At 45.2% G+C, this 1,153,433-nt stretch overlaps 1 protein-coding gene across 4 annotated transcripts; it reads left to right on the top strand.

The window, feature by feature from the left end:
- The first annotated feature begins 276,756 nt into the window (after positions 1–276,756).
- CHD7 (chromodomain helicase DNA binding protein 7) lies at positions 276,757–1,048,246 on the top strand. 4 transcript variants are annotated; one of them, XM_078687262.1, is made up of 39 exons: positions 276,757–277,157; positions 385,934–387,728; positions 542,271–542,770; positions 718,772–718,907; positions 785,462–785,599; positions 792,570–792,635; positions 816,250–816,302; positions 817,738–817,852; positions 866,537–866,620; positions 905,702–905,839; positions 905,937–906,058; positions 906,335–906,578; positions 932,913–933,089; positions 934,278–934,421; positions 934,752–935,007; positions 948,792–949,002; positions 949,556–949,751; positions 961,404–961,571; positions 961,863–962,042; positions 962,701–962,811; positions 962,951–963,156; positions 964,362–964,561; positions 966,016–966,175; positions 969,628–969,717; positions 970,331–970,434; positions 972,502–972,631; positions 972,721–972,793; positions 973,382–973,439; positions 974,088–974,316; positions 974,451–974,659; positions 975,240–975,920; positions 983,364–983,521; positions 986,174–986,401; positions 996,281–996,724; positions 1,016,509–1,016,730; positions 1,016,939–1,017,082; positions 1,017,588–1,017,728; positions 1,041,460–1,041,564; positions 1,044,774–1,048,246. In XM_078687262.1, exons 2-39 carry the CDS (start codon positions 386,103–386,105, stop codon positions 1,045,668–1,045,670), a joined length of 9,144 nt encoding a protein of 3,047 aa, XP_078543388.1. In that variant the 5' UTR covers positions 276,757–277,157; positions 385,934–386,102; the 3' UTR covers positions 1,045,671–1,048,246. The 4 variants fall into 4 exon arrangements, with proteins under 4 accessions (XP_078543388.1, XP_078543387.1, XP_078543390.1 ...); XM_078687261.1 differs by having other exon boundaries at positions 276,758–277,157; positions 983,361–983,521; XM_078687264.1 differs by lacking the exon at positions 1,016,939–1,017,082 and having other exon boundaries at positions 276,763–277,157.
- Positions 1,048,247–1,153,433: the final 105,187 nt, after the last annotated feature.

Raw genomic sequence — 1,153,433 nt, 5'->3', positions numbered from 1 at the left:
TGGTGGAAATGCTGATTGAACATTCAACAGATCTTCAACAATACCATTCTCCTCTTTCTCTGGTCCCCCGGGAGCTGAAGGAACCATCAAAGAAGGGTATAATCCAGTCTCCTCCTCAACACTCTCACACTGACACTTTCCATTTCTGTACAGCTTCTTTTTATTCATACCAAACAACACGTAGCACACCTGTCCCTTTACCTTGCTCTCATTGGCTTTATCAGTCACTCATTGTTTTTATTCACTCTGTGCCTCAACCTCTGCTGGTCAAGGTGGCTTCTTCCGTTCATTCATAAATCTCTGCTAGTAATGCAAACAGTTCATTTCAAACGAATAATTCTCAGGAAATTGCAATTTCATGTCCTTAGTGATCTCATGACATTCTTTCAACCAAAAACAAGAATACATACCAACCTTTATCACCATTTCACATGCTGGTGTTCCCTGGAGGAGGGGTGCTGAGCCCCATCTAACCTGCCTTTACTGCTATATTTACTGATGACTTTGGGTGGGGATCCTCCTACTCATACACCTGGAGAATCACTCATTCTAAGACATTTTCACACACACTCGCAACCTCAAAGGGAGAAACTTGACACAGGTTGTTTATTTCCTTTGCCTGTGAGATTACCTGGGTACAGGTACGGTTCACAATCACACCTACTTAAAACCTCTAATAAACTTTCAAATACTAAGGGCCTTCCCTTTTGGTAGACTCACTCACACACCAGGAGGGTAACTGACACTCCTCTGAAGGAAAACACAATCTCCTTTTCTTCACCAGTCTGCCCTTTTTTCAGTCACTCGATGGTGCCGTTAACGGGAGAAAAATCTGGCATGCCTTTAGCTTTTCACAGACAACCTGACAGCAGCTTATCTATATCCTGGTTAGCTATTTACTCTCTGTGCCTCTACTCACTCTCAAAGAACTATTAGGGTTATGCGTGTGCCACTTATCAATGCAGCCAAGTCGGGCTCAGAATATTAGGGCACTACCCCTTAGTTTGGTGCGCCTTCTCTGTCTACTGGGATCTAAGTGACTTGACTACCACAGATCTCCAGAACTAACAATAAGTGCCAATGGCAAACCCAATTTCTCCACCAGAACTGTGAACATCAGAACCTTAAATAACATTTGTAAGAACGTTTGCTCTCTGGGAGTGAAGTTTTATTCAGCTGAATGACATGGGCGCTCTAGGAGCTCCAGGAAAATGTCTGACAGAAATCTCTAAGCATAGGTAGTTAGTTATATGGCAACTGGTGTTTACTGAACGATTCAGTTCTCAGGCATGGCAAACACATGTGCATTCATTACACATGGAAAAACGTCTTCCTCATACACTGATAACATTTTGTTAAAGAGTGGGCTCTTCCCACTGCAGCTGCAATTGAGAATCACTTGCAAATGCTAGAATTAGAACATCATATTTTACTCCCACGTCTTCTCATGCCATCCATCCAATTATTATTCATTGAAGCTTATTTGTGTATTAGTGCTGTGGCAATGTGCTCACATGACACAACCAAGATGGAATCTGTTTAGTTTTTGAATTTGCGTCTAGGTGCCCAATATACAATCAACTCTTACAATACTTTGTCAGGAATGAGAAACAACTCTGTCCACTCATGGTCTAATTTTTGACCCTCCTGTTGGGATTCTCACTGTAGTACTTACGGCTGTGTTGATATAGTGTGCAATATTCGTTCAACAGTGTCTAACTTGTACTCCGAAGGTTGGGAACTGGATTTGTCCGCCCTCACCGGGATGCTACAGACGGACAGGAGGGGTTTTAGCATTTTGGGGTCTATGTGACCTTAGATCAGCAGTGTTTGGAGTTGAATCTAAGGAGGGTGCTGAGGGATTTCCACATGGACGCTGACCTCTGGAGAGCGTTACCATTGATATTACTGGGCAGAGCAGCCATGTTCAAATGATTACCCTACCAAAATTCTTATATGTTCTGCAAAACACCTATTATAAGATCCCGAACAAGATTTTTGTTACGATTGGTGGTGAGGTTAGAAAACTATTGTGGAACAATAAACATCCCAGGGTGGAGCTGAGGATACTATAGCGCAATCAACAGAATGGTGGTATTGCCCTCTCGGATATTCATGCTTACTACTGAGCGCGCCACCTAATTGTCATCAACAATTGGGGGTATACACCTGATGATTATCCCACGTATGCAGTCTCTGACACAGCCCTATCTGCATTACTTCTAAAGGGGAAAAAGGAGCGTGACGTTTGCTGCCGGCAACTCAGGTGGTGATTGAGGCATGGATCAAGACTAATAGGTGTTTCAGGTTGGCGACTAGTCACCCAGGAAACCCTGTTATGGACGGGGCAAGGCTTAAGGAAATTGGGACGCTCAGGGGCTTTGGGGCTTGAGACCTCATTAGTATATCTAAGATTGGCAACCCCCTCAAGCATGGCGGCCTAATAGCCTTCCGCTCCTTTCAGCGAGACTATCAACTTCATAATACACAATATTTTCAATAAGCACAGCCCTGTCAAGCTTGGAGTGCAGAGGGTCTGGAGGTTCCTAACCTGCCTAAATATGCCCCCCTAGAGGGTAGGCTACTCATGGGGAAGATTGAGCAAAAGTGTGGTCTCCTTCACTTATAAAACAATCAATAACAACATGCCCAACACACTGAAGAAACTGAAGGAAAAGTGGGAGAATGGGGTGAGGGAACTAGACAATATGGACTCAGAGGCTGCCTTGATGTGATGAAGCAAAGCTTCGCATATTTTGCGGCTTGCCGAAATCAAGAACCTCGTTTATGTGTAATAAGGTAACAAAAATGTATGTTTTACTAACCTTTATTTTGTTTAGGCAAAGTTCCCGAAGCTTGCCTATGTGTATTTCTAATGAATTAATCCGTGTCCCTAAAAAAAATGGCCGCCGCTTGTATTTTAGTTACTGCGCATGCGTCAGCCACACTCACGTGTCCTGACGCGTCTGCAGAAGTGGAGGGAAAGTTATGCGCATGCGTAATTCATAGCTGTGCTTATCATGTGGTACTGCTCGTGCCACTGCTCTTGTGTCCGTGTCAATGTAGCTAACATTTAGATGCAATAAGTTTATTTCTTGATGATGAGTTAAAAGTACAAACCCTGTGATGTGTTTTCATAATGACATTATTATGTATTAATTTGTTTTCGCTTACTTTTCATGTACCGCGGGAAATGGGGGTCTGAGTGAGAGGAGAGCCATATTGGAGGTCCCTTCTGCGCCTGTGCGACATTCGGCAGCACGAGGGACCTTGACAGATGGAACACCGCCAGTTGGCAGTGATGGGCAAGATGCTCCTGAGAAAGTCACCTCTGCCCTGCGAGAACAGCGAATGTGGCTCCTTATATGATACATTGTAATGTTGCGCTACTGTTTGCCGTGTAACTTCTCATGGGAACCCCAAACCTGCTAGGCGGTACCCAAATATGTTAATGAAGGCTTCAATTCGTGTATTGTGATTGGTGTGTTACCCAAACCCTACCTTAGGACCAATCGAAATTGAGGGATTCTGACACTTTGCAACATTGGGGGGTGGTACACTGTCCCCAAACTGTATATCTACCCTGGGTTCACCTAGTGAACCGTCCGACTTGTCTGGTTTAGCTGACCTGTCACTGACCCAACGCACTCAATAGGTGACTGAAGATACAGAGCGCTGCGGAGCACTCTGTCCGAATTTGACCATAGACTGAGGTTCTACTGAACCTTAAAGTGCTGGCAAGGCACTTAGCTGGGAGTTCGCTGACTCAATCGGGGTCTTGATCGATAGCTGCAGAGCGGGTGGAGCGCAGGCGTTGCTTCCGAACTGTGGGTTCCGGTCCTGTCCTGAAGAGGGTCCTGTCCTGAAGAGGGTCCTGTCCTGAAGAGGGTCCTGTCCTGAGGGTTTGCTGTCCTGTCCTGAGGGTCCTGTCCTGATTCGTTTTCCGAGGGTATCCTGTCCTGTCCTGGGTGTCCATTCTGCACCTGCTGTCCTTTGAGGGGTATCCTTCCTTGAGGGTTTCCTGTCCTTAACTGACCCGTGGCCAGGGTTTGGTTTCCACACCTTTCTAGGTAAATATTGCTCTGAACCTCTTGAAATTCTTGCACCTTCTAAATTTCTAACTTTTGCTTTAATAAAGTTCAACATTGCATATGTGATATTTTCCATGCCTTTCTGCAACTATTGAAAGTCATTTATATTTTCCTTAAAGTTTATTCCTATGTCTTCTCACTTGTTAGAAATTATATTTTGCATAGCAGTGTGTCATTTCCTGATATGGTCTAGAACTTCATTGCCTAGATTGTTCAAAGGCCCATTCACCTTAAGTGAAGCGTGTTATTCATTATAAGCTCTCCTATAGTCACCCACACTTAGTCTATCCCTGTCTAGATAATACTGATTTGCATAGTATTTTCTCGCTACATTTTATTTAGTACCTTGATGATTACTCTGTCATTATTTCTTCATGCTTATGTGATTTACGTTATCTTGGTTATTGATTGCCTTGTTTTATTGTACCTCATGCAAGAAAATATTGAATTTAGATAAACATTTTAAAACTTCCAGTTGTCCGTGGTCATTTAAACAGTATTTGAATGTTATTGGTTGGGTTTGTATTTTGCTGCCTTTCCTTTACAGCTAGCTCCCTGATTCATTGTGGTCATTAGGCACCCGCATCGGTGGATGGTAAGTCGGGTGCACCGAAAATTGGTAGCAGGGAACACACACACACTCAACCTGGTAGAGCTCGTGAAGTCACCCGATCGATGTATATGGTGATTTGGAAAGTATATGGGCCCTGAAGCCGGAAAACGGCGAAAACTATTGGCCGGGTGGCCTCGCGCGCTCTATCAGTTTTCTGGTAGCTAGAGGATGGTTAGGGACTAGCTAAAGGTTAGGCAGGATTAGTTGGACTAGTTAAGTCGGAAGCTGCTATTATATTAATGCTGCTATAAGAGCGGCTGTTCTGAGGGAACTGATCACTCTCTTGTGAATACGCTGCTGAAATTCATGAATTGCTGTATTGTTATTATTCTTGTTTTTATATTGTTATATGTACTAATCCATGCGTTAGTAAACCGAATTGTTACGTGTTGTCCGAACTCCCCGGGGAATTGAAAGGGCAAGTGGTGAATAGAATCCATTGTCCTGAGGTCACAGGTTCGAGGAAAGTTAGGTGCAGGTTAGGATAACCGGGAAGCACTAACTAGGGTTTTCTGAATACATGTGTGAATAAATGACAGTAACGGGGTTCATTGGCAAAATTCCCATAGTGGCGTAACCTAGTAAGGGTCACATCGGAAAAGTAGCAGGTTCCTCGGAGCTAGCGTGAAAGCAGAGGGGTCCGCTGAGAAACCTTAAACTCGGAATATATCCCGGAAAGAAGTGGATGAGTTTAGGGGAATAACAGGTTCACCGATGCTAGAGTGAAGGGTAGGCGGAAGAGATCTGCCCGCAGCGAGTGAAAAGTAAATGGAAGTAGTTTACTTGCAGTAAAAGAATTCTTTCTCTGTCTAGACACTTGAGCACTGTGGCGAATGTGTATTTGTTGTAAAATAACCAAGCACTGAGCACTTTAAAAGAAAGAAAGTTTCCGTTACCTTGTGAAGGGAGGGAGTCAGTCGCGAAGCGCCTCTGACGTCACTCTGTGCCGCGCTGGGATTGGTAGAAGCAGCGGGCGGGTAGCGGAGCTGAAATTGTAAAGGAGGGGTGAGCGCCGGAGCGTGGGAACTGTCTCACGAAGGGGCCGCGCACCCATTGGCGGAGCTTATTTTGTGTCGCGCACCCATTGGTTGCACGAATTTTCTGAAGCGCGTTCTGATTGGAGGTAGTTTGTAAACAAAGTTAGCGCAGAAGTCGTATGTGGCACTCGCAGACTACAGAGACTCGACCTGATCCAAGGCATCTAGGGTTTGAAAGGGATCAGTGGAAGGCTAATAGATACGATATTATGTACGGAACCAAGAGAAAAATGTCCCTTGTAAGTAAGGTGAGAAATTATTTTAAAACGGACAAACCGATTAAATCTAGAGAAGGTGTTCTTGTCCCAGCACCCAATACTCCCGCCTCATTCATGATGTTTGACCGAGGGTACAATACCTGTGTGTGGTTGGAGAATTGGGTGAAGTACACAAAAGATGACGGAGTATTGGCTTTTCCGTTAGATGGTACTTTCAATGGTAGGATCTTATTTAATTTAAGAACCCGAATGAATGAACTGCATCCCAGACCAAGATTAACGCAGTATGAGGCATTAGAGGAATGGGAGATTGAGGCTTTTGAAAGAGAAAGACCCCGAATGGACAAGGGTTTGACCAAGTGGTACCCCAGGCAGAAACAGGAGTCCAGGGATAAAAGGATGAAACAGTGGAGACAGAGCATGATTGTTGAGGGTCTGTTTCCCATGATGCCGGCATGTCATAACGTTGGAGCGGGTGAGAAAAGTACTGAAAAATGTAAGCATTGGGGGGCCCTGGGGGATTCAGATGATGACCTAATAGATGACATCTGTACCAGAAGTCCGCCACCTTACAATGAGGGAACCCGACCTTCTAGTGTAGGAGATGTTCCCCGACGCCACTTCCTAAAAGAAGAAGACAGGTCCCTGGGACTGGGAGGGGGTGGTCAAGTATTGCCCTATCCTGAAAAACCCGAACCGACGGAAACAAGGGATATATATCCCAAAGTGCCCGCAAGCCAGGAAGAAAAATATTCACGTACGAAAACCTTTTTTCCCCGACCCTTGTATGAAAGCGAAGAGAAACCATCGAATTCAGGACTGCCTTTTGTTCAACCTCCATATGGGGAAGAGCGCAGGTCCTTTAATACTGGAACTTTATTCCCGAAACCAAATTATGGGGGAGGACCAAGTGAAACGCATCCTACTGCCCCGAGTTTTACTCCTCCATTGACTCCCCAGATATTACATGACACAACTTTAAGAAGGGTACTAGTGGAAAAGGAGCAAGAGGCTCTAGCTAGACAAAGAACAGAAATAATTCAGAAAATTTCTCAGTTAAATACCAGTCCTGAGGCATTGACTATTCCAGTAACTATTGGACCGGTGGTCCCGTTATACGGAAATGGTCAGGGAAATCCGATTACTCCAGTTATGACCCCAGTCGTGGCAACCCCGAGACAGGAACCGATCATCATAGATGATCAGTCCAGTGAGTGCGAGTCTGAAGTTGCGTTTTTGGAATTGCCAAACAAACAGACTGGAAAGGGAATACAGCAGAGGTATAACCCTTTTAATACAAAAGAAATTAAATTAGAGACAGCAACAGGTACTAGGAATGTCTCTCTGGTAACTCCGGATGAAATTGAGAGTTGGAGTCGTGAATTAGAGAAGCAGACTCCGCAAACAAAACCTTTAGACCTCTACAAGCTGAGGGTCGAAATAGAAGAATTAATGGCAGGAAATGTGGGGTTGGATCGATTGAATACCTACTCTGAGGAAGAATTGTCGTTCATATGTAAAAGCTTTACTAGGAACACCAGAGTGCTCCATGAAAAACTGACCGAAACAGCAGTTAGTATGGGGGTAGATATCTCAAAATCCAAGCCCTTACAGAAACCGTACAGAGCAGACTTCACAGACAAAGATATAGAACACCTGAATGTGGCAGGGAAGAAGTTGCAGATTAAAGAATTAATGGGGGTACTGCAGAAATGGGGAGATGTGGAAAGATGGAGAAGCAGGTGGGCGAAAAAGAGGGAAGAGGTTCGCTCCCGACAAGTGACTCCCGAGTTTGCTTTAAGAGAGGTAGAAAAACCTGAGCAGTTATGCCCCATGCGCGAAGTTCCAGGAGGTAAATATGTGCATGTCCCCTGGTCTAGGCAGGATATTGTGTCCTTCACGAACGATTTTCCAAAATTACGAGAGAAACCAGTTGACTGGTACAGGCAGGTGGAGAGGTTCGTGAAGGTACAGAAATGTCTGTGGAAAGACCTGGATGGGTTTTTCGACATTGTGGTTCCAGTAGATTTATGGACCCAGTGTAAAATAAACATAGACTGGCCGAGTGAGGAGTACCCCAGAAACAAGGAAACTGGAGAGCCATCAAAGGATGTCATGCGAAAATATGAGCAGGTAATTCAGCATTTGAAAGAAAAGGTGCCCGCAAAGGAAACTGATTGGACAAAAATAGATAGAACAACACAGGAAAGGGACGAGACAGTGCACTCCTTCTATGAGAGGTTATTGCAGGTATTTAAAACATACAGTGGTATTGACAACATCGACCTGAAAGATATGACGCACTTTATTTACAGGTTTGTAAATGGTTTAAGACCTGAAATTTGTCAGTGGATAAAAGACAATAAAATCTGTTGGCATACTAAGAAAATGGATGAGGTCCTGCGGTACGCTAAGTACTGCGAGGACGAGATGGCAGAAAAGAAAAAGGCCCTTAAGGAGAAGGTTATGTGGGCTCAGGTGAAGCTCGCAGAACAACAGGAAAAACAATTGAGTAACATGGTTAAAAATGCTGAGAACAAAGGTCCTGGGGGAGGGGGTGGAGGAAAGCCCCGGCCCAAATTTAGCAGGGAAGAGGCTATGAAAAAATTTCCCTGCCATCAGTGCGGCGAAATTGGACACTGGCGAAACGAGTGTCCCCAATTAGTCGATGTTAATGAGAAAACTCCTGATTTAACTCCACAGACGCAGAAAGAAAGACCAAGAAAGACTCAACCCCAGGTAAAAACAGTTCAGGTGCCTCGAGCACCCAAGCAGGTATACAGGGGAAGACAGGCAGAAAATGAAGAGATAGAGGTTTGGGAAAGCGGGGAGAACAGAAATACAGCAACTTCGCAGTATCTGCTAAATGATACCTTCCTTTGTAACGATCAGGACTGACGGGGCCTGAGAGGGGAGGACGAGGAGTGCGTACTTGGCGCTTCCTTGCCGGTAGACCAGTCTGGACCATATATTGAAGGAAAGGTTGACGGAAATGATGTCACCTTCCTGTTGGACACTGGCGCTACCCGTTCTACTGTAAGAACAGTGGACGTTCCAAACCTACGCCTCTCGGGAGAAAATATCCAAGTAGTAGGTGTATCTAATCAATTGATTAGTACTCCTGTTACCGAACCAATGGAGATTTCAATTGGAAATTTTAAACAGATGCATAGATTTGTCGTCTGTGACACCAGTCCAGTGAATCTACTGGGACGTGATTTGCTGTGCAAAATGAACTGTACCATCTTTTGCACACCAAAAGGTGTTGAAATACAGACCCCAGATGAAGACGGCATTTATAAATTATTGTTGCTTAGACCTGACTCAGAAATTAAAAGATTGACCCTGCAGGACTTGCCCCAAGAACTACAGGAAGCTGTAAAGCCAGAGGTGTGGGATTTCACTGGAAAGGATGTGGGGTTGATGAAAGATGTGGACCCCATACAAATAGCCATCAAGGACAATGCAGTATATCCTAACACTAGGCCCTACCGAATGAATGCTGAAGTGAAAGCAGGTGTCACTCTGGAAATACAAAAATTATTGGAAGGAAACATCATACAGGAAGTGATGAGCAGCCCATGCAACTCACCGATTATGGGCATCAAAAAGCCTAGTGGCAAGTATAGGGTAGTGCAGGACCTAAGAAAGGTTAACAAAATTGTGGTACCTTGCTGCCCTATTGTCCCAAACCCTGCAGTGATATTGTACCAGATTCCTTGGGATGCTGAATGGTTCACTGTGATTGATTTGTGTCATGCATTCTTTTCGATACCCCTGCACCCCAACAGCAAATTTCTTTTCTCATTTGCTTTCGAGGGTCACGTGTATTGTTGGAACAGGGTCCCTCAGGGGTATACAGAGAGCCCCTCTATCTTTAATCAGATCTTGAAGAAATGTCTAGAGACTTTGATCTTACCTGGGAACTCTGTGTTAGTGCAGTACATAGACGACCTTCTACTGGCGTCTAAAAGTCACCGGGACTGTGTAGTTGACACCATTGCCCTCCTAAATCATCTGTGTGAGAAAGGGCATAAAGTAGCCCCTGACAAACTACAGTTCTGTGCGAAATCTGTAAAATATCTGGGACACCAAATAGAAAAGGGTGTCAGAAAAGTCACATCAGAAAGAGTGAGAATAATTCAAAAAATGCAGTTGCCCCGTACTCAAAAAGATGTCAGAATGTTCCTGGGTGTATTAGGGTACTGCAGGCAGTGGATTCTGGGATTTGCAGCCTTAGCCAGGCCCTTGATAAAAATGACCACGAGAGGAATGCCAGATGTTGTACAGTGGGACGATGAAAGTCTAATGGCTTTCACAAGACTGAAAAACTGTCTGTGTACAGCCCCTGCGTTGGGAATGCCAGATTATTCCAAAGAGTTTGCCCTTTTCTGTGACACTCGCGATAATTGCGCATTGTCTGTCCTGACTCAAGAACATGGCACGACCAGAAGGCCTGTGGCTTATTTCTCTGCCACACTGGACCCAGTTGCTGCTGGGTTACCAGGCTGTCTGAAAGCAGTAGCTGCTACCTGTGCAAGTTTGGAACAGAGTGAGTCCATTGTCATGGGACATCCTGTGACCGTATATGTTTCACATGGAGTGGTAATTCTATTGACCAGAACTAAAACACAGTATCTCACCCCTAGTCGGCTGACTAAATACGAGAGGATTCTTGTGGGTGCAGCAAATGTAAGCATTGTTAGGTGCGGTATTCTGAACCCTGCCACCTTACTCCCCGACCCCTTGGAAATGGAAGGTGGGGATGATGATGAACATGATTGTATTGACCTGACAGAGTTCAGTACTAAGCCACGCCCAGACATAAAAGAAGTACCATTGCCTGAGCATGATAAAGAACTATTTGTGGATGGTTCCTGTCTAAGACATGAATTAGGAGGCTTGAGTGCTGCTTATGCAGTAGTGTCTTTCACAAAAATTGAACAAGCAGGTTACCTATATAACATCAAGTCTGCACAAGTAGCCGAATTGATAGCCATGATAAAGGCTTGCAAAATTGGGAAGGACTTACGCATAACAGTGTATACTGACAGTCAGTACTGTTATGGCGTTGTGCATGACTTTGGCCAATTATGGCTACAAAGGGAATTCATGACTTCCTCAGGTACTCCCATTCGGAATGCAAAAGTTGTTCATGACCTTTTAGAGGCCATCCAGTTGCCCAAAGAACTGGCAGTGGTAAAATGTACCGCTCATCAAAGGAGCATGGACAGAGTATCACTGGGAAACGATTATGCTGATCGAGTGGCTCAATGGTGTGCCAAAGATCGGTATATTGTAAATCCAAAACGAGGGGGGCCAGGAACCAGCTGCCAGCTTCAGGTGTTTGAGGAAGTGCCTACATGGGATGAGGTGAGAGAGTGGCAGGAGTCGGCTCCTTGGCAAGAAAGAGAAAAATGGAAGGAGGATGGATGTAGACCGAGACGTGTGGATGGTGTCATCTTGGGCCCAACTGGTATGCCTGTGTTACCCCGACACTTGCTTGGCACAATGGCTAGATTAATACATGAAGGATCACACATTGGTAGGGATGCCATGATTCTGGTATTTCAACAGACTTGGTACAGTAAAAAGTTCAGGAAGGTAGCAGAGTCCCTCTGCCAGAGGTGCCTGTCATGTCAACAGATGAACCCAGGCAAGAGGACAATGGTTGAACTGAGCAAGATTGGGAGATCAGGGGGTCCCTTTATAAGGATACAGGTTGATTTCATCACCATGCCCCGTTGTGAAGGGAAACGATATGTCCTTGTCATTGTTTGCGTATTTTCAAAATGGGTAGAAGCTTACCCTACTCCTCAAAGTGACGCACTGACAGTAGCGAAGTGTTTACTAAAAGAACTGATACCTAGGTTCGGAATACCATGCATTATTGAATCAGATAAGGGTGGACATTTCCAGAATGACATACTGGCTGAACTCTGTAAGGCCTTTGGAATAAGGCAGAAACTCCATTGTGCATACCACCCAGAGGCTTCTGGAATAGTGGAACAAGTAAATGGAACTATCAAAAACAGACTAGCAAAGCTGACAGATGCTACTGGCATGACCTGGGTGAAGGCCCTGCCCCTGGTCCTGATGGGACTGAGAAGTGTTCCAGACCGCAAGACAGGCCTAAGTCCCCATGAAATCATTATGGGAAGAGTGATGAGACAAGCATGGGTGCCAGGAAGCAAACTGTTGAGTATTACTGATGATTTGGTGCTTGAATACTGCAGAAGATTGGGTGACCAAGTGCGTTCTATCTCTCGCCAGATTGGAGACGACGGCATCCTCAATCCAACGACTCCTCTCCACAGCTTGGTTCCAGGAGATTGGGTCAAAATAAAGAAGCACACTCGATCAAGCTGTCTGGCACCAAGGTGGGGAAAGAAACGCCAAGTAATCCTGGTGACAACCACTGCAGTGAAGGTCGCAGGTGTTCCTCAGTGGATCCACGCTGGACACACCCAGAAGGTATTGCCAGACAAAGGATTTGAAGAAGAAGGGCAACCAGCAGAGGACCCTGAAGGAGCCAGACCAGAAGCAACTGACAACGAGCAGCCCAGCACCAGTCAGGTTGCAGGAACAGCAGACGTTGGCCCAGGAGTAGTTGACTACGAACTGCCAAGAATCCAGCCTGCTGAAGAGGTCCAGGAAACTGAGCCAGGCGTAGCTGAAGACGAGCTGCCAAGCATATGGCCAGAAGAATGGATACCGATGATTGATCTGACTGAAGATCCTATCAGAACAAGAGAACGACTTAGTGAAGGTAGAGAGTGGACTAGTCAGGAAAAGCAAGGCACAGGCGAAGAACCTCAGCCGCTTGAGATTCAAATCAAAACTGAGGAAGGAGAAGGTCAGACAGGGACAGAGCAGGTATTTGATACACCACCGCGCACACCTGATGCAGATAAGGGAGAGACTAGAAAAAGAGTGATAGTTCGAGCAGAAGAAAATCAAGAGATCGAAGTGCTTGAACAGGATCAGAGAGGGTTAGAAGAACGGGTTCAGGAAACAGAAACAGAAATAAAGACAATCGAAAGCCAAAAACAGAATATTCCTGAACAAGGCCAGATTAACAACCAGGCAGAAGAATTTGATGCTAGCCCTGGAACTAGCCAGATAAGGGAAGTAGGAGAAGAAAGTGGAGAAGAATTACCACAAGATAGAGAGAACAAAAAGATAAGAAAAGAAAGTGAAGTCCAAGTACCGACTAAGAGACTAAAGAAAAGAAACAACCTTGAGCCTAGGTTTGTAAAAAGATTGAGACTTAGGATAAAGACAGTGGAAGAAAAACGTGCAGAGGCAAGAAGAAGTGCTCGGATAGCAGAGCAAGAAGAAGACTCTTCCAAAAGAAGGAGTGAGCGAATAAAAAGACAAAACAAAAAGTACAAGTCTCCTGAATGGACACTGGTTTTGGAGGAACTTGAAGATCTTGATATAACTGACGTGAGCGACGGGGAACCTGTCCCAGAGTACTCAGCTGAAGAGGAAGACGAACCACCGTGAATTTGCACAAAGTAAGCTAGTTGTGTAAAAAGCCAAAAAGAGGGGTGAGAACACTCCTTCTGAGCCAAAATGTCTGATTCAACAGTGAATGGTAGACCTAGTTGCAGCCGTTTTAAGACGTGTTGCAAGGTGTGTATATGTAGTGTAGTAGTACTGATAGTTATCTGGATAGGATTAACAATTTTCATTCCCTTTGCTGTAAGTAAAGATACTAACATTGTCCCTGCTGAAACTGTAAATACTGACAGTGAGGAGTTGACAACACAGAGTGTAGAAAGACATGAAAGAGCTTTGAGACAAACCAAACAGAACTTAGAAGCATCAGATGAGGGAGGACTACATTATCATGGAGTTAAGAACAAGACACACTTAAATGTTTTCGCAAACTTGTTAATACACTATGTAGAGACTATGGAAATTGAAGATTGCTATGTCTGCATGAAGCTACCTACTTCTGTGGCTGAAGGCGTGACATACCATCATCTGCCATTGACATATGGAATCTCCTGTAGCATTTTAGCTAGTTTATTCTATAAAAGAGGACCGTTACAGTATTATTACTCTAACAATGACGTGATTTTTTCTGAACTCCCTATACGTGGGAACTTGAATCCTGTACATACCAAAACTGACACCATAAGATATATGGGAGACTACTTTCTGACTATAGGGAACATTGACATAGCAGACGCACACAGAGATAACTTGACTTGTTCTTTGCGTGAGCAGGAAAAGATGTTCCTGAACATGGCAGAGAAAAGGAGAATTAAAATTCAGAAGAAGGCTAATGACGAAAGTCAGAAAAAGCCAAAGTGGGCAGAAAACATGGAAGGCACCTCATCTGGTGGAGCGGGTCCTGCTCTGTTGCTGGATTTTGAAAAGAAAGGCAAGCTATGTCTTCACCGCGAGAAGACTAGCTATTATAATAATGTTTTCATTGGTTCCAGTGAATGCGAACATAATTACAAGGTAATTGGAGGTTGGGGTTTCAAAAATGGGTCAGAGCCTGTGTTTCCTGGAATTTATTACATTTGTGGGGACAAGGCTTATTTCAAATTGCCGGATCACTGGTATGGAAGCTGCTACTTTGGCATTGTTTTCCCGAAAATATACCATGTGAATGGAAAAGCTGGAAGCAATGAAGATACTAATGGCTTAGTGCGTAGTAAAAGAGAAAGTATAGGTGAAATTATGGGTAGTATTTTCAGTGCACTGATACCTGGAGTGGGAGTGGTTCTGAATACTCACAGAATTTGCAAATTGTCTACTATAGTAGATGTGCTGTCTACTGAAACAGCTCATGGATTTCTGCTGGTCAATACCGAAATGGTTGCCATCAGATCAATGGTTTTACAAAATCGACTTGCTCTTGACACCTTATTAGCGAAAGAGGGCGGAGTCTGCCGGATGTTGAAGGCGCAACATTGTTGCACTTATATTCCGGATAAAAGTGTGCAGATCAAAAGATATGTGAAAAACATTACTAATTTGGCAAAGGAACTCAAACCACTCGAGGTTGATAGTGCCTGGAAGAGACTGGTAGATGGTCTCTCAAATGTAGGTCATTGGCTTGCTAGCATAGGTAAAAGCTTATTATTCAAAATTCTGATGCCAATTGGTATTATAGGTCTTATTATACTTTCCATTTTCTTATGCTGTAAATACCGCAAGCGCACCAAAAAGCACGAGATAAATGCAAGAGGAGTAAAACGAAGTGTGGATGAGATTGAATTAGAGGAAGTGAATGATCAGATATACAAAAAGGTGAAGACTTCTCACCCTGCTAAAACTGAAAGAGAAAAGTTAGAACGGTTGCTGGAAGAAATAGAACTTTATAAAGTGTGAAAGAAAGTTGGCATCTGGTTCCATTATAATTTGTGATGATAGTAGATATCATCAAAGAGGGGATTGATGAAGCAAAGCTTCGCATATTTTGCGGCTTGCCGAAATCAAGAACCTCGTTTATGTGTAATAAGGTAACAAAAATGTATGTTTTACTAACCTTTATTTTGTTTAGGCAAAGTTCCCGAAGCTTGCCTATGTGTATTTCTAATGAATTAATCCGTGTCCCTAAAAAAAATGGCCGCCGCTTGTATTTTAGTTACTGCGCATGCGTCAGCCACACTCACGTGTCCTGACGCGTCTGCAGAAGTGGAGGGAAAGTTATGCGCATGCGTAATTCATAGCTGTGCTTATCATGTGGTACTGCTCGTGCCACTGCTCTTGTGTCCGTGTCAATGTAGCTAACATTTAGATGCAATAAGTTTATTTCTTGATGATGAGTTAAAAGTACAAACCCTGTGATGTGTTTTCATAATGACATTATTATGTATTAATTTGTTTTCGCTTACTTTTCATGTACCGCGGGAAATGGGGGTCTGAGTGAGAGGAGAGCCATATTGGAGGTCCCTTCTGCGCCTGTGCGACATTCGGCAGCACGAGGGACCTTGACAGATGGAACACCGCCAGTTGGCAGTGATGGGCAAGATGCTCCTGAGAAAGTCACCTCTGCCCTGCGAGAACAGCGAATGTGGCTCCTTATATGATACATTGTAATGTTGCGCTACTGTTTGCCGTGTAACTTCTCATGGGAACCCCAAACCTGCTAGGCGGTACCCAAATATGTTAATGAAGGCTTCAATTCGTGTATTGTGATTGGTGTGTTACCCAAACCCTACCTTAGGACCAATCGAAATTGAGGGATTCTGACACTTTGCAACATTGGGGGGTGGTACACTGTCCCCAAACTGTATATCTACCCTGGGTTCACCTAGTGAACCGTCCGACTTGTCTGGTTTAGCTGACCTGTCACTGACCCAACGCACTCAATAGGTGACTGAAGATACAGAGCGCTGCGGAGCACTCTGTCCGAATTTGACCATAGACTGAGGTTCTACTGAACCTTAAAGTGCTGGCAAGGCACTTAGCTGGGAGTTCGCTGACTCAATCGGGGTCTTGATCGATAGCTGCAGAGCGGGTGGAGCGCAGGCGTTGCTTCCGAACTGTGGGTTCCGGTCCTGTCCTGAAGAGGGTCCTGTCCTGAAGAGGGTCCTGTCCTGAAGAGGGTCCTGTCCTGAGGGTTTGCTGTCCTGTCCTGAGGGTCCTGTCCTGATTCGTTTTCCGAGGGTATCCTGTCCTGTCCTGGGTGTCCATTCTGCACCTGCTGTCCTTTGAGGGGTATCCTTCCTTGAGGGTTTCCTGTCCTTAACTGACCCGTGGCCAGGGTTTGGTTTCCACACCTTTCTAGGTAAATATTGCTCTGAACCTCTTGAAATTCTTGCACCTTCTAAATTTCTAACTTTTGCTTTAATAAAGTTCAACATTGCATATGTGATATTTTCCATGCCTTTCTGCAACTATTGAAAGTCATTTATATTTTCCTTAAAGTTTATTCCTATGTCTTCTCACTTGTTAGAAATTATATTTTGCATAGCAGTGTGTCATTTCCTGATATGGTCTAGAACTTCATTGCCTAGATTGTTCAAAGGCCCATTCACCTTAAGTGAAGCGTGTTATTCATTATAAGCTCTCCTATAGTCACCCACACTTAGTCTATCCCTGTCTAGATAATACTGATTTGCATAGTATTTTCTCGCTACATTTTATTTAGTACCTTGATGATTACTCTGTCATTATTTCTTCATGCTTATGTGATTTACGTTATCTTGGTTATTGATTGCCTTGTTTTATTGTACCTCATGCAAGAAAATATTGAATTTAGATAAACATTTTAAAACTTCCAGTTGTCCGTGGTCATTTAAACAGTATTTGAATGTTATTGGTTGGGTTTGTATTTTGCTGCCTTTCCTTTACAGCTAGCTCCCTGATTCATTGTGGTCATTAGGCACCCGCATCGGTGGATGGTAAGTCGGGTGCACCGAAAATTGGTAGCAGGGAACACACACACACTCAACCTGGTAGAGCTCGTGAAGTCACCCGATCGATGTATATGGTGATTTGGAAAGTATATGGGCCCTGAAGCCGGAAAACGGCGAAAACTATTGGCCGGGTGGCCTCGCGCGCTCTATCAGATGCACCCCAGGGAGTTGGCTCAAATCTAGATTAAGGCTTAGTCAGCTCAAAATTCTTCACTGGGTCTATTATGGTAGTGTCTGCGTGCACAAAATTGGGAGAACAGAGTCTCTGGATCGCCAGCAGTGTAGGGGAGACAGGGGGTCCTTCCTGCATATGCCCTGGGGTTGCCCTATCATACAACAGTATTAGTGGTAGATACTGAACATATTGGGCAAAGTTTTGAGGGAGACCTTCCCAGTTGAGCCCAATTATGTTCTACTTGGTATACCTACAGAAGTGGACATCTCAAGCACCAAACTCCTTTTCTGCTGCCTGGGCCTGGCGGTGGTGAAGAGGAATTTGGCCAAGCACTAGGATGACCCCGAGATACTGATCCTTCAGGCATGGAGGGTGGGGATGGATTTATATACGGCAGCAGAGAAGGTTACTTACAAAAGCAGAGGTTGTACACGTAACATCTATAAGATCTGGGGTTGCTGGATAAAATATGAAGCTGCCTGTGGGAAGTCTGTAGCATACTGAAATAAACCAACACAGATTACTACATGCAAACATACATACATACATGCTTGTACACATGTACATAAATATACATATAAATGCATACACTTTCTTGTGGAAGTCGTGGGGGGCAGGAAGTATGCAGGTGCTGGCCTGCGCTACAAGCGTGGCCTAGAAAGGGGGAGGGTCAGGCATGGTGTCAGAGGCTCGTTGTCTTTGTGCCATGCCCACAATCAGGAGCATACAAAATGGATCACACTTTCCTTTTGTAATTAATACTATTAGCGAAACTTTAAGATTGAAAATTCGAAACCATTCGCACCATCGTTTGTTGAATCTCCTTTTCGATGTTTTCATTATTTACTCTGTACACTCGCTAACTGTGAAATTGCTGCCTATCAATATTTCCCTATATATGGGTCCAGTCATTACTTTATGCTTGCGGCCCTTGATCTGATCAGCTGTTCTTGCTGAAGAAATGGTCTAGCGGCAGCCTTTCAAGGGTTCACTATTCACCTGATTCTAATGTTAGTTAAAAGTACCTAATATAGCCCTACCTCACATGCAAATAATGCCAATTTTTTCAAGTTTTGCATCCTCGGATTGCATGCCATCTCGAAAAGGACTCATTTGTATACCCATGAAAATTGACCTTGAATTAAAACTTCTAATTATTGCTTCTCCCTTTCTTTCAAATGACCCTCTACCTACTTTTCATTCTTGGTGTGCCTCCTCTCTCTGTATAGTCTTCTCTAATCATGTGCATGTTTACTTTAATCCCTATTATTGTATTTCTGCAAATTGCCCACAACTCATTTCAAAGAATACAATTTCTACTTTAAAAGGCTTACCCCTGCAACCTGACAATAACTAATCTCCTGCAGCTCATCTATTAGTACACCCAACCATTTGCATGAATTTACATACTTCCCTCTCATTAAGGATCACACCTAACTTATGTAAATTCAACCTACCACATAGAAATTTAAGTAGATGCTTAGAAGGCTTTCCTCAAAACCACAAGACTAATCCCAATAACCAACAAAAACAATGGAAAAAAATCACTAATCTTAGTTCTGGAGAAGCGTGCAGCCTGGAGTAAAACACCTCATCAAGGCTAGAAAGCACTATATAAATGCAACTACAAATAAACATATAACCCTACTAATCCACAATAATGCATTTGATACCATAGCAATCAGCTGCTGGGAAATCAATTGTAGTTAATACAGGCTGCACAATAATCCCCCTATACTGCTTGACATTTTCACTCACATAAGACATAACTGCTGTGGGTTTTGTCTGTCACTCAGTAGTGTACTGGTTCACATCAATAAAACACAGATTAAAAATGGAACAGGCATGCATAACTGAAGAATTCTGCCACGCACCACTAGCCAACATAGAACAATTTAGTCCAGTATTGCAGGCCCTAACAAGCTACATACTATGACCACTTCTTGACATCTGACATTGACAATCAAGGATAGTCCCATAATCGTCGCAAAACACAATAACTGCACTTTAGTGGTCATCACTCACAGCATAGTAACACCACTGGCATAGGATCAAAAAGACCATACACCCCACACAGTTTAGCATGCTACCTATGCAGGCAAGCACTTCAGCGCTTCACATAGGGGTAGTAAGCTCTATATATATGTTGTAATACAATACCACACTACAACCACATGCTCAGAGGATGCCCCCACCTCAGCAGGAGAGGAACGGATTGCTTCAAGTGTGTGCTGGGTGCCTCAACTAGCCATGGTAGAATGTCCACGCATGGCCCTACACCCTGCTCTGTGACCATGAGCTGCATAGAAGTCCCTGAGGAGATCCAGCTCTTTTTACAGTATCGGTACTCACAAACATTTTTCAGGGGCCTCAGAGGATGGTCTGTGAAATGACCAGACGACGCATCTATGCCAAAAGGATGAGGGTGGGAGGTGATGTAAGGTGGGACGAGGAGAAGGAAAGCATGTACATGGTGTGGACAGTGAGTGGTGGAGTTGTTGTTTTTTTGTGAAATCATTTCCTTCCTATGTCTTTGTCCCATTAATTGCCATTATGTGATAGAGGTTGGCGAGCCACTGACGGCTGAAGCACACTGTGTAAATAAATGCTTGCCCGTTTAATAGCTTCTTACCGTTAGTGCTTTCTCATGTAAACAGCAGCTTAGTACTACTGTTGTGTAGGTCAGGAGGGCCATAAGCAGTCCCAGGGCCGTACTTTAAGTACCCCTGGTTTAAACTGTGATAGAGAGGTGGATATGTATGAAAGAAGAGGTCCTGAACAACTCACCTTTAGTGATGCTAATGAAGAAGCATATAAACACCTGTAGTAAAACAGTGCTATGCCAACAGGGGACCAGCCCTCAACCCTCTACTACAGCCTGATGAATGGATATTAACTAGACCAGTGTTTCCCATACTGGTGTCCATGACACATTCCTAGAGGGTCCTCAGGCAGCAGTTTTAAAAGCACTGCAAAGTTCCTTGTAGAATTAGCAGCTTTCGAGCAACAATAAAAGTCTCAAGATAGCACCAGTGATTAATGTACCTGCTGGAGAAAGATGAGAGTTTTGTTGAGTGGCAGGTTTGACTTATCTAATGTAGCACAGAGCGTTAATATGCCTGCTGCAAAGAACGTGTACCATGCATTTTAACAAACAGTATTTTATGTGCATAGGTCAGTGGGTTACTGCTTTTATCACATATATTATTGTGTTACTCTGCAGCTCATAAGAGACAATCATAACATAGCACACTGGCCTATAAACTGTCATCAAAGAGCTGCTTACACACTGCATGGTACAAGTTAGTAACTTATGTTTTTCCTAGTATTTCATTATCCTGATGACGCTAAAGGGGTTTATTTGGGTGGAAATAGATATTTATTGTTAAAGTCAATGATAACCACTGTGTAATGTTCTGAATCCTGAGTTCGTGCTTTTCCAGACCAAGTACTCTTTAAAAATGCCTCCCAGTATGAATGACATGTGAATCCTACACCTTGTAGTCCCCTTTACCTTATGTAACATTTTCTGAACTCTGATTTACATGTGTGATTCATTGTCTCTATATGTGTGTGATGTAAAGTGCTCTGACATCCTACAATGGTATAAGAGATGCTATAAAACAGATGAAATACATGTGACAAATGTGCTATAGAGAAACGAGAGGCACTGTTGAAGGGTGATAATAAGGGACTCATTGAAGAACCCCAACAAAGATTGTTGTATCCTGGTGCATAGTAAGGTCATCGCTTACTATTCTTTATAAGCTAATACAATTTAATATATAATGATAAATGTGTTGTAGAATGCACCATTGTATCCTAAATTTTCTTGAGGGGAGAGCCTCCCAAAGCCCCCTTTGTAGTGGTCAGCCTCACTTACTGCACATGGTGTGCACTGTATGGGGACTGGTCCGAAAACATTTGCCAGGGCTGCTTTGGGTTCCACTCTGGCCTTGGCAGTAGCAGTAGCCTTGCACTGCGAATTAAAACTAACCGTTTAAAAGTTAATCACGGAAATGCAGCACCAACCTTCCCATTAAATGTTTCAGTTTTTTTGCAAACTCTTTCAATATAAAATTCTAAAATTCCTAGCAATTTGAATGTTTGTTTTGTGTGCACATGTGTGTTTAGTTTTTTTTAATTACTCTTTTAATGTTTGAAATTTAAATCATACAAACTGCTGGGGGTCCCCTACTTCCGGTTGTGAGTCAATGGGGGTCCTCAGGAGTCAAAAGTTTGGGAACCCCTGAACTAGACTGAATTGCTGGCCAGTCCTCTCATGGTCATCAGTATAGGATGTGTTATATTTCCCACAGGTTTGGTGCCAATATATTTTGGGGGGAGGTCATTCATGTTAAAAATCCTGTCTTGCACTTTGGATTTAAGTGCAAAGTTTGTTTTGAATTTCATAACATGTCATTATGTGGAATAAAAAGACAAACACTCTAAACATTGTAAAGGAACTGTACAAAATGCTAATGCAGGGATGTTTTACATAAAAACTGGCTTTTTGTCTGTAATTCTGCTAAATTATACAGCTCTGACATATAGGCAGGACAACTGAATTATGCGATTGCGTGGGCGCACTGTTTGTCGCATAATTAAGGATTTGCCACATAAACCATTGTCTGCGACATAATCTGGAGATTTTAACAAAAATATGTTTCCAGCTCAAATGGTTCAAAAGTTACTAAAAACGCAGCAGCATGCTGCTGCATAGTGGAAGCCCCTTTGCAAAGGTTGACAGGTCGCCTTTCTGTTGGTTGCTTATTTGTGTGTTAAACTGGTAAAAATGTGGGGAAAACTATACCAGAAAGTGGTAACAAGTGTTGGTATTTCATCGGTTTCGCCTATGTAAAGAATAAAGAGCTGTTTTCATCAATCATCGTCCGGGAGAAGGAAAGAGCTCCCTGATAGATAATGTGGGAGTGGAGAAGATGTGGTACAGGGGCCAGAGATGCTGCCTCAAGAGCTGGGGATCCTGGTTCCAGTCTCTGCGGTGCCTTACAACATCCTGTGAGTCTATGCAAATCACAATCTCTCCAGGTGATAAATTATATAATTATGCTGCAACAGTAAAAGGCAAAACTTTATGAAAATAAAATTCCACAAAAGCGGATATTAACAGTATTTCGGTGGTGGGAAATTGTTAAGAGGAACAGACGAGGAACAAGCATTGGTAAACGCAGGAAAATATGCTACTGCCAATAGAAATAGAGAAAAGGTATGTGGCACGCACAGGAACCAATGAGCAGCCAGGAAAGAGATGAGATGAGTTTATATTAAAAACAATAGATTTCGCAAGCACAGCACAAGCGCTGTGCAGGCGAAACCTAAAAATGAGAAAATAATAAATTAATACTGTCACAAAATGCACCTTATTGTGCTGTATTATTTTAATTTTCTTGCAGCATAATTGTGAACCACGTTCGAATCTAGGCGATGACTCAACATCCTGTGATTCTGGCTAAACACTTCAGGGCAGATTTACAAGCCCCTAGCGCCACTTTTGCGTCACTTTTCCCTTAAAAGTGACGCAAAAGTGGCGCAGGGGCTTGTAAATCTGCCCCTTAGGCCTTATTTACAAGCCCCTTGAGCGCCGGTACCTCACTTTTTCTCATATTAAAAATGAGGAACCGACGGCGCAATAGGCTTGTAAATAAGCCCCTTAGTGCGCGTCACCGTCCCCCCCCCCCCCCCGTCTAAAAAAACCATATAGGAAAAAATGTGTCCTTCTGTAACGTAACTGGTGCTCATCTAAAGAGTTCTAATACCTTCGGGTCGAGTTAGCGCTGGATTAAACCACAAAAAAAGTGTGGTTGGTAAAATGGAACGGGCGGGAATGGTTTATATAGTTCAGAGAAGTGTCTTGAGTTCCCTACGTCACTCCAATACTCTCCCCGGCATTTGCTTGACTACCTGAAGCCAGAGAGCCTCGGTAAGAATCTGACGCTGGCCAGCTCTGCTCTCCCTGTTAACGCAATGCCGGAGCGACTTTCCTGTCAGCATTTGTGGATCTGTTAATCTCCTTAGCCCTGCAGCCCGAGCCGATGTCTTTCTTCCCGGCACGCGGATCCTTCCTTCGACGAATCCATTCCCAGGGAACCCGGGCCAGCCCTAATGACCTCACCTGAAGCCAAATGAACTAATCTCAAGCTGCGGCTACACGCTAGCAAACGCCGAGGTCTGGCGGCAGGAGCATACTATTTCATTAAAGGGGCGCCTCCAAAGCGTTACATATTACGAATAAGAAGGGCAATTTATTATGGCGTAACAAATAACAACAAAGGAAAGAAATGTTTGTTTAGAAAAATATCACGGGAATGTTTACTAAAGAACGTGCGATTTAAACATTGTTTCTCTTAATGTGTCACCTTAAAGATGTCATAGTTTCACCCAACGTTTTTTGTTTATAATTGACAGGCCAGAAGCTTGCAAGTGCAGAGGCTGCATTAAAGGCAGTAATTATGAAATAAGCATCAACAGGAGGACGGGACACCGTGTGTCTGCCTGAATGAATGAACACTGCCAGCTCCCGTCTGTGAATGTACACGGCCTTCTCTGTAAAGCAGCATATTGACGTCAATATTCATATGTAAGCTTCTTTAGTATTATATGTATGTTCAGGAGACTTGCAGTAAAATGTATAGGGCGTGATTCACAATCTTCTTATTGTAGTAGTGCTTAATAAAGTAGTGCTACAAAGCAGTACTCTGGTTCTACAAAATGCTATTCACTAAGTTACTTGCTGAGACCTCTGCCACCCTGTTTCTGGGAAAGATCTCTGCACACCCAGGCATACTTTTTGTGTTAAATGTATTCCAGCTCAGCCCTACTGTAGGTCTAGTACCACACATGGTCTCTCGCAGGTACTGCAGCTCACTCCCATAGAGAATGGAAAATTTGCTAACATTCGTGCCAAGAATTTTCAATTCTATTAAGGACAGGAGGCGAGGATTATGATTTCTCAATTTCTTTACTGAAAATACAGCAGCCAATCAGAACGCAGTAAAGAAATAACCAACTACATTACCCACAAATCCAGGGTAACCATAGAGTATGTGAGTGTATAAATAGGGCCATAGAGGTGAACACTTCCTCTTTCTTTGTCCATAGTCAATTAGTAAAGGATCCAACGTAAAACCAAACAATCCATCAAAGGAGTCCCCCGGAGAGGTCATCATCCGGCTGAAGTGGAGAAGGAACCTCCCAGAGCCACAGGAACAGCAACATCCCAACCAGGAGAAGGAAGTCACGGCACACTTCATTTAAGGTCGGAGCCTGAGGAAAGAGACAGGAGCCGTAAAAATTGTTCCCCAAAAGAGGTGAACACAGTAATCAGGACAGGGAGGGAATATTTCAGAACAGTAAGCAAATGGTACAGCATAAATGCAGTAAGCATAATAGAAAACAATCATGAAATAAGGGTGGGATAATCCTCGCCTCCTGTCCTTAATAGAATTGAAAATTCTTGGCACGAATGTTAGCAAATTTTCCATTCTATGGCAGGACGGAGGCTCCGATTATGCTTGTTTAAAGCCCAGCCACCACAACAGATGCAACATCAACAATAGGTTTAAAATAAAAAGTCTTGAACACAGACTCAGAAGACCAATCAGCAGCCTTCATGATGTCCTGAAGGCTGGCACCCATGGAAAAAGCTTTAGAAGCCATGGCTCCTCTAGCAGAATGAGCACCAAATAGAGAAGTGTCAATGCCCGCTTCTTGCATGAGCCAACGTAACCAACGTGCCAATGTTGCCGGAGTCACCGGCATGAAAGGTTTCTGCAAAGCAATAAGCAATTGTCCCTGTAAATCATGCCTAAAAGGTGCAGTGCTTACCTCGTAATCTTTAATACATTGGACTACACACAATTGAGGGTTGTGGGGAAAAGAGGGGTAAGAGACGGAGGACGTATTACACTTAGTCCTTCTGGAAATGACAAAGGTAACACCTTCAGGGGAGAAAAGACGACCAGCGAGATCCAAAGCACGCACATCAGACACTCTTTTGCAAGAGACCAAACACAAAAGCATAGTTAGCTTGGCTGAAAGTTGTTTGCGTGTCAAAAGAGAATTAGAAGGCCAGGCCGACAGAAAACGCAAAACAACTGAGACATCTCAAAGGGCGACATATTTGAGACAAGGAGGTTTTACCATCCGGACGCCCCGTAACAATTTAGATATCAAGGGATGTTCTCCCGCTGGTTTACCATCAACAGGCGCATGGCCTGCAGAAATTGCAGAATGAAAGTTATTGACAGTTCTGTAAGCTAGCCCAGAGGATGCCAGCGAGGCCAGAAAATTAACGATTAAAGCGAGATCCACTGAAACGGGATCCACCGACCGCTGTGAGCACCAATCACACCAGCGCTTCCAACAGGATGCATAACGCTTGCGTGTGTTGGGTGCCCAAGCCTCATTGATAAAGCTGGTAGCGTCTCCCGATAAGCCTTGGATTTCCCAGCGTCCCCCGAAATTCTCCATGCTACCAGAAGGAGCTGGCCTGACAGCACCAGGGGGGAGGATCGCGAAGAGGATCCAACAGCAGGTTCCACATGTGAGGAAGGAGAAGCGGCGTCGAGCAGCTCATCTCCAGAAGAACTGGAAACCACGCTTGAGCCCTCCAAAGAGGGGTGATGAGAACAAGTTCCGATGAGAACAGACGTGCTCGGGCCAGAACCCGGGGAATCATGATGAACGGCGGAAAGGCATAGCACAGGTGATGAGGCCATATTTGGAGAAATGCGTCCGTGGCCAGGGCTTCCGGATCCGGACGCCAGCTGTAGAATAGGGGAACTTGGGTGTTGAGACGGGAGGCAAAGAGATCCAGATGACAAGTCCCCCAAAAACGGGACAGCTTGCGGAATACACGAGGATGGAGCCTCCAATCGCTGAAGTCTCTCAGGTGACGAGAGTTCCAATCCGCGATCAGATTGCGAGAACCCGGCAGGTATTCCGCAATAATCGTGATCTTGCGCTCCAGACAAAGGTGCCAGAAATCCTTTGCAATCTCCGAGAGAAGTCTGGACCTGGCACACCCCAGTTTGTTCACATAACGAACTGCTGAGACATTGTCCATTCGGAGAAGAATGCAACAATTCGTCGTCTGTGGGGTGAGACACCGAATCGCGAAGGAGCCCGCCAACAGCTCCAGGCAATTGATGTGCAGGGACAATTCCTCTGGAGACCAACGACCCCCCGTCGACACCGGACCGCAACGGGCTTCCCAGCCCCAAAGGCTGGCATCTGACTCTATCACAACGTCGGGAGTCCTCCCAAACAGAGCACGGCCGTTCCAGGATTCCATGTGGTCCAACCACCACATTATCTCCGTTCGGGCATCCTCCGAAAGGAGGACGTGATCGGAATACCGAAGACCCCTCTGCAAGTGACGTATTTTGAGGCGCTGAAGTGCCCGATAATGTAAAGGGCCCGGAAAGATCGCCTGGATGCAAGAAGATAAAAGACCCACAATCCTGGCTACTGACCGTAAAGAGACAGTCTGTTGGGCGAGAAACGACCTCAAGTCTCTCTTGATGGATCGTATTTTCTGACCTGGAAGAAGGAGTTGACAAGAGAGAGAGTCTATCCGAAACCCCAGGAAATCCATCGACTGAGATGGAGAAAAGTCGGACTTCAGGGGATTGATGAGAAAACCCAAAGATTGCAAAAGAGTTATGGACCATTGTAACTGAGATCGAAGAAGGACAGGGCATTGCGCCAAACGGAGAATGTCGTCTAGATAGACTATAAGACGCACTCCGCGGGACCTCAAAGACTCCATCACTGGACGAAGGAGCTTTGAGAAGCACCACGGAGCGGAGGACAGGCCGAAAGGAAGAACCTTGTACTCGTACCAACTGTCCATCCATTGGAATTGAAGGTACCGACGATGAGGAGCATAAATCAGGACCGACAGATAAGCATCTTTGAGGTCCAGCCGAACCATCCAATCGCCTTCCTGAAGAAGGTCTCGCAGAAGATGAATGCCCTCCATCTTGAAGTGGCGATAGACCACGCCGCCGTTGAAATCCTTCAAGTTGAGGACTAAACGAGACCCTCCCCCTTTTTTCTCCACGAGAAAAACATTGCTTACGAAACCCTGGGGATGAGGAGACGTGAGAACGATGGCTCCTTTGGTCAAAAGAGAAGAAATCTCCGCGGAGATGAACTCCTGGTCTTGTCGGGGAAAAAACAAGGGGGCGCGGCCGAAGAGACTGGTGAGGATGAGAGTAAAATTCTATTTTGTACGCTTGCACCGTCTCCAGTATCCAGGCATCGTTTGAGATCAAACGCCAATTGTGGAGAAAAAATTGAATCCTGCCCCCCAGAATTACAGTTGAAGCGAGAATCAAGCTCACCTGATGGGGAAGAATCCTGACGTCCTCCTTGACTTCCGGAGTATCCACCTTTGCCATACTGTCCCCTACCTCTCTTAGAGGGATAGAAAGATGACTTGTTGGAGGAGTATTGTTGTTGTCCTCCTCGTTGGGACTTGTTCCCTCGCTGGGGAGTATTGTCGGAACCACGGCCGGACGAACGTCCCCTTCGTCCGGCCCTGCCAAAAACCGGGCGGAAAGCCCGTCTCAAATTTGATTGGGCCTTATCAAGGCCACTGAAGGTGGAAACAAAATTTGTAAGCTCCTTCAGAAAAGGAGAGCCGAATAGCAAGCCCTGGGCCAAAGGGCCCGACTCTGAGGAGACCAAATCCGTAAGTCGTGGATCAAGCTTCATTAAGATGGAGCGACGGCGCTCAGTGGATAAGGCACAGTTGGCGTTTCCAAGCAAACAGACAGCCCGTTGAGACCAACCGACCAGCTCATCTGGGTCAATAAGGGTGCCAGACTCCTTGGCGTGATATCCCAAGTCCAGAATTTTAGTGAGTGGGCCCAAGAGATCCAAAAGTTTATCTTGGCACGTACGCCAAGACCTATCCAAACCCTTGGTGGGATCTTTGGAGTATTTTTTCATGTATGTGACCATAGTAGGGTCAACATCAGGGGTGGATGCCAGTTTGTTCGCCAGATCAGGACGTGGGCACTCGGAGCGCAGACGCGCTCTCACATCCTTGTCAAAAGGATGACGGATGTGGGATTCTATGTAGTGAGCCACTTCGGGGGAAGGCAACCATGAAGAAGATTGTGGGTGGATAATGTCAGAGGGGTTGAATGTTAACAATTGCGGAGAAGAAGGAGCATCGACATAATGTTCTTTCCGCGATTTCTTGGAAGGGGGAGGCTTAAGAGGCTCGGAGGAAGAAGAAGAGGAGGTTCCCTCATCCGTATCAGAAGGTGGATCTGAACGAGTGGACACCTTGCGCTTCTTAGCAGAAGGAGCAGAAAGGGTTTTTGCAAGTTTCGCAAAATGGGTGGTATGAGGAGTTTTTGGCGATTATTTGGAACGCCCAGAGGAAGGAGGCACCCATCCCTGCTGCGCAGCATAATGTGCAAGATGTTTTTTCAATGGCGCAATAGCTTGACAAAGCGCCTGACCCATAAAGTCATCGAATGAGGCAGAAGACTCCTCCTCCTCATAATACTCGTAACCTTCATCATCATAGTACTCTGCCATGGCGACAATGTCGTCCAATAAATGCCCAAGGAAGGTCAAAATAAATTTAACAGCAAAAATAGCCAAGTTTTGGGGGAGTGGTACCCCTAGTGCAAGTCTGTTAGCCACACAGGAAAACCCTGTGCAAATTAAATAACTAAATGATAAATGTGGAGGGAGCAGACCTGCACCATTAACAATAAGCAAGTAGGGGAGGAGCCAAGCTCGCGTCCGAGATGGCCGCGTTTTAGCTCGGCTCCGTTCGCTTTCCTGTCTGGAACGTCTATCCTGTGTTTTATCCTGCCCCGGGAAGTATTCTTTGATAGACTATGGAACTACGACATTTCACAGGCACTTACCGTTTGATCCGTTTGTTCCTGGGTGCCGCGGATCCTGGGCTGCACCCTTGTCTGCTTCGGGGCCTCCGGAGCGAGCGGGCCTGACACTCCTTGGCGGCGCCCGGGCGGGGCGGAGCGCTGTGGCCGGCCCTTGGTGGCGGTGTGGGTTCGGTCGGAGAGGCCGATGTGCAATTAGACCGATTACGGCTATCCGGGCCTGATCCGGCGGTCCTGCGGCCTGGTGTTGGGGCGCTGCCTTCCATGGACGGGGTTGACCGTGTATGTGGCCCGTCTCCCCTTTGTTCTCCGGTCCGGCCATTTTGAGTCCCTCCGCCCGGACTCGGAGAACGGAGCCGGTAGCGTGTGGGGAGCCGGCGACCCGCCTTCTTCTGGTGGCCCCCCTTCCTGCTCTGGTGGTGCCTCTGCTGGTGGTCGGCTGTATCCTGTTTGCCCCGCTGGTGTCCGGACGGGGGTCAGAGTTTGCCGCGGCCCCGCCGGGCTTCTAAGATGGCGGCCGACCCCATGTCTCTCGGACTGGCCGAGACTGGCGACGCTGATCTGCCGCATGGCACGTTTGCTGAATACCGTAAAGGTGAGCCTACACTTGGCGATATCCTCGCCGCCTTGCGCTCCTGGAGTGCTCCCATGACCGCGCCTATCATTGACCTGGAGGAGGATCATTTTGCCGGGCCTGCCGAGCCCCCCCCGGTGTGTGCGGCTTCATCTCTGTTGTGTGCTGCTGGAACTTTCCTGGAGGTCGTGGGCCCGGCGGCTCCCGTTGGTGTGGGTGTGCGGATGTCCGCTGCCCTCCTTCATCCTGTGCTCCCCCCTGTACAGGGGGTCCGCCGGCCGGGTCCCGTCCGGACCGGCCTTGTTGGATCTCCCTTTCCCTTTTTGCCTCGAATGGCCGAACGAAGATCCTGTCATTGCTCCGCCGGATCGGCTTCTCTCATATTGTCGTCGGAACTGTGCCTGCATTGCCTGAAGTGGTTGCCGTCCTTTCCGGTTCATCCGGGTCACAATCGATATGACTTGTGTGGATTGCCGATCGGACTCCCTGTTATTCACCTCCTGTTCCACATGATCTGGTTCCTTGTGCGTTGGACGACTACAGCTTGGGATAAACAAGGACAGGGTTGAGATGAACTTGCCTCGGTGGACTGTTATCTTGCGGTATGATCGGATGATCCGTTTGTAACTGTATGACTATGTTCGATTCTCCTTCGTGTTCCTGGAGCTTATCCTTGTGCTTATTATCTTCCCGTGGGTTCTGCGTATTTTCAGACGGGAGGGTGGGAGCTGATGGGGTTTTGATTATATGGCTCCTCTCCCGTTGCTACTTCCCTGTTTTCCCTTCTTTTTTTGTCTTTGTGGTTCTTGCTTACTTTTATCTCTTCTATATTTCGGGTTCTGATTAGGGCGACAGGCACGCTGCCGGGGGGTAGGCCATAGCCTTCTGCAGGGGTGCAGGGTGGGATGTCCGGGGTGGGGGGGGGTCTGTTGTATTGTGTTTTCCCCTCATTCCTTTTTTGGTTCTATGGCTCTTATGTATCCCCTTTTTTCGAGACGCGGTGTCGGCATGTGGCCCCCTGGGTGTTTTTGCTAGTATGGGCCTTCTGGTATTCCTGCCGTCACGGTTTACTACGCATTCATTCCTCCTGATGCCACTGGTTCCATGTGCTGATCTATTCTTGAGTGCTTCGTTAGCCGTGGGGCGCGTGCAGTGATGCTGCGTTCTTACTTCTCCCCCCTTTTTTTCCTATGTCTTTTCCCCCCCTTTTTTTCCCCTCTCCCCCTTTTTCTTTCCTCCCCTGGGTTGTTGTGGCAGAGGGCTCTTTGTTTTGCAAGCCTATTTTTAGTTCTGTGTATTATTGTGTGTTTTTGTAGTGGTGGGAGGGCGCTGGGCAGCGGTTGCAATTGCTTATTACTGTGGGACTCACGTTCTCACTTTGCCAAAATGTACCTGTTCTTTTTTAATTTTCCTGTGTTCGATATTGCTGCTTGTTCGCGGCCCACCACGGCCCTCTGGACTTTACGGATTGCCCTTATTCTGAGACACCCTTTCTTCTATTATAAAATCAACCTTCTCTCATCCTGTACGTGATGGTTGCTCGGTGGCTTCTTGCCTTTGCTTCTCATATGGATTGCTGTGATGTCCTGTGGGAGCTTCTGTATTGCCTGCTATGTTTCTTTTATTGTGGTGGCCGGCCCGATGGGTTGTAGGCCCGTATCTGTGAGCGCTTTCTGTACAATAAAGGTTTAAAAAAAAAACAAAAAAAACAATAAGCAAGTAATTAGAGTTTTCCCACTCTAGGCAAAGCCTATGCAAGAATTTATACAACCCCCCAACTCTGAACCTGTCAGAGGGCGTAAGGGAGCTCAAAGGGCAGCATAAACGGGCGCGCTGTAACCAGCAGTTCCTTCGTCGAAGCTGAAGCAAAGACGGCTTCTCAGCACACACGTCTGACAGGACGTGTAAACAAAACCTTCGCGCATGCGCGAACAGCCGCTGCCAAATAGGAAGGGCGCGAGACAAGCGCGTCCTCCCAGCTCCGCTCCCGCTCCACCAAAAGACCTGAAACAATTAATATTCAAGTCAGGAGGTGACGCACACGCTCCCCAACCACCGGCACAGAAGCCGGTCAACCAAGAAAACGCACAGCGAAGCGCCGTAATGGAATGCAGAAATGCGCACACAGCGTTAACACAGAATGCAGATAAGCCAAATACAGCAATTAGCAAGCAAACGAAGCGGAAAGCCAAATACGCTGCAATAAAGGTAAGAGTAATGCCAAAAAGCACTTAACTGGCTGCGAAGCAGCAAAGAAAGAGGAAGTGTTCACCTCTATGGCCCTATTTATACACTCACATACTCTATGGTTACCCTGGATTTGTGGGTAATGTAGTTGGTTATTTCTTTACTGCGTTCTGATTGGCTGCTGTATTTTCAGTAAAGAAATTGAGAAAGCATAATCGGAGCCTCCGTCCTGCCATAGAATATTGTAGCCAAGGACTCAATATAATAATACCCCATCAGCGGCAGTTAAACTGGTCCTGTCCAACTGGAAGGACACTGCTAGGACATCATACAAATGCTGGTTTAACTGGGTGACATATCTCAGAGGCGCCGATAGCACTGCCCTGCAAAACTCACCCTGGAGACCAGCTACTAGGGGGATGTGGAAGTCACTAGATATGTTCCTGGACTCCTACGAACCCCCGTGAGCCCACTTGGGACCCCCGGGGAGAACCGGATTTCACTCAGGGGTACAACCCCAGACTAGGCTCATAGCGATAGAACACTTCTTGTAACCTATCTCTACTGTTTCTCTCCTACCTTTTCTCTGTTTACTATCCTGTCTCTAATTTTCCAGCAAGTCAGCACAGAGGGGCTCAGCTGAACGTGTACATCACAGTACCTGTAATTAATGTAACACCAACTACGTTTATCTTGAACCCCATAACGAAAATGCAAATGTACTTGCTTTGTAAAAATTAATAAAATACTTTGAGAAAAAAGAAATAATATTGAATAAATCAAATTATGTTGCCGTTTAAATTACATTGTTAAAACAATTTTAATATTAGAGTTAAATCAAATGAAAAACGAAATGTTTTATAATCTTAAAAAATGAATAATTTACTTATTTGTTAAAAAAATTACTTCAATTACACTTTTAATAAAAATGTAAAAGTATTTGAATTTGATGCAACTATTAATTATATGTGCTAAATATTATTTAAATAATAAAATTTAGTGAGACTGAGTTTTTAAAAATGTTGATAAATAAATATGTAAGCATTAAATGAATATATTTTGAATATCTAGTAAACATATATTTTGATGAGTTAAGGTGCTGTAACATTTTTATTTTTTGTGTTCAAGTTTAATAATCATTTTAACTTAAATTACATTTGTATTTTACATTGACATATTTGTAATATTTTCTAAAGATTTTATAAACGTTAATATTTTTCCCTATACTTTTCCATAGGGTAAACTCGCCCAGTGGTGAAGATCTAGGTCTATGCGTGAAAAGTTTCTTGTAGTAACTTTACACTAGTATATTCTGTCTTAGATGTGTCCAAACCCTGAACTGAGTGGTTTGAGACATGTACGTGTGCACTTAGGCATACATCTAAACTCAGAAATTGTGAATACCGATAAAGTGTAGACATAACCCTTAACTGCAAGAGTAAATTGACATTTGAATAAGTCCACACATGTAAAATTTGTTTTGTGACTAGGGCCCATAGAAACTAACAAAGTGCATCAGCTTTATTTCAAACTTATTCACAATATCAGCAACATCAAAAGTCATATGCCTTTCACCAAATTCTCAATGATAAGTGAACATGTCATATTTCTACAGTGGGTTCAGATCACTCACAGTGCAGTTGGGAAAATAAAACTGAAGGTACTCAATATCTCAGAGAATTTGTTCTCTGCTGAAAAATGGTGATAGTCTCCCTCTAAGTTAAGTGCAATTACTCAGTACCTTAGAGCGTCTACCCACGTAACGCATCGGGAACAGGTAAATATTTTGGACATTTGGACCATAAGAATCTCTTGAGAGTTGATAGCAACCCTGAATAGTTCTTAAGTAGGATGACCACCTTACTCTATGTTGTCAGGATTCAGTGTTACCAGTCTGTTAATTTGACAACCTGATTCATCTTGGTACTGTAGTCTTGGTTTAGTTTAATTGAAAAGGTTGGATTAACACGTCTGACATAAATGATTTGCTGCTGAAAAGGGAAAACATTGTGCACTGACCACAGGGTCAACCTTTGGTTCAACATCGTACTGGGCCTACCAAAAATTGATACTCCCCCATATGAACCAAAGCCCTGCCCTCCCTAGCTCCACCACTCACAAGCCCTTTCTCCCAGTGGTGTGGACAATTTTCGGAGCAGGAGTGCTGCCATTACTGTTACATAACTGAAATCTTAAAGATTGTGAAAATCCAAGCGTCACACCAGAAACAAGTGTGGTAAATATGCAATGCCCATTCAGCAGGAGAGTGGTGCAGTTTGTAGTCAGTGGTGCATTTTGGATCACTGGTGAGGTGGTACCCTGTCACTTACAGACAGCACATTTTCTGTTGAAATCAATCAGTAGATTTGTAGAGCATTACCTGTCACCCATAAGGGTATCCAGGCACCGAAAAGGCCTCTAAATTTGCATAGACATGCAGTTTTACTGGTAAAACTATATAGCACACAAGCTATGGGTGGAAACCCGGTGTTAGCGAATATTTATCATTTGCACAAAGTAAAGTGCCTTAATTTGTTTGGATCCACTTAAAATCTTTTGTGTCCATCACACTTCCAAATTACAAAAAATATGCTTCATTTGTGCATTCCTAATTGCTGATATATTTTAAAATATGTGTGTAGGTTATTTGCAGGTATGTAAATGTTGTGGAGTATTAGAAAGAAACTGACATCCTTCAGCCCTTTCTTTCAGTTCCTGCAGCCCAGCAACATTGTCACAGAGGTCATTTTTACAAAACCTTATCACTTTGTAGTCAGAGAAATCAAAGTATACACCAGTTTCCGAATAAGCAAGGATTTGTCAGAAGATATAGCCTGACATTTGACCTTTGTCTGTGGACGCGCAGCAAATATAGTATGGCAAAAACAACATCTAAAGGCATCTTTATTGGTCCTTCACCTTCTGAATTTCAACACAGTTTATTTTGGAGGTGCTGCAGCACTCCCCACATCCATACTTCCAGTGGCTAGGCTTTCTCCTAGTGTTTGCAGATAACTACTTTTTAGGTCTCGCCTGACCCAGTGCATGCGCTAGCCTGGCGAGAAATTTAGTGAGGGCTCAAGAAATGCTACAATGGCCAGCCTGGCCAGCCTAGAGCTACAGTGCATGTTCACGGGCGCACGCTTAGGAGTTGAGGCGCCAAATGGCAAACCTCGTCATACTCATTAAGCACCCGAGATCACTTTCGCCCGTGATCACTGTAGCAGTGCCCCTTTGATGCTCGCCTGCGATCACTTTTGCGGCACCCCTTTGATGTTCTCGTTCAAAGAACATCAAACATCAAAGAACATGTTGTGTTAATGCTTTGCTGCTGCCCGTTTGACTTACAACGTGCTTTCTCGATGATTATGTTCCTTTATTTTGAGATGCTTTTAGTATTACTGTCAAAAAAACACACACAACCACAACCACACACACAAACACACACACAACCACAACCACTCACACAACCACAACCACATGTACAACCACACACACAACCACACACACAACCAAACACACACAACCACACACACAACCACAACCAAACACACAACCTCATATACAACTACACACATACAACCCCACACACACACAACAACACACACAACCACGCACACACAAAACCACACACACCATACCCAACCACACACAACCACACACACAACCACACATACACAACCACAGCCACACAAAACCACACACACAACCACACGCACAACCACACATACAACCACACACACAACCACACACACAAAACCACACACACACACAACCACACACACACAACCACACACACACCCACAACTACACACACACAACTACACACACAACCACAACCACACACATCTGCACGCACAACCACACAACCACACACACACAACTACACACACAACCACAACCACACACAACCACACGCACAACCACACAACCACACACACAACCACACACACACAACCACACACACAACCACACACACAACCACACGCACAACCACACAACCACATACACAACCACACACACACACAACCACAACCACACAACCACACACAACCAGGAAAGGCAGGCAAGCTCATTGACTGGGTTTAGGAAGAGCCTGAAAACCTGGCTCTTTCGAAGGAATGCCTATCAGTTCACACACAACAACCACACACACACAACAACCACACACACAACCACACACACACAACCACAACGACACACACAACCACACACACACCCACACACAACCAAAGACAACCACACACACAACCACACACAACCACACACACAACCACAACCACATACACACAACCACACCCACAACCAGACACAACCACACACAACCACACAACCACACACAACCACAGCCACACACACAACCATAACCACACCCACAACCACACACACAACCACACAGAAACAACCACACACACAACCACACACACACACATCCACACACACACACATCCACACACACACACAACCACACACACACCACACCCACAGCAACACACACACAACAACCACACAATCATACACACAACCACACACACAGCCAAACACACACCGCCACAACCACACACACAACCACACACACAACAACCGCACACACATCCACCCACACACACAACCACACACACAATCACACACACAACCACCCAACCACACACACAACCACACACACAACCACAACCACACACACACAACCACACACACACACAACCACAACCACACCTAACCACACACACCAAATCACAAGCACACACACACACAACCACACACACAACCACACACAACCACACACACACAACCACACAACCACAACACGCACAATGACAACCACACACAACCACACACACCCACACACAACCACAACACACACAACCACACACACAACCACACACACACAACCACACAACCACACACACACAACTACACACACAACCACACACACCAAATCACAAGCACACACACACACAACCACACACACAACCACACACAACCACACACACACAACCACACAATCACAACACACCCAACGACAACCACACACCCAACCACACACACACACAACCACACACACACACACACACAACCACAACACACACAACCACACACACAACCACACACACACACAAACACACACACAACCATGCAACCACATACAACCACACACACACAACTACACACACACCCACAACCACTCACACAACCACACACACAGAAACCACACACACAGACACACCAACCACACACACACAAACACACCCAACCACACACACACACAACTACACACACACACAACCACACACACAACCACACACAACCACACATACACACAACCACAACCATACCCAACCACACACACACACACACACAACCACACACACACAACCACACACAACCACAACCCCACACACAACCAAACACACACAGGCAACCACACCCAACCACACACACACAACCACAAGCACACACACAACCACACACACAACCACACCCACACACACAACCACACACACAACCACACACACAACCACACTGACAACCACACACACACACAACCACACACAACCGCACACAACCACACACACAACTACACACACAACCACACACACAACTACACACACAACCACACACACAATCACACACACCACCAGCCATCCGTGCAAAATTTCTACAGGCACACACACCACCAGCCATCATTGCACACATCAATTGTTAACGCATCCACAATTAACTATTGTAGCAATCGAAGTATGGAGTACTTTACTTTTAAACATATTCATCTTAAGCGCAGCATGCCACCATTGCTACAAAAATAAATATTTATTTGGCCTACAATTTATAGACTTTTGTTGCAGTTGGTGTTGCAATATTTAGCAATGCCAATAGCTCAAATTTAATTAATGCGAGACCTATTGCATTGCAAATGCTTGTTTTTAATGGGAGTATTACAACACTACTGAGCAAGGCTGTCATACTTTGCATGTAGCAAAGCAGTGATTTCTCAGCATTGCTGCTATACCTTTATTCGGAGAGCACCAACACTTTCTAACCAGGCTGCTGTTCCTATAATAGACCAGTATTCGCACTTCAAAGCAGGGCTGCCACTCCCTGAATCAGGCAGAACTTACATGAGGTTTATTTAGGCTCTACTTGCAAATATTAACAGGACTGTCATAATTTAAGCAGGACCAGGGCCTGTTATTAGCAACTTAAATGAGATGTTATGGACGTGTGTGTGTGTGTGTATGTGTATGGGGGTGTGTGTGTGTGTGTGTGTGTATATATATATATATATATATATATATATATATATATATATATATATATATATATATATATATATTACCTACTGGCGGTCGCCAGTAGGTATATATAGTTAGGATTTTTTCCCTATGGGATTTTTGAAAATTCTATGTCTAATAACTTTGGCGTTTGTGGACGGAATTGGCTGAAATTTTCAGGAAAATGGAACATTTTGTTTCTGAGCAGCCCCTGAAAATTCGGGGGGGGTTCGTCCAGGGGGGGCCGAGAAAAAAGGGGGGTCCCAAAACGTGTTTTTAACATTGAGTTTTCCATAGGGCGGTTAGCCTCACTTTTAGCCCGAACGGCTGAATGGATTTGCACGAAACTTGGCAAAATTGTAGGGACTGGTAGCCCGATGTGCCTTTTGTAGGTCTCAATATATGTGCTCCAGTGGATTTTGAGAAATTAACGTTTAAAAAAAGATATATATCTGTAAGCGCGGACCAGGCAGCGCCCCGGTTCGCGGACCTTAAGCGTATCGGAACTTCGCGTAGCGAAGCTGATTGGTTCTCCGGTGTCTGTCAACATTCTAAACAGTCCGGAGCGGCCGCCATCTTGTCTCTCGGTAGGATTGAGAGACAAGAGGAGGCCAAAACAAAGGGGGAAATAACCATAAGGGGGCATAGTAGATCCTCCCTGACCCCCTAGGTTTAATGTGGAGGCTTTAAAAGGCTGTTTTTTTTCGTGGGTAGCGCCTGGTCCGCGAACCGGGAAGCGTTCTGGGCAGCGTACTGCAATGAAAAATGAATGAGAGACTTTTCAAATGCAGTATGTTAATTGATTGTTGGTTTTGTTGATTATTTTTTTATTTTTTTTATTTTTTAAGCAATTATTTATTATTGTGATTGTGGTTGAAAATTTAATAACATTTCTAACATTTAACTAGTTTATTAATTACATATAAAAATGATTAAAGACTCAAACAATTTTTTAATATTACATACAATTTTATTTTTCGGATTGTTTTTCAAAATTTAATAGAACGTCTAGCATTTGACTGTCCGATATGTCCTCTTGTTGAGTGAACATAAGTTCCCACATTTGACCGTCATCATAATGAAGTAAATGATCCACAGATTCTACACATTGAACTAATTCATGGTCCCGTGATTCATCCATGAAATCTGAGTCATCATTGTCCTCAATATCTTTTTCTGTGTTGTTCTCCAGAACAATTTCAAAGGAAACATTCTGCTCACCTTCCATTTTCTTGCTGTAATTTGCATAAAAAATAAATATATCAGTAGAGATAGGGCACTGTTGGGTTTAAGTTCAGACAGGTACTTGTGAGTTTATAACAGAGAAGTAATCTATGGGCACTGTATGGTTTCAGGCGTGAAGTAGTACTATTAAAAAGTGCCTGTGAAGAAGCCTAAGTAAATTCATAATTATACCACAGAAACCTAAATCAATCCATAATTATAATAAAGAAGCCTTTCTCAATGTCTAACTCTTACAGAGGGATAGTATATAACTATCTGAAAATGTTTTCAAATTTATAAAATAATATCTCACCTTCTAAAATCAAGTTTAAGTTGTGAGTGAAAATGATCTTGCAATGTAGTTCAGGAAGTAGTAGTCAAAATGGCTGTGTTTCTCTCTCTTCCTTTATATATATTCAGGTACATAACCAATCAAATGTCAGGTAAAAAAAATAGAAAATGAAAGTAACATTTTCATTGGTTGTCAATTCCAACACTTAAGATGTGTTTTGTGAAGTAATTTACCTCAGGGTATTTAGAGAGGTCTACAGGCTAAATGGCTAAATGGAATTCCAATCAAATTTGTGAAAATGGTAGGGATTGGTATGTAGTATGAGCTAATCTATATTTGGTGAAATTGTCTCCAGTGGCTTTTCTGTGAACTACTTTCCCACCTTTTTTGATGGTGCGCTTCCCAGGGAGCGACCCGGTACGCGAACCGTTGAGCGCCTCGGTTCGCGGACCTTAAGCGTTCCAGGAGTCCACCATTTTGTGTTTCGGTCGAATTAAGATACAAGATGGAGGGCAAATAATGTTCAGAATGGGTAGAAGGGGGCACGGTAGAGTTATCTTGACCCCCTAGGTTTTCTGAGGGTGGCTGAGGAGGCTTATATGTGCGAAAAAAAAACCTTTTTTTAAAAAATTTCGCGAGGTTAGCTCCCGGTTCGCGTACCGGGTAGCGGCCCCGGTAGCGTACTTTGTTGAAAATTAGTGAAAAATGTTAGAGTTAAATAATAATTGTGAGTGATCAGATGTAGGGTAGCTCTGAGAAGAGCTTTTGGGTTTATGGTACATTTAGGTACTTATAAGTAGGTACCAATGCACATTCTTAAATTCAGAGTGAAAATTCTGTTGCCCTCATCTGAGAAGTGAACTCCATCTCCTCTGTAGATATCTTGCATGTAGTAACGCAAGTTATTGTTGTACAGGGAGCCCATTCCATGGTCTCTCATGTAAGCTGAAACAGATTTGTTTACATGCTTCCTCGACTTCTCAATTTGTGGACAAAATTGGTTTGACCACCTCCATTTCTGTCTTTGGCATATATTTGAATATACCAAGGCAGTCTGAGGAAAAAGTGCCATTAATTGCTCAAAGGTGTCCTTTAAAAGCATTTCCAGACCTACACCAGTCAAAGTGCCCAAGTCATTACCTCCACAGTGCACAATTAACAGGTCAGGTTTTGGCAAATGCATAAAGGTTTTCACCAATGGTATCAATTGGTGACATTTTAATCCTCTGTGGCCAAACCACTTAATTTCCACATCTTGTAAATTGAGGTAAGGTAAATTCCTGCTTTCAACGTACCTTTGAGCCCAGTGAATATAACTATGTCCAACAATCCAGACAGAAAACATGGTGAGAGAAGGTTCTCCTGCAGTCAGATGAAGTGTGGCAATGAAATGGCAGTTGAAAAAATGAGAGTGTAAAATGAAAAAAAAACTGTGGAGTTTCTGTGTTCATGAAGCAGTAACAGTGATTGGTGGATTTTGATTGATGAAAACAGAAAGTTAGGGTGCACGGATGTGTTCTTTGAAAGATGTATTTTGAATGGTCAATAAAAAATCATTAAATGAAAGAATGCACTGGATATGCAGGTGCACTGAGAGTTCAGAGTTCAATTGCAACAAAGTTGTGTGAACTTGCAAACACCAGAAGTCTTCCAAGAGGTGGTTGCTATGGAAAATAGGCAGAAAGGGCAGAGGGGGGAAGGGTTTTCATTTGAAAAAAAGTGAGGGAAGAGTTTTGATTGGGTGACATGAGAAATATGTGTGAAGAATTACAGCATTTCTGTGCTTTTGATAGCTGCAGACTCTGGAGTGCATACCTTTTGCTCTGCTGAAGACAAATTGGTGTGTTTCTGAGACTGTTTTCAAACTCAAAGTATTTGCTAAGGTGAGAAAATATTTCTTTAATTTAGATAGAGAATAGTGTGCTTTAAGGAGAAAATTATGAATTATGTGGCGCAAATTGCTTGTAAATATGCTCCCACATGTGCATGGAAAATTTTGATTTTGAATGTTTGTGTTACATAGCCATGTTAAAAGTGACCCAACCATGCTGGAAAGGCAATCAAAAAACGCTTTCATGTGTTTTAATGACATTTTAAGTCATTTTCCCATGTGCAGTGTTTTGAAATTATGATTTGAAAATCGTTTTTGGGGAAAAGGAATTGTTTTTAAATTCATGACAAGGACATAATGGTGTATGGTTCTTTATAAGGCAATTGACTGTCTCTGATGTTATTTTTCTCATTTTAGTGTAAGACCTTTCTCTGTGGCGCAAATTGCTTGTAAATATGCTCCCACATGTGCATGGAAAATTTAGATTTTGAATGTTTGTGTTACATAGCCATGTTAAAAGTGACCCTACCATGCAGGAAAGCCAATCAAAAAACGCTTTTATGTGTCTTAAGGACATTTTAAGTAATTTTCCCATGTGTAGTGTTTTGAAGTTATGATTTGAAAATCGTTTTTGAGGTAAAGGAATGTTGTTAAAATTTATGTGCGCCATATGCCCCCAAATTTCTTTTTTAGGGGTGCAGCAGGGTGTAATTGAGACACCCCTGCACCTTTGGAAAAAATTCCTAATTTGTGATGAGCAAATTGTTAATCGCAAATTGCACCTTCATTTATATGAGCCTCCTAGCCCATGGAAATGAATGGGTAATTTGCAATTAGCAATTTTCTCATCGCAAATTTGGAATGGTAAAGAATCGCTATTTATTCCTTAAAATTCGCTTTTTTGGAAATGCAAAATAGTTATATGATACATATGGCGGTTGATGTCTAACAAGATAAGAAGCTTATGGATTCATTTATGCTGACTGGCGCAATGAAGTAGACATCACTTACTTCATTGGTAGAGCTTTACATGTATTATCTCCTCTGTATTCTTCATCAAGCGTAACTTTAATCTGCAATCCTGAGTAGGCCTCACTTTAAACAAACCTCTGGATAGGCTACATCTTATTGTTATCCTGAATTAATCATTTAAAATGCTAGGGACAGATTTATGATAGGTGTATGCCTCTTTTGCGCCACTTAGAAAACATTGTCCATGGGGAAATGACTTAAAATGTCCTTAAGACACATGAATGTGTTTTTTTAAAACGTTTGCAATTTTTTTGGGTCACTTTTAACATGGCTATGTGACTCAAACAGTCAAAATCTAAATTCGCAATGCACAGGTGGGAGCATATTTACAAGGAATGTGCTCCATGGGGAAAGGTCTTATAATGTAATATGGGAAAAATGACATCAGAGACACTGAAATGCCTTATAGAGAAGCATACACCATTATGTCCTTGTCATAAATTTGCAAACCATTACTTTTCCCCAAAAACGATTTTCAAATCATAATTTGAAAACACTGCACATGTGGAAATGACTTAAAATGTCATTAATTCAAAATTTGCGATTCCTTAAATGCAATGTATCAAACAAAAAATATGTAAAAAATGATATTAAGGATTTGGAAACTACCACCAACTTCTAGTTTGTGGTAATTTGCGAATTCTTTTCAAAAAGCATTTTTTTCTAAAAAACAAAAGGTCCCATATGACGCCCATACATGCCCTTAGGGCATGTAGGTGTGCCATATGCCCCCAAATTTCTTTTTCAGGGGTGCAGCAGGGTGTTCTTGAGATACCCCTGCACGCTTGAAAAAAATCCTATTTTGTGATGAGCTAATTGCTAATCACAAATTGCAACCTTCATTCCTATGAGCCTCCTAGCACATGGAAATGAATGGGTAATTTGCAATTAGCAATTTGCTCATTGCAAATTAGGAATAGTAAAGAATTGCTATTTATTCCTAAAAAATTTGCTATTTAGGAAATGCAAAATAGTTTGATGGTACATATGGTGGTTCATCTGTAACAAGATAAGAAGCTTAGGGATACATTTATGATGACTGGCGCAATAAAGTGCACATTACTTACTTCATTGGTAGGCCTTTACTTTTTTTTTTTTTTTTTTTTTTTTTTTAAGACGTTTATTAGTGTTCAAAGGTACAGTACATATAGCAAAGCCTACAACCCTGCGGGCCGGTTGCAAATGAACGGTGAATCGTGAGGGTGTGGGTCATCATAAAAGAGCATGTCATTGCGTCCCTCGTGTCCCCGGTGTGCTAGGACATGGATAAGATAGTCACATTTTCGCAAGTCTAGAAAGGAAAAGTCCATAAATGACGCCTTGTTTTTCTTTTTTTTTCCTAGAACTTAGCCATGAAATCGGCAAACTAAACAAAACAGTTCGTATCGGTATGTCCCAATGTTCCTTTCGCGACTTCCCCACTCGAAGTCCGCCCCACCTGCACGGTGTTAGTAGGAACCACCTCTGATCGGTGTGTTGTTTGCCGATGCTGTTACAGTGCAACTGGAGGTCAGAGGTGTGTGTGCGCAAGTGTGCCTGAACTTAGAGTGGGACAGCCCCTGTGGGCCATGATGTGTCATCGGTCGCCGGCCTTGTTAGTGGAGCATGTTGCAATCAGGTGGAGGAGCCTCGCTGTCGGTGTGGCTATCGGCGTCTACGCCTGCAGTCGCCGTCTGTAGTGCTGCCAGTGGCTCCTACCCACTTCAACACGGGGGGTCAGGGAGGCCACCGTCTGTGAGCAGGGGTCCGATACTGTAAACATGTAAACATATATGTGAAAGTGGGTGGGGGGGGGGGGTGGAGTGTGCTTGCGGGGGCGATGTCAGCAACTCTGTGCTTGGGGCGCGCTGCTGGGCAATGGCTGCTGATGGGCGCCCGCATTGGCGTTGGGTCGTATCCGAGGTCTACGCGCTGGCTGATTCTTGTCTGTGTCAGGAGGGGGGGGGGGGCGTCGCTTGCGGTGGTTCCTGCGATACAGCATTAGCCTCTGTGACCCACCTCCGGTTTCACTTATTCTGCGTGAGCCCTCTGGCAGTGCCCTCCCCCTGCATGGTCCCCAGGATGCCGTCCCAGAGCTGTGCTATCGGGAACTGCCGCAGACCCGCTATTTCTTCCCGGTAGAGCGCCGTGCCTTCCGCCCTGGCCCAGTTTGTAAAGGATGCGAACCAGTGTTTTGGGGTAGGCGGTTCCCGCCGTTTCCAGTGTCGCGTAAGCAGCCGTTTGGCCGTGATGAGGCCCAAATCCCAGAATCGTGCCTGTGTTTTGTTCAGTTTGGTTCTGTTATAGAGTCCGAGAATGCACGCCTCCCACGTGCCTGGCAGGCCCGGGCCCGTGCTGTGATTCAGGAGTGAGGTCACCTCCCCCCAGTACGTGGTCAGGGTTGGGCAGTGCCAAAGCATGTGCAGGATATCTGCGCCCAACAGGTCGCATCTGGGACAAACGGCAGTGTCGATCGCGAAGTATCTGTTTATTCTATCTGGCGTTAGGTATGCCTGGTGCAATATGTACAGTTGGATGATGCGGAAGCGGGAGTTGCGGGGGATGTTTACGGGGCTAGCTAGTACCATGTCCCACTCCTTATCCGTCCAATCCCTCCCACGGTGCGCCGCCCACTTAGCCCTGATCTGCTGTGTGGGTGTTTGCGTGTGGATGAGAAGCGCCTGCGCTAACCAATGCGTGATGTGCGATCCTCTGCCCATTACATGTAGATATTGGACCAGGTGGTGCATCGGCGGCTCAACCTGGATGTCACCCCAGGAGTCAGTGTATGCCCGCAGTACCGACGCATGGAGTAGGAACTGCCCGGCCGGGAGTCCCGTGGTGTCAGATAACTCCGCGAATGAGAGCAGGGCCCCGTCAACATACAGGTCACCCATGGTCTCTACTCCAGCCGTGACCCAGTGTTCCAGATTGTGCGGCGTAACCATCCCGCTCCTCCTGGGGGTGCCCAGCAGGGGGAGGGCGGGAGCATATGGTCTGGTAGTGTGCGTCAGCTTCAGGCTGCGGAGAAAACATTTGCGGGCCACGGCCACATGCATGGGCAGGGGACGGGGTCCTTTGGTCAATGGGTGAAACAGTGCGCAGATCCGGGAATGCGTCCACTGGTAGTCCGCAGTGGCCGTATCGTCCAGATGTGCATCGTTGAGCCAGTATGTCACCCATTGGAGCTGTGCGGCCAGGTAATACAACTCCATGTTGGGGACAGCCATTCCTCCCTCCGCGGTCGGGGAGTACAGTTTAGCCAGCGCCACTCGAGGTCGCCCCGTGTTCCAGATCAAGCCACGAAGCATTGATTCCAGATCGCGGAATATCCGCGTGGGGACATACGTGGGGATATTCGCGAAGTGATATAGCAGCCTAGGGAGCGCTATCATTTTAGTAAGAGCTATGCGGCTGGGCACGTTCAGCGGAAGGGTTTTCCAAAAGGACATCTGGGCTCGCAGAGAGGAAATGGCGCGCACCAGGTTGCCCTCCAGTAAGTCCTGTGGGTCCCTATAGATGTGTAGCCCTAGGTATTTAAACGTGGTCGGGTACCAAGCGAGCCTGGCCCCTCCAAGATGCACATCGCATTCCTCCTGGTCACTGCTGAACGAGTATGCCCCGGACTTGTCCCAATTGACCCTGAGGCCCGAGACCTCTGCGAAGGTCTGGAAGACGTCCGATAGCTCGGCTGGCACCGCGGTGAGGTCCCGCACATAAAGCAGCAGGTCGTCTGCGTAGAGTGAGACTATGTGCGTTCCGTCAGCCAGTGGGATCCCCCATTCCGCTCCTCTGTCTCGTAGCAGAGCCGCTAGTGGTTCAATGGCTAAGGAGAAGAGGAGGGGCGACAGGGGGCAGCCTTGCCTGGTGCCTCTACGCACCCCGATCTTCTCCGACAGCAGCCCTCCCGTCCTCACTCGGACACTGGGTCTCTGGTAGAGCAGTCCGACCATGTCAGCAAATGCCTCACCCACCTCGAATCTGTCCAGCACGGCTCCCAGGTATGGCCATTCTACCGAGTCGAAGGCCTTCTCCAGGTCCAGGACCAGGCACCCCGCTCTAGGCCAATGCGTCAGAGCCGCTTCCTGAATCCGGAAGAGGCGGCGTAAATTACGAGACGTGCACCGCGCCGGCATGAAGCCGTTTTGATCTGCGTGCACCAGAGTTGGTGCCTCCAGGGCCAGGCGGCGGGCCAGGAGGGAGGTGAAAATTTTATAATCAGTATTTAGCATGGCCAACGGCCTATAGGACCCCATGAGTGCGCCATCTCTGCCTGGTTTCAGCAGCGAGACCAGGTTTGCCTCGTTAAGCGAGTCTGGGAGTGCTGATTCTTCCATTGCAGCATTGTACAATTTGAGCAACTCCGGAACCAGCGTGTCTGAACACGCCTTAAAAAATTCGGCAGGCAGTCCATCCGGGCCAGGTGATTTGCCGTTGGACAGTGCGAAAATGGCCTCGCGTATTTCTTCCGCGGAGAATGGCGCCCCCAGGGCGTCTTGCTGCGGGCCTATAAGGGAGGGCAGCGGGATGTCCGCCAGGTATTCTGCTATGTAGGCCGCAGTTACTCTCAGTTGCGATTTGTATAGGGCCCGATAGTGTCCCACAAACGCTTGGTGTATCCTGTTTTGGGTGTACACTAGTGCTCCCTCAGGCGTGCGGATGACGGAGACCGGCTCCGTGCGTTCCTCCTGCCTGACTAACCAGGCCAATAGCCTACCAGGCTTGTCACCGTGTTGGTGTACTCGCGCCGAATGGGCCGCAAAGTTGACATGCCGCAGCCGTTCCAGTAGCGTTTCGTGCTCCGCCCGGGCCGCCTGCAGCCGGTCACCTGCACCCTCCACCGCCTCCTGCTCCCCGCCGAGCAGGTCCGCCTCCACCTTGCGCAAGTCCTCCTCCAGCTTCCGCCGTATGCTCCCCTGAGTGCTCAAGCAATGTCCCCGTACCACCACCTTGAATGCATCCCACTCTACTCTCGGGGAGGATGCTGTATCTGAATTGTCCTCGAAGTATTGCGCTACGCTGGCCTGCAGGGAATCTCTAAAGGGGCCATCTAGCAGTAATGCAGGTTGCAATCGCCACGTGGGGATCGGTGGGTGCGGGCGTTCCCAGGCCATGTGCAGTGTATGGGGGTTGTGGTCTGAATGTGTCCTACCCAGGTATTGAGAGTCAGTGATATGGGGCAACATGTCCGCTGACACCATGTATCTGTCGAGGCGAACATGTAATGCATGTGCTCCCGAGAAGTATGAGTACACCCTAGTGTTCGGATTGTGCGCACGCCATGCATCTTTCAGACCCCACTGCGTCGCCCATTGTGTGAGTGTCCTCGTGGCCCCCTGGGATGTCGCCTCTGGCCTCGGCGGGACCGAACGGTCCAGCACTGGGTCTAGTACCGCGTTATAGTCGCCTCCCAGGATCCATGGGACGCCGTGCCAGGGCGCTAATTTCTCTGAGATACGCGCCAGGAAGGTGCCCTGATCCCTGTTTGGAGCGTAAATGGACGCCAGGACCACTGGTTGCCCGTCTATGCGACCCTTCACCAGGACATACCTCCCCTCCACATCTATGTGAACGTCTGACATCACAAAGGGGGTTCCCGGCTTTACCCACAGCAGTGCCCCGCGGGCGTACGAGGAGTATTCGGTGGCATACAGTTGTCCCCTCCATCTCCGCCTCAGCGCTGTCACCTCCGCCCCACTCAGGTGTGTTTCCTGCAATAGCGCGACCTGCACGCTCTGCCTCTTCAAGTAGGAGTAGATTTGGTACCTGCGCGCGGGTGTGTGCATACCTCTAATGTTCCATGTGCATATTTTTATGGCAGACATTGCAGCAATACACATTCCCCCCTGACCCTCCCAATAGTAGCGGCACCACCAAAGGCCCCAGCAGTGGCTCTCCCAGCTCTTCCGTTCCCACCCCCCACAGTACACTCAGCAAAGTTTGGAAAAACATAAGGACAGGGAAAAAAAACAGTAAAGAACAACAACCAACAGCGGGCTATCCCCGCTAAAATACCATAAGGACAGTGGCGGAACGGACCACCGTCCATACTCTCAGGAGAGAGGAACAGTCTTACTTTGTTTAAGGGGCAGTGTGTGCTAAGCACAAGTTCGGCAGGATGGATATATAGTCAGTTTAGGGGAAGCAGGCCGCTTCCCTGAGCCATTCAATACAGGACGTTAGTGGCCGCCCACTGCGGTCCGATGCTCCAAGTTGCCCATCCTGTGTGCGGCCAGGCGCAAATGCGTGCTAAAAGACCACCCCCTCAGTGCCTTCCCAGCTCACCACCAGTGCCATAAGGGCAGTACTCACAGTTCCAGGTGTCCACAGTCCGGTCAGCTGGCAGGGGGGGAGGGGGGGGGGATGGGAGGTGTCTCCAGCAGTGGCGGGCGTCAATTGCGCATCATCGTCCAGGCGACCACTGCCAACCCTTCCCTCGTCGCGGCAAGGCCAGTGCAGGCATCCCCCGTAGGGTCAGTGGATCAGGTCAGAGGTTTGCGGCGTGACGATGGGCAGTTCCACCGAGATCTGCGAGTTCGGGATCCCGTATATGCCCTCGTCGTCGTCGCTAGGTACCGGCTGTTGGCCGTCCTCCTGGGCCGTCTCATGGGAGGATGAGGTGCTGATTTGGGAGACCTTCTGCAGTGCATCGCGTTGTTCTCGGAGCATCTGGTCCAGCGTGGGGGAGTGTCCCGCCCCCTCCTCCGTGTGCTGAGACTGTTGGGTCCTGTGCCTGCGGCGTCGTCGTGGTCCTCGCGGCCTGGTCCTCGTCTCGCCCCCGCGAGAGTGTTTCGGTGCTGTGTCCGTGCCCCCGTCCAGCCACTCGTTGGCCTCCTCAGGCGTGCTGAAGAAGTAAGTGCTGTCACCCGCCACCACTCTCAGCTTGGCAGGGAATAGTAGGGAGTACTTGAGGCCCGCGGTGCGTAGTCTCCTCTTCACTTCCATGAAATCGTGCCTCTGGCGCTGATTGGTAGGCCTTTACATGTATTATCTCCTCTGTATTCTTCATCAAGCGTAACTTTAATCTGCAATCCTGAGTAGGCCTCACCTTAAACAAACCTCTGGATAGGACACACTTTATCGTCATCCTGGATTAATCATTTAAAAAGCTAGGGACAGATTTATGATAGGTGTATGCCTCTTTTGTGCCACTGTGCGTCACTTTTATGATGCAGCGGTGGTGCAAAAGATTTGCTATGAGGCGACAACATTACAAATTGATGCATTTAGGCAGATATGTCATGGTGTAAAAAAAACGTACCACATGAAACCGATGCAGCAGTGATGCAAAAGATGCACCATGTCGCAAGACAGGCCTCACTTGGGGCCATATGTATCAAGCTAATTAGCATTCGCAAAGATCAAAATTCTACGAATTTTGGCCTTTGCGAATGTTAATTAGACAAATGGTATGTATCAAACAAGTTTGATGCAAAATAAGGAGTAGCAAAATTTGCTATTCCTTATTTTGCAATTGCACTGAAGGATTTGCAAATTTTGTGACTACTTAAATGCAATGTATCAAACAAAAACTATGTAAAAAATGACATTAAGGATTTGGAAACTATTGTGGTAAATTGGTGGTAATTTGTGAATTCTTTTCAAAAAGCTTTTTTTCAAAAAAACAAAAGGTGCCATATGACGCCAACACATGCCCTTAGGGCATGTATGTGTGCCATATGCCCCCAAATTTCTTTTTCAGGGGTGCAGCAGGGTGTTCTTGAGACACCCCTGCACCCTTGGAAAAATTCCTAATTTGTGATGAGCAAATTGCTAATCGCAAATTAAACCTTCATTCCTATGAGCCTCCTAGCCCATGGAAATGAATGGGTAACTTGCAATTAGCAATTTGCTCATCGCAAATTAGGAATGGTAAAGAATCGCTATTTATTCCTTAAAATTCGCTATTTAGGAAATGCAAAATAGTTTGATGATACATATGGCAGTTCATCTCTAACAAGATAAGAAGCTTAGGGATAGATTTATGATGACTGGCGCATCACCAGGGATGTGCCAGTCATCCTGCGCCGCTGTTCCGCCACCCATGGTGTGCTGCATTTACAATGCGGCGCAGCATGGGGCAAAGACGGCACAGATGCGTGACGCATCTGTGCCGTAAAGGTGGCGCATTGCTGGAGTTGTATCACAAGTGCGATGCAGCTCCAGCAAGGCTCAGGGGTGCCCCATCTCCACAATGCTGCGTCAAGACCTATGCCAGCTTCAAGCAGGCGCAGGGTTTTGATGCAGCTTTCTCCTATCTGATTGTAAATGCGGCACACCATGGGTGGCAGAGCAGTGGTGCACGTTAACTGGTGCATGCCTGGGGATGTGCCATTTAACATAAATCTGCCCCTTTACATTTAAGTATGTGCAGGGGACACAGAGTCGGTGAGGCTTATCCAAGGTTAAGAAGAGATGAGTCCTGTTCAGTGAAAAATTAGACATAGGCTTCACCTGCTCAGCATCGCTGGACATGGCTAAATAATAGCTGCAAAATGTTAATCTTGTTAAACAATTTTACTATTATAATCTCTGAGATTTGTCTCTTACTCTGCAACATCTCATTGTTGTTATCTTTCTTTAAAGATAAAGACAACCTCAACATGAGCGACAATCTGCAATCAGTTGATTTTGACCTCATCATTGAACTTGTAATTGAAACATCAGTGGATGTTGATCCTTTGGATGATTTAAATCCTGAGGATGAAGAAGAGCGTGATGAGGATGCAGATTTGTCCGAATTATATGATATAGGATGGGAAGCTGACCTGCTTGAGCCTTTGGAAATATAAACATTTATTTTTAAAATTTATAATTAATAAAAAGTAAAAAGGTAAACCGTTTAATTTAAAAATAAAGACACCTTCAAAAACAGGTTATGTGTAGTGTCTTCAATAAAATATTAAAATATGCTCATAAAATTAGATCAGATTCACATATAAAATAGCATAGGTAACATAAATATAAATGTCATTTCTTTTCTGGTATTTCTGTATTGTAAATTTGCCAACGACTAAAAAATCTTCTAATTAAAATGTCAAGTAGTGTGTTAAGTTTTTGATCACTGTTACTGATTTACTGTTTGGTAATAATGGTTAATAACATTTTTTATTATATTTTTCCACAGATTCAACTGCAGATCATTTCAAGATTTCACCATGCCTACAATAGAAAGACAGATAAAGGCTGCAAAACGTCAAAGACAGCAGGTGAAAAAAAAAACGCAGCAGTCCTCTAACAAAAAGATTTCTCAAGCCACGAAGAAAGCACCGGGTAAGAGCTCTAAATATTTCATAAGAAATATTTGTAGTAAAAAAAATATTACTACAGAAAATGTTTCAGTCCATAAAACGAGAAGGAAATCAAATGGAAAGGAAAGGACAATGAAAAATGTTACTGCTAGAGCAAGAGATAAATCTGTGCATGATAGTAGAAGGAAACAACAGTTTAGGGAGATTCGTAAACGAATGTTCCGGAACAGGATAATTGGCAATTTGTTAAAAAATATTAAGAAAGGTCAACAGAAACTAGTTTTTTATAAGAGAAAAAAAAAAGTTGAGAAAGTTATTGATCAGGCATTTGAAATTAAACGTAAGTTATTTATTTTGATAATCAATAGAATTAGGAAGCTAAACAAGGCAATTTTTGATTTCAAAAGAAATAGTAGATGGAAGAGAATAGTTAATCGTAGTAATTTTTGTGAAGTTTTTTCTGGAGAATGGATGCATAGTTCAAGCTGTGAGGCATTTTTTAATGAGGAGAGTTATTTCCAGGATAATGATTTGGTGCATGCAGTTGACACCAGTGGTCGTGCTTATGAAGTGAAAGATGGTTGTCCAGTTGAAAAAGAAAAACTTGTGACAACAGAGGCAGAAGAGGTGTTAGGTAATGAGGTTTTAGGAAGACGTGGTAAGGGTCCTGTGTACACCTGGAAGTGTAGTAGTATTTGCAGTGTGCGACAGGATTCCATCAATTTGCTTTGTGATTTTGTACGGTCATTTAATAAAAAAAGTTTGAAGCAGAAAATGATGTTGTTGCAAGAATTAGATCCTTGCAGAGTAAGAGAAGTGACAGGTTTGCATGGTCATTCACTGGCTTGTCTTTCCAGGAGAGTATGCCAGAGTGTTTTTCATCATTTCAGGATGCTAGCAGTGCATCATAACAAAGTGAGGAAATTAGTTAGAATGTTGTATTATGCTAAGAGTCCAGCAATTATGCTGAAACAATTATGCGCTGCTCTTTTGCATGGTTCTGAAATAGATGTGAAGAATATATGTGAAGAAATTGAGTTTTGTTACTTTGGAAGTAAAGAGGAGAATGTTGAAATTGAGCAAGAAGAAGAGGGTCATGTGGAAGATAGTGTACAGGTTTCTAGTACAGATAATTTCCAGAGGGAAATTGCGACGTTTGAGGTGAAATCAAGTGAGAGGGCTAATTTCACTTGTGTGTGTTGTCGACGCACTTATTATAAGAATCAGACTAAGTTAGTGGATTTATATGCAAAAAGTGAAAGGGAAAATAATAGTGAATGGAAGGATTTTGCAACATACTTGATGGTAGAAAATTGTTTTGATTTGGGAATGGATCAACGTGTGTGTACTTATTGTTGTTGCAAATTAAATCAAAACCAGATGCCTGCTAGAGCAGTTCATAATAATCTGGAATTGGTTGAGATTCCTTCTGAATTGAAGGATTTAAATACTTATGAATCTATTTTGATTCAAAGTATCCATCCCTTTCAGGCTATTGTAAAAATGGAGCCAAAGACAGGGAAATTGCCTCCATCAGATTTACAGAGAGGATTAAAGGGAAGAGTTGTTTATTTGCCTCTAGATTTGAAGAAAAACATTAACACAATTGGAGTAGAAAAAGTGGAAGAGGAACCTCTGGTTATCTTAGTTAATGGGGTTCCGACAAAGAATAAGAAAATATGGCAAGATTTAGTAGATGTTAGGAAAGTCAAAAAGGCAACATTGTATTTGAATTTTTTTTTTAATACTATAAGAATGTATATGTTGCAGAAGAGGAAGTAAGTGAGGAAGAGGATAGCGATTTGTGTGCTGGTCAAATTGAGAAAGTAGAACCCTCTACTAGTGAAGAAATATATGAACATTATAGTGTTCATCCTTTGCATTCCAAGGAAGTCATGGGGAATGCTATTGAGTTGTTTCAAATGAAACAAGCCAAAGGGAGTCCCATTAGTGTTTGGGAGGAAAGTTTGGAAGCTCGGTGTTTCCCACAGCTTTTTCCAACAGGTCAGGGAGGAAGATATGATGAGCGACCTCATCAAATTCCTGCTTCTGAATACCGGACTTTGCGATTGTATGCAGGAGATGCTAGGTTTCGACAATGCATTCCTTATTTGTTTCATCTCCTGTTTGAAAGCGATCTGTCTGGACTGTCATATGCAGTGAACCACATCTTGAAAAGTGGTATACACATGCAAAACATTTCGGCAAGTGACTTTATGGATAAAGTCAATGTCCAAGATAGTATTTTGGATTCTCACCTGATTAATCTCATGGCGTGTCAGCGTGGTACTAATGAGTACTGGTACCGTCGTCATGGTGATTTAAAATGTATGCTGAGGAACTTAGGTACTCCCACATGGTTCCTCACTCTGAGCTGTGCCGAGTATGGCTGGGAAGACTTACTTGAATTTCTACGAGAGGCAAATGCTAACGTAGATAACATCGAATTCAAGACACCCGGAGAACTGTGCTCTTTGGATCCAGTCAATGTATGTAGGTACTTCAATCATAGATTTGAAGCTATGATGTCTTTCATCATGAATAAGAAGAATCCACCTCTTGGAGAGGTGTTGGATTTCTTCTGGAGAAAGGAGTACCAAGCAAGAGGTGCTCCTCATATACATATGTTGCTGTGGATCAAGGATGCACCTAAATTTGGAACGGATCCAGAAGACTCAGTGATGAGTTTCATCCAACAGTATTCTACGTGTGCTGTTCCAAACGCAAAGGAGAAGAAAAGCCTAAGAGAAAAAGTTCTGCGTTTCCAAAGCCATCGATGTGGAAAGTACTGCCGTCGTAAATTCCGAAACAAAGACAAGTTCTACACTAAATGTCGTTTCGGCTTTCCACGACCGGTGATTTCTAAAGGAAGAGTAAACAGTTTGATGTCTTCGCTGCGACACAATGTCATGAAGAAATCACCTAAAAACACTTACAATTTGAAGAGGAACGAAGAGTCCAAGTACATCAACGACTACAACTCGGTGATTTTGTCCATGTGGAATGCTAACATGGATATACAGTTTGTGGCTGATAACTGTATGGCTGTGGCTCGGTATGTGACGTCTTACATCACCAAAAAAGAGAAGACAGAATTGAAGGATATGTGGGAGGACATTTCCCATGAAAAGAGCCTCAGCAAGAAGTTGTACAGTTTCAGTCTGAAGATGTTGTCGCATCGAGAAATCGGAGCGTACGAATGTTCTGACCGGTTGTCTTCAGCAAGTCTCTATGCCAAGTCCAGGAGTATCGTTTGGGCGAGTCTTGGTCTTGCTGCAACGCGTAATCGAGTTCTCAAACCTGTGCGGGAAATTGAGTATTTGGCGGAAAAGGAGCCAAACAGTACCAACATTTTGAAGACAAACATGTTGGATACATATTATCCAAATCGAAGCAGTCACCTCGAGAATGTTTGTCTGTATGAGGTTCTGCAAAATTACATATTCAAGAGGAACATCAAAGAAGATACTGAGAAAGGAGTGTATGCTGTAATAGGAAGTGAGGGATGTCTGGTCAAGCAAAGAAAATGCCACTTGGTAAACCATCGAAAATTGAGTGGCGAATCTCCTGAAAAAAGGAGTTTTTCTATTTAGCACTTTTGCAACTTTTCAAGCCTTGGCGTGCAGAAGAGGAACTGCTTGGAGATTTCCTCTGTTACGAAGACTCTTTCAATGCCGCCAAGGAGACCATAGAATGTCCTGCTTTTCCCAAATATGTAGAAATGTTGAATGCGGAAATTGAGCAGGAAGCAACGATTGCAGCCGAGATTGCCAGAGACAGTTCTCAGGACAGTCAGAGTTCTGCTTCATTGAGTCAGGATCCACTAGGAGGACCTGTTATCGAAAATGAAGCTGCCACTGCTATGAATGAAGTGGAAAGAGCCATGGCACATGCTCAAGAGGATGCGGTTAACTTAGAAGAGTTGGAAAGACAACTCAACGTTGAGCAGAGGAAAATATATGACGAAGTTACCATGCAAATTGATCATGGATTAAGTCATGATAAGAAAGAGTGCTCATGTACGTCGTTGAAGCCTGTCCGACTGTACGTGAGTGGAGAAGCGGGAACTGGAAAAAGTTTCCTCATTAAAGCAATTTCATGCTATTTGCAGGAAAGGACAGAGTCATCGCTGTCTTGTGTTGTCACTGCTCCAACTGGACTGGCAGCACATAATATTAAAGGGATTACTTTACATCGTTTACTGATGCTGCCAGTGGAGCATGACAACAAATTACAATATCACAAGCTATCTGGAGATGCTTGTTTTGAAGTTTCAAGAATCTTGAGGAAAATGAAACTTCTTATCATTGACGAAGTAAGCATGGTTTCCAATGTCATGCTTGCCTTTGTGCATTTGAGGATGCAAGAAGTTCTCAAAACAGAGTATGATGTGTTATTTGGTGGCAAACACTTCATTGTTTGCAGGGAGATCTTCTGCAGCTGACACCAGTGAAAGGGCAACCTGTGTTCAAAATGCTCACGCATGAAGATACCAGGAAGTGCCTAGGCAGCATTGGCAACGTCAATATATGGTTAAACTTCAATTATGCTGAACTGCATGAAAATATGCGTCAGGCGAAGGATGAAGTTTACAAGACTATTCTACAAGATGTTAGAATTGGAAAAGTGACCGAGCATGGGAAAGAAGCTTTACATGCACGATTACTGTCAAATTTATATCCAGAACAAGATGTTGTGCCTGAGAATATTTTTCAGAAAATTACTGAGAAGAAATCTGGAATATGTTTGATGCCAACTCTTGCAGAATGTGCCAAATTTAACAACAAAATGTTGCATTTAGAAAAGCAAGAGATTGTGAAACTGGAAGCTATTGATAGAGTAGAGCATATGGGATCAACAATTATTTTGTCTGAGAATCTGAAAACAAAATTGGATTCATTAGAGAAGAGTATATCTAAAACTGCAGGTTTTGAAAAGACTCTGAATGTGTGCTTGAACTGCCGTATAATTTTAAGAAGGAATTTACATGTTGAAAGAGGTCTGGTAAATGGATCAATGGGTAATGTTGTTGATTTTGTAAAATACAGAAATAGAGATGGAATTGAATTTTTAAAAATTAAATTTGATGGCATTGAGGAAGTACAGCTAATTGCTCGTTGTTCTGCTAGATTTTTGCTTGTAAAAGACTTATATGTTCGCCGTAAGCAGTTTCCTGTTTGCTTGGCATATGCGGTGACAATCCATAAATCGCAAGGTTTAAGTGTAGACAGTGCATTGGTGAATATTGGCAGTTCTGTGTTCAAGGAGGGTATGGCATATGTGGCATTGTCACGAGTTAGAACTTTATCGGGATTGTACTTGATTGAGTGTGATGTCACAAACATTTGTGCGGATCTAGATTGTGTTAAGTAATACAATAGGTTAAGAAGAGAGTATGCGCCACATTTGCCTCAGTATCCTTTGTTTGAGAAACGTGTGGTAGGCCGGAAACGAAGAAATGAGAACAATACTGGGGAGGTTGTAGCAAAAAGACAAAAAGTCAATGAACCTAAAATTACAAGCAGAAACAAAAAGGATTCTGTTGAAGATGTTGTTGGTTTTCAGTTTGAAAACAGTTCTGGTGTCAACTGCTATGCTAATGTAGTGATTAATGTTTTGTTTTCTCTAAAAAATGTAAAAGAAGAGATTGTGGTCAATTCTGATCAAAGATTTTGCAGTTTGTTAAATTCTGTGTTAGAGAAATGTACCACTGATAGAAGAAACATAGAAAGTGTGTCTGAAATTCGAAATCTGTTAGACAGATGTTCAGGCCAAACACAATTCTCTCAAAATATTCAGCAAGATTGTCAGGAGTTTTTAATGTTTATGCTTGATGTATTACATGCTGAAGGTGTAGATGTAGATCAGCTGTTTGGGCTTTCTTATCAATGGCAGCATGACTGCGAGAACTGTATGGTATCAAGTACTACTAGTGTAGACTCAGAAAGATTTATATATTTAACTTTGCCAGACAGTAAATCAGTCTCCTTTAATAAGCTAGTAAAAGCAGCTGATCACAACATGGAGTGTAGCCAATGTAAATCTGAAATGATGTCCACATTATTTATACGAACATATGGCCAGTACGTCATTTTAATGTTCCAACGATGTAGGCCTGATGGAACAAAATTGACAACTTTAATAAAAAAATTTGTAGCTTCGCAGTTGTCAATATCAGGAAGGACTTTTGTAACTGCAGCAATTATATATCATGACGGCCCTTCAATAACATCAGGACATTACACAGCTTATTTAAAGTCTAGAAATGGCTGGTCATTCTGCAATGATTCTGTTTTAATTTTCAAAAAAAAATTGCCGTATGACCTTAAAAACTCTTACCTGGTGTTTTTAAAACCAAAATTTTAGGGAAATAATCTCGGGATGTGCTCTGTGGAATTTCAAGAAGTTCTAATGGCTCCTACACTATTTGGCCTTGAGGATAAGTGTAGTTCAGAGACATAACTTCTAACCATAAGACTGGACATTATGGAGAAATAAGTGCACTTTGAATGAGTTCAGAAAAACTGTTTCTTTTTATAAGCTAATTGAAGCAGCCAATCAAAACATGGAGTAGAGGGAATGTAAGTCTGCAATGCTGTCTACTGTTTTACATTGCTTTGTGATTAAAAGTGATGTAGAGAATTAAATAATTGTAGTAGTCATAGAGGTAGTGTAAGTCTGCTTCATAGTAAGCAGTATCAGTGTCATAGGAAATGTAGAACATGACTGAGCAAGAAGGGGAAGATATTACTATTCCAGGATTGTGAAAATGATCTTCAACATTTTAATTCTGAAAGTTGCGGAAATGCCAAATGACGGGATTGGCTTAGAAGAAATACAAGAGTTATAAATGGGTCTGACCAGATTTGGCCTTGAGGAAACTTGTGGTAGAGAGCAAGAAGTCATTTATTGCATGTAACGTGTTTTTAAAAACGATGGAGATTTTCTTTCAGAAAGTGGCGGGCTGAAAGTAATAACAGCACAAAAGAGTGTAAGCTGTTCATAGGACATCCTTGGACGTCATGGAAAGTAAGTTAACTTTAAGGAGTTCTGAATTTTGATTTCTGATGTTGTATGGGTTTTTTAAACACAATCATTTTGATTGTGTTTTTTTTTCCCCGCTGTTACATGATGAATACCTTCAAGTCACTGTTTTTAGTGAAATTTGATACATTCTGAGAACAGCAAAAATAAACCATTTAACATGTATAATTAATGTTCTACTTTTTGTACTTGTGATATACATTTAGAAATGTGAGGTAGATATGGAGAAACTGAGGCTTCTGTAAGTGTCAAAGTTAATGCTTACAGTGCTGCACTTCTGGGTACTGGTTTTTTTTTTGAAAACTGAATAGGCGTCACCTTAAAGAAACCTCTTGAAAGGACACATCTTATTTGTATCCTGAAAGAATAATTTAAAATGTTAGACACAATTTTATGATGGCTTTACATCTTTTTTGCGCTGCTATTGCATCACTATTGTGAGAGATCAGCAGTGCAAAAGATGCACCATGTTCCAAAATAGGCATCACTTCATCAGCATCAAGATACTGTTTGTTTAAAATATATATCTTTAGGATTGTGTAGGGGACGTATAGCAGCAGAGGCTTCTGTAAATCTCAAAGTTTTTGAAAAACTGTTTCTTCTTGAACCTTTTCCCTTGTCTTTTCAAATTTTTAAATACATGTTTTAATATTTTTGAAATGTTTCTTCTCTCTTTTACAGATTGAAAGTATGAAAAAATATTTGAAAAAGTTAACAAGAATTATAAGGTAAATGTTTTCTACTTTTTTTACTCCGCAATCCACTGCTGAAGATGTCACTGACTATGTCATGAATGATGTAATAAGTGGACATGACTTACTTCATTGATAGGCCTTCACATGTATTAATGCATACACTGCTGCACTTCTGTGTACTGTTTCATATGCTGAACTACATCTGCACTATGAGATACCTAAGCAAAGGCAACACAGGTGATGTGATTTTGAAATGAGCAAAAGAAACTCCATGTTTTTCAATTACATTACTTGTGTTTTCTAAGTTTACGGATGATATTGTGCAGATGAACTTTAGGTCTGTCTATGGACACAGAAGAGGTCTGGCCGTTATTCAAGAGTGAAGTGTACATGTTTTACTTGAATGGTAGGCCTTCACATGTATTATCTTCTATGTATTCTCAAACAAGCATAAGTTTGATATGCAACTCTAAGTAGGCCTCATCTTAAACAAAATTTTGGAGAGGACACACCTTATCGTCATACTGAATCAATCATTTAATCTATCACATTTAACATCTATTAGTTCTACTGCTTCATTTCTTTAATCCTTACTTTCATGCGTTTGCTACTTCTCTCATTCCTTTCTCTATTACTTAATTATTCTACTCCTTCCAGTATTTTTCTCAGTCCCTCTCTTCTCATACTTCTTCATTATTATTCACTCATTCTGTCTCTATTAATGTTACTGTTTCTGAATGATGTCAAAAATTTTTTTAAACAAGAACAGTAAGTATAAGGATAGGAAACAGACATTTATGTTACAAGAAAGACAGCTATAGGAAGTAAACAAAAGATACTGTTACTCGCAATCCACTGCTGATGATGTCGCTGACCATGTCAAGAATGATATAATATGTGATATGATCAGAAGTGGATTGTGGGTAACAGTATGTATTCTTTACTACCTGTAGCTGTCTTTCTTTTAACATAACTGTCTGTTTCCTTCCCTTATATTTACTGTTCTTTTTTAAAAAAATGTTTTTTGGTTCGCTCCTGGTTCGCGTACCGGAGTGCGAACTGAAAGCGAACTATAAGAAATAGAGATTGGCAGAGTTTCAAAAATTCTACCAATTTTTTTTATAATGGGGAGGTAGTTCTGAAAAGAACTTTTTTTTTGGTTTTTGTTGTTTTAAATTTTTTTTATTATTTTTCTGAACATTTTTTATATTTTTTTGTTTTTTCTGAACATTTTGTAATTTTTTTGTTTTTTTGGGGGGGAGGGGGGAAACAAAAATGATTCATTGAGAAGGGCTCAACAGGAGCAACGAAAAAAAGAAGAATTTATTTTTTGGGGCGTTTCGGGCAATCATGATTTCTGATAGCTCTCATTATAAGAATAATGCTTCTTTCTCCGTGGCAAAGTGTTTGGCTGCACCACACGCACACTTGCCTTACTTCCCCCATTTCTATTTGAATATTCGGGATCACCTCCCTCGCCTCTGGTCCCGATATTTCTTTCACAGCAGATGTTCTCACCATTGCCAGGGGATTTTCTTGTTCATCACGCAGCTGGGCAGCACTATAATTATTTGGGTGCCACCTACTCATATGCCTGTGCATAGTATAATTGCCGAAGCTGTACTTCTTGTCAGTGCCCCTTGACAGTCGATCTTTGCAAATACGGCAAAACACATATCTTGCGTTAACTTTTTTTTGCCCAGCTGGAAATGTAAAAAATTGCCAGATGTAATTTTCCTTTCTGTTGTACCTCCTGGGCTCCTCTGGCAAAAACTGAGGCTCTTCCTCCTCTTCCTCCTCTTCTTGATCTTCCTCAAACATTGGTTGAGCAGGTGGTCCTTTCTTCCCTTGAGGAGGTGGGGGTGGTGGTGGGGGAACACTACCTGAAGCAACAATGGAAGCCATTTCTCAATAAAGTAAAAGGGTCTTTCTCTCACCAAGATGAAAGTCAGAGTGAGGAAAGAAGGAGGGGTTTTCATCATTTGGGAAAAGCAAAAGTTCTCAACCAATGAAAAGTGTTATTTTTAGGTCACCTGACCTAGCCTTCCATTATTATGAAACCAAAAGTGAAATGAACCAATGAAAAGTTTTATTACCAAGTCACATGACCTCTCACGCTCATGTTACGCGCTGCGGAACGCTCCCCGGTTAGCTTCCGGTTCGCTGCGCTTCGCGCCTCGGTCCGCGCCCCGGGACACTTCCGGGTGCGCTAACGCGATACGTCACAAGACGCATTACGCGGCAACGCGATACGTCGCGCTTTCGCGACGCGCCGCGGATCGCTTCCGGGTCGCTGCGCTTCGCGCCTCGGTCCGCGCCCCGGGGCACTTCCGGGTGCGCTAACGCAGTACGTCATAAGACGCATTACGCGGCAACGCGATACCGTCACTATGTTGATTTCTTACCGGTTCGCGGACCGGGTCGCGGCATCTATTTGAGCTAACGGAAAGCTTCCCGGTTCGCGGACCGGGAGCGAAACAAAAAAAATATTTAAAAAAAATTATTAATAAACATATAAAATATATTTTTGTATTTAAAGAAGAATACATTTTACAGCTATAGATATTAGCTTTTAAAAAACCAATGAAATTCACTGAAAAAACCATAGGTTATAGACCATATATAGTTAGGAATTAGCATTTACAAAACCTTGAAAATTCACTGAAAAAACCATAGGTTATACACCATATATAGTTAGGAATTAGCATTTAAAAAACCTTATTTTACTCACACAAAACCATTGAAATTCCATATATAGTTAGTTGTACTAACTATATATCGCGCACCCGCAATCCACTGCTGATCATGTCACATATTACATCATTCATGACATGGTCAGTGATATCACTGATGACATCACTGATGACATCTCAAATGACATCACTGATGACATCACTGATGACATCTCAAATGACATCACTGATGACATCACTGATGACAACATCCAGTGACTGTATTTTTCTGTAAAGTTAAAATATGTCTTACATATTTAAGAATGAGTGGATGTATAAATGTCTGGATGAAGGATTTAGTAGGTGCATAACTGACTGTATAAGTGAGTGATTAAACGTGTCTCACTGAGTGCATGGGTTAGTGACTAAACTGTCTCAATTTGTGCATCATTATGTCTGTTGTTCTATAAAATGCTGCATGTGTTGATCATTAGCTATATGATTAACTATATGGGTTATTGATTGGTTGCCCAAGTATTTGTATGGGAGACTGAGAGTGTGTATGGGTGGCTGGGAGGTGTATGACTCTGTGCATAGATGTGCGAGCAGTTGATTCACTAGATGTATGGGTTCAAAAGTGCATGTGGAAACAGCTGTATGGGCGGTTGACTGTGTGCATGAGTGTATTGGTGAGTGAATGGATATCTCAGTGGTACATGTCAAAGTAAGTACATATGTAAAACACAGTACATGTGAGAGTTGACATATATAAATAACTGTGCAAAAGAGCCAGTGAATGTGTGAGTGGCTGTATGGATCATTGTGAACTTGTATCAGGGATTGTATAAGAGAGTAAATATGTGTTAGTATATGTTTGAATAAGTAAGGTGTGTATAACTGTATAGTTGAGGAAATGGAGGTGTGATTGATTCTTTGCATGACTGACTAGGTGTGTAAGTAACTCCATGGATGAGTGACAGTCTGTGAGTGTCTGTTTACACTGAGTGTATCTAAGGTTATATTAGAGTCTGAAGAGGTTCATCGTATTATCACATGAATGATGTCATCAGTGATGTGATCAGTAATGTCAAATGAGATGTCATCAGTGATGTCATCAGTGATGTCATTTGAGATGTCATCAGTGATGTCATCAGTGATGTCATTTGAGATGTCATCAGTGATGTCATCAGTGATGTCACTGACCATGTCATGAATGATGTAATATGTGACATGATCAGCAGTGGATTGCGGGTGCGCGATATATAGTTAGTACAACTAACTATATATGGAATTTCAATGGTTTTGTGTGAGTAAAATAAGGTTTTTTAAATGCTAATTCCTAACTATATATGGTGTATAACCTATGGTTTTTTCAGTGAATTTTCAAGGTTTTGTAAATGCTAATTCCTAACTATATATGGTCTATAACCTATGGTTTTTTCAGTGAATATATATATATATATATATATATATATATATATATATATATATATATATATATATATATATATATATATATGTATATGTGTATATATATATATATGTATATATGTATATGTGTATATATATGTATATGTGTATATATATATGTATATGTGTATATGTGTGTATATAAAAGTATATGTGTGTCTTTATATGTATGTGTATGCTACACAGCATCCATCCTCACCATGGTATTCAAGGGAATTGAGGGACCAAATGTTGGCCTGCAAACATCTAAAAAGAACCTGGCGGAAGGGTTACAAGGATAATGATAAAAAGGAATATAAAGCTGGTCTGGCATTTTATAAACAATAACTTGAAGATACAAAACAAGATTTTTTTAGCAATAAAATCAAATCAGCCAAAAATTCTCCTAAAGAGCTTTTAAAAATAGTAAACTCTCTAGCTCATCCCCGTACCCCTCCCATTTTAGCCAGTCAAGTGCTCTGTAACAATATCGCTCCATTTTTCTTTGACAAAGTTCACAGTATTTTCCAAACTTTCTCAGACTCCGCTTCTAACATGAAGCCCTTGATCCAACACAGTATGGGTTTAGAGAGGGCTATAGTACAGAAATGGCACTCCTAAAGTCCACAGAAAAAATTAGGACCATCTTGGATCAAGGGGGAAAGGCTGTACTGATCATGTTAGACATGTCGGCGTCTTTTGATACTGTCCATCACGCTTTGTTGATGGACCAACTGGACGAGTTAGGGATTAAAGACACTGCATGGAATCTTCTTAAATAATTTCTCACTGACAGAAGTCAAACAGTAACCCTGGATGAGTTCAAAGCCAAATCTTTCTCCTTGCCATGCGGGGTACCGCAGGGCTCTTTACTGAGCCCGGCACTGTTTAATGTCTTTGTTTCTTCACTGGCCCCCCTGATTCGGACATTTGGGTTTACCCTAACGTCGTACGCTGGTGATACCCAAATTGTGGTGACATTACTACCTGGAGACATACTTCATTCTGCCTCTAGGTTGCAGGAATGTATGAAAACTGTGGGAGTCTAGATGGCTCAAAATTGTTTGAAGCTGAACTCTGGTAAAATGGAGGTAGTGCTTTTTGGTAACACTCCTACATTCTGGACTCCTAGTTGTTGGCAGGAGGAGATGGGAACACTACCCACGCCAATCAAGAAGGTCAAAAATCTGGCTGTCTTGCTTGACGACAATCTGAGTCTCAGGGACCAGGTCAACAATGTTGCCTCTTCTACCTCATTCATTCTTAAATCCTGCAAAAAAATAATGCCCCTTTTGCCGAAAGATGCACAGCAAACAGTAGTTTCGTCCCTTATGATGTCTAGATTAGACCATGGTAATAGTCTATATCTCACGATCTATAAAGGATCGATGAACAAATTACAGATGCTGCAGAATGCAGCAGCCAGACTACTAATAGCCACACCAAAGTACAAGTCTATGTCTGATCAAATTAAACAACTTCATTGGCTTACTGTCAATAAACGTACTCAATTCAAATCTCTGTGTCTGGTTTTCAGAGTACTTCATGGAACCGAACCAGAGTTTTTACAAAAATGCTTTCACTGGTACCTCCCCAAGAGAGTACTGCGATCAGCTGACGCTAAACTTGTTAATGTCCCATGGATAAAAAAAGCCACATGGGGCGGTAGGAGCTTTACGGTCAATGCGGCTAAATTATGGAATGCTCTACCTCTTGCCCTTAGACACATACCTAACCTGCTGTCTTTTAGAAAGGCCTCAAAAACATGGCTTTTCACTAACTGATCAGGTATTTCGGGCTTCCATCTCTCCAGTCCATAGTAGGTTTTCCCATAGCGCCAGGAAACCTTCGGGTATCAGTTCGCGCTCTATAAGCATAACTAACATTAACATTAACATTATATATATATGTATGTGTATATTACCTAGTGGTGGTCGCCAGTAGGTACTTATAGTTAGGGCCTAGTTACCATAGGAAAATCGCAACATTCTATTCCCAATAACTTTGGCACCGATTGACGAATCTGAAATTTGAAATTTTGAAATTTTAAATTGAAATTGAAATTTTTGAAAATTGAAATTTGAAATTTAAACTTTATTGTTTAGTTAATTAAAAAACATAACAATTTACATGCACAGAACACAACCAATATTAAAATAAAGAGACGTTGTGGTGCTGTGGAAGCTGTCAGGGCTGGAGTAGCTGGAGGGCGTTGCCTCTTCGCTGTTACATCGCCCAGCTGATGGTCCTCGCCTCTCGCGTCCGATTGACGAATCTTCGCAAAATTCTCAAAACAAATTCGTTGTTGATATCAGCTCCTATGTTGAAAGTTTGGTTGTGATTCGTCAAGGGGGAGTGGCGAGAAAAAAGGGGAGTCCCAAAATGTGTTTTCTCAATGTTAATTACCATAGGAAACTTTAGACAAGGCTACAGGTCGAACGGGTGAACGGATTTTACCCCAAATTTGGCAGGGAGAAGGGTCTTAGTCTAGAGAGCACACTTTTGTTTATTTGGTGTGAATCCGTTCAGTAGTTTTTGAGAAATATCGAAATTTACAGATATTGATATTTGGAAATTCTGCCATCTGATTGGCTGAGGCTTTACGAGCACGAGCTTGCTGCTGATTGGGTGCGAGCGGTGTGCGCGGTGTGCGCAGTTGGCCACTATTTTGTGATTCCATTGAAGCGAGTAAGTGGAAAAAAGGGGGAAAGAGGAGGGTAGGAGCGCTGTGAGGTTTGTAGGGTGGTATGGGTGTGCTATAGAGGGAGTGTGAAGCAAAGTATTTACCCCAATTGGTGTGAAAGTGCTGTTTTGCCCACTGTGAGATGGTGCTGAGGTGAGGTGCCGGTACACTCGAGGATGAAACCGTGCGCCTAAACTGTGAGCTGAGTGCTGTAAACTGATGTGCTCTGGGCGCTGTAGCATACTGTCTGAAGCGAAGTATTTACCTCTACCGGTGTGAAAGTGCTGTTTTGCCCACTATGAGATGGTGCGGATGTGAGGGGCCTGTGAACTCTGTGATGAAAGCCTGTGCCTAAACTGTGAGCTGAGTGCTTTGTAGCATGCTGGCAGAAGAGAAGTATTTACCCTTAGTGGAGTGAAAGTGCTGTTTTGCCTAGAGTGAGATGGTGTTGAGGTGAGGTATCGGTAGAGTCGGGATGAAAGTGTGTGCCTAAAGTGTGAGCTGAGTGCTTTGTAGCATCCTGTCAGAAGCGAAGTATTTACCCTTACCGGTGTGAAAGTGCTGTTTTGTCTAGAGTGAGATGGTGTTGAGGTGAGGTATCGATAACGTTGGGGATGAAAGCGTTTGCTTAAACTGTGAGCTGAGTGCTGTAAACTGATGTGCTGTGGGCGCTGCAGCATACTGGCCGAAGCGAAGTATTTACTCCAACAGGTGTGAAAGTACTGTTTTGCCCACTGTGAGATGGTGGTGAGGTGAGGTGCTGGTACACCTGGGGATGAAAGTGTATGCCTAAACTGTGAGCTGAGTGGTCTGTAGCATAGTGGCCGAAGTAAAGTATTTACTCCTACCGGTGTGAAAGTGCTGTTTTGCCCACTGTGAGATGGTGGTGAGGTGAGGTGTCGGTATACTCGGGGATGAAAGCGTATGCCTAAACTGTGTGCTGAGTGGTTTGTAGCATACTGGCAGAACTGAGGTATTTACCCATACTGGTGTGAAAGTGCTGTTTTGTCTAGAGAGAGTTGGTGCAGAGGTGAGGTACCGCTGAACTCGGGGATGAAACCGTGCACCTAAACTGTGAGCTGAGTGCTGTAAACTGATGTGCTCTGGGCGGTGTAGTATAGTGGGTGTTGTAGCATATGTGTGCGGGTGGTGTTAGTTTGCGTTTAGAGTATAGCGGGAGTGGGAAGCAAACTACTTACTGGTACCGGTCTGAAGACTCTGGGATGAAACTGTGAAAGTAAGTCGTGAGTTTATTGCTGTGAAGTGATGTGCTGTGGGAGCTGTAAGATACCGGCCGCTGTAGTATACCTGTGTAAGTAGTATTAGTGTGTGTTTATTCTATACAGGGAGTAGGAAACTAACTACTCACCTCTACAGGTCTGAAGACTCGAATGAAGTGTTTTAGGAAGCAGGAATAAAGAAATAATTGTGAAGAATATAATGCAGAATGTTGCAATGCCAGAGAAGGAAAATGATAAAATGAGGTGTGTCTAAGAAAGCGGTTGTGTGTAATAAAGGAATGGAGTTTGAAAATTATATAGAAAGTGTCTTTATTTAAGTGCCATAATTGGACCCACTGGTGGAAGAGCTAGGGCATCCAGCTGATGCAAAGTTGAACCACTTCTGATGTATTCAAACGTAAGCTCCTGCATCGGTGAATTGCATATTACATGTTACAGTTGCATGTGAAATAAACAATAGCTATTACACTTGAATGACTCTACATTCTACAAGGAAAATTAAGGTAGGATACGATTAACACATGTATCCTTTAAGAAAAGAAAGAAAGAAAAAAGAAATTTCAAAATGTAATCATCAACCTTTTTAGTTACCTTGGCAATGCTTTTTTGTAACAGAAAATTATCAACAGTAGAATAGTTAGCAATCTGTTGCACAGTAGTTTCAATGTGGTGCGTGTCAGAATTGGTACTAGTTCTACCCACATCGGAACTTTGAGGATGAATACAAACATTGCGCTTCTGAGAAGCACATTCGGTACCTTTGTAGACAAACCTTACATTATTGCCTTCAGCTGTTTCAAAAAAACATTCTAGTGTAGAGAGCTAAGGCATCAAGCTGAGACAAACTCCAACCGCTTCTGCTGTAGTCAAATCGAAGCTCCTGCATCAGTGAATTGCACATTATATGTTACAGTTCTATGTGACCTACACAATAGTTATTAGACATGAATGAATAATTTGTATAATGAAAATAAAGGTAGTTTACAATTACCACACTGTGCCATCCAGTTCCTAAACATGGTCGTCTGTTTACATTTTTATTGTGAGGTTCTGAGCAGAGGCTGACGTTGAGTACATTTCTGTGAAAGGGCTTTGTGAATAACAGGCAGGCAGAGAGTCGTGTGCACAAAGAATAGACGTGGTTTCTAAATGAGTGTCGTGTTTAGGCTAATTTTGTAAATAGCGTATTTGCATAGGCCATACATCACCGATCCCTGGTTATAGTGGAGACGTAAAGGGCAATAATGAAGATAGAGTTCAAATGTTTGAGTATACTTAGAAAGTTATTATATCAAAGTAGTAGGATTGAAGTGTATTATAAAAAATGTAAAGGAAAAAGTCAAAAAAGATGGAAAAAAGGACATTCAAGAATAACGGGAGTTTCTTACAAGTCTTGGAGATTCCAGTCCAGAAGTTCTTCAGCGGCCTGAGATGCGTAATGTTCCAAGAGGCTATTGTTGCCATCGTCTGAGAAAAGTGAAGCGATTCAATTCATATCCTCGAAGGGTCAGTAATGTTCCTCGAATGTTGGAGCGGCAATTTGAATGGGCAGGCAATGTGAGATGTGAAAGGTCGCACGTTGCAGGAGATCTTTCGAAGCAGCGCAGAAATCCCATTCCGCTGCGATTCCTTTTTGCATTGCATTCGCCATTTCTCCACTGCCAGAACAATCACGTTCATGGTTTTCAAGATACTGCATTATCTGCTGGATATCGGGAATGATTGTTGGGATGTTGGCAAGGCATACATCCATTCGCCAGTCAAATGGGCAAGTTTTGCTATCAAACGATGGTTGTACGCATATTGCATAAGGGGGGATAAATGTTATGTTGTAGCTATCTCCGATAATAGATAGAGGCAGGTAGCCGAAAAGTTTTTTCATTTTTTTACAGTATTGATGTAGCTCGGCGTAGAGGCGTATTCTGTCAAACATAGTTGTTACCACAGAGAGCGTAGCCATTTCTAGAAGTAGAATTAGTAGTAGGATGGCCGCAAAGAGGGGGAGAATTATAGGCACTGTTCCTGTTATTGCAGAGATGATCGAATAAATGTCAGAATGTAGTCTGGTATTAAAAGAAGAACAGTTTGAAAGCGTGTTAGAAGGCTGTAGGAGACCGTGTTAAAAAAGTGTGCCAGACCTTGAGTGTGACGTGTTGAAAATTGTGTAACAATTCACAAAGTGTAATTGGCGGTTCGTATTTAAAAGGGAGTGTATTTCATTTGAAGGTCGTGGTATCTGCAGTCGATAAATTTCTTTTGCAGAAGTGAGGGAGACTTCTGTTCTGAACAAAGGCGCTTTTACTTTGGTTTGTTTCTTGAAATCTGTTTTCAAACTAGGAATTGAAGGCCAAGTTGAAGTTTGGGAGTTAGTTTGTGTGGGTGGGAATAGACATTGCCACAGGAAGTTACTGTGTTTGAAACAGTAAGGACATGCGGTATGCCAGCTCACATTCCGTAGGAGTGCATGTTATTGAGAAGCAGATAACTTGTTAGAAAGCTGTGTGAATGTTGGTGTGATTGTGGGAGTTGGGATCCTTTTAAGAAAGGATGCAAGATTAGCGCCGTGTAGTTGGACATTCTTGGATAGTATTAAATGACTGCAATTGTGGTCGCACTATTCACCTGTGAGAAAAACCTCTGTATGTTCTTTAAGACAGCGATGTGTAAGTGGGATAAACCTCTGCTCCTCAATAAACGTGCAACCTTATATAATCACATTCAACATGGCAAACAACATGTGCACGTAGCAGACACAACAACGCTACATACTGTGGGAACGTGGCTAGCCATGTACACAAAGTAAACATGGTATGGCACCTCTGCCTCACAATGCAGAATGCGGGGAGAGATGGGAGCACAGTATGTGCAAAGGTGGCAAGTAATTATCGATTATAAAAGTATATAATGCAAAGTCTTGAGGGGATGTGCCGGACAGAGTTGAGTATGCAGAGCACAGACATGTACATGTCAACATACACTGATGGTCTATTGAGTGAAGTGGACAGTGGATGCAACCATGATAGTACAATCAGTAGGGAAGATTACGGAATGGTAGCGCGAACATGCCTCCTCCCCCCTTAAATGTTTAGGGTAGTGGGCTGGTTCAGTGTACGCAATGCTAGCATAGGGATATGAAGAAGAGGCACGTTTCTCTGGGTGTGATTCTCTTCCGGATTGGCGAACGTGCCTGCCAGGTCTGCGCAGTTTACACCGTCACAAGGCTGATGCCGTGCGCGAAGGTGGCTGCGTGAATGCTGTCAGCGTGCTGGTATCTAGAAAGCGTCATGGCTGCTGCGACGCATAAATGCTCCACAGTTCACCTTTCAACACCGCCGTATGTGAAAGAGGTCCCACCACGTGCCGGCGGAAGCCGGCTGAAGTCTGCAAGCTCGGAAGGCTACTGAGATTAACTCTGTCTACCGCGACACAGGCACACACTGCCCAGCCTGAGACCGAGCACCGTGGAGTGCTCTGTTTACTATTAACACAGGAGTCCGACGGGTACCAACAGTGGAACAGTGTTTTTGATACCATAGTTGGCGATGATAGAACTGTATCTGAGAGTGGAGATGAAGGTACTGCCTTTGACCAGATGCAACCAACTTTACGTTCCAATAGTGGAACGGTGTATTGATCCCACAATGGATGATGTCCGATATTATCAGCTGCTTGCTTTTCTCAGAAGTTCGTGCGTTGAGGTGCATCACACTCTGTGCTTCCATAGCTAACTGCTGCACATAATTATTGGGCTTGGTTGACACTAGTCAGTGGAATATACTGTGGTACAGCAGGTGCGAACAGTGAAATGGGGTCTTGATTCTATGATTGAGGATGTCATAAGTTAAAGTCTGTGATGATTTCTGTGTACCCCCTCTGATCAGGTGCAACCAACTCCATGCTTTAGAATCTAACCGTATGTGGCTGTGAGGTGTTAATGACCACTGGATCTGGTCTAGACTGTGGTTCGTAGAGTTCACAATTTAGATTGAGTGGTGATTTCTTAATTAGAGAATCCAGTAGTTAAGTAATTAGAACATCTATTGAAACATACACGATATTGTTTTATTAGAACAGTGGAATGTTGGGAGGTCCATTGAAAACAATGGAGTAGCTCCAGGCTTATAATGGCTGGTATAAGGCTGGAGTTCCAACATTCCAATGTTTCTGTGTTCACTGCTGTGGCTGTGAACAAAGGCTTCAGGGAGCCTAAGGGGGATTCCAATCCCCTTGCGCTGCCTTACGGCTTTGTTTTATTTGTTAGAACATTCTAACCTCTAGTGGCAGAATGTTCTAAAAGCCTTATAGCCCTTCGTAGCTGGGCTATACTGGCTATTAAAGTCCCGGTCCCTTGTTAAAGGACCTCGCTTCGGCTTGGGCCTTTAATGCTGGAGAGGGCCTTTAATAGCCGGTATAGCCTGCTACGGCGGGGTATAAGGCTATAGTATACTTGCTTGAAGACGTTTTTTTAGATGAGTTATAGGTTTAGTAAAATGACCAAATTCATCTTGCAAGTCCAAAGGAACAGTGAATAGTGACTGTGGACAGATGAAATCCCAATTCGAATTGTTTTGATTTATTTATTTTAGAGTTCTCTGTAATTTATGTTGTTATATTTTGTAAAGAGGGAGTGAGAAAAGTATGGATGGTTGTGTGTGTGAGTACTGCCTTCAATTAACAATGCAGACAGTAGTGTTCACAATTCAGATTGAGTTGCTATTGTAGATGATGCAATCCTGTAAGAGGAGAGATTGCTGTAGTGCGCTCTGTCTGCAAAACTCATACGCATCATTGCAGGCTATGCACATGTTTTCTTTGCTTCACGTATTGCAAATTGTAGAGCTCAAGTCAATGCCACGTGAGTGTGGGCCCTTGCTGAACGCTCTCTCTGGCGTATACTGCAGACTTCAGTGTTCACATTTGACATTGAGTCGGTATTGTAGATGATGCAGTCCTGTAGGAAAAGACATTGCTCCAGTGTGCTCTGTCTGCACCACTCATACGCATCATTGCAGGCTCTGCACATGTTTTTTTTGCTTTGTGTATTGCAAACCGTACAGCTCAAGTCAATGCCACATGGCTATGGGCCCTTGCTGAACGCTCTCTCTGGCCTATACTGCAGACTTCAGTGTCCATATTTGACATTGAGTCGGTATTGTAGATGATGCAGTCCTGTAAGAAAAGACATTGCTCCAGTGCGCTCTGTCTGCACCACTCATTTGCATCATTGCAGGCTCTGCACACGTTTATTTTGCTTCGTGTATTGCAAACTGTAGAGCTCAAGTGAATGCCATGTGGCTGTGGGCTCTTGCTGACTGCTTTCTCTGGCCTACACTGCGGACAGCAGTGTTCACAATTGAGATCGAGTCACTATTGTAGATGAGGTAGTCCTGTAGGAAAAGACATTGCTCCACTGTGTACTGTCTGCACCACTCATACGTTTCATTGCAGGCTCTGCCTACTTTTTTTTGCTTTGCGTATTGCAAATTGTAGAGGTCAAGTCAATGCCACGTGAGTCTGGGCCCTTGCTGAACGCTCTCTCTGGCCTATACTGCAGACTTCAGTGTTCACATTTGACATTGAGTCGGTATTGTGGATGATGCAGTCCTCTAGGAAAAGACATTGCTCCAGTGCACTCTGTCTGCTCAATCAATCAATCAATCATACCATTTGTATAGCGCACTACTCACCCGGGAGGGTCTCAAGGCGCTTGGGGGAAGGGGTATGCTACTGCTCGAACAGCCAGGTCTTGAGTTGTTTCCTGAAGGCGAGATGGTCCTGGGTCAGCCGAAGGTGGATGGGGAGGGAGTTCCATGTCTTGGCAGCCAGGTAAGAGAAGGATCTTCCTCCGGCGGTGGCTCTTCGGATGCGTGGTACGGCTGCGAGGGCGAGGCTGGTGGACCGTAGCTGGCGGGTGGGCGTGTAGAAGGTCAGGCGGTCGTTGAGGTACTTGGGGCCCAGGTCGACGAGAGACTTGTGTGCGTGGGTGAGGAGCTGGAACGTGATCCTCTTGTCGACGGGGAGCCAGTGCAGGTTCCTCAGGTGGCTGGAGATGTGGCTGCGTCGGGGGACATCCAGGATGAGTCGGGCGGAGGCGTTCTGGATGCGCTGGAGTCTTTTCTGTAGCTTCGCTGTGGTTCCGGTGTAGAGGGCGTTTCCGTAGTCCAGTCGGCTGGTGACGAGTGCCTGGGTGACAGTCTTCCTGGTCTCGGTCGGGATCCAGCGGAAGATCTTGCGAAGCATACGCAGGGTGTTGAAGCACGTTGAGGAGACGGCGTTGACTTGTCTGGTCATTGAGAGGGAGGAGTCCAGGATGAAGCCCAGGTTGCGTGCGTGGTCGGTTGGCTTGGTTGCGGTGCCCAGGGCCGGGGGCCACCAGGAGTCGTCCCAGGCGGAGGGCGAAGATCCCAGGATGAGGACTTCCGTCTTGTCCGAGTTCAGTTTCAGGCGGCTGTCCTTCATCCACTCGGCGACGTCTTTCATCCCTTCGTGTAGGCAGGTTCTGGCGGTGTCGGGGTCTCTGGTGAGGGAGAGGATCAGCTGGGTGTCGTCGGCGTAAGAGATGATGTTGAGGTTGTGCTGGCGTGCGATGGCTGCAAGAGGTCTCGTGTAGACGTTGAAGAGGGTGGGGCTGAGTGAAGATCCTTGCGGGACGCCGCAGATGACTTCAGTGGCCTCGGAGCGAAACGGGGGAGGCGGACTCTTTGTGTTCTTCCGGCGAGGAACGAGATGATCCACTCCAGTGCCTTCTCTTGGATATCGATGTTGCAGAGGCGCTGGACTAGGGTGCGGTGGCAGACAGTGTCGAACGCAGCGGAGAGGTCCAGGAGGATGAGGGCCACTGTTTCCCCCTTGTCGAGCAGGGTCCGGATGTCGTCGGTGGCTGCGATGAGGGCGGTCTCGGTGCTGTGGTTGGCTCTGAAGCCGGACTGCGAGGGGTCGAGGGATCCGTTCGTCTCGAGGAAGGTGGTCAGCTGTCTGTTGACGATCTTCTCGATGACTTTAGCAGGAAAAGGGAGAAGCGTGCTTCCAGCTCTCCGGGAAGGTGGCGGTGTTGAAGGAGGTGTTGATGATATTCCGGAGTTGGGGTGCGATGGTGGAGTCGGCCTTGTTGAAGACGTGGTGTGGGCAGAGGTCGGTCGGTGATCCGGAGTGGATGGTGTTCATCGTGCGGGCTGTGTCTTCGGTGGTCACCGTGGTCCAGGTGCGAAGGGTGGTGGTGGGGGGCGTTGGCTCGACGGTTGGGTGCGTGGGTGGTGCGCCGAAGCTGTTGTGGATGTCGGCGATCTTGCGGTGGAAGAACGAGGCGAGGGAGTCGCAGAGGTCTTGTGACGGAGTGATGTCGTTGGTGCCCGTGCTGGGGTTGGAGAACTCCTTGACGATGCTAAAGAGTTGCTTGCTGTCGTGGGTATTGTTGTCCAGTCGTTCCTTCAGGGATTTCTTTTTGGTGGTGCGGATGAGCTGGTGGTGCTTGCGGGTAGCGTGTTTGAGGGCGGTCATGTTGTCGGTGGTCCGGTCGAGGAGCCAGGCTTTCTCGAGGGTACGGCAGGTCTTCTTGGAGTCCTTGAGTTCGTCGGTGAACCAGGATGCCTTCTTGCTTCTGGGTCTGCTGGGAGGGTTCTTCAGTGGAGCGAGGTCGTCAGCGCAGGCGGACAGCCACTGTGTGAAGTTGCGGGCAGCTTCGTTGGGGTCCGTTGTGTTGGCGGGTGGGTTCTGGCTGAGGGAGGTGGTGAGCTGGTCCGCGGTGATCTTGCTCCAATTCCTGTGAGGTACCTGTTGTGGGTGGTGGTGGGTCGTGGTTCTTTTGAAGCTGAAGTGGACGCAGCTGTGGTCGGTCCAGTGGAGTCCGGTGGCGTGGCTGAAGGTGATGTACTTGCTGGAAGAGAAGACAGGGTCAAGCGTGTGGCCGGCGTAGTGGGTGGGGGTGTTGACCAGTTGCTTGAGTCCGAGGTTGGCGACGGTGTTGCGGTCCTTGTTGTTCTCCAGGTGGAAGTTGAGGTCCCCTAGGAGGATGTAGTCAGCGGAGGGGAGGGCGTGTGGGCTAATGAAGTCTGTGATGTCTTCGCTGAATTGTGTGCGTGGTCCCGGGGATCTGTAGACGAGGGTGCCTCTGAGGGTCGTCTTAGGGTCGATGTGAATCTGGAAGTGGAGATATTCTGCTGCGGCGAAGGAGTCGTTGGCGTCGGTCGTGATGCGGATGGTGTTCTTGTGGACGATGGCGATGCCTTCTCCGGTCTGGTTGATGCGGTCCCTCCTGATGATCTTGTACCCGTCCGGGATGGCGATGGCGATGTTGGGTGCAGAGGAGGCGTTCATCCAGGTTTCCGTGAGGAAGGCGACGTCCGGGGATGTAGCGTCGAGGAAGTTCCAGAGTTCCACGGCGTGTCTGTGGACGGATCGGGTGTTGAGCAGGATGCACTTGAGGTGGTTGCTGCTGGTGCTTGTCTTGGCGGGTGCGGGGCAGGTTCGGAGGCAGGTGAACTTGCAGGTACAGCAGGTGAAGGGTCCGTGGGTGCGTCTCGGGGTGGCTCGGCAGCAGGCGTGGGTCCGGCCGGCATTGAGTGCGTTGAGAGTGGCGTCGTCGTAGGTCAGACGGGTCGGCTTGCATCGACGGAGGGGTCCAGGGGTCCTGGCACTGGGCGCAGTCCAGGCGCGAACGGGCACAGACGGGCTTGCCTTTGGCGCGCCTTCGGCGCACAATCGGCGCGCCCGCTGTGCGTCAACGCTGCGCGTGGGTGGGGGCGTCATAAGAAGGAATCCGGGTGGCGGGAGCGGCGAATGGGCTGTCGGGGGGCGGGGCCGCAGGGAGGCAGCGGCGGGAAAAGAACCAGGCAAGCGGGCGGCTCAGCGGCGGCTGGGTCGCTCGAGGTAGGCAGAGCAGGAGGCAGACAGCGGCAGCAGTGGTGACGCGTGGGGGGTGACCTCGCCTGGAGCAGGCTCCACTCATAAGCATCATTGCAGGCTCTGCACACGGTTTTTTTGCTTCGCGTTTTGCAAACTGTAGAGCTCAAGTCAATGCCATGTAGCTGTGGGCTTTTGCTGAACGCTCTCTCTGGCCTACACTGCAGACAGCAGTGTTCACAATTGAGATCGAGTCGCTATTGTAGATGAGGTAGTCCTGTAGGAAAAGATAATACTCCCATGCGTACTCTCTGCACCATACATATGTATCATTGCAGGCTCCGCACACTCTTTTTTGTTGCTTCGTCGATGACAAACTGGGTAGGTGAAGTCACCTTACGTATTTGTGAGTCCTTGCTGACTGCTCTCTGTGACCTACACTGCAGACAGCAGTGTTCACAATTCAGATTGAGTCGCTATTGCAGATGATGCATTGTTGATTGCAACAGATATTGCTCCTAGTATGGCCTGTCTACAGCACGCATTATCGCTGGCTGTGCACATGCTGAATGCTTTTGATGTGGCTGTGTGAGTGCACTAGAACTGATGGAGCGTTTATGATATAATCTTTTTGTGTATTATTTCAGATCTATTGATTGTGTGTCGGTATACCACAATTTTTGGTTCTTTTACGGTAGAATTATTTCTGTATTATTTCACATCTACTGTGCCTACCTTACTGCAGCATAAATTATAGATTCTTTTAATATTGAATCTCTGTGTGTGATCCAATGATTACTGTTGTAGTTGATGCTAGCAGCAACCATTCCCTAAATGCTGGTTTACACTCACCCCACACATATCCAGCACAGACGTCACTGAATATGGAGTCGAGATTACGTGCCTGTATCCACTTCCACTATCTATCTGTGTCCGTGTGTTCATTATCTATGCATGATACTGTTTCTAGGCCGTACTATATTATGTTTGCTGTGGACAGCGTCTTCAACCATGTTACCTGTGGTATTAGAGAACATTTCGGTAATGTAACTTTTAGGTGTATGGCTATCATAGGTGGAAGGCTACTTTACAGAGCATAAATATTGATGAAAATGATGTTTGCATGTTGTGTGCAGTGTAAGATATGTGTATATTGCAAAATTGTTTAGAACAAAGCTCTCGAAGCAGAAGAGGTGTGTCTCATGAAATGCATGAGTGATGTAATATGTGACATCATCAGCAGTGCATTGCAGGCGCGTGAGTTATATTTAGCTCAACTAACTATAACAGGCAAATTTCTCTGGTTTTATATGAGTCAAATGTTTAACTAACTATAACGTCCCTGAAACATATGTTTTTTGTGTGAATTTCTAAGGTTTTTTAAATGCTAATTCCTAACTATAACGTCTGTAAAACCTATGTTTTTTTCAGTGAATATATATATATATATTTTACCTACTGGCGGTCGCCAGTAGGTAGTTATAGTTAGGACCTAGCTACCATAGGAAATCCGCAACATTTTATTGGGAATAACTTTGGCGCCGGTGGAGGAATTTGCGTGTAATTTTCACAAATTTAGGCCAGCTCCGCTGCGCTCCTCCCCTGAAGGTTTCGGGGGGATTCGTGAAGATGGGGCTGAGAAAAAAGGGGGGTCCCAAAACGTGTTTTCCCCATGTTAATTTCATAGGACGAATTGACAAGGCTACAGCCCGAACCGCTGAACGGAATTTCACCAAACTTTGCAAAATTGTAGGGACTGGTACGCAGAAGTGCCTTTTCTATATTTGGTGAAAATTGCTCCAGGGGTTTTTACCAAAATTAACTTAAAAAAATATATATCTATATGCGCGCTTCCAGCGCTTACCGGTATGCGTACCGGGGAGCGCACCCAGCGCGCCACGGAAGTGCGCGAGCGGAAAGCTGATTGGCTCTCGTCTGTCAATATTCTAAACAGTCCGGAGAGTCCGCCATCTTGTGTCTCGGTAGAATCGAGACACAAGAGGTGAAAATAAAAAGGGGAAATGATTAAAAGGGGGCAGGGTAGACCCCCCTGACCCCCTAGGTTTTCTGAGGGGGGCCTAGAAGGACCCTGAAGGGCAAAAAAACGAGAGAAAAAAAAGTTGAAATTTTCGCAGGATAAGCACTGGGTGCGTTCCCATGTACGCTTCCCGGTACGCGTACCCTGAGCGCACCACGGGGAAAAACAGAGTAAAAAATTAGAGCAAAATAAGAATTTAGAGTGCTTAGAGGTAGGGTAGCTCTGAAAAGAGCTGTTGTGTTATGTGGGTGTTTTTTGTACCTACAAGTAGGTACCGATGCAGAGTCTCAAATTCAAGAGGAAGACTCTATTCCCCTCATCTGTAAAATGTACACCATCTCTCCTATAGATGCCTTGCATGTTACAACGCAAGTTGTTGTGGTATATGGAACCCACACCATAGTCTCCGAGGAAAGCAGAAACAGATTTATTCACATGTTTCCTTGCTTTCTCAATCTGTGGATTGGTTGGACCAGTTCCATTTTTGCCTTTGGCATATATTAGAAAATACCAAGGCAGTTTTTGGAAAAAGTGACATCAATTGTCCAAAGATGTCCTTTAAAAGCATTTCCAGACCTACCCCAGTCAAAGTGCCCAGGTCATTGCCACCACAGTGCACAATTATGAGGTCAGGGTGTGGTAGATGCATAAAGGATTTTACCAATGGTATCAATTGGTGACTTCTCAATCCTCTCTGTCCAATCCAAACAATGTCCACATTTGGTAAATCAAGGTTGGAAATGCCTATGTTACTTGCATATTTGTCACTCCAGTGAACAAAGCTATGACCCACAAACCAGACTTTTGGCATCTTGAAGGTAGATGTGCTTGTATTCAGATGAGTTGTGGAAATGAAATGGCAGTTTGAAAGTAGGATTTATGAAAAAAAGGGCTTGAGATGCAGTGCACTTGAAAAACAAGAAATGATTGGTGGTTTCTTAAAATTCACCACTGAAAATTAGGGTGCATGCTCTTGTTTTTTGAAAGAAGTAATTTTAATGGTTGAGAAAAAGTCATTGAAAGAAACATTGCACATGATTAGCTACTACATTGAGAGGTCAAACACCCTTGCTGGATTCTTTTGCAACATAGTATGATGAACTTTTCAACTGTGTGCTGGGTTAGTGTAACGACCTACTTCTCTGTATGTTTTGGTGCTTCTGTCAGTCACCAGGTCATTACTTACCACATCCTTTCTCAGGTTCCAAAAAGACACCAAATTTCACAATACTTACCCAAGAAAGGAATAAACACTGACAACATATAAGACCATTGCCGAGGAGCTTGCAAATAACAACAAGTCACAACACCTCCCAATCCAAGAGGGTACGCAGAAATTCACAACACCTCCTAATCTAAGAGGATACACAGCACATGCTCCTCCTAGCAATGTAATTTAGACATCCCTGATGGGAGCCGATTTCCCTCCCGTATCAACAATTACCCATTAGAGGGGAATCGCCCATCCCTCTGTAAGTACTTGGTAAAAAAAAGGGTCCCGACCTTCCCTCACAAGGAATGCAAACAAATGATATGCTCTAGGGTTTCTTTATTACATGATACTAGGATGTCAAAAGAAAGAAATAACTAAACATCACAGTACATATACATAGAGCCTGAAAATAAAAGCATAGTTAGATAAAGTTAGATATACATGGAACACCTCACCATAATCTTAGGCATCTTGACATCTGAAGAAGGGTCCGTCTCTCTTTCCCTCTCTCTGGTTGGTTCCGGACTCTCTGTTGCGCAAACACGTCTGCACGTCTGCACCGTGATGTATCATCAGACCGCCAAAACACCAGACCAGCATCTCAGCATCTCTCCAGCTCTCAGCATCTCAGAATCTCAGAATCTCTTCAGCATCTCTGCATCTCTCTGCCTCTCAGCATCTCACCCTCTCTCGGACCCCCTTTCTCTAATATAGAACTCTATCGAAGCTTCTGGAAGAACCCGCCTACCTTTCTCACAAAATTGCTGTACCTTTCCACACCAAGCACCCAACAGCAGCTGGCCAAGCGTTTTGTTATGGCGCCAATGCGAAGAAGGCACATTCCTCCTGATAAGAACTGGTCTGCTCTGGTTCACTGCCGGTGAACAACACATGTAATCTCAAATATCACCTCTCACCTACAGAGGCTCAGAAGGTGGCTGCAGTTTAGAATATGGAGTTGCTCAAGCATAGGCCTCTACTACTTGGAAAGCAGAATGCTATTATACCACGTCAAAGCCAATAGGCTAAAGTCAAAATTCACCTAACTCAAATAACACTATGCACTTAATCCCTCAGTGTCCACTATGGAGCACCTGTGTGCACCATCACCAACAACACTGCACCTTGACATCCCATACCTTATATTCTTTAGCAAGATTATTCTAATGCAAGACCATCCTACATTAAGGCTAAAGTAACATAGCACACTAAAGTCAGTTCACAATGGTGGTGATCGAGGGTCATCACAGATCATCAGACCAATAAAGTGGCTCATTCACTACAGTTAGATGGGAGTTACCATGCTAACAGGGTGAATGAGCACTGGGGGGATGGGTGAATATTATGCGAGTTTCAAAGTGTTGAAATGTACAACCAATTAAAATGTTAGTTTGGTTTTGAAATAGTGTGGGAAGAATTTTAATTGGTTAAGTTCAGGGATATGTCTGAAGAATTACAGGGAATCAGGGCCATTTGTGGTTTCAGTGTTTCAGGAGCATTTCAGAGATTCTGCTTAAGAAAATCTGGTGTGTGTGACTGACACTGTTCTAAATCTTCCAAAGCATTTTTAAAGGTGAGTAATGATTCTTTTAATAAAGATAGACTACTGTATGCACTATGGGGAAGATTAAGAAGCATATTGTGCTTCTTTAATCTTGCATTGTGTGTCATGTTTTTTTTGTATTACTGTTTAAAAATTGAATGGTGCATATTGGAAATGTATTTTGGAAATGAGTTAGGTTTCTGCCTTGTTTTGTTGTGGTCATTTAAATGGGCTGTGCTCTGTGTTAAAAACGATTTACTATGGAAAATGTTTTCTGGTAAAATGTCTAACTTTTAAATTTTGGTCAAGGATTACACTGGGTGTTTGTGTGAAATAAGGAACTATATTTTCACATTTTTCAATAATGTCACCTGTGTCTGCTGACAGTTTGCCTCTCTTAGCTTAAAGAGTACTCTGTGCCGGTGTCTCATGTCACTTTGCACGTCCATAATCTCTCTTTTTCTGTGTGTCATTTCTCTCTTTGTGTGTGTGTCATGACATGTGTCTCATGTGCCTAAGATCACACTGTGAGTCAAGCTTGATTTTAAATGGATCTGGGTGAATATTTTGGTTAGTTGATGTGTTTAAAAATATGGAAATACATGTATTTTTAAAGTCAGTTAGGCTTTAGCATATATACTAGTATGGAATCTTAGGCAGCATGTCTGTTAGGCCTCTTACTTCACAAATAGGCTCTAAGCTGTGCAATCAAGATCCAGGGTGTGCCGTTGAAATGAAAAAGGAATGTTATGTCTTGCTTATATATATGTGGTCTGTTTTTTGCCAGTAGACACAGTGAAATAGTATGAGCAGAGACACACATATTGCATGCAGAGACAGTCATGGTAGATTACATGTAACATCCTGGCCACTGTGAGTCAAGCTTGATTGTAAATGGATCTGGGTGAATAATTTGCTTAGTTGATGTGTTTAAAAATATGGAAATACATATATTTTTTAAGTCAGTTAGGCTTTAGCATATGTACTAGTAGGGAATCTTAGGCAGCATGTCTGTTAGGCTTCTTACTTCACAAATAGGCTCTAAGCTGTGCAATCAATATCCAGGGTGTGCATTTGAAATGAAAAAGGAATGTTATGTCTTGCTTATATATATGTGGTCTGTTTTTTGCCAGTAGAGCCAGTTAAATAGTATGAGCAGAGACACACATATTGCATGCAGAGACAGACATGGTAGATTACATGTAACATCCTGGTCATGTGCCTAAGATCACACTGTGAGTCAAGCTTTATTTTAAATGGATCTGGGTGAATAATTTGCTTAGTTGATGTGTTTAAAAATATGGAAATACATGTATTTTTAAAGTCAGTTAGGCTTTAGCATATGTACTAGTAGGGAATCTTAGGCAGCATGTCTGTTAGGCTTCTTACTTCACAAATAGGCTCTAAGCTGTGCAGTCAAGATCCAGGGTGTGCCTTTGAAATGAAAAAGGAATGTTATGTCTTGCTTATATATATATGTGGTCTGTTTTTTGCCAGTAGAGACAGTGAAATAGTATGAGCAGAGACACACATATTGCATGCAGAGACAGTCATGGTAGATTACATGTAACATCCTGGTCATGTGCCTAAGATAACACTGTGAGTCAAGCTTGATTTTAAATGAATCTTGGTGAATAATTTGCTTAGTTGTTGTGTTTAAAAATATGGAAATACATGTATTTTTAAAGTCAGTTAGGCTTTAGCATATGTACTAGTAGGGAATCTTAGGCAGCATGTCTGTTAGGCTTCTTACTTCACAAATAGGCTCTAAGCTGTGCAATCAAGATCCAGGGTGTGCCTTTGAAATGAAAAAGGAATGTTATGTCTTGCTTATATATATGTGGTCTGTTTTTTGCCAGTAGAGACAGTGAAATAGTATGAGCAGAGACACACATATTGCATGCAGAGACAGACATGGTAGATTACATGTAACATCCTGGTCATGTGCCTAAGATCACACTGTGAGTCAAGCTTGATTTTAAATGGGTCTGGGTGAATAATTTGCTTAGTTGATGCGTTTAAAAATATGGAAATACATGTATTTTTAAAGTCAGTTAGGCTTTAGCATATGTACTAGTAGGGAATCTTAGGCAGCATGTCTGTTAGGCCTCTTACTTCACAAATAGTCTCTAAGCTGTGCAATCAAGATCCAGGGTGTGCCGTTGAAATGAAAAAGGAATGTTATGTCTTGCTTATATATATGTGGTTTGTTTTTTGCCAGTAGAGACAGTGAAATAGTATGAGCAGAGACACACATATTGCATGCAGAGACAGACATGGTAGATTACGTGTAACATCCTGGTCATGTGCCTAAGATCACACTGTGAGTCAAGCTTGATTTTAAATGGATCTGGGTGAATAATTTGCTTAGTTGATGTGTTTAAAAATATGGAAATACATGTATTTTTAAAGTCAGTTAGGCTTTAGCATATGTACTAGTAGGGAATCTTAGGCAGCATGTCTGTTAGGCCTCTTACTTCACAAATAGGCTCTGAGCTGTGCAATCAAGATCCAGGGTGTGCCGTTGAAATGAAAAACGAATGTTATGTGTTGTTTATATATATGTGGTCTGTTTTTTGCCAGTAGACACAGTGAAATAGTATGAGCAGAGACACACATATTGCATGCAGAGACAGACATGGTAGATTACATGTAACATCCTGGTCATGTGCCTAAGATCACACTGTGAGTCAAGCTTGATTTTAAATGGATCTGGGTGAATAATTTGCTTAGTTGATGTGTTTAAAAATATGGAAATACATGTATTTTTAAAGTCAGTTATGCTTTAGCATATGTACTAGTAGGGAATCTTAGGCAGCATGTCTGTTAGGCCTCTTACTTCACAAATAGTCTCTAAGCTGTGCAATCAAGATCCAGGGTGTGCCGTTGAAATGAAAAAGGAATGTTATGTCTTGCTTATATATATGTGGTTTGTTTTTTGCCAGTAGAGACAGTGAAATAGTATGAGCAGAGACACACATATTGCATGCAGAGACAGACATGGTAGATTACGTGTAACATCCTGGTCATGTGCCTAAGATCACACTGTGAGTCAAGCTTGATTTTAAATGGATCTGGGTGAATAATTTGCTTAGTTGATGTGTTTAAAAATATGGAAATACATGTATTTTTAAAGTCAGTTAGGCTTTAGCATATGTACTAGTAGGGAATCTTAGGCAGCATGTCTGTTAGGCCTCTTACTTCACAAATAGGCTCTAAGCTGTGCAATCAAGATCCAGGGTGTGCCGTTGAAATAAAAAAGGAATGTTATATCTTGCTTATATATATGTGGTCTGTTTTTTGCCAGTAGAGACAGTGAAATAGTATGAGCAGAGACACACATATTGCATGCAGAGACAGACATGGTAGATTACATGTAACATCCTGGTCATGTGCCTAAGATCACACTGTGAGTCAAGCTTGATTTTAAATGGATCTGGGTGAATAATTTTATGAGAGTTAGAGAGATGGAAACTGTGAGTAGACACAGGTGACATTATTGAAAAATGTGAAAATATAATTCCTTATTTCATACAGACACTCAGTGTGATCCTTGTCAAAAATGTTAAAGCCATACTTTTTACCATGAAACATTTACCAGAGTGAGATGAGACACACACAAACAGACAAATGACACATAAAAAAGAGAGAGAGATGGGGCAGGCACAGAGTGAGATGACACACAGGAACAGAGTGAGGTGAGACACAGGCACAGAGTACCCTTTTAGCTTAGAGATGCAAACTGTGAGCAGACACTGGTGACATTATTGAAAAATTTGAAAATATAATTCCTTATTTCATACAGACACTCAGTGTGATCCGTGTCAAAAATGTTAAAGCCATGCTTTTTACCATGAAACATTTACCAGAGTGAGATGAGACACACAAACAGACAAATGACACACAGAAAGAGAGAGAGGTGGGGCAGGCACAGAGTGAGATGACACACAGGCACAGAGTGAGGTGAGACACAGGCACAGAGTAACCTTTAAGCTTAGAGATGCAAACTGTGAGCAGACACTGGTGACATTATTGAAAAATTTGAAAATATAATTCCTTATTTCATACAGACACTCAGTGTGATCCGTGTCAAAAATGTTAAAGCAATGCTTTTTACCATAAAACATTTACCAGAATGAGATGAGACAGACGCAAACAGACAAATGACACACACAAAGAGAGATAGATGGGGCGGGCACAGAGTGAGATGATACACAGGCAAAGAGTTAGGTGAGACACAGGCACAGAGTGAGATGAGGTACAGGCATAGAGTGAGATGAGACACGCAAAGAGAGAAATGACACACACAAAGAGAGAGATGGGGCAGGCACAGACTGAGATGAAACACATGCACAGAGTGAGATGAGACACAGTCACAGAGTGAGATGAGACACAGGCACACAGTGACATAAGACACAGGCACAGAGTGAGATGGTGCAGGCAGAGAGTAAGATTAATAATGAAACGGTACTGCACTGTTACTGTGACACAGTTGCTTTGGTATAAAGTAACTTATGTTGTAAACTAGTGTTTATATTGTTCACTTATTGTAATTGCTATGTAGTATGTTTGTAGTGGTCTATTTATTATTATTATTTTTTTTAAATAGACCTTTATTGTCCATCATACAGTATACACAGCATTTGAGCTTACAACCCAGCCGGGCCAGCTGCAATTAACGAACATTGTGATAGTTGGGATAAGTGAACACAGCTTCAAGGCCGACAACCCTGGGGTTCGGCAGCGTAGATCAGCACGTCACAGGACTCTGTAATCACACAATCATTCGGTGTTATGTAAGTGTGTGGTCTATGGATTTTCCTAATATGGTCAGTGGGGTTAGAGTAGCTATGTTAGGGCAACACTCATCAGCAGCATCAGCGTTGGTGGAACCCACCATATCTTTCGTGTGTCGTAGGGATGAGTATCAGTGTGGGTCAACACTCAGACGGATATGGTGTTATATGAACGAGCGATGAGGGTGCTCAGTATCTAAGCGTGCTTGGAGCGCGTAACCGCCTTGCTCGCCCACCCTGACGAAAATGACTTCTTTTTGTCTCAGCACTCAGGTGATGTGCCTAGGCCCTAGCTGTCACGCCCGAGGGCGCCATGTGTATGGAACGCAGAGTTGTATGCGTATGGGCATGGTCTATAAGGAGATGAAATCAGATTATCAATGAACTATAGAACAAGAACATGAGCCATGTAAAAGGCAGGTAGGGGTAAATATGGGTAGAGTTTGCCATATCATTGAGAGGGGGGGGGTCGGAGTCGCTGTGTCAGTCATGTCTCATGGGGTAAGCGGGCGGGAGATCGGGGGGGGGATGGGAGAAGCGCAGGCCGTTCGCATGGCAGAACCACCGGGGAGGTCCCCAATTGTTCGTTTGGTGTACCATTCCGGTGTGGCCCCACAGTGCCCGGGCCCCTGTTATAGCATCGCGTGTGGTAGCGCACGTCCGGGAGGGGGGGCAAGCAGTCGCCAATGTATAACAGTTAAGCACTTGTCAACTGGTGGGCAGAGTACAGTGGTCAGCTGGGTGGCGTATGGCGTACTGTGTGTGGTTCACAGGAACCGGTAACGGGGAGGGGGGGAGGCAGTGCACAGGTCCTTACGTAATCCCTTGTTCCTCACATTTCTGCAGAAAAGAATGTAGAATGTCCTCCCGGTGTTGTGCGATAGGGAATTTCCTGAGCCCAGCCGTCTCCTCCCGTTTCAGGACAGAGCTCTCAGCCCGTGCCCAATTTGTCAGCGACAGACACCAGTGTCTGAGGTGCGGGGGTGTGGCAGCTTTCCACCTTTTGGTAAGCAATCTTTTGGCTGTGATAAGTCCATGATCCCAGTACCTGGTCTGGACCTTGTTTAGTCGCGTACGTTTGTACAAACCTAATACGCAGGCCTCCCACGTGTGTGGCACCTGTTCCTTGGTGCAATGTCGGAGCATCATTGTTACCCCTTCCCAGTACTGTTGGAGGGCCGGACAGAGCCAAAGCATGTGGAGGAGATCCGCATCTAGAAGGGAGCAGCGGCCGCAGGCAGTGTCTGTGACTGAAAAATACTTATTTATTTTGTCCGGGGTGAGGTATGCGCGGTGCAATATGTAAAACTGTATGATTTTGAAGCGAGGGTTGCGGGGGATGTTCACTGGGCCAGCCAGGATCATAGCCCACTCCCTGTCCGTCCAGTCCCTTCCCCTGTCAGTCGCCCATTTTTCCCTCAGGCGTACAGTTGCTGGTTGCGTGTGTAGGAGGAGTGCTTGCGTTAACCAATGAATGATGTGAGTGTCGTTGCTCATGACATGAAGGTATTGTACGAAGTGATGTGTTGGCGGCTCATCAGACATGTCTCCCCAGGCGGCAGTCAACGCGTGAACGAGGGATGCGTGTGTTAGGAATTGCCCAGCTGGGAGGGACGCGTCTCTCACGAGGGCAGCGAAGGGCAGGAGGGCGCCGTCAGAGTATAGGTCGCCCAATGTTTCCACCTCCGCGGTGATCCAGCTATCCAACCTTACAGCGGTCAGGGTTCCCGCCGTTGTCGGGGTACCTAAGAGCGGCAATATCGGCGCATACGGTACCGTCGCTCGAGTCAGGCGCAAGCAGCGGAGGAAGCATCTGCGTGCCACTGCGAGTAGCAGTTGTGTCGGCCGAGGAGTCTGTGTCAGCGGATGAAACAGCACGTGGATCTGGAATAGGGACCAGACATGTTTGTAGTGGTCTATAATATGTTATTTTTTTCTTTACCACAGATTGTAATCATCTATAGAAAGATAAAAGAATATGCCGTCAAAGGAAAGACGTCAAAAGAAATATAAACAGGATTTAAGGTCCAAGAAAACAGAAATACAAGACTCATCCAAAACACAATCTTCAGTGGAAAAAAAATAATGCTCCTGGTAAGCAAACTAAGGACTTTTTAAGGAAGTTATTGAAATGTAAAAAGAAAGATGTTGTTTCAAAGAAGAATAACCCATCTCTAAATAGAAAGAAAAAATTGTGCCCCTCAAAAAATGTTAGACCTGTAGAAGGACATGATATTGTCTATAGCAATAGAAGGAGAAATCAATGTATTGAAATTCGTCGACAAATGTTTTATAACAGAATAGTTTAAAATGTATTAAAAAATGTAAAGATGTATCAAAAAAAGACTGCTTTTTACAAGAAAAAAAAAGCATAGTGAAGATTGTGGATGAAGCATTTAAAGTGAAAAATAAATTATATTGTTTAGTAATCAATAGAATTCGTACACTAGATAAGGTAATCAATGTGTTCAAATCAAAATGTAAGTTGAAAAGAGTAATTAATCGGACTAATTTTTGTGATGTTTTTTCTGGAGAATGGAAGCATAGTTCAAGTTGCGAGCCATTTTTTTTGTTGTAAAACCTTTATTTCTCGTTTTAGGAAAGGAAGACATAGTGAGAGAAAGAGGAAAAAAAAACAGTAAGCGACAATCCCGCACAACTCCCCACACAGGAGGCAATCATAGTGGCTTGGCATCAGGCCGTTAATAGCGATAAAGCTGACAGCTTGCAGATCAAAGGAGCAGAACAGGAGGTCTCTAGGCAGTTCCAGCAATGTCCGAAAAAGAGGTGTAAAGCAAAAAAACATAGCGGGGAGGAACGGTCAGTTAGGTAGGCTGTCAACATCAAAGATCGTCACCTGTTGCGTAAGACCTGAGCCGCTGCAGATGCTATGAAGTGTGTCGCATGATAACAAGGAATAAAGAACAAACCCCTCCCCCCCTCCCCCCAGTGGTGGTGACAGCAATCATACTAGCAGACATACCGAGAACAACACTCATACCTGAAATAGATGGAGGGCTCGAATCGTGGCCGGACAGACAGCGGACGTTAGCCCCCTGGAGAGGAAGCGCACCAAGGGTCCCCAGCGAAACATAAAGTTCTTGAAGTTGCCCAGAAAGATGTCCGCTACCCGTTCCATGCTCAGCAGTTTCCACAACCTCGCGTGCCACAAGGAGATCGCCGGGGCCTCTAATTTCTTCCAGGCTGCCGCCAAAGTAAGTTTAGCAGCTCCGATACACAACCATAGAATCTGTTTGTCCGCTCGGGTCTGGTGTTCGAGCGCCGGGTCTCGAAGACCGAGCAGGACATGAGCCATTGAGTCAGCAATTGGGTATCCTAGAATTTCCCTGATATGGGACAGAATCTCCTCCCAGTATGGGCGAATGATCGGGCAGTCCCACCAAATGTGGCGGAAATCCCCGAGTAGGCCGCAGCCCCTCCAGCACCTGTCAGAGGAGGATGGGAAGATACGATGTAAGCGGGCGGGGTGCAAATACCAATCCATGAGGGTCTTAAGGTGGGCCTCCCTGAGCTCCACCGAGTGATTATGCGCAGTGATGTCCCGCCACAGGTTCGACCACTCAACGTCTGAGATGTCCCTCCCAAGGAGGTCCTCCCAGGTACTCATGTAACGGGGGCGAGGCGCCACTGCGGAAGTAAGCAGAAGGTTGTAGAGGAAGGAGATGACACCTTTCATGGAGGAGGTGCGCAGGAGAGAGGCCTCAAAGGCGGAGGGGGGTCTCGTGGCCGCGGCGTTGACCGCAGGGGGCGTAGCCCAATGGATCATCTGGATGTGGCGGAAGCGCTCGGACCGCGGCACTCCGTAGTCCCACATACAATTGTCAAAGGTAAGGTAAGAGGAGCGTGGCCATGAAACAGATGTGTGAGAGCACGACATCCTCCCTCCCGCCAAACGTCAAAGGGCCCTTCATGTAGCGCCGGCGGGAAGGCCGGGGTAAAGTGTATGGGCGTAAAGGGAGAGGGGAACATAGTCCAGCGCTCATCACCAGTCACCGTGTCCCAGACCTTCAGAGTAGTGCAAGTGGGGGTGCTAATGTATGCATTCTTGGGCCTGTCGTGTTTGGGCTTCCACGCCAGGTCCCAAATCGATCGACCCGCTACACTTCTGTCCATGTGCAGCCAATGCTTCTCCGAGAGTTGTTGGGACCACTCCACCAATACCCTCAACTGCGCGGCTTTGTAGTATAAGTGCATATCAGGGAGGCCCACCCCTCCCTCCTTCCGCGGCCGGCGAAGAGTGGCAAAGGAGAAGCATGCCCGACTCCCCTGCCAGACAAACCGTAGCATCTGGGTCTTAAGACGACGGAAGAAGTCAGTCTCAAGTGGTATAGGGAGCGCCTGGAAAAGATATAAGAATTTGGGGAGAAGAACCATTTTAAGGGCGTGAATTCTACCCAGCCACAAGATGTACTTCGGTTTCCAGCGCTCCAGGTCCGCCCGAGTCTGTGCCAACAGCAGGGGGAAGTTCACGGCATACAGCTGCCCAAGCGAGAGAGTCAGCCGGACCCCTAGGTACAGGATGGAGCGGGAGGCCCACGATAAGGGCGTGATGGGCCGCAGTCGATCCACCTCTGCTGCGGAAAGCATGAGATTAAGTACAAAGGACTTATCCTAGTTGACTTTGAAGCCGGCCACCTCCTCGAAGCGCAGCAAAACTTGCTGGACGTGCGGGAGGGAACGAGCTGGGTCCTCAATAGAAAGGAGGACGTCATCCGCAAACAAGGTGATCTTATGTTGCTCACTGGAAAACGGAAGGCCCCGTATCCCCTCGTGCTCATGTATCGCAAGCGCCAGCGGCTCAATACTCAGGGCGAAAAGCAGAGGGGAGAGGGGATGGCCCTGCCTAGTGCCTCGCGAGTGCGAGAAAAAGGCAGAAAGGTGACCGTTTACTGCAACTCTCGAGCGGGGACTGCTGTAATTCGCTCTCACCATCGAGATGAATTTAGCTGAAAAGCCGAAGGCCGCCAAGGTGTGAAATAAAAAGCCCCAGTCCACCCGATCAAAGGCCTTTTCGGCATCAAGGCCTACAAGAATTGCCGGAATCCTGAACCTGCGGGCCTTCTCAATCAAATGGATGATTCTCCTTGTGTTATCATGGGTCTGGCGCCCCTTAATAAAGCCATATTGATCTGGGTGAATGAGCGCTGGCATCAGGTCCTGGAGCCTTCCTGCTATGATGGAGGAATACGGTTTGGCGTCGACATTGAGGAGGGATATCGGTCGGTAGGAGGAGCACTTGGATGGGTCCTTCCCCGATTTGGGAATAATGGAAATCACGGCCTCGACCATTGAGCCCGTCGTTTCCCCAGATTCCGCCATGGCATTAAAAAGAGAGACCAGAAAGTCGCTCACCTCAGACGCAAAGGTCTGATAGAAGAGAGCAATATAGCCATCCGGCCCAGGAGCCTTGTGGGGCTTCAAGTTGTTAATAGCAGCCAGGACTTCCTCTCTAGTGAATGGGGCCTCTAGCACTCCATTCCACTCATCGGAAACTCGGGGTAACGGAAGACCATCCAAGTAATCCCGCTGGTCCCCAGGATCAGAGGCCTCCCCTCTGTACAGTGCTGCGTAAAAACGTCCGAAGAGATCAGCCTTGGTCTCATCTCGATGGTGCAAGGTCCCCGCTGCATCTTGAATTCCTCCCACATACTCCCGCTCTCGCTTGTCTCGGAGCTGGCGAGCCAGATGTCTCCCCACCTTGTTCCCCTGGACATAGGAGAGGCACCGAAGTTTCAATAGTGTGAACTCCGCTCTGTTGTTGTAATGGGCTCTAAGCTTCCCCCTAATCACCGTCAATGGGCGAAGGGTCAGCCTAGAAGGGTTCAGTTTATGTTCCTGTTCAAGAAAGGCAAGTTCCCTCTCTATCTCCTCTCGTTCTTTACGTCGCAATTTGTTAAGTTGGGCCTTAAGGGCCAAGCAAGTGCCTCGCGTGGACGCCTTAAAGGCATCCCAAGTGGTAAACACCGATGTGTCAGATACGGGATTAAGATCGAAAAACTCTCTTATGGCCTTGCGCAATTCTTTACACGAGGTGTCATCCCGGACAAGTGAGGCCGGGAAATACCATTTGCGGAGGCCATCTCCCCTTGCTGACCAGCGTAGGCCGAGCACTAGCAAGCTATGGTCAGAGACCGAGAGCGGGAACATACGGGCATCGCGGACATCCCCTCTAAGGGACTGGCTTAAAAAGATGTGGTCCAGGCGGGAGTAGGTGTGGTGGACATGGGAGAAGAAGGTGTAATCTCGAGAGAGGGGATGGAAAGAGCGCCACCCATCTACCAGCCCCAGGTCACCCACCTGGCGTTGCGTTTCAGCGGAGAACACCCCAGTGTCCGATCGCTGACTGTGGGAGCTATCCACATCCTTGTTCCAAACTAGGGTAAAATCTCCCAACACAAACAGGACACCCTCCACAAAGTCATCCACCCTCCGCAGCAGGTCCTGTAGAAAGCTATTCTGGCCCACATTCGGAGCATACACAACCACAAAGGTGCACATTCTATCATACAACAACCCCTTGACCATCAGCCAACGTCCTTCCTTATCGCTGCGCACACCCAGGGGCTGAAAGTGAAGAGCTGACCGGAAGAGAAGGGCCACCCCCCTATGCTTCGTGATGGCCGATGATCTGTAAATAAGAGGAAAGTTTTTATGTTTGAGGCGCAGCTCGTCCTTGCGTGCCAGGTGAGTCTCCTGGAGGCCCACCACATCTAATTGATGGTCTTGCACATACTTCCAGATTTTCTGGCGTTTTTGCGGGGAGTTCAAACCTTTCATGTTCTACGTACCTATATTAAGTGGCATGGCACTGGAAGACCTCCCCTCTCGCTGTTCGTACACTGCCAGGAAGCCCCACCAACCCCCTCCCACTAGGCAGCCAAGAGCCGTGGCATGGTAGCGCTCCCCAAAGAGACACAGCAGTCCAACAACATGCATCCGTCCACATGCACACATCTAGGTCACCACCACCGTCCCCCCAATCCCCAATGTCCCCACCTCCCACAGGAACCCACCCACATACCATCCCCCCCCAGTCCCCGAAACCCCCTCATAGAACAACAGAACAGAGAGAAGCAGTGGGGAAGGTCAAAGGAAATTCTCCCCAAACAGTTCAAAGGAATCGACAGTTCCAAAACGTGGATATGTTTGGGCATCCAAAGGGAACAGGGGCCCGGGGAATAGTCAGTGATCCCCAAGTGGTCCGGACCGGGGTGTCTTCCCAAAAAGTACATAAGGACCCACGGTACCTGATCCGAAGGTGTCCCTCCGACACGAAGCAGTCAGCCGTCCAGAATTCAGGCCGCTCTGGAGCTGCCCTGCGATGAAGCCACTGTGACCGTGGTCACAGATGCGACCGCTGCCCCCCTTTCCTGTAGACTAGCCGTGGGATCCGGTCTCCTCAACGCGGTCGCTTTGCCCACTCGTTTCCAGGAGGGAGAGCGCCTTCTCCGCCTCGACGGGGAGCCCCCTCCTCTCGGGGAGAGGGCCGTGTCGTCCAAACCCAGGAGGTCTTTGGCAGCCTGCAGGGATCGAAGTTGAACCAACCTGTTTTGCCATCTGAAGATGAGGCGGAAGGGATGGCCCCAGGAATAGGCCACATTTTGATCGTGCAGAAAGGAGGTAACTGGCCGAAATTCGCGTCGTTTCTGAAGAGTCGAGGCCGCTAAGTCCTGAAAAAGCTGGGAGTGATGGTCCCAAAATTGCAACGCGGGAAGCCCCCTTGCTTTCCTAAGTATGCGCTCCTTCAGCTGGAAGTCGTGGACACAAACGAGGATGTCATGGGGGGGAGCTCCACCGCTTCTAGGGAGGCCCGCTCTATGGACTCTATCCATACGGATTTCGCGAAGATCTTCCTCTCCCAAGATCTGTAGAAAAAGGGCCTCCACATAGCCCCGCAGGTCTCCAGCCTCTCCATCCCAGGGCACCGCTCGACTGCGGATATTATTCCGGCGGGATCTATTTTCCAGGTCCTCCGCGTGGGCCTGGAGGTCTAAGTTCTGCTCCGTGAGACGGATCACGTCCTGCTGGAGCTGGTACACCTCGTCAGCCATCCCCAAATCATGGTCCTCCAGCGTGGCCACTCGCTCTCCAATGTCATCCACATCCCTCCTCATCTCGCAGAGGTCCGAGGTGAGCTGGGAGCGGAGCTCCGAAATGTCCTCTTTTATGGCGGAGAACAGTTCCAGCATGAAAGCTTTAGTGGCAGGTGCTTCATCGTCCCTCGATTTGGGCGAGGCGCTGGGACCGGGCGACACCGCCTGCTGAGAGCCTCTCGGCGGGGCATCTTTGCCCAGCTTCTCTTTACGCGGCCTGTTGGACATGGCCTCAGCTCGTCGGGGCCACCCCTCCAGAGGGGGCGTCAGGCAATGACCGCGTTGTCCAACGGACCTAGCTGAGGCCACTCCGAGACCTCGTTAGTTGCGCAGCCCCGGGCAAGCCCCAGACAAGGAGCGGGGCAGGAAACTCCAGGCGGTGAACCCTGTGCAAATCTTCAAGTCACGGGTCCGGAGGAGGCGGCCCCCCACTCAGCTCCGCCGCTCTACCCCCGCCGATGCCTCAGGGTCCCAACACCCCAGCCAGGCGTAGCGCCGTCAAGAGGAGTACTCGCAACAGAGATAGGTGGAGGTCGCCGGGTGTGGTGCTGCAGCAGGCCAAAGTACTGGTGCCTCGAAGACAATGCGCCAAGAGAGGGGAGAGAAGACCGTCCCCGGCGCCCACGTCAGTGTCAGGGGCCCCGGAATGGGAACATAAGACCCCACTCCTCACCTCTCCGGAGCTGGCGCCACACAGTGGAAGGGTTGGAAGGCCGGAGATCCCCAGGCTCCAGTGGTGTAACGAGCCGGACCGCAGGGCGCGGCGGCCGCGGGCAACCACCGCAGCCCCTCCGGCGCCCGGCGAGCCCGCACAGAGCCCCCGGAATAGCATTCAGGCTCCCCCAGGCAGGGAACATCTCCCAGCGGGTGGTCTCGCTGGGCCGTAGGCGGCCACGGCAGTCCGTAATCTGCGAGGGTGAGTGGCTCCCTCTCCGTGCTCCAGCTCCTCAGGGCCGCCCCGGACGGAGCGCGAACTCCGCTCCCATGTCCCGGGCCACCGAAGGTCCTCAGGAGGCGTCAGGGGGAGTCTCCAGCCTCGGCAGCAAAAACCCCCGATCGCCGTACAGCAGCCTCCGCGCCGCAGCACGGTCCAATCCGTAGGCCGCAAGGGCGGCGCGGGCCGCAAGGGTGTCGCGGGGCCGCAAGGGCGGCGCGGGGCCGCAAGGTCAGGCCCGGTCCGCTCGCAAATCCCCGGCCTCAAATGGAATCGGGCGCCGGCCGCCCGAGAACGCCGGAGCGGAGGCACACCCCGGGGGCCAGCAGCGGAGCCGTCCAGGCAGTGCAGGCAGCAGGGATGCTAGTCGCGGCTTCCGGACGGAGCCCCGGAGCCACAGGCAGCGGCCGCCGCCGCCACGGCAGTATGGGGCCCTCGCAGTTCCCACAGCTAGCTACGCAAGGCCCGGTCTCAGCGGTCCGACCACGCCGCAGGCCATGAAGCGTGCAGGGGCCGATCACCCCTCCGGCAAGGCTGTGAGGGTTCACAAGCAGCACAAGAGGAAGCTCCCAATGGGCCCCGGAGCCAACGCCACTGGACGGCTCTGTTTGGTAAGGCTCGGGAAGGTGCTGGTCAATGCTAAGGCAAATGCTGTGTCGGAGGGACGAGAAGTGCGTCCTACTCGTCCGCCATCTTGGACACGCCCCCCCGTGAGCCATTTTTTAATGAAGAAAGTTACTTTCAGGATAATGATTTGGTGCATGCAGTTGACACCAGTGGTCGAGCATATGAGGTAAAGGACAGTTGTCCGGTTGAAAAAGAAAAAATTGTGCCTAGAAATACAGAAGAGGTGTTAGCTGATGAAGTTTTAGGGAGATGTCCTAAGGCTCCAGTGTATACTTGGAATTGTAGTAGTATTTGTAGTGTGAGACAGGATTCAATTGATTTGTTTCTCAGTTTCTTACGGACATATACTAAGAAAAGTCTAAAACAATAAAGGAAAATGTTGCAAGAGTTAGACCCTTGTAGAGTGAGAGAAAAAACAGGTTTGCATGGGCATTCACTGGCTTGTCTTTCAAGAAAAGTATGTCAGAGTGTTTTTCACCATTTTAGGTTGTTAGCAGTGCATCATAATAAAGTGAGGAAATTAGTGAGAAGGTTGATTTATGCAAAAAGTCCAGCACTTAAGCTAAAACAGTTAACAGTGCTCTTTTGCATGGAACTGAATCAGATGTGAAGAACATTTGTGAAGAAATTGAGTTTTGTTACTTTAGTGAAAAAGAGGACAGTGCAGAAACTGATACAGTAATAGAAGGCAATGTGGAAGAGAATGTAGAGATTTCAAGTACAGAAAAATTTGACCATGAAATTACAAAGTTTAAGGTCAATTCAAGTGAAAGGACTAATTTTACTTGTGTGTGTTGTCGACGAACTCATTATAAGAATCAGACTAGATTAGTTGATTTATATGTAAAAAGTGAAATGGAAAATAATAATGAGTGGAAGGATTTTGCAACTTATTCATTGGTAGAAATTTTTTTGATTTGGGTTCTGATCAACGTATTTGTAAATATTGTTATAATAAATTAAATGAAAACAGAATGCCTGCAAAAGCTGTTCATAATAATCTGGAGTTGGTAGACATTCCTTCCGAATTGATGGATTTAAATACCTATGAGTCTATTCTGATTCAATGTGTGCATCCTTTTCAGGCTATTGTTCGCATGGAGCCTAAGACAGGGAAATTGCCTCCTTCAGATTTACAGAGAGGATTAAAGGGAAGAGTTGTTTATTTGCCTCTAGATTTCAAGAAAATATTGATACAATTGGTGTAGAAAAAGTAGAAGAGGAACCTCTGGTTATTCTAGTTAATGGTGTTCCGACAAAGAGTAAGAAAATCTGGCAAGAATTAGTGGATGTTAGGAAAGTCAAAAAGGCAACGTTGTCTTTGGTAAAAAATAATCACTACTACCAAAATGTATATGTAGGAGAAGAGGAAACAACTGTAGAAGAGGACAATGATTTCTCAGCTGGGCAAATTGAAAAAGTTGATGTCTCTAGAAGTGAAGAAATTTATGAACATTATAGTGTTCATCCATTGCATTCCAAAGAAGTAATGGGGAATCCTATTGACTTGTTTCAAATGAAAGAAGCAAAAGGAAGTCCCATTAGTGTATGGGAAGAAAGTTTGGAAGCTCGTTGTTTTCCACAGTTATTTCCAACAGGTCAAGGTGGACGATATGACGACCGACCTGTTCAAATTCCTGCATCTGAATACCGGACTTTAAGATTATATGCAGAAGATCCAAGGTTTCGTCAATGCATTCCATATTTGTTCCATCTACTGTTTGAGAGTGACTTGTATGGACTTTCTTATGCAGTGAACCATATACTGAAAAGTGGAGTACATCTACAAAATGTTTCGGCAAGGGACTTTATGGATAAAGTGAAACTGCAAGACAGTGTTTTGGAATCTCAGCTAGTTAATCTCATGGCATGTCAGCGTGGTACTAACGAGTATTGGTACCGTCGTATTGGGGAATTGAAATGTATGTTAAGAAACTTAGGAACTCCTACATGGTTCCTCACTCTTAGCTGTGCTGAGTATGCTTGGGAAGACTTACATGAATTTCTACGAGAGGCAAATAAAAACATTGAAAATATTGAATACAAGACACCTGGAGAACTGTGCTCTTTGGATCCAGTTAATGTATGCAGGTATTTCAATCATAGGTTTGAAGCTATGATGTCTTTTATTACAAACAAAAAAAATCCTCCGCTTGGAGAGGGTTTGGATTTCTTTTGGAGAAAGGAGTATCAAGCAAGAGGTGCTCCTTACATACATATGCTGATATGGATTAAAGATGCACCAAAATTTGGAACAGATTCAGATGAGAAAGTGATGAGTTTCATTGAGCAGTATTCTACATGTGCTGTTCCGAAAAGTACAGAAGAAAACAATTTAAGACATCAAGTTATACGCTTTCAAACCTATCGTTGTGGAAAATACTGTTGTCAAAAATACAAATCCAAGGACAAGTTCTACACAAAATGTCGTTTTGCATTTCCACATCCAGTAACATCGAAAGGAAGAGTGAACAATTGTATGTCTTCTCTGCGACATACTGTGACAAGAAAATCACCTAAAAATACATACAACCTAAGAAGAAATGAGTCCAAATACATAAATGACTACAACCCAGTCATTTTGTCCATGTGGAATGCTAACATGGATATTCAATATGTTGCTGACAACTCTATTGCTGTGGCTCGATATGTGACGTCTTACATCACAAAATCAGAAAAGACGGAACTGAAGGAAATGTGGGAGGAAATTTCACATGAAAAGAGTTTAAGCAAGAAATTATACAGTTACAGTCTGAAGATGTTGTCGCATCGAGAAATTGGAGCATATGAATGTTCTGATCGGTTATCATCAGCAAGTCTATATGCCAAATCTAGAACCATCATTTGGGTGAGTCTAGGGGCGTGGTTTGAGCGCTGACTGGGATGGCGGCGTGAGCCCGGAGCTCCGTCCTGGATCCCGTATTTATCCTGGCAAACCCTGCTACGGAGCCGACAAAACGTCCGGAGCTTTCGCCCTCCGCACCGGACTCGCGGGGGCGGGCGTTGTGGGACCGGCGAACGTCCCGCAGCGGTGTGGAGAGCCAGCGCGGAGCTCCTGTAGGATTGTGCCCCAGGACCTAAGATGGCCGCGGCAACGGCCCGGGCTGGAGAGACGGAGGTCGGAGGCGCTGCCCGGCAGCAGTGAGCTGGGCACGGCTGCCGCGTGTGCACGGCGGGACAGCGACCCGACAGCACAGAAGGGGCCGGCGATATCTGCGCTGAGGTGAGCGCTCGGCTGCTCGGCGGCTGGCGGGCTGGTGGCCCCTCCCCCACCGCTGCTCTTGGCGGATCCGAGAAGCGGGCTGCCCTGTGACGACGGGGCCATCACTGGAACACACTGTGGGGCGAAGGAGGCGGACACTCCTGAGGATACAGGGTGCCAACATTGTGCAGCGGGCCCCGGAGCTGAGGTGGATCGGCTGCTCGGTGGGGGGTCCCAAGACCCACCCTGACGTTAGAAGAGCCTGAAGGGACAGCGGAGGAGCAGGGTGCAGGCCATTGGAGTGCATAGAGTGGAGCGGCGCTGCCCAGGAATAACACCATCACCCGCGTTCGGGGTGCACTGCCCAGAGGGACGTCGGCGGCCATAGCGACGCGCGGCTGGAGGTCCCTGCGGGGCCTGAAGCGGGAGACTGAATTGGGGGACCCGCGGAGGAGGTGGAATTGCGGGCTCATTTTTTCCCCCTTTGGGCTTCCGGCGTCGGCCTACAACGGAGCACCGAGTGGCAGGGAGTCATCCACATGCACGAGGACATGATGGGGTCCGGGCCCGTGCTGGCGCGTGGCTGAGGCCTGCCGTCTACACAGAGATGATTTGATCCCGGGGAAGCACGTGGACTTTGCTCACTTTAATAACTAGTGTGCTCTCCCTCACGCCGGGCGACCCACAGTTAGGAGGGGAGCGCCCGTACCTGGCGAAAGAACAGTGTTGGCATAGAGGGATAGCCCTGCCCGGGGATTTGGGACTAAGGCTGGACAGTTCACCCCCGAGTGCTGTGGCGAACATTCGTGTGTTATTCCAGATGGCTGACGTAGGTGGCGACATGGAGGCGGGACAGATTCAGAGTTTGACGGCTGGGCCGGAAATGGTTAGCGCTCTCCAGGACTGCCCGGATGCATCAGCGCAGGAACGCAGACTGAATGCACGCCTTGATAATATATTGGAGGCGATTACAGCGACCAAAGAGTCATTGCACCAGGACATAGGGCAGGTGGCTACGGGGTTGGGCCTCCTGAGGGCGGACCACGCCAAACTCTCCGATAGGGTGAAAGACAACAAATTACTTCTCCAGGAGCTCAAACCTGCGGTGGTCACTGCGGAACATAAACTGTCCGATATCCTGACCCGACTGGCAACGCTGGAGAGACGAGCGGAGGATTCCGAAAGTCGCAACCGCCGGAACAACGTAAGGGTGGTGGGCCTGCCGGAAAAAATAGAAGGGGAAGATGCAGTGATGTATATGGAGAACTGGTTCCGATCCACCGTTGCTCCTGAAGGCTTATCTCTGTTCTTTTCAATAGAAAGGGCGCATAGGGTCCCGTCTCGACCGCCCATGCAGGGTCGTCCCCCTAGACCGATGGTGGCCAGGCTTCTGCATTTCAAGGACCGTGACTTGTTGATACAAAGGGCGAGATCGGCGGGACCCTTCCAGGTGGACAATAGCCAAGTCACGATCTTCCCGGACTACACCCAGGAAGTTCAGAGGAACAGAGCAACGTTCCTTGCGGTCAAGAAAGAGCTCAATGAGGTAATATGAATTTTTATGCTCAATTGTGTCCCCTACTATGTACCCCAACGGCTCCATGTATGTGCTTAAAGTGCATGTAAGTTCCCTCCATAACCCGCTATGAAGACGCAAATACATTTGCGTCCAACATTAACATGTCCTCTTTCTGATCCGCCATGAATGGATCAATAATTCAGTTCCTAAGTGTGCCGGGCCACCGTCTTTACATGGTACACATTCATGTTTTCATGGCTCTGGCGAAGGCCCTGATTTCTGCCATCGAGCCTTTTCCTGACTTCTGCCTCTAAAACTGCAGCGAGGACCTGCATCTGCATCCCTGAACTTTGACTTACTCCCTGCGCGGCAAGTGGTGCCCGGCTCTGTCTGACTGCCTGCCAAAACTGTATTCAGCCTTCAAGTTATCTGCTCCGCTCCTCGAAAATACATTCCTGTCTAGTAGTTTAGGTAAACATTCCCCCAGCTGCAGAGCAAAGGGCCCGGTTTTTCTGTCTCCATGTACGTAATTCATAGCTCCTGTTGCCATGGTAGGCCCATGGCCCTCGCATTACACGTAGACACACATACACGCATTAGCAGTCAGATTAAGAATAGCCTCTGCCCGAGAGACCTTTTCTTCTAGATAATACAGTTCTCCAAACACAAAATACCAGATATGATTTAGGAACAAGTTGATCTGACCCACCAGACTTCTGTCTCTAATCCTAGCGTTAAATGTCAAGTCCCCTTCACCCTCCAGTTCCACGTCAGTCACACGTCATGCTGCTGCGTGCGCATCTCTGCCATATATTTCTGCTGACACTGCAGGATTCCTCTAGGGATCCACCCACTTGCGTCACTTCTATGATTGGAATGCTGAAATATTTCTTCTTCTATGTGACGTTTCTGGCACCCACCTCCGTGTACACCCTTGTGCACGCCTTCTGATTACATATTGTTACGCACATGTTTCTTATCTTGTTTCTTTCAGCCGTTACGCCTTCTGAACCCATCACCACTGTAATGATATTATATATACTGCGTACTGTTAATAAATCATTGTACATGTCCATGATTCCCTTCCTGAACCCTCGTGGTGATGGATCATGCTACCTGGTTCGAACCAATTCCATTTTATGGAATAAAACCCCTTAAAACTCAGACGCCACGGACTCTGTGTCTCTTATTTTGATTGAGCTATTTTATTGAACTTTACCGCATAGAAATTAGATACCAGGTAATTTTATTTACCACAGTGAATGGCACCCCAGATGGGACCCTCCTTCACCTTACGCGCCGGCGGTGCGTTGCAGCCCTAGTCCCCTGCCACAGCCGGACGGACACTCATGCGCATCCACAGGATTTCCTGTATCTCCCTCAGGCCAACGGAGGTGACTGAGACTGCGATTTATACCCAGACGAGGCGGTGAGGAGTGCGGAGGATCCCGACCCGAGTCCAGCCGAGAGTGCAAGGTCCGAGGTGTCTTGAGGCCCACCAGTTCCGAAGTTCCGAAGTACCTACGTCACGAGTCGAGTCGAGTCCAGTGTCGAGTTTTCCGAGGCCTTCTGTTCCGTGCTTCCCGGTGAGTACCTTTGCTGGGGACGCATCTAGACGGGTGCATTGGTTTGCCCCAGTCGAGACGGGTTTGGGTACATAGACCCGGTCTGCACTGTTTAGCAGTGTATCTGTGCTGTTTAGCAGTACATCCAGTAAATGTTACTAGTTAATTTGTGGTTTTAATGTCGTGGTATGAGTGATTGTTTGATCTGCATTACTGTGTATATTGTATTTATGGTGTTCGAGTTCGAATAAGTATCAAGTATCAAGGTTCAAAAATGCCGCTGTTCAGTAAGTTACGACAGATAGGAACTAGAAAGGGGATTCTAGAAGAAGCAGTACCTGTTCCACCTAGGGACACTCCAGGGCACTTTATGTACCACAAGCATGGCTTAGATGCCATACTGTACTTAGACTTGTGGGTCGATTATACCAAACACTTAGAGGAGAAATATAAATGGCCTGTTTCAGGAACATGGGATGCCGAGTGCATCATGAGAGTAGAGGAAGCATTATTGAAAAAGAAAGCCCGACAGTCACAGAAAGACGCCATAGAATTATGGCGTAAAGAATCACATAGACGCACAGAAAAAGAATTCAGAAAAGCAGAGAAACATAGAGAAGATTCAGAGAAGACTCGAGAAAACGAATTAGTCAAGGAAGGTATACGAGTTCGAACAGAACAAGTAGACCGACAACTAAGTACGCTTAATAATGGCATGTATCCAGTTCGGGCCGAGGGCCTTCCCAAGGCGACCCCAGAAGTACCAAAGAATCTGCCCCTTCCATTGGTTCCGACTAAATTACGTCACAAGACCGCAGCAGAGATTTTTCTTTCTTCCTATTTGGATGATGCAGCTCCAGCTTATACTCATGCACCTGCCCATGTACCCGTCCCACATGTACCTGTACCCCATAATCAGCAGCCCCCGGGTCCGCAACAGCAGGTCCTCGCTGCAGCTTTGGTCCCGAATCTTGCACCCCCTATAAATACCCTTAATCCTTTTGGGATTGGCATAGTTCAGGTCCCAACGCAGCCAGGTTATGGTCAAGCCTCCGGCTCAGGAGGCGCATCCGGAGGTTTTCGAACCCCGCCGCAGTTACATCGAGTGACAATGAGAGATTTCGCAATGGCGCGGACACCTAAAGGTGCCGCAGCAGAACAGCTCAGACAACAGCTTACAGATTGTAGATACGACACTGTGCCTGGTACGTCAGGACCCATGTTGTTAGCGTCCTTACGCTTAAGACGAGTTACAGATTATCTGATAATGTTACCAGAAATGCCAGAACATCTAGACAAAATGTATCACTTTATTAGAACAGGAGAAGGACCCGAGAGTGTTGGTGACGCCATGTCACGTCAGAAAATTGAGAACAAAGGTTTAATTATGCGATTTTTGGTTAATTGTTTGATAAGAGAACAAGATCAGGCAGGATTTCCACAAAGTGAGATGGATAAATTGAACAGATGGAGTCAGAACATGGCTGAGGGTAAACATGATAGAGAGAAAAGTATACATGCTATGGTTAGAAAGGTCCGTAAAGAAATCATAGATATACATGCTCGTCGAGAAACTGAGGAGCCACTCGAATCAGACGATCTAGCCTCCTCCCAGGAGGAGGATGAATCAGAGAAAACAGTAGAAACATCGCAGCAAATAAGTCAAGACACGATAGCCTATGTAGGTAAGGGTAGATCCTTTGATAAAACGTTACGCCCAGAAAGCAAGCGACTTTTTCACTCTGCTATGTCAAATCCGAAAACGCCTGTACATCTATTTCAGGCTGCCGATAAAGTACTACAACATCGGATGGGGTACCTGTGGAAAAGTAAATTTTGCCATGTTCTGTGTCCCTACGTGTCATCCATCATATGTTATGTGTGCATGATTAAATATGCATATGCATTCCCTATGTTCGATTAATGACGCAATTACAGTTGTGTCCACCTCTAGTATGCCAGTTTCCAGTTCTCGTGAATACTACGAATATCAGGCCTATGCAAAGCTACGTTGCCACGTTTCTCAGTGTGCACGTTATTCTATTGAAAAGTCCCCGTTTCTAGGCCTCAAAAGGGCCTGGCCACAAGATTCAGCTCCTGTCTCCTGAAGCCTCGCTGAGGAGCGATACAGCCCCCACCTGTATCCTCGACCCTTCACTTACTTCCTGCCTTGCAGTGCCCGGCTCACCCTGGCTCTGCCTCTGAGTCTGCCAAGAATATGTTATGATTCCAGTTATCAGTTCAGTCCTCCTTCTCTGCATTCCTAAAGCTACTGAATCGCATCGATAGTTTCCGTCATTGTCTAGCCTTCACGTCTCCACGTTAGAGAAACACTGCATTTAATGGTCATTTAATATTCTTCATCACGCACTACATGTAGAATAATGCATGGTCCAGTCTTAGAATCAAGTTAGCCTTTCCCCTCCTGACTTCTAGTTTATATCAACATGTTCTCTAAACATCGGATACTAGATACTGTTTAGGTACATGTCGCCCTGACTCTCCAGACTTCAGTCTCTGCTCCTAGCACAGAGTTCATAGCCCCCAGCTTCTCTTAGTAACACGTCATTGCTAGTTTGCGCGCACCATCAGGTTAGAGGTCCCGGCTCCTCAGGTAGCCCCCTCCATGGTTTCCGCCCCATTCATGACATATTCTGTTACGTTTGCATCACATGTCTATGTATACGCCCTGTTACACCTCTTTTCACCCTTATCTTTCGCGACTGCTACGCGTCACGCCTTTTGCTCCACCCACTGCTACGCCTATTGCAATGTAATGCTATGTGTTTGCGTTATGTATATATGCTCATGCACTGTTATTAAAAAGGTTACCCTTTCCCTTGTCCCGATCCTGACACCAGCAGCGCTGCTGGGCCTTACCATCCTGTTCCTGTCCTTTATGCTGTATTAAACCTGCAAAAAACTCCTACTACCTCGAATCTTGACTCTTATTTATTTGAGCTATCTGTTATTCATTTATTCATTCAAAAATAGGGTATTATTTATTTATTTACCACATAATGGCGCCCGAATAGGGACTTGCCCTTTCCCCACGCGTCGGTGAAGCCACGCCGACCCCCTGACCCTCTGCAGTCGTGACGGAACTCTTCTGCGCACCGGCAGATATTTCTGCTTCAAGTATCCCTCAGGCCCACGGAGGAGACGGAGGAGGCGGTCCAGCATCCAGACGAGACGGTGGAGGAACGCGGCGAGTCCCGACCAGAGCCCAAGCCGAGAGTTCAAGGTCCGAGGTATCCGGAGGCCCACCCGTAACAGAAGTCCGAAGTTCGTCCGTCCGACGTCGAGGCAGTCCCGTCCAGTCTGAGGCCTTCCGTTCTTGCTGCCCGGTGAGTACCGTTACTGGGGTAGTATCTAGACAGGGTCAATTTAATTGACTCTGGTCCGTGGGTTGGTGGTACACAGACCCACAAACGAAGTGTCCACTTCGGTGGATGCGGGTCCTGACGTGTCTCTTTATGAGACCGGTAAGTTTCGTACTGTTTCAGCAGTGCACCTAGTTTCTGTTCCAGTCAGTTCTGTTCTCGAGGAAATTCTTGTATTCTGTGTTCCGTATTCCAGGTAGTATTCTGTTCGAACTGTTATTTTTAAATGTTCTTCATGTATTTTAATGTCGTGGTATGAATGGGGAATAAGTATCGTGTTCATTGTGTATTGTATTGTGTCTAGATTACAGTCCAGCTATGCCCTTGTTTTCTAAGTTACGTCAGTTAAAAACTAGAAAGGGTCTGCTGGAAGCAGCAGTTCCAGTTCCGCCTAGGGACAGTCCAGGTCATTTTATGTATCAGAAGCATGGCATAAGCGCCATTTTGTATCTAGATTTATGAGTAGAGTATACCAAACAGTTAGAAGAAAAGTATAGATGGCCCGTATCGGGTACATGGGATGCCGAGTGCATCATGCGAGTAGAAGAGGCATTATGGAAAAAGAAAGCCAGACAGTCACAGAAAGATGCCATCGAGTTATGGCGCAAAGAAGCTCATAAAAGAACTGAAAAAGAAATCAGAAAGTCAGAATTAAGTAGAGAATCCTTGGAACGAGCCCATGAAAAAGAACTAATCGAGATAGGTGAACAAGTCAAAGCCGAACAGTCAGACAGACAGAGGCATGCCCTTATTAGGGGTATGTATCCTCTCCTTGCCGAGGGCTTGCCAAAAGCGACCCCAGAGGCATCCAGTAATTTCCCGCCACCATTAGTTCCGACCAAGCTACGTCACAAACAGACCGCAGCTGATATTTTTATTTCGTCCTATTTGGACGACACAGTCCCAGAATATGCAAATCCTGTTCGCGCTCCGCCAGTCCCTGTAAATCAGGCACTTCCCGCTCCTCCAGACACCGGAGTACCTGTTACGGTACCCCCGGTCCAGCCCGCCATACAAGTCCAGCCTACATTTCCATTTCCCACTCTGCCAGGACGAAGAGCCTCAGTAGACGACTCTAGTTTAGGGGCCGCAGGGGGAGGTACTCCTCAAACCCCGCCGCCACACAAGCGTTTAACGACAGCCGAATTACATATACAAGCATCACAGCGTACGCCCAGACATCAGACTGTAGCAGAAATAAGAAAATCCCTTGCCGAATGCGGCTATGATCCAGTCCCAGGCGAGGATAATATGGTTTTATATTCATTCCGCGTAAGAAAGGTGGCCGAGTATCTAGTCACCTTACCAAATATGAAAGAAGATCTAGACAGAATATATCGTTTCATCCGTACAGGGGATGATCCAGAAAGCATTGGCGAGGCCATGTCTCAAAGGAAAGCTGAGACCCAGCTCATGATATTAAAGTTTCTGATCAATTGTCTAATAAGAGAACAAGATTACCCGTCTAAAGATCCGGCTGAAATGAAAACCCTGACAAGGTGGAGTGATAATATAGCCGAGGGTAAGCACAAGACCGTCGGTGCTATGGAGAGTATGTACAAGAAAATCCGTAAAGAAATAATAAAGTTACACGAACAGCGTAAAGCAGCACAAGTAAGCGAGAAAGAAAGTAACTCTGATCCTGAAGAGTTAGACGACGAGAATCCTGACAGAATAGCGTATGTAGGAAAATCTAGATTTCCAGATCGCCATTTACGCCTAGAATACAAGTCTATTTTCCATCATCCAACACCAGAACAAGGTTCTCTAGAACAAGTGTTTCAAGCTACCGATCACATTCTGAAATCACGAATCGGTTACAGTGAGTTAAGTACCATGCATGAACAAGAACTAGCCCGATCAGCAGTCCGATGGATTACTGATTCTACCACTTTTCCAGACGAAATAGTGGCACAAATGTTTCTGAAAATGCCCCCAGCCGAGCAACGACTGGCGGGTATGTATATGATTCAGCACCTCATTACATTGTATGAGGGTCAGCATTCTGATCCAGGCCCGTTACATGATATCCTGAACGAGTTACTCCAGTATAGATGGAAAGGTTTAGGTACCGATTTAATTAGTGTCATTCTAGAACAGCGTCACAAATATAGAACGTTTTTGAACCCGCATTTTGTTCATGTCTCACCCCCAGAAAGTAAACCATTTTACATGGAGAGACAGAATCCGTTACGAGAAGTCCACCCAGTTAGAGGAACGGGTGGCGAACTAGAACGAGTGTTTGTTTACACTCCGATTACAAAGATGGAACTCCTAGAGATGAAGAAATTAATTCCCTGTCATGATAAAGATCCAGCAGGGTTCCATAGAGAATTAAAAGACATGCTCCGTATGGGAGAATACACGTATCCAGATATAATTAAAATGTTAAAGGTTCTGCTGCCCGCAGGGGTGTATGAAAAGCTCAAGGAAAAAGAATGGGAGGTGGGAGAGAAAAAGATCGATTGGGCAGTTCTAGAAGCTGAAGATAAGGCACGAGTACCAGGTACCGGTCTTGGAGCGAAATGTAAAGAATTACCAGAATTATTAATACAAGTTTTACCTAGATTATTGACAACTAGAAAAGAAGACTGGGATGCAATCTCAGCCTGTAAACAGAAACAAGACGAAGATATTAGTGATTTTTATTCCAGATTTGAGAAATGTTTTAGCATCAACAGTGGCCTCAAGACAAGTAGTGAGTCATACCCTCACCTTTTTGTTACTAAATTAGTCGAGAATTCCAGCCCACAAATTAAAAATCGAGTTTTGAAAGTCGAAAGTACCTGGCAAGCTAATACCCCGTCCCAGATGTTGCAGATGCTCCAATACCACCAGAATAGAATCAGGGAAGAACAAGAACACGAGAGAAAACGTATGAAAGACACGAAAATGAAAGTACTAGTTGCACAATCTGTTCCTCAAGACAGTCAGAAGAGGGGTCCGAATCAAGCCAGTCATCCTGCAGCTCCCGTTAAAGGGAACTGCAATTATTGTAAACAGCCAGGTCATTTTATAAACGAGTGTGCAGTTCTGAAACACAACATAGCTACTGGTAAGACTAAAGAAAGACCACGTCCGCCTAGACAAGAACAAGTTTCACAGATTCCTCAGTCACAGAATGCACCACAGACAGTTACCGCACCGCAGCCTATCGCTGCAACACAGCACGTTACACAGCAGATGTACCAGTATGCACAGTCTGAGTATCCAGAGTACCAACAGTATTCATGAAACAGCCTAGAGAGGGAGGTAGGCTTGCCTCTCATCGAGATACCTGTAGATCAAGAAGGTCCCTATGTTCACAGTCAAGTATTAGGGAAAGACAGAAAGTTTTTGATTGATACAGGGGCAAGTAGGACCACAATTAGTCACGCCGAAGTTCCAGGGGCTCCGCTCTCAGGCTCAAGAAATGTTTCCCTTGGATTTTCAGGAAAACCCATTGTAAATGAAATATCAAAGCCAGTTACTCTAGAAGTAGGTCCATTGTCCCGCACTACTGATCTGTTACTTACTAAGTCATGTCCAGAAAACCTATTAGGCATTAAAACACTGAAAGAGTTAGGTGCAGTTATATGCTGTTCCCCAGAGGGAATACGATTGTTCCTACGTGACTTTAAGGGTCACTATGTATTACGAGATTTTGATCCCAGATTGTCTAATGTCCCGCAGCATCTATGGGCGCAAGGTCCAACTGATGTTGGTTATATGCAAATCACACCCTATCGTGTGACTCTCAAGCCAGGTGTAGTGTTACCACGAATCAGACAGTACAGATTGCCACCTGAGGCTGTAGCAGCCTTATCCAAAATTATTGACGAGCTCATGGCTCAGGGAGTGGTTGTAGAAACTGACTCCAACGTATGCAATTCTCCGATCATTCCAGTCATGAAACGTACTGATCCAAATGCACCCCCAGTATATCGATTAGTGATTGACCTACGAGAACTTAATAAATGTATTATTCCTCAGTACCCAGTCGTTCCAGATATCTCTTCCCTATTGACAGCCATTGATTCCGAAGCCACGTTCTTTACTGTAATCGACCTCAAGAACGCGTTTTTCAGTGTCCCTATTCATCCAGACAGCCAGTTCCTTTTCGGATTTTGTTTAAATGGAAGGAGCTATATGTTCACACGCGCTCCTCAAGGTTTCACAGAAAGCCCTAGCATTTACAGTCAAGCACTTAAGAGACAACTAGACAACATTCACATGCCAACTGACACTGCCCTGCTCCAGTATGTCGATGATCTCCTGATCACAGCCCGTTCTGAACGTGCTTGCGAGCGAGCATCCCTTACAGTCTTGTATTTCCTAGCCGAGATGGGGCACAAGGTGTCCCCTTCGAAGCTTCAATTCTGTGTCCAGCAAGTGGTCTACTTAGGACACTTACTGTCCAAGAGGGGTAGGCAGTTGACACCAGACCGTATCCAGTTAATAGCGAGTCTTCCTCAGCCCAAGACCCAGAAGGAGGTACGTGCTTTTATCGGCCTTACTTCTTACTGCAGACAATGGATTCCTCAGTATGCATTTCTAGCCAAGCCACTGATACAGTTAACGACACAGGAGGCAGCCGTATCGACTGTCCTCCCTTGGACATCTGAACATACACTTAGTTTCAATGAGTTAAAGAAAGCCCTATGCCAAGCTCCAGTTCTAGCGACACCGAACTACAGTAAGCCTTTTACACTTTTCGTCACTGAACGCGAAGGTACAGCATTATCTGTTCTCACACAAGATCAAGCAGGACAATACAAGCCCTGTGCTTATTTTTCGAGCACATTAGATCCTGTAGCCCAGGCTCTGCCTGCGTGCCTCAAGTCAGTTGCAGCCGCAGCCCTAGCTATCAGACAAAGTGATTCCATAGTCTTAGGACATACCTTGACAGTACAAGTTCCACATTTCGTGGAAGTTCTGTTAAACCGAACACAGACTCAGCACTTGACAATTGCACGTTTAACAGGTTATGAATTGACACTGTTCCAGCCACACATAGAAATCAGGCGCTGCAACATCCTGAACCCTGCTACACTATTACCATCAGTTACTCCGAATTCTGCCGCACATGACTGTGTGGAAGTAGTTAACATTATGACCAAGCCAAGACAAGATCTGACAGATATTCCGTTACCAGACCCCGACCTGACACTTTATGTGGATGGTTCATGTATGAGAACAAGTACAGGAGAACTAGTCGCCGCGTATGCAGTGACTACTGACACTGAAGTTATTGAAACACACCGTATCGACACCCTGTCCGCTCAAGCAGCAGAGCTAGTTGCTCTGGCACAAGCCTGCATACACGCCAAGAACTTGAAAGTTAATGTTTACACAGATTCACGCTACGCATTTGGAGTTGTACACGACTTCGGAGTGCTCTGGCAAGAGAGAGGTTTCATGACTTCTCATGGAACCAAGATTCAGCATGGTCTCCTTATTCAAGCTCTGTTAGATGCCATACTTTTACCGACATCTATCGCTATCATGAAGTGCAAAGCACATACGAAAGTTACTGACACCATTTCTCAAGGTAACGATCTAGCAGATCGCACAGCCAAGCTTACAGCACAGACTCTAGACATTCCAGTTAACATGACACACACTCCAGATCCGATTACATGTATGACAGTTAAAGACCCTACACAAGATGTCATAGACATACAGTTACATGCTACTCCCGAAGAAATCAAGAAATGGTCCGAACAAGGAGGGGCCCAGACAGATCAAGGATGGTTAACAAAGGGTAGAGCCACATGGTTTCTCCCCGACTCTATGGTTCAAGTCATTATTAATACCGCACATAGTCCAGCACATTTAGGAGAAAAAGCTATGTTAGACAGTATCCAGAACATTTGGTTCAACAAGCATTTACGAGCTGCAGCCAAGCAGAAAGTCCGTACCTGTATGATATGTTGTCAGTTTAATCCAGGTAAAAGTGTCCCGGTGGAACAAGGTGGATTCCAGCCTCCTGACCACCCTTTTGAAGTCCTCCAGATGGATTATATTCAGATGGAACGATGTCGAGGTTTCAAGTATGTCCTTGTAGTTGTATGCGCTTTGTCCAGATGGACAGAAGCATATCCAGTTCCAGATTACACCGCCGCGACCACTGCCAAGCAGTTGGTTCGTGAGTTCTTCCCCCGTTATGGACTCCCTAGAGTCGTATATTCTGACAACGGCCAGCCATTCTCATCTGAGTTGATGAAGCATGTTTCCCTTTTGTTAGGGTACCAGTGGAAGTTCCATTGTGTACGCCATCCTGAAGCAGCCGGTCTCGTAGAGAGACATAACCAGACCCTGAAAATCCGCATCGCTAAAGTATGTAAAGAGAAAGGTGTGGACTGGCTAGTAGCTCTGCCAGTCGCTTTATTTTATATGCGCATGGTCGCACATTCCAGATCAGGTCTGTCCCCGTATGAGGTCGTTTTCGGCCTCCCCCCTAACATGTGGGGTACTCCTAGACCCCGAAGTATTACCGATGTTTCAAGTAATATGCTGACAGATTACCTAGCTTCCTTGATGTCTGCCCTCAACTCTTGTCGTTCACAGGTTGCCGCCGCATTTCCAGACAATACCGAGGTGGCACCGCATGAAATCGTTCCAGGATCCATGGTTCTTGTCCGCAATTTTGACCGCTCAAGTCCGCTGGAGCCACGCTGGAAGGAGCCCCGACAGGTCCTCCTCGCCACCCGTACGGCCGTGAAGTTGGAGGGTCGCAAAGGCTGGGTGCACCTTTCACATATAAAAAAGTTTTATGGACTGAAACCCGTCTCAAAGAACATTTCCCAGGATTTGAAGGATTGCCAAAATATTGTTCTCAAGGACTGTCCCGCAAAAGACATTGCTACAAACCCTCCCCTGTTAGAGAAAACTCCGCAACAGGAGTATAAGTTGAAACTCCGGTCTAGTAAAATAAGTCAGCCAGTTTGATTGTCTAAGTCCTCCCCTAGGTGAAACGGTTAAACTGTTTCTGACATGTATAAAATAGACCCCCATAGTGAGAGAGTTAGTCAAAACTCAATTCGATGTATCGTTTTTCTATGTTTCATATTGTTTCTCAGCATTATGATTTCCTGCACCAGTTATGCATTTTTCTTGTATTTCCCAGTTTCTCATGTAAATAAGTCTGCTAATGCTACAGTAGAGCACACGTTTAGTGATCTGCCTCCTCATGAACTCTCTTACCGCCTCGCTATGAAAAATAATTCCTTCATCCGCATGTTACATTACTCACATCAGACCAGCAATGCCACTAATTGTTGGGTGTGTGGTCGACTCCCCCCTTTCCAGATACCGAAGGGAGTTCTGCCACTTTTTCCTTATCCTTTTTCACATAATGGTTCGTGTGGAGCATGGTCCACGTTAACGTCATCCTCAACAGATATGTCTTTTCTTAACAGTACATGTTTCCCAGACAAGCAAGGTCTCCCCCACAGAACCGGGTTAGATCTAGAAAATGAAGTGTATAATTTAGGTAACTATTCTTCGAATTTCATGGTCTTGAATGTTCAGTCTGATACTACTCCAGACTTACCTGCTATTTCAGTATTACCAGTTAAAGGCGAATTATGTGTCCGAAATAATGGTTCCGTACACGTAGGACATAGTGATTGTACTACTATTGTCAAGTATAGTGACAGTGGGAAATCCATTTTCAAAGCTTCACGTCATTCTTATTTTATTTGTGGTCAAACTGCATATGTTCGTCTGCCCCTCGATTGGGAGGGAACCTGTTACATTGCCTTCCTACTGCCACCAGTTTTCCTAGCCCCACCTGATTATCATAGAAACACACATCTAGTACACATTAGACATAGAAGGGAGTCCCCAATTGTCGATTATACTGAAACTGCTCTAGAACAGTATACAGATTTCAACAGAGGTTTCTTTTTCTTTATAGGACCTATCCAGAATAGTAAGCTAATCCGTAGGTTAACCAGAACCCTCGAAGCTGTAGTAAATGAGACTGCCTCTGCTCTAGGTAATTTAACTGAAGAGCAATCTGCTATGAGATTTGTCGTTTTACAGAATCGTCTCGTCCTTGACGTCATACTGGCCGATAGGGGCGGGGCCTGTAGAGTCATCGGATCTAGTTGCTGCATTTTCATTCCAAATAACGCGCCGTCTGTTTATTCAGCTATAACCAGACTCCATAAGATTGCCCATCTGTTACACCAAGATCCAGGCACCTGGACATGGTCCGGTTGGTTCTGGAATATAATTTCCGCCTGGGGATGGAAAGTCTTGTCCTTTCTAGGTATTGCAGTAGCGATCATATTCAGCTGCTGCCTCTGTATACAATGTGGCCCTGCGATTTGCGGCATTTGTGCTACCTCTTGTATTCCTAGTCCCAAGCCCCGTTCTAAATCCCGTTCCAGGATAATTCGAGACGAGCAAATGATACTGTATGAAATGATAGATGGTATCATGAATATTGATGTTTCCTGATGGAAACGTAGTGACAAGGAGGGAATGTGGAAAAGTAAATTTTGCCATGTTCTGTGTCCCTACGTGTCATCCATCATATGTTATGTGTGCATGATTAAATATGCATATGCATTCCCTATGTTCGATTAATGACGCAATTACAGTTGTGTCCACCTCTAGTATGCCAGTTTCCAGTTCTCGTGAATACTACGAATATCAGGCCTATGCAAAGCTACGTTGCCACGTTTCTCAGTGTGCACGTTATTCTATTGAAAAGTCCCCGTTTCTAGGCCTCAAAAGGGCCTGGCCACAAGATTCAGCTCCTGTCTCCTGAAGCCTCGCTGAGGAGCGATACAGCCCCCACCTGTATCCTCGACCCTTCACTTACTTCCTGCCTTGCAGTGCCCGGCTCACCCTGGCTCTGCCTCTGAGTCTGCCAAGAATATGTTATGATTCCAGTTATCAGTTCAGTCCTCCTTCTCTGCATTCCTAAAGCTACTGAATCGCATCGATAGTTTCCGTCATTGTCTAGCCTTCACGTCTCCACGTTAGAGAAACACTGCATTTAATGGTCATTTAATATTCTTCATCACGCACTACATGTAGAATAATGCATGGTCCAGTCTTAGAATCAAGTTAGCCTTTCCCCTCCTGACTTCTAGTTTATATCAACATGTTCTCTAAACATCGGATACTAGATACTGTTTAGGTACATGTCGCCCTGACTCTCCAGACTTCAGTCTCTGCTCCTAGCACAGAGTTCATAGCCCCCAGCTTCTCTTAGTAACACGTCATTGCTAGTTTGCGCGCACCATCAGGTTAGAGGTCCCGGCTCCTCAGGTAGCCCCCTCCATGGTTTCCGCCCCATTCATGACATATTCTGTTACGTTTGCATCACATGTCTATGTATACGCCCTGTTACACCTCTTTTCACCCTTATCTTTCGCGACTGCTACGCGTCACGCCTTTTGCTCCACCCACTGCTACGCCTATTGCAATGTAATGCTATGTGTTTGCGTTATGTATATATGCTCATGCACTGTTATTAAAAAGGTTACCCTTTCCCTTGTCCCGATCCTGACACCAGCAGCGCTGCTGGGCCTTACCATCCTGTTCCTGTCCTTTATGCTGTATTAAACCTGCAAAAAACTCCTACTACCTCGAATCTTGACTCTTATTTATTTGAGCTATCTGTTATTCATTTATTCATTCAAAAATAGGGTATTATTTATTTATTTACCACATACCACGTACTCAATTCTATGGATGAACAAGAATTAGCCAGGTCAGCAGTGCAATGGGCTGACAATTCTAGTATGTATAATGATGACACAGTAGCACATACCTTTTTGAATCTGTCCCCAGACGAACAGCGACTGGCTGGTATATACATGATACAACACCTTCTTTTATTGTATAAATGCCAACGTTCTGATCCAGGTCCCTTATCTGATGTACTAATAGAACTACTCATGAATAAATGGAGAGGTCTAGGTACCGATCTAATTAAAGTAATTCTAGAACAGCGACACAGATATAGTGCTTTCTTGAACCCACAGTTTGTTTCAGCCCCACCCCCAGAAAGGAAAATGTTTTACTTCGACCGACAGAATCCCTTACGAGAAGTACATCCAGTCCAGAATGCCGATGACACCCTTAGACGTGTTTTCGTGTACACACCGTTATCTAAAATGGAATTATTAGAAATGAAGAAAATAGTGCCTAGTCATGATAAAGATCCAACAGGTTTTCACCGTGAAATAAAAGACATGTTACTTATGGGAGACTATACCTATCCCGACATTATGAAAATATTGAAAGTATTACTGCCTGCCGGTATTTACGAGAAACTCAAAGAAAAAGACTGGGAGGTGGGAGAGCAAAAGATTGATTGGGCTGCATTAGAGAATGAAGAAACGGCTCGAACCCCAGGTCTAGGGCTTGGGGACAAAACTAAAGCATTACCAGGATTGTTAGTACAGGTTCTGCCAAGATTATTGTCAACTAAAAAGGAAGACTGGGGTGCAATCTCAGCCTGCAAACAGAAACCCGATGGAGACACTAGTGATTTTTATTCTAGGTTTGAGAAATGTTTTATTATTAATAGTGGCCTGAAACCGAGTAGCGAGTCATACCCACATCTTTTTGTAATGAAACTAGTTGAGAATTCCTTGCCTCAAGTTAAGAATCGTGTATTAAAAGTCGAGAGCACATGGCAAGCAAACACGCCTTCCCAGATGTTACAAATGTTACAGTACCATCAGAACAGAGTTAGGGAAGAACATGATCACGAACAAAGACGTATGAAAGACACGAAAATGAAAATGTTAGTTGCTCAGTCAGTTCCAGCTGACAGTCAGAAAAACGGCATGACACAGTCCAATAAGTCAGCAGTTCCCGTTAAAGGGACTTGCAACTACTGCAAACAGCCAGGCCATTATATAAATGAATGCACTGTTTTCAAATACAATATAGCAACAGGCAAAACTAAGGAGAGACCGCGTCCTCCTAGACAGGATCAGGTCCACCAACACGCACCCCAGAATGTACAGCCTATGCCTGCTCCACAACAGACAGTACAGACCGTAGCAGTACCCCAGCCACAGCCAATTGCCTCAACACAACATGCAACTCAGCAGATGTACCAGTATGCACAAACTGACTATCCCGAGTATCAGCGATACACATGAAACAGCCTAGAGAGGGAAGTTGGCTTGCCTCTCATTGAGATTCCTGTAGATCAAGAGGGTCCTTATGTACATAGCCAGGTATTAGGGAAAGATAGAAAGTTTTTGATTGATACAGGGGCAAGCAGAACAACGATAAGTCACGACGAGGTTCCAGGGGCACCCCTCTCAGGCTCACAGAATGTTTCCCTTGGTTTTTCAGGAAAACCTATTATTAATGAAGTATCAAAACCAGTTCCTCTAGCAGTTGGTCCGTTATCACAAACTACAGACTTATTACTTACGAAATCATGTCCAGAAAACTTGTTAGGTATCAAGACACTGAAGGCTCTAGGAGCAGTCATATGTTGTTCTCCGGAAGGAGTTAGATTATTTTTACATGACTTTAAAGGTCACTATGTGTTGAGAGATATTGATCCCAGGTTACAGAATGTTCCTGCACAGTTATGGGCACAAAGCCCAACTGATGTAGGTTGTATGCACATTACACCATATCGAGTTACACTCAAGCCAGGAGTTGTCTTACCCCGAATTCGACAATACAAGTTACCACCAGATGCTGTAGTGGCTTTACTGAAAATCATTGACGAGCTCATTGCCCAAGGAGTGGTTGTAGAGACCGACTCCAATATCTGTAATTCCCCTATCATTCCGATTCTTAAACGCACTGATCCAAGCGCACCACCAGTTTATCGATTAGTGATCGATTTGCGCGAATTGAATAAATGCATTGTGCCACACTATCCTGTGGTCCCAGACATATCGTCTTTATTGACTGCAATTGATTCTGAAGCCACGTTCTTTACTGTAATTGATCTGAAGAACGCCTTCTTTAGTGTCCCCATTGATCCGGATAGCCAATACCTTTTCGGATTCTGTTTAAATGGTCGAAGTTTTAAATTCGCACGCGCACCTCAAGGATTCACAGAAAGCCCCAGCATCTATAGCCAAGCATTGAAAAGACAGCTTGACAGTATCCACATGCCTGACAACACTACCCTACTCCAGTACGTCGATGATCTGTTGATCACCGCTCGAAGTGAACATGAATGTGAACATGCCTCATTGACAGTCTTACATTCTCTGGCTGACAAGGGACACAAGGTGTCCCCTTCGAAGTTGCAATTCTGTGTTCAGCAAGTGGTTTACCTTGGGCACTTGCTGTCCAAATGGGGGAGACAGCTAACACCCGACCGTATCCAGTTAATTGTAAATATGTCACAGCCCAGAACACAAAAGGAGGTGCGGGCCTTTATAGGCCTCACTTCTTATTGCAGACAATGGATCCCTCAGTATGCATTTCTAGCCAAGCCACTTATACAGTTGACAACACAGGAGGCAGCGTCATCGACTGTCCTCCCTTGGACTCAGGAACATACACAGGCTTTTGACGAATTAAAGAAAGCTTTATGTCAAGCACCAGTCTTAGCGACACCAAGTTACATCAAACCTTTTACACTTTTTGTCACAGAACGTGAAGGTACTGCATTATCAGTCCTCACTCAAGACCAAGCAGGGTCACACAAACCGTGTGCCTATTTCTCCAGCACATTAGATCCAGTAGCCCAGGCTTTGCCTGCGTGCCTGAAATCAGTAGCAGCAACAGCTCTAGCAATCAGACAAAGTGATTCTATAGTGTTAGGACACCAATTGACAGTACAAGTTCCACATTCCGTGGAAGTTCTTTTAAACCGTACACAAACTCAGCACTTGACTATAGCACGACTAACAGGTTATGAATTGACATTATTTCAGCCACACATAGAAATCAGACGCTGTAACACATTGAATCCAGCTACACTTTTGCCGTTAAATATGACAGACCCTTTGGCACATGACTGTGTCGAAGTCATTACCATCATGACGAAACCCAGACAAGACTTGACAGACACCGCATTACCAGATCCAGACCTGACACTTTATGTGGATGGTTCATGTATGAGAACAAGCACAGGAGAGTTAGTGGCTGCGTATGCAGTAACAACAGAAACTGATGTCATAGAAACACATCGTATTGACGCCCTGTCAGCCCAAGCGGCAGAGCTCATTGCTCTGACCCAAGCTTGTACTCTAACAAGAAAGTTAACATATACACAGATTCCCGTTATGCATTCGGAGTTGTACACGACTTCAGAGTCCTCTGGCAAGAACGAGGTTTTTTAACTTCACACGGTGCCAAGATCCAGCACGGTCCCCTCATTCAAGCTCTATTAGAAGCAATACATTTGCCTACAGCAATAGCCATCATGAAGTGTAAAGCACATATTAAAGTCACTGACAACATTTCCCAGGGCAACGACCTGGCAGACCGAACAGCCAAGCGCACAGCACAGACTCACACACCTGACTTGACAAAGACAATAGTCCCGACGCCAACTCATTGCATGACAGTTAGGGATCCCGCCCTAGATGTAATCGACATACAGACACATGCTACACCAGACGAAATCAGGAAATGGACTGAACTGGGAGGGATCCAGACAGAACAGGGATGGATGACGAAGGGAAAGGCCACATGGTTTCTCCCCGACTCTATGGTTCAGGTTATTATTACCACAGCACATAGTCCTGCACATTTAGGAGAGAAAGCCATGTTAGACAGTATTCAAAACCTTTGGTTCAATAAACATTTACGAGCAGCAGCAAAGCAGAAAGTGCGTACTTGCATGATCTGTTGTCAGTTCAACCCAGGTAAAGGCATTCCCGTAGAGCAAGGTGGATTTCATCCTCCCGATCACCCTTTTGAAGTCCTCCAGATGGATTATATCCAGATGGAACGTTGTCGAGGATTTAAATATGTCCTCGTAGTTGTCTGTGCACTTTCCCGTTGGACAGAAGCATATCCAGTCCCAGATTACACTGCTCCGACCACTGCCAAGCAGCTGGTACGTGAATTTTTCCCACGGTACGGTTTGCCCCGTGTCGTGTACTCAGATAACGGTCAGCCATTCTCGTCCGAGTTAATGAAACAGGTATCACTCCTGCTCGGCTATCAATGGAAGTTTCACTGTGTCCGACATCCCGAGGCAGCAGGTCTCGTGGAACGTCACAATCAGACTCTGAAAATTCGTCTCGCCAAGATTTGTAAAGAAAAGGGCGTAGATTGGATAGTTGCATTACCCGTTGCCCTCTTCTACATGAGGATGGTAGCGCACTCAAGAACAGGGCTATCCCCGTATGAGGTGGTCTTTGGCAGGCCACCGAATATGTGGGGGACTCCTCTGCCTAGAAAAATCACAGATGTTGACTGTAATATGCTGACAGATTACCTTGCCTCCTTGATGTCTGCACTACAATCATGTCGTTCACAGGTTGCTGCAGCCTTTCCCGACAACACCGATGTAAAGCCACATGGGATTATTCCGGGGAATCATGTCCTCGTCAGGAACTTTGATCGGAGGAGTCCGCTGGAGCCCCGTTGGCAGGAGCCGAAACTTGTCCTGCTAACCACGAGGACTGCAATCAAGGTCGAGGGCCGCAAAGGGTGGCTCCACTCCAGCCACGTCAAGATATTTCATGGACTGCTTCCAGTTACAGACTCTCAGCCCTCCCCCTCTAAGGACTGCCCAGATTTCAGTGACTCTAAACTTCCCCTGATAGAGAAAACTCCGTCCGAGGAGTATAAATCCAAACTGAGGTCTAGCAAGTCAGACAGTTTAATTGTTTAAGTCCTCCCCTAGGTGAATCGGTTAGACCTGATTCTGACATGTTCCCGCTAGACCCCGATAGAGAGAGAGATAGACAGAAACAGCTCAAGAAACGTGAATATTGTAAATCTCTCCGCAGTCACTGCATAGTGACATTATTGATTATGTTTTTTCTGAGTCTTATGATTATTGCTGCAAGTATACTGTTAAACTTGTACTACCCTATTTTCAAGCATACACATTCTTCTTCAAATGTTACTATCGAGCACACTTTCAGTGAATTACCCCCGCATGAATTGTCATACAGACTTGCGCTGCGCAACAATACATTAATTAGTATGTTACAACATTCCCATCAGACCAGCAATGCTACCAATTGTTGGATATGTGGCCGACTCCCCCCCTATCAGAAATACAAGGGAGTTCTGCCCCTCTTTCCGTACCCGTTCACACACAATGGTTCCTGTGGTGCATGGTTTAGTTTAATAAATTCCTTAGATTCTGATTCCGTAGTTTACCAAGGCAATTGGGTATGGGGAAATCTGAACACTGTTCTGCACAAAGTATGTTTCCCTGACAAGGAGGGTCTTCCCAAAAGGACAGGGACCGACCTAGAAAACGAAGTATATGGATTAGGTAATTTTACACTTAACCTCATGATTCTGAATGTCGAGTCCGAAACCAAGCCAGACTTACCCTCTATGTCAGTATTACCTGTTAAAGGTGAATTATGTGTCAGAAAGAATGGTTCAGTACACCTAGGTCATAGCGAATGTACCACTGTAGTCAAATTTAGTGATAAAGGCAAGTCTACATTCAAAGCTTCCCGTCATTCCTATTTTGTTTGTGGCCATACAGCATACATACGTTTACCCCTAGATTGGGATGGTACTTGTTACATTGCATTCCTTCTGCCACCTGTTTTTCTAGCCCCACCTGACTATCATAGGAACTCCCACCTAGTACATACTAGACACAAGAGAGAACTCCCGATTGTCGATTATACTGAAACTACATGGGAGCAATATACAGATTTCAATAAAGGTTTCTTTCCCTACTTAGGTACTGTCTCGAATAGTAAACTGATACGTAGATTGACCAGAACCCTTGAAGCAGTAGTGAATGAAACTACTTCCGCCCTAGGCAACTTAACAGAGGAACAGTCTGCTATGAGACTTGTTGTCCTTCAAAATCGTCTTGTTCTTGACGTCATCTTGGCCGATAGGGGCGGAGCTTGTAGAGTCATCGGATCGAGTTGCTGTATTTTCATTCCACAAAACGCACCTTCAGTATATAAAGCCATTACCCGTCTTCACAAAATTGTTAGTCAGATACACCAGAATCCAGGCACCTGGACTTGGTCCGGTTGGTTCTGGAGCGTGTTATCCACCTGGGGATGGAAAGTCCTATCCTTCCTAGGAATAGCCCTTCTCATAGTATTCAGTTGTTGCCTATGTCTACAATGTGGGCCGACGATATGCGGTTTGTGCGCCACATCATGTATTCCCCATTCAAGTTCAAGTTCAAATTCCCGTCAGAAAAAGGAAGAGCAAATGATGTTATATGAACACATAGATGGATTAATGAAGATTGATATATCATGAAGGGTCCGTAGGGGACAAGGAGGGAATGAGGTAATATGAATTTTTATGCTCAATTGTGTCCCCTACTATGTACCCCAACGGCTCCATGTATGTGCTTAAAGTGCATGTAAGTTCCCTCCATAACCCGCTATGAAGACGCAAATACATTTGCGTCCAACATTAACATGTCCTCTTTCTGATCCGCCATGAATGGATCAATAATTCAGTTCCTAAGTGTGCCGGGCCACCGTCTTTACATGGTACACATTCATGTTTTCATGGCTCTGGCGAAGGCCCTGATTTCTGCCATCGAGCCTTTTCCTGACTTCTGCCTCTAAAACTGCAGCGAGGACCTGCATCCGCATCCCTGAACTTTGACTTACTCCCTGCGCGGCAAGTGGTGCCCGGCTCTGTCTGACTGCCTGCCAAAACTGTATTCAGCCTTCAAGTTATCTGCTCCGCTCCTCGAAAATACATTCCTGTCTAGTAGTTTAGGTAAACATTCCCCCAGCTGCAGAGCAAAGGGCCCGGTTTTTCTGTCTCCATGTACGTAATTCATAGCTCCTGTTGCCATGGTAGGCCCATGGCCCTCGCATTACACGTAGACACACATACACGCATTAGCAGTCAGATTAAGAATAGCCTCTGCCCGAGAGACCTTTTCTTCTAGATAATACAGTTCTCCAAAAACAAAATACCAGATATGATTTAGGAACAAGTTGATCTGACCCACCAGACTTCTGTCTCTAATCCTAGCGTTAAATGTCAAGTCCCCTTCACCCTCCAGTTCCACGTCAGTCACACGTCATGCTGCTGCGTGCGCATCTCTGCCATATATTTCTGCTGACACTGCAGGATTCCTCTAGGGATCCACCCACTTGCGTCACTTCTATGATTGGAATGCTGAAATATTTCTTCTTCTATGTGACGTTTCTGGCACCCACCTCCGTGTACACCCTTGTGCACGCCTTCTGATTACATATTGTTACGCACATGTTTCTTATCTTGTTTCTTTCAGCCGTTACGCCTTCTGAACCCATCACCACTGTAATGATATTATATATACTGCGTACTGTTAATAAATCATTGTGCATGTCCATGATTCCCTTCCTGAACCCTCGTGGTGATGGATCATGCTACCTGGTTCGAACCAATTCCATTTTATGGAATAAAACCCCTTAAAACTCAGACGCCACGGACTCTGTGTCTCTTATTTTGATTGAGCTATTTTATTGAACTTTACCGCATAGAAATTAGATACCAGGTAATTTTATTTACCACACAGAGAGGAAGGTATTCAATACTCGCTACTCTTCCCGGCCCGGCTGAGAGTGATCTTGGACGGAACAACCCACTTTTTCCAAACCCCTGATGAGGCCTGGTCGTGGCTAGAATCGTACAGGGCGGGACCTGACCGACAGCACAAGGGTGGGAAGGAGAAGAAAAGACCGGTCCAGATCCGAAAATCTCAGCGGATCCGCAAACGCGACAGGCTCAAGCAGGCGATGAGAGAAGACCTATTGGCGGCAGAACGGAGGGGAGCGCTGGCTGCCACGGCGACTATCACGGGTTCGCAGCGAGGAGAGTTGGAGGAGGACTCGGAATCGGAAAGCGGAGGGCGCAAATCGGGTGGAGAACTGTCTGAAGCTGATAGCTCTGCAGGACCGACGGTCACGCCACAAACGGCAGATGGACTGTTTAATGAATAATATGGGGGTATGAGGATGGTTCTTCATTGGTGTACACTTATCCTGTTGGTCGGCGGTTAGCAGGTACTCTGTTGCAATTTTCACATGGGATCGTGGGCTTGGGGTGAGGGTTGACCCGCCGCGGGTTGGTATCAAGGTACCCCCCTATCGCCCTTAAGGCCCCCTGTGGTGACTGCCACAGGTTAGTAGAATGTGTGTGATGTTATGGGTTTGGATGGGGGCTAAAGCAGTGCTGTTAGGTCCTGTCCTGGGGAGTGGGGTTGGGGAAGTTTGTTGGGGTGTTTGGGGGGTGAGGGTATGGCTGCAACGATGTGGTGGGTTGGTTAAAACAGGTGGGGTGGAGGAGAGACGGCAGCGATGGGGTCATTACCTGATGTAAAGTGCCTCACATGGAATGTTCGGGGTCTCAGAACAATGTCAAAGAGGTACAAGGTGCATGCCTATCTGGGGAGAAGAGGGGTTCAAATTGCCATGTTGCAGGAAACTCACTTGACCAAACTAGAATGTGATGCATTGCAGAAAAGGTGGCGTGGCCAAGTGTTTGGAACCTCTTATTCGGCGTTTGCGAGGGGAGTGCTGATATGGGTCAGAGCGGGGGTCCCATTCCAGGTCACGGATCAGATGGTGGACCCTGGAGGTCGGTTTGTGGCGGTGGGGGGGAGGCTGCATGGTTCTGAGGTGGTCTTATGTAGTGTTTATGCCCCTAATGTTGATCAGGCCCGATATTTTGATGTTCTCTCGGGCTCCCTGGCCCACTTTCTGGCGGGCCCCATTATCCTAGGGGGGGACTTTAATTCAATCACGGATGTAGTGTGGGATAGGTCCCATCTGCCGTTGGCTGACTCCCCGGTACGTAAGCTGTCGGAACGCAGGAGGGACTGTCAGGAACGATGGGGTCTGCTGGATGTGTGGAGGACACAACATCCTACTGATAGGGATTACTCCTTCCACTCGACACTGCACGCTCTACATGTCAGAATAGATTCCATACTGTGTAGCGCCCCCATAGCAGCCGTGGTAACACACACTGAATACCTTGCTAGGACCATTTCAGACCATAATCCCTTGATGATGGCGGTCAGATGGCAGAGGGCGAGATCTGAGATCCCGACCTGGAGGCTGCGGCCGGACACTCTAGAGGACTTGGTGTTTGGGGACAGGGTTAGACAGGGTATTACGCTTTATTTCGATGAGAATGAGGGCTCGACCGCCACGAGATCGATGGAGTGGGACGCAATGAAGGTGGTGGTGCGAGGTGTGTGCATGGGTAGCTTCTCTTATGTACGGACGACCGTCCTGGCGGATTTGGAAAAAGCGGAATGTGTGCTGAGGGAGATTGAGCGGAGTAGGCCTGAACGTCCGGATTTGCAGGGACGACTGATGGAAGCGAAGGAAGTGGTGGCAAGGGAAACGGAGAGACTGGGATGTTATGATTATGAGCTATACCTCACAAAAGTCCATGCGGAGAGGGATAAGGTGGGCACTTTGCTGGCGAGGCTTGCTGACCCGACACCGAAGAGTGGCCCGATTATGTGCATCAGAACCGACACAGGGGAGGTGGTCCATTCTCAAACGGCCATCTTGAAGCGTTTTCAGTCATATTATACGGGCCTTTATGATACTCAGCTGGAGGCGGGTCCTTCGAACATAAGTGATTATTTACGCACGGTACAGCTCCCGGTACTGGACGAGGGGCCGGCAAAGGACTTGGGCAGCCCGATCTCTTTAATGGAGATCCGAGGGGCTATTAAGCAGATGGCCAGGAACAAGACGCCGGGGGTGGATGGCCTGCCAATTGAGTTTTATGCGAAGTACGTGGATGTACTGGCGCCCAGATTGCTGGCAGTGTACTCGGAGGCGATGACGATGGGGTGCCTTCCCGTTTCCATGAGAGAGGCGCTGGTGGTCCCGCTACTGAAACCGGGTAGGGATGCGCTGGAGGTGACGTCGTACAGACCCCTCTCTATGCTGACGGTGGACTACAAAATCGTGAGCCGCCTTTTGGCCACCCGACTGCTCCCTCATATGACCATGTTGGTACACGATGACCAAGCGGGGTTCATCCCTACTAGGAACACGGCCATTAACACACGCAGACTGATCCGTATACTGCAGGGTGCCTTGGGCTCGGACGGCACGTCGGCTGTTTTGTCGGTGGATATTGAGAAGGCTTTTGACAGCCTTGAGTGGTGTTACCTAGATGGGGTGTTGGAGAGGTTCGGACTCGGTGAGGGGTTTGCGCGCTGGATCAAAGTTCTGTATTCGTCGGCCACAGCTAGAGTGCGAGTGGGGTCACTCATATCATCCGCTTATCCGGTACGCAGAAGGACTAGGCAGGGTTGTTCGCTTTCTCCCCTTCTGTTCGCTCTCGCGATGGAACCGCTAGCGGCACAGGCCAGGGCGGGGGACTCCTTTATGGGAGTCCGCTGCAGCGAGAGTACTCATTACATTTCATTGTATGCCGACGACCTGTTGCTGTATTTGGAGGACACGGAGGTGGCTTTAAGTGGGGCCATAGGGCTGCTCTCCTCCTTCGGCGAATTGTCGGGACTTAAGGTGAACTGGGATAAGACCTGTGTTTTCCCGCTGTGAGCGGATGTTCAGCGCCCTCCTCTCTTGGGGGGGACGTGCTGTGGGCGGACAGGTGCTTTACGTACCTGGGAGTCTGGATCTACCATGATGCGGCGAGCCTACTGGAGGGAAATGTAGGGCGGTGTATCAGGGGATTACGTGGCTGCATGTCCTTCTGGGCATCTCTCCCTCTGTCGGTGCAGGGTCGAGTGGCATTGTTAAAAATGGTGGCACTCCCTCGACTGCTGTATTATTTCAGAACCCTGCCTATTTGGATCCCGCAGCGGATCTTTCAGGACTTGCGGTCGATGATTATAGAGTTCCTCTGGGGGCATGGCAGGCGCAGGGTGGCGTTGCACACCATGATTCGACCCAAACTTGAGGGGGGGATGGCAGTGCCGGATTTTGAACTATATTACCTGGCAGCCCAGCTCCAGATTCTGACACAGAATGTGGCCCGGGAGTTTAGAGGTCCTGATCGGTTCCGAGGGATGGGTATCCAGAGACACGTCCTCTCCTATATTGTTATGCAGCAGAGATTGGCATTGAGGGAGCTCACCTTAGAAGAAAAAACCCTCCGGCTATGCTGGAATAGGAGCCTGAGGCGGGCACGGGCAGTGCGAGCGTATGCCCCGGAGATCCCTCTAGGGATGCTGACGGCGCTGCCGCATGGGGGAGATTGGTCTCCGCTGGCGGAATGGGAAGAGTTGGGACTACATGTTGTGGGTGATCTGTTTGTGGAGGGAGTGATGGCCCCGTTTGCGGTGCTTCAGGAGCAATTTGGCATCCCGGATGGGGATTATCTCCTGCATGCGGCAATATCTGCTGCAATGCAGAAACACTGGAGGGTGGGACTGACGGAGCCGGATACGACCATGGCCTGTCAGTACGTGATGATGGCCGCGGGTACAATCAAGGCGGTGACTTGTCTCCAATCGCGGATGTTGAACGAAGGGCTGGAACCGCTCACGGCACTGAAAGCCAGATGGGAGGACAGTATAGGCAGGCCTATTCCTGATGCAGAGTGGGGCCACATTCTGACACGGACATGGAAGGGTAGCAGGAATGCTAGGTTCCAACAAATACATTTCTTCCTTTTGCACAGGGCATATCTGACCCCGGGGAAGTTACGCCGGCACTTTCAAGTGCAAGACGCGGCGTGCCCGAGGTGCTTGGCACTGGAGGTTGAATTGGACCACATGATGTGGGGTTGCCCGAAGCTGGGTACGTATTGGCCCGAGGTGGGCGCCCTTCTGAACGTGGTCACGGACAGGGAAGTGGAATTTGACATGGCGGCGTGCCTATTACTATGGTTTCCCCACACAGCGAAAACGAAAGTCACGAGCAAGTTCATTGATTTCGGGCTTATGTTGGCACAGAGGGAGATAACGTGGCGCTGGAAAACCAAGGAAGGCCCTGTGGTGGGGAGATGGACGAATGAGTTGTTGAAGTGGTCGAGATGCGAGAGTGTGCTGAGGATGCGGCAGGCCACCAAATTGGGGAATGAGAAGGGTATAGAGGCAGCTAGGGCTTGGGAGACGATTGTGCAGGCCTTGTGTGATTATTTGACGGACGATATAGAGGAGAGATTTTCGGAGACTGAGTTCCAGGAGACTAGAAGCACGAATAATTAATCATCATTGATGACGCGCCACTTTGTCCAACACACATCATCACCACCCACATCAGCAGCAGTTAGGGGGAGGGGGGGAATAGAGGAGTTCGTAGACTGCCCCGTTAGAGCTGGAACGCAGATGGCGAAGAGTAAGAACCGGGTGGGTCGTCACGCTGCTGTACAGGCGGGATCATGCTCTGTAGACCCAGTGAGCTCGAGTGTTGTTTGTATGGTAGGCACAACCCCTCCAGGGGGTAGCTAGGGGGGGGGGGAGTTGTTGTTGAGGGGACATAAAATGCGGAAACAGGATTATATTGTTGACCAGACATCCCTATGTAACATACTAAGAGACCTTGTTGGACATTGAACTTACGCCGCCCAGCCTCCGGGATGTGGGCTGATGGGCTGTGTACAACCCAGGAAACATGTGGTACCTTGTATGGGGACGGGGCTGCTGGTTGATTTTCCCGATGTTTTGTCCGTAATTCTGCAATAAAAATATAATTAAAAAAAAAAAAATCATTTGGGTGAGTCTAGGTCTTGCTGCAACACGAAACCGAGTTTTGAAATCTGTACAAGAAATAGAGTATTTGGCGGAGACAGTGCCGGACTGGCTACCGGGCGTTTTTTGATGGGATGGCAAGGTGGATTCTAGGTGCACAGCTGAGGGGCTGATTTTCTTGTCAAGTTAGCGCCTGACACTTCTAAATGAACAATGCAAAACAAATAGCTTTAAAGCATACTTTTTAAAACATTTGTTTTGCGTTGTTTATTAAGGAAAGCCCGGTAGCCAGTCCGGCCCTGGGCGGAGAAAGAACCAAACAGTACAGATATTTTGAAGACAAACATGTTGGATACATACTATCCAAATAGAAGTAGTCATCTTGAGAACGTTTGTCTCTATGAAGTTCTGCAAACCTATACTTTTAAGAGGAACATCACAGAAGATATCAATAAAGGTTTATTTGCTGTAATTGGATGTGAAGGCTGTCTGGTGAAACAAAGAAAAGGCCATTTGATTAATCATCGAAAATTGAGTTGTGAATCTTCAGACAAAAGGGAATTTTATTATTTAGCTCTTTTGCAACTCTTTAAGCCATGGCGTACAGAAGAGGAACTACTTGGAGATTTTCTCACTTATGAAGATTCGTTCAATGCAACCAAGGATACCATAGAATGTCATGTTTTTTCAAATTATCTGCAAATGTTGAATATGGAAATACAGCAAGAAGCTACAATTGCAGCAGAGATTGCTAGAGACAGTTCTCAAGACAGTCAGAGTTCTGCTTCATTGAGTTAGGATCCACTAGGAGGACCAATTATACAAAATGAAGCTGCCATTGCCATGAATGAAGTGGAAAGAGCCATGGAACAAGCTCAGGAGGATGTAGTTAACTTAGAAGATTTGGAAAAAGAACTAAACGTTGAGCAGAGACAAATATATGATGAAGTCACAGAACAGATTGAGCATGGTTTATGTCATGAGAAAAAAGAGTGCTCATGTACATCATTTATACCTGTCCGACTGTACGTGAGCAGGAACTGGAAAAAGTTTTCTGATTAAAGCAATTGCAACGTATCTGCAGAAAAGAACGGAGTCATCGCTGTCTTGTGTTGTTACCGCTCCAACTGGGTTGGCAGCACATAACATTAAAGGGATTACTTTACATCGCTTATTGATGCTGCCAGTAGAGCATGATAATAAATTACAATACCACAAGCTATCTGGAGAAGCTTGTTGTGAAGTTTCAAGAGTCCTAAATGATACGTCTTATCATTGATGAGGTAAGCATGGTATCAAATGTAATGCTTGCTTTTGTGCATTTAAGAATGCAAGAAATTCTTAAAACAGAGTATGATGTGTTATTTGGAGGCAAACACATCATTGTTTTTGGAGATCTACTGCAGCTAACTCCAGTGAAAGGACAACCAGTGTTTAAAATGCTTACACATGAAGATACCAGGAAGTGCCTAGGAAGCATTGGAAATGTTAACATATGGTTAAATTTCAAATATGCAGAACTGCTTCAAAATATGCGCCAGGCAAAGGATGAAGATTATAAAAATATTCTACAAGATGTAAGAATTGGAAAACTAACTGAGCATGGAAAGAAGCTTTACATGGACGATTAATTTCAAATTTGTTTCCAAATGAAAATATTCTCCCAGAGAATATTTTTAAGAAAATTCCTGAAAACAAATCTGTTATATGCTTGATGCCAACTCTGCAAGAATGTTCAATCTTCAACAACAAAATGTTACAGTTAGAAAATCAACAGATTGTGAAACTCAAAGGTATTGATAAAATAGAGCATGAAGGAGCAACTATTATTTTGTCAGAAAAGTTGAAATCAAAATTGGATTCTTTAGAGAAGACAATATCTAAAACTGCTGGTTTGGAAAAGACTCTGTATGTATCTTTAAATTGTCGTATAATTTTACGACGGAATTTACATGTGGAAAGAGGTTTAGTAAATGGAGCAATGGGTCTTGTTGTTGATTTTGTGAATTACCGAAATAGAGATGGAATTGAATTTTAAAAAATTAAATTTGATGGTATTGAAGAAGTACAACAAATCAGTTGTTGTTCTGCTCGATTTGTGCTTGTGAAAGATTTATATGTCCGCCGAAAACAGTTTTCTGTTTCTTTGGCATATGCAGTGACTATTCATAAATCTCAAGGTTTAAGTGTAGATAGTGCTTTGGTGAATATTGGAAGTTCTGTGTTCAAAGAGGGTATGGCATTTGTTGCTTTATCTCGAGTCAGAACTTTATCTGGATTGTACTTGATGGATTTTGATGAGACAAAGATTAGTGCTGATCTAAATTGTGTAAAAGAATATAATAGATTAAGAAGAGAGTATGCTCCAAATTTACCTCAATATCCTCTATTTGAAAAGCGTGTAGTAGGCCGAAAAAGAAGAAATGAGAAAAATTGTAGTGAAGTTGTAGCAAAAAGAAAAAACGTAGATGAACCAGTAATTGTAAGCAGAAAGGAAAAGGATTCAGTTAAAGATGTTGTTGGATTTCAGTTTGAAAACAGTTTTGGTGTCAACTGCTATGCTAATGTAGTGGTTAATGTTTTTTTTTCTCCAAACTGTACTAGAACAGATTGCTGAAAATCGGGATCAAAGATTTTGTTCTTTGTTGAATCTGTGTTTGAGAAATGTAGCAGTGATAGAACAAAAATACAAACTGTTTCTGAAATTCGAAATGTTTTAGACATATGCTCTGGTCTAAATCAATTTACACAGAATATTCAGCAAGATTGTCTAGAATTTCTAATGTATATGCTTGTTGTATTGCAAGATGAAGGTGTAGATGTAGAAAATCTTTTTGCCGTTTCTTATAAATGGTAGCATAACTGCGACAATTGCTCCTTTTCAAGTAGTACTACAATAGACACTGAAAGATTTATATATTTGACTTTACCAGACTACAAATCAGTGTCTTTTAATAATCTAGTTAGAGGAGCCAATCAAAACATGGTCTGTACTCAATGTAAATCTGCAATGCTATCAACATTATTTATACAAAGATATGGACAGTATGTAATTTTAATGTTCCAACGATGTAGATCTGATGGAACTAAATTGACAACTTTAATTAAAAATGTTGTGGCTTCTCAATTATCAGTTTCAGGAAGAACCTTTGCAACTGCAGCAATTATTTTCCATGATGGTCCTTCGACAACATCAGGACATTACACAGCTTATTTAAAATGACAAAAAGGCTCGACTAATTGTAATGATACTCAATTGGCTTTCACACAACGTTTGCCTTATCAGTTACCAAATTCTTACCTAGAATTCTTACAACCGAAATTTTAGGAAAGGTAATTGGCCTATGAAGATTGGAGCAGTTAATAAAACGTAGTCTGCTGTTCAAAATTACTTTGTGAGTGAGATTGATTAAGATATTAAAAAACTTGTAATTGTCAAAGAGGTAGTGTAAGTGTATCACGTAGTGTGTGATGTGAGTATTATAGGAAATATTAATCATAAGTAAGCCAGAGGTGGAAATATAACTATTTTTTCATAATGTAAAAGATGTTGGAGCTTTTCTTTCAGAAACTCGGGTAAATGGAAGAATAAGAATACTATTGAGTAATTTCAAAAGAAAAGGACTTTCCATATACTATTTGGCCTCGTGGAAAAGTATGTGGATCAAAAGTGAGTTAAGATATGTTTTTTTCTAAATTTTACATTATTTATTGAATCGTTGTATGGGTTTTTTTACACAATCATTTTGATTGTGGTTTTTTTTGCCCGCTGTCATATGATGAGTAGTATTGAAGTCACTGTTTTAAGTGAAATTCAATATATTCTGAGAACAGCAAAAATAAACCATATAACATGTTGTACAAGTTAAATTATATTTTGTATTATTAAATATATATTATTCTCCCCTTGTCTCATACTCACTCACCTTTTACCACCCTCTATCACTCCTCTTAAGTCACCCTCACTGCCCTTCTCTCACCCTCCCTCACCTCCCTTCCCTTATTCCATTTCCCTCACTTATCCTCATTCCCCATTCCTTTACTGCCCTTTCCCTCTCTCCCAACCACCACTTTCCAGCTGTCAGTCACTCTACTTCACTCCCCTTCCCCTTCTTTCCTTTCTTTGCTCCATCAATAATTCCCCTTCTCTCACTCACCTTACTCCACTTCACTCACTCCTTCTCTCACTCCCTCTGTCCCCTCACATCCTCACTCCCCTTCCCTCACTCCCTCTTTCTTAGCCTCACTCTCTCGGTCCTCTCACTCTCTCACTCCTCTTCCATCACGCTCACTCCCTGTAACTCACCCACACTCCCTCACTTACCTTTCTTTGCTCCCTTACTCAGTCCTTTTCTCTCACTCTTTCCTTTACTACCTCTATGTCCTCACTCCTTCAGTCCCCTTGTCTTACATTCACTCGCCTTTATCCACCCTCTATCACTCCTCTTTCCTCAACCTCACTGCCCTTCTCTCAGTCTACTTCACCCCCGTTCCCTTACTCCACTTGACTCAGTTATTTTCATTCCCCATGTTTACTGCCCTTTCCCTAACTCCCCTCCCACACTCAACTTCTTTCAGTCTCCCTTCTTCACTTCCCTTCCCCTCTCTTTCTTTCCTTTGCTCCCTCTCTCATTCTTCTTCCTTTACTCACCTTACTCAAATTCTCTCACTCCTTAAGTCACTCCCTCTGTCCTCTCACTTCCTCAGTCCCCTTCCCTCAGTCCCTCTCTCTTAGCCTTACTTTCTCCGTCCCTTCAGTCTCTCACTTCTCTTCTGTCTCGCTCACTCCCTATAACTCACCCTCACTTACCTTTCTTTGCTCTCTCACTCAGTCCCTTTCTTTCACTCTTTCCCTCACTACCTCTATTTCCTCACTCCTTCACTCCCCTTGTCTCATGCTCACTTGCCTTTATCCTCCCTCTATCTTCCCTCTTTCCTCAACCTCACTGCCCTTCACTCACCCTCCCTCACCCTTGTTCTCTTACTCCGGTTCCCTCAGTTATCCTCATTCATCATCCTTAACTCCCCTTCCTCTTTCTCTCCTCACACACTCACCTTTTCCCAGTCCCTTTGCTTCACTTCTCTTCCCCTTCTTTCCTTCCTTTGCTCCCTCAGTCATTCTCCTTTCCTCACTCACCTTACTCCCCTTTATTCACTCTTTCTCTCACTCCCTCTGTTCTCTCATATTCTCACTTGTCTTCCCTCACTCCCTCTCTGTTACCCTCACTCCCATTGTCCCCTCACTGTCTTACGTCCCTACATTCACCCTCACTCACCTTCCATCCCTCATTGTCATGAATCCACCGTCACTCACTCCTGCTTCCCTGTCACTCACTCCCCTTTCTTTACTCCCCTTTCTTCCTTTAGTTTTCCTAATGCACATTCCTTTAGTATCTTACTCACCTTCACTTCATTTCTCTCTCCTTCTCTTGTTCTCTGTCACTGAATGTATCCATCTCATTATCCTCTTAGTAATTTACTCTCCCTCTATTTCTTTTTCACTCTCTCTGACCTTCACCATTCCTTTGTTTTCCTTTCTGAGTCCTTCACTCCTACTTTATCTCTTACTACCCTTTTATGACTTTTAATATCCTGCTTTGTCTCTTGTATTGTGAAATATATATTATAAATATTCTAACTTACTTTTTTTTCTCTTTTACTGAAAATATGTAATTAAGTTTACATTACTTATAAGGTAAGTTTGACATACAAAATTAACTTTCTCAACACTCTTTTCCTTAACCTCACTACTCTTCTCTCACCCACCCACACCCCTGTTCCCTTACTGCGCTTCCCTCACTTATTCTCAATCCCCATGTTTACTCCCCTTTTCCTCACTCCCCTCCCACACTCACCTTCTTTCAGACCTTCTCCTTTACTTTCCTTCCTCTCTTCCCTTCCTTCGCTCCTTCACTCTTTTCCCTTCCCTTACTCTCCTTACTCCACTTCACTAACTCCTTCTCTTACTCCCTCTGTCCTCTTACTTCTATACTCCCCTTCCCTCATTCTCTCTCTGTTAGCCTCATTCTCTCCGTCCTCTTAGTCTCTCACTCCTCTTCTGTCACGCTCACTCCCTATTAATTAATTAATTGTGGGTTTCTAAAGCGCTAGAATCGACTCCCGAAGGAGTATCTCTGCGTTATAGACCGCTGGGGAACCCGTCCAGGCTTTCCCTGTGAGATGGTCCCTACTGGGTATCTCCAAGGTGAAACCAGGCATCCCCGGCGTATGTGGGGAGCCGTTGTGGAGATGAGGCAAGCTAATGCCCAGAGTTGCCGAGTGTGATCCCTAGTTAGAGTAGGCACCGAGGCGAGAATTATCGAGTCCGCTGACCCTGGTCCCAGACCCTGCCGCGTCGGGAATTGAACCCTGGTCCCGAGCCGTCCTCTGCTCCCGGGTCTGCCGTCTCTAACCAGTGAGCCACACCAATTCACAGTTCTATAGCTCAGCCACAATCCCACACTCACTTTCTTTCAGATCTCCTGTTTTACTTCCCTTCCTCTCTCTTCCCTTCCTTCGCTCCTTCACTCTTTTCCCTTCCGTTACTCTCCTTACTCCACTTCACTAACTCATTCTCTCACTCCCTCTGTCCTCTTACTTCCTCACTCCCCTTCCCTCACTCTCTCTCTCTTACCCCCATTCTCTCTGTCCTCTTAGTCTCTCACTCCTCTTCTGTCACGCTTACTCCCTATAACTCAGCCACACTCCCTCACTTATCTTTCTTTGCTCCCTCACTCAGTCCCTTTCTGTCACTCTTTCCTTCAGTACCTCTATCCCCTCACTTCCTCACTCCCTTTGTCTTACCCTCACTCACTTTTATCCACCCTCTTTCATCCCTCTTTACTCATGCTCTCTGCCGTTCTTTCACTCCCGTTCTCTTAGTCTGGTTCCCTCACTACCTCTCATTCCCTATCTTTCTCTCCCTTTCCCTTTACTTTCATCCCCCACTCACCTTCTCTCAGTACCTATGCTTCAGTCCTCTTCCCCTCTATTCCCTTCCTTCGTTCACTCACTCATTCCCCTTACCTCACTCACCTTACTCCACTTCACTCACTCTTTCTCTCACTACCTCTGTCCTGTCTCATCCTCATTCTCCTTCCCTCACTCCCTCTCTCTTAGCTTCACTACCTCCATCCGCTCACTCTCTCACTCCTCTTCCGTCACGCTTACTCCCTATACCTCACCTACACTCCCTTACTTATCTTTCTAAGCTCCCTCACTCAGTCCTCTTCTCTCACTCTTTCCTTCACTCCCTCTGTCTCCTCACTCCCTCACTCCCCTTGTCTCACACTCACTTGCCTTTATCCACCCTATATCACCACTCTTTCCTCAACCTCACTGCTCTTCTCATACCCTTCCTCACCCCCGTTCCCTTACTCCGCTTTCCTCACTTATCCTCATTCCCCATGTTCACTCCCCTTCCCCTCACTCACCTCCCACACTCACCTTCTTTCAGTCCCCCTACTTCACTTCCCTTCCCCTCTCGTCCCTTCCTTTGCTCCCTCACTCATTTTCCTTTCCTCGCTCACTCTACTCCACTTCACTCACTCCTTTAGCATATATAAAGAATATAGCTCTTTTTGGAGAATTGGAGGTAGTTCTAAAAAGAACTGGGTTTTTTCTTCTTTTTTCTTTTTTCTTTTTTTTTTACTTTTTCCGAACGTTTTTAATTTTTTTTTGTATTTTTTTCAGAATAAAAACAAAACTAGGGAATGCCAAACTGCTCAACAGGAGCAAAAAAAGGGGAAAAATTAGGGCTGAGGGGCGCAGCGGTGTTCTTCCCTTTTTCGAACAATTAATAGGATACTCTGCTCCCCATAACAAAGCAGTTCGTCACACTGCTTACACCTAATTGTAATGTCAGAAAAAACAGGCTGAATATTTGGTGTCAACTCGACTGATCTTCCTGTGACCGGTGATGTTGGTCCTCCGGTGGAAGTCGAGGCGCCATCTCTCGGTGCATTCCGTGGCAGGTCCCTGACACTCTCCCGGGCATAGTTCTGGGGGTGCCTTCTTTGCACGTATCTAATCATGGTGGAGTTCCCAAAACTGTATTTTTTCTGGGGTCACCACGTGAAAGAATTGTGTGGCATATCTTGCATTCCACCTTTGGATCATTTACTTTCTTCTCACCTTCTGGAATGCTGAAAAACTTCCAGATGAAGTGCTCCTTAATTTTTGGCTGAGGAGGGTCCTCATGGAGAAACTCATCAGAGTCACTGCTGCTTGGTGCTCTTGCAGCCATTCTTTCCAAAGAATTGAACAGGAGAAAAAGGGAACAGGTCTTGCTCTCTCCAAAGTGAAAGAGGTAGTGAAGGAAATGGGTGGGGTTTTCATTAGTTGTACAAAAAACTGTTAACAACCAATGAAAAGTGTTATTTTAAGGTCACATGACTTGACGCGCTTACGCTACGTGTTCCGGAGCGCTTCCGGGAGCGTTTACGCGGCACGTACGTAGGCGCTTCCGGGGGCGCTTACACAGCACGCCTGAATGACGTTTTGTTAGATTTTAGGAAATGCGTTTAAAGTTAAAATACGGTTATTTAAAATCAGAAATACTACTTTTATAAGTATGCCACTGAATGTCTTGCATTATTATTTACTTTAAATACATACTTATATATTTTTTCCGCACGCGGGAATAGCGCTCTCGCTACGTTTACGGGTGCGTTTACGGATGCTCGTACCCTGAGCGCTCCGAGGTAAAATGATTAAAAAAATAACACAGGAAAAATACATTGAAAAATTAGAAAAAAATAATAATAATAATTTTATAAAAAATATAATAATTAATAGTTATACAAAACAGCTATTAAAAAAACGTAATAATTCACTTTAAAAATCGTAGGTTACAAACTCGTTATAGTAAGGAATTAGCTTTTAAAAAACCTTTGAAATTCACTGAATAAACCATAGGTTTCACACTCGTTATAGTTAGGAATTAGCATTAAAAAAAACTTTGGAATTCACTGAAAAAACCATCAGTGATCTCATTTGAGATGTCATCAGTGATGTCATCAGTGATGTCATCAGTGATGTCATTTGAGATGTCATCAGTGATGTCATCAGTGATGTCACTGACCATGTCATGAATGATGTAATATGTGCCATCATCAGCAGTGGATTGCGGGCGCGCGAGTTATAGTGAGTCCAACTAACTATAACGTGGGAATTTCAACGGTTTTGTATGAGTAAAATGTACAGCTAACTATAACTGGTGTGAAACCTATGGTTTTTTCAGTGAATTTCAAAGGTTTTTTAAATGCTAATTCCTAACTATAACGAGTGTGAAACCTATGGTTTTTTCAGTGAATATATATATATATATATAAATATATATATATATATCCTGTACACCGTTTGTCTCCAAACTCGCGCGTTCGTGCAACACAGCAAGCAGACTCCGGACACGGACCTCGAGGTGTATAAAAAGGTTTTATTTAGCAGAAAGAGTCACCGACGTTTCGGCTCAGCGGAGCCTTGATCACATGACAGCGTTTACTTAGTTAGGTACACCTTTTAAAGTGAAAGCGAGTGGTTAACTGACATCACCTGTGCAAACTCCGTAATAAACATAGAAAACATACTTTGCATCGCATTCAACATTGTATTGCATTTATATGTTTCTTAATAAATGTAAAATACATTTATAACCATATCATATTTACAAGGTTAACAATAGATTAAGTAAATTGAATGACTAGAAAAAAAGGGGGGGTATTATTGTAAAATACACATATCAATTGATCAAACCCGTTTTAAAAGCCCTATTTACAAATAAATATATATATATTGAACCCCTAATCATTGTATATACATATTTGTAAACATAGTTTTCGATTTTGCCTCCTACTTCAGGAGCCTCGGTACAATAGTTCAATCCCTATAAAGTGCTACGTGCTTTCTTTTTAAAGTGCAAATAGTGCTTCAAAAAGTGCATCAATATGTGCAAAATTAGCATAGTGCAAATACGCATAATACAGAATACCAAGTTCCTGATCCAGTTCACTTATATACAGTATATGTTTACAAATAAAACAATTGCTCAAGAGGGGAGAAGTAATTACATTTTTTCTTACAATATTCCTTGCATACTGTCTCATTAGGGCTTCTAATACTTTGCGGGTAAGTTTTCATTTACAAAAGTCAAACAATTCCATGTTAAAAACTTCCTGTGTGAATGCAACTTGTTACTATGTTTTAAAAAATAATTTTCTTCAAGTGCTGGAACGAGTTAAAATAAATAAGTCAGGCCCACAAAGGGCCTGAAACCCAAAACCCAAACTAATCCAAAAGTACAAATAAACAAACAACCTAATGGAAGAGAACCTATACATTTCATTATAATTCAATGGTTCTTAACCTGGTTGCAAAAAACGTGCACAGTGAAAAATAATAATAAATGGACAAGCATTGTGTTCACATAGCAGCATTAATTCTTTCTGTGATGGTTCATAAGGACTGTGACTGCTCGCAGCCCCCACGGGATCCGTCCCGGCCATCTCCCAGCCGGGTGAGTGCCGTGGACATTATCCACGTGGGGGAGAGCACACAGTCCTAATATCTTGAGTCTACTAGAGCAAGCATGTGTGGAGATCCTCAGTCACATTCAACCCATGAGGCACCTTAGTATTAAGCAGGAGGATGTATTTTGTCTCAAGCTTTCTGAGCCTGGTCTCCCTGTCTCCGCCTCTTTTTATGTTGATGACAGAATCAATAACCCAGTATTTTAGACCACTGTTATTGCTTTGGTGGTGGTCCTTGAAATGGCGCGCAACAGGATACGTGCTGTCCATATTCGTAATCGCTCGCAAATGTTGCAAAATGCGTTTATGGACAGCATTCCTGGTGCTGCCCACATACTGCAGGCCACAAGGACAGCGCAAAATATATATAGCGTATTCTGTCTTGCATGTTAGTACTTGGGTTATTACATGTTCCTTCCCTGTGAATCCATCCCTATAGGTTTTGGTGTTTTCACCATGAGTACACGCTTTACAGATTTTACAGTTATAGAACCCCTTATTCCTTTGCCACCACTCGGTTCTTGTAAAGGGATCCGGGTTGGTTTGGACTATATGGTCCCTTAAAGAGGGGGCTTTGCTGTAGGTCAAAGAGATTGTCTTTGGTAGGCTCTCGCCTATAACATTATCCCTCAGCACAATGGGCCAATGTTTATTCACTATTTTCTTTATTTGCTGGTGTTGTCTAGTGAATCCTGTTATTAATCTGAAGCATTCAGGCTCAACTGTATCTGATTTGGTTTTGGCCTGACTGGACAGCTCTCTATCCGCTTTTCTGATTAGGAGCTCCTCTCTACTCATTGATAAGGATTTCTGCACAGCTCTGTCTATCACTTTTGCGGAGTATCCTCTTTCAAGGAATCTCTCCCTGCTTTCCTTTTGTGCCTGTTCTAGTTCCACGGGGTTGCTGCATATGCGTCTTAACCGCAGCATTTCCCCGTATGGGATACTGGAAATGAGGTGAACCGGGTGCGCGCTAGCAGCATGTAAAATGCTGTTGCCCGCTGTCTTCTTCCTATAAACCCTAGATTCCAAACGGCACCCATTGACGTAGAGCTCTGCATCTAAAAAAGTGATTGCTTCCTGACTGAGTGTTGCAGTGAATCTGAGGTTCAGGGGGTTATCATTGATATCCTCAATGAATTTGAGGGCCTCTTCCTGGCTCCCTCTCCAAATGACGAACAAGTCGTCAATGAAGCGGAACCATGCTACTAGGTTGTTCCTAATGATGTGTTGGAAACCAAGCCCCAGGACCAGTTCCTCCCAAGCCCCCAATGCTAATTCCTAACTATAACGAGTGTGAAACCTATGGTTTTTTCAGTGAATATATATATATATATATAAATATATATATATATATATATATATTCACTGAAAAAACCATAGGTTAGAGACCGTATATAGTTAGCTGGACATTTTATTGACATAACACCAATGAAATTCCATATATAGTTAGTTGCACTAACTATATATCGCGCACCCGCAATCCACTGCTGATGATGTCACATATTACATCATTCATGACATGGTCAGTGACATCACTGATGACATCACTGATGACATCTCAAATGACATCACTGATGACATCACTGATGACATCTCAAATGACATCACTGATGACATCATCTAGTGTCTGTGTGTTTTTGTAAAGTTTAAATATGTTTTACATATTGAAGAATGAGTGGATGTATGGAAGACTGAGTGTGTGTGTGGCTGGCTGGGAGGTGTGTGACTCTGTGCATATCAATGTGTACTTGTATCAGTGATTGTATAAGAGAGTAAGTATGTGTTAGTATATGTGTGAAAAGTATGGTGTTCTGTGTTTAACTGTATAGATGAGGAAATCGAAGTGTGATTGATTCTTCACAGGACTGACTAGGTGTATGAGTGCATATGATAGTGTTGTAATAATGAGTGACTGTATGTATGAGTGATTGTATGGGTGAATGAGTGAATGTGTGTGTAGACGTAGGAATCAGTGAGTGCGTATGTAGTAACTGGTATTGGTGTGTCATGATGTCATCAGTGATGTCATTTGAGATGTCATCAGTGATGTCATCAGTGATGTCATTTGAGATGTCATCAGTGATGTCATCAGTGATGTCACTGACCATGTCATGAATGATGTAATATGTGACATCATCAGCAGTGGATTGCGGGTGCGCGATATATAGTTAGTGCAACTAACTATATATGGAATTTCATTGGTTTTATGTCAATAAAATGTCCAGCTAACTATATATGGTCTCTAACCTATGGTTTTTTCAGTGAATTTTCAAGGTTTTGTAAATGCAAATTCCTAACTATATATGGTCTATAACCTATGGTTTTTTCAGTGAATTTCATTGGTTTTTTAAAAGCTAATATCTATAGCTGTAAAATATATTCTTTATTACGTGACGTATCACGTAGCCACGTGAGACGCCTCATGACGCGTCGCATAACCGTGACGTATCGGCTCTGCAGCGCAAACAAAACCCGTAACGTAAGCGTGCCGGAGCACGCTTACAGATATATATATTTTTTTTAACCTTAATTAGACAAAATCCACACGTGCACATATCTTGAGGCCTTGCAAAGGCACATCAAACAAACAGTCCCTACAATTTTGCCAAGTTTGCTGGAAATCTATTCCCTTAATTTTTTTTTTACTGTTTCTCTTGGTTTTCCCCTTGTTACGCTTACCAGGACGCTACCCGGTACGCGAACCGGACGCTCCAAAAACACAAGATGGCGGACTCCCGTTACGCTGCCGGTTAGCTGCCCGGTTCGCGTACCGGGAAGCGCCTCTACCGCGAAAAATCGCGGGGGACTTTAATATCCCCCTCATCAATCCTAGGGGGTCAGGAGGGGTTTACCTTGCCCCCTTTCCTTCATTTCCCCCTTCTTTTTTCACCACATCTTGTCTCTCGAACCTACCGAGAGACAAGATGGCGGCCGCTCCGGACTGTTTACAATGTTGACAGCTACGCTGCCGGTTAGCTGCCCGGTTAGCTGCCCGGTTAGCTGCCCGGTGAGCTGCCCGGTGAGCTGCCCGGTTTGTGTACCGGGATGCGCCTCTACGGCGTAAAATCGCAAAAAAAAAAAATTTATTTTTTGCCCCGCGGGGCACTTTAATATCCCCCTCATCAATCCTAGGGGGTCAGGAGTGGTTTACCTTGCCCCCTTTCCTTCATTTCCCCCTTTGTTTTTCACCACATCTTGTCTCTCGATCGTACTGAGAGACAAGATGGCGGCCGCTCCGGACTGTTTAGAATGTTGACAGACACCGGAGAGCCAATCAGCTTCGCTTCGCGAAGTTCCGTTACGCGTCAGGTACGCGAACCGGGGCGCTAACCGGAGCGCTGTCACAGATATATATATTTTTTTAAACGTTAATTTCTCAAAATCCGCTGGAGCACATATATTGAGACATAGCAAAGGCACGTCGGGCAAACCATATCTACAATTTTGCCAAGTTTCATGTAAATCTATTCAGCCGTTCGAGCTAAAAGTGAGTCCAACCGCCCCATGGAAAAATGAATGGGAAAAACGCATTTTGGGACCCCCCTTTTTTCTCGGCCCCCCCTTGACGAAACCCCCCCAAATTTTTAGGGGCTGCTCAGAAACAAAATGTGCCATTTTCCTGAAAATTTCAGCCAATTCCGTCCACAAACGCCAAAGTTATTAGACATAGAATTTTCAGAAATCCCATAGAGAAAAAATCCTAACTATATATACCCACTGGCTATCGCCAGTAGGTAATATACATATATAAACATATATAATCTGCATATCTATATAAATATAAATGCATGCATACATATACATATATGCATACATATGCATGTTATTTACATGAAAGTTTTAAAAACACTAATAAAAGCAAAGCTAAAAAGCCACCTCATTACAAACAGAATGGCTTTAACTTAAACGAGGGCGAGATCTATTGCATTTTCAATGCTTGTTTACTTTGGTTCTATCAAGAAGGCATTCAGATGTGTCACACATTTGCCATAAATTCTGAATGTTAGCACTCTAGTTGCTCATTAGATCACTGTAGTAAAGCTAGTGCTCACCAGGGAAGTCTGCTGCTAATCATGGTTTGCAGCCATTTTCCCGCATTTTTTATCCCGCAGACTTTCAGTCCGCATACCATTATCCCGCAAGGTCATTGACCTCGCATACCATTATCCCGCATTTTTTCAAAACGCATGTGCATTTATCGCGCATGCCTTTACAAAGAATTACGTTTTAAAGGCATGTATGGTAAATGCATTTGCGTTGTGAAAACCACGATGACGAGAGAGGTAAGTGGGTTTGTGTTAATTTTTTCATGGGTTAGTGATTGTGTAGTGTAGTGTAGTGTTGTGTAGTGTAGTGTTGTGTTAGTGTAGTGTAGAGTTGTGGTGGTTGTTTAGTGTAGGGTCATGCTGGGGTAGTGTTTTAGGGTTTAGGGTTGTGTTGTAGTGTTTGCGTAGTGTAGGGTCATGCTGGGGGTAGTGTTTTAGGGTTTAGGGTAGTGTTGTAGTGTTTGCGTAGTGTAGGGTCATGCTGGGGGTAGTGTTTTAGGGTTTAGGGTTGTGTTGTAGTGTTTGCGTAGTGTAGGGTCAAGCTGGGGCTAGTGTTTTAGGGTTTAGGGTAGTGTTGTAGTGTTTGCGTAGTGTAGGGTCATGCTGGGCGTAGTGTTTTAGGGTTTAGGATAGTGTTGTAGTGTTTGCGTAGTGTAGGGTCATGCTGGGGGTAGTGTTTTAGGGTTTTGGGTAGTGTTGTAGTGTTTGCGTAGTGTAGGGTCATGCTGGGGTGTAGTATTTTAGGGTTTAGGGTAGTGTTGTAGTGTTTGCGTAGTGTAGGGTCATGCTGGGGGTAGTGTTTTAGGGTTTTGGGTAGTGTTGTAGTGTTTGCGTAGTGTAGTGTCATGCTGGGGGTAGTGTTTTAGGGTTTTGGGTAGTGTTGTAGTGTTTGCGTAGTGTAGGGTCATGCTGGGGTGTAGTGTTTTAGGGTTTTGGGTAGTGTTGTAGTGTTTGCGTAGTGTAGGGTCATGCTGGGGTGTAGTGTTTTAGAGTTTTGGGTAGTGTTGTAGTGTTTGCGTAGTGTAGGGTCATGCTGGGGGTAGTGTTTTAGGGTTTTTGGTAGTGTTGTAGTGTTTGCGTAGTGTAGGGTCATGCTGGGGGTAGTGTTTTAGGGTTTTGGGTAGTGGTGTAGTGTTTGCGTAGTGTAGGGTCATGCTGGGGGGTAGTGTTTTAGGGTTTTGGGTAGTGTTGTAGTGTTTGCGTAGTGTAGGGTCATGCTGGGGGTAGTGTTTTAGGGTTTTGGGTAGTGTTGTAGTGTTTGCGTAGTGTAGGGTCATGCTGGGGGTAGTGTTTTAGGGTTTAGGGTAGTGTTGTAGTGTTTGCGTAGTGTAGGGTCATGCTGGGGGTAGTGTTTTAGGGTTTAGGGTAGTGTTGTAGTGTTTGCGTAGTGTAGGGTCATGCTGGGGGTAGTGTTTTAGGGTTTAGGGTAGTGTTGTAGTGTTTGCGTAGTGTAGGGTCATGCTGGGGGTAGTGTTTTAGGGGTTAGGGTAGTGTTGTAGTGTTTGCGTAGTGTAGGGTCATGCTGGGGGTAGTGTTTTAGGGTTTAGGGTAGTGTTGTAGTGTTTGCGTATTGTAGGGTCATGCTGGGGTGTAGTGTTTTAGGGTTTTGGGTAGTGTTGTAGTGTTTGCGTAGTGTAGGGTCATGCTGGGGGTAGTGTTTTAGGGTTTCGGGTAGTGTTGTAGTGTTTGCATAGTGTAGGGTCATGCTGGGGTGTAGTGTTTTAGGGTTTTGGGTAGTGTTGTAGTGTTTGCGTAGTGTAGGGTCATGCTGGGGGTAGTGTTTTAGGGTTTAGGGTAGTGTTGTAGTGTTTGCGTAGTGTAGGGTCATGCTGGGGGTAGTGTTTTAGGGTTTAGGGTTGTGTTGTAGTGTTTGCGTAGTGTAGGGTCATGCTGGGGGTAGTGTTTTAGGGTTTAGGGTTGTGTTGTAGTGTTTGTGTAGTGTAGGGTCATGCTGGGGGTAGTGTTTTAGGGTTTAGGGTAGTGTTGTAGTGTTTGCGTAGTGTAGGGTCATGCTGGGGTGTAGTGTTTTAGGGTTTTGGGTAGTGTTGTAGTGTTTGCGTAGTGTAGGGTCATGCTGGGGGTAGTGTTTTAGGGTTTAGGGTAGTGTTGTAGTGTTTGTGTAGTGTAGGGTCATGCTGGGGGTAGTGTTTTAGGGTTTAGGGTAGTGTTGTACTGTTTGTGTAGTGTAGGGTCATGCTGGGGGTAGTGTCTTAGGGTTTAGGGTAGTTTAGTTGTTTAGTGTATGCTAAAGGCATATTCGTTCTAAAAGTTTTCGTTATTTTAATTTGCGGCCTAATAGTACATGCGGGATTTTTTTTGCGGACTGATGGTATGCGGGATTTCGTCATATATTCGCTAATCATACTTTCTATGGCAAAATGAACCCCCTCATTTTGTTCCTTTTTAAATTAAATGTTTTAAGAGTTACCACTTTATTCCAATCAAGATGGCTTCAGGTGTGCCATACCTTTGTAATAAGTAGGACTGTTAGCACTCTAGTTGTTCTTTAGAACACTCTGGGACATTCTGTCATTGGGCTATAGTTGGGCTACATCTGGCTGATATTTGGGCTACATTTGGTTTTTTTTGTCTCTGGTGGCCATCTTTGGGCTACATTGGGCTACATTGGGCTACATTGGGCTACATTTGGGCTCCAACATATATATAGCCCAATGTAGCCCAATATATATTTTTCAAAGTTAATTTCCGTAAAAACCACTGGAGCCTATATCTTGAGACATAGCAAAGGCACATCGGGCTACCAGCCAACCGCCCTATGGAAAATTGCATGGGAAAAACACGTTTTGGGACCCCCCTTTTTTCTCGGCTCCCCCTTGACGAAACCCCCCCAAATTTTCAGGGGCTGCTCAGAAACAAAATGTTCCATTTTCCTGAAAATTTCAGCCAATTCTGTCCTCAAACGCCAAAGTTATTCGACATAGAATTTTCAAAAATCCCATAGGAAAAAAATCCTAACTATATATACCTACTGGCTATCGCCAGTAGGTAATATATATATATATATGTGTGTGTGTGTGTATATATATGTATATGTGTGTATTTACATGTATGTATATATGTATATGTGTGTGTATATATATGTGTATGTGTGTGTGTGTGTGTGTGTATATATATATATATGTATTTGTAGCTTGACTCTCCTCCCACAAAGACTTCCGTCAGGAAAGAAAGCACTCTTGGGGGTTAGATACTGTTAGTTTATTCGCAGTAAACTTGCACAAAAAACAGACGCGTTTCGGTAAAGACCTTTCTCTATACCGAAACGCGGTGCAAGTTTACTGCGAATAAACTAATAGTAACTAACCCCTGAGAGTGCTTTTTTTCCTGACGGAAGTTTTTGTGGGAGGAGAGTCGAGCTGCAATTGTTATGCGGGAGTACCCCGCATGAAGAAGCACCCACCTACGAGTGCGCCACGTTGGGGCAGTGGAGCAAAGCTATATATATATATATGTGTATGTGTATATATATATATATATATATATATGTATATGTATATTTGTATATTTATATGTATATATGTGTGTGTGTGTGTCCATAAATGTGTATGTCTGTGTACATATAAATGTATATGTGTATGTATATGTGTATATATATGTAAGAGCGCCACTACCTAGGAGTCTGTACGTTGCTCCATGGGCCCACCTCTTGGTACCTCTAATTCAGGATGCTATTACAGCACTGAAAGTTAGAGTGACCAAGTGGGTGGAAGGGTTTGAGGAAGGGAACAGCTGGGAGGGAGACCTGTAAAACAAACAGATAAACATACAAACAATAGCAATCAGTATAAATAATTCTCAGGTACCAGACTCTGCTACTCAGAATCTTATTGTTAATGAGTCTCTACTTTATCACGAGCCCGTGATACAAGTTATACAGACAATACACTTCCAAGGAATGTGTTACAATCACACCTTCCTAACAGTAAAGTTCAATACTGTACAGAGCATATATTCATAATTATGACACAGTACACAAATGAGCCCCTGTGCAAGCTTGTCCAAGCGCTTGAAAAATCAACATACCAAAAATACCAAAGGGCTAATCCGAAAGTTCCACATGCACTATGCCAAATGGACCCAGAGCACTAGTCCCTATGTTCACCAATTCAATATGCAAATATTAGCCAGAGCTCTAAATCATAATGCTGGCCTTAATGCTCGACACACAATGTTTTAATGAATTCCAAAACGTGCAATCAACAGTGTGAGTATAATCATACAATAATCAAAATAAACTCCAGAGTGCACTGTTGTATACTTGCCAAAATGTAGTTTGTAAAATGAACCCCCAAAGCGCACGATAGTGTGCTGCCAAAACACTGAATGCAGCAAATGAGCTCCAAAGCGCACCGAATCCCAACAAGGAAATTAAGTTACTCTGTTGCCTTCAAACAACTAAGGCTTACCTGCACGCTCAAAGTAAATTGGAATGAACTAACGAGTCAGCAGAAGAGAGAGGCAGGCTCAAAGTAAATTGGAATGAACTCACGAGTCAGCAGAACAGAGAGAGGCTGCTTCCACACAGGATCCAGAATAGTGAGTCACGCCCAAGGGTGTGGCTCCTTTTATAGTCAGACCGCACCCAAAGGCAACCACACCCAAACTAACTGCTATGTGGGGATTCTGGGATATGACCACACCCATAGGCAACCACACCCAAAGTGACTGCTGTGTGGGGATTCTGGGATATGTAGTCCTCTATAGTTACATCCAGCAGGTGAAAAAGAGAACATATAAAGGAAAATGAACAATGAAAGGAAAATACAAAGAAAAACGTTTTAGTATCTTCTGCTAAAAGTATTTCTTCTTCTCCCACATACACATTTTTATAGTACTCATTGTTTTTTATCAGATACAATGTTGCCTTTTACACTTTCCTAACATCCACTAATTCTGCCGGATTTTCTTACTCTTAATAGGAACGCCATTAACTAGAATAACTAGTGCTTCATTTTCTACATTCTCTACACCAATAGTTTCAATATTTTTCTTTAAATCTAGAGGTAAATATACAACTCGTCCTTTTAATCCTCGCTGTAAATCTGAAGGAGGCAATTTACCTGTTTTAGTCTCCATACGAACAATAGCCTGAAATGGGTGCACACATTGAATGAAAATAGACTCATAGGTATTTAAACCTATCAGTTCTGGAGGAATAGTTACCAACTCTAGATTATTATGCACAGCTCTAGCAGGCATTTTATTCTCATCTAATTTATTATAACAACATTTACAAATACGCTGATCAGAACCCAAATCAAAGCAATCCTCTACCAACAAATAAGTTGCAAATTCCTTCCACTTATCATTATTTTCTCTTTCACTTTTTAAATACAGATCAACAGTCCTAGTCTGATTTTTATAGTGAGTTTGCCAACAACAAATACAAGAATAATTTGGCCTTTCACCTGTAATCACCTTAAACTTTGTAATTTGTTCTTCAAAGTTTTTTGTAGTACTATGTTGCACATTCTCTTCAACATTTTCTTTTATTAATGTGTCAGTTTCTGCACTCTCTTGTTCAGGACCAAAGTAACAAAACTCAATTTCATCACAAACCTTCTTCACATCTGATACTGATCCACGCAAAAGAGCACTGTTCACCTCATTTAACATTAGTGTTGGACTTTTTGCATAATACAATCTTCTGACTAACTTCCGCATTTGAGAATGATGTACTGCTAACATCCTGAAATGGTGAAAAACACTTTGACATACTTTTCTAGAAAGACAAGCCAGAGAATGGCCTTGCAAACCAGTATTTTTCTCACTCTGCAAGGGTCTAGTCCTTGCAATGTCTTAATCTTTTGTTTAACACTTTTTTTTACTATATTCTCGTAAGAAATTGCGTAAAATATCAATAGATTCTTGTTGTACACTACAAATACTACTGCAATCCCAAGTGTACAATGGGGCTTTAGGATGTCTCCCTAGAACTTCATCAGCTAACACTTCTTCTGCATTTCTGGGAACCATCTTCTCTTTCTCAATTGGACAACCATTTCTAACTTCATAAGCTCGACCACTGGTATCAACTGCATGAAATAAATTATTAGTCTGAAATAACTCTCTTCATTAAAGAAAGGCTCTGAACTTGAACTGTGTTTCCATTCACCCCAAAAAAAATCACAAAAATTAGTTCTGTTAATTACTCTTTTCCTCTTACTTTTGGCCTTCATTAAATGGATTATTTTATCTAGCGATCGAATTTTGTTTAAAACTAAAATGAATAGTTTCCTTTTTACTTCAAAAACCTTTTGAACAATGGTTTCAATATGCTTCTTCTCTTTATAAAATAGTGCTCTTTTACTATATTTTTTCACATCTTTGAGCAAGATAAAAACCACTCTATTATAAAAAAAAATACGGATTTCTTTATGCTGATTTTGCCTTCTTTTACCATACATCAAATCTTTTGAATTTAAATTTTCTTTTTTTCCTTTCCTGTTATTCATATTCTTTTTTGTGCTCAAACCATTCTCAGTAGTGTGCACATTCTGCACACTGTGTCTAGGCTTTGAAAGTTTTTTAATGAATGCTCTTGTTATCTTACCGGAAGACTTTTTCTTTTTACCCACATGATGTTAGTCATCCAATACTTGTTGATTTTTCTTCAAATAATTGTCCTTTTGCTGTTCTTTTCTCTTTCTTGATTTTTCAGGCATGATAACTTTATTTTAATGATGATAAAGAATATCTGTAAAAAATACACATAAATAAATGTATTTTAATAAATGTATAAATTATACTTTTCTATTACCATACAAACACATTCTATACCAAAACCATTTAACCACTTTCTTTTGTCATCACTAATTGAAATTGTAATTCAAGGAGTATACATAACTGTATATGTGATTACAGGCATGCATGTGTAATGGACAAGGGTTTGTACCAGTATATGGGAGTTTGAAGCAGTCCATGTGCTAAGGCCAGGCTCGCTATATGAGTACTTGGATACTGACTCAATGATTAGAGTAGTATAAGGAGAGACACTGGGTGAATGTATAATTGGTTGTATTTTACTGCACTAAATGATTAGTACATGATGTTGAAATGGTCACTAAAGGAGTGCAAGAGGAGTAACAGGGTGTTTGCAAGAGTGTATGGATGCTGACTGGGGAATTGTAGGCCTGAAACACAAGTGTGTAGGTGGTTAGAGGACTACATGCATAGTGCATAGGAGTTTGTAGCAGTCCATGTGCTAAAGCCCTGGATCACTGCATGAGTACTTGGGTAGTGATTGAATGATTAGAGTACTACAAGGAGAGACACTGGGTGAATGTATCATTTGTTGTATTTTACTGCACTGAATGGATTAGTACATGATGCTAAAAGGGTCACTAAAGGAGTGCAAGAGGAGTAACAGGGTGTTTGCAGGAGTGTATGGATACTGACTGGGGAATTGTATGCCTGAAACACAAGTGTGTAGGAGGTTAGAGGACTACATGCATAGTTCATAGGAGTTTGAAGCACTCAATGTCCAAAGGCCTGGCTCGCTGCATGAGTACTTAGATGCTGACTGAATGATTAGAGTACTACAAGGAGATACCCTGGGTGAATTTATAATTGGTTGTATTTTACTGCAGTGAATGGATTAGTACATGGTGTTGAATGGGTCACTAAATCAGTGCAAGAGGAGAAACAGGGTGTTTTCAGGAGTGTATGGATACTGACTGGGGAATTGTAGGCCTGAAACACAAGAAGACTACATGCATAGTGCATAGGAGATTGTAGCAGTCCATGTGCTAAGGCCCTGGATCACTGCATGAGTAGTGTGTGGTGGAGTGGAGTGGTGTGGCTCACTGGTTAGAGGCGGCGGACCCAAAAGCAGAGAACGGCCTGGGACCAGGGTTCGATTCCCGACGCGGCAGGGTCTTGGACCAGGGTCAGCGGACTCGATAATTCTCACCTCGGTGCCTACTCTAACCAGGGATCACACTCTGCAACTCTGGGCATTAAGCTTGCCTCATCTCCACAACGGCCCCTCACAAACGGCGGGGATGCCTGGTTTCACCTTGGAGACTCCCAGGAGGGACTATCTCACAGGGAAAGCCAGGACGGGTTCCCCAGCGGTCGATAGCGCTACGAGGCCTGCGGTGCGGGTAGCAGTGCGCTTTACAAGACACACAATTTACAATTTTATTTAGTACTCAGTAAAACTGGTTTGTAAGTATCGTCCCAGGGAATACGATGTAAGTCACTTCATGGATAAAAAGAAAAGGAAAAACAGGTGGAAGGGGGAAATGATGTGTAGGCGCAGATCATGAAAGAAAGTATGAAGAAAAGAAAAAGATGGAAGAGATCATGTCATATCAACAACAATTCTAAATCAATGGAGTGGAAGGCTAAGCAGAGAGAGGTGAAATACCCTAAATACTGTTGGTTACTCTTTGAGATGTATGGACATTTCTTCTTCCTGGTTAAGTCCCCCTGGATTCTTTGTTTGAAAGTCTATGATGTATCTAGACTTTTTGTCGCAGTGTGAGGGCCCTATTGCCACCCCTAGGATGTTTGTCAATATGTTCAAGAATTAAAAAGCTCATCTCTTTGGTGTTGGAGGAATGTATGTCCCTAAAGTGTCTCTCGTCATAGGATTCTTGGGACAATACTTACACACCAGTTTTATTTTGGTTGGAATACTTTGTGTATAGATACTGGATCAGTGGATTCTGGTTTTAATTTTTTTTGCTTTTTCTTGTTTTCACAGGAGGAAAGGAAGGGGCCCATTTACCAGTATTCACCAGCTCGGGCCACCTACCCTTTTTTCTCCTTCAAGAGCACATCATCACATCACTCCATGTCTGTAACTTGTTTTGGGCAATCTGTCATGGTTTTGGGCATATGGACGTGTTGACTCAGTGAATCATTGTCAGGCACTTGCCTACGATGGAATTTCACACGTGGACTTTTACCTGTCTGTACATTGAGCATGGAGCTATACTTCACCATTATATATTGTGTGGTACAATGTACATGTTGCTTCTCATGGGGCTGTTTATGTTCAAGTGATCTAAGCTACAGGCACCTGTGGTTCGAGGGACGTACACACTGTCTAGGTAACACACATACCAGCCACCAGGGCGATGACAAGCAGCCACAGCCTTACTGAGTACCTGCACTTTCTGTAATTATAGATATGTGTTTACTCAGGGATTTCTTGTCAAGCAGCTGCCAACGATTGATTTTCATACGTGGACTTTTATTTGTGTAGACATTGTGTATAGAGCTATACTTCGCCATTACAGCTTCTGGGTTCAAATGTACCTACTGCTTCTCATGGGGCCGTTCCTGTTCATGTGGTCACCTTCACATGTGGTTCGAGGGACGTATACACACATACCAGCCTTGTCCACATAGCCACTAGGGCGATGACTATATATATTTATATAAAATATTTATATATAATTCTATGCTCAACATGTATATGGGTCATTGCATAGTTTTTAAATACGTTATATGATTAGATGCTTATGGGTCTCTGTTTTATTTATCTATCACAGTATGTAAATATTATCATAACTATTTTATCTGCAAGTGCTTAACTATTGAAATATTGAGGAAAATATAATTTTTTTTAATATAATCAAGTACAACAACACTTGAAAGTCTGAGTTTATAAAATACAACCTTAAATCTCAATATATTATCTTCCTTATAAATGTATACCCTTTCAATGTAGTTATGTATCTATATATGTATTACTTTACTCCTATTGTAGAAGAAAAAAATAACCTTTTACTCTCTCCAATGCACTCCTTTATGGGCCAGATGTACAACTGTTTTTTGCAGTTGCAAACGGGAAATTGTCTCATTTGCAACCACAAAGTAGGTCTGCCCTATTTAAAATCCCTATTTTGCGAGTTGGTATCCTATTACCGACACGCAAAATAGGGTTTGCGACTCACTATTTGGAAGGGCATGCCAAGGGCGTCCCTTCCAAATAGCAACTCGCACTTCAATGTAAGATTGTTTTGCGGCTGCAAGTTCAAATGGGTGGGTAGTCACTCACAAACGGGAAGGGATCCTGAGGAAACCCCTTTCCCATTGCGACTGGCTTTGAAAATATTTTTTAAGAACAGGCAGTGGTCCCACGGACCACTGCCTAAGCTTAAAAAATATAACAGCAATGTTTCATTCTTCTTTTTTAAATGCAGCCCCTTTTCCCTTAAAGGAAAGCGGACTGCATTTTTTAAAAACTGCTTTATTGTCACAGACATGGTGGTCTGCTGACCACAACAGGCCACCATTCCTGGGAATGCTAGCCATTCCCAATGGGGTCGCAAAATGCGCCTGCCTCATGAATATTAATGAGGCAGGCAATTTGTGACCTCATTAGGAATCGCAAACAGCGTCTGAGCCAACTACTGTACATTCCAATTTGTGAGTAGCAAATTGCGAGTCACAAAACGACACAATTTGCGACTCGCAAATTGGATGGGTCGTACATCTGGCCCTGTGTCTTACCCTATACCTCTCTCAACATATCCTCTACTTCCACTCTCTGACTCATCCCAATCCTCATTCTACTACTATGATCTACAAAAAATCCTTTCTAGACTCTTTACTCTACTGTCCCTCCTTGGCTCACCCCAAACTTCATTTTACTACTATGATCTCCCAAACAACCGTTTCTGAATTGTTCCCTCATGTATCCCTCCTTTGACTCGTCCCAAACCTCATTTTACTATTATGATCTCCCTAACCCTTTTCTAGAGAGTCTTCTCTCCTCCATCCTTCCTTTTACTCATCCCATGTCAGGTGCCCCACAAGACTTACTTCTGCTTGTGAAGCAATTCCGCAGAGACAACAAGAGCACCCACCCCTGTACCCACCTGACCCTTGTGGAATGTAGGACCCAGCAGGGATGAGATGGACGCAGGGAATGGAGCCAGGATGTAGAGGCTTAGTGTGGGTGTGGAGCTTGCGGGGTATCTCGGTGCCCACAGTGCTTCTGTAGACTACGGTACCCAGACATCATTGCAGCTCCAAAGAAGGACAACCAAGGTGAGGCGCTCCTGCGCAAGGTACCCAAGCAAAAACCAAAGGAAACCAAGCAAGCGCTCCTGCGCGGCGAGAACAAAAAACAAACAGCGCTCCAGCGCGGAGAGAACGGAAAACAAACAGCGCTCCAGCGCAGAGTGGGCCAGCTGGTTCCTGACGCGTCTCACCTCCGGGAATCGAATTCGCGTCTTAGGAGAATCCAGAAAGGATTCGAAGCACGGAGCCGGCGGGAAACGCGATGTTTAAGCGTTTCCCCCGGAAGTGCTTCTGTAAACCAAGGTCAGCTGCCAAGGACTAGACCGGGACTCAACTTCCGCCCGGAAGTGAGGATCCCGGCATCTCCGTGTGTGTTAGCGGGGATGGCGGGGAGCAGCAAGCACCGCGAACCATGCCATCCCAAACCTTATCTTACTACTATGTTCTCCCAAATACCATTTTCTAGACTCTTTTTTCTTTATCCCTCCATTATCTTATTCAATCAAACTAGCAAACTTGCATGGCCACCACTCAATTAACTCATATTTCCCTATACTACTCCACCACTAATCCTTTTTGGGTTCTGGCGTACTAAGCTCCATATAAATTCAATTACAATTACAATTCCCCACCAGAATATTGTGCTTGTATGTTGCCTGTAATTGGGAGGAGCTTTTGTGGATCACAGTGTTCTAGAGCATAAGTAATTTGCTCCCATTTTATTGCCAGTCCTTTAGCAAAATATAAAGTAAAATTTGTCTTATACTTGAATCATGAGTGGAAAGCATTTTAATGTCATGGAAAGTTGAATTATACATCTTATTTTGGAGGTAGCCTAAAGAATGGCCTTGTAACTTTGTAACATTTCTAATTGGGCAATTGTACATTTGTGGCAAAATCTTAATTTTGCCTTGCAGATTTGTTTTTTTTAAAATAGTGACAAACTGTTGTCGTTTTTTGATGGATTTATTCTAAATATTAAATATAGAAGTACAATTCCATTCGTAAACAGGATGTTTACTAGCTTTCTCCTCAAAATGCTGTTTTGATGGGTCCCATAAAAAAATTCTAAGTCTGCCACAGACCCATGCATCACTTCATACCAACGTCCTTCGTTACTGACAGATAGCACCCAATTAGTGTATGTATGATGTCTTTTTATGAAAGTATGGTTCTGTACTGGACATGTGTCTCCAGCCTCCAAATATGTTTCAAAAGTTTAAGACATTCCATTGTTTTTCCTAACTTCTATATTTTATATGTCACAATTAAACGTGTGTGGGTTTTCATGCGATTGATAGTAAAAAGAAATCATTTTCTTTTTACATTACAGCAAAACCTTTCACCACAATATATTGACCATATTGTTTATGTTTTAGTCTGGCAGTATTGTTTCTGGCAGTGGAATAATTTTGCAGCAAATTGGCAAGTACTCTATTTTTAAACTGTTTATTAATAAGATTTCTAATGCTTTCAAGAAGTTACAACTGAATACCAAGTATGTAAAAATGTTGTAATTATGATAATGCAGTGACATTTGAATTATTGGGTCCTGACGAAAGCCAGAGGAATACCCTCGTTCTATGGCTGGAACATGTTGACCACGTGGACAGTCAATAGGTCATAACTGTCCTTCACTTTGGTTTTTACTTCGGAAGATTCTATCAATCCAGTATTGTATAATAATGTAGGAGTCTATCTTTATTTATTCCCATTTCTCACTATTTCTTAACACATGCACTGCTTTCTCCAAGTTAGTACAAAATTCTTAAAAACATCTTTTTCCTATCTTGCTTCTTTCTTCTTGTAAACCACAAGAGGATACAACTATAGTCAGTGTCTTTCTCGAGAATTCCAGAGCGAGCACTGCTTGGTTGTTTTGGTAATACCCAGATGATGACACTGGGCACGCTTCTCTGTGCAATGATGGTATACCAAACTATCCTGGAGTGAGCATGATTCATCTTCTTTCTGTTTTCATGCCTTATCTTGAATCCTTATTTGATAGTAGCTGTTTTTCACTACAGTGCCTTTGTTTCTACGTTCTCATAACTGTCCAGAGGGACAGAGGGCGTATATAGCGGTATAAAGATTATACTGCATTTTTTTTTAAAAGACCACCACTTTTTATGAATATTTTGAAGGCATCCAGCTCAATGTACTTTTATATAAACATATGAAACCAAGAAACAGCATTATTAGTGATTGTTAAAGCATAAACCAGTGATTAGTTGTACACATAGAATGTTTGTGTGATATATTATCAGGATAATGTACGTGTATTTATCTTTAATAGTAGTAAATGCTTTGATTTTGTTTCTTAATAATATAAGATTTGTAAAGATGTAGCTGTATGTCTAAACTTCAGTTGTACCTCAGCAGTTAACCTACTCTCTGTGCTAATTAGATACATCTAGTAGGATTGGGCTAGGGTTGTAGCCTAATGAAAAATATAATCCAATAACAATCGTTGTTACTGGTCAATTATGGGCCAGATGTCCGACCCACCAGTTAGCGAGTCACAAATTGCATAGCATTTGCGATTCGCAATTTTCAACTCGCTAATTGGGATGCACAACAGTGTCTTAGACACTGTTTGAGCTTCCCAATGGGGTCGTAAATTGCATGTCTCATACATATTAATGAGGCTGTTGCAATTTGCAACCCCATTGTGAATGGCTGGCAATCCCAGGGATGGTGGTCTGCTAGGGTCAGCAGACCTCCATGATTGGGACTGCTTTTAAATAAAGATGTTTTTTTTTTTTTTTAATGCAGCCCGTTTTCCTTAATGGAAAACGGGATGCATTTAAAAAATAAAAATGAAACTTTTCAGTTTAATTTTTTAAGGGCAGGAAGTGGTCCCTGAGACCACTGCCTGCTCTTAAAAAATATTTGCGTATGCATTCGCAAATGGGAAGGGGTCCCTTGGGGAACCCTTCCCGTTTGCCTGTGTTTTACCACCCTTCTGAGAAGGGTGGTAAACTGCAGTGTTTTGCGACCGCAATTGCAGTCACAAAACATTCTTACATAGCTTAAGGACTCGCTATTAGGAAGGGACATCCTTGAAACGCCCCTTCCTAATAACGAGTCGCTAATTCTATTATGCGAGTCGCAAATTGATTTGAAACTAGCAAAATAGGATTAGTACATGGGCGACAGGTTTTTTGCGGGCGCAAACGGGTCTAAAACCCATTTGCGCCCGAAAAAACCTTTGTGCCTCTGGCCCTATCTTTCTTATGTAGCATTCTATTTGTGTTTGATTTCATGTGATTAAAGTTAGCCTCACTTTCACAAGTCTTTTTAGCAAATCACCAAATCAGTTACACCTAAATGCTGGCTTTTCCTTGCAATCTTATATTGTATTGGTTTAGATGGTCATGTGTATATTGTGAAGGTACCCAGTATAGCCTATTTTTTATTGAATGTGCATGTTTAGTGCTCTTTGGGCTATATTAGTAGGCCACTATTACATATAGCCAATTACATTCTGTGTTTGAAAATAAAGTATTATCTCTTAAATATCATGCAATTGGAAATGTTCTACCCTGTTACATACATACAGTACTTTTATTTATTTAGTCAGTGTTTCATCAACCTCTTTGGTAGTTTTCAAGCAATTTGGTTCATGTGTGGATAATTGGACACAGTTATATATTTTGGGCTAAGGAGTATGCCAGAAAGTGTGGTATTGACCATAATTTAGGTTTGGAAAATGTTGATATAACGTGGGTGTGTGAAAGAGGTTTTAGGTGGAATAACATCCTACCTCTCCTTTCATCTCTCACTGGTTGTGAGCATTCACTGTTTATTTTTATTCATTGTGGAGGGCATGATTATTGGTCTTCTCACTGTTGTTCGAATAGAGATGATAGTTGCTTTTCATTCTTTAATGGCTATATTTTCTCACACTCATTTTGTGTTTTCAAATAATTTACCAACGGATAAAATCCAAGTACTCATTTGCAAATGCTGGAAAGTTTGAGAAAGCCCGCGGACATATTAACAAAACTGTGTCTGTATTCCTAAAAGATCACTGAATGTCCTTCATCTATCACTTAAACATTGTTTTTCCAAACCTTATCTACATTGTGGACATGATGTATATTTCACCTTAGATAGCAATAATCTGTTCCTGACTAACATCAGACATGAACTGCAAAATCATATATCAATCCAATTTGAGCACTACAAATCAAAAGCTCTTTCAAGAGCCAACCTCACCCTCAAATTAGTTAATGTGAAAATATGTGCCTTTTTAAACCTCTGAATTTCTGTGTTTTTTTAGTTTAAAATGTTAATGTCACTGAGACATTCACCTAACTATAACGTCACTTTAACCTTTGTTTTTTCAGGTAATTTGTAAGGTTTTCTTTTTTTTTTTAAACATATATTTGTATTTCACCTTTCTCTAAAGGTACTTTAACATTTGCTTTTTTCAGAGAATTTCTAAGGTTTCTTTTAAGTGAATTAACTATTTTTATGTGTGTGTATGGTACAATTACTTTGTAATAAACGTGTTCAGACATTATTTTAGTAAAATAGTTTTTTTTTATTGTAACAAAACAGGATTTGGTTCACAGTTTGCAAAATCTTTGTAAAATGTGTGGGAGTATTAAACAGATAAATAATGAATTGTAATTGTTTATTTACTCAGTTATTGTAACTCTGATATCAAGAAATGTCTCCAGTAATCTTTTTTTGAGATGCCATTACTATCGTGAGAGGAACTTGAGATACTTGCAGGACACTTGTGTGATCAGAAAGTTCTAAATTTCATTGTCATCTTTTGTATAGAGTTCTTTAACATGTTTTCAATTATTATTTAATGCTAATCTATAATAGAATAGTCAGTCAAAACTGTATTTCAATTATAAAATCACAAAAGTTATTACATATTACAAGGAGGTGAGATTTAAAATATATATATATATATATATATATATATTGACTTTTCGCGATAAAGTTAAAAAACTAGAAAAATTAAAAAAAGGAGAGCAGGCAAAGTGGTGGGAACATCGATCCCTGTCACGGTACCTGGAAGTAGGAAGAGTGCCCCGTGGCTTGCGTATTATGTTGGTCCCCACATATGAGTCTCCCAATCCTGAGCTGTTAAATGAGTGGGCCCACTGTAACCTGCAGTCATCCATGAATCTCATGGCCTTACTTGTGAAATATGCCGAGATCGATCGAGTCAAATATGAAGAGCAGATTGCGGCACTCGAAATAGAATTAGGCAGCCATGAACCTGATCTGACCTGGTCAGACTTGGTCGCTTCCTCCTCCCGCCGCGTGGCCCGCCCCAAGTGTGCCCGGCCTCCTCCTGCTGCCTCGGAGCTCTGCCCCTGACTGTGGAACCTGCCCTCTGACCCTGCCCTCTGTTCCTGTACCGCCGCCCTTGTGTGCCTCGTACCGCCGTCCTTGTGATCCTGGTATTGTACCCCGCCGTCCCTGTGATTTGTGATACTGTTCTCTTGTGAATTTCCGCCGTCCTTGTGCTGTGTAATATTGTACCCTCTGTGAATTCCCCTTGGATTGTACTATTGTGTGTCGCTTTGTGCCCCGTGTCTCCGCCTGTACCCAGCTCCCCCGCGCCCCCACCCATGCTCCCTCCAGCAGCACCGCACCGCTGCCCCCCTCCCGCCACCCCGCTCCCGCCTCCTAGCTGCTCCTCCCTCGCCCCGCCCCGCGCCACTCTCCATTTAGGGCAGAGTGCACGCGTAAGTGCAGCGTCGACGCGCAGTGGGTGCCCCAATTGCACGCCGAAGGCTCGCCAAAGGCAAGCCCGTCTGCGCCCGTCCGCGCCTGGACCGCGCCCAGTGCCTGGACCCCTGGCCCCCACCGATGCAAGACGACCCGACAGACCTACGACGATGCTGCCCTCAACGCAGTCAATGCCGGCCGGAACCCCACCTGCTGCCGGGCCGCCCCGAAACACATTCACGAACCCTTCACCTGCAGAACCTGCAAGTTCACCTGCCTCCGAACCGGCACCATGCCCGCCAAGCCGAGCACCAGCAGCAACCTCAAGTGCATCCTGCTCAACACCCGCTCCGTCCACAGACACGCCGTGGAACTCTGGAACCTCCTCGACACAACATCACCAGACATCGCCTTCCTCACGGAAACCTGGATGAACGTCTCCTCAGCCCCCGACATCGCCATCGCCATCCCGGACGGGTACAAGATCATCAGGAGGGACCGCGTCAACCAGACCGGAGGAGGCATCGCCATCGTCCACAAGAACACCATCCGCATCACGACCAACTCCAACGACACCTTCGCCGCCGCCAAGCACCTCCACTTCCAGATTCACACCAACCCAAAGACGACCCTCAGAGGCACCCTCATCTACAGACCCACGGGACCACGCACACAATTCAGCGAAGACATCACGGACTTCATCAGCCCACACGCCCTCCTCTCCGCCGACTACATCCTCCTAGGGGACCTCAACTTCCACCTGGAGAACAACAAGGACCGCAACACCGCCGCCCTGCTTGACAACCTCGCCAACCTCGGACTCAAGCAACTGGTCAACACCCCTACCCACTACGCCGGCCACACGTTTGATCACGTCTTCTCATCCAGCAAGCACATCACCTTCAGCCACTCCACCGGACTCCACTGGACCGACCACAGCTGCGTCCACTTCAGCTTCAGAAAAACCACAACCCACCACCACCCGCAACAGGTTCCTCACAGGAGCTGGAGCAAATGACCGCCGACCAGCTCACCACCTCCCTCAGCCAGAACCCACCCACCAGCACAACGGACCCCAACGAAGCAGCCCGCAACTTCACGCAGTGGCTGACCGCCTGCGCCGACGACCTCGCACCACTGAAGAACCCTCCCAGCAGACCCAGAAGCAAGAAGGCCCCCTGGTTCACTGACGAACTCAAGGACTCCAAAAAGACCTGCCGCACCCTCGAGAAAGCCTGGCTCCTCGACCAGACCACCGACAACATGACCGCCCTCAAACACGCCACCCGCAAGCACCACCAGCTCATCAGCACCACCAAGAAGAAATCACTGAAGGAGCGACTGGACAACAACGCCCACGACAGCAAGGAACTCTTCAGCATCGTCAAGGAGTTCTCCAACCCCAGCACCGGCAACAACGACATCACTCCTTCGCAAGATATCTGCGACTCTCTCGCCTCGTTCTTCCACCGCAAGATTGCCGACATCCACAACAGTTTCGGCGCTCCATCCACACACCCAACCGTTGAACCTACGCACCCCACTGCCACCCTCCGCACCTGGACCACGGTGACCACCGAAGACACAGCCCACACAATGAACGCCATCCACTCCGGATCTCCAACCGACCCCTGCCCCCACCACGTCTTCAACAAGGCCGACTCCACCATCGCACCCCAACTCCGGGACGTCATCAACACCTCTTTCAACACCGCCACCTTCCCGGAGAGCTGGAAGCATGCCGAGCGCAGCGCCCTACTGAAGAAACCAACAGCGGACCCCCCCGACCTCAAAAACTTCCACCCCATCTCGCTCCTCCCTTTTCCTGCCAAAGTCATCGAGAAGATCGCCAACAGACAGCTTGCCGCCTTCCTCGAGACGAACGGATCCCTCGACCCCTCTCAGTCCGGTTTCAGAGCCAACCACAGCACCGAGACCGCCCTCATCGCAGCCACTGGCGACATCCGAGCCCTGCTCGACAACGGGGAAACAGCGGCACTCATCCTCCTGGACCTCTCTGCAGCGTTCGACACCGTCTGCCACCGCACCCTAGTCCAACGCCTCAGCAACATCGGCATCCAAGAGAAGGCACTGGAGTGGATCATCTCGTTCCTCGCCGGAAGAACACAGAGAGTCCGCCTCCCCCCGTTTCGATCCGAGGCCACCGAAGTCATCTGCGGCGTCCCGCAAGGATCATCACTCAGCCCCACCCTCTTCAACGTCTACATGAGACCTCTTGCTGCCATCGCACGCCAACACAACCTCAACATCATCTCCTACGCCGACGACACCCAGCTGATCCTCTCCCTCACCAGAGACCCCGACACCGCCAGAACCAGCCTACACGAAGGGATGAGAGACGTCGCCGAATGGATGAAGAACAGCCGCCTGAAACTGAACTCAGACAAGACGGAAGTCCTCATCCTGGGACCATCGCCCTCCGCCTGGGACGACTCCTGGTGGCCCCCAGCCCTGGGCACCGCCCCCAAGCCAACAGACCACGCACGCAACCTGGGCTTCATCCTGGACCCCTCCCTCTCGATGACCAGACAAGTCAACGCCGTCTCCTCATCATGCTTCCACACCCTTCGCATGCTTCGCAAGATCTTCCGATGGATCCCGACCGAAACCAGGAAGACGGTCACCCAGGCCCTCGTCACCAGCCGACTGGACTACGGAAACACCCTCTACGCCGGAACCACAGCCAAGCTACAGAATAGACTCCAACGCATCCAGAACGCCTCCGCCCGACTCATCCTGGACATCCCCCGACGCAGCCACATCTCCGGCCACCTGAAGGACCTGCACTGGCTCCCCGTCAACAAAAGGATCACGTTCAGGCTCCTCACCCACGCACACAAGTCTCTCCACGACCTGGGCCCCAAGTACCTCAACGACCGATTGACCTTCTACAAGCCCACCCGCCAGCTACGGTCTACTAGCCTCGCCCTCGCCGCCGTACCACGCATCCGAAGAGCCACCGCCAGAGGCAGATCCTTCTCCTACCTGCCGGCCAAGACATGGAACTCCCTCCCCATCCACCTTCGGCTGACCCAGGACCACCTCGACTTCAGGAGACAACTCAAGACCTGGCTGTTCGAGCAGTAGCGGACCCCTTCCACCAAGCGCCTTGAGACCCTTCCGGGTGAGTAGTGCGCTATACAAGTGTTATGATTGATTGATTGATTGATGAACAGAGTGCTGCTAATGTTCAAATAAGAGACGACATGCTGGCACGGATTAGTAAAGAGGAAGAGGCTATACGTAAAAGAAAAGCGTTCAAGTTTCGAAGGGATAAACAAGATTATGAGAGGGGACAATTGTTTACCTTTGCCAAGCGCCTTCAGACTATGAAAAAGAACATTCCTAAAAAGCCTCCGTTAGTTCCAGTACCTCCACAGCAACAGGGAATTCTAACCAGTAGGGCGGAATCGACAACATCACTCTCGGATTAGAGCTCTGTGGGAGAAAGCGGGTCTGAAAATGAACAAGCAGGCCCTAGTGGAGAGTTGGGGTTTCGTCGACTTACCTTGGCCCAAGAAATAGACTGTATGAGGCAGGATCGCCTCTATACTCTAAGGCCCAGGATATCAAAGCCCAAAAATTCCAAAACTTCAAACGCCACCAACGTAGGAAACTCAAATGCGGTGGTAAGAAACAAAAGAACCAACAACTATTGGAAGCGCAAGCAAACACCAACATAATGTCTGCAACCGATGCGATGTCTGTGGTTAATTTGTCTGACATTGAATTGAGCAAGGCGGAGACACAAATTTTAACTATAGGTCTGTCATACAGCCCTGCAAGTAACTTTAGGTACGCACAAACTAGGGTTGATGTGTTTCGGTTTGTGCGCAAAATGAAACTTAAGAAGTTCTTTGCATCAAAACCCACAAAGGTAAGAATACCGGGTGCAACTGCGGCTGCAGTTGTTAGCCCGGCGGCCTTAACAGCAGGGGATATGAGCCGCAGAATGGACCTGCTAAGTCTACAAGGTGAGAGTACTCAATTGTCAGCAAGTGATGTGAACCAGGCCTCAATGGGAGCCGGTTTCACGGATTTTAAAGCAAAATCCACTTTCTGTCCGGTAATGGTCAAGGATAATATTGACTATTATCATGACTTGGTTACTACAGACATTAAAAAGCTACAGCACACGGTGGCACGAAGCAAATTTAATCATTCTAAATGTGACCAACAATATCATGACCTTGTTAATAAATTACAAGCAAATAAATCTGTGATTATTCGCCAGGCGGATAAAGGCGGTAATGTGATCATCTGGCCGAGGGAAAAATACATGGAGGAAGCATGGCGACATCTCAATGACAAAGATTGCTACAAAGGGTGGATGTAGCCACCATTAAGGTATTTTGGAACGATTTTTATATGAAACTAGTGGCCTGGAAAGGTTTGGGATTGCTGAGCTCTGATGAGCTTAAATTTTTAAAGAACGATCACCCAATTATACCTTGCATTTATTTCATACCCAAAATACACAAACACCCATTGAACCCTCCGGGCAGGCCCATCATCTCAGCCTGTGGTAGCCTGCTAGAGAATACTTCCAAATATATTGACTTTTTCCTTCAGGAACACATGACCAGTTTACCCACTTTTATTCAAGACACTGGAGATTTCCTCAGGAAATTAAAAGACATTACATGGCAGGAGGACTACTTACTTATCACGTTAGATGTGACTTCGCTATATACTAGCATCAATCATGTTGACGGCCTCAAAGCTGTGAAACACTTTTTGGATAATCGGCCATTACATTGCCATGCCCACAACAATATGATTGTAAACATGATTGAAATGTGTCTGTATAACAATTTCTTTATGTTTCAGCAAATGTGCTTTCAGCAGACCAGAGGAGTGGCGATGGGTTCCTGCTTCTCCCCCAGTTATGCTTGTTTGCATATGGGACTGTGGGAGAGGCAGGTTCTCAGACTCCAGTTTGCCGAAATTATGCACAACAATGTTGTATGCATATACAGATACATAGATGATCTGTTTTTGATTTGGAGAGGGGAGGAGAGTTTGGATAATGTATTTATTGACAATCTGAATGTCAACTCTTTAAATCTTAAATTTACCTCCAATGTGAGTAAGTCCACAGTGAACTTTCTAGATGTTGAAGTTTTTATTGACCACCAAACAATACAAACTAGATTGCATCGTAAGGCCACGGCAGGTAATACACTACTGCATGCGACCAGCCACCATCATCGCCATTTGATCCACAGCATCCCCTACGGGGAGATGCTGTGTATCAAACGCATTTGCAGCCGAGTACAAGATATGGAGGAAGCACAATCGGCTTGCCGACTGCGCTTCCTAGCGAGGGGCTACAGTGATAAAACCATCATGGCAGCTATTAAGCGCACACGGGCCTTACCTAGAAATGAAGCTTTAATCACAAAGACCAAGAGACAAAGTAATCAGCCAGTGACTGAAGACAGCACTATTCGCCAAATAGTCACTTACAGTAAACAACACCAGGCAATTAGAAAAGTCATGGGTAAACACTGGGCACTAATTCAGAATGATCCAGTGCTAAAAATGGGGTCCTTAAAGTCACTGACCATCACTTATAGAAAGGCAGGATCAATGCAGAATAGCCTGGTTAGTAGCAGCCCGGAGGTCTTGGCTAAGACCGACTGGCTGAGTAGCCGTACAGGCTTCTATAAATGCATGACGAGCAAAGCCTGTAAACATGGGGTTAACAAAAAATCTTACACTTCCCCGTTTTCAGATAGACAGATTTCCATTTCAAAATATTTAACTTGTAAGACTGAATTTGCGATTTACGTCTTAGAGTGCCCATGTGGACTTAGGTACATAGGAAGCACTAAACTTCCTGTCCACAAGAGAGTACTACAGCACACGAGGGCCATCACGCACTGTGATGAAGCTTATCCTGTCGCAAGACATTTTAATGACTACCACAATAGAGACCTTCAACTACTACAATACTATGTGGTAGATGCAGTCATGCCCCTAAGAAGGGGTGACGACAGGGAAGGGATCCTCCGTAAATTAGAAACCCATTACATTCTCAACCTTGATAGTAAACATCCAAATGGGTTGAATGCATGGGAGGATCTATATACTTGTTTATAGATCATTGTCAAATCTGTCTTCCAGGCTTTTTTTTTTGTCTAAAATGAATTTCAAGTAACGTATTTGATATTTGTCTATTGTATTAGCAAATACGTAATGAATGTTCTGGTTTTTCAACTTTTTGATAAATTGATTTTATTGTTATAATCAATTGTACTCAACACTGAATTATTTTATATAAGCATTTTACTATTTATTGTTTTTTAAATAGTGGCTTGTATATTGTTAGCACATTTGCGGTTTGCACAGGTTTTTCTTGTATTATTGTTTTGCACAGCTTTGCACGTTGCCTTTGATATCATTTTTTAGTAATTAGCAGTGTCTTTGCTTCTGATTAAATTTACTGAGGAATATCTATCAAATTATTCATCTGTAGCAAATGTATTTTACAATTATTCCCAGCAACAACCACAGAAGGTATGTTATTTACACATGAGTTAGTGTCAAACACGGTTTTAAATTGCTATTTTAGCAGTAACTTTGATGACTCTTACCTTTATTAATTTTACCATTGATTTGTGTAAATAGGTTGTTGCACTTTTAAAAGCATTATTTATTGATGTTTTTAAGCAAATGACGAGCTGCTTGACATTATATTTTGTCTATGTCTATGATGACGTTGTCAATTGCAACTTGCACTGTCTCTTTAAATTCATGAACATCACTCCATAGCGTGTCATGTGATCAAGGGCCAAGGGGGCCCAAAACGCATCATGGCTAAGGTGCGGGGTTACTTGCACGAATAAAAAATTTGCACCTTCAAAATTTGGGTCCGCTGTCGTCCTTCCAATTCCTCAAGGTGTTGACTTTCCTGTTCATATATATATATATATATATATATATATATATATATATATATATATATATAAAAATAACCAAATTAAAAATACTGGTGTTTTTCAGAAATTTTAATAAATTAATTTTTTAAAAAGACTTGATATACAATAAATACCTAAAAACAACTAAAATATCATACCAGCTAAAAAGTTCACCACAAGAGGGCTGCTTCCTGTAATGACCCTAGTCCTTAATTCATGTGCAATCAAATTTAGTTCATTTTGACAACAGATTAAAAAATACATATACATGGGCAATCTTCCAGGGAAAAAAAAATTATAGTACCTAATATATTCACTAGCAGGTCTTCCCCTTTGAATGAATCACCCATGCCCAGCCCAGAAACTTAGCGACGGCAATCACAATATACTCTTCAGTGGACGTTTTTAAAATCCTGAATGCCTCGCTAATTGATCTGGTCCCCATATTCAGACATACCGGTTTCAAACATCTAAGCCTAGGTTTTCTATAGGCTGGACAGGCGAACAAAATATGTGCCAATGATTTGCTTGGATTCGGACAAAATGAACAATTGCCACTAATTGAGGTACACCAGTTGCTGGTAAATACATTAGTAGGGAGTGAACCCACCCTAAACTGGTGATACAGTTTCCTATCTTTAGGGGTAGTGATCAGATCCCAGTACCCTTCATATTTCACTTAATGTTTGAACTCAAGAAAGTCTCTGGTCAGAGAGGGGCACATTAATGCAGCAAATCGCCTCGTAACCAACATATTCCAATATGCTGCCTTAAATTAAGTTTTTGATGGAAATACATTATCAACTGGGGATGCCCATAAACGTGTTATCCCCATATCACAAAGAGTGGTCTTTACCCGTTTTAGCCACATGATTTTGCTCATACCATCAGCCTCCCTAACTTCCATTATGGCTTGGGCATAGTGCGAGAGCTCTGGTGTAACCCATAGCCTTCTCCAATAGGCCACAGGCCGAAAATGAGCCACATCCTCAATAGAGAAGCAGCCCAGATCTAAAAACGAGGGCAACAATGGGGTGGATTGCGGGAGGCCAATCAATGATCTAAGAAATTTATTTTGCACTATTACCAATAAATCTATATTGGCATAACCCCACAATTCAGCACCATACAATATTGAGACATTAATCTTTGAGGAATACATTTGTAATGCTGGAACAATAGGTTTGGTGTGTGATAATCGGTGTTCCTTTAGCAAGGCTCCTGATAGTTGGGCATGCTTGGCTATGAGCAAATCTATTTGAGGCTTCCAACTCAATTTATTACCAATGGTTAACCCTAAATAAGTAAAAACCTCTGTTTGTTCCAGGGTACCTTCCTTTATCATGACCCTACCCTTAATAGTCCTGGTTTTGTGTAGGACCATGTATTTTGTTTTATCTACATTAACTATGAGGTCATGGTCCTGACAGAACTCCTCGAATCTTGAGAGGGCACACTAAAGGCCCTTTTGAGTCTTTGAAATTATAAGGGTATCATCTGCAAATATGAGCAACGGGATCTTCATCCCGGCTAATGATGGAGCATCCGTGGGATCATTTTCAAAATATTGCACTACCCCGTTAATATATAATGAGAAGAGAGTTGGTGCTAAGACGCACCCTTGCCTGACGCCCTTCTCAACAGGGAACTTTTTAGTAGTACTTCTCTGCATATCCCATCTCACCTGCGCATAATTGGCATTATGTAACTTAATCAAGAATGCCAGAAGATCTTGTGGCATACCCAATGCCATAAAGATTCGCCACATCTTAATGCGGGGAACAAGATCAAAAGCTGACTTAAGGTTGACAAATGCTGCGTATATTGTACCTCCCCTAAGTTCTACAATATGCCAATATATCATAATAAACCTGTACACCTGGTTTATGGTGCTAGTACATGCACGAAAACCCACCTGGAGAGGAGACAAAATATTGCAATCCTCTATCCATGCCTAGGTTCTGTTCAGTACTAGCCTAGCCGCCACTTTTTGTATACAGTCTATAAGGCGTATATTTCATACGACATGATGTATCATACCATACTGCAGCCTTAGACCCTGAATCAATCATGTCTTTTTTTTGCTTTTGTAGTAAAAAAGCAGTTTAGCTTAGTAAATAATTCCTCGTGGACCTGCGTAGCTATGGTGTTAAGCTCTTCCTGAAAAACACATGACTGTAGAGTACCCAATGCATTGACCATCAAACCACTCATTTGCATCAAGTGCTCCTCTTTTTTAATCACATTTGCCCATCTAACTGTTCTCATATCATTTGTCATTAGGGCCTCCACATGATCTTTTCCTGGTTCCATGCCAATACCACCGAGAGAGCATGTGGGTTGAAGTGTGAGCACTAACGGATTATGGTCACTCTCTATGCGTTTGTAGATCACCATATCAGTTAAATTGGACCAAAATTCCTTATTGAACAGGAAGTAGTGGATGAGGCTACTACGCAGACCAGACCTAAAGGTTGCGAGCCCTGCTTATCTGAGGATGATCTTTCATTAATGGCACGAACTGTTCCAAACAGAGCACTTTCAGTTGTAAAACTGCTCTAGTCCATTTTTTGCTTGGGGAAGATCCAACAGAGGAATAGACCACTGGACATCCTCCTCTACACTAAGATCAACACCAAACAGGTCCAAGGGTTCAAATGTGCAGTTAAAATCCCCAGCTTATATCAAATTATTATCACCTCTATGTTCCGTTAAAAATCTATCCAAGATATCTATTATAGGAGAAGCTTTCCCACCCTGCAAACCCCTTGAATAGACATTAATAAGAAGAAGGTCTGGGACATTCGCCATATGTATCCTAATTATAAAGATATCACTGGAATTAATATAAACCTCCTCCACCTTATAGAGACTAGATTTTCTAAGCCAAATCGTGAGTCCCCCCTTGGTCTGCCACACTGCACACATTCTGCAACCGTGGCAACGTTTAAGTAGTCTTGTCGAATACATACTCCAGCGAACAGGTCTCTTGAAAAAACAATATATCATGGCCTTCAATAAAGGTGGACCACTCTGCTGAAACAGTTTTTTGCTGAAGACCCGCTACATTCCATGAAGCTAGAATGAGTCCTACACTATCACCTTGATTACAGTCATTACCCAGCGAATTGCTAGTATCACATGCTTTCATGAAACCAGTTGCCCTTACATTCAAAATGTTACCATCAGAGTTAGAGCTCCACTCCTCTGCCATGCCCACCATAAATACATCTTGTCTATTAACCCCATGTTCACCATGCCATATTAATGGAAAGGGATCTCCTACATTGTTAGATCCTAATGCCAAGTCTCCCTTACCAGGCTCAACCGTAAGGGGCACTGGCCTACTATTGCCTATACGTGAACCTAGTCAATCAACATCCTCGAGACTAGAGAAAATCTCAAATTTATTGTGGGTGGGAACCATATAATCGTAGAATCCTGGGGGTGGCACTGCATTCCTAGAGTTGTCTCTTCTATTTACATTAGATGGAACATTCCTATAGAAGAAACCTAGCGGCAGAATACTAATGTTGTCATTGCTTAGGTGTCCCGACCCAGCCCTATCTAAAATAGTTCTTACTAGGCGCTGGGACCCAAAGCTCAGAACCACACAGTCTCCTTTAAGGGTTTTTGGTGTTTTCCCTACCCAGGGAACTCTACGAATCATTTTAAATTCTTTAAATAAATGGTTACCCAGACCATTTCTGGCATTCAACAAATGGAGGGCCTTATTTTTGAGCGATGACCAATGTTCATCGCCGCTGGGGGGAAGTATAGGCACATTCGATAAAATAATGGTATAGGGTGTAGCTTCTGGTGGGAGATGGAGAGACGTATTACCACTCACTACACCACCTGATGACAGCCTTGGGTTTGGACACTCTACTTGTTCATTTCAAGGGGTAACTTGGTCTTTGGGTGCATGTATGCTCTGTGGATTTACCGAGGGAGCGTTTGCTCTGGTGAGGGCGGAGCGACCAGCCACATCAGTGGAGGTATTAACTTCTGACACACTATATTGACTTTAGCCAGCCTGTCTGTTAAACACACCCTCACTTTCCATAGGAGCTGAGTGAAGAAGGTGTTGCTCTATCTTAGCTAATCTTAAGTCTATGCTGGACAACTTTGTCAACAGCGGGTTTAGCATAGCCATAATTTTCTCTTCTAATTTGGCTTTAACATCTTCATGATACTAGTATCGTTCATTACCTGACTCTCAATAATCCCGCTTCTAACAGTGATAGACCCACCCTCACTTCCTAGGGCAGCTGCTTTTGTTTTAGCAATTTTGCATACCTGGTCAGTGGTTTTGGGCAGACCATGTGCCTTCCTTTTGTTGTTTCTTTCCTATCCACCAACATGTTGTAGTGACTTTTGGAGGCGAGTAAGTGTCTTTGCTGGGGTGTTGGTGTACGAGAGGGCATGCTAACTGCTTCAGGCAGCTCGTTGGATTGGAGGTCATGAAATGAAGGGTTCACCGTGGGAGTGCATTCAGTTGCAATGCCAGACTCCGGGATGAGTGGTGGAAGAGATAAAGGAACACCCAAGGAGGCTCTACGAGAATCTATTGAGAGTCTCATTTCTGTCAACTCTATTTCATGTATTATTACAGACTCAGCACATGTCAAAAAGGCATCCAATGTGCCCACCACCCCTGGCTCTTCCCCCCTCTTACGTTTACCCTTACTCATAGCACACATAGTAGGTACTCCAAGTCACTCAGCTAAAAACAACAAAAAAGCTAACAAGTAAGGCAAAGTTCGGTGAAAGGGGGGTGGCCCAGCCCAGTCTCCTCCTGGCTCTGATGGGCGCAGACCGGCCTGCCCTTGGCCCGGGCTTGCATGCGCGTCCCGTGCTACGGGAGCCCTGGCCCCCTTGTCAGCACCTCCTGGCGCTCGGCGATGCGGTGCACGGAGTGCGAACCGCACAGAACTCTGGGTATTGTAGTCCGTGCACTGTCAGCGGTAATGGCAGTCCCCAGGCGCCCGTGCCTCGCAGCAAACAGCAGTCAGCAGCAGCATCCCAAATCTGTGGTGGTGGCAGTGAGTCCAGGAATCCACTGCAGCAGCGCGCCAGCAGTGGCACACAACCGGTAAGTAAAACAAAAGCGGGCTCCCGCCCTGTGGGAGCCCTGGCCCCCTTTTGAGCGCCTCCTGGCACTCGGCGATGCGGTGCGCGGCGTGCGGGCCGCACATAATTCTGAGTATTGTTGTCCGTGCACTGTCAACGGTAATGGCGGTCCCAGGCGCCCGTTCCTCGCACCAAACAGCAGTCAGCAGCAGCGTCCCAAATCTGTGGTGGTGGCAGTGAGTACAGGAATCCCTTGCAGCAGCGGGCCAGCAGTGGCACACAACCGGTAAGTAAAACAAAAGCGGGCTCCCGCTGTACCACCATCATTTTTAATAATCTTTCGAAAGCTTTTATTTTAACTTAACTATTAACATTCACAAACAGCTTTATTTGTGTTGATTTATGGTTGTTTTAACCAGTTAATAGCACTTGTACTGTAGTAATACACACTATTTTCTCTCTCTGTACAATCAAGCTCTCAAGACTCTCTTGAGACTCTCGTGGGATCGTACTCATTCTGCTGAGCACTTGTGACGGTAATCTCCATACTGCACCATGGTATGCTTATTGGAGACACAACTTTATCCACAGAGCTAGAGAATATGCCATTAATTTTGGCATTGACAAGAATCCTGGATTTTCAAATGTGGACATAACTTGGATTTGACCATGATGATGAAAAATGTGTCATGAAGCATTAATGTTCAGACACATGACTTTTGCCTTACTCTTCACATGTTACTCTGCACACTGTGACCAATATACATTTTTGTGTTACTCCTCACATAGATACCCAGGGAGAGAAAGGAGATGCCACACTCCAGTATACCAACCATTTCCAGAACTACAGACCATGGAAGTGCAGCATGTCATCCAGAAGTTCCATTTGAAATGTCAAACAATACTGGATTGATGCCATCACTTGGAGCCCATCCACCTACCTCCCATCAATAATCCTACATCAATCCCACCACTTGTTAAGCTCCTGTCTGTTTTGCATGTTATGACCACAGGCTCATTTCAATTCATGGTTGCTATTTCAGGTGGAATGTCACAACCTGTGTTCTTCAGGTACTCACAGAGGTTCAAGCAACACTTTTGAGACGTGTAGCCAGGTACATCAAGTTCCCAAGATGTGAGAATTTAGCCACTGTGGAGGCAGATTTCTATGGATTTGGGCACATCCCACATGTGATTGGATCCATTGATGGCACACATATTGCCTTAGTACCACCACATATCAGAAAACAAGCGTACTGCAATAGGAAGCTCTATCATTCTAGCACTGTGCAAGTTGTCTGCTTGGCAGATTTGTACATCTCAAGCATCTGTGCCCAGGTCCACGGACCTGCCCATGATGTCTTCATACTGTGGTACAGCACCATACCCCAGCTGATGTCACTGCTACCCCTGTACAGGGCTGGCTTGTAGGTAAGTGTGATCTGTCCAAACTTTGTGGGTGATGCCAGGTTGTATGATCTGAAAATGTGTAACTCATTGTTGCACTTCTATCTATCTTCCATTTAGGAGACTCAGTGTATCCCAACGGGCCATGGTTGTTGGCACTGCTGAGGAATATTACTATGCCAGGGGAAGTCCGCTTCATTGAGGCCCATGGACGAACACATCGGCCAGTGGAGCGGGCTTTTGGGCTCCTGAAAGCCAGATTCGGATGTCTGGACAAGACTCAGTGAGCCCTCCTCTACTCACCCGGGGAAGGTGTGTAAGATCACTGTGGCCTGCTGCATACTCCACAACATTGCCCTACGATGGAACATCCCTAAAATCTCAGAGGATGAAGGCCATGATGAGCCACCGGGTGAGGGACCTGAAATGCGAAATGAAGATGATGATAGGGGTGAAGAGAAAGGAGCTGACTTGTGTCAAGATCTCATCCGAAACTACTTCTCCTGATAACTTTGACTTTTATTGCAACTCTTGTAATGATGTTCTGAGGAGGATGTTAATGCTATATAGTAGGAATATATAGGTCTGGAAATTTCTGTGGAAAGGTGTTTGTATTGTAAGTGTAGCTTTGTTCAGCTGTAACTGGTGTCTTGGAATGTGTTCTCTAGGAGTTCACAATGTGATGTGTGTCATATGTATGGTTTCTTAGCTAATCTCTCTGTGTTGAACTGTTTCAGGTACCTTCACCATTACATCTTCATTGGACACTTTAGAGTGGTGGAATTAACAGGTATGTGATGATGTTCAGGCGTATGAAGTGGACCTGAATTGGTCCTGGGAATGTCTGTCACAGAGTTTGGGTGTACAAGTACCAAGACAGCTTCGACAGCGATAGGATGGAGGGAACCTGGCTTCCATTGGAGTTGTTCCTTGTGGTGTATTGGTCCTAATTACAATATGTGTGCCTTCATGTGATCCAACACAATGTTGTGTTGGGCCCAATTCATGGTAGTCCCCCTTCACATTGGCTAATTCCTCATTGTTAATGAACTGTATATAGCTTTGATGTGTCTCCTCATTGTAGGCCAAAGTGCTTGTGGCACATCGCTGACATTTGTTTCTGACATTCCATCAGATGCAAGCAACACTGGATTGAAATGACCCTGTGGTTAGAAACTGGTGTAATGACATGTGTTTTTTGTTTGTTATTTGATGAAGGTATCTTTTTGTGAGGTAGGCAATATGGCGCCAGATGATGATGTAAATCTAGTTTATTGTTGCCTATTGTGTAAGATATTGTCAGATGTATCTCCTCCTTCCATGTTGAGAAAGTCTGCAACTGGTAGTGATCACTGACACAGAATATCTGAATCATATCTTATTTGCTATGTTTCTGACATCATGATATGATTTGGTCCATAGAATAAAGATGTTATCAAACCAGACACTTCTATGTATGTGTTGTGACATGGTACTGTTCCTGGGTTGGAGATAGTTTACATACAACATTTCCATGTTTCCAGACGTCCCATGTTTTGACATTGCAAAGTTCACATTGTGGTACATTCACATTGTTATATGTCAGAAATACAACAGGAGACAATGAATTAGTGACGTGTGTTGAAGTGAACAACAATGAGATCAAGAAATTAACTACAAATTACATAGTGCAAACAAAAAGTGAAGTCTTCAGTCATGGTGGATAAAACCATTGCAGTAGAGTTTAAAATGTCAGTAGTCCATAGTCCAACATACTCCTCCCATCAGTTATGGGAAAGTGGGTAGGAATAGTCCACAAAGTGAATGTGTAGCACAAGCTGGATGAAATTAGGGACAAGAATTCTTCTTGGCAATGTTGGGTGTCTTGCTATCCTATGCTCCTAGAACTGTGCATGGACGCTCCCTCTTTCTGACAGAGGGAGATCTGGAGCTGCTGAGACAGGGGCATGTGCAGGCGAATCATCCTCTGACAGGGCCTCCCTTCCTGCAGCAGATGTTGACAGTCTGGCGGTATGTGGACCACAGGAAGGGGTAGATGCAGGTGCAAAAGCCCTGCAGAGGGTGGTATTGATGTCCTGTAGCACCCCAAACAGGGAGACCATGTTGATGTTCTTGCCACACCTCAGTGCGGATGCCGGCCACCTCAGTGTATATACCGGCCACCTTCTGGCATGTGTTCCTCTGCAGCTTCTTGTTTTCCTGGATTCCAAGTCTTGTAGACTCCCAGGACTTAGGTGATGGCAGCCCGGGTGTCGGTCTCCCCAGTGGGCTCACTCTGCAGGCAGACAGTTACCCTTTGCACAGACTGCACCCTCCCACTGGGTCCTGATTCCTCCGTGGCTGGGGTGGTGATAGCCGGCTCAGAATCCAGGACTGGGGGCACATGTTGGGACTGACTGTGCTAGATGCACAGGTTGGGTGGTCAGTGGTTTGCATTTGTTGTTGCAGCTGTGATGGGAGGTGTTGTGATCACTGTGAGCCCCACTATTGGTGTCTGCCCAGGCTAACTAGATGGTCCAGGACCGTCTTCCTTGTCTATCTCTTCAGGAGCGTTGTCATCAACGATGGCTTCGTCCTGGGGTGGAGAGGAACGCTGTTCGATTTCCAACCTCTGTGTAGGTGCAGTGGTGGATCAACCTTTTGAGAAATAGAGAACATTGTTCATGGTGGAAGTGAGGTATCTACATCCACGTCGTTTGTGTCAAAGTAAATAGGGACTTAGAATGGAACAAAAAAGATAGAGATTAGTATTGTCATCTATTTGCGTGGAGTTGAAGTTGGAAGTTGATTAATATACATTTGTAGACATTTAATAGATGTAGTAGATTTCATCAGCTCATTAGATGTGCAGATATCTGGCATTTTGGCTTTAAGGATAGACATGACATCTCCAAACTCTGCTACAAACACAGTGTAGTCATAACATGTGCATTTGCCCATTCCAATGCACTGTTTTGTCTAATACAGGCAAACACCCAGCTTGGTTGCATATTTAGCATTGTTCATCATGTGAAAAGTGCAAGGTCAAGGGGTCACCTGCCACTGCTAATGAGCTGAGTTTCCTTCATGGCTCACATATATTAGGGGTACACAGTTGTTAGGGTGTCACTCATGCCATCAATAGTTTCTGTTGATGAGACCAGGACACCATCAAGCAAAATATTCTGACGTATATCCGAGTGGCGCAATGTCTGTACATTGCACAGTCCATGATGAGTGAAGATCAGTAGTAACACGGAAGACACAAGAGAAGGGGCAAAAGGAGTCTAGCGTTTTAGATAGTGTTGAAGTAAGAGGGCCTCGGGTCACTTCAATCTCACTTTACCATCACTTGAGAAATAGTAAGCTGCAGAATGAGTGAAGATCGGTAGTAACATGGCAGACACATGAGAAGGGGTTAAAGGAGTATAGCATCCTAGTTAGAGTTGGAGTAAGAGGGCCTCATGGTAATTGTAGTCACTTCAACATCGCTTTACCAACACTTGACAAATGGCAACCTGCATGATGAGTGAACACCTGTTGTAACATGGCAGACAAGTGAGAAGGGGCAAAAGGAGCCCAGCATATTGGTCAGAGTTGCAGTGACAGGGCCTCAGTGTAGTAATGGTAGCTTTTCTCTCTCAGCTTACCAACACTTGACAGGTGGTGACCTGCATGATGAGTGAACATCTGAAGTGAAATGGAAGACAAATGAGAAGGGGAAAAGGAGTCTAGCATCTTGGTTAGAGTTGCAGTGACAGGGCCTTGTGATAGTTGTATTCACTTCAATCTCACTTTACCAACACTTGACAAATGGCGACCTGCATGATGGGTGAACATCAGTTGTAACATGGCAAACATGTGAGAAGGGGCAAAATGAATCCAGCACCTTCGTTAGAGTTGGAGTGAGAGGACCTCATGGTAGTTATAGTCACTTCAATCTCACTTAACCAACACTTGACAAACGGTCAGTGAGCCATACCTGTTGGCAACATGCATTTGGGATTGTCCATTCCTTTGAATGTTCACACATATCATGGGTCTTGGATTGATATTTTGATGGTAATGCACTTGCAGACAGCATTGCAACATGTACCATGTCATGAACTTGAATACATGTGGGCTTATATGCAATAATACACTTTGACACAAACAAACCAACATCTCTGATACTTTGAGTGTTGCATGTTAGGAAAGTATATAGAGAACACAATAACAAAAGCAGAGTTGGGTTGAGCACAAACAGGACATTGTATTTTGGGACAGTTATTGATGTGCAACTTACCAGAGTCCACTCCCCCAGCTATTCCTGTCAAGCCCTCCGTTTGCGGGATGGCAAAACCTTCTCCTCTCAGGGACAGAATTGTAATGGTGCAATGGGAGGGCCTAAACAACGGGGTTAACCAGGCGCACTACTGTAGATGAGAATTAGTTCTTGTAAAGTTGTACGGTGCTCCGGGGTATCACTCTCTGACGTGGAGTGTGAATAACAATACTAAAAGGGCTGCACACCCACCAACGTGGGATATGTCCCCCAGGCTCCGTTAATTGTCCATCGACAAGGAAGGTTTCTTCAAAGTAATCAAAAATATAGAAACAAAGTCTCTATGATGAAAATCTTTGTTTTTAATTCATCTCGTTGTCATCATAAGGTTTGTGGTTTTATGTATGTCGGTTCATCCATACACAATTTTTAAACAATTTCAGATTCCCAATGCATTTCGGCAATGTGATTGCCTTCTTCCGGGGATAATTCTGCAACAAAGGAAATTACAATGCACTCAGCATAACAAACAATGTATAATCAGCTGAGTACGTTAAACTTAAAAAAACTTATAACAACGATATCATAAATTTATAATCGTCAAACAGTGCTGTTCGTGAGTCAATGTCATGTGTCTGCATGCGCTTGTAGGAGCCTGGTAAGTGAATTGTTAGGTGAATGATGGGGTTTCTAACGGCCGGAAATGTGCATTCATTAAAAACTCGTGCTCGTTACAAAAAACGAAATGTAAACAGCGAAGCCTGTATGGCTTGTGTGTAAAAGATAAGTGTCAAACATACAAAAGTGCTTCTAAATAGAATTTTTAGTGATAGCACATCGCCTACAAAAACCGCGTGCTCTTAGATTCAATTCACAAGTAATTGCGATGATATACTTAACGGGCTCTTTAAGTCCCGACCTCGATTTGTAAATGTTTGTTAATGTGTCATGCATTCTTTAAACAAAAAGGTGAAATGGCCGGAATCGGCAATATGTGGCGTGGGCTTACCGCGGTGATCTCTATTTCTCCACTCCGTCCATGAACCGGAAGTGGAGGGCGTGACCTAGGAAGTTGTTTTATCGTAGCGCGTTACTAAGCAACGTTGAAGTCTGTATCGAGGTGTGCTCGTAAAACGATGATTAAGTGCCGGTCCTATTCGAGGGCATATAAATGTGAGGGATATGTTACGTGTTGGCTGAAAGTGGATATACTAAAAGTGCCGGAGGTATGTGTGGTCACTCCTAACGGCTAATAAATTATAATGTGAAAAAAACTGAACAAATGTTCACAGACCTACTGAGGCTATGTTACGAAAATATTCAATAAAATACATAACTATAAACACCATGTAATGACTCACATAACAAAAAATTATGAGTATACATTAAAAATAGACTCATGCTGACCGCCACTACATGGACAAAGGATTAAATGGGTATTATAGATAGCAGCTGAATTCCATACGCTCATTGAGGCCGTATGGCTTCACACTAGCCAGAGTAGAATTCCAATAATTTTCTCTTTGTAAAAGAGTGTTGTGATTGTCTTTTCCTTCCACTTTTGCCACATTTTCCAGAATGCAAAAACGCATTTGGCTAATGTTATGTCCTGCTTCAATGAAATGTTGTGCTACAGTCGATTTTGTAGGGCCACCATCAGTCATCTGAGCCTCCAGGTGGTGGTTGTTGTACCAGGTACGCACTCTCAACCTGAGGTCATTCCACCTCTTCCTAATGTCAGCCTGTGTGCACAGGGTAGTACCTACAGCATTTACTCTGTTGACATATACTGTCCAGGAGGGCAGAGTGCTGTGGCTGAGGTCGGTGTTTCAGACAGCACATTTCGTAATACAGCAGGTGGTAGACCGCCGGCGCAACGGTGTTGTAGATGACACACCATTCGGGCGGTCAGACCGCCAAACTCATAAACCGGTCGTAAATGTAATAATATTTTAACTGTATTATTACCTCTTATATATAGATACATTTTTTCATATGAATGTAAACTTTAAAAAATTAAAATAATGTTAAATAAATATTTTTTTAATGATGTTACACGATCTGTACGTGTGTATATGTGTGTGTGTATATATATATAAATACACACACACATACACACACACAGAGACCTGCATGATGAGTGAACATTGTGTACATATATATATGTGATCAAGGCTCCCTTGAGAGCTGAAACGCATTATGCCGACTTGCACCAATAAAGGATAAAAAATTGCACAATACCATGGTCCGGACCCGTTTTGTTGAAGAATTTGTAGCTGTAAACGGTGACGAGTGGATATCCAGGTACACTCCTTCTCGTTTCGCTTTCTCCTCCATACGAAAGAAAGGATCACAGGAATTTGTTCCTTTGCTATTTTATTACTGCTCCCCATAGATCGCACAAGCCATGACGCGTTTCGTCTCTAACAGGGGACTTGATCACATGACGCGCATTTAGCTAGACCAGTTATTTAAATACCATTTTTCAAACTTTTTGCCGCGTGATTTACTTAAAGTGACAAGTGCATTATAACAACAGGGTTGGTTCATAGACATGAAAATAGTAACGCCTGAGTGGTATGGAATACATTTTGAGCAAATACAAGTTTGTAAAAGTTTCAATTGCGACATGTGCTTACATTTATAAATAAATAAATACATAAATAACTCTGTTTGTTAAATATATAAATATCAATAAATAAATCAATAATGAATTGCAGACATTCGCGTATTGCATTGCTTTTTGTAAAATTACGGTGCCAATAACTGAAATAGCCCTTAAAAAACATCTGTTTCTTTGCCATTAAAACCATATATCAAGGAAACTTTGCCATATACCATTTTTCATTAGGTTTGCCTAATATTCAAGTTTTTGAAACATTAGTATACAACTTGGAAAAGCTGATCGATATTCACAAGTTGGGAATTCTATTTATTATACTTGATCTAGGTACGAATACCTTTTATACTATTGTCAAACATTCTATAGAGTATAATAGAATATAATGGACCTCACTGTTTATAATAAAGTGCTCCTATGGGCAAATATGTGTAAAAATGTGTCTTGTGCTAATTAATAAAACCATATGTGCAAACTTATCAAGCTAAGTGTGTTAAAATAGGATGGGGTTGGCAGGTAAATAAAACTATAGATCTCCTTATAAGGGATATTTGTTCATGGAAGAAATTAGTCTCTGTTTTAACTAGTTCCCTCAAAGTACCCTGATTTATTCTTGTTTCTAACTGAGTAAGCTCACGTGTAACTCCTCTGTGGCATTCAGACCTTTTGGATGTTTGGTGCCGAGATTTAAAATATATAGCATTTCAAGTTTACGGAGTGCTTTTTCCTGATCACTACCCCTTTTGTTCAGTGGAATAGAATCTATGAGGAAGTATTTTAAATCTTTAGGGTTGCCCCCATGAGTTTCATTAAAATGGCAGGCCACTGGGTATGACTGATCGTTGTTTTGATAGCCCTTATGTGCTAGAGCACCCTTTTATGACCCTGCAGGATAGTGCTTCCTATATATTTTAGGTTGCAAGAGCACTCCAGCACATAGACTACATGATCTGTTTTTACAATTCAACGCTATGTCAATATTTGTCTCTTTCCCACCTGTAACTTGTTGTAACTCCATGCTGGCAGGCTTTACAGGTTTTGCACTTGTGGAACCCTAGTCTCTGACTAAGCCATGTACTTTTTGGTTGTGGGCCACTGGGTTCATTCTTAACTAGAACATCTTTCATTGATGTCCCCCTGCTATATGTTATAGCTGGTTTTTGGGTACTGAATTGCCAATTATAGGGTCTTTTCGAATGATATGCCAATTTCTTTTAATTATGTTTTTGACTGCTCCTTCATGTTGATTTTATTTTAAAATGAATCTGAACTGACCTGGATCATTTCCTATCTCTCCTCTTGCAGGTTTATGTTTGCTGAGGAGAGTCTCCCTAGATGTTAGATTGCTTTTTATGAGAGCAGTGTCCAAACATTTTTTCCTGTAGCCTCTCTCTTTAAATCTTGTTATACTGATTGTGCAATTTTAAGATCTTTTTCATTGCTGCAGATCCATTTTAAATGCAACAATTCGCCGTAGGGTATACTTTGGACCAAGTGCCCTGGGTGTGCACTGCTTGCATGCAATATAGCATCGCTAGTTGTCAGTTTTCTGTGGAGTTTAGTGTCAAGCTTATCCTTGTTTATATATACCTCAAAATCTTTAAAACATCACTGTGGTCTTACTGATGGTTGAGGTAAACTGTAAATAGAGTTGGTTCTTCTTAAGTTCATCGATAAATGTTTCAGCCTCTGTCTGAGTGCCTTGCCACACCAAAAATAGGTCAATGATGAACCTCCACCAAGCCTTTACATTCCTGTTCATGAATTAGGTATGTTTCTTCATGAGAGCCAGCTCCTCCCACCAGCCCATGTGTAGGCAAGCGTAACTGGGGGAGAAGCTTGCTCCCATGGCTACACCCCTCGATTGTTGGAAGAGTGAATTTTGAAACATAAAGATGTTGTTCTTTAAACAAAATTCTACCATTCTGATCAGCATGTTTGTGTGTTCAATATGCCTGATACCTATACGTGACAAATAAAATTGCAATGCCCTTAGGCCATCCTTATGTCAAATTGATGTATAAAGTGAGGCAACATCAAGTGTAATGAGAAAATAATCTTCTTGTCTTTCGAAGTTGATCATTTTGGCTAAAAAGTCCCCTGTGTCTTGTATGTAAGATGTCAGTTGTTGGACATATTCCTGTAAGAAGTCAATATAAATCGATGTTTTCTCCAGTAAACTGTTTCTGACTGAAATGATCGGCCTTGCTGGAGGTTTGCTTGCATCTTTGTGAATTTTGGGGATGAAATATAATATTGGTGTAACATGATTGTCACTTTTTCAAGGGGAACATCCTTTACGACGCGGATGTTATCCCGCAGTACCTTTACAACGCGTATTTTAGAACGCAAGTCGTAACTACGACTTGCGCTGGAGGGCGCTAAAGGACAAGGAATAGTAGATTTACTATTCCAACACCTTCCCTACTGTACGTAGGCTGATGTTGGAATAGTAAATTAAACTATTACTAAGTCCGCACCCCTACAGCGCAAGTCGTGGTAACGACTTGCGTTGTAAAATACGCGTTGTAACGGTACGCGTGGTAATACCACGCGTCGTAACATCGTACATCCCTTTTTCAATATTTATATTCATCCGTCGAAATTAAGGCAGCATTTTTACAGGCCACTAGTTTCGTCTTGTAGGTGCTATATACCATGTTCGATGCTTGTTTGATACTGCGGCAGAAGCAGGTATTGTCATTTAATTGGAGCACAGCCTCCTTGATGTAGTCTTCCTTTTTCCATAATACTACATTCCCACCTTTATCGGCATTTCTAATGACTATTTCACTATTGTTTTTAAGTTTAGTCATTAGTTGATGATATTGTAGTTCTCTTTTGGTATTTTTGTTCCTGCGAATCTTTGATTAACTGATCATCTGTTTCATCCATGTTCATTTCTGTTGCATCATCTTCAGATATTTGTATGTTTGCTCCATTTTGTTTCTTTTTTTCTTTGTTTTTGTCCGGGATGTTGAGTTTTGCAAGATTTAGTTGTGTAAAGTACTTTTTTAATTTTAACTTTCTCACACTTTTGTAGACATCAACACGGGTAGCTGCATAATTAAATGCACTTTTAGGGCAATATGATAGTCTTAAGGCTAGTAATTGTTCTTCAGCTTTGTTTAGAACTGTGACCGTTAAGTTTATTACTGTTCTTTTGTCCGCTGCCATTTGCTCATTTTGTGTAACTTCCTCCAGTATTTCCTCGAATGGCGTTTTTGCTGCCTTTAGTTTGTTTCTTCTTCTGCTTGCCCTCCATCTCTCCCTGCGTTTGTGGGTTCTGTTGTTGCTTGTTTGTTTGATTTTTTCCTCGGGCGTAGTGACTGGAGGCGCTCTAGGCATAAAAAATCCACTTCTTCTGTCAATGAGAAGTTTCTTAATGGTTGCTGTTTTGTTTTCCTGCGAGACTCAGTTTCCGACTCGCTCTCTATGGCTGTACTGGCCTCTGATGCTGAAGTTAATTCTGATGGCATATTGTCCCCTGTTCTTGCTTGTTTATTTGCCTGTGGAAGCCCGAATGTATTTGCTTTTAATGAGTCGAATTTTTTTGCGAAGGTGAACACACGTCCGCATTCATAATCGCATCGATCCCGATTAAATTTGTAGGCCTTTCGCTCTCTTACTACATCTTCTTCCTTTTTTAATCTTTTTTTCATTTCCAACCTAATTTTTTCTAGTTCTGCAGTGTGTTCCATTTCTTCCAATTCATTATTGATTTTTTCTATTTCTTCCGACAATCTGGCACAATCTTTTTCAGCGTATTTCACCAAAATGAATAACAATCTGCGTGATGAATCTAAATTTGTTTCCGTCCATTCTTTCATCATCTCTGTATCAGGCGTTTCATAGCTCGGGGCAAGTAGAATCCTGAGACCACGAGGTACTCTTCCAACTTCTATATAGCGTTGCAAGACTTAGCTTCCCACCATTTCTTTTGTTCAGCGCACCTCAGTTTTTCCAACTGTTTGGTTTTTCTTTTATACTGGGATTTCTTGAACTTATAGGTGCATTTTGGGAAATCAAGTCCATATTGGGTGCCGTTTTGTTGTTAAACATAGCTACTGCCGCCTCCTCCCTTTCTCTCGGTGCGTCGGTTGACATTTTCGACCTGGGAGCTCATTGATAATATGCAATTTATTAGAATAGGGATTTAAAGTCGAAAAGCTCATGCCCACTTTATCCGTGTTGTGAAACTTTACTCTGAACCCAGACAGAGTTTGATGACGAGGCTAAATTGTATTCAACCCACCACTGGTTCGGCGCTCTACGCGTCCTTCCACCTGCACTCACCTACCTGGACAGTGTCTGAAGTTGCAGGTTTCCGCTCTCGTGATTCAATTCTCCGCTGGAGGGCTGGTGTGCCGCTGATCCTTCCGGTTTTTTTCAAAGCTTGTCACCAAGCTCTGGCTCCTTTTTGGCAGGTAAGCCCAATTGTCAGAGGGGTCCGTGTTTAAAGCTGGAGGAGTCAGAACCAGCTTCTAATTATCCAGGTACACTCCTTCTCGTTTCGCTTTCTCCTCCACGTGAAAGAAAGAGCACGGACCACAGGAATTCCTTCCTTTGCTATTTTATTACTGCTCCCCACAGATCGTAGTAGCCATGCCGCGTTTCTTCCCTCACAGGGGACTTGATCACATGACGCGCATTTAGCTAGACCATTTATTTAAATACCATTTTTTCAAAACAAATTCCGCGCGATTTACTTAAAGTAACCAGTGCATTATAACAACAGGGTTGGTTCATAGACATGAAAATAGTAACGCATGAGTGGTTTCAAATTACATGGCATACATTTTGAGCAAATACAAGTTTCTAAAAGTTTCAATTGCGACGTGTGCTTAAATTTATAAATAAATAAATACATAAATAACTCTGTTTGTTAAATATATAAATATCAATAAATAATTAATTGCAGACATTTGCGTATTGAATTGCTTTTTGTAAAATTACGGTGCCAATACCTGAAATTGCCCTCAAAAACATCTGTTTTATTACCATATATCAAGAAAACTTTGCCATATACCATTTTTCATTAGGTTTGCCTGATATTCAAGTTTTGAAAACCTTAGTATACAACTTGGAGATACTAATATATATATCTATATATCTATAAATATCTATATATATCTATATATATATATATATTCACTGAAAAAACCATAGGTTATAGACCATATATAGTTAGGAATTAGCATTTAAAAAACCTTATTTTACTCACACAAAACCATTGAAATTCCATATATAGTTAGTTGCACTAACTATATATCGCGCACCCGCAATCCACTGCTGATGATGTCACATATTACATCATTCATGACATGGTCAGTGACATCACTGATGACATCACTGATGACATCTCAAATGACATCACTGATGACATCACTGATGACAACATCCAGTGACTGTATGTTTCTGTAAAGTTAAAATGTGTCTTACATATTGAAGAATGAGTGGAAGTATAAGTGTCTGGACAAAGGATTTAGTAGGTGCATGACTGAATGTATGAGTGAGTGATTAAATGTGTCTCACTGAGTGCATGGGTTAGTGACTAAAGTGTCTTAATTTGTGCATCATTATGTCTGTTGTTCTGTAAACTGCTGCATGTGTTGATCAGTAGCTATATGATTAACTATATGGGTTACTGATTGATTGTCCAAGTATTTGTATGGGAGACTGAGTGTGTGTGTGGCAGGCTGGGAGGTGTGTGACTCTGTGCAGATCAATGTGTACTTATATCAATGATTGCATAACAAGGTAAGTATGTGTTAGTATATGTTTGAAAATGTAAGGTGCTCTATGTTTAACTGTATAGACAAGAAAATGGAAGTGTGATTGATTCTTTACAGGACTGACTAGGTGTGTGAGTAACTCCATGGATGAGTGGCAGAGTGTGAGTGTCTGTATAGGTGTATGAGTGCATATGATAGTGTTGTAAAGATGAGTGATTGTATGTATGAATGATTGTATGGGTGAATGAGTGAATGTGTGTGTAGACGTAGGAATCAGTGAGTACATATGTAGTAACTAGTATTGGTGTGTCAATGGTTTCAAAAATTATACTCTGTATTTAACACTGGGTGAAACAGAGGTTATATTAAAATGTGAGGAGATGCATTGTATTGTCACATGAATGATATCATCAGTGATGTGGTCATTGATGTCAAATGAGATGTCATCAGTGATGTCATCAGTGATGTCATTTGAGATGTCATCAGTGATGTCATCAGTGATGTCACTGACCATGTCATGAATGATGTAATATGTGACATCATCAGCAGTGGATTGCGGGTGCGCGATATATAGTTAGTGCAACTAACTATATATGGAATTTCAATGGTTTTGTGTGAGTAAAATAAGGTTTTTTAAATGCTAATTCCTAACTATATATGGTCTATAACCTATGGTTTTTTCAGTGAATTTTCAAGGTTTTGTAAATGCTAATTCCTAACTATATATGGTCTATAACCTATGGTTTTTTCAGTGAATTTCAATGGTTTTTTAATAGCAAATATCATAAGCTGTCGAATGTCAAGTACGTGGTAAGTGAAAACATTTTCGTGTTTATGCACACTGATCTGCTTTGAATGGTGCCCCCCCCCTCATTTCTATTAGGAGTACTCTCTCTTTGCACATAGTGAAGGGTAGTTAACGCAGGCCTTTGCCCCCGTTGTAATACGTCGTGCCTGCTTCTCTCTCCATTTGATTGATTGTTATCCAAGTATTTACTGTTTTAGAATTGGTTCTCTTTGGTTCATTCTCTATTTACAAACAAACACAGAGTCGCAATACTCTGTTTAGTCTTTGCAGATAACGAAAAATCGTGTAAAAAAAAAAGAAAAGGAATCGAGCAAAATCAGTAGGCCACTAATGGGATCTCTTTTTGACCTCGCTAAAATAGAAACATTAGGAACAACCCCTCATGACAAATACAAAACTAGTGAAATGAACTGAACTCCACACAATGATGGCTGCAAAACAGCTCGGCTCCGCCACCCACCCCGCCCAAAATAACGATAAAGAGCGGCTGCCATGATTGGTTGCGGAATGGCCACGACGGAGCTACGAAATGGTGCTGCTCTCATGCTAACCCCAGCTTCAGTCTGAAACATCCAGAAACACTGTAGACTACCAATTCGATCAGTCCCGGTAGCGCCCCAATGTAACCCGGTAGAGAAGAACTAGCCCTCCCCTCTTTGACTAATGGTTCTTGTTGCCTGTCCCTTCTGTTGTCATTTAACAGAACTATTTAGCCTGCTGAAAGGGGTTGTGTTCCGACCGTTGGTTGGTGGAGACATTTTGACTATATTCTGGACCTGCGTTGTCGCGTAATGCGTCATATGACGCGCCGCGTTAGCGCATCCGGAAGTCATCCGGGGCGCGCAGCGCGTAACGTAAGCATAACAAGTCATGTGACTTGTTAATAAAACTTTTCATTGGTTCATTTTACTTTTCTTATTCTAATGATGAAAGGCTTGGTCATATGACCTAAAAATTACGCTTTTTATTACTTCCGAACATTATTTTTTCTTAAATATATGTTATAATGTTCCAGGCTAATGTACTTTCCCGGAAAATTTACAACTGTCCTGCAAGTAAAATATATTCTTTTTTCGAGAAAAAGAGCGTTTCTTCGTCCCATGACGGAGCCGTTGAGCAAAAGAGGGTCGACCTGCTGTCTTAGTCGCCGATACGCCTGAATATGAGATTCTTATCGATCACTTTATGTTGCAGGAATAGAAAACACAACAGCCCTTGACCATTTATCTTTACTGCGTTCCTTCGTATTATACCTTTTACCCTTCATGTAATTGGTCTGCTTTATTTCACTTGCCTTTTAATGATTCTAAAACAGTGACTATTATTTAAAACTTTACCAATGTATATACTACTACCATGTTTTCTTTTAAAAACCTTTATTGTGAAAATTTCATTATACAAATACGAGCCTATAACCACGTGGGCCGGCCACGGAGCAAACTGTAATCGTATATGATGAGTAGACATTTACACTGTAGAGGAACGTAACGGGCGGGCCATTAGGTTGCAAGAACTAAGGTGTCTAACAGTTACGGAATCGGTGGACGTACATTTTATAATTAAAATACGACAGGGCCAGTTACAATAAAATTATCTAGATATACATTTGCGGGCAAGTACCATGGGTGACGTTAATTCGAACTTTCAATAGTACAGTAATCAATAACACATCAGAACTTAATATCAATAGGGATGTCGAAATATTCAATCAATTCTCGTCCCCGCCCGCCATGTGCTTCAAAACTGCATACGTATCTCGTGATTTCAAGGTTCTGCAACCAGTACACAACAAGGAGTTACGAGTCCCATTTATTCCGGCGCCATTTTGGGCGAGGACGGGCAGGTCCAGGATATAGTCAAAATGTCTCTACCAACCATCGACTATGATGATGTTCATATGCTGTATTTATTAGTGTAACACTCATCTGTCCACATGAAATTAATTTGCCACAATCTAAACATGTCATTTTAATCTTTCCAAAGTTCTTCTAAATATTTGGGACCGTTTCCCTTGCCTCTGATGCTGTCAGTGCCACTTCTTTGATGAATGTACTAGCAGGTCAGGGGTTCTCCTCCAAATCTCTCTTTTATGCAGCACTATAATTAATTGGTGCCACCTCTCCATATGACGATGCATGGTATAGTTACCATAACTATATTTTTTTTCGGTTCCTCTGGAGAGTTCATCGTGGCAGATGAAGCGTGTAACGTACCGGGCATTTACCTTTTTTTGCATGTACAGGAAAGGAAAAAAAAATCGAGCGTCCGAGTTCTAAGGTGTCCCAGGGCCATTTTAGTGGACCAGGCCCAAATCCAAAGAACAGGCCGCCATTTTGAGAGTCCTGTTGCAGCCGCCTGTCGCTGTAGCATCAAGAGCAGCCGAAACTCAGCTGAATGGCAACTGAAACGGTAAAGGGGCGCCCCACTACAGCAGACGAGCCTCCACCTAGGAAGGCCCGTTCACGCCGCCCCCCCCCCCCTTCGGGCACCCCACGCCGTTATTCGGAGCAGTATTGTAGGATGGCCACACCAGTGCGGCAACTTGCTACACATCACCTCGGTGGTAACCGAATCTCAGCGCCTTGTGGTGTCTTCTATTCAGAAAACATTGTTGCGCTGCCTTTGGCCCCATTCGCACATCGGTCCGCTACTGACGCCATCTCACAGGCTAATGGGGCGCCCCACGCCGAGTTTCAGCATTGTAGGATGACCACACCAGTACAGCAACTTGCTAGACATCACCTCGGTGCCATCCGGATCTCGGCGCCCCACTGCAGATGAAGTGCCTCTCAACTATGAAACCACCACGGTGACATCCGGATCTTGGCGCGTTGTGCTGCCTTCGGCCTATTCGCACATCGGTCCGCTACTGACGCCATCTCACAGGCTAATGGGGCGCCCCACGCCGAGTTTCAGCATTGTAGGATGACCACACCAGTACAGCAACTTGCTAGACATCACCTCGGTGCCATCCGGATCTCGGCGCCCCACTGCAGATGAAGTGCCTCTCAACTATGAAACCACCACGGTGACATCCGGATCTTGGCGCGTTGTGCTGCCTTCGGCCTATTCGCACATCGGTCCGCTACTGACGCCATCTCACAGGCTAATGGGGCGCCCCACGCCGAGTTTCAGCATTGTAGGATGACCACACCAGTACAGCAACTTGCTAGACATCACCTCGGTGCCATCCGGATCTCGGCGCCCCACTGCAGATGAAGTGCCTCTCAACTATGAAACCACCACGGTGACATCCGGATCTTGGCGCCTTGTGCTGGTTCCGGCCTATTCACACATCGGTCCGCTACTGACGCCATCTCACAGGCTAATGGGGCGCCCCACGCCGAGTTTCAGCATTGTAGGATGACCACACCAGTACAGCAACTTGCTAGACATCACCTCGGTGCCATCCGGATCTTGGCATCTCAACGCCTAGTGGTATCTTCCATACAGAAAATATTGTTGCGCTGCCTTTGGCCCCATTCGCACATCGGTCCGCAACTGACACCATCTCACAGGCTAACAGGGCGCCCCACGCCGACTTTTACCATTGTAGGATGGCCACACCAGTACAGCAACTTCCTAGACATCACCTCGGTGCCATCCGGATCTTGGCGCCCCACTGCAGATGAAGTGCCTCTCAACTATGAAACCACCACGGTGACATCCGGATCTTGGCGCCTTGTGCTGGTTCCGGCCTATTCACACATCGGTCCGCTACTGACGCCATCTCACAGGCTAATGGGGCGCCCCACGCCGAGTTTCAGCATTGTAGGATGACCACACCAGTACAGCAACTTGCTAGACATCACCTCGGTGCCATCCGGATCTTGGCATCTCAACGCCTAGTGGTATCTTCCATACAGAAAATATTGTTGCGCTGCCTTTGGCCCCATTCGCACATCGGTCCGCAACTGACACCATCTCACAGGCTAACAGGGCGCCCCACGCCGACTTTTACCATTGTAGGATGGCCACACCAGTACAGCAACTTCCTAGACATCACCTCGGTGCCATCCGGATCTTGGCATCTCAGCGCCTTGTGGTGTCAGTCAGAAAATATTGTTGCGCTGCCTTTGGCCCCATTCGCACATCAGTCCGCTACTGACACCATCTCACAGGCCAACAGGGCGCCCCACGCCGACTTTTACCATTGTAGGATGGCCACACCAGTGCCACAACTTGCTAGACACCACCTCGGTGCCATCCGGATCTTGGCATCTCAGCGCCTTGTGGTGTCTTCTATTCCGAAAATATTGTTGCGCTGCCTTTGGCCCCATTCGCACATCGGTCCGCTACTGACGCCATCTCACAGGCCAACGGGGCGCCCCACGCCGACTTTCAACATTGTAGGATGGCCACACCAGTGCGGCAACTTACTAGACACCACCTCGGTGCCATCCGGATCTTGGCGCGTTGTGCTGCCTTCGGCCTATTCGCACATCGGTCCGCTACTGACGCAAACTCACAGGCCAACGGGGCGTCCCACGCCGACTTTCAGCATTGTAGGATGGCCACACCAGTGCTGCAACTTGCTGGACACCACCTCGGTGCCATCCGGATCTTGGCGCGTTGTGTTGCCTTCGGCCTATTCGCACATCGGTCCGCTACTGACGCCGCCTCACGTGCCAACGTATTTTCTCCGCATTTTATACCCTATGCCGCATAACAGGTCATGTGACTTGTTTATAAAACTTTTCATTGGTTCATTTTACTTTTGGTTTCCTAATGATGGAAGGCTTGATCATATGACCTAAAAACAACACTTTTCATTGGATGAAAACTTTTTTTTTTTCCCAAACGATGAAAGCCCCACCTTGTTTCTGGATGTTTCAGACTGAAGCTGGCGTCAGCATGAGAGCACCACCATCTCGTAGCTCCGTCGTGGTCATTCCGCGAGCAATCATGGCAGCCGCTCCCCACCAGAAGCCTACAGGAGTCGGGGGCCCCCAAAACTTTTGATGAATCCTCAAGGCGGAGGAGACGCTTTCGAGAATGGGGTCCAAGACCTAGCAGACAAGCGTCCGATTTCCAAGGTGTCCCAGGGCCATTTCAGTGGACCAGGCCCAAAAAGGAAACAGCCTGCCGCCATTTTGAGAGTCCTGTGACAGCCGCCTATCGCTGCACCGCAAGAGTGGGCGCAACTCAGCTGAATTGCGGCTTTTGACACAGTGGACCAAAAACGGACGGAATGGCAACTGAAACGGTAAAGGGGCGCCCCACTACAACAGATGAGACTCCACCTGGAGAGGCCCGTTCACGCCGCCTCCCCCGGGGCGCCCCACGCCGTTATTCGGAGCAGCATTGTAGGATACCAAAACCAGTGCGGCAACTTACTGGACATCACCTTGGTGCCATCGTTCTGCTGCCTTGGAACTATTCGCACAACAGTTTGCTACTGATGACCCACCCCCGCGACGCCCCACGCCAGAAATCTGGACGTTGTGCTGCGTTGGGACTATTCGCACAGCCGACCGCTACTTCGTTGTTTTTCCCTAAAAATGTTTATATGTTATTACTGTTTTTGTTTTCTTCTATATATTTATAAGTTATTAAAGTTTTATAATCTTACTACTTTGTCGGAGTGCTATATATTTTTAATGTGACACATAATTGTAAAATCTTTGATGTACAAAGAGTCATCCCTGGAATCTTCCGCTTCAGGCTCGGTCCCCTCCCCAATCACAATACAGGATGGTTTTCAGATAATAGGAACGCGTCTGCTGTGACGGATCTCATCGAGTGTGGGCCTTGATCTACTATAACTCCTTTGAAGAGGGGTGATTCTTTACAGCTGGGGCCATAAACTACATCTGCAGGGCTAGCTGATACCCTAGGACCGGCCTGGACAATCGGACACAGAGGAAAAGGAGTGTCAGAGGGTGCGGTAGTGAATAGGGCGAAAGGGAGGTGTCGGGCGGGCACAGGGTGTGATTCTCAGGGAAGAGCAGCGCAGATGGGGGGAGGTTTATTACCCATGCATAAGACAGAGAGCGGGGGTGACCACTGCCTGGGGGAGATGCTTGCGAGGGTGGGGAGCCATGCTAAGGATCGACAGCGTGCACAGAGTAGGTCTGGTCAAGGCATCTAAAATGACTGCCGTGCACGACAAAAGTGTAGCATTTGAAAAAAGACAAGATGGCGCAGACAATGTTTTTCAACACTTCCTGATTTCCTTCGAATCGAACGTTAACAGACGTTGGGGCATATTACCAAAGTTAAGCGATATTTATCCCTAACGATGCTTAGCAACGATTTTTTTACCGCTAAGCATCGTCAGAAATTATCGCAGATAAACCTTGCTATTATCAAGGTTTATCGCAAATACGATAAAAAACGACCGCAATGCATTAATATCGCTGAAAACTCAGCGATATTCATGCATTACCGAGCTAATGCTCTTAGCCATGTTATCCACCTCCCATTGGATAACATGGCTAAGAACTGCTCAGGGCAGGTGCTAGCTTTTGGAGATATTCGCGCTTATCGCGAATATTTCCAAAAGTTGATAATAGGAGATAGCGATGTTAGCGACTGTTTCCAGTCGCTAACATCTTGGCATGCCCACTTTGCATGTCATTAGTGATAAATATCACTCACATGCAAAGTGGGGCCCAAGATGGTCGCTATCTCCTACTAGCCGTCGCTAACTGGTGTTAGCAACAGCTAGGTAATACAGATATAATTTTATCTCCGCGAAGCGCAGCGCTGTTACAGATATATATCTTGTTTTTGAACGTTAATTTCTCAAAATCCACTGAAGCACATATATTGAGACCTAGCAAAGGCACATCGAGCTACCAGTCCCTACAATTTTGCCAAGTTTCGTGCAAATCCATTCAGCCGTTCGATTATTATTATTATTTTTTTTTTTGCCCCGCGGGGCCCTTTTAAAACCTCCACATCAAACCTAAGAGGTCAAGGAGGATCTACTATGCCCCCTTATGGTCATTTGCCCCTTCGCTTTGGCCTCCTCTTGTCTCTCGATCCTACCGAGAGACAAGATGGCGGCCGCTACGGACTGTTTGCAATGTTTACAGACGCCGGAGAACCAATCAGCTTCGCAAACCTCCGTTACGCGAAGCGGAGCGCTGTTACAGATATATATCTTTTTTTGAACGTTAATTTCTCAAAATCCACTGGAGCACATATATTGAGACCTAGCAAAGGCACATCGGGCTACCAGTCCCTAATATATTACCAAGTTTCGTGCAAATCCATTCAGCCGTTCGATTATTATTATTATTATTTTGTTTTGCCCTGCGGGACCCTTTTAAAACCTCCACATCAAACCTAGGGGGTCAGCGAGGATCTACTATGCCCCCTTATGGTCATTTGCCCCTTCGCTTTGGCCTCCTCTTGTCTCTCGATCCTACCGAGAGACAAGATGGCGGCCGCTACGGACTGTTTGGAATGTTCACAGACGCCGGAGAACCAATCAGCTTCGCTTCACAAAGCTCCGTACCGCGAAAAGTCCGCGAACCGGAGCGCTGCCCGGTCCGCTGTTACAGATATATATCTTTTTTTGAACGTTAATTTCTCAAAATCCACTGGAGCACATATATTGAGACCTAGCAAAGGCACATCGGGCTACCAGTCCCTACAATTTTGCCAAGTTTCGTGCAAATCCATTCAGCCGTTCGGGCTAAAAGTGAGGCCAACCGCCCTATGGAAAACTCAATGTTAAAAACACGTTTTGGGACCCCCCTTTTTTCTCGGCCCCCCCCTTGACGAACCCCCCCCAAATTTTCAAGGGCTGCTCAGAAACAAAATGTGCCATTTTCCTGAAAATTTCAGCCAATTCCGTCCACAAACCCCAAAGTTATTAGACATAGAATTTTCAAAAATCCCATAGAGAAAAAATCCTAACTATATATACCTACTGGCGACCGCCAGTAGGTAATATATATATATATATATATATATATATATATATATATATAGATATATATAGATATATATAGATATATAGATATTCACTGAAAAAACCATAGGTTATACACCATATATAGTTAGGAATTAGCATTTAAAAAACCTTATTTTACTCACACAAAACCATTGAAATTCCATATATAGTTAGTTGTACTAACTATATATCGCGCACCCGCAATCCACTGCTGATCATGTCACATATTACATCATTCATGACATGGTCAGTGACATCACTGATGACATCACTGATGACATCTCAAATGACATCACTGATGACATCACTGATGACATCTCAAATGACATCACTGATGACATCACTGATGACATCTCATTTGACATTACTGATCACATCACTGATGACATCATTCATGTGATAATACGATGAAGCTCTTCAGACTCTAATATAACCTTAGATACAGTAAGTGTAAACAGACACTCACAGACTGTCACTCATCCATAGAGTTACACACACACCTAGTCAGTCATGCAAAGAATCAATCACACCTCCATTTTCTCAACTATACAGTTATACACACCTTACTTATTCAAACATATACTAACACATATTTACTCTCTTATACAATCCCTGATACAAGTTCACAATGATCCATACAGCCACTCACACATTCACTGGCTCTTATGCACAGTTATTTATATATGTCAACTCTCACATGTACTGTGTTTTACATATGTACTTACTTTGACATGTAGCACTGAGATATCCATTCACTCAGCAATACACTCATGCACACAGTCAACCGCCCATACAGCTGTTTCCACATGCACTTTTGAACCCATACATCTAGTGAATCAACTGCTCACACATCTATGCACAGAGTCATACACCTCCCAGCCACCCACACACACACTCAGTCTCCCATACAAATACTTGGGCAACCAATCAATAACCCATATAGTTAATCATATAGCTACTGATTAACACATGCTGCAGTTTACAGAACAACAGACATAATGATGCACAAATTAAGACAGTTTAGTCACTAACCCATGCACTCAGTGAGACACATTTAATCACTCACTCATACAGTCAGTCATGCACCTACTAAATCCTTCATCCAGACATTTATACATCCACTCATTCTTAAATATGTAAGACATATTTTAACTTTACAGAAAAATACAGTCACTGGATGTTGTCATCAGTGATGGCATTTGAGATGTCATCAGTGATGTCATCAGTGATGTCATTTGAGATGTCATCAGTGATGTCATCAGTGATGTCACTGACCATGTCATGAATGATGTAATATGTGACATGATCAGCAGTGGATTGCGGGTGCGCGATATATAGTTAGTACAACTAACTATATATGGAATTTCAATGGTTTTGTGTGAGTAAAATAAGGTTTTTTAAATGCTAATTCCTAACTATATATGGTGTATAACCTATGGTTTTTTCAGTGAATTTTCAAGGTTTTGTAAATGCTAATTCCTAACTATATATGGTCTATAACCTATGGTTTTTTCAATGAATTTCATTGGTTTTTTAAAAGCTAATATCTATAGCTGTAAAATTTATTCTTCTTTAAATCCAAAAATATATTTTATATGTTTATTAATAATTTTTTTTAAATATTTTTTTTGTTTCGCTCCCGGTCCGCGAACCGGGAAGCTTCCCGTTAGCTCAATTTGATTCCGCGATCCGGTCCGCGAACCGGTAAGAAATCAACATAGTGACGGTATCGCGTTGCCGCGTAATGCGTCTTATGACGTACTGCGTTAGCGCACCCGGAAGTGCCCCGGGGCGCGGACCGAGGCGCGAAACGCAACTCCCCGGAAGCGATCCGCGGCGCGAAAGCGCGACGTATCGCGTTGCCGCGAAATGCGTCTTGTAACGTATCGCGTTAGCGCACCCGGAAGTGTCCCGGGGCGCGGACCGAGGCGCGAAGCGCAGCGAACCGGAAGCTAACCGGGGAGCGTTCCGCAGCGCGTAACATGAGCGTTAGAGGTCATGTGACTTGTTAATAAAACTTTTCATTGGTTCATTTCACTTTTAGTTTCATAATTATGGAAGGGTAGGTCAGGTGACCTAAAAATAACACTTTTCATTGGTTGAGAAGTATTGTTTTTTCCAAATGATGAAAACCACTCCTTCTTTCCTCACTCTGACTTTCATTATTGTGAGAGGAAGACCTATTTTGCTTCTTGGAAGACCTATTTTGCTTGTGTGAAAATGGCTTCATTGATTGCTGCAGCTGGTGCACCCCCACCACCACCTCCACCTCCTCATGGGAAGAGAGGACCACCTCCCCAGGTGGTTACCAACACTGAGGAGGAAGATGAAGAAATGGATGAGGAGGGAGAACAACCACAATTCCTGGAAGAGTTGCCCCGGGTTTCAAGAAAGAAAGCCAGTTTCATCTGGCAGTTTTTTTCCATCCCTCCTGGCCAAAAAAAGGTCAATGCCAGGTACGCAACATGCCTCATATGCAAGGAACAATTGTCCAGAGGGACGGACAAAAAATACAGTTATGGTAATCACACCATGCATAGGCACATGACGAGGAAACATCCCCTAAATTACAGCCGGGCGGAATTAAGGGATATGATGGACAATCCTAGACCAACTCCTGTGGCGAGACCAACAACATCGGTTTCTTTAACACCAGAGGAGGCACGGGAAACTGTGCCAAATATCCAACCAAATTTTGGGCATATGATACATTTATGTATGCGCTGTCGTGCATTATTAGCTTGTGGCAACATGAGCATCAATGCACTCAACCTTGCATATGAACACCATGATTGCCCTAACCGCCCCCAGTAATTTTTTTTTGGTCCTGTTGAGCCCTTTTCAACGCCTGTTTTTTGTTGTTTCCCCCCCCCAAAAAAACCAAAAAAAATATAAAATCGTTCAAAAAATACAAAAAAAACAAAAAATACAAAAAAAATATAAAACAAAAATATAAAAAAAAAAGTTATTTTCAGAACTACCTTCCCTTTCAAAAAAAATTGATACAATGTTTAGCACTCTGGCAAGCTCTATTTCTTTTGGTTCGCTCCCGGGTTAGCTTCCCGGTACGCGGACCGGGAGCTAACCCAAAAAAATAAAAAAAAAATAAAAAAGTGTAAGTATAAGGAAAGTAAACAGAGAGTGATGTTAAAAGAAAGACAGCTATAGGGAGTAAAGAAGAGATACTGTTTAATAGATCTATTTACCGAAGAAAAGACAGAAGAGGGTATAATTGTGAAAAACAAAATAGATAACGAAGTGAAAGAAAAACAAGCATTGGCATAGCCAATAGGTCTCGCCTTTGGGACCTTCTAAGTAGTTAGTTATGCAGCATAATATCCTTGGTGCAGCAACATCAACTGTTGCATGGCTAAACACGTATAAGGTCCCAAAGGCGAGACCTATTGTCTATGCCAATGCTTGTTTCTTAAGTAGAATTGCAATACGTCTGACTCTTCCATGTGAAAAGATCTTATCTTGTGCTCTAAAGATTGCTAAAGTCTCGACAGAGAACAGGCTAGGCTGTAAGTAGGGTAAATTGCGCTTGGTGATCTGTTTGAGGGAGCGTCTGCTTTGCCTGGTGTCTTTGGAGAGCAATTTTGATTGTTATACTGGACAATATAGCCCTAATGTAAATAACATAGGGGCATATTATCAACATAGGCAATAAAAGTTTTGCAGCTTTTATCGGCAGAAATGTGTCGCTAAAGCTGCTTTTGCGGCAGAAAACTGCCGCTAAAGCCGCTTTTGCACCAGTTTTCTGCCAATAAAAAGAGCAATAATTTTATTGGCTGTATTCATAATATGCCACTTAGTGTGCTTCAACTACACAGAGAAAGCATTATGAACAAATAGTGATACAGTGATCAGTCAAAGACACTAAGAGTAATAGAGACGGAGTGAGTGAACAAGAGTGAGGAACTATGAGAAGAGAGGGACTGAGAAAAAGAGTGGAAGGAGTTGAGTAAGTAGGTAATAGAGAAAGGAATGAGGGAAGTAGCAAAGGCAGGAAACTGAGGATTAAAGAAATGAAGCTGTGGAACTAATAGTAATTCAATGTGATAGAAATGTAACGAAAAGAGTACAAAATATTTACCTTATAATTGTCGTTAAATTACTCACTTTTTGTTTTTATACTTTCAATCTGTGAAAGAGAGAACAAACATTTGAAAAATATAAAAACATGTATTAAAAAATTACAAAAGACAAGGGCAAAGATTGAAGGACAAACAGTTTTTCAACAACTTTGACACTTACAGAAGCTACACAGTCCTAAAGATATACATTTTAAACTAACACTATCTTGATGCAGATGAAGTGAGGCCTATCTTAAAACATGGTGCATATTTTGCATTGCTGTTGTTTCAGAAAAGTGTTGCAAGACACTAACATTTTAAATAATTGCTTCAGGATGCCAATAAGATGTCTACTATCCAGAGTTTTGTTTCAGGTGAGGCCTACTCAGGGTTGCAGATGAAATTTCGAGTTGTTGAAGAGAATAGAGGACATAATACATGTGAAGGTCTACCAATGAAGTGAGTCATGTCCACTGCAATCTTCAACAAAGTCCAAACCTCCTATGTTTCCCTGGACAGACCTAAACTTAATCTGCACAATGTGATTCGTAATGATAGGAAACACAGGTGATGTAATTGAAATACATGCAATTTATTTTGCTCATTTCACAATCACATCACTTGTGTTTCCTTTGCTTAGGTATCTCATTGTGCAGATGTAGTCTAGCATATGAAAGAATACGCAGAAGTGCAGCACTGCATGCAACAACTTTGACACTTACAGAAGCCTCACCTTCTCCATGCCTCCTACACAGTTCTACATATACATCATAAATGCAAACAGTACAGAATTAATTATACATGTTAAATGGTTTATTTTTGCTGTTCTCAGAATGTATCAAAATTCACTAAAAACAGTGACTTGAAGGTATTCATCATGTAACAGCGGGGAAAAAAAAACACAATCAAAATGATTGTGTTTAAAAAACCCATACAACATCAGAAATCAAAATTCAGAACTCCTTAAAGTTAACTTACTTTCCATGACGTCCAAGGATGTCCTATGAACAGCTTACACTCTGTTGTGCTGTTATTACTTTCAGCCCGCCACTTTCTGAAAGAAAATCTCCATCGTTTTTAAAAACATGTTACATACAATAAATGACTTCTTGCTCTCTACCACAAGATTCCACAAGGCCAAATCTTGTCAGAGCCATGTATAACTCTTGGATTTCTTGTTAGCCAATCCCGTCTTTTCGCATTTCCGCAACTTTCAGAATTAAAATGTTGAAGATCATTTTCACAATCCTGGAATAGTAATATCTTCCCCTTCTTGCTCAGTCATGTTCTACATTTCCTATGACACTGATACTGCTTACTATGAAGCAGACTTACACTAACTCTATGACTACTACAATTATTTAATTCTCTACATCACTTTTAATCACAAAGCAATGTAAAACAGTAGACAGCATTGCAGACTTACATTCCCTCTACTCCATGTTTTGATTGGCTGCTTCAATTAGCTTATAAAAAGAAACAGTTTTTCTGAACTCATTCAAAGTGCACTTATTTCTCCATGATGTCCAGTCTTATGGTTAGAAGTTATGTCTCTGAACTACACTTATCCTCAAGGCCAAATTGTGTAGGAGCCATTAGAACTTCTTGAAATTCCACAGAGCACATCCCGAGATTATTTCCCTAAAATTTTGGTTTTAAAAACACCAGGTAAGAGTTTTTAAGGTCATACGGCAATTTTTTTTTGAAAATTAAAACAGAATCATTGCAGAATGACCAGCCATTTCTAGACTTTAAATAAGCTGTGTAATGTCCTGATGTTATTGAAGGGCCGTCATGATATATAATTGCTGCAGTTACAAAAGTCCTTCCTGATATTGACAACTGCGAAGCTACAAAATTTTTAATTAAAGTTGTCAATTTTGTTCCATCAGGCCTACATCGTTGGAACATTAAAATGACGTACTGGCCATATGTTCGTATAAATAATGTGGACGTCATTTCAGATTTACATTGGCTACACTCCATGTTGTGATCAGCTGCTTTTACTAGCTTATTAAAGGAGACTGATTTACTGTCTGGCAAAGTTAAATATATAAATCTTTCTGAGTCTACACTAGTAGTACTTGATACCATACAGTTCTCGCAGTCATGCTGCCATTGATAAGAAAGCCCAAACAGCTGATCTACATCTACACCTTCAGCATGTAATACATCAAGCATATACATTAAAAACTCCTGACAATCTTGCTGAATATTTTGAGAGAATTGTGTTTGGCCTGAACATCTGTCTAACAGATTTCGAATTTCAGACACACTTTCTATGTTTCTTCTATCAGTGGTTCATTTCTCTAACATAGAATTTAACAAACTGCAAAATCTTTGATCAGAATTGACCACAATCTCTTCTTTTACATTTTTTAGAGAAAACAAAACATTAATCACTACATTAGCATAGCAGTTGACACCAGAACTGTTTTCAAACTGAAAACCAACAACATCTTCAACAGAATCCTTTTTGTTTCTGCTTGTAATTTTAGGTTCATTGACTTTTTGTCTTTTTGCTACAACCTCCCCAGTATTGTTCTCATTTCTTCGTTTCCGGCCTACCACACGTTTCTCAAACAAAGGATACTGAGGCAAATGTGGCACATACTCTCTTCTTAACCTATTGTATTCCTTAACACAATCTAGATCCGCACAAATGTTTGTGACATCACACTCAATCAAGTACAATCCCGATAAAGTTCTAACTCGTGACAATGCCACATATGCCATACCCTCCTTGAACACAGAACTGCCAATATTCACCAATGCACTGTCTACACTTAAACCTTGCGATTTATGGATTGTCACTGCATATGCCAAGCAAACAGGAAACTGCTTACGGCGAACATATAAGTCTTTTACAAGCAAAAATCTAGCAGAACAACGAGCAATTAGCTGTACTTCCTCAATGCCATCAAATTTAATTTTTAAAAATTCAATTCCATCTCTATTTCTGTATTTTACAAAATCAACAACATTACCCATTGATCCATTTACCAGACCTCTTTCAACATGTAAATTCCTTCTTAAAATTATACGGCAGTTCAAGCACACATTCAGAGTCTTTTCAAAACCTGCAGTTTTAGATATACTCTTCTCTAATGAATCCAATTTTGTTTTCAGATTCTCAGACAAAATAATTGTTGATCCCATATGCTCTACTCTATCAATAGCTTCCAGTTTCACAATCTCTTGCTTTTCTAAATGCAACATTTTGTTGTTAAATTTGGCACATTCTGCAAGAGTTGGCATCAAACATATTCCAGATTTCTTCTCAGTAATTTTCTGAAAAATATTCTCAGGCACAACATCTTGTTCTGGATATAAATTTGACAGTAATCGTGCATGTAAAGCTTCTTTCCCATGCTCGGTCACTTTTCCAATTCTAACATCTTGTAGAATAGTCTTGTAAACTTCATCCTTCGCCTGACGCATATTTTCATGCAGTTCAGCATAATTGAAGTTTAACCATATATTGACGTTGCCAATGCTGCCTAGGCACTTCCTGGTATCTTCCTGCGTGAGCATTTTGAACACAGGTTGCCCTTTCACTGGTGTCAGCTGCAGAAGATCTCCGAAAACAATGATGTGTTTGCCACCAAATAACACATCATACTCTGTTTTGATAACTTCTTGCATTCTCAAATGCACAAAGGCAAGCATGACATTGGAAACCATGCTTACTTCGTCAATGATAAGAAGTTTCATTTTCCTCAAGATTCTTGAAACTTCAAAACAAGCATCTCCAGATAGCTTGTGATATTGTAATTTGTTGTCATGCTCCACTGGCAGCATCAGTAAACGATGTAAAGTAATCCCTTTAATATTATGTGCTGCCAGTCCAGTTGGAGCAGTGACAACACAAGACAGCGATGACTCTGTCCTTTCCTGCAAATAGCATGAAATTGCTTTAATGAGGAAACTTTTTCCAGTTCCCGCTTCTCCACTCACGTACAGTCGGACAGGCTTCAACGACGTACATGAGCACTCTTTCTTATCATGACTTAATCCATGATCAATTTGCATGGTAACTTCGTCATATATTTTCCTCTGCTCAACGTTGAGTTGTCTTTCCAACTCTTCTAAGTTAACCGCATCCTCTTGAGCATGTGCCATGGCTCTTTCCACTTCATTCATAGCAGTGGCAGCTTAATTTTCGATAACAGGTCCTCCTAGTGGATCCTGACTCAATGAAGCAGAACTCTGACTGTCCTGAGAACTGTCTCTGGCAATCTCGGCTGCAATCGTTGCTTCCTGCTCAATTTCCGCATTCAACATTTCTACGTATTTGGGAAAAGCAGGACATTCTATGGTCTCCTTGGCGGCATTGAAAGAGTCTTCGTAACAGAGGAAATCTCCAAGCAGTTCCTCTTCTGCACGCCAAGGCTTGAAAAGTTGCAAAAGTGCTAAATAGAAAAACTCCTTTTTTTCAGGAGATTCGCCACTCAATTTTCGATGGTTTACCAAGTGGCATTTTCTTTGCTTGACCAGACATCCCTCACTTCCTATTACAGCATACACTCCTTTCTCAGTATCTTCTTTGATGTTCCTCTTGAATATGTAATTTTGCAGAACCTCATACAGACAAACATTCTCGAGGTGACTGCTTCGATTTGGATAATATGTATCCAACATGTTTGTCTTCAAAATGTCGGTACTGTTTGGCTCCTTTTCCGCCAAATACTCAATTTCCCGCACAGGTTTGAGAACTCGATTACGCGTTGCAGCAAGACCAAGACTCGCCCAAACGATACTCCTGGACTTGGCATAGAGACTTGCTGAAGACAACCGGTCAGAACATTCGTACGCTCCGATTTCTCGATGCGACAACATCTTCAGACTGAAACTGTACAACTTCTTGCTGAGGCTCTTTTCATGGGAAATGTCCTCCCACATATCCTTCAATTCTGTCTTCTCTTTTTTGGTGATGTAAGACGTCACATACCGAGCCACAGCCATACAGTTATCAGCCACAAACTGTATATCCATGTTAGCATTCCACATGGACAAAATCACCGGGTTGTAGTCGTTGATGTACTTGGACTCTTCGTTCCTCTTCAAATTGTAAGTGTTTTTAGGTGATTTCTTCATGACATTGTGTCGCAGCGAAGACATCAAACTGTTTACTCTTCCTTTAGAAATCACCGGTCGTGGAAAGCCGAAACGACATTTAGTGTAGAACTTGTCTTTGTTTCGGAATTTACGACGGCAGTACTTTCCACATCGATGGCTTTGGAAACGCAGAACTTTTTCTCTTAGGCTTTTCTTCTCCTTTGCGTTTGGAACAGCACACGTAGAATACTGTTGGATGAAACTCATCACTGAGTCTTCTGGATCCGTTCCAAATTTAGGTGCATCCTTGATCCACAGCAACATATGTATATGAGGAGCACCTCTTGCTTGGTACTCCTTTCTCCAGAAGAAATCCAACACCTCTCCAAGAGGTGGATTCTTCTTATTCATGATGAAAGACATCATAGCTTCAAATCTATGATTGAAGTACCTACATACATTGACTGGATCCAAAGAGCACAGTTCTCCGGGTGTCTTGAATTCGATGTTATCTACGTTAGCATTTGCCTCTCGTAGAAATTCAAGTAAGTCTTCCCAGCCATACTCGGCACAGCTCAGAGTGAGGAACCATGTGGGAGGACCTAAGTTCCTCAGCATACATTTTAAATCACCATGACGACGGTACCAGTACTCATTAGTACCACGCTGACACGCCATGAGATTAATCAGGTGAGAATCCAAAATACTATCTTGGACATTGACTTTATCCATAAAGTCACTTGCCGAGATGTTTTGCATGTGTATACCACTTTTCAAGATGTGGTTCACTGCATATGACAGTCCAGACAGATCGCTTTCAAACAGGAGATGAAACAAATAAGGAATGCATTGTCGAAACCTAGCATCTCCTGCATACAATCGCAAAGTCCGGTATTCAGAAGCAGGAATTTGATGAGGTCGCTCATCATATCTTCCTCCCTGACCTGTTGGAAAAAGCTGTGGGAAACACCGAGCTTCCAAACTTTCCTCCCAAACACTAATGGGACTCCCTTTGGCTTGTTTCATTTGAAACAACTCAATAGCATTCCCCATGACTTCCTTGGAATGCAAAGGATGAACACTATAATGTTCATATATTTCTTCACTAGTAGAGGGTTCTACTTTCTCAATTTGACCAGCACACAAATCGCTATCCTCTTCCTCACTTACTTCCTCTTCTGCAACATATACATTCTTATAGTATTTATTATTTTTTTTCAAATACAATGTTGCCTTTTTGACTTTCCTAACATCTACTAAATCTTGCCATATTTTCTTATTCTTTGTCGGAACCCCATTAACTAAGATAACCAGAGGTTCCTCTTCCACTTTTTCTACTCCAATTGTGTTAATGTTTTTCTTCAAATCTAGAGGCAAATAAACAACTCTTCCCTTTAATCCTCTCTGTAAATCTGATGGAGGCAATTTCCCTGTCTTTGGCTCCATTCTTACAATAGCCTGAAAGGGATGGATACTTTGAATCAAAATAGATTCATAAGTATTTAAATCCTTCAATTCAGAAGGAATCTCAACCAATTCCAGATTATTATGAACTGCTCTAGCAGGCATCTGGTTTTGATTTAATTTGCAACAACAATAAGTACACACACGTTGATCCAATCCCAAATCAAAACAATTTTCTACCATCAAGTATGTTGCAAAATCCTTCCATTCACTATTATTTTCCCTTTCACTTTTTGCATATAAATCCACTAACTTAGTCTGATTCTTATAATAAGTGCGTCGACAACACACACAAGTGAAATTAGGCCTCTCACTTGATTTCACCTCAAACGTCGCAATTTCCCTCTGGAAATTATCTGTACTGGAAACCTGTACACTATCTTCCACATGACCCTCTTCTTCTTGCTCAATTTCAACATTCTCCTCTTTACTTCCAAAGTAACAAAACTCAATTTCTTCACATATATTCTTCACATCTATTTCAGAACCATGCAAAAGAGCAGCGCATAATTGTTTCAGCATAATTGCTGGACTCTTAGCATAATACAACATTCTAACTAATTTCCTCACTTTGTTATGATGCACTGCTAGCATCCTGAAATGATGAAAAACACTCTGGCATACTCTCCTGGAAAGACAAGCCAGTGAATGACCATGCAAACCTGTCACTTCTCTTACTCTGCAAGGATCTAATTCTTGCAACAACATCATTTTCTGCTTCAAACTTTTTTTATTAAATGACCGTACAAAATCACAAAGCAAATTGATCGAATCCTGTCGCACACTGCAAATACTACTACACTTCCAGGTGTACACAGGACCCTTACCACGTCTTCCTAAAACCTCATTACCTAACACCTCTTCTGCCTCTGTTGTCACAAGTTTTTCTTTTTCAACTGGACAACCATCTTTCACTTCATAAGCACGACCACTGGTGTCAACTGCATGCACCAAATCATTATCCTGGAAATAACTCTCCTCATTAAAAAATGCCTCACAGCTTGAACTATGCATCCATTCTCCAGAAAAAACTTCACAAAAATTACTACGATTAACTATTCTCTTCCATCTACTATTTCTTTTGAAATCAAAAATTGCCTTGTTTAGCTTCCTAATTCTATTGATTATCAAAATAAATAACTTACGTTTAATTTCAAATGCCTGATCAATAACTTTCTCAATTTTTTTTTTCTCTTATAAAAAACTAGTTTCTGTTGACCTTTCTTAATATTTTTTTTAACAAATTGCCAATTATCCTGTTCCGGAACATTCGTTTACGAATCTCCCTAAACTGTTGTTTCCTTCTACTATCATGCACAGATTTATCTCTTGCTCTAGCAGTAACATTTTTCATTGTCCTTTCCTTTCCATTTGATTTCCTTCTCGTTTTATGGACTGAAACATTTTCTGTAGTAATATTTTTTTTACTACAAATATTTCTTATGAAATATTAAGAGCTCTTACCCGGTGCTTTCTTCGTGGCTTGAGAAATCTTTTTGTTAGAGGACTGCTGCGTTTTTTTTTCACCTGCTGTCTTTGACGTTTTGCAGCCTTTATCTGTCTTTCTATTGTAGGCATGATGAAATCTTGAAATGATCTGCAGTTGAATCTGTGGAAAAATATAATAAAAAATGTTATTAACCATTATTACCAAACAGTAAATCAGTAACAGTGATCAAAAACTTAACACACTACTTGACATTTTAATTAGAAGATTTTTTAGTCGTTGGCAAAATTACAATACAGAAATACCAGAAAAGAAATGACATTTATATTTATGTTACCTATGCTATTTTATATGTGAATCTGATCTAATTTTATGAGCATATTTTAATATTTTATTGAAGACACTACACATAACCTGTTTTTGAAGGTGTCTTTATTTTTAAATTAAACAGTTTACCTTTTTACTTTTTATTAATTATAAATTTTAAAAATAAATGTTTATATTTCCAAAGGCTCAAGCAGGTCAGCTTCCCATCCTATATCATATAGTTCGGACAAATCTGCATCCTCATCACGCTCTTCTTCATCCTCAGGATTTAAATCATCCAAAGGATCAACATCCACTGATGTTTCAATTACAAGTTCAATGATGAGGTCAAAATCAACTGATTGCAGATTGTCGCTCATGTTGAGGTTGTCTTTATCTTTAAAGAAAGATAACAACAATGAGATGTTGCAAGGTAAGAGACAAATCTCAGAGATTATAATAGTAAAATTGTTTAACAAGAGTAACATTTTGCAGCTATTATTTAGCCATGTCCAGCGATGCTGAGCAGGTGAAGCCTATGTCTAATTTTTCACTGAACAGGACTCATCTCTTCTTAACCTTGGATAAGCCTCACCGACTCTGTGTCCCCTGCACATACTTAAATGTAAAGGGGCAGATTTATGTTAAATAGCACATCCCCAGGCATGCACCAGTTAACGTGCACCACTGCTCTGCCACCCATGGTGTGCCGCATTTACAATCAGATAGGAGAAAGCTGCGTCAAAACCCTGCGCCTGCTTGAAGCTGGCATAGGTCTTGACGCAGCATTGTGGAGATGGGGCACCCCTGAGCCTTGCTGGAGCTGCATCGCACTTGCGATACAACTCCAGCAATGCGCCACCTTTACGGCACAGATGCGTCACACATCTGTGCCGTTTTTGCCCCATGCTGCGCCGCATTGTAAATGCAGCACACCATGGGTGGCGGAACAGCGGCGCAGGATGACTGGCACATCCCTGGTGATGCGCCAGTCATCATAAATCTATCCCTAAGCTTCTTATCTTGTTAGAGATGAACTGCCATATGTATCATCAAACTATTTTGCATTTCCTAAATAGCGAATTTTAAGGAATAAATAGCGATTCTTTACCATTCCTAATTTGCGATGAGCAAATTGCTAATTGCAAGTTACCCATTCATTTCCATGGGCTAGGAGGCTCATAGGAATGAAGGTTTAATTTGCGATAAGCAATTTGCTCATCACAAATTAGGAATTTTTCCAAGGGTGCAGGGGTGTCTCAAGAACACCCTGCTGCACCCCTGAAAAAGAAATTTGGGGGCATATGGCACACATACATGCCCTAAGGGCATGTGTTGGCGTCATATGGCACCTTTTGTTTTTTTGAAAAAAAGCTTTTTGAAAAGAATTCACAAATTACCACCAATTTACCACAATAGTTTCCAAATCCTTAATGTCATTTTTTACATAGTTTTTGTTTGATACATTGCATTTAAGTAGTCACAAAATTTTCAAATCCTTCAGTGCAATTGCAATCGGTTTCATGTGGTACGTTTTTTTTACACCATGACATATCTGCCTAAATGCATCAATTTGTAATGTTGTCGCCTCATAGCAAATCTTTTTCACCGCCGCTGCATCAAAAAAGTGACGCACAGTGGCAGAAAAGAGGCATACACCTATCATAAATCTGTCCCTAGCATTTTAAATGATTAATCCAGGATGACAATAAGGTGTGGCCTATCCAAAGGTTTGTTTAAGGTGAGGCCTACTCAGGATTGCAGATTAAAGTTACGCTTGATGAAGAATACAGAGGAGATAATACATGTAAAGCTCTACCAATGAAGTAAGTGATGTCTACTTCATTGCGCCAGTCAGCATAAATGAATCCATAAGCTTCTTATCTTGTTAGACATCAACCGCCATATGTATCATATAACTATTTTGCATTTCCAAAAAAGCGAATTTTAAGGAATAAATAGCGATTCTTTACCATTCCAAATTTGCGATGAGAAAATTGCTAATTGCAAATTACCCATTCATTTCCATGGGCTAGGAGGCTCATATAAATGAAGGTGCAATTTGCGATTAACAATTTGCTCATCACAAATTAGGAATTTTTTCCAAAGGTGCAGGGGTGTCTCAAGAACACCCTGCTGCACCCCTAAAAAAGAAATTTGGGGGCATATGGCGCACATAATTTTTAACAACATTCCTTTACCTCAAAAACGATTTTCAAATCATAACTTCAAAACACTACACATGGGAAAATTACTTAAAATGTCCTTAAGACACATAAAAGCGTTTTTTGATTGGCTTTCCTGCATGGTAGGGTCACTTTTAACATGGCTATGTAACACAAACATTAAAAAACAAAATTTTCCATGCACATGTGGGAGCATATTTACAAGCAATTTGCGCCACAGAGAAAGGTCTTACACTAAAATGAGAAAAATAACATCAGGGACAGTCAATTGCCTTATAAAGAAGCATACACCATTATGTCCTTGTCATGAATTTAAAAACAATTCCTTTTCCCCAAAAACGATTTTCAAATCATAATTTCAAAACACTGCACATGGGAAAATGACTTAAAATGTCATTAAAACACATGAAAGCATTTTTTGATTGCCTTTCCAGCATGGTTGGGTCACTTTTAACATGGCTATGTAACACAAACATTCAAAATCTAAATTTTCCATGCACATGTGGGATCATATTTACAAGCAATTTGCGCCACATAATTCATAATTTTCTCCTTAAAGCACACTATTCTCTATCTAAATTAAAGAAATATTTTCTCACCTTAGCAAATACTTTGAGTTTGAAAACAGTCTCAGAAACACACCAATTTGTCTTCAGCAGAGCAAAAGGTATGCACTCCAGAGTCTGCAGCTATCAAAAGCACAGAAATGCTGTAATTCTTCACACATATTTCTCATGTCACCCAATCAAAACTCTTCCCTCACTTTTTTTCAAATGAAAACCCTTCCCCCCTCTGCCCTTTCTGCCTATTTTGCATAGCAACCACCTATTGGAAGACTTCTGGTGTTTGCAAGTTCACACAACTTTGTTGCAATTGAACTCTGAACTCTCAGTGCACCTGCATATCCAGTGCATTCTTTCATTTAATGATTTTTTATTGACCATTCAAAATACATCTTTCAAAGAACACATCCGTGCACCCTAACTTTCTGTTTTCATCAATCAAAATCCACCAATCACTGTTACTGCTTCATGAACACAGAAACTCCACAGTTTTTTTTTCATTTTACACTCTCATTTTTTCAACTGCCATTTCATTGCCACACTTCATCTGACTGCAGGAGAACCTTCTCTCACCATGTTTTCTGTCTGGATTGTTGGACATAGTTATATTCACTGGGCTCAAAGGTACGTTGAAAGCAGGAATTTACCTAACCTCAATTTACAAGATGTGGAAATTAAGTGGTTTGGCCACAGAGGATTAAAATGTCACCAATTGATACCATTGGTGAAAACCTTTATGCATTTGCCAAAACCTGACCTGTTAATTGTGCACTGTGGAGGTAATGACTTGGGCACTTTGACTGGTGTAGGTCTGGAAATGCTTTTAAAGGACACCTTTGAGCAATTAATGGCACTTTTTCCTCAGACTGCCTTGGTATATTCAAATATATGCCAAAGACAGAAATGGAGGTGGTCAAACCAATTTTGTCCACAAATTGAGAAGTCGAGGAAGCATGTAAACAAATCTGTTTCAGCTTACATGAGAGACCATGGAATGGGCTCCCTGTACAACAATAACTTGCGTTACTACATGCAAGATATCTACAGAGGAGATGGAGTTCACTTCTCAGATGAGGGCAACAGAATTTTCACTCTGAATTTAAGAATGTGCATTGGTACCTACTTATAAGTACCTAAATGTACCATAAACCCAAAAGCTCTTCTCAGAGCTACCCAACATCTGATCACTCACAATTATTATTTAACTCTAACATTTTTCACTAATTTTCAACAAAGTACGCTACCGGGGCCGCTACCCGGTACGCGAACCGGGAGCTAACCTCGCGAAATTTTTTTTAAAAATGTTTTTTTTTCGCACATATAAGCCTTCTCAGCCACCCTCAGAAAACCTAGGGGGTCAAGATAACTCTACCGTGCCCCCTTCTACCCATTCTGAACATTATTTGCCCTCCATCTTGTATCTTAATTCGACCGAAACACAAAATGGTGGACTCCCGGAACGCTTAAGGTTCGCGAACCGGGGCGCTCAACGGTTCGCGTACCGGGTCGCTCCCTGGGAAGCGCACCATCAAAAAAGGTGGGAAAGTAGTTCACAGAAAAGCCACTGGAGACAATTTCACCAAATATAGATTAGCTCATACTACATACCAATCCCTACCATTTTCACAAATTTGATTGGAATTCCATTTAGCCATTTAGCCTGTAGACCTCTCTAAATACCCTGAGGTAAATTACTTCACAAAACACATCTGAAGTGTTGGAATTGACAACCAATGAAAATGTTACTTTCATTTTCTACTTTTTTTACCTGACATTTGATTGGTTATGTACCTGAATATATATAAAGGAAGAGAGAGAAACACAGCCATTTTTGACTACTACTTCCTGAACTACATTGCAAGATCATTTTCACCCACAACTTAAACTTGATTTTAGAAGGTGAGATATTATTTTATAAATTTGAAAACATTTTCAGATAGTTATATACTATCCCTCTGTAAGAGTTAGACATTGAGAAAGGCTTCTTTATTATAATTATGGATTGATTTAGGTTTCTGTGGTATAATTATGAATTTACTTAGGCTTCTTCACAGGCACTTTTTAATAGTACTACTTCACGCCTGAAACCATACAGTGCCCATAGATTACTTCTCTGTTATAAACTCACAAGTACCTGTCTGAACTTAAACCCAACAGTGCCCTATCTCTACTGATATATTTATTTTTTATGCAAATTACAGCAAGAAAATGGAAGGTGAGCAGAATGTTTCCTTTGAAATTGTTCTGGAGAACAACACAGAAAAAGATATTGAGGACAATGATGACTCTGATTTCATGGATGAATCACGGGACCATGAATTAGTTCAATGTGTAGAATCTGTGGATCATTTACTTCATTATGATGACGGTCAAATGTGGGAACTTATGTTCACTCATCAAGAGGACATATCGGACAGTCAAATGCTAGACGTACTAATAAATTTTGAAAAACAATCCGAAAAATAAAATTGTATGTAATATTAAAAAATTGTTTGAGTCTTTAATCATTTTTATATGTAATTAATAAACTAGTTAAATGTTAGAAATGCTATTAAATTTTCAACCACAATCACAATAATAAATAATTGCTTAAAAAAGTTAAAAAAATAAAAAATAATCAACAAAACCAACAATCAATTAACATACTGCATTTGAAAAGTCTCTCATTCATTTTTCATTGCAGTACGCTGCCCAGAACGCTTCCCGGTTCGCGGACCGGGCGCTACCCACGAAAAAAAACAAAAAAAAAATTATTATTTTTTTGCCCCGCGGGGCCCTTTTAAAGCCTCCACATTAAACCTAGGGGGTCACGGAGGATCTACTATGCCCCCTTATGGTTATTTCCCCCTTTGTTTTGGCCTCCTCTTGTCTCTCAATCCTACCGAGAGACAAGATGGCGGCCGCTCCGGACTGTTTAGAATGTTGACAGACACCGGAAAGCCAATCAGCTTCGCTACGCGAAGTTCTGGTACGCTCCCCGGTCCGCGAACCGGGGAGCTGCCCGGTCCGCTGTTACAGATATATATCTTTTTTTAAACGGTAATTTCTCAAAATCCACTGGAGCACATATATTGAGACCTACAAAAGGCACATCGGGCTACCAGTCCCTACAATTTTGCCAAGTTTCGTGCAAATCCATTCAGCCGTTCGGGCTAAAAATGAGGCTAACCGCCCTATGGAAAAATCAATGTTAAAAACACGTTTTGGGACCCCCCTTTTTTCTCGGCCCCCCCTGGACGAACCCCCCCCCCAAATTTTCTGGGGCTGCTCAGAAACAAAATGTTCCATTTTCCAGAAAATTTCAGCCAATTCCGTCCACAAACGCCAAAGTTATTAGACATAGAATTTTCAAAAATCCCATAGGGAAAAAATCCTAACTATATATACCTACTGGCGACCGCCAGTAGGTAATATATATAGATATATATATATTCACTGAAAAAAACATAGGTTTCACACCAGTTATAGTTAGCTGGAAATTTTACTCGCATAAAACCATTGAAATTCCCACGTTATAGTTAGTTGGACTCACTATAACTTGCGCGTGCAATGCACTGCTGATGACGTCACATATTACATCACTCATGACATGGTCAGTGATATCACTCATGACATCACTGATGACACCATCCAGTGAATGTGTGTCTTTTTAAAAAATAAATATGTGTTATATATGTATATGTAAAAGTTGATGGAAGAATAAATGTTTAAATAAGTGTTTACATAGATGTTTTTTTTTTATTGATTGGTTAACTGGTTTATTAAGTGTATCTTAGTGAATACATATATTAGAGAGTAATGTTTAAATATTTAAATATATGTATTAGTGTTTCACTTTGTGTATAAGTGGCTGAATGGGTTGGTGAGTGGCTACATGTGTATGTATATGGGTTATTAGATGTTTTTCTTAGTATCAGTATGAGTGTTTGTATGGTTTGGTGGGGGTATTACTTAGCACATAGATGCATGAATGACTGACTCTCTCTTTGTATGTGTTTTGAAGACAGCATATGTGCAGGACTGTATGGATGGATGAGTGTGTATATGTGTGTGTTAGTGAGTGAGTGACTGTCTCACTGGTGTCTTTATCAGTAACTACATATGTTTTAATGTAGTATATGTGAATATTGATGTATATGAGTGAGTATATGTGAGAGTGAGGGATTGTAAGAGTTCCTGTTTAAATAAGTATGTGTTTCTATAAGTGATTGTTTAATAGAGTAAGTATGTGTAAGTTTCCTTAGAAGTAAGGTGGTAGTGTGTGTATAGCTGTATATGCAAATAAATGGATGTTCAATAGTTTATTTGCATGTGTGAGTATGTGTGAGAGTATCTTTTGGATGACTGTCGGTGTGTAACAGGATGTATAGGTGTATCACTACATATGATGAGTGAATATATGTATGAGTGACTATATACAACTGTTGGTGAATGAGTGGATGTGTATATAGATGGTGGAATTATTGAATTGGTTGTTGTAACTGGTATGGGTATCTCCATTTTTTTGAAAATGTTATTATCTATTATTGAATATGTGTTTCAAGGGTTACATTACAGTGAAAGGAGGTCTGTCACTCTGTCACAAGGATGGTGTCATCAGTGATGTCATGAGTGATGTCACTGACCATGTCATGAGTGATGTAATATGTGACGTTATCAGCAGTGCATTGCACGCGCAAGTTATAGTGAGTCCAACTAACTATAACGTGGGAATTTCAATGGTTTTATGCGAGTAAAATTTCCAGCTAACTATAACTGGTGTGAAACCTATGGTTTTTTCAGTGAATTTAATAGGTTTTTTAAATGCTAATTCCTAACTATAACTGGTGTGAAACCTATGGTTTTTTCAGTGAATTTCGTAGGTTTTTTAAATGCTAATTCCTAACTATAACTGGTGTGAAACCTATGGTTTTTTCAGTGAATTTCATAGGTTTTGTAAAAGCTAATTCCTAACTATATATAGGGCCTCAAACCTATGTTTTTTTCAGTGAATTTCATAGGTTGTTTAATAGCTAATTTCTATAGCTATGAAATATAATATTTTTTATAATAAATCCTATATTGTATATTTATGTAATACTATTTTTGTTATGTATATTTTTCCCTTTTTTTTTTTTGCCTTGGTGCGCTCCCGGTGCGCATACCGGTGAGCGTCCCGTTAGCGCTATTGCCGCGAACGAAAACATAATCGTGACGCATGGCGTAAGCGCCCGGGCGCATACGATCGCGCAACGTAAGCGTCGCTGGGCGCTCCCCGGGGCGCGTAGCGTAAGCGCGTTGGGTCATGTGACCTGAAAATACCTCTTTTCATTGGTTGCTAAAAGTTTTTTTTTAGAAGGAATGAAATCCCCACCCATTTCCTTCACTTCTTCTTTCACTTTTGTGACTGCACGACCTCTCTTTTAGCTGTCAGCTCTTTGCTGAACTAATATCTTGCATTACCATGGCTGCCAGAGCATCCAGCAGTGAAGATGAGTCAGAGGGATTTCTGGATGAAGAGGTTCCTCAGCCGAAAATAAAAGAACACTTCATATGGAAGTTTTTTTCCATTCCACCTGATCAGAAAAAAGTAAATGCTCCAAAGGTGGAGTGCAGGATTTGTAAAACTGTCCTGTCTCGGGGTGACCCCAGAAAGAAGTATTCATTTGGAAACTCGACGATGATTCGACATGTCGAGAGGAGGCACCCCCAGAACCTTGCCCGGGAGAGTGTCAGGGCTCTGGTACGAGAGGCTCCCAGTGATGGGGCCTCTACTTCAACCGGAGGACAAACTGCATCAGGGAGGGAGCAATCACAAGAACAGATTCCCAACATCCAGCCTGCTTTTAATAAAGGCGTTATTAAATGCAGATATTGCGATAAGTTACTTTGCTATGGGGAACAAAGTCTTCTGCTCATGGTTCGAGCATTGGATAACCATCGCTGCCGTTCCCAGCCCTAATTTTGTTTTGTTTTTTTGCTCCTGTTGAGCAGTTTCCCATTCACTGTTTTTGTTTTTGTTCTAAAAAAAGAAGAAAAAAAAGTTATTTTCAGAACTTCCTCCAATTCTCATCAAAGAGCTGTGTTCTTAAAAAAATGAAAAAGAGTAAGTGAAGTGGAGTGCATTGATAAACGAGAAGAAAATGAGTGAGAAAGCACAGAAAGGGACGAGAGGAGAACGGAAGTGAACTAGGGGGACTGAAAGAAGGTGAGTGTGGGGAAGGAGAGTGAGGAGAAGGAGAGTGAACATGGGGAATGTGGATATGCGAAGAAAATGTAGTAAAGGAACGGGGGTGTGGAAGGGTAAGAAAAGAGCAGTGGCTTAAATTATTATTTTACTGTTTCACCGGGTTTTCCCCATGGTACGCTCCCCGGTACGCGTACCGGGCGCTCCCCCCGCGAAAATCGAAAAAAAAGAAAACAATTTTTTGCCCCGCGGGGCCCTTTTATGGCCCCCACATCAAACCTAGGGGGTCAGGGGGGTCTACCCTGCCCCCTTTTGGTCATTTCCCCCTTTGTTTTTGCCACCTCTTGTGTCTCGATCCTACCGAGACACAAGATGGCGGCCGCTCCGGACTGTTTGGAATGTTGACAGACACCCGAGAGCCAATCAGCTTTCCGCTCACGAACTCGCGTAGCGCGCTGGTACGCGCCCCGGTGCGCACACCGGGGCGCGCATATAGATATATATATTTTTTTGAACCTCAATTACTCAAAATCCACTGGAGCACATATCTTGAGACTTAGCAAAGGCACATCGGGCTACCAGTCCCTACAATTTTGCCAAGTTTGGTGGGAATCCATTCAGCCGTTCGGGCTAAAAGTGAGTCCAACCGCCCTATGGAAATTAACAAGGGGAAAAAACGTTTTGGGACCCCCCAAATATCTCGGCCCCCGCTTGACGAATCCCCCCCAAAACTTTCAGGGAAGGCGCAGAGCGGAGCGGGCCATCTTCTTTGAGAAATTCACGAAGATTCGTCCACCGGCGCCAAAGTTATTCCCAATAGAATGTTGCGGATTTCCTATGGAAAACAATCCTACCTATAACTACCTACTATTTATATATATATATTTATATTTAATTTACATTATATTACAATTATCTAATAGAATATTTATCATTTACTATTTTAAACTATTTATATTTAAAAAATCAATATTTTGTCTATTTTTTGATGATATTAGTGTCAACGATATTTTTTCCTGATATATTTGTGCTTACCATTATGAGCATAGGATCACGATATTACGGTAAACTATATTTGTTTCCGATGTTTTTCACAATTATATTCCTTACGATATTGTGTCAGTGATCTGCATACTACTACACACAACTAGAGAAGCATTGATAGTGTCACTCCATAAGCCAGACCGATTAGTCATCTTATCACACATCTTTGTTTACTGTAGATTAAAAAATATTGAACAAAGTGCCAGCAGACCTCCTTCTCCTTGTGCTCCCAGCAACAGCCCACTCAAATGAAAAAGCATTTATACTGGAACAAAGCACTTGGCCGAATATATAGAGGTTGTTTCAGGTGCTGGAAGCAACTCCAGATATTGCCACCTTACCCATATGGTGGCCACAGACATGGAGAAGGCTTTGATGTGTTGGAGTAAAATTATTGTTCTGATTGATACTTCTTACTACAGATCATTAACTTTAAGAATATCCTCATGCCTTATTTGTAACCAAAAGCCTGGTATCCTGAAACAAGTATTTTCGCATCATTCTCTGTTTTGGGGCTTGTTGAAACCCTTCTTTTACATTAAACTTGGTCGGTGCTCCATTGATCTGTTAAGGCAATTCCTCCCAATTCCATAAGTCCACATTGCCAAGATAATAAGGATTAAAACTCCATTGCATCCTTTATCTATGCTGCAGGACAAGATAAGACATCAGCTTTCCCTTCAATTTTTACCTAGATGATAGATCTCATAGGGGGAACCTGGAGACAAAATGCAGCCATCTGGCTCACGTAGCAAAACTGTGCCTCTTGAATTTCACATGATCTGTTCAGACCATTACTTTATGCTCAGCCCCTTCCAGATCATGATGCCACTCAGGGGCGGCTGGTCACATTTGAAAGTGGTAAGGCGTAAACTGATTTGCATACAGCACATTAGCGAGAGCAGCGCGCGAGCCCGAACCCCATAAGGGGGGTTCGGGAGGATTCTCCCCCGAGAAAATTTTGAAGAAAAATCGTGCATTTTCAAGCAAATTTGAGAAAGCAGGAAGGTTAATAAATCAATTGTGAAAGTGCAGTTATTACATTAATAGATGCCATAACATAGGTAGCTGCTTATTCAGTATAACCACAGAGCTTCATACATTCCGTCCTATTACGCGGCTGAATTCAGACTATAAGACTTTCATGAAAATCTCAGCTCTAAGAGTAGAAGAAGTTGCACAGTAGTTGGGAAATAGCCTTCACAAAGCATTTGGAACCATGCATTACCTTTACCACGTTTCAATTAGAACGCATGTGACTTTTTAACGCATGTCTTTCCACACAGCTTATAGTGTTTAGGTGAAACAAAATGTACTTATTATGCCATTTGATCAGTACAATTTGTTTAGTCCCCAAATAGAACAAACACTAGAAAACTTTTAAAAACAGAGATAACAATGCATTTCAAAGTACCTCACTCAGTATTTTTTTTTATTTAACAAACAAGTAGCAGCATTCACTTTTTGTAAAGTAAATCAGCACATCTCTCTTTCAGTGTAGCGAACTTGTCAATAACTTTCATGTTGAAGTCCGGTATTTTTTGGACTAGCTTGCTCTCTACAGAGAGCATCACCAAAGCATTGAGTCTTTCCTCTAGCATGGTGTTCCTGAGGAATGTCTTAATGCGCTTTAAGGCTGAAAAACATCGTTCAGCTTCGGCTGTTGTCATTGGAGTGGTAATGACAATTTTTAGTAAAGTCACTGTCTCTGTAAGTGACTTTTCCATATTCAGTTTATGTGTTAAAGTCAGCAAAGTTAAGGCACTTGTGGCCTTTCGGTACACAGGCATTCCATACAGTACAGTCAACTCAGTTCTCAGCTGCTCTTTTTTGAGCATAGGATATGCTTCCACAGCCTCATTCAGAGCACGCTCCGGGAAGGATTCATCATATTTTGCAAACTCTTGACTTTGCAATAATGTGGCACTCACCAAATGTTTAGTGAATGAAAAGCGTTCTTGTGCCTGCACAATTACAATGTCACATATCTCCTTTGCAATTCGAACTAGAGAGGTGATGTTTTGCCTGCGGTTTGCAAAAGTAGAATGCTCCGGCCGTTTGCGCTCTAAATTGTCATCCCCATCTCTCACTTTCCTTATGCTTTGTACAAATGTAGTGGTAGAGTATTTCACAAAGACAGTATCTATGTCTTTTCCTTGTAACTGATTGTATAACACCTCGACAGCACGCATTATTTTATGAAATAAAAACAGTAAGAACTGAAACTCTCTGTCTTGTAGTGTTCTAATAAAGCCATGGGCTTCATTCTGACTTGTGTGATCAAACTCATCATTGGCCTCTATGGCGACAAAACATTTCTCAAGCCCTCTCTATTTTCAAAGATTAGGTTGACTGTACGAATGTTAAAGTTCCAACGAGTTGAGGATCCCATTAGAACGCTTTTGTCCACAATCTGATGAAGGGCTTCTGTTCTTTTGGGGGAACGTGAGAAGAATGCTGCTTTGCCTCCTATATCCTGAAAGAAAATTTGTGTCTCTCTGATCTTTGATACTGCCTGTTGCATAATAAGATTGAGTTGGTGGGCGTAACAGTGCACAAAATGAGCATTAGGGTACACATCTCGAATTCGTTTCTGTACTCCACTAAGGCTTCCACTCATTACGGACGCACCATCATAGCTTTGTGCGATAAGTTTTTGTTTTTGAGGCAGGTCCGGAAAAATTAAGTTCAGTTGACACAGTATAGCTGTGTGAAACCATAGAACCTCTCCACAACGTTTCTGTCACTGTCAAGGTACGAAACACTAACACGGACTGAGTTTTAGTGGCCACATCAGAGGCGGTGCGTCCATTGGGGGCGTTGGGGCAGCGCCCCACTAGCCATGGACGACCGCCACTGGTGCCTGCCAACACAAAGTAAAGACTTTGTCAAAAGAAATCCGAGCGCACTGACTTAGCGCTACAGGGCCGGGACGAACCCGACAGAATCGGGCATTGCCTATGGGAAGTGGGCGGGCAGGGCTGCGGCAGAGAGAGTGAGTCACTGTGAGTGACAGCGCACAGGCAGGCCAGAGAGCGTAAGCAGCTGCAGCGGGTCGGGGTGACTACGCATGCAACAGGCAGGAGTACTCATAATTGAGACTGGCCTGCGCATGCGTAGTACCCAGTAGACCTCGCCCCCCCCCCCCCTGTAGCACTTGGAGACAATGGCAGGGACCCGGGGCCCCGGTCTCAACCAGGGCAGATTTTCTCCTGCTCGTAGCCCAATCCTGGCGCTGCTTGGCGCAGTGGCGCTGTTAAGCCTGCGCCAGGATTGGCTAAGACAGCAGGATCATGGTGCCGCGCGTGGGTGTTTGCTGCTCTGTGTAGTTGGCCAATCACCTATGGCTATATCAAGCCATGTTGAGGTGATTGGCCATTGCAGACAGTGACGTGACTCACTTCGCGCAGAAGGTTCTAGAAGTGAACTGATTTCCTCATTTCCAGTCTTCCAGACCAGTCGATGAGCGTGTGACTGTCAGACTACTGACTCCCCCTAATGTGAGTAACGTTTTTATTTTATTACTGTCTGGCGGCTGGTGAAATTTGAAAGTGGTGCGGCCGCGTAAAGTGTTCTTGACTTGCAAGGAGCGTTGGGTTTTTACAGACCACGACAGTCGGCTTTGGGGATCCTGGAGGGAGGTGTCCCAAGATCACGCGCTTTTGTCAAGTTGTTCAGATTAATTTTACAGCGGAAGGGGGCAAACATATTACATACTTGATAGTCTTTAAACTATGGTGTGGTGCTTTTAGAGTTGTTTTTAAATTTCTGCAAAGTTTCACGGCCACCCACAGAGCGCTTTGAGTCACATAATCTCTATGTTATGAGACATAATTGGGCGAGGTAGGTTGTGCAAAGTTTGTGGAAACTGCGGGCCTATCTTAAATAAAGCCAGGAGGGAGGGTTCTGTGTAGACGCCTCTTTAAACATTGCGTCGGGGTCTGTTCAAGAAAACATGGGCCGGGTGTGACTATCCAGCCCGAATCTGTGTCATTCCACTTAATAGCTGTCGAAGGCTTGCACGGACACGGCGGATTTGGGGTGTTCCCCATGTGGGCGGCTGGTTACACTCAAAGAGGCCCTGAGTGCGTAGTGAAACTGTATGCTCTGCGATTCTGTAAATGCCATTCGTCGATGATCCGCTTATTCCAGTAAAAAAAATAAGTAAACCTGCTGACGGCTGTGGTGGTCGGATGTGAGACCAGATAATTTCAGTTTACTCCAGTGTTTTTACAAGGTGGATAAAGAATTTTGGAGATTGGTCTGGGCACCAGGGCATAGATCTACTAAGGGCTACACACTTATGCACTATGCCTCTGGGCTTTTATGACGGCAAGTGAATTCGTGCAATGATTTGCATCATTTGAGCATTCAAGAACAACCTTAATTATGCCCCAAATCTTGCCTGAGTGTGGAAAGGCTTGTTGGACGCCGGACACAGGGTTTTCAGGCACATGGACATTGGAATTATGCTGTTCAGAGGCCGTGGCGTTTTTCTCATAATTGAATATTTGTTGTATTTGCCACACAATCCATCCTCTGATCCATAATCTGCAGATTTCATTAAAAATAAGATTTGTTTCTTGCTCAAACGTCCAATAGTTACTAAAAACACATAAAGTGTGTCTGCACTGTGGAAGGCCCTCTGCAAACGTCGACTAGTCAGGGTTCTGTTGTTTGTTGCTATATTTGGGTGTTAAGCTAGTGTGAATGATGTGAAACCAATGCCCAGTGTTAACAAGTGTAAAAATGTCAAAATGATAAAGTAATACAGTACTATGACAAAATGTCTTCATTGAGCTGGATAATTTACCTTTTCTTGTCACATAATGTACTCACCCCTGCCCTGCTACATAATTTGGTCCCCCCAGCCGCATAATTCGAGTGGCTCTGCCTTTATTTCCAGTGTTATTTACTAATAACTGAAAGATTGAAGATTGGGACACTCCAGAAGAGTCACAGATGTCATTTCACCTTCAGGAACAGGTCATAGCATGCCAGAGCCCAGGGCCCATAACCTTCAGGGTCATCACTTTGCTTTGATGGTTTTCAGCTGCATGCCGGGAGATTTGGTGAAAATGTCTTAGTTGCCGGGACATAGCTGTGGCCATGGAGGTGGAGCATGTCAGAAGCCTTACTGACTCGGAAATGGCCCGACGGATGTGCTCGGTAAAAATCTTCCTTTTCACAACGCAGCCAAAAGCAAATGTACTGCACAATAGGTGTACTTATGCCATTGTGGATGGTGCCTGCTTGGTACTCCCTCTTTTATCAAAGCACAGCGCCTTGATGAAATGGCAGAGTACTTCTTGAAGCTCTAAAGGAAGTGTTCCTCTGAAATCCCATTACATGGCCTGCGTTAAAAAAAGAAGCATTGGCAAAGCCAATTTGTCTGCCTTGGCTCTCAGCATTTTAGTTTTTATTTGGGAGGGGGGGGGTAAAATCATATTGATGGGTAGCTGCTACTCCCTCGCCAATGTAAACAAAACCATTGTCTGCAAGCTAAAAACAATTGTAATATCAAAATGTACACATTGCCATAGTAGCTCCAGGCACTGAAGGAAGCTGCTTTGCCTGAGGATGACTCATTGGGAAAGGACTGAGGCTTAAATTCACTCTCAGTGAAGTTAGCCAGTGGTCGAAGCTGTCTGGTCAACTGCCCCGTGCTGCATGCTGCAGTGTATGGAAGAAAAGAGTGACTAACTCAACAACACACCAATGGATGAAGATGGTTGACTACAAGCCTCTATGAGTAAGTAATATACCTATATATACATTTAGAAAAATCAAAAGGACTTGTCCAACCCGAGCCCTAAAACAAGTATGTATCAAACAAGGTACAGACACACATACTTAAACATATGCAAGCACACAGACGCGTCCGTGCACACAAATACACAGGTTTATCATGCGCACAATTGAAGACACACGTACAGACTTTCACAGAAACACTGGCACATGTGCACATACCATGGATGTGGACTTGGATGCACAAATACATGCATGTACATGCCCAAACATGCAAGGAGGTGTTTGCATGGACATACACTCTTGCTCATTCTTGTACATGGGCTTAAACTCATGTGTACCTGCACGTGCATACTTACGTGAACCTTCATAAACACGTTATGTGTGCACGGACTATAAAACAAACATATACGTGTGCACACAGACAGGATCAGCAGTCTATTTACTCTCCTGGGCCCTACGCTCTCTCACTTTCTCTGTCCTACACACAGACAGTGACACCACAGTCAAGCATGGTTAGTTGTGTGTTTGGCTTTGTGTAGAGATTTCAATGGTGTCAGTAGAGTTAGTTTTAATCTGTATTGTGTTATATCGCCTCCCAGCGGGGATAGAAAGCTCTGAAGTGGAGGACCAATCTATTTAAAAGCAGCGCTTAATTTGAGCCCGTGGTTTCCGGTGCGCTGCACTTACTAATCAACAGCGGCGCTTGACAGTCTGCTAATTTAGAGATGACCTCAACAACAATTAATAAATAATTCAATCTATCAAAAATGACTATTACGTGCCGTCCAAGCCATTCTTATGGTTTGGGAGCCTGAAATAGTCCGAATTGTCACGTTTGTAGGAGTGCGCTGACTAGTAGTGGTATTGTTACTATCAGTGGCAGTGCTGGGCAAGGCACTGTGTGGTGAAAGCTGCAGTGTCCTCCTGAGGAGAGACCAGGCACTTTTTTTTTTTTTACAAATTAAGCACTGTCAAAAGTTCCTTACGATCTGCCATATCATTGGAGCGTCAAATCAACCAGGATGTGTATCCGCCAGGCCTTACTCCTGTTGTGTAAGCTGCAGACACTCCAAACCACCAAAGGGCGCTACGAGGCAATACAAATGACAAATGTGCGCTATCCCGCCGATGCTTCAAGGCATCACGCACATGCTGAATATTTAAAATGCACACGAACTTTGTAGGTCACATACTAAAGGGAAAGTTTACCACACGTCATGTGCTGCTCTCCTATATTTTAGCCACAAAGTAAAATGCTTTTTTTTTAAATACTGGTATACGATCCTGTAAAGAGGCTGTCCTGCTTTGCTTTAACAGTACAGAAGGCATGTTTAGCGAGGGGGAGCGCATGATCTGAAAGTCGTGTGGTCTGAAAATAGATTCCTGAGGCAGTCTTCGACCTATAATTGTATTTGAGGAGCGTACTCTAGCGCAAGGGGCGATATTCGTATGAAAGCACTTCCCGGGATAGTGTTCCCAAAAACTGCATACCAAGTTTACGACCTTCTTTGGAATGTCATAACTGGGGACCAGAGGGTCAAGTTTACATGGGATTAACGACTGGCTTGCCTGCCATGTGTTTATTATTGACTACTGTTTGATTGTTGTCCTACTCATCACTGTGGTAGAGCTGTCTACCACCTTATGCATCAAACAGAGTAATTTGTACAAAATAATTTTCTTACTCAGCTGCCAATGTAGCTTTGCCCCCATATGAGAGACATGGAAATAAGTTGTTATATTTTTATTTCCAGCACCTGGTAAAGCCTGACAACCTGAACCTTTACCCAACTTTTTGGGCAATTTTTGGAGAAGAAAGAAGAAGAGGCCCAACCTCCTTGCTGCTCTTTCATCAAGGTAAGGAAACTGATGATACTTTTTTGTAGCTTTGAGATAGGGCTATGTTTGTGGTCACTCACTCTACATGGTGGTTGGGGTGGGTGCACATTCTGAACATTTTACCCTGACTGGATGGAATTTAGTAATACTGAGCCTGCCCTTAGCCCTGTGCTTTGGGCAATAACGGTTGTTAAATGCACTATCTATCCTTGCCTTGTTAAAGGCCCTCAATTCAAACTGTGTCTGTTTCAGTGCCACTATGGCACACAGAGGAAGCAGGCAGTCAGGCTGTATTTTTTTCCCTATCCTGTTGTCCAAAGGGGAGCGTTATGTAGGAGAGTAGGGTCTGCTTTCCTATGGTTACCCCATTTCTTTGCTTTTTGCTTTTCTGGTTTATGACTTAGAAAGGCTGTGGGCCTGCTAATCAGACCCACAGCACAGCTGTTCTCTCTCTAAATTCACACAATGTACTTTAGGTGCATTTGCCAATTGGGTATTGGGTCACTCTTGTGAGTCCCTGTATAGTGTACCATAGGTACCTAGGGCATAGGTGCACCCAAGGCCTACCAGGGGCTGGAGCATGTATTATGCCACCCCTGGCTGGCCATTAACATGAGCTGTTGGAGCTATATCACTTGCTGTCATGCACAAGATATATGTATTTGTACTGACATTTGATATTATTGCACCAAATCTTATACGTTGTACTTTGACTATTGACAGGCTTCTTTCATATTGGTACGGACAGCATCAGCAAGATGAATACGGTACAAGAGTTAATTACACGGTCATTCCATGCACGCCCACTAGAAGATAAACTACAGATAAAGAGGTTAGGACCTCATCAGCCTGACCTTCAACTCCAACAAGTTACCAAGGACAGAGGAAAATGTTACAATCGTACATTCTCCAAAACCTGGTACACAAAAGCTGATTGGCTTACAGGGTGCCCTTCAAAAAACAGACTGTTCTGCTTCCCCTGCTTGCTGTTTAATGGTGACTTTACTTGGACAAAAGAAGCCGTGTTGGACTTGAAGCATCTGTCTGAAAAAATAAAGAAGCATGCACACTCAAAAAAGCATATGGAAAACGTGACGAGACTGGGAATGTTAGGAGACGCACCGATTGAGCAGCACATCAGCGATGCATATCGACAAACAATACAGAAACACAATCAAACAGTTGATAGAAATAGACACATACTATCGAAAATAATTGATTGCATTCGTTTCTGTGGTGCTTTCGAACTGGCATTGCGAGGCCATGATGAATCGGAAGGGTCCACAAATCCTGGAATATTCATGGGTCTTGTAGATTTAGTAGCAAGCATAGACAAGGAAATGGAATCACATTTAGCAAGTGCTACAGTCTTTAAGGGCACCTCTAAAACGATACAAAATGAACTACTGGAGTGTATGCTAGAAATTATGAGAAGCCATATTGTCCAAGAGTTGCAAAACACAGACTTTGTGGCTATTCAGGCTGATGACACCACTGATGTGGCCACACAAACGCAGTCCGTATTAGTCTTTCGGTACCTGGACAAAGGCTATAATGTTGTGGAGCGGTTCTATGGTTTCACTCATTTAAAAAACTCCACTGCAGAAACCATTACTGCTGCTCTACTGCATCAACTCAACTTTATTTTCCCAGAGGTACATCAAAGAAAAAAACTTATTGCACAAAGCTATGATGGTGCGTCCGTAATGAGTGGAAGCCATGGTGGCGTACAGAAAAGAATTAGAGATGTCTACCCGTATGCTCATTATGTGCACTGTCATGCCCACCAACTTAATCTTATCATGCAACAGGCAGTATCGAAGATCCGAGAGACACAAATTTTCTTTAAGGATATAGGAGGCATGGCAGCATTCTTCTCACGTTCCCCAAAAAGAATGGAAGCACTTCAGGAGATTGTGGACAAAAGGGTTCCGAGGGGAGCCTCAACTCGTTGGAACTATAACGTACGTACAGTCCAACTAATATTTCAATATAGGGAGGACCTTGTGAAATGTTTTCAAGCCATAGAAACCAATGAAACCTTTGATTACACAAGTCACAGTGAAGCCCGTGGCTTTGCTAGAACATTAAACGATAGAGAGTTTCAGTTCTTTCTATTTTTATTTGATAAGATAATGTTAAAAGTCGAGAGTTTATACAATCAGTTACAAGGACGAGATATAGATACTGTCTTTGTGAAAAGATGTACCACGGACTTTGTCGCAAGCATAAACAAAGTGAGAGATGAGGTTGACAATTTAGACAGCCAACTGCCAGCCGGGTCAATTTTTTCAAACCACAGGACAAACATCACCACTCTGGTACAAAGGGCAAAAGAGATATGTGACATTGTAATTGTACATGCACAAGACCGTTTTGCTTTCACAAAACATTTGGAGAGTGCCGCATTATTGGAAAGTACATACTTTGCCAAATATAATGAATCCTTCCCTGAGCATGCTCTGCATGCGGCTGTGGAGGCTTATCCGATGCTCAACCAAGAGGACCTGAAAAGTGAGTTGACAGTAATGTACTCAATGCCTGTGTACCAGAAGGCCACAAATGCCAGGTCTTTGCTGTCTTTAATTCATGAACTTCATATGGAAAAGACATTTACAGAGACAGTAGCTTTACTAAAAATAGTAATTACCACTCCTATGACCACCTCAGAGGCAGAACGATCTTTTTCCACCTTAAATAGGATTAAGACATTCCTGAGGAACACAATGCTTCAGGAAAGACTCAATGCATTAGCAATGCTCTCTATAGAGAGCGAGCTTGTTCAAAATATTGCTGACTTTAACATTCAAGTAATTGAAAAATTTGCTGCGCTTAAAGACAGACGTGCAGAATTTAGATACAAAAAGTAAATATGTTGAATGGTGATAGTTTGTGACTTGTTTAGTTGGTTCTTTTGTTTGCAGTTTAAATAAAAACAATCTGTGAGATTCTCAGCATTGTATCTTGAAGTCTGTTATAAAGCTCTGTGGTTATACTGAATAAGCAGCTACCTATGTTATATGACAGCTCTTTAATAATGTAATACCTGCACTTTCACAATTGCTTTATTAACCTTCCTGCTTCCTCAAATTTTCTTGAAAATGCACCATTTTTCCACTAATTTTTCAAAATTTTCTCGGGGGGAATTCCCCCCGAACCCTCCTTAGGGGGTTCGGGCTCGCTCGCTACGCTCCCTCGCTACGGTGCAGTATGCTGACGAGTTTCTGCCTCACCACTTTCAAATGTCACCAGCCGCCACTGGGCCACATCAGTGGTGTCATAGCCTCAATAGCCACAAAGTCTGTGTTTCGCAACTCTTGCACAATATGGCTTCTTATAATTTCGAGCATACACTCAAGGAGTTCATTTTGTATTGTTTTAGAGGTGCCCTTAAAGACTGTAGCACTTGCTAAATGTGTTTCCAAATCCTTGTCTATGCTTGCTATTAAATCCACTAGGCCTCGGAAGATCCTAGGTTTTGAGGAACTTTCTGATTCGTCATGGCCTCGCAATGCCAGTTCGAAAGCACCACAGAAACGAATGCAATCAATGATCTTGGATAGAATTTGTCTGTTCTTATCAACGGCTTCATTGTGTTTTGGTATGGTTTTGCGATATGCATCATTTATCTGCTGCTCAATTGGTGCGTCTTCCCCCAACATTCCCAGTCTTGTCAGGTTTTCCATATGATTTCTTGTGAATGCATGCTTCTTTATTTTTTCCGATAAATGCTTCAAGTCTGTGATTCCTTGACGTGTCCAAGACAAGTCACCACCAAACAGCAAGCAGGGGATGCAGAACAGAGAATTTCTTATAGGGCACCCTGTAAGCCAATCAGCTTTTGTGTACCAGCCATTTGAGAATGTACGTTTTGACATTTTTCCTCTGTCCTTGGAAGTTTGCTGTAGGTTTATTTCAGGCTGATGAGGTCCTAATTGCTTTAAATGTAGTTTTTGTTCAATTGGCCGTGCCTGGAAGGACCTTGCAATCAGCTCTTGTACTGTATTCATGATGGTGTTGCTGGCCTTACCAATATATATGTTAAAGAAACCTGTCAATAATCAAAGTACAACGTATAAGGTGCAGTGCAATAATATCAAATTTCAGTATAAATACATATATCTTGTGCAGTATCGTAATATATTCCCAACAGCTCCCCTTTCCACAAAATGACTGCTAAAAATACAGCCTTACTGCCTCCTGCCTCTCTGTGCCATAGTGGTTGCTTGAGGCACTGAAACAGACACTGCTTGAGGGCCTTGAGAGTGACCACATACATAGCCCTAACTCCCATGTAAAAAAAAATAGCATCAGTTTCCTTACCTTTAACACTGGTATTTTGCAGCCGGGGTGAAAGAGCAGCAAAGGAGGTTGGGGTCCTCTTGTTGTTTGCTGAAAAATTGCCCCAAAATGTGGTGATGTTTCAGGTTGTCAGGCTTTACCAGGTGCTGAAAATGAAAAGATAACAATTTATTTTTGAAACACTAGGGTAATCAAACAAAGACTGTGGGGAAAAAAACATAACGCTCCAATTTTTTCCTTGCAGTTTGCATGCAGCTCTTAGATGACAGTTATTAGCTCGCTGTTGTATGTTAGGATTTTAACTTACAAACTGCAAGTAACAAAAGGATCCCTCTGACAAAAGCAGTGACTCACTGACTGTAATGGCGTAGACCCGCCGTATACTCCTGTTCATGAACACGCACCATTGCAGGGGGTCTCACCACCTTCAAAACCCCTCTTCTACCCTTCACAGCCCATCGATACCAGACACAGCGCAAAGACGGATGAAACGATACACTGGCCCTTTAATTTTGAGACAGCGGAAGAATGGGCGGGTCTGTCCGATGAGGTGGAGACGTCTTATACGGAAGAACGCCAGAACCAGGTGTGCTTGTTCACCCGGAGTGAAGAGGAGTCAGCGAGGAAGAGTGTGGAGGTGCGGAGCGGAGTTGAAGAGGAGACGGAAATAGCGGAGGACATCGAGATCGGAGGAGTAACGGCGCCTGTGACGGAGGAGAATCCAGGAGGCCAACGTCCTCAGGAGTCGCCCTGCCACACACCCGGGGGAGGTGTGTGGCTAACTCAGGTACGCAATACCATCAAAGGCTGGGTGGGACGTAAGGGCGGTTCCACACTGTAAAATTGGTATCCCCCTGTCCCGGTTTACCCTTCCCTGAGCACAAACCCTCACAGTTAGTACCTTGTACAAAAGAGTGTTGCACGGGGTATTGCTTCCTCACACCTTTTTCCCATCACCTGTATATTTCTGAACACCACTCTCACGAGACGTTATCTTTGTCTGTTTGTCTCGAGAGTCAAGACGGACACGGAGGAAACAACACCCCGACAGAGTACGGAAGGCTATCGCCGACTCGACCCAACTAAGCCTCGCCATAGGAGGTCTAACAGAAGCCGATCTCCACGTTGATCTGTGTCCCTAAGGAAAACGTGTACTGATCATCTGTACGACATAATAAAACCCGTTATGACTAAGACCCGATTATTGCCCATTTCTCTCGACCCCATCACACTGACCTATTTACATCATATGCATTTTGTGATCTGCATCATGTGCCTGCTGCTATTTCACTACTCGGACCATAAACATAGGCTAGCTCTGGCAGACTTCCAACGCACCTCCATATATAGGCCAACAACTGATTTTTCTATTTTTTGTTTTATATAACGCAAACTCCAAAACTGCATTTGAAATTCATAATGCTACTCAAAATACATTAATACATAAGTTTTCTTGTCACACTATGCCCACTTAGGCAAAATACCAGGGCTGATTTGGTTTAGGATATTTGCCCTGTACAAGATCACATCTTTGTTTAGTAACGCGCTTAAAAATACATAAAAAAACTATTAGTATTTATTCTATTCACTGACATATTGAGCATTGTCATTAAGCCTCAGTCTCTTTATCATTCATGAGCAGTGTGTCAGTGTCACCCTGGTCGATGTCATATGACAAACCTCGTATAGTACCTGTGAAGGATGGGTATATGGAACCAAGTCAGAAAATCATCCACAAGGTGTCTGTGGGCCTCTGCTTTTTGTTTATGACTAATGCAATCATATACAAATACAGAGGTGGCCCATATCAGGGTGTTTTTCAAAAATGAAATGTATAGGCCTGAGAAAGGATAGAGAAGTGGTCAAGGTGAGAGACAAAAAAAACAGGACTGGAGGGGAACAAGATTAATGGAATGTTAACAATAGAAATGAAAATTCAAAGACAGCAGGGAAGAAGGGAGGCAGAGGAGCAAACCAAATACAGCGGGAGAGAGAAGGTAAGCAGATTAGATGTGATGGAGACAGAGCTGGGACTTTGTGTGAAGAGGAGAGAAAAAAACAGCTGATAAAGAAAAGTGTATAGGTAAAGTGGAGACAGAGCTGCACTGTACACCGTCACGCAGTGAGGCTGAAGCCTGTGTAGGTGGCAGGCCCGGGGGGGGGGGGGGGCGATTCTTGCTGGCAGCCAGTGGCACATGAACTGGAGTGGAGGCAGACCAGGCCAGGGGGCCGAATGAAGGGAAAGTGGGACTTGACGAAAATAAATCGGGTCTTATTATGGAGTGGAGGGGAGGAACCAGGGAACAGTAGGCCTACTCAAAATGTGGGAAACAACAAGTTGATTTACAGTACAGATATTGTCTTACTAAACGGAATGTACTGTATTTGATTTGATCATTGTAATAAGTCTTTTTTGCATGGAAAAAAAAGAAATTGTATAAATTAACTTGGGGTCTACTTTTGGCAATAGGCCTGAGTCCAGTTCTTCATGGTTCTACTTTAATCTGATGATCACATACCTGCTAATTTACAAATTAATGCCACCGTGTGTGGAGGACTGGTTTAGGACTTTGTATGAATGTTCACCACCTGTGAGCCAATCAGGTGCTCCACCGAAGGTGTGGCGCAGGGTCAGAGCTGCCGACTAGGGAGCTAGAGATTCGGGTTCAAATCTCGGCATCAGCGCAACATCCTGTGATTCTGGGCAAATCACAAAATTTCCCCGTACATATGGACAGCTTCCGGAAACCCTACGAGTGATAACCTGCTGCGCTATATAAATCTACACACGTTAACACCCACACCAAACTGTTAATGTGTGTAGTCAAGAAGACCTCCCCTCTAATAGTGTGTGATCCTTGACCCAGGTCCAGGAGCCAGGATCACATAAAGGCACTGGGCCTGGTTACAAAACATTTTTGCCTGACACTATTAGATTGCAAACACAACAGTGATGGACAGAATGTGGATCAATGTCACACATTCACCCCAGTCCAAAGATCTGGGCCCAAATCCATCGTTTTTCCACTCCACACCACCCTGGGTTAGACAATGGCGATATGCAAATCAGCGCTGACCCTGTGCCCCATGGGAACAGTCCAGTCCGAACTACAAAAGCCATGTCCTTCCCAGAACGGAAACAAGCATCCGAGGACCGGCCCGGTTTCGAGGTAACACCTCTCATCAGCCCGGCTAGCTTGATTCCAGTGGTGTGGAGTGCCTGGGACTCACGTCTGAGCATCCCCAGTACACTTAGAGCGGTAATTGCAAACACAACAGTGATGGACAGAATGTGGATCAATGTCACACATTCACCCCAGTCCAAAGATCTGGGCCCAAATCCATCGTTTTTCCACTCCACACCACCCTGGGTTAGACAATGGCGATATGCAAATCAGCGCTGACCCTGTGCCCCATGGGAACAGTCCAGTCTGAACTACAAAAGCCATGTCCTTCCCAGAACGGAAACAAGCATCCGAGGACCGGCCCGGTTTCGAGGTAACACCTCTCATCAGCCCGGCTAGCTTGATTCCAGTGGTGTGGAGTGCCTGGGACTCACGTCTGAGCATCCCCAGTACACTTAGAGCGGTAATTGCAAACACAACAGTGATGGACAGAATGTGGATCAATGTCACACATTCACCCCAGTCCAAAGATCTGGGCCCAAATCCATCGTTTTTCCACTCCACACCACCCTGGGTTAGACAATGGCGATATGCAAATCAGCGCTGACCCTGTGCCCCATGGTAACAGTCCAGTCCGAACTACAAAAGCCATGTCCTTCCCAGAACGGAAACAAGCATCCGAGGACCGGCCCGGTTTCGAGGTAACACCTCTCATCAGCCCGGCTAGCTTGATTCCAGTGGTGTGGAGTGCCTGGGACTCACGTCTGAGCATCCCCAGTACACTTAGAGCGGTAATTGCAAACACAACAGTGATGGACAGAATGTGGATCAATGTCACACATTCACCCCAGTCCAAAGATCTGGGCCCAAATCCATCGTTTTTCCACTCCACACCACCCTGGGTTAGACAATGGCGATATGCAAATCAGCGCTGACCCTGTGCCCCATGGGAACAGTCCAGTCCGAACTACAAAAGCCATGTCCTTCCCAGAACGGAAACAAGCATCCGAGGACCGGCCCGGTTTCGAGGAAACACCTCTCATCAGCCCGGCTAGCTTGATTCCAGTGGTGTGGAGTGCCTGGGACTCACGTCTGAGCATCCCCAGTACACTTAGAGCGGTAATTGCAAACACAACAGTGATGGACAGAATGTGGATCAATGTCACACATTCACCCCAGTCCAAAGATCTGGGCCCAAATCCATCGTTTTCCCACTCCACACCACCCTGGGTTAGACAATGGCGATATGCAAATCAGCGCTGACCCTGTGCCCCATGGGAACAGTCCAGTCCGAACTACAAAAGCCATGTCCTTCCCAGAACGGAAACAAGCATCCGAGGACCGGCCCGGTTTCGAGGTAACACCTCTCATCAGCCCGGCTAGCTTGATTCCAGTGGTGTGGAGTGCCTGGGACTCACGTCTGAGCATCCCCAGTACACTTAGAGCGGTAATTGCAAACACAACAGTGATGGACAGAATGTGCATCAATGTCACACATTCACCCCAGTCCAAAGATCTGGGCCCAAATCCATTGTTTTTCCACTCCACACCACCCTGGGTTAGACAATGGCGATATGCAAATCAGCGCTGACCCTGTGCCCCATGGGAACAGTCCAGTCCGAACTACAAAAGCCATGTCCTTCCCAGAACGGAAACAAGCATCCGAGGACCGGCCCGGTTTCGAGGTAACACCTCTCATCAGCCCGGCTAGCTTGATTCCAGTGGTGTGGAGTGCCTGGGACTCACGTCTGAGCATCCCCAGTACACTTAGAGCGGTAATTGCAAACACAACAGTGATGGACAGAATGTGGATCAATGTCACACATTCACCCCAGTCCAAAGATCTGGGCCCAAATCCATCGTTTTTCCACTCCACACCACCCTGGGTTAGACAATGGCGATATGCAAATCAGCGCTGACCCTGTGCCCCATGGGAACAGTCCAGTCCGAACTACAAAAGCCATGTCCTTCCCAGAACGGAAACAAGCATCCGAGGACCGGCCCGGTTTCGAGGTAACACCTCTCATCAGCCCGGCTAGCTTGATTCCAGTGGTGTGGAGTGCCTGGGACTCACGTCTGAGCATCCCCAGTACACTTAGAGCGGTAATTGCAAACACAACAGTGATGGACAGAATGTGGATCAATGTCACACATTCACCCCAGTCCAAAGATCTGGGCCCAAATCCATCGTTTTTCCACTCCACACCACCCTGGGTTAGACAATGGCGATATGCAAATCAGCGCTGACCCTGTGCCCCATGGGAACAGTCCAGTCCGAACTACAAAAGCCATGTCCTTCCCAGAACGGAAACAAGCATCCGAGGACTGGCCCGGTTTCGAGGTAACACCTCTCATCAGCCCGGCTAGCTTGATTCCAGTGGTGTGGAGTGCCTGGGACTCACGTCTGAGCATCCCCAGTACACTTAGAGCGGTAATTGCAAACACAACAGTGATGGACAGAATGTGGATCAATGTCACACATTCACCCCAGTCCAAAGATCTGGGCCCAAATCCATCGTTTTTCCACTCCACACCACCCTGGGTTAGACAATGGCGATATGCAAATCAGCGCTGACCCTGTGCCCCATGGGAACAGTCCAGTCCGAACTACAAAAGCCATGTCCTTCCCAGAACGGAAACAAGCATCCGAGGACCGGCCCGGTTTCGAGGAAACACCTCTCATCAGCCCGGCTAGCTTGATTCCAGTGGTGTGGAGTGCCTGGGACTCACGTCTGAGCATCCCCAGTACACTTAGAGCGGTAATTGCAAACACAACAGTGATGGACAGAATGTGGATCAATGTCACACATTCACCCCAGTCCAAAGATCTGGGCCCAAATCCATCGTTTTTCCACTCCACACCACCCTGGGTTAGACAATGGCGATATGCAAATCAGCGCTGACCCTGTGCCCCATGGGAACAGTCCAGTCCAAACTACAAAAGCCATGTCCTTCCCAGAACGGAAACAAGCATCCGAGGACAGGCCCGGTGTCTAACCCAGGGTGGTGTGGAGTGGAAAAACGATGGATTTGGGCCCAGATCTTTGGACTGGGGTGAATGTGTGACATTGATCCACATTCTGTCCATCATTGTTGTGTTTGCAGTTACCGCTCTAAGTGTACTGGGGATGCTCAGACGTGAGTCCCAGGCACTCCACACCACTGGAATCAAGCTAGCTGGGCTGATGAGAGGTGTTACCTCGAAACCGGGCCGGTCCTCGGATGCTTGTTTCCGTTCTGGGAAGGACATGGCTTTTGTAGTTCGGACTGGACTGTTCCCATGGGCCACAGGGTCAGCGCTGATTTGCATATCGCCATTGTCTAACCCAGGGTGGTGTGGAGTGGAAAAACAATGGATTTGGGCCCAGATCTTTGGACTGGGGTGAATGTGTGACATTGATCCACATTCTGTCCATCATTGTTGTGTTTGCAGTTACCGCTCTAAGTGTACTGGGGATGCTCAGACGTGAGTCCCAGGCACTCCACACCACTGGAATCAAGCTAGCCGGGCTGATGAGAGGTGTTACCTCGAAACCGGGCCGGTCCTCGGATGCTTGTTTCCGTTCTGGGAAGGACATGGCTTTTGTAGTTCGGACTGGACTGTTCCCAAGGGGCACAGAGTCAGCGCTGATTTGCATATCGCCATTGTCTAACCCAGGGTGGTGTGGAGTGGAAAAACGATGGATTTGGGCCCAGATCTTTGGACTGGGGTGAATGTGTGACATTGATCCACATTCTGTCCATCATTGTTGTGTTTGCAGTTACCGCTCTAAGTGTACTGGGGATGCTCAGACGTGAGTCCCAGGCACTCCACACCACTGGAATCAAGCTAGCCGGGCTGATGAAAGGTGTTACCTCAAAACCGGGCCGGTCCTCGGATGCTTGTTTCCGTTCTGGGAAGGACATGGCTTTTGTAGTTCGGACTGGACTGTTCCCATGGGGCACAGGGTTAGCGCTGATTTGCATATCGCCATTGTCTAACCCAGGGTGGTGTGGAGTGGAAAAACGATGGATTTGGGCCCAGATCTTTGGACTGGGGTGAATGTGTGACATTGATCCACATTCTGTCCATCATTGTTGTGTTTGCAGTTACCGCTCTAAGTGTACTGGGGATGCTCAGACGTGAGTCCCAGGCACTCCACACCACTGGAATCAAGCTAGCCGGGCTGATGAGAGGTGTTACCTCGAAACCGGGCCGGTCCTCGGATGCTTGTTTCCGTTCTGGGAAGGACATGGCTTTTGTAGTTCGGACTGGACTGTTCCCATGGGGCACAGGGTCAGCGCTGATTTGCATATCGCCATTGTCTAACCCAGGGTGGTGTGGAGTGGAAAAACGATGGATTTGGGCCCAGATCTTTGGACTGGGGTGAATGTGTGACATTGATCCACATTCTGTCCATCATTGTTGTGTTTGCAGTTACCGCTCTAAGTGTACTGGGGATGCTCAGACGTGAGTCCCAGGCACTCCACACCACTGGAATCAAGCTAGCCGGGCTGATGAGAGGTGTTACCTCGAAACCGGGCCGGTCCTCGGATGCTTGTTTCCGTTCTGGGAAGGACATGGCTTTTGTAGTTCGGACTGGACTGTTCCCATGGGGCACAGGGTCAGCGCTGATTTGCAGATCGCCATTGTCTAACCCAGGGTGGTGTGGAGTGGAAAAACGATGGATTTGGGCCCAGATCTTTGGACTGGGGTGAATGTGTGACATTGATCCACATTCTGTCCATCATTGTTGTGTTTGCAGTTACCGCTCTAAGTGTACTGGGGATGCTCAGACGTGAGTCCCAGGCACTCCACACCACTGGAATCAAGCTAGCCGGGCTGATGAGAGGTGTTACCTTGAAACCGGGCCGGTCCTCGGATGCTTGTTTCCGTTCTGGGAAGGACATGGCTTTTGTAGTTCGGACTGGACTGTTCCCATGGGGCACAGGATCAGCGCTGATTTGCATATCGCCATTGTCTAACCCAGGGTGGTGTGGAGTGGAAAAACGATGGATTTGGGCCCAGATCTTTGGACTGGGGTGAATGTGTGACATTGATCCACATTCTGTCCATCATTGTTGTGTTTGCAGTTACCGCTCTAAGTGTACTGGGAATGCTCAGACGTGAGTCCCAGGCACTCCACACCACTAGAATCAAGCTGGCCGGGCTGATGAGAGGTGTTACCTCGAAACCGGGCCGGTCCTCGGATGCTTGTTTCCGTTCTGGGAAGGACATGGCTTTTGTAGTTCGGACTGGACTGTTCCCATGGGGCACAGGTCAGCGCTGATTTGCATATCGCCATTGTCTAACCCAGGGTGGTGTGGAGTGGAAAAACGATGGATTTGGGCCCAGATCTTTGGACTGGGGTGAATGTGTGACATTGATCCACATTCTGTCCATCATTGTTGTGTTTGCAGTTACCGCTCTAAGTGTACTGGGGATGCTCAGACGTGAGTCCCAGGCACTCCACACCACTGGAATCAAGCTAGCCGGGCTGATGAGAGGTGTTACCTCGAAACCGGGCCGGTCCTCAGATGCTTCTTTCCGTTCTGGGAAGGACATGGCTTTTGTAGTTCGGACTGGACTGTTCCCATGGGGCACAGGGTCAGCGCTGATTTGCATATCGCCATTGTCTAACCCAGGGTGGTGTGGAGTGGAAAAACGATGGATTTGGGCCCAGATCTTTGGACTGGGGTGAATGTGTGACATTGATCCACATTCTGTCCATCATTGTTGTGTTTGCAGTTACCGCTCTAAGTGTACTGGGGATGCTCAGACGTGAGTCCCAGGCACTCCACACCACTGGAATCAAGCTAGCCGGGCTGATGAGAGGTGTTACCTCGAAACCGGGCCGGTCCTCGGATGCTTGTTTCCGTTCTGGGAAGGACATGGCTTTTGTAGTTCGGACTGGACTGTTCCCATGGGGCACAGGGTCAGCGCTGATTTGCATATCGCCATTGTCTAACCCAGGGTGGTGTGGAGTGGAAAAACGATGGATTTGGGCCCAGATCTTTGGACTGGGGTGAATGTGTGACATTGATCCACATTCTGTCCATCATTGTTGTGTTTGCAGTTACCGCTCTAAGTGTACTGGGGATGCTCAGACGTGAGTCCCAGGCACTCCACACCACTGGAATCAAGCTAGCCAGGCTGATGAGAGGTGTTACCTCGAAACCGGGCCGGTCCTCGGATGCTTGTTTCCGTTCTGGGAAGGACATGGCTTTTGTAGTTCGGACTGGACTGTTCCCATGGGGCACAGGGTCAGCGCTGATTTGCATATCGCCATTGTCTAACCCAGGGTGGTGTGGAGTGGAAAAACAATGGATTTGGGCCCAGATCTTTGGACTGGGGTGAATGTGTGACATTGATCCACATTCTGTCCATCATTGTTGTGTTTGCAGTTGACACTATTAGATGGCTTGTAATAAGTGAGTTTTTCCCAAAATATTGAACCTTGACGCACACATACTCTAAAGAGGGACAAGTTTCATGGGCTGGAGACTCATATTACATAAACAGGTATCAAGATGCACACTTCCTGCATCGTTACCGTGTGCACAAACAAGACGCTGAGTAATAAAACATCATCAATTAGATTTTTGGAATCCCGACACACACCTCCTGCATCGGAGGTTGTAGAACATATATGGCAGCCATTTTGTTATTGCTTGTGGAAGGGAAAGTGAGATTACACACTGTCAGTACATTGCCATGCTTTGCCCTGGACAGAGGCTAACACCATGGATTCAGAGCACCAGGGGAAGCATACCATATAAAAAAAGAACAATTGGTGTTGTATGAAGAGGTTATGAAAGAGGGGCCATGGGAAGCCTCATTGTCGAAATCCCAACAAAGGTCAAAACTAGACTGGGGAGGAAAGCCATTACAAATAGGGTAAATGAGGTCTCCACCCAGCTATGGACAGTTGAGGATTGCAAAGAGAGATTTTACATACAACATGTGACGCACATCATGGGCGGTCGGTGCAAGCTTCATCTCCTCATCATGATGTGACGTGTGTGTGATCTGTTTTAGATAGTGTGTTTGTGTTCGATGCCGATGACATGCACAGACAGCACTTGATGGGTTTGTTGTTTGTCTGATCATGTGAGGACCGACCGTGACATTCAGTCATTATTCACGAGTCACTCGCCGAGGATTTTTTTCCATTCACTCTCATCGGATCAGACTACAGGGAACAGTAGGCCTAATCCGGAAACAACAAGTTGATTTACACTTGCGCAGCTTCGAAGCACCGTAAATAAAAATAGCAGGTTTTACTATCGTTCAGTTAATTGAAGCACCTTCTATCGATATCCTAACAATTAGGAAAGCTGTGTCTGCCTCGCCCACAGCAATGTGCCCTGCCCTGACTTGTGATTCACACACAGGTCTTTGCAGCAAGTAAGTGCATTCAGAATCACACACCGAGTTTTCTTTGCTTTCCAGTAGTTACCTACATTTTTGAGCCCCCTCCCAAAAAATAAATCTTCATCTAGATAAATATTCGGAAGACGTCGTCAGGAAAATGTTGCAAGAAAAGCCAGTAAGACGGGGCCCTCGCGCATAATTGTTCATGTGTTTGCGGTCACTCGGCGGATTAGCAGCCTGAGCCTCTTCAGTACGTAGCGTTTGCTGATGGATTCATGTACCATCGACAAGGCCTACTGAGCCAGTACAGATGTATTGTCTTACTAAACGGTCCAGAATGTAGTGTATTCATCATCATATGATGCACTGTGGCCTTACCTGACAGACTGTGTGTACACGACCAGGACCGAGCACGGAGCACGACAACAACAACACAGGGCAGGCAGTGCCAGGCACAGAAAGTCATCGTGACGGTGAGGCGGGAGTCAAACGGTTTGCTACCTGCGCACGAGGGACGCCTAGGCTAGAGATTCAGAAGAACCGCCTGACAGCTGCACGCGTGGCCCGAAATGGCCAATCACTGCATGGCTTCACATGAAGTCACACAGTGATTGGCCATTATGCAGTGTGTGGCTGAGGCTGTGCCACCACCCACGCGGGGCATCCAATAATGGATTGCCTGCCCTTCTGCGGGGTGGACCAGCCAATCCTGGCGCTGCAGACTAGAGGGGCACACTAACTACTCGCCCTTTCGCACTTTGCAACCCCAGGGGCTACGGCCCGTCTAAAGCAGGACCCCCTGGTCCCTCTCTCTAAGCAGGTACAGTGAATGCGCATGCTCGGGCAGTTTCTGCCCAAAAATTCACTTGCGCAGTACTGCTGCAGCTGAGTGACTGTCACTCAAGCTGCAGCAGGCCCACCCCCCCCTGCGCACTCCGGATAAGTCGGGTGTGTCCCGGATTCCCGGGAGGTAGCGCTGCGACGCTGCAGCTAAGGTTGATGATCATTAATATATTTCAGTATGCTCTCAGCTCTTGACGACACGACGGTGGGTCCATATGGCTTAGTGGGGCTACGCCCCTATGCCCCAATGGACGCACCGCGGCTGATGTGTGATTATGTGGCACTGAGTGGTATTTGGAGTGTATGTTGCGTTGAGCGCAGTGTAATTATGTGGCGTGTAAATATGTGGCACTGAGTGGTATTTGGAGTATATGTTGCATTGAGTGCAGTGTAATTATGTGGTGTGTAATTATGTGACACTGAGTGGTATATGGAGTGTATGTTGCATTGAGTGCAGTGTAATTATGTGGCGTGTAATTAAGTGGCACTGAGTGGTATTTGTAGTGTATGTTGCGTTAAGCGCAGTGTAAATATGTAGCATACAGTTATGTGGCACTGAGTGGCATTTGGAGTGTATGTTCAATTGAAAGCAGTGTAATTAGGTGGCGTGTAATTATGTGGCACTCAGTGGTATTTGGAGTGTACGTTGCATTGAGTGCAGTGTAATTATTTGGCGTGTAATTATGTGGCAATGAGTGGTATTTGGAGTGTATGTTACATTGAGTGCAGTGTAATTATGACGCATGTAATTATGTGGCACTGAGTGGTATTGTGTGGAGTGTGTGTTACATTTCAGTAGAGTGTAATTATGTGGTGTGTAATTATGTGGCACTGAGTGGTAGTTGGAGTGTATGTTGCATTGAGTGCAGTGTAATTATGTGGCATGTAATTATGTGGCACTGACTGGTATTTGGAGTGTATGTTGCATTGAGTGCAGTGTAATTATGTGGCGTGTAGTTATGTGTCACTGAGTGGTATTTGGAGTGTATATTGCATTGAGAGCAGTTTAATTATGTGGTGTGTAATTATGTGGCACTGAGTGGTATTTGGAGTGTATGTTGCGTTGAGCGCAGTGTAATTATGTGGCGTGTAAATATGTGGCACTGAGAGGTATTTGGAGTATATGTTGCATTGAGTGCAGTGTAATTATGTGGTGTGTAATTATGTGGCACTGAGTGGTATTTGGAGTGTATGTTGCATTGAGTGCAGTGTAATTCTGTGGCGTATAATTAAGTGGCACTGAGTGGTATTTGGAGTGTATGTTGCGTTGAGCGCAGTGTAAATATGTAGCATATAGTTATGTGGCACTGAGTGGTATTTGGAGTGTATGTTCAATTGAAAGCAGTGTAATTAGGTGGCGTGTAATTATGTGGCACTGAGTGGTATTTGGAGTGTATGTTGCATTGAGTGCAGTGTAATTTTGTGGTGTGTAATTATGTGGCACTGAGTGGTATTTGGAGTGTATGTTGCATTGAGTGCAGTTTAATTATGTGGCGTGTAATTATATGGCACTGAGTGGTATTTAGAATGTATGTTGCATTGAGTGCAGTGTAATTATGTGGCGTCTAATTATGTGGCACTGAGTGTTATTTGGAGTGTATGTTGCGTTGAGCACAGTGTAAATATGTAGCATATAATTATGTAGCACTGAGTGGTACTTGGAGTGTATGTTGATTGAGTGCAGCGTAATTATGTGGCCTTTAATTATGTGGCACTGAGTAGTATTTGTAGTGTATGTTGCGCTGAGCGCAGTGTAATTATGTAGCATATAATTATGTGGCACTGAGTGGTATTATGAGGAGTGTATGTTGTATTCAGTGGAGTGTAATTGTGTGGCGTGTAATTATGTGGCACTGAGTGGTATTGTTTGGAGTGTATGTTGCATTGTAATTATGTAGCATATAATTATGTGGCACTGAGTGGTATTGTGTGGAGTGTGTGTTGCATTCAGTAGAGTGTAATTATGTGGTGTGTAATTATGTGGCACTGAGTGGTATTTGGAGTGTATGTTGTGTTGAGCGCAGTGTAATTGTATTCAGTAGAGTGTAATTGTGCGTGAGGGTGCAGAGTGTGTGAGGGTGCAGTGTTTGAGGGTGCAGAGTGTGTGAGGGTGGAGAGTGTGTGAGAGTGCAGAGTGAGTGAGGGTGCAGTGTGTGAGGGTGCAGTGTGTGTGAGGGTGCAGAGTGTGTGAGAGTGCAGAGTGTGTGAGGGTGCAGTGTGTGTGAGGGTGCAGAGTGTGTGAGGGTGCAGAGTGTGTGAGGGTGCAGTGTGTGATGGCTCAGTGTGTGAGGGTGCAGTGTGTGTGGCCTAAAGTAGTGTGAGGGCGCAGTGTGTGTGGCCTAAAGTAGGTTGAGGGCACAGTGTGTGTGGCCTAAAGTAGTGTGAGGGCGCAGTGTGTGTGTCCTAAAGTAGTGTGCGGGCGCAGTGTGTGTGGACTAAAGTAGTGTGAGGGCCCAGTGTGTGTGGCCTAAAGTAATATGTGGGCTCAGTGTGTCTGGCCTAAAGTAGTGTGAGTGCGCAGTGTGTGAGTGCACAGTGTGTGAGTGTGCAGTGTGCGGCCTAAAGTAGTGTGAGGGCACAGTGTGTGAGGGCTCAGTGTGTGTGGCCTAAAGTAGTTTGAGGGCGTAGTGTGTGTGGCCTAAAGTAGTGTGAGGGCGCAGTGTGTGTGGTGGTGCTGACGTGGTCTAAACATAGTGATATAATCCAAACACATATAAAGTTTTCTCTCAAATATATACAAACTCCAGCAGTACAAAATCAATATTGTAATCAAACATCCCATAGGTAGATGCGGCTGCTGACCAGTAATCCGGGTCACAACTAGAGAAAAGAGGGATTGTGACAAGCTGAGGATAAAACCTAATGAGAGACTTGGTGAAGGAACTGTCCAGCATGCGTATGTTGGTAGATATGAACATATGAAAATACCAGCCTCTCTAAAGGGAAAAGGAAATGTGAAAAACTGCATAAAAGTGGAGAAAATGGAGATGGCGGAACATTACCTGTATGGTAGTGTGGCAACACACTGTGTGGTTGAGGCCAAACACGGGTCAGAATTGGCCAACGTATCTAAATTGAAAAGATGGTGAAAGATGAAGCAAAGGCAATGTAGAGCCTCAGGTGAACTTAACCGGAGAACGAGTGGTCCCTGCGGAGGAGTGAAATGGGGGACACGATGGAGAAAACCTGTCATCCATGCAATCATGTTAAAAGGGGAGGGGAAAAAGAATGTTGGCACTGGCAGAGGCCTACCTTAATGATCGGGGTCGGAAGGGGGCGGAGAAGAGCCTGTGAGAACTCGCGGCAGAGATCAAAGGAAGGGTGGGAGGGATATTGGCGAGCGAGCATATGGGGGTGAGGGGGTGTGCAGCCTGGTGAGCTGAATGCATGTGGCAGCAGAGGAAGAGCGCGGCGCGCACGCACAAAGTGTCTGGTGGCAAATGGAAGCTGTGCACAATGCGCGTGGTTGTGCTCACATGCACTGTACCCGATCCGCACTTTGGGTGCACTTTTGAAAGCCCTTACTTTAATCTCGCCAAGGCATCCCTAACGGGATGGCTTCAGCGAGACCTAAAAATGCCTCAACAAGCCAGATCAAAAACAGATCAGGATTAAATGTCAATACCAGTTGGCGCCAAAGGTTGTCATCTCTTCTGGTGATATTGGAGACCGGCGCAAGCAAAGACACATTCTGTGTTTTTATTTTCTACAATGACAACGGACGTCACACATTAATGGGGGAATAAAACTGAAGCCACAGCGTCCACGTGCCTGCCATAGTAGTGCACACACACATCCGAAGTCCCAGCACAGTCTGCATATCGTAGACGGGTCTCACACTAGACTTGCTCCATAAGCATGGTGTCACAGTCGGTGAAGCGCCACATTACTTCAATGCATGCACCAGCACGCATAACATAGCCAGATTACGCTCTCCTGACGGCTTCCACTGGTAGCGTCTTTGCACACCACGAGCCTGGGAAGCAACCCAAAGGAGCCCTCACAGAATCTCCATGGATACGTGCCACATTCAAATGCCACAGCCACGGTAAGGCTACAGCACACGCGTCACTCATTAAACCATTGACGAGAAGGCCCCTCAGTGCGTGGTGAGTGTGGTCAGCTGCACTCGAGCCTTTCAACTGGCACACCAACTGCAACAGGACACAACTCCCAAAACAAACAAATATGCTGAAACTTCCCGAAACAAGATCCCTCAAAATCAAAGCAGTAAATCTATAGGTGCCATCCTGATTGATCACACAAACAGTCCACAGCACATGCTAGCACCTGCACATCCCAATAAATATAATGGGGTTCCCCTGTGTCCCTCAGAATCTGGGTGTGCAGTTATGAGCTACAAACAGGTCGGTCGGGTGAACCGAATCTCCTCAAGGGGAATTGTAAAATACTGTTTTTCATTAAATATTAAATACTAAAAGGGCCTATAAATGATGCCTCAAGCATGTGTGAAATTTGTCTTACTCAAAAAACACAAATCTTTAAAGAAAAATGATTCCCAAAAACCACTGACACCACACAACCATTAACTTATTTTAAATATAGTATTTTTCATATCTCAAAACATGTATATCTATCTCTTTTCATATTTCTCCTTTCAACAGCTGTCCAGAGAACATAAAGCAAAATACATCGCATTAACATACACATAGTGAAAATCACAAATCTCCTGGTGATCACATACACAAACATGAGACAAGACAGGAGCTGCTGCTGTAAATTTTAAATAAAGCCACGATTCAGCCAAGAGGACTACAATTGAAGGAGGGTAATAATAAACCCATACCCACATCGAGTGAAGCCCTGGGGTCTGGGATGTCATGTTACATAACTAATGGATACCACTTTGGACATTCTATATGTGTCTTTCTTTGAATACATTTAAGGCTGCCCTTTTGTCTGTTTAAGTGCTGAGGAAGACCGGCCATGATGACATGATAGTGAATAACACTTGATCACAGGGTCGAAACGTCAACGACATTACGTTAGGTCCTATGTCAGCTATCCTTGGAATATGTAAAGAAGAGATAAGGATACACTGAACAAAACATTTTTGGGACATTTTGATTATTTGTGGTTCCACTGTCTTATGTTTGTGTATCTGATCACTGCGAGATTCTTGATTTTCACTATGTAAATCTTAATGCGATTATTTGTTCTTTATACAAGAACCAGGCATCAAAGCATCCCATTGCATCACCATGCACTCCAACATTCCACACAGCACATTCATGTTGGCTGAACAGCAAGGACCAGAGAGAGCATCAGGGAACATGCAAAGTAAGCAAACACAAGGAGATGATGGACGGAGCGCTGAAACTTTTCATACACTCAAAATACTGATACTGCTTACTGGACATACTTCTTGCCATAAGGGGGCATCGAAGCATTATCGTTCTTTAGCTCACTTCGCCACCTCAGTTCAGACACAGGTATAAGCAAATCAGTCTTGACCCTGTGCCTCATGGGAACAGTCCAGCCCGAACTGCCAAGCCATGTCTTCCCTGGACCGGAAACAAGCACCCTGGGACTGGTATCAGGCTAACAGCCCTCATCAGTCAAGCTAGCTTGTATCCAGTGGCAAAGTGAGCCGGGGACCCATGTCTGGGCATACCCAGCCAACTTAGGGTGAACAAAGCAAACACAAAGAGATGATGGACGGAGCGCTGAAACTTTTCAGATACTCACCCCCAGTCACAGATCTGGGTTGAATCCATCATCATTCTTTAGCTCACTTCGCCCTCCCAGTGCAGACACAGCTATATGCAAATCAGTGTTGACCCTGTGCCTTATGGGAACAGTCCAGCCCGAACTGGCAAGCCATGTCTTCCCTGGACCGGAAACAAGCATCCTGGGACTGGTTTCGGGCTAGCAGCCCTCCTCAGCCAAGCAAGCTTGAATCCAGTGGCAAAGTGAGCAAGGGACCCACAGCTGGGCGATACCCTGCCAACTTAGGGCAAACAAAGCAAACCAAAGGAGATGATGGAGGGAGCGCTGAAACTTTTCAGATACTCACCCCCAGTCACAGATCTGGGTTGAATCCATTGTCATTTTTTAGCTCACTTCAACACCCCAGTTCAGACACAGCTATATGCAAATTAGTCTTGACCCTGTGCTTCATGGGAATAGTCCAGTTCAAACTGCCAAGCCATGTCTTCCCTGGACTGGAAACAAGCATCCTGGGACCAGTTTCAGGCTAACAGCCCTGATCAGCCAAGATAGCTTGAATACAGTGGCAAAGTGAGCAAGGGACCCATGTCTGGGTATACCCTGCCAACTTAGGGCGAACAAAGCAAACACAAGGAGATGATGGATGGAGCGCTGAAACTTTTCAGACATTCACCCCCAGTCACAGATCTAGGTTGAATGCATCATTGTTTATAAACAATGTAGTTTATTTTTCAAATACTATTCGCCCTGGAAATTCAGAACATATTAATATGGTCTTTTGCACTTGATACACCTTAAAAAAGAACACGGAGGACTAGTTTCCACATGGCTCCAAACTGGAAAAAATTCTCAGGCCATTTGGTGCTATGCAGAAGCCCAGTGAGATGATTTATGAGGCTATGGGAAAAACAACCTCTCTAGCAGAGGTGGAGTGCAGCATCCTGCACCGCCCCAGTATAATAAATGCAACTTGTTGAGAATATAGGGGATACACCTAAAACAGCTTCATAAAGATTTAAGTCAAACACTGGGAAGTAGCTGTTGCTATGCATTTACATAGCAAACGGGAAAGGAGAGGTGGGGTAACACGGAGAGCGTGGGTGGAAGAGATGTGTGGAGTAGAGCATGAACACACATGCGCTCCCATGGGGTGCTCTGAGGAAAAAAGTAGTTCCTCAATGTCAAGCTGTGGAAGGATACAAATCCTCTCAATAAAAATTAATGTAAAGAAGCAATGGTCCACGGGAGGGAGAATCACAAGAGGATGAAGGAAAACTATTTCATAAGAAGCAAATATATTAGATTGACAAGAAAGCTAAACTATGATCAGCAGTGGGCCTCCTGTAGGTTTTGGTATTCTCCCCAACAGATCTGTCGACGACAGTAGTCCCTACCTAAAAGTGTGACATGACTCTTTCATGAGAGGAGATTGCCATGTTTTCACAACTTGGCTACCTTTCTAAAATGTCTGCCTTACTTTTCAAAGTGCACCTAAACTGTTTTTATTATCTTTACCTTGAAGGTTGAACTAGTCTCTATAGTCTAGTGGGCCCGGAAGCACACCCTTTTAAAGAACTCAAAAGTAGCATTATTTGATGTGATGTACAGATAGAACCTAGTTTACACATATAGGACAGTAAGTGAGAGTGACTGAGAGTAAGAGTGAACGTGAGTGAGAAAGAGGGAATGGCAGTGCGAGAGAGAGTAAAGGAGTGGGAAAGAGTTTGATTGAGATTAAGGGTGACTGAGTGAATGTAAGTGAGCATAAGTAACAGTGTGTATCTGAGTATGCGACACATGAATCTAGAGGTACTTTTTGGCTTAAGAGACACCTATTCAAAATGCTGGTGGATTAGATGCAATTCTTGGTATATAGCACACCCATGGCAAAAACTAGAGATGGCAAACTGGGTGTAATTCTTGGAATAAGGGAAACCCATAGTAAAATGTTATTGCTGAAACATTGGAAATAATTCTAGGCATAGGGGACACCTGCAGCTAAAGGGTGCACTTGCACATGGGAGGTAATTTGTAGTATAATGGGTACCTGAGCCAAAATGTTGGCACTGGCACACTAGAGGTAATTCGTGGCATATGCAAAATGCTGATACTGCTTACTGGACATACTTCTTTTCATAAGGGGGCATCCAAGCATCATCGTTTTTCAGCTCACTTTGCCACCCCAGGTCAGACACAGCTATATGCAAATCAGTCTTGACCCTGTGCCTCATGGGAACAGTCCAGTCCGAATTGCCAAGCCATGTCTTCCCTGGACCGGAAAATAGCATCCTGGGACTGGTTTCGGGCTAACAGCCCTAATCAGCCAAGCTAACTTGAATCCAGTGGCAAAGTGACCAAGGGACCCACGTCTGGGCATGCAAAGTAAAACACAAGATATAACAATATGTCAGTGAACAGATGAGCTACACATTTATCCAGCGCTGCATTGGGGACATATAGGTTCACTAACAACAGCTGCCTACCCTTGATTTCCATATTTAATAGTAAGAATCTCCTTTCTGTATTCCACTTGATTCTTAGAATTGTGACTAGTATATTGTGTTTAATCATAATGACAACTTTGTTTTGTTTAACCAGACCTACTATGGGTAGGCTTCGTTTCGCATACAGAATTGTCTGCTCTAATCAAGCGTGTTTCTTAATTGAATGTCAGTTTACATTTAAAGTAATTCCAAGTATGCTGACATTTGTTTGGCGACTTAATGTCTGTCACATTTTATTGTACTAACTTGGAGCCAGTTAGGAAAACTGAATGGCACTTCTAAAAGTGCATCTAAAAAGATCATCATAAAACACGTCCAAAATTAGCCCAGATTGAAAATGTTCAGCTCCCCTCAACCCCACTCCTCAACCCACAGCAGAACAACTCCATGGTCAAAATGTCCAACCTCTTATTGAGTTTTGGGTCTTCTTGGGGCACCTATCAGTTAGGGATATAATACCTGACTCTCTCTTGATAGACAATGTTCCCATAGTTCCTACATACTCCATACGTACTCCTTCTTCCCCTAGAACCATTCAAATCTACATATTGTATTAAATGTGTTGACAGCACTCAGACGCGAACCAGGCCTCTTTGATATTGATTAGCGTCATGGCTCATGTTCCTTTGCACTGCTGTCATGTAAAATAGTGAATTGGTAACTGGATGTTACTATTATTCAAATTTCTGTTTAACTTGTATTGAATACAAGAAGTGCTTTGAATACAATTTTCTTGGTTGAAGAACAATGATATTATATGATTTGTTTTCATGTACATATAAGGAATAGTTTGATTAACATACCTGTTAAAGATAATGTGAAAAAATTGAAACCTTAGGGACTAGGCAGAGCGTCTCACAGACCTGGGTGATCCCAGGCCTTGACAGAGTGATTTATAGCATAGGGGTCCGGGCTGTACCTACCCCTCAGTGAGACAGCACGCCAACTTAGTAATATTGTTGCAAAAGTGTTTAAGAATCTGTAGTTTATTCATTGATCAATCGGGTGTGCGGGTCTACACACTCAAAGAGCAGTATTGTCAATCCTAACCATACTATAAGTACTAAAAATATGCTACATATACACATTCTACAGCATCACTTTATATAGTTTTGTTTTGGTTTCTCAGCAGCTCTATTATCAGCCATTTTTTGATCAATGAGATCTCTACCCGTGATGGAACAAGGTTTCATATGTACAGAAACTTGCTTGAACTCAATCCTCTCGAAATAACTTGTAACTAATTAATCAACATGTTGTGTTTTACTAAAATTACATTACACGCCATTTCTGGTAAGATGGGGAAGCTTGTCTATGTGCTTTTACTAACAGTAACCTGAGTGTCCTAAAATGACCGCCGAAAACGCAGGAAACTTTCTGCACTTGCGTCCGCCACAGCAACGTGGTGTGACGTCTTTCGCTTCTGGTGGGAATTCCTTGCTTCTGCGCACTAGTGCCAAGATGGCCGCTTCATGCTTTCACATACTAATTCACATGCTCTTGCTTGAATTAAAACTTGTGTGTTTAGCTTAACTACTAATGCTATAGTTAAAATAAAGTAATCGGGTTAGAGTAGAGATAAGTGGTATACAGTGCATTCATTTAGTTTTGTAGTCTAATGTGTCTCTCTTTGACTATATTAATAGCTCATATTTGGGCCTGACGGTGACATGAACAGCCATATTGAATCCGCTCGGCGCATGTGCTAAGAACTCTGAGAGACCTCGAGTAGTGACATTGAACTGCTGCCAGTGACTGTCTTTCCGGCAACGAGCCTGGCAACCACAACCCATAACCTAGGAAAGAAAGATAACTTGCAACTTTATTAAACTTTGTATATTAAAATGAAATAATATTGATGGGTGGAACCAAAACATGGGAAAATAAATTATGGGTGGGAACATTGATAAACTATATTGAATTGAAATGGTCTCATCTTAGTATGGGGTGATGACCTCTCCTCGTCTTGCTGACCAATCAAATGAAGGGAACACATGGTAAACTAAGGTAGCCTTAGATAGATGATTTGTCTGACTTGTCACAGAACTGTCACTGACCCAACGTATGCTGAAGGAGAATCGAGAGCAGAGGTGCTGGCGGAGCACTCTGTCAGAATAATCGAGGTGTGCTGAGGGAGAAGTAATGATTACCCAGTCAGGGTATGAAAATTGCTGTAGAGAGGGGTGTGACGCTGGCGTTGCACTAGTGGAGATTACCTGTCCTGATCTGCACCTGTCCTGTCCCATTGGCACCTGATTAGTTGGGAGCCTTTTTTTTGTCCCAGCCCATGGCCAGCATTGGCCCTCACACCATTCTAGGTAAATATAATCCTTGTGCTATTTCCCTTTCTCACCCTTCCCAGGTAACAATGTCTAAAGGTGTTACTATAATTTCTTGCAGATTCTATGTCTTATTAATTATATTCTTACTTGTAAAATTTCTGGTCACTCTGTTGTGGCCCCTGACTCATCAAAATTTTGCATAGATATAGTGCTTAAACTTCTCCCGAGTCGCGGGTAATTACAGGAAAGGTACATTTTTAAATTGCTACCTATTATGCTTACTCCCTTTTCGATCCCTAGGACTTATAGCATAGGTGACAAAGGTTTGGTAAGTCATGTTGTACAGGTATAATTCCTAAGAAAATAAAAATCCTGATAGGCAGTAAGTAGAAGCAGGATTACAGGTTCAACGGTGTGAATGTTTATGGGCCCAGGTGAGTATGATTAATTGAGCTGGTAATCCCGCACGCCATAAGTATTTATTCTGGTAGCAGAGCGACGGTTAGGGTTTAGTTAAAGATAGGTAGCTAGTTGCATATTGATTATTGATTTTTTTAATTGATTTTATGTATTAACCAAAACCCGTTTGTATTGTTATTCGTTTGTCTGGAGATCCCCGGGGATATTGAATAGCGGGTGGTAAATGGAAGCCACACTGCAGTGAGGTTACTTGCCTTGATGAAGTAAGTGCGGAAAAGTTAGGTAAAACTTGACACACTAGTTAGGGATTATTTTCTTGTATAAAAGTGAGAGTGATTGACAGTAAAGGAGTTCGCTGGTGAAACTTTCGTCTTATATCACCTAGAAAGGGTAAGTCTGAAGGAGTAAAAGGTTCTTTTTTGCTTGAGTGAAGAGTAAGCGGAAGGTTGTTTAACTCGTAATGCATGAAGAGTAGACGGAAAAAGTTTTACTTGTTGTGAAAGAAATTGTCTTTTCTTTAAATTTAGCGGTAATTGTATGTGGCAGGTCCTTACATTGAGGGAAAAGTGGAGGGCAATGATGGTACCTTTTTGTTGGACACTGGTGCTACCCGTTCCACTGTGAGAACAGCAGACATCCCAAACCTACCCCTCTCGGGAGAAGCGATCCAAGTAGTGGGCATTCCTAATAAACAAATTAGGACCCCTGTCACAGAACCAATGGAAGTGTGTATAGGTAATTTTAAAGAGATGCACAAATTTGTTGTGTGCGACTCTAGCCCTGTAAACTTGCTAGGAAGGGATCTACTACGCAAGATGAATTGCACAATCTTTTGCACACCATATGGTGTTGAAATTCAGACTCCAGATGAAAACGGAGTGTACAAAATTATGTTAGCTAAACAAGAAACAGAAGTTAAAAAGATGTCCCTAGGAGATTTACCAGAAGAGCTCCAGACCTATTTAAATCCTGGGGTGTGGGTTTTTCTAGAAAAGAAGTAGGTTTAATGGTAAATGTCGATCCCATAAAAGTGACAGTGAAAAAAGGTGCAGTTTGCCCAAATATTCAACAGTACAAAATGAGTCCAGAAATAAAAGCAGGTGTCGCAAAAGAAATAGACCGTTTGGTTGAACAAGGTATTTTAGAAAAAATAATGAGCAGTCCTTGTAGTTCACCTATAATTGCCATAAAGAAACCAAACAGTAAGTATAGGGTGGTCCAAGACCTTCGAAAAGTAAATAAAATTGTCGTCCCATGTTGCCCAGTAGTACCGAATCCAGCAGTGATTCTGTATTAAATACCATGGAGGGCAGGGTGGTTCGCTGTAATGGATTTATGTCATGCCTTCTTTTCCATTACATTGCATCCAGACAACATGTGATGGGGCAGGTCCCCTGATGGAGGAACAGTCACCGGAACTGGACTGGTGGTCCGCCACCCCACTTTTACCTGCTTCCATTCCCTCCCTACAGCAGCCTGAATCATACGCGCAGGAGGAGTGGACGGAAAGAGACCCCGATCACTGGTGGCTAAACGAGAAGGTGGAGGAACCTGGTCCCTTTAAGTGGGAGTACACAACGGACAAAACCCCGCCCCTACAGAGCGTCCCCGCGTCAAAAGGAGGCCGAAACCAAGATGCGACGGACGGCGTTTTCCCTGAGGAGAGAGGAGTATACCAAAGCGGAGAGCAGAGCGAGGAGGAGAAGTACAACTCGGACCAAACCCTGAAGATCGGAGCGGAGTCGGAGAAGCCAGGGGGCCACCGTTTCCACGTGTCGCCCCGCCACGCTCCCACGGGAGGAGCGTGGCTCCAACAGGTACGGGGCAGAGTGGCGGGTTGGGTGGGACGTCGGGTCCAACCTACGGAGTAGCCTGTATATTTGTATAGCCCCGTGTATAGTCCTCTGACCCTCTCCCCTTTTCCTCGCACGAGCACTCCTACACTTCGGCTGTATAAAGTCACCAGTTGCACTAGGTTACCCTCACTCCCGGCCCTTGCTTTACCCGAGTCCCAAACCCTCCACTAATCGGTCCCTCTCTCTCCTTTCCTTACGTCGGCGGCATCCGGAGACCGGAGGAAGAATGGAGACCTGGCCTAATTACAAGCTGGAGCCCTTAAGGAAGCCTGCCATCGACCCGGCCGCCTTTGCTAGAGAGAGAGAATCACCAGCCGAAGGAGAAAATCTTACATAAAAATAAAGCCTTCCCTTAAAACCTTCTTCAAGGTCTCGGACTCTATTTCTACTTCTCCTTCCCCTCTTGCCTCTCCGTCCCTCACCAACCCGGGACGCAACCATTTTTTATTTTCGTTCAAATTTGAGGAGCATGTTTATGTCTAGAATGATGTTCCACAAGGGGTACACAGAAAGCCAATCCATCTTTAATCAAATTTAAAAAAAATGTCTTAAATCATTGGTGCTAGCTGGACAGTCTGTTTTGGTGCAGTATATGGATGATCTACTGATAGCATTGAGAACCAGAAATGACTGCATGATTGATTCCATTGCATTATTGAACCATTTGGCAAAAGGTGGACATAAAGTGTCCCTTGAAAAATTGCAATATTGTACAACCTCAGTCAAATATTTGGGACACCAGATAGAAAGAGGGGTCAGAAAAGTAACTTCCGAAAGAATCAAAATAATTCAAAAAATGAAACTACCCCAAACTCAGAAAGAAATTAGAATGTTTCTCGGAGTTGTAGGTTACTGCATGCAGTGGATTGTGGGATTTGCAGTGCTAGCTAAACCTTTGATTCAGCTAACAAAGAAATGGGCAAAAGATCCAGTCGAATGGGATGATGAAAGCATGACTGCTTTCTTAAAATTACGGAACTGTCTGTGTGAAGCTCCAGCATTAGGGATGCCTGATTATTCAAAAGAGTTTGCACTATTTTGTGACACAAGAGACAATTGTGCTCTCTCAGTTCTAACCCAGACCCATGAGTTAATGCGACGTCCTGTGGCATATTTTTCTGCTACATTGCACCCAGTCTACTGCCAGGCTACCTAAAATCCGTAACTGCAACTTGTATGAGTCTCGAGCAAAGTGAGTCCATTGTCATGGGACACCCTGTAACAGTATATGTCCCTCATGCAGTCGTGATTCTGTTAACTCGAACACGTACTCAGTACTTAACTCCTAGTCGGATGACTAAATATGAAAGAGTTATTCTTGGTTCAGAGAAAGTGACAATAGTCAGGTGTACTGTTCTAAATCTGGCAACCCTGTTATCAAATTCACACTTTGAAGAAGTATGGGAGGAAGTCGAACATGATTGTGTCGACCTCACTGAATTTAGTTCTAAACCACGCCCAGACATACAAGAAAAACCTTTAAAAGATCCAGAACATGAGCTATTTGTAGATGGCTCGTGTATGCGCCATGAGGAAGGAGGATTGAGCGCTGCTTATGCTGTATGTACATTACCTGGTATAGTCGAAGCATCCTATTTACCAGGAGTCAAGTTTGCACAAGTAGCCAAATTGATTGCTTTAATAAAAGCATGCAAAATTGGGAAAATTTGGAGAGTAACCATTTACACTGATAGCCAGTATGGTTACGGGTTGTGCATGACTTTGGCCAACTATGGATGCAAAGGGAGTTCATGACTTCTTCAGTAACCCATATTAAAAATGGACAGTTTGTAAAAGAATTACTTGAAGCAATTCAATTGCCTAAAGAATTGGCCGTGGTCAAGTGTGCTGCTCACCAATCTGGAAATGACAAGGTGACAGCTGGTAATCATTATGATGACCAAGTAGCCCAACATTGTGCCAAATACAGAATGTCAGTAAACAAGAAAATCGATGCATGTGGAATCAGCTGCCAACTTATGCTGCTAAGAGGAGTAAATACATGGGAGGAAGTGAGAGATTTGCAAAACGAAGCACAACCCAAAGAAAAGGAAGAATGGGAGAAAATAGGGTGTCAGATAAGACCTGAAGATAGAGTGATAGTTTATCTAGATGGGAGACCAATACTACCTGATTGTATGCTTGCACCAATGGCCAGAATGTAGCACAGGGACTCACACATAGGCAGAGATGCAATGATAAGATTGTTCAGACAGAATTGGTTTAATGCAAGGTTCAGGAACGTAGCAGAGAGTCTTTGCCAGAGATGCCTAATTTGTCAGCGAATGAATCCTGGTAGGAAAACTGTGGTTTGTCTCGGGAAAATTGGAAAGGCGGAAGTCCCATTTATTAGACTACAACTTGATTTCATTCAGTTACCTGCTTGTCGAGGATTAAAATATGTTCTTGTCATCGTCTGCTTATTTTCCAAGTGGGTAGAAGCATATCAAACCAGGAGGAATGACAGCTTAACTGTAGCTAAACTGTTTTTAAGAGAGCTCATTCCTCGATTTGGTTTTCCATTAACGATTGAATCAGACCGAGGGTCTCATTTTAATAATGAAATAATTCGGTTGATTTGTGAAGCATTCAAAATTGAGCAAAAGCTGCTCTGTGCATATCGCCCAGAGGCTTCTGGAGTGGTAGAACAGCTGAATGGCACAATCAAAGCAAGATTGGGAAAGATGTGTGAATCTACCCAATTGGAATGGCCTGATGCTTTACCTCTTGGCCTGATGCTTTACCTCTTGTCCTGATGGGACTCAGAAGCATTCCAGACAAGAAAACAGGCTTGAGTCCACATGAAATACTCATGGGAAGGGCAATGAGGCAAGCATGTGTGCCAGGACACAAGCTGTTAACTATATCTGATGATTTAGTGTTGGAGTACTGCAAAGAGTTGGCAGACCAAGTGCGTTGTATCGCTCACCAGGTTGGGGAAGACGCTGTGGCCAGACAATCAACTCCAGCACATGACTTGAAGCCTGGAGATTGGGTAGTGATAAAAGATCACACCCGGGAATCTTGCCTAGCACCAAGGTGGGGAGAGCCACGCCAAGTTATATTGGTTACCACCACAGCTGTAAAGTGCAAGGGAATCCCAAACTGTGTCCATGTCAGCCATACCAAAAGAGTAACAGAACCTGACAAAGTAGAGGCTGAAGGTTGCGCAGCTGAAGTGTCTCAAGAAGTTGATCCTGAAGTAGTTGACGAAGAACAACCGAGCACCAGTCAGGATGAATTGATTCCAGTAGTCGACATACCTGAAATAAGAATAAGAACAAGAAGCCAAATGTATCTAGATAGACAGAGTGATAGTGAGGATGAGACAGGAATAGAAGAACACACTCATATTACAGAAATCAAAGCTAATAGTAATCCTGAGGAGGACTAGTTAAGGAGAGAGCAACATACTCAGACAGACGAAACACCCACCAGAACTCCTGTGTATGAGGAGGGACAGATAGGTACTAGAGAAAATGCACAGGCAGAAGACAATCAAGAAATGTCAAGACCTGAGCAGTACCAGACAGGTATAAAAGCAACGTGTTCAGGAAGAAGAAAAAACTCCAGGCCCAACAAAACAGAATCCTGAACAAGGTCAGATTAGTATAGAAGAACCCATCCAGGCAGAAACATCAACTGTAATAAGGCCTGGACAAGGTCAGATAGAGAGGATACCTGCAGACGACGAAAATCAAATTGTGCCACAACTCAAAGAAAACAAAAGAACATCTAAAGAATCTGAAAGCACAGTGCCAGCTAAAAGACTCAGAAAGGGTGATGCTTGGCCTGGTTTTGTTAAAAGACTCAAATATTGCCTAGTCACAAAAAATGAAGAACCTGAACAAGTGGATGAAGTAACAAGTCAAACTGAACCGTCGACAAGTAAACAAAGAAGAAGAAGTCCAAACTTGAAAAGACTGAACAATAAATTCAAGGGTCCTGAATGGACTTACGTAATTCTTGAAAAATTTGAGAATCTGGAAATCAGTGATGAAAGTGTGAATAATTGATTGCTGATCAGTTTTTCAAAGAAGTGAGACCAACTTGAGATAAATTCAGTTATATTCTGTGCAAAGTTTCCAAAGAGGGGCTAAGTCTCCTTATTCAAAATGGCTAATGCTAGAGTTACTGGAAACTCGAAAAGAAATTGTATAAAGACATGCTGTAAAATATGCATATGCAGTGTATTGATAGTGCTTATAGCATGGCTAGGACTGACAATAGCAATACCTTACTTGATGGCTGGTAATAAACAGAATGACACTAGTATACATGAAAAGGTAGCAAACCTTAAACAAGGCAGAGTAGATTAAGAACACCAGAAGAGATAGAATTACACCATAGTAGAAATAGAAATGAGACGGATCTGACTGTATTTGCTAATCTATTTGTGCACTATGTGGAGACAATACAAGTTAGGATTGCTATGTCAGTATGATATTACCGACATCCGTAGCAGAAGGAGTTACTTACCATCATTTACCACTGACATATGGTATTTCATGTAGTATTTTAACTAGTTTGTTTTTTAGAACTGGAAAGTTACAGTATTATTATTCTAATATAGATGTCATTTTTTCTGAAATTCCTATATACAGAAAATTGAATCCTGTCCTTAGCAGTAGAGATTCACAGTTTATGGGTGAATATTTTCCAACAATGAAAACAATAGATATAGCTGAAGCACACAAAGACAATTTAACTTGTAGATTACATTAAGAAGAGAAAATATTTTTGAATTTAGTAGAGAAAAGGAGACAGGATTTCCACAGAAAGGCCACTGAACCGAAACCTCAGATACCCAAATAGGCTGAAAGGGAAGAATTTATGGCAACTGGCAAGACACATGCTGCTATGTCTCTGGACTTTGAAAAGAAGGGGACAGTCTGTCTCCATAGGTTGAAGACTGAGTATAACAATGTATTCATCGGTTCCAGTGAATGTGAACACAATTTCCTGATAATTGGGGGTTGGGATTAAAAGGGGGAACTGATCCAGTATTTCCTGGAGTGTATTATATTTGTGGGAACAAAGCTTATTTTAAGCTGCCTGATCATTGGTATGGGAGTTGCTATTTCGGAATAGTATTCCCGAAAGTATACCACATAAAAAGAATCACTGGAAGCAATGAAAACGATAATGAACTAACACAACATAAAAGAGCTCGTTTTTCAGAAATTGTAGGTGATATATTTCGTGCATTGATACCTTCAGTGAGAGTAATTCTGAACACTCAAAGAATTTGTAAATTGTCTACAGTGGTGGATCGCTTATCGGCTGACACTGCTGGAAGATTCTTATTTATCAATACTGAATTAGTTGCAATAAGATCAATGCTTTTACAAAATTGACTTGTTCTTGATATGTTATTGGCAAAAGAGGGCGGAGTCTGTAAAATGCTGAAGGTGCAACATGTTGCACTTACATACCTGATAAAAGTGTTGAAATTGGAAAGTATGTCAGAAATATCACTCAGTTGGAAGAAGAACTGAAACCACTGGAGGTTGATAGTGCATGGGAGAGACTAACTGATGGTCTCTCCTCAGTAGGTAGTTGGCTTTCTAATGTAGGTAAAAGTATTGTAGGTAAAGTACTGATGCCAATAATGGGGATATCACTACCAATTTTGGTGATAATGATTTGGTGCAAATGCTGCAGAAACAGAAAATGGTATGCAGTAAATGAAAAAAGAAAGAAGCGAAAATTTGAGGAAATTCAAATGGAAGGGTGGAAGGGGGATATTTACAAAAGAATGAAAGGTTTCAAAATAAAAGAGATAAAAGAAATTCTAAGGAAATAGAGGAAATAGAATTAGGAGAATGCTAAAGTTGGCATCTGGTTCCGTAATTAGTGATGGTATAAAATACCATCAAAGAGGGGATTGATGGAGCAAGGTTTCATACGTACAGAAACTTGCTTGAATTCAGTCCTCTCGAAATAACATGTAACTAATTAATCAACATGTTTTGTTTTACTAAAATTACATTACACAACATTTCTAGTAAGATGGGGAAGCTTGTCTATGTGCTTTTACTAACAGTAACCCGAGTGTCCTAAATGGCCGCCGAAATCGCAGGAAACTTTCTGCTCATACGTCTGCCACATCTACGTGGTGTGACGTCTTTCGCTTCGGGTGGGAATTCCTTGCATCTGCGCACTAGTGCCAAGGTGGCCGCTTCATGCTTTCACATACTAATGCACATGCTCTTGCTTGTATTAAAACTTGTGTGTTTAGCTTATCTACTCATGCAATAGTTAAAATAAAGTAATGGGGTTAGAGTAGAGATAAGTGGTATATAGTGCATTCATTTATTTGTGTAGTCTAATGTTTCTCTCTTTGACTTTATTAATAGCTTGTATTTGGGCCTTAGAGTGACATGAACAGCCATATTGAATTCTGAGAGACCTCGAGAAGTGACATTGAACTGCTGCCAGTGACTGTCTTTCCAGCAACGCACCTGGGAACCACAACCCATAACCTGGGAAAGGAAGACAACTTGCAACTTTATTAAACTTTGAATATTAAAATGAAATAATATTGATGGGCGGAATAAAAACATGGGAAAATAAATTATGGGCGGGAACATTGATCAACTATATTGAATTGAAATGATCTCATCTTAGTATGGTGTGATGACCTCTCCTCGTCTTTCTGACCAATCAAATGATGGGAACACATAGAATTTGCAACATTTAGGGGTGGTACATTGCCCAAAAAATGGTATAACTAAGTTAGGCTTAGATAGATGATTTGTCTGACTTGTCACAGACCTGTCACTGACCCAACGTATGCTGAAGGAGAATCGAGGTGATACCAAAGGGGATGATGGATGGAGCGTTTGAGCAAATCAAACCCTCACCCCCAGTCAACTGATCTGGGTTTAATCCATCATCATTCTTTAGCTCACTCCACCACCCCAGTTCAGACATGGCCATATGCAAATCAGTCTGACCCTGTGCCTCATGGGAACAGTCCAGCCCGAACTGCCAAGCCATGTCTTCCCTGGACCGGAAACAATCATCCTGGGACCGGTTTCGGGTTCATAACCCTCATCAGCCAGGCTATCTTGGATCCAGTGGCAAAGTGAGCAAGGGACCCACGTCTGGGCATACCCTGCCAAATTAGGGCAACCAAAGCGATACCAAAGGGGATGATGGACTGAGCATTTGAGCAAATTAAACACTCACCCCAGTCAACTGATCTGGGTTTAATCCATCATTATTCTTTAGCTCACTCTACCCCCTAGTTCAGACATGGCCATATGCAAATCAGTCTGACCCTGTGCCTCATGGGAACAGTCCAGCCCAAACTGCCAAGCCATGTCTTCCCAGTACCGGAAACAAGCATCCTGGGACCGGTTTTGGGTTCATAACCCTCATCAGCCAAGCCCCTGACTCATCAACATTTTTGCATAGATAAAGTGTTTAAAACTTCTCCTGAGTCTGTGGTTATTACAGGAAAAGTACATTTTTAAATTGCTACCTATTATGCTAACTTACTTTTCGATCCCTAGGACTTACAGCATAGGTGACAAAGGTTTGGTAAGTCATGGTGTACAGGTATAAATCCTAAGAAAATAAAAATCCTGATAGGCAGTAAGTAGAAGCAGGATTACCGGTTAAAAGGTGTGAATTTGTATGGGCCCAGGTGAGTATGATTAATTGAGGTGGTAATCCCGCACGCCATCACCCTCATGCTATCTTTTATACAGAATACAACCTGGGGACTTTGTCTTTCTTCAAGTTGGTCTCACTGCTTCATCAATTCGATCAGCATTTAATTCTTCATCACTATCTCCACTCATTTCTAAATTCTCGTAATCTTCAAGAATTACATATGTCCATTCAGGACCTTTGAATTCATTATTCAGTATTTGTAATCTTGGACTTCTCCTTCTTGGCTTTTCAGTGGACCATCCAGATTGACTTGTTACTTCATTTACTTGATCAAGTTCTTCACTTATTTTCTTAAGGCGATATTTCAGTCTCTTAATAACACCAGGCCAAGTATCACCTTTCATAAGTCTCTTAGCTGGCACTGTGCTTTTAGCTCCTTCAAGTGCTCTTTTATTTTCATTAACTTGTGGCACAACTTGATTATTTCCATGTTCTGAATTCCTCTCTCTCTGACCTTGTCCAGGGCTTATTACCTTAGACATTTTTGCCTGGATGTATTCTTTTTTTTATCTGGCCCTGTTCAGGATCTGCTTTGATTTGGCTTTGTTCGTCTTCGTCTTGAACTTGTTTTTCTTTTCCTAACTGGTCCTGCTCAGGTCTTTTAATTTCTTGTTTTTCTTCTGCCTGGGCGTTTTTTCTAAAGCCTATGTATCCCTCTTCAGACTTGTGGATGTTGCTATTATTTTCTTTTGTCTTTCCCTATTTGGTCCTTCTCAGATTCAGCTTTATTTTCCTTAATCTGAGTATGTTCTTCTAATCCTGTTTCATCCTCTCTATCACTCTGTCTCTCTAATCGAGTTTGACTTCTTGTTCTCACAATAATTTCAGGTGTATCCACTATTGGGATCCAGTCATCCTGACTAGTGCTAGGTTGTTCTTGTTCAGCTACCTCAGGATCTGTTTCTCGTGATCCTTCAGCTGTACAACCGTCAGCCGCCTCAACTGTTTTAGTTTGTTGTGGATCTACTTCGTCAGGTTCTGGCACTCGTTTGGTATGGCTTGCATGAATCCAATTAGGCAAGCCTGCACATTTTACAGCTGTCGCTGTAACCAATATAACCTGATGTGGCTTTTCCCACTTTGGTGCTAGGCACGATTCTCGAGTGTGATTTTTCACTACTACCCAGTCACCGGGATTCAGATCATGCGCAGAGTTCAGCTGCCTGGTAACAGTGTCTTCTCCAACCTGGTGAGAGATAGAACGCACTTGGTCAGCCAACTCTTTGCAGTACTCCAAAACCAAATCATCAGATATATTCAACAGCTTGTGTCCTGATATACATGCCTGTCTCATTGCCCTTCCCATGAGTATTTCATGGGGACACAAGCCTGCATTTTTGTGTAGTATACTTCTGAGTCCCATCAAAACAAGAGGTAAAGCATCAGGCCACTCCAGTGGGTTGGATGCACACACTTTTCCCAGTCTTTAGTTTATTTTGCCATTCAATTGTTCTACCACTCCAGAAGCCTCTGGGCAGTCGAATTATTTCATTATTAAAATGAGACCCTCTATCTGATTCAATTGTTACTGGAAAACCAAATGAGGTATAAGTTCTCTCAACAAACGTTTGGCCACTGTTAAGCTGTCATTCCTTCTGGTAGGGTAGACTTCCACCCACTTTGAAAATAAACAAATTATGTCAAGTACATATTTTAGTCCTCGACAGACTGGTAACTGAATCAAATCTATTTGAAGTCTTATAAATGGACCTTCTGCTTTCTCAATTTTTCCTGTGCAAAAAAAAACAGTTTCCCTGCCTGGGTTCATTTGTTGACAAATTAAACATCTCTGGCAAAGACTCTCTGCGACATTCCTGAACCATGCATTGAACCAATCTTGTCTGAAAAGTCTAATCATAGCAGCTCTACCTATGTGAGTGTCTCCGTGGTACATTCTAGCCATGGGTGCAAGCATACAATCGGGCAACACTGGTCTTCCATCTAGGTAAATCCATACACCATCGTCAGCCCTTCTCTGACAACTTATTTTCTTCCATTCTTCTTTCTCTTTTTGGTCTGCTTCATTCTGTAAGTCTCTCACTTCTTTCTATGTCCCTACACCTTCAAGTGGCATAGGTTAGCAGCTGATTCTATATGCTTGAATTTTCTTATTTAATGCTATTTTGTATTTTGCACAATGTTGGGCAACTTGGTCAACATAACGATTACCAGCTGTCACCTTATCATTTCTAGACTGGTGAGCAGCACACTTGACCACAGCCACTTCTTTTGGCAATTGAATTGCTTCAATTAATTCGTTTATGACATTTTCATTTTTAATAGGGGTTCCTGAAGAAGTTAGGCAATCCCTCTGCATCCAGAGCTGGCCAAAGTCATGCACAACCCCTAACCATACTGGCTATCAGTGTAAATGGTTACTCTCCAATTTTTCCCAATTTTGCAAGCTTTAATTAAAGCTATCAATTCGGCTACTTGTGCTGACTTGACTCCTGGTAAATAGGATGCTTCGACTATTCCAGCCAATGTGCACACGGCATAAGCAACACTCAATCCTCCTTCCTCATGACGCATGCATGAGCCATCAACATAAAGTTCATGTTCTGCATTCTTTAAAGGTTCTTCCTGTATGTCTAGTCGAGGTTTTGTGCTCAGTTCAGTGACATCGACACATTCATGTTCGACTTCATCTTTTACCTCTTCACAATGTGGATCTGGCAACAAGGTTGCTGGGTTCAATACTGTACTCTATTTTTACATTCTCAGCCCCTAATATGATTTGCTCATATTTAGTCAATCGACTAGGCATAGGATACTGAGGGGCAGATTTACGAGCCCCATGCGCCACTTTTGTGTCACTTTTAACATAGGAAAAGTGACAGAAAAGGGGCGCAAAGAGCTTGTAAATCTGCCCCTGAGTTCGGGTTCTTGTCAGTAGAATTACAACTGAGTATGGAACATACACTTTTACAAGATGTCCCATTACAATGGATTCACTTTGTTTCAGACTCATACATGTTGCAGCTACAGCTTTTAAACACCCGGGCAGAGCAGATGCCACTGGGTCCAAAGTAGCAGAAAAGTAAGCCACAGGACGTTGCATTAATCGATGTCTCTGTGTCAGGACTGAAAGTGCACAGTTATCTCTCATGTCACAGAATAATGCAAACTCTTTCGAGTAATCTGGCAGACCAAGAGCAGGTGCTTCACATAGACAGTTTCGTAGTTTTATAAAAGCTGTCATGCTTTCGTCATCCCAATCTACTGGATCCTTTGCTTGTTTCTTGGTCATTTGTATCAATGGTTTAGCTAGTACTGCAAATCCCACAATCCATTGCTTGCAATAAACTACAACTCCAAGAAACATTCTTTTTTTCTTTTTGGGTCTGTGGTAGCTGCATATGTGGTATGACAATTTTGTTAATTTTTCTCAAATCTTGGACTACCCTATATTTCCCGTTAGGTTTCAATATACAAATTATGGGTTAATTACAAGGGCTACTCATTATTTCTTTTAGAATGCCTTGCTCAACCAATCGATCAATTTCAGCTGCAACTCCTGCTTTAATTTCTGGGCTCATTTTGTACTGTTGACTATTTGGATAAACTGCACCTTCCTTTACAGTTATCTTTATTGGATCTACATTTGCCATTAATCCTACTTCTTTCCTGGTAAAAACCCATACATCAGGATTTACCGTATCTTGCACCTCTTCAGGTAACTTATCTGGGGTCATCAGTGTAGGTTTGTCATTTACTTCTGTTCCCTGTTTTGCTAACATCATTTTATATACTCCATCTCCATCTGGAGTTTGAATTGCAACACCATCCGGTGTGTAGAATGTTGTGCAGTTAATTTTGCATAGTAGATCCCTTCCTAACAGATTTACAGGGCTTAAGTCGCACACCACAAACGTATGCATTTCTCTAAAGTTGCCAATACATACTTCCATTGGTTCGTTAATTGGTGTCCTAATTTGTTTATTAGAAACGCCTACTACTTGGATCAATTCTCCCGAGAGGGTAGGTTGGAGATGTCTGCTGTTCACACAGTAGAACGGGTAGCACCAGTGTAAAAAAAGAAGGTGATGTCATTTCCTTCAACTCTACCAGCTACGTAGGGACCTGACTGATCTACCGGCAAGGATGCACCAAGTACGCATTCCTCTTCCTCTCCTCTCAGGCACCGTCATTGTTCATAGTTTTCAAAGAATGTATCCTGTAAAAGAAACTGTGGAGATACTGTTTTTTTCTTACCATTTCCCTCCTTGAATTCGGTTTCCACACTGACTCACAAAATTGGGCATAGGGGCAGATGGTAATTGATTCTGTAGGTTTACAACCTGCTGTGGTTCACTCATTAACACCTCATTCTGTGGCTGTGGATTTAAATTTTGATTTTGGATATTATTATTCTGTTTAAGCTTACACTCGTTTTTCCAATGCCCCAGTTTTCCGCACCCGTTACAAGGAAAACGTTTTCTTTGCTTCTTCTCTGCTCATACGCCCTTTTGGTTTGCCCCCACTATTTTTACCCTTACCATGATTTTTCCCTTGATTTTCTGCCTGTTTACTTAACTGAAGCTCTTGCTGTTCTGCTAACTTAACTTGGGCCCACATTACTTTTTCTTCTAATTTGTTTTGTCTATTGTCAATCTGATCCCCACAGTAATTTGCATATTAAAGGATATCATCAATAGGCTTCGCTTGCCAGCATAACGTGCAGTTTAATCATTTGCAATATTTCCAACCTCAAGCCAGACACAAATGTATACACAAAATGAGTCATGTCTTTGTTTTCAATGTTTTGAAACCTGCTGTACTATTTGAACACCTGTAAGAGACGTTCATAATATGCATGTACTGATTCGTCCTAATTTTGGGTGGTTATTTCTATTTTCTTCCAATCAGTTTCCTTTGGGGGAATCTTCCCTTCAGGAAGGTGATTACCTGATGATATTTCTTCATTGTCTCTTCGAAGGGGCTCCTGTCTTTGCATCTCTTGGGTATTCATCAGTAGGCCAATCTACTGTAATTTTGCATTCTGCCCATCAATCAGTAGGAACGACAATGTCAAATAAACCATCAGGATTCTTCAACTAAACTTTTGAAACCTTCACAATCCTTTCAACGTGCCTGTATAAATTCTACTGGTTTTTCTCTCAGCTTATGAAAGTCATTTATCTATGACAAAATATCCTGTTGGCTCCATGGGACATGCACATACCCTACTCCTGGAACTTCTCTCATTGGGCACAAACTTTCAACCTTTTCTGTTTCTTTCATTAGATACTCAGATGTTGTTCGATTTGCCTGTGCTTCTTCCTTTTTCTTTGCCCATCTCGTTTTCCACCTATCTAAATCTCCCCATTTTTGCAATAATGTCAACAATTCTTTTATCTGTGATTTCCTTCCTGACACATTCATGTTTTCTAAATCTTTGTCTGAGAACTCTGCTCTATACGGTTTCTGTAATACTTTACATCTCCCTATATCAATGCCCATTTCTGAAGCCAAATTCATTAATTTTTCATGACATATTTTCATATTTCGAGTGATGCTTCTGCATATGAATAACAACTCTTCTTCACTGAAAGTATTTAATCTTTCTATTCCTACGTTTCCAGCAATCATTTTTCCTAATTATACTCTTAATGTAAATATATCCAATATCTTTGGCTTTGTTTTTGGCTTTTCTATTTCTTGTGTCCATCTTTCTATTTCTTCTGGGGTTACTACAGTGACACTTTTTGTTCCAGTGGGTGTTTCAATTTGTACTCCTTTTGAGCATCTAGGTGCGGCTTTTCTGAAGGAATCCCTTAATGGCTCTCTTAATGGCAAATCCATTAGAGAAATTATCGACTCCCACTCACTTGCCTGATTGTCAATTATTATTTTTTCCTTTCTAGGTTGTGTTATCGGTGTGGTCATAACAGGAGTTTTGGGGCAGTTTGGCTTATCCCATATAAGGGAACAACAGGACATATAGTCACTGGTATCGTTAGTGCTTCAGGATTTGTACTGAGTTATTTTCTGAATTAACTCACTTCTATTTTTATTTATTGCTTCTCTTTCCTTGTCTTGAAATACTCTTTCTAGTGTGGTCTCATGTACTATCTGTGGAACCAAAGTTTTTTTAGATATGGGGCACTAGGTGTAACTCTATAAAACTCTTCTTGATAAGGTGAATGAATGAATATAAAATTTATAGAGCGCTAACTTAGCCCAAGGGCGTCAAGGCGCTATCAGCAGAACAATATGGAAGCAGGAGAAGACGCACTCAGATAAACTTCTAAGGAAACAGGCAGGTCTTTAAAACCTTTTGAAAAAGAGAGTGTGATCGTTGCCCCGAAGTTTCCTCAGGGAGGGAATTCCACCGTTTGGCCGCGGCAATTGAGAAGGCTCTCCTGCCCCATCTCATCCTTTTAAACCTAGGAACAGTGAGGAGGTGTTTGCTTGCTGTCCTGAGTTTCCTAGTGGGAGCATAGTGTTGAAATAAAGCTTTAATGCCATCAGGACCCAGGCCGTAGTAAGCATTGTGAGTGAGGAAAAGGGTTTTGAACATAATTCTGCGGTCCATAGGGAGCCAATGCAAAGAAAGAAGATAAGCTGAGACTGAATTGTATTTAGGCAAGTCCATCATCAGCCTGGCAGCGGTGCTCTGCACCAGCTGCAGGCGCCGCAACAGTCCCTTGTTAATGCCCAAATAAATGGCATTACAATAGTTCAATCTAGACACTATAAGCGCAATGACAACTTGTTTGCGTGAGGCAAATGAAAGAAACTGCGAGATCTTCCTTATAAGCCTGATTAGTCCAAAACAGGTAGAGACCATCCTGCCAATCTGCAGATTCAAAGAAAGGGAATTGTCCACCAAAACTCCCACGTTTTTTCCATGGGAGCCGGGACTTGGGCAAGTGCCCAGAGAGTCAGGCCACCACTCCCCGGACCAAATGTCCAACTTGTCCCCAAAAATAAGAACCTCTGTCTTCTCGCCATTTCATTTCAGATTGTTTTGCCCCATCCATGAAGAAACTGCTTGCATGCAATTTTTTAAACTGCGGGTGGAGTCACTGATGTTATGAGTGATGGACACCATTATTTGCATGTCATCCGCATACGATAACACATCCAAACCAAAAGATTTTATCACCTTTGCCAGCGGGGCAACATACATTTTAAACAGCGTAGGGCTCAGGGAAGAGCATAATAGGGGAGTTGGATCCGAAAAGAAATGTCCCAATTTCACTGTTTGAGTCCGCTCACTAAGGAAAGAAGCGAGAAGCCCTAAAGCCGAGCCCCCGCTCCCTAGCTCCCTGAGACGCTCCACAAGTCTCAGCGGGGATAAGGTATCAAAAGCTGCGGTAAGATCAAGTAAAATTAGTAAGGTGGTATGACCTGCATCCACCTGTGTATGAATGTTGTCAAAAACCGCAGTGAGAGCAGTTTCTGTGCTATGACAGCTTCTGAACCTGTGTTGTGAACCATCAAGGATTTGATGGTCCCTCAAATAGAAACTCAGATGGGAATTCAAGTGAGAGTCTAAAATATTCGCTGGGACAGGCAAGAGGGAAATGGGACTATTCATTTTTCTGTTCCATCAGGTCCAATGAGGGCTTTTTTAGAAGTGGCCTAAATACTGCCGCCTTCCATACCAGGGGATATCGCTCCTCCGAGATGGCTAAATTTAGGATAGTAGTGAGATGCTGTATGATAGCATCTTTAGCACTTTTTAGGACCTTCAGGGGACAAGGATCCATGGGAGATACATACTTAGCTCCTTCTAATAAATGGCCTATAATCTCTGGTGACATACTCGGAAAAGCAAGTAACCTAAGGGTAACCTTCCTGCTGGAACTTTCCGTTGGATGAATTACAGGCTGGGCATCTAAGTCTTTATTTGAATTTAAAGCTTCCAACTGGGCATAGAAATCTGAGAACTTATTGCAAAAGAAAGCTGAAAGCCTGTCGCAAAGTTCCTGTGAAGACTCCACAGGGTCAATAACCGTGGGAGAGATAAGGGAGTTAACAATGTTAAAGAGCTCTTTGGAGGATTTAATCGACTCTGAGAGATTAACATAGTATCTTTCCTTTTCCTCCATGATAGCTGCTTTGTATGCTTTCAAGCATTGTTTATGCAGTTCTCTGCCTGCAGGTGCTAGGTCAATGCGCCAAAGTCTTTCCTGCTTCCTACACTCCTGTCTCAACTTACGCAGTCTATTGGAGAACCAAGGTGAGGAAGGCCTTTTTCTTGCTGAATAATGAAATTTTACCGGTGCTAAGGTGTCCTTAACTGCTAATCATTTTTTAGATAACTCGTCTGCAGTTAAATTAGCGCCTAAATGTCATGGAAGATGACAATTTGTGAAAAGATTAGCGAAAGTTTCATTACTAATCAGATTAAGATTCCGTTTGTCAGCCACTTTCCTATTTTCAGATCGAGTATTCCAAGATGCCGAGACCCTTAAATTAAAGGAAAAGGCAAAGTGGTCTGACCAGGCTAGGGGAAGGGGCTCTCCCACCCTAATATGATGATCATTAGAAAAGATCCCATCTAGGGTGTGGCCCGTCGCATGTTTGGGGGATGTAACCAGTTGTGAAAAGCCACAGCAATTCATACTTTCCAAGAGGGTTTGTGTGTGGTGGCTTAAGCTATTATCTAAATGAAAATTAAAATTGCCAAGAAGTGTAAAATTTGTTCTTTCTAGGTAGGGCTCCAAAAGATTGCAAAAATCCTGACTGAAGGATGTCCTAGGGCCAGGTTGTCAGTAACAGAGAACACCAGAAAAACTTTCTGTAGGATGCGTATTTATAGAGAAGTATAAAGCCTGGTCTTGGTCGAGAGATGAGGTGAGTGGTTCAGAGCGACAGATAAAAGTATCCCTGAACAAAATACCCAGTCCCCACCTCGTCGTCCTGCCCTGTCCAATCTGGTAAGGCAGAATCCAAAAGGGATAGCCTGTACCTACTCTACCTACCTAGCCTGAGTAATCATTAACCCACGTTTGAGTTACAAACATCTAGTCCGGTTTTCGTTGTAGAACAAAATCTTTAAAAGCCACTTTGTTTTTAATCAGGGATCTAGCATTAATGAGGAAGCCCTTTGCTGACTCTTCAGTAAAGGAGGGAGCACCTATAGCCTTAGTAATAACAGAGCTCTCCTCTCCTTATAAAACCAAAATCACAAAACATACAACAAGAAGGCCATTTCCTAGCCAGGGTTTCTGGGTTTAAAATATGTTTGCAATGGACCTTAACCTTGCACGGTTCCAAAGGTTCCTCTTTAGAATATCTAATCCCTACCTTTAAACCTGGCAGAGAAGAACCAGCATCCCTGGCAGAGCATTCTGTTTTTATAGGCTTTGCCCACTAGAGCGCTAACCCCCCGTCACCGGCCCCTCACCAGCCGGCAAAGGAGCAATGGAACCTCCTACAACCTCCACAACAAACGGTAGAGACTGCGGTGGTCCGGGGTGCAAGGCAGGACCAAAAAGCTACTAGAGAATGGGTAAGTGCAAAATTACAAGTCGTGATGTGCAAAGAAGCCAGATAAAACTATCAAAAAAATCCACACAGTATTTTAAAAAGTTAAAAGACAATATGCCCCGAAACAAAGCTATTCAGGATGGACTAAGCTGCCTGCACGCGTCTGCTGCACGGCGTGCAGGGCATGCTGTTTTTATACGCTTCGCGCACTAGAAGGATTTTTCATTAAAATCTCTTCAAAATAATCATCTTCTGAATCTCCACTACTAGTCATTAAATGCTTTGTTTTCTCTGTGCATTTACCAAGCAAATACTGATGCAGCGTAATCATTACCAGCTTGGTGTCGTGCCCAGGACAAGGGCACTAGGACCCTGGGACAGGACAGAGGTGAGGGGACACCGGACACCACATACGGTCAAGGGGTGGGGACAGGAGACACTCGGCTGCTGGACCTCGGGGCGAGAGGTCAGGGCAAGAGCACGCTGCACAAGGAAAATAAAGAAGCATCTAACCTACCCCATCGTGTCCTGTGTGGTTACTGGGATCGGGGACACGACAACTGGTGACGAAGGTGGGATGTTTCCATTGTGTATGGCCATCGACGATCGACGGCGAATATCGGCGATTTTATACCAGGAGCCCACCCTGGATCGCGTCCTGCCCACAAAGGACTACTGAAGAAATAAGTGCCAAAGAGAAGAATACAGCGATGTGGGAGTCCACCCCGATCGCTGCAAACGAAGTCCAAGAGTGTCGGTAAGACGCTGTGCAAAAGCGCGAAGTTTGAAGATTTGGCGCGAGCTCTCGCGAGAGTCTCGGCGCGAGAGAGGGCAAATAAAGAAAAAGCAATCAAAGAGAAAGGACACAAAGAAAGTAAAGAAAGCACAAACAAATGACAAAAGAAGGTGCATAAAGGAAAAGAGGACAAATAAAGAAGGACATGACAAAAGAAGTTGCATGTAGGAAAAGAGGACAAATAAAGAAGGACTAAAGGAAATTAAAGAAAAGATAAGGAGACACAAAGGACATAAAAGAACAGGAAAGGGATACTAAAGGATATTAAGAAGGACAAATAAGAGGAAAAGGGAACAAGCATGGATAACAAAGAGAAAATAAAGAGGCCAAAATAAACAGGAAGCAAAGAAAAGAAGACAAAAGAAAAAGATAATAGAAGAAATAACAAAAGAGGGTCGAGAAGAACGCAGGAAAGCAAAAAAAAAAAAAAAAAAATGACAGACCCTAAGCCAGAAAGACAAAGTGCACAATACAGAAGACCACTACCATTCAACTTGTCGGAGCCACAAGTAGGAATCATGTGGAAGAAGTGGATCAGACGTCTAGAGAGATACATGGAAGCGGCTGATGTGACAGAAGCAAAGAAATTGGGTTTATTGCTAAATTTCGCAGGCGATGACATTGAAGACCTTCTAGTGACGCTGCCGGCCCGAGGAAACAACCACCTATGAGAAACTAAAGAAATGCTTAACAACCAAATTTGACCCGCAAAGAAATGTTGATTTTGAACGATACACTTTCGCAATTGCATCTCAACAAATAGATGAAACGCTGGATGACTTTGCGACCAGACTGAGAAAACTTGTGACACATTGTGAATTTGACAAATTTGACAACGAACAAGCAATAAGGTTGCAGATCATCGAAGGCTGCCGTGACACAGGGTTCCGTGCAAGGATCCTAAAAGAGCCGACGTCACTAGAGAACATCCTGGCCCTAGCAAGAGCGGAGGCGAGAGCAACAGCACACGCAAAGGAAATGGAGCGAGGAAAAGACATCGGAGTGGAACAAGCACATCACATGACAAACAATTATCGCACAGGTGGTTGGAAAAAAGACAGGAATGAACAGACAGTGAGGAAACAGCTTGAAGGAACTTGCTACAGGTGTGGAATGGAATTCCCACATCGAGGCCCATGTCCAGCGTTTGGACAAACGTGCAGAAGATGCAATGGGAAGAATCACTAAGCCAGCGTATGTCAAGGAGTGCAATTCAGGAATGACAGGGGAAGAACAGGGAGACCACAAGTGTCGACAACCAGGCATGTCAGACATATCGAAACGGAAATGAGAAGCTCATCACTAGAATCAGGTGAGGAGGAAGAAGAAGAAAAGACGGAACGACTATATCACATGTCGGACGTCCACATAGAATTAACTGAAGACGTCCACACAGAATCAACTGAAGAAAATGAAAATGAAGAAAGAACATGCCTGGCAGACAGAAGCAAAATGAAGAAGACAGATTCTGTGACCATAGGAGTAGGATCACACAAAACAAAGTTCGTCCTGGACAGCGGCACAACACGCAACATTATGTGCAAATCGGAATACGGAAAGATGAAGACAAAGCCGGCACTGAGGCCGTCCCGATTAGAAGTTTTCACTTGGTGGTGAAAAAAACCAGTGATTAACATGGGAAAATTCACAGAAGAGATAGCATATAAGGACAAAAAGATCAAAGAGGACATACATGTGCTGCAGGGTGACATCCCAGCACCGTACCTGCTGAGCAACATCACAACGCAAATGATGGGTCTCATGGCCATGACATACAACATGTCAGAGGAAGGGAGCATATTGAAGACAGGTCACAACATAACTAAAAAACAAGCACCCCACTGAGGGAGTTAACAAACAAAGGTAAAAGTTTCACATGGACCGAAGAGCACCACAAAGCATCAAAAGAGATCAGACTTGCTATGACGGCAGAAGACGACCTAGTACATGCTGACCAGAGGCTGCACATGGAATTAAATTTAGATGGCAACAAAGTGGGATTGGAAGCAAATTTGGCACAACACCAACAAGGAAAAGATCACCGAAGACAGGTGGTGGCACAAGAAAGCGGAAGTGGAACGGTGATGAGGGAGTCAAGAAGAATGAGATTACCACACACAAGAAGGGTAGAAAGAGGGGAACAAGGAGACATTGCTGCAAGAGACCAAACAGCGAACGCAACAACAAAGGCCCATGAGAACCAAGGAAGACATGCGACAAACCGGAAAAGATATAAAAGAGGCACCGCGATGGTCAGAAAAGGACAAGTGAGGAAATATGGCAACGAGTTCCCCGGAGGCAAGTTGACGATGACAAAAGCAAAAGAACGGATGACAAAGGCGGCAGTTTGGCCAGTGTCACGTCACTGGGCACCTTTCGCATGTCAGAAAGGTAGAAGCAAGAGAAGCGGAGAGGCCAAAGCAAAAACCGTAGGAAGACACACAAAAGGAAGAAACACAAGCGGATATCAGAAAACAGCGTCCACGAAGGAAACACATGGGAACAAAGAGACTAAGTGAGGAGATGTAAAATGAAGGGGGCCTATGGGCCATCTTATATCATCAGCTCTCTCTCTCTCTCTCTCATCAAAAATTTAAAAAAAAATAAAAAATTTGTTTGCAACAAGGGGGGAGATGTCGTGCCCAGGACGAGGGCACTAGGACCCTGGGACAGGACAGAGGTGAGGGGACACCAGACACCAAATCCGGTCAAGGGGTAGGGAAAGGAGACACTCGGCTGCTGGACCTCGGGGCGAGAGGTCAGGGCAATAGCACGCTGCACAAGGAAAATAAAGAAGCATCTAACCTACCCCATCGTGTCCTGTGTGGTTACTGGGATCGGGGACACGACACTTGGGTACTCAAAAACTACCATACTCACCTGGGCCCTTAAACCCTTATACATAAACTGATAGTTACCACTGGCAATCAGGATTATTTTAACCTTATAATGTATTCACTTTATACCATAACTTACCAAACTTCATCCCCTAATTTCTAAACTTCCTCTGGTCCTTTGGATCAGGTTTTAGCAGAATAGGTAGAAATGACATTTACTTGTATTTAAATAATCACAGACTAGGGAGAGTTTTAAAACCTTTATCTATGCTTACATTTTGTGAGTCAAATACCAATACATGTCAAACACCAACTTCATGTAGAATAAGATCAAGTAAAATACATATATGGAAACTTAGTAAATCTAATACTGTTGGTACCTGGGAAGGGTAGAAAAGGAAAAACAGTACATGGACATAGCACACAGATTTATATTTCCATAGAATGGTATGAAGACCAACCCCTGGCCAAGGGCTGGAAAAAGGGACTCCCGAATAGTCAGGAGCCAACAGTTCAGGACAGGTTCAGGACAGGAGACCTCTTCTAAGTGCAACGCCAGTGTCGCACCCCTCTCTGGTACTATTCTCCACAATTATTCTCCCTTCCAGATGGATCGATTCTTCTCCTTCCACAATCTCTCCGACTCTCCCCCTCGATTCCTCTGTCAGAGTGCTCGAACAGCGTCTCTGACCTCTGTGGCTTCCGCTGTCTTCTGCTTCAATGATGGGTCGGTGACAGGTCAATGACAAGACTGACAAGTCGGGGACAATCTAACTGGCTAAGCCTACCTTAGTTATACTATTCTCACTGTATGTACCACCCCCAATGTTTCAATATTCGTGTATTCCTAACTCCTGATTGGACAATGGGATGGGGAAAGGTCATCACACCATACTAATGTAATGTCATTTTCTTAGGTTTTATTGATCTATGTTACCACCCCTTAATTTCAATTTTCCATGCTTTTATTCCACCCGTATTTCATATAATTTCATCTACATTGTATATAACATTTGTTTCATTCTCTTCTTCTTTTCGGGTCAAGAGGTGATGTTCCCAGGCGCGTCTTCTGCTTCATACTGTATTTGGCAAGCTTTCAATGTCATGGCTCGTAGACTGACATGATTCCATGTGCGTGGGCATCATTTCCAAGATGGAAATTTCAGACACCCTTCAGGCCCAAATACGAACTAATAATAAAGTCAAAGAAAAATACATTAGAATACGAAAATAAATCAATGCACTGTATACCACTTATTCCTACTCTATTCCCTTTATTATATTTTAACTATAGCATTGGCAGTTTAGTAGAATGAGCTAGATTTAATTTTAGCACAGCATGTGAGAGTCAAGCGGCCATCTTAAGTACTACTGCGCAGCTGCAAAGAATTCCCACCAAGCAAAGGACGTCATACTACGTAGATGCAGTAGATGCATGCGCAGAAAATTCCCGCATTTTCGCCAGCCATTTTCAGTCACTCGGGTTACTGATTAGTAAACCACATTTAAAAGCTTCCCCTTGTTGAAAAATATGTTGTGTAATGTATTTATTAGTATTCACAAAACATGTTGGTTACATTATTATATGTTATTCGAGAGTATTGAATCCGAGCAAGTTTCTTTACGTACGAAACCTTGCTCCATCAACCCCCTCTTTGATGGCATTCTATGCCATCACTAATAATCAAACCAGATGCCAATTTTAGCAAATTCCCATTTCTATTTCTTCTATCACTCGTGAATTTGCTTTTCCCTTTCTGCGGCCCTGCGTGGCATTATAAATCTCCTTAATCATATGCGTCGCTCTTGCACCAGGTAGCGTGGTGCAAGAATGACACAAAGGGGATCATAAATATGTCCCATGGTGCTTAGAAGGATGAAACCTCAGGCATTTTTATCATTAGGGTCAGGTTGTCTTTTAAACAAATGACAGTATCTGTGGGGAGTGCATACCACTGTTGGAGATCTTGTGCAACAGGGTCTTACTTTTCATTTGCTCTGTGTTTTGGGGACATTGTGCTCTCCTGGTTGGGGGGATAGAGAGATAGTCCGAGCCACAATGTGTACATCTCCACAGATATATTTGTAGGGTATGTAAAGGGTCTTGATTGAGTACAGTAGGCCAGTGAAGCACCTTCGTGTTAGGACTGGATGGGGCATCCATGGATGAAGTGTGTTGCCTAAGTATGACAGTATGACAGCTGAAGTCTAGGTTAGTACAATGGTAAAGGGTTCAACGCGTGCGTCATTCTACCGTTTATACATTTGAATACAACCTTTAAAAAACATAGAAAGGAGAATAGGGTGTGCAAAATGAATCTACTTCTATATAGTAAAGTCTCCTCTTCATATATTCGTAGTAAATATATGGAAGGTGACAGTAGAAAGGAGAGAACGATAGTTGACTGGAAAGGTTAATGCTCAAGTTTACCATATGACTGCCTCTCATCTTTATTGGTTCGTCGGAAAAGAAATGATCGAAGTAATGCGAGTAATTACAATTATAGGCAAATTGAGTTGGAAAATAGCTCTCCGCCTTAGAACCGTGCGAATTGGCGTTAGCTTTTTTTTTTTTACTATTATTTAAACTAAATATTCCGTTAAAAATGATTAGAACTCGGGCGCGATTTTAGAGGGTCACAGCCTGAAATCGTTATTCGATTTAAAAATTGGACGGAAAGTCTTGAAATATAAATTCGTTTAAGAGCTGTAAGAGATAGAAAGACAGACTGCATTAAGAATGGTTTTCTATGCATCAGTATAGTAACCGCCCTATATTTGGAGGGACTTTGTGAATAGTTTGGAGGGGGAAAGGCAGGCTCCTGAATAAGGCATGTGGATGCCCAGGTGCACAGAAGCCCCCCAGTATTTGGTGACGTCTGTCAAGGCATACAGCACCACAAAGGTGGCCAATAGCAATAACAAATATATGAGAGGTAAGCCATTTACGGTTAGAGCCGCAGCTCCTCCATCTCACGAAGCCCTAATGACACGCTCTGGGAGCACGCGCGGGGAGGGCTCTGACAACATGGAGAAGGTGCGCACAACTCAGAGGATGTGAAACGTGCGAGGACAAGACAGGCCGAGCTTGTTTTCTTTCCCCGGCTCCTTCTCCACAGCCCCATCGACCCCTGCACTGGCGGGGAGAGAGGAGGGAGGGAGAAACAGCCTTCTTGAGGGAGGAAAAAAACTTGTGCATGAATGAGTGTCCCCCTGCTCCCCTCCCCCAGCCGCCCGGATTCTTGCATAAATTATGCCAGTTGTCCGGGTGACGTCAGGGCGGAGGGAGGAAGGAGAGGCGGGTGGGGTGAGCAGAAGCCGGAGGGGTGAGACGCGCGGGCACGCGTGCCTGGCCTGGGTGTCCTCCGCAACGTGTACGCGCGCGGCCCCAGGGGGAGCCCAGGCGTGCGAGAACGCGCGCGCGCGGCCCCGAGCCAGAGCGCGAGAGAGCGGCGCGAGGGCTCTGCCTCTCTCTGGTGCCGGACGCGCTCGTGCTCGGGAACTATCGGATTAAACTTGGAGCGAGTGAGGTTACACAAAGGGGCCGGGCGGGCAGCAGGAACCGGCACCCGAGCGCGCACACCGGCACCGCAGCGCACAGAGGGGGGGAAAGCAGCCCGGGACACGAGGGGCCGGAGCCCCGCGGCGAACAGCAACATGGAGCGCCGCGGAGGCGGCACGGGAGCCGCGACAGCAGGAAGTGAGCGCTCGGGCAGGAGCCGTCGCACCGAGCCGCACACACACTGACCGGCGCCTGGTGAGTGCTGGGAGGCCCCACGAGGCACGGGAGACGGGTGGCAGGTGGGGGGATCCAACGAGGCCAGCTCGAGGGCGAGGGAGTTGTCAGGGGGCGCCGAGGCGCACCTCGGGGTCAAGGGGTGTCAGGGGCACGAGCGGCGACAGAGCAGGCACTTGGCGGGTGGCAGCACCTGGAGCTGCCATTGCTCTTCTCTGTGACCCACTTGAGCCCTCGTGAATAATCCATCGGCTGTGTCTGCTCTCGGGTTACCTCCTGGAGGGAGGCGGACCCGGGGTGCGGGCTGCCGGTGCACCTATACATCCGGTGTTCCGGGGCCCACGCGCTGCCCTTGTTGTTTTGTTAAATCAAGCAGTGGAAAGTTGTGCTTGAGGGCCGCGGACTGGGACGGGGGACCCCAAGAGCCTGACGGGGGCTCCCCACGCGGTCTCTGTTGTTGTGGAACAAGTTGAGCAAAGTGTGCCTCCTTGCGGTTGGAGGGTTGGGGGTGTTTCTGGAAGTTTAAAGGGACAGAGACGGGTGAACGAGGAACCCTGCTGAACATTGCTCGGTGTTGTTCTCGATGGGGGGGTTATTGTCGGGGACTATCTCTTCTCGCCATCCATACCTTGGCCGGGTGAATGACTGTTTCCCGATATCGTTTTTCCTAACGATTGGTGGCCCAGTCTTGAGGTGGTGGGGGGCCGTCATCCACAGTGGGAGGTCAGCGCACGTTCACCATTCAGGTGATTTGAGGCCATTAGTCACCCTTCCTGACTTTGAGTGGGGGATGGGGTTGCTATCATACGTGCGTTGATTGATCTGTCCTGTCCATCCGCAGCTCCTCCAGGGCAGGCACTAGTCGAGGGACAGAAGGAGCTACGGGCAGCAGCGATCATATGAGAGGGATACCACTTTGCCAAGGGGTTCCCAAATGCTAATCATCTCACGTGGGGTGCCCTGCTTCTTGAGCTGCTTCTCTAGACTCTCTCCCAAAGCAAGTATTTATAACCACGGACAAAGGCAGAAATAAGCAGCATTTGGCTTCTACCTTTTACCAGCCGGACTCTTCCAAAAATAAACTAACATATTTTCCTTAAGGGCTCATTCCTGTACGAGTTGATGGTCGTTATTTAAAGTGCCTGCCCAATACGAGCACTTCCAGATTAGAAATAGGGCGATTTATTTACTTTTCAGTTAGTGAAACCCGTAATGTGTGTTCGTAAAGCTGAATTGCCTGCCTGGCCGCAGTATGTGCCTCAAGACAAGGGGCTCCGGTCAGCACGTCCCCGTTCTCCCAGACCTGCTTCTCTCTCTGTTCATATGTGTGAAACGGAAGATAATCGCCACATGGAAAATACGCATTCCGGTTGTGTTGCTGTGTCTGAGCAGGGTATGTGTTTGTTTCCTTGCACACAGAAGCTCTCTAACCCGTAACCTAAAATGGCAGCTCTAATTTGACTGCGGCCCATTCATTGACGGTAATAACAGAGGGCCTGGGGCACGCTGCTCGGCTCCGCAGTGGAAAGAAACTTTCAGGCCGTCCGCTCTCTGTATGATTGACGGATTTTCGTGTGTTTTCATTGGTAACAGCCCCTCGTGCTCTGGTAACGTGGCAGTGGGAGCCACAGCCGTTCTGACATCTAAGCACGTTCAGGGATAGATCGGTGTTGACGTACCTTACTCAACTTGCGTTGCACATCCAGCTTCATGCCCCCCCCCCCACTGCATTTGTGCATGCGACTGGCGACACATTCAGCTTACTAGCCTTCCTTTTTAGTTGCAGTAAAACAATGCAGCGTCTCTATTTACTCGCGGCCATTTACATTGGTACTGGCCAATGAACCTTGTAAAACAAAAAATATAGTTTTGTGCCGTGATTGTGACATGACTCCTAAACTAGTGACGCACTAGATTAATGTAAACCAAAGGCTACATTGAATAGGAAAAATCATTTGATTTGTCATGATTTGACACCTACTTTACCTGTCCCTTTTATTATATTGATGTGTCAGTTGGATGTGCCTTTGATAACCGTTCTTGGCTGTTAAGGATGACTAATTTTAGCTATAGCCTAGTTTGAATGTGACCAATCAGACCTGAATTATGCTTTTGTGTCTTGGGTGAAGTATATTCATATCTGGGGAGCCCCGTTTGATCTAAGTACCCCGTTTCACCAAAAACTAGCAATTTTGCATCTATTTTCAGAAGGTTGTTGATTAAGAACACTGCCATATATTTTATGCTAAGTAATCTACTGCACAATAACTATTTAAATATCAGAAGTGTTTCACATCCATCCATGTGATATGCCTACAGTTTGAGCATCATTTTAGGGTTACTAGTTACAGGAAAATGTTCCTCTAAGCTGCTCATAGACACGTTCTGTCTTGTTTACAAAGGCAACAGGTTGCATAACAAAGGCTTTGTCGGTCGAAATAAACTAGTGTGGTCTTCTAGTGTGACTTGCCATCTGTTTCGCATGTTATCCCTTTAAGCAGGATATCAAGAGTGTATTGGGTTCTGTGCCTATTCCCAGTGGAATACGTTTGACAGCCCCGTCTCCATCTATCGGTAGGTAGATGACTCAGTGGTCTTTTGAATTGCACTTTATCTGAATTGGCATCCAGTTATTTTACTGGGCAATTGTGTTGTGAGGGTATCTCGAATGGAAGTACTCTTGAAAGCCTCGATGCGTGTTTATTTTCCTTTCACCTTGTTGGTGTTGTGTTCTTCAGTGGCCCCAAATCATCGGAGGAATATCCCGAATGATGGTAGAGCATCGGGCTGTTGTTGTCACAGAGGTTTGAAAAGTCTGTACTTTTGGTAGTTCACTGTATCAGTCAATGCCCTCCATGTTTATTAAGTTCAGAAGCGTTCTCCATAATGATGACGGTTAGCTGTAAGTCTTGTCCCTATAGCTGGGGTTTGATAGTAATAAACAAGGGCACGTTTACTGAAATGTGCATTAGTTAATTTTATTTTTTCCCAAGAGGAAAATATCCTGGTATAGTTGCCTATATTTCATGAAGTTTGGGTTTGTTCCCGCACCATTCTCTGTTGTAGATTTGAGCAGTCATAGAAGCAAAACCTTACTAAATACAATCAGATTTAGTTTTGAGTGTTATGTTCATGTCATGATAACCTGCCAGTAACGCTGGCAATTTTCCTTGGAGAAAAGTTCCCTCGGTGCACATATATGGTCTGTGGAGTTTGCATCTAGGTAATTATGTCCGCTGATACTTTTTCATGTGCATTGTACCTGGGCTGAGGTTGACAAAAATGACAATAACCCATGTAATTTACTTCTTAGAACTCTGGTGGTTGCAAAGGTGCACGAGTATTCTTGTATGCCTTTGGGTCTGTATGTTCTTCTGCTGTTTGAATTCATTGTGTTGAAGCTTTTCGCAGCCGCACTGTTAATTCGTTCATATTTCTTCTGAACGAGGATAAGCAGTGATCAGCAAAAGCTATGTTGGTCTTATTGAGAACTGTTTCCGTAGAGGTTATTTAAATAACAATGAAATGTAAGGTGAACTGAAGAGACAGGAACCGTAGGGTGGTGGTGGATTGGGAGAGTTTGCATCCTAGGGACTTGTCAGCAGGGGTGGGCTCCTAAAATAATTTTGGTCTGCTTCACCTCTTTCTTTTCCCCCTGCACGAAGCACTGCCCATACCATCAGCAGTCTACTGTTTTTATGGCATTAATATTGAGTGCTTCACCTGTTTTTGAATAGAAGGGGTGAGAGACAGATTTCATCTAAATGATGGTGGTGCATCGACCCCTCCCCCCCCCCACCCCCCCCCCCGGAAAAAATAGTTTAAATCAAAATAAAAAAGCAAAACGAATGGCGCAGATAAAGCAAGCAGCAAGGGGTTTCATACATATTTGTCTAAGAAAGCAGGCGTTCGATTTGCAGAAGTTTAGACTCCCCCCCCCCCCCCCCCCCTAAAAAGTTTGTGTGTGTGTGTATATATATGTGTGTGTATATATATATATACATATATATATTGCATTAATACACGGAATGGCGAAACTCCACCACCAAACACTGAACAGTAGTAACAAGTGATTAGAACTAGTGCAACCATAGATGCAGTTCTGTACGCAGCGTTGGCTTTTTAAGTCACTGGTAGCAGTTTAGAGATTCTGCCCTGAATTTTGTGACTCTGCGTTGTTATTTCACGATAACGAGTCCATCTCATTACGTTTTTTTTTATTATGAAACGAGTAGTACACTGTTAAGATGTTGGAACTTGGTAGATATTCTACAGCTACGGTTGTCCAAACTGTTAATTAATTGATGGTTTTTCTGGACCCTGATTTAATCGTCCTTGTTTACCTTCGTTGTCGGTCGTGTTTTCAATGCTCCCTTTTTTTGTTGTTTTGTTTAAACACGACCCCTTAACAAACATGCGAGGTTTGGAAGTTTTTAAGGTTTTTATTTTTGCCAATTGTGACAACATTTTGTGTTTGCACACTTTTGAGTAATTAATTGTTATAAGCGGACACCTGCAACACAGAAATACTTCCCTGTTCAGGCACCGATGATTTCACTAATTGGAAGTCTTGCTATGTACTTTTGTACTGTCCAAGATGTTTATCTTTCTTTTTTGTATTTTCACGCCGTTTCCCCAGATGTTGTTAATGTGTTCGAAGGAGCCATGTGTTTGTTTTAAAGGGGCATCCATAATAAACAGTTCCATGGGGCGATGACTCTGGAACATACGTTTGGCATCAATGTTATTGGGCAGCCAGCTATGCTAAAGATGACCTTTTGTGAAGACCTATCAGATCCATAATATATTATTAAACATTTGCGTGTGTCCATGCAGCAACTTTAACGTCAGGTGTCCTGCAACGATGGTCAATTTCCCATTTTTGTATCGGAAAGAATCTTTTTAAAAATCAAAAATATTACCTTTTCCAATTAAACCCAGTCATGGAACATGACTACTTGTTATTGGTGGGAAAAAAACGACCTGTGCAAAATGTTCTTCTTAAGGCTATATAATATAATTAATACTCTTGATCCTTTCGCGCCCCACAACCCATGTTTTTTTTTCAAAGTGCAATGGGTGAAACAAATGAGTGACAAATTAGGGTCACAATGTGTTGTTTGAGGGATGTGTTATGTTTTACTTTGTTGTGCATAATGTGTGTTTACCATGTTTTTAGAATTGTATTTCTTTAGTTTCAAATCTTTGGTGGCAGTTGACTGGAGGATCCTGAGCAGTTGGCAGTGCTGTTGCTGGCTGGTGTTTCAGTGTTGGAATAACACGGATTTATTTTACAATTTTGCCTTGGACTGCATGTTACAAGATTGGCGATTAGTTCCTGAGACACCTACAAAAACTTGCACGAAGGTTGAGCCGTTTTTTTGGGAGCTATGTAAGCATCTTTAATGAGTAAAAGACGTTTGTGTAACACAGCTTATGGGTATCAGCCTTTCATCAAGTCATCATGGTTTGTGCTTTGATCTTCAACTTTCTTATGGAATGAATCGATCACCGTTACCTGGATTATTCATCTCTGGGCACAAAATCAAGCTCTGCGTCCCAGCATATGAAGCTGTCAGCGTTCTGGATGGTTCTTGTCAGGAAGGGTTCCTTCACACGACATTGAGCTCCGCCTCCGCATGCAGCTCTATCTACGTCTGTTACGCCACTGTCTGAGCTGATTGTGTGACGTGTTTACCTGGCGTTGCTCACACTGGATTACTCTACGTACCACCATCTTTCATTGAGCATTATTTAAGAGGTGTGTGTGTTGTGCATTACAGTTAATGGGAGGATGCTTCAAATGGGCATATCATTTTTGGAAACTGGAGGTTCCTACATTTTTTTTCCCCAGGTTAAGGTACCAGTTACAGTAAGAATAAAATAATCTGACCGATTTACAAACTGTCGCCTTTTGAAGCTCAGTAATTGGTGAACACATTCCTGCCATTCTTCTGATCCTCTTACTGGTGTTGTCCTCTTTTGTGAAGTGTGGCACATGATACTAGTGTCACTCTTGATGCTCATGCCTGGAGGATATCTTATAGTTTTCAGTGATGAAGCATGAACACTGAATTTGTCCCTTGAGGGGAAATTGGGACACAACTAGACCACTGTTTCCTTTTTTTGGTTTCTGTCCTCACTTTCCAAATTACTACCTAAGATGCCAAATCTCTTCACATAGTTACTCACTTTCTCCGCCTTAACCATTTTGTCCTCCTGGTGGTGTGAACCAAGTACGTATGAAATGGGCAGAATGGAAGTCACACAGTCTTAATTATCTGGAGACAATTGATTAGCATGGTAAAATGTCAGCTAATCAAAAAGAAAAAAATATATTTTTGCATTCAGTAGGCCCTGAAGGGCCAAAAGTCTGGGAGCATATATCTAAAGATGTAAGATGGGGGATACTAATCAAAGAAAGCTATTAGTGATTTCAATAGTTACTTTTCGCCCAATGTGTGTATTAGTAGTATTAAGTATAATTTTGTTTTCAAAAGAAATGAGGAGAGCGAAACGATTGAGTATGTTGCTCCTCTTAAGAAACTATCTCCAGATTGTAAGTTTGGCAATTTACAATAATGTCATCAGAGATCAAGTTATCATGCTAAGAAATATTGTGGGTAAGCAGGGATTTGAAACTCAAAAATTCTTGCCATTGTGTGAGAGGCCAAATGATCTTCAGAAGTGCGAAATCGATTAAGAGTGAAGGAAAATTGTGATGACATTGTAGGGATAATCAAATGTAAGGCTAGTGAATATATAAAAGCGATTACATTCCAGAGTAGTATTTCTAAAAATAAAGTACAAAATAGAGAGAGAAGAAACCTCAAATGTTATTTTTGTGATAGCAAATCACATTTAGCATATACAGACATGTCCAGCTTTAAAACAACTGTTCTTTTTGTAGTTTAATCGTGCATTATTCTAAAGTATGTTGGAAGAAAATAAAACAAATTACATGCACTGAAGATGACAGTTATTATAAGGATGAGGAGAACAATTCGATAAGCAGTATTACTGATAGCAAAACGTCTTTTGGAATATATGTAAGTGGACAGGATACTAAAATAAATAACTCATTGTGTGCTGTGTATATAGGAGGAGTCAATGTTAGCCTGTATGCTAATTCTGAATCTCCATATACTGTTGTTAATGAAGAAGTTTGGCACAACTTGTTCAAAAACAAGTTGGATGACAGTCTAAACGAACCTGATATTATCCCTGAAAGTTTCAAGGAGGAGAGAATAGAGTTGCTGGGGTATAAGACATTGATTTTCAAATTCAAGAACCGTAGGCAAATTATACATCAATCACAAGGGCCCGTCAGTGCTCGCTTGGTTGCACCGACCAGGGAAACTTGCATATGGTGTTTCAACTTATGCACCAAAACACTGTTACTTTTATCCTCAATCAGTAGTACTGCAGAGACCACCACCAAATTTTGAAGTTCCGTTGGCAAATTTCCAATCAATAATCCACAGTGGTTGATGTATCAGGTCACTCTATTTTATTCCATTCATAGAAAAAAGACAGTATTTTTATGAATGGAATAAAATAGTGACCTGATGCATCAACCACTGTGGATTACTGATTGGAAATTTGCCAACGGAACTTCAAAATTTTGTGGTGGTCTCTGCAGTACTACTGCTTGAGGATAAAAGTAACAGTGTTTTGGTGTGCTTTGGTGTATATGTTGGACATTTTGTTCTAGACTGCTTTCTGCAGGTCTAGTGGGCTTAGAGGTGGGTGGGTATTTTAGCACCATGGGAGCACCCTTGGAAACTAATGAGTTTGAAAAAGATTGTTGAAACATGAATGATTGGTTTATAGATGTGCAGATCTGTCTGAACGTTTAGACTTGCATATGGTATTGAACCCAAATTATTCTGTTAAAATGTTGTTTATGGATAAGAGTGAATGTACAGGTAACATTATGGTTAAAAGTTATTCAGTGGTAAAGCTGGTAACTGAGTTGACCTTCAACACTATTGTTTACAAGGATGGAAAAATTCCAAGGACTTACAAAGTAAGGAATATTCCTATTCGTTTGAGGGAGGAAGCTGAGAAACAGCTGGAGAAATTGATTAATGCTGACATAAAAGAAATCTTAGTCTTCTGAGTGGATTTCTCCTGTGGTGGCAGCACAACATATTAATGGTAAGATAAGGCTGTGCATAGACATGCGCCATTTGAGTGACAACTTTGTGCTTGACAAATTTCCTCTTTCAAAAAGTTTCAGACATTTTAGCTTTTTTGATGGGTGCTAAATAGTTTTTGACATTTGAACTGTCAGTAGCGTACCACCACATTTCATGCTTAAAGGAAGCAAACAGTACACAGCTTTTATCACCCCTAGTGGAATGCTATCAGCATAAGAGGCTGTCGTTCGAATTGGCATCATCTGCTGCAGTTTTTCAAAGATTGATGTATCAATTGTTTGGTAAAATGGAAAATGACAATTTTTCAAGTTGACATCTTAATTGTTAGAAAGGGTAAGCAGGAACATGACATCTTGCAACAGGTATTGGACATTCTGGAGAACCAGGGGCTAAAAGTTGAACTTGCGTAGGAAGTGCTAAAACTATTTTATTAACATAGTGCTATAGCCAGGCCCTTTGGAATTATACAGTTGTGCGGCCACTTCGATTTCTGCATAATTATATATTTGCCGCGTAATCCATGATCGGCAGATTAAAAAAAAAGTTTTGTTTGTAGCTCAAACAGATCAAAGGGTACTAAAAATACAGCGACATGTTGCAGCGCAGTAGAAGGTCCTTTTTAAAGCTTGACTGGATTCTGTTGCTTATTTTGGGTATTAAACTGGTACAGACAGTGCTACCAAGTTTAAAATGATGAAATAATACTATTACAAAATGTGCCACATTATGCGCCATAATTTGCCTTATCTTGCCACACAATTTTTTCAACCCTGCTGCATAATTTGTCCCTCTCCTGCCGCATAATTGGAGTGATCCTGGCTATAGCTAATGCCCCAGCTTTTAATAGTTTTGATTCTGGGTTGTTGAACATTGTGACAACGGATGCCAGTAATAATGGCATTGGTAGTGTCCTAAAGCAGAAACGTATGGATGGGAAGGAAGTCACCATAGCATTTGCCTCACATGCCTTGACCATGGTTGAAGAGAAGTACTCTGTAATTGGAAAAGATACTTTAGCTTGTGTGTGGGCATTGGAACATTTCACATCATTCATTTGGGGTAAACAGTGTGCACTACATGCAGACCACAATCCTTTGGTGACATTGAGGGTAAGGATAAGGCTTTGACAAATATTGCTAGAATTTCCTTGAGGTCGCACGACTTCATCCATTGTGTAGAATAATCAATAACTAAACAGCGATGAGGGTAGTACTTGGTATGCACTGGTGAGATATTTCTATACTAGTCTAATGAAGTCCTTATTAGTTTGGGTGCTCTACTTCCTATGGCCCACCGTTAAGACCAATAACGTGCCAAAAATAGTGATGGAAGGAGCATCTAGTTCACACAAAATCACCAATCTTATATTGAAGTCCGTATCAGATTCTTTCTTTTCAAGTTCTTTATTCACCAAAATTATTTTCCACAGTTCGAAGCAAGATAATTTAAAAATCCAAATTCCAACAAGTGTTCATCAGTTCATGAATCTAATGCAATGATTATTTCATCCTGATCAATAGTTTAACACAAAAAGAACAGCCTTAGTTCAAGCACAGGCCTACGCGCTTCATCCTCCTTAGGACATCATCAGGGATCATTAATTTATACAGGTTATAAATGCTGGTTCTACATCCTACTTCTCTTTGCGCAATAATGTTTTCTTTACCCCAGTCTTATTCAACTGTCAACAGCAGATTTTATCAGGACCTGCTGTCGCTGCAACTTGAGAAGTGGAAATTTGGAGACTGCGACTTAACGTTGGAATAAGAGCTCAGGACTTTAATCACGGAGCCAGAAGTATGAACAATTACTATTCAAATGGCTCCATTTTGAATAAGACTGGGGTGAAGATCACATTATTGCGCAAAGAGAAGTAGGATGCAGTAGCAGCATTTATAAGCTGTACTAGCAGCCCGTCCCGACGTTGTCCGGGAGCAATCATGGCTCAGGGTCCCCGCCCGCCCTGACGTTGTGCAGTATTATGCCTCTATGTTTACTTTGTACGCTTTTGTAACCTGCCCACGTCACTGCCCACCTCACTTTTTCCTCCTGTAATGCCACGTTTGGTACCTTCTCCAGATTGTCATTTTACCTTTCAGCTGACCGCTCCACTTTGTACGCTTTTGTAACCTGCACACGTTTCTTTTTCCTCCTGTAATGCCCCGTTTGGTACCTGCCCACGTCACTGCTCACGTCACTTTTTCCTCCTGTAATTCCCCGTTTGCTACCTTCTCCCGATTGTTATTTTAGCTTTCAGCTGACCGCTCCACTTTGTACGCTTTTTTAACCTGCACACGTTTCTTTTTCCGTTTGGTACCTGTGGCTTGCTCACCGCTCCTCCCCGCCGCCGCTCCTCCCTCACGTTTGCTTTGCTCACTGCTTACTTGGCGCCCTACCTCATCCGCTGCTCACCGCTCCTCCCCGCCGCCGCTCCTCACTGCCTGCCCGCCGATCCTCACCGCCTGTCCCCCGCTCATGTCCGCTGCTCCTCCGCTCGTCACTGCTCCTCCCCGTGCTGATCTCCGTCGCTCCTCGTCACTGCTTCTCCCCGCGCTGATCTCCGCCGCTCCTCCCCGCGCTGATCTCCGCCGCTCCTCGCGCTCGTGTACGCCGCTCCTGATGTAAGCACGCACGTCGCGGTCGGCGCTACTTTGAAGGGACTACTTTTTTTAACTTCTATTTTTTAAATAACGTATTTATTTTTAATTTATATAGCCTATGTCCATCTGCACACCCTGAGGGTTACAACGATGTATCGGGTGTGTGGATTGGCGCTGTGGTTCCCGAGTTTACCCGCCTCAAAGCCTCAAAGTTCTTCCTTTATAATAGTAGTATAGATAAATTAATGATCCCGGATGATGTCCTAAGGAGGACGGAACGCATAGGCTGTTCTTGAACTAAGACTGTTCTTTTTGTGTTAAACTATTGATCTGGATGAAATAATCATTGCATTGGATTCATGAATTGATTAACATTAAAAAAAATATATTTTTATTAAATGCAAACAACAAATACACATAAGAAAAAACAGAAAACAAGGCAATATGGTACAAGTCATGTCGGTGCTGGGGGGGGGGGGGGATACATATTCAAATCAAATGCCAGAAGTAGGTGATGAGACTGGGGAAGGGGGAAGAATACAGGAACAAGCAAGGTAGCTAAATTCCCGTGGAGGAAACAGCAGGTTGGGGGGATGACAGGTCAGTGTCCATTCCCGAGGGGGGGGGGGGGGGGGAGTACAGATACCACCACGGTATTCGTTCCATTGATTCCAAATTTTCCCCCATTTGCGGGGCGTGCCACGGGAAACCTACACAGTCTTTTCCCTAAACATGCACCAGTCCATGTTCTGCTGCCACACCAGAGCTGTTGGAGGCCTCTGGGCACCCCACAACTGAGCAATGTCTCTCTTAGCAATCATATTACCCAAGGTCACCCCTCGAAGCTGCACCAGGCCATAATCATTCGGCTCCCAGACATTCAACAAACACCGCCTCGCCTCTGGCATTGATTGCACACCCGTGACCTCACTCATCACTTCATGCACACGAGTCCAATAGCTCATAACCGCAGGGCATTCCCAAATAATATGGAAACACGTACCCACCAGACCACAACCACGCCTGTACAGCCCATCCACAGAGAACCCCATTCGCACCAGACGAGGACCAGTCACGTAGACCCTATGAAGAATTTTGAGCTGGACAAACCGGAGGCGTGCCGGAATAGCCACCTCCTTCGGGGAGGAAATCGCCGCCTGCCAATCCTCATCGTCGAGTTCCAGACCGTCACTTGTCCACACCTCCCGAAGGTTACTCAATAAGTCGGATCTGGCATTGATCAACTTCTTGTATACGAGTGAGATCGTGCTGTCAGGGACATGCCTGTCGAGCACCCGATCTTCAAGTGGGGACGCCTCCGGAATATCCGAGCCCAGGGGAAACACAGACAAAACCGCGTGCCGGATTTGCACGTATCGAAAGGATTCTCTATCATTCAAGTCATACTCAACTTTCAGCTCCTCAAACGTCTTGACTCTACCCTTGATCCACACATCATCCACCCTGCTGATACCGATCACATCCCACTTATCGAAACCCTTCGACTTCCAGAGGGAGCCAAGTTTTTCCGATGCATAAAGCGGGGTAGCACGGGTCGGCCCGTGAGAGATCCGCCAACAGATTTCGCATACAGAACCCTGTTGTAGTTGCCACCAGGCAACAGCCATCTATCCATCTCAAATGCCGGGCTCAGTAAAGGACCGTAAGTGCAATGGTTGATGGCCCCCAGCTGGGAGGCCCAATAGTAGCGGCGGACGTTCGGGAGCGCGATACCCCCATCGTACCACGGGAGCGTCAGCTTCGCAAGAGCAATACGAGAACGGCCCCCCACACCAATTGCCTCTGTAGACTTTCAATCTCCCGGAAGTACCGGGCGGGCACTACATCAAGTGTATTCTGCAACGCATAACGGAACCGAGGGAGCGACATCATCTTAAATAACGCCGCCCGTCCCAAAGGGGAGAGAGGGAGCCTGCCCCACGCTGTCACATCGGCACGGAGGCGCTGGAGAGGGGGTAACAGATTGCGTTCATAACGGAGCACAGGGTCCAAGGTGATAAAAATCCCCAAGTACCTGAATCCCTCCCGCACCACCGAAATAGGACATCCCCGAGGCAGGAGGGGGGCCTCGCCGCATAAAACATAGATGCAAGACTTCGACCAGTTGATGACCAAACTAGAGTTTTTATGGAAAGAAGTTAAAACGTCAAAGAGGACGATCAACCATTTCTGAGGCGACGTAAGATATAGGAGTAGATCGTCTGCATATAAGGAGATTCGGTCCTCAAACTCCGGAGTCCATCTAATGCCCTTCAAGGACGGTTCCCATCTCAGCCATGCTGCCAACGGCTCCAAAGCAAGGGAAAACAAGAGAGGGGACAAAGGACAGCCCTGGCGCGTTCCCCTACCAAGAGCAAAGGAGGCCGAGACACGACCGTTGACCACCACCTGGGCTAAGGGGTGGGTGTAAAGCAGTTGCACCCAGGCAATAAAGGAGAGGCCGAAGCCAAATTTAGAGAGAACCGCCCATAAATAAGGCCATTCCAACGTATCGAACGCCATGGTGGCATCCAATGACGCCAAGATGGCAGAGTCGCTGCTCGCGTGAGGACTCCATGCAGGCGCCGAAGATTAAGTGCTGTGTTAAGATGGGGTATGAATCCGGACTGATCTGGATGAACCAGGTTGCCTATAACCGTGACCAAGCGAGTGGCAAGTACTTTGGCCAGAATCTTCGGTTCGGCATTAATCAATGATATGGGCCTAAAGGAGGCGCAGCGGTCACGCGGTTTGCCGTCCTTGTGGATCACCACTATGGAAGCCAGTCTTTGGTCGGGAGGGAGGGAGCCTGCCTCCAATGATTCCAAGAACATCGATCGCAAATATGGTGCTATCACATCCGGACGGAGCTTGTAGAGCTCCACCGGGAGCCCATTAGGACCCGAAGCCTTCCCCGAGCGAACCGAACGAATAGCCGTAGCAACCTCATCAACTGTAGGCGGAACCTCCAGGAGGTCCCTGTCAGGGTCAGACAAACGTGGCAGCGAAATATCCCGCAGGAGCAAGTGGGAGTCCTGTTCCGGCCTAAGAGAAACGGGGGAATACACTTCCCGAAAGTGGTCAGCGAAACATGCAACAATATCAGCAGGGTCGGTGATACTCACGTCATTCACATCAACAATCACAGGGGCAACCCGACTCGCACGTTCCCTCTTATCCAGCCAGGCAAGCAATTTCCCCGCCTTATCCCCCACATCATACAGTCGTCCCTGTTGCTCCCTGCTCATCTCCCTTGCAGCATCAGTCACCAGCGCTCTATACTCAAGTTGTTTCAGACCCAAAAGGTGCAGCCACTCCGGGGTGACCTCGGTTTCCAACTCCCCCTCAAGAACGGCGATGTCATTTTCAACACGAACAACCTCCTCCCGCCTACTTCTCTTGACATTGCCAATCATGGAGAGAGCCTGGCCCCGAATAACAGTTTTGTACGCTTCCCACAACGTGACAGAGGAGGACACAGAACCCACATTTTCGGCAAAGTAGTGGTCAATCGCTTTAATTAGTTCCGCCCGAACCTTGGGGTCTTGGAGATACCAGGAGAGGATCGGGGCCACCCTACCCTCCGACCCCAAATGAGCGTCCACGACCAACCACAGCGGGGAATGATCCGAGATACCCCTAGCAGGATGTTTCACCTCCCGTATGGAGGAGGCATGGGAGGAGGGCATAAGTACATAATCTAATCTCGAAAGACTGCCATGGGCACCAGAGTGAAAGGTATACTGCAAATGACCAGGATGAAGCAGGCGCCAGCAGTCGGTGAGCCCCAAAGCCTCCAGGAAATCCCCCAACCAGGAGTGTGACTTCGCAATGTCTTGGGGGGGGGGGGGAGATGGGGGGTAGCGATCACACATACCCGACACTACAGAGTTAAAATCCCCACCCACTACAAGCAGACCCTCAGGGAATCCGAAAATCACTCGTCCCAGATCAGCATAAGTGGCAGTCTGGAGACCCGGGGGCACATAGACAGAGAGCAAAGTGACAACCCGTCCCTCCCAGCGCCCCACAATGGCAGCGTAGCGTCCCCTGTCATCATGTATGACGTCATCAACAGCAAGAGGGAGGGAGTTCCGAACCAGCATGCCCACCCCCCTGGAGCCAGAAGTGAAACCCGAGTGCGCAACGAGACGATAGCCACGCCTACTTATTGCGTGGCACGTATTGCCAAGCAAATGCGTCTCCTGAAGCAGGACCATATCAGGGGTCAACCGTCTCACGAGCTGCAACACCACGCCCTGTTTAATCCTATCTCCCAACCCGTTCACGTTCCAACACAGTACCTCAAGTCCCCTAACCCTTATCCCAAAGGTCAACCCCGTCCCCACCCCACACCGTGTACGACACTATACGACAGGAGATCATCAACAATATGCCTTGAAGAAAGGAATGAAACAAAAACTGCAACCCCCAACCCCCCAATCAACCCCATACATCATACCCCCCACCCCGCACCCCTGCGTAAGACTCAAAAGCCACCCCAACTTGCAGTGTGCCTGTCCCCCTAACATACAACTAGTCTACAAAAAGAACCCCAGAGGAGGGAGACTCGCCCATCCCCCCCCCCCCGCCCACACCCCAAAAAGACAGAATGATAGCAAGCAATAGTGGCATAGCACCAAACCACAGCCAAAAGTCAAGACGATGGACCGGGAGCTGATTCAGCCCCTTATTCCTGCTCCACCGGGCCTCCCTCCGCACCACCGGAGTGTCCAGAGTGTTCAGAACGCCCTGGGCCAGGGGGCAATGAGTCCAGCCAGTCACTTGCCGCCCCTGGATGATCAAAGAAAAAAGTTCGCTCGTTGTACACCACACGTAACCGGGCTGGGAAAAGCATGGCATATTTCATGTCTCTAGTCCTCAGTCTCTTTTTCACCCCCCTGGAATCCTAGTCGCTGTTTCTGAACCTGCTGGGTAAAGTCCGGGTAGAAGCTGACTGCAGTGTTCTCATAAGCCGTAGGACCTGATAGGCGCGACGCTTGCAGGATCGCGTCCCTGTCCCGAAAATTAAAAATCCGAGCAATGATGGGTCGCGGAGCGGCGCCCAGCTGAGGCGGACCACCCGGGATCCTGTGGGCACGTTCAACAGCAAAAAACTTGGAGGCCCTTGGGTGCAAGATGATTCAGGACCAGATCCTCCACCAGCAGGTCCACCGAGGAAGCCTCCGAAGTTTCCGGGACACCAACCAGACGGACGTTGTTTCGTCGTGCACGGCCCTCAAAGTCGTCCAGGCGGCGAGTGAGATAGTCACGGGCGGCTCGCAAGTTACCGACCTCTGCCTGTAAATCGGACCTTCTCATTAGTTTTCGCAAGGTTGGCCCTGATCAAGGTAACATCGACCGCAACCGTATCCAACTTGTGGGCCAGGGCCTCATACTGTTAGCCCAGTGTGGCCTTCATCCCGGCAATGGCGCCCATGACGTCCCTCAACGACAGCTCTTCATCCAGCGGGGAGTCTTCCCCCACCGTGGCCGGGGATTTAGCTGGTCCACCCGGAGAGCCCTTGACGAGGGTGTATCTGTCCATGACATTCGATTGCACGGAGCCCCCTCTCATTGCCGGTCTGGACCTCGTAAAAATGACTAAAATCGATAGGCCCGCACCAATATAGAAATGAAGAAGCAAACCAGTTACCAAGTGATAAGGGACAGTGGGCCGAGGCACCAGGTCGGTGAACAGCGGCAAGGTGAAAAGCAGCAGGCCAGGGCGATGGTAACAAAGTCAAGTAGGACTAGGCGCCTGAAACGAAACTGAAAGGAGACAGCCGAGCAAAGGAGGCTCGCGTGATCCGTTGTTGTTCAATTACTGCCCGGCTGGCAGAGAGACAAGCCCGGGGGCAGCACCATGGAGCAGGCCGAGAAAGTTCAAAAGCCATATCTTCAGCTCCCGATGTCCAAATCAAAGTCCGAAAACGGATAAACGATCAGCAGGGCCGTGCCAGTAATAACCCGTTGTCCAAGTCAGGATAGAGTTCAGGATAGTCGGTGGAGGTGGCGAAGGTCCGGGAGCCCTAAGCTCACGCGACCATCTTGGGTGCGCGCTAAGCTCCTCCTCCCAATTGATAAACATTTTTGTTGGAATTTGGATTTTTAAATTCTCTTGCTTCGAAATGTGGAGAAATAATTTTGGCGAATAAAGAAATTGAAAAGAGAAAATCTGATACAAACTTCAATATTTGATTGGTGATTTTTTGCGAACTAGACGCTCCTTCCATGGCCATTTTTATCATTGTGTAGAATATGTTTCAGGAAGGAAGAATGTGACTGCAGACTTTATATCTAGAATGACCTTAGACATTTTAGAAACCGTTTTGAATGATTAGGAATGCTTTTATATTGCTTTTAAAACATGATCATGGTATGCATGCTATTAATGGAAAAAGAATGGGAAGCACAGTATGTGAAAGATTACATTTTGCATCAGGCTATCAACTATGTGTTATATGGTTGGCCGAATTAGTGTGCCCTGAGCCCCACCATGAAACACATGAAGCTAGAAATGTGTTGATAGTGAATGGGATTTGACTAAAAAGAGGGGATACAGTGGCACCCCCATTTACCTTAAAAATGAACAGTGTGTCCCATAAAGGACATTATGGTATTTTTAAGACTAAACAATATGTTAATAAATTGTATTGGTGGCCTGGAATGGATATGAGTTTAGAAAATTTAGTATGGAACTAAACAGTTTGTGCCAATGCTGATAAATCCTTGGCTGCCTTGAGATCAAATATGTGTGAACCATTCTCCTAAGAAACCATGGTATACTGTAGCAATTGACATTTTGGGTCCTGTAAGAGCTCCGTCCAAATATATCATTGCACTCAGAGTTGTTTCCTTTCTCCAAAATGGCCTGTTGGTAAAGTAGTTAATAACATTGATACAGATTATGTTTTAAACTTTATAGACCACGTTTGAAGATGAGGGGTTACCTGCATGTGTCATAAACGATAACTGGGTACACATACTTCTAGTGAAGTTAAGACTTATTTTTCCAGACTATCGATTGAACATCATACCACATCTCTCTATAATCTCAGTGGAAACGGCATGATTGAGAAATTTAATAGGGTGCTCAAGGGTGCCATTCAACTTGCTAATAGCAATAATGAGGATTGGTAATGACGAGTGCAAAAAATGGTGTGGACTTACAGGACTTTAGTCAATAGTGTGATATGAGTTACCTCTTGTGGAGCTATGTGTGGCTGGCGTACCAGAACTCCGAGTAATGCTGATGGTTGGTGAACTCAATGAGTAGGGTACGTGGTAAGAATAAGGTGTATTGATGCTCATGTCTATGTATTGTATTGTAATTATATAGCGCTTGGAACAATATGATGATTGGATAGGCTCTGCAACGGCGAATGTTTAAAATTAAAGAAACAGTGGAAAGTACATGTATGGGAAACCATATTCTGTACCTGTGAAGATTATGTACATTTTTTATTACGCTGTTCAGCTAAGTGATGAAAAGGTGTGGCATTTGAAAAGAATGGAAATCTTAAAAGGTGAAACTAATGTGCATAAGAGGGGAAGTACTAGGTGCAAGAATGTGAATTGGGATTAATCAGTTAATCAAAGGGATGAATTGAATAAGGAATGCATGGAGGATAGTGAAGGTCCTTCATGTGTGTTGTTCAACCTCTTCAATGTCTTGTTCATGAGATCCCTGTTTAGGGGACGATAAATGAGAACAGTAACAGTAAAAGACTGAGAGGTAAACCAAATTGGCTTACCGATTTATGTATGTGAAGATAGGAGGTGTGTTCTCTTGAATGTTGGTTTGGGACCGAACTTACATTTTTTTTGTATTGGGTCTATCCATGTCTGTCCATTGGTACTTGTATTCTTGCACCTTGTATGTTGTAATACTATTACATTGGGCATGTTATTGATGTGTGTTTGTATATGTGCGTGTGTATGTGTGTATATATATGTATATGTATATGTATATGTTTATGTTTCGTAGAGGAAGTAGATGGGCTATGTTTAAATGAGTATGCAGAATGTGTATTCAGTGTTTTTAGAATTGTATTTCTTTAATTTGGAATATTTGGCAGTTGACTGGGGGGGGGGGGTCCTGAGCAGTGCTGGTGCTGGCTGGTGTTACGGTGTTGGAATAATGTGGATTTATTTTACAGTTTTGCTTTGACCTTATGTTACAGGCTGGGGGGAATGGGACACTACTACTGGAACTTTAACATCACAGTTAGAACACTCATAGGTACTATGGGAGGTTGGAAAGGTGGGAACACAATGGAAGGGCTACTGACACCAAGTAGCCATATTGATGGAAGCAACAAATCTACAAAAGACACCACATCAGTTAAAATAATTTAGTTTTTTAAAATATGTTTGTTTAGACTGATGTCACTAGGCCTAAACAAAAATTGACCATTAAACTGCATCAGAATTCTAAGCCTATAATCACTTTCTTCAAATGTGTGTAAAATCTGATAACTTCCCAGCTTCTGCGGGTTAGTTTTGCTTTTGAAGACGTCCTGGAAAGGCCTGGTGGGTAAAGTGTGCAGACCCACTTCTGTTTCTATTGTTCGAGGTCCTGCTTGTTGCTGGAGCTGCTATTAGGAGAGGGGATCACTTGTTAGCAGGTTATGTGTTTGTTAGAGACGACTTCAGCTAGTATGTTGTATGTGTATTGATAGACTTTGCAATTGACAGACATGTAAGCGCCTTAGTCAGTGATTGTACTTTTAATAACCGAATGACCATGTTAATATTGTGAGAAGAAATGAAAGAAACATCATTTTTCTCAGCAGTGGGTAACATTACACTTCACACACAGTACTTTTTTTGACGAGGCAAACTAAATTGTAATTTCTGCATACTGTACCTTTATGAAATATTGTATATGAGATTTCTTGCTTTTCTAGCTCATGTCAGTAAACTTGGAGTGCCCAAGTCTTTACATACAAACATACAACTTAATTGTTCACATTAGGCTGCTGTGGATAACCCCCCCCCCCCCCCTTTCCAAAGCATAAACGTTTTCTTTTCTATAGCTTCCTTTGTGTACTGAGTGACGAGCAGGATATATTATTTCTTTGGCTATGTGTAGTATGTATGCAAGAGCTCAGCATATTTTTTTCACATTTTGAGTAATATTTTGTTTTCTTTTTTGACCACTTTATAATTTGAGTTACTGCTACAGTATATGCCATGTTAACTAAATGTTTTGCTTCTGTTAAACATGGGATTAATGGTCTAAGTAGATCAAAACATTGTACATATAGATATTGATTTGCTTGTATATAAACATAGTTTCTAGAGGGCTTATCTCTGCCTACTAGCCCTCTCACCCTTCAGGAACCCACCCACTGTAAGAGCTGCGTTAGGACAGGCTAGCTTGTTTCTCCTCCTTGGTATTAAGCTCTCCATTGGAAAAGAGGTCTCCAGGAAAGGCGGATTGTTTTTCTTCTACCCTCTAAATCTGAGGTAAGTAATTCTGTGAGAAATCAGGGTTATGTATTATTGGTGACACTGGTTAGTGAAGCATTGTAGAGCCTTATTTACATGTTTGTTAACAGTATTCTAGCAATATGAAAAATGCGGATGACGCGAGCCCATCCCTTGTTTCGCCCTTTGTGTTAACTATAATATGTAACTTGAAGAGGATAGTGGAGAGATGCTGCTAAAATTTGACCCATCCTATGCTTCCCAGGTTATGGTTTTAATGCAGGGCAAACATGCGCTGTATGGATGTAGGCCCTGATGCTGGGAAATCCCAGCCCATCTGCTGTGTGTGGCTTAGTGTGGACATTAAAACTTAGAGAAGGGAGGAGTCCTTCCATTCAAAGTCAATTAATTTCTTATGAATTTTATCTGTGGCTAGCTCAGGAAACCTATGTGGTAGAATTTATATAGCACAGAGGCCAGAAAACTCCTCTTTTATACATTTTATCCTGCTAAACCAGGATATGTCGAGTTTGCCCCAGTGGTAAACACCCTTATTTAAGACCTGCAACAGTAGAGGGATATTACGCCGGGTCTGGTGACTCAGTGGTTTCGACCTCATGGTCACAGGTTCAAATCCCGGTGGGTCCACTCAGCCTTTCATCCATTTGAGGTCGATAAAATGAGTACCATTGAGTTGGGTAACAATATACATCTGTTATTTCAGCGCCAAGATGCCCCGTTGCTGGGGTGAACGTGCTCGCTTTACAAATACGCCATGTTATGTTAGGTGTGCGCCATATTGTGTTGTAAATTAAAACCTAGGTATCTAATGGGTCCCTGTGTCAACGTGAAGCCATTGTTCCCTCAGGGCTTGCGGGCTACTTATCTGTTAACTGCAATCACCATTCTACATAATTTCATGTGATTGTTATTTAAGGACTATCAACTGGTTAGTTGTTTCTGCTACTTTCACAAGGGTAACCGCTGGTCTGTTATCTCTGGCATGACTATTCTGTACCCGTCTAGACTGTTGCTGGACACACTTTGTGCAAGCGTGTGACTTGTTATCGAAACTAATATTTTTACATCTGTATTTGAGGGTAATGAGACTGTATGAGGAGCAACATGAGGGGTCCTTCTCAGGTTTTACCAATAAAGTGAGTTGTGATTCCAACATTATGTCTGTGAAGCTTCTTCGTCCCTAATTTTCTAAATGTGGTTCCTGGTTCTTGTGTTTGAGCTTGTAGGCTAACTGCCTTTCCACTTCATCTCCCCTCTCATGATTGTTTTATGAATATGTTTCTTAGTGGCATCTTGTATCAAATGCTGTCCAAGCTCACTCCTTGTCATACTCTTCTCTCTATACATTCTTAGCGAGCTGTCTCTTTTATGTAAGGCCGCTTAACGTTTTAAATCTGTATCCGTTTGCTGCTGCCTAATTCGTTTGAATAGTTTTGTATTGGAGATTAACTCCTCTGTTACCAATGCCTTTCCTGTGTCCCAGGCAACCTTCCAACTCACTTCTCCATTCCCATATTTGTGAACACAGTGCTCTATTGCCTCCAGAATCGTTTCCCTCACCACTAGGTCAATTAAATCCAACTTGTTGACCAGCCATGGACTGTATGAGGGTGTCTGTGGTACAGCTGAGTCAATGGTCAGCCACACTGATGCATGGTCTGAGAATATTTTAGGCTTTATTTCTGTCAACAGGAATTGTGGCAGCAGATCTATTGAAGCTAGGAAGAAGTCAATGTGGGTGTATGATTTGTGTGCATTGGAATGAACTGTGTAGTCTTTATCTCCAAGATGGTGGTGCTGCCACCATGCATCTACCAGATCTAGATCTAATAATGCATTGCATTAAAGAAGCTGCCGGAGCTTTTGGCCATGTGGGTTTTATTGGGGATCTTCTGCTGGCTGGAGGACTGCCTTGAAATCCCCACCTATCACTAAACCACCTTTAGGTAAATGGGCTACTCTGAGTAGACAGGTCTCTTTAAAATTCTTTCTCCTCATTTGGTGCACATAAAGAAAGGAAAAAAAATGGCTTTTTTTGGGCACCCTAACGTTACATCTGCCCTCCTAAAATGTACGTTCCCAGTCCTATTCCGACGCCAGATCCGACATCCGCAGTAATGCCAACCTTTTTGTCTTAGTGTTATTTGTGACATGGAGCTGGGATAGGAACCAATAAGACCACAGGCATGACTCATCATAAATAAACAGATGGAATTTTTCTTACAAAATAGCTACATCCACTCATTTTAGTTTTAACCATTGTGAGATGGCTCTCTTAATCAGATCAGGGAGTTAAGGCGTGGTCATTCAGGGTGATAATTTATATTGAATTCATTCACCTATCTTTACCAACTTCTCAAGACAACTGAAGCAGGGAACATATCCCTAACTTTTGGCTTTCCGAAGCTACTGGTTCCATGCAGGTATACTTGATTGTCTGCAATCTCTATTGTAGCATATCTTTGCATGCGTCGAGAATAGGATAACTAAACATAAATGCGGCATAGCTGATCTTGGTATAAGAAACTCCTAACTGTCGGATACATAATACACTAATAACAAATAGCTGCCGTCAGGATCATGTAGTCCTGGATGGCCTGCAGTGTTTCAAGGGGCTGATTTTAGGTATAGGACACAGAGCCCCCGTTGGCTTCTTTGGAGCAAATACCGAATTTGCAACCACGATAGGTGAACAGGCGACCCCTCCAACATAAGAGCCATTGTTAAAATAAGCAAATGGGAAAGTGAAGTCACTGATGTGTGCTTTTGAGAACAAGTAAGTCGACCTGGAAGTAGCCTTGTTCATTGGTATAGATGCACCAGCGTAGATGGGCCACCGGCTTCAAACTTAAAGCCATTGTGAGCTTAATCCTATTCCGATATCTACAGTCTTAATTGCTCAGCTGTTGCAGTCACTTGCTGTCTTTATGGGCCTAGTCTGTTTTTGGTTAGACCCCAGTTTCCTCAGCATCCCTCCCCCCCCCCCTATTCCCCCCCCCCCCCTGGGGGCAAGTTCTTGTTGTGTGTGGCTTCGTTGCTGTCACAGAGGCCCAGGATAACTCTTACCACTTTCTATCCCAAATGCTTTCTGCCCTTGACCGTGAAGTATAAACAGAAAACGGAACCCTACCTCTGTTATGCCCCCTTGTCTCAGAAAGGTAGTACTATCTTTGAAATTCTTTCATTTTCCCAAAGTAAGTGAGGAGACGTCTTGAAACAATGTAAGTGTGGTAACTCTGAAGGCCATTGGATCTTTCTTGTGTGCAGCTGTTGGAATTGTTTCTTATTCCTTAAAGTCATGGACCTTAATTAACGCCTTCAATGCTAGATTTCTCTTTTGCGGGAACACTTAGTAGGATCTAGTCGTATGTCCTTTGAGCCTGCCTCTTAGAGCAAAGGTCTAAAGAAAGCCTGCACATAGTTTTCGAGATCCTTGTTGGCCACCTCACTAGGTATTTTTCTGATGTGAATATTGTTGCTCCTAAAGTGATTTTTGACATTCACTTTTGTTGATCAGGTCTTTTTTTGTCATTTCTCTAGGGTTTTCTATTTCTGTGCCAGTCCGTCTTGCTCATGTGGAGTTTGTTTCAATGTCCCTTTCCTCTTGATTGAGAATAGTTTCTACTCTTTGGATGGTGAGATCAAGTTCTGACATAGTCTTATTAATATGCTAACACCAGGATATTTCCTTACAGAATTCTGTTGAGTACCTAGATATCTCCGTAGTGGCTCACGGCTGAGGAGCAGTTTCAGATATATCCATGGGACAGCCCAGCCTCAATGAATAAGGGTCTTTTTTACTCTGGTTTATAAGATCTCTGGGGGTGCAACATATCCCATAATGAGGTCGGCTTAACTGTGTTGGTTGTCACCACGTGGAGTGCTCAGCAAGATAAGGCGCCTGAACTTCGTTTAGTGATATGTGGAAACTCTTTGGCCCGACTTTCACAAGAATGCCAGCAGACTGCACCGTCCTCCTAGTTCAGCAATCTCTCATGACTTTAATCTGTTAGTGATCACCGCTCCCTTTTCTCGGCCCGGCCCCCCCAGTGTGTCCTGAAGTGTTCACTTTATTCTTCTGAGTAGGTACTAGTTTCTGAGTGGCCGACTAAATTGAATGCTGGATAATTATACCAGTTCGGCACATCTAAACCCCACATCCATCCACCCAGCCATGAGACAGTCCGTGTTTCATCCTTTTTTGGAAGAAAGCGGCCTTCTAAATAGTAATGCTGGGCACCACCCACTCCATACTGCTTCTTTAGCCTGGCCAGCATTTGTTATGCTTATATTTGCAGATTTTGAGTTTGTGAGGGTATTCTTTAGAGCCCACCCGCGGGCCTCTTGCTGGGTCCTGTGTGAAAAGTTAAATATGTGCTTAGTTTATCAATCACATATTTAGAGAGCGTTGTCTAGGTAGTAAAACAGAAAATAGTTTAAAATAGATCAAGGTATGGTGGAAGATAAAGGAAATGTACTATTGCTCTCTGTCTTTATTGGGAACGTTGGTTTGCAATGATTTTAATATGTGTAACTGAGATTGCTGCAGCCAAATGCAGACCTAAAAAAGGGTGCTATGTAGTATATTTAGACAACTTTTCATGCTGTAACCATCAGCCAATCTAAGGCTGCACTTTCCACTGCAAACTCAAGGTATTGTGGTCCCATTTGGCCCATAATTTAGTTAGCTGGCATGAGTAACGTGTGTCAAGTTTGGGGGGGGGGGTCGGGTTTTTAGGCAAACAAGTCTTTTGTAATGGTGTCCATGCTGTATTCAGGATTTCGAAAGGGGCTCTTTCCACAGTTGTTCCTGACGAATAATTATCTGATGTAGTGTTTGACAATTGTGTGTTGTGGTAATTCTTGTGTACTCTTCAGTATGTGGCCTTTAAGTGCATTTCTCCTGATTGTCTTGCAAATGCAAGTCACATCATTCTGATTCACATAATGTATATGCAATTTTCATGTAGATGGTATGAGCTGAGTAGAATGTGTAAAATGATGCAATTGCATGGTTACCTTCTCTCTCACTTCTTCCCCTGCACCCCTTTTTAGACGTGTGACCTTTCCCATCATGGAAATGTACCTACTCTTGCTTTGTAAAGGAGTGAATTTGTATTCCCAGAGTGGGGCATGACCTCAGAGGTATATGAACACCTGCTTCTTTGGTTGTCATCCTACACTTTCAGGACCCCGGTTCTACAGTAATTGGGCTGATGTTTAAGATTACCTCACACCTGTAAAGTTTGGAACTCATAATTTTGCTTAGGCACACCTTAACACTTTGGTGTACAACATTGTTTTAATTGGGAACTTTATTCCCCCACCCCCTCAATATTCACTCTTCCCCTAGGTTACATAAGCGGCCATGGAAACGGGAAAAATGATCTTGTTTTGTCTTCCTACTAGATGTGCTAAACAGGAGGCAGGTTGAGAACTTCTCGTACCTTATCTGAGGACTTCGTTGCAACAGTAGAAGGTTCCTATAGGCAACATAATGAGCTAAAGGAAAGAATCATTGCAGGCAACTCTGCTGCTCTGTGGTGTACCTTAGTTTCGACAGGCGCTCCTCGGCTCCACTGCTTGTTCTTGCGCAGTCCGAGCTCTGCCACACAATATCATCTTGTTGAGGGATAGATTTGTAATCGATAACAGCGAATGATGGGAATCCAGTCAATTTGAAATGACTCTATATTTTAGGCAAGCTTGGTAAAAAAACAGAGGTGCATATTGGCACCTGATTACAAATGACCCGTTTGTGCATGACCCGTTTGTGCAGGCATCCGATTTGCAAGTGGATCGATGTTTATTGCACACGGTAATTACCAGGTGCAATAAATATCGCACCCTTCATTCAATTTTGGTCAGTAAAACTGGCTGAAATTTAACAAGTAGAAAAAGCCAGTATTTACTGGGATGTGTGGATTTTAGTGCCAGGGACACCAAAATCAGTATGCGATTCCCCAAATATCAGAATACGCAATTACAGAGTCGAATACATTCCGAACACCTTGGTGCACAATTTTTATTGGATGCAATAATTAGTGCATTCAACAGGGCAGGCACCTAATTGGGCCAAATGTTAGGGCTGGAAAACTTGGTCAACCTGACATTCTTTCCAACTTCCTTTATCTAGGCTGAATGGTGCACAGTGTTTATTTTGATTTGTATTTCATTTTGTTAGCATGGTCTGAAACGGGCATGTTAAAAAAATTAAATGTGAGTGAGCTGGCTCACCTCATAATTTCTTAAGTAGATATCCAGTTGTCATTTCATCTGAAAGTTTGGAGCAATCCACGTGCATGGTAACAATGTTCCACACACAATCATGTGTAGCCCTCATCGTTGCACTTTAAGTGGGCTGTTTATGAGAGCTGTTCACCTCAAATCGAGGGGCTCACTAATTCAAACATTTCCTGCCTCTTGGTTCAACGGTGTGTACGCTGCAACAAGTAAAGGATCTAAATAGAAAACAAGCATTTACAATGCAACGGTTTCGCCTTTGTAAAAGTTAGAGCTATTGGCATTGTAAATGACAATTTTTTTATTTGTGTTGGTTTTGAAAACAGATAAATAAATGACATTGCCATTTACAATGCCAATAGCTTAATCTCTCGCAAACAGTAAAAATGATTAATAATAACTAACCTCCTTCTTGTCAAAGGACCAAAAACCCTGCCTTAGGTTGCAGTCATTAAAGAGCTTGCTGACAATTAGGAGCTCCCTGAGTGATGGTGTGTGTTTTGTAGGTGTGTGTGTGTGTGTGCACATGTGTATTGCTGACATGCAATGCTCACATTCAATTAGAGCTCCCTGAGTGATGGTGTGTGTGTTTGTAGGTGTGTGTGCGCGGAGCGGCACAGCTGAGGCGATGACGCAAGCAGCACATCTGCTTGGGGGTGGACCCGCATCCACCCAGTACAGTAGTGTCGCGGCGGGACACGCCACTGAGCAGCACATCTGGGGCAGGCGGGACTTCACTCACAGGCATATGGGGAGCCCGCTAGTAATGCAGGCAGGAGGGCGTGAAGCAGACAGGGGTGTAAAGCACAGCTGTGGGAGCACTAGTAATGCGCACAGCGGGGCGTCCATCACTCTTGTGGGAATCACACAGAGGAGTGCACTAGTAATGTACCAGTGAGTGCTCTCTTGTGAGAAGCGCATCTCGGGAGGGGAAAGATCAAGAACGACAGCTGGGGTCGGGGTGGAGGGGCCGAAGCACAGCTGGGGATGGGTGGAGGTGCTCCTGCGGGAACACAGCTGGAAGGGGCGGTGCTGGTGATAGGCAAAGCTGGATATGGGTGGAGGTAACTCCGATGAGCAGTACATCAGAGGGTGGAGGAGGGCGAGAATCACGCTGGGGTTGATGGGGGCATAGCGGTTGAGAGGTGGTGATGCTGCAGCGAGGCGCTCACTACACAAATCACTTCATGTGCTGCGACGCCATAAATATGGTAGTAAGCGCTACAAGTGCCAATAACTAACTCTAGAAAGCAGAAAGGGGTGTGTGAGACAATGTGGTTGGGGCGGGTAGAGTAGAGAGGGCAGTGCACTGTTAGGGTGGGCGGGCTAGGAGCCAGGCCCACGATTGGACACAGCGGCAGAGCCCTGGGTGCGAGGGAAGGAAGAGGCTGGAACTAGAGTCGAGGGAGTAAGGGGTTCACACTATGGGCAGTAAGGTTTAGGACTGCAGAACGCAGAGTCGATTTATGCACAGTGGATAAGGGGGTTCAGGGCTACAGGCAGCAGAGCAGGGTGTGCACAGGCAGAGGAGAGGCCAAAGCTACAGAGTGCAGTGTCGAGTGTGCAAGGGCAGGAGAGGGGGGTCAAAGGCTACAGAGTGCAGAGCCGAGAATGCACAGACAGGAGAGGGGTCAAAGGCTATAGACTGTGGAGCCGGGAGTTCGCAGGCGGGAGGGGGGCAAGGGCTACAGGCTGCAGAGGAGTGCACCGGCAAGGGGGGGGGGGTCAAAGGCTACATACAGAGTGTGCAGCCAAGTGTCCACAGTCAGGGAAGGGGTGAAGGCTACAGAGTGCGGAGCCGGGTGAGGGGCAGGAGAGGGGTTAAAACTAGAGATTGCAGAGTCGGGTGTGCACAGGGCGGTAAATGTTAGGCGTTCACACGGAGGCAAGGGGACTGCAGGCAGCAGGGCCTAGTGTCCACTAGGAGTAGGGGGATTAGAGCTTCAGGCATCAGAGCGCAGGAACGATTTAGGGACATCTCAGCGACTGGCAGTGAACGAAGGGTGGCACAGCGGGCGCTAAGGGGCACAGCGGGCGCTAAGGGGCACAGCGGGCGCTAAAGGGCACAACTCAGGGGGCATAGTTGGGTGTGCCCAGGGTTGTAAGGGGGTACAACCAAAGGTGGCAGAGCCGAGGAGTGTGCGCAGGGCGGTAAAGAGGGCTCAACTAAACGTGGTAAAGCCGGGTGCCCGCAGGGCGGTCAGGGGGTCCTGGCAGTGCTTCGGGGGCGGTTAGGTATGCAATATATGAGGAGCCCGTACCTGTTTTCCGCAGCCCCTCCGGTCGGTCCCCGCCGGGCGGCCCGTCCAGCCCCACAGAAGCTCCCCGGCAGCTCTCTCGCATGCTTCCCGGGGCCGCGGCGGTGCCGTGCCTGCAGAGGTACCTCCCCCGGTCCTGCGGGCCTCGGAGCCTCTCCCTCGGTGCGACACTTGGCCTCTTTGTGCCGGAGGCTCCGTCGTCCCCCTCTCCTCGTGGTCACTGGTCGCTCCAGCCTCTTCCAGCACCGGCTCCGTCCTCGTTCCAGCGCTGCTTTCCAAGCAGACGGGCGGGCTCGCTCCCTCCCACACACCGCCCTCCCCTCCCGGCTCGGAATGCTCATGCAGGCCCCTCCTCCCAGGGAGCGTCTCCAAAGAGCCGCCTGCCTGCCTGCTCCGGGCGCCCTGCCTGCTGAGCCCGCGCACCGCCTGCCTCTCCTGGAAGAAACTCCACATCTGGCGCCTGCATCTGCACAGCTCGCCCGGACACTGCCCCAGCCTTCTCACACGCAGGCACCTGGGGCAAGCACATGGACTGACCCTCGGGGTCAAATAAAGGGGTGGAAGCAAAATCACCCATTACACTGTGAAGCACGATCTGTCTCTGGGGCGGGAGAGGACGCGGGAGGGGGCGGGAAGAGGACACGGACGGCGGGAGGGGGCGGGAGAGGACACGGACGGCGGGAGGGGGCGGGAGAGGACACGGACGGCGGGAAACGTGCCCAGGACAGCGAGGGGGGGGGGGCGGAAAGGCACACGGAGGGGGCGGGAATGGACAGACTTTCAGTGAAAGGGGAGGGAACGGGAAAAAACGTAACTCCGCCCTGGGAAAAAATCTCGGGAACGCCCCCGAATCTGGTCCGGCCTTGACGGACAGATCTCTGTTCCAATGGCTAGCCTCCATTTATGGAGCTAGCCAATGGGACAGGGGGGCGTATTCCAGAGTCCTTACTAATATCAAGAGATTTCTCTGGAGGCGGAGCTAAGAGCTCCGCCCTCCAGCGAAACCTAAAAAAGTACATATGCTAGTGTCTGGGGCCCAAATGGCATGTCTGCAGACCTTTACAAACACGACATTGAGTATTGGACCGCAAATTTTTACTGTTTATTTTCATATTGCGTAGCCTAAATACCTGGAGGCATAGTCCAATAAATACAATCTACTATTGTTTAATCAATCTGGTTTTCAATCCGCGGCGACCACCACAGATCTAGTGACTTTATCCATGCTGATTAAGAAATCCATAATGCACATCAATTTGATGACTTAAGCTCGTCATTTGACCATGTTAACTGTGGTATATAAATAAATAATACCGGATCTAGGTTTTACTGGACATAGCAATAACAGATAGCTCAATAAATAAGAGTCAAGATTCGAGGTAGTAGGAGTTTGCAGGTTTAATACAGCATAAAGGACAGGAACAGGACAACCTGCACGGGAACAGGATGGCAGCGCTGCCTGGGACAGGATCAAGGGAAAGGAATCGGCGTAAGGGAATGGGTAACATTTAATAACAGTGCACAAGCATATATACTAAAACAGTTGCATTACAATACATATGATAGGCGGAGCAGTGGGTGTGGTCAATAGCAGTCGCGAAAGATAAGGGTGAAAGTGGGTGTAACAAGAGGCGTGTACATAGACGTGATGTAAACGTAACAGAATATGTCATAAATGGGGCGGAAACATGGAGGGGGCTACCTGAGGAGCCGGGACCTCTAACCTAATGGTGCGCGCAAACTGACAATGACGTGTTACTAGGAGAAGCTGGGGGCGATGAACTCTGCGCTAGGAGCAGAGACTGAAGTCTGGAGAGTCAGGGCGACATGTACCTAAACCCTATCTAGTATCTAATGTTTAGAGGACATGTTGATATAAACTAAGAGGTATCGGGGTAAAGGCTAACAGACTCTAAGACTGGTGCATGCATTATTCTACATGTAGTGCGTGATGAAGAATATTAAATGACCATTAATACAGTATTTCTCCTACATGGAGACGTAAAGGCTAGACAATGACGGAAACTATTGATGCGATTCAGTAGCTTAGGAATGCAGAGAAGGAGGGCTGGACTGATAACTAGAATCATAACATATTCTTGGCAGACTCGTAGGCAGAGCCAGGCCGAGCCGGGCACTGTGAGGCAGGAAGTAAGTGAAGGGTCGAGGATACAGGTGGGGGCTGTATCGCTCCTCAGCGAGGGTTCAGGAGACAGGAGCTGAATCTGGTGTCCGGGCCCTTTTGAGGCCTAGAAACGGGGACTTTTCAATGAAATAACGTGCACACTGAGAAACGTGGCAACGTAGCTTTACATAGGCCTGATATTCGTAGCTTTCACGAGAACTGGAAACTGGCATATTAGGGATGGACACAACTGTAATTGCGTCTTTAATCGAACATGGGGAATACATATGCATATTAATCATGCACACATAACATAAGATGGGGGACACGTAGGGACACAGAACATGGCAAAATTTACTTTTCCACATAACAGAAATCACCTTTAGGGAAAAAGTGGATGGTTGGAACTTCGTCCACATTTACTTAGTGCCATTCAGCTGTTTTAGATACTGGATCAAGGTTGTTTATGACAAACCGGTCAGTTTCCGCCAATATTTATAAAGTAAAAAAGTAAAGTAAAGTCCACATTTGGAAAGCGCACAATCACCCGTAAGGGTCTCTAGGCGCTGGGGGCCGTCGGGAAGATTAAGCAAGCTATTGCCCAGAGTCACATGGTGCTGGGCTAACCTGCCGCCGGAGCCGGGGATCGAACCCTGATCCCCAGATTCCAGCGTCAGTCGCCCTGGCCGCGGCGCCACACCTCTTCCTCATACACCTAGAAAACTCAAACAAGAATGTGTGCTTGCCCGTTGCTCTTCAATCCTGTATATTTCAGATTTTAGTCGCCATCTCCAAGAGGCAGAGTCCTCCTACCCTCCAAAAATTGTGTACCAACATATCACTTTTATTCAATCTGCCGACAGCTTTGTGCTTCTAACCCCAGCGGTTATTAAACATGTTTGTCTCCTTTTGCTCTATATATTGTACGAATGTCCATCTCGATAAAACGAAAATGGTCTTTGGCAGAAAGATGCTTAAACCAGGTATGCTGCATCAAACAGTTGAAACGATTTTAAAATATAAATACTTGGGTGTTTTGGTTAGTTGAAAGAGGTGATCATCCAAAACATTTAAACTCTTTGAACCTAAAAACACTGTCACTATTTCGCCTTAAAACCCTTCTTGAGATCAACAAAAAATTCTACATTATCATCTAGACGTAAAGTTACAAAGTCTAAGCTAATTTCCACAGTAGCATATGGAGCGGAGACCTTTCATGCCAAACTTGGATCAATGTTTTTAATGCACATATATAGCTCCATATTCTTTCTCCCACATACTTAATCACAGTCATAGATCAGAATGGAGTTAGGCCTGGTAGAGCAGTATTTAGCTTTGAAATCGGCATTCTTCAAATTAGATCCTAAAATAAAGAAAAACCCCAAAATAGTCTTACATCTCATATTTGCTAACAAATGAATTGTCTTTTCTGAAAACTCCTGATCTTAACTAATTTTTCTTAAAATCTCCAAATACTCATGTGTTGTAGGAATCTGGAATCACTTTTTCTGCATTTATTCCAATAAATAAAATCGCAAAACAAATGTCACACTTGACTAGTAATCAACAGTTAAAAGTAACTCTATCCTCAAAAATACGATTTTGTTTCCAACGTTGTTCTTTCTCCCCAAATGGTTACAAGTAGTGAAGGACGCATGAGTGCAGACTATGCAAGTCTAAAGCGGAATAGTTAATGAACATCGAATGCACATGTTCAACCTTAATTACAGAACATTGGAAGTGTTTTTGTACTTCTTTCAACTAGTACAACATCAATAACTCCCACCATTCCATTATATTCACTTTGAAATGAGATCTGCAAATGCTGTTCAGATTTATAACATTTATGAACTGTGTTGATGCTTGGCTAACTAACTTGAACTGGCAGTAGCTGCTCTGCCCTATTGTAATTGTAATATCGACTCCAGTAAGTTGACACAAGGTCTCGGAGGGCTCGCTTTTTGCACAGTTACTTTTGAAGGAGAATACGTTGTCATAAAACCATCATTTTTAATAATGTATTTCATGGGTTTACGGGGACTATTTGCACTTTGCCACTTTACACTTTCACTTGTCTCAGAATGCTTACTTAAGCAAATGTGCACATTGTTTTGCACTTTTGATTCAACCTTTTAACTGACTTGAATAATATTACGGAGAGCTGCTATGATGACACCTTTTAAGGATCCATGGCACCGTTTAATACATTGCTCACTTTACTGTCCCACGTGATATTAGCAGTTAGCTTTCTGATCATCCCTCAGTAGAGAAAAATTACTGTAACAAACCATGATAAACGTAATGATGATATTAACTCCACGTGAGAAGTTGGATCAGGTTCTGTAACAATAACTCCTAGACTGTGCAATAGGGTCTTGGTTAGGTTTCCACTGTTTTTTATTGCATATCTGTGTAACCTGTTTTCCTATTAAAAATCGACATCTTGGCGTTATTGTTCATATGTTTGTCTCAACCAGTATAATGTGTTAGTTTTAAATGTACGTTGGACGTGTTGGGTTTCTTATGAATTCTTTTTAATGCACATTAGATATATTGTGTTTTTTATTAATTGCAAGTCAACCATGGTTTTTAGATGCGAGGTAAAATATGCACCTATTTTTTTTATATGATTAAAGCTTCTGACGCTACATTTTTGGGTCTTGTGGTATTTTAGTTAAGTGATTCTAGTGTATGTGCACTTCCCGCTTGCAGGGATTTATGAGCCCGAGTAAATTGTGTTTGTGTGAATCTGAGCTCTTTCTCCTTTCCAAGGGACATATCCTTTACTGTCAAGTAGTGCCATGGTCCCCTTGGTTGGCGGGGCCATCTCTCTTTTCTACTCACATATATAAACTAGAGTGGGAATAGTTGACCAGCCCACTAACGGCAACTGGATTGATACCCAGCAGCTGGAGAGGGTTGTTTAGAAACCCAGTCTTCAAGGGTGGAGACCGTTCAAACCCAGTCAATTACAGGTTTTTTGGGCTCATTGACTTGTAAGCCAAATACTTTGCTTCACTAGTCCTGGACGACATAGTCGAGTGGTCCAACAGCCTAATCCCATTCAATCAGTTAGGTGTTTTAGAAAGGCCATGGAACCATCATCAACACGCTAGCAGTAATGATAATTTCTGACAAATGTAAACGCTTAAAGAAAGAATTGCTTTTAAGTTTTATAGACTTGAACGTGGCCTTTGATCGAATTGAAATAGAGAAATTGGAAAACTTGGCTCAAGATGGAACAATAAGAAACCAAGAGATTAAAAGATAGAATAAGGAAAGCTTAAGTGAAATAAGCATTGGCATAGCCAATAGATTTCGCCTTTGGGACCTTAAGTGTTTAGTTATCCAGCACAATATCCTTGGTGGAACAACATCAAGTGTTGCATGGCTAAACACTTATAAGGTCCCAAAGGCGAGACCTATTGGCTATGCCAATGCTTGTTGTGAATGTTGCTGTTGAGCAAGCAAGTTCCTGTCCTCGTAGTGGACTACAGCACCCGTCCTGAGTTCAGAGCTTTTGGTGGGAGTGTGAAACAAAGATAACTCGTAAGCTCCTGAACCCTTGCTGAAGGACTCTCCAGTCGCCCATGGAGGATGCGAGTTGTACACATTTGTGGTGTTTTAGTTATTGAACTTACACCTGCTGGCACATCTTTTATAATCCAGCGGCTGTGGTGAGTGTGTCAGGTCCACAGAGAACTGGGGATCCCCCTATAGGGAAGAAGTGACAGCTCGAGTGAAAAGCTGCACTTAGAGGGACTGCTTTAACATCTGAAGGAGAACGGTACCGTGACCCCACGGTAATTCCCATCGGGGCAGGATTTTTAATATTCTTAACATGAGGGCCCAATATAAAATTGTTGGGGAAATTGCAGCACACGGCTGTCATTGAAGCAGTATGAACTCAAGATTCCGACATTTGCAGACCTCCCATTGGCTAGGAACACTCCAATGGCAGTGGTGATTACACAGTTTATAGCCAACCAGACTGTGGTTCATTAATAGCATTTCCAGCACTTGAGAAACCGATTACGCCGAAACGCGTCTTGGAGGATATAGCTGGTTATTTATAAAATCTTTTACAAGACCCCGTGAGTGCTCCAGTCTTTTTGTGAATGTTGCTGTTGAGCAAGCAAGTTCCTATCCTCTCAGTGAACTACAGCACCCTTTCCGAGTTTTGAGCTTTTGGTGGGAGTGTGAAATTAATATTTATATATATATATATATATATATATATATATATATATATATATATAAATTTTATTGGTGGCTGCTACTTTAAAGTTATTTTCAAATCCACATGTGGGGCCATGCCTGGGGAAACGAATACAAAAGGGGGTGGTGATGGACGGATCATCTGAACCAATCAAACACTCACACCCAGTCAAAAGATCTGGGTTTGATCCATCACCGTTCTTTAGCCCACTCTGCCACCCCAGTTCAGACATGGCCATATGCAAATCAGTCTGACCCTGTGCCTCATGGAAACCGTCCAGTCCGAACTGCCAAGCCATGCCTTCCCTGGACCGGAAACAAGCTTCCGAGGACCGGTTTCTGGCATTACAGCCGTCTTCAGCCCGGCTTGCTTGAATCCAGTGGCAAAGTGAGCAAGGGACTCACGTCTGAGCATACCCTGCCACACTTATGGCGGCCAAAGTGGTACAAAAGGAACTTGGCAAATATTGAAACAAGTAACGCCTGATCTGGAACATTATGAGCTGGTTACTTCTGTGGTCTCATTGAATGCCAATGATCCCCTTTTGGCTTTGACGGTGTTAATGATGAAAGTAAGTATAGGCTAACTCCTGAAGAGTGGTTTGGGGGTAGAAGCCTCGGAGTAAAATATCCCAGCAGTGTTAACATTTTATTAGCTGTTTAAGACATAACCCTTGAAGTATCCCTAACTCTAACCCTTATTTTATTATTAAGCCCATACCTGAACCTTAACTCACCCCATCTTTAATCAGAACTATTCACCATACCTTAGCGAAGACCCCTAACTAAGCATTAATCTAAATGCATCAAAAACTATCCATTGATGTTTGTGACTTATTTAAAATGTTCTTTTTTATGATTTTTGTCATGGGCTACACTGAGTGTTCTGGGGGTGAGTTTAATTTCCCATCATAACCCCTCAAATACTCTTTGTGGGGCATGTCCTGATAAGACATGTTGTGCTGTTAGACTTTGTTCACCTTTCCTCACCTAATATGTTGGTAAAGTTACAGAAAGGCTTGAACCATTCTCAAATGCAGTTGTAGATGCAAAATACATGGAATACTTTGATCCCTCCATTAGCACAACAAACTACAGGCCAATGCCACCCCTTGAGCCTAGGTGCCATATTGGCTCAACATGTACTTCGGGATCCAAACACAATGCTTATGCCTGTTGTAGTCCGACCAACATAGAAAATGTGTTCTCCCGGGTGAAGACAAAGAATTGTGGCTGTGTGGGGTAAAAAATGGTTGGGTGTATAAAAAATGGACTGTAGTCCTGGATCAAGTTTTGCCATACCTTGTTGCCTGCAGTTGAAAACGTCATAAGTAATTAAAAAAATAAACCATTGAAATTTTTTGGGGGGGTGTAACGATTTAAAAAACAAAACAATAAAATAACATTCAAGTGAGCCTTACCCGAAGTCTCCCTGCACAAATGGTACATCACTTGTGTGGGTAGGGTTATGACAGTCACGTGTTACACACTTTAACCATGCGTGTTTAAAAAGAGTTGTGTGGTTCCTTCCTCCTATAAATGACCTAAATATCCTGATGGTGTTCTTGTGCGTTTTATTTCTTCTTTTCCTTCACAGGGTACAGAGGACCCCCAGGGAGTGGAGAGTGACAAAGGTCACCCCACATTTGACTTCTTAAACCATAGTGTTGGTGAGAGTTGGGCCCTTTATAAATATAGAAGATAGGTCCTGATGAATGCCTTGTACCACTGTTGACACTAGGCAGAAACATGTAGGGGTTAATAACTTTCCCCATGTCGCCACTCACTTACTTTTAGGTACCATACAGGTACCCAATCCATTCAAATTAAGTGAGGCAACTGTAATGGTTTTTAATCTCACTCACTTACTTTGGGCCCCCACTTAGCTTAGAAGTGCATCCCTGCCGGTGTATGCCCGCCCTCTATCAAACCAGGTTTTTAGAGGGCGAGGACGGCCGATGATGAAGCATGATACCAGGTGGTGTGTGAGGCCAGTCCTAAACTTGTTGTGAGATGCCTACACTCGCATACACATAACACACTAGAGCACTATTTAGGTCATTTTATTAGGAGCAGCCCCACTTATGTAGAACTGGGTAGGGTTAGTGCTGCAACAGACAAGACCCATAAAAGCAACATGGACACATTACATTTTACCACTGAATACTGACCCTTTCTTTCTATGTGGCTCGCTTTAGGCCCTAGCTCAGCCAGCACCTGGGGGAAACCTAGCATAGCTACACATTTAAAAAAACATTTTTTTGAATATAATTTAAGGCTATACACCCGGGGGAATCCAGGGTGGGGTGACTTGCTTGACAGTTACCAGGTTTTCTTACCCAGAAGTCCTTGCAAACCTAAACTATGACCAGAAAACACATTTTCCTCACATTTCCGTGATGGGGAAGTTCTGAAATCTGCAGGAAGCCACAAGTTTCCTACTACCTACCATTCCCACAAGTCTACTGAAAAAAATGTTACCTCACTTATGTGGGTAGATCTAGTGCTCGAACCAAGAAATGCCCCAAAATACAATATGGAGACATACACATTACCTGTCCTGAATGTTCTGATGTGGCAATGAGGGTATCAATAGTATTATTTTGTTTTTTGGCTAGGGGTTGATGGCCATCCAGAGAAACCTACTAAACCCAGACGTTTCCGAAACCATAGCAATTAGCAGAATACCATGTTTATTGTGTATGATTTGAAGACTGAATTTCTAATGTCTTGTGTCGAAAGAGTTTGGCTTAATGTGTTTTTGGTTATGAGGGAGTATTTGTATTGAGATACACATGTAGCTATGCTTAGTTTGTACAAAAAATGAGGAACTACCAGTAAGCGGTTTTATAAATGAACATATGTTCAGAAATTGCGGATCTATTTTTGGTAGTAAAATTGAAGTTGGATTTATAAGAATATTGTCCCTGCACCGTTGATGTGCTGATGGAGCATGCAAAGAAGTCTGAATAAAATGCCTCATGTCAGAGGCAACCAGTGAAGAATTTGAGGGGTGGGGTGATGGGGTCATTGATGCAGTGTTACAAAAGTTGTCTGCCAGCTTCTTTCTGCGGCCAGTGGAATTTGTGTTGTAAGGCAACCTGTTTATATAGTTTAGTTACAACCGGACCAATAGGATGGTGGTTTGCACTTTTTGTGGAGAACATGTAGCACAGCATAACCTGGATAAGGGATTTGATCACCAGATTCAGTGGGTGAAGATGGTGCACATCTGATTCTGTGATCATATCTAGGTTACTAAAATAAACTAGATGTTTTTTCCTGGGATGTTAGGTCATTCCTAGATTTGACTGAGTTTTACTCAAAGTTTGTCCGCAATTTTTCGTGCAGGGTATTTAATATTAGACAGTTGTTAAAAAATAGGAACAAATTTGTGTGGGATTTGGAGTGTGAAAAAGAATTTAATGATGTAAAATCTGCCATTGGAAAAGCTGCTGCTCTCAATAGTTTTGATCCTAAGCTTTCTTGTGTAATTACTACGGATGCCAGTGCAAAAGGTTTAGGCGCTGTTTTGACCCAAAAATTTGGAAAGAACAATGAAGTAGTAGTTGCTTACGCATCAAGGGCTTTAACTCCTACTGAAATGAAATATTCTACCATAGAGAGGGAAACTCTAGCCGTTGTGTGGGCGTTAGAACACTTTAGAGTCTTCGTGTGGGGGAAGGAGTGTGAAATTAGATCTGACCACAAACCTTTAATACGCTTGCTCACTACTGATGGGATGATTAGAGCTTCAGCTAGAATTGCGCGTCTTTCCATGAGATTGCAGGATTTTGTTTACAAAATTGTATAAGTTCCTGGTCTTGATAATGTTACCGCTGATTTTTTGTCTAGGTTTCCTCTTCCCCTCAAGGAATGTGTTCAAGATTCATGGTGTGAATTCAATATTGCTCTTGTTCATGATGAGGGTTCTTTACCTATCAAGTTGGATGCATGGAAATTGGAATTTTGTAAAGACAAAATGTTACAAACTGTTAAGAAATTTACGGTTGAGGGTTGGCCCAGTGAAAAGAATCTTCTTCCTGATTTGAAAGGATTTTGGGAAGTAAGAAGTGAATTGTCTTTTTCGGGTGACATTGTTTGGAGAGGTTAGAAAGCTATTCCTCCCATAGGTATGAGGAATATTATTGTTGAGCATGGTCATGAGTCTCACAATGGTATTTATAGAACTAAGCAGTCAGTTAAGAGATTGTTCTGGTGGCCTGGTTTGGACATTTTTGTTGAACGAATTGTCAGGAATTGTGTTCAGTGTGCGAATTCTGACAAATCTATGAAAACTTTGAAACCTAATTTGAAAGGTCATGTCATTCCTGATGGTCCTTGGGAATCTATCGCGATGGACATTTTGGGTCCTATTGGTCCGATGAATAAGTATATTATTGCTGCCATTGATTTATTTTCTAAATGGCCTGTTATAAAAAAATTGTGAGGAAAATTGATACAGACACTGTACTTTAATTTCTTGATGAAATTTTTTGTGAAGAGGGCTTACCCATTCGTGTGATTACTGACAATGGTGTACAGTTCTTATCCAACAAGGCTAAAGATTATTTTATGAAAACTGGTGTTAAACATTGTACCACTTCTTTATACAATCCAAGTGGTAATGGTATAATAGAGTTTTGAAAGGAGCCATACAAATGTTTGGTGTTGATGATGAAAAGTGGGAAATTCAAGTGATGAAGAGTGTTTGGAAATATAGGATCACTCCTAATGACATGACTGATTGTGCTCCTTTCGAAATTATGAGGAGTAAGTTACCAAGGTCTAAGGTTAATCCATCTTGGTTAATTTCATCTTACAGATGTCAAGTGGATCTTGGTAGAGTTAAGAAGAGAATGGAGAAATCCCATTTGGTTAACAAACACAGTTTTGATTTAAGGAGTAATCCTAGGCCAGATCCTATTGTTCAAGTGGGTATGCTTGTGAAAGTGAAAAAACCATGGAGATTATCGAATGGTGAAAGTCAGTATATGGGACCTTTTGTGGTAAAGGAGGTATTGAAGAATGCAGTAAAGCTTACTAATGGAAAAGTTTGGAATTTAAGTAAGATTGCTATACTCAAAGGGAATAAGGATCTGTATAAAGATACTACTTTCAAGAAGAATAATTATTTTATGCAAGTTGTTCAGGAAAATTCTGTACTAGTTGATGATAATCTTAACAACAATTCTGATGTAGTTGACAACAATCTTGACATCAATGATATTAGTGTCAACGGTAAAGATGTAACTGTTGTGCCTTCTTGTAAGGACACTGTTCAAGAGAATGTATGTTCATCTGACACTAAACGTTTACGAAAGAAACCTATATGGTTATCAGATTTTATAACTTCTATTCGTGATAGGTTGTATTTCTCATTTATTTATTTATTTATTTTTCTCTTCATTTTAATCACATTTTTTATTTTTTATTTTTTTTAGATTAAAGGGGGAAGATGTGTTATGATTATTGTTGCTATGTTTATGTTCATTTGTCTTTAGGTACAAACCTAGCTGTGACTCTATTGATGATCTAGAGTCTTAGGTTCGTGCCCTGTAGTTAGAGCAGTTGATGACTGGACTTCGTAGTTACCGGATGTCCTTGGTGTTATTATTAATGATAATCAATCCTTATTTCTACTTTGGATTCCTGGCTTATTATCACAACAATTTCTTCAAAGAAAGAGAAACCTGAGGGTACGCTTATCTTTTGATGAGTTTAGCCTGGAAGGGTCAGTTGAAAATAGATCAGAAGCTGGAATGATCTTTTGGGTGAAGTCCTATTCTATTCTATTCTTTATTTGGTAAAGCGCAAAACAGCTGCCCCAGCAATGAGGCGTCCCGGCGCTAAAGAAGTCACAGCCCTAACCTAGAGGCGCAGAGGTGAGGGGAGTTAATGGGAGGGGAATAGGTAGGTTTTGATAGCTTTTCGGAAAACAGATAAGCTTTCTATAGAGCGAATGTTTAGTGGTAGATCGTTCCATAGCTTGGCTCCCAAAACCCTAAAGGAGCGGCCACCCATGCGGCAGAGTTTTGTGCGAGGAACGCATAAGAGATGTTGGTTGGTTGGTCCCAATTCCGTTGGGATTGGTTTGGTGAGTAAGCTCATGTGGCCATAGGGAAACTGCTGCGGCAAAGAGAATGAATGTTAAAGAAGACTCACGGGACATGAAAGGTCAAGTATCTGTTGGCAAACATGCAGTGCCATTTGCTTTTTTTTTTTTAGACTAGAAAATAGTCTTTCATCTCTACTGGATTTATGATAATGCTTGAATGCAGGCGGGTAGCAGGGATTAGGGTCTGAAATAGATGTACTATGTGGGAGATGGGTATTGAGGTAGTTTCTATCGCCAAAGCCATACATTTTAAAGTGAGTTGCCATTGGATCCTAGAAGTCTGGCAAGTAAATGATGACAATGGTTGTTTTATAGTAGATACCGGCATACAATTTAGCAACATAATTGTGCAGGTGTTTTGAGGATGTTCAGCTTTAGAAGATTGTGCCATGTAGAGAAGCCTGTTGACTAACTTGAACAGATGGTCCTATGTCACTAATGTCTGTTTACCAGTCATTAGAGGGAGCAGACAGACAGATGTAGAAATGGTGTGTTGTCTCCTTAGATTTGCTTGACATGAAATCAAGAAGCAGTGTTTGAAGATTGAGGTCAAGTTTTGTTTACGGTCTAATGAGGTGGTTGGTTTTGTAGATCAGCATGAATTGACGGTTGAGCTCGAAACTAATAGCATGTTGGTCGCCCCAAAATGCCCTGTTAGTAATTGCGTGCGTGCGTGCGTGTGTGTGTGCGCGCGCGCCCCTATTAGCTATGTCTAATTTTGTAGCAACTAGTAATTGAGCAGTGACTGACTTGAAGGATAGATTTAAAAGCGCAAATCTTGTTGGGAGTCTAATTCCCTAGAACAGTCTTGCCTTTCTATAATGTGGCAAAACATGTCCAAATAAATAACTGGACAACTCTTCCAGATGTAAAACATCGTTGTCTGGTTGCAATAGCCCCAATAGATGAGGGGTAGTCTCAGAACATGTATGCCAATATTCCTGGGCTTTGTAATATCATATTAACAGACCTTGTGTTTCCACTCTTGTTTATACTCCTTAGGATGACTTCACCACCCTGGTCCATATGTTCTTTCTACAAACCGCCTTGGTCTCCTTATTAAGTTTCTGCTTCCAAGGGTCTTCTAAAACATAGCTTTAAGGGACATTGTGTCTCACAAGAAATTATATAGGCAGAAAACCACAGTTCTAGTCACCTGTGCTAAACATTGATGCACTCATTTCAGTTGCTATGTATGCACTTCTGACGTTGAGTACGGACCTTGCAGTGTTCCTTTGGCAGATTTTTTTAAATGACATGTAATTGTTGATGTGTAGAGTTCTCCATTTTTACATATGATAGTCATTGTGCAGCCCTTGAGAAAAATTGGAATTCCAGAAGAATATGAAAGGAAGGGGGTCCACAAACGAGAAGACTACAGATACCCTCAATGCACTGTTGCAATATCTAGTAGAATCTTGATGGGTGGGAATTATCTAGACGTGTGTGACGTGTGTATTTCTAACTCCCAATTAGGTGCCACAACACCACATAAGATTAGAACTCAAGCTTAATAATATATACAGTTTCCATTTGCCATAACCCTACATTGTGACCCCACCAAGCACCCGTCAAGATGGCAAATTAACCTTATTGAACATTTCTATAAGAATTATAATTTTGTGACATTTGGCCAAAGCAGCCTTCTTGGAGTAGTTTAACTATAATGCAAACAAGTTTCATTAGATTTCAGAAAGTACTAGTGAATGAGAACTTCACAAGAATGTAGATGAAACGCACTAGGTAGTATTTACTACTAAAAGAAATAGATCTGTTTGGTGTCTGGTTGTTTAAATCATCCAAGGTCTTCTATGTCTCCTTTTGTGCTTTGAGGTTTTCTTTTACTTGAGTCCCTCTAAACATTAGATTGGTTTCTCAAAGCAATGTCTTTGCTACCAGTATGTTGGGACCACTTGAATCTGCAGGATGGCAAGTAAATATAATCCTCTTTGTTCAGGATCTTCAACGCCTCACTTCTTTGAGGCTACTCTTTCACCGTTGTTTGTGAATATCAACTTTGAAAGGAAGTTTCATCCAATAAAGTATCTTCTGTGAGTGTGTATATATCTTTTAGATTGCACTCTTTGTGGCAAGGCCTGTCAAGGAATTAGTGTGAATTCTCAGTCTTCAGGACTTTTAGTATAATGCATGCCATTAGTGCAAAGTAGCGCACCCTGCAAACATCTGGAGGCAACTTCTTTCTGTCCTGAAATGAGGCATAGCACTGATGCAGCACTGCATTCATTTCTGTATGATCCTGTGATGCAGCTTGAAGCAGATCTGTATCTACAATGATATCTCCTTTCGAGCACTGCTCTGGATTTGACCAATCCTAATGTTGCTCTGTGACATGTTTCACAGGCCTAATTGCACCACTGTGAGGTACTGATCATGGTGTCTTTATTCCGCTTGATCATTTGTGGGACTGGTACTAGAGCTAAAATATTTTTCGTTGTTCCGTGGAAAGTAAATGTTTTGTCAGGATCTCTGTCCAGCAAATTCCTCCTTTTTTGATTTTTTTTTTCCTGTCTAATCTAGAAACAATATATCCCTTTCTTTGTAGATTGACATATGCTTCCCTGGTGCCCCATTTTTTTTTTTTTTGCAGTTTTCCTTTTCACACAGCGGAACTCTGCAGTGTGTCTGGGTCATGATTTTAGGGATGTTCTTCCCACTAATTGAGATTATCAACCCCTTCGGTGCTCATTACGGAATGGTTCCTTCATGAGCACCAGTGGTCCTGTGCTTATGACTGAACCATTCAGTCATGCTCACCCAAACACAAATCCCTCTGCTGCAGACAGCAGAGGGATTTCCCTTTTTTTTTTCCTTTTTGCCTCGTGAGGTGGGGAAGAGGATCTCCCCTTTCCCGTGATACCCCTCCCTCCCGGATCCCTGCTTGGGTATAACCATAGGAGGGCGATCCCCAAGCAGAGATCGACCCACTAGACACCAGGGTGGAGGAGCGGCCCCTTGGGCAAGGGCCTTTGCTCTCCCCCATTCCAAATTGGTGCAATGAGTCCTTCCCCCGCCTCCCCTTAGGGGGCAGAAAGCACCCTAAATTCAAGGAATCTTTTCTTTTTTAATAGATATGGGGTGGAGACTGCACCGAATAGGCATGCTTATGCCCCCTCCCCCTAAAAATTGCCAGGGGGGGCAGAAAGCCCACTAAGCACCAGGGATTGGTTGTTTTTTTTGTGGTTTTTTTACACGTACGGTTGGAGGCACATGTCTGTGTGGGAAAGTTGTGGTATCATCAGGCTGACACGAATTACTGGAGGACACAGGTTGGGTTTTGTAGTTTGGATGGGAACTAGAGTTTTAGCGCCTGTTCGGGGGGGGGGGGGTTGGGGGGTTTCGGGTGGGGATGTCGGGGGATGTTTGGGAACTTGGGGCCACCGGTGTGTCCAGCGGGTGCAAGCAGCCATGTATGGGACCTCAAATGCAATATGGGGGCATTACCTAAAGTAAAATGCATGACATGGAATGTATGGGGGTTACTCACAATGCTGCGGCGCCACAGGTGCATGCTTATTTGGTGCTCAGGGGGGGGCCAAATTGTGTTCCTCCAGGAAACGCACATTAATCGCGCTGAAGGCCTGGCGTAGCAGCGGAGATGGAGAGGGCAACTCTTTTACACAACCTACTCCGCATTTGCCAGGGGGGTGTTGATATGGATAAGAGCGGAGTCCCCTTCCAGCCGACATGTCAATTGGTAGATTCAGAAGGGAGATTTGTGGTGGGGCGCCTTAATGAGAAAGATGTGATTTTATGTAGTGTATAGGCCTTTTCTACCCAGATGTCAGGGAGGTTGGCGTCATGTTTGACTGGCCTGGTAATCATGGGAGGCGATTTTAATTCTATAGCGAACATTGACATGGACAGGTCTCACCCCCATTGCCTGACGCGCCTATACATAGACTTTCCAAAATCAGATGTGACTGGCAGGACAGGTGGGGGCTCATTGACGCATTGCGTGCTCACCACCCGGAGAGCGAGATTATTCCTTTTCTGCGATGCACGAATTACATGTGCGGTTGGACGTGATATTGTGTTTCCTGGATATATATGCTATGGTGGGCCACAGTGAATATCTGGTGAGAACACTTTCGGATCATAACACGTTATTGTTAAGGGTACAATGGACCCAGGAGAGGCCTGCGATTTCGGCCTGGAGGTTGCGACCAGAGGGACTGGAAGACTCGGTCTTCTGCGACAAGGTCGGGACCGGAATCGCGCAATATTTTCTTGAAAATGAGGGCACGGCGTCGACGACTGCAATGGAATGGGACACTTTTAAAGTGGTGGTAAGGGGATTATGTATAACTAAAGTGGTGGGAGTGCGGAAGACACTACTACGGGATATAGATGTGGCAGCGCAACGCTTGCGGGCGCCTGAGAGGCCCCGCCCTGAGAACCCAGATGAACAGGAGAAAGTTTTGGGTGCTAGAAAGGCAATGACTGTACAAGTAGAGAAGTTGCGCTGTTTTGACCACAAGAAATATTTGGCGCACACACGGAACGAGACCATGCAAGCATACTGGTTGGCTAACCCGACCCCCAGAGGCACTCCCATACTAAACTTGACTTCTCCGATGGGGACCCTGGTGTATACCCAACAGGGGAATAATAGGCTGTTCTTAGACTATTTTATAATGAGTTGTACTTGGGAAAACTACGGGTTACTGGGGACATTGCGCTTCCACAACTAGAAAAGATGCAGGCGGACTTGCTTAGACAAGAGATTACGCATGGGGAAAATAGGAGCGCGGTTAAGCATATGGCACATAATAAAATGCCAGGTACGGACGGGCTCTCCATAGAGTTTTATTCTGCTTATATCGCTGTCTTGGCCCCTAAGTTGTTGGCGGTTTTTAGGGAGGCAAAGGAGATTGGAGTATTACAGACCTCCACCCGAGAGGCAGTCATTATTCCACTACTCAAGCCTGGGAAGGACTCTCTGATAAGACAGCTTATCGCCCCTTATCCATGCTTGCATCCGATTATAAAATTCTGAGTCGGATCCTTGCGACTCGGCTCCTTCTATATATGGTGCAATTGGTCCATCGAGATCAAGCGGGATTTATACCAACCCGGAATGCGGCCACCAATGTGCGACGGTTACTTCGCATATTAGGGGAGGTCCATTATGTGGCAACTTCTGCGGCCGTCCTCTCGGTGGATATTGAAAAGGATTTAGACAGCCTTGAATGGCCCTACTTGTTTAAAGTTATGTATCACATCTCATCCTGATAAAGCAATCATGCACTTATGTTGTAACATCTCACACCATTGTGTTTTATATATTCAAAATTGCTCGCTGAATGGGGGGAATGCTCGGTCGTGCTGACATTGAGAAAGGCGACCGTGCCAAGACGCATCTGTCCAGAGATAACTTTGTGGCAATAAAAATACTGTAAATTCAGCTCCCGTGAGTGCGCTTCAGACTTTTGCAACCAGGATCGGGTTGAATGTTGGACATACAGATATTTTTGTGTTGCTGTGTTTTTTCTGTGTGACCTTGTTTTCCTCAGGCAATACATGCCATGCAGCTGAGAGTTTGTGTTAAGTGAGTCAATACTTTCAAAAGCCCATACTTATGACCCAGTCTTTTGCTGGTGGAAAAAAGCCTTCTACCAAAACACCCCTGTGCCTGTTTGCATAAGGTGGCTGTGGTTCTGTTTAGCTCCCCTAAATTCGGGCTTCATTCAGCCACTACCTGATAGCCCACTTGTCCTTCATGAGTCCCATGAGAGCAATGTAGGCGGGGGACCACCCCGCACCGAACAGTGCACCTCAAAGCAGAATGATCCCAGCCACATCTGCAATGGTGGGAATGAGAGCAGCAGATCTTCTGACCTCAAACCATTCTGCTTGCATTCATGACCGAGCTGAGCTCTTCAAATCGCCAGCAAGAAAGTTCACATCCCCAATCCAGAAGCTTCCTGGAGGCAACCGAAATAACAAATGTAACACAAGCAAGTTTGTGGTGCCATCTTGAGTGAAGACTGGTCCATCAGATTAGACTGCTTTAATCCACCAGCTAACTCCTTGTTCACTGCTGTGCATTCCAATTCAGGGCTTCAATATGTGCACCTCTGACAGTGGTTTTTTAGGTCTCGCCTGTCGATGCGCATGCGCATCGAGCAAGCGAGACTATAGGGGCTCATCGACTCTTTATCTAACTTGCAAGGAATCGTGGCGATTCCTTGCAGTGCCCGTGACTTTTAAGCTCAATGCGCATGTGCATTGAGCTTAAAAGCGCGTGCACAGCCGCCCGCATTCCTCCGACACCTTTGAAGTGAAGCTTAGCTTCACTTCAAAGGCCCGGCTTCTTCACACCCACATGCCGCTCTGCCCCGCTCCGCCCCCTCCCCTGAGTCATCCTGCCTGCCCAGACTTCTCCTCCCCCCTACTTACATCCCGCTTTCACTTGTTTTTTTGTTCAGGTACGTCTAACATAAGCTCAGCTTCTACCGAAGCCTTTCGATCTCAGCTTATCACCGGCCTTAGTATTGCACGTTTGGCAGCTTTTTATTATTAGGTTTTTTTTTGCCTTATCGGCCCTCGTTTGTACGGAGTTTTGTGCCCCCCCCCACCCCCACACACACACATGCCATGTCTACCGTTGTCTAACTTGGACCGGTATTCTTTCTTAAAATACCTTGTACATCCGGTGTCTTGCTTATCATAGGAGGCCCCCCATGCACTGTCTTAAGACTTCCTCTTATCCCACAGGCCGGGAGGCTTACACCACTAGTAGGGCCCTCTTTCTTTGGCCCACCAGCGCGCTACAATATACCGCGCACACATCTAGTTTCCTTACAGCGCACGATCTGTGCCTCCTTATGCGCCCAGTTTTTGATAATCGCCATTGCACTACTGCGCGCCGCCTCCCCTGCGTATTATAGCTTACGAAGTTTACTCAAACCACAGGGCTTTGCCCTTCTATTATGTGCTTATTATGATCGGTTTGAACATACAGGGCTTTCTCTCACTGTATTTTTCATACGCAAAACTCTGCTTTCCTGAATGTGCGTAGTTATCGTTTTTCGTATCCCACTGTTTGTGTGCCACCCCGCCCCCCTTGTTTTCCTATTATGGCAGTTAAAATTAGTTTTAAATCACAGGGCGTTGCTCTTCTATTATATGCCGGTTTCTTTCGTTACAATTGATTTTACATACGGGGCTTTCACTCTTTGTGTAGTCCGGCACACCACTTTACCCTTCACTTTTTGCTCCCTCTCCCATATTCCTCTTGCTCCACGTGCTTTTTCGGCATCCAAACCTCACGCGCCCCACCCCCTCCCTTATCCCACTTCCTGCTTGTTTTAACAAGATGATAACTACAGCCTTTGGAAAGGGCTCCGAGCTATAATGCGACTCCGGCTTCAGATCAACGTGTTTCTCTCTGTCTCGTGAAGTGTGGAACCCTTGCACAGTGGCTCGTACTGACATGCATATTATAGCTATTGTTAACATGTGGTAATGAGGGTTTCAAGAGTGCTAAGAAGAGAGGTCACTGCACAGGGAATGACAGTGTGAAACACACGAGCATCCAGCCAAGCACATGATAATGGGGGGTACGTTTATTGTATCTTTTCTACTTTTTTTATGTTTCTCTCTCTTGGTATTTCACTCCCCTTTTGACTTCTTCACTCGAATTTCTCGATTTTATCTCATTGTCTTTCTTTCCTTTCCTCTGGCCCTCTTCTCTCTCCTTCTCTTTTTTCCAGAAAAACAAGCATTTGCAATGCAATAGGTCTCGCATTTGCGAGAGTATAACCTATTGGCATTGTAAATGACAATGCCTTTTATTTATGTTTTCAAAAGCAACACATAAATAAAAGGCATTGCCATTTACAATGCCAATAGCTCAAAGTCTAATAACTGCGAGACCTATTGCATTGCAAATGCTTGTTTTTTAATTTACTGCTGTGTTGACAGGTTGCAAATGATCTACAGAGCATCCCATTCGTTTTCGTCACCAAGTAACTGCCAAGTACCTGCCATTTTTATTCTAACCAAAAAGATTTTTTACTGGTAGAGACTACTAACCATAGATTCCTCATCTTGTGAATTTCACCCAGGAACCAGACTGGATCAGGAAACTTTGATAGCAGTTTCCCCATAAGTCGATAGGTGGTGCTGTGCGGCTCCACGTCCGATCAGTCTATCAGATGTGAAGTCAGAACTACTATAAGATTGCCACCTTTGCACGCTGATGTAGGTTTCTTTCTGCACCTTCCTGTGCAGAATTTTCTACCAGGTATGCTTGTGTTTTCCACTAAAAATGATATTCAGTGTGCAGTTACGAGCCCTAAAACTACCGGTTTCAACCCAGGTCATGATGGTGAACAGCAGATGTTGGTGACAGGCACACAAGTAGTGTACCCGTGCTGCCTCAGTTGCTTGCATGACAGCTACATTTGTTCTGTGTACAAATACACTGAAAGGCCTTTCGGGGCCATGCCACCAAACTCAGTTGCCGAGCTCCAAAACAAGTCACTGAAGTGGTCCTGGACGCAATCAAGGGCACAGTTGTACTCCCACATCTCGGACCGATCCAGAAACTGCTCCATGTGCTCCTGGAGTTCAGGTAAGCCAAAGAAATACAAAAAACATAAGTCGAAACAGGATTCTCTGTCATCCCACTGCTCCGAGTTGTGCGATACCCCAGGTACTTCCAGGTCTCAGATTAGCTCCTCTGAGCAAACTCCACAAGTGCTTCTGCATTACCCTGTTCCTCTTCAGGAGAGTGCACAGGAAATTAGATAAGTCTTTTAAAGGGGCCCTCAGCAAGCTTTTTATGTACTCCTGATCCCTATTGAGTGCCTTCGGGCCCCAACGATTCAAAGTGGCAGCCTGTCACAGGCTTGTCGGCATATCCTCCCCCAACACCGACTGCGCCACTCTACATCCATCGGAGATCAGTTCTGCCCTCCAGCACAGTGCAGCCATCTCCAGCCACGGCACAATGTCCAATGCCTTCCCTGGCATAGAGACCGATGCCATGAGCTACACCCTCGATGCAGGCATTGACTATGCCGGATCCAGAATTTATCATCCTACTGGATTTGGATGCTCAACCCCCACGATCCCCACCACACAATTTTATCTTCTCTGATGAGTATCAGTAGTTTTATGATCAGGATGCTGAATGGGAGACATTTTATAACTAAGGATATGTGTTTGAGGACCTACAAAATGACAGTGGATTAGATGCCTCCCCTGACATGGACTTAAACTTACCTCATGTTATGGCCACCTAAGAATCTGCCTCCTTTGCGGCAGTCCTTTGAAGGGCAGCCAGGTTCTCAACCGACAAATGCACTCTCAAGATGTCTTTAACGTAGCAGCTAACACTTACAAACCTTTGCTTCCTTTTAGTGAGTCCTTAAATGTACTGGTGGGCACCTAGGCAAAACCAGGATCTTGCCTAGCTGTCAGCATGACACGTGGTATGACTACACAGGCCTGTTCTTGGTGATCCAGACTTTCTCACCCAACCCCAGATAGTATGGTAGTTTAGTCTTCATCCAGATTCCACAATCCTCAACTGTTCCCCCTACAACTGCACCAGACAGAGAATCCAAACGCGTGGAGAATTTAGCAAAACACTTTTTTCCAGTGCCAGTTTTGTCCTGTGATCTGTCAACACATTCTGTCTTCTTTGGTGTATTCACATACCTTGTGGGACAGAGGGGCAGTTATTTTGCTGGCTGTCCCCTATGATGTCACACACCTTGCAAGGCCTGATCCTCGATAGGCAAAATGCTACAAAAGATATATACAAACCCTTCTGGCCAGGACACGACTCACTGCCCGAGTAGGGCAGTCAGCACCAGCGTGGTGTTTAAACGCTATGCTTGGAGTCACACCATGAGCTTCTCTTTGGTCGTCTAGCAGTCCCTAATGGACGTGCTGTTTGATTACTTGAAACTTTTTTGAGACGAATGCTGATTCCACCCTCAAGAAAATGTTTAGGAGGACTAAGTCTCAGCTCACCCTCGGTGCTTAGCTCAGCCAATAAGGCACTTTATCAGTAACTGCCCATCTCTCTCTTTGATTTCGTGACCGGGAGTCCGAACAGTCATGTTTATTGAAAACTGATCGCAATATTCATATCCTCGACATATTGGCACCTTGATACTTGGGAATGATTGTTGTTGAGCTTTTGTGCTCACATATTTGAGAACTGTTTATTCTTAAACTCCTTAAAAGTCCTAGGCAAACTTGCTGCCACAGGGCGAAACATGTGTTGGCAGTGTTGGTTATGTGTTCATAAAAATTGATCATACAAAAAAGTGCGCCTGCAGTAAATAGCTAAATCTTATACAGATTATTATCTTGAAGTTAATGTCAGAATTAGTCTGAAGTCGTTCTTTGGCAAATCTAAATCATGGAATCCATCTTGAAATTGGAGTGAATTATACTAGTTTTTAAATTGATGTATTTGCATATGATCTTGTGTATCTAAACCAATTGGTATTTTATGTTGTGGACTTTCCCTGAATGGATGCATGTATGACTAATAATCTATCTTGGTATTATTGGACAAGGGGTTCGAATAAACAGCCCATTTTCTTCCATGAGATCTATACAGAGACAGCAGCATTCAGCAGTGAGGAATTTAATAAAATATCTACTTGTTCATGGGGCAGGTTGATTCATAAATCTACTTCTCCTATAACAAAATCCACTTGTCCCTTTTGTGCCATGTAACGCGGCAACAAATTATGACCGCAATCTCAATATATAAGAGCTCTGAAATAGCCTCTCTCTGATTATGCCAGGGCTCCTTCCATAGTAGAGTTTGAACACTAGCAATTCCCTTATGTTGTAATGTTACCGCAGGTCTACATACTGGGGCTGAATCAGTAGTTCCAAGGTAGGAATGGTCTTTTGAGTCTCTGCAAACTTACCAACTTCCATGTTTTAAGAGATTCCACCACCTCTTCTCTAATCTGGTCCCATACTAAGAAAGGAAATTAACTCCGGACAATGGAAGTCATAAAACTTCTTCCAGGGTTGGGGAAAAAAAGTGGTTGGAGGGTAAAGTGAACTTGCAAACTCTCAAATATTTCTTCACCTACTTCTGTAAAGTTTTGTGAATTCACGAAAGCTGTATGCCTGCGCTTAGTGTAAAGGACATGGGTGCACTTTTGAGACTTTTAGTAATTGGGCCCATAATTATGTCTGGCGGTAGCCATGACATTTGTGTTTATTAAATCTCTCCTCCCTCTCACGCATGCGCCCTGTGTCACGGCAGAGCCTCCTACACGTGATGTTTGTTCTTGGTGTGTTGCTTTTGTGTGTTTGTGTGTCTGCCGCTCATGTGTGCTGTGTATGACTCCATGTTCCCGCTGCTCCCACACACGTGTCACGTTGGAGCCTCTTTCTTGTAGGTGATGTTTGTGCTTGGTTTGTTGCTCTGTGTGTGTATTTGTGTGCCTGCCGCTCATGTGTGCTGTGTACCACACTCCATATCCCCGCTTGTCCCACACAGGTGTCACGCCGGAGCCTCCTTTAAGTGTTCTGGTGATGGTCCCTGATTCACTGGCTCCTCACCAAGGGATGTAGGTGACGCGTTTTACAAAAGAAAAACAAAACAAACAAAAATGTAATTTACAATGTCAATAGCTCAAACTGTCATTGCGAGACCTATTGCATTGTAAATGCTTGTTTTCAGTGTTTTTGTAATAGTAGCTGTAGAGGTTTTTGTCTACTGTTCACCACTAGATGTTCTATAGGAAGGATGTTTATGCTGGTCCACGTATTTTTAAAGGTTGAAATTGAGAGGAAGAAAGCATAATGTTTTGACCTTCCAAAATGCATTCTGAATGTTATAGTGTATGGCGAAATGTAACTTGTCACTTGTTTTTTTTTCGGGTGAAGAAAGACTTCTAGTAAGGTAAGACATTTGTAACCTTTATATCCTTATACCTGATGAAACATTTTGTTTTCTCATCATATAGACCACTCTAAAATAGCACTGTCTCTTGCTCCCTTCGTAGTGATTAATTCATTGACTGATTGTTTCCTAGCCCGATAATAATCTTCACATATGTGTGTTCTTGGGAATCTCGTGCAGCAGGTGTCCTTTCTCTGCTAGAAGTAGATTTCCCCCCCAGGCTGTGTTGGGGCTGGCGGGGGTGTCTATCTTCTTGCTGTTGATTGAGGGGGATTGAAATGCACACACTTCCCAAACGTTTTTTTTTATCTCAAGAATGCTCCATGTGTAGCATGATCATTTTGTGCGCGCGTTATGGCCGCCACGCTGTTGTCTCAACAAAGTGCACGTTTAGAAAGAACAATACATCTCTCATCAAACTACTCTTTCGGCCACAAGACCACGCCTGCGCAGTGCATACTCCCAGATCAATGGTCATACTGGACAGGAGTCTGCCTGCTAAATTATATTCACTTCGCTGCAAATCACTAGTTGTACATCCATCAGCAAAGAGGAGCTCTTTTTTCCGAGGTGCCTTTTTGGGACGGTTACTAACCCAGCCCAATGTCATCGGTGTGTCACATAATCTATGCAGTCTGCAGAGGTTGCAAATAGTTGTTGTGACCAATCTTGTGCAACAAAACTCGAGCGTTTTCGTGCAGTTTTTGCTCTATACAATTTTACCGGCAGAGCGCCTCGTACGGTACCATCCACCACCATACCGTGGTGTGGAGGCTATTTCCTGCAATATAGCTTGTGTCCTTATGAACTGGCAATGTGACTGAAGCTGGAATATTTTAAAAGAAACGTAACAAAATTATCGTCAATTTGTTTACAGTTCCATGGATTTTAAACGATATTCCGCGCGAAAACGTATAATTAATCGTTCTGATCACATTGCACAGCCTGAATAACATTGAGACTAAGGGTAATAGCAAACAATTAAAGCCTGTGTATTTGTTCGTTACGAAGTGATTTTTCTAGTACGTATGACCAAGTACGCATTAAGACATTGCCGTAGGACATTTCATTTTATACAAATCTGTTCTTTTAATTGAAGCATACCTGAGAACCTTTGAGTCTGGGTACTGTATGTCTCCGGTCGAACTGACTAGATCATATGTGCTTGTTCTGCCCGCCTGCGGCACACATGTACTAAGGGTTCCAGCCGCTGAATGAGGCGGCCATGCATTAACAACTGCTGCTTCACCCACCCCCACCCGTGCTTACTGAGGCGACCTCTGGCCTTTGGTATCCTGTGACACTCTGCCTGTCTTTGTGCTGAGACTTATTCATGATGGATATGTTCTTTGGCTGGCCCCCATCCCCCACCACATATGCTGCTCTTGCAAAGAGCAGGGATAAATTATTTTCAGCTGCAGTCCTAGCCAAAGGGGATGGGGAGATGGTCGAATAGAATACTGGTAATGTACGAGAGGGGCGTGCTTTAACAGCCCCCAATAACCTGCTGAGGGCGGAGCGCCACCTTAAACTTATGCGTAGAATATGAAAGGACACTACTTTTCGCCGTTCAAATTTCTTTTAAATGCATAGCAATATAGGATAATTACCAGACCAGTTAGTTAATCAGTGGCAACTGCAGTGAGTTTCCAACAAGCGTGCCTTTAACGGGGGGGGGGGGGGGTTTATCCGTTGTGCCTGGTGCGTTTTCAGCATCACAATCCGTCGCAAATAAGCCCCACCTATTGAATCCTCTAGTGGTTTAGTATCCGTTTTGCAAGCTAGTGGAATTAATGGGCGATCACTTGAAGCTTGGACACGATATAATTCCCTCCCCTTCTGTCATTTCACTTCTAACATGGCTTTTCTAACTTAAGTATTTAAGTGATCTTAAACGTTTTTTATCACATTCTCTTAATTTGTAGTTTATCATTTTGATTACTTATAAATAGTGACATGTTTAGACGCAAGATGACGCACTTAAATGCTTGCCTCTGACATCTGCAGTAATCAGCAAACCACGCGTTCGGTTTCTACAGCGGACTTCATTCATTTTGAGGTCGGTAAATCAATTACCATTAAATTGGGTAATGGTGACATGTGAGCGTTGTTTGGAACCCAACAAATTAAGGTATGAAGTGCCTTTTAAAAGTTATTAGTTTTTGGCATAATTTGTCGTAAAACTAAAATCCTGTTTGAATTCACCAACATTTGCATGGCCTACTTCTACCATTTGTGTAGTGCCTAGTGCTTTCCAAGTCTAGCTGCCTTTATGATTCTGGGATTTCTAGTTGACTGGAGCCTTAATGGATTGGCCAGCAACATGATTTAGTGCAATGTTGTGTTCAGGGTGCTAGTTATCATATGGTGTGTCTAAAACGAGTCAGCTGTGCAACCAACTGTAAGGATTTCGTACCAAGTTTTTCATTAAATTATTGCATTTTTTTGTCTTTAGTGCACTATTGGAGTTCGAAAATGTGCGTATGTATTGATGTGTGCCAGTAGTACGTTTTCGTTATTACAGACATAGCCTCAAGGCCTCCCAGTTGTGGAACTCGCTCCCACTGGTACTTCGCAGCACTCCCAATTTGTTTCAATTTAGAAGGAACCTGAAAACTTGGCTTTTTAATCTTTCTGTCTAGGTGGATTTTCTTTTTCCTGCTTTTGGGAACTGTTCTTTATGTTATGTGTTACACTGTAGCTGTTGTGGAAAGCGCCGGGACACTCTTAGAGTAGCCGTGCGCTATATAAATGCATTTTAACATAACATAACATAACATACTGTTGTCTTATGGCTGTCTTTCCTTTGTGATAACATAATGACTATTTTTTTAGTACAGACATGGATAAAGTATAGCTAATAAACAGTATCCTGTTGGGGGGACATAAATGCAGTAAAGTACAGTGTTCAGTTTTCTTGAGATAGGTAATAAATCGCTGAGTATGGGCAGTCGGTTGGTGATGAGGCTACTATTATTTGTGTGGAAGGAGTAGACACCAGGAATAGTCATTTTCTGGTGGGACTCACCACAACTGATTTGTTGTGATTACAGAAAGGGAGAGCCAGTAAAGGACAGGCTAAAGAAAGAGGAGTAGAGTAAGGGGAGGGAGTGTCCTGGGGAGAGGGGTGTATGTGAGGGGAGAGGGTGGGGAGGGAATGGTAGTTTTGGCGATGAGGTAAGCATGAAGTTGTCTAGCTTAGAGTAGATATTATCTTTCCTCCCTGATGTAGTATTTAGATATGTGTTTAGGGAGTTATTTGCCCCTCTGGTGAAATGTACCCATTCCTACCAAGTGTGGGGAGAGAGTTTGGATAAGTCTTTACTTTCGGAGAGAAGGGTTTTTATGCTCGGTGAGACAAAGATGTCCCATAATAGGCAGTCTTCTTTGTTTAGCTTGAGGTACATATCGGAAGAGGGGCGGGGGAGGACAGGAGGGCGGAGGTTACCCAGTGTAGATTACAGTCCTTATCCATGGGATCTAGAGCAGTCCTTGTGATTAAATTCTGCTTTGATAATTTCGGAGCTTCTATTAACTGAATGTGTCTTACTGCCTAAGCAACGCAGGATAAAGGTTCAATTTAAAGTTTATGAACATATTTTGGCACATCATTGTTAAATAGTTCTCTTGGATTATCAAATAACTTTTAGGTAACACATTTGAAATATTGGTTACTTGTCATTTTAAGAGATGACAGGACGGATGAGCGGAGTTTCATTGACTTAAATTGTGTCTTCAGTATTGTAGATGTGAGCATGGAAAGTTTCTTCAGCATGGCTTTTCATTCTCGCCTCCTGGGGATTTTTTCTGTAAAGGGTCGAGGCGTCACTGGAACAATTTCATGTGGCCATCAGGATGGATTGGGTTTGTAAATGAAAAAACTTGAAGGTCCAGTTAGAGGTCACGCTGGAAATTATTAGAATTTTGAAGTGCAACTTGAGAAAATAGGTATTCTTCAGAATTTGAGGAAGTTGTGAACATTTTTATGCACATGTTTGGCCCTGTTCACTTCCAAGACGTTGTGTGCGAAAGGTTTGCTTAAAAATCAGCAATCCCGATCAATTGGGGTACTCGGGGGGGGGGGGGGGGAAAGCAACCCCAAATCTCAATTTTAAAAATTCAGCACTTTTAAAAAGATCATTTTTGTTGTTATTGTGGGAAACTGTGTTTTTACTTTGCTCAAAAGGGCTTTAATCATACCCGACATCACTTTCATTGCCCCGCAACGTGCACAACTCTCAGGTCCACCGCAATCGCGCTCGGCGATTGTTTGAGTGGGGAGAGTCTGTCATCTAGTCCTTCCATACACTGGGCGCCATTGCAGCGGTTGGCGCTCTAGTAGACAGCGCTCCTGGGGCATAAATTTGACCGCGTCAGCGCGAGGACAGTGGACGCGTGCCGTTGGCACTCCGAAGCCACGCCAAAGGCAAGCCTGTCTGCGCCCGTCGGCGCCGGGACGCTGTCAGCTGCCTGAGGATGCTGCCTGTTCTTCGACGGGTATCTCCAACCCGTAGGATAAGCTATCCACGAGCAGCACTACTGAGGTTCAGACTTCTGTTCCCATGCACTGGGTGCAACAATAAAATTCAAGCAGAGGATGTCAATCCGCTGGAGGGATACCAGGGCTGTGGGTCTTGTGGGTAGGCCCTGATCAAACAGCAGCAAGCTCCACTCAATTCACACCCTCCCCCCTGTAACTCGGAATGAGTTGGGAAACCGAATGAGACAACAGAGGAGCAGAGTAAGGAAGGACAGAGAGCATGCATGCGGGGTCTATAGCTCAATGCAAGATCCATCTCATAACATGTGGCTGAGACTTGGGACCTGCTGGATGTCATTAAACCAGACATATGTCTTTTCACGGAACCCTGGTTGAATAATGATTCCACGCCCGCTCTGGCAATGGCCTTCCCGGCAGGTTACTCGGTTACCCGGTTGGATAGACAAAGAAAACGGGGTGGCGGGCTAGCCATCTCCACGCGTCCTCCCTATCACATCAAGACTTTGGATTCGGTCTCCACCCCAAATTAGAGTTATTGATATTCAGAGTAGAGCGCAACCAAACCATCGAGTGGACGGGAGTGCTAGTATATCATCCACCCGGTGGCAGCAAGAAAGAATTATGTACAGCGCTACTTGATTGGCTCCGTTCATCCTAAACACGAACAAATTCCTATTAGTCGGGGATTTCAATCATCATCTAGAGATTCTCTCTAATGCAGATTCTGCCAGCCTAGTGGCAGCGATGAAGTCACTCAACCTATCGTCCAGAGTCGCCAGCTCCACGCATATTGCTGGCCACATGCTGGACACTATTTTCTCAAACATTCCAGAGCTAGGGGTCGTACCCCCGCAAACCTTAGGCTGTACAGACCACATGGCATTAAGCTTCTCTGTCATCTTCGAACCCAGCCACATGCGTGTCAGGCCGCAAAGACCTCCGCAGACCCTTGAAAAAGGTAACCTGTGCTGCCTTTAGCCAAGTATATAGCGCCCCCACGTTCAGCATGAGTAAAGACTGCGACTCAGCCTTGGGAAAGCTTGAGGGTTCAATCCTAGAAGCTCTGGATGTCATAGCTCCATTTAAAAGGGTAAAAATTCGGGATAGGGCAGCTCCTGCCCTTTGGTATTCGGACACCCTCAAGAGAGAAAAAGCTACATGCAGGGCCATTGAAAGGAAATGGAGGAAGTCCATGGCAGAGCTAGATGAACACCTCTACCGAAGGACACATAAAGCTTATCTCAACAGCTGCAACATAGCCAGAAGAGCACACCTGGGCTCTCGCATTATGGAGGCAAAGAACTCCTCTAAAGAGCTATTTAAGATCTTGAAGGAATTCACCAACCCGAAGGCCAACAATCCGTTGCCGCCCCCCACCCAGGAGCTTAGTGACGACCTAGCCATCCACTTCACTCACAAGATTGAGATCTCTTGCTCTTTTGACCTGGTGGAAGCAGACCTTCTTGTAGATCCTTCACAGGAAACACTAACTCCTTTTAGGTTAGAATATTTCCCTCATTTCACGAGTGAACAAGTGGGCTCCTTACTAAGCCGCGTGAAATCTGGTTCTCCGTTAGATCCTGCACCACCGACTGTCATGTCCGAACTCAGTCCGGTCTTACCTGACGCGCTTGCTGAGGTTTGTAACATCTCGCCAGACACTGCAACGTTCTTGAGGAAGTGGGAGAGTGCATGCATAAAGCCACTGCTCAAAAAGGCGCTAGCGGATCCGACTGATCTACAAAACTATAGGCCTATCTCTCTTCTCTCCTGTTGCTCGAAGGTAATGGAATCACTGGTCAACCAGCATCTGTACCATTATCTGTAACAAAACAACCTTCTGGACCCTTCCTAGTCCGGCTTCCGTGCCTCCCACAGCACGGAGGCCGCTCTGCTGGAGGTTACGGATACCATACGGCTGACATTGGACAGGGGGACTCCGGTTATCCTAGTCCTTCTTGATCTGGCGGCAGCCTTTGCCACCATCTCTTATAGGATCCTGCTTGACAGACAGCGAGGGATTGGTGTCAGATACATGGCCCTTAAATGGATACAAAGCTATCTATCAGAGCGTACCCGAAGCATCCAGCTAGATTCCCTTGTGTTACAGACGACAGTGGTGGACAAGGGAGTCCCTCAGAGATCGACCCCGAGTCACACCTTATTTAATGTGTATGTGGCCCCCCTGGCTGAAATCAGCAGAAGCTGTGGGTTTGAGACCATCTTTTATGCCGACAACACGCAGTTGATCGTCCTCCTTGAAGATGACATTGTATTAACTCAATCAAAATTTAAAAACTGCATGTCTAGCATTGCGATATGGATGAAGAACTTCCTACAGCTCAACTCTTCCAAAACCGAGATACTGCTGTTCGGGAAGGCCGAAGAAATCTGGTCCCCTGACTGGTGGCCTGTAGAGCTGGGAGAGGCCCCTCCCCGTAAAAACTGGGCGAAGAATCTGCATCAGGATTGATAATAACTTATCAATGGAGGACCAGGTTAAGACACTGTCTGGCACCTGCTTCGGAATCATGAGGATGCGTAGGAAGATCTTTTCCTGGATCCCACTCTCAGCAAGAAAAACTCTTACCCAGTCACTCTTGGTGAGTCGACTGGACTATGGCAACTCGCTGCTTGTTGGAATAAGGGAAGATCTACTATCCAAAGTACAGGTGGTGCAAAACACTGCAGCCCACCTTGCCCTTAACAAACCGGCACGCACTCCCTCCGCACCACTCCTGAGCCAACTTCATTGGCTCCCGGTTAAGAAACAAGCTATTTTAACAAGCATTGGCATAGCCAATAGGTCTCGCCTTTGGGACCTTATAAGTAAAAAGCGAGACCTATTGGCTATGCCAATGCTTGTTTGTTCCAGTGGTTACTGAAATGAGCCTGACGTTCTACTCGTCTGCAGTTTGCCCTGAGCTGGCGTGGGGAGAAGTCACGCCTGACCATGAAGCTTAATAAAGCCTTTTAATTACAAGCTTATTAGTCCCAGAGCTTCATATTACAACATCATTTTGGCGACGACTTGCAGGCTCATTGACAAAGTCGCAGCGTGAACTTCAAGATCCTGTGAAAGCAGTCAGGAAAACAAACCCATGAAGGAAGGTTGAGAGGAGCACTTGACACCCCCATGAGGATTGTAAAAGACAGTCTGTGGATTTGGTGTCAATGCGCAAGTGCAACAGAAAATGAATGTGGAGCGTCGCTGAAAGAAAGAGGAATTAGCGTGATATGCTGTAAAGTGAAAGACACCATATTTAAGTGTAGCAGGAGGATAGCGGAAAAAAGCAAACTTGTGAAAGCGATTAGTTGAGGCGAGCGCAAGACATCCCATCTCTAAAAGTACATTTTTGATATAAAGACCACTGTCACATTGACGCAGTTCGATATTGTGTGTTGCAGAGGAGGCACAGCGCAAGGTAATCAGATACAGTGGGGGAGAGATAAAACAAGAGCGTCCGGGAAACTGAAAGTACGGCCGGCCAGCCATGATTAATTAGGGGAGGAGAAGCCGCAGAGCGCACGCTGGGCGAAGCCCTTTGATGTGCTGTGAAAAAATGCAATTAGGAGGGAGGCTGATGCGCGTGCTTGTTTGGTCACGTGATTCACGTGAACTCAAAGAAAACCGCAGCAAAAAGCCCTTGGTTTGACGACCTTTTTGAGCACTTGAATTCTCGCTCCGCTCAATGCGCTTGCGCGCATTGATAGGTCGCGAGACCTAAAAATGCTATGTTTGGTCTTCAAGTCTCTACAGGGGAAAGGCCCTGCTTACCTCAAAAAGAAACTTACCCGTTACCAACCCGTACGACAGTTTAAGATCTAGCAACTGTAATCTCTTGCGTACTCCAAGAATAAACAAGGCGGAAACGGGCGGTCGAGCTTTCTCTTATCTGGCTCCCAGTCATTGGAACAACCTACCTGAGAAGATCCGGTCCTGTACCCAGTTATCTAGTTTTAAGAAACTGTTAAGGACTTGGCTGGTTTAAGAGGCCCTGCCCATGAGTACTCATTTCTCTAAGTGCCAAGAGATCCCCCTGGGGATGATTCGTTGCGCTCTACAAATGAGTAAAATACAATAAATAAATTGTGATTAGTGTGATGGGTGAGTCTTTAGGTTCAGAAGGATCCTGTTAAATGACATACGTAATTGAATTACATGCAAGGTAGACTGAACTAGTCCCTCACCCAAAGATTATATGGAAAATATTTTGAGGACATGGGCAAGTGTTGATATCTTCAGATAGAGAATTAATAGGTAGCTGTGGTAAAATATGGACGACACATTTGCTAATCTTAAACAGTAATAAGATTAGGAATAGTACAGTGAAGTTGGAGGTAAGGATTCATGGTGGTTCTTTGTTAGTCTTTCCTTATTTTTAGATTGAATGTTTTCTACAGTACTGAAAACTATGCAGTGGGTCCCATGCTCCATGTTTGGGATCAGTCATTGAGACAATAAGTGATTGTTCCAGGAAACCAGTCATTGGTTTGAGATCAATTGCTGGTGATTTCAGGCAGCCAGCAATCACAGATAATAGGTTGTTTAGATGGGGAAATGGGTATATTTATGTTGCATTGTATTTGCAGTTCAGTACTGATAAAGAATGCTAGTTGTTTGCTCGGTTAGGCTGATAAAACAGCAAATATTTGAATGTTTTGTGGGAACCCAAGAGAATTTCAATACATGGGATCTTTTGTATTTGTGTTTATTGGATGGAAACTAGAGCGTGGAAGGATGTTACAGTACCTGCCTTCTTGAAGTAGAGTTTTGTTTTTCGGAGTCCTGAGGATGCCATCATGTGACAATTAAGGTGGTGCCTGGTCATCTTTTTGTTTTCAAATCTGTTTGAGTGCCTGGTCATTTTTGACTATAGGAATTTTGGGTCACTTTTGTGACTGCCCTTTATTAATGACTTGAAGGGATTTCTGCAAGAGTCTAGACTTCATTGGTAGAACATTTGGGGAAGTGATGCGTTAATTGGATTATATGTTTAACACTGCTGGCAGAGGCATTTTGACTGGGTTTGGTTGTGCGAATAAGGTTGGTTAAGCTGTGTAAATTCTGTTTATTTTGTCTATTGAGAAGGGTACAATAGAGATGGTAGCATTTCTTTTTGAGAAAGCTCTCTGAATGTGCAGAGGAGATTTTTACTACTTTTTTTTTGTATAAAGAAGCGCTTGCAGTTAATTATAACTACCAGCTTCCGAATTAAGGTAGTGTGGGTGGGGCGATCACCTGGCATGGTGGCCCTTGAGAGATAGTGTTACAATGCTGAATTGTTCAATTTATTATCAATTTCAGATAACTGGCTGACATTCAACAATCCGATTTCCTTTCAAAGATGGGACAATCCGGTGCGCTTTTTGTTATGATTATGATCCGTGAAGAGTAGCACCTCTAAATGGTCCTAAAGGCTTTTGGAAGTGGGCTTAGTATACATTTGAAATATATTTAGGTTATCTTGAAAAGAGGGAGGCAATGTGGATTCTTTTATCACACCATAGGTGAGTAGCTGTGGTTTGGATCCAAACTCTTCCAAGGGGATTATTCAGGACCTCTTTCAGATCCGTTTTGAATCTTTTTTGTAATTTTTTTTTTTTTTTTTTGCAGTGAAGAATTTTAGCTATTTATTGCAGTATAAAATATTATTAATTCTGTGTCGAGCTGAAGAGACATACAAGAATGAGTAAAGATGTTACATTATGTTTTAAGGTGTTGGCCGATGAACATTAGAAGAGATTAATTGATGTGCATTTGAGCATCCTTTTTCTTACTAAATAGCAGAAAGAAATCACTTCCAATATGCCCATTGAGAAGAAAAATAACCAAAGGGAAAACAGTATGGAGTACCAATCAACAGTCTTTGAATCGTATAAATGCCTCTTCCTGCTAGGAATTTATGCAGATGACGATCCGATCATTCTGAATGTTCTTTCACTTCATCTGTACTATTGCTGTTGGTTCATGTATTGTAGTTTGCTGTAACCCTTGGTGTCTTGATAGTACGTGTGTAAAAGTTTTAATATCTGCTTTTTGGTGCTTCAGTGTAGCTTAATGAAGCAGTCCGCTGTTTTGGTATTGTTATAATATTTCCTTGGCTACAATGTTTAATAAAAGTAAAGCTTCTTGTATGGCTGCAGTTTCTACTCTATGCTGTCCTGCTCAGGCAAACGATCTAGGCGTGTGGATTGACATCAAGTTAACGTTATCTCATCAGACCAATGCTGCTGTCACTGCCTCCCATTTCACGATTAAAAAACGTAGGAAAATCATGCTTTATATCCCCACGGAGTCCGGAAAATTGATGGTTACCGCACTGGTCCAAACTAAATTGGACTACTGTAATAGTCTCTATTTGGGTATGCGCAAGCATCTTCTCAAAAAACTTAAATCTATCTAATATATGGCCGCTCGCTTGTTGAGCAATGTCCCCAAATATGATTCTATTACAAAGGAAATTCGCTAACTTCATTGTCTTCCAGAGGCCAAACGAGTTGAGTTTAAGGCCCTCTGACTAGAGTTCAAGGCTTTGAACAACACAGGACCTTGGTCACTCAAAGAGCTATTTGTTTGGTATCATCCAGCCAGACAGCTGCGGTCCACAGGGACCAAACTGATGAAGGTACCTAGAGTACATACTTCGGGCTGGGGTGGTCTGAGTCTTTCTTATGGTACCACAAAGCTGTGGAACACCCTCTCAGTCGAGTTGAGAGGAGCAATTTCTCTTACAATTTTAGGAGAAAGTTGAAAACCTGTCTTTTCCAGAACTAAGCAACTAGGAGGATTTACAGCAGTCAATAGTGCCAAGACACCCCCCTTCACCCGGGTATTAGTGCGCTCAACAAATTTCATTAATATTCATTAACATGTGTGATAGAGGAGCCCACCTTGGAACAACTGCATGCATACATTGAATTAAAATGGGCACACAAGTCGTTTTGCAAATGCAAACCAAACCATTATTACCTCAGTCTGCAAAGCATCAAAACAACTTGCTGTCTGCAGAGGTGGCCATTATTCGTTGTGACTATTGGTTTGTTTTGACGTTTTCACCTTTAATTATTGACCACAGGGTACAACAGAAAGCATCGTTTTTTGCTGATGTTTAATAAAGTAAGAAACACCTCTTTATTTTTTACTACTTTAAGAAATGCATAGGAAGTCCTCTTCAACCAAAGCTGCACAATTCTATTTTAATACATTATGGGTGTCGAACAAATACTTAATGTGAACCAAAATATGAACTATACGATCCAAGTAGGTCCTGCATTAAAGTCTTGCATTCAGTATCAAGGTGCACCACAGATGGCACTTGCATGACCTTTATCCTTGGCTCCCTCAGTAGCTGCCCGCATCTTACATAAGTTTGAAACAGAGTCCAAATATTTTTTTCCAACTTGCTCAGTTTATCATGGGCCAGTTGTGGCATTTACTTAGTATGTCTTTTCACTTTAGCTAAGTAGTCTATGATGTAATATAGCATTTCTTTTCCATCGTTGGTATATATGTTGCATTGTATAATGCTGTTCTAATATTGTTCAGCGTGAGGGCTGTTGAATAGGGCTGGGCATAGTTTCCGAAGAAGCGCTACGCAAAGCTATGCTTCACACGCTACGCGAAGCACTACGCGAACTGCGTAGTGCCCTGTTCGCACTGTGCAGTTTTCAATGATTGCAGTGCGGACAAGCATCCGGCACTGTTTCATTGAAAACAGCATCTTGCACAGTGCGAGCGGCAGCTTTCTCAACGCGGACTGATAGTTTCTTATCGCGGTCGCGAGCATATGCGACCACTCGCAATGAGAAACCTGACCTCCCCGCGTTGATTATCTTGCCGGGAGGTTTATTTTCCACGCTCGCGATCGGCAACTTGATGTTGCTGATCACGAACGAGGAAAAAGTCTTGCCAGGAGGTAATTTTGCTTGCTCGCGGTCGCCAACTTGACGTTGAGGACCGCGAGCAAGCAAAAAATTACCGCTATGCTACGCGTATTTGCACTGTGCTACGTGCAGTTCGTGTAGTTCGAAGTAGCGCAAACTTCACAAACAACGCGAACGTAGCGTAGTGCTTTGCCCAGGGTTACTGTTGAAGCAAATTTTTATGAGCAGTAGAAAGTGGTTTCTTTGTTAGATCCTTTTTGGATAGTCCAAACCTTGAACCAGAAGAGTAGCGTTTCTGTATCCAGCAGTGTTACCAAAAGAGCCAGTGTTGTTTATAGTAAAAACAAGCATTGAAAATGCATTAGGTCTTACCCTCGTTTAAGTTAAAGCAATTCTGTTTGTAATTAGGTTGATTTTTAGCTTTGCTTTTATTAGTGTTTTTCAAACTTTCATGTACATAACATACATTTGTATGCATATATGTATGCATGCATTTATATTGATATTTATATAGGTATGCAGGTGTAGGGGTGTGTGTGTATATGTGTATATGTGTATATGTATGTATGTGTGTGTGTGTGTATATATATATATATATATATATATATATATATATATATATATATAATCAACAAAGAGTTTTAGCCCTCGGTAGAAGAAGCCACAAGATTGGTAAAATTTGGATCCATTTCTTTTAGGAGCAGCTGCAACAACATTCACCATCGTGTTCAGCCAGACCGGTTTCGGGAGTCTATACCATCTTCAATGGCTTCTACTTGGCAATGACGATGTAGTATGCACTTGTAGTTACTGCACCATCATTGCCCAGCAGAAGCCATTGAAGAAGGGATTAACTCCCGAAACCGGTTTGGCTGAACACGAACAGATGGTGACTGTTTTCCCTGCGTCTCCTGTTTGCAGTTGCTCCTTAAAGAAATGGATCCAAATTTCACCATTCCTGTGGCATCTTCCACCGAGGGCTAAAACTCTATTTTGGTATTTTGGCGGCTGAAGCCCAGCCGTGGAAGAGAGCCTGCCGCTTGCTGCGGACCCGTGATTGCGCTCAATGGTGCGATTAGTGTACGGGGGATTGGTATCCAGGAGCAGCTGACCATTGTCAAGAGGACACCCAGAGCAGCATTCTCACCAGCCCACTTGGGTTTTTAATCATTCATTTAAGAACTGCCACAATGAGGAACTCAAACGAGGCAAAAGTGTATGTTTAAAGCGCATTCAATGTTTTGACGAGAACGGTTGTTAAAACGGGAGATCCCATGTAATACGATATAATGTCAGCCATAGAGAAGGGAGCGCGAAGAGGCAGCTTCAACTATCTTTAATGATGAGTGTACGTATGAAGCACAAGTGGGAGCAGTAGGGAAAAGTGGAGTCTAATGACTTGAAAATGCGCTTGAAGAGACTAGAGAAATTACAGCGCTTAGAACTCTCTAAATGGTGGGAGTTCAAATCCCTCCAAAGGTACCTAGAAGTACAGCGGGTACCTAGGGGATTACGGATAATGGTAACTCCGACATATGAAGAGCCCAATCCCGACATGTTAAGAGTGGGCTGCGAACAATAATGACGCCTCGCGTAGGATGCTGGCAATTCTAATAAAATATGCCGGTATTGATCGAAAAAAAATCTTGGCAGAAATAGAAGCGATATTGGAAGCCCTGGAAGAAGATCAAGATTATATAAAAGAAGCCAGGAATGCCATGAAAGAGAGACTAAAGAAATTGGAGTCCTCAATAAAAGAGAGAAAAGCCCAAAAATGTATTCGGGATAAACAAGACTATGATAAAGGCCAAATGTATACGTTTGCCAAGAAATTTGACGATATTAGACGAAATAAAATGCAAAAAGCATCTAAGCCAGCATCAGAGATACGTTCAGAGCAAAGTAGTATCCAAAGCTCAGATGTGGATACGGATCAAGATGAAGAACAGCAAGTGCATTGCCAAGAACCAACGGTTATAGAAGAATTAGATTTTTTACAGGAAGAACTCCCTCTACGCCGGAACCTCCGCCAAACTACAGAAGAGACTCCAGCGGATCCAGAACGCCTCAGCACGACTCATCCTGGACATCCCCCGTCGCAGCCACATCTCCGGACACCTGAGAGACCTGCACTGGCTCCCGGTCAACAAGAGAATCACCTTCCGTCTCTTCACCCACGCACACAAAGCCCTACACAACCAAGGTCCAGGGTACCTCAACAGTCGCCTCAACTTCTATGCTCCCAAACGCCAGCTCCGATCGACCAGCCACGCCCTCGCCGCCGTCCCCCGCATCCGAAGAGCCACCACAGGGGGACGGTCCTTCTCCTACCTCGCCGCCAAGACATGGAACTCCCTCCCGACCCACCTCCGCCTGACCCAGGACCACCTCGCCTTCAGGAAGCAACTCAAGACCTGGCTGTTCGAGCAGTAGCGGACCCCCCTCCCCTAGCGCCTTGAGACCCTCTGGGTGAGTAGTGCGCTATATAAATGCTTTGATTGATTGATTCAATCTGCGACCAAGGCCACCAGCACAATCTCAAAAACCAACAAGAGGCAGAGGTCAAAGAGGAGGAAGGTGGCAACTTGCAGGAGGAGGGCAACGAGCCGAAGAAGAACAACCAATGATTCCACTTAATAAGGCAACAATAATCAATTTGACTACTGTTAAATTGACCCAGCAAGAAGAAGATGTATTGAAACTGGGTCTAACTTTTTGCCCACAGTCTAATTTGGATTATGTACAAACCAGGATCGATTTATTCAAATTTATTCTGGTTTTGAAGTTGAAGAAACATTTTTGTCTAATTCAATACAAGGAAACAGTGCTGTTATGAATACACAACCTTCCGGAGAAGGGGGAATGCAAGTAATGTATTTTGATGTATTATTGGAATTGAGATACATGGATACTGACTGGCAGGTGAACCTAACCTGGAACGAGCAGAGGAAATTGCTCAAGAAGAAAATTTGTCAATCTCACAGGAAGCAGCTACGGGTTTCAGGCCAGCGTCACGTTTTATTCCATTGATGCCTAGAGATGGGATAGATGTGTTTTGTGACATTGTAACAAATGAATTGAAGAAACTTAGTATGCAACTTAAAGATATTAAATTTAATGATCGCAATTGCTCTGAATATCAAGCTCGGATTAAAAAATTGTCTGAAAATGAGAATGTTATTGTGCACAGCGCAGACAAAGGAGGTAACATAGTCCTTTGGGGAAAAAACAAATATCTGGCAGAAGCGTATAAACTAAATAATAGAAATTGCAATGCAAGAGTTGCAGAAAGAGTCCTGGTACAAAGTCATGACCATTACAATGCACAGTTAAAAGGTTGGTTAGATAAGGGTTTGCTAAAACATGATGAATATAAATATCTTTTAGTGAACCACCCAGTTACACCCGTGTTCTATTTGATCCCAAAAGTACACAAAAGCCTAATAGACCCCCCAGGACTTCCAATCATATCTGTTATTGGAAGTGCATTAGAAAAGACATCCAAGTGTGTTGATGCTTTTCTGAAACCATTAGCTCCGTCTCTACCCTCCTATACCAAAGATACCTGGGAATTAAAAAAAAAAACATTTGTCATGCCATGGGAAAAAGATTATCTACACGTAACGATTGATGTATCCACACGGTATACCAGTATTCACCATATGGATGATTTAAATGCGGCTAAGCACTTTTTAGGAACAAGACTGATCAGTTTATGGTCTCATACTCAAATGATTTTGAGCATGGTGGAAAAGTGCTTAACCAAAAACTACTGTTTATTCAATGGTGAATTATTTCATCGTGTGTGGCACAGCGATGGGCACCTGGTTCGCCCCCAGCGATTCTAATTTGCATATGGGCTTGTGGGAGGAGCAAGTGGTCCAGTCGCAGCATCAGGAGGAGTGGGATAACCATGTTATACACTGGAGTAGATATATAGATGATCTTTTCCTGGTTTGGAGGGGCACCTAAAAAGAAGTTCAGGCTTTTATTGATGTTTTACAAATCAACCAGTTGAATCTTAATTTTACCAGCAAGATAAGTAGGACTAGTGTCAATTTTCTTGATCTTACAGTCTATATTAAGAACGGTAAGATCCAGACTAAGTTATTTAGGAAGCCAACCTCCAGCAACACTCTATTGCATGCAAAAAGTTTTCACCCGGTAAATTTGAAACGCAGTATTCCGTATGGAGAATGTATGCGTACGAAGCGGAATTGCAGTAATGAGAAGGAAACCAAAAAAGAAATTAACATCTTAAAACAAAGATTTAAGTAGAGAGGTTATCCTGATGTTTGGGTGGATGATGCAATTCGCAGAGCTAATGTAAAGAAGCGAGAAGATATCTTGTTTAACCAGAAAGAAACATTCGAGAACAAGAAGGGTGTAGGAGATAAGATTGATTGATTGTAGATTTGTGACCACTTATAGTGCTCAACATGAAAAGTTGCGCAATATCTGTAACAAGCACTGATACTTGGTGAAAAATTATCCGATTCTAGGAATAAAAGTGTCAAAACGCCCACAGATCATGTTCAGAAGAACCAAATCTTTTATGAAGATGTTGGTTAGCAATGTTTTGAAAAAACCCTAGTTGAAAACTACCTGGCTTAACAAACGGAATGGGTTTTTTTAAGTGCACAAAGTGCAAGGTATGCCAACATGGGATTAACAAGGAACAATACCAACCAGGCTTACATAGAGGCATGAGGAAAATACGAGGAAAATATACCTGTAAAACAGATTTTGCTGTCTGTGCTTCAGTGCCCTTGTGGCCTGAGGTATGTAAGCAGCACAATCTTAGAGGTACATAAATGCATCCTCCAGCATCTGAGGGCCATAAAAAATGGTGACCGTGCCTACCCGGTGGCGAGGCACTTCGAGAGGTTTCAAGGAAAGGATGTAAAAGGATTAACGTATTATGTAATCAATGCTGTAGAGAAGAATGTGAGCGGTGGGAATCATGAGAGACAACTTAGAAAGTTGGAATCATGTTATATAGTTGAATGGAATTCAAAACAACCGGAAGGTTTGAATATGGAGGAAGATTTGTATACTCATTTGGGGTGATTAAATTCAGTTTGAAATGTGATTTAGAACAATTGATTTAGAACAACTGATCTTAACAGACTTGTTGAATAACTTGAGTGTTTTTAATGAAGGTCTTAATTTGACTGTTTGCTCACTTGGGCTGAATTGACGTGCGTGAATAATTATATGCCCACTGGGGCAAGATGGTATTTTGTGAAAGTAAAATTGCAATATTGTTAATTTTTTTAATATGACGGCGAAGGCTAATATGACATAGGTGGTGTACGCCCACTTGGGCAGTATCAGAAAATTCTTGAATCGTTTGTAAATTATCCATTTACAAGAGGCATTAGCAATATTTCCATAACATACCGTGTTGTTAGAACAGAAGTCCGAACTGTAGTATTGATTCATTGCTGTACAATACGGGTATGTGCTAACGCGCAAAACAAACAGTCATGGTGAAAGTCTAAGTAAAAACTAAAGGTCTGTTTTTGAATGCACTATGTTTGTAGTTCAATTGCATCACATGTGATAGGATTTTAAAAATGGCAGTGAGCCACCAAGCAAATTATCAGTGAACAAGAGTGCGCGAGCACTCGAAACGCGTATGAATTTGGATGGCTGAATAAAAGATTTGAAAGAACCGCACAAGGCTTCGTGCTTTAACGTTAATACTGTGAGAAGTGATGTAATGAAGCGGCTTTTGATTGGGAGGAGGTAGTTTTGCACGGAGGACTCTCTTGGTATATGTAATTGTGTGTATATGCATATATGTGTGTATGTATATATATGTGTGTGTGTATATATATATATCGTAAAAATGGTTAAAATTGCCCACTAGAGGGCTTCAATAATGATTGTGTTGAGAAAATGAAATCCCTTTATGGTTCAATTAGAATATAAATGCATGAGTTAAATGCTTACGGTACAAATAAGTTTGATTTGAAAAAATATGTATGCTTTTGAAAAAGACTAACAAATTTATGTTCTGCGCCACGCATGAATCAAATTAACAAACTACATGTCCCAGAATGCCTGTACAATCTACAGGAAGTGATGTAATTTGAAAGGGTCCCACCCCCCCTTTTTTTTTTTCTCTCCCTTTTTTTCTTTATTTAACAGTAAAATGGTGTCAAACACACTAACCTGTGAGCAAGGTCTCCGTAGAGACCGAAACGCGTTGGGTTTTGCTGGTTGCTGAAATAAAGAAATTATAATTGGATTTAAAACCCGGTGTGGTTTTTTGAAATTCTTCACACGGGAGTGCATGAGGAAAAAACTTCCCCACGGGAAAAGCGGAATTTATATATATATATATATATATATATATATATATATATATATATATATATATATATATATATATATATATATATTTTCTCTCCACCACCGCTGGTTAGGAGATAAGCTGGCGTGGGCGGTCCCGTTGCAGCCACCAGCTGGCTGTGTCAATTCACTCCACAAACCATCAAAGATTTTCGATGAAAAACGGGACACCCAGGGCTGCAGTGTACAAAAAGTTTATTCAGCAGATGAAGAAAGTACAGCGACGCCTTTCGCCATTACGGCTTGGTCACGCTCGTCATATGGCGTTCATCATCATTATTTAAACACCACCCTAGTGCACATAATAAACATTCTGTGAAATGGCGGCGGCCATTTTGTAACATGCACGAAACCATCATATAAGTATCGTTTTTAGAGTTTACACTTGTATTATGCTGTTTGGTTGTGTGCCTTGTTATTAAATAAGAATTAAATCATATAAAAACGTATATTCTGTTATTTGCAATGGGTAACCACAAAAACCAAAAGTGTGCGTATATTATATTGCAATGTACCATTTTGTACCCAATACTATTATACAATGTTGTGTTCATAAATACGCAAACCCTAGTCCTTGTGTTATAATACAATATCATGTATCAAATATCAAACAGGGGCTGTAACATGATTGGTCCGCCAATCCAGGCGTCATAGTATGTTTACAATGCATCACGATCATACGTCTCTTACTATATGTGTGAATGTTGCCAAAAACACTCACATTATCTCTATGCCGGTCTGCAACCATAATGCCCCAGTGGGCCCACAAATAAAGATGCTCTTTAATCGAACAATCCTAGTGGATATAAATTTCAAAATTAAATTAAAACAATTTCATACTCCTGTCATAGAGTGGTTGCATAGCATCTCAATCATATCTCTCCATGCTATTAATTGATATGTGGCCAGAAGAAAACATTCCAAATATGCCGGCCTGAATCATAAATCATCTCGCCCCAGTGGGCACAAAGTTAGAGAGACTCTGTGAACGTACAGTCCATGTCGTCAAGAATTCAAAAAATAAATTAAGAGTGATTTAAAGTCTCACAACCATAATCAGTATTCCATGTTCAGCTATGAATATGTTGTTCCTTAGGTTCAACAACGTGCAGTTCAATTGGATCAAAATCCATATAGTGCCGCCCCCACGTGAAGTATCAATTCCTGAAAATAAAATGAATTACATTAAAAACAAGGAAGCTGCGGATATCTGTCTGCAATTACTCATATAGGTGGATTGCCAATTCTCTGCTGAATTTGCAGGCCTTGCAACATCATGTGTGAGAGATTTCGTAGCAGAGGTTATAGTCCTAAAGTAATCAATGCCGCGAAAGATAGAGTAGCTCTGAAGAAGAGAGAAGAGTTACTAATCCCGCAGACCAATATAGAGCAAACGGGCAAAGTCAGATTCATCACTACATATTCAGAACAAGCTCACAGTGTACGTAAGACTCTCCAAAAACACTGGCATGTCCTACAAACGGATGTACATTTGAAAAAATATCTTTAAGACAATCCACAAATTACTTTTAGGAAAGGTAAATCACTAAGAGACGAACTCAGCCACAATTATGTGACTTTCAAAACCGATTCCAGAAAAAGTGATGTGGGTTTCAGGTGCTGCAGAAAATGCAAGGCCTGCAAATTCAGCAGAGATGTCCAAACATTATGTGTACCAAATAGCAAAAGGACGTTCACAATCCGTAAACATCTGACATGCAATACCACCTATAGCATATACATTTTGATCTGTCCATGCAACAAATGGTATGTGGGCAGTACCAAACATACGGCAAAGAAAAGGGTACTTGAACATCTCCGAGCCATTCACAATAACAACAAACTTTACCCTGTTGCTAGACATTTTTCGGAAATGCATATGCAAAACGAACAGTTGGTGCAATTGGTTGTTATAGACAGTGTGGAATTGGGACCAAGGGGTGGCAATCAAGAACTGTTCCTTAGAAAACTTGAGTCGAAATATATTGTGGATTTTGAATGTCTAATTCCGAAAGGATTGAATGTGACTGAAGAATTGGCAATCCACCTATATGAGTAATTGCAGACAGATATCCGCAGCTTCCTTGTTTTTAATGTAATTCATTTTATTTTCAGGAATTGATACTTAACGTGGGGGCGGCACTATATGGATTTTGATCCAATTGAACTGCACGTTGTTGAACCTAAGGAACAACATATTCATAGCTGAACATGGAATACTGATTTTGGTTGTGAGACTTTAAATCACTCTTAATTTATTTTTTGAATTCTTGACGACATGGACTGTACGTTCACAGAGTCTCTCTAACTTTGTGCCCACTGGGGCGAGATGATTTATGATTCAGGCCGGCATATTTGAAATGTTTTCTTCTGGCCACATATCAATTAATAGCGTGGAGAGATATGAATGAGATGCTATGCAACCACTCTATGACAGGAGTATGAAATTGTTTTAATTTAATTTTGAAATTTATATCCACTAGGATTGTTCGATTAAAGAGCATCTTTATTTGTGGGCCCACTGGGGCATTATGGTTGCAGACCGGCATAGAGATAATGTGAGTGTTTTTGGCAACATTCACACATATAGTAAGAGACGTATGATCGTGATGCATTGTAAACATACTATGACGCCTGGATTGGCGGACCAATCATGTTACAGCCCCTGTTTGATATTTGATACATGATATTGTATTATAACACAAGGACTAGGGTTTGCGTATTTATGAACACAACATTGTATAATAGTATTGGGTACAAAATGGTACATTGCAATATAATATACGCACACTTTTGGTTTTTGTGGTTACCCATTGCAAATAACAGAATATACGTTTTTATATGATTTTAATTCTTATTTAATAACAAGGCACACAACCAAACAGCATAATACAAGTGTAAACTCTAAAAACGATACTTATATGATGGTTTCGTGCATGTTACAAAATGGCCGCCGCCATTTCACAGAATGTTTATTATGTGCACTAGGGTGGTGTTTAAATAATGATGATGAACGCCATATGACGAGCGTGACCAAGCCGTAATGGCGAAACGCGTCGCTGTACTTTCTTCATCTGCTGAATAAACTTTTTGTACACTGCAGCCCTGGGTGTCCCGTTTTTCATCGAAAATCTTTGATGGTTTGTGGAGTAAATATATAATATATATATATATATATATATATATATATATATTCCAAAAAGTTCGAAAAACCCAGGCAAGCCAAGGAAAAACGAAAGTTGAATACAACAACTCCGTGCTGATCTTTCAGTGCCTTTATTCGTGCATAATCATAAGCCCACAAGTTGCCATGACGCGTTTCGCCTCAGCCGAGGCTTGATCACATCATATATATATATATATATATATATATATATCTGTGTGTATATATATATATCCCACCACTTCCGATCCCCACACGGCGGCGAGGAAGGAGGCACAGACCCCTCAGGACATCAGGCAAGATCTTAGCTGATTTAAAGCCCAACACAACGCATTTCGAGCTGCAAACCCTTGTTCACGTGTAGTCTGGAAATACGCCATCCTCATTTTTATTTCTGAAGTGAACACACCCCCTCGACCACCATCGCAGGTCACATGGCCATAGTTGGAGTAAACAGACTACTTTTTACACTGCATTGTAAATGTAAACAAAACCATAAGCATTCATTATTACACTATCTAACCGTCACATAAAAATCCGTGGACTCATTTAAGATAACAAAATAAATAACTGGATCAATCCACTGAATGCATAAAATGGAAGTCATATCAAAACAATGTATCATAGGATAAATCCCTTATGTGGCCATGTGTTAACCCCTTGGCTGCGGGGCACATTCCCCTGCTGTGCAGGGGGCAGGGGCGGGCATGCACAGCGCCCCGGTGCTCATGACGAGCTCAGCTCGTCATGAGCCACGGTTCTCGTGTGCTCATGACGAGCTGAGCTCGTCACGACCACGCCCGTTTAATGGAACGCTCAGCACAGCAGGGGAATTATCCCCGCGTGTGAACGTTCCAACGGTCATGACGAGCTGAGCTTGTCATGAGCATGGGAGGGGTTAAACTGTATATGTGCAAAATTATATATAAAAAAATCATGAATTTTTTTGCAAATTGGTGTCAGGTGTGCAAAAATTAAAAGTTAAAGTGCTTAGAAAAGGACATATAAATATATACAAATTTGATCCAATAAGGTATAATAGTAGTGCAAACCCCTAAAAGCTATTATATTGGGGAGCGCCCGAGCCAATCATAGCAAAATTCTTGAATTACTCCGACCGAGACGTTATCCTGAGGCAAGCGCGGCTCCAGGGAACACTCTCCTATGAGAATTCAACCATCCTTATCTTCCCGGACTACACAAAGATGGTGCAACAACAGAGGCAGTCGTTTCAGGCGGCCAAGGCCCGACTCTGGGGCCTCAAGCTCCAATATGCCCTGCTCTACCCGGCACGACTGCGAGTTGTCTTTCAGTCCCGCACCCTGTTCTTCGACACCCCTGAAGCAGTTTTCCAGTGGACAGACGAAACAGTGAAGATCCGCGTGAACACTGCAAGAGAAGGGGAATTGGACTCCTCCGCCGGTGGCGTTGCACGCGGAGGCCTCCGGAGCCGAGCCGCCGTCGCAGGGGGTCACGCTCTAATAGGGGCTCGCGTGCCAGCTCAGCTGCCCGACAAGAGGGCTCCACTCAAGAACAACATATGGATGCCCCTTGATGGAGCTGTGACACGGATCGTAACACCCTGCGGACATTTTATATAGATGCTCAGGTGCCCTGATATGCTGGGCTGGGACCGGCTAGATGGCGGTTCAGGATTCGGAATCTAGGATGCCTATGGCCTGCATGCGTGTGGTGAGTTGGAATGTACGTGGCGTGCTGGACAAAATCAAGAGAGGGGCGGTGCTGCGCTTAGGGAAACGGGAGGGAGCGGACGTTCTGTTGTTGCAAGAGACCCACCTGATGGGCACCAAAGTGCTTAGCTTGAGACGGTATGGGTATGACCAGGTCTTCCACGCTGGGTTTGTGCGAGGTTCCCAGGGGGTAGCCATCCTGGTGCATCGACGCCTGTCCTATGTTCATGAATCACAGTGGATTGATCTACAGGGCAGAAACGTATTCATCAAAGACACCATTGGCGCGGAGCATTGGGTGATTGGCAGTGTGTATGCCCCCCCCCCCCCCCCCCCTGCTGCAATGGGCCCTGATAGAGAAGCTCTATAAGGTATGGTCTGAAATCCCGGAGTGCCTGGCAGTGATAGGTGGCGATTGGAATGACGTTATGCAGAGCCAAATAGATAGATGTAGGCCTGGAGGAGGTCCCTTGGTGGACGCACCCACCAAATTGAGCGAAGTGACGCGAGGAATGGGTTGGGTGGACGCATGGTGCTACCTCCACACACATGGTCGAGAGTACAATTTTGTTTCCGCTGTGCATAAATACTTCTCTAGGCTGGACTATGTGTTTGTTCCGACAGCAGTGGTGGGGAGGGTTGCCTCCGCCTCCATCTTACCCCAGGGCCTCTCCGATCATTCGCCAGTGGCGGTGACCTTAACCTTGGGGCAGGAGAGACGGCCGTTTCGATGGCGTCTTTCTGCATGGTCCCTGCAGCAGGAGGAGTACCAGGAGCACATGGGGGTGGCCATAGCCCACTATTGGGATGAAAATTTGGACTCGGTAGCTGATACGCGAATAGCTTGGGAGCCCCTTAAGCCCACGCTGCGGGGAGTGGACATAGCCTGGTGCACGGCGGCCCGCAGGAAACTTAGGGAGGGGTTGGTGCGGGCAGCAGCGACGGTAGAGGAGCTAGAGTCTTGCAGCGGTGCGGCAAGTGATACCGGGGGAGTGCAACGGCTGCTGCTAGCACAACAGTCCTATGCTTCTTTATTGCTGGATGAGGTGCACCAGGTATGGTTGGCGACTAGGAGCAGGATCTATCAGTGGGGAGACAAATCTGGTACAATGCTGCACAGACTCTGCCAGCAAGCGTATCGTCCGCAGGTGCTGCCGGGCCTCGGGGACGACTCTGGGGAGCCGATTTCGGCCCCCAAATCTCTGGCTGTCAGCTTTGCCAGATACTACGCGACCCTATACGCCCCGAGGGAGCATCTTCCCCCTTCAGACATTGACAAATTCCTTGCAGATCTCCCACCACGGGCGCTGTCGCACGGTGCGAGGGACCAATTAGACTTGCCGCTATCAGCGGAGGAGCTGGGCACAGCCCTGGGAGACCTCAATACGGGGAAAGCCCCGGGACCGAATGGGTTCCCGAGCGAGTTCTTTAAGAAATTCCACCTTCAATTGGGACCACATTATAGGCGAGCCCTCGAAGCGGCGAGGGAGCAGGGGCTCCTGCCAGTAGATTTGAGACATGCCGAGATTGTGGTGTTCTGCAAGCCCGGCAGGCCACCGGACAGGCATGACTCTTACCGTCCGATCTCTTTATTGAACACCGAGGCCAAGATACCGGCCAAGGCCCTAGCGAACCGGCTCCTCCCATACATCACAGAGCTAGTGCACCCAGATCAGGCTGGGTTTATGCCCCATAGGGCAACACGCCACATTAGGCGGGCACATGTGGCAGTGGCGGCGGTCGGTGGCACCGGAGCCCAGGCTGCGCTGCTCTTGGCGGACGTGGATAGAGCTTTCGACTCCCTCAGCTGGACCTACCTGTTTCCCCAACTCTCGCGGCTCAACCTTGGACCGCGCTTCCTGTCGTATGTGAAGCTCCTGTACACGAACTTGACGGCCTCGGTCAGGGTAGCTGGTGCCGCGTCAGTGGCCTTCCCCATTGGGAGGGGCACTCGGCAGGGGTGCCCACTCTCGCCTTACCTCTTCGCGCTTGCTATGGAGCCGATGGCGGCGTGGGTCAGAATGGACGCTCAAATACGTGGCATAGAGTGGGAGGCGGGGCCGTCGGATAGAATCGCCCTCTATGCGGACGACTTCCTGTTCTTCCTCACAGATGTGAACAGGTCGGGGCCTGGAGTTCTAGAACTCATGAGAATCTTCGGGGAAGTATCAGGACTGTTTTTAAACCAGCGGAAATCCACTATCTGGACTCTGAGAGATCGACTACGATTGGGCCAATGGGCGTCGCCGCTGCAGATAGCTGTTGGAGGCCTCAAATATCTAGGGGTGTTTCTGACAGCCTCGCCCGCTGTTTCCTTAGAACGCAACATGGTGCCGTGTGGGACCGGGTACAGTCCGAAATGAAGTCTTGGGCCCGTATGCCCCTTAATCTGTACGGCAGGTCGGCGATCTTTAAAATGGTTGTCCTCCCGAGACTCCTATATCAGTTAGTCACCCATTCCCGATTTCGCCGCATTGGTTCCGGCAAGTGAACTTAGCTTTGGGCCAGTTCTTGTGGGCAGGGGGGGGCTGTTTGCGTGGCTCTTCGTACCGGCTTTTTGTCTACCTATTGTGGGGGATTGGCCACGTCGGATATTCTATCATATTATCAGGCGTCCCACCTCCTCGTCCTCAATGAATGGTGGTACAGGGACAGAGGCGACCCGGTCTACGCCCTGGAGCGTTATTTGATGGAGCCGCACACGATCCACACTCTACTGTACTCGGCGCGGCTGAAGAGAGGATTGCCCAATGCCACGCAAGTGGTCTTTAAGGTCTGGCGCCAGGCTCTCCGCAGAATAGGGTGGTGGGGCAAACTTACTGAGGAAACTCCGCTATGAGGAAATGGCCGTCTCCCAGCGTTGGCGTCCTTACAAGGTTTCAGGGGGTGGGATTCCATTGGAATCTCGAACCTGGGCCATGTTATGCGGGGCACATCTCTTAAATCGTTTCAGGACCTCAGTCGTGAATGACATGCCTGGGACACAGTTTTTCAGATATTTGCAGTTTCGCCATGCTATTATGCCCGCTTTGGAGGGCCTCGATTCTTTGCCTGAATTCAGCCCTATAGAAGCTAAAGTGTTCATGGGGGAACTGGAGGACAAGAAGATCTCCCGTATTTATCAGACCCTTGTGGTACACTGTTCATCGTCCCTACAACATCTGCGGGAGGTCTGGGCAGGGGACGTGGGTGATTTGGAGGAGGAGGATTGGAGGGAGGCGCTTGAGGCCCCTCAGGGGAGCGGCTATTGCTGTGCGCCTGCGCTTCATTCAATTTAAATATTTACACAGGGCCTATTACACCAGGGAACGACTGTGAAAAGCAGAATTGATTGCGTCCCCCGATTGTCTGAGGTGTGGATGGGCGGTTGGCTCGTTCTTACACACGGTGTGGAGTTCTGATGGGTTGGCGCAGTGGTGGAAGCAATGTATGGGACTGCCTGTCGGAGGTGCTGGGCTGGGAGCTCCTGCGCACCCCCAAACTAGGGCGCCTTCATGTCCTTGAGAGAGTGGGGGGTAATATCTACAAGAGACATTTGCTGTTGCTGGGCCTCACTCTTGCGAAACGGGACATAGCACAAGCCTGGAAAGACCCTCGAGCGCCTAGATTGACAGTATGGAAACAGGGCCTTGACTTTTGTATGGATTGGAACGCCCTGTCTGAGGCCAGAGGGTGCCCTAAGAAACATTGCAAAATTTGGAAAAAGTGGGCAGACTACCGGGGGATATGGCTGGAGCCGCCGCCACTGTCTAGAGATGATGAAGGGTCGGCGAGATGTGGCCAGGGGGGGGATATAGTAACCAATGCATTTGTTTTCTTTTCATTGCTGTTTTGCAAGGAGACATGGCAACACTGGGCAGGGCCGGGGGTTGGGGACGGGATGGGAGCTGTGTGGGGGGGGGGTTCTTGGGAGATGGGCTGTTACGGGTCAGGGCATATATCTATATAACTTACGGATCGTAATTGCTGTTGGAATGACCTGCTTGCAGTGCCTTCGGGGCTCGGAGGGCTGCGTTTATATTGTGATCTTTCAATAGAAAGAGTTTTGGAAAAAAAACAGCTATTATATTAAGAATAGTTAAATGTCCCCAACTGGACAGAGTACTATTAATAGACATATGAAAAGCATTAGTTTGCATTAAAAAAATATATTCTACTAAAATCAGATCATGAGGGAAAAAATGGATAGCAATTCATCATAATTTACAGGATGCATCACAATTCATAAATATACAGAAGATAACTATGCAATTAAAGAACCGACATCATGTTCATAAAGTTATGCATGTCTTCTGTATTATTTAAACCATTAGGCCATTTACTATCTAACTCAAGAATGATTTTTGTTTCTAATAAGTTGGCGTTCTCTATTGCCTCCTCTTCTAGATTTTGGGATGGCGTTGATGACGACATAAGAAAGACAATTTATATCATTTGCATGACCTCGCTTAAAATGTCGTGCCACAGAATATGCTGGATCACTGTGGAAAATGGCCCTTACATGCTGCAATATCCTGATGTGCACCTGTAGCTTCGTACTACCAATGTAGTTAAGGCCACAGGTGCACGTCAGGACATACACAGCATATTTGGTTTTACAATTGTAATTGCCTTGAATAGGAACCAGTGTTTCACCGAAAGGGGTTCAATAATGGGTCATGTTATGGCCAAACTTGCATGTTCTACAGGTTACACATTTTCTGAATCCCTTTGCAGGTTGTAACCAAGAAGCTGCTTTCCTAGTTTCTGGTGAAGCTTTATCTAAAATAGTACCCATATTACTCCCCCTTCTAAATGTAATTTCAGGGGCTTCTGACTGGTTTATTTCGAAGAAAATTGTCTGAGTACTATTGGCCAATGTTTATTAATGATGGATCTTATTTTGCGTTCCTCCCTATTGTACGTTGTAATCAGTCTGGCGTGTTCATATTTCTCAATGCCGTAGGAGATGCATTTTCTTCCTCATTGTTTTGGTTATCGAAGAGGCTTGTTCTAGATCGTGTATTAGCCTTCATTATAGCATCTCCAATCATTTTATCAGAGTACCCTCTGGCTTGCAATTTATTCACCAAATCAGACTGACATTTATTAAAATCCACCTCATTGCTGCATATACATTTTAATCTTAGAATCTCTCCATACGGTTTGCTAGCAATGAGGTGTTTAGGGTGTGAACTGGTTGCATGTAATGTAATATTACCAGAAGTTGGTTTTCTGTATAACGTACTTTCAATTTTTCCATCATTGACATAAAGCCTTACATCTAAAAAATCCATCTGACTTTTATGAATATGGGAAGTGAATTTAAGATTTAAAGAATTGTTATTAATATCTATAAAGCCATATGCTTCATTTTCACTTCCCTTCCATAATATGAAAACATCATCAATGTACCTTAAGTAGGTAATAACATGGGATTCAAAGAGCGCCCAATGCTTGGACTTGAGGACCTGCTCCTCCCACCAGCCAACATGCAAGCATGCATAGCTGGGGGAGAAGCAGGCCCCCATCACCACACCCCTCACCTGTTTGAAGATATCTTTATCAAACAGGAAAAAATTATTATTCAGGCACCAACTAATAAGCTCAAGAATCACCTTATTATGCTCATAGAATTCACTTGACCTGTTATCTAAAAATGCTTCACAGCTGTCATTCCTTGTGTGTGATCTATGCTTGTATATAGAGATTCTATATCGAGAGAATTTAGGTATAGATCATCTGTCCAGACTAAATTTTCAACTTTCTTGAGAAAATCTCCTGTGTCTTTTACATAGCTTGGCAAGTCCTTCACCAAGCTTCGTAAAAAGAAATATACATACCGGCCAACATTCTCTCCTAAGCTATTAATTGCCGAAATTATTGGCCTACCGGGGACTGGGAAAACATTTTGATGTAATATAGGGATTAGATATAGTACAGGTAATACCGGGAATTCGTTGTACATAAACTTATTTTCCTCATTAGAGATAAGGCCTTGTCTCTTCCATTGTGCCAAATGTTTCTGAAGTGTTATTGTAGCTTTGTCATACTCTCTAGTATTAGATTTTGTGTAGCAGCTTGCCTCATTGAGCTGCCTTTGTGTTTCCAAAACATAATCTTTTTTTGGCCACAATACCAGGTTGCCACCTTTGGCAGATTTTTTATCATCATGATTTTTGTCAAGTTTCTTTACCAACTCATTATATGCACGTTTCTTAAAAAATACATTTCTCTCTTTTCTATTATTGTGTGCAGTGTGATTCAATTTTTCCAATCATTAGTAATCATATCGTGAAATACATCAATAGCGTCTTTTGGCATGATCGGCACAAAACAGGATTTGGACTTGAAAGGACTGATCCGAGCTCCCTTTTGTAAATGATTTATTTTTCTTAATCTTTCCTGAGTTGCCATATCAATGTCCACTTGTGAAGTTGGTGAATCACTTTCATCATTGAGTTTGTGTAACATGAATATATATATATATATATATATATATATATATATATATATATATATATATAAATAAATATATATTCATCAGAAAACGTCTTGACAACAGTTATGACAATAGACGAGACGAACCCAATGCTGGTGCAATATCCTTTATTGTAGCCCAAACACCACACCGACCATAACGCGTTTCAGCCCACGAAGGGCCTTGATCACATGACAAGTGCTGAGCAGGTAAGGTGACCCTTTTAAAGTGATAGCGTGCTAGTAATTTTACATGGACATAGAGGATAGACTACATGTAGTTCCCTCCATATTATTGCACAAACCCCAACATATACATTGGATACAACATAGCATGCGAATGTAGGTACACAAAAATAACTGTAAAATACATTTAGTGTAAATTTACTACTCAGATGCATAACAGTTAAAAGGGCAGTTCAGTTGATGTTTGACTGTATCACGGTAGAATACGGAAATAACAGAATGTAAAAACAATTTCTGAATAAACAGGTAAAAACAGCTAAAACCATGTAAAAGATAGATTACATGCTTAAACTGTTTACAATCACTGTTAATAGTCCCACTGAACCCTTTGCCCATGTTGACCAAAACATTATTATCCCAAGGGGGTCATCGAAGCCCATCTAGGCTAACATCCTATGTGCAAAATAGCAAAACAAGTCAAAAAACATGCATACCATAAAACCCTTAGTCACGCTAGAAAAAAACCCAGTGTTAAAAAATACTTTAAAAAGTGTCACAGTTAATTACATTATAAACTAATTAGAAAAAATTGATAAAAGATCAATACATTGATCGGAAGAGTAGCAGCTTGACATGAATGCTGAAAATATACTTAGATACAGATAGCAGCAGCAGGAAAAATACTTATAGATAGGTGTACATATCTTCACTAGCATTCATGCCGTTAGGGATCTTACAATCGAACAGTAATATATGTCTAGTTTTTAGCTTGCGCAGAAGTGCCTCACGGTCACCCCCTCTCCTTAAAGGAGGAACTGTATCGATTACAAAATATTTGAACCCCTCTGGGTTTTTGTTATGAGCCTCCTCGAAATGTCTTGCTACAGGGTGCGCAGTGTCGCCGTTGTTAATGGCTCTAAGGTGCTGGAGTATCCTTTTGTGTACAGGCAGCTTTGTGCTACCTACATATCGGAGACCACAAGGACACTCCAGCACATACACTGCGTACTCTGTTTTGCAAGTTAACTTAGCTTGGATTTGCACTGGTTGATCATTGAATGGGATCAAGTATTCACTTCTGCTGATGCCATTCTTACAAGCCTTGCATGTAGCGCACTTAATGAAACCCTTGCTGCCAGCTCGCCAATCACCTGATGTTCTAATCTCAGGGCTGCTACAAACCAAACTGTCTTGCATGGATCTTGCCTTCCTGAATGTGATGTTAGGAGGGGTGCGTAGTTGTTCTCCTAAAATTTGATCACTTGCTATCGGCGACCAATTACTGCGCACTATTCTCCTAATAGCCTGATGTTGTCTGCTATAGGTCAGGATCAGCCTGGTTTCGTCCAGCAACAAGGGTGATGTGACTGCTGGAGGAGTTGTTGGAGACACAGCTCCCATAACGTTGGCTCGACACATGGCACTGTCTAAGACCTCCAACCGATAACCCCGCCTAAGAAATCTGGCTTTACAATCATTCTAGGCCAGTCTGCAATCCAAGTCTGAGCTACAGATTCTTCTAATGCGCAGCATCTCACCATACTGGATGCTGCGTATTAGAGGTGCCGGGTGATGACTGGACGCATGGAGCACAGCATTCCCCGCAGTTGGCTTTCTGAAAAGTCTGGTGCGCAATTCTAAGTTGTGAATGTAAATCTCAACATCCAAGAAACAAATGGAGGAACAGAACAACTCATGTGGCTAGTGAAGCCCAGATTGAGAGAATTATTATTGAGGTAATTAACAAATACTAAAGCCTCCTCCTCACTACCATTCCAGATTATAAGCAAGTCGTCAATATAGCGAAGCCACTTGACGACTTTGGTAGCCAGTATTTGTGAAAAGAGAGGTGGTAGGACCTGCCCCTCCCAGTAGCCCATATGGAGGCAGGCATAACTGGGAGAAAAGCAGGCCCCCATAGCCACCCCTCTCATTTGTTGTAAGACCTGCGTAGAAAACAAGAAAAGATTGTTGCTTAGACAAAGCTCAATCATTTCAAGTACTATAGTAGTATGGTCATTTAGACAAGATGGTCTATTGCCCCAAAAATGTGCTACTGCATTGAGTCCATCACTGTGGTGGATTGAAGTATACAGGGAGGAAACATCTAATGTGATCAACATATACCCTGGTTTCCAAACAACATCCCTCAATTTGTGCAAGAGATCACCAGTGTCCAATATGAAAGATGGCAGTTGTTTAACAAAGTCTTGGAGAAAGAAGTCCACATATCTACTCACGTTCTCCAGAATGCCATTGCGTGCCGATATAATGGGCCGCCCTGGTGGCTTGCTGCTGTGTACCTTGGGGATGAAGTATGCCACTGGCATGACAGGGTTCAACGTTCTAAGGAACTTGTATTCATCCATAGACAGGAGACCAAGGCTGCGCCATGACATTAATTTACCATAAATCACATTCCATGCCTGTTTTACTTCAACCATGTTGACTCTCTTATAGCAGTACCTATCTTGTAGTTGGCCCAAAGCTTCTTCCATGTAGAGTTTCCTGGGCCACAGCACCACGTTGCTGCCCTTATCCGATTGGCGGATGACGATGTTGGTATTACTCTGAAGTTTTTTAATCAGTTGGTAATATGCTGCGTCTCAATAGTGTTTATTGCTACCTTCTTTTATTTGTTTTGAAAAAAGTTTTTTCAGTTCCAAGGTGATTTTATCCTGGAATAGATCGATGTTGTCTTTGAACATGAGGGGGCAGAAAGTGGATTTTGGTTTAAAAGGTGTCGCAACCGTTACTCTGTTGATCCCAGTGTCCATGCAGATTGCCTGTACTGTTGACTCTGTCTCAATCTGGGCAACTAGTTGTGATAGATCAGAGCTTGTAGGTGGTGGAGGAGTGGGGGCCAGTGTCGGGTCAGAGGATGTCAATCGAATGTTTTTTGTCTGTTGTTTAGACGCATAGTGCTTGCGCAACTTTAATTTTCTGGCATATTTGTAAAAGTCTATTCGAGTGGTCGCATAGTCAAAATTATTGGGAGGGCTGTAAGACAGACCTAAAGCAAGGATGTCAAGTTCTTTCTTAGTAAGTTGGGTGTCTGTCAAGTTAATCACTGTTTTGGAATCTGAGTTCTCGCCAACTAACGGCGCTTCCAGTGTTTCTTTTTCTTCTGAACTTGATTGCTGCTGTTTTTGTTGCTGGCAGCAGCGGCGCTTTGCCCTGCGCTTACGGTTGTTGTTTTGTTTGCGCTGACATTTCGGACACCTGAAAGTAGGCTCTGCTTTCTGTCCTGCTGAACTGCATCCAATTCCTGGGCTAATGTAAATTTGCGAAACCCCAACCGGCTGGACTTTACTTGCTCATTGTCAGATTCGCTGCCAGCATTGGAACTCGCATCTGAGGATGGCCCAGGTTCTTTTGTGCTGTTACGGCTAACCACTGGCAGAGCCATTGCATTGTTACTTGTGACTTTGATCTTGTCGTACTTCCTGGCGAAGGTGAAGATCTGGCCATGTTGGTAATCTAACCTATCCCGCTGAAATTTGTAGGTTTTGCGTGTTTTTAATGATGGCCTCTTTACGTTGTAACCGAGACTCCATCTCATCTCTGTATTTTGTTAGCGGAGTACTTGGAGGGAGTTCGTCAATTTGCCCACTAATAATGTCTATTTCCCTTTGAAGTGCAATTCGATCACTCTGCACACTGCACTAGGATTTCAACCAAACGTCTAGAATGCTCCAGATTAGCTTGAGCCCAATCCGATAACATTTGTGGATCGGGGTTTTCATACGTGGGGGCCAACATGACCCCCACGTATATATTTTAGAGTGTGGGTACTTTCAAAGTCATCAAACCCCGGCAAGCTGCGTACTGAAATCAGCCATTTTAACAACAAAAATACAAACTCCGTGTAAGCTGCATTTTTAAGAAACGTGTCGGTTAAGAATAAATAAATCATTTTCGTTGCAGGAGCTGCGTACTTCACTCTTGAAACCCCGGCAAGCTGCATACTGAAAGCAGCCTTTTTAACAACAAAAACACACAAAATGCGTACCAAGTTACACGGCGCGCGTTTCAACAAAATAAATACAAACTCGGTGTAAGCGGCATTTTTAAGAAACATGCCAGTTAAGAATAAATAAATAACAAACATTTTCGTTGCTAGGACACCTTCCACGCCGTACAGGAAATAGCCTTTTCGTTGCTAGGACACCAAAATGCAAAATGGCGTCTGGCTATCCACAGTCACTACGGACACACGCATGCTGTTTGCTATCGACAAATGGCGAGAACAGCCATGTTTGTCCATGCAGACGCGTGCATGCAAGCCCTCGGCAGAATCGATTCCAAAAGGTAAGTCAGGACTAAAAGCTTACATGAAATGGGGATACTTTGCAGCTATGCAATCACAGTGCACTCATTAAAAATACATTAGCGTGCACGTCATAGGGCTTTAAGCCCAGCTTATATTTGTAATACAAATTTTCGGTCATATTTAGCCAATTTACCTAAGTAAGAACTTATGACTTTGCTACATCTTTATCTTTCCTTTGACCGATATTGTTTTAATTCAAAACACACACTTCAACAATGTTTTTTCAACCCAGTATTTAGCTATCACCAGCAACTGACATGGCTGAGGAACCAGTGGTCAATTCAAGCAATAATAATATATTTTTTCTATAGTGCTTTGTGAGCAACTTTTGTATGTAGGTTACTATCACCCAATCAAAAATGGGACTCTTCTTATCAATCTCAGAAAGACGGAAGACTGTATCAACTTTACAGTATGAGAACCTGCAATTCACTCAGTGTAGTTTTTCCTGTCATTACATCAAGATATATAGTACAAGTATCATACCTACAAGTCGGAACTATTGGCTTTGTCAATGGTTGTTAGTTGCATAAGATAAATATACATCAACTCTGGCTTGTATATAATATTTAAAAAGCTTACATTTGAAGCTCTGCAGACACCACCACAATATTGCTGCTCCTGAGTTTCAAAAAGAGAAGGGAAGTCCAGAGAAAATGACTCAAAAGGATTTACTGCAAACACAACAATGATGGACAGAATGTGGATCAATGTCACACATTCACCCCAGTCAAAAGATCTGGGCCCAAATCCATAGTTTTTCCACTCCACACCACCCTGGGTTAGACAATGGCGATATGCAAATCAGCGCTGACCCTGTGCCCCATGGGAACAGTCCAGTCCGAACTACAAAAGCCATGTCCTTCCCAGAACGGAAACAAGCATGCCCAGCGAAGGTACAAGGAGCGGTGACGCAACCTTCCTCCGCGCAGATGAAGCGCGCCCACGCCAAAACACTGTGACGGTGAATAGCGACCACGAAGAAGATAGCACAGCATGACGACTCAAGGTAAAGCCGACCACCCAGTCTGGTCGCCAAAGAAAAAAAAGAAGCAACTGAGAAGATGGCGACAACCGGTCCAGTCACTAGAAGAGAAGATCAGTGTCGGAGAGCCATGCCCAGACCAGAGAGAAACAGGTGGATTGCACGCTGCCTGGAGAAGACTGGTTGGGTAGACCAAGACAGTACAGTGGCCGGATCACGTCGCAAGAAGGAACAGGGGGAAGGGCGCGACGCCATAAAGAAAAGGAAGAAGGAACAGTAGAGCCAAAGGAACCCGACGAGACAGGAGAGTCATGATGGGAATGACCAAGGAAGGGTTTCCTGATTAAAGGCTATAGAAGTGATCAAGTAACAGGAAGATACGACGACGGGTCTAGTCACCAAGCCAAGTGAAGACAGTGTCCCACCGCATGGACAAGACCAAGGGGAAAACATGTAGAGGGCCCGCTACATGGAGAAACCTGGTTAGCATGAGTAAGCAAGAAAGAAGTCCGGACCGCGTCGAGGAAGAGAACGAAGAGGAAGAATGGAGTATCACAACATCACTCCACCGAGGAACAAAGAGACATCATTCAACACACAGGAACATCCATGATGTCAAAGGAGCATCGCACCATCTGTGTGGATCCCAGTAATCCCGACAACCTGCACCTGAGGAGACCAACCACCGAAGAGCCGTATGGGTGCCCCGTGAACCTGAAGCTTGCCGAAGCAGAGCATACCCGAGCACTAGACAATCCACCCTTGTGGACTACACAAGACTCGACTGTGCCCATGTCCGAAGTTCCGCAGCGACCCGCACAGCCCATGCGATCAGTGGCAGTCCAGGGGACAAGGACCTCAGCGGAATTCCTGTGACAGAGGAATCCGTATGGGAGAGGTGAAGCAGCGGCAGCTCCACGACAGGCTACAGGAAGCACAAAGGCCCCAAGTGAACACCTGGCACTGAGAAACGGTCTGAAGAAGGCACTAAACCCATGTCCTAATGGCAAGACCATCCTGGCGATGACATCAACCCCCCCAGGGGCAACATGAGTGACTTGGAAATGAGTCCGTTGGCAGTTCCTCAGCGACGCCTTTGCGTGGCTCATGCGAAGCCCCGCACGGTCCACCCGTTCCCATCGCGTCCAGCAAGTGGGTCCTCCCAGCGACTCTAGTGAGAGAAGAGTCCAAGCAGGAGAGGCCAATCTTCGAGGCACCAGTGAGAGAGGAGTCAGGCAAGAAAGGCAAGTCGGAATGCACTCGACCGGCAGGAGGTGTGGAAGCATCAAGATCAGCGAATCCAAGGAAAGACCTCTCGTGCCAAAGTCGTCTCCAGCAACCAACAAGCGTTGTCATCCACTGGACTAGGAATACCTCCGAGACCCCTCAAGGGTCACATCCATCCTGCTCCCGATGCTCCAAGTGAACACTGTAGATAAGCGTCAACGCAGCAAGACAAGAATGATCTGAAGTACACCGCTGAGGTGAAGCTCATCTGATTGACTTTGCAGTCCTGAACTTTTGACATCTCCCAGCCGACCGCTTGAAGAGAATCCGTTGGGGGCTGTAAATTTCTGTTGTTCTGTTTTCTTGCAGGTTGGACATTCGTTTTTCCTTTCCTTAAATTTTGGGAGGGATGTAGTGTCCTGCCAGCACACAGTCTAGTTGTTCTCCAGTGTAACCATACACTGTGCACCCACCCACCACAGACGTCACTGGGTGACGCTGCTAATAAAAGACCCCGAGCGCACGTGCTCGAGGCCAGAGTTACTATCCCCCAACTGGTGTCCTGTGTCATTCATTTCATCCACCATGTGGGCCTAGAGCCCCATCTTTACAATGCAGAGGCAAAATCCTAATGCACTACTTGTGTGTGGCGGACTAGCGCCCCGGGAAAAACCATCTGACAAAAGGTTAGGCAACATTGAACATACTACAAAAGGAAAGAATACAATGTAATGAGAAAATGGCAGTTTACAAGGCTTCCAGGAGCACTCAAGAGAGCAAGAAGGAGCTATAAGATAGGAGACGAGGCTTTATTGGCAAAGAAAAATGTTAACACAACTAATCATACTACCATTTTAATATTGAGGCTTTCTATTTAATTGGATTTGTAGAACGCATCCTCGTATGTCAATGCTTCAGCAAGTCAAATATTTATCAACTGTGGCAGCCGTATTTCACTTAATTCACTGGAGCACGCAAGGGTTTTACACATGCGTTTGCGGTCAAATTGAAAACCTAGCCAATTTATTAAAACAGGTTTATTTTGCATTACGAAAGCCCCTTCTAAGAGAAGGGCAGACATTCTGCGACATCAGATACTAAATTCAGTGAATATTGTTGGGGGGTGGGGGGGGGGTAGTTGGTGTCACAGTATCTTTAATTTTATCGTCGCCTTTAAAAATTAAGACTACCAGTGCCGGAGTGCAAGAAAGCAGGAAATCGGACTAGTCATATTTGTTTTCGGACACCGCCTGACTACTATTCCATTTTTACACAAACTCCTTGCTTATTACGCTACATCATAGGAGACACGTGCTGGTGTCATGTCCAAGCCAGAGTACTAAGACTAGCGAAAGCTGCACAACTTCAGCATTTCTTCCATCGGCGCATGCCTGGCTGTGCACGCCAAGGGCGCGCGCATGCTGCACGATAACTACAGGATCAAGTCCCGTCATTGGAGACGCAAATGACGGTCTTTTGGGTGCATTCTGGGATTCGTGGTCTTGCAGTTTACGATAGTGGATCAAATACGCGAAGCAGACTGGATGGGCTGCTCATACGAAATTCATACTCAAGACCCAAGGAAAAGAGAATTGCGCAGGTGCACTTGCTCCAACAGTGCCCTGGGCGGAAGTAAATGTGCCACCCTCGCCAGTGCTAGTAAATGAAGTGAGGCGGCAGCAGCAGCCCGTTTTCACAGGCCTGTCTCTGGCTGGCTATATCAAAGCAGCAGCAGGCCTCGAACACACATCGCCACGGTTAAAGGGAATGTGTTTGCAGTAAGTTTTTATCTCCCAGCTCACCCATGCCAAATACCGCCCGGCTGCCTCACACAGCCAATTAAACGGAGGACTTCTGCCTAAGCCAAATTATGTTTTTCGTTAAAAAAAAAAAACACACACATTTGACCTTTTCTAACGAATCGGGGGGACCGACTCATTACACCTATCAAGTGGTATTGCCAAAGTAGTCACCGTTACTAGTTCAGCTCAATGGGACCAACAGGATGAACATCTGATGCTGCAACTACGAGGTCCGGTTCTGCCAGCAGTTTCTCAATCTGTACTCTGTGAATGCTTATGTGCAAACATACAGAAGTGGATGCCTGCTTGTGCCCCGGGGGAACTTCAGGGTGCGCGCTGGTACAGAGCTATGCAAGTAATATTTATTGTGCAGTGAATTAAAACCTTTGCAAAAGTTAGTCGTCTCCTATAAACAGTAAAACATCAGTTTAAAAAGCTGATAGCCACTATTAAGAACACAAGTTAAAATTACAGAAGAGATCCACTCCGGCCTTGGTGATCCATAGTCCAGTTTCTACATTTTTGTTTTCGGAGTTTTAGCAGCAGTTCATGAGGTAGAATTACCCCCATGGTCAGAGTCTTGACTGCAGATTGAAGGTAGGCGACTAAGTGCAAGTTTGAAGTGCATAATGCAGCCTCCGCATTAATTGCTTAGTACAAAATATCCGATGTTGGCCTATTGATGCTTTTTCTTGGTTTGTGCAAAAATGCTTAGTGCTTGATGTGAGATAAGTTAACGCAAGTTTTACCAATGAGTTAACCGGCCAGCTCATCCCGGTTCCAGTGCAACTTCTCCGTTGGTCTGGCAGTGTCCGTTTCAGTCGGAGATCAGCAGCAGTTAAACATTTTACCAGGCGGCGGCTTAGTTGTATATCTTCACCAGAGAAGCTTGCAAGCACCTACCTCTTGTCTACATGACCGTATTTGTTTCTTGTTAAAGATAGGTCGAAGTAGTGACCGGCGCTTCTGCATCAGTTCCCGGCATATAGTTACAATGTGAACTATGTCCTCCTCTCCTTCCCCACAGAGTCGCAGATTGCTGGATTCGGAGGTCGTAACCATGGGGGGCAGATGGTATGCGGATGGCAATAAGTCCAACCGGTGTTTCAGAAACTTGCCTTTAGTTGTTTTGGAGAAGTTAGAAAGGAGGTATGCTTGAGTAGTCTCTTTACTGTAGGACTGTTCAGAGCTATGAGCTAAGCGGCATTTTAGTTGCTATAGCAAAATGGCGCGGGACTGTACACAGTCCTACGGACGGACACGCGCATGCTCTCTGCTATGGACAAATGGCAAGAGCAGCCATGTTTGTCCCTGCAGGCGCGTGCTCTGCAGAATCAATTCCAAAAGGTACCCGCAATAGCGAGAGAAGCGCACTCGCTGCTTTCGCTAGACGAGACCTAAAAAAGTGGTGAGACTCCTCCACAACAAATTAATGAACTAGTGCGTGAACATTCCAACCCATTAAGGACCTGCAGTACCACTGCGGAGGCGCTCTTGATTGAGTCAGTTATGTGATTAGACAACATTGTTTATCATAAAAGCTCTGTATACTTTCTGTTCTATTCTTTCATTATTTGTTACAACTTTGTTAAATGTACATTTTCTGTTTTTTTGTGTTATGCAAAGAAGCGAGATGGGTGGCATTTGCTTAGAATGTCTTTTTACTTGAACTGAGAAGTTTATGTTAGATTGGTTATGTGACTCGTAAAATAACTTTATATTATTGTTCAAATTGAATGCTGTTGGAACAGATTCCCTGTACCCTTTGTGGCTGCAACATGGTTATCTTCAGCTACAATAAATAAGCATATAATATTCAGTCAATAAAGCACAGCATCTTCACGACACCAGAGCAGTCAGTTTTTCTATGGGGTAAATTGACGTAAAAAGAAAAATGTTATGACCCCATAGGTTTGCCATAATGCATCCATAAATCTAAAAGTGTTCATTAGGTCTGGGTTTTTACATCACAGCTGTCAATCTTATTGCTACCTATATAGGTATCATGGGCTTCAGTTCGACTCAGTTCAGCCATTGGCTTGCGACTTTGTCAATCGCGACATAGCGCAGTCCTGTGGAGTATTCATCTCTCGCATAATGCTGTTTACATATATTCACCTGCCTCCACTCAAATGCTTACACTATACTGAATGACCAGCTACATTACATATAAAGCCCTCTCTGTCCACTTCTGCTGGTTTCTTCTATTTGCCTCGATCTAACGTGGGAACATTGCATGCGTTAACACCTTAAACCCAAACCTATTGGTTTTGCCATTGCTTTTTTTGGGGGGATGTCACTTTACTTGTCAAGTAATGCTTTAAAAGCAGAACGTGTATGTAGCATTCAATTGGCTCGTGGTTGCTTCATTCCTTCTCCTTAAATGTTGAGCTAGGTAACATTCTCTTTATATATTCCCATATTATTAGTACAGTGGCACCAGAGATCCACTCTGCACATTTCTGCTGTGCACTTTAGGCCTGTGTAGCCCACTCACTTGTATTGCTCGCCGTCCAATGGAGTGTTTTGTTGCTTTGCCCTAATAAAATTGGCACTTATGTTCTCATCAGCCTGTAATTATAGCCCAAGCTTACAATTTCCTGGCGCTTGAGATTCATTTGTTCCCTAATTTTTGGTGGTTTGTGTGTGCTTCATGGCGTTTAGTGCATGAGTTTATGCATCTGTTTCCTGTTGCTGGCCCGGCTACTTACAAGAATACTACAAATGAAGCTTTACTTTCTTTTTTTACACTTCTATTTCTCACCCATGTGTTAATGAGGCAGTTAGTGACTTAAACTACAGAGCTACTTATTTTGCTAGTACTTGTGAAAAATATGACCCGACGCTTCTGTGAAATAATTTCTCCAGTGAAGGGTAGCTCTGCTTCTTGCTAATCTTTTCATAGAAATACTATTCCTCTTTGGTTTGCAATTAGTAACCAAAATGCCAAATCAGTCACTTCCTTTCCATGGTGCTTGCCCTACAGTAGCAGTTTGATCTAACAATTGGTACCTAAATATGTGGAAATCTGTATGCCACAAGATTTTCCTTTACTTTTTCGGTCCGGTGTAAGCCAAGAACGTTTGGTTTTGATGAGATATATATATATAGTGACGAATAAATGATGCAAAAAAAGCAGAGAGCTCTGGGTAGTTCTCAAGTTTAGGTGGAAAGCAGCTCCTGTATAGAGCACGAGATAGAAAAGGACTAGCGGAGTGTTGTCCTTGCCGAGCTGTAAAATGACAAAAGCCATTTACCACTCCAGGCACAGTATTATAGCTTTGAATTCAACAGCTCGGCAAGGAGAGCACTGCGCTAGTCCTATGCTTAAAGACTGCTGTAGAAATGGCAAAAGACATTGTCCTTTTCTATTTCTGCCTGGATGGCACTGTGCTAATCCTATGCTTAAAGACTTTCATAGAAAAGCAGCCATTTGAGGTGAGCAGATCTAGAGTGTCGCTGGTGTTGAGAGTGCTCTCTATACAGGAGCTGCTTTCCACCTAAACTGGAGAACTACCCAGAGATCTATGTATATGTGTGTGTGTGTGTGTGTGTGTGTGTGTGTGTGTGTGTGTATATATCCTCACCTAATAATAAAAAACTGAGTGACTTACTCCTTGGAGTGCCGGCTGATTTCTGCTGAAGCGCGGCAACCATATTTTTGGATATATATATATATATATATATATATATATATATATATATATATATATATATATATATATTTTTTTTACAACAAAGAAATCACGCGGCACACTTCTTGGCAGTTTTCACGGTTTATTCACAGGTCCTCAGCAAAACTCCTACGCGTTTCGAACAAACGTTTTTGGTCACGGCAGTGTTCTACAATTAGTCCTTTTTTCGTTTCCACTTTTATAGTTTCACCCTTTAAATTCAATGGTGATGCATTCTGGGCTTTGTAGTTTTTATACAATTTTTACAACATATTTACATTTAGTTTGTCGTTTTGATTTGGCCAGAAATGTGGGGATAACATCTAATATCAGAGACCCAGCCGATATGTTGTTTGTCCTATAGTAGGAATTTGAAAACATATCTAAATTCATTCTATATGTATCAAACGGTCTACGCTTCGATTTTGTGGGAGTCTGGTTATTAGATATAAGCATTCCTAGGGCTGAGTGCCCTTTGCCCCACATTTGGGTCCTATTCAAAACTTGGTTCTGTCTCTTGATTTGTTGTACACGCCCTTTTGTAGTTATCAAGGTTCATTTGTGAACAACAGTGTTTCATATTGCAATCAAATCATACACTGAATGTTTTATCGAAAAGTTCTTTTTCCAATTACAAGTAATAATATATATATCCATCCAAGGTAGATCTTCAAAACACTCGGGCTTTATTTATGACAAGATTTCAGACATCAACGCGTTTCAGCAGTCTCATGCTGCCTTGTTCACGATGTGTGAATATATTATATTCTTTCCCTCTCCCGAAATGCGTCAGCCTTATTGTCATTGCAGATTCTAAATAAAACACATCTAATGGATTAAGGACATTTTCCTCTGAGTAAAAAATAAAATACATTTTTTTAAAAATGCTTTATTGAACAATTGCTCATCGTCCATTCTAGAACAGAGAGAACACAGGTGTCAAGAGAAATTAGTTCAGTATATTGAATCCAATACGCAATACGGGTAGTAGGCCATAAACTCAAAATCACTTAAGGCACCATTATCAGCTTAGACAACAGCCATAGTCTAATCCATCTCACAGTGTAGAAGTCATTCCATCACTCACCATATCAGGCTCCCCACACCATGTCCCACTTTCTAGGGCATTCCCTGCTTTTATAGATCACTTCTTCCACCCTCTGACACCAATCAAAATGTACCTTCTATTATAAAAATATTTGGGGGCAGACTCGCTCCCCACGTTCTTCTGATATTAAATTTTGCCACTCCTGCTGCCATCATCAGCCAAATTCCTGTATAGAGAGGTAAATTGTCTTTCCCCTGTATCGCCAGTAAAAGCCACTTGGCCACAAGAGGCACCTGTAGCACACTACCCTGGACATCACCCCCGTCACTACGCACCAGCAGTCTAGGATAACTGGGTATTCCCACTAGATATGAAAGAAGGTGCCTTTCTGGGCACAGCCCTGATGCACTGTAGTGTGTTGGCCATCCCAATCTTTTTTCTTTTTAATTTCTTTTTATTGAGCAAGCTCATAAGACAGTACGTTATGAAACGTATATGTATGTACACGGTTCAGTTGCTTGATAATGACATAGGTGGGGGATTGGGACAAACTATCTTATGCAAGAATAAGCATGGTGTTAAATTAGCTGTTCTATCTAGGACCAGAAGATATTTTTGCCACGCATACACGTCATACTTTACAGAATAAATGGGACAACGTCACAGGCTCTTGGCGCCTCTATGCATTTCTGTATCTGTTCCATGGAGACTATATTTTTTTCAATTTTTTCTTCAACCCCCCCCCCCCCCCCCACACTTTTGTAGACCACCTCTTCCGCTCGCTGACACCAATCTAAGTCATTCCATTCTGTTGCTGACGGTGGGGGGGAAGGGAGGGAAAGGGTGCTCCCCAGCACCTGGCGATGTTGCGTTTTGCGTCCCCCGCCGCCAATGCCAGCCAAAGTTTAGTATGCCACGGCCAGTCTTCCTCCCCCTGAATCATTCGAAGGAGCCACCTGGCATCCATTGGGACCTCTGTCCCAGTTACCCTTGACATTATTGTTGTAACTCTTTGCCTGAATGACCTGATCTTGGGGCATTCCTAAATGATATGAAAAAAGGAGCCTTCCTGCTGGCAGCCTCTGATAATGACCAATTAATTATACTATGGTCGAAACGCTGTCAATGCATATATGTGGCTCTAACTCTAGAGGGCGCATTTTTTGCTTTGTGTTGTTTTTGGTCTTGTTCTGAACTTTCTAATGTGTATAATTATTCCCTCAGCCACTTTGTGTTTACACTTTGCATTGTTTACTTTTTGTGTGTACTGTGTTGAGCGCCAATGTTTTTGTATGTCATCTAATTAGTGATTAACTAATACATTTTGTACGGCCAAAATTTAAAATTGGGCTTTTTGTAATTTTGCTTTTTTGAGAAAAAAAAATGTGCACTCTATATGTATACTTCCTCTGATTATTTCGTTTTGAATAGTACAAGTAAGTTTTTTCTCTTTTGATGTATGTTCTGTATATATATAAATGTTAGGCTTGAACCTCTGTTAGGATTCTACTAGCCTCTGACACAACGCTGTTTGCGCCCCTCGCAGTATGAACGAGTGTACGTGGGTAGTAGGAGGGGCGGAGTATCTTGAATTGTATCAGCCTAAATCGTGTGCGGAATCTGATTTCTCTGGGACCTCGGAGGGCCTCTGTCCAATTGTCATCCTCTGTTACCCAGGTCATCTACCCAGGCACTACGAAGGGGAACTAGGGGATCTGGAGCAGTGTTTAAGTTTTTGGTATATTGTTGACGTCCCTTTGTCAGGAATGGGGTCCACTAGTAGCCTTTCCTCTAAAGGGGAGTAATCTGGGATGGCCGAACCTCGTTGTGTGCATTGTTGCAGGGCATGTGTGATTCTCAGTTAGGGAAATCTCTCGGTCGGTGTTAGGCTATACTCCTGTTGTAGGTCATCGAAGGGGAGAGGTGCACCATTTCTCCACACATCTCCGATGTGCTCAATTCCTATCAAGCGCCAACCCCTAAATCCCATCAGTGTGGCCACCTCCTGCAACCGGTCTCCCAGCCACAAAGATGTCATACCAGTCAGCCTTCCCTTCCATCTCAGAAACCCGTTTGCCTCAAACCAACATTTCACCAAGGCTGTAGTAGATGCTGGCTATTCCGGTAGTGTCTTGCAGGCCTAGAGGAGTGGTTCATAGTTTCTGCCCGGCATTGCTTCTCGATCTACTCTGTAGGCCGGATCCTCCTTGTCTGCATATACCCATTCCTTTATAACTGAGTTGCGATGCCCAGTAATATAGCCTGATGTCTGGAATGGCTAGACCACCCTCGTACACCCCCTCTCTGCAGTTTGTGTGGAACTATCCAAGGCTTGCCATCCTGCCATAGCAATGTACGGAGCTCGTGTGTCACACGCTTGAAGAAAGTTGGTGGGATCGGATAAGGAGTGCTCTGCTGGACTTATAGGAGGCATGGTAGGGCCATCATCTTGTATAGGGCGACTTTGCCCATTAAGGACAGTGGCAAGGTGCGTCAGTGTGGGACCATCCCAATCTTGTGTAAAATAGTGCGTGAATAGTATGACCTATGAAGTATTTTAAGTTGTCTAGTCTGGACTGGGCTCTAATATCTTTTTCCCTGGAGAGCCTCAGCCCAGTCGTCATCAAGTTCGCCTAGGTCTTACTTGTAGGTATTTCGTAGGTCTTCAAGCGGGAGTTTTTTTTAAATCAATTTTGGAAAAATCGTGGTCTTCCAGGGGTTAGGCATCTGGAAGGTCTACACCCTCCCAAATATATATATATTTTTTAAATCTCTTTATTAGCATCAGATTGGTCCGTATAAGCATACAATCACATAGTAAACCGATTACAGAAAACTTGAGTAGTCATTATACAGAATAGGCATCTGGAGGACGTGACCAATAATATTACAAATGGTGCAACACATTCTAGAAGTCTTATTTTCCTTTTTCCAGTTCTACATGTGAATCGCACGTGTGGAAGGATAATGCAAAGAGATATATATGCTTTCAAACATAACGAAAATGAATATGCCATCGTGAGAGAGAGAGAGCGACAAGCAACACATCAATTATGATCAAGGCAGTAACCGCATTGGCATAGGCAGACGAGGATTGATGGAATGACATATGAAGAGACGTAAGTAGTGCAATATCTTCAATCGGGGCCAAGTAGACAAAGAAACAGAGAAGAAAACACCCCTTTCTCAAACATCATCAACAATTGGATCGGCAGTTCCCGTCTACCCCTTCCCAGTAGTATATTAATAACAAGACCTTCATAACGCAACAGGCAAAGCTCAACTGTCATGATATTGATACCTAACCCACCCCTTCCGGGACAATAGAACTGGCAGCTTGGGATTGTGTAGCCTGCGTCAATTTGCTAACGTACTGTCGGTATGGGCCCCAGATATCCACTGGGCGTGAAGCTGTTGGGACCTGCGTGGAATATTCCACACTATTGACATTACAGTGGGCAAGACTGCGTAACATGCCTTGGAGTTGGGGATTCGTCTGGACCCCCAGAGTATAGCAATTTCCCTTTTTGCGAGCAAGAAGCCTATGGCAGCAAGCTTCCGCGTGGCACGGGGGAACTCAACAACATAACCCAGCAGCGCAATCTCTGGTATGGGCTGCATCTCGCATTCTAAAATGTCGCCCAAGATGCGGTGCACTTGCAGCCAGTAGTCATGCAGTTTAGGACAAGTCCATGTAAGGTGTGCAAAATCGGCATGTGGGGCCTTGCATTTGGGGCAGCAATGAGGCCTGGTTGGGTCTATTTTGTGGGCCAGGGCCGGCGTGAAGTACAGCCGCCTCAAAAACTTGAAATGTATCAATTTGTGCCTACTATTAATGGAGACGTCTTTGGTAGCTTGGCAACAAGCAGCCCATTGGTCATCTGTGATAGAACCACCCAAATCAGTTTCCCATGCCGCACGGACCCTCGCGTCCGAAGCAGGAAGGGCCGCCACACAGAGTCTGTACAACTTAGAAACCATATGCGCGCCCGTTTGGGACTGAAGTAAGAAAGTTAGGGCAGCCATGTCATCTAGGGGTAGTGGGAACGAGGGGAACTGCGCTCTAAGCATGGATCGTACTCTGGTCAATACAAACGAATCCATAAACGTCCGGTCAGTGAATCGCTGATCCTCTGACACCGAAAAGACGTGTCCATCTGGGAACAGGTCCCCTATCGTGGTGATTTGATATTTGGACAGTGTGTTGCAAACCACTGTTTCAGCGGTGATAGGGAACCAGTGTGGGTTCGGTAGTGGAAGAGCTGGCGAATACAGCACGTCTATCTGGAGTAGTCTACGCAGTTGCATCCAAGCCCATGACGTAGTGGAAACAGTCTGTATGTCTTGTGGGTCTCGGGGTAAGCCTTTGGGTAGTACCGTTTTGAGGGCAAGCGGTAACACCAAGTCCGCCTCCGGCCTCAGATATGGAATCCGAGCGTCCGGGTGAAACCAGGGGTGTGCATAAGCGCATTGCGCGACTAGGTAGTAAAGATAAAAATCGGGCACCCCAAAGCCACCTCTTTCATAAGGCAGTGTCAGGATTCGCCAGGAAACTCGTGGGTTCTTGTCTCCCCACACCAACCGCAGCAGCAACGAGCGTAGTTGAGTGAAGAAGATTTTAGTGAGTGGGATCGGAATGTTGTTAAATAAATATAGAAAACGGGGGAGCACAATCATTTTAATTATGGCGATACGGCCAGCCATCGACGGAGGGAGGCGAAGCCAACGTGCGAGATTATCTTCCAGAAAGTCCAACGCCCGGCCATAGTTTAGACGAATCATAGATACCGTGTCTAGATGAATGTGGATACCCAGATATTTCACCGAGTCAGCATTCCACTCAAGCGGGAACGGGCAGTCCCAGCGTTCTGTGGAGCGGGTGAGTGGAAAGATGTCGGATTTGTGCCAGTTAATACGAAGGCCAGAGTATTCCCCAAAGCGGGTCACCTCCAAAAGCAGGGGTGCAAGATTGATCTCCGGAGACCGAACATATAAAATGGTATCGTCCGCGTAGAGGGAAATGAGAAGCGGACCCGGTCGAAACTGGAGCCCACGGTGCATGTGGTGTTCTTGAAAGTGCCGCACCAAAGGGTACACCCTCCCAAATATGGACTTGCAATGCATGACCCAGACATAAATAACAAAAAAGCTTGACGTCCACCAAATCCTACTCTGGCAAAGGACCTCCAATTGTATAAAGGGTCTATCTCGCCACACGTCAACCAGGTGTTCTATACCTATTGTTGCCCATTGGGAGAAACCTGTTACAGTGGCAACTCTATGGAGTAGGTCACTATGCCACTGCGGGGTCAATGCTGTCAGCCAGACTCTCCAACATCCACCTGCCTCTCTCCAGGTCTTAGTAACTAGTCCCATATGTGCTGGTAACTTCTTATCCAGTTTTCAGCAGTAGAGGACTGCTTCATGATCGCCGTTCCTCATCGCACCTCTATCAACCCGATAGGCCGGTTCCCCTCGGTCTGAGAAAGCCCATTCATTGACCACTAACAGTTGAGTCCCAGTTGTAATTCCTAAAATCTAGGATTGAAAGCCCTCTGTCATAGACCCCTCATTGGAGTTTACCGAGGGCAACATGTGGTGCTTTGCCATGCCAAAGGAGTAAGCGGGGTTCATGTTCTACCTTAGTAAAAAAAAACTCCATCAGAATGAGATAAGGTGTGTTCTGCAGCACAAACAGGAGTCGTGGAAGGGTCATCCATTTATAGAGCATAGCCCTGCCTATTAAGGACAATGGCTGGGTACGCCAATGTGCCACTTCAGTTTGTAGCCTCTCCAGTTGGGAATTAGGTTCCTCTGTACACAGTCATGGGTCGCATAGATGTTCCTCCCAACCTCCAGCTGCTCCAATTCCTCATATCAAAGGGTCTTGGTAAATCTAAGATGCCCAGGGTTCAAGTGCTAAGACAAAAATCAAGTGTGAGAGGGGGCATCCCTGACAAGTACCCTTCCTCAGTGCAAATATATGGGACATAACCACATTTACACGCACCCTGGTCATGGAGGCTTGGCATAACAGTCTTACTTACACAAAATGTTGGTCCAAAACCCATTCTAATTAAGATAGCAAATATATATGGCCATTCTATACTATCAAATGGCATTTTGGCATCCAAAGTCATAAACACTGACTGTTCGCACTAGGCAGGCCAATCAGGTGCAATATTCCATAAGGACATCTCAAGTTGAGGCGAGTACTCCTGTGAGGCATGAAGCTGGACTGATCCACGTGTATTACGGTAGTGAATAATTTAATAAGTCACGTTGCCAAGGCCTCTGTCCTACCTTTCGCTTTTACGTTTATTGGGGATATAGGCCTATGGGAGCTAGTCATCTTGAGGCTTACCTTGTTTATGTATCACCAATACATAAAACACAGACTGCTCTCCTTCTAAATCCCCAACGGCCAGCTACGCTACGCCGACCTCTCACTCGCCACCGTCCCGCGCATCCGAAGAACAACCACCGGTGGGAGATCCTTCTCCCACCTCGCCGCCAAGACATGGAACACCTTCCCACTGAGCCTACGACAGACCCAAGACCTGCTGACCTTCAGGAGAATACTCCAGACCTGGCTGTTCGATCAGTAGCGCCCCCACCTACACCCCCCAGCGCCTTGAGACCCTCGCGTGTGTGTAGTGCGCTTTACAAATGATTGATTGATGGTGGCTGTACTCTGGTCTTCGGGAAAGCAACCAGTAGCTTGCTCCACCTGAAACCTATCTAGCATAGGTTTGGCTATTGTGTAACTCATTCCCTTAAATAATTAAATGGACCGGCTGTTTGGTCTTGCGGCCTTACCAGATTGCAAGTCTCAGATGGCAGTGGTAAGTTTGTCCTCCGATAGGTCTGCCTCCAAAGCCTCTATTGCATCACCTGTGATCCTCTGCAGGGGAAGGTCCTGTAGAAGGTCCTCGCAGTTGGCACCAGTTTCGGCGTTCATGGTGGTGTATGGATCTTCATAATAAGATGCAAAGGTCTCCGCTATTGCAATCAATACTAGTGGTCTGAAGGACTCGCTCCCTGTTCAGAACAACCACCACCCAGGAACGAGCTCTAGCTCGCCTTTCGAGCCAGGCCAGGAGTTTGTTTGCCTAGTCTCCTCTTCGTCACATGCAATGCTATGTCACCAATCCATGGGTATGCGCTGCGTTGTCTGCCAAGGCCTGTAGGTCATGTTGACAGAGTAACCAGTGGCACAAATCTGCTCCGCCCTCTGCCACTGCTCTGGACTCTTAAGACAAGGATATCTTTCTCTATGACCTCACGTTCAACTCTAGCATCCTTCTTTCCTCCTATTAATTCTTGGGCTTGTCCCCGTATGACCGCCGTAAAATGCTTCCCTTCGAGGGTAGGCGGATGTTACGAACCCCTGGTTTTCCTGAAAATACAGTTCTGCTGCTGCATTCAATTTTCACTTAACCTCTTTGTCCTGCAAGAACCAAGGGTCGGCTCTGGGGATGTGGAGGTATACTATGTCAGCCCCCTAACAAAACCCCTACTGGGGAATGATCAGAAATCCCTTATGCATAATGTGTGATGTTCTAAAGAGCTCAACTTGATCATGGTGTGTGAAAATGTGGGTAGGATGGAGGATGAACCGTGAGCAGCTGAATAATGTGTATTGTTTTAGTTGAGGTTTATGGGTCCTCCATAGGTCTACCAAGCCCATCGCTAACACAAAGGTGGGCAGAACATCTTCATCTGACTGTGTGAGTAGAGTGCTCAATCTATCTATCCCAGGGCTCATAACAGCATTCATATCGCCTCAAAGCAAAAGGATGCCTGTACTCATTTGCAGGAGCAGGGCACACATTTTTTGAAGGATCGTGGTTCCTGTCTTTTAAAAAAAAAAAAAAAAAATTAAGTGCAGTTTACATTTCACTTGCAGATTTTGTTCTGCCGCACACGTGTCTGAGAGAGTACGGACGACCTGGGCTATATCTATCTATCTATATATATATCTATCTATATATATATATATATATATATATATCTATCTATCATATATATATATATATATATATATATATAATCAGTTTCCACTCCAGCTCTTCTCCCCCACAAGAGATTCCGTAAGCAGGCTGGAGCCAGTCAATATACTTATTTATTCAGCAGGTTTCTGCTTGTGGGAGAGAAGAGCAGGAGTGGAAACTGATTTGGAAGCTAGTATGCGTCTCAGACACACCCTTGTTATGGTGCACCATGCCTATTAGCAGCAAGATCGGAGTATAATAAATATATATATATATATTTTTTTGTATACACATTTTTTGCGCTGTGGCAGTCACGACTGTACAGTTATACATAAGTCAGAGTTTTCATAGGAAGAGCGATTTTTGGTTTTGCAAATAAGTTTGGCACTGTTGGACAAATTTGAACAAAACTGCCAAAAAAGTTCAGTCACCTCAGCTCCTATCTGAAAAGTTTTAGGGTGATCCGTCTAGCGGGGGCAGAGTAAAACACAATTTTTTTTCCCCATGCAATTTTCTTTAGGGTTTTGAACAGCAAAACTGCTTAAACAGCTGAACAGATTTCCCCCACATTTAGCAGAAAGCAAGCTCTTTTTCCAGAAAACTTGCTTTTTGTGATGTGGTTGCAATCCGTTCAGCCATTTTGATGAAACTAAGGATTATGAAGCATGGCACTATCTAGTGTGTAAGGGTAGTATTTAAGCATTAAGGAATTTCCCATTGTAGAATATTGAGCAGCTCCTTGTGAGACAATAGATCATTTTTAAATACCCCTTCCTTTCTTTTGGTGTGAATTAATGTTACAGTAGGGAGGACGAAGAGAAGGGCGGTACCTCTCTCCCCCCTGTGTTGTGGAAGTTTGTTGGTGCCATGGATGGTTGATACCAGGTCATTGGGCTTTGGGAAGGTTTTCATAGAGTAGATTGACTAAAAAAAATAAAAACATACTGTGGCTTTTATCTTGATCACTCAGACAGCCCAAGCCTCATTATAGTGCCATATAGCTGGAGCTTTATTGTGCTTATAGACAGTATCTAAACTTGAAAAGGATTGTGGGTATTCCCAAATAAATGTAACCATGTGTGCAGGTCCCTATTTCATTAACAGTACAATAACTAAAAAAGGTCTCCATAAAAGAGCTCCATGATTAAGGAGCCCATCTGTATTACCAGCAGTGGTGTTCAGATGAGGTGTAACCCAATGATGAAGCATGCCACCTATTTTGGTGAGTGAGAGTTTACATCTTTTTTAAGTAACCTACTCTGATCGGTATGAATGGTCTTTCCAAATGGAGGGAGTACCAGTACACAGAGCTTAGTTTTATGTCCAAAGTGCTCTTTAGTTATTTTGTAACCGTTACCTTTTAATCCTTATAAAAAAAACAGCAATAGATTTTTCAAGACTGTTCCAGTTGCTGACCCTTGATGTGAGTTGTTTGGTTGTTATGGTGCGTTATTCTTCAAGTGAATTTACCGTTTGTTTATTGCAGTGCTACCACCACTAATAGTCATTGTCTCTCAACCAATCAGTGATCTTATAAAGTGCGACTACTCACATGTGAGGGTCAAGGCATTGAGTGGGGAAGAGGCATTCAGGCGTGAGGGAGAGTTTGGGGGGGTAGTGGTGGATATGTGGGTCAGTTGAAGAGCTAGGCCTTGAGGTCTTTCCTGAATTGCGGCAGAGATGACTATTTCCTGAGGTGCAGAGGCAGGGAGTCCCAGGTCTTCGCAGCGAGGTAGAAAGATGTTCCTACAGCCGTGGTCTTGCGGATCTGTGCAATGGTGGCCAGGGCCAGTTGTGCGGAGCGTTGATGTCTGGTGGTAGTGTAGAAGGAGAGGTGGTGGTTGATGTATGAAGTTCTGGCATTGCGGAGGGTTTTGTTGATGTGGTTGAGAAGCTTGAAGGTGACTTTCAGTGTATTATGTTGCTTGGCAGGTGCCCCTAAGTTTGTAATGTCAGATATTGGTGAGTATTTCCTTTATGACAAAATAGTAATGTTTTTAGTATTTCATGGTGTCGAACTGCTCCATGTGGCATTTTTCAGCTTCTCTTCTGATTGTTTGTTGGGAATAGATATTGGATTCTTAAAGGGGAGTTGTGCAAATCATTCCAGCAGCCAGGTTAGGGTTTACAACTTATTTGCATGAAACATTATGGAGTTATTTTAATATACCACTTAGTACACTGGTGTTACCAAATTCTGTTTGATGGGGGAGAGATGCTCACACCAGTCTTGCTCCCACTTGGTTTGATGCAGTGCATCTCTGTAGGGCTTCACTGCATCAAACCAACTCGGAGCAAGTCTAATGTGAGCATCTGTCCCCTTAAACATAACCCACAAAATTAGAAAAAAATGACAACCGGCCACTTAAGTGACAGCTGTATGTTTGCAGTAAAGTTTAAATGTGAAAATAAATTTACCATAGTGTATAAATTAGTGGAACAGTGTGGATTCTTCCTAGCAGTCCGGTGTACTTAAAACAAATATAGAAGACCTTATTAGTTTTAATGTACATCAAAGGAAAAAGAGTCCTCTTGGCACAAAGAAAATGTAATGTAGGCTTTGAATTGGTGTAAGCTTAAGACGTGGCTAAAACTCAAAGAGAACACCGATATTGAATGGAAAGAATAATGTTCATTGGTAAAGGATTGGACCACCATCCCCGACAGTAATGTGAATTTCTTTAAAGGCAGGTATGCACACTTGATCAAGAAAAACAGTCACTTACAGTGCAAGAGAGCCGATAAGTGAAGGAACTGACCCATGCCTGTGTTGTGGTGTACAGTAGCAAAATGCGAATGATTAAAAAGAACCCTGGGCGCCGAGAGCCGGCGCAATGCTCCTTTCTGTATGTATATAAAGTTGTATTTTGTTTATTAAATTAAATAAAATCGGCAATACGGCTAACCTCTAGCTGGCCCGACCTAAAAGGATATTCGTTGCATTGGTGAAAAGAGTCAGTTTTGCTCATCTGCCACCGATGGTGTTTCCAATTACATGGAGTTGCCTAAGTGGGTATACGGGCGTGTTCGAATAGATAACTGTGAGGGTTGCGGACACCATTTTTGGCAGCGCATTGAGGCACATTTATAATTCCAAGGATTGTATTAGGGCCCCATGAAACTTTATATATTGATTGCATAATTTTAGCTTACTTTATAATAGATCAGAACCTGGAATCTATATAAGCACGCACTGGATTTCAGCTGGGGTTAAAAGGGGACTATTGCCGTTGTTTTTTCCCTTTTGTTGTATAAATTGCCATTTGTTCCTGCAACTTCATAAATGGAATGCCCCCTAGCGGCGCATGTTTGAGATTCGCGTTATATAGATGTGTCTGCAAATACTGCTCCTGTCCATAAATCTGCACGAAGTCCGTTTCTCCTTGTTTTTGTGTGCAGCGTAAGGTTTGAGAATTCTCTGCAGAGAGATCCATACGGAGCATCTTTAGAGCCTGCCGCAGCGATGATCCTCGGTGGGCAAGCACACATTGAGCCTTTACGTCACTGGTAACCACTGTGCCTGGAGAGGTCGGTGGGGGCGAGGGCGCGGAAGGATGAACGCGATGACTGAACTTCCTCCGTCAGCAACAAACAACATTCTGGCACGATCTCTTAGGCAGGCGGTCATATCGGAGCCTGTTGTAGCAGCTGCACGTCCTTGCACATGGTTTGAGCTTTTATTTTACATTTCCCCCTCCAGCTGGATCGTATCCAAACAAAATAGATCTCTGAAACAATAGGTTCATAATAAATGATATATCTTTGTGTGCACAATCTGTTTATTTTAACTCTTTAATGAAAAGTAATGCAGACGCATTATGCAGGCCATTATTTAACATACCGTGTAATAATCTTTGTTGACTTTTACAAACCCTCCTCTTCCTTATGTATCTTCAGTGCTGCATCACGATCTCTAGCTTTTTGTAGCGTGAATCTTTTTCCGGGTTTACATACTGTGAATTATTCCGCCATCTAGTGGTTGGATCCAGTCGATGGCGCTCCCTGATTATCCAATTATGCTGCTCAGGGGTATAAGGTTAGGGGCATGCTGTTGGTAACTAGAGCATTTTCGTGGCTTTAGTTCAACAGATGGGCTGCTTGACTATCTATATTCATACATCCGTTTGCTGTGGCAGCTGAAACTACTGCCGCATATTGTACTCTTTTGTTCTATTTCATCCGAGAATGGAATGCTAGGAGTGTAGTGAATAGAAGCAATTACAATGAAGATGTGTGTTTTCTTACATTTTAAGTAACCTATCATAATACAGCTTTGGAATGTGTACAAAGCACTCTTAGGAGTGTTTGGAGTAAACGGTTTATAGATTTGTTCAAAACAGGGTCTAGTAATAGTCTGAAATAACTAAATACGTTTTTTGTGTTTCTTTCGTAGGACTTGGAAGCCGCATTTCCCTGACCCACCGTGGCCCAAAGAATCGAAGTATGGAATGACATGAAGGAGATAATTTAAGGATTAAAGGCATTTAAGACAAACACCTTAGTGAGGTGTAGCACAGACTTGCTTGCTCTGGTTGTTGATTTTTGGAACCAAGTGGTAAAAGATGGCGGATCAAGGAATGTTGAGTTTGTTTGGCGAGGATGGCAATCTTTTCAGTGAAGGTTTGGAAGGGCTTGGAGAATGTGATTACTCTGAAAATGCAGTTAACCCTTTGGGGCAGCCGATTACAATGGATCAAGGGTTTGTTTCATTGCAGTCCCCTCTACATCATACTCCTCCACATCAAACTCAAACAAAGTTGTCTCACTTTGATCACTATAACCAATATGAGCAGCAAAAGATCCATCTTATGGATCAGCCCACCAGAATGATGAATAATGCTCCTGGTAACGGAATAGCATCTCCACATTCGCAGTACCACAATCCACCAGTCCCTCATGGTGGTGGTCAAATGGGAGGCTACCCGGCCATGCAAAATGAAAGGCATGCACAGCCATTTGTGGATAGTGGCTCCATGTGGGGACCGAGAGCTGTTCAGGTACCAGATCAGATCAGAGCTCCCTACCAACATCCACAACAGCAGCCTCCAGCACCTTCAGGGGCACCAGGCCCGGGCCATGGTCCGCACATTCAGCAGTTGGGAAATTTCATGACTCGCGATTTTTCAATGCAACAGCATGGTCCACCACAACAGCAGAGGATGAATCCGTTTCCACAGGGTCCTGATGGCATGAATCGGGGGAATCCTTTTCTTGGCTCTTCAGCATCAGGCCACTTGTCTCATGTACCCCATCAGAATCCCAACATGGGTCCATCTTTACGTCATTCAGTACAACAGTTTCATCATCACCCCCCTTCCCACCATACAGAGCCTGTTCATAGTCCTCGATTTTCCCCTAATCATCAGCAGGGTACTGTTAGGACACAAAATCTTAATTTTAATTCTCGAAGCCAGACAGTACCATCGCCTACTCTTAACTCAGGACAGTATTCGCGTTATCCTTATGGTAATTTAAATCAGGGATTGGTTAACAATACAGGGATGAATCCGAATTTAGGCCTTACAAATAACACTCCGATGAATCAATCTATTCCTAGATACCCAAATGCTGTCGGATTTTCATCCAGCAGTGGTCCAGGACTAATGCACCAGCAGCCCATTCACCCTAGTGGATCACTTAACCAAATGAGTACACAAACTATGCACCCATCGCAGCCTCAGGGAACCTACTCTTCTCCTCCTCCCATGTCACCCTTAAAAGCAATGAGTAATCCAACTGGAACCCCACCTCCACAAGTTCGGCCTGGTAGTGCTGGAATACCCATAGAAGTTGGAACTTTTCCAAATATTACCCATCCTCCACCACAGCACCAACCCCCAGGTGGAATGGGAATGGGACAGAGGAATATGGCTCCTAGAAACATGCAACAGAGTCAGCCTTTTGTGGGCATGTCCCCAACACAAAGGGAGATGGGTGGGCACATGAGACCAAATGGTTGTCCTGGTGTTAGCCAGGCAACTCCACAGGCAATACAAGAACGATTGATGGCTGGACAACATCCAAGTCAACCGCAGTCTTTTCAGCAGCAAATGACAAATTGTCCTTCAATGCAAGCCCATTCAGCAATGCATCACCAGTCTTCACCTCCTCCACATCCACATCATCAGTCATGGACACAGCTTCACTTGTCACCTCAGAACACGCCTCAAAAAGTGCCTGTCCATCAGGTAAGTCTAAGAAAATGTTTTTGTGTATCTATATATCTATCGTATGATCGTATGTGTATTTTTCTAGTCAAGTGGTACATTTCCCACCCACAATTTGTTAAAATGAGTTGTTCTTGCTGCAGCACTTCATAAAACATTGTGGAAAATTGTGACCATAGTTAATTGCATTTGGTTTCCTGCACCTTTCTCCTAATGGCCAATAATTCAGTTGAAAGGTTGAATGTCTACTTCACTGATACTATGGCATTATCTTGCATAGTCAATCCAACTAAACTCCTATAACTTGGTATGTTAAAATTACATGTTGCTCATTTGTAAACTGAACATCGTGGCATGTAGCAGAATGATGGGTTAAATCTGTGCAGGGATTAATTTGTGTAATGTACTGTCCCGACAGGTCCTAGTTTAAAGCCTGTAGGTTTTTCTCACTTTGTGTGATGACTCAACTGAACACATCGAGGACGCTTTTGCGCATTAATCAAAATTCAGCATTATTAATGAGGTGCAATACACTAATCTGTACTCGTTTACTTGTATAGGGATATAATGCTATTGCTTTTGAAATGATTTTGATATGACCTGTTAGAGTGCATGTTCCGTGGCTTATGCGTCAGTCATCTTGTTCAGTGGATGCCTCATCATGTTTGTGTTATATTATTATTTTTCCTGCACTCATCAGCAAATTATGTTTGTTTATTGTTGAATGACAATTCTTGAAGAAGACTCCAGCAGGAGCTCAGTATTGTATCTTTTTATCCCAAGTTTTTTACGCTTGTGCGCAGTGTTGCATTCATTCACAGAGGCTCACTGTTGTTCATGTAAAGAGTTTGTTCTGACACCTCCAGATGATGCTTGGTCAGGTGGGACTGAATCAATATTCATGTAGGTTGCTAGAGTTTAGAACGTAAGGCTGTAGGTTGATTCTAAAGTCTTTCTGATTTTTTTGAAAACTCATTTCTTTTGCTCACACCTTTGCACTTTGCTTTCTTGGGAGCAAATTTCCTATATAATCCCTCGAATTTGTGGGTGAGCCAGGTGATTTTGGGTGCTACTAGTGCTGCTGTCCGATTCCTCACTGATTTTGCTGCAGATTTAGAACTTTGCTTATTAATGATTTGACTTGCTGCACAAGCACTTTATTATATCTGTATTGTACTTACAAAATGTTTCTAATCCTCATAAATTTCTAATTCTGCCCTAGTACTCACTTATTGAGTCAGTCTTTTCTTATTTAACTGTATTCGTAATGTTCTGTTTTTGTACCTTGTTGTTGACACTGCCTCATGAAATTGATGTTCAACAACGTCCCTGATCCCCCCCCTCAACAGTGGGTGTGCCATTGAGTTGTAGGATTTTGGGGTTACTGCGCAGTCACAATATTCTTATATTAGAATGTTTCTGTCTGAGTTTAATGTGATTTATGCCGGATACATAGAACGGACTGATCACGCTGATATTTTTAAATTTAAAGTCAATGTGCAGGTTCAGTAACGTTTGCTCCTAAATAGTTCAATATATACTTTTCCAGTATTGGATCTTTCATAGATTCACATGCTTGAATCATTCCCAGTCATCAAAGTGGGAGTCCCACAGTACTACAATAAAGGAATGTGTATTTCTACAATAGATAGAATGGCTATTATAGGTTTTATTGGCTATTAACTATAGGTTTTATAGCCTATCTTTCCTTTTTAGGTCTCGGCCTGATGCATGCGCTGGTCTGGCCGAGACATTTAGTAGCTGCTTTGAAAAGTGCTACTTTCCCAGCGACCAGCTTACTATCACGCGCACAAGAGCGCGCGCATGTGCGTAATAGCAAGCTGGTGGCGTCAAGATATCACTTGTGGTGACGCGCGCGCACCACGCGCGCATTTTTTATGTTATTTCCCGGCCGCGCGGCTTTACTTTTACAGCAGCGCGTCCAATGCTTGTTTATTTTACCATCAATTATCCCCCTCCCATCACTTTTATCCCATGTTACACACGACCCCCTATCCGGCTTATGTTGCGACTTTTCACCTGACTTCCCATTTCTCTTTAACTATAGTTTGCAGTCCACTTGAATCCCTTTAGTTTGCCGTTTAAAACACCAGACACGACCACTTGCCTGACCCTAGCCACGGGGGATATTCTAAACAACCCTGGACGTGCTGAATGCATTTTTCAAGACGTCACACGCTGGCCTTGACACTCGCACCAATTACAGCCCCTCTCGGGTCTCCCTCGCATGGAGTGGTATGCTTCCAATCTGTTCACAAGGAATCCAAGAACCGGCTGGGTGACTTCCACCCACATCCGCCTGATGGGGCCTCGCAACAGCAACACTCTGGGAGGTCTGGGCTCGAGACCGCGTACAGGTCTGTGCATTCCTCCCACAGACCACTCTGGACTGTGCACCATTGACCCCAGGCTTCACGGAGTGCCTCGACGAATTCACTGCATTCCGAGGACTCATCGTTCCCCAGCAATGTCAGACAACAAGGTAAAATAGGCACCTCCTGGAGGTCCCTTCTTGTGGCCTCTCACTGTCATTTATGGGGTGACAGCAAAACACACAAGATGATGGACAGAATGTTGTACAATGGCAAAACATTCACCCTCCGTCACAGATCTGGGTTTAATCCATCGTTATTTTGCTCACCAAGCCACCCCTGTTCAGACATGACCATATACAAATCAGTCTTGACCCTGTTCCTCATGGGAACAGTCCGGCCCAAACTGCCAAGCCATGTCTTCTCTGGACTGGAATCAAGCATCTTAGGACTGGTTGCTGGCTATCGGCAGTCCTCAGCCAGGATAGCTTGACTCCAGTGGCTTAGTGAGCCCGGGACCTACGTCTGGGCATACCCTTCCCACAAAGGGTGAACAGCAAAACACACAAGATGGACGGAATGTTGCACAATGGCAAAACATTCACCCCCAGTCACAGATATGACCACTCACAGAATGATCCTTGATGCAAGATAGCACAAGCACTAGTTTGCGATAACGTTCCAATGGCAAAGTTCATTAAACATAATGCTAACATAAGAGGCGACAGTGGGCAGTGCAAGAGAGAATCTACCCTTTTAGGACACAGCAGTATGGCCACCGCACGGGACGGTCCTCCTACTCTGGGCTCGAGCTGGACAGGGGTTTTTTCTCAAAATATTGACATTTTGTATTACTGACGTACAATAATATTATGCAGGGCTTGAAATGGAAAAACATAAGTGCAGATACTTGTTTCTGAGAAGTGTTGGTACTCTCCACTTAAAAGTATCACATCTGCAAGAGAGGGAGATTATCTGCAAGTGCAGGTACTCTCCCTCTCAAAAATAACCAGCATTGGCATAGCCAATAGGTCTCGCCTTTGGGACCTGCTGCATAGCTAAATACTTATAAGGTCCCAAAGGCGAGACCTATTGGCTATGCCAATGCTTGTTTAAAAAGGACCAAACTACAAACTTTAGCCAATCAAGTGACTGCATCCTCTAGAATACTCTCAAGAGAGACTGAATCCCTCAGATTTTCTACCCACAGTGTGTGATGGGAGTGTAAGTGAGCTCTGCTCAATCTACTATTTTCTCTCAGCTCTTCAGAAGAATTTTTCTTTGAGACTATTACTAAATTCTACTACCTACATATTCTGACTGGACAGCATGTCCCAACTCACCTAAAAAAGGATTATTCAGATCCTGTGATACTTGTGGGAAGAAGACCTCATTCTGATGGCCCACATAAGGAATACATATATTGCCTCTGTTAGGAGCATACAGTGAGAGTCCACAAAATCTGTTGCACCTTTTCTCTGGGGATCTTAAAAAACTGTGTAGGTAGACTTTTACTGTAGGTAAAACACAAAGGAGTGCTCTTTATCGGAAGAGGATAGTGACCAGTCTTCACAGACTACAGCGTCCCTCAAGAGAGACAGATTTAAGCAAAAATGTCTCCTCAGAACCACCTTTAAAAACTATAGAAAGTCTAAACATACCACTTCTGGGCACGTTAAGGGGCATGGGAAGCGCCCTTCTTCCTGAAAAAAGGAAAAGATTGCCTCAGAAAAGGTTAATTCTGAACCTAGCACTCCTTACCTCGAAGCACATCCCAAACGACTTTTAACACAGCATCCTTTCCTCTTCACCATTGTCTTAGACAATCATAAAGGCGAGAATACTATAGCGACCGTCGATGAAGATTCCTCCTCCGATGCCCCTCCTCAAGACACTGTCGATGAGAAAGTTACCATAGATGGTCTCATCAACTATCATACTGTCAACGATGGGTTCGTCCATGATCGTCCACGATGGGTGCGACTGCTATGATAGTCGTCAAGTAAACCATCGACCATGGACCAGTCAACGACATAAAACTGGCATTTCCCCCCCATTGTCTTCAATCCCTAGGGGATAAATATTCTTCAGACACAATTCTTCCAGCCCACACCTCTCCAGGTATAGTGCTGCCCTACCCACCTGCACTCCATTTAGATGAGGATGATGACTCCGATGAGGAGTCCCTTTGTGTTGGCTCGTAGCTCATCCCAGCTGCATGTGAAATGCCAAGACTTCAAGAATGATGACAAGCAGCATCATGAGGAGCAATACAACTCTCCAGAAAACACAGAGAGCAATACCTAGATGAGTATTCAACGCACAACCAACAAGAGCCTTCCATTCAAATGCCTGTGTCTCCGGTGAGCAGTTTACAAGGTGTGCTGCAAGACTATTACCCCAGGTTCCACCATCAGCACCTGCGACTTCTATGTCGCAAACACTAAATACCGGTGTCGTTTTTCTAAACCCCTCCCACCACTCTCACAGCCTTCACGTTTGCTTGATGCATCAGTCGCTTTTACGTTGACGGATACCCTGGCTGACCCCTCCCCCTCCCCCCTCAGCTGACTATGTTCCTTCTACGGACGAAGACCGGGAAGAGGATAAAATAAGAGACGATGCCTCCATTCCAATTAAGTGGGATGACTATCTCATCCCAACTCCATCCCCACCAGCAGCTGCACCAGTAGAGACTTCACCAGAAGACCTTGTCAGTTTCCATAATTTAATGGAGAGGGCAGTCAAAAAGTTTGAACTTCCACTTCTCACGAAACAAGTGGATTGTTTCCTCTATGATTTGAAGGAGCCTACCAAAACATCTGTGAAGGCTATCCTTATTGTTGGTTTTTATTTGGCTAGAAGGTCTCAAAGCTATGAAAAACCCAGCTACAGTTTCAGCACTCATCCCGAGATTGGACAAAAAGTACAAAGAACCCGATGACTCCAACTTGTCTAATTAGGGAGCCAAAACCAGACGAAGTGGTAACCTGAGTGGCCCAACGTTGCTCTAAGAATCCATCCACCCCAATTTCCACTCCTCGAGACAGGATGGTCGTAGCCTCGACAATATCGGGAAGAGGTTCTTTTCCATGGCAGCCACGACAGGCCGCCAAACTTCCTTGGTATCTTAGACCTTTATGACCACCAAATGCGGTCGAATATTTCCACTTACATCGACTTGCTACCACTTGCTAGCCAAACTTGAAGTTTGTAAATTTCTGCAAGAGAGTGAAAGAAAATCAGAAGAAATAAACGCCTGTGCCATTGATGTCTCTTCTATTTGATTTAGGCAGCTTGTGGAAGCAGACAAGGATTTTTAAAAACCACTTCCTTTCACCCAAAGAGAGAAAAGTAGAATATTGGACATGCTCTTTGATGGAAAATTGCTGTTTGGCAAATGTGGATTATGCCAGGCAGTCCATCAAGGCTGACATGGATACGGCCACGTCCCTGGGGACTCTACAATTTCGGAAGCAGCCTTTTCAGGGAGTCTGAGGAGCTTACATCCTTGAGAGGCGGTTTCCAACCCTACAGGCTGCAAAATTAGCCCGTCCAGACACAGTACCTTCACCAGTATTCACAACAGCAACAATATAGACCACCACCAGGGGCTGCATTGAAACATTCAACCAGAGGAAAGTTATTTGCCAGCTGCAGGGATTCTAATAGATCACAATGACCACAACTTAGACCGACTAGTCCCCACTCATTACCACCCCGTATTGGATGTAGAGTTTCTGATCATCTTCATCAGTGGTCTAGGATTACATCCGACAAGTCAGTGCGCGTTGTGATTTCCTGAGGGCACACCCTCAAGTTCATCACCCAACAAAAAACACCATTAACGGGACCTCCACCCCCTCACTTAAAACAACTCCTGAGTCAGATATCCATCATGCAGAAGAAAGAGGTGATAGATGTGGTTCCAAAACTACAGAAAAGAATAGGCTTCTACTAGAGTTTCTTTCGTATCAGAAAAACCTCAGGAGATTGGCACCCTATCCTCAACTTTCAGAAGTTAAACACATTTCTAAAGAAATAATCTTTCTGAATGGTGATGCACCAGGATATACTACACCTTCCCGAAAAAGGAGATCATATGACCTCCCTGAATCTCCAAGACGCATACTTCCATATCCTGATCCACCCAAAACATCCCAAATTCCAACGCTTCAAGGTTGCCGGCACCCACTACCAATTCAAAGTCCTTCCATTCGGGCTAAAATCAGCACTGCATATTTTCATCAAGATGCTGGCCCCCCGCCCTCCCAAGATTGGCAAATAAAAATCAGAAAACTAGCACTCAGATTGTACACAAAGTCAGTTTCTCTCCGGATCTACAAATCGTTCCTTGGAATGATTCCTTTCTGTATCCCGAGTTACCGTATACAAATGCTTCCACTTCAAGAGGAATTAGATAAACAATGACTCCAGGCACAGGAGCCCTAAGATGCTTTTAGAATAACTCCAGTAGTGGGAACAGCCATGACTTAGTCGACATGAACATCAAACCTGTCCAAAGTAGGGGTGGGCGGAGCTCGTGGAGTTACTGAAAAATCTGTGGAATTTCGTGCGCAGGCGGAGTACTGGGCAACCCCTCATTATAAGGCCCTGTTTAGGCCCTGGTCAGCAAGCGTACACGTGGCACTGTACAATCTTGCACTGCACTCCATCCCACACTCGTACAGATGTACCCAGCTCTCTGCCTACCTACCTGTAGCCAGATGGTCACGGAATTTGACACTCGCCAGCCTCCCAAAGGTGTAGCACTACATCGGGTGTGTGGGGAGTGGCATAGCAGTCTAAAGCTCACTGGCTCCCGGTTGTTGAAGCTGCTGCCCCCTTCATTATCCAGGCCAGGATCAGGAAGCTGAAGCTGTACTCTGTCACCAGGCAGGAAGACAGGACAGTAGCATCCCGTGTAGCCTAGTATGCTGGTGACATGGGATCGGTGCACGCCGCCTCTGTGCGGGCTGATGACTGCCAGAGGAGCAGGCACGGAATGGTAACCCCGGATGGATGAGAGTAGAACCCCTATCAGCAGAGACAGGCAAGGTTACACCATGAGTGCACAGACAGGGGAACAGCAGTCAAGGGGACACACAGGAGGAATCACTGTGCACAGAGTCCCCAGAGCCCGGGGTGCAGGAGGCTGCCCTACACTCACTGCCAGCACCCCTCGCACATCATAGCGCCTATGTGAGAGGTAAAACACAAGGACCAATGGGAGGGAGGAGTCTACCGTGCATTACCGATCAAGGACATTTTTCAAGTCTTCTCTTCCAATAAAGTTGCTGTATATAGCGGCAACAAAGGCGTCCAGTCGTGTGCCAGCCTCCAGACTATGGAAACATCTCCCTGATAGGTAGATGCGCGGCAACCTTCTCCCTCCCATTAGCCCGTGAGTTTATACCGCTGAACCCCGTTTGACGTCCAGTTGCTGCGGTGCCTTGACGTGCGGAAACCTGTGACATCACTTCAGATTAGATCAGGGGTCTTCAAACTGTGGGGCGCGACCTCCAGGGGGGCCGGAGCGATGCAAAGGGGGTCGTGCCTTCACAGTGTCACTTCTGCCCTGGCCCAAGGGCTTCAGCCCCCCTCCTCCCACATCCTGTGTCTCAGCCCGGGCTGCTGCAGTGCAGCTCGCGCTCCTGGGGCCTCGGCTGGGCAGTGTCTGGAGTCTTATCTCCGGCCCAAGTTTTTCACTGGTCTTTAAAGACCATTAGCCTATTTACATGCCTTTGTTAACTGATTACCAAAGCCTACTTTTTTTATGGTTCCAGCACCCCCCAGGGCCCCCACTCTGCCTATTCCTTACATTTGTATTTTACACTTACTGCTTTAGTGTGAGAATGCATTTAATAAAAAGAAATATAAAGTTGGGTTCCCAAAAGAAACATGCCTGCTATGTGTTGTTTAAAGATCCTGCAGAGACCTGCTCTTGACACTAAATTGAGTTATAAATAAAAAAGTATGTATTAATTAGTTATGTGACTTTTCTGTCTTTAGTCTCTTTAATTATTAGTCATGGATCATTGAGGCATCCCTAGAACACAATTAAAAGTGCTTTCTATTTATATTTGCTGTTCTAAGTATTCACAGATAAGTGCAAAAAATACAGCTGTAGGTGACTGCTTATTTCTGGGCCATCAAAATAATGAGCTGGTAACCCTAATCATTAGACTGGAAGTTTGTTGCAGGATCAGCACATTGTTTATTTCCTCCACCCTCGAACCCTGATTAATGCCATTATAGCAATAGTTTAACTTATATCTGAAACCCTACGCTTCAAGTTTGTGGGAATGCACCCTGCTTTCAGACTACTCACTTCTCATTCTCGCCTTCACTTTCACGTTCACCCTACACTCCCAGCAATCACAATGCACTCACACTGATTACCATGCACTCATAGCGATCACCCTGCTCTCACAGTGATCACTCTGCACTAAAAATTTGCTTGCATTGTTCACTCTGTACCTCACCCTGCAGTCACACGAGCACACTTCTCACCCTGCACTCATGTGACACTCCACTCACCTGTCCCCCCCCCCCTTACTGCTCAATCTGTAGCTCGCTCAAACAAGGCCATCACTAACCATGCACTAATTCGTCCCACTCTGCACTTACAGCCGAACCCAAATTCATATGGTCACCTCACTCACCCTGCTGTCACTCCTTTTACCCTACTCTCACACTGTTGCATTGCTCACCATGCAGTCACATGGGCACTCTTGTCACCCACACAGTGCAGAAGGTTAAAGTGCCTGGTACAAAGAAGATGTACCATGCACATCACAGAACTGAGTGTGAGTAAACTATGAGTAGCGCTATAAAAAAATGAAATGGTTGTCAGACAGGTGCTATAGAGAGATGAGGTGTATTGTTGGTGAGTGGTAGTGAGGGAATTCATGGAGAAGGTGGAAAGACAGTTGCACCGTGTGCGACCAGTGCTTGGACAAGCCCTGGCTGGGAGTGTTAACCCCCCTCCCCCTCCCCCCCCCCCCCCCCCCGAAGTTTGGGTCTAGTGGATCCCCTGCTTCTGCCTATTATTTACATTTGTAGTGCGCTACTGTTACCAAAAGGTGTCCTGGGGCTAATAACCATCTGCCTGCAATGTGAGAGAGGGATCCGGGGTTGGGAGAGGAGAGACGAGAGGGATGGAAAGAAGGGGGTGAGAGGAAAGGGGCATGGGTAAACTGCTTAACTTTGCAAAGATCGCCACGGTTTGAATGCACCCTTGCTGCTCCCGGCCATGGCAAGGTGAGCTTCTAATGTGGCAGCGCGTATTCCTGCGGATTGGGAGGCCCTTCACAGAGGTTGACTAGACATCTTTCTGATGTTAATTGCTGTATTTTGGTTATAAACTGGTACTGATGGGGTGAAATATTTCCTCAGTATTACTGTGTTTAAAAAAATTCTAAATAATAAAGCAATGCTACCCTAAAATACGCAGCATCACAGAACATTATTTACATTTTCTACTGACACAATTTAGTCATGCCTGTAGCATAATTTAGTCCTCACCTTCCTCATAACCTAGAGATTTAGACATTTTTGTCAGGAGGGGGTCCTTACGTTTGAAAATGTTGACAAGGGGGTCTCGGCATCCAAAAGTTTGAAGACCTCTGGATTAGATGTTGCCTACAATAACCAGCTGTAGTTGCTGTTGGCACCCCCTCCCTTCCCCCCAATGACCGTGGGCTACAGGTACAGCGCTGATATTTCGCTATTGCAGCTGTTCTGTTTTAACCTTTTGTTTTTACATTGGTTTAATTTAAAACTAATTTACTTACCTTTTGTTCTTAAGTTCCTGGTCCACAGCGGCTGGTGCTGTTTGCGTGGAGGAAGTACATCTTCACTTTCTCTCTTCACTCACTGGCTGCCCAGCCTCCTCCCTCACGTCCCACACGGCTGGCTATATTTTGCCAATGCTGACGCACAGCAGCTGCGCCAAAGGTAAGACCATCTGCGCTCGTCTGCGCCAGGCTGTTGCCAGGAGCCAGAACACCTGCTCCTTTTATCATAGAGCACTCATTTCCATACTATCAGATATTCGTCTGAACAGCTAAAGGTTCTTGACCACTTGCAAGAGGTTAACTCCTCTACCTGTGATTCCACCCTTCCGCTCTTAACAGGCCCTGTAGCTTGTCTAAAATGTAGATTTCAAAGTCTGCCCTTTTCCAAAGGTATTTAATTCACAGATCCTAATCCCTGCATTGATTTTTGTTGCCAGCAGTCTCTTTGGGCCCTCCTAAGCCTCTACACCATGACGGTGTTACCCCTGGCAATAACTTAAACTGCTTTCTTATCAATATGAGAACCCTGCCGAAACATGCTGTGGGACTTTCTTTCCCTCTCCTCCTACTAGATAGGATTCGTCACTGAAACTTGGCTAGGTCCCACTTCTACCCCTTCTATTTCATTCACTCTTCTAGCCAATATTAAAATACTTAGACTAGACAGGGTTAGTAAGGCTGGTGGGAGTATCACTATTTTGTTTGATAAACCTGTTAAGGCAACAATATTTGACTCCATCTCAGAAGACTGGTTAGAGTCATGTGTCTTCAAATTTGACCTTTCTCTCAACCTCTCTGGGAAAGGAGCCCTTGTCTATTGCCCACCTGGCCCAAAAAAACATTTCCGCCATAGACTTTTAGAATTCATAGCCTCCCATGTTCTTTCTACCCAGCAGTTTCTTCTGTTGGGAGATTTTAACTTCCATGATGAAGACACTATGAACCCGGACACTAACCAACTACTTTCTCACTTGGAAACATTGGGGGTACACCAACAAGTTAAGGGACCAACTCATTCTGCAGGTCACACCTGTGACTTAATTTTCTCAATGACACATCTAGTTAACATTGACCCTCCTAAACCCGTACTTTGGTCTGATCATTCACTTATTTATTTTCATCTCCCCTCCCTCAAGATAAAAAGTCAAGTACCTACGTGCCATAACCAGCAATCTAGACCGTGGCAAAAAGTTAACCCGCTTTCATGCGTCAAAGAACAAGTGACCCCATTGTCCTCTGAAATCGCTGATTTTGACCTAGCGCTCCAACTTCAACATGAATTCGGTTTTTGACAAAATCGCCCCCCACAGCCTTGGCAAAAAATGCTCTCATAGACCTCATGCTCCTTGGTATATGCCTGATCTAAGGAACGAGAAAGCTTCCTGTAAAAGACTGGAAAGGAAATGCCGTTTTGACTAATCTCCCCGCTGCCAAAAATATCTATAAACTGGCCCTAACTGCATACCATCGCAACATCAAGTCAGTTCGCAAAACCCTTATTGCGACAAAAATTGATGAGGCTGGGAACTCCACTAAAACTTTTTTAAATTCTCAACTCCTTCATAAGTCCAGCGGCCTGCTCCTCAGAACCAATTCCGTAACAATCTTTACGACGCCCTGGCTGATCATTTTGATGGCAAAATTCAGGAGATTTACCTAAACTTCCCTATTGTCACTCCTGAGCCCCATGAGAGACTTGCAGTCCCTACTCTTCTCAGTGACTCTACCACCAGCTTAGGTAATTTCAAAGAAATCTCCCCAGAAATCCCCTTCAATCTTCTAAATTCAGTGAAATCCGGCTCTCCTTCAGATGTTTTTCCTCCCACAGTTCTGTCGAATCTTGCCTGTGAATTGGCTCTGCAAATCTGCTCCTTAATCAATTTACCAATAACGTTTGGAAAGTCCCCTCCGATTGGAAGGTGGCCTTGGTCAGGCCCCTTAAAGAAAATCCAAGTTAGCCTCCACTGATCTTGCTAGCTACAGTCCTATTTCACTCCTCCCGCTGTTGGCTAGGTTTCTGGTAAAATACATCAATCAGCAACTGCCAACTTACCTTGAGGTTAACAGGCTATTAGACAGCTCTCAGTCTGGCTTTAGAGCTCTTCACAGTACTGAGACGGCATTGCTTGCGGTCACTGACCATATCAAATGCTCTCTTGATGTCAATGTCCCTACAATGCTGGTTTTGCTAGACTTGTCAGATGCATTTTAGTTATGGTGTTTCATCCTAGACTGCGTGACCCACTCTGGGAGATAGGGATCCATGGAATGGCCCTCAAATGATTAGTGGACTTTCTGTCCCTGAGATCCCAAACGGTCATTCTTGGCCCCTACAAGTCTAGAGCCATGTTACTTGAATATGGAGTCCCCCAGGGCTCCTGTCTGAGCCCTAGGATTTTTAATATTTACATGGCTCCCCCCTTGCTAAGCTAGTCAGTTTTTGGGTTTGAGATCATCTCATACACTGACAGTACACAGCTGCTTTTCTCCTTTGGAAATAATCTATCCAAAGCTTCATTCTCTTCTGGGATGAAAGCCATAGCTACCTGGATGTTGGAAAACAGACTACAGCTCAACCCTTCAAAAACAGAAATCACGTTACTTGGACAAGCTCAACTTCTTCGGGCTCCTGACTGGTGGCCAGCTAAGCTGCGCCCTGGCCCTGTACCCAAACCGGTGGTAAAAAAAAACCTGGGAGTCCGCCTGAACCAATCCCTCTATGATAGAACACACCTCTGCCACCACTGGCTCTTGTTTTCAAATGCTACGTCTGTTAGAAAGAGTTTTCTTTCTTTTACCACTCTTCTCAATGAAACCCGTGTCCAAGTCCTGTTAATCAGTCGCCTTGATTATGGCAACTCACTCTTGGCCTCCATAAATGAGAATTCACTCTCTAAACTTCAAGTTGTCCAGAACACTGCTGCTCGTCTTGTATGCAAACTCTTCGCGAGCTTTGCCTCAGTCCCACTTCTTTCTCTACACTGGCTAATGGTGAGAAAGAGAATCATTTGCTGCCTAACCCACAGTGCTGTCCGTGGTCAAGGGCCCTTTTACCTACCCTCCAAGCTTCTGCTTCACACTCCTTTGAGACTTCTTAGATCATGCGATAAGGCCTTGCTCAAAGTCCATAGGTTTAAGAAGGCCAGAGCAGGCTGCAGATCTTTCTCTTTCCTTGGCCCTCATCTCTGGAATAATTTGCCTGCGCAATTACGCCTCTGTGAAAACAATTACCTTTTCAGTAAGGCTTTTAAGACCCACCTATTTTAGGGTGACTTTCAGAATGTCCATATTGCCCTGGTGCCGCGCTGAGATATTCTTCCGGGGTGATTCGAGCGCATAGTAAATTAAAATAACAGAACATAACTGTCCCTCCTGACATAGTGTTTGCGAGCGGCGATGGCAGTGCCGGGGTGTAAGTGTGTGGGCTCCTGCACCTGTCAAGAGTCGGAGAGAGGATCTCTGGGGCTGACGCAGAGAGCAATAGTGGGTTGTGAATAGGGGTGTGCAGTCAGTGGCGACAAACTCCGCTCCGCAGTGGCGGTCAGCTGAGTTTTTGCGGAGCGCGGAGTCAGCAAAACTCTGAAACCTCCACCAGCGAAGCAGTGTCCACCTCCCACCCCTATTCCAAAGGTCTATCGTAACTGGCACAAATTCCCAAGTATGTCATAATAAGGGATGCCTCCTTGGAAGGTTGGGGTGCTCACCTCTAAGACTTACAAATAAGAAGCAAATAGGGTCCAGATTAAACAGATGCACATCAATCTGCTGGAGCTCAAGGCTATCGGCTTAGCTTTAAAATCTTTTCTCCTCAAGATAGCAAAGTCATCTGTGATCATATGCACAGACAAAACCACCAGCATGTTTTATCTCAACAAGGGGGGGGGGGTGCACAGTGAGTTCTAGTTCACGTAGCTCCTGCTGGAGCAACCTCACAAAAGTTCAAACCGATACGAATGCTGCTGACCATGAACCGAGGCCAGGTCCGTCATCCCAACCCAGGATTGCTACTTTTATCGGTCTGGCTCCTGAGTTCAATGAGTTTGCCATGTTAGATATTCCTTCAGACTGCAGGGAAATCCTTGCCAAAGCATTGGCGTACACAACAAACAGAACTTATAGTGGAAACGCTTCGGCCTTTGGTGTGCTGAATCTAAAATATACTCTCTCCCATCACTGCTGGAGCAAAATTTCCCATATCTACTTCACCTGGCGAGATCCGGCTTGACTCATTCTTTCATCAATGTGCACATGTCAGAAATTTCCAGGTTTAGAGAATCTAGTAATGCACCTTCTTTGTGGTCTAGTTGAATCGTGAAACAGTTCCTCAAGGGCCTGTCAGGACATTTCCTCCAGTAAAGTGACCTCCGCCATCGTAGTACCTGAATGTGGTGTTGATCTAGCTCATGAAAACACCATTTGAACTCCTTCACAAAGCAGAATTGAAATACCTTACTTGGAAAACTGCACTTCTTGATACTCTCACATCTGCCAAAAGAATAAGTGACATTCAGGCATTTAGCATAAGGGACCTTTCCTTCAATTCAGGTCAGACAGTGTAATACTTGGGACAAACCCTACGTTTATCCCTGAGGTCCCTTCAAACTTCCACTTGAATGAGCCAGTGATTCTATGTACATTATTCCCATATTCTCAAACTGTTGCAGAAAAATCTCTACGTTCTCTAGATGCCAAACAATGTCTCAAATTTTATTTACACAGGAGCCATCAAATCCGCAAAGCAGATCAGTTATTTGTGGCACATGGTGGTCTCGGAAAAGGTCTCCCAGTCTCTATGCAGACAATTGCCTGATGGATTGTATCCATAATCCAATTTTGACATACAAGCAGGAAAGCCATTGCGAGACAAGGTCAAAACTCCCTCTACCAAAGCTGTCTCCACTGCTACATCTCTTTTTGCTGGTGTGCCCATCCAGCACATCTAGTGCGCAATAACATGGTCCAGCAGGCACACCTTCACGAAGCATTATTGCCTGGATGAGACTAATAGGACTGCTGCTGTGGGACAAGCAGTGTTGCCACATCGGTTTCAACAAGGTGAGCCTTTCATGTCTTTCTTTCCCACTGTTCGCTGTATGTGATATTATTGTTCTTGACTTGGTTTACTGCTTACTATTCGGATTCAAGCATGTGAATCTATGAACGATCCAATACTGGAGAAGAAAATGTGTTACCTGTTACTGTAATTCTCCATTATTTGTATCTTTCATAGATTCACACGTGACCCACCTTCCTCACCTTAGATGCTCCCTTTGTTATCTAAATATCACACTTGTGCTCGAAAATCTGAAGGATATAGCCTCTCTTGGGAGTATTCTAGGGGGTGCTGCCACCTGATTGGCTAGAGGTTGTAGTTGGCCCTTTTTTATTAAAAAGGACATAGATTGGCAATGAAACCTATGGTTCATTGCCATTTTATCTATTGTAGTAGTACTCATTGCTTTATTATAGTACTGTGGGACTCCAACTCTTACGGGAATGATTCAAGCATGTGAATCTATGAAAGGTACCAACACCGAAAATACAGTTCCCGATAAGGAACTAGTTTTCTTTAGTTGTTGGTTCAAGCAAGCATTGAAAATGTGTCCTTGATAATTAAGATTGCACAGCATTTACTCTGGCACTGTTGTGTCCTGCATTGTGCTCCCTTAATCAGGGTTTCTAGAGTGACATGATTGCTTGGAAGCTTCTAATTTTTCCTAGTCTATTCATTGGATGACTTTGAAGTAGGCTGGTTTGTTAGTTAACCGAGTTTAGGCAGGATGTTATACCAGAAGTGTTTCATAAATAGGAGGTTTCTGACCTGATGTATTGATGGCTTATCTAATTTCTTCAAGTGCTGGTCGTTACCACGTGGCTTCCAGCAGGTGCGGGGAGGTTATTTATATTGTCTTGCTCAGTACAGTGCAGTTTGCTTGGCTGCAATGACAACAAAACGGTCCTTTAAATTGGACCAAGCACTAAAATTTGAAAATTGTCTTTCCCAAGCCACTTGCCCATCCTGCTGCTTTTAAAGCAGAGAGAACAGATTTTAGCTGCGGCTTGCTTTTTTCAGCATTTCCCCCTTCCTTTAAATTATTAGCAACTGAAAGGCCACTCCTAATAGAAGAAATATAACTTTATTTGCCTCTCTACTAAGTTGACATACTTTTGTGTATTTCGACACCGTACGGACTAGTTGTTAAAAACAATTAAATTTGGTCCATTGATATGATCAGCGGCAGTTAGGTTTGAATGTCCATTGGAACCTTATTAGGGCTACACATTAACTTAAAATGTAGAATGCAATTCCTACGAATGGCACTGTAATAGTCAGCCCAGATTTTGGGCTCTTGGCACTGATGGAAATTGTTACCCCAAGATAAATCTGAAGAATGGCCAGTGTAATTGAGGGAAGCCTACTTGCCGCTTAACAGAACATTAGAATGAAGATGGATGGTGATAGTTAGGCCACCATATCAATTTAGAGTTAATTTATAAAGTCACTTATGCTGACTCCTTTTCAGGTCAACTAAAAGTTCAGACAAGTGATTAACATGAAACGTTTTTCCACTGTGCTTTTTGAGAAGTGTGGTAAATTGTCCCATTAGTATTGTCACCCTGTGAAATATATCTGGTCTAACATCTGCAACAATGCTTTTGGTTCCTGCAGAAAGAAAGGCAGTTGGCTAGCTGGAGTTACTGCAAGTCAAATTGAAATCCACCCCCTACCTCCGACATTATATTTAGAATGAGGGTGCTCAGTACAAAGTAAGTGGATGCTGGAACTACTTGTAATTTCTCCTCTTCCTCTGCAAACTACTATCAATCAAGTCTCCGCTCCCTCCTCCGTATGGCAATTCGAGAATTGCCTGCAGTGGGCGTTGTGGAATCAAAACCTTTTTATACCAGCTCACTAGCAATGTTTGCTTGAATTAACTCCATCCCCCCAAAAAAATAATTATTGAGGTTTTTGAATTTGCATCTGTATTATATTGGAGTTGGAAACCTTATCTTTTGAAAAACTTCATCTGTGCAGCTAGAGCATTTTAAATATATAAATGGTGCATGCTTGTACATTCCCAGGCGTGTACATTACTGGGAATTAGTGTGTTTTTTGGCAGAAGTTTTTTTGATACAAGTTCACTGTTATCGTGTCTGATAAAGTTAGATACAATGGTTTTTTTGATGTACCTAGATTTTAAGTACTAGACGTCGCCGAATCGTGCACCTGGATATTTTTTTTAGCAGCTTTACAAAACTACTAATGTACAGCAACAATTATTCACACCCGTAGGTTTTTCTTAAATGTACAGTGCAATGCAGAGCTCACTAATCCAAACACTTTAATTTTCGTGGTGGCAGCACTCAATGAATCCATTTAAATGTCACTAATGTTTTGTGCCATGTATCGAACAGTGGCGTTCATTTCCTTCGGTCTGTTTCTTATCGTCTTTCCTTGCCATGTGGCTTTGGAGGTTAAAATATCCAAGCACCTTTGAAAATGCTTTTTAAACTTCATAAAAGATACTTAAAATGATGGCAGCGATTATTTAAAAAGTATTTTTTAGTGGCATTTTGCATTTAAACATGTTGCTGTAGTATATTACAGAATAAGGAGGCAACACATACCCGCATCGATATAATCACTGTAGTTGAAGTGAGTCTGAGTGGTATAATCATTGTACATAAATATTGGTCATGCAAAAATAATCTCTTGCTTTTACGAAGGGGGGGACATGCGAACATCACAGCAGTACTACGGATCTTCATTTTGAGAAATTTAAGATGCCAAGTATGTAATAGGAAACCAGAAAAAATACAGTAATCAACACAAAAGAATACAAATAAACAGGGAGATTACACACACACACAAAAAATCAGTCAATCTCAAAACTCCAGTCGTCAAGATCAATGGGCAATGACCTTCAATTATCAGGTGTAGGTTTTCGGGCCAGGGACCCAGGGGACTCCCTCCTGGTGTCATTAAGGATATCCAGTGCTTCTGGGATGGCTCCCATTGTTTAGTGTCCATTGTAGGGGGATCTTGCCACTTCTCAGCTCTGTCTGGGCAGCACGAAAAGACCAGTGCTTTGTTAGCGTTCCTCGGATCATCCTCCGGTCCCGCCTTCTGTCTGGCCTCCAGGTGTTACAACGAGGTCGCCCTCTGGCTGATTGTCACCCTCCACAGACTCCTCCCCCTCAGCCAATCTCTGGGTGCTCCCAAGTCACTAGCCCTTCTGTCCATAGATCTGCAATAGGGCAAGCCTGTATCCCTCTAGCCTCTAATCTGGCCAACCCTCTCTCCTCAGCCCTTGCCCACTGGGTGACATCCTCCATCCAGGTTTGGACTCTAGGACCTCTAGATAATTTCCTTGGCTCTTTGTTTTTTAGCCAACACCAAAGCTAAATATTTAAACCTTGTGCAAACTTGTCGTGTGGTCAGTCTCGGGAACAGTCCCAGAAGACACGCCTTCAGAGTGCAGGAAGGGCCCCGCACAAGTGTTTTCACCAGGGCCATAAGTACTTCGTCCCAATAGGACTGCAGTTTAGGGCTGTGCCATACCATGTGTGCAAAATTTGCATCTAAATGACCTCATCTGGGACATGGGCGGGGCTCATCCCTATATACCACCTGAATTTTGTGCAGTGTCACATATGTCAAGTGTATTGTGGGAGGGCGGGTCCTATAAACAGGCGCGGAGGCTGGATTAGTGGTTTAAAAGGTGTTTTATTGAGAACAGATGCGGGTTTGAGTGGTTTAGTGGATTGTCCCTCGGTTGACTCCTCTTCTGACATCTCCGTCGATGATTTGGGTGACGATAGTGGGGTAGACTTCTCCGTATCCTCAGGTCCAAGGTGGGCTCCCCGGAGGCTCATAGGAGAATGGAGAGACAAAGGAGGGAACGGTGAGAATTGTGGTCACACTGGACACATGTTAAGGGTTTCCCGTCACCACACCTTAGGTGCCCAAAATCGTAGACTGACTGTGGGAAAAGGGGGTTGAAACACGGTATATATCGAAGGTTTAAAGCCAGGTTAAGAGGAAAAGGTGGGGGACGTCTTATGTGCCTAGGGAGGGATAATATTAAGGGTGCTCAAAGGTCAGGACACGGTTTCTAGTATCCAATTGGTTCAATTCAACATAGTCAAAATATCGGGCCCATGCACTTATTCAACAACGCTTAGCAATGCTAGACCCCTTCACTTTGTCAAGAATCCCACCCTGCACTCCCCCCGCTTCAGTTTCCCCGAGTCGATGTCAATCACTGACCCCACCGCAACTCTTCCAGAGTCGCGGCCGCTCTCCAGCCTCCTCCGGACACCACCAGTCTTCACACCAGCTGTCTTCGTCCTGGTCTGCTGGAATCCTCGCGTCCGAACTCTCGGGTCCCGCGTCTTCTTTCACGGGTCCCCCGTCTTCTATCCTCCTTTCCTCCTTCCGGCGTCCTTCATCTGCTTCTTCTTGTGCGCCACCGTTCTCTCTCCCCGCATCTTGTCTTAGGCGCTCTTTCATTGGGCCATCCCCATTGTTTCCAGGTTCCGGAAGCACCACTTCTGGGTTACTCCTGCCGTCCCTGCAGAGAAACAGCAGAGGAGTATGGTTGGGGTAGTCCAGTGTCAGGGCAGCGATACATGACCGGGTTTGGTAGCGTCCCTCCCGGCGTTCGTCTGGTAAGCCCATCGTCTACTCCTGGGTCCTTCTCACATCCCCTTTCCCTTGCTGTCCTTCTTCTAGGGTCTGGACCGTGGGGGATATCTGGACAGATAGTCTGCGTTCCCTTGTTCTTTCCCTTTTCTATGTTTAGTGTGGAACCTATAAGGCTGTAGGGATAGAAACCATCTTAACACCCTGTCGTTGTGACCCTTATTCCTGGCTAGCCACTCTAGGGGTGCATGGTCAGTAAAAAGGGTAAACTCTCTTCCTTCTAAATAATACAGCAAGGATTCGATGGCCCATTTGATGGCAAGGGCCTCTTTTTCAATGGTTGCATAGTTTCTTTCTCGGGGAAAGAGTTTGCGGCTAATGTAAAGGATTGGTTGTTCACCTTGTGGTGTTTCTTGGGACAACACGGCTCCAAGACCCTGATCTGAGGCGTCGGTTTGCAGTATGAAGGGCCGGGCATAATCCGGGCTGATTAGAACAGTATCAGACGTTAGAGAGTGTTTTAAGGCTTCGAAAGAGCGTAAGACCTCGGCAGGAGGGGATTGTAGGATCTCTTCAGTTCTGCTATTTTTTTGAAGGAGATCAGTTAAGGGGGCTGCCACTTGGGAAAACATAGGGATAAACCGTCTATAGTACCCTAACAACCCCAGAAAAGCCCTTAAATCTTTTTTTGTTCTGGGTATCTGTGAAATGGCTGTCACTTTGGACGACTGGGGCCGTATAACTCCTTCTCCTAATAGGTAACCCAAGTACCTAACTGTCTGAGCAGCCAGGTGACTTTTAGCTGGATTTATTCTCAACCCATATGACCCTAAAGTTTGAATGACTTTAAAGAGGTGTGACAGATTTTGGTCCCATGTAGCACTGTATATCACAATGTCATCGATATAAGCTCCGGCATAGCTGTCGTGAGCTCTCAGTATCGTGTTCATGGCTCTCTGAAATGTGGCCGGAGCCCCATGTAAGCCAAAAGGCATCACCTTAAAGTGGTATAATCCGTCAGGGGTTGAGAAAGCTGTTTTTTCTCGGTCTTCCTTCTTGAGGGGTATCTGCCAGTACCCCTTACATAAGTCTAGGGTGCTAATATACTTGGCTTTCCCTATTCTTTCCCCATTTCATCCACCCGTGGTAGGGGATAAATATCGAATTCAGAAATTTTGTTCACCTCGTGAAAATCTATACAAAATCTGACTGACCCGTCTGGCTTTGGCACAATGGGCGAATTCCATTCACTATGGGATGGTTCAATAATATCCATTTGCAACATCTTTTGTATCTCTTCTTTTATTGTCTGGCGACGAGATTTGGGGATACGGTATGGCCTCAACCTGACCCGTTTACCTGGTGGAGTTTTAATGGTATGCTCAATGAGTGACTCTCCCTGGGGAAGTAGAAAAAATATGAGTAAGAGGCTGTAATACTGTGATCAGTCCTTCTTTTTGTGAAAAGGGCAATTCCGAATCAATACACTGATGGAACAGAGGTATCTGAGACTCCACCATATGTACACTCGCAGGTAACGGCCCCTCCCATTTCTTTAACAAATTAACGTGGTACATCTGGGATATGTGTTTGGTGGAACCGGTTTCAATGCGATGAGTCACCTGGGCGATGACCTCATAGGGTCCCTGCCATTGTCCCAAAAGCTTGTGATCTGAGGAGGCCATCATAAGTAATACGTGGTCTCCCACTTGGAAAGATCTACTCTTAGCCCCTTTATCATATTGCCCCTTTTGGGCCACCTGTGCATGTTCCAGGTTAGTGCGAACAATCTCCCTGATTTGTCTTAAATGGGTCTTGAGATTTGAGACATATTCCGTGAGAGGTTTCGTGTTGTCTGGTTCTCTCTCCCATTGTTCCTGGGCCATATCAAGCAATGTACAGGGTTTGTGACCATACAACAACTCAAAAGGAGAGTACCCGGTACTTTTCTGTTCCTTACATCTAATGGCGAATAGGGCCAAAGGGAGGATATCTTCCCATTTTCGTGCTTCTAATGCCAATAGTTTTTTTAGGGTGGTTTTAATTGTGGCATTATATCTTTCAACCAACCCATCTGTTTGTGGGTGATATGCTGCTGTCTTAATTTGCTTCGCCCCCAACTGGTTACAAATGTCATCATTTTGGATACAAAAGGGGGGGGGGTCCCTTGATCGGTAAGTATTTCTTTTGGAAACCCCACCCTAGAGAAGAAACCGGTCAGAGCCTTGGCGATATTGGTAGTGTCTGGACGGCGAAGAGGTATCACCTCGGGGAACCGTGTAGCGTAATCTACAATAACAAGAACGTAACGACACCCACTACGGGATGGTAGTAAGGGTCCTATAATGTCCATACCGACCCTGCTGAAAGGTTCGTCAATGATAGGAAGGGGAAGCAATGGTACTCTTGGGGGTTGGTAACGGCTGTGTTTCTGACAAATCGGACACTCTCTACAGTATCGTTTAACCTGATGGTATATCCCTGGCCAATAAAATTTCTCTAAGATGGTTTTCTCTGTTTTCTCTGCCCCGAAATGCCCCCCCAGAAGATGGCTATGAGCTAAATACAACACCTTTTCTCGGAATGGCTCAGGGACTAGTAACTGTGCTTTCTGTGTAGGATTACCCTTCCTGTACAATAGACCATGTTTGGTAAAGAAATAAGGACCTACATGGTGTGGATCTTAATCTTCATGCGCCTTTTTCCATGCTTATTGAAGAAAAGGGTCCTCTCGTTGGGCAGCATGAAAATTCCTGTCTGTCTCCCAAGGGTTCTCTTCGGGTATAACTGGCAACACCATGGGTTCTCTCCCTTTCTCCGCCCTTCTTTGCTTTAGACTCTTTCGGGGTTTGGAAGTTGGTCACTCTTTTCCTGTATCTTGGGGAAAAAGGTGCGGTAGTTAACCAGTCATCTTCGGCTACTGGGGCGTCCTGTAATAACTGGGCTAGCTTGGGGTAGTCATTTCCAAGGATAACTTGTTCAGGTAATCGGGGTATGAGTCCCACAGTTAAGGGTGTTTCCGTGTCTCGGGGATGTTGAATTTGAACCTGAGCAGTGGGGTATGGTTTTGTGTCCCCATGTACACACTTAATGGCTACCACCCCCTCTATGGGTCCTAGATTATTACTGAGGTCTTGGGGTCTGACAACACTATGTAAACATCCAGTATCAGCTAGGGCGGTTAAGGGTTGGCCGTTTACGGAGACGGTGCACCTATATGGGGGTGGCCTCTTTTCTGTGGGTGAGCAATAATAATTGCGGGCCATCCCTATCTCCATGGGCTCCTCTTTTTGGTGACAGAACCTGGCTATGTGTCCCATTCCTCCACACTGGAAGCATTGCGGCCCTACAGAGGGTGGACGAATAAGTGGAACACTAGGTAGAGGTGCACTGGGTATGAAAGCAAGAGGTTCAGGCTTCTTAGCTAAGGGTGGACGAGGTGGTCGGTGAGTTGCGTGCCCCCCCCTCCCGCTTTCCCCGTAAACTCTTCCCTTCCTTTTTGGAAGTCCTGGGCTCTGTTGTACGCGCTGGCTATCTCTACAGCTGTTTCTAGGGTAAGGTTAGCTTGTTGTCGGACCCATCGTTGAATCGGAGGATGGAGGGATGTTAGATATTGTTCTAGATATATCTTGGCCATGATCCCATCCTTATCCGTGGTTGCAGGTTTAAGCCAACGATCTGCCATATCTTTCACTCTGAAGTATAAGACCCGAGGGGTTTCTTGGGGTCCTTCCTTCATTTGCCTTAACTTTACCCTATAAGTCTCATCATCTACTCCCAGCCGTTCTAGGATGCATTTTTTTATATCCGCATAGAGGACCACTCCTTGAAGGGTTGCCACCTGATAAGCTGCTTGTAAGTCACCGGATAACAGGGGACCCAGATATTGACCCCATTTTTCTGCAGGCCATGACGCAGCTGTTGCCATTCTCTCGAAGTTGGTAAAGAAAAAATCAGGGTCCTCTCCAACCACGTATCGTTGTAATACTACGGATGGCAAAGTGGTAGGACCTCTTTGTTGTCCTAGGGCTTCAGTGACTTTATCCATTGCAGCTCCGTGGGTTTGTCCTTACCCCGTTATAACTTTCTGGATTTTGTCACGATCTTCCTCTACAACATTCAGGAACCGTTCCATAATTTTTCCGAGGTGTTCCTGGTTCTCGGCCATGTTTGCTAATGCAGCCTCCATAGTGCCTTGGGATCCCACTTCTGACACCACCTGTGGGAGGGCGGGTAGTATAAACAGGCGCGGAGGCTTGATTAGTGGTTTAAAAGAAGGTGTTTTATTGAGAACAGATGCGGGTTTGAGTGGTTTAGTGGATTGTCCCTCGGTTGACTCCTCTTCTGACGTCTCCGTCGATGAACTGGGTGACGATAGTGGGGTAGACTTCTCCGTATCCTCAGGTCCAAGGTGGGCTCCCCGGAGGCTCATAGGAGAATGGAGAGACAAAGGAGGTAACGGTGAGAATTGTGGTCACACTGGACAGATGTTAAGGGTTTCCCGTCACCACACCTTAGGTGCTCAAAATCATAGACCGACTGTGGGAAAAAGGGGTTGAAACACGGTAGATATCGAAGGTTTAAAGCCAGGTTAAGGGGAAAAGGTGGGGGCAAGTCTTATGTGCCTAGGGAGGGATAATATTAAGGGTGCTCAAAGGTCAGGACACGGTTTCTAGTATCCGATTAGTTCAATTCAACATAGTCAGAATATCAGGCCCATGCACTTATTCAACAACGCTTAGCAGTACTAGACCCCTTCACTTTGTCAAGAATCCCACCCTGCACTCCCTCCCGCTTCCCCGCTTCACAGTTTCCCTGAGCCGATGTCACTCACCGACCCCGCCGCAACTCTTCCAGAGTCGCGGCCGCTCTCCAGCCTCCTCCGGACACCACCAGTCTTCACACCAGCTGTCTACGTCCTGGTCTGCTGGAATCCTCGCGTCCGAACTCTCGGGTCCCGCGTCTTCTTTATCGGATCCCGCGTCTTGTATACTCCTTTCCTCCTTCCAGGGCAGCGATACATGACCGGGTTTGGTAGCGTCCCTCCCGGTGTTCGTCCGGTAAGCCCATCGTCTACTCCTGGGTCCTTCTCACATGTATATAATTGAATTGGGTATATTTTAACCTCAAATTCCTGGAGAGCTTTCGTGGGGAGGTCACTCCGAGTCGGACAGTTCCCATTCTGGGATCTTTTCCCATCTGCCTCACAGCACCACCAAGGGACTGCATTCCATTGTCGCAGGGGATTGATAGAGCCAGGTCACTAAGTGTCTAGCTGATCCCATTCAGATCTGTAGTTGTAAAACCTTGTGTTACGGACTCCTCCCCTCCCCTCCCGCCCCCCCTCCCCCTCCCCCAATCACAGGTCTCTAAGCGTTTGTGTCAGTGCTTCTTATGTAAGGAATTGTCCTGGGGGCAAATCATAATGCTCCATCAATTCATCTAACGGCAGTAAGGTACCCTGGTTGTAGCAATTACCAACCATGACAAGCCCGGCAGCTGTCCAGGATGACATCTGCCCAGTGGTACAGTGAGAAATGGGCTCACTGTGAGGGCACCGCAGGTGCATACAACTCTGTCCCTGCCGTCTTCGAGAAGCATCTGCGCCAGCGTTTCAGTGCCACATAAGGTAGCACCTGTGGGCGTTGGGCAATCGTCAGCTGACAAAGCAGCCTAGCCAATCAGGTCTCCATGTGCGCCGAGGGCCCAATCACCCCCGGCCCACCCCGATCGGCTCGGTCAAGCCACTGTGCAATCCACTGAAGCTGGGAGGCCAGATAATATAGTTCAAAGTCTGGAACGCCCAAGCACCAGGGACTCCCTATGGCGACCACCGTCCCAGATCAAGTCACGCACCAGGGCATCAAAGTGCATAAACCATGTGAGCTGCACTCCCAACGGTTACGGCAGCGACTTTTTGCGTTTGGAAATGTTTGACTAGGGACCCCATTTAAGTTAGTATTTTAAAATGCTATTAATAATAATTGCATCACCCAGTCCTTCAAGGTATTTTGCAGTAGTTAGTCACTTTAGTTATTCTTTTCATTGCAGCATGATAACTAATGGCAGGGCTTCAGGTCCAGGTGCAAGGTGTTCCAGGGAAAGCTCTTTAAATGAACGGTTGAGGGTATGTTCGTGTATTTGCCTACCGCTGACTTTACTGCAACATGATTCAGCAAATCATCCGTTCAGCAGGAACATTATCATTCTTGCTCTGTCATCCCTGTGTTTTTAAACTATAAAAGCTTCTGGTTAATATTCCAGAAATTTCTGCTTTAAGATGAAGTTCGGGAGGTTCGATTTGGAACAAGCGTGCCAAGTTACTCTCCACACGGAGCTAACTTTATGTACAGTTTTGAATAAAGATTTTTATCGATTTCAAAAAAGCCACCAGCTCTGCTTAGGGTGACCAGTCGTCCCAGATGTGCTTGGGACAGTCATTGTTTCTCATTAGCTGTACCCCAAAATGTTATTAAAGTTGGGGCGTTTTCTAATTTTCAGAAGGTCAACTGAAAACAGGGAGGCAAGTGTTCATGTTACAACCCAAACGTAGTTAGCATCCCCTAGCACATGTTTTACTGTATGTAAATGTTTTATTTACTTCCCCTTAGTGCCCTTTGTTTGTGCTTTTTATGTTGATGTGCACTGTTGATTAAGTAATTCATTTTATGCCCCTTCTTGCAGAATTCTAGTCCTGTTTCTATATTTTTAGAAGTGGTCCTGGTTTTTCAAACTCTGATCACCGTATCTGTTAGCCATTATAATGGAAGCAATTTTCTGTGTGCAGCCAATCCAAAAGCATTTTACCACTTTGATTAGGTCGTAGTAGAACCTTACCTGCACTTACTTTTGTGGATTCATGTATTTTTTGCGATTTTCGCAGTATAATTTTTTTAAGAACTTCTAGAGAGGGGAGGCTGTGAGTTTGATAGGTTTTTCTTTGGAGCTCACCTGCATTAAAACCTCCTTTTAAAAGCATGCAGAAGTGACGGAGAATTTTCTATACGGGAAAACTCATTTTAACTATTAATTGTGTTAAAGCATTGGCTGTGTGCCATCACTTAAGGATCCTCTAGTTTATTTCACATAAATGCTTGTAATCGGCCATCACCCAAAATGTCAGTGTTTGTTATGCAGCAGTTGTTGTAATTGACAGTTTGCTTCTCGCTAGTATTCTTTTTGTTTTCATGCTCTAGATGATAAAAGGCTGTAGTCTATGTGAACACAGCGAGGGAAATGTTTTTAAATTTACTCATTTTCTTGTTCCTAAACCGTTTTGCAAGACCAAGATTATGTCAAAGTCGGATAGTTGTTTTGCTTTCAATGTATCCTTATAGGCAGTATTGAATGCCACATTGAACCAGTACAAATGCTGCTTTTGTGGAACTCTTGAGTGACCTTTAACTCCAAAAGCTTTTTAAAGCATATAGAAATGCATACTCCTCTTCAGACTCCTTGAGAGCCTTTAGATGAAGCATCTTTACCAACTCTACATTCTTTAACTACATATAATATGCAAGAGGACCAGGTGTTGCTATAAAAAAGTTTAATAACTTGGAATATTTGTTTTGTAGCATGGTGCGTCTTACTATAAAGGAAGGGAGAGTGTAAAATGAATTGTTCCAAAAAGTAGTCTGAGGATTGCCTTTACGGCAGACGCATCTGTTCTTGAGGGCAGTTTGCCATTTTTTAAACGAGTGGGCAAATATTTACATATCCAATTACAGGTAGCTTAAAATGCAACTATGTGAGTAGATGAAAGGTAGAAACCACAGACTTTTAAGAAGTAAGCAGTTCTTAAAGAATAGAACACTAAACAGTAGCAGTGAAAATCAGATTTATGGGGTGAGGAAGAGGCAGGGGGCGTAGCTAGAGCTTGTGGCTCCCGGGGCTATCCCTCAGATTGCCGCACCTTGGGGGGGGAGGGGGGGGGGGGGGGGGAGAGAGAGTGCTGGGGAAAAAGGCCGGTGAGCACTTGAAAGATGTCCGAGAGTACGTAGTATTGCTGCTAATAGTTACCTCGATCATGCAAGTTACATGCACATACATGAGGGATTTTAATTTTTGCCCCTGAGAAAGTGTGACTTTTAGACGTTGAAATGTCACTCATAATTACAATGAAATTCTGATAGTGCCACACATAGCAATCTGAAATCTTGGCAGCTATCATGGATGAGCCACAGACTCAGTCACCCACCCCTCTGAATCTGCTGAAACACAAAACACGCTCCCTTCTCAACTCAAGCAGTGATAAATCTGGAGTCTCCTTACTAAAAAACCTTGCACTGATGCAACTGTCCTTCAAAAGCAGGCGGTGTGCTTTTTTATAATGCCATACCAGATTTCTATTTTTTCGAGGTCAAACTCCTCATAGGAAAGATAGGCAAATATAAAATCTACTGCTCTATATTGCTCATTAGTAATTAGCACTCCAGACTCCTTCCCCACCTTACAAGAGGCTTGACAGGATAATCAAGATCCTCAAAGAGGAGGTATCGTGATGCTCTGATGGCCCAACAGAAACAACCGTCTTGACTGTTTGGTTTGATTTAGGTCAGATATCTACCATGCATTTATACGTAAAAAGCTCTGAAATATCAACGCAACTCCTCTTAAATGTATCTGAGATGCGGCAAATCCAACGGTGACTTAATATATATGACATGCCTACGCCGCGTACTACAGACATTTTTGCAAGGGGTTCTCATGGTCTCTGTCGGACGTGTTGGTATCGCCTGTGAACTCCATATCGGATTAGATTAGGACATAAACAGATACATATGGTTACCCGTCATGTCGGTCTCATTATCCTCAGGAAAGATACTTCAGGTAAATGGTGCAGACCTTCTAAACAGTGGGGCTCGTGGAATGGATCATTTCTTTCCAGCAAGCCAAGCAAGAGGCTGTCCACAATATCACAAAACATGGAGGGCTGAAATTCACATAAAGGGCTTGGACTGTAACCCCTGGGCATGAGGGAGCCAGCAGGGGGTCTCCCCGAGATGGTCTTGAGGAATTCTTGGATTAGAGACACCTTCTAACACATAGCACTGGCGGGCTGTGAATGAGAGATAATGTTGCACTGATGTGGTCATGTAAGCTCATGTTTTCTTGGAGTTATAGGTGCACCAGTTAGAACAGATTGAATTTGTAACCTTGTACCAGAAATGAACACGTGCTATTCAATACTGCTGAGTTTCATCTGTAAATGCAAAAAAAGTGTTCATAAAAAATATATATATAACACTTTGCCAGAAGGATCCTATGATTGCAATATCAGTAATATTATAAGGACCACCATCTGGAGTAGCTTGTGCCTCCGAGGTCTCTCTGTTGGGGTGCTGTTTTTACACTAAAGTCTGTACTGACACTCTCACATTCAGTATTAGGCGGCAGGGTTTCAGATTTGACAGCAACCTGGGTCTATGAAACTCCACAAGCATAAAATATGAAAATTCTCTGAGACGCAGCAGCAATGCAGCTGAAACTAGACCTGAGCATGAAAAGCTTAGCAACAACTACAGAGAACAAGCATTGGCAAAACCAACAGGCCTGGCCTTGGAAAGCTGATGCAAAGGTTTAATTTATACTTATTTGTTTTTGCACTCGCATCCCCCAAAAAATAAATTGAACAAGAGAAAAGGAAAACATGCCACTAACTAAATGTACTGGCCATATGATTGCAATAAAAATGTAATAGTAAAAAAAGACATCACATAGTTTTAATATAGTAGTATGGATGTTTCCTAGTTGTCAGGTGTATCTATAGGATTTTCTTTTTTTTTTTTTTTTTTAAATCTAATGCACGTAACATGAAAAAATGATGCTTATTGGTGCAAAGAAAATATAAGACTGGCCTTGAATCATTGTAACGAAAAGACCAAAATTAAACGGAAACAGATGAATGATAAAAAAAAGTAAACAAGGATAAAGAATAGAAAGAGGAACCCTAGGCAAAGTAATTTATTACCCCACTAACCCTGGTGCTGAAGTGCTCTTCTGTTTAGGTGATGTGCACGTAATCAGACGAAATGCCATTTATCTTCGGTAATTTGGGCCTGGGCTCCTGCTTCGGCGCCATTTATACTGCCCGCTCCTTCCCAGGCCCTCCGCTCCCGGCCCCGCAAATCTAATCACTGCGCGCCCGCCCCAGCTGCCGCCACCGCCACGACACGTCATGGCGATGCGACCACTGTGGAAAGCTGCGCACCCCCAAACAATGCAGGTCATAAGGAGTGCAGGCTGATCGCGGCTTTACACTTTTAAACTCTGCGGATGGTGGCTGCGGCACTGGAGGCCCGCGCGGCCGCCTTTATAATTTATTTGGGAAACAAACACACTTGTTTGTTCCCCAAATAAATTATAAAGGCGGCCGCGGCCGCAACGGGCTTCCAGTGCCGCAGCCGTGGCCGCCTCAAACACTGTGCCCCCCCCCCCCCCCCCCCCCCCCTCTCCTAGCTACGCGGGTGGGAAGAGGCACCTGAAGCATATCTATCAGTGCGGGCAAGAGGGCCGCCTCTTTCCCCTCCTATTTGAAGTGGACTTAGGGGCCCCAACACAGTTCCAGGTTAATGTGTGGTCAAGACGTCGGTCTCTCTCTCTCTCTCCCTCTCCCTCTCCCTCTAATTGCTCCTCAGGCATCAGTCCTAGGGGAGCCATCTTGTCTCTCCATTGGGGTCACAGTTACTGTCAGTTGATTAACAATCTCCTCTCACAGTTCCAGGTCCCGCTCTGCATTCTCATCCGTTCTGACCATGCATATTCTCTTTTCTTCTGCCTAGGCCTGTTCCTGCAAACCTCCCTGCCACCTGGCTATCAGTGATGGCGTAGGCTCCATCCAGTGAATCGCTATCCACTACTTAGCCAATAATAGCCGCCGAGATGCAAAGCTGTTACAGATGTTTGCACTGGCTGTAGGTCTGGGAGCAGATACAGTAGGCAACATCTAGGTGCGGCCTCCAGGGAAATGGCAGAAATACCATCATGGAGGTCTGCTGAGTACTGCAGGCAACCATACATGGGAGGGCCAGCCATTCCTAATGGGGTCGCAAATTGCGAGTGCCTCATTAATATGCATGAGTCATGCAATTCGCGACCCTATTAGGAATCGCTAACAGTGTCTCAGACAGTGTTGTACATGGCATTTAGTGATTCGCAAATTGCGAGTCTCAATTGAGTGCAATTTGAGAGTCGCTGAGTGACATGGTAGTACACCTGGCCCAAGGTTTTTACTAATGCTTCTAGAAACAGGACTGTGCTTAAAACTGCTCTGAGAATGCTGGGTAACTTGTACGATATTTAGTCTGTACCTGTGCCCGTTTGCACAGTTCACAATCTGCTTCGCTAGGGCCGATAGACATCGAATACCAGCTTGCCCAGCTGGAACATGTTACAAGGGGCATTATGGATAAGACTAAGCCTTGTAGCTTGGGACTGGGTAATGCTCAAGTGAACATTGTGTGTGATGGCTTTGTAACAGATAATTCTCTCCCTTGTGTGTTCCATCTATTCCAAATGCCACTAAACCCTCTATACTGCTTCCTGCCGATGCTCGGCCCTGACTTTCTGTTAATTCGAGCAGGATCGCTTCCATCATTGCAGCAAAATCAAAAGATAGTGGCCAGGCGTTAGGTGCAGCAGTAGCTCAGGGGGCTTCTACAATCGATCTACCCCCTGAAACCAGCCCCTATCTGGTAGTACTAACAGGAAGCAAGCCTGGCCAGGAATCTTTCGCGTCTTTAAAAAACAAAGTGACGCACTGGCTTAACAACAACAGACCACTACCCTCTTATATCACCAGGGAAATTTTAATGGTACGTAGGCTCTCCTGGGTGGGACGCAGCCCTAAAACTTACTGGTGACTGCGTCCTGGTAAACTTCAGGGATCCCCACACTGTGGAGCACATTTGTAACTGGAACTCCAACAGTACTGGAACAACTATCCAATCCCACCCCTTGTTATTTTTCTATCCTTTGACAGATTCTGCAGAGCGTGCAAGTGATTGGACCATAGTATCGCACCGAAGGAGGGAAAGGCCAGATAGGGGTAGGCAGGGGCAACCAATCGCCCAGAGCTATCCAATTATTCACAACAGGTTTAGCTGTCTGGAAATGGTGGACTGACTACAGAACAGCAAGCTGGATATTGCCCGCTACAGTCAACTAAGGTACCATACCGAATCTAGTAGAGTGGCGGAGCTGTATAGTGGCGGTCCACCTAGTCCATCCAGTAATACTCCGGATCCACATACCCACATCCATGGGCCTAACATGGATGTGGCTATTGATGGTTTGGTGAGTACAGCTCTTCCATGCATGGCTCTCCCTCCTCAAGCAGCCACTGGCGTTGAACTGCCATTGGCCAGTGTGGTCTTCCCAAACCCTCTGATAAAACTGAAGACGCTGAAACTTCTATCCTGGAATGTGGCGGGTCTTTCGCACAATGTAAACTGCGTAGAGTGGGGATCCTTGGTGGACCAATATGATGTTTGCCTTTTTCAAGAGACCTGGGCCAGGGATGAACACTCTAGAACGGGATTCGCCACATTCCATGTACCTGCTAGGTGGGGAGGGAAAGGTCGACCGTCAGGCGGCCTTGCTGCCTGGGTAGCTACTCAATTGGGCTGCAAGGCAGAGACTATGGCCACTCACTCTGAAGACATCCAGTGTATACTCCTGAAGTGGCCAAACTCTTTTAACCTAGCCATAGTGAATGTTTATTCACGCCCCGTAAGTCCGGCATCCGAATCGGTCACTATTGATATTGATAACCTATCCCTTTTTTTGAGCATACTGCTGAATGATTTTTTTCTTCTGGTAGCAGGAGATGTAAATTGTCATTTCGAGCCCTTATTAGGAACGAGTGAGGGTGCTCTTATGGGCGAGGATGACTATTGGGCCATTCCACCATGCCAATCCCCACGCCCAAAGTCCTGGTCCCCCCCTGGCGATTCAGATCATGGCCCTTATTTTAAATAATTCCTTGAGGGCCTGCAATGGGCGCACACCCTCTGACACTCCATCGATGTGCACCTATAACAAGAGGAGCCATGAATCTCGCCTTGACTACATCGTGGTGGAAACAAGGATGTGGTCTAAGGTTATTGATTTCAGAGTAATCCCCAGGGTCGATCGCGACCACAATGCCCTCTGCCGGGAGATGGTTTTCCCAGGATTGAAGGAAATTTCGACCTCAGGAATGGCTGACCCAGGCGAAGAGCTGATACTTTAAAATAACAGACGCAGGGTAAAGTGGGGTAAAATAGCAGATTCCCAAGATGAACTTGCTAAATTGTACAATTTGGTTCTCCCTCGACTCCTGCAAGTAGATAACTTAATTACCCAGCCAATATCCCCAGATTTTAATAAGGATCTGCGGCACGTCCACTTGGATTTAGTTTCCTGCCTACAAGAGGCAGGGGTCGACAAATCTAAAAAATCTTACTTGACCTGCAGGTCAAGTAAGTACACTTTTCTACTCGACCTAACCTCAATTGCACTCGAACCACAAATCGGCACCTGGCACTGAAGTGGCAGATATCACTCGCCAGGCCGGTCAAGTAGGCCTGAAAACTGTCTCGCCCTTGAAGAAATGCACTCGCATTTGCGAGTGGTCGAGTACATTTGTCGAGCCCTGAGAGGTCTAACCAGGAAAAAGAGAACACTAGTTTCATCCTGGTACAACCCAGCCTGCAGAAAGCTCAAGTCTGAGCTGATTGAGGCAGTCAAGTATGGAACAAATAAAACTAGAATTCGTGAACTCAGACTGCATTATAAAAAAGTAATGGCTCATGCAAGGAGCGAGTGGGATTTGGATAGGTTGTCTAACTTAACCACTGCTCTGGAAACTAGGGATGCCCGCAGATTCTGGTCACTAGTAAATATAGGCTCGAGGGCACCAAAATCAGCAATAGAGCCCAACATTGATGCCTCAGTGTGGGAATCTCATTTTAAAGCCTTATACTCAGTTGAACTTGCGGAGGATAATACAGCGGCATCTCTACTTTTAAATATTGAGCATGAGATTTTAGAGTTCACATTGGGGGAGGTGTCCCACGCAATAGGAAAACTTGCAGTGGGTAAGGCCCCGCGACTTGATAAACTCCCTGGGGACCTATTTAGGCACCAACCAGGGATCTGGGCCCCCTACCTCCTTATAGTTTTTAATGCAATCTTGAGGGGTATGGCGGTTCCTTCCACCCAGCCAACTACAGGCCTATTAGTCTTATCGACGTCCCACCAAAAATGTTTGCGCGGCTTGTCCTCGACCATCTTACTGGCATGGATGGAGAACCATGAAGTATTAAGTCCGCTTGAGGCAGAGTTCCGTAGGAACACATCCACTATGGACCAGATCTTTCGCCTGATTCTCCTGTATTGGAAAACGGCAAAGATTGAGGGTGGCAGCCGCTACATGGTGTTTGTGGACCTCCGGTCCGCTTTTCATTTAGTGCCACGGGGAAAATTGTGGGGGGTCCTCCAGGATCTGGGCGTTGTGCCCGGAATTCTGGATGTACTGATGAGATTGCATGAGGGTAACTTTTCCCAGGTTAGATGCGGGAGGAATGGGGCATTGTCATCAAGGTTTCCGGTCGACAGAGGGGTGAGGCAGGGTTGTGTTTTGGCCCGACTCTGTTTTGCCTCTATGTAAATGGTGTAATCTCCCATCTGGATAATGTCCCCAACAACGATGCACCAAGGTTGGCTGGCAGGAGGGTTCCGACGATTATGTTCACCGATGATACCCTCCTGCTTTCCAAATCCCCAATGGGGATTGAACGAATTTTGAATGGTTTTGGGGACTTCTGTCGAAGTATTGAGATAAATGCTGATAAAACAAAATTCATGATATTTAATCCTTCAGCATCTACACGTTCTAATCCGATTCTGGGCAGTGTGATGTTGGAAAGGGTCACTACATTTCAATATCTTGGGGTCACACTCCATGAAACTCTTTCCTGGGGACCTCAACAAGTAAAATCCCAACTTAAACTATCACAGTTGGTGGGTGGCATCTCCAAAATTTCAAACACATCAACTCCTAAGCCAGTGAGCCCTGCCCTAGAGATCTACAAGACCCAAGCAAGGGCTGCAGCTCTCTATGGCTGAGAGCTGTGGGGACACTCTCACGGGGCAGAGATTGCCAAGATTGAATCAAAATTTATTAGACGTTTGCTGACTCTCCCCCAAAGTACCCCGCTCCTTCCCCTTAGGCTAGAACTGGGACTGACTTCAATTGAAGACTAGTTGGCTCTGAAACCGCTAAGGTTTGGCGCCAGAGATGGGTAACAACAGATCTGCTCCATTACAGGCAAGAGCTGAAGCAGATCCTAACTCTCAATGGCACAGCCAAAATTCCCTGGTTGGCGTTTATAAAGCAGGAATTTTTAAGCTTAGGCCTGCCTGAAATGTGGCATAATCCGGAAAGGGGCTGTCTTGAGGTATCACGTAAATCCCTTGCCAGGATCTACAAGGAAAATAAATTTAACTTTTATCTCTGCACCCCTAATGCTGGCTCTCTGACCAATTCTTTTTTAGCTTTCAAAAATTCTTATTTGTTCGAGGATTTTATGGATGTCGTTTTCCCAATTTTAACGAGGAAACGTTTTATTCAATGGCGATATGGCACCTTACCAATCAAAGCTTTCACAAGCAAATGGTCCAACGCTACCAACAAGTCTTGTCCGGGTTGCAGTAGTGATGTAGAGGACGAACTCCATGTCCTCTTCTTCTGCCCCGCTTATACTAAGTATAGGAAGTATTGGCTTGTACCACTTTGCAGAAACTTAGGTGTTAGAATTTGTTCACATGCTTTTAGAATTCTAAAGACAGACACTTCAAGTCTTATCGTATTTGCACTTTCCAAGTATTTATTAGCCATGTGGACAAAGAGGCGTCAACTAGTAGATATTGAATGTTAAGCATAAAATATCTTGATCCTTTTTATACTGTAAATACGCTTTCTATGCATGTAATGAATTCTATGATATCTATGCAATGAATGTTATAATTATTTCCTCTGTATTATGTATTTATTACTGCTCTTTTATGGCCTCAAATGGCCGAAATAAAGAATTTTTGAATTGAATTGAAAAAAAGTTGCATCACTTAACTGACTATGTTCATGCCGAGTGCTACGACAACATAGGGTTGTGAAGGATATTCTCCACTGAGTTAAATTGCAGCCACACAGACTATCGTAATGTTAGGGCCCAGTATCAACATCTCAGAACAGGAAGCATAAGCATTATTAGCAATGTGACCAGTGCTATTTTACCTTACCCGGAGCCTGCACTGCCGGTTTCTTGTTTAGAGCGAAATAAGCACTGGTAATGGGTCTTTTGCAAACCTATGAAAAAACTGATAATAAAGGCAAATGGTCTGCACTGGCACTGAATGTAGCTATTTTACAAGTGGCTCTGCACATACGATCAGGTGAAATGTAGTCACAGTGCAATTCAGCTGATGGTTGTAGTGAGCTGACCCATTGTCCTATGCTCTTTGTTATAGAGGACGGAAGCGAAATGTGAGTGACACATGAACAGATCAGTGAGTGGATGAATCGGAACTTGCCAGAAAGCATCTGTTTTACCGATATGAATGGATTTTTATTATGAACGTTTGGGAAAATATGAGGCTAAAACAGCTGCAGGCAAGACTTAAGACGGAAAGATGTGGCAAAACTGCACTAGCCCTGCTTCACAGTTTGAAATGCTCAAGTGCAGCTCATAGGGTTAATGTGGCTGCTGATCACCGGACACCTGAAAGTCACGTGTTTAAATCTTGGTGGGTTTGATTTAGCCGTTTTGTCCTTCTGAGGTTGATAAATTAGTTCCTTTTAGTTGGGTATTAAATAGTAAGGACTTTTCAGCATCAGGGAACCCAGGAGAACTGCAACAAACACTGTATATAAACATTATCTTTCAACACTTATTAGTCATGCATCTACTTCAGTCGAACTCTATTACCTTATGGTCTACATACAAGCGCACTGTGCGTAATGTATACTTGGAATTTATGTATGAGGGCTGCTTCCTTCTGCAAGCTGATTAACGTTTGGCTATTATGAAACAATGTCGGCCTTGCCCATCAGTGCTGCTTTTTGCTGCAACAAACTTGCCCGGTTTGCCTTTTTAAAGTGTTACTTATGTGCTTCTGTGACACAGGGTAAACGTCCAGTTATTGTGCAAATTCTGGAATTGTGGTCATATACTTGCAGCGCGTGTATTGATCTCTGTCACAGAAGCTTTGGTTATTCAGTAAGAACGGCCAGGGCTGGAACTGGAAAAACGGATATTCGATGTCTTAAGGCCTCCACTTTAAATCTTTGTAATTGTTTTTAGACCCTTCAATACACGGGCTAATGCCAAGTAAAAATTCACGAAATGAGAGAATAAACTTCACCTGGATAATAGCACGAAAAAAAGAACAAAATAAAGACTGCGGCAAAGTAGGAAACAAAATTGAAAAAAGCAGCAATTAAAAATTGGAACGAGATGATCACAAAATGAAATTTCAACTCCTAACCGTATAATTTTAAGATTGATAAACTACTGTCTCGCAATAAGTATTGTAGTGAAAGAGAAAAGGCTGTTTTCCAAATTAAGGCCCTAGTGAATTTTACTATTAAAACAGTTATGTATTAGTGACACTCATCTTTGACCTGACTGGTGAACCAAGAATCATCTGGCTAAAGGGCATGTAACAAAGGCCATTAAACTGAACTTGCATTGAGTGTGAATCAAGTTATTTCTTCTTAAAGAAGGAAAGCTAATATGGATTTGAATCCCAGTTGAAATGGCAACAAAGAAACCATTCGAATCCAGTACTGATGTTGGCTTGGGATATTTTGATCCACAAATCCACTGAGATTCATGGGCTTTAACATTTTTGGGGTACTGTCTGCTCTCTTGCTCATGCCTCACCACCTCACTACCAACTAACATCTGTGTCGAGTGTGGTACTATCCACATTGTTGCCAATAAATCAGTCTACCTTTAGCTTTTTATACCAAAGTAATGGGTGTACAACTAAAAGTATTCCATGCTGAAGTATACGCGAATAGTTGCACAAGCTGATCTGGGGTTGAAAGGGTGAGTGTGTTAAGCTGAAAAGAGATTTTTGCATCACAGAATCTATTCTAGATTAATTTGCTGTGCATAATTCTGACTCCTAGTGGGTTGGCTCTAAGTGCTGAATTGAAGAAAAAAAAAATCTATATTCTTGTTGGGCGTCTGTCATAAGTTCACAATGCCTAATGTGACCACCATCTTAAGATTTTTATTTTTGTCATTTGGTTCGTAGGAGCTCTAAGCGAGTTCCTGAAGAAGCCGGGGACCTCGAAGGAACACCTAAGTGATTGTAAGACTATTAGAGATAAACAATCAATACTGGATTTTGGTTTACAGGGATATTCTCTGGTGTACCTTGATGTAGGCAGAAAATCAAAGTTGATGAATGCAGTAGTTCCCTGAAGTTCCTCAACGCCTTATTGCATTATGTGCATGACATACAGGTTCTGCCTAAACTGTCATCGACCATCCAGTAGGCATGTTCCGCCTTCTGAGGGACTACAAGTCCTCAAAGGTTATGCGTGTTTGCTGTTCAATCACAATATACAAGAACAATGTTTTACTTGCCCATTGGGCTGCTGCCACAATGACAGGTCTGTCAAAGCTAGAGAGGCAGAATATAAACTGTTGATGAAGGTTAAGGGTTTCTCTGAGGAGGGTGACTCCGTGGCCTAGAAAGCTTGGAACGGACACTAGATGGACTCAAGGAAGCTCTTTGGGAGGTTGAAGTTTACATAGTAGAGTAGACCCCAAATCCTTCAGTGCCCCAAATGCAAAAAGCTTTTGGAGCCGTTGAAAGGCAGAACATCCAGTCTGCTGATGAAACTACCAAAGTTTTTGAGTGAGAAAACTGCAAATGGGCAAACCTTTGACGCCGAAAAACATGCAGTTAAAATGCCATAAGACACGTCCATCCTGCCTAGTTTCTTAAAGGTGTCAGTTCTACTTAGTAGAACGCGGAAGCTTGACCGGTATGAAGAGCCAGAAACACACTCAAAGTAAAAGTCCAGCAGAGACCAAAATATCTCAGATGTCAATAGGAAGATGAGATCACTGGGTGTTGAAATAACAAACCTTCTATAAAAGAAAAGGGTTTTATTGGAAGTTATGATGCAATGCAAGTCTCCTAAGCCTTTGGGTGAGGGATGGGGGCTTCAAGAGACCAAGGCAGAAGTTAGAGGTGCCCAAAACAAAAAAAAAGCTTACAAGAGGCTCAACAAGACACCACTGTGACTCGCTTCTATGGACCTATTACACACACTGTGACGTGAGTGATGTGTAAGGCAGTGGGGATAGACAAATTCGATGTGCACAGTAACTAACAGGCAGACACTGTGATAGGACATCGATGCAGATTCAACCAAGGAGGAGGTGGATGTGTCTTCAATGCTGTCCCCTCCAAACGACATATCCATGTACCATGGGGTTGTCAAGAGGGCAAAATATGCTTTTAGGACCCAGATGGAAGTATAGATAGAGACTATTTACCTCTAAGGAACAGAGTCCTGCCTACAGAAAAACTGATCCCAACCAGTGCTATCCAGTATCCCTTCTACAGTGAAGACGTTTTTAGCCACCAATAAACCTCCAAAGCAATAATACCCAGGACATAGAAGAAATGCAAAACACCTGCTCAAAGACCCAAGTATAACCAGTCCCGTGGAGATTCATTGATACCCCTGTGGACTGTAGAGACTGTGACTCGCTTCTATGGACCGCACAACAGATAGCCAGCAAGAGACTGGACGGGTGGAGATAAAAATGGAGAGAGCATTGGGAAGATCTTAGAGGAACTTTTGTTACACCTACTTGAGGCAGACAAAAAAAAGAGCCAAAGCAGTGTTGGAGGCGGGGAAGAGCACTGCTAATTAAGTCACCAAATCGCCCAGATCGTGACAGATGGAGGTAGCAGACAACGTGCAACTGGGAAGACCGAGAGAGCTACGCATTTCTGGCTTCTAACCAGAGGTCCATGTTGATATTTTAGATATACCTCTCATGGTCACTGTGTTCTGTTCTAGAAATTTATTGGACACTAGGGTCTGTGGAGAAAGCCAGTGAAAAAGCTAAAGCAATGGAGGCTCCACACATTTTCTTTAAAATGTGTATCATTGCTGAGGGAAGAGGGCAAGGGAGAGAACTGTAGAGCACTCTCAAAGCCAGAGACCCATAAGGAGTCAGTTCACCCAAATTGTTCAGTGGCAAGAACCCCAACAGTAGGACATGTTGCCCCAGTATTGGAACTTTCATAGATTCCCATGCTTTGTATCATTCCCCGTGGTCAGCCTGGAAGCCTCGTTAAATATAAAATACCATAGCAGTATGTACAAAATAGAAAGAAAGGCCCAGGCCTCACCTCATTTTGTAGCATATCTACCTCTTTTTGTAAAAGAGACCAATATTTTGCAACAACCAATCAGATTAGCCTCACCCCATAGAACCCTCATGAGAGCCTCAAAGCCTCAGATTTTCTACCGCATGTTGTGCTAAGGGAGTCTCCATTGAGCTCTGCTCAGATTTCTCTTCAACGTTTGGATTTCAACTGTATTCTCTATAGGAAGCTGTGTCCACCTTTTTTTATTTCATCAGACAAGAAAAAAAAAAAAAGGAGGCGTTAGGTGAATAACCCTCATAAGATGGCAATTTTTGCCTGTATCTGGACCACAAGTTCTAGGTAAGATAAACATAAGGGTCTGCGAGGGCCGTCTTTTACCTGGTTCCAGAAGCTAAAATCTAGAACAGATCCAGTCTCTAGTATGATAGTGATGAGGCCTCGTCTGCTGTGTCTTCATGAAGATCTGAGAAGGAATATGATCTCACCCGGTTTCTGGTGAGCAGCACACTCGAAACTCCTTCAAAAGACCTCCCATGGGTCTGACGGGCGCAGTCCACCTGAATCTCCTCACTGAGGTGTAAAGGAGAGGAAGGGACTTATAACAGGAGAAACTGGTGTGAGGAAGTCTAGCTGAAACCTCTCTTCCTCAACATCGTCGACTACGATGGCACCGTCGACGATGGCAGTGTTGACGACGACCGCGTCGATGACAGCGTCGACGACGACTATGGCAGCGTCGACGACGACTATGGCAGCGTCGACGACGACTATGGCAGCGTCGACTACGACTATGGCAGCGTCGACGACTACTATGGCAGTGTCGACGACGCTGTCGTTGGCGGTCGTCGTAGACGATGTAGACATCGTCGTCGACACTGCCATCGTCGACGATGGCAGCGTCGACGATGGCAGTGTCGACGATGGCAGTGTCGACGACTATGTCTACATCGTCTACGACGACCGTCAACGACAGCGTCGGCGGATATATTATAAATAAATAAATAAATAAATAAATAACTTCTGTGGCATCAACATCTCAAAGGCAGCGAGAACAGCCTGTGACAGAAAGGCATGATGTAGTTACAGTGCCAGATGATGTTGATGATTCATCTGATGAGGACCAGAATGAGGGACATATTCAAAATCCTGACGCAGAATGGGACCATTGTTATCCCAGATCCGGCTTCACCATCCCCGGACCTTGTGCATTCGCCTCCAGCGGACATAGGAGGCTTCCATAATCTTATGGAAGGAGCATATAAAAGATTTGGCCTTTCTGTTCCTGTGGTACAATCAGACTGTTTCCTCTATGATTTCAAAGAACCTTTCAAGAAATCTATTAGTTCCATTCCCATAGTAGAGCATGTTTGGAATGAAGGCAAGAAGGTGATGCAGTCTCCAGCTACTGTAACTCTGGTTCTACCGCGTCTGGAAAAAAAAATATGTATATAAGGCACTGGAGGACAGTCTGGCCTGTCTTATTGGTCAACCTAGACCGGACTCGGTTATTTCTCAGACGACTTTAAGAAAATCAAGAAACCCGACGGCATCCCTGACTGCACCGCCAGACAGAGAGGGCAGGCACAGGGACAATTTAGGCAAGAGGTTTTCCTCTGTGTAGCCTCCTTGTTCGGGCCTCGAACGCACTAACAATTTTGCGACGATCTGATCGCCAAATGTGGTGCGATCTCTCTCCTTTCATTGATCTGCTTCCAGTGAGTGCCAAAGCGGAAGCGAGAAAGATCCTGGAAAGAGGTAAACGATCTTCATCTGAGATGATAGATTGTGCAATGGACATTGCTACAACGGCTTTTCGTGCCTTGGCAGGTTCAGCGGTCCTGAGGCATCAAGGTTGGCTGAGATGTACCTGGTTTTGCCCGGAGGTGCAGAATAAAATTCTGGATCTGCCCTTCGATGGAGATGTGCTGTTTGGCAAGCATATAGATGATGCTTTACAAGACATTAAAAAAGATACCGAGACGGCAAGATCTTTGGGCACACTTCAGTATCGAAAAGTACGTTTCCGGGGTGCAAGAGGAGAAGGTTTCTCTAAATATAGGGGAGGTTATCCACATCGCTACTCCTCCTATTCACAATCCTCTCAATCATTCAAGCCTCAGTACTCTCAAAGGGAAAATCAATCGGCGTCTTTCTCTTGCTATTATTCAAGAGGTAGACAAGGACGTCAAGGGAGAGATACTTCTATACGCCAACAGCGGCTTCCTGGCTCTGCCTACTGGTCCTTCACCCCATGTAACACCGATGGGGGGCAGGATTACACATTTTCTCGATTGCCGGAAGTTCATATCAGATCGGTGGGTCCTGAATATCGTTCAATTTGGCCATACACTAGAACTCCAAAACCTTTTACCTCCCGGAGCTCCTCGCGCCACAGAATCAAAACACCTGCTTCTTCTCCGTCTCGAAGTTTGTCAACTGCTCACCAAGGGAGCGATAGAACCAGTGCCTCTTTCTCAAAGAGGAAGAGGGTTCTATTCCAGGTTTTTGCCTCATCCACAAGACGGAAGAAAAGTGGCGCCCAATCTTTGATCTGAGGAAGCTCAACACCTATCTCATAAAACTCTCTTTTCAAATGGTTTTTCTTCAAGACGCCTTGCGTCTTATGTCATCTGAATCCAGGGGACTCTGGATCTCCAGGACACCTATTTCCACGTTCCAAAGCACCCAGCTCACAGAAAATATTTACTCTTCACAGTAGCCAAGAGCCACTTTCAGTTCAAAGTACTGCCGTTGGAGCTCAGATCCGCTCTGCGGATATTCACAAGGGTGTTGGCCTCGGTAACAGCATTCCTAAGGAAACAATCGGTCTGTCTTCTCAAACATCGACAAGGGCAGTTGAAAGTTACATCCAACTTTTCAATCACCTGGGTCTGCATCTTACCGAGGAAAAATCTGTCTTTATTCAATCCAGGAGGGTCAAGTTGCTGGGCTCCATTCTGGATACAAGAAGCTGCAAGGTTTTTCCTTCGGAAGAAAGACACAAAAAGCTAATCTTCTCTGCCAACCATTTACAAAAGAGACGATCCCTGTCAGTTCGTTTATACAAGTTTTTCCTAGGATCAATCTCATCTTGCATACCATTAGTTCCGCATTGCAGGCTGCGAATGCACCCCTTGCAAGAACAACTGAACAAGCGAGAGTGCCAAGTGGAAGGTTCTTTCGAGGACAAGATAAAGGTCACTCCTCTCATGAGAAAAGCAGCAGGCTGGTGGGCTATCAAGGAGAACATCTCGAGAGGTCTCTTTCAAAATGGCTCCATCCCCTCTGATTTTAACCACAGACGCCTCTATGGAAGGGAGGGGCGCTGTCTTACAGAACCTCCAAGTGAGCAGTCACTGGGACGCAGAAGAGCGTTTTCTTCATATCAATCTTTTAGATCTCCTAGCGATTCGACTAGCCTTGCAGGCTTTCAGGCCGAAAGTTCAAGACGCAACCGTGCTGGTCAGGACGGACAACACAACGGCCATGCATTACATAACCAAGCAGGGAGGTACGAGGTCTCATCTGCTCTCGAAAGAAGCCCAGGGAATATGGGAATGGGCAATTCTCCACAATGTCGTTCTTTCAGCGGGACATCTACCAGGCTCTCTCAACACAACAGCAGACACCTTGAGTTATCTGAAATCGGCCTGTCACGATTGGGAATTCGATCAAGACATTCTGGAGGAAGTGTTTCAACGCTGGGGCGCGCCAACAATAGACCTGTTACCAACTCCAGAAAACAGAAAATGCCGACTCTATGCAAGCAGGGATCACCATCGAGGCTTGCTGGGGAATGCTCTTTCGATGTCTTGGTTAGGCGCATTTGTTTACGCCTTTCCTCCAAATCCCCTAATCCCACAGCTTCTCAGGAAAATAAAGATGGAACCTTGCAGGATGATCTTAATAGCACCAGCGTGGCCTCGCCAATTCTGGTTCACGCAACTTCTCCTGCTTTCTCAGGTCCATCCATTTCACCTATGTCCCATTCCATCTCTATTAACAATGTCCCAGGGACAGGTGGTACATCTAGATCCTAGTTCTCTCCATTTGAAGGTCTGGCTCCTGAGCAGAGTTCCACAGCTTACATTAGGAATGTAGGGAGATATTAACTCAAGCTCGCGCACCAAGTACAAACTGAACCTATCGTGCTAAATGGAAGTGCTTCGGCCTGTGGTGTCATCGTGAACACATCCATCCATTCTCTTCAGCTCCTCATCAAATACTGCCTTGCATTCTATCGCTGGGTAAATCAGGCTTTTTCTCATTCTTCCATCAAAGTACATCTGGCAGCTATTTCAAGATTCAGAAGAACAGCTTCTGCTCCTTCTCTCTGGTCTGCTAGAATTATCAAACAGTTCCTGAAAGGTCTTTTCAGGGTTTTTTCCTCTAGTGCGTCCACCACCTCCGGCTTGGAATCTCAATCTGGTTCTGGCTCATCTCATGAGACCTTCGTTCGAGCCTATCCACAGGGTAGACTTAAAATTTTTGTCTTGGAAATTAGCTCTCTTTTTAGCCCTCACTTCAGCTAGGAGAGTTGCAAACTCTATCCATTTTAGAACCTTTTCTACAGTTGAAAAAGGGACAGGGTGTTTTTAAGGACCAATCCAAAATTTAGTCCAAAGTTCCCTTCGGATTTCCATTTGAACGAACCAGTGGTTCTAAAGTCATTCTTCCCTCGACCAACATCCCCTGCAGGAAGGTCTCTACATTCTTTAGATGTCCAGAGAAGTCTCAATTTATATATTGAACGCACAAAGGACTTGAAGAAATCATATCAACTTTTTGTGGCTCTTAGTGCACCTCAAAAAGGTCTTCCTCTTTCAAAACAAGGAATCACACGCTGGATTTCAAGTGCAATTCATTATTCCCACCAAGCGGCAGGAAAGTCGCTGGAGAGACATGTACGAGCTCACTCCACAAGATCAGTTTCATCTTCGACAGCTCTCTTCGCTGGAGTCCCTATAAAAGACATTTGCTGGGCGGCTACATGGAGCAGTGCCCATACATTCACAAGCATTACTGCCTGGACTCTTTCATAAGGAGCGAAGCGGCAGTAGGACAAGCAGTCCTGAGGAATCTTTTCCAATGAGAGGTGACCTTTCCCTTCTATCCCTCCTTCCTATGATTGCACATTTTGAATCACATAATGTTTCTGATGTATTGTCACAAGGTATATGATTGTCATATGATGACGGTTATGCAGAGATTGTAATACTCATGTAGCAAAATGTGCACTGGTGACTTACTGCTAGCTACTCTGATACAAAGCATGGGAATCTATTAAAGTTCCAATACTCGGGCAAGAAAACAAGTTACTTACCTGTAACTTTGGTTCCCCAGTATTGGTAACTTTCATAGATTCCCATGCGCCCACCCTCCTCCCCTGGGAAAGCTCAGCCTTCAGCAAAAGTGGTTACTGATACACAACGGCTGCGAAAATCTGAGGCTCACTCATGAGGGTTCTCTGGGGTGAGGCTAATCTGATTGGTTGTTGCAAATTTTTGGTCTCTTTTACAAAAAGAGGTAGATATGCTACAAAATGAGATGAGGCCTAGGCCTTTCTTTCTCTTTTGTACATACTGCTATGGTATTTTCTATTTACCGAGGCTCCCAGGCTGATGACGTGGAATGATACAAAGCATGGGAATCTATGAAAGTTACCAATACTGGGGAACCAAAGTTACAGGTAAGTAACTTGTTTTCTTTTTTCGAGACTGGGGCAAGTTTAGAGGTGGGCCCAGCACGTCAAACGGCGCCTACAAACAACAGGGTCAATTTTGCCCCTGAAAACAGATGGACCTGGGAGCCCTACTGAGGTCTTTTTTAGGCCAACCCCAGAGAGGGGCCCGGGGGGGAAGGGGCCAGCCACAGGGACGAGGCAGGGGGACACAACAAACATGGCAATCATTCTCACCCTGGATCACACGGAGCAGGGCCAACACATTCCGCAACTAAGGGAAATGAATCATTCACCCCCTCTGACTGCTAATGACATCGTAGTAAATCTATCCTCCTACGAATTAACACACACCGAAAAAAGTGTGCTTAACAAAGGACTTGGTTATGTTCCCACACCGAACCATGATCCTTTTCTATGTAGGACCGAGGGCTCAGAAATGATGCGCAAAATAAAACTTCATACATTTTTTGCGAGCAAAGACAGTACACCCCTCTCTCTCTTTGACACCAATCTTCATAGGCCTTCCAATTTCTGCCCCCCCCACATCACTTGTAGGACCTGAGGTGGCAGTATTTGAACAACGCGTCATCTGTGAAATAGAATCCCTGGAACAAACCACCGGACAAAATCTGGGTCATAATATGACGAAGGCAGAATGGCAGGCAGTTGGTACTCTACAAAGAAACTTGGCTATAACCATCAAGGCAGCTGACAAAGGCGGGGCGGTGGTAGTACTTAATACCATAGACTACGAGACTGAAATCCTTAAACTCTTGGGAGTGCGCACAAATTACCATCCACTCGTGCGGGACCCTACACCTGAACTTGCGAAAATCATCAAGCAGATGGTGGCAGAGGCAGTGACAAAAAAATGGATTACACCCAAAGAGGCGGACTTTATCATCTATAGTAATCCCAGGGTGCCGGCATTTTACATCTTGCCGAAGATCCCTAAGCCCCAACGTCCGCCCCCGGGACGCCTCATTGTCTCAGGGATTCAGTCCATCCTTGAACCCCTCTCCCAGTTCGCCGACTTCTTTCTGAGGGAGGCGGTGGTGACTCAAGAGTCATACGTACAAGACACGACGGATATCTTGAATATTCTGAAAGATATATCCTTTGACCCGGACAGCCAATTACTGGTTACAATTGACATTGAGTCATTGTATACCAGTATCCCCCAGGACGCCACGCTGGTGGCAGCAGCACGGGCCCTGGGGGATATGGAGTGGTTCTACGATACACCCCAAACGTTTGTCATGCAGTGCATTGAGGTAGCACTCACAAGAAACTTCTTTGAGTACCAGGGACAACTGTACCTGCAGACGTCTGGGACATCCATGGGGGCCACATTTGCTCCTAGCCTGGCCTGCATTTATGTGGGCCAGGTGGAGAAGAATGTGGTCCTCCATGAGTCGAATCCTTACAGAGAAAACATCGCTCTGTGGAGACGTTATATCGACGACGTCCTCTGTATCTGGACAGGTACAGAGGACCGGTTACAGACGTTCTTACAATGGTTGAATCAGGTGGACCCGAGTCTCCGGTTCACTTGGTCCATCAGTAACATCTCTGCAGTATATCTCGATGTAGACATCACTGCGACTGATTCCAAGTTGCTGACCAGTGTACATCACAAGGCCACAGATCGAAACTCCCTCCTCCACTACCATTCGTTCCATCCGAGGTCGTTACGCGACAACCTCCCGGTGGGACAGTTTCTGCGATACCGCCGGAACTGTTCCTCCACCGAAACCTTTCTAGAACAGTCCGCAGAATTGGTCACTAAATTGCAACAACGGGAGTACCCAGCCAAAGTTATTAGACACGCACGTAAGAGGGCCTTGAACACCCCAAGAGAAGCACTACTGGAGCGTAATAAGAAAGAAAAACAAGTGTGCTTACCAGTGGTAACTACCTTTGATCCCTTGTCTAGCAAAATCAGGCAGATCATAAAGAAAAACTGGTCTATTCTTGATACAGCGGAAAATAAGATGCCCATTCCGCGCTTCGCCTTCAAAAGAGCCCCTAATTTACGTGACAAATTGGTCCATACACGGAATCGGGGTCCAGCCAATACAAGCAACATACCCGCTGGGCACTATCCCTGTGGATGTTGTTCGGTCTGTGGGCTCACAGAAGCAACTAAGACTGTCAGTCTACGCGGTGGCAGAATCTGGTACCTTAACCGATTCAGCAACTGCAATACGACACATGTCATTTATAGATTGATGTGCAGTTGCGGTCTATATTATATTGGCCTTACAACCCGCAAGATAAAAATTTGTGTGCAGGAACATTTGAGTACCATCCGTGCTAAGAAATTGACTACACGACTGGTCCAACACTTCAATACATCAGGACATGACCCTAGGGAGCTGAAGTGGACTGTCCTGGAAAAAGTGGTGGGCGACTCACACAATCTGGAAAGTATCTTGGCAAAAAAGGAGGCAAAATGGATATATTTGGAGAGGGCAGACCGTGAGGGACTCAACGAAAATATTGAGTGGAACAAAATCAGTAGGCGTTGACAGGGCTCTGTCACTTGTCCCTGTCCGACACCCTCTCTTTCCATTTTTCCACTCCAGGCGATTGTACACGGGACATTCAGCACAGGACACACCCCTCCCGTTGCTCCCTTCCTCCGACCCCTACTGGTGTTTTCGACACCCACACCCAGTGACACATAGATGTTTCTATGGGCAGATCTCATACACCAGTTTATGTACATCACCTAACTAATGGGACGTGAGGTACATACACATACTTTGGTTTTAAGCAGCTCACTTATTTGCAGCGCAAGAGTAGCATTTTCAGTGTGGCGACTATCGATCCTTAGTATCCATAGCGGCTAATTACATATGGGCCCGTACCTGTGCTTACAGTTGGTTCCATTTAAAATGATAAAACTAGGCTGATGAAAACCTATGCCTTGTTATCAAGAAAAGCGGGCGCTGTAGCCAGAGGTCAGGTCGTGATCCCGATCTAAGATGGCCGCCACACGCAGCATGAGGGGCGGGGCTCCGCCCCCCGTGCTACTTCCGGCCCAGCACACAGCTTGTGTGTGTGGATCGTCGGAAGCGCCGGAGGGACGCGGCTGTGTTGAGTGAATGTATTCGGATGGAAACGCCAGAGTGTATTGTGGTAACGCCGCGCGTTTAGAAATTGGAGCGCAGTTGGGCTGATATTTACAGAACTTGAAACAATACGTGGAGTAAGGGTGTCTTCGCAAACGCTGGTTTGGAACGCTGGTTTGGTGTGTTGTTATGAGGAACGAACAATGGTGGGCACTATTGGCGCGCTATTGAGTTATTGGGGCCAAACATCACCGACACACCATCGAAAGTGGGGAGTGTTGTGCAGCGCCGTAGTAGACATCTCGGGCGTGCATAATGTATTGACTATACCCGTTATAATTGTGTTGTTCTGAAACTGCTATTTTATCTTGAAATAGGTGACTGTGATTGGTTCCGGTCACGGTTTCGGACACGTGAACAGTTGACACGGTGTCCTGAGGAGTGACGCTGGTATGTGCTGACGTAGCGCACTCCAGGTAAATCATTTTGCAACTGTGTGCGAATACACGCTGCGTGGGTAATGCCTCAGTACTGAGGTATCTGAATGACGCCTTGAGCGTCTTTGTTTTTATTTATCACACAGGTCCATTACAGGTTGAAAAGATTGAGAATAGCAAACCCCTCATATGCCCTAATGAAATCGCCACAGAAGGAGCGATGAAACATGTCGGCTTGAGGAAATGAACTTTTATGGTATATAAAGTAACCATTTTTAACTAGTAGTGCTTCGCTGCATCAGAATAAAACGGCATCAGCAAGCAAAGCACCACTACACAACTCATTTATTTTTTGTGGTGTGGTTTGTTTGGGGTTCTGTTGTGTGTACTTTGACACTTTCAACAGGTATCAGTGGTTTGATACGTTGGTCACTATTTGTGTTTTTCCTTCACTATTCTCACGTCCGCACTACTCTTCTGTTGAGTGCACGTTTGTCTTTTCACACTAGAGAGAGTTGCCAATGATGAGAAGTGGGTATACCGGGAATTATCAACCGGGAACCCCCTCGGGTTGTTCTACCGTGAGGTACTCTCACTATTCTTCACACTTTTCTAGGTGAATGTTCTGGTCCTGTGTGAGTGTATTTTTATTCAAGAACACATCCAGACCTTGGAATTTGTTATTTAACATATTTCTGGTAGTATTGAAATTTTGTATCTACCCGGTCTACGTTGTACATGGATGTGTATAGATGGGTGAGGCATTAATTGTTTGAATACTGTTTGAGTGGGGGGCTGCCTCGCCTATTCCCTCCCCCTGTACCCCTTCAGATTTTGCAAGTTTAGAGGCACCTCCTTCAAAGAAACATCCCCAGTCATCCAAGTGACACTTTGATAGCCCCCTTGCAAAGGGATGATTATGGACTTCCTAAGCACTTGGGAGTCTATAGAGGACAAGTGGGTGCCAAATCGAATAAGACACGAATATTGTGTCAGATGTCTCAAAATACTTCCTGTACTACTCTGCACTGAAGGGAAGGACTTCAAAAAAAGGGCCAAGAACTATTCCTGAAAGATTTAATAGAAATCGTACCCCTAGAGGAGGGAAACACAGCAGGGTACTCCATCTAATTTCTAGTCACAAAACAGGATTTTACTGTTCAGTGGTTTCGAAAGCAAGTTCATCAAAACTCGGAAGGTCCCAGGTGACAACCTCCAGAAAACTACTCCTTTAGTGGAGAAAGTGGACTACCTAGCAACTAGAGATTTAAAGGAAGCCTATTCCACCATCCCGATACACCCTTCGCCCAGGAGTATTCTCTGGCTTGTGTTGAAGTATGTACATCATGATTTCAAACTGTTACTTTCCAGCATAAAATCGTCAGAGTTTACCATAACACTGGCGGTGGTAAGAGTCCACCTCAGAAGAAAGGCTGTTTGTTGACCCATACTTGGGCTACTGCCTGGTAAAGGTGGGCACATTCGAGAAACACCCAACAAACATTTAGAAAGTAGTAAGACTACTACACCAGTTGGGATTTGCCGTGAATTGGAAAAAAGGATTCTGTGAGCAAATCTGGCCACTGTCAGTGCAATGACATATACTACCTTGAAGAAGGTGCAAACTTTGTAGAACAAGGCTCGTCTTTGCCAGATGTCCTGTGAGGACAATGATCAAACTATCTGGCATCTTGTAGTCATCTGATTCCAAACATGAGGTTACACAGGAGACCCATTCATGAGTAGTTTAGTTTTTTTTTTAATGTGTTTATTGGGTTTACAGCAATTAAATCAGTGCAACTCAACAATCCCCCCACCCCCTGGTCTGACAAGAATTACATTTACTGTACGAGCAGCAGCGCGACAATCCCCTTTCAAGTGAATACACAGCCATTTAGCCAACAACCCTTAGATGGGCAGGCGGAGATCATATCGCATCCGCAAGCATACACGCCAGTGATACACAACCCCTCTTCCCCAGGAGGGAGCCCCCCTCAGAGTATCGCAAACGCAGTCGCAGCCCTGTGCGCCAGTGCAGCAATCTCTTGCATACAGGTATGGTTTAGAGCCCCTGATCGTCCCCTGTAGTAGGAGTATCACTCCTGTTGGTGAGGTAAGCCTGGTAAAGCCTCCAGAAGTTTTTCGGTCGGGCAGTGGGCAGCAACAGCTCACTGTAATTCTCAGACTGCGTGCAGCAGTATAACACGTCCTATGCCCAGCGCTTGGGTGTGGGTGTCTGGCCTCTCATCCAGCAACTTGCCACCGCCCTCTTAGCCATGAGCAGTCCCATGTCCACTAATCTCCTTGCGGCTCTGGGGAGTTTCTTGGTGAATCCCAGTAGTGCCATCGCCGGGTCAGGCGTAAGTTCTGTTTCTACTATTCCACTTATGTCGTGAAAGACCTTGTCCCAGAATTCCCATATGTCCGGGCATTGCCATGCCAGGTGTAGGAAATCTGCGTCTGTAGCATGGCACCTCTCACAGTCCTCAGTGTCACGCAGGCCGTATCTGCGCAGTCGCGCCGGTGTGTGGTATACCCTGTTAAGGAACTTGAAGTGAACTAGTCTGTGCCTGCCGTTAAGGGATAACTTCCTCGTGTTAGTGCAGCAGTATCGCCACATCTCATAATCGATAACTATCTGTAGATCATTTTGCCACGCCAGGAGTGCCTTCGTGTATGTGTTTTCCCTGTGCGCCTGCGCAATCTTATATAGGTTAGACAGCAATTTCTGAGGTGTCTTAGCCTTGATGACATACTTGAGTTCCGGCACCTCAGGGGGCTCAGCCATGTCCTCACCCAACAAGTCTGTAAGGGCGCGGCGCACCCTGTGGAATTGGAAGTGGGTCAGCAGTGACGCGTCCGCTCCATTAGATGCCACTTGTTCCCAGGTTTTGGCTACCCCATCCTGAAACAGGTCTCCTGCCACTTTAATGTCAATCTTGTGTAATGCAAGGACAACTCCTTTTTCTTTGATGGGAGACAGTCACCGGGCCCAATCTATCGGCTTTATTGGGGTATATAGCAGGGCACCACCCAGTAGTTGTAGAAGGTTATGCCATGCATGATTAGTTGCGGCTATTGAGTCCAGTATGCAAGTTCTACTGTCAACCGGCCTAAAAATCGTGGACTGGAGCGAGAGAGGGCTAGCAAAGAGTGTTTCCATTCGGACGTGTGGAATACTGCCCTCGCCATGAAGCCAGGTATGTAGGTGCGCGGCCTGCGCCACTCTATAGTAAAGCTCTAAGTCCGGGGCACTAAGCCCCCCCCATGCTGTAGGGCAATGTGAGTAGGGTCCACTTGGCTCGGGGTTGCTTCCCTGCCCAAGCCAGCTTTATCACGAGTTGGGTAAGTTGCTTGAAAAAAGATTTGGGAAGTACTATCGGGAGGGTCATAAATAGGAACAGAAATCTGAGCAATACGACCATCTTCATTATGGATATTCGTCCTAGTAAGTAGAGTGGTAGCCTACACCAAGCTTCAACGTCGTCCTCTAGCCTGCTGAAGGCCGTGCCATAGTTTTCTCTAAATAATAACTCCGCATCAGTATGGAGTTGTATCCCTAAGTACCTGACTGTGTCGGTAGTCCAGTACAGTGGATATTCCATTTCGATGTTCTGCGTGATGGGGGATAAGGGGAACGCTAGCGATTTCGACCATTTTACCTTCAGGCCTGATAAGGCGCCATAGCGAACCACCTCTTTCAACACGGAAGTTAGATTGTTTTCAGGGTCTCGGACGTACAGCAAAGTGTCGTCGGCGTACATGGACACCACTATCTTGTATGTAGGGAAGCCTATGCCTTCATTGCCATGATACTCACGGAGTGCGCAGGCCAATGGTTCAGCGACCTGGGCATATAGCAGGGGCGAAACCGGGCACCCCGTCTGGTGCCTCTGCAGACGGGAAAGTCATCAGTCACCAAGTTGCCCAGTCGAAGCCTAGCCTGCGGTCTGTTATACAGTGCCCCTATCATCTGGAGGAATGGTAACCCCAGGCCCATCCGCTGCAACACTAGGCGCATAAAGGGCCATTCCACTGAGTCTAACGCCTTTTCCATATCTAGGAACACAGCTAGAGCCTTCCTATCTTGCCGTACATGGTGCATCGTGCCTAGGACTGTGCGGATGTTATAGATCAGGTTCCTGCTGGGGATGAAACCGGCCTGCTTAGGGGCGACCAGTCGAGGCGCCAGAAGCACCAAACGATTAGCAAGCACTTTAGCAAATAGTTTAGTGTCTACATTCAGTAGGGAAAGAGGCCTGTACGAGCTGCATTCGTCGCGTGGCTTGCCTGGCTTAGGTATCGCGACCAGTAGCGCCTCCCTCATAGATTGTGGCATGCTGCCCTCTACACAGATATTATCGAAGAGCGTAGAGAGGTGCGGGAGGAATTTGTCTTGAAAGGCCTTGTAGAACCCCACCGTGAGGCCATCAGTCCCCGGTGCACTACCAGATCGCATACCCGCCAGTGCTTCCGTGATTTCCTTCTCGATCGGGAGCATCAGGAATTCCCTGTGTTTGTTAGTCAACGATGGTATATTAATGTGGTCAAGGTAGTCAGTGATGTCTTCCTCAAGGTCTCCACTTTTGGACCTGTATAGTTCTGCCATTCGAGAGTAGTTATTGGTCACCAACACTGGGTAAAATAGGAGGATCTAGTGATTGTAATGGGCAAGGTTAGCAAAGAGATGAACTGGTGGAACAAAATGAATGTTGAAAAGCAGGCTGTTTGCTGCAGTTCTATTGCAGGCATCATATCAGACCCATTACATGTGGGTTGGGGCCACATATGGGACAGCTCAATGTAATCTGCTCATGAGGTGATCAAGCAGGTCAGTTACATAGAATTGAAAAAGATGTACCTGGCACACAGCAAAATCTAGTGCAAGAGTTGACATCTAGACACAGTCCATTCTCTTTGAACAAACAGTGTACAGAATAAAGTCTCTTGCCCACCCTTGAAGGTAGCATAGCACATCTGAAGGTGGACAATTGCAGGGGACATGCTTCTAGTGGCAAAGCATTGTCAGAGGGGCAGAAACATTTGTAAAGATGAGCTGTTGGAAATCGGTGTCTCTAGTTGGCAGTGGTTTGCACCCTGTCCAAGTATGGACCCTTTCTTCCAGTCAGGATAAGGGTGAGTTATACACTTAAAATAACCCCTGCTCACCCTTTTGGTAGCTTGGCACAAGCAGTCGGGCTTATCTCAGAGGCAATGTGTAAAGCATTTGCATCGAACACACAGTAACATGGTGACAACACTACAAATGGACACCACACCAGTTTAGAAAAATAAAGTGTCTTTATCTAAATAAAAAAAAGAACCAAATACACCATACAGATCTCAAAATATTATTATTTAAAAAGTAAAACCGGTCTCTCCATAGAACTATGGGTGCGTCCCTTTCTTTCCAAAGTACCTGGGATGTGTCAAAAGCGAAAGAAATCGGTGCAGGGAAGGTGATGTGCCTGTTCCTTACTGGCACCCAGCGGGGGTGAGGGGTCCGTTCCTTACTGGAGAGGCAGTGATGTATCTGTTTCTTATTGTGTGGGGAGATGATTCTCTGGTTTTGCAGCGTGAATCTTTCTGGATTCACTATGCTGTGCATTATTCTGCGGTCTAGTGGTTGGGTCTGGAATCGTAGTCTTTTCTCTTTTTCTTTTTTTTTTGTAGCCCAGGTGGGCGTCGATGTCTCACCTTTTGGTGTCCTTCCTGTGACGACGGCACACTTCCTGCGGAAGCTGCCACCTTTGGGCGCCATCTTCAGATTCTTTTTTCCGTTGGGTCTGGATCGTCACAGAGAAATTCCAGACGCCTTCTCTGTCTTCACCCCGAAGACCCTCCGGGTGAGGGAGAGACAGAGGAGAGCCAACTACAGCATGCAAGGCCAAGGTCAACCTCCGTGACTTCGAGACTTGGGCCTCACCAGTGAGGAAGAGGACAACATCGCCGAAGAAGCAGATGACTTCACGGTCGTAGAGACCGATAAGAAAACATCAAAAGAGGTAGGAGAGATGTTGACCCCTAAAGCCCCGACAGACTCTCGAAAGCCTGAGTCAGACTCTCGAAAAACAGTTGAAGTCCACGAAAGAAGCACTGACGCCGAAAATGTTGATGGCCGCAGCTGCATCCAAGGACAAACAGCCCAGCAGATCCTTCGAAAAGGACTCCCAGATGGCAAAATCCCAAGAAAAACCTAGGTCATCGAAGCATGTACCTAATAAGGTGCGCTCAACCCCGAAAGAAAAGGACCCGAAGAGATCGTCCGAAACACTCTACGCCGATCAGGCTGCCGAGATGGAAAGGAAAAAGAGAAGGCTCGAGGCCGAAATGGATAACATCCTGCAAAGGTAAAGAGAATTCGACGAGCGGATGAAGTTCACCATCCCGTCGAAGCCGACGACGACTATCGTTGAGGATGAAGAGGAGTTTGACGCTGAAAAGCAGCCAAAAACTCCAGAGCCCCAAGATCACCAAGAGGAAGAGGGCATATACTATGACGAGGAAGACCAGCACACAAGTTTGGGCTCGGCATCTTCGGTGGGGCAGGACCTCGACGCCGAAAGCCCGGAAGAGGCCGTGGAGACGTATCCTTCGAGGCCTTCGCCGCCAGATTACATGGGTATCTACAACATAGTCATCAGGAACGCTGCAACAGCTTGTGGAGTGAAACTGGAGGAAGAAAAACCAAAAGCCTGCTTCCTCTTAGAGACCCTGCTCCCAACTCAAACCAGGAATCAATTCCTCCCTATGCTATCAAGTGTCCTGGACCAGGGGAGGGAGGCATTCAAAGAACCAGCAAGCTGCAGGTCCGTCACATCTAGGACAGAGAAGAAATACAAACACTCCTCCAAGGATCCTCCCTATATACAGGGATCCGTCACAGTTGACTCCATCATTGCAGCAACAGCCAGAAAAAGGTCCAACGTCCCCACAAACTCAGGCCCACCACCAGACGAAGAGTAAGAGGATAGACCTCACTGGAAGAAAAATAGAGAGGAATGCAGCTGTACACTGGTGCATTGCCAACTCTAATGCCCTACTCAACAGACATACGTACCAGCATTGGGAAGAGGTCGGACAACTGCTCAAACACATCCCCTGAGCAATGCCAACAGAGGGCAACACACCTGGTGGAGGAAGGCAAGAATATAGCTAACTCATGCCTAAAATCAGCCCTGGATGTGGCAGACACGTCCAGCAGGCTCATGATGATCTGGGTCACAGAGAGTAGGCATGCCTGGCTGAGGATCTCAGGCTTCAAGCCGGAAGTACAGAATAACATTCTGAACACTCCCTTCAATGGACAAACCCTTTTCGGAGCACCAGTGGATGAATAACTCACCATTCTCAAAAAGGAAAATGAAACTGTAAGGTCCATGGGGGCCTTGCAATTCAGAGTAATGAGAAGAGGCACACCGACACGGAGGCCAAATCGAAGAGGGGGAAAGCAGCTGGGAACGTCACATCAGACATTCCAGCAGGGCTACCAAGGCGACAATCAAGCACAGCAGGGCCAGCAAAAACAAACCTGGCAATACCAGTCTCGGGGCCAGTCCTTTTGCGGGAGGTCGAATGGACGAGGGCAAACAAGAGGGGGCCAGCAACCCACCTCAAAGTGGCTCCGCACCACCAAATGTGCCCACCCACACGACACCTCTACGGGAGGGGCACAACAAAGTCCACAAAAAAGAGTTGCACGGACTAAAAATCAACGAACATGTAACACCAGTAGGAGGCAGACTAAAACACTTCTTCCAGGAATGGAAGAAAATAACAGAGAAATGGATACTGAACATCATAACAGTTTGGATACTGCATAGAACTGGGAAAGAAACCGCCATACAGGAAACCAAAAAGAAAAGCGTGCTCAGCAAAAGAACTAGGACTAAATACTCATAGAGGAAGCACAAGAACTCCTCCACAAAAAAGCCATAGAAACAGTACCATTCAAATAAAGAAACAATGGAGTGTACTCTACTTCCTCGTACCAAAGGTGGACGAAACGTTAAGAACGATCCGCGACCTACGGTTCCTAAACCATTACATATGAACACAAAAATTCACGATGACATCTCTACAAGAAGTCATTCTTCAGATAAGGGACGGAGACTTTATGTTCACCATAGACCTAAAAGACACCTACCTACACATTCCCTAGAACAGACAGCACAAACATCTACTGAGATTTTCCACCGACAAAGCACACTGCCAGTTCACCGCCCTGGCCTTCGGACTAAAATTCGCACCAAGGGTCTTCACCAAGTGCCTTGCAGCCGTGCAGCGCACCTAAGGAGGGAAGTGATCCATGTATAACCCTACCTCGATGACTGGCTAATAAAAGCAAGTTCCTACAAACAATGCAAAGAACATGCACAGCGGGTCACAAAGACACTAACAGAACTGGGTTTCCCAATACACTGTGGGAAATCCTCAATGGAACCAGAACAAGTGAAGATCTTCTTAGGCGCACAGAGCAACACCATACAGAGCAAAGTGTTCCCCAGCGACAAGAGAACTGCTGAAGGAGACACGTCCGTACCAGAAGGGGCGAGCTCTGACCGTGAGGACAGCGAGCAAATGGTCACAAGCTACAGGGAGTTGGGAAGATCTAGTGGTTGTAACATACGCAGTGCAGGAGGAGATAGCGTGATGGAACAAGGAGAACATAACGAAGGGGAAGCCTTTAACACCACGAAACCCAACAGTGACCATCACCACAGATGCATCCTAGAAGCGATGGGGAGCACACATGAACCAACTCAAGGTGCGGGCCTGTGGACTCCAACAGAAGTGATCAAGCACATCAACTACCTGGAACTAAAGACCGTGTTCCTCACCCTAAAAGCCTTCCAGAAACAACTGTAGGGGCAAAGAGTGTTGACACAGACCGACAACACCACAACGATGTTCTACATCAACAAACAGGGAGGAACACAATCAGTCGCACTATCCAACCTAGCGCAGGACATATGGAGATGGGCCATCCCACTCAATATAGACCTAGCTATACACCTACCAGGGAAGGACAACGTGGAGGCAGGCTGACACAGCAGACAGACATCAGCATCCCACGAGTGGGAGCTCAATGCACAAGAAACACAAAGGCTATTCAAGGAGTGGGGGACTCCAACAATAGGCCTATTTGCAACACACAAGAATGCAAAATGCCGATACTTTGCATCCAGGCAACCAGGGCAACAATCCCAGGGGAATGCCCTATGGATAAGCTGGCCGAAAACATTTGCCTACGCTTTTCCCCCGATACCATTGATACACAGGGTACTCAGCAACTGCAGAACCAGCAACATGACGCTGATTCTGGTGGCACCACAGTGGGCCAGGCAGTCATGGTTCTCACAAATAGTGGAGATGGCGCAGGGACCACCTCACAAATTCCGGAAAAGAAAGGACTTACACTCCATGCAAAACTGAGAGGTACTCCACCCAGAGCCAGAGAGCCTCTGCCTAGCGGCATGGTTCCTGAAGACATGGTTTGCACACCTGAAACTGCCGGAGAGCACACTGCGGGTGCTACGAGAGGCAAGGAGACCTACTACATGGAGGTGCTATGTGGCAAAATGGAAAAGATTCTCACAATGGTGTATCAAGAAAAAAACTACACAAGAAGATGACAAAGGAATCAACGGTGCTAAAATATTTAACACACCTGCTAAAATCAAACCTAAGTTACACCTCGCTGAGCGTACACCTAGCAGCGATAGTAGCCTGCACAAGAGGTGACAGGAAAGAGCTTCTTTACATCACAAGTAGTAAAAAAGGTTCCTGGAAGGGGCTAAAAGGATAGCACCACCCAAAAAGATGCCGCCACCGGCATGGAACCTTAATTTAGTCCTAACAGAGCTTATGAAGGCACCCTTCGAACCCATCCATAAGACCTCACTACAAATGCTCACAATGAAGACAGCCTTTCTAGTGGCAATCACCTCGCTACGCAGGGTAAGTGAACTGCAAGCACTAACACTACAAGAATTCTTACATCCAAATACACAATGACAGGGTGGTGATGAGAACGGGCCCACAATGTATGTCCAAGGTGGTGTCAAGGTTTCACATGAACCAGACAATACAAATACCAAGCTTCTTTCAGAAACCATCCACAAGCGCAGAGAGGGCACTGCACACTCTGGACGCTAGAAGGGCAGTAATGCATTACATGGAAAGAACTAAAGAGCCCAGGAAAATAAAGCAGTTCTTTGTGTCCTTCGCAAGCAGTATCCTGGGTAGACCAGTAACAAAGGGCCCCATCGCATGATGGATTGCACAAACAATACAATTCTGCCACAAGCAGGCAGGTCAAGAACTAACGGAGGGGGCACAAGCCCACTCTACCAGGAAAAAGGGAGCAACAATAGCCTTCCTGGCTAACACACCCATTCAAGACATATGCTTGGCGGCAACATGGGCTTCAGTGCACATGTTCACTAAGCACTACTGGGTGGATATACAAATGAACAAGGAAGCACAAGTAGGACAGAAAGTGCTTCAACATATATTCAACAACCAACGCTCATCTTCCACCCAGCCGCCACAAACATAACAAAACACTACAAAGTCTATGCACAGCATAGTGAATCCGGAAATATTCACGCTGCAAAACAAATAGTTTCTTACCTGTCGGTGTAGTTTTGCAGCTTGAAGATCTTTCTGGATTCACTAGCGAACCCACCCACCTCCGCCAGAAAGATGAGGCAAGAGAGGAAGGTGGAAATACAAGGACAATATACAAACAGACACCTTAAGTGGCAAGTGGAAATTCATTTACTTTCAAGGAAGAACTTGAAAACATCGCAAAAGGATTCACGAACACAACACAAAAACAAGAAAAAAAGATTCCGAAGATGGTGCACAAAGTTGAGAGCTTCCGCAGGAAGCGTGCTGACGTCACAGGAAGGACACCAAAAGGTGGGACGTCGACGCCCACCTGGGCTACCAAAAAAAAGAAGAGAAAAGACTTTTATTCCGGACCCAACCACTAGACCGCGGAATATTGCACAGCATAGTGAATCCAGAAAGATCTTCAAGCTGCAAAACTACACCGACAGGTAAAAATCTTTTACTTTCTTACTGCTGCTCCAGCGTTGATGTATATTTGGCACCCAGGTGCGATGTGTGGAAATCCGGACGCGCTGGAGGTCGATGCGGAGGCAGTCACACAGGCGCTATGTCTATTTCTTCAGCCGTGGTCCAACAATGTACCCGTTCTTTTAGCCGCACAGCAGGACCTGCGTCGGAGTGGGTGTGGTGATCTAGGAAATTAACAATTGACCAGTGGGCCGGAGCATAGCTTGGCCCAAGCCCCCCATAATGGTACCCGTCAACGCGTTGTTGAAAGAAAGAAGGTGCTCCAAAAAGGTCTGCCTGGTTGAAGGACCTCAGTTAAAATGTTAATCTTCACCTCCAAGGTGAGGGGCTGGAGGTCAAAAACGTTGACTGCTTGTGCATCACCATGGCGTAGGAAAAAAATTCCTCTGTCTTGTCCAAGGGGAGAAAAAAAGTCCTGTTACCAAGAAGGTATCAAGGCCACTAGCACTCATGTAAGTTCTTATAACAATTTTCATTCTGGTTGGGCTGAGTTCAGCTATTGCCCGGGTCATAGTCATTATCCGTATCAGTCCCAAAAAGGGAATGCGGAGACTGTTGCCAACCATGTGCTAATTCAAGTGGGGGAAACTATGCCTGTAGCAGATTCTAGATTAAAGTCGATCAAGGTTGGATCATCGTCGACTCTACGTTGGAGAGAACAATCTGGCAACCTCCTCAGGCAGGGAAGTGGACTTATCTCAGACCAGCATGAGTCGTGGCACCAGAAGTGGGGTCAGAACAGGAGCTGGAGGCGAGAACTGCTCTGAGGGTCCAGCTGGCGCCCCTGGAAAACCTGCATGCAGTATCCTGGTGGAAGGTCTCTCTACTCCTTGGTGCCTAAATGTGCGCCACAGGGCGTCTGGAGGGAACCTAAGAGCCAGAGCATTGCTGCGTGGAACTCTGATCTGATGCAGTGTGGCTGAAGAACCCCAGAAACTCTGGTTGGCTCAGAACCAGCTGGAGGATCGGCTCTGAAGACAGCCAACTTCAGGATTGAGACAGGTGGTGCCACTCCAGTGCTTGCTCAGGTGAATGCAGGTGGTTTGAGGGAGCGAAATCGAAATTCAATTTCTTGTGCTGCAATGCAGAGCGACCTCTGCAGCTCCATCGTCAGCGGGAATGGGAGAGAGATTGAACCTTGGACGTTCATCGTAACTTGGAATGTCCCAAACGAGAAGAAATCTTGCGCTTTGCGATGTAAAATGTTGCCTCGCGCTCATCAGCATGCATTTGCCACAGTCCTTGGAATGGTGGCTTTTACCCTGGGACCACAGGCACATCTGATGGGGATGTATCATAGACCTTTTTTTGCAACAGTACCTCCAGGGCTAAACCCTGTAATTTTAGGAGGTGACATCCCTTGCACACTGAAAACTTTTGTGGAAAATATCAAGTTGTGTCTCCGAGAGACGAGAAGGGATTTCTGGATCCGCGTCCATTGACGCGGAAAGAAAGGAACTGATGTCAGTACAGAGGAGTGAGTTCTATAAAGACATGATTTGCGTAACTAAGTTGGTGCAAAGCCGCATTGGGCCGTATTATGCTACACAGAGGTACTGCTGAAGTGTCCTATTCCAATCTAATGCCTGAGAAATATTCAAAAGGTGAGGACTATACAGCAAGATAGTCTCTACGAGAATGGTCTCTACCGCAGGTAAGTAACATGTTCTACTCTTCTTTGATAATGCTTACAGACCTACAAATGTTGATATACTAATGATGCACACACATGCAAACACACACACTGCACACTCCTGCACACACACACTGCACACACACTGCGCATGCACACACACACTGATCACACGTTTTATATATATATATATATGCAGGAGCAGCGAGAGGTGCCTGACACCTGTGAGGCAAAGGCGGGGCGAGTGGTCACAGGAAGTCGAGTGGCCACGGCTCTAAAAACAACGGAGCACTGCACCCCAGGTAACAAGGACACAATTTGAAACGGGCACTGAGGAAGGACTGAGGAAGGACAAACGAAGTCTGAAACACGTCTGCCTAACGTTTCAGGGACCCTTTTGCTTGCCAGCGCTTGTAACATCAATAAAAGCCACCTGTTTGTATCCCCCATAGTTGGTCACTCTCTTCTTTTTGCGGGGAAGAGACTGGAGGTGATGTATTGCCAGCAAGTAGGATATGCTGGCTGAGTGACCCACTCTCGTTCAGGAGCTACTCGTAAAATCCTACAACCCCTTTTGGAACCTGCATGCAACTGCATACGCGTCGCCCCCCCGGTGCAAGATTCCCACTTGGAGAAGATTGGCGCATGGGGAGAGAGGAGGCAGAACGGACCTGCCTTAGAAGGGGGACAAAAGCTGGCCTTTACCTGCTGCGTGACTGCTGCAACGGCGTGTAACACTGTCCAGTGGGACTGGAGAGCAGCACTTGCTGTCTTTGCTGTCTTTTCACTGTAGGAGCGCAATCGGTGTACTACATCGCCCAGCATGCTGTTGGGCTGCAGGAGCAGCGCGAGGTGCCTGACACCTGTGAGGCAAAGGCGGGGCGAGTGGTCACAGGAAGTCGAGTGGCCACGGCTCTAAAAACAACGGAGCACTGCACCCCAGGTAACAAGAAGGACACAATTTGAAACGGGCACTGAGGAAGGACAAACGAAGTCTGAAACGCGTCTGCCTAACGTTTCAGGGACCATTTTGCTTGCCAGCGCTTGTAACATCAATAAAAGCCACCTGTTTGTATCCCCCGTAGTTGGTCACGCTCTTCTTTTTGCGGGGAAGAGACTGGAGGTGATATATATATATATATATATATATATATATATATATATATATATATATATATATATATATATATATATATATATATATATATATATATATATATATATATTTCTCCAGTATTAGGGGTGTCTTTCATAGATTCACATGCTTGAATATTCCCCGTCGTCGAAGTGGGAGTCCCACGGTACATAAAGATAGCAATAATGCTAATATATATATCTATGTAATAACATAATAAAATAGAGATAATACACACTGAAAAAAAACCTCTACAATGGTTCCAACATAGGAATGCATTATAAAGAGAAACTCATTTGTAACATATCAGTGTCATTATGTTAGTCCAAACTGCAGCCAATCAGGCTCAAGCACCCTCTAGAACCTTCTCCTCAGAAGCTCCAGTCCTCAGATTTTCGTAGCACCAAAGTGAAGTAGAGTGCATGAGGAGAAGAGAGCCTCTGAGGGGAGGACGGGTGGGTCGCATGTGAATCTATGAAAGACACCAATACTGGAGAACCACCTGTTCACAGGTAAGCAACAATTGTTCTTCTCCAGTATTAGGGGTGTCTTTCATAGATTCACATGCTTGAATAGAATAGAAAGCAGTAATCTCCTTAGAACTGGGATTGCTAAACACATTCTCCAAACTTGAAGACAAAAACATACAGCTTAAAAGCATATAGCAATCACAGAAAGAAAAGGAGGAGGGAACAGAGGCTCACCTTATTTAAAAAGATGACTAAGCACTGCCTGCCCCACTGCGGTATCCGCTTAGTTGATGGCCTCCAAACAGTAATGTCTGGTAAAGATGTGCCTGCTGGACCATGTCGCTGCCCGGCAAATCTGGTGTAGAGGCACCCCAGCAAACAAAGCGGTGGATGACGCCATCGCTCTCGTCGAATGTGCCTTCACTGAACACTGTAAAGGCTTGCCAGCTTGCTGGTGACAAAATGATATGGCTGCTGAGAGCCATCTTGCAACTATTTGTTTTGTCACTGAGTGTCCCGTCCGCATCCGTCCATATGCTACAAACAGTTGATTGGATTTACGGAAAGGGGTAGTCCTTGATATGTAAAATTTTAGGCAACGTTTGATGTCTAAAGAATGTAATCGTTGTTCTGCCGGAGATCTTGGATCCGGGAAAAAAGTCTTTAAGAAGACAGGTTTGTTCAAATGGAAATCAGTAGGTACTTTCGGCAAAAAAGAAGGATTGGTACGAAGTGACACTCCATCGGGCTTAAATTGCAAATACGGAGGCTTGATCGTGAAAGCGTGAAGATCATTTACACGACGAGAAGATGTTAAGGCCAAAAGTAATGCAACCTTCCAGGTAAGAAACTTGATGTCTGCTCTGTGAATTGGCTCAAAAGGAGGCTTCATAAGCTGTGACAACACCACGTTGAGGTGCCATGCCGGAGGAGGGCGCCTAACAGGAGGAAACTTCCTGAAGAGACCTTTAAAGAACTGTCGGATTATTCTGGATGAACAGAGAGACGTTGAACCATCGTGTCGAAAGCGCGAAATAGCTGCTAGAAAAACTCTCAAGGTGGCATGAGAGAGACCAGCCTGAGCGAGGCTCAGAAAGAAAGGCAAAAGCTGCTCCGGAGTGGAATTGATTGGATGGATATCGGATGCAGCGCACCAATGACAAAAACGCTTCCATTTTAGCTTGTACGTTTTGATGGTTGATGGAGCTCTAGCAGACGCTAGAATGTCTCTGCATTCTTGGGGCATATCTAAATTTGCAAATTCGATGTATTCAGGTTCCATGCCCATAATTGAAGCGAGGATGGGTCTGGATGGCAGATTTGACCTTCGTCCATCGTCAGGAGGTCTGGACGTGGATGCAGATGAATGGGTGTGCATTGGGATAACAGAAGCAGTTCTGAGAACCATGCCTGTCTGGGCCAACGAGGGGCGATCAGTATTAAGCTGCAGGGTTGCCTGCGCATTTTCCACAACGTCCTCGGCACCAACGCGATCGGTGGAAATGCATAAGCAAACAGCCCGTTCCAATCCATGAGGAGGGCATTTCCGCTGGACTCTGGGTGGGGATGCCAGCTTGCGAAGGATCGGCACTTCCGATTTGCTGGGGTTGCAAAGAAGTTATCATGGGACGACCCCAACGGCGGAAAACCAGGTCTAGAGTCGGCTGATGTATTTCCCACTCGTGAGTGGATGACTTGGACCTGCTCAACGAATCCGCAAGGATGTTGGATACCCCCGGCAGATGGACCGCCGTCAAAGAAATTTGATGACGAAGAGCCCAGTCCCAAATCCTTTGAGCCAGTCGAGACAGTGGCCGAGATCTTGTGCCGCCCTGTTTGTTCATGTAGTGCATGCTGGTGGTGTTGTCTGTCTGAACCAGCACCGACTCCCCCTGCACCACGGGCAAGAATGATCTGAGCGCTAGGAAGATCGCCATCAACTCCAGCCGGTTGATATGCCAGGTTCGTTGTGTCGCCGTCCATTTGCCTTTGATGGAAAGGTCCTGGAGATGAGCGCCCCAACCCTCCATGGACGCATCTGTAGTCAACGTCAGATCCGGAGACTGGGCTAGAAACTAAGTTCCTTCGTCCAGATTGGATGCTTGTTCCCACCAAAGGGGAGATTGAGATTTTAGAAGACAATCGTCCAGATAAGGAAAGATCTGAACTCCCTGAAGACGCAAATGAGCCATGACCGGAGCCAAAACTTTCGTGAAGACACGAGGTGCTGATCGTAGGCCAAAAGGTACCACCTTGAACTGATAGTGTGTGTGACCCACCTTGAACCTCAAGAACTGGCGATGCCGATGGAGTATTGGCACATGAAAATAGGCGTCTTGCAGGTCTATTGTCAGAAAATCTCCACTGGAGAGAAGTCGCAAGACTTCCGATAGCGTCAGCATGCGGAAAGATTGTTGTTTTAGGAACAAATTGAGAGCTCTCCAATCCAGAATGGGCCGCCACTCTCCCGTCTTGAGAATGAGGAAAAACCGTGAGTAGAAACCTTTCCCTCGCTGAGATACAGGCATACAGGCACCACTTCGACTGCACCCTTTTCTACTAGAAGACGAACCTGATGTTGTAGTTCCTCGAGATGGGGAGGTGGCGGGTGGTGGAGAATTTGGAGGAATCTCTGTGAACTCCAAGGCATGACCCCTGTGTACAATGTCTAATACCCATTGGTCCGATGTTATCATGGACCACTGGGAATAAAACTGCGAGATTAGCCCTCCAACTCTCTGCGGAACTTGAAAGTCATTGACGTTTGTTGTTGGAGCCCCTATAGTTAGATTTTCCTCTATAGGGCCTTGACTGCTGCTGACTATTTGACTGCTGGTTGGAGTAACGCTGGTTTCCTTGATTGTACTGGCGGTACTGGGACTGCCCTCCTCGAAAGGTGCTGGAAGAAGTGCCTCGTCCACATGCGCCACGAAAAGGCTGCTTTTTGAATTGCAAGGATCCAAGCGACTTCGCCGTATCGGTATCTTTCTTCATCAATTCTAGTGCCTCATCGGTGTGAGAGCCGAAGAGAGGTGATGGAGCAGTGATGGATGGATGGCTGCTAGAGGTGCAGGATAATGAAACCAGCATTGCAAATGCAATAGGTCTCGCATTTGTTTGAGTTACTGGCATTATAAATGCCAATGTTTTTAACCTAGCCATGTTGCAGCGACCTCTTTTGGCCACATATTGTACTACACCCTGCAACATGGCTGGGTAAAAAACATAAGCATTTATAATGCCAATAACTCCAACTCCAACAAATGTGAGAGCTTTTGCATTTGCAATGCAATAGGTCTTGCTTTTGTTAAAGTTAGAGCTGTTGGCATTGAAAATGACAATGTTTTTGACTTTTGCTTTTTTATACCAATGGCAATAGCGCTATACAAATATAATTACTCCACTGCAAACAAAAAACAAAAGTAAAAAATGTAATTTTCAACGCCAACAGCTCCAATTTTAACAAATGCGAGCCTATTGCATTGCAAATACTTGTTTAATAATGTAGCCACTGACATAGGGAATTTAGTGGCAACAGTTTTAAATAGTTCCTTATCCTTACCTCGGGGGAATGGGGGGGGGCAGAGGGGGCTAACGGTTAACAAAACGTAAGCACATGGTGGTGCTGTATAATGTTTAAGAGTATGGTGAATTTGGTGCTGGTTCAGTTTCACAAGCTGAAGTGGACCAAAGGTCCCACATGTATGATTCTAATATGAAGTTTTTCAAGTGTCAAAATAAAACTGTTTGGGGGCATGAATGATTTATATTGTGGCAATGAATATTATGATGTTGGTGTAGCAAAAAAACTAAGCGTTGATAAGTCACAAATGGTAATTATGGACGGATCCGGATGCTTTAGCTGGTTAGACTGGGGAAAATTACTATGCTTTTCCACCCTTTGCCATAATCTCCAGGAGTCTAGAGAAGATACACAGACATTCAGCAAGGGTGTTGATGGTAACACCGCTGCGGAATCCTTCTGGACAAAATCACAGTCTTGTTATGCAAGGCAAGCTGTGTCTGCTGGCATGGAACCTTTCAGGGAATTCAGAGAAATGCCACGACTATCGGAGGCAGCTTCTGCATACATTAGGACCTCCTGGGCTTGTGGAACAGTCATGGCTTACAGTTCAGCCTGAGAAGTATGGAGTGTCTGGTGTATGGAGCGGGGTATTGATCCCATTTTATCATATGTCACAGAAGTGTTCCATTTCTAGGCATCCAAGCAGTGGGGTAGAAGTCTTACAGGACAATTAAGGATTGTCGCTCAGCAGCATCAGTAGGGCACCAGAAGGTTGACGAGGAACATCTGCTGGTGTGCAGATTATTCAAGGGAATACGGTACTTTAATCCGCCCAAGACTAGATGCTCCACTGTTTGGGATGTTCACCTAGTTTTACACTGAATTGAATCCTGGGATGACAATGATTATCCTAAGTCACTGTCCTCAAAGTCGGTTATGCTATTGTCTTGCGACACACTTTTATTTGTGCATCAAGAAAACAAGAAGTTACATAAGGCCTGCCCACATTCATACTAAAAGGTTGATTGTTTCCTGGCATTTCCCACCTGTGTGTGGGGGGTGGCAGGATTATGGGAAATATAACCACTGAGAAATAAGACTGCTTAATACTTGCATCCTGTCTTTAAACAAAATCAGGACACTCCATATCCACCTATCTAGGAGAATCTGCAATTTACAGTAATGCTTTTAAATGTATCACTCTAAACCTGCAGTGCAAAGCATATCAAACCAAATATTTCAAAAGGGGGGGGGGTGTGCGGAGTATGGGGCATCAAGGGACGGCCTGGCCGATAGGGCAATCGGGCAGTGCCACATGGGCTGGTCCTCTGACAAGTCAATATGTGGTCTCTCAATTTTGGGGTGTTTGTGGGCCTGTTTAAGGGTCTGGTGGGCCGGTTTTTACTTTTGGTTTCCCTGAAATTACCACAAACATTGCCTGCAGCAAGCACAAATGTAAGTAGCCTCCAATACCTTGTAAAACAGCTATACATCGTTTCAAGTTCAAAACAACCCCAATTTGCAAAACTGGGCCAATTTCTGAGCTTTCTGATTCGCTAATGGGAACCACTTTAGTTTTGACGGATGGGCCCATTTTCTGTTCCAGTCCAATTCTGTGGGCATATTAAAGGAATTAACCAACAGCAAAGAGGCAACCCACAGTTTGAAGTTTACTGGTATAGGGCAACATTAGCAAGGTACTATATCATGCAGGGTTTGACAGTACATTTGATTTTCATGCATTGCTTGTAAATTTCATAATACAATAATCTTCGGCATTTGTGAAGCGCGCAGCTATCCGTTCTGGGAAGGACATGGCTTTTGTAGTTTGGACTGGACTGTTCCCATGGGGCACAGGGTCAGTGCTGATTTGCATATTGCCATTGTCTAACCCAGGGTGGTGTGGAGTGGAAAAACGATGGATTTGGGCCCAGATCTTTTGACTGGGGTGAATGTGTGACATTGATCCACATTCTGTCCATCATTGTTGTTTTTGCAGTAACCGCTCTAAGTGTACTGGGGATGCTCAGACGTGAGTCCCAGGCACTCCACACCACTGGAGGCAAGCTAGCCGGGCTGATGAGAGGTGTTACCTCGAAACCCGGCCGGTCCTCGGATGCTTGTTTCCGTTCTGGGAAGGACATGGCTTTTGTAGTTCGGACTGGACTGTTCCCATGGGGCACAGGGTCAGTGCTGATTTGCATATTGCCATTGTCTAACCCAGGGTGGTGTGGAGTGGAAAAACGATGGATTTGGGCCCAGATCTTTTGACTGGGGTGAATGTGTGACATTGATCCACATTCTGTCCATCATTGTTGTTTTTGCAGTATCCGATCTATATAAAGCATCTAAATTTTGAGCTGACTTGCCCTGTTAAAGCTATGCATTGAATTAGCTTCCATGCAACCTTGCATTGTCAGTTCAAACACTCAAGTGCCTTGGCAGAAGTGCTAAGGCCTGGAAGGTGTTTTATGCTTGTAGTACTGTTTCCCCTCATCTTCTGCTTAGGGTACATCTGAAGAGGCCACAGCAACTCATGTTACTGGAGGACCAGCTACCTCAAACATTAGCCAAGGCCCAGGAAATACCCCTTTTTGTAACCAGTGCACTCTTACATCACCTGAGGGTATTTGTCCTCTGCTGGCTGCCTTAGCAGTCCCAAAACAGGCGTGCTGCCTGCGCTTGCCTGTTTTAGTCCTCACTGTATACCAATATGAACTCATCTTGGGGCATTCAGCCCTGCCACCCCATCCAGTCATAGGCGGTCAATTAACTATTTGCACACTACCAGGATTAGTGTGTCACAAGGTCGGAGCTTAAAAATTGTCATGAATTGGCTAGTATAATAACTATTACACAATGACTGGTTTACCTCATTTTTGGCATGAGAACCCACAATGTTTCTCAACTTTTACTCTGAAAACTTTTCTAGATTGTTAATATTTACAAAATCTCACTGATAAACATGATTGAGTCTTTGGCTGTAAATTTGACCTTGGTCAGCTTAGTCTGCTGTAGCTGTGTTTGGGTGAAGTGTCGCTCCAGTGTTTTATTTAGTAATTATTATTTTTGAATAATTATTCAATCCTATCATGGATCTTCGAGGAGTCATGTGCATAAATATGTGCACGTAAGGACTTTGGCATTTAAGTTTTTATCTGTGGTGCATAATTTTGCATTATTTGGTCCAAGGAATGCCATTTGCCATTATTAGCACTAAAACACATCTTCAAAGCAATCAAATTAGATGAAACAGACCTTGTTTTATAGAAACAGGTAGGTGGGGGGAGTGTGCGCGCTCTAAGTTGGAAACACAGATCATTGCACTGGAGCTTTATTTTGTGGGATTGCAAGTGATACACCTGAAGTGTTCTGTTGGGGCTCAACAAAGTTTAAACATAGCGTTATTTCCATACCTTTTAGTTTGATATTGGATGCAACTGTTTTGTGTCTATAATGTAGAACTGGGTGGTCTAATGTGCCTTTGAGATAGCAGAAATTAGACAACTTGATGTTTCTGGTGCCATGTTGTAGTTATGATTGTGACATGTACATGAGTATGTGGGGTGCGCAAGGATTTAGTTATGGGTAATGTGAGATGTGGTTGAAAATTGTGTGTGGTGTCTAGAAGCAAAGATAGTTCTGACCCAACTATAGAGTTCTTGTAACATGTTTGAGACTGCAGTCATGTATGTAGAGCTTGTCATGTTGAGGCTTATAGATCTGTCATTGATTTTACGAGCAAATACAGACTTTTAGGATTAATGACATCATTTTAAAAAGTTGCAGCCTTTGCTGTAAAAATCTTCTTACAAAGTCAGATCTTTGTTGCATTGAAAACTCAAACACTTTTAAACATGTAAAGACTTTCATGCTAGAATTTCATCCGATAAGTTATATGCATTCTATATATTCAGAGGTTTATAGAGTACTTAAACCGCAGTTTGTCTTTGAATTGTGGTATGTGTTGGGGGGAGGGGCTTGGAATAAAACACTGTGATAACATGCAGATGAAATGGGAAAAAAATATGCAAACATGAAGTCCTGCAATGGAAGAAGGAATATTACTGATAGTGGAAAATCCTTGTAAGTGGATGCTGGGCGATCAAAATGCAGTTCTAACAACCTGACTGGCTGCAGATTTGGTGGATTAAGCACAGGTTTAGCTGGCATTGGCAGAGGCTTGGACATGAAGAAGTGAGTCTTTCGGCTTCTCCTAAACTTTAGAAAATCTTTCTCCATGCTTGGTAGTTACTGAAACTGTAGCCTGTACTTGTAGAGATCTACCCAAGATCTTCTTAATTTATGAGAGGCGTCAGGTTGGGTCCGGAAGATTTTTCTTAGCAGTACCCCTGGGTGCCAGTAGGTGGCCTCAGTCGTCTCTGCGTGACGTCGTCGGTGTTGTGTTCGCCGTGACGTCCTCATCGTCAATATAACCGCCACACCGGTGCGCTACCGGTACTTTTCACAACTTTCCACTCCGGAAGCACAAAGCCATGAAGTGATTGACCGTGGTGTGTTAAAAAAATGAACAGCTAGGACCCTGAAGGGGAACATCCCTGACACTTACAACCAGTTCCGCAGTGCGGGGAGGATGGGTGGGTCGGTAAGGAATCTGCGGCTACTTCATGTCTCTACCAGATAAGGCTTTATCGAAGGTAAGTAACTTGTACACCTGATAGACCTTTAGCCACAGATGCCTTACCTTTGATCAGATACCCAAGCAATACCATCCCCTGAGGACGGACTGCGGAACGGCTTAAACCAGAAAATCCTGCCAAACAGAGCGACCAAACAGGCTTTCTCTGCGAACCTATTAATCCAGGCAGTAGTGTCAAGGCGAACGTGTACAGAGATGCCCATGTGGCAGCTTGGCAGATATTGGAAACTGGAAAACCACGCCTTTGCCGTGTTGGAATGGGCTCTAAGCTCTTCAGGGGGATCTTTCTTTGCTAAGGTGTAGCAGATTTTTATGTAGAGGATAACCCATCGGGATATAGTCCTCTTTAGGCCAGCATGGTCTTTCTTTACACCCGTGTATCCTATAAAGTGTTGGTCATCCACCCAGAACTCTCTGGTTCGATCGAGGTAGAACGATAATGCTCTATTTGGGTCCAGACAATGGAGACGATCCTCTTCCTTGGAAAGGTGCGGGGTGCATAGTAGGTGGGTAGAGTAACCCACTACCCCAATTGGAAGGGTGTTACCACCTTACGCAGAAAGGATGCCCTTGTCCGTAGCAACACTTTGTTCTGAAGACCGTAGGGTATGGAGGCTGTCAAGACAGTGCCTGCAGTTCACTCACTCTCCTGGTAGAGGTTATTGCCAACAAAAAAGCTGTCTTGATGGTGAGCAACCACAGAAGGCTGTTATGCAGCGGCTGAAACGTGCGCATGTTAGGAAGTAAAGTACCAAATTAAGGTCCCACTGTGGCATAATAAAAGGTGAAGGAGAAAACAAAGGTATGGAATCTGCAGGTAGATCATGTATAGGCTGTCCTGTTTTCAGTTTCTATTTTTGGTAAATTCTGGTGGTTTTTTTTCCGTGTTTTCAATATCTTAAAAAACAGTTGTTATCAGTGGTTACACATTTTCACGGCACTAAAAACAACAGAAAAAGTGTTTTTCCGGTGTTTATGGAACTTCATTGCTTGCTTTCTGCACTGAAAGAACATGGTATATAGACAGTGTACATATAGTGTATATGAGGTCCAAAGAGATTTTTGCAAAATAATCCGATTGTAGTACACCATACAAATAAAATACTTCTTCAGTGAGTCTTTGGCCATGTGCGCTTTCCTTCCCATGTAAACTTCTGTGAAAAAGCCCTCTCAGCATTCATAGCCCCTTGGGCTGAGAATCATCAGCTAAGGGACACAGTTGGGATGACTGTTTCTTTGATGCCACATAAAGCACGAAAGGATAAATATTTGCGTTTTAGTTCCTGGGCATAAGAAAACAGTGCACCAGAATGAACTAAAAAGTCAATAGCATCCCTCATTAACTCTGAAGATTGTAAAGATGCTTTCAGCATACCATTTAACAAGTGGCAAGGATCTCCTACTGGGAATCAGTTCAGCTCGGGTATCAATTTTGACAGGTCATCACACAAATGTTTTATATACGTAGCAGAATCACCACAAATACAAACAATATCACTCCAATCTTTGCTGAACTTGGAAAGAACCTTTTTTGCAGAGCAATAACAAGTGACGCTGCGTTCCATGTTTTCCAAAAGTCTGGTGTAACGTTTTCACCACTATCCCAGATGCTTGGTGATATATATACTTGTCACTATACCTTGCATTTAATGTTTAAAGCCTGAGGTGCTGGCAATTCACCTACTATCAATACTGACCCACTAGAAACTATGGTCGGATGTATTAATGGTTTTTACCCATTCTCTGTGGGTAAATGTGATGACACATATTAGGAAAGATTTTTATGAAACTAGCCATTTTACCTATCAGTGAAAGAATCAAATGCAGCCAAAATATTAAATGTGAGTTTGATATGTCCTGATTCTCTACAGTTTATAAAATAATTAAACTAAACCTAAAACGTGAAACTAAACCCGGCCTCTTTAGACCAAAGGCCATAAAACTGAAAAAAGTAAAAGGAAGAAGAAACAATATTTTAGTGGCATCCCTAAAGAACAAAACTCAAGCAGAATAATGTTAGCCAGTCTTTCTTACTGCTAGCTTGCATAACAAAGTTACATTTTATTGACCCCTTCAGTAAGAACAAAATGACTCTTTCACTTTCTTTTTCCTTTCTTTGAATGGCATTTAGTTTGTGGTTGTGCAGGTGTTTTTTCAGCGTTTATATGTTTTCACCGGTGAGGGCTATTTTTCTTTCAGTGGGGTTTTATCAGTTATTATAGATTTAAACCTAAAACCCCACAGCCTAATCATGTATCTACCAGATAAGGCATTACCGAAGGTAAGTAACTTGTCCAGGTTTGTAGAGCATTCTCTCAAATGCCTGGGCTGGCTGAAAGCTTAGACTGGTATCCAGATTTGTAATCAACAGATTTATGTATAATGCACAGTTTCTTATCCTTAGGTCTCATTTTAATAGGTATCCAGTGAAGTGATCTTTCTCTGATGCTTCATGCTTCTGATGCGTTTTGCTGCATGGTTTTGAATCCTTTGCAGTTTGTAAGTCAATGCTTTGTGGAGGCTAGTACAGATGTCTTCTGGATTGAGAGAGAGATTAATAGAGAGAGAGAGAGATTAATAGAGAGAGAGAGATTAATAGAGAGAGATTAATAGAGAGATTAATAGAGAGAGATTAATAGAGAGAGAGATTAATAGAGAGAGATTAATAGAGGGAGAGAGATTAATAGAGGGAGAGAGATTAATAGAGGGAGAGATTAATAGAGGGAGAGATTAATAGAGAGAGAGATTAATAGAGAGGGAGAGATTAATAGAGAGAGAGAGATTAATAGAGAGAGAGATTAATAGAGAGAGATTAATAGAGAGAGATTAATAGAGAGAGATTAATAGAGAGATTAATAGAGAGAGATTAATAGAGAGATTAATAGAGAGAGATTAATAGAGAGAGAGATTAATAGAGAGAGAGATTAATAGAGAGAGAGATTAATAGAGAGAGAGATTAATAGAGAGATTAATAGAGAGATTAATAGAGAGATTAATAGAGAGAGATTAATAGAGAGAGATTAATAGAGAGAGATTAATAGAGAGAGATTAATAGAGAGAGATTAATAGAGAGAGATTAATAGAGAGATTAATAGAGAGATTAATAGAGAGATTAATAGAGAGAGATTAATAGAGAGAGATTAATAGAGAGCGATTAATAGAGAGCGATGAATAGAGAGCGATGAATAGAGAGCGATGAATAGAGAGCGATGAATAGAGAGCGATGAATAGAGAGCGATGAATAGAGAGCGATGAATAGAGAGCGATGAATAGAGAGCGATGAATAGAGAGCGATGAATAGAGAGCGATGAATAGAGAGCGATGAATCGAGAGCGATGAATCGAGAGCGATGAATCGAGAGCGATGAATCGAGAGCGATGGAGAGATTGAGAGAGAAATTAAGAGAGATTAAGAGAGCGATTAAGAGAGAGATTAAGAGAGAGATTAAGAGAGAGATTAAGAGATTAAGAGAGAGATTAAGAGAGAGACTGATAGCTACATCCTACATGAACTTATAACGATCTACCTCATATATGTCTATGCATATATATTTGCCTATGATAGAAGTTTAGCTGCAACTGACTATTAACACTAACTGCACATGTGTTCTGAATATATATCATCTACCTCATATCTGTTGTTCGTATAACTGTTAATATATTTGTTTAATCCTTTACTTCTTCTATGTTAAGCGCTCTGATACCCACGGGTCTTGTTCGCGCTATACAAAACTTTATAATAAATAAATAAATAAATTAAGAGATAGAGAGAGATTAAGAGAGAGATTAAGAGAGAGATTAAGAGAGAGATTAAGAGAGAGATTAAGAGAGAGATTAAGAGAGATTAAGAGAGAGATTAAGAGAGAGATTAAGAGATAGATAGAGGAGAGGGGGCAATTGAGCATGTGTTTGCATGCTTTTGAATCCTTTGCAGTTTGTAAGTCAGTCCTTTGCGGAGGCTAGTACAGATTCCTTTTGCAATCAGAGATTGGCGTATGCGCCTGTTCGCTTTGCGCGCGTGTTCATACGTGTTTTCGTGTCTGTGCGTGTTTTTGCGTGCGTATTCATTCCACTGAGAAGTGGTGCGTTCCCCATGTAATCAAGACTACTGGGGCAGTCGAAACGTGTTATGAGAACTACGAAATAAAGAATTTTCACTGCAACCTTACCATTCGTGAGTGTTTTATTTTATTCACCGAAACAAAGTTTAAAGGGACCTTCTAGTTAGGTGAAAATATTCTAGTTTTGTTAGTACGGAGTCTGTGCCCCATTTGGCTAATATGGCTTGCTTAGCTGCACCAAGGGCAAGAGCGATAGTTCGACTTCTTGCCCAGCGCAAGGGGTATGTTAGTACATTTGGGAGACACAAGAGTATGTAGCCTGAGAATCGTGGATGGCCTGTCATATATCTGGTTGATATCTGTCAAGACCTCATCCCAAAAGTTTTGCAGTTTGGGGAAGTGCCAGAGGATGTGTGCTAATGTTTTTGTCCACAGTGTCGCCAACAGTCTCCTGTCCCTCGTGGCTTCACCTTAGGCAGTCTGACAGGCGTGTTGTGCTAATAGTGCACCACCTGTAATAATAGTTTTGTCCCCTTACCTCAAGAGAATGGATGGACATTCTACACTGGGCGTATGTCAGCCTGTAGTGCCAGTGACAGACACACCCAAGCTCCCATTGCTTCTTACATCGAGGAGACAGCCTTATGTAGTGGTCTGTTGAGGAATGTGTACATGTCGGATAGGATACTCCGATCCATATCCAGAGTGAGGAGCCACCTCGAAAGGTGTGAATGGCCGACTCTCATATGGCCGCACATGTTGATGCATAATCCAGTGTCATAGGGCAAGGTACTGTCACCAGGCACTCAAACGGAGGTAATAATGTAATTGGAGCTGAGGAAAATCCAGGATTCCATCCTGGTCAAAAAGATCCCCGATTCGTTTACAGTTGGTAATTTGCCATTGCAGGAACGATATTTATGCATGGCTGTAGGGAAGTCGGGGTTCACCAAGATTGGTGACTGTGGTGATATTCGTGTAGATAAGGAGTTTGTGATTTGCATCTTGTCTTATGTGCATACTATCGCCCAAGTACTGGGAAAATATAGACCCCCCACTAACCTGTGTGGTTTAGGGATCCAGGGTATCTTCAAAATGTGGATTTCAGCTAGTGCCTGATCGATAAAGTACCAGTGTTTCTCAGTCTTGGGCCATGACCACTCCGCAATTTAGCGACGTTTTGCAGCCTGGTAGTAATGTGTTAAGTGTGGAATCACAAAAAGTAACTGTGGGTCTAAATCAACTGCCTGTCAATCAACGTCTGAAATGAAACTTAATACTAATTGTGACTAAACAACGAAAGGAGTGGTTTGAGCATGACAAGATACTCCCAAGCTATGAAAGTACCCATCAGTTGTCGTCCGGTGCCGCCCTTATCATCTGTGCCTCCTCACACCAAGGAGAGAGTTCTCGCAGCCACTCGTGATCTCTAAAGTGGATGCCCCAGTGTGTGGAGGGTGTGTAAAAGGTGACCGTGTTGTGACAACTGAAAAGCAGTGCGTGACTAAAGTGAGTGAGTGTGTGAACAAAGTGAGACATATAAAATTGAAGAGCAGGGAGGAAAAGAAATGTATTAAGTACCTCTCCTGCTTCCAATAGTTGAAACCAGTGCGGGAATATAATAGGTTGAACAAATAGCTACTATATTAAGTTGTGTAGGTCAACATGTTTTTGCAGTCTTATGGACCCACCAAGGTATCAGCTTCTTTCATCAGGACCAAAACTCGCTACTGCTTAAAATCAGAATGAGTGAGAAATGATATGTAAAAGTTGTGACAATAAAAGAATTTTTCACCTGGACGTCCTAGGTTCATACAGATCCTCCTGTGAGGTAGGAGGAAGGTACTATGCCTCACCTGGCTGCGGCTCAGGTAGGTAGAGCACCGCTCTATCCGTCGGTACTCCGGGCGTCCCTCTGGGCCGTCTTGGGGAGGTGGCACCCTTCATTAAGCGATGCAACTCCATGTTGTTAAGCGGGGCTGGTTGGACGAAGGGGCGAGGGTTAATCCCCAGTCATGCTACAGTGTAATATGCCATGTGGACCCACTCTCCTTCCTGCAGTGATCACCAGCGCCGTCTCCCACGAAGTAGAGGTAAGTCTACAGTGTGTCCAGGAGGTGGCCTCCGCACCAGCTCAATACGCTTTGTCTCTAATGTACATGGCTAGGTAGTGGCTATGGCAGAGATTAAGGACAAAGGCGGCACAGGCGCTTCCTATTGTTGGGTACAAGTCTGTATCGTCGAATCTGAAACCAAAGATCATGGGCCGGGCATTAATGTAATGTCTCTTTAATAAGGGCAGTTCCCACAGTCTCTGTAGGCCTCCTGGGATCACATGAGCAAGCGAAAGAGCCAGGAATCATTATACTACAGCAAAACTGTGTGGGGTCTGCTCCCACCCAGGCCCCAGCATATGTCCTGCGCTGCCTTTCTCTTACTGTGAGTGGCAGCCACCGCTGCTTGGTTTGTGGATGTGAGGCAGCAGACTCATCGGTGTTCTCGTTCTTCAGATCAGGCCTCGGTATGCTGCAATCGGCCTGTGTATCTTGACAAACCTCATGTCATCACACTATTGCCTCAAGGGGCTAGGGAGTGCCCAGGGAGTGCCCTGGGTCTAAAGTGAAGTCCCAGCGGAATGTTGGATTTTGCCCAAGGCTGTGTGTGTGGCCCAGATTGTGCTGATATAAATAGGCTGCCATATTAGACCATCGGCAGCCTGCCCCACAGCTCGTCCGACTGCTGGACCCCTATCGTCTTCAGAGCCTAAGGTCTCGCAGGTCGTTTCACCAATGCCCCCAATTGCCTGTGGGATGCGTCTATGTAGTTGATGCCCTGGCAGCACCACCGATGCCTTAATTCGAAGAGCTGTGGCGGAGCTTAGTAAAGTTACTTCTATATGGGTGCCATCTTGGCCATGCCCCTGTGTACATACACTTTTGTGTATGTATGTAAAAAAGAGCTGGGAACCCTGAGTAGTTCCCAAGTTATAGTTGAAGAGCAGCTTCTCCAACACCACTGACATTCCAGATCTGCTTCTCAAATGTCTCTTTTTCTAGCAGAGTTTGTAAGCATAACAATAACACAGTTCCATCCATACCAAACTACAAAGTAACAAAGTGTTTGCCATTTTTACAGCAAGGTCCTGAAGCATAGGATTAGCAAATGCTATCCAAGCTAAGCTGAAAAATGATAAAAACCTTTTTCCATTCCAAGTACAGCATTGAATTGGCAAAATGCCATCCAAGCCAACTTGGGATGAATAAAAGCAACCCTGATACATGTGTTCCATTCTTATTGGAGCTCACCAGAGACCTGTAGCTTAGTCCAGGCACAAGGTAGCAACCAGTAGAAGTCAAAACAAGCCCTTTCAGGTTGTGTGTATATGTATGTAGATGTATATAATTGTGGGACATAATGTGTGGTATTTACTTACTGTTGTTGAGTGTGTGGTGGAGGCATAACTCTGAAACAAAGCCTGTAGTGATACTAATTGTTCTCTCTGTAATATGGCACACTATTGCAGGGTTCTTGTGCCATTGTAAACCACAATGCTGAAAGCCCAAAGATAGCTATTTTGGAGCATATTACATGTTAATCTTAGTGTATTTAAAAAAAATGTTTTTATGTTGAGCCTACTAGACCACGCATTGTCTGTCTGTTGCAAGATATATTGTGACTTACTAAGAACATAAAGGAGCTTAGAGCATGCCCATTGCTTGCCATTTGTTGGTGTTCCGGTAACTCATTTACTTCGTGGATGCGTCCAAGCTTGTTAATCGTGTGCATGTCCCTTCCATGGAGCATTGATTGCACCTTTGTCACCTAATTAGCACAATTTGCAGATTTTACAAAACAATGTTTCTTGTTTAAATGGATGAAACTACTGGCAGAAAATGTGCTGCATAATTGTGTTTTTGCTCTTAAGTTAGCCATTACCACATAACTCTTGTAGTCCTGACAATTTTAATGCTCTGCAGAGTGTTTTGAGGGTGGTCATGATGATTATCCATGTTTCACAGGGAATCATGTAAAATTTCAGTACATCGGTTCTCTGTGAAGTATGGGTTTTATGCCATTCATTATGTTAAATTAACTCTCCCGCATGCATTATGTATGGAATTAAATGGTAGGAAACCCATAATGGTTCCTTCACGTAGGGGAAAGGGCCTACAACGTTGCTAGTTGTTGGTGTTCAATCTAGAGTCAGTCTTGTGGATCGGATGAAGTAGCTTTTGGTCCGTGCACTGAGGTCTGCTCTAGAAAAAGGCGTTGAAGATATCATTGAATGAACTCGTGGTCAAGAAAAGGTGAATATTTGAACGTGGGTTTGTAGGGTTTCTTGAATTGGAAGAGGTCGGGAAGTGGGCGACTTTCTGTGAGTTCTTATCAAGAGTGTTTTTAGGATGAAACTGTCAGCAAGACAATAAGTGACGATTATGATTGGTAGGGGGATACTCAACCAAGAAACAGGAGGTGATACACAGAGATGGATAGAAGGAATTACGACACATACGCAGACACATACGCAGACATGGCGGTATAGTTAAAATTGTTGGGGGGGTGCGTTCAGGTTAAATAAAACAGGTTTTTGTAGTTTAAAAAGGCATTAGTCAAGTGAAAATGTAATGAAGGTTGAGGTGGCAGAGGGAGATAATAATACATGTAACACTGCTTTATGATGAATAGGACAGTGTATGTAAACATCTTATGTTTGTTTTGTCTCTTTCTCTTGGCTAATTGATTTCACTGGCAGCAAAGTGTGAGAAAATTTCTAAATTGTTGTACCCTCTATTCCTGTCTTATTTGCCAATTAAGATATTTAAAAAAGTGTTTTTAGGATGAGCTTGAAGTATGTGTGATATTTGTGATATAGCTCTGAAATGCGTGCCCCTTTCATGAACGTTCCCCTGAAGATGGAGTGTATAACATGTAATTTAGATTAAGTACATTTTCGATGGTCTTCTCAGAGATTATCCTATTTTAGGGTACAGTTTAAATTAGATTTAGTTGCTGAATGTTTTGTTAGTTTGATTATTATAATGGGTATGCTCAAGGCTAGTGTGAATCATGGTGCCATTAGTCTTCCATTTTCTTAATAGTTTGCTTTTCGGTCCACAATAATCTTCCCCTTTAGATGGGTATGGGTTATAGTTTGTGAAGCAATCAACTGTGCATCTTGGGTAGAAATATTGCTTAATTGAAAATTCTTAGGCAAGCCAAAATAAATAAACCATCTGTCAGTGGTTTAGGTTCATAGGAAATGTTCATATTGGAATTGTAGCTGAAGATGGGCATAGAGGAGGTGCAATGTCTGTATCTTGTAAAAAAAAAGTTCCCTTTCTTTATTTTCTTTTGCTTTATTATGTGTGTGTATCTTGACGTAGAAGTTTCTGATGTTGGATGTTACTTACCCTGATTCGTTTTACTCTTAGGGCCTGGTTGTTAGCTACTCTCAATCTGTTTATCCCTCTCACCTACTGACAGGCTTGGAAACTGCTTGTGTAGTTTTAAATACAGAGTTGCTATCTCATGCCCAAATGTAGCCCAAATGGGCACCTGTCCTATCGCTGCATATGTACTAGTCAATTCTGTGTTTTATACTTGTTGCTGTGGACCAGAACCTACTTCTTTAACAGCTGGTGAATTACTTACTGTTGGCATGCTTACTCCCTATTCCTTCCATCACAAAGGGTAGCTTATGCTGCTGAGCTTGGGCTTCGTCATGCATATAGTTTGCAGAAGGTGACCTGCTTAACCCAACCCCTGAGTATTGTGCTTGGGAAATAGTCGTCAAGTGCATCCGTGCAATCCGTGTGCTTCAATCAGTATTGGGTCGTGGTGAATCCATCCATGTTGGATGTAAAGTAAATGTGTATTGACTACGAAAAAGTGACTGGATTTAATTGCCATGAATAGTCATGATACACTGTATTAAGTCAGTGAGTGTGGTGCCGAACTCCCTTTTTGATCGTGAGGTAGCAAGGTACCCCCCTCTTCTCCATTTCGTCACCCTCTCCAGGCTTTCAAGGCCCCCACTCCTTTCTTGTGGCGATCACTTTCACTGACTTTACTCAAATAGTGCCATCGTCCTCGGTGAAAGACAAATTACTGTGTGTCCCCTTGGTACCTGATGACTACCACCAGACACTGTTCTTATAGTCGAAATGGAGGACATCAAGTTGCCAGGAGCGGAGAATACTTCTGTATCAAAATCCCCCTTGTCTGGAAGACTGCTTCTGTTGAATAGGTCTCCGCTCCTTGCTTGAGGCAGAAGGATTGAGGTATGTTCCAGAACGAGACTGAATGGGAAGGTTGACTACCCTTACCTCTGCCCAGGTCTTGATCCCAAGTCTCAATCTGTTAAGTTCTCTAGATTTTTATAGACCCCCATCATCAATGACTCCATCAGTCTGCCAGTCCATATCAGAAAACAGGTTGAACTGCAACCATACACATTTCACTGAGCAATGTTTGTTAACATGGATTTTAGGTAACATTCAGTCCCATGAGAAATTAAAGGGACAGTTAGTGGTCACCAAATCCTCTTTCTTAAATGAATGTCACACTTAAGGATCAATAGAAAATGGAATACACATTTAAAAATATTTATTTTAAACTAATAACCTAGTCCAGTGCACACAGTAGGAAGTTATCCTAATGAAGATAAACATTGATATCCAGAAAGTGAGTAATGTGAACAAAAAATACCCAAACATTAATGATCTATATTCTACAGCACATACATCCTCATATATATATATTTTTATTGAAAAGTTGCATGACAGACAAAACAGCCATTTTTACACAGAAAATTTGCAAGTTACATTTAGCACCGCACTTAGGACCAAGGCCGAAATAACACCCGTATTAAACATTTGTTTCCCCGTCTCTCTGTCTCCGTATTTCCAATTCCACTACAGGTGATACACGTATCTTCCCCCTTATAGGAATTCCACCGGTACCATTTCCTATCCCACTTCTTCGGGCACACCCTAGCTATAAACACTTCTTTCTCAGCTACCATACATCTGTCAAGCTCTTTCTGCCATACCGCCACTGCTGGCGGTGCCACTCCGCCCTATCCTCTCGCTATTTCCCTCTTAATTAGCGTGAAGCCCAGCGTTGCCAACTGCTGGTTCCGTCTCAGTAAGGTCTGTATCCTCCCATATATTAAGCAAGCCCAAGCGGGGCGTCAGGCTGAACGTCTTCCCCAGTGCAGATTGCACATGAGTTGTGGCCCTGTCCCATAATCTCTGCATTAACTGACAGTCCCACACCATATGATAAAAGGTAGCCGACTGTCGGCAACCCTTCAAACACAGGTCATCTCTTCGAGACCCAATTTTTGCTAGTGTTATCCCAGTCTGATAGGAGCGGTGTAGGATATGTAGCTGAATTAGTCAAAATCTGAGTTTGATAGCAGCCTCTCTAGGTGACATCAGCGCCTGTCTCCAATCCTCCTCATCAATCGGCCCAAGGTCCCCCTCACAGCACTCAAGCTTTCCAAAGGAATTAGGCATATTATTACTAAGTTTTCTATAAGTCAGGGAGATCGCCTTGGACTGCAATGGCCCATCTAGCAGGCGGTCTTCAAGGGGTGACGATTCCGTTATATACTCACAACTGGGGAAAGCCGCCTGTAAAGCATGTCTGATTTGTAGATACCTAAGGACCTCATCCGGGGCCCATTGGTAGGCCTTTTGTAACTCCTCAAATCTGACAATCTTTCCCTTTTTTACCAGGTCTTTGACTGTTGAGATACCGATTACTTCCCATCTTTCGAACCCCGGACAGAGCATGCCGAGTTTCTGCGAAGACCATAATGGTTTCGCCTTAGTTAGCACTCCTGCCCAGACGTGAATTAGCTAGCCGCCAGATCTGTACCGTATGTTGAGTGGGGCCGATATATCGCTGCTTTCTAGTGCGGGTCATCCAGCGGGGCGTATCGCCACTTATTTACAGCCACCAATTGCGAGGCCCAATAATACAACCGTACATCAGGCAGCGCGATGCCCCCATCATACCATCCTTTCATTAATTCCTGAAACGCAATCCTTGGGGCCTTTCCATCCCAGAGTAGTGTGCGCAGCTCCCCTGCCACTGCAACAAAGTATGTATCCGGAATTCTGTGCAGGCAGTTCTAGAGAATGTACAAAAATCGTGAGAGAGCCAGCATTTCAAAAAGAGCCGCACAGCCCACCAGCGATAGAGGCAGCGATCTCCAATGCTTAACATCAGCGCGCAGCCTGGCCAACGGGGGCGCCAAATAGCGGCTATAAAAGAGAGCCGGGTCTGGAGTGACGAAGACTCCCGAGTATTTCCTACTTCTAAACGTTATACTATTTCTTGCACATTAGTATATAAAAAGCCTATTCTAGTTTCAAAGATGATGCACACCCACATGCCTGATTCCAGAACAAGAAGTTCTATTTTCAACTCTGTGCAAGTGCAAAGCACAGCCAACTAGGAGACTGAGACAGCTAGTGAAGGCCGACTGACCCTAAGCTTTAGTTAAGGAGAGTGCAAAGGCGGTGTCTCTCCTTTGTTTGCCTCTTCAGAGGTTGTGCGCTGATGGTGGTAAGGCTTGACTTGTTCAGTCCTTGAGACTAGGAGTAACTGTAGGAGTTGCCACACCACTTCCATCCTCCAGTGGATCCTGCACTAGTAATTACCTCTGACCTCCTACAGGGTTTCCTCAGATACTTTCCAGGGTGTTCTGGGAAAAAAAGCCAAAAGCTAGAGAGACAAGTTGTGGGTCTCTGAAGAGTGCAGATCATAAGTTCACTGCACCAGCCTCCCCGACTCCTCCGCCACCATAGCCCTAGGACATCTACTTGCCCCAAGTTCAGCCCCTTTAAGGGAGGATTGTGACTGCTAGACTGTCTACAGGCATGAGGCCCAGTTGAACGCAAACCAGGTCACTGAACAGAAGGGCCAGTACTAGTGATCCAAGGTTTTAAATCAAATCAAATGCTGTCTTACAGTCCTTATCAAGACATTTGCGATGCTGTCTATTGGGACACCAGCAGACTCGCAGGAGAATAAAGGCACCTATATCTTGGTGTTTACAAAAGCTTCACAAGAGAAACCAGCCCTGACCAATCAACACCTCTCAAGTAAGCTCAATATATTTCGACAAAGCTAGTCTTAAACAGTTGATTGGAGGCAATTGCCAGGTCCCTAAGAACTGTGTAGTCTGTGTCCAGGAACAACTAGCTCATCTTTTAGTGGTGAGAATACCTTTCCAGAAGAGTGACCTTTATTTATTTCGTAAGTACTTGATCACTCCCAGGGTGACATGATATCTTCCAGTAGTACAGGATGGCCACATGCGATGTCAAATCATTGAGTACCGTCCAAGTGTTATTTGTCAAACCACCTGCTCCTTTTCCACATGGCAGTGGCCTTCCAGCTTTAAAAGCCTAGAGAGTCCTTTCGATCAAGCCCTCTTCTGTAGCTTCCTCTTTATATGGTAGCAGACTGGCAGAGGAGACGCTTCACGGGATAAGCAAGCTTGCTCCCCCAGGCTCAACTGAGGCAAGGAAGACCCATAGACTTCAACGTGAAAGAGCTACCCTCTTTACCACAGCCCCCAGTGAGCCTCTCCACTTAATTGGGTGCTGGGGGAGAGAATTTCCACTTAAATCTTAGTTCTGACCTTACTTCCATGTTCTCATGTGGCCTCAGCTGAGGACACTCCAACATGTGATGTTTAGTGCACACTGCACTTTTGCCTGCCATGAGCCAGCAACATGTGTTTTAGTAGCTTTACCTTTGAAGTAGGAGTAGTGGTTCTTGTTGGATAACATAATGTGTCACCCATTGCTGCTGAGTGGAGCTCAAACTCTCCACTGTCTGCACACTCCACCAGACCCAAGTGGTACGAGAATGTGCCTTTCAGCGATATATGCCCAGCAGCAGTGTGTGCTTCTTCACTTGCATTCTGCTGATGGTATGCTTTTATGCCTTCCTCTTAAAGCAATTCTAAATTTGGCCTACTCCTTGATGCTACCTCATTTTCACATTATCACATTATCAGTTACTATGGAACAAGTTGAGAATGAGAGTGAACCCGTATTTGTGAACAGGATAAAGGTACCTTCATGGTGTCCATGTTACTCTTATTCTCTAGGCTGTTTACCAATACCAGTTCTCACCAGCCAACCTCTTGGTGGCTATCGTTCAGAAGTCACACTGTGATTGACTCATATTTGGGTCTTATCTACCCGACTGTAATTGAAAGCCTTTTGTGGACTGTACCAAAAACATACAGTGGGTTTAGAGCCAGCCCATTGTTTTCTATTAGTTGACTTTATATTCACTCATTTGATTACTTCTGTTTGGTACATCGCCTTCGTCTTTTTTGTCTCAACCCTGGAGCAAACATAGCCTCTTTGCCATCCTTTTGGTTGGCTGACCTGCATCTTTCCTTTGCTCCCATTTTAGGAACTTATTTTTTCTTTATCCTTGCGCACTCCATGCGACAGCATGTGTTTTTTCCTCTGCTGTGCCACACCTCTTTCAAAGAGCCCCACATGCCTGTTCTTCCCCATCTCCCAACCCTCTATTGCTACCTCATACCTTTTTAATTAGATTTGTTTGTGATGGGCCTGGCAGCTACCTGTTGCTTCTCCCATCCACCTAACCTACCCCTCCATTGCTCACGTACCCTCCTGGTTCCTTCATTGTTTATTTACAACTTTTGTTTTTTGTTTTTGGAGATACCAGCAGCTGCCATATGCGGCTGGGCTGTTCTGCATTTCAAAAAACCCTTTCAGGCTAAACAACCTCAGGGTATACTCCATCTTCGATCAGTAAATAAAACAAAGAAAGGAATGGTTACATCACGCAGTGGGATGGTGCAGTTGTTAGCTGCGGTTACATAATCGTTCCCTCCCCACCCCCTATACTTGAAGACTAATGCTGGACATCCTCTACAAATTATTGGCAAAGTCAATAGTTCAACAAGACCGGACCCATTGGGTTTACTAATGCGTATTTCAAATTGAGAGTAACTGGCAAGTGCATACATTTATTCATGGGGCGGGGTGGGATGGGATTTTGTTTCTGTAGAGTACTGTGCATAAAGCATTAAATTTTAATTGGATATAGAATTGTTCTCAGTCCCAACACTTAATGCCTGAAATACACCACTGATTGAATATGGAAAAGACCATATAAACAAAGTAACAGTCACTGTAACACTACTAACGTTTGGGTGCTCATTGTCTTCATAAAATAATTGACCCTGTCCGGCTTTGTACTCTTACCTTTTCACTTCAACTCCCTTCTAAGATGGTGTGCGTGACGCCTCTGGCTAGCCTCCGTTCCCATTCTACCCTCCTTGCTCTCTCCGTCGATAATAGAATCTCTTTTGCCTGTTCTTATTTTCTCTACTCGATTTTTATTCCCCTTCACTGAAGTCTCACTTTAAAACTAATATTTCACTGTGTAAAAAGATTCGACTCTCCATTCACTAATGACCTTGTCAAGGAAAGGAGTCTTTTCTCAAATCTAAAGGTTCTATGTTTCCCCTACTGAATACTATTTCCTCCGATGCCCATATACCCGTTCCTCTCTCATACTGTCAGGAACTTTGAAGTGCACTGTGCGATGCAGCTTGAATTTTTCATCAAAGCGGCTACCACCCCTACTGCTAGGCTGTGGGTGCTAAATATTAGAATCCTTCCCCAGCACTACCATCTCAGCAGGTCAAGTCCCTATTCAGTATATTGATAGTAAGCAACCCAGGTTATTGCAACAACCTACTTGGTGTATTTTCTTCTAACACGATCATTGATTTTGCCCCGGTCTCTTTGTAACCTATCAGATGTGTTCCTACCTCTTGGCACAAACACTGAATAGGTTTCTAGTCTGCTAAAAACATGGCACTTGCTAAATGCTCACTTTTATTCAGTCGTTCTTGGCATTGCCCCGCTATTCCTTTATCATATTGTTACACGGTGCACCTTCTTGTGATCTGCATGCTTAACCAGCATTCAGTTTCTTACTATCCCCAGAAACCCCCTGTGCATACATTCCAGGTTCCTCTCTTGAGCACACTCCCCCACCAACTGAAAGATGCCCTTTTCTCGAGTTCAAATCTGGACTCCTATCCCAGCATCTTAAATGGGGGAAAATCATGTCCATGACCTTTCTCCATACACTACCGTATAAATTAAATCTTTATATATCTTGTAGTCTCTTCTTCTTCATCGAAATATTATCGAAGACCCAACACACCCTTCCGTTCCTTCCATTGCTTAAAGTGATGCCTAACCCTATAGGTGTGGCTGACGGCCAGTGGCTGACACTGGGGAGCCACCTAAAGGTATTACTGACAGTCAGCACCGGTGGAAGTCCTTTATTTCTTTTTTCATCAGGTTTATTTGGAAGAGCTTCCCGAGCAGCTTCATTGTAGTTTTTTTTTTTTTTTTTTTGCTACAATAGACACCGGGAACACTGATGTAATTTCAGTGAAAGTAAAATGAGCCGGTTTTAATTTCACTGACTACGTGATCGGGGCTATCTCAGTCCCCGAGCACTGATTCCAATGGGAGAGCTATTGTTCGAAAGGGGAGAATCTCCCCCTTTCCAATACTACCTCTGCCCAGTGTTCCCCTGCTTGGGGATCACTGCAGGAAAGTGATCCCCAAGTAGGGATCCACCCAGTTGACACCAGGAATAGGGGAGAGGCCGTTTGGGAAAGCGCGTGTGCTCCCCCTTTGCTAATTATTTTATTTGTCATGATACACTAGAGGTTGGATAAGGGTAATTACCCCCAAGCTGCACCCCCTCGGCCTCCCCCCACCCAGAGAGGAGGCAGAAAGCCCACCAGGCACCATGGTTATTTTATTAGAGAGAAAAAAAGGTGGGGGCTGCCCACCATGGGCATGGCCATGCCCTTACCCCCAACTAAATTGGGCATCAGCCTTTCACCCCATATGAATTTGTCTGTACTTGGATAGTTTCCCAAAGCAACCTAAAGTTGTGCAATATGCTGCCTCGCGTTACTTCACATCAAAGAGGTGTTCCATGGGTATTGCATTGGTCTTCCCATGCAACAATTCTTGGTTTTGGCGCAAGTGTGTTGACAAAGAATAGTGGGCGGGGATTTGTCTTAAAATCCTGAGCCTTATAGAGGTAGGCGTAAAGAGGAGAAATTCATTAATACCTCGTTTTCCCTCTTTGCATGTATGCTGCATTCTACAGCGTACTTACAAAGAGGGAAATGCCTTCAAAAAGAACTATGCTGGCCAGAATTCAGACACTGTTATACTATGGTGCAACAGTGTCTGCTTTGGCGCATGGAAAAAAAGAACTCAAGGGCCTGAAGGGAGAGAGCAGAAGAGTGACGTTGTTCTGCTCTATCCCGTTCATGCAATGCAGCACACCAGCTTTACTTGCTGCGTTGCTGGATTTCTTCGTAATTCTGGCCCTTAGTGTATTGGATAAAACAAGTCCTTTCAAACTATATTTTAGTAATACGTATAACACTGTATGCGTAATCTGACTGCACCCATTACCAACATTTTTATAAGTGTTCATTAAAAGGATGCGTTGAAGAACTCTGCTGATAACACTCTTGCATTACATCTCAGAAAGAATAAATCTTTATCACCATGAAGCTTCAAGACACTCATCCATTCAAGCAAATACTGGCTCCCAAGCACCTTTTTTACATTTGGCAATTGACCAATTGCACAGGTTTACAATTCTTTCAGGGAGCAGGCAAACTGGTGAGAAGGACCGTTTCTTCTTTAGCTTTTTCCCTCCCCAGGCCTCACTGGAGAACCACCAACCCTGCCCCTTTCTCTTTCAGTAAAAGGCACCTCAAGCCCCCATTAACTTTTCAGGGACATTAGGCTTATTTTCTAACAAAACTTAAGTGAACTGCTTTTATAAATTTAAAGACATGGACACAGGAGTCCCCATAGATCCTGCCTGCTTCAGTCACTGTTTACATGGAGATGTTTCTTGCTAGCAATAAGGCCCTTATCATTTTTTTCATTTTCAATCTTTATTTCGATCAATTGTAGATCATAAAAGATGCAAAAATATTCATTATAAAATCACAGTGATATCCAAGTAACATTAACAAAATGTCAATTACAGTTAGTGAAAACATTTCATTTATAGCAGGTCTTACTCATGGTTTTTTTGTAAAATAGTTGTGAATGTGCCACATCGCAGTCAAGAATTTTGCTACCCCAAATACAATAATAGGTGACAGGTCCGTTTTTAAAATCCTGTAGGCTGGAAGGTAGCGAGTGAAGCCCAATTTTTTAAGAAGGGGGACAAGCCAATATTTTCTGGGTCTTCGATAAGCCCTACAGAAGAATGTGATGTGAAGATAGTCTTCCAGATGATGTGAGCATGACGGGCAATGCTCACTTGATGAGGGCTGGTCCCAATGTTTAGTGAAAACCCTTATGGGGAGTGTCCCATATCGCCATTGCAAAAAGATTTTCCTTGTAAAAGCCGGGGAAATATCCTCTAGCACACGTTCAAATGAGTGCACTTCTTTGAACCTTAGAAACAATTCTGTAAGGGACCCCTCCCGTAGTTTCCCCACTGTGGCTGTGAGCTTCATCTCGCGAAAATCTCTCACTAAGAGTTTTCGTGGAATCCTGATACATGTATTAACTGGGTCTAGCCATAATTCTGGTCTACCTATTTCCTCACATGTTAGTTTAATGTAACTTAACCATGGAATTTGTCTTGACTTAGGTAGGGAAAGAATCTCTTGGAGCTCATCCCTGTAGCTCATGAGTTCTGGCGTACTCCAGATGCGGCGCCAAAAAGTAATTGGTCTTAATCCCAACTCCTCCTCAATGGGTCTTAAACCTAAGTCAAGTCTCAATGGAAGGAGCGGGGTACTTGCAGGTAATGCTGCCATCTGCCTAATAAAATTATTCTCAGTGACCTGTAAATTTTGGGCAGGACAATAGCCCCATAGTTCACTCCTGTATAAGACTGCCTCTCTGGCCTGCATTTTGTAGATTTCTAGGGCTGCACTAAAAGGTTTGTGGGTCGACTGATTTAGCATCCTGGAAATCCCACCCGTTAGTTGGACCAGTTTCATGTTGGCCTTTGCCCGGTGTGTGTGTCCCAAGTCATATCCTGGTTGATCGTTACGCCCAGATATTCAAAAGTAAAAACCCTTTCTAGTTTCGTACCACCTAAGATAGGGTTTGGGTGTGTTGTAGGGGGGGGGGGTTTGAGAATCATGAATTTAGTTTTTAACACATTAATCTCAAGCCCCCGCTCCTCACAAAACGCTGAAAACCCATCCAGGACTCTTTGTATTCCCATAGGGGATTTGGACAGCAGCAGGGTGTCATCCGCAAACATAATTGCGGGCACCCTGCTGCCGTTCAACTTGGGAGCATCAATGTCGTTGATCCTATTCAGGTGGGCAATCACCCCGTTGACAAACAGGCAGAACAGGGTCGGTGCGAGCACACAACCCTGTCTCACCCCCCTGTCAACGGGAGAACTTCTCGGATAGTGCCCCGTTTCTCCCACACCTGACACGTGCGAAATTTCCCTGGTGCAGTCTTATCAGAATGGCCAAGATATCCACCGGATTGCCCAACTCGAGCAATACAGACCAAAGTCTGTCTCTAGGTACTAAATCGAAGGCGGCACGCAAGTCCACGAATACCGTGTACAAGGTGCCACCCTCAAGTACCGCAGTCTTCCAGTAGAGGAGGTTCAGGCGGAATATCTGATCCAGAGTGGACACCCCTCTTCTGAATCCCGCCTGATAAGGACTCAGAATGGAAAACTCCTCTATCCAGTTTTGTAGGCGATTTAATATCAGCCTGCCGAATAACTTCTGGGAGACGTCTATGAGGCTAATGGGCCTGTAGTTGGCTGGGAGCAGAGGCGATCCTTTTTTAAATATTGGAACAATCTCTGCACCCAGCCAAGTACAGGGAACCTCCATGCCCCCAATAAAGGCGTTAAATATCAGGACCAAATAGGGGGCCCAGACATCGGGCTCTTGCTTAAATAAGTCGCCCGGCAAGCCATCCAAGCAGGGCGCTTTGCCGGTTGTGAGACCTGTAATAGCTGCTCGGACTTCCGTCTCTGTAAAAGGTACACCCTCTGTTGCTGGGACAATGTTCAGTGGGGTATCTTGTGTTTGATCCTCTGGAGCCTTATATAACGAGTGAAAATGAGCCTGCCCAGTCTTGGCTGAAATATTGGGCTCAATTGCCGGGGCTAACTCCTCAGTCCCCGTGTTGACTATGCACCAAAATTTGCGGGAGTCCCTGGTGGCTAGTGTTCTGGCAAGATTTTCCCATCTATCATGCTCCCACTCACTTTTGGCGTTAGTAATTAGGTGCTTATAGTCCCTTCTTCTTGCCTGGATGATTGACCAATCTACACCTTCCTTGATAGATGTCAGAAGATCCGTTTTGGCCTTCCGACATGCGTGGTTATACCAATTGGGGCAGTCGTGGTGGCGTCTCCTTCCTGAAGTGAAAAAGACGTCAGCCACGGACTTAATGAGATTCTCATGTGCCCTCCCCAATTCCTTTTGTCTTTCCTGAGGCAAGGTGAGCTCCATAATCATGCACACCTTTTCGAGTATCGGTATGACACGAGAATACAGCTCACACACCTTGTCCGGGTTAGAAGCCAACTTCTCCCACCTTACACGCCGTCTATTATTTGATACTGTTAGCCCCAGCGCAGCGTCATCTGATTAACCACCTCTATCCTCTAATCCGTGAACCGCATAAATCAATTCCAGGGCGTTATGATCACTATCCTCCCTGGGTGTTACCTTGAAATCAATAATATGCGGCCACATGGGAAGCTGAACCAGAATGTAGTCCAATCTAGATCCCCTTCCCTCTCTGTGAGAAGTACATTTTGGAGGGATATCAGAGCCTACACGTCCGTTACAGGCCCGTATGCCCCACCTCAAAGTTAGAGCTGTAAATTGAAGGGCTAAAGGTGTCCAGGCTCTTGGTGGGGGGGCTACCGAGGGAGGTACCAGCCAGACCGCATCCTCCTCCCTTGATAGACCATCCAGTAAACCTGGAAGGGGTTCAAAATGGCAATTGAAATCGCCACCCACCAAGAATGGAGTACCCTGGGGAATGTCATTTAGGAAAGCCGAAAGTTGATTGATGGTATTTGACTCGTTTGTGATATTTACTGGTCTTGAATAAATGTTTATCACAATCAGCCTTCAGGAATTTGGCCACTCCAACAGGACCCCAAGGATGTCATTATAAGCTGAGGGGATAGATGATGCCTTACATCCCAGGTCGGCAGCCACCCAAATTGCCAGGCCTCCCGAGGGACGCCCCTTACCTCCCCATTTTGCCGGAGCAGAGAAAGCAGCGAAGCCCGTTCTAAGAACTGCCTCTCTGGACCACGTTTCCTGGAATAGGCATATATCCTTGCCCTCGATAAATGCGCTCCAGTCTGGACAGTTCAATTTATTCCCCAGACCAGCCACATTCCAAGACAAAATATTAACCCCTTAAGTGCTGCCGTCGGCCAACGGTCGTCACGGGCACTACCTCCCCAGTGCTGCGCACGACCGTTGGACGTCCAGTTCAGCACCGGATAATGGACAGCGCAGCACTGGGGAGGTTTGTTTACTAGCTTTAAAGGGGTTAAGTGAGGATGATCCAGAGTTCGCAATTGGTGCATCGGATGTCACTATATCCCTGCTACTAGCTTGTGGTGGGATACCAGGGGGATATTCCTGTTCCTTGATTCCAATGATCTCTCGGTTAGCTGAAAGCTCACTGTTTTTTTGGAGAGTACCTATGAGTGTATTATGAGGTTCACCACAGTGATTGATCTTCCGGGGACTGACTTGAGTTGTGATCGGGGGGGCAATGTTTCCCTCGGTGTGTGTACCCCGTAAGTCACCCTTCTCCTACCATCATTGAGTCAGTCCACCATATCCCAACAGCTATATCTATTAAATGTCGGATAGTGAACTGACCGGTGTGACTGATGTTGTGAGGGATAATGGAAGTCACTCCTAGCTCTATCTGCCCAGCCTCTCCCTCTCCTGGGAATAGTACGCCAGCCTTCTTCCTCGTACGGGTTATGCACAGGAGGATAGAAGAAGGATAGAGGTAGCGACTGAATGGATGTCCCCTGTTCGAGATGTGGCCAACTACAGATGTGGGAGACTGTCCTAGGGTCACTAAAATTGACTATAACACAGTCTCCGTTGATCGATTTATTTATGTAGCCCAACCATGGTACTCTCCTGACCATGAGTACCCTACTAGTAATTCCCTGTGGTAAGGGTCTATTCATGGAAAGCCAGTTGGTGACCTTGTTCCTAAGAGCAGATAGGGATTCCTTGGACTACGACTTCAGCTCTGGAACACCTGCCAAGATGACTGTATAAGTACTGGCCTCTGGTGGAAGATTCACAGGCCTATATTTTGTAAAGGCATGTGCATCTTGTTTATCAACCACTCCTTTATGTGGGTTATTTGATCTTTGATTACCATCACTCACCTGAGGAGTGTCCATTAGTGCTAGTAGGGGAAGTGTTTGCGGAGTAAGATCGATTGCAGGGGTAGTATCAGTATGTACTGCAGTGGCTGGTATTTGTACTATCTCTGGAGCTAACCCAGGCTTCTTAGGGGGGAGCTTAGGTGTAGCCTTTTTGCTCCTTGCCTCAGTCCCACCTTTTGGTAGCATATTGTTTCTTAGCTGTAACAGCTAGTTGAGCAGTTGTTTGTTCTATAGACGTTAGCCTAGCTTCGATCCTAGATAGGCGTGTAACTAGGGGAGTTAGAAGTGTCTTGAGGAGTGCTTCCATCCTAGTGATGATCGAATCATGGTCTTCTGCAATAGCAGGCGGAAGGGGGCTTACCACACTCGGTATCTGGTGTTGCGGAGGTGGGGTGTTAGGGAGTATATTTTTATCTGCTCGATGGGACCCCTTTTTACTTGGTCCTGGTTTACTACCCTCTACTGTTTCATTATGTTTCGGAATTTTTGCTTTTCGCCCTCCGTTTTTATGTTCCCCTCTTTTCCTTTTTGGTATAGTGCCTTTCCTTTCCCCTTGCGTGAGACTATCTATAGTATCCGTGATCCCCTCTGTATTGGGTGTGATATCAATAGGGGAGGGAAGGAACTGCTGTATTTGGATGTGTGGTGGAGGTAAAGGTAGAAGGCTAAGATCATCCGGAGTACTCAATTCATTTTCAGTATTAGACAAGGTGGAATTATTAAAATTAGATAAAACTAACATCCCATCGGACACATTTTCCCCATTCACTAGAACATCACATTTACGTCTGTTCTCTGGCGTCTTTGCAAGCGCTATGGGCCCTATGGAAGATCTCCGGACCCAGTCTATTTCTTGAGAAATGCGCCTTTCCAATAACGTTATCTCATCAATCAGGAGAGATCCTGCTTTAACAAAGTAATTATCCAAAGTACCTTTTGCTACACCAGCAGCCAGCGCGCTCTTACTCCTAGTTTCTCTGTCCGCCATTGTTTGTAAGCAGGGTAGGGTGGAGGTACTATGTATTGCTGTCAGGCGCAAAGGGGGTGGCCCAGGCACAGTCTCTGCCGGTCTCAAACGGCCCGCCCTTTGCCCGGGCTTCGCCACGTGCTTCGTCCCGCGCGCGTCCCGGAGTGAGTAGGATGATTTTAAACCTCCTAGGCAAGTGGGCGTAGCCGCTGCGGGAAGAGGCTGCAGGTGTGACCAGTCCTTGCCTCGCAGTCCCGCAGCGGTGTAGGTGAAATCAACGGCATGCCCGTGGAGCGGGGCCGCAATTGCCAAAGTCCGTGAAAGTGCCCCAGCAGCGATAGCATACAGCAAATAGCCCGGTAATCAGCAGGCGATGAGTGGCACCCACGAAGCGGGTGCCGCGAAAAGTTATCGAGGAGCCAGGCAAGGGGGCGTAGCCGCTGCGGGAAGAGGCTGCAGGTGTGACCAGTCCTTGCCTCGCAGTCCCGCAGCGGTGTAGGTGAAATCAACGGCACGCCCGTGGAGCGGGGGCCGCAATTGTCAAAGTCCGTGAAAGTGCCCCAGCAGCGATAGCAAACAGCAAATAGCCCGGTGAGCAGCAGGCGATGAGTGGCCTTATCACTTTGCTGTGCAGGGACCAGACAGATGAGGTGAAACGTGATTCTTTTTTTTTTCTTCTTCCCCCTTCAAAAGGGACAGACCGCCTGCTTTGAGTCTGAGGCCTAGGTATACTATCCAGGTGGATTGGGCAGAGGAAACACTCTTTGGTATCATTGATGCTGCAGGTGCAGTGCCCATCAGTGTGAAGGAGTTGTGCCAAGATGACGGTCAATGTTTTTTAGTAAAGGACAGAGGAGACAACTCACTTGCAAGGAAGTAGCTTGCAGCTATCTTTAGTGAAGTAGATGCAGTGGTTCAGAGGTGTTAGGGGTCTACTGCATTACAATTATAACTGTCTTGCTTTAAAAGTGCATCAGTGCTCGTATTCCTTGGCAGCATTAGAGCCAGGGGCAACCTTGCTGCAAGGGGGAAGGTGGGGGACGATAATGAGGGAGCTATTTTTTCTGAAAGGTACAGAGATGCATTTAAGATTGCAGTGGTGGCCAGGCATGGTGAGGAAGGTGTGAAAGAGGCAAATGAGATAGGCTGCATCTATTGGTGCAGAAGGAGCGGTTGCATTGGAGCTCCAGAGTGTTAGGGTCTCACAGCACCCCCAATTATGTAAAACAGTGTTTGTTGATACATTTCAGTTTTTGTTTTCTGGTCTTTTGAAGTTTACTCTTTTATAAGTCTCACAATTAGTGTGGATTGACCTTACAGATAAAGTACCCTTAAAATTGTCCTACGAGCCCTGTACCTCTCCAACCTCTACCACCCACCTCTTCCCCACCCGGTGCTCCAATCCTTTCCATAAAGCTTTGGAGGGGTGCCCCACATCAAAACATTCAGCTTAGATGGTGCGCAGAGTAAAACAGTCTGAATACCTCTGCCATAAGCCATCGTAATATAAATGTGAGATTGTCCTACCCCTCTAAACTGTTGGGGAAGTCTATCCTACTAATTTGCTGTTATAAAATTTCATTGCCATTTATAAGAACTTTGCACATTGCCTCTGCTTTTGCTAATATTGCTCTGACCCCCTCCTATTTTTCAAAGTCCTTTTGTGCAGAAAGCACTGTGCCTTCTCGTAGAGGGCATGCACCCTCTCATACCTCAATATTTATAATTTACTTGTCAATTCAACCTTTCTAAATTACTGATCAGGTTTATTTATTGGTTTTTAGGTCAATATTCTATAGCACTTCGAATATCCAATTCTCTGTAGGTAATTGTTCCTGCTTATTCGTTTGAGTTCCCTTCGGTATAGCATAATTTTGTCTAATGCAAAACATTCTGCTTGCGATTGAACCTAGGATATATATATATGTAGTGGATATCATAAATGCACTATCAAAAAGGTGAAATTATCCATAACTGAAACATCTGCATCAATAACTATAAAATGTGTTCTCGACTGTACGGCATGCAGCTATTCAGTCTGCCAAATCCATTAATGTGGCTTAATATACAGCAAACTTAAAATTGTTAATAAACTAAATTTGGGTTAAAAGAAGTAACTTTCCACCTGTCGGCAGAACGCTTCATTGCCACGTAAGAGATTGTAAGCACAATATAAAATCAAAACTCAATACAATATGTACCAATGATGTCGATAGAATTGCACTGTTATCGATGACTCCATTAAAAGCAATTCTTTCTCGTGTTTTTTAAAACTATAGTCCTTAGCGGTAGCGTGCATTTAACAGGAATGTTGAATATGGATGTTTTGGTGATCTGCTGTAATACCTAGTGGCCGCTTGATTTAAAGGTGTTTAGTTGACATGCCTATGCTTGGATAACTGATTTTTTTCCCCATAATTGTTTGATTAAGATTTTTTTTATAATGAATGTAAAAGTTTAACCCCTTCCATGCTCATGATGAGCTTAGCTCGTCATGCAGTACACTGTTCGTGTGCTCAAGACGAGCTGAGCTCGTCATGAACAAAGGGATTCAAAGATCTTCAGCACCAGGGATGAATTGCTGTAGCATTCAAGGTGTTAAATACATAGGAATACATAGAAATAACAATTCAGAAATGTCAGCTCCAAGAAGAATATTAACAAAATTACCAAAAGAAACAGAAATAGAGAGGATGAGTTACACAAGGGACCTATACAAATGAGGAATAAATTGTGTAAACAGTATAAAAGGAGAATATATTATATAGTCGGTTAATAAAGACATATATTCCATTATATAGATAATACTAAAATATGTATAAGTATGAGATTTAAAATACAGATATTGATGCATGAAATATAAAATGCATAACGTTACGTGAATATTGAAATATATAAGGATAGCTGTTGTAGAACCATAGTTAAATAAATAGTGAGTATAAATATATAGGTAAGTACAAAGATCTATGAATATATATAGATACATATAAGTATATATGTGTATATATATATGTGTATATATATATATATGTGTATATATATATATATATATATATATATATATATATATATATATGACTCTTTCTTCTGACGAAAGAAAGTAAAAGGGATAAAGAAAAGATGTGAGGAGAAGAAGAAAGTGTTAAGGAATCTTGAAGAAAGGGAGTCCAAACTTGCTTGAAAATGTTCTCTTGGTCCTGGAGTCGATATATAATATGCTTGTGGGATGCTGTTTGAACCATCGCCACCAACCGTTCTTCATTCGAAGGAGGATTAGGAGATTGCTAATTTCTTAGTATACATATTTTAGCTGTAAATAGTGAAGTGTGTAAAAGACTACGTTGCGGACGTGTGATGGTAGGACAAATCATAATCATGCAATAAAGTAATTGAAAGAGTAAGGGGAAGACAAACGGCGGGAATAATCCTCTGTAGTGTGACCCCTATGAACATCCAAAAGCTCAGCATGGAAGGACACTCACAAAGTAGATCGGGAAGATCACAGTTGGATTCGGAGCACCTCCAACATTTAGAATGTGACAAAAGTCTTGCTTTTTGTAGTTTCAGAGGCGTCCAATACCAATCAGGAAGAATTTTAAAAAGACAAAATTTCAAGTGAGCTTCTTGAATGTTATTGTCAAGGGCTTCCAATATATACAACCATGCACTATGTTCACTAGTAATGTGTAGACGTTCCTGCCATTTTACTTGAAGAGCATTAGCAAGTGATTGCGAATATAATTGAAGAGTTAAAATACCATACAAGCCTGACATCACTCCTTTGTGTCATCCCCATAAAAGGAGATAATCTAATATTGGCGATGAGCTCAATATCCAGGGCGGAGAACCTAAACATAGCTTTAGACATTGCTGTAGCTGCGAGTATTGAGACTTGATGAGATGGGAGATCAAATTCTTTACAAAGCAGGTCAAAGGATTTTAGCTCTCCATTGGATATGTGATCTGATCAGGTGTTTGAATGCCACATGATATCCAACTAGACCACTGAAGCACATTATATTGATTTGAATACTTTCATTATGACAGAGCAGAACTTTATAGTGTAAACGATAAGAAATTTTTATGAGACGATGTGCTCGGTGCCATGCTTGAATGTAGCTTGTAGATGTGGAGAGGAAGAATGTGGAAGTCAAGTACCATAAAGAAAGTTAAGCCATCATTTTTTTATTAAGAAGAGAATGTTCTATTTGAACCCATTGTGGTGGGCCGGTTATATCTTGGAGTAAATAGGCTAATTGCGAAAGGTGCAAGGCTAAGGAGTAATGCTCCAGAGATGGTAAACCCAAACTACCATAGGGACGGCGAGCCAATAGTTTAGCAGCAGCTAAGCGAGGGCGTAAAGACCCCCAAACGAAAGACTGAATACGAGCATCCACTCGGCGCAATGTAGATTAGGGAATAAGCATTGGAAGCATTCCTAGTATGTAAGTAAAGCGAGGTAAGGTGGCCATCCTAACAGCCTGTACCCTTCCCCACATGGACAAACCTAAGAGAGACCATTTAGCAAAATCAGTTTCCATGTGTGTTATAAGGGGAGTGAGATTATCTGAGACTAGGTTTGCTAGACCTCTATTAACTAGAACTCCTAGATATTTTAATTGTGAGGATCTTCAGTAGAAAGAATAACCATCAATTGATGCTTTTGTGGTACCAGGAGACAGTGTAAGAGCCTCGCTCTTATCCCAGTTCACTTTGTAACCTGAGTGGATTGAAAAACTATCAATTTCAAGTAAAGCTGGTAAAGAGTGCGGTAGATCATTTAGTGTAAGGAGAAGCATATAAATATAGTTTAGAATCACCATCTGCTAGAGGTTTGCCTTGGATTTGTGGTGAATGTCGAATGAGTGAAGCAAGAGGTTCAATCACTAACAGGAATAAAACGGGAGAAAGGGGACAACCTTGACAAATACCCCTACAAATTGGGAAAGGCTGTGAGAGAAAACCACCACAGTGAGAGAAAGCCACCACTGTTAACCTGAGCTTTTGGGTTATCATATAGAAGACGAACTTTAGAAATAAATAAATCTCCCAGGCTAAAGCGCCTCATAGTTGCAAACAGGCATCTCCAGTCAATTCGGTCAAATACTTTTTTTCTGCATCTAATTAGAGAGCAACAGCATCTTCCGGCAATTAGTTTGCTGTCCATAAGTTGTGAGCCAGAGTTCAGAGGTGATTTCTATATGAGCGCCCCCAAAACAAAACCCACCTGGGAATGGTGTATAAGACGAGGAATAACTTTGCGAAAATGTGCTGCTATGATACTTGCAAAGATCTTAACATCACTATTTATCAGTAAGAGGGGTCAATAACTGCTATAAACAAGCGGATCCTTCTCAGGTTTTGTGATGACTGCAATCAATGCTCTTTTAGAAATAGGACCAAGGGAATATACTTAAATGGCCCCCTGAAAGGCAGAAAATATGGCATCAACTGTTTCTGTTCCGGTCCATTTATAGAATTCCGCAGGGAAACCATCTTCCCCAGGGGATTTATGATAAGGTAACTTGGCAATAGCTGCAGCTATTTCTTCTTTGGTGATATATCCATCAAGCACAGTTCTTCCCTCATCTGTAAGGCAAGGGAGGTTAACATCAGTAAGATAAGCAACTAATTGGTCTTCAGTTTTTGACATCTCAGAAATATAAAGTGGTTTATAGAAGGATGCAACAGCATCTACTATTTCTTGCGGTTTTGTAAGCATCTCATCCGTTTCTACACAGATTGCAGGAATAGCCATAGCTGCCTCACGCTGTTTCAGCTGGTCTGCAAGCAATCTACCTGCTTTCTCACCTTGCTCATAATGCCTTCCTTAATGCGTTGGAGAGCATAGTCAGCTTTAGAAGTATATAAGTTGTTTAGATCCATCTTGGTAATTTGTATTTTACGATGGTTGGGTATTGTAGGGTTGAGATGGAATATTGATGTGTTAGGGAGGTGATTGGAGTCACCAGTTCAGTGCGGCAAAGTGACGCTGATTTATTCGTCATTGCTGCATCTCTCATTAATTGACAACGAATAATTGCTTTTGCAGCTGCCCAGACAGTTCTATTAGAGGTGACTGATAATTTATTAATGCATAGATAATCAGAGGTGGGAGCATAGTAGGGTTTTACCTTTAGGTGGACGGTACCTTTAAATATTCATGCGCCATGGTTTACAACCTGGAGAAGTTAAACCTAGTAATAGAGCGAGAAGAACAGGCGCATGATGGGATTTTGCATCTTCCAGGATTTGAGATTCTGTAGTGGTAGCAATTATTGAATGTGAAATAAGAAAATAATCTATTCTGGATTGGGTGCCATGGGTAGAGGAAAGAAAGGTATACTCCTTATCTGATGGATGGCAAAGGCGCGAGTGGTCTACTAGTCCATGGTCTGATGTTATTTCTCCCAATAGAGCTCTATCCCCCTCATTATTTTTTTCAAGGGGGCCTGTTCGGTCAGTTTTAGAAACACGGGCAAGAGTCCAGTCGCGACCATTGAGCTATCTGGATGCACCTATTTCTATCAATAGTCGATTCAGACTGAGAAAGAATGTAAATGTATAGGCATTTATATAGCGCACTACTTACCCGTAGGGTCCCAAGGCGCTTCGACCGCTGCGAAACCCTTCCTGGCTTCCCTGAGAGATGGTCCCTTAATGGGTATCTCCAGGGTGAGACCAGGCATCCCCGGCGGTCTGGTGGGGCCGTTAGTGAAGATGAGGCAAGCTAATGCCCAGAGTTGCCAAGTGTGAACGCTGATCAGAGTGGGCACCGAGGCGAGAGAATTATCGAGTCCGCTGACCCTGGTCCAGAAACCTGCCGCGCCGGGAATCGAACCCTGGTCCCGGGCCGTCCTCTGCTCTCGGGTCTGCCGCCTCTAACCAGTGAGCCACACTACTTCACGTTTGGCCCCTGTTGGAGCATATACGGAACCCACGCAAATGATTTTGTCTCCTATTTTAAGCTTTGCAAAGATGTATCTGCCTTCTGGATCAATCCAGGTTTTAATGATTGTAACAGCCGTGGATTTATGAAGTAGAATGGCCACTCCGTTTTTCCGTGGTTGGGCCTCATTAGGAAGAAGTTGTGTCGTTAGACCACAGTAAATAACTTTTCCTACCCAGTCTCGCCGTAATTTAGAAGACTCTAAAGCATTTAGATGGGTTTCTTGTAGCAGGGCGACATCAGTCTGTTTTGTTTTTTGTTTGTAGGTAGGGCAATACTTTTTTCCGCTTAATGAAGTGTGTAAGCCATGAACATTCCATGAAATAATACGTAATGGGCGAGAAGTTGAAGGCGTATTAGATGCCATGTATGTGGCAAGAGGTGGAAATACTAAATTCTGATAAAGACCGAAGAGTCTTTGTTAATAAATGAGAGAGAAGAAATATGACACGGAAAAAGCAGAGAAGAAATTAACAAAAAGGAAAGTAAAAGGAGAAAAGAAAAATGGAAAAACAGGTATACTACACAGAAGTAACACAATATAACACAGTATATAGGGCGTAAGACTCTTGTCTGCGGATCTAAACTTTCGGGCCATATACGCTGGGGGAGCCCCATCCAGCAATAAAGTGAATGAGAAGGATATAATATAGTCATCACATGAATAGTAATAGATGGACTTATAATTATAAGAGCAGATAAATAGTAAAATGTTGAGGTATACAAAGCATTATACAAATAAGGAAAGGTATAAAATATATTAGAATATGATAAAGAGTGAAGGGTGGAATAGAAGAAGGAAAATAGAGAGGAATGTATAAAATGGGACATGTGAAATCTTAGATGGTATAATAATGGTAATAAATATTGGATATAAGCATGTTTAGATGATATGACACATTAGATAATATACTAGTAATATAGTAAAGTAATGAAATGTTACCACAAGTTTTTTATATGAATATTAAAACATCAAAGTAATATAGTAAATATTGTAATGTAGGGAGAAGAGAGAATTCGATTTGGACGTTCAAGCTATACACGTCTATGAAGTTTTATAAAGAAATGAAGAGGATGTACATTTGGAAAGACCTTGTGTGGAAATCCCAAATGAGGGAAAATTTGCCGCAGTGTTTTTATAGTAGCAAAGCTTGATCTAGCTAGTTTACCCACTTGGGCATTCATCGACAGCTTTGAGTCCATGGTCATTCCGAGGTTTCTTACTTCCTTCGATACTTTAGGCAGTGATCGCAGTTCATCAGGCCATGCGGCAAGCTGGTTGTAATGTTTCCAATCGCCACACGTGAGTATTTCAGTTTTTGAAGCATTAAATTTGAGATGGCTCCAGATCATCCACTGATCCACGGCTCTGAGACAGCTGAAAATTGGTGATTTTCCAATGTCTTTGGGGCATTCCAGTTGAAGGAGTATTTGCGTGTCATCTGCATAGTTATAGCACGTGAGGTGAAATTTATTGATCAGTACTGGTAATGACTTCATGTAGATGTTGAAAAGCATGGGCGAGATGATATAACCTTGAAGGACCCCTGCTTTTGTGGAGTATGGTTTGGATGAGAAAGGTGGGGTATGGATGACATTAGTTCTGTTTCTAAGGTAGGTCGCTATCCAGTCTAAAGCAGTTCCCTCTATGCTGGCTTCATAGAGTCTTTGTTTCAGAGTGTCATGGTCAACCGTGTCAAAGGCAGCTGAGAGGTCCAAGAGGATTAGCGCAGCAACCCCGTTGCGGTCAACTGTATTCTTTAGGTCATCCCAGATGGCAAGGAGGGTAGATTCAGTGCCTCTTCCCGGACAGAATCCTGTTTGGAAGTCTGAAAGTATGTTATTCTCTTCAATGAATTGACATCTGGGCGAACACTGCTCTTTCTATCAGTTTGCCCAGGAACGGTCCATTTGTAATGGGTCTGTAGTTGTCAGGGTTCAGTGGGTCCAAGTTTGTTTTCTTCAGTAAAGGGCTTATGTATGACTTTTTGAGTTCTTCTGGAAATATTCCAGTAGTTAAGGAATTGTTGATGATTCTTCTTACTGGAGTGGCAGCAGAGGTTGTTAAAAGAATTGTCTGGAAAATTTGTGGAGGACAGGGGTCAGAAGGGCTGCCGGCAGGCCTGCTTGCTTTGACCAGGTCCATAAATTCATTGTATGAGATGTCGGATAGAGAAGGGGAAAAGATTTGAGACCAGGAATATAAAATAGCATAAATTACGAAAGAGGGGAAATAAAATAGTAGCTAGTACAATGGAGAAGATGAAGAAAAAAGAAGAGAAGAAATGTAAAGAGAAGAGTATAATGGCACTAAACAATTTATATTCTTTTTTTTTAATTAAATTATTTTTATTGCAGATGCTCAGAAGAGATAAGGTCAATATTAGCATATACAGTCAAGTAAAACAGCAATGCACATCAGGGTATAGACCATGTAGCCCCCGTTTCTCTTTCGTACATACACCAAAAAGTCAATCTATCAAGAACGGAGAGTCTCTCCCTGTAGAGGCATCATACATTTCCTACAGTCCCCATCCCCACCTCCCACCCGGTAGACAATTAGTAAAAACAATGTTCGTCCATCAGCGTGTTTCTATTACATCAGGGGTCAACTCAGGACGTGCATCCCAGCTCCATCTCGGCCCCCTCTCCAACATTAGGCGCAATCATGGGACCCCCCCAACCCTCCATCCAACCCGTGGTAATGTCTCCATTTCGACCAGACCTTTTTAAACTTTCTCGGGCAGCGTCTTGATTTATACGTCACCCGCTCCGCCGCCATGTAAAGGTCCAGCCCTCTCCTCCACTCCTCCACAGTGGGGACGGTCTCTGCCCCCCAATATTTTGCAATATCACGTTTCGCCACTACCAGAGCCAGCGTCAAGAACACCAGCAAGGGGCGAGGGAGATCAACATCATTAGTCATTCCCAGGATAGCCAATTTGGGTTCCTGTTCAAGCGGCGCCGACAAGACATCCCTAAGTTCAGTAAAGATGAGGGTCCAGTAGGGCTGTATTTTATCACAGGTCCATATGGTATGGAAGAAATGCCCTCCCTCAAGCTGACAACGCAGGCATTTATCATCCAATATTCTCCCCATTTTGTGTAATCGTACCCTATCTAAGTAGGCTCTATGAAGCACATTGTATTGGATAAGGCGGAGCCGGGATTTTATGGCCACCTCCCTCGGGTGCATTAGAACTATGTCCCAGTCGATATCCTCAAATGTGCCTAGATCCCTTTCCCAGTTGTCCCTGTCTCGCCAGATCTCCCAGCATGTTATTGGTAAGTGTTTTATATGTGAGTGATACAGCCCTGTTCGGTATCTGTTCCTGCAATAGCCTCCCTTCCAGTGGAGCATACTCAGGAAGATCCTCTAGAGTCAATGCCTGTGCCCTCCATGCATGGCGGAGTTGGATGTATTTAAAAAAACTGCGAGCGATGGAGCCCATATTCTACCTGCAAGGACGCGAAGGGTTTCAATTCTCCCCTAGCGATGACATCTCCTATCGTGGATATTCCAATATCATCCCACCGCTTAAAGCCAGTGAGCTTATGCAACTCAGGGAGCCATTTACATTGCCAGAGTGGAGTCTGCCGGGTAGGGTTCTTATCCCACCCTGTGCGCCTTGTGGCCAGTGTCCAGGCCCGGAGTGTGGTGCTCGTGGCCGGGAGCAGTGACCTTTTTGCCAATCCGCCGTATAAATACTCCATCAGATTATGCGGGGATAGTTTGTTACGCTCCAGCGCATACGTGGGGTGGTCCGCCGGAGCATGAAACCAGTCGTTAATGGGGGACACGTGCTCCGCCCAATAGCAGGCTTCAAGATTTGGGAGCGAGATTCCATCACTATATTGATGCCGTTGGAGAGTAGTCAACGCTATTCTCGGCTGCTTACCCAGCCATATAAAAGCTAGAAGGTCAGCGTGGATTTTGCGTATTAGGCTGTCTGGAATGAGAAAATATTCATTTTGCAGGGCGTAAAGATATTTGGGTAGTACTATCATTTTATACATCGCCGCTCTGCCTAGGAGTGTCAAAGGGAGTTGGCGCCAGCGGTCCATATCTAATGTGGAGTCCACGAGTATTCTCTCTACATTTTTTCGACGTGACAGTTGCCTATCTAGCGTAATGTACACCCCCAGGTATTGGAAGCCCTCCTCGGACACCACCAGCCTATCAGGAAGCGCCTCCCCACGTGCACCCCCTCTGGGGTCGAAAAGGACGGACTTGTGCCAATTTATAGCATAACCGGAGTAACTGCCATAGCAGTCCAATTCCCTGAACAATTCAGGCACTGTGTGCTGTGGGTCAGTGATATAAAGAAGGACGTCGTCCGCATATAGGGACAATTTTTCCTGCGACTCATCTGTTTCTGCGATCCGGAATCCTGAGATCTTATGGTTTTGCCTAATCCTGGCCGCCAATACTTCAATTGTTTATGTGAAAAGCAGAGGCGATAGAGGGCAGCCCTGTTGGGTGCCTCTTTGGATCGAAATTTCGCGGGAGAGCTTACCGTTAACCCTCACCCTGGCGCGCGGGTTAGTATAGAGAAGGCGCACCCACGTTCGGAATTTCGGGCCGAAACCAAAGGTTTGTAGGACGGCCTCTAGGAACGGCCAATGCACTGAATCAAAGACCTTTTCGGCATCCAAGGAGAGAAACCAATGTGGCGGTTCCCTGTCTCTCACCACCTGAAGCCAGTTATGCGTGCGCCTGAGATTAAATTTTGTGGCCCTGTCTGGTAGGAAGCCAGTTTGATCTAAATGTATCAGGTCTGGAATTACCGTCCTCAGCCGTCGCGCCAAAACCGTGGCAAGGAGCTTCACCTCCGTGTTCAGCAGGGAGATGGGTCGGTACGAGGCACAATCCTCTCGTGGTTTGCCCTCTTTATGTATAGGAATTATGATTGCCATGGCGAGGTCAGCAGGCAGGCCTCCTTCCTGGCACGCTTCGGAAAAAAGATTCTTTAGGTGAGGGGCCAGTATATCAGCCATGCCCTTAAAGAATTCCGAAGGGAAACCGTTCGGTCCCGGTACTTTGCCCGGCTTTAGACCAGCAATGGCGGCCTTCACCTCCTCCAGTGAGATGTCTGCCTCCAGCGCAGGTAGGGCCTCCGCATCCACCACAGGCAGAGTAACCTGTGTCATATAGCGGAGAGAATCTTCGCACGTGCCCAATTGCCTGGCTTCATAGAAGCGTTCATAGTAGGCAGCGAACGCGTCCGCAATGTGGGAGTCTGAACACACAGTCCTCCCCTCCTCATCCAGGACTTCATCCACCCACCGCGCCGCTCTCTCTTTACGGCTGAGCCACGCCAGTATTTTGCCCGACTTATCCCCCACGTCGTACAGTCGGTGGAGTGTGGCCAGGTTTTGCGTCCTCGCCTCCTCCGACACTAGTTCCCGGTAGCGCCTCTGGTTGTCCAGAAGTTTACGCAGGGTTGTGGTGCTTTTTGTAAGTAGGTGTTCCCTCTCGAGCTCCACTATGTCCCGTTCAACATTACCCACCTCCTCCTGTCTCTTCCTCTTCTCCTCCCCTAATCTCCTATTTATTCTGTCTCTCATTACTGGTTTTAGTGCTTCCCACAGGGTTACTACCGAGTCCACCGTCCCATCGTTTTCGGCCAGGTAAACCCGTGTATCTGCCCTGATGCCCTTAAGTAAAGTTTTATTTGTTAGGTCCCAAGCGGCAAGACGCCACGAGGCCCCCCCTCTGCAACCAGAGCGGCCCAGCGACACCAGAAGCGGCGAGTGGTCCGAGAGACCTCTCGCCAGGTATTCTGCCGTGTCTTCCATGGTTGGGTCCTGTCTGGGCATGAATATGTAATCCAGTCTGGAGAACACCTTGTGTGCAGCTGAGTAGGAGTATGCAGTAGCGTCTGGGTGTAGCAGTCTCCAGACATCGGTGAGGCCTATTTCGGACACCATTTGAGTGAGGGGAGACGGAGTTCCACGGGCGCTAGGCGTCCCTGATCTATCTAGACCTTTATCCATCACATCATTAAAATCTCCACCTACTAATTGTATGGTGTCCGGGGTGTCTAGAAGTATGGTCGCTAGCTTCTTCAGCGTCATCGCCTGCAACTTTGGAGGCGCGTATACTGAGACAAGAGTATAGGTGCGTCTACGCCAGGTCCCCTGTACTCCTATACATGTCCCCATTGGGTCTCCCCATGTGCGGGTGATACGGAATGGGCACGTGTTTTTAACAATAATCGCTACCCCCCTGGAGTCCGTCGTGTATCCCGCATGCCCCAGTACTCTATATCTACCCCTCGCTATGAATGGACAGGCTGTACCCCTAAGATGTGTCTCCTGCAGGAAAACGATGTCAGGCCCTACTCTCTTGAGATAAGTGTTCACCAGCCCCCGCTTTATCTTGTTACCCAGACCATTCACATTCCATGTCAGGACATGCAGTTTCTCTGAGGCCATAGATCATGCCAACAATGTACTTGCCATCCGGGCGGAGAGGTCAGGTAGCTTCCGGTGTGGAAGTACTGCAAAGGACACCAAACTACTTGACTGCAGATAACCAACTTATCCCCCTTCACCCCCCAACCAGGACCCCCCCCCCAAAAAAACTGTTTCAACTGCCCCTCCCCTTCCACCCCCCTCCCCACCTTTCCCCCCCATCCCCCCCATCCCCCCCATCCATGTAACCATTAACAACTAGGGCTTTCAGGCAGTAAAGGTCTGTCGCCCCCCCCACTAAATCCCAGATCAAACTATCCCCAGGGTTCAAAAGCGAGTTCCACAGGGGGTATCGTCTCAGTGGGTGTGCTGTTCTTCGAGTCACGCCGTGTCTGAAATGAACCAGGCCATAGGACCCACAGCGGCAGCCCACAAACAACAGTCTGAGTCAATGTAAAAAAAGGAAGAAAGATAATTCTAACTTGCGTGGTACCGGCAGCGGCATGCTGCCGATACGGATATTGGCCCCAGACCTCTTCATGAGTGTGAGTCTTGCGTATCAATGTCCTGCTCCTCTATCCCGCCGGCTGCTCCCTGCTCCATCACCCGGATCATAATCTCCAGTGGATGCGTAGACCGGACCGATGAGTCATTCACGTCCGATAGTAGGTCACTGTTCAGATCTCCCGTGTCCGTTTCATGTGGGTGGCCTCGTCCCCCGATCCTTGGCACCTGACTACCAGTGGTATCGGAGGAGGCATCGCAGTCTTCTCTCCCTCTGCCAGCCGTGCGAGGGTTCGAATATGGTGATGGGTGCGAGCCTCGCCGCATTCGCGGGATCTGTGATCTCGGAGGGTTAGGTGAGTTCCTCCGGAAATTAGCCGCCGCCAGCTCCGTTCGGATCCTGCGGCCCTCCTCCTCAGTTTCTCGAAGTAGGGGTCTCTCCTCAAGCCACTGCCAGGCCTCCTCCGGGCGGCTGAAGAAATGCGACTTGCCTTTGAATAACACTTTCAGTTTCGCCGGGAAGAGCAGCATATACGAGATACGGAGATCCCGGAGTTTCGCCATGACCGAGTCAAAGGACCTTCTCAGCTTTTGGACATCCTGGCTGTAGTCAGGGAAGATCATGATGTGCGTGTTTTCGAATTTCAGCTCACCCGCCTTCCTGGCTTCACGGAGAACTCCGCGCCACCGCGGCCCACCTGTACCCTCGCCGAGACCAAGTCTAAGCGCCCGTAGCCAGGGATAGGAGCCTCCGGGCGGGTCTCCTCAGCCGGTGCAGGGGCCAGTCCTCCACGCCGCTCTATCAGGCACTCACCGGGTGTGTAGGCGCCGAGCGAGCCCCCTCCTCCTCACTCGCCGGGACCGCCTGTCTCACGGCTCAGGTTGTAGGTGGGCCCTCCAAATCGATGCGCCGAGTCCGTGTATGGGCCGGAGACCTGATCGTTGGGCCCAGGGTAGCCCCGTAGACTGGGGGCAGCTGCCGTCTCTCTCCCGCACCCCCGCTCGATCACCACATTCAACCACGGGGGGGGGGGGGCGAGGAGCGCCGCACCACCGCAGCCCCACCGGGGCCAAGCGCCCGCAAATGGGGGTAGAAGCCTCCGGGCGGGTCTCTTCAGCCGGTGCGGGGGCCGGTTCTCAGCGCCGCTCTGTCAGGCACTCACCGGGTGTGTAGGCGCCGAGCGGGCCCCCGCCTCCTCACTCGCCGGGACCGCCTGCCTCGCGGCTCAGGTTGTTGGAGGGCCCTCTCAACCGATGCGCCGAGTCCGTGTCCGGGTCGGGGCTGGGCCGTTTATTTTCCACCAGCCGCCATTTTGCATCAGTAGCGCCGTTTCGGCGGCCGCCTCTTCCCCGGCGGTCTCCGACCTCCGTCCGGCCAGACAAGCGGGGTCACCGCGGCCAAAGCACCAGCGGAGCCTCAGGCTAAAGATGTGGGGTCTTTTAAGGAGGTTTGGGGTAGGATATGTCGTTGGATGTTTGCAGCGGGCCGGGAGCCGAGTTGAGACACGTCTCACTCGTTCATGTCGCTCAACATCTTATATTCTTAATCCATAACATTCATTTTGTAACACTGTAAAATAGTTCAACTTTATCGTATGTATATAGTAGGATCTAGGGGGAGGGGAAAGAGGGTGTAGGAAAAGAAACATAATATAGTAAAGAATAATACACTACTTAATAACATAGTCCGATAAAATATAATATAGAATAAAATGAGCAAAGTATTATAGGTAATGCATAACAGAATAAATAGAAATCAAAAATAGACAACATTTATCGTAATTTAATAGTATAACAATTAAATATTAAACATTGAAGCAATTGATTAATAATTTTTAAATTGATTAAGTTAAGAAAAAGTATAGAAAGAATTGAAAGAGCATATAAGTAATAATTGTAATTCATAAGCGAAGAAAGACTGAAAAGATTTAAATAAAGAGTATTAGAGGGATTGAGAAGGACAGATTGAAAACAATATCGTCAAACATACCATACATTGAAAGATGAGGAAAAATAGTGTGCATAAAAATTATGATAGGTAGGAGACTAAATATAAATAATTAAGACTATTGGACTTTATTTTAATGCATAGAAAGACTGTGCAATTATATATTTTTATGAGCAGGCATATAGACGAATGGGTAATAGATTATTATCAGGCATGTATGATATATGTGCTAGGTGGGTACGGGCATCCGTAATCAACTGACGAGCCGGTTTGTGGTGTAAGAAACAAACAATGAGCGTGCAAGGTCGTATATTTTTCCCTTCTTGGAGAGGACCAATATGATGAGCCCTCTGCATCTCCAATGGAATATCAAATGTGAGACCTGTGATCTTTGGAAGAGTTGCTTTGGGAAAGCATTTAGTATCTGAACCTCTTATTCTTTCTGGAAAACCAAAGGAGCGTACATTGTCTTGGCAACTTCTGTCTTATAAAAATCTATAAGTTTACTTCTAACCCCCTCCACTGCGCTAAAATTGCAGCCGCGGTTAAGCAGCTAAGGAAAAGTTCTTGGTCCCGATCCGGGATGTTATTAAGGCAGTTCTCTACAACAACTTGCTCAGTAAGACCTTAAAGATGATTTTGAAATCCAGCAATATCTGCACGTATAGATTTAGCTTCATTTGTTAGGACAGCTATGGACTTCTCCATGCCTTCTAGGCGTCGCACTACAGCAGATATTTCCTGTAGTATGCGGTCCATAGTTTGGTCTGGAGCAGTTGTCAAATTAGGACTAGGTCGCTTTTGAGTTGAATGGACGATATTTAAAGATTCTGAAGTGAAGAGGCCCTGATGCAGAGCTTCGGAGTACAGAGGCTGCTTTATGGGTTTATTATTCGTTTTACCAGATGGCCTCGCTTATTGCTCTCTTTTGCTCCCCTCACTCTGTACTCAAGTAAGTACATCTGTTAACTCCCTTTTTTTCACTTCGTCATATGCCACCAATTCAGAAATAAAGCAACGTTTTGATTTGTTGAGAGGGACCTTAATAGTTCAGACGCTCTTGTTGATATAGTGTAATAATTATCTCAAAGCTGTATAAAGTCAACGTATAGTGTTTGAGTAGAAGCACTGAGAGCAGTATTGGAAATATAGGAGCAAATAACCAATATTGAGGTCAGTAGTAGTAGTAGTAGAAGACTTTTGGCACTTTACATATAAAGGCACATTTGTCATGTTGAACAAGTAGAAAGGCTGTGCAGAGGAGAGAAGCGTTATAAAATAACCCCACTACAGGCAATGTTTTGCTTCACCAAGAAGTCAGGGCAACGACAAGAGTATAAAGACACCGTGGGTATGTATTAGTCATGGTTTCCCCCTCTGAGCACTCTCCATGTGACCAATATTATAATTCTTCACCTGATATATTATATTGACATGCCTACTAGGTTTGACCTCATAACTGATCTTTTGAAGTTTTCAGAGATTACATTTTTGCTAACACGGATTCAACCTAAATCAAATTATCCTTGATTAAGCTGTTAATTTAGAGCAAGTTTATTTATGCTGCATCGGATAACAGCTTTGTTCCGGATTGTTTTACAGGGTTCATGTCTTTGATTGTAATGGTTTTAACTGACTGACCAATATAATATTGATTAACTATACCTGTAAATCCGTTTACATTTGTGAATGTTTGTTTTCCTTATTATTTGACATTGACTGTGGTGATAATCCTTCATTGGATTGACATTTGTATAGCACTTTCCTGCCAGTTGCGATGCTTACACGTAGTCTAAGAGCCTAGTCGTTTTGCTGTGCCTGCTTGGTGTAGTATATGTTTTGTATATGCTGCATAGATGATCCTACCATTGGAAGAACGTTGTTATCCTGATCTCAAGTTGGCCAGACAAATTCAGTTGCCTTTGTAACTTGATTTTCTCTTTCCATACAAGAACTGTCCAACAGACCATTCGTATCTAATTTATGTACAGTGTGCATGGATTAACAAAAGGAATTGGAAAACCCAATATTTTGCAAGCTTATTCGTAAGGGGTGTGATTCAGTTAACAGGTAGTGTTCTTGGTGAAACAAGTACCTATAGAAATGATTTCAAAGTTACCTTCTCTGCAAGAAGCATTTGAAATGTTTAACATTACTATTTAATCATTTAAAGAGTTAGTTATGCTTTTAATAGCTTTTACCAGACATCGCAGCAAGTTGCTGAATGCCAGTTATTGGGCTGAAAGTATAAGCAGCAGATAGGAACACACAGAGGGTAAGGAGCTACTTGCTCTGTTCAACAGCCGCAAGGTGAGCGATCGATTTAATCAGGATCATGTTGAGCAGGCGTTATAGCCCTACCAACCTACCCTGTCCGGTTTGCTGGTACACTTTCTCTTGCTGTGCTGCTCTACACCCACTACAGGCATACCCCCATCTTAGCTGCTGAACCTGTGCAATATATCTCCATTTCTGAATTATTTGCCTTGCGTTCTCCGTTTTGTCATGTTGGTCTCCTTGCATTAATTTATTTGTGTCGGTTTCACCGCTAGTCCTTCTGTTGGGGGCCTATGAGAGTAGGATACTAAAAATGGGACCGATGACGACCTAGCACCCTTGTGATTGTGGATTTACGAATATTTAAACAAAGTGCCCCAAAATACAATTTTAAATGAATTTAGGATCTCCACTATGTGAAGCATTTCTGCTCGTAGTACTGCCCTGTACACAATGCTTTTAATAGTTTTATATAGTACAAATGCACCACATGGATAGCGGAGGGCTTCACATGAGGCAACAGGGCACATAGACCTTGATAACAAAGGTTCAAACTATATGTGCAAGCCAATAAATGCAAAACTGTGAGGAGTTAATAACTACTAACTGCTGCAACAGCAAAGGAAAGGGCCATTAATTATCCTAGTCCCAGAAAAGGCACATTACAAGGTCATCCCTAGTCTCCTAACACTGTTATGTTTACCTTTTTTTGTTTACAATCCAAAATAACGTCCTTATTTCCAGAGCCTTACATCGCCCTACGTTTTACCTTTTTACCAGTCAGATTTGTAGTTTAACGTGGACTGAAATGTATAATTATCAGTAATTTGTACGACAAAGTGGCCACTTTACAAAGTGCCATTTCTGTCACTCCTGAGGCTAACATACTCAATCCGTACAGAAGGCCGTACCTGTACGCATTTAACTCTACGCACTAAATTAGGCGATTAACTTGGGAAGTCTTGGGTAGAGATGAGGTTTAGGTATTTGTCATTTAGAAATAGTGCAAGGGATGAGACTAGAAGAAAAACTAATCAGTGAGGGCACTTCGTGGCCCTGGCATCAACATTAGAATTATGGATAATACTACTTGTTTGAACCAAGACCAATCAGCTAGGTCGTTTAATAAGTTACCACAGTGTTCTGTAGTGTGTCAACCGTTATTGTATACGTTGATTTTAATGTAATTTGGAACCGTTTTCATAGTCTTCTATTCACACTGTGTGTGTCTATTTGAATGCTGAACTACATGGTGGTTCAGCAATTCTTTATTGGTGTTCTTTTCTTAACCTTTAGTCGAATTTCCAGTTGTGGTGGGCTCTTTGTGGTACGATTGTCTCCACTGAAATAGTTGTGTTCAAGCTCAAAATTGCCATATACTGTGTTGGTTGAACACACCATCCCTAAAAAAGGAATAAATTATGGCGACCGTAGCAGAGCTGTACACATTTAAGAGAACATATATTTCCATATTGGAATTTGAGATTGTAGATGCCGCTACTAACGAACAGTAACTGCTCCTTGTGCCAGATGACAGACTTTCTGTTAGTGCCCAGACTGAGTGCAATATATGGGAACCTTGTGATTACAAGGACCCGGACTGTGAGTTTGCGCCTTCCCAGGCAGTGCTGGTTCTGTCGAGTAATAAGCATTGGCAATGGCAATAGGCCTCGCTTTTGCGAGAGTTCGATATATCGGCGTTGTAAATGACAATGTCTTTTACCCATGTGGTGACGTGTGGAGTGGATGTATGTGGGTTGAATTGAAATGGTTAGTTATAGAGGTGTGTGCGCAGTGGAATCATGTGGTATTTATTGAGTCTACTGAAATGTTGAGTTGGATTATGGGTTGGTATTTTGTGTTGTGGAGTGGTATCTAGTGGAGTTTAAGTATATGTTGTGCTGTTGAATTTTGTGGCATGATGTCGAATTATGTGGTGTGGCTTAGATTTATGTGGTGTGTTGAATTGTATTATGTGGTGTGTTGAATTATGTGGTTTGGAGTTGAATTGTGTGATGTGGAATTGTGTGGCTTTGAGTGAAATGACGCGGATTGAAATTATGTGGCATGATGTGGAGTGCATTAATGTGGATTGTTGCCATGTGGCATGGAGCAGAGTGAAAATATGTGGAGTTTAATTTTTGGGTTTGCATTTATGGATTGGTATGAATAAATAAAAAGTTCCTAACACATAAAATACAATGGCACAAGTGGAAAAGGACAAGTTATGCGGCGATACTCCATGCGAGTTAACATTTGTGAAAAAGGTGGCACAATGAGGAAACATTAACCACTTTAAAGCCACGTTTTTTAAAGGACACTAACATGAGCCAATCAAGAGCTGTGGGGGTGCTGTAAACCCCCAGAGTGAATAGAGCATGTCTCGAAGTCAGCAAATGCACGCTGCCTAGGTTCGACCTAAAAACTGAAATGGGTACTTGTGTAATCGTGGTTTTCTTGAAAAGCAGCTTCCATGGTAAAACATCAAATTCATTTCTACATCCTGTTTAATTTTGTATGCTGTAGATTATATTTACCAGAGACTAAACACTTTTAAGTTCCTGCCTTTGGAACACCTGGATAGAAATAAAATTGTTTTAAAGCAGATGTTAAATCAATCAACTCACTTTTTATCACTTGTATTGGATAAGGTGGCAATGTATAAAAAAAAAACAAGCATGCTTGGTCGGTTATTAACTTGTACAATAAAACCGAGCCGCAACCCTATTTAACTTCCCATTTAACACCGGTTTTAAGGGGATAGATATCTTATGTTAAGATTTGGCTGCTATCCAACAAAGTATGGAACTCCGAGATGGACACAAAATTGGCAATCACAAAATTGTAGATTGTGATTGTATCAATAAAATGCTATCGCATATTGTATGTATTTGCCCTAGATTGCGACAAGAGGCAAACACTGTTAAAACCGATTTTTAAGGAAATAGGAGTGGAAACGTGCTGCCAATCCATCATATCGTACCACTTAGGGCATACCTCCGCTTTAACAACCCATTATGTAAAGTTCCTCCTTATAGGTGACCAAAAACGGGCGCAGACTTTATAGATGAAGTCATTATTTATTATTATTATCATATGATATGTGTCCGCATCAAATATATCTTGTTCGATGGGATTGCACAAAGGCACTTTAATTACTGGGCTGGGCAAAGCTGCTAAGATTGAACGTATAGAAGGTTTTATTATTATATAGAATCATTATGATTAATAGTGAAATGTTATAAATGTTATGAACGAAATATTACTTTTATGTTGATTTTATGATTACAATGGTCCGGTACGGAATGCTCACAGAGCGAGAGGACACACCCTCCAGATCAAAGGTGATAATAGGCATTCTGAGACTGTGGTGAGTAGTCCGTTACCAGGACTATAACTATAAATTGGATTGAAGGGGAGCAAAAACTGATAAATGGAAATCTTAATTGCAAATATACCTACATGTAAATATTAGTTACTAAGAGTTTTAGCTTTTGATGGTCTGTAAGACTGTAAAAGTGTTCTGCAAAGCGTGTCTTGCTGCTGTATTTTGGACTATATTTTAACAAGTTGCCATAGTCCACTTAACATTGACTTGAATAACTGTTTTGCAGCATACATCTTTTCTGGATTCACATGCTGTGCATTATTCTGTGGTTGGGTCTGGAATTTTCCAACTTTTCTTATTGTTTTTGTAGTCCTTTGTCTATTTCGTTGGTTTTTGCAATTGTTTGGCACCAACGGATCTGCACATTTGGTGGTTCCTGTGATGATGTGCCTCCTCCTCCGGAAGCTCCCACATTTTGTTGCTATCTTTAGATACTTTTTTTTCTGCTGTTGGGTTTGGATGCCTGCTGGAAGTCTGCTGAAGGAGCTCTAACGCCGAGAAGACGTTTGAAGCAGAATTTCAATATTTGATGGGAAAAAAATCATTGGATCATCATAATAATAATAATAAATAATAAAGCCATTTCTAGAGCGCCTGGCTACACTAAGAATAGTGTGTCCCCGCGCTAGAATGCTACAATATCTCAAGAGGCAGAAGTAAGAGAGAAACTAAGCCATGGTCAGAGAGAAGAGAGAGGATTAGATGACTGGAAACAGGTGAGTTTTAAGTTTAGCGCGGAATCTGGTTTCTGAAAGTTCCATTCGGAGGTCAAGCGGTAGTTCGTTCCAATGTTTGGGAGCCAGATGCCTGACAGAGCGACCACCCATCCTAGCTCTGCGGGTACGGGGGAGTTTAAACAGCATTGCCCCGGTCGACCTCAGATGCCGGGTGGGGCGGTGAATTGTAAGGAGCTTTTGCAAGTATCCTGGGCCTTTGCCCTGTGCGATGCGTAAAGCATAAAGCTTTAAATTTAATGCGTTCCTTGACCGGAAGCCAGTGAAGCTTCGCTAGAGCATTCATCCCAGATGCTCTGCGAGGTAGATTGAGTACCAGGCGGGCAGCGGCGTTTTGCACGCACTGCAGTTGGTGCAGGCCTTTTTTACTTAAACCTAGGAGCAGGACATTGCCGTAGTCATGGTGGGGTGTGACTAAGGCGTGGACAAGTGTCTTTCTGGCGTTGATGGGGAGAAGGTCAAGGACTTTACGGAGAGTTTTTAGTATGCTGAAACACCTACCCGTAACTTTACTAACCTGGGACCTGAAAGAGAGATCTGAGTCAAGCATCACTCCATGATTTCTGACAGAGTCCGCGGGGGAGGGAAAATTGCCCAGTTCCGCAGGCCACCACCTGTGCGACCAGGCAGAGGGGGATTTACCAACAACTAGAAGTTCAGTTTTTTCGCCGTTCAGGCGCACACAGTTGTTATTCATCCACGTTGCCACTGATGACAGGCATTTGGACTAGCAAAAAGAGTATTGATCCACCTATATTGATTGACCTTTAAGAATGCCCGTTCGGGGAACTACCTGGAGGACCTAAATGGAGAAGATACCTTTCCAGTGTTGTTCCAACTGCCACCACAAGGTCTTACAAAATATGTTATTACCAAGACCCCCTACGCCCCCCCACTTCTGTCAACAATTTTCTAGCCAGCAACTGGACACGAGTTGATGAGACTGAATTTCATAGTCTCCTGATTTTCCTCAGCCCCTAAGGAACTGTCGGCCACCTCCGCCCAAGCCTCTAATATTGTCAACTGGCTGGAATCAGCATGTGATAAAGTCCCTCCAATGAAAAAAATAAAAACTAAGCGCCCCCACGACGCTCAGCGCTGGTTTTCCGAGGATTTAAAAAAGAGAAATTAGCCCTGCGGCAAGCTGAACGCCGTTGGCGGCGCCATTATACTCCTGAGGAGAAAGCCACCTACATCTCATTATTAAAACAATATAAAAACTCTATCTTGCAAACCAAATCCACATATTTTTCTCAAAAAATCATTAATTCCTCGTCTAAATCAAAAGATGTTTTCTCCATTGTTAATGAGCTCACCCTACCAGATCGGGTTCTAGCCAAGCCGGCTCCCTCTCAGGAACTGTGTAACTCATTAAACACCTTTTTCATTGAGAAAATTGCCCTCATTAAAAACAATATTCCGCCCTCAACTCCATGTTTGATCCCTGTTTCCACTTCTGGAAATCCACTGGTGTTAGACCATATCCCTCCTATTTCTAAACCAGAGTTTCTGGCCCTCTTAAATAGAGTAAACTCTGGATCCCCAAATGACAGTTGCCCCCCTGAGGTCTTAAAAAAAGCCTTTCAAGCCTGCCCTGATCCCCCACTTTCTTTACTCAACAGCTCTTTGACCACCGGTACTGTTCCTGACTTTTTTAAATGTGCCGCAGTAACGCCGATTCTCAAAAAACCCAATGCTGATCCTCTACTATTGAGTAACTTCCGCCCCATCTCCCTACTCCCTTTTCTTAGCAAAATCCTAGAGGCCCATGTGACTAATTGTCTCAGTGCCTTCATTGAGTCTTCCCAATTTCTGGATCCCCAGCAGGCGGGCTTCAGGCCGGGACACTCGACCGAGGCTGTTATTGTGGCTGTGATGGACGAGCTCAGGAAGGAAGCTGATAACATTCCCCAGGCACTTGTGCTCCTGGATTTGTCGGCTGCTTTCGACACGGTCAATCATACCCTTTTGATCGACCGTGTCGGCAAAGCCGGCATCCGGGGCACAGCGCTAGAGTGGATTAGATCCTTCTTATTCCACCGCTCCCAGGCTGTTCGCCTATCTACCTTCTCGGCCACCCCTGTGAAACTAACTTGCGGGGTCCCTCAAGGGTCGGCCCTATCACCGCTTTTATTCAACCTGTATATGCAACCCCTGATTCAATCCTTACATAACTATCCCGTCACTATCTTCAACTACGCTGATGATATTCAAATGGTCTTTAATCTTAAATCCACACCTACATCCATCGCCGATTTTCAGTCTACTATAACCTTTATTGGAGAATGGATGTCCCAAAGCCAATTGAAATTGAATCCCAACAAAACGGAGCTGGTTTTAACTGGCGGCCCCCTCAATCCCTGGAACCCCAATTTTTGGCCACCATCTTGGGGTCCCCCTCCCTCCCTCCCCCTCTGAATCTGTAAAGAGCTTAGGGGTTATCATCAGCAAAGATCTCTCATTGGCATCCCAGATCAAGGCAGTTACTTCATCATGTTTTTTCCAACTACGACGAATCCGAAAAATCTCCAGGTTTTTGACCACTGAGGCCCTCGTACTGGTTATTATGGCATTGGTTATCTCCCGTCTTGATTATGCCAACGTTCTTTACGTTTGCATCCCAGCTTACCAACTCCGCCAATTACAACTGGTGCAGAATCAAGCGGCGAGACTCGTATTTCGTCAACCTAGACATCAACATGTCTCCCCCATACTGAAAAAGCTTCACTGGCTACCAGTGACGAAACGTGGTCTGTTCAAACTTTGTTGCATCGTTTTCAAATCCTTGACTGGCCATGGCCCTACTTTTGTAACTTCTAGGTTTCATCGCTACGTCCCCTCCCGTAACCTGCGCTCCTTGCACCACAACCTTCTTTCAGTCCCTTCCTTTAAGCAGAAGAAACACGGCGGCCTCGGGTTCTCTTTTCTGGCTCCCAAAACCTGGAACTCTCTCCCCCACAAACTTAGATCAACCACCTCCTACATGCCCTTCAGGAAACTATTAAAAACCCACTTGTTCCGACAAGCATATGAGGACTGATCACCTGCTTCCTGTCTCCCTGTCCCCCCCCTGAGTTTATCTGTCCTACAGCGCCATGAAACCAGTGGTGTCCGAGCGCTCTATAAATAATTTTTACAATTACAAAATGACAAGCATCTGGTCTGCAATCTTTGTTTACCGTTTGACCACAGGTATGAGGATTGCAATGCTTGTTAGGCATTCACACCAAAGACCATAAGGTCTTTTATTGGAAACCTAGTACAAATACAAACTAGATATCTGTTTCTTCCCATGCTTCCTAGTGTTTTAGATCAGGAAAGAGATGCATTCAAAGAGCCTGCTTCTTGTCAAGCTGTAACTTTAAGAGCTGAAAACCAGTACAAACATTCTTCAAAGGCTCCAGCCTATTTAGAGGTAGCAGTGCCAGCCTTATCAAGTATTGTACCTACTGCTAGGAAAAGTGCACATATACTCTCAGCGGTGGAACCCCCACCCCCTAAAAAGGATAGCAAGAAATTTAAGCTGTTGTGGAGAAAATGTGAACCAAATGAGGCCAACCACTAGCACATTGCAAATTCACATGCACTCTTTAATAGACATGCTCATCAGCTTTGGGAAGAGATTAGGGAGCTTATGAAGCACCTGCCTGAACAACTTAAAAAGAGGACCGCACATTTAGTGTACAATGGCAAGAGCATTGCCGACTTGTTTAAAGTCTGTTTTGTATAAGGCTGAAACTAGTAGCTGGTTAATAATGATTGGCTAAGAAGACGTTCATGGCTAAGACTCAAGATACAAACCAGTAGTGCAGAACAATGTTCTCAACATGCCATTCAATGGGGAACAGCTGTTTGGCATTATGGTTGATGACCAACTAAAAGATGACCATGAAACAGCCAAGTCAGTGTGTGTTCCTTGCTGTTTAGAAGATCACCCACAGGAACAGGGGCTTTTTGAAGACCCACCGCAAGTGAAAGCTTCCAATCGGGAACCTCACATCAAGGTTTCCAGGGAACAAGCCAGGCAACAAATACTTAGCAAAGTTAACAATGCCAACAAAGGAGCACACAGCCCTTTCAGGGAAGGGGCAGAGGAAGGGGACAAGGCTTTAGAGGGGGGTTCAACTCCCACTCACAAGTGACTCAACAATGCAAGAACACCTCTCAAAACACTTCTTGGAGAGGTACTCAAAAAGCGAAACATTACCTACACAACACCTGTATTGGGAAGAATAAAACATTTCCTTGAGGAGTGGAGGAAAGTACATTCAGACAAATATGTCTTAAATGTAATACAATTCGGGTATTGCATAGAATTTCGAATATTTCCCCAATCAAGAGGGCCAAAGAGAAAAATTCCCAACAAGTCAGAAAATAACCAGACTCCTCAAGGAGGTGGGAGAATTGTTGGACAAAAATGCAGTATAAAAGGTCCCAAAGAGGGAAAGGAACGAGGGGAGATACCCAACATATGTCCTAATTCCAAAGGTAGATTTACTCTTAAGACCAATCTTAGACCTTAGATTCATAAAGACTCAGAAGTTCAAAAGTACATCTTTACAAGAGCTAACACCTCTGCTGCAAGTAGGAGATATCAAGGCTACGCTAGACTTCAAAGACGCCTACCTACACCTCCGAATAAATCCTTAATACAAAAGATTCCTTTTTTTTTTTTTTTTTACAGAGTTTAATATAGCGCGAACTTGACCCGCATCGGGTATCAGAGAGCTTTACATAGCACCAGTTTCATTACATGAGGACACATTCATTGTTTGTTAGGCACGGGGAGATTAAGTGATTTGCCCAGAATACAGGATGTTAAGCGTCATTGCCGAGCGACGAACCCAGTTCCCCAGATTTGAGGTCGACCAGCCTAGCTGTTAGGCCAACTCTTCTCTCCTTGTTTGTGGTAAACAAGACTCGCCGTCATTTCACAGTACTGGCTTTAGGAATCCAATCCGCTCCAAGGGTGTTCACAAACGTCTAGCAGCAGTGGCAGCACATTTAAGGAGACAAGGCATTCAAGTTTACCCATACCCAGACGACTAGCTGGTGAGTGCAAACTACTACAGAAATGCAAGGAACATATGCGACAAGTAATAAAGACTTTATTCTCACAAGGATTCTTCAAATATAGAGATCGTCCGCAGAACCATACCAGGGAAAGATATTTTGGGGAGCAAGGATAAACTCAATTCAGGGGAAGTGCTTTCCAAAGAGGCAGGCTTTAATATCAGAAACTCACCTGTACCAGCAAGGGCAAGCTCGGACTGTGGGGAAATTCTTAGGAAAGATGGTATCTTGCATCCCACTAATCCCATATATGAGGCTTCACATTAGACTAATTCAAGAAACAAGTGTAATGGTCACATGCAACAGGGAGTTGAGAGGGTCTAGTGGTTGTCACGCAGAATATTCAAAAGGAAATTAAATGGTGGAGCTGGTCAAATATAACTCCAGGTGTGACATTTCTAGACCAAACTCCATCAGTAGAGATTACAACGGATGTTTCGCGTATAGAGTGGGAAGCACATATGAACACACTCAAAATCAGAGGAGTATGGCAGCAGAAGGATGCAATTCTTCATATTAATATCCTAGAACTAAACAGTTTTCCTAGCCTTAGAAGCCTTTCAGTGTCAGTTTTTAGAAAAATAGTATTCTAACAGATGGGGGGGGGGACCTTCAGTTACCAAGGTTGTTTGCGCAGGACACTTGGAACTGGGCAATTCAAAAGAGAATACATTTAATAGCAATTCTTCTAACAGGAAAGGTCAATACGGATGCTGAAAAGCTCAGCAGACTGGCATCCTGCTCCCGTGAATGGGAACTGAACCAGAAAGTCCTCCGAGGAATCTTCAAAATATGGGGAACTCCCACAGTAGAGCTTTTTGCAACTCCTCAAAATGCCGAAGCTTAGCATCAAAACAACCTCGCAGTCTGTCTCTAAGGAATGCCCCGTCAGTGGTCAGGGACATTTGCTTATGCTTTTCCCCGATTCCGTTGTTGCACAGGGTAATCAACAAATGCAAGAGAAGCAACATGAAATTAATTTTAATTGCTCCACAATGGGCAAGACAAACATGGTTCTCAGATCTACTTCAGATGGCACTGGGGAACTTTCAAAAACTACTGATTCAACAAGATCTGTTATTGTTAAACCAAGGAAGAGTACTTCATCCAGAAACCGAGCTTAACAGCCTGGCTACTGAAGACACAGAATTTTGCAACACAACAACCACTCTTGGACTAATACTTCTACCTAATCTATGCATGTAAGTCCGGAGAAGAGTCACACTGTAAAACAAATAGATTCTTACCTGCTGCTGTAGTATTGCAGCTTGAAGAATTTTCTCTGGATTCACAAGCGACCCACCAAGAAGATGGGGATGGCGACAAAAGTTGAGAGCTTCCAGAGGAGGAGGTATGTCACAGGAAGTACCAAATGGGCCCTTGCATTACTGTCCAACTCCTAAAACAAAAAATATAGGAAGGACAAAAAAGCAAAAAGAAAAGCTCGAATTCTGTACCAGACAACTAGATGGATCTGCAAAACGAACCTTGCTGCTGTATTTTGGACACCATTTTAACAAGTAGCCATAGTCCACTCATTAACTTGACTAACTTTTTTGTGTCACTCTTAGGTAACCAAAGCAAGGTTCTTTAAAATCGTGAGCCAGTTCTGAGAAATCTTGAGTCTCATGCTTGTAGCAAAAGGGAAGCTCAAATCTAAGCTGATCAATAAATGTGCAGGACCCATAGAGGCAGGCTACCAGGTATGAGATGAGTTTGGTGCGGCTGACCAGAATGAGAACCTGTTATATTCGTCAGTACTCATCCAGATGCTAACTGATATCTTAGAGCCCTGAAATCATTTTCACAAGAGTACGCCTTTGATTATCTGATAAAGGAGATGGAAACATCCTTCACAAAATGGTAGCACATGAGTGTAACCATGAAGATGACATAAGGTAAAAACTGAGTGAGGAGCCCTGCTGTACATCACTTAAGAAAGCTGCCTATGGGTGGATCTAACTGGAGCATAACAACGAGCATTTACGATGCAACGGTCTCGCCTTTGCAAAAGTCAGAGCTATTGGCATTGTAAATGACAACATTTTTATTTATGTGTTGGTTTTGAAAACAGATAAATAAATGGCATTGCCATTTACAATGCCAATAGCTTAATCTCTCACAAATGCTAGACCTATTGCATTTATACACACACCCACCCACACACACACCCACACACACCCACACACACACCCACACACAGCCACACACACAGCCACACACACACACAGCCACACACACACAGCCACACACACACAGCCACACACACACACACACAGCCAAACACACACAGCCACACACAGCCACACACACAGCGCCACACACACAGCGCCACGCACACAGCGCCACGCACACAGCGCCACGCACACAGCGCCACGCACACAGCGCCACGCACACAGAGCCACGCACACAGAGCCACGCACACAGAGCCACGCACACAGAGCCACGCACACAGAGCCACGCACACAGAGCCACGCACACAGAGCCACGCACACAGAGCCACGCACACAGAGCCACGCACACAGAGCCACGCACACAGAGCCACGCACACAGAGCCACGCACACAGAGCCACGCACACAGAGCCACGCACACAGAGCCACGCACACAGAGCCACGCACACAGAGCCACGCACACAGCCACGCACACAGAGCCACGCACACAGAGCCACGCACACAGAGCCACGCACACAGAGCCACGCACACAGAGCCACGCACACAGAGCCACGCACACAGAGCCACGCACACAGAGCCACGCACACAGAGCCACGCACACAGAGCCACGCACACAGAGCCACGCACACAGAGCCACGCACACAGAGCCACGCACACAGAGCCACGCACACAGAGCCACGCACACAGAGCCACGCACACAGAGCCACGCACACAGAGCCACGCACACAGAGCCACGCACACAGAGCCACGCACACAGAGCCACGCACACAGAGCCACGCACACACAGAGCCACGCACACACAGAGCCACGCACACACAGAGCCACGCACACACACACGGCCACACACACACACACACGGCCACACACACACACACACGGCCACACACACACACACACGGCCACACACACACACACACACGGCCACACACACACACACACACGGCCACACACACACAGAGCCACACACACACGGCCACACACACACGGCCACACACACACAGCCACACACACAGAGAGACACACACACACAGAGAGACACACACACACAGAGAGACACACACACACACACACACACACACACACACACACACACACACACACACACACACACACACACACACACACACAGAGACACACACACACACACAGAGACACACACACACACACAGAGACCCACACACACACACAGAGCCACACACACAGCCACACACTAGGCTCAACAGGGGCACGCCGGCCTAACACTAACCACGGCTACATAAACGTACACAGCACTCCCAACACAACATATGCTCCTCTGGTAGAGAGGAAGACCAAGTGGGACTGGTACTAACCGGTCTGCACTGCAAACAAAGACATCGATTACTTGGATCTGGAACAAGTTGAGAAGCTAACTGACGGAGGTGGCACCGTCACCGATACACACTGCAGGACAAGAGGAGGAGATGCACCGAGGGCCTGCAGGTCACAACAAACCACAGGAGGAGGGGTCGCAAGACTCTGGAGGCTCCCTCGCCAATACACACTGCAGGACAACCGAAATACAATCTATTGCGCTATATAAAAACGCATTAAATAAATAAATAATACCTGAAGACAACAAACTGTAAAATCCAACTCGACTAGAACGTGTTCCTGGTTACATAGAGCATCAGAGAACCGAGGTAAGTGGAGACATTTTGGTAGAGTCTACTCCTTTCCCATACGGAGCTCTCAAGAGTCGCTCATCCAGTCCAGGGTTTTGCTTTTCGTTCTGGGACTCGTGGGTCTGAAACTCCCATTGTAAAATTTGGACTGCATGCACCAGCATGCAAACGATAACGTTTGACTGTATGAGTAATTTAGGCACGAACCCAGGAAACTTCACAGCTTTACCAAACTCCGATCGGTTCCCTACAAGGGCCTTTAACGAGGTGGGAAGGGCCAGTGAGAGATGCGAGGAAACATATCTCACAACTGGAAAGTTATATTGTGACTGCTTGCACGCCATTGTGTTCAGCTGGTCTGAGGCCGGAGGGAGATTACTTGACTCAGGTTTCTGGCCTCTGTACGTCCTGCCCTTCCCCCTCCACACACTGGGTGAGAAAATGCAAATGTGTAAGCGTCAAGGTGCGGGCGTTTACCTAAAGCAAACAAGCCCGGCCCCAGCGTCAGTCTCAATGTGTCACGTGCAGAGGTTACGGCCCATTGCGCGAGGAGCTGCTCTGCCCGCCACGGGCAGCACAAGGTGGAATACTGGCTTGGCGGCTTCTGCTGCGAGAGCCCCTCCTGCAAACTCCAGCAGAAACGTGCACCGAACTTTGTTTCGGAAGAGGGTGAAGACCCGGTTGTTGGTGTTGGCTGTTCATATCAATATTCTGCCGTTATCCTAGCACTTCTCGTTCCTGCAGTACGTTAAGAAAAATACACATTCCTCATTCAGCCATGCTCCCTGGCCCTCATTTTGTCTACTGGGATTTGCCTGGGCTGCTTTGCTTGGCCCTCTTCAGCCTCACTGAGGGCGGGAAGCTGCTCGTGGTGCCCCAAGATGGCTGCCACTGGCTCCCTGGTCTGGCCATGCTGGGCGCGCCAGTGGCGAGTGACGGAGACACCCAAGATGAGCAGCAGCGCGCGCCACAGTCTGACATCCTGCGCGGCCGCCTCCCGGAGCTTGGACTATGCTTACAGACATTCAGTTGGCAATTTGCTGCTCTCAAACAAAACCAAAATTCCCATCGAATAGCAGACACTGATTAACAAATATAAATACAGGCCTTAGTTCTACTACTCCAAAAAGTGTCTGGGTGAAACAGGACTTTGTATGGTGACTGAATTCTAGGTGCAGTGTTACTGGAGATCCTTTGCACGAGGGCTAGATGTGACTAGATGGAAGAGGGACTCGCCATTTGTCTCTAAGCCCCGTCCTTTTCAGACTGGGTGGCGTGTTTTTGACCTAAAAACACCAAAGCATGTTAACAGTCAAAAACACGCCCCCCAGTCTGAAAAGGACGGGGCTTAGAGAGAAAGAAGCACGTCACTAGGACCTCTTCTCCAATGGCTGGCAACCGTTTAGGAGGCCAGCCAATGGAGAAGAGGGGCGGGGCTTAACCTCGCTAGATGTTCTCTATCTCATTAAATCTCGCCAGCGAGACTGCGCAAGCGCAGCCATCGCAGGCTGAGACCTAACCACCTCGGCTTCAATCTTGCAGAAAGGGCAAGAACCAGCGTATGGCATAGCCTTGTTCCACTGCCTGAAAGGAGCTGATTAAGAGTTATTGAGAGGCCAAGTCTCCTATTATTATAACTATCTACGTCTCCCTACTTGACCTCCTTTTTCAACCTCCTTGCCATTGGTGTATGTACTTAAGCTATTTTAAATATGTAATATTTTGAGGGCATTTTCTGTAGGCCTGTATTATGTAATCTGCGCACACTCCGCCACTGCGCATCTTTAACCTTGTACTAGGTGCAAAAGGGGACAGTATGCCCTATTATAATCAATCCAGTGCCCACTGGTCAGCAGTGAACATGCGCCTGCCCGAGCGGGGGGAGGCAGTGCATTCGTGTAGGACAGAACAGCTGCTTCAACCAGCCTCTCAGTCTTTTACTGTGCAGGCAGCACCCACCGACACTTCTAAGGGGGACAGAGAGGCCTCTGCAGGCTGGTACAGTGAGTGGCTATACCCACATGCAGGGGGATGTCTGGGGAACCAGGATGCCCCCTTTACCACCTCCAGAGTGCTACCCTCAGGGGCCCACAGTCAGTGCACCACTTCTTGAAGGTCTCTTTACCTTAGTGCCCATGCCCATATTACGGCATGGAGACAGAGGAAAAGTATTTCCCTCATTTGCATAGGGCTACACCCTAATGCAAATGAGGAAACTGTCTCTTAAAGTAGTACCAGCCTCAGTACTTCAAGCATGTTGCACCCCAGGGGCACTTAATGTAATACAGCCCTTAATCTCTTCATCTTAGTTTGTCTGGACTATCTTCTTCTTTTCATATACACCACATGTCCATTTCCCTTGTATCTGGAGTTGTCCCATCATATTTACTAGGGCTACACCAATGTTGGGTCATCCAATTCCTCCGATGGTTCACTACATGTTCTTCTCTCTGACTGTCTTACTCTTTCCAGCAATGGATGTCATCTTACTCTCCTTTTCAACCTAAAGGCGTACTTTTTCTTCCATGCTTTGTAAGTCTATTACTTATGTTTTCTTTCTTGTGTTTGACTTTGCTCTCGTGATGTTCACCTGCTACTTGCACCTCAGTAATCTTTGGAAAAAGTGACCTTTCTTTGCTTTCCTGACCACAAATATTGTAGTACTAACCCTCCCCCTATACTCCTCGCTGGGTTACTGTTCTTATCTCCTTCTTGGACTCCTCTTCTGAATGCTTCACGTCATCACTCCTTATTCTTCTCCTTCATGCTGTTTGTTTAAGCCTCTCTTGCTTCAATTCACTAGCTTTTATTACCGTTTTATTTCCTTATAATTGTCTGTAAATCGGTCCACGATCAGGCCCCTACTCCCTGTCCTTGATTCTGTGTGTTTGAATACATAACCTCCACTTGTCCTAGGCCTAGTTTCCTCCTTCCCAGCATGTGCTCAACCTTGCTTCCTTGCGTGCGGCCAACAGGTCCCAGAACATTGTAATCCCTTGCCTCTCCGTGTTCACTTCCTCAAGCCATTTATGCTGGTCTTTTCCTAAAGCCTCTCCTTGTATTAATTTCCCAGGAAAAGCTACTCCTACCTAGCCTATATATTGTTTTCTGTATTACTACTCCGTGTTTGCTGCAGTTTGTCCACATTTTAGGAAGTGAAATCAACGACGATTGACGATCCAGGATAATTTTCTTACTGCAAAACCTAATCTGGGTTGTGCCCTCCTTTTCCTCACCTCAAATGTATCTGGAGCTAGCTGTGTGGAATCCTGGACATTTTACCCATAGTGTGCTTTAATTCTGTTAAACAGATTGTGTCAGTGTAGGTGACTAATTTTATTGGCTTATTTCTTCACTGCCTCCTTTTAACCCTTAACTTGAGGACTTTTATTATATTTTTAACGTTATTACAGTTGTCTAATGACTGTTGTTTATTTAGCACTTGTATAGCACAAGACTGAGTAATTTGGTTTTGCTGCACGTTCTGTGGTCCATGAATTAGTTTTCAAACTGATGTGTTTATTATCGCAGACTAGAATCTGAGTAGGTTTATTGCGATGTAGTGTGAGTAGGATAAGGAATTTAAATGTGCTTCTTCATTTTTAATCACATTGATTTGTATACATAATGTTTGTTCTGAACTAATAGTTGCACGTTGCACATGAATTTATATAAAAAATATACTTCTGGCTTTACACGTTGTTTCTCAGATGTTAACTTGAAACTGCGCATTTGTACTTTAGGTTAGTAACTGCCTGAGCAACAAACATTTTGAAAATTGATCCCAACCCATTCCCAGCCTTCTCCCCATTGCTGAATATTGTACTATTTTGTGGACTCATAATCCGTAAAAGGTCGGATTTGATATGGTGTCGGCAGTTGTACAAAACATGGTAAACCATAGACCAAGTGGTTATCTACATTTGCAGTAAAACTACTAAAATTGAAAATAGTGATGTATTTTCAATGTAGTTGGTGTAGGCGGCAAGCTGTCTAGTTAGTATGAAGGTGTGATCTTGCCTATTTTTGATGCATAAATGCCCCACCTTTATTTAAGTTTGAAAAGGACAGAACAGTTCTGAATCAATGTTAACAAAAAAATAAAAACCTATCCATAATAGTCAGAGAGATCAGTTTAAACGTATGTTTGAAGAGAAAAACGAGTGATCCCCTAGCAGATGCAACAAAAACATTTCTGCTTAACATTGCAAATGCAGTGTGTTTACCAGGAGTCTCCATTTCTTCATTGGTGGGAAATCTAACTCATAGTTGGAGCCATTGCCTTTATACCTGTGTGTTCGGCAGTGTAGCAAATGGGGTATTCAAGTCACAACTTCGTGTCTTACAGCATGCCTTATTGTAGACTGTCATTTAGAGTGCATTGTAAGGATTGAGTATATCTGTATTTTCCTATGACCTGAAGCTGCCGTGCTTTATTGGATTCATATTAGATTCTCTTCTCAGGCTAGTTTCTTCATGAGCGATCGTTCCATGCCATATCGGTATAAACACACTGCCTTACACCTACTATGGCTGCATTGTTTTCTACTGAAAAATGCTATTTTTGGTCTTTGTGGAGGTGTGAAATATATGCTAAGAGCGATAAGTGTTTCTTCCACAAGTGTCACGTGGATGAATTATGCTATTAAGATTTGTTGTGCAACTGGTATATTGGGTTAGGTGGAGCAAAGTACGCTTGCGATCGGTTCTCAGGCAACTGTAAATCCCACCCACCCACCCACCTACCTACCCTTGTCTTGAGCATGACTCTTGAAAAACCTCCACCAATTAATTTGCGGTTGGCCCCATAAACATTTTAAAGCATGGCGGCATGTATCATTGGGCACAAGGCTATCTGCCAAAAGGGATTATGGTGTCCTTGTTAATTCTTGTTGGTTTTGCCAGATTTATTTTAGATGAATTTAAATATTGTAAAATTCCAGTTAAGATGACCTACCGCCCAGTCTTGCTTACAGTCTAGTGTTAGGAAGCAGATGGCTTATAAAGCTGAAAGATTCAAATCAATACCTTCATGGGATCTGCATGCCCTTTAAAAGGGTTAATAGGAACGTGTGGTGCATAATTCCATGGCTGGAGTAACCGACAAAAAAACCTATTCACTTAATATTCGTCAGCATGTGATTTGAAGTGCTGTGCAAAAATCTAAATGAGGCAATGGGGAAGTCGATGTAATTTCTTGAACACCTAAATAACTTGAGGAATGTAGCATGCATTTATTTTCGCAATTATTGGTGCAATATTTTGTAAATATAAATGCATTATTTCTGCTTATTCTTATGCTTTTTTTAGTTTGGAACCTTTTGTATGAAGTGGTGGTCAGAAAGTGACTAACCTCTAAATTGAATGTAGGCTTGTGGCCGTTAGAAATAATTGTATTTTAAGAACTTTTTGATATCTACATGAACGTTATTAGACCATTAATCTCACCTAGTTTTTTTAAATGTTTTGGTCGAGCTTGGGCAGAGCTTGCCCTGCCTATATTCGAGTATGGATCTGAAACTCAGAACCTCATATCTTTCATTGGCTTGTGTCATTGTCCTTTGTAAACGCTGGCTTCTGAGTCGTTAATAGGCTTGTCGGTCCCTCCTTAGAACCACCTTGTCTTCATTTGTAACCTCCCATAAGGACTGGCCCATTTACTTCTGTTGTTACTGTTTTAGGCTCCTGGCGGCCAGATAATGGAATGAACTCCCCATCCAGCTTCGGCTGGAGCCATCTGAGAGCAGTTTTAGAACAGAGCTTAAAACGTACCCCGGCGCCCCTTCCTTTCCCTCTTTTCTTCTTTCTTCTTTCTCTGATTTTCCACTCATGTATATCTCATGCTCCATGTAAATATATATTTTTTTACTCAATAAAAAAATTAGAGAAATAAAAAAAACCAAAAAAAAAAAAACTTACCTGTTCCGCCAATAATGGGAGTACGATGCAACCTGCAGGGAAGGGGGGGATTTGCTCATCCACTCACTACAGCGCGGGGACACGCCATCGGGCGTAACCAGGTACTTTACAAATTCCCTTATTATTATTATTATTATTATTGTTACACAGTTTGTCTTGTTTAGTCTGTAAGCACTATTTTCTTTAATGAGTTTCTCCTACTGCTGGCACGACGTGCTTTCCTGCAATATTCAGCGCGCTTTCACTTTCCAAGCAGCAAGGGACAATGGAGGCCGCTTCTTTGAAATGAAATAGGCCTCTCATTTACAAGATTTTGAGCTATTGGCATTGTAAATCACAATGCCTTTTATTTGTGTCAATTTTCAAAAACGTGAATAAAAAAAGAAATTGTCTTTTACACCAAGTCAATAGCTTAAACTCTAGCAAATGCGAGACCTGTTGCATTGCAAATGCTTGTTTTTTCACTGTTGCACTTATTAATGTGCAAAAAACAACAAGTGATGGACTGAATGTGGATCAATGTCACACACTCCCCCAGTCAAAAGATCTGGGCCCAAATCCATCGTTTTTTTGCACTCCACACCACCCTGGGTCAGATAATGGCTTTATGCAAATCAGCTCTGACCCTGTTGCCCCATGGGAACAGTCCAGTCCGAACTACAACAGCCATATCTTTCCCAGACCGGAATCAAGCATCCGAGGACCGGACCGGTTTCGAGGTAACACCTCTCTTCAGCCCGGCTAGCTTGACTCCAAGTGGTGTGGAGTGCCTGGGACCCACGTCTGGGCATCCCCAGCGCACTTAGGGCGGCAATTGCAAAAAACAACAAGTGATGGACTGAATGTGGATCAATGTCACACACTCCCCCAGTCAAAAGATCTGGGCCCAAATCCATCGTTTTTTTGCACTCCACACCACCCTGGGTCAGATAATGGCTTTATGCAAATCAGCTCTGACCCTGTTGCCCCATGGGAACAGTCCAGTCCGAACTACAACAGCCATATCTTTCCCAGACCGGAATCAAGCATCCGAGGACCGGACCGGTTTCGAGGTAACACCTCTCTTCAGCCCGGCTAGCTTGACTCCAAGTGGTGTGGAGTGCCTGGGACCCACGTCTGGGCATCCCCAGCGCACTTAGGGCGGCAATTGCAAAAAACAACAAGTGATGGACTGAATGTGGATCAATGTCACACACTCCCCCAGTCAAAAGATCTGGGCCCAAATCCATCGTTTTTTTGCACTCCACACCACCCTGGGTCAGATAATGGCTTTATGCAAATCAGCTCTGACCCTGTTGCCCCATGGGAACAGTCCAGTCCGAACTACAACAGCCATATCTTTCCCAGACCGGAATCAAGCATCCGAGGACCGGACCGGTTTCGAGGTAACACCTCTCTTCAGCCCGGCTAGCTTGACTCCAAGTGGTGTGGAGTGCCTGGGACCCACGTCTGGGCATCCCCAGCGCACTTAGGGCGGCAATTGCAAAAAACAACAAGTGATGGACTGAATGTGGATCAATGTCACACACTCCCCCAGTCAAAAGATCTGGGCCCAAATCCATCGTTTTTTTGCACTCCACACCACCCTGGGTCAGATAATGGCTTTATGCAAATCAGCTCTGACCCTGTTGCCCCATGGGAACAGTCCAGTCCGAACTACAACAGCCATATCTTTCCCAGACCGGAATCAAGCATCCGAGGACCGGACCGGTTTCGAGGTAACACCTCTCTTCAGCCCGGCTAGCTTGACTCCAAGTGGTGTGGAGTGCCTGGGACCCACGTCTGGGCATCCCCAGCGCACTTAGGGCGGCAATTGCAAAAAACAACAAGTGATGGACTGAATGTGGATCAATGTCACACACTCCCCCAGTCAAAAGATCTGGGCCCAAATCCATCGTTTTTTTGCACTCCACACCACCCTGGGTCAGATAATGGCTTTATGCAAATCAGCTCTGACCCTGTTGCCCCATGGGAACAGTCCAGTCCGAACTACAACAGCCATATCTTTCCCAGACCGGAATCAAGCATCCGAGGACCGGACCGGTTTCGAGGTAACACCTCTCTTCAGCCCGGCTAGCTTGACTCCAAGTGGTGTGGAGTGCCTGGGACCCACGTCTGGGCATCCCCAGCGCACTTAGGGCGGCAATTGCAAAAAACAACAAGTGATGGACTGAATGTGGATCAATGTCACACACTCCCCCAGTCAAAAGATCTGGGCCCAAATCCATCGTTTTTTTGCACTCCACACCACCCTGGGTCAGATAATGGCTTTATGCAAATCAGCTCTGACCCTGTTGCCCCATGGGAACAGTCCAGTCCGAACTACAACAGCCATATCTTTCCCAGACCGGAATCAAGCATCCGAGGACCGGACCGGTTTCGAGGTAACACCTCTCTTCAGCCCGGCTAGCTTGACTCCAAGTGGTGTGGAGTGCCTGGGACCCACGTCTGGGCATCCCCAGCGCACTTAGGGCGGCAATTGCAAAAAACAACAAGTGATGGACTGAATGTGGATCAATGTCACACACTCCCCCAGTCAAAAGATCTGGGCCCAAATCCATCGTTTTTTTGCACTCCACACCACCCTGGGTCAGATAATGGCTTTATGCAAATCAGCTCTGACCCTGTTGCCCCATGGGAACAGTCCAGTCCGAACTACAACAGCCATATCTTTCCCAGACCGGAATCAAGCATCCGAGGACCGGACCGGTTTCGAGGTAACACCTCTCTTCAGCCCGGCTAGCTTGACTCCAAGTGGTGTGGAGTGCCTGGGACCCACGTCTGGGCATCCCCAGCGCACTTAGGGCGGCAATTGCAAAAAACAACAAGTGATGGACTGAATGTGGATCAATGTCACACACTCCCCCAGTCAAAAGATCTGGGCCCAAATCCATCGTTTTTTTGCACTCCACACCACCCTGGGTCAGATAATGGCTTTATGCAAATCAGCTCTGACCCTGTTGCCCCATGGGAACAGTCCAGTCCGAACTACAACAGCCATATCTTTCCCAGACCGGAATCAAGCATCCGAGGACCGGACCGGTTTCGAGGTAACACCTCTCTTCAGCCCGGCTAGCTTGACTCCAAGTGGTGTGGAGTGCCTGGGACCCACGTCTGGGCATCCCCAGCGCACTTAGGGCGGCAATTGCAAAAAACAACAAGTGATGGACTGAATGTGGATCAATGTCACACACTCCCCCAGTCAAAAGATCTGGGCCCAAATCCATCGTTTTTTTGCACTCCACACCACCCTGGGTCAGATAATGGCTTTATGCAAATCAGCTCTGACCCTGTTGCCCCATGGGAACAGTCCAGTCCGAACTACAACAGCCATATCTTTCCCAGACCGGAATCAAGCATCCGAGGACCGGACCGGTTTCGAGGTAACACCTCTCTTCAGCCCGGCTAGCTTGACTCCAAGTGGTGTGGAGTGCCTGGGACCCACGTCTGGGCATCCCCAGCGCACTTAGGGCGGCAATTGCAAAAAACAACAAGTGATGGACTGAATGTGGATCAATGTCACACACTCCCCCAGTCAAAAGATCTGGGCCCAAATCCATCGTTTTTTTGCACTCATTGTTGTTTTTGCAGTAACCGCTCTAAGTGTACTGGGGATGCTCAGACGTGAGTCCCAGGCACTCCACACCACTGGAGGCAAGCTAGCCGGGCTGATGAGAGGTGTTACCTCGAAACCGGGCCGGTCCTCGGATGCTTGTTTCCGTTCTGGGAAGGACATGGCTTTTGTAGTTCGGACTGGACTGTTCCCATGGGGCACAGGGTCAGCGCTGATTTGCATATCGCCATTGTCTAACCCAGGGTGGTGTGGAGTGGAAAAACGATGGATTTGGGCCCAGATCTTTTGACTGGGGTGAATGTGTGACATTGATCCACATTCTGTCCATCATTGTTGTTTTTGCAGTAACCGCTCTAAGTGTACTGGGGATGCTCAGACGTGAGTCCCAGGCACTCCACACCACTGGAGGCAAGCTAGCCGGGCTGATGAGAGGTGTTACCTCGAAACCGGGCCGGTCCTCGGATGCTTGTTTCCGTTCTGGGAAGGACATGGCGTTTGTAGTTCGGACTGGACTGTTCCCATGGGGCACAGGGTCAGCGCTGATTTGCATATCGCCATTGTCTAACCCAGGGTGGTGTGGAGTGGAAAAACGATGGATTTGGGCCCAGATCTTTTGACTGGGGTGAATGTGTGACATTGATCCACATTCTGTCCATCATTGTTGTTTTTGCAGTAACCGCTCTAAGTGTACTGGGGATGCTCAGACGTGAGTCCCAGGCACTCCACACCACTGGAGGCAAGCTAGCCGGGCTGATGAGAGGTGTTACCTCGAAACCGGGCCGGTCCTCGGATGCTTGTTTCCGTTCTGGGAAGGACATGGCTTTTGTAGTTCGGACTGGACTGTTCCCATGGGGCACAGGGTCAGCGCTGATTTGCATATCGCCATTGTCTAACCCAGGGTGGTGTGGAGTGGAAAAACGATGGATTTGGGCCCAGATCTTTTGACTGGGGTGAATGTGTGACATTGATCCACATTCTGTCCATCATTGTTGTTTTTGCAGTAACCGCTCTAAGTGTACTGGGGATGCTCAGACGTGAGTCCCAGGCACTCCACACCACTGGAGGCAAGCTAGCCGGGCTGATGAGAGGTGTTACCTCGAAACCGGGCCGGTCCTCGGATGCTTGTTTCCGTTCTGGGAAGGACATGGCTTTTGTAGTTCGGACTGGACTGTTCCCATGGGGCACAGGGTCAGCGCTGATTTGCATATCGCCATTGTCTAACCCAGGGTGGTGTGGAGTGGAAAAACGATGGATTTGGGCCCAGATCTTTTGACTGGGGTGAATGTGTGACATTGATCCACATTCTGTCCATCATTGTTGTTTTTGCAGTAACCGCTCTAAGTGTACTGGGGATGCTCAGACGTGAGTCCCAGGCACTCCACACCACTGGAGGCAAGCTAGCCGGGCTGATGAGAGGTGTTACCTCGAAACCGGGCCGGTCCTCGGATGCTTGTTTCCGTTCTGGGAAGGACATGGCTTTTGTAGTTCGGACTGGACTGTTCCCATGGGGCACAGGGTCAGCGCTGATTTGCATATCGCCATTGTCTAACCCAGGGTGGTGTGGAGTGGAAAAACGATGGATTTGGGCCCAGATCTTTTGACTGGGGTGAATGTGTGACATTGATCCACATTCTGTCCATCATTGTTGTTTTTGCAGTAACCGCTCTAAGTGTACTGGGGATGCTCAGACGTGAGTCCCAGGCACTCCACACCACTGGAGGCAAGCTAGCCGGGCTGATGAGAGGTGTTACCTCGAAACCGGGCCGGTCCTCGGATGCTTGTTTCCGTTCTGGGAAGGACATGGCTTTTGTAGTTCGGACTGGACTGTTCCCATGGGGCACAGGGTCAGCGCTGATTTGCATATCGCCATTGTCTAACCCAGGGTGGTGTGGAGTGGAAAAACGATGGATTTGGGCCCAGATCTTTTGACTGGGGTGAATGTGTGACATTGATCCACATTCTGTCCATCATTGTTGTTTTTGCAGTAACCGCACTTATTAATGTGCCTCGTAAGCCCACCACTCATCTCCAGCTGTGCTTTGACCTCCCTGCTCAGTAAGACGTTTCATTGAAATTTAAGTTGCATCTGATCTTTAGTCAAGCATTTTTAAGCATATTTAAAAGGACGTTGCAAGTGATGTATGGTTGCCCCTCGCTTTTTGGTGTTTCCAGAGTATACAGTCTGATGCACTTACTCATATAGTTAACAAATTCGTTTATACGCTAAATACATTGTAACTTTATTGAGTACTTGAGCCTCTATCGACTCTGTGTGAACTTTGCAAAATGGGACTTTGCAAAATGGGATCATACTACCCCAGAGGTAGCATGCTGCATATCCTGGCTGTGGTCAACACTGGCTCAGTGGTGCTGTATCACTGCAGAGCGTCTTACAAATGTGGAGCTACTCTACATTGATGTTGGATATGGATTGCTTGTGCCACCTGCCTCTGTGCTGATTAGAGCTGTGCTGCACTTGCCTATATGGATCTCATTAATGCCTTGCTCATGGATATCATTAATACATAGGGTCCTTGAGTCTTTTTGATTCTGTGTGTAGGGGTGCCTGTAGATGTGTGCATGGATGCCAGTAGGTCTCTGTGGCTGTTTACTACTTTGTGTACGCATGAGTTCACATGTTGATCTGTATGTGTGTGTGTATACACCTTGGGTATATTTTGCTATCTGCATATTTTTGCTATCTGCATATGTGTATGAATGTCTGATCTGTGACCAGCTTTCTCATACACATAAAGGATAATGGGAGGGATGCTTGCTATTTGCAAGCATCCCTCCCATTATCCTTTATGTGTATGAGAAAGCTGGTCTAAACCACATGCAATTACTCATGATTTCTTTCAAGCCATAGTTTTTGGCTCACTGTATTGACCCTGCGCCTCATGGGAACATTCCAACCAAAAATATAGCAAACTTTCAAGCGAGTCCCTACCAGAAGGGACTCCCAGCCACTCCAGATCGGATTCAGCCTTGTTAGACTTCGTCAGTGAGTTATAACTTTGATCCTGTGTCACAGTAAATAATGGATCCACGTCTGGGCATACTCTTGACCACTTAGGGTGTTGTTACATCAAACACACAAAATGTGATGTCTGTCGATGACTATATTTAAATATCTCTTCGTAATTGTTCAAGTTGTAGTCCCTACATTTACAAGATCTGATGCATGGCCTATAACAATGTACATACTGTATTTTTGATTGGTTTTCTGCTCATAATTACAAAAAAGTGTATGGGCTATCCTTCAGAACAGAAAAAGTGTGACTGGAGTCTATGAAACAGGCAAGACGTACCCGATTCGAAGGACGCACACCTCATTTTAACCTAAACTTGTGTTAGACTAAGACCCTCTAAAGCTACATAGTTTAACTTATTACATTCAAAATCATAGCATGTTCTTCCTTTTAATATAAAAAATTCTTGTGCTTTGAAAAACTGGTGGGACGAAATCACGTTCTGACGAGTTGTGAATTTAACCAGTGATACCTCCACAAGCACACAATGCATTTGCATGCAATGTAAGGTTGCTGAGATCAGCAACACCTCAGATAGTAGCTACCTTACAGTTTCCAGGCCAGGAGATGAGATCGTGTTATTTGAGATCTCGCGGAGACAACTGGGCCAAACTAATGGGGTCCAGCTAACAGGCGTGGCCTAAAATATTGTAAGTTGCAATCCTTCAATGTGGGAGATTATTGAGGATGCCTTTCCTGCATAGTATTACCAAAGGCCCAAGGCAGCTTGCTTAATGAATTCCTCTCAGACAGGCTTTCCTCTGTAGGGTGCAGTTCTGAACCATTTCTTCCAGCAGGCATGGTACTCTTATCTCCAAAAACCTCAAACATCTCTCCTTGCAGGAATCTTAACTGAGGCTGGGCCACTAACCCGACAGCAGTCTGGTGGCTCTTCCCTTGATCAGCCTTTTTTTCTGAACTGTCTACATATGTACAGGTCCATTATTGATACTCTGCAACCCTCATATGTATGGATCCATTCTAGATTATTTGGAATGTTTGCAGACCTCAACTGGCCACGGGATAGTGTTCTTATTCATGGTGGTGGCCAATCAGCCCTGTGGGCTGTTGAAATTCTGGGTGTCTCCGATCAGTGTGTGCATGACCAATGAATGATATGTTTGTCGTAATCGCAGGAGCCTCTCTTGGGCTAGTTCCATCTCGTTCAGGTACAGGTGTGCCATTTTGGCTGCCACATTTGATCAGATACTTTGGCGGGCAAGGACCTATGAAGATTAGGTGGAAATAGAAAGTGCACTGGCAGAGACACTGCAAGCATATTTAAATGGGAAGAATCTGACTGCGCCTCTCAGGACACTAAATCCTTACAGTAGTCAGTTGAGCAGAGGGGAATGATTGAATAGGCGCAGACACGCAGGAAGGCAGAAACCAGGGTTGGCTGGCTCATAGCCCTCCGCCGTCTTGTACTGCCATAACCACACAGGATAACGAAATGGATTCCAACTGCTTACCTCTGAGACGCATACCCAATCGCCACACTCACTGTGCTCTGTGCTTTTACTTATAACCCAAATAGATGGAAGCGAAGTTTCACCGTTAAGGCAGACTGGCAGGCACTTTTAAAGAGTAAAGGCCATTAGTCCTCTCCCTATCAAGGAGAAGGATAAAAATTCCTCTAATAGAATTGTGCTGCCACCACCACCCTTCCCATAAAGAGCCTGGGTAGAGAGGGCAGTACCCATTCTATCAAAAAGGAGAGAACCTTTGAAGCCCCCCTCTGCGCCTAGATTTCAGAGCTTTGTTCTGGGGTGACATTCTATGCAATGCAACGGACCCGAGTTGAGCATGTGCTTTTGACAGGCTCACTTATGATTTTTTTTTTTTATAAAATGGATTATTGGCGGGAAAAACATTCGGCATCAGTGCATGTTCTCCAGAGATATGTAGGCACACATTTCCATCCCAACAGCCAGCTTAAGAATAGTTATGAGGCTTCACAACTAAAAGTGATACTTGCACGCTGCAATGTCCTGCACCAGTGGCATACAACTGCAGATTGCCTGGTGGCCATGCTCCCACTGTGCATGGCAATAGAATAGCATTTAGATGGCTGTTCGTCCTAATTTCTTTTATTCCTCTAACAAAGAAGTCTTTTGGCACTCAGGAGTCGTTCCGGATTGCCTCAAAGTTGGCCAAGTCACGCCACTGCTGAAAAAGACTGGGCTAAACACTGATTATCTTAACAACTTTAGACCGGTATCGAACTTACCCCTTCTGTCCAAAAAGATGTATACTCCCTCAGCTAACCCAACACCTGGACAACATCAATCTCCTAGACCCCCATCAATCTGGCTTCAGAAAGGGCTGCAGCACTGAAACTGCAATCCTTAATGTCATAGACTATCTTCACAAATCACTGGACTCGGACCAAAGCTGCCTTCTCATCCTCCTAGACCTATCGGCTGCATTCGATACAGTCGATCACAAATTGCTCATCAAGACTGTACAAGAAAGGGCAGGTCTAGAAAAGACAGTAATCCACTGGTTCTCTTCCTTTCTCCACAACCGCTCACAAAGAATGAAAATTCTAAACTTCGGGTCCGACCTCTACCCTGTTAACAGGGGTGTTCCACAAGGATCAGTGCTCCCCCCTCAGCTTTTCAACATCTACATCGAACCCCTTACCTCCCTGCTTAGGAAATCTAACATTCCTTTTCACCTATATGCGGATGACATACAACTCTACCAGGAAAACTCCTCCATTGCTGACATCGAGAGACTCAACGCCACGCTCAGGGATGTACAAGACTGGCTCTCAAACAATCACCTAAAACTCAACCAAGAGAAAACAGAAATACATCTTATCTCCAATAAAGACGAAAACCCACAAATTGCTGAATGGCTCAAAGCTATCGATGCCCTCAATGGCAACCTCATCCTGGCGGATTCGGTAAAATCTCTAGGTATCACCGTAGACCCAAAACTAAACATGAAAAGACATATCTCAAAATCCGCAATAAAGTACCTTCCTCAATCTGAAATTACTGTACAAAAATCAAATCCTTCCTCCCACCCAAAGACCTTCAACAAGCCACCCAAGCACTTGTGCTCTCCAGAATTGATTACGGGATTGCAGGCCTGACTGGGACATCAAAATCTCACCTCGCCCCCCTGAAAACAACGTTAAATACAGCAGCAAGAATGGTCACTGGTACTAAAATTAGATCACATCTCCCCTGCACTCAAATGGCTCCCAATTGAATTGAGAGCCAGCTTCAGAACAACCTGCCTCACCCACAAAGCCCTGCACACAGGCAAACCGGAATACCTGGCTCCCAAACTCAAAAAGACTGGCCAGTCCAGAAACCTCAGGAGCTCCAACACTCTGCTACTCATCCCACTGAAATCTCGTAAGCAGAAAACCGCGACAAAATTGTTTGCCGGAAATGCCTCAAATCTGGAACTCCACCCCCCTCCCTCCCCACACATCAGAACGATACCCTCATTTCCCAAATTCAAAAATCTGCTCAAAAACCTTTTCCTCGACCGCTCTCGAACAAACCGATAGAAGCCAAGGATGAACTCCAGCCTGCACTCTCTAACCTTCTATTTTGACCAGTGACACTGACTCTGATCAAGAAAATCTTTCTGGACTCTTGTCCGGTGTAAACAAAGCAACCTTTGGGGGGCTCCCTGTGTGAACTTCATCCTCCTTGCTCGCTCGCGCAACTGCGCCTTTGTTCGTCCTACTCTCGGCCGGATCCACATGTTTGACATTAATCTGTACTGCATACTTGCTCATAATTTACTTGTTGTAAAGCGCTCTGATACCCTCGGGTCCAGCTAGCGCTATATAAAACTCCTGAAATAAATAAAATGAATACATTTTATGTGCCTTTGTATGTGAAGGCAAAACATCTTGCGTCAGATTGGAATACACTGACACAGATGTATGAGAAGAGAGGCATAGCTGTTCTAGAGCTCGAGCTGTGTTGTGCATTACAGGCACATTTGACTGCCTTCTAGTACTACCCACACAGCATCTTTCACATCTGGTCTTTATTTTGGTTCGTTTCAGCGAGGATATAGAAAACTGCGTCAGTGGAGAGACTGCACATTGCCCGCACAAATACATACTGTCATGTACTAGCCTCGCCTGGGACAAATTAAAGACAATGACTGTTTATGATTTTAATTGACTTTTATTTCCCTTGAAAGACAACCTATCTTTTCCAGTGACACTTGAACATGAATCTAAGGATATTATCACAATTGGGATTATAATTCGATGACTGAGTTGTGTAGGAACATTTTGTACTGTTGGACTGGTGCAAAGGGATATGGGGGAGGGGGAGGTCATTCACCACTCGTTAATTTTGTTGTTCTTCAATATCATTAAATCTAGTACAGGGAGTCCTTGACATTCCCTTTGAGAACCTTGACCTTGATTATATACTACTTGCATGACCTACTCCACTTGGTAGCCTGAATTTGTGCCACTGCTTTTAATAGTAAGGTTTGAATGGCGAAAGGCATTGGGAGACATACCTTGACATACCACTAACAAATCAGTAAAGGGTCAGCTACAAACTTATGAATGGTAAACAAGCTACTTACTGTATTTATTAAACTGCTGTGAAAAATAACAATGTTTGACTAGTTTATCTGCCCCATTTATATTTTATAATAGCATTTATAAAGTGCTTACTATCCTAGATGGGGTGTTCAGGCGGTTGCCTGCGACTGTAGCATGCTGTGCCACACGAACGTTGTAGTTTTGAGAATGGTGTCTTCTTATTTTCTCTGCAGGAAGTGTTTACATGTCTTTTATTATGACCGAGGTGCAGTAGTCAATGGCTGGTAGATGCTATTAATCTTTTTTGTGAATAGATAGATGCCCAACTTCTGAATTATCAGAGGTCTTCAGTTGTAGCTACCCCTCTAAAGCTCTTTTGTTGGATGTGCGTAAAGGTCATAAATCAGGAAATTTCCTGGGTCAGCTCAGTTACTGGCTAAACTGAGGGTGGCACAGTTAAATCTTTGGACCACCCCTATTGATGGCCAAATTGGTGTAAGCTAAATCGATCCTTAAAATGAGTATCATCCATCCCTGTTCATCCTTATCAGAATTTCTCATTATTCTATGTTCCCATTGTCACTCAGTGTATCCTATGTTCATATTTATCCTTCAATCTGTTAATAGTGATTCCTTATGCATTACACAGTTTTAGATGGTTCGGACACAAGAGCTCTCGCACATATGACCTTTTCTGCCCATCCCTTCTAGAGACCTCCTCTAACAGTTTTGTCAATCCCCCTTGGTCCTACGGTCAGTCTGTTAACCTACTGTTTGGTTTCTTCCCATTGGTTATTTAGCTGCTTCTTGGTACTTTGAGCCACTCATTAGGCTCAGAGTACCGAACTAAACACGTGATGCGCCTTTTGTGAGCTCTCCAGGATAACTACAGGGCTTAATTTGTAAAGCAAAAAAAAAGACATGCTTGGGTCTCATCAATAGGCCACTGCAGCTTCCACCACCCGTTGTCCTTGCCAGCTACCCATAACAGATGCAACACAACTATTAACCATCACAACTGTGATAAGTCAGACTATTCCAGGGCCCCAAAGCTATAAGCATGGCGTGGGTGGCAGGTATTAGTTATGTCTAATGTATGTTGAATTGATAAACAGCTTGTGCTCATCTCTAAATTTGAGACAGTCCTACCATGTAGCAGACTGTCAGAAGAGCTGGTGTTGATAATTAAGAGCCAGTATTGAGCACTGGAAACCACCATATATTTCCCCAGAAGGGCTTCCAACTTTGCAATGGTCAAGACCTTTTCTCAAGGGGATGGTGTTGAAAGGTTCAGAAAGTGAGTGAAACATTTGAGAGTGAGGGGCAGCGCCAAAATTGTATATTGAACTGTAAACATAAGTGATTGAGCATATTAAGAAATCCAGTAACGAGTTGAACATGGTCAAGTCACTAGGATTTAATCCTAACCTTTTCTGGGTATAAACTGCAACCATGCCTTGCGTCAAGAGATGGGTTCACGTCTGAAAATTATATCCTATGAGAAGTCCCATACTAAATGTTTTGCTTTTGAGTGTTTGTTTTTCACGGAAACCTGAAGCTCTTCTGTAACCTCTGCCTTTATTGAAGTTGTACTGCTATATTAATGTGCAGTAACTCAGGATAACAATCTGATGTTCCTGCTTTTAAAAACATTTATGGCTTTAGGAAAATATCAGGAGATCATGTTAGTGAAAATTCAATGTAAAAATAAATGCAAAATGAGCTATCTTGCGCTGAATTTTTATCCCGAGTCCTCACTTTTAGGTCTTGCCTAGGCAGCGCTTGCACTGTGTCTTCAAGACATGCTGTAATCAGTTATGGAATTGAATCACTGCCCATTTTCCACCCATCTTTTCAATTGGCTCATGTTACTGTCCTTTGTAAATGGTTGCTTTTGATTCGTGAAGAGGCTTAGTAGTCCCTCCTTAGTGCCTCCTTTTCTACTTTAGTAACTTACCATGCGGACTGGCCCTCTTGTGTGTTACTCGGTATATTTTATTTCCAGTCTGTGAGCACTGTTTTGTTAATGACTTTCTTCTTTTGCACGCACAACATTCTTTCCTGAATCTGCATCTGCTTTTTTTTAAAAAAAACAGCACAACAGAATGGTGGCCGCGCCATTAACGCTGCTCATGCCACAGTATATTTTCTTTAAAGCACTTTATCTTTTCAAGCGTAAGACACGCTTTAAGTCCCAAAATGGTGGCAGCACATCTTTTTTTTATGCGTGGCTTACCCAAATCAATCAGCACAGTCAACTCCCTGTCCCGCCACTGGATGCCGCGCTTAAGGTTTCAGCATGGCTCCCCCTTTTTTAATAACCACATGGTCGCCGGGCTTTGTTGCTTCAAAGGGCCTACTTTTCACTTTCGAGTTAACTACACAGGCGCTACCCTTAATATTTTAGCAGGTGAAGGCTTTTATGATTATGATTTTATAAATTCACCTTAGGATTCTACATGGGTCACTAGCGTCAAAGCACATTTAAGTTCCCATGATTACATCCAACTAATTGCAAATTGTACCTTGAGCACAGCATACAAGCAAGAACTGATCTGTAACGTCCAAAAGGTTCGCACATTGGAAGAGAAGTTTACAGAGATACATAGTCCGTTACAAGTAACCTTGCAAGATATTAGAAAGAATTCATATTTCACTGACACTTTTTCACTGCAATATCATGACCTATAACTACGCGACGATTTCATTGCATCTCCATGTGACATCGTAAAGTGTTACTCCATGGCGAGTGAAATAGCACTTTCACTCCATGCTCACAGACGTGGCAGCAGATGCTCTATGAGGCAAGTGAGGTCACATCTCATTCATTGCACAGTATGTTGCTGCTTTTTTACTCCTTGGCATACAACATCACAGCTTTCTTGCTGCACGGCACGTGAGCTCAGATTTCTTCCCTGCTACAGCAGATTACCCCACAACAATTCATGGTCAGTGACAATGCAGTCCTTGCACTACACAGTCCGTGAAGTCACTGCTCGTCAACTTATGGAAAATTAAATGACAGCTCTTTCCCTCTGCAGTGAAGGACAGCTCGCTCGTTCCATAGAAAGTGCCCTTACAGCTCCTTCTCTCTGCTGTCAGTGAAGCCGTGGTTCTCTTGTTCCAAGGAAAGTGACTTACAGCTCTTTCCCTCCTCGGACAGTAATGTGGTAAAATTGGATTAAGGAAACCAAGATGTGATGTAGGAGGCGGGAGCAGGCACACTCTTTTTTTACTTTGTACGTATTTATATCATACTTACCTACAATTTCAAACATGGGTATTGAAAAGAAAGAATTCCAAGATTTTTTGATGACACAGTCCATAAAATAATCCAGTACTTCCGGTTCCATGAACAGAATGTGAACTACTGAAAAGGAGTATTCTGATACGAGCATGATGTTATCGACAGAATTTCAAACCCTTTTTGTGTGGTGAATTTATTTTATTTCATGACACCCTTTTTTATACACACTATTCACCTTTAAAAACCACTGCCAACACATTTTCAAGATCGCCCTTTTGTATCTGTTGAGTTATAGAAAGAGATCGTTGGCTCAGAAATAAAATAAATCTTCCACAACAAGCATGTGCAATGCAATAGGTCTTGCATTAGTAAAAGTTTGAGCTATTGACTTGCAAATGCTAATGTTTGGAGATTTATTTATTTTTTGTCAAATATCCCAGCAGTAGCATAAGTGCTGAAAGAAAATCCACAATGCAAGGAAAGAGTGCAGTACCACAGGCTGTTACTAGGTGTTCCTGTGGAGTTGTAAAGGGACCGCTATTAGCCACCTGAAGTACTGCCCTCTTAATGCAATTATAACAATATTGCAGCTGAGCCTACGTTTCCATTTGGTTTTATTGGAAATGAGATGCTAAATAAACAATAATGGTGTTTTATTTTAAACGCAAGCTAACAAAAATCTCACTTCCAATAAAAACAAATGGAAACATATGCTCAGTTGCAAGCTTTCTCTTTATAATTGCATTACGGATGCAGTACCACTAATGCAAGACCTATTGCATTGTGAATGCTTGTTTTTTATTGCTATTGTTTAAGAGTGCATAGGTGACTTTTCAGGAAGGGGCCTGTGTATTAGTCTTGAAACATAGCAAATACAAATGAGTTCTCTGGACCACCTTCTGTACAAGATTTTGTTCTGCGTAGTTCATATGCCACAATGTTGTGTATATATTTTTGCTTATTTGTTTCTACTTCACCCACCTGCTATTAAGTCACTGAAGTTTTTTTGCTCTGTTTGAGAATTCCTTCACTGGGTAGGTCTGCAGAGAAAGACTGAGCCATTGCATTTGCTCATTCAAGACTGTGCCTGGACATAGTGCGTTGCATGCCTGCTAATGTCACTGGTGCTACGTCTTTAACCCCTTCGGTGCTGATGACGGCCCCCGTCTGTCATGCACCGCGGTAGGCGTGTGCGGATGACAGCTGGGGGCCGTCATGAACCCGCCCACTATGGGAAACGCTGCACAGGCGCAGAATCGCGGCCGCTCCCGAGGGGTTAAAGCAAACTACTATACCTTCTTTGAAAGTGTATTATAGCGAGATGTATGGTACTAATGAAATCTGGATTTTTGTGGTCGCGTGATTAATGATCGAACCTCTATCTTCTCTGGTGCTTATATTAGTAGTTAGGGTTTGAGAACAGGTATTATAAATTCTGTCTGCCTTCTCCTTGCAGTAATAAATCTGAACTTTTCAGTGAGTGGGCCAAAGGTCAGGGTGCACCTTTTTGGGAGATGACTATAACGTAAGCATATGTATGTACGGGTTGCCTTAATAGTTTAAAACAAACCTAATTAGAAGGCAGCAGAGATGGTGTACTGGGGTAGCAGGGTTGAGACAGTAAGAGTAGGAGGTGTGTCTTCAGTGGTTTCATCTATCGCAGCAGGGTCCTCGTCCGTACCTGGATTATGTTTGTTCCAAAGCCTTGGTTTTCACCACATTGAACACACCAATAAATGGAACATCGGCTCCCTTGAGTGTTGAATTAGATAGAAATAGATTCGTTTTGCGTTAAGATCGTTTCCTACCAGCATGTTTTGCTTACTATTCCTAGTGGTTAAACTATATTTTAGAAAATGTAATTTAGCTTCATCTTTAATTGTGAGCAATCTTCCAAGTGGAAGCTTTAACTACAGTTTCTAGTCAATGAGTGACACTTTATTTACTTGTTTGGCAGTTTTACATGGGGCATACCAGGCCCTAGACGGTTCACGCCAGTTAAGTCCATGAGCAAAATGTGGCAGGACAAAAAAGCATGTGGTAAGGATCTTAAGTAGAGTGAATTGGCTTCATTTAACGGAGTGGCAATGTAAAAGCGAATGAAATCTACGTAGTACATAAAATAGAAAGCACGTTGTGGGGAAAGGAGTGTGTGTGTGTACGTGTAGACATATATGTGTGTGTGTATATGTATGTGTATATATATTTAGTGAAAAACTAAAGTTAAAGTGGAGGTATGAGTAGGTCTGCTAATAAAACAAAACAAAATGTAAACAAAAAAAAAAAGCTGAAATCCACTAGTTGTGTAAATGACATAAGTATAACAATCACATCGCTTAGTCCCGCAGAACCAACCAATCCGAATTTATTTTTGGCATTCTTTTCTTTCTCATCTCATCTGCGGGAGTCTTGCAGCAACGGGTATTATTTTAACTTTTATTTCTCTAAAACAGCTGAATGAGCACACTTACTACATAAATATTTAGCTTTCTACCGAATTTGGTTAATTTATATTAAGCTGCTTTTTGTGTATCGTGGTCTAATTTCCTTCTGGAAATTGCATTAAAGGAGCAAAGGTGTTTTGGGACCCCTCCTTTTTCTCGGCCCTTGCTTCACGCATTAGTCACATTTTCAGGAAGGAGCTAAAATGAGTGAACTTTGTTTTGTGAAGAATTGTCAAATGGTGCAAAAGTTATTAGTAAAACAAATGCTCTTCCTGTGAGAACTCTCTCTCATATACCACAGTGGATATCGTCACTGTGCACAATATGTTGCCCAACGGTGCAAAGCCCACATTGTCCAAGGTGCATTATGCAGAAAGCAGCCCATGAGTGGAGTCACAAGCATATTGTCTACACGTCAGTCGACGACACATGATAACCTGGAAAATTTGTAATAATGTGCAGTTTGTTTGACTTTGTAGGTACATATAGCACATTATCTTTCCTACCAGTGACATGATATGTCCATGCGGGTGACAGATCATATTCAAAATCCAAAGTCACCAGAGTTCAGCAGAAAACTCCTTCTCCACTGCCTAAATGAGCTGCCTCTGGATGTCCAAGAGTTTTTTTTTCTTGAGCTTCATCTAGACAAAACAGACATCCTCCCCTGCCATGGTCTGGTCATGATCTTAACCCTTGTACCTTTGTCCACCAATGTGGACCCCCTGTCCCCCCAGTGACAACTAATGGACTGAACTCTACAAAGCCTATGTCAGCAAACTAGTTCACCCACACATTATCCACCGCCTAAATCCTTACCTGGTGTAGCATCAGACATCACGCTGTTATATCCAGTCTACTCTGATACCTAGATTTCTCAAATTTACCCCTCATGTGTCTTGTGGCATATTTCATACAGAACTCCAAAATGTCAAATACAGCAACCATGCTCATACACTTAAACCTAAGGTAACACATCTTGACTACCCCGTTGACCCTTCACTTGCTTGCAGTTGCCCATAGAGCCACATTTAAAACCCTGCGTTCTCTCACAGATTTTACTATGACAAGGGCCTGAATTGCTCTTCTGTTAAAATCATTCCCACTCTCTGAACCTGCCTCATCAGAAAACCATGGTTCATCAAAACACCCCAACGAACCAGGCTATAATTTTTTTTCCCACCCACACGCTAAATTGGCTAGACTAGACTATATGTTCGTCTCGCTCACTATTATATCAAAATGCCTAATAGATAGACTACCCCGGGTCTTATCTGATCACAACCCACTGATGTTAACCATTGACATTGAAGGGCTGCAACATAGTCAGAGTAATTGGACATTTGAGAGCGCTTTACTCTTAAATGAAGAATATTGTCAAAGTATAAATAAATGAATACCGGAGTTCCTTGAGGATAACATGGGTAGCGCACCTATCAAAATAATCTGGGATACTCTAAAGGCAGGAATCAGGGCGAGACCCTAAGATTCTCACTTAATCTTAACCGCGAGGCGTAACAAAAAATGAATACACTACAGGGAAAGCTGGTAGAAGCAGAGGAAGATCTTATGAGGGCAGTACAAGAGGAGCGGAACATCGAAGAGTTGTTGGGAATAGTGGCCATCGCAAGAAACAAAGTAGCAGATATAATTACAAAAAAGGCAGTCGATAAATCTACAGTGAATAGGGAAAGAATATATGAACTTAGTGAACGAGTGGCGCACCATCTGGCAGTACGAGTGAGACAACAAAATATGGCAAACACAATCAAAGAAATTAACGATCCCAAAAAAGGACTCATACAAGACCCCGTAGAGATAAGAGCAGCGTTTCAAGATTACTACCAGGACCTATACAAGGAAACAAATAAAAATCTAAATAAGATCGAAGAGTACATAGAACAGTCTATTGTACCTCGACTTTCAGAGGAAGATCAAGAAAGTTTAGCTTTAAATCCGTAATGGGGGGAAATTTTGTTATCAATTAATAGTTTAGCCACTGGAAAAGTAGCCGGGTTGGATGGGATACCAGCTGAATTTTACGCTAAATTTCATAAACCGCTGAAGGGAATCATAACAGCACTAATAACACATATATTCTTGGGTGGACAGCCACCAGGTTCATGGGCTAGTGCAAAAATGATAGTTTTTCCCAAAAAGAACAAAGACCCGGCAGAGCTTGGATCTTACTGCCCGATCACTTTAATAAATTGTGATTCTAAAATCTATTCAAAGCTATTGGCAACTAGATTGGCGCAACTTATACACAAAATTGTCTCGCCACCCCAACATGGCTTCATTCCAGGACGAACCACCACTGACCATGTTCAGAGGTTCATCACGCTCTTTGATATAACGGAAGTGGCAGGAGACCCTATGGCTCTGATACTATCTGACTCAACGTCTACATGAGCCCCCTCGCGGCCATCGCACGCCAACACAACCTCAACATAATCTCCTACGCCGACGACACCCAGCTGATCCTCTCCCTGACCAACGACCCCGCCACCGCCAGAGCCAACCTGCACGAAGGGATGAGAGATGTAGCCGAATGGATGACGACCAGCCGCCTGAAACTGAACTCGGACAAGACGGAGGTCCTCATCCTGGGCTCCTCGCCCTCCGCCTGGGACGACTCCTGGTGGCCCCCCGCCCTGGGCACCGCACCCAAACCGACAGACCACGCACGCAACCTGGGCTTCATCCTGGACTCCTCCCTCTCCATGACCAGACAAGTAAACGCCGTCTCCTCGTCTTGCTTCAACATCCTGCGCATGCTACGTAAGATCTTCCGGTGGATCCCCACCGAGACGAGGAAGACGGTCACCCAGGCCCTCGTCACCAGCCGACTGGACTACGGCAACGCCCTCTACGCCGGAACCACCGCCAAGCTCCAGAAGAGACTCCAGCGGATCCAGAACGCCTCGGCCAGACTCATCCTCGACATCCCCCGACGCAGCCACATCTCCGGACACCTGAGAGATCTGCATTGGCTCCCGGTCAACAAGAGAATCACCTTCCGTCTCCTCACCCACGCTCACAAAGCCCTACACGACCAAGGCCCGAGCTACCTCAACAACCGGATCAACTTCTACACTCCCAAACGCCTCCCTCAGATCAACCAGCCACGCCCTCGCCGCCGTCCCCCGCATCCGAAGAGCGACAACAGGAAGAAGGTCCTTCTCCTACCTGGCCGCCAAGACCTGGAACTCACTCCCAACCGACCTGCGCCTGACCCAAGACCACCTCTCCTTCAGGAAGAAGCTCAAGACCTGGCTGTTCGAGCAGTAACGGCACCCCCCCCCACCCCCCCAACCCAGCGCCTTGAGACCCTACGGGTGAGTAGTGCGCTCTATAAATGACCTGATTGAATTGATTGAATTAGACGCTGAGAAGGCTTTCGATAGGGTCTCCTGGCAATACTAATGGACGGCTATGTTAGAGAGTGGGATCGGTGAACGATTTATTAAAGCTACCCGCATGTTACATACAAACCCCGAAGCGGTGGTTATAATAAATGGGGAGATGTCTGGGAAAATAAGAGTAAATAGAGGGACAAGACAGTGATGCCCTTGCTCCCCCCTATTGTTTGCAATCTTTATTAACCCGTTTATTCTTAGATTAGAATCCAATCCAGCAATTACAACAATTAAAATCGTAAATGGCGATACTAAGAACTTAGCCTATGCGGACGACATAGCTATAGTCACAGGAGATCCCAGGGAAGCAGTGAAAGCCATGGAAGAAGAAGCCAGACCATTTGGGTTGGTATCAGGATACAAGCTAAACCAGGGCAAAACCCAGTTAGTTGTCAATAGCAAGGTCATATATCAAGAAAAACGGATAGTTGAAAATGCCACATACCTAGGAGTTAATATAACCTCCGACCTAGATAACGTGGTGAAAATTAATTTCGGACCACTTATGAAACAAACGGAAAAAAAACTCCGTAGAATAGGTAATGTGCACTTGACTCTAGTGGGCCGATGCAATGCCATAAAAATGTTATACTTTCCCAAATTTTTATACTTTTTTAGGACCATATGTTTAGATTTTGTCCCACAAATATTCAAGGACATAGATGATTTATTTTCTCGGTTTATATGGAGCTACAAAAGGCCAACTAGAGCACTAAGATACATTACACTTCTACAAGATAGAGGTGGCCTTGCACTACCCAACCTCAAACTTTACTGGTGGGCCACGATACTAAAGTATAGCAATGTATTGCTTAGCCCAAATAGGGACACCGAGCTAGAGGGGGTGATCCCAACACCACAGGAACTTATCTTAGGCAACGAAGCTAGTGAACATCTTTGGCGATTAACATATAATTGTTATTTTAAAAAGGTGCGGTTTAAAACTGGGATCATATGTAAAACACGGTTAAAAATATCTCAATAAAGACTTGTTTAAAAAAAAAGATGCTGAGACTGAAAACAATAAAAAAAAAAAGAAAGAAAACCATACTTCATAAAGATAAGCAGAGTATACTTGACTTTTATTCTAATGACTTATGGAACTCGATCGCTTCCCATTTTTGCTTAGCGCCATCAATCATTAGAAAAGATAATAAAAGTATGACCATTTGAGAGCACATAGGAAGCTACTTGGCCATACAATCGTACCATATATAATGCATCCTCATTAAATACAGTCACTTCACTATCAGTACTACCCCTACTGTGTTGTTCATCCTTTCCCCTACTATTCTTCCTCTCAACTGAAGACTGACAGATATTATAAACTTTAGAACACAAAGCAAGTCGACTATTAAAACCCCTGCCACTCACGAGGCCACCTGAACTTTCATCCGGTAAATCTCAGTTATGAGTTGGACAGTGGCCAGTAAGACCCGACCTGCAGAGAAACCTCAGTTCATGCTTCACACCCACCTTTCGGTTGTAGGGCCAAAAGGTCACAACCCCTGTTAGGTTACCTCGCCCACATACTGTAACCCCACTGTTATTTTAGTACTAATACCACAGTGAAGAAAATCAAATGGGGGATTCACAACTGCAGACCGACGTCTGTGCCAAGTTCCAAGAAGTGTAATTATGTGCCTGAACTCACTAGTGATTGACGAGGCACTTTAATTTGTAAGCCAGACCTTTGGCCTTGCCGGTGTTTATTGGTACATTGTATTGTCTGTACTTAACGTTGAGTTCCCATTGATTGCAGTTGTATTTCATATGTTGTATGCATTTATATCTTTAGAAGTTATGGAATTTAAAAAGACTGTTTTTTCCTCCCCCAGCATTCGCCATCGGATCCTTTTCACGAGAACTCTATGCCAGATATGACTCGACTCGGTGGGTCGACCACTCCTCTAATGAACAATGAAGACTATCTGCCATCAATGGAGCGGATTACACCACAGCAGAAGAAAAAGAAAAAGAAAAACAATCATATAACAGAGGGAGACCCAATGAAAGGTTTTTATGAGGAAGGATTTGATCACCCAGATTTCTTGATGGATTTTTCTCAAGAAGGAAAAAAGAAGAAGAAAAAAAAAGAGCCCAAGACAAAAAAAGAGCCGAAGGAGCCCAAGCCACCTAAAGAGCCGAAGGAGCCCAAGCAGCCAAAAGAGCCTAAAGCACCGAAGGTAAAAAAGGAGCCTAAGGAACCCAAGGAACCCAAGGAACCCAAGGCTCCTAAAACTCCGAAAACCCCCAAAACCCCCAAAACCCCCAAAGAACCGAAGGAAAAGAAAGCAAAAACTACGACACCAAAACCCAAAACAACTAAAAAGACAGGGTAAGTGTCTCTGCAAACAGATTGTGGCATGGCACATTTTTATTAATGTTGAGTAAAACTGAATTGTCTTCTCGGGCTAATTACACACACTAAAATGTATCAACCCAGTGCATCCTTTAAAGAATTAATGGTTTATTTACTCACAAATACTGTGTTCATATGCCTCTCTTTCTCTGTGCTTGCCTCACAATCTCTGTCCTCGCCCCCTCTGTTTCCCTATCCTTTTTCTCTGCCTCCTGCATTCTCTGACTGTACTTTACACACTGTCTTGACACTCTGTACCACTGTCTTTCTTTGCCATTCTTAGTCTCTTCCCCTTTTTCTTAGAGCTTGCTGTCACTCTGACCACAGAAGTGTTCAGCTAAAGAAGGTTGGAGTGCTTTAAGGAGGTAATGGGATTACAAGAGATTGAGAAAATAATAAGAGCAGTATTTTCATTTTCACTGCTGCAGTTGTGTACCTAGATTTGTGGTTTGTGTAAACTGGCTCTTACACCTACAATTACAAGCCTTGTGTGCTGCTTTCATTTTGATAATGTTCCACAAGTCTTCACTCAAACATTTGCCCTTTATGTCTATCCTCGAATTAGAGAAATTCTCATGTTGGGACCTGAAATTCATGTAGACTATTGTAGTAACCCAAAGTTTTTTATTAAATACAGTCAGCAAAACCATAGGCTTAGTAAGTCTCTGTTTTAGCTTATCTTTGAAGTCCGTGAGAAGCTAAGATTTGCCTTATACAAAGCTCAGCTCTCAAAGTTTAAATCTCCTTAGTCTTGGATTTCTGCATGTGTGATTTTTGAGACATTAGCAACTTGAAAGTTGGTTTTAGACCCTTCAAATCCAAATGAAGAATTAAACATTCTGGATCAGTGTAATTGATTGTTTGCTGTATGCCACTAAAGCTTCTTGGCCACGTTTAGTCGGTGAGATTTTTCTTTTTTCGTTTTTAAGATATTCTTTAGCAGACAAAATGTGGGTAATGATTTTGTAGATTTTCAAGTGGCAGATTGTTTTGTGGGTCAAAATGGTTCTTTGGTGCTACTAAGTTGAAATTTCTCTCACAGCTGAGAGCGTAAATGGCTTACATTTTTAACATAAAAATAGGAGTTCTGTTTTTCAAAAGAATGTGTTGTTGCTATTGGGCTCCACTGTGAGATGTTGATATTTCAGTATTTAATTCTCTTTATCTTCGTTAGGTGCATTGCTCAATAGGTTTGTTTATTATACATACACATCGCTGAACATTACTTGACTGACTTGGTTTTTGTAAAAGTCAAACTGTACTCCTAGCTATTGATGGAAAGACTAATATAACGTCCCACTTTTAACGTAATCATTGCTAATTCCTGATCATATTTAAGTGGAAAGAAAACAAAGTACTACAACATTGAACAACGCGTTTTTCATTTGTATCAAAATCTCTCTGCAACCTTTCTGATTTAAATGTATTTTCTCCCAAATCCTTAAATCTGTTTTCAAGCGGAGACCCATTTTAGCAAATGTATAGCTTCCAAATGTAATCGGGCTCTCCTAGTAATGAGGAGATCAGCATTTTTATTATGGGCAAATAATTTGAACATTAACGAGAACAGACAACTTGAACTCTTCCTGCATTTAGTTAGGAATTGAGCCATAGAAGTTGACACTTATCAGATGAATAGACAATCAAACCGCACTTTGAGGTTGTACGATGGAACAATGCAGGGAAATACTTTGCATACCTTAACCACACATTTTTATGCTGCATTTCTTTTTTTTACAACGCATATGCTTTTACAACGAATGCCATAACATGCATTATTATAGATATAGATATATAGATATTTATATATATTTTTTAACACTTCACCAAATGCCACTCTTGCGACCGCCGAACACTTTTCAGATCAGGGGCCTGCTTTAGCGTGCCAGTGGCTGCACGCATTTAACATATCCAACAATGCTCCAATAGGAACATTAAGGAGCACACTGCGGATTCCACAGCCCTTTTATTGTGCCAAGCAGATTCGTTTCAGCGAGAATTTGCCTTTCTCAATGCTAGTCTCCACCAGGGTTCTGATATCAGTTCTTTCATTTATTTAACAAAACACACTCTCATTGGTTACCAGATACTTTGACCATCCAATTACAGTGCCTGTGGATTGAAAAGAATCACCTTCAGTAAGTAATCTCTCACAATTAATGCAAGTTCAAGTTTAAGATGGTTAAATATTGTTATTGGACATGTTAAATGAGTGCAGACACTGGCATGCTAAAGGAGGCACCTGATCGGAAAAGTGTCCGGCGGTCACAAGAATGGAATTTGGTGAAATGTTGAAATGGAGGCTGCCAGAACCGTTGTTTCACTAAAAGTATAATCCTACCCATGGACACTGAGTCCCCATTACTAAATGGTAAGCATGAGTTACAAGACAAGCATTTAAGGGTGAGATACCCTGGATGTGTTAATTGCGGCCAATCAAAATGGCACAAAAGTATCACATTAATTTAAGCAAAACTACTCATGAAATAGTAAGAACTCGAGATGCATTGTGGGACTTGCAGTCATTTTAAGAGACATTACCTACTGAAGGTGATTTTTTTCCCAATCCCTAGGCACTGTAATTTGATGGGTAAAATACCTGGCAAACAATGGGAGTGTGTTTTGTTAAATAAATGAAAGAACTGATAACCTAAGACCCCTGGTGGAGACTAGCGCTGAGAAAGGCAAATTCTCGCCGAAACGCTTCGGCACACTAAAAGGGCTGTGGAATCCGCTGTGTGCTCCTTAATGTTCCTATTGGAGCATTGTTGTTGGAACTATATATATATATATATATATATATATATATATATAGTATGTATATGTATATGTATATGTATGTTTATGCGTGTGTATGTGTGTATATATGTGTATGTGTGTATATATGTGTATGTGTGTATATATGTGTATGTGTGTATATATGTGTATGTGTGTATATATGTGTATGTGTGTATATATGTGTATGTGTATATATGTGTATATATGTATATGTTTGTGTGTATATATATGTTTGTGTGTATATATATGTATATGTATATGTATATGTATATGTATATGTATGTTTATGCGTGTGTATGTGTGTATATATGTGTATGTGTGTATATATGTGTATGTGTATATATGTGTATGTGTATATATGTGTATATATGTATATGTTTGTGTGTATATATATGTGTGTATATATATATATATATATATATATATGTGTGTATTTGTGGGGGGTGGAGACCCTCCACACCCTCCAACTTACCTTAAAATGTGTGGTAAAGGCGTGTTTTGTAAAAACATGCACGTGGTAAAGGCAGGCTCACCAGCGGGCGGGTCCCTGTCACTCTGCTCAACACCACCCTCGGCCTCAGCCTATACTGCGGGAGGGGGAGGAGTCAGAGGCCGGGCTTAGGCATAAATGCACGCCGCAGCGCGCGAGCGCCGGCGGCGCGCCAAAGGCAAGCCTGTCTGCGCCCTGACGGGCCCAGGGGACACGCATAATGCCCAAATTGTAAAATTCTCTTCTGAGGAACTTAGAATATTGGCCCAGCCGGCCTTCCTCCGCGATTCCCTTACCATCAAGCGCATTAGCGCGAACAGCATTTCTCAACCACGGCGTCGCCAGGTCATTCCTCCACCCCCCATTTCTTTCCACTCAAGACCCCGGCCCTAGTAAAGTAAAACCCACGGCCTTATGTATTCTCTACCTCAACACCCGCTCCTTGGTTAAACACCAGTTGGACATCTTTCTGCTTCTTATGTCAGAAAAACCAGATGTCTTTCTGGTTACGAGAACCTGGTTAACCCTCCACTCCACTCCAGACAGATTAGCGGCACTGCCTCAGGACTATTACATGTTACATGTTAATCGCCCTCCAGGTAAAGCGGGTGGCGGAGAAGCTGACATCATTCATAAAGACCATAACTTCACCTCCATCACCCTTCTCAATCTTCCAACGGTGGAGAACATGGCCATCAAATTGGACTCTATTTCTGGACCCCTTATCTGTGTCATTGTTTATAGGCCCCCACAACACATGCCCTCATTATCCAGTATTAGGGGTGTCTTTCATAGATTCACATGCCTGAATCATTCCCCGTCGTCGAGACGGGAGCCTCCGGTACATAGAAAAGTAATGTCCTATAGACATACACAGAGAAAAATAGGCCTAAGGGCCTCACCTTAGTAGCCTATCCTTGTCCTTATGTAAAAAGGACCAAACTCTTAGAGCCAGCCAATCAGCTATCACCTCCCTCTAGAACCTTCCTGACAGGAGCCTCAGTCTCTCAGATTTTCTACCGCACGTTGTGCTAGGGAGTCTCCAACCTGAGTTCTCCTCAGGATCTCTTCAAAACCAACTTGTTCACTCTGTAAAGTGAGTTCTTTCTCCAAAATCTCGTACAGGACTACTTCAAACCCTTCTCATTGAAGTAAGTGATTTATTTCTTCAGAATTCTGGCATGTCGGAATCCCAGAAGAAAGCCCTTTTCAGGGCCTGTTCTTCATGTGGGAAGAAAAGGCTTCATGTGGAAGACGAGCATGACCTGTGCTTATATTGCCTTTATCCTGACCACCTACCTAAAGACTGCAAGATATGTAGGTCTTTCCCTAACAAGACCTTGAGGGACAGAGAAGGTAGACTGCTCATCTGGCTGGACAGGCTTAAAAAGAGGGAAAATGTGGATTCCTCAGAGGGAAGCTTTTCCATGACCTCAGAAGTCTCCCTGAAGAGGCCAAGGGTTGAGTCCCCGGGCCCCTCAGACACTCCTCCTAGGAAGGTTCAAAAGAAGTCTTCAGAGGCAAGATCAACGAAATCTTCAGTGTCTGATAAGGCCTCTCAGGCCTTTAAGAAGCCTACGCAGTCATCCAATAAGCTTGCGACATCCTCGACGCAAAAAAGAGTTGTGACGCCTGTTTCAGTCTCCACAGTGACGACGACAGTGTCGTCGTCGGTTTTCTCATCGACGACGACCACCCCTTCATCGTCGTCAGCTGGTAAACCTATTCCATCTATAATACTGCTGAAGCCGTCGTCGACGAAGACCTCGTCGACGACGAAGATGGGCACGTCGACGACATCGTCGGTGAAGAGTTCGCCGTCGACGGGAGTGTCGACGACGAAGATGGGCCCGTCGACGACGACGTCGCCGGTGAAGAGTCCGCCGTCGACGGGAGAGTCGACGACGAAGACGTCGACAACGAGGAATGAATCGTCGACGAGCGCATCGTCGACGAAGAAAATATCGTCTACGGAAGCGCCGTCGTCGAAAGTCATGCCGTCGACGAGGGTACCGTCGACGGGGGGGATCGTCGACAGAAGTAGTCATTCTTGAACCGTGGAAGAAATCCAAGCTGATAGAAACGTCGTCTTGGACTCTACCACCGCCGACAACACCAGGGACGACGGCAGGGGCTCCTGCAAAAGGTCCTGTGTCTGGCAAACTGACTAGGAAACAGATTACGCCAGAAACAACGTCACCAAGTAAGGTGCAAAGTCATTTGCCCAGGGAGATTCTCCAGAGTGAAGAATCCGAAGAAGAACTCCTGGAGCAGGCTACTTCAATTTCAGACCTCCATGTGAAATGTCAGAGCACAGACGTGGAACAGGTGGAGATGAGCTACCAGGAACACTCTTTCCAGGCTCATGTTCATACAGAGGTTACCCCGATGGTATGCCTTCCTGCTTCAATTGTGGATGACCTTAAACACCTTATCCGGGACTACAAAGAGCGCTTCCCGGAAGCACCGACAACTGAGACAAGGGGCCCGACGCCTGCTACAGATACACCAGTGGCAGCCCCAAAACAGACACGGCCAGATACTCAGGCCCACCAGGACACAGTGCCACCTCAGGTGATAGACTCATCAGATGAGGAGGCTGAGGAAATGGAAGAGGGTGAAGTCCACGAGGATCAGACGGATCAAGACGAGGACGATGAGTATGTGGCAGCTTCCCCAGCTTCACCCCAACCGCGCCAGTCAGATTCACCGCCAGTGGACATTGGCGGTTTCCACAGAATAGTGGAACGATCAGCAAAACGATTTCATATGGAGATGGAATCGACTGGGACCGAGTGCTTCTTATATGATTTTAAGGAGCAAACAAAGAAGATAACGAAATCTATCCCAATAATTGACTTTCTCTGGGACCAGGGAAAGAAACTGATGATGACGCCGGCCTCTGTACCTGCGGTGGTTCCACGCCTGGACAAGAAATACAAGGCTCCCACCAAGGCGGCAGCTTGCTTTCATGGGCACCCGAAACCAGATTCGGTTGTAACCCAGGCGGCCCAAAAGAATTCTCGCAACCCTTCCTCCCCTTTGTCAGCCCCACCGGACAAGGAAGGAAGGAAGTTGGACACCATCGGTAAGCGATTTACCACGACATCGGCCATGACCATCAAGGTGGCCAACTCCATAGCCCTGTTAGGGCGTTATAATCGCCAGCTTTGGGAAGATATTGTCCCATATATAGCGGAACTGCCGGATACAGTTCAAGAAGAGGTCAAGGCACTACTTACTGAGGGTCAAACCTCTGCAGCTGAGATCATTGATTGCGCCATAGATGGAGCCATGACAGGCTTTCGTCAACTAGCTGGGGCAGCAGTCCTGCGCCGTCAGGGATGGCTCAAGGCAACATCATTCAGACAAGAAGTACAGACGAAGGTGCTGGACATGCCCTTCGACGGCCAACACCTTTTCGGAGACAAAATTGACGAAGCGCTTCAAACAATCAAGAAGGACACTGATACTGCTAGAGCACTTGGTACTTTGCAGGCAAGGAACCAGTCCTTTCGAGGTAACAGATCCAGGGGCCAGTCCTCCTACAGAGGGTCCTTTCAAAATAGGTCCTCGTATTCCTATCAGAATAAATCCCAGTACCAACAGAAGCAGCAACAAGGTCGTCAGACTTCTTACGGGAGATCAAACTTCCGGGGCAAAAACCAGAGGAGGGCCACTGGCGGACGCCAGTGACCGATTACTCCAGCCAGTCCAGCAACTATATCCCTCATTAAAGATTGGCGTAAAATTGACCCATTTCCTGGACAATTGGCATCTCATCACCACAGATCGTTGGGTACTCCAGTTAATAAGATTCGGCCATTCCCTGGAATTCACCACCATCCCACCTGCAACACCTCCCCGCAGGCTTCCACACAAACATCTACGACTGCTGCTCCAGGAAATATCTGCGATGTTGAAGAAAGGAGCGATCGAGAGAGTTCCATCGTCTCAGAGAGGGAGTGGATTCTATTCCCGCTTCTTTCTTATACGCAAGAAGGAGAAAAAGTGGAGGCCCATACTAGACCTCAGGGCACTCAACTCTTTCCTGAAGAGTCAGTCGTTCAGGATGGTGACGATCCAAGAAATACTGGGCATGCTGGAGCAAGGAGACTTTATGACATCTTTGGATCTCCAGGATGCTTACTACCACATCCCGATACTCAAGGGGCACAGAAAATTCCTGAGGTTCGAGGTGGCAGGACAGCATTACCAATTCAAAGTCCTACCGTTTGGCCTCAAATCCGCACCGCGGATTTTCACCAAGTGCCTTTCACCTGTGGCAGCTTTTCTCCGTCAAATGGGTCACCAGGTCTTCCCCTACCTCGACGACTGGCTGGTAAAAGCACCTTCAGCTGCAGGCGCGACCGAATCCTCCAACGCCTGCACCAATCTTTCAGCAGCTCGGATTGACTCTCAATCACGAGAAATCCTGCATGGCCCCAACAAGGAACATCACCTTCCTTGGGGCGACCTTAAACTGAGAATGCGCAAGAGCATTTCCTTCAAAGGAAAGGAAACACAAGATAATATCTCTGGCCACGGCTGTGGCGTCAAGGAGGTCCCTAAGAGTTCGAATTTTCAAATCACTCCTAGGCATGATGTCTTCTTGTATACTCCTCATCCCGCACTGCAGACTCAGGATGCGCCCATTGCAAGAAGCCCTCACAAACCAATGGACACAGAGTACAGGTTCTTTTGAAGACATAGTGAAGATAACACCACAAATGTCCAAGAGCCTGGAATGGTGGAAAAATCATAAGAATCTGTCTGTAGGTCTGCCGTTCCTACTTCCAGCAGCACCTCTGGTGATCACCACGGATGCATCCCTGGCAGGCTGGGGAGCTGTTCTCCAGGACCTTCAAATAAGTGGCAAATGGACACATCAGGAGCAACAACTCCATATAAATCTTCTGGAACTGAGAGCCGTGTATCTAGCACTGAAAGCCTTTCTACCACGCATACAGAACTCCCAGGTGCTCGTCAGAACGGACAACACCACGACGATGCACTATCTTAACAAGCAGGGAGGAACGCGTTCGCTCACTCTATCACGCGAATCCCAAAAGATCTGGAACTGGCTTGTTCTCCATGGGATCATGCTCAAAGCGGACTATGTCCCGGGCAAGGAAAACACCATCGCGGACGCCCTAAGCAGGCAGAAATCCCTCTCCCACGAATGGGAGCTCGACGAGGGTACGCTGGATCACATATTCTCAGAATGGGGAGTCCCAGGAATCGACCTGTTTGCCACCAAGGAGAACGCCAAATGCCCAAGCTATGCAAGCTGGCGTCCCCAACCAAGGTCACTCGGAAATGCTCTTTCCATCGGTTGGTTCAGCGTATTTGCGTACGCTTTTCCGCCATTTCCGATGATTCCTAGGGTTCTCAGGAAGATGAAGGCGGAGCCTTGTACCCTGATCCTAATTGCCCCGTTTTGGCCGAGGCAGCACTGGTTCTCGGACCTTCATCGCCTCTCCATCAGGACACCAATTCGTCTGAAGCAGCACCCGACCCTGCTGACAATGTCCAACGGGCAGGTGCGGCACCCGAACCTACAATCGCTCAGGTTATCGGCCTGGCTCCTGAGCACAGAGAGTTCTGTCATCTAAACATCACGCAGGAATGCAGGGATGTGCTGGCAAAAGCAAGAGCGGACAGTACCAACAGGACGTACTCTCTAAAATGGAAACGGTTCTGCATATGGTGTTTAGAGAACGGCCTGAAACCACTCCATATCACACCCGAACAGATATTGCCATATCTACTGCACTTGGCACAGTCAGGATTGGCGCACGCATCTATAAAGGTGCATCTGGCGTCCATTGCACGATTCACCAGGACTTCCAAGGGACCGTCTCTTTGGTCCAATAGACTTATCAAGCAATTCCTAAAGGGTCTATATAGATCCTTCCCAAGACCTAGAAGGGTCCCACCGACATGGCACCTCAATTTAGTCCTCACCCAACTCATGAAGCACCCCTTTAAGCCCATTCATAGAGCGCCCATCAAGTACATCTCATGGAAAACTGCTCTGCTGCTCGCTCTAACGTCTGCCAGGAGAGTCAGCGAGTAACCGGCTCTCTCCATTCAGAAACCCTTCATGCAGTTCAAACAGGACAGGGTGGTGCTGAGGACAAATCCCAAGTTCATACCGAAAGTGCCTTCAGACTTCCACCTTAATGAGCCGGTGGTTCTACGTTCCTTCTTTGCGAACCCTACCACCGCAGCAGAAAGAACGCTGCACTCCTTAGACCTCAAAAGGTGTATAAAGTTTTACATGGACAAGACAAAGAGCTTCAGGAAGTCATCACAGCTATTTGTGGCCTACAGTAGGCCAAGGATGGGTATGCCCCTAACGAAACAGAGCATCTCCAGGTGGATTTCTTCAGCGATAGCATTCTGCCATGACAAGGCCGGACGGCCTTTGAGTGCTAATGTTCATGCGCATTCCACCAGAGCAATGTCCACATCAGCAGCGCTTTTCGCTGGAGTGCCGATTTTGGACATATGTAGAGCGGCGACGTGGAAATCACCGCACACCTTCTCCAGACACTTCTGCCTGGATGCTGAACTTATGCAGGATGCAGCAGTGGGCCAGGCGGTGCTTCGCCATCTATTCCAGTGAGGTGAGCCTTCCAACATCCCGCCATCCTGGTATGCACATCTCTTACTGTTATGATATATTGATGTATGCTACTGTTTCAGAGTCGCAGGATAATAGGGGTATTATCTAAAATGACTATATAACATGATTACATCAGAAATGTGCATAATATATTGCTAACTACTCTGATTCAGGCATGTGAATCTATGAAAGACACCCCTAATACTGGATAAGAAACGCGTTACTTACCTGTAACAGCAGTTATCCAGTATTGGTGTCTTTCATAGATTCACATGCAACCCTCCCGCCTCCCCTGGAAGGACTCACGTTCTCTCTAACTATATTACGCCTACCTAGCTTGGTGCGTACGAAAATCTGAGAGACTGAGGCTCCTGTCAGGAAGGTTCTAGAGGGAGGTGATAGCTGATTGGCTGGCTCTAAGAGTTTGGTCCTTTTTACATAAGGACAAGGATAGGCTACTAAGGTGAGGCCCTTAGGCCTATTTTTCTCTATGTATGTCTATAGGACATTACTTTTCTATGTACCGGAGGCTCCCGTCTCGACGACGGGGAATGATTCAGGCATGTGAATCTATGAAAGACACCAATACTGGATAACTGCCGTTACAGGTAAGTAACACGTTTCTTCCCTCTCTCCTGGAGTGAACAGATGGCCAATTTAGCAACGAACTACACGTATATACTTATTATAGGTGATCTGAATTATTGGCTTAACGATGCCCTTGGCGGGCCACACGCCGCAGAATTATCTTACTTACTCTCCAACCTCAACTTCACACAGCATATCTCCTCTCCCACCCATATCAAAGGGCACACACTGGACCAAATCTGGTCCACTAATTTAACACTCTCGGTACCTACAGTTTTACCATGCATATGGTCAGATCATCATGTAATAAAATGTACAGTAATGATCCCCCTCAACGTCAAGACCGCTACGGCCGAGTGGGGCATGATAAAGTGGAGGCTCTCAATAAAGAGAAATTCATTAACGCTTTGTCCAACACAGTGTCCACCCCTGACCCCAACATCAACTCCACAGAGTGGCGGCCAAAGCGGTACAAAAGGGGGTGGTGATGGACGGAGCATCTGAATCAATCAAACACTCACACCCAGTCAAAAGATCTGGGTTTAATGCATCACCGTTCTTTAGCCCACTCTGCCACCCCAGTTCAGACATGGCTATATGCAAATCAGTCTGACCCTGTGCCTCATGGGAATAGTCCAGCCCGAACTGCCAAGCCATGTCTTCCCTGGACCGGAAACAAGCTTCCGAGGACTGGTTTCTGGCATTCCAGCCGTCTTCAGCCCAGCTTGCTTGAATCCAGTGGCAAAGTGAGCAAGGGACTCGCGTCTGAGCATGGACTGTTCCCATGAGGCACAGGGTCAGACTGATTTGCATATAGCCATGTCTGAACTGGGGTGGCAGAGTGGGCTAAAGAACGTGATGGATCAAACCCAGATCTTTTGACTGGGTGTGAGTGTTTGATTGGTTCCGATGCTCCGTCCATCACCACCCCCTTTTGTACCGCTTTGGCCGCCATACGTGTGGCAGGGTATGCTCAGACGTGAGTCCCTTGCTCACTTTGCCACTGGATTCAAGCAAGCCGGGCTGAAGACGGCTGTAATGCCAGAGACCGGTCCTCGGAAGCTTGTTTCCGGTCCAGGGAAGGCATGGCTTGGCAGTTCGGGCTGGACTGTTCCCATGAGGCACAGGGTCAGACTGATTTGCATATAGCCATGTCTGAACTGGGGTGGCAGAGTGGGCTAAAGAACGGTGATGGATCAAACCCTGATCTTTTGACTGGGTGTGAGTGTTTGATTGGTTCAGATGCTCCGTCCATCACCACGGTCTTTGTAAAGCATAAATGAGCACACTCCAATGAAAAAATAGCAAAATATTGCGTTCTAATTCACTGTACATGTAGGATGTAAAATAGGCCCATACACAATGCAATTAAATTAATCCATAGATGTGCCAAACGTCCAATAGCATGAGGTGATAGAAACACTCCGCTGGGTGAAGTTAAAGGACACTTAATATTTTAAAGAATTTTTACAATATGTATGCAAACAGCTGTGCTGTGAAGCTCGACCCAGTGAAAAATGGCGGTGACGGCTGGAGCTTTCTGACATTTTAAATAGGTTTGCTGTCATTTAGATGATAGAAAATCGCAATCCTGAAGCTTGCTATTCATCCTACAGATTTGAGTAATTTCAGTGTTGAATATTGAAAAAAATATAAACTGTGTAGCTCAAAACAAGTTCCCATAATCCTTTTTTTCTCTCTAGTTGTTGTCACTGCAGTTTTGCAATTTTTTAGTGGTGTGAATACCCATGTTACTTATACTAACTTAGATAAGTCTAGGTAAATTGGCCTAAGTAGAATGAAAATGTGAGGCCATCCTGCAGAGTTGGATCATGACACCTGCAGGACTTGATGAGACCCTAACAATTATACTGGATTGAAACGTTGACAAATCGCACATTTTGCTTTACTTGTACAATGAACACGAAGGGAGTGTGTACTATTTCAAAGTAACGTTTTACAAACGGTTGCAAAACAACCTAAACAACCATTGGGAATTGTAGTGTTGTCTTATGTATGCTGTAAATAGAATCCTTATTGGAGCACTGGCTCATCTGCACTACGATCACTCATTTAACACTTTTGTTGCATATGAATTGACTTAACGCATTTTGGGTGGAAATAAAACCTGTCCTGTTTCTTTTGTAAATATATTTTGGTTCACAATGGATGATGCCTTTAATTAATGTCTGGATCCCTCTAAGGTGCACACAAGGTTTCAAACTGTGAATGAGTCCCACGTGATGATTGTTTTAGTACGCGCTTACCCTGGTCCACATGGGCATGCACGGTTATCCTTGATAATTGTACACCTGCAGGTTACAAGCAGACCAGAGGATGGAACAGGACTTCCTTCTGTATCGCCAGGAACATTTCCCAGAACCCTTCAGCCATTTACTAAAAATGTAACCCCTGACTCAAAACTCCAGTAAATTATATTAGTATGGGATGTTTCACAGACAAGTGCTTAATTGATTTCTTTAATATAAATTCATATTGATAGTTGTAGTTCACTTGCTTACCCTTTGCAAGTGCTTCTTGGTTTGTCTGATTTTATTTGTATATTGCTTCTGGTGTATACTTGTAACGACCAATTCCTTTGTTTAAAATATTCCCAAGATTGAATCTGGAGATTTTTGTAGTAGTGCTCCAACAAGCTGCTAGGTGGCCTCTTTCGACTGAGGTGTCTCCAACCTTCTTTAAAAGTGATAAAGCATTGCTGTACATAAGCACCACTCCTGTGCACAAACATGCGTTCTTTTCTCTCCGGGCCTTTGGATGCACTCCACTTTAGATGTTGTCAGATCTTCTAGCGACTTCTATACTCATAACAGTGTGCTAGGAAACAATGTTCGAACTGAATATGACAGGATTTACGCTGTTCCATGACTGCAAGAAGTACATGTCAGTAGCAGATCAGCACAAGATGTATTTGGTGCCTCGACTTGAGGCACAACTCTGTTGTGTGATAAGTGTGCCCCAGGCACCCAGAGGTCACCGAGTGCTGGGAGGCGAATCTGTATGTCGCCGAACAAAAGAAGTCATGGCCTTCATGTAGGTCATGCTCCTAGACGTTGGCCCGAACTATGTCCCTGTAATGTAGGAATTCGTGTAAACATTCCAATTCCGCTCAGTCTTTCTGCATGTCGAATTTATTAAATAGTAAATCAGGACTCGACCCTCATTACACCACTCCAACTCCAAGTAGAAAGAAGGTGCAAGGGGGTCGAGATCTGAGTGGCACTCTCTTGAGGTCGTTGGTAACTGAGTTGATTTATGAGCTTATTCCGATGCACCCAGTGTTTCTCTGACTATTTTTAACGCCAGCGCAGATTCAGGCATGAGAGGCTATGTTTCAAAAATGCAATGTGCTTCTGGCTCCCTCTGGCACGTCTTTGTTCACGTCTTTGATCCCTGTGGAACCACAGGGGCCTCCAGTCGCGTTACCACAGGCAGTCCCCACCCCCCACTGGCACTGTCTGCCCCCCAAGGCACAATTTACTGGGCCCGTACTGACTCCAGAACAGTCTTCACCTTTGTCCCATGATCACAATGGTTTAAGACACCCGAACGCCATTTTAGACTTTAAACTGATGTTGGTGTGAGCTCGACTGATGTCACACTACGTAATTACAAAAATGCAACCAATTGTCATGCACCTCCAACTCTCTACAGCTGTCGGGAGAGGCTCCATTATCTTTTTGGTTCTGACTATGCGCCTGTGTCACAGGAGGCTGTACCCCTAGATAAATATGATGGAGAGGAGGATGGCTTAGTTCCCCCCACTCATTACACTGATGATGCTTTTTTCCTTGACTTGCAGTAAGCCAGTCAGCTTGACACCTCTCCTGAGACCAAGCTCACCTGGATTGGTCACATGAGCCACAAACTTTGGATGGTGCCTTATTCACAGTGATAGTTTGGAAGACAATCGAGGTGATAGGGTTACAGCTGCTCTTCAATGGGACTAAAACAAATATTTTAAAAGAAATTTTGCAGCTCAGGCCAGTAACGTTAGAGCCCTCACTTCTAATTAATGATGCTCACGCCGATACTCCGATGGCTTCCTAGTTGAAACCATGTTCCTGCCAGTCTTTGAACTGGCAGGTGACCAGACCTAGATTTTCTCACCAAACACCCCGCTCCAGAGAGCCGAACTGTACCAGCCTTGATCAGTAAAGTAAATCCAAATTCATTTCCATCCACTTCTCCGGGTAGAGATTCTAAAAAACTTCATGCCTTTGGCGAATCTATGCTTACTTAAGCCAGTGTGGTATTGCAGTCTGTAAATGCAGTCCATTGGTCTGTGTACTCATACCCTTTGGGACTCCGACAGTGAGATCTTGCTGGCAGTCCCAGAAGATCTTAAGGCTTTCTTGGGCCAGAAGATGCATGATGGGCAAAACGCAACCAAGTATGTTATCTGCATGTTTGGATACCTCAGATTGCCTGGGCAGGAATTGGTGGTACCAGTATGGGACTTTGTCAACATGCCTGGATGAGGTCCACTCGGTTCTCCTATGATGTGCAGCCTTTGCTAATGGAAATGCTTTTGATGTGTTCCGTTGTTTTGGACGATGATGTACTCCTTGTCGGAAGGCTTTAAGTTTGTAAAAGCCTAATCTTTGGCAATGTGAGCTTCTCTTTGCAATTATCATTGTAAAGCCAGAAGCACCTATAATTAAATCCTTTATCCACCATCATTATTTTTTTTAACCCTGAAGTAAAGTTAGAAGGAATGACTTCTAACCCAATTGGATGAAGCATATTAGTCATGCTAGAAATAAAATACTGACATTGGGATTTGAGGGCCTTATTTTCCGTTGCGATATTGTCTAGGCTGATGTTCGTTTGAGCTCGGACACTGGTATAACATTCTTGTAGATTCCACGAACGATCCTTCCTGGATAAAATATAAATATTAATTGGGTAAAAATCAATTGTGGTTTAGTTAAAGTAAATAGTGCCTGTAAGACACTGTCTCAAGACAGTAAATAGATCAGAGAAAGTAATAGGCCTCAAATCCCACCTCGCTATGCCCAGTTTTTAACCTCACCATATAGGGTGTGAGTAAAATTATGAGTTCCCTTTACAAATTGATGGAATCACTCCTAGACTTGATGAAATATAATAAGTCAGCATCCAGTATATCCTAACTAAATATTTTGTTACATTATGAGTAATTAGTATCTTGTAGAAACATCTTCAGTGTACCAAGAAAATAATCTCGTAAATTACACATTTTGACTAAATATGTACCAGGAGGAAAAAATACAGTTGCTCATTCACCAGATACATTCTTTACTTGATATGCAAACTTCGTGACTTGATCATTCAATATCCCATTTACTGAGCGGCATACGATGGTGACTGTAGAAGTTCCCTTTATCTTACTACTTTAACTGGCCGTTTGAAGTTTTGTATTGTATGCAGCATCTTCAGGTTTTGTCAGTTTTAAAGTTCAGCTATTTTGTTTTACTTTGAAAATTTCTGTTTTTGTTGTTCAAAAATGACCCCTTGCCGTAAATAGACAATGGCCTCAATGAAGAGAAGTGTCCCCTTGAAGGAAGAAGTCTTAATATTCGCTTGCATTATTAAGCATGTATGATCCCAAGCATTAATGTGGGTGAATGACATCTTCTTCTGAATACCAGGGTTCCCAGTCTGTTAGGACTGTGATTGGTCCACAGCGGTAATAAAGGTTAATGACCCTAGCTTGTAAGGAGCTGTCAGTGGCCTGCAACACTAATTAATGAGACTGAATTGCTCAGGGCCGAATGAGCAATGGGCCTCTTTTGAGTAATGTACATCCGTGGCCCCAGGCTCTGCCCACTGAGAGAAATGCACAATCATGTCCTGGTGCAGTAATGAACTTAAATGAGCAAAGGCAGTGAATGTGATTTCGGGACGCTGGCACCTGCCTCTGTTGGCCCCCTATTCTTAGTTGTAACGGTGTGATGAGCAACTGTAAGCTGTCCCCGTAACCATTTCTTTGTCACGTATAAAATGCCTCCCCACTCTCGAGCACGGCCCCGAAGGAGGTTGGGCACTTTTGTTCACGGGGGTCTGAGATCATACCTGTTAACTGTAAAATAAAAATCCTATGGGCTTTCCCTCCTCACAGAGTTCGAGAAGTGGTACAAAAAGTATTTTATTTTGTAATTTTAGCAGTGTGAAACTATGCCTCTTCTAACGCATCACTATTTTTTATTCTTCTCTGATATTTGCAAACTGATTTAAATAAAAACGTGTTTTATTTTTAGAATGTTATTTTGCTTGATTGGTAGCGAAGGGCAGCCTTAGAGTATTTTCATTTTACCTTTTTTTTGTTTAACTTGTCTGTTGGTACTGCCACTCTCTGTAGGCAAACATGCTATGTCGCTTGTGACTTTGTTCAAGTGCAAGGAGGGATAATGTTGCTTGCCCTTCACATTTTACTTTTTTCCTCTTTTAAAAAAACCCGATTACCTGGACATCCCGGGTCTGCCCTAGTGCCGTGTCCAGTTTTTGAACATGGTACAGGGTGGTTGTCAACTGCCCCGGACTAATGACAGTCTTTATAATTATTATTTTTTATTTTAGAAGATGTAATATGACTGTCCCTCCTTGTCCAACAAACTGCAGGAGGGGAGGAGGGCTGGTACAGCTAAATGGGTGTCTGTTTACTGTTGACAGTTGCAACCGCACCTAGGTGACAGTTAATCTTCCCAAGTCTCCTCCACCCTCCAGAAATAAAAGAAAACAAACGTAAAGGTGGAAGCCTTATTTATCAATTCGCGAATGGATTAGGCCCATCAACCTCATGGTTTTATATGAGACCGACAGAAGCATAGGTTAACCCACAAAGGTGGTGAATTTCCAAAACATACATATCCTCTATAGACTCTCTTTTACTAGGAAGGCTGAAGGGTGTGCCATTGGTAAGGTGGCTGCTGCACGTATTAAAGTAGGACATTGACTGGGAGGCGGCCCTCGAGAAGTGGCAATCAAGCTGAGACTGCGGCTAGTTCAACTCAAAATACTGCATAGAACAACCATAACCAGTTCCAGACTCCACAAAATGAGAAGGGCGGAGTCTCCAGTGTGTCTCCGCTGTCTAACTGTGAATGGCACGTTTATACACACACTATGGGAATGCACACGAATACGATACTGGTCTCTAATAGTAACGGAATTAAGTGAAGTCCTAGGGACTCAGCTGCTGATTGATGCTAAATATGCGTTGCTGGGGATACCCTCCAACATAGACCTACCTAGGTGGAGTCTTAGCCTGTGTAATTTAGGCATGATAGTGGCCAAAAGGGACATAGCCAAAAAACGGGGTGCGCCGGAGATCCCGACCCTCACAGTGGCGTAACACAGGCCCCCGCGTTGCAGGGGTCCCGTGCTCCTGGGGGCCCCTCACTCAACTGAGCAAGCAAGCCTCTTAACCTATGAATTAAACGGTGCGCACTGCCTCATTAATGAAATGGTGCGTGCACAGCCAGGGGCGTAACAGGCCCCCGCAGCCTCCTTGCTCCAGGTTTCCCCCCTCACTAATTAAAATATACGCATGCCTGACCTCTTAGGGATCCTGACTATAGGGTTGGAAGAGGAGCTTGGAACAGCTCATAACGCTGGTGTGGAGGAACGAGCTGTTATGTACACTTATAAAAGCTCTTCTGCCTGTCCCTCGCCCAATAATGTCTTTTCCACCTAACTGCTGCTGCTGAACCACATCCCTCACTTAGTACAACTTGTAAGTATTATATCACTTCTCATCTGGGAAACATTACCAGAAGTCTAGCGGGGCACTTGTAGCATCGAAGGTGTTGTGGAAAGCTAACTGTGTTCATTGTGGTTAACACCCCGCCGACGTGCGTCTTACCTAATTCATAAAAACACTCCTTAATTAATTGAATGGTGCGCACGGTCCGCCGGGCACCGAGTGGGCCACTCAGGCGGGCTCTTTATTAATTATGGTGTGCGGGCCGTGGCGCGCAGAGTGTGCGTCTTCAGGGTGGGGCAGCTGGTGACCATACCACAGTCATGCGCAGAAGCGCAATTGAAATTGCCCGTGAGCATGACGAGTGAGGTGAGGCACCAACCCAGGACCCAGCCAGATGACTACTGAGAAAGGCTATCACCAACTCACCCGCCCCGGGCCATAATTTATTACTAGCCCCTGTCTGGCTAGCCTTGTCCATGCCCTCTTCTGTTGCCCGCTCGCACCTGCCACTGAAGCTGCAGGCCAGGCCTCAGGTTTGTCTGTCTGAGCCGAGTCCAGGAGGAAGTGGTCCGTGGTGGCGAGGAGTCTTAGGGGGTGGGTGCGTGTCTGGCTGCAGGGGAAAGAGGAGAAGGCGAGCTGCCAGGGTGACTGTGGTAACTGAAAGCAAGTATGGGCTGCGCACAAAACCGTCGGTATGCGGCCATTGACGCATATGGCTTGGTGTCGAAGCCCGGTACATTAATTGTCCTCGTACCCCACATGGCATGTCATGGGTTTCAAGGCCGGCCCTCTATCTGCTCCCCATTAAATTACCATGCATTTCTAAATCATATTTTTGGCAGTGGAGCGGATTGGCGTTTTCACCTCTTCCGTTGCCCACGGGTGATTTATCTGCCGGCCCCAGGAGCAGCCCCTGGTTCCACTTCGTGAGGCTGATTCAAATTCTGTAGGTGGGTGCATTGGGGTCACCTACATTCCAGCTTCACTAGGCACCTTATTAATTGGTTGGAACCAAGCGTCCTTGCTCAAAGTAGGGTCCTGGCTATGACACCCCCACTATTAACCCCCCAATATTTATTTATTTCAAAAAATGTATATAGCACGGACGACGCCACTTTCCAAAAGTTACAAACAGTTGTAAGAGAAAGCTGACGGACGGCTGCACGCAGAACAAAGGGGCAGAATATGATTTTTTAAATCCGGAATGTCATGTGTGGTACGATGGTGACTTGGCATTTGTGTGCTTCAGATGGCTTGTGGTGCCAGTTTTCACGGCGGTTCTAACGATCAGCATATTGCATAACACATGGGAGGGACAATTTGCTCCGTTTGTTGCTACTGACAGTTTCTTCTATATCAAACTGCAAAAGTTGATGTGGGCTTAAGTCAACGAATGACCAAAATGTTTTTACTGCTGCAATACATCGTCTGCTACAAAAAAGAGGAAATAAAAAGCACACACTTGAAATGGTTCTAAACGGAGCCTCAGTAAAAACGAGCACTGGCCAGTAGGTTTAATACACGACTGAGGTTTTATGATATCCAATGTTCACCTTTCATCCTTGTTTAAGGTAAACGCCGCATTATTTATCTTAGGAGTTAAATGTGTGTATAATTTTTGCCTTAGTCTCCTTTTTTTTTTTTCCTCAAAGCTGCACGTTCCAGTACCGCGTCCAAGAAAAAAAGCAATTTCTTACTGGCACATAAGGCCTTATAATTTCCCGTGGTTTTAGTTGTGTTCTTGTGCAGCAAATGCTTGTATTTCATGAATCTCAACTGTGTCCATTACCTTGTGAAAGAGAGAGGATTTTTACATCCCTCCTTTTATGTTTTCTATTACCTCATAGGTTTGGATTTTTGTGCGTCCTGTTATAGGAGCCCTAAGTAGCTGGCAGGTGGCCTCGACAGTTGAGGCTCTTTAGCCAACAGCATGATGAACTCTGGGACTCATAAGTTTGCTATAACAAGTCTTCCTGCGAACATCCCAGCACAGTAAGTGCTGCTGGCTTAAAACCCACGACTGGCAGAGGATCCCACACTTAAAATATCAGCACTGAGCAGCTGTGTGGGTGCACTCTGTTTAAACTCCTCCCACAGGGTCCAGCTGATGCAGACACTCACTTAAGCAGTCCCCAGTGTAGTGCTTACCTGATTCTTGGCTAACAGTGGGCATGGAGCTTCCCTTCACATTGCATCTCTGATCTCTTCATTACAGTCATTGAATGAATGACAACCCAGGAGTGTGAAGCTGCTTGGCATCCACAGAGCTAACACATTGCGGACTTGGTAACTTTGTGAATGTAAAGTGGTCATTTCCAATGTCTGTAAGCTATAGCCATATTGAAACTTGTTGCAGGTACTAAAGAGTGGGATAGGAAGTGGGCATGCCCCTGTATTTGTGAATCCCAAGGAGTTGTATCAATGCTTTTAACAGTCATGAGATCTCACAACAATGAAAGATAAAACCTCAAATCTAAGGTGGTGGAAAGTATTCATAAAATGTAAAAGGTCCAAGGCAGGACGCCCGCAATTTGCTTTATGGGAATGCATATTAGCAGCTATAGGAAGGTTGAGTATTTCTTCATCAGTATGCATTCAGAGCATACAAACCATTGCCAATTTCTGGTGGTTTCATTTGGGAGTAAAGTGTCTTTCATGGTGTTTGTCAAACATCTGGCAGGCATAGTAGCCTAGCTACTCCGAGAAGCGAATTATAGGTGACTTGCTGTTGAAGAGATAGTCCGTTCTGAAATGTCAGCGGTCTCAAACTTGACATACATTTTCTGGTGAGCATGAGCAATTCCTATCCTCCATCCTCTCGTTATAAAAAAAAATCTGCGACCGGATATGTGTTCAGTTAATGACATGGCTTTTCCCACATCAGAAATAATTGTCATTCCAAAGCAGCATTTCCTTTTACCAGACGTTACAACTGCATTCCTCATATGAAGGCTTCATTGTGTGTGATACTAGATAAGACCATTTCAAGAGTGTATTATCAGTTAGGTGTTCAGGATCTAATGGTTGTAAAGGAAACTTTAAAAAACGGAACACATTTTCACACACTGATGTTGTTGGCACACTGATACCTTGTAACAGAGACGATTCACCCTTGCTGTGTTGGTGAGAACATACGATGAATCAAGCAGTCAAGGAGCAATAAATGTCCCGGGAAACAAATTGTCATTCATGGTAGTGTCGGTAGGTGCAAAGGCATTTCAAACATTCATCCAAAAATTATTGTAAATTCTGACTGACAATCCAAAAATGTACTAAATTAAAGGAAACTTGTGTGGACAAAATCTACAGTACTCTCGAAGGTAGTGCAGCATGTGGCCCTGGGCGATAGCAAGATAATGTACCAAGAGACCACTTCAGCACTGCAGGTATTTTGATACCATTTAAAAATAAAATTTAGACCAGTCAGAAGTAAAGTAGATTGGGGGGAGGGGGCGGAGGCGGGTGGGGGGGAATGGTGATATGCTCAGATAAATATATTTTGCAGCAATCCGTAATTACTTGTATCTAGGTTCAGCCAGTACAAGTCCCAGTGACATTTTTTTAAAAATATATACATGTATGTATATATATATGTATATATGTATGTATATATATGTATGTATATATATATGTATGTATATATATGTATGTATATATATATGTATGTATATATATATGTATGTATATATGTATGTATGTATATGTATGTATGTATATATATGTATGTATGTATATATATGTATGTATGTATATATATGTATATATGTATATATATATATATATATATATATGTATGTATATATATATATATATATATATATATATATATGTATGTATATGTATTTTTATATATATATATATATATATATCTCCGCAGCTATTCCTCTCGGTTGAAAAGAATCTGGGAACACCGCAGGGCTTTACAGGATTTCTTTGGTATTGGCATGATGCGTTTTGGCGGTTGCCTCATCAGATGCCTCTGTTGTTGCAATCTCAAGGTCTTCTGTTTCTTTCTCTTTATATATTATGCCCCTCCTTCTAAAGTAGCGCGGGGCTCACCTGCACCACACCTCGTTTTAAGGATCACTCGGCCAGTTCATGTGTGCGTATTACAGATCCCATCATGCAGTTAGTGCTCCGCACGGACGAGTGCTCCCACACAGCCAAGTGTTTTCCTAACTCACAGTGAGTGGCTGAGTTTTGAGAGTGGGCGTTTCTAGTTGTAACTCTGTGTTGGGTGATAGTTGATTCCTGCCCATGCACTTCCAACCCCGCACTACCTCAGTTGGTGAGGCTTTGAAACGTTGTTGAAGTAACTCCGTTTTCTCCGTGTGTGTCACGACCTGTCAATTGGCAGCAAGACCTCTGCCTCCATCGGGTGCAGGGCGGTCCGGGTTTAAGCCACTGAACCCTTAACACTCCTGGAAGACACTTCTGGAAGGGTCCCTCGTGCGTGTCACTGGCCACACGCTAATATCTCCGCAGCTATTCTTCTCGGTTGAAAAGAATCGGGAACACCGCAGGGCTTTACAGGATTTCTTTGGTATTGGCATGACTTGTTTCGGCGGTTGCCTCATCAGATGCCTCCGTTGTTGTAATCTCAAGGTCTTCTTTTTCTTTCTCTTAATATAATATGCCCCTCCTTCTAAAGTAGCGCGGGGCTCACCTGCACCACATCTTGTTTTAAGGATCACTCGGCCAGTTCATGTGTGCGTACTAATGATCCCATCATGCAGTTAGTGCTCCGCACGGAAGAGTGCTCCCACACAGCCAAGTGTTTTCCTAACTCACAGTGAGTGGCTGAGTTTTGAGAGTGGGCGTCTTGAGTTGTAATTCTGTGTTGGGTGATAGTTGATTCCTGCCCATGCACTTTCAACCCCGCACTACCTCAGTTGGTGAGGCTTGGAAACGTTGCTGAAGTAACTCCGTTTTCTCCGTGTGTCACGACCTGTCAATTGGCAGCAAGGCCTCTGCCTCCATCGGGTGCGGGGCAGTCCGGCTCTAAGCCACTGAACCCTTAACACTCCTGGATATTTGAGTATTTTTACACATCAGTGGACACATCCATCAAACCATATTGGAAGTTACCAGACCTACAAATATACTAAACTGCCACAAAGATGAACTGATGTTATTAAGGAGGATCAAAGACCTCCTACGCACAGTTGCTAGAAATGCATCTGTTTTGAAGACATGAGGGTTCGTTGGACACTCCCTTTAAAGATAACTCCATCTAAAGCGACCATTGAATGGAAAATTGCATTAAGCTGTACCGAATGTGCTCTCCAATTGGCATTATTGCAATAGGCGAAGATGTATAAGGGCATTGCATTGCTTTATTCACTATACTGGTTTATTGGGTGTTTCGGTTTCTGGAAGAATGCAAAGGATTCATTTCTACATTAGACTTAACCACATAGCAGCTGGCAGCAACCAAGATGGCTGCATCGTTCCGAGGGGCTGCTGAGGGCGAGCCATAGGCCCCAAATATCCTGCAGTAATCCGGCCGCACGGTTTATACAAACCGCAGATTCCGCTGCCGGAGGTGCTCCGGAGCCGGGGAGAGTTGCTCCGGTCTCTCTCCGATCGCGGGAAGCTCCGCTGCGTCGTCAGACGGAGGCGAGCCCCCCTGCGGCCTACCCGCGGCAAGAACCAGGAGTGGAGCACTGGCCCCGAGTACCAGCAGGGGCTGGGGGCGGTCGCGGGGAGTCGGCTCCGGGTCCCGGGGAGTGTGGAGGCCTCGGAGCCTAACAAGGCGCGGCCGGTCCGGGGAGAGACCCAGAGTGCTGCCAGTGCCTGGACTGTGTGAATGGGCGCTGAGATCCCGTGCTGGGGTCGGAGCCTTGGAGCGGGGCTCGTGCATTGAGACGGCGAGGTTCCCGCCTCTGTGCCAGGGCCTGCTGCCTACACTGGACCCTCCAGGCTTTACATTGTGGCGGTACCTGAGGGGTGCTGACCCTCGTGGGGGCAGAGTGATGCGGCCCGAAGCGGACAGGAGTGGCAGACTCATCTGCTGAATGGCTGGAGAGGTTCATCAGAGGAGCTGGAGAGAGCGTCTTGTATACCGCTGTCCCTCCCATCAATAACGGTACGGCGCGGCAGACCCCGGTTCTCCACATCCTTGGAGCAAGTTGCGGGGGACATTGAGAGGGCCCCCTTGCGAGGCCGGCTTCCTTGGGGGGACGAGCCCCGGGGCGGGCGGGACCACTGGTCGACGCACAGCCTCTTTGGCGCAAAAGACAAGGATCGCTGGGTGTCGGACCTGAGCGCTCAGAGAAACGGGAACTTAGCGCCCTGTTTTCCGTGAAGCTGCGACAGGGACAGCGGAATGCCAACTTGTGACCAAGCACTCCTGGACCAGAGGGGCAGATTATCCTATAGCAGATCACTGTACTCGCCGTGCGGACGCACACCCGGATCGGAACAGACTGCTCCGGAGGGGCAGGCGGGCAACCCGGCGGTGTGGCAGCAGGTGGACCGTGGAAACTGTGTGGAGTGTTACTTCAATCCTCTGTGGGTCCGGTCAGATATATCAATTAAACCTAAGAAGTCCACCACCACGCAAACTAATAAAATTGACAAATATACGGCCTCGGCGGGAGGAACGGAGAAGGCCGCCCCCGGGGGTTGGCCGGCGCTGCCGAGCCGTCCCTGGCCTCCATCATGCAGGCCATACAAACTTTGGGTACGACACTAGAGACTAAAATTGATAAGGTCTCCATTGAAATGACTCTGCTGCGGGCGGATCCTGAATAGGACCTTAGAGAAGTCCACTCAGAATGCCACATCTATTGCTGAGCTTCAACAAACCACCAAAATGTTGGAAGAGAGGGTCCATCAGCTGACCCACCAGCAGAAGCAGACAGCTGTCAGGCTGGAGGACCAGGAGGGAAGGGCCCGCAGGAATAATATTCGAGTGGTGGGAGTGGCGGTGAAAATGGAAGGGCCGAGTGTTGACCTGTTCCTGGAGGGCATAATTTTGAACCACCTTAAGCTCAAAAGACTTGCAAAGCTTTTTGTTATTGAAAGAGCGCACAGGGCACAGATTCCTCCACCACGTCCTGGAGCTTCCCAGAGTACAATTATTGCCCGGATCCTTAACTACAGGGACCGAAATGCCATCCTTCAGGCCGCTCGACAGCATGGAGACCTCCGAATCGACAACGCCACCATCCGATTTTTTTTCCGGATTTTACCCTTAAAGTCCAGCCAGAGTGCCCCATGTTTGATGGCGTTAAGAAGCAGCTCCGAGATCGCTGCATTAAGTACACGATGTTCTTCCCGGCGCACCTCAAGATTCTCGCTAATGGGAAATCCTTTTTCTTCACCTCCCCGGAGGACGCTCAAGCCTGGCTGGAGGAAAACGCAAAGCAACCCGACAGTCCACGTCCGGGAAACATCTGGAGACACACTGATGCGCGTTCCCAGACTTCTTCCATGGGTCCGAAAGAGAGAGGGACTGCTACGAGACGGACTTCGTTCGCCCTCCAGGTCCAGGTCGCAGAGTCTGTCTGCCTCGCCTAGAGATGGATGAGGGCACGGAGGGCGCCCTGGCCTGGGCGATAGTGTCGAGATGGGATGCACGTAAAGTATCTTGTTTCTCCTGTGTGTAAAGCTGCTGGGACATTGATATATTGTGGGGAGCTTAGCCTGACCGAATGGCATGAGGGGCGCTGGGTCCCTATCGGACTTGGTACAGCGGACACGGTACAATTGGGGGGGAGAGGATGATCCATGTATACGGCTGAACTACCTATATTTACGGTCCTGTCTCCCCTAGGAAGTGATGTTATAACGGCTAGACTTACAATGCTGAGGGCTGGGCGGGGTCATCAGGGCGACTAATTGGTTGTAGCACACACACCCCAAGTTTTTCGTTTTATGGGTGACAGGCGCTCTGCTCGTTGGGGCAAGTCTGGTCATGTTGGCCTGAGAAGCAGGGTAGCAAGGAGGGCGCAGGGGGTTGTGTGTTGGAAGTTGAATGTTTGTTTTATGCATTCTGGTTTATGCAAGGTATTGTTCTTTTGGCTCCTGTGGCATTAATTGTGGGCGCTTGGGTGGCGGGTGCTTTTGGGGGTGGGCAACCATCTCAGAGGTTCTTTCTACTTGACGTTTGATTCATACACCGAAAACACATAGTTAACATATTATCCTGGAACATCAATGTTCTGCAGAATAAGATAAAGCGCGCTATGGTCCTCCAATATCTCCATAGGCATGCCCCGGATATAGTCTTCCTCCAGGAGACGCACCTGATAGGTAATCATTATAAGGCCCTTAACAGATTCGGGTACATGCTGCAGGTCCAGGCAGGCTTCACTACGGGATCCAGTGGAACCGGGATCCTCATCAAAAACTCTCTTCCATTGGTGGTTGCGCGTAAGTGGCTGGACCCTTTGGGGCGCTATGTGGCAATTACTGGACGATGGGAGGGTCATACAATTAATCTTTGCTCCGTCTACATTCCACCAAAACTACATAGCACAACCCTCCCAGATATTGGGAAATTGTTACTGGAAATGCCAGAAGGGATGGGGGGGGGTTACTGGAAATGCCAGAAGGGATCCTGATCATTGGGGGGGGGGGGGGGGGGGGGTGCGCATGAACGATGTGATGGCTAGGGACACTGATAGGACCACGGCCTCTTTCACAATAGTTGTCATAAAGCCAGAGGTATATCTGATCATTCCCCGGTGGAGGTGCAGTTAGGGGGTCCCGAGAGGGACTGGTCTACACCCCCCAGACTGGATGAATTCCTGTTTAAGGACCAGGAGTTTCAAGACCAATTCAGGGAGCGAGTGGAACAATATTTTGCGGATAATGTGGGCTCCGTTAGATCTCATTGTACCCTCTGGGAGGCCTATAAGACCGTCGCCAGGGACTTTGTGCAGGCGGAGGAGATGGCTAGACACATAAGGAAAAACATGCGCAAATTGATGGACTGGAAAAAGAGTTCCACGCTTTAGAGGGCGCCAGGGGTGAGAGACAGGAGCAGGAACTACGTCATCAGCTGCGACTTAAGGAAAAGGAACTGAAGGACGTGAAGTCCGACCAAGCGAAATTGCGCGCTATTGCCACGCAGAGGCGTGTTTATGACTTGGGAGATAAAGCTAATAGGATGATAGCCTGGCATGAGAAGCGCGACAGGGACCGTAATTGGGTGCCTGGGATCCGAACATTAGACGGGACTACACGAGACACAGGAATAGGCATAACAGAGGCGTTTGCGCAATATTATGTGGCTATCTATCAGACGCACACTGAGAGATGGGAATGGGAGTGTGAGGAATTTTTGCATGACATCCACCTACCTACACTAGGTCCTGACAATAGGGATATCCTAGACTCTGATATTACTTTGGAGGAGTTAGAGGCTGCTATGGGAGACTTACAGGCAGGGAACGCGCCGGGCCCCAGTGGGTTTGCAGCAGAAGCGTTCGGGTGTGTGTCGGGGAGGGTAGCACCCCATATGTTAAAAATGTTTAATGAGGCCAAACAGGAAGGGTTACTCCCGAAGGATCTTTGATCTGCAACAATAGTGGTGATACATAAGCCTGGCAAACCACAGGATTTATGCAGCTCCTATAGACCCATCTCACTCCTTAATTATGAAACCAAGGTCCTTGGCAAAATCCTAGCCACCAGACTGGGGGCGGTCATTCAATCCCTGATCCACCCGGATCAATCGGGCTTTATGCCGCACAGAAACACTAGGCTTAAATTGCGATGCTTGTTTGGGGTGCATAACCGCCCGAACGTACCAGCGGCCTTACTGTCACTGGATGCCCATATGGCCTTTGACAGTATTGAATGGCAGTGTATATATATATATATATATATATATATATATATATATATATATATATATATCAAACGAAGAAGCACCAGACTTGGAGAGCCCTACGCCAAGTGTTAATGTTCATTTCATGCCAGGCAGTCCCGCTGTCACTCACTTCAAGTTCAGAGATTAATTAGCCAGCATTTCCTAACGCGTTTCAAGCGTCCATGCGCCCTTGTTCACAGGTGTTGGCCGATGGGTGTGAGCAGCAATACGCCTTCAAACATCCCTAAATAGTCCCGCCCAGCTGGGCGTGTCAGCATAGTGCATGCTGGGATATGAAGTCTATTGACAAGGTGTGTACCTGTGGCCGCCGTCACTCCATCAAATTCAATACCACAGTGGGTTTCTGTACCTGTTACGAGTGGCTGCAGGGCTGTGATTATCCCTTCGGCAGGAAAACACAAGGCTCCATCTGCGTCTGTAATCACCACGCTGGACCCGCTAGTCAGCGGTGGGGCACCTCCGCGACCCCGGCAGGCCGCAATTATATGACAAACGAAGAAGCACCAGACTTGGAGAGCCCTACGCCAAGTGTTAATGTTCATTTCATGCCAGGCAGTCCGCTGTCACTCACTTCAAGTTCCTCTGAACTTGAAGTGAGTGACAGCGGGACTGCCTGGCATGAAATGAACATTAACACTTGGCGTAGGGCTCTCCAAGTCTGGTGCTTCTTCGTTTGTCATATAATTGCGGCCTGCCGGGGTCGCGGAGGTGCCCCACCGCTGACTAGCGGGTCCAGCGTGGTGATTACAGACGCAGATGGAGCCTTGTGTTTTCCTGCCGAAGGGATAATCACAGCCCTGCAGCCACTCGTAACAGGTACAGAAACCCACTGTGGTATTGAATTTGATGGAGTGACGGCGGCCACAGGTACACACCTTGTCAATAGACTTCATATCCCAGCATGCACTATGCTGACACGCCCAGCTGGGCGGGACTATTTAGGGATGTTTGAAGGCGTATTGCTGCTCACACCCATCGGCCAACACCTGTGAACAAGGGCGCATGGACGCTTGAAACGCGTTAGGAAATGCTGGCTAATTAATCTCTGAACTTGAAGTGAGTGACAGCGGGACTGCCTGGCATGAAATGAACATTAACACTTGGCGTAGGGCTCTCCAAGTCTGGTGCTTCTTCGTTTGTCATATATATATATATATATATATATATATATATATATATATATATATATATATATATATATATATATAACCGGCCGACTCTATCCATAGACTCATGCAGATCCTGCGCACGTTTGGCGAGTACTCCGGCTATCACATTAATTGGGACAAGTCCCTAGGTCATCTGATGGTAGGACCTCCGCCGAACTTATCCGAGGAGTGTCGGGGGCTGGTCTGGACAGAGACCTGCCGCTACCTAGGGATCTGGATCGCGAAACCGGAGGAGTTCATGCGTTTGAATGTGTACGCTCAATTGGAGAGGCTACGAGGGGATGTCTAGCATTGGAGAACTCTCCCGATCTCCTTGATGGTGCGCGCCACCCTCTTCAGGGTGCATATTTCAAGCAAAGCCTCGAGTGTCACGATGTCCTTGCTTTCGAGGATGTTGCTGACTGTCCTGCATGATATCCTCCCTTGTGTTTAGCCTATGGACCCAATTTTCAAGACGTGCGAAGAATGGGCCTTCAAGCACCCAACGGCGATACTGAACTGTGAAGTGAATTTGAATGTCGCTGAACACTGGAAGAAGACATTGACTTGAATAAGTCCAGTTGCCGCTCTTGAGGCTGTTGTCACAACAGGTCATCTTTGCCAAGCTTGCTAAGTTTAAGAAGAAGCATAAGATGTTGACGCCTGGTTTGATTCAGTCCCACCACTGTCTAAATAGAAGTCGTGAGGAAGTCAAGGTATGTCTTGTATCTAATCTACTGATTGAGGAGTTGATTTCACAACTCATCCTGTTGAGCCCAAAATTTCTCAGGCTCTCTGTGATGCTGTTATGACTTTGAAAAAAATACTTCCTCTACCATAGCAAACTGGATTTTCTTAAGCAGCACAAAACGCCTGAGTTAGACGACCTAGGCTTCGTCCTGCAAAGTTAATCTTGATTCATTCTCTGCTGCTTCTCGAGACAGTGAGTTTATGTATTTAAAGATTTGTAAAGGGCATCAGCAACTCTAAAGTGTGTACCGGCACTAAATAGCAAGTCTGATCCCTATTTAACAGTGAGCCTAAAAAGCAGAACTAAAGAGCCAGGTCTTAAGCAGTCTCCTAAATGTCGCAATATCATTTGAAGCAGTGAGCTGAACTGGAATGGCATTCCACTCCCAAGCGGCCAGATGAGAGAAAGAATTGCCACCCCCAACATTTTCGTCTAAAGTATGGAGTGGCTACCAATAAAGCGTTGGATGAACGAAGAATGAAAACTGTGCTGGTTGGTTGGGAATGCATCTTTTAGATGGAGACTGAGGACCTTTGAGATAGGAATCTTGGTCTACCAGGACTAAAACTTTAAATCACACCTGTTTTATAGGCAACTAGTGAAGTTTCTTTAGGTCTGGATGGATAGGGGCACTCCTGTGAATATGTAATAGTAGCCTAGCAGAACCTCTTATGCCAAAAGTAGTTATCCCAATTAGGCTCGGGGACCGCCAAAGAACAGAATTTCTGTCTCAGAGTTACATTGGAGGCCACGGTCGCGCATCCACAGAAATTTGAAGTTAAACAGTTCTGGAAGTTGCACAGTGCATTAGGAGAATTTTTATCTAGAGTAAGCAGCAGCTGCGTAAAGTCTGCGTAAGATATTGTATGTACTCTAAATGAATCTGTTAGGGTTGCTAAGGGGGTCATGTACACATGAAACAATATGGGACTTAAAGCAGACCCCTGGGGGAATTGAAAAGGCATTTAGAAAGCAAATATTCTCTTCTGCCAGCTTGATACTGAGGTTGATCAATGGGAAGTGCCTTTTGACCGTTACACGCATGTTCTTTGGAACATGACCAGCGAGATCTTGCTTGCAGTCCTGAAGGTATTTTGATCCTCTTTGGCACAAACCATTCAGCATGACCAGGATTGAGCCAAGTATATAATTAGCGCTGGTGTTGATACTAATAATTTCTTGGTGTGTGTGGGGAGCATTAGTGTTGTACTCTGCTGCCATGTGTGGATGCAATCTACTGGTTTCTCTAAAGATGTCCAGGCATCCTTTATGGATATGCTTTCTGATGGGTCCCGCCTATTTGGCTGAAAGGATGGTTCTTCCCTTGCATGCTTTAAGGGAAGCGGGCCACAGCACGTTTCTTGGTCCTTTCCCCCCTGTTTATCAGTTTCCCTAGCAGTGTTGATCTTTTCTAGGCTACTCCAGAGGGCTGGCATATAGACAACACCATGTTTGGGTGGAAATTTCCTGGCCTCGGTGCTACACTTGTCAGGGCCCAATTGTGTTGCGACACATTCCTCGTGAAAGGCTTCACCCAAGAGCCATTGTAAGGGTAAGTATATAGGAAAAGTGGAGGATTATGCCCTAACGATTTGTCAGCAGTAATCCGAAAATGAAAGCAGACGTTCTTTGAAAGTTTTACGTGCGTAGTTTTTATTTAATGTTACATATGTGGATAAAGGACAGCTGACGCATGTTTCGCCCTGGTGGCCTATAGGCCGTGGGCTTTTAAAGGCAAGAGTCTGGTGTTGGTGCAGGTAGAGATCATGATTCTCTAAAAAGCCACTATCTCGTCTCTGCGGTCCTGTAACATGAAATAAAAACTACGCACGTAAAACTTTCAAAGAACGGCTACATTTCATTTTCGGATTACTGCTGACAAATTGTGAGGGCACAATCCTCCACTTTTCCTCTATATAGACAACACCAACCTGTCATCCCAGCAACAGGTACCCCAATCCGTGGCTGAGAGCGAAGATCAAGCAGACATTGCACAGTTCACCAAGTATAATGTTCTTTTTGGTACTCAGCCACTACTGCATCAGCCTCCAAACCCTTTTAGTTGGCCCTTAGAGGCAACAAAAAACCCTGTGGGAGGCAGATTTAGACATTCTCCTGTGGTGGCAGTCTTCCACATTCGATAGATTGATCCTCCAGATCATCCAGCAGGACTATGCCTTTCTGTTTCTTTGACTCACCACAACTTCCTCGCACGTCAGAGCAACATTCAGAGGAGCATCAAGAGGGATGGGTTGTTACTCCCATGCTAAAGGACGGCGGACTCCGTCCTGTTCTATATCTTTGCCTGATAAATGCCTTCCTGTTAAAGGACAAATGAAAAATGATCACACTGGCCCAAGTTCAGAAGAATGGATGTTTACCTTGGATCTGCAGGATGCGTATTTTCATGTGCTGGTTGTGCAGTCCCACTTACCTGTGGTTCAAGGTAGGCCAGGAGCATTTTCAGTTTTTTTGATTCTCTTTGTCCTTACAAGTGCCTCCAGATATGAAAGTGAAGGTGAGGGTCATACCAGTTTTTCCCTACCGTAACAATTTGCTGTGGGATCGTCACATTCAGTTGTAGGTTACCTCAGGCGCCTGTGAACCTTCTGACATCATTAGGGTTATTAGTCAATGTGCCAATGCCACTCCAGACTCCTTCACTTAGGCTTCCTTTTCTAGGAACTCTTCTGGACACGGTTCAGTTCTGGACCTTTCCTCCTTTGCAGTGAGTCCAGTACATTCAGGCTGTGTTCCTTATGCCTCGCTACTGGATCTTTTTTTATAACCAATTTGTATTGATTTTTAACAATGTATAAGTCACATGTTGTAATGTGTTTTTTTAGAAGGGTGGAAAAAACATCAAATTTCCTCCCAGACTGTTTTTGAAGCCATAGTAGAATCTTAATTTGTTCTTGACATTCCTCATGTGTACTCCTGTTACATCCTGCTTTTCCTCCCTCTCTGTCCTTCTTTGGTGTTTGTTCTAAGCTCTGCAGCCTGTATCTATGATGTCACCTAGAGTTCCTTTTGTGTATGTTTGTTTCTAATGTCACTTATATCTGAGGCTGAGCAGCAGGGCAGCTGCTCCCGCTGAGCTTACTATCCTGCACATACTTACTTGGATTAATATGCTGTTTATCCTACATCTACTCCTGTAACTATTGCCTAAGAATAAACCTGGAACTTGGATACAGCTACAACAGATTTACATTATTATTTTTTGGATGTTACAACTCCCTTTGAGGCCGTGCACAACGGCTCATTGTGGCGGACTCTCAGAACCTTCTTCCTATTGTGATCACTTCAGCTTGTCACATAAGTGTGCTCCAGGCTTTCTCAGTTAAGCTGCCCTATACCAACTTTTCCACAGTTAAACTGGTGTTGAGGGGCAGGATGGCCTTTTTGCTTTAAGTCATGCTGGATTTTCATGTTGGATCATGTTCCATCACCCTCTTAAAGTTATTTCCCTTACTCGCCCCTCGAAAGAGAAGACTCCATTAACTGAACCCCTAAAGAGTCTGGAGCTTTTACATTGATCTCTCCAAAGACAACCGTGTAGACTATCAGCTTTTGTGGTGTTCTTCTGGGCTAAGAAATTGAAGGGGATGCAGAAAAGTAATTTAGGGAGGCGGATAGTCATCTGCATTGAGATCTGGTATGTACTGGCCAAAAAGCATCCTCCAGAAGGCCTGTACGCGGATTCCACCAAGGTTAAAGCTGCCACCACTGCATTGGCACATGGAATGTCTGTGCTGGACATCTGTTAGGCCGTGACATGAGCCTCATTGTACATGTTCACAAATATCTATTGCCTTGACAGCCAGTCCGGCGGGGAGGGCATTTTGCTCTTATGGTCCTGCAGGACCTTGGTATTACCCCACTCCACAGACCCACCTGGGGAGGTACTGCTTTGGTATCTGTTCTAAAAGTGAGGCATTTGCATTTACAAGTATTCATAAGGACGAGTTACCTTAGGTGGCGTGCTTTCTGGTGGATATACAATCTAATCCAATACTCTTTTTCTAGTGGATATTCTATCTAACCCTAGAATCCTCACTGTTCGGAGCAGTGCTCTTTTTACTGTCTAAAAAGGTCCCAAATTATAGATCTGCAACTCCAACTGTTTTGTGCTCCGAAGATGCAGAAAGAGTATAGCAAGAAACTGATTTCTTATGCTCACCAGGCTGGTGCTTGCTTATATGTGGCTCTTCTCTATCACTTCTGGGACGGAATATGGCCAATTACTCCACCAAGCAGCGCAAGGGAGCACTGCTGTGAAAAGTTTCTGGTTACGGCCTGGCACCTACGAAATATTCTAAAGAGAAGGAATCTGCGGTTAGAATATCCACCAGACACTGCTTAACCAAGGTAAGTAACTTGTTCATGAGGCATAAAACCCTAAATGCAGGCCTTCTGCCCCAACCCTATAATGTCTAGCCTCAACCACTTCCCACTGTTTGGTCCCAACCTATACATAGCCACTAAAATAACGTGTTTCGGAAGCCCTTGGCTGGTCATTTAGTGCGAGGGAGAATTGGTAAAAGTGGTAGAATGTAAATAAAAATCCTTAATTATAGCACTTGCACATCATCACAGTTATGACTGTTTTTTTAAATGGGAGCAACCTCTAAGAAGCATTTGCTATTTGTATACTGCTTGGCCCACTAAGCGAACCAGAGTGTGGAACAACTTACCTCCGGGTGTATAAAAGGCTAATGGTAGACCAAACCTTATTTTCTGAGAGAACAGGGAAACTGACTAATGGTAATAAATTGAAAGACGACCTGCAATATTCTAAATAGAGATACTCAAGGAAGGTTTGAAAACCTGAGGATTGAATGTACATGAAACATGTGGAAGAGTTGCTGCATAAGAAAGGTTAGGGTTAAAAAGGGAACGAAGCCGAAATCGGTAGTTGACAAGGGTCCTGCTTTCGGAAATTTGGTACAAGCAAATTTGTGAAGCTAGGGTCATGGATACTGAACATCTTTTATAAGGAAAGATGCAGGACGTGAGCAGGTTTGTAGATTGTAGCTTCTACATGACATTGAGATGCTACACTTTAGCACGTACACTTGATATAAGTATGCCCTCAGAGCAGCTGCCCATATGGGTGACTGAACTACTGGACTTGAAACTCCATCAACTTCAAACAGGCACAATAAAGAAAGGGAGAAGAAAGGGAGCACAACACATTTGAGTTTCAACACCGGTACAAATCTTGACAGCTCTTTTACTTCTCCAGAATGTTCTCTTTTTAATTCCCTTCAGACGTTGAAAATTCCTCAGCATCCTTCTAGTATACAAACGGAACTTTTCTTGGAACGATCTCTATCTACCCTTTAACGAATCCACAAGGTACTTGACCTCTTGAAGTGCTCTGTAAATTCAGGTGGTCTGCTCCATTTATGGTGGCTAGTACCTTGACTTTAAACCTGAGCATCCTCTCCTCCAGGGAACTGAACCACCGATTGGCACCACACCTTCTCTACTTGCCGTGCGAGCCCTCGGTAGAAAATCATTTAAATTCACATGCACTTTGATTATTCTTCGCAGTCGAAGATGCAGTAGTACCTTGGTTACGAATAATTGTAAATTAAGGTTAAGGAAAGAAAACAGTTGCGTTAATTTTCCACAGGTAGCCTGTACAATGCTTTAGGCGTGTTGATGTACTCGGAACGCAAACATTATAATGTTACTATATTAATCTGAAATCGCAAGTAGAAAAACGATTGCTGTGCGTGCGCTAGTTCCAGGGATGGCTGAGTTTTTTGACAGGTTTACCTCTGTTGCACACACATTTAGGAGGCATTACGTTTCTGATGCAAGCTTGCACTGATTTGATAAAAGAAAACCACAAAATGCTGCAGCGCAGGTGTTGGGAATGCTTGAAAGCCGATTGAGGGAAGCAGATGGCTTTAGTCGGTGGCATCCAGCCAAAAGAGCAGGTGGTGGTCATGTGACTGCTGGTTACCAGGGTAATCTGATTGCTCTTGGCGTGCAGATGAAAGGAAAGGGGCCCAGTGTTCAGCTGTAGTATTGTATAATTTCTGGCAGTTAGAGCGGAAATAAGTGCTGGAAATGGAGCTTCATAGTAGGGGAGGCTTCTGTTCGTGTTGTAGTGTAAACACCGGGACAGCCGGGAGAGTGCCATTTCTTTTCCAAGCATCGAATGTTTGTGGTGTTGGATGGTGCTTTTTCTCGATCATGTTTTTTTATTGAACTCTTGTATAACCAGCGCCTCAGTTTTGTTTTATAAGTCTTATGTAGCATGTTCCCACTTCCGGCATGATACAATGTTACATTTTTCCTAACTTGTATGACCCTGACCGTCCGATGCTTGAATTCGTGCTTTATTCTTTCCACTATAGCTTTAAGTTTGGATTCACCAGGCATCAGCTAGTTGTATGGCTTAAAAGAAACCTACTAGGAAGAACATACATACGACCCAGTAGAATCAACATTTTCTCCACAGTTGGAAGCTACTATATAGTCTAGAGCTCTTACTGGCACTAATAAAATCTCATTACACTAACGTTCGTTCAAAATCTGTCGAAAACAAAATTCTATTCACAGTAAAATTTGTTGAGTATAGGATAAAGAATAGTGTACACAAATAGTTCTGCAGAGGTGTTTTGTTAACTGCACACAAAAGGTACAGTGAATACAATGAAAGTAAAAATGTCAGTGTTTACAGTGCTTTTCAGAACTGTTGGTTATCACTTTCCTCTTTCTGTAGATGCGAATGTTGTCTCACGAACCTTTTACGATTGGAGAACTTAAATTCCCTTGGAGGAACTGAGAAACGAACTAAAATATAGCAGTTTTTTAGGTCTTGCCCAAACAGAGCATATGCTTGCTGACAATTTGAGACCATGATTCCCAACAATTGGCTTAAAGGCTGTCCAGTGCTTACTATTGGTTGGCTTCATTGTTGGTGTAATTTGCTTCTTTCTTATTAGTCAGCTGCCGTAGACTTCATTGCTCTTTGTGTGTTTGCCACGCCCCTATAACATGGACTCATTACTTGTGCCCTTCCACCGCTCGTTTTTGTTTGCTCTACTTTTTTCTTTGTCTTTATACTAGGGTGCTTCTTTTTCACCTGCATCTGTCTTGTACCCCCGTCAGTCTTCATGCCCTCATTCCCCTGCCCTCCCTCCTTTGTGATCCCTGTTGCTTAGCACTACGCACCCTCCCTCATTTCTTCATTGTCCATGTTGCTTGCCACCATCCGCCCTCCCTCCTTTGTTGTCCGTTTTGCTTTGTATCGCCCACTCTCCCTCCTATTGTCCGCGTTGCTTGCCCCTCTCACCTTTTATCCCTCTTTTGAATGTATTGTCCTCACAGCCATTACAAATACATTTAAATGGTGTGGACACCTGACTGAACCCTCACCAACGCCACCCCTCCAACTGCCCTCCATGTTGCTTTCCCTCTTCCGCCCTGCCCTCCTTCCTACAATAAAACAAAAAGCACCTTGACCCTGCTAGTGCTGGCCGCATCAGTGTATTTCTTTTAACTTTCAGCCTTGCTGCACAGCAGCTGGGATGCTGTACAACTTGGCTAAAACATTGACAAAGCCAATGTCTTGTGTAGGCAAAACCTAATGCTTGTTTTAAATATGATGTGCATAAAACCATGCATTTTTTTCTATGAATGGATTTCGGTGCTAAGAAAACCTGCATCACAACTTTCAGGTAAGGACACATTTGTAAAATATATATTTTTGTTACTGCACTTGTTACAATTTTATAAGCGGTAGTCATTCTTTCCTATTTTTGTGTGGTTTCTACTTGCATTTTGTGGTGTAAGCAGGTGTGAAACCAATGGCTGATACCGGAATGCTATACTTTTCTGAAAAGCAAACACAATTGTTAATTCAACAAGGGGTTATTAGTGTAGATCACTCACAGTTTTACTAAAGAAACTAATTGTTCAAATCAAAGACTCATAGAAATAATTAGGAAAAAATAGCAATAGCTGACAATGTTTTCATCACTAATGACTGATTATAATAATTTAATCATAATTTGTGATTCAGAGGGCATTTTGCTAAATTTGCTCCTTTTTGCAAACTGGATTAAATCTTGGAAGACCAAAATGGAGAGAACTTTCAGTTGATAAGAAATGATCTGCTAATCTGTGCGCCCACACTTTTCCTGATTTAAAAACTGTCCACTTTTTGTGGATGGGCCTATCGCCTAAGACAAGAAAGGCTACACAACAATATAAAGAAAGAGCAACATTTTACCTTTCAAACCCATTCCTACATGTGATAAGAGATTTGAGCCTGGGTTTGGCTGGCACCCAGGGAAACCTACCAACTCAAGACCTTTCTGAAAACTAGACACATATGGAAGGCCAGGGTGTTGACTTCCTTAAGCCCGCTATGTTTTCTTACCATGGATGGTCTTCTAACCTTTAACTTTGGCTAAAAAAACATTTTAACATTGCTGTGAGGGTAAGTTCAGGAATCTGGAGTTATCCACAAAGTTCCTGGCCCTCCGCATTCTTGCACTTCTGCTGTTTAAAAACAGTACCCTACTTGTGTGGGTTAGCCCATCGTCTGCAACCGGAGCTGGTCAAACCATGTAGTTTATCTAGCCAATGTAGTGTCAATGAGGTCTCACCTAGTTGAAGTTTTGGTCCCTTCCTTTGATGTGTGTTCGGTCCACCATTACATTGGAATTAGCATTTCAGTCGGTAAGTGCCATAGTTTCCTGACACACAAATACATGCATAACTATGGGGATTTCATTTTATCCATATTTTGAAGTTCACAGGGCATACTTGGGTATGAAACCCTGGTGGTATCTGAGCAAGCTACTCCACCCTGGATTTCCTTGGGTCTCGGTTTCAGAAATGTGGTTGGTAGTTTTCCCTGGTTGCTGGTAGACCAAGAGCACAAATAGTTCAGCCATTCACCATGACACCCAAGATAAACTTAGGATTTCTTTGTGCGTATTCTTGACATATGGGCTTGCAAAGAGTATAACCCCCACTCTGCCTCCCCACTGGGTCTGGTGCACAAATCAAAATGGACCGGAGTGTAACCTATTCCTCTTCTCGTTTCCCTCCTGACACCCTAACAGACCCATGGGTTAGCAGATTAGGGTATCTCCCTGTCCTTGGGAAGGGGTGGTGGGGTGTTCTCAAATATTCCACCTGATCATCGGGGGAAAAAAGTAAGGTGGGGTGTTGTCAAACGTTCTATCAAGGAAAAAAGAAAGAAACCGAGTGGGGGTGCTGTTTTCATGTCCTGGCACTGTCCTGCAGTCTCCATCCCCAGGCACCTTCTTGGTTGGCAGGAGGGTGGAGGGCAAATTTGGTGGGGATTTAAACCCCCTTTCTACTAACCCATGTAAAAATTACTCCAAAAAGTCTACACATTTCCGCTCATTTACCATGGGGATGACATCTGTATTCAGACTTTAGATCTCTGGGGAGGTGGGAGGGCTGTTGAAGCATTAGGTCAGTGGTTCCCAAACTGTGCGCCATGGCTCCCTGGGGAGCTATCAAACCTAGCCAGGGGATCTGCACACCAAGCACTTTAATGTTCATGGGGTTGTTGGCTTCAGTTAAACTAATTAGACTTAAACGCATGATGATTTGTAAGTGACTTGCCTAAAGCTGTAAACGTGGTGCTTAATTGTTGGCATGTCAAGGGAGATGACTGCCATATTTCACTGGATACCCACATTCCAACACTCCCAAAGTAAGTGGAAGATGCCTGATTTATTTTGTTAGACTTGTTAATAGTTTCATTTTTTTCCAAATGCATTTTACACCAATGTAAGTTATCAGGAAAGTACAGTTGTCCTGTCCTGTCTATTAAACACACTAAGTATTGTTAAGTATTTACATTTGTACTTGAATCATGGGTACTTCCAGTACACATTTCTTTCAGTACACAGACATTTCCAGACAGGCCTCCTCTCTCCTTAGGCACAGGGAAGTAAAACACCATATACATCATCATGCCAACATTTGGAAGCAAGAAAGAGTGACATTTAAAAAAAACAAAACAAAAAAAAAACAATCCACTGAATTTATTTTACTTGCATTGATTAGGAGGCAATTTTAGGGAGGAGACAGCAAAAATAAAGCTGTATGTGAACCTGCTGAGACAGGTGTATTGTCAAATATGACATAAGTAGAGACAGAAGTGCCTTGCCCCCACCTTCTGGAATTCCTTCCCTTTTTACATTAGATCGATTTCTTCCTATCTCAAATTCCGTAGGGCTCTTAAGACCTTTTTATTTTCACATGCCTTCCCATCTCAGTAACTCCGCCGCCTTAGCCTTGGGTTAAGCATCCTTCAGCGCCATGAAACCGCATGGTATACGTGCGCTATATAAATTCCTGTAAATTAAAATTCATGCAAATATTCGTCTAGCTCAGAAACACTTTGGCCTACATGCATAGGGGTGCTATATAGCAATGTAAGTGGGATAAAAAAGTTAAAAAAAAAAGTTTTTTTAAAAAGCACTGGTTAGGAAGTGTAACTAGGAATATTGTATTAGAGGCGCTGCCTTAGTAATACAAAGCACCCTGTGTATATGATTATAATACCTTCATCCCAATTATTTTCAGGGAGAAAAATGCAAGTACTCCAGAGGCCAGGCTTACATCCCCTCCCCCTCCAAAAAAAAGTAACAGTGGGGAGCAATGGGTCAATGGAGCCACGGGTCTTAGATGTTTGGGAACCACTGCATTAGGACAAACAAAGGTCTTCCCTTTCAGCTTGACATTTTCTTCAAGTAAACCTTCTGTTGCTCACACCGGAAGGATTATTTGGCAGTGAGATTGCGGAGGATGGAATGTACCCTCTTGAACACTGATGCGATTCAGGAGGAAAATAGTCTGATTGTGATGCTTTTTTTTAATGGAAGGAGTAATCAATATGTCTTAAAAATAGGCATATTACTTTTGTTTAATTTTTGTTCTATATTATGGGTTATTACTTTGATTGTGTAATTTATACTTGTGTTCAAGCTTTGTTTTGAAAATGAGTTTTATTTTACATTGGTTTAAGTATTGATTGGGCTAGTACTAAATGTAGAATGAAACCGAGTTCTTTCATGTCACTGTTCAATCTTTCAGAAAGGTAGGGGTTCACCGAGTACATTGTTTTTTTTGGCTGATTAACCTCCTGAAGGTAATTTGTTTAGGGCTTATTATAGTTAACACGAATATTTCTGCCGCCTTTAACGCTTCTTTTTGATGTTTTAATTCGCCCTGTCTGTCTTCACCATGCCATAATTGATTTTATGTTTCTTTCCTCTGATCTGACAACGTGATTTCTGCAATCCGTTCACCAATTGTGGGCCCTGTCATCAACTGTCCATTGACACACAAAGGTTTTAGAGGGCTGCAGTTTATCTAGTGGTGTTAAAGTGATACCTCATAATAATAATGTAAAGCCACAGGGGTACTGGAATTATTTGAACGATCCGGTTCTGCTGCCACCGCAACAGCCGTTTTCTGACAGTTTGCAGATTTTAGCAAAAAAATCCTACCTTAAACAGATCGAAAGTCACGTGGTGCTGCTAAGTGGCCAAGAATATGCAGAGGTTAACTTTTTGCCATCAGTTGTTTTCTTTATGCAGAGGTTAAACTAATAAGAATCATTTACCGTTGTCACTCAGGCATATGGTCATAGTTGTCCTCCTTTATCGCCTACAGTTGTAAATTAATTGTCCTTGTTGCAAAACCTGTAGGTTCCGGATCCATAGGCTAGGTAGATGGAGACCAAGGCAGCACTAGTAATGGGAATGGACCCTAGGATTTAGTCACTGCTGGTTTTTTTATAAACTGTTTTTATTATTTTCGTTCATAACATTGGCAATACAATCACAGTGCATACATTCATATACTACAACAGGCTTACAGGGCTTGTGACATAAGTTTTCATCGATTACCGCCTTCTCCCAGCTGATCGCACTTTGTACCATAAGTGTCCTTTCTAACCCCATTCCCCTACCCGTCACTAAAGTCATCATCTGAACTATCCCCATCAGAATCTGGTAGTGGCTCGTAAATATCTCCCCTATATTTATTCCACGCTGTCCATATTTTGTTCCATTTCTTAGGGCATTTCCGATTTGCGTACACAGTTCTCTCTGTGCCCATAATGAGGTCCATATCTCTACACCAGACCGCCAGCGATGGCAACTCTACAGCCCCCCATTTTTGCGCTATGTTTCGCTTTGCTACCATTAGCCCAACGTTACCCACGTCTGTCCATGTCGCGTTAGATCGTTGGGTTCCCACACGTTCAGTAGGCATTTACGTGGTTCTGGTACTAGTGAGAAGTCCATTGTTTGTGATATTGTTCTCAGTACCTTCCGCCAGTAGTCGTCTATTCCGGGGCAATCCCATATCGTGTGGAAGAAGGACCCTTCGTCCCCACACCCCCTGAGGCAGTATGGATGTTGTGCCCTGCCCATCTTGTGCAGTGTACTTCTGGTGTGGTATGTGCGATGCAATATCTTAAGTTGTACAAGCCTGAGCCGTGCTGATATACCCACCTCCTTGGGTGAAGCCAGGGCTTCCTGCCATTCTGTTTCATCTCCAACATCTACCGCCCATTTTTCTCCCAGTGATTTTGTGGGGTCTGGCAGGTTATTAAGCAGTTTGCGATAGATGAAGGATGTGGCGCTTTTTGACATGTGGTCTGTAATTAATCTATCTTCCAGTGGGGAAGCTTCAGGGACCTCAGTGTCTTGCGGCAGTACTGCTAAAAGTGTGTGCCGTATTTGTGTGTAACTGAATGCCTCGGTGGGAGCAAGATCATACTGTTGTCTGAGCTGGTCAAATGGGATTACTGTCCCCTTGTCCCACAAGTCGCCCACCGTGGAAATGCCTATGTTGTCCCATTGGCCAAATCCCTTGCTATTCCTTAACGACCCCAACTTCTTAGTGTCCCAGTGTGGGGTTAGTTTGGTAATGATCCCCCTCCATCCTAACTGCATCTGGGCTGCATGCCATAGCATGGCTGTGTGTTTTGTCGGTCCCACCAGTTTCATGGCTTGCCCTTTATTATATAAGACCGCAAGCATGTTTCCCGTGCCCAACTGCACCCTGTCCGCCATATATGCTGGATCAGCCTGCGGGGCGTGTATCCATTGATTGACTATCTTGAGGTGTGCAGCCCAGTAGTACAATTGGATGTTGGGGAGCGCAATGCCTCCATTATACCATCCTTGGTGCAATTTCGCCTATGCTATACGCGCCGGTCCGTTTTCCCCATAACAGTGTGGAAACTAGCGCTGCTATTTGCTTGAAGTACTTTAGTGGCACCCGGAATGGCGTGTTTTCTAGGGCCTATAAGAACCTGGGCAAGGCCATCATTTTGAATAACGCCGCCTTTCCCAACAGCATCAGAGGGAGTGATTCCCAATGTTTCACATCTCTCCTCAGGCGTTCCAGAGGGGGCGCCAGGTTTTTGGAAAAGAACTCCGCCGAGTCCTCCGCGATATAAATACCCAGGTATTTAAAGGGGTCCTGGGAGACTACCAATGGGCAATCCAAAGGGAGTCGTGGCGCGACCCCTTTTAGCATATATAGAACCGATTTAGACCAATTGATAGTATACCCCGAGATTTTCCCAAAGTTATCGCACATCTCGAGAAGCACTGGTATGGAGTTTTCAGGGTCCGTGAGGAACACTAAAATGTCGTCAGCATAGAGGGAAATTCGGTCTTCCCATTCCTCTGACCACCGCACCCCTCTCAACAGTGGGGTTTCTCTAATCCAGGCCGCGAGGGGTTCTAACACTAAAGCGAAAATGAGCGGTGACAGGGGACATCCCTGACGAGTCCCCCTAGTCATCGGCACCGCGTCTGACATGTGCCCATTGACTGCCACACACGCCTAAAGGCCGGTGTACAGGAGGCGGATCCATGCGCAGAACTTGGGGCCAAATCCCCAGTGTGGAAGGGCTGCGAATAAGTAGCTCCATTCCACCATGTCGAAAGCCATCCTTGCATCTAAGGACATGACTGCCGTCTGTTCTGAAAGGGTGTGTGTCTTAGCCAACGCTCCATACAGTCACCTGAGGTTAAGCGCTATGTTTCTATTTGGCATAAAGCCTGATTGATCTGGGTGAATCAGTTGTGGGAGATACACCATCAATCTATTTGCCAGCACTTTAGTAAGTATTTTTGCCTCTGCATTTAGTAGCGCTATTGGGCGATATGAGGTACACTCGGACGGTGGCTTACCGGGTTTTCGGATAGCCACTATTGTGGCCATACTCTGGTCGGGCGGCAGTTCGCCTCTGTCTAAGCTATCGATGTACATTTTAAGCAAGTGCGGACTGATGGTGCCCGTCATCTGCTTGTACAATTCTACCAGGATTCTGTTGGGTTCCAATGCTTTGCCCGGTTGCAGCGATCGGATTGCTGCTTGCAACTCGTCCTCCGTGAAATCCGTCTCTAGCTCCTGCGTGAGTCTGGGCATTGCTATGTCTTTTATAGAGGCCGCGGCCTCAGCTTCCGACATGCTCGATGTCGATATATATACCTCCTAGGAAGTATTCTGCCAATATGTTTACTATGGATTGCGGGTCTGATGTGAGTTGGCCTTCTGCGGTCCGCAGTTGTGCTATACCCCTGGCGCCTCGCTCTCGCCTAACCAGCGAAGCCAGGAGCTTCCCTGCTTTGTCCCCAACATCATATATTTTATGCCTTGTTGCTGTAAGGGCAGACACCGTCTCCTGTCGCAGATACTCCCTGTACTGTTGTTGTTTAAGGTGAAGTGCGTGTGTTAATGCAGGTGTAGGGTCTGTCGTGTGGTCACTTTCAGCTGCATGCACTTCTAGCTCCAACTCTGCTAAATCTTTCTGTTTCTCCCGTTTGTGTCCTGTGATGAAAACTATCGCCTGTCCTCTAATAACCGTCTTGTAGGCCTCCCATAATACTGACGGGGAGTCAACAGATTCTGTGTTCTCTGCAAAGAAATATTTGGTGGTTTTATGTAGTTCTTTTCGTATTTTTGGGACTTGTAAGTAACCTGGATAAATTGGGTAGAGCCTCTTACGGGATTTGTGATGATATGAATAGGTCAACACTACAGGTGAATGGTCCGATATACCCCTATGTTTGATCGCAATGTCGTCTACATTCTGCAGGCTAGGCTCCGAGGTCATGAAGTAGTCTATTCTCGACAGACTGTTGTGTGCAGTGGAGTGAAATGTGTATTGTCGCTCTGCATGATGGGCATACCTTCACACGTCAACCAGTCCCATTGCTTCTGTGAAGCTCTGTAGGCGGGAAACGCCTGGGGTCAGTGTCCTTACAGGATGCCTGTCTATGCTGGCGTCCATCGTGGCATTAAAATCCCCCCCCAATAATTAAGTCCCCTTCCGGCAGAGACAGCAAAAATTCACTGAGGGCTGGGACTGCCACCGCATGGAGCGCCGGGGGGATGTATACTGATATCACATTAACGTGCCTACCTCCCCATTGACCCTGTATCGCTGCAAACCTCCCCTGATCATCTTTTCTGGTTTGATGTATTATGAATGAAGAGTTTTTCCTCACTAGGATACCCGTTCCTCTGGACCCTGATGAGAATTCGGAGTGTACCACCATTTTATACCCTCCTCTATCTATCGCCTTACATGCCGGTCCCACGAGGTGCGTTTCTTGCAGGAGTGCCAATGTGGGAGCCTGACGCTTCAAGGCCCGTAATACCAGCCCTCTCTTAATTTTGTCTCCTAGCCCATGTACGTTCCACGTGAGTAGTGTGTGGGGTCACCTGAACTTCGGGGGCCGTATCCTGTATGTTAGCCCTCAGGGTGTACTGTGCCATTGACGTGGTAGCCTGTATACATTGTGTTATCTTGTCAGTGCCTGTGAGAACTACAACAACTAAACTCAGAACTCTTATTCCCCTACCCTGCGTCCGTCCGTCCCTCCCTCCCTCCCTGACGGGCTTTGAACTGCCCGCCACCCCAACTTAGCAGAGTGCTTCATCCCATCCCATAACAGTGTAATTGCTTGAAGGGGGTAAGAAGTTCAAGGAGGCCGCGACCTCCCCTACCCTCTAGAGCCTGCTTCAGCCCGGTGTCCCGAGTCGGTTCAGCTGCGGTCCTGTCTATATGGCCCTTTTCCTGCATTTTAGTTTCATCCATGGCCGAGGTCTTCTGCTTCCTCCCTCTGCGAACTTTCCTCGTCTGACTGGCGGTGGTCCTGGCTGCTCGAGCTCTCGTCGTCATTCCGATGGCGTTGTCTCCTATTCTCGCGACGCTGCCCCTCTACTCGCCGCCATCCTTCCAGCCAATCATGGGCCTCCTCTGGTGTCTCAAAAAAACACGTTTTTCCTTCCGCCACAACCCTGAATCTTGCTGGAAATAACATTGAGTAAGGCATTTCTTTAGCTCTCAAAGCTTTCTTAACCTCTAAGAAACTTCGACGGCGCCGTGAAACCGCCGCAGTATAGTCCGGGAAGAAGGAGATCGTTGAATTTTGTATACGAATCGGCGGGGATACTCTTGCAGTCTGTAGTATTGCGTCCCTATCACGGAAATTGAATAACCGTGCGAGCACTGGTCTGGGAGGGGCTCCCGGTTTAGGTCTTTCACCCGGAACTCTGTGGGCCCGTTCGACGGAAAAAAAGGTTGAAAGTCCCTTCGGTTGCAGCTTGTTTTTTATGAGGTCTTCCACATATAAATCCGGAAGTCCAAGAATTCGCACGTTATTTCTGCGCGAGCGCCCTTCTTGATCATCCAGCTTCTCCGCCAATAATTTATTCTCAGTGGCAAGCCGTGATACAGTTTTCTGCAGTGCAGCTGTGTCCGTTACTAGGGTTTTTGAGACCTGTTTCACCTCCGTGACCCTAGACGTGATTTTCTGAAAGTCTGCCCTCAATAGGGACACATCTGTGGAAATTGAGCCTACCGTGGCCTGAACGCTGGTAAGGGCAGCCAATATATCTTCTAGTCACTTTTTTGGAACCACTGTCCACCCCGGTCTTTCCTGAGAAGTCTTCTCCTTCTGTAAGCGGCTGAAAATCCTTCCCGTATGCATATTTGTCAAGTTTGGCTTGCGTTTTCTGCGACCGCGGGCCCCTGCCTGTCATGGTGATGTTCGGGGTTGTCGGAGTATGCCGCTGTTGGTTGCCGCCGTCCACCTTGAGCTTGTCCGATTGCGTGGCCCGTAGATCACTAAAAGCCCCTTATTTAATATGACGCCCTTCCCACAGAATCTGTAGTGTGAATGCCAGGAGGGGTTGGGGGTATTCGCCGTTTGCCACGGTTGATCTCTATGCAGCCCGGCTAAGTGCTGCCCGAGTGGGGCAAGTGTCTGTATTCAGTCAAGTTCTCCGGTGTTTTCAGTAGTGAAGTGTGACTTCAGTGTCTTTAAATACCTGTGGTGTGTGCACTCCCCGCCTAGCACTTCACTGCCATCTGCTGGGACACTCTTCATGATGTTGTTCGTGTGCTCCAGTGCCCTCCGGTAATCCAGGCCCCGGCTCTCCCCCTGCGACCAGGCCTCACCGTGTCGATGTGCCCTCTAAGTCTCAGACCACTCTGTTGCGATCAGCGCCTTTGCCCCAGATGTCGTGCTGTTTCGCTCACCCCCCGCTATGCTCTAAAGTAGTCCTGCCACCTCCGCTGTCACTCAGGCCGTTCCGCCGCCGCCTCTCTCCATGCTGGGAGCTGTCGGCAATTCAAACCCCGGCCATTACCTGGGAAATAGGTCACCACAGCGTGTTGTAGTCAGCGCCGCCACGTACCCCTCCGCCTCCGTTTAGGCCGTTCCGCCGCCTCCTCTCTCTGCGCTGGGTAATCTCTAAAATTTAGTCCCCGGCCTTCACAGGTGAAATAGGCCGCTACTGCCTGACGTTAGCAAGTCCAGAACCAGGTGTCTTATTACCACCGGAGTTTCGTCCGCAGCCGCCGTTCGGTCCCCGGCCTCAGCGTATGCCCCCGAGGTGCTTGAATTTGCAGGATAAGTGGTCGGATTTTTGTTGAAGGTCGCGTCCTCCTCGGAGCTCCCTCAGGCAGCAGCCATCATGCTCAGCCGCTAGCCATGCCCCCCCCCCCCGTCACTGCTGTTTTAAATGCAAGAAGTTTATGGGTTTTGTTCTGAAAAGAAACTATGGAATACCTATCATTACCTTAACGAGGTTAGGCTCTGCTAATGATTGTGAAGAAGCGAGCATTTCAGAGACAAACTATCTCCTGGCGCATTTTTCTTTGATAGACACGCCAGCGGACATTTAGTCTTAGCTGATGTACACGTTGTCTTTGCCTACTTGAAGATATTTAATTGTGTATTTAGACTGCCACAATATTTTGTGAATGAAAGCACTGCTTCTGTTCTATGTTGTAAAGCACAATTAATCACTTGATTACATTCAGTTTTAGCATCCACCTATGCATTTTCAGGGTTTGGCGAACAGGGGCCGTATTACACAAGGTGCCCCGGGGCGTAACAGGTGTTTGCGCCCGCTTTGCGAGCCCCTGGGGCACTATGGTATTATAGAAGGGGGCACAGACGCTTTTGCTGATAGAGCTGTTGCGCTTAAAGCGCCAGCGATATCAACGGAAGGTGCTCCCTCATTTGCATAGGGGCGTTCCCTATGCAAATGAGGGATTCCTTCCACTCTGCTCCCACGCCAGTGACAGTGCGCTGTTTAAAAGGTGATGCTCTGTCAGTGCGCCTCCTGACAGCAGCCCTTTGCAGGGGGGAAAGGGGGTCCCATGGACCCCCAAACATCCCCATGCAGGCGGGTGCGGTCCCTGACTGCACCTTCTTGCAAGGGGATCTCTAATCCCCTTTGAAAGTGTAAGTGGGTGCTGCCTGCACTGTGAAAACAGGGAGCAGCTGCTCCGTGTTTTCCCATGAATGCGCTGCCCCCATCGCAGCGCATTCACCATATAGGTTGCATTGGCATTGTTGGCGTCTGGTGCACCTTTTCAAAGGTGCGCTGGGTGCAAACAATGCCAATACCTTATTTGGCCCCAGGTTTTAAGAGTAAAACTTCATTCATAGTGACAGAAAAATAAAGGAAATGCTGGAGCACCAATATGGTTGGTGTCTACTCTACTTGTTGGAAATATATAGCAGTTACTTGACTGTACTTAGGCATTAAACAGTGTGTGCATTAGTTAAAAGATCCCACTAATACTGGAGAATGTTAACAAGTTAATTAATCAAAACATAATCTGTAACCAAAGTTGTGCAGTGGGTAGAGAAAACAAGCATTGGCAACGCCAGTAGGTCTTTACTATGCAAGAGCTATTGGCTTTGCCAATATGTTTTAGCTATGTTGTACACCAGAGTGACTGCGGTTTAGAGGGGCTAAAAGGTAGTAGTTTGAAGGAGAGTGGTGTGGAATGTCGCAAAGAGGAGTGTCATGGATTTGCGTGAAGTGGAGTGTCATGTAATAGTGTACAGTGTCTGAGAGGGAGTAGTGTCATAGATTGAAAGGGTGTAAAGTTGAGTGGCATAGAATGGAGCACTGCCAGTTGAGTACTGTCAGAGTTGAGTGGCATAGAGGGTGTTGTAGAGTAGTGTACAGCGGAGTAGATTGTCAGAGTGCAATGGCATAGAGTGTAGTAGTGTCATAGAATAAAGTGGCATGCTGTGGCATAGAGGGAGTTGCGTAGAGATTCGTAGATTGGAGTATTTTTGCAAAGTGGTGTAGACTGGAGTGGCATAGAGTGGAGCAAATTGTCAGTGGAGCAGGGTTTCTTGAAGTAGAGTATCATAGAGCGTCGTGGAGTAGAGTGGTCCAGCGTGAAGTGGTGTAAAGTACAGCGGTGCAGAGTAGATTGGCATAGAGGGCATAGGTTTTGAGTTAAGTGGTGGAGAGTTCATTGGCGGTAAGTAGAGCGATGCAGAGTACAGTTCAGTGGCGCAGAGTGGAGTTGAATGGTGCAGAGTAGAGTGGATTGGTATAGACTGGAATGGTGCAGGGTAGATTGCAGTGGCATAGAGTGCTGTCGTGCAGAGTAGAGTGTAGGGCACCGGGGCCGTCAAGTCCTGGGGCCGTCGAGTGTTGCAGAATACAGGGATGTAGAGTGACGTAGCGTGCAGTGGCAGAGGTCAACTTGTATGCAACCGATTGTGGTTGAAGCTGTTGTGGTAAAAAAGGTACTATTTTGCAAACTGATTGACAGTATGCCACAATGATAATGGATGCTTATTACAAAAAGTTGTTGCCTTGCTGTTCGATTCACTTGCAGTAGAATATTAAAGTTGTGTAATTGGATTTTCTGTTTCGTTTAGTATTTATTAAATGAAACAAAAGTAAATAATTGAACGTTTCTCATAGTGATGTCGACTATTTATGGTGCACTATTCAGCACTGAAAAAGCTTGTTTCAATTTAAGATTCACGTTACCCCCAATATCAAAATTCAATAAGCAGTATTTGATTAATATATTTTTGCAAAATGCATGCAATTATGGAGTTGGTGAAAATGATGGATCTCGAGTTTAGCAAGGCGATGGAGAAAGATGGCTTTGCATGGTATGCTTTGGAGAACGCAGAACAGGTGGTCTTTTCAAGAGGAAGTACTTTGAAGCTAGAACTGTCTGACTGAAAAAAGGTCAAGAGGAGAGAATGCAGGAGTTGCTTGTTTGGAAAGGTTAAGATGGTGATCTTAGGTTAAAAGATTTTGTTGTGGAGAAACGCCCACTCACCACTTTAGATATCGATCTGTATATTTTGTATTAGTAAGTTGCACAAAATCTTTTTTTAGGGTTTGGCCTAGGCAATTAATTTTCAGATATGTCAGGAGTAGTCTTTTTCATGCATCCAGATTGCTTTTTTGTTTGTAAACAAATGTTATTGCCTTTTACATGTCATGTAACATAACCCTTTCCAGGGTGTCAATGTGCAATAAAAAGGGAAAAAGAAACGTAACCGAGCCACTGTATTTGTCGATAATGCATCCAGACTGTTGAGCTCAAATGCATCTTGGATTTCAGTGGGAGGGGCGAGGTATCATAGAACCAATACGTCCATAGTCTGAGTGGATGAAATGTGTATGGCGAGAAATCTTTGTTGGCTATTCTTGCATGTGATTATGAACAGTATGTTGCCATTGTACATTTATGTTCTTTGATTAGATTGCTCAGGAGTTGTCAAAGTAAATCCATCACTGATGTCTTGCATTTAAGCCAACCTCAAATCATTAGTAAGAATCGTAGCAATGTTTAGGGCCCAACTCCAAATTCAAGATGTGCTTGCTACTTTGTGAGAGACAGCCAAGCCTTTACTGGAAATTAAATATCCACATGTACAGGTGATGAAATGTTTGTTGACAATTATTGTGCTTTAAAATTTCTATTTACTGCTAAGGCTCATTGGCTGATTAGTGTGGTGTTCATTGATTCAGACATCTATTGCTATCCTTGAAACAATTGGGTTCTTACTTTTGAGTTAAGGAACTTCTGCTTTATATACTTTCAGAAACGTTCAATGTAGTGGCTAAGGTTGGAACTAGGGTTTAACCAGGCTGTGTTGCCAGACCTATATTCAGCATTGCTTGAATTCTTTTGAACTGGAATACATTCTTCAACAAAATAACCTGCTTTTTACCCAGTGACATTGTCTAAATCAGTATGATCCACTATTGTCTCGGCAATTGGAGAGGAAGACTGAAGGTACAACTTTTTGCCAGGGAAAACCCCCTTTGTGTATACGACCTCTGCCTTATTGCAGCCCTCCTCAACTTGTGTCCACATCTTGGTCCACTACAAACTGTTTTCCCATAGTGCTTGGCTTTTTCTAGACGTGTTTTGCCTTAAACTTCAATAATTATCATCTCCCCCCCCCCTCCCCTCTCCAACCTACTTTGATGACTCTGGTGTCTTTGGTCATTACATATTATTACTCTAGTTTTCAGAATTGGTTTGGGAATGTATTATGTTATTAACTTTCAAATGTGTTAATGCTGCTTGAACTAAGCTGGCACTTCTCTGGAGATTGCATGCTGCTTGTGCCATAGCGATCTGGGGTTGATCAAAGATTTTCTTGGTACTGTTATTTGTCCTAACCGGTGTGTTTATTGAATTGGAAGATGCCCCACCCTCCCAAGTTAATAACTTAGTTTCTGGCTCACCCTTTCCCTTAAATGCTAACCATTAATTTCTAGATGTGTTTAGATCCATAGAAAATAAGCAAATAATTACCACAGTACCTTAAGCAATAATCACCTTTACTGTTCTGATGCTCAATCTGCAGCCATACCGTTATGATCTGTCTTACTCATGAGACTAGAATTGATAATTGTGGAAGGGAAGGAGAATGATGTATGATGAGAACAAAGTTGTTGAAAATGTATTTAATGTTCATATTTATTTATTTTTAAGAGAAAGATGCATTTGAAGAAGAGTTGGAATGCACTTGCATTGCCACTTCGAAATATTTACAGGTGGACATCTTAAAGCATTCTTTTGCTTCCCTCTGGTTAAGATGTCAGTATTGTCTGACCGAAGTTTAATGCGGCTTGTAAAATCTTACTGTGTGGTAAATAGCCTTCAGGATAAAGAAGTTATTCACAGGACACATTATCTTGTTTATTAGCCCAACTAGTAACAGTGGGTAAGAAGATCTCTGTGCCACCACTTTCGTTCAACGAGTGAACACCACTGGCCTACAGTCACCTCACCCTGATATGACAGAATATGTTCGAGAGCAACACATGTTTTAAGAAATCTTTAACGATGATGGTGTGTAAATAAGATGGGTCACTGTCCATTCTTCATGGTAGGGTAAGGTTCATTTGCAGTGGAGCAGTTGCACTCATGACTGTTTACTTAGGTCACTTTTTTCCTAGTTTGTGTAATTTTCTGTTGCCTACCATGCTCTGTTTTTTGCAGTTTACCGTTTTGACAATACCTTGGACATACACAGACCACGTGGTTATGTTATGGGTCTAATTTTATTCACTGATGCATTTTTAATAAATTGGCACTTGTATAGTCATCCTGATGGGACCGACTGAATTTCTACAGCACACTAGCGTAATATTTACAACAGGAACCTAAAATGTTTTTGAAATTGATAATTCTCTTCTGAAAGAGGCAATGACTTCCTGGTTAAAGCAGTCTATAATAAATAGTATTTTACCTTGTGAGGATCAGTTTAGCTGGATACAAGCACCTTGTTTTCTCAATATTGGATTCCTCATGCAGGTTTCTCATAGATAAACCTCTACAAAAGAATAAAACGATAAATACAAAAGCAAGGTACTTGCAAACTAGAAGTCATTGTAGAGCTGTACAACCTAGGAAATGTTCTCATGATTCACAACCCCAAAAATGGACAAGATGGCTGTATTCAGGAGCACTTGTAGAATACTAAGATGGATTTCAGAAATGCGTTTATACCCGAAGCATGGCTTTACAAACGCATTTACACGGTCAGTCACCACAGCTGTCCTGTTAAATTGATAGGTAAAAATTGAGTTGGTCAGAAAGTGCATCAGCCAAAACTATATGATCGCACTTGACAACTGCAGGATGGTAGATAATGCAGGCCAAAAATATCCGTTTTTATGTTTAAATGTTTTTATTGATTTTCAAACAAGCATGGAACATACAAAATTGTAGATCATTCTGTAGTTGCTACTATACGCCCTGTCAAGAGGGCTGGCATATATAGATAACCAACCCCATAAAAACCATAACCCAAAAATATAAAACCAAAAACGAACCCCTCTTCCGCACCCTCCCTCCTCTTCAAGGTTTAGCTCTGTTTACATTTAATTAACAATGCCAGCTATTTTAACCTACAACTAAAATATCAGTTTTTAATCGTATTTCATTTTATAATATGTTTCATAAGAAACTAAATGACAGCATGAGTATTGAATTACTTTCCCATTCACTTGTATAGTAAGACCTCTGTCTTGGTCGTTTTGATGTAGAACTCACTGGCTTTCATTCTGTTTTCAAGCTACAGAGGGTTATTGATCAGTCAAGGCATACAATCCTCGTAACCATTTGCAAATAAATATCTGTTGATTCCATTTGAATTACCTGTCATGTGAAATCTGCATATTAAAAGAGAATAAGGGTCATTGATGTAAATGACAAAGGAGCCCTGTAGTGTTACATGTCAAGCTGTAGTTGGATGGAAGTGACCCAAGCCTTATTTTATGGCCCTTCACTGAAAAATGAGATCCTAGATATAGCATGGTCTCAAACCTTTGATGTGAATCCTGGGAAATGGAGCAGACTGGGAGTATTCAACGTAGCCAAAGAAGCAGCCCAATGTAATATTTCGGTGCATGTGAATAATTTCTAGAAGATCATCCTACACTGTCTCCAAAGGGGTCAGTCTCATACCCAAGTCTAAAGCACAGTTTAACTAGAGCTACGCTAGAAGTGCTGGTGTTACTGAAATTATTGCTTTACAATCGTGTTCCATCATATTTGAAAGATTTATAAAAGCTTATAATTGGACAAAATGAGGCCCTGCCCATCAAAGCAAAATTAAGTGACAGTCCTCAGACCAGCGATGAACGGGTGATTCTGAAAGGTACGTGTTCAGTCAGTTGGTGACATTTCCTGTGTAATTTGACAACTTTTCAGCAAAGTAAAATTGTAACTCTTCACAGAGAGATGAGTATTAACTAGTGGAAGCATCTGCAGCATTGAATTATTTTCGTAATTGCAAGATCCTGCCAAACTTCACCAGTCCTGAGAATGAAACTAGCAAATAAGCTTTATTTGGCACTCTGGTATCATAACCAAAATGGTGAACTTTTTCAGTAAATGGCAGATTATCCTACAAAACAACGTAACAAATTTGGTGTTTTGGCTAGTTTGAGTTAAAACATATGTTTTCCAAATTCCCATACCAATTGCTAAGGCTTTGCATTTTTGAGTTGATAAAGAAAGGGATACATTTAGCAAGGTAGGTTTGCTTCGGACTCCCGAATTGGTCATAAGGAAAGCGGATTAGCATCCTCAAGCACCTTAAAAGATTATTATTGAATAGAATTTTCCTTATATACAGTGGTAATAGTGGCGATTTTCCATTTTAGCTCTCACAGGGAATTTTGCAGAAAGATATTGCAAAAACTGATTAAGGGATTTACATCACAATTGGCGTGAAAGTATAACTTTACATAGTGAGCATTTTTGGTTTGATGTAAATTGATTCAGTAGTTTTTTAGATGTTACTGTTTTGAAAAATCACGAAGTAGGATTTCAAGAGCGAATGCTTTTTTATATCTCTGCAGCAAGTCATGACTTGAAAATCATGTCAATCACCTTTTAAATATTTACAAACGTGATTGGCTGGATAAGGGCAATTTTCTTCCCCACCACCCTGAAACTCGCAAGTCGACTTTGACTCCTGAGTTTCTCACTGTGGAAGTTTTTTTTTTTTTTTGTAGACCATTGGGGGCCAAACTCAATGACGATAGGCCACACTGTGTTGTTATGGGGTACCCAGATGTGTGGAAAATTCAAACAACTACTGAGAAATATGTCAAACAGAATGACTTGCAAATTATTGCAGAATTGTGAGCTCGTCAGTAGCCAAGTAAGGAGTTGGATTAGATTACCATTTTGTCAGGCACTTCTGACTCAAATTTTCCAGTATTCAAATAATAAAAAAACATAAGCAAACGCAAAAACCCTAAAATGAGCGTGTAGCATGCTAGGAAATCAGGTGTTGTAGGAGGACCCAGTGCCAGTCCCTCCACTCATCCACAGCTGCCGATCGAGAGTACTGGCGAGTGGGTGAAAGGTCCTGGACACTGGCAAGGACTTGCATCCAGCCCCGTGCCGCCGTGTTTAGTTGTGCACAGTGGCATTGGAAATTAAGTACATCATGCACACCATATGAAATTCACAGAAAAATACAAAGTTGAAAACGGAGTTATGACTGGTTCAGGCGCTAAAACTATTAAAAAGACACTAGTTATTGTTCATACAGCACACAACGCACAAAACTTAGTGTATCTGAATAAAAGTGATGTGGAAGATCTACTTACAGATGGCAAGGTATTTAAGCTTTGCTTCACACAGTATGCACACTCAGTTGTTAGTTTATTATGTGTAGTGGAATGTATCCGACTTTAGAACAAAATTTGATAATGTGCACTTTATATATAAATGTACTAACTTTTCTGAATGCCAATCACGGTTTTCCATATTGGACATTTTTAAAGTATTTTATTTCTTTAATAAATAATTGGTAGAGTGTATGTTATTGACAAGGCCACTTGAATTGTGTCCGCGTAGGACTAAATTATACAGCAGGGCTGAATAAATAATGCAGCGAGAAAAGGCCAATTATGCCTTACAATGCAGCCCATTTTGTGATTGTCCTCATTTTGCCATTTTTACTTATGCTAACACTTTCAGGGCAAACTTTACACCTCATTACTAATATTTTGAAATCGAAAGGCAGCAATACCCAACAGAAAGGCAACCAGCGTGGCAAAACATGTAGCTGCAATGTTAGTCACTTTTTATCCATTTGTGATAATTGGCAGATTATGCAGCAGAAGATCGATTGTGTGGCAAATTCATAAATATATGGAAAACGTTCCTGCCGCAAAATTGCATAAATCCTGTGGTCTTGATTATAGAGTGCTGTCAGTTGTACGTTTTGGTGGTTGGTTTCCCAGTAAACTTTACCCAATAAAATAATTCTGGGCAAGTCCTCTGCTACCATAACTGGGTGAGTTTCTGAATTTAAAAATGAAGTGCAAGTCATACTCCCATAAATACCAGCATAAATATACCCCGAATCTGCGAATCACTGCCCCCTTATCTGACGCCGATGGCAGACTTTCCACACATGGTCTGGAAAGTGTAGTTTAATTGGTCGATTCTGGGCTGATGTAATGGTGGTCATGGCCAAGCAGAACAGTTCTCAGAATTTAACGTCTAGATCCAGTGTCTGATGCCCAGGCCAAAACCTTCCAAGCATATGTGTGCATTTTTCGATCTGGCACGTGTGCTCTCTAACACACAACCTAGCTACAGCATAGAAGGATAGACAAGATGTGGATGATGGATATTCAGAAATGGACTAGAAATGAAATTACAGTTCCTGTTGTGTGATTTGGGTGGGGGGAGGGGATAGGCAGGGTGGCAAAAGTGTAACAGAATGGGATGTTATATTGATGCCATTGCAGGCCAAAACGGACGTGACACCTGCGTAGAGAAAGGGTTTTATTTCCCAGTGCTTGAAGGTTGCATGTGCTTATTGGTGTGTCACAATACTGACAGTACACATGGGAAGAGGGAGCGGGGAATGTATCTCGAGCTGAATCCTGCTCTTTCTGCATTACTTTGTCCAGTGCTGGAAAGTAGACGGATTGTGCCAGATCCTTGTTCCGGCAGCTATTTCAGGATAGATCTGGAATCCGGCAGACATACAAAGCATACAAACATTTTCCTGGTTTCATTTTTCAATACCAGGGCACAATTCAGAAGTGCTCGCACCATATCTGCATTCCATTCGGCGCAACAAAGAGCTTTCTTATTTACATTTCGAGCTGGGCTCAAAATAAAGGCCTATAGGTTTGTCAGCCCGCCTTTTGTTTGAGTATAATACTGGATGGGAGCTATCTGGAGGCTAACACCTAGACGCCAAAGCAATGGAAGAAAACAAAGGTGCACATCATGTGATCACTTCACAAGTACATAAGAGAAACTGTCATTTGGATACAGATGTTTAACTTTGTTCAGCTCCATATGTAAGAGATGTGCTTGCACTGTAAGAATGCAAGATATGTCGGTCTGAATGAGTAATTACACAATCATTGATGTAAATGTCACCTATTTTTTTTATTTAATTATTTTATAAGGCTACTCAACCCAGTGTAGGGCGTCGGAGCTCTTTCCAGCACAAAGAAAGGTACAATAAATCATACAAGTGTGTAAATGAACCCCTAACCTGGGCCATGAATTCCGCAGCGGCGCGGAAGGCTAGGGGGTTTGCGCGGCGCTTCAGTGCTCATGACAGCTCGATGCCGGCATGAGTCACGGACGGCGTGGTTCCGTCATGACCACGCCCGCTCATTAATTCGCCCACACAGGCGGGGAATTAGTGCCGCGTGGGAGGAGCGGTGGCGGCATGACGGCTCCACGCCGTAATGAGCACATGCCGCCCGTGGCTCATGATGGCGTGGAGTCGTCATGAGCACGCAAGGGGTTAATACACAGGAATCTTAAAGATGTAGAAAACACATATCTGCCCTACTTGTAGACTTATGTTAAGAGCCAACGGTTGTGAGAAAATCAGTCAGGATATAAAACGTACTGCAGTGGTTGTAGTTGTCTGTGCTAATAAGACTTTATCGCTTTCCAAAGGAACCCTTCTTTGCAATCTTAGAATATCAATAGTTCAAGATAAAAACAAGTATCTAAACTCACCAGTTACAGTTTGCATGCAGCTCCTTGATGCTGGTCAACAGAGCACTGCTATATTGAAAGCCTTGCATATTTTGAACTTGAAGTAACAAAATTATATTTGTGTCAAAAGCAGTTGGCCAGTTATAGATCTTAAATAAATACAAATCTTTGATCTGCCTGGTTACACGATGTACTTTGCAAAGGGCACATTAACCCTGTATGCTAATTTGGGTCAAAACTGTGACGGGACAAAACTAGGAACTCTTCTAGTAATGTGTTAACCACTAAAGCTATCTTGCCACTATTACAAGCCCCTAATAATTGCTGGGCACACAATGACCTCAGCAGCAGGTTGCTGTTTTGTGACCAACTAAGCAATGTAGAACAGATTTACTTTAACCTTTCTTTGTTGCCAAAATCTTTGCAGCAGATGTAAAAAAAAATTGTATAAGCTGTAAGAAATAGGGTTACTTGTTCGGGGTGGGGGGGGGGCTTCACAAGAAGCAACCACAATCCTCCTCAGGGTAAAGTCACTTTGAACCCTAAATGAACTTGTGCTCAACCCTCAGGTAGCTTGGGACAGAGCAGCCAGGCTTAACTCGGAGGCAATGTGTAAAGTATTTGTGGAACCTTATACAGAGCCACAGTGAAAACACACCACGAAAGGAGCCCATAATAGATTCAGGAAAGTAGAGTAGATTGTAGTAAATAGAACACGACCAAAATGACAAATCCAATTAGTAGATTCAAAGATATTACAAATTATAGATTTTAGTTGTAGTAAATAAGTTTGTTTTGGAAACGAATCCTTAAAAACACTGTTGACAATCTAACAAATAAATAGTAACAAAACATGCAGATACACTTCATCAAATTAGCACAACAATAAAAGACTGTAGGATAGGAGAAGCAAATACGTAATTCCTAAATATTATTAGCGCAAACGTTTTTAGGTCTCGTAGCGATACAGTGCGTAAGCACTGTACTCGCCGAGATCTAATGTTACTGACTCTGCTTCCCAGGAGACAGTGCCGGCCGCGCGCTTCTCTCAAAAGGCGATCGGCGCAGGCCACGCGCGCGGCTGTCTCCTGGGAAGCGCCAACATATACAGGCACACCTCCCCCTGCACGCATGCGCACACAGCACCACACACATACACAAGCGCACATACACGCACGGGGAGACGTCCCCCCCCACCCCTCCGCCGTCGCATACACACACGCACACATACAGGCATTCCCCCCTTCCCCTGAGGGGGTCACATAGCTCCCCACGCTGGAATAAATATGAAAAGTGCTCTGACGCCTGGCATGGTTCCTGCTTTACACAGTCATAAAATAAATACCTTAATTTATGGCCCCGCCCGCTGCCGCAGCTCACCCCGGCTGTCTCCCATCCGGGGGGGGGGGGGGGGCGGGGTCGCTCGCTGGTGCCGGGTGCCCCCCTCCCCGGTGCGAGCCGCTCCTTGCGGGCTACCGCCGGGTCCTCCGCAGTCCTTTCCACCTACTATCTCCCGGGGCCCGCAGCCGCCCCCGCGATCCCAGCCTGCACCGCGCGCGGCCGGAGGGAGGACCTCCAGCGATCCCATCGACCAGCGTGCAGCGGGGACTCCGCCTATTACTTCCTGCTTTCAATCATAGGCAGCGCCGCCCGGAGGCCTCCGCCTCCCATGAGTATCCAGGGGCCGCCTCCGGAGCCGGCAGCCAGCAGCGCTGATCCCGCCGCGACCGCACCGAGCGATGCTCCTCTCCATGGTGTGGTTCAAGGCTCCTCGACGCAAGGCCAAGAAGGCGCCTCTAAGGTAACCAGCGCTTTCTGACTCCTCGGAGGTGGCGGGGCGGGGTGAGGCGACTGGCGGGGATCCTGGGGTTTAGCACACATTGTCGGGTTTGGAGGAGGCGCGGCGGGCGCTCTGAGGCAGCGGCACGTCAGGCAGGGGTGATAACCAAATGCATGCTCGGTGAAAGAAATATTTGTGCATTTCACGTAAAATAATAAATGGTGTTGTCAGTTAAGCTTAAGTGTGTGTTTTGAGAATAGGTGTGAACACGGATTCGAGACGGTATTCGCCAAGTTGTACCCCAAGCAGTAATACCAAAAGGTGAACAACATGTTACATCTCTGCGCTCGCACGGATTCTCGCCTTCTGTTTTGTGTGTTGTAGACTGTGCGTGGCAGACCGCACATCTGTCTAGGGCTCTAGGCGCTGTATTCAAGGGTGCGGTGAGAACCCTCTCTACAGCAGGCACGCCACTGATGTATGAACAGTAAATATATTCTTCTGTCCCTTTATGAACTTGTGGTTTCTTGTTGCATATTTTTTCCCGTTGCAAGTGTAGCAAAAATTCTTTAGCAAAATGCGGAAGGCGTGCAATAGTTTCCTAGAACAGTGCGAGAGTTCCCACCACGAATACTGCACAGGCTGCCCCAGGACCAGAGGAAAGGCCTCACTTCAGAGGAGTGAAGGCTGAGTCAGTCTGGAGAGACTCCAGACCTGCGATATGCAGGAAGACCGTAGCTCTCAGCACCGAGTCCTTAACTTTTAAGCGGTTCTCTGTAGTCATTGACTTTCGGAAGTCAAGCTTGAATGCAGGTCTGACTGAGCCAACGCACCTCCAGTAGACACTGCTCCCTATGCGATGTGACCTCCAACTATCACTGCTTTAAACAGCCCCACCTCACCATGTCTGTACCCCAAGCTGTGTGAGCTCTAAGAGTTATCACTGCTCCACCCAACCCCACTAGACCATATCTGCTTCCTTGCCCGTACCACATCTACTCACTAAGTGCTGCAGTCTCCTAATCTCCCCTCCCGTCGTGAAAGGGATATCCGACCCTCTTAAGTAAAACTTATTCAGTGATTAAAAACTGATATTGTTTGAAGAAAATACACTCTGTCATCATTAGAGCTGCGTGAATAATAACAGCTGTGAGCAACAGCACTCTTGCACACACTCAAACTGGTCACCAATTCAAAGTATGCTAAAAAATGTATGCAACGCATTGTCATACACAATGCCAATAACTCAAACTTTAATGCTGCGAGACCTATTGCATTGCAAATGCTTGTTTCTTATGATATAAGCGGCCTTTAAAAATGTAGCCACATTATAGGCAAAGGCATGCTCTGTGGTAGATCTTAAGATTCGTAAAGCTTGTTTATGTTGCCTAACACCAAGAGAACGACAAATTGGTAGAATTAATTCATTTTGGATACCAATGTATAAGGGACAAAAGTGTGCATCTCAGTTTTTGACTTTTTTTCACCTTCAAGCAGGGCAAGAGTCATTAACAAGATTGCCTTTCACCCACTCCATACAGAACTTTTTAGTTAGCAGGATTTCATGACTAAACTTTATGTATAACTCTTTTAATCTCGGATGTGATAAAATGTTTAAAAAAAATAAATAAGAAAAGGCTCAAAAGATGGAACTCTCTAATGATTTAAACATCTCTAGTGATTGGCACATCCTTACATTTCCGTAATTCATTGCATTACAGAAATTCATAAAAAAAAAAAAAAAAATTTAAGGATAGATTTTGTGATCCATCACACATCTGATGGTCTACCCCATAGGTCGGCAAGCCCTAAACTATATGGTGTAGTTTTTACATGCGCAAGCCATGAGATTGAAATTTTTTTTTTATTCTGTAAGTCTGCCCCCAGTGCGGTTCTATAAGGATCAGGTTTCTCAGTATGTTGCAATCTACGCCAGTATAGAAGAGGTCTCAATTTGAGTGTATGATCAACTGGACTATGATCAGAATCAATGTACATTGGCAAAAAGGGAGCATTCTGTGGCAGACCGAGAGACCTGAAAAATATATTCATCTGCTCTTGCTAAGTTGCTGTTTTTCTCACAACCCCATAGCTCAGCTCAATTCAAAAGCACCAACTATGGATATCCGGTTCCACAAGACTTGGACAAAGTCACAAGTTCAGGTTGACCATGATGGAGTGTGGGACGACTACATGGACCCAGTTAGGCCAGTTGAACGAAGTGCCTTTAATCATGGTTTGCATAGTGTTGCAAGAATCCTTGTTGAAAATGTGTTGTGCAGCCAAAGCGATGCGTCTGTTCAGAGCTGCAGCAAGGCTGCAATGCGAGGTCCTGTTGTGTTGACGATTACATAGATGAGGGCTTGCAATGGGAAGTCTGGGATGTGTTGTGCAGTTGGGACGATGCATTGGTTTCGAGTAACTGTGATGCATAGTCTGGCGTAATCGTCGAATCTGTTGATAGATGAGGGAAGAGGACCTGCTTTGAGTATGTGTTGTGCAGCGGTGATTCTAATGGCACTGTGGCGGTGGCGGTGCATGTGTTTGCTATGGGTCCAATCTACACAGCAGCAAAGATGTGTTGCTACTGCTTAGGGAGGAGATGTGTTGGTTTGCTGGATCCACACAGGCTAGCAAAGCACCTTAGAACCACTTCCAAGAGTCCAGGACTGGGATGGAACCACTTGGCAGGGTAGACTCACAAATGGCAGAGTCTGGGTGCTGGTGCAAAATTGTTGGAGACTTCTGTCACTGAGGCTCAAATCAGGAGGCCAGACAATTAGTCCATGGATTCGCTCTAGGGTTCTGGGTTCAAGAGATGCAGGTCCAGTCCTTCTCACCCAGGCAGGAGGGCAGCAGGTCATCAAAGCAGGAGGCCAGCTGAGTGCAGTCCAGCAAAATGGCAGTTCTTCAGCAGTACATCAGCCCTCCTTCCTGGCAGAGTATCCACAGGTCCAGAAGAGTTGGTGTCTGAGGTCCAGTATTTATACCCAGCTGTGGCTTTGAAGTGAGGGAGAAGCCTCTGAAGGTTTCCCTTATAAGTCCTGAGGCATCCTACTTTCCCTCGCTCCAGACTAACTGCATACAGTATGCAGCCCTTTGTGTCGAGATAGGACACAGCCTATTCAAGTGACAGTGGGGCTGTGCTCACCTCCTCTCTCCCATCCTGCCAGGGATGGCCCAGCCAGGCACAGCTAAGCTCTCTGTGTAGCTGTCTAGGAGGAATACACAAAGTTAAACTGTCAGCTGCACCCAGTCATGTGACCAGACAGGATACAGGCACTAAATGGCTAAGTCAAGAAAATGCCAACTTTCATTTTCAGAATTGCAATTTAAAATCCGAAATCACCATAAGTTAGGATTTTTAATTATAATTCCAGAGACACCAAGCATGAACAGGATATTTCTTCTCATTTGGAAATGACAGGTATAAAAGGTAGAAAGGCAACTCCAATGTTATCCTATGTGGAAAGAGGCTTTGCAGTGGTGAAAAACAAATTTGAATTTTTCACTACCAGGACATAAAAGTACATGACCTACTTTTTAAATAAATTTCGCCCTGACCTCTGGGCTGTCACGGGGCTACCCTTGTGGTGACTTACCTGTATTGAAAACAAAGGTCCTTTCAGTTTTCGCCTAAACAGAACATGCGTTCTCGCTTTGAGACAGTGAGTTTGTTTTCTATTAGTAGGCTTGGATAGTGCTCATTGCTTGCCATTGGTTGGTTTCTTTGTCACTCGTTTGCTTACTTCTTACTGATTATCTGCCACAGACGTGTTCCTCTTTGTTTGTTTGTCCCTCACCCAGAGCATGGACAGATTTCTTTTTCATTTTATAACTCATTTCATTAGGTTTAACACAGACATCAACATTAATAAAGAGATCCATTTGTATAAAATGCCTTAGACTCTGTACACTCCTGGTATTCCTGTCACCCCAGCAACTCCTTCCCCGGAAGACTGGCTGATGTGCATCAACAATGGGCGCATTACTTGTGTCCTTGCACTGCCTTTTTTGGGACTACTTTTTTCCTTTGGATTTAATCAGTTTGCCAGAATGCGTGTTTTTCAGCTGGCTCCTTCATGCACTTTCTCCACTATCTTTCTGCTTGCCCCCCTTATGCCCTCCTGATGTCCTTGCTGGTTTGCTCCCTCCTTCCCTCCTCCAGTTGTCTTTGTTGACTTGCCCGCCCACTCACTCCGTTCATTGTCCTTGATGCCTTGTCCCGCCTCCCCTCCATTTGTTGCCCATGTTGCCACCCTCCCCAAACCGGTCTCTGTGTTGCCTTGCAAGAGCAATTGGCTTTGCCAGTGTTTATTCTGTCTTTGTTCCAGAGCATGTATTTTGTCACCCATGGCCTGAACCAGTACTGAAAAATTATTCTTTTTTACAGCATGGGAGCCAAACCTATATATTTCTCTGTGATCTTGATAGTTTTCTGTCTGATTAGGTATAGTGTTTGAATAGAGGATAACTTTTTTCCGATCGTGCTGTAACGTAAGTGTAAGTAATTGGGTTATTAGTTGAGGGGTGTGTAAATACCCACCTCAAGTAATAATCACCATCCTGGTTAGGGTCAGCCACTAAAGTTACTAAATAAACCTGAATTCCACCCCCTTGTAGCTAAGGCACGGAGCAGACATGCTTAACTCAGAGGCAATGTGTATGGTATTTATGCACTACTAAACCAGTAATACATTTGAAATGCTAAGCAATAAATCTCCCAAAACAAATTTAGAAAAATAGAGCATAACATATCAAAATTACATAGATCTATTTAGTGGAAATGGCGATATGATTTTTTAAACGTTTTAAGTAGCAATTGCGCTAAGAAGCACAAAGTGCCAGTGAGAGTCCATGATTGCGGTAAAGAGCAAGTTACTTACCTTTGGTAACGCTTTTTCTGGTGGATACAGTATCTGCCTGTGGATTCCTCACCTTGTGAATATCCCCCTGCGACTGCAATATTCGGAAAATTATTTTGTAGCTCTTCGTCGACGTGGACGACGTCACAGAAGCACGGCATCGCGCACGGCTCCGCTGACGTCACTGACTCCATAATAGGACTCAGTCGGCGTGATGACATCAGTTCCGCCCTTTTTTCCATGCCTTTGAGGCACACGGACGGACCGATAACAGTAGATATATATACAGTGTACTCAGTACAAATTAACCAAGGTAACACACACAGTGTGAAGACAATTTAGGAAAGCAAATGGAATAATACACTTCCTTTAAAAGCAACATATATACATAAAAACATTGCCATAAATGCAAGTATACAAGGGTGGACAACGAGGAGGCGGGTGGGCATGTGAGGAATCCACAGGCCGATACTGTATCCACCAGAAAAAGCTTTACCGAAGGTAAATAACGTGTTCTTCTGATGGATACATCTGCCAGTGGATTCCTCACCTTGTGAATAGATTCCCACAGCAGTCCCACTCCTGGAGGAGGGTGTCCACCCTTCTATACCAAGAAATCCTGAAGGATGGAACGAGCAAAGTGTCCGTCCCGCCTCACCTCTGCTTCTAAACAATAATGCTTTGCGAAAGCGTGACGGGAGGCCCAAGTTGCCGCCCTGCAAAGGTCCTCCAAAGGAACACCTCTAGACAAAGCCGATGTAGATGACTTTGCTCTAGTAGAATGAGCTCTCCAACCTTCTGGAGGTTCCTTACTGGCCATGGAGTAGCATATCTTAATACACAAGACAATCCATCTGGACAGCGTGCACTTGTGCACCGCTCTGCCTTTCCTGCAGCCAACGAAACCCACAAAGAGTTGGTCATCAATTCTGAACTCCCTGGTTCTGTCAAGGTAAAAGCTCACTGCTCTCTTAGGGTCCAGATGGTGAAGTCTCTCCTCCTCCTTGGAAGGGTGAAGGGAAGGATAAAAGGTAGGGAGGGTAAAGGACTGCCCCAGATGGAAGGGAGTTACCACCTTAGGCAGAAAAGCAGCCCTGGACCGGAGTACCATTCTTTCAGCATGAATAGTCAAGAACTGGGGTTTTGAACTTGGAGCTTGAAGCTCACTTACCCTCCTTGCCGAGGTAATCGCAATCAGAAAGACCGTTTTTAAAGATAATAACCTCAAGGGACACCTATGCAAGGGCTCGAAAGGTGAACCCATTAAGAAAGTAAGGACAAGACTCAAGTCCCATTGAGGCACAATAAAAGGAGTAGGAGGAAATGTATTTGTAAGACCCTTAAAGAATCTTAAAACTACAGGTGACTTAAATAAGGACGGCTGGTTTGGCAAGCAAAGAAATGCCGACAAAGCCGAATGATAACCTTTCACTGTCGCTACAGCAAAACCTTGCTGAGCCAAAGAGAGTGCAAACTGGAGAATGTCAGACAAGCGAGCCTTCAAGGGGTCAATGTACTTCTCCCCACACCATGAGACAAACTTGGACCACCTATAAGAATAGATAGAAGTGGTGGAGTGCCGCCTGGCCGATAAAATAACATCCACCACATCAGGTGGGAGAGAAAAATAATTCAGGTTGCCCCGTTCAATCTCCAGGCATGAAGGTGTAAGCTCTGGAGGTGGGGGTGTAGAACCTGCGACTGCGAGAGGAGGTCTGCCCTGAGAGGAAGATAGAGTGGCGGGCACGAGGAGAGGTGGAGAAGATCTGTGAACCACACCCTTCTTGGCCAATCCGGGGCGATCAATATGACTTGGGCCCGGTCTTGACGAATCTTCCTCAGAACCCGAGGAATCAAGGGTATGGGAGGAAAAACGTAAAGGAGTTGTGAGCCCCAACTCAACTGAAACGCATCCCCCAGAGCTCCCTGCATCGGATACTGGAGACTGCAGAATGACGGGCAGTGAGCGTTCTAGTGAGTGGCAAACTACCTCTGGATGAAGCCTCCACTCGTGGTCGGCTGAGAACTGCCGACAGACTGTCTGCACGTACGTTCAGAAATCGTGCCAGAATTACCATCGGACAAATCCGATGGTCCTGAACCCAGGACCAGAGCCGCAGAGCCTCCCTGCAAAGGCAATGCGACCCCACCCCTCCCTGTTTGTTGACCTACCACATCGCGGTAGTGTTGTCCGTTAGGACTTGAACCGACTGACCGCAAAGGGAAGGGAGGAAGGCCTTGATCACTAAACGTATCGCCCGCAACTCTAGAAGGTTGATGTGAAGCAACATTTCCTCTGGAGACCAAAGGCCCTTGATCTCCAGGTCCCCCAGATGAGTACCCCTAGGGTGGATGCATCTGTTATCACTGTGGCCACCGATGCAGGCAGATGAAAGGGCTTTCCTTGAGACAGATTGCCTTCCATGCTCCGCCAAGATAGATCCGCCACAGCTTCTCTGGAGATCCTCACTGACTCACTGCGATTTCCATTGTGCTGATACCACTGCCTGCGGAGGCACCACTGGAGTGCCCTCATGTGCCAGCGTGCGTGGTTGACCAACCGAATACAGGAAGCCATCAGACCGAGCAGATGAAGGACCTTCAGGACTGGAACAACCGCTCCATTGTAAAATAAAGGAATCATTTCCTGTATGTCGAGAATCCTTTGTGGAGGAGGGAATGCCCGACACACAGTGGTATCCAGTTCCGTACCTATGAACAGGTTGCGCTGAGAGGGCACCAGATGAGACTTGGGCACGTTTATCGAGAAACCTAACCTGTACAACAACTGAGTAGTAATCTGCAGATGATGGAGCACCTTCTCTGGAGACTCTGCTTTGATCAGCCAGTCGTCCAGATAAGGGAATACTGGTATCCCCGACCTTCTGAGATGGGCTACCACCACCGCCATCACCTTGGTGAAGACTCGAGGTTCAGTAGTAAGACCAAATGGAAGAACCGCAAACTGGTAATGTTGCCATCCTACCGTAAAACTGAGATACTTCCTGTGCGACTTCAGGATTGGGATGTGGATATACGCATCCTGCAAGTCGATCAACACCATCCAGTCCTCTTGCTGCAGCGCTTGAAGAACCTGCGCAAGGGTGAGCATCTTGAACTTCTCCTGCTTCAAAAAGAGGTTCAAGATCCTGAGGTCCAGGATTAAATGAAGCCTGCCATCCTTCTTGGGTATCAGGACATACCGGGAGTAGCATCCCTGACCTCTTTTCTGCACCGGGACCACCTCTATTGCACCTTTTCTCAGTAACGTCAGGACTTCCTCCTGCAGGAGAAGTAGATGGTCTTTCGTGCAGAATCCTTGACAAGGAGGGTAATTTTGGGGAAATTCCCGAAAGGGAAGAGCATACCCATTTTTTACAAGATTGAGAACCCAAAGGTCTGATGTGACCGATTCCCAATCCTGTAGAAAATGAGTAAGCCGACCCCCTACAGGACCAACATGATCCGGAATGGGGGATCTAGGGCTTCTTTGCTGTGGCAGGAGGGGGGTGGGAAGAGGAGGAGGAGGAGGAAGAGGAGGCCTGACTACCTCGACCACGGATCCTGTTTCTGCCCCTGTAAGGTTTATACAGGGAATTCTGTTGCTGCTGTGGCTGCTTGTATGAACGAAAGGAAGATCTTCCAAAACCTCTCAATCTTTTATTCGAGGAACCTCTGGATTGCAGGCCTAGAGACCTAGCCGTCGCCGTACACTCCTTGAACCTTTCCAAAGCTGCATCCACCTTCTTTCCAAACAGGCCGGAACCATCAAAAGGAAGATCTATCAAAGTAGCCTGCACATCAGGTGAAAATTCAGATGTTTTCAGCCAAGCAGCCCTCCTAGTGGCAACAGATGACCCCATGATCCTTGCCACAGTCAGCCACATCCAAACCGCTCTGGATCACCTGGCGAGCAGCATCCTGTGTATCCGCAAGAACTTCACTGAAGTTCTGTCTGTCCTCGGGTATTTTTGGCAACATCTGCTTCGCAGAGGCCATCAGAGCGTGAATATAACGCTCTAAAAGGCATGTGGCATTTGTGGATTTGAGGGCCATGCTAGCCGAAGAGAAAACCTTCTTCGCTGACTGGTCCAGTCTCTTAGACTCCTTGTCACTAGGCACCTGAGGAAAGGCACTAATTGATTTCTTGGAGCAGGCCTCCTGAACTACCAAACTCAGGAGACGGATGTGTTGACAAGAAGTCCGGATCCCCAGGAGCCACCCTATACCTCCTTGCAACAGCCCTTGAAACTGCAGGAGACAAAAAAGGCTTACGCCACACTTCCATAACTGGCTCTGTAATTGTCTCATTAAAAGGTAGCATCGGCTCCACCACTGAAGAGGGAGAATGGAGTACCTCTGTTAAAATGTTAGATTTAAACTCCGCAGTTGGCAGTTCCAATTCTAAGAGTTCAGCAGCCTTTCTAATGACCATGTGATATGGTGCTACATCCTTTGATAGAACATCAGGAGCCGAGGAAAGCTGTCACTCTGGAGATAACTCCAAACCACTTGCTTCTTTAAGTTCATCAAACAAATCAGTATCTTGTAACTCTCCTTCCTCCATTTCCTCTGCTCGATACCTTTGCTCCTCCAGCATCTTTTGAGCCTCCCGCCTAGATCTCATTCTCTGGATCGGCGTAGACGGAGCCACAATCTACTCCGATAGAACCAGCGCCGTGTTCGGACCCGGAGGAACAGCCTGGAGCGAACGAGGTCGAGTCAGGACCTGAGCCGGTGAAGATGGAATCGGCGTCGATGACCTCGGCGCCGAGAAATGCTGGCATAAAAGGCATAAGCGGCGCCGGTACCTTTAACGGAGGGACGCCCAGATTGAAGGCCATTGGACCCATGGGACCAGATGGTGCTCCAGAGGGGTACATGGCCCTTGAAAAGACCCCATACGTAGCATTCAGATAATGCGTCGGGTCTTGACCCGGGCCTGGAAAGGGTGGATAAGGCTCCAGATTCTGCTCCTGTCGAGGAACTGCCGGAATTGGGACAATCTGATCCGATGGATGATGCGCTGGAGTCGAAGACCCTTCAGGCAATGGAGCTTCTTCCTCCTCTCGAGGTGGAGAGTGCGTCGGCGTCGGGGATGGATTCGACGCTAGAGACTGCTCCGGGGACTCCACAGGAGAAGGCTTACCTTCCGGATTCGGTGCAATAGGCGAAGGAGACACATAGTCCTTCCGATGTCGTCGTTTTGGAGACTTCGACTTCGGATCCGACTTTCTCTCGGAATGACTTCGAGACCCATGCTTCTTCTTCTTATGCTTCTTCTTGGATCGAGAAGCATGCCCCAAAGACTACCTTGAAGCTGACCTCGAACGTCTCCTACCTTTCTTGCCCTTCAACTTCTCAACAAGCAGCTTCGCCTCTCTCTCTCTCGAAGTGCCCTTGGGTTCATCTTCTTACAACAGGGGTATCCTTGGACGTCGTGGTCCGACGACAAACACCACAATCCGTCTTCGTGCGGATCCGTAATGGACATCAACTTTCCGCACTCCCCACAAGGCTTGAATCCAGATTTCCTCGAAGACATTTCGACAGGAAACAAGATTAAACTCGAAAAAGACAACAGTAACAAAGTAACTAACGAGCTACTGAGGATCCCAAGAAAAACCATTAGCGTCGACGACGCGGAAAAAAGGAAACTGATGTCATCACGCCGACGGAGTCCTATTATGGAGTCAGTGACGTCAGCGGAGCCGCGCGATGCCGTGCTTCTGTGACGTCGGCCTGAAGAGCTACAAAAGAATTTTCCGAATGTTGCTGACGCAGGGGTATATTCACAAGGTGAGGAATCCACTGGCAGATGTATCCATCAGAAACAGGACCTATACACAATTTGACGCGAATTGCGGTGGAACGCAGGCTGGATATTCTAACAAGGTTTGTCCTGGTCAAAGATTTTACTTTCATACTTTATAGTCCTTTTAAGCCACAATCCGCCACAGGAATACACATTTAATGCACCTCAATACCTCAGGGGAGGCAATTATAGATGCGCAGGGTGGCAGGCAGAGGCCAACAGAGAGTCAATTCCAAGTCTAGTTGCCACTGATAGCTGGGTAGTTGAAGGAAAAGGTCTCTTGTAGCCTGTGGTGTCCTTGTAGCTTTAACAGGAGATTGACCTTATGGCCCTTAGAGTCCTGTTCTGTATCCTTGTTAGAAGAGGGAGAGGAGGGTAAGTCTTCTAGACTCTTCTCAGGTCTCGGACGAGCTGATTTAGTCCTTCCACAGGTGTAGGTGTCTTCTGAAGTGAGTATCTGGAGATGCCACATTTATGCTTGGTACAGACTTGTGCGTGAGAATGACTCCTGGGTATGCCCTAACCAATTGGGTAAGGTCCCCGAAGCTAACCCCACCCACTTTAGCTATTTTCAAGATGACCAATCAAGATGACCAAATGCTTTTGTCACAATAAACTTGGTCTCTCAAGATGTTTTGAGAGTGTACTATAGTCTTTCCAAATCAAACTCTAAAATATAGTTTTAGGCAGCCCCTGTATACCCCAATAAACTTAGGGATAGAAGTCTGGTAGAACACATTTAAGCATTCAACAACCAGACAGTGGATGCACATTAATTGTTTTGGCATTCTGTTTCCATCTTTTGAAGATCATCCCAAATGTCATAATAAACCCGCCACAGACCGGTCAAGCAGGTCTTTACACTCCAGCTGGATCTGACACTGTCACCAAGAGGCCTGCTGCGATGGAGGCTGGTCTGACTTGGGGAGGGGACACCTGAAGGGTGCATGCCTGTGTTTTGGCTACATCTGCTTGTGGCAGGGTGTACCTATTTGAATTTAATCAAGCCCTTAGGACCTGTCAACAGGCCAACCTGTCATAGGCACACTAAATTCCCACACTCAAGGCCTTATGTCCCTGTCCTGGGAACAAGAGCACATCTTAATCATACCTATTTAAATGCTAATCACTGGCTGGCAGAAGCAGGAGAGCAAAATGCAGATTTAGCTTCAAGGGACTTCTGGCAAGGCAAAGGGAACTTTCTAAAAGTTACTTATTCGTATTATCTAGAAAAAATCTCACTTCAGCACTGAATTGGACTTTTAATAACTATTAAAATGTTTAATAGTTTTTCTAGCTCTTGCCATTCTCAAGATACAGTATTAGTATTTAATATTGCTCCTCCATGCTTTCCTATTGAGCAGCCAACCTTGCTACAGTGAGTATAGCTTTCAGGGGTTAGTCACTGTAAGAACATGTGGAGCATTAGTCTTTTATATGTCCTACTTTTATATGCCATGCACCCTGCCTTTATGGGCACTGATGAATACCTTAGGTGTGACTTATTAGTATTTAAAAGGAAGGTTGTAGACCTGTCAACAAGGTTTATTTTGACAGGTTGAATATTGTCAGTTTAAAACTTGCTCTTTGCAGCTACACTGCCACTTGCCTGGTTAGCCACAGCTGCCACAAGAACGCAGGTAAGAACCCTACACGCTGTGCCAAAGTAGGCTGGCCTGAGCCCAGCCACCATCACTCATTCATCTGCACTGAGATGCTCTAGGAGTCAGCCAGCCAACCAGCCAGCATTGGCTCTTCTTGCAGTAGTATCCCAGAGCTCCACCTGTATCCTGGCAATAGTGAACTACTTCTGCAGCTCTCTTGTGACGCCACCCCTGCAGTCCTGCCCTCAACCACAGCACAGGCTTCTGTGCATCTCTTCTGCATCTGTAGCACCATTACATTCCACATTGAGGGTAAGAAGCAGGTTCTGAATTGTGGGCCTGCCACGCTCCCAATGTCTAACGAATAAGCGATTTGAGTAAAAACGTCCTGGTGTTATGAAAAAGGTTTACCCCGGACATTGAGTGAGCACCGTATCCTGAAGCAGATTATCACTCTTATTTCAAAATGTTAAATGCAATACCTCATAAAGGTACTTCATCACTTGTCAGCTGCCGTTGCTGATGAGGCCTGCAATTCTGTAGAGGCTGAAACGTGTCGACCGGTTATAATTTGGATGAGCCAATAGAAGACTAACTTTCTAAATATTTATTCTGGGGAAGCTCAAAACTTGTCAGAAAGAGACTTCATTTAAACCTATCTCTTGTTACTTCCTGGTGGATTATAAGACTTTTGAAACCTATTCATAAGCTCCGCCTATTTTTGGGAAAAGAAGGAAATAAACACTGAATATGCATGTTTTTTTAATTTGTGTAAATATTCATGTTGTCCGTTTGTGATGGATATGTTTTCATAATCTGAAAGAGACACGTTAGTGATAGATTCCTTACCTTAGAATATCCCCAGGCGTCAGACTGGATCCTGAAAATTTTTCTGCTTAGCAGTACCTCTGTGCACCAGTAGGTGGCGTCCTGCCGCTCCGCGTCCGTCACTGGCGTCGTAGGCACCGAGATGAAGTCACAGAGAGTACTTAGACGCCACCCATGTGCGCTGACGTCAGTTCTTTTTCCACGCCGAAAGTGCAGATCGGATAGAGCACGTACCTCGGTCATTTTTTGGCCACTTTTGATACTTTTTTGTCTCCGCAAATTGTCTCCTGCTGCACGTAGGGATGCCCGGCTTCAAGTCTTGTGAGTCGTGCCGCCGTAATGTCGTTGGCGGACCCCCATGATGTCTGCCTCTACTGCCTGGAGACCGACCATGACTCCTGGGATTGTCGGGACTGTCGAGCCATTGCCCCGTAGGCCTTGCGTGAGCGGCGCCGGAAGTTGCTGGAGGTCCGGCACTCCTCTCACCACGTCTAGAGGACGTTCACGGGACTGCTCCCGCGAATGGAACCGTTGCTCTTCGGGCTCTAAGTCCTCACCTTCAGACTCCAGTAAGCAATGCCATAAGAAGAAGTCGAAGAAGCGTGCTCTTTCTCCGACATCCCCCCTGTTGCTCCTTGGAGGCGGACCGGGGGGACACGGGCTCTCCGCCCCTGCGGCTCCTCCTGAGCCTGGGAGTTCCACGGCCTACACGCCATACCCGGGACCGTCGGCGACTCCCGAGCAGATGCAAAGAATTTCTTGCTGCTATGGACTGCTTTTTTAGGCCTCGGGCTCCCGCCGGCGCGCCTGCAGGCCCTGCGGTCCCGTGTCCAGGTCCAGATGGCCCGGCGGCATCACCCCTGGCGCCGGCCCAGGATCCACTGGATCCAGCGCCCTTGGCTCCGGCCACGGCGCCACAAGGTGCAGTGCCGCTGGCTCCAGCCCTGGCACTGCCCTTGGCTCCGGCCTCTGCACCGCCACAGGTGCCCCACTGGGTGCTGTTTATGCCGCCCATGCCCCCGTTCCCGGACCATTTTGTTCCGGCCTGCGATCTTCATTGGGATGCGGCACCGGCGCGGCCCCGGCTGGCGCAGTTACCAGCGCCGCTGACCCCCTCTCCGTTTCTGGTCCTGCCGCCGCGGCCTGCTCCTTCCACCCCAGAGCCAGATGAGGACTGGGACAGCTCTGAAGACCCCCTCCCAGCAGGATTGGGTGGATGACCTTCAAGATGCAGGGAAACTTGATGTGTCGTCTGACCCGGGATTTGCCTCTCCTCCGCCTACTATGGAGGAGGGCGCTTCCTACACTATGGTGTTACGTCGGGCTGCGGAGGCTCTTCATCTCGACCTCCCTACAGTGGCCCTTAAAACCAACCTCCTTACGGAGGTGCTCCAGACTGCGTCTACGTCGTCGAAGCCCCTGCTCCCTTTCAATGAGGCCCTCACCGAAGTCCTCTTGGGCACTTGGTTGCGGCCGGCCTCGGGGGCGCCGGTGGATAAGAAAGTCGCTAGGCGTCATTGCCCAGCGCCTGGTGATCCTGCCTTCTTGACCGCTCACCCTACGCCTGAGAGCCTGGTCATTCAGGCCTCGACTTCGCAGAGTGCCTTTCCCACAGCTCCTCCAGATAAGGACTCTAAGAGGCCGGACCAATATGGCAATAGGCTGTTCTCCTCCCCCAGCTTGGGGTTGCAGTCGGTTAATAGAGCCTGCTTGTTGGGCCGCTACTCCCATGAGTTGTGGGATTTGGTAGCCGAGGTCTTGCCTCAGTGTTCTGAAGAGGTCCAGGCTGTCCTTTCCTGAGCGGTTGCGTAGGGCAAGGACGCGGCGAAGTTTGCCATCAGGTGTGGTCTGGACACCGCTGATTCGCTGGACAGGGCGATTTACACGACTGTGGGTTATGGGTTTTTGCCCGATGTCCAGAGCTCACTCATGGACATGCCGTTAGATGGCTCCTGCCTCTTTGGTGGTGAGGCTGACAATGCCATGGAGCGCTTTAAAGACTCGCGGGTCACGGCAAAGTCTTTGGGTCTTTCCACGAAGAGCCTTGCCACGTCTGGGTTTCGTCCCTTTAGTGGCCAGAGTAAGAACACCCAAGCACGTTTCTCCACCAGGCCTGTGCAGAACCAGCCCCAGCGGGGGCCACGGGTGTGGCTTCCGCAGGGGCGGGGCGAGCGGGTCAGTCCACCTCCACCCCCGCTGCTTCCGCCTCTAAGCCTTCCTAATCAGAGCTTCAGGGGACACCCCACGCTGGCAGGGTACAACACCATCTCCACCACTGGCACGAAATTACCTCGGAGAAGTGGGTGCTGCAGATAATCTGCCACGGTTAGTCGCTCCCCTTTCTGTCTTCCCCTCTGGCCATGCCACCTCTGTACCACATCATGTTGGGGGATCATTTGGCTCTTCTCCGTCAGGAAGTCACAACCCACTTGGCCAAGGAGGCCAACGAGCGCGTTCTCGGCCAGAAAGTAGGGAGTGGTTGTTATTCCCACCACTTCCTGGTCCCCAAGAAGGACAAGGGGGGTGGGGGGGGGCTGCGCCCCATCTTGGACCTCCGGGATGTAAATCGCTTCCTCTGGAAGGAGAAGTACAGGATGCTGACTCAGACTCCGGTCCTGACTACCCTGGAGACTGGATGGTAGCGTTGAACTTGCAGGACGCTTATTTTCACATCCCCGTCCTGCTGGCCCACCGGAGCTACCTGCAGTTCCCGATAGGCCAGGAGCATTTTCAGTTTACCATGCTCCCCTTAGGTCTTACCAGTGCCCCTTGGGTGTTCACGAAGGTGATGGCGGTGGTCGCAGCTCATCTGCGCAGGTCGGGGTGTCCGTCTTCCCCTACCTCGACGACTGGCTGTTGAAGGCGAGCTCGCCCCAGGCAGTCGTCACCCACCTCCGAACTACGGCCGACCTCCTGCATTTACTGGGGTTCTCCATCAAAGTGCCGGAGTCGCACCGGAGCCACTCTCAGAAGCTCCCTTTCATCGGAGCAGTTCTGGATTAGACGCTGTTTCAGGTTTATCCTCCCGAGCAGCGAGTCTGGGATATTCAGGCTATGATTCCACTCTTCAGCCTCTTTCCCGGGTTTGTCAGGATGACCCACCGGCTTCTGGGCCTGATGGTCTCCTGCATCCTGCTGGTAACATATGCAAGGTGGCATATGCAGGCTCTGCAGTGGGACCTGAAGTTCCAGTGGGCACAACATCAGGGCTACCTGGCCAATCACGTCCAGATCTCAGAGGGCGCTGCGCGACAGTTGCAGTGGTGGCTCACAAATCGCGATTGGGTCAGTGGCAGATCCCTCTCCCTTCCCCAACTGGAGCACACTAGTTTCCGGTGGTAACCCGGCTCCATATCAACCTTCTGGAGCTGCGGGCGACCCGGCTTTCACTGAAGGCATTCCTTCCCTCTGTCCGGGAAAGTGTAGAGCAGGTGTTCACGGATAACACCACCGCCATGTGGTATTGCAACAAACGGGGCGTAGTGGGGTCCTGGACCCTATGTCAGGAGGCTCTGCTCCTCTGGACATGGCTGGAACATCACAGCATTACCTTGGTGGTTCAACACCTGGCAGGTTCTCTGAGCGCCAGGGCGGACAGACTCAGTCGCCGGTGCTTGATGGATCACAAATAGCATATGCACTCGGACGTGGCGCAAGGTCTTTCAGCAGTGGAGAGAGCCTTGGTTAGATCTATTTGTCACCAAAGAGAACACGCAATGTCTCCGCGTTGGAATTTCCAAGGCAGCACTCACTTGGCGACGCTTTTCGTCGCGAGTGGAGCTGCGGTCTGTTGTACGCCTTTCCCCCTATATCACTTCTGCCCAGAGTGCTGAAGATGAGGCGGGACCGGGCCCAAGTGATTCTTGTGGCTCTGGACTGGGTTTGAAGAGTTTGGTATCCCGAGCTACTCCGTATGAGCATCGATCCCCCGATCCGTCTGCCTCTTCCGGAGGATCTTTTGTCGCAGCAGCAGGGGACAATCCTCCACCCGAACCTGTCCAGCCTCCACCTCCATGCTTGGAGATTGAGCGGCAACAGTTGACCCCTTTCTATCTTCCTCACGAAATCTGAGATGTCATTCTGGCAGCCAGGTATCCCTCCACTAAAACGGTGTACGCCTGTAGGTGGAACCGATTTGTGGCATTGAGCGAAGACTGTGGATCCCCTTTCGGCCCCTCTTTCTGAGGGTCGTCTGTTCCTTCTCTCTTTGGCCCAGCAGGGCTCTGCTCTGGGCACTATCAGAGGTCATCTTTCGGCAATCCTCGCCTTTCTACGGCTTCCAGATCAGCCTTCTCTTTTTAAGTCCCCGGTTGTTAACCGTTTTCTTAAAGGCATTATGCAAACGTTTCCACCCGTACCCTTCATAATGCCTCAGTGGGACTTGAATCTTTTCTTGACTTTTCTGATGTGCGCTCCCTTTGAGCCTCTTCATAACTGTCCCTTACGTTGTCTTACTCTCAAGACGGCTTTCCTGGTAGCTATCACCACTGCCAGACTTCCAAACCACCTTTCCTTTCTGTTCATCCGGACAAGGTGGTTCTCAGGACCCGTCTTTCTTTTTTGCCAAAGGTTGTCACGCCCTTCCACATCAGGCACACCATCACTTTGCCCACCTTCTTTCCGCCTCCGCATCCTTCAAGGGATGAGGAGAGGCTCCACCGTCTGGACCCAAAACGTGCACTCGCATTCTATCTGCAGCATACACAGCAATTCCGGGTGGATGATCCGCTCTTTGTTGGCTACAAGGGTGCCAAAAAAGGTCGGGCAGTGCACAAACGGACCATGTCTCGGTAGGTCAAAGCATGTTACTCCTTGGCCAAGAAGGAGCCTCCTGTGGGGCTGCGTGCCAATTCGGCCAGGGCAACAGCAGCCACTACTGCCTTGGGACGCGGTGTCCCCTTGCAGGATATTTGTCAGACAGCTACGTGGGCCTCGCTGCACACGTTTACCAAGCACTACTGCCTTGACAGTCTGGTCCAGAGAGACTGCTTCTTTGGCCGTTCCGTGCTCCTTGACTTTCTGGTGTAATTCTGTTCACAGACCCACCACTGGGGTTGGTATTGCTGGGGTATCTATTCTAAGGTAAGAAATCTGTCACTAACGTGTCTTTTTCAGATGCACAAGTTACTTACTTGTGTAACGATATATCTGTAAGAGACATTAGTGATAGATTCCTTACCACCTCCCCGCTCAGCGAACTGATTACTAGGGTTAAGGTCATCCCCTTTTAGCGCCCTAGTTTTATGCACCAATTGTCAGTATCTTGCATGGCTCTGCTTTTCGGCACGGAATAGTTGTGTACAGAACTGATGTCAGCGCGCATGGGTGGCGCCTAAGTACTCTCCGTGACGTCATCTCGGAGCCTACGATGCCAGTGACGGACGCGGAGCCGCAGGACGCCACCGACTGGCACGCAGAGGTACTGCTAAGCAGAACATTTTTCCGGATCCTGTCTGATGCCTGGGGATATTCTAAGGTAAGGAATCTATCACTAACTAATGTGTCTTACAGCTATATCGTTACACAAGAACAGAGAGGCAAGTGAAAGGATGTCTTCCAGGTAGACAGTGAGGCGTGGTCTGATATTATCTACAGCGGATTTGAGAACCTTGATGTAGCACCAAAGAGCCGAGGACAGTCCGAAGGTGAGCGTCATAATCTCGAATGTGGGTTGACGCCAGTAGAACTTCAGCAAGTGCTGATGCGGCAGGAAGATGGGAATTGTGAGATCCTTGAGGTCTAGGCGTACCAGCCAACCGTTGGGTAGAAGGAGATCATGTAGGTGATGAATTCCCTCCATTTTGAAGTGGCTGAAGATGGACCACTTGTCGAACTCACTGAGGTTTGTGATGGGGCGTTTTCCTCCGTCTCGTTGGTCCACAATGAACAGGTTCCTGGTAAACCATAAGGGTGAGGGTGTGTAGGGGCTATGTCTTCTTTGGAGACAAGGTTCTGACCTCTGGCCAGAGAGGTCTCCTCGTCAGTGAACCTTATCAGTTGAGGGGGATAGAGTTGGACAGGGGAGCCATAAAACTCTATTCTGAACCCTTGAAAGTCTGCTGAACCCAAGCATTGGATGTCAAAGATCTCTAATTGTGGGCAAAATCTGCCCCCAAATTTTATGTGGGGGGGGGAAAAAGGGGATTACACTCACCATGAGAGGAACCTTGGGAATGGACACTTCTGGGTCTGCCTGTGGAGCCCCAGGGCCGGCGATATTCTCTGGTGGGGTAGAATCCCCCACACCTGGTTTGGTCCTGCCAGTAATCCTGTTTAGAGGCTTGGACCCTGAATGAGGCCTGTTGCTGAAACCAATACAAAACTACAGGGGCAGTCCAACAACCCTGAACCAGGGACAGAATCTATATACCCAACAAGAGGTTCAGGTAGAGAAGTCACAGAAGTTTTGCAACTTATTGTATAAAGTTACAAGAATCAAAGAAGAGGGAGGGAGGGGGTAAGGGAAGAAGAGAAGCCTATACAATCATATATTCAAAATAAATGTTTACAGATTTCAGGAGAATGTTATAATTTATTACATGTTAGAAAAATATTTAAAAGAACAATTACGCTCAAGACAAAAGGTTGGCATACAAAAAACAAACATATCATAAACCAAACCAGTGGCTTAACAGAAAAAATATTACATATAGCAGAAACAGCACAAACAAAAATAATGTGCTCTTCAAACAAATTATGGCCACAAAAAGCATCAACGGCGTTTCGACCGCTGTTAATGTACGGTCATCATCAGGACTTGAATTTGCTTGAGCGTTACGTAGCTGTACAGAGACAATAATGATTATATTACTAAATGTAGGCTTCTTCAGAGGAAAAGACTTCAAGCAGTATAAGAAACGTTTTAAGAAAAGAAAACCTAGAGCAGTCCCCAAGTGACAAAAAAGCTGAAAAATAAAGAGGAACAATCACCACACCAAAAGTGATATCACCACCTAACAATTTTTTTTTTTTTATATAAAATTACCTTATAATTAAAATTAGCGGACCAACTGATGATCAATAGTTGATAGTTCAGTTCCAACTCTAAACAAAATTATAGACCAGAAGATTAAAATTAGTCAAAGCTCTACCGGAATATCGAATTTGATGTTCTAATCAAAATCGCAGTTACACTTACTGGAAACAAAATCCAGATTAGATACTGCGCATCCGTAGATAATGGTCAAATCAATCGTCGATATCCAGAATCCACTTGATTCTGCGCCCAATAAATCGGCTAGAAACCAAAAGAAAAATAATGGTTTATCTCCTTACAATGACAAACTTATTATCAGAACAAATGCTCTTTTGCCCAGAGTAGTTACTGTAGACCATTAAAGGCAACTGCACTTGTTTTCCACGATCATGAGGGCTCATGTAACTCACTTTTTAATTGAGATAAGTATATAATGAAAATTAAATGACTTTCTAACACATAAAACAGTTTCTGTCGACCAGCAACGGCATTCATTGACCACAATCAAGAGCGCTCATGTTCCTTGCTTTTTCAATAAATGTAAAGGTACTCGAGAAAGATATCAATCAATGTGCAACCGAGGCATTAATCGCCTCACAGTGCGACCAATGGACAGATCATGCCGCATAGATCATAACTCCAGTAGCGGGTAAAACAAGGGAAAAAGAAGAAAGGGGGCTCAAGATAACTATTATACATGAGCGCACAATCACTTTGCAGCAGTGCTCAGACCGCGTGTTCAGTAAATAATACTAAAATCCTAACACGCATATTTATACTATCGAGCGGTCGCCCTAATCGATTTTAAAAATATATCGTCATAGGACAATAAAGGTTACCGTGATTCGTGTCTTCAACGGGACAGTATTACTCCGTTCACGCTTCGTGAATGAGTTTGGCGTGTGACGCATCAATAATCAAAGAAATAGATGACGGTACGGAAGCGGAACTGCCCATTGCCGGGACGCCATCTTAGATCGGGGTAAGTGTATAGTTTCCGCAATAGCCGTGCAACAATCAGTACTAGATTTAGAAAAGTTGCTGCACAAACGTTCAGAAGGCCACATCGGGAACCACTCATGCAGCGAGTATTCAAAATACCATCTTAAACCGAGATAGACATATAAAATTGGCAGAAGCCAATACAAATAGAAACTGTCCAAGTAGGCGTCATCTTAAATGGAAACAAGAGCGCATCAAAAATAGAAGTGTGGAAATAATCCGGCAAGATATTGAAGAAGGAAGAGACAGGAGAGTCCAAGGATTGGAAAGCATTTTCCTTTGAACAGGTCTACTCACAAAGATTAACAACAAGCATAAACATTACATAGTCATATATTGTACCAAAATTAAATAGATACAATAGGGTACAATGCATTTTTTATCAAGTGTTAAATCGTATATCCTATATACAGTCCACATTACAGTATTGGCAAGTTCAGACATAGCAATACACTCTCAAGGGTTAGGATGTAAACCGCACAGAGTGGCATGCTATAGAGTAATGTATACAAATTTTTTTTGGCTGATTTCTAAGATCAGCTAGTGATAATTAAGTGGCATTCTTCCATGGAGTTAAGCCCAAAATTAATGCTATCCCAACGAAGCATCCAGCGGCATTCGCTTTTGTTCAGAATGATAGAAATATTACCTCCGCGTGCCGAAACTTGTACAGCTTCAATGACCTGCCACCTCATGTCGGCCGGACCGTGATTAAATTCACGATAATGCGCCACCAAGGGTGCGTTTTCAGTCTGACACCGAATTCTGCTTTTATGTTGTCCAAGCCGTGTTTTGATTTTCTGGGTCGTTTGACCAATATAGATCAACTCACATGGACACCAGATAGCGTACACAACATTGGAGGTGTTGCAGTTGGAAAAGCTGCGTAAATCATGGTGGATGTTTCTATGAACAAATTGTTTGGTGTTCATACTGGAACAACACATAAGGAAGCCGCCGAACTTGTAGTTTCCCACAATTTTATTTAAGCCCCACATTGAAGTAATGCTGGGGCTTTCAAGAGGAGGCAGAGTCGCCCGGACCAAGTGGTCTCGAAGGTTCTTACCCCTCTTGTAGGAAAACAACGGTAGCTCTTGTGTAATCCCTGTGGCCTTTACAAGAGGCCAGTGTTGTTTAATGATTGTTGAGATCTGATTGCTACGAGTACCAAAAGTAGTTACACAGGAATCCGAGTCATCTGCTTTTTAGTTTTGGGAATCAACAGAAAATCTCGATGATTGTACCATGCTCGTTTCATCGAGTGCTTAATCAATTTGCGGGGGTAACCACGCTGTCGTAATTTCTGTGATAAAATCTCGGCCTCTCGGAAATAATCATCTTTAAAATGACATTTCCTCCGAATGTGGAAAAAATGTCCAAACGGGAGGCCGTCTCTCAGTCCTCGGGGATGGTTACTTGAGTACTCTAAAAGGGTATTGCGGGCTGTAGGTTTAGTAAATAGTCTAGTTGCCAGCCTCCTTTTATTCGGAAAGATAGTCAAATCCTGAAAGTCTATTTGGCTGTTACTCGAAGTAGATGTAAATTTCAAATCAAGAGAACAGGAGTTCAGCCAAACCAAAAACGAATTTAAGGAGTCATGGGTTCCAGTCCAAATGAAAAAAATGTCATCTATGTAGCGCCGCCAATTGCGGACACTATCAAAGAAAGGGTTTTGGTCACAGTCAAAAATAAATTGTCTCAAAATCGTCAACATACAGGATGGCAAAATTGGGGGCATAAGAAGCCCCCATTGAGGTCCCCTTAATCTGTAGATAAAAACGTCCGTCAAACTCATAATATTGCTTAAACCAGCCTGCCATGTCCCCCCCTTCCACGGCCAGCCCCAACAAAAACCCAGGATTGAATATTTTAATGGATGATTGAGCTTTGTCAAGGCAACTGAACGTGGCCACCAATCTGCTCAATTATTTTATAGAAATATCTCCAAAGAGTCCTCCACTGGTCCTGCCTATGAGGTGGCTAGAGCCCCCAATTTGGAGTTAGTATGGATCAGCAGAGATAGACTCTGCTCCATGTAGAGGCACAGTTTACATTGCCTAACAATGATAGCCCTTCGAGCCCAACCTTAAAGGGTTTCTGAGGAAATGAGAGACTGTGGTTTTAGCCACATCAGCCATGTCCAGTATTTTTGTGAGGAGACCAGTGATGTTAAGGAGTTTGTCTTGGCAAAAGCAGTCTATGCCCTTCTTGGGGGTCCTGGATGTATTTAACAAGTAATGTCACCATCCGGGGGTCTATTTCAGGAGAGAGGGCTTCTTTGCCTTCCAGGGGTGATCTGGTGGCTACTTTGCCTTCCAGGGATGGCCTGGGGCATTCAGTCCTTGAGGCTGTTACAGACTTCTTTATCGAGGGATTTGCGTAATCTCCCTGCCGCATACATGGCCAACTTGTCCGCCGGAGCCTAGTTTGACAACCTGGAGTACAGCAGGTCCTCCGGACAGAGCATGTCGAAATATATGTCCTGTGTACTCTTATCACCGCTGGGTGATTTAGAGTTTGAGGAGGGATGCCATGGTCTGCCTTACTCTATGTACCCGCCTAAGCCGTGAGCGAGTCATGGCTGTCAGGTGGTATGGGGGAGGCAGCCGATGCTGCCGGACTTGGAAAGCTCTTGCTTGGGAGTGTTGTCTGAGGGGTGGGGTGCTACAGGGTCTGGGGGGAATGTTGTGACCCACGAAAGCGTGCTTGAGGTTATCAAAGCCATCTAGATCAACACTCGAGTCGTGGTCGTGCTTTTGCTTGGATTCTTGGGGTGCCTATAGCTGACCTGTAGACAAAAGGGTGGATGACCCTTGGGGATCATTCCTCCGGGTGAGGGTTTGAAGGCACCTCGCTGCAATGTTAAGGAGCTTTTGCTTCAAGGGTGCCATAGCCTCAGAGACCACCCCTTTATATAGAGACATCCATTACCTCGCAGAAGTCTTCATCTATTAGGAGGTAGATAACAGATTCCTCCTCCATATAGAATCCTGCAATTCCTGTGAGATTGGGCTGGGGTAAACCAGGTATTTATGATGGGCCAGAGAAAGCCAATGGACTGTAAGCCCTAGGGGAACCACACGCCCTTATGTATATTGGGTAGATATTAGACTGATCCTGGCTCGGTGCACTTAATTCATGCAATTAAACCAGCGCTTAATTGTGCGCAACAAGGCTATGGAGCCTCTAGTACAAACCCCTGCACTTGGCATCTCCTGCGAGCTTTTGGTGCTTTGTGGGTATTATTACAGCCTGGGAAGGGGTTTTAAAACTCAAGGCGATGTGGTGCGAGGTAGGCGGGCGGAGCCGATCGTATAGTCTCTGATCGGAATTGTGAAACCGATCGGAACAAGCGCGATCGCTGTGCTCGCGCTTGAGTAGTCTCACAGAGGAGGCATGCAGGCTCCTTCTTGCAGCACAGAGCCCTGACACGACTCTCACGAGTCACTTTACCCAGAAGGGTTTTAGTGACCACATGAGAGCGTTCGCTCTGCACTTGAAAGGCAAAATCAGCAAATAATACAACACAATAAATAAATATGAATAAATAAGGCCCGTAGGCCTCTGGCACTTAACTGTCGGGTGCTGGAACAGCAAGGAAATAGGAAGGACAAAACAGCAGAACACATTAAAGAGATATCTATGTGTTGATTGGATGGACCATTGTTGCACTAATTGGTGTTCTAATGGAGCAGCTGTTCAATAAAAGCGAAGTAAAGCAAAACATAATCCTCTCCTGTTGTCCTGAGCTAGAATTGACATAGTTGTTTGTGCTTGATTAGCGCAATCTCTGCAGCTTGATCACACTGCAAGGGGAAGGCCCATGGTCATTGTGTTCAATCACTCTGAGGCTGCCAAAGGGGATGTGTGCAATCTGCATCTTTTGTATGTGACATTCTGGATTCTTCCAGTGTTGATGGATGTCCCTGCAACACTCTTCAGGCACAGATTTAGCGGCTGGAGCTCCAACCTAGCAGGTGAAGTCATTGAGGTAGGTGCAGCCCTCGTCTGGCCAATATGCAGGAACATGTAGAAATTTTAGTGGGTCTAGCCAGGGACCGCGGAGAAACTGACACTCTGCTGCATGGATCACTCCAAGGTTTGCTCTCCGGCAGTGCATTTCCTCTTGCCCTTCTGCAATAAGTAAGTGGCAGGGTCATCTACCATTTGGCTGGTGCAGACACAGGCATTTGCAGAAGAAAAATGTGGATTCTTCGCAGGTTTGCTCCTGTAACAGTGGAGTGACCGGGTAAATCCTTTCCATCATGGGTTGATCCTGCCTTTTCTCTCAGACCGTCCGCTTTCTCTGGGTATTCCTCGGACTATCAAATCACTGAACTCCTCCTCCTTCTGGACTGTGGTTCCTCCTGCAAGGAGGTCAAGCAGAATTCTTCCCCATCTCAGCAGGTAGGTTTCTCAGCACTAGGCCAAACTTCATCTCGTCCAGCAGAAAGTGCAGACTTCAGCTGGAGTACCCTCGCCCATGGGAAACTGGCTATCAGTCATTCACTAGCTTAGTCACAATGACGTTTTTTTAAGTACTCTCTGGAGTATGAGGAACTTGGACCTGGAAAGAAATGGGATAGTTTGAGTCGTGCTTCTATACATATCTTCTATAGTGGCAATGTTTATCCTGTCTCAGCCTTCAGAACTGGTTTGGAGCAGTTCTTTCGAGTGTCCTTCTCTGGATGCTCTCCAGATAATGCCTTAGTGTAAAAGTAAGGCTTCTTACATCTGATAGCACTGGGGCTGTTTCTAAGCAGATCACTCACAGCATGGGCACAGTTAATTGAGGTTTCTGCAAATGGCTGTCTGCCTCTCTGAAGCAGGAATCGGGGTACATTAAAGGGCAGATGTCATCCAAACACGTCCTCAATTTGAACTCCACATACTGCAAAACATGTATTCCCATATACCAGAGAGAAGTACCTTTGGTATGCCGGAACGTACAGCATTTGGGGAGAGCTTGTCTTTTGAAGATTCATACCAAAGATTGCAAAGTAATACGGATGGCCTTTGGAACCATTGGGAAAGAATACAGATCTGAAAGGATCAAGACGATGGCTACTTAAGCTGATAAACATGGTTTTGGATAAGCTAAACCTGTTATTTGACCATAGCATTTGATTTTCTTTAGCAAGTGTCGTAGAGCCAGAATGAATATAGACAAAAAGGGGCTTTCTTGGCAGTGTCTCTGTGGAGACGAGTATTTGGAAGCTTGCCAATCCCCAAAAATAAATGCATTATTGAGGATCTGTGATAAAGTAATTTGCCAAATTAGATGTAGACTTCTGAGAGTTATAAAGAAAAGCACCATGTTAATATGTCAGAGCCCTTCTCTGCATTTAGAGCCATTGTACTGATTGTACGTATTTAGACGTGATCTGGTCAGTAAAGTTGCTAAGCAGTCCAGTGGTCCTGGTCATGTATTGCTTTAAAAATGTTTCCTAGAAAGGCATAGTCGTCCAGCGATTGAGAAGTTTTGCTTGAATCTTAATCTTAATGCAACAGTACCTTGGAAAAGTTGGGAGTTCCTTGTTCTGTTTGAGATTAGAGCCATTATAGTGAAAGAATCTTTGGTTTATGGTTGGTGGATGGAGTTTGTGTGAAGACCGAGTGATGTGTGAACAAAAATCACCAAGTGCTTGGAATTCCACTCAGTCAGTCTAGTCATGTTTAGTCCCCTTTCATGGAAACAATCTTTGGTGATTGGAGCAGTAACATTTGATTGGTTCAGTGTTTTAGCAATGATAACTGAAGAAATACTTTAGGAGAGTGGATTCTGCAGAGGAGTTTAACATGGTCTTTTCATCCTACTACTGTTTATTTTTTGTATCTATTCTTAGCTCTCGGATAATTGGTAAGGAGTCTGCCTGACTACTGGTTGCTCCCTCCAAAGTAAATAGTTTTGATCTTGAGTAGGATGTAGTTCGCAACAAGTTTATGCTTTCCATTTGAAAATGTAAACTTTCTTGCAATCTGTTATCTGCATTTTCTTTTTTATAAAATATTTTTTATTAAAAGGTAACATCAGTTCACAGCCGGTTACAAACAGATGCATCCTATTACCAGAAAGTGCAATTACTATCGGTTTCTTTGCCACAAAGAACGTTACATATACATAAATGTGCTCCATCATATTTCTCAGCCCACTAAACAATAAAGTACTGTAAGTTGTCCCCGGTGTCCTTCCATTGCATATTTAGTCACTCAGATCTGGGTCCTCCTCCGGAGCGCATATATTCCCACGAAATTCTTTCTATCTGCCCCACACTCTCTTCAATTTTTGTGGACAACCTCTGTTAGCGAATACTGCTTTCTCTGCAATCATAGCACTGTCTAGGTCATAACACCATTGTTGATGGGAGGGGACTGCTTGTGCACCCCATAGCCGTGCAAGTTCCTTTTGGCTAATGCCATTCCCATGGTCGCCCAGCTCTGCTCTGCGTGATTCAGGTCTGTTGGTTCCCACACATTGAGTAGGCATCTCCTCGGCTCAGGGGAGATCTCGTGACCACTTACTCTGGTGAGTGTGTCCATGATCGCTCTCCAATAGGTAGTAATGCGGGGACAGTCCCACAACGTGTGGTAAAAGGAACCCTCAACTCCACATCCTCTGAGGCAAAGTGGTGACTCTGCCCTTCCTATCTTATAAAATGTGGTCCTGGTATAGTATGTTCTGTGCAGTATTTTAAGTTGCACTAGCTTCAGCCTAGATGGGATTGCTACCTCCCGCGGGGAAGAGAGGGTTTCCTGCCAGTCCTGTTCGTCCATGTCGCCTAACTCGGCCTGCCATTTCTTCCTGAGATCTTGGGTGGGGTCAGTTTGGTTATTGATCAATTTGCGATATGTTAGGGAGGTCGCCTTTTTGGTGAGGTGGTCCGTCAATAGTCTGTCCTCTAGTGGCGAGGCGTCTGGGAGGTCAGTTCCGGGGGCTAAGGCTTTTGTGAATGCGTGCTTTATTTTGATATATCTAAAGAACTCAGTCCCTGCCATTTGATATGTTGCTTGTAGCTGTGCAAACGTCACCACCTCCCCCTTTTTCCACAGGCCCCGACCATGAATATGTCTATTTGGTCCCACCTGGAGAATTCTTTGCTGGTGCGTAGCGAGCCCAAACTGGGGGTGTCCCAAAGTGGTGTATGTTTTGTCATCACTCCCTCCCATCCTAGCGCACGCTGTGCCACCGACCAGAACTGTATAGTGTGTGCTTTAGGACACATCAGCCCTTGTTTCCGTTTTTTGTCATACAGGGCCCCCATAATTCCTTCTGTTCCGAGAGTGTGTCTGTCCATGCGTAATGCGGGTTCTTCTTGCGGGGCTTGGATCCACTGATTAATCTCTGAGTTTGGAGGCCCAGTAATAGAACTTGATGTTGGGAAGGGCAATACCCCCGTCATACCAACTTCAAATTAATTTACCCTGTGCTATACGTGGGGGCCGTCCTTCCCAGAGGAGGTGCCCCACTTCCGCCTCAATTGATCTGAAATAAGAATTTGAAACAGACGATGTTGTGTAGTGGATATAAGAACCTGGGCAGGGCAATCATCTTGAACAGGGCTGCTCCCCCCCAGTAGTGTCAGAGGCAGGGAATGCCACCACCTCACATCGCTGTGGAGTCTCCTCAGCGGCGGTAGGAGATTTTGTTCATAAAATTGTGTCGGGTGTGATGTGTATACCTAGATATTTAATGCCCTCCTTTGCCAACGATACTCTACACCACGGGAGAGCCGTGGGGGGGAACCCTTAAGTATGTATAGCACAGACTTTGCCCAGTTAATGGTGTAGCCTGAAACTTTACCGTATGATTCACAGATGTCCAGCAGGCAGATAATGGACTTTCGGGGTTTGCCATGTATAGGAGGATGTCATCTGCGTAGAGGGATATTCGATCTTCCCATCCCTCCGTCCAGCGCAATCCCCGTATTGCTGAATCCCTGCTGATCCATGCCGCCAGTGGCTCGAGCACTAGAGCGAATAGAAGCGGTGACAGGGGGCACCCCTGCTTGGTGCCACGCCCCAACGGGAACTCCTCGGATAGTCTCCCATTGACCATTACCTGTGCCATTGGTTTTGTGTATAGCAACCGGATCCAGGCACAAAAATTGGCCCGAAGCCGAGGTGTTGCAATACGGCAAAAAGGAAAGGCCATTTAACCCGGTCGAAGGCCATACTAGCGTCCAAAAAGAGAATGACAGCCTCCTCCTGTATAGTGGGTAATCTGACCAGCACCCCATGCAGTCTTCGTATATTCATTGCTGTGTTTCTGCCAGGTATGTAGCCTGATTGTTCAGGGTGTATTAAGGTCGCGAGATGGGGTTGCAGCCTGGCAGCTAATTCTTTGGCGAGAATTTTCGCCTCTGCATTGAGGAGTGAAATTGGGCGATAGGAGGCGCAGTCTTGTGTAGGCTTGCCTGGTTTTGGGGTTGATATAAGTTTTGCTATTCGTTGGTCTTTAGGGAGTATCCCATCTTCCAGGCCAGTCTTGAACATCTTCAACAAGTGGGGCGCCAACATGTCAGAGTCTTTCTTATAGGGTTCTATCGGAATTCCGTTAGGACCTAAAGCCTTCCCGGATTGTAGCCCTTTAATAGCTGCAGTGATTTCCTCCAACGTGAAGCTTGACTTCCACGCCTGGGCGTCTTGCGATGCCAGCTTTGGCATACGTATGTCTTTGATGTATGCCAGATTTTCCTCCTCGGACGTTGTTGCCATGAGGGTGTATACTGCTTCAAAATGTTGTGCAAATGCGGTGACTGTAGTTAGGGTCTGTCAGCAATTCTCCCGAGAGAAGACGAATCTGTGCCACCCAACGACTGGCCCGTTCTTTTTTTTCCAACCAGGCTAACCGCCTACCCTCTTTGTCCCCCACCTCGTAGATGGTGTGTAGCATTTTTGTGATCCTCCCCTTGGCGTGTTCCCGTGCGTAGTCCCAGTCTGCTTGTTGCGCAAGACGGAGGGAGTGGGTCGTATGGTCATTGGGATCAGCGGCATGCACGCTTTCAGCTTGGCTAACCGCCCGTTCCAGCTCCTCCACCTGGAGTGTTTGGTCCCTCTTGTGGGCAGTGATCAATGAGAAGGCCTGCCCGCAGACTGTTTTATATGCTTCCCATAGGATGATGGGTGAGGCCACTGATTGTGTATTTTCTTGAAAATAGTGTTTAGAAGTCTTATGGAGGTGTTCCAAATTTTGGGTTCTTTGAGGTAGCCCGGGTGTATTGGGTATGTACGTCTTCTTCCCACGAGGTGCGACGTATGTCATACGTATGGGGCCGTGATCAGAGATGCCCCTCAGGAGGTGCTCAATCTCCCCTATTCCCTCCATACTTGCTGGGGGAAGTAAAAATATAATCGATACGTGATAGACTATTGTGTACCTCTGAGTGGAAGGTGTATTGTAGTGTTTTGGGATGCCGCGTGAGCCACACATCCACCAGTCCAATTGCATCTAGGAATTCCCAGAGGGGAGAAGAGGTCGCCCCGTGCTCCCTATGTGGATATCTATCTAGCGCTGCGTCCACGGTGGCATTAAAGTCATCTCCTATAATTAATTCCCCGGGAGGGAGTGTCAACAGAAATTTACCTAGGGCAGGGAAGGCGAGGTTGTGGAGTGCCGGGGGAATGTACACTGTCACGAAGTTGTATAGTTGCCCCTCCCGCTGACAGGATAGTGCAGCAAAACGCCCCTGAACGTCCGTCCATGTCTTGGTCACTATTAGAGGGCACCTTTTCTAAATGAGGATCCCAACCCCTCTTGAACCCGATGTGAACTCCGTGTGAACCGCCATACGAAAGCCCATCTGTCCAACGCCTTGGTCGCCGTGCTGACCAGGTGTGCTTCCTGAATGAGAACGACTGATGGGGTGCGCCTCTTGAGGTATTGTAGCACAAATCCTCTCTTAATTTTGTTACCTGGTCCATTCACGTTCCAGGATATAACTGTTAGGGGGGCCCCTGGTATGTGTTGGTCTTTGAGCTGTGAGTGGGAAGGGCTGTGCAATACGGACCCTAGAGTTTGTGAGCGATCAGTCGACATGGGAACATTTGATTCTGTCGCTCCTTGCGGCCCCTTTCTGGTGGCAAAGTGTTTCGGTTGCGGAAATTCTTTTGAACTACCTTCGTAATAAAAAAAAAATCAACTTGAACTGCACCCCTCCCTCCACCCACTCCCTGCTCCCCTGCAAGACGGATTTCCAACTACCCACCACCCCAACCATGCAGAGTGCTTCAGTGCCATAAACAGTACTTGCGTGCGGGAGATGAAGTCCGAGATGCCCCTTGAGGTTCCCCTTTGTCCCCAACTTTGTAGCACGTGGTATTGCGATTATCAGTGTTGACCCTTGCAGCGTCTGTTTATTCCAGTGCCAGCCGATCTGGACCTATTGCAAGGCGCCATCTTAGTGTTTCAAAACTTGTTATCTTCCACCTTGTCCTTCTGTTATGTGGTTTGTCTTTCTTCGGGTTCCTCGGCCTCACCTCCCAGCCTGCCCTTGGGAAGAGTTTTATTTCTCTCTGCCATTCCTCTTGCTTTATAATCGCTCCCGTAGTGAGCGCCTTTGTTGTTGACATGCTGGTCTTTCTGTACGTCCCACTTGTCGCTATTCCTCCAGCCAGTCATGTGCCTCCTCTGGCGCCTCGAAGAACCAGGTCTTGCCCTCTGCCACGACCCGCAACCTCGCTGGGAACAACATAGAGTAGGTGATTTCTCTGCGCCGAAGTTCTTGTTTCACCTCTAGAAAGCTCCTTCTTCTTTGGCTGACTGCAGCCGTATAATCCGGGAAAAATGACACCACTGAGTTCATGATGCGTAGTGGCGGGGCCACCCGTGCTGTCTGCAGAATGGCGTCGCGGAAGTTGAAAATGCGGGCCAGCACCGGTCTGCGGGGGCCCCCAGTTTTGGCTTACCATTTGGTACTCTGTGCACCCTCTCAACGGAGAAGAAGCGGGATAGGCCCCTCGGCTGGAGTCTCGTCTTGATGAGCTCCTCGATGTACAGGTCCATCGCTGGTCCCCCTCTCGCAATACCTGTGATCCTGACGTTGTTGCGCCAAAAGCGCCCCTCCTGGTCATCCAGCTTCTCTGCCATGAGCTTGTTTTCTGCCTCTAGTTGTTTGACTTTCTGTTGCAAAGCGGTGGTGTCTTTGACCAGAGAAGACGTTACATCCTCCACTTCCTTCACTCTCGTGGCCATTTTGTGAAAGTCCGCTCGTAGGTATGAGCCATCCGCTGAAATTGACCCCACCGTTGTCTGTACATTAGTGAGAGTGGCCATGATGTCATGTAGTGTTACTACTGGCAGGCCTTCCTGTGGGGGGACCTGTTCTTTGGTGGCCGTTTTATCAGGTAGCGGAGGGAGTAAGCATATTTGTCCAGCTTAAGCTGCTCTGTTGCCCTTACTCCCCATTAGGGTGCTGTGTGTTGGCAGGGAATACCCATTCTAGGTATGGAGCAGTTCTCGCCGCTGCGTGCCGTGCGGGTGGACGTCGCACTCGGCCTTTCGGTTTTCTTGCTGTGGTAAGGGCGCAGTCACATTGGGGGGAGTAGATGGGTCAAGGCCACGTCCAGGGGGTGTCTTGAGGGGATGTAGCATCCAGCCGCAATTGTTCCCCTCTAATCTGCTATATTTGATTGCTGGCGACCTTACTGAATTGGTCCGGATGGGGCACTGCTCACGCGGGAAGGCGAGAAGGCGCTTGTCGCCGGGAGCTGGTGACACTCCGGGGCACTAGTATTGCGTCTGTGGGCCCTGTGCGCCCCCGAGTTCAATTGCCCAATAATGGCCAATCTTTGACTCTCCCTTGCTCTTTCCGTTGGGGGGGGCTCCCCCCGGCATGCGGTATATATATTGGCGACCCCTGGTACCTTCCAATTGCGGGCAGCAGTGATTCGGGGGAATTGGCGTTTTTTATGCGCGATGTTTATAGGAGCCGCCGCTCCGACTGCTCTGCGCTCTCCAGAAAGGAGCTGTAGGGCTATATGGTCCCCGGGGCATCCATATTGCCGGATCTTCCACTGCGTCTCTGCCACTCCGCTGTCGCCCCCTGAGTGAGAGAGAAAGGGGCGCCTGCCGTTCCAGGCGCCGCCGCAGCAGTCCGGTTCTCATCTCGCTGGGATGTTCTTTCAATCGAGGCCCCAGGGGCGCACACAGGCCTCAAGTAGTTCCAGGTCGCTGGAGCCACGCTGCGGCACTCTGGAGCCCTCAAACTTCGCTCATAAGGTGTCCAACATTGTCCGATTGACACTTTGCGCGTTGGGGCTAAGTTTAATGCGGATTAGTGTACGGATCGCTGGGTGGAACTCTCGGTAGTCCCGGAGCTCCTCTAGGATGCGGCCATCTTGCTCGGCAGCAAGCCAAGCCCCTGTTATCTGCATTTTCAATGTAAATTGGTGGATTATTTAGTGTTCATTAGAAGACTTGGGCTTCCTTTTTAGAAGAATGTTTTGCAGCTCTCAAAGCTGCTGACCTGTTCAAATGTGGCTTTGAATAAGTCTCTGTAAGACTCTACAGGTGTCTGAAAGGGGAAACATCCTTTTTAACTAAGGCTTTACAACAAGAAGCCTTAACAACGCAACCGGCACAACGTCGTAGTCATTACCACAGCAGTTGTGCTCCAAATCTTTTTTCTACCACAAATGGCATTACAACTCATGTCACTACTACAAAATTATGTATTTTTGTTCAGAAGTGTTGGAAAATATTACTGAACAGTAAGGTAGGTAGGACTACCGGCCCATTAACACGCTGCAGTGAGCTTTATGTAGTCCATGCAATCATGCCCCTAAAATAAGATACTCAGCTAAGGTACTCTAAACGTGTTGTACTTCCCCCTCAAAAACTGATATAGATTGCCCCTCATTACTTTCACTTAGAAACTGAATCCTGATTCCCCTAGTTCAAGGTTTCTCACGGACAATGCGTACAACCAAGGCATGCTAGTTGGAGAGGGCATCCTACGATGAAAAGCCACTTGAACCAAGTACATTCCACTGGGAACCAATTCCAAAGTAAGAGCTGGGGTAGGTCCCCAATACACAACTGTCGAAGAGGGTGTACAATAAAGAAAGAAACTTGAGGGTGCCACATGAGAATGGACTCCCTTCACACTCAGTTCAGAGTAGGATGGGTTCCTTAGTTATAAAGTATACCATGATGAACCTGAACCCAAGGCACACATGGGAGAGGACACAAATCCGTTTCTGGAAGCACTCCAAAGAATCAAACAGGGAAGCAGATGTAGGGGCACTTGGTATTACAATTAGAAAAAGAGGGACCGCAGGTGCATGTGCGTTTACCTGAAGTCAGAGTACTAGAGCACCAGAGCACATGTCAGACAATAGGAGGTGATGGACGAAGCACTAAGATTTTTCAGACTCTCACCCCCAGTAACAGACCTGGGTTGAATCCACCATCGTTCTTTAGCTCACTTCACCACCCCAGATCAGACCCAGCCATATGCAAATCAGCCTTGACCCTGTTCCTTATGGGAACAGTCCAGGCCGAACTGCCAAGCCAGGTCTTCCCTGGACCGGAAACCAGCATCCATGGACCAGATTCGGGGTAACACCCCTCATCAGCCAGGCTAGTTTGAATCCAGCATATTTGTGTTAACCAGAGCACATGCCACTGGGACACAATTTTCCAGTCCTCCGCTCTTTTAATAATCTATTGCTTTGTGATTTACGTCAACTCAGCCAATAGTGCTAATCACCTGTAAACAGTGATCTGGTACGGAAATCCCATGATTAACATAAGGTGCTCCTGATAATGTGTTTTTGTTTAATGTTTTATGTTACGGGCAAAGCGACATAGCTATTTTGCTTTGAGAAAAGTTGCAGAATATTAATGAACAGGTCCATTATTGCAGTGGGCATTGTGCAGAAACGTAACTATAGTGCTTTCTAACAAATGTATGCATTTCCCCTAAATGGGTTACATTGATTGACTTATTCCGAAACGTCTCCCAAGTATAATGGTAAGTGAAATGTATTTTTTCCTATTCATTCCTTTTGAATTTTTTTTTCCTGTTTATTACCATTTGATGTTGTAATGGTAATAAAAGTTAAAGTATGAAGTTTATTAAGTTAGAGCATCAACAAATACAGTGGCTCGGTTATGTCTTGTTTTTCCACCCTTTCTATTGCACATTGACACCCTGGAAAGGGGTATGCTACATGACATGTAAAAGGCAATAACATTTGTTTACAAAAAAAAAGTATGACGTTTCTTGTTGTATTGAAATGCTTCTCTATGTGAAGGCTTCATATTGGTTTTCAACATAGAAACCTGTGTGGTAATGCAATTCTCGTTGTTTCGCTTTAGTTTTAAAGGCTTTTCTTGTTGCGTCATACATACATCGGAAAGTTTGTTTGTGCCAATCAAGTTATGGGTTCAATGTTAATATTACTTTTTTTGAATTTAAAATGCTTTACAAAAGTTGTATTGAAGCACCATCTGCTTTTAAAGTATTATCTTTAATGATAGCTCCATAAGTATGAAATGTAATAATGCTTTGTGGATGAAGATGTAGTAAATCCTAGTTTGGGATTAGTGGGAGTGGCACTAGGATGCAAGTCCAGGTTTCCAGTGATCCAGAGCTCTCATTCTTTTAAAGGTCTACTGAAGGGGTGTGGCTTGGCGCCAAGCTGGAGGTCACACTCCAGACCCCTCCGTCATCCGCTGATATCCACGACCCACCAGGAACTCCGCTTCACCTCTTCAAAGCCTACTGTTGCTCCGAGATCGTTTGTGCTGCCTGAGCCCGGATGACACCGGAGTCCGGCACACTGGCTGTGTGGTCAAGAGCTCGCTCCCTCCCAACATTGTTGCATCTGGGGTGCCGCCAAGTCAGGAGGGAGGACGCGCATGGGGGTGGTTTTGGTGATTGATTTCCAGGGACACCGTATCTGGATCCCCACCCCGCAGACCTTTGTGACCCTACTGGTGCCACCCAGTCCCATTTGCACTCGCGCCCTAGTCTCATGCGTGTTGGGCGAAGTTAGCTGATCGACTCTCGTGGCTGGGCCTGAAGACTGGAGAGCTGGCCTTGTGGGCCTAGACTCCTTGGTGGGCCTCACTACACCCACGACTAAGAGCTCCAGAGGAGCAGAGGGGGTCTGGTGTTTACTGTCAGGTCCCGCCTGGCCCTCCTCAAAGTACTCCTACTAGGCCTTGGACTTCAGCAGCCTCTGCCTGTAGGCCTGCCTTCATGTGACTCCCACTCTCCTACTTCTTATGATGGAACAAAGGGATGGGTGTTTTGCACTTGGCCTGTGCCCTGGGGATAAGGGAGCGCTTCCCTAAACTGCAGACCTGCGCGGCTGAGTGGCTACCCCTTTCCGTCCCCCAATTAAACCTACTATTGGATTTGGGCTAGTAGAGGACCCCCATGTTGTTGTCGGATCCTTTGGTGGCTCCTCGTGTGGCCTACCTCCTTACAGCAGCAATAAAAGGGACATTCAGACCCCCGACTAGGCATGTGAAGGTGGCAGATTTACGGCTTTATAGTGTAGTTCCTATATTCACAATAGGTTCTGCGCATTGGAATAATATATCCTATAGATTTGACGTAGGACTTATGTCTACTTGGTCTCTATCGAATATATTAAACTTAATTGTGAGTGTCCGCTAGTTCAGAGGTCACTAGAAACGTTCTCGAATAAACAAGAAGGGATTAGTTTCTGGCAACCGCATAAACATGACAACTTTGTTTCCCCAAGAATAAACGTATCTTCAGAGTTGTGGAAACAATAGATGGATATTTTACTCAGTCAATCATGCATGCTTCGTTTCATCAGAGATGCAGAGAAATAGAGAGACGGGCGTTTTCAATAAAAGGATTTATTGAACAGTCTTCTTTCTCATGCAAGTAAAGTGAACTGCTACAATCGTAATACAGGCTGCAAAGTATAATGCATACAGCGTGAAGAGTATTATAAAATAATACTGTAAAAGCATTGTATATTTTCTAAACCATAGATAAATACATACATAAATAACAAAGGCTAAAAGTACTCAACTGGTACTTCTCAAATACGCCTTACCTGATGTACCTAACCTAAGTCTAGTACGAGGGAAGAAGTGTGGTGTAGCATAGGTTTAGTTTCTTTGCCAAGAATCTATCCAAGATTTATCTTTAGGGTCTAATCAGCTCCATACCTTAGTTTGGAATGAAGGAGGTCTGGTATCTGTGTCTCGGGACTTGATTTCCCAACACCCTGCGAGGGGAGCTTGGAAACACTGGAGCTGGATTCTCAGCGAGAGAAAGGACAGCTTCTCGATCAGTGCATCAGCTGGAGGGTCGGCTTCCTTCGGCACTTGCTATAGCGAGCTGCGTCGGGCAAGGAGATAGTCAAACTGCTCCGAACCACCGTGTGTTTGCTAGAGCAAGTGAAGGCATATCTATACGTTGAAGGTGCCTAGTTTGACGTAAAGCCGATTTCCCAAGAAATCGTTGTGGCTTTCTGGTACGGGTGGAAGTAGCAATGTCTGTATTTGGACTGCATGGGTTATGTCTAAATATGGGTATGATTTCTATGCCTATATTCGGGCAAGAATCGGGAAATTTCGCTCAGATCCTAAAACGCCATACAACACCCACTCCACTTTATTATGTTCAACTTTACTAAATTCTAAGCATTTAAAGCATATCTAAAGCATGATGTGTAAAAACCCCACCCAAAATACATAAAATGCATTCGAAATGGTTGTACACGAAAACGAGCATTTGTGCTGTGCGCATTTTAAAAGCAATGTTTAATTCAAAGCATATGTTTGACATTGGAAATGCTATCCGAATGAATCGTGAAATTATATTTATGTAATGGTTTTTAAATACAGAAGAGTAAGTCAAGACCATTCCATGACAGAATATATAAGTTGTTTTGGTTGTGGACAAGGTCAAAATATTGTCTCTTTGAAGTTTTCACAGAAGTCTTGTTCTCTATGAATAGTTCTACTTAAAGCAGATTACTTTGTGCCAAAAAAGTGTTCAAAGTTGGATGAAAGTCAAATCGTAGAAAAAGTAGAGTTCTAAAGTTAGAAGTTTTGTTTTTGAAAAAGTGAAGGTCGATTACAGAGTCCCATAGAATGCTGTGTGCTATTTTCAAAAGTCAGTCTCATTGTTTGGAGAAAACATCAAATCTTCTAAGCTGGTAAAGAATTAGTCTACCACAGTAGGTGAAATTTGGACCACTTCGTTGAGTAGACCGATTACACAAAATTGCCCCAGTATTGGAACTTTCATAGATTCCCATGCTTTGTATCATTCCCCGTCGTCGGAATGGGAGCCTCGGTAGTATAAAAACCATAGAAACAAAAGAGAAACCTAGGCCTAGGCCTCATCTCATTTTGTATCCTATCACCCTCTTTTTGTAAAAAGAGACCAAACTTTTGCCAGGACCAATCAGAGCAGCCTCACCCTCTAGAACCTTCCTGAGAGAGCTCAGAGCCTCAGATTTTTCTACCGCACATTGTGCTAGGGAGTCTCCACTGAGCTCTGCTCAGTTTTCAACTACTTTCTGGTTATTTCTTCAATTTTTCTTCACAACATCGAGATGTCTGATAAGGAGAAGAAGGCCTTGTTCAGGCCCTGTGCCTCTTGTGGGGAAAAAACGCCTGTTTGTGGAAGATAAGCATGAGAATTGTATTTATTGCTTATATCCGGACCACAAGGCCACAGAGTGCAAGATCTGCAGGACCTTCTCGAACAAGACCCTTCGTGACAGGGAAGGTCGCCTGTTAACCTGGCTACAGAAAATGAAGACTCGCAAGGAGGTGATCTCTTCGGATGAGGAGGATTCCACATCTTTTGCTTCTTCTCACAGATCAAGGAAGAGGGGTAGGTCTCCCCCTGCTGCTTCTACATCTGAGCCCCCTCTTCAAGCCTCTCACAAGATCTCTGTAAGGTCTGAGAAGGCTGGTCCCCTTCAATCTCCTCACGGAAGTGAAAAGGAGAGGCAGGGACAGGCTGCTGGAGGGGTTACAGCCTTAAAGGACAAAAAGGAGGGTGTTCTCCCTTCTCCTCCGTCCAAAAAGAGTAAATCCAGTGACAAACACTCTGCTGTCACTTCAGGATCTGGACAGGACAGAAAACAGCGTCCGTCGATGACGAAAACACCAGGTACGTCGACGACGGTTACTTCTGTCAAAGTTCCCGCTGTTTCTGTTCCAGCTTCTTCGACGACGACTTCGTCGACGTTCAAGGTCCCTCCCGAGTCCGTCGACGCGGACGTCTTCCACGTCGACGACGAGCAAACTACTGTCGACGGCCGCGTCGACGACGAGGACTACGACGGCCACCACTTCAACGTCGACGATGATGATAATGACGACGAGTTCGTCTACGAGACCGTCGACGACGAAGATTGGGTCGACGAAGGCGATGGTACCGTCGACGATTCCGCTGACGGCTCCGTCAACGACGGCTGCTCTGGCGACGACGACACCGTCGACGAGACCGTCGACGGGTCAAAAGTTAGTTTTTCCAATTCAGAAGATAAAAATTACGCCGGAGATGACTTCTCCGCGACGAGTTTCTTCCCATCCACCGAATATGCTGCTGGATGATGAATCGGACGAGGAGGACGCGGGGGATGATGATTATCATAATTATGGTCCTGCCTATAGTCCTTCGGAATTGCATGTCAAGATGCAGGAGACGGACACGGAAGAGTATTGTGAGCAGGCAGGTGGCCAGCAGTTACATCCATATGTCCAGGATGAGCGACGCACACCGGTCTTGGGACAGGGCATGGTGGCCATGCCCTCTTCGCTTATTTCAGACTTGCAAATGATGCTTCAGGATTATCGTCAACGGTTTCCGTCGGAAATGCCTGGACAGTCTGCATTTCCTCCACCCCAAATCCAGCCACAAGTGCAGCCGACTATGACTGTTCCAGTGGTGTCCTCTTCACCACCGCCGGTGGCACCTTCGGTGCGGGTCCGTACACCAGACCCCTTACCAGTTCAGTCGGTCCATCAAGATACCTCTTCGGATGAAGAAGTGATGCAGGTGGATCCTTTAGTTGATCCGTTACAGGACCCAGACTTGGATCAGGGGGACAGTGGACCACAAGATCCGGACGCCTCGGGTCGTGACACGTCCGTCTCCCCCCCCGGTGGATATCGGGGGTTTTCACCATCTCATGGAGCGGGCAGCAAAAAGGTTTGGCTTACCTATTTCAAGAGAGGAATCGGAATGTTTCCTTTATGACTTTAAAGAACAATACCGGAGGTCTGTCAAGTCTATTCCCATCATTGAGCATGTATGGGAGGAGGGCATGAAGATCATGCAGAGTCCAGCCACGGTGATTCCAGTGCTCCCCAGGCTGGAAAAGAAATATAGGGCTCCGGATGGCAGTCCAGCTTGCCTTCTTGGTCAGCCGAAGCCTGACTCAGTCATCTCTCAGGCGGCCCAAAGCAAGTCGAAGAACCCGTCCACACCATTGACTACACCCCCGGACAAGTACGGCAGACGTCTAGATAACGTTGGAAAACGGTTTTCCTCCATGGCCAGCTTGCTAGTTAGAGCGGCGAATGCTCTTGCCATCTTAGGCCGTTACGACCGCCAGATGTGGTGCGACATGGAACCCTTCGTGGAGCTATTACCAGATCCCACAAGGGAAGAAGCCAAGAAGGTGCTTACAGAAGGGCAGAAGTCTTCTGCAGAAGTGATTGATTGTGCAATGGACATTGCTTCCACGGCGTTTCGAGCCTTGGCAGGCTCCGCTGTGCTACGGCGCCAGGGTTGGTTGAAGGCCACCTGGTTTCGTCAAGAGGTTCAGAACAGAATCCTAGATCTCCCATTTGATGGGGAGATGCTGTTCGGGAAACATGTGGACGATACCCTGCAGAATATAAAGAAAGACACGGACACGGCGAAGTCCGTGGGGTCACTCACCTATCGCAAGGTCCCCTTTAGGGGCGCACGAGGTAGAGGATTTGCATCTTACAGAGGAAACCAGCAAAGATATTCCTCACAGTCTTCCCAGTCCTATAAACCCCAATACTCAAATCAGCGACAGGGGCAATCGGCGTCTTTCTCTCGCCACCCTCCGCGGGGCCGTCAACATCGCCAAGGCCGTGACAACGCCAAACGACAATAGCGGCCTCCCGGCTCTACCTACTGTTCCTCCCCTCCCAATCACATCGGTGGGGGGCAGGATATCCCTTTGTCTGGACAGTTGGAAGTCAATAACATCGGACCAGTGGGTCCTCAATATCGTAGAGAGTGGCCATACGTTGGAGTTCCACAACCTTCCGCTAACACGAGCTCCGGATGCCAGCCGCACGGGACATCTAGGATTACTCCGTCTAGAAGCCCATCAATTGTTCCTCAAAGGAGCGATAGAACCGGTTCCTCTCTCTGAGGGGCCGGGGATTCTATTCGAGATTCTTCCTGGTGCGGAAGACTGCAGAAACTTGGCGTCCCATTCTAGACCTTCGGGAGCTCAACACCTATCTCGTAAAGCTCTCGTTCAGGATGGTCACTCTCCAGGAAATTCTTCCTCTCTTGAATCCGGGCGACTACTTGGCGTCGCTGGATTTAGAAGACACGTATTTCCATATTCCGATACACCCAGCTCACAGACAATACCTTCGCTTTACAGTGGGAATGAGCCATTTCCAGTTCAAAGTGCTTCCGTTCGGCCTTCGGTCGGCACCAAGAGTGTTCACCAAGGTGTTGGCACCGGTGGCAGCTTTTCTTCGCCGACGATCTCTAGAGGTTTTTCCTTACTTGGACGACTGGCTCGTCAAGGCGCCATCCTTCCAGGAAACCTCTCAGGCAGTTTCTACTTGCATCCATTTGTTCTGTTGCCTGGGTCTTCAGTTGAACGAACGCAAGTCAGTCCTGCTGCCCTCCAGAACGGCCAGATTCCTGGGATCCGTGTTGGACACCACGCAATGTACTGCTCGTCCCTCGGAGGAGCGACAGCAAAAGTTGATGGTTTCTGCTAGACTACTCTGCCGCAAACTATTCCTATCGGTCCGCCAATACAAATCCCTTCTCGGGTCGATGTCATCCTGCATACCATTGGTACCACATTGCAGGCTGCGAATGCATCCTCTGCAGGAGGAGCTGGACAAGCAATGGCGCCAGGCAGAGGGGTCGTTCAACGACAAGGTGGTGGTGACCGCAGCGATGAGAAAGGCGAGCGAATGGTGGCTTCTAAAGAGCAATATCGCCCACGGTCTGACATTCAGGAGTTCACCTTCACCCATGGTAGTGACCACAGACGCTTCACTGGAGGGTTGGGGTGCAGTTCTCCGAGAACTTCAAGTCAGTGGCCACTGGAGTCCAGGACAGCGCCAGTGCCATATCAATTTCCTGGAACTGACGGCCATTCGGTTGGCCTTGCAAGCTTTTCTGCCCAGAGTTCGCAACCATTCAGTGCTGGTCCGGACGGACAATACGACGGCCATGCACTATGTCAACAAACAAGGGGGTACCAAATCACAGACTCTGTCCACAGAAGCTCAACGGATTTGGGATTTTGCAATTCTAAACAACATCACTCTGAGAGCCGAGCACCTGGCGGGAACTCTCAATGTCAAGGCGGATGCCTTGAGTCGACAGACAGAAGTGACTCACGAGTGGGAGTTGAATCAATCAATTCTAGACAAGGTGTTCTCGGTTTGGGGGACGCCAGCCATCGACCTCTTTGCTTCACCGGAGAACGCCAAATGCCGGTTCTACGCAAGCAAAGTTCACCATCAGAGGTCCCTATGGAACGCTCTTTCGATGGCTTGGTACAGCGCATTCTTTTACGCTTTTCCTCCAATTCCCCTCATTCCTCGAGTTCTCAAGAAAATGAAGGCAGAACCCTGCAAAATGATTCTAATTGCTCCAGCATGGCCCAGACAATTCTGGTACACGGAGCTTCTGAGGCTCTCCCAGGCTCCTCCAATTCAGTTGAAACCCATTCCGTCCCTTTTGTCCAGGAGTCAGGGGCAGGTTTACCATCCGGACCCGAGATCGCTCCACTTGACGGCGTGGCTCCTGAACACAGGGAATTCAGTCATCTGACACTATCTCAGGAATGCAGAGAGGTCTTGGCTCAAGCCCGAGCACCAAGTACCAATAAGACTTACATGGCGAAATGGAAGAGATTCTGCTTGTGGTGTCAACGGGAAGGTCTCCATCCTTACACTTCCCAACCGCATCAATTGTTGCCATATTTACTGTCTCTGGCCAAATCTGGCTTGGCACATTCATCGGTCAAGGTACATCTGGCGGCCATCTCAAGGTATCGACGCAGTTCTTCAGGTCCTTCCCTATGGTCCTCTAGGGTTGTTAAGCAATTCTTGAAGGGATTATTCCGGATGTATCCGCCAGTCCGTCCTCCTCCACCAGTGTGGCAGCTCAACCTTGTCTTGGCGCAACTCATGAAGGCTCCGTTTGAGCCTGTGCACAAAGCGGACTTAAAGTTCCTATCTTGGAAACTAGCCATCCTTGTGGCTTTAACGTCAGCAAGACGAGTGAGTGAGCTTCAAGCACTCTCCATAGTGCATCCATTCCTGCAATTTAAAAGAGACGGTCTTGTCCTCCGGACAAATCCAAAATTCATACCAAAGGTGCCATCTGAGTTCCACTTGAATGAACCCTTGATTCTGAAATCTTTCTTTCCGCACCCTTCTACACCTGCGGAACGCACACTACATTCTTTGGACGTTCAGCGATGCTTGAAGTTTTACTTGTAGCGCACACGTCCCTTTCGGAAGTCAACTCAGTTGTTTGTGTCCTATAGCGCACCACGAAAGGGATTGCCTTTGACAAAGAGTGGCATTTCCCGCTGGATCTCCAGTGCGATTCAATTCTTTCATCAGGAAGCAGGCAAGCCGCTGGACGGAAGAGTCCGTGCACATTCCACAAGGTCGGTGGCATCATCTGTGGCTCTCTTTTCGGGAGTTGCCATTAAGGACATATGCAGGGCAGCAACGTGGAGCAGTACTCATACCTTCACGAAACACTACTGCCTGGAGTCTGCAGGTCGAGACGACGCGGCTGTTGGTCAAGCAGTCCTGCGGAATCTTTTTCATTGAGAGGTGAGCTTTCCCTACGATCCCTCCATCCGGGTGAGCACATTTTGTTTGTTTTGCTATGCTATATGTATTGCTTATATGGTTATGTGATGCCATTTATTTACAAAATGTGTTCTTGGTACTTTACTGCTAGCTATTCTGATACAAAGCATGGGAATCTATGAAAGTTCCAATACTGGGGCAAGAAAACAAGTTACTTACCTGTAACTTTGGTTCCCCAGTATTGGTAACTTTCATAGATTCCCATGCGCCCGCCCGCCTCCCCTGGGAAAGCTCGGTCTTTTTACAGAGTTAGTGGCGGTTTGCACAACGGCTACGAAAATCTGAGGCTCTGAGCTCTCTCAGGAAGGTTCTAGAGGGTGAGGCTGCTCTGATTGGTCCTGGCAAAAGTTTGGTCTCTTTTTACAAAAAGAGGGTGATAGGATACAAAATGAGATGAGGCCTAGGCCTAGGTTTCTCTTTTGTTTCTCTGGTTTTTATACTACCGAGGCTCCCATTCCGACGACGGGGAATGATACAAAGCATGGGAATCTATGAAAGTTACCAATACTGGGGAACCAAAGTTACAGGTAAGTAACTTGTTTTCATGTGAAGCATCACAGTCAGCGTTAGTCGCATTAGCAATGTTCAATGGAGATGGTACCTGTGTGCCTGTTCCACGTATCTCACCGTCAGCAGATTGCGTCTGTGAGACCTCAATGAATGTCGTCATCAGGATTGGCAGCATGGGCTGTTACCGAACCAAGCAAAGTATCCGCATCCGTTGGCAGGACTGATGGAAGTGTCAGACAGATGTCCAACACGCATTCTTCTCCACATAGCAGGCATCGTAGAACAGGTAAGATGCAATCTTGCCAGATTGGTCGGAATGATAGAAACCACGTGGTAGTCAGATTTCTCAAACGAGCCAAGCCCAGAATCTGTATCATGCGCTCACGTCACTTCATTGCCAGGAGAGTGTTCTCTATGGTAATCTGGGTGTCGCTGGTGACCGGACTTGCCATATCGGAGCAGAAGAAACAGGAATAGTATTCCTGCTATGAGTCCCAAAATGAGAGGCAGGCCGCCGAACACAGAGTGCATGAAGTTTGGAAATATGCTGAGGACTGCTTCAAAAGGTGCTAACAGTCCCGAAAAAACTGTCTGAAATACATGTACAATACCACTGGTATCAGACCTTTTTAAGATACGACCTAACATTTCTACGAAAGGTACAGGGCAGTTTGTCGATAAAAGGGCATGTATCTCTGCAGAGGACCTTGCAACTTGTAGTTCATACGTCTCTTTGGATGAGGTCAGTGGCACAGTTTTTTGTAAAATAATGGCTTTCACTCTGCTTAAAATATCAATTTGTATAGAAGAGATGTTCAGTGAAGGCCATAGCGGAGACTCCCCGTCTGTCTTAGTTTTAGGAAACAATACTTGCATACAACAAGTGACCCTGGCTGACACAGTTACGAGATAGGCTATTCCTGGCAACATGCCACAGCAGCTGTGATCATTCAACATAATATAGCTTCCGTTAGAAAGCTGCCTAAAAATTGGATCTATCACTGCAGCTGGGGAACCTTGCAGGTGGCAGGATAAGTTGGTCGAAGAACCATCGCAGGCTCCATGTACATTAATACCCTAACATAAAAGTGTACCGCTTAGTGCCCTTTTGCAGTTTGTACCACTAAGAAATACATCTTTTCCCCCACTTCAACATCTGTGTGTATATGGTAATTCCCAGGTTGACTTAATGTATTCTTTACCCAACCTTTCATACATGCCAGCTGGTATATATTTCAAATAATATTGAAAATGGAAAATTGTGACAGGCAGAGTGATTGTCCTGTGTATTAGCCATTCTGTTGCAGGTTTTTCTGAAACAGTTAATGGTAATCTTTCCAGCTTCTCAATGCTCAGCACCATATAGCCTGCTCCTCTTTGTGCCAAAGTGATTTGTTTATCTGTAAGGTTAAATGGAGAAAACAATGACGTGGTGTTGATTAGACGCCATGCCACATATCCAGAACAAAGATTTTGTAACGTCAGCCTAAAAGCATTATAAAACGCAATTGTGACTGTCCATGCTGTAGCATGAGCAAGTCCTGTTCCATTATGTCTATGGCAGAGGATACTATGCTGTCCAAAGAATAAATTCTGGATGAGAGTCGTTAACCCATTGTCAACTACAGAGAGAGCTTTCTCTAAATTAATACGATACATTTCTCGTATTCATTCTGCAGTCTCTGCTTGTCGCTTTCCAAGCTTCATTATAAATGGCATATATACCAGCGTATATAAAACGGTTGACGACGTTTCGCAGGAACTTATAAGAAGTCCCTTAAATCAACGCCATCTTTAAGTAAAGATAAGTGTTGTTTTACCTCTGTTAGTGAGGATTTTTGTAGCCAGTCAAGGCACAGTTTTCCTACACTGTATGTTGTTACTATCCCTGGATGTTGTCTCTGGACATATCTTGGATCTGGCCTAGTGAATGTAAACCCTTGTCTTATTCAGGAATCTATCTTGACAGTTGTTTGTGTCTGTGGGCCAGATTAACCATTTCTTCCAATCCGGATCAGTTCTGTTTTTAAGTAAAAATGTTTACGTCGACCCCTCCTTCCGTAGTGTTTTTACTATCAGGTGCAGGTATGGACGGTTTGTCCATACCTACACCTAGGTATGGACAGGATGTCTAGGTCAACACAGCACAGCACAGGGCAGGACAGCTAGGTCAAGACAGGATGTCTGTTGCACAGTGTTGTTCAAAAACATTATTTGTTCAGGGATAATGCATGCTCGAAATAAAGCTTCTATTCCCTGCACCTGCCAGTCTTGTGCCCCTGACAGTTTTTGTTTCAATGTTGTCACTCCAAAAGTCAAAACCTAATGAGGACAGCTGGGCATAAAAGGTTGCAGCTTAGTATTAGTCAACATACTTTTCATTCCTGTCTTATTTACATTTTTAAAGTAAAATGCTTCCGGATTCGAGACATTAAAACCTGAGAAGCATGGACATTTTTCATAGAATGTTTTTGAGCTGCATTTTGGTGGCGTTGGACAGTGTTCCCATTGATTGAAAGTATAAGCATTTCTAGGGTTTGCTGATTTGTGCAAATAATGATGACCATAGTGATTATAGCAGTGCATTTGTTCATAATCTGATGAACCTTCAAAGTATTCATGATTTGTAGATTTTGCAGACATCTCGAAGTCTGACATCATATTATTAACAGTCTCAAAGTCCCAATCAGAAAATGTGCTGGGTGAAACAAAGTCACTCAAGGAAACCTTGAATTGATGTGGAATCTTCAACAGCTCTGCAGGGCCATAGATGTCATAATCAGTTCTGTCCCATGCTATACCACGAGGTATTGGAACGGCTGTGATGTTCACTGATGTCAAGTCTCTTTGTTCACAATGAGATGATTTGTGTGGCTTGAGGAGTAAGTTGATGTTCTTACTTGCTGTGTCCATTTTACTATATCTTCCATTTATCAGCATTCCCAAACTTAATACAAGAATTAGCCAAAGTAGGAGAAAAAGTACACCTAGCACATTCCTAAGTTCAACCCATGGGGAAACCAGATAAGTTTTTGCTGAAAAAGTTCCATTACATGTTTTTTAAAGTTTTATCTGCTGGCGTCGTTTCAGGCTCACTGGGATCCTCGGAAAACGTATCAAAATTAAGGAAATAGCCAGCGGCAGTTCTGTCAATGGTAGGTATTGCATCAGGATTGCTTGAACTCACTGGAGCTACTGGATCCGTTGTCATTTTAGTGTAGTCCGATTCTACATCATTGTAGACAGGAGTGTCTTGATGAACTGTTATTTGGGTCTCAAGAGGAGCAAGTTCCGTGGCTTTATTGCTTAGTCCTTCTTTTAGCACTGCAGATTCCTCAAAGGCGATGAGTCTCTCAGTTTGAACCTTTTGGATAGTAGCAAGATTTGGTAGTCTACTACATCTTTGGAGTCCACTGGGCCTACTACTTATTATTGGCCACATGATGTGGTTTTATCAGGTCGATAGATATGAACCTGTTCTCCTTTCTTCCAGCAAGGGGCGGCAGTAACACTGTTCTTGATCCGTGGATTGCTAGCACAGGTACTGGTTGTCTGTAAGAAGGCCCAAATTCCTTCTTATCCACGATCTTTTCTCTGACTAGATCCCCAATCTTTGGAATCCAGGCAGGCCTTGCTGGGACGGGTGGTTCCCCTTCAGTGGTTGTTGGCTTCTGTAATGTGTTGCTTTGACTTCTCCTTGTTTCATTTAAGTCCTGCAAAACAGCCAAACGGTCTTTGATATCAAAAGGTTTTTGTTCTACCACTGAAGTGTGACAATCAAGGCCCTGGACAATCATCCTAGTACCAAAAAGGATTTCATATGGAGTGATTCCACCCAGAGAATTTCTTGGCAGATTATTTAAACTACGTTGGACACCTTTTAGATGTTTGACCCACCTGTCACCCGAGCCTAATACCCTACCTGTTATAGATTGCTTTATGTCCCGTTTTTTTTTTTTTGCACTACAGAATTTCCCTCGGGATGGAATGGGCTAGAATACCGCAATGCAACCCCCCAGATTGGCCATGGCCTCCTTGTAAGCTTTGGAGCTAAACTCAGGACCCTGATCAGAATGAAGTGTGCCGACTGCGTATGTGCCGATAAAGACTCGCAAATATTTTATAACAGTTCGGGCGTCAGCCAAGCGCTGAGGCCACATCCAAATGAATCTGTCCTAATAGCTATGGGCCCTCATATGTCCATTGGGACGTCTGCGTGTAGATAGTCTAATGCTGTCTAACAACGGTGTCTGTACTGGGCTGGCTACACTGTAGTCGGGTATCTGGCGGCGTTCCTTGCTATAATTTCTGTTGCAGTCATGGCAATTAATTGCAAATTCATGAATGTGGGCATTCATCCCTGGCCACCAGTATGTCTCTTTTAATTCTAGTATTGATTTAGAGATGCCTTGATGTATCAGACCCTCTCCCAATTGTGCTTCATGTATCAAAGCTACTCTACGTTTCCTGTTTGGAATTACCCTATCCCCCACTCCTGGGATTCGAGCAAAAGGAATGGAGTTGGCATCAATTATGTATGAATATTCAAGTGGATATTTTTGAGGTAACGCTGCACCGCTGCCTTTGCTTGTGGCATTGACAGCTAGCATTATTTTGCAGTCTAATTTTGTTGTAGAACGAGTGATTGCAGCTACGGAAGCCGTTTGCACAGCTGCCTTCGCGGCTTCCTCAGCCAATGAATTCCCTGCAACGTGAACGCCATCACGTTGATGACAGTGTATGGATCACATGAGTCTTTTGTAGTTCTTTCTGCAATTGAACTACTTGTTCCCAAAGCAACTTAAAGTTTGATTGTGCCACCTTTTGCGTCTTTGAAACCGTTTTGAATCAAATTCTGCAAGTATTCATTGTAAGATTGAACGCAATAATACAAATCGCACACTGAGTGTGGGGAATTCGCGATCACTATTTTCAAACTACATCTTGAATGCTTGTAGTTCAGCTCGCTGAGCTGTACAGTCTCCAAGAGATTGAGTTTTTGTGACCATAGGTCGGAATTTATCATCGCGCCAGCGACCTTTAACGATCGCACACGCAGCACTATAAGCTTGTTTACCCCCAATTGCAGGCTGTGCTGATCCGTCTGTATAAATTATACATTTGTACTGTTCTAGAGGCAGAATCTCAGTGGGCTGAGGACATTCTTGTTCGTATTGTAGAAATTCTTGAGTTTTCAAGTAGGGGTCAAACACGTATTCAACGTCTGTTGCAGCAAGAAAGTTAACCCATTGTATCCATCTCGGATGTAAAGCCTTCGCATTCGGAATGCTTGCTTTTGTCACTGCATCTAATGCAGGCACAGGAGTATCGACCATTATGCGTTTTCCCTGTGCGAGGCCTCTTTTGCTACTGCAGTTTGAACCGCTGTCAGAATTTTTTCTGTAGAAGTGAATTTCATTTCAGCTTGTGTGTACAAGTGTGATTTGTAAGCAATTGGTACTTTTTCACCTTCATTAAAGGTTAAGTACATAAATCGCAATCTTCCTGGGATGATTCTGATTACAAAGTTGCGTATGTTTACGCATGTCTGTAAATGTGTTGTTGCTAACATGTCTGTTTGTACTGAACGCAAAACTTCTGTGTGTTTTTGAGTTCAATTAACAGTTTTGAAATCAGGTTTGATTAATTCGTAGAGGTTTAACCATTTCTGCGTAATTTAGAATGTAAGTTTTTCAGAAATTTAGGAAACCTAGAATTGACTAGGTTTTTTAGCGTTTTTGGAGGTTGGAGCAGTGCACACTTTTCTTAAAAGTTGGCTGCCAGGCTTTTGCAGTCACTTGATAACTCGTATCCTAAAAAAAGGACGTTGAGGTGGGAAATCTGGATTTCTTAAAGTTGAATTTGTACCCTTCAGAGGCGAAGCAAAGCATAATGGTATTCACTCTGTTCAAGTGCCTATCCAAGTCATCCTCTGTTAGATAGATGTCATCGACATAAGATAATGCCTCATCATCATAAGTTTGTAGTAACTATGTTACTCTAGCTGAAAATAACCCCAGACTATTCTTGAATCCCAGGTGGAGACGACAGAAGTGACGCTGTGTACCCATAATTGAGAAAGCGGTCCAGTTCCTTGCTTTCAGGTGCAATGTTTTAACAGAAGAAACCGTTAGAAATAACTAATGAGGTTTTATATTTTTTACGCGCAGTGTTATTCATTAGTGCTTCACCGTGTGCATTTTGTACTGCAAAGGTTTTTCAAGAAGAGTTTATATGTCTGTAGTCCAAAACTAGATGATATGTTTTGTCTGGTTTGGAGACAGGAAACAAAGGATTGTTCATTGATGAGGTGCATGTTTCAAGTTGATTTCATATCTCCCTGACCATTTTTTTAGCTTCTTGCTTTACTGGATACTGCGTCTGTGCAGTTGGTTGTGTTTTTAACTGGATTTTATGGTGAGGGGACACCTCATCTCACTCTATATGATCTTTAGGTTTTGCCCTGGCCGTAGCACTGCGTAAGCAGTGCTCCGCCCAGGGCGAAATCTTATGTCCTACATATGGGGCTTTGGTCCCGCCTCTGTCTTCCATTGGCTAGCTCCATAAATGGAGGCTAGCCATTGGAAGAGATTGGCTGTCAATCACGCTTTCCCCGCGAAAACGTGATTCGGGGGCGTTTCCGTGTGTTTTTTTAAGTCCCGCCCTCTCCTCTTCCTGTTGGCTGGAATTTTACCTTCCAGCCAATGGGAAGGGGAGAGCACAAAAAACACGCCCCCGAATCTGCCGGCCGGGACACCCCCGTGACGTCATTCCCCGGGCCGCGCTGTGATTTGCTGCCGGCCCGGGACCTGACTTGTTTTTGCCTGAGCCTACCGATCAGGTTTGGGCTTATTTTACCGTCAACCTAATGCATTCCATAAGTCTATGCAATACACCATAATACCCTCTACTTCGTATGAAGGAAAGTAAAAGGTTTACCTGTGAATCGTAACATGGAAGCAGCCATAATGAATTGAATTCATAAATAACTTTACTTAGCATGTTTAAAAAAGACAAACGAACAAAAACGAGAGTAACAAAGAAAGGAATTGTTTAATTGATGATGCCACAGCTCCATTCGAAGTAAAATACATTGAAAGCTGGCATTACGCACTGAGGTTGAACGTTTCGTTTATCTAGCCAACGGGCTGCCGTTAAATCCACGGGACAGACAAGTTTTAACTGGGCACGACAGATTGGCTGTCCAAACTAAGCTATTTTGGCCTAGAACGAGCACAGACCCCAATCCAAGATGGCCTCCATGTCGAAGTCCTTGCAGTGGTGCCATCTAGTGGTGATCGCCAGTACAGTTGTAGTTTTATTCCTGCTGCCAGCTCAGCGGATACTGCTCTGCCAGTGCTCTACTCCTGGATGCTGTGACTCGGTTGGCAAGTTCAGCAGACTTAACTAGCAGCAGCAGCAGCCTCCCTTTAAACACCCTGATCATGGCTCCACTGGTGCTGCTCGCCTTTCTGCTGGTGCTGCCCCCGCTGCCGGCGGCCACCTGGAGCCGTACGATCGGCTCTACGACAGCGGGGTGGAGGCGTACTACCAGGAGGACTGGACCTCGGTCATCCTGCACATGGAGAGGGCGCTGCGGAGCCGGGCGGCCACGCGCACACACCGGGCATGGTGCCGCGGGCACTGCGAGGGTCTGATCGAGCCTGGCCCCCCGGAAGACCCCCGACCCCTGAAGGACCTGCGCTTCTTCCACTCCGTGCTGCACCGGGCCGACTGCCTGAAGACTTGGGAGCTGCGGCTGCTCGGGGCCCCTTGAGCCTCTACCAGATCGCTGAGGAGCTGGAGCTCGAGTTCACCAAGAGGAGCCCCTACAACTACCTGCAGGTGGCCTACTTCAAGGTGAGAGGGATTCCAAGAGTGTTGGGGCTCACAGTGCATTGTCGGAACACCAGAATCTATCTCTGAAATGGAATGAAGGACTTTTATACTCTTGTACATTTGGTGCATTCTGGGAGTTGTAGTTCCAGCAGTACCAATTGGCGTGAGGAGTCTTTTATACCTTTTGGGGAACAATCTTTGGGGGCAGGTAGACACGCAGAAATAGTGTTGGAGTTGGGGACAACAGCAGCAATAGTGTGGCAAAAATCTGGGTGCCAACCAAGTAGTAGGGTATCAGCTAAGGACTCGGAGAGGTTCAAGCATTGGTAGTTGCTGTGTGGAGGTGGGCTATAGAACGAGAGCCACCCATGGCACTGTGAGAATTTGTCATAAAGACAAGTGTTCCGGGGGGGGGGGGGCGTACAATGAAGGGTCTTGCTGCGAGGCTGTGTAAAAGAAGCCTGTCTGGTGGCAATCTGGACCTTGTCTGAGTAATGCAAAGTAGTTCGATAAAATAGAAAGTGAGCCGCACTTTGTGAGGCACCAGTCCATAAGGTATATGCACAGCTTCTTATAAGCCGACACCTCGGAGCTTACGCATATCAGTGTTAAATCCCTCACTTGGCACTGGTTTCTGTGGCGGCATACACAATTCATCGCCTCCATTACCCGCTGATGATCCTTTTCACAGTAGTTTAAGGAGTCGTCATTATCTTAGTTACAACTCATGCATCACTTATACTAACGTTTTAAGCAGTATCGTACCCGTTTGCAAAGCGCTTTGACGCCTCGTCAGTAGGTGCTAAAGATAAATATGACTACAATACACAAGAGTGGCATACTTCCAGATGTCCAGTGAGTGCCCATGCCCTACGGCTCCGCATTATCTCCACAGTTGATAGGCGCCCATGAGCTCTTCAGCGCGCCATCTGCTATACTAATTGTAGTGCACATTTGTACATGTGTTCACACACAACCTTTCCCTAATAAGCACCTTTGTTTTAGTTTGTGTGCACCCCATTCTGCCTAGTCCTCTCTACACCACATCTTAACCATTGAAATTTCACTACACACTGTGTTTTTCGACTATACACATTCATAGTAAAACAGTGATTTGTCTGCCTCTGTTACTTTTGACCCTAGAATTTGGGTTTGTTACCACTTACCAATACCGAGTACCAGTGATGTTATAGACTTCTCTGGCATGTTTTGGTCTTCTCTTAGGAACGTACGGGGGGGGCGAGCTCTCTCTGTGTGTGTGTGTGTGTGTGTGTGTGTCTCTCTGTGTGTGTGTGTGTGGCTCTGTGTGTGTGTGTGGCTCTGTGTGTGTGTGTGTGTGGCTCTGTGTGTGTGGCTCTGTGTGTGTGTGGCTCTGTGTGTGTGTGTGTGGCTCTGTGTGTGTGTGTGTGGCTCTGTGTGTGTGTGGCTCTGTGTGTGTGTGGCTCTGTGTGTGTGTGTGTGGCTCTGTGTGTGTGTGGCTCTGTGTGTGTGGGTGTGTGGCTCTGTGTGTGTGGGTGTGTGGCTCTGTGTGTGTGGGTGTGTGGCTCTGTGTGTGTGTGTGGCTCTGTGTGTGTGGGTGTGTGGCTCTGTGTGTGTGTGGGTGTGGCTCTGTGTGTGTGGCTCTGTGTGTGTGTGTGGGTGTGTGGCTCTGTGTGTGTGTGGCTCTGTGTGTGTGTGTGTGTGCAAATGCAATAGGTCGCGCATTTGCGAAAGATTAAGCTATTGACATTGTAAATGACACTGCCATTTATTTATCTGTTTTCAAAACCAACACATAAGTAAACAATTTGTCATTTACAATGCCAATAGCTCTAACTTTTTCAAAGGCGAAACCGTTGCATTGTAAATGCTTGTTATATAATGCTGAGCCTGGGCTACAGCCCATTTTCTGGCATAGGTGTATTTTAAGTGAATTGGAATATGATTGGAGAAGGCTGGCATAATGATGTCTTCGCCATGCGCACTCCCTGACAAATTTTGGTGACCAGTCTTTTTCAGCTAGAAGAATGTCATAACCCTTAGAGAGCTTCTCCCAAAAGAGTGCTCTTACTTTCCTAGTTATGTCCCCCTCCATCCGGAGCGTTACTTCATATAACTTATGGGGTACACTAACCCTGGTATCTGCAGTTTCAACTTAGATGTACTCATTCAAGTCCACTGTCTCCAGATGATCCTTCAAGATCTTGCGAGCTATGGTAACTACTGCTGCGCTGTCCAGCATTGTCTGGGCCCACTCCCTGTTCTTGAGTTGTGTCCTCAAGATCCTCAGCATGTCTGATTATTAGACCTGCTGCCTTCTTTTTGGCGAATTGAGCTTTCTTATTTTTTGGAACGTGTTGCTCGTCTTTGTACTTCAAGCGTTCTTCCTTGTGTTCTGACCGTCCTCTTCTTTCCGATTTCTGTGAGGAAGTCTGAAATGTACGAGATATCTATCAGGTTTTTTCAAATTATCCCTGTTCCTAAGGTTATACCTCTTTTCATAGGGCTCCTTTTGAGGAGACCTTCCTCGGGACTGAGAACGCTTCTCTTTAGAAGTTTGTTTAGTGTTCTCCCACTTCTTTTTAGGAGTAGTGAGTATTTTTAATAAAGACCTTTTCAGGACTTTCTGTTAGTTGGGGCTTGACTGGTTTCCCACCCAAACTCTCTCTACCTAGTACTTCATAGGATTTTTCAATTATTCTGGCCAGTTCATATGGTTGCTCAGTTGCATCAAATTCTCTTAATTTTTGGCGGATCGCTACCGATGCTGCCTCACCTTTAATATTAGCTAATATTATAGCTGAGACCTGTTTGAAATCTTGCAGTAATTTCATACCCAGATTCAAAGCAGGCTCTGTCCTGTATTCATTTTGAATCTGTTTCAGGACATCTGGTATAACCGCCATAGACCGAACACCATGTGTTTTTGTGTAGATTGCAGCAAAGACTGTACCCCAAGTGTCGCAGTCCTCCAGGTGTGGTGTGATCCCCATTGGTAAACAGATTGTTAAAATTCTGTGTTTCTCATGAAGGGGTAGTATCGGGAAATACTGCCTCTATTTGAGTAATTTGTTGAGCCATCCAGAATGGAATTTGTTCCCTTTTTGCGGGCAATTTATCAATGACTGATTTTATAGTCTGTGGTGTGATTTTATTTGTGTTCCCCTGGTGAGGGGTTTGTTGTGGAATCCTTATAGGAGGTTGGACTGTTAGAGTCCGGAGGACATATTGAACCAATTGTCTATGTATTTTAATTAGTTGTTTTAGTTGATCTAACAGTTTCGCGTCTGACATTTCTTCAATGTCAGGCTGTGGTGTATAGCTGGCTGCTCCTGGTCTACCTAGTGTACGGAGCCTGGTAATGTGATTTTGATGTTGTGGGGCGCCTTTAAACCAGAGCGCATGCTCTTGGTATGTTAGTGGAATTTCAACATCCTCGAAAGGAGTGCATTCCGTTGGATGTTCCTCTACCTTGTAGAAGTGAAACACATGTGATACTGGATTTGCTTCAGGGAATAAAATCCATGAATAGAATACCTCTGTCTGCTGATATTCATGTGCCTCTATGACAAAAATTACCCTACCACCTCTTGGTGATAGGCCATTTGTTATAAGCTTATAGTGATGGTTTTCCTTAAGTTTTCCGGGATGATTATAGCATCCGGGCGTTTTGTTGAAAACCTGTAATGTCTAACCCCGGTTGGGCTGCAGTTGCTGCAGCTCCACCGTTCTTAGTGTTGTTGCCGTTATTCGACATTGTTTAACAAGAGTTGCAGATAAAGTTTCAAGGAAACAAAGATAAGCTGCACAATATTTTGGAACACTGTATCCTTCAACGTTGAACAAACCAAAAACGAATACATAGGATTTTCGTCCTACTCCGTTATGGCGGGTATTTTAACCTTTTACCCACTTCAGACGTCTATTGGAGTATTTTAAGGGAAAAAGGGGTCTCTGTGAAAACCACGACTGAGTTACTCTAGTATCTAGTGTTAAATTAGTGCCTTACCAAACGTTGGGCGCCATGTAGTGTAGTTCCTATATTCCCAATAGGCTCTGCGCATTGGAATAATATATCCTATAGATTTGACGTAGGACTTATGTCTACTAGGTCTCTATCGAATATATTACACTTAATTGTGAGTGCCAGGTAGCTCAGAGGTCACTAGAAACTTTCTCGAATAAACAAGAAGGGATTAGTTTCTGATAAACGCATAAACATGACAACTTTGTTTCCCCAAGAATAAACGTATCTTCAGAGTCGTGGAAACAATAGATAAATATTTTACTCAGTCAATTGTGCATGCTTCGTTTCTTTAGAGGTGCAGAAAAATAGAGACAGGCGTTTTCAATAAATGGATTTATTGAACGGTCTTCTTTCTCATGCAAGTAAAGTGAACTGCTACAATCGTAATACAGGCTGCAAAGTATAATGCATACAGCGTGAAGAGTATTCTAAAATAATACTGTAAAAGCATTGTATGGTTTCTAAACCATAGATAAATACATACATAAATAACAAAGGCTAAAAGTACTCAACTGGTGCTTCTAAAATACGCCTACCCCGATTTACCTAACCTAAGTCTAGTGTGAGGGAAGAAGTAAGTGTGGTGTAGCATAGGTTTAGTTTCTTTGCCAATAATCTATTCAAGATTTATCTTTAGGGTCTAATCAGCTCCATAAATCAGTTTAGAATGAAGGAGGTCTGGTATCCCTGTCTCAGCACTCTATTTCCCAACACCCCGCAAGGGGAGCTTGGAAACACTGGAGCTGAATTCTCAGCGAGAGAAAGGACAGCTTCTCGATCAGTGCGTCAGCTGGAGGGTCGGCTTCCTTCGGCACTTGCTGTAGAGAGCTGCGTCAGGCAAGTAGATAGTCGAACTGCTCCGAACCACCGTGTTTGCTAGAGCAAGTGAAGGCATATTTATACTTTGAAGGTGCCTAGATTGACGTAAAATCAGTAAAGAACCCCAAGGGAATGGTATTTCTTTGTAAACTCCATGAGTTCTTGAACAAATCAATATTCAAGCAAGGGGATGTCCCTGACTGCTTAAGCCGATTTTTCAAGAAATCGTTGTGGCTTTCAGGTATGGGTGGAAGTAGCCATGCCTGTATTTGGACTGCATGGGCTATGTCTAAATTTGGGTATGATTTCTATGCCTATATTAGGGCAATGTGAATTGTTCATTTCATTTCATGAAGCTTTATTCGGTACATACAAAAATGACCATAAAAGCACATAAAACATACACATATGATCAACATTGCAGAGATTATCATTTATACACACACAGATTAAAACATCATACTTTTCCTGGCATTAATTGATTTATATAAAAAGGTGGCAGTAAAAAAGCAAACATCTGGATTTTCCATATTAAAAATCAGCTTCATTGCATCATTTACAGAACGGATTCCATATTTTATGAACATAGGTTTTAGATAAACAATACGTAAGTTCATGTAAAGATTACATATTAGGAGAAAGTGCAATGTGCTTTGTTTGGATAGACCATCACATGGGCAAGGGCCGACCGGGTGTTTTTTTTTAGGTGAGGAAAAGCCACCAGGTAATGTCCCAGCCAGATTCTAAGCCTAATAAGTACAAATCTATGTGACGGCCTAGTCACCTGAGTTAGGTATAATTGAAAACCTTCACTGACTGTTTATATTATAAAACATACAGGAAGACAATAAACCACTACTGTTCACCCGCCTCTTGGCTCTGTAGGACATAAATATAATCTTCATCTCAGTTTTTGGAATTGCTACAGCAGCATACGGGTCAACCAAAATATTTAAATCAAAGATTTCCTAGAAATTGTGTACAACATATTTTAACCAGGGAATCCTAAGATGGTTATCCAATGCGAGACAGTCATTAATTACAAGTCTATTGAAGGCTGTCTCCTCCTTTTGCCAAATAGATCGCCAGATCATTAGGGGCCTAAGGGATATCAAATCTGACAAATAGTTAATCCCTAGTTCTCTGTGGGTTAAATCAGTTGGGGCTGAGGTTGGTAGACACAATAGTTTTTTGAGGAAAATATTTCCCTCAATTTGCAGACAGCCATCAGAACAGTATCCCCACACCCCAGCCCCGTATAAGGCGATAAACACACATCTGGATTGGTAGATCTGCATCATATCTCTGATGCGTCTGTCGCGTATCTTTGTCGCAAATCTAAAAACCCCGTGAGCACTTTTGGCCATCTTTGCACGAACATTGGTAATTTCATGCGACCATGATCTATCTTTGGCGAAGGTAATTCCTAAATAACAAAATTTGTCTACTTGTAGCACTCTCTCACCATCTATGAAAAAGGTATGGGACCTCTTACGGCCTACCCCACAGATCATGGTGATTTTTTTTTTCTTATTGATAAGCAATTTCCTGTCCTTTATAAAAACAGAAAATCGATCGATTAAACGCTGAAGGCCAATGGGGGTCCTGGACAGTAACACGGCATCGTCCGCATATAACAATACCGGCACTTCAATCCCTTTTACCTGAGGAGCATCAGCACTTATAGTTTTTAAAACTGCATCTACCTCGTTAATAAAAAGTGTAAAAAGCAGGGGAGCAAGGACACAGCCTTGTCTAATGCCACTCCTAAAGCTAAATTTCGGGGTACACTCCCCTCTTACCCCATATCGGACGCTGGTTTGCAGATTTTCGTACAACCGGGCTAAAAAGAAGATTATTCCTTCTGGAGCCCCGAGCTTTAGCAGCGCTGTCCATAGGGTGGAATGGTCCACTAGATCAAAGGCACTACTTAAATCTGCAAAGCAGAGATAAAGAGAGCCCTGTTTGGCCTGGGTATATTTCCCAATTAGCAGATATAAGTTTATACACTGATCAAGTGTTCCACACTCTTTCCTGAACCCATATTGGGTACTGGCCAAGATCCCATTAGCCTCCGCCCATTCTTCCAGCCTTACCAGCAATATCCTACTCATGATTTTAACAGAGGAGTCTAATAGGGAGATAGGGCGGTAGTTTTTAGCATCCGACCTATCTCCCTTCTTATGGATCGGAATTATAATAGATTCTCCCCAGGTCGGTGGGACACTGCTACTCGCAGCTGCATTAAATACAATTGTTAATAGGGGACTCCACAGCGACGGAGTCGCTTTATAGACATCTATAGGAACCCCATCCGGCCCCTGGGCCTTTCCCCCCTTGCTGGCACTAATGCCTTGTTCTACCTCTGCTACAGTAAAATCTAAAGGCACAATAGGCCAAGATCTACAGTCAACACTGTAGGGGCAATCAGATTTAAATATAATGGAAAAATGGGTTATTCAGGCCTCACTAGTAACATTGGACGTAAGCTTTGGGATCGAATCATCTTTTAGGAAAGGGGAATTAACCGTAGCCCAGAAGAGGGCACAGTTAGACATTTCCGCAGCCTGTGTCAATTTTTCCCAGGCCTCCTGTTGCAGCTCTCCCTTTCTGAGCTTGAGAGCTAATTTATTATCAAGTCTCAGCTGTTACCAATTTCTGATCCCTTGGCCTGGTCGCTAATGCCTGCTTTAATTCGGTAAGTAATGCCGTGCAGGTATGGTCAAACCATCCCTTACTATAGCTGGTTCCCCTTTGCCAAACCTAGTAAAAATTGTGTCTATAAATTTATTAATGCCTCTAAAATTCTCTAAAATACGTTCGGAGTCATTATCATTGTTCAGGATATCGTTAATTTCAACTATACTCCCTTTGACAATGGGTTTTAATACGGCCTCAGATTTTCCTCCTTTCCATCTCAATCTCATCCCATTGGGTCTGTGTGGTTCAATATTCTCCACAATTCTCGTAATGGGGACAGACCTGCCTTCCCAAATAATAGTAACTAAAATAATACAATTGTGGTCATTCAATGAGGTTTCTTCAATCCTTGGGGCCATACAATATGATATAATATTGGATGATACAACTACATGATCAATGATAGAATTTGTGTTCCTACCCGTATACGTAGGAATAGTATGACCACAGTCATTTACATATTGCAAAAGTTCCATATCATGATCCGCCATGATTTTATTTAGTGACTCACCATAAATGTTCTGGGGGAAGTGCAAATCATCCACTCCTGAATTACTTTTAACCCCACATGCCTTATGGGTAGACATAGCACAAGTAGAAATATTAAAATCACCCACCCAAATAAAATCAAAAATAACATTTTCCTCTGCCATCAATTTCTCTATAACGACCTCTAAATCCTTCACAACTCGATGCCGCGTGTTGTCAAATATGTTATTATAATAATGAAGTAAAAACATTGCGGGCATGCTTCTCGTGCAACCAAAGAATCTGTGAGTGGACCCCAACGTTCAAATACCTTTCCACGGTTAAGGAATGATTTATGGAGACCAATGCCAAAAGACCTCCCTTTGCTCTTCCAGACACAGAGCCCTGCGCTAATAAGTTATAAGAGACACCTGTATCAAACAAATCAGACAAAACCATCATAACTAACTAAGTCCGTACACCATGTTTCTTGAAAACAAATGAGATCATGCGATTTGATAAAATCCATCCAACCCAGCGTCTCCCCTTTACAGGCCAACCCGGCAATGTTCCAACTAACAATGGATATCCCTTCATTGCCACAAGTAATAATCTTCTCTCGAGTAAGATCTCCTGTCGGAACATCCACCGCCCTTTGCTCAGTTGCATGACCTCCCCTTAAATCTGTAGCGTTGCTTGGATTGTCCACATACATGGTCCCCAGATCATCTAGTTTTTCCCCCTCTTTTCCATCAAGATTGGGAGAAACCGCCACTTCGATAATAGGGCGGTCCAGGTTATGTCAATAGTTTACATCTAGGGTGCTCAGGGCTTGAATCCGGTTTGATACAGGTACCTCAAAAGTTGATGTCAGGGGATCTGCCAGGGGGAAGAAAACCTCTATTAGCTCTATCATTTGATTGCTGTGTTAAATGGTTATAAAAATAGCCAAGTGGGCGTAATGTGATACCTTGTTCAGTATATGGTAACGATGTTGCTCTTATCAGGGAGGTTGTGGCATAGTAGGGGTTTTTAAAATTAATAATAATGCAATCACCCTTGATACTTTTATTAGAATTTCCAATCCAATTGACCCTTCTTGTAGTAAGGATCTGATTGTAGTAAATTACGGGGAACCCACATTGACGGTTAAGCCAAGATACCGTTGTATTTTTAAGAGATTCGTGGGTCTCCAACGGATTTGAATTCATGTTTTGTTTCAAGGGTGGAACATTCGTTAAAACAGCCACATACGGGGCACTATCGGGCGGTAGGTTTATGGTATTGCTGCGCTTAACTTCATGGATTGCCTTTTCCCTCCTAAGTTCTAGTGCTGCATGACTCTTCTCCCCACTCGTGGTTTGACTATTAAGTTCCACTGTGGTTGCCTTGGCCCTCCCCCTGCTGCATTGAACCTCGGACTTGGGTGTTTCCACTGTGGCATTACTAGCCCTACATTCTTCCGTGGCTTTCATTGAAGTTTTTACTATTTCGCTTTGGACGGATATCTTTCCACCTAACCTTGTGACCTCTCTCTTCAGATTGTCTAATTTTTCGGTCAGAGGTTTAATAAAACTTTCAATTTTAGCAACAAAAATGTTAAGTAATTGCTCAAACTACCCGTCATTTGAAACCGCAATACTAGTGTTACCCGGTTGCTCATCTCTACTTAATACATGTGTAGGTAATGTTTTAACACCCTTACTGGTATTAATTGGACCCCGTTTAGTTTGGGGTTTTCTACATTCCCTTCTAACTTTAGGGGTAGGCGACCTTTGAGTTGATGTATTAGGGGTATCAACCGGTATTGTTGGTGTTTGGGCTAAACCAATAGATAACACAGTACCTAAGCTACTGGTCTCCCTGTCAGCTACGTAGTGTTCTGGCAGGGATATTAGAGGCGTTGCTGGTAAGCTACCTAAATCCAGCGAAAGTCGCCGTTCTGCTCTAACTATTTCATCGTTAATTACATTCACTGCTCTAAGAAGGTAATTATCGAGGGTTGCACTTGCATGTTCGACAGGGGTTTTATTTCCCTTCCGCTTTGACATTATTAGAAGAAGAAATCACAATTTTGTTAAAAGTAAAGGAAATGAACTTTGCACACAAAGCTAATGTAGTTGAGTGTTAAAAAAAGGGCTGCACAAACACTTAAATGATCTAGTCCACAGCAGAAAGTTCAGTTAGTCCTTACCCAGAGGGTGGCACTTGATAGTCTTTCTTTGTTGCATGGGCGTTGTCTCTATATTACAAAATATGAATAGAAACCAAGAGCACCGGCCCAGCCCAGCCTCGACAATCTGGGACGGGCCCGGGCTGCGCCCGCGTGCGTCCCGCGAAGCGGGGGACGTAGCCAGTGATATAGGCAGTTGGCGGCAGTGGGAGGAGCAATAAGCAGCACAGGTGGTAGTGGTTGTTCCCTCAGGCGTCCAGGCAGGCAGCAAGGGACCCGGCACACAAAGACCGCTGCGAGCGGTGAATTGTACCTATATAAGGGCATGAATCGGGAAATTTTGCTCGGATCTTAAAACGCCATACAACTACAGATTTACGGACTGTAACTGCCCTTATACGTCATTGGAACTAGCCAGGCGCTTCTGGGACCTGCCTCTCCCTATGGGCCAGCTAGGACAGGGCTGCAATCCTGAGAGGCCCGCTCTTGTCCTGACCTCCGATGTGGCGACACCAAAGTTCTCCTCTTTCCCGACTACACCAGGGAGATTCAGCAGCAATGCCACTCTACCTATCAGTCAAGCAGATGTTCCGGGTGCTTGGCCTTCAGTACAAACTCCTATTCTCGGACAGGCTCAAACTTGTTCATGCAAATGAGACCCACTTCGTCAATACTCTGGAGTCTGCCTGGACATGGCTCACTGACAAGTGCTTGTTCCGCAGACTGGGTGGATCTTCCCAGTGGAAGCCAGGGCTAGTTGGGCTGCTTGGAAAACAACTGCGTCAAACTTTAAAAGGTATCGCACAGGAGACTCAGCACAAAGATCTAAATCGGCCTCACTGTCCCCTCGGCCATGCAACCAGTCTCCACCGCTGTAGAGCCCTGGGTGAGTCAAAAGAGCCTTCCTACCACAGCCTCCCTACCCTTGAAGAAGAACTGTAAGCCTATTTGGAAAGTGACGAGGGCTCAGTCAGTTCAGTTGGCATCCCTGGGGCACCAGTGAGGTGACCATTAGGGTGTATGTCAAGTGGCGAGTTCGAGCAAAAGAGCAAGCTCCGTCCTTTCACATCACCCAGTTAGAGGCCCACGCCCTCCGATTGGAGGAAAATCTAGTGTCTAACCTTCATGGTGAGGTGCCCCGGCAAATGAACCTCTTACATGAGATCAGCCTCCAGTGTTTAGAGACTGTGAAACACTTGTGGCGAGCTACAACAGCTTGGGTCTATGGATTGCTCCTGTTTGGCCTCCCGGCCACAGGTGAACAGAAATGTGCCAGAAATTAAGGACGATCTTAGTGCCACTCAACACTCTTCCTGAAATAGCACAAACGTTTGCCCACTACTACAGCTGCTTTTACGTGGCATCTTCTCAGGCTGACCCTGCCTACCATTTCCTTAATGAAGTGTCTCTTCCTAGATTGTCCCATTTTTAGGCTTGGGTGCCAGATGAGCCATTAACAGGTGAGGAAGTCAGGGCAGCCATCTCTGCGGTGGCTTCTGTAAATACCCCTGGGGCCTGATGGATTCCCCTGCAGAAAATGACTCTGCATTTTGGGAAACTGACTTCTCTGCTACCTGTGCTCTATAACGAGGTATCACAGAAGGGCACCATTCCACCAGAGATAGTGGCTGCTACCATTGTAGTAATCTCAAAGAATCAGTCCCTCTCGGCCTCCTGCGCTGATTATTGTCCAATCTCCCTCATCAATGGTGAGGTTAAGATATATGCTATGCTTCTGACCACACATCTCAAGCCAGACCTCCATACACCCAAATCAGTGCAGTTTTATGCCGGCCACCTCCACATGCCCTGGCCTATCACCTCCTTCCACCCAATCTGGCCTTGCTTCTCATTGATTTAGAGAAGGCATTTGATTCTGTGGATCGGGTCTACTTGGGGCAAGTACTACACCGAGCTGGAATTGGGCCAGTTTCTGTGGAGTCATCTGAGCACTCTACACTAACCTCACTGCACAGGTCCAGGTGACTGGTGTACTCCCCGAAGGATTCTCAGTTGGATGGGGCCAGTGGTAGGGCTTCCTCCTGCCTCCTCTCCACGCCGGTGAATAAACCGCTGGCATACCTTCTCTGTAGCGATGCGCAGGTTAATGGATGGAGATGGAGTGAAGGGCATAGAGACCGCATAGCACTGTAAGCAGACTATGTTCTCCTTTATCTTGATGGACCCCCCCGCCGCCCACCATCTACCTGGTCACTTAACCTTGGATTCCTGACATGGTGAGCTAAGGAGGACCTTCCTCTGAATATGATCGGCCAAATAGCCCTATACAAGATGATGATTCTGCTGAGATTCCTGTGTCTTTCAGAATCTACCAATATCCATACCTCGGACTTGGTTCCGTGCTCTGTATAGTCATAACCTCCTTTCTCTGGCACACGTCTAGGCCCAGTCTGGTCCTTGCTCACTGCCAGTGTGCTCCGCATGGTGGAAGTTTGGGGATGACCAATCTATTTCTGTATTATCTTGCCACCCGTCTCTTGGTGGTCTATGATTGGTTCAACGGGGGATGGTTGAATCCCACATCCCTCAGGTTATGGACAAGTTTTATTCATCTCCCATCCCCGCACCATCCCCACGGTGACCAGGGTGGTTTTCTTCACCTGAAAGGATGCACTCCGTCACACTTGTTGGGGTGTTAAACTTACAACAAACTCCTCCTTGGCATGGCACCTGGCTACATGAGATAGTGACGCTGAAGGGATTTAGGAAATGGGACCTCATTAGCATAACGCAGCTGGGCGACGTGTGGTCAGGGTCACACATAGATCCTTTTTTAAGAACTCCAGAATACTTATGTGCTCAACTCCACACAATTTTATAGAAACTTACAACAAAGACATGCGCTTCACACCAATGTTTCCCAGGCCAACCCTTTCCCTGAGTTTAGCTCGTTGGAAGCTAAGCTTCTTATGGTTGCTTTCAGGGTGGGAGGCATCTCCAAAATATATCAAACATTAATAATCAACGCCCCCAGGTGCACTGGACCACCATGGGACTCGATGGGAAGGCTGATTGGGTCCCCTTGAGGATGACTGGCGGGATGCAATAATGGCACCTAGGTTTATTATACAATTTCCCTCAGGCTGCGTTTGGTTCATGAATGAAAGACAATCAAGAGAACGCTCACTTGATAACCTGTGTGCACTAAAGAGAAAATGGCTGTGTGGTAAACAATTTTGACATACTTTCGCCAATTTTATGATCCAACCACTGTATCAGAGTACACAAAAAAATATTATTGACACAAGTGCAATTCAACTTAAGTTTTTGTTATTAGCACAATGAATACCTGAATGTACCTGAAATCACAAAGTTAAACCCTCAACATTGTTTTGTTGAATATGTCATATTTATACAATTATAATTTTAGTTCAACCCCAAAACATTTCGAATGAGCCCGATGCATTTCGGGACCCCAGTCCCTTCTTCGGGGGCCACTGAAATTCAAAACAAACACTATTTCATTAAAAAAAATATCCATGAAGACATGAGTTAATACTGCCACATCGTAAGGTCCCAGGAAAGGGTTGCAATGTGCTTAAAGGATTGGCCCGTACCTTGATCTCCCCACCCATGTGTTTGAAAAATGATAATGTAAAACTTGTGACACACCAATGAACGAAACGCACATATAATTTGAACTAGTGACAATGAATAGAATACAAACAAGAGAGCAAATTGATGACAACAACAAGACGAAAACAATGAATAAACAATACCCAATCAGTTCTAACTGCAAAGTACCTGGATGTTGAACGTTTGTACCGATGTGCTGTGAAAATCAACATAACACAGTCATTGCTAGATAGCTGATATGACCATGATCTCCCGCCCAAAACACACCAAACTGAATGCATACCTGTTGAGACAGCGTTTAAGCGTGTAAGAAATGTAGCTACGACAGCGGTTGATAAAATCTCCCGTTTCCTGCAAAAAGACCAGTGATTCTCAGTAGCCACACACCAAACTGCTATAGACTAACTGGATATCATAACACCATAGAGTAAAAAAGGCTTACCAACTAATGCACGCGAAGCGCTGCACTCGGAAACGCTACCTCAATCTCTGAAACATAGTGAGGAGCAAAAAGACGACCGTTACAATCAGACACATACCTGGTTCATAGTATAAAAAATATATCATGCACCGCTTACCGAGTGATCCCAAACGCTAAATATCTTCTTAACCGAGGTCTACACCATGCTGATAGTTCAAACGTCAGTGTATCAATCATACCTATTGTCTTTTCTGTGCCTAACTCATCCCGCCAAGACTGTACCTGGCGGGCCTCCTGCCTGACCCTATCTGCGCCCGCTGTAACTGTGTTCCACAGACTCAAATCACATGGTGTGGCTGAGTCCCAGGATTCACGAGTTCTGGACTGCTGGGGTGGGGGGAACTAAGGGACGTGACGTGCTTGGATGGGAAGTAGACCTTTTGCCTTTGATGCTTTTGCTGGGGGGGGGGGGGGTCATGGAGGGCTATGGGGGCAGGTGGACGGGACAAGGTGATCCTAGGAACAACCCTTATGGTGGCCTAAAGAGACATTGTTGCTCGTTTAAAAAATATTGCCCTTCCCACTTTCTCACAATAGAGATGAGTGGATGAACTGCTGTGCACAGCAGGAGAGGCCCATGTATGAAGGTTGCGGTTGACACCTTGAAACATGGTATGGGGGAAGTGGCTGGTCTAGTTGGCTTGAGCCTGCACTTAACTATACTTGTATTAATGTCTCACCTCTGATCGATGATGCCATAATATCTTCCTGACCTGTACCGTGGTTTACTGCTATGATTACTGTTAATAGCGGAGTCTCATGCTGCACTATCTGTGCAAAATTCAGTAAAAGTTGTTTCTAAAGAAAAAAAGTTCTACCTAAGATTTTATGACTGTTTGGATTTAGCCTGCCTCAGACTTTCTGTGTATGACTCGGCCTATGTAGTAATCAACGCACTTATTTCCCCACCTCCCTTTTGGTTACACAGCATTGAATGTGCATGAATATTTATCTTCTTCTAAAACATTGGTTTTGCAGCAGCAAATGGATGATAACTAGGTTGAGTTCCTGATCCTTTTTGGAATGTCACTCTGGTTTGGTGGTTATTGTCTTGATAAACTAATGATAGAATGTATGCAGAAAGATCGGGGTGAAATTTCTCTTCCCACTTTATTCTTTCTAGATGACGTCACCCACCCTCTTTGTGTTAAGCTTAGATGACACCGTAACTGTTTCTTGTAACAATGCGGTGTCACATTTATATTTCAGGAGTTGGGTCAGTGTGTTTTAGATGCATCTTTAGGTAATTGATGCCTGCCACTTTTCAGGACATGACTGATCTTTTTTGGATTCTTCGAAGCGCTAACTTTCTCCACACCGTCGGTTGCAAGTCTTCATGAATAGGAAGAAGGTTCAGAATAATACCCTAGGTCCACAAGCCTCCTTCTTAAAAACTGTGGAGCATCACTGTCTTATTAAATTACAAAATGGGCGGGGGGCGCAATTCTGGACTGTAAAGCGGTGGCTAGATAGATCGTGAAATGTTGGGGTGAGGCATACAGATGTTGGTTAGAGCCAACATCGTGGAGTGGTGTCTGCTTTCACCAAGCCCATCAGTGTCCGTTTATACTGTAAAAAAAAACAAAACTCATAGAACAAATGGAATTTTGCCAGATGTGATATGCAATTAGACTGACATCCCACAATATTGTACAACAACCAGGGGATAAGACAGAAAACTGTGCCTATGCCCATTGATCTGTTAAGCAGGGATCCAGCATTTACAGGGGGTAAGGGTGCAACAGGCTCAATTTAATTCCAAAAGCTGCCTTGAAAAGTAGAAAGCCTCAAGATAGACGGTGATATTGATAGTCCATTCTTTCTTCATGTGGGATTGCTATTACAAACTCGCGTGCTTTTTTTTTTTAAGCTATTTTTCACACCAAGATTATCTGCAGTTGTGGTTTAACATGGAAGGTGATTTTGTAATATGCTGTATGAAAATAAACTTTTTTGAATACTTAGCTGCCTGTGGTTAGTCTTCAGCCAGTGCATGGACCAGAGAAGGAAACAGCTGGAGGCTCTGAAGAGAATTTGAGTAAATGAGGGTGTTAGACCTGTCTGCCCTTTGAGTAGTCCCTCCTATTCATTTATTTATTTTGTCCCCTTTTTGCTCCTCAACCTTTTTTATCTTTTATGTCTACTGGACTTTTTAAGGTGTTGACCAAGGGGTTAGATGCTCTTTTGCCCCCATAGTCCTTTTCCTGAGACCTAGGTGCCTTTTTCTGACTAGAAAGTATGGGTCACGCAAAATGGTGGTCAGCAACTGCCATAACTGTCACCTCAGGAGCAGGGGCCCATAGGATAACACTGGGAGACTCTAGAACCTTCTGGCCTGTTCTGGACACTTGCGGCTAGGGGTATATAAGAGCAGAACCTGGTCGGCCATTTTGGGTAGCCACAGAACCAGTCGGAGTGCAGGCTGTGGGGATAGAGGGTTAGGAAGCTCAGAGGGTTGACTGCCTGTCAGAGGGTTGCTGCCTCACTGCTGCCACTGCCCCTTCTCCACAGATCTGGCCCTGCTGTATGACCTCCTTCTTGTTCCTACTTGGGGTCCCCTGACGAGTTAGGAGGAATTGACCTCTAGCCTTAGGAAGGACCGCTGAGGAGAAGGAAGTGGGTGAGCTGAATTGGGACTTCCTATCCATTGTCTCTGGCGTGGGAGTTAATTACCGGTTCCCTGAGCTTTGAGAAAAACAAGGCCTGGACTGGGGGAATTAAGCAGCTTCAATTTTACCTGGGTCTTTTCTGGACACTGCCCCGCAGACTGGGCTCCATCGATTATCTTAGTGTGGTGGAAAAAGTGGGTCCCACTCTTTTCTTGACACGCTCTGAAAAGTGTCAGGGGGCGGAGTGGCCTTGGAGACTTAATCGCTGGAGGGTGGAACCTGCTGTGAGCATTGCCGCCGGTGAGAAAAGGAGGCCGGTCCTGCGCCTCAGACGCTGTTCCTCTGCGCAGGCCCAGTGTGTGGCTTGTGGCGGAGAACGCTCGTGAGAGGAGACGACAAGACGCAATCCTGACGGCTCCACCTGGAACTCCCAAAGCTGGTGGGGAGATTTGCTAGCAGATTCCTGGTGAGGCCGGGGGAAGTGGAAAGCAGCGTTCTGCCACAACAAGTAAGCAGGTTCAAAGGTACAGGCTGGGGAGACCGAGAATAGACACCTGCATCCCCAGTTTAAAAGTCTGGATGGTCCGAAGCCCGGAGGAACTGAATCAGAGCTGCGGGGCTGAGCTAAAGAGATAAATCTTTGAAGGGCATTAGTGACTTGAGCGGAGTACTCTTTAACTGAGCGTCTGGGTAGTCGAGACCGTGAGAAGCCTTGTGTAATAACACTTGTAATTCATTGCCAGATATAAGTTAATTCATCTAGAGCTCCAGTAGATGAGGGGAGGGGAGTTCTTCAACCTAACTGATGTATCGATGCCCTGGTTCAAGTACAAATGAAATGTCTTCTAATTTGAGCCTTACATAATATCCAGTGAACGCCTAACAAGAGAATCTAAGTATATATGTTAATCCTTTAGTTCTTGGGAACCGTGTACAAGAAAACCTCCTCTTGTAAGTGCAAACCATTGTTGTAAGAGGTGCCGAATCTGAGTACTAAGACAGTGCATCATAGTGTAAAATCATTGTAGGAAGTTTGAAATGCTAAGGGGTTGTTGAACTGAGTACTAGTGAATGTGTAGAATTTAAGCGACCAAGCCTGGTGGTGTTACAGGGTATGTTTGGGGAATAAGTCAAGATGTACAGAGTAATTAATTGTTGAATTACTGAAGAGAGAAAATTTAACAAAAGGATTTTATAAAACAGCCCGTATTTTACTAAAAAGGTGTGGTGTCTTTCTTTTCTAGTGGAGGGACATTGGGTTACTCAAGGGTGAGACGCAAACTTTATACATGTACCTTTGAGTTAGGCCTTTCTACTTAGTGCCAAGCTACCTTATGTGACTTGGAAGACCCAGGTCCAACATAATTGGCGTCTAGCGATGGGATGACAACTGTGTTTGCGTCTACTCTGCAGTAACAAAGTGTACTCCACAGGCCTACACCTGGAGTTTTCTCCTTGCGGACTCCCTAATTATTTCTTTTTGTTTTCCAAATTTACTCCTGGTGGTGGGTGGAGGTAGCTTCGAATTGCCCCTTTTGAACCAATTCTTCCCGAGTGGTTGTCCCTGTATATCTCATAAGCAAAATGGAATTTGCTCTGAAGGAACTGGAAACCTATTCTGTAGCCCAGCTTAGAGACTTTTGCCAGAAGATGGGAGTGTTTGCTAAGCGTGGTGCCAAGAAGAGGGAACTCCAGACCAGTTTGAGGGCTTGGGTGGCAGCACATGGAGAGGGAAAGGAGGAGGAAGAGGTGACGGACCGGGACACAGTCATAGGGGTAGAGGGATTGTTCCATCCGGAGATGGAAAACCTACTCCCAGGACCTAGGACCTTCTCACGGGAGGGCAGCAGTGTCTCCGGAAGAAGCTTAACCGAAGCTGAACTAGTGGACAGGAGGGAAAAGAGACAGCTAAAGTGGGAGTTAGCCAAGATGGAAAAGGAGAAAGTAGAACAGAGGATGGCTCACGAGTTGAAACTTAGGGAGCTAGAACTCAAGGCCCTACAGATAGGACCCTCCAATTCTCCAAATGGTGGCAGCGAAACAAAAGAACTGACCAGGGAACCCAGACCCTACCTACCTAAGGATATAGTTGCCAGCTACAGCCCAGGGGATGATATCGCCAAGTGGCTGGCTGCCTATGAGGTCTCCTTAAGAGCCCATGGGATCCAAGAAAAACACTGGGGGGGTGGGGTGGCTTGTACAAGTACATGCCCCCTGCAGGACGGGATACATTATTGGCCCTAGAGCAGGATGAGCAGACCCACTACCCCACCATGAAAGTGGCGCTATTTAAGAATTTTGGGCTGACCCCAGAGAAGTACAGGCAAAAGTTCAGGGGAAGTCACAAATTAGGCACACAAAATTGGGTGGATTTCCTGGACTATGTAAGGAAGGCACTAGAGGGTTGGATACAAGGCAGCGAGGTGAAGGACTATGAGGGATTATATGACCTTATTCTCAGAGAGCATCTACTCGAGAAATGTTTTCCCGAGCTGCGTCAACACCTGGTGGACAACAAGCTGACCAACCCCCGGAAGCTTGCAGAGGAGGCGGACATCTGGGCAAGTACCCGGGTGTCCTCAAAGGGGACTGGAGGGGATTCTCAAAGGGCCGGGCAGGGCGCCCCCCAGAAGAAGGAGGGGGAGATAAAAAGCGGGAGTTCTCAAAAGGTCCCCAAAACAGTTTCCAGGGAAAGTGAACAGGATTCACCCCTAAGGCTAACCCACCCAGAAACCCTCATCCTGGCCAAAGCCAGCAGCCAAGGGTTGTCCACTGCTTTGAGTGTGGTGGTATTGGACACTATAAGGGAGATGTCAAGTGCCCAAAGAGACCACCCCCTCCCACCGGAGGAAAAGCTCCGGGAGTAGCTAGTGTAGCGCTCGGGGAGGAGTTGCCCTTAGATAAGGGGGGTGAGTGGGCGGGTGTCACCTTAGTGTCCCTGGGAGACCGGGAGATGGTTCCTAAGATCCAGGTGCCCCCAAATACTACTAAGTATGGGCAATGGATCACCATCAATGGCCAAAGAGGGGAGGCTCTGAGAGACACAGGAGCCAGTATGACTATGGTAAGGAGTCAACTGGTGTCTCCAGAGCAGGTGATTCCCCATGTACTCCACCCCGCCGCGATGGCTGACGGCAGATTAAGCTACTATCCTGTGGCCGAGGTTCCATTTGAGTGGGAAGGGGTTGCAGGTTCACTTTGAGTTGCCGTAAGCCCTGCCGTGCCAGTCGATTGTCTGCTGGGAAATGACATGGAGCACAATGCTTGGAGAGAGGTGGAATACCGGACTCTTTCGGAGATGCTGGGTACACCTGACTGGGCCTGTGCAAGCACCAGGTCCGCGACTGCCCAGAGAGGGAGTTTGCCTGGGTTGGAGCCTGGAACAATGGCCCAGCCCGCTGCCAGAAAGGGACAGACCCGAAGACAGGAGAAGCCTGCTTCGGCTTCCACGCCCCATGAGACAGATCGGCCACCTGCGGTGGTGGGCCAGGAGTCCGTGGAGGGGGGGAAGTAGTCTCCCTGGAGGACCTACCCATCCCTGCTGAGTGGCATGTGGAGGGAGGGCCTACCAGGGAGGAGTTCTGTAAGGGCCAGAAGGAGTGCCCTACCCTTGAGGGACTGACGCGACAGGCCGAAGCAGCAGGGAACGTTGCAGGGCACAACCACATTTACTGGGAGGACGGACTCCTCTACAGTGAACCCAAGGTACCTTTACCCGGTTCATCACGGGCCTTGGTAGTCCCTCAACGATACCGAGCCTTTCTGTTAGAATTGGCTCATGAGATTCCCTTGGCAGGACACTTAGGTCAGGACAAGACCTTTGCCCGGCTTGTCCCCCACTTTTACTGGCCTCAGATGAAAGTGGCATCTGACACCTACTGTCGGACGTGTGTATCCTGTCAAGCCAGTGGGAAGACAGGGGTGAAGCTGAAAGCTCCCCTGGAACCACTACCTGTCGTTAGCACCCCCTTTGAAAGGGTGGGCCTCGACATTGTGGGGCCATTGGATCCACCAACTACAGCTGGTCACAGGTTTATCCTGGTTCTGGTGGATCACGCCACGCGGTACCCAGAGGCAATTCCTCTGAGGACTGTCACTGCACCGGTTGTGGCTAGGGCCCTGATGGGGATCTTTACCCGAGTGGGTTTCCCCAAGGAAGTTGTGTCCGACAGGGGGACCAACTTCATGTCAGCATATATGCGGGCAATGTGGAAGGAGTGTGGAGTGACCTACCGGTTCACCACTCCATACCACCCCCAGTCCAATGGACTGGTAGAAAGGTTCAACAAGACCTTGAAAGGCATGATAAGAAGTCTGCCTGAGAGCCTGCGGAGGAAATGGGACGTCCTCCTACCCTGTTTGCTATTCTCCTACAGGGAAGTGCCGCAGAAGGGAGTGGGCTTCAGACCCTTTGGCTACTGTACGGGCACCCTGTACGTGGACCTCTCAGCCTGGTGAAGGATGGATGGGAAAAGTCTCCCAGAAAGCTTCCCCAGGATGTGGTGAGCTACATGCTGGCTTTCCGGAGCCAAATGGCTAAGTTGTGGAAGCAATCTTCTGACAACTTGGAAGCCAGCCAAGCAGTAATGAAAGAGTGGTATGACCACAACGCTCACCCTGTTGAGTTGGAGCCTGGCCAGAAAGTGTGGGTGATGGAGCCTGGAGAGCCAAGTGCCCTCCAGGATCACTGGACAGGCCCCTTTGAGGTGTTGGAAAAGAAGGGCAAGGCCACCTACTTGGTGGATCTTAAGACCCCTCGACAGCCCCTACGGGTGCTGCATGCTAATCGCCTCAAACCCCACCATGAGAGGCCCGAGGTCATCTTGATGATGGTGACTGATGGAGGAGAGGAAGCGGAAAGCGAGCCTCTCCCTGACCTGTTTTCGTCTCAAAAAAAGGATGGGTCGGTGGAGGGAGTGATTCTCTCCCATTCCCTAACTCCTGAGCAGCAGGAGGACTGCTGCCAGATATTGGAGCAGTACTCTTCGTTGTTCTCCCTTGTCCCGGGAAGGACCCACCTGTGTACCCATGATGTGGACACAGGAGACAGCCCACCAGTGAAGTCAAAGACCTACCGGCTGTCAGACAAGGTGAAGGCCAGCATCCACGGTGAGGTTACCAAGATGTTGGAGCTAGGAGTTATTGAACCTTCCAGTAGTCCCTGGTCCAGTCCGGTGGTTCTGGTACCAAAAGCTGCCCCACCGGGCACCACTCCAGAACTGAGGTTCTGTGTGGATTACCGGGGACTGAACTCAGTGACCAATACTGATGCTCATCCGATCCCTAGGGCGGATGAATTGATTGACCGGCTGGGAGCTGCCCAATACCTGAGTACCTTCGACCTTACTTCAGGGTACTGGCAGATCTCCCTTACAGATGGAGCAAAGGAAAGGTCAGCTTTCTCCACACCTGAGGGACACTACCAGTTCTGTGTGATGCCCTTTGGGCTCAAGAACGCCCCTGCCACTTTTCAGCGGCTGGTGAACCAGGTCCTCTCCGGAATGGAGGCTTTCTCCGCTGCTTACCTGGATGACATTGCCGTCTTCAGCAGCAGTTGGAAGGACCATTTGCATCACTTGCAAGCTGTTCTCCGGGCCCTGAAACAAGCTGGCTTGACAATCAAGGCCAGCAAATGTCAGATTGGGCAGGGGTCGGTTGTGTACTTAGGCCACTTGGTGGGTAGGGGAACAGTGCAGCCCCTCCAGGCAAAGATTGAGGCATTCATGGCCTGGGAACCCCCCAAGACCCAGACTGAGGTCCGAGCTTTCCTGGGCCTCACAGGTTACTACCGTCGCTTTGTGAAGGGGTATGGCACTATTGTAGCGCCCCTCACAGAGCTCACATCCAAGAAACAATCTCGACGGGTAGTCTGGACAGAGGTTTGTCAGCAAGCTTTTGTGAAATTGAAACAGGCAATGTGTGCAGCACCGGTCCTGAAGGCCCCAGACTTCTCCAAGGAGTTCATTGTCCAGACAGACCCATCAGAGCATGGCATTGGGGCAGTGTTATCGCAACTCAATGAAGAGGGTCTGGATCAGCCAGTAGTCTTCCTGTCCAGGAGACTGCTTCCCCGGGAACAGAAGTGGAGTGCAATTGAGCGGGAAGCTTTTGCGGTGGTTTGGGCTCTGAAGAAGTTGCGGCCATACCTGTTTGGCTCGCACTTCCTGGTTCAGACTGACCAACGACCTCTTCGTTGGCTGATGCAAATGAAGGGGGAAAATCCCAAGTTGTTGAGATGGTCCATCTCCCTACAGGGAATGGACTTCCGGGTGGAACATCGGCCTGGAGTGGACCACGCCAATGCAGACGGTCTCTCTAGGTATTTCCGCCTTAGTGATGAGGACACCCAAGGGGTTTGGTAGCTCTCCCCACTTTCAGCTGGGGGGGACGCGTGTTAGACCTGTCTGCCCTTTGAGTAGTCCCTCCTATTAATGTATTTATTTTGTCCCCTTTTTGCTCCTCAACCTTTTTAGGTCGAGCAGACCTGCATTCAAAGCGATGCTTTGATTGCTGTCTGCTTCTAGACCTATTGTGGCCCGTATTTGGGAATGTGGACAAGAGAGGGTGCACGAGCGCAGATTGCACCTCGTGGGCGCGCACGGCGCCGTGCCCATCTCCTGCCTCGGAATCTCCAACACGCATGCGCATACCCAGAGACACACACACACGAACACCCATGCACGCACCCATACATACAGAGAACCCACCCCCGCCGTCGCATACACACACGCGCACACACACAGCATACACACACGCTCCCCCCTTACCTCACCAGAGCCACACACACGAGCGCACATACACACACGCACGCATACAGAGACACCCTCGCATACACACACGCTCCCCCCTTACCTCACCAGAGCCACACACACGAGCGCACATACATACACACACGCACGCATACAGAGACACCCTCGCCGTCGCACACACACGCGCACACACATACACACACGCGCCCCCCCGCTCCCGAATACAGTCCCACTTACCGCCAATCCGGTGTTCTGTAGCCTCCGCGGGGCTCTCCCTCGGGCATGGGAGCCCCGCGTCACCACTGCTACTCGGGCCAGGAACTCCGTGGGCGCTGATTCGCGCACAAGATGGAAGTCCCACCCCCAGGCTGTTTCGTTTTCATGAGCGCGCGCACATCTTGTTAGCATTTGTTGTGGGTTCCCGTGCGTCACTGCTTCCTTTGGTATGAAGAAGACTGGCTCGCGCACCCGAGACTGCAGCCAGCCAGCACTGAGCCGCAGATGAGTTTCTTCTCCCGTGCTTCTTGTGTTTTTTAAGCGCGATAAAATACAACCTTGAAAGTCTGTAATGTACTTTACTCAGTTGTGCTTAAGAGCTATTTACAAAATTCCAACCCAGTTAATGTTTATCATGGGGCATTCGCCGCCGAGGGGGGGAAGTCACAGGAGAGTGTGAGAGGAATCCCGCTGCTTCTGACAGCTGCGTACATTTTCATATCAATAGGTGCAGCTCGGCTCGAGCCCCGGACACAATGCACACGCCCCCTCACAAGCCATGCAAGGAATCACCAGCTCTAACCAACACTTCCGCCCCCCTCACTAAGCACTTTCAGGGTGATTGCTTTCTATTACATGTCTGGTGAAGGCAGAATGGTCTCGATCATACGTTTGTTTCCCTAACGTGGTTCAATGGCGAAACTTGCTTGTACCTTTGCAATGTCCTAAATACCATAGCTGCCAAGGTTTCAGATTGCTGTGAGTGACATTTTCATAATTTCAGTGTAATTATGAGTGACATTTCAACAATTATGAGTGACACTTTATCGCAAGCAAAATCCAGCAAAGAAGACAAGGGTTACATATAAATAGCAGAAATTGCATCCATTTGAGCAACAAGAAAGTCTAAGAGGAACTTAAAACTGCTGAAAAGCACCAGACTGACTGCTGTTATAAGTTACAGAGGGCACGCTGGCACTGCAGCTGGTCTGAATATGATTTTAGTAATCTGATCATTCATGAGGGTGCATCAAACCATCCTTCCTTGAAGCCAGCCCGCGCCAACTGGGTCCCCTGGCTCCTACCCTGGCCTTGGCAATCAGTAATAATGGCATGATAATGCATTACAGCACTTTGAACTCGAGGCAGCTCTCGGACAATCGAGTCTCCACTCCATGAAGATGTTAAAGGTCCCAAGTAAACTGAAATTATGAAAATGTCACACAGCAATCTGGAACCTTGGCAGCTATGAACACGGTCTGATCTAATCATCAGCTGCTGTCTAATTGGAGTCAGACTAAGTCAAATGAGTAACTCGAGCCGCCCAGCGCTGCATAAGGCACCCTGACATTAAGCATCAGACAGCCCAGGTCAACGAGGTTAAGACACACCGTCACTAAGTTACATTATAGGTCACAGTTTAGGCTGGCTGTATTTCAAACACTCCGAAGTTGTTTCTTGTTTTACAGCTCATGGCTGCACGGCTCAGGCGGTCAGCCAGACACAGAGGCCCGGCCTAAACTGCACCAGATCACACAAGCTGCAGGCACAGTGCCGCCAGCAGCCAGCCACTTGCTCGCCTCTGCTAAACTTTAGTGACGGGCGCAAATGCATTCATTAACCAGCAGCAACTGACACTAAAAGTCGTCGACACTCGCGAGACTCTTAGTTCTTAGCAGCGAGGCAAGAGGAGCAATTTGGTGAAGCAGGTGCGACTTTCCTCCTCACAATAAAATCTATAAAGAAGTAAACTTGAAATGTGACTTTAAATGGCGAAATCACATTCAAATTAATTTTACTAGCAAGCCTTCTTACTACGAATTGGGCATATAACAATAATTTGAAATATTCGTTCTGCTTTGTTTATTTTATGTACATATCGTAATCTGCAGTGAAATAACCCAAAACTTTCGTAAGAATCATAAATCGTATTGCAGTCAGATTTCTGACTTACCTGACTGGAAAGTGGCGTTCAAACGGCTAATGACACTGTTCATCCTTGGCACATGGTTAGGCCGGTGTAGGGTACAACTTGGCAGGCAGGCCCTCGCTTACAATCCAAGTGTCCGCTATAGACTTCTCCCCAGGGTCCATCCAACGCTTTCCATGCAGGCCCGGCGGTGCTACGTTTTACTGCCCCCTACACCCTCCAGGGCCTCCGGGGACTGAGTGTCTCTGCAGCCTCAGGGTTTCTAGAGTCTGGCTGCTAACAGCTAGTTCGACTTCCCACAAATGAGCAAGGAGGCTGAGGGCGATGACTGACTGAGGATCCAAAGCGGGATGCATATCGGTGTGTGAAATTACATTTCACTCTGGTGACTGCGAGGGCAGGTGAGTGCGGCCGCGCTCTTCACAGCTGCGGCCTAATTGCTGGTGAAGTGATGCAGATGCCCTGCAAGCCTGAGGCGGCGCGGGATAAGTGGTGTCTCGAAACCTGGCTTGGGGGTGCATGCTCCTGCCACGTGCTCTTCCATACAAGTGTCAATAACCAGCACGGCTACAGCAGCAGAGCTCCAATATGCCAGAGTGATAATACTTGCTAACGCTTTACAATAGCTTTTGTCCTCCCGATCGCAACCTGCACTTTCTAATCCCCCGCCGCTTTTCTGCATTTCCTAGTTCCGGACGTGACGGCATTGCCACGGCCGGCACCTAACCTCCGGATTTAATCCCGGCCCCCTGGTGCACCACAGAGTGATTGACAGCTCTGAGCTGCTGCCTGCAGTATCGAGAGAGGAGCCCGCCCCCCATGCAGACAGAGTAGCCGCGCCGGCGCCGCACTATATATTTCGCACATTCTGTTTCCAGGACAACAGGAGTCTCCGAGTCGGACAGCAGGCAGCTCCTGGAAGAGACTAAAATACATTGTAGCGCGCCGCCGCTCTCAGCTACACAGAGCTGAGAGCTGCAGTCTCAGTCAACTGTTAGGCACTCGGGCTCTGAACAGCAGAGAGAGCCCGGGCACAGGAGCGCCGCTGGCGCACGTGGCACAGGACGAAAATGTGTGACAATGCATTTCAGTGCGGTGATGCGGATCACCGCACTGAAATGCGTGAGTGTCACACCTGTTGCGTGACGCTTGGCAGGACTGAAATACATTTATTAACAAGTTAGAGGGCTCACTTAGAAAACTCGGGGCCCACCTCACAGACTCGTATACTCATGAGGTACACTAAACCAGTACGACCAGGCGGAGTGCTAACACTTGTTATGGGCTGAAAGGCCAAAACTAAAACCGGTCCTATATAATAATGCAACCCTTTGTAATACAACTAGAATAACATACTACCAGCAGTTTATTATTATATTGCACATCACCAAGGAATTTTGGGAGATATAAATAACACGACTAAAGGCCCGGGTGCTTCATACAGTCCGCAGCTGTAAAACCGAACTGTGACTTATAATATCCACAGTATGCTAGATAGGTGTAACTTAACATGTTACCAAATGAAAATACCACTTTCCTCCTTCAGAATAAAAGGGTGCTTAGAAGTTGGGGAAAGGTTGTAGTATTTATAAAGCATGTCTTTCGTTTTTGGGAAAAGCAAATATTTGCAAATGAACACCTCCCTGGCAGGTTATGATGTTTTCGCGCATTATTTTATTGCTTACGTTTGGCAGATGGCAGGAAGTGACATCATACTCATTTTGTTCATACATAAAACAAGTGCTTCCGGTTTTTTTAGCTGCTTGTGGGCCTCTTCTATTTTCTGGAAGGATGTTTTGTTAGTGTTGATTACCCTCATGTTTACCACAAACATTGACTGCAACAAGCATAGGAACATGCAGTCGTCTCCCATACCTTTCAAACCAAGTATACAGCGTGCCTTTGTAAATTCAAGACTGCCACGATTTAAAATCGTGCACACTTTTTAAGCTATCTGATTCGCCTATGGGTGCCACTTTTAATCTGGTGCTGGGCCCATTTCCTGACCCTGTCCACCCCTGCTTTACTTAATCTAGCATTGTGCATATTAATCTATACTGGCTGCTTCTACAGTGTATTTCCATTCACATAAGACCCTTGCATAGTGCATGAAAAGAGAACAGCGGGTCCTCTATATGTCTGCATGCATTCACTTTATGGGTGGTTGCATTAATTATGAAGCATGACTGAAAAGCTGTGGAGTGAGTATTAAGGCAGTGAGAGATTCTTACAGTGCCTTTTGCTGGCTCATAAAGGTGATCATACCACATGCTCATCCAATTATTGGCCTCCTTACAGAGAGCACATATTATGGTAAAGCCTTCCCTTATGGTAATCCACATAAGTGATGCAGTTCCTGTTTATATTTAACATTTTACCTGATCTTGCATTTCCTAAGAGTTAATCCTTTTTCCAGATGTGTTTCTGTAGTTTATTTCTCGTGCAACATCTGATAATTTTATAGTACATACTGTGAACGAAGTTGCTTCTAGGTATCTGGAAGAGTTCAGATTATAGGTGGGTTGCAATTTAGTGCACAATTGGTAACTCTGGAGTTGAGGCTGACGTTAGAGAACTTTTCTTACAGTACCCCTCGGTAGGTCATAAAAGTTATTTCGTCCACATCCTCATCCAATCTGTAGCTTCTCTGCAGAGTGCATAGACCGACTCTCACACGTGCCAATTGTAATTATTATGGGAAGGAGATACACAGCTGTCTAAATACTGCTGTATTTATAGGGGAGACGAGAGAGAGAATTGAGTGAACATGCAGAAGGTTGTGACACAAGGAAGTAATGCAGAAAGATGAGGTGAAGACAGTGGTGATGATGAAGGACATGACATGTTAGATATGCAGATGAAAGATTTCTGATAGCTGTACGAAAACAAGCATTGAAAATGCAATAGGTCTCGCTTCTGATTAAGTTAAAGCTATTTACTTTGCTAATGGTATTGTATAGCAAAACAAATGGCTTTTTCTCTCTCCATCTCTCCTCCCTCTCTCTCACTCTCTCTTTCATCTGTTGATCGTCCTCCCCCACATACAACCCCCCAAACACATCACCACACACACACAACCCCCTATACCCCCCCCACACACACACACACACATACAACCCCACACACACACACACAACCCCACACACACACACAACCCCCCCCCACACACAACCCCCCACACACACAACCCCCCCACACACATACCCCCACCCACAACCCCACACACACAACCCCACACACACAACCCCACACACACAACCCCACACACACAACCCCACACACACACAACCCCGCACACACACACAGCCACACAACCCCGCACACACACACAGCCACACACACACAACCCCGCACACACACAGCCACACACACAACCCCACATACACAACCCCACACACACAACCCCACACACACAACCCCACACACACAACCCCACACACACACAACCCCACACACACACAACCCCCCACACACACAACCCCACACACACACAACCCCACACACACACAACCCCACACACACACAACCCCACACACACACAACCCCACACACACACAACCCCACACAACCCCACACAACCCCACACACACACAACCCCACACACAACCCCACACACACACAACCCCACACACACACAACCCCACACACACACAACCCCACACACACACAACCCCACACACACACAACCCACACACACACAACCCACACACACACAACCCACACACAAACAACCCACACACACACAACCCACACACACACAACCCCCACACACACACAACCCCCACACACACACAACCCCCACACACACACAACCCCCACACACACACAACCCCCACACACACACAACCCCACACACACACAACCCCACACACACACACAACCCCACACACACACACACAACCCCACACACACACAACCCCACACACACACAACCCCACACACACACAACCCCACACACACACAACCCCACACACACACAACCCCACACACACACAACCCCACACACACACAACCCCACACACACACAACCCCACACACACACAACCCCACACACACACAACCCCACACACACACACAACCCCACACACACACAACCCCACACACACACAATCCCACACACACACAACCCCACACACACACAACCCCACACACACACAACCCCACACACACACAACCCCACACACACACAACCCCACACACACACAACCCCACACACACACAACCCCACACACACACAACCCCACACACACACAACCCCACACACACAACCCACACACACAACCCACACACACAACCCACACACACACCCCCACACACACACACCCCCACACACACACACCCCCACACACACCCCCACCCCCCAACCCCCCACACACACACAACCACTCACACACAACCACTCACACACAACCCCCACACACACACACAAACCCCCCCCACACACACACACAAACCCCCCCCACACACACCCCCCCCACACGCACACCCCCCCCACACGCACACCCCCCCCACACGCACACCCCCCCCACACACACACACCCCCCACACACAATCCCCCATCTATCTATCTATCTATCTATCTATCTATCTATCTATCTATCTATCAATCTTTTGCCCTCACTCTATCGCCCTCAGTCTATCTATTGCCCTCAGTCTATCAATCAACCTCACTCTATCTATCGCCCTCACTCTATCTATCACACTCACTCTATCTATCGCATCCTCACAGCATCACTCAGCACCAATCACTCAGGGGCACCACAACATCACTCAGGGGCACCACAACATCACTCAGGGGCACCACAACATCACTCAGGGGTGCAACAGCATCACTCAGGGGCACCACCACATCACTCAGGGGCACCACCACATCACTATGCGCCACCACAACATCACTCAGCGCCACCACAGCATCAATCTGTGCAACCATTCAACAACAACTGGTTCAAATATGTTCTCTCAATGTTTCAAGCTTTATTACAAATGTCACAAAAAGATGTTAATATTTCATTTCTGTTCTTGGATTTTCGTCACAATAAAATACACTGAACATAATCTTCACAACAGTTATTTACAAAAGTTTAAGCTATTGCCATTATAAATTACAAAACTTTATTTAAGTATTAATGATTTTTTTTAAAAAGCAATTGTTATTTATAATATCAATACATCTAAGTCACGTAAATACAACACATGTTGCATTACAAATGCTATAGGTGTCACATTTGCGAAAGTTAAAACTATTGGCATTGTAAACGACAAAGCTATTCATTTCGCTGTTTTCAAAACCAACACATAAATAAAATATTTGTCATTTACAATACCAATAGCTCAAACTTTCCTAATGCGAGACCTATTGCATTGCAAATGCTTGTTATCTTTTATGTCTACTGGACTTTTTAAGGTGTTGACCAAGGGGTTAGATGCTCTTTTGCCCCCATAGTCCTTTTCCTGAGGCCTAGGTGTCTTTTTCTGACTAGAAAGTATGGGTCACGCAAAATGGTGGTCAGCAACTGCCATAACTGTCACCTCAGGAGCAGGGACCCATAGGATAACACTGGGAGACTCTAGAACCTTCTGGCCTGTTCTGGACACTTGAGGCTAGGGGTATATAAGAGCAGAACCTGGTCGGCCATTTTGGGTAGCCACAGAACCAGTCGGAGTGCAGGCTGTGGGGATAGAGGGTTAGGAAGTTCAGAGGGTTGACTGCCTGTCAGAGGGTTGCTGCCTTACTGCTGCCACTGCCCCTTCTCCACAGATCTGGCCCTGCTGTATGACCTCCTTCTTGTTCCTACTTGGGGTCCCCTGACAAGTTAGGAGGAATTGACCTCCAGACTTAGGAAGGACCGCTGAGGAGAAGGAAGGGGCAGAGTGGGTGAGCTGAATTGGGACTTCCTATCCATTGTCTCTGGCGTGGGAGTTAATTGCCGGTTCCCTGAGCTTTGAGAAAAACAAGGCCTGGACTGGGAGAATAAAGCCGCTTCAACTTTACCTGGGTGTTTTCTGGACACTGCCCCGCAGACTGGGCTCCATCGATTATCTTCGTGTGGTGGAAAAAGTGGGTCCCACCCTCTCTTTGACACGCTCCTGGGTTGGAGGGCACTGCCGCTGTGTAAGGAAGAGGTAGCCTGATTGTGGACCCGGTCCCGGCATTAAACCCAATCCTCGTTTGCGCTACGAGCGAACGATAGATGAAAGAGCCGGATCGAGGAAAACACTGATCCTCTGCGCAGGCTCACTGAGTAACTTCTGAAAGTGTCAGGGGGCGGAGTGGCCTTGGAGACTTAATTGCTGGAGGGCGGAACCTGCTGTGAGCATTGCCGCCGGTGAGAGAAGGAGGCCGGTCCTGCGCCTCAGATGCTGTTCCTCTGCGCAGGCCCAGTGTGTGGCTTGTGGCGGAGAACGCTCGTGAGAGGAGACGACGAGACGCGATCCTGACGGCTCCACCTTGAACTCCCAAAGCTGGCGGGGAGATTTGCTAGCAGGTTCCTGGTGAGGCCGGGGGAAGTGGAAAGCAGCGTTCTGCCACAACAAGTAAGCAGGTTCAAAGGTACAGGCGGGGGAGACCGAGAATAGACACCTGCATCCCCAGTTTAAAAGTCTGGATGGTCCGAAGCCCGGAGGAACTGAATCAGAGCTGCGGGGCTGAGCTAAAGAGATAAATCTTTGAAGGGCATTAGTGACTTGAGCGGAGTACTCTTTAACTGAGCGTCTGGGTAGTCCAGACCGTGAGAATCCTTGTGTAATAACACTTGTAATTCATTGCCAGATATAGGTTAATTCATCTAGTGCTCCAGTAGATGAGGCGAGGGGAGGGGAGTTCTTCAACCTAACTGATGTATCGATGCCCTGGTTCAAGTACAAATGAAATGTCTTCTAATTTGAGCCTTACATAATATCCAGTGAACGCCTAACAAGAGAATAAGTATATATGTTAATCCTTTAGTTCTTGGGAACCTTGTACAAGAAAACCTCCTCTTGTAAGTGCAAACCATTGTTGTAAGAGGTGCCGAATCTGAGTACTAAGACAGTGCATCATAGTGTAAAATCATTGTAGGAAGTTTGAAATGCTAAGGGGTTGTTGAACTGAGTACTAGTGAATGTGTAGAATTTAAGCGACCAAGCCTGGTGGTGTTACAGGGTATGTTTGGGGAAAAAGTCAAGATGTACAGAGTAATTAATTGTTGAATTACTGAAGAGAGAGAAAATTTAACAAAAGGATTTTATAAAACCGCCCGTATTTTTCTAAAAAGGTGTGGTGTCTTTCTTTTCTAGTGGAGGGACATTGGGTTACTCAAGGGTGAGACGCAAACTTTACACATGTACCTTTGAGTTAGGCCTTTCTACTTAGTGCCAAGCTACCTTATGTGACTTGGAAGACCCAGGTCCAACAGAGGGCCATTGTTGTATTGAGCTTTCCTTCCAAAACTACAAAACCTGTGTCTTTATTAACCCAGTTACTGCGCATGGTAATTTCAGAGCATGGAAGAAGGAATGAACGCTCGTTGAGTCTAGATAGGCTAGGTGGTTGAAGCCAATCATGAAGACATACTAATATTTGTGTTTTAACCTTTAATCTGTATTGTATGCTGCAGCAAAGATTAAAATTTGATTGGGGCTTTTTTCGTTCATTCTACACCATCAAATTGTAGGCATTTGATAGAAATATGTCAGATGTATGTAGATCTCTTGCATCGTGCTGTATCTGTGGATGTGGGGCAAGCTTATCATAAGGGAGAATGATGGTGTTCCATAATCACAATTTCAGAGGTGACGTTTTAAGCAAGCCTAGGACTTAAACTATGGGAAAGATGGCACACTGAATGACCCTTAAAAAGAAGACATTACTTCAAGCTGTCTCCGGGCTCTGGTAACAGTGCCTTTCATGCTGGAAAAGACAGCCAAGTGACCAAAATAGGAAAGACTTTGATATCATTTCTGCTACTGCTTATTAAGCATTACACATTTTAGAGCTTCTTATGGCAGAATGTCCCTTCCCATTTGTAGACTCTTTATTTTTTTTTCGTAAAGCAGCAGCATCTTTTTTTGGCCCTGCACTTCCATCTGAGCCAATACAAGTAGAGTGGACAACAGGGCAGGAGAGGTGTTAACTTTCTCTGAGACATGCCTTGTAATTGCACTGAGCCCCCTCCTGTGTCATTAGCCTGTGGCCGGCCTCACTTCTCTTAGTGTGCCCCCGCGGACTCTGTAAGCCCTTGAACCTCACTCCTGCCCACCACCTTTTACACTTGTCACTCCTTTGTCTTCCCAGGCCCCCATCCCATGCTTCTGTGTTTTGTCGCCTCTCACCCCCATGTCGCCTCCTTTTCCCCAACTCCTTTCTGTCTCTCTACCCTAGTCCTTGACTACTCTGTTTCCCTCCCGCACCCAGACTACTGTGCCCCCTTTCTCTCATTACTTATCTGGCTCCTGACACTGCTACCTCCAACGAGACGACAATCACCTGCCCTGTGCACTGCATGGACCGCAGATTGTCTAGTACCAGAGAGAAGAGGTTTCATATTGTATTCTGCACTATGTGGCACCACTGAGGCAGCCGACCTTTACTTTTATCCTGAGGGTATTACCAGCAGATGGCTATTAAAAGCCAAAATAACCCGAACCTTCAGACCCTGCAGTGTGTTACAGTGGGTGAGGCTGGTTTGGATTTGAGAGGAAGAGATAGATGGTGACTGTATAGGCAAATGTTGTAAGGGTGGCATACCATCATAGGGCAACCAGAGCGAGGAGTTTATGTAGCCTTTTTAGGTCTCGGTAATATCCGGTCGGCAGACCGGAAGTCCGAGAATTAATGTTTCTTAGTGGGACTATTAGTCCCCCCTCAGTTTATGCCTCTCTCCCATTGGCTGGCTTCCTAAAAGGAGGCCAGCCATTGGAGGAGAGAGCCGTCACTCCGATTTAGCCCCATCTTTCTCGGATTTGGGGGCGTCATTTTTGCTGTTCTTTAGACAGTGACGTCATCCGTCACTCAGAACAGCAAAACCACGCCCCCAATCCGAAAAAGACTGAAGCTTGCGGACGCCATTTTTTTTTTCCTACGACGAGCTGCAGGACTCCCTTCCTCCTCGACTGTGCTGCCGGGCTCTATTCCGCCATGTACCCACGCTGTTCTCTCCCTCCTGGACTCCCCCTCTGTCTCTCCCTCCTTCAGGCAGAATGGGCCGATTTAGGTCGTTGGTCGTGCCCAGGGATATTATTATAAGGTGAGCCTTTTTTCCCCTGCGGGCCCACTTCCCCCATTGCGGGAGTGGTGCCTGGGCCGGGCTGCCTGCATTTGCGGGCCGCTGTTGCTGGGGGGCACGTATGTTTTCAGTTAACTTGCTTTTGGTCCTTATTAATTGGGTAAATTGGGGCTGGGCACGGTGTTGGGCCTTCCCCCCCCCTCCCGGGGGTTTCTCGGGGTTTTGTCTCATTATTTGCGGGGGCTTGGTATCTGTATTGGGGGGGAATTCCGGGTTTGTGTTTTCGCTGCCGGGACTTGGGGCAGGGCTTGTTCTTTTAAACGTTTCTTGTTTTATTATCCTATTCTGTCGGACGTCGGGAAGCCGCACCAACGCCATTCAGGTTTGAAACGCTTCCCCCGATCGGCTGACTCGATAGAGTTTGCTTTTTTAGACGAGCCTGCGCGTGAGTGTACGCCTTTTATTAATACCGGCTCACATCGGTAACTTTCTACCACACGCCTGTTAAACGAGTGCATGTAACTTACTGTGTGCAATGCGCTCGATGCTGGTGCGGTGCAATGGACTACCTATTCTCAGAGACGCTGCCGGGTTCCCTTGAGGCAGGCGCTACGGGACAGTGACTTTCTTGATTACATAAGGCGGTCGAATAGCAACGGTAGTCTTAAAGAACTGCCTCCCCCGGCAATTGTGGGCCTCCTTTTAATTTAGTTTCCCCCGGATTGAGAATTAGATGGTGCCTGGAAGTTTATTTGATTCGTTTTTGTAGCCTACAACTAAAGCGCCGTTGCTACTCTACATTTGTAGCCATATAACTGCGACCTCAGTACGTGTTTCTGAGCCTGGTTCTAAAAAAAGGGTGTTGAAGGGCTCCACTTGCAACTCTTTTGTTTGCTTACAGTGAGCATGATGTGGGTAATGGAACGGGGTTGGGTGCGACGCTAATTGAGCAGGCTGGTTCTCCAGCGAGGCTGCAGCAGGGCCTACTACGAGAGGAGACTGTGGTGGCATGATCTCAGTTTTGAGAGAATACATTCATCAGGTTAGCGAGAAATACTATTCATAGTTTGGACAGGCAGCAGCCGTTTCTGTGCAAGGTAAACGTAATGTCAAACATTGACGTGACATGCCATACTAAACGTTAATACCGCATGCCGTAACTTCATTCTGCAAGACACTGTGTGCCACATAATCTCTAATGTAACACCGCATCCCTCCTAAACGTGGAGTAAGGTCAGCTAACATAAAGGCTCCACAGAATTTTAAAGCAAGCCTTTTACTTAAAACACTTTAAACACACTTGACTTTTTATGCAGCTCCTCTCCAGAATCATTACGCAATGATATGTATTTGTACGAAACTGCAGACACTAAGGACATTTTATCTGAGTCTGGTTTTTTAAAACTCTTAAAATCATAAGCTCTGGAAACGCTGTCGAGTTTTGTCCGAGGGCATCAACCCGATTACCTGCTCGGTTATTTAAGTTAATGAACGCGGCGGTCAAGGAACTGAACGACGTGCAAACAGCTGCAATAGCCTCAGAGATAATCAAAATCCACAATATAATTTTTACATGATCTTCGTTGAAGACAAAGCGTATTAAGTGACGATAGGGATGTTTTATATTTGATTGCATTTTAATTATTTATCTTGCAGTTTGGAGTGGACGAGTTGTGTAATGATTTTAAATGGTAAAATAAAATGTTTATCCATTCATGGTAATGGAAGCTTGATTATACGTAAACACCGCTAGTAATTCAGTTATTTACGAGCCACATACATGTTTGTTCTGTTGGGGCCGGAACATAAGTTACAGATGTGACTCGCTTGTTGTCTAGGTTGCAAGCTGCGCCATCTTCCTTTCGTTCAGAGTACACTGGGGTTATCGCCTGCTACAAAACGCAAACAGATTTATCCTGTGGTTTGAGATGCACTCCCCAACGTTATGGGGCTCATCAGAGTGCTGATGATTCCTAGGCATTGAGGTGCTGAGGAATTTTATTTTTTGGCGGACTTTTAAAAGTGACGGTAATGTGCTGAAGAGTGCACATGTAATATTGGTTGCTGGTTGTGATATATGTAACAACTTAAAAGCAAAAAGTAGCAGTTGGAATGTGCACTTTGCCCAAAAGCATGGATTCACTAACTGTAAGAGTGTAGTGTGCTTGTGTACTGAGTTGCTGAATAGGTAGGACTTTTACTTTTAATATCGTGATTCAGGAGTTCCTTTTGCTTTCTCTGCTTCTAGTTGCCTCATTTGTTCAAGTTGGTTGTGGCGTCATATGCTACCCCCCTCCCCCCAATCCAGATGTCTCATTCTATTGGTTGCTGCGTGGTGCACATGGTTTGTGTTAATGGGTAAGCCAAATGATTGTCCATTGATCAACGTGTGTCTTGAACCCCCATTGGATGCCAGTTTACACTGTTAACTCGTGTTTATTAGCAAGAGTATAATCTGCTGCCAATCTATAGTATTGGGGTGTAGCTGATATGACCAGAGACCAGAACAGCAAAGTAGACTTGTGTAGAATTTATTAACTTTAAGTCCAGATGATGGAACCCATGGCTAGGGACGAGCAATTAAGCTATTGCCAATATAAATGTCAATGCCATTTATTTAGGGATACAAAAAAAAAATGAGCAATGCCAATAGCTCTACCTATAATATTGCCGAGACCATTGCATTGTAAATGTTTGTTGTGAATTGGAGCCAGAGAGCCTGTTGCATGAGCAATGCCTTAAGAAAAATTGTGAACTTTGTTAAAAGCTAGGTATTGCAACAGTCCGATAATCAGGTTGATGAATTAGTCTTGTTCACTCATAAACTAATGTTTGAGGGTCTTGATTGAGTGGAAAGAAGTGGGTTTGATGGTTTTGGATACTAATAGGTGAAAGGGAGGACAAATGGCATTTGATGAGACGACACTGGCATCTAAAAGTGATCCGGGGTGATCCGGGGTTCCTGTTTTTTGGCAAAGGGGTGTATGTTTGGAGGGTAGTGGAGCAGTATGGTTACTTTTAACAGCATAGGGACGCATTTTTCACGGATACCACTTGACAGCCATATCTGAGCCTACCTCTCGCGGAACCCGCTGCGCGGGTCCCGCTTCGTGTGGGGTCTCACCAGGACTTCTGAGCACCGCGTCGGCGAGTGAGGCGAGTGACAGGCGGGGCTGCGAGCGAGTGCAGGCGCAGGAACTGGACTACCGTTCCCAGGCGCGCTTGCCAGCCCCAACTCTGAACACCTGGGCCGCTCTCCCTGTCTGCTCCTCCCCTTCCACAGAGCTTGAAAACACCGGCACTGGGGATTTTCCATTGGACGCATTTTTCACGGATACCACTTGACAGCCATATTTGAGCCTACCTCTCGCGGAACCCGCTGCGCGGGTCCCGCTTCGCGGGTCCCGCTTCGTGTGGGGTCTCACCAGGACTTCTGAGCACCGCGTCGGCGAGTGAGTGAGGCGAGTGACAGGCGGGGCTGCGAGCGAGTGCAGGCGCAGGAACTGGACTACCGTTCCCAGGCGCGCTTGCCAGCCCCAACTCTGAACACCTGGGCCGCTCTCCCTGTCTGCTCCTCCCCTTCCCCAACAGTTGTATAAATCGACGTATCCATCACCGCCGCGCGGAAGCGCGCGGGACAAGCCCGGGGACAAGCCCGGGGACAAGCCCGGGGACAAGCCCGGGGCCGTCTGTGGCTTGGGCTGGGCCAGGTCATTTCCATCTTGTCTTGGCGTTCTGTGTCTCTGATCACCTCTTTGTTTCTTTTTGCTAGTTGTATATTAAGTTCGTATCATTGGGTTGTGAAAGATTGACCTGTCACCTTTTGTAATGAGTCAATCTGCTCCCCCAGGTGTAGGCACCTCAGTCCTTGGCCCATTAGATACATTTTTTAAAAAATCCACCAAGGAGGTTGATATGGATCTACTACTTGCAGAGAGAAGAGCAGAGCGTCGACGATCAATTGAGCAGTTAAAGAAAATTTCACTGCCCTCACAGTCAGCTTCAAATTATACCCATGAAATGGATGCCCAAGGGTTGAGCTCTATTGAGGACGATGCTACTGACATTAATCAAACCCCTAGTATATTTAGGTTTCCAATTATTTCCCCGCCTTGTGTCAGTGCTACCAGCGGAGGCCATTTAGTTTGTCCGCCTTTTGATCATTCTAGTTTTGTTGAAACAAACATCCCCTCTTTCCATATTACGGATTCGGAACCTTGTCCCATGTTGCCCAACCTGTCACTGGTCTGTATAGACCCAGGCGAGAGTATACCGCCAAAGAGTATATGTAACCCTAGATCCAAGCCTGACGAGGCCAAGAGGGTTGTGCATTCCCCACCTAGGAAAAGGAGAAAGGGCGGGGTAAAAAGGAAAGGCCAAAGTTGCCAGTCACCCTCTCTATCTCTACCCAAACCAAACAATGAGTTAGTGTTTCCACCTATTGCAGTGCCACTGTCATCAGACATACAGGATTTGGTAACCCCTGAGTTAGCTATTGAAGGGGTTAATGAGGTGTCCCATGTTATTATAGAGAAGCTTATTAAATCATACATTCTACCCCTGCTGGAGCGTGTTAGGACAATGGGTGACAAATTGGACCGCCTGCTGGCGACCATTGAGCCTACACACTCCTCTAGCCAGGATAAGGTCAAGGGTCCACCCAACAAACCTCCCTGCTCATCCCATGTTGTTGGCAATATAACTAGTTCTACCAGCCAACAACCTAAAAGTTCAACTAACACTGCCACTACTACAAATAAAGCTTTGGCTCTGGCTGCTAAACCCCCTATGACAGCCAGTATTGCCAAAGCAAATCCTAGAGTGGTAGCCAACAAACCACCTGTTAAGGGAGTAGTGACTCAGAAAAAGAATGGGATGGGTAAATTCGCTAATTCTACTGGTAAAACCAACAGACCCCCTCCCCATAAGAAAAATGTAGATTTGGGGGATATAGTGATTATTAATTTTAGGGACCACAGAGTAGTATCCCATCTTACAGATTGGTATGTGGGAAGTAATGAGGGAGGGATCTCTACGAGGAACCTTAGTTATTTTTATCCCGAGACCCTGATCAATCCAACAGATCAACCTCCTGCTAATAACAATAAAAACATCAAAAGCCTCCTTAAATGGTCCAATTTTACACCTAGTTTCCATGGACCCCAATTTAATCATGAGGCGCAGTATCGCTCCTACATTCAATCTAGCTACAACTGTCCCGTACAAACGCCGGGTTGGGCTAAGATCAATACCCAGCCGAGAGGTCCTCCAGTCTTATTGGATCTGCCATTCCCCAATAAGTCCTTGTATCCAACGGTTCCCACAACACCTGCCTTCACACAGATACAACAGCCCTCAAGTCTCTACCCAGCACATCTTTATCCCAATAGGTTTACCCAGCCTAAAGAGTTTTGGAATATTCCACTGAGAAACCTATATGACCCACTATCATGGCTGTCGACTAATGATTGACCAGCGCTTTCGTCAAGGGTTGATGAACCTAACTCTGAGTGTTTGAGTGTGGGAGATGACCTGAGTATCCTATCAAGTATTGTTGAAAGTCTTGAAGACCAACCTCATCAAGCTGTGGAGGGTTGTATTGTTTATTCAGGAGAGCCAGATATACCAGCTTTGGTACCCACCTCCATGTCTCCCAATGATGCTATCAGTGTAGGCGCAAACCTTGGGTCAACCACCCAGGCTGGGTAAATATGTTTGTCAATGGAAGGTTTGGATACAGATGCATTTGGGCTCGTAGAATCCTCGCCCCAGTCCAACGAGCCCTACCCAATAGCCGTAACAAACATGTGTGACCAAGTATGTGAAAAGGGCACCACCATGGGATGTTGGAACGTCGCAGGAATTGAATCCTGTATATGCATTCCTGATTGGGCTGATTTTATTCGACTAGGTGATGTTTGGTCTTTTCAGGAGACCTGGGCAACCCAATCAGTGTATTTTCCAGGCTTCTTGAATTTTAATAAACTAGCAGTTAGAGGCCAAAGAGGTAGGGCCATGGGTGGACTCACTATTTGGGTTCGTCAAGTTGCAGGTGTATCTGTTAAGGAAATCTTTATTGACTGCCCCGATATATTGATAATTAGTATGAAAACAAATAGTGGGCTGAACATACTGCTGATCAATGTATACGCTAGAGGTATTGCGGGTGGCCGAGTTTCAACCACCCTCACCTGCTTGGATGATTTCTTGGGTTCTACTCAATTAGCAGGTCATGTGGTTGTTATGGGTGATCTTAATACCTGTTTTGAACCCTTAAGCAAGGAGGATGGGTTATTAACGGAGGCAGAGGATCTGACCTGGGGGATTCCACAACTTGAGTTACCTCCGATCACTAAGTGGTCCCAAGCAGCCACATTCATCAAAGGTCTCTGCCTGAACTGGGGGTTGCGTGCCCTAAATGGACGCGTAAGCTCTGATAGGATGGGTAATTACACATTTTTCAATGGCAGACATAGCAGTCGCATTGATTACATCCTAGTTGACATCAAAATGTGGCCTATAGTTTTGGACATGATAGTTAAGCCACGACCAGAAAGCGACCATGAACCACTCATAGCGGAACTGAAGGACTTTAGCTTTGCAGGGCCGATTGAACGACAGCCTAACCCTGTACAGGAGGCCGTGGTACTAACAAATGACATGAGGAGGGTGCGCTGGCCAAAGGTTTCTGTAGATGTGGAAGCACGCGTAAAGATCAGAACCCTGGTTTCAAACTCCTTAATGGAAATTGATACGTGTGAAAGCCAGGAAATGACGATCTCAAATATCACAGACATTCATGCTAGCCTGTTTCTGTCCTTAAAATCACTGTTTGTTAAATTTGTTGCCAACAAGGGTAGGGGGAAGGTTAAGAAACCCGCAAACTGGTACAACGAAGCATGCCGAGAGTCACATTCGTTTTTGTTTAAGGCTTTAAAATTAAAGAACCCAGCCCTAATTAAAACTAGTAGGAAGGCGTATAATGAAGCCAAACGTCGGGCTAAAGCCGCATGGGATGACGAGCGCTGGAGCTCATTAGCCGAGGCCTGTGGCTCCAGGAACCTACAGCAGTTCTGGCACCTTCTTAGGTGGGGTCAGTCACAGGACGACCGCCCAGGCCCCGCATCCGTTGAACAACAGAAATGGGTGTCCCACTTCGAGGAACAATTTAGATGCCATAGCACCACGCAAGATCCCATTAGTTGGCCAATAACTTTTGATACACTTGTGTTCTCGGCCAAAGAAGTTGAAACCGTCCTGAATGCCATCCCTAGGGGTAAAGCGCCCGGTCCGGATTGTATTCCAGCGGACATATTCCAACAGGATCAAGATCTATGGGTACCGTATCTAGTGCGACTGGTAAATGTGCTGGCTAAGGGCGCCAGGGTTCCTGACTCCTAGGCAGGCGCTGAAATATTGCCTATCTTTAAGAAGGGTGACCGGTCGGTTCCATCGAACTACCGGCCGATCAGCTTAATTGACGCAGTCCAGAAGATCGTAACCCGTCTTGTTCTGTCAAGGGTTCAGGCTTGGATAGAGGAATATAACATTCTTACTCCTCTCCAAGCTGGGTTCAGACCTCATGTGAGCACCCTGGATCAGGCATTTCGTTTCATGCTTCTGCATTGGAAGATGGTTACCTTGGGTAAAGGCAACTTATATGCGGCCTTCGTGGACCTACGGTCTGCGTTTGACCTTGTCCCGAGGGCCGGGCTTTGGAATTGCCTATTAGACATGGGCATGCCTCCCATTTTGGTACGTCTTATAGTGAACCTTCATGCACAGACATTTGCATTTGTACGATGGGGTAAACCGGGTGAGGTGACGGGGAATTTTCCAGTGGCCAAAGGTGTCAGGCAAGGTTGTGTTTTGGCACCTACCTTGTTTTCTCTATGTATCAATAAAGTTACTAAGTACTATGACAACTTTTCCACGGATGCTCCAAGTTTGGCTGGTATGAGAATCCCCCTGCTCATGTTCGCTGACGATACTCTCCTGATTTCACGAACCAGACAGGGTCTGCAGAACGCACTGTCAAGGTTCGAGAGTTTCTGCAGCGAACATGAGTTGGAGGTGAACGTGTCCAAAACCAAATTTATGGTTTTAAGGGGGCACAAACAAATAAACGCCAGGGTTTCCATGGGGGACACCCCCCTGGAGCAAACAAAGCATTTCACCTACCTGGGAGTTACCTTCAGTGACACTTTGAGTTGGACCCATCAGATCGAGCTTATGACCATGAAACACCAACAGCTGGGCGGGGCACTGATCAAGGAATATAAAGGGTCATTTACGAGGCCAATGTCCCTGCTTATTAAGATCTACGGTGGTAAGGTTCTATCAGCAGTCCTGTATGGTGCGGAATTATGGGGTGGTAGTAATTTGGATCCGCTAAAACATGCTCAAAACAAATTTTTAAGAATGTCTACAGGTCTGCCACAGTCGACTCCACTAACCCCCCTTCTCTACGACTTAGGGTGCCACTCGGTGGAGGACCAAGCAAGACTCCGTCCATTAACATTCTGGCGCCGTCTGTGGACAACGCCAGAACTCCATCATTATGCAGAAGCCTGCTTGGAGGTTAAAAATAGCTCTGGTGCCACAAATATTGGATGGTTTAGAGACCTTAAGGCTACCTTATTAGCTTTGGGTTATGACGATCTGTGGTCCTCGCCGGAGTCAGCCAATTTCCCCTCTAAAAAGGAACTTAAAAAATGTTATTGGGATCGGGTGACGCACAACATGTATTTGAAAACGAGCTCGAGCAGTCTCACTGGACTGTTCATTGTACATAAGGACACGCCCAAGCTAGATGGGTATTGGGATACTATAACTAAACCCCTGGACCGCAAACTATTCTTTCAATTTAGATGCGGTTCACTTCCCATTGGGGAGTTCACTAAAAAGTGGGTAACAGAAAGGTCGGGGTTTTGTCCTAAGTGTCAAGGTACTGGGGAAAGCCTGAATCACTTTTTGTATGTGTGCCCACTATACTCTGCCCCCAGAGCCAAGTGGCTAAGACCGGTATGTAGACATCTAGGTACCAGATCGGCTGTGGAAGCAACTAGATTGTTAAAAACCAACCTGGATCCCCTTATTGTTGTGGGGGTTGCTAAATTCTTTGGGTGGGCCTGGGTGCTTAGAAGCAGGCTCATTAAAAATAACCAAATGGTGATTGCCTAGTATCCTGTAACCTGTTGACCTATGGTTGTACACAAGTCCCTTTGTAAAGTTTTGTATATTTGTACAAGAAGCTGATTAGCTTGTCAATGATTTAATACTTGTTTTAACTGTTTTATATGTATATATTGTATTTTATGTCTTTTATGATGAACTAATCGAATAAAGACTTCTTGAACTGAACTGAACAGCATAGGGCCATTCATTGGTGAATCACAAGGATACGGTCATATTGACATGAAGGGAAGGGAAAATAAAGTAAAAGTTGTACGGATTGCAGCTACATAAAAGGAGCACCCAGATGAGGAGATGTATGGTCCCTGTTTTGTTTTATAGATCAGCAAGAGTGGAGAATGAGCTTTTTTTTTTTTTTTGCAGAGTTTTATATAGCGCGAACTAGACCCGAACCGAATCAGGTATCAGAGCGCTTTACATAGCACCAGTTACGTTACATGAGGACGGACACACATTCATTTTAGGCACGGGGAGATTAAGTGATTTGCCCGGAATCACAGGAGGTTTTTGGTGTCGTTACCGAGACTCGAACCCAGATCCCCAGGTCCAGCGCCCTAGCTGTTAGGCCAACTCCTCTCCCCAACATTAACAGGGGCTTAGGTGTAACCGCTACATGTATTGTTATAAGTCCCTTATGTTTGTATGTATCTTTTTGTTGCCTCATTTATGCCAACTCTATGGTCATTAAGAAAATAGAGCACTGGGGCTCCAAGAAAGACAATGCATTAGTTCATTGCATCTCAGTGCGTTATAATTGTATGGTTAGATGTTCCAAGTTTACAAATTCAACTCACAGTAGTAGTCCATGTCTGTTGTACCGTCCTACATGAAAGCGTTTGTTGAGATATCTCCTTTCTTGCCACTGGAGAGTGTCTTGCTAGAAATCATAATGCATTGCTAACATTCATGATTCTGTTTTCGTTTTATGTTTTTTGTCGTTGATATAAAGGCTTCGAATGTGCTTTCTGCCAATCCAAGCCTATCAACGTGCAAGCAATCAACTGTGTTTTAAGTTCTCTCACCTTATGCCGGAGGCCTAGTCAAAAGTCCTCAACCCCTCTTAAAATGGTAAGAACTTAATCCATTTTTAAATAGTTGCGCTGATCAGGTAGCGCAGAATGTGCACAACCTTTATCAAATCACTGAGTGCCATTTGTGCAGGGCTGCCAAGACCTCCACATCTCAGCAGGCAAAGCCTTCTAGTCTCTCAAAGTGACGTTGGATGTTTATCTCGAATGCCCAGCTGACCTAAAGTAGTGGTTTCGGAGTAACATGCAAGCCACTTTAGTACCTTCATCTGAGGCCTTAAAGTCACACTGATTTAGACTGGGACCAGCCTACCATCTAAGCGCTGTTGCATGATGCCCGCACCACTTTAGGTGAATGTGAGTGGCTGGATGGGATGGCCTTTCCCACCACTGAACCCAGATAACTAATGATGCCTAGGCTCTTTCTATGTTGACGTACAGCCATACTATGCTCTTTCCATTTTAAAGCTTCTTGCTTTGCCTGTCCTTCTGTTTGCCCTTAATCATGCAAACCAGCACCCAACTTGCGTTCCCAATGATGCTCTGCCGAAGACCTTCGAGAGTCGTCGGGTGCTGATACCTTGCAGTGGCACGCAGCTGTGTCCCAGGAGAACGTCAGAGTTCAGGACACCCCTCGCGAGGATCGGACCAACAGAGAATAGCATGGGTATAGATCTCTGCAACCGAGCAGGCACAGTGTCTCCAGCGGTGAGTCTGTTAATTATACATTCGCACTCCGCAGCGCGATGACTGCTTGTTCCACTACGTTGTGCAGCAAAGATGTTGGGGGAAAAAAACCTCCTACCCTTCTTCAGATACAGCGTCTCAGGAAATCCAATACCCAGATGGACAATACGGCAGTTGGTGGGCCCGTAACGATGAGCAGAGGGACGAAGAAATGTATTGCATGAAAAGAGTAATAGGAAGTAGACAGGCTGCTATGAAAAGTAAATCCGTAGTTTATTTCCTGGACGGACCCACGACGGACACGCTCCAGTCCAGCTCCTAAGCAGCAGGCAACTGACAAGCCTGACACTCTAGAACCCAGCGGTCACTTGAACATACACAGGTCCAAGTAGAACAAAATAGAACGTTATAGATTAAGCAATATCAACAGTTCAAGGTAAAACACTAGTTTGACAATACCACATCAACCCGCTGGATGAAGATCAAGAGTTGCTTAATGCTGAAAGTTGGCAAAGTATCAAGAGCCTGAGATGTCATGGTGCTGGTCACTCAAACTGCTGCAGGAGTTGCTAAATAAACAGCTTCTGTTCGGAGTTAACCGCTGCACTTTCAGGAGCCAAACCCGTGGCCTGCCTAAGGTTGTGTGACCTTCAAATGCAGATTCTGTCCACAAATGGTCAATTGAGGCTAGAGAATTCAAAGTTCCACATTATGCATTACATCAGGGCAGGACGGCTAACAATCCGAGCCTTTTATTATGTGCATCTAAGTCACTGTGATCCAAGTTCACATAAGACAACTTCATGTGTGTGTTCTGTGTCAGGAGAAGGTTGGAACAATCGGGAATGAGGATGAATAAGAGTGTCTCTTCTCTCAGAACTCATCCTCTCTAATTTTGTTGACTCTGGGAGTATTTGGTGTGTGTGTGCATTTTGTGGAGAGCTCACTATAATTTGGAACAACAACCAATTTTAGGACACAGGACCTGTGTGAATGGTGTGGCCGTTTTGTGCTGTGTAGTACAGTGCACCATATGAAGTTCCTTTTAACTTCTACAAAGTACACTAGAAAACCCCAAAAAGCACTGAAAAGTCCTCCTTAAGAAGAAGGTGCTTTTTTTCTCAGAATTGTACAAATCTTGGAATTTCCTGAAATTCTTGAAGGTGACAGTTGGAGGGGTGGGGTGGGGGGGGGGTTGGGTTGAACCAATAAGAACAAATAACATTTGTCAGCTATTGCATGCAATGAGACTGACCCTATTGTCCTGCCGACGAACTGTGAATGAATTTACAAATTGTAACTTTAGTTGCAGCAGTACTTGGCCAAACCCTGTGTCCTGAAAGCACTGGTCAAATCTAGCGTTGTGGAGAGTAGGTCTTGGGTATTGCTTGCACTTGGACCTCACTGAGCACGGCCAAAGGCTGTTCTCGTGTGGCTGTTAGGGGAACTGTTTATTTTCCAAACTGTGTATGTAGAGTTTGCTAAACCTGAGTACAAATAATCTTGAGTAGGTTTTTGAAGAGTCTGTCGGAATATAGGGCTAGTGCTCAGTCCTGTGCTCAGAACCCACTGTCCACCATAGAAGCGGGCTCAGTGCTAAACAGCATCCTTTCACACAACACTAGGCATGTGCACCAGTCAGAGCACTTTTGTTAAGACCATAGATCGAACTCTGTGCAATCTAGAGTTTGGAGGTCATTGAATGCCTTTAGCAATGTTGGTCAAGATGTCAGTTTTGATACTTAATATCCATTGTTCTATAGTATGGTTATTTGTAATGCTATTTGGGATATGTGTGTGCGTGGGTGTGCGCGTGTGTGGTTATCAGCAGTTAATTGGAGATAGTTAGGATTACATTGCTCTTTGTTGCTGGTCAAATGTCAGTGTTTTGTTTAGATTTGGAGTCATAACTATATTGTGAATCATACATAGAAAGTTATATGATGCATCATTGGTAACTGAACTAAGATTCAATAAGTCCTACAACGGTTACTGGTGATTTAATAAACGATGAGCCCCAAGGCAGAATAATTTGTAAATGTGGTCATAAGAGTATTTTATCTGTCTGTTGTTGAATGCCTATTGTTTACAGTAACCGTATCTTTTTGAGTAGGATTTGGGTCATTCCATTACTTGTCATTTTTAGGTTTCGCCTGGCGTCCGCTGCGCAGCAGCGTTTGCGCAGGCGAAAACTTTTGAGAAGAGTATGGTGCCTTTGTCACGCCTCTCTCTTCCATTGGCTAGCTCCATAAATGGAGGCTATCCATTGGAAGTGAGATCTGTCCGTCATGGTCCGAGGCGATTCGTGGGCGTTCCGGCAATGTTTTTCTCATCCTGCCCCTTTTAGCACGTCATGCGGCGGTGGGCGGATGTTATTTTTTTTTTTTGTGGGACGCCATGTTTTGATCATTTGCCGCCGGAAGATGTCCAGGTGAGTGCTGTTTTACTTTTCTTGCCTTCTTGTGCCCGTTCCCGCCCCCCCTCCCGCTGTCCGTTTGCCCGTTCCCGCCCCCCCTCCCGCTGTCAGTTTGCACGATCCCGCCCCCCCTCCCGCTGTCCGTTTGCCCGTTCCCGCCCCCCCCCCCGCAACATTTAGCACCGGCGTTTTCCACGCCACGTTTATGCCCAGCTTGCGCTCGCCAGCCGCTTTCCCACGTTGTTTCTGTTTACACTCGCGCCGCCGACACTAAACACAGTGCGCGTCTGTACGAGCAGCCATCCACCCCTGCCCGTTGTTTGTGCGCTCAAATATGTTCCACTGCAGGCGGCTTATCTGCCGAGTACCTGCGTTTCTGTGCTACTCGCTTCCGGAGCCGGCTGGGGTCACGAAGTCGAGATCTGCAGCCTGACTCCCTTGGATGCAGAGTGACGGATGTGCATTTTGACAGATGACAAAAATGATCGGCGAGATGAAATCAGGGCAGTGTACACAACACCGCCCTCCCGTTCACCAGCTCTCATCCGGCGGTGGGGGTTTCGCCTGGTATGTATAATATGCTCTTTGCGTAAACCAGCGTGTGAATACTAAGTGTGATTAGTCCAAGTGCTTAGATTGCTGTGCGCACTACTGTTTTGTGTGACCCTTGGCAATGAGCACTCTGCTCTCATAAATACATTTACTAGGACATCGGATCATCCTACCTGTGACTGGCATGTCACTGCCCGAGTCCGACCTGTGCCCCTTTCCCCTCAGTATGGCGGTGTACCCTCTTGTATTTCAATTGCGCAATTCACATTTCAATAATTCGGTTTACAGTTAAACGAGGAAAGTATTGCTCTTTTAGAGTTTTCAAGGGTCCCAGGTGTAACTCGCCCAATCCAGAGTTGCTGTCCTTGCCTTCGGAGTAGAGGTAATCAGTATGACAAGTCCCACAATGCAAAGCAAAATGTGGCACTGGTCTATTCGTCTGACGCAAAAAAAACTATTTAGGTTATCATACGACGAGCAAGCAAACACTACATGTCCTCTCACCGGATACAACTTTTCCAGCAATAGACGTTGCTTTTTTCAATACATATTTTGAGATGTGCCTGACAAATTGAACCACAACTCCCAGAATGCATAGGTTTGTTGAATGAAAAGCACAGGAATGGAAGTGAGGCATAAAGTGATGTGGTGCCATGTGGCGACACCAGTTTCTGCCTCTTGGGGGCAGTTAATTTTGGCAGGTCTTAATGATTCCCTTTCTCTAAACTTTATAGTTATCGGACACACCTGACCTCATTATATCCATCTATTATGTATGGTCCTCTCTGAGCACCACTATTGTGAATACTATGTCCAATTAAGAATCACTGTGAGGGGGGTTATAGGTCTATAGGGTCTACAGGGGTGGGGAATTTGTATCGCCCGACGCCCTGGACATGAGGATTCTTGTTGCGGACAAGAAGTTTTATTGTCTGCTTAGTCCTCCGGACAAGTAGACATTCTCTTTAACCCTTGTGCCTCTAATATAATCACAAAGCAGTTATTATCCGATTGGAATATGCAATCTTAGTGAATGCGCCTTTTTTTTTTAGGTAATTAGGGTAACTAAAAGCCTGGCTGCAGCTGTGAGAAAGTTTGTGCTGTTGTTTTAATCTCCCCTCCGTTGTTTTAATCTCCCCATCGGGATGCTCTCCCCTTCGCATCTGCACGCGTATTTAACCCTGCAAGTGCATTTGCAAAAATAAACTTTTGCCATGTCTTTCTGAGCTCCCCAGCCGGCCCTGCCAAAAAAGCCAAAAAATACCGTTATTGCTCACTGTATCTGTAAGGTCCGTCAGGGCTGGCTCAAGGGCGGTGCGATCAGTGCCACCGCAAATATATTATGGCTTAAAACCACCTGCTGCCTCGTTCCTTCCCTCCAGCAATTTTCAGATATCAATAAAAATGTCAAGATTACTCCGGTGATTAATGTTCTTCCTGGAGAGAGGAGTTTTGTCTAGTGGAAGTTTGACTACTCGTAAGTTAGCTCAGAGGGTTACTATGCCTGCTGCTAAAAACGTGTGCCATGCAGATTGCAAAGTGCATGTAATATTAATAGGTAAATAGGTTACTGCTTTTGTCAGAGAGATATTTGTTATTTTGCAGTTTATATGTTAGAATCCTAATAGAGAACAATGAGGTATTAACTGTCATCAAAGGTCTGCATGCAAACTGCAGGGTTTATATTAGACCTATGTCTTTTTTTGCCCGGCTTTTCCTTAACCTGATCTAGCTAAAAAGGTTCATTTGGGTAGAAATGAATTATTACTATTGAAGAAAACCCCTAACAATTAGTGTTATGTTTTAAATTCTGAATTTGTGCTTTTCCAGACCAAGGACTATATCTGCCTATCAGTAAAGTATGGATGACATGTGACTCTTACATCTTGTAATCCTCTGTCTTATGTAACGTGTTTCTTATACACTGATTTACACGTGTGATTGTCTCTGTTAAATGTGTGTATGATGTAAAGTGCTCTGACACCTCACACTGGTATGAGTGGTGCTATAAAATGAAATAAATCTGAGAGACTGGTTATGGAGATTTGAGGGGCACTGTTAACTGGTGGTAGTGAGGGAATAGGAATCTGTGGTGGGGATGGTCACTCGAGGGCGCCAACAAACATTGTCACACAGGGCGCCACCAATGGTAAAGCCGGCCCTGAGGTCTGTGTTAGAACACCGGCTCCCATATTAGTTATGCTTCCGGGTGCTAAAAGTTGCTGCACATGCGCTCCTAGTTAAACAATAAAGATATGCCAATAGTGGTGCTGGGTGGATTCCCCTGCAGTGGTAGATGCCTACGTGAGCGGGGTCAGGGAAGGTGCATGTCGTACGTTACTATTCCTTGAGAGTGTACAGGAATGCTGTGTATGCAAATTCTCGAAAAGAGTAAGAAGTCAGAGGAGCCCTGCGAGCTGAAGTTGAAGGCAAGGAAGCTGAACAAGGAGGATGCGGTGCCACTGGACGCCCTCAATTACATAAAGGGTTACGGATATAAGATGTACTTGTTTGATAAACATACATATTTCTCACTGCTTAAAAGCCCCTGAAGTCAGCTGTGTGTGAACACCAGAGAGCCTTAAAACCAGTAATGCAGGAAATATTTGATGTACTTGTAGAGAGTTCTGAAGTCCCCGATTCAAGGAACTGCTGGGACATTCCTCTATTTACTGTGCAGAAAGATGCATGCTGCCATTTGTGATGCCATTTTCCACAGGAAAGCAGTTTCTGTCCAGGGGAATAGATAGTCTCATTTGCGTAGGCTCAGTGTCAAGGTTGATAAATATGAAATGCAGGAGCTTCTAGGAGGCACTTACCGAATGCGCAAAAAACTCAACTAGTGGGAACAAAATCCCAACCAAGAGGCAGGCAGCAAGCAACGGAGTGGGACATTGGGGGTGTTTCAAAATGCTCAATCCTTCTTTTACTACATTGTCTTAAAGGCATATGTTTCCCAATGGAGGTGGTACTGACCTTTCTTCACTGGGAGCTCGCTGTTGGTGGTTAATGCACCCTCTGTGTCCCCTAAGGTGCCCATTCCTCCTTCTCCCCGTCTTCCCCAGTTTTCTAACTTCACTGTTTTCTGTTCCTGTTCAAGTAACCTATCTGATCAGCTGCTACAATTTGTGTTTCACCATACGTGGCTCACTTACCCTGAGCCCGAGCCTAGACTCTCATGGGACTGATCAGGCTCCCCGGGCGAAACGCTAGTAGTCTGACCCGCTCTGCGCGCTCTCCCCCACTTTCCTCAGGTATTTGGATCCTTTTCTCTAAATACCTCCTTTGTTTAATGCCACACCATAATCATAAATGCCCACCTCAAGCTGTTCTCTAGTGCCCACATATCTGCTTTGAATCCTTCAGTTGCTTGTGCCCAGCCTGTCTCTTCCTCCCACCACATTCACTGAACTTTTAGCACCACATTCTAGTGCTATATCTCAGTCGTTCACAAGTTCTCCCCTACTAGCCAGTACTTGTTGTTGATATTATAGTGCTTCACACTTCACTCATGTTCTTTTCAAGCACTATAAAAACAGACTTTACCACTACGTGATCAGATGATAATCAGTGACCTTCGAAGGCTGAATGATGGAGGCTGCCCTGCCAGGGTTTTAGTAATCTTCTCTTCCAGCTCGAACACAAAACTAAGAGAACATTTAAAGTGCCATCATCCCTCCTTCTGTTCGAGTATAATCCTGGGTGGAAGCTATCTAGATCCTAACACCTAAATGCCACAGTAATGGGGGAAACAAAGGCACACAGCTTGTTATCACTTAAGTAAAAAAAGCTAAGATTTGGAGGCTGGTTTTTGATTTTCTGTAGCTCCTATATGTAACACATATGCATGCACTGTAAAAATTTCAGCTGTATAAGTACGTATGAGTATTTATAGGAATGACAAAATAAATAGCAATTCCTAACTTTTTTAATTTAATACTTTCATAGCGCTACTTATCCCACTGTAAGGTGCCAGAGCGCTTTACATCTCACACACATTATACACTGACTATTAATCATACAAGTGTGTAGTGTCATAAACAGTCTTTAGTGGTAGGGATTATATGCCACGATTGTTTGGCTGGTAGAAATTAGTTGGGGTTTAAAATATGGCACTGCCTGGATGGTCTATTAATGCTCAAAAAAACTATTTAGCAGCCTTATAATAACAGATTGAGAACAAACAAGGTTCTAAACCCATGTCTTGCAGTTTACATGCAGGTGCTTGATGCCAGTTTATAGCTCACTGAATATTGCCTGGTAATTTTTTCAATAATTCACAGCTTGGGTGTCTGTTCTCTCCACCTCAGTCCAGCCTGGTCCCCTTGAGGTCTACCTCCGTGCCATCTGTGAGTCTCATAACATTCCCTTCATTGATTCGGGTATTATGCTATTGAAATATCCACTCTCAGAGCTGTATTGTGCAGGCTTCTCAATTTTGACTCTTTCCTCTGTTTCTGTGGAGGCAGTTGGCAGGGCTGATGGAAGGCAGGAAGCAAAGTGAGCTGGTCAAGGTAAAAGGGTTGCTCAGAGCGCTTAGATGAGATCGCAGAGGGGGTAAAGAAGGCTGAGCAGCCTGTGATAAGTGGAGGCAAGGTAGCAACAGTAGACAAGAGAGGGTTTTGGAAGGGATGAAGCCTAATGGTGAAACTGGAGATGGAATAAAACCTCTTATGAGAGGGGAGGAGAACTTGTAGTGAAATGTGCTAGGGGTACAGAGCCTGTGATGAGGGAGTGGAGAGAAGGTCATGGGATGGGTAGTCAGAGGGACATCCATTCCAATGTATATAGTGTGAAGGTATATTTGTAGTAAGGGAGTGGTGTAATTTAACAGTAAGTGTGTGAAACCCTTGTTGTGAGAAAACAGAACAGGCGGGTTATGAACCCTATGATGAAGATGTGGAATTGGTATGGGCCCTATGGCAAGTTATTGGAAAGGCAAATGATTACTGCTGATAGCAAGAAAACAGTGTGGAAGGTAATACTTTATAATAAGAGAGTTTGCAAGGGCAAAGAGGCAGAGAGGGTCATGTATACTTTGGGTTTTATAGTTGACTAGTAATAAGTCCTTGCTAGTCTGTATAGCTTTTGGTTTTATAGAGTGCGTGGGACTAGTGGATTTCTTTACAGGGCTAGACGATTATTGTATCCCTTTGTCCCTTGGACAAGTACAGTTTTTCAAAAATTCCACACCCCTGGGTCTATAGGTCTATAGGTGCTATAGGTCTCGCATTTGCGAGAGATTAAGCTATTGGCATTGTAAATGACAATGCCATTTATTTATTTATTTTCAAAACCAACACATAAATAAAAATTGTAATTTACAATGCCAATAGCTCAAACTTTTCAAAAGGCGAAACCATTGCATCGTAAATGCTTGTTTTGCTTTCTTGTCAATCTTATTTGCTCACTTTCCTCCTTCTTGTGTTTGTTGCTACCCTGGAGAGTGCTTCACCATCCTTATGACTGGATGACTTCCATACCTCTACAACTCACATCAGGGAACTGTTTTTCTTTGTCTTTGACCACTATGGAGTGTGTGTTTTATTGCCCGTCCCCCATTTTTAGGCCTCGCCGAGCCATTGCGTTAGCAATGCTTGCGAGATATAAAGTAAGGGCTTTGAAAAGTGCTCCTAAAATGCGTATTGGGTACAGTGCTTGTGAGCACCACCACGCGCATTGTGCACAGCTTCCATTTGCCACCAGACACTTTGTGTGCGCGCTCCGCCTCTGCTGCCACACGCATTCAGCTCACCAGGCTGCACACCCCCTCACTCCCCATATGCTCGCTCGCCCCCTTCCTTTAATGGCCCTCCCCCAGCACAGAGCGCGCATCGCTTGTTGTTTTCTCCCTGCCTGCATCTACACAGCCCCTGTTATTGCCTTTCGTTCACTCAGGTGGTCACCCCTCACCGCTTTTCTCTAATAAATGTTCTTTTCGGTGAGTGTCCAGCGCTCAGATTCTATAATACTCTGCTTGAACCCAGACCCCTGCTCAGTCCACGGTGTGCTTAAATGCTTGAAGTTTTCCCCGGTTTCTAAATTTCTGTGCTGCTACTTATATCAAAAACTTTCCTGTGCTGGACTTCACTAATTGCTTTTTTTTCCCACTTTTTAATGCTGTACTGTCCCTCACATTTTAGCAAATTAAGGCGTTATGTGGGGCTTTTAGGGCAGGACTATGGTAGGTGGTATTGCAAGTTATTTCACCCTTCACCCCCCTCTCAACCCATTGTAACCTCCTTCAGCACTGTGCACCCCTTCACACATTCGCACATAGCTGACCATTACTGCGTGCTCTCTTCAGAGAGGGCAGGTATTAGATGGGTGTGTCTCCTGTTAAGGCGCATCATTCATTCCAGCTACCTTACACAAGGTCACATTAATTTTTATTGTCCTTGGAATATTAGCTTATTCGTCCAGAACAATAGAATGTCGAGCGACTCCGTGACTCGAACCCGATTCCCAGTTCTAAAGTCAGCAGGTCTGGCCATTACACCGCATCCTGGGGTAAGGGGAGAGGGGCAAGCAATGCCACATGGAGGCTCAGCTCGTCATGGACTCGAGGTGCCAACAGGACCTCGGGCTGGGCCAGAGCCAGGCATCTACCACCCCCTCCAGTATTCAGGGAGCTGAGCCGAGCCTGCCAGGACCTCTCTACAGGCCTCTGCTCTGCTGATGTGGACGGCAATAAACGAAGAGTGTACTGTAAGGTGATGCCACATGTCCTCGCTTCCTTCCTGATGGCTCTGCGCACAAGGCGTCTCTTCTCCTTCTCTGTACATCTATCTCCCGTAGCGCCTCGCTCTGCACACAGCTGCTTTCTCCTAGCGCTGCATGCTTCTAGCTCACTAAAGCTTGACGATGAGTTCAAGCGCAGTGGAAGACCTTTTACAATAGTTTACTAATTATCTTTCACTTGTTTATTGGTGCATTTGGATGTTAAACAGGTACTGCTAATAAGGTGAAATCTTTGCCCAGATGGTGTTACCGTGAGTAAAAAAGACAAAATAGTTAGGTAATATAACAAAATGTGTTGCATTATGCCACAGAATTTGCCTTTTCTTGCCATATAATTTAGCGGCATACTTTGGTCCATCACTGCCACATAATCCCAGTGGTCCTAGATATAATGTTCTAGTTAGACCACTATTTCTATGTCGGGAGAGTTTAAAAGCTCAGAAATAGACATGTGCATACTTTTGTAATCGTCTAGCGTAGGGGTGGCGTGTCGGGGTCTCGCACATGACCTATTTTGCATCTATTTTCTCATATTTCGGTAGTTTTTGTAAATACAGTTGGGTAATTTAGGTGGCTCCTGGACATGTCACAGCAGCTTCTTTTGGCGTCTCAGGTATAATCACCCTTGGATCTCAAGAGGCTAACTCTCGGGTCTCACCGGAGGGTCACTTTATTATCTCACGTGAAGGTCATTTGAGGATATATTGTGAGGGTGAGCTAATATGAGGGTTAATTTATTAAATGCTTTAGATTTCACAGGAGGGTCTCAATCAGCCGGCCAATTAATCAATGTACTGGTACACTGCTTTTTCCCAGTGGCGATAGATGCAAAGCGGAAGTGTGCCTGGGATTTATTGAGGCTTAACAGCAGTGCAAGGTATAACTCGGACCGACCGTCAAGGGGGAGCAGGGAGTCTGGAAGCACATGCTTCAGAATATGAGCATAAACTGTGTTCTCCTCAGAGCTGACATTACGCTTATCTACCCCCTCACCCGCCCCACACACACACAGCCACAGACACACACAGCCACAGACACACACAGCCACAGACACACACAGCCACAGACACACACAGCCACAGACACACACAGCCACAGACACACACAGCCACAGACACACACAGCCACAGACACACACAGCCACAGACACACACAGCCACAGACACACACAGCCACAGACACACACAGCCACAGACACACACAGCCACAGACACACACAGCCACAGACACACACAGCCACACACAGCCACACACAGCCACACACAGCCACACACACACACACACACACTGCCACGCACACAGCCACAGCCACGCACACAGCCACAGCCACGCACACAGCCACAGCCACGCACAGCCACAGCCACGCACACAGCTACAGCCACGCACACAGCCACGCCCACAGCCACGCACACAGCCACAGCCACGCCCACAGCCACGCACACAGCCACAGCCACGCCCACAGCCACGCACACAGCCACAGACACGCCCACAGCCACGCCCACAGCCACAGACACGCACACAGCCAACCGCACACATACAACCACACACAGAACCAACCGTCAGTGCACACTTTCACCAGGCACACACCATCAGTCGTCAGTGCACGCTTTCACCGGGCACAAACACCACCAGCCGTCAGTGCACGCTTTCACCGGGCACAAACACCACCAGCCGTCAGTGCACGCTTTCACCGGGCACAAACGCCACCAGCCGTCAGTGCACGCTTTCACCGGGCACAAACGCCACCAGCCGTCAGTCCACGCTTTCACCGAGCACAAACACCACCAGCCGTCAGTGTACGCTTTCACCAGGCACAAACACCACCAGCCGTCAGTGCACGCTCCCACAATGCACATACCACCAGACGTCAGTGCGCATTTTCACCAGGCACACACACCACCAGCCGTCAATGCACGCTTTCACCAGGCACACACACACCACCAGCCGTCAGTGCACGCTTTCACCAGGCACACACACACACACACACACACACACCACTAGCCATCAGTGCACGCTTTCACCGAGCACAAACACCACCAGCCGTCAGTGTACGCTTTCACCAGGCACAAACACCACCAGCCGTCAGTGCACGCTCCCACAATGCACATACCACCAGACGTCAGTGCGCATTTTCACCAGGCACACACACCACCAGCCGTCAATGCACGCTTTCACCAGGCACACACACACCACCAGCCGTCAGTGCACGCTTTCACCAGGCACACACACACACACACACACACACACACACACACCACTAGCCATCAGTGCACGCTTCCACCAGGCACACACACCACCAGCCGGCAGTGCACACTTCCACCAGGCACACACACTACCAGCCCTCAGTGCACAATTTCTACACACACACACACACACACACACACACGCACCACCAGCCAGCCATCAGTGCACACATCAATTGTTAGCGCGTCCACAATTAACTATTGTAACAATAGCAGGATGGCGCACTTTACTTTTAAACATATTCATTTAAAGCACAGCATGCCACCATTGCTATAAAAATAAATACACATTTTTTTGGCCTACAATTTATAGACTTTTGTTGCAATTGGTGTTGCAATATTTGGCAATGCCAATAGCTTCAACTTAATTAATGCGAGACCTATTGCATTGTAAATGCTTGTTTGTTTCATTTTTGCATTCCCGCCCCATGTACACTCAATTTGGCTACATGCACTTCCCAGCTCATCCTTAAAAGCATAGCGACAAAGTATACTTTTTGCATGTTTATCTCCTGCCTTAAGCATGTTGCGTTCAAGCCCAGACCATAGCATACACGTATAGATAGCCTTTATTGCGCCGGAGGGAGGACAAAGCTGCTGCACTCGTTGTCCGTAATGTGGTTTTGGCAGAAAAGTGACTATAAAAATGTCCCATAGACAGAGCCCTGAGCTGCTTGCTGTACGTTTGCATTTTGTTCCAGTTAAAAGTGTTATAGAAAGTAAATAGCAAAAAAAAAAAATTATCTGACACGTTCTCAGGTTGCTGTTGTTTTCTTCTATGTGCCTATAAATATTAAGTGCCATTTTTAACCCCTTCCATGCTGCCATTGGCCGACGGCAGCACTAACTCGCTGGTGCTGCCATCGGTCAATGGCCGACGCGGCCGCGCCCGTTTTTTAAAATGGCCGCACTGCCGCAAAAAAGCGGAAGCAGCCAACGGGTTAAGCTGGAGAAAATGCAATGTAGGCTTTTTCATTTTTGTTCAGTTTTCTGCGTGAAATATGAAAAATAAACCTTGCCATTTGTAAAGATTGAAAATACCTCTATGTAAGATTTGCTTTTCCTCCAGTATTTATTTTTTTTAATTTTCCTGATAATGCTAAACAAACAAGTATTGGAAAATCCAGTCGCCTTAGCACTTGTACTGTGAAGGAAAAACCAGTTATTTTTACCATTTGCTCGTTTCTATTACTGGTGTACTGTGGCGCAGTTAATATGAGAATATTATTTTCCTAAACACAATAAAGTTTATTGTAAATAGTAAATTTAAAATTATACTATTTTAAGTGTGATTAAAAAATTGATGGGTTAGTTGGTGATGCATTATTAAAGACGTTTCCCAAGATAAGAGTCACATTTATCTGTAAAAGTGAGGTTTAGACCCTGTTGTCTGCATCGCTAACAATGTGCTATGATTGCTAATGGTGTTGAGGTTTTGGCTACCCTTCAGGGCAAGATTTCTGATTAAGCTAAAATGATGAGCAGAGCAATGTATTAATGCTTTTGTTATCTAAATGCATTGTCATGGTTTGAGACTAATCAGCTTGTGAGTACCTCAAAATGACAATAAGCCGACTATTGTATGAAATGGTAATTCACTGGACTTGCGTTTTATTAATTACGTAAAATAATCAATGGAAATGATATTTCTGTATGCTGTTGAGTACCACTTCCTCATAAGCAACACTAGCGCATTGTACCACGGTGGTGCTATTGATTGTTGGAAATAATAGCACTTCTATGCAGGCAATCAACTGAATATGATCAGAATTTGCTCTTTAATAGCACATTTCTGGGTCTCACCTACGACAGTACATGCTCTTCATACACTCGCCAGAGAGATTGTACAAACCAAAAGGCTATTGTTCGCTTCATTGTCACTCTTGTACGCTGCTTTCTAATTGGTCACTGCTTGCTGCTTTCACTTTTTAGGTAGAAGCATACCAGACAGCACAGCTGTCTGATTTGCTGAAGACATCTTTAAGGGCATTCAGAAAGCTTCCCTGGGAATGCATTCTGCCCATTGCTTGCCATTGTCTTTGTGGTTTGTAACTCACATTGCCTTGCTTTCCATTTGCTGGCTCTATTTGTTTTAGACTGTCCAGCTTGAGTTCGTCCCTGCCCTTGCCCAAGCCTTTTTATTGTATCCTTCTTAGATCACACTTTCTACAAACACCTTATCTTGTTCTTATCTTGTCACATTTTCTGCCCATTTAAACACAAAGGTAGAATGTCAGGCTCTTTCTTCTGAAGGAGATTGTTGTTTACTTTTCTTTCTGTGACTTCAACGTGAGTGTTTTAAGGAAGGCTGGAGAAATGCAAATTACTCACCCCATGGAGCCCACTCGTGTACCCCTCCTGTGCTCCTGTTTAGGAAGCTGTAACATAATCCTTAAACAAGGCCTGCAGGGAGGAGGTGCACGCACTTTCTGTGGCAACAAATATGTATGCTTAGGTTTTTCCATCAAAGCACGGTTGACTTTTGCTTAATGTGACCGTCCAGTGAATGTCTTATGACCTTTCTGTTTACAGGCAGAGAACCAAACCCTTTTGTTAATAACAAGCATTGGCAAGTCAAAAGGTGTAGCCTACACAACTATACTTAACCCCTTGGCTGCTGGGGCTATTCCTCTGCTGTGCTGGGGGTGTGCACAGCGCCCCCATGCTCATGACGAGCTGAGCTCGTCACAACCACGCCCGTTTAATGGAACGCTCGGCACAGCAGGGGAATTAGCCCAGCGTTTGAGCTTTCAACGGGCCATGACTAGCTCAGCTCGTCAAGAGCACCGAAGCACCGTGGCGCATGACGAGCTGAGCTCGTCATGGACATGGTAGGGGTTAATGAGCAATAGCCTCAGTATGTGCATCATTTGCAGTATCACTGTGCCATAAAAACCTAAAAAACACAGATTACTGCTTTTGGTAAAACTACAAGCAACTACATTATTTACAATACTGCCTTAAACATCCTGCCTATGTCAAAACATCGTTTTTATACTATTTGGTGGATGTGTGTTCTCAACAATGAAACAAGTGAACATGTTCCATTGAAACAATGGCCTATCATCAGGGCCGTCTTTAGCACAGCTGAAATCTGGTGCGATACTATGCCACTTCACTCTATGCTCTCTACCACTCTACTCTATGCCAGTGCACTCTACTATGCAACTATGTACCACTGCACTCTACTCCACTGCACCATACACCTGTCCAGTATAGGTCACTCCATTGTACTCTGCACCACTCCAATCTACGCAAATCCACTCTACTCAAATCCACTCTACTCAATACCACTGCACTCTATGCCACTGCTCTGTCACTGCATTCTATTCCTGCACCACTTCACTCTTTCCTGCACCACTCCACAACACTTCACTCTATGCTGAAACAATCTACGCCACCGCACTCAGCACCACTCTATGCCACTGTGCCTTACGCCACTACTCTATGCGACTGCACTCCGCCCTGCACAACACCACTCAATAACACTTCACTCTACTCTGAAACAAACTAGTCTGTGCCACACTACTCCACTCTGCATTCTACTCTGCACCACTCTACACCCTTGTCTTCTAAACTACTGCACTCTAAACCCCTTCTACTCTGCGCCCTTCTATTACTCTGCGCCCTTCTATTACTCTGCGCCCTCTTCACCACTGCACTCTTCACCATTCTACACTATTGCACTCTGTCACTACCCTCTACACCACTGCGCTCTGTCACTTCCCTCTACACCACTGCGCTCTGTCACTTCACACCATTGCGGTCCGTCACTACAATCTACGCCACTCTGTTTACTCTGCGCCACTCTATAATCCCCACTCTACACCACTTCACTCTGACACTCTTCGCCACTGAACTCTGCAGCACTGTACCCTGCACTACTCATCTCTACGCCGCTCTAAGCCGCAACACTACATCACTCCACGCGCCTCCAATCTATTCTGCACCACTGCACTCCACGCCACTGCACTCTACCCTGCATCACTCTATGCCACTTCACTGTACCCTGAAACAATACACTCTACCCCTCTGCCCTCTACCCTGCACCACTACACCCCGAAACGCTCCCCTCTGCGCCACCTCACTGTACTCTGAAACAACCTACTGTACGTTATTGCACTCTACACCACTGCACTGAGCCCCACACTCTGTTGCTGCACTTGTTAATGCACTTTACACCACCTTACTATAAACCAATGCACTCTATGCCAATCTACTCTGCATCACTGTACTTTAAGGTGCTTCACTCTAGGCCACTTTTCAACACTCCACTCTAATGCTCTACTCCATTAAACTCCACAACACTCTGACACTCTACAACATAACTCCATTCTACAACGCTTTAAGTAACTCCCTCTATGCCATATCATGCCATTTTACTCCACTCTGTTCTACAACACACTACTCCACTCCATGCCACTCCACTCCGTTCCACTCTACAACATTCTACTCCACACAACAGCCTGTATACCACCCACTGTGCTCTACAACACTCCAACACCCTGTGCCAGTCCATGGCACTCTACTCTGACAATATGCCACTCAACTCTACTCTACCTCACTCTACTCCCTTCCGCTTGACAACACTACTCCCTCCGTGACAATCCACGCCACTCAATGAGAATCCATTTCACTGTACTCCAGGTAACTCTACGCCACTCCATTCCAGCAGACGCCACTCAGACTCCACTTTACGACACTCTACACCACTCTCCTTTACCCCACTAACTTTTAGTCATGCTGAACAGCAGCCTCACTGGTGTGCAACATGGCTAGAACATATTAGCAGAGCCAAAACCTCTTACATATGCCAGACCTATTGGCGTTGCCTGTGCTGGAGCATGGACCAAGTACTGACTGCTCCTGCTTGATTACTATCCTTCTGCCGATTATGCTGTGATTGAGCTAATACATTTATTATTTCTTCTTCCCTGTTACCACTGTTGAACTTCTTGCAGCTATGTTCTACTATGCCACACATGCTTCAAAGAAGCATATTTCTCCTTTAAAATTGGTTTATTGCGAGTACAAATTTTACCTGCTTCCAAATGTGTTTTCACTGGGACCTTGGCATGGGTGCATTAGCTTTATTTATGTGATAGGATTATTTGCTAAATGTCATTTATTTTCTTCTTTGTCTTGTATGGGGATATTAAATGATTTGTTCAGAATCACAGAGGTGTTGTGCTGAGATCTAACAAGCATTGGCAAAGCCAATAGGACTAGCTTTTGAGACTATTGGCTCTGCCATTACCCTTGGTTCATGCTGTACAGCATGGGCAGTGCCAACGTTTACAATGCTTTATAGCCATGCTGTTTAGCAGTGAGGCTAAAAATAATGAAAAAAAGTACTATGATGCATCCAGTGCTAATGCACTTAAAAAAAGAGACCACGTTAGCCCTGGTTGCATCATAGCTCTTTTGTGAATTAGTTTTACCTACGTTGCAAAGCAGCCGCGCCGCTGTATAGCATGGCACAAGCAAAATTGCTTATTGCTGGTCACATTTGTTTTTTAAATTTAATTTAGCAGCCGATACCTTCAGAATGATAAACAAATTATCTTGTGTTTTAGCAACAAACCTGATTCTGAAACAAGTGCTTCAAAGAAAACGATTAATAAGGAAAAACCGGAAGGAGTTGAAAGTGCCGAATTGGAAAAAACACCACCACCTCATTCTCCTGAGGAAGAAGACGACGCAGTAGTTCAGGTTAACAAATACAATTTTTTTGACATCTAAATTCTGATTGTTTTTGCAGCATAACGTTGCATTTAAAAACGTAATATCACTTTAATCTTGGTTACAGAAATTATTCAGTTCATCTCCTCTTAGTTTAAATAACAAGTAATATCGTACAATTTGATATTTTGAATGGGTGTTATATTGTGCTTAGGTGGTATGGTGACCTGCGGGAAAATACATGAAAATAATATTAACTAATGTTGTTGCTGCTTTTGTGCCGTAACTTAATTTACCAAAGAATATTTTAGAAACATTATATTACTTCAGTTTGCATTTATCAATACTACTGCAGAAATAGTGCGCTCGGGAGATGACGCATTAACATGCACATCTTGGTGCATTTCCTTTATTACTTGTATTCCCTATTCTGAACTAATTCTATATTAGAGGTGAAACAAAGTTGATTATAGAAGTCTTTTTAGGGATAGGTGCGCACTAATTCACGCCGATGCAAAATGCGGTTTTGTTGAAGCCTTTTAAATGAAAGGTGGTACCTGGCTGCATCTATCGGTACAATGACAAAGGTACTCCTCTATTCATTACATAGGGGTGTGAGTTTTTGCTTCGATTTAGTTCGAACATGTTTTCCTTCGGTTTATAATGTACCTAAACTAGATATATATTTTTATTCCTCAAAACCAGAACTTTAAATTGGTGAAACTTCTACATATCCATTTTAATGCTTTCATTTCTTTAATACTGTTGCATAACTTTGGTTTCATAGGGTCAAAAATAAATTCCAGTTTGCAACTCTGGTTTACATATCCTTAATCTGGAATGTGAAAAGGCATTAAAAGGGCTAGTAATTTCGAGTATTGATTATGGTGTGCCAACTGTGCACTTATTGCTCTTGTGCCTTGGTGAATTTTCAAATGTTGACCTGTCTACTCTTCTTAACATCGCGCTAAGGGCCAGGAAAAAAAGACACTATTGCACCGATTGTATGCTTGGGTAGATGACAATTGAGTGTTTTGCATTTGGCTTGGCTCTTCACAGGACCTAATGCTTAAAGGGCGAATATCCTCGTTATTGTAGAAACATTCATGTATCAATTTACATGAAGCAATTCTCCTTTGGTCGGAGTGAATAGCAGTGGTGCCATAACCAAACAAAACATAACTTTACGCCCATCATATACAATATAAATGTCAGTATTTTTCCTCATCAATATGCTTGGCTAGAGATATTGTTGAAAGTGCTTCCTTGATTTTGCTGAAATTTAGTAAACTTAATTTTTATTCTGTTTTATACACTCTGTCATCTCTCTGAGGGATAATATTTGCATAGAAATTCTACCCCTTAACTCTTAGGAGCTATTCAGTCCTTGGTCTAGGAAAACAATCAATAGCTGAACTGAAGCTACGCCAGCCAGTTATTTTTCATATTTGCATGGTCAATGAATCCAAGGATAAGCTGCCTTCTGGTCTTCTAATTTGGAATGTTGTAGCTGCATATAGAAAATTTGCAGTTTATGTTCGGTACAACCTTTGCCAAACCTTTTATTATTTGGTTTCCCATCTACATAATATTATCAGGGGATAACGAAACCTGAAGGAACAGATTTATTCACTTTTTACTCATGAGCATATTGATACTAAACTTGTATGTAGAGGCATGCTTTGGCGCAAGGGCCTAAACGTCTTTCTTCTTGACGGGGTCTAAGAAACGGTCCTTGTGTCGTGACCTAAAAATGGCCCATGTCAAGTTAAAATTGTGCATCTATAGGTGGTATCTGAGGATTGGCAGGAGTTACATTGGCAAGTGATGTCATTTTTTTTCTTTCTGTATGATGTGTGCATTTGGGGTATTTATGGAGAGGGCGTTTTATATTTATATGTGTGTGTGCTTTTTAATTTGCTTGTGTATTTAACTGTTCCGGGGTGTGTCTGCCTTCTGGATTTAGTGCACGTATTTACATATCATAACTTATCGTATGCAAATGGGACTCCTAAAAGGACAGATCTTATTAATCTCGGAGTGTTGACCGGAAGCTTTTGTAGTTAAACGGTACTTAAATTGCACTGTAATCATTGGGCATGTGAACCCCGTATTCAGTCGCATTTAAACAAAATAGGAAGGTTGAAAGTCTAGCTTTGTAATAATCACAGCAGTTACCCAGTTTACACTATATGCTAACTTTTAGCGATTGTATTACTGTTATTGTCCGCTTCCTTGGGCAGGAACTTAGGTATGAGCCTTCACGTTGTAAACAAGTTATTTTAACCTTCAGATATGCCCAAAATCTCATTGCTTCTCCTTGGTCTCTTGGGAAGAAATTCGTCTAGTAATTAAGAGAAACTAGAAACCATCAGAATGTCTGTGGCGCAGTTTATCAAATGTATGTATTTCTTGCTCAGTACAAACTAGATATTCCTTCAGCTGTTGTAGCTGTCAGTTTAAAAAATACGGTTGCAGCGTCCAGTTGTATTTCTTCAAATTTAGTTATGTACTATACTGAACAGATCATCTTTAGAACCGTCAAAAAAACGCTCATTAGTTTGTCTAACTTGTTTTCAGTATTTAACTTTTATAATAATGGTAAGTATGCTTATGGTATTAATGGATGTGGGTTGTGACACCTTAGATTTTCGAAAGGCTTATAAAATTGTCTTTCTACCGCTGGAAAAGATACTCAGTGTTTGAGTGAAAGATCTAGTCGTGACTTCGAAATTTTAAGTGAAAGGAATCCAGAAATATTGTACACATTTACAGTACACTACACACCCGCAGACAGTCAACCAAGGTTTCACAAAAAACAAACTCCCGCCCTCATTGTATTCATTCAGATATATTTTGCGTACATAACTGAATCTAGTTGCTATTTCTTGAGCAAATACCTACTTTAAACCTACCCTGCCTAATAGCCACACTTAAGTGAAGCATAACCTCAAAAGCAACTCAAAACCATTATTTCTGATGGATACTTTTAACATTAAATTCCTCCTTTTTAAAATTTTCCCCTGGATCTGATAAAATCAAAAGCAGTGCTCCTGTGTGCCGGTAGGTTGTGCTCCTTTAGTGATGATGGAGCCTCGCATAAGCGCCACCCGTATGTGCTGATGTCATTTTTTAGGTCGAGCGTCAGCGAAAGACCTATTGTGGCCCGTATTTGGGAATGTAGACACGAGAGGGTGCACGAGCGCAGATTTGACCTCGTGGGCGCGCACGGCGCCGTGCCCCTCTCGTGCCTCACATTCCCGTACGCACACAGCCAGCCCCCACACCCCTGCACACACTCCACACAGGCACACGTACACACAGGCAGGCACACACACAGGTACAACACACGCAGGCACATACAAGCGCACCCCCCCACCCCTCGCCGCCCCCCGCTTACATACACACACAAACGCGCACACACACACTCCCAACCCCGCTCACCGGGCACACGCAGGGCTTCCGTCACTGGGGGGGCGGGCACCGTCAATGTGCCCAGACGCGCCCCCCCCCCCCTCACCGGGTCTGCTATACTCTTTAGGTCTCGCGACCTATCGATGCGCACATGCGCATCGAGCGGAGCGAGAATTCAAGCGGCGAAAACATCATGAAACCACCAGCTTTTTGCTGGCGTTTTCATGAAGTTCATGTGAACCACGTGTTCAAACATGAACGCGCATCAGCCTCCCTCCATTTGCCGCACAGCACATCAAAGGGCTTCGCCCAGCGTGCGCTCTGCGGCTTCTCCTCCCCTAATTACACCGCACACAGCCTTCCTTTCATTTCTCCTCCCCCTCCCCAGCCAGCTTCCCCCAGGCCGTGTTCCCTCAGAAATGCTATTGCATATCGTTTGCTACCTCTTGTATTTTGTTGCTCTTGATACTTGCACAACTGTCACTATTGCCTCATGTAACGTAACGTTTGCTTTTGTAACATGCTCACTTGTAATTTTTGCTTCATGTATCACTACTGTTGTCCGCACTATATAAAAACGCCTCCCTCGCTCTTCTGCTGCCGCCATTGCCTTGGGCTCTCGCGCTCCTTTCTCCCTCTCTCCCGCTGCCTACTCCTCCCACCCCCTCCCTCTCCAGTGCGCGCTCCACTCGCATCTGCCTGCTGCTCCGACCCAGCAATGCCGAAAAGCTTGTTTCCTCTAGTAACATATCGTTTGCTACCTCTTGTTTGTAATTTGCAGGAATTATAACATCTAAGTGAATTATATGGACTTCAACCCATGGGATGTATAAGCATTAGTACAGTTACTGAGTTACAGTATAATACACTGTTCGTGGGACAGCGCTCAATACACATGTAAATAATACTCTCTCGGGGTTCTGAAGTTATATGCAATATATTCGGTTTCGCCTAGAATTATTATTATGCCATTAAAAAAACTATATAATATGCATACCTTTTTTGGGGTTTCTTATTACCAGTTCTTGAGTTGATGTGTGCTTTTTGGCTGAAGAGACCGGATGCGTTCAGCAATACATGCTTATTTTCTGAACTCTTTCTCCCCGCCCCTCCCCCCCCCCCTCCTCCATCGTAGCTCTGTCTGCTCCCCCCAACCATCCACCCCTTCCAGCAGAAGCTTGGTGTTTACATCCACTTTCTGGTGTTTTCTACACAAGGTGATTTGTGGAATTGAGACGACATTGATCTCGACACACACACACCAGCCATCCGAGATTGGCGGCACGCTTGCTTTCCTTGCAATAACTGCTTACGTGACAACGCGCCTGCATCAATGTCAGATTACCCCAACTACTTCTGTTAATTACAGCCTCACACCCATCCACTCTGACACAACCGCACTGAGCAACATCGCTTTTTTGTTGGCAAAACTGACTACGAAAAGTTGGAAGGAAAGAAGGGTCTTTTAATTTTTGATCGGCCTAAGGTCGACACCTGGTGGTTTTATGTGGCAATTGCATCGTCTTGACATATTTTCCGTATATTGTAACGCCACAAATAACAAGCATTGGCATTGCCAATAGGTCTCGCTTGTGGGACCTTATAAGGATTTAGTTTTGCAGCACAATATCCGATTATGCAACAAGGATATTGTGCTGCAAAACTAAATACTTCTAAGGTCCCACAAGCGAGACCTATTGGCTATGCCAATGCTTGTTTTAGGGCTCGTTTTTGTAGTCTTTTCGCCTCGAGTATATAGTCAGATCATCTGGGTGAGAACGCTGAATACAAACTACGTTTTCGTTCAGACTGCTGTATTTTAAAAAACTTTTTCTGAGCTGGGGACCGGAAGATTTACAGTAGAATGTGTGTAACTATGTAATTGAGTGGTGGGCTCCAAACAAGAGGCAATTTGAATTGAAAGGTGTCTCAATCCCCCACAGTGGCACCATGACCCCTCACCATTGCAGGTCTATCTTCATCAGCACCGTCCCCGCTTCACAATGCCTACCAACGCTTTTCACCGAACACCTTTACTGTCTCTTCGCAGTCTCGGCTCTCCGACCATACTCCCATCTTCAGGCGCAGAGAAGCGCTCAAACAGACTTCTGTCTCGGGAGGGGCGGGGTGGAACAGACGCTGGGTAGAGTTACACTGCGCATGCGCTAGCCTGATTTCACGTCACGTGACGCCTGGCGTCACTGAGCTGCTTCCTGGGTTGGGAAGTGATCACTGCGGTGCGGACCTGTTGCACTGCATCCATCAGTTGACAGGAGAGATGAGGTTGCGATCCCTGTCCAGGAGCTGTCCTGTGCCCCTCTTGCTCCTTCTCATACACACGTGTATGGTGTTCTGCGTCCGGCACTTCCCTGCAGCAGAGAAGCACCCGCACAACGTGCATCATGGTAAGGAAACGCACCCACTCTGTGCCTGCTTCCTGTTTGTGTCATCTCTGGGGTGTCCTCAAGATGAAGCCCCGAAATGTTCAGTCTCATCAAAAGAGGCACCGCTTCATAATACTTTGTCACTTGTTAGGGTTGTATGCCTGATAATTGGTTACTTGTGGCAGGTTGTTTTGTCGTTCCTCGGGGCACCGCCAGCAGAAACCAAGTAGGTTTACCGCTTGACGAACAGAAGTTGCAAGTGACGGACTCTTGCCGTCTTGGAAACGTTGATGCCCATGAAGCGGTAGTTTCCGCATTTGAGCGTTTTTTCCCGAATAAGGAAAAACGCACCTTTTTACATGAGATCGCAATTTGCGGCCTCTCATTTGGACTAGGGCTGGACGCGCCTTAGCGTGTGCTGACCACCCAGTTCATAAACCACGGTCCTGACGAAAACCAAAGAATCATTTCAATGGTTGAAACATGTAGACCTAGTAATCAGTAGTATTTGTAAAATTTCACATCTCACATAGCACACTCCGCTATTTTTAACGCACTTCACTTCTTTAGACACCAAAGCCTACCTAATTAGGCACAGGTGCCACACTGTTTTTATAAGGGTTCAAGCACTCAAGAATAAACCTTGAAGTGAGTAGTGTTGGCCCTTTTTAATACACTTTTTGATAGTTATGCACACATAAAAGAAAATACTAACCAGCTCCACTGTAGTCGGGTGTCGCAGCACACCCTGTGGGCATTCGGCCTATGGGGTGGGACCCCGATGATGAAGCATGTCACCAACCAGGTTGGTGAGTGAGGGGTCTTCTATAAGGATATGCATTATCCGACAACGGGTTGGGGCACATTGTGCTGACTTGAGCACTTAACCCCAGACTCAGAGGCTTCGTTCTCTGTCCTTGAGGGGATACTCCTCTATTGTTTTTGTATACTGTTCCGGGGACCGGGAGTTCCCACCTCACATAGTACATGTAAAATTTCCCTGACTCTCTTTTGTGATATTGAAATGTTTTGTTTTGCTGCCATTGCTGTGCTTCATTGTTTTTCCCCACGTAGTGTGACATTTCTGTTGTAAGCTTTCTGCTTCAGAAATTGTGAAATATATACAAGACAAGCTTTGACAGTGTTGGAGATGGTGGACTCAACAAGTTATTCTTATTAAAACCTACCAATTTTTAAATGGAGGTTTGCCCTTTCCAGTATGCAAAACAATTCGCATATGAAAAGTCAGTATATCCTAGAAATAAAAGTATTTTTTAGACTGTTTCCTCTGAATACGTATTCACATGTCCATACTAGAACTGCTTATAAAGAATCCAGTAAGCAACACCTGTTTCATTTCGTGTTGCACACTTTACCGCAGTTTGAAATTAGCCTTAAAATGTTCTTCACAAATCTTTGCCGCGCACACATCTTTTGCTGTTTGTCAAAAAGCCCAATTCCCTCGTAGAGCGCACAAGCGCCACAGCTTTGGAATACTTTGCCCTTGGCATTACGCAGTACTTCCAATCTGTTGACCTTTTGGAAGGGCCTCAAAACTTGGCTTTTTGCCCGGTAGTATGTTTCTTTCTTTCTCAGCCGCGCCCTCTTCCTATTTTCACTGTGTTGTGTTATTTTGCTACAGGCTTTCAATAAAAGCGCCGGGACACTCCATGGAGTAGCCGCGCGCTATACAAGACTAACCTAACATAACATAACAAAAATCTTCAAATATTTCCTCTCATTAATTCCTATTAAGTCTACAATGTGGGCAACTCTCTGATCGTTGCCTTCAATTGCCATTTTAAAATAATTCATGAGTATATCTTTAGCAGCCTGGACTTCAGTAGAAAGGTATTTTTATGCTATGTTTTCCAACTATTTGTTTTATAATGAACAGTTTATTTAGTTTTACCTTCTTATACAGTAATATAACAGTCGACAAACCGGCATAAAAGTTTACATCAAACATGCAGATAGAGCACTTCATACAGCTTTTCAATCCAAGCCATGGTGAGCCATCCAATTTCCGCAACACCATCTTAACCTCTTGACATGTAATTCTACTCCTCGAGTTTAGCACACTGGTGTTGTAATTGGATTGTAGAATGTAGAACGTAGTACATGTAATGATTAGAATGCTGTTAGAAGATGCTGGGTTGCTGGGGAGTGGGGCATTTAGTGGAGGAAGCAGGGATGGGAGGACGTGTGCTGCCCTTGTACCGGATTATATGTTCCTGGCAAGGATAATGTTATGGTCGACTTCCTTTCAGAATGCCTATTCATTTGGAAGAATGCGAGGATGAAATTTGAAATGAGTTCTATGTCGCATTCGTGCATGCTTTTAAAGTGGTTGAGTGGAACTCAGTGCAGAAATTATAACTGTTTACAAGAAGTGTTGAGGTATATTAATAGTGAATGGCCTAACAAGTGTAATATTACGTAATCCATTCGACCATTGTGTGAGGTGAGAGCTGAACATACAGATGATAATGGTACGCTTGTAAGAGGAGAACAAGTGATTCCCCCATTTTCTTTTCGTAAAACAGTTATTAATTTAGCTCATGAGGGTCATTTTGGCATATCAGTTCATTTCATTAAGCTTCATTCGATATGTAGGACAACCATAAAAGCAATTGCAGATTAAAAATACAATTCTCAGTTTCGGCCATACATAAAACAATCCAGATAAATATATATAAATTAATTATCAAATAACAAGCACAATACCCTTCCTTACATTAATTGCTTTTTAAATATATAATGCAACATAGAAGCATTTCCCAGGATCATTAAGAGTAACAAGTAATTTCATAACAGCACGAGTTGTTCTCACATTGAATGTTATAAAAAGTGGTTTCAAGTAATAACGTCTAAAATTCAGATACAAATTACAGAAGAGCATAAAGTACATTGTGCTTTGTTTTGATAGCTCATCACAGGGGTAAGGAATAGTAGAACACCTTTTATTTGTGGGGAAAGCGACTAAGTGATGTACTGTTCCTAGTCTTAATCGAATCAATACAAAGCGATGTGAGGGCTCAGCCACAAAAGACAGATAATCTTGTATTCCTTGATAAAATATAAAAGTGGGTTGCTTCCCTGCCACCATTTGGGCATATCGAGAACCAAAGTAACAGTAAAAAAATTGAGACATTTGTGAGGTATTGTACCAATTGTATTCATGCTGATAAATCCTTATTTGTTCCCAGACCTCATATGAGGATAACTTATGGTCCCCAGAACCCATTGGATTCTGTAGCTGTTGACGTTATGGGGCCTACTGGTATGCCACAAAAGTTTGTCCTTGTTCCCGTTGATCCGTTTACGAGATGAGTCCATTTGCCACCAGCCACTTCACGCGCTCCGCAGGTCATAAACAGGACCATCTGCTCGTGAATGCTGGCATGCTTGCCCAGCCCCCTCCCAGCGCTCGTGGCACATGCATTCTTTTGTGTCTCATTTGCTGCTCAGCTTCAACCAGTGCCCGACATTGCACCCCAGTTCTACGCTCCTCACATGTATCGCCCTCAGCTTCAACCAGTGCCCAACATCGTACCCCAGTTCTACGCTCAACACATGTATCGCCCTGTCCCACCGGAGCTCTCTTTACCACCACTGCATGGCCCCAGCCCCTCTGAAACCCTTTAATCCCTTTTCCACCTTCTCACAACCCTTCGAGCACTGTTTCTCTCTGTCTTATGATGCCTGCCCTGCCACCATTTACATCGGACCCTCACACACCCTCACACCCTCACATCCTCACACACTCTCACTTACCCTTACACCCTCTCACCCTCACACACCCTCACACCCTCACTCCCTCTCACCCTCACACCCTCTCACTCCCTCTCACACCATCACACCCTCACTCACCCTCACACCCTCACTCACCCTCACACCCTCACTCACCCTCACTCACCCTCACACCCTCACTCACCCTAACACCCTCACACTTCCTCACCCTCACACTTTCTCGCCCTCACACAACCTCACACCCTCACCCTCACACACCCTCACAGCCCCTCACACCCCCTCACACCCTCTCACCCTCTCATCCTCACACACCCTCACACCCTCTCACCCTCTCACCCTCACACCCTCTCACCCACCCTCTCACCATCACACCCTCACTCACCCTCACTCTCACACTTTCACACTTTCACACCCTCACCCTCACTCACCCTCACTCACCCTCACTCACCCTCACTCACCCTCACTCACCCTCACTCACCCTCACACCCTCACACACCCCTCACCGTCACACACCCTCACGCCCTCACGCCCTCACACCCCCTCACACCCCCTCACACCCCCTCATACCCTCACACCCCCTCATACCCTCACACCCCCTCATACCCTCACACCCCCTCATACCCTCTCACCCTCACACCCCCTCTCACCCTCACACCCCCTCTCACCCTCACACCCCCTCTCACCCTCACACCCCCTCTCACCCTCACACCCCCTCTCACCCTCACACCCCCTCACACACGCTCACACCCTCTCACCCTCACAACCTCACTCTCCCTCATTAACTCACTCTCTCTACCTCACAACCTCACTCTCCCTCACTACCTCTCTTTCTCTCTCACTCTATCTATCGCCCTCACTCTATCTATCGCCCTCACTCTATCTATCGCCCTCATTCTATCTATCGCCCTCACTCTATCGATCGCACAACAACAACATCACTTGGGGGCACCACAGCATCACTTGGGGGCACCACAGCATCACTATGCACTACCACAGCATCACTGAACGCCACAGCATCACTTGTCGCCACCACAACATCACTCAGCGCCACCACAGTATCAATCTGTGCAAACATTCAACAACTGGTTCAAATATGTTCTCTCAATGTTTCAAGCTTTATTACAAATGTCACAAAAAAAGTTGATATTTCACTTCTGTTCTTATATTTTAGTCACGATAAAATACACTGAACATAATCTTCACAAAAGTTATTTACCAAAGTTTTTAAGCTATTGCCATTATAAATTACAATAACTTTTATTTAAGTATTAATTATTTTTAAAAAAAACATTATTTGTAAAATCAATACTTTTGCAGCGTGAATCTTTCTGGATTCACTATGCTGTGCATTATTCTGTGCATTATTCCGCGGTCTTGTGGTTGGGTCCGAATTCGTAGTCTTTTCTTTGTTTTTTGTTTTTTTTTGTAGCCCAGGTGGGCGTCGGCGTCACACCCCCTTGGGTGTATTTCCGGTGACGTCGGCATGCTTCCTGCGGAAGCTACCACTCTTGGGCGCCATCTTCAGATTCTTTTTTTCCACGGTCGGGTCTGGATCGTTCCCGTTTGGGCTCCAGACATTTTTGGAGAAAGAAGAGAAGAAAAGACAGAAATCACAAGGAGAAGTCATCTGAAGACTCCAGGGGACTTCATCGACGAACAATCAGCAAGGAGAAGGCGTTTTTCATCGAGATCCTCGACGACCGTCGACGAACACGCGACCAGGGAGCCCCTGGACGCTCGATGATGGACAACACGCGGTTCAAGTTCTGCCGTAACTGCCACCACAAGTACGCGCAGAAGGACCAGCACCCGGTTTGCAACCTTTGCCTACCGGTGGACCACGAAAGCGGAGACTGCAACGCCTGCTCCACCTTCGCACCGAAGACCCTTCGTGTGAGGGAGAGACAGAGGGTAGCGCACGCCACCCTGCAAGGGAAGGCCCCGACTCCGTCCCTCTACGAGCTGGGGATGTCCTCCGAAGAAGAAGACAACGCTGCCGCCGAAGACGACAGCTACACGGTCGTAGAGACCGAGTACACGAAGACTTCTGATAAGGTAGGCGACTCTTCGGCCCCCAAGAACACGAGAGACTCTGAGTCTCGAAAAATCGAGGGCAAGACCCCGAAAGCGCCGACGCCAAAAAAGGCGGCGTCCGCGACTACTCACAGGCCCAGCGGATCCTCCGAGAAGGAGTCCCCGGCGCCGAGAGCTGCTGATCAGCAGAAAACGTCAAAAATCGTCCCCGAAAAGGATCGATCGACGCCGAGGGAGAAAGACCCTAAACTAACGATGACGAACAGAGAGCCAAAACCCGGTTCGACGTCGACGACGAAAACTTCGACACCGAAAAGCTCAGCACCGATCCAAGCGCCGAAAAGAACGGCTGATCCATCCGACGCGGAACACGCGGCCGAGATGGAGAAGAAGAGAAGGCGCCTCGAGGCCGAAATGGAGAACATCATGCAGCGGAAGAAAGATTTCGACGCTAAGATGAAAGCCTTCACGATCCCTCACAAGACCAAGCCACCGGTGGTGGAGGTAGTCGAGGAGGAAGACGAGATCGACGAGGTCGCCGAGGAGCAAGACCAGGACGTCGAGGTGGTCGACGACCAAGAAGGGTACGAGAATCCCTACGATACTTACAACTATGGGGAGGAAGAGGACAGCAGGACGGACGCAGAGTCGGCACCCTCTGACCTACAGGAGGTAGATTACATAGATGTCGACACCGACAGCCCGGAGGAGGCGGTCGACACATACCCCTCGAGGCCCTCGCTGCCGGACGACATCGGGGCCTACAACTCGGTGATAAAATCTGCCGCAGCAGCATTCAAGCTCAAGCTCGACGAAGAGAAGCAGAAAGCAGACTTCCTTCTAGAGACATTGCTCCCAACACAAACAAGGAGCCAGTACCTCCCAATGCTCGACAGCGTCTTGGCCCAGGGAAAGGAAGCATTCAGGGAACCCGCAACATGCAAGGCAGTAACTCCCAGAACGGGGAAAAAGTACAAACATTCCTCAAAGGACCCAGCCTACGTTCAGGGCACGGTCTCCGCAGACTCCATTATCACGGCCACAGCAAGGAAGAGGGCTAACGTACCCACTACCTCGGGTCCACCACCGGATAAGGAGAGCAAGAGGATGGATCTGGTGGGCAGAAGGATGGAACGGAATGCCGTGACCCACTGGCGCATGGCTAATTCCAACGCCCTGATAAACAGGCACATGTACCAGATCATGGAGGAGCTGGGGCAGTTGGTGAAAGACCTGCCCCAGGATGCCAGGCAGAAGGCCGAAAAACTGGTGGAAGAAGGGAAGAACGCGGCAAATTCTTGCCTTAAGACGGCCCTAGATGGGGCAGACACCGCCAGCAGGCTCATGATGATGGGTGTCACGGAAAGGAGACACGCCTGGCTAAGGATCTCAGGGTTCAAACCGGAGGTGCAACACAGTATCCTGAACACACCGTTCAACGGCGACACGCTTTTCGGAACAACAGTTGATGAAAAGCTCAGCCAACTAAAGAAAGATAACGAAACAGCAAGATCCATGGGAGCATTGCAGTTCAGAGGCAACAAAAGGGGCACCCCGTCACGGAGGCCCGGCGGGAGAGGTTGAAACCAGCCAGGTACATCACACCAGGCTTTCCAACAAGCGCACCAGGCAGACTCGCAGGCTCAACAGGGGCAGCAGAAGCAGTCCTGGCAGTACCAACAAAGAGGCCAGTCCTTTCGTGGGAGAGGAAATGGACGTGGACAGAACAGAAGAGGGGGACAACAGCCCGCCTCTAAGTGACTTAAAAAAACTCGTGTGCCCGCCCACAAAAAAGATCCCAGGGGGCAACACGTACAGAGGGGTCAAGACAAACTAGACACCTACGACCACATGACACCAGTGGGAGGAAGATTAAGATTTTACCTCCGAGAGTGGAGAGAAATCACATCAGACAAATGGATCCTCAACATTATCCAATTCGGATACTGCATAGAGTTGGAGGGGAGGCCAACAAGCAGGAAACCAAAAAGAAAAACACTTGCAAGCAAGCAGCTGCAGTGTCTTCAGGAGGAGGCAAAGGAACTCCTGCGGAAGCAGGCCATAGAACGGGTACCCTTCAAGGAAAGAAACACAGGAATATACTCAACGTACTTCCTGGTACCAAAAGTAGACGAGAAAATGAGACCCATTCTGGACTTAGGGTTCCTGAACAAATTCATAAGAACGCAAAAATTCAAAATGACCTCCCTGCAAGAGGTGCTCCCACAATTGCAGACCGGGGACTTCATGGTCACAATAGACCTCAAAGACGCCTACCTGCACATCCCAATGAACGGAAAGCACAAACACATGCTCAGGTTCACCATTGGAGAAAGCCACTACCAGTTCACGACACTGGCCTTCGGACTAAAATCGGCACCAAGAGTTTTCACAAAGTGCCTCGCAGCAGTCGCAGCGCACCTACGAAGGCAAGGAATACACGTATACCCTTACCTAGACGACTGGCTGAAAGCAAACTCATACCAGAAATGCAAGCAGCACGCACATACAGTGACGAGCACGCTCATAAGCCTGGGGTTCTCCATCCATTGGAAGAAATCATCAATGGAGCCGGAACAAGTCAAGATCTTCCTGGGAGCACAGATCAACACCTTACAGGGCAAGGTGTTCCCCAGCGAGAAGAGGGCGAGGGCGCTGGTGAAGGAAACTCGCCTCTACCGGAAGGGACAAGCTCGGACAGTGAGGACTGCGAGCAAGATCATGGGCATGATGGCATCATGCATCCACCTGGTACCAAATGTACGACTCCACATGAGACCCATTCAAGAATGGCTACAGGAGCAATGGTCACAAGCTACAGGCGGTTGGGAGGATCTAGTGGTTGTAACGCACGCAGTGCAGAAGGAGATGGCATGGTGGACCATGGAGAACATAACAAGGGGAAAGCCTCTAACGCCCCCAACGCCAACGGTGACCATCACCACAGATGCATCCCTGAAGGGATGGGGCGCTCACATGGAGGAGCTCAAGGTGAGGGGACTGTGGACGCCAACAGATGCGGCAAAGCACATCAATTACCTAGAACTGAAGACAATCTTCCTTGCACTGAAAGCCTTTCAAATAAGACTGTGCAAACACAAGGTGTTGATACAAACAGACAACACTGCGATGTTCTACATCAACAAGCAGGGGGGCACACAGTCAGCCCCGCTTTCAACGCTGGCGCAGGAGATATGGAGATGGGCCATTCCTCTCAGGATAGACCTGCTAGCCATACACCTACCAGGGAAGGACAACATACAAGCCGATTGGCTCAGCAGGCAGACATCGGCATCCCACGAGTGGGAGCTCAATGCTCAGGAGACAAGGTACCTGTTCGACAGATGGGGGACACCATCGGTGGACCTGTTTGCCACATGCCAGAATGCAAAATGCCAAAACTTCGCATCCAGGCAGCCCGAGGAGGGGTCACTGGGGAATGCCCTATGGATAGATTGGTCAAGGACATTTGCTTACGCCTTTCCCCCGATACCACTGATGCACAGAGTGCTGAGCAAGTGCAGAGCGAGCAACATGACACTGATACTGGTCGCACCACAGTGGGCGAGGCAGACATGGTACTCGCAGATCATGGAGATGACACCGTGTGCACCCCACAGATTCAGCAGGAGGAAAGACCTACTCTCCATGCAGAACGGAGAGGTACTACATCCAGAGCCAGAGAGCATGAGCCTAGTAGCGTGGCTCCTGAGGACATAGAGTTCGCACATTTGAGACTGCCAGAAAGCACCCTGAGGGTCCTTCCGGAGGCACGAAGGCCCAGCACTCGGAAGTGCTACGTTGCGAAATGGAAAAGATTCACAATATGGTGCAGGCAAGAAAGACTTCACAATAAAATGAAGAGGGACTCCACAGTGCTAAGGTACCTAACGCACTTGCTGGAGAAGAACCTTAGCTCATCCTCCTTGAGAGTTCACTTGGCAGCGATAGTCGCCTACACAAGGGGAGAAACGTGCAAGAGTTTCTTCACATCACAGGTGGTGAAGAGATTCCTAGAAGGAGCGAAAAGGGTCGCACCACCCAAGGAGGGCGCCGCCTCCTGCATGGAACTTGAACATAGTCCTAACGGAACTCATGAAAGAGCCCTTTGAACCACTTCACAAGGCCTCCCTAAAGATGCTAACTATGAAAACAGCTTTCCTGGTTGCAATAACGTCCTTACGCAGAGTAAGCGAGCTCCAAGCGCTGACGCTACAAGAACCCTACATACAAATACACAATGATAGGGTTGTGATGAGGACTGACCCACACTTCATGCCGAAGGTGGTATCCAAATTTCACATGAACCAGTCTATACAGATACCGAGTTTTTTCCAAAAACCAACAACTAGCGCAGAGCGAGCTCTGCACACCCTGGACGCCAGGAGGGCAGTCATGCACTACATTGAAAGGACAAAGGGACACAGGAAAACAAAACAGTTCTTTGTGTCATTCGCAAACAGCTTCATGGGGAAAGCAGTAACAAAAAAGACCATTGCACGATGGATCGCACAGACAATTCAACTCTGCCACAAATGTGCAGGACAAGAGCTAGCAGAGGGGACACGTGCCCACTCCACTAGGAAAAAGGGTGCTACAATAGCCTTCCTGGCTAACACACCCATAGAGGACATATGCCTGGCGGCAACATGGGCTTCGGTGCACACGTTCACGAAGCACTACTGTGTGGACATACAAATGAACAAGGAAGCTCAAGTTGGACAGAAGGTGCTACAGCACATATTCAACACCCAACGCTCATCTTCCACCCAGCCGCCACAGAGATGAGAAACCGCTACAAAATCTATGCACAGCATAGTGAATCCAGAAAGATTCACGCTGCAAAACGAATAGTTTTCTTACCTGTCGGTGTAGTTTTGCAGCTTGCAGATCTTTCTGGATTCACTAGCTAACCCACCCACCTCCGCCAGAAAGATGAGGCTGGAGAGAGAAGAGGTGGTTAACAAAAGAAAGGACTTTAAAAGTACAAAGCGGTAAAAATATCAACTAAATAGAACATTGCCATTACTTCGGAAACGAAAGAAACACGGAAAAAAAGAACCCGAAGATGGCGCCCAAGAGTGGGAGCTTCCGCAGGAAGCATGCCGACGTCACCGGAAATACACCCAAGGGGGTGTGACGCCGACGCCCACCTGGGCTACAAAAAAAAAAACAAAGAAAAGACTACGAATCCGGACCCAACCACAAGACCGCGGAATAATGCACAGAATAATGCACAGCATAGTGAATCCAGAAAGATCTTCAAGCTGCAAAACTACACCGACAGGTAAGAAAACTATTCGTTCTAAGTCACGTAAATACAAAACATGTTGCATTAAAAATGCTATAGGTGTCGCATTGTCAAAAAATAAAAGTATTAGCATTGTAAATGACAAAGCTATTAATTTCACAATTTTCAAAAATAACACATAAATAACAAATGTGTCATGGACAGGACAAATAACTCAAACATTCCTAATGCGAGACCTATTGCATTGCAAATGCTTGTTTCCTTTCCCTGCCTTCAGATGTGGGCCTGGAGCTCCGTACCTCTCTTCTCTCTATGAAGAGAATTTTCTTTAAAAAAATTCTAGCGTACAAGGTCTTTCACCGTCTAAAAGAGCAAAATTCAAACCTTTTAAGGACTGTTGCAAACAGATGTCTGACAGATCGCCACAAGATGTGCCTCTGTTATTCGGGTTCTTCAGACCACTCCAAGACCTACAATAATAGCATCCAGGTGAACTCTGAGCCACTTGCCAGCGGGAGGCAAATCTTTAATTAGTGAAACACCCAAAACCTCTGTATTGGTCCTACTTCAAGTTGAAGGCGAGTAACTGCTCATGTAGTTATTCCTGATGCAGATCTTCCTCATAATTGAAGTATTCATGAAAGTAAAAAAAGAAACACAAGAAGTCCACATGGGGCTCTGCCCCTTCACGAGACTCTTGAACTCCAGAGAGGGTGTGAAGGCATCACCATGCCTCCAGGACTCGCTCCGATTACACAGAGCGGATTCCATCTCGGGTTCTAATGCACCCAGAGTTCCCCGGTCCATTGGCGACTTCGCTGCAGGCATGGGTATTTTGTGAAGTGAAGCCATTCTTCAGGTCTGTGACATGCTTTTGGCTCCCACTGGCATTCCGTTTGACCTAATGATCCACAGAGACTTCCACTTGGGTTACCGCTGGCGGATTCTCAGTCAGGACCTCTTGAGGCTAGTTTCATGTTCCTTGTCGGCATTGGGACTCTTGCTGAAATCTGGGCTGGCTCCTTGAGCACCGACTCCCCTGATACCGGAGTAAGACCTGAAACCAATTGTGGTGTTCGACTTGGAGCTGTCTTCTTGACCACAGTGACGTCCAGATCTTGATGTGCTTCATCCCCCTGCAAAACTCATTTGACTGAAATACAATTTCCTTGTCATGCACAGACATTATTCCACTTTTTTATTAGCTCGGGTACACAGATGAGTGGTGGTAATAGGGAAATGTTTGCCCAATCCTATGATTGATAACTGGTATATGGAGCTGCCTGATGCCAGAGATGTAGACAGCTTGCACAATACTGGGCTGGTCCTACTCCCCACACTGTTCCCCAGGGCCAAAAACTGAGGAAAGCACTACATTTGCCACAGTAATGAGGAAGGATTCTGTGTTCCTTGACTTTCACATCTCCACTATAGAGGTAAAAAATATGTTCTGACATAGGTCCTACAGCCTAGCCAGGCACTACTCTTGGGGTTAACCATGCTGTGGTCCCTCAGTCAACTGACAGGGATCCCCCTCCTTAGACCTGCTCCAGAATTCTTCACACAGCACCTACAAATCTGGCAGACCAGGGGTCCACTCGTCAAGTCAACCCTAACACCATTTAACCATGCCCCCTGACTGAGTCAAAATGAGTGGACACATTTGGAAAGTATCCGCCATCCAAAGCATGGTGTATGCTGCTACACTCAAGCCCTGCAAAACATGATGGCTGAGATTCTGCCCGCGGTTCTCTGAAGATTTATGGGCTTCTTGTGCCCAACTCTTCAGCATGGTAAGGATTCACCCAATTTGTCATCCACTTGGTCTTAGACATGACAGACTATATAGGTAGGTCAATTGGAATCAGCATAGTGTTCAAATGCCATACTTTGAAGTCCACTGGCTTCTCAGGAGACATCCGGGCGTCTTTTATGGACATGCCCTTTGACATCTCCGACCTGTTTGGTGAGAAGGCAGATTTGGCCCTGGAACATTTAAAGGAGCTATGGGCCACGGCATGCTCCATGGGACTTTCAGCTACAATCAGGCAACCCAGCCCTCCAACAGTTTTATCCTTTTTTGGGATGTGGCTTAGTGTATTGGCAATGTCCAGCCCCTTTGTCTGCACTACAAGCTTCCCACCCCTTACCAGGTCTAGGCTGTGGGACGATCAGACCAGGACATAGTTCATCCCAATAGTTTGACCTTCGGGCCACATTCTCCAAGCCCCTTCAATGTGCCCTTATCAGCACATATCTACCCAGTAGAGTAACTTTATTGACTGTGCGATTACTTACAATCTTTACAGTATAAAACACATAATCATCCCCCCCACGGAGTGCCCTTCCCCCAGTAAAACCCTATGTACTACATTAAGATAGCATAATGGCTGTTTTTGCTACATTATGTTCGTTACAACTTCTGCTAAAAATTATTATTATTTTTTTTTTTTGTTCCTTGTCTTTACGCCTTCATGAATCTAGGAAGTTTTGACGAAGTTCAGCAAGCTTATTCTCATCACAAAGCCAATTGTCAGTGGGAAAGTTCTACACAAGCCCCTTGGCCGACCCAGATATAATTTCTGGGTCCAATAGTCCCACTTACTTTGCGAAAAAGATCCCTAGGATAACTGACATCTTAAGTTGTTAGAGCACCAAATGGGGCTCATGGCACAATAACAGGACCCTTGGGATCAGTGGCCTTTTGATGGGAGTCAAGTGCTGTTCTGACTTGATGAATAAACTTGCCGGCCCTAGCTAGTAGACAGGTCATAGTTTCCGAAAAGCACCAGTCTGAGGCCTCTATGCAGGTTCTAAATCCTAGGTTCCGTAGGGCCAGGCGCAGCAGACGATAGCGCTCATTGGCCAACTTTGTACAGCAACACAAGAGGTGGAACCAGGATTCTCTGCGGTAGTTGCATAGCCGGCAGGGGATGGCACAATCAGTTCGTACCCATTTTGGGTTAAAATCCACGATCCTAAGGGCCAAGAGGCGCAGATATAGAATTTTCTTTCTCGCCTGAGTTGATAGTGCATCTTGCAGGTATGGTTGTGGTTTGCCAGAAATATACGACTTGTCCAGGGCCAGAGTCAGTGGATTGTGCCGGAGTAATGAGCAATCAGTCTCAAACGAGATGGTCTGGACTTGGCGCTTAACAGCTTGAGCCCAGGCGGAGTAGGGAATTTCATGAAGGGGGAGGCTGTTTCCCTCAATTTTCAGTAAGTCGATGCCTTGTTCCACCTTGGTGTGCCATGGAGTGCCCACTTCTCCAAATATAATTTTTAGAAAGTTTGAGGCTATTTTCAGGTGCTTTCAGTACTCTGATGTAATATTTTAACAGGCCCCCCTGTAGTACCAGCTCTGGGCGTTTCAAGCCTATTTCTAGCCTTAGCCTGTTCCTTCCCTGTCTTGGGGCCCGTAGCACAAGTTTATACGCTTTCACCTGGGCCGCGATGATCACTTTCTCAAATGCTCCTGGGTAGGCTATGTGACCATATGTAATAGAGGGAATCAGTTTTGCCCTAAGTACAGTCAGCATCGGTTCTACTGAAGGACTAGCTAGGCGCTGACTAAGACGTCTAAGAGACAAAATTATTTTGTCAATTTTTGGTTTTAGCTCCTTTAAGTGTTTGACTGCGGTGGCCCTCTCCGACACCCAGACCCCCAGGTAATTATATGAGGAGGCTGTGCTGGTTCGGTGTTCCCCCAAGGACCATGTTGCTTGATTTTTATGGTGGTATTTACCGAAGATTACAATCTTTGTCTTGCTCTCGTTGATCTGTAGGCTGTTTTCCTTGTTGTATATTTCAAGACTGTTTAAAGCTCTTTGGAGCCCCACCCTAGTGTGGTCCATTACCACTGTGTTGTCTGCATACTGGAGGGTTCCCAGGACCAGCTTCCCCAATCTTGGAGATACTAAGTTGGCATCTTTCAGGGCTTGCCCTATGTCCGCTGTATACAAGTTGAAAAGTAGGGGGGGCCAATACACACCCCTGCTTTAATCCAGAGTTGGTATGGATTCTTGCTGTTGTAATTGTTGGACTTAGTTTCACCTGGACCAATGTCCCCTCGTAGAGCGCTTTTATGGCTTTAAGCAAAACTTGAGGGAGCCCCCAGGTTTCAAGTTTTGCCCATAACTGACTCCTATTTACTTGATCGAAGGCCGTGGAATAGTCTATAAAACAACAAAACAAGGGCAACTTATTCCTCATGGTGGCTTGCCTCGAGAGGTAGGAGAGCGCTGCAATGTTATCCAAGGTGGAACTGTTGGCCCTAAATCCAGTCTGTGAGGGCGGGAGAATGCCGTTCTTGTCCACCCAGGCCTCCAAATCCCTTAAAAGTAGGCGGGCGTAAACCTTGGCTTCTATGTCAAGAAGGGCTATGAGCCTATAGTTAGACGGATTTGAGTGGTCACCCTTCTTGTGTATAGGAAATAGGACCGAGCCTTTCCAAGATGTGGGCAGGATTGCAGTGGCGAATGAATGATTGAATAACGGGGTGAGTATGGTTGCAAAAAAGGAAGGAGCAGTTTTAAAGACCTGGGCAGGTACACCATTTGGGCCAGGAGCCCCATCAGTTCTTATGGCCCTAATGTACTTTGAAATCTCCTCCTCTGTGAACTTAACGAGTTGACTGGGCCCTAAGGCGACTTTCGGCGTGCTTTGAGTTTCAATAGTTTCCGCTGCCGCTTTGGACCACGCTAAGCTGCCAGGGTTAGTCTGGTTTACCCCACAGGTGTACAGCCCCTTTGCATACTGTTCCCACACATTCCCTGCGACACTGTTTTCCTTGCGCTCGGCTCTAGGAGTCAGGCTATTAATGTGTCGCCATAGCTTACTGCTGTCTTTGTCTTTAATTAGGGAGAACACTTTGAGCCAGTTCTTTACTGTACACCGCCTTTTCAGCTCCCAGACTTTCTTTTTGTAAGTGGCTCGAAGGGCAGGGATGGAGGGCTTCTGTGGCAAATGAATGCCTTTCTTTTCTGCCTTAATAGCCTTGTTAAGCGCTTGTTTACTTTGTGTCAGACTCCGCGATTTTTTGCGTCTAGGCCTGTTTTTGTTTTGACTGCTTCTTGGTTGGTTGGTGTTACCCAAGCTCTTTAGTAAATCCATGGTCAGAGATTCCCAGAAGTGTGTGATATTCTTTATATCATGTAACTTTAGTTCAGCCTCCCTGCTGGCTACAAACTCTGACAGGCTGTGGCCGAGGTTGGTCGACCATTTTATTCTTTTGAGGACCAGATGATGTTCGTCGCCTGTGGTTGCACCGATTATTTCCTGGGCTTCCACCTGTTCCCTCGCCAGATTAAATGTGGCGCGGAGGGGCCTATGTTCGCTTTCATCTCTATCATCCACATTGAAGTCGCAAAGTTTATGGGCCAGCCCTTCATTAATGAAAATATAGTCTATGGTAGAGACATTCCTGAAGGTTGGTTTAACGGTCCATGCGGGATGGCTCGTTTTTTGCAACCCATGAGTGGATTGCAGGTTAAAATTTGTGAGCAGTGCTATCAGTGGGGCAGACTTCTTGTTTTGGGGTGCAATGGGGACCAGATCCAGGCCTCGTTTGTTGAAGTCTCCCGCAATTATCACATCAGAATGCTCCAGACTTATGAGTAGGTCTTCCAACATGCTGGTGAATAATTCCATAGCCTGATGCGTTTGGTATTTGGTTGGATTAATATAGCAATTAATTAGTAATAGAGGGTGAGACTCTTGACCCGTTTTCAACCCTTCTATTGTAATTGCTTGAAGGTCAGGAGACACCTCTTTTAGTTCGGAGATCTTGAGTTGCAAGCATGGCTTACAAAGATGGAAAGGCCCCCTGACGGGCGTCCGAAGATCGTCCTTTTGGTCGCTGATTTAAAATATTCATAGAAGCCGCCGATTGGGGTGGTTGCCCTCGCCCAGGTCTCCTGAATGCACAGTATGTCCCCCTGTGCAAGGTAGTCAAGTGAGGCCATGTTTCTGAAAATTTTACTTAGCCCAGCAATGTTCCAAGAGATGATGGTTAGTTTACGGTCTTGACCCCTAAACGGATTTGATCATGCACTGTTTCCGTGGGTATATATTTGGCTAGGGACCCTGTCTCCGTGTGTCCTCCATGTGTACCGGTCCTTGCAGAGGCCGCTGCACTCTCCGCTGCGTGTCTTTGAGCTGGATGTTAATTTTTTGCGGGGTTCTTGGCCTCCCTGTGTTAGTCCCGCCATCTAGGCTTATGGGCCTTGTACCTTTGAGGACTGAAGTGGATTCTTGCAGGCCAAGATTAGGCGAAAGGACGTGTGGATATTTTGGTGCACTGAGGACAGTGACTTCAATGCCCCATTCTGCGAGTTGTGTCGCTTCCCTAAGGACAGCATGTTGGACCTGCTGTAGTGCGAATCCGACTAAAGTAGAGTCACCATGGGTATCCGTCTCCAGACCTTTGAACATTATCCACTCGATCTTGTCTGAGGTGATTTGTGCCAAGGATTCAATATGACCAAAGAGGCGGACAATGTTAGACCTATTTAGAATATCATAGGAGCCTTTGGCTATATATCTGGGAGTGAGCAGCACCTCGTATGTTGCGGATTGGATTTTATGTTGACGGGGGCACGGTGTCTGCCGTTCTCCCATGAAAATGTGCCTCTGGCGGTTTAGGTTTAGAGAATTTTTATGGGGGTCTCCTGGTAGCTGTCTGCCTGGCGCCTCAGTAGGTGGACCTACCTCGCTTTGCACTCCTTGCTGCTCGACCTGGTTTAATTTGGGGTTTGTTTCAATCCTGTGAGGATGCGCCCAGCCTGGGCGGCTTAGGGCGCTGGGTTGTGTACCGGCTTCCTCCTGTAGAATCCTCAGCTGAACCTCCTCGTCATGTGGGCCCTCCCGATGGGTGTTCTGGTATCTTTGGGCCTCTCCTGGGACGGGGGATGCATCTCTTGGCTTCGTGGCCTTAGTTTCCTGTTTAAAGTTGAAAATGGGAAAAAGTGGCCGTGGGCTGGTTTTATTTTCTATGGCACCAGAAGTTTGTTTTGCCAGTATTATTTGTTGCTTTTGGCTTTGGATTTCTTCAGTTGTGTCTTTAGTCTTTTTTTTAGCCCTCCTTGCCAGCAGTGCTTTTGCTCCTGCCGCTACACCTACAGCCTTTGCCGCCGGAGGGGCAGCGTCAAATTAGTCGTCACTAGTGGTGACAAGTTCCAGAACCTCACGGTCCCCGTACCCTTGTGCTGCCGCGGTAATGTTATTGCTTGGCCCAGCCAGTGGCTCCTTTGATGGGCTGCTAACCGCGGTGCAATTGTTAGTCATTTCGGGATGCACCGTCTCCAAGGCTGATGTCTTTAGAATGGCTTGTTCTAACTGGAACGGCTCTCTTTGACCCTTGGCTAATGCCAACATTTCCTTTAATACTTCTGGTAATTTTGCCCATTTTTCTATAATGGCGGCGCAGGAGTCGGTGTTGGCCGCATTGGCTTTTTGGACTTCAAGGAGGGCCTCTAGTTTAGCCAACTTATCGTCTTGGCGCGCCAAGTGCTGGGCAATTGAGTACAGCAGATCAATTTGTACTTCCATCTTTGTGGACTTCCATAGCAGCGCCCTAGCCATTGTATCCTGTACTTCTCTTATTGCTGACAGGTTTAGCTCTTTGAAGGTGACTTCATCCATTACGTCCTGCTGATGTGCTAGGCCCCTGCGGGCTCCACCCCTCTGTTTGTGGCGTTCTCAGGACGGCGGTTCTTCCTGGGTTTATTGGTGTGGCTTCCAGAGTTCGTTCGATGGACTGTTCTAATTTTTGCAGGAATGAGGTTGTTAGTACATCCGTTCCCGGGGAAATTTACCCGAGGTGTCTCTGTTATAATCAATCGCTTGCTTGTGCACTTTGGAGAAATAGCTGCGACTGTCTCCTTATGCACCTCCATCTCTTTCTCCTCGTTCTCCCCCACTGTGGGTCCCTCATGAATGTCGGCTGTGATCCTTAACGGGCTCTTTCCCCTAGCGGTAGGCTGGAGACAGACCTCGGGACTCCAGGTTTTCTGAGTGGTGGCAAACTCACAGGAATGGTGGCCCTTTTGCTCCTTTTTAAACTTTGGGGTTCCCAATTTGGAGACGTTCTCTGGCCCTACTTGTCCCTCGTCCAAAGCTGTTGGATCGCTGGACGCCTGGAAGAAATGAGTGATGAGACCTTGGGGGTGGATATTGGCATTGACTGAATCCTGGGGTTTTTTGGGAGCTTATGCTCCTTGTTATCCTTCGTTGAGCAGAGCTTTCGGGGTCCGCCCCCACCTCCGCCACCGTGCATGGCTTGGTATTTTTGAGCGTCATAACTAGGGCTCTGTACGATGTTATACAGTGCTTATGAGCCTCCTTGTTGTGGTATGTCACCTATTTTTGGTTTATGCGACTGGCCCCGCGTGTACACCAACACCAAATTGGACTACAGCACCCAGAATCCCCTAGCTCAGCACATCGTTCCCAGGACTATCCGAATCTTAAGTCGGGTATCGTGGTGTGATTGTGTAGACTTTGGGTTTTAAGGTTTTTTTTTTTTTTTTTGGGTGGAACGCCTAATCGTTTGCTCGGCAAAGGGGTGCGGAAGTCGACCCGGTGGAATGGATAGCCGTTTTGAGCAAGTTTTGAGCAAGTTTTGAGCAAGTCTTTTCCAAGTGTTCCAAGTTACCAAGTATATACGTCTTGGAGGAGAGGGGGCGAGCGGAGCGCTCAGGGGAACCGCAGGCTGCAAGACTTAGTCAGGCAGCCCCTCGGTCCGCACCCCGGGCTCTTACTTTGCAGCCGCATCTATCGGCGGCCGCGCTCACCTCCACCGCTTACCTCCTGTGTAGTGTAGCTGGTCAGCACCTGGCGCCAGGTGCAGGAGCCTGGAAGCTGGAGCCCCCGACCTGCTCCTTTCTTCTGCCTTTCTTCTTGCCTCTTAATGCCTGGTCCTGGCGCCACGGGAGCCGCAGGAAAAAAAGAGCGAGTCGGAGGAAACTCGTAAAATGCCAAAAATGCCGAAGGCCCTATCTTCTCCCCTTACTATGGCTGCGGCTGCTACCTTCCAGTAGAAGGTAGGATCAATCGCTTCTTGCATGGGTGGCAACAAATCGCATCCAACAAATGGGTATTGCAGATTGTCCAACAATGCTATTACCTGCCATCCCTTTTCAACCCTCACCACCTACTTCAGACCACTTCTTGGAGGAGCACATGTCTGGTTTGTGGCAGAAAGTACAGCCTCCTATGGCCAAATAAGGTATAGAGAGGGCAGAGAGGGCACAGGCCTCCGAAGTAGGGATTGGGTATTATTCCTGCTACTTCCTTATGCCGAAGGAGGATAAGGGCCTCTGACTTATTGTAAATATTTGCCCTCTCAATGCCATTGTGTGCAAGAATAAATTCAGAATGCTTCCCCTGTCCCACAAGCTCTCAGCCTTGGATCCTTAAAACTGAATGGTGACGGTGAATCTACAAGACTCTTATTTTATTTTATTATTTATTTTATTTTAAGGTTTTATAGAGCGCGAACATGACCCGTGAGGGTATCAGAGCGCTTTACAGATACAGTAGAATAATACAGGGACATATCACACGATAAACGATGAGAACTAGGTACAAAGGAGGGCTTACAGAGAGTCAAGGGATGAAGGTGGGACAGGGTAGCAGAGGGTACTGTACCTAGGGGATGTGAGAAGCTATACAACAAGGATAAGTAAAGTACAATGAATATAATACAAATAATACAAAAAGTCAAATACAGTGGTGTGCAATGGCGCAGGATAGGGCAACATTCTCTCAGGTGGCTGACGGAATGAGTTTAGCCAAGGAATTTACCCATGAGAAAGGACTTGGCCTCGTTTTTGAAGCGAGCAAAGGAAGGGATTTTTCTAATGTCAGGAGGGAGGGAGTTCCATATTCTTGGTGCAGCTCCAGTGAAAGCCCTATTGTAGGTTGTTCTTTTCCTAAAGCGTGCAGGCCGGAGTAGGAGGGCCTTGGTCGATCTTGAGTGTCTGTTTCCACCAGATAGCACAAGCTTCTGAGCAAGATACGCAGGGGATTTAGAGTGAAGGGCCTTGTGCGTGATGCATGCCAGCTTGAAGTGGATCCTCGCCTCGAAGGGGAGCCAGTTTAACGCTTTCAAGTGAGGAGTGATGTGATCGAATTTTTTTGAGCCTGTAAGTAGTCTGGCGGCTGCTTTGAGGCAGGCTTTTAAGGGAGCCAGCGAGATCTTAGGTAAGCCAGAGAGGGTGGAGCAACCGTATTCCAGTCGAGAGATGACTAATGATTGAACAGCAAGTTTGAGGTCCGGAGCGTCTAGAAAGGGTTTCAATTTCCATAGGTAGTTCAGGTGGAATCTGGCCGATTTCGCCATTGTGTTGATGTGGTCTCGCATGTTTAGGTTATAATCCAAGGTGATTCCCAGAGATTTGGCAGATTTCACAATGGTCTGGGAACAATTTAAGGCTGTGATGGCTTTAATCCATGTCTGGATGTCAGGGTTGTTCTTGGGAGGGGAGATTAGAAGGAACTCAGTTTTCTTGGCATTGAGTTTTAGTTGATTGGAGGAGAGCCATCTGACAGTCAGCTTCAGGGTTTCATTCAGGGTGAGGATCTCTGCCAGAGATGAGATTTTTATATAGATCTGAGTGTCATCAGCGTACATGTGAAAGGAGATATTTGCATTGTGCAGGACTTCGGCCAGGGGTTCCAGATAGAGATTGAAGAGGGTAGGGGACAATGTTGATCCCTGAGGGACTCCCACCGAGACATCGGAAGGAGCGGACAGTTCGCCATTGACTAAAAAACTCTGAGATCGGTTTTGGAGGTAGGATTTGAACCAGTCGAGGACTATGCCATCTAGTCCCATCCTGAGTTTGAGGCGTTCGAGTAGCATCGCATGGTTGACCGTGTCGAAGGCCGATGAAAGATAAAGGAGGATCAGGAGACAGGTTTTGTCTTGGTCAAGGGCTTGAAGAGCGTCATCAACGATGTGGAGCATGGTGGTTTCGGTGCTGTGACCGGGTCGGAAACCTGATTGACAGTCGTCCAGTAGATGGTATTTGTTGATGTGGTGACTAAGCTGTAGTTGAACACACTTTTCCAGCACTTTCGCCAGGAGCACCCCCATCCTGCAGTCCCAGAGACGTTACCTGCGATTCATGGTGGGCCACAAGCATTTAGAGTTTGCCCTTTGGCCTCACCAGTGCCCCTCTGGTGTTTATAAAGGTGATGGCGGTTGTTGCTGCCCATCATTTGAGCACAGGGTTCTCACTCTTTTACTATGTTGACAACTGACTATTGAAGGTGGGTTTGACACAGTTAATCGCGGACCACGGCTCTCATCCAACTAGCCGAAGTTACATCAGACTCCTTTGCAGAGGCTCCCTTTCATCGGAGCCATCGTGGATACGGTGAGCTTTCCAGTCTTTCCTCTGGACCCCCGAGTCCAGGACATTCATTATATGATCTTGATTCAGCTTCTGTCCTGGGTTTCAATGAAGAGGACTCTGTGGTTCTTTGTCCACCTAGCCTCTCCCATCCGGATTGCCAAACATGCCGAGTGGCATATGCAAGCGTTGCTATTAGGCTTGAAATCTCAATGGGCCAAACACCGAGGAAAGCAGTTGGATTCCATCCAGGTGTCGAAGAGACTGCAAAACACTTGGAGTGGTGCTGTTCAACTGCAGTTGGAATGGCTGCAGACCCCATTTTCCTCCTCACCCATATTTGACTGATACGTTACTACTGGGTTGAGAGGTGGAGATCAGAAAAATCTGGTTTCTGATGGAGAACCGCCTCAACAATAATTTCCTTGAGTTGTGGGTGATTCTCTTGGACAACACCACCATCATATGGTACTGCATGTGGTACTGCATGATGCGGGGTGGGATACAGTCCTGGAACCTGTTCCAAGAGGCTCTCCACAATCAGGGGATCTCTATGGTGGTACACAACCTGGTGGGATATTTAAACTCCAGAGAGAACCAACTTAGCCGGCAGTGCCGGATCACTAATGGCAATTACAATTAGAGGTGGCACAGACGGTCTGAGTGGTGTGAGCCCTGGCTTTGATCTTTGTCATTGCCTAGAACGGGCAATGTACACACATTTGGAGTTCCCAAGAAGGCGCTCTCTCTAAGACGCATTCAGAATAGAGCGGATCACAGATCTGCCCTATGCCTTCCCATCGCTATCTCTGTTGCTCGTAGTTTTGAAGGACGTCAGGCATGAGTTGGCCCAAGTCTTATGGCTCTGGATTGGGCCAGGAGAGTGTGGTACCTGGAGCTTCTGGGCTTGAGCATCCATCCTCTCAATAGGCTGCCATTTCAAGAGGCTCTCCTGTTGCAAGAGCAGGTCAGGAACCTGCACTCAAGCCTGCACATCGTGGCGTGGAGATTGAACTGCAGCAGTTAATCCCCTTTGATTTTCCTCATGAGGTAGTTCATGTCATCTTGGCAGCCAAGCATGCTTTAGTGAAGTCTGAATGCTGGTGCAGGAAGATGTTTGTGGCTTTACAGACCAGATGCAGGCAAAACTGCTGGATGTGTTTGCTTTGTTTACAGCCTGTTAAGGACTGCTCTGAGCACAGTTAATGATTACTTGTTGGCCGTTTAGACGTTAAGTTTGCCGTACCAGCCATTCTTCTTGAAATTGCTGGTTGTAATGCTTTATCTGAAGGGTTTACAACACAGGTTTTAACCTAAACTCTTTGTGAGGCCACAGCGGGACTTAAATATGATTTCGATGTAGCTAATGTGTAACTCTTTTAAACCAGTGCACAGTTAAGTGCAGTTGCTCACCTTTAAAACGGTCTTCCTCCTTGTAATGATATCTGCACATTTATTTCCATAAAAACTGGTGCTAAGCACTCCAGGTGTGTTCATACCAAAGATGGTAACTCCTTTTAACCCCTTCGACGCTGATGACGAGCTCAGCTCGTCATGAGGTACACCTGTCGTACGCTGATGACGAGCTGAGCTCGTCATGTAACGTGGGTTTTTAAAAAACTCCGCGCACGGCGGGAAAATGCGCCGCACGCATGAGGTTAATGTTGGCCCAGTAATCTCCGTTCTGCCCTTTGCTCGGACTTATCCTTCGAAAGAGGCTCCATCGTTTGGACCCTAAAAGGACACACAGGCTTTTCATCGATTATATCTGAGAACAATGGGTGTAAAATCATCTCTGGGGCGAAGAATAGCAAAGAGGTGCACCAAAAGACCATATCTTGATGGATAGCTCCCTGCATTAAGATCTGCAAAAGACTTATACTGGCTAAGAAGCAGCCTCCAGAAGGTCTAAGGGCCCACTCTAGTAGGACCAAGGCTGCTACCTGTGCCTATCCCGTATGTTTGTCAGGCAGTTACATGGGCATAAGTGGACGTGTTCATGAAGCTGAAGCACTACTGCCTCGACACTGTCCATGGAGATGGCCATTTTGTCCATGCTTGGTCCTGCAGGACTTTAGTTTGAGCAAGTCCACTGCCCCTTCACCTTGGAAGGTACTGCTTTGGTGTCTATTCTTAAGGTGAGAAATCTGTGGTTAGAAGTATCCATAAGAACAAGTTGCTTACCTTCAGTAACCCTCTTTCTGATGTATACTCTTTCTAACTGCAGACTCCTTACTGCCGGTACACCTCACCATTCTGTTACGGTCTTTTCAGCTAAAAAGATCATATCAAGGAATGTGCACACTGGTTTGTTTAGCTACCTGATGTACTCTACATCTGGGGGCTCAGAAGATTCCCTGAATAAATGGACATCTGCACACATGGGTGGCCCTTATATGTACCTCCAGTTGTCACTTCCACAGCTGGGTAGCGTTGAAACAAAGTCTCACACGGCACCACCTACAAGTTCGCAAATCCAGTTTGGCACATGGGGGAAATTCTGTAGGTAAGGAATCTGCAGTTAGAGTATTCACCAGGAGGAGCATTATCAAAGGAAAGTAACTTTTTCATTTGGGAAGTTAACAGCATTCTGCATTTATTCTAAAGGGGGCATAATAAGTTTTCAAATGTAAGTGCATCCTTCCATCTATATGTGAAAAGCCAACTTAAACCCTAAACTGAGTTTTCTAGACTTTAAGTGCGAATATATATTTCCAAATGCCATTACCTTTATATAAAGTTGATGTATTCTAATAGCTTTTCTTTTTTTTTTTAAGATCATTTTTTTTAAAGCGGAGAAAGAAGGCATCCATCAGTTGTGTAAAAACCTCAATAATATTTAATATATTACCATGATATTCTAGTGTATAAATGTTGTCGAAAAACATATTCTTACCTCTAACATATTTTAGATGGGTAAAACTATGCTTACAGTATCCCTAGTTGAAAAACTGCCAGTCATATAAATGAATGTCCACAATAAAGAACACTGCAAAATTCTTTCTTTTTTGCAAGGTCCTACCTACTACAGTTTGCCTTTTGTTAATCGTCTCATGTCAATGATTTAATAATTGGTACTGAAAACAACTCTCGGAGACACAAAGTGTCTGCCCCCCCCCCCCCCCAGCAAAATCAGATGTTGGTTTGTGCTATCACATAGTATGCGCAAATATTACCCCTTAACCCGTTCGGTGCGTCGGACAGTGGGCGTGTGCCGTGTGCGAAGGGCTGCCGGGGGCTGTCCGAAACACGCCCACTCATTAATTCACCCGCACCGCAGCGGAATTCGCACCGCGGTCATCGGGTTAAACTTATCAAGAACATATTCAGTTTGTGCTTTGATTTGAATAGAAATTGGTATATTTGATGTTTGCCTCTGTGTTTATCTGTCTTTGTTTCTTCTGTCTCAGTTCATTTCTCTCTTGTGTGCTTGTCTGTGGTTGGCTTTGCCCATATTTGTCATTGGCTGGTGTCATTGTCCTTGGTAAATGCTGGCGTCTGATTCGTTAATAGGCTTGTTAGTACCTCCAGAGTACCGCCTTGTCTTAATTGTTAATCTCCCATGAGGACTGTTTTTTAGGTCTCGCCTAGCGTTGCAGCACGCATGCACTGCTTGCTCAGCAAGGGCTATTGTGATTAGGCCTGGGTGGCAAATTCCGTTCCGTTTGCGGAATTTGCGAAATTTGGATAATTTCACGTTCCGCGGAGAACGCAAAATTGCCCAAAATTCTGCGTTCCGCGAATTCGCGACATTTTTTGTTTGTTCGCGTTCTCAAATGCGTGTTCGCAAGATATTTCCCCCAGAGCACGCAAACAGCGATTGCGAATAGTAAAAAAGCATTGCGAACAAGCAATTCCGCGTGTTTGGGGAATTGCTGCGTGTTTGCGGAGATATTTTACCATTTCGCGGAGATTTGCGTAATGCCAGTACTCAAATTCCGCCCACCCCTAATTGTGTTCAAGAGATTTCAGTAAGGGACTTGAAGCCGCCCATCTTTTTCATTGGGTCGCGTCAGCGTTTATGCTAAACTCTGGCTTTCCATTGAAAAGGATGCTTGTTGGTTACTGCCCTGTCTTCCTTTTGGACGGCCCATCCGGACTGGGTCATCTGCTTCACAGCTGTTGTGAAGCAATTTCTTATCTGTAGGGGCGTGTAGTGAGGATCATGTTTACGAACTCTCGAATAAAGTGCCAATAGCTTCCAAACTGCAGCTGCTGTGTGTCTGTACTTGGGGAAGCGCTTGCCGGAACGTGTTGTTTGTGAAGCATATAAATGCGCACTCTCTCTGTGTATTGAGCGGTAGCTCTGCTGTCTCTGCTGAGCCTGGTATTCGAGCTCTACTTAAGAAGACTTGACCAGGTGAGGTGTGGGTAACTCGGTTACAATTGCCACGACGTGCCTGACGTTGAGGTGCTTGGCACTGTTCTGCTGAATAAAGTAAAGCAGCCTGCTTTACTTTATTCGGGAGAAATATACAGTTATTTAATTAAAAAACAACAGTCTTTAAGCAAGCCTAGGTTATGATGCGCACACACATGCCCTTACGCCCTCCTGGTGCCTGCTAGGTGGAAGTGGCACTGCCAACAGCCACCAGTTTTCCCTAGGCACGCTTTGTGGGCACTGGATTGTAGGTAGACTGAGTGAGGAAGAATAAAATGCGCTAGAAGGTTGCTTTACACAATTGGCAGCAAATTCTGGATTAACGAACGTCAGCGCTTCCTGTGCTAGGCGAGTGCAGTGAAGACGCGATTGCAGGGCTACTTGGCTCCTGTGTTTTCAACATCAAAGCTGGTGAACATCCCCGGAAAGAGCTATGAAAGTGTTGAGAAGGAAAGATAAAAGGAATCTGTGAGCCACTTACCATCTATGTGTTGATGTCCCTGTTTCTTTTACAACGGTGGGGTTTTTATGAGAACGGGAATATGCGTATATAATACTAGTGGTTACAGTATACTTTTTTCATCCCTATGCATCTGCATACAAACCGCTCAACCAAACTTCACAAAAGTATTCTATCAGTAGCATATTATTGCATTGTTGGATTACTGAAGACTATTAAATTTGTATTTTACCAGAGCAACTCCGAAAAGCTTGACTGAACACATCCATTTCCTTCTTATTTGTGAAATGCGCCTCTTTATTTATTTGCGCATTATTTTAAATTTAACACGGCCGACCTGGAGATCGAGCAAGATTGATTATATCTTTGTATATTGGGATATTTACATAGCATATTTCTGAAACTTATATGGCCTCGTAGTGCTGTCTAAGTGCGGGCGTCCTTTCCTTACTATTCTGTTGTGCTCACCTATCGGAGACCAGGTGGTCCATCACACACTGTAGCTACGTATAGTGAAGAAAGATCTTGTTAATTGTGGTTTCTATTATGTTTAACAGTGTTTGAAAAGTCCATCAGACATGTATGTGTCCTCTTGGCTCTAGTTTGGTGGTGTGGGTGTCCTGTGATGTACATTTATCATGAATCCAGTGATACACCATATTCATTTATTTGTCGGAGATCTCTTTCATTTGCAAGGATTCCTGACGGGACAGGGCTGATTTAGGCTTTCATCCTTCCCTGTTAAAATCTTTATTTTGTATTGACGGTATCAAGCAGTTGGAATAAATAATTATAAAGACATGAGTAACTCATTGTAATTAAAGACTAGTCTAGGGTGTTTTTACCTCTGTGGTATATGAAGTCAAACCTCTCCGGTCCACCCACCTGTCGCTGGTACCCACTCTTGCAGCAGATTTTCGAGCATGACCAACGCAGTGCTCCCCACCCCTCCCCCATCTGAACGCATGTGTTGGAGCGCTTTGTTAGTGTTTATAGCTCGGATCATATGTAACTCTCACTTCACACTTTGTGTCTGTGTAATTTACAACACTTACACATCTTCTTTACTGCGCTATTGATCACTAATTTAAAGATGTCGCAGGCCGGTCTTTTCCTCTGATATTTACAATCTTACAAGAGGTCAAGAAGGCCCTTTATTGCAATGCAATAGTCTTGCATTTGCGAGAGTTTAAATTATTAGTATTGTAAATGCAATGCCTTTTATTTGTTTTAAAACCCAAAACATAAATATAAGGCATTCTCATTTACAATGGCATTAGCTCAAACTTGCATGAATGCAAGACCTGTTGCATTGCAAATGCTTGTTTTACTTTGGTTGTTACACAGTGCGAATTATTAAGTCTAGAAGCACTATTTTCTTGAATGAGTTTCTGCTACTGCAGGCACAACATGCTTTGCCTCAACATTCAGCATGCCATGCGCGCTTTCACGGTGTGCTTTTACCCCAAAAAAAAGCATTTCTGTCAACTTGACAAACAATTGCTTTTTCTGGTAAAGCACCCATATCTCTCTTAACAGCGGCCGCAGACCTTCCTTTACACATGGCTCGGCTAAAGAAAGAGGCGTGGCCTCTATTTGCATGAAAGCGTAGCATGTGGCGCTTGTAAACAAAATGCATTATGTTTGCAATGCAATAGGTCTCGCATTTTAGAAATTTTGACAAATTGACAATGCCTTTTATTATTGCAGGTTTTTTAAACACATAAATAAAAGGCATTGTCATTTGCAATGCCAATAGCTCAAAATATCAAAATTGCGAGATCTATTGCATTGCAAATGCTTGTTACCATGAGGCCTGAATTGTGCGCAGCTGTCTGACCAAGTTGCATCACTGTTATTTCTGTGTGTATGTACGTTTGTATTTTGAAAGTGAAAAGGCTCAAAATATGGTTGGATGTGATAGCACATTTGTAGACCCCAAAAAAACCTGTGATCGACGTGTATGTTCTAGTTCACCTTTTTGACATTTAGGAACAGATAGAGAGCATATTATGGTAAATTGTACTCCAGTCAAACCCAGGTGCGCACTGCATCATTTCCCCTTTTTCTTCTTAATGTATGTGTTTGGTACGAATGCACACATGTAGATTCCATGCACGCTCAAAAGTCCGCAAGTGATTGGCACCATTTTGCCTCACTGGCCGCATTGGAAGCTGAGAAACGGCACCTAGGTAGCACATGACTTGTCTTTTTAAGCCCTTTTATGTTTGAACATAGGGCTTGGAGGCTGTCCATTTCTTACCATTGGTTCACTTAATTGTTACTCTCATTGACTTTATTCTTGTTGGTCAGCTGTTGTAGGCATCCTTCGTTTTCCCCTGGAGCATGGAAGCATTACTTGTGCCCTTCTGCAGCTCTTTTTAGGTCTCGCTTAGGCAGCGCTCATGCGCTGCTCTAGGAGATGACCTTTTGAAATCGGTCTGCTCCTTTTCAAGCACACTCGTGCTTGTGCCGGCATCCACCTTGCGGGAGCGAGCAGCGGCGCTCGTAGTAATTGAAAACATATGGCTCTCGCGCTGCTGCTGCTCGCTCCCGCAAGGCGCATGCCAGCACAAGCACGTGTGCTTCAAAACAGCTGCTGCTTGTGCCTAACTTGCCCGTGTACCATCAATGGGCAGAGATGGAACTGTGCGTGGAGCTCTGGGGCGGAGTGAGATTTGAAAACCACTCACGCACTCACAAGGTCTCAGCTGCGTGTTCCAAGTTGCATCGGTGCAGTAAATTGAAGAGCTTAGTTTCAATTAAGGCGTGAGCAGAAACTATTTATTTTTAAAATTTCTGTTTTTTACTTCGAATTTTTGTGAATAACCTCTGACAAGGAAATAACGTGATGTTTATTTTTACTGCCTCCAATCCGATCTGGTGCTCTGAATAACTCAGTGGCAGGTTTTGATCAGTGATGTCGACATCTTTCAGCTATATATTCCTTCTGGCGCGCAGCGGACACATGGCAGCGTGGCAGTATCTACTGTGTCGCATAAAAGACACCGTGAACGGGCGCCTTGCACGCTTTCTGAATCTCTCTTATCACCAAGTTAGTCAAATATCTGCTGCTAATGTTTTTGCAGAATGAATTTGTGTGCTTGGAGATTTGAGCAGTGGTAATTCCACTCATGTGATAGTCTTTCTGTGTGTTTTTTGAAAGAAACATTTTTGTTTACTGATTTTAGGGATGGTTCAGTATGACGTTTCCTCATACTTTTTTTCAGTTAATCATTCAGGGTTCTTATAGGGCGGGGCGAATCACCCCTTAGGATCTCAAGGAGCTTGGGGGTGGGTTCATATTTTTACGTCCAGCATTCTTGCTTGATCTTTTTCCTAAAATATTAACACGCGTCCTCTTAAAAATTGCAATGACGGTTTTACTTCAATGTGAACATTTGTGCACTTTTCCTTTGTTCTTTTAATGTTCTTTTTTAATCTAGTTTAAAGTTATTTTCGCACAAATCTGGCATGCATGTTTAGCTGGGATTGCATGAATATTGCATGCACTGTAAAGAGCCCAAAAGCAAAACCTATTGGCTATGCCAATGCTTGTTTTTTTTAGGTGCCCCCCCCCTCTGTCCTACCAAAGTGTCTTCTTCAGCTGGTTACTGTATTCCTCCTATACTCCCTCGTCCATGTTTCTTGCATAGTCCGTGTTGCCTGCCCTGCCCTCTCTAGTCCATGTTGGGTGCCCCTACCTGTCCACTTCTGTGTTGCCTGCCCCACCTGTGTTGCCCTTGCCTGCCCCCGCACGCCCTCTCATCGATGTTTCCTACCCAGTGTGTGTTGCCTGTCCCCATCTGTGTTGCCTTCCCGTGTCTGTTGCCTGCCCTGCACACCCACATCTATGTTGCATCCTCCCGCACGCCTGTATCTGTTAACTTCCCTGCACGGCTGTGTCTGCTAACTGCCCCTGCACTCCTCTGTGTTGCCTGCCCCTGCACGCCCGTGTCTGTGTTGCCTGCCCCCTCGCACGCCCATGTCTGTGTTGCCTGACTCCCACACGCCAGTGTCTGTTGCCTGACCCCCCCACGCCCATGTCTGTTGTCTGCCCCCGCCCGCCCATGTCTTTTGTCTGCCCCCCCACATGCTCATGTCTGTTGCCTGCCTTACGCACTCCCATGTGTTGCCTAGGGTGACCAACTGGCATGGTGGTAAATTCAGGACAGTAAGTGTACAAATTCAGGACAAAGGGTCAAAATTCAGGACAAAAATTCAGGACAAAAATTCTGGACAAAACTTCACGACAAAAGATAAGTTTTACAAACACATCAGAGGAAGTTGCGCGAAAGTATGCAAGTAAGTAAATAGACAACCACTTAAGAACAAGTCAAAATAAGTTTATATTAGGTTGAGAAGATCATGCACTTTACGATTTTTCGTTATGTGCGCAGCTTTGAGCAAATGTGCAGGTCTTTTTGTGGTATTTCATACGATAATAATCTATTTAAATGGTTACTGCACTGGGTTGTCTAAGCTGATATTTTGTTTGACATGGTTCTGAGCAGGCATGTTTGGAGAGAGAAGTGGTCAGGAAGATCTACTCGGATAGACTTTGTTACTAGCATCTCACATCTGAGTGCCATTGTTAGATGTAAAGCGGTATGCATAGGTGAACTAAAGGGAGGAGTGCTGTGATGAATCCACTATAGGGAACGCATTATGGGTATTTCAGCAAGTGGAACTTAAAATATGGAATCTGACTTTGCTTATGGGGGCTTCGCAGAGAGTTGCACTTGCTGACAGAAGTCACAAAGGTGCTTTTCCCTGAAGCTTTCTTAAAGAAGGCGCTGGTGATACACTGTGCATAGTTTATTTTTGATGCCTTGCCTATTGCTACAAACACAATATACATCTCAAGCACAGCTCTTGGCACTAAGAGACTCGCTAAAACCTTACACCTAAAACAAAACATGCAAACATTTACAATTACAAGTGTAACATTCAAGTTGCAGTTGGGTGTCGCTCAAAATGTCATATGCATGATGTATAGATCCCACACATAAGCACACTGCACATACAGAATAGTAACACATAGGCAAGGGATTAGCCACAACATTAAATTACCTCCCACTTTGAACTAAAGATCTTATGGTACCAAGAAAGCAAAGTTTTGAATCCTTGGTGCCTATTGTAGGAACTATAATAGAGTGTGCAGTTCCAGGGTCTAACCTTCAACACAGCGAGTGAGCAGCTGTTTGCAGCATGCAAAGGAGAGAACTGCCTCAATCCTTATATGAACTCTGGGACCTCCTCGACACAACAGCACCAGACGTCACCTTCCTCACAGAAACCTGGATGAACGCCTCCTCAGCCCCCAACATCGCCACAGCCATCCCGGACGGCTACAAGATCACTTAAAAGGATCGCGTAAACCAAACCGGAGGAGGAATCGCCATCATCCACAGGAACACCACTGGCGTCACAACCAACTTCGAAGATGCCCTCACTACCGCCGAACACCTACACTTGCAGATCCACACCGACCCCAAGACCACCCTCAGAGGAACCCTCATCTACAGACTCCCGGGCCCACGCACACAATTCAGTGAAGCCATCGCCGACTTCATCAGCCCACATGCCCTCGTCTCATCAAACTACATCCTCCTAGGGGACCTGAACTTCCACCTGGAGAACAACAAAACCACCACCACCACCCTGCTCAACAACCTCGCCAACCTTGGACTCAGGCAACTGGTGAACACCTCCACCCACTACGCCGGCCACATCTTCTCTGCCAGCAGCCACGTCGCCTTCAGCCACTACACCGGACTACACTGGACCGACCACAGCTGCATCCACTTCACCTTTAAGAAGACCACATCCCACCACCGCCCGCAACAGATCCCCCGCAGATGCTGGAGCAGTCACCACAAACCAGCTAACCACATCACTGAGCCAGAACCCACCAATCAACACTGCAGACACCAACGACGCAGCCCGCAACCTCACACAGTGGATCATCAACTGCGCCGACGCCCTTGCACCACTGAAGAACCCTCCAGGAAAGCCCGGCAACAGGGAAACCACATGGTTCACCGACGACCTCAAAGAATCAAAGAAATCCTGCCGAACCCTCAAACCTGGCACCGCGAACAGACGACAGAAAACCTGACAGCCCTCAAGAACGCCACTCGCAAACACCACCAGCTGATCTGCACCACCAAAAAGACATAGTTCATAGAGCGGCTGGACAATAACAACATACACAAAAGCAAGGAACTCTTCAGTATCGTAAAAGAGCTCTCCAACCCCAGTGCCAGCCGCAACGACATCAAACCGTCGCAGGACCTTTGCAACTCCCTCGCCACGTTCTTTCACCGCAAGATAGCCGATATACACAACAGCTTTGGCGCCCAGACTCCGCCCCCAGCCACCAAACCAACCCCCCTACAACCACTGAAGACACCACCCACGCTATGAACACATCCACTCCGGCTCTCCTTCCGACCCATGCCCTCCCCACATCTTCAACAAAGCCGCCACCATCATCGCACCCCACCTACGGAACGTGATAAACAACTCCCTTGCGTCCGCCACCTTCCCAGAGAGCTGGAAGCACGCAGAGATCAACGCCCTACTGAAGAAACCCACAGCGGACCCTAAAGACCTCAAGAACTTCCGCCTCATCTCTCTTCTTCCCTTCCCTGCAAAAGTTATCAAGAAGATCGTCTAAACAGCTGACCGCATTACTCAAGGCCAATGGCTTCCTCGACCCATCCCAGTCTGGATTTCGAGCCAACCATAGCACCGAGACCGCCCTCATCGCAGCCACCGACGACAACAGGACCCTGCTTGACAACTGGTAAACAACCGCACTCATCCTCCTAGACCTCTCAGCCGCCTTTGATACAGTCTGCCATCGCACCCTAATAACCCGCCACCACAACGCTGGGATCCAAGGTAAAGCCCTGGCCTGGATCACCTCGTTCCTCTCTAACAGAACCCAGAGAGTCCGCCTCCCTCCCTTCTGCTCCGAAGCCACCGAGATCATCTGCGGCGTACCACAAGGCTCATCGCTCAGCCCAACCCTCTTCAATATCTACATGAGCCCCCTCGCCGCCATCGCAGGCAAACACAACCTCAACATCATCTCATACACCAACACCCAGCTGATACTCTCCCTCACCAAAGACCCAGCCACCGCCAAACTCAACCTCCAGGAAGAAATGAAAAATGTAGTGGAATGGATGAAACTTAGCCTACTGAAATTGAACTCAGACAAGACGGCGGTCCTCATACTCGACCATCCCCATCCGCCTGGGACGACTCCTGGTGGCCCACAGCACTGGGCACCGTACCGACACCCACTGACCACGCACGCAACCTGGGATTCATCCTGGACTCCTCTCTCACGATGACCAAGCAAGTCAACGCCATCTCATCCTCATGTTTCAACACCCTGCGCATGCTCCGTAAGATCTTCCGGTGGATCCCTACCGGAACTAGAAAGACGGTCACCCAGGCCCTCGTCACCAGCCCACTATTCTACGGGAACGCCCTATACCCAGGAACCACAGTAAAACTTCAGAAAAGACTCCAGCGCATACAGAACGCATCCGCACGACTCATCCTAGACATCCCTCGCCACAGCCACATATCAGCCCACCTGAAAGACCTGCACTGGCTCCCCGTCAGCAAAAGGATCACGTTCAGGCTCCTCACCCACGCACACAAAGCGCTTTGCGACATAGGCCCCGAATACCTCAACAACCGCCTCACGTTCCTCACTCCAACCCGCAAACTTCGGTCCGCCAGCCTCGCCCTCGCCACCGTCCCACGGATCAGCAGAACCACCACCGGAGGAAGATCATTCTCCTACCTGGCGGCCAAGACGTGGAACTCCCTTCCCTCCCACCTACAACTGACCCAGGACCACCTCACCTTCAGGAAACACCTCAAGACATGGCTCTTCGAGCAGTAGCAGCAGTCCCAACCCCCCCCCCCCCCCTCCCTCCTCCTTCAGCGCCTTGAGACCCTTTCGGGTGAGTAGCGCGCTTTATAAATGTACTGATTGGTTGATTGATTGATTGATTATATGTTGCACTGGAAGAGCAGAGCAAGCAGTGTAACTGAAGCGGATTTGCACTCTAATTGACGCATCTGCATTCATATCTTCAATTAACATAAGTATGCTTCATTTTATACTTAAAGGTATGTGTATGGATTGTTTAAAATCATGAAATTTAACAGCTCAGCTTTGAACACCCTAAAAATACATTGGCAAAAAAAGAAATCTTTCACTTCAGGCAGCTTAACTCTAACAATTAACACCCATTTCCCATTCAAGTAGCCTTTACATGCGCAAACTAACCAGTCCCCACATTTGCATTTCTTTGAAGCAGCCCAGCACCCTGGCTGCCCCTCCCTCTGGATCACTGCACCGGACACCCCCTCCCGTCTGCTTCAGCAGACTGAGCTGAGCCCTCTCAAAAATCAACTGCGGAACATTTGTCGGCCAGCACCAAGGCTGAATTTACGGACAAATGCCGTCCGTGGAAACTTCCTTGACGGACAACGGACATGGCCGTAAATTCACAGACAGTCCGTGAAAATTACGGACGGTTGGTCACCCTAGTGTTGCCTGCCCCCCGCACGCTGGTGTCTGTTGCCTACCCCCGCACACCTGCGTCTGTTGCCTACCCCCGCACACCTGCGTCTGTTGCCTACCCCCGCACACTTGCGTCTGTTGCCTGCCCACCACGCCCGTGTCTGTTGCCTGCCCACCACGCCCGTGTCTGTTGCCTGCCCACCACGCCCGTGTCTGTGTTGCCTGCCCACCACGCCCGTGTCTGTGTTGCCTGCCCGTCACGCCCGTGTCTGGGTTGCCTGCCCCCTGCACTCCCCTGTCCGTTGCCTGCCCCCGCCCGCCCGTGCCCGTTACCTGCCCTGCACGCCCGTGCCTGTCCCCGCACGCCCGTGCCTGTTGCCTGCCCCCGCACGCCCGTGCCTGTTGCCTGCCCCCGCGTGCCTGTTGCCTGCCCCCGCGCGCCCGTGCCTGTTGCCTGCCCCCGCGCGCACGTGCCTGTTGCCTGCCCCCGCGCGCCCGTGCCTGTTGCCTGCCCCCGCGCGCCCGTGCCTGTTGCCTGCCCCCGCGCGCCCGTGCCTGTTGCCTGCCCCCGCGCGCCCGTGCCTGTTGCCTGCCCCCGCGCGCCCGTGCCTGTTGCCTGCCCCCGCGCGCCCGTGCCTGTTGCCTGCCCCCGCACGCCCGTGCCTGTTGCCTGCCCCCAAACGCCCGTGCCTGTTGCCTGCCCCCGCACGCCCGTGCCTGTTGCCTGCCCCCGCGCGCCCGTGCCTGTTGCCTGCCCCCGCGCGCCCGTGCCTGTTGCCTGCCCCCGCGCGCCCGTGCCTGTTGCCTGCCCCCGCGCGCCCGTGCCTGTTGCCTGCCCCCGCGCGCCCGTGCCTGTTGCCTGCCCCCGCGCGCCCGTGCCTGTTGCCTGCCCCCGCGCGCCCGTGCCTGTTGCCTGCCCCCGCGCGCCCGTGCCTGTTGCCTGCCCCCGCGCGCCCGTGCCTGTTGCCTGCCCCCGCGCGCCCGTGCCTGTTGCCTGGCCCCGCGCGCCCGTGCCTGTTGCCTGGCCCCGCGCGCCCGTGCCTGTTGCCTGGCCCCGCGCGCCCGTGCCTGTTGCCTGCCCCCGCGCGCCCGTGCCTGTTGCCTGCCCCCGCGCGCCCGTGCCTGTTGCCTGCCCCCGCGCGCCCGTGCCTGTTGCCTGCCCCAGCACGCCTGTGTATGTTGCCTGCACTCCGCCCGCATGTGTGTTGCCTGCCCCCGTCCGCTCTACCTCGTCAGTGTTGCTTGACTCGTCCTTGTTGATTGCCCCACCCGTCCTAGTCTCACAGGTGTTTGTAATGCCCATGGCATAACACTAAAAGGTATCATTTGCTGCATGCCAGTACATGCCCATCACGGGGGCCATCTGTGTATACATACACATGTGAGAGTACAGAAAATGGTTAATTTTTTATTTTTTTTAAAGTAATGAGTACAAAAATGAACTTCAATGAAGTTGAAATGTCTTTTAATTGGGGGGGTGGCTGTTTACTCTCTGAAAGAAACTGCAGGAAAGTAGGATCTGCTTTCTTGTTTATCGCCACTTTCTGCTTGTGTTGGTATGTGTTTTTCTTTTCGTTCTAGTCTGGCTGGAATCCTGCTAATCTAGTCCAAAGTCACTGTGCTTCCTCTCTAAATTTGACATGGTAAGTACTTTTGTACCTCCACAATTGGCTACTGGTGTACCACTGTAAGTTTCTATATTGTACCAAGGTACCCAGGGCATAGGTACACCAGGGATCTCCCATGGGCTGCCGCATGTATTGTGCCACCCATGGAAGACCACTCAAACTGTGACTACCGGCCTGCCATTGCTGCCTGTGTAAGCGGGTGATAGCACCACTTATGACAGATGTTTCCTTATATCTGAGGTTTCTACACTTCAAGCCTATAAGTCACACCTAAGGCAGGTCTTTCAATACTGAAGGCCGGGTGCTAGGTTATAAATGTGAGGGTACCCCTGAATTAGCCAGACATCCCTTCAAACCCCCGAGGTCGATTCACCAGGCTTTGTAAGTGCAGTAAACCATTTTGATAGATATAGTGGCCATGTGTCTTTACGCAATCGCTAACTTTATAGTGGCTTGGCCGAACCTTGGTATCAAACATGTTGGAATCATACCCCAGCCCCGTTATCGGTGTTGGAGGTATGATTCAATGCACTGGGCTGCGTCTCTGGGGAGCCCCAGTACTCCTGGGAATTTTCTGCAAGTTTTCTTTGTCGTCGGCGTCTGTGCTTCTCCAGGATCTTCAACAGACTTGTGGGCATCAAGGGCACCCGAAGTAATCTCTCTCGGAGTGAAGGAGTCACTCCCCTTCACCTGCAGGCTTGCAATGAAGCTGACCGGTCTGCTGCTCGTGACATCCCACGGACTTCGAAAGGCCCCGCAACACAGGTGCTGGTTCCTCGACTCCCTCGAAGCCTGGCCTGTCCTCTCAGCAAGTTTGGGGCCAGTATCCCTCATTGGAACTGCTGAGACCGAACCCCTGTGCACCATGTCGACATGCCGTTGCCAATGCTTGTTGGCTCTACACTCCAGAGATCTTTGGCCTCACAGCATCCTCTGCCCCGTAGGCCTTCATGTTTGGTGAGCTGCTCTAGTTCCTCCCGGGACTCCTGTGCCTTTGGCTTGTGGCACCTCTCGAGGGTGTTTCTCCTGCTTCAGTGGGCTCCCCTCCTTGCTCACGGCCTGCTCTGACTCTTCCTCAGTGAGTCCCTTGGAACTTGCTGGTCCCAACGTTGCTCCTTTATAGTTAACCATGTCTGTTGCTGCTGCCAAGGCTTGTTGGTGCTCCCGCCAAACACAGACTACCCCCGCCCCCCCTTTCAATGTCACTGTCCCCACTCCTGCAGCTTCAGTCGTCATTGCTCTTCAATGCCTCCTGGTCATCCTCCAGGTGGCATAGACTCACCCTCTACTTGCAGGTTCTTCTCTTCAAGAATCCAATCTTGGATTCTTGCACACTTGCATAGTCTTCGCCAGCGTCATCTTTTCTGAAGTCCTTCATTGTGGTCTGGCGTCCCCTATTGTAGGTATCCTGCTTCCTCGGGTATCCACGGAGGGTGCCTCTCCAATCTTCTGTCTTCCATGGGGTTTCTTCAGGGTTCACTGGGAAGGGTCCTCCTTCTTTAAAACGGCAACCACGACTTTCCTGTTAACTTGTATTGAGTACGGGGCTGTTTTCCCACTGTGCACACAACCTCTGTGGGGTTCCTGGGTACTTACCTTGGATGGTTCCTTGTGTCCCCAGCTCTTCTGAGTCTCCTGATCCAAGTCCCGACTTCGGTCGCAGTTCGCATTCCACTTTCTTAGTACATGGTTTGGTCTTCCCTTGGAGACTACTGAGTATTGTGCTTACTTACCTGTTTGCAATTGAAGTATTGTGTATAATTTTGTTTATCTTCGGGTAGGAGATAGTGAGTGTTGCATAGTAAATAATAAATAAACATATTTTATAAATACACTGTGTGGTTATCTTTCGTTTAACCTACACTACATGATTAGATCTGGTAAACACACGCTGCTTAACACTTGTCTAAGACCACTAAAATCTCCATAAGGGTTGTCTGGATTAGTGCAAGGTGCTTCACTTAAGTAAGTGTGCACCAAGCCAAGCTTCCTACAGGAGCAAATTGAGCAACAAATACACCCGTGCTTCCCTACTGTATACCTGGTACACTAATACTATGATGTGCTACATGTTCGTCTGAAAATTATTGAAAGGTCTTTGACACAGGGCCTTTCGTCCTACTATCAGTGAGGTTTTTGTCATAGAGCCTTTCTACCTTCTGTCAATTAGTTGCAAAATAACAGAGTGAAAATGAGCATCTATCATGGCCTTGGGCGCAGTAGCATATGTAACCAAATCATGGGATAGAATTACGAACCAATAGTGGAACTCTTGCAATTTGAGGTCCTCCTCATACTACTACTTAATAAATATTTTAAAGTAGAGTTGTTGTAGGAAAGCTTAAAATATATTAGCCTTTTAGGGTTGAAACCTTACCGGCTCAACTATTTAACAGCCCATGGACAATGTCTGGTGGGACTCTAAATACATAGAGTACATTGAATAATTGCTCCAACGTTGGGGTTTCCTCACACATCAGCAGTCACATTACATAAACCTTCAAATTAATATGTTCTGCATAGGCCATCTCTCAGTCCGATCAATCCGCAAAGAATCCATGACCATTCTTTTTTCTCCTCGTATACCTTTAATATTTTCTGCAACAAAATCCATACTTGGCCACCACAGCTACTCTAAGAGTATGAATATTTGAACCCCCATTTTTGTATGAATCACAGTAGGATACAACGTGTCATGTAGTATGTTGTTCACCAACAAGTGGTCTCTTGGCCCCAAGGCTGCTCATAGTATTGGTTTGAAACAGGACAGGTAAAGTAAAAAAGGAAGCAATGATGTGAGGCAAAGAATTTTTGGTTGTCATGGGTAGATCTCACTTAGCTTCAAAACAGTTATCGAAAGCGCCCCATGATGTGTTTTCACTTTAATGGTGGGAACGCCCCTTTCTTTAAACCCGGCTCGCTGTAATCTGAATACAGCAGCAGCGTCTAAAGAAAAGGGCGCAGCCACAAGGAAGTGAAAGCATGGTATGGGGGATTTCACTGCTTGGAAAAAAAAGTTCCATAGCACGGTCACTAAAGCTAAAGCGGACGAGCCACCAAATTAAATTAATCAAGAAGCGCGGCCACTGTACTTAAAGCGGATGCGCTGCTAAAGTAAATAAAGAAACTCGGCTGCTATAGTTAAAGTGGACCACCGTTAGTAATTGAAATAAAAACGGGCGGTGTGCTGCTTGTAGGAAAGCACATAGAGGGTGGAATAGGGGAAAATCATTGTAGAAAATAGTTCTCACAGCCTAGATAAAACCGAAACAGACTGTGTAATAATACAAGTAAAAAGTCCAGTCCTCGTGGGAGGTTACAAATGCAGACAAAGTGGTACCAAGGGGGACTACTAAGCCTATTCATGAATGAAAAGCAATGATTTAGAAAGGACAGTAACAGGAGCCAATTCAAAAGATGGCCAGAGCTTCATACAGCATGTCTCGCAGAGCAACGCATCCGTTGCCCAGGCTCGACCTAAAAAGGTGTGAACTAACTCTCCAAAGGTTGTGCATTGGGGTATTCAGCATGCAAAATATACGGTGCAGTGTATCATTTGCACACTCCTCAAGTACAATTGAGTACGGTGTAGACCAAAAATGTAATTGCTAATAAAGAGCAGTAGTTTAATCATATATTTGCATATGTGTTACTTCTGTGTAATCATGTATGTCTATGTATGACATGATCCTAGGGATAAGGCAGCTTAGATGGAGAACTTGTCAGCCAGATAATCAGGAGGTTCTAGTTGTGCAGACTTTGTATATGATGCAGCTATTTTTTAAGATGGTGTGAGTTGGCAGTGGGAAACAGTGGAGTTCCATCAGTGTTATGGGGGTGTTGTGCTGCTTCTCTCCCTTCATTCCCTTCTCCTCTGAAGCCAGGCCAAGCAGTGCTGACTTAGCCTTCGACTCCCAGGAAAGCCACTTATATGGCTTAATGTATTGCAGAAACTGGCTCAGTTAAATGTGAAAAATGTGTTATTTTGGTATAGTTCTCTCTGTTTCGCATTCCCTGCCCTCTATTGTGCTTTAGCCATATCTTTGAATTTTTAAGAATATTTGCAAATTTCAGATCTGCAAGTCCAGTATGAAGGAAATGCTTTCTACCTTTTTCACTGTTCCATGTCTTTAGCCGTGTTTTGTATGATATACGGGTGGTGATGAGGCACCTGATTATGTATCATTAATATTTCACCCATCCCCCTCCTTCATGCGTACGGTAGAGTACAGTCTTCCCATTGGGGTTAATCCGTTACTCATTAAGCTGCATGCAGTAGTTTGACAGTCGTGTACTATAATTCGCGGTATAGTGGTCCCAGCCCCCCCCTTTTTTTGTCTTCAGCCTCTCTGCTGCACCTGAGTGAAAAAATAGTTGGCCCAGCTCTTTGAATATTCCTGCAGTGTCAGTCAACTTTTTCAGGGCACACGGGCACCTTGTTAGGATGAAAATGTTGGCAAGTGCCAATGAAGTCCATTATAGATGGATGTAGTGTTTTCCAGAATGCTATTGGTTGTTACGATCCCTAAAGGTCTTTCCCATTTTGTGCCCGTTTCTCAATTCTGTTGTTTCTGACACCTGTATCTCTATATTGTGAAAGCTAGTTGTCTTCAATTGTACCCCTAAATCCCTTAGTGTCTCTTGTCTAATTTGGCTATCTGCCTTGAAGGGGGCGACTGTGACTTATTCCGGTTGACTCGACAACTGACATTGTTCTAAAGTTTTTTTCTACTAATCCTAAGGGGAGACAGCCTTAACAACGCAGGCTGAGCCATGCATGCCGTTTTCCCGCAAGCTGTACACCACATGTGCCTTAACCATGCATATGCGTGGTTAAGGCAATGCGCTGTCCAGTTGCCGAGCGGGGGCACAGGAAGGGGAAAAGAGGAAGACTCTGGCCTTGGGAGAGGACATAGGGAGGTAAATGGAGTTATGGCGTGGTCTTGGGGTTGAAGAGGGCAGTTTTTCGGGGTGGCGGTAGGTTTTAGGACTAAGGAGGGGGTTGGGTAGTTTTGTAAGGTGGGGACAGTTTTTAGGGCTAACCTGGGGGGAAAAGGGACAGTTTACAGGGCAGATAGCTGGATTGGGGTAGTTTAGGTATTTAGGGTATCATTTTTAGGGCTCAGGGCAAGGGGGCTGGGTTGGGGTAGTTTTTGTGGTGTGGGTTTATTTTTTAGGCTCACAGCAGGGGGAGAAGGAACAGTTTACAGAGCAGGGTTAGGGTAGTTTTTGATGTTGGGGATTATTTGGGGTTTAGGGCAGGGGAGCTGGGGTTGGGGTAGTTTTTGGAGTGTGGATTACATTGTTAGGGGGCAGGGCAGTAAAAAGGGACAGTTGGCAGGGGAATGATCCTTAGCCCGCATGCCCCTTTTTAATGTCTTTACCACAAAATTGTGTGGTAATGGCATTTGTGGTAAAGATGCGGTCGTGGTAGAGACCGCGTGGTACAGGCATGCGTTGTACCATCATACAACCATCCTAAGAGCACTGGCACTGATCTGTCTTTGTCATTAACATTCGTCAATGTGTCAGCCCCATACATTGAAATGCTGTGCCTATTCGGATACCTAATCTCTGTGTCTCTGTATACTGAAATGTGACTTGTGGCTGTATAGCGCGTAGCCCTTTATAGGTCTCGCCTAGCGTTGCAGCGTGCATGTGTTGCTCGCGTAGCGAGACATATTGGGGTTAAATTATTTTAGGAGAAGGACTTGTAATCCCGCCCAGGCTTTCTATCGGGCATTGTCAATATTTATTTAAAACCCTGTCTACTGATTGCTCTGCAGAGTTTTTCATTACTGCCCTGTGGCTTTTTTGTACATGCCTTTGGGACACAGAGTCTACGGTGTCTCTCAGTTTTATGGTGGTTCTGTTATGTGAGGAGGCGTGTCAAGGGAAGGTTCAGGGAGAGTTCACGCATGTCTTTTCTTTCCCTTCCCTCCTTCCTCCACCCCCACCCCACTCTCTCTGCTGTTTCTCCCCAAGTCCTGTTTGCAGCTCGTTATACACGTTGACCTCACTTTGCCGAGTATGAACGGGGGAGCGGGTGGAGTTGCCGGCACACCCTGTTTCAGCTTGTTTAAATTTGCCCAGGTATTAAAGGGGGAGAAGACTGGTCCTGGCAGAGCACCGTGCACAGTAAGCACGGGTGTGCAATGCACAAGGAGGGAGCAGCGTGCGTGTGCTTAGTCATGTAAACAGTAAGAAGTGCATGGCAAACAGCTGGTGAGAGGGTGTGCAGTGAGTGTGATTTAAATAACGGGGGTGCTGTGCGGACTACGGGGGGGGACGTCATGAGAGATGTGAAGAGTGAGTGAGGCTTCTGAGCGAGGGTCGGTGTGTTCTATGCACTGTGACTGAGGCAAGCTGTTGTCCAGTACAGGGTCTGTGCACTTGGTACAATGTGCACTGCTGGACGGCATCCTGTGCAGTGAGATGGAATGGGTGCCTTACCTCACTGGCTGCTGTGGCTAACACCTTGACTGAATTTTATAGCAACAAGGGACCCCAGTTTAGTCTGTCGGGACCATGGGGAGCATACTTTTGAAAAACAACAATGGTCCCAAGCAAAAGTAATAATGAACGAATAACATATAGACAGAGTCAATCTATATTTATAGGACAGACATGTCCAGCCGGACAGGGGTCTTCCAGAGATTTTACTCAGTATTTATGTATTGAAATCACATAGAGAATACCTTCCAACAATCAACCAAAGTGGACAACAAGCCTGTGTCCAGTACTGACAGAGCGAGTACAAGTGGTGATGTAGACAGCAGAGAAGGGCTTCGTAAGGCAAAACAGCGTTACTCTATAAATAGTACAATTGTACAGAGTATAACATAAATGCACTAGACATTTCAGTAGTAATCACATTTCAGTTCAAGTGCATAAATAGTCGACGGCGTTTCGGACCCCTATAAAGTATCAGGGACCATCATCAGGACAAATACAATGAAAAGCCTTAGATTAATTAAGCCTCTAAATGCCGGGTCGCCTCAAGACGGAGAGGCTGACTCCTAGGCAACAGTTACAGCCGCGAGCCCAGAATCTGGATGCGGGAGCCGCGGACAAAGTATTTCCGTCGGCTGGCCAGGATACCGGATCAGTCGTCTAGAATGACGCCAGGGAATCATTCTAGCCGACTGATCCGGTATCCTGGCCAGCCGACGGAAATACTTTGTCCGCGGCTCCCGCATCCCGATTCTGGGCTCGCGGCTGTAACTGTTGCCTAGGAGTCAGCCTCTCCGTCTTGAGGCGACCCGGCATTTAGAGGCTTAATTAATCTAAGGCTTTTCATTGTATTTGTCCTGATGATGGTCCCTGATACTTTATAGGGGTCCGAAACGCCGTCGACTATTTATGCACTTGAACTGAAATGTGATTACTACTGAAATGTCTAGTGCATTTATGTTATACTCTGTACAATTGTACTATTTATAGAGTAACGCTGTTTTTGCCTTACGAAGCCCTTCTCTGCTGTCTACATCACCACTTGTACTCGCTCTGTCAGTACTGGACACAGGCTTGTTGTCCACTTTGGTTGATTGTTGGAAGGTATTCTCTATGTGATTTCAATACATAAATACTGAGTAAAATCTCTGGAAGACCCCTGTCCGGCTGGACATGTCTGTCCTATAAATATAGATTGACTCTGTCTATATGTTATTCGTTCATTATTACTTTTGCTTGGGACCATTGTTGTTTTTCAAAAATAACACCTTGACTGAGCGCTTCATGCAAGGGGGTGCTCTTTGCAGACGGTCCCTTGAGTTACTCAGCTCTGCCTGCACAATAAGGGCTCCCGTAGCCCGCGCTTCCCCTGCTGTGGTCCGAGTGCTATGCTGGAAACTGATGCTCTGGGAACTTTCCTGACCCCTCCATCAGCCCCAAGCAGATCAGGGATTAAAGGGGGAGAAGCCCGGTCCTGGCAGAGCGCCGTGCACAGTAAGCACGGGTGTGCAATGCACAAGGAGGGAGCAGCGTGCGTGTGCGGACGCTTGTGAGCAAGGGTCGGTGTGCTCTCTCCACTGTGACTGAGGCGTGCTGTTGTCCAGTACAATATCTGTACACTTGGTGCAACGTGCACTGCTTGACGGCGTCCTGCGCAGTGAGATGGGATGGGCGCCTTGTAAACAGCGAGAGCGTATTCGGGTGCTCGTGGTTCACATGGTGAGCGAGGTGCGCTTTCTGCCCTGTGAGGCGTGTTGGTGTTCAGTGTATGTGTGTGTGCACACGTGTACTACAGGTCGGCGTCCTGTGCAGTGAGATGGGCGCCCTGTAAACAGTGAGAGCATTGTATTCCAGTGCTCACGGTTCACAGTTTGAGCCTGTATACAGTGAGCTTGCATGGTGAGTGAGGTGAGCTTTCTGCACTGTGAGGCATAATAGTGTTAAGTGTATGTGCACCCGTGTACTCCGGGTTTGGAGTCCTGTGCAGTGAGATGAGCGCTCTGTAGGCAGTTAACACGCTATTATGTTTGTGGTACACATTATGAATCTGTGCGCCGTGAGGCTGAAGTACAGTGGGCAGCCAGAAGGCGGAACGGAACCTCACCAGCAGTGATTCTCTCCCCTCCTTTGCAGGGGGCTGGACCGAGCACATTCCACCATTTGATTAATGCTTCCTGAAGGGGAAAAAAACAATAACATTTACAATCCCAATAGCTCAAAACAATGTCATTGCAAGACCTATTTCATTGTAAATGCTTGTTTTTTTCTTTCTGTCAAACTTCTGTCATCTGTCTTGTGTGTTTTCACTCATAGAATAGTATGCAACGGTATTATCAATTTTAAGCATAGAGCTCCAAAGCCCATTTGTTTTAGTACCATAAACAGATCTGTCCAGCCGAATGCTTTTCCCATGGTCCAGATTGCTAGAACGTAGTGCTTGTCTACTATTTCTAGACTGTGTATCTTGTGTCAGACGTTTAAAGTTAGTTTGTTTCGGTGTGGTAAAAATCCACATTAATCAGTGTGAACTAGTGTTTCCATGACTAATCTGTTCGTCAATTTCGTGCTCTTTATATTGACTACAGTTGCCTCTGATCGAAGTATATCAAAAGGTGTAGTATACCAGAATACTGTGCATTCGACGAGTTTGCCTATCATTTGTATTGGAAACTAATGGAAGAAGTTTGTTAAAGGTGCTATTATGTTTTCTTTTGTCCGGCGGGCTTCTAGCATCTTTCTGGGCTCTTGTCACTCTGCCTAACCTGACACTGCTCAACGTGGCCTCTTTAACTTTTTCGTCTGTGGTCTGCAATGGTTTTAGTGTTGCCAGATGGAGTTGTATGCCTTTGTTTATTCCGATTTAAGTGGGTGCTTACCCTGTTCTACCCTCTCAGGCCAATTGTCATGTCTTGAGGACAATCCCTGTTGGGCAACCACATTAGTAGCTCTTCCTTTTTATCTCATGTTTGTATTAGTACGTCTCTTAAGCTCTCCCCAGGCTTGCTCTGTTTTCATTTTGTCTTTTAGAATGCTTCCGATTCTGTGGCTCAAATTGATGCTGTTCACCAATTGCTTTCAAAATGTGATTATATACCATTTGTGTTTAAAAGGCCCCCTGTGCCAGCATGCTAACTAGCTCACCTGGGATTCACTTGTGTGCCTGTGGAGTAATATTGTAGCCTGTCAAGACTTGGGCAGCTTTTCAGGAACTCCAGATTACTTTCTCTGCTCTCTTCTGATGAAGGGGTAAACCCAGAAACACATATGTCTAGAGATGACAGCACTACCTGCAACTATTCTGGTGAAAAACGACAGCAACTTTCAAGTAAGCGTACTACGTTTACCAGAATGCAATGGTGTGCTATGTCCTGGGATGAGAGGTAGTGTGCTTCCTCCCCACATACTATTTGTGTACTATTTGCCAAGAGGGTACCCTCACTTATGCTTTAGGCTTTACAAACACCACAAGCAGTGGAGTGTGATCAGAATGGACCATGTGCGATATTCTGTGTCTTGTGGATGTTGCGTTCTCTACTCCTCTAACAGTCCTACCATGTTAATCAGCATCAAGTGCTTTTGGGATTAACGCTTTCCTAGGCTGGATGTCTATCTGTCCTGATGCAATCTGTTATTTGTTTCTTGCTCTAGCAAGGGGACTTTAAAATGGTATCCCTTTGTCATGGATTCCTTCAGAGAATTGTTTGCTGTCTGTTTAGTCCCTACTTACATGCATATTTCCACATCATACATATATTTCTTTGTCTGCCACTGTGCTGTACGCCTTCAAAAGGATTTCCTAGCACCACCATATCATTATCCCACAGGCATATGCTGAATTTGTAGCTTTGTAAATTTCCCCCTTCATCGTTCGCACAGTTTTCCCATTTCTTTGGTGGTCAAGCATGTTTCCTGCAAGAAACAATCTTTCCTACTGTTTTCAGATAAGAGTGCGCTCTTTCATTTTGAATAATCGGTGTGCTCACTGACATTACTGTTGTTAATATTTGTTTAACTGCCTATTTTAATTCTAGTCTGATCCCTTTGCCAGCCCCCCACCCCACAACTCGCAGTGGTACGAGTCGGGCCTCATTAGATTGTGTGTGTTTATCATACCTCTCCGTCTTGCTCTTTTTTTTTTGGGCTAGAACTAGTATAAGCTTCCATCTTAACATCCTGCCTCCTGTGGACAGGTGTCTTAAACATTAACCTGATGCTGTGTCCACAAAAATCATGGGTTCAAGGCTGTTATGGTGATTTGCACAAGATTGGCAAGAGCCAGCCTGCACATTCTATCTATCCTTTCAGCAGAAAGCAGATTTGGTGCTATATTGTCCTCCCAGTACCTTTAATTTACCCCATTCTTTTCCGCCTACCACATTGGTTCCCAAACGTTTTCGCCCCGCAGCTCCCTTGAGCTGTTTGCTGCGGCTCCCCACTACGTTACATTTTTTTTTTTTTTTTAAGTAAGCCCGGCCTCATGAGTACTTTCATTTTTCTCCCTGAAAATAGAGGTATAATCATATACGCAGGGTGTTTCGTATTACTAAGGTGGCGGTTTAATAAATTATTCCTACTTACACTTCTTTGCCCATGCCTTTTTTTTAGTTTAGAGAACCCTCTCAAACTTATCGATCCTAACATAAATACGTTGTGTATATATAATCATCATATTGACAGCTCCTTAAAATAGACAGCGTACTTCGATCTAAAATACAGAAAAAGTAGAAAATATAAAATGCAAATTAGCAGGATGGTATTAAAAACGAAACTATTGAGCAAACCAATTTAATCAGGCTTCTTCTGCTTACTTTGGGAGTGTTGGAACATGGGGATCCAGTGAAATATGGAGGTCGTATCCCTCGACATGCCATCAATTAGGCACTACATTTCCAGCTTTACCCATGCCACTTAGAAATCATCGACATCATGCCTGTAAGTCTAATTAGTTTAACTGAAGCCAGCAAACCTTTCAACATTAAATGCTTTAAAGTGCTTGGTGCACAGCTCCCCAGGCTAGTTTTTACGGCACACCAGGAAGCTATGATGCACAGATTGGGAACCACCGGCCTACCAATACTATTTATAGCAGATATCCTTGTACGGTTCTACTTGTCTTTTTCTTACCTTCCATGTGCTTAACCTATGAATGATTGGTGTAGTATAATTTATCAAAGCTGTTTATTTAACTTTTATCTGGCTCAGTTGTTGTCTCTGGCCTGTTGTCTGGGTGATGGGGCATTGTCATCTTCTGCTGTTGTTTTCAGTCTTTTCCTTCGTGTTTTCTTATTGATATGCAGTGCCGTGAAAAGTTTCTCATCTTTTGCAGTCAGTTGCACTTCTGCAGTTTCTCTGCCTATTTCTCTACAGCTCTTTATGCTTTCTTTTCCAGATCTCGTTGTGGCCCTGGTTTCATCATTCACACCTAGTTTAATTATCTCCCCTTTTGTCTGTTCTCTGTTTCTTTTGATTTGAAGTTGTTGTGATATTTCCCATGTTTGACTATTATTGGATCTGTGCTGAAGTAAGGTGGGGAGCTCTTTTAATTTTACCAGGTACATTACCATGTATTTGTACGTTCATTGGTTTCCTCCGCTGTTTTACTAGCTAAAACGATTTCTGAAGATTTCAAACTTGTGTAGTCAAGGAAGATTGCGATTGTTTGATTCTCGAATTAGGGCACAACGGTTTAAGACATTGCAAAATGCTGTTCTTGTGATAGTTTAGGAACTTTGCTATTATGTCACTTGGCCATGCGCCTCGTGGGGTGGGGGGGGGGGGGGCTGCTGTGTCGATGCCTTGTGTGCTCATTCAGTAGATATGAATGCCAGAAAGTCCTTTGTTCTGTAATGTTAACTCTTAAAGGAACAGCTTTGCAGATGGACCATCTGTCCTTTTATGGATTCTGAGGAATCTCGAATTATTTCTCTGAACTGTCCTTGACAATTTATACCTTCTTTTCCATTTTGGTATACTACTTCTGAAAGCCACCTTTTGTTATGCATTCCTCCAACACCCTCTTTCAGGTGCCCCACTGCTTCCAGTGTTTCTTTGGTATGATAAACTATTTTTCGCAGATCTGCTCTCTGAATGTTTACATCTGTGGCAGTAGTGTATCTTTACCGCTGCCAGTGATGCCATCACTGAATATCCTTTGTCCCATGGCTTTTCTCTCAGTTAGTTTGTTGGCATTTGAGATTGGGCTATATTGGTCAGTTTTGGTTCAAGGTTTTATCCCTTTCTTTTCCAATTTGTTTCTATTTACTAAACTGCTCCCTTGCTGCCTTTTAGGTGGCGTGTCTATTTCTTTATACAATTAGCAGTTTTGAAACTGGTACCTTTCATTCATGTTTTGGGGAATGTGTGCTTTTTGTTATCTCCCAGACATGTTCATTGGATACTATTCCAGTCTTTCAAGTTCTATTTTGTAATGATGATACTCCGCTTAACCCTATCTGAATGTATGGTTTATTCAGAGCTCTGGAAAGGCACACAATTCACTGTGATGTTACTACACTATTTCATTGTTTTCTGGTGATTGAACTTATTTTTTTCAACGTCCTCAATTCGTATCTTGGGCTGTAGCTAGGCTACTGCGTTTTCCAGAACATCGGACTGATCCATTCAGTCTCAATTTGTAGCCCATTTTGGTGTTTGTAATTGGTTTTACGGTCTATATTTATACACTTACTTTTTGCTTGTGCAGGCTTTGAGAAAACCTTCAGAAAATGCCCTTTGTCCTACTATCTTGCTTAGATTCAGGTCAGACTGTAGAGTAAAATATAGTATTAGACACTTTTAGTTGTTTTACTACTGTTGCACCAATATATCCATTTGATCACTTGTTGCCATGATTGCTGAACAAGTCGGCTGGTGTATCTAACAGTATTCTCAAATACCTCTTCACACTCCGTAATCGATTATGCAACTAAATAAATGACAGTTGACACATTCCACGGGTAAGACTGGAATAGGTGTTGGGGGCATTAGATGAAGGAGCTAAGGCTTTTTTTTATTGCACATTAATAATGTATTCAGGCACAGTTATTTAATTAAACCATATTCTCGTATGCCCATCTAGAAACGTGGTGGGCGTTTTTTTTGTAATAGTACATTCCTGGTATGCTCTTGTACAGTTCTCTTACAGTGTTGGAATGCTCTGGTACAGGGCCCTGGAGGGACATTGTGGCACAGATAGACAAAGACATTGACACTGGCCAATGGAAGACATTCGTACAGTCATGGGCAGTGTACGTGGCACAGTGGGGAGGTAGTCTGAATTCCTCAAACTGAAGACCCCGAGGAAAAACTAAGAAACTTGTAATCTAGGATAAAATGTGTATATCAAGCAGGAACAACAAAGTTCCATACTTAGTTTGTAGGAAATTTCGTACTTCTGATACATGGAGCCTGGCTTGCTTTCTGTAGATTTAATTCATTGCATACCCTTGCTCAATCCTAAAAAACAAGCATGGAACCCAAACATTTTTGTGCACTAAATATTCTGTGTTTTTTTAGGTCGAGCCTGGGCAACACAGGCGCTGTGCGAGCCATGCTGTATTGGAGTATAGAATAGAAGCCCTGCTCACTCTCCGCCCATATTTATTAGCTTGTGTCATTGCCCCTTGTAAATGCTGGCTTGTGATACTTAGATAGGCTTGTTAGTCCCTCCTTAGTACTGCCTTACCTTCATTTGTAACCTCCCATGAGCACTGGCCCTTTTACTTCGGTTGTTACACAGTGAGTTTTTTAGTCTGTAAGCACTATTTTGTAGGTCTCGCTTAAGCCATTCTGTTACGGATGCTTTGGCGAGATTTGAGGAAGGGCTTTCAAAAGTGCACCCGAAGTGCGGATCGGGTACAGTGCATGTGAGCACAACCACGCGCATTGTGCACAGCTTCCATTTGCCACCAGACACTTTGTGCGTGATCCGCGCTCCACCTCTGCTGCCACACGCATTCAGCTCACCAGGCTGCACACCCCCTCAAGCCCCATATGCTCGCTCGCCAATGTCCCTCCCACCCTTCCTTTGATCTCTGCCGCGAGTTCTCACAGACTCCTCTCCGCCCCCTTCCTTTAATGGCCTCCACCAGCACAGAGCGCGCATCGCTTGTTCACTCTAGCCTCTACCCAAAGCACTACTCACCTCCCCCCTACTCGCTACGCTTCCAGTGGCGTTGTCTTGTTTTTTTTATTAGAGTCTACATAGACTTGGCGATGCCCAGTGCCTGGCAGCCCAGGAGCCCGTTAGTATGGACACATGGGCTTCTTTGGTGTGGCGTGGGGGGTCGTCGTGTGTTTGTGCAGCCTGTCCAGTCCACACTCTGCTGCACTTTTGTAACCCGATTAGAAGATAGTTTGCTTTCCTGCCACTCCTGTAACATCTGGGAACCGGCTCCTGGAGTCACGCATTCCGCACTGTCTGTGTTTCACGGGTATATTGGTTTAACAGGTATGTTCATTGTGCCTGTCTAACACCCCTCACTTCACCGATAGAACACTACTTCACAAGTTAAGCCTGTCCATGCCGTCGGGACCCTCACATTATCCTACAGCAGTGGTCTTGAAAACATTTCATGTGAAGCCCCCCATCACACATTAATTCCATAGACCCCTTCTGCAAAGTAAAAATGTGCTCTCGAACTTAATAATTCACGGGTTAAATGTTTTCAGTTGCTAATTCTGTACTGTGCTGTACTTCTCTGTCCGGGGATCTGCCCTCGGGCGGCCAGTCTCGAGGCGAACCTTCCAACTCCAAACAACCGGACGACCCACTCAAGCCGCGCCCCTCCCCTCAGAACTGCAAACAATGCTCACGGTGAGGCCTCGGGAACTAGGCATGACAATACCCCTTTTTTTTGGACACTTTTTTTAAAGCGCGAAGTCGAGCCGAAGGTGTAACAGGACCACTCGTTGCATTTCAGACAGACACATTGATATTTTTTAGGCACGGAGAGATTAAGTAACTTGTTAATTTTAGAATGGGAGGCTTCAGCCGAAGCTCCAACCCAGTCCCCCCAGCTTCAGGGTTGAACGCTACAGCCAGTACGCCTCATCCTCTGTTAACTTCAAGGTGCCAAAGTAATTTGAGATAAACAAAAGCCACCTGGAAGCCTAGCTAGGGTCTGTCATGGCTTTGCCTCACTTTAACAAGCATTGGCATAGCCAATAGGTCTCGCCTTTTTTCTGTTCTGGGCACATGTTTAAACAGTCTTTGGGGTCAGCTCGTGATTTCTTGAGCTGTATTGTCTGAGAGCTCTGGTAACGGCCCATAAACAACCTGTGTTGTTGCTGGGGCCTCATTCATGCGTTTCTGCCAGTCTTCAGAGAGCCTTCGAGGAATGCACTTCCTCGAGATAAGCACAAGTTTTATAGGGTCCTTTTGTTTCACCCAAAGAATTCCTTGTGTCCTCTTTAGAAGTGGAGTGGGGGGGTGGGGGTGTTATGATCTTCCGTCGTACGCATTCCTACCCGTTCTGGTCTCGTTTCTTAAAGGTTTATGGTGCCAGAGATGCCGAAAGACTCTTTTGAGCTCTCTAATTTAAGTATGTGCTAAGAAATGTTTTATTGTGTACTATACCATGATGTCAAATTCTGTGTGAAGTCCGTGCATTGCAACAAGCGCCTAGAGGCGCTGCTGAATTTTGCACAGCCTGCTGGCAGACTCCTGCAGGATTACCACCACACCCATCTCCTCCACCACCACCACGTCCACCACCACCACGTCCACCACCACATCCACGTCCACCACCACCACATCCACGTCCACCACCACGTCCACCACCACATCCACGTCCACCACCACATCCACCACCACATCCACGTCCACCACCACATCCACGTCCACCACCACATCCACCACCACATCCACGTCCACCACCACATCCACGTCCACCACCACATCCACGTCCACCACCACATCCACGTCCACCACCACATCCACGTCCACCACCACGTCCACCACCACATCCACGTCCACCACCACGTCCACCACCACGTCCACCACCACGTCCACCACCACCACCACGTCCACCACCACCACCACGTCCACGCCCACCACCACCACCACCACGTCCACCACCACGTCCACCACCACCACCACGTCCACCACCACGTCCACCACCACCACGTCCACCACCACGTCCACCACCACGTCCACCACATCCACCACCACATCCACCACCACCACCACATCCACCACCACCACGTCCACCACCACCACCACGTCCACCACCACCACCACGTCCACCACCACCACCACGTCCACCACCACCACGTCCACCACGTCCACCACCACCACGTCCACCACCACCACGTCCACCACCACCACCACGTCCACCACCACCACCACGTCCACCACCACCACCACGTCCACCACCACCACCACGTCCACCACCACCACCACGTCCACGCCCACCACCACGTCCACCACCACGTCCACCACCACGTCCACCACCACGTCCACCACCACGTCCACCACCACGTCCACCACCACGTCCACCACCACGTCCACCACCACGTCCACCACCACGTCCACCACCACGTCCACGCCCACCACCACCACGTCCACCACCACGTCCACCACCACGTCCACCACCACGTCCACCACCACGTCCACCACCACGTCCACCACCACGTCCACCACCACGTCCACCACCACCACGTCCACCACCACCACCACATCCACCACCACCACCACGTCCACCACCACCACCACATCCACCACCACCACGTCCACCACCACCACGTCCACCACCACCACCACATCCACCACCACGTCCACCACCACCACCACGTCCACCACCACCACCACATCCACCACCACGTCCACCACCACCACCACGTCCACCACCACCACCACCACCACCTCCATGCCCACCACGTCCACGCCCACCACCACCACGTCCACCACCACGTCCACCACCACCACGTCTACCACCACCACCACGTCCACCACCACCACGTCCACCACCACCACGTCCACCACCACGTCCACCACCACCACCACGTCCACCACCACCACCACATCCACCACCACATCCACCACCACCACCACATCCACCACCACCACGTCCACCACCACCACCACGTCCACCACCACCACCACGTCCACCACCACCACCACGTCCACCACGTCCACCACCACCACGTCCACCACCACCACGTCCACCACCACCACGTCCACCACCACCACCACGTCCACCACCACCACCACGTCCACCACCACCACCACGTCCACCACCACCACCACGTCCACAACGTCCACCACCACCACGTCCACCACCACCACCACGTCCACCACCACCACCACACACCACCACCACGTCCACACACCACCACCACGTCCACACACCACCACCACGTCCACACACCACCACCACGTCCACACACCACCACCACGTCCACACACCACCACCACGTCCACACACCACCACCACGTCCACACACCACCACCACGTCCACCACCACCACGTCCACCACCACGTCCACCACCACCACGTCCACCACCACGTCCACCACGTCCACCACCACCACCACGTCCACCACCACCACCACGTCCACCACCACCACCACGTCCACCACCACGTCCACCACCACCACGTCCACCACCACGTCCACCACCACGTCCACCACCACGTCCACCACCACCACCACGTCCACCACCACCACCACGTCCACCACCACCACCACCACGTCCACCACGTCCACCACCACCACGTCCACCACGTCCACCACCACCACGTCCACCACGTCCACCACGTCCACCACCACCACGTCCACCACCACCACGTCCACCACCACCACGTCCACCACGTCCACCACCACCACGTCCACCACCACCACGTCCACCACCACCACGTCCACCACCACCACGTCCACCACCACCACGTCCACCACCACCACGTCCACCACCACCACGTCCACCACCACCACGTCCACCACCACCACGTCCACCACCACCACCACGTCCACCACCACCACGTCCACCACCACCACGTCCACCACCACCACGTCCACCACCACCACGTCCACCACCACCACGTCCACCACCACCACGTCCACCACCACCACGTCCACCACCACCACGTCCACCACCACCACGTCCACCACCACCACCACGTCCACCACCACCACGTCCACCACCACCACGTCCACCACCACCACGTCCACCACCACCACGTCCACCACCACCACGTCCACCACCACCACGTCCACCACCACCACCACGTCCACCACCACCACCACGTCCACCACCACCACCACGTCCACCACCACCACCACGTCCACCACCACGTCCACCACCACGTCCACCACCACGTCCACCACCACGTCCACCACCACGTCCACCACCACGACGTCCACCACCACCACGTCCACCACCACCACGTCCACCACCACCACATCCACCACCACCACGTCCACCACCACCACGTCCACCACCACGTCCACCACCATGTCCACCACCACCACGTCCACCACCACCACGTCCACCACCACGTCCACCACCACGTCCACGTCCATCACCACGTCCACGTCCACCACCACGTCCACGTCCACCACCACGTCCACCTCCACGTCCACCACCACCTCCACGTCCACCACCACGTCCACGTCCACCACCACGTCCACGTCCTCCACCACCACCACATCCACCACCACCACGTCCACCACCATGTCCACGTCCACCACCACCACCACGTCCACCACCACGTCCACCACCACCACCACGTCGTCCACCACCACCACGTCGTCCACCACCACCACCACCACGTCCACCACCACCACGTCCACCACCATGTCCACGTCCACCACCACGTCCACCACCACCACCACGTCGTCCACCACCACCACGTCGTCCACCACCACCACCACGTCCACACACCACCACCACGTCCACACACCACCACCACGTCCACCACCACCACGTCCACCACCACGTCCACCACGTCCACCACCACCACCACGTCCACCACCACCACCACGTCCACCACCACCACCACGTCCACCACCACGTCCACCACCACCACGTCCACCACCACGTCCACCACCACGTCCACCACCACGTCCACCACCACGTCCACCACCACGTCCACCACCACGTCCACCACCACGTCCACCACCACCACCACGTCCACCACCACCACCACCACGTCCACCACGTCCACCACCACCACGTCCACCACGTCCACCACGTCCACCACCACCACGTCCACCACCACCACGTCCACCACCACCACGTCCACCACCACCACGTCCACCACCACCACGTCCACCACCACCACGTCCACCACCACGTCCACCACCACCACGTCCACCACCACGTCCACCACCACCACGTCCACCACCACCACGTCCACCACCACCACGTCCACCACCACCACGTCCACCACCACCACGTCCACCACCACCACGTCCACCACCACCACGTCCACCACCACCACGTCCACCACCACCACCACGTCCACCACCACCACCACGTCCACCACCACCACGTCCACCACCACCACGTCCACCACGTCCACCACCACCACGTCCACCACCACCACGTCCACCACCACCACGTCCACCACCACCACCACGTCCACCACCACCACCACGTCCACCACCACCACCACGTCCACCACCACCACGTCCACCACCACCACGTCCACCACCACGTCCACCACCACCACGTCCACCACCACCACGTCCACCACCACCACGTCCACCACCACCACCACGTCCACCACCACCACCACGTCCACCACCACGTCCACCACCACGTCCACCACCACGTCCACCACCACGACGTCCACCACCACCACGTCCACCACCACCACGTCCACCACCACCACGTCCACCACCACCACGTCCACCACCACCACGTCCACCACCACCACATCCACCACCACCACCACGTCCACCACCACGTCCACCACCATGTCCACCACCACCACGTCCACCACCACCACGTCCACCACCACGTCCACCACCACGTCCACGTCCACCACCACGTCCACGTCCACCACCACGTCCACGTCCACCACCACGTCCACGTCCACCTCCACGTCCACCACCACCTCCACGTCCACCACCACGTCCACGTCCACCACCACGTCCACGTCCTCCACCACCACCACATCCACGTCCACCACCACCACGTCCACCACCATGTCCACGTCCACCACCACCACCACGTCCACCACCACGTCCACCACCACCACCACGTCGTCCACCACCACCACGTCGTCCACCACCACCACCACCACGTCCACCACGTCCACCACCACCACGTCCACCACCATGTCCACGTCCACCACCACCACCACGTCCACCACCACGTCCACCACCACCACCACGTCGTCCACCACCACCACGTCGTCCACCACCACCACCACCACGTCCACCACGTCCACCACCACCACGTCCACCACATCCACCACGTCCACGTCCACCACGTCCACCACCACCACGTCCACCACGTCCACCACCACCACGTCCACCACCACCACGTCCACCACGTCCACCACCACCACGTCCACCACCACCACGTCCACCACCACCACGTCCACCACCACCACGTCCACCACCACCACGTCCACCACCACCACGTCCACCACCACGTCCACCACCACCACGTCCACCACCACCACGTCCACCACCACCACGTCCACCACCACCACGTCCACCACGTCCACCACCACCACGTCCACCACCACCACGTCCACCACCACCACCACGTCCACCACCACCACCACGTCCACCACCACCACCACGTCCACCACCACCACGTCCACCACCACCACGTCCACCACCACCACGTCCACCACCACCACGTCCACCACCACCACGTCCACCACCACCACGTCCACCACCACCACGTCCACCACCACCACGTCCACCACCACCACGTCCACCACCACGTCCACCACCACCACGTCCACCACCACCACGTCCACCACCACCACGTCCACCACCACCACGTCCACCACCACCACGTCCACCACCACCACATCCACCACCACGTCCACATCCACCACCACGTCCACGTCCACCACCACGTCCACGTCCACCACCACGTCCACGTCCACCACCACGTCCACGTCCACGTCCTCCACCACCACATCCACGTCCACCACCACCACGTCCACCACCACGTCCACGTCCACCACCACCACCACGTCCACCACCACCACGTCCACCACCACCACCACGTCGTCCACCACCACCACGTCGTCCACCACCACCACGTCGTCCACCACCACCACGTCGTCCACCACCACCACCACCACGTCGTCCACCACCACCACGTCGTCCACCACCACCACGTCGTCCACCACCACCACGTCGTCCACCACCACCACGTCGTCCACCACCACCACGTTGTCCACCACCACCACGTCGTCGTCCACCACCACGTCGTCCACCACCACCACGTCGTCCACCACCACCACCACGTCGTCCACCACCACCACATCACTCGCCACCACCACATCACATCACATCACTCGTCACCACCACATCACTCGTCGCCGCCACCACCACCACATCACTCGGCGCCACCACCACCACATCACTCGGCGCCACCACAGCATCAATGTTTCAAGCTTTATTACAAATGTCACAAAAAGATGTTAATATTTCACTTCTATTCTTGGATTTTCGTCACAATAAAATACACTGAACAATATCTTCACAAAAGTTATTTACAAAAGTTTAAGCTATTGCCATTATTAAATTACAAAAACTTGTATTTAACTCTTCACAATTCCCCCAGCCAGAGGAAAAACGGGACGTACTCCAGTAATAGTTACCAGCATTCATTAGTTGCCATGTTTTCATCTTCTAGGCAAAAAGCGAGCAGATCTACGTGTTTCGGTATCACGCTCACGATCTTTTATTTAAGTATTAATTATTTTAAAAAAATTAAAAGCTATTGTTTGTAATATCAATACATCTTAGTCACGTAAATACAACACATATTGCATTACAAATGCTATAGGTGTCACATTTGCGAAAGTTATAACTATTGGCATAGTAAATGACAAAGCTATTAATTTTGCTATTTTCAAAACCAACACATAAATAAAAAAATTGTCATTTACAATACCTATACCTCAAACTGTGTTGATGCCAGACCTATTGCATTGCAAATGCTTGTTTTAAATGGTTTCTCCTACTGCAGGCATGACCTGCTTTCCTGCAACATTCAGCGCTCCATGCACGCTTTCACTTTCTAAGCAGCCCTGGACAATGGCGACGCTTCTTTGAATAGATCTCGAATTTACAAGAGTTTGAGCTACTGGCATTGTAAATGACACTGCCTTTTATTTATGTGTTAATTATCAAAGCATATAAATAAAAAGGCATTCTCATTTACAATGCCAATAGCTTAACTCTCGCAAATGCGAGACCTGTTGCATTGCAAATCCTTGTTTTGTCGTTCTCTATGAAAGACCAATTAGTGTAATCTTAATTCAAAACCATTTGAAAATGTCACTAGTAGCAACCCCCCAATACCTTAATTGCTGAGAACTTCTCCAACAAGGAATAGCTGCTGTTTGGCCATCACATATATACTGGTTTAGCGCTTTATATGAGGAAGCTCGAAATTGAAACTGTGGCTGCTAAACTGAGAATACAGTTTATTGACTTGTATGCTCTTTCCTTTTCAGTATCATGGGGTCTCCCTTTTTTTTTTTAGCAGGATCTGTTTTGATTACTGTATTGAGAAATATCCAAGCTAAACACCCTGCTGCAGCATTTTTGTCTTTCTCAGGAGTATTTTGCTGCACTCCCTGCTTAGATGTCATTGTATGGATATACTAGGCTAGCTGTGTGCATCACACATGTATTCCAAATACACCAAGATTTTAGCCTTGAGCTTTTCCTCAATTTTGTACTTAAAAGAAATATCAATAATTTATATTTTCAGAAGAGACGCTCCAGCAGGCAGGTGAAAAGAAAGCGGTACACAGAAGACCTGGAGTTCAAGATTTCTGACGATGAAGCAGATGATGTGGATGCTGCAGGAAGATACTCTCCTTCAAACACTTCTCAGTCGGAACAGCAGGTCTGTTAACCTTAGAAATGAAGTTTAACTTGAACGGAGTCATCAAACTGACAAGACATGCAATAACAGTCTGAAATTCTGCAATGTTCTAAATAACATTTTGGTTTTATTTTAGCTTTTGCTTATTTTTAATTACAAGTTACTTATTCCATACAAAATCGTATTCCATGTCAATATTTTTACCTAAAAAGAGGTAATAAAATAGATTTCCTAGGCAACATTTAAAACCTTTTTATTTTTCATAGTTTTTACAACCAGAAAGAAGCATGATAGAGTGGAGCAGGAAGTCTAAAGCAGATTGACAATAGGACACAAAACTTGAGGTAGAAGTGGCTGTGTGTGTCCCAGCGGTACAAAGCCATGGGTTAATTTATAGCACAGCTTGTTGGGGACCTGACGCACCCGTGCACTCGAGTGCCGTGGTTGGAGTGGCAGGTTGGCTAGTCATGGGTGGTACATCTGGAGACATAGCACATCTTGAAGGGCATCCGTCTGGTCGAGGAATACATGCTGCTGACCCCAAATGTTTGTTGGTCTGGAGGAGACAAGTTGCAGCACTGAATAGTCCTCTGCTCTTTCAACGTACATTGCCATGTTGTGCAACCAACTGGCTATGGTGGGTCCCTTATCTCGTTGTCAATGCATCGCCATATGTCGCTTAGCTAGGCATAAGATTATTCCTGTGTATCTCCTAGCCATCGCAGGGACGAGCCGGCCATAAACCAGCAATGCAACCACTGCACCAGGAGTCACTATGTGGCCTGTCATTAAAGATGTGTTAAAATACTTCTAGACAGAACCAGTGCATCAGGCGGCAGAACCCTACCACTGCAGGGTAAGTGTTGTATCTTAGGCAGCGGTCTGTGCTGTGTGGACCTTTTCTGTGCTGTTTAATTGGGGTGTGATAGGCCAAGAACTTGTAATAATGCAGCTTGTGTCTGTGGTTCATAGATCTAATTTTCGTCTTTTGGCAACTCTGTGATGGCTACTCCCAGGTTAGTCTCCAGGCCTGTCTGTAGCTCTGTGTCTCTGTCTACCTCTCCGCAGGTATCAGTCTGTAGAGTCTTGAGATCCATCTCACCTTGTCTGGCGATGAGATCAGTTATGTCAAGGGCAGTAGGTCCTGCGACTTGCCCAGGTATTTGGGTACCTTGCTCACTGTAGGTCTGAGTCTGTGGTAAGTATATATATCTAGTAGGGGGGTCATCAGTGTTCCTCCTGTCTGACGGGGCTCTAGAATGTGTCCTTTGTGAAGGAGACATCGCATTTCTATTGAATGCTGTTTCGAGGCAGTCCATGACGCCCCTTTCCCTCATCAGTGGCAATGCCGGCTTGTTGAGTATGCACAAGGCCGGGGAGTGTAAGACGCTAGCATTAAGCTTTTTCCCCTATGCATTTCCATGCCCAGCAGCTCTTGGCCTCCGGCTTGATACTGTGTTGGGCGTGGGAGGCAGACTGACAGCAAGGTGTGCAGCGGGGTCGGTGCCATCTATTCCCAGTTGGGGATCAGGAAGGGGGTGCGCCTATCTGGGTTGAACCAAGAGTGGCTGTGATGACACTGCACCACCAGGTAATAGATATCACAGTTTGACCCCTCAAAGCCACCCCTTTCATAGGGTAATGTTATTGTATTGAAACATATTCTCAGTAGTTTGTCTGCCCAGATCGGCCTGTTTAAATGTGTTCTTAGTGTACAGAGTAAGGCTTTGTTTAGCAGAATGGTAATAGTAGTAAAAAAAAAAGTATAGAAATGTGTATGCATCTAGTGGTAGTTTGCACCACACTTTCACCTGATTTGCCAGTTTCACTATTGCTGGGCTATAGTTCAGTCAGATTAGCATACTGGGGTTCCTGTGCAGGCACACTCCCAAATATTTGACAGTTTCATCATCCCATCGCAGAGGGAACGTCAGTGACCGATGTCTGTAAAAGTCAGCCAGGGGGAACAACTCTGTCTTGTCCCAGTTGATATTTGTACCAGAGAGCCCACCAAATTTGATTATTTGCCAAATCAGCGGCAGTAGATTGACCATGGGGTCTCGAACGAGTAAGAAAATGTCACCATGTACATGGAGTGTAAAAGGATCCCATAGTAAATTGAAGGCACCTATGCATGTGGATATTTCGGAGGAGTCTCGTCCTGGGGACAAGGTCCAGTTTGAAGAATAGGGGGATCGTGAGCAACCCTGCCTTGCACCCCTGTGGATGGAAAATGGATCTGCTGTTAGGCTTTTGGCACAAACTCGTGCCACCAGGGCGGATAATAACCAGTTTATCGCTACGTGACCCGAGCCGGGATGCAGAATCTCTATGGTCGACATAAGATAGGTCATTCCTGTGAATCGAAAGCCTTCTCTGCGTCTAATACAGCGACCGCCCCATCCTTTTCTGGTGGTACCATAGTAAGTTGAAGATGGTTGACCAAAGCCCGCTTGTGCTGGGGCGACAATCTATCCAATTAATAGCGAGAGTTGGTTATCCAGAACTGTAGCAAGAATTTTGTTATCTAGGTTAAGGAGGGATAGTGGACGGTACAAAGTACAATTGGCAGGGTCTTTCCTCGGTTTGAGTAAGACCGTGCTTAAGGCGCCCCGAGTAGTAGGCTGGAGTATTTCCTACTTCATATACCTTCAATAGTTGGGGCACCAAAAGGTGCTTGTATGCTTTGTAAAACTTGGATGGAAGGCCATCTGATCTGTGGGCCGTGCCTCCTGCAAGTCACTCCACCGCCACCATGATTGCATTGGCCAGTATTGGCTCAGCGAGTAGATATCCGTGGCTGCCCTTGAGCCAGACCATGGCCACTTTCTCGAGATAGTCTTGAATGGCATGGTGGTTGTCTCCTAGTTGGGAGCTGTATAGTGTCTTGTAATATTTACTGGACCAGTGTGTCCATAATTGTCTCACTTGCTATGACAGCCTGCCTTGCTGTATTGGTGAACTGCATAATATTGGTTTGCTTTCGCATACACCTCAGCAAACCGGCCAGTGTCTTACCAGGCCTTTCACCCTCTACCTACTGACTTGCTCAGGGACTTTACCCATGTACAGTATTGCCCTGTCAGCCAGTCTCTATTTCTTCAGAATGTCATTAATTTATTTGATAGTTATCTTGAGTGATCATGGATGCTTTTGATTCAAGTGCTCCCAGCTCCTGTTCAGTGGAGCCTAATTGAGCCTTGATGTCGTTCAGTATACCCACCGGATTGATTGCACAATACCCCTAATGTAAGCCCACAGAGCGGCACAGCCCTGCACTGTGCCCTCATTAACTCAAAGTATTCAACAGTTGTAGGACATATGTTATCCTGAAAGACCTTTTCGTGCAGTACCTCAGTGGGAAATCTGCACATGATGAACCCCGTTTTGGCCGCATACCAGTAAGTTCCAAAAATACTGGGGAGTGGTCGGATAGGACTCTGAGCATATAGTCTACATTTTGTACCCAGGGGTACCCGCAGTGAGTAGCCAATAGTCTATCTGAGAGAATGTGTTATGGGTGTGTGAATAAAAGACCCATTTAGATGGGTTGTTTCTTCTCCAAATGTCGTAGAGGTCACACCTTTCAATGCCCCTGCCTGAGCACATGGATAGATTTGTACCTGTGGGCTTCCAGTGGTACGCTACCATCTAGGGTCGGATCCAAGGCAAGGTTAAAGTCTCCTCCTCAGAGGATCGATCCAGGGCCCGCATTGTGGAGTGTTGAGTACATTTCTCCCCAAAAAATTGTGGAGCCAGTATTGTGGGTGCATATGTTCACCAAGAGCATCTTTTGACTAGACAGCAACCACTTGAGGACAATGTTAGCAGCCTGCTCGATTTACATGTTTGAGGGAAAGTTAATGTGTTTGTGTATTAAAATTCATTACCTCGTGAGTAGCTGCATAATGAGTAGTACTTATGCATGCCCCAGAGACTAGCAAAAGTGGTCGGTAGCGCTGGTGAGATGTGCGGTTTTTGCAGGACCACAATGTCTATTTGTGTCTGTCAATGTATGCCAAGACTGAACGTACCTTTTGGAGGTTGTTTACACCCTGAACATTCCAGGACAGGTGTTTCTACTTCATCAAGGTCATGTTTTTGTGTTGTCTGTGGGACCACTTGTACATGTTGGTGTGTGACACTGTGGCGACCTGTGCTCCAGCAAAAATGGTTTCTTATGTGGTCGCAAATCCATCCCCCCACCCACACCGATTTCTCCAACATTCGGTGTCAGACAACCCACCCAGATCCAAAACAAACCAAATTAGACTTAACATGGTGCCGCACACCCTAAGGTGCCGCTTAGCTGCAGAACATAACACAGGACCCAGAGTCTCACTCTGCTGTAAGTATGATACAACAGCCATGCTAAGTATTTAGCCTAAAGCCACCAGAATGAATAGGCAGGCATGTGTGTGTGTGACAGTGAGCAGGACATTGCTACCACCTGGTCCCCCAACACATGGGGTCCCATGTCCAACACTCTGTTGAGCTAGCCACATAGATGGTTGGACAGACTAGTCAGGAAGAATCTACCCACGTCGTCTAAGAGATGTACCGTACGGCAACCCAGGTGTCCTCCCATTAATGTTAATTTTAAGTCGTTCTTGGCCCCTGAGGTGGAACGGTCGCTGCTCCGGTCCACAATAGAGTTCTGTCCTTTGTGCGAGTAGGTCTTAAGGAGTTTGCAGCAGACCCTGCCTCCGCTGACAGAAAGATGCATATCTTAAAATCTAGGTCCACCTGTAGACATGCTGGTTAGAGCATGGCATACCTGAGCCCTTTGGAATATAGGGTGCGCTTGTGTGCGCCAAACTTATTTCTGGCCAACTACACCGCTACTGTAAATTCAAGGTAGTGGAAGAATAGTGGAGCTCTGATGGAGAAGAGGGCCTCGCTCTCGTATCAGACGCAGCACAGTGTCCGTCGCAGAAGTTTAGCAACCTTGCAATCAATGGGCGTGGTGATTCGCAGGTGGTGATCTATGGCCCAACAAACAATGCCCATGCTCCGCCATGAACAGTTCAGAAAAGGAGACCCTACGAAAGAGCTCAGGCAGCTTGGATTTCATAAATGCATTCATCGCCCCATGTTTGTGGACTCTGCAACACACGTGATGCAAATATTGTTCCACCTGGAACACGCCTCCAGGCCTTCATTTTGGCAGTGATCAGTGCTAGCATGTTCTCCTTTTTCAATACTTTTGCAGTTGTGGCATTTGGGTCATCCTCCAGGTATGAGAAGCATCTTTTAGCTCCATCTATCCTCTCATTTTGGCGGCTAAGACAGTCTAACATCTTGTCTATACTAGTTGTAACAGAATCGGTTTTGTGATGTATGGACGCCAACCTTTTCCTGAATTCCGGCAAGATGTTTGTTTTGGAGGCCGCTTCATGTTCGTTCCGCTTCCAATTACCTTCTTCGACAAGGACTGCCTCCTTTCAGAAGGCAATCTTGTCAGTGGCGGCTGGTCCCGGGAAGCAGCAGTGGGGAGTGGAAAGGGTAGAAAAAGAATTCACTTACCTGCATGTCGGCCGCCGCTTCTCCTCTGTCCTCTTCTGGCTCCTTCTGTGGCAGCAGGAAGCAACCGGGCTCCCAGGTTCCTCATAGCCAATCACAATGCTGCAATGCAGTGTTGAGATTGGTCTGAGCATCGTAGTTTGGCAATCAGCCAGGGAATGGGAGGCTGGGCATGTTCTCCACCCAGGCTGTAATGCAGCCTGGGTGGAGGACATGCATTCAAAATCCGCATGACCGTTTTGTCCGGCCAATCAGTCATTGCGCACTCAGAGTGGGACCACTTCGCGACTCCCTCCTCCCGCCCCCCCTCCCCTCCCCCAACATCACCCCCAGGGGCAGATCCTCCCCGCCCTTACAAGATGCCGCAGCAGGAACGAATATATTGATCATGTCAAGTTGCTATCATTTTACTTTCTTTTTTCACATTGCGAAAAGCAGTGGGGCAATGCTGCTCCACTACAGCGGTGGACCTGCCACTGAATCTTTTGCTGCTTGAGTCATTCTTTCCTTCGTTTGCCTGGGCCAACCCCCCTCCCTCTCCCTATCCAAGCCAATCCACGGAGGGAGAATGGTAAATGGCAAAGCAGTGGAGTCTGGGAGGCAAGGCGATGGAGTTGCTGCTGGCAGTTCACCTAAGGCTGCCCCCCACTGAGTAGCAAATTCACACAGTCTCCTAACTATTGGGCCCTTGCATGCCCAATCGCACCCCACTAGGATGCTCAGTGCTGCTGCCTGCCTTTCTAGCTGGCCCAGGCCACTTGTGATGGCGCGATCTTCAGCATTGCTCCTCCTACTCCGGGAGTCTTGCGGTGTAAAGAAGGTGCGAGGGGCAATCCCTGAGGATATGGTGTCGCTGCAGGGTCCAGAGCCCTCTGCTGGTTCCTCAGTTATGGCAGAACAGCGTGGACGGTTGACAGAAATTAGACATGATGGCTAAATGTTGTGCTTTATACCTTATGTTTGCCTCTTCTAATTATCAGGTGTTCCTACCGCATTAATGGTACACTGTTTGACCACGGAAGAAAAATGTGCCGGTAGTCTGGTTGTGTTAGGAAATACTTTAATGCCCTTTGGCTGGGTTTGTGAATTGGTTGATCTTCCTTTTGTGGGATTTGAGCTTTCTGGGATTTGAACTTGCAGATATCAGTAACAAGCTATGAGCCAAAATGTACTTGTATTTTGGCTTCTGGTCCAGGATAATGTATGTGCGTTTGTATATGTGACTCCTGCCACAAAACCGCAGCATAACCACAGATGTTAGAGCAAAGAGCTATTTTTTAAATTCTGATTTTCACACTAACTGGTGATAATAGTTTGCACATCCTCTTCCTAAGTTTACAAAGAAAACTTTTTACCTCATTTTGCTGTTGTCAAGTGAAGTACTAAATATGTTGGTTTTATGTGTACAATATGGTGAAACCAAGTATAATTTCATAATAATTTATCACTGGCAATATTAATGTTTTAGGAATCTATGGATACCGAAGGGCCTGTTGTTGAGAAAATCATGAGTTGTCGATTGGTCAAAAAGCAGGTAATTGTATTTCTTCCCTATGAATGCCAAATACAGTCACATTTTTAAAAGTGATGCTTTTAAGAAAGCCCAGTTTGATGTAATCAAAGCATTCTGATAGAACCCAGTTACAGTGGAGTAGTACAGACCTAACATTTATAGGTTTGTGTTGGTACACAATAATACATTCGGAGTATACAGTAGAGGCAAAGGATACGACACAGACAAAGTGTGTGCTGGAGCATGGAGTATCAAGTAATGAGGAAAAAAGTGATGGGATAGTAAGTGATTATGTAGGTGTGTGCTTATCAGTTTCTCAAGGAATAAACAAATCAGTAAGTAACTTAGCCCCATGTAGAATGATTGGTGTGATTTTTATCAAGTGCCAGAGTAGAGGGAAAGTATGACAAACATTCTGAGGAGCAAAATTGAGCCCTGAGCATGTCCATTGCTCTGATATGTCCTGGGCATCATAAATCAAAAATGTTTTTATCTGTCGAACCGTTTTGATCATTGTAAGCAAAATGAGGTACTCCAGATTGAAAGTACAGGAATAATGCCTTGAACAGTGCCCATTCGGCATTGTTTTTATATACTATTAACTAGATGTTTCTAGTAATTGTTTTAAGTGTAATACCGAAAACAGCATTATAGAATAGCAGCAGCACATGCATGTCGAGGTTCTATATTTTGAATTCTGTCTTCTCCTGCTGACCAGAAAATGTATCACTGTGGAAAAAGTAACCATGTAACAAAGCCTACTTTTGCAGCGTGAATCTTTCTGGATTCACTATGCTGTGCATTATTCGGCGGTCTTGTGGTTGGGTCCGGATTCGTAGTCTTTTCTTTTTTTTTTTTTTGTAGCCCAGGTGGGCGTCGGCGTCACACCCCTTTGGGTGTATTTCCGGTGACGTCGGCATGCTTCCTGCGGAAGCTCCCACTCTTGGGCGCCATCTTCAGATTCTTTTTTCCGCGGTCGGGTCTGGATCGTTCCCGTTTGGGCTCCAGACATTTTTGGAGAAAGAAGAAAGAAAATACAGAAAAGACGAGGAGAAGTCATCTGAAGACTACAGGGGACTTCATCGACGAAAAGCCGGCGAGGAGAAGGCGTTTTTCATCGAGATCATCGATGACCGTCGACGAACACGCGACCAGAGAGGCCCTGGACGCTCGATGATGGACAACACGCCGTTCAAGTTCTGCCGTAACTGCCACCACAAGTACGCGCAGAAGGACCAGCACCCGGTATGCAACCTTTGCCTACCGGTGGACCACGAAAGCGGAGACTGCAACGCCTGTTCCGCCTTCGCCCCGAAGACCCTTCGTGTGAGAGAGAGGCAGAGGGTAGCACACGCCACCCTGCAGGGGAAGGCCCCGACTCCGTCCCTCTACGAGCTGGGGATGTCCTCCGAGGAAGAAGACAACGCTGCCGCCGAAGACGACAGCTACACGGTCGTAGAGACCGATTACACGAAGACTTCTGACAAGGTAGGAGACTCTTCGGCCCCCAAGAACCCGAGAGACTGAGTCTAGAAAAATCGAGGGCAAGACCCCGAAAGCGCCGACGCCAAAAAAGGTGGCGTCCGCGACTACTCCCAGGCCCAGCGGATCCTCCGAGAAGGAGTCCCCGGCGCCGAGGGCTGCTGATCAGCAGAAAACGTCGAAAATCGTCCCCGAAAAGGATCGATCGACGCCGAGGGAGAAAGACCCGAAACTGACGACGACGACCAGAGACCCAAGATCCGGTCCGACGTCGAAAACTTCGACGCCGAAAGGTACGGCAACGAACCATCCGCCGAAAAGAACGGCCGACCCATCCGACGCGGAACACGCGGCAGAGATGGAGAAGAAGAGAAGGCGCCTCGAGGCCGAAATGGAGAACATCATGCAGCGGAAGAAAGATTTCGATGCAAAGATAAAGGCCTTCACGATCCCTCACAAGACCAAGCCACCGGTGGTGGAGGCAGTCGAGGAGGAGGAAGAGATCGCCGAAGTCGTCTAGGAACAAGACCAGGACGTCGAGGTGATCGACCAGGAGGAGTACGAGAATCCCTACGATAGTTACAACTATGGGGAGGAAGAAAGCAGGACAGACGCAGACTCGACACCCTCTGACCTACAGGAGGTAGATTACATAGATGTCGACACCGACAGCCCGGAGGAGGTGGTCGACACTTACCCCTCGAGGCCCTCGCCGCCGGACGACATAGGGGCCTACAACTCGGTGATACAGGCTGCCGCAGCAGCTTTCAAGCTCAAGCTCGACGAAGAGAAGCAGAAAGCAGACTTCCTTCTAGAAACATTGCTCCCAACACAAACGAGGAGCCAGTTCCTTCCAATGCTCGAGAGCGTCTTGGCTCAGGGGAAGGAAGCTTTCAGGGAGCCCGCAACATGCAAGGCAGTAACTCCCAGAACTGAGAAGAAGTACAAGCATGCCGCTAAGGACCCGGCCTACATTCAGGGCACGGTCTCCGCAGACTCCGTTATCACGGCCACAGCAAGGAGGAGGGCTAACGTACCCACTACCTCGGGCCCACCACCGGATAAGGAGAGCAAAAGGATGGATCTGGTGGGCAGAAGGATCGAACGGAATGCCGCGACCCACTGGCGCATGGCTAATTCCAACGCCCTGATAAACAGGCACATGTACCAAATCATGGAGGGACTGGGGCAGTTGGTGAAGGACTTGCCCCAGGATGCCAGACAGAAAGCCGAAAAGCTGGTTGAAGAGGGAAAAAACGCGGCAAACTCTTGCCTTAAGACGGCCCTGGATGGGGCAGACACCGCCAGCAGGCTCATGATGATGGGCGTCACGGAAAGGAGGCACGCCTGGCTCAGGATATCCGGTTTCAAACCGGAGGTGCAACACAGCATCCTGAACACACCGTTCAACGGCAGCACGCTTTTCGGATCAACAGTTGATGAAACGCTCAGCCAACTGAAGAAAGATAACGAAACAGCAAGATCCATGGGAGCATTGTAGTTCAGAGGGAACAAGAGGGGCACCCCGTCACGGAGGCCCGGCGGGAGAGGCGGAAACCAGCCAGGTACATCACACCAGGCTTTCCAGCAAACGCACCAGGCAGACTCGCAGACTCAGCAGGGTCATCAGAAGCAGTCCTGGCAGTACCAACAAAGAGGCCAGTCCTTTCGAGGGAGAAATGGACGGGGACAAAATAGAAGAGGGGGGCAGCAGCCCACCTCCAAGTGACTTAAAAAAAAAAATCTGTGTGCCCGCCCACAAAAAAGACCTCAGGGGGCAGCACGTACAGATATGGGTCAAGACAAACTAGACACCTACGACCACATGACACCAGTGGGAGGAAGATTAAGATTCCACCTCCAAGAGTGGAGAGAAATCACATCAGACAAATGGATCCTCAACATTATCCAATTCGGATACTGCATAGAGTTGGAGGGGAGGCCAACAAGCAGAAACCCAAAAAGAAAGCCACTAGCAAGCAAGCAGCTGCAGTGTCTTCAGGAAGAAGCAAAAGAACTCCTGTAGAAGCAGGCCATAGAACGGGTACCCTTCAAGGAAAGAAACACAGGAGTATACTCAACGTACTTCCTGGTACCAAAAGTAGACGAAACAATGGGACCCATTCTCGATTTACGGTTCATGAACAAATTCATAAGAACGCAAAAATTCAAAATGACCTCCCTGCAAGAGGTGCTCCCACAATTGCAGATCGGGGACTTCATGGTCACAATAGACCTCAAAGACGCATACCTGCACATTCCAATGAACAGAAAGCACAAGCACATGCTCAGGTTCACCGTCGGAGAAAGCCACTACCAGTTCACGACACTGGCCTTCGGTCTAAAATCAGCACCAAGAGTTTTCACAAAGTGCCTCGCAGCAGTCGCAGCGCACCTAAGAAGGCAGGGGATACACGTATACCCTTACCTGGACGACTGGCTGGTGAAAGCAAACTCATACCAGAAATGCAAGCTGCACGCACATACAGTGACAAGCACGCTCATAAGCCTGGGGTTCTCCATCCATTGGAAGAAATCCTCAATGGAGCCAGAACAAGTGAAGATCTTCCTGGGAGCACAGATCAACACCTTACAGGGCAAGGTGTTCCCCAGCGAGAAGAGGGCGAGGGCGCTGGTGAAGGAAACTCGCCTCTACCGGAAGGGACAAGTGAGGACTGCGAGCAAGATCATGGGGATGATGGCATCATGCATCCACCTGGTACCGAATGTACGACTCCACATGAGACCCATTCAAGAATGGCTACAGGAGCAATGGTCACAAGCTACAGGCAGTTGGGAGGATCTAGCGGTTGTAACGCACGCAGTGCAGAAGGAGATGACATGGTGGACCATGGAGAACATAGCAAGGGGAAAGCCTCTAACGCCCCCAACGCCAACAGTGACCATCACCACAGACGCATCCCTGAAGGGATGGGGCGCTCACATGGAGGAGCTCAAGGTGAGGGGTCTGTGGACACCAACAGATGCGACAAAGCACATCAATTACTTAGAATTGAAGACAATCTTCCTTGCACTGAAAGCCTTTCAAACAAGACTGTACAAACACAAGGTGTTGATACAAACAGACAATACCACTGCGATGTTCTACATCAACAAGCAGGGGGGCACACAGTCAGCCCCGCTTTCAACGCTGGCGCAGGAGATATGGAGATGGGCCATCCCTCTCAAGATAAACCTGCTAGCCATACACCTGCCAGGGAAGGACAACATACAAGCAGACTGGCTCAGCAGGCAGACATCGGCATCCCACGAGTGGGAGCTCAATGCTCAGGAGACAAGGCGCCTATTCGACAGGTGGGGAACTCCATCGGTGGACCTGTTTGCCACACGCCAGAATGCAAAATGCCAAAACTTCGCATCCAGGCAGCCCGAGGAAGGATCACTAGGGAATGCCCTATGGATAGTTTGGTCAAGGACATTTGCCTACGCCTTTCCCCCGATACCACTGATGCACAGAGTACTGAGCAAATGCAGAGCGAGCAACATGACACTGATACTGGTCGCACCACAGTGGGCGAGGCAGACATGGTATTCGCAGATCATGGAGATGACACAGTGTGCACCCCACAGATTCAGCAGGAGGAAAGACTTACTCTCCATGCAGAACGGAGAGGTGCTCCACCCAGAGCCAGAGAACATGAGCCTAGTAGCGTGGCTCCTGAGGACATAGAGTTCGCACATTTAAGATTGCCAGAAAGTACCCTGAGGGTACTTCGGGAGGCAAGAAGACCTAGCACTCGGAAGTGCTATGTTGCGAAATGGAAAAGGTTCACAATATGGTGCAGACAAGAAAGACTTCACAATAAAATGAAGGACTCCACAGTGCTAAAGTACCTGACGCACTTGCTAGAGAAGAACCTTAGCTCATCCTCCTTGAGAGTTCACTTGGCAGCGATAGTCGCCTACACAAGGGGAGAAACTTGCAGGAGTTTCTTCACATCACAGGTGGTGAAGAGATTCCTAGAAGGAGCGAAAAGGATCGCACCACCCAAGCGGGTGCCGCCACCTGCATGGAACTTAAACGTAGTCCTAACGGAACTCATGAAGGAGCCCTTTGAACCAATCCACAAGGCGTCCTTAAAGATGCTAACTATGAAAACAGCTTTCCTGGTTGCAATAACGTCCTTACGCAGAGTAAGCGAGCTTCAGGCTCTGACGCTACAAGAGCCCTACATACAAATACACAATGATAGAGTTGTGATGAGGACTGACCCACACTTCATGCCGAAGGTGGTATCTAAATTTCACATGAACCAGTCTATACAGATACCGAGTTTTTCCAAAAACCGACAACTGCCGCAGAGCGAGCTCTGCACACCCTGGACGCCAGGGTGCACTACATTGAGAGGACGAAGGGACACAGGAAAACTAAACAGTTCTTTGTGTCATTCGCCAACAGTTACATGGGAAAGGCAGTAACCAAAAAGACCATCTGGCTGGAAATCTGGCTCGCCACTTGACCCCTGCCCTGCCAAATTCCTGGCTGGGATGGCGGTGGTGGTGAACCCGCTAGTCAATCCCATCCTCAATGCCTCCTTGAGGGAGGGGAGGGTCCCTAGCTCTTGGAAAAGAGTGATGGTGATCCCCCTCCTAAAGAAACCGGGTCTCGACGCCGAGGTTCTGGCCAATTATAGGCCAATTTCACTTCTTCCGGCCCTCGCGAAGATCACGGAAAAACATGTCCACGGTGTCCTGTCGAGCTTTCTGGAAGCTAACAATCTGCTCCACCCATCTCAATCCGGTTTCCGCCCTAATTTTAGTACGGAAACGACCTTGCTAGAAGTTACTGAGATCATCAGGGAGACTCTGGATGTCGGCGGGAGGGCCATGTTGGTCATGTTAGACCTATCGGCGGCCTTCGACACCGTCCCCCATAGGGCGCTCCTAGCGAGGCTTTATGACATCGGCCTTAGGGGGACGGCGTTCAGGTGGTTCACATCTTTCCTTGAAGGCCGCCGCCAGACGGTCTGGGTTTCCCAGAGCTCTGCCGAGATGCCACCACTGGGAGTTGGGGTTCCACAGGGTTCTGTGTTGAGCCCCACGTTGTTTAACATCTTTATGTCCCCTTTGGCGGCCTTGGTGGAAGCATATGGGGCCCAGATCGTCTCCTACGCCGACGACACGCAACTCCTCTTCACATGCGAGAAAGACCAGGAGTTTGATGGAGGGAGAATTCGGGACTGCCTTGCTCTGGTCTTTGACTGGCTCCGCAAATTCCTGCCCCTGCTGTCTGAGGAGCACAGGCGGATTACTGTGCAGGCTCTCGTTGGCTCAAGGCTTGACTACGCCAATGCCCTTTTTCTCGGCCTCCCTGATTACCTAGTCCAGCGCCTGCAGGTGGTACAGAATTCGGCCGCCCGGGCTATTTTTGGCCTGCGTAGACGAGCCCGAGCCTCCGGGCTGTTAGAGGCGTTACACTGGCTGCCCATCCGGAAGCGGATCCAGTTCAAGTCCCTGACCCTGATGCACAAAGCCCTGTATGGATCTGGGGCCGAATACCTGCGGCGGAGACTCGCCTTCTATCGACCAGTCCGCTCATTGCGTTCAGAATCCCTTTATAAAGCGGTGGTCCCGCGGGTGAGGAAGGCTCGCGCGGGAGGGCGCTCTTTCAGCTGCAAAGCTCCTCAGCTGTGGAATTTGCTCCCTCTCACGCTTCGCAGCACTGCCAATTTGTTCCAGTTCAGGAAGAGCCTGAAGACCTGGCTTTTTAATCTTTAGGCTGTTCTCACCGTTTTCTGTTTAGATTTTTTCTTATTTTTGCTGTGTTGTGTTATTTTTATCTTGAGTTGCAGGTGGAAAGCGCCGGGACGCTCTTTTCGAGTAGCCGTGCGCTATACAAAAGCTTTATAACATAACATAACATAACCATTGCACGATGGATCGCACAGACAATTCAACTCTGCCACAAGCGTGCAGGACAAGAGCTAGCAGAGGGGACACGTGCCCACTCCACTAGGAAAAAGGGGGCTACAATAGCCTTCCTGGCTAACACACCCATACAAGACATATGCCTGGCGGCAACATGGGCTTCGGTGCACACGTTCACGAAGCACTACTGTGTGGACATACAGATGAACAAGGAAGCTCAAGTTGGACAGAAGGTGCTACAGCACATATTCAATACCCAACGCTCATCTTCCACCCAACCGCCACAGAGATGAGAAACCGCTACAAAATCTATGCACAGCATAGTGAATCCAGAAAGATTCACGCTGCAAAACGAATAGTTTTCTTACCTGTCGGTGTAGTTTTGCAGCTTGCAGATCTTTCTGGATTCACTAGCTAACCCACCCACCTCCGCCAGAAAGATGAGGCTGGAGAGAGAAGAGGTGGTTAACAAAAGAAAGGACTTTAAAAGTACAAAGCGGTAAAAATATCAACTAAATAGAACATTGCCATTACTTCGGAAACGAAAGAAACACGGAAAAAAAGAACCCGAAGATGGCGCCCAAGAGTGGGAGCTTCCGCAGGAAGCATGCCGACGTCACCGGAAATACACCCAAAGGGGTGTGACGCGGACGCCCACCTGGGCTACAAAAACAAAGAAAAGACTACGAATCCGGACCCAACCACAAGACCGCGGAATAATGCACAGCATAGGGAATCCAGAAAGATCTTCAAGCTGCAAAACTACACCGACAGGTAAGAAAACTATTCGTTAAGTACTGCTGGTCTTCCCTTCATCATAGACAATTTGTTGCAACACATCTTGCAGTTTCTAGTCGCAATATTTGTCGAATAAATTGTGAATTGACTGCCCCAGTGTGCATTGTATCTGCAGGGAATTGAGCTTGTACCCCAGAGGTGTGTAGTGACTTGCTAAATTTGTGTTAAATTTGATACCATTGGAGCATGGCCTAGGATCATGGCCGACAAGACGTGAGCGCTCTAGCTCCCGGCCGGTCCCGCGGAGAAAATTCTGAAGTCTGGACTTAATCCCCAGCCCAGACTACAGAATCGCAACCAGCGACCTGAGATGCACCTGTATCAGGGCGAAATGAAGGCGACCGGAGCAGAGCTACGCTAGGCCTGGTACGTCACGGGGCTCTGTGACGCAGCGGCCTGAGAGAGGAGCATGGCTGGGGCCTGTGTACGGCCGGAGTACATCCTGGCCCAAGAAGACTGGGGCGCATGATCGCCCTGTTGCTCCTATGAGTCTTTTCCCCCCGAAGTGGCTAGGAAAGAGTCAACCAGTATTGGAGCCTTTCTCCGGAGGGGGAGGAGATGCCGCTGACCCGGACCGGCCGGGGAGGAGAGGGAGCCGCGCCCTCTGCAAATGTAGCGGCTGGATTGTCCCCGCTACACATAAATACCTCATTGGCGAGAGACCTGCAGTCCAGCAACGTGGCGAGCCCGAGCTGGTGATTCGGGGGCCGCTGGGGCACGGTGCTTTGGGGACTGGATTGGGCCTTCCTGAGGCGTAAGTAGGTGAGGCAACCCCCGACAGCCATCTTAGAGCGTGGGACCCTGGAGGGCTGGACATGGAAGTCCCGGTGACCTGTTGGCCCCAGCCAAGCCAATTGCGTGCACCAGAGTGGTGCTCAGCCCTGTGGGGATGTCGTTGGCCCTGTCCTACATACTCCCCCCCCCCCCCCCCCCTCCTCCTCCCCCCATCCTGTGCAGTTGTTGTGGGGCAAGGAGACTGGCAGGAGCCCCTGCAATACCTGTGCGGCTGCAGTGGGGCAACTCCTTCGGGCCCAGAGAATTTGACCGTCTTGGCGCCCCCCTCTGCAGGTCTCGAATCCAGAGTCACAGAAGGAGCGTCAGGAACGGGGCACAGCGCAAAACATAACGGCAGAGGGGGAACGGAGTTGGTCATGTGTTCTTGCTGACCCGGAGCTTGTGGTGACGGGTGGGGGTTGCACCTTATGTCCCTGTGTTCTCCTGCCTTTAAAGAGTGCCGAGCTAGGGGGTTAAGCCTTTTCAACCGCAGACAAACCGGAAGAACAGCAGGGGCCTGGTGCTGCCCAAGGTGCGAAGCTCCATTGTAGCTGGGAATGGGGGCGTCTTCACCCTGGATGCATCTAAGGGAATCCACCCTCGAGGTACTCTGAGTTAATGATTTGGCTGAGTGCTGTGGCCCGGAGAGACTGCGAAGTGTGTCACTTGTGCACAATATCGGATTTCAGGCTAATTGAGTTCATTACTATTGCCCACTACCTGTGCAAGAAAGGATGAAGAAGAGAATAAAATAAAACGCTAGTTGGGTTGTGAGAGCCCTTTGGCAGGAGCTGCCCTGGCAGACATACACTACACTGTCACCGCCCCCCCCCCGCACCCCACCCAACAGCGCATAACTCGCCAGATGACTGGGACGGACAAGGAGGATGAAGGGGGGGGGAGCGGAGCCTACACTGGCAGAGCTCATGGCAGTCATACAAGGATCCCGAAAGGCACTGGTGGCCCGGATAGAGACAGTCTCCATTGACGTCAATCTACTGCAGGCTGACCTTTGCAGACAAGGTCACAGTGGTGGAGGAGGACGTATCTGGCCTCAAGGGAGAAATGGCTGCCCTGAAAAAGCAAGTGTTGCATTTAACTTCATCAACGAAAGCCTTGGAACTCCATGCTGAAGATGCGGTGTTAAGAGGAAATTAAGAGACATGCACCTGCAATATATGCTGTTATACCCCGCGAAACTCAAGGTACTTGCGCAGGGTAAGGCACACTTCTTCTGGCCCCCGGAGGAAGTGTGGGAATGGTTGGAGATACAGGGTGATGCACTTCCTCGCAAGAACTACGGAACAGGAACGCAAACCAGGGGGGAGGACAAGGTGTCGCTTGTTGCGTACTCTGGCTCAGATAAAAGGATCACTCTGGGGAGAAATAGAACATTACATACAAGCGCCGACTCTCTTTCGGCACCGTAGACATTTTTGACCAGTTTGTTAGCAAAATGTCCGCGGGCGGGGTTGGGTTTTGGTATTATAAGTCTTCACGTTTTGGTTTGTTCAGAAAGTGCATTGCAGTGGCTTAACTATGGGTGGGCAGGGAGCGACTTCGGTGGCTGAAGCGAGCATATTCCTTGATGGGGCTTAGTACAGATTCTTGACCTGGAATGTGCAGGGGCTGGGCACTTGCACCAAAAGACATAGGGTGCTGACATTTCTTAAACGCCACCACATATCAATTGCATGTCTCCAGGAGACGCACCTAGATGATAGTGGGGCAGCCAGAGTAGCCAAGAAGTGGCGAGGTCAGATTCACTGTAATTCATTTTCTACATATGCTAGAGGTACTATGACTTGGGTGGCCCGGGCACACCATTTACTCCATCATATAGTGAATCAGATGTGAATGGCAGATATGTACTTCTGCGAGGCTCGCTAGATGGCAGAGAAATTGTCATACTAAACACATATGCGCCGAATGTTGATGACCCTGCATTCTACCAGGTCACCCAGGACATCACATACATATGGATGGGTGACTTTAATTGTGTCCTGGACTTGGCCCTTGACAGATACCCCCCCCCCCACCCCCTATAGGACGAGAACGAAACCTAGAATGTCTCAGATGCTCAGGAGGGTCATGCATAATCTGGGGGCCCAAGGTATATGGAGGGAGACAGATCCCACACTATCACTATTCAGGTCAATCTTTAACACATGGGACACAAAGTAGGCTAGATAGGGTTCTGGTATCAGGTGTGCCGGCCTTCCAGGAGACAGAGATAACACACTTGGTGCGTTACTTGTCTGATCATCCCCCGATGCACTGCTTCGTGAGTTGGGGGGTCTCCCATACTGGGTCTGAGGCGATTGAGAATGCTGCCCGATCTTCTAGAGGACGAAGTGGGGAGGGCCATGCCATCAAAGACTGTAACCGACTATCTAAAGACGAACTGGTCGGGTCCCACTGGTAGGGCAACCGAGTGGGAGGCTTTGAAGGCAGTGACTCGCAGGGCGAGTATGGTACTTGTGTTTGGGGTGATGAGACAATTACTTGGGGAGCTCGACAGGTAGGAGAAAACATTGGCTGCTATACAGACGGGGACCCCTACAGACACAGACTTGTGTAAGAGGGAACGGGAGCAGCACTAGCGTATCGTAGACATCTGTGATAGGCTTGATAAATATACCTTGATGCGGTTCCGCCAGAGGCTTAACACTGAAGGTGACAAGTCAGGTTGCCTACTGATTTGATTTTGATGATTTGATTTGTAGATTTGTAAAGCGCACTTTTGCCCTTGGGCATCTTAGCGCTAAGGGAGCAGGCACCCCCATTGACTACTACTTTGAAAACTGCGGGAGGAAGCCCTGTTTACAGGGGTGCTGGGATCCTACGGTGTTCCAACACCGGTGTTCCAACACCATTTGCAGTGGGTGTACACTGCAAACCCCGGACTAACAGCTGAGAGGCTCGTCCCCATCGTAGAGGGCTTGGTGCTCACGCAGCTCACACCTGCAGGTCTAGAGGAGCTTGAAGCAAATATCACAGCTGAAGAAGTGCAGGAAGTGCTTCGAGCCATGCCGGGAACCAAGGCCCCTGGGGTGGATGGGCTCCCAATGGCCTTTTTTGAGGTCTACTCAAATCAGCTTATTCAGCCCTTACTACAAGTATATGAGGAGGCCTTTGAAATGGGGTTATTGCCCCCAACAATGCGCGAAGGAGAAATTGTCATGATTCTTATGCCAGTGGGGAACGAACAAGACCCCTCACCGTACCACCCCCTTAAGATGATAAATTCAGATGTTAAAATTCTATGCAATATCCTAGCTGCTAGACTGGCCCCTCATTTGGCACATCTGGTCCACGAAGATCAATGCAGGTTCATACCAACCCGCAACACGGGCATGAACATCAGACGGTTAATACGTATTTTGCATGAAGTACGGCAAAGAGACGAGGACCTTGCCCTGGTTTCCATAGACTTGGAAAAGGCCTTCGGCTTGGTGGATTGGGGGTACATATTGGCGGTGCTCGGGTTGGCCAGATTCGGCCTGTGGTTTAGACGTTGGGTATAGATTCTATACACTGCACACAGCGCCAGAGTAGGGAGGGGGACACGCCAGGGTTGCTTCCTTTCTCCATTGCTGTTTGCTCTGGCAATAGAGCCCCTGGTGATTTGGGTGTGTAGGGACCTGGCAAACAGGGGAATAAATGTTGGTGGTACCTCCCATGTCATCTCACTGTATGCGGATGGCGCATTATTCTATGTACTTGTAAACAACAAGGGTTCCCTGTAAGAACGAATAACAATCAACCCCTAGGTCAGGGAATAAATTTGTAAAAAAAATAAATAAAAAAAAAAAAGCATTATTCTATGTATCCACACCACAGGAAGCGGTTCTGAGACTACTTCAGGTGTTGGAGGAGTTTGGTGGGTGCTCGGGCTACGTCAACAGGTCAGAATCCTGGTTATTCCCCCTGGCATGATTGTCGAGTCTAGGTGTGGAGTCCCTTCCTCAACTGGGTTTGAGATGGGAGACAGGGCATTTTAGGTATTTGGGCACACAGGTAATGGGCGAAGACTCACAGATATTACAGTTTAATGTCTATAAAACGATAGAATAATTTAAAGGGTCAGTGAGTTTTTGGAACACACTACCGCTGTCATTAATGTGCACTCTAACGATAGCAAAATGGTGATTCTGCCCGTTGCTTTTATATGCTACAGAATGCTGTGTGTCCTATTCCTAGGTGCATATTTTGGACTTTGGATTCCATATTAATAGACCTGTACTGTGTAGGTCAGCGAAGCAGAGTGGCGCTGGCCACGCTGAACCATACGTATGAGGGGGCAGACTCGAGAATCCTAGATTGGAGCTCTACTACTATGCCGCTCAATTACAGCATGCTACTAGATGTTTCTCTGAGGGGGACAACTGAGAGAAACGCCTACTTCAGAGTTCAGTTCCAGTTACCGACCTGCCGTCACTATTCAAGAGGTGGGGGCAAGCATCGCTGACGCAGTGCCGTATGTGATTGGGCAGACCGCGCGTTTTGGCAACTATTTGTGGAGCGAATCTTGAGGCACGCTCCGTTCCATTGGGAACTGTCAGTGTGGGAGCTTGTGCCAGTAAAGAGGGTGATGTCCAACATGTCCTTTCTGGCATGGCAGGAGGGGAGTGCGACACGTTTGCCGATCTGTACCTGGGCGAGAGCTTTATCACATTTGAACAGGCCTGTGGTGTCTTTGGGTTGGGGCAGGGCTAATGTGTTCGAGGCATGTGGGCTGCTAAATTCATATCTAGTGCATAGATCGCCGCCTAGTGTTGGGTCCGGATGATTGCACATTGTTGTCCTGGAAGAGTCTTCGAAGTATCACGAGATAGGTGGCTCCTCCCCTGGACTACAGTGCGCATGGGCATCGGCTCCATCCCCAGATTGTTTTTTTCCGCCATTGGGTTCGGATGTGGTTCTCGACGTCTCCGTGTCGGAACCGATAAACTTTGTTCTTAAGGCCAAAAGGCCTTCGTTACCAGCGTAGGTATTGTTTGCGCACGGTCTCGAGCGTCGTCCGACTCTCTGAGCCGGAAATCTACGGAGTCTAGTTACTCTTCGCACTGCGAGGCCCTCTCGTCGCAGCAAGACCCGACGACCTTAACATGGAGCGGAGCCCGTTTAAGTTCTGCCCCGTCTGTGGATCCAAATATCCACACATCGATGTGCATCCGGTCTGTAATAAATGCCTGTCACCGGACCACAACGAAGACGACTGCATGGCCTGCTCAAAATTCAGGTCAAAGAAGACGCTCAAGCATCGGCGCGCAGCGCGCCTCGAGGCCCAGCGAGCAACACCGGCACCCGACAACATATTCGACGACCCTGCGGAGGAAGGCGGTAGCCATCACCTCCAAATTTCACCACCGTCGACGGAGGTCCAGTCCGATCCCGAGGAACAGGTCGAAGGACAGGACCAGGACATTGAATACATCGTGGAGGTAGGGGACGACGAAGAAGTTTTTGGGGCCGCGGAAGATAGCTCAGAGGAAGAGCTATGTCCCGACGTCCATATTACACAGGCTCAGGTCACGGGATCGCCACTCGGCCTTACCCATGACCCTGCACCGCTATCCCCGGCCCCGCATTCTAGCCTGGCCACGGACACTCAAGCGGAGCCGCCATCCAACATATCGAAACCGAAACCTTCGGTTTCTACAACACCCAAGATGGCCGACGTCCAGCCAAAACCGAAACCAGCGGATTCGACAACACCTAAAATGGCTGACGTCCAGGAGAAAACGAAACTGAAACTAACGGACTCGACAACATCTAAGATGGCCGATGTCCCACAAAAAATATCAAAGCCTGCTCCTTCATCGACTCCGTCCACCTCCGGTCCACAGAAGTCGAAGAAGGTTATCGAGCCAACAGCGCCGCAGAAGGTGCACAAGGACTCATCCTCCAAGAAGGCCGTCCGTCAAGAGTCGGCCTCTGTTGCTCCGGCACGGACGTCGAAGTCTGTTCACACGCCTTCAGACGCTCCTACAGCGCCGTCAACTAAACGCCCCGTCGAACAAAAATCGACTACAGGCCACGACCCGAAGGCCGCAGCCACTACGCATCGGCACAAAGATGTCGGAAATGCAGCATCGGCCTCGCCAAAGCCTACAACGCAGCCGCGCCGCGTTGCAGCTGAAGAATCGTCGACGCAAATACCGTCGACACCGAGGGACTCCGACGCCACCGGACACCGAACGTCGGCTTCGACACCCTCCGCCTCCTTCACTAAACAAGTCACCGACTCCCTGAAACGGATTCGAGAAAAGACTTTGTCGGCGACGGCTCCCACGCCATCGGCTCCGAAAGAGGTTGACACTCCTCAAAAGTCATCAACCAAGCTTATTTACACTCTTCCACCAAAGGTGCCACCAAAGGCCTTTGCACCTAAATCGGTACCAAAGACTTCGGCTCCTTCGACGCTTCAAGCCTCAGGACAAGACTCTGAGCATTACATCAATGCCCAAACAGGGAAACTGACCCTTTACAAAAGGAAAATCACTTCCCAACCACTGGAATCCTTTGTTATTCCACTGAAGAAAACGAGGCCAGCACAGGACATTCCTGCCCTTATTGAGCCTATCCTACCACCACCCAGAAGAAGTCCATCACCTTCCCCAAACCAATCAGGGGGAGAGGATGAGGAGGAAGACGACCAATACAATTTCCCAGTGGACAATGACCCTGATGTTTAGCAGGACACATATGACGACACTGGGGACCAAGGTGGCCAGCAGGTGGTACAAGATCCACAAGGTTTTGGCCCACGTACATCTCCAACGGAGGATTCTGCAGAATTTAATGCTTTAATCGAACGGGCAGCGGGAAATCATAATGTGGACATGCATGCTGACCCGGTGGAGGAAGATTTCCTGTTTGACACTTTCTCTGTCTCTGAAAGAACAGTTAAAATTCTTCCTATGCTCAAAGGTGTCCTTAAACATGCCCCAGAGATCTTTAAGGAACCAACCAGGGCACGAGTGGTGAACCCACGTATCGAGAAAAAATACAGGCCAGCACCTGGAGATCCTGCATATATTCGAGGACAGTTGCCTCTAGACTCGTTGGTGGTCGCCAATGCCCGCAAAAGGGCAAACTCCCAAACTACGGGTGAAGCTCCTCCCCCTGACAAGGAGTCGAAAGTGCTTGAGGCATCTGGCAAAAGGGTGGCTGCGCAGGCTGCCACTGTATGGCGTATAGCGAACACACAGGCACTGTTGGCGCGTTACGATAGGGCGCATTACGACACCCTAGAACAGCTCCTTCAACATCTACCTGATGAGTATAAAGAAGCAGCAGAAATGCTCATACAAGAGGGAAAGCTTATATCAAACGCTGCAATAAAATGTGCACTTGACGTGGCTGACACAGCGGCTAGGGGAATTAACACTAGCGTCATGCTGAGGCGACAAGCTTGGCTTCGTATATCTGGTTTTAACCCTGACATCCAAACTACTATCCTCAACCAGCCTGTCAATCCTGACAGACTGTTTGGCCCAGATGTAGACACCACACTTGAAAAGATTAAGAAAGACAACGAGACTGCTAAGTCCATGGGGGCACTTCAGTCACAACAGTTCAGGGGCGGCACTTTTCGTCGCTCAGGAGCACGTGGTGTTACCAGAGGACACTTGGGTCAACAATCACAATTTTCAAAGGGAACTGCACAATCCTCCTACCCCAAGCAGGGTAGAGGAGGATACAGAGGTAACAGTGCCAAGGGCAGGGGCAGAGGAAACAACAACTCACGTTCCTCTGCCTCCACTAAACAGTGACTCTCTGTCACTGCCCCCGACCATCCAACACCTGTCGGGGGGAGACTCCAGCAGTTCCTGCCAGTCTGGTCATCCATCACTACAGACAGGTGGGTGCGAAAACTTATCCAATACGGTTACTGTTTAGAGTTAACGTCCACTCCTCCCAACATTCCCCCAAGGCACCGTCCTATGTCGGCAGAGCACTTGCACTTATTGCAGCAGGAAGTCTTGGTGATGCTGCAAAAAGGTGCAATCGAGCTCGTACCAGTGGAAGAGGAAGGCACAGGAGTCTATTCCCTGTACTTCCTCATCCCAAAAAAGGACGGATCCCTCAGACCTATTCTGGATCTACGCCCCCTCAACATGTACATACTGTCAGAACATTTTCACATGCTGACACTGCAACAAATTCTACCCCTGCTAAATCAAGGGGACTTCCTAGCAACCTTAGACCTCAGGGATGCTTATTTCCACATCCCACTCCACCCATCCCACAGACGGTACCTCCGGTTCACCATTCAAAACAGGCACTATCAGTTCAAAGTACTACCCTTCGGGGTAACTACTGCCCCCAGAGTGTTTACAAAGTGTCTGGCGACAGTGGCGGCGCACCTCAGAAGGCAGAACATACACGTCTACCCGTACCTAGACGACTGGCTTGTTCAAGCAAAGTCGGAACAACAGTGCGCCGCGGACATATCCCACACTATTCAACTCCTGCACAGTCTGGGGTTCTCGCTCAACTACCCAAAGTCGCACCTTCAACCAGCCCATCTGCGGCAGTATCTGGGCGCGACAATAAACACCCTGACTACTATGGCTCAGCCAAACCCAGCAAGATCAACAGCATTCAGTCACTGATCCAGAGGTTCAGACCGCAACACTCCCTGCCAGCGAGAGTGTTCATGCAGTTGATAGGCATGATGGCCTCCTGCATTTTCATAGTCCCGCACGCGAGGTTGCACATGCGTCCTCTCCAAGAATGCTTGGCGAATCAGTGGACACAGACTCTGGGACAACTGACGGACCTAGTGTTGGTGACCGGTCGGGCATACAACTCTCTGCATTGGTGGAATCCACACAACCTTTGCAAGGGACGACCGTTCCAAGAGCCTGTGCCACAGATTATCCTGACAACGGACGCATCTCTCCAAGGGTGGGGGGCTCATGTGCTCCACTACACGGTGCAGGGACTGTGGTCCACACAACAACAGAAGTTGCACATCAACTACCTGGAATTGATGGCAAAGGTACATTTGTGCAACAAAGTCGTGTTGATCCGGACGGACAACATGACAGCCATGTACTACATCCAAAAACAGGGAGGTACTCACTCACCACAGCTGTCTCATCTGGCTCAGAGCATGTGGAAGTGGGCCATTCAGAGGAATATTTTCCTCATGGCAGAACACCTCCCCGGCAAGGACAATCAAATGGCGGATCTGCTCAGCAGATACAGCCATCAAATGCACGAGTGGGAGATACATCACCCGTACTTCCAGCAGTGGGGTCATCCAGAGATAGACCTGTTTGCCACAAGGGAAAACGCAAAATGCCAAAGCTTTGCCGCCAGGTTCCCTCACCCGGAATAGCAGGGGAATGCGATATGGATGAACTGGTCCGGCAAATTTGCGTACGCTTTTCCCCCAGCACCTCTCATTCCGCTGGTGGCAAAAAAGCTAAAGCAACACTCTGACTCTCATCCTGGTTGCTCCAACATGGGCACGCCAACCATGGTACACCACGTTTCTGGAACTTTCCGTGGTGCCGCATCAAAGGCTGCATCTCACACCCAGCCTCTTGACGCAGAACCATGGCGACATTCAGCATCCAGATCCGCAACAGCTCAATCTGGCTCCTGAGGTCTTAGAATTTGGCTACCTCAACCTGCCTCCTGAATGCATGGCCATCATCCGGGAGGCAAGGAAGCCCACGACCAGAGCTTGCTATGCTGCAAAATGGAAGCGATTTGTCATTTACTGTACAGACAACAATATCAACCCGCTAGATGCATCCATTCCTAACATCATCTGCTATTTGTTACATCTTTACAAATGCAATCTAGCGTACGCTTCCATTCGGATCCATCTATCCGCCATAGCGGCTTATCTCCAGAATAGGCAGCACCTCTCTGTTTTCAGGGTGCCTGCCATTAAAGCCTTCCTAGAGGGGCTGAAACGGGTCATTCCTCCTAGAACTCCACCAGCTCCTGTGTGGAACCTCAATGTGGTCCTCACTAGGCTGATGGGCCCACCTTTCGAGCCACTGCACTCATGCGAACTTCAGTTTCTAACGTGGAAAGTGGCTTTTCTCGTTGCTGTCACGTCGCTCAGACGTGTTAGTGAGCTGCAAGCGCTCACTATCCAAGAGCCATTCATCCAAATACATTCTAACCGGGTGGTGCTCCGCACTAACCCCAAATTCCTTCCAAAGGTGGTGTCAGTTTCATATCAACCAAACTATTGACCTGCCTGCATTTTTCCAAAACCCACAAACGGTAGCAGAAAGAATGCTTCATACATTAGACGTTAGGAGGGCGCTAATGTACTACATTGACAGAACACAACCCTTTAGGAAGACACAACAACTTTTTGTTGCCTTCTCCGCACAACACAAAGGCAACCCCATTTCCAAAGCAGGAATAGCCAGATGGATTGTTAAATGCATTCAAATCTGTTATCAAAAGGCTAAACGCACTTTAACAATACCCCCAAGAGCGCACTCCACACGCAAATTGGGGGCCTCCATGGCTTTCCTGGGGAACATTCCTTTAGAAGACATTTGTAGAGCAGCCACATGGTCTACACCACACACATTTACCAAGCATTACTGCGTAGATGTGCATTCCAAACAGCAAGCAGCTGTGGGACAGGCTGTTCTCAAGACACTTTTTCAAGCTTCTGCAGCTGGCACGGGCAACCGCCCTTAATGGAGGGACTGCTGTGTATTCTATGCACTAGATATGAATTTAGCAGCCCACATGCCTCAAACTGAATATGCTACTTACCAGTATGCATCTGTTCTTGGCATGTAGGGCTGCTAACATTCATATCGCCCGCCCTCCTCCCCGGTGCCCGTAGCGGCTGCAGACACTCTCTTGCATTCATCATTAGCATGGACATCCTTTACACTATTTCACTCCATCTCTGCCACAATGGCTAAAAACAATCTGGGGATGGAGCCGATGCCCATGTGCACTGTAGTCCAGGGGAGGAGCCACCTATCTCGTGATACTTCGAAGACTCTTCCAGGACAACAATGTGCAATCATCCGGACCCAACACTAGGTGGCGATCTATGCACTAGATATGAATGTTAGCAGCCCTACATGCCAAGAACAGATGCATAATGGTAAGTAGCATATTCATTACAAAACGCCGCTTTACTCAATATATTTAAAGAAATATGGCCTACGTACCCTTAGATCCCACAGCTCACACAGACAGACATTCTACTTATGTGTGGAGGAGCCAGACGTACTATATCACTACTGTATAGGGGAATGAGGGCGGACGCCAGTGCTCCTCCTCCCCCCCATGGCATACACAGGCTGGAATACGGATCTGTAGGAGCCGTTGGATGATGACTGGAGTGTGGTAGGCGCACACACACACACACACAATCTCCTGTAATGCCCGCTTCCAGTAAATGCACTATTATTACGCACACCACACATACATGACTCCGGAGAGAATACATTGTATGGCCCCTAGTGGGCCCAACATATGTCCCAGTTGTCAAAAGCAGGGGACAGTTTCCTGCACTTGGCATGGGAATTCCCTTAAGTCAGTAGCTTCTGGTTAGAGGTAGTGGAGCCGATTAAAGTCAGCGTGAGCAGTAGAGTGCAATTAGCACCCAACCACTGTTTATTATGGTTAATCCGAAAAAGCAATGCAATATGGGGTATAGGCTCCTGCAACTACTTTTGGTGCTTGCTGGCGAGGTGTAGAATTGCCATTGTTTGGATTGGGGTGGGGCGCCGGAGATATCTGTTTAGATTCGGGATGTGCGCGAATGGACATTAGCTGAGGAGTTACACACGAAGAGGTGTCGCAGGGATGAGAAAGTAGAGGATGACTGAAGGCTCTGGAGGAAGCTTTGTTGCGACCTACTGGCCGAAGATCACCAGACTGGTTCCTAAAGTGACATTGCAGGGGGAAGTGATGGGAGTTCCAAAGTGGATTAAATGCTTTTAATCCCTGACTGCAGGCTGTGGGGGTGCTGTGGAGGGTCCGTTGTCTTGAACTGTAACCATTGTGATGTATAGATAGGATTACTCTGATAACTACTGCTTGTACACCAATGTTAAGTTCTTATGTAAAATTTTGAATAAAGTTTCTAAAAAAAATACGGAATAAACAATTGGATGCAATTGTTCGTAAGTTTTTGCAGTACGTTACACCTATGAAGCTGTGTGATCAACTTGTGTACCTTGTATTGTATTTCAATATACTCCTTTTGTTTTCTAAAACCGTATGAATTGTCCAGGAATTCGTCCAAATGAATTACTAGGTTTTAAAGCACAGCACCAAAACACCCCTTTCCTTTATAATCCTTAAACTGGGAGACGATTTGGCGCTACCGTGGAACTTCCGAATGTGGAACTAGAGAACTCGGTTCGAGTCTATGAATTTGCTCAAAATCCTGTGATTTTTGGGCAAATAACTTAATCTCCCTATGCGTAAAAAAACCCAAAAAAAAACAAATGTTACCTTGTATTATGTGACTGGTGCTCATATAAAGCGCTCCAGTACAAGGTCGAGTTCACAATATTTAAAACTGCAACAAAAAAAACATTACTTGCGCTAACACATGATTAGGGTTGAAGTTCTAAAGAGCATGTTGACTCCAAGAAAAGCATCTTGGCTCTGCTAGTAGCCTGTCAGATAAATGGTACTCTGCAAAGGGGCTTCTCTCCAAACCCCATTTTCTCATTGTGCACACTTCGTCAGATATCCATCATTAATTAATATTTCTTCAATTTCTCAATAACTTCCTGGTATCTTCATAGGTGGCTCCTTTTTCTCCCAAATTCCTTTTGACCTTCTGCAGAGGTTATAAAGAGTTGTTTGCTTCACATGTATACGCTTTATAAACGTATAATTCTCAATTGCGATCCACCTCTTCCCTAAAAATATGTTGGAAATCATTATTTTCCCTTTAAGTAACTGTTGCGAATCTAATACCCTTTTAAAAATTTCCCACTACAGAATTTCAAAACTGTGGTAGTTTGACTGCACTAGAAAATTATGGGGGGGAAAGGGATAATATAATTATAGGTGTTGGGTTAATAAAGTCCGCGTGGGGTCATGTTCAAGGTGATAGGGAGCTGCTCCACCTTTATTTGCGATGAATAATGGCCTATTTTTCTTGCTTGCCTGCACTCCTTCAACCTGGCTGCCGTTATAAAAACAGGCTAGCAACTGGGAGGTGTCTGATGATTACAGGCTAGTCACTGTGACATTCGTGATAGGAATTTGTTTTTAAATGAGAAAGTAGCTATATGTCCTTATGAGTGGCAGCGTCGTTCCACAAGGGGGAAGACATGCCAGTCAAATTATTTTTCACTGGGACACCAGGGAAATAAATGGACTGAAGTATCCCCACCTTCTCCTGCCCCAGAAAAGAGTTCAGTAATGTTTCTCGCAAACAAACTAGACTTGTGCTCAAGTTGAGCAGGAATAGGATTAAAGGTAGATATGTAAACTTGTATGTTGTCGATAAAATTGAATTAATTTAAGAGTACCTATTTTCTATAGCAGTTTTGTTTTATAAAAATGTTTTTTGATCTGTTTGTGGATGAAAACCCTACTCCTACTCCACCAGGATTCCAATGTCCTATCTGGCGTCCCCCTCATGCAGCATTTTTTATACATTGTATCACTTAAATCCTGCTGTCCTTGATTTTTTTTTTCCTCTTTAAGGTACCTTTTCTTTATACACAGTGAACTTGAGGCATATATGTTATATAACATATTTCTGGAATTTTGTCCTTTCTCATTTTCTTGTGCTTCTCAGTTTTCTTGTGCTTATTTTAGAATTAATTGTCCATTTTGGACTTGTCGCCTTTTCGTCCTGATGTTTTAATTGTGAATGCATTGCAAATTCAATGGCAGCATACTAACCTAATGCTAAGTTAGAATTGTGTTGACATAAAAAGAAATTATTAGTCGCTCAGTCTATTGTGGGTGCAACATTTTGAGAATTAGTTTTAGAAAGCTAGTACATATGTAATGCATTTCTATAATAATAGTTGTGAGCTTCCTAACGGAAAATGTGTGAATTTTGCATTCTGTGGTGTTCGAGCGTAGTTAGCCCCAATCCACCCAAGAGGTAATACTATCCACTTCTCCAAAGTTTAAACCTTACTGAAATATTGAAATTTCACTTTTCTAAAATGTTGCATGTTTTGATACTATGTTGTTCAGTATATACCTAGTAGTATCTTGCCTCTTTGAAGAAGTCTTGGATTTAAGGCATTTTAATATACGGAATTCCTTTCATTACTGTGGATTGGGTTTTACATGCTTCTTTTACATTTATTAACTATAAAAATGTATAAATTCCATTTAATATAGCATTTCAAACACAGTCAAACCCTAAATGGTAAGTTGTCATGAGGCAGCCAAAAATAATACATATGGCGTTCTGAAGTGCGCTTACTAATTGGCTTCTGCCTGAGAAAATGGTATACTTGGCGTCTACTTAATACTGTGGGTCTGGTAGAAGGCCAGATTCGAGGTCGGGTTGTTATGAATGAAGCTGCATGTGGTTAAGGAGGAGTTCAAATGATTCATGTTTTTTTAAGATATAGTAATCCGAGCGCAATTGTACGTGAAAAGCTGCTTTCTGTTTTACAGCCCTATTCTATTCCTCCACCTTGCATTTTAATCTGAAAACTTCAAACCTTCTCATGTGTTTTTATTGCAGATGGAGACTGGAGAAGAGGAAGTAGAGGAGTTTTATGTAAAATACAAAAACTTGTAAGTAATTTACTAATAAATTGCCACCTGCTCTTTCCGTTGTTTATCCTGCCGCGAATCGCACATTCAACCAAGTTGTAGGACAATACTTTACCCAACAGAAGCTTGTGAATCTGGATTGTAATTTGTAAATGAAGATGAAAAGACGATAAAAATAGAACATTCTAGGCTGTGAAGTAAGGCAACAATTTTCTGAGATTTTGTATTGTTGTTAGACCTCTTAATTAGAACTTGGATTGATTTTGTTAAGGTTACGTTTTGCCCCTTTCACTTTAAGTCGCACATCAAGTTATTTGAAGCAGTTCACAAGCTTGTATGCATGCAAATGTGAACTACTTTTTGGTCACCGGTCACATGATCCCCCGCTCATTTAGCAATTTGTTTTGCCGATAAATCTGCACGCAGTTTAGAAGTCCACATCATTTATTGTATTATTATTTGTAAGTTTGGCAACACTTTTGAAAAAATGTGTTTTGTTCTGCTTTTTACAGTTCAAATAAATGAGGCAGGTAGAGCACTGATAAGCCCCGGTTTTCTGAGCGGTCTGGAAATTGACTAAATACTTGCACCAAGATTTATGCAATTATTTTATGTGTGTAGCTGGACTATGTTGTAAATTAAATACAAACACTCGTATTTGGGTGCGTTTGTGTTCAACATGATTTTTTTTGCATTCTTAAATTACTTCAAAAATGCTTTAATAGAATTACCAAATGTTTATCCGGTTTGAGCAGGTAAGCTTTGTAACTCCCTACCGGTTGTTTACTTTTACCTTGGCCGTTTCTTAAAATCTCAGTCTGAACACACTTATTTACTCCTCTTTATTAGTTCTATTTTCGTTTTTAGTGCTGGGTAGGAACAGATACTAATGACAAGTGCAGCAGTTAACATTTTATCTTCAATTCTATTTTCAAGTATTTTTTCATTTCCACTGTATTAACTCAACCATATTTCCTTGTCCTCATAGTACTCCTCTTTATACACCATTTGTCTTAAATGTGTAAGCAGGGCTTAAGGTGTTGTGTGTTAAATATTGTTCATTGATGCAGTCTTCTGGTGGTCTCCTCAACTCATCTGCATTTGCCCATGATGTTGACCTCCTGCTTCATGTGATGAGTTTGTAAATGAATGCATGCCCTCCTTTCTAGGATAAGTATGGATCCTGCTTCCTATCAATAGATTGACCAGAAACCTATAGTAGTAGTTAATGTGTCCCTAGATATAAGGTTACTTAAAATGTATCAGTAGCTTACACTATAGCAAATATACACTTGCTTGAATGTTTCTGTATATGTGTTTAATGTTGACTGCTTATGGTGCCCTGAAAAAGAGACTCATAAGCGGGTGTCATTGTGCAGGCAAAGTCAGCACACAGGACCAAAGCATTGTTTTGTTTGTTTCTTATGTATATGTGCTTTTTTCATTCCATGTTAAGCTCCTATCTTCATTGTCAATGGGCAACTGTGGAAGAGCTGGAAAAGGACAAACGAATTCATCAAAAGATCAAACGATTCAAGGCAAAACAGGGTCAGAACAAGTTCCTCTCAGAGGTATCTACTATTTCAAAACTGGTTTACTAATTATTTCATGTTAATAAGCCATGTGATCTTTATGAACAAATATTGGCAGTATCCTAAGCTTTGATGCTTCAAATATTCTCCTGTAAAATTATACATCTGTTCTGGTTAAAAAGCACATGTATGTTCTTAGCATATAACTAGTTCACAAATTGCATGTTTGTTGAAACATATTCCCCCTCTTTCACTGTCCTGCGAGTTGTTTTGTTTTGTTCTCCCTTCATTCACGTGTCCCTTTGGTTTTTTGCGAGATCTACATTTTCAATGCTCTTACCTCCAGCAGGAGAATTCTATCAAACTGTAAGTGAAACTTTGGGCGTATAAAGTGCCATTTAATTCTGGCCATAGTGGTACACCGCTAGGAATATAAAACCATGGGGGGGGGAGATAAGTGTAAAATGAAGACCCCCTTTCAAGACTATGACTGTGGGACATGTGTGTTGTACTAATACTGGTACCATTAATTGTAGACTCGGTATGGAGGCGGCTAAGTTCACAGCTTGGCAACGCGAAACTGCCCAGCTCACCCTGACCTAATATTCAATTAATAATCCTCCTCTCTTGCACATAAGAGCTGGAATGGTACATTTTGTTACTAGGGTTCTCTACAAATTGCTCAATTGTGGCAACGCCCTATCACACTATTCCTCAACCCACCCCCGTTTTCTCCCTTGCCTTTCTTTTGTATAGGCTACTACAGTTTTTACTCAACATTATGTAATCACCTTTATTTGTTGAAATTGATGCTTCTTTGCCAGTTTGTTAGCAAAAATATTTCTATGATATTTGTTTTACACGAGTAGAACAGCAAGTAGTGAATAGTGGCTCCCAGACGTATTATTAAGGAACTTATTTTCTGCTATTGGCATTTGGCCTTTAATTGTTTTGGACTACATTAACCACTTGCGTGCTCAAGACTGCCCCCGGCCGTCCTATGTCACGCTGGGCGTGTGCTCAGGACGGCCCCTGGCCATCCGAACGCCACCGATTCCCCAGCGCGGTGCGAATTCCATGCCTGCGCTGGAGAATTAATTAGTGGGCGGCCCTCGGCCGTCCTGCGCACACGCCCAGTGTTACGTAGGCTGCCAGGGGGCCGTCCTGAGCACGCAAGGGGTTGCACCCCCTATTTACACCCAGCACCGCGGCGAAATTCGCGCCGCAGGGAAGGGTTTAAGTGACAATTTGATTATTGCTACTTCTGTGGTCCTCTTTACAAGTGGTACAGCAACACAGCATCAACATTCCAGCACCTGGGAGTACAGACACTAAGGTTGCCCTTGAAAAAATGTTACCTATTACTAATTTTGTATTTTTTTTTTCACACTGGCATTTTGCAAGCTTTGAGTAGGTGAGCTGCATTATACCATTGTTACTTTTAATTTCTGTTGGGCCCAGTAGCAGGTGGTACCAGTTGCCTGGGGATCAAGATGTGTGGGTGTATGTCTTTCTGCTTACGGCCTTCCATAAAGCTTTCCTTAGTTTCTTTCAAGGTGCCCCCTCTGCTCTTTGTCAGCCTGTTTTAGAAACCTTGTTGATTAGAAGCACGGTAAATATCCAGGCTGATGATACCTAGTTCAATTCCAGCCTGTCTGAATGCGTTATTCCAGATTAACCCCTACTTCCTTCTTGCATTGCAGGGCATTCTATATCAACTGCAGGTTCATCTAACTTGTCAAACTAGTCCTACATGAAATTAACCCCTCACATTATCCGCCAGATTACTTTGGGTCGGGATTGGTACATTTCACTTTACATTCTAGCTATCTTGTCAGATTTTCATGCAACATTTTCGTGGTTTTAGTTAACATCTCCTTCCCGTAAAAACTGTAATCTATCCAAAATAATCAGTTTAGCTGCGTGGAGTTGTACTTGCTCTTACCTCTGTAGAAGATATTGTACTTCTACCGCCTGACATTTTCCATACATTTGTAAACAGTCCATTTTCATAAATGCCCTGTGTGTTTTTGCTTCCATCTTATAATGAAGCCTCTCTAAAGGTTTGGCTTTTTAATGATTTACTCATGCTTACTTTCTACTTTAACATTGTTTTCCATCCGCTGGCCTTCCTTACGGTCCTGATATCTTTTGGCTCAGTTTTATTTTTTATATACTTTTTTCAACTGTTTTCAACTTCTTTTTATTTTCTTGTGAGTGAAACCTTTCATTAGCGAAGTGATAAGTCACTTATATTGCTTTGTGATTCTAGGATGCGTATAAGGGGAAATGCTTCCTACGGACTTATTTGAATAAAATAAAAAATAAATGTGAGCACAGAAGGATTGGTCCATGTCCAGTGGTCATGCAATTTGCATAATAGCATTACAGAGTTCTCAACACTACTGGTTATGAAGACAGCTAAGTAATCATGAAGTTCTTTGGAGAAGCACCCACAGCTCACCTCAAGGCAGCAGATTAGGTCATCACTCAAAGATCGCGTTTTTGCTTGAGTCACTCAAAACTGAGCAGACACGCAAAAAATAATAGAAAGCAACACAATTGTCTACTCAGTTCACAATCCTTTACACAGTTACCATTTTTGAAACTATTATTGAGGAAGCTGTCTCCATCCACTTGCATGATCTAGTCAACAAGCATCACATCCTACCTCGCCACCAATCAGGTTTCAGGTCACAGTTAAGCATTTGAACAATGAATATCCAGCTCCTGGATCACTAGCACTATTGCCAAAATCTACAGTGCCAGCATGTGCTTGCTCTGATGCCTTCGACACAGACCATCAGACTCTTAGCAATGCAGGGTTCATGGTCAATGTACTTTATTTGGTAATCGCATATCTCTCGTAGCGTCATGAGCTTGTACAGATTGGCACTTTAAAATCTCAAAAGCTACTTGATCTAGGATGCCTTTTTAGACTACCTAGAATGAGCTGCAGCGATTAGTCCTCCACATCTAGAAATTTCTAATATAGATTTAGCCATTGCATGTATGAAGATGATCATGGACTGTAAAAGAATTACACCTAGATTAATTTTATGCATACATAGGTGGATATCCTGTAAATATGCCTAGTGTCCAGCCCTTCTTTACCCTCATTGGTCATTCTGGGTCTACATCGAGACTCTTTGACTTCAGCATGGCTGATAGGGTCGATCAACAATTGCTGGTGATGCAGAATTGAATCTCCTTTGCCAGCATCAAAGAAAGACTGAAGTCCTGCCTTTCTGACATGTAGAACTGAACATCAAAGATTTGCCTAGAAAAAAGAATACCTTCTCTTTGCACACACTAACTGGTAAGCTTAAACTGTTATCTTCTATGCAGCTGGGCAAATTTGTGAGTCAGCTCACCGTAAACACAAGATTGCTTGATTTCACGCTTGGTAATTGCCTCTTGTGCGAAGACACACATTGCCAACAAAAGAGAGCCTTATCTCAGTTTTCCCTTTTGTTGAAATCAGAGTCCTACTTCTTTGAAAGATATGTCAGAGCGGCCATCAGACTCCTGAACCTCTCCCACATGGATTGCACCCCTGTTTCTACACTGCCACCTTCATAGACTGCTGTAAATGTCGCTGCCAGATGTATTAAAAGGATGAACATTTTGACCACCTAACATTGGCTGCCTCTCCCCAAATTTATATTCATCATCTGCTGATCCACTTACAAAGAAAAGCAAATTGGTGACCAGCATACCAAGCAAAATATTGCCTTTTGTCAGCCAGCATGACCGTGAAGGATTTTTTGACCAAGGGAGGCTACCTATCCTTTGGTTATTAAAGAAGGTAGGAAATGCAGACAATGAATGGCACTAGGAGTTAAGTACTTTTGGAAGAAGTAGAGTCTTCAGGTGTTTGCCGAATGGTAGGAAATTGGTTTACTGGCAGAAAATTAATGGTAGAGCTTTCCTGATAGTTGTGCTTTGTTAATGTGTTGTACCTTATGTAGGTCTAACGATTTTATGGAAATATTTCTAATATTGCGTTTTTCTTTCTGGTCCTGGCTGTAAATTATGGATTGTGAAAAACAAGTTTTGCAGCGTGAATCTTTCTGGATTCACTATGCTGTGCATTATTCCGCCATCTAGTGGTTGGGTCATTATTCCTAAGCAAACACAAGGAGATGATGGACGGAGTGATGAAACTTTTCAAACAATCACCCCCAGATCTGGGTTGAATCCATCATTCTTTAACCCACTTTGCCACCCCAGTTCAGACACAGCTATATGCAAATCAATCTTAACCCTGTGCCTCATGGGAACAGTCCAGCCCGAACTGCCAAGACATGTCTTCCCTGGACCGGAAACAAGCATCCTGGGACCAGTTTCGGGCTAACAGCCCTCTTCAACCAGGCTAGCTTGAATCCAGTGGCAAAGTGAGCAAGGGACCCACATCTGGGCATACCAACTTATTCCACTATCCATTGTTTGGGACCGGAATTGTAGTCTTTTTTTGTTGTGGCCCTGATGGGTGTAGACATACCTCCATTTGGTTGCCATCTTCAGATTTTTTCTGCCGTTGGGTCTGGATCATTCAGAGTTTTGGAAGAGGAGTCAAAGAAAATCGTAGAAAATCAATGAAAATCAAGTTTCCAGCTACACCGGACTACAGGTCGGGTAACCGGGACGATGAGGGAGAAGGTTTTCGACCAAGATCTCGACGTTCTACGGAGAATGCGGTCACAGGGGGCTCCCTGAGCGCAGGGATGGACAAAACACCCTTCAAGTTTTGCACAAATTGCCACCACAAGTACGCTCAGAAGGACCAGCATCCAGTCTGCAACCTCTGCCTGCAGCTCGACCACAGCAGCGAAGACTGCAATGCATGCTCGGCGTTCACACCCAAGACACTCAGAGTAAGGGAGAGGCGGAGAAGGGCGAACCACAACGTGCAGGGCCCACCTCGATCGCTCCGAGACTTGGGCCTCTCCAGTGGAGAGGACAACATCGCCGAAGGACCGGAGGACTGCACGGTCGTCTAGGTCCATAAGAAGACGTCGAAGGAGGTAAGGGAGTCGACCCCTAAATACTCGAGCGACACTCGAAAGGGTGATGCTAAAGCCCCGAGAGACACTTGTAGGAGTGAAGCGAAGTCCTCGAATTGAGCATTGCCGCCAAAACACTCGATGAAGGCAACAGCAACCAAGAATAGTCAGCCGAGCGGATCCTTCGAAAAGGACTCCCAATCGGCAAAAGCCCTCTAAAAACCAAGATCGTTGAAGGTTGCCCTTGAAAAGGACACCTCGGCGCTGAGAAAAGAAGGGCCTACGTCGATGGCCTCGATGAGAGGTGCTCCAACCCTCGACGCCGAACACGCCGCTGAGATGGAGAGTAAAAAGAGGAGGCTCGAGGCCGAAATGGCGAGCATCCTGCAGCGGAAGAGGGACTTGAACGAGAAGATAAGCCAATACACCATCCCGCCGAAACTCGTGCTCTAAGTCAAAAAAGACGACACGAACCACAGAAAACGCCTGAACCAGTCGAGGAACAGGAGGACGAAGTCTACTATTTCGAGGGCGAAGGGGACGAAGATCAGCAATCCTATCGGAACTCGACGTCCTCGGAGGCACAAGACTTAGAATAGCAAGATCTCCACGCCGAATCGCCAGAAGAAGGGGTAGACACTTACCCTTCGAGGCCCTCGTCGCCAGACGACATATGGATCTACAATATGGTCCTCCAAAAGGCTGCACAGACATATGGAGTGAAAATGGAAGAGGAGAAGCCCAAGGCATGTTTTCTCCTGGAGACTCTACTGCCTCAACAAACTAGGAGCCAATTCCTGCCCATGCTCCCTAGTGTGCTGGATTAAAGAAGAGAAGCCTTTAAGGAACCAGCAGTATGCAAGGCTGTGACTCCAAGAAGGGTTAAGAAGTATAAACATTCATCAAAGCACCCTGCATACATCCAAGGGTCAGTACCAGCCGACTCCATAATTGCAGCAACGGCTAGGAAGAGGGCCAATGTGCCCACTAATGCCGGACCACCTCCAGACAAGAAGAATAGGAGGATGGATCTCACAGGAAGAAAGGTGGAGAGAAATGCGGCAATCCATTGGCGCATTGCAAACTCCAACACCCTGATCAACAGGCATGCATACCAACACTGGGAAGAAGTGGGGCAACTCCTAAAGCGTCTACCAGACCAGTACCAACAAAGAGCAGATCACCTGGGAGAAGAGGGCAAAAGCATGGCGAACACATGCCTAAAATCGGCATTGGATGCTGCAGAAACAACTAGAAGACTGATGATGATAGGAGTGACCGAGCGAAGACCCACATGGCACAATTTCTGGATTCAAGCCAGAGGTGCAAAACAACATCCTGAATACACCTTTTAACAGAGAGCAACTGTTTGGCACACCAGTTGACGACAAGTTAACGCAGCTCAAGAAGGACAACAAGACTGCAAGGTCCATGGGAGGGTTGCAGTTCAGAGCAATGAGAAGGGGTACAGCCACAAGAAGGCCAGGTGGTAGGGAAGGCAACGTGCCTACCGCATCGCACCAGACATTCCAGCAAGGCTACCAAGGGAACAATCAAGGCCAGCATCAGCAGGGACTGCAGCAGCAGAACTGGCAGTACCAGCCCCGGGGACAGTCCTTTCGATGGCACCCAAACGGACGATGACAAACACGAAGAGGAAGCTAACAGCTTTCATCCAAGTGACTTCACCAGGAAACAGACCCCCACCCTAGCAACATCTCGGGGTGGGCAGAGAAACAAAAGAAAAAACTGCAACCGAACGTTCAACGACAAACAGTCCCTCGAACACACAACACCGGTAGGGGGCAGAATAAGAGACTTCACCCAGGAATGGAGCAAGGTCACATCAGACAAATGGATACTAAACATCATAAGAGCTAGAGAAACCACCTCCAAACAGAAAACCAAGAAGAAAGGCACACTTCGCAAAGGAGCTCTCACTCTTGCGACTAGAGGCGCAAGAACTGTTCAGCAAGGAGGCAATAGAGGTGGTACTGTAGAACCAAAGGAACAAAGGAGTTTACTCAACTTACTTCCTGGTGCCAAAGGTGGACGAAACACTAAGACCTATCCTCGATCTAAGGTTCCTGAACAAATTCATAAAAACTCAAAGATTCAAGATGACTTCCCTACAAGAGGTAATACCACAAATACAAGGGGATTTCATGACCACTATAGATTTAAAGGACGCATGCTTACACATTCCCTTCAAACACAAACGCCTACTAAGGCTTGTGATCAACCAAAGCCACTACCAGTTCACAGTACTGGCATTCGGCCTGAAATCCGCACCAAGGGTGTTTACAAAATGCCTAGCAGCTCTTGCAACACACCTACGAAGGCAAGGAATACACGTATACCCCTATCTCGATGACTGACTCATGAAGGCAAGTTCGTACAGCCAATGCAAACACATCCATTCAGGTAATCCTAACACTGATACAACTGGGTTTCTCAATCCATTGGGAAAAATAGTCAACAGAACCAGAGCAAATCAAGATATTCTTAGGGGCAGGGATCGACACCATAGAGGCCAAAGTGTTCCCCAGCGGGAAGAGAAAATTGGCGATACTGAAGGAATCATGTCATTACCGTAAAGGACAAGTTCTGACAGTGAGGACGGTGAGCAGGCTGATGGGAATGATGGCTTCATGCATTCACCTAGTCCAAAACATTCAACTCCACATGAGACCATTCCAGGAATGGATACAGCAGCAATGGTCACAGGCAGCTGGGAGTTGTGAAGATCTAGTGATTGTCACACACTCAGTGCATCAGGAACTAGTGCGGTGGAACAAAGAAAACATATCACAGGGGAAACCTTTCACACAACCAACTCCAACAGTGACCATCACAACGGTTGCCTCCCAGCTGGGGTGGAGCGCGCAGATGAACAAGCTCAAGGCGAGGGGGCTATGGTCGCAACAAGATGTGGTCAAGCACATCAATTGCCTGAAACTAAAGACAGTGTTCCTAGCCTTAAACGCCTTTCAGAAGGAGCTGGACAGAAAAAGGGTGTTGAACTAAACAGACAACACCACAACCATGTTCTACATCAACAAACAAGAAGGAGCACAGTCAGTAGCACTATCCAGGCTAGTGAGGAGATATGGACATGGGCCATTCCACTAAGGATAGACCTGCTAGCAATACATCTCCCAGGGAAGGACAATGTGGAAGCAGACAGACTCCGCATCCCACGAATGGGAGGTCAACCAACAGGAATTACAGAAAGTATTCTGGAAGTGGGGTACACCGCAAAGAGACCTATTTGCAACACACAAATGCAAAATGCCAACACTTCCCATCCAGACAACCCCACCATCGGTCACAAGGGAATGCGCTATGGATAAGTTGGTCAAAGACATTTGCATACTGTTTTCCCCCGATACCACTGATATACAGAGTACTCAGCAAATGCAGGATCAGCAACATGTCACTGATACTTATAGTACCTCAGTGGGCCAGAGAGTCATGGTTCTCACAAATAGTTGAGATGGCGCAGGCACCAGCGCACAGATTCCCAGAACGAACAGACCTGTTAACAATGCAGAACGGGAGGGTGCTACAGCCAGAGAGCCTCAGCCTGGCTGCATGGCTCTTGAAGACCTAGAGTTTGCACACCTCAAACTGCCGGTGAGCACAATGGCAGTGCTCAGGGATGCAAGAAGGCCTACCACAAGGAAATGCTACATAGCAAAATTTAAAAGGTTCGCAGAATGGTGCATTAGAGAGAAGCCGCAAAGGAAAATCACAAGGGAGTCAACAGTACTAAAATACTTAACACATCTACTGCAAAGTAAACTAAGCTACACATCCCTAAGGGTACACTTAGCAGCAACAGTGGCTTATACAAGAGGAGAAACAGGGAAAATCTTCTTCACCTCCCAAATAGTAAAAAGATTTCTAGAAGGAGCAAAGAGAATCGCACCTTCAAACAGAATTCCAGCACCAGTATGGAACCTCAACCTAGTGCTGACTCAATTGATGAAGTCACCATTTGAACCAATTCACAAGGCTACACTGCACATGCTCACGCTAAAGACTGCCTTCTTAGTGGCTATTACATCACTACGAAGAGTAAGTGAGTTACAGGCGCTAACACTCCAAGAGCCCTACCTGCAGATACACAGTGATAGGATTGTAATGAGAACAGACCCACACTTCATGCCAAAGGTTGTGTCTCGGTTCCACATCAACCAAACAATCCATATACCTAGTTTTTTCCAAAAACCAACCACAAGCACAGAGAGAGCGCTGCACACACTGGACGCCAGGAGGGCGGTGATGCACTATATAGAAAGGACAAAGGAGTGCAGAAAGACAATGCGACTCCTTCGCAAGCAGTTTTTTGGGACGACCAGTTACCAAAAATACGATGGATTGCACAAACCATACAACTATGTCATAAACAAGCAGGGCAACTGTTACAAGTAGCAGCTCATGCTCCCTCAACAAGGAAGAAAGGAGCAACTATTGCGTTTCTGTCCAGCACACCAATTCAAGACATTTGACATGATCTTCAGTCCACACCTACACTAAGCACTACTGTGCGGATATCCAAATGAACAAAGAAACGCAAGTGGGACAGAAGGTTTTACAACACATATTCAGTAACCAGTGCTCATCTTCGACCCAGCCACCCCAATAAGGACAAACCGCTACAAAGTCTATGCACAGCATAGAGAATCCCGAAAGGTTCACGCTGCAAAACGTATAGTTTCTTACCTGTCGGTGTAGTTTTGCAGCTTGAAGACTTTCTGGATTCACTAGTGAACCAACCGTCCTCCGCCAGAAAGATGAGACAGGAGGAAAGGGATTACAGATAAACATGACTTTAGAAAATATGAGGAAAAAGGAGAATAGCACAAGACAAGAAAAAAAGAATCCGAAGATGGCGACAAAAGGTGGAAGCTTCCGGAGGAAGCACGTCGACGTCATGAAGGAAACAAAATGGTGGTATGTCTACACCCATCTGGGCCACAAAAAAAAAAAGACTACAGTTCCAGACCCAACCACTAGATGGCGGAATAATGACCCAACCACTAGATGGCGGAATAATGCACAGCATAGTGAATCCAGAAAGTCTTCAATCCGCAAAACTACACCGACAGGTAAACTATACAATATATTATTACCAAACAAGCTTTCTTCCATTCAAAAGGTATTCTTCAGCATGATATGACCTTAGATGGAGTAGTTCTGCAGAGTCGCAGTTGGAACTGTATTGAATAAATGTCTGTAGTCCAACAAGCATCTTCATTTCACACTTTTTTTAAACTTATTTTTTTATTTATAGTACTGCATTATTTGACACAGGATTTTGCACATTACACAGTTTAAAATTCTCATAATCTGCCCATAGGGCTACTAGCAAGGTTACGTTTCGGCATGTGAGGTATCTGGGTGTTCGAGGCATGTGGGCTGCTAAATTCATATCTAGTGCATAGATCGCCGCCTAGTGTTGGGTCCGGATGATTGCACATTGTTGTCCTGGAAGAGTCTTCGAAGTATCACGAGATAGGTGGCTCCTCCCCTGGACTACAGTGCGCATGGGCATCAACTCCATCCCCAGATTGTTTTTTTCCGCCATTGGGTTCGGATGTGATTTAGACGTCTTCGTGTCGGAATCGTAAAAGTCTCTTCTTAAGGCCAAAAGGCCTTCGTTACCTGCGTCGGTATTGTTCGCGTGCGGTCTCGAGCATCATCTGACTCTTCGGGTCGGAATTCTGCGGAGCCCGACTAACTTATCATGGAGCGGAGCCCGTTCAAGTTCTGCCCCGTCTGTGGATCCAAATATCCACATATCGACGTGCATCCAGTCTGTAATAAATGCCTCTCGGCGGACCACAACGAGGACAACTGCATGGCCTGCCCAAAGTTCAGGTCCAAGAAAACGCTCAAGCTTCGGCGCGCGGTGCGCCTTGAGGCCCAGCGAGCGGCTCCGGCACCCGACGATATATTCGACGACCCCGCAGAAGAAGGCCAGAGCCATCATCTTCAGATTTCACCCCCGTCGACGGAGGTCCAGGCCGATCCCGAGGAACACGTCGAAGGCCTGGGCCAAGACCTTGAATACGTCGAGGAGGTAGGGGACGACAAAGAAGTTTATGGGGCCGCGGAAGATAGCTCAGAGGAAGAGCTATGCCCCGAACGTTACACGACTCAGGCTCAGGTCACGGGATCGCCACTCGGCCTTACCCACGACCCTGCACCGCTATCCCCGGCCCCGCCTTCTGGCCCGGCCACGGACACTCCAGCGGAGCCGCCATTGCGCGTATCGAAACCGAAACCTTCGGAATCGACAACACCTAAGATGGCCGACGTCCCGCCGAAACCGAAACATTCGGAATCGACAACACCTAAAATGGCCGACGTCCCAACAAAACTTTCAAAGCCTGCTCCCTCATCGACTCCGTCGCCCTCCGGCCCTCCGAAGTCGAAGAAAACTGTCGAGTCGACAGCGCAGCAAAAGGTGGCCAAGGAGCCGTCCTCTAAGAAGGTTGTCCATCACGTCTCGAGCACGGTCGCTCCGGCACGTTCCACTAAGGCTATTGACGCGCCTTCGGACAAAGCTGCGGCGCCCACGAGTAAACGCACAGTCTAATCGAAGTCAACTAAGAGCCACGATCCGAAGGCCGGAGGCACAACGCATCGGCACACGGATGCCGGGTCTGCGTCGGCGCCTAAGCCCACGACGGAGCCAGGGGCCGTTGGAGCAGAAGAATCGTCGGCGGCACACTCGTCAACACCACGCTCCTCCGACGCTACCGAACATCGGGCGTCGGGTAGCAAACCCTCCGCCTCGTTCACAAAACAGGTCACCGACTCCCTCAAACGTATTCGGGAGAAGACTTTAACGTCCACGGCTCCCACGCCGTCGGCTCCGAAACCGGTGGACGCACCTGCGAAGACTTCAACCAAGCTTCTCTACACTCTGCCACCTAAGGTGGCGCCAAAGGCGTTTGCACCCAGATCGGTGCCGACGGATGCCTCAGAAGACCAATCTGAGCATTACATCGATGCCGAAACAGGAAAATTGACCCTCTATAAAAGAGAGATCACTTCCCAACCATTGGAATCCTATGTCATTCCACTAAAAAAGAAGAGGGCAGCACAGGACATTCCTGGCCTTATTGAACCTATTCAGCCTCCACCAAGGAGGAGTCCATCACCTTCCCCCAACCAGTCAGGGGGAGAGGATGATAACCAATATGACCAGTACAATTTCCCAGCTGCCAATGACCCTGATGGTCAACAGGACTCGTATGACGACACTGGTGACCAGGGAGGACATCAGGTGGCACAAGACCCACAGAGTTTTGGTGCACGTACATCACCAACTGAGGATTCAGCGGCATTTAATGCTTTGATAGAGAGGGCAGCTGCAAATCATGATGTGGACATGCATGCTGACCCGGTGGAATAAGAATTTTTGTTTGACACTTTCTCTGTCTCAGAAAGAACAGTTAAGACACTTCCTATGCTAAAAGGTGTCCTTAAGCATGCCCCAGAGATCTTTAAAGAACCTACCAGGGCGAGAGTGGTAAACCCACGTATTGAAAAGAAATACAGGCCGGCACCTGGTGACCCTGCATATATTCGGGGACAGTTGCCTCTGGATTCGTTGGTGGTCGCCAATGCCCGCAAGAGGGCAAACTCCCAAACTACGGGTGAAGCTCCTCCCCCAGACAAGGAGTCGAAAGTGCTTGAGGCATCGGGCAAAAGAGTTGCTGCGCAGGCTGCCAATATCTGGCGTATATCAAACACACAGGCACTATTGGCGCGATACGATAGGGCGCATTACGACACCCTAGAACAGCTCCTTCAACACCTACCTGATGAGTTTAAGGAGGCAGCCGAAATGCTCATACAAGAGGGAAAGCTCATCTCAAACGCCGCAATAAAGTGTGCACTTGATGTGGCTGATACAGCGGCTAGGGCGATTAACACTAGCGTCATGTTAAGGCGACAGGCATGGCTTCGCATATCAGGATTTAAACCTGACATTCAAACAACAATACTCAACCAGCCCGTTAATCCTGACAGACTGTTTGGCCCAGATGTTGACACCACCCTCGAAAAAATTAAAAAAGACAATGAGACCGCTAAGTCCATGGGGGCGCTCCAGTCTCAACAATTTAGGGGGAGCACTTTTCGTCGCTCAGGAGCACGTGGTGTTACCAGAGGACACTTGGGTCAACAGACACAATTCACGAAAGGTGGTGCACAATCCTCGTACCCCAAGCAGGGTAGAGGGGGTTACAGAGGTAACAGTGCCAAGGGCAGAGGAAACAACAACTCCCGTTCCTCTGCCGCCAACAAACAGTGACTCTCTGTCACTGCCCCCCGACCATCCAACACCTGTCGGGGGGAGACTCCAGCAGTTCCTGCCAGTCTGGACATTCATCACCACAGACAGGTGGGTAAGACAGCTTATCCAGTACGGCTATTGTTTGGAGTTAACATCTACCCCACCCACCATTCCCCCAAGACAACATCCTATGTCAGCAGAGCACTTGCACTTATTGCAGCAGGAAGTTGTGGTGATGCTGCAAAAAGGCGCAATCGAGCTCGTACCAGTGGAGGAGGAAGGCACAGGGGTCTATTCCCTGTACTTCCTTATCCCAAAAAAGGACGGATCCCTCAGACCCATTCTGGATCTACGCCCCCTCAACCTGTATATACTGTCAGAACACTTTCACATGCTTACACTGCAGCAGATTCTTCCCCTGCTGAACCAAGGGGACTTCCTGGCAACCTTGGACCTCAAGGATGCTTATTTCCACATACCACTCCACCCGTCCCACAGAAAATACCTCAGGTTTACCATTCAAAACAGGCACTATCAGTTCAAGGTCCTACGCTTCGGAGTGACCACTGCCCCCAGAGTATTTACACAGTGTCTGGCGACAGTTGCGGCGCACCTCAGGAGGCAGAACATACATGTCTACCCTTACCTAGACGACTGGCTTGTTCAAGCAAAGTCGGAACAGCAGTGCGCCGCGGACATGTCCCACACCATTCACCTCCTCCACAGTCTGGGGTTCTCGCTAAACTACCCAAAGTCACACCTTCAACCAGCCCATGTGCGGCAGTATCTCGGTGCGACAATAAATACCCTGACTGCTATGGCTCAGCCAAACCCGGTCAGGATCGACAACATTCAGTCGCTGATCCAGAGGTTCAGACCACAACACTCCCTACCAGCGAGAGTGTTCATGCAGTTGATAGGCATGATGGCCTCCTGCATCTTCATAGTCCCGCACGCACGGTTGCACATGCGTCCACTCCAAGAATGCTTAGCGAATCAGTGGACACAGGCTCAGGGACAACTGACAGACCTAGTGTTGGTGACCGGTCGGGCTTACAACTCTCTGCATTGGTGGAATCCACACAACCTTTCCAAGGGACGACCGTTCCAAGAGCCTGTGCCACAGATTATCCTAACAGCGGACGCATCTCTCCAAGGGTGGGGAGCTCATGTGCTCCACTACACGGTGCAGGGACTGTGGTCCACCCGGCAACAGAAGTTGCACATCAACTACCTGGAATTGATGGCAATTTTCATGGCGCTCAAGTCCTTCAAAGTACATCTGTGCAACAAGGTCGTGTTGATCCGGACGGACAACATGACAGCCATGTACTACATCCAGAAGCAGGGAGGTACTCACTCGCCACAGCTGTCTCATCTGGCTCAGAGCATGTGGAAGTGGGCCATTCAGAGGAACATTTTCCTCATGGCAGGCAGAACACCTCCCGGGCAAGGACAATCACATGGCGGATCTGCTCAGCAGATACAGCCATCAAATGCACGAGTGGGAGATGCATCCATCAGTACTCCACCCGTACTTCCAGCAGTGGGGTCATCCAGAGATAGACCTGTTTGCCACAAGGGAAAACGCAAAATGCCGAAGCTTTGCCGCCAGGTTCCCTCACCCGGAATCGCAAGGGAATGCGATATGGATGAACTGGTCAGGCAGATTTGCGTACGCTTTTCCCCCAGCGCCTCTCATTCCGCTGGTGGCAAGAAAGCTAAAGCAACACTCGATGACGCTCATCCTAGTTGCTCCAACGTGGGCACGCCAACCATGGTACACCACGTTTCTAGAACTTTCCGTGGTACCGCATCAAAGGCTGCATCTCTCCCCAAGCCTCTTGACGCAGAACCATGGCGACATTCAGCATCCAGATCCGCAACAGCTCAACCTGGCGATCTGGTTCCTGAGGTCCTAGAATTTGGCTACCTCAACCTGCCTCCGGAATGCATGGATATCATACGAGAGGCAAGAAAGCCCACTACCAGAGCTTGCTATGCAGCAAAATGGAAGCGGTTTGTCGTTCACTGTACGGAACACGATATCAACCCGCTAGATGCATCCATTCCTAACATCATCTGCTATTTGTTACATCTTTACAAATGCAATCTAGCATACGCTTCCATTCGGATACACTTATCCGCCATAGCGGCTTATCTCCAGAACAGGCAGCATCTCTCTGTTTTCAGGGTGCCTGCCATTAAAGCCTTCCTAGAGGGACTGAAACGAGTCATTCCTCCGAGAACACCACCAGCTCCAGTGTGGAACCTCAATGTGGTCCTCACTAGGCTGATGGGCCCACCTTTCGAGCCACTGCACTCCTGCGAGCGTCAGTTCCTCACATGGAAAGTGACATTTCTCGTTGCTATTACATCTCTCAGGCGTGTTAGTGAGCTGCAAGCGCTCACAGTCCAGGAGCCATTCATACAAATTCATTCAAACAGGGTAGTCCTACGCACTAACCCCAAATTTCTTGCGAAGGTGGTGTCACAGTTTCATATCAACCAAACTATTGACCTGCCCGCATTCTTTCAAAACCCACAAACGGTAGCGGAGAGAATGCTTCATACATTAGACGTTAGGAGGGCGTTGATGTACTACATTGACAGAACACAACCCTTTAGGAAAACACAACAACTTTTTGTTGCCTTCTCAGCACAGCACAAAGGCAACCCTATTTCCAAAGCAGGACTAGCCAGATGGATTGTTAAGTGCATTCAAATCTGTTATCAAAAAGCAAAACGTACTTTAACAATACCCCCAAGGGCGCACTCCACACGCAAGTTGGGGGCCTCCATGGCTTTCCTGGGCAACATTCCTTTGGAAGACATTTGTAGAGCAGCTACGTGGTCTACACCACACACATTTACCAAACATTACTGTGTAGATGTGCATTCCAAACAGCAAGCAGCTGTAGGACAGGCTGTTCTCAAGACACTCTTTCAGACTTCTGCAGCTGGCACGGGCAACCGCCGTTAATGGAGGGACTGCTATGTATTCTATGCACTAGATATGAATTTAGCAGCCCACATGCCTCGAACTGAATATGCTACTTACCAGTATGCATCTGTTCTTGGCATGTAGGGCTGCTAACATTCATATCGCCCGCCCTCCTCCCCGGTGCCCGTAGCGGCTGCAGATACTCTCTTGCATTCAATCATTAGCATGGACATCAGTTACACTATTTCACTCCATCTCTGCCACAATGGCTAAAAACAATCTGGGGATGGAGTCGATGCCCATGCGCACTGTAGTCCAGGGGAGGAGCCACCTATCTCGTGATACTTCGAAGACTCTTCCAGGACAACAATGTGCAATCATCCGGACCCAACACTAGGCGGCGATCTATGCACTAGATATGAATGTTAGCAGCCCTACATGCCAAGAACAGATGCATACTGGTAAGTAGCATATTCATTACTCACCCAGGCCCTATTTGTGTGCATCATCATTCATCGCAATCTGGAAGCAGACATTGCAGAAGGAAGAACTACATCAACAAAGAAAGCAACCCAACAACAATTCGCAGCAGCGACAAGTGACGGTATTTATCTAAAAAATAAATTTAAAAAACATGGTTGTCATATCTTTAGTGCATTTATTGGAGCCGGCGTCTGACCACCATTCAGGGTCAAATGGTCAGTGGCGGGGGCGTGGATCCTCATCGCTCGGGCGATAGCTGTCTATCCTATGTGTGTAGGGCCTGACTGTTCAGTCTCTGTGTGTGGCGGGAGAAATTTTGCTGTGTGGTCTGGGTTTCGTCCGAGTCACATTCTTGGTTGGCGGGAGGGGTCAGGGCTTTGCAGTCCTACCTGCATGTAGCCCCAGACTTCTACCTCTTGTTCTGCATTCTCGTCAGTGCGTACTGTTTTTAGGCGGCCTTCTTCCGCCATGTCCCATTCTCGTATGTCCGATTGCCATTTGTCCAATCCTGGGGGGAGGGTTTGAGTCCAATGTATTGCAATGTATAGTTTTGCTAAAACTACACCTAGCAGTGCAAATTGATACCGTGTTAGTGTTCCTTTTTTGGGGGCGGAAGTATCCCCAGCAGGCAATGTTTAATGGACGCTTCTATTTTGACAGCTGAATGAATAAATGAATGAAAGAGTATTTCTATAGCGACTAACTACCCGGAGGCCTCGTAGCGCGTTGAGGAACAGAAACCGGCACAGCCAGAATTCTCAACTAAGAAGACCAGCCAAATAGGTGTGTTTTCAGGAGCTTACGGAAGGTCGTCAGATTGCGAATCTCTTGTAGAGACTGAGGAAGAGAATTCCACAATCTGGCCGCCGTGCATGAAAAAGAACGCCCTCCCCATCTTGCCTTCTTGGTCTTCCTAATGGAAGCCAGATGTTGGGTGCTAGAGCGGAGGGGTCTTGATGGTAACAGTGCGTAACATCTGGATTACCTGACGCCAGTATCGCTGTAATTAGATACATGACCAAGTCATGTGCAGGAAAGTTGCTGGGTCTGTGTAGAGGGAAGGGCTTTCTGGGCTAAAACTGGCAAGCCTCTGAGGTGCCAGGTAAGTACGGTGTATGTAGTGAAATTGAATCCGTTTGAACCTTGAATTTCTGGCACCTCCCACACCTGTGCAAATACTTTTTTCCATTCCCCTTCCGTAAGGGGAACCAGTAGGTCCCCAGACCATCTGCCTTTTATCAGAGATGTATCTACTGTGTGGTCTTCTTCGAGGGCCTTTTAAAAATGGGAGATTAGGCCTTTAGTAGACCCCGGGTTGAGCAGCAATGCTAGTGTGTGTGACTAGTCTTATCTGGAAAAGGTGGCCATATTTTGTGAACTGTGTATGATATTTTGCTGTATTGAAGAAAATGACCTTCCGGAATTTGGTACCATATTCTCGCTTCACCAAATGTCAGAAATGTCCCATTCGCATAGAAGTCCCCAGTTGTCGTACACTTTCTCCCCCCCTCACACACCCCCAATAGCATTTGGATACATCCATGACTGGTTGGATTTCATAGAACCCCTGCAACAATTGTAGACTGAGTGAGCTTGTGTATGGTGCCCTGCGAATAACCCGAGAGACCGTCTGCTCCCAGACCACCGCCACCTGTTGGATTATAAATGGACATGTACAGGGGACCCATGTGCCCATCATTGGTGTACCTTTGGAAGTCTGAGCCTTTCTGCTGGTCTGCTAGCAGTGCTTTTTCCCCTCCATGAACCATTGTGCGGCATAATGTGATAAAACCAGTGAAATGGAGCCTAAAATCAGGGAGTCCTTATCCCCCTAATTCCATTTCCAATTTAATTACATCTAAATTCACCCTGCTCCGGCCGTCGGCCCATACTAGCGATACCAGTCATTTATTTAATGTAGCAAACGTAGAGGTCAGGATGTGGCAGAATGTGTTTTGTAGTCCATAAAGGCTCCGAGGTAGCATGATCATTCTGGGCAGTGCAACTCATTCCATAATGGAAAGGGGAAGTCTATTCCAAAAACAAATTGACTCCTTCAGGTTTGCGATGACTGCTCCTATGTTTAGTGCATATTGGTCTTGGGCCTGTGTGTCACTTGCATGCTGAGATATCTGAAATGGTCAGTTTCCCAGCTGAACTCTACTTCGGGGAGGTCCCGCACCTCTTCCCGTGTTAAGGCGGCTAAGGGGAAGATGATTGACTTACGGTGGTTAATGCGGAGACCTGATGTCTTTCCGAAAGCGTGCAATACTTCTAGTAAGGCCGGTCGCCTGCACACACATGAGCACTCGGACTCCGGTAGAGCAGCGGGACCCATTAAATAAAACCGCAGCCAAGTCCCATTTCTTTTTTTTTCGATCCTCCCACATGTGTTCCCTCTGCAAAGTGACGAATGCTTTTTCGATGTCTAGGGCGACTACTGCCGCTCTGTCATCACTGGCAGCTATCAAGTGAAGCACATGCGAGAGGCGGCGGATATTCATGTGCGTTCCCCTTCCCGGTATAAACCCACACGGATTTTCGTGGACCAACTGGGTTACCACTCTCTTGAGGCGAGTCTCAAGGATCTTGGCAAGAATCTTTGCTTCAACTCCATTCATTGACTGAGGTCTTGATTTCACACCTAATCTATCAGACTCCAGCAATAGAACGTTTTGGCCCAAGTTTGGATTTTATGAGTACCTAGAAACTAAGTGTCATTATCCAGCGTGCAAATCTGACCATGTTTAAGCAACTCGCCCTAACCGACGTTCGTATCTTCCATTCTAAACGACACTGAACTTTATTGTTCTTTTTTTAACATAGTTTAGATTTGGTCCCAAAGGGTGACAAAGCACTTTGCAGGAATAGATAAAACAAGCATTTAACATAGCACATTAAGTGTGTTGATCTATATATTCACTTACATGGCATACATTTAATTATAGTAGAGATTAAAAAACTGTATTTTTATACAATGATATGGCGGGTTTAATCCATGTAGACTTTAGAGGTTATCAAATGCAAAAAGAAGAACCTACATGGTCGCTCAACGATGTGTATGGGTTTTGTTATAGATCGCAGTAACTTAAGGTATTAAGTTTCACATGGGGACTGATTGATACATAAGGCACATGTTCTGTGAAATCATCCTTTGGGAAGATCCATCCGGGGGGAGGTCTTGCATGAAGGGTTCAAATTCCTTAATGTTCTGCAGAGAAGTTCAAGATAGATAGGAAGTAATAAGGTGTCTAGAAACTAGCTTGATGTCTGCATATGTGTTAACAGGCTGGTGTAGAGGGACCGAGTTGGGTGTTGAGGTGTAGTAGATAGCGTCCTAGTGGGAATGAGTGAACTTCGAAAGGGAGGAGGATTTACATGCTGAAGAATTGTTCATATGTGGGTCAGCAAGGTGTTTGAATTTTATAAAATGAGTTTACTTAATTGGTAAGAAAGAGAGAAAGGATGGTACTTGTTCAGTTTAAGTTTTAAATTGATATAAATTGTTGGGGAATTTCCAGAGCAGGGCCGTTTTTTTTCTAAATAAGGCTAGTGAACTTTAGGTAGTTTTTTTTTATAAACATCTGCTTACCTCTGCATAGTTTTTGCCATGTAGCTAGTTGTGTTCAGTCTTCGAGCTTTGTAGTCAATGCAAGCTTTAAACTCACACCTGTTGATTGTATCTGGATGCAAAATACTGTAAGATGAGTGAGTAGTTCTCAGAGAAAAAAAACCACAGCCTCCAACATCCGTGAACTATATTGACATGCATAGGAGTTTGCACAGGTGTTTATATGTCAAGGAAAAACCAAAGGTGGTGATGGACGGAGCGTTGACAATGCAAACACTCACCCCCAGTCAACTTATCTGGGTTTAATCCATCACCGTTCTTTAGCTCACTCCGCCACCCCAGTTCAGACATGGCCATATGCAAATCAGTCTGACCCTGTGACTCATGGGAACAGTCCAGCCCGAACTGCCAAGCCATGTCTTCCCTGGACCGGAATCAAGCTTCCCAGGACCGGTTTCTGGCATTACAGCCGTCTTCAGCCGGGCTTGCTTGACTCCAGTGGTAAAGTGAGCAAGGGACTCACGTCTGAGCATACCCTGCCAACACTCAAAACACATTTTTGTCTTTTGCTTGCCAGAGTCTTACTTCAATTGAATTAATTTTTTCTTTAGTTCTCCTTTGGTGTTTGCAGAGTGAAAGTTCACTGGGCATAGCAAAGGAATCCGTGTATAAATTATGCTGTGGGCAAGTAGGTTTACGATCACCTCTAGTTAGGTTTTTAGTAGTCAGTATGCCAATTTCATGGGACTTCTAAAACTGACTTCTGTAATTTTGACGGCTTCTAATGCTTTCACTATTTACAGGTATCCAGTCCAATAACTCCTTGTTCTGCATTTGCTTAAATGGCTAGCCATGACCCCTTTTGAGGCGCTAGATCTGTTTAGAGTCCGAGCAGTAAACTGGATTTACTTACGAGCTGGCTCATTTGAGTCTTATTTTTTATTATTATGGTGCACCTTCCTTGAGTAATATAATCATTTATAGCATATTTCTATGAGATGATGACCTGAAGTTCAAGCGAACATAACCGATAATCGAAGTAGTCCGCATCTGGTCTCTATTGAGCTGACTCCTAAGCTGAAGAAGTATTGCATTTCTTCACCTTTAAGATCCTTCTTGATCTCTGGTTGGCTAAGGCTTGCGCCAAAGCCAGACAGAGACCACCACTCTAGTCAGGGAAAGGGAGTTACATGCCACAGATAACCCCTGCTCACCCCCTTGGTAACTTGGCACGAGCAGTCAGGCTTATCCCGGTGGTGATGTGTAAAGCATTTGCACAATATACACCGTAACATACTAGGCACTCCACACAAGGTTAGATATAAAAATAGCCTTTGTATTATCATAAAACACATTAGATGGTGATCACACAATATACACTGTGCCAACTGACACTGGGCAATATTTACAGGGGATTATTTACACATGACTGGGCCACTGTCAGAATCATCACTTGGTAAAAATAGTAAAAGTAAGAACATATCAAAAACGTAGACCACAACCAGTAATTACTGGCCAGCGCTATACTCCGCATCATTCTGTAACATGAATCATATCATGTACAGTATCACATCAGTCGAGAATTATATTCTATGCCAAACTCATAAGCCTAAACATAGTAGACCATAATCTCTAACCATAACTCTCATTTGGAAATAAACGTACAAACATAAACCGCAGTAGAGAGTAAGCCAAAACATAACACAGTAGGTAAAACCACATAATCATAAAATCACATCTAGAGGCATAAATCAGGGTGCATAAATCATACTACATACATTACATTTCCTGGCACCCTATAAATCTAACAGTCCCCCTAGCCAACTGGCCATCTCTAAGGGGCTCAAATGCCCTCTGTTCAAAAGTCAGGGTGCGCTGCCAATGCAGCAGGAGTTAGGGGTGAGCAATTGCGCAAACAAACGTTGCAGCTGGCACTAAGTGCTGCGCAGCTGAAAATGGATGGGGGCGAAGGAGTGCGTCTCACTTCTAACTTCAACATGTCCCCTAAAGAAAAGAAAGACCTAAACGGGGCAGCTGCCCACTACTTGCTGGGCAGCTGGGCAAGTTAAAAGGAGGCATGGGCTCTCAATGGCCCTTAAAACAAATATGCCCAACGTTGGAGCCACATGGGGCTCTGAAACTAATACTGTGAAGCGTTGGAGCCACACGGGGCTCTGTGAATAAACATGCCTCCATGGAGCGGACTGGCTTCTGAAATCATCATGCGCAAACTAAAAAGAGAACTTGCCCCCAAAGTTGGAGCGATCTAGGCTCTAAGAAAATAAGTATGTCAAACGTTGGAGCAACCTTAGAGCCGCCTGCTGCCCTCTGGGGCTGGTCTGACGGGCTCTAAAAATAATCCGGGCAAACGATGGGGGAGCGGCCCGCTCTCTGGTGGGGCCGCTCAAGGGAAAACAACAATGGGGGCAGGCACCAATAGCGTGCCTCGATCTGGACCCCTCCCCACCGGCATCACTTACTGGATCTCAGGTGAAGGCAGCAGTCCCCCTTTTCTTCCGGCCCCTCTCCTGGGGGGGCCGGGACTTCTCACAGGCGACTGGGCAGGCTTGCTCTGACCGCCTCTCTTCACTCGGGTTCTTCTCTGTGTGCTGGGCTTACCTCAGCCACACGGGGGTCCTGCACAGATTCAGCAGCATACCCGGAGGCGGGCTGGGCTCCCGCCTGCCTCAAACACCTCCCTACCTCAGCGGGGCTTCCAACCGCTCACGGGAGCCCCGCGCAGATTCACGACTCTGGCGCAGTTTGCGGCACGGCTGCAGGTTCTGCCCAGTCATTGGCAGGAGTGCCTGACTTCCGGTTTGCCGCGACTCAGGCCGCAGCGGTGATCGCTTCTCTGCGGCAAGAGGGGTAGACTCCCTCGAGAGTTAAAATATAAAGCAGGGTGGGCCCCTGCTATTAAAAATAAAAGTAAATAAATCCAGGGCTGCATGTGGGGTGGGCACCCACCGTAAATACAGAAATAAGCGGGGTGGGCACTCGCCAGGCCGGCAGCACTGGGAAATCCCTATGAGAGGGGTTCCCTCACCAGAGGCTGCAGCTCAATGCTGCGCAGCCCCACGCTCTCCTTTCCTGGGGAAAAAGTTCAAGATAAAGGGCTCACAGGGAGATGGAAGGCTGCATAAAGTCTTGGTAAAGTTAAAGGAAAAGTGAAGAGGTCCTGGAGGTATCCAGGGGCAAAGCAGGGCCCAGGGAGGCAAGCCCCCCCCCCCCCCCCCCCCGGGCCCCAGCAGCAGCACGCTCCGCAGGAACAGCACACCAAGAGTAAACATTTACATGGGGTCACAGCCCCTCCTTTTATACTACATTTTCCTTTGTTTAAAGGTGCAGGGTTTGGGGAAACCGGATACAACTGGTTCAGGGGAGCTTTGCAGCACTTTGTTGTGCTCAGCTCCTCTCTCCTTTTCACAGGACAGGACAGGGACATCAGACGCACCACAGGAGGTGGAGCCAGCATTGTGGAGGGAAGGCACAGCCCTATTCAGGTCCCAGGTGCAACTCCTCCCTCCCATCTACATGCAGATCTCCCTATTCACCACTGGGCAGACCCATCCTGGCTCCTGGAGCCACCCACATCATCCACCACCTGTCATGGTATTCACATCATGCAGGCAGACACACATCACACAGAAATGCCAACTTCTAAAAGTCAAAAAAACACCACTGGGTCTGGGCCCCCAACAGCAAGGTTGAGCCACGAAATACTATTGAACAACAAGATGCCAGTACTGTCTCACTTTTTCCTTTCAAATCATCAAACCATAAGGATTACACACTATGGTCCATAGACACAAAGATGTCTGAATGAATCTTTTGTTTTATTAAGTTTTTTTCAAAAAAGGATTGTTGGTTGTTATTTCACCAATTCTCTATATATTACAAGACCTCCTATGCACATATAAATTTACACAATATTTACAACAACCTTTTATACAATATCAACAATATCAAAACAGATTTAGAATTCAAAAGCAATCATACCCTCATCCATCCACAGCCATACATATCTTCATACATAAGCATACACACTGGAATAAAAATATTCACAGTAAGCCATAAACAATACATTCCTGTCAATAATTAAACTTTTTGCTGACGAAAGTTTTTTTGATTTCTCCTTTGTTTAGATGGCATAATATGTCTACGCGTTTCGAACTCACACCATTCGCGGAGTTCTCATCAGGACAATGAGCTGTAAAAGAAAAAAGGAGAACAAACCTTCCTTTAGGGTCATGGCAGAAATTATGGTAACCTTACTCAGAACCTCCATTACTCAAGCTCCCTTGTCTTACCTCTAAGATTTCTAGAGCTGACTGAGGTTTAGAAAATCACCCGTCGAGGCAACAAGATATCCAATAGAAACAACAATCTGTGTAACAAAAGACATCCAATCAGTCACCAATACACAGTGTCATCCTTAGCTCGCAGTTTAGTGACAGTGACATGTGGGATGAACTTACTTATGAGCAGAATCACGGAGGTCAAAGGGGAATCACGGGAGCAGTCAGCCCTGTGGAAAGGTGGATACTTTTAGAGACTCACTTCATATACCCAAAGGGATTCTAAGCGTACTTGATACCCGCTAATGCTTACTTGTCAATATGTAGCTGCTGTCCACATTGGGATTCATCAGAGGCGGGTAAACACTAGAAGTGGAGATGGTTATAGATGGTTAGTTAACCTGTTGTACGGTGTTGTATAGCGTGCTGCTCTTAGAATCGGTTGTGTATCTCAGGCGGTTCATACCTAATTAAATGGCGTTCCCGCTTTGTTCGGAGAGATTCGTTTCTCCCGGTGCTGAAGTCAGTCGCAACACCGATCCCGCGTCTCGTTTTCCACCACACTTCCGGTCCCTCAAAGGATCCTGGGAGTTGTGGATTTCCTTCCGTTTTGGTCCTTATATTTACGCCGTCCTTTACTATAATGGATGCGAATGTTCACAATACGTTTTTCTACTGTGATTCTCACACTATTCCTCGGGTGGTCCAATGAACACCAGTTGAGTAAAAAAATCTATTTAATAAGATTAGCCCATGATCCGTGTTCATCCGGACCGGCAATTGTGTCGGCCATTTTGGATTGGGCTACTGCACGGTCGAGTTGGTGCCCTTAATGGATTAACTTGGTCATAGCTTAAATCTGTTTGCCTACTTGCAATTGAAAAAACGGCGGATCTTCACAGTATTAAGACAAATCATATGAAAGATTGCATGAATCGAAATGAAAAAACCAGTACAGTCTCAACTGAGTTTGTAGATTTCGGTAAGCTCATTAAGTCCATGAGTGGCTGCATTAAATTTAACAATCAACATTGACTCTCGTTTGGACAATTTTAGATAAAGATCATCTCCTCCTATATCTTTCCCTATTTTAGAGATCACTGTCCACATCAGATCTGATTCCTTATGACTGTGTAAACGCCAGTGATTCACCAACGGGGCTGTCAGTACATTGTTATTGATTCTTGATTTGTGTTGTTGGATGCGTGTCCGAACTTCCTGGTTTGTCTTTCCAATATAGATAAGTCCACATGGACATCTAATACTGTATACAAAATACCTTGATCTGCAATTAGTGAATGCTAGGTGTTTCCAACCTATGTTATTATGACTGAAAAACGTGCCTTCAACAGTGGTGCTGCAGCAGTTGCATGACCCACATTTGTGGTGTCCCTGAATAGGTGGTAGTTTTAACATCGTTCTTAAATCTGGAGGGCTTGTCTGCGGCAATGTCGCTCGTATTAGTTGATTGGCAATACTCAAATTTTTTCTAAAGGCAAAAAGTGGTGCCTTTGTTTCACTCAAATTCTTTAATAAATGCCAGTTGTTTTTTATCACTTTTTTAAGCATATTTGAGTTGGGACACCAGGTGGATACAAAAAACATCCTTTCTGATTCTTTTTTCTCCCTTCTCTCAAGCAAACATTCTCGGGAGTCCACCATGCTCTTTTCATGGATCTTCTTAGCAGCTTTTTGGGATAGCCACGTTGTTTTAAATTGGTTGTGAGGTTTTCAGCATGTCTTTTATACTCCTCCTTATCATGACAATTCCGGCGAATCCTAAGATATTGCCCATACTGCAAGTTGTCCTTAAGGCTGCGGGGGTGGTTGCTTTTATAATGTAAAGCTTTGTTGCGGTCAGTTGGCTTCTTGTATAATGTCGTAACCAAACCACCCTCATGTGGGAGAATTTCAACATCCAAAAATGGCATTTTGCTTTGAGAATAGCTAGTACTGTATTTGATGGTTGCAGTTTTGTTGTTGTTCCAATCAAAAAACTTCAAAAGATCGTCTTTGGTTCCTGTCCACACAAAGAAAATATCGTCGATATATCGACTCCAATTTTCTATCCATTGTGCGTATGGGTTGTTGATATACACAAAATTTTCTTCATACTTGGACATGAAAAGAATTGCCAGTTCCGGGGCAAAAGGACAGCCCATCGCTACTCCACTTATCTGTAGATAGAATTCTCCATCAAAGCTGAAATAGTTTTTCTTAAGTGCAAAGGCAGCGAGTTTTAGAATGAAAGATGTGGGAATTCTGTGTGGTCTAACCCTCTCATCAAGAATGGACTCAAGTACATATAATCCTTCCTTCTAAAAGTGGAATTTCTAAAATAACCACAATAAATCTGCGCACACTATTGTGCAGCATTTATTCTCACGAGTTCGCACATGCTAAACTGGACCCTGCATTCCCCTCATAACAGGAATTACCATGGACACACATATCCCCCATGCATTCCTATGGGAGGGCAGGCCCATCTCACCACACGCACTCAGCTAGCGCACCACTTAACACTGGGCCACTGTGCAAAAGTGCACAGAGGCCTAAAATCACTACCACCACGTCGTAGCTTAAGGCAACAAGTTCAGGGGTGAACCTTCCAAAAAGGGCCAAGTACAACACCGAGCAGACCATATTCTACCTTCATTTTTCTTTTTTTTAAACTGTTTTTATTTTATTTTACATTATTAGCAATAAGTGCTACATTAAAAGATACAGAAGTTACATCACAAAAATTTCTCGACTGGCACCCCTCTCCCACCTTGGGTTAAGCATGACCCGGACCCAGTGCATCTTCTTGGGAGACCAGATCATCGGTCGACAAGTTATGGGTCCAATGTACAGGGGTTTGTAATGTCTGTTTCAGCCCCAATAATCTCTAGGTTGTAGTATCTTAACCATGGCTGCCAAATTTTCCTAAACTTTTTGGGACATCCCTTGGCGGCATATGTGGTTTTCTCTGCCCCCATGTAGAGGTCCGTGCTAGCCCGCCATTCCGCCATAGTAGGCAACCCTTGTTTTCCCCCATATATGGCAATATTACGCTTCGCAACGATAAGTCCTAAAAAGCTCAATAGGAGTTTGTACCTGGGAATATCAATGTCAGTAGGAATACCCAAGAGGACGCATCTCGGATCCGTTGGGATCTGTGCTTCTAATATATCAGTTAGTTCCTTTATTATTCGTGACCAGTATCTCTGTATTTGTTGGCAGTCACACAGGGTATGTAGGTACCTTGCTCCGTCCTGCAGTGCAAGCAGTTGGGTGTTTCTGCTCTGCCCATTGTATGGAGTTGCTCTCTATTATAGTACACCTTGTGTAATATTTTGCATTGTATTAATCTTGGCCGAAGCTTAATTCGCCACTTCTCTTGGGTGCATCAGCGCCGCCTCCCAATCTGTGTCCTCAAGCGTACCTGTGGTTTCCTTCCATTTATCCCTAAGGGCACGTAATCTATCTGGAATATTGTTTATTAGAGTTTTGTGTGTCCGGGAGACTGCCTTAGAAAATATCTCTTCCTGTAGCAGTCTCCCTTCTAGCGATGCATATTCGGGATTATCCGTTATGTTTGTTTTTTGCTCTCTCCAAGCGTGTAATAGTTGTATATATTTGTAATGTTTATTTGACAGTTGGTATTCGGCTTGGAGTTTTGTGAAAGCAATGAAGTATCTTTTTAATTGTCTCCTAGAGACGTGATCCCAACCATGTCCCAGCTCTTGAAGCCCTGTAGCATCGCCAGCTCTGGCAATCTCCTTGCCTCCCATAGCGGTGTTGCTTTCGTTAGTTTCTTGCTTCAATTCATCTGTTTTTCTGATGTCTTCGAAGCTTCGATTTCCCTTTGCGTGGCCGGTAGCAGGTCTCGTACCCTCGCGCCCCATATAAATAATGAAGATAAGAGGACTTCCAAAACTGGAGTCTCTCTAGGGCATATGTAGAGTGGTCACCTGGAGCATGGCACCTTTCATTAATAACTATTAAGTGTGCTGCTAGATAATATGCTTGAATGTCTGGCAAGGCGATTCCCCATTATATTGGCTATGTTGTAGTGTTTGCAGTATCACTCTAGGGTGGCCTCCATCCCAGAGAAGTGTACGCAATTCACTGTTAACTGTCTTAAAAATATTGTCCGGGATCTTGTGATACGTGTTTTAGAGTATGAATAATAGTTTGGGAAGTGTTATAATTTTGTAAATGGCTGCTCTTCCTAATAATGTCCTAAGGGTTGTCTCCATGTAGCCACATCGTCCCTAAATTCTGCCAGTACTCGTTTAATGTTACGGGTAAGGCATTCAGCTACGTTTGTCGAGATGAAAAGTCCCAGATATTTAAAACCCTCTGTGGTAATATGTAAGTGTTCTGATATTAAGTATGCATCCCTAGGGCCTCCTACAGGGTATAGATTTGATTTCCCCCAATTAATATTGTATCCGGAATGCTTACCATAATCCCAGACTAGTTGAAATATCAAGGGAAGTGTTGTATCAGGCTTGGTGACATAGAGCAGAATATCATCTGTGCACAGGGAGATCTTTTCATCTGCCAACTGTCCGCTAGTGTTTTGGAAACAACTGAGTCCTGGATGTGTCCTAATTTGGCATGCTAGCAGCTCCAGGACCAACGCAAAAAGCAGGGGAGAGAGGGGGCAGGTTCCCCTTTGGATAGGAAAGTTGGCTGATGTTACTCCATTAACTTCAACTCTTGCTCTAGGTTGGGTATATAGTAGTTCCACCCATGTCATGAATACTTGCCCTAATCCAAAGTTTGCAAGGACGCACCTCATGAAAGGCCAATGAACAGTGTTGAAGCCTTTTCTGCATCCAGTGACAGCAGCATTTGTGGCATGGCACTCTCTTTTACTTTATCCAGCCAGTTGGTGGAAATTGAAGCGTGTGGCACGGCCAGGCATAAAACCTGATTGGTCTCAATGGAACAAGGATGTAATTACGGTTATGAGCCGCGTCATCAAAATAGAAGCCAGGATCTTCTTTTCAATATTTAGGAGCGAGATTGGGCGATAAGATCCGCAGCATTCTGGGGACTTGCCTGGCTTTGGTATAACACCCACTGTGGCCTGACGAAAATCTGGTGGCAATGCCCCTTCTTTCCTTTCCACCTTGAACATCTTGAGGAGATGAAGATCCAGCAACCCTGCGTTTTGTTTAAAAAATTCTGCTGGAAGTCCATTTGGCCCTGGGGTTTTCCCCGAATTTTGTTTATGGCTTCCTGCACTTTGGTTATAGTGATTTTGGCCTCCAGAGCATCCTTTTGATCTTGTTCTAAGATGTGAGTCATTATGCTATTAAGGTAGGACATTATCTGTGGGATCTGCTAGGGGCCGCGCATCATATAACTCCATGTAAAAACGTGCAAAGGTGTATGCTATAGCATGTATAATGGTGTGTTGTGCTCCCTGCTCTTGTATTTGGGACACCAAGCTCTCCTCCCTTTTCTGCCCACCCAGGCCGGGAGTCTCCCTGCCCGGTCTCCTGCTTCATAGAGTTTATGGTGTGTGGCCTGGATTTGCTACTGTACCTCCCCTCAGTCAAGACATGAACTTCCCTACTTGTGATTACCAGCTGCCTTAGGTGGGTGTCTTCAGTTTCTGGAGTTGTTACTTTCTAGCTCCAGGAGCCTATCTTTTAATATTCCTAATTCTTGGGTTTCTTCTCTGCGTTTGCGCACTATAGCCTCTTGTATTTTACCCCGAAGTACCGCCTTATAGGCCTACCAGAGAGTAGTATGTGAGGTCACCGAACCCTCGTTCTCTTGTAAGTATTTCTTAGTTTTCGTTCTTATTGTTCCTCTGATGGTTTTGTCCCGGAGCTCCCATGCATTTAATCTCCAGTCTGGTCTTTGTCTGTTATCCTTGCCTCCCACTGTCAACCAGAGGGGTGAATGATCTTTTATGCCCCTCGCCAGGTATGCTACATTATCTACAGTTTGTATTTCCCCCACTGGGGCAAAGAAATGGTCTAATCTAGACAAAACGTAGTGCTCCAGAGAAATAGGAATAAGTGCTCTCTCCAGCGGGTGGTGTTGCCGCCAGAGGTCAGCGAGTCTACGAAATCCGCCAACGGGGTGGGAACATGCGTTCCTGTGGCAATATGTGTTCGGTCTACAGTTGGGTCGATCACATCATTAAAATCTCCTCCAATAAGGTGGTTAGGTGCGTCTGATTCTAATAATGTCTTGGCAATTGCCTCTAGGGTTTGAGTTTGCAATCGTGGCGGGCATAAATGCTGATTAATGTGATTTGGGGTCCATCCAGGTTTTAGTTGTGCGGAGGGGTGTTTTTTTTTTTTATAACTAGTATGGCGACATTGTATTCTCCTCAGGTGTGTTTCCTGTAGTAGAACGATATCTGGCTTAAGTCTCTTGAGATATCTGGCGACTAAACCCCTTTTGATTTTACTGCCCAACCCATTAACGTTTCATGTCAGTGCAGTGTAGGTTCTGCTGTTTGTATGCATGGTACCATTTTTGTCATTCTGCAGGTGGGTCTACCCGTAGGCCACTTGACCTCTGTTTCTGCTTGTCAGGTGGAATGCTTATGCTTCTGGGAACTTGCCTACAAAACAAACTTTGAAAACTTTTCATCTTAACCCTGTTCCCCCTCCCCCCACTCTCTCCCACTCCCTATGCCTATTCCAAAAACTATCAACATGACAACTTTGGTGTAAGATTCGTTTGAGAGGTTTGTTGTCCCACCATCTCCCCAATCCCACTATGTTTTAATCAACACAATGAAGGATATGAACCTCAAAAAAAGGTTCTGCTTGCAAACGTGGAGCGCAGTAGTGTCTGGGGGGGGTTCTGTGGCAATTCTTCAATTTGCGTGCCAGCGTTGTGGCCCCTGTCTCCGCCTTCATCACTTTTTCCCTGTTGTTGACCTGCAGCCTCTCTGTTTCATTCCTCGGTGCCCTGCTCTTCAAGACGGTTAGTGTTTCTTAGAAGTGGATGTTCGCTGTCCGTGTTCACACGGAATTCCTTATCTGATTGATCTGTGTGCTTACTGTCTCTCTGGCTGGAATGTTTTTTCTTGACTTGATCTTGGGGCGAGTCTTCATCTGTTTCCGAGCCCTCCTGTGTCTCTGTTCTGCGTTGGGTTCCCCTTAATGGTAGACTCCGCTTTTTTCACTCTGTGGCCTGGGCTCACACTGTGTTGTCCCACTGGTTCTTATTTCTTTTTGCCGTACCATGGGGCGTTCCTCTATCCAGGCCCATGCCTCGTCTGGGGACTGGAAGAATTGCGAAGTACCTTGAAAGATAACCTTGAGCTTAGCAGGGAAGAGTAGCATAAACTGGATCTGCATGGCTCTGTTTTGACTCCTGAAATAGTCTGGGAAGATCATAATTTTGACATTAGCGAGTTTGAGCTCCCCCAGATGTCGCGACTCTTAGTATTATACCACGGTCCTGATAGTTTTGGAATAGTGCAATTAAGGGCCACGGTGGGCACTAGGCGGCCGCTGCACATTTGGCTTCCTGTGGGTTCGTTCAATGATGAAGCAGGTTGAAAACTTGGCCACGGGGAGAGAGTCGCACAGCCACGACATTAAGAACACCACCAAGTCAGGGCCCTCCGTTCCTTCCGGAAATCCAATAAAACGTAGATTGTTCCTGCGTGCCCTGTTTTCCTCGTCTACGGTTGCCTTCAGGTCTTTGACATCCAAGTGTAGTTTGGCATCTTGTCACCTCTGCGTGGGTCACTCTTTCCTCAATGTTACGCATGTCTTGGCGTAGAAGGGAGACCTCCAATATGATTTCTGCCATTTTACGCTCAATGGCATCTCTAGAGGCATGGATCGCCTTGGAGGATGGCTGAATTATCTGGTGGTCCCAGGGAGTCCCCCTCTGCTTTTATCGGTGGCTGGAGAACTTTTGTGTACTTATCGATTTTGCCCTGCTTCTGGGTTTTTGGTTCTTTGTCTCTTGCCATTCTCTTAGTAGGAGAGTTAAGTCTTACAGTGAGTCAAAACTTTCTGCTATCCCCGTCGGTTAGTCAACTGCTGGGCGTCCTGGTATGCCGTCTGTGTCCTTTAATGATTCAACAGCGATGCTACAGCAGCTTCCTCAGGCTGTCAGAAATGGTATATCAATTGATATTGTTACCTTTCCCTTCTTTTCCCCAGTTCTCAGCGTTTCAGGCCTCCGCGACAGGATGCTGACCATCTGATCATCTCCTAGCCTGCTGCACAGATAGAATTTAGCCCATTATTCAGTGTCTGCACAGTCTCTCTCAACAGCACTTCATGGCTCTAGGGGTGATTGACAAAACTGTCACCTGGATTCACCAGTCAGTGTGGTACCACCCTTCCCCCAGCCGGGGCTCACTTCGCTGGTGTTGTGGTTTCTGGGGCTCCATCTGTCGGGCGTTTCATCCACTGCTCAGCAGGAGGACACGACTCTCCCCTGCCCTTACATTATGTATCAGCTTCTAGCATGTTTGGGTTAGGCCTGTATTACTGGACTCTCGTCACTGGGGCCTGTCTTGGATCCTCCCAGTCACTGCCCTTAAGCTGGTAGTTCTCAGGCCACGCACACATCGGGGTTTTTTCCTGCTTCCAATCTGCCCCTCTTCCCGAGCGCAGTCTCTCTCCCCTGCGCCCGGGTTAGTCTCTGGTTCTCGGGGGGGGGGGGTAAATCTCTCTCCCCCCCCCCCCCCCCCCCTAATCTGTGTCTGTGTGGTCTTTATTCCTTCAGTGCTTGATGCCGGGTTGGTCGCACCGCCGCCACTCTCTCAGAGGCCCCCGCCGGGCAGGCTGCATCTTTGATGCGTGCCCTGGCCGGGCTCAGACTTCCACGACCTCCGCCAGGGACCCTGCTGCCTCCAAAAGCTGTTCCGCCCACAAAGAGGAGGGGTCTCTGGGCCGTCACTTACCCCAGGACCTCGTTGGCTGTTCAACTGGGGAGGGCCGCCGCTCGATTCAACTCAAAACTCTGCTCGCCACTCCATAGGGACGGGGCTCTGTCTGCGCAGGCCGCCTCTCACCCGCACTGCACACGGCGGATGCTCCATGGGGGGGGCAGGGGGGGGGTGTAACACGCCTCCCGACTAGGGCCTGCGTTTACGGCGTGGCAAGTGTCGTCTGCAGGCCTCTTTGTCCCTTCGCGCTGGGCCGTCTCCCCCTTTTTTTTTTTTGCTCTCTTATCGCTGTCTGCACCGACAGAGCCGCTTTAGACCCACTCCTGCCGTGTAGGGGTTGAAGAGCATCGGAAACTGGGCGTGGGTGGTGGTGAAGAAGGTAGGATTATACACAGGATTAATGTCGGGCCGCCAGACCTCTGGTGAACGCAGCTAACAGGCCATGTTGCTGGCCACGCCCCCCTCTACCTTCATTCTTGTGTGGACATACTAAGCAAGACTAGGTTTAAACAGGAAATGAGTCCAAAGTAGGAGATATTGCCCTCGCATAGGAAATGGGATGTTGATGTATTTATTACATTGATCTTAAGAGCTTGGTGCAAGTGGGACGTTAATTGTTTTGTCGTTACTTGTGTAGAGTGATATTTAATAAAGGAAACTATTTTTCATGCACTCTGCTTATGATTGTAGTCAGCTATCAACTTGAATACTCTCTCATGCGCCTGATAGATTTGTTTTCCAGAGCACTCACCTTCGCTGGCAACTCAAAGTCCAGCACTACATATTTCGCAGTATTTCCTGCTTGTACAAGAATCCAGTGATGTGGTGATTCCCATATGAGGCACCACGTGTGCCGAAGATGTTAGTTGCTTAAAGGAGTCAATGGTGATCCATCTTGCGTGCCTTTGACTCCTAGCTACATTTTCCTTTCTATCCCTTAGCTGTCCCTCCACCCAGAAGTCATATTTGCAGTGAATTAAAATGCTCACACCTGCCGCTTTCTTTCCATCTGACTAGAAGTATTTCTGTGGATATTCTGTACACCTGTGACTGGCCTTATCAATTTGCTGGAAGGGTTAGTCTTGTATTGTTTGTTTAGCATGACCTTAAAGCTCCTCTGATTTCTTGGATCTTCCTCTTATAGTAATTACTGGTATTTTCCCTTGATTCTTCTACTTGGCATATTGTACAAGAGGCAGGGATATAGGTCCACCAGCTGAAATCTTCTGTTACGAGGGCAGCTGTAGGGTCAATCTGACAGTCTTATATAGTACCTGCACATTTATGTATGGTCTCAATGCGTACTTTTTATTTTAGGGCTCGTTTGTTGGAACTTTCTCCAGTTTACACAAGTGACCCCCATCTTCTCACTAGGCCCCACAAGTCTAGCATCTACTGCCTCCCTCACTTATGGTTGTTAGTGTCTTGTACCCACCATTTTCTGTAGCAAAAAGAAAGCACAGGTATGTGCCATCCCCAAACTCTGCCTACACCCTACCCTGAGGGTTATCATTGGTGAGGTTGATCCATCACTTCAGTGCCACCTTACCTCAGCTAGTCTGTTCGCATGAGCGCATCCCCTCTTCTTTGATGGTTCATCAGTGTTCCTACTCCCGCAGCGAAATATAACAAGTGGTCAGCGAGGGAAGAATAGTGGAACTCTAAGTCCTGAGCTGGTTTTCTCTATTACAAGTACTCTATTGGCACCTCTGTCTTTTTGCTATTTTGGTTCACAATGAACACCAATTATTTTTTTCATGCAGAGTATCTAAATTTACTGTGCCAATACAGTCTGTCATTTGTATGTAAAACTCTACTCATAGCTACCATGACCTCACACATACATATTTTATAAAGGTGGAATTGGGCGATAGCGTACATAACTTATTAATCACTCTTAAAAAAAAGCAGAATGCCCCATCTTTGTTTTTCTCTAAGAGCCTGCTCTCTTGCTTTACGTTTTTCTCTGATAAATTTGCTGTCAATGAAGATATTCTTTATTCTTATTCCTACTCAATCAATTGGTCAGGAGCCAAGCGAATATATATATATTTTTTTTTAGGGAATCCCCTATACTCCCTAGTGGACGTAAATGCATTAACAGTATGCTCAGGAAACTCCAGATGCACTTATAAATCAGGAGGAGACATGTGATTGGGTACCAACACTCTTGTGCTTTATATTTTGATGATTCTTGTTTTTATTAACGTTTAGGTCTCACGTCAGTTAAATCCTGTTAGTGCATTGTTTAAGATTCTGTTTTGCAGCGTGAATCTTTCTGGATTCACTATGCTGTACATATTCCGCAATCTGGTGGTTGGGTCCGGAATCGTAATCTTTTTTTCTGTTTTTTTTTTTTTAAGCCGAGGTGGGCGTCAACGTCCCACCATTTGGTGTACCTTCGGTGACGTCGGCATGCTTCCTGCGGAAGCTCCCACCCTTGGTCGCCATCTTCAGATTGTTTTTTCCGCCGTTGGGTCTGGATCGTCGCGTGAAGCTCCAGAAAATTTGAAGGAGAAAAGAAGAAGATAACGCCAAACTTCTACAGAAAAGGACTTGAAAAGACTAGGAGAAGACCATCAAAGCCGGGACGACGAAGGAAGAGAAGTAACTCGAGATCTTCGCCGTCCGACAGGGAATACGCGCACAGGGGGCCCCCTGAGCGCAGTAATGGACATTGCACCCTTTAAATTCTGCCGTCACTGCCATCACAAGTACGCGCAGAAGGACCAGCACCCGGTCTGCAACCTCTCTCTGCTGGTCGACCACGGGAGCAAGGACTGCAACGCCTGCTCCGTCTTCACACCGAAGACACTCAGAATTCGAGAAAGGCAGAGGATAGCTCACCACACGATGCAGGGCAAGGGCCAGGCACCGTCGCTGTACGACCTGGGCCTCTCCACCGACGACGAGGACAACATCGCCGAAGGACCAGATGTCTCCACGGTCGCAGAGACCGATAAGAAAACATCAGACAAGGTAGGAGAGTCTACGACCCCGAAACCCTCGACAGGGCCTCGAAGGCCAGAGGCAGACTCTCGAAAATCAGTCTAGAGCCTCAAACGGAGCACCGGCGCCGAAAACCTCGACGACCGAAGCTGCATCCTCCGAAAAACAGCCCAGCGGATCCTTCGAAAAGGACTCCCAGAAGGCGAAGACCGGCGAAAAGCCAAGGTCGTCGAAGCAGGTCCCCGAAGAAGGAACCTCGACTTCGAGGGAGAAGGAGTCGAAAACCACTTCGACGACGCCGTCGAAGAGGGCGGCCGAAACGCACGACGCCGAGCATGCCGCGCAGATGGAGAGGAAGAAAAGAAGGCTCGAGGCCGAGATGGAGAACATCCTCCAGAGGAAGAAAGACTTCGAAGATAAGATGAGAAGCTACAGGATCCCCTCGAAGCCCGCGACGGCCGTCGCCGAGGTAGATGAGCACGAGGAGTTTGACGCCGAAGATCCGCCGAAAACTCCGGAGCCCTCGGATCAGGGAGAAGAGGAAGACCTCTATTACACAGAGGGGGAATATGGGGATCAGCGTTCGAGCTACGACTCAGGATCCTCGACGGCTCAAGACCTGGACTGGCAGGACATCGAGGCTGAAAACCCGGAGGAGGCTGTGGAGACATACCCCTCGAGGCCTTCGCCGCCAGATGACATTGGGGCTTACAATGAGGTCATCAAAAAGGCAGCAGCAGCTTATGGGGTTAAATTGGAGGAAAAGAAGCCTAAAGCAGATTTCTTGCTGGAAAGCTTGCTCCCCACGCAGACAAGGAGCCAGTTCTTGCCCATGCTGAAGAGTGTCATGGACCAAGGAAAGGAAGCGTTCAAGGAACCAGCGACTTGCAGATCCGTCACGCCAAGGACGGAGAAGAAGTACAAGTTCTCCTCCCAGGACCCTTCCTACATCAAAGGGTCCGTCACAGCAGACTCCATTATCGCTGCAACGGCAAGGAGAAGGGACAACGTTCCAACAACATCTGGGCCACCACCTGACAAGGAGAGCAGGAGGATGGACCTGACAGGCAGAAAAATCGAAAGAAACGCTGCAATGCACTGGCGGATGGCAAACTCCAACGCCCTCCTGAACAGGCACCAATATCAACATTGGGAGGAGGTGGGGCAATTGCTCAAACACCTCCCAGAGCAATTCCAGCAGAGAGCCACACACCTCGTGGAAGAGGGAAAAACATCGCAAACTCGTGCCTGAAGACAGCCTTGGACGGAGCAGAAACCTCCAGCAGACTGATGGCTATAGGAATCACAGAGAGAAGGCAAACCTGGCTCAAGATCTCAGGCTTCAAGACAGAGGTTCAGAACAACATCCTGAATACTCCATTCAACGGAGAATCGCTGTTCGGCGCCCCGGTTGATGAGAAGCTCACCCAACTAAAGAAGGATAACGAAACAGCAAGGTCCATGGGGGCCCTGCAATTCAGAGGGATGAGAAGAGGCACTCCGGCAAGGAGGCCAAACGGAAGAGGTGGTAACCCGCCAGGAACTTCACACCAGGCGTTCCACCAGGGTCACCAGGGTGACAATCGGGGACCGCAGGGCCAGCAGAAGCAGACCTGGCACTACCAGAACAGGGGCCAGTCCTTTCGCGGGAGGGGAAACGGACAAGGCCAGAGAAGGAGAGGCGGTGAGCAACCCCCCTCTAAGTGACTTTGCACGGAAGGATGTGCTCCCCCACTCAAGCCCTCCGAGGGAAGAGCGCAGAAAAGCAAAGGGGAGAGGGTTACTCAGACAAGACACAAAGGAACATGTAACACCAGTGGGCGGCAGACTAAAAATTTTCCTCCAGGAATGGAGAAAAATAACCACAGACAAGTGGATACTCAACATCATACAGTTCGGATACTGCATAGAGTTGGAAAAGAGGCCGCCAAGCAGAAGGCCAAAGAAAAAAGAGCACTCGGGAAGGGAGCTAACGCTGCTCCGAGAAGAAGCTCAGGAACTCCTCCGGAAGGAAGCCATCTAACTGGTCCCATTCAGAGAAAGGAACAGGAGAGTGTATTCAAACAACTTCCTGGTACCAAAAGTGGACGAAAGCCTAAGACCCATCCTGGACCTACGCTTCCTAAACAGACAAATAAAGACTCCAAAATTCAAGATGACGTCCCTACAGGAGGTCATCCCACAAATAAGACACAGTGATTTCATGTCCATCGTGGACCTCAAAGATGCATACCTACACATACCAGTGAACAGGCAGCACATGCTAAGATTCACAGTAAACCAGGATCACTACCAATTCACAACCCTGGCTTTCTGTCTAAAATCCGCTCCAAGGGTGTTCGAAAAATGCCTCGCAGCAGTGGCCGCACATCTGAGAAGAGAGGGGCTCCACATGTACCCCTACCTCAACGATTGGCAGATAAAGGCGAACTCTCGCAAAACATGCGAGGAACATGCACAGCGAGTCACGAACACGCTGATGGACCTGGGATTCTCCATACACTGGGGAAAATCCTCAATGGAGCCGGAGCAGGTGAAGATCTTCCTGGGGGCTCAGATCAACACAATCCAATGCAGGGTGTTACCCAGTGAAAGGAGGACACACCGCCTACTAAGGGAGATTCGCCACTACCAGAAGGGGCAAGCTCTGACAGTGAGGACAGCGAGCAAGATCATGGGGATGATGGCGTCATGCATACACCTGGTCCCCAATGTACGCCTACACATGAGGCCACTCCAAGAATGGCTGTAACAACAATGGTCACAAGCTACAGGGAGTTGGGAGGATCTAGTGGTTGTAACGCACAAAGTGCAGGAAGAGATGAGGTGGTGGACCAAGAAGAACATTACAGTAGGGAAGTCTCTAACTCCACCAAAACCAACAGTGACCATCACCACAGACGCATCCCAGAAGGGATGGGGCGCACACAGGAACAGGCTCAGAGTGAGGGGTCTGTGGGCACCAGCGGATGCGGTCAGACACATCAATTACCTGGAACTGAAGACAGTGTACTCGCCCTGAAGGCCTTCCAGAAACAGCTGTACAAACGGAAGGTGTTGATACAAACGGACAACACAACAACGATGTTCTACATCAACAAGCAGGGAGGGACTCAGTCGTTCCCTCTGTCCAACCTAGCGCAAGAAATATGGAGATGGGCAATACCACTCAAAATAGATCTGCTGGCCATACACCTACCAGGGAAGGACTATGTGGAGGCGGACTGGCTCAGCAGGCAGACTTCAGCATGCAATGAGTGGGAACTCAACAATCAGGAAACAGAGAGACTATTCAGGAGATGGGGCACCCCAACAATAGACCTGTTTGCAACACGCCAGAATGCAAAATGCCAGTACTTTTCATCCAGACAACCAGAGGGACAATCCCAGGGGAATGCCCTATAGATAAGCTGGTCAAAAACATTTGCCTACGCTTTTCCCCCGATACCATTGATCCTCAGGGTGCTCAACAAGTGCAAGATAAGCAACATGACACTGATCCTGGTGACACCTCAATGGGCCAGGCAGACCTGGTATTCACAGATTATGGAGATGACGCAGGGTCCACCCCACAAGTTCTCAAAAAGAAAGGACCTGCTCTCCATGCAGAACGGAGAAATTCTACACCCAGAGCCAGAGGGCCTCAGCCTAGCTGCTTGGCTCCTGAGGACTTAGAGTTTGCACACCTAAAGCTCCCAGAGAGCACCCTGAAGGTGTTGCGAGAGGCAAGGAGGCCCAGCACACGCAAATGCTACGGGGAAAAATGGAAAAGATTCACTCAATGGTGCAGCAAGAAAAAGCTGCAGAGGAAGCTGACCAAGGAATCAACGGTGCTAAGATACCTCACGCACCTACTGAAAGTCAAACTAAGCTCATCCTCGCTAAGGGTACACCTGGCAGCAATTGTGGCATACACAAGGGGAGAGACTGGGAGAAGCTTCTTCGAATCGAGGGTAGTAAAAAGATTATTGGGAGGGGCAAAGAGAATAGCACCACCAAAAAGGATGCCACCGCCAGCATGGAACCTGAATGTGGTACTGACAGAGCTCATGAAAGCACCTTTCGAACCCATCCACAAGGCATCACTGCAAATGCTGACAATGAAAGCGGCCTTTCTGGTAGCGATCACCTCGCTACGCAGGGTGAGCGAACTACAGGCACTAACACTGCAAGAACCCTACATCCAGATACACAGTGACATGGTAGTGATGAGAACAGACCCGCACTTCATGCCAAAGGTGGTGTCAAGGTTCCACATGAATCAGAGTATTCAAATTCCTAGCTTCTTCCAGAACCCCACGACAAGCGCTGAGAGGGCGCTCCACATTCTAGACGCAAAAAGGGCAGTAATGCACTACATTGAAAGGACAAAGGAACACAGGAAGACAAAACAGTTCTTTGTGTCCTTCGCAAACCGTTACCTGGGTAGACCTGTGACTAAGAACACCATAGCTCGATGGATCGCACAAGCGATACAATTCTGCCACAAGGAAGCGGGGCAGGAGCTAACAGAAGGGGCACAGGCCCACTCGACCAGGAAGAAAGGAGCAACAATTGCCTTTCTGGCCAACACACCAATTCAGGACATATGCCTGGCGGCAACATGGGCTTCAGTGCACACGTTCACTAAGCACTATTGCGTGGATGTACAGATGAACAAGGAAGCACAAGTAGGACAAAGAGTGCTTCAACATATATTCAACAACCAACGCTCATCTTCCACCCAACCGCCACAAAAGTAACAAAACCGCTACAAAATCTATGCACAGCATAGTGAATCCAGAAAGATTCACGCTGCAAAACGAATAGTTTCTTACCTGTCGGTGTAGTTTTGCAGCTTGAAGATCTTTCTGGATTCACTAGCGAACCCACCCGCCTCCGCCAGAAAGATGAGGCTGGAGAAGAGGGTGGAAACACATGGAATAGAAAGCAAGTTGAAGCTTACAAGATACGTGAAAAGAATTACTTTGGAAAAAGGATTAACAAACATAGCCATGGATTCACTACAAGGACACAAAAAAAGAATCTGAAGATGGCGCCAAAGGGTGGGAGCTTCTGCAGGAAGCATGCCGACGTCACCGAAGGTACACCAAATGGTGGGACGTCGACGCCCACCTGGGCTACAAAAAAAAAAGAGAAAAAAGACTACGATTCCGGACCCAACCACCAGATTTCGGAATATGCAGAGCATAGTGAATCCAGAAAGATCTTCAAGCTGCAAAACTACACCGACAGGTAAGAAACTATTTGTTTTTGCATCATAATTGCCTCATCCTTTAAATTATAAGATTATTGCATGCATAATTGCTTACCCTCCTCTTTAAATCCATATTAATGCCTTAAATGTACAGAAACCCCACTTATTATTTTCAGCAGCCACACTTGGAACAGCAGCAGCACCTGAAATAGGTAGGTGTTCATCAGTCAGTGGCTTGAAAATGCAAGCTGCTTAATTTTATTTTTAGACTAATTCCAGTCCACACTATACACACAATCATGTGTAGGGAGTATGTGCATATTTCTTAAACAATCTCAAAGTAAATTCCAGTAATGCAGTGCACTGCACAACCAAAATAAATACATGTATTATAAGTATATGTTAGCGTAGCTGTTTTAATTGTAGAATATTTATTTATTTTAATTTTAAACAAAGGGGGATTTGGCACATATCGGACCAGAAGATCCGCTAGGATCGGTGGACCTTTGTGTCAAGATTGTATGGGCTACGCACAGCGTCTTAAAGTGGATTCTTTTAGCTATCGGCAGCCAGTGGAGTGATGGCAGGAGGTTCGTAACTTAACAAGATTTGGACAAAGCAGACAGAGCACGCGCTGCCGCATTCTGGATTCTTTGGAGACAAGAAATACAGGATTTGTTGGCACCTAAATAAAGCAAGTTCCCATAATCCAGTATCGATAGAATTGTAGCTTGAAGGATAGTTTGACGCACCTTAGGGGAGAAGTAACCAAGAAGCGGTTTCAGCCCTTTCAAGAGACCGAAGCATGATCCCGCTAAGGCTTTTGATTGTACGTCAAATGAGAGCTTGCTATGGATCCAGAATCCCTAGTTTTTTACTGCCTTCTTTAACAAGGGGATTCAAAAAGGGGGTGGTGATGGACAGAGTATCTGAATTAAGCAGAACACTCCTACCCAGTCAAAAGATCAGGGCTTGATCCATCACCGTTTTTAGCTCACTGCACCATCCCAGTTCAGAACCTGGCTACATGCAAATTAGTCTGACCCTGGCCCAGTGCATCATGGGAACAGGGCAGACCAAACTACCAAGCCAATTCTTTGCTGGAAAGGAAACAAGCTTCCGGGGACCGGTTTCTGGCATTACAGCCGTCTTAACAAGGGTGCAGGTTTTAATTTATCAGGCCACCACTTTTCCGAACAGAGGGCCCTGTCTCTACCCATCACCAAAATTTCGGACTTGGCGGCATTCAGCTGTAAGCAGTTTGCCGTCATCCAGTCAGAAATAGCTAGAAGGTCCTGTCCGAATTTCAAGAGATTGGTTTGACACTCTTTAGAGAAGACATTAACTAGCTGGGTGTCATCGACCTAAGAGACCAATGACAACCCTCTACTTTTTGTTAACAAAGCTAAGGGTTGCACGTAGATGTTAAAGAGCGCCAGACTCAATATTGAGCCCTGGGAAACCCCATGCTTGATGACATGCTCCTGAGAGTGGAAAGGTGGTACCACCACTTGAAAAGTTCTGCCTTCCAAGAAGGACTGGAACCACGCCAAAGCCAGCCCCCTGACTCCGATATCGTGTAGCCGACCTAGAAGAATGTCATGGGAGACAGTGTCGAAGGCGGCACTTAAATCCAACAGAATCAAGGCCGCCGAGTTCACGACATCTAGGCAGCTACGGATATCCTCCGTCATTGCCAATAAGGCTGATTCAGTACTATGATGAGGACGGAACCCATTAAATACTTAAATGGACCTTGTTTACAGCCTTCATACTCCACTGAAGGTTCCTTGACATCACACTTTACACAGGCACGAATGAATGTTTTCTAGTCATCAATGTCTTCCTCACCCCTGTGCAGCCAGTAGACAGACAACAAATTTAGTTTGAATTCAGTCTGTGACACTTAGAACCAATTGATGTCGATAGGTACAATTATTTTATCTGTTTCAGAGCTGTGCTTTCACGCGATGGTCTCCAATATGCTCACACAGCAGTGCTTGGGCAAGGGGGTTAGATGTGTCAGACTGATGTAACAATATAATGCTTCAGACAGCCAGGTAATGGACATAAACAATATAATCTCAATTAGCCTCCATTCTTGGGTTTCCACAGTGTTAACCCCAAGTTTGATACCAGTCTAGAATTGGTTAAGGATGTTGGTCAGCATGAAGCTGTGCCGTGACTGCACAATTTCAGTGCATGGTTTGAAAAGGCAGGTCTGACATAGGTCTGAAGATAAAAAGGACAGCTGTTGAATTGAGCAAGTCTTTTGTCAACATGAGGAAGTACAAATTGCAAATTTTCGATTCCTTTTGTAAGGAGCTTTTAACAAATTTGCTGAAGTTTTGGAATACTTAATGCAGCGAGTACATTGAGAAGACTTGGAGGACTGAAGTCCCATTTAGATAATGTGCGTCAACAGAAACATCAATTGTACAACGTAACTTTACTAAGTTGCTGAAATATGACTGGTGGGTGAGAGTCAGTGTCCACTTTGGGAGGTGGCAAGTTAGGGAACAATATGCAGGCTTCCTAACCATTGTCACAAAAATTATTTTCCACATTACCACTGAAATTACACAAATCCTATACATGAACTTGGGGAGGCCAGGAAAGCCCACGGATTTAAGCATAGGGGTGGGCAATGAAAATATTTTGCAAGAAAAGTTTCTTAATAGTAAATGTCTTTTGTACCTGTGAAACATTTTTTTTCCTATGCGCAAAATTGCAGTCAATCCTTTACTGGTGGAAGAGTCCTAATCAGTCTTCCAAATTTCTACAAAGTAAACCTTCAGATTTACATCTGCCAGCTTAAGGCCTAACCATGTGTTCCTTTAAGGACACTTAACGGTTCAAATTGAAAGTTAAGTTTTAATCAGTTCGGGGTAGATCAAGTGGCTTTTGTGAGTTAGTGGAATAGATGATATGCTCAGTATGTCTTGGATGAAGTATTTCAAACGTCTTTTTTTCAGGAGCCAATGCACTTGGATGTTTTAGATAAGTCATGCTGAGGCAGTGTTAAGTGTCACAATGAAAAGAACTCCAGAGAAGTCTGGCTTTAGAATTGGACTTGGAGCTAACAAGCATTGTCAAAGTCAATAGGTTTCACTTATGCAAGACCTATTGGCTTTGCCAATGTCGTTTAGCCATGTTGAAGAGTGGCGGCGTGGTTGCTGTGCAGCATGGCTAAAAGTTACTATAGTGCGCCAGAGCTGGCTGCGGTATAGTGCTTTTTTTATGGCAGGTAGGGTTTGACCTAATGGACGATGGAAGAGACGGTGGGAGGTAGCAAGCATCGGGGACAACGGAAGGGATGGAACATCCAAAAAGACAATAGGAGAGTAAAAAAAGTGCTATAACACTGCCAGTGCTGGCAGCATTATAGCGGTTGTTTCTTATAATGGGTGGGTGGCAACACAACCAACTGAATGTTGGAGGGAAGATGCAACAATGACAGTTGACTGGAGGGACAATGGGAGGGTGGATGGTGGGAGGGAAGAAGCAAGAATGGCAATCACAGCGCGAGCAGTGGAAGGACATTAATAAAAATGAAGCAATCATAATCTTGGTCCATTCGCTACACAAAAGTTATGGAAGTGAAAATGGCAGGCACTGGCCAGTTGGGAGGCAGCAAATAAGAGTGACAAAGTCAAAGAATAGTAAGCTCGAAGCCCTTTGCTGTACACTAAATCTCTCCTAGTCGACAGAGCATGTGTGCAGTCTTAGAGGCGACCTAACATTGTCATACCAAATAAATTCAGTGATCATTCACCATGTGTTTGGAAGTAACGCGAGTCACGTTATAACTAAATATTATCTTTGTCTACTACTACAAAATGCTGGTTTCCTCTTGTCGGACTTCTCATTCTTCATTGAGATGTCAACATAGGTCTTGTATTTCTGAGAATTCTGTGATCTTGTTTCATGGCTGCTGCTGATCTTGGATAGCGGTGGGGTATAATATGATCCCTGATTATGTGCAATCTCCGACTCCTCTTAGCTTTTTAAAGGACACTCCTGAAATATTCCAGTACTTTCATGATGTGCCAATCAGTTCTGACTCTCCCCATGAGAGATGCAGTTTCACACTCTTAGTAAATATTATTGGTTTTAGCAAAATGATGGGAAAATTGTGTATTTTTTTCCAGCACAAAGTAGCCTTTCAATGGCGGTGTGACGGAGGAAGAAAAAGTTCTGCTGTTTTAACAAATTTAATCACATGAACTGTCACATGATTAGATTTTTCCTTGCATGCTCCTAGAACACTATCTCATGCCGTAGATACATACATGATGCTATTAATAATAATAGTGGCCTTTGTCGCACTGAAAAACAAACTGTGCATGGTTTATTGACCAAAGGTAGACTGCTGGCCAGATAGTGTTTTTTTAGGTCTCGCCTGGTGTTAGCAGTACACATGCGTTGCTCTTGCCATGCGAGTGCCTTTTGTTATCGATACAGTTTCCAAACTCACTTGCTTGCCCTTGTTTTCAATTGGCACACGTCATCGTTTGTTAAACACTGATGCGTGATTGAAAACTGGGCTTTTAGGTTACTGCCTTGTCCACTTTTAGGATTGCCCATGTGGACAAGCCCACACCATCTTGTTTTTGCTTGTGGCAATAGCATTGTATTGTCATGGCAACCAAGCTGTGCTACTTTTTTTTTTACATTTGTTGACACGCAGCATTTTTTTTTTTACACATTTGTTGATACACGTGGCATGCAGCTGGCTAGAGTTACGTAAACGCGGTATGTAGCTTGTTTTAAACTGCCCCTTTAATAGAGCGTGCTTTAAAGGCATAAACATTTTCAATTTCCATTGGACGTAATCGGAAAGGACCATCTGTTGTGCTGCTGTAATGGTGGTGCTCTGCTGCATTTTGAGTGCAGGTGCACACAAGTCGATGCCACTCGCCGTCAGGGTAGGTTAATATTCATACATAATATCGCTTTCATGCTGATTTGGCCCCTTTGCTTCCCCACTCCTTCATCCTCGTGCTATATTTTAAACTCGGCAGAGCGGAGCAGTGCCACTTTGTTGTAACATTTTAACAGCGGTCCAATCCTTTCACTGTGGCAGGTAAAGGGGAGAATGAGTCAGGGATTCTTGGAAAGGCGGGCTTGGAGGTCTGTTGGGGTGAAAGTTGTACACCAGCTGCGATGGCACGGGAAGGGCAGGCATTGTGCTTCTATACCTAGAAATAGTCCACTTGCCAAACTCACAAAAATGCACAGCGATATCAATCTATCTAAAGCGCATTGACGCTTCGCTAGGGACAGTAAACGCTAAATAAATGCAAACAAAATACGTACAATTGAGTGGCTTTTAACCGCTACGATACATGACGCCCAAGTATCATAGAAAGCTAGTACTTCATTTTTTGCGTTCTCACCCTAATGTTTTGGTGGGGTCAACTCTTTCAACGCACCCAGGTGTAATTCCAGCAGATCAGCCACCTACTGATATACAAGAGCATTTAGCACTGGCTAAAAGTCCTGTTCAGACTATTGCTGAGGTCCATCAAGATAATTGTACCTCTCATGTTTCCTCCACTGCCTCACAGCATCCAGCTAAGAAGAGGAACAAACGTTTGCAATGCAATAGGTCTCGCATTTATGTGTGTTTAAGCTATTGGCATTGTAAAAGACGATGCCTTTTATTTGTTTTTAAAAAACAAAACAAAAAAAGGCATAGTCTTTTAGAAGGCCAATAGCTCAAACTCGCATAATTGCGAGACCTATTGCATTGCAAATGCTTATTTGTGCTGTAACTGCATCTGCAGCCATGCAATGCAAAGATTCAGACCCTCTGACTGATGGAAGAAAAAAGAGAGGCAACTCAATACCATAATGAGCAACCAGTTCCTGATATTAATTTAATCTTTTGTTGTTTGATAGTTGAAGAGTGTTTGACAACATTGGAGAAAGAATTAGTCGTGGACTAGATTAATTGAATTTCTGTATCAAGGTATCTCAGAGATAGATTTGTTATTAAAAAGCCAGATTTCTCTCCTACTGGAGATTGCCTTTGATTTCCATTTTTAACCTATTCTTAATTCCAGTACTATTGAAAAATTACTTGGCTTGGAAGAACAAGTTAATTAAACTGGGGAGAAGGGATATTCCCTTAGTTTCTTTTACCACTACAGCAATATTTGCAAACTTTCTCAAGTTTTTCTCCATTTGAGTTTTGCGTCTGACAAAAGGTTTAAAAACCTACACGTAAAAATGTTTAAATTGAAGTGCTGGCTTCAGTTAAAATAATAAAGAGAACATTGTGGAAATCACCAGTTCTCTGTCTCGGCTAATCCACCTCTCGCATCTTTTGCTCCATTGATATATTAGATGGAAAAAATTATCAGTAGCTACTAGATCTTTCATTACTTCTGCATTGGAGCAAGATTTGTAGCTAAGGGTGCACCCACTTCCTGCCCTTCTTTGGGGCATGGGGAAAGGAAGATTTAATGTTAAGGTATATAACACTGACACTAGTGTTTTTCTTGCTTCGTGCAGCTAATCCTGCAGTCGTTTAGATTTCACACTACCAAAGTAGCATGAGATTTCTGGGGTTCTTCAAGCAAAAATACAAATTGTATATGAAAAATCACACTGGACCCAAAATGTTTGTTTAGTTTCTTGAAGCCTGTGTGCTGAGAAAACGTATCCCGTTGCCTTGCGTTTCTACTTAGAAAGCATATCTGGTAGAGAGGTTCCACATAACCTCATTTCATCAGTTCAAGCAATCATTTTTGAAAATGCTAAATGCATGACATACTATAAGACCTTTCAGTTGCTCATTAATGAATTGTAATTTCACATTTGACTTAAATATTCTTAGCCACACTCTGCTGGAAAAGGTTTCACATAGTAATTAACAGGTACAGTTCAACTAGTTTTGGAGTACTAATTTTTCTTCGAGGACTGATCCTGCTGAATTACAGCATTTTGATTAACGTAGCTGTTTGGTGAATGGAATGCCTCTGTGACCCAAAATGTGAATTATTGATGATAATCACAGATAAATTTACTTCTATGAGAGGGATATTCAGAGGCAAAGATAACCAAAATGTTTCTTTCCAGATTGAAGATGATCTTTTCAATCCTGACTACGTGGAAGTTGATAGAATATTGGACGCAAATCTTAGCACTGATGAGAACAATGAGGTGAGGAATATTAAATTACTTTGTTGCAAGTTGTATTGATGATTTATTTGTTTGTCTATGCTTTCTATAAACACTGCTCTCAATAGTCATTGTCTTGTAGAAAAACGTTTAGTCTTGTTTATTTACATTGCATGGTTTCTTCTTAGCATGTTAATGTCAGTTGAGGTTGTCCTCTGTACTTAGTATAGTTAGCTTCAAAAGAATCTCATAGTGCATTATCAGTTATGAGGCCAACTGTTTGGCACATGTTGATGCATGTTTGTTCTGGATAATCCTGCTGAGAGGGATTCCAGAGGTGCAGGTGGAAAAGGGTCTTCAAACCTTCCAAAACCACAAGGTGTTTGTAATTGGCAGTGGTTGTTTCTGGAAACTAAACTGGCCCTTGGTGGTGAGCTTCTAAGAATGTCTTTATTCCTATCAAAGAACTCTGAAGTACATTTTTTGAGAGATAGGGGTGTCCTTCCATCCTCCTTCCAAGTCCGTACTGTCATTCCACTTTCGATAGGTAGTGATAGTATCCATGTGTGTTTGAGGCATGGGTAAAATACACTGTCGGTGTGGCCAAATATCTGGTCATTGAAGGTTTAAACCATGAGAGATTGGTGTCATATTTTAAGGGGCATATGCAATAGGATGATTATAAGTCGAAGGGTTGATAACTTCTGCTTGTTCCTTCTCTTGTGTCCCTAGAGCTGCCTCATTGCACATAACCATAATGTCAGTCCCTTTTATTATTTTCTATTGAACACTGGAAATATGTAGATAAAGGCTCATCAGGTACAATAAGAAATCTGCGTTATTAAACTATTTAGGAGGCATGTAAAGTACTATGCTGGAAAGTTGGTTAAGCAAGTTTTTATGTCAATGCTGATACGCTGTTTCAATCCTGGCAATGTGAACTCGGCTTTCCATCCTTTCGCAGGTGTTACTGAGCTTTAAATAGACATAGCAACCTTCTGGTGCTCTGTACATACAGTTCTATTGAATTGTGTATTAGTAACTGTCAGGAATGTGGTTATTAATGTTGGGCACCCACAGAAACTCCATAAACACACTCTGGCTAGGTCACAGTCCAGAGAGAATCGTTGTTCAAACTCTGTCTATGGTACTTTCAGTAAGCAATCGCCAGAAAAGTGCATGTTAAGTTCAAGCAGTATCAACAATTTTAAAGCAAAGAACACAATACATCAAAATTCTTCCACAGCCAGTTTTAAAAAGAGAACTTTTTAATGAGCAAAATACACCAAGATCATTAAGATATGTTATAGGGGAGCCAGAGATATACACTTTTAAAATTGTAGGTCAAAAAGTAACAAAAAAAAAATACTGACCAGCACCTAAGTACACTCTCGGACCCACTGCAATAGAACGGCTATTTCAATGCACGAAGTTGTTTGTCCTGGTCAAAGTTTTACCTCTGACTTAGTCTCTAAAATGGAGGTCAAAATATTCCAGTGGGTCAATATCCAAGACTGTGGCCTGCAAAGATCTCTCTAATCCTGATATGTCATTGAGTTCCCATTGAAACCTGTTGGTTTTGAGGCCAAAAGCTCTGAGCTGGATGAGCCGGATTTCGTAGCCACAAATCTCACTCCGCAGGTCTGATGCATTTGCCACCTTGACCAAGGTTTTACTTTCGTACTTAACTTTTTGGGGAAGTTGGAGTCTTCCAGCAGGGCATGGCTGCAAGTCTTAACCAAGTTGGTCTTCATGCAGCTAGATTTTATTTTTTTATTTTATTTTTGTAGTTTGTAGAGTGCACAGCTATCCCCAACGGAGGTGTACCGGCGCTAATTGCGGAGTACAAGAAGAGGAAGCGAACTGCCAATAAGTTTCCGGGCTAAGGGAGGTTAAAAAACATTGTTTTAGGAGTTTGAGAAAGGCAAATTCCGAGTTGGCATTCCTTATGGTCTCGGGTAGGGAATTCCATAGGTGTGCCGTTCTTACCGTAAAGGATCATCCACCTACTCTGAACCTATATCAGTACGGTAAAAGAGAGGGACAAACTTGGTTTTCTTACCATCTCAGGTTTGACCTCCCTAGCCAAGTTCTCCCGATCCAGGCAACCCTTAGCAAATTCTCCTAGGCCACCTGCCCCAACATTTTCCAAATGCTGGAAAAGTTCCTACTAGTCAGCCCTGCAGCCCCTAATTCTAAAGGCAGCCTTCCAGGCCGGAGTTCAAATGCAGTTTTTGTCCTATAAGGAGGTGAATAGGAGGCCAACTTCTTGACCGAAGGAGAACAGTTGCAATTCATGGTTGCCAGTAGGAGTCAGGAGGCCTTAAGTGAATCATCTTCTTTCCAGCAAGGTGTTCTTTTTTAGGTCTCGCCTGTCGATGCGCATGCGCATCGAGCAAGCGAGACTATAGGGGCTCATCGACTCTTTATCTAACTTGCAAGGAATCGTGGCGATTCCTTGCAGTGCCCGTGACTTTTAAGCTCAATGCGCATGTGCATTGAGCTTAAAAGCGCGTGCACAGCCGCCCGCATTCCTCCGACACCTTTGAAGTGAAGCTTAGCTTCACTTCAAAGGCCCGGCTTCTTCACACCCACATGCCGCTCTGCCCCGCTCCGCCCCCTCCCCTGAGTCATCCTGCCTGCCCAGACTTCTCCTCCCCCCTACTTACATCCCGCTTTCACTTGTTTTTTTGTTCAGGTACGTCTAACATAAGCTCAGCTTCTACCGAAGCCTTTCGATCTCAGCTTATCACCGGCCTTAGTATTGCACGTTTGGCAGCTTTTTATTAGGTTTTTTTTTGCCTTATCGGCCCTTGTTTGTACGGAGTTTTGTGCCCCCCCCACCCCCACACACACACATGCCATGTCTACCGTTGTCTAACTTGGACCGGTATTCTTTCTTAAAATACCTTGTACATCCGGTGTCTTGCTTATCATAGGAGGCCCCCCATGCACTGTCTTAAGACTTCCTCTTATCCCACAGGCCGGGAGGCTTACACCACTAGTAGGGCCCTCTTTCTTTGGCCCACCAGCGCGCTACAATATACCGCGCACACATCTAGTTTCCTTACAGCGCACGATCTGTGCCTCCTTATGCGCCCAGTTTTTGATAATCGCCATTGCACTACTGCGCGCCGCCTCCCCTGCGTATTATAGCTTACGAAGTTTACTCAAACCACAGGGCTTTGCCCTTCTATTATGTGCTTATTATGATCGGTTTGAACATACAGGGCTTTCTCTCACTGTATTTTTCATACGCAAAACTCTGCTTTCCTGAATGTGCGTAGTTATCGTTTTTCGTATCCCACTGTTTGTGTGCCACCCCGCCCCCCTTGTTTTCCTATTATGGCAGTTAAAATTAGTTTTAAATCACAGGGCGTTGCTCTTCTATTATATGCCGGTTTCTTTCGTTACAATTGATTTTACATACGGGGCTTTCACTCTTTGTGTAGTCCGGCACACCACTTTACCCTTCACTTTTTGCTCCCTCTCCCATATTCCTCTTGCTCCACGTGCTTATTCGGCATCCAAACCTCACGCGCCCCACCCCCTCCCTTATCCCACTTCCTGCTTGTTTTAACAAGATGATAACTACAGCCTTTGGAAAGGGCTCCGAGCTATAATGCGACTCCGGCTTCAGATCAACGTGTTTCTCTCTGTCTCGTGAAGTGTGGAACCCTTGCACAGTGGCTCGTACTGACATGCATATTATAGCTATTGTTAACATGTGGTAATGAGGGTTTCAAGAGTGCTAAGAAGAGAGGTCACTGCACAGGGAATGACAGTGTGAAACACACGAGCATCCAGCCAAGCACATGATAATGGGGGGTACGTTTATTGTATCTTTTCTACTTTTTTTATGTTTCTCTCTCTTGGTATTTCACTCCCCTTTTGACTTCTTCACTCGAATTTCTCGATTTTATCTCATTGTCTTTCTTTCCTTTCCTCTGGCCCTCTTCTCTCTCCTTCTCTTTTTTCCAGAAAAACAAGCATTTGCAATGCAATAGGTCTCGCATTTGCGAGAGTATAACCTATTGGCATTGTAAATGACAATGCCTTTTATTTATGTTTTCAAAAGCAACACATAAATAAAAGGCATTGCCATTTACAATGCCAATAGCTCAAAGTCTAATAACTGCGAGACCTATTGCATTGCAAATGCTTGTTTTTTTTAGATGGCGTCTGCCCAGATCAAGGTATGTTCTGAAGAGCAGAGGATGAAGCTCCAGATTTATCCTGTGCACTAGCCAGTGACTGAACACCCAATTTTAATTATTTTCTTGCAGTCCTCCTCCTTCATTTGCAGCTTTTCCTCTTTGCCTTACTGTAAAATTATATTTAGCATCCCGCATTTCAAGATGGGGAAAACCCACCGGCTATACATTCCTATGATGGATGCCCTCAGGGAAACACGTTGGTCAATGCAAAATTAACACTTTTTAAAAAAAAAAAAGTTAACTTTCACCTAAGTTTCCAGGGTTGGATTAAGAACGGACCGCCAAACTCATAATAAGGCTCTTAGTCTTTCGTCTCTTTAGGTCCAACCATAGAGTAATATAAATGCCCTGAGTAGTTAACGATCGAGCCAGACATCAGTGTGACATTGCCTCACAATCTGTCATCAGAAATTGCCCCAAATGGCACATTCACCAATAAAAGTTGAATAGTAAAACAGATATATTAGATAAATCACCAAGTTGCAAGTGCACGTATTCAGACTTTATTTCCTTTGCTCAGATACATATGATTGGCATTGACAATGCATTGTAGAGTACGTATTGTCTCAATTTGAGTAAACTTTTGTTGGCTTTCGATCTCTAAGAATCAGTCTCAAGTTTTGAGCATTTAGTCATACAATTCCACCCTTTCACATAAAATCCCTTTCCATTGTTGTTTGACAATTATCGTCAATTTTAGGCTTAAAGATTTGTGTTCTGTGATGTAGAGGAGCTTCTGGGGCTGCATTAGACATGCGGCGCATATTCATTTATTGTGCCCGGTGTGCCTTTAAAAAAGTACACCTGAAGCAATGAAGGAAAATTAGCCACATTGTGGGGAATGCGCTTTACCCAGCGCTTTCACATGAAATAAGGAGTAGCTGCCTCGCTGACCCTGCCGCCGCCGTGTGACCACGCCCCCTGCCACCGAGCGGCGTGGTCTCCTGCGGTCTAGCGCTGTGCTCGCTGCTACTGTAGGCTCCTGTTCCCCGTTTTCCTTGCTGTGTGCCCCTTTGCCTGTCTGAGATTGTATTTTGTATATTTGTATTCTGCTCTGCTGTATATTTCTCGCCTGTCCCCCTGTTTACGCTCCCCCCGGTCTCCTCCCTCCCCGCTCCCCACTTCCCGCCGCTGCCGATAACCACGCCCCTTTTATTTCTGTGCCCTCCCCGCTCCCGCCTCCCAGCTGCTCCGCCCTCCCTCGCACTTGGCCATATATGGCGACCGTGCGACGCAGGTGAGTGTGACCTAGCTTAGGACACCCCCCGCGCCGCACGGCCACCAGCTGCTGCGTGTGTCTCCCGCCACCCGCCTGCCTCCCTGACCCTGCCTCCGCCGTGTGACCACGCCCTCTGCCACCGAGCGGCGTGGTCTCCTGCGGTCTAGCGCTGTGCTCGCTGCTACTGTAGGCTCCTGTTCCCCGTTTTCCTTGCTGTGTGCCCCTTTGCCTGTCTGAGATTGTATTTTGTATATTTGTATTCTGCTCTGCTGTATATTTCTCGCCTGTCCCCCTGTTTACGCTCCCCCCGGTCTCCTCCCTCCCTGCTCCCCGCCGCCGCCGATAACCACGCCCCTTTTCTTTCTGTGCCCTCCCCGCTCCCGCCTCCCAGCTGCTCCGCCCTCCCTCGCACTTCGCCATATATGGCGACCGTGCGAACGCGCAGCGGACGCGCCGATTGTGCGTCGAAGGCGCGCCAAAGGTAAGCCCGTCTGCGCCCGGACCGCGCCCAGCGCCAGGACCCCTGGCTCCCGCAGACCCCAGCCCACCCGCCGGACGTACGACGCCGCCACCCTCAACGCACTCAACACCGGCCGAATCCCGGGATGCTACCGAGCCACCCCGAGACGAACCCACGGACCCTTCAGCTGTCACGCCTGCAAGTTCTCCTGCAACCGGACCTGCCCCGCTCCAGCACCCGCCAAGCCGAACACCTGCAGCAACCACCTCAAGTGCATCCTACTCAACACCCGCTCCGTCCACAGACACACCATCGAACTCTGGAACCTCCTCGACACCACGGTTCCTGACGTCGCCTTCCTCACGGAAACCTGGATGAACGACTCCTCAGCTCCCGACATCGCCATCGCCATCCCAGAGGGCTACAAGATCACCCGAAGAGACCGCGGCAACCAGACTGGAGGAGGCATCGCCATCATCTACAGGGACACCATCCGCATCACGACCAACACCGACGACACCCTGAAAACCGCCGAACACCTGCACTTCCAGATCCACACGGACCCAAAAACCACCCTCAGAGGCACCCTCATCTACCGACCCCCGGGACCACGCACTCAATTCAGCGAAGACATCGCCGACTTCATCTGCCCGCATGCCCTCCCCTCCGCTGACTACATCCTCCTGGGGGACATCAACTTCCACCTGGAGAACAACAACGACCGCAACACCACCACCCTGCTTGACAACCTCGCCAACCTCGGACTTAAGCAGCTGGTGACCACCCCCACCCATCTCGCCGGACACACACTCGACGCTGTCTTCTCATCCAGCAAGGACATCATCTTCAGCCACGCCACCGGACTCCACTGGACGGACCACAGCTGCGTCCACTTCAGCTTCAGAAGGACCACGATCCACCACCACCAGCAACAGGTTGCTCGAAGAAACTGGAACAAGATCACGGCAGACCAGCTCGCCGTTTCCCTGAGCCAGTACCCTCCCGCCAGCTCAGCGAACCCCAGCCAGGCCGCCGACAACCTCACGAAGTGGATCAGCAACTGCGCAGACGACCTCGCCCCACTGAGGACCCCGCCTAGCAGACCCGGCAGCAAGAAGGCCCCATGGTTCACCGACGAACTCAAGAGCTCCAAGAAGAACTGCCGAGCCCTCGAGAAAGCCTGGAGAAGGGAGCCAACACCGGACAACATGACCACCCTCAAGCTCGCCACCCGGAAGCACCATCAACTGATCCACGCCACCAAGAAAACAGCATTCAAGGACCGACTGGACAACAACGCACACAACTGCAAGGAACTCTTAAACATCGTGAAAGAGCTCTCCAACCCCAACGCCGGAAACAACGACATCACCCCTTCGCAAGACCTCTGCAACTCCCTCGCCTCCTACTTCCACAACAAGATCGCTGACATACACAACAGCTTCAGCCCACAAACAACGCTCCCCACGACCGCACCAACGCCCCCCACCACCACCCTCAGCGCCTGGACCCAGATCAACACAGAAGACACCATCTGCACGATGAACTCTATCCACTCCGGATCTCCGACCGACCTCTGCCCCCACCACGTCTTCAACAAGGCCGACGCTGTCATCGCACCCCACCTGCGGGACATCATCAACACCTCCTTCGACACAGCCACCTTCCCTGAGAGCTGGAAGCACGCCGAACTCAGCGCTCTACTAAAAAAACCAACAGCGGACCCCACCGAACTCAAGAATTACCGCCCCATCTCGCTCCTCCCGTTCCCAGCCAAAGTCATCGAGAAGACCGTCAACAAGCAGCTGGCCGCCTTCCTCGAGACGAATGGATCCCTCGACCCCTCACAGTCTGGCTTCCGAGCCAACCACAGCACCGAGACCGCCCTCATCGCTGCCACCGATGACATCCGAGCCCTGCTGGACAACGGTGAAACAGCGGCCCTCATCCTCCTAGACCTCTCCGCGGCGTTCAACACTGTTTGCCACCGCACCCTAGTGCAGCGCCTCAGCAACATCGGAATCCAGGAGAAGGCACTGGAGTGGATCATCTCCTTCCTCGCTGGAAGGACACAGAGTCCGCCTACCACCGTTCAGATCGGCAGCCACGGAAGTCATCTGCGGCGTTCCCCAGGGCTCCTCGCTCAGCCCCACCCTCTTCAACGTCTACATGAGCCCCCTGGCGGCCATCGCACGCCAGCACAACCTCAACATCATCTCCTACGCCGACGACACCCAGCTGATCCTCTCCCTGACCAACGACCCCGCCGCCGCCAGAACCAACCTCCACGAAGGGATGAAAGACGTAGCCGAGTGGATGACGACCAGCCGCCTGAAACTAAACTCAGACAAGACGGAAGTCCTCATCCTGGGCTCCTCGCCCTCCGCCTGGGACGACTCCTGGTGGCCCCCCGCCCTGGGCACCGCACCCAAACCGACAGACCACGCACGCAACCTGGGCTTCATCCTGGACTCCTCCCTCTCCATGACCAAACAAGTCAACGCCGTCTCCGCGTCCTGTTTCAACGTCCTGCGCATGCTACGAAAGATCTTCCGGTGGATCCCCACCGAGACCAGGAAGACGGTCACCCAGGCCCTCGTCACCAGCCGACTAGACTACGGCAACGCCCTCTACGCCGGAACCACCGCCAAGCTCCAGAAGAGACTCCAGCGGATCCAGAACGCCTCAGCCAGACTCATCCTCGACATCCCCCGACGCAGCCACATCTCCGGACACCTGAGAGACCTGCACTGGCTCCCCGTCAACAAGAGAATCACCTTCCGTCTCCTCACCCACGCACACAAAGCCCTACACGACCAAGGCCCGAGCTACCTCAACAACCGCCTCAACTTCTACGCTCCCAAACGCCACCTCCGTTCGACCAACCACGCCCTCGCCGCCGTCCCCCGCATCCGAAGAGCGACAACAGGTGGAAGGTCCTTCTCCTACCTGGCCGCCAAGACCTGGAACACCCTCCCTACCGACCTCCGCCTGACCCAAGATCACCTCTCCTTCAGGAAGAAGCTCAAGACCTGGCTGTTCGAGCAGTAGCGGCACCCCACCCCCCCAAGCGCCTTGAGACCCTCTGGGTGAGTAGTGCGCTCTATAAATGCCTTGATTGATTGATTAAAGCAGCTCGTGTTTCACTGTGCAGGCGGGCGCATTCAGTGACTACACCCACCTGCAAGGGGATGTCTGACAGTGAGGGCTTCTTTGCCTCTGCGCATGCGTCAGTAATACGGCGCAGGCGCAGCAGCAAAGTGATTATCTCAATTGCATGAGGCACGCCCTAATGCAAATCAGGGAATGCCCCCTTGAAAACGCCGTGGCTTTGTTCGCCAGTGCTGTGGTATTACAGAAGGGGCCTCACAAGCGTCTGCAGCCTCTAATGTAATACCAAAGTGCCCCGGGGGCGTTCAAACGCCCTTTGCGCCCCCGGGGCACTTAATGTAATACAGCTCTTGATATCCACAGGAGGTTGATCTTTATTCTCTGAAGCTGCTGTTTCATGGGCCCCCTCGTGCAGTTTTGTTTTCTGGAATTCTGAAATCAGTTCTATTAACTGCTTGAAACCTATTCCAGTGTTACCTCCGCGTGTCTTATACTCTGGAGTGCTGGCATGTACACCACGGAAGTCTTATGGCACAAGTGTTTGTATTAACTTATTATAACATAAAACAACAAGCAAATTAGCAAGGCTCTTTTTGATACACCGAACCTATTGCAACACAGGACTGATTTTGCTCTTATGCAAGGAGAACATGAACATCTGAAATGATTCCCTGCAAAGATTCGCAAATAGAACCAATTGTAAAGTTTTCAAATGTCCACGTAAAGCCTATGGGTGCGGTTTAATGTGTATTGTTTTGAATGATCGCTGTTTTTTTCTTTTCTTGTTAATGCGTAGCACCAATATTATTCAATGGATGTGCTCTCCGTATATAATACCAACCATGATCAATTTGTTTCATCTTTTACATTTGGGTGTACTAGCAATTAGCATAATTAAGGAGTTGTAGTGGTTGCATGTTTCTTTAATGAGCAATGGAATTATACTATGTAATAGAACTTTATTGAAGGGTGTTCTGGGATTGTAGAATGTCATGATTCAATTTACTGTTACCTGTATGATCTGCTGCATGCACTTTTATCTCCTGAACTACGAGTCAAATAAATACGTTGTACCAATTCCTGGATGTCATATTATTGATGAAGAGGTCACTACAGATTGGCAACGAGATGGGCACAACTTGTAATCAACCTCCACTACGATTTCTTCTATTTTGAAAATTCACCGTTTCATCTACGTGTTCACTCTCAACTCTAATCGTGAGTAATTCAAAGAATTGTGAATTTTGAAGCACCTTTGAACCTTGAGACTTTATTTTCCTAATTCGTTGGTGGATAATTACAATGTTGTAGCTCCAACGTTATCGTTTTGATCTTCTGAACTCAATTTGAAGCCCTCGCGTGTATTTCTACAATTAACTGTTTTGAAAGAGGAGAGGTGGAAGAACTACAGCATACTTTGATGAAAGCCTCATCATTTTGGGGAAATATTTCCTGGCTTTACTTTCCAGCGTGCGATTCGGCTTATTAGCGTTGTGCGTTTTTTTAAAAAAAAAAAGCATTTAACGCTTACCGAGTGCCGCGTTCTCACCCTCGCTCTTCACAGCTTCATGCGCGCAGCAACGTCATTTTGGACAATTGAATCCTACTCGCGCATCCATCCATCGCATCAAAGCGCGCCTACGTGTGTTTCTTCAACGTCGCAAACGTCATCACGCTCTTCACCGCCATCTTGTGGTTACTAGGACAACAAAACCACGGAAACGAAGAGCGCTTTCTCCAGTCTTCAAGTGGGTATTCATGACTATCTTTTATTCAATTTTCAAGCGCTTTCCACAGCAATCAAATTGGATAGCACATTTTTCATGAAGCATATCATTAAGTTTAAAAAGTGCATGCAGCGTGAAATTTATTCTTGAAGTCCATTCTTTTCGTTCGCTTTTTAGATTAAAAGAGAACAATTATATTTCCAGTACTTCCACAAATACTCCATTCTTTTATTTTATTTTTGCATTCTTGAGGACAATTGTGTGTATTTTCAGCCTGTCAGCAAATATTTCTCGACATACTTTTTACGCTTTCAGTAACATTAATCTTGACAATCTTCAAGTTACTGAACTTACAGTTTAATGAACTCGACGCTGACAACTATTTACAAGAATATTCATACAATTTCTTGGAGTAATATTGTGCACGCTGATGCACACAGCTCTTACTTCTTAATCTGGCAATTCTCATAATTACACCAGTGAACTATTTGTTTCGACTTCAAGTTTGGAATTACAACACGTAGAATACACGTCAGCTAGCCGGTCAACATCATCTCACATCTCGCTTTCCAACGCGATAGCATCATCACGATTAGTGATACAGTTGTTGACTATCTTAAAAAAAAAAAAAAAAAAAAGAATAAATTCTGCAGGTCTTTGAAGGGTTATATGTTCCACTACTCACGTTGTGGAAATATCAAGAAAGGCAGAAGCACTAATGGAAACAAGTCATTTTTACGTGTAACAGAAATTTCGTGAAGCATCAGTTTAATATTGGACCACCGTGTATGTATGTATTACTAACCCAATTTGTTTTGCAGGTTGTACTTAAAAGAGTTATACGTTCCACTACTTGCGTTGTGGAAATTTCAGGAAAGGCAGAAGCACTGACGGGAACAAGTCATTTTTACTTGTAACAGTAATTTCTTGAAGCATCAGTCTGATATTAGGCCACTTTGTAACTCGTGTTTGAAAGAAGTTTTTTTTTATGAAGATATAATTAGTATCCCTTTTACATGAAGACATTTTTCAGTTAGTGGTTGCTTTCATTTTTCAACGAATACAAGAATTGTTTGGTATCTGCGGTTTCCCTTTATATGAAAATATTATTCACGAAGTGGTTTGTTCGAATTTAATTGGAACCATTATTCACGTAGTGATTTATTCAAATTTATTTGACAATATTATTCACGAAGTGGTTTATTCAAATTTATATGAACACATTATTAACTAAGTGTTTTTTTTTTTCGAATTTCAATTGTTGTTTCACGAAGATATCACGCATGAAGTGGTATTTCAAATAATTGTCTAGATATTGTGTTAGACATCAGTTGCGGAAAAGTCATTTCTAATAACTAACCACTTTTCTTTCAGGTTTTCGTTTTCTGTAAAACGATCAATAATGTCTCTGACAGCAAATGGATCAAAAACGGTTACCACCAGGAACAAAAATTCAGAATTAGACAGGGTTCCATGGAAAGGTTATAATGCAGCTGGTGTGTTTGATAGTGCTCCTGGCCTTTCTGAACAAGTGTGGCTGAAGGAATACCAGGATGACACAATTTTGCATGCAGTCAAGGACAAAATCGTTAATGGTTGGTCAACCAAAGCTAAGGGTGATCCAAAATTGAGGCCATTTTGGAAAGTGCGAAATGAACTGAGTATGAAAATGGAATTTGTTTGCAGGGGAGGAAGGATTGTGCCTCATTCAGGTATTAGAGACAGGATTATGGATATAGGCCATGCAGAGCTCCCAGAAATCTCTCGCACCAAGAGAAACATAAAGGTCTTGTATTGGAGGCCTAAGATTGAGGTTGATATAGAGAGAAAAGTTCGTGAATGTTTCAATTGTGATAGTGCAAACAAAACCCAGAAGACTTTAGATCCTCCTTTGGCGTTAGTGAAGGATTGTGAATTTGCTCTATGTTACAAGGAATTAACTTCTGACCGGGTTGTTGGGCATACCAGGAACAGGTCTTTACAGGACAAGTTAGGGGTTAACTGTCTTACAGATACTATTGCCTTTGTTGGAAAAACAGGATTGGCTAATCCTCGTTCTAAAGCGATGTTATCGCAAGGTAACAAGACGTCAGTAGAAACGGCAGGAGAAGTGGTAGAAGAGGGAACAAGGTATAAGAATCTTGAAACCGATATGTTTGAGGAAGGGAAAACAGGTTTCCATGTTAGAAGAAGATTTAGAAGTAATGAGATAGAGAAATGTACCAACGTAAATTGTGTTGGAGGTGGAGGTTATTCACATGTGGCTCACGTTGAAAAATTTCCTGTTAGTTCTACCTTGTGCTGGGAGTGTGCAATGAGTGGACATTTTTCGCGAAGATGTAACAGAAAGAACAAAAAAGAGGTGCGTGTTCGACATAAGAGTAATTGTTCTGCATCAATGTGGAACAAAGTGGATTCAGGAGCCTCTAATGTCTCATCATTTAATCCTTTTTGCGATATTTCTGTGAGTGGAATTATATTACGATTGGTGGTAGATTCGAGTTCACCGTTCACTGTGGTGCCGCAAGAGATGTGGAAAAGTCACTTTGTGGATAAAATAGGAGGGTGGTTAGAAACTGATGATGTTATTGCCGAAAGTTTTACAGGAGGAAGAGTTGATATTCTAGGGTTTAGGACCCTTATGTTTCGTTTTAAGGGAAGGCATGCTATGGGAAAACTGTATGTTACAAGAAATGATCCACCGGTATTAGAGTGGAGGGACTTAAAGTTATTGAACATCAGCCCCTGAAAGTTCTCTGAGATTAGGGTCAAACAATTGTGGCCACTTTTCTCCTTTTCTTCAAATATCCTGGGTATGGGTATTCTGGTTATGAGTATGGATACATTCAGCATTATATCCCTTTGCGGGAAGTTTCGTCCTTTTCTCGTTGTTTTGGTTGCTGGAAGTAGCTCACCTAATTATAATACTAAATAGGGGAAGTTTTATCTGGATCTTCAGCTAGAATAAATAAGATGTCTACAAGTCTACAAGTTTTCGTTCATAATATACAGTGTGTTCCTTGCTTAACAGTAGGCATTCTATGCTGCTTTAGGGATTTACCCAGGACCCAAACTTATGTAGTGTATTGATTCGGTATTTTAAGATATTATGCCTGTTTAATGTTTTTTTTTTTTGCAAATATTATATGTTGTGTACTGTTTCTAGCAAATTTCCTGGGGTGGTATTAAAAGAAGATGACATAGAGATTATCTTCTGGGGTTAAAATGTTGAACTAAGTTCCAAAAGTAAAATGTTCCAGAAATCTTTTGGACCGATAGAAGTATTAAAACATATTGTTATGAGCATAGTTTGACAAGTAAGTATGTTAAAAAAAAAAAAAAAAAAAATGGAATCCACTGTTACTTTCGTATTAGGCTGCCTTAACAGTGGTGTTCCATTTTGAAGCAGATGTGTTGTAGAATTTTGCAACTAGTTCAGGTAGAATTCATTGCTTTACACCACCCCTGGAAGAAGTATAAAAAAAAAAAAAAAAAAAAATGTATATATTCATAGCAGTACTAAAGCTTAGGCATCGCAAAAGTTATAGTGAACACTTTTCTTAGCTTAGTTGTATAACCAGAGGCTAATTTTGATTCAGAAGACGTGGTAGATAGTGGTAGAGAGTATAATATTTAATTGTTTTTTTTTTGTTTGCAAATCTTAAGGAAGGGGATGTGCAGGGTGTAGCAATTAGTCTTGCCTATCGCTTCTTTTACTTCCACGCATGTTTTAGATATCCTTGCAGATCAAATTATCCAGGTTCCTTCTGCAGATGAGATACACTATTCTGGAGTGACAAACTCAGGCAGTTCAGCGTTTGTGAATATTTATTTATTTGTTTATGTTTAGTTTTATAAAGAAGGGGGATGTGTAGTGGTTGCATGTTTCTTTAATGAGCAATGGAATTATACTATGTAATAGAACTTTATTGAAGGGTGTTCTGGGATTGTAGAATGTCATGATTCAATTTACTGTTACCTGTATGATCTGCTGCATGCACTTTTATCTCCTGAACTACGAGTCAAATAAATACGTTGTACCAATTCCTGGATGTCATATTATTGATGAAGAGGTCACTACAGGAGTCCTATCGAACTGACATTTTTAGAAATGAACTACTTTGCTGGAAGTAGCTGGATCCACGACACATCTTTTGTTTGCCAAAAAACAATGGTCTGAAGCGATGAGTACCATGTCCGCGAGGGAGATCCCCTGTTCCCCATGCCCTTCAGCATTCTACTGTTTGAAATTGGTTTGTTGCCCAGTGTTAGTTCTTTAATGGTCACCGTGTGTTGATTAACTGCAGCGAGCAGTGTAAGTGGTCCTGGCTATCGGGTGCTGAGATACAACTGCCTAGGTAGTAACCAGTGGCAGCTGGTGGAATTTGAAAGTGGTGGGTCATATGCAGAACGAATCAACGTATGCTTAACTGTTCTATCTGTACTGGCTGTCCTGCCTGTCACTTTTCCCATTTTTCTTTCTCAAACTCATTCTGCCGATGTTACGTTTCTGTCTTGGTTTGTCTTTTTCCATTCCACTCCGTATGCCTGCCTGTATATTACTGGGTGCTTGTATTTTACTCTACGTGTGTCTGCTTTTCTATCTCTGTGTCTGTCTCTTTCACTGTACGCCTGTTTATGCCTTACTTTGTCACTTTGTCATTTTGTCGATTTCACTGTCTTTCTGAGTATCTGTCTGGTGCCCCGTCTGTCTCTCTCTCTACGTTGCTGATAACTCAGTGGGCCTCACAACCTCGTTCTTGTATACCCCTAAAGTAGCATATTAATGATACAAGCTGAAGATTATATTTCATATTTTATCAGGCCACTCTGATACACACATAAAAAACATACAGGCTCTTAAAATGTAAGGTCACCGGATTTTTGCAGAGCCCCAATAATAAGTTCATAAACCGTTTTTGCTGTGAAGGTTATCGTAAGTAAACAAAGTGATTGGGTGCCACTGCGCCGACTTTTGCCATTACAAGAAATATTAACGTTGTTAACCCGGAAACCAATGTGAAACCAATCCTCTGAAACCTCTCTGGTCAGTGGTCACCCATAAAACCTCATCACTGTCACAGTGAAAATGTGGCGTCTAGGATGCAACGTTTATTAATTCACAGCAGTCGGGAAAAAGGTGGCAGCACTTACGTTTAATCTTGGAGTATTACTATATGTCGACTCGCCACATATCGTACCTTGTGTGCACCCACACGCGTTTCACACCCTAAGCATATGCAAATGAACCCCTGACCCGTCGCGGCAGGCATGATGGGGCGAGAGTTAATTTAATTAATAGAATTTACCATGCATCTCCTCCGGTCCCACAAACTAACTTCTCCCCGCTCTTTTCTTTTGCCGCTCAACAAGAAACTAACTGCAGTGCCAAATCAGGAGATTGGATGCGACGGGGGGCCTGGCGGCTGGCATTTGATAGGGCCTGGGGCGACATTACGAAAAACACGTCACCGCCCCAACATGAGCCTATCTTTAGACACCTGCACTAAACTAGGCATGTGCAGCATACCTAATGGGTCGTGAATGTGAGTGAGGGGCAACGCTCCTCACTCACATGCGCAGTCAGATGGCCCATCTTCTGGACTCCTGCCCATCCGGCCCAATAGAAGCCTGAAAAACTAGTGGCATGCATGAAATGGATTTGTAAAACTCTTGCCCCAAGATGGTTTCAATGTGAAGGTCTACAACTGCGCAGCTCATATGTCTGTTAAAGCAGAACCTGCAGAGCTCCTGATGCTTATTTTCCCCTTGCTGCTCCAGACTCGCACAGCTGTGTGCCTGCCCCTCTAGCGTACTCTGTGTAAAAGAATGCCAGGCTGACCTATGCATCTCTGCCCTGCACACTTTCGCTCTTGATCCTAAAAATCACTGCAGTCTTTTAGAAATTGACTGTGCTCCCTAGCAGGCCCGGCTTTAGGGCGTGGCGGCCTCACTGGGCGCTGACCTCGAGGGGAGCTCTGTGTTTAGCAATAACTAAAGATTTAAAAACACATGTAGAAGTGTTCCTTGTGCATCCAGCTTTCAGGCAGCAATAAAAATGTCAAGATCACTCTTGTGGATACTCTTCCTGCTGGAGAGAGATCTGAGTTTTGTCTAGTAGTAGTTTTGACATGCCATAAAGCAGCAGAGAGGGTTACTATGCCTGCTGTAAAGAACAAGTCTGTGTGGATAGCTGAGCCGATTACTGCTTTTATCACAGAGAACCTTTTGTTACTGCAGGTCATAAGATACAACCCTGATATAGTACAGTGACTGTTATGAACTGTTATCAAAGAGTTGCACGCAAACTGCATAAAATAGGTTAGTACCTTATGACCCCCCCCAGTCTTTCATTATTTATTCCTAATGTTGCTAAAAAGGGTTTGTTAGGGTGGCTTTTACCAGTGCTTTAAAACAAACGGAATGTATGTGAGAAAGGGGCTATGGAGAAATGAGGGGTGCTTTTACCCAGTGGTAGTGAGGGAATCCGAGGAGGAAATGGGGGGAGGGGGGTTGATGCCAGTAATTGTCGCACTGGTTGCCACCAGTGCTAAAGTCGTACCTGCTTCCTAGACTGTGCCCTTGTCAAAAGCAGGATGATTGTATCCCACCCTAACATAGACGCAGTGCTATGGAAGTTCGAGGCATTCAAATAGGTGCTTCTGGATGGCATGTGTGTGACGTAAATGCCAACGGTTGCAGTGCCGAGAAGTTGTAAACAGTGGCCTATATATTACAGGTTTCTACTGGCTCTACTTGCAACGGTTAGAGGTGGCCTCCGGAACAGGTCGCAGCAGAACTCTAGATGTAGCATTATCGGTTATTTGTTATCTATGTGTCTTACTACCGCACCTATTTTTCTGCAGGTTATCTTTTTCTTCCGTCCTACATTGATCTCCTTGTACTTGTCCCCACTTTGAGGTCATGAGATACAAGTAAGATACTGAATAACACATTTGACTTAAACAATTGTTCTGCGTTTGGCTGGGCGGGTACGCATTCACTAGTTCCTATGCCGTAACTGTTCTTTAGATGTGAGGAAATATTGCATCCACTGCTGTGCTGACTGCCCCTTGTTTGGGTGTGTCTCCTAGGAACGTATTTCTTTAAAAATCTATTTATTATTCAAGTTTCCTTGTTAATTAACAAACTACAACTTCCAAACTCGTGCAAAGAGTGAAGGGTCATAAAACAGCCAACATCGCATTATCTATAGTCATGTGAAAGTGCATCATATGTCTATGTTCATGGCAGTTCCTGGTCGCCGGGCAACCTCTTGTCCCTTCTGTTAACTCTATTCTGATTGATTCGGCCAAGGACCATTCCCCCACATCGCATAACCAGCTGCCTATATTTAGCATCTTGAGGCTCAACGCGAATAAAACTGAACTACTGGTGTTGGAGAAATCTCCATCCATTTGGTCATCGGCATGGTGGCCTAAATAACTTGGCACCCTCCCTAAACCATTAGAACAGGTTAAAAATTTAGGGGTCAAACTGGACGAGACTCTATCCTTCGAACAACACACTAGAGGGATAGCAGGGAAATGCTATGGGTTTCTTAAGGTCCGACGCAAGACCCTGGACTCGCTCCCTGCGAATAGCAGGAACACGTTAATCCATACACTGGTGACACCCCATCTTGACTATAGTAATGCCTTATACTTAGGCCTGAGTAGGAAATGATTGCACAGGCTCCAATGCGTCCAAAATGCGGCAGCGAGACTGGCTCTCAACCTCTCCAGAAGATCCTCAGGGAAACAAGCCTTAGCTCAACTCCACTGGCTCCCTATACGGGAGCGCATGATCTTTAAGAGCATGTGTATAACCCATCGCATTGCTTAAATGTTCAATGTTGTATACTTGTAAAGCGCACAGCTGCCCCAGCAAAGGGGCGTCCCGGCGCTGTATACCGCTGGGGAACCCATCCTGGCTTTCCCTGTGAGATGGTCCCTCCTGGGCATCTCCAAGGTGAAGACAAGCATCCCCGGCGCTGATGGGGCCGTTAGTAGAGATTAAGCAAGCTATTGCCCAGAGTTGCTGAGTGGGACCCATGGTTGGAGTAGGCACCGAGGCGAGAATTATCGAGTCCGCTGACCATGGCCCAAGACCCTGCCGCGTCGGGAATCGAACCCTGGTCCCGGGTCAACCTCTGCTTCCGGGTCTGCCGCCTCTAACCAGTGAGCCACACCACTCCACTGAGTGAGGTCCTGTATATCTCCAAAAGCTATTGACCAAATACCACCCCAATCGTCTTTTACGATCCCAGGGCCGTATGCTCTTTCAGGTGCCAAGAATTCAGCGGGCACGGATGGGTGGACGGTCATTCAGATATCTGGCTAACAAACAGTGGAATGACCTCCCCATTGAGCTCCGGATGGAGCCATCTGAACAAAACTTTAGGCGCAAATTGAAAACCTACCTATTTCCCAAATCTTGAGTTCCTCCTGGTCCTCTCCCTCAGCGGTCTTCCCGTTTTGGGGTGATGTGCTGGTAATCAGTTTTAAAGCGCGGGGACACACTGTTCCTAGTGTAACCAGGCGCTATACAAAAGGTGTTATAAAAAAAAAAAAATCAATGTATTGCCAGCCTCCTCCTGGCAAGCAGAAGTGGAAAGTTTATAAACCTTTGCTTTTGTTTATCTTTCTTTTAGTACTACTGGCGTCTATGTCCAGTAAGCACACCTGTGGGTGAAGCAATAATCCTACTCTTATCACTTCATGATATCTGGCGTGTCACTAGTTCCCAATCAATTATTCTCAGACGATCTCGAGTCAAGGGGTGATAAGTGGCATCTATTTCACTGCATTTGGGACGCTCCTTGTTTTTTTGTTGGTTTAATTTTATGCAGCATCTGAGGTGAGACAGATCTTGTGTACGAAGACTCCTATGCACGTTTGTTGCTATAGCTATTTCGTACATGTAGCGTCGATGGCACATTTGCCTCACTTTGTTTGTTTGGCTTGTACATTTGCAGTTCATGCTTTAACCCTCGTGTGTGCAAGAGGTTTAGTTTACATTGAAGTACAGGTGATAACGGTTTTCTATTTTACTAAACCTTGAGAAAACCTTTTCTCGTTCAAAAGTGGTTATAATTGGCATTTGGTAGTGCTCAGTAATTCACTCCTGTAGTTGCTTTTTTACTATTTGGGATGCAAGTTATAACTAGCTCGATATCCGAGGTACTCCTGAACTACTCCTGTGTCTGTATCTCAGGAGCAAAACGCACTTTATGGAATAAGAAAAAAAAAGGTCTCTTTGGACCATGTTTGCTTGTAAGCTATTGAACTATGCAATGCACTAATCTGTTTACCTGCCACCAAGCGTGAACTTCGGATAACAGAACAGTTATAATGGAAGCACGAATGTGCGTACTTTGTAATTTAGGTTGAGAGTTGCCTTTGTGGTGGGAAAAGCTGTTTAGTCCTTTAACTTGTTTTACGTACATAATACGGCAAACGATATACCTTTTTAAAACAATGTTTAATACATTTACTTGAAAGTAGAGCTGCGTCCATAGCTTGTGTTGTGAAGTAGAGGGAATCATACTTGACCCAAGTGGTGAAGTTTGAAAAAAAACTCTGAAGGAAAAATAGAAACCGCATTTATTTCGACCTATGATTATTGGCAAGAAAAGGCTGCAACAGTGAATGGAGTGCTGTCTTGCATTATGTTTAGCATTTTAATGTATAAAATGAGTGCATCGTTTTTCCAACTGCGTTTGAAAGTACTGGATTTGAACATATACAACCACTGTTTTGCAGCGTGAATCTTTCTGAATTCACTATGCTATGCATTATTCCACCATCGAGTTGTTGGGTCCAAAATTGTGGTCTTTTTTTCTCTTTTTTTTTTTTTTTGCGGCCCTGGTGGGTTTCAACATACCACCATTTGGTGTCCTTCGTGACGTCGACGTGCTTCCTCCGGAAGCTCCCACCTTTGGTCGCCATCTTCAGATACTTTTTTCTGCCGTTGGGTCTGGATCGTTACCGAAGAGTTTCAGTTTTTTGGATAAAGAATCAACGGAAATTGGGAAAATCAACGAAATCAGAGTTTTTCATCACACCCGATTACAGGTCAGGCAACCGGAACTACAAAGGAGAAGAATTTCTCACGAGATCTCGACGTTCACCCGAGAATGCACACACAGGGGGCTCCCTGAGCTCAGGAATGGACAAAACTCCCTTCACGTTTTGCAACAATTGGCACCACAAATACGCCCAGAAGGACCAGCATCCAGTCTGCAACCTCTGCCTGCCGCTCGAGCACAACAGCGATGACTGCAACGCGTGCTCGGCGTTCACACCCAAGAACCTCGGGTAAGAGAGAGACCGAGAAGGGTGAACTACATCATGTAGGGGCAGGTGCCACCTCCATCGCTTTGAGATTTGGGCCTCTCCAGTGGAGAGGAGGACAACCCCACCGAAGGACCGGATGACTGCACTGTCGTTGAAGTCCAAAAGAAAATGTTGAAGGAGGTAAGAGTCGATACTCCCAGACACTCGACCAACACTAATAAGAGTGAAACAAAGTCCTCGAACGGAGCATTGCCGTCGAAGCACTCGACATAAGCAACAGCACCCATGGACAAACAGACCAGCGAATTCTTCGGAAAGGACTCCAGACGGCGAAGACGCATGAAAAATCAAGGTCGTTGAAGGAAGCCCCCCCGAAAAGGACTCCATGACGCCGAGAAAAGAAGGGTCAACAACGACTTTGATGTTGACTACCTCTAAGAGCTCCAACTCTCGACGCCGAACAAGCTGCCGAGATGGATAGGAAGAAGAGGAAGCTCGAGGCCGAAATGGCGAGCATCCTGCAGCGGAAAAAGGACTTTGATGAAAAGATGTGCCAGTACACCATCCCGCCAAAGCCCATGGCCAAAGTCGAAAGGGGCAACAAAGACCCTGAACTGCAGAAAACGTCTGAACCGGTCGAAGAACAGGAGGAAGAGGCTCTGTATTACTTTGAGGGAGAAGGCGCGGAGGAACAGCAAACCTACCAGGACTCTATGTCCTCGTAGACGCAAGACTTAAGAGTGGCATGACCTCGACACTGAAATGCCGGAAGAAGGAGTAGACACATACCCTTCGAGGCCTTCACCACCAGACGATATAGGGATCTATAATATGGTGGTCCAGAATGCTGCAGAGACATATGGAGTGAAATTGGAGGAGAAGCCCAAGGCTCGTTTTCTCCTGGAGACTCTTTTACCTACACAAGCAAGGAGTCCATTCCTGCCCATGCTCACTAGTATGCTGGACCAGGGCAGAGAGACTTTCAGGGAGCCAGCTGTATGTAAATCAGTGACTCCGAGAACAGAAAAGTAGTACAAGCACTCCTCAAAGGACCCTGCATACATTAAGGCACCAGTGCCAACTGATTCAATAATTACTGCAACAGCTAGGAAAAGGGCCATTGTGCCCACAAATGCCGGACCACCTCCTGACAAGGCGAGCAGGAGAATGGGCCTCATGGGGAGGAAAGTAGAACGGAGTGCGGCAATTCAATGGCGCCTCGCCAACTCAAACGCCCTAATCAACAGACACGCATACCAACACTGGGAGGAAGTGGGGCAACTCCTGACCACCTACCGGATCTGTACCGGCAAAGGGCAACCCACCTGGTAGAGGAAGGGAAAAACATGGCGAACACATGTTAAAAGTCTGCCTTGGACGCAACAGAGACGTCCAGCAGGCAGATGAAGATTGGGGTGACGGAGAAAAGGCACCCATGGCTTAGGATTTCAGGATTCAAGCCTGAGGTACAGAAGAGCCTGAACACACCCTTCAAGGGAGTGCAACTTTTTGGGACACCACCTGACAAAGTTTACACAGCTCAAAAAAGACAACAAAACTGCAAGGTTCATGGGAGCACTGCAGTTCAGAGGGATGAGAAGGGGTACATCCTCAAGAAGGCCAAATGGTATGGGGGACAACCAACCTAGTGCCTCGCACCAAACCTTCCGACAAGGTTATCAGGGAAACGGCCAGCAGCAGTTGAACTGGCAGTACCAGCCACGAGGCCAGTCCTTTCGAGGTCGCTCAAATGGACGAGGACAGGCACAGAGAGGAGGGCAACTACCCACCTCCAAGTGACTTCGCCGAAAGGCAAACGCCTACCCAGATAACACCTCTAGGGGGGCATCAAAAGAGAAGGAAAGTCCAAAAACAGATTTTACAAAACAAACCGTTCTCCGAACATATAAGCCCAGTAGGAGGCAGAATAAGGAACTTCCTCCAGGAATGGAAGAAGGTCACACCGGACAAATGGATACTAAACATCATACAATCCGGCTACTGTATAGAGCTAGAAAAACAACCTCCAAATAAGAGGCCAAACAACAAGGCGCACTCAGCAAAATAACTTTCACTCTTGCTACTAAAGGCACAGGAACTGCTCAACAAGGAGGCAATGGAGATAGTACCATACAAGGAAAGAAACAAGGGGGTTTATTCCAACAACTTCCTCGTACCAAGCTCTGACAGCGAGCAAGCTAATGGGAATGATTGAGTCATGTATACACCTGGTCCCAAATATTCGCCTACACAATGAGACCGTTCCAGGAATGGATACAGCAGCAATAGTCTGAGGCAACGGAGTTGGGAAGATCTAGTGGTTGTCACATACACAGTGCATCAGAAAATAGCATGGTGGAATAAGGAAAACATATCACAGGGAAAACCATTCACACAGCCAACTCAATCAGTGACAATCACAAGAGTCGCCTCCCAGCTTGGGTGGAGCGCGCACATGAACAAACTCCAGGTGAGGGAATTATGGTCTCAGCAGGATGCGGTCAGACACAACAACTACCTAGATCTAAAAACAGGGTTCCTAGCCTTAAAAGGTTTTCAAAAGGAGCTATACGGAAACAGGGTGTTCATCCAAACAGACAACACAACCACCATGTTCTACATGCACTTATCGGTTTACCTGCCACCAAACTTGAACTTCAGGTGTTCGGATCACAGAGCAGTTATAATGGAAGCACAAATGTGCGTACTTTGTTGTTTAGGTTGAGAGTTGCCTCTGTGGTGGGAAAACCGGTTTAGCTCTTTAGTCCTTTAACTTATTTTACGTACATAATATGTCAAACGATATACCTTTTTAAAACAATATTTCATACATTTACTTGAAAGTAGAGCTGTGTCTACAGCTTGTGGTGTGGAGTAGAGGGAATCCTATTTGACCCAAGTGGTGTCGTTTGAAAAAATCTCTGAAGGAAAAATAGGAACGGCATTTATTTCGGCCTATGATTATTGGCAAGAAAAGAATGCAGCAGTGAATGGAGTCTTGTCTTGCATTATGTATAGCATTTTAATGTATAAAATTGGTGCATCGTTTTTCCAGCTGCGTTTGAAAGTGCTGGATTTGAACATATACAGCCACTGTTAAGCTAAATAAAATGGACACCACCACAAAGGTTAGTTGACCTAAGTTGTTTATAGGTCAGGACATCATTCGATCAAAAGGTATAGGACTGCCCTGATATCAGAGTATTGTAATGTCTGCGATGAGATTGGAAATGCTGTAGAAATAGTCATACTGGTGCATTTGCCTTAAAATAACCCGTAGACCCAAAGCTTGTCTGTTGACGATATCTTTAAGACAAGGTTAAAAAAGAGGGCAATAGTGTTGGTATTAGCAAAGCATGGAAAAGCCATCAAGGGAATGACTCCAGAGACGCCAATGGTAAGTGCATGCTTAGTGGATTATCATGACTGGTAGGATGTAGAAGAAATACGTTTGACGTAAGCCAGAAGAAATGAAAGCTACAAAATAGGTGTAGAAAATAATCTCATAACTCGTAGAATGCTACGCTATCTCTCTTTGGATGGGTGAATGGGTGGGTTGATTACCAACCTCAAGGAATAATCACAACCCTTGTCAGGGGGAACCCTTAAAGATACTAAATTAACCTGAGCTCACCCATCCACCCCACCCCCGGGATCTACGGTACAGAACAAATCGGCTTAATTTAGAGGCAATGTGTAAAGTATTTATGTATTACAACAGCAGTAATAAAGTCGAAATGCAAGGTAATAAAAATCCCAAACTGAATTAGATAGATTAAAAAATGACAAAATCCAATAAGTGAAATCACAGAAAAGATTTAAGAAAACATTTTTTTAAGTTGGATTAGTGCCAAGAAGCATAAAGTGCCAATAATAGTCAATGGTTGCTGTACACTAAGTCTGAGGCGCAATTTGACTCGTACCACAATGGAGAGCGTGTTGGACATGCCAGCCAGGTTAATTCTGGTTAAAGATGTTTCCTTTTGACCTTAGTTCTTTTAAGTCCTAATTTTCCACAGGAGTACACTTCTAAAGCCCCCCGAGGACCTTAGAGCTATTTAGAGGTTCACTGTTCGTCAGGCAGAAGCCAACAGCAATGTCCAGTCCAAATTCAGTTGCCAATGGTCAGCTGGGTATGAAAAGGCTGTTGTAGCTTGTTCTGTCCCTGTAATTTTAATAGTAGGTCAGCCTTATGACCCTTGGAGTTTTATTTCCTGGGTTACAAGGAGAGCAGGGCCAGTCCTCTAGGCTCTTCTCCAGTCTCAGACATCCAATTCAGTCCTCTTCTGATCTTCCACAGGTCCAGGAGGGTTCTGAAGTGGGTGCTTGGAGGTGCAACATTTGTACCTGGTATGAGCAACTGGATAAGAAGGACTCCTCGTCACACCTTAACCAATGGGATAAAAATTCCCAGGGACAACCGTAACCACTTTTGACTTTTTCAAGATGGCAGAAAACTTAAGCAACAATAAACTTTGGTTCCAAGGCCTGGAGGGAGTGTGCTATGGTAATCTCAGTGTCCTCCAACATCTGACACTAAAATCCAGTTTTGGTAGCTACTGTACCAAAAATACAGAGGATCAGAAATCTGGTAGAACAAAGCAGGGTTGATATTTTAACAACCAGACAGTGGATTCACAATAATTATTTTGGCATCCTGTTTCTCATCCCTTGTAGTGCGCCCTAAGTGTTATTTTTAAAACCCTTGCAAACTTGTCAAGCAGGACTTGACACTTCAACAGGATTTGATATTGTAATGTCTATAGGCCTACTTTGATTGGAGCCTGAATGATGGTTGGGGACAAAGGCAGCACCCTGCCTAAGTGTTTTCTAATGTTTGCCTGTGACATGGGAGGCCTCTTTAAAATGCGCCCCAATGTCATATATAAAACCCTTGAGACCTTTAATTACCCCCAATTCGCCACTAGGGGGAGGGGCATAAAAGCCATCAGACGCCAGGGAGGAAATTACACATTTGAGGTTGAAAAATTGAACTTTGTTGTTAATGTGGCTCTTGAGGAAAAACAGTGTGCAGTGGGCCTAAAGAGATGCGGAAAAATACAAATTTTTTCATGATTCATCTAAGCATCAAATGAGAGGCTAAAGAGATACCGACATTAATCATAAAAAAATAATTTATCGAACGTTGAATTATTTCGGCTGGAACTTTTTCTTTAAATGCCAAAACAGTGTCATGTGTCCCTCATCGTTGTTAATTAACAGTTTAAGATAAAGGAGTGGCCACTTAAGCTAAAGCATATGATTAAGACTCGGATGAGTCGATACCAGTCATGCTACCTGCTGTTTCCGGAAATAAATCATATATATATATATATATATATATATATATATATATTTTTTTTTTTTTACGCGTTTCGACCGCAGGTCTTGATCACATTGTTACCACTAGTCCATCATTACTTTCTAATTTTTATACCTTCCTGTCCAATTGCATATAATGATGCATTATGGGTGAGGTAGTTTATAATTACAATTGGAAAATAAAACGTTTTTCACAGAATAAACAATGCTCAGTTTGTAGTCATTGCTATCACCAATAGAATAGTTCACGATTCCCAATTGTACAATTTTTATTCCCATTATTTTAGTCGCTTATCACTGTAGGAATTTCCTATTTAACCATAGTATAAGTTAAGAAACGACTTGGACCAAGAATAATACATTTATCAGTTATAATGCATTTACTTATTCATTGTAATGTAATCTTTAGTATAGGCTAAGTGCCCAGGGTTTCAAATTTGTGCCAATTGGTTCATACTTCTTAGTAATGGCTAAGTGCCTTAACAGTTCATGGTTTTGTCACTTTCGCAACAGTTCAGGCTTCAATGGTTTTATGAGCAGTCTAATTATAGTATTTAATCATATACAGTTCACAGGTGGACGTGCATCTCTTCGTCCATATCTAATCCCCTCGGCATTTTTGTTTAAAATCTGATAATCAGGCGCGACTCCAATCGTCTAAGTAATTGTTTCCTATTCCCTCCTCTCTCATGTTGAGGGATGGTTGCAAGTCCACTATAGCGAACATCTTTCCATGTTTTTCCAGTATGTTTAGACATATGTTTGGCTATTGTGTAGGACATGCCGCCATTCTGAATAGCCCTGATATGTTCAAGAATCCTTTTATGCAATGGACAAGTAGTCATTCCAATATAATTTTTACCACATGCACATGTTAGCATATATACCACATATGTTGTTTTGCATGTGATCGTATCCTCCACATTGAAGATCTTGCCCTGTGGATCTTTCAAGGATTTCAAAGATTGGCCTATAGTGCATGCCTTGCATTGATAACATTTATTAAAGCCACTTTGTTTAGATGTTAGCCAGTCCTTTTTCTTTTTCAATTGAAAATGGCTTCTCACCGATTTGTCTTGTAGTGATGGCGGTCTCCTATAGGTCATTAGGGGATGTTCTCCAAGTTGTTCACCAATATCGGGGTCCTTCTTGAGGACATTTCAATATTCTTCTCACGTTTTGACTCTCTTTGCTATAGGTTGTAATCATCCTAATGGGTTCAGTTTGTTTTTTTGTCTTTTCCACTTCTGTTTTGTTAATCAATGTTTCTGTTCTATTCAAAGCTCTGGCTTTTAGTTCACCTTTTTTTACATCATTGTAATTGTATCCTCTTTTGAGGAATCTCTTGGCAGTTTCTTTGTACTTACAATTCATTTCTTTCATATTCGAGCAGTTTCTTTTCATCCTAATGAATTCCCCATAAGGGATACTTTTTTTCAGATTTATAGGATGAAAGCTTTCTCCATGCAGTATACTATTCGTCGCCGTAGTTTTGTGGTGGACTGTTGTTTCAATTTGTCCATTTGCCACATAGACCCTAGTGTCTAGAAAAACTATTTCCTTATCACTAATTGTGGATGTGAATCTTAATCCTATTTCATTATTGTTTAGTTCATCTAGATACCTGTTGAATTCCACGGTTGTACCATTCCAGATCAGGAAAAGGTCATCGATAAATCGGAGCCAGAGTACGACCTTGGATGTATAATGGTCATACTCTTCTCCCCAAGCTGTTCTCTCCCACCAACCCATTGCTAGGTTGGCATAGCTTGGGGAAAATGCAACTCCCATGGCTGTTCCGCATCGTTGAGCATAGTATGTTTTATTGAAGAGAAAGATGTTATTGTTCAGACAAAGTTCTCATTTCCTTGATCATACGCCAATGTTGTAATTCTTCAAGGGGTTTCTGTTTGAAGAACGATTCCATGGCTGTGAGACCCATGTTGTGAGTTATGGAAGTATATAAGGATACTACATCAATAGTAGCTAGTTGGTATCCTTCCACCCAAGCAACGTTCATCAAATTTCGTAAAAAGTCTCCCGTGTCCTTTATATATGACGTCAAAGTAGGGACTATCGATGCCAAAAAGGAATCCACATAGATTGAAAGATTCTCATATATTGAGCCACAACTGGCAATGATGGGTCTCCCAGGAGGTTTCTTTAGTGTCTTATGTACTTTCGGCAGGAAGTACATTGTTGGCATAATAGGATCTTCATTAGTTGAAAATTGTACTTCTTGATCTGTAAGTAGTCCTTGATTATGCCATTTGGTCAACTTAATATTTAATTCAACAATCAATTCATTGATCGGATTTTTCTTAAGTTTTTCATAATTTTTTGTGTCACTTAGTTGGCGCATAGCTTCCTGCATATAGTCAGATTTCTCCATAATGACTATGTTCCCGCCTTTGTCAGCGGGTTTGATTTCTAATAAGTCATTTTCCATCAGAGCCTTGAGGGCTTTGCGTTCTGAAATTGACATATTTTCTCTTTTCCCTTTTTGTACATTTTTTTTCATTTTTTCAAGATCTCCGTTTACTAGATCAAAAATGATATCTATTTTATTGCCTGGATGTAATGCTGGGCAGATTTTCGATTGTTTTTTTAAATTTGTTTTTTGATGTTTATCAATACTCTGTCCCATAGTTTGTAGCATTTGGCTATCTGTCATCGTGGAACCCTCCTCCTCATTGGCAAGCTCAAATGCAGTGCGCATCGCTGGAATTTCCCCAATCGTGATCCGCATATCGGTTCCATCAATGATATCAATATTTTGATCTTCAGTATCAATTTGTGTTTCTCTTTTTTTTTTTTAATTTAGCCAATTCCAGCGATGCGCACTGCATTTGAGCTTGCCAATGAGGAGGAGGGTTCCACGATGACAGATAGCCAAATGCTACAAACTATGGGACAGAGTATCAGGGCTATTCAGAATGGCGACATGTCCTACACAATAGCCAAACATATGTCTAAACATACTGGAAAAACATGGAAAGATGTTCGCTATGGTGGACTTGCAACCATCCCTCAACATGAAAGAGGAGTGAATAGGAAACAATTACTTAGACGATTGGAGTCGCGCCTGATTATCAGATTTCAAACAAAAATGCTGAGGGGATTAAATATGGACGAAGAGATGCACGTCCACCTGTGAACTGTATATGATTAAATACTATAATTAGACTGCTCATAAAACCATTGAAGCCTGAACTGTTGCGAAAGTGACAAAACCATGAACTGTAAAGGCACTTAGCCATTACTAAGAAGTATGAACCAATTGGCACACATTTGAAACCCTGGGCACTTAGCCTATACTAAAGATTACATTACAATGAATAAGTAAATGCATTATAACTGATAAATGTATTATTCTTGGTCCAAGTCGTTTCTTAACTTATACTATGGTTAAATATGAAATTCCTACAGTGATAAGCAACTAAAATAATGGGGATAAAAATTGTACAATTGGGAATCGTGAACTATTCTATTGGTGATAGCAATGACTACAAACTGAGTATTGTTTATACTGTGAAATAAACGTTTTATTTTCCAATTGTAATTATAAACTAACTCACCCATAATGCATCATTATATGCAATTGGACAGGAAGGTATAAAAATTAGAAAGTAATGATGGACTAGTGGTAACACTGTGATCAAGACCTGCGGTCGAAACGCGTAGGTGAAGGGGATTGCTTTGCAGTCTCTTGCTAAATAAACCCAATTTAATGTATTGAGCGAGTGCGGACATTAATCTTTTCTTGGTGAAAATTTAACTGTGGGGACGTTCATCTCCGCTGTCTGCACCAGCTGTGTAAAAGTGTGCACTTTCAAGTGAACAATTTGGTGGGTATATATATATATATATATATGTCCCTCCAAGGTTGTCCACCTTTGAGTAGCACACGAGCAGCAGCTTGATTTATGTATGGGTAAGGACGGGGATCCACTTGTAGATGCCGCTCCGTAATGGATCTGCCCGACCCGTTTCGAAGCTCCATATGCTTCTCTTCAGGGGCTTTAACGGAAGCGGTGTGCGCAACCGCTGACCCACTTCTCCATTTTCCATATAACACACCCACCAATGGGAGGCTATATATACACACTGTCCAAATTCCGACGGAAAGAAAGGGTACGGACTGCTCTTTTCGTGCCAAACTTCTGTTTAATTAGTTTAACCGCTCCAGCATGTTTTGACGCTTTTCAGTCACTGCCGTCACCTTGATCACATAAGGAAGCGTCTACACAGCAAAGTTTAAAACCATTACATTTCCTGCCACATGGTTGCAACTCGCAGAGAATATGGATAACAGACTATGCACGTACATTTTTTTAAATATTTTTACTCATTTCATCGTGTGTTGAATGTGAATAAATAGGGGTTAATCTTGTTGTTTAATTTCACAGTAAAAATACATTCAGGTTGACACTTGTTGCTTAAGACATTTTCTATTACACTTTCAGATCGTATTTGGTGTTAAATGTTTCATTAATACCGGACATTGGATTTGTCTCATTAGATCTCCCTCACAATGAAAAATAATGCCCAGAGTATGGAAATCAGTCACGTGTGTGTGTGTGTGTGTGTGTGTGTGTGTGTGTCAATCATAAAGTACAACAAGACTTAGAGAAATAAGTAAATATAAATACAAGATAAATATATATACAAGTGTCATAGAAGATAGATATGATAATCCGTCTAGGCGAACCAACCTTAAGGCTTCCAATATATGCAAAACAAATACATACCCCTTAATAGGTGGTTTACACGGCAAACCTAGAGGACTTTAACCTTATCTCAGCTTAATGCTTATATCATCACCTCACCACTAGGTGTACCTTACATTTCTACGTTAAACAAGCATTTAAGCAGTATGTCCATCTTATTCCTGCATAGGATTTTGTAACACAAGTTAAAACCCATATATAAAGTGCTAAATGTGCAATGTCTCCCTAAAGTGCTAAGTGCATAAGAAATATATAAATACTCAAGTTTAAGTGTGCCCATGTAGAAAATAAAAAGATATAACAAAAGAGACTTTTCTTATTTCAGCCAGCTGTCATTGATATCATACAGAACTAATGATCTTCCCTATGTGTTTTCAAGGTTGAATCCTGAATATCAATATGTATATGATATGTTTATTTAGTACTAATAAGATGTTTTGCAGCGTGAATCTTTCTGGAGTCACTATGCTGTGCATTATTCCGCGGTCTAGTGGTTGGGTCCGGAATCGTAGTATTTTTTTCTGGTTTTTTGTTTTTTCCGTAGCCCAGGTGGGCTTTGACGTCCCACCATTTGGTGTCCTTTCTGTGTTGTCAGCACGCTTCACCCGGAAGCTCCCACCTTTGGACACCATCTTCAGATTCTTTTTTCCGCCGTTGGGTCTGGATCATCACCGAGAGGTTCCAGAGTTTTGGGACAAAAGGAGAAAATAAAGACAGAAAACCACCAAAGAAATTGGAGAATACATCTCGCAATCAAGAACACGGAGCCTGGAAGACGAAGAAGAAGGAGAATATCGAAAACTTCGACGCCCAATGGAGAATGCGCATACAGGGTGCCCCCTGAGCGCAGGAATGGGCAAAACACCTTTTAAATGTTGCCGTAATTGCCACCACAAATACGCGCAGAAGAACCAGTATCCGGTCTGCAGCCTCTGTCTGCCGGTCGACCACGAGAGCAAGGATTGTAATGCCTGCTCGGCATTCACCCCAAAGTAACTCCAGGTAAGAGAAAGACAGAGGAGAGCCAACTACAACATGCAAGGCCAAGGTCAACCTCCATCCCTCCGGGACTTGGGCCTCTCCAGTGGGGAAGAGGATAACCTCGCCGAGGGACCAGATGATTACATGGTTGTAGAGACCGATATGAAATCCACAAAGGAGGTAAAAGACGTCGACCCCTAAAACTCCGCCAGACTCTCGAAAATCAGAGTCAAAGTCCTCGAAAGGAGCACTGGCGCCGAAACATTAGACGGACGCAGCTGCATCCAGATACAAACAGCCCAGCGGATCCTTCAAAAAGGACTACCAGTCGGCGAAAACCCAAGACAAGCCTAGGTCGTCAAAGCACATCCCTGAAAAGGCATGCTCGATGCCGAAGGAAAGGGACTTGTAACCAACTTCGACGTAGACTTCAACGATATCGAAGAGATCGGCCGAAACCCTCGACGCCGAACAGGCCGCCGAGATGGAGAGGAAAAAAGAGAAGGCTCGAGGCCAAAATGGACAGTATCCTCAAAAGGAAAAAGGAATTTGACGAACAGATGAAAAGGTTCACCATCCTGTTGAAGCCGACAACGATCGTCGAGGTTGAGGACGAAGAGGAGTTTGACGCCGAAGAGCCTTCATAAACTCCGGAGCCCCATTAACAGCAGGAGCAAGAGGGCCTATACTATTATGAGGGAGAAGGCGAGGAAGACCAACAAATAAATTTGTGGTCGGCATCCTCGGTGGTGCAGGACCTAGATGCCGAAAGCCCGGAAGAGGCCGTAGAAACGTATCCTTCGAGGCCTTCCCCGCCAGATGACATCGGCGTCTACAATATGGTCATCAAAAATGTGGCAGCAGCATATGGGGTGAAAGTGGAGGAAGAGAAACCAAAAGCCTGTTTCCTCTTAGAGACCGTGCTCCCCACTCAAACTAAGAGTCAATTTCTCCCCATGCTCCCAAGTGTCCTGGACCAGGGAAGGGAAGCATTCAAGGAACCATCAAGCTGCAGATCTGTCGCACAAAGGACAGAGAAGAAGTATAAACATTCCTCTAAGGACCCACCATACATCCAGGGATCCGTCACGGTTGATTCTATCATTGCGGCAACAGCCAGAAAAAGGACCAACTTTCCAACAAACTCAGGCCCATCTCCAGACCAGGAAAGTAAGAGGGATAGACCTCACTGGAAGAAAAATAGAGAGGAATGCAGCAATCCACTGGCGCATTGCCAACTCTAATGCCCTACTCAACAGGCATACATACCAGCATTGGGAGGAGGTTGGACAGCTACTCAAACACCTCCCTGAACAATACCAACAGAAAGCAGCTCATCTGGTGGAGGAAGGCCCTGGATGCGGCAGACACATCCAGCAGGTTCATGATGATTGGGGTAACCGAAAGAAGGCATGCCTGGCTGAGGATCTCATGTTTCAAGACGGAAGTCCAGAATAATATTCTAAACACACCCTTCAATGGAGAAACACTGTTCGGATTGCCAGTAGATGAAAAATTGACACAGCTGAAGAAGGAAAATGAAACTGCAAGGTCCATGGGGGCGTTGCAATTCAGAGGTATGAGATGGGGCACCCTGACACGGAGACCAAACGGAAGAGGGGGAAACCAGCCGGGAACGTCACATCAGACTTTCCAGCAGATTTACCAGGGCAACAATCAAGCACAGCAGGGTCCGCAACAGCAAAACCAACATAGGGGGCCAGTCCTTTTGCTGGAGGGTGAATGGACGAGGACAAAAAAGAGGGGGGCCAGCAACCCACCTTAAAGTGACTTCGCTCCACCAAACGTGCCCACCCACACAACAACTCACAAATAGTGGAAATGGCGCAGGGACCACCACACAAGTTCGCAAAAAGAAAAGGCTTGCTCTCCATGCAAAACGGGGAGGTAATTTACCCAGAGCTGGAGAGCCGCTGCCTGGCTCCTGAAGATGTAGAGTTTGCACACCTAAAACTCCCAGAGAGCACACTGCGGGTGCTACGGGAGGCAAGGAGACCTACCACACGGAGGTGCTATGTGGCGAAATGGAAAAGATTCGCACAATGGTGCATCAGGTGAAAATTACACAAGAAAATAACTAAGGAATTAACTGTGCTAAAATATTTAACACACCTGCTAAAAACAAACCTGAGCTCTACATCGCTGAGAGTACACCTAGCAGCGATAGTAGCCTACACAAGAGGGGAGATGGGAAAGAGCTTCTATACATCCCAAGTAGTAAAGAGATTCCTAGAAGGGGATAAAAGGATAGCCTTCTCTTCCCCACCCCCCACCCCCACGCACACACAAAAAGTGCCGCGGCCGGCATGGAACCTTAATATAGTTATAGCAGAGCTTATGAAAGCGCCCTTCGAACCCCCATAAAGTTGTTAGAGAGGAACATAGTTGTCTATAGCTTTCCTTAAAATTATGCATAAAAGCGACCCATTTACTTGAAGGAATAATGTCCACATATACATAATGAATATAATAAATACAGTTATAAATAAAACTATAAAAGCCACTATATAAAGGAATTGCCATTCTGGAATAATAAAAGGATATCAGTGAATAATCAAAACATGCCCTCATGATAATTAAGACATGTGAAAAAATTCATCCATAATAAAATTCCTATTGTAAAAATCCTAAAAATAAATCCTGAAAAGTATTTTTTTTACAACAGATTAAATACAAAAAATTCCTCTAAAAGATCGCTATGAAAGTGCATTATTGTAATCAGTGCATAAATAGGCTGAAACTTTAGGAAGTTGTACATCTCATCACTGTTGTTTAAACCATTTGGCATCTTTGAATCTAATGTGATTATCATACATGACTCCACCCTTCTGAGTAGCTTCTCTCTATTACCTCCGCGACGTAATGGTGGTATAGAATCTATTACGAAGTAAGTGAGGCATTCGAAGTTGTTTTGGTGCAGACTCTTAAAATGTCTCGCCACAGGGTACGTTTGATCAGAATTTATTATTTCCCTCAGAAGGTGTAAAATCCTGACATGCACCTGTAATTTTGTGCTGCCCACATATTGTAGGCCACAGGTGCATGTCAGTACATATACTGCAAAATCTGTGCGGCAACTGTAGTTGTCCTTGAGGTCAATGGGTTCCGCACTAAAAGGAGTGTTGTATTCTGTAGTATTTATGCCAAATGTACACGCTCTACTTGTTCTGCATTTATAGAAACCGTGCTTTGGTTTCAGCCAAGATGTACTTGTGGTTATTTCGGGGCTGTTCTTAACTAGGGGCGTTCTCATAGATGGTGCCCTCCTGAATGTCAAATTTGGTTTACTGGCAAGTTTCTCTGCCATGGTAGAATCTGTTAGGACAATTGGCCAATTTTTATCATTTTTCTGATTGTGTTCTCTTGTCTACTGTACGTGGTGATAAGTCTAATAGCTGTGTCTTCTTTTGTATTGTGTGTCTAGATTTCTGATACATCAGGTCTATACACTGTCATTTTATCTATCGCTCAGGTTATGGTTTTTTTTACTGTAACCCTGCTGTTTAAATCTTGTTATAGTTTCTTCTTGGCATTTGGTCAACTCTTCTTCTGTATTACAAATACGTCTGTCTCAATAGCTCCCCATATGGTATACTTTGTATGAGGTGTCTTGGATGGAAACTCTTAGCATGTAATTTGGAATTTCCTGCTGTTGTTTTGCGATGTAGTGTAGTTTCTAATTTATGATTTGCTACAAACACTGTTAAATCTAGGAAATCCACCCTTTCAGTGTTGACATTCGCAGTAAACTCAAGACTAAAATCATTCTCATTGATAGTTTTCACAAACTGCGCAGCACTCTCAATGTTACCCTACCAAATTACAGAAATGTCTATAAAACGCATCCATTGTAATGAGTACATTTGAATGTTAAAAGGACCCGCCCCAATGGGCATGTGATTGACACATTGCCTTCTGGTCCTGATAGTCCCTTCATTACCCACAATGGTGCGCTGACCGTTCTTGGTGACCTAAAATATAGTCCCAAGTGGCAGTGCCATCACAAAGGCACAGTAAGAACTTTGAGGCTCCAATGTTACAGGGTTCTTATGTGCCAGCAAAGTGGTGTTTTTATCAACGGTGAATCCACTTGGGACTATACTTTAGGTCACCAAGAACTGTCAGCGCACCATTGTGGGTAACGAAAGGACGATCAGGATCAGAAGACAATGCATCAATCACATGCCCATTGGGGTGGGTCCTTTTAACATTCAAATGGTTCCGCAAGTGGCTGTTGTGACTTTTGTGACTGAGTCAGTGAGCAAGGGCAATGCTGCTCGAAACATGTTTGGCGACTTACCTTGATGCAAGCATGCTTTCACGGCAGCCTGTAATAAAGAACGTTATAGCGCCAGAGTGTGTGGCGTTCTCAATAAGGGCAACCTTGTGTTTTTGGATGTATTCCACATCGCGAGAATGCCCTGCTGCGCACCAAGCGGACCTGCAGTGCCGTCACGAAGGCACAGTAAGGACTCTGGAGCTCCGATGTTACAGGGTTCTTGTGTGTCAGCAAAGTGGTGGTTTTATCAACGGCGAACCCACTTGGGGCTATATTTTAGGTCACCAAGAACTGTCAGCGCACCATTGTGGGTAACAAAGGGACTATCAGGACCAGAAGGCAATGCGTCAATCACATGCCCATTGGGGCGGGTCCTTTTAACATTCAAATGGTTCCTCAAGTGGCTGCCAGGACTTTTGTGACTGAGCCAGTGAGCAAGGGCAATGCTGCCTGAAACAAGCTTGGCGACTTACCTTGATGCCAGCACGCTTTCACGACAGCTTGTAATAAAGGTAATAGCTCCAGAGTGTGTGGCGTTCTCAATAAGGGCAACCTTGTGTTTTTATATATATATATATATATATATATATATATATAGATAGATAGATATAACTCCCCTTGTCTAGTTTTAAAAAATGTGCAGGTTTGTTAGGGTTACCTAGGTGCTGCCTGAGTTAAGGCACAAAATTTACAGCTACCCACTTTGCAAAAAAAAAGATGGGTCTGCTTTGAGGGGAAAATGTGATGTATTAATGCTGTGTTTTGGGCCGTTTCCTGACGCGAGTATTAATTTGATATCCCATCTTATATAGACTCCAAATTAAGTTTCTTTCGCCCTATGTAAAACTTTCCTTAGTTGTAGCAAAATTGTCCTTTCTGCAGTCATGCGGGATTTTTAGCCTTTTGCTGGCTGTAGAACTCTGTGCACTTTACACATAACAAGTGATAAAGTGCCTGTGCCCCCCTTTCACCTTGGTGATACTGCCATACCACTAATTTGCATATTTAACTTAACCTACAAGTCCCTAGTATATGGTAAAACATGTACCAGGGCCTGAAAGATAAATATCAATAATGGACTGCAGCAACCATTGTGCCACCCACTACACTGACAATGCAAATATGACTGCAGTTTTAAACTGTGAATTTGACCTTTCAAAATAACCCCTTTTGACAAGTTCAAAACCTTGCTTTGAAACATGTTTAAGTCACATGTTTGAAGGGCTTGTTACCCATAAGGCATGGCGCATGGTATTTAAAAGCAGAACATGGAGTAATTGCGTGTAAAACATGTCCTTACAGTGAAACAGACCCAAAAGCTATTTTCACCATAGCAAGGCTGGCTGCTCCACGGGAAATCTCTGGGTTACAGTATTACATTTACTAAAGTCCATTTCGGGATAGGAAACCGCTAGAAAAACAAATGAACAACTTTTTCATAGTTATGAGCCCTTTAACTCCTGTGCCCCTCCCTTGCACTCTCCCCTCTTTTTGGCTATTTGGTGTAGTTCTTGCTTGGGCCTCCATAACAATTTGTCCATGCCAAATTTCCATCCTTGTTTTAGAATATCCAGGGGATTCTAAAGGTTCCAAGGTTTTGTGGGTGGATTCCCCTGGAGGAGAACGAGAAAATAGTTAAAATATAGCTATATTTTGAGTTTTTCTAAAAAATAGGGAAAAGGACTTTGGATAAAGTATTTTTTCATAAATATGGCGCCAACAAATGGTTTGTTGTGCTAAAGTCACCATCTTCCCAGCTTTCAGGGACATGTAGAGCTGAATTAAAAAAAAATGTTAACCACAGTTTTGGCATTTTTCAAAGAGGTATCCCGTTTTTCCTTTTGTTCTTTTAACCTACTTCCAGCTTGTAGTGGAAACCAGTGTGAAACCCATGGGAGATCCAGGATAGCTACATATATATATATTTCTGAAAAGTAGACAGAATTCAGCATGAGGTCATGTTTGTACGTCCCTCAAGGTTTTCCCCAAAGAAACAACTGCTGAATTTTTTTTAATTGAAAACAAGTAGAAAAAACAGTAATTTTGTGACAATGTTTTCATCTGTAACTTTGTCACAATGGCAGATTTACAAAAGCAATGTACCATTAAGTTTGTCAGACCGTTTTGGTTGTGGGGATATAGGGTTTGCAAGTTCTCCTAGAACCTGAGGTACACAGAGCCAACAACTGAGCTGCACCGTACAATGGTTTTTCATTGTGTACTGAGCATAAATGAATTCATATGGAGAAATATGTAGAGTGGAAAATAGATATCAAGCTAACCTATGTATTTCTGAAATGGAAACAAGATATGGAATTTAGGAGCAGTGGTTATTTGTACAATTCTGGATTTGTGTGTACCTGTACGGGCATATGTTTAGAGGGTATTTTTCAATATATCTTCTTCCTTACACACTGACTTACATTTGGAAAGCACAATGCAGGGAAATCCAATTGGTAATAACAAATATCTATTTTGTTAAATGATGAGCGGTAAGAATGTAACAGAAGACATGCGAGACATTATACCAAGCATTGCTACCACTCGTCAAGAAGTGTATTTTACGTATTACTTGGTCAGGAAAAAAAAGATTTAGATCAAATGTTTTCACGTGCTTGATTATTGTATGCTATATGTTCCTTGTTCCTTTTCTTGAATTGATTCTGAACGTAAAAATTATTTTCGTTGTAAAAATTAGTACCTGTTGTAATTAATATAATATATTATGTTTTTGTTCTTTTGTAAATATAAAACACAGCCGGTTATGCACTATTTGGTGAAGTGGTGCTCGCTGCCGTACGAAGATTGCACATGGGAAGTGAAGGAGGATATAGACCAAGTCAAAATTGACGAATTTGAGGCACTGAAGGCTAGGCAGCCTACAACAGAGCGTGTGGTAAGAGCTGGCAAGCCGCATTGCAGTTTTATTTGAAAACAGCACAGTAATGTGGCCTTTCGGAAACCACTAATGGGATTTACTGTATTTGAAACAGGAGCGACCTCCTGCTGATGAGTGGAAGAAATCGGAGAGTTCCAGAGAGTATAAAAACGATAACAATCTCAGGGAATACCAGTTGGAGGGAGTTAACTGGCTTTTGTTCAATTGGTATAACATGTAAGTTGTTTTTTTGTCTTATTTCAGCAACTGGTATTTTCACGGAAACTTAATAGTTTGAGCGGAGTTCAGCCTTGCAGAACTTTAAAACTATAACGTCACTCTATAAAACGTACAAAATCTTAACTATTTTTGGATTGTATATGGTTAACCGTGCAGCGTTCTACCCTTTGCACAAGTTTCTCTTTACGTTTTTGTGATTTGTTTTCCTGAAGTATAAGTATATGTTGTACGTTAATGATTTTAATATTCGTTTTACTGTTATTTTAATTTTAGGCGAAACTGCATTTTAGCAGACGAAATGGGTTTAGGGAAGACTATCCAGTCCATTACATTTCTCTATGAGATATATTTGAAGGGAATTCAAGGCCCATTTTTAGTCATTGCTCCTTTGTCCACAATTCCCAACTGGGAACGGGAGTTTCGCACCTGGACGGAGTTGAATGTGGTTGTCTATCATGGAAGTCAAGCCAGCCGACGAACCATTCAGCTGTATGAAATGTACTTCAAAGATGCACAGGTATGCATAATACATTAATTTAATTCAGTAGACCCGAGGCTTACAGAAGACGACAGAGGCGTTTGATTAGTTAGAAAGATGCATCACTCGTCGAATGTGTGACGTTTCATATTAATACAAATGCTTGCTGGTACACCGACTTTTCTGCATTGGTTTGAAATACAGTTGCTCACCTGCATGAATGAATGTGCCAAACATACTTTTAATACAGCATTCTGAACGGGCCTCATATATAGAAAAGTGATGAGCCTGCAACGAGTTGGGCTTTTTATGCAAGAGACACGGTTCTTCAAAAGAGCAATGTAAGCTATAGATTTCAGAATTGTCCGATGAAGTGAAATAGCATTTTGGAGAGGGACACTGGGTCCGTCTAATGAGACTGTCTTTTTGTAGAAGACTTCAAATCTTTCAACTCCGCGAAATCATGTACAAGCTCTTGCCGCGGCGTGGTTGGAATTGTGTGCTTTAAATCTAGAATTTAGATACCTCATCTTGTGCTGGTGCACATATATAGACGAAGTAGTTTATTCAGTGACTGTTGGTTGGCTTTCATCTCATCAGTAGAGGATGATATTTTACTATTGCTTTCATAACTCTATTACTCAGTACCCTAGATTCTTTGAATGCTTTGAGCTATTTATCAAGAGGAACACATGCTTTAAAGTTGAACTGCAATAGTGGTCAAGCATACTTACACCCTGCCTTGGAACATTTGTTTTGCTTCATTGCCTTGTATTTTTCGGTCTCGCCTACCAGACTGTGGATGCGGTCTCGTTATGAAAAACTTACTGTGAGCTTAGAGTGGGCGGTCAGCCTTTCCATTGGTGGGATCATTGTCACTTATTTGCTTGCTTCTTATTCAGTGACCTACCCTGACCCTCAGGACATCGCGGCCTGATTTGCCTAATTGTGGTGACAAACTTTTTGGTATTCTTACAACGGGCACAAAAAGTGCATTTCACAAAGATACTCTCGCCCCCAACCAGCACCACACCGCAAGTCAGTGTGAGCTGGGGATCGAGATTTCTGATGCCCGAAAGCGTGTAGAACATAGTTTAAAATGTATGCTCCCTCTTGCACGTTCCAGATATGTGGCTTCCCAGTTCACCTACTTACTGCTTGAGGTAGCTGTTTAGGTGCCCCTCTCCACCCTTAATGTAAGGTGGAAGGAGGGTGGCCGATGCTACTATAAGCGCTCCTGCTTGTTTTTCACGCTGCTTTGTGATGCTGGGAGTAGGAGAGAGTAGAAAGATGATGGGGGAAGGGTGGCAAAAGGAAAGGAGGATGACTGCCAGGGACAAGTAGGTGAAGGGAGGGCAATAAGACCCCTGCTGGGAATCTCATCGTGGTGTCGCAGAGCAGGAGAGAGCGAGAGAATAAATTAGGCTTCCAAATATGTGGGGGAGGGGGGTACCGATTTTTGCAGTCGCTTTTGTTAAAATCAGTTTTCTTTTACATAAGTCTCAATACCGCAATGTTTTTTGGGGTTATTTTTATTTTATTTTTGCAACTCACAAAATCCTGGAGTGCTTGCCTTCCTCTTCTTGTGTTTGTCCGTCCTCTGGATTATCGCTTCTTTATGATCCTTCTGATTGACTGGATTCGTATCTTTCCGCTGCTCACATTTTAAGAAACAATCTTTTTACTTTTCCATTCATCACTTTGAGAATGCATGTGTTTCTAGCTCTCTTCCTCTCGTGCTGCCTCCTCTCCCCTATTACTTGTCCGTCCACCACACTCGCCCCGCGTGTTAATCCCCAACCCTCCCAGCCTCTCTGTAAAAGATCAGCAGCGGGAACGCTATTGCTAGGGTAGAGCTGAAGAGTAAATTTTAAGGGTTAATTTTGTTTTATCTCCTGCATTCTACACATTGCATAAAAGCACAATCTTTGGCGATCTAAGGCTTTTTTGGCATAGGGGAAGGGCCTTCACTGCACTCTCAGCTGGTGTCCGAGGCAGAAGGTGTAGTCAGTGTGACGCTTCTCCTGGAGGTACATTTTACTGCTTTTTGTTTTAACAAAGTGAAACCTGTTGCACCCGCTATGCAGTCTGGCACAATAGTGTTCAATTTACTATGCCTGGTCAGTTTATGAATCACTATTGTTTAGGGTCAGTCCAATACCGGCTAATATTTGCTCATCTTGCTTTAAAAAAATACATCTGCTTCTGCTGCCGTACATGGCATTGACGTTTTATACTGTAGAATTCCCCTTCAGTCCTGCATTCCCTACCGTGAAGGAAAAGGCAGCAAGGCAAGACATGCTTTGTTTCTTATTTATTAGTTAATAAAATGTATTTCTTGTAAAACCTGCAAAAAATAATGGCCAGTGCGTTTTGACTCCAGAGCCTTCAACTAGACCATATAGTTCACCCTACAGTAATAGTCTGTTAAAAGTCCCTCTACCTTTTCAATGCAAAATAACTAGACTGCTACCCTAAGGTAGGGTGCCCTGGCAAGTCCTTGCAACGATTTCCCACCAAATGTGATTACTATGTGCAATTGTGTCCTACTCCTATAAGTACACTCCCTAATTTATGTACTGAAAAGTTCATCGTAACTACTCATTTCAGATCATGCAGTTGATTGTTTACAATTGTTCCTTTTCATGCTGTATGGATTAATTGTCTTCCATGTGTGCATAAATATTTTTGCCTCAGTTCTCCATATATATTTCTTGATGTAAAGTGTGACTGCCAGTTACGAGAAAAATATTTATGGGTGGTCATTCTCAGTGGGTTCAATCCTTATGGTCTTTTTGCTTCTCAATAATGCAATTGTTTGTCACCTGGAAATGCAGATATCTGTTTATCCTTGTGAGGTAACTGTTAAAGACGTTCTTTTAATTTAGTGATCATGCATGTTTGTCGTGAGTTAGTTTGGGATGCAGAAGTGATGCATCTCCATTTCATACGTTTGCACCCTATGTTCTGAACTCCTTCTTTTCCAGTACTTTTATCACCTGTCCATATATGTGTAAATGCAGTTCTGCATCCAGAGTATGACCCTATTGTACTACTTCAGTTTGGACTATTAATCTGGACTCCTCCCTTGCGATTTTTGTTCTCGGCCGCCACCTCTTGAGAATTTTACAGATGTTAAATTCCATGATATTTTAAATATTTGTTTTTCCCAATAATGTTGGATAGAAGATAACTGAAGTCTGTTTTTTCATTACTCATAAGTGCTTCAGTATTCTTAGTTTCACTTCGTTGGTAGTGCTGTCTCTGGATCTCTTTCTTCATGTACATAAATTACAAACTCTGATTCACAACTAATGTATTCCACAAGTCTCTTCTTTGTCATCATATATGTTTTTATAATATTCTATAAAGACATGACCTATGACCAATGGATCCATAAGGTTTCCAGAGATAATGTCTCAAATTTTGATTTGGTCAGTATTCTTCGCCACTTGTCACTTTGGAAATTTCCATGCCATGGTCTTCCCAATCTTTTCTCCATCTCAAAAACCACTTGACTAATGGGCAAAAGATTCAACACTTCCTTCTGAACGAGCTGTACTTGAACTTCCAAGATCTTATGTGGTAGGCATAGGTCCCGAGTACAGGTGTTGTGATGCTAATTTCATATTTACTTTCCTTTCACTCTAGGCAACAAAACTGTCTCCTAGGTGTGGCTTGGTCTGTCAAACAACCCCCTCTATTTCAGAGCCATCATTCAATTTGTGGAACTCCAACATTGCCTGTCAACAGTAGAACAAGCTCTTTAAACCACCAATAAAGAAATACCAGATATCTAATAGTGTTATTCAAGGGCCCGTCTGTATGTTGCAGAAAGCTTACGTTATTAATAGAACAGTGACCAGATTTAATCAATTTGGCCCAACGCATTTCGCAGCATTTGGTGACCAGAAAAAAAAATCTATCCTAACCCACCTGATTATTTTAGCTATTGTGCATGAACAAGATCTCATTAGCATGGCCTGTGCCATACATCCACATACCCATAATTGATGAGACCCCAGCAGTTTCTGCATCAGTAAAGTTGTGCAAAAACCATGACAAAACAAAACTAGCATTGACAAAGACAAAAGGCTGGCTGCCAGCACCAGACTTAATGGCTTTGCCGGTGCTTGTTTCTTTCGCCAGAAGAGCCCCATGGGAGAAAATAGGTTTTCTTAACTCTCTTGCTTGTGTGATGCTTCCTCTTCACACCACTGCCGCATTCCCTAAGTGTTGTCCCCTGCCCCCACCTCATCCATTTCTTCCCCTGCACCTCCGAGACCCTTCTCGCTTTTGTTTTTTTATTTTAACCCCCCCCAACCTTTCCCTCTATTGTTCCCTTCACTCCTCCATATTGCATCCTTTTTGAATTCTCTTTTAAATAAGTTTTATTTTTTGCAGTTTACCTCGGTTATTGGGTTTTGATGAAAGGTCACGCACACCCCACTAGCCAGCAGCAAGGTTGCCATGCAAATCCTTGGTAAAGTTAAATAAGACGATCGATACTACAAGAAAAAAGAAAGGGAAACCAGAATTACAGCAATAATCTAGTGCCCTCGCACCCCTTCCCATTCTTCCTCTCCCTCCCGAAGTTCTCCACTCCAGATGTTACCAGCTGCTGATTCTAGGATAGACAATATTTTCAGAAAGGATAGCAGACCCTCTCCTCCTTAAGTCCCAGTATCCTCTCTTATGTATGTGTATGTTCTCCTGGGGTGAGCTGTAGTACTCCGATTTTTCGGGCACTTCAGAGATCCAAAGTATCAAGTTAGCATATCTATTAAAGGGGCCTAATCTCGTTCATATACTTAGTTTTGTTTTCTAGCATTATGGAGATATATCCCTTTGCTAATGTATCCCACATTTAAAGCAGCCATTACCCTGATTAAGGAACTATTGGCGAACCCCAATGTAGCAAGATCCTTTGAGTGGCCCCCATCAGTGGCAAAATGACTTTTTTGCCCCACAGTTATCAGATACCAGCTTGCCCCAGTATTGGAACTTTCATAGATACCCATAGCTTGTATCATTGCCCGTTGTCTGAATGGGAGCCTCGGTAAACAAAAAATACCATAGCAGTAGGTACAAAAGAGAAAAAAAGGCCTCACCTCATTTTGTAGCAAATCCACCTCTTAAAGGTAAAAGAGACCAAAAACTTGCAACAACCAATCAGATTAGCCTCACCCCATAGAACCCTCCTGAGCGAACCTCAGATTTTCTATCGCACGTTGTGCTAAGGGAGTCTCCACTGAGCTCTGCTCAGATTTCTCTACAACTTTTGTATTTCAACTATATTCTCTTCAGGATGTCTGATAAAGAAAAGAAGCTTTATTTAAGGCCTGTCCTACCTGTTCTAAAAAGAAGCTTTATGTTGAAGACAAGCATAAGGATTGTATTTATTGCTTGTACCCGGATTACAAGGCCACTGATTGTAAAATCTGCATAACCTTCTCCACCAAGACCCTGAGAGACAGGGAAGGATGACTTTTGACCTGGTTTCAGAAGATAAAGTCAAGGAAAGAGGTAATTTCAAGTGACAGCGAAGAATCCTCCTCCGCTACATCTTCAAGGAGATCTAAAAAGAGGGGTAGGTCTTCCCCTTCAACTTCAACTGAACCTCTTGCTAAGGCCTCTCAAAACACCTCTGATAGGTCTAACAGGCCCAGTCCCAAAAAATCTCCTCACCGAGGTGTAAAGGAGAGGGAGGGTTTTGTTCCTGAGGTATTTTCTGCTCAGAAGGTGAGCCATGGACCTTCTATTGCCTCGCCACAAACTGAGAACGCAAAACTTTTCAAAAAGCCAAAATCTGTACCTCAGGAGGGAAAATCGGAGAAGAAAACCTGTTCGTCGACGACGACATCAGGTACGTTGGCGACGGTTACTAAAGTTCACCAGGTGTCGATCTCCACTCCTTCGGCGGCTTTGACGACGACTTCGTCAACGATGCAAGTTCCTATCACAGTGTCCTCAGCGATGGTAACAACCTTGATATCGACGACTATGCCGATGGTGGTGACGACTGCTACGATGGTACTGGCGTCGACGATCCTTTCTCCGACGGCGGTGCTTTCGTCGACGACAATTCTTTCGACGACGACTCAGGCGGCGGTGCAAAAAGTAAAAATCTCTATTAAAAGACCCCAAATGACACTGGAAATGACATCTCCGCGGAGGGTGACACTATTACCTCCTGCATTACTTTTGGACGAAGAGTACTCAGATGAGGAAGATAGTCCTTATGGTGATGCATACAGTCCATCCCAGCTCCAGGTGAAATACCAGGACTCAGACTCTGATGATTATTACGTGGAACAATGGCAACTCCCTCCTCAGGATAGGCCTCGAGAACAATTCCATCAAGGCATTGTGGCCATGCCATCTTCCCTGATATGTGACTTGCAGATCATGTTGTTGGATTATAGGAGGAGATTCCCATCTCAAGCCTCTCAATCCATGCAACCGCCTCCACTACCACCCCCAGCACCACCACCAACACCTCAGTCTACTTCTACGACTCAACCACCAGTACTGGAACCTTTGAAGGAACAGCAGAATATCATCACGGGGCAGGAAGAGGATGAGAATTCCTCAGATGATGAACGGAATGTGGAAAATGTCCCGAATCCGGATAGGGAATGGGACGAATATATCATACCAGATCCCGCTTCGCCTTGACCGGATCCTCTAGATTCTCCTCAAGTAGACATCGGAGGTTTCCATAATCTTATGGAGAGAGCTTCAAAGAGGTTTGGCCTTCCCGTTCCGGTAGTACAATCGCACTGTTTTCTCTGATTTCAAATAGCCTTATAGGAAATCCATCCGTTCTATCCCCATTATAGAGCACGTATGGAGTGAAGGAATAAAGGTGATGCAGTCTCCAGCTACCGTTATCCCGGTTCTACCACGACTGGAGGAAAAATATAAGGCTCCTGATGATAGTCCTGCTCGCCTGGTTGGCCAACTGAAGCCAGACTCCGTTATCTCTCAGGTGGCTCTGAGAAAGTCAAAGAACCAATCGGCACCCCTTACCACACCGCCAGATATGGAGGGTAGACGCCTTGACAATGTGGGCAAGAGATTTTCCTCTATGTCCAGCCTCCTGGTTCGAGCCTCCAATTGTACTTGCAATTTTAGGACGATATGATTGCCAAATGTGGTGCAGTTTGTCTCCTTTTATGGATCAACTGCCGGACAGTTCCAAGGCGGATGCGAAGAAGATCATTGAGGAGGGGGAGCGATCTTCCTCAGAAATTATCGATTGTGCTATGGACATTGCCACAACTGCTTTTCGCGCCTTGGAAGATTCGGCTGTCTTAAGGCGGCAAGGCTGGCTTCGGGCTACCTGGTTTCGCCCTGAGGTACAAAATAAAATTTTGGAATTACCATTTGATGGAGACATGCTTTTTGTTAAGCAAATAGATGACACACTACAAGACATCAAGGAGGACACAAACGGCAAGGGCAAGAGGAAAGGTTTTTTCTACCTATAGAGGAGGATACCAACAACGCTACTCCTCCTATTCACAATCTTCGCAATCGCACCAGCCTCAGTACTCTCAACGCCAAGGCCAGATGGCGTCTTTCTCTCGCCAACCTTCAAGAGTTCGACTGGGGCATCAGGGGAGAGATAGCAGCCTCTCAGCTCTGTCTACTGTTCCTTCACCCCTGGTAACATCAGTGGGGGGCAGGATATCACATGGTCTCCGCAGCTGGAAGATCATAACATCAGATCGGTGGGTCCTCAATATCATCCAGTTTGGCCATACATTGGAGTTTCAACACCTCCACCTTCCAGAGCCCCTCGCGCCACCGAATCAAAACATCTACATCTTCTAGTCTCGAAGCTCATCAACTGCTCATCAAAGGAGCGATAGAGCCAGTACCTCTATCTCAACGAGGAGAAGGGTTCTATTCCAGGTTTTTCCTGGTTTGCAGGATGGAGGAGAAATGGCGCCCAATTTTAGACCTGAGGGAGCGCCCCTATCTCATAAAACTGTTGTTTTGGATGGTATCCCATAACAATATTTTGCACCTTTTCAATCCTGGAGACTACATGGCGACTCTGGATCTCGAGGACGCATACTTCCACGTTCCGATCCACCCAGCTAGCAGACTATTTTTAAGCTTCACAGTAGTCGAAAGCCACTTTCAATCCAAAGTCCCGCCTTTTAGGCTCCGATCCGCTCCACGGATGTTCACAAAGGTATTGGCCCCGGTGGCAGTGTTTCTCAGAAGGCAGTCTCTACAAGTTTTTCCCTACCTAGACGATTGGTTGATAAAAGATCCATCTTCTCAAGCCACTACAAAAGCAGTTAAAAGTTGCATTCAACTTTTCAATCAACTGGGTCTTCAACTCAACAAGGACAAGTCTGTTCTTCTCCCATCCAGGTTGGCTAGATTCCTAGGGTCCATTCTGGATACGATATGCTGCAAGGCTTTCCCATCGGAGGAAAGGCAAAAAAGGCTGATTCTTTCTGCTCTTCAATTGCAAAGAAGACGATCCCTGTCGGTCCGTCTATATAAGTCTCTCCTAGGATCGATTTCATCCTGCATACCCTTAATTCAGCATTGCAGGCTGCGTATGCGCCATTTGCAGGAACAACTGGACATGCAATGGCGCCAGGCAGAAGTTGCGTTCGTCGACAAGGTAATGGTCACACCTCTTATGAGAGAAGCAGCCAATTGGTGGATGATCAAAGACAATATCTCGAAAGGTCTCACGTTCAGGATTGCTCCATCTCCCTTGGTTCAGACCACAGATGCCTTGCTGGAGGGTTGGGGAACTGTTTTGCAGGACCTTACAAGTAAGCGATCATTGGACGCCCGAGCAGCGTACTCTTCACATCAATCTTCAGGAGCTCAGGGCAATTCATTTGGCTTTGCAGGCTTTCCTTCCGAGGATTCGGAATTCCACCTTGCTGGTCCGTACGGACAACACGACGGCCATGCATTTCGTGAACAAACAAGGCGGAACAAGATCTCAAATTCTTTCAAAAGAGGCCCAGGAGATATGGGAATGGGCAATTCTCCAAACAATTTCTCTCTCAGCGGAACATCTTCCAGGCACCCTCAACACGACAGCGGATACATTGAGTCATCTGAAATCAGTCTGTCACGAGTGAGAACTGGATCAGGACACACTCGATGGCATCTTCACGCATTGGAGCACTCCGTCCATAGACTTGTTCGCAACCCCAGACAACAGGAAATGCCGGTTCTATGCAAGCAGGGATCACCATCATGGCTTGTTGGGGAATGCTCTTTCGATGGTCTGATCAGGCGCATTTGTTTTTCCTCCAGTTCCCCTATTCCAAGGCTACTCAGGAAACTCAAGACAGAACCCTGCACAATGATTTTAATTGCACCTGCATGGCCCTGCCAATTCTGGTTCACAGAGCTTCTCCTGCTCTCTCAAGATCAGCCGGTTCATCTACGGCCCATTCCATCTCTATTGACAATGTCCCAGGGCCAAGTGGTGCATCCAGATCCGAGCTCTCTCCAGTTGACAGCGTGGCTCCTGAGCACCGAGAATTCCAGAGTTTAAATATCCCTCAGGAGTGTAAGGACATTTATCTCAAGCCCGCACACGGAGTACAAATAAGACCTATCGCGTGAAATGGAAACGTTTCTGCTTATGGTGCCGCCGAGAGAACCTCCATCTGTTCTCTTCTGCTCCTCATCAGATATTGCCTTGCATATGCTCTCTGGCTAAGTCGGACCTGGCACATTCCTCCATTAAGGTACACCTAGCGGCTATCTCTAAATTCAGGCGGACAGTTTCAGGTCCTTCTCTCTTGTCCGCTAGGATTGTCAACAATTCCTGAAAGGTCTTTTCAGGGTTTTCCCTCCAGTTCGGCCTCCGATGTGGCAACTTAACTTGGTTCTGGCTCATCTCATGAGACCTCCGTTTGAGCCTATTCACAGAGCGGATCTAAAGTTTCTATCATGGAAAGTGGCCCTCCTTTTAGCCTTGACGTCCGCTAGGAGGGTTGGAGAACTGCAAGCTCTCACCATTATGGAACCCTTTTTACAGTTCAAAAACGACACTCTAATTCTAAGAACAAATCCGAAATTTATTCCAAAGGTCCCTTCGGATTTCCATTTGAATGAACCAGTAGTTCTGAAATCTTTCTTCCCTCGACCTAGTCTCCAGCAGAAAGGTCTCTGCATTCCTTGGATGTCCAGAGGTGTCTGAAATTTTATCTTGAACGCACAAAGGATTTCAGGAAATCTTTACAACTCTTTGTTGCTTATAGTGCTCCTCAAAGGGTTTCCCCTTTCAAAACAAGGAATCTCACGTTGGATTTCAAGTGCAAGTCACTATTGCCACCAAGCGGCGGGTAAGCCGCTAGAAAGACATGTACGAGCTCACTCCACGACATCAGTTTCATCTGCTGCTGCTCTCTTCGCTGGAGTTCCTATCAAGGACATTTGTAGGGCAGCTACATGGAGCAGTGCCCACATGTTCACAAAGCATTACTGCTTGGACTCTTCCACAAGGAGTGAGGTGGCAGTGGGACAGGCAGTTCTGAGGAATCGCTTCCAATGAGCGGTGAGCTTTCCCTTCTATCCCTCCTCCCTAGTATTGCACATTTTGTGTCTGATAATGTTTACTGACTACTGTTTCAATGTCTATTTACTTCTTATGAATGTATGGATAATGAGGTATTTCGATATTTATGTCACAAAATGTGCTTTCATTGCTTACTGCCAGCTACTCTGATACAAGCTATGGTAATCTATGAAAGTTCCAATACTGGGGCAAGAAAACAAGTTACTTACCTGTAACTTTGGTTCCCCTGTATTGGTAACTTTCATAGATTCTCATGCGCCCACCCTCCTCTCCTGGGAAAGCACAGCCTTCAGCAGATGTGGTTACTGTTACACAACGGCTACGAAAATCCGAGGTTCTCTCAGGAGAGTTCTATGGGGTGAGGCTAATCTGATTTGTTGTTGCAGGTTTTTGGTCTCTTTTAGGAAAAGAGGTGGATATGCTACAAAATGAAGTGAGGCCTAGGCTTTTCTTTCTCTTTTGTACCTACTGCTATGGTATTCTTTGTTTACTGAGGCTCCAATTCCGACAGGGAATGATACAAGCTATGGGAATCTATGAAAGTTACCAATACTGGGAAACTAAAGTTACAGGTAAGTAACTTGTTTTCTTCCCTCATATGGCAGACTCAGTAGGACCACTACCGGATCCCTTGACATGAGTGTTTTAAGTGCACAATCTGCCTTGATAAGGATCTGTCCCCAGTAAGTGTGCAACTTCGGGCAATGCCGTAACGGGTGTACTAAAGTGCCTGATGCCTCACAGCATCTCTAGCACAACTCTGTGTGTTTTTACGTTCTTTAGATGTAGAAAGGGTATTGAAAATCTTCCTAGTTAACACTTGTGTGGGTGTAGCCACTTCAAAACAATATTTGTGGATAGATAGTTTTCTGTATTTTATAATGTGATCATGATGTTAACAGAACTTTTCTGATAGATATTATGAACCACATATTCCCCACCTTGTGAATCTCCCTAGGAGCCAGCCTCTTCTGCAGTAGCTCTTATGCATCAGCATGAGGGGACATCTGCCTTCCTCAAGACTACATCCTGCTTCAGACCATGACACAAAACCACACATAGGTGCCATCCCTGCATGGTGACATTGACTCCCCTTCTTTCTGTGCCCTTTGATCCTGATCTGAAGCACCACTCGTACCAAGTTTGGCTCTTTATCAAAGGGATTTTGAACTTTATTTCTTTCTTAGCAGTGTGCAGTGATATTACCCCAAGTCCCAGAAGACAGCCTTTCCTATGTTTGTGACTGTGAGCGGTGCCCATTCCTGTGCTACAGGCCTTACCCCTTGATCCCCCTTTTGCATCACTGAATCCGAGCTTGACTAAGGACTGCAGTCCTTCTTCGGCTAGGTGTATGGCCCATGTCCTACTATAAACATGCATACTGTTGTGGAGCACGCCACTCCTCCAGTTACTCTACCTTGGCAATAATATTCAAGCTAATAGAAGATATTTTTGAGTCTGACTCTGAAGCATAACAGGATTTTTAATTATGATGAGGAGACGGACAATAAATGACTGTCTCCTCATGTTGATTCTGCCTTACATATTTGTTTACAGACCAGAGTCCGTCATTGATTCACCTTTGGGATCTCAGACCAAAGAAAGTGTTTCTTTAACTACTGTATCAAGAGGGGTGGCAGAAGTGCTAGAACGAACCCTCCCCATGGTGGAGACTAAGTCTGATATTGTTACTGAGATTTTGTAATCTCGACCCTTCTACTTGATAAGGCTGTGACTGGCTGATTTATGATCAGCCTAGGCAAAATGATTTTCGGCACCATTGGTAAATTGCCACGTTGCCATGCACCATCTATTAGCTCTAGGTGACCCCAAGATGACACTGCAGCCCACGCCAGAGAGCCATGTAGTACATTCCTCTACTTGCAATGTGAATCCTAACTCTTTGACTCAGCATTAAGGAATCCAATAGCATTGATGCAGCAATGTTTTTTTTCTTCAGCAGTCAAGCTGCATTCTAATGCCGCCTGCATGTTGGGCTTCTACAATCACTACTGGGACATGACCCGTTTGCTTATTTCTGTATTGACTAAGGAGCTAGATAATAACTTTGCGCAAATTAGTTTGCATGTGTGCCGTTGCGAGGGGACGAGATAAAGCCTTGCTAACTCACTTGCACTTGATCACTTCAGACCGGAGTCCTTCAGGTTGTCCATCTTGGTTATACCTATTCCTCACATATCCCATCTGTTCGCACCCAGATGTTGCTAGACACCTTTCCTAGGAACTGTTGCTCACCATGGGGGCGAAGATTGTACTCTAAGCAAGTGTGGAATGGGCTGTTACTCATATTACTTAATAGCCCCCAAGCAGGAGAGGGACTGGAGATAGATTTTAGACCACTGCTATCTGAAGTTCTCCCTTATCTGATTGACTAGTTGTAGATTCTTTACCTTGTGAATTTTCCCCAGAAGTCAGTTTGGATCCTGAGATTTATCATCAGCAGTACCCCTGCGCATCGGTAGGCAGCATCGGTCGGCTCCGCGACCGGTGCTGTGCCCAGCGGAAATTATGTAGCGGGACCTATATAGACTCCTACTGGGTATGCTGGAGTCGGTTCTCTTTTTTTCTGCGCCAGCCTGTGCGCAGATCCGGAGACAGCTACCCCTTAGCAATTTTTTGCCTAGCCTTCTTTTTTTTTTTTTACTTTTGTCAATATTTTTTCTGAGTCTTGGACTCCTGGTATCATCTAGATGTCACAATGTAGGACCCGATTCAAGCCCTGCGGATCCTGCCATCGGATGATGTTCGTGACATATCTGCACCACATGTACCATGGGTGTATGGAGCGCAACCACGACTCAAAGTTGTGCTTTGACTGCCAGATGATGAATCCGAACTCCTGTTCTCGTTAGAGAGGAAGGTTCAGAGAACTGTCGCGAAGCCCGCACTCATCGTCCCATTCTAAATCGTTGGGCAGTCCGGTAACCGCAAGAAGTAGTAGAAGAAGCATAGACGTTCTTCGAATCCACCCCTTCCATCGACCGGCGTGGGACACCGAGCCTCTTACTAAGACTACTCTGTGCCGCGCTGCTTTTCCGGTAGCCTGAGCGTCTCCTGTTCAATTAAGGCAATTTTATGAGGTCCTCCACCTCGATTTTGGGCATGCCAATTCTGCTGGGGCACCTTTGGGCCCTGTAGAGTCTGTTAGGGGCCCCAGGCCTTCGACGCCGGGTGCTTCAGCCTTTGGTCCGGAGGGCCTTGCGGATCCGTTGTCTGATTCGGCCAAACGTCGGTCCCGGTGACAATGCTCCCAGCGTAGACCGGGCTGTCGGTCGACATCGACCCCATCCCTGACGTGGACACTGAGCCAGACCGACGATGATTTTTTTATCTTTTGTTCCTGTGTTCATCCCTGGTGTTGATTTTGTGCTAGGAGGTGGTGAAGAAGAATGGGAGGTGCAGCTGGACCCTTTAATAGACCAGCTTGAACACCATATGGACTGGCAGATGGACCTGGGTAAGGCCAGTGGGTTGAATAATTCCCCTGACACTGGCTTGCTTTCTCCCCCCACTGTGGCTACGGAGGAGGGAGCCACCTACGCAGTTGTGGTGAGAAGGGTAGCCAAGATCCTTGGCCGCCAGCTCCCTTAGGCGGCAGTCAGGGCTAACCTCCTGACAGTGATGCTTCGGCCTGCGGCTTCTACTTTCAAATCATTTTAACCTTTAATGAAGCCCTAACTAATGTCCTTCTGGGCACTTACTCCAAGCCCAGCACAGGGGTTCCTGGTGACAGAAAACCGCCAGCCACCCCGCTCCGGGCGATCAAGTGTTCGCGTTGGACAGGTGGGACATGGCTGGAACATTAGGACATATCCCTGGTGTTTCACCACCTGGCGGGTTCTCTGAACGCCAGGGCGTACGAACTCCGCAGTCGGTGCATGGTAGATCATAAATGGCATCTTCATCTGGAGGGGGAGCAAGGTCTCATCGGTGGGGAGAGCTTTGGTTAGATCTCTTCCCCTCCAAAGAGAACACACAATGTCAGCAGTATTGCGTGTTGGAGTTTCCAAGGTGGCACTCGCTTGCTCGGCAATGTGGAGCTTCGGCCTCCTCTACGCCTTTCCACCGATACCACTTCTGCCCAGAGTGCTCAAGAAAAACCAGCATGACCGGGCTCAATTCATTCTTTTGGCTTCGGATTAGGCACGAAGAGTCTGATATTGCGACCTTCTGAGCATGGACATTGATCCTCCAATCAGACTGCCCCTTCTGGAGGATCTTCTGTCGCAGTAGCGAGGGACGGTTCTTTGAGCCTTTCCAGCTTCCACCTCCTTGTGTGGAGATAGAGCAGCTGCAGTTTACAGCTTTCGAACTTCCACCCGAAGTCTGTGATGTCATCTTGGCAGCCAGGCGTCCCTCCACTAAAATGGTATATGCCTGTAGATGGAACAAATGTGTGGCATGGTGTACAGCAGAGGCTGCTGATTCCCCCTTTCTACCCCTCTTTCGGAAGTTCTCTTGTATATACTTTCTTTGGCCCAGCAGGGGTCTGCTTTGGGCACCATTAAGGGGTTATCTTTCTGCTATCTCTACCTTTCTGAGACTTCCACATCATTCTTCTTTGTTCAAATCTCCATTTGTCAACAGATTCCTTAAGGGCCTTACTAACTTGTTTCCTCCATCTCCTTTTATAATGCCCCCATGGGATTTAAATTTTGCCCCCATGGGAATTACATTTTGCCCTCCTGGGGTTTAAATTTGGACTTGACTTTTCTTGTATGCTCCATTCAAGCATCTTCAAAATTACCTTCTCAGACTTCTAACCCTTAAGACTGCTTTCCATATTGCTATTACCTCTGCTCGCAGGCTCTATCTTTCAAGCCTCCCTAGCTGTCTGTTCATCCAGATAAAGTGGTACTTCGTACAGAAGCTTTGTTCCTTCCTAAGGTGGTCATGCGTTTTCATGTGGGACAATCCATTACTCTGCCCACCTTTTACCCACCCCCGCATCCCTCCAAGAAAGAAGAGACTCCACCTCCTGGAGTCAATGTGTGTTGTCTTTTTATCTTGAACGTACCAAAGACTTCCGGATGGATGATCAACTTTTTATGTGGGTGCCAAGAAAGTCCGGACAGTTCAGAAAAGGACCAACTCTCGACGGGTTGTCCTCTGCATTAAATTGTGCTACACATTATCAAAGAAGAAACCTCCTGTGGGCTTGCGTGCTCACTCTACAAGAGCAACAGCTGCAACCACTGTATTAGCAGGCGGAGTTCCAGTACTGAATATCTGCAGGCAGCAAGGTGGGCATCCCTGCACATGTTTACCAGACACTACTGCCTGGACAGCCAAGTCCTGAGGAACGTGTACTATGCCTGTTCGATTCTGCAGGACTTCCTTGTGTGATCTTGGTTCGCAGACCCTCCTCCAGGGTTGGTATTGCTGAAGTATCTATTCACAAGGTAAAGAATCTATGACTTTATCCTCTATCAGATGAATTAAGTTACTTCCCTTTAGTAATGATGTATCTGGTAGAGGCATATTCTACTGTAAAATCCTTATCACCCCAGCCCTCCTCCCTGCTCCGTGGACTGTTTTCTAGGGATCGGGATTCCCCTAAAGGCCCTAGTTTTGAAGCACCAGTGGTCAGTGTCTTTTATGGCTCTGCGCTTCTGGCGTGGAAAAAGTTAAGAACTGACGTCAGTGCTTGGACAGCGTCTATAGAAGTTTTGCGGCATCATTCCGCCAACGACGAATGTGGAGCCGACCCGACACACTGGGGTACTGCTGATGAGAAATCTCCACATCCAGACTGAGGCCTGGGGGACATTCACAAGGTTGAGGAATCTAAAACTAGAATATGTCTCTACCAGATACATCATTACAGAAAGGTAAGTAACTTATTCAATAAGAAGTTGAAGATGAACCATAGCACAATAGAAGATACTACTTGGATCATTAGTATTGCATGGCATACCTTCATACTTTCATGTGTTAGCCCTGCAGACTCACAGAAAGTATCTCTGCTTTGTTGTGGCACCAGTCCACTTCCAGTTCATCCCTCTACCTTTTGGCCTTATACTGACCCCTGAAGACTTTACAAAGGTCATGTCAGTGATTGAGGGCCATCTTCGTAAATCGGGGATACATGTATTCCTGTACTTTGAGTAGCTGAAGAAACAGAGGGGCTCAAGGTGGCAATTAGGGGACTGGGTGTCCAGTGCACTACATAAATCCGCTAGACCTGCATGCCATCCAATTTGCTCTGGAAGGGTAAAGTAATAATTGGACTCCTATATAAGTAAATATTGAAATTTAGGCAGCTCTCCATGGCAGTTGTAGTCTCATGATCATAGCAATAGCAGAGCCTGAAACTGACATCCTGAGTATGTATACAGTGAGCATGTAATACTTGTATGGTAGTAGACGTGTGTGTGAGAGGGTCTGTGTATTAGTCTGTTGGATCTATTTTGGTTCCTCCCTGGATTGGCATGGCACAAGATGGAGGGGGGGGGGGGGGGGGGTTACAGCGGTGGGGCGTGAGCTTCCCAGACATTGTAAGTGTATTGCCTGAATTTATGTGGTTGGAGGGAGGAGACCTAGACATTAAAGTGAGTGTTATGGAAAGAGGGCTACCCTTAGAAACTCCATGAAAACTGTTAGCAGGGGACTGCTGATTAGTTCTTCCTAAAATGTCCAGTGTGGTGTATGGTAGCTATGAGTGTGTGACTGTAGTTTCTGTTTTTCAAGATGAGGAAGCTTCTACTTCAGTTCTACCCTCTTGTTTGTCTCGGATTGCTGCTTCAGGAAGGTAAATAACAGCCATGTGCAGAAATCTTGCACTTTATTGGCCCACATTGCGAGTACTGCTTCGAACCAGTCCTGGGGCAACTGCAGGGAGAAGCATACATGCTGTGTCTAAAGGACAGCCTGAGAAGTAATCTTGAAAGAGAGCCACGCCTGTTCTGCAACATGAGGCAGTGAATGTACACTCTGTAGTGTTATTTGCAGTGCTATTGCCAAGTCTGTCTTTTAAATATGGGCGTATTAAACCAATTATGTTACAGCATCTTGCTTTGCATTGGTCTTTGAAACTTGGTCCTATGCATAAAATATAAATCAAAGATACTAGAGACAAGGTTTGTCCACACAATAAAAATGATAGCCTAACGTAATCTAACATGGCCTGATCTAGTTGAGCGTGGCAGAGCAATGGATATCATTGTATTATGTAACATACCTTATTTTCCGGCGTATAAGACTACTTTTTAACCCTTTGAAATGTTCTCGAAAGTCGGGGGTCGTCTTATATGCCGAGATTCAGCCGCCACAACACTGTAGACCGCCATAACACTGCCTCGAGGGAGCCTGGTGCCGCTTGTGGATGCACCATAAGTGCAAGAGGGACCTCATTATCATCCCTATCTTCATTTACGTGGATTGCCGAGCTGTGTGCCCTCCCCGGTTAGAACACTGGTTACCGGCACTGTTCGTGCTCCAACATAAAGCTAATATCCTGGTTTGCGCATAGCGTCATTGTGTTAAACATCCCTTTGACACCCTGGTGAGCCATCCAGATTGAAAGGCGGCCATTTGGAACTAGTTGCAGAGGGAATAAAATTGGGGCGCCTAGGTATACAATTAATGTTGCTTCGGAGCCAAATCTATAGGAGTGGAAACAACGCTCATTGACATTGGATAACATATCCGGGAATCAAAAAACACAGCGTGAAAACTGGGTTGGAAAGGACGAATCACTAAAATGACGCCGCTATGGGACACAAAATTGTTAGGAAACCTCAGAGCATGGAAGGGGTTCACTCAATGGGACCGCATAGGGATCTCCATGGTTTGGGACTTATGGGACAAGGGCACAGTGATTGCATTCTCACAACTCCGACAACAATACAACCTCAACCCCAATGAGACATTCAGGTACATGCAGATACGCCACGCGTTGCTTCAAGCAATACCTGCTGACACTGAAGTGCCAGAGTCTTCACCGTTAGAGGATAGACTATTGACAGACTTTATGTCGCAGAGTGCAACTTCTCTCACATACAAAAAGCTGGTTAATAATCTGGAAGACCCCACACTAAAACTTAAGGAGAAATGGGTGGAAGAGATAGGACAGATAGATGAGTCGGAATGGAATGAAGCGCTTGCGTCACCGAGAGAGGTAGGCATTTCGGCGAAATTCAGATTGGTACAACTCAAAATTCTGCACCGCATTTATTACACTACAGGGCTCGACTAATCCGAAAAATGGTACTAGTCCTGCAAGTCTGGTACCATGGAAAATCCCCTCGACCTGACTGCAACCCACTTGACCTCCGTCTCTGAAAACGGAGCAAAAGTGACAAGCTAACAAGATTTAAAGGCATCTTTATTGCTCATTCCCTTTGTGAGCAATAAAAATGCCTTTAAATTGTGTTATCTTGTCACTTTTGCTCTGTTTTCAAAGACAGAGGACAAAAGTTAGTTTGACTTCCTACTCGCCAGAAAGGGCGAGTAGGACCTAAAAATAGCTCGTCCTCATCCATTCTCACTCGCAAATGCGAGCGGGCGAGTGGATTTGTCGAGCCCTGCACTAGGACACTTCTCCACAGGATACATAGGGCACCACACCCCTTCTGTCTACGAGGCTGCGGGGAGGAGGGGACGCTATTCCATACGCTGTGGGACTGCCCAAAGATACAGGAATTCTGGCGGCAAATTATGCGCACTGTCTCCCAGGCCCTAAAGATCTCTGTTGTGCCCGAACCCCGTAAATGCTTGTTGAACATCTGGGACCCCAATGACCTGGACAGGTATGGCCTGCTGTGGGCTACACTGGCCATGACAGTGGCCAAGCGGGACATTGCACAGAAGTGGGGTGCTATGGAGCTGCCTTCGTCGGCTAGATGGACCAAAAACATGGACATGCTTATGGTGACAGAAAGGGCAGTGTATGAACTCAGGGCCTGCCCCCGTAAATGGAATAAGGTCTGGATGCCGTGGAACGTCTATAGAGGGGACATCTGTGAGCCATTGCCTGAGGACGAGAACATAGACACGGAAGAGGAGGAAGATTGAAGTGTTGGGTGCTTGGTTGCTAAATTATCTGTACTACAACATGCAGTATTCCTAAGGTTCGATTGCAAACAACATTGATAACAAGCAAGGTGACTGATGATTGGTTGTGGGCGTGTGTACAGTGATAAGGATGTGATGACAATAGTTAGGTTTAATTTTCTCTTTATTTCTTCTTATTTCGATGTCGCACAAACAAAGTACCGCTTATAAATTGAGGGTTATATGGATACAGCATATGTAGAATGAAGCGTTGACATTGGATTCAGGACACTGTGTTCAGGACAGTTGATAGCACTCATCCATATGCCTTTTTGAGCCTACGCTAAACGTAAATTACTATGCACATTCATGAGACCACTCTACCAATACGTGACTGTACAAACTACAAAATTGAAACTTGATTATGATATTGTATGTATAACATATGCCTTCATGTTAATAAAAATACATTTAAAAAAAAAAAACACAGCGTGCACGTGTGCTAGTCTGGCGTCTCTCTCTCCGTATCCGATGAATCTCGTGTTCATCGGAAGGAGAGTAGAGTCAGTGCGTGATTAATGGCCATAGAAAGAGGACTGTATTTCTAAAGCATACGCAATAAGCGACTAGAGGGCCACTGTCTTTGCGCAGTATGTGAAAAGGGGGGGAGAAGCCTAATATGCCCAAATTTGTCGTTTTGAGAATAAAAATATATATATACCGGTAAAAATAATACTACTAAAGTAGTAACCTACTGAATACCTGGTGCTAGCTAATATGTATGTCGCTACACCGTAAATCTCTTAGGCTGCCAGTAGGCTCCTCACACTGCGGGGAAAGAAAGAGGGAGAAGGTAGGGTGTCCAGTAAAAAATCAAATCACTCACATAACAAAAAATACACTGGCGTGTCTTTCCAATAGCAGAGCCCTATATGTATGCACACTTCAATAACTACACTGACCCTTATACAAAGCTACATCTAAACAATCAGAAAAATAACACACCCTTTGGACAGTGTGCACAGGAAAAACAGGTACCAGCTTGCCATGATTGGCTGGTTGTTGTAAACAGGGAAGGCAGTCAATCTGGTGAGCAGATACAGGTGGTGGTGAATACAGTACAGTACAGCACAGCACCAGTATCTGTACCTGGTTCATACAGTACAGCACCAGTACGGTACATACAGTACAGTATAAAAATGGCTAACAGTCAAGAACCCATCATGGCTCCAGCAGCAAGAAGAAAGAAATATGAAGCCAGTTACAAACTTAAAGTTGTAAACTTTGCCATGGAACATAATAACTGTGCTGCTGAAAGACAATATGGAGTAACAGAAAAGATGGTTCGGGACTGGAAAGCAAATGAAAAAGCATTAAGGAGTATGCCAAGGGGTAAGTGTGCATTAAGAAGAGGCACCCCACATTGGCCAGAACTCGAAAAACATATAGCAGACATGGTGAATGAGCATCGCCAAAGCGGTTATGTAGTGACACAAAATAAAATACGTTTGTTTGCACTTCAGTGGACCAAATCTAACCCAGATCACAGCAACAGCTTTAAGGCCACTGTATCCTGGTGTACTAGATTATTGGGAAGGCATAATCTGGTACTGAGGCAAAAGACGAAAATTCCACAAAAATTACCTGTAGATCTTTATGCCAAAGTACATAGTTTCCATCGCTACGTAATACAACAGCGCAATAAACATGGCTATGCGTTAAGTAGTATTCGAAATATGGATGAAACTCCAATGAATTTTGATATGGGTGCAAATAAAACTGTCCATCCAAAAGGTGAAAAAATAATTTTAATAAAAACAGGACATGAGAAGTCCAGTTTTACTGTGATACTACGATGCACAACTGATGGCACCAAACTGAGACCAATGATTATTTTTAAAAGAAAAACAATGCCGAAACTCAAGTTTACTGTTGGTTGTTTTGTACATGTGAATGAAAAAGGCTGGATGGATGAAGAAGGGGTAATGCTATGGCTTGATAATGTATGGAGCAGGCGACCAGGTGGACTTATTCAAAAACGTAGTCTACTGGTGTGGGATATGCTCAGGGCTCATTTAACTCCCAGCACAGGCTGGCAAGAATAAAAACAGATGCGGCAGTTATTCCTGCAGGATTGACATCGTTGGTACAGCCCCTGGATGTGTGCCTAAACAAGCCATTTAAAGATCGCATTCGAGAACAGTGGAATGAGTGGATGGTTAGCGGCGAAAAGTCATTCACAAAAGGAGGAAACATGCGTGCTCCACAGTTGGATGTTTTGTGCAAGTTTGTCATAAAAGCCTGGAATGATATTGATGCAGAAACAGTCCTCAAGTCTTTCAAGAAGTGTGGCATATCAAATTCATTAGATGGTATGGAGGATGACTACTTGTGGCAAGATGAAGAGGAAGCCGAAGCCGAGACCACACCATCTGATACGGAATTAGATCCATACGATGACTGCTTTACAAATGTATCACAAGATCTCATTGATTTACTTATGTTATCAGATGACGAAGAGGAGGATTTTTAAGGCTTTTAAAGGGAAATTGTCACGCCAGCAAATCCTGTAAAAATAGCTTGGAGTTGTGAAAAGTTTAATCCACTTGCACTGTTTTATGTTTACCGTACATGTTTGATGACAAACAGCCTTATGTTTATAAGTCACTGTTTTTTATTTGGTTCTAAAAATAAAATTGCGACTAAAGCTATATTGTTTATACAAACAATTGGTTTGAGTTCAGTCTTTGAGTGTGTACAATAAATGCTTAACACTGTCCTCTGATAAAGCCTTACTGCTCTCCCACACTACCACAAACCTAGAATAAGGTGCTCTCTACTTTTACCTCTGCCTACCTTTGGAGTTCCACTGGAGACTGTGCACACTATACCTCACTTTGGTATAGTATATACAGAGCCAGCTTCCTGCAATTGCATGTCCATTAACAAGACAGGATTAAAAGACAAGATCCAATGGCACACTGTACTAAAACTACGATAACTCCAGAGACCTCCTTCACCCGCTTTCCTACTCTCTTAATGCTAGCAAGATCATGGGTAGGAATTTCCTCATGAAGGTACTGTACAAAAATAAGTGCCATAATCCTAAACATCCATTATCCTGTATGAGAGCAACCCCACTACCGACAGTGCAGCCAACGTCACAACTTATACACCACCTCCACTTTGACTGTTCCATTCTACAGAATATATGGTAACGGGTAAACTATAGACACCAAGATTGGGCACCAACAGGACTATGCACATATTCAAAATATATAGGAACAGGACAGTTCATTACACTTCATGTCACGGAGGAGGGCTAGAATCACTAATAAGCCCAAAATAAATTCTCAAAATGGCTATGCAGATTGGTTGAAGATGTGGTGACTGCGTTGGAAGAGGGGTAGTCTTATACGCCCAGTCGTCTTATACGCCGGAAAATACGGTAACCTACAAACATAAAATAATGGGACATAACATTCCATACCATGATAGCATGAAATGGCATAAACCTTGGCAAAAACAAAATATAACACCGCATTAACAGGATAACGTTGCACAACGCTCCAAAATATGGCAGGCAGTGTGTCCGTGCACAGGGGACATTTTAAATTGTCTCTGGTCCACATACTGATAAAAATTGAGGTGATGCTTATCGCATCACTCCAGTGAAAAATGACATTGTGGAAATTCACGTACTGCAGCCAAATGCAACACCTCAGATGGAGCGCTCCACCATTACACACCATCCCGCTTTCAGATCAAACCAGATCGGTGGTAGTTCATTCTTGACTATGGAACACCGTACCTGAGAAAATAACAAACGACCACCTTCTTGAAATCCGCAAAGCTAAAAAAAATGGCTTTTTCAAAAATCTGACTCAACCGACTGACATTATCCGAAGCGATCGAAAGTTGCTCAGTATGAACGACCAAAACAATAAGTGCAGCCTGTTTGCATCAACACAGACTACGTGGGTCAAATTTCTACTATTTTGGAATTTAATAGAGAATTTTTGCTAAGAACACCACTGGATGGGCTAAAACAATTGGGGGATTTTCAACTTCTGACAGAACCGATGAATCATTCCTTGAACGCACTAACAGCATCATTCATTCTATAATCTTCAAATAAAAATGCTAATTAATTGCAAGTCCATTGCTGTATATTTTACATAACTTCGCAACAGTTAGGCTCACTCTAGATTTTTACCTACCTACAAGCCACGCAGTACTCTGTTTTTCTCCATTAGTTTTAGTTGGAATCATCGCCCTTTCAATCTTGCACCCAAGCAGCTCTCATGAATTCTCTGAATGTTTGAGTGTCTAAATGACCTTTGAAGAAGCAAAGTGCTAGAGGAGATATTTAAAAATCCAAAAGAAGTATGCAATTAATAACTGGTTATTCAAGAAAGTGTTGATGCCTTGTTGTATCCGTACATGTTTACAACTGTGTTGTCTACTGTATTGTGTGGCTGTTGAGCCAAGCTTTAGTGATTTTCTTTTTTTTTCTTTTTTTGTTTGTCTTGCCAACTAGGCAGTTTACTGTGGACTTGAGCCTGTCTGTTTGGCTTTGTTGTACTCATTTGCGTGTTTCTTATTTGTTAGTGTGTGAGAGCTTTCCTTCCTCTTATTGTGTTTGTTCCTGGAGCATGGATGCAATACTGTGTCCATACGCTGCTTGCTTTTTCAGGCACTCATTTTTTCTATCTTTTTGTTTAAGCACTCCACAGGAGTGCATGTTTTTTTTACAGCTGTCGCTCTACTGTGCTTCTCTTCCCCTCTCTGCGCATCTGAAAGCCAGCTGTCTTTTGAATCTTGAGTATTGATTGTCCATGGGAAGTAGATTCTAAGTTTTGTGTTTCCGATTCCTGGCTCTGATCTTATTGCTTTTAGGATTCTCATCCTTAGTTGGGGATGTGTTTCCTCCTTCAAAAAGAAAGGTAGGATCTGCATTCTTTCTTTATTTTCCTGAATTTCAAAACTAGGTTCCGGAATGCATTCATTCTGCCAACAAATTTTATTAATTTGCAAGACTGAGCTTTTGAAGGATCCACGAGATCTACAGTATAAATGTGAACTTCTCCAGTTTGGGTATTACATCTTAAAATGGACGGTCACTCCTTGGTGCTATAAAGGATTGGCTTCTACTAGCTGAATTATGCTTTGTATAACTGAGTATTGTTTTATTATAACTGAGTTGCTGCCAATGGGTTAAAGAGCTGTTTTTTTCAGATCTACTACCTGTAGAATGCCTTATGTATATTTACAATTCTTTGGGTAGTTGGGAACCACACAGCCCATTTCCGTGCCTCGTAGCCCAGTGATTCTCCCTAAAAACAGAAACCGTGATTGATTTAGAAGCATTTTGGTACTTATTGTGCTGCTTCCAGCATAGTCAGGGCACCAACATCAAGGATAGCAGAAACTGCCTGAAGCTCAATACTGACCAGACTGAAGTCGGTCAGTGTTGAGCTCGGATTCACACCGACAGACCACACCCGCAACCTCTGCATCATCCTTGACTGAAAACTCACCATGAAGGGCCAAATAAATGCAGTCACCTGCTGCTTCCACACCCTTCGCTTGCTCCAAAAAACCTAGATAGACTATCACCCAGGCCTTCATCACCAGCTGGCTAGACTACGGAAACCTGCTCTACACTGACATTACCACCCAACTCCTCAAGAGCGACGCCGGACCATACAGAACGCAACAGCACGTCTCAACCTCCCAAACTGACCCTCATCACCCCTCACCTCAAGAACCCCCATTGGCTCCCCATCCAGAAGAAATGCCAGTTCAAGATACTGACCCACGCCTACAAGTCCTTGCACGACCAGGGGCCAGCATACATTGTTAACTTTCACCGACCCTCCAAACACCTGAGCTCTGCCTCCCTGGCCCTCGCACACACTCCTCGCATTCACCAAAGCACCAGCGGAGGTTGTTACTTCTCCTACCTCGCCTCCAAGGCCTGGAACAACCTACCCCTCCTCCAACCAACATCACCCTCCCTGGTGGAATTCGGAAGGGGACTCAAGACCTGGCTTTCCTACCGAGACCAGTGAAACCTCAGCGCCCGGATACCCTCAGGGGTGAAGAGCAGCAGTTTATAAATGATTATTTGAAATAACCTCCACTTTCACCACCTTTGCCTCCCTGGTTTCACCTCCCACCCAGTGACTTACAGCGCCCTCCTATTTTCTGCTGAGAGGAAGGGCAAGATGTGACAACTGCAGAGAGCAAAGAGAGCTCATTGTACCCGCTTTGCTTTCTGTTAATGTACCTGCTTTGTTGACACCGGAGATAGGAAACGACTAGGTGCCAACGGTAGCAGCTGCTAGTCCTGTGTACGCACAAATGGCGCCAGCGAGCACATCCACCGAGTATGGTTTTGAGTTTCCAAATCGCCTCCCGAGTTTGTGTTTTCCTAATTCTTAGCATGGGTACGCTGAAGATGCCCTATAATGAAATGACTGTGCATGCTTTGAAAGTTTGCTATTCGTAAGTTGTATGCCAAGCCATCAACTTTTTAATGGGGCCGGGATGATTTTGTTTGACCACTTTAAACTGAGGTACTTGACTACGTGGGAATTCTGGTTCAGAAATCGTATGTTTACAATGAAAAGTATGTTGTGAATCTTGCGTAATTTCCATTCATGTATTGTCGCAAAAAAAAATCAGTCATCCGTGCCCTATCACAAACTTTTGATCTGTTAACTTCATGAGTGACTTAACGATTGTGGGATAATAATGTGCAGTATTGCTACTTTCAGGGCCGTGTTATTAAGGGGGCATACAAATTTCATGCCATCATTACCACATTTGAAATGATTTTGACGGATTGCCCCGAGCTACGCAACATTCCATGGCGCTGTGTAATTATTGATGAAGCCCACAGATTGAAGAATCGAAACTGCAAATTGCTGGAAGGACTGAAGATGATGGACCTGGTCAGTGTCTTTATATCTTTATATTTTTTTCTCTGTCAGTCAATCGTATTTAGATGTATATTTAAAACCTATATTTAGAAGAAAAGCAGGTAGTGCTATCAAAAAGAGCACTGCGCCCTGTTCTTGGTGCTGCAGGTGCGCCTTATTTTCCTGTTTACTTTGTGGAAGCTGGAATTGTGCTTTTAACGGCAACGATGGTTGATTGCTCTTCCTATAAATATGCCGGGTGTTGTTTCCTAACCTCCATTCTCGTCATTTACGTAATTGGCCATTGTATGGCTGTCATTTGCCGTTGGTGGAGTTACTCTGCTGATGCCCGGCTCTGCCGAGTCAGCTTCCGACCTGTGATTGACACAAGGTCCTGCTTCTGGCTCCGCTGAATCAGCAGGGTACGGGAACGCGCCAGCTGCAATAATAAAAGCAGGAAGCAAGCGTGCACTGCTGAGGTGTTGAACTTGTGGACGTTATACATGTATTTGAACTGATATCCCGAGTTGGGATTGTAGAAGTAGACTCTCTACTTCACCTGGGGCTATGTTGAATGGAATAGCAGCTGAAAACAGTACCCCAAAACCTTTGGGTATATTAAGCAAAACGGTTTTCCAAAACAATACACTAAAACCACTGAGAGCTCACCTAGACTGCCTAAGAAAAATGGTGCAAGTCCAGGAAGAGGCTAAAGTCAACGCTTTAATTGCAGATTTTAAGAAACCTGTGTGCCTAAGAAAATTAAAACAATGTATGTACGAGACACAAAATAAATAAATAAATATATATATATATATATATATATATATATATATATATATATATATATATACACGCACACACACACATATGTATGTGCATATATGTATGTGTATATATATGTGTGTGTGTGTATGTCTATGTATGTATGTGTGTGTATGTGTATATATATATGTGTGTATATATAGATATATAGTTTGTGTCATAAATAAGTCCGGTTTTCTCAATGCTCTACCTGTGAGATGCTTTGCTTGATGCCACATGTGTAAGACAGGCTTGGTATTGAGGTTTTGCCTTGTGTGCATTGCAGTTTATTGTATTTAGGTGCTAATAAAAACAATGGATTTATTGCCAAGAAAAACTAGTCAGGAGCTGAAAATCAAGTAAAAGAGGCTTATGACACCAGTGACAATCTGTTACTATTATGTTTTTGTATCACAGGAGCACAAGGTACTGCTGACGGGCACACCTTTGCAAAATACTGTGGAGGAACTTTTCAGCTTGCTCAATTTCTTAGAACCAGAGCGTTTTCCTTCGGAATCCAACTTCATGCTCGAATTTGGCGATCTTAAAACTGAAGAACAGGTACCTTGTGAATTAAACTATATTATAAAATGTGCCTGCTGAAAAAATCATGAAGTTAAGATAACATTGCATTTTTAATTCTAAGGCTGATATAATTTTTGCATCAAATTCTTTCGTGAAAGAGCTATATATTTCCTAGTAACATTTTAAGTACTTAACAAGTAGATCAGCGTGATAATCTGTAGTTAGCTTCAGATGTACTTGTATTCAATAAATCGTATGGTATTGATTAGATGTGGGAAGCTTCCTTTGTGGAACCTGGCTTAGCAAGAGTTTGTTTTTTCCCCTTTGTGTTCTGTTCCTGTGTAGTAATTGTATTCTGACTCCTAGGTGCAAAAACTTCAAGCCATTCTGAAGCCAATGATGTTGAGACGACTCAAGGAAGATGTGGAAAAAAACCTGGCCCCTAAAGAAGAAACAATAATCGAAGTAGAACTGACCAACATCCAAAAGAAATACTATCGTGCTATCCTTGAAAAGAATTTCACCTTTCTTTCAAAGGGTGGTGGCCAAGCTAATGTACCTAATCTGTTGAACACTATGATGGAACTCCGTAAATGTTGCAACCACCCATACCTTATAAATGGTAAGGTTTCATTTACCTTCATGCATGAAGTAAATACTGTATTGCTTTTCTCTTTTGGTAGTAGTAAATATTTTTGTTCTTATTCAAAATATTTTATGCTAGAGCAACAAAATGGTGTCCAGGAAAGCAAACTTTAAGGATCAACTCCTTTTGTAATTAGATGTTGGAATATTTAAGTGATTACTCTTTCACGCACCAAATCCTACTTTTCTGGACTTGGTGCGATTTCTCCTAAAGGATCCAGCACACCCCTGGTCCATTGACTCACCCGGGTGAACAGAGGAGATGACATCTTTTATTGTGTTTGTCCTACTACAGAATATTCTTAGGGAAGGGAGTTCAGTTTAATGCATTCTTTATTTGCCTCAGCCCTGCTTTCACGTTATTTATTTATTTATTTATTTATTCAAAGTTTTATATAGCGCGAACAAGATCCTTACAGATATCAGAGCGCTTCACAGAGGCAAGGGCAACAGGAATGAACAATATAATGGGAGCAATATAGTAATCACTAAACATAGAAGCTAACAATAATGTACAGAAACATATCAAAATACAGTCAGGTAAACAAGTAATATAAATACAACAAAGCGTAGCATATATTGGTCGTTAGAAAGAGAATAGCATAGTAGTGACCCCCTAGGTAGGAGGATAGCGCCAAAGGGCAAGGTGATCAGTGATACAGCGCGATGCAGAGACTCAGATCCAGTCTCTGTAAGGTTCAGGAGATCTTGGCCAGAAGGATTCTTTTCACCTCTTTCTTGAAGAGTGCAGTGGAGGAGATAAGCCTGGTTTCCGGAGGGAGCGCATTCCAAATCCTGGGTGCCATTCCTGAGAAGGAGCGCTTGTATGTTTTTTCTTTCCGGAATCTACTAGGTTTCATAAGTAGATTTTTTGTACTACGATTGGATCTCGACCCTCCTGAAATAGACAGCTTTTGCGCGAGGTAGTTGGGTGCTTTGTGGTGCACGGCCGAGTGTGTCATTATTGCAATTTTTAGCTGTATTCTGGCTTCAAAAGGCAGCCATTTTAGAGATTTTAAGTCTGGGGAAATATGCGAATGTTTTCTTGAGCCAGTAATGAGTCTCGCGGCAGCGTTCAGGGAGGCTCTTAGGGGTGCTGTTGTGGATAGCGGGAGTCCGCTGAGGGCCACAATTCCGTAGTCTATGCGAGGGATGACTAAAGCTTGTACAGCAGTTTGGAAGTCTTTGGCAGGGAGGAAGGGTTTGAGTTTCCTCAGTGTGTTGATTTGGAAATTAGCCCCTTTTGTGGCTTTGCTAACGTGTTGTTGCATGTTGAGCTTGGCGTCAACTGTGATGCCTAGGGATTTCGCTGAGTCCACGATAGTAGGTTGGACATTGAGTGCTGTTAGGTTATTGAGCCACGTTTGGGTGGTGGAAGTTTTCGCCGGGGGTGAGATGAGTAGGAACTCAGTTTTCAGCGCATTTAGTTTGAGGTGATTAACGGCCAACCAGGATTGAGTGTTGCTAAGTGTGGAATTCAGTAGTTTGATATCTTCCGGGGATTGTAGCTTTAGGTAAAGTTGTGTGTCATCGGCGTACATATGGAATTGAACATTGGATGCTTGGAGCAAGGTGGCGAGTGGTTCCATGACGAGGTTGAACAGTGTGGGGGAGAGGGAGGATCCTTGTGGGACACCTAGATCTGCAGGCACTGGTTTAGATAGCACATTGTCGATCTTGAACTTCTGCGACCGGTTATGAAGGAAAGAAGAAAACCATTTGAGAACAGTTCCCGAAAGACCCATTCTAGTGCTTAGCAGCTCCAATAAGTTCTCATGCTTGACCGTGTCAAAAGCTGACGATAGGTCAAGAAGGATGAGGAGGCAGGAATCATTGCGGTCAAGGATTTGGAGGGCGTCATCAATTATGTGTGTTACACACACACGTTACACACAACTCTGATAACTCTCCTCTCTGGGTCTTAAGAACAGCGGTAAATGAATATTTAAAATTGCTTCATTATTGATTGAATAAGTAAGCATCCTTGAATATTGGTTTTGGCAGCCAGATTGGAATGGACTCTCCAGTTTTGCTGTTTTTGCCTTTCTTTGTGCTACTGTCCCAGTCCTTGAAAACATGTTGTCATGTGTTTTATCCTCTCCTTCTTTGTTCCTGTTGCTAAATAACATCATGTCACCCCTTCTCTAGCCCTTTCTCCTCTCTCACCCAGCATCTTAACCTTTGTTCTTCTTTATAATCAGTGAACCCTAAGTTTTCCATTTTCCTTCATACTTAACGTTCTTCATCTTACTTCACCTTCGGTCTTTCACTTACCTCTTCTCTGCAACTTCTCAAAGTTCTACTGCTCTCTTCCTACTGTTCTCCCAGTCAACCCTTCCTGCAACGCTCCACTCCCCAACCTGTTTCTGTAACTCCCCCTTTTATTCTTCCCTTTCATAGTACATGCATCTTTTCACCTTGACAACTTTTGTGAAGCTAGCATTCTCTATCAGCTCTATTTTGACCGCTTTTTAGGTTTTGCCTCGCCAAAAAGATGCGCTCTGCGCATCTTTTTCGCGCAGGCGAAAACCTGATGAGAATTGTAGTGTGCTTTGGGTCGGCCCTCCTCATTCATTGGCTGGCTCCGTAAATGGAGCCTTGCCATTGGACGAGGGGCCTGTCCGTCAATGCCGGACCAGACACTGGGGCGTTCCCGACATTCTTTGGCTTTTGCCGACGTCACGCGACGCCGGGAACGCCCCCGAGTCTGGTCCGGCATTGCCGGCACTGTAGGGAACGGGACGGACATGGAGCTCTCGGCTGTTGGGGAGCGAGTGTTTGCAGCGGAGGCACTGCTCAAGCGTCGGGTGCGGAAGGTGAGCGAAATGTTTGCCGGTTCCCTTTTAAAAGCCATTGGTGTGTGCGCCACACACGCGCGCATCCTGCTTTCATCATTGTACGGTGAACGGGAGTGGGCGCCCCCGCCTCTTCCCGCCCTCCCTCCCCGCAGGAGCTGCTGCCGGGGATGAGCCGGCCATGGCAGCCAGCCACACGGGAGGTCACACGCTGCTGCTCTTAATATTTTCCAGGCGCCTCGCCCTCCTCCCTTCTGCCGCCGCCGCGGGCACATCAGCCCCTTCATCGCGCACAGATCCGCGGCTTCCGATCCCGGCCGCGCCATCTTAGAGGCAGCTGGAGAGGGGGTGGTGCAGCACGGGAGCGGGGCAGACGATTCACGGCAAACTTCTCTGGGCAAGGTCACTGCGTGCTTTCTCTGCCGTTCCACAACCGACACAAAACATACCGTCACACAGGTTTACCCTTCTGCAGATCCCATCAATGAAACCCGTAAGCCTCGGGTGGCACCGAATGTTATTATTCTTTGTCAAATTAGGCACCGAGTAACTTACAGAGCAGAATTAAACGTTGCTTGTATAGAGCGAGGTAAAAGCAGGCGACAATACAATCTTTTATTTAAAGACAGGGCGTTCGGGGTAGACGTGTCTAAAGACGAAAAGGAGGACACTTTAGGGCATTTTTAGAAAATGGAGAAAGAAAGAGCTGGGTTATCAGGGTTGTTGGTGCATTCAAATGTGGGTCAGGTTCTCGGCGCCATCACCAGTCAAGACGTCTCGCACACAGAATTAGAACTGAATGCGAAGAGAGCTCGCCAAGACTGCGGGAAACACTCGTGCGCTTTCCGAAAACAAAGCAACAAGCTCCCGGCGCAGCCTTTTCCGCGCCAGCCCCCTCCCCGCCCCTTTCTCATTTCACTGACAGGAAACTTCAAGTTGAAAAGAAAACCCCACACACGCTGCCCGGAGGCGGAAAAGAATCCACCAGCCTGTGTGCGCGAGCTGCCGGGCGGGCGGCGCTGCCTGCAGCCCACAGAGCCAGGGTCAGAGGCGGAGAAGCACCAGCGCCGGGAGTCAGGCACTGGCCCTCGTGGGCCGGCTTTAGGGCATTGCCACTGGTGCGGTCGCACTGTGCGATGTCCTGTGGAGGGGGCGCCGACCTCAGGGCTGGGCGCTGCGTTTAGCAGAAATGTATGATTGGAGAGATATGGGGCAGTTGTGCCCGGTCGTTGTGAGAGAATCTGAGGAGGCATTCATGTGGTGTGGGGGCCCCATTTAGGTGGTCGGACTCACTCCCAAGTCCGATATACTGGTTGAACTCTAGCTCCATGACACACACAAGGTTTTTTGTGCTAAAAGACGTTTGTGGGCTGGAAGTCCCCTTGGCCCAGTAGAAACAAAGTAAGGCCACAACTTTCATTAAGGGGGTGGGTGTTTCGGTATTAACGGAACGCCAGGCCCACATGTTTGTGGCGTGCGCCCCTTCACTGTGCTTTGCGCAGGGGTGGCGTTAGCCCGACTCTGGATTTGAAATGGCTTGCTACCTAACATTTTCAGAACAAAGAAAGGGGTGTGGCAGTTATTTTGATGAGGAGAAAAGATCATGGGCCAGAAGGTGTGTGTGTGGGGGGGCTCTGTGTGGGTGTGTGTGGGGGGCTTTGTGTGGCTGTGTGTGGGGGGGCTCTGTGTGGGTGTGTGTGTGGGGGGGGGTTTGTGTGTGTTGGGGGGGCTCTCTGTGGGTGTTGGTGTGTGTCATTTGCGAGAGATAAAGCTAGTGGCATTGTAAATGACAATGCCATTTATTTATGTTAAAAAAAAACATAAATAAAAATAATGTCAAGAGCAATGCCAATCGCTCTAACTTTAACAAAGGCAAAACCATTGCATTGTAAATGCTTGTTATTATTTATCTACTATTAAATGGCTCTATCTTTCACTTCTCCCGTTGCAACCTAATCTCTCCCTCTCTGCTTACAGATCTGTTCACACTTCCTTCTGTTCCATCAGCAATTCCTTCTATTTACTGCTTCGGCTGTAGCTTCCTTACTCCATCTCTCCCTGCATTTTCTCACCCTGTACCTGTAGCATGCCTCCACCTCTTCACTTAAATTGTCCTCTTCCCCTACAGCTTTTCATCCCCTTTATCTACCAACCCAGTACGGTTTTCCTTGCTCCTACCATTCTTTCACACGTGTTAATTCTATTTCTGCTGCTTACCGTTTCTTTCGGACTTCTCCCCATGCAACATTTCCAACCAGTCATCTCAGCTCCTTAATTTCTTCTCCTTTTTTCTGCTCGTCTTTTTATTTTCCATCAGTTGTCATCTACACTTTTCAGTCTCGGTTTTGCTTCTAATCCTCCTTCCCTTGCTGCATCCTACCTGCATCCCTGTTTTCCCTTTCCCCACCGCAGCAGTTTACCACCCTCCCTGCCACATATTTTGAACAACTTTTCCAATGCTGTGCAGTGTTGTATCGGACCAGACTCTCGATGGTTAGGGGCAGGTGGGGAAGGAGAGGCATGTTTTGGGCACATGTTGCGCTGCTTTGCTCTCCATGAACACAGATGGGCCCTGTCGTTTGCACTTTTAAATTATTAGCATTCCATATACACACAGTGCTCCCCCACAATTAGTTCCACTCATGGTGATAGCGTAGTGCACCTAGGCCTTGCTGTGCGCAGCTTCTTACTGTATGACCTATTTAAGGCTGCATGATGGAGATTCCAGCGGTATGCAGAGGACACCCAAATTCATGTTGGTTTATTCTGATTAACTCCCCATGGTGGTATACAAAATGAATTTTTGTTCAATTTTTTAACAAATGCCTTATATTTGGCTTAACACTGCTTTTGCTACTTTCTCACTTATTTTAAATTGCTTTTCTGTTTGGCTTCTAAGCACCAGTTCAGTTTACTATTTTAAAAATATATTTTGTGGTGTCGCTACCGCATTTAGACCCTTTTTATATATATCATCCATAATTCTGAGGCACATATTTGATGTAGTTGTACCACTATCAGTCTCTCTGCTCGATTCTGAGACTTTTATTTTGAACTCAAAGTGTGGAGAACTATTTGGACTGCAGAGCTTGTGTTGTGTTTGAACGTATTCTTATGCTCTTCTGCCATCCCAAGCCTTTTGTAGAGGGTACTAGTTTTCTTTCCTTACTTGTTGCAACATTTCGTTGAGAAACTTCAAACAGGCTGTCATACGCTGGATTATTGTTTGTTTTTCAGTTCTGCAAAATGTCAAGTAGTGTCCCCTTATTTCATCAAAACTGATACTACGTTTGTGGCGTTCTGTATGTACTTGCCTGTCAGACATCCGTTAGCTAGTTGTGGAATGTACGTCCATTCTTGATGAATCCTGGAACTGGTGCATAATTTGATCCTTCCTACCTTTTTTTGTTGTGTTGTTCCTCCCGACTCTCTCCATCCTCCCCTTTTTCCAAGAGAGCAAACCTGAGTATATGTCCCAAGTGTTTAACAAGTTCTTACTCGTTCTCACTAACGTAGACATACTTGTAGTGCCTGTTGTGCCTGAATATGGTGGTTGTTAGGTGAGAGTGGCATGGAAACCAATTGCTGGCTGAGGGTGCTGGATAATCCTTTGCTGACAAAGGCACTTATTAACTTGTTTCTGGGTTGGTAGTTTAGTAATCCGTTGTTGAGCAGGGTGGGATGGTAAGCAAGAGATAGCTTGTACAGGAGCCCAGTGTGGAAGCCACCGGTGAATAGCTTACTTGTTGCTAGTTAATACAGAAATATTATGAGCTGTTCTGTTAAAAAAAACATATCATATGGCAATATTACATAAACTTATTTAATGTGATATATCCTAGGATACACTGTGCCCTACAGTATGGATTATTGTGTATACCCATGGATAATTATCCAATTGTTGCCATTGGCTAATAAAGGAGAAAATGGGGCGAATGAAACACGTTTTTGCTTAGGATCTTTCTTGAGTCTATTCCTCCACAAGCTCTTAATTATTACCTGCTTGGCATTCTCTTTCTAGTAGTTGTGAAAGAAGATGCAGTTGCAGTACTCCTGTAGTCTTAGCTGCCGTCCTGTTTTTCCCCCCAACGTTTTGTTAACTTTAAACCCGTCCCAGAGTTGTTTGTGTAGTCTTGCCTCGTCAAGCACAATACTTAATCATGGTTTCCTCATAGTCGGGCATTCAGTTATTTGGTGACTGTGGAACACCGTTTTCCCCTGTTGGCAATTTTTCCACATCTGACATTTGCTATTGCATTGTTGCTCTCTGGCTGATTTTAGAATTTGCAGTCATCTGTTATGGGATCGTCTTTGATATACATAAACGTTCAAATGTCTTCCTCTGTGCAGGCTCCTGTAATACGTTTCCGCACATAACAGTTCTGGAATGTATTTCCTAAGGAACACATGCTGAAGGATATAACATGTCTGTCTCCTTTATAGAGCTAGAGTTTAAAATAGACAAAATAAAATATATTTCTGTGAAAACGCAGTTGCTCTTAAACGGAAATAAAAACTGGAATTGGTGTTCATTGGCTTCAGCCTTAACATAGACGTTCTTTGACACTACTCCTTCAATGAATTCAAATGGTCCACTGTACCTGAGATCATAGTAGCATCAGATAGTTAATGTGTTAACTCTGCGGCAAGGATCCCTGATGACTGCTGAGTGTTAAACCTATTTATCCGGAATAACGCTTTTTGAAGTCACCGTTTTTTAAATTCTTCTCTTGATGTCTTAGAATTATTTTTTCAAGTTTAGCTTTCGAGGAAGTAGACTGATTTTTCCTCTTACCAGAGAGAGGTTGTTTTCAGTAGTCCTTCAGCTGCTGTGCCTGCTGCTTTTAAGTGCCCCTACTGTAGGACACCAACATTTTGAAAGGAAAGATGCACAGATTGCATGGTGTTTTTCCTAGAGTCTCACACCATGGTGGTGCCGAGTAAGCTGTGCCTTACAATAGCCTACCTCTTGGTCCTACCCCATCTAAAAGGCCGAGGGAGGATTCCTCCACCTCCTCACTTTGTGAAAGTCACAGGCTGCGATGGGCCGGCCTCAGAGGGATGTCACCATCAAGCATTACCAGTGGAGAAATAAAACATTGATAAATCTGTTGGATGTGGTAGCTCCTTACCTCAACCACAGAAAAATATAGAAGTTGTTCCATTCTCTGGAAAATAGGCAGGCAGATGATATTAACACCTTGAATGCTATGGGGATTTTTCCCCTGTGCTGGGAAATCATGAACCCCATTATTCATGACGAGCTGGGCTCGTCATCAGCGTAGCAGGAGGCTACTGCATGACGAGCCCAGCTCGTCATGAGCGTGGAAGGGGTTAAGAAAAGACAGAAGCAAAGACTTTAAAACTGCCTACACTTAAGAGTTTCCAGTAGAAAAGCCCAAGTCTTGTGGGAGAGGCTTTTCTTACCAACAGCTTCAGTGACCGTACTGGCGACGGCATCTGCTGCAATCACTCATGAACGCATTTTACTAGCAAAGACTGAAACAATTTACCAGTGGCAAAGGAAAACCGCATCTGTCCGCAGTAATTTGGAAGGCACCAGCTAACACTAGACAACAACCCATTGCCCTGCTTCCCCTATTTACGCCTGGTGGGAGGAAGGCCTAACTAATTTTTAGCAAGGCACATCATAACTAAAAAAAAATGGCTCTAATGTACAAAATGATTTCATTTCACTGCTCAACAACCCAAACTGGCCCTTTCTCTTTGACTGAAAGTTGTCGGACCGAGTTCGTACTACAGAAAAGAGTGGTTGCAAAAGTTGGAAAGCACCAGAGAACTGGATATTGTTCAGAAAGAAAGGTGCAAAGCAGAGAATTTATCTGGTCTCTGATTTAAATACCTCAAAGTGGTAGATCAAAAAATATAAATTAGGATGCCAGCACCTCCTCACATTTACTCCATTGTACAACACCTGACTCGATGTTCACCTTGGACTTGCAATACAAAACTTCAATTTGAGGTAAAACACATGGAGTTCCCTCACTCGAAATCAAAGTAGTAACATATGCTATCAATACAGAGCCCTGACTAATGACCTAAAGTTGACCTTCACACTTTTCCAAGTGTCTGGACTCTTTAGCACCCGATGTGAAGTCTCAAATGTTTTAATCATATTTAGACAATTCTTTGCTTGAGTCAAACTTTCACTAGAATGTTGTGCAAGTCTGAAATCATTCAAATTTATCGACTTTGGACTTCCACATTTATAACAAATCGGCACTAACATCAGTAGGTTATCCAGCATGGGGGTCTTTACACCTCTACCTTTCAGTGTACACAACAAATGTCATCCACATCAGGAAATTCTGTAAGTGGCAGTTGTTTCTTCTTGCTTGGCCACCATTGCGTCTTGTATCTGTATAGTATTGAAATTCAGATTGCACCACATAAATGTGCTGGAACTGATGGAGTTTCCATTTGGCTTTCGATTCCTTCCTGTCTTCCTGCCCTTGGTAATATCAAGCAGTCCCTTGTTCTAAATCGACCATACCTTTGTTGTATAGTACCCGCGTAAACTGGGAGGGTCTAACACGGAGCATTCACAGGAAGTGTTAATTTGTTCCTTGCTCTTTGTTCAGTTTTCAGATCAGTGTAATTCTTTTGCCTGGACTTGAAAGCACCAGGGCAGAGAAGGATGTTCAGATGGGTACACTGGACATCAGCCTTTTTGTAACTGTGGATAAATGCACAGAGCCGGGACTTCATATTGAATTGCCACAGCTGTCTTCTAAGGCGAATGCCGTTTTTATAATTGTCCCAACTTTATGCTAATTCCGCTCCTAAAGGAGACTGTGAAATTGAAGAAATTGAAAGCTAAATAGATCCTCATTGTCCCTGGCTTGCATACCTTTCTTCCTTTTCTAAGAACAGCACAGGAAGCTTTCATGCTGGTTTAGGTTTTCTATTTTGTTTGTCAGCAAGTGACCGCACCGCAGCATTTCGTGGTCTACCTTACAGCTGTCTCATGAATGCTTCCCAATATCCTTACCTAAATTTTGCATTTAACAGCGCAACCATTGTGAAAAGCAGTTCTTAACCTTTTGACTTTTTTGGACCCCTACTAAATCACTATTGGTAGCCAGGGACCCCCCTAGCAATTTTTATGACTTGAACCAAAAAGGAAAATACAGAGACTAGTATACAGTTAAGAAATACACAAAGCATCAAATATGTTCTCTAGTTCACAATAAAAAAGCAAAAATAGAAAATTTTATTTTAACCTTAAAATTAGTGATTTTTAAAGTTTAGTTTAATTTTGAAAACACAAAGCAGTATGTTAGACTCTAGCATATTACGTAGTCTCTTTTGCTTCTGCTGATACCAAGAGTCAATTTCAAGTTAAAAATGGAACACTGCATAACCATTTTGATAAATACTCAAGGGTCTCGTCCGCAGAACTGTGGAGCATGTCAGCACAAACATGAATTCAGTTCAAGCCAGACCTACGCCTACTGTCAAGGTGACAGAACAATCTTACACTACTACCCTCAATCTCTAAAATTGACTGCATGACGCACCAGGGCATAGAATTCTGTTATTTTCAGCTTCCATTAAATTGTAAGAAGTTCTGAATGCTGCAAGCGCACATTTGACAGTCTAAACCTATAATGCAAAGTGGAAATGTTTTGTTACATGGGCTAGAAGGCAAAAGCTGGACCATTACAGATGTGGCCTTACAAATATTTGCCATACATATTAAATCTGGCTAAATATGGTTTTTCTGTTTCAAAGTATATTTTGCTGCAATTTCTAGATTCTTGAAAAAGCCAAACAAGTTGTCATTATTTTTCCAGCAAATAATAAAATATTTTATGAAAGTGCTCTTTAGGCGTTCTCCTCCTCCTGTCCCCCAATCACCAAATTTGGCTCCTAAATGGCAATTTAATAAACTATTGATAGCTTAGATGCAATAAGCTTTTGAACAATCCAAAACTCATTCCGAAGGTCCCTTCGTTATTCTATTTAAGACAAAAATAGCACTTCCCACATTCTTTTCACATACAGACTGAAGCGGAAATAGCCTTACATTCATTGATATAAGCTATCTAAAATTGTATTTATAGGCCACGAAGCCCTTCCATAAAACAGAGCAACTGTTTCTTGCATTTGGAACAATAAATAAAGGAGAGGTCTTTTTACGAAAAAGAACCTAGCAAAACAGATAGTTTCCAGCATTATGAAATATTATGTCCTCATGAATAAGTCTGTAAGAAGATCAGTAGGAGTTCATTCCACAAGAGCGACGGCAGCCACTATGGCCTTTTTTGCAGGACATCCTTCAAACGCCGTTTGCAAGACTGCCTCATGGAGAACTGCACATGCTTTCACCAAGCATTATTGCATTTAGGTAGATGTCAACTAGGTTGCAGCAGTAGGAAGGTCTCTGCTCCAGAACTTTTTCAAATATATTGAGCCTCGATGCCTGCCATCCACTGTTTTATTACGAACTGTAATGATAATCTTAATTCAAACATGTGAATCTGAGATTCCAGTTCTCTAGCATCAGCATCTTTAGTAGATGCACATGCGACCCTCCCTCCTTTCCATGTCATGAGGTTATCTTCTATTTTTGTAAGGAGCTAGAAACATCTGACAATTGGAAGCTCATGGCAGGATAGCATCCGAGGGTGCTGGGCTCCGATTGCTTATAGTTTGAATCATTTATAGTAATGTGAATAGGTTTATGGGAAATTTCACTATTATTGAGTGTAAGGTTCAACATTTATCAAGGGATCCCAGTCTAGCAATGGGAAATAATTCAAGCATGCGACTCTATGAAAGATGCTAATGCTGGAAAACTAGAGTTACAGGTAAGTAACTTTTGTTTCCGGCCAGGGAAGGCATGGCTTGGCAGTTCGGGCTGGACTGTTCCCATGAGGCACAGGGTCAGACTGATTTGCATATGGCCATGTCTGAACTGGGGTGGCAGAGTGGGCTAAAGAACGGTGATGGATTAAACCCAGATCTGTTGACTGGGTGTGAGTGTTTGATTGGTTCAGATGCTCCGTCCATCACCACCCCCTTTTGTACTTATTGATTCGGAGCACTAAAGGATTTACATATTTGACATGCGTGGTACTCCCAACGTATGGGGTCTCCAGGGTCTGCCTTCATATCATAGCGTTTTCGGGTAATTTTGCCTCTTTCAGCCAGCATTAAACTTCCTGGTTTTGAAACTTACGGATTGCTAAAGATAAAGGCGTGTGCAGGATGAAGTGTGAGCTTGTCCTGCCTGCAACAGCAGGTAGGATAAAATCATTAGTAAGATAGTGCTCACAGACTGAAATAAAACATGCAGAGTAACCGCACACGTAAGAGGGCCAGTCCTCCTGGGAAGTTGCAAATGTAGAAAAGGTGGTACTAAGGAAGGGACTACTAAGCCTGTTCGCGAATCAAAAGCCACCATTTAGAAAAGACCAGAACAGGAGCCAACTGAAAAGATAGAGGGAAAATAGGTGAAGCTTCAAGTCCATACTTGAATACAGAATGTCTGGAAGAGACCGCACAAGCACTTCCTAGGCAAGACCTAAAATGATTTTGAAGTAGGCCAATGTAACCATGCCCCAATGCAAGTTATTTGCCTTTTCGTTTCTAGGTTGTCCCTCTTATTTGAAAGGTGCTACCTTAGCTAGTGTATGAGGTTAAAAGAAAAAAGAGTGCTTATCACATTTGGTGTTATTCAGGATCTGTGATCATTGCACTGGGTGATGATCCCTGGTTCCTGACACAGAAAGGCCAGTTGTATTTGGGCTGAAGTTGGAGATTAAGTTGCAAGGTTTTTTTATATACAATCAAAGGCTGTAGACTTGATGGGGGCTTGAGATGTTTTTGCTGTTGTATATTTATTAGTACAATGCAGACCTAAATCAAACTAAATAATGGTCATATTGTCCCTACTGTGGAAAGAAATGCAAGTCACTCCTAGATATCGTAAACTGAATGGAAAACTGTTGTTCCATCTCAACTACACGTTGTTAGTATCCAAGCATGTGGGACCATCTTTCTAGGAATAACCACACTGTTCTGTTTGTCTTGTTGTTAGAACATTGGTCCATGCCTTAATCGCCTCTCCCTACATAGTAACAACATTCTATTCCTTACATTACTGAAAAGACAAATTAAAAGGTGGCAAGGTTAAACACAAAAATAGAAAAAGACTGGATTGCTGTTCTTAGGAATAACACTGGTATTTTGCTTTCTGCACAGACAAGACAGAATCAGAAATATAAAACTTGTTCCGATTAGAAGCTGTAAGGATAAACCGAAGCTTTACTCAAAATAGTTTGAGTTAATGTACGTTTTATGGACGTTAAACGTATTTATAATTTTGTTTAATATTTGTTTAGTAGGTTCTGCTATTATTTCTCCAAATATTTCCTCTCAACTCCGCCACTACTGTTTACTAGAGTATATGTCACCCTTAACATAGTGCTGTGCATTTTTCTGAAATTGTCTGAGCACAAAACCAAAGAGGTTTGGGAAAAAGCGGTTTCAATTGCAATATCACCAATATCCATTCTCCTCCACACCCTGCGTGAATGAAGTCAAGAGGATAAATTCTTCAGACTATTTTAGCTGTTGTGAGAAAAGCTGCCTTAGAGAATACAGTGATTCAAGATACAAGAACAAGAGTGTCATTGCTAATTTTAAAGCTCCACATGCAACTTCTACAGTGCCTTGAAAATAGTTAGGCATGGGTAATTTGTGGTAATCGGTAATTAAAGGCAATTGCTCTTGCAATAAAGGTATTTGTAATTAAATATTTTGATCGGAAGGTGCCATTTGCAGATAAGGCGTATGGTTATTTTGTGCTATCACGAAGCCTTTAGGAATAGAAAGAATATTCAAAATGTCTGCAGCATAATGCACATTCATAGTTTTTTTGACCAAAGAAATACTAAAAAGCTTTCAGTATTCATTCCAAGCGCTCCAATCTTTCCAGGTGCCGAAGAGAAAATTTTGGAAGAATTTCGAGAAGCACATGGCGTTGACACTCCAGATTTTCCGCTCCAGGCAATGATCCAGGGTGCTGGCAAACTCGTACTGATTGACAAGCTGCTCCCAAAGCTGAAGGCTGGTGGCCACAGGGTGCTTATCTTCTCCCAGATGGTGCGTTGCCTGGACATACTGGAAGACTACCTCATTCAAAGAAGGTATGCACAACAATACACACCCCGAGACTTCGTTTTTGCTTTTTCATTTTGGTCTGGCTGTCGCATGTTTTTGTATGTTTTGATGACTGATGAGAGCCTTTAAAATCAGTGTTCTTTTATCGAGCGCATATATTGATATTTAAACATCAAAATCATTTTAAATCCTAGGCAAACCTTACTCCGAAATGTTCTTGAATGGAGATAAATTGCGTTGAGAAATATAAGGTTTATGGTACATGCCCTGTAAAACACTAAAGCGTTTATGCTGTGATCCATTATTTAACTGTTTGCTTGCCCAGGCCTTTCACTCTACATATTTTGTGAACGTTTGCGTACAATGCTCCATACAGCCTTTTTCTATAAAAACAGAAGTGTGAATATGTATTGTTGCTGCATTGCTTCAACTGTGGATGCAATGATTGGTCATTCCGAATGTGATTTCCGAATCGGCTGTGATGTTTGACAAATTAAAATCCGGTATGTCCGCATACATTGTGCTTGCCAATTAAAACGTATGTTCAAAATTGTTAATGCGTTTGTTAATTTGTTGCAGATACCCTTACGAACGAATTGATGGGAGAGTAAGGGGTAATCTTCGCCAGGCAGCTATTGACAGGTTTTCAAAGCCAGATTCGGATAGATTTGTCTTTCTGCTGTGTACAAGAGCAGGAGGCTTGGGCATTAATCTGACTGCTGCTGATACCTGCATCATTTTTGATTCAGATTGGAACCCTCAGAACGATCTACAGGTAAATAATTAATTAGTCCCTTTACCAGCCTCCCTTGTCCTTACCTTTCGATTAAGTTCCGAGTTCTAGGTTAGGTGCGTGCTTAGAAAATACTCAACAGTTGATATAGTTTTGTGAGTCAGAAAAACAAACATTAAGATAAAGTAACTGGAAATGGTAAGTTACCGTATAAACTAAATTTTGTTTGGAGGCGATTGGTTATTTCAGACAGTATAAACACAGGTAAGACTAACATCTTAAGGTTCGCATATGGTACTGCCTGCCAGATACACAACATTTTTAAATTAACTGGATTGTTTCTAGGGCGTCCATGTATTTACCAAAAAGTTGTCATCTGTTTTTTTTCTATAATATCCGTACAGTAATTACTCCATATTAATATCGGCCTACTACCGTAACAATTTATATCATAAAACCCCACAGCCCCTACTTTTAGCGAATGAAGAGGTAGATTATGGTTTTGAGAACTAAGCATGTATTTATTTGACTTAAGATGCAAACATTGAGCATCTGCTGAAAGATTGTACCTCACATTTCATATTAATTGTTACTTAACATCTTGACTGAAATGTACCTTAAGTGGTATAGATATACCTTATGCAACATATCCTCCATGCAGTGCCACTCAGTGAGAAGAGTACAACCAACTTTTCAGGTGTGCAGATGAGAGGACACCGGATAGAGGAGGGCTGGGACCAAAAAAGAGAAAACTGTGGTGGGAGATACGGTCACAAAGCAGCAGGAGTGAGTTTAGTGGGTGGGTGGAAGTCAGTCAGTCATCGTTTTGGTACCATAACATATCAAACAGGAGCACAGCTGATTTCCTCATTTTATAGAGCCCTTATTGGTATGTGGTATGTTTAGGGCCTCCTAAGTGGAATTGTATTTAACATTTGCCGTTTTATTACAGACCAGAAACTGCATACAGAGTTGGCATTTTGGTTCTGTGGGGGTCATAGGAGTAGGTGAAGATAATGCGATGTGGCCTTTGAGGTCAGATTTTATGGTCATTTGTGAGATTCTGAGACAACTGTTTGAGAGAATACCATACTCATAGGTACCCTCATCACAAGCAACAGGTGCCTCTTCAGAAAGGTACTTTTCTCACCAATAAATATCTTAATTAATTTTCTTCCAACAGCATTGCTTTCTCGTTTCATGAACTATAACCAAAGTGGGTGAATGTTCAATCAGATTAGCTCTGTTAGGGGTTGTGGCTGAGCAAACTTCATGGCGGACCCTTTTTAGGACTGCACCACCAGTGGCCCGCATAATCCTCTAATATCCTGCTATATTCACCCAACGGCTCCGCGATCCATAGCTTAGACCCACCTCTGGTAGCACAGGTGGCCCCCAGTGTCCGGACTCTGCGAATGAGAGCACGAGTAATTGAGGAGGTCTTGAAGCTACCCACTGCCGTATTGTTTAAGAAGGCAGAACCACACGGTAGGTTGAAGTGCAGAGGACTGTGCTGAAGAGTGCACAGTGCATTTTCCCCCTTGTGATGCTTCTCGCCTGGTCATGTGGGGGAGACAGGACTCATCGTCCTTGCGGTAAGCGGGCCGGGGACCCAAGTGTTTTGGTGGGACGCAACGCGATGGAAACAAGCAAACGGTCCTAGAGGCCTTCCTAGGGAGAATTGACAATCGTGCCTACATTCTCTACTCTTCTATCTTGGGCTGCCGAAAGCTGTAGTGTGCATGGTTCCCAGCCAACTTCCTCTGGTCTCTGTGGTGTGGCCTATGCGGCTGTCCTGACATCCCGGCTATGAGAGGGACTCATTGATGGCCATCTGACATCGAAAGAAGGCCCTTAATGACTGGGGGTACAGATCCGATCTGGGGTCGGATGCTGGCAACCCCTTCTTACACTTGGAACAAGTAGTTGTGATCTGCGCTCTGGACCCTTGTGGAGGGTGGTCACATAAGACTGTTGCACCCTCCCTACTTCATAAAATGGACAAATGCACAATGTGTCTGACCACCGATATCTCACAGAGAGACACTGGTGTGGATGGTGTAGCATCCAGTAATACCTTAAATGACTCTACTGCAATTATAATACAAGCCATAAATGAAACGGAAGACCTCCCTGGAAACCAAGTTTGGTGAGGTACAATCTGATGTGTCTTTGCTGTGAGGGTCACTGAACTGGAGGGTACGATATCTTCGCTAGATGAGACTGTTTGGGAACTCGAAAATACTTTGACGTGGTTGTCAGCTGAATCCAGAGACCCCTGTCTGTGAGGTGAGGAAGCGCTGGGACAAATTCTCGCACTACAGCTTTAGGTGGTTGGTGTTCCCATATGAATTTAAGGGATCTGATCCAGGATGTGTACTCACAACTAAACTAGACTCCTTTGTGCCCTTACAAGCGCTATCCAGCTATGTCTCTTGGAACAGCTCCATCGAGCCCTATGGTCAAGGTCGCCCCCCGGGGCTCCCGCCAGACCCTCGATTCTCATGTCTGTGGCTTGCTTGAATCCTGATGGAGCAGTGAGCAAGGGACCCTCGATTGCCAGGTTTATAAACTACAGAGACGACACCTGGTCCTTCACACAGTACTAAAAAAGGGTGCAATATGATAATGATATGACTCCCATTCCATCATGGTATTTCAGGATTATATGAGGATGTTCAGAAGCTGCAGAAAACCTTTATCCGTCATACAAAAACCGAGGAGCATGGGACGGCAATACATGCTACTCTCTCCCAAGAAAAAGAAAGTCATCTTTCAATCTCAATCCTATTGGTTTGACACCCTGGAGCTTGTCTTGCAGTGGGTAGATGAGAGGCCTGCACAGGTAAGGCAGACTGCAGTTTCAGACAATAACTCCTCGATGGCACGCCTGGTACTGATATTCGATGGCGTAGGTGATCCCATTGGTGTGGAACACATACTGGACAGAGCTCTAACCCTCTGACGATCACGGTTCGGATGGCCATGATGCTTGGAAATCAGGGCAATTAAACTCTCACCTGAACGATTTCTCACTCACTCTGATGAGTGTTCCACTTTCACCCCACTCAAGATTTTAACTGGATACCTCCCCCGTCTGATCCTGGCAGCGGCCTTATGACCACCTCCGCTGGTGCTTTGGCCCTCTGAGACTCGTTTCTTATCACTATATCACTACATCAATGCTTTGTGGGAATAGGTATCCACCAGGGGTTTTCTTCTTGAGTCACTGGTTCATTTGTGGTTACTGCCATATGTTTAGCAACTGCTCATCGCCCTGTACCTATGATCTTGTGGGCCCTCCCTGCAGATCTCGCAATTCTTTTTTCTTGTGTTTGGTTTAATTTGTTTGGGGGCATTATTGGGTTTTTCTTTTTTTCTGAATGTTTTGTTTAGCTTCTCCAGACGTTTGGGGGATGTGGAGAGTTTCTTACTCCTCCTGTAATGGGGGCTTTGGCTACGGTTACATGAAACAGATACTTTGCAGTTTGAAGTATAGGGAGGGCAGGAGGCAATGTTTGATATATTATAATGTAACTTGCTTATGTCATGGCTTTACTATGTCCTAATCCAAGGGCGGTCTGCCACCACACCTTTCTACTAAACATCCGGTTATGACTTTTTGGTATAATGCCACCCCAATCCGCTGCCTCGCGTGGAACATCAAAGATATCTTTAATGAGGTGAAGCAAGGGGCCATCTTTCACCAGACCAAACAATTAGGCATAGTTATGCTCCTATTCCAAGAAAACCATCTCTTGGCAAAACACTGTTACTGCTTGCTGCCGTATTGGCTATGATGATGCTTACCATGCAGGTGTTCACCAGGGATTGAGGTAAGTGGCATGTCTGATCCATGCTTGCCTCCCATTTAAGGTGGAACAGGTCATTTTGGATCATGTGGGAGGTGTCTCTAAGTCGGGGGGTATCTCTGGAGCTCCCCATAGTTTTCTGCTCAGTCATTCTTTTCGCACCTAAGCGAAGCCTTGCTTTCTGATCCACTAGGGAATATGATCATAGGGGGCATTTCAATGGATTGATAACCGCTGAGCTCATCAGGGTTTGTTCCACACTATAGGCATCGCCCTTCGCCTACCCCTTGGGAACATTTGTTTAGGCATTGGGTATTACGGATGTCTGACCCCACTGTCGCCGTGAAGCAGGCTGCTATATTCATTTTTAGGTGGGTACATGGCAGTCTTTTGCAGCTTGATTATTATTGGTCCCAGATGCCTACATGTCTTCAATTTCTGGGGTGTTCCTCCACTCCAGTGATTTATCAGATCATGCCACATTGGAAGTGCATGTTTACGGTGTCCATCTGCATGCATAGACCCCTTGGTTTCTCATTGGGAAGCGTTTGGAGCAGTGACACATTTTACTGTGATCTCGAAACTAGTTCACAAGAAACGAGAACGCTTGTGAGCGACCAGTACTCTCAAACAAGCTGTATGGACTGCAGAAAGTGAATATCTGAGAGAGGCATCTGGAGACGTGTCACATGTTCACACTGGCCTCCACATTCAAACAAGTACATATAGGTGAAGCTTGGAAGATCTGGCAGGCATCTCAAAGGCAGCTTTGAGCAAGGCAGTTAAACAGGCAAAAGCTGCTTCCTTGACTTAGCCGACGTACTGCTTCCCCTTACCACATGACATGTATTGGGAATGGATCGGGTGTCATTCAACCCCTGAGGGAATAGCAAATGCGTTTGCTGCCTATTATGCCTCACTATTCAAATGCTCAGACCTGTTCGGCTGAAGGGCTCTTCACCTGTTTCATCCATTCGGCTACTGCACCTGACCACTACTCAACGCAATACTCTTGATGGGTATGACCATGTAGATAAGATTGCTGATCCCATATCTCAGCTGTCCACAGGAAACGTCCAAGCCCCAACAGATTACCAGTGGAGTTCTTTAGCTGCCAATCTCGTAAATTAAAACAGCCACTTTTGGAACCTTATAACGAGGCTTGAGATACTGGCTGCCCTCTCGAAGTTCCTAGAGGAGTTGCATATAGTCACCATCCCAAAAGGGGACCGTCCCTCTTATCTTTGTTCACCCTACAGACCTGTCTTGTTGATTAACAGTAAAGTTCAAATATTAGCGAAAATTCTCATGCTGCGACTTTTCCCAGTCATCACAGAATTGATCAACGACTATCAATGTGGCTTCATGCCCTGTGGATCGAGAGACTGTGCAGGTTTCACAATGCATTTGCTTCCCAGCTTTGGAGACCCTTAGCTGTTCTGCTCTTGGACTTCGAGAAGGCCTTTTTGTATCGTGGACTTGCATGTTCCACTTGTTAGAGCATACGGTCTTTGGCCTTCAATGTTTGCATATGTATGATTGCTCTATGGCAGACCTTGCGTGAGATTAGGGGGAAAACCTGTTTGCGTCATTCCTGATTTGAAAAGAGGATTTGGCAGGAGTGCCCCCTGTCACCCCAATTGGTTGCACTTACAAATGTGCCCTTGGCACAGATTATCCTAATTGAACCTCGTATGTGGGGTTTTCAGTGGTCCGATACATAAGAGGGCTTTGTATCCCTCTATTCCAATTTCTCTATCTGTGGACCAGTTACTGAGATCCTTAACACCTTTTGGACTCCATTCGGCACTGCAGGTTTATTGGTTCAAGACTGGATAATTCCCCATCAGGCTGACACTCCACACGGTGGAGTGGGCATGCCAGACAGAAATGACGGTGAAGGAAACTGGTTTCCTCTGCCTAGGAGTTAACATCTGAACCATGTTGGCTGTGGCTTGATCTGAAAACCTTGTCTCCTTGCTGGCCACGACGCTGAGCGATGTGTAGCGCTGGTCTTCATTGTCTTGCTGGTGCTCATTGCGATATTGAAAATGATTAGTCTTCCATGGCTATTATATTAATTGCAAAACTGCTCTTACAATCTATCTAAAGCGAACCTTGCATAGTTTAACTCTGTTATATCTTCATTCATATGGAGTGGTGGACCCCAGTGGGTTGCACTTGCCAAAAGTTATAAATAGATCTATGATGAGGAGCTGGTAGTGGTTGACATAAGTTTGTACGACAGGGCCTTTCATTTATTGGTTATCAACGACCGGATTTATGGCTCGGCGGATGACCCCGCATATAAACTCGAACACTGGATTGTGCTTAACTTTGTCCCTCTTCACTATCTGTTGGGGCAAAATGCCATCCCATGCTCTACCGCTGACTTGACCTGACCTGGTCAGAGCCGGTCGCTCCACCCGCCTCGTGCCTGACCCCTGCCGCTGTGTCTCCCGTGTGCCCCTGAGCTGCTGTGCCCTGGAAAATCCCTGCCAAGGATCCGGTCTTGTGCACTAATTTATTCTAATATTCTATTTAATTTATAATCACTTTTGCGCCATATATAACTGTTGTGCCTGTGTTAGTGTGCTCTGCTTGAATTTAGTCGTGCCCCCTGTTTGCTGCCGCCACCGCTGCCCGCTGTGACTCTCTGGTTAGTTTCGATTTCATTCTCAGAGACCATTTGTTGTGCCCCTCCACCCCGCTCCCGGCCGCTGCTCAGCCCAACCCCCGTCCCCTCCTGCATCACCCCTCCTACCCACCCCGCTCCCACCTCCCAGCTGCTCCTCCCTCGCTCCGCCCCTTCAACTCTCCACCTATGGCAGAGTGGCAAACGCGCAGCGGGCGCGCCCCATGCACGCCAAAGGCAAGCCCGTCTACGCCTGGACCGCGCCCAGAGCCAGACCCCCTGGACTCCGCAAAAACCACTCCACCCGCCTAACGTACGACGCCGCAACCCTCACTGCACTCAACACCGGCCGACTCCCCGACTGCCACCAAGCCGCCCCAGGTCGCTCCCATGGACCATTTACCTGCCAATCCTGCAAATTCTGCTGCAGCAGGACCCACACTGCAACCACAAACACCAAACAGAGCCCAAACAACAACCACAGACACGCCATTGAACTTTGGAACCTACTCGACACCACATCGCCGGACGTCGCCTTTCTTACAGAAACCTGGATGAACGCCTCATCAGCGCCCGACATCGCCATTGCCATCCCAGACGGTTACAAGATCATCCGAAGGGACCGCATCAACCAAACAGGAGGAGGCATCGCCATCGTCCAACGCCGACAACACCCTCACAGCCGCCAAACATCTTCACTTCCAGATTCACACCGACCCCACGACCACACTTATAGGCACCCTCGTCTACAGACCCCCAGGACCCCGCACACAATTCAGCGAAGACATCACTGACTTTATCAGCCCACACGCCCTCCCCTCCAAGGACTACATTCTCCTAGGAGACTTCAACTTCCACCTAGAAAAGAACAACGATAGCAACACCACCACCCTTCTGGACAACCTCGCCAATCTCGGACTCAAACAACTGGTAAACACCTCCACCCACTACGCCGGACACACGCTCGATGCAATCTTCTCCTCCAGCAAGCACATCTCCTTCAATCACGCCACAGGACTCCACTGGACGGACCACAGCTGCGTTCACTTGAACTTCAGAAAAACCACGACACACCACCACCCACAAGTCCCCCGCAGAAACTGGAACAAAATTACCACCGACCAGCTCACCACATCGCTAAACCAAAACCCTCCCGCCAGAGCATCGGACCCAAACCATGCAGCCATCAATCTCACACAATGGATCACCCGCTGCGCTGACGAATTAGCACCCTTGAAAAACCACCACAACAACCCAAGAAGCAAAAAAGCCACCTGGTTCAATGACGACCTCAAAAACTCCCCAAAAAACTGCCGCACCCTCGAAAAAGCCTGGTCAAAAAACCCAACCACAGACAACATGACCGCCCTCAAGGACGCCACCCGCAAACACCACCAGCTGATCCGATCCACCAAGAAATCAACATTCAAGGATCGACTCGACAACAACGCCCACAACAGCAAGGAACTCTTCAGCATCGTCAAAGAGCTTACCAATCCCAGCGCCGGCACCAATGACATCACTCCCTCTCAAGACCTCTGCAACTCTCTAGCCTCGTTCTTCCACAGCAAGATCGCTGACATACATAACAGTTTCGGCGAACAATTCACTCCCCTCACCACCGAACGGAAGCCCCCCACCACCACCCTTTGTGCCTGGACCCCGATCAGCACCGAAGACACCATCCGCCTGATGAACTCCATCCACTCCGGATCACCAACCGATCCATGCCCCCACCACATCTTCAACAAGGCCGACTCCATCATCGCACCCCAACTCCGGGATATCATCAACTGTTACCTCTACACCGCTACCTTCCCGGAAAGCTGGAAACATACCGAACTCAGCGCCCTCCTGAAGAAACCTACAGCAGACCCCACCGAACTTAAGAACTACCGCCCCATCTCGCTCCTCCCATTCCCTGCCAAAGTCATAGAGAAGACTGTCAACAACCAGCTCGCCGCCTTCCTCGAGTCTAATGGCTCCTTCGACCCCTCACAATCTGGCTTCCGAGCCAAACACAGCACCGAGACCGCCCTCATCGCAGCCACAGATGACATCCGAACACTACTCGATAACGGGGAAACAGCTGCCCTCATCCTCCTGGACCTCACCGCAGCGTTTGACACGGTCTGCCATAGCACCCTTGTACAACGCCTCAGCAACGTCAGGATACAAGAAAAAGCATTGGACTGGATCATCTCGTTCCTCGCCGGAAGAACCCAGAGAGTCCGCCTCCCCCCCCCTTCAGATCGGAGGCCACCGAAGTCATCTGTGGAGTACCACAAGGATCATCCCTCAGCCCCACCCTCTTCAACGTCTACATGAGCCCCCTCGCAGCCATCGCACGCCAGAACAACCTCAACATCATCTCCTATGCTGACGACACTCAGCTGATCCCCTCCCTCACCAAAGACCCAAACACCGCCAAAACCAACCTACACGAAGGAATGAAAGACGTAGCTGAATGGATGAAGAACAGCCGCCTAAAACTGAATTCAGACAAGACGGAAGTCCTCATCCTAGGATCATCCCCCTCTGCATGGGACGACTCATGGTGGCCACCGGCCCTAGGCAGCGCGCCCAAACCAACGGACCATGCTCGCAACCTGGGATTCATTCTAGACTCCTCCCTCTCAATGACCAAACAAGTCAACGCCGTCTCGTCATCATGCTTTAACATCTTACGCATGCTCCGAAAGATCTTCCGATGGATCCCCATCGAAACAAGAAAGACGGTCACCCAAGCACTTGTCACAAGCCGGCTGGACTACGGAAACACCCTATACGCCGGAACCACAGCCTAATTACAGAAAAAACTCCAACGCATTCAGAACGCCTCCGTCCGACTCATCCTAGACCTACCACGCTACAATCACATCTCCGGCCACTTGAGAGACCTTCACTGGCTCCCTGTCAACAAGAGAATCAAGTTCCGCCTCCTCACCCACGCACACAAGGCCCTCTACGACCTAGGACCCAGTTACCTCAACACGCGCCTGACCTTTTTCACCCCCACCCGCCAACTACGATCATTCAATCAAGCCCTCGCTGCGATTCCACGAATCCGAAGAGCCACCATGGGAGGTAGATCATTCTCCTACTTAGCGGCCAAAACCTGGAATTCTCTCCCCACCCACCTCCGCCTTACACAGAACCACCTCTCCCTCAGAAAACAACTCAAAACCTGGCTGTTTGGTAAATAACGAAACCCCCCTCCCCAAAGCGCCTTGAGACCCTCTGGGTGAGTAGTGCGCTATACAAATTTTGACTTGACTTGATTTCAGCGGTATTTACAATCTGGAAGTCAACACTTTGAGACATTCAATGGGAGGATAGGTTAATTGGTGCAGTTCCTCTATGGTGTAGCACCTTACTGCAGGAGGTGACGACACTGGAGGGTTTTTGTGGTTGGGACTTATTGGGCGTTACCTCCTTGAGAAATGTCTTAGAGGGCACAGGGGTCAAGACATTTGAAGAACTACAAGATTATTTTGGGTTAGAACGCTCTCAGTTCTTTGTATGTTTGCAGCTGTGACACCCTCCAATCATACTTGGCTGATTACCCTGATGGTCCTTAATACAAACCACTTGAAGCTAAGTTGACTGTCTATCCTCTACCTGATCGGGGCAGATATCCTATGTATACAAGGCCCTGGTACTTCATACTCCTGACTCTTTCCCAGCCTTAAGGAAGAAATGGGAAATGATTTTGAGCAATTGGATGATTCGAAATGGGCGATTGCTTTGATGAGGATCCAGGAGGGTGCAGTCTCCGCAAGGTTTTGCTTGATTCCATTTGGTGCTGCCACTGCATCCGTCTAACTCCACAGCGACTCTGGCATATGAACTAGGCAGCAGACCCTACTTGCCTCCCATGCACTGTGACGATGGGTGACTTCTTACGCACTAAGTGGGATTGTACAGTCTTCCGTCCATATCTGGATGCTATAGAATCCACATTCAGTGTGGTGCTTGTCCTCCGGTTTGTATTACTCCCAAAATGGCCCTTCTCATTGTGGTTGAGGACAAAGCGTTCACACATGCTGAAAGAAATGTTGAGATTCTGCTTGGTAACAGGGAAGAGAGATATCGCCCATCAATGGAGGCAGGTTGAGGCTCCAACTGTGGAGACATGAACAGAAATAGCCCTTAGTTGTGTCCGGGAACAGCCTATATATGTAGCATGGGGATGTCCCAGGAAAGATGAGAGGGTGTGTGCGGGATGGGGGTCAATTCCGGGCACGGGTAATAAACTGTTGACTATGCATCTACGGTGGGTATACCAGCTGCTGTATGCTATGGGCGGCCCATTTGCCCCCCTGTGGGGACATTTGATGAACAATAACTGGCGTGACTGGACAGTTCATGTTCTCTGTGTTTATTGTAAAGCCTCAAAACAAAATAAAGATTTAAAAAACAAGTTAGCTCTGTTATATCTCATCAACCGGCTATCTCGCCTGAAATACCTAAACGGCTAATGTTACCAACTGTGACGCAAATCAATGTGTATTTTATTGTTGGAAACAATTCGTATCTTCCTATATGATATATAATCACAGTGTATAAATAATCAACTTGTACATGTGAATTAAAAGCCTATCATACTGTCTTTGATCTGAGGTCCATCAAGTCACTAAATCGCATTTTCTAGCCAGAATATCTGTGTTTCTAGCTAATACACTTTAAAGGACAGTAAAGATAAACCATATATTCAGATTAGAACTGTGTAGTTACGCAAATCAATGTGTATTTTATTGTTGGAAACAATTTGTATCTTCCTATATGATATATAATCACAGTGTATAAATAATCAACTTGTACATGTGAATTAAAAGCCTATCATACTGTCTTTGATCTGTGGTCCATCAAGTCACTAAATCGCATTTTCTAGCCAGAATGTCTGTGTTTCTAGCTAATACACTTTAAAGGACAGTAAAGATAAACCATATATTCAGATTAGAGTAATACGCTATTGTTTACTAATTTTGACTGTGGGCAAAGGCAGAATGACCATTTGTGGCTTCGCCTCACATGACACACCCCCTTCCAGGCACTCAAGTGGTATTAAATAATATATCAATTGTCTGCACATTTACATGTATACCCTTTAATAGTGATTGTATTGCATGGGCTTTTTCTATACCTGTGGGCACCTAAAAACACATTGTAATGTGACTTAAGTTTAGAATGGCTCTAATATTTTTTATGTACTTTAAAAAAAATATATATATATTTTTAATACAGGCTCAAGCCCGATGCCACAGAATTGGACAGAGCAAGTCTGTGAAAATCTACAGGTTGATCACCAGGAATTCATATGAAAGGGAAATGTTTGATAAAGCTAGTCTCAAGCTTGGTCTTGACAAAGCTGTCCTACAGTCCATGAGTGGGAGAGAGAATGCTACAAATGGGGTAAGGATAAACCAAGTGATGGGTGTGTTGTGGAGATTGACTTAAGTTAAACAATTTCAATAGTTTTTTCAGACTGTAGACTACAATGAGTTGTTATATGAAACTGCATTTTATCAAAAGAATGAAAAAGGCCTTAAAGACAGCAGCCTTGTATTTGAGATTAAGGTCCTCTTGGCCCAGTCAAAAGGATGTTTCTCAATATGTTCAACCATCATAGGTCTGTTCTTGGACAATTTAGTTTTACCAGTAACTTTTATTCGCACCTTTCCTGATCTTTACTTTATTTTCCAGGTGCAGCAGCTTTCCAAGAAAGAGATAGAAGATCTTCTCCGAAAAGGTGCCTATGGAGCCCTCATGGATGAAGAAGATGAAGGCTCAAAGTTCTGTGAAGAGGACATTGATCAGATCCTCCTGAGGAGAACTCATACGATCACCATAGAGTCAGAGGGCAAAGGATCCACTTTTGCAAAGGTGAACTTTAGTCACATTCAGCAATACTTAAACCTTATTTATATCAAATAAAAATTGTGATATCAATGTAGTGTTAATCTGACGTAAGCAAGCTACCAGTTCTATGTCTTCAGTTAGGTTCTAGCTGGTATAACCAAAGCATTGTACATCTGACTGTGGGTATTCTGAAAGACTGACTTGCTGTAAGATTTAAGTGTTTGTATCACAACCAAGTTTTCATGAGTTGGCTTAATTTTCAAGCCAAACACGCTAACATTTGCACCATCTTTATACATTCATCTAGAGTGCATCTAGACATTCTCCTAAAAATGTTGTGAATGTTATGATACTGGTACTGTTAAAAATGTTCAGAATACATGAACTGAATCAAAAAATGCTCTTCTGTTTTAATTGTATTAATGTAATGAAAGTACCACACCTTTAATAAGACTAGACCACTCAAGGAACCAGGCCACTGTTATTCAAAGTGTTGGTGTTTCTCCGTGACCGTCTTCAGCAGTCATGAGGTTGGGTGGTCTTTACCTATTATGAATACTGTTCACGTAGCCAGAAATCATTATGAAGGCAAACTGTGCACTTAGAGTGAATCGGTTGTAGTTGTGCACTGTGTTCCTGAAGTGACCCCTAACGACGTGTACTTTAATTCCAAATGCTCCAGGCTAGCTTTGTTTCATCTGGAAACAGAACTGACATTTCGCTGGATGATCCCAATTTCTGGCAGAAATGGGCTAAGAAGGCAGAGTTGGACATGGAGGCCATCCGTGGACGGGTGAGAGGCATATTCAAGTTGACCGTTTTTTGGTTGATGTCTATATAATGTAAAGTCGGGAGTGTTTAAAAAGTGAACTGCAAGTGCATGTTAGAGTTTGCGTTATTAACATATGTTTTCTCTTTCTATTCCTTGCTAGAATACACTGGTTATAGATACACCGCGTGTAAGGAAGCAAACAAGACTCTTTAGCGCAGTGAAAGAAGATGAGTTAATGGAATTTTCAGATCTGGAAAGCGAATCTGAGGAAAAGCCTAGTGCTAGGCCTCGTAGGCCTCAGGAAAAGTTACACGGCTATGCACGGAGTGAGTGCTTCAGAGTCGAAAAGAACCTTCTGGTGTATGGGTAAGATACTTTTATCTGTAGAGCTAGATATTGTGTTGTGTTTATTTCACTGGGCTATGATTGTTTGTGGTCTTGTTATTTAGCTTCCATACAGGGTTCTCAGCATGTGATAAGTGTAGCAGTGCAAAGACGTGGTCTTCAGAAGTGGCTGTAGAAGTGGCTGTAGGACTTTTAGGATAAAGTGAACAAATGATTATGGTGAATCTCCTGGAGCTCGCGTTTGTGGCTCTCAGGGTGGAATGCTATAGCTCAAGCCTGAAGGTGACCGCATTAGTTAATGGAGTAATATTTATGTGCAAGGAGTCTGTGCATTGCATACGTGTTCACAATGCCTATCCGAAGAGGAACTGGAAATACATCCTTGGTTTGTTGAGAGTAGAGAGTATATTAGTTTGGTTAATGTCAAACATTAAGTGAAACTTTATGTACACTAGTACGGTCTTACTTTTTTAATCTAGGAAATGAAATAAGTGTCCACCTAGAAATAGATGGTAAAAGGCTAATGGTTGAGAGATGTTTACCTCTTTGCCGCCTAAGTGGTGTAGTTCTGCAGATAAGTAGTACTTGAAGGTGGTGCATGGCATAATCTTTTGAATGGATATGCTGCTCTAGTCAAGCCACTGGTATATACCGGAGGAAAATGATGTCACGGAGTGCTCAGCAGTCCTCATAAGGCACTGGTTTTGGGTGTCTGATGTTTACCAAGTGCATTTTGGATTACAGGCCTAGACATTAGTGCTAATATAAGAGATACAAATCTAGTTTCACATTTTGAACATAGGCTTCAAAGTGTTCTATTTTTTTTGCTGATAATAGACTGGAGCCCATCTATTATGTTGTAATTCTTTTAAATATGGAGAATAAACTGAAAATTGATCTTTTTAAAGAGTCTCAATGCTGCCAGGCTGACAGGGGGAGGTTTGAGGTTTCCTAACGAAGCTTTTAACAGCTGCATATCAGCATATTTTTGTACTACAGTGCTTGCGTTTGTGGGTATATTGAATATTGAGTGATTCAGATTTACATATGCTGCTAAAAACCCATCAGGAATTAAAGAAATTGGTAAAATAAAGGAGGAAATAGTCTAATTGTGGTTTGATTTTTTTCCCCCACAAAATATCAATAGACACAGATGGAAATGCCTAAAAAGTAAGTACTTTCAAACTAGAGCCCCACATTTGCTAAGTATTATCTTTCTTATTTAGTTGGGGCCGGTGGACAGAGATCCTCTCACATGGCCGTTTTAAGCGCCAGCTCATGGAACAAGATGTGGAAACAATCTGCAGAACGATCCTTGTTTACTGCCTTAACCATTACAGAGGGGATGAAAATATCAAAAGCTTCATCTGGGACCTTATCACTCCAACAGAAGATGGCCAGATGCGAGCTTTGGTTAACCATTCAGGTAAGGCCTGCACCCCTGTATATATGTAATGAATGTAACATGCTGGGAGGCAACGGAGTGCTGGACAAGAGCAAGATTCAAATGTCTTTTTAAAATTATGATTACTTTTTTTAAAATAAGTTATTCAAAACTTAATGTACTAAAGATAATTGTGGGTTAGGTTTACCAGGCTTTTTATAATTATTATACTGCGTTTATTATAAAACATGGTTTATGTATAGTTTAAATCGAACAAAAATATAAGTATTCCTATGTGGTTCACTATTTAAGAACATATTGCTTACCTGCGATTTTGTCTATAATAAAAACATGATTCAAAAATTCTCCTGTTACTAAAGCTACGAAAAGAGCTATTTTGAATTAAGTCGTTTGTATCGTACTTGTATCAAATATTTTAAGAGCACTTCATTGTGGTCGAATCCGACAATCAAATTAACCCTTAATGTCAGATATTGTACCTCTTGGATTGATACAGATTCTTAATTTAGCTGACATATGTCAAGGGAATACCTTTCTAGCCTTTTGCTGATCTTCAGAGATACTATAGTTTTTCTTTGTCCAAATATAGTTAATGTGAAACTTTATACAACTGTATATCACCTTTATTTCCAAATGCTTTACCCACTTCAAAGATTCCTGAAATTGCATTGTGTTTAAACATATTAACCAGATCTTGTCATGTTGCTTCTGAAGTCTATACAAAATTATCTTTTTAATAATTTGCAGTCCGTCAAAGACTCTTTGAATTACTCTTTCTCAAGCAATGGCAGCAGATGTGGTTATGAAATATATGTGGTTGGTAACCTGTCTCTACCAATCAAATAATGATTACAAACAATTGTTTAGGAACTCCTGTTAAACGTTTTAAGGCCAACTTAGCTAATGATTGGCTATATTGGCATTGTAATGACAATACTGTATCATTGAAACAATTGTTATATGATTTTTCCACTGTATATACATTTTATGATTTGTGAGATTCTTAGTATTTCCTATAATATTTAATAATCTATTGTTATTTGTAAATCTTTAGCTATTTCTTCATATCCAGCCAATACGAAACTGTATGATGTCTTAATTTCTTCGGCAATTAAATACATATCTACTAACTGGAAAGGTGTTCTATTGCATGTACTCGTAAATGGTGTTCCAACTACTCTTCAATTAAACATGAAATATTTTGGAAGCCACTTGATATTTTTCTCAACCTATTTAACTTTTTATGATCATATATCTACTATGAACAAGTTTTATATTCGTTTTTCTGAAATTCTTTCAGGAGCTCAGTTTCTTATTTTCTTTATTTTAGTTTGCTTAAATATTGTATATTAAAATTGGCAAGTGACCTTCCTATATATCCTACTGTGTTTACCCATACTAATGTCCCATTTCGCTATCTGGTACTTTTTTGTATGTTTATTTGATTGTTCATCTGAAAATGATTTTGTTTTCAGGTCTTTCTGCACCAGTGCCCCGAGGGAGGAAAGGAAAGAAAGTAAAATGTCAGAGCCTCCAGCCGGTGCTGCAACATCCCGATTGGTTGCCAAGCTGCAACCCTGATACTTTGTTTCAGGAGGACAGCTACAAGAAGCACCTCAAACATCACTGCAATAAGTATGTCCAGCAGGGAATTTTAAGATTAAGTTGTATAACGGATGCTTAAGGGAAACTTTTTTCGAAGCGTATATCTTGTTTTGTTTAAGGCACAAGGCCATCTGCAGACCACATTTAATATTGGGAGAGTCAGACCCTGCCTTAGTTTTTAATTTTCTTAATGCCTACGTACATCTTGCCCACCATCCCCCCTCCTCGCCTGCGCTTTTTAGGTCTCGCTAGAACCAGAACCAGCGCATTCGCTGGTCTGGAGAGACATTTAGTAAGCTGGTTTTTAAAGTGCTACCAAAGGCAGCCACCATCTTGTTATTACGTGCACAAGCGCGCACATCTTGCTCTGCCTCTCCAATGTTCTGTTTCACTTTCGCGTGCTCTCACAACTTTACTTTTGGTATAATACGGCACCCGTGCTTTAATTTTAATGTTCTAAGTAAAGTGCGGGTGCCGCGATTATACCAAAAGGAAAGAAATAGAAAAAAACATCTATTTACTTTTGCTATAATCGCGGCACCCGCACTTTACTTATAACATTAAAAGTAAAGCGCGGGTGCCACGATTATACCAAAAGTAAAGAAATAGAAGAAAACATTTATTTCATTACTTTTGGTATAATCGCGGCACCCGCGCTTTACTTTTAATGTCTATAAGTAAAGCGCGGGTGCCGCGATTTTACCAAAAGTAAAGAAATAGAAAAAAATAATCTATTTCCTTACTTTTGCTATAATCGCGGCACCCGCGCTTTACTTTAAATGTTAAAAGTAAAGCGTGGGTGCCGGGATTAGAGCAAAAGTAAAGAAATCGATGTTTTTTCTATGTCTATACTTTTGGTATAATCGCAGCACCCGCGCTTTACTTTTAACATTAAAAGTAAAGCGTCGGTGCCGCGATGCTTGTTGGCTCTTGGTTGGAAGATGCTAGGTCATGCAGTCCCTGTCTCTTAGACTGGCTTTCCACGAGTCGCTAAGATTGCTCTTGGCAACACTGGGCTCCTTGGCGCATGCTGGCTAATCAGACTGTTTCAAAGCCTTTGCACTCACACTTGATTGGTTGATTTACAAAGCAGGGCCTGCGAAATAGCCAATAACCATGTGACTATAATTACATGATGGATTGGCTGTGTGTGTCAATTCACATCTTTGCATGCACATCTGGTGTCCTTTGGTATCGCAATGTCCTATCCTTTCAGCCACCTGACACCAAGCTAATTGGGTCTCCCCGTGTGGCTTCCGGCTAGCATAAAGGAGTGCATTTGCAGGTATAATTGTAGACATGTCTAACATATTGAAGACATCCTGTTGCTAACTGTAATTTTTGGTATACAGTGGGCGTATTTGGCATGATAGTGCTCATCCTGAATATAATGGCTTACTGGCTCCCATCCTTGACATAATGTGGGTACTCTTGACATGATGTGCTCATACTAATGTATAATAATGCTGGACCTCCCGGGCTTGTTATCAACTTGACTGTATAAGGCAGAATGTGTCTGTTTTGCAGTAGGACATGTGAGTCCTTGATGAATAGGGCAATGTTATGTTTCTATAATAAAGGTGCAATACTAAAACAAGCATTGGCATAGCCAATAGGTCTCGCCTTTGGGATCTTGTAAGTGTTCAGTTATCCAGCACAATATCCTTGCTGCAACAACATCAACTGTTGCATGGCTAAACACTTATAAGGTCCCAAAGGTGAGACCTATTGGCTATGCCAATGCTTGTTATGTATGTGCTTGGCGCTGGTTCTTCTTGCCTTCCAATCTTCTCCTCTTTTCCCATGCTTTTTGTGCTCCACTACTCTACCTTGCTACAGCTTTAAAGCTTCTAATCTCCCTTATCTCTTGACTCCACTACCATGAGCAAAGGTTTTGTGATTTCACTAAGTTAACTGCTTACTTCAATGTTCACTCCGGTACCACTGCAACCATGGTATAACAAATACCTCCATCTCCACTGTTTCATTGTAAAGAGCACTGACAACCATGTGTCAAGTGGTGTCATTGATAAAAGAAAGGAATATGCAGTTAAATAGTCATTAGAAGCCTGTGTTCTGGAATGAAAAGATGCATAAAAAACAGTTAATCGGTTGTTTTACAGTCGTCACTTTGGATAGGTTGTTCTTGATAGCTTTAAAACTGAAATCAGGCAGAAGTCAGATATGAATTGGCTGGTTTGCTTTTTAATAGACTAATGCATCCATTACATAAAAATAGCATGCTGTGGTCGTTCCATAATCCCATACTGCGATCATTTCAAGTGTTACTGTATTATGCCCATATACAAAAGGTTCTGTAATGTTACCACCTCAAATACTGTTCATCATATTGTCTTTGGGTTAACGAAATTCACCATTGGCTCTGCAGAAATTGGCAGTGTTCAACCTTCCAGTAAAACTTCAACTGGACTCTTGGCTGTTTTGCAAATATGTCGCCTTTGTTTAGAATGGGTGAACCCCATGTCTTCATCAGAGGGTCCCTGCACTGATTACTCAGTGAGCTAACTTTTATTTGCAGTCTTTGTTGCTTTCCATTGTCGTGTGTTATCTGCTTAGGTAATTTGTTTTGAAACAGTGGGCGTGATGTGAAATGTTTCTAATACCAATGCTGAGGGTCACATACCTGTGAGCTGCAAGCAATCCATGTCAGGCCCATGTTCCTAACTGGATGTCGGGCGGCAAAGTTCGATGCTGTTGTAGAGTGTTCTTCCTGTGAAGCTCGCTGTTGGAGGGAAAAAAACAGTTTGTTTTCCCAGCCAGGGGCAACTCTTGTCCTTACCTTTTACCTATGATAATGATTAGTGAGTATGTAAGAAACATTACTCTGCAAAGCATGAATCCACTTTCCGTTTGAACTGTGTCTGTTTCCAGGGCCAGTTGGTAAAATCGATTCCTGTCATAAGAGTGTATTGTCAGTGCTCTTCATAGCAGCTAGAACTCTGTAATCTGAAGACCTCGACAATCCATATTGAGAGTTTATGGCTAGATAGTAAAGACAGATTTTATATCTCGTTTATTCCTAAAACTTCTGATGAGCCTTCCAAAAAGGGTATTAAGGCCGCAGCTGAGGAAATTTTATGAGATAATGAAGCAGAACAGTTACTGAAAGCCATCTGCTCAGTTGTTTACAAACTTGCTTCAATACTTCAGAGGCAGTGGCGTAGTACGTGTCTGAACTTCACAAGCTGCACTAGGTAAAACTAAATGAAATGCGGCTGGGGGGGGGCTAGACTTCCTCTCTGTGCAGTGTGACTGGTTGCCAGGCAGGCCTGTTGGAAGCCAGCAGAAAGCACCACACAGAGGTGATTATGTGCCACCATCTGTCACGCTTCAAGCCTACCATACAGCATGGCTAATCAGCCTTGGCAGGATGATGGATGAACAGCAGCAGCTGCCAAAAGCCACTGTTGGCAAACAGTCCTGAAGTTAAGAACTTACCCCCCTTCTCTCTTCCTCTGCAGGGTCCTGCTGCGTGTCCGCATGCTCTACTATCTGCGACAAGAAGTTATAGGGGACCAAGCGGATAACATTTTAGAGGGTGCCGATGCAAGGTTAGTGCAATCTTTGATTTCTGCTGAGACGGCGGGTGAACTGTTCATTTCCAGATCTCGTTTTTATTATCCTTTCTTTTTTTATGTATTCTCCCTTTTTTATCCGGGTGGGTGTAGACGTCAGGAAGTGGTGGCGCTTCAGGATTTCTGACGGCCTGTTAAAGTTGTGTTTATGGGGAAAAAATGCAGCTTTTTTGTAAAACATAGATGGTCTTAATATATTACATAATTTTTTTTCTTTGAGTCGCCAGAGGGAATTATCAAGGTTTTGGTAGTGTGCCACCGTTCAGAGTGATAAATGTATATAGTAGGGCTGGGGATTTGTCACCGGTCATGGCGCAGCCGTAAAAGTTGGTGCACAGTGTGTGCCTCACTTGCAAGAGATCTCGTATCATGGTATGGTACAGGCATTTTTCATTTTTATCTCAAACTTTATTTTGCAATCTGGGACCTATTTGGCTTTTTCCATAAGTCTGAGCTAGCACCATAAACAGTTTCCTGAAAAGGTAACACACGTGACATAGGGTCCATTGACAGTCATGACCGACCGGTTTGTGGTTTTCACCTAATGTTCATCGGTGCCTGCGTATAAGACTGCATTTTGTTTTAATAGTGAAACAGATGTGTGGATACCGGAGCCGTTCCACGCCGAAGTTCCTGCCGACTGGTGGGATAAGGAAGCTGACAAATCCCTTTTAATTGGTGTATTTAAACATGGTAGGTGATGTCTTAATTCGATGTTGAATACTGCCATTTTACTGCATGTGTTTGGAACTGTATTCCTGCCTCCTACGTGATGACAGGAGTAAAGTGATGCTCACACTCTTGGCTTCTGCTCTGCTGGTTTAAAAATCTGCCATAAACTGACTATCAGATGCTGTTTTTACATGTTTGCAGAACATTTGAGAAGAAAACATTCCATTCTTGGCTGTAGAAAGGCCCCAGACATATTTTGTTTTAATATTAGCCAAGAAGCACTATAGATCTTCATAAACTTTGCTTCCAGTGCTGCTTCCCTCGCTAACTCTGCCAACCAGTGTCAGAGTGGATGGTGGGCTTAACCTCTGCTATTAATCTGTACAAGTGCCTCCTGGGCTTTGTTCCAAGCAATATTTCACAAATGTCAGCACGGAGAACTTCCGACTCCCTCGAGTGGGATGCAGCCTTGTTAACTTTGAAAGGGCCGGGATGCAGAGCTGGCATGATGTATGCACTGAGCGATTCCTGATTATAATCCCAATTCTCTGGGGCTCGCCGAGGTATTCTCAGCAGCCCAGCCTGACTAAAGGGGAGAATGATGGCTTATAAAACCTTTCATGATTACAGTTTGGCTTCAGGCTCTACAGTGGTTAGGAGCCGTGTGCTGTACTACAAGTCCTAATTGAATTGCGCTGTTCTGCCTGCGTTTTATGCGTGATCAGAGGAGGCACGTCTAGTCGAGAAATCCTGTCCTTTCTGTGGACGCCCCCGTTCTGCCTGTTTCCATCTAGTCAGTCTGGGCAATAATAGGGGAGCAGTTTGCAGGCCATTCCAGTGACACGCTTCACCCTAAACCTAACGAGGCCCGTGTGAGGGCCCCACGTCTAGCCCGTCAACGCGAGGGGTCGGCGGCACACAATGCAGGCGCAAGCCTGGTTCAGGAGAAACAAAAAATGCTAAGGAAGGTGGGGCGAGGGCGGCCTGCCTGCCACTCGAAGGTCACAGGAAGTGGTCCTCACCAACTAACCAACCCACAAAGGACCTTTGGACACACAGAGCGTGTGTAATGTAAAATGAATTCATTCTTCTTGATGCTAATAATGGTCTAATGTGAAAAGATTTTATTTTTCCCTTAGAGGCATTTTTACACGTATCAGAATTCTTTACCCTCCCGTTTCCCACCTGCTCTCTCGTTACATCACTAAGTAGGAGTATTCCCCTACATTACTTTAAAGAAGTCGCAGCTTAATTAAGAAAAAAGAAATATATATGTCCATTTGTAATGCAACTTGTACTCCTATAAAGTGCTCCAGTACTTTCAGGTCGAGTTTGCGCGATTTAAAACTGCAAAAAATATAGATATATTTTGACTGCTACGTTATAATAAACATGTCGTAGTATTTCTAAAAATACAGGCAACAGTATACTGTGCCACTTTATATCATCGTAACAATTATGAATAAAAGGTAAGTACTGCATTGGCCTCCATAAAATGTCAACCCTATTACAACCACGACTCCACACTTTGCAGCGTGTTATGTCAGTGGTATGAAGCACTACATAAATGCACACATAGTTCAACAGTGCAAATTGTCTGTTTGAGTGGTGTCAGAACTGCAGTTTGCGTCTGTTCATTGGGCAAGTTTGGTGTTAAAAATCTGGACCACAATCTGTCAAATTCTGTATTTGAAATGTGAAAGATACTGTGTAGTTTTTAGATAAGTATCAAGATATGTAGGTTGGTTTTAACTTGTTTAATTCTTTCAATATTTTAGAAGAAGTTGGTATTTGAATAATTGTAAGATTGTGTAAATATTTATTGGGTAAAAACCTATTATCAAACAAGATAAAGCGAAATATAGGTTTTTGGATAAACAAATCTATATTTTTATGTATCTTACTGTAGTTTTTCTTTTTTTGCAATTTGAAAGGGTATATTTTGCAGGTACCCTGGAGTTCCAAAAAGTGCCTTCATATTCCTTCCTTTAGGCCTTTCATATTGGAGTAGCTAGAATTTTTGTAGGTCGCTATTTATATCTGTTGATATAACCCAAAGTTAACCAAATGAATAACCTATATTTACAGGTTATGAAAAGTACAACTCTATAAGGGCAGACCCTGCACTATGCTTTCTGGAAAGAGTTGGGATGCCAGATGCAAAAGCTATTGCTGCTGAACAGAGAGGTGGAGATATGCTTGCGGATGGTGGTGATGGGTAAAACACATTACTATTATCTAGAGTAAATTTGACTAATGGAGTGTGTAATCTGCTTCTCGTTTCATGCAATCAATTTATTTTTGTAGGGGGGATTTTGATCGTGAGGATGAAGATCCCGAATATAAACCAAACCGGACTCCATTTAAGGATGAAATTGATGTAAGGTTCTTTATTCCATGGTATATTTAAGAAAAATCGTTTTACCAGTGCAGAGATTTATATTATTTGCTGTAAATTGAAGAACCAATCTAGAAGTGGGTTTGTTGAATTACCCACATACTGTCGGTAGGTCGTCCTGAATCTTCCCTCCTGGCCAACCAACACCCCCTCCCCAACTATAATTGGACCTTAATACCGACTTTATCAGGATATTTTGCTATTTTTCGCATCATCCACCCAAGCAGAAAACCAAGGTCTAAGTTTTGCCATGGGGAATCGGAAGGTTTGGCACTTGAAAGTTAAGTGAGACCTAATGTGCATTGAGTTGAACATCACGGGTGCAGGGGAGTGCTGGAAGACTTAGCCATTGTATCATAGTAGGCTTGCTCCTTGGCTGTTAGAGGAATCTCTAATTCTTTGCTTTAATGGGAGGGTTGATTGATTTATAGAATAGTCCACTCTTCTGTGATTACTGTCATCTCTCAACCATGTTAGTTATTCTGTTTAATATAATGCTTGGCGACCTAATATTAATCACTTGAAAAGTAAATAGAGAAAAACGAGCTAATCGCTTACTTTCTTCAAAAGGAATTTGCAAACTCTCCCACGGACGAAAAGGAAGAAGTCCTGGAGCTTGACCTTACAGGTATGATGTGGCGAATTCCGGCAGTGACCCAATACTGAAAATGTCTCATATCCATATCAGTTGAAAGTAATTGAAAACGGACTGCTCACCATTGTTCTTGATATTTTCTATAGGGCTTTTGTTTTATCTAAGAGCTAATCTTAATTCATGCTTACTCTACCACATAATCTAATCCAAAGATATTAGTTTAAATGTTTCAGATTGTCACACAGAAGGCTGTCTCCCAAAATATACTGATTAGCAGTTAGCATATGCTTCATTCACGTTACTGTTTGAAGTGTAAAAAAGTTCCTTAAGAATGACTTTATGCGCTTATTTAAATGGTTATTTCTGCAAATTCCCCATTTAGTGAACGTCTAGTACTGACATACAGTGGGAAACTAACCCTACCTGAGATCTGGGACGTACTGCCCAATTGTTTGCTGCTTGAAATTTGTTTCACATAAGTACTTTATGATGCTCGCAATGAACCTCGTTCAGCTGCAAGCAGCACCACATGAATATCCAAGTGAGAATTCAAGTCTTGATTTTTCAGTATATTCCTCAATTTCAGTTTTTAGGTCTAAATCTTTATTTACTTGACAGCAATGCTCAAAGTTAAAGGAACATTATACTTACAACATTCATTTTACCATCCTACCTGTATAGGCAAACAGATTGAAAGTAGCACAGAGTTGGGCAAGCTCTACTGGCCTAACACTTCAGCCTTGACCACCCGCCTTCGCCGCCTCATTACTGCCTATCAGCGCACTTATAAACGGCAACAAATGAGGAAAGAAGCACAACTAAAAACAGACCGACGAAGACGGCGGCCTCGGGAAGAAGTGAGAGCGTTGGAAGCAGAAAGGGAAGCCATCATAACTGAAAAACGGCAGAAGTGAGTGGTACATCTCTTAAATTCCTTTTGAAAAGAAACGAGTACCTTCTTGAAAATGGCTCTTTGTTATGGTATTCAGACATACAAAGTATTCAATGTCAGATTAGATTGAACGTTCTTCTTTTGTTCTTCAGATGGACGAGGAGAGAAGAAGCAGATTTCTATCGTGTTGTGTCCACCTTTGGGATTGTCATTGACTCTGTTAAGCAGCAAGTTGATTGGTCTCAATTCAGAGCTTTTGCCAGACTTGACAAGAAGTCAGACGAGAGTTTGGAGAAGTACTTTAATTGTTTTACGGCAATGTGCAGACGGGTATGCCGCTTGGCAACTAAATCTGATGAAGGTAAGCGCTTACTTTTTCAGATTGGGAGTCCCTGTACAAATGTACGAAGGATACCGGCAAGCTATAGCTAGCATAAAGCAGTTTTGACTCATTTTATTTAAGATATTCTTATTCCTACTTCCTATAACAGCGTTCTTTGAGAAGCATCACGTTTAATTATCATGTTTAATGCTTCAAAACGTGTCTGTCAGTAGAATGACTCTGCTCAGTGTGAAGACAAACCAGAAAGTTTTCTTTATGATTAAACGTGGCGTGCTATGTTACATGCTACACCGTACAAGCTATCTGTTGAAGTTTGTGTGCACTACGTGATTTGCTTTCACATTGTCAGGCTTGTCAGAGAAATTTTGTTAGCTTTGTTGTTCCACTGTTGAGCAATTCTCTCATATCTTCTCACAACCATGCCATTAAGCTCATTTTTTTATGTTCATGTACTGGAGTTATTGAAGTGTAATTTAATTAATGACAGTTGGTGTCATTTATTTTTCCCCAACTACAAATAATTATCAAAAGTGGGGTATATTTTGAGCACCGACTGCAGTCTTATGTTGATTATTTACACACACTTCATCTGTTCTAGAACTTTGCGACCTCTCTACCAACGTTGAACCTATCACAGAAGAACGTGCATCCAGAACTTTGTACCGTATAGAACTACTGAGGAAAATCCGTGAGCAGGTTCTTACTCACCCTCAACTAAGTGAGAGACTGAAGCTTTGCCAGCCAAGCTTGGATTTGCCTGAATGGTGGGACTGTGGAAAACATGACAGAGACTTGCTTGTTGGGGCCGCAAAGCATGGTGTCAGTAGGACTGACTATCATATTCTCAATGACCCTGATCTCGCCTTTTTAGATTCTCATAAGAACTTTGCTCAAAACAGAGGAACTGCGCAGCCTAGCGTTGTCTCATTGCTGAATACCCCTGCAGCTGGCTCATGTGAGACCCCTCCTGTTGTACCATCTACACCAGTCAAGGATGAGTTGACCACAGAGCAGGATGAATCTAAAGTGGATGTACTTGAAAAATCTGATGTCAAAGAGGATCTTGAGGTTAAAGAGGAAAGCATGGCAACTGCCAGCAGTGACTCTGAAAATGCAATTAAGCAGGAACGTGAGATGGAATCCACTCCTGTGCAAAGTGAAATCAAAGTTTTGGAAAGTGGCCCAGAATCTATTCCAAAATCTCTTTCTGAGAAAGGCTCTGATGAAGATGATGAGGAAAAACTTGATGATAAGTCCGAAGAGTCCTCCCAACATGAAGGTATTAAACATTTTACTTTTCCTGATGCCTAATTTTTACAATCAGAAGCATTTTGGACTTAAATGCTTCACAAAGTAACCGTTCCTTGATAATACAAACACTAATGCTGTTCGTTTGATCACATGTACTGTTCGAGGTTTTATTGGTAATTTAAAAAAAGACATTTTACAACAATTGACAATATACATTTAGGAGTATGTCAGTTCAACCATTTCTAAATATGATAGAGGCATTAGAGAATGGTGGCGATTGAGGCATCTGTGAGGTTAAGTGAGTTTCAGTGATAAGACAGCATCATTTGACAGTGGTCTTAAAAACTAATATATTACAGTACTGCGTTTACTAATACCACGCTTGTCATTACAACACAGGTATAACTACTCAAGTACGCCTACAACAACATACCATTACAATGCATTCTTTTACAACGCATATGCCTTTACCACACATGCCATTACAATGCAAAGGCATGCGTGTTAAAGGCATACACTTGGTAAAAGGGTTTAAGTTAAGTTACACTACCCTACCCTAAACCCTATATTGGTACCCCTGCACGACCCCCAGCCCTTGCCCTTTCCTTAACCCCTACTCCTGCACGACCAGAGCCCCAATCCTTTCCCTACCCTAAACCCTTAAATCACTAACCCCTGCACAACCCCAATCCTTTTCCTACCCTAATATTAAATTACTGCCCCTGCACGACTCCCCTGAATCCCAATCCTTTCCCTACCCTAAACCGTAAATTACTACCCCTGCAACACCCCAATCCTTTCCCTACCCTAAACCACTACCCCTGCACCACTCGAACCCCAGTCCTCTCCATACCCTAAACCACGACCCCCGCTGACCCCCAGTCCTCTCCCGAACACTACCCCTGCAGAACCTCCAACCATCAGTCCTCTCCCTAGCATTACCCCTGCACAACCCCAACACTCAGTCCTCTTCCAACCCCAAAACACTACCCCTGCACGGTCCCCAGTCCTCTACCTACCCTAAACCCCAAAATATTACCCCTGCATGACCCTCGCCCAACCGCTATTCCTCTCCCTACACTAAACACTACCCCTGCATGACCTCCAGTCCTCTCCCTACCCCCTTTTACCCTAAAATAGTAACCCCCATCCCAGGCCCAATCCCCCGTACCTGCCTCTCCTCATGGTGTCTGAGGGGCAGTGCATGTTATGAAGAAACGGAAGAGCCTCTGTTTCCTCACGATGACGTGGATAGTCTATATATATATTTTTTTTTTTCAAAATATGTGCTTTTACCTTGCATCCCTTTACAATGAAATTCGTTGTAAAGGCATGCGTGGTAAAAGCACATGAGTTTTTAAAAAAATGCGCAGTAAAGACTGTTGTTACAACGCATGTGTGGTAACACTAGCATTGTAATGGCATGCGGGGTAACAGCTGTGATGTAATGGCTGTTACCCCTTAATAACTACTAGAGATTAATTTGTTCTTGATATGAGCAGTAAGAATGGACAAGAGTTGGGGTTTAGAATGAGGGGAGAGCAGATATGAGAGTACATTGGGAGCTTTCTTTTTAGATAAGTTCAGACTAGCAGTGTGCAGTGTTACAGTGGGTAAATACAAAAGACTTGTCATTGATGGTGTTTGATCGTCTATGAAGTTAAACACCAACGTGAGGACCCTAAACTTGGCTGTCTTGGTGGTATACAACTGTGGTACCTGGCGATTAGAGGTATGCTTGTGATGTGGGAGATCCAATGAATAGCATGTTGCATTAGTCCAACTTGCTCTTGGCAAATTGATTAGAGCGTTCTTGTTCTGCAGTAGGAGTCAAGAATCATTCCTTTTAATACTAAATAGCTGGGGACTAGTAGCAGTGCCTGTGGTGGAGATGAATGATTGTAGTCACACCTTCTCACATCTACGAGTCTATTAGTACTCCTATGCTTTGGCAGTGGAGGAAGACCTGGTGAAGTTTGGGTTGAAACTAATCTTTAGGTGTATGGTTTTAAAGCTAGAAAAAGCAGGAAAGCGTTTTTGGAGACCCACGTCTAAGGTATTCATATCATCCACTGGATGATTGCTGTGAAATATTTAGTGAATTGAATGTACAGTTGTGGGATGATTGATTGCGACCAGAGGACAATTTGTCTGTCATCTGCTTGGAGGGGATCTAAGAATTCAAAAGCCACTAAGGGTGATGTGGTAAACAAATTAAGCCAAAGTTTGAGCCTGGGAGGACCACGATGGGATTGGTGTGGGTGATGACCGCGCTTGAGCTCCAGGAAATCGGATCACTAAGATGAGCAGGACAGTTTGAAGGCTGTATTAGCAATGCTGAGGAATGGGTGGCTGCCACGGAGAATTGTGTGAGCCGCAGCAGATCAGGGAGAACTAGGATACATGATTGATGATGATTAGTAGCGGTGATGAAATAAAAATGTGGATGACTGCACGAAAGCCACACCCCTCATCTCCATATAAAGAGTAGTCTCTCCACTTGATCACTTGTTTTTAAAAGACACAGCACCACATGCAGCCTCTGGGGGTGCTTTGAGAGAGTATAGAGCCAAGTCCAGAAGTTATTTCTGTTTTAATTGTAGCACAGTCAGTTATTAAACATGAGGCTGGGTTATGTTAGTTTTCATAAAGTTCTCTGATATGCCCTAAAAGTTCAATTGAAAGAAAATAGCAAAATAAAATCTAAATATTTGACTGTTTGAAGTTTGAATGTAGCACCTATTTTTTTTTTTTTAAAGCTTGGTTATTCTGGCTTTAAGACATTTCAAGTTCTGATGGGTACTTCTAACTACAGATTCCTCACTGTTTGTGAATTGCCACCCAGTCATCAGACTGAATCTCGAACTTTTCAAAACAACTGCTCCCACGCACTGACAGGTGGTACCATTTGCCTCGCAGTGACCTTGCACTATCCAAGGAAGTGATTTCTGGCTATAAAGGTGCCACCCTTGCATGCTGATGTCAGTTCCTTTCTTTCCGTACCTCTGGGGCTCTACTCCCAGCTGTTTGTCTGTATTTTACCAACTCCAAAACTCCTGTCTTCCGGATAGTCTGTTAGGGAAAATGTCTCCCTTAAAGACCTATTTCTCAGCAATGCTTTATCAGAAGCATTAGTGACATCCAGGTCTAAACCAAGCTCGGTTTTTCCTGCAAGTCATGTGGTGGCTAGGTGTCAGACACCTTACCACGGGACCCATCTTTCCTGACCCAGCACTTTACTTCAAAGAGCATGGTGCATCCACCAGCAAAGTAAATCTTAACGGATGCAACTTTAGCAATGTGCTGTTAGGAATACTTTGAAAAACAAGGATATTATACCTGTACTGAACTTCACAAAACAATCATAAAACAAGTGTAAAAAAGAACAATAAAAACCAGCTCTTCAAAAAGGAACTGAGATCTCTGCGTGCCTATTTAATTATAAACAAGAAGGAGGGGGATGCACTCACAACCATCTCCTACAAGTAAATCTTAACGCATTCCACTACTGTGCTTCTGGACAGAGTCAAAGTGCATTGATGCTTTAGGGAAAAGTATTTTCCTCTGCCTGTTTGGTATTAAGGTCCCCTGAACAGCATAAGCCTTCTAGGATGCCAAATGCATCCCTTTAAGGGCGGGGCTAATGGGATCTTACCAGCTATCCCTGATGAATCCCCACCACCTGCACATCAATGTATGGCGTTTTAGCAGCACCAGTTGAGCTTGTTCAATCAGCCCTTAGGAAGTAGTGGATGTTATTCTTTTGGCTAGGTGCCTAGCTCCCATGTCTGTCTATTCTGGTTGGTCGCCTGGTGCAAGACCAATCAAGCTGACTATCTCCAGGCAAAACAGGCTGATGTTTTGAAGTTTGTTTCTTGTGTGGCCCAGCAAGGTTTTGTATTGGGCACGGTTAAAGCAAACACGTTGGCTCTTTTGGCCTTTTTGGCCTTTTTATGTTGCATTGCTACCTGCTCAACCTTCATTATATAAGTCTCTGGTTGTGATGCTTTTTATTTATTTAAAGGGGCTCACTTCATATTCCTCGCTTCGTTCTTTATGCCTCAGGGGGATCTTCACTTGGTCTTTGATTTTTTGATGTACATGACCTTCGAGCCTATGGACAGTTAGTTGCTAAGATTGCTGGCTGTTAAGAGAGTATCCTCACAGCAGTTGCTTCTATGAGCTCTCATCTGAGGTCGCTGTCAGTGCAACCTCCATATAGCACCGTCCTTATAACAAATTGGTGCCACAAACCTGCACTGCCTGCCTTCCAAAGATGGTGATGCCCAATCCATCATTCTCCCTGCCTTCTTTTCCCCAGATCATCCTTCTAGGAAGGGGAGGCTTCACAGCCGGCATCCTAGAAGAGCTCCTAGTTTCTAGTTCAAGCATTTGAAGAAGTACTGGGTGGATGATCAGCTGTTTATTGGCTTTGCCAGTGCTAAGAAGAGGAAGGCTGCCCAGAAGCAGATCTTATTCAGGTGGATTCTCCTGTATGTTAAAACATGCTACGTTCACCCTAAAAAGGAGCTTCTTAAAGGACAACAAGGTCATTAAACCATAGCCAAAGCATCCCACAAGGCACAGATAAAGTGTTTTCTTAATGGCCATCTGCCAGACTCCAACATGGGTATCTGTTCACACCTTTACCAGGCATTACTGTTTGGACACTCAAGTCTGCAGGCAGGGCAGTTCTTGCTCAGTTGTGAAGAACTTCCTGGTGCAAGCCCACTTCTCAGACTATCTTCCTTTTAGGAAGCAAAGCTTTGGAATTAATTCCAAATGATTTGATTTGATTTGAAAAGAATTTATTAAGCGCGACTAACACCATTAGGTTTCTTGGCGCTGTGCTGGGGCATGGTGGAAAAAAAAAAAAAAAGATGAAGAGGAAACAGAATCTAGGGATACGAGATGGTAAAAAGGAAGGTTTTAAGAAGTGATCTAAAGCCAGAGTATGAAGGTGCCAGTCTGAGGGAAAGAGGAAGGGAGTTCCAGAAGGATGGGGCCAGAAGAGAAAACCTCAGGCCCCCGTGTTTTTTCCTCTTGAACCTAGGGACGGATAGCAGGGCCATTTGAGATGAACGTAAGTTGCGGGACGGGGTGTAAGAATGAAGAAGAGAGGAGATGAAAGAGGGACCTAGACCAGAGAGAGACTTAAAAATAATACAGCCTAACTTGAATTGGCAGCGGGCGGAAACCGGCAGCCAATGAAGACTCTTTAAGAGTGGACGGACGTGCTGATCTTTAGGCTGGTGAAAAATCAGGCGAGCAGCCTGATTTTGTATCAGCTGGAGCCTTCTCTGTTGGTACTCAGGAATACCGACGTATAGCGCGTTAGCATAGTCGAGTCGACTGATCACTAACGCCAGGAGTGCTAACGTAAGCGCTTCGATGGTAAGAAGGCGGGATATTTTCCGTAGTTTCCTGAGTTGGAAGTGGCTGGCGGACACCACTGCACTAATCTGGGGAGTCATTGAGAGATCGTTGCTGATAATGACACCCAGACTTTTGGCAGAGTTGACTGGAGAGGGAGAGCTTCCAAGACTGGCAGGCCAGATGGAAGGTTGCCATGGGTTGGAAGCTCCCCCGACAAGAATTAGTTCAGTCTTGTCGGGGTTGAGCTTCAGATGATTTAAGCTCATCCAGTCACTGATGAAGCAAAGAGTGTTTTGAAAAATAGAGGTGGAATCCTCAGAAGAATCAATATTAAAAATCAATTGGATATCATCCGCGTAGTTGAACGCAATAACGCTCAACCCGCGGAGAGCACGGAGTAACGGAGCTAAATACAAATTAAAAAGAAGAGGGGATAATGAAGAGCCCTGAGGAACACCACAGGACAGCTCAACCTGGGTGGCCGAGAACTGAGACAGCCTGACAGCTTGTTGACGTCCCGTCAAAAAGGACTGAACCCAGTCAAGGGCGGTCCCTCGGATGCCGGCCTCCTCGACACGGTCGACCAGGATCCCATGGTCGACCGTGTCGAAGGCGGCCGATAAGTCCAGAAGGACCAGGGCTTGTCGGGTGTTAACATCAGCCCCTCTGCGCAATTCGTCCATCACGGAGAGAATGACGGCCTCCGTTGAATGCGCAGGTCTGAACCCTGCCTGCTTAGAATCTAAGACACACGAGTCCTCAATGAAGGAGCTAAGTGTGTGGGTCACGTGCGATTCCAGAACTTTGCTGAGGAAGGGGAGAAGGGATATAGGGCGGTAGTTGCTCAGAATGGAGGGGTCTGCTGAGGGTTTTTTTAAAATGGCAACCACCTCGGCTTGTTTGAAAGAGCAAGGGACAGTCCCCGTGACCAGGGAGCTATTTATGAGGGCCAGAGGGGGCTCGGGACAGGAGATGAAGGCTGCTCGAAGAACCGAGGGAGGACAGCAGTCACGAGGGGAGCCAGAAGAAATTTTGTGCAGAAGCGAAAGAAAAAGCCATCGGAATGGGGGGGAACAGCAGTAAGCGTGTGAGGGTTGGAATATTTAGAGGGCTCGGAGGTTAGGGGATGAGCAGGTAAGGTTTGAGCAGCAATGCTGGATTTAATTTTTGCTATTTTTTCAATAAGAAAAATTATTAAAGGAATCGCACAGGGTTTGGGAGGGAAGTGGCCCTAATGTGAGTCTGGCTGGGTTAGATAATTCTTCCACAATGGCAAATATGTCCTTCGACTTATTTGTAGAATCCATAATTTTAGTGGAAAAATAAGTGGATTTAGCACGAGCTATGGCGATTTTATAATTTTTCAGTAAAGAGGAAAACACCTCCTTATTCTCAAAGGTAAGGAATCTGCAGCTAGACATAGCCATCAGAACACGTTATTTACCTTTAGTACTTTCTGGTGGATAATCTAACTGCACATTTCTCACCCTCCTTTCCCCATTCCTTGGACTGAATTTATAGGGCTGTGCTGTCCGTCAAACCGCATCTGACAGCACAGAAGAGTTCCAACAAAAACTGACCACTCAATGTCGACACTTCCATTGGATGCCGCTAGTAATTTTTGTCAGGTTTATTCCAGTTTTGTTTGAGTATTAAACGGCTGAGGTGATGGCATTTGGCATTTCTGGAGGTGATTAAATGGACAACATTGTCTTGATAGTATAGACTGATGTCAGAGCTTGTTTGCTTTGTGCAGAGTAGTTCATGTCTTCTATTATCAACTGGGGTGGCTATTGAAAAGGACGAACAATGATTCATTAAAACCAGTTTCAGATTTGTTGATTTAAGTTTATTTATGCAAATGCAAGTACTAAATTAAAAAAAAAATCCTGCGTCAAACTAAGCGAATTTCCCCATTTTAAAATCAGTTTCTCAAGCGAGAAATTGGCAACAATGTTTTGAAGTTAACCTAGCAGAAACACACTATGAAATTTGTCTCGGCTCCAAATGAAGTTTTCAGTTGTCCTCATCCTGTAAACGAATATTATACTGATTGTCTGTTGCTAAGGTATGGTTGTTATTTCTGTCTCAGCAGGAGCCGCTTCTCAAGGTAAACATTTCGATGAAGAAAGTAATGCTTCTGTGAGCACTGCCCGGGATGAAACCCGCGATGGATTTTACATGGAAGATGGAGAACATTCGATGACTCAGATGCTTCATGACCGAAGTTTTGCATTTTCTTTCTGGCCTAAGGTTGGACAGAACACTATTATTTTTCACTGTGGGTTGGAAATGATCTTCTTGACTGTTTAGTGTTTTATAAGGTCGCAAAACAGATGCGATCTGTGATAATGTGTACATTTGTGAGTAGCTATACTACTTATACAGAGTCCTTTTTGTCACCACAGAATAGTTGATTTTGATACTTTGTGCTAACCCCTCAAAACCAACCACCTTTTTGTCTCATTTGATGCTTTGTTGCAATTTTGTCGCAATAGTTTTGCTGAAAACTTTGTGTGCAGTTCTTAGGCATCGAAAATGCATACCATTTTATTGCATTCGTGTCCACCATCTTTCCGGTTTGTTTGATGGGTGTTGGTGATTGAGGGGGATATATAATATGTGTAATGGCAAGAAGCACTTTTAATATGTTCTACAGGTGACCGATATAATTATTTCAAGTCTAATTGTGTTATCATACACAAGGGGGAGCATTATTGTAGGAATTGTTCAGTGTCCCATCTATTTTGTGGAAGTAGGTTTAGCACTGTTAGAACAAATATTGTCTACCGTTTTTACGCCTGTATTAAACGCTTGATCAGTTCTTTTACCATTTTTTTCACCATAATTGATCCATCTAAACTGTACTTTGTAAAGGTGTATTTTGCTTCTACAAACGAAACCTACTGGGACAGTAAACCACTCCTAAGCACTCCTTCCCTCCCCCTGCACGCCTTCGCTATATATATATACATAAATAAAATGTGTGTGTGTGTGTGTGTGTAAATATATATATCATTTTTTTCCCCTCATGACAATGGCCCATAGGCAATATATTTTTCCACTCCAGCCAGCTGCCCATGTTGTTTCTTTTACTTGTACAGTGCTTAGCTCCGGAGTTCTATACAGTTTGTGAACGCAATAGAACCGTACCTATTTTGTGTTACTTTAAGAAAATAGAGCAACGGTTTTAACCTGCCATGAGTGATAAAAAAAACAAAGTGGTAAAGAACTTCAAAGTTTAGAGGTAATGCGGTTACTCTGGTTGTTCAGGAGAAAGGCACAAGTAAGGAATGGCAGTGACAACAAACGGCTATTATGGAGTTATAGGCTAAATCTGAAGAGGCTAGCCCAGATAGATTTCCTTTTAGTGATTACCCTTCCAAAAGTACATTACATTCATACAGGCATGATTTTGTAGCACTAATAATTTGACTTAATTTAATTTAACTTAAAACATAGCATCTGTCACCCCAGGTCCATGAGGCCCTCCACTCAATCAAAACAATTTCACTTCATGATTTCAAGATTGTTTTATGTATTTTTGCATCACCACAGTAGCTTCTTAGAGCTAAAAACGAAACAAAATACATCTCCTCATAAACCCAAGCATAATCGTTAGGCTTGTTGATATGAAATGTTGATATGAAATGCATAGTATTTGGCTCCTACTTAAACCCATATTCGTTCAGAAAGCCCCTCCCTGTAGAAAATGTGTTAGTAGGTAGGCTAACACGATTGAATGACTGAACAAATGCTGTTAATTTTAAAGCCTACTCCCATTTCTGTTCTTCAAAGATATTTTTATGGAAGCTGTGCAATCAATGTTCTTAAGTTAAAGTGTAATTAGTGATGGGTCTGAAAATAGGTATACTGTTGAGTACATCACCCAAAGCTACTTTTATATTTTACAAAACCCCACTCTTAAATGATGCAATAGTACTGGATAGGATGGAGAAAAGTGTTCTGGTGCATTAAAAGTAGGTGTGATGTTTTTTTCATGAAATCCGCTTAATTTATGGAATAACAATTAGTTGAAATGACTTAATAAATCTGCATGTAACTTTGAGTTTATCCATTAGTTGTACTCCAGTCTTGCGCTTACTAAACACCATTTCAGACCCATCGAGTTACAAAAACAGCTTGGCCTAACCCTTATTTCTAAAGAAAACATTTTGTTATCAGCAGTTGGTGAGATTTGCAGCTAGGTGGCTAAAATCTGATCCAAAAAACAAAAATTGATTGTATCATTCTAAAACTGATATTAAAATATGATCTTACTTGTAAACCTCAGAAAAAGCATGTGTTTTTTAAACGCTTAGATAGTTAATGAAATGCTTTTTAATTGCTTTAGTGTCGAATTTCTGTCCGTGGACCATTGCATTTTTTTTAACCTAACACTGCAGTGCTTTCTTTAGTGATAATGGATGTGAAATGAAAATTGATATTTATGTCCCCTACATTTCATAGTGCCGTACTTTATTAATACTGATGACGAGACAGCTCTTCCAGGGGCTAAGTTAATGAATTAGCATTTTTGATCCTCACTGCCACCATTTTTGGATTGTGATAGCAGCTGCTTAATATTCACTTCCTGGTTGGTTTCTTTGCAAAACATTGAGTCTAACAAAGCCTCACCAGCTGCAAGTGTCACCTTCTTGAAATTAACTTTATTAGTTTAGGATGGCAAAAATCGAAAATTACTATTTTAAATCTCAATTTGTTTGTGGCAGTCTGCTGTTTTTGGAGCAAGTGTGCACTCTTGATAACACAGTACTTTATGTTGCAGTTTAGAACAGCAAGCGATATTCGAAGTTCTAATCAGTTGTTATATGCTAATGGAACCATCAATTGATAACCCTGGTAAAGTTCTTTTACTATGCTTGCTCACTTTACTTTCTGCAGGATCGAGTTATAATCAACCGATTAGATAACATCTGTGAAACTATATTGAAGGGAAAGTGGCCGGTAAAAATACGCCAGATGTTTGATTTCCAGGGACTGATCCCTGGATATACACCAACTGCAGTGGAGAGTCCCCTACAGAAAAGGAGTTTCGCAGAGCTCAGTATGGTTGGTCAAAGCAGCTACAGTGGCAGTGAAGATATTGTTGCATCTCCTCAGTTATCAAAGGCAGGTTATGCGTTTATATAAATTTACTATATATGAAATGTTTTTATAATCCTTTAACTTCTTCCTCCCATTACGCCCAGAGCACTCGTACCCAGTAGGTCTTGTAGCGACTAGTTGATGTGATGGATTGGCTTTTGTACTGCGCTGAATGCCGTCCACTTATTAAGGAAAATCGCAGAACAGGGTTTGAAATTTTATATACGCAAGTCCTGATGTCAAAGCAACAAGAGATTACGCACTCGCAGCACAACGTTGGTTTCCTTCTCTGACATTATTGTAGAATGTAGGGAAAATGTACATTTTCAATCATCGGATCTTCACTGGGTGACAACTTGTGTACGCTGAAAGGTGCTACCTGCAAGCAGAATCTCGGAAGATTTTACAAGAAAACATTTTGTTAAAAATATATATATTTCACCATAGATTCTCATACATTTTTTAAAAAGAAGGTCCGACTCGAATTTGTTTCTCAGCTATTTCTTTAAAAAAACCTGAAAGAAATCTTGCATATAAGGCAGAGCACAGACTTTTATAGAAGCTTAGGGTACTATGCTTTGGGCCCTTGCGATTACCCTTTTATCCTAAAAGGCACAGCCTCAACAGTTGACTGGCAGTTAGGGTTCCAACTTTTCAGAGTCATGATACCTGTACACTGGCCTCTAACCATTCTTCTATTTTTTTAACACTGTTCAGACTTATTGAGAAAACCTTAAACCAGAAAAGCCGTGAGGCGGTGAGCATTCCTTCGGCTGTGTCAAAAAACATCATGCACCCTTTTCAGGGGAGATCCAGAAAATATAATTGTTTGCATCGTTCATGGCATTCCTTAGTGTCCATCTTCATAGACATTAAGACTGTCAACATCAAGAAGATCAACTTAGAAAAGTACATTAACTTGGATCTTTCATAGATTCACAAACTTGCATTATTCCCCAATGTCATGCTGGTAAGCCAAGAATGTGTGTATGAAAGATAACTATGCTGTACAACTGTAGTTCTGTAGTAGGGGATCTCTGTGTATAGTCATAATCTAGTGAATAGTCCCGCCCATGTGCGTGGACCCCGGCAATCAAAAATAATCTCTTAAGTTGTCAGAAAATTGCAGAACTGCAAAGACACTTAAAAGAAAATTTAAAGACAAATAATGCAGCCTATATCCACAGGCTACACTGTCCAGTACTTCAACTAGAAAAATTCCACCAAAAATCCACAAACAGCAAAGCCTGTCCAGATTTCCCTTGCTTTAACAGCAAACACCCTCAGAAATGATAGAGAGGAAGGCATGGACAGACGAGCCCCATAGGCTGCCATTATGTGGCTTAAATAGGATACTGTGCCTTTAAGAGAACTTTCCAGAACTTCTCCCAGTATCCCAGAATGCATAGCAGGTCCCTCTCACTTTCAGTTCTTTTTTCCGGCTCCTGCTTACAGGACCCTGTGCATTGAGCTCTCCCTTTTTCAAGGGTTTATTGGACTTTATTACACTTTTTGGATTTAAAAGTGTTCTCATTTGATTCTTGGTGTTTCCTTTTCACTTCTGTGTGTTTGTTCAGGCTTTTAGGGATCTAAAATGCCTGCTTTATTCGACAAGTGCCCAGCATGTGGAAGGAAGAAGGCCAAGACTGACTCACACGACGTCTGCATTCTTTGCCTCCCTGATGATCATGTCCCTGAAGATTGTGACATCTGCCAGACCTTTTCTACGAGGACCCTGAGGGACAGGCAGAAGATTAGGCTCCAAGGCCTGGAAGAGAGGCGACTGCAGGCTGCAGGTGGGTCTGGGCAGGCTGGGAAGGCTCCCTCTGCCCCTGCTGAGGCCTCTGGGGGGCTCCCCAGAGGCAGGAAGCCCAGCAAAAGGTCCCGGTCTCCGTCGACGTCGATAGCATCGACGACGTCGAGAGGGATGACGACGGTGTGTTCCCCTTATCCCCGGGGCTCCGGGTCTAGACAGCGTGGAAGATCGACGTCGAGAGGCCTGGCTAGGCCGCCGTCTAAGTCACCGTCGACGTCGTCGAAGTCGAGGCATCGCCGTCGACGAAGACACCGGTGCTCGCCGTCGCCGTCGACCAGTTCGATGTCGAGGGGATCCTCGGCGTCGAGGACCGCGAGGAAGCGGTCGTCGAGGAGAAAGAGTCGACGCTCGCCGTCGAGGTCTGACCGCTCGTCGTCAAAGGGGCGACGTTCGTCGTCGAGGAAGAAACACTCGACGTCGAGGAGACGGCGTTCGACGCCAGAGTCGAGGAATCGCCGTTCCACGCCTGAAAAACGACGCTCGACGTCGAGCAGGAAGAGATCAGCGTCACCAAGGGTCTCAACCTCCTCTAAGAGGCGCAGAAGGGATTCTGGCGCCAAAAGTCACGCTGGATCTGGTGGAGGACGTCGGAGGCGTCGCTCTCGCTCTGGAGGGTCTGGATCACAGGCCCCTCCCTCGAAGAAGTCATCGGGCACGGCGTACTCGGTGGTATATACGCTGCCAAGACCTGTGACCCCTCCTCCTCCTCTACCGAAGGAGGCTCCTCCGGCTAAGCCGCCTCTCCCCTCCCTGCCTCCCCCGTCTCCTGCGGGGCAGCCTCCACCGCCGGTACACCCTCATAGGCCGCCGAGGTCGGTGTCGCTGCCTCTGCTTCCGACACCTCCTAAGGGTACTCCTACCCCGAAGCCCATGGACAGGCCACGGAAGACGCCTCCACGGAAACCGGTGGAGCGCCCACGTGCTGGGAGGTCGCGCTCCCACTCCAGGAGAAGGGAACATTCGCGTCACAGGTCTTCTACTCGATCTAGACGGCGCCACCGGAGACACAGGTCTCGTTCACGGACCCGGTCGTCTGGGACCAGGGACTACTCCCGACCTTGTCACATTCGCCAGACACGAGGGTTTCACCGGTCGACGATCTGGTGTCCTTCCAGGACGTGCTGTTACGGGGTGCGGCAAAATTGGGCATTACTTTGACAGTGTCCACTCCAAAGACTTCGGTCATCTTCGAGACGCTCCATCAGAAGCATTTGTCTCGGCCGTTACTACCACTGGTGCCGGGCCTGGAAGAACCGGCCCTGGATCTTTTCCTCACTCCAGCAGTGACGAAGGCGGCGCCTTCCAGACTGCAGAAGAAGTACCGGGCTCCGGACTCGGACCCGGCCTTTCTCAGGCTGGAACCCCCTCCAGACTCGGTGATTGTGACGGCGGCGCACAAACAGCATGCCACCACGCCTTCCTCCACAGTTCCGCCAGATGAGGAATCTAGGTGGTTGGATTCATCTGGGAGAAGAGTTTGTGGGACATCGGCGACCTCAATGAAAGCAGCTAGTGCCACTGCCTTGCTGGGTCGGTATGACAGAGCCTTTTGGGAGTCCCTTCAACAATTTGCGGAGCTCCTTCCGCGGGACAAGCGTGAAGACTTCCAGGAGGTGCTTAACGAAGGAATGTTGGTGGCGAATCAAGTCATCAGCGCTGCAGCCGACTCTTCTCTTCTGGCGGCGCATGGTTTCTGCCACGGAATAAACCGGCGATGACATGCATGGCTCCGCCTTACGTCTCTGAAACCGGACGCTCAGCAGAGGGTTGCCAATCTGCCATTCTCTGGCGAAACCCTCTTCGGGAAGCACGCTGATGACGAAATGGCCCGCATGAAGGCGGAAGCTGAAACGCTCACAGCGGTGGGTTTGGAGAAGCCCAAGGAGACCAAGAAGACGTACCGGCCGTTCCAACGCCGGTTCGGTGGTCAAGGCAGGGGGCGTGGCCAGTCTTCTGGAAAACAGCAGCAGCAGCAACAACAGCAGCAGTTCAGAAGGCCGTTCCAGAAACGCCAGAGGGGCAGAGGCGGCCATCAGTCGGCACCAGCGACTAAGGGCCAGGCCGGGTCTAGGCCCTGAGCATTTACTTCCCCGACAACTGTTACCCGCTCCGGTGGGGGGAAGCATTCAATCTTTTCTGGCAGAGTGGAGAAAAATTACTCAGGACAAGTGGGTGCTGAATATTGTTTGCAATGGATACAGTCTTCGGTTCACCAGCCCTCCTCCATCGATCCCTCCGGTCGGCTCGCAGTATCAGCTGCGCGAGCGCCAGGCGGAGGCCGATATCCTGTTAAGGAAAAGGGCGATCGAAGTCGTGCCTCTGTCTCAAAGAGGAAGAGGCCTGTACTCCCGTTTTTTTCTGGTTCGAAAAAAGGACAAGAACGAGTTCAGGACCATTCTGGATTTGCGACAAGCAAACAAGTGGATTCGCAGGGAAAAGTTTTGCATGCTGTTGTTGCATCAGATTTATCCTCAGCTGCAACGGGGGGGGACTGGCTGTGTGCCATCGACCTCCAGGATGCTTACTTCCATGTGCCCATTGCACACAAACACAGGAAGTTCCTGCGGTTCCAAGTCGGCGCCAATCACTATCAATACACAGTGCTGCCATTCGGACTGAAGTCCGCGCCGAGAACATTCTCAAAGTGCATGGCGGTGGTAGCAGCACACCTAAGGAAGAACAAGGTGTTTGTCTACCCGTACCTGGACGACTGGTTGATCAAGGCCTCCTCATTCACGGAAGCGCAAGCACACTTCCAGAAGACGTGCGTTCTTTTGAACAAGCTGGGGTTGCACATCAACATGTCCAAGTCGGTTCCGACTCCAGTCCAGTGCATTCAGTACTTGGGAGCCTCCATCGATACGCTGTCAGCAAGCATGTCTCCTTCGGAGGAGCGACGATTATCACTGCTTCGGAAGGCTCGGGCTCTCATGGCCGCTCCATCCACGACCGTGAGGACGGTGTCTTCTCTACTGGGATCGATGGCCTCCTGTATCTTCCTGACGCCACATGCACGGCTGCACATGAGACCGTTGCAAGAGTGCTTGGAGGATCAGTGGGATCAGAGGAGAGGATCTTGGGACGACAAGATACGTCTATCTCTGCATGCTCTTCAGTCTCTGAAGTGGTGGTGTTCAGAGGAGAATCTCCTCAGAGGGGTTCCCTTCCACAAGGACATTCCCACTCAGGTTATCGTGACGGATGCTTCTCTCCAGGGCTGGGGAGTGCATTCCGGAGACCTACAGATTCAAGGGACGTGGTCCCCGGCGGAGTCCACGTACCACATCAATTTCCTGGAACTCAGAGCTGTTCACTTGGCACTGAAGGCTTTTCACCCGTCCTTCCAGACCGACTCTCTACTTGTGCAGACGGACAATACGACCACAATGTATTACCTCAACAAGCAGGGAGGATCGAGGTCACGCACCCTGTCGCAGGAGGCGCAGGCGATCTGGCTTCTGGCTCGAGGACTGAGGATAACGGCTACCCATCTGCCAGGTGTGCAGAATGTTCAGGCAGACGCACTGAGCAGACTGATTCGGGAAAACCACGAATGGGGCATAAACGACGAAGTACTAGGAGAAGTCTTCGCAAGGTGAGGGACTCCAGACGTAGATCTGTTCGTCACCGCCGAAAACAGCAAATGCCGAGGCTTCGCCTCCAGGTACTACCAGCCGGGGACGCTGGGGAACGCGTTATGGATCAACTGGTCGAACAGCTTTCTGTACGCTTTTCCACCCATTCCCCTGATTCCGACGGTTCTCATCAAGCTGTCCCAGTCCAGGGTGCGGATGATACTGATTGCCCCGGAATGGCCCAGACAGTGGTGGTTCACGGACCTGCTTCACCGGTCTCTCCTTCCTCACATTCGGCTGCCGTGCAGGCCGGACCTTCTCACGAAGTTCGGGGGGCTGATGTTGCACCCCAACATCTCGTCTTTGAGTTTGGCGGCATGGCTCCTGAGTTAGTGCAATATGGTCATCTGAATCTTCCTGCAGATTGTATGGACATACTGAAGGAGTCTAAGAGACCTTCCACTAGGACTTCCTATGCTTACAAGTGGAAGAGATTTTGTATCTGGTGCGAGTCTAAGAACTATGATCCGACGACTTGTAAGGAAGATGTCATCCTTCCTTATCTTCTACAGTTGGCGCAGTCTGGCCTTAATGTCCATTCTATTAAGGTTCATCTTGCTGCTTTGACTGCCTACAGGAAATGCCCTTCGCAAACTTCCTTTTTCCAGATCCCTGTGATCAAAGATTTTTTGGAAGGCTTGAAGAAAGTGTTTCCTCCTGTCAGGCTTCCTTCGCCTTCATGGGAACTGAATGTGGTGCTGTCCAGGTTGATGAAGGAGCCTTTTGAACCTATTCATAAGGCTTCGTTGCAGCACCTGTCCTAGAAGGCGGCGTTCCTCGTGGCCATTACATCGGCCCGCAGGGTGAGTGAAATTCAGGCGTTGTGTTGCCAAGAACCTTATACTGTATTTCATGCTGCTAAGGTTGTTATGCGTACTCACCCTAAATTTCTTCCCAAGGTTATTTCTGATTTTCATGTCAACCAGACCATAACTTTGCCTACGTTTTTTCAGAATCCTTCATCTCCAGCGGAACGGTCGTTACATTCCCTGGATGTTAGGAGGGTCTTGAAATTCTATCTGGATAAGACCAAAGATATTCGTAGGTCTGACCAATTGTTTATCAATTATGGATCTGTCAGGACGGGTCTTGCGACCTCTAAGCAGTCTATCTCTAGGTGGATTGTGTCCTGCATACAGTTATGTTACCAAAAAGCTAATAAGACCTTAGGAGGTAAACCTAAGGCTCATTCCACCAGGGTAAAAGCTGCCACGACAGCTTTGCTCCGTAATGTTCCGATTGCAGAAATCTGCAAGGCGGCCACTTGGAAGTCGGTTCATACCTTTGCTAAGCATTACTGCCTGGACACGGATGCCAGGGCAGACGCTCAGGTTGGGCAGGCTTCGCTGCGGAATTTGTTCGCACAATAGTGTCGTTTATTCTCTTTTCTCCACCGCCGCTTTGGTGTGGGGATGGGCTTGCCATTCTATTCACTAGATTATGACTATACACAGAGATCCCCTACTACAGAAGGAGTAGTTTCTGTCCTGTAACTCCAGTTCTGTAGTAGGGGTATCTCTGTTATAGTCATAAGCGCCCTCCCGCCTCCCCGGTGGAGAGAGATGTTCATTTAAGGAATGCGACAGGTCCGGCGTGTTGCGCCTTCAAAAAGAACTGAAAGTGAGAGGGACCTGCTATGCATTCTGGGATACTGGGAGAAGTTCTGGAAAGTTCTCTTAAAGGCACAGTATCCTATTTAAGCCACATAATGGCAGCCTATGGGGCTTGTCTGTCCATGCCTTCCTCTCTATCATTTCTGAGGGTGTTTGCTGTTAAAGCAAGGGAAATCTGGACAGGCTTTGCTGTTTGTGGATTTTTGGTGGAATTTTTCTAGTTGAAGTACTGGACAGTGTAGCCTGTGGATATAGGCTGCATTATTTGTCTTTAAATTTTCTCTTAAGTGTCTTTGCAGTTCTGCAATTTTCTGACAACTTAAGAGATTATTTTTGATTGCCGGGGTCCACGCACATGGGCGGGACTATTCACTAGATTATGACTATAAAAGAGATACCCCTACTACAGAACTGGAGTTACAGGACAGAAACTACTCCTTACAAGTAATTAACGTCTCTAGCATTTGCTAGTACATAGAATCACCTCCTTTCATTCTTTCCCATCATTATGTGGGGCACCCTGGTGCACGCACTTTAATTAAAGCTGTGTACGAAATGCATTTATACAATACATTACAGCTCATTCATGTCTGATGTGATAGGGTGGCAACCTATGCTGTACCCTTTTTTTGCGTGAGTAACTTCTGCCCTCTAACCAAGGCTATGCAATGATTGAGGTAAACGCATATTTATAAGCATGAGCTCAAACCTTTTTGTACCTGTAATCCTCTAGGGAGATTGCATACCTGTTCACCCCTGGAAGAGGTCTGCCCACTCCCTAATAACTAGGTGTCTGTGGCCTTTATCCTGTCTGTGACATGTATAAAGGATGCCTCTTACAAGTGTACATTTGTATGCGCGTATTTAACTGAACTGATGAGTTCTGGGGGTTGATAAGACACCCCTTGTGTGGGCTACACCAGTTGATTGTCTCCTTTGTGCTGGGTTGGCTGTGTATATTTCAGATTTTCCAGTCTGCGACCTCCTGTCATTTTCGCTGAAACTGGTGCTCCATGTCTGGTGATGTAGACAACCCAGTTCCTTTGTCCTAGCTAATGTTTCTCCTTCTAGAAAGAAACCAATCTCCTCCATTTCCTGTTTTGTGCCCATCACCCATAGCAATGGACTCTAAAAGGGGCCAGTTCACCTCCTCATGATCTAGTCCAAACTGTCCTCTTTATGAAAACTAGATATGAATCCCATAAATGTACCTCATGACCGCAAGAAAAAAGGTCCACTAGTAATGAAAGGAGCCTGTGGGCTTTGGAAAATTAAAGCCTGATTGGTTCTGGATGTTCAAACGGAGGATAAGTACATTAATTCATTCAACTTGTCGACTAAGTTTTCAGGAGGCCTCTGCATCAGAGCAAGAGAGAAAATTAGAAGATGTGCTCAAATTTCCTTCAACTGGGCAATTACCGTCTTGGAGCACTGACTTGCCGTGGACACTCCTGCCGCTGTAAAAACTCTACTTAGACTGATATATTGGTATAATCTGAGGTACAAGCCTCTGCAGCAAAAAACACACACATTAAGATAAAAAGTGAGAATCAGTCCACTTTTGTCTGTTTCAAACTTTAACCCAATAGACCGATTGGGGTCTTACATTGGTCCCAAAGGTTGGAATACTGTTGTCTAGGTAGGTATGGGCTGTTTTTAGAGATGCTTCCATTTTTTGAGGAACATCCTTGGTAGTTGGAGACGGTTTGACCAAAGCGAAGCAAATGTACCCATATGCCATCACACAAACTCCTATCTTTACAGATTAGTCTATGGGGGCTGCCAAACATTACAGTGCCACCTTGAAGGATTCCCGTAGGTTAACTTTGGGCATGAGGTCAATGTTAAATAGGTTCCTAGTGCGGAGGTCCTATAAAACCTTTGGAGTTGGGTCTCTGCCATGCAGCTTCTAGGATATTCTGGTTTTAAGTGTACTGTTTTAAAGATCTTTTCCTTTCTCAAAATAAAGCACTGACTGTAATTGAAATGTTTCAGTTTCAACTACTGTGGTATAATTATTTGGGTTTCTAAAATCTCCTTGAATAAGCTTTGGTTGCTCACCCTCACTACCACAGGACAGCCCAATATCTAAAAAGGAGTAACTTTGTTCTCCTCTAGGAAGTACACCAGTGTTGTGGCCTTGGGACAGAAGTGGCAAATTACATCCTTCTAAAGAGATAACATATGACTTTCCCCCAGGACCTTGGTATTAGTTGTTTTTTGTTGTTCTTAGCAACTTAAGGAGTATATATATGTATATATGTATACAAACTCCGGTCTCCTTCCAGATACCGAAAGCTGACACTGGGGCTCGTTTCCAACTTTAAAGACTTTCTTTATTTTTTATATGTATATATGGAATATTGCTATGATTATCTTTGTAATCACCCTGAGTATTGTTAAAACAATTTGCTTTAAATGCTGTTTTATATTAAACAAATGTTTGTTTCATCCAGTAAACTGTTATGTTCAGAAAGTTTAACTTCATGTCGGCCTCGCTAAAAATTCTACACAAATTGGCTAATTAATATTTTTAAATGGTAAAAATAGTGTATTGAATGTTCTGAGTTTTCTTATTCTGTCAACGAGGCGCCTTTGAGGCATTCAGATCTATAAAATATGCCTTTAGTGGAGCTATGAAATTCAGATAAGTTTTTTCATTAACGTTTCAAAATAAGTCGTTTTTTCATACTTTTAGTTGAAACAATAGCTAGGTCTAGTGCATGAGTAAGTGTTGATATTTTAGGCAAATGACACTTAAGTGGCTATTCATTCATCAAAAGAAAGGAAGGTGATTTAATTTGAGAAGCATTTGGTAACAGATTGTCTTTATTGTTAGGATAACGCACTGAATTTACAACTTCCAAGGCAACGCAGGAGAAGACGACGAAAGATTGAAATTGAGGCAGAAAGAGCTGCAAAACGGAGGAATCTAATGGAAATGGTGGCCCAGTTGCGAGAGTCCCAGGTGGTAGCTGAAAATGGACCAGAGAAACATGTAGATTTATCCAAGGATCCAAGAGAGGCAACAAGTTCTACCTCAAATTTTGCATCTGCTACCCCCAAGTACATCTTGACCAATGCTTCCTCTTCTGTCTCTGATGCCTTTAAAACTCAAATGGAGCTTTTACAAGCAGGTCTTGCTACTCGTATGCCTTCAAGGCATCTGCTTAATGGTTCTTTTATTGATTGCGAACCTCCAATGAAGAGAAGGAGAGGAAGAAGAAAAAACGTTGAAGGCCTTGATTTGCTGTTTATGAGCAATAAGCGGACATTGTCTCTGGTAAGGACAGCAACACTCCTTTCCTTATACCCAGTATGTTAAGTGGCTTTCTTTATTTATTATCTGAGACATCCGCAAAGAATCCTCAATGGTATGTATTGAAATTAAATCAGTTGTTTAGATTAATTTGATGTAAATGTATCCCGGAATGATATCCAGATAAACTACAATTTACTTGACTTATTCTGAACCCATTTTCTTCAATTCCACTTAGTAGATTCCTCTAAAAGATAAATAATTTTTTGTAGTAAAATCGGCCTTTTAAGTGCAGAAACTTGACATTCTCTAAAAGTACATTCATCAGGGCTTCATAGTCATTTTTGCTTGTGGTTTATCTGAATTTGTTTCATAGATCACATCATGATCTTTGTGATCCACTTATTTGATGGGCCTTCAGATGGGCAAATTACATTTTTACAGTAATTTAAATGATGTACTGTTGTATATTGTTAGCAAATTTTGAATTTGTCATCCGACTAGGTTGAACTCCTTAGCTCAGAAGTAGATCAATTGTGTACCTCTTTTATTTCGTAATAACATTCCCATTTCATATTGCATTATGTATAATGGGACGTGCATCTTTGCCCAGTTTGGTCTCCGTGAAAGTGGAGCAGAATAATTGAAGGCGGTGGTTTTGGTCTCTGTAATGGGAGATTGGGTATACGATGGTAGTGGTAGAAGATAGTTCAATTTGGTACAGGAATGGGTTCCAGTTCATTTATTGAATGATTTGTTTCAGCGGCACTATATACTTCTTTAGATGATTATTTTGACAAAACATGCTTTCTCCTTTTGATCACAGCAGATATTTAGTAATGCAATTCGCCCTCACCAGTTCAGGTTTACCACATTTGCACTACAGTGCATTATATAATCTGAACAGGACTCTTGCCCTGCTTTACTCCGGTGTTGATGAGATCTGCCTATTTTGTGTCTAAAGTACAGTTTCCAAGATCAGTTATATTTTAATATTTATCAGCATACAATGAATCCTGCTTCTTCAGCAGTTTTCTTACTCAGTGTCCACTACAACCGCATTTTAGTTATCCATTGTCTTTTACTGAAGAAGTGGCACAGCCTGACTATTAACCAGCTCTGCTAAGAGTTTGAAGAAGCATATTCAGCAAATATATATTTTCTGACCAACTTCTTGGTGATCTGACTACCTTCATGAATCATGAAATTCATCTGTCGGAACTAGTTCATTCTGTTGTTCCTGTGTAGAACTATTGCCAGAACCTAATCCTTTGACAGGCTACTAAGAGCTTTTTCTTTTCTGTCTCTCCCCTCACCAAAGTAGTAAAGAGTGGACTGTGTTGTACAGCTTCTCCATACTCCGATGCTGAAGCTGAACCTAGGCATTCTGCTAAGCATTTGTTCATTTAAAAAAAAAAAAAGCAAATATGGCATGGAAGAATCATAAAGTGTTGGCCTCTAAGGAAGCAATGGCATGCTAACCATCAGGGAAGAACTCCACGTTTCATGGAAAGAGGCAAGGCAATATATTAAACACGTCCAAATATCCAAGAGCACACAGGTATGTGTAGAATTGTCCAAGTACAGTGAGCAGAGGTGGCACCCTTGTAACATTATGATGTACAAGGCTTTGGAGACCTTGAATGTGTTTTCTCCAGCCAAACCTGCTTCTGTGGTACTTGAGATTGTTTAGCTACATTCCTTATTGATATAAGCCTTTCATAAAGGAAAAAGTGTGGCTCCTCCATCTATTTGGGATAGAGAGGGAATCTGATGGGGGAACTGAAGCAAAGACAGATTTTCAGTGTTTCACTACTTGTCCTATAAATCAATTCTCCTTCTGACTTTTGAAGGCGAAGAGGCAGCTTCAAAACAATGTCAAATTTTAACTGCAAGAGCATACTTAATCTAAGTATGATGATCACCACTTCTCTAAGCTGCCTTCCTGCCTTACCAGGCCTTTAAAAGTTGGAAAAACTAAGCAAGGATTATTGTATTGTATTGTAATTATATGGTGCTTACTACCCCGGATGAGGCATTGAAGCGCTTTTTTGGCGAGTAGCATGTTACTTCAGAACCCAGAAAGTATTAGTGGTGAATTAGTATAGTGAAAATAGGAAAGTAATTTGAGTGGTGGATATATTAGTCAGTTATTTGGATTGAGAAGGATAGCAAAAGGGTAGAAGAGGTAAAAAGGTTTGCATTTGTATAATGCTAGCTACCCCTGATGAGGTGTTGAAGTGCTTTTTCAGCGAGTAGCACACTACTCTGGAACCCGTTAAGGATTAGTGGTGAATTAGTATAGTGAAATATGAACTTAATTTGAGTGGTGGACATGTAAGTGTGTTGTTTGGATTGAAAAGGATATTGGTGGGTATCAACCTAATGCACCTGCTTCAGTAGCTAACACAATCCAGGACTTTTCCGGGAAGTGATGCAATTTTCTCCAAAATGGTCAAAAAAGCATCAACCTCCAACTCTCGGAACACCTGGAGAGAAACAACCTGCTGGACCCTTCCCAATCAGGTGTCAGAGCCAACAATAGCATTGAAACAGCCCTGATCGCCGCAACAGACGACATGGGCACCCTACTCGACAGAGAATCAGCTGCCCTGATCCTCCACGACCTCTCCTCAGCCTTTGACACCGTCCGTCTCACACAATACACTCATCGATCAACTGTGCCAGATTGCAATTAGAGATGAGTCACTCAGATGGATGGATGGCATCCTATGTCTTGGAGCACACCCTGAGAGTCCGCCTCCCTCCCTTCACCTCACAACCCAAGCACATCATCTGCGGTGGGCCTTCAAAACTCATCCCTCAATCCTACCCTCTTAAACATCTACATGACACCACTTAAAAATATTGTCAGATCGCACAACATCAACATCATCTCCTAAGTCGACAATACCCAGCTTGTCCTCTCGCTCTGAACAGACCACCCGACCACGATGAAGACCACCAACTGTATGAAGAACATCTCCGCCTGGATGATGAACTGCTTCAAGCTTGAAATGGACAAAACTGAAGTCCTGATCTTAGGCAGGAAAGCCTCCCTCTGGAATGACTTCCGATAGCCATTGGAACTTGGACCTACCCACACTTCAAAAGACCACACCCACTCCCTTGGCATCATCCTGGACAGCAAACTCTCCATGACATGTCAGGTCAAATCAGTTTCCTCAGGCTGCTTCCACACACTCCGCATGCTACGCAAAGTCTTCAAGTGGCTCCCCATCAGCACCAGGAGAATGGTGATGCAGGCCCTCTTCACCAGCCGGCTGGACTACTGCAATGCACTGTATGCAGGCACCACCACCAAACTCAGGATAAGAATCCAGGACACAGAACTCTGATTGATCCTCAACCTACCCAAGATGACCTACATCACCCAGCACAGATGGACCAATACTGGCACCCTGTCCCGAAGAGCTGCCAATTCAAGCTTGTGACCCACGCCCACAAAGCCCTCCATAACCAAGGAGCCTCCTACATGAACCATCACCTGCTTTTCCACCAACCTTCCAGGAAAAACTGCCTACCTCTCATCCTCGCTCTGGTATTCGGGTGATAAGCCACACTATATAAATACCGCTTAATTGATTGATTGCACCTCTAGAGATCTGGTAACAGTTGAAGAAGAGCTACGGTGCTGCAAGTAGAAAGGCATCTTTTGTTTTTGAATGTGAACCTTTTAAGGTATTTCATATTGAAAGAGTTCTATTGTCTCACAAAAAAGTTTGTTTGAATTCAAATTAATAAAAATACCCAAGGTAGGAACTGATTCGACAAAATATTTCTTTACTGGTAGCTCTAGTTCTCCAGCATTTAATTATTCATAGATTCAAATGCTAAAGTTAAGATTTTATGCTGGAAAACTGCTTTTTACAGGTTTAGTATTTTTTCTTATTCTTCAGCAATGAAACATCCGTAAATTCACTACCTCTGATATTCTATAGTTTACAATGATTTCTATTGAGGTTTCTGCTTGCACAACTTGAGGTGGGCATACCCACTCTAAAGTAAAACAAGCAATTTAAACTCCTTCCCTTCGAAAGCCCCACACTGACACCATAACTAAAACACTAGCACCAATAACTCACACCCACATCCTCAGACCATCAACATGCAAAAAGGTTCTTTTCCATAGCAAGAAGTCAAGGCTCTGTAGTCGCTTAGGGCAGGCTCGACCTCTTTTGTCTTTACTTGGATAAATTGGAATAGGGTCCCAGATTTTAGTAAATTTGCAGGTTTCTCCCTTCAATTTGTATGCTAGTTTCTCGTAAGTGAACAGTTGCTAAAGTTTCTGGAGTCACAGTTCTGTACTTGGCCTTGACCATAACTTGATTTGTTTGGCAGCGACTAGGAATTGGGAGATACTTTTCCCTCCGGTTGAGAATAATGGATAAGCTTCATCTGTAAGGGTCCCTCATATTCTGGAAAACAGGACTTTCATCTAGCTTAACCATCAAGTTGGACTATACTAGTGATCAGTTTCCCAGATCTCGCCAATCTTGGGCATGACCATAATGTGTGCAGAATTATGCCTGGCTCCCGACATTGTGTCCATCGCATGTAGTCATAAGGCAGTGTAACACCACCGATATCTTGTATAGTGTTTCTTGTCCTGCTTGTGTTGTGCAAAATTATTTGCCTGTATACAAACGGCATCGCATTGTTTCTGATCCAATGTAAAGCTAAGATCTTTCTCCCAGATTTTCTGACAGGCAAAATCGTGTTGTGGGGTACCTGTATTGAGAATGTCGTAGAGCCTAGAAACTAAATGCCATGAGACGGTTTGGAGAAAATTTTCAAGTCATAAGTAGCCTTGTTTTGTCCCCCACTCTAATGCATGGTTGTGAAACCTATATCATTAAAGAGCGAATTTCCCCGTTGCGATACAAATCTTTGAGCCAAAAGAATCCCTGCATTCTCCACAACTGAAAACTTATATCAAGACCGGGTGGAAAAATCCATATTTCCCATACCTGGAGTAATGGGGGATGGGTAAGAGAGAGATCCCTTATGGCTGGTGTACTAGTCGCAGGTCTCAACCGTTACTCTTGTTACAGGCGAGACTTAAAGAGTTCAACACCTCTGTTGCTTTGGGACCCAGAGGCCCTCTGCTAATGGGTGGGCTGTTAGTTTTTGATCTATGAAGCACCATATCTTGTCCGTTTCGTCCCAGGGCCATTTAACCACATAATATATCTGTGTGGCATCATAATAGTGACCTATTAAAAACAAAAGGGCTTTGCCCATATCAGCCCACATAACGGTACATAGTGGGGCTATTATAACCTGTGGTAATGTTTCGCAATGAAATCATTCTTTTTCAATCGAAATTTGACTTAATTAGACATTGCCTACAAACCAACACAGTTTATTATAACTGCCAAACAATAACTATATCTAAAATTCTTTTCTTTATTTACTTCAAGGTCTCTAGACAGAAAATCACAGTACATCACTAACATCCGCCTTTTACTTTAAGGACTCGGACATAAACATATATTAATAACATATCACAAGCATCGACTGCAAGAAGGATTATGCAATATCAATCTATTGTTTTCCCTCACTGACTTTAAATACATTATAGGTGTTTAACTGATAGTTTCAGTTTTTAATCCCTTTGGAGGTAGTCATAAATGCAAGAAGTCAACTGGAAAACCGTCCATTTGTTGTTTTACTCCTTTTGGAGAAACTAAATTAATCCAAAGGTCATTTTATACAGTGGAACTTCTGCACTTATAAGAGTCGACGCATTTGGGCTATATTGGGTTGTGGCCTCCTCCAGAAAAAAAGAAAGACAAGAAAACACATACTGCATGTACTGTACTGCTAATCATCAGCCATGTTAGCAGATTAAATCGGAAGAAAGGCTCAGCTTCCTTTACATACATGCTACTTCGTCCTAAAGTCATCATGTCAAGGAGCCTGAAGCTTAAGCGGAATGAATATTAGTGCTGAAACTCCAGTGAATTAAGGCGCACTGTTGTGTTCTACTTACACCTTGTCACGCCACAGTGTTCCATGATTTTTTACTCTTAACATGGTTGGTGATAGGTAATAAGCTCCACGCTGTGTTTGTTCTCGTTCTCTGCATCCAAAAACAGCACTACCACCAGCTTGTGACATTTCCACTCCAGTTCCAGCAGATGGAGAGCTCATTTGGTGAAATCATGTGTAGATCTTGCCAAAATAAAACCAGCCTGGTGTGGATTGGGAGAAGCACTATGTATTCTATGCGGTTTGCCAAGACTTCAGTAAAGATCTTTGCGTCTATTTTCAACAAGGAGATCAGACGATACGATGAGTAGAGTGAGGGTTTCATGATCAGAGTGATTTTTCCCTTCAGCCATGATTTGGGATTGGCCCTGGTAGTGGTTCAGGCAGTATAACACCTCGGCAAGGAGTGGGAGCTATCAAAGGCCCAAAGTGTTTGTAGAACGCTACAGCATAACCGTCTGGGCACCTTGCCTGACTTCAAGTGTTGAATTAGTGTGCAGATTTCTGCAACTGATATAGGTTTGTAGTGTAGTTCCTATATTCCCAATAGGCTCTGCGCATTGGAATAATATATACTGCAGCTTAGACGTAGGACTACGGTCAACTAGGTCTCTGCCGAATATATTTGACTTAATTATGTATGTGCCAGCTAGCTCAGAGGTCACTAGAAACTTTCTCGAAAGTACAAGAAGGGATTCGTTTCTGACAACCATATAACATGACAACTTTGTTTCCCAAGAATAAGAAATCAATCTTCAGAGTCTTGGAAACAATAGATAACTATTTTACTCAGTCAATCGTGTATACTTAGTTTCACCAGAGTTGCTGAGAAATTAGAGAGACGGGCGTTTTCAATAAAAGATATTTATTGAACAGTCTTCTATCTCAAGCACTGCTACAATAATAAAGCTGGTTATAAAGTACAAGGCATATAATACAAACATAATACAAACAGTATTATAAAAGTAGTACTGTAAAAGCATGATATGGTTTCTAAGCCATAAGTTGCTTTAGATAGATAAAATAAATAAAATACATACAATGATAAAAGAGATGGCTAAAAGTACTCAACTGGTGCTTCTAAAATACGCCTACCCCGATGTACCTGACCTAAGCCTAGCACAAGGGAAGAAATAAGTTTAGGAGTCGCTTTAAGTTTAGTATTCTTTGCCTAGAATCTGCCAAGAGTCTAATCAAGAATTCTCTAAGGGTCTAATCCGCTCCGTACCTTGGTTTAGAATGAAGGAGGTCTTGTATCTCTCTCTCAGGACTCGATCTCCCAGATACCCGCAAGGGTAAGCTGGAAACACTGGAGCTGGATTTCTCGGCAAGAGAAGAAACCGCGTCTCTCAGTGCGTCTGCTGGAGGGTCGGCTTCCTTCGGCACTTGCTGCTGCAGGGCGTTGGGCAAGTAGTTAGTCGATCTGCTCCAAGAACCACCGTGTGTTAGTTTGGGCAAATGTAGGCATATTTATACCATGAAAGTGCCAAGTTTTACGCATGATTGGACATAATAACGTCACTCAAAGGTTCAATTCCCAGAAAACTCCAGGATTTCTTGGATAACTTAATATTCAAGCAGGGGGAAGATCCTAGCTGCTGAAGGCGAGTTTTTCCAAAAATCGTTGTGAATTCTCGGAACCTAGTGGAAGTAGCCTTGCCGTATGTGGGCTGTAAGGCTCAGGCCAAATATGGTAATGATTTCTATGCCTATATAAGGGTAGGGTAAAGTATACCTATATAAGAGCATTAATCTGGAAAAGTTACACTAGGGTCCTAGATTCGTTTACAACACCCACTCCACGATCTTAAGTTCAATAAGACTAGACCTATAAGCACTGATCAAATCTAAAGTAAGTGTTCACAATCTCACCCAAAATACAAATTTGCATTTCAAAAGGCTTGTTTACATGAAAAAACAAGTGAAAGTACTGTATGAGCATACCTTCAAATATTTACAAAACAAAACGAAAATATACATTCATGAAATGTCTCTTAAGTCTGTACAGAAAAGAAAAATTTAATCGAGACCATTCCATAGCAAAATATTTGAAACCATTGTGTTATGATGGCTAGGCCTAAATATTGTCAGTAGGAAGTTCTATAAAGAAATCTGGTTCTCTATGAACAGTTCTACTTTAAGCAGAATACTCTGTGCCCCAATTTTTTTTTTTTCTAATTTTGGAAAAAGTTGCATTTGTAGAAAAGTTTGTAAGCCGGAGGGTTTGTTTTGAAAAATAAAGGACGAATTGCAGAGTTCAATATTATCAAAAGTTATTTTCAGAGTCAGGAGAAAACATCAGATCATCAAGGCTGGCAAAGAAGCAGTCTACCGTAGTAGGCGAAAGTGGAACTACTTGATCAAGCAGATCAAATGCTCATAGGTGTGTATCATTGCCGTCCGCATAGGAAGCATTAGCAACGTCAGCAGTCGATGTTACCTGTATGCCTGTAGTTTCTCGTATCTCACCCGCAGTTAAACTTGCCGGTGAGACCTCAATGAATGCCGTCATCAGAATTTGCAGCCGTTGGGGACAACACGATGCATGAGCTGTTACAGGACCTAGCAAAGCGTTAACATCCGTTGGCAGTACTGATGTAAGTGTAAGACAGATGTCTGAAACGCATTCTTCTCCGCAAAGCAGAACGAAAGAAACCATATGGTGTTCAGGTCTCTTAAACGAGCCAAGCCGAGAATGTGTTATCTGCTCACGATACCTCATTGCACGGAGGGCTTCTTCCATGGATATCTGGGTATCGTTGTTTGCCGGATTTACCATATCGAAGCAGGAGAAATAAAAATAGTATCCCAGCTACGAGTCCCAAGATGAGAGGTAGTCTGCTGAACACAGAGTGTACGAAATTAGGAAAAATGCAGAGGACTGCTTCAAAAGATGCTAACAGTCCTGAAAAAAATGTCTTAAATACATGTGCGATTCCGCTGTTATCAGACATGTTTAAGATTTGGCTCAACATTTCTACAAAATGCGTAGGACAATTTGTTGATAATAGGGCATGTATCTCTGCCGAAGTCCTTGCGACTTGCAGATCATACATTTTTTTAGACGAGGTCAGTGGCACAGTTTTTTGCAAAAGAATGGCTTCCATTCTGCTTAAAGTATCAATCCGTATAGAAGAGATATTCAGTGAAGGCCATAACCCCGTCCCTCTGTCTGACTTGCTCCTCAGATACAATACTTGCATACAAAAAGTAACCCTGGAGAACACACTAACAGGATAAAGTTTTCCTGGCAACATGCCACAGCAGCTGTGATCATTCAGTAAAACGTAGCTGCCATTGGATAGCTGTCTGAAAATTGGTTCTATTACTGTGGAGGGAGTTCCGTGCAGGTGGCATGAGAGGTTATTTGCAGAACCATCGCAGGCTCCATGTTAATTAATACCTTGTCACAAAAGTGTACCACTCAGTGAATTTTTACAATTATTACCACTAAGGAATACCTCTGTTCCCCTATTCCAACATTTGTGTGTAAGGTAAAGTCCAGGTTGACTTAATGTATTCTTTACCCAACCTTTCATACAGGCCCGCTGGTATACGCTGTAGGCAATACTGGAATTGGAAAATCGTCACCGGTATTGTTATGGTGCCATGAATTATCCATTTAGTGACAGGTTTCTCAGAAACTGTCAATGTCAACCTTTCCAGTTTTTCAATGTTCAGCACCGTATAGTCTGCTCCTTTTTGTGCCAAAGAGATTTGTTTATCTGTAAGGTTAAATACAGAAAACAATGACGTTGTGTTGATTAGACGCCAAGGCACGTAGCCTGAACGCAGATTTTGCAACATCCAGCCTAACTGTACGATAGAACGTAATTGGGACTGGCCATGTTGTAGCATTAGCAAGTCCTGCTCTATTATGTCAATGGCAGAAGATACAATGTTTTCCAAAGAATAAATTCTGGAGGACAGAGTCATTAACCCATTGTCCACTACAGGGAGACTTTTCTCTAAATTAATACGATCAATTTCTCGTATCTTTTTCTGCAGTTTTCATTTGCGTAACTTTCCAAGCTTCGTTGTACCCAGCGTATATACCGGCGTATATGAAACATTTTTGACGTGGTTTGCGAGGTCCCTGTAAGAAATCTCGCAAATTATTGCCTTCTTTAAGTTAAGATAAGTGTTGTTTAATCTCCGAGAGTGTAGATGTCTGTAGCCATTCAAGGCATAGCTTCCCTACACTATAAGTAGTTACTATCCCTGGATGTTGTCTCTGGGAGTATCTTGGGATCTGGCCTGTTAATTTTGAAACCTTGTGTTTTGTTCAGGAATCTATCTCGACAGTTATTAGTGTCTGTGGGCCAGATTAACCATTTTTTCCAGTCAGGATCAGTTCTGTTTTGTTTTAAAATGTGGGATACGTCTAAGTCCTTATCAGTATTGTTATTACTGTCCGGTATGGGATTAGGTATAGGCGGTTTGTTTAAATCTTTTATCTTAGCAATGCCAAGACAAGATGTTTGTTTAACAGTGTCATTCAAGAACATTATTTGTTCTGGTATTATGCAGGCTCTGAATAATGCTTCTAAACCTTGCACCTGCCAATCTTTTGTACCCCAGACGGTCTTCGTCTCAATGTTGTCGTTCCAAAAGTCAAAACCTAATGTAGACATTTGAGCATAAAAGTTTGCAGAGTAGATTTGTTTAGTGTTGGTCAACATTGTTTTCATTCCTGTATTATTTTCATTTCTTAAATAAAACGTTTCTGGATTGGTAACATTATACCCTGAGAAGTATTGAAATTTCACATAAAGTGTTTGCGAGCTGCCTTTTGCTGGCATTGGACAATGTTCCCATTGATTGTAAGTAAAAACATTTCTAGTATTAGCAGATTTATGCAAATAATGATGACCATAATGATTAAAACACTACATTTGTTCATAATCTGATGAACCTTGTAAGTATTCATGTTCTGTGAATTTTGCTGACATTTCTAAATCAGACATGTTATTAACAGCTTCAAAGTCCCAATCATCACTGAATGTGCTGGGTGATGCAAAGTCACTTAAAGAAACTTTAAATTGGTGTGGAATCTTCAGCAGTTCCACCGGGCCATAAATGTCATAGTCAGTAGTGTCCCATGCTATACCACTAGGTATAGGCACGGCTGTGATTTTCACTGATGACAGGTCTCTTTTTTCACGGTGAGATGATTTGTGAGGTGTCAGGACCCAAGTTGATTTTCAGCCTTGCTGTGTCCATAGAACTATATTTTCCATGTATCATCCTTCCCAAGCTTAACACAAGTATGAGCCAGAGCAGGAGAAAAAATGCACCTAACCCAATCCAAAATTCAACCCATGGTGAAACCAGATATGTTTTTCCAAGTTGATGAAAGAGTTCTGTTAACTTTTCTTTGTATGTTTTTATTTTTCCTGGCGTTTCTTCAATTTCACTGGGATCTTCTGAAAAGGTATCAAAGTTGATGAAATAGCCAGAAGCAGTTCTATCAAGTGTAGGAATAGCTTCAGAATTATTCGAAGTCAATGGAGCCTTTTTTCTTTTTACCATATCTATGTAGTCAGATGTCACATCATTGTAGATAGGTGTTTTGACGAACTGTTATTTGGGTATCCAGAGGCATAAGTTCCATCGCTTTGTCGCATAGTCCTCCTTTTCTTATTGCAGGTTTATCAAATGTGATAAGTCTTTCAGTTTGAACCTCTTGGATTGTAGCAAGATTTGGACACCTGCTACTTCTCGGGAGTCCACTGGGCCTACTACTTATTATTGGCCACTTGATTGTGGTTTGACCAGGTCGATTGACACAACTCTGTTCTCCCTTTTACCAGCATGGGGTAGTAGTACTACTTATCTTGTTCCGTGGATTGCCAAGACAGGTACGGCTTTTCTATAAGAAGGCCCAAATTCCTTCTTTCCCGCAATTTTTTCTCTGACTAGATCCCCAATCTTTGGAATCCAGACAGGTCTTGCTGGGACAGGTGGTTTTTCTTCAGCGGTTGTTTGTTTCTGTATTGTATTACTCAGACTACTTCTTGTTTCATTTAAGTCCTGTAAAACAGCAACACGATCTTTGATATCAAAGGGTTTTTGTTCTACCACTGAAGTCTGACTATCGAGGTCCCCGATAATCATTCTAGTACCAAACATTAGTTCATACGGAGTGACTCCACCCAGAGAATTTCTTGGCAGATTATTAAGACTACGTTGGACACTTATTAGATGTTTGACCCACCCGTCACCCGAACCTAATACCTTGGCTGTTATGGATTGCTTTGCCACGGTTTTTTCTTTCCACTACCGCATTACCCTCGGGATGGAAGGGACTAGAATACCGCAATGCAACGCCCAAGCTGACCATGGCCTCCTTGTAAGCCCTAGAGCTAAATACAGGACCCTGGTCAGAATGTAGCGTGCCAATTGCGTATGTGCCGATAAAGACTCGCAAATCCTTTATAACAGTTCTGGCGTCAGCCGAGTACTAGGGCCACATCCAAATAAATCTTGTCCTAGTAGTTGTGGGATCGCATTAGTCTATTGTGACTTTTGCGTGTAGATAGTTTAATGCTGACTAACAACGGTATCTGAACTGGGCTGGCTACTCTGTAGTCTGGTGACTGGTGGTCATAAAGGCTATGATAACTGTAACAAGTATCACAGTTTGTTCCAAATTCGTAAGCTTGGACGCTCATTCCTGGCCACCAGTACATCTCTTCTAATTCTTTTAAAGATTCCAAGATCCCATGGTGTCTCAGACCCTCCCCCATATGTGCTTCTTGAACCAAGTAAGCTCTCCGCTTCCTGTTTGGAATCACTCTTTCCCCCACTCCAGGGATTTGAGCAAAAGGAACGGAGTTTGCATCAATTATGTATGTATATGTGAATGGATAGTTCATAGGTAACGCTGCATGATTGCCTTCCATTGAGGCTTTTACTGCTAATAGCGTTTCACCATCTATTGCTCTTGTCGAGCGTTCTATTGTAGCTACGGAAGCCATTTGCACAGCTGCCTTTGCGGCTTCATCAGCCAATGGATTCCCTGCAACGTGAACGCCATCACGTTGATGACTCAGTGTATGAATCACGTGAGTCTTTTGTAGTTCTTTCTGTAAAAGAACTACTTGTTCCCAAAGCATTTTATGCTTTATTGTGCCACCTTTTGCGTCTTTGAAATCGTTCTGAACCCAGTTCTGCAGATACTCATTGTAAGATTGTACGCAGTAATACAATCGCACACTATTAGTGTGGGGAATTCGCGATCAGTATTTTCAAGCGCCATCTTGAAAGCCTGTAGTTCAGCTCGCTGAGCTGTACAGTCCCCGAGTGATTGAGTTTTAGTGACCATAGGTCTGAATTTGCCTTTGCGCCAGCGACCTTTAACAATCGCGCACGCAGCACTATAGGCTTGTTTACCCCCAATAGCGGGCTGTGCTGATCCGTCTGTATAGATTATACATCCGTAATGTTCCAGAGGCAGAATTTCAGTGGCAGAGGACATTCATATTCGTATTGGAGAAATTCTTGTGTCTTTAAATTAGTGTCAAAATGGTTTTCAACGTCTGTTGCAGCAAGAGAGTTAACCCATTGAATCCATCTCGGATGTAAAGCTTTTGCATTGGGAATGCTAGCTCTTGTCACTGCTTCGAAGGCAGGTACAGGTGTAACGATCATTATACGTTTACCCTGTGCGAGAGCTCTTTTGCTACTGTCAGAATTTTTTCTGTTGATCAGAATTACATTTCAGCTTGTGTGTACAAGTGCGATTTGTAAGCGATTGGTACCTTTTCACCTTCATTAAAGCTCAGGTATGTGAATCCGCATTTTCCTGGGATGACACGGATCACTAGATTGCGAAAGTTTTCGCGTGTCTAACTGTTTTTTAGCTAAAATGTCTGTTTGGACTGAATGGAGAATTTCTGTGTGTGCTAGAGTCCAATTTAGTTGGTTTGAAATCTGGTTTGATTAGTTCATAGAGAGGTTTAACCCTTTCTGCGTAATTCAAAACGTAAGTTCTACCGAAATTCAGGAAACCTAGAATGGACTGTAGGTTTTTCAGTGTTTTTGGAGGTTGAAGCAGCGCACACTTCTCAAGAAAGTTTGCTGCCAGGCTTTTGCCTTCACTTGATAACTCGTACCCTAAAAATAGGACATTGAGGTGGGCAATTCGTGATTTCTTAAAATTGAATTTATACCCTTCAGAAGCAAACCCAAGTATTATGGTGTTCACTCTTTTCAAGTGTACATCCAAATCGTCATCTGTAAGATAGATGTCATCGACATAAGATAATGCCTCATCGTCGTACATTTGTAGTAACTTTGTTTCTCTGGCTGAAAATAACCCTGGACTATTCTTGAATCCCTGGGGGAGACTGCAAAATTGTCGCTGTGTCCCCAAGATTGAGAAAGCGGTCAGGTGTCTGCTTTCTGGTGCAATGTTTTGACAGAAAAACCCATTTGAAATGTCCAATGTGGTTTTATATTTTTTGCGCACGATGTTATTAATCAGTGCAGCAATATGTGCATTTTGTACTGCGAATGTTTTACATCAGGAGTTTAGGTGTCTGTAATCCAAAACTAGACAATATGAATTGTCTGGTTTGGAGACGGGAAACAAAGGATTGTTCATAGATGAGGTGCATGTTTCAATCACCCCTTGATATTCAAGTTGATTTAAAATCTCCCTAACTTGTTTTTTAGCTTCCTGTTTAACAGGGTACTGTCTCTGAGCAGTAGGTTGTTTTTTTAACTGTATTTTGTGGTGAGGAGAGTCCTCATCCCATCCTACGTGATTTTTATATAAAGCTGGAGTTTGAGCTACAGCCATTTCCTTGCATATGTATATTTTTAATGAATTGGAATGTGATTTGAGAAAGCTGGCATAATCATTTCTTCGCCGTGCGGGCACTCCCTAACAACAACAGGTGGACAGTCTTTTTCAGCTAGAAGTATGTCATAACCCTTGGAAAGCTTGTCCCAAAAGAGAGCTTTTATTTTTCTAGTTATGTCCCCCTCCATCCGGAGTGTTATTTCATATAACTTGTGGGGTGTACTAACCCTGGTGTCTGCAGTTTCAACTTGAATGTATTCATTAAAGTCCACTGTCTCCAGATGATCCATCAGGATCGTGCGAGCTATGGTCACTTCTCCTGCGCTGTCTAGCATTGTCTGAGCCCATTCCCCGTTCTTGAGTTGTGTCCTCAGAATCCTCGGCATGTTAAATTTTTATGCTTGCTACCTTCTTTGAAAATTTAGCTTTTTTACTTTGGTGAATGGGTTCTTTCTTTGGACTTGACACGTTCTGCTTTGTGTTCTGACCGTCCTCTTCTTTCTGATTTCTGCAAAGAAGTCTGAAAAGATCGAGAGGGACGTGTTTCATTATCTTGATATTTATCAGGTTTTCTTAACGTATCCCTATTTCTAAGGTTATATCTTTTTTCAGAGGGCTCCCGTTAGGGAGATCTTCCTCCCCGTTCAGGAGATCTAACTCTCCGTTGGGGAGACCTTCCTCTGGACTGAGAACGCTTCTCTCTAGGAAGTGTCTGTTTATTATTTTCCCACTTCTTTCTAGGAGTAGTGAGATTGTTTTTAATAAAAACTTTTTCAGGATTTTCCGTTTAATTGTGGTTTTAGTGGTTTCCCACCCAAACTATCTCTACCCAATTCTTCATAGGATTTTTCAATGATTCTGGCAAGCTCATATGGTTGCTCAGTAATGTCTGTTTCTTTTAATTTCTGGCGGATTGCCACTGATGCTGCTTCACCTCTAATGTTGGCTAGTAGTATAGCCGATACCTGTTTGAAATCTTTCAGTGATTTCATACCTAGATTTAAAGCTGGTTCTGGACCGTATTAATTTTGAATCTTCCTTAAAACATTTGGTATTACCGCCATGGACGGAACACCATGTGTTTTTGTGTAAATTGAAGCAAAGACTGTGTCCCAAATGTCACAATCCTCTACTTGTGGTGCAATCCCCATAGGTAAACAGATTCTCAGAATCCTGTGTTTCTCATGAGGTGTACTATCAGGAAATACTGCCTCTATTTGAGTAATTTTTTGTGCTAACCAAAACAGAATTTGTTCCCTTTTGTCAGGCAACTTTCCAATGACCGATTGTATAGTCTGTGGTGTATTTATTTGTGTTCCCCTGGTGAGGGGTGTGCTGTGGAATTTTTTACAGCTGGTTGGACTGTTAATGTCCGCATGACATATTGGGCCAATTGTCTATGTATTTTAATTAACTGTTTTAGCTGTGTTAACAATTCTACATCTGACATCCTTCAATGTCTGGATGTGGTGTATAGCTGGCTAGTACCGGCCATGTAGCTCCAGGTCTACCTAGTGGACCGAGCCTGGTAATGTGATTTTGATGTTTTAGGGCGCCTTTAAACCAGAGCTGATGCTCTTGGTAAGTTAATGGAATCTCAATGTCCTCGAAAGGAACGTATTCCTCTGGAGGTTTCGCTACTTTGTAGTAGTGAAACTCTTGTGTTCCTACATTTGCTGCTGGAAACTGAATCCATGAATAGAATACCTCTGTCTGCCGATATTCACATGCCTCTATGACAAAGATGACTCTGCCTCCTCTTGCTGATAATCCATTATTTATCAGTTTGTAAGTTATACTTTTCCTTACATTAACCGAGAGCAGTATAGCATCTGAATCATTCTCTAGGACAGCAGTGTCATCTAAAGCTGCTTGGGCTGCCATTATGTCGACTGAGTGTTTGCAGAATAAGTTTCAAGGAAACAAAGATTAGGTGCACAATATTTTGGAACACTGTATCCTTCAACGTTGAACAAACCAAAAACGAATACATAGGATTTTTCGTCCTACTCAGTTTTGGCAGATATTATCCTTTCACTCACTCCAGACGTCTTTTGGAGTTTTTATGGGAGAAAGGGGTCTGTGTGAAAAGCACGACTGAGTCACTCTAGTATCTAGCGTTAAATTATCGCCTTACCAAACGTTGGACGCCATGTAGTGTAGTTCCTATATTCCCAATAGGCTCTGCGCATTGGAATAATATATACTGCAGCTTAGACGTAGGACTAAGGTCAACTAGGTCTCTGCCGAATACATTAGACTTAATTATGTGTGTGCCAGCTAGCTCAGAGGTCACTAGAAACTTTCTCGAAAGTACAAGAAGGGATTTGTTTCTGACAACCACATAACATGACAACTTTGTTTCCCAAGAATAAGAAATCAATCTTCAGAGTCATGGAAACAATAGATAACTATTTTACTCGTTTGCTTCTAAAATACGCCTATCCCGATGTACCTGACCTAAGCCTAGCACAAGGGAAGAAATAAGTTTAGGAGTAGTTTTAAGTTTAGTATTCTGTGCCTAGAATCTGCCAAGAGTCTAATCAAGAATTCTCTACGGGTCTAATCAGCTCTGTATCTTGGTTTAGAATGAAGGAGGTCTTGTATCTCTCTCTCAGGACTTGATCTCCCAGATACCCGCAAGGGTAAGCTGGAAACACTGGAGCTGGATTTCTCGGCAAGAGAAGAAACAGCGTCTCTCAGTGCGTCTGCTGGAGGGTCTGCTTCCTTCGGCACTTGCTGCTGCAGGGCGTCTGGCAAGTAGTTAGTCGATCTGCTTCAAGAACCACTGTGTGTTAGTTTGGGCAAATGTAGGCATATTTATACCATGAAGGTGCCGAGTTTGTCGCATGATTGGACTTAATAACGTCACTCAAAGGTTCAATTCCCAGAAAACTCCAGGATTTCTTGGATAACGTAATATTCAAGCAGGGGGAAGATCCTAGCTGCTGAAGGTGGGTTTTTCCAAGAAATCGTTGTGAATTCTCGGAACTTAGTGGAAGTAGCCTTGCCGTATTTGGGCTGTAAGGCTCAGGCCAAATATGGTAATGATTTCTATGCCTATATAAGGATAGGGTAAAGTATACCTATATAAGGCAAGAATCAGGAAAAGTTACACTAGGGTCCTAGATTAGTTTACAACAGGTTCTTCCAGTTGAACAGCTCCGGGGCAGGAAGACCATGGAGGAAAAAGAGAGACTGACCTTCGGTGTGGCGGCATGGGAGCTGTATCTGATTGGAAGGCTGCAAATAACTTCTTGTAGTAGGAAAGGAATGGAATGCATGCAGTTTTCCTTCATTAGTTGAGTGGGTGTTTTCTGCAATATCTTTCTGACCAATCTCTGCGCTTGTGTTTAACCGCATGCGCGATAACGGTTTGCGCGCTGCGTTTCGCAAAAAGCCGTGTTACATGACGAGCTCAGCTCGTCATCAGCGCACGGCAAGTTACGCCGAAGGGGTTAATTCAGTCAGGTTGACTAGATCCATCAAAGGTAATCGTCTAAGTGCTATGGGGCTCCCATTATTTTGTTGCCCATATCTCGCCATTTGATCGTAATCTGTATTAGGCCATAATCCAAGACAGTTTGTGGCACCGTATTACATCTTGAATCATTGGAGCCAACCTCTGATCAACTAATAAACTATCAATTTATGCTTATGTCTGATGTGCGGCTGCAGAGTCGAAATTACTTTACTAGTATGGTTTGTACCACACAATTAAAGTAGTCTCAATAGTATTCATCGGGGGTCAGTCAGGCATTGCCCCAGCCCGTTTTACTCACAGGGCACCAGTTTGAGCAAGTTCCACACTGTGTTTCATGTACAATCTGGGTGATCCAGAGGGGCCACCGATGTGAGGCTCCACCTGTTGCATGGATTGTCTTGAGTCCAAGAGATCCCAAAACATATTTCTGGCCCTGAAAGAGGCCTCAAGGCTCCATGAATCAGACAAGCCCCAGGTATCTGTGACCCCTCTTCCCCCAAAGTCAGAGTTGCAGTACAGCAGGGTCATCTGACCCTCACCGGTCTATCCAGTGGGGGCTCCATCTGCATCCCCTAGGGCTCAAACTCATTGGATGAGTGGGGCACCCCGGTTCGCGCAGCTAAGCCCAGACCCACACTGGTTTCACTGTACAGTATGCAGATGTTGGGCCAGCTCTGGCCAGGGCTCCACCCACGCAGCAATAGTATGCTTTCAGGAACCACTCCACCAAAACATAGTATTGCACCGTCTTAGGACACTGGACGCTGTGTTGCTGTCTGCCATCTGTGTCATGCGTGCCAGCCCTCCTCAGCAGGGTATACCCCATCCTGCATCAGCAGTGTGCTTCACCTCCCCTGAGTCTCGGGGGATTCCGTTTGCAGCCGCAGGCATCGTAATAGTAAGATCAAAAGTTTCAACATTTTCAAGAAAGAGAGTTCAGAAACTTGAATGGTACTTACAAGGTGGTGGTATGGGAGGAGGTTGGTGATATTAGCGGTTTCTTTTTGATTGGTAATGGTACATCAGATGTCTAGCATTGTGGGTGCACACCAGTGAGAAATTAAATGCTCAAAGGTTTAATGATAGAGGGCGTTCTAGGTATTAGGGCAAGAGTCGTCATAATTTGAGACCAGAAACCTTTCAGAGGTGAGGTTTGCAGATTGTATTAGTGCTGAGAGCGGAGGGGCTTATTCAGAAGACTGGAAGGTAGAACAATGACAATGTTTAGAGAATATTTTCAAAATGTGTTGTCTATGTAGTACAGTGTAGTTTTAATTGTCAGCTACCTATTAAAGCAGATTTCTGCTTGTTACCCAAAGCTGAGGACCTCGATCAGAGGAGTACCTTTGGTTGTTTACTGTGTGTTCAAGCGTACAACATTAGGTTTTGCTTTGAAACAAATTGATTATATATTGCCATGTTCAGATCCCACTAGACACACACTTTTAGAAAGTAATTCAATTGTATAGCTAAGTCTCACAGTAACTTCCTTTTTCGCAGGAGGATGCAGAAGTGACCAAAGCATATGAAGAGGACGTTGAGACACCACCAACTAGAAACATTCCATCTCCTGCACAGCTGGACCCAGACGCTCACATACCGGTCATTAATTTAGAGGATGGAAGTAAACTATTGGGTGAAGATGCTCCACAGAACAAGGACTTGGTTGAATGGCTTAAATTGCATCCGACTTACACTGTCGATATGCCGAGTTACGTACCAGTAAGTAATCCATTTTCTGACCGTTTTGTTGACTTATTACGTGCAGTAGAGTATCAGTGAAATAACATATGGTTTTAAAAATTTGAATTTGTGTGTACTATGTGGTACAGAATAGCGCTGTACTCTTTAAAATCAGTGTGTATTTTTCTGATGACAGTGCAATCTAAACTTACTTTTTCCATTGTTTGTGCTTCTACTTCCTCTCCAGTGCCAGCAGGGGTCAATCACAGCACCACTGCTGTCCCCCGATTGGAGAGCAAGTGGGACCATGCAGAGGAATCTGAGGCTAAGCCCTTCGATACCCTTCAATTACCAGTTATCCATCCCATCTTGGGGACAATTCTGCACTTTAGTAATGAGCTTAAACTTCCATTTTTAAAGAGTATAGCGCTGATTAGTAGTGCTTCATCTTGCATGATAACAATACATGCTTTTACATTTCCTGCGGCTTCCTCTTAACTTTGTGCATGGTTCTAAACACCTGATAATCTTGTTTACGGTCTCTTTAAGATTCATGTTTCATCATGCTGCATTAGCGAATGTCTAAAACACACACCCTAACCTCTGCAAATGTCAAACCTTATAACCCATAGTTACAAAGAAAGAAGTTAACAGAACGATTTTTGGCTGAATTGTTCACGTACATTTGGCAGTTTTGTCATCATAATTCTCGTTAATTGTGTCCCCGATCACCTTGTATGCCTATCAAAAGCACAGTGCATCAAATGTTCCTTGAAATGTAGTTTTATGGAAATAGCTTTTCACAGTGGATTCCCTGGAACTGCTGTAATTCTATTTTAAACTGTGTGATTAAAGACTGACGTAAACTAAAATATAAACATGTTTTCTTTCTTTAGAAGAATGCAGATGGGTTTTATTCCCCATTTCAGAAGCCTAAGCAAAAACGTCATCGATGTCGAAATCCTAATAAACTGGATATAAACACATTGACCGGAGAGGAGAGGGTGCCAGTTGTAAATAAACGGAATGGAAAGAAGGTACTATCTTTTTTGCACTCCTATTGGTCATGGCTCTTAATCATATTAAATTATATATAAAGTCTGTATGGTCCCCTTTGGTTGGGTAAATGAAGCCTACACTATTCTTGTTTGTTCCCGCACCATTCCCGCTGCAAACAACGTCGTAAGAAGAAACATTTGACCTGTATTGAACTAAGATTCTCTGTTCTGAACTATATAGTTCTGTATTTTTATTTCTACAAGATGCTCCTGCACATTATAGTTTCATAGGCATAATAACGAATTATTGTCCTTCAGTAATTGTTTTGTTTAGCTGAATCCTCTGCTGTTATACGTCTTTTAAAAATGAACAATGACTGTCTAATACGTTTTGCTGTTATCCTTGCCTGTTCTTTTTGTTGTACTACAATGCACATAATTTCAGTTTTTTTCTCATGTTTGTTAAATTCTCTTGGCACTAATACTTCTGATCCTTAATGTAAGTTTCCCGATACACTGGCAAAGGCACATATACCTGGCTATAAGTCATATGGCACCCCATCATAGGTGATTGTGTATGAGTCAGGACTCAATAGCAGGCTATTGTAAACTAATGTTCATAATCCGAGTTGGGCTAAAATAGGAAAGTTGCCATTGTAAATGGCTGTAGCTGAGAATGAAGTTAAAGCTGACTTCATGCCAGTGGTAAAGACAACTGTAATCCTCATAGGATAATCCTCTTGTGCCAATAGTCTGCTACTGTAGATTAGAACGGTCTGTGGTTGTAAGTTTGTTTCCATTTCTGTCCTAGGTCCTCTGCTTATATTTACATTTTAGCTGGAGGCCAGAACTTAGAGATCCAGGATCGCTTTTGGGTAGACGTGTCCCCAATGTAGTTAGTAAATTTCACCTCTAGGAGCATTATCTACAACCTCATCAAGTTAGATCGACTTGGTTGTTGCTGTTAAGCCGATTTTGTATTTAACAGGGGAAGTTTTTAGAACGTGTCCAGCACTGTTTATTCCTATTTGATTTCAGTTTAATGTTTTATATTTTTGATTTTACCCATTATGAATAGGTTTATTACAAATTCTAAAAATCAAAGCTAAACATGTTTAAAGTTGCAGAATGAAACGTCTGATTAAATTAATCACCCAACAATCATTAACTGAGCACTTCTAACTAATCCAAATGGTACTTTGACAAAAACAGTATAAAGAGAATGACCAGTCTCATTGTCCGGTGGTCTGTCTCTTTCCTGCTAATAAGGGTGTTATACAATTATTGACTCTGTAGATCTACCTTAACTTACTTCCCCAGCTTTTTTCCTTTACATTCTGTTAAGTATGCTTTCCAAACCACTCTCCTCCCTATCATTACTGGCTTGAAAATGGTCCGGCATGTGCATGGCTCTGGAGAGTGTGCACCACTCCAATATGTACCACTCCAAGCAAGACTGTTTTTTTTTTTAATGTTTTGCCTCCGCAAACAGCAATCGTACATGTTCACTGAGGACCTCGCCTGTCATGACATGAGACCTCACCGCTTAACTCTTGAAATCAGAAGTGCTTCCCAAAATGTGCCCCTCCTTTTGGAAGCAACAACTGTCCTTTCACTGAGCTGTGAGTCATGGCATCATATGGTTATAGGCATGTCAGTTGTCACTTTCGAGACAATTGCATTTGGAGTCATTATATCGGGGGTCTTTACTTGTATTTTACTTCGGGGTTCAGCCTTAACCACGCAGCATGAGCTTCTCTGGGCTGAACCACGCAGGCGGTAGCATGCACGTCTGAACCACGAATATGCCTTAACCATGCATATTTGTGATTAAGGCATAGGCGCAGTCTAGTTGCTGCTGCTGCCGGGCGAAAGAGAAGGAAGAGGAAGGATCGGGACGAGGATGAGAGGTAAGATTGGTTTTGAGTGGGTGGGGGGTAGTTTGCAGGGATAGTTATCTGAAAGAAACAGGTTAGTGTTAGATTCCTTACCTTAGAATATCTCCAGGTGTCAGACTGGATCCGGAAAGTTTTGCGTAGCAGTACCCCTGCGCATCGGTAGGCGTCGTCTGTGGCTCCGCGTCCGTCATTGGCGCCGGGATGACGCTGTCTGAGTACTTAGACGCCGCCCTCGCGCGCTGACTTCAGTTCTTCTTTTTTCCGCGCCAGCAAGCGCAGATTCGGAAAAAGCAGTACTCCTTAGTCACTTTTTGACTAACTTTTTTGATCTTTTTGATCCTGTTTTCGAGTCGTAAGACTATCGGTGCTGGTAGGGATGCCCGGGTTCAAGCCCTGTGCCGATTGCAGCCGACTGATGTCGGTTACCGACCCCCATCGCCGGTGCCTGTATTAGCGTGGGGCCGACCATGATGACAAGTGGTGCCCCGACTGCCGGGCCTTGACTTCGAAGGCTAGGCGGGAGCGGTCCCGTAAGCGCCTTGAGCTCCAGCAGTCTGTCCTGGTCCAGGTTGAGGAGGAGGTCGAAGAACCGGTCGCGGGGCCACAGTAATCGAAGCTCAGCGAGACGACACCATTTCTCGGGCTCCAAGTCCTCAGGTAAGAGGCACAAGAAGTCGAAGAGACGACATCGCTCTTCCGACTCCCCCCCGACGCAGCCGGGGGTTCGGGCGACACCGCCCACGCGGCTCCACCGGCTCCGCTGCCAGCTTCATACCTGCCGGTCCCTGGGCTGAACGCGACGCCAGAGGAGATTGATGCCTTCCTCATGGCCATGAGGTCGCTCTCTCCTCAGTCCGGTCCCGCTGTGGCGCCTTCGGGTCCCGCGGCCCCGACTGGGAGCCCAATTGGGCCGGGTGCTTCGGTCCCGGCGCCGTCAACGACTTCGGTCCCGCCGCCGCAGGGGCCCGCCGGATCCGGGCCGCCGCTGGTCGGCCTCACGACGCCGGCGCCGACTCCCGGGGTGTCGCCCCCGACGCCGTCCCCGGACGACATAGTCCTCGATCCCGTTGCGGCGTCGCTCGACGCCGCATTCGACGCTGAGAGACGAGCAATTCTTCTACGATCCGGCCCCATCCTTTGTAGACTACCAGGAGATGGAGTGCGAGGGCGATTCGGAGGGATCTGAGGACCCTCTGGCACGGGAGTGCCAGTCATTTCAGGACTGGGCAGGTGAGCTAGGGGAGGCCAGTGGTTTGGACACTTCGCCCGACACTGGATTTGTCTCCCCTCCTACTGTGGCTACGGAGGAGGGGGCTGCCTACAGTGTGGTGTTGACGAGGGCAGTCAAGGCCTTGGCTCTTGAGCTCCCCGTCGCGGCCGTGAGGACTAACCTCCTCACTGAGGTCCTCAAACCACAGGCAAGCTCTTCGGAGCCTCTACTGCTGTTCAATGAGGCCCTTACTGACATTCTGTTGGGCACTTGGTCCAGGCCCGCTACAGGTCCCCCTGTAGATAGGAACGTGGCCAGAGGCCACCGCCCTGCCCCGGGCGACCCTTACTTCCTGTCCACCCACCCCACCCCGAGAGTCTGGTTATCCAGGCCTCTAACTCCCAGCCCGCATTCCCGACAGCTCCTCCTGATCGGGAATCCAAAAGGTATGAACAGTTCGGAAAGAAAATATTCTCCTCTCTAAGTTTGGGGTTGCGGTCGGTCAACACTGCTTGCCTATTGGGTCGTTATACCCACTCTGTGTGGGACACGGTCGCAGACCTGCTGCCAGCTTGCCCGGAGGAGGCCCGGGTGAAGCTCGCCTAAGCCCTTGCGGAGGGGCGAGATGCGGCACGGTACTCTATTTGTTGTGGGCTGGATACTACGGACTCGCTAGGCAGGACGATTGCAACGACTGTGGTGGTTCGCCGCCACGCCTGGCTGATGTCTGCCAACTTTTCGGCTGATGTCCAGAATTCCCTCATGGACATGCCGTTTGATGGCCATTGTCTCTTTGGTGACAAGGCAGACCGTGCGCTTGAGCGTTTCAAGGACTCCAGGGCTATGGCCAAGTCCTTGGGCCTGTCGGGCCAGCACCAGCAAACTTCTGCCTTTCGTGGCCAAGGAAGGGGCGCCCCCTCACGTCCTGCCAGCCACGGGCCGCAGACTAACATCCAGCGCGGCGGCGGACGTGGTAACCGCCTTGGCGGTGCCAGGGGACAGCGGTGAGGCCAGTCCACATCCACCCCCGCAGCATCCGCCTCAAAGCTTTCCTAGTCTGAGCTTTCAGGCCCATTCGACGCCATTGGGGGGCAGAGTTCGCCATCACCTCCTCCACTGGCGCTCCCATCACATCGGACAGGTGGGTGCTGCAAATCGTCCGAAAGGAGCTACTCCCTCCCCTTCGAGGCCACCCCTCCAGCCATGCCACCGCAGTACCACCGCGTGTCGGAGCATCATTTGCAACTTCTGCAAGAGGAAGTTACGGCCCTCTTGGCCAAGGGGGCCATTGAGCGCGTTCCTGGGCCAGAAGTAGGGTGTGGTTGCTATTCCCACTACTTTCTGGTTCCCAAGAAGGGCAAAGGGGGTCTACGCCCTATCTTGGACCTGCGGAACGTCAACGGCTTCCTCCGGAAGGAGAAGTTCAAGATGCTGACTTTGGCTCAGGTCTTAGCTGCCCTAGACCCTGGAGACTGGATGGTAGCGTTGGACTTGCAGGACGCTTATTTTCACATCCCTGTCCTGCCGGCCCACCGGCGCTACCTGTGATTCACGGTAGGCCATGAGCACTTTTAGTTTACCGTGCTCCCCTTCGGCCTTACCAGCGCCCCTCGGGTGTTCACCAAAGTGATGGCGGTGGTCACAGCTCATCTGCGCAGATTGGGGGTGTCAGTCTTCCCCTATCTCGACGACTGGTTGTTGAAGGTGGGCTTGCCCCAGCCAGTCGTCAGCCACCTCCAGACTATGTCCGACCTCCTGCACCTGCTGGGGTTCTCTATCAATGTGCCGAAGTCACACCTGTGTCCCTCTCAAAAGCTCCTCTTCATCGGAGCAGTTCTGGACTCGGCTCGGTTTCGGGTTTATCCTCCCGAACAGCGGCATCGGGATATTCTGGCTCTGATTCCGATCTTTCAGCCTTTATCCCGGGTCTCTGTCATGTTGACGCTGCAGCTTCTGGGGCTGATGGCCTCCTGCATCCTTCTGGTGCATCACGCCCGGTGGTGGATGCGGGCTCTGCAGTGGGACCTGAAGTTTCAGTGGGCCCAGCATCAGGGCAACCTGTCCGACCACATCCTGATCTCGGAGGGCACTGCGAGACAGTTGCAGTGGTGGCACACGGACCGCGATTGGGTCAGCGGCAGATCCCTCTCCCTAGCCCAACCGGAGCACGTAGTCGTGACGGATGCGTCCCTCCTGGGCTGGGGGGGCCACAAGGGAGAGGTGGAGATCAGAGGCCTCTGGTCTCCGGCGGAGTCCCGGCGCCACCTCAACCTTCTGGAGTTGCGGGCGATCCGGCTTGCACTGAAAGCATTCCTCCCCTCTGTCAGGGGAGTGTAGTGCAGGTGTTCACGGATAACACCACCGCCATGTGGTACTCCAACAAACAGGGCGGGGTGGGGTCGTGGACCCTGTGTCAGGAGGCTCTGCGCCTCTGACAATGGCTGGAACAACAGGGCGTCACCCTGGTGGTTCAACACCTGGCAGGTTCCCTGAACGCCAGGGCGGACGAACTCCGCCGTCGGTGCATGATGGATCACGAATGGCGTCCGAACTCTGGCGTGGCGCAAGGTCTCTTTCAGCAGTGGGGAGAGCCTTGGTTAGATCTATTCGCCACCGAAGAGTACGCGCAATGTCATCAGTTCTGCGTGTTGGAATTTCCAAGGCGGCACTTGCTCGGCGATGCTTTTTGTCGCGAGTGGAGCTGAGGTCTGTTGTACGCCTTTCCGCCTATACCACTTCTGCCCAGAGTGCTGAGGACGATCAGGCGCGACCAGGCCCGAGTCATCCTTGTGGCTCCGGACTGGTATCCCGAGCTACTCAGCATGTCAGTCGATCCCTCGATTCGTCTGCCTTTTCAGGAGGACCTTCTGTCGCAGCAGCAGGGGACGGTCCTCCACCCGAACCTGTCCAGCCTCTACCACGATGCGTGGAGATTGAGCGGCGGCAGTTGAGGCCATTTGACTTGCCTCCTGAAGTCTGTGATGTGATTCTGGGAGCCAGGCGTCCCTCCACAAAATCGGTATACGCCTGCAGATGGAATAAATTTGTGGCATGGTGCACAGCAAAGGCTGTGGATCCCCTTTCAGAGGTTCTCCTCTTTCTCTTGCCCAGCAGGTCTCTGCTCTGGGCACTATAAAGGGCTTACCTCTCTGCCATTTCAGCCTTCTTAAGGCTACCTGATCAGCCTTCTCTTTTCAACTCCCCTGTTGTAAATAGATTCTTGAAGGGCATCACTCACATGTTTCCTCCTGTTCCCTTCATGATGCCTCAGTGGGACTTGAACCTTGTTCTTACTTATTTGATGTGCGCTCCTTTCGAGCCACTTCACAATTGCCCTCTTCGTCTTCTCACTCTTAAGACTGCTTTCCTGGTTGGCATCACCTCTGCCAGGAGAGTGAGTGAGCTCCAGGCTCTATCTTCCAAACCTCCTTTCCATTCTGTCCATCCGGACAAAGTTGTCTTGAAAACGCGTCCCTCTTTCCTGCCCAAGGTAGTCACAGCCTTCCACATCGGGCAGTCCATCACCTTGCCCGCCTTCTTTCCACCTCCGCATCCCTCAAAAGAGGAAGAGAAGCTCCACCGTCTGGACCAAAACGAGCGCTTTAATTCTATCTGGATCGCACACGCCAGTTCCGGGATGACGACCAGCTCTTCATTGGTTACGTGGGCACTAAGAAGGGACGGGCGGTGCACAAGCGGACCATCTCTCGGTGGGTCGTGTTGTGCATCAAGGTATGCTATTCTTTGGCTAAGAAGGAGCCTCCTGTTGGGCTGGGGGCCCATTCCACTCGGGCCACGGCGGCTACTACTGCCCTGGGTCGGGGAGCCCCCTTGCAGGACATCTGCACACGTTCGCTAGACACTACTGCCTGGACAGCCAAGTCTGGAGAGACGGCTTTTTCGGCCGTTCTGTTCTCCAGGACTTTCTGGTGTGATCATTGGTTCGCAGACCCACCACCGGGGTTGGTATTGCTGGGGTATCTATTCTAAGGTAAGGACTCTAACACTAACCTGTTTCTTTCAGATGCACAAGTTACTTACCTTCGGGAAGGATAGAACTTTAAGAAACAGTAGTTAGTGTTAGATTCCTTACCGCCCCACCCATCCTCCCCGTTCTGCGAACCGATATCTAGGGTTAAGGTTCATCCCTTTTAGGGCCCTAGTTTCATGGCACCAGTGTTGGTTTTTATCATGGTTCTGCGTTTCTGGTGCAGAAAAGCTGTGTATAAGAACGGACGTCAGCGCACGAGGGCGGCGTTTAAGTACTCAGACGTCATCCCGACGCGCAGGGGTACTGCTACGCAAAACTTTCCGGATCCAGTCTGACGCCTGGGGATATTCTAAGGTAAGGAATCTAACACTAACTACTGTTTCTTACAGATATATCGTTACCGAAGGTAAGTAACTTGTGCTTCAGGGCTAAGAGGAAGCCAGAGTTTTCAGGGCTGGGGGTGGGTGTTTTAGGGCTTAGGGCAGAGGGCAGGAAATGGGCAGTTTTCAGGTGGGGGGGCTTTTTGGGAGTTTTAGGGTTCAGGGCAAGGAACGGAGGTGGGGTAGATTATTTGTGTTGGGGTAGTTTTCAGGGCTGGGTGGGAGTTTTAGGGCTCCGTACAGGAGACAGGAAAGGGGTAGCTCTGTAGGGGTTGTGGGGTCGTTTTCAGGGCTGGGAGGGGGTCAGGGTAGTTTACAGTGCTGGCGGGGGGCAGTTGGGCTGGGGTAGGCGGTAAGTAGGGATTTTAAGTTTAGGGTGTCTTTAGGTTTTAAGGCATAAGGGCAGGAGTGTGATCTTTGTAAATGTAAATGTAAATTGATACTTGTATAGCGCACTACTCACCCGCAAGGGTCTCCAGGCGCTTGTACGAATACCGCTGTGGAACCCATCCTGGCTTTCCCTGTGAGGTGTCCACTCCTGGGCACCCCCAAGGTGGAGGCCAGGCATCCTTAGCGTTGTGGGGGCCGTTGTGGAGATTAAGCAAGCTATTGCCCAGAGTTGCAGAGTGGGACTCCATGATTGGAATAGGCACCGAGGCGAGAATTATCAGGCCCGTGAAATTTTTGAGCCCAAGACCCGCCGAGGCGGGGAATTGAACCCTGGTCCCGGGCTAGACCTCTGCATCAGGGTCTGTCGCTCTAACCATTGAGCCACACTTCTCCATCTTTAGCACACATGCCAATTTACCAAACATGTCTTTACCACAAAATTGCGTGGTAAAGACATGCTTGGTAAAGACTTGGTTGGGGTTTAGACCTCGTGGTTAGGGCTTGCATTTTTAAGACATGTTTATTCATCAAACAACCATTTACTTTGCATCATTGAAGGCAAGTGTAGTTTTTAAATAATATATATTTAATTTAATTTCAAGTTATTTATAACATAGTTTTTTTTATCTTAAAATGTTCTATTGCACTTTAATGAAAATAACCTTTAAAAACTATTAGTTGATTTAATATTATATATAATTAAAATGTTAAAATTTAGATTATACGTAATATTTACACATTTGGAGAGAGAGAGAGATGTGCCTGTGTGTTTTTTGGAAAACTCAATAATTTTGTTTTTGGCTTGGGGGTACAAACATCTAATCCAAATTTTTAAAATTATAATTACATTATTTTCTATTTGGGGGTCATAACCTCTGTTTTATTTATTTTTGTGCCTTGGGGAATAAACCGTAACCTGATGTATATTCTTTTGCCTAGTTATATCTGTTTATATATTTTATAATCTTATTAATTCTTTTATATTTACCTTAAATTAATTGAACTGTTTTAGTTATTAATGAATATTATCCGTAAACTAAGTTCTATTTTATGTATTGATTACATTTAATTGTTAAAATGTAATTTTCTATTGCTTTTTCCAAAATCAATTTTAAGAATATTTTTTACTTTACAATTACTCTCTTCTGATTAATTTATTTTTGCCAATACAGTTCCTAAATGTATCACTAACACCTACATATATCTAAAAACCCAGACATGTATAAATGTGTGTGTGTATATATATCTATATCTATAATGTACCCTAAAATGTAATGATAAAGACAGTGTAAGAATCGTGATTTAATCATTGCAAGCTAACTGTAGTACCCCATTTATAATGGAGGGACAGGCCCTTGTTGCTTGTCGCCTTCAAGGGTATGTGCCTACTGGCCTTTTCATGTAAAGTACTATCTAGCATCTCGTAACCTGGTCTTTCTCGCCTTGCATCCAGGGAATGGTGGAGCAAATGCACTTGGATGCTGGATGTATGTGACTGGGTGAGAGTGAAAAATCCAGTTTAGAGCTTCTCAGCATGGACTTTAAACAAGGGTGGCTGAAGGGGATCCTGTTCAGATAATTTGTTCAAGGATGGTTGTGGAAATTCCTTAGCTGCCTTTTGACACCCTGCAGAACACTGTAGCTCTTGGAGAGGTGATATCTTCCCTTTGAAGTGTAAAGTTATTCCCCCCCAGCCGGGTGTCTTTCTTCCTTCCCTTTCTGTTGAAGTGTCACTGCAGATATAATATTTTAGAGCCTGGCTGAAGTTGACTCGCCCTTTTTTGTGCCTTTGTTCTCACCTCCTGCCAAGGCACACCCAACTCCAACCACTCTTCCTGACGATTATGCAGATCAAATGTGAAAGAAGTATCAGGCTGTCTGCATCCCACAAAACCAGATGAAATCCAAAGCATGGCATTGAAGTCTACACTAGAGTGTATTAGCCTGAAATAAAACCTCAGTGCAAACCGTAAATCATTCTGCCGTGGTACTCTTTACCACAAGGAAGGTATATGTTATGTACTAGAGTAAACTGTTCTCATGGTCTGGAGGTGGGGTTCTATAGACCTTCTCCCTTAGAATGTCCGATTGAAAATTTAGGACTCCAAGTACTTTTCTAGAAGTGCTACTTAACTCTTTGTGATGGAGTATGCCCAACTGCTGTCAAGAGAAGCCATGGAAGTGCCCTGCAGTAGAGGAAAACTGTCCAGAAGAGGTGGGGTAACACCCCAGCAAAATGCAGAAGCTGTTCAGAGAGATTAGAGAGAGCAACCTAAAGCAACGCTGCAAGTCCTGGGGAATGACCTTCTCTGTGATGACTGTGTAGAGTTTCTCTCTGTCCCTCTCAGCCCCAGTGTGTGTGGCCTTAGTTCCCTCACTATTTCAAGCTTGTTTGTTTTGCTTGCTTCGGCTGAAAACTTCTTGGGAGGGGCAACCGCGATGGTAAGCTATCAAGCTTAAGCATTCATATCCTGCAAACCACATCCAAAATCAGATAGGGGGTGCAAATGTATTCACACTTATCCAGTATTAGGGGTTTCTTGCAAAGATTCACATGCCTGAATCATTCCCCGTCATCAGGATGGGAGTCCCCGGTACATAAAGAAAGTAATGTCCTATTAGACATATAGAGAAATAGGCCCAAGGGCCTCACCTTAGTAACATATCCATGACCTTTTGTAGGAAGGACCAAACTCTAGAGAAGAGCCAATCCGCTATCACCTCCCTCTAGAACCCTCCTGGAAGGAGCCTCAGTCCTCAGATTTTCTACCGCACGTCGTGCTAAGGGAGTCTCCTCTGAGCTCTGCTCAGTTTTCTCTTCTCAACTGGGTTTCCATTGTTTTCTGGTACTATTTTTTGTTTTCTGGACTATAGTTACTAATATCTTAATGGCTGAGACACCAAAAAGGTATTTTTATGCCCTGTGGTTCCTATGGGAAAAAAAGGCTACATATAGATGACCAACATAAAGACCGTCTATATTGCCTGTATCCAGATCATTCTTCCAAGGATTGCAAGGTATGTCGTACCTTCTCCTCTAAAACACTCAAAGATCGTGAGGGACGCCTCCTAATCTGGCTTCAGAGGTTGAAAGATAGAGACCAGCTAGAATCTTCTGAAGAAAGTGAAGGCTCTTCAGTTTCTTCCAAGTCTTCTCAGAAGAGACCAAGAGTGACTTCTCCTGGCCCTTCCTCACAACTTCCTCAAAAGACCTTTGCCACTGCTGTGTCCCATGGCTTCAAAGCACTGTGCATTGTCACTGTGGTTTTTTTCCTCACCCTGCGCCAGGGGATATTGGTGCCAGGACACCAGTAACTATTTGTATTCTCCCCTCCATTGGCTCCAGTCATGAGATTAGGCCACTCCCTTTGTGAGCAGTGTGCTGGGTTAGGCTTGAGACTTTCCTTTGGTGGGTGGATGGGGGTAAGCAGGGTTAATCACATGATTCGCTTCATACTTATACAATGTTCATCGGGCCTACCTGATGACAACCCCTCACCCCTCGTGTTCACTCTGTGTACCTCTCCGGAGTGCCCCTGCTGTTTTGACTGCAGAGGCTGACTTTTATCACATGGTTTGGTTGTGTACATCATTATTTCCTTATTGGTTCACGGTTTTGCAGGTGGTGCGGAGAGCCACGGACAGAAAATTCCTGGTTAGACCCACATTGTGTTTGTTGGGCTTTCACGACCGTTTGGTGACTAGGAAGGTCACTGATAGGTTTCTGGACGTGGCTTTATTTCTCTCCCGCCAGCAGTGGACAATGAGTTGGAAATCCCCCCCGTGACCCTAATGTCTACCGCTGGGGGTTGGAGCTGTTGCTTTGGGCAGATTGTGAGCGGGAGGGCATCCGTCCAGAGGAGGCACGGGGAGTTTGTAAGACACCACCTGCCTGGGCTGCCATGTTACTGGCGTGTCCGTGTGTGGACCGAGGATGTCGGGTGCTCTTCACTGGGTCTGCCTTGTGCAATGTATCCTCTGTCTCAGATGTTGAGGTTTCAACGTTCCTCTCTCCCTGCTCCCCCATGATTGTTCTCCACTCCAAGTCTGTGATTCGGTACCTGAGCGATGACGCTGATGTGCGTATGATGGGTGGGGAGGGTCATGTTCTTTGATGCTTGGCTGTGGACACTAATGTTTATGTATCTTATCGATGGGGATGGTATTTATGCGAACAAGAATGTTCCTATGTCTCTGCTTGCTCACTATGCCTTCATCATCTTTTACTGTGTGTTTTGTTGCTGACAGTTGCCCCCCTCTGCTTAGTGTGCTGGCGGTTATGTGTGTAAACTTAATAAAAATAGGTACCAAAAAAAGTAGCACGCTAAGGGCCTGCAAAGGAAGGATCACATCACAAACATCTTTGTTCCTTCACCCCTGAGGCTCCCTTCGGTCCAGCATGTACTCCACGTTTCACAACCGTTTGAGTGTGCATACCATCACGTGAAAGTGGAGTGGCCTGAGTAACTGAGTGAGGCGAATTGTCAGTGAGACTGCTGTCCGTGGAAAGCCATCTTATCGGAGAGATCAGATAGCTGGTAACGTGGCTCATTTAATAGATTGACTTTTACTTATTTAGAACCCCGTTTACAAGGTTTCCGTCTATTTTCATCCTGTGTGTTTCATTTGTGTGCAAATTAGTTGTATGTTAGTATTTGCCTTTGGTTCGTTTATGGAGAAATTAGATCTTAAAATAAACGTAACCAAGTCACACACAATGGTGGTGGGCTTAGAGTGTCGCAAGAAGAAAAGCAAAACATTTACGTGTAGGGGGGACATTGTCTCAAGGGTATCTACATTTCCCTACTTAGGTGTTTTGTTTGACCAGAAAGGGTCCTGGGGGCCGCAGGTAAGAGCTAAGAGGTTGGCTGTTATCAGATCATCTTCTGCGCTCCTGGGATGTGCTGGTAGGCTGGGGGCTAGGCCCATGGAAGCTATATTGAAAATTTATAACAGTAAACCCGTAGCCATTGCCTTATATGGTTCCGCACTGTGGGGCTATGTAAATGTGGAACCAATCCAAAAAGCGGAAAATAGATTTATTAGATCCTTACTCTCTGTCCCCCAGTCGACCCCGACGTATTCAATTCATAAAGAAGTGGGCCTACAATTTCTTTCCGATAAGCTGAGCATGGCCCCTCTGATTCTCTGGTTGAAAATGTGGATGAATGAAGATCTCCCACTGAATCATAAGATTATGTCAGACGTGCTGTCCTTGGATAGATCTAAGAAGATTCCTTGGGTGGCTTATTTGAGTAAGGCTTTTTCGGACATTGGGCGCCCAGATCTTTTTTCCTCCCCCGAGAATATTAGGCTTCAAGATATTGATTTTGTTAAAAAGTCATTTCTCGAAAGGAAGGAAGCATGTCGTGAAGAATGCGAACTGATAAAACCGGCAGTGAGGGCCCACTGCTTATTGGTCAATTCACCATCACTTGCCCCATACCTTGGCTTTGTCACAATTCCCTTTCATAGGTTTCTTTTAATTAAATTTAGACTTAATTTGCTACATTTTTATTTGGGTTCTTTTAAAAACTGGCAGAAACCAGAATTGGCTCCCCCCTGTAGTTGTGATCAGTTCTCAGTGCAGGACACAATGCATTTTACTATGTTTTGCGGGTTGTTTTTAGAACCACGAAAAAAATATTTGTTGCCTATACTTAAAAAGGCCGGCTTTACTCAAGTGAGACCAGCCATGCTTTACTTGCAACTATTACCCAACCCGTATGTTACTTTTTGCATTGCCAGTTTTCTGGTAGCTGCTTCAAGGGCGAAAGTCGCCTGTTACGACTAGTTTATAGAAAAGTCTGTTTTACCTTTTTATCTTTATGTACAAATGATATGTTTTTGGCGTAGATCAAATTGTTATTTATGTAATGTTTTTTTTTTCTCTTATGTAACTAGGATAGTCTTATATGAAATGTATTGTATCTTTTTTTTTTTTTTTTTTCTCTTTGCTTTGTATGGCTTTTGAGTAAGCCGAATAAAGTTATTCTGACTGAGTGTGCATACCATCACGTGAAAGTGGAGTGGCCTGAGTAACTGAGTGAGGCGAATTGTCAGTGAGACTGCTGTCCGTGGAAAGCCATCTTATCGGAGAGATCAGATAGCTGGTAACGTGGCTCATTTAATAGATTGACTTTTACTTATTTAGAACCCCGTTTACAAGGTTTCAGTCTATTTTCATCCTGTGTGTTTCATTTGTGTGCAAATTAGTTGTGTGTTAGTATTACTGGCCATTTTCGATATAAGACAAAGCACTGGCTGGACAACAAAATTATTGCCCGTTATTGTGTTTCAGAGTTCAGGGTCTCTAACACCCCTATCTCACCCTCATATCTCTCTGAGTAAGCCTTTGGATTCTCTGCCTAGCTGCTGCAATGGTCAGGTGTTCAAGAAACCGTCTAGTTTTGGGTGGTGTATTAATGTGGGCCAAGACAACCGACCCAAAAGGCTCCAATTGACACAATTGAAGCCTAATAATGTCTGCTTGCCCTGGGAACTTTTTCTGTGTTCCCAGTGGTGCTGAAACAAGTTAGAGAGTGGGAGTGAATGCCATCAATGCTACGTCACCGAATTCACATGGACTTGTGAAAGATTCAAGCATCATACTAAGAACAAGTGTAGCAATTGAACCACACACATTCAGCAGGAGAGCTGTAAGGATGTGTTATATAGCCTGTGATGCACATTGTCATATTGTGACACATATATCACTAAAACATGGTGTAGTAGAGCAGTCATTTACATACAGCACATTTCCATTGAAATAGCCACTACATGTTGAAAATGGAAAGTGATTGCCTTGTGCACGTAGGCTCCGAAATATCTGGATCCAGGATGAATGCTCCCCACTTGCTAACCTAGTCAGCCCAGTATAAATTTGCAATAAAAAGGCGTCTCACATCGCCTAAAACCGATATCAGTATTAAGGGTGATATTATTTGAAGGAAGAGCATGAGACAACACCAGATACAGAAAATAGTACATGTTGTCTCTTCTGGTTTCTACTATCAGAAAGCCATTGGTCTTCTGTGCCATTTGCTCCTCTGGGCAAGGACAGCTGATTGATAGGTTCAGTGGGGACGCAAAACCTGTAGTACCTTAGCCACTACTTTGAATATGGCAAGCAGAACATTATAGCTAAGAAAATGATAGTTGAGACATAACGGATCTTTGCAGAATACTTACCAAAGGAAAATTAACCAATATTTCTGTTAGGTTCTTGCTAAGGCAATACTTGTGATCAGTATCTCTGCGGATGTCATAATTGGCTGCTTGTGCATACTGCATAGCATATCAATGAGGCTATCAAAGGCTCACTGTAAACTAGATTCTTGGATTGACCTCTGGTGCTTCAGTACTTTGGGCAAAAGTTAAGCTCTAGCCTTTCATTTGCAGGCTTCATTAGAGAGCAACAAATTGCTGCTACTAAAGTGGTAATACGTTTGTGGTTCCATTGATCTGAATCCACAAAACTAATGTTACCAAATCCAAGTCTCCAATTTAACTTTTTTGAAACCTGGTGTGTTTTACGCTTTTTTCTGTTTGCACTGCTTGCACTCCTGAAGGTTGAGGGCTCCGGACATAAACAGGAAAGACCTTAACTTTGTGGTAGAGAATTGGAAATATGCATGTTTTGATTAGATCAGCAGTGCAGTCACGTGTTAGTTTCTACGAGGGCATGATGCTGTTACACAACATTAGGCTATGGTAAAACTGATTTCATTCATCCATTAACAGAACTCGGTGCCCAATATGAAACATTAATTTTTTATGAAACTTAAAGCCATGATGTTGTGATAAATACTTTCTACTCTCAACTTCACAGTTTGACTCTAACCCCTCAAGCCCCCAGGGTGCCAGACAGAGTCGGGGAACTTTGGCGTTGCCCCCAACGCTGCTAGAGTGCTCTTCAGCTAGGGTCCCTTGTTCGGATTTGATGACCGTCAAATAAGTAGCTATCCTACTTGTTGTTGATTCCATTATTTCAGACCATCGCTACCAATCCTGTAACTACCACCTATTTACTGGTTTTAGTCTTCAAAAGTAAGTCCTTTACAGTCTACATTAAAGTCATGTTTTCCTTAGAGTGTCAGACTTCAGGTATTTTTGGACATACCTCAAGAAGATGTCTATTTCTGATTCTCATGATGCCTGACTTTAGGGTCTAGGCCTTTGGCGCAGCCCTGCTCCCATTGGAAATGCAGTCTTAGGCATTCCAAGTCGATCAATATGGAAGCCAAACTTTACATGGCTCAACCTGTAAACCCTGTCATCGTTATTATTCCTGGTGTCTATCATGGGAAGCGTTCTAAAGAGAGATGCTTCTAGAAGAAGCCTCAAATGAGAGTCCTTCTCTCCTGGGAGGCATCCTTATTCCAGTTGCAAGTCTGAAAGTCGGCACTGTTCCCTGACTAGAGTCGACAATGTCTTCTAAGGCAGGTCCTGTCTTAAAGTAGTGGTTGCAAAATTCTATGTTGAGGCCATGCTCCCTGTATTTAGATCTTCTCCACCTCCCTCTGGCATGTCATCTGGCCCAGCTAAGCATTTGGGAACTTCTAATGTCTCAGGCCTTAACGTTGCACAACTCTGTTCAAAGCCACTTAACCACTGCTGGTGAACACAACTGCTCCACCAATGACCTCCATGTTTCTCTCAGCGCCACATTTGGCACCAGGATCTTGGAGTAGACTCCTCCTTGAGTAGATGATATTTAGGCTAACTCAAGAGGGTAAGAAACGCCTTTTTAAGAATTCTCCTCTGTGTGAATCTTATTGTGCAGAAACAAGAGGCTCTCTTTGGCTGAGATTGTGTCGTGATTCTCAATGGTGCCGTACACTGCGAATGACGAAGGTGGATAAGTCTAACTAATCGGAGCAGTCTTTATAGGGATCTTCAAAAACACATACCCTGAACCTGAGCTGGAGTGTCCTGCCTATCCCTCCTACTTAGGAGGTTTAATCTTCAACTACAGTGATCTGGAATGCCTTCAAAGTGTTGGAACCTGACGATGAACAGGTTTTATAAAGTGTGCATGTACCCAACTGGGTAGCTTTGCACAAAGCTTTCATAAAAGAGAAATACTGAACAGAAGGATCAGAGAAAAACTAAGCAGGGAAAAATGTTTAGAGATTTGCGAAAAGCCAGAAAATGCATTTAAGGATGTAGTGACTGAGCACATCAGAGCTATGGGGATAGCGGTCACCTCCTTTGAAGACTGTTCAGGAACTCCTGCAAAGGCATGTGTTTTATACTGCTCACATACAATGGCTCAAGTGGTGACAAGCAGCCCACTGGGATACATGTTGTTGCTTAAGGATGATAAGAATATGGCCAAGCAAACTTTGACGGCTGGATACAGTTGAGTTTATGGGCAAATCTAAGGACATGAGTCTCGTCATTAGACTGCACTCCTTGGGTACATTCCACAGACTTTTCTGTTGTCATCCAGGTGAACCTTATGAATATGCGATTTACCTGCAAGATTTTGGAGACAGACAGCTCTGCATCAGAGTGCTTTAAAGAGAACCATGCCACTGCACACTCGTTAGTTGTTGCCTTCCCAGCATGCCAATTATTTAATCACAGGCAGTCCTCCGAGCTAGTCCAGCTGCCACAGCAGTCTTTACATGGCTTCGGGTGTTGAAACTAAAGCTCCACAAGGACAGGTTGAGCGTTTTTTGCGTTTCTTGCCTGTGTTTCCGATCTTTGGAGTCTGAGGTTTAGTTGGTGGCCTTGGACTTGCAGATCTTGCATTTTCATGTCTGGTGCAGCAGCCCCAAAGAAGGCATCTGTGCTTTGTGGTGGGTTATACTGACTACTAGGTCCTGGTTCCCTCCTTTGACCCTTGGGACCCTTAATACCGGCGATGCTGAAGGCTGCAGCTCACTTTTACAGGTTAGGCATACATCTATACTTCAGCATGCATTGCTGATGTTTTGGACAGGGGACTGTACTCCAGTCCTGACTGTTGGTTCTCCTGTTGACCGCTATTCTACTTGTGCCATATGTGAGGCAGAAAGTTATGCAGATCATCACTGACATCACAATTGTTCTGTGGTAGACCAGCAAGTCGACCGAGGTAGACTCTCGTCCTCTGCATGGAGGTGCTAAAGTGCTGGTGGGCCTATTAATCATTATGCTTAACAGTTGCCGAGTCATCTGGCAGACACTGTGTGTGTGTGTGTGTGTGTGTGTGTGTGTGTGTGTGTGTGTGTGTGTGTGTGTGTGTGTGTGTGTGTGTGTGTGTGTGTGTGTGTGTGTGTGTGTGTGTGTGTGTGTGTGTGTGTGTGTGTGTGTGTGTGTGTGTGTGTGTGTGTGAGAGATATGAGCTATTGTTCTGATCACAAGTGGTGCATCCTTCAAGAGGTGGTGCATTTGTTCTTCACTGTGCGTCAGATGGATATATTTGCCATGTTGGTGCTTGTCTCTCCTGTAGTTTCTGCTGTGAGGGGGCTCTGGAAGATGCGTCCATATAAGTAGATTTTATTCTGATTAATGTATTCTCACCCTTTCCATTGATTCCATATACTTTGAGGAAAGAGAGACGAGACTAGGAGCTGGATTGGGTAGGGAGCCTCTGATATTCAGTGTATTAGTCGACCTGCCTGCACACTAGGGGAATACCCCCTACAGCAGCAAGGTAAATCAGAATATAAATTGAGTAGAGCAATTTGAGTTCTTCTAATTTCCCATTGTTTCCTGACCCTCACCCAAATGCATTTACTCAGGCTATTGGTCATGCTTTGTGAGAGGTCGATCTGTTAAAAGCACGGTTGTCCTATGTTTTTTTGGTTTGAACTATATTTGACTAAAGAAAGCATTGCTCTGGGCACTGTCAAAGGTCCTTACTGTTTTGATGGGCTAGCTTCAAGCTCATGTTTGGTTGTTCGTAGATGCTTAATTACTATGGTCTTCTCAATTACTGTTGCCTTGGCTTGGCTGGTGTACACACTGCAGGACCTTTTAGCCCATCCTCCCTCACTGCTTTCTTTCCAACAAGTTGGTGCTTCAGACGTGGGTCTCTTCTCAAGACCATTCTGGTGGGACAGCCCATCAGCCTGCTGGCGTTCTCTCCTCCATACCTGGCTCAGGAGGAGTGGCTGCATCTTTTTTTTTTTCTTTAATAACATGGAGCTTGCTCGGAGCTATATCGACGGTAACTGGAAACACTATGGTTGAACAGCAGCTGTTTCTTGGCTCTGCATGGCACAAGGAGTGTAAAGTTGTCCTTAAGAAGACTATATCCTGCTAGTTTTTTCTATGCCTGATTTTATGCTATGCTGTGGCCAAGGAGGAGTGTATTAAAGTGCATCCCACCAGAGCAAATGCAGCAACCTCCACATTGTCCTTGTAGTGTTTCTAATCTGGGCATCTGACGGGCTGTCATACTGACTTTGGTCCACACCTCCACCAGGCTGTAGTGCCTTGACTCCGAGGTGCAGAGAGACATTAATTTTTTCTGTTCCATGTTAGAAGATAATTTGATGTGATATTCACTCAGACCCACCACCTGTTGTTACTTCTTGGGCATCAATTCACTGGTGAGGAATATGAGGGTAGAAGTGCCTTATCAGAAAAGCAGGTTAGCTTAATGATCTTTGTGGTGGATACCTATGATGGTTCTGTGTCATAATACCCAGAGAAGGACTGGAGCCTCATGCCACCAGTTAGAGGAAGATTAGCATTGCAGAGTTTATGGGTCCAGTCTGGCACCTGGGAATGTTCAAAAGGTGAGGATTCTGCAGTTAGAGTATCAACTAGCAAAGAGTGTTTTTTGAAGGTAACAAACTAGTTCATTCAGTAGCATTAAGTCTTCTATTTTAAATAAAATGTTCACCATCTTGTATAGCAATTGGAAAATATATGGAGGCATTAATGGTCATATTAAAGTTTTAAATCAAGATATGTAAAATGTATTCCTGTTTGTTGCCTTGCTTTAAAAAAAAACTTATAATAGCTTGCTGAAATTGAAATTTACAGTTTATAAAATGGTAACGACTGACTGACCTCAAGCCAGATGTCCATAAAAAGATCTTGAACATGCCTTTTTCAGGGAATACGCTTTTTATTGGCATTAGCAGTGATGTCTCCTGCAACGTACTAGGAATTTCCCTTATCACCTTTTTCACTTTACTCCGCACAGTATGAGGGATTGCCACCAAATACGTGGAAAAGTGACATAAATACGACAAAGTGAAGGCTACTTCAGAGTGGTGGCTACTATCTACACTCATTGCCCTCACCTTTTCAGCACACTCAGTCAAGCAAATCCAACTCAAACATCTGCTCCAGGACGTTAGCTTATTAAAACAATAACATAGGCCTGCATAAGAACAGCAGTTTTTATTAGCGGTGCTTCCTAGTCAGAAAACTGAGGTCGAAGAAAGAATTTGTACCTATCTTGGATATAAGCACAAAAATACGTAGATGAAGAAAAACATCAAAAATGTTGGCATAATATCAAATCTTCCTTCGATTTTTAGGAGCTTCGATGTGTACTTTACTTCAAGATGTGCATTTCTGACTGCAAGTCACAGAAAACACGCAAAATACCTATGCTTCAATATGCCTAAGAAGCATTTCCAATCATTTACCCTCACGTCTCCAATAATGTTCTTCTCCGACAACATGATTATGGTATTACCAACTGAGCGAAAAGGCAAACTTGTCCACCCACATCTAAACTGATGTCCTACAGACAGTAAAAAGGAAAAAGAAACGTGTGATTTCTAACCCTGGGCGAAGTACTACGCTACGCTCGCGTAGTTTGCACTACTTCGCACTACGCGAATTGCACGTAGCACAGTGCAAACACGCGTAGCGGTCCTTTTTTATTTATTTTTTATTTTTTTTGCTTGCTTGCGGTCCTCAACGTCACGTTGGCGACCACGAGCAAGCAAAATGACATCCCGGCGAGACTTTTTCCTCGTTCACAATGAGAAACTACCAGTCCGCGTTGAGAAAGCTGCCGCTCGAGTAGAAATCTACTTGAGCGGCAGAAAACGACCGCTTGCACTGTGCAAGAGAGGTGGTCTGCACTGATTGCACAGTCCCGGATGCTTGTCCGCACTGTGCAATCAGTGTGAACAGCATTTTGCACAGTGCACTACGCAGTTTGCGTAGCTACGCCTAGTGCGAAGTGCACTTTGTGTAGCTATGCGTAGCGCTACTACGCGAACTACGCCCAGGGTTAGTGATTTCCAGGTGGTGGTGGCCATCTTGCAAATTGTTTCACCCAGAGGAAATGTTAATTCTTTCTTGTCAAGTCCCAAACAGTTTCTTGGCTAAACATGAAACCTTAGCAGAAATGATTAGAGGCCTACTGTCAGCACTCTGGAGCTTGGGAAGTCAGATAACTGTTGATGACAACTTTTCAATCGCTCCCAGCGTGAGCAAAGGCCAGACATATAATTAAATCACTTCTCTAGCTTTCCCAACCCAAGTTCAACTAGAAGTTTATCAGATTTTTTTTTTGGGAACGATTCTTGTAATTGAGTCTTAAAAAAGTATGCAGAAGTCTCCAATAAATATTGCAGATTAAGAAAAAGTGGACTGAGCACTAAGGGACTCTGTATCAACAAGATAGATGTGGAAGGAAGATGGCCTCTATTTTTCTTTGATCCCTGGGCTCACACGTCTTCTAATACAAAATTAAAAACGTTAGCTGGAAAAAATCCTATCCAATCACTGGTTCCTAAAGAGCAATGTAAAATATTTTTGACGTAACAACTCAGTCGTTTTTATTTAGCACCTTGCTCATTTCAAGGTCAATTTATTGAGAGAATGAACGATGAAATCTTCAATGTCACACTATTCTTGATTGACTAAGAAAGTCAGGTAACACATTAAAACAGGTGGGCTTGCTAATGCATTTCTGAAGACTAGCAGGGTCATTTATACCCAGGTGCCGATCCCCAGGTCAGTGGAGGCCCAATCCATGGCCCTTATAAGATTCTCACCGGTGCTGGTTGCCTAGAAGGCACACGTTTGACGAGCAGACGTCCTGTTTTGGCCCTGCACGGCAAACTTGTGTTTTTCATAAGCGCACCCCGCTTCCTGGGCCCTGATGTGCTCATGTCTTCTCCAATATAAAGAACACAACTTGTGCTAAAGCATTTCGATTTTTAAGTGCCTTTATACCATCTACAGGCCAATTCCAAAATCTTACCCTAACGGCTGCAGATGAAACTTTTCCATCTGTCATCCGCCTGCAAACCCTCATTTACAGCATTTACAGGGAGACCTGCAGTCATTTCGCCTTTCAAAGTGACCAAGAATGGGGCGTCAGTCAGCAGTGATCCTAATAGCAGAGTTGGGCCTGCTTTATTCCAGCATCTAGGTAGGGGGCAATTAAAGATGCTGTGTTACCATAGGCTAACACAGCATTTAACCCATTGATGTTTGGGAGCTTGTAATTCTATCGCACTCTGGTATTCATTAAAAGAAAAAACACAAATCATCTTCGTTCTTAAGGATCAAAGTCCAACTTCCTTCTCTCCCTTCTTTAGGGGTTGCATCTTCTACTAGACAACCCATAGATTGGGTACTGGTATAGAGAAATCAGTGCAGTTATTTCAACCTCGTATAACTGAGGACAAGTTCATCCTTAACAAGAGTTCTATACCAGTTGATTTTACTATACTCGAGTTAAAGGTAGAACCCACAATTCTTTACTGAGAACCTAGGGCCAGTGGTCTTATCTAATGAGAAAATAGGTATATTTAACTTGAAGACTAGTTAATAGCAAGCATGTCTTTGACACCTAAATAAATACGGATACTAATTATGTTCTGGTACTTTATCCTAGGACTATTAACAAATACACGTGTGTTCTAACCAGCACTTAAAGAACTGGCAATTAAACGTCAGATTATTGAAATGAATAGGCAAGGCATGTGAACCGCGCGGTCTCAGGACCTGAAAGTCCTTTCGTGAAAGATAAACTTCATAGTAACCATGATGGATAAACCCCGGACCCTTTCCATCCAGCAACCATTGGTGTAATTTTTGTAAAGTGAAATCTAGAACTCCTTCCAAGTTTACCCCCAGGATTATATCTGACTTCTTTATACTACACGTCATTTCGAGTACTAAATACAGTTTATGTGGATAGCCGAGAACTTCACACACTAAATGTAAGAAGGGGCATTAAGTACTATGTAGATATGAAACAAGGCTTCAGTCTCTCATATCATGTACAAGGGGTTGTAACCCCTTTCAGACATGGCTTTGCTTTCTGAATGGTAGATAATCTTTACTTTGAGAAATACGGCAGTACAGAGTTGTAGCACATTCTATTACAGCTGCAAGAGGGACTGTTCAGTACCCTACCATTACAAAAAAATGCAACGCAATTGTTTGGAGGGATTTTCACTTACCACTAATGCTTGCACTCGAAAAGATGTTCGTCCTCACAATCATGAAAGATCCAAATCGTGGAGAAAAAATAATTGCTTAGCTGTAATTGTTCTCTATTTTTCATGTTTTTCTTAGACCCTCGAGGAACCAATTTTATGGCTACCACTTTCTTAAAAGGCATCTCATATAACCTCTATAGGGAAGGTGGGCTCACTCAAGTGTCTTCAAAACCAATGGGTGGGCTGCTTTGGAAATTAATACATTGCTGCTGTTACTCTTCAGTTTGACTTATGAAAGACAAAATATCTAAGAGTTCCCAGATTCACTGTGGGGAATATTCACAAAAGCACATCAGTGTTTGTTAGCTATCCACGATGCAAAATGACACTTCGATATTTACTCTTACTGCTTTACAACTCCTTTCTCATCCCTCCTCTATTGATGCCTTCATTGATTGGTATATTGCCCATTTTTAGGTCATTTATTGCATATTTTTTCACGTGCATTTTATATTTATGTATCTTTGTTTTTTAAATAGATGGGTGGTGCAATGGCTCCTCCAATGAAAGACCTCCCTAGGTGGCTTGAAGAAAATCCTGAATTTGCTGTTGCTCCTGATTGGACTGATATAGTTAAGCAGTCGGTAAGCTTAAGTTAATAATTTAGAGATTGATATTGAAACATTCCAATGCTTTACGAACATGACAACATTAAAAGTTCACTTTACAGCCTCTATCAAAAACATTTATAGAGTATAATTTGGATATCTGTCTGTAATACTACTACTTAGTTCTTGTCAGTACATGGCTTTAATGAGAGAAACATTGTCAGGCCCCTGGTGATATCTTCCCTGACTCATGATAAGTGTCCTGATTTTCAGAATTAAGACACTTCATAACATCTGCTTGTAATTATAATTTCAAATATTGTTTTCATTTGGCTGCAACTTGTCATAGGTCGATTTATCAGCTTGAAAGACAAACAGATTTGGTGACTATGAGCTGAGCTGACATGATTGGTTTGCGCACTCCACTCAAATGTCAGAGAATAATCACTAGTTAGTTGCAAAAAGACGGGTGAGTAGATGGAATGCGATATAGTTGCTGCGAAATTGAGGGACGTTTTTTGACCTATCCAACTTAATTAATAAAATCACCTGCATTTGGATGAGCACTACATTTTTTAATGCTTGAAATTTTTGGTGTTTAGATTTTCAAATGGTAATTAGGCATAGCAACAAATATGATACTACACTAGAAATGTGTTGGCATGAAAAATAGAACGGTCAACAGTAAACTTTCATGGTTTGCTCCTTACATTACAATCAGAGTTGGACACGCTGCGTTATTGTAGCATTCCTAATCCTATGTTAATTTTCTAGTTTAAAACGTTCATTATATATTTGATATTCCTTTAGAATTGTGGGCAGGGGATATGGGTCCACCCCTTTTTGGGACATAAGCCACCAGCTTTGTGTAATGTATTTGGTAAGTCGAGCAAGAAAAAAGAGAAGAATGGGGGGCCAGAACACACAGTGGGCTATTCTTTATCTGTATTCTCTGATAAGGTCCCACGTGTATCTAAGATCACATGGGCCCAGTTCTGGCTGTGCAATTCCTGAACAAGTGAAAGCAACGCCTTATTGATGCTAAGCCTCCTTAGCTTATCCCACAATAATTTGCGATTGCCCAAGTCTAAGGTGGCCCCGAAATCAACAAAGTAGCAAAACAATCTGCTTAGCAACTCTTTTGTCGCCTTTGTTATTGCCCATAAACTAAGGCAGTGATATATTGTTGAATGGCCTTCCTTAAAGCCACCTTGCTCTATCGGAATTAAATAATTTTGCTCTACCCAAGCCTACATTAATTCTAACAATACTTAGGAGTATACTTTCTCCCTCATATCCTGCAAACGAATTAGGCGATAATTCTTGAGCTTTGTGGCATCATCTTTCTGATATATTGGTCTAATTATTGCTCTTTTCCACCTCCCTGGATAAGATCCAGAAGGCAGAGCTTTTTGTAATGTGACTTAAAAGAGGTTTGCGCACCAATCCACATTATTATAACCGCCTGTAGATTGTCTAGGCCCGCCACATCGGTTACATTAAGATAGTGGATGGTCTCTTATCTTCTGAAAGGAGAAATACCACTCAGTATCCATATCGACCTTGATAGTTCTCTTCAGTTTCTCATCTGCATTGTTACTAGCATATAGATTACTTTGGTGGATGATACAATCATTATCACTAAATAAGCGCCTCATTTCCCCTTGCACGTTCCCTTCACACCTGTTGCCAAAACTAAATGTTATTTGAACTTACCACTTCAAACATGGTTTGCCAATTTTTGCTTGCATATTCCAATTTCCTTTTCCTCCAATTATTTTTGTACTCTAGTTTTGCCAGGCAGAGGCTCTCCATTGTTACCCTATCGTGTCTTTTCCTAAATAATCTTTTTGCAATTTTCGTACCCTTAATTTTAGGTTCCTACAATATTTATTAAGCCATCCATTTCTCTTGCCCATCCCACCGCACACATTATTTTCACGTTCCTTAGTCACATACTGTGAGTGTTACCCACAAGTAGTTTACCACCTGCTCACTCAGCTGGCCATACCATATTAATGCTTTGACCTGGTCCTCAGACATGCTGAGTAACGTTTAATCTGCCTTCATGTCAGTAAGCAGTTTGCAACAGTCCTCTGTTATATGGGTAGTTATACTTCGGGGATACTCTACCTGCAGCTGGGCGACTCGATCTGTTTGCGCCCCTTGCTCTACTTGAAGTGTTGCATGTAAGGGCCAGTGATCACTGCCCTCCATTTGGAGGCTATCTCGTGGACCATAGCGAGCTCAGAAGATGCTTGCTACAGGCTGGGATAAGACTCTTGTCATTTCATAAGACAGGCTACTTCGGACTGAAGAGGTAACATTTATTAAAAACATTGCACATGTACATAATTTCCATTTAGGAGCCACATAGTATAATGTATTTGCAGCAGAAATTCACTGTAAACATCCCAACTCTGGAGTACACTTGATTGCTGACAGCATGGCATGAAGGTGAGTGAACCTGCTGGCTTTGAATCTGTGACAGTCAGTTATACACCAATCCTGGTTGCAGGTGGCTAAAACACATAGGGTCTGATTCATAGTTTGATGAACAGGTTACTCTGTCACAAACGACGTTACAGATTTCCCGTCTGCCTTATAAGTGTCATAGGAAATATTTCACTTGTAATAAGGTGGACGTGATGCCAGCCGCGTTTATGACCGTGTAATCCTGCTGCCAAACTCTGAATCATTCCCCAATGCAAATTCTACACATTGCTGTTAGTTGGGGGCAAATGATGGCTGATGGTGATCATGAAGGTGATGGTATTGGGAACACTTAAAGCTCCTGCTCTATAGAAATGACTGCGGTTCCAATCGTTGATAATTGTGTATACTTCATTAGTAGGTTGGCATTTACTATGTAGGCGTGTTTTTGTTACAGTTAACGAATATCATTGCACCAGTGGAATCTCTCACTGGGCGGCCTGTATGTCAAGTGAGGGGAACAGCCATGCAGACACATCTGTTTATTGTAGGTTGGTGGTAGGATATATGCGTGGCTGCAAGCAGACTTACCACTGAAATGGATTTGAGAGAGCTCAATAGTAATAAACTTAGAGCATGTTCAAATAATGTAGGCTGCTTAAAAAAGCAAGTCATACTTAAAATGCGTTCAAATGTCGTAAGTAATTATTTTACAATTTCAAGGTCCCTAAACGTCCAACAATAGTACTTTTCAATAGCTGTGTTGTATTACGTAGTTTGTGTGACATTTGTTTATTTATAATTTTTCACAGGGCTTTGTTCCCGAGTCCATGTTTGACCGTCTTCTCACAGGCCCTGTTATAAGGGAGGAAGGATCAAGTCGAAGAGGAAGAAGGCCAAAAAGTGAAATTGCCAAAGCAGCTGCAGCAGCTGCCGCTGTAGCCTCGACGTCTGGAATCAATCCACTGCTGATGAACAGCCTATTTGCTGGCATGGACCTTGCAAGCCTTCAGAATCTACAGAATCTGCAATCTCTCCAGCTTGCAGGACTCATGGGATTTCCTACAGGACTTGCAACAGCTGCTGCTGGAGGCGATTCTAAAAATCCGACTGCTATGTTGCCTCTAATGCTGCCAGGTATGGCAGGATTGCCAGGCATGTTTGGACTAAGCGGATTGTTAAATAGTTCACTCACAGTTGCTGCAGGAAACACCACTACAGCTTTAAGTCGAGGAGAAACGGGGGATGGCACTTCAAAATGCGGGGACAAAACAAGTGAGAATGAAGATGAAAAAGACTCAGAAAAAAGCACAGATACTGCTACTGACTCTGCCAGTGCTGCTACTGCCACAACTGGATTACCCACAAACCCACTCGCCTTCAATCCTTTCCTACTGTCCACCATGGCCCCAGGCTTGTTTTACCCATCTATGTTTCTACCTCCAGGGCTGGGGGGATTGACATTGCCTGGTTTCTCGGCACTTGCAGGACTTCATAATGCAGTGAGTGCCCACGAAGAGAAGGCTGCGGACAAAGTTGAGGAAACCTCATTTAAAGAGGAGGAGGAGAACATGGAAGGCAGCGATGCTGAGGATAGCCTTGATAAAACTGCAGATTCATCCGTTTTGGACGATGAAATAGCACAGGGTGAAGATTTAGACTCACTTGATGGAGGGGGTGAAATAGACAGCAACGAAAATGGTGAATAACCAGTACCAGTTACAGTTAAAGTGTTTTAAACTTTTGACAAGTGGTAGTCCTACTGTTTACACTCACAGTAAATGTCCATACCTAGTTTTTATAAGCTGTTCTGTAACATAGTGTAGCAAAAAAATCCCAAGTCATGTTATACAGATGTGTCAAAAGGTATCTCGGTCATTAAGTATTGTGCAGTGCATTATTTATTATCCCTAGGAGAGATGAAATTTGAGAGCTGATCATGTCTTTTTTATGGAAATTTACTTAATGCGCTGCTTTTTTTGGTACCATTGGTATTGTAATAAAAGCAGCAGTTTGTAATCAAGTGGTGCAAATAGAAGGAAGTGCTGCTCAAAGGAAGTATGAAGTTATATATTTAATTATTTTTTTTTCTTTTGCTGTGAAGGTCAGAATGAATTTTACAATATACATATCATATGTACACATCTGTTTTGACTGTATATGGGAGTTCACACACAAAACACACTTTCTGACAATCTCCATGATAGTGTGAATGTCTCGATCCTGAGACGCAGCAATAATAAGGCAGCTGTTGAATGTGAAGTGTACCTTTTGGAAATCAACCCACTGAGAAGGTTATTACAGGATAAAACTACAGATTAATCGTCTCATGATCTTGTAATGCACTGGTATAGACAAAATAATCAGGTACCTTTTTTTTTTTTTTAATAAAAGGACTTTGTTACTTTAGCAACAAAGCTAAACAGCATTACCTCAACTCTAAACTAGCCTTGAAGTTTACAGACATGACTTTGTAAATGTATTGTTTTTCTTTGTTGTGATGTCTGTCTTTTTCTTTTTGAAACTGCTATCATGTAAGATATGATGTAAATTGCTGCCAACTGTAGTAATGATGCTTTTAATAAAAGTGACCCATGATATGCAGTGATATAATTGGCGAATGTAGCAGTGTCTAGAGGAACCAAATCACGCCTGGTGTTCAGATTGTTTTCACTTTAGAAGAACGTACAGTATTGACGTTTTGTGTGTGTATAGTTATACATATACATGAATCATACTGTTTTAGACTCCTAAAAGACTAGCTGCCACTTTATGCACTGGATCCCAAAGGACCATCCAGCACGAAGGGGGGGTAAAGCATTGAAATTCATCCTTGTTATGCCAGTCTAAATCACTGCAGAAGCAAGAAAGGCATCAGTCGATTTGTCTTCTAAGAGACCTTAGACAATAAAAGATCATAAGTAAAGGCTATATTTGAGAGCTTTTGGTATCCTAGATGAGTAAAAAAGCAAACATAAAATTCAGTTTTAATTGTAGTACTATCCAGGTCAGTTATAAAGGGGAAATGAAATTAAAATAGGAAGGCAGTGGTGTCAAGAAAGTACTCGAGCCCTGTCCTGTATGCTGGAGTTCCTGATGCCAGGAACATCTTTGCCAAACAGCTTGTGCATAAATTGAACACCTAGCCCAGCCTTTTAAACCAAAGGGTCTTGTAGAGCGCTACTGTTTTTTGCCCTTTTATGACATCTGATAGTTGAGATCATGTATCACAGGAGCACGGTTTTCACTGTGCTGGATCATCTGGACAGAAAATAAATGCTGCTGCAAAGTTCTGAAAGGCATGTGTGAGAGTTTAAACAGTGTGCCGATTTTACTGTTGTTCGATTATTTGTTTACCTTGAGAATATGAACTGTTATTTATATATAAATATATATTTTTATGTTCACTGACTGGCATACGCATCACAATTGAACATTTCAAAACTTCATTGGGGTAAAAAAGAGACATAAAGCCTAGAAGAAGTTGAAAAAATAGTGAATGGACTATATGCCTCACTTGGGAAAGAAATCCTGAAGTATTTCAGTTTTCAGACGTAGAACATACTTCATCAAGGATAAGGATGTCACGGAGTCCTGATAACCTTCTTGTGTCTATATATTTCAACTTTGCATCTTTCGAGTGGTCTTCAACTTTTCGTCTCAAATACTTTCATCCTTCAGGAATGCCGAGAGACAACTATTTTCCAAATTCTTATTGTAGCAGTTCGACATAAATTGTAAAATAAAGAATTGGTGCAAACACAAAATGGAGATAGGCAGGCTCCACACTGGATCGGAACACAGTTCTTTATGGAACCAAGTCCTAATTTTAGCATAGTCTTGTTCCTTTTAACCCCAAGACTGTTAATGAATTTTTCAGCATCTCTTAAAGTGGAACTCTACTTTTGGAGCAATGCATTACATAAAACTGACAGTGGGGTAGTTGCCACCACCAAATGCATAAGAACTGTATTGCATCAGATTGTAACATACTAATGTTTTTGAATTTTACAGAATAACTATTTTCCCATTGTCTGTTCTCCGCCTTTTGAATATTTTTATAAAGTTTTTTGTTCAACTTTGCAAAATGCAATACAGATTTAAAAGGTAGGGAGGTTTACTGTATGTAGATTTTGAGAAAACTCTTTATTTTGGTACAGATATATTATTTTCCCATCCTTTCTTGCCCATGACTTTCCCCTTTGTTTAAGTAGTGTGCCTGACCGCTACCAAAGTTAAATACAAATACAGTTACGTTTAATAAAGAGTGTTGTTTTAAAACATACGAGATAATTTGCATTAACCATTCCTGGTTTCCTTGCATGCAATATGTGTGGAACATTTTGAGAGGTTGCCAGTTGATGACTTCTCTTGGAACAAGTTATGTAATTCACTCAAGGATGTGCACTGAAGCCAGCATGAAAATAGCCACTGCTGAAGAACGTTAGTACAAAACACAGTTTTGTAAGAGTTAATAATATTGTCTTGTCAGCAACTAAAGAACAATATGTCCCAAATATTGAATATCCCCCACAGAAAGTATCAGATTAGTATGTTCATTTTACCAACTTTTGGTGCATGGTGGTAAGTTGCAAAATGGTATTTCTCCAACTCTTCCCTGTTTGTCCCCGCAAATGCTCAGTAAACGTTTTTTTATTGCATACTATTTTCTTGATTTTTATTTTTTATTTAATGTTTTTTAGACTTTTTTCAGGTTCTATATTTGGGAGTATCACATTGAATCAACTTAGTGACTAAGCATGCAACACTTGGATACCAGCTATGTTTTGAACATTATAATGATCTCCCAACAGTATGTGAGATTTCAATTAATGAGAAGCCCCTTGCTGAACACGAAATGCTGCCAGTGTGCAGCATGGTGGAGCCAGGTTATAGCTTATACTTTCGCCCCAAAAAAGTTCTGGGTAGATTAGGAGGCTATCCGCAGCACTGAATCAGTTTTTATATCCTTTCACTTTTGTGCGCTTTGGCTGGATTGTTTATAAGGCCATTTGGCTTTAATGCCTTCTTTGTAGGTTATTTTCGAAATTTGGGTTCTCCAGAGGAAGCCTTATGTTGTGCGTTAAGCCGTTTTGTACAGTGGTTAGTCAGAGCCATAGCTCATCGCTTGAAAGGAGGCATGATATTGTTAGTATTTTGTTCAGTTGATGGTATTTTAATTCCGATCGCTAGGCATGCTAATTATTACCCTTGAGCATTGGGAGAATTGGGGACAGTCTTTGGTCATCTTCGAGCTAGTGGTAAGAACATTTCTTACCTGTTGTAATGTGGGGGTGAGCCTTTTTAGGGGCTCACCTGATGCAGGGGTTCCCCCTTTTGCGCACTGGTCCTTTAGACTGACCAAGTAGAGATTGGAACGGAAGCTGTAATATCAAGAAAATAGTTTGACTCATGAGTGGAACTACATCGATACAGAACCCTCAGGCAACTTATGAGGCAGCACATGGAGTACAGAAAACCATGGGCCTTATATATTGTAGTAAGAGAAGTGTAAGCATGGAGGTTCAAAAAGAGGCAGTACAAGTGTACACACAAATAGACTTTTACATAAAAGGATATATGAGAATCGCTTAGTCAACAGAACGGGAGGAGTTACAATGTTGCTGACATCAGTTAAAGTAGCCTGACAGTTAAATACATGACAGGTGCATCCTAACAGCTAAGGCCTCTCTGATCATGCGCAGTACTGAAGGAGCTAATTATAGATGATGACTCTGGCGTAATAGAGAAGCAGGCAACAGCGAAGACGGGGAAGCATATGGCAAACACATGGCTTAACTAAAATGGATGCTAAAAACAAAATGGCTTCAACTCATGCTAACAGTAATCTCTACGAAGTTTCCACAGACTACCCTTTTAGCATTAGCTGCAGACATCTATGACTTAGAAGGAACAAACAAAACATCTTGTACATCAGTTTGCATTAGTTGATTAACTTCTTGGTCTAATACATATTGGGCGTTTACATTCTTAACGTTGCGTTTGGTAGGTATACAAGCAGTGATACAGAGGGAACAAAGCATTGGGCCACATTATAGACATAAGCAGCATAACAGTAGGATTGCAAAGAAGATGCATAGAATAGTCAATAGTTTCCAGCCCCAGATAACAAATAGTGTCCATAGCCAACTGGTTAAAGTTCATGTTCCGGTATCAGGGTGAATCTCTAAGCAGCGATTTTATGCAGTTTAGAGATTGCATTAAAAACTGAAGGGGCGTGATCAGGGATATAAACACAGCAACTGCTCCCGATGATGCAACGTGCACCACTGCGATCAGCTAACACAACATCGAGGACCATTCTATTTTGGAGCGCTGCAATCCTCGCAATTTTGCAGTTCTGTGATGTTTCCAAGTGCCATAGCTGTCAGGTTGCTTACAGCCTCTACAACACGCGTTAAGCGTCTAATTTTCCTGCTGTTCAAAGCGGCACCAACAAAGAACAATCCCAAATTAAAGTCAACATATTGCTGCAGTGCAGTGTCAGTCTGATCCACCTCATTATGATTTTTTGTCCTCTTATATCGGTTCTTGGAAATGTCATTAAACAGTCTATAGTCCCTGTGATAGGATGCAGGAGCCAAAAACACAGGTGGCAACAAAAAGGACACATAGCAAGTTCCTGAACATCTAATGGGTAGATGGTAGTATCCTTTACTCTCACAGATGAAGAAAGTATTGTGGGATGACATAAAGCTACTGTTATTCACCCCAGTAATGTTCAGTACCAGGGTACAATCGCATTTCCCCACACGAAAATTTCCAACACTGTACACACACAAGTCTGCTTGGGCTCTAGTAACAGCTATAACAGGAGGTCCATTACCCTTGGGTGTTTGGGAAAACATAGCGCATGGAGGAGTTTCCTCTGCGATACTCCTCCATCTCCCATACAGTCCCTTTTGCCTGTGGATCTCCTTCCTCATCAGGGTAACACACTTTATTCTGCTGGAAATTCAATCTCCCTACGTATTATTAAGGTAGGACATTCTATGCTGCTGCTCATGATGGGGAAGGGAGAAATAATGGTGCTCAATGGGGGCTGGAGTAGTTGCATTCAGCGCTTGTCTAACAAGAGCCACTTCCTCTACGACCCAAGCTATCGTAGCAATGATGATGACAACAAAAGTGAGACCAACAATACTTTGCAGCAGTCGATGTCTTCTCCATAGGCATATTTATGTCGACGTTGAAACAACAAAGCAGATGGAGCTCTAAAGTCCTGGGCAGCTGTTGGTTCCTTCACTGAGAGTTTAGACTGGTGTCACTAGGAAAAAGATCCTACCCCCCCCCCGTCTCTGCTCAGCCTTTCATTAGCCCAGGACGGTTGCTCAAGCAGTCTTTTTCAGCAATGCAGTTTCTCTCCGGGGTCGCAGCTGATATCGAGATGCACCAAGGATCGTGCGGTCCGGGAAGACTTCCTCAGGTCATTCAGGCAATATGGCGTGGCCTCTCTGTGCACAGGATGTCTCAATGGTGAGTGCAGCGGGCTCCACCAGGGCTGACGGCACCTTTTTGCAATGGGTGCAATGGATCCAGTTTTTCCGATTGGTCACCCGGACTGCAGTTCTGGTTGCTAGGAGCACCTGGTCAGGGCTGCGCCACCTCGTTTCCAGGCTATTCAACCTCTGGAAAACCTTCACCATAACTTGATCACCGGGCCGTAGATCATGGCCATCACCCTGCGACCTGTCAGGAAGAGTTTCTCGAACCGGTTGATGAATAGAAAGCAAGCCGTCAGTCAACTTGGACAGGTAGCCACTCATCAAGACACAAGGTAAATCATGTACAGGGCGTGGCTTAGGAATCCCCCAAAAATTAATTGGCCTTCCAAATACCACCTCATACGGTGTGAGACCAGATCGTGTATGTGGCACCCATCTAATGGAAAGCAGGGCAAGGGGTAATGCAACAGGCAATTTCAGAGATGTGGAAGCCTGGATTTTAGCCAACTTAAGCTTGAGAGTAGGATTGTATCACTCCGCTAACCCTGCTGATTGTGGGTGGAAAGCAGCATGGCCGTTCTGCTTGATTCCTAATGTTTTCAAGACATACTCAACAACTTGCCCCATGAAATGAGGTCCGTTGTCACGCCACTGGACTCGCCAAACACCGAATCGAGGGAAGAACTCCTTTAGAAGCACCTTTGCTGTAGTAAGAGCTGTATTATCTCTCGTAGCGTATGCCTCAATCCACTTACTAAAGGCACATACCACTACTAGGACATATTACAGTGTTCTAGCTTGATGGTAATCCATGTGCAGAACCCCCAAAGGTGCGGTTGGTGTGGCAAACCCTCCTGTTGGAGTTCGTGTTCTCTTTCCAGTATTATACTGGAGACAAATCAGTCAAGTCTGAACTATGTTTGTAGCTGTGCTGGCAAGTTCTGGATAATCCCACACTTGCATAAGTAGCTTTGCTATTGAGGATGTTCCAACATGTGCCGGCCCATGTGCCATGTGAATCATAGGGTGCAAATAGGCTGTGGGCAATCTCCATTTGGTCATGTCTTTATTTCTCCAACAGCCCTCATCATCCAATGTTCCCTCCTTAGACCATAGGTGTAATTCTTCAGCAGATTGCTGCATGTCTAGCACTTCTTGCCTGACATGCCAACGTTCAGCCTGTGACTTCACCTCATACTTGGATGTAGTGCTTCGCTGCATTGCAGTCTCACGGGCTGTGTGATCTGCGAAGGCATTGCCCTGTCCTATTTTTATCAGTCACTTTCTTATGTGCACTGCACTTAACAATCGCTACTTTCTTAGGATAAGTCAAAGCCGTAAGGAGATAATGCACTAATTCTCCATGCACTATTTGTGTCCTGTGTGATGTAAGAAAGCCTCTTTCCTTCTAGAGTAGCCGAAAATCGTGAGCCACTACAAAGGCATAACGGCTATCGGTGTAGATGTTAACAGACAAGTCAGTGCTAAGTTCACACGCCCTCGTTAATGCTATCATCTCAGCTGCCTGAGCTGACTTCTGTGGGACCTGAGCTGTCTCGACTACCGTCTGAAGTGTTGTAATTGCATATGCAGCTGATTTCGTGCCATCTGGTAATTTGAAATAAGACCCATCAACACTTGAAAGGGGCGTATCTTGCAAGTCAACACAACCCTTTGTTCCTCTGTTAGGAATATACAGTCATGAGACTCCTGGGACTGAGTAGCTGGGAATGGCAATAGAGTAGCCTGATTTATTTATTTATAGTCTTGTAACGCGCGAGAATCAGCCCCGAAGGGGTATCTCCGCGCGTGGCTTCTGGGTGAGTTAGGCAAAACCATAAATCGGAAAAGACAGAAGGGAAACTAAATTAATCCTGTGTGAATAGGTAAGTTTTCAATTTCTTCCTGAAATTGAAGAGGTGAGGAGTTTGTCTTATCAGGGGAGGGAGGGAATTCCACAGCATAGGACCTTTAAGGGAGGGGGCACGGCCACCCTGTCTTGCTCTGTTTACTTTAGGTATGTATAGCAACATAGTGTTGCTGGAGCGTAAAGTGCGTCCAGGTGAGTAAGGAAGGAAGATATCCTTCAAATATTTGGGACCAGAGCCATAGATACATTTATGCATGATGCAGCAAAGTTTAAATTGGATCCGCTGTTGCACTGGGAGCCAGTGAAGGTGGGAAAGGAGGGGGCGGGAGGGGGTGCGGGGGGGAGCATTCAGGATAAGTCTTGCCGCGGTGTTCTGTACCACCTGCAGTCTGCAAAGTTGTTCCTGGTTGGCAGAAATGAGTAGACTATTACAATAATATTAAGAGTCAAACATCTTTTCAAGGTGATATGAGGGGCCAAAAGTGTTATTTCATATCCTGTCAAGCGACCGCTAGTTATATGCTGCATTTTAGTTTGGTTCAAAAGGGGCTTCAACTGCACGGCTGCCACAGAACGAAAACACCCAGGCAATGCATGAGCGACTGGATCAAGGACAGCTGAAAAATATGCACAAGGACTCTGCTTATCACTGTGTGCCTGGGTTAAGACCAAGAGCACATAACCGTCCCTCTCATGTACATAGATTGTGAAGGCCTTAGTGTAGTCTGGAGTGCCTAATACTGGTGCAGAACATAGAGCTTGACGCAACTGTTGGAAAGCATTCTGGCATTCAGTAGTCCATGGGAGGGGCATTGGGGTATCTTTAGTCAACAGGGCCAACAAGGGTTTAACAATTTGAGAAAAGCTAGGGATTCACTGCCTACAGAAAGAAGTAAGGCCAATCAGTGCACGAACCTCCTTCTGAGTGCAGGGCACAGGCGTGTCTAAAATAGCTTGAATGCGATCTGGTGTGAGTGCACGTCCCTCCTTAGACTGGAGGTGACCTAAATAGGTAACCTGCTGTCTACAATATTGCAATTTCTTCCTGTATACCTTGTAATGGTGAGATGCAAGAAAGGAAAGCAATGACAGTGTTCCTTCACACTGTTCAGGGGTATCTGCAGCCAACAATATATCGACATATTGTATGAGAGCCACCCCTTTTGGCACAGGGAAAGAATCCAGCTGTCTTTGCAATGCTTGGCTGTAAATGCTAGGACTCTCTGTATACCCTTGTGGAGCTCTACAGAAACTGAAGAATTGATTATTCGAAGTGAAGCCGAACAAATAATGGCTGTCAGGATGAATAGGTATCGAAGAAAGCATTCAAGTTGATCACACTGAATGTAGTAGCGGTCGGAGGAACCATATTAAGAAGTGTTGTGATGTCAGAGTCTACTGGATATTGGGGCACTACAATCTTGTTAACCTCTCGCAAATCAATGATAAACCTGTATTTTAGTATCAGTGTCTTTTTTCAAAATTGGAAGGATAGGACTATTACAAATATTGTAATGGACTTCTACAAAACCTACTGCAATCAAATCTCGAACAATATGCATCAGTGCCTCTTCACCTTCTCAAGATATTTTATATTGAGGCAGTCGTGGTAATGAAGCACCTTCCTTTACTTGAATGTGCTCTGGTGGGATAACCACTTGTAGCCAACAAAGTACTAGGTAGTGAGTGAAGCCAAAGCAATATCTTCTTTAAGGAGACAAGATCTTTCAACAAGTGGGTAATTGTCATTTAAAATAACACGCACACCTTCTGGGGAACATTGTATTGTGGCACGAAAACATTTGAGCATATTTAGACCCACAATATTATCCGGTGTGTTAGGGTAAAGCAAGAAAGGACATGCAGCAGTGAATTTATCAACATGAAATGTAAGCGGTTGTGACAGTGGGCTAAGGGAAGGTTTCCCATCGAATCCTATCTGTTATTGTTAAGCCAGACAGGGGAGCCCTAGGAACCAATTGGTAAGACGGGGCACTACGAGTAGCTCCTGTGTCAACTAAAAACCGATCAGTAGAACCCAAAACGCTTGCATCAACATAGGGACTCTTCTAATCCACTGGGATTTCAAATGATTCCTTACCCCATCTTAGGCATTCCTATGCATAGTTAGAATCCTTAAAATCATCGGACAAATCAGACATTTGATATTGATTACGCCTGTCAAAAGAATTAGAAGAATTTTGAGTATGCTCTACTGCCTCAAACCTTGCACGATTATCCATACCTCCCCTGTTTCCTGAGTGCCCTGGGCGGCTTCTCATTTGTCCTCTACCACGCTGATACAGCTGACCTCGCAAAAGTGGGCACTCAGAGCACCAGTGTCCTAGCTCCTTACAATAAGCACACTGATCAGAAGACAAAGTAGCCCAAGGAAAAGAGGGTGCAGTATAAATCATCGCACGTCAGCCTCTTCCACCACCTCTATAAGATGGACCATAAACCTGAGCTAACATAACTTTTGTTTTTAAATCCTTAGTCTTTTTATCCTCCTTGTCTTTTTCTTCCAATTCCTGACATTCATAATACTGGGCCATAGTCAAAAGGGAACCTGGGGAAAACGTAGTCCATGAACTCTCGCTGGCCTTGATGCGACTAGCTATTCCTGGCAACATGTTCGCGACAAATTTGTCAACGAATAAGATGTTTCCCCGTGTTATCTGTCAATGACTGCCCACTAAAGTCATGGAATGTCTCTGCAAATCGCGTAAATAAATCAGAAACCGACTCATCCGCCTTTTGCTTACAGGATGCTAACATAGCCCAGTCTATCTTTTTAGGAGATATAAGGGGTTTCAACTTAATAATGATAGCCTTTGGGAGGTCTAATATCTCTTGTTGTGGTTTCTGAGTGGGTGCCCTTTCTGCACCTATTCTCTCCATCCCTGTCCAAATATCTCCAAAATGTGTCCGATCATCTACTATCTGATAGAGACTACTAGCCGCAGATTCCTTAACGTAGAATTATCCCCAGGCGTGAGACTGGATCCGGAAAACTTTTTGCTGCAGCATCCCTACACGCCGGTGGGGACGGCACCACGTGGCTCCGCCCTGACGTCCACATATGTGATGTCAACGAGGATACATAAGTCCCACCCCGGCGCACCTACGTGAGTTTTCTCCTTTTCCGTGTGCAACGCAGATCCGGTTTGTGTCCTGGCCTGTTTCAGGCCTTCCCTTTTCGTTTCTGAAACGTTTTTCTGAGAACAGTGTGCAAATGCCTTCGGGCTTTAAGACGTGCTCGTCTTGTCCGCGCCAGATGTCGGCGACATATCCTCACCCCATCTGCATGTGGTGTTTGGGGGAGCACCACGATTCTACAGATTGTGAGGCATGTCAGCAGATGAAGCCGAAGTTCCGGTGGGAGTGCCGGATGAAACTCCTTTCGGCGCCTATGGCTTGGTCGGCATCGTCACCATGTCAGTCCCCCCTCGGATGGGTTCAGGAACCGCCGCCTCAGTCTTTGGCATCGTCCTCCTCCCAGGCCACGAGCGATGCTCACCTGTTGGTAAATGTCGCAGTTTGTCCCCGAGGGCTAGTTCCCGGCCTGTTGGGGCGTGGGCTCTCCGTGGGTGGTGCGGCCCCGCGACTAGAGCCCAGATGGAGGCCTATGTGGCGGCCTTGCAGGCCTCGTTGGCTTCTTCTCCTCCTGCCCCTCCTGGGACGTCTGCGGATCCCTTGCCGTGTGTGGGGACTTCTGTGGCATCGCCGGTGGCTTCAGCCCCAGCGGCGGTTAGTTCGGATCCAGGTTTGGAGGATGTGGTGCTGTTGGGGTATGGCCCTGCGGGGTTCCCTCCTTCAGACTACGGCACCTCGGCCTCGCTGCAAACTCCCGCGGGGGTCCCTGTGTGTGTCGCGGGAGGTCGCCGGGCAGGGCGGCCGCCGAGGTGATGCCGCTGAGGCGATGCCGCTGAGGCGCCATGGCTGCTGGCCCTGGCAGCGTCGCAGGGGCTGGCTGGGGGTCGGGGCATGACCCCGGGCCCCCCTCGTCCCTCCACGCAGGTGGCGCCGTTCTTTAGCCGCCCCGGCTCCAACCCAGCTTCGGTCTCCTGCGCATTGTGGCGGAGGTCGTTCCGGCGTATCCTTCGGCGCTGGTCGAAGTTGACCTGCCTCCGGTCGCGGACTCTACGGCGCCAGGCCGGCATCTAGTTGTTGACTCTTCTTCGGACGCCTCTTCTTCTCCAGAGTTTCGGCGCTTGCTGGTTTCATCTTCTCCAGAGACTGGCCGCCACGTCATGGCTTTTTCCCAGAGGTCGTCTAAGGACGGCTCTTCGCCGTCACCGCGGTCTTCGCCAGAGACTCTGCGGGTTCCACACTCCTCAGCCCCCTTCCTTCTTTTCAGACTTGGCGTTTCTTTCCTTGGGTTGGTCTGGGGGGCGGCCACCTTAGCTTGCAGCCGTCGCCCACAGAGGAGCTGCTTTCTCCACCGTGGGGCCCTACGGAGGCGGGTGCTGCCTTCACTTGCGCTGTTTTCGCGGCTGCGGGAATTTTGCGCATGGGTGATCCGGCTGCCCATTTCCCCGTGGATCACCTTCCGGAGGTCCTCCATCAGCGCTCTGGTGGTAGGGAGCTGCTGCTTCCCATCGAGGCTTCGCTCCATTCTGCTCTTTTGGGAGCTTGGGGCCGATCCCCCACGGGGGACCCGGTGCCCAACACCTTTTGCACCGCCACCATCCTGCCCCGAGTGATCCTGTGTGTCTTTCTCTCCACCCCTCTACCGGAGGCCCTCTTTTGCAGACTACTTTTCCCTCCCTGCTGTTGATGTTCTCCCCTGTCGCGGGAGGCCCGCTGTCTGGATTCCTGGGGGCGCAATATCTTTACCTCCACCAGTGCGGCTTTACGGGCCCTGAACACTGTGTGTTTTGGCCAGGGCCACTTCTTGCTTGTGGGATTCGGCAGAGTCCCTTCTGTCAGCCGTTTCTCAGGAGGGTGCCTGTGTTGATCTGAGGCACCATGTATTGGACGGCCCGGGAGTTGGTGACATATATTTTTCATTCTGCTCTGGAGATTTCGGAGGTGCTTGGTCGTGCCATGGCTTCGGCGGTTGCCCTGCGTTGACATGCCTGGCTTCGGGATAATGTGCTCCCGGAGAACATTTGGGAACGGCTGGTTGAACTTCATTTTGATGGGGCTCTTTTGTTCCACGCCCCTGCGGACTGCCATTCACAGGGTCCTGGCGGGTCTTCGGCCTCCTCCCCCTCCCCCTCAGTGACCTGTGAGTTGGTCTGGATTTGGGAGGTGTTCTCAGTTGTGATTAATGCGCCTTCAAGCCCTTTTTGTTAGGACTACGGTGCTGTTGGCTGCTGGTCCGGCCCTTTTTCGAATTGTGATGGTTGGTTTTTGGTAAGGTGTGTTGGCCTGAGATTAGGTCTTCTGTGTGATGATGTTGGCTGTTTGGTCAAACCGTCTGCGGGCCCTCCGCAGGTCTTTTCTGTGTGTTCTCTGCTGCGGAAAGTTTTTCCTAAGAGGGTTCCCATGTTTTGGGACGTACCTTGCCCTATGTGGGGTTCTGGTAGCTATTATTTAGCTCTGATATGTGCTGGGGAGGTGTGGCAGCCTTCCGGCTTCTGCTCTCTGTGGCGTCACAGTAGGTCGCAGGTGCGATCCTCTTGCTGATGGCTTGCGTTGCGCCCCTGTCTGTCCTTCTCCGGGGTCGCTGTGTCGCTGGCCTGGTCTAGTCTGCTGTCTGCGGCCTTGCGTTATAGCTCTGCCTTGTTCCACTTCCTTCGTGTGCCCTGTGTGCGGGCCCCTCCCTTGGCCCGGGTCCCTCTTGGCCTGCCTGGCCTCTGTTTTCAACTGGCTTGTCCTGGATGCACCGTTCCGTGGTGTTGTCTGCTGCTGGCTGGTTTGCTTGTGCCGACCTGCTGTCCTTCTGCACCATTGTGCCTTTCTTTGCGCCTTAGCGGGGCAGCAGTCCTTGCCTTGTCCGCTGCTTGAGGCTGGGATGTGTTCGGCCTTCTTCCAGTGAGCCCTGCTTTCGGTTCCACCTCTTCTCCCTAGGAGTTAAGGTGGTCTTTGGGTTCCTTGTGCCTCGTCGGGAGCTGACTGTCCCTGAGGGGTGTTGGCCGGTTCTCCCTTCGTGGGCCTGTGCTAGCCTTTCTTCTTCTTCCGCCTGCCTTCTTGCTGAGGCACCGTTCTGTCTGGCCTGTTGCCTTCTGGCTGTGATAGGCTTGGCTGTCCTCTTCACTGGGTGTGTTTCCAAGTGGGGGCTTGCCTTAGTTCTACCCCTTCTCCTTGGAGTCTCTAGGTGCTCTTCTTCCCCGGTGCTCCGCTGCATTGCTTGAGCCTTTGGAGGCGTCTGGCGGGGATCCTTGGTCCCCTACCTGGGCGTGGGGTGCCCTGGCCTTCTTTCGCCTTGCCCTTGTTCCTCCTGCTGGGTGAGGGCGGGCTCCCTCTTTTCTTGTATTTCCGCTTCCCCTCAGGGTCGGTGATCTTTCAGATGAAGTCACTCCCATCCCTTTTTGCCTGGGGGGACAGGGATCTTCTCCCTGTCCGTTTGACTCATCCCCTGCTGGGGCCCTGTGTTAAGTCCAGGCTGGTGAGGTCCTCTCGCAGACCCTCCTTCCCCTTGGGTATGGCTAGGGTATCTATTCTACATTAAGGAATCTGCGGCTAGTAGTCTATCAGATGTACGAGTTACTTACCTTCGGTAACGATGTATCTGCTAAAGACGATTCTAGCTGCAGATTCCTGCACGACACGCCCTTCCTCCCCGTTCTGCGAGGACCTTCTGCTGGTCTTCTGCGCTCGCTTCCCCTTGCGGGGCTAGGGGGTGGGACTTATGTATCCTCGCTGACGTCACGTACGCGCATGACGTCGGGGTGGAGCCATGTGGTGCCATCCCCCCGGCGCGCAGGGATGCTGTGGCAAAAAGCTTTCCGGATCCAGTCTCATGCCTGGGGGTAATTCTACGTTCAGGAATCTGCGGCAAGAATAGTCTCTACCAGATACATCGTTACCAAAGGTAAGTAACCTGTACTTCCAAATCAATCTCCACATATCAGGGGGTAAAATAAGCCCAAAAAACATGTCGATATCAGGCAAAGTCATAGTGCAAGAACTAATAGCCCCTTTAACTTCTTTATAAGTAAACAGGGTGGTTGGAATGTGTTTCGGGATACTTAAAAGCTTACGCAAAGTTCTCGATCTGCTTCCAGTTGGTGCCAGACAAACGCTGGTGCATGCCTTGGTCACATCGAGACTCGATTATGCCAACCTACTTTACCTGGGTAGCATGGCCAAAAGTCTCAATCGTCTCCAGGTACTGCAAAATGCCACAGCCCGCCTGGTGCTGAGGCTTCCCAGGAGAGCACCCTCCAAAGCGCGCTTAGGTCCCTTCACTGGCTTCCAATCCGTGAAAGGATTACTTTTAAAGCGCTATGCATGTGCCATCGCATCTTTGGAGGTAGAGCACCCAGCCCTCTGAACAGCCTCATCACCCCCTACAGACCAGAGCGGATGCTCAGATCCTCTGGCACGGGTCTGGCCGTTGTCCCCAAGATACATAAAGCTCGGATGGGGGGCAGATCATTCAGGCTCCTTGCAGCCAAGAATTGGAATATGTTACCCTCCGAACTGCGGCTCGAACCCTCTGAGACCAAATTCCGTAGAGCCCTCAAAACCCATCTCTTCCGTCTAGCACTGCTGTAAACTCATGCCTCTCATCTGTCTACTCTCAGCGCGGGGACACGCCGGTGCGCGTAACCATGCGCTTTATAAATTTCCTAAATAAATAAGAAGCAGCTGGATTTTTTGGCGGGTCAGGCAGAGCAGCTTTAAGTGCCATGACATCCGCTCTACTCCAAGGAGTATAAACCCAATTGTAAACAAAATATCCCTCATCTGCTGAAGCTTTATTATCACTTGTTCCGTCACCACTAGGTGGGGGGGGGGGGGGACCTAAAGCACAGCTTCACGCATTGGTATCCTATCTTTATAGCTGTGCTCTGCAAGTAGGCAGTGCCCTGGAGCGTGCAGTGCCCTGCGTGGCACCCTGCTGGCACAACTCTCCTAGGGTTTTTTTTTTTGCATCACACACGACCTGTTGAGTTTAAAAAGAACGCAGTGCCACACATTCTGACGAGTGTGTCAAGGAACAAGACTTGTTGCTGTATTTCCCACGAGTCACACACAGTGGAGGGGTGTCTGTATCAAGTGTCTTAGCTCACAGATCACACACTGAACCCGCAGGGAACTGGAACATTTCTGCTTCTCTCCGTATTGGGGATGGTTTATTTTTCTAAATGGGACCAGGCTTAGTATTTTTACACTTTTATATTGTTGGCACTGGAAAGTTACCAAATTGCTGACAGCTATTCCATGCCTTACCGATGTAAGAATGTGCCCTGCACAAATGATATAAATATACTTACACACACATATATATACAAGTCAAGTCAAAACTTTTGTATCCGATCTTTCAACAAAGGTCCTACCATCATTTTTTCACATCAACCTTTCATTGTGTGGCAGACATAGTTCTGTATTCTTTTTAAGAAACATATAGCTTTAAACATATTAACTGGATTTGCATCTATTTATTGTGATTCACGCACGACGGTCCTGCAAGGACTTCAGCATGTAAAACCTCGGGCTCCAGAGACCATGTGCACTGCACCGCTTGTGTTTTTGTCCTCCCCCCCCCCATCATCAGCGTCTTTGATGTTTCCTGTTCTCAGCTTCCTTCATCCCGCAACCCTGCCCAGCACTGCTCTGTCAGGCTAAGAGGTCACATAACATCATGGATGTTGTGTGTTTAGAAATATCCGTGGTTAACGAGCTGCTGTCAGAGTTGGAAAGCTAATGGGTGGAAATAACACTGATATATCTGCTCCAAATTCTAAAAACTGCATAGGTGCCTGTCTTGATGAAAAACGTTATAAAACTTGCCTAAGCATTTTGCTTCGCATTTTTAATTTGAGGCAGAGGTGCTAAAAGTAGGATACTCTGGAAAAGACATCCCCATGTATACTTACACACACATGCATGTGAGAAAGCATCATGCCAGCTAAATGAGCACTGTATCTGTGCTCAAGTGAGACTTTGAATAAAGTGCGTGAACTTCCAATAAAAACTGAAAACTCCATTCTAATGCATTTTTTTTAAAAACATCACCTTTTTCTAGTGTGAAAGGTTGGGACAGAATGAAAATGATAAGTGAATGGTTTCGGAGTTATGACGTGTGATGAGAGCACAGGCATCTTTGTTGTTTTAGTTACTTAAAGGTGCATTCCTTCAGAGGAGTGCCGGTGTCCTCGCCCATCATTGCTTGGTATTGGATGACTCACCACTTTCCTCCTCCTTGAGGGCCTGGAATAGAACTGAGTGGGCTTGTGTACTGGCCCACCTCGAGATTATTTGTGGAGGGGGTGATGCGCAAGGCTGCCTGGGTTGTTGACTTAGGACAGAGGGGTTGTGTGTTTGCTGTTTTTTTCTCTCACTACTTTGTTTACCTAGGAACAGTCAAGATGTATGCATTCTTTAGGGTACAGTCCTTCTGCTGTTTCTTACACACTCACCCAGCACCATTTCCATGCACAACAACTATTCACTCTTTCTTTCACACCCAGTGTGTAGCAATTGTATAGCTTTTCAATACCCTGGCGGCACAGCACCCAGGATAATGTGGTGCACGACTAAACTCTTGTTAGGTCCCAAAAGCGAGACCTATTGGCTATGCCAATGCTTGTTTGAATGTGTTTTTTGGCTTTTGCTAGACCTTCTGTTATCTTCATTGGCCGATTGGCAAGCCGTCTGCGGGTTCTCCGCAGGTCTTTGTTTTCCTCTGCTGTGGAATGTTTTTCCTAACAGGGTTCCTGTGTCTTGGGACGTGACAGGCCCTATGCGGGGTAATGGTAGCTATTATATAGGTCTGTCATGTGCTGGGGAGGTGTGGTTGCTTTTCGGGCCTCTGCTCTCCGTGGCGTTACGGTATGTTGCAGGTGCGATCCTCTTGCTGATGTTTTAGATTGGCTTTAGTTGCGCCCCGGGCTGTCTTTCTCCAGGGTCGCTGCGTTGTCGGCCTGGTCTGGCCTGTGGCCTTGCGTCATGGCTCTGCCTAGTTCCACTTCTTTTTTGAGCCATGTGTGTGGACTCCTCCCTTGGGGATGTGTCCGGTCCCTCCTTACCCTTCCTGGTCTCTGTCTTCGATTGGCGTCTGGCTTGCCATGAGTGCACCGTTCTGTGGGGTTATCTGCGTCTGGCCGTGCATGCCGGTGCCGACCTAATGTTTTCATGCACCATTGTGCCTTCTGGCACTTAAGCGGGACAGTCCTCCTTGCCTTCTCCGCTTCTTCCAGTGAGCCCTGCCTTCAGTTCTGCCTCTCCTCCCTAGGGGTTGAGCTGGTTCTTGAGTTCTTTGTCCCTCTTCGGGCTCAGTCTTTCTCTGCGGAATGTTGGGCGGTTCTCCCTGGGTGTCCTTGAGCTACCCTTTCTCCTTCCACCTGCCTTATTGTTGAAGGTGCTGTTCTGTCTGGCTTGTTACCTTCTGGCTGTGTTAGCTTGGCTGCCCTCTTCACTGGGCGTGTTCCCAGTGAGGGGGGGCTTGCCTTTGCTCTACCTCTTCTCCTTGGTGTCTCTAGGTTGCTCTGCTTCCTAGGTGCTCCTCTTCCTTGTTTGAGGCTTGGGGCGGTTCAGGGCGGTTCTTGATACCTTGAATGGGTGTGGGGGGCTCTGGCCTCCTTTCACCTTGCCCTCGTTTCTCCTGCTGATGGACGGTGGGCTGCCTCTCTTGTCTTCCTGCATCCCCTCTGTGGTTGGTGGTTTTCTAGATGCAGGGGTTCCCCTGGGGTGGGAGGACAGGGCTCTTTTACCCATGGGCCTCATCCCTTGTGTGACCCTCTATTATGTCCAGGCTGGTGGGGTCCTCTTGCAGACCCTCCTTCCCCTTGGGTATAGCTAGGGTATCTATTCTACGTTAAGGAATCTGCGGCTAGTTGTCTCTATCAGATGTACGAGTTACTTACCTTTGGTAACGATGTATCTGGTAGAGACGATTCTAGCTGCAGATTCCTACCCGGCCCACCTTCCCTCTCCGTTCTGCGAGGAACTTTGGCTTGGTCTTCTGCATTCGCCTCCCTGTGGGTGGCTATGTCTTCAGTGAGTGCATTCTGTCGCTCTTTCTGACAGAATGTTCGTCCTGTATATTTGTTCCTCTCCTCCCTTTTTGGCACATTGGAGGATGGGTTTATAGGTACTTCTGTGCTCTAGTTGCCCCTGGTTAGGGCCTACCTTCTACTCCCCCCCCCGCCCCCTCCCCCTTCTTCCCCTTTCATTACTAGGGGTTCTGGCCCCTTTGCTAACTTTTAAGTTGGGGTCTTTTGACTGGGCCTCTGCCCCTGCTCCTAATGGGGGATTGTATCATTCTGTGTTGGGGCTGTATTGTCATGCCTTGTTTGTCCTGGACTGGTTCCCCTTCATTGTTGTTGGTCGGGGTTGTAGGCCTGCTGCATGTTATCATGAGGTTTTTTTTTTTTTCATATATTCTTTGTCTCGGGAGGGGGGGTGGCTACTATCTCTGTACTGGCAGGGTTGCTGTTCAGGGCTGTGCTCCGTTCTTTCTTCTTTCCCTGCCTTTGGGTGCTGCAGTGTCTGCCACTGCTCCTCATGATGTTCCTCACCATTCCTTTCTCCAATATTTCTGCTCTTTCGCACACTGTTCCTATACTCTCACAGTTTTGTCTGATGGCTCCGCGTTGTGGCGCGGGAAAGTACTCAGAAGAAAACTGACGTGGGCGCGCCGGGGTGGGACTTATGTGGCCTCACTGATGTCACATAAGCGGACAACACCAGGGCGGAGTCGCGTGATGCCGTCCCCCTGGCATGCAGGGATGCTGTGGCAAAAAAAATCTGGATCCAGTCTCACGCTTTGGGATAACTCTATGTTAAGGAATCTTCGGCTAGAATCGTCTCTACTAGATACATCGTTAGCGAAGGTAAGTAACTCGTACATCTGAAAGCGACACGTTAGTATTAGATTCCTTACCTTAGAATATCCCCAGGCGTCAGACTGGATCTGGAAATTTTTGCGTAGCAGTACCCTTGCGCGTCGGTAGGAGTCGTCTACGGCTCCGCGTCCGTCGTCTGCGTCGTGGGCGCCGTGATGACGTCGTCGGAGTACTTAGACGCCGCCTCCGCGTGCTGACGTCAGTTCTTCTTTTTTTCCGCGCCAGTAAGCGCAGATCTAGAAAAAGCAGTAACCCTAGTCAATTTTTGACTAACTTTTTGATCGTTTTTTGATCATTTCTCGAAGTCTTTCGACTCCGATTGGTGCCGTAGGGATGCCTGGCTTTAAGCACTGCGAGGATTGCGACCGCACGATGTCGGTCACGGATCCTCACCACCTGTGTTTAACTTGTCTGGGCGCCGATCACGACGACAAGGCCTGCTCCGACTGCCGGGCCCGCTCTTTGAAAGCCAGGCGGGAGCGGTCCCGCAGGCGACTCGAACTCCGGCAGTCGGTCCCGCGCCGCGAGAGGTCTCGGTCCCACGGGAGGTCGAGGGACAGGTCGCGGGCTCAGAGTCACCACAGCTCCGAGAGTAGGCCGCACTCCTCCGGGTCGAAGTCGTTGTCAGGTAAGAAGCACAAGAAGTCCAAGAGGCGTTATCGCTCTGTGGACTCCCCCCGACGCGGCCGGGGGTTCGGGTGACACCTCCCACGCGGCTCTGTCGGAGTCGCGGGCGCTGCGTTCAGCTCCACACCCTCCGGTCCCTGGGCTCAACGCGACGCCGGAGGAGATCGAGCGCTTCCTCATGGCCATGAGGAATCTCTCTCCTCCGACGGGCTCCGCGGCGCCTTCGGGCCCAGCGGACCTGTATGGGGCCTCTAGCGGGTCGGGGGCTTCGGCCCGACGCCGTCGGGTGCTTCGGGCCCGACGCCTTCGGGCCCGGCGCCGCAGGTTCCCGCTATCCCGCCGCCGCCGGTGCCTTCGGGCCCGGCGCCGCAGGGTACAGCGGTCCCGGCGCCACCGGCACCTTCGGGCCCGGCGCCGCGGGACCGCGCTAGACCTTCTTCGGGATCTGGATCGTCACCGGTGGACCTTACGACCTCCTCTGCATCGGACCATCAGATGTTGCCTCCGGCGCCGTCCTCGGGCGGCGCCGTCCCCGATGCCCCCTTCATTCCTGTTCCGACGTCGGGACGGCCCCGATGGGCGCCGCTCCAGACGTCGTTTGGGGAGTTTCACTTCTATGAGCAGGCCCCATTAGTTGAGAACCCTGAGTTTCAGGAGATGGGTGATGAAGGGGATTGGGAGGGGTCTGAGGACCCTCTGACCCGAGAGTGTCAGTCTCATGAGGACTGGGCAAGAGACCTTGGGGAGGCCAGTGGACTGGACACCTCTCCAGACACTGGTTTTGTCTCCCCTCCTACCGTGGCTTCGGAGGAGGCGGCAACCTACAGTGTGGTGTTGATGAGGGCTGCCAAGGCCTTGGGCCTTGAGCTCCCCGTTGCGGCCGTGAGGACTAATGTCCTCACTGAGGTCCTTAAACCGCAGTCAAGCTCGGCTGAGCCTCTGCTGCCCTTTAATGAGGCCTTGACAGACGTTCTTCTGGGCACTTGGTCCAAGCCCGCTACGGGTTCACCCGTAGATAGGAACGTGGCCAGACGCCACCGCCCAGCCCCGGGCGACCCATGTTTCCTGTCCACCCACCCTACCCCCGAGAGCCTGGTCATCCAGGTTTCCAATTCCCAGACCGCATTTCCGTCGGCACCGCCAGACAGGGAATCCAAGAGGTACGAGCAGTACGGCAAAAAGATCTTCTCGTCCCTTAGTCTGGGACTGCGGTCTTCCAACACCGCATGCCTCTTGGGCCGCTACACCCACTCTCTGTGGGATGCGGTTGCGGAAGTGCTGCCAGAGTGTCCGTTGGAGGTACGGGCCAAACTCGGCCATGCTCTTGTGGAGGGCCGGGATGCAGCCAAATATTCTATACGGTGTGGGCTGGATACCACCGACTCACTGGGTAGAGCGATGGCAACGACGGTGGCGGTCAGACGTCACGCCTGGTTGAGGTCCGCCAACTTTTCGGCCGATGTCCAGAACACCTTGATGGAGATGCCGTTTGATGGCCGTCGCCTCTTTGGCGACAAGGCAGACCATGCGCTCGAGCGCTTTAAGGACTCCAGGGCTACGGCCAAGTCCTTGGGCCTCTCGGCCCGCGCCAGCAATCGGCTGCCTTTCATTCCTTTCGTGGCCACGGAAGGGGTGTACCCACACGTGCTGCCAGCCACGCTCCGCAGGGTAATACCCAACGCGGTGGCGGTCGTGGGAACCGGCGGTCGGGGACAACGGCGAGGTCAGTCCACACCTTCCCCCGCAGCATCCGCATCAACACCCTCCTAGTCCGTGCTTTCAGGCACATGTGATGCCAGTGGGGGGCAGGGTCCGCCATCACCACCTCCACTGGCGCACCGTCACTTCGGACAGGTGGGTGCTGCAGATCGTCCGAAGGGGCTACTCCCTCCCCTTTGAGGCGACTCCTCCAGCCATGCCACCGCAGAACCACCGTGTATCGGGGGATCATTTGCGACTTCTGCAGGAAGAAGTTACGGCCCTCTTGGCCAAGGGGGCCATCGAGCGCGTTCTTGGGCCAGAAGTAGGGTGTGGTTGCTACTCCCACTACTTTCTGGTACCCAAGAAGGGCAAAGGGGGCCTACGCCCTATCTTGGACCTAAGGAACGTCAACGGCTTCCTCCGGAAGGAGAAGTTCAAGATGCTGACACTGGCTCAGGTCCTAGCTGCCCTGGACCCCAGGAGACTGGATGGTAGCGTTGGACTTGCAGGACGCTTATTTCCACATCCCGGTCCTGCCGGTGCTACCTGCGGTTCACGGTTGGCCATGAGCACTTTCAGTATACCGTGCTCCCCTTCGGCCTTACCAGCGCCCCACGGGTGTTCACAAAGGTGATGGCGGTGGTCGCAGCTCATCTGCGCAGGTTAGCGGTTTCAGTCTTCCCCTACCTCGACGACTGGTTGTTGAAGGCGGGCTCGCCCCAGACAGTCGTCAGCCACCTCCAGACTACGGCAGATCTCCTGTACCGGCTGGGGTTCTCCATCAATGTGCCGAAGTCACACCTGTGCCCCTCTCAGAAGCTCCTTTTCATCGGAGCGGTTCTCGACTCGGCGCGGTTTCGGCTTTATCCACCCGAACAGCGGGTCCGGGATATTCAGGCTCTGATTCCCATCTTTCAGCCGTTATCCCGGGTCTCGGTCAGGTTGACGCTGCGGCTTCTGGAGATGATGGCCTCCTGCATGTGCATCACGCCAGGTGGCGGATGCGGGCTCTGCAGTGGGACCTGAAGTTTCAGTGGGCCCAGCATGAGGGCAATCTATCCGACCATGTCCTGATCTTGGAGGGCACTGCGAGACAGATGCAGTGGTGGCTCACGGACCGAGATTGGGTCAGCGGCAGATCCCTCTCCCTTCCCCAACCGGAGCACGTAGTTGTGACTGATGCGTCCCTCCAGGGCTGGGGAGGCCACATGGGAGAGGCGGAGATCAGAGGACTCTGGTCTCCGGCGGAGGCCCGGCTCCACATCAACCTGTTGGAGTTACGGGCGATTCGTCTAGCACTGAAAGCATTCCTCCCCTCTGTCCGGGGGAGTGTAGTGCAGGTGTTCATGGACAACACCACCGCCATGTGGTACTGCAACAAACAGGGCGGGGTGGGGTCATGGACCCTTTGCCAGGAGGCTCTGCGCCTCTGGCAATGGCTAGAACGCCAGGGCGTGACCCTGGTGGCTCAACACTTGGCAGGTTCTCTGAACGCCAGGGCGGACGAGCTCAGCCGTCGGTGCATGATGGATCACAAATGGCGTCTGAACTCGGACGTGGCGCAAGGCCTCTTTCAGCAATGGGGAGAGCCTTGGTTAGATCTATTCGCCACCGAAGAGAACGTGCAATGTCATCAGTTCTGCGCGTTGGAATTTCCAAAGCGGCACTCGCTCGGAGACGCTTTTCGTCGCGAGTGGAGCTGCGGTCTGCTGTACGCCTTTCCACCTATACCACTTCTGCCCAGAGTGCTGAAGAAGATCAAGTGCGACCGGGCCCAAGTCATCCTTGTGGCTCCGGACTGGGCTCGAAGGTACTGGTATCCAGAGCTACTCAGTATGTCAGTCGATTCCCCGGTTCGTCTGCCTCTTCAGGAGGACCTTCTGTCGCAGCAGCAGGGGACGGTCCTCCACCCGAACCTGTTCAGTCTCCACCTCCATGCTTGGAGATTGAGCGGCGACAGTTGAGGCCATTTGACTTACCTCCTGAAGTCTGTAACGTCATTCTGGCAGCCAGGCGTCCCACCACAAAGTCGGTATACGCCTACAGGTGGAACAGATTTGTGGCATGGTGCACAGCAAAGGCTGTGGATCCTCTTGCTGCCCCTCTTTCTGAGGTTCATCTCTTCCTTCTTTCTCTTGCCCAGCAGGGCTCTGCTCTGGGCACTATCAAGGGCTACCTTTCTGCCCTTTCAGCCTTTCTAAGGCTGCCTGATCAACCTTCTTTGTTCAAGTCCCCTATTGTAAATAGATTTCTAAAGGGCATCACACACACATTCCCTCCTGTTCCGTTTGTGATGCCTCAGTGGGACTTGAACCTGGTTCTTACGTTTCTGATGTGCGCTCCCTTTGAGCCACTTCACAACTGTCCTCTTCGCCTTCTTACTCTGAAGACTGCTTTCCTGGTTGCCATCACCTCTGCCAGGAGAGTGAGGGAGCTCCAGGCCCTTTCTTGTACTCCACCTTTCCTTTCTGTCCATCCGGACAAAGTGGTGTTGCGTACTAAGCCTTCTTTCCTGCCCAAGGTTGTCACGGCCTTCCACATCGGGCTGTCTATCACCTTGCCAACCTTCTTCCCGCCTCCGCATCCCTCTAAAGAGGAAGAGCGGCTCCACCGTCTGGACCCAAAACGTGCGCTCTCATTCTACTTGGATCGCACACGCCAGTTCCGGGTGGATGACCAACTCTTTGTTGGTTACGTGGGCGCTAAGAAGGGGAAAGCGGTACACAAGAGGACCATCTCCCCGTGGATCATCTTGTGCATCCAGGCATGTTACTCCTTGGCTAAGAAGGAGCCCCCTGTTGGATTGCGGGCTCATTCCACCAGAGCCACGGCGACTACCACTGCCCTGGGCAGGGGAGTGCCCTTACAAGACATCTGTCACTCAGCTACGTGGGCATCGCTGCACACGTTTGCAAGACACTACTGCCTGGACAGCCAAGTCCGGAGGGATGGCTTCTTTGGCCAATCCGTCCTCCAGGACTTTCTGGTGTGATTATTGGTTTGCAGACCCACCACCGGGGTTGGTATTGCTGGGGTATCTATTCTAAGGTAAGGAATCTAATACTAACGTGTCTCTTTCAGATGCACAAGTTACTACTTGTGTAACGATATATCTGTAAGAGACATTAGTTAGTATTAGATTCCTTACCGACCCACCAATCCTCCCCGTTCTGCGAACCGATATCTAGGGTTAGGGTTACCCCTTTCAGGGCCCTAGTTTCAATGGCACCAGTGTTGGTTTTTAACATGGCTCTGCATTTCTGGCGCGGAAAAGCTGTGTCTAAGAACTGACGTCAGCACGCGGAGGCGGCGTTTAAGTACTCCGACGACGTCATCACGGCGCCGACGACGGACGCGGAGCCGCAGACGACGCCTACCGACGTGCAAGGGTACTGCTACGCAAAAGTTTCCGGATCCAGTCTGACGCCTGGGGATATTCTAAGGTAAGGAATCTAATACTAACTAATGTCTCATACAGATATATCGTTACACAAGTAGTAACTTGTGCATTCATACCATAGTGCACTATACACTATGGAAGAAATACCATTTTTAATGCAAATATCCCTGTTTGGTGTCCCCTCGGGAGGGAGAGCCGGCTGATTTCGTTCTAAATCCATATTGGTACTTCCAAGAAACCAACACTTCCTTCGAAGCGTGCTTGAAACAGGCATGTCAAAAATATTACATACAATATTATAACTAAGTGGTTCTTAACACGAATATTGTACCGTTCAAGAACTCAAAAATCAGAGAAAAATCTACACATTGCCTGCCAATATAAATTACAATTTATTATATACCCAAACCAGAATCTTGGCCAAGCAAATCCAAACAAAAAGTGTTGCATTGAGCGACCTTACCAAGCAAAAGTCTCCAGCCTCCAACTGCCAAGCTCTGAATCGACCAAATGTTCACTGTGAGACGAACGCCAAAAGGGATCTCAGTCGGAGACCGACACCACCTGGAGGTTCGAATCTGGAAAATCAGAAAAGTACTTTGGCCTGCAAAGACAAGGGCCTCCTCATACGGTGTACATCCTTAGTGAGATTCCAAACCTCCGTCAAGACCACTTCGTCCGGCATCCGAGTCTCCGATGAGCCCCACGTAACGGGCGTCAATTTGTGGGGGGTGAGCCTTTTCAGAGGCTCACCTGGTGCAGGGATTTACCCTTTTGTGCACTGGTCTTTTAAACTGACCGAGTAGATATTGGCACGGAAGTGTAATATCAAGAAAATAGTTATTTAGGACTCATGGGTGGGACTACATCGATATAGAACCCTCAGGCAACGTATGAGGCAGCACATGGAGTACAGAAACCATGGGCATTATATATTGTAAGTGCCGTGTACGCATGGAGGTTCAAAAAGAGGCAGTAAAAGTGTACACACAAACAGACTTTTACATAAAAGGATATATGAGAATCGTTCGTCAACAGAATGGGAGGAGTTACAATGTTGCTGACATCAGTTAAAATAGCCTGACAGTTAAATACATGACAGGGGAATCCTAACAGCTAAGGCCTCTCTGAGCATACACAGTACTCCGGCTCAGTGCTGCAGGAGCGAATTAGAGATGATGACTCAGGCATAATAGATTAAGGCATTAATTTCCACAGTAATGTTACATCAAGAAAGGAGTTTTTTTAGTATCCTTCAGAACAAGTATGATTCTTGAATGTTTTTTCCCAACCATTTTGGAATGTTTGTCCCTGCCCAGTTTAGGGGGAGTCTGCACTTCTGTCAAGGAATTTCCAGAATGCAATACACGCCAAATTATTCCCTTAAGACTCCTAAATTAAATGCTGGTATTGTTGCCTAAATATGGCAAACATATTCAGGCCTTCGAACCATTTTTGCATGTAAAGTATTCTTCTACTCCTAGAGTATCTTGCCAGATTTCTATGTTTTAGAATAAGCCACCAAGCAGAATTGCCAATATGGATGAAGGTCATAGGTGGTATTTCGCTTTTTCATTGGGTTAAGTATTAAGCGATCATCCTTAAAAGAAGGTACATTTGAGGTCTGTGTGACATCGTTGCAAAGTTCAGCCAAATTAATATTGCACATCACATTTCTGTTAATACTTTTAACTGCTGATTCCTCTCCTTGGGAATAGCCCCAGGCAGCTGAGTGGATCAAGAAATGTTTCTCAATAAATTCCCTTGTGTCTCAGTTGGTGGTGTCATGCTGCTCCGTGCTTGTCTAAATCCTGTCCTGGGCGTGACATTGGGGCCACTACATTGCCACATCAGTTTTTCATTCTGTGCCTTCCGACGTATATCGAGAACTCACTGCCTTGATTTCTATTAGCCCTAAAAAAAAAAAAATCTTTTGACATTTTCCTGTGTGCAAGGGACATGCATCTACTAAAAAGACAGGGTTTAAATCTTGTAAAGATTGCCACAAACCAATAGCAATGACAGTCCTCACATTTCTGCTGTCTGACAAATGTGCCTGGAAGTAAAGGTCTACCCCAGGCGAACCATCCTTTCTCCTTCAGCATCCAACACTGAAGAGCCTGGTAGTCTCAGACTCCACCAGCCAACTCAACCATAATGCATTCCTGACTACCCCACCAGAGAGAGTCGAAATGCATGGAGGTGTTTACCAGATAAATGTGCTCCTCTGCTAGCCACGCCCTCAGGTCTGCTAACTACAGTTTTTTCTTGTGGTGCTATTTCCAACTTTGGGGGATATGGTAGCTAATATCTTGCCTGTAGTCCCAGAAGACCTTCGGGCCAACTTACAACAGATTATGCAGGATGGTCAGGATACAGCAAAATAAGCCATACATTTTGGCCTGGACACTACTGGTGGCTTGGGTAGGGCAGTCGATACTAGTGTAGTGCTTTGGCAGTAAACCTGGATTCACTCTGCTTGGGATTTCCAGTGATGTCCAGCAAACCCTAATGGATATGCCATTCAATGACACCTGTCTCTTCGATCTGGAACAATCATGAGAACAGGCAAAAGCAGGTTTCCTCAGACTGGCATCTCCGATGCAGCAGTTTCACTAACAAGTTTGTCAATTTAGAGTCTTCAGAAGAGTGTTTCTTTAGAGGCCATAACAGACTCTGCTTCAGCAAAAGCAGACCTCGCAGGCTTTTCCAGGCAGAAGTCAGAGATTTTGCCATCTGAGTCTATGCTCCTAGGGGCAACGAACTATCCAATCCCCTGCCCCTCTCTCCACAGCTGCCATAAAACTGCTTTAAGTTGCTGTCAACAGTGCACAGTCGCCCAGTAGGCAGTCAGACCACCCATTATCTCCAGGAGTATTACATCAGAAAAATGGGTACTCCAAATTGTTGAATACGGCTATACCCTCCCCTTCCAACCCTCTGAACTGCACCACCACGACTTTCGGAGGATCACTTGTCCATTCTGCAAAGTGAGGTTTAGGTACTCTTGGGCAGGGAAACCATAACGAGGATGCCAGTATACTAGGTATGGGGTGATTGTTACTCTTGTTACTTTCTGGTGCTGAACAAGGGGGTGGGGAGGCCTCTGTCCCATCTGCGATCTTTACCCCCTGAACATTTTCCTCAGGACGGACAAATTCAAAATGCTCACCCTGAGCCAAGTTCTGGATGCAGGAGACTGAATGGTGGCAATAGATCTGCAGGGCACTTATTTCCATAACACCATCCTACAGTCACACAGGCACTACCTGCAGTTTGAGGTAGGCCACAAGCACTTTCAGTACTCTTTGCTTCACATCAGCCTTACTATTGCGCCTCGGGTGTTCATGAAAGGGATAGTGGTGGTCGCTGCCCATCTTCGCAGGTTGGGAATACTAGTCTTCCCATACCTTGACAACTTGCTGCTGAAGGTAGGCTTGGCTCAGACTGTTGTGGATTAATTCAAGACAATGACAACCCTGTTGACACGACTGGGAATTTCCATCAATGTGCCAAAGTAATACCAGACTCCTTCACAGAGACGCTCCTTCATTAGAACCACCCCATACACTGTCTTATTAAGAATCTTTCCTCCACCTCAACAAGTCTAGAACCTTTCAGACTATGATACCAATGTTTCAACCCATGACCTTGGCCTCAGTGAGAACTGCTCTGAAGCCTCTTAGCACACTACATCTTGCTTGTGGAAACTCGTATGTTCTGAATTTTCAGTGGACTTTGCTCCAAGGGAATAATATTTCATACTCTTAAGTGTCAGGAGATTGCAAAAGATCTGCAGTGGTGGCTTTTTCATTGCAATTGGACTGGTGGCAGACACCTTTCCCTACCCCACCCAGAGTCATCTTTGCTGGGTTGGCGAGGTCATCTGGGAAAGGTGAATAGGACTCTTGTCTCTGGCTGAAGCTCTCCTCCACATCAACCTGTTGGATTTGCTTGTTGCCTACTTGGCACTCAGCCTTCCTCCCGATCAAGGGGGAAAGAGTGCAGGTTTTCATAGCCAACACCTCCGCCATGTGGTGCTGCAAAACCCAAGGTGGAATGTAGTCACAGGGCCTGTGCCATAATGTCCTGCTCAGCAGATCACAAATGGCAGTAGTATTCAGAGGTGGCACAGTGTGTGCTCCAGCAATGGGGAGAAACCTGGCTCGATCTTTTTGCCACTGCAAGGAACACGCAGCATCCAAGCTTTTATGCATTGGAGTTCCCAAGGCAATTCTAGCTCAGAGATAACTTTCTCTTTCTGAGATGCCTTTCTCCTATATTGGAGCTGGGGCCTCTCATATTCCTTCCTGCCTCTACTTCTCCTACCCAAGGCTCTGAAGTAGTTCAGGAACGATCAAGCTCAGGCCATCCTAGTGGCTGGATTGGGTGAGGAGAGTGTGGTGCCTAGAACTTCTGGTCTTGAGCTTTTGTGCCCTGAATCTGCTGCCCTTTCAGGAGGACCTCCTTTTACATCAGCAGGGCAGGGTCCTGCATCTGAGCCTGCACAACTTACACATGCTTGATTGTAGATTGAACAGCAATGCTTGATACTTGGTGAATTTGATCTCCCTTCTGAGTTAGTGTCATTTCCACTAGCCCGATTTATGCTGGACACATTGGTTTTCTTCCCGACACACCAATCTTTGGAAGCCCAGTAGTCCTTTATAATACTATTTTGTTTATCCTTAGCCCAGCAAAGCCTTGCTGTGCTGACAATTATGTATTTATGATCAACCTTCCTATGGTTTCCTGATCAGCCATCCTTCTTCAAATAGGGGAGAGGAGTTGGCCTAACGGCTAGGGCACTCGACCTCGGACCTGGGGATCTGGGTTTGAGTCTCGGTAACGACGCCAAAACCTCCTGTGATTCTGGGCAAATCACTTAATCTCCCCGTGCCTACAATGAAAGTGTGTCCTCATGTAACGTAATTGGAAAATGTGTAAAGCGCTCTGATACCTGATTCGGTTTGGGTCTAGTTCGCACTATATAAAACTGCAAAAACAAAAAAAAATCACCTGTTGATGTATTTTTCTCAAAGGGATGACATATGTTCCTGCCAGCATTGTTTTTGATGCCCCGTTAGGACCTCCGTCTAGCTCTCATGTTCCTAACGTGCACTCCATTTCAGCCAATGCACTACTGTCTGCTTCGATTGCTTACTTTGAAAACCTTTTAATTATATTGCTAACTTAAGGTTGTCGCATGAGTTGCAAGCAAATTTTGTTCAGCAACCATATTCCAAACTCTTCCAGGAGAAATTAGTTATAAGAACCAAAGCAGCATTCTTCCTGAAAGATGCCACACCTTTCCACATAGGACAATGTGTTACCCTGCAAGCGTTCTAATCAGCTGTTGGTGGGGTCCTCAGGTGCAAAGACAGAAAAGCTGTGGGAAAGCAGGGTTATCTCTGATGGATTGTCCTGTGCAACATAATGTGCTACAGACTGGCCATGAAGCAGCCTCCCAAAGGTCTGTGTGCTCATTCCACAAGTGTAAACACTGCTACCTCTTTGCTGGTGTGTTGTGTGCCAGTTTGGGCATTTACCAGGCTGTAACGTGAGGGTCAGTCCTTAAATTTACAGTGCACTACTATCTGGACAGCCAAGTCTTATGAGAGGGGTAGTTTGTCCATTTTGTCCTGCAGGATTTCCTGATATGTCGTTCCACAGACCCACCACCTTGGGGGTACTGTTTTGGTATCTGTTCACAAGGTGAGGAATCTGTGTTACAAGTATCTTCAGAGGAGCAAGTTAATTGCCCTTGGTATTAATGGCAGATTCTTCACCCACCGCTTCCCCATTCTGCTGGTCAATGCTAATAAGATTGATTCTTAGAGATCTACACATTGGCACAATCGGATTACTAAAGCTCAGTTTCCGAATGCAAGGACAGATATCCGAAACTGGATTCAGCATGCAGAAATGGTGGCTATGTAGGACATCGCACGTCATTTCTGGGGCAGGACAATCTGACACTGAGCCACATGACACCACCTACTGATGAGCAAGGGAAGTGCTGAGAATTTTCTGGAACTAGTCTGCCACCAGGAGGTATTCCCAAGGTGAGGAATCTGCTGTTAGTTTCCCCCGAAAGGGTGTTAACGAAGGGAAGCAACTTGTCGTTCTTTGAAAATATTTCTGCCAGTGCTGAGACCCATAGGGAACAATTTTGACAATCTCCCTTACGTTCCAGTGTGTTACAGGGTCAGACTGTGGCCAGTATTCCCATTATTTCAAGATAAGTCTAAAAGAGAGTATATATCTAGGGAAATTCTCACAGCTATTTTACCAAACAGACTGTCATTGTTTCTATTTTTTAGGTCCCAGTTAAGGGTCATATACACATTAGATGTGCTACCATATATCGTGAATAAGAGAATTAATCCTTCGATAAACGAGGCAAAATACTCCAAGGGGATTCTCTTGAATGAGAGAGTACAGCAAAGGCCCAACCTCTGCAATAAACAGGCACCTTAGTAGCCCATCTTACTAAAGTGCTGAAAAGCTAGCTACGCCAAGGGGGATGATGGACGGAGCTTGAGCAAATCAAACACCCACCCCCAGTCAACTGATCTGGATTAAATCCACCACCGTTCTTTAGCTCAGTCCACCACCCCAGTTCAGACATGGCCATATGCAAATCAGTCTGACCCTGTGCCTCATGGGAACAGTCCAGCCCGAACTGCCAAGCCATGTCTTCCCTTGACTGGAAACAAGCATCCTGGGACCGGTTTCGGGTTCATAACCCTCATGAGCCAGGCTATCTTGAATCCAGTGGCAAAGTGAGCAAGGGACCCACGTCTGGGCGTACCCTGCCAACTTAGTGTGAACAAAGCGATATTGAAAAGCTAGCTACAGCAGATTAACCCAAGACTACAACCACAGCTCAAATCATGGAGTTCCAACAAGAATGGGACCCCAATAAGTTGTGGAGGTATAACCCTTGAAAAGGTGCATCCATCTAAAAACAATTGTCCCATTTCTGTTTTTAATTCACCTCCTTCCCCCTAGCTGAGCACCACAATTCAAGGAAGACTTGATTTCCACTCACGCCTATGAGTATTGTCATCTCAAACAATTAGGTACAACAAGGATGTATTTTTTGTACAAAGTCCATGGAAAATTGTTCCTAAATAGAAAACCTACATTAGAGCAGCTTCAAGTCCTATTAAAAAAATATGCAGAAGGAAGCAAGAGAGGAAATACTAAAGGAGTCAATGTGTGCTGTTTCCAAAATTATGGAACACTCAGATCAGTTTAGGACCTAAATGTTCTACAAGTTGGTTGCTACATCAGTCTTCAGGTGGCCACCTTGCCAATCTCATTTGTATAATGATGGTCAGCAAATATACTACCATCAATCTGAAAGATTCGTCCCCATTCATCAGAAACAAGTCCCTCTCATTCATGGTAGGTATAAAACACTATCAGTTCTTAGTTTTACTCTTCGGAATGAAATCTGCACTACTGATATTTTCAAAGATTCAGAGGAATATACTTGTCTTCCTACATGGATTACTGGATGGGAAAGGACACATTTTACCAGGCATCAAACTGGATCTAGACACTTTTCCAGCAATTACTCATAGATGCCCGTAGGTGGTATCTGACTGTGTGGCCACCCTGTCCAGTCTCTGGAAGAGGTGGCGTAGAGCCATATGTCATCCCCTCTCCAGCCTGCTGATGTTGGTTCCTTTTTTCCCCTTGCCCTTTGATCTGTATCCAAACCTTTGCTCCTGAACATAGTGATTTACGGACTTCCAAACCAATCACAGACTTCAACAAGCATTTAAAATGCAATGGTTTTGCCTTTGGAAAAGTCAGAGCTATTGGCATTGTAAATGACAAAATTGGTATTTATGTGTTGGTTTTGAAAACAGGTAAATAAATGGCATTGTCATTTACAATGCCATTAGCTTAATCTCTCGCAAATGCGAGACCTATTGTACCCTACGGGCGAGCTCAGCACAGACAGACAGACAGACAGACAGACAGACAGACACACACACACACACACCCCCCCACACACCCCCCCACCCCGGAGCATTGGATGGATTCTGGAAGCCCAGGATACTAGGCTTTTCAAAAGATAAAACTGTCCTACAGGTCCATCCTCAGAACTGTCAGGAAAACGCAAAGAGGCGGATTTCTGGAGCACGGATTTACAAAATTAACTGTTTTACTCTGAACTGACATGTTCCTTTTCAAGGAAAGACTTTCCACTCAATTGGCTTGGCCAGCAAGACGTGTGCTGAAAGTAACAGGCAGTAAATGCGAATGCACAGGTGCAGAGGAGCCTGAAATAAGGTACCAGCATGACCTTTGGTATCATGACGCGGCCTATACCAATAGTAAAGACATTGAGCCTGCGCACTGAGGTAATATACGTAGAAGTCCGGCGCCGCAAAACACCCCTTCTCATAGCGCTTGGTGAGAGTCGACCACTGCACACGAGCAGCCCTGCCCCCCAGACCAACCTGAGCAGGTGACCTCGGAGAGTCTTGAAGAATGCCATATTAAGCACTATCGGCACGTTGACGAACAAATAAAGAAACCTAGGGAGCACAACCATTTTAATTAAGGCGATACGGTCCGCGAGCGAAAGTGGCAACGAAATCCAGGTCTCAACCATAGCCTCTAGCTTCGAGCACGCACTGCCGTAGTTTTCCCTTATCACTACCGTGGGGTCCCGGTGTACCCACACGCCCAGATACTTAACCGGTTCTGTGGACCACATCAGCGGGAACTCCAGTCCTGGCCTTGTAGTCCTAGCTGTTAGCGGTATTACATATGACTTCTCCCAGTTTATCTGTAAACCGGAGATAAGACTGAATCTTACATATTCCCGCAGCAATTGCGCCAGATATCTGGACAGCTCTCGCACAAAGGGGACCATGTCGTCCGCATATAGCGATATTGCGACCGGCCGGTGATTAAAAATTAATGCAGTCTCCCTGTGTTGTTGCCGAATGACGCAGGCCAGTGGTTACAGGACGATCGCGAACAGCAATGGCGAGAGAGGGCACCCTTGCCTAGTATCCCGCTCAATACGCCGTACCTCAGATGTGTGCCCGCCCACCCTCACTTTGCCGATGGCGCCGCATACAGCACTTCTATCCATTGTATAAACATTGGAGGAAACCCCATTCGACGCAACACCTGATACATATACCGCCATTTGACCGAATCGAATGCCTTTGCGGCGTCCAAGAGCACCGCCGCAGCTTCCAGAGTGGGTTCTAGGACATGAAACATAGAGAAAAGTGTGCGGAGATTATGCGAGGTGGATCGTTCCGGCACGAATCCCGACTGATCTGGCAATATCAGCCCTTGAAGCAGTGGTTGTAATTTGGTAGCAAGGACCTTTGCCAAGATCTTGGCGTCAATGTTTATTAGTGACAACGGATGATACGACTCACAGCGATCTGCCGGTTTATCTTTCTGAAGCAAGGTAACGATTAGTGCTTCCCTAAATGACGGGGGAAGCGTCCCCTCTTCCTGAGCCTCCGCATAAACCTCCAGCAGGTGTGGCGCTATCAGGTCCGCATATTTTTTGTAAAATTCCACTGAGAGCCCGTCAGGCCCTGGCGCCTTTCCAATGGGCAGCGCCGCTATAGCCATTTTTATGTCTTGCTCATCTATGGAGAGACAAATATATTGGCGCTGCACATCAGACAGCCAAGCGCATGCGATGTCCTCCAGATACCTATCGAAATTTTCCGCCGGACGCGAACCCCTCGTGCTATATAAATCCGAATAGAACACTCGGAACTGCTCCGTGATATCTTCCGGCGCATAGTGCTCATTTTCCAAGTCGTCTACGATTCTGTCTACACGCTGCTGTTCATGACGCTCTTTGATCTTAAACGCCAGCGTGCGCCCCGGTCTGCCTGCCTCACCATATCATCTGGCTGTATGTCTGCGAGACAAATATTTGATCCCCGTCTCAGCAAAGGAGTCATAATCCCGAAGCAGTTCTTGTATCCGAGCTAACTTAGACATCTCCGGCCGGCTCGCATACTCACACTCCAAAACACGTAGTTCATTTTCTATTCTCTGCAGTTGTTGCCTTATATCTCAGAGTATGCCCGCTGCCGTCCCAATGCACACCCCCCTTATGGTGACCTTAATGGCCTCCCAAAGTGTTGCAGCCTTATCTACAGTACCCTTATTTAACGCGAAGTATTGCACTACAGCCTCATGGATGGTCTTCTCGTATACAGGGTCTAGGAGCGCCTCAGATCGCAATCTCCTTGTAAACGGGCGGGGCCCTCCTTTTGGATATCGCAAAGTCAATCTCACCGGATTATGATCTGAAAGCGTGCGCGCCAGAGGCACACCTCATCAATCCATTCCATCAGTTCACCATCAACCAGCCAATAATCAAGCCTGGACCAGCTACCATGCATAGGTGTCACGTGCGTGCCCTCCCTTTTTTGTGGGTTTCATATTCTCCAGACATCATACAGACCAAACTCCTCCATAGCCCTCTTCACTTTTTCTGCGACTTTCGGGGTACGATGTGTCACAGGGTTAGACTTGTCTAACTGTGCATTCAGATAGGTATTCAAATCCCCTCCCCAGACTATTGGTGCAGGCGGCCAATCTCGCAACCGTCCGCACATCCGGCGCACACATACTGGGTCATCCGCTATTGGTCCATACATGTTAACAATGGTGATCAGCACGCCTCTCAGCTTTCCACACACCATTGCACACGTCCATCATCCGCATAGGTGTGGAGCACCTGAAAGTCTATTCCTTTCTTAACCAGTATCATCACACCTCTTGCATAAGACGAGTACGAGGCTGCCAGTCGGAATCCCGCCCACCTGCCCATCACACCACATGCAGCGAGCGGTGCCAGATGCGTTTCTTGCAACAAGGCGAGCTGTATCCCATGTCTATTGAGATACGCAATAACCTGTCTCACCTTCTTCGGGGAATTGAGGCCGCGCACATTCCAGGATAACATTACACATTTATCTGCCATTATTCAGTAGTAGTTTCAAGAATTACTCTTCGCGGCATAGAACCCCGAGGAGCGTCGCGAAAGCAGCGGTGAATCAACATAGGCATTACTAGAACAACATGTCTCAGCTTGCACATATTACCAGACTTAATACTAAGAAAAAAACAAACACAAAAAAAATCCCATACCCAGCCATCCCCCCCTCCTCCCACTCCAACCTCCCAATCAGGTCGAGACCAGAACCCCCCCTCCTCCTGCAATTCTGCTACATTTCATTTGGGTGATACCCTCTAGGGGAAGAGGCACAGCCGCGTGCACACGCACCGAAGTGCGGCCACCGGAACAGGTCTTTGACAGTCCCGCCGGGCCCCAGCCAAAGGACATTCTAATCTACATATTTCCCCCCTGGAAACGCAAGTGAGCATTAAATTAGGGCAGGCATCCGCTCCATCCCTCACATTCGAACCCCACAACTGTCATGAAACTAAATAACTCAGACAGAGGCCGCATTGTCAGTCCAACGTGAGCAGCTGACGGTATTATATAATAGCCTGTCTCTAGTCCGCATCTTCAAGCCCCGATAACTCCAGTCCGTCCGCCGCCTGCTGCCGGCGCGGCTTCAACTTGCAGATATGCTTCGTGAATTTCATTGCAGACTTCGCATCCGTGAAAAAATGGGACTGTTCCTCGTGTGTGACTTTTAGCTTCGCCGGGTATAACATGGCATATGGCTCCGCCGCCTCTCTAAGCAGTTTTTTCACTGGTACGAATTCCCGACGTGCAGACTGCACGGCCGGCGTGTAGTCTGGAAAGAATGAAAGAGTATCACCCTTATACACCACCGGCTCCTTCGCCCTTGCCTCTCTAAGGACAGCGTCCCTGTTGGCATAATTAAGCAATCTCGCAATTATTGGACGCGGTGCCGCTCCAGGCTTAGGCCTGGGCCCTAAGGATCTGTGCGCCCTCTCCACGATCATCACACTGGACAAAGCGGGACCGAAGCGCTCGCGCAACATTCCATCAATGAAGGGCTCCATCTTAGAGATTGGGGTAGTCTCCGACAGGCCAATAATTCGGACGTCGTTACGACTAGAGCGCGCCTCCAAATCCTCATTTTTCGAACTAATTACTTCAAGAATGTTTTCCATTTGGAGGATTTGTGTGCGCGCTTCTGCCTGTGCGTCATGTCCGTCAGGCACCCGGTTCTCCAGGACATCTAGGCGGTATTCATGCTTGTCCACTTTCTTTTTTACCACATCTAGGCCGGTTGCTAGTGCATCTATTTTGCTGTCTATAGATTTCATTCCGGCTCGTAGCTCCAACAGTATTGTTCTAGTGTCGTCTTCAGCGTCATCTTGGTTACCCGAAGCACCCCGCTGGTCTCCCTGCTCATTAGACCCGTCCGCGGTGCGCGTCTGTCGTTTATTTTCAAATGTCAATTTCACCTGCTTGGGCTCCGACTTCCCCATTGCGGACTACCATTGGAGCCGTAAGCCCAGTCGCCCCAGCAGGCTGAGTGATTGTGAGCAGTAGCGTAGGTTTATGCTGCTGCGGTCAGGTCAGTGTTTAAAGACGCCAGACGCCGCAGCGGGCCGTGCAACTGTCCGCCGTATCCCTTTTGCTCCCTATTCTGATGGAGAACAGCTACGCCTACATAGGGCCAGTTCCATGCTCAGCGGACCGTCCCGTGAGTCAGTTGACAGATGATCCCAATGGCCGGAGGCTATTCCCAGCCTCAATCCGCAGCAGAACAAGCAGACAATCCCTCAGCAACTAGCGGTGCCTTCGTGAACACAGTGAGGCAGCCTCGTGTTTCCAGGTCCCGCAGACACTCAGGAGCGCGTTGGTTTAAAGTGCAGGGCCGAGATTGCGCTCTTATTAACGCCTCCGCCTTTCTCAACAAGTCTATCTTCCTCTATGCCTGTCGGCTTGCACTGTTCTCTGCGGGCAGTTGGGGCAGTCCACCGGAGCCCGACCTGGGTCCTGGCGCCGACCCCGGACACCCCAGAGTCTCCACGCCGCCTCCCGGTTGCCCACAGCCGTGTCTGGCTCTAGAGCACACGGAGATGTCCGACAGTTAGAGCCCCTCCGGCCCCGGAGACAGCCCAGGATCCGGCTGGTAAGGGAGAGACACCGCCTAGGCCGCGACCCTCCAAGGCCCCCGCAGCACAGTTCCCACCAGGCGCCACCTCACTCAGTGGGCAATACACCTCGCTGGTCCCGCGCCGCCCAGCCTGGCAGGCCCGGCTGCCCCCGGCGCCACACTCACCTTACAGCCCCTCTCACCCGTGTCTCTACACCGCCTTCCGCGTCCTCCGATCGGGCAGCTTCCCCTTCACGGACCTCCAGATTCGGGAATATTTCTCCAGCTCTCGGCCAGGCAGCGTCGGTCTTTTCTCACCGGCAGGATGGTATTACGCCTGCAGTCTGCCCAGGCCCTTCAGCACCGTCAGGCCTCCTCTTCCCAGCCCGCCGCCGCACCTAAGCTGTCCGTCCGCCCTGCACCAGGGACCGCCCGTTAGGTCTTTCCGGGCCGTGCAAACACTCACGCAGGTCACAACCACTCAGGGGGTCTTCGCTGGCAGAGAGCGCTCAGATCGCTGGTCCCACCGCCGCCATTTTGTGTCATGTCGCTCGGGCCGCTTCAGAACTAAGTTAGAGGCAAAAGCGCAGTTCACCAGCCCTCAGCGCCGCCTGTAAATCTTCCACATGCTGTCTGCATTCCCCGGAGGGGTTTAGTTGTAGGTCCCAGCGGGATTCAGGATGGTATGCGCCCGATTTTCCGTTCCGGCGTGCGGAGCTCCCTTACTAGGCAGCCATTCCGCTATGCGCCGTAGCCACGCCCCTCCTGGCCTCTCACTCCTTTTCTGGTGGCCACACTTGTTCCAGATGGGCCTCTGCACTAGTGGAGCTAGTTCCAGATCCAACACCAAAATCTGACCCAGAGCTGAGTTCTTCTAGATCTAAGCCAAATTTCCGTTATGTTATAGAATTTATAAAGTTCATGGCTGCCCCAGCAAGGAACAATCACATTTCTAGACTCAGAGGAGAACCAACTGGGAAGAATTGCCCAGAAGAAAAAAGACCCACAGAGAGTGCTTAGATGGAGAACAACCAGGTCTTCTGGGACTTCATGAAGGACCAATGGTTCTTAAAGTGCCTCAAAGAGGAAGAGCGTTCCAGAGGGCAGGAGCTTTAGCGCGTAAGGACCGGCTGCCCGCCCTTACTCTTCTAATATGTGGCACGCAGGCCAATTTAAGATCGGCTGAGCGCAGGGACCATGAGGGGAGGTACTGCAACAATAAATTGGACAGAATGGGGGCCACTGGGTAAAAAATATGTTATGGACCGTGCACAAAGCCTTAAACTGAACACATTTGTCCAGGTGGAGCAAATGCAATCTGTGAATGGCGGCATCAGCTGGGCAGTACTCTGTAAGAGAAAACAGAAGCCTTGCAGGGAATTTTGCGCCATCTGGAGTCTTCTAATCACAGCCTTGTTGGCTCCCAGGTATGGAATGTTGCATTAATCCAGCCCAGAGAGGATAGCAGTCTGAACATAACTGGATGAATGGGGAATCCAAGAATAGGTTTGAGCCCACATAGAAACCCAAAGCAGGTGCCTACCATAGCTTTCACCTGTGCTTCGAAGGTTAAGGCACTATCCACCTAGACATCTAGATTTTTGACCACCGACTTGGGACAGGAAGGAGGCCCGAGGGAAGAGAGCCACCAACGGTTGTAAAATGCAGTGTTGAAAGCAGCATTTCGGTCAAGTAGAATCAGTACACTTCATCCAGGGTGCTGCAAAGTAGCTCAGTGACTGCAAGGAGAGTTGACTCAGTGTTTATGTGATCACTAAGCCACCACCAGTGGTGTTCGAGGACTCTCTGGCAGTGTCTCTGCGCTAATCTCTTTGACACCGTGAGATCTTTTAGAGCTCAGACTCCAATTTTTTACACAACTTTGAGAATGTTCCTGTAACGGGGTGGGAACGGGAACCCCTGTTACGTGGTGGATTGCTAATTGTCCCTCCCCTCCTTCCCCTCAGTCCGAATGGGACACCAGTCCGTTGCTTTCCGAGGACGGAGGAGAATTGCAGGAGGGCGCCTTTAACTTGGCCTTCGTAGATGATGAGACCACGCCCCCTCATGACGTAGGAGGACCCGGATTGGACATAAGCCAGGAAGCCCTCTATTTGGGGTGTGTTTACACCCAGGAGGAAGCGGAGCGGAGAACGGGAGACGTGCATCGGGACGAGGAGGACGGAGAGCCCCGGAGAGGACGTGAAAAGACCGGAGGAGAGAGAGCGGGAGACGGTGGAAAGCCAGGAGGCCAACGACTCGGTGAACCGCCGTGCCACACTCCCGAGGGAGGAGTGTGGCTGTCACAGGTACGGCGGCGTTGGGCAGCTTGGGTCGGGGGCAAGGGGGCCCGTGTTACATAGTGCATATAGTCCTCACCTTCCTTTACCTTCACTCGCATCTTACCTTCCTAAACCCCCCCACCCCCCTCGTACCTCACTATCTCCCGAGCACAGAGCACCGGCAAGAAACTGTGAAGCACTGGTGTTCCTTCACTGCACTCGGGTCCCGTGGGTCGCTTGATATCAGATAGCGAAACTGACATTATCCCTTTGTTGGTTTCTTTTCATGGAGCTGACTCGGAGTAAGAAGCCCACACGGTCCCTTGAAGATATCCATACCATCACGGGAGAAAGAGGACGGCCTCGTCATCCTCGACCAGAACGGACGCCACCACGGACCGGGCCGACTTTGCAAGAGAAAGGCTGACTTTCAGGACTCGCAAAACCTTTATTAAAAGAAAGCCCTCCTTACGCAGAATAAGTCTCCAGCCTATTCATACTTCCCAGTAGTAAGACCTCCACCTGTCCACACCCCCACGCTACAGTTCCACATGACTAGGTGCAAAATGTTTTAATTGGCATGTAGATCAAATGTCCAGAAGACCATACAGAAACATCCAACCTCCGAAAACTGTAGATACCTCCTTCCCCTGTGAACTGTAGAACCCTCCCCATCCCCCTGCTTTCATCCCACTATTGCCTGAGACAGGTGTAGTTTTGTGACTGAATTATGAAGTTCAAGATCCCACAGAGATTGTCCCATCTTTCCCCTTAGTAGCGTTCCACGTCAGAGCTGTGCAAACCGTGGAGTGCCCTCAGCCTCTTAGCGCAGTGCACTTTCCTGTATTCTTTTTCTCCACATGACTATAATGATGAGGAGTAGGTGGACAGTGTGCTGCCCCTCATTACGCTGATGATGGGTTATATTTGAATACATTTAGACCTCCAAAATGCTAGTGGCCTGGAGACCAATTTGGAACTTCCTATTGAGAATACCAACTGTTGTAGTACTTAGAGCAACAGAGATGTAGGAACTGCTGTGAAAACATAAGTTCATCTTACTGAAATTTGGCAAGAGTCCTTCAACGTCAGAGCCCTTGCTGCCTTTAAGTGAGCTCCTGACACTGAGGGCAATGTGGTTGAAGCTTTGCTCAGTGCTGCTGGTAAGTTGCCCCATCCTTAGGTGCCATAGTTCTGCCTCAGATGACTGTGCCTTCTTGACTCAACTTCTGAAACCGTAGTGGCCCAAGATTCAGACAGCAAAGTCATTCTGAATGCCTACTGCTCCACCTGATGAAGTGAAAGCACATTGATGCACTTGACAAGGGTTTTCTCGGCTGCTACTTTAGCTTTCTGAACTCTGAATGCAGTCTGCTTCTGATGGATAAGTCTAACCGCAGATTTCAGGGGCTCTCCATTAATCATCACTTCTTATAACATATCTTAAGTGCGGATGAACACCTTTCTTCAGGAAGGAATGGGGATACAGTTAACACAGGAATATTTTGCAGACTATAAGAAAGGCTACAATGGCCAGTTAGGATTGCGTTTAAAAAAGATTAATAAATATATGCATGTAGGAAGTGACCCGATTAGGGCCACCCGGGTCACTCAAGACCACCTCTCAGCCTTCCATACAAATGACGAGTTGGTCAGAGAGTAGAGAATACAAACCAAAGTTATTTATTAGTCATGCACTCGAGCGGAGTCTGATTTGACCAGCCTCCTTGGAATGCTGTAGAGGGACTGACCCCCATCAACATGGTAAAACAAGATATGCATTTCAAACACCCCTAAAGGCCTGCCCTGACTGGAATTTTCCAGTCTGGGAACTGAGGAACAAAGAAGGTACAGAAAGACTGGCTACCATCCTGAAACCGGGTACATGCTATCTTAGTTTCAAGGTTACTCAGACCGTCTCCCTGAGAGTGGGAGCAGGGCTACCTACTGGGAAAGGCATGTAAAGACAAAATGATCTATTCATTAGTGCAGTGACGCTCAAACTTAAATAATAAAGAGAAACTATTGAAGCTGCTTTCTGCTGAGGCAGACAATATGAGACAGATGCATACTTTCGATCATGGTACAAAAATGGCGGCTGAATACAAAATGGTGCTGCAAATGCTAACTTAACTTGCACAATGCTAAGAGTCTGCTGAATGCATTCTCAGTCCAACAAGCCCTGCTTTTAGCATTTGCAAACAATTTTCTCTAGTGCTAGGAAGCCAATAACTACGTACATGTAAAGAAAATCTTTCTTTTAAGTTAATACACACACTATCAATATTCAAAAATACCTTTGTCATTAGATATTAAATCATGGGCAGCCTGCATCATCATGGTCAAAGACTTCGCATCATGTAGTGGGGCTTTTGGTGTGGGTGTCAACTTTCCAAAACAGTAAGTACAGCAAGCAGGAAGGCAATGTAAGCATAGGCAACATGTGACGATGATGCCTGCTATTATTATCAGGAAGATAAGAATTTTCCACCCCCAGGATGTTAATAAATTGCAGAACCAACCTGAGAGATTCCTGGTACCATTTCGTGATAGAATTCAGATGCGAGCCTGTGCAACTTCTGTATAGCAGTGTAGACATTAGGGGTGTGGTCCGGTATATAAACACAGCAACTGCTACCAATAATGCGAAAGGCTCCTCCCCGATCAGCAAGGATGTAGTCTAACACCATACTGTTCTGAAGAGCAACAATCCTCGTAGCCTGGAACTTAGTTGTAATATTTGCCAAAATCCCTGCACTGATTTTAATTACCCCTTTCGCAACTCTGGTGAGCTGACGAATGTTAAGGCTAATAGACATAGGTCCTCAAAAGGTTAAAATACCCTTCATAGTATCTGTGAACTGCTGCAGAGTAATGTCTGTCTGATCAATGTCTTCTGTGTTAATAACTTTTTTATTCGGAACAAATGGGCACTCCTACGTTGTAGTCGATGGTCCCTATGATAGTTGGGCGGTGCTATATACACTGGGGGAAGGAAGAAAGAGAGATAGACACCTGACCATCCCCTAGGAAGCCACACATAAGCTTGAGATCCACAAAGTAAATATGCGGTGGGAGCAGAGGCGAGCTTTTGGTTGTGCTCAATGTGCAAGTATAATTGCAATTACTCTCACCCACTTTTACCATCCCAAACCCTCGAACACAAAACCCAGCTGTTGTGTTGACTACCGGCACTGGTATTGCCTCATTGTGAGTAATATTGCGCATCTGTAATGAACAAAAGTATTCAGTGACATTAAATCCCTGAAAATCCAACATTTAATTTTGAAGCCATGTTACATTTTTCTCTTTCATGTACATTCATGCAGGCTGTTGGGGATAATGCATCAGGGTCCCTTGTTCTCTCGGGGTAAATCCTTTTTTTGGTTTTATATAGCGCAAACTAGACCCGAAGATATCGGGCATCAGAGCGCTTTACATAGCACCAGTTTCATTACATGAGGACACATTCATTTTTGTTAGGCACAGGGAGATTAAGTGAGTTACCCAAAATCACACGATGTTAAGCATCTTTGCCGAGACTCACTCAGTTTCCCAGCTTCAACGTCAACCGCTCTAGTTGTAAAGCTACATCCTTTCCCCTTGGTGGACATGTATATATTCTAACATTGTGAGATAATCGGCAGATGTCATATTCATAGTACAAGAATGATAATGGATGTATACCATAGAGAACAACTCAAACCATCCCTCACAACTGTCCAAATCAGACATAGACAGCAACAAGAGGTTGTCCCTCTTTTGTATAACAGAAGAGAGCATGCCACAGATTCAACAGTTTGTGACATTTGTTGTGTCTTGTGGAATGTTTGCAAAAATATATTATCTACGTATGTTTTTCGGTGTTCACATTCATGTGGAGCTAAGGTAACAAACATATGTTCAAGGGGAACAGTCGTTGTACCAACCAAACAGTGCACAGGCTAGTTCTCTTCAAAAAACCATACTATTTCAAGGACTGCTATCAGGGATATCAAGGCAATCAGCACAAACACTATTTTACTCTTTGCAGACTTACTAGACCAACCAGACTCACTCTACCCAACACGAGGGGCTGCAAATGGCAGTTGCTCCTTCATAATGGGGCGACCAAATGGATACATTGTGACCAGAGGAAAGGACATGCAATGGAGCCAATGACAAGAAAACCGAGAACATGGCAAATGCTCCCAGTGTCCATCAGAGCCTCACTGGCAGGCTGCTATTGTTCATCGTTGGCGCTTTTGAGCACAGGTGGTGGAGCTATCGGACAAGCTCCTAAAGAATCCCATGTTGCTCAGGATCAGGTGCCCCCAGTGCTTAATTTGTGCCGGCGCTTCCCGGTGCTTAGCACCAGCACCTGTTTATCAGGGCCGGGTCTACGCCTAAGTGCCACTGCCAACTCACATTACTGATTTGACTGCATCTCGTGTGTCGCAGTAAGTATAATCAACAGTAGTGTTGTTTAAACTTCGCACTCTGTCTCCCGAGTCCCCGGTGATGAGTGCTGCTGCTGAGCCGATTATAAATGCACACCAGTTTGCCATTAGTTCATTCTTTCCGGTGGGCGGGCAAGTGATTGGACTGGATTTAGTTCTTTTGGGTAGGAGCTGCGGCAGCGTGCGTAATGCTTTTCAAAATTCCACGCCATTCACGTACTGCACGAGTCACCGCCCTACAGTTCAGCATGGCCTCCAGGGCCATGCTGGATGCCCTGATGAAGAAGGCGCATCCAGCATGTGGTAAAGGAAGTTATGTTATGTTACCACACATTTATAACACGCGCAGCTACCCGGATTGTCCCGGCACTATAGACCAAAGCGGGGGTTAATGGAAGTAAAAGTAGGAGCTAAGCCATCTAATTAAAAAGTAAGGTTTTCAATTGCTTCTTAAATGTCCTCAGATCATAATTATTCCTGATCTCAAAGGGCAGGTTATTCCAGGCCCTAGCCGCCCTTATGGAGAGGGAACTCCCTCCCGTTCTGGCAAGGTGGTAGCGTGGGATGGCAACAAGGCATTGACCAGTTGACCAGAGAAGCCTGGATGGCGTATAGAAGTTAAAACGCCTCCTGAGATAGCAGGTCCAGACTTGTAGAGGCACTGTGAGTGATAGTTAGTGCCTTAAACAAAATGCGCTGGTAAACAGGAAACCAATGCAAGTCGCAAAGAGATTGCTTGATTCCAAGGCTACGCGGAATGCCTAGAAGCATTTGAGCGGACGCGTTCTGAATTGTCTGAAGCTTTTTTATCTGGTAGCAAGGAAGGCCAATATAAAGGGAATTGGCATAATCGAGCCGCGACAGGATAAGGGCGCGAGTCACCATTTCTTTGGCCGCTTTTGGCAGGAGCGGCAGGAATTTCCCAAGAAGTTTCAATGTGCCAAAGCACACTCCTACCAGCTTATTGATCTGAGTTTGAAATCTAGCCAGGGTGTCTGGGTTCAATGAGGTTTCTTTTAGCAGGGGTAATAGCTTGGCCTGTTTCCATTCCTCAGGCACCGTGGCAGACTGCAGGGACAAGTTAATAATGTTATTAACTTTGGGATTAACTACTGTTGCCACTGTTGCTAGCTGCCTGGCAAGGCAGGGGTCTGCTGGGGATCCTGATTTGAGTGCTTTAAGAATGGCCAAAGTATCGGCCAGCGGAATGGGCGTGAATCCTGTCAAGGTCATATGTGTGCGATCCAGCTCGCTACCGTAATGGGCCGGATATTCAGTCAGGCCCAAGCTAGCTGGCCCCAAACTGGCCTGAATTGCTTGTATTTTGTTGATAAAGCAATCAGAGAGTTGTTCGCACCAGGTATTGGAGGTGGGGGCAGCCTTACTTTCTGCAACTGGCTTCAAAAAGCTCTGGACAATCGAGAATATTTCCTTTGAGTTGTTCCTGGATTGAGCAATACGATCCGCATAAAACTGACCTTTGGTGCTCTTAACTGCATCATAGTAACAGTTCTGACATTTCCTAAGAGCTAATTTGGCTAGCGGGCAGTACGCTTGTCGCCAGCTGCGTTCTAAGTTTTTACACACTTTTTTTTATCTTTAAGTTTCTTGGAGAACCAGGGCTTGGATGGAGTCATTCTAACTCTCTTGTGATCCTGAGGTATAGCCAGTTGATCCACTGCTCTCGCAATCCATTTATGAAAACTTCCTACTGCCTCAGACAGTCCCTCCCCAGCCAACGGACGTGACTCTGACAGAACACTGCCAAAAGCTATCAGCTCTAGGCGAGGGGGAGGTCTACTTTCAGTTAGCCTCGAGGGCGGATCTGGAGATGTAATTAACCAATAAAAATGGATTAAGGAAAGATCAGACCAAGTGACCAGCAGGGGGTCTTGAACTGTTAGGGAGAAATTAGAACATATCACATCAAGAGTATGGCCCTCACTATGGGACGGAGAATTGACCCAATGGGTCAGATGGGCAAAATCTAAGGTGTCCTTCAATTCGCTTGTATTGACCATCTCTTTACAATCCCAGTGGATGTTAAGGTCGCCAAGTAACAAAGAATTAGCGTAGTGCAAGGCTCTAGGTACAATGGCATCATCCAAAGATTTAAGAAAGGAGCTCGCAGGACCAGGAGACCTATTTATTAAAGTGGCCCCAAGAAGAAAATGTGGTGAGATGGTAAGGGCAAAGTCCAATGCTTCCCCATCCTTGATGGCATTATATTCTTCCTGTGTGAAGATTCAATTATCCCTGTACACTAACGCCCCCCCCCCCCCCCCCTGCCTGCTATCTGGTCCATTATAGCAATTCTATAGCCTGCGGGAATGGCTAGTGTAATAGCAGGAGAAGCATAGTCATTGAGCCATGTTTCTGTTATAAAAAGCAGATCTAACTGGCTATCTACCAAGAGCTCAAAGATATCCTGTGTATGCTTTACTAGGGACTGAGCATTGAATAAGGCGTCCTGAATCCGCCGGGAGTTTGAGTTGGCACCCAAAACCTGATTAGGAAGGGAGGTATCACCCAGAGTGAGATTAAAATGAAAATTGCAAACCTGGCACATTATTGTTATACAATCCAGGACACACCAGTCATGGCCACACCTGCCCATACGTTCCCTTAGTGCCAGGATTTCAGTGCAACTCAGCCCCAACCGGGCCTTAGGCAGATCTAATTGGCACCGGGCAGCATGGCTGGTGCTGCTCGCTTCCGGGGCTCGGACGGGCGCAGACGGACTTGCCTTATGCGCGCCTTTGGTGCGCCAGCGGCGTGCCCACTGCGCGCGTCCGCCCCTTGCGCATGTTATGTAGCCCAGAGCCCCTGACAGCTAGAACGCGCCGTGCACAAGATGGCGGTCTAGTATGTCGACCCCAGGAGTCCGGAAGTGCGTGCTGGAGACGTGCGGGCAAGAGAGCTTGAAAATTCCCTGTTTAAAATTGGCAATTTTTAAAAACAATAGCAGCATTTAATATTGATTCGAGCAATAGCAGCAGTTAGTGCCCAAACATAAATTCAGCAATTTAAAAGGTTTAGAAGCATTTAGAACAGCCTGAGGAGAAGCAAACAAACGCTACCACTCACCCCTGAGCTGCTGCAAGTCCGCCCCTCACGCATGTTATGTAGCCCAGAGCCCCTGACAGCTAGAACGCGCCGTGCACAGGATGGCGGTCTAGTATGTCCCCCCCAGGAGTCCGGTAGTGCATGCTGGAGACGTGTGGGTAAGAAAGCCTGAAAATTCCCCGTTTAAAATCGGCAATTTTTAAAAACAATAGCAGCAATAATATTGATTCGAGCGATAGCAGCAGTTAGTGTCCAAACATAAATTCAGCAATTTAAAAGGTTTAGAAGCATTTAGAACAGCCTGAGGAGCGGCAAACAAAAGCTACCACTTACCCCAGAGCCGCTGTGCGTCCCCCCCCTCGTGCATGTTATGTAGCCCAGAGCCCCTGACAGCTAGAACGCGCCGTGCACAAGATAGCGGTCTAGTATGTCCCCCCAGGAGTCCGGAAGTGCATGCTGTAGACATGCGGGTAAGAGAGTCTGAAAATTCCCCGTTTAAAATCGGCAATTTTTAAAAACAATAGCAGCAATTAATATTGATTCGAGTGATAGCAGCAGTTAGAGCCCAAACTTAAATTCAGCAATTTAAAAGGTCTAGAAGCATTTAGAACAGCCTGGATCAGCAAACAAACGCTACCACTCACCCCTGAGCCGCTCAGTGCCTAAGTAACCCAGTAAGTAACAAATATACGCTGCTATTTAATGAAAGTGTTTTTTAAAAAAAACATATTTTATTGATTTTTAGTTGCATCATATATCTATACATTACAGTTATCATGAAGTATGTCTATCCCAGTGAGCCGTGGTCCACTACAACCATATAACATCTTTCATGTACATTCCTATAACAAAACGTTCAAAGGTCTCCAGCATTATCAACTCGTTACATGTTCAGCCGATATATTCACAGTTAGGTCGTACATGGAATATGTATTTGTCTTAAAGAAAAGGAAAAACCCCACATAACACCCCTGAAGCCCCCCACCCGAACAACTCTGGTCACAGTTCCTTTAATTTCCGCATTTCCGAACCATGTGTACCATAACAGTTTTCCGGATTGCATGTGGCGAAACATACTGTATTACACTGTGTGTCAAGGCATGGGTCCCATATGTTGCCATTTTACGTACAACACAATGAAACATCTATATCTATATCAGTGTATTTCATTTCTTCCAACATAGTCTCCCTTTCTAGTGCTATTGGCGTCTTACGCAGTCCCCTGATCTCTTCTCTGCGCAACGCTGCACCCTCTGCACAGCTCCAGCGCACCATTTCCGCATGCCAGCTCGACACCTGTGGAGGTTTACTCGACTTCCAATGTATAGTAAGCGTTCTAATACCCAATATTAGGGCAAGATCTATGAATCCGTATTGTCTCTTGAGTTTAGATAAATGTTTACGCAGACCCAACAGACATTCTTCCACTGTGTCTTGAATCTGGTGATGCGCTGCCTCCCCAGTTATCCTCCTAATCTGGCAGGACTGTTGTGTTGGCAGTTCGGGCTGGACTGTTCCCATGAGGCACAGGGTCAGACTGATTTGCATATGGCCATGTCTGAACTGGGGTGGCAGAGTGGGCTAAAGAACTACGATGGATTAAACCCAGATCTGTTGACTGGGTGTGAGTGTTTGATTGGTTCAGATGCTTCGTCCATCACCACCCCCTTTTGTAACCCTTTTTACGTACAACACAATGAAACATCTATATCTATATCAGTGTATTTCATCTCTTTCAACATAGTCTCCCATTCTAGTGCTATTGGCGTCTTACGCAGTCCCCTGATTTCTACTCTGCGCAACGCTGCACCCTCTGCACAGCTCCAGCACACCATTTCCGCGTGCCAGCTCGACACCTGTGGAGGTTTACTCGACTTCCAGCGTATAGTAAGGGTTCTAATACCCAATATTAGGGCAAGATCTATGAATCGGTATTGTATGTTGTGTTTAGATAAATGTTTATGCAGACCCAACAGACATTCTTCCACTGTGTCTTGAATCTGGTGATGCACTGCCTCCCCAGTTATCCTCCTAATCTGGGCAGGAATGTTGTGTTTGTGGGAACATTTTATCTAGCCTACCCGGGGTCAAATAAGCCCGATGTAACACCATAGTTTGAATAATTTTGAATTTAGAGTTCTTCAATACTTTTCTGGGATGCTCAAGTACTGCCGTCCATTCCTTGTCTGTCAGGGCTCTACCTACCTCCCCCATCCATGTGATCCTTAGGGCGTCCAGAGAAACCTGTGTATGTGCACTGATACCAGTGTATATCCAACGGCTCAGGTGTCAGTATGTCAGTTGTTGTGGGGGTATGGAAAAACCAACAAAAACTGAGACGGGGCCCTTCCCCGAATTCTCACATGTAAAAGTATGATTCTTCCAACCAGCTCCTGCTTGTTAAGTGTGCCTCTGTAGACAGGAGGACACACCAGCCCATTCTGCATCACGCTTTCTTAATGCGACTTAACAAAAAAACAAATAAATATGTGCGCAAGCTACAACACCATTTATCTTTCCTTACTTTCTTTTAAAGAGGGGGCCCAGTGATATAAAGTAGATATCCAGTAGTAGGCCTAGAACCTGCAATAAATCTCTAGTAGCTCCCACTCCTCCATGAGAATTAGCCCTCCCTGTACCCACAACCAATGCTGCTTAACGCTTTTGTTCTATTCCGTTTTTTAATCTTTAAACAATCTACATTTTTTCTCCAAATGATGCTTTGTCTAATGGAATTATCACAATCAACTGAGTACACCATAAATTAACATTATTTCAAAACTTTTTTTTCACCATCAACATTTTATGGGAACGTTTTAATGCACTATGTTATCAAGCCAGTTTATAAGATTATCACATCCTGCAAGTAAAAGTGCATTCATTTCTATGTTCAGTACTTTTAACCACAAAGCAAATCCAAGCCAATATTTCAGAAGGAATTCCAGCTCTTCCACCCATGTTGGATGTCACATCAGATAAAAAAATATGTTGTGTCCTGTTTTGTACTTGTGAAAACATTTGATGTATAAGATCTGTAAAATAAGTGCAGAATACAAATAAATCACACTGTCACTGCTGGCACAACTACAAAACTACCAATTGTGATATTAATGATATCTTTACAGTGTATCACAATGATTTTTTTCATAAGTGATTGCAAAAACGATTAATTTGTTGGCAAAAGAAAATATCACTGAACACAACGAAAAAAAAGTCACAGAAACATCAACTGATATTTTTATTTTGGTTTGCTGCAAAAATAAACATAATTTGGCAGGAAAACGGAAAAACTCATATTTCACTTTCAAATGTAATTCGTTCTGCACACAATTGCCTCATCTACATATTCCACTATGCTCCACATTTACTCAAAACACATTATGTAACTGCATCTGGAAGAGTTCCTATATGTCACTGCTGATACCAAACATATATCCACAGATAAACAGTAGACGTCTGAGCTAGAAAAGATACCATAATTCATGCCTACTACAGCTTCTAAATTTCACACTTCTTGACAGAGGAACACTATCGTACTTATCCATGGGCACGTAACATTTAAAAAGAAGACAGTCCATGTAAGTTTGCATTGTAACCTTCTAATAGGACAGCAATTGCCGCCCATTGGGAAACGATTCCATATGATGGGGGGGCACCAGACCAAGCCGCACATCTGTCTTGAGGGGAACGGCATCGGAAGCACCGCACTTAGCCTCCTGACATCCGCCGTGAGGGGAACGGCTTGCACGCTCACCGCCATCCACCCGGTGCTGCAGCAGCTGGGGAACTACATCACCCAGCTGCCCCGGGGCTGGACGCGGCGGGACTGACGCCTCACACGCGCCCGGAGGCGCCTTATCAACAGGGAGCGCCGAAGCGCTCAGGGGGCACCAGACCAAGTCGCACATCTGCCGTGAGGGGAACGGCATCGGAAGCACCGCACTTAGCCTCCTGACATCCGCCGTGAGGGGAACGGCTTGCACGCCCACCGCCATCCACCCGGTGCTGCAGCAGCTGGGGAACTACATCACCCAGCTGCCCCGGGGCTGGACGCGGCGGGACTGACGCCTCACATGCGCCCCCGGAGGCACCTTATCAACAGGGAACACCTCTCGCCCCGTGAGTCGCGCCCGGGAGAAGCCCGGGACAAGGGCGGGGCCATCTGTGGCCATCCAGGGCAGGAGGAGGCAGGGCAGGGCCAGCCCTCTGACATCGTACTATGGGTAAACTTAAGAAAGCTACTGACGTAGAGGAGGGGGGAAGCAAAGCGAAGGTACCAAGACACTCAAAGTCAATCATGTCATATCTCTCTTCTGCTGTGGGGCACTTACAAAGGAGATTGCGAATGCTGAACAGGAGTTGGGCCTGATACCCCCTTCCCTCCCCACTACCCCCAACACTCAGGACATTCAGGGCTCTGCCAACGCTTCCCATATTCCTCTAGAGCCAGTGGTGATCATCCCAAACCCCATCCCATCAGTCATATCTGGTGCTGGCCCACCCCTAGACAGCACCATCCCGCTTCCCGTTTCACTGAGCGTCCAGCAGTCTGATCCACCTCCAAAGCGGAAACGGGAAAAATCTAAAAACGCGCCAGCTGCGCCCATTGTTGTACCAGACTCTTTGGGAGATCAGATGGAGGCCCTTTTCGTTGCTCAGATCGAGCCCCTGCTTTTGGGTATTGCAAAGGACAATGTGGACACTTTGAACACTTGCTTGGAAGGTCTTTTAAAGAAATGTTCACTTATTGATAGACTTGTTCACGAACATACCTCGCTTCCAGAAGCACATAATGTGGGGTTTGTAAGGCATGGAAAAAGGGGTAGTGAGGGGGTCGGAACAAGGGAATTGGGACCGCCTCTTAGTGAGGTGGCGCAAGCTAATGATAGGTCGGGGGATCTCATTACTTCCCACAAAGGCCCGGAGGTAATTCCACTACACTCTAGCATCCCCGTACGCTCCATAGAACAACCTAACGTACCCATTAACAAGAGGGTAAGGGCTAGTCAGGTCAATTTGGACCTACCCCCTGAAGCTGCCCCCCTTGTTGCCATCCTTATTGGGGTCCCCCCACTCAAAGAGGGAGAGCTTGAATCCGTCCCAGACCTCATGGTAAGGGCCTGTTCATGGTGTGACGATGCTTGCAGCGGGGCTAATATTTCCAACAGGATCATCTTTGCTAGGAGGGTGGGTTGGATAGGGAGGCGTCCGAAGTCTATCCAGGGGGACTGTGTCATAATTAATTTTGATAGGGCCAATTTGGCCGATAGACTGTTTTGGGATGGTTCATACATATCAGAAAGAGACCAACTGAGACCGGTCCCCTTGGGTTATTTTTATCCCCATTCAGTAAAGACTTATGGTGAACAACGACTACCAACAAGGAGGCGGGGGTTGATTCCAGCCCCGGAGGGGCAAGTTCAGGAGTGCATGACCGCATTTATACCCCAAGCACAGACACTGTAGCCCTGGTACCTTATTCCCATCCAGTACCTAGTCCTGCTGTGGGTTGCGGGCCGGCCCTGAGCAATCGTTTTGCCCCTTTGTCAGGCCTAGAGGAGATTGATTGACTGGCGGATACGAGGCTTGCTCCTATGGATGGGGCCTCCGTTTCCGATGAGGTTGTGGCTTGTAAAATCCTTAGCTGGAACGTGGCTGGTGTCAGAGCCAAAAGGGCAGATGATGCATGGGTTGGCTTTGTCACCAGTCACGATATCATAGCACTCCAGGAATCATGGGACACCTCGCCCGGCTTCTGGCTGGATAGCTTCACAAGTTGTGCCGTCCCGGCCGTCCCTAGCATCACCGGCAGAGCCAAGGGGGGCCTTATTTTCCTCTTTTCATTAAAACTCAAGGGGGCGTTAAAAATGGTTAATAACTGCTCATCAAATCTTTTAATCGTGGAAAGGGAGGTTTCCCCTAGCAGGAAAACCTTCTTCATTAATTTTTATAATTCCTGGAACAGGAATAATGGTAACGATCATATTGCCACCCTGGAATCCTTTTTACTTTCAGTCAGTCAAGATAAAAACACTAATGTCTAGTGTCGAGTTCGTCCTACTGGGCGATTTTAATATTCACCCTTGCAGTAATATGTGTAGCACAGGTGACCCTGTGGGTCCTCCTGGTTTGGAGGCCCCCCATTTTGAGCACACCAAGTTCGGAGAGGCACTGGAAGAGATGTTAGCAAATGTTAATCTATTTGAACCAACTACCCCTGAGGGGGAGATGAGACTAATCACCTATAAGGGCTCAGACCCTGGTTCCATCACAGATTATATATTTGTGACCTCAGGTATCCTACACGGGGTTGTTTCCTATGCAACAATTGTTTCCCCATTCAGTGACCACAATCCTGTTTTACTCGAGGTGAAATAGGGGGATTTTATGGGGCCTATGTCTTGCCCTGCTAAGTTAATTCCAGCACTACGCCCTGTGGACCAGGGGAGAAGGTTAAAGTGGGCAAATGTGGTCCCGGAAACCTTTTATGCAGACCTCCTCCCAAAAATAGAGGGTTATATGGCAATCTGTGAGGAACCTAGAGCGGTAAACCACGAAATAATGGGGGCATTTGAATCTATATGCACTCAAATTTCAAAAGACCTAACGGCTAGACTAGGGCAGAGAGCAAACAATCACCGTCGATGGTTCGACACTAAGTGCTCGAAAGCACACAGAGCACTAATGGTAGCTCTAAAACATAATCCGAGAGATAAGGTAGTCATCACACCCCTAAGGAGAGAGTACAAGCTAGCAATTAAACGACAGAAGGATGACATAAAGGCAGCAGCTTGGGATAAACTACTCTCAGTTGATGTCCTGCGCAACAGCAGCCAATTATGGGCCACTATTAACTAGCCATTTTTCTTGGATTTGGACAATAATGTCACGGACTGTGTCATCCCCGATGACAAATGGCTGTGCCATTTTAGAGCAGTGTATGGCGACTCGGACTCAGAAGCCTCTGGTTGTCCACCAACAGTCCCTGAGGCTGCACTAGTAATCTTCAATGAAGCAGAGGTGGAGTTAGCAATTTTAGAGACAACTAAAAACATGATGGGGTGCCAGCAGATTTTTACAAACACTCCCCGAAGATTTGGGCCAGAATTGTATCTAATATATTTAATGCTGCCAACGGCAATTTGTTGCCTACCTCTTGGGCCACCTCAATAATAGTGCCGGTCTTCAAAAAAGGACAGCGTGATGACCCAGGGTGTAATAGACCCATATCCCTTCTAGATTCTGCAATTAAAATACTAGGCAGAGTCCTTCTGGTTAAGCTGAGGGATAGCATTGAGGGATGTGGGGGGCTGTCAAACATCCAGTATGGGTTCCGGGAGAAGAGAGACACCCTGGAGCAGTGTTCCAATTTGCACTTGCTGGTCGCTAATTACACGGTAGCCAACGAGGGGTCGCTATTTCTGGCCTTTTTGGACCTCTCCTCGGCTTTCGATTTAGTGAACAGGGCCAAATTGTGGGCAATCCTTTTGGAGCTTGGGATAGATGGGGCACTGGTTAAATTTATGGCATCCCTCCATCAAGAGCTGTTTGCTCAATTTCGGGTCACTAACGAGGGAAGGTGTACTAACCGCTTTAAATCGATGCGTGGAGTGCGCCAGGGCTGCATTTTGGCCCCCCTCCTTTTTACCATCTATATTAATGGCCTGGGTCGATATCTGGAGGAGGTGGATGGGGACGTCCCGCGTATAGGAGATTCAAAGATTCCTGCTCTCCTATACGCGGATGACGCTGTCCTCATAGCCCGCACTGGCAATGGTCTGCAGCATTTACTGGATGCCTTTGGGGCATTTATGGATAGGCTAGACCTAAAGGTGAATGCTAACAAATCACACACCATGGTGGTCGGATTCCATAGGAATAGGGGCAAACCAACATTTTTTAAATGCAAGGGTGAAGTGGTCACTCTGGCAGTGTTCCCATACCTGGGGGTGCTCTTTGACGAGAGGGGCTCGTGGGGCCCCCAGATAAGGGCAAAGAGCTTATCTGTGGCAAGATCAACTGGGGTTCACAAAAAGGTTGGGGGCCAGGCCGATCGTGGCGCTGTTAAAATTCTATAGTGCTAAAGGCATCTCAATCGCGATGTATGGGTCAGCCTTATGGGGCTACGTACACCTAGAGACAATCCAGAGGGTAGAAAACAGGTTTCTGCGTTCCTTGCTGTCTGTGCCCCAGTCGACCCCGACTTTTTCGATCCATGCGGAGGTGGTCTTGGACTATGTCACCGATAGGCTTAATCTGGCGCTGTTAATATTCTGGTTTAAGATTTGGCTTAACAAGGAACTAACCCTTAATCACGCGATTTTAGCAGACGTCATGTCCTTAGACCACTTCAAAAAAGTGCCTTGGTTGGATTATTTGAGAAAGTCCTTTGAACATCTGGGACACCCGGATCTCTTCCTATTACCATCTTGTATTAGGAAGGTGGATGTGATCCTGGTTAAAAAGCACTTTATGGAGAGGGCCAGACTAGCCCGGGAGGAAAGGGAATTGTGGAAACCCACAGTTAGATCTCACTATATGCTATTAGGTTCTACCTCATTCGAGCAATACCTTATGACTGTTATAAAGCCATTTCATAGGTTTTTATTGGTTAAGTTCAGATTTAACTTTATTCATTTTTATTTGGGCAACTATCCAACCTGGGTCAAACCAGATACAGCCACACCCTGCATTTGTGACCAATTTTCAACCCAAGACACAATGCACTTTGTTATGTTTTGCGGGCTTTTTTCGGATATTAGAAAGAAATACTTGCTGCCCATTATGAAGGAGGCTGGCTTTACGCAAGTGAGGCCGGCATTCGTTTTCCTCCAGTCCTTGAGCAGCGCCCGCATAATATTTTGTGTGGCTAATTTCTTAGTGGCGGCATCTAGGATTAAATTACATAATGCGCCACGGTTTGTGACATAGTGAACTTTTAATCACATTATTTATGTAATCCTATTTCTCTGACCGATTGTATTGCACATGTTGAAAATGTATCAAATATTTTTATACGTGTATATAAATGTTTTTATGCCTTTTATGATTTTTAATAAATTGAATAAAGTGTATTTGACTGACTGACGGATTCCATATGATGGATGACACACAATCTTAGTCTTATTAAAACGTGACATTATTAAGGTGTTTTACTTATCTTAAATAAGGATCAACCCCTGCACTTGTCTTCAGAGGATTATATTGGTTCCTAATTAATATTGCATATTCCTGTTTTGCCAACTGTTCCTCATTTTTCGAAATATCCCTGGGAGCTGTAAGAACTGATCCTATACCAGAGCATTCATACCTTTTACAATTAACTAAATTCTGTTACTACTAGTCATACAAGGATACATATAAGGATACTTAGACAGGGGTTGTCAGTTTAACATTGCTGTGGGTTTGCATTACAGAGAGATACCCACAGCAACAACAGGGCTTGTATAGTAAAGTGTTACAAAATCTTGAGGCCTGTCTCATTTGTGCAAAGACCATGAAGAGAATGATTGGGGAGATTCAACAACTGCCTAAGGGACTGTTTTTCCTGATAATGGTTTACCAATAAATGCATATAACTGCTACACTCCATGTCATCCCCAAATCTACCAATCCTGTTCCTCTCCCAACACTATCTACCTTTCCAGTGACGTTTTTGCAGCTCTTACTGTGATTGAACACCTCTTCATGTCACTGACCCTAATCTCTCAATAAAGTCACCCTCTCTTACACTATTATTCACATCCCCTCCGCCACTGTCCGCTTCTCCTCTTCTCTATCCTTCTCCTCTCAAAGTCACCTTCTCCCATCACTGCCCACCTCTCCTATCACTGCTACGTACTCCCATAACTGTACATCTTTGATCACTCTGTATTCTCGACCTCCTCTTATAGTTTCATTTGCCATTTCCTATCACTCATTGTATATCATGCCACCTTTACTCATATTCATCACTGCCAACCACCTGATAACACTGAAAGCCTGGTAATGAAGGGACAGAAGTTAGCAGGATATGTCACTGGGTCACTGGCTCTACCCCTATACCAGTTACACAACCGGTATCCTACAAACCAATACAGGAATCCCAAAAGAGGGAAAGTCATCCCCAATACCAACTTCCTTTCAGAGAACTAATGAGGAGGAATTTGCCTCAGGAAACCCCTCACCATCAGACATGGGATATTTGGAAGTCTGGGTTTTACTTCTTTTCCATGAGCCATGATTCTCATTGACAAGCGATGCCAGTCAGATTATTGCAGTGTACCAAGCCTGCAATAGTGTCCTGCATTTCCAATTGACATGAATGGTGTTTTCCCTCTCCTAATCAGGGCCCTGTGCCTTACTTACCCATCACAACTTTCACTGTAACATTAGACACAACTGAATACTCGAAGAGATCAGAAAAAACAAAGGCTTATTTGTGACTGTATTCTGTGGTGTGTGATGCTCCTGATAAGATAAGACCCTTAAAGGGACTCTACTACTACAGAATTGCTGAATATTCTAAACCCTAAAGCAGATACATATTGCTTAGTGCACCCTGAGAACCCGCAGTGTATATTTGCCCACAATTGTCCCAGGCCACAGAATTAGACTCAGTTAAAAATGACATACCCCAGTACGTGACCCTTTTCAATGCATTAGTCATTTTAGCTAATTTATTCTAAAATCGTGCTGTAAATGCGCTTTTGATTTAATCTTTTTCAAAGTTATCATGGGGCAGGGGAACCTCCTATCAAAACCTTACTTGGAGGAAGGTCCCCTTGCTGAAATTCAGATCGGGTATAACATCTACCTTTCAGCAGTGCCAGTTGATGATGTGGGTGGAGCTAATAGAGTAAGTGGGTGGAGCCAGTGAAGGAAGTGGGTGGAGCTGGAAAAAGTGGCTGTGGCCTCCGACAAACATTTGAGCACCTGTACTTCATATTTTACAAATTAAGCACTGGATGCCCCCTCCTAGGGGAGCACACCCGATTAATCCTGACCAATGTTCGAACAATGCACCAATCTTGTTTCTCCCTATGCTACTGTTGCCTGATTTATCGAGTCCATCCCTGCTAATCGGACTTTCTCTTTGGTGCACTCATCCTCTGTCGGGCTGCAAATTGTACCTAGCTATTCCAGGGACAGAGGGGTCAATGGACTGGGGTTTGGGCCGATGGGCCAGCATACTGGGGCTCCTGGATGGCCCTGATCTCAGGAGGCACTGCCTAGTTCAATACAGCACCATTTTCTGTATTCGTTTGTGCCCATGTCAGCCGAGCATCCAAGAAAGGAACAAAACGAGGCACCTTCTCTGTTTCGGGGTCACCTACGCCATGAAGCACCCACTGATTGTAGGGTAACTGAAGGGGCACCTTGCGACAATGCTGGGAGTGAATCCAGTTCTTTCAGCCGGCCACCTTCACGGCCGTGTGAGTAGCGGAGAGGAACTGGGTTGGCCCCTTCCAGCGTGGTTCCATACTGCCTTTCCTCTGAAAATGCTTAGTCGGCACATAATCCCCAGGCGGGATATCGTGGCCTGGCCCCTTGGGAGCTAGTGGTAGGACTTTGTGGATCTGATGGTGAATAGAACGCAATCTTTTAGTAAACTCATATATGTAATCCACAAACAAAGGGTATTCAATTTCTGAAAACCGTCTAGGTTGCGGGATGCCTCAGACATTGGCCGGGTGTCCAAACACGACCTCATACGATGACAATCCTGTCCTAGAGTGAGCCGTAGCGCTTGTAGACAAAAGAGCTAATGGTATAGCATCTGGCCTCTGCAATCCTGTGCTCTCTTTAATCTTTGCCGATTTCAGTTTGAGAGTACCGTTGTACTTCTCAACCAGACCTGCTGACTGGGGGTGGTTTGCAGCATGAAATTTCTGCTGGATGTGCAGGCTGTTTCACACCAGCTGGATAACCTTTGAATTGAATTGAAGTGACTTTCGTTGTCACTCCAAATCAAACAGGGCAAACCAAAACGCGGGAAGAAATCCTTTAGAAGTGCCTTCGCCATGGCTGTGTTCTCTTTAGTGGGGTAAGCCTCAACCCATTTACTGAAGGCACAAACAACTACTTACACATATTTCAGATTGTTGACTCGTTCCATTTTGGATGAAATCCATCTGGGGAACCTCGAAAGGGAAGGAAGGTGGTGCAAAGTTACCAGGGGGTGCAGGGGTGCCTTTTCCAGGATTATACATCATGCATATTTAGAGTACATTACCAAGTGAGCAGCAAACTTGGAAATGTTGTCATTCTGCCATATAGGATCTAACAGTTTGCATGGGCTGGCCCATGCGCCATAGTGACCACAGGGAAGACGTATGCGTCTGGCAACATCCATCTCTGTTTTCCTTACTTATCCGTCCAACACCCATCCTCATCTAGGCGTGCTGTCCTTTCCTGCCATACTGCTATACTGCTAACTCCTCAATCGTTGCATCACTTTGGATTGCTTTCACATTGTATAGAGTATCTTCAAACATAGGGACCTCGGGCACCCACCTGGCTGGACCCGCTAAAAACATCTTTTCCGTTTTCAGCTGTCTGGTCTGCAAATGCATTCCCTCTTCTCGCATCATCAGTAATTGGCTTCCACTTTACTACAGCCAATTTCTTATGAAGTGTCAAGGCGGACAGAAGCATATGTATAAGAGGGCCATGCTGGATAGGCGTCCCATGTGAAGTAAGGAATCCTCTCTCTGCCCAGAGCTGTCCAAACTTATGGGCAACCCAAAGGTGTACTGGCTGTCAGTATAAATATTGACAGCCAGTCCATCGCTCAATTCACAAGCTCTAATAAGGGCGACTAACTCAGCTACCTGGGCGGACTGATAAGGAACTTGTGATGTCTCAACTACCGTATGCAGCGTAGTAAGAGCATATGCTGCGGTGGTGGAGTTCCATCTGGTAATTTGAAACAAGAGCCATCAATATATAGTTCCCCTTGGGGGTCAGATAAGGGAACATCAGTCCCTTTGTCTCTTCCTCTGTCCGAAAAAGACAATCATGTAGGTCTATTTCCTCACTCTCAGAAGGGAGGGGTAGTAACGTGGAAGGGTTCAGAACGGCACATCTTTTTATCGTAATATGCAGGCAAAGAGCGTTAGCTCATAACTGGTGAGAACTGCACAGGTACGGTGCTGTGTCTTGGTCTTATTCAATAGGGTATCCACAGATTGAGGCACCATGACTGTGAGGTCAGTATCAAGTATGAGCCCTACCGCTCTTAGACAACTCGGGAGGGCTCTGGCGACTGGATCAAGCAAAGCAGAAAAATAGGCACACGGCCGTTGCTTACCTCCATAGGCCTGTGTTAAAACCAAGAGCGCACAGCCAGCCATCTCGTGTACATAGAGCACGAACGGCTTCCCATAATCAGGCATGCCAAGCACAGGAGAAGAGCAAAGCGCAACCTTTAATTGCTCAAAAGACTGCTGACATTCAGGCGTCCAAGGCAGAGGCTCATGCACATCTTTAGTGGTTAATGCAAGCAAGCTCTTTATTAATAATGAATAACCAGGGATCCATTGACGACAGTTGGAAGTGATGCCAATAAAAGCGCGCACATCCCTCTGAGTTTTAGGGATAGTTATTTCAGCAATGGCACCAATGCGCTCAGGGGTCAATCTCCTACCCTCCTTTGACAGTAGGTGACCTCCTGGCAACAATATTGAAATTTTGAAAGGGACACGTTATGTTCATGGTGAGCCAAATGTAGCAACAACTTAACCGTACTGTCTTTGCATCCCTGTTCAGTGTCAGAAGCTGTTAGTATGTCATTCACATATTAGAGCAATACATTACCGGAGGAAAGCGTGAGGGAGTCCAATTGGGCTTTCATGGCTTGGCTATATATACTAGGGCTCTCAGTATAGCCCTGAGGAGTACCACAGAATCTAAAGCTTCTGCCAGCCAGGGTAAAAGCTACCAAATGTCGGCTGTCCGGATTAATCAGGATACTAAAGAACGCATTTTTCAAATCAATGACAGAGAAGAATTTGGCAGAGGAAGGAATCATTGTTCGAAGGGCAGTAATGTCAGGGACCACCTGGAATTGAGGGACCACTATTTTATTAACTGCACGCAAATCAATTACAAAACGATAAACATCTGGGTGGTCATCGGGGGAGTCTGGAGATGCCTTTTTCAGAATAGGAATAGGACTGTTACACACATTCGCTGCTGTCTCCTCAACTACTCCCGACTCAATCAGATTTTGTATAATTCGCAGCAACACTCGCTCCCCCACTTGAGGAATTTTGCACTGGGGAATACGGATCAAAATTGCGTTGTCCTTAACTTTAATAGAAATTGCAATAGTCCTACATCTGTGTCACCTGTTGCCCACAAAGTGGGTGGCACAGCCTGAAACACCTTCCGGAGAGCAAAAATAAATTGCATGCAACTTCTTTAATAAATCTGGGCCCATTACATTTTCTCCACAATTGGATGTCAATAGGAATTGTGAATCCACAATAAAAGAACCGATAGTCAAGGCAAGAGGTTTGGAAATGGGGCTTACAACTGGTATGCCTGAAAATCCTACCGAAACATTATTTTGGCCAGACAGAGTTGCCCCGGGGACCAACGAACGAGAAACAGAGCTATTCTTTGCACTTGTATCCACCAATTATGTCTTAACTAAGCCTAACAAATCTGTGGTGACGTAAAGACCTTGCTGATCTACAGGCATCTGGACTAGTCCCTCAGCCTGACCCTTGCTGTCCTAGCTGTGGGACACCCCGGTCACCTCATCCAGATCATAGTCATCGTGGTAATACTGTCTCCCTCGAGGGTGACCAAAATAATTCTGGTCTGTGCGACTCTGCGATGTCCTATCCTCCCGATCGATATTGTGGTCACTTTCTTCACAACCCCATCCACAAGAGCCTCGACCCCTGGGGGCTGCAACTTTCATCAATAAAACTGGACATGCACTAAGCCAGTGCCCCTTCTCCTTGCAGTACGCACACTGATTTGGCCCTACTGGGGCAGCGCTCCTGCTAGTACGGGGAAGCTGCCAGGCTTGACCAGCACCATGTCACCTTCCATTTCCCCAAGATGCCTGCTGCAACAACACCTTCGTCTTCAACTCCTTATGCTTCTTCTCTACCTTCTCCTCCCTGTGTTCATAATACTGTGCCATACTCAATATAACAGAAGGGGAGGATGTTGTCCAAGTGCTCTCCGGAGTCTGCAATCAAGCTGCTATCTCAGATAGCAGGTTTGTCACAAATCTATTAACAATCGAACACCCCTTCCATCAACGAGTCCTGTCCACTAAAATCGAAAAAGACACCCTCAAACCGGGTAAAGAAATCTGACACACTTTCATCTTTCTTCTGACGATATGCTGTTAACTTGTCCCAATCTACTCTTCTCGGTAGAATGAGAGAGTGCATGAACTTAATAATTTGTCCAGGCAAATCTAGAATCTCAGCCTTAGGCTTTTCCCCTGGTTTCCTGTCCTTATCCCATTCTTTAATCTAATCCCAGGTACCACCCAATTCCACGACATCGTCCTGCGTGTGCACCTGCCTCCAAATGTCGACGGGCAGCAGCAGACCAAAGAACATTTCAATGTCTGCAAGTGTCATTACAGTTGAAGAAGCTGCCTCAGTCAATTGCTTATAATATGCAGTTTGATTTTTCCTAGGGTCAGGTAACGGAGTGTTAAGGGACAAAACCTCACTCTTTTTCCTCGGAGTGTAGACCTATTGTTCTTCGAAAGGGCCTCTACTCTCTGCCTAATAACAGTATTCTGCTGATACCGTAGCTCTGGTAGTTCAGGGTGATATATGGGGTGAACTTCCCTCATCGAAAACTGGGACACTGTCTTCGGGCTCTTCTCAAACAGTCTACCTCGATAAGCTAGCAACGTTGCAACATTACCAAAAACCTCCTCAAGCACCATACCAGCAGCATATACATTGTCCCTGATATCATAAATAATCTGAGGCGCTACAGCTTTGAAGCATGTTCCCCCAATCCAATCAGTGTAGCCGACATGTGCTTAAGGCATGCTGCTGTGCAAACAGCTCATAATCTCTCATCACACTCCACACATCTTCCGTACTATAGATGGGGTGACAAGCCCACTGAGCGACCTGATTGGCTACCGCCTATTTCCTCTTCATCTCTCTTCATCGCTCCCTAGCAGTTGCCCAGTCCCCTTCCCCTGATCTCCGTACAGGCGTCCCACTACCCAATACCGTCGGGGAATGAAGGAGAAGGGAAGGAGTAGTGACAGAAGGAACAGGCACAAAAGTCATCAATGGCTGGGTTGTGGGTGTAAGGGCTGAAGAGAGGAGTGACGCTGACACAATAGGCGAAGCAGGGAGACTAACAGTTATCGCAGGTGCAGAAGGTGAAGCCACAGAAACAGCAGGAAGCGTGGCGACCAAAGCAGCTGGGTCAGTAACAGAAGCAACAGGGACAGAAAAGACAGACGACTGGGGTTGTGGTACATCAGGGTATATTCTCTGCGGGGCATATGGAGTAGGAGGTTGGGTGTCTAACAACTCCTCCAAAAATGTTTCATTGTCTTCTCGAACCACATAAGACTTTTCACATTGCAATCGAAACCTCCTATCGGCACACTCTATCCCCTTCTCAATCTTCTCTTTATCAAATGCAACAGCTTTCTGAGTCACTGTCTATAGCCTTCCCTTTCGGGCCTCTTTTTCTGCTTTCATTTTTCTCTGTTTAGCTTCCTTTTGCCAAGTCTAAAGGAATTAAACATCGACTTCCTACTTCTCTTTGCAAACAATTTATCCTGCAGGAAATAAGCTTTTGTTCATCAAAAGGGCCTGTCAACGGCCACTGCAAATCGCCATTGTCCCTCGTATATTTGTTCCATAATGTACTAAACATAGTAGAGCCAAGGCCGTTTTTCACATACATCTCAAAGTTTGGCGTGCCTTCCGGAGGCGCAGGCTGACTCTCTTGCAATGGAGCATCAGCAGAACAACAACAACAACTCACACAGCAGAACTTACTCAAGCAGGGCATTTTTCCAAACAAAACGTTCACTGTTTATGCCGAGCAGATATTTGCAGATGTCTTACCAAAGTTGGTCCTGAGACCTCACCAAATCAAAGTGGTACCATGTTCATAAAGAGCTCAAACAAATTCAAGTGCTTGTCCAAAAACAATCCTCAGACCATACCAAACACACACCAAAGTGGCGCCATACCCACAAACAAAAACCAAAGCAAACTCACCTGGTGCACACAGGTGAAATGAAGTTATTCTCCACTGCCGACTCTTAGCACCAAACCGTTAGATCCAAGGGTTTTGCTGCGAGTACTAGACTCTTTCGTGCAGGGATCCACAGTCCCCCCCCCATCCGACCTAACGTGGCCCCGCCCTCACCCGTCCACGGGCAAGGATGGGTCACCCGATGGAGTACCTGTTCGGGCACCAACTGAAGGAAGTGACCCGATTAGGGCCACCGAGTCACTTTAGACCACTCTCAGCCTTCCATACAAATGAAGAGTTGGTCAGACAGTAGAAAATACAAACCAAAGTTATTTATTAGTCATACACTCGAGCGGAGTCCAATCTGACGAGCCTCCCTAGAATGCTGTAGAAGGACCTACCCCCCGTCAAGATGATAACACAAGATATGCATTTCTAACACCCCTAAAGGCCCACCCAGACTGGAATTTTCCGGTCTGTGCCCCGATGAACAAAGGAGGTATAGAAGGACCTGAAACCAGGTACATGCTATCTTAGTTTCAAGGTTACTCTGCCCATGCCCATCTTCCTGAGAGTGAGAGTGGGAGCAGGGCTAATTACTGGGAAAAGCATGCAAAGACAGATCGATCTATCCATTAGTGCAGTGAAGCTCAACCTTGAATGATAAAGAGAAACAATTGGCTGCTTTCTGTAGAGGCAGACAATATGGGACAGAAGCTTACTTACGATCAGAGTACAAAAATGGCAGCTGAATACAAAAATGGTGCCACAAATGCTAACTTAACTCGCACAATGGTAGTCGGAGTCGGCTGGACGCATTCTCAGTCCAACATGTATGTATACATTTCAAGCAAATTAACTGGGAAAGCAGTAATTGGCTGTTTAAATCTTTCACAAACCCTTTTTATAAAGAGACAGTTGAATGAAGACAGGACAGTGTAGCCCTAAAGGCTGCCATTATGTAAATATTAAGTGTATCTGCGTCTTTAAGGGCCCAGAGATTACCAGTATCCCATCATGCCCAGTAGGAGGCAGTTGCTTCTGTTCTTTTTTCTGGGTCCTGGTGACAGGATTTTGGAGCACTGAGTATGGCTTTCTCGGCGTTGTTTCCTCAAAAATCTCACTAGGAAATTTTTGACAACTGTTTCATCTGTTCCGGTGTTTTTCTGACTAAATTTCTTTCTTCCCTTAGCCAAATAAAATGCCATCTTTATTTGCATTATTTGACAAGTGCCCTGCCTGTGGAAGAAAGAAGGCCAAGTCAGACCCTCATGATGTCTGCATCATCTGCCTTCCTGAGAGTCCTACTCCTGAAAGGTATCCACACTGCAGGAAGTTTTCCTGGCACACCCTGAGGGAAAGGGAAAAGATTCACCTCCATGTCTACAGAGGAGCAACAAAGTCAGCAGGTGCATTGTGAAGGTGGGATGTCAAGGGAGCGAGGACAGGGTACCTCTGGGGACTTCAGGTGTGGGAGTTCCAAAAAGAGAAGTCCACATCAAAAGCAACATCATTGCAGGTAGACTTTGAGGGCATAGACGTCGAAACAAGGTACAGTCCCTATATGTACACTGTCGAGGGCTGGGTCAGCATTGAAGAGGAGACTGTTCAACATCAAGACATAGGTGGTTGATGTCGAAGGAGACCACGACATTGAGAAGCAGAAGAAGTTCATTGTCAAGGAGTCTGTTGACATTGAGACATCGGAGAAAATGTATGCTAAAGTCTATCAACTTTGAGACAATCCAGACCTGTGTATAAAGTCAGAAAATCAAGACCAAGACATCTTCTATTCATTTCTGTCTGAATACTCCAGGGTATATTCTCCATCATCGCCTATACTGCTTCCAGACTCTCACACGTCTCCGCCACCTCCGACTCTGCCTCCTCCGGCACCCCTTCCACCTCCTTTGCCAGCGCTACTACCACAACCTGTGGAAGCCCATCCCTGAGGCCTCTACCTTCTCCTCATACATCTCATTCCAGGTCTCATCATTGTTGAAGACATTGCAAACATCGCATTCGGTCCCAACGTTCCTAGTCACAACCATTCTAGACGCACACATTGCCATCATGCGTCCAGGTCTAGAACGTGTTAGCCATCGTTTTAGCTATTCCTCATCATCCAGTGCTGGAAGATATTCATCAACACGGTCTGATAGACAGTAGGGCACATTAACACCTTTCAAGAAGTGCTTGTATGAGGAAATCTAAATTGAGCATTTCAACGCCGGCTCCCACTCCATCTGCATGAGTGATTTTTTAAAAATGATTCACCACCAAGCAGCGTCCAGACGCCTCCTACCACTGGTTCCGGGTCTGGTGGAACCAGCCATGGATCTGTTCCTTACACCGGCTGCAACCAAATCATTTGTCGGAGCTATGAAAAAAGTATAGACCACCAGAGCAGGACCCCCCTTTTTTCCTTCAGACCCGCTCCCTGATTCAGTGGTCATCCTTGTGGCAAAGAAACTGCATTCCCCTACCCCTTCGTCTACAGTTCCAACAGGCAAAGAAAGTAAAAAGTTAAATTGGGCCCAGGGTGTGTGGTACAGTTGCTATCACCATGACAGAGCCTTGTGGGACTCCTTACAAACGTTTGCAGAAGAGCTCCCAGGCGTTGTACGAGAGGACCACCCTGAGGTGGTAAATGAGGGCATTATGGTCTCCAACCAAGTTATTAGTGCTGCTGCCAACTCTTCATTACTGACAGCCCACAAGTACTCTTGGCTTCATCTTGCGGTCCTAAAACAACAATCCAACAGTGTATTTTTAATCTTCCCTTCTCAGTGTCTACCATATTCAGCAGTCATACAGATGATGAAATGGTGTGTAAGAAATCTAAGATGGAGACCTTGAAGGCAGTAGGCCACAGGTGTCAAGAAGCAAAAGGAACCACATAAACACACTAAGACGCCTTATCAACTACGTTTCTACCCGTAAAGGGTTCAAATCCCTTAATGGTACTAAGGTCACCACCTAGCGCTGAAGGTGTTGCTCCTGTCCTTCAAGATGAAATCCCTGCTTGTTCAGACTGACATTAAACCACAACAGGAGGATACCCGTAAACCCAGTTGAGACCTGGGTGCTAGTAATATAACATAAAACAATGTCTCAACAGGTAATAACCATGGACAATTTTTGTTAATCATGCGCATCAATTGCAAAAGGAAGGAAACCGGGACATATCAACGATTATTTGATTTAGTAGTGGGCAAAATCTATTTAGGATGAAAAAAGGGGGACTACAGAAATCAATATCAACATCATGTTCCTTGAATGAGGGTATAACCCAAAGGATCTTGGGTACAACAGTGCTTGTGCAGTTGTGAGAACGGCGCAAGTGAAATAAGGAAACGCAGTGAAAAATGGCGCAGGAGAAGAAAATTACAGACACTTCAGTGGTTGTGATTTTACAAAAGGTCCAATATACTTGTGGAGGACATTTATCATCATCAACAACAAATTCAATGATCAGAAATGCGCCAAAATAAGTGACCAGCAAAACTGCATCCAAGAGTCACCTATGTGCATTAACGTCTGTTCCTTTCAGATCCAGAGGTACTTCTTCGTCTTTTCAAGACTTTTCGACAAGCTTTTTTCCAGTGTGCAGGGGAAAATGTCACCACCTATGTCAACAGGGTTCAAGCTAAGCAGAGACTGTCGCAAACAGATGACTATGAGAGACCCTCATGAAGTATGCCTGTGGGGTTGGAGTCGGAACACAATTCCAGGGCCTGCAACAACTGTACTCTGATGAATCTAAAAACCATATCAGACTGCAAGGTTTCAACCCACTTTACTCTCTGACTCTGACCAGAATTCACCCTGACCTCGTCCGAGTCGACTCCCTGATCCCACATAATGCAGCCAACCCTTCAGATGTTGATGCCTTGCCCTTACCACGTGGTAGGGCTTACACTTCACACAACCTTTATGACAGATTCTGTTGATGACAATTTAGATGAGGAAGGTGATATTGTTCCCCAATATGATGAGGAAAGTTTATATGTGGGACAGATTAAACACTGCTTTTGGAGACTCCAAGCCCCAAATACCATCTGGAGGCGGGCAGCCAGAGGGGCTGGGGGAGGACCCCCACCCACTTGAAAGCTCTGCCAGATCTCCCACAGCGCGAGACAGATGAAACGCTGCTTTTGGAGTCTTCAAGCCCCACATACCTTAGCACCAGGAGGAGCACTACCAGAGAGGCAAGGGGAGGCGCCCCCACACGTTTGAAAGTGCTGTTAGATTTCAAGCAGCGTGGGACGCGTGTGGGCTACACCCTGGCGAAACCAAGGGTGGGCCCGTCAGAGCCAGGGCAGGGCCACCCCCTTTGGTTCTGCAATCTGCCCCCCCCAGAAGCTGAAGTACAGCATTTGGCTCAAGATAAACCCCATCCTTTTGTTTTTCTTCTGGTTTTTTAGTTTGCATTTGGTCCGTGGGTCATGTGTGAGTTTCTTTTGTTCCCATAAAGGAAGGTCCCTGTGGCTTTTTATTTTGCTGCTCAGTTGCCGGATGGTTGAAAGAGGTCGCCCTGGACCAGCTTGTGTGGACCCTGGTAGCATTGATCCTTACCTCATTTCAGTACATATAGGGTGGGAACTCGTCCCCATTTGCCTTTGGGAATCACGCTGTGCCTCTACTGTTTATTGTCATTTTTCCCCTGCATATTTGTGGCGTTGTTTGGGTAGATAAATCTCCCTGCTAAACTGTGTATCCTTTCACCAGCACAGTGTTTGTGTGTCAGTACCGTGCTGAGTATCTCGTCGAAACTGGGACTTGAGCCCATTTGTGTTGTATCGTGGGCAAAAGGCAGTCCCTTTGTTCTGCAGATGTGGCAGCCTCATGAGGGTCTGAGGATTGCCCCTCTCTTATTTCTTATCTAACCTCAACTGTGGGAGCCATAAGTGACCAAATCCAGTCTGATGAAAAAGAGTTAGGACTATTTGGGAACGCATCTACGTCTATGGTTGCTCGTTCAAAGTATTACTCTAAAAGTGACTATGTATGCAAGAGTGGGGGTGATCAGGTGTTTTCCCCATGAAGAGCAGAAGGCCACAAGCGAGTTATAGCAATGGACATCGATCATCATCATCTCCTCTTCCTCCTCCTCATCCTCCTATGTTGAACCCTTGTTGAATAATTTCATTTGTAAAATGGAATCACTTATGAAGGATGCTGTTGGCTCTGTAACTGAGAAAATGTCTCCGATTGAATCAAATTTGGCAAACATCAACCTTGTGAGCCCTGATGACTTAGCTCCCAAAGGGACCTTTAATTATTCCCATGAGGGACAGTCAAGTCTCATAGTAGAGCATCGGAGCAGGGTGGCAGGAAATACCCCTTTCTCAGACCAGGGATCGACAGTGGAAGAAGGGTAACTAGTCAACAAGTCTCCCTCAAAGGATCGAGGTCCTAGCTGCCCAATCCATGCAACGTCTAAACAGTCATTGTTACAGACAGGTCGTAGTGCACAGGGAGCCACGCTCCTAGGAGACACTAAAGTCTATAACAATAATGTGAGGGCCTGTGATACCCATTTACAACCAACAGTCCCTCTTATTAGGCCATCTATTTTCAGTCATAGACCTTTTGTAGGAAAGTATGATCTGCTTCTTATTGTTACCCCCACCTTTTGATGAATGTAATATTATTTTTGGCTAGTCTGACTGGGATCTTGCTAATCAGGACCCCAGTCTAGATGCTTTCTCCTTAAACTGTTATGCTATGTACTTTGGTACACTCCAGATTGGATACTGGGATACCCTGTCAGTCCCTAGTATATGGTAACCTTGTACCCAGGGCACAGGTACCCCAGAGGCCTCCCATGGGCTGAAGCATGTATTATACCACCCATGAGAAACAATGCTAAATGGAACCTACAGGCCTGCCATGGCATACCTGTGTAAGTTGGTGCATGCACCACTTACTTAAGATATAGATTTACTATATCTATTGGTCACTGCACTTAAAACCTATAAGTCACCCCTCTTGCAGGCCTTTACAATCTTGAGGGCAAGGTGATTGGTTCTAAGTGAGAGGGTGCCACAGCATGAGCAGGACACCCCTGCAGCCTACAGAGTCCATTTCCCGGGTTGTAAGTGAGGTAGCCATTTACGACATATAGAGTGGCATTATGCGACTGCGTGATGACCCACTCTAAAACGGCTGAAACTAACCCTATCATGTTTGGTGTCAAACATGTTGGAATCATACCTCCCACACCGGTAACCGGTGTGGGAGGTATGATTCCACCCCTCAGAAGCGAGCTTCGTTGGGTCCCTCGTGTTCCCAGTACCAGCCTTCTAGTTCCGGGCAGCAGAAAATGGTTGCTGCCGACCAGAGACACATTTCTGCCCTCCTGCTGCTGAGCCAAGCTCGAGCAGTTCAAGGCAGAACAATAGGCATCCTGTCACAGGGAGGTGTGACCACCTCCCAGACAGAATTGAATGTATTAGGGCTGGGTGGGTGCGCTTGCCAATGACGAAAGTCTGCATGAGGGGCACCTTTGGTGTCCCTGTGCATAGTCCAGCTCAAACCAGTCCTGGGAGCCATTGGCTCCTGCTCTGGTGCGAAACTGGACAAAGGACAGGGGAGTAACCTCCCCATTGTCCAGACCCTCCCATGGGAGGGTCCCTGAATCTGTCCAACCCTCTCCCATGGGTACTTAAGGGCTTACCTGGCTGTAGAACCCTAGATTAGACTTGGACAAGATCCTGAACCAGAAACCACTGAACTTTGACCGTCTGGACACTCTGGACTCCACTGCACTTCGTTTGGGTCCGACTTCGTCTCCCTCTCAGTCTGAAGCATCGTTTGTGCCCGTGCACCCTCTAGGATCCGTGCAGGACCTGTGGAGCATCAAGGACAACTGAAGATATCTCCCTTGGCACCGCAACACTGCTGTCTGGTCTGCTCACCCTGAGGTCTTACGGACTCTGAAGGCTTCAGCAACACAGGAGGTGGGTTTCTACATCCCTCAAGGTTCGAGCTGCCTTCTCACTAAGTTTGAGGTCAGAATCGCTTGTGGGGGCTGCAATAACCGAAACCCCTGTGCATCACTTACATTTGTAAGTGCATATGCTTGTTGGCGTTTCCTGAACAAGTGCATTGGGCTCAGAGTAGCCCCAATCTCTGGCACCATTTTCTACCAAAAACTCCGGCCTCCTCACACCGAGTGCAGTGTGGGCTGCTGTTTGGTGAAATTGCTCGAGGTCCTCTTGCGACTCATGTGCCTCCGGCCTGTGGGTCCACTTGAAGGTCAAGTTTGCTTTTCTTGGGCTCCCCTGGTTGCGTCAGGCCCGCCCTGACTCGCCTTGCTGTGGTGAGTCTCCTGGATCTTGCTTGTCCGAACCATATCCATCCTTGACCTTCTGCGTGGGTTGCCGTTGTCGAGGCTTGTTGGTGCTCCAGCCAGACGCTGACCCCTTAGTACTCAACATCCTTCGTGGGACAGCTCGTGTCCAGCTTCTGGTTGTCCTTGACATCTCCTTGTCCCCGTAACTGCAGAGTCAAGAACTCCCTCAATGCACCTGAAGCACCCGACATCAGTGTGCATTCGCCTACCGAGCCCCTGGTCACAACAGAGTGACCCAGACTCTGTCCCTTCTGCTCTCAGGTACTGTTCGACAAGAATCCACCTTTGAATTCCAACTGACAATTTTCTTCCTTCAAGCATCAGCTCTTCTTCGAAGTCCTCCATTGGGTTCGACTGCGGTTTCTGACGCCACGTCAGACCTATGCACTTCTCTGGGATAGCTAACTCGGGTACCTTGGTATTCACGGGTGGGGTCGCTCTCCAACCTCCTAAATTCCACGGGGTTTCCTCAAAGTCCACTGGCGAGGGTCCTTAATCTCTAAAACTTCAACTGCGACTTTCCCATAGAATTGTACGGAGCACGCGGTCATGTTCCCACACTGTACCCGCCCTCTGTGGGGCCCTACTTACTCACCTTGGGTGGTTCCTTAGGGTCCTAGCGATTCTACAACCTCTCGACACTGTCCTGACTCGAGTCGTGGTACTTATACCACTATTTTAGTATATGATTTGGTCCCCCACCTGGGTCCCACTGTGTATTAGTTCTATTTACTGTCATTTATGTGCTTAAGTATTGTGTGCTTTCTGATTATCTCCATGTAGGAGATACTGTGTCGTACTAGATACTGTTATATTAATAAGTAAATATTTCTATAACTACTGTGTGGTTCTCCTTTCATTTAACCAATACTATCAGGTTGCCTTCTGGTAAAACTTCGACTAAGTCTGAATGAAGGCTGCTCTCCACATCTACCACTTGGATAGCTTTCTAAGGTTATCTTTGACCTCTTAACTCACCATAAGGGTTGTTTGAACTGGTACAAGGTGCCCACTTTAATTAGTGGACAGCATATACCAGGCCAATCTCTCACAGATCTAATTTCCCACCTAAATCAACCCCATTGGTAGCAATTCTGTAAATGGTGCAAAGTAATACATTGGTGGAGCAATCAACAGAGGTTTGGGGGCTATTTAGTCAAACATATCATTATGGTTAGAAGAACTGAGTGGGCTGGGTTGAGGGGAAAAGCACGGGAGGGTGACTGCTTTAATGTTAACTTTGATCAGCCCTATTGGACGAGGCAGTTTTTACATCAGTCTGCACAGATCAATCCCTAGCATCCTTCATCAAAGTTTTACCTTTAGATTGCTTTTACCCAACCACAGTTTTTGAGAGACCTTTTGAGAACTCCCTGAGGCGGCATGTGAGAAACCATGATGGGGCTTTGCCTGTTCAGCTCAAGAACAGATTTAGTTTACTAAGTTCTCTCGATTGTAAGGACTGACTACCTACCCCCAATGATATTGTACCCTTGACGCCGGGCCGGGTTGAGAGTTCACTGCCAAGCTTGATCCCCATTGGTAACCTTACGATGAATACCCATTTTGATATTATAAGCTGGAATGTGGCAGGTCTAGTCAGGAAGCAATAGGATGAGAAGAGTCTACTAAAGGAAAATCATATACTGGGGCTTCAGGAGACCTGGGATACTGGATCGACTTTCTATTTAGATGGTTAAAGTTCTTTTTTCTTGACAGCCATCCCTTCGGTCAGAGGTAGAGCCAAGGGTGGTTTAATCACATTGATTCCCTTGATATCCCCTGTAAGATGTCCCAGATTTGCATTGGCACTTACCTTGATGTTTAAATATCTCTTAGTTGAAAATCTTTATAATTCTCATTCACAAGACACTTCAAATGACCACTTAAGGGTGTTAAATCTGTTTCTTGGTGGGTTTATGGAAAAGCAATGTGTCCCACCTAGAGTGATCTTGTTGGGGGACCTTTAATGTCCATTTATTCTCCCAGCAATGTTTATGGGGACAGGAATTGCTTCCTGAGGGTAATCTGCACTTTGAACATACAGGACAAAGTGATTTTTTAGGTAATATCTTGTTGCTCCTTAGTTATAATCAAAGTCACAATAATTTACCTTTGTTGGGTGAAATTCAAGCGCTATAGTGGATTATATTCTGCTGTCCGGTAACTTATTTTATCAGCTTGGAGCAGTATGGAGCCAATTCAGCGACCATAATCCTTTGTGGCTGGCCCTTGACTGTAGTCAATGGAAGAGCGTGAGGGTCAAAATTGGTTTTATGGTGCGGGACTTCAAGCCAGTAGATCAGGGGGGTACACGGAAGTGGTCGCGCAAGATTTGCTGGTTAATTTACATCTGATTTGTCGACAGGACAAATACACCAGTCTAGGGGGTGATTTTCTTTTTTCCTTCGGATATGTATGTTCATCCGGGAAACTCTTAATTTAGGGAAGAACAAGTCTGTGGTTCCGGTATCTATGTGTCTTGACCACACCTGCACTAAATCCCATCAAAATTTACTCATAGGCTTAAAAAGAATTGCATGTAACAGTAAGGAGTGGCTCTATGCAGAAAAATGTATAAGACCGTAGTGGCCACCAGAAAAAAAGCTATCTGTGAGGAGGTGTGGGAATCAACTTCTTAAGGTCAATGTCCTGAAGAATAGTGCAGAATTATGGGAGATAGTAAACTACCCCCTTTTTTTTTAATACAGGACCGTAAGTGGCAGCTTGAGTTGCCATACTTCCCCAGTAGCCTTGAAGGAGCACTTCTAGGGGATTTATGGGTTCGATTTTGCTGATTATTTAGAGTCCAACAGCATGGTAGTGGTGGGTAAATAAATTTGACTTTTATGGAAGGGGAACCTAAGGAGGCCATTGATGGTATGTCAAAACATAAAACCCCAGGCCCGGATTGGGTACCGGCCGATTTCTTTAAAATTGATCCATTGAAATAAGCCAACATCTTGACAAAAGTTCTGAACGCTGCAGTGACAGATGGTACAGGTCTATAATTGTATCTATCTTTAAAAAGGGGGAAAGAAATGATTCACATTGCTACAGACCGGTTTCTTTAATAGATTCAGTATTTCAAATCATTGGGCGGGCTATTCTCACCAGGATGACTGCATGGTTGGAAGAAAACAAAGCCAGAGTGACCTGCAATAAAGTTTTAGAGCAGGAAGAAGTACTCTGGACTAATGATTAAATTTACAGTTGATCATAGACAAATATACTGTTGCTAAGAAGGGCCATTTACACCTGCCATTTATTGACCTTTCGTGGGGTTTTGAAAATGGTCAATAGAAGTAAATTGTGGTCTATACTGTTAAATATGGGTCTTGACAAAGATATTGTGTACTTCCTGCATGATTTGCACAAGCATCTGGAGGCAGTTACATGATATAATCATGATGGAAATACCACTGTAACTTTTAAAGCTCATTGTGGAGTCAGTCAGGGATATATACTGCCCCACTTTTATTTACCCTTTATATTAATAACCTGGGGGAGACACTTTGCTCAGCCCGTTTAGATATTCCGCAGACTGGTTCACGCTGCATTCTGCACTTCAAGTATGCTGACGATGGGGTCCTATAATCGGTCTCCAAAGTTTGCTTAATACATTTGTTAGTATTATGGAAAAGTTGGATTATGTTCTAATTATAGAAAATCCCATACCATGGTATTGGGAAGAGGTGTTAAGGGGCGGAGAGACTATATTTTGGCTGGGTCAAGATCTCTGGGTTAATGCTTTTCCTTACCTGGGGGTTCTCGTTGATTACAAGGGTACATAGACACCTATCTTAAAAGCTAAAAGGAATGCAATGGCCAGGGTGATGGCTTGATTTTGCCAGTCGGCTGGGGAAAAACCAATCAAGTTGCTGAATAAAATTTACCAGTCGAAATGTCTTGCTCTGGTCTCAAATAACAGTGATATTTTGGAGCTTTAAGGAGGCCCCTGATATCCAGGTAATTGAGAACACGCTCCTGAGATGCCTACTTGCGGTACCCCAATCTATACCTTCTTTTGTGGTACACGAGGAGCTAGGTGTGGGTTATATTACAGATTTGTTGTCAATCTGCCCTCTAATAAGATGGATTGTAATCTGGTCCTACCCAGAATTGGAGTTAAACAGGTACATTTTGAGGGATTGTCCGCACATTGGCAAAGCTAAACTGATTCCATGGTTGAACTAACCTCTAGGATCGTGTGGCTCCCTGACTTATACGATCACCCCAAAAAAATTGTAAGAGGTGTTCTGATTTGGGTTTAAAACACTTTTGTGCCACATCTCAGGCTTGAAAGAAGTGCAGAAAGTTATCCAATGCCACAGTTTGCTCATACTATTGTCACAACCTGTGGGCTTACGGAACCCTATCTCACTTTTGTTAAAAATCTTCAACATCTGTTCTTGTTGACTTGATTCTTGTTGAATTTAATGCACTGGTTCTTGGTGGACCCAATAGGATGGAACAAGGTTGAGAATTTAGCTCCATGTTGCAGTCACAGTTTTTCTGACCAGGATACAATGCAGTTTATATAATTTTTTTGAACTTTATAGTAGTCCCCAATCATCAATTTATGTGACCTTCATTAAGAGTGAAGCAATTTACGCAGGCTAAATTCACTCATTTTCCTTCCTTCAAATGCTTCAAAATTGTGATGTTTGCTTCAATGTTGCAAGGTTTTTAACATGTTCAATCTGAAAGAAACACATAGTGATAAATTCCATACCTTAGAATAACCCCCAGGCGTCAGACTAGATCCGGAAAGTTTTCGTCAGCAGTACCCCTGCGCGTCGGTAGGTGGCGTCATGCGGCACTACTTAGACGCCGCCCACGTGCGCTGACGTCCGTTCTTTCTTTTTCCGCGTCAGCAAGTGCAGATCCGGGAAGAGCAGAACCCCCAGTCAATTTTTGACTTACCTTTTCAGGCTTTTTGTCTCCCATTTGTTCATAGAGTCTTTGACTCCTAAGGTGCAGTTAGGATGCCCGATTTTAAGTCCTGTGAGTACTGTCACCGTATGATATCGGTGACGGACCCACACCGAGTGTGTCTTTTCTGCCTGGGGCACGACCATGACTCCAAGTCGTGCCTGACTGCCGGGCCATGGCGCCGAAAACTTTGCGTGAGTGGTCCCGAAAGTTGCTGGAAGCCCGGCAGTCAGCTCCATGCCATTCAAGGTCCCGGTCCAGTGGGAGGTTGAGGGACCGTGCATGGAGTCATCATCATCATCGGTCTTCGGGATCAAAGTCTTCGCACTCTGGGTCAGGTAAGGCGAAGCACAAGAAGTCGAAGAAATGACATTGTTCTTCGTCTTCCCCTCGCCAGTCGCACGACGCGGCTGAGGGTGCGGGTGGTGCCTCTCCCGCGGCTCCGGAGGAGCCTATACAGACCCCGCCGGCCTACCCGCTCTTCCCCGGTTCGTCGGCGACACCGGCCCAGATACAGGAATTCCTGTCGGCCATGGCTCGCCTCTTTGGGCCGTCACGTTCGGCCGGTGCGCCTTCGTACCCCGCGGTCCTTAGTGGGGGGTCCTCGCCTTTCACCGCCAGTGGCTCCGGCCCCGCGAGACCCTCCTGGATCCAGGCCTGGATCCCAGTCGACACCGGTTGACCTTATAACACCTCCACTAACGCCGACCCCGCCAGCACCTCTCCCGGCGTCGCTCGATGACATTTTCGAAGCTGCTCAGGGATTTCTATCCACATGTCCCTACTCCTTATTTTCGGCCTGTACACCAGCCTGAGGAGGAAGGGGAGGATTGGGAGGGGTCTGAAGACCCTCTCGCAGCTGCTTGCAAGTCTGAACAGGACTGGGCAGAGGAGTTGGGGGATGCCAGTGGTCTGGATACCTCACAGGACCTTGGCATGCTGTCTCCTCCTACCGTGGGTACGGAGGAGGGCGCTTGTTATGCTGTGGTGTTGCGTAGGGCAGCCGAGGCCCTACACCCCGAGCTCCCTACTGTGGCTGTCAGGACTAACCTCTTTACGGAAGTGCTTCAGCCAGCAGCTTCTTCTGCGGAGTCGCTGCTTCCTTTCAACAAAGCACTTTCTGACGTTCTTTTGGGCACTTGGTCCAGTCCCACCACAGGGGCTCCTGTGGATAGGAATGTGGCCCGACGCCATCGCCAGGTTCCGGGTGACCCCATTTTTCTCTCCCTACACCCCACCCCAGAGCTTTGGTTGTCCAAGCCTCGGCTTCCCCGACTGTCTTCCCTTCCGCACCTCCAGATAGGGAATCCAAGAAACTGGACCAGTTCGGAAAGAAGATTTTTTCTTCCGCCAGTTCTGTGCTGAGGTCTGTGAACACTGCATGCCTCTTGGGCCGTTATTCACACTCTGTGGGATACGGTGGCACAAGTGCTGCCTCAGTGTCCGGAGGAGGTCCGGACAGCTCTCTCCCAGGCTGTTTAAGAGGGGAGAGACCCAGCTAAGTTCATGATCGTTGTGGCCTAGACACCGCCGACTCACTGGGCAGATCGATGGTAACGACGGTGGCGGCTCGACGCCACGCCTGGTTGAGGATAACTGGATTCTCGGGGAATGTCCAAAACACACTTAAGGACATGCCCTTTGATGGCCGTCGCCTCTTTGGCGACAAAGCAGACCATGTGTTGGAGTGGTTTAAGGACTCACGGGCTACGGCCAAGTCCTTGGCGCTCTCCGCAGCCCACCCTCCTATGCAGGTTCCTTTTTGCCATACCGGTGTGGCAGTGGACGCAGGTTCAGCCGGTGCGGTCCAAGGGGCCAGCGGATGGGTCAGTCCACCGCCACCCCGGCCACCACTGCCTCCAAACCTTCCTAGTTTGAACTTTCGGGCCCACCAGACGCCAGTGGGCAGCAGGCTTTGCCATCACCTCCCCGACTGGCGCACCATCAAATTGGACAGGTGGGTTTTAGAAATAGTCAGATGGGGCTACTCCCTCTCCTTCGAGACTACCACTCCAGCCATGCCACCTCAATACCACCGCATGTCGGGGGATCACTTGGTGCTTCTTCAGCAGGAAGTTGTGGCCCTCTTGGCCAAGGGGGCCACCAAGCGCATTCCGACGCCAGAAGTAGGTCGTGGTTGCTATTCCCACTACTTTCTGGTGCCAAAGAAGGACAAGGGCTGCATCCTATCTTACATCTTCGGAACGTAAATCGCTTCCTCCGCAAGGAGAAGTTCAAGATTCTCATCTTAGCTCAGGTCTTGTCTGCTCTTGTCTGCTCTTGTCCACCCGCGTTACCTACGGTTCACGGTAGGCCACGAGCAGTTTCAGTTTACCGTGCTCCCCTTTGGCCTTACCAGTGCCCCTCGTGTGTTCAGGAAAGTGATGGCGGTGGCCGCAGCTCATCTGCGCAGATCATGGGTTTCAGTCTTCCCCTATCTTGATTACTGGTTGCTGAAGGCGGGCTCTACCCCAGGCAGTCGTCTCCCACCTCCATAGTACGGCCGACCTCCTGCATTTGCTGGGGTTCTCCATCAATGTGCTGAAGTCGCACCTGATTCCGTCTCAGAAGCTCCTCTTCATCGGAACACTTCTGGACACAGCGCAGTTTCGGGTCTATCCTCCCGAACAGGGAGTCCGGGATATTCGGGCTCAGATTCCAATCTTTCAGCTCTTATCCCGGGTTTCGGTCAGGGTGCCCCTGAGGCTGCTGGGCCTCATGGCTTCCTGCATCCTGCTGATCAAACATGTCAGACGGCTTATGCGGGCTCTGCAGTGGGACCTGAAGTTCCAGTGGGCACAGCATCGCAGGAACCTGATCGTTCACGTCAAGATCTCGAAAGGCACCGCACATCAGTTGCAGTGGTGGCTCACGGACCGGCATTGGGTCGACGGCAGATCCTTCTCACAACCGGAGTTCACAGTAGTGACGGATGAGTCCCTCCTGGGATGGGGCGGCCACATGGGAGAGGTGGAAATCAGAGGCCTCTGGTCTCAGGCAGAGTCCAAGTTCCATATCAACCTTCTGGAGCTTCGGGCGATCCGACTTGCACTGAAGGCATTCCTTCTCTCTGTCAAGGGGAGAGTGGTGCAGGTGTTCATTGACAACACCACTGCTATGTGGTTCTGCAACAAGCAAGGCGGGGTGGGGTCGTGGACCCTATGTCAGGAGGCCCTGTATCTCTGGACATGGCTGGAACTGTAGTGTAGTTCCTATATTTCCAATAGGCTCTGCGCATTGGAATAACATAAATGATAGTTTAGACGTAGGACTTAGGTCGACTAGGTCTCTATTGAATATGTTAGACTTAATTATGAATGCCAGCATGCTCAGAGGTCACTAGAAACTTTCTCGAATTCACAAGAACCAGACTCCTGAGGCGTGAGCCGGGAGCCTTACATCGAGCTTTTAGAAATTGTACTTCTGCCACAAATTGAATTACTGTGTAGGGGGAATTACTATTTTAATCTCCACTGCTATTATTGCCGCTTTTAAAAACGTACCGCATTGCTGCTGCCACCTCTAGGATCGATTGCACTGGATAAGGGAGGGAGGTTGTGCGACATCTTGGGGGAGGATTGTACTGCTTACAGACTAGTGTTTGCTGACTCCCTGCCACTATAACTGACATCACTTAGGCGCCCGCGCAGCATACCAGACTCCTGAGGCGTGAGCCGGGAGCCTTACATCGCGCTTTTAGAAATTGTACTTCTGCCACAAATTGAATTACTGTGTAAGGGGAATTACTATTTTAATCTCCACTGCCATTTTCGCCGCTTTTAAAAACGTACCGCATTGCTGCTGCCACCTCTAGGATCGATTGCACTGGATAAGGGAGGGAGGTTGTGCGCCATCTTGGGGGAGGATTGTACTGCTTACAGACTAGTGTTTGCTGACTCCCTGCCACTATAAATGACGTCACTTAGGCGCCCCCGCAGCATAACAGACTCCTGAGGCGTGAGCCGGGAGCCTTACATCGCGCTTTAGAAATTGTACTTCTGCCACAAATTGAATTACTGTGTAGGGGGAATTACTATTTTAATCTCCACTTCTATTTTCGCCGCTTTTAAAAACGTACCGCATTGCTGCTGCTGCTGCTACCTCTAGGATCGATTGCACTGGATAAGGGAGGGAGGTTGTGCGCCATCTTGGGGGAGGAATGTACTGCTTACAGACTAGTGTTTGCTGACTCCCTGCCACTATAAATGACGTCACTTAGGCGCCCGTGCAGCGGACGCACGCAGCGGGTGCGCCGCTGGCGCGCCGAAGGCATGCCAAAGGCAAGCCCGTCAGCGCCCATCCGCGCCGGGCCGACGCCAGACGTCAGGACCCGAGCATTACCCACGGGTGAAATTTTTAGATATTCCCGTGAAGAACTGCTGGGGTTGGCTACTCAGTGTTCAGCGTTACCGTGGGCCTTTCACAAGACGAATTTTGCTTGTAAGTTTTGCACCTTTAAGGTCATCGGGGTGGAGCAGTTTCCATGTACTGCTGGTCATACTGTATACAAGTTTCTTAGTTTAAATTGCCGCTCTATGGTGAGTCACTATGCACAAATATTTGACCTACTCATGGCGGAGGCCCCTGATGCCCTCTTTCTCACAGAAACTTGGTTGACTCATGACACAGTAGCGGAACCAGGGCTTGCCCTCCCGGATGGTTTGACATTATACAACATCAACAGAGAAGGGGGAAGAGGGGGCGGCATAGCGGTAATAGCCAAAGCCACGTTTGCCGTCAGCCTGTTGAAGGAGGAAATAGCGGGTTGTGAGAGTGCTCTATTTAGAATAGAGCTTAATTGCAATCTGACCATGACTGGCCTTTTGATCTATAGACCCCCCGGGCCCTCTGGGAATTTCCCTTAGGACCTTGTGAATAGAATTGGACCTATAGCTAGTAAAGTAGCTAATTTTACTATCTTGGGAGATCTTAATCTCCACCTCGAGCTGGAAGGCAAGGCTGAGGTCTCCAATTTTTTTGCGGATTTAGAAGCCTTTCAGTTACCGCAACTAGTCTTGGAGGGCACTCATGTGGCCGGGCATTTACTCGACCCCATTTTTTCTAACTTACAATGCCTAAAAACTCTTTACCCGGTTCCACTGACTTGGACTGACCACTCAGTTATTCCATTCTCTCTGCAGTGGCAGGGCAGAGCCGAAGTGGTTCATCCTATAGTCGTGGCCAAACGGCCCTGTTATAAGTTGGATCAGGAGTCCCTCGCCACTCAGTTGACAGAGCTGAGACCTCAGCTCCATGCAGATATTGAGGAGGCGCAAGAGTGCTTTCAGGACTGGCTGGTAGCTGGCCTGGACAGTTGCATCCCAGCAAAACGGGGAGGTAAGAGACGTGGGCCATCGAACCCTTGGTATACAGACCTACTAACACAGACAAAGAAGGGTTGCAAGCAACTGGAACGTGTCTGGCGCCGTTCCTATGAGCCTTCTGCCAAAGCAGCACACCGAGAGGCAGTGAAAGATTACCACAAGCTCATCCGCAAAACGCGGGCTGAGTTTGTGGCCAATAAAATTCTGAACAGCGCCAATCCGACTAAGACCATCTTTGCGCTGCTTAAAAACATGAAGAGCGCAGGCATGCCTAACACTTCCCCCGTGGCTTCAAATCATCACTGTGAGGTCTTAGCACTCCACTTTCTGGAGAAAGTGGAGCGAATCTATCAGGGCCTTTCTATGGGGAATCCCCCTAGTGAGGGTGTTCTGTTGGAAGGGTTGGATGCTGGGCTGAGTGGGGGCCTGACATATTTTCCATTGCTGTCGCTCCAGGAGTTCGAGACCCTATGTGCAAAAATCAAATCGGGTTCGCCAGCGGATCCTATGACGCGACTTACATTCATCAGTCCCTATCATCTATTGCCCCCGTGGCCCTCGAACTAGCCAACTTGTCATTGAAATCAGCCTCTGTCCCAAGGGCGTGGAAACATGCTAAAATCATTCCACTATTAAAGAAGCCCTCACTTGACCCGGACGATCCTGGTAACTATCGCCCCATCTCCCAACTTCCGTTTATGGCGAAGGTTGTGGAAGCACACGTTAACACCATCTTGTCTAGATATATAGATGAACACAATATCTTCGACCCTTCCCAACACGGGTTTCGCCCTCGCCACAGCACCGTATCAGCTCTTCTCGCTGTTACGGAGACTATCCGAAGTCGGTTGGATGAAGGCGACTCCGCGGCCTTGTTCCTGTTGGATCTAAGTGCCGCGTTTGATACGGTGTCCCATACGATCCTCCGATGGCTTTGGACAATCGGAGTCAGGGGTGAGGGTCTGGCCTGGATTCGATCTTTTCTGGAAGAGCGATCGTTCCAAGTATCTGTGCCACCTTTCCACTCGCAGGACCATGTCCTGCGTAGAGGGGTACCCCAAGGCTCTATTTTAAGCCCACTTCTATTCAACTTGTATGTGGGACCCTTAGCAGAGGTGGCCAGAGGCAGGGGTCTGTCCCTAGTGTCGTATGCGTACGACACCCAGCTGGTCATTGCTTTTTCTAAGAAGGGTTGCGCCAACCTGTAGTCCTTCAAAGAGGATCTGGCGATTATCTCGGACTGGATGAAGGCTAATTGCCTTCAACTAAATGCCAGCAAGTCCGATATTCTTCTCTTTGGGAAGGACCAGGAGCTCTGGTCCGAGCAGTGGTGGCCTGAACATCTGAAACCTGCCCCGCTTCCGAAGGAGACGTTAAAGAACCTGGGTGTCTGGTTCGACTCCGGTTTAACATTCGAGAAGCAGACCAGAGCTGTCGCTGCTGTTTGCTTTGGCCTCCTGAGAGGACTGAGGCCTTTGCATGGTCTCTTTCCGCCCAGCGTTCGCCAAACCATCATGCAAGCCTCCATTTTTGCGAGGCTTGACTATGGCAACGCCCTATACTTAGGGGCCAATAAGGCAAGTATCAAACGCCTGCAGAGGGCCCAAAATGCGGCAGCCCGCATGTTAGTGGGACTCCCAAGATCCCAATCTTTTGCACAAATGCTTTTGAAACTGCATTGGTTGCCGATCGAAGCCCGTATTCAGTTCAAGGTGCTGTGCATTGCACACAAAATCCTGAGACAGCAAGCCCCTACTGGTCTATCTGGCCTGCTGAAGTCTTATTTGCCTAGGCGCACCTTGTGCTCCGCACACCATGGTTTGGTCTGTGTCCCTCGAGTGAGGAAGGCAAGGACGGGGGGTCGCTCTTTCTGTTTCATGGCAGCCAAGCTTTGGAATTCTCTGCCAGTTAGTATTCGATCGACCCCCAATCTTTTGCCATTTCGGAAATCATTAAAAACATGGTTGTTCTCCACTCTGTAATCTCCCGTGTTTGTAGGCCCCCCAGTTCTCGCTGCCGGTTCTGGTTGCGCTGGGACGCCTCGTCGCTGGGGCAGCCATGCGCATTACAAATCTTGTATAAATCAATAAATAAATAAAAGAAGGGATTAGTTTCTGACAACCGCATAAACATGACATCTTTGCTCCCTCAAGAATAAGGAGTATACCTCCAGAGTCCTAGAGTCGCAGAAACAATAGATAGCTATTTTACTCAGCCAATCGTGCATGCTTAGTTTCACCAGAAGTGCAGAGAAACAGAGAGACGGGCGTTTTCAATAAAAGAGGTCATTTATTGAACAGTCTTCTTTCTCATGCTAGAGAAGTGAATTGCTACAATCGCAATACTTGTCATAAAGTAAAGTGCGTACAGTAAAAGGAGTACTATAAAATAATACTGTAAAAACATGGTATGGTTTCTAAGCCATACGGTGTTTAAATGGATAAAATACATACAATGATAAAATAATGACTAAACATACTCAACTGGTGCTTCTAAGATACGCCTACCCCGGTGTATCTAACCTAAGCCTAGTACATGGGAAGGAGTAAGTGAGATGTAGTTTGAGTTAAGATAGTTTCTGCCAAGAATCTAAATCCAGAATTCTCTAAGGGTCTAATCAGCTCTGTACCTTGGTTATAGAATGAAGGAGGTCTTGTATCTCTCTCTCAGGACTCGATCTCCCAGCAACCCGCAAGGGTGACAGGGAAACACTGGAGCTGGATTTCTCGACAGGAGAAAAGACAGCGTCTCTCTCAGTGCGTCAGGGGGAGGGTCGGCTTCCTTCAGCACTTGCTACAGCAGGGCGTCGGGCAAGTAGATAGTCGATCTGCTCCAAACCAACGTGTCCCTTGCTAGGGCAAATGCTGGTATATTTATACCTGGAAGGTGCCGAGTTTGACGTAAGGTTGGACATAAGACGTCACTAAGAACTCGCAGTTCTTTCAGGACTCCAGGAGTTCTAGGACAAATCAATACAGAAGCAGGGGGAATTCCCGGGCTGCTGGAGGCTTGGTTTATCTAAGAACACGTTGTGCTTTCTAGGAGTCTATGGGAGTAGCCTTGCCGTATTTGGACTGCATTGGCTATGTCTTAATATGGGTATGATTCTTATGCCTATATAAGGATATGATTTGATATAACTACATGAGGGCATAAATCGGGAATACTTAACTAGAGTCCTACTTCATTACTAAATACTAAGCAATTTGAAACATATCTATGCATGTGTTTTCCATCCCACCCCAAAATACATAAAATGCATTTGAAATGGTATAAACACGAAAAAGGAGTATTATACGGTACGTTTTCAAGCAGTGGTATCATTCAGATAATATATTTTTAGTACATTGGAATATTGACTGAATGAAGCACGAAATTTACATTTATGAAATGGCTCTTAATACATAAGAGAGGGTCGAGACCATTTCATCACATATTTATACAAGACTGTACATGTGCACCATACATTTACAAGTGTGCACGAACAATAATATTAATGTCCAGGCACAAGCAGTGATGTCCAGAGGTCTTGTATGTTTGAATCTTTTATTTTTCAACAGTAGAAAACGAACAGCCGACGCGTTTCGTCCCTGGTGGGACTTCTTCAGGGCTGTGTTTACAAAAGACACATACGACAAACAATTAAAATCATGATCTATTGTACTACTCAAGCGAGCAACAATAGTGACAATTTAAAAAAAAAGTAACTTTAACAAAACATTCATCTTGAAAGTTACAGAGCAAGTGAACCTGTTTGCTACATTTCCCAAAGTTAAAAATAAACATGGGTGAAGCCTAATAAACTGTTATTATGCTACTTATATTACTCAACATAGAGGAAACATTGGATTCCGGAAAAAATTGCACACATTTAAGTTCATTTAGAAACAGTATGAACTTATAACTGTAGTTGGAGAGCAATTCTTAGGACAATGGTGATTGATAAACATGACATGTGAGATATAGATTGAGGTTGCCACCAAGAATTAAAAGACATTTAATTTGAATTTATATTCTTTGCGTGAACACCTACCAAGATTAGATGGCCAGAGTATGGCGATATGGACGTGCAGAACGGATCCGGTCGAAGAAGTCTGTTTCGCAGTGAAAATGATTTAAAAAAACTAAAAACAAAAGTAAGTGAAAAAGGATTATATAAGACAACTGAAATGATAAAAATGAACAATTTCAGAAGAAGATAGGGGGAGAGCAGATCTAATCAAAGATCATCCACATATCCCAAATATACGGTCCGTAATTAAAAAGGGGGAAGACTCACGTTCAAAGTGCAACAGCAAGCAGAGGTCTAAATATTATTTATATCCTCCAGAAACATGCACCTGGGCTTATGGTTTTACTACAGGGGAAAAAAAGAAGAAAAAAACCTATTTAAGATCTTCGTATCTGAAATGTTCAATTCTCTAATCTATGTTTAAATTGAAACCCTATGCCCAGTCCCCACTCTATGGGTGTAAACATATTTCTAGTTTACATCATCATGCCTATTTGGACTGAACTATATAAATTGCCCGATAAAAGAGGCTTACCCATAGTTATTCGTGAATAAAGAAATATATAGATTCACTTATGTACTCAAAATAAGATTGCATAGGTGCACCATCCATAGGTTGTGCACCATAATCTAAAACAGGGGAGAGAAAGAAAAGGGAAGAACAATCATCAAAAAAACATATATTGATTGACAAGAAAGAAAATAGTGTAAATAACAGATAACAGAGATGTTTACCTAAAATTGTATGCAGAGAGGACCTCAAAGGGAAGATGGTTTATAATTTCAAAAAGTCCCCTTTCTCCTCGAATAAATATCTAAATATGAAAAAAGTAATTAATATGGTAAAAGGTTTAAGTCATGAGAAGAAAAGATGGTATTATCTTTATGGAAGAGAACTTCAAAAACCTGTATTGAACTTATGTTAGAAACGCAGTAAACCCCCTTCCCAACAATGGTTAACATAGAAATATGTCAACGTGTCATCAATCGTCTCGGATCAAGCAGAGGAGACTCTTTATATAAAGTTTCCCACACATACACATCCTTGTAAAACTAAATGTTTAAAACAAATAAGCATAAGGGAAAGTTGGGTTATATTATAAACCTCTCCAAATATTCGGTGTCCTGAAACTGCCGAGAACTGGCAAAGCGAAAGGTCCCATCTCAGTAAACTTCTGCTTGTACTTAAGAATGGCCCATAAGGAGTTGTCACTATGGGTACTTTGAAAGGAGCTAGTTCGGAGACGATACCGACTATGAAAAAGACAGGGGAAAAACCAAAAGTTATTGTAAACTGACTTACCGCCCAGACGCCGTGCACCCTCAGTACGTATAGCACCTGATGGTGACTATACATAACCTAACCCGTATGATCCGAGACGATTGATGATACAATTCCTTATGAGTATTCTCCCTACAGACTTTCAATTGTTATATATACAGTACTTCATCAGAGAGTTAACATATAGAGTGAGACTTGGGTAGATTCACCTGCTTGCTCATCTCCACTCCACGTTGACATATTTCTATGTTAACCATTGTTGGGAAGGGGGGTTTACTGCGTTTCTAACATAAGTTCAATACAGGTTTTTGAACTTCTCTTCCATAAAGATAATACCATCTTTTCTTCTCATGACTTAAACCTTTTACCATATTAATTACTTTTTTCATATTTAGATATTTATTCGAGGAGAAAGGGGACTTTTTGAAATTATAAACCATCTTCCCTTTGAGGTCCTCTCTGCATACAATTTTTGGTAAACATCTCTGTTATCTGTTATTTACACTATTTTCTTTCTTGTCAATCAATATATGTTTTTTTGATGATTGTTTTTTCCTTTTCTTTCTCTCCCCTGTTTTAGATTAAGGTGCACAACCTATGGATGGTGCACCTATGCAATCTTATTTTGAGTACATAAGTGAATCTATATATTTCTTTATTCACGAATAACTATGGGTAAGTCTCTTTTATCGGGCAATTTATATAGTTCAGTCCAAATAGGCACGATGATGTAAACTAGAAATATGTTTACACCCATAGAGTGGGGACTGGGCATAGGGTTTCAATTTAAACATAGATTAGAGAATTGAACATTTCAGATACGAAGATCTTAAATAGGTTTTTTTCTTCTTTTTTCCCCTGTAGTAAAACCATAAGCCCAGGTGCATGTTTCTGGAGGATATAAATAATATTTAGACCTCTGCTTGCTGTTGCACTTTGAACGTGAGTCTTCCCCCTTTTTAATTACGGACCGTATATTTGGGATATGCGGATGATCTTTGATTAGATCTACTCTCCCCCTATCTTCTTCTGAAATTGTTCATTTTTATCATTTCAGTTGTCTTATATAATCCTTTTACACTTACTTTTGTTTTTAGTTTTTTAAAAATCCTTTTCACTGAGAAACAGACTTCTTCGACCGGATCCGTTCTGCACGTCCATATCGCCATACTCTGGCCATCTAATCTTGGTAGGTGTTCACGCAAAAAATATAAATTCAAATTAAATGTCTTTTAATTCTTGGTGGCAACATCAATCTATATCTCACATGTCATGTTTATCAATCACCATTGTCCTCAGAATTGCTCTCCAACTACAGTTATAAGTTCATACTGTTTCTAAATGAACTTAAATGTGTGCAATTTTTTCCGGAATCTAATGTTTCCTCTATGTTGAGTAATATAAGTAGCATAATAACAGTTTATTAGGCTTCACCCATGTTTATTTTTAAATTTGGGAAATGTAGCAAACAGGTTCACTTGCTCTGTAACTTTCAAGATGAATGTTTTGTTAAAGTTACTTTTTTTAAAAATTGTCACTATTGTTGCTCGCTTGAGTAGTACCATAGATCATGATTTTAATTGTTTGTCGTATGTGTCTATTGTAAACACAGCCCTGAAGAAGTCCCACCAGGGATGAAACGCGTCGGCTGTTCGTTTTCTACTGTTGAAAAATAAAAGATTCAAACATACAAGACCTCTGGACATCACTGCTTGTGCCTGGACATTAATATTATTGTTCGTGCACACTTGTAAATGTATGGTGCACCTGTGCGTTTTTTCATTGCATGTAAGAGTTCTGTTTAGGACTGTCATAGTGATGGCGGGTGTCTTTTCGGTGTGCACATAATTCTAGTTCAAATATTGAAGAAATTACTATAGAGGTTATTCGGATCAGGTGCTGTTCTAAGAAGGTTCCGCCATCTTTTATGTTTTAGTAAGACTGTACGTGTGCTAGAGGCTAAGTCAAAATATTGTCTCTAGAGTTTTCAAAAATAGAAATCTTGTTCTCTAAGAATAGTTCTACTTTAAGCAGAGGATCATGTGCCATAAGGTAAATATTTTGAGAACGTGGAAAAAATTATAATTTCGCTTTCAGGGAAAAAAAATTGTTCCAGTCGAATTCAGAGTTCAGGGAACACTGTGTGCTTGTGTTTTCAAAAGTTATTCTCGTTGTTAGGAGAGAAAATCAACTCAGATAGGCTGGCAAAGAATTTGTCAACAACAGTAGGTGAAAGTTGGACCATGTCCGAAAAAGTAGAAATAGTGCATATGTGAGATGCATTGCCGTCATCGGTGTCTAGTGCAAAAAACAACAAGTGATGGACTGAATGTGGATCAATGTCACACACTCCCCCAGTCAAAAGATCTGGGCCCAAATCCATCGTTTTTTTGCACTCCACACCACCCTGGGTCAGATAATGGCTTTATGCAAATCAGCTCTGACCCTGTTGCCCCATGGGAACAGTCCAGTCCGAACTACAACAGCCATATCTTTCCCAGACCGGAATCAAGCATCCGATTCCGGTCTGGGAATGGTCTCAGCAATGGTCACAGAAGGTTGTACCTGTGTGCCGCTTTCATCTCGTACCTCACCGCCACCTAGTCGTAATGGTGAGGTCTCAACGAATGGCGTCATCAGAATAGGTAGCCGCTGAGGACAACACGTTGCACGACCGTTACCGAACCAAGCAAAGTATCGATATCCATAGGTACTGCTGAAGGGAGTGTGAGACAGACGTCTAACACGCATTCTACTCCACAGAGCAGGCATCGTAGAACAGGTAGGATGCAATCTTGCCAGGTTGGTCTGAATGAAAGGAACCAGGTAGTATAGATCTCTTAGCCGAGTCAAGCCGAGGACTTTAGTAATCCGATCTCGGTATCGCATTGCTAGGAGCGTTTCTTCCATTGTAGCCTGAGTTTTGTCTGTGACTGGACTTGCCATATCAGAACAGAAGGAACAAAAATAAAATTCCTGCTTCGAGTCCCAAGATGAGAGGCAGGCCACCGAACAAAGAGTGCACGAAATTTGGGAAGATGCTCAGGACTGCTTCAAAGGGTGCTAATAGTCCCGAAAAAATTGTCTTAAATACATGTGTGATGCCACTGGTATCAGACATATTTAAGATTTGACTTAACATTTCTACGAAATGCAGGGGGCAATTTGTTGATAATAATGCATGTATCTCTGCTGCTGTCCTTGCGACTTGCAGATCATACGTTTCTTTAGATGAGGTTAAAGACACAGGGGCATATTACCAACGATTAGCGATATTTATCGCTAACGATGCTTAGCAACGAAATTTTTAACGCTAAGCATCGCCGGAAATTATCGCAGAGATAACTTGCTATTAGCAAGGTTTATCTCAGAAGTGATAAAAATCCTCGCGCTAACTGCCAAATGAGAGATTATCGCTGGAAAACCAACGATAATCTCTCGAAGTTTGGCATTAGCTTGATGATAGGGGCTCACAAACTTAGCCATGATATCCACCTTCCATAGGATATCATGGCTAAGTCAGGAAAATACCAGGTGTAAAAAAAGCAGTGCTAACCACGGTTAGCGCTGCTTTTTTTAATAACTAACAGGGTTAGCGAAATCCTTGATAATAGGAGAAATGTCGCTTAACAACATTTCTCCTATTATTTTTCTCTGGAACGCCCCCTTTGCATCTCATTAGAGATGCAAGGGGAAGCGTAGAGAAAAAGGGTGCTAACATGCGACTTTGCGTGTTAGCACCCTATTGCTGATAGGGAGATAATTTTATCTCTGCTTTCTTGGCTTTTAAAGCCAAAAAAGCGGAGATAAATCCCTTGATAATATGCCCCACAGTTGTTTGTAAAAGCATGGATTTCATTCTGCTTAAAGTATCAATTCGAATAGAAGAGATATTCAAAGAAGGCCATATCGTTGCCTCCTTGTCTGGTTTGCTGTTTGGATACAATACTTGCATACAGCAAGTGACCCTGGATGTAACACTGACGAGATAGGCCGTTTCTGGCAACATGCCAAAACAGCTGCGGTCACTTAACATAACGTAACTGCCGTTGGAAAGTTGTCTGAATAAAGGCTCTATTTGTGTAGCAGGGGTGCCGTGCAGGTGGTATGAAAGGTTATTTGATGAACCTTTGCAGGCTCCATGCAAGTTAATTCCTTTACACAGAAGTGTACCGCTCAGTGAATTTTTACAGCTGTTACCACTAAGAAATACCTCTTTTTTCCCCCCACTCCAACATCTATGTGTGTAAGGTAAATTCCAGGTTGACTTGATGTACCCTTTACCCAACCTTTCATACAGGCCCGCTGGTATGTGCTTTTGGCAATATTGAAACTGAAAAGTCGTTATCGGAATTGTAATGGTGCCATGTATTATCCATTCAATGACAGGTTTTTCGGAGACTGTCAATGTTTGTGCCAAAGAGATTTGTTTATCTGTAAGGTTAAAGACAGAAAACAATGATGTGTTGATTAGACGCCATGGCACGTAGCCTGAACGGAGATTTTGTAACGTCCAGCCTAACTGTAAAATAGAACGTAATTGGGACTGGCCATGTTGTAACATTAGCATATCCTGTTCTATTATATCAATAGCAGATGATACAATACTGTCCAGTGAATACATTCTGAAGGACAGAGTCATTAACCCATTGTCCACTACAGACAGTGTTTTTTCTAAATGAATACGATCAATTTCTCGTATTTTTTCAGCAGTTTCAATTTGCGTTACTTTCCAAGCTTCGTTGTAAGCAGCATATATACCGGCGTATAGGAAACGTTTTTTACGCTGTTTGCGAGGTCCCAATAAGAAATCTCGCAAGTCAGCACCTTCTTTAAGTAAGGTCAAGTGTTGCTTAATTTAAGGTAGTGTGGATTTCTGTAGCCATTCCAGGCATAGTTTTCTTACACTGTATGTTGTTATTATCCCTGGATGTTGTCTCTGGGAATATCTTGGGTCTGGCCTGTTCTGTTTGAACCCCTGTGTTTTGTTCAGGAATCTATCTTGACAGTTGTAAGTGTCTGTGGGCCAGATCAACCATTTTCTCCAATCAGGATTAGTTCTATTTTGGTGTAAAATATGGGATACGTCTATCTCCACATCTGTAGTGCTATTACTATCATGTATGGGCTTTGGTATAGACGGTTTGTTTAAGTCCTTTATCCTGGCTAGGTGGAGAATGCAAGCCTTAAGGCTCGGCGGCGCAGGGTACGCCTGAAATACCCTGGATTCCCCTGCCTTGTCAGAAACAGAGACACAGACTCTTCGTCTGGCGTAGAAGATAGTATTTATTAGCTGCAGCTAGTACAGTGGTCTTAGAAGTCGTTGGTAAAAACGAGGTTCAAAAGAGACTGCCACTTAACTCCGTGGCACACAGGTTTATATACGATATAATACAATGCAAAATGCACTCACACAAGAGAATGAGACATGGGCAAACGTTATAAACAATACTTTAAGTCAAATGCAACTCAAGTTTCCCGATTATGTTTGTCACTCAACCCCTCGAGTAAATTACAAGTGAATCCACACAATCCAATTTACGAGTAGACAAAACACAGCTGCATGTTGTGGAAGGACAATCGTGAAACGGGAGAATGCAAGAGACATGTTGCGAAGGATAGCAGATAAGATAACTCAGAGGAAAGAATGGTGTGAACCAACAAATAGTCCGGACGGGGATTATTCAGCTCAGACAGGAATTAGTGTACTCGGCCAGACCCTGACACTAGTTAGTAAACACAGGCAAAGAAGCCACCTGACACGTAAATGCCGAAACGACAAAAACTTCGCGTTCGCCGCGCTGCCTGAGTGAGGGCAACAAAATGGCGGCGACTACAAAACGGAGGCTGAGCACGGGCGAATTTGTAATTTACAGAACCTCAGCCCTCCTTTTGCCATTACTCAGGCAAAAACAAAACAACTCATGTTAATCTGAGTCGGAATCAGCATCGATGTTCATAAAATCCTCAAGCTGCTGCTGTACCATCATCCTAATATTCTCTGTCCTCTGAGTTGCAGGACGTGGAACGCATAAAGTAGCCAGCAGGCCACATACTGCGGGACCACACTGAACACACAGACAACAAGAGAATATGACGGCCAAAATTGCTCCAAGGAACGTTAGGATCTTCCATCCCCAAGTTGACAATAGTCCCCGAAACCATCCCATAAAGGACCAATCCCCTTCGTCTTGATGAATCGACTCGGAGATGGTATGCAATTTGGAGATGGCTTGGTATACTGCCGGAGCATCGTCTGGAATATAAATGCAGCAGCTGGATCCGATCAATTTACAGACGCCTCCTCGGTCTGCTAGGATCACATCTAGCGCAATTCGATTTTGTAACGTCATAAGACGGTCAGCCTGTAACTCTGCTGTAATGTTACCTATTGTACCTGCAGTAACAATAATAGTGGTCTCAACCACTCGCACCAATTGCCTGATGTTTCTGCTGTTGATCATCGGGCCCCAAAAGGGAAGGAATCCTTTAAGGCAATCTCCTCCCTCTTGTTCTGCCGTGTCCTTGGCATCGAATATACCTCGGCTATATCTAACTCTGTGGTGGTCTGGCGGAGCCGTATATGTAGGGGGAAGAAGGAAAGCTACATAACAAGTTCCAAATAAGTTGGAAGGGAGCCATATGTAAGCTCTGTCTTTACAGACAAAATAGGTTCCTTGCGAAGGAACCAACGGAGGGAAATCAAGGGACGAGAAAAAGTAGGTGTGTAAACAATTCTGCTTAACGTCAGTTTTCTTACTGTTGATTTGGAGACAAATATTACCTTGATGGGGTACAGTCCATACAGGAGAAGTCTCACCCTTTCTAGTTTTGTCACCAAGAATAGAAACATAGTGGGTAACATTCCATCCTTCATAAGCTTCCTTCTCATCTAACGGAATCTTACTCTTCTCTACAATCTTAGCCATCGTCACTATACCTTTCATCAGAGAGCTATGGCTGAAATCCAATCCATTCCCAGAAGTTTTTACAGGGTTTCGAAGTCTGTTATGGTATGCGGCCGAAAACATAGTCAGGTAAGCCCAAGCCGAACCTTCATATGAGAAGGGAAGAACTAAATATGGCATCCCCTTTCGTGCATTGTGTGGCATAAGACAGCACACCCAGCAGTCAGTCATATTAATAGCCAACTGGTGTTGGTGTAACAATTGAATAAATGTATTATTCATATATTCAGCTCTCCTTATCTGTTCATGAGGGGGTAGAGTATGCATTTTATGTGAAAAGACAGAAAGACGAGAGGGCAAAGAAGTTGTAGCGTTAGCCACATTTCTCGGGTGCAGAACATGTACTAACCAACCTATGCAGGCTATTAAAATACACAAAACATAAAAATACACAAAGTTACGCCAAACCGACTATGCAATAATTTACAATATTTCAATCTCATTTCCTGCTTCCTATTTTCCCTACCTATGGTTGTAGTACCATCCATCTTTATTAAAAAAAAATGTCGCTCACGGCAATCTTCCTCAATCACTCAGCTACGTACTTCTGTATATCCTGAGGCACTAGCCACCTACTAAAAAGAACAAAAACCAGGTTACAGCCTGAGTCTCCTACCGTGACCCTGCGACGGAGACAGATGGTACATCTAATACTAAATATCCTATAAACAAAAAACAAAAATAAATGTCTCTAATCAGCAAGAAAAAGGTGTTCAAAGTATTCAGTTCCTTTGGCCGGCTCTCAACCTCAGGTTGTAGCGAGTTTTTCTCGGAACCGTCTGATCCTTGAACAAAGTTTTTGGATTCGTAGTGTCTATTCGAAGATGCGCAGGCACAGCAGCTTGAAGAATATCGTCATCTGCTTTTTCAGACTGAGTTCCATAAATTTGAGCATCACTGAAAGGCACAAAGCAAGGAACGGCTGCAGTATCCGATTCCCTTACACCACTGCGAATCCACTGGTCGAAGGGTAATGGCAATGGCACCTTCTTGCAGTGCACACCATGCACCCAGTTTCGTTTGCCGACCACCTTCACAGCTGTGCGGGTGACAAGCAGGACTTGCGTAGGTGTGGACCAACGGGGCTCCAGATTCTTGGTACGTTGAAAATTTTTGACGCAGACCCAGTCACCGGGCAAGATGGTGTGACCCGGGTCTGTGGAAGCCTCTGGTAAAGCACTTTGTACCTGTTGACGAATAATACTCAATTTAGTAGTCAAGTCATGCAAATAATCAATTAACAAAGGATATGGTATGTCAGAGTATTTCTTAGGACGAGGGACACCTCAAATATTGGCTGGGCATCCGAATACCACTTCATACGGGCTAAGTCCCATGCGAGAGTGTACAGTAGTTCTAGTTGATAAGAGAGCTAAAGGCAAGGCGTCTGGCCAAGCAAGCCCCGTGCTGGCTTGAATCTTAGGTAGTTTAAGCTTGAGTGTACCATTATAACACTCAACCAAACCCGCTGACTGTGGATGGTTTGCTGCAAGGAATTTCTGTCTAATACCAAGACCAGAACAGACTTTCTGCATGATTCGACCCACAAATTCACTTCCATTGTCACTCCAGACAATTCGCGGCAAACCAAACCTGGGGAAGAACTCCTTAAGCAACACTTTAGCAGTTGACAGAGCAGTGTTATCTTTCAAGGGGTAGGCCTCTATCCAGCGGGAAAAGGCACATACCACCACCAGAACATACTTAAGGTTGTTACATCGATCCATATGAATGTAATCGATCAGCAACACCTCAAAAGGATATGACGGGGGAGCAAAATGACCTGCTGGAGTTGGGGTACCCTTTCCTGGGTTATGCATTAAACAAACAATACAATGCTTAACCACATTCTCTGCACATTTCGGAATTCCTTCATTCTGCCAGACAGGGGCCAACAGCTTACAAATGCCTTTCGCACTAATGTGAGCTGGACCATGAGCCATAGTAACAACCGGCAACACATAAGCATCCGGCTGATGTTCCGACAATTCCGTCCAACAACCCGTTGAGTCTAACATTCCCGTACTTTCCTTCCACGTTTTCAATTCCTTCTCAGTAGCCTCTCCTTGAATCGTTTTCACACTCTCAATCGTATCTTCACACATTCCAATTTCCCTAACCCAGTTTGCAGGACCTGCCACATACATTCGACTAGCAGTATCTGTAGCTGTAGTTCTTGCTACCTTATCTGCAAATGCATTTCCACGACCCACGTCGTCTGTTATTTTCTTGTGTGTGCTGCACTTTATGATCGCTATCTGTGCAGGTAAGGTAAGTGACTCAAGAAGATCAGTCACTAACTCACCATGTTGAATCTTTGTTCCGTGAGAGGTAAAAAATCCTCTCTCCCTCCATAACTTACCAAAACTATGTGCAACGCCAAAAGCATACTGACTATCTGTATACACATTCACTCTCTTTCCCTTTGACAACACACACGCTCTAGTCAAGGCTATCAATTCAGCTGCTTGGGCTGAATTATGTCCAATACGTGCTGTCTCAACAATTGTGCATAAGGTGGTAACAGCATAAGCAGAAGTAGTCTCCCTGTTTGGAAGCTTGAAACAAGAACCGTCCACCCACAGGATCCCATCCGGGTCTTTGAGCGGAGTGTCCTTTAAATCAATCCTACCCTTCGTTTCTTCTTCCGTTCGGAGAAAACAATCATGCTTTTCCTGAGAGTCTTTTTCTTCTGGGAGTGGCAACAATGTAGCTGGATTTAACGTATTACATCTTTTGATATGTACATGACTCGCTAAAAGTGTCAGCTCATATCCAGACAAACGAGCACTTGTAAGGTGTTGTGTTCTTGTCCTATTCAACAGGGTATCCACTGCATGTGGAACCATAACAACGAGTGTGTTATCCAACACTAATCCGGCAGACTGTCTAATAGAAATCGCCGCAGATGCCGTAGCTCGGAGACAACTGGGCAAAGCTTTAGCTACTGGGTCTAGCGTAGCGGAGAAATAGGCACATGGCCTCTGCTTGTCTCCAAATTTCTGTGTCAAAACTGACAATGCGCAACCCTCTCTTTCGTGAACGTACAGTGTAAAGGACTTGCTATAATCTGGGGTACCCAACACTGGATCGGAACATAGAGAAGTACGTAGGTCATCAAAGCTTTTCTGATATTCATCCGTCCAAGGGAGCGGATGTGGAGTATCTTTCAGCGTTAGCACCAACAGTGGTTTAGCTAAAAGTGAAAAATTGGGAATCCACTGTCTACAGTAGGAAGTGATACCCAAGAAGGCACGCACTTCTCTCTGCGTGGTGGGTACAGACATCTGTGAAATAGCATGAATACGTTCTGGGGTCAATCGCCTTCCCTCCTTCGACAAGAGATGACCTAAATAGGTCACTTCTTGGCGGGCATATTGCAGCTTAGAGGGAGACACCTTATGATGTAAAGCAGACAAATGATGCAACAGCGCAATAGTCACATTCTTACACACATCTTCCATATCAGCAGCCACCAGCAAATCATCCACATACTGAATGAGCGTGGCACCTGGGGGCAAAGAGAAAGCATCAAGTTGCGACTTAAGAGCCTTGCTATAGATAGAGGGACTTTCGCAATAGCCTTGGGGTGCTCTTTTAAATCTAAAACTTCGGCCACCTAAAGAGAAACCAAAGATGTCCCTACTTTCTGCAGCAATAGGAATGCTGAAGAAAGCATTCTAAAGGTCAATGACCAAAAACCAAGCTGCCGAAGCAGGAATCATCGTCAACAAAGCTGTGATGTCTGGAACAACAGGAAACTGTGGTACAACTATTTTGTTAACCTCTCTAAGGTCAATAACAAATCGATAAACAGGAGGCTGTGAAGGATGCGTCCTTTTGAGGATTGGAAGAACAGGGCTGTTACAAACATTGCCTCTCGTTTCTTCAACCACACCCTTCTGAATAAAATCATCGACAATAACCAAAAGTGCTCTCTCCCCATCAGCAGAGATACGGTATTGGGGAATGCGCGGCATTCTCACATTCTCTTTAATAGTGACAACATATGGTGGAATTGCAAGACAACCCACGTCATTCGGGCCTGTGGCCCAAAGACTTTCAGGAAGAAAAAGCAACTCAGGTGGGAACTGATCTCGAGATATATACATGGAAGACGTCAATTTCTCCCCCAACGTTAGATGCACACCAGAAGGGGAACAATACAATGTTGCATGTAGTCTTTTCAATAAATCCAGACCCAGCAAGTTGTCGCCGCAACCAGTTGTCAGAATAAGTGGAGCATTCAAATTATATGGGCCAATCGAAACGGGCAAGGGACAAGAAACCGGATTACGGACTGGGGCGCCAGAAAATCCTACTGAAGTATTTATTAAGCCGGACAAAGGTGCCCCAGGGAGTTTAGTATGCATAATAGAACTTCTCATCGCGCCAGTATCCAAAAGAAACGGTTCTGAAACACCCATAGTGTTGATAGTGACATATGGCCCATTTTGATCTATTGGAATCGACACAACTCCCTCACTTCGTCCATGGCTGTCCTATTCGATCTGAAAATCATCAGCCCTTTCTTCACAATAATCGTCATTATAATACTGCGTGGACTGAGCTTTCTGCTGATCAAAATAATTCGTAGTAGATGTAGGAAAAGAACGCTGCTCCTGAGAGGACACACCTCGTCCTCTACCTCTAGATCCAATCTGGGCAATACCACGACCCCGTGGAGCAGACATCCCATTATTACACTGTAATAAAACGGGACAGCTATTCTTATAATGTCCCTCTTCCTTACAATACGCACATTGATTAGGACCCAACGGAAGACGTGGTGCGAAGTACTCAGGTTTCTGGAGCACTTTCTGAAACCGTGGGGGTTGAGAAAACTGAGGCTGTGCAGAACGCGGTGGATAAGCTTGTTGTAAAAGAACCTTTGTTTTTAAATCTTTATTTTTCTTCTCCTGTTTCTCTTTCTCCTCCTTATCTCTATTCTCATAATACTGTGCAGTAGCCAGTATTTTAGCAGGGGAAGAGACAGCCCATGCACTTTTAGAACTCTTTAGTTTATTTGACAATTTAGGAAGCAAATTGTATACAAACGTATCCACAAACAATCGCTGACCACCCTCTACACTCAGATCCTGACCACTATGATCAATAAACGTCTCTTCAAAACGAGTGAAGAAATCCGAGACGCTTTCGTCTTTCTTTTGCTTGCATGCAGCCAGCTTATCCCAATTAGCTCGCACCGCGGGCATCATAGTTTTCATTAATTCAATTATTCTACCTGGTAGGGCCGTAATCAGATCCTCAGGCTTCGAACCACCCACTTGATTAGCGTCAGCGGCTCTAATAGCAGCCCAATCACCACCTAATTCACCAACATGATTCTCCCTACAAATCCGTGCCCATAATGCTTGCGGAACGACATTTCCAAATAACATATCAATATCGGCCAAATTCATAATACAGGCCTCAACTGTTTGAGACAACTCCTTGTAATATCCAGCTGGATTTTTACGAGGGTCCGGAAGAGTTTGTTTAAGTGCCAATACTTCAGACCTTTTCCAGGGTTCGTGAACCGATATACGCTGAAAATGAGCAGGGACAGCAGGCGGACCAATCACCGCTTCCCTCCATACTGAGGGAACTTCGCGCATCGGATAATTCTTAATGCCTTTGTTTTTGGAAGCATCAATCTCGGAACCGGACAAGGACAAAAACATTGTTCGGAACGCAACGAGTTTATTCACCGCCTCTTCAACTTGTGGCCCTACAATAAAACCTTTTTCAAAATCAGCTTGTAATTTCAATATATCCGAAGGAACTGTATCCAACTCCATATCTTCCCAACCACTGATAAGAGTCTGACACATAACATTGAAAACATATCTTTGTGTGGGCTCTGCCCATTGATGAAAGGAACTCATAATGTCCCCTGTACTGTAGTCAAGTCCATTTTTAATCCATTTACGAGCTAGGGAACTCAAAACCACTTTCTCATCCGTGAGAGGAAGTTGACAACGGGATTGTTGTCTAGAAAAAGCTGGAGACAGGGTCAAAGACCCAAGAAGAGGAGAAAAGAAATTCGAAACAGCGTCTGCTAGTCTCCTGTGTGAGGTAGGGGAATCCCTTGAGAGAATAGGAGTCCTTACAGACATAGAAGGCAGCCGACTGAGGAACAAGAGCGGGGGATTGGAGAGGAGGTGGGGGCTGAATTACAGGCGGCAAAGACGGAGCAGAGGCAGGCAAGGAAGTATTAATAGGCTGAGCCTGTTGCTGAACAATAGGCAATGGAGCAACCATTGGTTGAGCAATAGGAGGGGGTAACAGAGGTGCATTAGGATTTTGGGCATAGGGCGGAGGTGAATTCAATAAACAAGACATTAGGGAATCTTCTTCCAATTCCTTACTTTTATTAGACGATCAAGTAGGCAGCATCGGATAGCATCTATCTATTGCCATGCGATGTTGTCTCTCTAGTATCTCATTCATACCATTATTTTTAAACTGCTGAGCAGCCTCTATAATTGACATATTTTGCGCTTTTTTATCCTTTTTTGCTTGTTTAATTTCCTTCTGTTTGGCTTCCTTACGCCAAAGGCGAAAAGAGTCAAACATTGCCGGCCGGGCTTTTCTTTTAAACAGAATCGTTTCCAAATTATGTAGTATGGCGTAATCAAAACTACCATTTTGGGGCCATCTCAAAACTCCACTATTTTCCGTGTATCGGACCCATGTCTCGTTAAAGGTAATGGGACCAATACCATGTTTCGAATAGAGCTCATAAGTGGGAGTTCCAACTGGAGGGATCGGACATGATTCCTCCAACTGGGAATCCCTCGTACAACCTAAACAACATATTCTTTTGAACTTACTCAGTCCAGGCATCGTTACTTCTCTAGACTGTTCACAAACAACAAGGGGTGTAAATCAATGAAACAGTACAAAACGTACTTACCCCTTGGCTTCGGGTATTGCAATACCTGAATAAAAACCCAAAAACCAAAACAAAACAAAGTTTTGTGGGAGCGACCCACCAAATACTTAACTAAGGATCGTCCTACACCAGCGAAGGTCCGTCTATCGTCTCGCTTTACCAAACATCATCAGAAGGGTCCAAGGCAGGGTGACAGTCAGGGCAGCAGTCGTCAGCAGCCGTCGGAGAGGAGTAGCCGCGCTGTCAAAGACCTTCGGTCCACTTTCAACATACAGGGGTCGATCACGTGGTGCGCTTCCTCCGGAATTTTCTTGTGGGGCTCCTCACGACCCTCGGGCTCAACTGCTACCGTTTAAGTCGCCAGTTGGAGAATGCAAGCCTTAAGGCTCGGCGGCGCAGGGTACGCCTGAAATCCCCTGGATTCACCTGCCTTGTCAGAAACAGAGACACGGACTCTTCGTCTGGCGTAGAAGATAGTATTTATTAGCTGCAGCTAGTACAGTGGTCTTAGAAGTCGTTGATAAAAACGAGGTTCAAAAGAGACTGACACTTAACTCCGTGGCGCACAGGTTTATATACGATATAATACAATGCAAAATGCACTCACACAAGAGAATGAGACATGGGCAAACGTTATAAACAATACTTTAAGTCTAATGCAACTCAAGTTTCCCGATTATGTTTGTCACTCAACCCCTCGAGTAAATTACAAGTGAATCCACACAATCCAATTTACGAGTAGAGAAAACACAGCTGCATGTTGTGGAAGGACAATCGTGAAACGGGAGAATGCAAGAGACATGTTGCAAAGGATAGCAGATAAGATAACTCAGAGGAAAGAATGGTGTGAACCAACAAATAGTCCGGACGGGGATTATTCAGCTCAGACAGGAATTAGTGTACTCGGCCAGACCCTGACACTAGTTAGTAAACACAGGCAAAGAAGCCACCTGAGACGTAAATGCAGAAACGACAAAAACATCGCGTTCGTCACGCTGCCTGAGTGAGGGCAACAAAATGGCGGCGACTACAAAATGGAGGCTGAGCACGGACGAATTCGTAATTTACAGAACCTCATAGGCCAAGATAGGTTGTTTGTTGAATGGTGTCATTCAGTAACATTATCTGTTCTGGGATCATGCAGGCTCTGAATAATGATTCTAAACCTTGTACCTGCCAGTCTTTTGTACACCAGACAGTTTTTGTCTCAATGTTGTTTTTCCAAAATTAAAAACCAAATGTAGACAATTTTTCATAAAATTTTGCAGAATATATCAGTTTAGTATTTGTCAACATGTTTTTCATTCCTGTCTTATTTATAATCTTAAAATAAAACGTTTCTGGATCAGTGTTATTAAACCCTGAGAAGTATGTGAATTTCTCATAAAATGTTTTCGAGCTGCCTTTTGGCGGTGTTGGACAATGTTCCCATTGATTATAAGTGAAAACATTTCTAGGATTAGCAGATTTATGCAAATAGTGGTGCCCATAATGATTAAAGCAATACATTTCTTCATAATCTGATGCCCCTTCTAAATAATCATGGGGCATATTATCAACGGATTTATCTCTGCTATTTTGGCTTTAAAAGCCAAGAAAGCGGAGATAAAATTATCTCCCTATTACCTAGCTGTCGCTAACACCAGTACCAGTTAGCGACAGCTAGTAGGAGATAGCGACCATCTTGGGCCCCGCTTTGCATGTCAGAGATATTTATCACTAATGACATGCAAAGTGGGCGTGCCAAGATGTTAGCGACTGTGATGTTAGCGACTGGAAACAGTCGCTAACATCGCTATCTCCTATTACCAACTTTTGGAGATATTCGCGCTACGCGCCAATATCTCCAAAAGCTAACACCTGCCCTGAGCAGGTCTTAGCCATGTTATCCAATGGGAGGTGGATAACATGGCTAAGAGCATTAGCTCGGTAATGCATGAATATCGCTGACTTTTCAGCGATATTCATGCATTGCGGCCGATTTTTATCGCTTAGGAGATAAACCTTGATAATAGCAAGGCTCCTAAGCGACAAAAATCGCCGCAACACGGCGATAAAATTATTGCCGCTAAGCCAAAATAGCGATAATTATCGCTAGTTGTTGGTAATATGCCCCCATGTTCTGTAAATTTTGCTGACATTTCTAAATCTGACATCATATTATTAATAGTTTTAAAGTCCCAATCATCAGAGAAAGTGCTAGGTGATACAAAGTCACTTAAAGAAACCTTGAACTGATGTGGATATTTCAAGAGTTCAACCGGGCCATAGATGTCGTAATCAGTAGCGTCCCATGCTACACCACCAGGTATAGGAATGGCTGTGATGTTTACTGATGATAGTTCTTTTTTTTCAATGTGAGAAGATCTGTGAGGCTTTAGAACCAAGTTGATTTTCTGACTTGCTGTGTCCATTGTACTGTATTTTCCATCAATCATTCTTCCCAAGCTCAAACCCAAAATGAGCCAAAGTAGGAGGAAAAGTACACCTAACACAATCCACAATTCAATCCATGGTGAAATCAGATATGTTTCTCCAAGTTGATAAAAGAGTTCAGTTATTTTTTATTTGAAAGTTTTATTTGCTGGCTTTTCTTCTTGTTCACTTGGATCTTCAGAAAGGTCATCGAAATTGATGAAGTAGCCAGATGCAGTTCTGCCAATTGTTGGAATCGCTTCCGGACTTTCATTAATCTTTGGATTTGTATGGTCAGAGGCTACATCATTGTAGACAGGTATTTCTTGACAAGCTGTTGCAATTTGGATTTCAAGAGGCACAAGTTCCATGGCTTTGTTGCATAGTCCTTCTTTATTCACTGCAGGTTTATGAAATGTGATTAGTCTCTCAGTTTGAACCTCTTGAATTGTAGCAAGATGTGGTCTTCTGCTACATCTTGGGAGTCCACTGGGCCCACTACTTATTATTGGCCACATGATTGTGGTTTTACCAGGTCGATTGATACAACTCTGTTCTCCTTTTTACTAGCAAGGGGCGGTAGTACTACTGATCTTGTTCCGCTGATTGCTAAGACAGGTACTGCTTTCCTGTAAGAAGGCCCAAATTCCTTCTTCACCGCGATCTTTTCTCTGACCAGATCCCCAATCTTTGGAATCCAGACAGGTCTTGCTGGGACAGGAGGTTTTTCGTCAGTGGCCATTGGATTTAGCTTTGTGTTACTTAGACTTCTTCTTGTCTCATTTAAGTCCTGTAAAACAGCCAAACGATCTTTGATATCAAAGGTTTTTTGTTCCACCAATGAAGTCTGACTATCGAGGTCTTTGATTATCATTCTTGTTCCAAACAAAAGTTCATACGGAGTGATTCCACCCAGAGAATGTCTTGGCAGATTATTAAGACTACGTTGGACACTTATTAGATGTTTGACCCACCCATCACCCAAACCTAATACCCTCGCTGTTATAGATTGCTTTATGTCACGTTTTTTTCTCTCCACTACCGCATTTCCCTCAGGATGGAATGGACTAGAGTACCACAATGCAATGCCCAAGCTGGCCATGGCCTCCTTGTAAGCTCGAGAGTTAAACGCAGGACCTTGGTCAGAATGTAGCATGCCAATTGCGTATGTGCCGATAAAGACTCGCAAATCTTTTATAACAGTTCTGGCGTCAGACGAGCGCTGGGGCCACATCCAAATGAATCTCGTGCAGGAATCCACTGCGACCATGATATATTTATAGTTGCCATCCCTTTGTAAGGGACCACAGTGGTCCAGGTAAACACATGCTAATGGTTTATCTGAGATTAGAAGGGGCGTCTGTGCAGGTCGTTTCACTGTTGATACTCTCATTTTTTGGCATATTTCACATTCTAAAACATAGTTTCTAGTCTGTTTTCTCATGCGTGGCCACCAATATCTCTGTTTTAATAACGATACTGTGGCGGAAACACCAGCATGTGCAGAAGCGAGCCCATCATGTGCCGCTAAAATTAGTCCTAACCTATGTTCCATGTTTGGAATTGCCCTATCCCCCACTCCAGGGATTACAGCAAAAGGAACATTATTTGCATCAGTTTTGTATGAGTACTTTACTGGAAAGCAAAACAAACAAGATGATGGACGGAATGTTGCACAATGGCAAAACATTAACCCCCAGTCACAGATCTGGGTTTAATCCATCGTTATTTTGCTTACCAAGCCACCCCAGTTCAGACATGGCCATATGCAAATCAGTCTTGGCCCTGTGCCTCATGGGAACAGTCCAGCCCGAACTGCCAAGCCATGTCTTTCCTGGACCGGAATCAAGCATCCTAGGACCAGTTTCTGGCTATCAGCCGTCTTCAGCCAGGATAGCTTGACTCCAGTCGCGTAGTGAGCAAGGGACCCACATCTGGGCATACCCTTCCCACATAGGGTGAATAGCAAAACAAACAAGATGATGGACGGAATGTTGCACAATGGCAAAACATTCACCCCCAGTCACAGATCTGGGTTTAATCCATGGTTATTTTGCTCACCAAGCCACCCCAGTTCAGACATGGCCATATGCAAATCAGTATTGGCCCTGTGCATCATGGGAACAGTCCAGCTCGAACTGCCAAGCCATGTCTTTCCTGGACCGGAATCAAGCATCCTAGGACCAGTTTCTGGCTATCAGCCGTCTTCAGCCAGGATAGCTTGACTCCAGTTGCGTAGTGAGCAAGGGACCCACGTTTGGGCATACCCTTCCCACATAGGGTGAATAGCAAAACAAACAAGATGATGGACGGAATGTTGCACAATGGCAAAACATTCACCCCCAGTCACAGATCTGGGTTTAATCCATCGTTATTTTGCTCACCAAGCCACCCCAGTTCAGACATGGCCATATGCAAATCAGTCTTGGCCCTGTGCCTCATGGGAACAGTCCAGCCCGAACTGCCAAGCCATGTCTTTCCTGGACCGGAATCAAGCATCCTAGGAATGGTTTCAGGCTATCAGCCGTCTTCAGCCAGGATAGCTTGACTCCAGTGGCGTAGTGAGCAAGGGACCCACGTCTGGGCATACCCTTCCCACATAGGGTGAATAGCAAAACAAACAAGATGATGGACGGAATGTTGCACAATGGCAAAACATTCACCCCCAGTCACAGATATGGGTTAAATCCATCGTTATTTTGCTCACCAAGCCACCCCAGTTCAGACATGGCCATATGCAAATCAGTCTTGGCCCTGTGCATCATGGGAACAATCCAGCCCGAACTGCCAAGCCATGTCTTTCCTGGACCGGAATCAAGCATCCTAGGACCGGTTTCTGGCTATCAGCCGTCTTCAAAACAACACAAAAAAGGTCCCTGATACCAGATCTAAAGTATCATATTTAGAAACCTATCGTCTACCAAGATAAAATATGTGGGGTACAGTAGGTTGACTAACAAAAGTTAAAAATAAAGATACACATTCAATATGCAGACTGATCTTCATAGAAAGCAAGTATCATCTGATACATACTGCAAAACATGATTAACTAAATGCACAAACACGTCAGAGGAGCACTATGAATTTGAGACCATGAATAATTATATATTAAAAATATTCAACATTTATTAAAAAACAAGGAATGACCTTGTATACAATACATAAATCACAAAATATACAGTACATTTGTAGAAAAAACCCATAAAAAGTTGA

Source organism: Lissotriton helveticus, chromosome 4_1 (genome assembly GCF_964261635.1).
Source record: "Lissotriton helveticus chromosome 4_1, aLisHel1.1, whole genome shotgun sequence".
Classification (NCBI taxonomy): domain Eukaryota; kingdom Metazoa; phylum Chordata; class Amphibia; order Caudata; family Salamandridae; genus Lissotriton; species Lissotriton helveticus.
Note: the sequence above shows the minus strand (reverse complement) of the source record. Positions and strands in the feature narration are given on the sequence as shown.

Excerpts from the sequence above, each read along its gene's own strand:
- CHD7 (XM_078687261.1), top strand. The coding sequence starts at position 386,103 with ATGGCGGATCAAGGAATGTTGAGTTTGTTTGGCGAGGATGGCAATCTT. Across the intron at positions 785,600-792,569 it reads CTTCTCAGTCGGAACAGCAG|GAATCTATGGATACCGAAGG; the intron begins GTCTGTTAACCT and ends TTAATGTTTTAG. Across the intron at positions 962,043-962,700 it reads AAGGATCCACTTTTGCAAAG|GCTAGCTTTGTTTCATCTGG; the intron begins GTGAACTTTAGT and ends CAAATGCTCCAG.